Source organism: Ovis aries, chromosome 4, assembly GCF_016772045.2.
Source record: "Ovis aries strain OAR_USU_Benz2616 breed Rambouillet chromosome 4, ARS-UI_Ramb_v3.0, whole genome shotgun sequence".
Taxonomy (NCBI): domain Eukaryota; kingdom Metazoa; phylum Chordata; class Mammalia; order Artiodactyla; family Bovidae; genus Ovis; species Ovis aries.
In genome coordinates this window covers 46,154,441-47,017,814 of record NC_056057.1, presented here as the reverse complement: position 1 = coordinate 47,017,814, position 863,374 = coordinate 46,154,441, and the positions used below count along the sequence as shown (strand labels likewise).

The window sequence follows — 863,374 nt, the reverse complement described above, 5'->3', positions numbered from 1 at the left end:
AGGTGAAAGGGAGAGAGACCGAAGGAAAAAGAGACGTGCTGCCCCAAGAGAATCCCTGGTGACAACCACAGAAAGACTGCTAACTCCTCGACGGGGTGGACACAAGTTGGGCAGGAGCCTGGCAGACAATAACGTAAAAGACACACCTCACGAGTAGTCTCATACCAGCTAAGCTGGACTTATTTCTTCTTGGCATTCCCATTCCCTCCGCCCCCATTGGGTCAGACAAACCTACGCTTATACTTTCCTTTAAGTAAGGTCGCTTCCCCCATAAATTATGCCATAAATGGGGCCTGTGGGGCATAGAAGTGACTCTGTCACCGAAATGTATAGTTTTTCTCAAAACATTGCTTATTTTGGCCAGTGTTCTATTTCTTGTACAAATATTCATTGGCAGATATTTTGTACCCAGGCACTGGGCTGAATGCTAAGGATACAAAGCCACAGCAGATGGTTGTCTTCTTTCCCTGCCCAGGTATTTCTTCCTCCCCCACAACTAATCAGAGAGTTGTTTTCAGAGTAATTTCCTCTGAATTATCTATATATAATCCCTTACATTTTCATGTGGCATTACTGTTATACACCCCTACTTGGTGCTGTTTCCTTAGCTTAATGTTTTTCCTTTCCAGACTCTACTGCTCTCTTAACAGTCCCTGCCTTTTAAACTCCTTTATTTCCATTTGTTACTTTTTTGGTTCCTTCTGACTATGAGATGAAACCCGTGACCCCTACACAAAACAATGAAACCAGAATGTTCAGTAGCAGCCTCAGACATGGGTAACAAATCATTTTGAACCCTATGATCACTGAATTCTCTGAGCAGAAAGGAGGGAATTCTGTTAGAATTTGACCCTTAAATCTACACTTAATTCCACACCTTATTATAACCCCAAAACATATGTAAGCTCCTTGACACTGTCTTGCCATTATGTCCAATCTGCCCAGCTTCTTAGAACAGTGAAAGACGTGAGATGCCAGGTGGAAAGTGAGGTTAGCAGGAAGAGGTAAGAACACTTACTGATACAATGGTTCAGTTTGGAGGGGTGGCTGTTCAGCAAGCAAGAAGGAAAGCTCCAAACCGTATTCAGCTACAAAGATAGCAGTTATGTGGAAGAGGGGTCATACCCTAAGTGGTGAAGAGCAACCATGCCCCTCATCTATTAACCTGAAGATTTGAGATTTTATGGGGAGAGAAAGGGGAGTTTGTGGAAATAAGGATATGGGACACAAACGCTAATGAAGGGATTGAAACTGATTTAAAAGTGTGAGTATTGAGTATTGGAATTTTGGACTTCCCTGGTGGCTCAGATAGTAAAGAACCTGCCTGCCAATGCAGGAAACGTGAGAGATGTGAGTTTAACCCCTGGGTTGGGAAGATCCCCTGGAGGAGGGCATGGCATCCCAGTCCAGTATTCTTACCTGGAGAACCCCATGGACAGAGGAGCCTGGCAAGCTACAGTCCATAGATTCACAAAGAGTCAGACACGACTAAAGTGACTTAGCACGCACACAGGCAAGAGCTTCTTACAAGTATGCTTGCAGACTCTCAGAAGGTCTTTTAAAAATCAGAAGGATTGGGGTGCGGGGTCGGGTGTGCGGAGGAAGGAGGATGACCTAAATATGAGCCAACCCAATATAACACTTGCAAGTCTCTAAAAATAAAATTATATGTGATGATATATCATCAGTGCATTGGTGACAATGGAGGGTCAGAACGTCTGTTAGGTTTCATTTGTTTTAACTTCCCTGAAATTGCTGTTAAATCAGAAAAGCAGAAGAATTTTAACATGGAAGGATGAAGAGGAAAGGTGAGGGTAATCGGATTTATGGGGCCATCTGGCAGGCCACGTGTCCTAGGGGCAGTGATAGCTATATAGGAAGAACTATGGTAATTTCTAGTGACTCTTTCAAGCCTTCAAATCCCCCCCAAACCTGCTTGTATAAAGTGGTCTTTCTTTAAAATCAATGCCTAAAAGAGATCTCACTGTTCCCCTGGGGTAGTTGAGATGGAAGGTTGCTGAGAGGGGAAAGGCTGAGAATCAAAAAGCCTGGTTTAGATCTCAGTGCTTAAATTGCCTTTACAGGACCAAGAAAAGACTGGCGAGTGACTCAGATTCAAATGTTGTGATTCAAAGAGCTTTTCTATTTGAGTCATGCTGAAGAAGAGCCTTATTCTTATTCCCGTTTTGGAAATGCCTCTGTGTTCAAGCTCAGAATCACTATAACAAGGGGCATACTCAAGGTGTTCCCTCTTATCAGTAGCATCTAGGGACAGACCAGTGTTTGTGTATTGTGACCTAAAGTGATCCCTTCCCCCTGAGAATCTGAGCTGTTGCTCCTTGAGGTGAGGGGTCAATCACAGATGTATTGAACACTTCCAGTGGTCTTTCTCCTCACTTTTATCCTTCCCTGAAAATTTCCAAGATGAAGAAGCATCTCCCAAGACTATTGGAAATAGGGATGATCTGTAGACTTTTCAGTTACCATCAGTGAATGCAGATTGTCCATCTACATCTTTCCAAATCTACCCCCTCCACTGTTGCCCATCTCCAAGCTCACCCTTGGCAACCAGAAATCCCAGAGGTGAGGCTGTCCTTATCTTTAATCTGTCCCTATCTGTCCTATAGGCTATCCCTATCTTTACTCTAAAGCTTTAGTCTCAAACCATGCAGACTTTAGAAGTTCAGACGGTCAAGCATCTGGACAACTAATTACATTCATCAAATGTTGTATGACCAAGGAAGTTGTTTTGGGGAGGAAGAAATAATACTAGCCTGGTTCATGCTAAGAAGTTACTATTGATAGAAAAGTATTTTGAAACTAAAGTGTGATTCATACGTGCTAATAACTAGTAGAAGTCAGTGTCATTGACAGCATCAAATTAGAAACACTGAATACTCAAGTCTCAAACTTCACTGTTTTAAAACGTTTTTCTCTTACTGCCACAAAGGGTCAGTAGTGAGATCCAGTTATTCCCCAAACTGTTTTAATGTTAGGGCTATAAAAGAAAAACAACTGAAGAATAGTTGGACTATATAACACTACTAAAAAGATTCCTGGTGAGTTAAAGGACTGACTGTTTTGATCCCAGACTAGTCTGTGATGACTTGGGAGAGTGTAAAAGCTTTGCAGGGCAAGGAACTTGGGATCCAGACCTAGTACCATCTTCACCTAATAAGTGATCAAGGCTCTTGGGGTTCTTTTCCTCATTTCAATAATTACAGTGAGGAAGAGGGGACATAAGAGGAATTCTAAGGCCCCTTCTGCAGTAAAATTCTATTTTGTTCTACAAAGACTATTTCTGGATGACTTTGCAAAATTGATAAAATGCAGAACTTGGGAAAAAATGGGGTGAGACCTAACAAGAGATACCAGACTCTGACAATGCAGACATTTTATTTAAAATTGAAAATCCTTTCTGAAATCCAATTGTTATATTAATAATTTTTCAGGCAATGGGTACTTAGTATTTTCAAGTGAGTCATTGCTATGACCTTGGGAAATGCAGAAAAAGACGATTTCTAAAAATTGTTACTTAATCAGTAACTAGGACTATTACCAAGGCAAATATCAGAACCCACTCCAGAACATGAAGATTCTAGAAATAAAGCTCTTTTCACTCACCAAGGATTTCCCTCTGCTCCTCTCCCATCTTTTTCTCCTTTCTTTTTTCTTTCTTACTTTTTTTTAGGGCTTTTCAGAAATTGTGAGACATCTCTTAGTTAAGCAGTCACTAGGTTAGCAGTGGCAATCAGATGGATGGAGTGTTTCAACACCCCATACAAATGAAGATCAGATGATCACAGAGCTCCAGTTTCATTGCACCTATACCCTTGGCAATGACATGTGGAATTCCACATACACAGAGAAGTGGGAAATAGAAATATCAGTCATTCTCTTTCTTAAACTTTTCCTCTAGTTTGATCTGCATTCTGTGTAAAAGTTATCCCTTTTATAAGTACTCTTCACTTTTCCAGAAGCTAGCTAAAACCATAACTTATTTTCTTGTAAGACTAAACATATCCTATGTTAGAAGAACTATCTCTCTGGTAACCCTTTTAGGCCCTTGATAATTTAAGAACAATTCTGTCTGAAGGTAAGCAGTAACCTATATTGACTAAAATACTATGGAAACATGACCATCACTTGAAGGGTGATTTTTTAAGTCTGTCATGCAGTGATACTATATTAAAGTTTTAAGTTCAGTATATAGGTTCATTTCTCTTTCAATCTAGTGCTGATTCATCTCCCTGATCTTTTAAAAAAATAAATTCTATCTGCTATTCACTCTGACCCTACTTCATGGAGTTTCCCATTCAATATGTACCTTGATTGAAAATCATTTTCATTTTGAAAATCTATACTTACATTTTTAGTATTGGGCTCATATTTGAAACCATTACTTGAATTATCTGCTAAAGGCATATTTATCCACAAAACTTGTCTCTCCTACTTGGCAATCACTTGAGTCTCTCAAATCTCAGGTTTGGCCTTGGTGAGGATCTTCCCCAAGACACATGGGTCTTATACTCCCAAACACCCTCTAAATGTGAAGGAAAAAACCCACCCAGATGCTTTCTTTTACTGCTGCAGAGACACAAAAATATTGATTTTTATAATTTAGTGCTTTCATTGAAGGGTCACATTTTCTTGATGATATAGTCAGGTTTTGCTAGAGAAGCAACCCAAACTCTCAGTTGCTTAAAACAACAAGCATTTAGACCAAGCAGCAGACCTGAGTGCAAGTCTGCTTCTATTCTTATTCTGAGATCCAAGCTGAAGAAGCAGCTCCTCTCTGGGACATGCTGGCAGAAGTATAAGAGGCAGAGGCAAATATAAAACTATCTAAAACTTCTGCTCATATATAGCATGCAGCATGTCAACTCATATCCCATTGGCCAAAGCATATCATAAGAAACCTCTGAGAGTCAATGTGCTAGGAATATATAATCCTCCGCAAAAACAAGATCAAGAGCTGAATGTGGCTCAGATCATGAACTCCTTATTGCCAAATTCAGACTCAAATTGAAGAAAGTAGGGAAAACCACTAGACCATTCAGGTATGACCTAAATCAAATCCCTTATGATTATACAGTGGAAGTGAGAAATAGATTTAAGGGACTAGACCTGATAGAGTGCCTGTTGAACTATGGACGGAGGTTCGTGACATTGCATAGGAGACAGGGATCAAGACCATCTCCGTGGAAAAGAAATGCAAAAAACCAAAATGGCTGTGAAAAGAACAGAAGTGAAAAGCAAAGGAGAAAAGGAAAGATATAAGCATCTGAATGCAGAGTTCCAAAGAAGCAAGATGAGATAAGAAAGCCTTCCTCAGCGATCAATGCAAACAAATAGAGGAAAACAATAGAATGGGAAAGACTAGAGATCTCTTCAAAAAAATCAGAGATACCAAGGGAACAGTTCATGCAAAGATGGGCTCGATAAAGGACAGAAATGGTATGGACCTAACAGAAGCAGAAGATATTAAGAAGAGGTGGCAAGAATACACAGAAGAACTGTACAAAAAAGATCTTCACGACTCAGATAATCACGATGGTGTGATCACTCACCTAGAGCCAGACATCCTGGAATGGGAAGTCAAGTGGGCCTTAGGAAGCATCACTACAAACAAAGCTAGTGCAGGTGATGGAATTCCAGTGGAGCTGTTTCAAATCCTGAAAGATGATGCTGTGAAAGTGCTGCACTCAATATGCCAGCAAATTTGGAAAACTCAGCAGTGGCCACAGGACTGGATAAGGTCAGTTTTCATTCCAATCCCAAAGAAAGGCAATGCCAAGAATGCTCAAACTACCGCATAATTGCACTCATTTCACACGCTAGTAAAGTAATGCTCAAAATTCTCCAAGCCAGTCTTCAGCAATACGTGAACCATGAAATTCCAGATGTTCAAGCTGGTTTTAGAAAAGGCAGAGGAACCAGAGATCAAATTGCCAACATCTGCTGGATCATGGAAAAAGCAAGAGAGTTCCAGAAAAACATCTATTTCTGCTTTATTGACTATGCCAAAGACTTTGACTGTGTGGATCAGAACAAACTGTGGAAAATTCTGAAAGAGATGGGAATATCAGACCACCTGAACTGCCTCTTGAGAAACCTATATGCAGGTCAGGAAGCAACAGTTAGAACTGGACATGGAACAGCAGACTGGATCCTAATAGGAAAAGGAGTACGTCAAGGCTATATATTGTCACCCTGCTTATTTAACTTCTATGCAGAGTACATCAGGAGAAACGCTGGACTGGAATAAGCACAAGCTGGAATCAAGATTGCCGGGAGAAATATCAGTTACCTCAGATATGCAGATGACTCCACCCTTATGGGCAGAAAGTGAAGAGGAACTAAAAGCCTCTTGATGAAAGTGAAAGTGGAGAGTGAAAAAGTTGGCTTAAAGCTCAACATTCAGAAAATGAAGATCATGGCATCTGGTCCCATCACTTCATGGGAAATAGATGGGGAAACAGTGGAAACACTGTCAGATTTTATTTTGGGGGCTCCAAAATCACTGCAGATGGGGACTGCAGCCATGAAATTAAAAGATGCTTACTCCTTGGAAGGAACGTTATGACCACCTAGATAGCATATTCAAAAGCAGAGACATTTCTTTGCCGACTAAGGTCTGTCTAGTCAAGGCTATGGTTTTTCCAGTGGTCATGTATAGATGTGAGATTTGGACTGTGAAGAAAGCTGAGTGCTGAAGAATTGATGCTTTTGAACTGTGATGTTGGAGAAGACTCTTGAGAGTCCCTTGGACTGCAAGGAGATCCAACCAGTCCATTCTAAAGGAGATCAGTCCTGGGTGTTCTTTGGAAGGAATGATGCTAAAGCTGAAACTCCAGTACTTTGGCCACCTCACGTGAAGAGTTGACTCACTGGAAAAGACTCTGATGCTGGGAGGGATTGGGGGCAGGAGGAGAAGAGGATGACAGAGGATAAGATGGCTGGATGGCATCACTGACTCAATGGATGTGAGTTTGAGTGAACTCCGGGAGTTGGTGATGGACAGGGAGGCCTGGCATGCTGCAATTCATGGGGTTGCAAAGAGTCGGACACGACTGAGCGACTGAACTGAACTGAACTACAAGAAATAAATGGGTGAAAAATCAAGAACTTTAATCAAATCCATCATATCCATCCTCTGATAAAATATTAATACCAACTTACTTTTCAAACAGATTTGGTTCCTAGAAAAATTTTATATGCATATATGATTTTTAAGACCATCAGTCCCTCTGTTCAGTTGCACAGTTATGTCCAACTCTTTGCAACCCCACGGACTGCAGCACATCAGGCTTCCCTGTCCATCACCAACTCTCAGACCTTGCTCAAATTCATGTCCATTGAGTTGGTGATGCCATCCAACCATCTTATCCTCTGTCATAACCTTCTCCTCCTATCTTCAATCTTTCCTAGCATCAGAGTCTTTTCTAATGGATCAGTTCTTCACATCAGGTGGCCAAAGTATTTGAGCTTCAGTTTCAGCATCAGTCCTTCCAATGACTATTCAGAACTGATTTCCTTTAGGATTGACTAGTTTGATCTCCTTGCAGTTCAAGGGATTCTCAGGAGTCTTCTCCAACACCACAGTTCAAAAGCATCAGTTCTTCAGCCACAGACTGTTTCATTTTGAATAAACACTTCATTGGAATGAAAATACTCTTTTTTAGTTTATTTTTTATTTTTTGCTGTGCTGTGCAGCTTATGGGGATCTTAGTTCCACAACGTGGGACTGAACTCAGGCCATGGTGATGAAAATGCCAAGTCCTAACCACTGGATCACCAGGGAATTCCTCCACTCATTATTGAATTATCTGCCCTTACTTGCTTTTTCTATGGAATGAATTAATAAACTGAAAAAGTTCCCATGAGAAGCTAAATTCATCATTGGTTTCATCATTTTACAAAATTTAGAAATGCTATATGCTTCTCCCTTTTAAAATGTGTATCTTCAGAAATGGCATTTAGTTTCAAAGTAGATTTTACTTCATGAATTCTCATGCACCTACAGTGTTTTCCAAACTTGATTATGCATTCTTTCAAACAAACAAAAAATCCCTAGTGTAACCACAGTAATGACTTACAAGATTATTATTGTAATGTTACTTAAATGTACAGAGTAAATATTAAAAGCATAAAATTTAATCTTTCAACAAAGAAAGTATAAAACTCAACAAAATTATCAAAACAGCCATTGGAAGGTTTGAAAATGATCAAAAAAGCCAATTCATGAAGAACTGCTGAGATCTGGGTAAGAAAAGTAGAGTCTGTGGTCTTTTTGCCTGGGGTGGCTCCCTTCCTACTTACCTTAGCTCAATGAGCATATTGTTTTAGTAGAGCAGGGCTGGCAGTGAACTCCAACAGCTTCTGCCAGAAGGAGAAGACTTCATTTGGAGAAAAGGACAAGAGTCCATGCCAAGCAACATTATCACTGAAGTTAGCTAGTTCAATAAGAAATAAGTATGGAAAGCCCATGTCACTGCCAGCCTGAGGTCCCACTTAGGGCAAATTGTGGACTGGTCAGAAATTTAATGGGGATACCGTGGAAATGAGACAGCCACAGAAAAGCTAGATAAGCTCTACACACATCTCTGGCCAACTGAGAAATGACATGTACATTTAGAAGAGACAAAAAATGATTTGATAGTAAAAGCTAAGGAAGACTTGAGACATGCTCGAGAAATTAGAGGATTGAAGCCTTACTGGTTTGATGTATTTGATCACCATCTCTACCTGTGGCTCAGCTGGTAAAAAAATCCTCCTGCAATGAAGGAGATCGGGGTTCGATCCTGGGTTGGGAAGATCCCCTGAAGAAGGGAAAGGCTACCCCACTCCAGTATACTGGCCTGGAGAATTCCATGTTCGCAAAGAGTCGGACATGACTGAATGACTTTCACTTCACTTCACTTCTACCCAAACCATTGCCTGACCACAAAGTTATGCATATCTATAGGAAAACTCTAGGAAGCCAGGCTAAAAAATGTAATAATAATAATAATATCTGAGCAGAGATATCAGGAGCTATGAATCATGAGGGAAACAGGTTCTGCAAGTTAAGTCCAGGCAAATTACTAAAAAAATATATTCTTCAGGAGGAGAAATGAGAATCTTTGTAGCAATGAGAGTTGTTATAATTTATTATTTAAAATGTTCAGTTTTCAACAACAACAAAAAAAGAGACATGCAAAGAAATATTAAAGTCTAACCCTTACTAAGGAAAAAAATCAGTCAATAAAAGGTGACTTTTAAGTAGGCCCAAAGGTTAGCTTTAGCACACAAAAACTTCAAGGCAGCTATTTAAAAAAAATTTAACCATATAACTGACAAGAGGTTAAAATCCAAAATATACAGACAGGTCATACAACTCAATTTTAAAAAATGTTAATCAAAACCACAATGAGGTATCATACTGGTCAGAATGACTTTTATCAAAAAGACTACAAATAGTGACTACTAGAGAGGTTGTGTTGAAAAGATAACCCTCCTCCACTGTTGGGAGGAATGTAAATTCCTGTAGCCACTATGGACAACAGTATGGACGTTCCTTAAAAAAAAAAAATAAATATAGAATTACTATATGATCCTGCAATCTCTCTCTAGGGTATATATCTGGAAAAGATGAAAACTAATCCAAAAAGATATATGCACCCCAGTGTTCATAGCAGCATTATTTATAATGGCCAATATGTGGAAGCAAACTAAACATCCATCAGCAGATGACTGGCTTAAGAAGATGCGGTGTGTGTGTATATATATACAGTGGAATATTACTCATACAAAAGAATGAACTACTATACATAAAATTCATAAGTGACAAGGATTTACCATATAGCACAGGGAACCAGGAAAGTGAAAGTGTTAGTTGCTCAACTGTGTCCAACTCTTTGTGACCCCATGGACTGTAGCCCTCCAGGCTCCTCTGTCTATGGAATTCTCCAGGCAAGAATACTGGAGTGGGGAGCCATTCTCTTCTTCAGGGGATCTTCACGGGGATCAAAACTGGATCTCCCACATTGCAGGAAGATTCTTTACCATCTGAGCCACCAGAGTATAATAATCTATAACAGAAAATAATTTGATATATATATATATAGCAATACAATATTGTAAATTAATATAGTTCACTAATAACTATATTAATTATATTTAATAATACAATAATGTTTTAAAAACTAATATAATATTATAAATCAACTATAGTTCACTAAAAAATTTTTAAATATGTTTTAAAAAAGAAAAGAAACCATATTTAGAGACCTAAAAGTATAATAACAATTACACAACAAATAGAGAATATCAGTAGAGAAATAGAAACCACAAAAGAGAACCAAATGGTGATTCTTGAGCTGCAAAGTTCAATAACTGAAATGACAAATTCATTAAACAGGTTCAACAGCAGATATGATATGATACCAGAAAGCATCAGTAAATTTGAATATAAGTCAAGAGAAAATATACAATCTGAAGAACATAGAGAAAAGTGAAAAAAGATTGGGAAAACAATGCATAGCTTCAGAGATCTGTGGTGCAATATCAAGTGTACCAAAGATGTGTAATCAGAATCCCCTATAGGGACAAAAAGCTTACCTGAAGAAATAGTGGCAGAAAACTGTCCACATTTGATGAAAAATATTACAGATCCAGGAAGGTCAATAAATTCCAAGTTGGATAAACACAAAGATTCATATCAAGGCATATCAAAGTTAAACTGCTGAAGCTAAAAAGGAGGAAATATTGAAAACAACAAGAGAAAAAAAACTTCATACGAACACTAGAACTATACAATTTATAGCTGATTTCTCATCTGAAAAAATGGAGGCCAATGGCATTGGGATGACATTCAATAGCTGAAAGAAAAAAAAAAAAAACCCACAACTAAACCAAGAATTCTATATCCAGGAAAACTGTCCTTCAAAACTGAATATTACCCAGCAATTTCAAAAAAGAAACAAATTATTGATACATGGAATAGCCTGGGTAAATCCGCAGTGAATTAAGCTGAGTGAAGAAAGCCAATCCCAGAAGATTATATACTTTGTCATTGCATATAACATTGGTAAAATAAAAATTATAGAAGTAGAGAACAAGTTAACAGCTGTTAGGGCTTAAGGAAGGAGTGGATATCCGGGGGAAGTAGGTCCACTGTAAGAAGATAGCTGGGGCTGGAGGGGCTTCTCGTATTGATGGTAACGTTTGGTATCTTGATCTGTATCAATGTTAATATCTTAGTTGTGCTGTAGTATTATAGTTTTGCAAAATGTTACCATTTGGGGGGAAATAAGTGCAGGATACATAGAATATTTCTGCATCATTTCTTATAATTCCATGGGAATCTACAATTATCTCAAAATAAAAAGCTTAGTTTTAAAAATTACATGTAAAGATAAACATTATATTTTTTAAACTTCAGAAAACAAAGTGAATGGACCAAACACTCCAATTAAAAGACAGAGATTGTCACACTGGCAAGAAAACAATCTAAATGTGTGTGAACTGATAATGGATAAACAAAATGTGTTTTATCCATACAACACAATTTATTCAAACACAAACATAGAAAAACTACTAATACATACTTCAGGATGGATGAAGCTTAAAAGCATTACACAAAGAGAAAGATGCAAACAACTCCATTTATAAGAAATTTCCAGAAAAGGAAAATATCTAGAGACAGTAGATTAGTGATAGTCGGCCACTGGAGGTGGGAGAGGGACTGATTCAAAGGGGTACAAGAGAGCTTTGGGGGAAACTTAAATGTTCTAAAATTGGATTATGATGATTATTGCACAACTGTAGACACTTACTTAAAAAGAAATCCTTGAACTGCACACTTAAAATACTTGAATTTTAAAGCATGTAAATTACACTTCTATAAAACTATTTACCAAGTTATGTTTAATTAAGTCTTCATTCTCATACTTCTTTTGAACCTACTCATACAATTATCAATCCAAAAGTCTTTTACAAATTAAATATAATCAAATCACCAAACTAGTAAAATTCAAATTAACATTTCTAGGACACAACTGAGAAACTTAAAGATACCACCTTTTCCTTAAATAAGAAGTCCTCTCACTCTCACTGTGAATATTGCCGTGGTTGATCTACTGCAGGTTTTTAGAGGCTGAAGTGTGCCTTATGGTAAGTCAATTATCTTACCAATTTTCCCCCCAAACTACTGCAAAATTCTCCCTTGCATAGTTGGACTAGAATGTGCTTTGGCTTTACTTGGTGCTTAGACATCATTCACTAGAGTGTAAGCCCCACAGGACTGGAAAAATTTCTTAATTCACTGCTGTGTCCCCAAAGCATAGAACAGTAGTACATGGCATACTGAAGATATCAAAAGAATAAATGAGTGACTTCACACATGAAGACCACTTCTATTATGTGTTATAACTTCACAATATTATTCCAGTTTACTGTATCATTTTCACATGATATTATCATAGTCACTAAATAAGAAATGAACATCTTACTCTAAGAAAATTATTTTCAATGACAAATTATAACTGTAAAAAAAGAGCAAAATTTTGTCCCTGTATTTGAAACTAGTAAGAGTTGTCTACTAGCTGATGGCTCAGTGGTAAAGAATCCCCTGCCAGTGCAGAAGACAGGGATTTGATCCCTGGGTTGGAAAGATTCCCTGGAGAAAGAAATGGCAATCCATTCCTGTATTCTTGCCTGGGAAATCCATGGACAGAGAAGTCTGGTGGGCTACAGTTCATGGGGTTGCAACAGAGTCGGACATGACCTAGCAACTAAGCAACAATAGTAGTTGTGGGATGAGTGTTATCATTTTGACATCAGGATGTATAGTAGGACTGGGCATTCTTACCAACACATTCAAAATTAAACTCTGGTGGATCACTCAGTATCAGTGCAGTCATAAATATGATCTAAAACTGTTTGTCATTTCAGTTTTTCAGCCTGCTTCCTCAGTAGACAGTAAGTGTTTTTGATAACTTGAAATAAGATCATGGCATCTGGTCCCATCACTTCATGGGAAATAAATGGGGAAACGAAACAGTGTCAGACTTTATTTGGGGGGGCTCCAAAATCACTGCAGATGGTGACTGCAGCCATGAAATTAAAAGACGCTTACTCCTTGGAAGGAAAGTTATGACCAACCCAAATAGCATATTCAAAAGCAGAGACATTACTTTGCCAACAAAGGTCTGTCTAGTCAAGGCTATGGTTTTTCCAGTGGTCATGTATGGATGTGACAGTTGGACTGTGAAGAAAGCTGAGTGCCAAAGAATTGATGCTTTTGAACTGTGGTGTTGGAGAAGACTCTTGAGAGTCCCTTGGACTGCAAGGAGATCCAACCAGTCCATCCTAAAGGAGATCAGTCCTGGGTGTTCTTTGGAAGGACTGATGCTAAAACTGAAACTTCAATACTTTGGCCACCTCATGCGAAGCGTTGACTCATTGGAAAAGACTCTGATGCTGGGAGGGATTGGGGGCAGGAGGAGAAGGGGACGACAGAGGATGAGATGGCTGGATGGCATCACCAACTCAATGGACGTGAGTTTGAGTGAACTCCGGAAGTTGGTGATGGGCAGGGAGGCCTGGCGTGCTGCAATTCATGGGGTTGCAAAGAGTCAGACACAACTGAGCGACTGAACTGAACTATATTAATTTTTAAATAGCATCTAACTAAAAACTAAAATGAAAAATTCTCCTAGAAACTCATAAATGCTGAAGAATGTGTTGCGTGGCTCTCAGTTTAGGAAGCACTGGCCTAAATTATTACATGTTTGACCTGATGTTGTTTCTCATTTGATGAGCATTTATATTTCATTACTGTCCTCGCTAAAAGCATGAAATGCTCCAACTACTTATTCTGTTGTGGGGTGTATTCTACTTAACACATTTTTAAGTTGAAAACATCTGCTTTTAACTATTTTTCAGGCTCAATTCATTCCTACAGTGTTTTATTATGGAGAATTCTGAAATCTCAACTATTTCTTTAAAAGCTGAAGCAGTTCTTGGCCAAGGGTAGAGGAGTGGCTGCACATTGGAGAGGGAGAAGGGAGAGCAAAGACAGTTTACGGGGGAATTCCCTGGTTGTCCAATGGTTGCGACTCCGTGCCTTCACTGCTAAGAGCACAGGTTCAGTCCCTAGTCAAGGAGCTAAGACCTTAGCAAGCCAGTCAAAAAAGAATGCGGTCATAACAACGACAAAAGATAACTCACTGGCAACCTTCCAGTCGTTCCCTGGCAGAGGCAATGGCAATCCTTTGGGAAAGAAAACTAGTTTCACTACTAATATTCCCCCACAGAATATCAGCTCAGACACCTTTGCATTTCGGGGTCGTACACACAGAAAATTAATTCCCTTTCTTCATTGACATGAACAAATATTAGTGCCTACTGTGGTTGTATGATATGCTAACTGTTGGGGTTATGGATGTAAATGAGACACAGTGCCTGCCTGAGAAGGCACATGCTATCAGGTAAAAGAAAGACAAACTGAGTATTACATACAATGCATTGTGTAAAGTTCTGGCATCAATAGAACTGCCTTCTGAAGGCATAGAAGGAAAGCAGCTGATTAGCCTTAAATCCAAGAAAGCTCCCTTGATGAGGAATGGCCTGATGAAGGGGTAGAGAGAAGTAAGAACAAACAGCAGAATGTTACAAAAAGAGGTAGCAAAAGCAGTAAAGGCACTTAAGCAGGAAAGAACAAAGGAACTTGGAACTGAAGAGAGATGTGTCCATTTTCTTATTCATCCCTCTACCCATCCATCCACCATCCATTCAACCAACAAATACTCAAGGTTAAATTATCTCTTAAATTCCAGATGCTGGGCTAAGTGATATGAAATCAAAAATTATTAAGATTTGACCCCCATTACTCTAGAGGAACTGGAGTCGAATGGTTCAGGAGAGACCTAAATAACTGCAGGATCTCCTAATCTATTTCTTGAAGCTGTTCAGTTCTCTCCTTCTTTACTGTCAAACTAATCTATTAGGTTGGTGCAATTGTAATTGCAGTTTTGGACTATGAATTTAAATCTTTATAACTAGTCTCAACACATTTTAATTTATTTTTTAATAAATTTGTTTTATTATTTTATTAATCAAAATAGGAACCACTACAATTAACACATTCTTTTCCAACAAGAAGTAAGTTTGTTTATTCCTATAATGTGAAAATCCATACTTCAGGATTCAACAAACTCTTGGAGAGGATTTTCTGCTTCTTGCTAGTTGTGGAAGCATTTCCCCTGAAAAAAGTTGTCAAGATGCTTGAAGAACTGGTAGTTGGTTGGTGAAAGGTCAGGTGAATATGGGGGATGAGGCAAACTTTCATAGCCCAATTTGTTCAACTTTTGAAGCGTTAGTTGTGCAACCTACAGTCGGGTGTTGTCCTGCAGAAGAATTGGGCCCTTTCTGTTGACCAATATGGGCTGCAGGTGTTGCAGTTTTGGGTGCATCTCATTCATTTGCTGAGCATACTTCTCAGATATGATGGTTTTGCTGGGATGTGGAAAGCTGTAGTGGATCAGATGGACAGGAGACCACCAAACAGTGACCATGACCTTCTTCTGGTGCAAGATTGACTTTGGGAAGTGCTTTGGAGCTTCTTCTCAGTCTAACCACTGAGCTGGCTGTCATAGAAGATCCACTTCATCGTACATCACAACCCAATTGAGAAATGGTTCATTGTTGTTGCGTAGAATAAGTGAAGACAATCGTGCAAAGTAACGATTTTTTTTTTTTTTTAGTCAGCTCGTGAGGCACCCACTTACCCAGTTTTTTCACCTGTCCAATTTGTTTCAGATGCAGAATGACTGTAAAATGATTGATGTTGAGTTCTTTGGCAACTTCTCATGTAGTTGTAAGAGGATCAGCTTCAATGATTGCTCTCAGTTGGTCTCTGTCGACTTCCGATGGATGGCCACTAGGCTCCTCATCTTCAAGGCTCTTGTCTCCTTTGCATAACTTCTTGAAAAACCATAGCACTGTATGTTCATTAGCAATTCTTGGGCCAAATGCATTGTAGATATTGTGAGTTGTCTCCACTGCTTTATGACCCATTTTGAACTTGAATAAGAAAATCACTGGAATTTGCTTTTTGTCTAACAACTCTTATTTATCCTTCACACTGAAGACAACATACTTTTTGAAATGCAAATTTGATTAGGCCAGTGCCTCTGTTTAAAACACTTAGTGAATTCTCACTGCTATGAGATGAAATGAAAAATGTCTCAGCATGCTCCTGCCTTGTCTGGATGTTTCTACCAACCTCTCCAGTCTCAATCTTGTCCTTCTCACTCTCTTCTCTAGCCATACAGGCCTTTGTGTCTTTGTTCTTACCATGGTCCTGTCCCTCTGCGACAGGACCTTTCTTCATGCTGTCCTGTGTGTATGGAATACTCTTGGAGAAATGTATCCTTCCTCATCCTTAAGACTTCAGCCTAACTCTTATTTGTTCTTCAGGAAAGAAGCCTTTACCAAGCTTTTAGACCTCCTGATAGTCCCTTATGATCTCTCATTTGCACTATTCACCACACTTATAATCCTGTATCTTTTTATGTGATGTTCAAATAAGGCCTATTTCTCTCATTAGATATAATAGTAAATGTATACTTTTCCTCACCTAATCCAGTGCTCAATAAAATATTCATTGATTGAATGAATGAATATATATAGTGTGTCATTCCCAGATGGTGTTAGTGGTAAAGAACACGCCTGCCAATGCAGGAGATGCAGGAGACGCAGGTTCAATTCCTGGGTCTGGAAGAATCCCTGGAGGAGGGAATGGCAACCCACTCCAGTATTCTTGGCTGGAGAATCCAAAGGACAGAGAAGCCTAGTGGGCTACAGTCCATGGGGTCGCAAAGAGTCAAGACACTACTGAAGCCATTTAGCATGCATGCATGCACATAGAGTATGCTAGGTTGCACTTTCCAAAACTGGCCACGACAACATCTCCCATTGCACGTGCTTTTCTTAATGTGTGGCTTTGATGTACCTCCTACTGAGGAGATGGTAACTGTGTTCTCTTCCCTTGAGTCTAGGCAGGTGTGTGATTACAGAAGTGATGCTATATGACTTCTGAGGCTAGACTATAAAAGGCAACAGCTTCTGCCTGCTTCTTCTGAGACTTTCAGACTAGGAACTCAGCCACAGGGAAGTCTGAGATGAAGAACTGAGACCCTTCCCTCTGTTCCACAGCCATGTCTGTACTCCCAGCTGATATCCAGCACCATCTATTTTTTTCTCTTTAAGATTTAATTAATTTATTTATTTTGGCTGTGGTGGGCCTTCATTAATGCATATGGGCTTTCTCTAGTTGCAATGAGCTCAGGCTTCTCTTGTTGCAGAGCACAGGCTCTAGGGCTCTCGTCTTTAGCTGTTGTAGCACATGGGCTCAGCTGCTCCCTCTCATGTGGAATCCTCCTGGGGTGGGGACTGAACCTGTGCCCCTACATTGGCAGGCAGACTCCCAGCCACTGGACCACCAGGGGAGCCCAGCTAGCACCATCTTACATCACATGTGAGAGCTATCTTGAAAACAGGTCCCAACATCCAGTTGAGCCACACCAGCTAGTACTATGTGCAGCAGTGATGAGCCATGTCTGCAAAGCCCTGCACTGTTTTAAGGCAGAAAATGTTGGGGTACTTTGTTACATAGCAAGAGATAACTGGAATATATATAGTAAAAGAGATTCATACTTAACTGACAAAATATCCAGATTAGGTTGTCAAGATCAGTAAATTGGACTGATTTTTGGTCACTCACAAAGTGCTTTTTTCAGTCAACTATTTAAATAATGGAACAGAGCAAAGCAACCATCAAAATAGTGCATCAAAGATTCAAAGAGGACTTCCCTGGTCATTCAGTGCTTAAAATTTGCTTGCCAGTGCAAGGGACACAGGTTCAATCCCTGATCCAGAAATATTCTACATGCTGCAGGGTAACTAAGCCCATGAGTAGCAGCTACTAAGCCCAGGCACCAGAACTACTGAAGCCTGAGCACCCTACAGCCCACGCTCTGCAACAAGAGAAGCCACCACAATGAGAAGACCACACACCGCAACAAAGAGTAGCCCCTGCTGGCTGCAACTAGAGAAAACCTGCATGTAGCGAGGAAGCCAAAAATAAATAAAACTGTAAAGAAGATTCCAAGAGTACAACATTGTAATTCAACTATACTTCAACAAAAAATAGTTACAAATTAATCATAGTAATATAAAAGATTTGTGCCCTTTCATCCACTCTAGACCCCAGCTCTATACTTTATTTCTGCCCATTCTTTAGTCTTTCCTATCTTCATTTTCCATTCTTATGCTATTTAAATCTACTAAATTGCCTTGTTCTAATCTTCGTGATACAGGGTTTAAGCCAACGAGAATTTTGTGATTGGTAGAGAACAAACTTAAGAGTATGACAAGGATAATAGAAACACCTGATCAAAGGAATTTGCAGTGACATTTGTTCTGAATAAAAATGTCTAAAATTATTTAGGTTCTTGATTTTCCTTATGCATGTTTGTAGCATTTGTCTTACTGGATAAACAAAAGTTGAGGAACTTTGTGGATTCTCTATAGCATGGCTACTGATTAAGCTGATAAGTTTATCATGTTTGTGATAGGGGGCATTTAACTAATTTCTCTCTGGAGTGCACCTTAAGAAACCCTGCTCCAGTATCCCCTCAAATGTTAAATGTCTACTGACAGGATGCAAAGACAGCATAGTACACTGTGAATAAGGAGCACTAGATCTTTAGTCTGGCGACCCGGGTTTGAATCCTGGCTTATCATTTATTAATTATGTAGCTGTGGCCAAATCACTTATTCTTTCCAAGGCTCACTTTCTTTGGCTAAACAATGGGTACAAACTGGTATCCATTCTGGAGGGTTGTTGGGAAGGTTGAAAGAGATAATCCTTGAAGCATTAAAGAGGTGCTTGGCCATAAAAAGTGCTCAGTAAATCCAACTCTTGCATTGTCTCCATTGTGACTGATTGTTTCTGATTTTATTCTACATGGCCAATTTTTGCATGACCTTTAGAGAAAAATGGTGTGTGTGAAATAATCTTCAAAGAAATTAGTCAGTGTATAATTTTTAAGATTACTTATCATATCAAATCATTCCCCTACCAGAGGCAGAGATCAAGATGGTGAAGGAAAAGAACACAGAGCTCACCTTCTCAACAAACATGCCTGTGGGACAAGTTTCACCAAAAAATGACAGAAAACTAGAGGAAGATCTCTTACACAACCAAAGCTGCAAGAAAGATCTCCATGTAACCAGGTAGGATGAAAAAAAAAATTCCTCTTCCCTCTTCTGTTGTTTTCCTTTTATTGCAGTTTTATTACAAGTTCATTCGGTGAAGAATAACCCTGCTTAGTGTGCTAATGAATCTATATACAAAATGGAAACAGACTCACAGACATAGAAAACAAACCCATGGTTACCAAAAGGGAAAGGGAGGAGAAAAGGGATAAATTAGGAGTTTGGGATCAACAGATACAAACTACTACATGTAACACAGATAAGCAATAGAATATGCTATATAGCACAAGGAAACATATTCAATATCTTGTAATAACCAACCTATAATGGAAAAGAATCTGAAAAAATATATATATAACTGAATCACTTTGCTGTACAGCTGAAACTAACACAATATTGTAAATCAAGGATACTTCAATAAAAATAAATAAAACAGGTAATGCTAGAAAAAGGTAATGAAAGTCAAAACCATAGTGAAATACCACTGCATTGAAATACCACTGCATATCTACCAGTAAAGCTAAAATTAAAAAGACAGACACACTAAGTGTTAGTGAGGATGAAAAGCATCTGGACATCTCCTGTTATGCTGGCAAAAGTGCAATTTGGCAAAGCCACTTTGTTGAAGTAAAGATATTGATTTGCCAGTATCTGCTAAACCTAAACACTTGCATACTCTTGTGATCCAGCATTTTCACTCTTAGCTATGTCCCCTAACAAAAATGCAAGGGATTCTGTGTAAGTTCTTGTATACCAAAAGACATATACAAGAATGTTTAGCGTACGCTTCGTAAAACTCCCCAAGTGGAAATAACCCAAACACCCACCAAAAGTAAATAGATTTTTAAAAATTTATTTTGTATTAATACAATGGAATACTGTATAGCAATGAGAATAAACAAACCACAAGTGCACACAAGTGTGAATCTTTAAAGGTTCTAGTCACCAATTCCAATGTGTGTTGTGAAAAGGGCATTTCGACACAACAAGAAACTCTCTGAAACTACAATTTAACTCAATTCTGACACTATGCTGAAATAGCATCAGAACCCAGAGGTTAAGGGGTCACTCCTACAAGACTGCCTCCCCCAACTTCAGATGCCATTTGCAAGTCCAAATTGTCACCTGTGCTTCTGATCTACCTGCTACAGATTGGAAGTTCCAATGAATCCTTCTTCGGGTTTGATTTGCTAAAGTAGCTCACAGAATTCAAAGAAACATTTTACTTAGAAGATCACGGGTTTATTATAAAAGGTTATAACTCAGGAATAGCCAGATGGAAGAGGTACACAGGGCAAGGTACAGGAAAAGAGTGCAGTTTCCCTGCCTTTTCCAGGGGCATTACTCTACCAGAACCTCGGTGTGTTTACCAACCAAAAACTGTATGAACTCTGTCTTTTGAGGGTTTTATGGAAGCTTCATGACATAGTCCTGACTTATTAAATAATTGGCCACTGGCAGTTGAGTCAACCTCCAGCCCCTCTCTTCTCCCTTGAGATTAGGGGTGTGGGACTGAAAGTTCCAACACTTTAATCATGTGGTTGGTTCCCCTGGCAACCAGCTCCCATTTTTAGATTACCTATAGGCTTTCTGAAAGTCACCTCATTAACATAACAAAAGACACCTTTGGGGCAATTCCAAGAATATTAAGAGCTCTGTGCCAGGAATGGGTTGAAAACCAAATATATATATTTCTTATTGTAAATCCCAATATCACAGTCTCATAAGAATATTGCTGATGAAAAGAAACCAAGCTCAAAAATACATATTGTCGGGTTCTGTCTACAGAGTTAAAAGATAGGCAGATCCAATTGACAAAGATAAGAAAATGGTTACTATTGAAAGCAGTAATGACTAGGAAGGGCCTAAGATAGATAATGTTTTATTTCTTCCTTTGATTACAGGAGTGTGTTCATTTTGTGAAAATTCATTCAGTTCAGTTCAGTTCAGTTGCTCAAAAATTCATTAAGTTGTACAAAAAATGCTTTGGTGTGTACATTTAGTTCAATTCAGTCGCTCAGTCGTGTCTGACTCTATGAGACCCCATGAACTCCAGCATACCATGCCTCCCTGTTCATCACCAACTCCTGGAGTTCACTCAAACTGACGTCCATCGAGTCGCTGATGCCATCCAGCCATCTCATCCTCTGTTGTCCCCTTCTCCTCCTGCCCCCATTGCCTCCCAGCATCAGAGTCTTTCCCAATGAGTCAGCTCTTTGCATGAGGTGGCCAAAGTATTAAGTTTCAGTTTAAGCATCAGTCCTTCCAAAGAACACTCAGGGAGGATTTCCTTTAGAATGGACTAGTTGGATCTTCTTGCAGTCCAAAGGACTCTCAAGAGTCTTCTCCAACATCACAGTTCAAAAGCATCAATTCTTCAGCGCTCAGCTTTCTTCACAGTCCAACTCTCATATCCATACATGACCACTGGAAAAACCATAGCCTTGACTAGACAGACCTTTGTTGGCAAAGTAATGTCTCTGCTTTTGACTATGCTATCTGGGTTGGTCATAACTTTCCTTCCAAGGAGTAAGCGTCTTTTAATTCCATGGCTGCAGTCACCATCTGCAGTGATTTTGGAGCCTCAAAAAGTAAAGTCTAATACTGTTTCCACTGTTTCACCATCTGTTTGCCATGATGTGATGGGACCAGATGCCATGATCTTTGTTTTCTGAATGTTGAGCTTTAAGCCAACTTTTTTACTCTCCTCTTTCACTTTCTTTTTTTTTTTTCCTTTTTTGGTCCTCTTTCACTTTCACTGAGAGGCTTTTTAGTTCCTCTTCACCTTCTGCCTTAAGGCTGGTATCATCTGCATATCTGAGGTTATTGATATTTCTCCCGGCAATCTTGATTCCAGCTTGTGCTTATTCCAGTCCAGCGTTTCTCATGATGTATTCTGCATAGAAGTTAAATAAGCAGGGTGACAATATACAGCCTTGACGTACTGCTTTTCCTATTAGGATCCAATCTGCTGTTCCATGTCCAGTTCTAACTGTTGCTTCCTGACCTGCATACAGATTTCTCAAGAGGCAGGTCAGGTGGTCTGTATTCCCATCTCTTTCAGAATTTTCCACAGTTTATTGTGATCCACACAGTCAAAGGCTTTGGCATAGTCAATAAAGCAGAAATAGATGTTTTTCGGGAACTCTCTTGCTTTTTCCATGATCCAGCGGATGTTGGCAATTTGATCTCTGGTTCCCCTGCCTTTTCTAAAACCAGCTTGAACATCTGGAAGTTCACGGTTCACGTATTGCTGAAGCCTGGCTTGGAGAATTTTGAACATTACTTTACTAGTGTGTAAGATGATTGCAATTGTGTGGTAGTTTGAGCATTCTTTGGCATTGCCTTTCTTTGGGATTGGAATGAAAACGGACCTTTTCCAGTCTTGTGGCCACTGCTGAGTTTTCCAAATTTGCTGGCATATTGAGTGCAGCACTTTCACAGCATCATCTTTCAGGATTTAAAATCGCTCAACAGTGATTCCATCACTTCCACTAGCTTTGTTCGTACTGATGCTTCCTAAGGCCCACTTGACTTGACATTCTGGGATGTCTGGCTCTAGGTGAGTGATCACGCCATCATGACTAACTGGGTTGTGAAAATCTTTTCTGTACAGTTCTTCTGTGTATTCTTCCCACCTCTTCTTAATATCTTCTGCTTCTGTCAGGTCCATACCATTTCTGTTTTTTATTGAGCCCATCTTTGCATGAAATGTTCCCTTGGTATCTCTAATTTTCTTGAAGAAAATTACATTATACTTCAGTTTTTTTAAGTGTGAACATTATACTTCAGTTTTTTTTAAGGCAAGCCCCCTGGCTCAAGTTTATACTCCAAATTCATAGCTATTAGCTAAAGGTTTTATTTTGGGGCCAAGACAGTCACCGTTTGTTCTTCAAATCCTGTTTTACTTTCAAAATCTCTGGAACCAAATGACTAGGATTTTAGTTGGCTGGTTATGACATTTCTTAGGCCTTCTAGAATGACATCTAATGACATAATCATTAGACCTTACCAAGCCTTTCTGCACATTTTTGACTAGTTTTTGCAGGGTTATCATCACATATTATTTGCCAGCTGTTTGAGATTTTTTTGCCAGCTGTTGCATGTTCTTTTTAATACTCATACATGACATGCCTATACCCTCTGTTTACCTCACTTGCAAAACTACAGCCAAAACAGGAGTTAAACTAAACCTTGTCTCTCAGAACTTGCCACTCTTAATTGTGATTGAAATCAGGCTCAAGCAGAAGCATCATAAAGCAGTAAGAGCTACAGGGAAAGGCTGGCTGGCCCAAATAGTAACCGAGAAATAAATCATACTAAATCAGGAAAAGAAACAGAAGTAGAAGAAAGTGGCTGAAATTTTTTTCTGTGACTTTCAAAAACTTCTTGAAATATCCATGATTATAGGCCACATACAGTAGTATTTCATAAATAATAATAAAAAAATTAGTATTTACAGTGCTTAATGTGTGTCAGATTTTGTGCTGTTTTTACATATATTATCTCTGTTAAGTCTCACAACTACCTATAAGAGGGATTATAATTATAATTATAGTTATCTCCATTTTACAGATGGGGAATTGGAAATTTAGAAATATGTAACTCACCCCAGACCGTGCAGTAAATGAGTGGCAATGTTGGAATTTGATCTTAGGTCTATCTGGTCCCAAACTCCACTATCTTAGCCAGTATCCTCTACTATTTATTGTACAATAGTGTATGCTGAATGGAGATCAGGGATGAAAGTTTATATAGGAGAGCTGAAATGACATATGTTACAGTAAAGTATCATAAACAGAGATCAAAATTCAAATTGAAAGTACACGTCATGCTAATCACACCCGGAATAGACAGGCCACCAGTTAAACCCAACCATATGCCATATTATTTTATTTTATGGGACCTGGATGCATTGTGTATTCACCAAAGATGTCTCTTACTCTCTCAACATTCATCAGCATGTTATTTGTTTAGAAACTCAAGGTTGTTGGATCTGTTAACTGAGATTAATTTATAAACACTATGAGTTTTACGCATCATCCGGGACCATTCTTTATTATTTTGTGCCTGTACAAGGAAAAAGAAAAAGAAGACTTGGGGACTAGAGGTTCACTTTCCTGTATTACCGGTGCCATGACAACTCCCAAGCTCTTCTCTGATGAGTTGTTGCTATCACTCAAAAAAAAAATTAGTAAGTTTTGTGTTTTTATTTTCTACCATTGACTTTTTCTGGAGTATTTTACTTCTTATGTCTTATGACCCATGACCAGACAAACTACAAGGCATGAATAATCATCTTAGTTGATTTGGGATCATGTTCAATGTAATTCAAAATTTTTTTTAAATCATGAAACCAATTACTGTGCTTTCAATTTAAATTTATGATGTATTATGGTTGAGCTAACCACAAAACATAACATCATAAAACAACAGGTTTGGCTGTTGCTGAAAGATTATGGCAAAATCAATGGACCACGCTTTCCAGGCTAGTGTGGTAGATTGTGGAGGACAAGACTGTCTATCTGAGCAGCAGAATAGATAAATTGGGTGTCTAATGTGGTTGAAGGGACCATTAGTTTGCTACTTTACCCCAAAATATCTCTTCTGATACTCAACGGACATGGTGCCTGAAATGCCACTATTAGAGCTTTATTTCTGTGAGTCTTCAAAAGTTTTCTTAGAAAAAAAAATCTTGTGTGAAATAAAAGATACATGTTTAGAAGTGCATAAACCATTAATCAATTTAACAACTACAGTAATTACTAAGTAAACACCTAAGAAACCATCACTGAAATCAAGAAATAAAACACTGACAGCACTCCCCAAATTCTCCATGTATCTTATCCAATTAACAGCTCCTTTTCTCTTTCCCAGAGATAACAGCATTCTTTATATTTACAGTAACAATTCTTTTCTTTATAGTTTCACCAGCTGGGTATGCATTCCAAAACAATATAATTACATGTTTTCTGTTTTTAAAGACTTTCCATAAATGGAATTATGTTATAGGTATTTAATGTTTTCCTTCTCTTGCTAACATTATATGTAAGATTCATTTAGGCTGTGATAATTAGCTACAGTTAACTCATTACCATTAGTGTATAGTATTCCATTGTACTCTACTGTTGATGGACATTTGGGCTATATTTTCTTCATCTTTTGGGTTGTTCATATGATTTTTCTACTTCAGTCATTTACTGTGGTGAATTACATCGATTGATTTAATGTTAACCCAATCACACACTCCTGGGGTTTTAGTTCCTGAGCAACTGTTCTCATGTATTGAGACTGTGGTTGTACTGTGCTCAGCCATGTCTGACTCTTTGCAATCCCATGAACTGTAGTCTGCCAGGCTCCCCTATCCATGGAATTTTTCAGGCAAGAACACTTGAGTGGGTTGCCATTTCTTACTCCAGGTGATCTTCCCAACCCAAGGATCGATCCTTCATCTCTTGTGTCTCCTGCACTGGCAGGCACCTGGGAAGCCTTAATGTTGAAATTAACCTCTATTTTTCCTTTTGCTTAAAACCCTTGCTGAGTTTTGGAATCAAAGATATACTAACCTCACAACAGGAATTGGAAAATGTTCCCTTTCTATTTTCTGGAAGAATTTGTATCTGTTTGATTTCATCATTGACATATTTCATTATTGAACATTTGGTAGAATTTTCTGGTAAAGAACTTGATTTCTGTCCCATTACCCCTGAGGGTGCTGAATCAAAGCTCAAGTTTCCTATAAATGTTTTTTAACATTGGCAAATGCTCTTAAGCGGTATTGGTGCTCAGTGACTTTACTAACCTCTTTGGTATCAGGTTATCTCTCAGAATTTGTCTGACATTTCCCCGCAATTTTATTTATTTTAAATTAGGTTTTTATTTATTTTTGGCTGTGCTGGATCTTTGTTGCTTTGCACAGTTTTCTCTAGTTGCAGCGAGCACAAGCTACTCTCTAGTTATGATGCACGGGCTTCTCACTGTGGTGGCTTCTCTTGTCACAGAGCACAGGCTCTAGGTACACATGAGCTTCAACAGTTCCAGCACACTGGCTCACTAGTTGCAGCATATGGTCTCTAGAGCTCAGGCTCAGTAGTTGTGGTTCACATATTTAACTGCTTTACAGAATGTGGAATTTTTCTGGACCAGGGATCAGACCCATGTCCCCTGCATTGGCAGGCAGATTTTTATCCACTGAGTCACCAGGGAAGTCCTCCCCACAATTTTAAATTCTTTAATGTTTAAAGTAAATTTAAAAGTTTTTATTTGCTTTTACTTCAAGTCTGCATTTTTATTTGTTTTAGAGTCCAGAGAAACTAGATCTGAATAAATGTTTAAAAAGGAATCCTCTATAAAATGCAAATGTGCTTGGGAGAGTAAACTCTTTGACTACTTCATTGATTCAGTTAAGTTCATTGTTTTCCTGGTATATTTCAGAACTGAACTAGGACAAATGATGAGACAAAAGTGAACGAAAAAGTCTTTTGTCCTAGTAAAGACAGATCATAGAAGTGGTTTACCACCCATGCCACATAAGCTCCAGCTTCTACTGGAAGAAGTAGTAAGAACTGCTATTGTACTCTGAGCCACTTGCGTCACCATTTATGTTCTGTTGACTTCACTCCTGGCTCCACATCTGCTCTGGTCCCAGCACCACTACCAGCTCTGCTCCCATCTTTTCCACACCTTTGGTCTCTAGTGTGTCATGGTTCATTAGTCTCTGGAAACCAAGAGGCACCAAACCTTCAAATGTTCACTTCAAAAGAAGTAGGTCCTTGAAAAGTTTCAGGGGACACAGTTTGACAAGTAATCACATGGTGCCCTGGGTACAGTAAACCGCCCTTAGAAATTACTTTGTTCTTTGAAAGAGGTCACAGGCTGTCTGGATGAGATGAATTTCCTGCATTATTGAGGGAATAATAATCTCTCCTCCTCAGGGAAGTGTTAGATGTTCAGTCATGTGTGACTCTTTGTATCCTCATGGACTATAGCCTGCTAGGCTTTTCTGTCCATGATATTTTCCAGGCAAGAATACTGGAGTGGGTTGCCATTCCCTTCTCCAGGGGATCTTCCTGACCAAGGGATTGAATCTGGGTCTCCTGAACTGCAGGCAAATTATTTACCATCTGAGCCACCAGGAAGAGGATGCTTTATTCACTTATCTACCTGAGATCTGAGAGGTCTACCTAAAATCAGAAAACTAACTAAACTGATCACATGGACCACAGCCTGTCTAACTCAATGAAACTATGAGCCATGCCATGTAGGGCCACCCAAGACAGATGAGTCATGGTGGAGAGTTCTGACAAAACGTGGTCCACTGGGGAAGGGAATGGAAAACCACTTATTATTCTTGCCTTGAGAACCCCATGAACAGTATGAGAAGGCAAAAAGGATGCTAAAAGATGAATTTCCCAGGTCAGTAGATGCCCAATATGCTGCTGAAGAAGAGTGGAAAATAGCTCCAGAAAAAATGAAGAGGCTGAACAGTGCGAAAACAATGTCCGGTTGTGGATGTGACGGATGATTGAAGTAAAGTCTGATGCTATAAAGAACAATATTGCATAGTAACCTGGAATGTTAGGTCCATGGATCAAGGTAAATTGGAAGTGGTCAAATAGGAGATAGCAAGAGTGAACATCAGCATTTTAGGAATCAGTGAACTAAAATGGACTGGAATGGGTGAATTTAATTCAGATAACCATTATATCTATTACTCTGGGCAAGAATCCCTTAGAGGAAATGGAGTAGCCCTCATAGTCAAAAAAATAGTCTGAAATATAGTACTAGGTGCAATCTCAAAAATGACAAAACGATCTCTGTTCATTCCCAAGGCAAACCATTCAATATCACAGTAATCCAAGTCTATGCCCCAACCACTAATGCTGAAGAAGCTGAAGATGAATGGTTCTATGAAGACCTACAAGACCTTCTGGAACTAACAACAAAAAAAGAGGTCCTTTTCATCATAGGGGACTGGAATGAAAAAGTAGGAAGTCAAAAGATACCTGAAGTAACAGGCAACTTTGGCCTTGGAGTATAAAATGAAACATGGCAAAGACTAACAGAGTTTTGCCAAGAGAACACTCTGGTCATAGCAAATACACTCTTCCAACAACATAAGAGAAGACTCTACACATGGACATCATCAGATGGTCAATATCGAAATCAGATTGATTATATTCTTTGCAGCCAAAGATGGAGAAGCTCTATACAGTCAACAAAAACCAGACCAGGAGCTGACTGTGGCTCAGATCATGAACTCCTTATTGCCAAATTCAGACTTAAAGAAAGTAGGGAAAACCACTAGACCATATAGGTATGATCTAAATCAAATCCCTTAACTATATAGTGCAAGTGAGAAATAGATTCAAGGGATTAGATCTGATAGACAGAGTGCCAGAAGAACTATGGACAGAGGTTCATGACATTGCATGGGAGGCAGTGATCAAGACCATCCCCAAGAAAAAGAAATGCAAAAAGGCAGATGGTTGTCTGAGGAGGGCTTAGAAATAGCTGAAGAAAGAAGAGAAGATAAAGGCAAAGGAGAAAAGGAAAGATATACTCATCTGACTGCAGAGTTCCAAAGAATAGCAAGGAGAGATAAGAAAGCCTTCCTCAGTGATCAATGCAAAGAAACAGAGGAAAATAGAATGGGAAAGACTAGAGATCTCTTCAAAAGAATTAGAGATACCAAGGGAACATTTAATGCAAAAATGGGCACAATAAAGGACAGAAATAGTATGAGGACCTAACAGAAGCAGAAAATATTAAGAAGAGGTGGCAAGAATACACAGAAGAACTATACAAAAAGATCTTAATAACCCAGGTAACCATGGTGGTGTGATGACTCACCTAGAGCCAGACATCCTGGAATAGGAAGTCAAATGGGCCTTAGGCAGCATCATAACAAACAAAGCTAGTGGAGGTGATGCACTTCCATTTGAGCTATTTCAAATCCTAAAAGACGATGCTGTGAAAGTGCTGCACTCAATATGCCAGCTAATTTGGAAAAGTCAGCAGTGGCCACAGAACTGGAAAAGGTCAGTTTTCATTCCAATCCCACAGAAAGGCAATGCCAAAGAATGCTCAAACTATTGCACAATTGCTCTCATCTCACATGCTAGCAAAGTAATGCTCAAAATTCTCCAAGCAAGGCTTCAACAGTACATGAACTGAGGACTTCCCAGATGTTCAAGCTGGATTTAGAAAAGGCAGGGGAACTAAAGATCAAATTGCCAACATCCACTGGCATCATCAAAAAATCAAGAGAGTCCCAGAAAAACATTTACTTCTGTTTTATTGAATACGCCAAAGCCTTTACTGTGTGGATCACAACAAACTGTGAAACATTCTTAAAGAAATGGGAATACCAGACCACCCAACCTGCCTCCTGAGAAGTCTGTATGCAGGTCAAGAAGCAACAGTTAGAAGCGGACCTGGAATAATGGCTGGTTCCAAATTTGGAAAGGAGTACATCAAGGCTGTATATTGTCACCCTGTTTATTAAACTTATATGCAGAGTACATTATGTGAAATGCTGGACTGGATGAAGCACTAGCTGGAATCGATTGCCAGGAGAAATATCAATAACCTCAGAAATGCAGATGCCACCACCCTTATGGCAGAAAGCAGAAAAGAACTGAATAGCTTCTTGATGAAAGTGAAAGAGGAGAGTGGAAAAATTGGCTTAAAACTCAACATTCAGAAAACTAAGATCATGGCATCTGGTCCCATCACTTCATGGCAAATAGACTGGGAAACAATGGAAACAGTGACAGACTTTATTTTGGGGGGCTCCAAAATCACTGCAGATGGTGACTGCCGCCATGAAATTAAAAGATACTTGCTCCTTGGAAGAAAAGCTTTGACCAACCTGGACATCATATTAAAAAGCAGAGACATTACTTTGCCAACAAAGGTCCATATAGTCAAAGCTATGGTTTTTCCAGTAGTCAGGTATAGATGTAAGAGTTGGACCATTAAGAATGCTGAGCACTGAAGCATTGATGCTATTGAACTCTGGTGCAGGAGAAGACTCTTGGATGGCAAGGAGATCAAACCAGTCACTCATTAAGGAAATCATACCTGAATATGCATTGGAAGGACTGATGCTGAAGCTGAAGCTCCAATACTTTGGCCACCTGATGCGAAGAACTGACTCATTGGAAAAGACCTCGATGCTGGGAAAGATTGAAGGCAGGAGGGAGGAGAAGGGGGCATCAGAGGATGAGATGGTAGGATGGCATCACTAACTCAATGGACATGAATTTGAGCAAGTTCCAAGAGTTGGTGATGGACAGGGAAGCCTGGCACGCTGCAGTCCATGGGGTCACAAAGACTTGGACATGACTGAGCGATTGAACTGACTAACTGACCTAAAATAACTGATTTTCCAGGTAACAAGAGGGTTTGGAAGGCCCCTAAGACATGCTAGGTTGCTCTAGCTGCTGAAGATGACCGCAACATCTTTATTTTCCAGCAGTTATTTTACAATGTCATTAATATATTTTCTGAACAAGTTCATATGTCTCCTATGGACTTTTAAGCTAGTCATTGCAACAACTCTGCTTCCATCTTAGCCACTTGCTTTGGCTTTCCAGTCTACTGCAGAATTTTCATGGAGATACATACATAATAGGGCTTTGTGTGATTTATTTTTGATAACTAACAGGACAGTATGATATGAACTTGTGTAAGACATGAAATCAGGTCACAAACTCAGGTACACAAGAAATATTATTCTTCCCTTTTTCTTTTAATATTTCATTTTTAATTCTATCCCTCAGACCACCAAGTTAGTAGGAAATTTCACTATATTAGCAGTTACTTTGGTGTTCTATTTCCAGTCCCCCTTCCTCCATCCCTCCCTCTAAGTTGTGTCAAGACTTCAGAAGCTATCACAATGAACAGCACTAGGTTTAAAAAGGAGCAGGAGGATACTTGTTCATCAGTCATTGGTTTGCAATGCTCATGTCTTCACTTACCTCCTCTGAGTTGGCTGCCATCCTCTCCAGATCCATAAGCTGTTTGCACTTGCACATCTCTCATGAGCAAGGCCAGGAGACTCAAAACTTATGGTTTCCCTAAACCAGTGGTTCTCAACTAGGGCAACTTTGTCCCCAAGGAACATTTGGCAATATCCGTAAACCTTTTTTATTGTCACAATCTAGAATAGGCGGGTGTTACTTAACACTAGTTAATAGAGGCCAGGGCTGCTGCTGCTATTGCACATCCTGCAATCAGGGACAGCCCCCCTATCCCACACACCACCTAAGAATTATCGGTCCAAATGTTAATAGGGCTGAGATTGAGAAACTGTGCTCTAGACCAGCAACTTTGACCACTCGTTAAAATTGGAGAGATTTTGAAGAATGTCTATTCCTGGGGCCAAAGTAGACTATTTAAATTGGAGTCTTTAGAGGCAGACTTTGGTACTGGAATAAAAAATATAAAACAAAATAATATCTCCAGATAACCTGATACGTAGTCATGGCTAAGTACCACGGTCTTGGATGATTCATCCACTTATTTCTCTCTGGGGTCCAGCACTCCCTGTGTGCTATCAGGAAACGAAACATTAAGAAACTTATAGACCTCTCAACTCTCCATCCCAAGAAAGTCTTCTTTTAATCTAAGGGAGATCCTCTCTCCCTTCTGTTTCTTTCAGCCCACTTTTCTTGCTTATGTCACTTATAGATTTATGCTTTTAGATTACTAGGTCCCATAAATCACTTATGTACTTTCTACCTGCCCCTTACTTTCCCTTAAGCAATGAAGCACTGCTGAATTAATGGGAAATGAACAGGAAAATGCTCTGTGTGTGTGTGTGTGTGTGTGTGTGTGTGTGTGTGTGTGTGTGTGTGTTTGGAGTAGGTACCAGTGTTTAGAGGGACATGAATTAATGTCTCCAAATATTATCCAAGTGTAAACTTCACAAACATTCTATAACTTCTTAAAATCTACCACTATCATTCCTCACTGAAGCACCTGAATATGTCCTAGTTGATCTCAGTAAAAGAGTTCCTTTATAGTCTAAATGTTTCTAGTTTTGTTGAATAGTTATCTGAATCTATAACTTCACATTAACAATTGTTAAGGGACAATTCTAACTGGATATTTTACCATCAACTCACACGCATCATCTGTTTTAAATGTCCCCTTTTTCTACTCCATCCTCTCCTTCATTTCTGAATTACCTTAAAGAGAACAGCATTCCTTCATCACTCAAGGGTGAAAAGGTAGAATCACTTTTGATAACTATCTTTCCTCCATCCCTTGATCCTATTACATTATCAAGATCTTTTAAATATGTTTTGAATGTATCTTATTGCAATCTCATTCTTACAATTTCCACAGCTACCACCTTAGGTCATGACCTTATCATTTCATGCCTGCTTTACTGTAATATTTTCCATCATACTTGGCTCCATTGATTGCCACTCTCCATTCATTCTGCAGCCAGGATATTGATGTCATTGAGTCCTGCCTTCACAAACTCATTGTTCTGTGTAAGAAATTGCAAAGGTTTCCTCATTGTGAGTTGAATCAATTGTAAGTTCCTTTATTTGCCTTCAAGTCCTCCACAAGCTGACTCTTTCATCTGCCTACCCTCTCTAAATCCATAAATCTTCTAACTTATCCAGGCTATGACCTAAAAATCACATACCCACAATGGCCAGTTCTAAAATTGATGTTACAGACAATCTGGTGTACAGCTGGGACCACAGTTCCTGCCACTGCACTGGGCTGCCTGCCTCTCTGGAGACAAAATTTTCAATCAGTCCTCCACACAGAGATCAGAGGTGAGTTTTCTGAAGGTGAAAGCATTCAATAGTAACAGTAGAACTGAGCCTTCAGAAGTCCTTCTCCCCCAGCCAAAAGAATAAATAAAAAATACTATCCACTATCCCTCCTGTATGGAATGGCCAAGATTACTCCTATCCTTAAAAGCATTAAGGACGCAGGGGCAGAGGTTCCCATCGTATTCTCATGCCATTCAGCAGTTTGGTCCCTACAAAATCAAATATTGATATATTGTGGTGGATGAAGGAAGACTACTGCAAACTCAGACACACAGGACTTGTGGCATCCTTGCTGGAGCAGATTATGCAGCCTACATATATGGTATGTGGCCACTGGATATGGAGAAAGTGATGGCATCCCACTCCAGTACTCTTGCCTGGAAAATCCCATGGATGGAGGAGCCTGGTAGGCTGCAGTCCATGGGGTCGCTAAGAGTAGGACACGACTGAGCAACTTCACTTTCACTTTTCACTTTCATGCATTGGAGAAGACAATGGCAACCCACTCCAGTGTTCTTGCCTGGAGAATCCCAGGGACGGGGGAGCCTGGCGAGCTGCCGTATCTGGGGTCGCACAGAGTCGGACACGACTGAGGCGATGCGGCAGCAGCAGCAGCAGCAGCAGCCATTGATCTTGGTGAATGCATTCTTCTTCATCCCTTGTCAGAAAGAAGAATCAGGAGTGGTTTGTATAAATGTGGCCTAGACCACAGTACAATTTATGTCATCATCTAGGGCTATATTAACTCTCTTTTTCTCTGTCATAGTCTGAAGGACCTAGAGCATTTGGACATTCTGTAGAATATCACATAGGTCCACTGTTTCCATCTATCAATGAGATCATGTTCATCACACTGCTTGAACAGGAAATGCTAAGTATATTGGGGGCCTTGGTAAGACACAGAAATTCCAGAGTGAGAGTGATGATGAAGTACAAAGTCCTGCCGCCTTCCATTAACTGGGGAAAACTCTGAAAGAACTTCTCAACTCCAGTGCTTCTCTTGGAATGAGCTGAAGCCTCTCTTGAAGCCATACCATAGATCAGTTTCTCCTCAGTGAATTCCACTTTCTTCACTGCTTTATAAGGATTGTTTCATAGTGCAGTTCCCAGTAGGTCTCCTGTGTACAAATATCCCACTGAGAGTCTGTTTCATGGGCAACCTGAGCCTTAAATAAAGCCTGAGGTGCGGGGGAGTTGGTAGGTGATATCAGCCACCAAGGTAGTGAGTAGTAGATTCTGACGGCAAAGTTCTAACCTGGTTTTTTTTGGGGGGGGAAGGAAAGAGGAAGAATGGCCTACCATCTACAAGAGACTGTGAGAAGCTAAGATCACCTCCAATTCCAGCTGCATAGGAGTGTGGGAGAGAAAATAACCTTCATTTCAGAGGACCAAAGCAGAAGCAGAGACCTAAGAGGATTATTGCCTTCTGATGAGCTCTAGAAGGTGAAGAAAATGTTCAGAGCAGAGTGAGGGGATTTTCTAATAGAACATGAGTTTCAGATTGCTGGTGTAAAGGGAAGGAGTAAGATAGAATCTAAAAGGGGGATGCAAAGAATTGCTTGCTGATTAGAGTGGGTGAGAGGAGAGGCATCTTGGGTTATTACCAGTAATTAAAGTAAACAGAAATGAACATAATGAAATCAGCCTTGGGATTGTTAAAACCGAGCGGGGCAGGAGAGGCTGTGCCTGAGGATGAAGAGGACAGGTGAGGGCATTGCTGGGAATGCAAAGTGTCAGGATCCCCTTTCCACTGGAGTTTATGTGAAGGCTGGGAGGAGTGGCTAATATTGAGCATTAGACTCTCTGAGCCTTTCCCTTCAATCCTTGCATAGGGGAGACTCTATCTTTGCCTAAAGTAAAACTCCCAGCACATTTGTGAAATCAGGTGAATTATTTTTTCTCTTTCTCACAATAGCAACTATGAGACATATACTCCCCAATCATAAAATCTTTCCCTTCCTAATCACTCATATAGCATTAAATTAAAGATGCTTGGTTATAATAAAAAGGTTCAGAAATTGAAGCTGTCAAGCAAAAATATCCATGTTAATCTCAGCACCATTAAACATACACACATAAAGAAAAAAAATGATTATCTGACAAGTGGGAAGAATAAAATCATCAAGAAATGAAAACATGTTCTGTTTATAAAAAGCTGAGGTGAAGAATAGACAGGAAAAAAATAAAGAGTGAATTTCAATAACTGCTGAACAAAGCTTTCTCATTTTGTCCAAAAAACTGATTAAATGCCGATGGAAGAAAGACTCTAATTCTAAGCCCATCTTTAACCTGAGTAACTTTGGGGAAAAGTCATTGATTTATTCATAAAACAAATATGCATGTGTTTGGCACCTACTATGTGTCAGGCACCAAACTTAATCTTGAAGATAAAGCCATGCAGAAGATGAAGAGGATCCTTTCGTTTATAGAAGTGGGGTTTATAGCCACAGACAGAGCAACAGTAGGATAGTGTGGGAAGGGCTGATGGAGAAAGTATAGGCATTTTCTGGGAGCACTTGGGGGGGGGGTCCCACCTTAACTTCAGTAGGAGTCAGAATAGTGAGATGACTAGAAGGGAAACACCTCAAACAGAGGCAAAAGCAACAACTCCTTAGAGGCCTAAGGTAGAGGAGATCTTGGCAAAACCGGCTGGAATTGTTGATGAGCAATAGGCGGAGAGCAAGGGAGCAGCTAGAGTGTTAAACAAGGTAAAACAATTTAGTCTTTACCTTGGGGAGGATGAGTCATTGATCACACCTGCATTTTAGAAAGATCACTCTTAGTACTGTGTGAAAAAAAAAAAAAAAAAGAATTGTTGAGAGGTTTGAAGCTATTAGCCCAGGTGGTTTTTAAGATTTTTTCCCACTTCAAACATTCTATGATTTGTTTAAGGAAATTGTATATAACTTCTGTGTGTAATCACTAGATAGTTCAGAATAGCCACAGATTATAATAAGGGCTAATATTTACTACAGCCCTTGTGAAAATCAGGATCTATTTAAGCATTTTATATCAATCAGTAAATTAAAATCCCACAACAATGCTATGATATATGTTCTATTATTATTTTCATTGTCCTACTTTATAGAAAAGGAAACTGAGATGCAGTGAGGATCACTGGGTAAGTGGCAAATCTAGATCTGCATTAGATTTCACTGCCCAGACTTTACCTTGGGATGCACATATACTAACTACTCCACTTCCCATTATTCAGAAATCTCTCACGTCCTGGGAATTTCCTGGTGGTCAAGAGGTTAGGACACTGCACTCGTATTGAGAAGAGCCCAGGGTTGATCACACCTGTTCAGAGAACTAAAATCCCACCTGTCTTGCGGTGCGGCCAAAAAAAGAAAAAGAAAGAAAGAATTCTCATTTCCTACAGGAAGCATTTCTCAGGTGAAATGAGAAGGAATCTCTCTTTGTGACCAGGAGTGACAAATCTGCAATCTGTACCTAAAGTTGGGATGCATTCAAAAGAGAAAGCAGGAAGGTGAGCAAGCTGACTTTCTCAACATCTGGGCTCAGAGATCAACTTTGTTTTGTCATAAATAAAAAGCTGAGGTGAAGAATAGACAGGAAAAAAATAAACAGTGAATTTCAATAACTGCTGAACAAAGATTTCATAAAATATTTTCCCCAATCCCACCATCATCACACTTAAACTGGTTAATCAAATGCCTTCTCTTTTTTAAGTAACAAATTGGAGGGAAAGTGTAAGAAACAGTATAAGCCTATGAGCATATCCTTTAAAAATCATTAAAGACATTCTTTTCTCTTTAGCTAGAGTAATTATTCCTGTTTTTCAACTGAATTAAAAGTGGCTTGAGTTTAAAAAAATGAATTAAATGCACAGCAGATGGGAAATCACTTTGATACTCCAGGTTTGGTAGCTAAAAGTGTTGCAGATCTTGTCTAAAATTACTATTAATAACAGTTTAAGGAAACTGGTAGTTTTTAAGCAGCTTAGTGGTTGAAGAAAATAAACTTTTCATTTTGTGATTTCCAGAGAAGATGGTCCCTTCAAAATGGGAGTGACTAATATGCTAATATTGTTATTATTGTTCAGTTGTTAATATTCTAACGTTGTTGTTCAGTTGCTCAGTCGTGTCCCACTCTTTGCAACTCCATGGACTGCACCATGTTAGGCTTCCCTGTCCATTGTTATCTCCTGGGGTTTGCTCAAGCTCATGTCCACTGAGTCAGTAATGCAATCCACCTATCTATCCTCTGCCACCCCTTCTTCTGTCTTCAGTCTTTCCTAGCATCAGGGTCTTTTCCATTGAGTCAGCTGTTTGCATCAGGTGGCCAAAAGACTGGAGCTTCAGCTTCAGTATCAGTCCTTCCAATGAATATTCAGGGTTGATTTCCATTGGGGTTGACTGGTTTGACTCCTTGCAGTCCAAGGGACTCTCAGGAGTCTTGTCCAGCACCACAGTTAGAAAGCACCATTCTTTGGTTCTCAGTCTTCCTAATGGTCCAGCTCTCACATCTATACATGACTACTGGAAAACCCATAGTTTTGACTATATAGACCTTTGTTGGCAAAGTAATGTCTCTGCTTTTTAATACTCAGTCTAGGTTTCTCATAGTTTTCCTTCCGAGGTACAAGCGTCTTTCAATTTCATGGCTGAAGTTACTGTCTGCAGTGATTCTGATGCTCAAGAAAATGAACTCTGTCACTATTTCTATTTTTCCCCATTTATTTGCCATGAAGTGATGGGACTGAAAGCCATGATCTTAGATTTTTGAATGTTGAGTTATATGCCAGCTTTTTCACTCTCCTCTTTTACTTTCATCAAGAGGCTCTTTAGTTCCTCTTCACTTTCTGCCATTAGGGTGATATCATCTGCATATCTGTTGACATTAATCCCAGTAATCTGGATTCCAGGTTATGATTCATCCACCCTGGCATTTTGCATAATTATTCTGCATCAGTTCAGTTCAGTTCATTTCAGTTGCTCAGTCATGTCCGACTCTTTGCGACCCCATGAATCGCAGCACGCCAGACCTCCCTGTCCATCACCATCTCCCAGAGTTCACTCAGACGCACGTCCATCGAGTCTGTGATACCATCCAGCCATCTCATCCTCTGTCGTCCCCTTCTCCTTCTGCCCCCAATCCCTCCCAGCATTAGAGTCTTTTCCAATGAGTCAACTCTTCGCATGAGATGGCCAAAGTACTGGAGCTTCAGCTTTAGCATCATTCCTTCCAAGGAAATCCCAGGGTTGATCTCCTTCAAAATGGACTGGTTGGATCTCCTTGCAATCCAAGGGACTCTCAAGGGTCTTCTCCAACACCACAGTTCAAAAGCATCAATTCTTCGGCGCTCAGCCTTCTTCACAGTCCAACTCTCACATCCATACATGACCACTGGAAAAACCATAGCCTTGACTGGACAGACCTTAGTCGGCAAAGTAATGTCTCTGCTTTTGAATATACTATCTAGGTTGGTCATAACTTTTCTTCCAAGGAGTAAGCGTCTTTTAATTTCATGGCGGCAGTCACCATCTGCAGTGATTTTGGAGCCCCCCAAAATAAAGTCTGACACTGTTTCTACTGTTTCCCCATCTATTTGCCATGAAGTGATGGGACCAGCTGCCGTGATCTTCATTTTCTGAATGTTGAGCTTTAAGCCAACTTTTTCACTCTCCTCTTTCACTTTCATCAAGAGGCTTTTTAGCTCCTCTTCACTTTCTGCCATAAGGGTGGTGTCATCTGCATATCTGAGGTTATTGATAGAAGTTATATAAGCAGGGTGACAATAAACAGCCTTGATGTATTCCTTTCCCAATTTTGAACCAGTCTGTTGTTCCATATTGGATCTAACTGTTGCTTCTTGACCTGCATATAGGTTTCTCAAAAGGCAGGTAAGGTGGTCTGGTATTCACATCTCTTTAAGAATTTTTCACAGTTCATTGTGATCCACAGAGTTAAAGGCTTTAGCAAAGTCAATGAAGCAGAAGTAGATGTTTTTCTAGCATTCTTTTGCTTTTTCTATGATCCAAAGGGTGCTGGCAATTTGATCTCTGGTTCCTTTGCCTTTTCTAACTCCAGCTTGTACATCTGGAAGTATTTGCATGTACCATTGAAACTTAGTTTGAAGGATTTTGAGCATTGCCTTGCTAGCATGTGAAATGACAGCAATTGTGTGGTAGTTTAACATTACAGAGAAGCTCTATACAGTCAGCAAAAACAAGACTGGGAGCTGACGGTGGCTCAGATCATGAACTTCTTATTAAAAAATTCAGACTTAAGTTGAAGAAAGTAGGGAGAAGGCAATGACACCCCACTCCAGTACTCTTGCCTGGAAAATCCCATGGATGGAGAAGCCTAGTGAGCTGCAGTCCATGGGGTTGCAAAGAGTCGGACATGACTGAGCGACTTCACTTTCACTTTTCACTTTCATGCATTGGAGAAGACAATAGCAACCCACTCCAGTGTTCTTGCCTGGAGAATCCCAGGGACAGGGGAGCCTGGTGGGCTTCCGTCTATGGGGTCGCACTGAGTCGGACACGACTGAAGCAACTTAGCAGCAGCAGCAGGGAAAACGACTGGACCATTCAGGTATGACCTAAATCAAATCCCTTATGACTATACAGTGAAAGTGAGAAATAGATTCAAGGGATTAGATCTGATAGACAGAGTGCCTGAAGAACTATGGATCGAGGTTCATGACATTGTACAGGAGGCAGGGATCAAGACCATCCCCAAGAAAAAGAAATGCAAAAAGGCTAAACGGTTGTTTGAGGAGGCCTTCCAAACAGCTATGAAAAGAAGAGATGAGAAAGGCAAAGGAGGAAAAGAAAGCTATGCCCATTTGAATGCAGAGTTCCAAAGAATAGCAAGGAGAGATAAGAAAGCCTTCCTCAGTGATCAATGCAAAGAAATAGAGGAAAATAATACAATGGGAAAGACTAGAGATCACCTCAAGAAAATTAGACATACCAAGGGAACATTTCATGCAAAGATGAAGGACAGAAATGGTATGGACCTAACAGAAGTGGAAGACATTAAGAAGAGGTGGCAAGAATACACAGAAGAACTATACAAAAAAGATCTTCATGACTCAGATAATCATGATGGTGTGATCACTCACCTAGAGCCAGACATCTTGGAATGGGAAGTCAAATGGAGCTTGGGAAGCATCACAACAAACAGAGCTAGTGGAGGTGATACACTTCCAGTTGAGCTATTTCAAATTCTAAAAGATGAGTGCTGTGAAAGTGCTGCACTCAATATGCCAGCAAATTTGGAAAAGTCAGCAATGGCCACAGGACTGGAAAAGGTCAGTTTTCATTCTGATAGCAAAGAAAGGCAATGCCAAAGAATGCTCAAACTATTGCACAATTGCTCCCATCTCACAAGCTAGCAAAGTAATGCTCAAAATTCTCCAAGCAAGGCTTCAACAGTATGAGAGCCATGAACTTCCAGATGTTCAAGCTGGATTTAGAAGAGGCAGAGGAAATGTTGGCAGATCAAATTGCCAATATACACTGGATCATCAAAAAAGCAAGAGAGTTCCAGAAAAACATCTACTTCTGCTTTATTGACCATGCCAAAGCCTTTGACGTGTGGATCACAACAAATTGTGGAACATTCTTAAAGCAATGGGAATACCAGACCACCTGACCTGCCTCCTGAGAAATCTGTATGCAGGTCAAGAACCAACAGTTAAAACTGGACATGGAACAACACACTGGTTCCAAATTGGGAAAGGAGTACATCAAGGCTATATATTGTCTCCCTGCTTATTTAACTTACAAGCAGAGTATATCATGAGAAACGCTGGACTGGATGAAACACAAGCTGGAATCAAGATTGCCAGGAGAAATATCAATAACCTCAGATATGCAGATGACACCACCCTTTTGGCAGAAAGTGAAAAGAACTAAAGAGCCTCTTGAACTAAAGAGAATGAAAATTTTGTCTTAAAACTTAACATTCAGAAAACTAAGATCATGGCATCTGGTCCCATTACTTCATGGGAAACAGATGGGGAAACAGTGACAGACTTTATTTCTGGGGGATCCAAAATCACTGCAGATGGTGAATGCAGCCATAAAGTTAAAAGATGCTTGCTCCTTGAAAGAAAAATTGTGACCAACGTACACAGCTTATTAAAAAGCAGAGACACTACTTTGCCAACAAGATCCAACTAGTCAAAGCTATGGTTTTTCCAGTAGTCATGTATGGATGTGAGAGTTGGAGTATAAAGAATGCTGAGTGCCATAAAATTGATGCTTTTGAACTGTGGTGTTGGAGAAGACTCTTGAGAATTCCTTGGACTACAAGGAGATCCAACCAGTCTATCCTAAAGGAAATAATTTCTGAATATTCATGGGAAGAACCGATGCTGAAGCTCAAACTCTAATACTTTGGCCACCTAATGCGAAGAGCTGATTCATTTGAAAAGACCCTGAAGCTGGGAAAGATTGAAGGGAGGAGAAGGGGACAAAAGAGGATGAGATGGTTGGATGGCATTACCGACTTGATGGACATGAGTTTGAGTAAATTCTGGGAGTTGATGATGGACAGGGAGGTCTGGCGTGCTGCAGTCCATGGGACCACAAAGAGTCAGATACGACTGAGGGACTGAACTGAACTCGAATATTCTTTGGCATTGCCATTCTTTGTATTTGGAATAAAAACCTACCTTTTCCAGTCATGTGCTCATTCCTGAGTTTTCCTAATTTGCTAACATATTAAGTGCATTTTACAGATAAGAAGAGTGAGATACAGATCAATCAAGGTATCATGAACAAAGTCAAATGACTTGTAAATGGCTGAGGTAGGATTTGAATCTAGTGAGTCTGGCTCCAGAATTGTGACACTTCATTGCCTCCAAGGAAAAATCTCCTGAGGAGAGCATCCTTCCCAAATATAAATACAAAGCCCCAAGAGGAGAAAGTCTAATGCTTCATATCTTTCTTCTTGCTTTAAAACTAGACATGATGCCTGGAGGTGCAGTGGTCATTATGGCATCAGGAGGAGTCAAGAAAAGCATGAATTAATGATGGAGAGAATTAAATGATCTAGACCTTTCCACTGAGCACCACTGAACCAATGGCCATAATAACTTGCCTCTGGATTTTATATTATGTGAGAAAACAAAAATCCTGTATGTTTAAGCCACTGTAATTGGACTTGCTATATATTGCAGCCAAGCACCTTTCTAATCAATGCACTTGTGTACTATTCTATGACAGTACTTTTCAAATGCCTGCCATCATTTAGGCCCTCATCTCCCTCCCTTATAAGACTGGGTGTTCCTTAATGGCAGGAGAAATCCAGTCTAATAATTAGTTCTTCTCAGGGATGGCTGCCAGTGACCACCCCGCCCCACCACTCTTGGATTAAATGCCCTCAGTCTTACAGCTCTCCACGAACTCAATCCTGCTAACAAAAGTGAGCCTGAAAGCTAATGCTTCACCAGTTCAATCTTAAAATGACTGCAACACTAGATGACATCTTAGCTAAGGCCTTGTGAGAGATGCTGACAGCCAGAGAACCCAGCTAAGCTGTGCCCAAACTCCTGACCTCCAGGAACTATTGTTTAATATTGTTTATACTACTAAATTTGGGAGTAATTTGCTATAAAGTGATAGGTAACTAATGCAGTGTCCAATAAATATTCAATTAATAAAGCAATAAGCATTCATTGAGCTGGAAAAAAAAGGGTAAAGAGTGGAAATACAGGAAATATTAGGGAAGAATTCTTCCACAGAGAAGGTGATAACTGAGCTGAAGTTTGAAGGGTAAACAAAGGGAAATGGAATATATCTAACAGAGGGATTGGTGTATAAAGGGCAGAGAGAATGTAAGGAGATTTGAGTTAGGAAACTTTCTAGTAGAGCCTTAAGAATGGAGGGCAGGAAGTCTGTGGGAAAGAGCTGGAGATAGAGGTGAAAGCTTTAGTAAGAGTAACACTCAGAGGCTTTGTATGCTGTGCAAAGATGAGAGCTTTGTTTTCTAGACAATGGGGAGCCAGTGAAGGCTTTCCAATAGGGAAGATGCTTTAGATGGTAGTTATGGAGGGTGATGGAGTGGGAGTAGTGGTGGGGATGATTGGAAGGAGCTGGTTGGAATACTAGTGGGGAAATGTGAGGATAGTTGATTCAATACCTTTCAGAGCAATGCCACTCCATTTGGGAGAGGGGTATAGAGGATAGGATCTAAGATGACTTGCAGGTCCTGTAGGTATACTTCACTGAGAGAGGTCTCTGCTAAGCTGCAGACATAAATGAACGCATTATCAACGCAGAGGTGGTAGGTGAGGGATGATGGACATTTAACATGCACACACTGTGTGGCAGATCTGAGCTTCTCTTATGGTTTCATATTTATTTCTTACAAGGACTTGGTGAGTTGTGTATGATTCACTCCATTTTACAGAGGACAAGGAAACTGAAGTTCAAAGAAGTCAAATAACTTGCTCAAGAAAGTGAAAAAAAAGTGAAAGTGTTAAGTCACTCAGTTGTGTCTGATTCTTTGCAACCCCATGGACTATAGCCCACCAGGCCTTCTGTCCATGGGATTTTCCAGGCAAGAATACTGGAGTGGGTAGTCGCTCCCTTCTCCAGGAGATCTTTCTGACCCAGGGATTGAACTCAAGTCTTCTGTATTTCAGGCAGACTCTTTATCCTCTGAGCCACCAAGGAAGACCGGCTAATAAGTGAAAGAATCAATGTTCCCACTCACATGACTGTCTCAGAGGCCCAGATTATTTCCACTTCCCATAGTGCTCTAGGAGACTGACAAAGTGACAGGACCAAGAGGGGAATTTGGGGAAAGAATGGTAATGAAGAGGTGGATGAAGAAGAGGAGCCTGTTAAGTGGACCACAAATAGGTAGTCTGAAGCAAGGGAGATTTGAAAGGTGGTGCCATGGAGGCAGAGATTCAAGATGAGGACACTGTCAACAGGGTCAATGCAGCACTGAGATGAATGACAGGAAAGTGATTGTTATCGGTCTTAAAAGGGCAATCTCAATGGCTTGGTGCCAGATTGCTCGTGCCTGAGGAAAGACTTAGATAAACAATCAGGGGCAATAAATGCAGGCAAAAGTCTGGCTGTGAAGAAAAGGAGAAATATTAAAAAATGTGGACAGGGAACTCAGGATTCAGGTAATATTTTGCTTGTTTACAGGAAGAGTTTAGACATCAGGAGTTGATCATATTCTGTGCTCAGAAAGACCTAGTGGTTAGGAAGAGCACTGGTGGTTACAGGAGAGGGAGATTATTGATAGAATCAAATTTATCAGCTGACACAAGAAATCTCAGTCTGGAGAGAGATGACAGCCTCCACATTGGTCTCCAAATTTAGTCTCCCCTCCATATGACCTGGAATGATTCTTCCGCTGCCGTCTTGAAGTGATCTACTTGGTTCCATTATTTTGTATGTCTGCTCTTGAAAACAATTTGAGATCTTTAAGAACAAATTCAAAATTCTGCCCCTGAGGGGCAGCACCAGACTACAAAAATAAGTTCTAACAAGATTTCTGGGTCTACCATAAATGTTCTGTGTGACCCTTGTTTCTTAGTTTTTGCTCTGTCTTGTCTCCTTAGATCCCTAAAATATTGCAAGGATTCAAGAGATCACTCTGTTCTTCTATCTGCCTAGTACTGAACAGTTTTGTGTACACAATGTGTGTGTAATAAACACGTTGATTTGCATCTGCTTGATTCTGAGAAAATCAGGTCCCTATAAATCTTTCAAGGAAGACCCCTGCAGTCCCTAGGCTAGAGGTGAAGTCATATATTTATACCTAAGCAGCCTTTGTTATTTTTCTTATTAGGTAAAATTGTTATAGCAACAGCTAAATAGACTGATTTAGAGGTTAAACCAGAAACTGATGGCGCCCTTCTCCTTCAGACCATCAAGATGCGCTTTCCTTAGCACGTAGGGGCAGAGTAATTGTGAATTCTGTATGTATCTGTAAGTTGCTTTCAAGCAGCCATTACCAAAACGAACGAATTGAATAATAGCATTACAATGGCTAGTTGATGTAGGAATTTGACCCAGAGACAAACCCACTAACATGTTTCTGCTCGTTTCTAATTTTAGAATTCTATCAGATTAAGGCAAAACTGAGTCAAATTATCATTCAGTTCCACATAAACTGACGTTAAGAAGCTGTTCTTTTTCATTTCTACCTGGAAACCTATTTCATCCAGCATTTAAACTGCAATATAATAGGCATATGGTTGCCATGCAGGCAACCATAAGAAGATAAGCTAGTTTGTGGATGCAGAACAAGTTCACGTCTAGAAGAAAGGAAGACATATTAAGTTTTCCATCCAGGCATGTTTCAGTGTCACGGTTGATATGTTTTACTCTACATAAGGTTGCTTCGGTATTGTGTAGTCACTCTCCAAATTACATCTCTACATATGGATGAAATCCCAGCCCACCTCAGTATCTCTGCGGTCTTCAGTTGCAGGGAACACGAACATCACAGCATGAAGAGGTCAGAACGTCTCCCATTCCACTCAGACTCAGAATCGAGTTAAACAGCAGTGACATCCCAGTTGCACTGGCTACGAATATACACTCTGGCTACATCACTAACGCTGTATTTTGCTTGTGTCATTTAGCAGACAGGCTGGTGGTCAAGTCTGATTTTGAGCCCAAGAATAGGAGAATCAGGAGTGAAGGACTGTGTTTTTGAAGTCCTGAAGCACTCCCTAGCTTTGTCGTGAATTTTCATCACCAGGGTGTTTGGAGGCCATGTGCCTGAGGGGGCTGTCTGTCAGCAGAGGCATAAAGCAGTGTTCTTGGCTGCATGTGATCAATAAATATCCATTGGCCCTTCTGTGAATAGCAGAGTTGGTGACCTCAGTGTCACAGAAAATTTCTAATTTGGATAATTACATTCTGTTTCTGTCTATTGCTCCTGTAGCCTAAATAGAAAATGAAATTTTTCATTTTCGTTCGTCAACTGCTGCTTAACTCACACTGCTGTGAGGTGTCGCTGTGAGCTGTTAAACATCTGCTGTGCCCTACTTCGGAGGTGGTTGCATTTTAATTGAATTTCACTTTAATTGACTTGAACACACTATATAGGTAATAAATCTGTTTGCAAAATGCTTTCAAGTCTACTCAGATAGAAAGATTCCCATGAATATTAAAATACAATAATTAGCTTCATGAAAGATATTTGGAGATTCATTTTTCTTAAAAGATATTTTGTGAAGGAAAGTCTATTATTGAGTATTTTTCATGAATGTATAATAAAATAAAAAATTTTATTTTTATAAAGCTAGGACTGTTCAATTAAAAAGTTAATCAGTGGGTACCTCCTCAATACCTGCTTAGCACAGTGCTAGGTTCTGGTTCTTGTGAAGAAGTGCTAAACAGATCCAAGAATAAGTAGTTTCCACTAGAGGTCAGGCCTATCTCACTAAAGCAAGCACTGGGAATCCCAAAATACAGAGGAAGGGGAGGAGAGCAGAGACTATATGCTCTGCCCCCACCACCTCTCCTTCCAATCTCCCATCAATAACAAAACCCTCAGTTTTAAAGCTCTATGGAAGAGCCCTTGAAATGAGAATTTATGTCTTGAAAGGACTACTAAACAATCAAATATTCTTACAAGTTTTTTTTTTTTTCTCTTCAACATTTAATGAGAGCCCACTATGTACCAGAAACCTTACCTACAGTACTGTGATCACCTTTGGGTGGGTGAAAATATTCTGAGAGGTGTGTAAAATGGCCAAAGTTGCATGGTTAATAAATAACAGAAATAGCATTCAACTCCTTTGGCAAGTTGTTGCTGTTTCTACCTCCCCAGCTGGCCTCCCTGCTGATGCACTAGATGTGGCCCTTGTCCCACAAGCTGAGGGAAAAGCAGACCTGTGCATAACTACCATACAATGTCATGGGAACTACCACAGAGAAGCATACATTCTGGTACCTGAACTCAGAGGAGGGAATTACTAACACTGCCTTGGAGAGGGAAGCGGGGAGCAGGGCCAGAAAATGTTTTCATAGAAGAGGTAAAATTTTAGACTGGGTCTTGAAGGACAAAAAGGGGGTGAGTTCCAGAGCACAGCTTGATTAAGTGAAAAGTACTTGGGCTTTAGAATTAAGAAGACTAGAGTCTGAATCCTGGTTCTAGCTCAAACGTTCCATGAACTCGAGCAAGCTTTTTAAATTTTTTCTAAACCTGATCTTTCTCATTTTCAAAATTGGAAAAACAGCTAAATTCTAGGAGTACAGGAGGAAGAAATAGATAGTACAATACCTAGAACGTAGTGGACATGCAGTGATAACCATTTATCTTCTTCTTTCTCATGCAGAGAGAGTGACATGCACCAAAACAGGCTGATGTGAGAACCAGAAATTTGGTGTGGTGCCAGCAGAAAAAGGGTGATGTATCTTGGTGGGAAACAAGGTTTATACAGATTCTGAAAGACCTCAGGTATCCTTTAATGAGTTTGGATTTTATCCTATAGGAAGTCATGAGCCATCAGTCATTTTGAAGCCAAAAAATGTCATGATCAGATTTCTGTCTCAAAAAAAACCTGACTTTCAGTGTGAAAATTGAACACTAGAGTGATAAGGAGGCCAGTTAGGAGTCTGTTACAATGGAACAACTCATAAGATTTGAGACCCAAAATCCATATACTGAAAGTAAAGACAAGAGAGTGACAGTAAATGCAATTGATGAAAATTTTTGACTGAAAAACATTAAAGCTAACTTGGAAATTTTAATTAATGGGTTTCTGTAGACAGTTGCTACTAACCAGTTGAGGGGAGTGAACATGTTTTTGGAGAAAGGATTATTAATACTACTTATACAACAGAATTTGAGACATGTAGGACATACCAGTATACATTTCCAATGTAGTTAGATGTTTTGCCTGATGCTCAGGATAGCGGTATGAACATGATTGTTAATGTTATGTAGGTGGAAGCTAAGTCATGATATCAGGCAAAATCATCCTGGGGGAGCAGACAAAGCACTAAGAGAGGAGATCCATGGGAGGAGCCAGGGGAGAACGTATGTCTTATGGACACACGTTATTACTGCCATTGGTTCAGTGACCTCTTATTGAGGTAAAAAAAAAGCTTGCCTGATGAATTTTAGGAAGCCTTGAGGGTTGGGTAAGGGTTAGGGAAAGAGAGTGAAGGTTAGCTAAGGGGAATCATCAAGGCAGGAAACCTAAAATGAGTTTAGCATAGATTAACTGATCCCATTATCTGTCAGGGCCTTGGAAAGCAGAGATCATTCATGCACAGAGAGAAAGTTATTTAGAACAATTTTCTCAAAGAGCAGTAGATAAGACATTGGCCAACAGAAAGAAACCTCAACTGAACCCTAAAAGGACACTTGGCCCTTGGGAAGGTGAAGAGGGAGGGCGATAGGAAGGAGATTTCAAAGAGGAAATGATACAAATGTTCTTAGAATGAGTGAATCTTGAGTTCAATAGGAACTTGGAGGCCATCAAGTCATTCAGAGAGGCATGGAAACACTTATTATGAGCTTAGTATGTATAACCTAATAATAATTCTCAAGTGAATGTGTTTTTTTTTTCTTTTGCTTTCCTAGATATTTAACCTTCATTTCTTTGAGCCTGGGTGTCCCAATGTGGGTAAAAGAATATGTCTGAGAAATTAGGAACTTTGAAGAAAGAATGCAGAGTAAGGATATTGTGAGATTCAGCTTCTGACATGCAAAATAGGATCAGACAACAAAACTATAGCTTGCTAACCCAATTTTTGTCTTGAAAGATAATTTCCTAAATCCCCTCATTCCCTATATTGGCAAATTTACTACTGAGCTTGGAGGACAAACTTCAAGATGGTGTTGTACTATCTTATAAGTGAATACCAGACCACCTGACCTGCCTCTTGAGAAACCTATATGCAGGTCAGGAAGCAACAGTTAGAACTGGACATGGAACAACAGACTGGTTCCAAATAGGAAAAGGAGCACGTCAAGGCTGTATATTGTCACCCTGCTTATTTAACTTCTATGCAGAGTACATCAGGAGAAACGCTGGGCTGGAAGAAGCACAAGCTGGAATCAAGATTGCCGGGAGAAATATCAATAACCTCAGATATGCAGATGACACCACCCTAATGGCAGAAAGTGAAGAGGAGCTAAAAAGACTCTTGATGAAAGTGAAAGAGGAGAGTGAAAAAGTTGGCTTAAAGCTCAACATTCAGAAAACGAAGATCATGGCATCTGGTCCCATCACTTCATGGGAAATAGATGGGGAAACAGTGGAAACACTCAGACTTTATTTTTTGGGGCTCCAAAATCACTGCAGATGGTGACTGCAGCCATGAAATTAAAAGATGCTTACTCCTTGGAAGGAAAGTTATGACCAACCTAGATGGCATATTCAAAAGCAGAGACATTACTTTGCCAACAAAGGTCCGTCTAGTCAAGGCTATGGTTTTTCCAGTGGTCATGTATGGATGTGAGAGTTGGACTGTGAAGAAAGCTGAGCACCGAAGAATGGATGCTTTTGAACTGTGGTATTGGAGAAGACTCTTGAGAGTCCCTTGGACTGCAAGGAGATCCAACCAGTCCATTCTAAAGGAGATCAGCCCTGGGATTTCTTTGGAAGGAATGATGCTAAAACTGAAACTCCAGTACTTTGGCCACCTCATGTGAAGAGTCGACTCATTGGAAAAGACTTTGATACTGAGAGGGATTGGGGGCAGGAGGAGAAGGGGACGACAGAGGATGAGATGGCTGGATGGCATCAGTGACTCGATAGACGTGAGTTTGAGTGAACTCCAGGAGATGGTGATAGACAGGGAGGGCTGGCGTGCTGCAATTCACGAGGTCGCACAGAGTCAGACACGACTGAGCGACTGAACTGAACTAAACTGAAGTGACATTCTGTATCCTCCAACAGACAACAAGGTAAGGTGAAGGATGTGGCAGAGATACTGGTCTTCTGAAAAAGTGAAAGAAGAGACAAGATAGTGTCTATCAGGCATCCCTGTTGAGTCCTGACCTACTATGAATTATACATTGTGGAAATAAAACTTTTGTTTAAAAAGTGAAGTACATGAGTGAAGTACAGTGATATTTTCTGTTCAGTTCAGTTGCTCAGTTGTGTCTGACTCTTTGAGAGCCCATGGGCTGCAGCACATCAGACTTCCCTGTCCATCACCAACTCCCAGAGCTTGCTGTTCAGTTCTACTTTATATGATTTTATTTTTTAAAAATCTTGGGCACAATCTATTAAATTGATTTTACAACCTAAAAATGGATTTTGATCAATAGTTTCAAAAATATTTAAGATTTGCAATGAAAAATTATATATTTTTTATTTTCAACATGATGGAGAAGTTTTACTATGTTCTAACATCTTTGGAAAACACTGAAATGTCAAAGAAGTTGATGAGGAAGACAAAGAAGAAATGAACTTAGAAATTAATGGAAAACAATGTCTTTGGATAAAGAGCCTCCAAGAGCCCTCTGTATGCTAAACTAGAAGTCTTTTTTCTTAATATTTATTTGTATTTATTTATTTAGCTGTGCTAGGTCTTAGTTGTGGCATGCAGGATCTTCAGTCTTCCTTGAGGCATAAGGGATCTTTATCTGAGGCATGCAAACTTTTAGTTTTGACATATGAGATCTAGTTCTTAAGCCAGGGATAGAAACTGGATCCCTGTATTGGGAATGTGGAGTCTTATTCACTGGATACCAGGGAAGTCCCTAAACCAAAAGTCTTGATGTTAATAATATACGGTTGGAGCTGGAAGACTTTGAAGGACAAGTAAGTACAAGACAAAAGCGGGGAAAAGAGAAGGTTTGAGGGGCCACAATTGGCTCTCATCAAGATGGTTTCCAGGAAATCCCTGGAGGAAGTCTCCCACCTAAGCCTGCCTATGCACAATTTTCTAGAGAAAAACAGGGAAAAAGCAGGAGCCATTCCTGAGAACAGTAGGATATGCAGAGTTCTCTGGAGGGGTGCCAGGTGCTTATTTGAATTGCTGATGGTCGATGATCACCATCTTTATTTGAATTGCTGATGAAGTAGGATCCAATTTTGGTATATCAGGGGTTCAGATGTGTAAGGAAGTACCTTCAATCTTAGAAAGAAAGGGATGTGATATCTAAAATACTAAATATTTATAACTAAAATTATTTTTCATCTCATTTCCTGCCCTTACTATATTTTCTTGAAGAATCTCCACTTAACAGTCCCCAGGTCATTCACCATGTGTCCATTAGAGACTGTGAGGAGAACAGAGTAAACGGAGATTGGCCTTGGGGACAGATATTCTGAAGAGAAAATTTTTACAAGGTGAGAGGCATAGCTAAGTGAGTAGGGGTCTTTGTTTGCAAGCACGAGAACAAAACCCCAAAACCAATTTAAGCAAGCAAGAAAAAAGAAACAGTGTTGTTGGGGTGACTTACAAATTCAGGTCAGCAAGTATGCAGTGAGGACAGGGCCAGAGCAGTCTGGGAACCTCAATAACAAGAACCAATATGTACTTTCTTGAAAGCGTCATCACTGGAATGGGCCAGCTCTTTGTGTCAGTCTCAATTCCAGAGTCAAATTCCCAGAAGACAGTCTCTAATGACCTAATTTGGGTCACAGTCTTATCCCTTAACTAGGGAATGACAGCACATCTTGATTGTTATACTCATCAAGTTTGTATCCAGTGAAGGTGAGAAGAATAATTATACAGGGCAAAATTGGGACAAATAACAGAAGAGGGATTGAATGTTGGACTGTGGAAAATCACAGAGTCCACACCATGCAGGTATCATGCTGATAAAGAAAGCAGCCTCAGGAGACCTACTGGGCCCAGAGGGGACAGAGCAGCTGACATCCGTTCTGAGAAGCCTGGGATCTGTGCATGGCTCAGGTCCAAAGCAAATGCATTTGACTGCCTGCATTCCTTTCCAGGACTGAATTTGGAATTCAAATCAAACGCTATTTGGATGGAAGAGATATGACTTTACTGGACTGTTTCAAAGAGCACATCAAAGGAGCTCTTTGTAAATAAATCATACTGCTGTGTTATATAAATCTTGAAGGGCTGTAACTGCTCTTAAATATGCAACTGGGTTAAGTTACAATTAATGGCAAATGCCAGGACATTGTTGAATATATTTTTCTCCTTTTCTTTTTAATCCTTTCAAGAGGTGAAAATGTTGATTCCATGCCTATGGGAATTATGGATCAATCTTGTCTATTCTTTTGCTCATCATTTGCCATGATATTCCATATTTGAACACTTACCAAATGCAAACTGGGCTTTTTCCCATGCAAATACAGGTTTTACTGAGAGCATTAGGTTGCTTTTAAATCAGGGGAGAGCACAGATTTTTGAAAGATAAAATACTCTCCTATGATGCAACTTTCCTAAATGAATAAACTTCACATACAACTTGAGATGTACCTCTTTAGTAAATTTAAGTAACATACTACACATACACCAGCATTCAAACCCACACATGCTGCTGCTACTGCTACTGCTACTGTTACTGCTTCTACTACTGCTACTTCCTAAGTACATGAGCCAAAACGTCCATTTGTGATCAGCTCTTCTTTCTCCACAGACAGGAATACCAGAGGGAAGACTGCCATTTGTAGAGCTTGAAATATATGAAATATGTGCTCCTTGCTTCATGGCCTTCCTTTACTAAAAACTTTCAACAGTCTTCTGGTCACCACTTGATCTGTGGTTCCTGCTGCTGTTACCCAATAAGCTACAGCTTTGGCTGGAAGACAGTGCAAATTCTTAAGTAAGATCAGCAGTTCAGTTCAGTCCAGTCGCTCAGTCGTGTCCGACTCTTTGCGACCCCATGAATCGCAGCACGCCAGGACTCCCTGTCCATCACCATCTCCCGGAGTTCACTCAGACACATGTCCATCGAGTCGGTGATGCCATCCAGCCATCTCATCCTCAGTCGTCCCCTTCTCCTCCTGCCCCCAATCCCTCCCAGCATCAGAGTCTTTTCCAATGAGTCAACTCTTCGCATGAGGTGGCCAAAATACTGGAGTTTCAGCTTTAGCATCATTCCTTCCGAAGAAATCCCAGGGCTGATCTCCTTCAGAATGGACTGGTTGGATCTCCTTGCAGTCCAGGGGATTCTCAAGAGTCTTCTCCAACACAACAGTTCAAAAGCCTCAATTCTTCGGCGCTCAGCCTTCTTCACAGTCCAACTCTCACATCCATACATGACCACAGGAAAAACCATAGCCTTGACTAGACAGACCTTAGTTGGCAAAGAAATATCTCTGCTTTTGAATATACTATCTAGGTTGATCATAACTTTTCTTCCAAAGAGTAAGTGTCTTTTAATTTCATGGCTGCAGTCACCATCTGCAGTGATTTTGGAGCCCCCCAAGATAAAGTCTGACAGTGTTTCCACTGTTTCCCCATCTATTTGCCATGAAGTGATGGGACTGAATGCCATGATCTTCATTTTCTGAATGCTGAGCTTTAAGCCAACTTTTTCGCTCTCCTCTTTCACTTTCATCCAGAGGCTTTTTAGCTCCTCTTCACTTTCTGCCGTAAGGGTAGTGTCATCTGCATATCTGAGGTTATTGATATTTCTCCCGGCAATCTTGATTCCGGCTTGTGCTTCTTCCAGCCCAGTGTTTCTCATGATGTACTCTGCGTAGAAGTTAAATAAGCAGGGTGACAATATACAGCCTTGATGTACTGCTTTTCCTATTAGGATCCAGTCTGCTGTTCCATGCCCAGTTCTAACTGTTGCTTTCTGACCTGCATACAGATTCCTCAAGAGGCAGGTTAGGTGGTCTGGTATTCCCATCTCTTTCAGAATTATCCAGTTTATTGTGATCCACACAGTCAAAGGCTTTGGCATAGTCAATAAAGCAGAAATAGATGTTTTCGGGAACTCTCTTGCTTTTTCGATGATCCAGAGGATGTTGGCAATTTGATCTCTGGTTCCTCTGCCTTTTCTAAATCCAGCTTGAACATCAGGAAGTTCACAGTTCACGTATTGCTGAAGCCTGGCTTGGAGAATTTTGAGTATTACTTTACTAGCTTGTGAGATGAGTGCAATTGTGCGGTAGTTTGAGCATTCTTTGGCATTGTCTTTCTTTGGAATTGGAATGAAAACTGACCTTTTCCAGTCCTGTGGCCACTGCTGAGTTTTCCAAATTTGCTGGCATATTGAGTGTAGCACTTTCTCAGCATCATCTTTCAGGATTTGAAATAGCTCACCTGGAATTCCATCACCTCCACTAGCTTTGTTCATAGTGATGCTTTCTAAGGCCCACTTGACTTCACATTCCAGGATGTCTGGCTCTAGATTAGTGATCACATCATCATGATTATCTGGGTCGTGAAGCTCTTTTTTTGTACAGTTCTTCTGTTTATTCTTGCCACCTCTTCTTAATATCTTCTGCTTCTGTTAGTTCCATACCATTTCTATTCTTTATCGAGCCCATGTTTGCATGAAATGTTCCCTTGGTATCTCTAATTTTCTTGAAGCGATCTCTAGTCTTTCCCATTCTGTTGTTTTCCTCTATTTGTTTGCATTGATCGCTGAAGAAGGCTTTCTTATCTCTTCTTGCTATTCTTTGGAACTCTGCATTCGGATGCTTCTATCTTTCCTTTCCTCCTTTGCTTTTTGCCTCTCTTCTGTTCACAGCTATTTGTAAGGCCTCCCCAGACAGCCATTTTGCTTTTTTGCATTTCTTTTCCATGGCGATGGTCTTGATCACTGTCTCCCGTACAATGTCACGAACCTCATTCCATAGTTCATCAGGCACTCTATCTATCAGATCGAGGCCCTTAAATCTATTTCTCACTTCCACTGTATAATCATAAGGGATTTGATTTAGGTCATACCTGAATGGTCTAGCAGTTTTCCCTACTTTCTTCAATTTGAGTCTGAATTTGGTAATAAGGAGTTCATGATCTGAGCCACAGTCAGCTCCTGGTCTTGTTTTTGTTGACTGTGTAGAGCTTTTCTCCATCTTTGGCTGCAAAGAATATAATCAATCTGATTTTGGTGTTGACCGTCTGGTGATGTCCATGTGTAGAGTCTTCTCTTGTGTTGTTGGAAGAGGGTGTTTACTATGACCAGTGCATTTTCTTGGCAAAACTCTATTAGTCTTTGCCCTGCTTCATTCCACATTCCAAGGCCAAATTTGCCTGTTACTCCAGGTGTTTCTTGACTTCCTACTTTTTCATTCCAGTCCCTTACAATGAAAAGGACATCTTTTTGGGTGTTAGTTCTGAAAGGTCTTGTAGGTCTTCATAGAACCATTCAACTTCAGTTTCTTTAGCATTACTGGTTGGGGCACAGACTTGGATGCCCCTTGAATGGTTTGCCTTGGAGACGAACAGAGATCATTCTATCATTTTTGAGATGGCATCCAAGTACTGCATTTCGGACTCTTTTGTTGACCATGATGGCTACTCCATTTCCTCTGAGGGATTCCTGCCCAGAGTAGTAGATATAATGGTCATCTGAGTTAAATTCACCCATTCCAGTCCATTTTAGTTCGCTGAGTCCTAGAATGGTGACATTCACTCTTGCCATCTCTTGTTTGACCACTTCCAATTGGCCTTGATTCATGGACCTGACATTCCAGGTTCCTATGCAATATTGCTCTTTACAGCATCGGATCTTGCTTCTATCACCAGTCACATCCACAACTGGGTATTGTTTTTGCTTTGGCTCCATCCCTTCATTCTTTCTGGAATTATTTCTCCACTGATCTCCAGTAGCATATTGGGCACCTAATGAACTGGGGAGTTCCTCTTTTGGTATCCTATCATTTTGCCTTTTCATACTGTTCATGGGGATTTCAAGGCAAGAATACTGAAGTGACTTGCCATTCCCTTCTCCAGTGGACCACATTCTGTCAGACCTCTCCACCATGACCTGCCCGTCTTGGGTTGCCCCACAGGCCTGGCTTGGTTTCATTGAGTTAGACAAGGCTGTGGTCCTAGTGTGATTAGATTGACTGGTTCTCTGTGAGTATGGTTTCAGTGTGTCTGCCCTCTGATGCCCTCTTGCAACACCTACCATCTTACTTGGGTTTCTCTTACCTTGGTTGTGGGGTATCTCTTCACGGCTGCTCCAGCAAAGCACAGCCACTGCTCCAGCAGTATCTGATCTTAATGCTAGGTTGGAGATGCTAAACTACTTATCCAGAAGTTCCAAAGACGTTTCAAACTAAAGAAACTTTAGAGTTCAATTTCTGGACCACTTTTGAGAAAGTACAAATGCTAATTGTACTGTAATGCAACAGAAACCATTTAAGTAGGTCATCACCTTTTTAAATCTATGGATGCCAAACCTAGCTGGGAAAGAGAAAAATCCTGAGGAATAGTGAGGGATCTGAGAAGGTCATCTGCTTTAAGTGGAATCATTTGTTCATTCCAATTTGATCACTAGGCAATTCCTACCTTCTGACAGAATTTCAATTTCACCAAAACTGGACTTGTGTATTTATATAATGGATTTCATGTTTTTAGTTGCAATTTTCTTGAAAATATGCCAATATAAAAGAATGAAAATAAATACATCTATGGATGTAGCTCATCACTACCATTCTAGGGAAGGATATTTCTAGAGATTTTTGCTCAAAATGTCTAAGCAGAAGGATTTTGTGAGATCTACAAAAATTCTAGCAAAGTTTTATTTCATTTTCCAAAAATGAATTAACCAAATATGAAGTTCCTAGTTATCCCTATATCAAAATAGTATAGTATACTTCAAGTTACTAGCCTTCCCCAAACATTATATGTAATAATCATGGATCCTCACTGTACCTACAAAAATCTTTCTTAATACTTTATATGGATTTATTTCCTTAGTTTTATATCTGAACAACCAACTAATTCTGCTTTCACTAATGTCAGCCTGACTGATGTACCACCTCTTTAAAATGCTGTAAGTTCAGATTTGATTTTCCCAGATGAGATACTGCATTTTTCATGATGAATCAATTTGAGGGCTTACCTGATTTTTTATAAAGGAAAGACTATTTTCATAGTTTCTGGTCTTTCTCTTTCCTGAATAAGGTTGAACTTGTATGGAGAATCACCAGTGGTTTCTCATTATGTAGACAGCTACAGTAGAACCCTACGTTATGGTTGGAAGGATCATCTTTTGATCTTCAACTTGGTTACCTGTTGAAGTAGCCATGGTCATTGTTCAGTCCTGTCCAGCTCTTGTGATGCCATGGACTGCAGCAAGCCAGGCTTCTCTGTCCTTCACTGTCACCCAGAGTTTGCTCAAACTCTGGGAGTCAGCAATGCCATCCAACCATCTCATCCTCTGTCATCCCCTTCTCTTCCTGCCTTCAATCTTTCCCAGCATTGGAGTCTTTTCTAAGGAGTTGGCTCTTTGCATCAGATGGCCAAAGTATTAGAGCTTCAGCTTCAGCATCAATCAATGAATATTCAGGGTTGATTTTCTTTAGGATGGATTGGTTTGACCTCCTTGCTGTCCAAGGGACTCTAAAGAGTCTTCTCCAACACCACAGTTCAAAAGCATCAATTCTTTGGCGTTTAGCCTTCTTTATGGTCCAACTCTCACATCCATACATGACTACAGGAAAAACCATAGCTTTGACTATACAGATCTTTGTCAGCAAAGTAATGTCTCTGTTTTTTAATATGCTGTCTAGGTTTGTCATAGCTTTTCTTCCAATGAGCAAGGGTCTTTTTAATTTCATGGCTGCAGTCACCATCTGCAGTGATTTTGGAGCCCCCAAAAATAAAGTCTGTCACTGTTTCCATTGTCTCTCCATCTATTTGCCATGAAGTGATGGGACCAGATGCCATGATCTTAGTTTTCTGAATGTTGAGTTTTAACTCTCCTCTTTCACTTTCATCAAGAGGTTTTTTAGCTCCTCTTTGCTTTCTGCCATAAGGGTGGTGTCATCTGCATATCTGAGGTTATTGATATTTCTCCTGATAATCTTGGTTCCAGCTTGTGCTTCATCCAGCCGGCATTTCTCATGATGTACCCTGCATATAAGTTAAATAAGCAGGGTGACAATATACAGCCTTGATATACTCTTTTCCCAATTTTTAATCAGTCTGTTGTTTCCTGTCCAGTTCTAACTGCTGCTTCTTGACCTGCATACTGGTTTCTCAGGAGGCTGGTAAGGTGGTCTAGTATTCCCTTCTCTTGAAGAATTTTCCACAGTTCGTTGTGATCCACACAGTCAAAGTCTTCAGTGTAGTCAATGAAGCAGAAATAGATGTTTTGCTGGAATTCTCTTGCTTTTTCTTTGATCCAGCGGATGTTGGCAATTTGATCTCTGGTTCCTCTGCCTTTTCTAAATCCAGCTTGAACATCTGGGAGTTCTTGGCTCATGTACTGTTGAAGCCTAGCTTGGGGAATTTTGAACATTACTTTGCTGGCATGTACCTGTCAGAGGGACCAATATTTTTCTGTCTCAGCCTATCTTGCTGAGAGTCATGAATTAATCATTTCGTCAGAAACTACCACTGACCTTCTGTGGGACTTATTCTTCCATAAGATGTACAGAATCAACTGTAGTCAAGTGTTGCCCACTATGCTATTGAGTAACTTGTAACTTCTGAGGTTTGTGAAACAAATGTATGATTCAATAGTTAATTGTGTTCTTAAGGGAGTTACAGTCTCCCAAATTACAAAAGAAGTATGTGTTGTATAATTCCCTGTGGGATTTTCTAAAGGTTGAATGGTAACTTCAGATTTCTCTTGGCCCTAGAGACCTTTTGTGTTGGACCTCTCTTTAGATTAAAGTAACTATCAATCTAAGAATTATATAATTGGTCAAATTAATTGCTACATATGACCAGATTTGGGGATGGGGGATACTGTGTTTATTTTTCTTCCCTAAACTTTGCCTTATAGCTTTCTTGAAATTGTTGTCTTAAGGGATTGACCTAGACTTGCTGCCCATTCTGACAAAGCTCTCCTTTATCTCAGGTACCCTAAATAAATGACTTTGGGGCCAACCTTGGATAATCTGATTCAGAAGCAGAAGAAAATAACTCCTCCATCCAAAGTAAAATCTACTTTTTCCTGCTGAGTATGACCTGAAACTCTTTTCACAGGAATGAAAGTGTCTCATTTCACAGCTAGAAATCAAGGACAAACACCCGGAAGATTTAAACTTTGGTGTAGATGAGGTTCAATCTAACTGCAAATGCTGCTTATGAGGGTTGATTATGTAGGTCTGGGAAGGTAAAAGATGGACCAGCAACAGTGAGGATGGGAGGTTGTTAGTGAGGAGTAAGGGACGGTAAAAGAGAAACTCCAGAGGAAATGCCACCTGCTAGTAGGTATTCAGAAGCCTGAGAGAGAGTGACTAGCATAGTTTTGCCCTAGTGCGTAAGGTCTAATGACAAACAGATCAGGGGAAGTCAAGAAGAGGTAAAACAGAAAGATGATAACTTATACATGCGCATTTGCTTGGGTAAGATGTTTCTGGAAAGCTATGACAATTGAGCGGAATGACTCCTCAACCATCAATTTTGAGGCAATACTTTAGAATGTGGAAGAATCTTGAGGCTAAGCATTTATACTCCAATCAAAGTGTTTGGACTGTTTGTAACAGAGTGTGAAATAAACCCATGATATAGCTAATCAGAGTTTCCTAAAATATGCTATATTCATGTGTCTGGGATTAAAATACTGAATGAAAATCACACTTTGAATCTCACTAACATACTTGGGAGACTCTGATATGCAAGGGATGATATAGAAGCACAGTTTTTATATTTTCAGAGACTCTCCAGTGACACAATGGGAAATCTATATATTTTTTTAGACTATAGTTTCTCATCACTATAATGAACCATGCTGAGAAAAGTGTCAGGAAAATACTCAGAACAATGAAGCAGTTTCTACCAGAAGACTTCTCTCCGGCCAGTGCCCTGTCTTGACTAAGCAAGGCAAGTAAACAAAGGGAAAAGGACAGGTAAATTAAATTTTATCTGAAATTTGAAATAAAAATCAAGATAAAGTTTTGGACTTTATGATAAAGCAGAGTTCAATGAGACAATAATATTAATATTTTCCTTTTTACTTAAGACCTATGGCTTGGTAGAACACAGAAACATTGTAGACATTTAACGTATCTTGATTTTCAATGCATATTTGATGAAGATTTCCACAAAAGCCTCGTGGATGGGTTGTTGACATGACAGCATCATTGGTGAGTTATGGAGGTTTGCACAAACACAACTGCTGCTTGTGAATGACAGGGTGTGGGTCAGTCTTCTTTCAGAGAAAATTCTGAGTAAAGCACACAATGCTACCAGTGAGACGACATCTTCAAAAACTGTGCTAGAAGCTCTCCTTGACTTCATCTGTTCATCAATCTCAGTGACTTGAATAAATTCCCAGAAAGCAAGATCATTCCAAATTTCAGAGTGCAAAATTAGGAATGATGATTTATTGAATAAACACAGCAGATTCCATATTACCACTTATTCTTTACAGCAGCTAGAATACTGAATTAAAACCTATAGAAAATTTAATAGAAATAAATGATAATTCATGTATTTTTCATAAAAAAAGTGTGGTTTGGAGACAGGTTGTTTTTCATGAAAACATCTCATAGAATATCATTCTATCTTAAAAAAGAGTGTCAAGACCATTAGATTAGTGATTTCTTAACTTACAGAGTTTTAGTGGCACATTTTAAGAAAGACATTGATAAATAGTGAAGGATCCAGACATGACCGAAGCATCCTGGAGACCATACCTACTGAGGAACAATGGAAGGTAATATGCTTCTTAGTGTTGAAAAGTGAAAAGTAAGAGGTTCACTATAAAACTTTAAAAATATATTTTAAGAGTTTTCCTGGACAAGTAAAAGGATACATTTGTTTTATACTGCCACAACAACAACAATAACAAAACTCCCCAGAGCTGATACTGAGGCAGATTTTAAGTCCTGAGAAAATATATATTTAATTAACTAGGAAAGTGATGTAGGTTGCCTGGCAAGGCAAGGAACTCCTTTTGCATCATGGCAAAGAGGTCCTCAGGAGACTGCCCACAGCACAGAGGCAGTAATTAAGACATGGAAGTAGGCTGAAGGAGAGGTACAGATTGTGAAGGGAAGAACACCAAGGATGGAACCCTACATCGAGAGTCCCTGAGGAAGGGAATCTGGAGGAGACTGAGTAGGAGAAACTCAAGACTTAGGAGACAGAGAACAGCATCATTTTTCAGAAACCAGAGGAGGAAACCAAGAAGAAATAAATGATCACCAGCATCGAACAACTCACGAGAGATCAAGTATAAGAACTGAAGAGTAAACTCCGGATGTAACAGACAGGTCTCTGTTGATCTTAGTGATTCCAGCCACCATAAGAGGACAGAAGCCAAACTGTGGAGAGTTGTGGGAACATGAATGGTGATGAAGGGGAGCAGACAGTAATAGCTGCTCTTTCCAAAATGTTCCTTGAAAAATTCCAAAGGAAGAACAATGGGGCAATGTTATGGACCAAATGTTTGTTTCCCCCACACCCAAATCATATGCTAAAGCCACAGACCTCAATGTGATGGTCTTTGGAGTGGAGGTGTTGGGAAGTAACAGGGTTAGATGAGGCCGTGAGAGTAGAGCCTCATCATGGGATTAATGGCCTTATAAGAAGAGGAAGATAGAGAAAGATCCCCTACTCTCTGTTACATGAAGACACAGAGAGAAGGCAGCCATTAAAGGCAGCCATTTCAAGTTACCAGAAAGAGAGCTCTCATCAGAAGCTGACCATGCTAGCACCTTGATCTTGGACTTCTAGCTTCCAGAATTGTGAGAAAATACACTTCTGTTGCTTAAGCCACACAGTTTATGGTATTGTGTTACAGCAGCCTGAGCTGACTAATACAAGCAATATCCAAAATGAGGTTCTGGATCAAGGGACTGCTAATTTATCTTTTTAGGATGGGCAAGGTTGAATGTATTTCCAGGCTTAGGTGAGGAAGGCAGGGGAAAGAAAAGGTTGAGGAGACAGAGAATAAGATGGATAATTAATGTAACAAAACTCCTAAGAAAGCAGTAGGAAGTGGAGCCAAGAGCATGACACAGGGATTGATCTAAAATAGGAAAAATACATAGTAGGTATATATGAAGCAGAGTTTCTAGAATCATGCCCCATAATTGGCTGTTGAAGTGTTTAATATTCTGCATTCAGGAAGTGTTGGAAGACAACAGAGTACAAGGTTGAAGAAGAGAATTCCACAAAATGCTTTGTTTATCAGGAGCCTTGTGGATTTACTACTCTCCTTTCGGAAACTATTTTCTCCAAGTATTTTGGGGAATAATGGGGAAAATTTTATTTTCATTGTAGCTATACGGTAAATAGAGTGATTTAAAAAAATAAAAAAACAAAGTTTAAATGACTGCTTCTAGGTGAAGTGTTAAGTCAGAAACATACAAGTCCATATCAGTCAATGAAAATAAATAACAAACATATTACTAACGCTGCATAATACTCAGCCAAAAGCATTTTCTAAAGATTTCCAATGCAAATCTGAGTGTCGGAAATATTTTTCTATGAAGAGAATAATTTCACCTCTCCTGGAGTTATTAAATGCCCAATTTTTAAGATATAAACTCTTATTTCACTATTGAGTTCTTTGAAAAACACATTTAAGGTTATCTGGGCTCAAGGAGTCTCCGCTGATGACCTTATTAACACAATTTAACCCTGATTTTTTTCTGTTCCTGCAGCTCAGGGAATTCCATGCACTCCCCAAGTAACACCTGGCACCTCTCAAGTACAAAATGTTTGTTAATTCAAGTTTCATTGCTTTTTAGCATTTTCCCAGGAAGTAATAAATGTGACAATCAAAGCATGACTGTTTTGCAGAGCCTCATCTATATATAATACAAATAGCCTGATTAAAGATTTAATCGTCCCGATTTGCAAGTGGAGGGTTTTAAAACACTGCCATCTACTGCACAAGCCACAAATTGCATAGGCATTATTTTTAAGTTTTTTTTTTTTCTTTTAAAATATTTATTTATTTATCTGACTGCGACAGGTTACAGTCTTAGTTGTAGCATGCAGGATCTTCAATCTTTGTTGCAGCATGTGGAATTTTTAGCTGTGGCATGAGGTATCTTTAGTTTGTTATTCAGTTACTCAGTCGTGTCTGACTCTTGAGACCCCATGGACTGCAGCACACCAGGCTTCCCTGTCCTTCACTATCTCCTGGAGTTTGCTCAAACTCATGTTCATTGAATCGGTGATGCCATCCAACCATCTCATCCTCTGTCATCCCCTTTTCCTCCTACCCTCAGTCTTTCCCAGCATCAGGGTCTTTTCTAATGAGCCAGCTCTTCGCATCAGGTATCCAAAGTATTGGAGTTTCAGGATCAGCGTCAGTTCTTCCAGTGAATATTCAGGGTTGATTTCGTTTAGGACTGACTGGTTTAGTTGTGGCATTTGGGATCTAATTCCCTGACCAGGTATCTAACCCGGGCCTCCTGCACTGGGAGGGCTGAGTCTTATCCACTGGACCACTAGGCAAGTCCCCGCATAGACATTTCATAAACTGAAAATAGATAGAGGAGAACATGTTTGGCTCTGCTGTATCCAGCTCTATCACTAAACTGTTGAAGATGATTTGAAACAGTAAAGTTAAATTTATATTTAAAGATAAATTTATATATGCACTACCATGACACTTTCTAGAACAGTCAGGCTTGTGGAAAAGCAAGATTGGGAGCATTTGTGGGTTCTGACATGGGAAGCATAGTGTGAAACTAGTTTTTAAGTATACTACTTCTGCTAGTGGCTAAGAGCCTCTTGTTGTGAGTCACTAAGTAATAACCATCTTGAACATTTAACACATGCTTGATTTAAAGGGGAGACTTATAAAACCTTCAGTGAAACTAAATAGCTTTTTGTCTGGCTCTCAGAGTCCTTGAAATTCTCAGTTCAAGGGTGGTCAAATATTTATATAATAATGTATAGAGTTAATTCATCCTTTTCTGCACATTTTTATTATAAAAAGTTGCTTTCAACAGAATAATTCATTGATTCTTTTTATATCTCATTTGAGTGTATATATTTAGTTGAGAAATTTTTATGAAAATATAATCTATAGAGCCTCTATCACCCTAATATCATGAAAAAGTACCCTTGACTGAATTAAGTAAAAAGAATATGCTTTCAATGTTAAGTCTCCCTTCATCAAGGGAAAAAATGTTGTCTAAATCTCAATCATTTTATCTGTTTGCCTTCACTGAAGCGGATGATCTATTCTGTGATTTGCAGTTATTGTCTAGTAATACACATTAAAGTGACATATCTTAGGATTTCGATTGGCAAGGCAAATATAAACAAGCAAGATCAATAGCCTGATGACCCCATGGATCAGAACTTTGGAGTCTTAATGTTTACCCATTATCTTTCACAGGCTTCTATTTAGGTGTGTGGCGTGAATACCAATTTACCTGCTTACAATCTGTGAATAAAGCATATTGACCAAGAAAAAATAATTGAGAATAAGCATGATAGACTGGTGCCCTGCTAATGTGACCATTAATCATTAGAACAAGCAATTTAGAAAAGTGTATAGTAGGGAATTCTGGTGCATTTAAATTCAACATTTCAAACTGGACTCAAGTTAGTTTAACTTAGTTCACTTAGTTCACTTTTTGGGTTACAGCAATAGAAATAATTCTTAATATATAATGCAGATTCCCAGTAATCTTATGCTATGCTAAGTCACTTCAGTGGTGTCCGACTCTGTGCGACCCCATAGACGGCAGCCCACCAGGCTCCCCCGTCCCTGGGGTTTTCCAGGCAAGAACACTGGAGTGGGTTGCCATTTCCTTCTCCAATGCATGAAAGGGAAAAGGGAAAGTGAAAGTGAAGTCGTGTCCGACCCTCAGCAACCCCATGGACTGCAGCCTACCAGGCTCCTCCATCCATGGGATTTTCCAGGCAAGAGTACTGGAGCGGGGTGCCATTGCCTTCTCCTCAGTAATCTTATAAACAGCTTTATTTTTCTAGTGTGATGGTTAATTTTATGTGTCAGTTTGGCTAGACCATGGTGCCCAGGTATGTGATTAAACATTATTCTGGATATTTCTGTGAGAATGTTTTGGATGAGATGAACATTTAAATGAGGGAACATTTAAAGCATAGTGGCCTGCATTGGATGCTGCTGCTGCTAAGTCGCTTCAGTCGTGTCCGACTCTGTGCAACCCCATAGACGGCAGCCCACCAGGCTCCCCTGTCCCTGGGATTCTCCAGGAAAGAACACTGGAGTGGGTTGCCATTTCCTTCTCCAATGCATGAGAGTGAAAAGTGAAAGTGAAGTCGCTCAGTGGTGTCCGACTCTTCGCGACCCCATGGACTGCAGCCCACCAGGCTCCTCCGTCCATGGGATTTTCCAAGCAAGAGTACTGGAGTGGGGTGCCATTGCCTTCTCCAGCATTGGATGGGATCCATCCAATCAACTGAAAGCCTGACTAGCAAGAAGGAATTCTGTGGCAGATAGCTTTCGAACTTGAACTGTCAATTTATATTCCCACCACTAGTGCAAGAGGATTCCCTTTTCTCCACACCCTCTCCAGCATTTATTGTTTGTAGATTTTTTGATGATGGCCATTCTGACCAGTGTGAGATGATACCTCACTGTAGTTTTGATTTGCATTTCTCTAATAATAAGCCATATTAAGCAGCTTTTCCTATGCTTGTTGGCCATCTTTATGTCTTTGGAGAAATGTCTGTTTAGGTCTTCCACCCATTCTTGATTGAGCTGTTTGTTTTTCTGACATTGAGCTGCATGAGCTACTTGCATTTTTTGGAAGTTAGTCCTTTGTCAGTTGCTTCATTTGCAATTATTTTCTCCCATTCTGAAGGTTGTCCTTTCATCTTGTTTACAGTTTCCTTTGCTGTACAAAAGGTTTTAAGTTTAATTAGGTAGGTCCCATTTGCCTATTTTTGTTTTTATTTCCATTACTCTAGGAGGTGGCTCAAAGAGGATCTTGAGGATTTATGTCAGTGTTCTGCCTATGTTTTCCTCTAAGAGGATTTATGTCAGTGTTCTGCCTATGTTTTCCTCTAAGAGCTTTACAGTGTCTGACCTTTAATCCATTTTGAGTTTATTTTTGTGTATGGTTGTTAGGGATTGTTCTAATTTCATTCTTTCAACATGTAGCTGTCCAGTTTTCCCAGCACCACTTATTGAACAGATTGTCTTTCATCATTGTATATTCTTGCCGCCTTTGTCAAAGATAAGGTGACCATAGGTCCATGGGTTTATCTCTGGGCTTCCGTCCTATCTTGTTCCATTGATCTATATTTCTGTTTTTGTGCTAGTACCATACTGTCTTGATTACTGTAGCTTTGTAGTATAGTCTAAAGTCAGGAAGATTGATTCTTCCATCTCTGTTTTTCTTTCAAAAGCTTTCTTTGGCTATTCAGGGTCTTTCGTGTTTCCATAAAAATTTTAAACTTTTTTTTGTTCTAGTTCTGTGAAAAGTGCCATTGGTAATTTGGTAGGGATTGAATCCTAGCCTATTGAATAATCTCAGATTGTTTTGTGTAGTATAGTCATTTTCACAATATTGATTCTTCCAATCAAAGAACATGATACATCTTTTCATCTGTTTGTGTCATCTTTGATTTCTTTCATCACTGTCTTATAATTTTCTGCATATAGGTATTTTGTCTCCTTAGATAGGTTTATCCCTAGGTAGTTTACTCTTTTTGTCGCAAAACTGAATGGGATTGTTTCCTTAATTTCTCCTTCTGAGTTTTCATTGTTAGTGTATAGGAGTGTAGGGGTTTCTGTGTATTAATTTTGTGACTTTACTAAGCAAAGACTAATAAAACTAAAAGCTGGTTCTTTGAGAAGACAAACAAAATTGATAAATCATTAGTCAGACTCCTCAAGAAGAAACGACAGATGACTGAAGCCAGTAAAATTAGATGTGAAAAAGGAGAAGTTACGAAAGATGCTGCAGAAATAAAAAGGATCATAAAAGACTACTACAAGCAACTATATGCCAATAAAATGGACAACCTGGAAGAAATGGACAGATTCTTACAGAAGTACAACTTTCCAAGACTGAGCCAGGAAGAAACAGAAAATATGAACAGACAAAACACAAGTACTGAAATTGAAACTGTGATAAAAAATCTTCCAACAAGCAAAAGCATAGGGCCAGATGCCTTCACAGGCGAATTTTATCAAGTGTTTACCTATCCTTTTCAAACTCTTTCAAAAAACTGCAGAGGGAGGAACACTCTCAAACTGATTCTATGAGGCCACTATCACCCTGATCCAAAATCAGACAAAGATTTCATATAAAAAGGCAAATATCACTGATGAACATAGATGTAAAAAATCCTCAACAAAATACTAGCAAACAGAATCCAACAACACATTAAAAGGATCATACATATCAAGTAGAGTTTATTCTCCACTTGATGCAAGGATTCTGCAATATATGCAAACTGATCAATGTGCTATACCATATTAACAAATTGAAAGGTAAAAAAACACGATAATATCAATAGATGCAGATAGAGCTTTCATCAAAAATCAACACTGATTTATGATAGAATTTCTACAGAAAGCGGGCATAGAAGGAACCCACCTCAACATAATAAAGGCCATATATGACAAACTCCAGCAAACATTGTTCTCAATGGTGAAAAATTGAAAACATTTCCTCTAAGATCAGGAACAAAACAAGGGTGCCCACTGTCACCACTATTGTTTAATATCACTCTGGAAGTCCTATCCATGGCACTCAAAGAAAAAGAAATAAAAGGAATCCAGATTGGAAAGGAAGAAGTAAAATTCTCACTGTTTGTGGATGACATGATACTGTACAGAGAAAAATCCTAGAAATGCCACCAGGAATATTACTAGAACTAATCAATGAATTCAGTAAAGTCAAAGGATACAAAATTAATACACAGAAATCCCCTGTAATTAATTTTGATAAAGGACCCATGTCTTATAACTATGGACATGTGAGCTTGGAATTTAATAGGCTGAGGCTTTTATTCTCTTTTGTTAAGCTATTCAGTGCAATTAGAAGCAAACAATTATCCTATAGCCCTTAAATCCCTCACGACCTTCTTATTTTCTCTATGGGAGCAGCCACTTGGTTACTCAAAGTGTTGCCTTCAATGGACACTTAATTCCATGTGTCTGCAGGTGTTCACTGTAAGTCAGTCAGTTCAGTTCAGTTCAGTTCAGTTAGATCACTCAGTCGTGTCTGACTCTTTGCGACCCCATGAATCGCAGCATGCCAGGCCTCCCTGTCCATCACCAACTCCCAGAGTTCACTCAAACTCATATCCATTGAGTCAGTGATGCCATCCAGCCATCTCATCCTCTGTTGTCCCCTTCTCCTCCTGCCCCCATTGCCTCCCAGCATCAGAGTGTTTTCCAATGAGTCAACGCTTCACATGAGGTGGCCAAAGTATTGGAGTTTCAGCTTTAGCATTAGTCCTACCAAAAACACCCAGGGCTAATCTCCTTTAGAAGGGACTGGTTGGATCTCCTTGCAGTCCAAAAGACTCTTAAGAGTCTTCTCCAACACCACAGTTCAAAAGCATCAGTTCTTTGGTGCTCAGCTTTCTTCACAGTCCAACTCTCACATCCATACATGACCACTGGAAAAACCATAGCCTTGACTAGACAGACCTGAGTTGGCAAAGTAATGTCTCTGCTCTTGAATATGCTATCTGTGTTGGTCATAACTTTCCTTCCAAGGAGTAAGCATCTTTTAATTTCATGGCTGCAGTCACCATCTGCAGTGATTTTGTAGCCCAAAAAATAAAGTCTGACACTGTTTCCACTGTTTCCCCATCTATTTCCCATGAAGTGGTGGGACCAGATGCCATGACCTTCATTTTCTGAATGTTGAGCTTTAAGCCAACTTTTTCACTCTCCTCTTTCACTTTCATCAAGAGGCTTTTTAGTTCCTTTTCACTTTCTGCCATAAGGGTGGTATCATCTGCATATCTGAGGTTACTGATATTTCTCCCGGCAATCTTGATTCCAGCTTGTGCTTATTCCAGCCCAGCGTTTCTCATGATGTACTCTGCATAGAAGTTAAATAAGCAGGGTGACAATATACAGTCTTGACGTACTCCTTTTCCTATTTGGAACTAGTCTGTTGTTCCATGTCAAGTTCTAAATGTTGCTTCCTGACCTGCATATAGGTTTCTCAAGAGGCAGGTCAGGTGGTCTGGTATTCCCATCTCTTTCAGAATGTTCCACAGTTTCTTGTGATCCACACAGTCAAAGGCTTTGGCATAGTCAATAAAGCAGAAATAGATGTTTTTCGGGAACTCTCTTGCTTTTCCATGATCCAGCAGATGTTGGCAATTTGATCTCTAGTTCCTCTGCCTTGTCTAAAACCAGCTTGAACATCTGGAAGTTCACGATTCATGTATTGCTGAAGCCTGGCTTAGAGAATTTTGAGCATTAGTTTACTAGCGTGTGAGATGAGTGCAATTGTGCGGTAGTTTGAGCATTCTTGGCATTGCCTTTCTTTGGGATTGGAATGAACACTGACCTTCTCCAGTCCTGTGGCCACTGCTGAGTTTTCCAAATTTGCTGGCATATTGAGTGCAGCACTTTCACAGCATCATCTTTCAGGATTTGAAATAGCTCAACTGGAATTCCATCACCTCCACTAGCTTTGCTCATAGTGATGCTTTCTAAGGCCCACTTGACTTCACATACCAGGATGTCTGGCTGTAGGTGAGCGATGATACCATCGTGATTATCTTGGTTGTGAAGCTCTTTTTTGTACAGTTCTTCTGTATATTCTTGCCACCTCTTCTTAATATCTTCTGCTTCTATTAGGCCCATACCATTTCTGTCCTTTATCGCGCCCATCTTTGCATGAAATGTTTCCTTGGTATCTCTAATTTTCTTGAAGAGCACTCTAGTCTTTCCCATTCTGTTGTTTTCCTCTATTTCTTTGCACTGATCACTGAGGAAGGCTTTCTTATCTCTCCTTGCTATTCTTTGGAACTCTGCAATGGGTATATCTTTCCTTTTCTCCTTTGCTTTTCACTTCTCTTCTTTTCACAGCTATTTGTAAGGCCTCCTCAGACAGCCATTTTGCTTTTTTGCATTTCTTTTTTTGGGGATGGTCTTGATCCTTGTCTCCTGTACAATGTCACGAACCTCATCCCATAGTTCATCAGGCACTCTGTCTAACTTAATTAGCTCTTTTGCCACTGTGTGTGTTCTGTGTGACACTAGAACCTGTGACACTGCTGATATTAAGAAGAGGTGGATTATTAGCTGGATTTTAGGTGCCACCAGGTCCAGCTAGTTCAGATAACCCATTCCAGTTTTCTCCATTTTTTCTGAGGTTGACACGACTTAGCGACTTCACTTTCACTTTTCACTTTCATGCATTGGAGAAGGAAATGGCAACCCACTGCAGTGTTCTTGCCTGGAGAATCCCAGGGATGGGGGAGCCTCATGGGCTGCCGTCTATGGAGTCGCACAGAGTCGGACATGACTGAAGTGACTTAGCAGCAGCAGCAGCAGCAGCTGTTGCCTATATCCACTTCTATAAATGACTTTTGTATCTTAAGGTTTTAGTGGTGGTGGTGGTGGTTTAGTCACTAAGTTGTGTCTGACTCTTGCAACCCCATGGACTGCAGCCTGCCAGGCTCCTCTGTCCATGGGATTCTCCAGGCAAAAATCCTGGAGTGGATTGCCATTTCCTTCTCCAGGGGATCTTCCTGACCCAGAGATCAAACCCGGGTCTCCTGCATTGCAGGCATATTCTTTACCAGCTGAGCTATGAGGGAAGCTTTTAGTGGTAAGTAGGAAAAACAAAAACATTAATGAAACTAGAAACTGTGTATACTTTACTCTTTTATTAACATAGGCACAGCTGAAAAGAGCAACTTTTGTGAATATATTTGAGAAAGAGGAAAACAGTGACTAAGAGGAAACAAAGGAGAAACTAGGAGGGCAGAGATGAAGGAGAGAGAAACAAGAGGGAGAAGGAAGAAGTTAAAGGGCATGTTGATAGGAAAGAAGCTAGAAAGAGGGTAGCAGATATTGAGGGAATGGAGAAGAACTAGGGGAGAAAGAAATGTAGAAAATTCAAATGCAAGTGATGGCCTCCAGAGCTCACACTTTTAAACATGATAATCCAAGTTTACACAATTAGTAAGTGGCATTTGGATTTGGATCCAAATCTCTTAACTCTTTGTTTTGAGATCCTTTATTTCACCAAAGTGCCCTCTGAACAATTCAAACAGAATTTTTTTCATTTGATTTGGTGCATAGGAAACTATAAAATCATGTACAAATGAGGATGGTAATGCATTACTTGAACCACGCAGTTTACTCCATCCAGTCTACTCAAAAGTAGAGGTTAACTAGCTCCTTAATTCTATATTTTGTTTTAGCCTTGTGAGACCTTGCTCCTGCAGTTCCTTCATCCCAGAAAGTAACCAGATAGTCCCACAGCAGATAATCTTAGTATTTTATATGATAGACTGTATATAGCACCTTAGTTCATGGATCCATTTCTTACTAAGTTTACACTGACAGGACTGTGTGATGCACAATCTAGATAGGAGGCATTTGAGTTAAGTCAAATACAAAATGTAATTAAATGGATGAATTTTTTTCTGAGGCAACATCTCATTTTATTTAGGCCAATATGATTACAGCTTTATAACATGATTTCAGACTATAATGCCATTACTATGTTAATCCTGAGGAAGTCAACTGGATTTTATATACTAGCTATAACAATAAGTAATATTTTATAGCTATATGATGGTTGTTATGAATATTAATAGCCACTATCAACTGTTCCTGGACTATTACCATTTATTCTCTATTGCTCTGGCTTTACAGTGAAGGCGCTATAGTGAAATTACTATCGGTGCAAATCAATTTTTAAATCCTCTGGATTACTCTAATTCTATCTTCCTATTTTTAATGAATGAAAATTGTAGAAGTAGATTATTCTGGAGTTGGAGGTCTGATTTTACCCTTCTATTACTCATATAATTTCAGCCAGTCTTTATCCTTACACATAGATGATATTATTTGCTAGTTATTTTAAAGGGAGAAAAAAAAATTTTAATTAGTGAATAGAAGACTTAATACACAAAAGAAATGAATCAGAAAAACCTGAATAATCAGGCAATTTCAGAATAAAATAATTATGTTTAAAGTCAATAGCTATGAGGACTTCCCCAGTGGTACAGTGGTTAAGAATCCACTTGCTAGTACAGGGAACACGGACTCAATCACTGGTCTGGGAACGAAGATCCCACATGCCTCAGGACAACTAGGCCCATGTGCCACAACTACTGAATTCTATACAGCCTAGAGCCTGTGCTCCACAACAAAAGGAACCACCACAATGAGAACCCCATGCACCACAATTATAGTAGCCTCTGCTCACTGCAACTAAAGAAAGCCGGCACACAGCAACTAGGATGCTGTGGACCCCACTGAAGACCCAGTGCAGCCAAAAAAAGTAATCAATAGCTATGAATAATCTGCTTGAACAAGGCTAGTCAAAATAGTTAGTGAGAGTTCTTTACAGTATTACTGTACATGAAAATAATACATCCCAACAATGACTATACTCTTTTTTCGAAAAAAAGAGAAAATTTTGTCCAAAGTGTACTAAGAATTCTTAAAGAATAGAGACATTATTGTACATGAAAATAATACATCCCAACTATGACTATACTCTTTTTTCAAAAAAAAAAGAAAATGTTGTCAAAAGTGTACTAAGAACTCTTAAAGAATAGAGACATGTTTATGTATAACTGACCACTTTGCTGTATACCTGAAGTCCACATAACATTGGTAATCAACTCTACTCCAACATAAAATTTTTAAAAATGTTAAGTATACTAAGAACTCTTAAAAGTCAACAATAAGAACACCAACTATCCAACTAAAAAAATTGGATGAACAATGTAAACAGACTCTTCTAGAATGTATACAGATGGCACATAGGCATATGAAAAGGTGCCCAACATCATCTGTCATTAGAAAATTGCAAATTATAAAAGCAATTAAATACCACTACAGAATGGGTAGAATTTTTTAAAATTCTATTAGAATGGTTAGAATTTTTAAAAACTGACAATATTAAACAACACTAAACTAACAAAGACGTGAAGCAACAGGAACATTCACTCATGGGTGGGAATGAAAAATGATGTAACAACTCTGGAAGACAGTTCGACAATTTCTTACAAAGCTATGATCCAATAATTGTGCTCCTAGGTACTTACCCAATAGAGTTGAAAACATAAATCCACACAAAACCCACACAGGAATATTTACAGCAGCTTTATTCATAATTGCCAAAACCCAGAAGCAACTGAGAAGCCCTTCAATAGATGATGAGTAAATAAACTCTGGTACACCCATGCAATGGAATATCATTCAGCAGTAAAAATAAATGAGCTATCAAGCCACAGAAAGATGCAGAGGAATCTTAAATGCATATTGATAAGTGAAAGAAGTGGGAATGTACAGATGTTATGATTCAAATTATATGACATTCTGCAAAAGGTAAAGTTCTAGAGACAACAAAAAAGATAAGTGGTAAACAAATAGACAAACAAACAGTGGTGACTAGAGATTCAGAGCAGAACAGAAGGACAGGCATGAACAGGTGAAGGACAGGAGAATTTTAGGGTGGCGAAAATATTCCGCATGATACTGTAATAGTGGATACACAACATTATGTGTCACAACCCATAGAATTCTGTAATGAAAAGTGACTTTTGACATAGACAAATTAAAAAATAGTAATTTAGGAGGTTGAAAGGTCCCAGGAAAATGTAGACTGTGGCAAGATAATCTAATGCTATTACAAATGCAAGAAACAATTTCACTGAAGGGAGTTCACGGAAAGGTACTGACCTAAATAACTTCGGAAATGAGTGTAAGATGAAAGACAAAAAGAACTGCACATAAATAATGTACTGTAGTCTATAAAGATGTTTCCCACAGGAATGTGGGTTAACAATTCCAAGATTACTATACATGTTTATTGGAATTAGACAATTAAGTAAATGAATGCCAGATGGTGGGAGCCAAATTCCTTACTGCTGAAGTAGATGTGAGAGTTAGACCATGAAGAAGGCTGAGTGCCAAAGAATTGATGGCTTCGAATTGTGGTGTTGGAGAAGACTCTTGAGAGTTCCTTGGACTGCAAGAAAATAAGTCAATCCTAAAGGAAATCAACCCTGAATATTCACTGGAAGGACTGGTACTGAAGCTGATGCTCCAATACTTTGGCCAGCTGATGTGAAGAGCTGACTCACTGGAAAAGACCTGGAAGGTGGGAAAGATTGAGGGCAGGAGGGCAACAGAGAATGAGATGGCTGGATGGCATCACCAACTCAATGGACATGAATTTGAGAAAACTCTAGGAAATAGTGAAGGACAAGGAAGCTTGGCATGCTACAGTCCATGGGGTCGAGGAGTCAGATATGATATACGACTGAACAACAACAAGGAAAGAAAGCTAGAATGATCCTTGTGGTAATCAAGTAGAATTGGAAACATTAAGAACTCATGTTTAACTTCATATATATATAATGGGTACTTACAGAAATATTTACACATATGTGTATAGACATGGGTTAGTATACACATATATATTTCCTTGGTCTGTCAGCTGACAGAGACTTAAAGAAATGACACCCGTATAGCAACAGGCACTCCTAACATTCAGTGTGGATTTTTATTTTCTTCTGCTAAGATAGCAAAAGAGACGATTTATTGTACACATGTTATATTTAGCCACAACTGAGAAGAGAACTAGTCCATGATATCACAGATTCAAGGCAAAGGACAAATAGGAACCACTTTGTTACAAGCAAGGTGAGCCTCTCAAAGGTGGTCGAGGGGATCAGAATGGCCACAGATGTTCCAGATCCATTGAGACAAGTTCTAGACAGTAGGCATGCAGCCCAATAATTTGTACCCATGTCCCTGGCTTCTAGCTTCCCTTGTTTCTGCATCTGTGGCTTCCATGGGTGTACAAATTTACTTGGACCTCTGAGTCATCTTTTTTCTTTTGTGCTTCAGCCTATGCATTGCTTCTTCCTCCACTTTGCTCTCATGGCATGGAGGTTTCTCAAAAGATGGTGCTATGGCTGAGAGCTCAATGTGGAATTTTAATACCATTTTCCATAAAAAGGGTCCAAGATCCTTGAAGAGATAGCTGATTCTAGGACTGGGGCAGGAAATATACAAGATAAGCCTAAAGCATCTTGTAATGCCAGAAAGTAAGGAACTTCTTAAAACAACCCATATCAATGGGGTTATGTCAAAGGGGCAGAGGATCCAAATAAAAGAGCTCCTAATGGCCAAAGCTGGACCAGTGTGAACAACAAAACTGTGTTGGATTATACCCCAAAGTTTAAAGGAGTATTTGTGAGTCCATGCTGATAAAAATAAATAATTGCATAAATTAGCAAACTGGTAAGAAGCTCCAGTACTTTGGCCACCTCATGCGAAGAGTTGACTCATTGGAAAAGACTTTGATGCTGGGAGGGACTGGGGGCAGGAGAAGAAGGGGACGACAGAGGATGAGATGGCTGGATGGCATCACTGACTCGATGGACGTGAGTCTGAGTGAACTCCGGGAGTTGGTAATGGACAGGGAGGCCTGGCGTGCTGCAATTCATGGGGTCGCAAAGAGTCAGACATGACTGAGCGACTGAACTGAACTGAACTGAAGAAGGGACAAATCCCCCATGCAGGAGAAGTCCAAATTTAAGTTATATAGCTTCTTCACCCCAAAGGAAGGCGGTATAATTCCATTCCTTAAGTGTGGGCATGCTCAGAGACTTTCCTTCTGAAGAGTACAATATGGAAAGTGGTGGGGGGTAAAGGATAACTTTAAAATGACCAACATCAATTTCAACAGTCATAAATCATGTTGATTGCATGTCTCCTTCATATAATATGATGAAAATGGCACTTTACCTCTTGTCATATTCCTTCCTCAAACCCACAACTCCAGTCTAATCATGAGAAAATCATGAGAACAATTCCAATAGCAGGGCATCCTACAATGTACTTTACCAGGACTCCTGAAAACTCCTGTCTTTACAATGTTTTGTATGGCTCAGTCATGTCTGACTCTTTGCGACCCCATGGACTATACGGGTCACAATACTTGTGTGGGTAGCTGTTCCCTTCTTCAGGGGATCTTTCCAACCCAGGAACTGAACCCAGGTGTCCCACATTGCAGGCAGATTTTTTACCAGCTGAGCTACTAGGGAAACCCTGTCTTTGCAAAGAGCATCTTAGAAATTCCCACAGCTAAGGGGAGCCTACAGAGGGAGACATGATGGCCAAATGTAATGTGGTATTTTGGAACGGATCCTGGAATAGGAAAGGGATTTTAAGCAAAAAACATTCTAAAGGAGGTCAGCCCTGGGTGTTCTTTGGAAGGAATGATGCTAAAGCTGAAACTCCAGTACTTTGGCCACCTCACACGAAGAGTTGACTCATTGGAAAAGACTCTGATGCTGGGAGGGATTGGGGGCAGGAGGAGAAGGGGACGACAGAGGATGAGATGGCTGGATGGCATCACCGACTTGATGGACATGAGTTTGAGTGAACTCCAGGAGTTGGTGATGGACAGGGAGGCCTGGCGTGCTGCGATTCATGGGGTCACAAAGAGTCGGACATGACTGAGCAACTGAACTGAACTGAGGGAAACCTGAGTAAATTATAGATTTTAGTTAACACTAATGTATCAATATGGGTTCGTTAGTTATAACAAACATACCATACTAATGTAGTTACTAATAGGATAAATCTGATAGAGAAGATATATAGGAACTTTCTGCACAAGCTGCTCTATGTTTCTGTAAATTTAAAACTGTTCTGAAAATTAAATTCTATTCATGAAAAAAGAAATGTGCTATTTGCCATCACTAAGCTTGGATTAATTCTAATATTTCTTTATTTTACATTCAAAAGCAACCTGCAAGAGATATATAACTAGTAAGCAAAAGAGCAGGAATTTACTAGATCTCAGTTTGGCTGCAAAGCTCTAGTCTTTCCACTAGATCAGCATTTGTCAAAGAGTCTTGGGGTAAAGTGTTTTTTGTAAGAAATTATTTACTTGTTGACTATATTTGGGAAATTTGTTACAGAGCTCCCCTGGGGCTCTTTAGAGACACCCAATAGACATCAGCAAATAAATGATTCTGAGAAATCTTACAATAAAGAAACCTATTTAACTGTAACACAGTGTCCCCCAAACTTCTTTTCTACATAATCTACTTTTCACATAACTTTTACTTCACTGGCCTTGCTCCACCAGGGTGGGAGACTGTGATGTTGTCTTCACGCAGTATGTATTGACAATCTGTGGCAGATATGACTGCTTCCCAATATCAATTCACCCCTTCTTCTTTAGTAACAAGCTCAAGTTTTAATTTTACACATTGTCCACTAAAGACTACATTTCCTAGCCTCCTTTGCCATGTGTCCTAACCTTGTGATTAAGTTTTGGCCAATGAGATGTAAACTGAATTATCTATGGAACTTAAGCAAATATCCTTAAAAGGGAGGCAGGGTTCTCTTTCCAACTCCCTTCCTTCTTCTTGCTAGCTGCAGTGTATATATGAGAGCTAGAACTCTGACAGCTATCTTGAACCATGAAACAGCACACTAAGGATGATACAGGAGCAAAACACAAGAAACCAAGGCCCCTGACACCCATGTAGCTGCCATATCAACTCTAATCTTCCTACCAACTGCCTTTACAAGAGAAAGAAGTGCAAAGATACACACACCTATCTTGTTTAAAGATACACACACTATCATGATTTTTTTAAATTGAAGGATAGTTAATTTACAATGTTGCATTTATTTCCTCTGTACAGCAAAGTGATTCAGTAAGTCTCCTACATGTGAAATTTCAAATATGTGAACATATGTTTGCATGTCCAATCACATAAGCTAGTTCATGTGTCTGATGTACATTGTCAAGTGTGTGCATCTTCTACAGGTGGTTGTGCTTTTGTGTACTTTACAGTACTGTACTGAGTACAGTACTACAGTATCTTTATTTCAAGCCAGGAGTCTGGAAGAAAGCATAAACGCAGTGGTGATGTAGCTGCTACTGCTGAAAAACCTAACATTCACAACACAGCAAATGGCAAGGGGATTTTCTTTCTTTGATGAGGCACTTGTTGGTTTTAAAGGCATAGGACCTGACTATAAAACTACACAAAGGTTGCAGCAGCTATTCAGAATGCAATTCAGTGCTACTGTGTCATCTATGATGGGGAAAAAAACAAAGAGCTACTACCCAGACATTTTTTTCAAGAGGGCAGACAGAATTGAATCCAGCAAGGAACCAGAACCTGTGCCATCAGCATAAGGCATGAGTGAAACTGCAGCTTGCCCTCCACCTACTATTGCTGATGATCCTTCAGCTCTACCATCTCCCAACTTCTCTCCCTCCTCTAGTCAGCAGTTTTTCTAGGCTGTTCACTCAGTGCCAGCCCCTGTAAGTGTTGTACTGTACTGCTATATTTTCTAAGTACTGTAAGAGTAAAAATGTTTATTCTTTATTTTTTGTGTTTGCTTTTTATATATTATTTGTGTTTTTAATGTACTATTTATGTGCAGTAGCATATATATATTTATGTGTGTAGGCATGTGCACTAGGTTGCTTCAATCATGTCTGACTCTGTGAGACCCTATGGACTGTAGCCTTCCAGGCTCCTTTGCCCATGCAATTCTCTAGGCAAGAATACTGAAGTGGGTGCCATTACCTTCTCCAGTGGATCTTCCCAACCCAGGGATAGAACCCATGTCTCTTATGTCTCCAGGATTGGCAGGCAGGTTATTTACCATTAACACCATCTGGGAAGCCCTACACACACACACACACACACACACATATATATATTCAGTACTATATAGTTGATTATGTTATTTGGGTACCTAGGCTCACTCTGTTGGACTTAGAAACAAATTGAACTTACAGACGTTCTCTTAGAATAGAACTCATTCCAATGTATGGGACTTACTATATATATATTCTTTTTGCATATATATATATATATTCTTTTAATATTCTTTTCCATTATGGTTTATTACAGGATAATGAACATAGTTTCCTTGGCTATACAATAGGACCTTGTTGCTTATCCAATCTATATATAATAATTTATGTCTATTAATCTCAAACTCCCAATCCAGCCCTCCCCCATATGATTTTTAAAATTTGATATGTGGCTAATTTGGTTTAGTTGCTATATGCAGCTGAAATGACTCCTAAGTGATAAACATTCTTATTTAAAATAAAACAGTCTGAATAAAATACTATATAAGCAAAAAAAACTCACTAAAGTATTGATTATTGAGGGGTTTGGGAGAGGAAATAGTCCTTTTGTGCTAATAATTGGCACTTAGTTTCAAACAGATAAAGTCCTTGAAAGTCAGTCATGGCAATCTGTTTTCTATTCAAGTATTAGAACAGAAGTATCATCTTCTGAAAAATCTTCCATTATTTCCCAGTCAGACTTAGATGTTCCTCTTATAACTTGCATCAAACCTTGAGATATTCCCTATAAAACAATCACTGCACTGTGAATTGTCAGTTTTTTATCACCTAAAGAGAAAAATTTAGATTCTCTCTCCTCTTATCTCCCATACCACAGGCAAGGACAGCTGCTACAGTGCAAGAAATAATTGTTGAATGAATGAATGAATAAAGGAATTTGCTCGAACTTTCCAAACACTTAAATGTTCTTTACCCTAATTTTCCAATATCATCAAGTCAACTAGGCTATTTTTTCATGGGATCTTCCTTCTAGTTTTTGGTCTTTCTGTTTGAAGTTGTTTTTCCTATGGAAGCCTCCCCTTGCACACTCCACATTTTATGCAGTGGAGAATGACTCGTTCCTTGTAAAGACATGCAAGCCCTTCTCTTTTATCTTGGGTCTGATACACAGAACAATTTGATCAGGATGGAGATTCATCATAGCCCCTTGTGACTGAGTGCAGCCTGCCAGGTGACACAGGCCCAGGAGAAATGTGGCTCAGGGATGGCCATGTGGAAAATGGATAACTTCATGCTCAGTCTTGCTGGCTTCCTGACTAGAAAGTATGCTGGATTCGGGGCAGGGGGTGTCAGATAGAGATGGCAAGTCCCAGTGTTCTGAAGACTCTTCAGTCAGCTCAGGTTCTCAGGTAGAACATTTTTATGACCTTGTAGAGGATAGAATTCTGAGTAGCTTCTTGACTGAGAGTCCAAGAAAATCCCGAATTTCAGTATTTCATTTCTAAATGTATAGCTTTCAGTATAAAATATGGTTAGACATTACAAGTGAGATAAGCTTCTCTCTTCTCATTTTTCACTTGAAAAGAAAAGCGACAAATACAGCATTTTGAATTTGAATGTCTTTAGAAAGGACAGGGAGTCTGTGCTTCGCTCCAGACCCACAGTCACAATTACTTTACGTTTTATGTTACCTGCTTATCCCTGCAAGTATGTGCATTTGGGATCTCTAGACATAAAAGTTTATTTTCAGAAACCTCTGTATTTTAAACACTACCACTGGTCCCTGTTTCTTAGGCATTCATTTTATAAATGATCCATCTAATTGGGAAAAGGGAGGATTATTTAATAAATGGTGCTGAGATAGTGAATTAATAATTTAAAACCACAATTTAGATTCTTATTTCTCAGCCATATATCAAAAGAAGTTTAAGGTAGATTTAGAGCTACATATACAAGTTTCAAACCATTAAAGATAAACTAGAACTCAGAATGGGATATTTCTGGAAGGAGAAGGAATACTAAATTTAAAACATGGATGAAAATGGGGATTATTTAACCACATAAAAGTTATTTTGACCTTTAAAATAAGGGTGTTTCCAGACCTACATGTCTGGTATGAAGGAATGGTTAAGTGAAAGATGGTGCCTTTATATCAGTGGGATATTATGCTGGTTTTAAAGTTATAGTTAGGCAGAATTATAATGATACTAATCACCAATATAATAATAGTTATGTGTCTTATGTTCTACAGGTGTATCTTCAGTACCCATAGTAGCTAAAATGTAGTTATCACTATCTTGATTTTATACGCAATGAAACTCAGGCATGAGAATAAAAATATAAATAATATTTATTGAATGCCACGGCTTCCCCAATAGCTCAGCAGTAAAGAATCCACTTTACTCCTGTGCAGGGGCCACAGGAGACATGGGTTCCACCTCTGGGTCTGGAAGATCCTCTGGAGGAGGGCTTGGCAACCCACTCCAATATTCTTGCCTGGAGAATCCCACGGACAGAGGAGCCTGATGGGCTACAGTCCATAGGGTTGCAAAGAGTCGGATATGACTGATGCAACTCAACACGCATGCACACTGAATGCCAACAATGTGCCAGAAATTGTATTTTATCCCTAAACAATGACCATGCAGTGTAGATATTATGTGAGGTGATGGATGTGTTAATTAGCTTGTGGTAATCATCTCACAGTGTGTGTGTGTGTGTGTGTAAACCTTAAATATATACAACTTTTATTTGTCAATTATGCCTCAGTAAAACTGGAAACAATTTTTAATTGTGAGTAGGATATGAAAGCTCTACCACATCATGTTTTACTACTGTGCTGTTTTTCTGAGTTCAATAGATAAATGCTTTGAGTTCTTAAAAATTGAATAAAAATTTTAAAATCACTTAAAAAGTAAAGAAACTAAGGAACAAAGACCACACAACTAACAATTTGCACATATGCTCAGAAAAAGTGCTTTTCTCTTGTTTTTTTTTTTTCTATTTTTCCTTAATTTCTAAGTTGTCTTTAGTGAGAATTCACTTTATAAGGAAAAATTGCATTTTTAAAGAATTCCAATAGAAAAAATAGCCAGTGCCATTCACAGCCTGTCTGTGGTCTTCTTGCTCAATCATCAAGAGTACTCAGGGAATCAGAACTTGAATGTTTAGAGTATGTATGGGTTCAGAAGTATAGGCAGGGAAGAAACTATGAAATCAGATACAGCTTAGAGAAGAGATTTTTAACCACTCTAGAGTCACTGCTGCTGCTGCTGCTAAGTCGCTTCAGTCGTGTCCGACTCTGTGCGACCCCACAGATGGCAGCCCACCAGGCTCCACCGTCCCTGGGATTCTCCAGGCAAGAACACTGGAGAGGGTTGCCATTTCCTTCTCCAATACATGAAAGTGAAAAGTGAAAGTGAAGTCGCTCAGTAAGTGTCTGACTCTTCGTGACCCCATGGACTACAGCCTACCAGGCTCCTCCGTCCATGGGATTTTCCAGGCAAGAGTACTGGAGTGGGGTGCCATTGCCTTCTCCTCTAGAGTCACTAGGTATCACTTTTAGTATCTGATAAAAACTGAAGACCTTCTCCACAGAAAAATGTGCCTCCATTTATTCATGTACAATTTCAGGGTATTTCCAGACCTCTTTATCCACAGAAATCCAGATTTAGAAGAACTGACCCCAGCAGCACTCTCCTGGAAAGCAAGGACTACCTTAGCACTAGGGTAAAAAGTAGGGAGATAATTTTAAGAAGTGAAATGGAATGGGGCTTCCCAGGTGGCACTAGTGGTAAAGAACCCGCCTACCAATACAGGAGCTATAAGAGACATAGAGTGGATCCCTGAGTTGGGAAGATCCTCTGGAGCAGGGCATGGCAACCCACTCTAGTATTTCTGCCTAGAGAATCCCATGGACAGAGGACCCTGGCAGGCTACAGTCCACAGGGTCACTAAGAGTCAGACACAACTGAAGCAACTTAGTACACCAAAATGGAATGGCCCTTCTTCTCTGACTGCATTTTAATTTGACTGTTAGAGATTCCTATAGATGATATAACAGTCCCTTTCAAAAATATTAACAATCTTGGGAGAGTGAAAAAAAAACATGGTGAGCCATTAACACTGTAGTATAAGTAAATTTGGGGCTTCCTCAGTGGTTCAGTGGTGAAGAATCTGCCTGCAATGCGGGAGATGCATGAGATGCTGGTTCAGTCCCTGGGTTAGGAAGATCCCCTGCAGGAGGGCATGGCAGGCCACCCCAGTATTCTTGCCTGGAAAATCCCATGGACAGAGGTGCCTGGCAGGCTCCCGTCCACAAGGTTCCAAAGAGTCAGACATGACTGAAGCCACTGAGCACACACACACATAAGTAAATTCACTCAGAGTGCTTTCTTTCTAACACCTGTGCATGATCAGATGAATTACACAAATGAGAATTTTAGTTATTCTGGAGCTTGGAATACTTTTGGAAATGAGATAGGCCTGGAAAAGGATATACATTACTGATCTCTAGATGGAAGTGACAGTACTGGAGGTGAAAGAGGGGTGCATATGGCAAAAACCACTATAATATTGTAAAGTAATTAGCCTCCAATTAAGATAAATTTTTTTAAAAAGAGGGTGCAGAAAGGAAGGAAAGGTTTCAGATATATTTTTTAAATACTTAATATGTGCCAGGTATTGTGAAAGTCAACTCATGTATATTTTTATGACACATAATTCTCCCCAAAATTTGTGTTATTTTCCCCTACTTTACAGATTTAAAAACAAACCCCAGAGGCTCTACAGTGGAGAATAACTTGCCCAAGTCAGCTGATGAGTGACATGACCAAGACTGATTGGACTCAGGATTGTTTTCCTCCAAACAAAGCCTCCTTGCCACAATGATTTCTTTGGACAAGAATCTAGCCTTTCCTTATAAGATTGTTTCTATGAGAAAATACAGGTCAAATTCTTGACTTACAAATGTAATTCTGAAACACAATCTGCTTTTTAAATGGAAGCTGCCAATGTTCATCTTGATCATCATACTGTTATCTGGAGGAGTTTCTTCCTAACACACAGAATTGGCCTGATGGGCTTCATATACCAGTGCTTGCTTTTTAGATGATCTCCCTGCAAAATATGCTGGCATTCTTCAAACAAACATATGCCTGGGTGTTATTTAATTAACTGCTGAGCTATGAACATTGTGAAATTCAAGTTTACATATGTTTTCAAACAACATATTTTAAATAAAGTTATTTGCAACCAGAAGAGGAAGCTCATTTATCCATCATTCATTTGACTAATATCTGCCGAGCATCTCCTCTGTGCCAAACACTGCAGTAGGAGGGAGGCTGCTGCAGTGAACGAAAGAGTCCCTTTCCTCAAAAAGGCTGTGTCTCCTGAAAATTTGTCAACAGCGTTGAGATGCTTCTACTATGGTGCCCCTGTGGAGTAAAACTTAAAATAACGAAAGTATTGAGAAGAAAAAGGAATGGAAATAGCCTTTCTACTACATAAAATATAAATCATCTCTGGATCTTCCTGCTCACCTCATGCACTTTAAATTGCTACTTGGATGAATGCCTGTCATTCAATCAGAAATTCAACTCCTTGCTTGCATGGAGTGTATTACAAGTTGCTGTAGGGAAACACAGACATGGGCTTAAACAGGCTGCAGTCTAATGGAGGAGACCAGACAAGCTAAAATTATCAAGAAAACTCAAGGTCAGGTGTCAGCAAACATTCTGTAAAGGACTAGATACTGAATTTTAATTTTGGCCTTGCAGCCATTATGGTCTCTATTACAACTACTCAACTCAGCCATCGTAGCATGAAAGCAGCCACGCACGATATATGAAAGAAAGGGTGTAGCTATGTTCCAATAGACTCATTTGCAAGAACAGGCAGCAGGCTGGATTTGACCAACAGGTTCTGGCTTGTTGTCCTTGCTCTCGGTGAGGCAATTTTGCTGCAAGTTCCCTCTTATAGAAGGCCAGCATAGGAACCCTTTCCCTTCCTCACCATAGGATGTATGTCCTTTTCAAAATGACAAGGCCATCTTCCCAGATAAAGACACACCATGTGTGGGACAATGACTTTTTAAGGTGATGCGTTCCTATGCCAGAACTTCCACGAAACCACATGTAGACCCACACTGTGAAAGTAAAGTATTGAAATTAAAACTGCAAATGATTGGTAAAGAAAAGCAGGGAAGCCATTGCAAGTAGGAAACAGAATAAGCCTCAACTCACTAAGAATATGAGGGCATGAGAAACAGCCTGATGGAAGAGAGGGCATGCATAGGCATGAATGAACGCACCAGGAAGTTTCCACGGGAAGATAAGCATGAATCTTTGGAGGTGACATTTTAATTCAATTTGAAAAACAAGCAGGGGATCTAAGGGAGAGACAAGCCCCACGTAATGAGTTGAAGCAGGAAGAAATTGCAGTCTGAAGGCCAAAATCTATCTAGACCAATGGTCCAGGATATGTTGTGTGGATGGTCTACTCTAGTTGAGGTAGTGTCTTATTACACTACTGAGGGAGGTCAAAGGCCTTGGTGAATTGTTGATGTGAAGCTGAAGGAAGGAGAAAGATTGTAGGTGATAAACCATGACCTGGCCATCTGTATAGACAGAAGTAGGTGACAAAACTTTCACTTGGGCGCTTTGCATACAAATCCAAGACATTTATCTTATGTGGGCAGCAGAGGCAGCTGATATCATAATCCTAAATTGGGTACCCACACATAAGCAGCAAACCACCTGTGGCCAGGCTAGTATGTACCTATCCAACAAACCCAGATACTGCCCATCAAGCTGAAGCATTCAGAAGATGTGCTTTCCTACTATGTGACAGACCCAATTCTGTTTTTTGTCTTTGAAAGACATATTCCATTTCCTCATCTCTGAGTCACATCCGCTGGAATCTTAAGCTGTCCTGGTTGTATCCCAGTGTCCACTTGGTGCTCAAAATTTACTGTTCTAATATTTTTCTTTTCTCTTAAGGGGGGAAGCCCAATTCTTACAAGACCACTTATTTCCACACTTTATATACTTCTAGATTTTTTTTTTAACATTTTCATATTCTGCTCCTCTTGAACATCTACACTCTTTCAATGACACACTTTCCCTACCATCTGGGTCGACTAAGCCCAACAAATATTAAACGAGCATTTACAATGCCCAGATACTGTCTTAGGTTTTGGAGATAAAATAATGAATAAAATACTGCATTTCTCCTCAGTGAGTTCACAGTCAGATGGGATGAATTTACAGTTGCTATAGAAAGAGATTTATTTATAATTTATTAGACATTGATGAATGCACCATTGTGAGAGTTGAAGTTTTTCTTAAAGCACTGTTGATAATAGTAACTTACATTTGCATAAGCACAATTACAAACTCAAAAGCCTTTAGGGTTAAGCAGTTTATGTCAATTAATGTTATATTAGGTGTGCAACCTGTCAGGGACTATCATTCATCTGAAAGCACCCAAATTAGAGAACATGAAACAAATTCTTCTACAAAACCAAACATGTCTCTGGGCTACCTGGTTGAAATCATGGGTTTAATGCTTTAGTTTTTGTGAAGTAAACTCATATGTTTTCATTTGACTAGCACAAGAAACTGTAAGGAAGCCTGGACAGGCACTACTGTGTTTATTTTACAGACAAGAAAACTGAGATTATAATTTCCTATCTGCATGGGTGAAGTTGTACTTATTATTCTGGTAAGCTCATCTATATGTTTGTCAGTACAGCAACTGGTCTCCGAGAAAGGCTCTCTGTGAAATCTGGCCTTTTAGAAAAGCATATGTGTAATAGTGAATAAAAGTAGTGGCCACAGGACTGGAAAAGGTTAGTTTTCATTCCAACCCCAAAGAAAGACAATGCCAAAGAATGTTCAACCTATCCCACAACTGCACTCATCTCACACACTAGCAAAGTAAAGCTCAAAATTCTTCAAGCGAGGCTTCAATAGCACATGAACCATGAACTTCCAGATGTTCAAGCTGGATTTAGAAAAGGCAGAGGAACCAGAGTTCAAATTGCCAACATCTGCTGGATCATCAAAAAAGCAAGAGAGCTCCAGAAAAACATCTACTTCTGCTTTATAGACTGTGCCAAAGAGATGGGAATACCAGACCACCTTACCTGCCTCCTGAGAAATCTGTATGCAGGTCAAGAAGCAGCAGTTAGAAATGGACATGGAACAACAGACTGGTTCCAAATTGGTAAAGGAGTACGTCAAGGCTGTATCTTGTCACTTACATGCAGAGTACATCATGAGAAATGCAAGGCTGGATGAAGCAAAAGATAGAATCAAGATTGCTGGGAGGAATATCAATAACCTCAGATATGCAGATAACAACAACTTTATGGCAGAAAGCGAAGAGGAACTGAAGAGCCTCTTGATGAAAGTGAAAGAGGAGAGTGAAAAAGCTGGCTTAAAATTCAACATTCAAAAAACTAACATCATGGCATCTGGTCTCAACACTTCATGGCAAATAGGTGGGGAAACAATGGAAATAGGGACAGACTATATTTTTGGGCTCCAAAATCACTGCAGATGGTGACTGCAGCCATGAAATTAAAAGATGCTTGCTCCTTGGAAGAAAAACCATGACCAACCTACACAGCATAGTAAAAAGCAGAGACATACTTTGTTGACAAAGGTCCATCTAGTCAAACCTATGGTTTTTCCAGTAGTCATGTACAGATGTGAAAGTTGGGCCATAAAGAAAGCTGAGTGCTGAAGAATTGATGCTTGAAGAATTGAATTGTGGTGTTGGAGAAGACTCTAGAGAATCCCTTGGACTTCAAGGAGATCCAACCAGTGAATCCTAAAGGAAATCGACCCTGAATATTCACTGAAATGACTGATACTGAAGCTGAAGCTCCAATACTTTGGCTACCTGATGCAAAGAACTGACTCATTGGAAAAGACCCTGATGCTGGGGAAGATTGAAGGCAGGAGGAGAAGGGGACGACAGAGGATGAGATGGTTGGATGGCATCACTGACTTAATTGCCGTGTGTTTGAGCAAGCTCCAGGAGTTGGTAAGACAGGGAAGAACATCTTAAGGCCATCCCCCCCTTAAAGAATTGCCTGGCAAGCAAAGTGGGGTTCAACGACTAATACTTGTTCATGAGTATCCTAGTTGATAATAAGTCATCTGGTGTGATAGGTGAGAGGAGCTAGGCTGGAAACCATAAATACACATGTGCCATCTGTATCCTGAAATGTTGCTCTCAAGTGTGTTTTCGCCTCAAGTGTGGGAGTAGGAGCCAGATTTTAAAGAAACTTAGCTGAGTGAGATGCTAGTGGATCTCTTGAGCTCTAGTCTGTCCTTCTTCAAACCTAGTACATGAGAAGTGATCAAGTAACATTCTCCACACTTGAGCACTGAGTGCTGTTATCATTGGCTCATGCATGAGATGAAAACTACTCCGTTACACCAAACATTAAATAAGAAGAGGGAAAGTTACACATGTGGGCAGATACTTTCACTCCTGTGTAGTTAGTTGACATTTTAATACTTTGGTTTTCTTTTAGACATGACTTAAAATTATTCTTACATTCAAACTAATATATGGTGCTAGTATTTAAAGATCACATCTATTTGTGGCCAATGAAGAAAGGTTTCTTACGTAAAATAAATAAACTTTCCATTTTAGCCTAATTTTCACATAGTTCTCACACTTCACTTAGAGAGATTTCATATCCTAAATATAAAATGTGAAGGAAAGGAGAGAGGGGGAGAAAAAAGAAGTGAGAAGGAGGAAGGAAGACTATGTTACCTGGTTTTAGAGGAAACAAATTTCCTTGGAGTTTTCATATATTCTAAAAATCATTTTAAACATATGATTTCATAGAAATATAAAGATATGCTTTTTTTCTTTAATTCCCTTGGTATGGTAAGAATAAGAAGAATATCTCTAATTTTAAAAAACACACAATAACAAGATTGCACAATCAGTTACTCTGACCAGTGTCTTCATTAAAATTCAGGGTGCTCTTTGGGCACCCATAAATCTGGACCAGATGCAAGAGACAGCTGCATCCAACTGCTTCTCTATTTCTGAAATAAGTGATGAAAAATTTGTCCCTCCAACTAGCACCTGAATTCATACATATCTGCTTCCTACATGCTTTCATGGGTGAACTTTTCTCATTTTTCCAAATTATGTGGAAGTTTTCAGCTTGATGCCTATTAATAAACTGACTGCGTAGACAGCCAGTTGCCCTACTTCAACCATTTCACTAGGTTTCCACATGAGCAAAAATGGATTCCAACTGTATTATGAATCTAAAGAAAGAATCTTTCTCCTCTCACCCTCCCAAACTACTTATTATTCCATTAATTTAAGAAAACAAATAGGATTTTAAAATGAATAGTTAATGCACAGAAATTTAGTAGGCTTTTCCTCTGTGCCCTTCTTCAATTTTACTGTGAATTCCAAGACCCATTTCTCTTTCCAGATTGCTCTGTTCAGATTTGCTTTCAAGCAGGGTTCATGCTTTAGGATGACAGAATGTCCTTTCCTGTCATGGACACTGCCAGCATTTTAGCTTCAGCACCATTGTCTGACTGTTTCGACTTTATTAACCTTTTCCAACTGATGGCTACCCCTGTGGCTCTATTTGAGGTGTCTCTAAATGAGACATATTTTGAATTTCTCTAATTACAGAACTATCTTGACAATGACAGTCACTGACTATAATTACTCTCCCAGTTTCCTCCAAATCTTAAAAAAAAAAAAAATTTTGTCAAGGCTGACAGGCTACTCTGACATTTCAAAAATAGTTATTTTCTTGGGTGTAAAATTATCTGCTATTTTGCCTCCCATATTCTGCCTACTCCGTTGTCCCTATGCATCCTCCTCCCTCTCCAGAGGTCTTCATCAATCATTCACATTTGAGAATAGATGCTACACATATTTCTCCTCTCTGTGGCCACTACCTTGGAGCCCCCAGAACACTGAACTGAATATGTGCATTTGAAAGCCTTGTCTACAACATCTCTGCAGCTCTCCCATAACTCACTGCATTTTCCACCAAAGGGTGGGAGTGAGAGAAGTGTAATGAAAACTTACCAAGACATCAGTCTCCTAAACAAAGGATTTCAAGTCTGCTAGTCTTGTTAGTGTTCCTGTGAAAAACAATGAACAGACTAATGAATTATTTTGAAGCATATTAAAGAGGAAGATAGACATAAATCTGTAGGGATAATGAGACTTATCTCTGTGGGTTTTTTATTAATGAGAAAAATATGTCTTTTCTATACAGAATGAAATCGTTAGGCAAGAAACAATTACTTAAGAAAGATCATTTAGGCCATTGTATTATCACTTGTCTAACATCTCTAATTTACATTTGTGCTCTGACACAGGGAAGAAATGAAATGTGGCACTTCTGGATACCAGGACTGTTTGTAATGACACAAAACAAATTTAATCATCTGACTTGAGATGGATGAAACTGGAGCCGATTATACAGAGTGAAGTAAGCCAGAAAGAAAAACACCAATACAGTATACTAACACATATATATGGAATTTAGGAAGATGGCAATGACGACCCTGTATGCAAGACAGGAAAAAAGACACAGATGTGTATAACGGACTTTTGGACTCAGAGGGAGAGGGAGAGGGTGGGATGATTTGGGAGAATGGCATTCTAACATGTATACTATCATGTAAGAATTGAATCGCCAGTCTATGTCTGACGCAGGATACAGCATGCTTGGGGCTGGTGCATGGGGATGACCCAGAGAGATGTTATGGGGAGGGAGGTGGGAGGGGGGTTCATGTTTGGGAACGCATGTAAGAATTAAAGATTTTAAAATTTAAAAAATAAAAAACTAAAATTAAAAAAAATAAAATAGAAAAAAAATCATCTGACTTCCTTGCACTTACTTATTTTTTTAAACTTCCACACTTCTCTTAAGCCTCAACTTTTTATGATGTCAACCATGCTCTGGGTGTCTGCACCAAGAAAATTTGATTGATGTGTTGGTGAGTGTTATTTCTCTATAAGGCTAATAAGGAATGGTGATAGCATGCCTTTAGTAGTCGTTATTGCCATTTACATGGCACCATTCATCTCAGGACAGTCAACAAAAATAATCTGAATCCAGATTCTGCATTTGTCACTTTGTCAACTGTTAGAAGTTTAATCAGACTCTGTGATCTTGGAAGAATCACAGAGTACTGAGTATTAAGGTGGAAAACACCTTAGAGATGACCTAGTCCAGCACCTTCCCATGTAGACTGTGCATCAGAATCACCTAAGGTCATTTTAAAATTGGGACATACTCTTATAGATTTTGATTCAGAAAATCCAATATAGAGCTCAGGCACCTGTACTGTTTAAAGCTCCAGAGGGAACTCTGATGACCAATAAAAACTGGATTGTGAGTTACCATCAGATTCACTTGTCTTATTTCAGAGGAAGAGAAGACTGAGAACTACATAGCTTTTGAGACTTTTCAAGAGTACATATGTAGCACATGATACTGTTAGAGTTACATCCAACTTTCCCCACTCTTCATTCTGTGCTCTTTTATATTAGTCAGGATTCATTTGGTTGCAAAGGGCAGAAATTCATCTGAGCTACTTTAAGCTAGTAAGGAAATTCATTGGCTTCTGTAATGGGAAAGTCCTCAGGGCTAACACTGGGACCAGGGGCAATGTTTCCCACTCCAAACTTCTCCAATATATCCACTGGTAGCCATAAAAGCATATTCTACCAATCTGGTAACTACAATGGAAAGAGTTTTTTCTAATAGCAATGCTGCTGCTAAGTCACTTCAGTCGTGTCCGACTCTGTGCGACCCCATAGACGGCAGCCCACCAGGCTCCCCCATCCCTGGGATTCTCCAGGCAAGAACACTGGAGTGGGTTGCCATTTCCTTCTCCAATGCATGAAAGGGAAAAGTGAAAAGTGAAATTGAAGTCGCTCAGCTGTGTCCGACTCCTCGCGACCCCATGGACTGCAGCCTACCAGGCTCCTCCGTCCATTGGATTTTCCAGGCAAGAGTACTGGAGTGGGGTGCCATTGCCTTCTCCATCTAATAGCAATAGGGGAAATAAAATAACCCAGGGAGCACCCTGATTAGACTGTTCACTTGCTTCCTCCTCAGCCAACGGAGTTCTCTAATGACAAGGATGGGTGAGTGAGTAAACTGTCCTGTAAGTGTGGAACAGAAGTGGATCTGTTGCCAGAAAATGACTGGAAAATATTTTAGACATATGAAAACAACCAACGTCTAGTTCATCTGTCTGAACCACCCTGTAATCTAATTCATGAATTTCAAACTTTTTAAACCATGACCTACTGTGATGAAAAATAACTTGATCCTAAGATTCCCAACTTTTATGAAACACAAGGTTCACAAAGTAATACTGTTTTGCATTGCATTCTGATACTTTCCATTCTATCACTTTCTACTTCATTAAAAAAAAAAATCCAAGTCCTGATTTACCATAGTGTTTTCATGACCACAGTTGGTTGAGAGAACTTTGAAAACTAGTTTGATTGATTTTCAACAAATATTTAATGAACAATTAATAATGTTCAGCCATAGAGATAAGAATTATTCAGCATTTAAATGACACAGATGGCAATCTCTGGTCTCTGAATGTGTAAGTAATCAAGAAGAGACTAATTAGGTGTGTGGCACGGAAGAAGGAAGCTAATCAGAGGGAAAAGCAGTACAACATCTCTCAGGAAGAGAGCTGAGGGACGGGGTATACTGAATCTAGCCAGAGATGATGCTAGATAAGAACCAGGTAGGGAAGCGAGCAAGATGGATGGCCAGCCAAACCCAGGAAGTAACTCGCAAACCAAGGGTGAACAGAAGGTAGTTCCAGGAGACAGCCAAGAATACATGAGAAAACAGAAGCTGAGAGGAAAGACAATTATCATGACACTGGAGGTAATGTCAAATGAGAACCAGTAGCACATAAGAGTAGGTCGAAGGCCCTTGTAACAGCTTGTGCTGAAAATATGCCAAAGAAGAACCAGTGAGACAGAAGAGAAGGAGACTACCCTGCCGCATTCACAACCTAGGGAATGTGATAGGGAGTAATAGGGAAATGGAAATCTTGCTTAAATATTACCAGGATCCGTGGAGTAAATCAGCTGTGAGTATTATAACCACCCTCAGCCTCTTCCCGAGAATGTGCCTTATGGAGCAAACACTACTCTAATACATATGGTTAACAAGGATTTCTACAGAAGAGATTCATAGCTAGGTCTCAAATGGTAATAGAAGATTCTAAAATAGTCAAATACTGTGATGAGCTCCTTAAAGCTCACAGTAATAGTATTATCTAAGAAATGCAAGGAATATCTTCAAGATGAGTATGTTTCATATATGTTGTGAAGGATAACTTTAAATTATACTTGTTTATTTACCTACTTACACCTCTTTTGTTGACCAAAGCATTTGAACCAGCTCATATTTGTGTTTTATTACATTCACATTATGGATGCTTCACATTATGGATGCTTCTTCAAACTGTGAAAATAACTCCCAGATATCTTTTCATGCTGTGAAATAACTGCAAGGAGGCCCATGAATGTTGGTACTTTTCTTCTCGATTTCCTTGGATTCTTGCCTGCATCTTTACCTCTTAGACAATTTTCTCTTTGTTTATTAGCTCTGGTCTCCTCATGCAAAGAAATAACCATTTCCTATTGAAGTGCCTTCCTATTTCATTTTCCTTACTGCTTTCTTTCCCCCAAGTACATCTTCTTTGCCATATAAAACTGAGATCTTATAAGTATGTGGTCTCTACCTGGTAAAAGCCCTTGGTAAGCTGCAAGACCTGGATTTATGTTCCCCCCAAAATCTCTTCCCACGAATAAGCTTCAGACTGGGTTAAAAGCAATTGCAACTCCTGTCTCTCCCTACCCTTCACTTCCATCTCAAGGATGAAGAACACAGCCTCAGCTTCCAATTTAGCTCCCAATGTGCAAATAAAGCCCAGCCACAGAGAGGGAGCTATTGCTATCCTGGATTTATTGCTTCCACGGCAAGCACACCACACAGAGAGCCAGGGAGCCCTGGCCACATGCTACCTCTCCTCACGATTCATTGCTCCCTGTCTGCTCTCATGAGAGACCAGGCTTTCAGGTTAATCAACCTTGAGTGTGACTACCCTGCACATCTGCTCAATGTTATATGTCCCTGTGGTTGGAAAGGAGTAACTTTAGGAGTCAGTTGTGGAACAGTTCTGTGCGTGAGCCAGTATACAAGTTCTGCAATCATTTTTAAAAAACCATTCTGGCTTAATCTATTGGAATTCAGATTTTTTCTGATTTTATAAAGAAAATATGGTGTGTGGTCCACATACTATTTAATATGCCTTACAAGTCTGAGATAACATCCTGTAACCCAGCATATGAATATCTCAAAAGCAAAACATGTGACTGTTTACACAAAACCAGGCAAATGAAGACTCTGAACAGTTTTAAGTCAGATTTAGCCAGATATTGTTTCCAAATGATAACCAAAAAAAAAAAAATTTTTCTTTTCTGATCTTTCTAGATTTTAGACATCTATTATAGACAAAAGCTAATATATAATGCATTGGGTACCAACTGCAGTATCTGGTTATCTGAGATTGGCCAGTCACCTGCTAAGGTTGTTGCGTTATGAATACTGAGAATTGGAGGTTTTGATCAGAAGATCCCCACTCATTACTGCTCTGTTCTTAAGTCTGGGGAATGCAGGCACCCATTCCTATGTGAGTTTTTTGTTGCCAATCAACATGCTGAGCCTGACTGAGATTATAAATTTCATCAACTTTAATGTGAAAGGACAGTCTGTTGAGATATTATTTTGTTTTTCCCCCAGCATTTTCCCAAACCCCCCATGTCCTCTACGTTCCTTTGCCTCTGGGTAGGCAACCTCTTTTTCTGATATTTGTTTCCCAAAAGGCTGAAAACCTTGAGGAGATCACATTAGAAAGAAATGGAGAGAAGTGAATGATTTTGAGGAGTGAGAAACAGAAGGAGAGAAAGGGGATTTTTCGAAAGACTTAGAAGGATTTGGAGATCAGTAGACTCCACAGGGAGTAGGGACGTCAGGCTGGATGGGAAAGGTGGCAGAACTTGGGTGGGAGGCTGACTGCATGGTCACTGTTATGGACAGAACCTTTGTGCCCCCCTCCCAAGCCCATCTGCTGAAACTCTAACCCCTAGTGTGATGGTATTTGGCCTTCACAAGGTAATTAGATGGGGTCATGAGGGTGAGGCCTCATGATGAGATTGATGTCCTTAGAAGAAGACAGACCAGAGTCCTTTCTCTTTCAAGTAAGGATACAGCAAGAAGGTAGCCATCTGTAAGCCAAGAGGAGGATCCTCACCAGCAACCATATCTTCCAAGCTTGATCTTGAATTTTTCAGCTTCCAGAACTCTAAAGAATAAATTTTTGTTCTTTAACCCACATGGCCTATGGTATTTTATTACAGCAGCCCAAGTGAAGACACAGCCACCACAGAACACTGACAAAAATTCACATGCCCAAAGTAAAAGAGATTTTCAAAGGCCTGCTGCTGCTGCTGCTGCTGCTGCTAAGTCGCTTCAGTCATGTCCGACTCTGTGCGACCCCACAGATGGCAGCCCACCAGGCTCCCCCATCCCTGGGATTCTCCAGGCAAGAACACTGGAGTGGGTTGCCATTTCCTTCTCCAATGCATGAAAGTGAAAAGTGAAAGTGAAGTCACTCAGTCATGCCCGACTCTTAGCGACCCCATGGACTGCAGCCCATCAGGCTCCTCCATCCATGGGATTTTCTAGGCGAGAGTACTGGAGAAGGTTGCCATTGCCTTCTCCGTTCAAAGGTCTAGGAAAGATAATAGGAATATTAATGGCAACCAGGATGGATTGAAGATGGGAAGAGCCACTCATAATATTTTGTAAGTTCCCTGGAGTACCTCATAAGACTAAGTTCCAATATGATTGAATTTTAACTTTCTGTCAACCTTGTCAAAGTACTTGATACCAAAGTCATACTAATTATATTTTTAAAAAAATAATTATGTTGTACACCTGAGGGTGTAGATTCATATTTGCCATCATTAATTTGCTAACATTTTTCTATCTTTCTTATTTCTTGCTATTTTATATATACTGCCATCTTACTCCTGATACCTATGGTTTGATTTATATTTTTTATGCTTTATTGTTTACATTTTTCACTTCTCCATATTTCTTCCTTATCTATCCATTTTATTCTCTTTTTTTGATGAGGAAAAATTTTCATTTCAGAAAATTGGGGGATGACCCCGTAGGATAAAAATAGAGGTAGAACATGGGATAGAAGTGAGAGCCTAAGTGTGACCCCATTTAGCTCAAAACAAACCATTCAATTACATTTGTTTCTATCTGAGGATCTTGACCCACTGGTGTCCTCTTGTAGGTAAGGCTGTGGCTTGTAATGGGATATTGGAGCAGGGACTAGGTATAGGGGTGGGAAGGCTTTGAACACTTAGTAGATCTGTGTTCTTTGCTGCTGGGCTGACTGCAAATAGCAGTACAAATATGTACAAAGTGCCCTGAACAAAGTCCTCCGTAACTGCAATGATACTGCACGACTGGCACCAGTCAGTAGTGTTGTCTTCGAGAAAAAATAGGTGAAGGATGAACTTCAGTAATTGTATATCAAGAGTGTTTAAGGTTCAGGAAATGCTTCAAGGATGTCATAGTATGTCCCATATGAAGAGGCCACCAGTAGACTCTTCAGATATGATTCCATTGTTGTCTGACTGGAAAGTGTTGTGAAAGAGGAGCAACACTTGGTTGAGGGCTTCCCTTATTGGATGAGTATCTATCTTCCCATCAGGTCTTTTCAGCATCCTGCTCCCTAGCACCTAAGGTCTTCCTGCAAGTGGCCCTGAGGAGTATCTCGATGTTGCTCTCAAGCGACTGCATGTGGGACCAAATAGTTTAAAGTTTTCATACATGTAAAAAGAGTGACAAATTCACAGTTCCTTAAAAGTCTTGGTTATTTATTGCTAGGAACTTATTGTTACTTTAGCAAGTAAATTTTAAATTACATTTTATACTGTTTATTACTAATGTGTAAAAAATGTTAACAACTTTCATTCTTGTGCTTTCAATGTTATAAAATATCCCCAAGCATTCCTTTAATATGAAGATTTTTGTCAGTATCACTTTCTCAGAGACATCTTAATTTTTTTCATTATAACCACTGTCCTAATTTACATTGATATGTTCACCTTCACAAAATTCCTCTAGAAGTTTTCAAATGGTGTTCGCCTAGAGTTTTTCAAATGATGGCACTGTCAACATACTCCTAGTCAGGAATTTATTCTATAACTCCATCCATAAGAGATTCAGTTTTATCTTCCAATGCTATCATTTTTTATTGCTTTGCTGCACTTTTATCTTTTGTGACCAATTCCTTTTTTTGAGTATTCATTCTTGTAAAATGTCATGTGGGTTGGGTTATCACTGAGAGACAAGAAGGCAGCACAACTGCATGCTTTGCTGTGTTTGAACTGACAGATCTCAGACTTTAAAAGTAGTGATGTGATTGGTCACTGACCACGTGCCCATGTGTCCTTGATGCACTGATTTGATACATCTTTATCCACTACAGGAGTGGGTATATATTCTCCAGATATATATTCACTCCTGAAAAATGAAAACACTAACTGAAAAAGTTACCTACACCCCAATGTTCTTAGCAGCACTATTTACAATAGCCAAGATATGGAAGCAATACAAAAGTCCATCAACAGATGCACAGATTAAGAAGATGTGGTATTCACATACAATGGAGCATTATTCCATCATAAAAATGAATGAAATTTTCCCATTTGCAACAACATGGGTAGAAAGTGAACGTAACTCAGTCGTGTCCCACTCATTGCGACCCCATGAACTGTGTAGCCTGCCAGGCTCATCTGTCCATAGGGTTCTTCAAGCCAGAATACTGGAGTGGGTACAGGGAATCTTCCCAATGCAGGAATCAAACTGAGGTCTCCCACACTGCAGGCAAATTCTTTACCAACTGAGCCACCAGGGAACCTCAAGGAAATTATGCTATGAAAAATAAGTCAGATAAAGACAAATATTGTATGTTATCACTTATACATGAAATATAAAAAATGAAACAAACTCATGAATATAACAAGAAAAACAGACTCACAGATATAGAGAACAAACCAGTGGAGAAGGAGGGACGGGCAAGATAGGGGTAGGGGACTAAGAGGTATAAACCACTATGTATACAATATATAAGCTACAAATATGTTGTAAAGCAGAGGGTATATAGCCAAGATTTTATATGAAAACCTACAAAATTTTGAATCACTATGTTGTACATATGAAACTAATATTATAAATCACCTAAACCTCAATAAAAACTAAATTAAAATATGATTATGCTTATGTACAAGTGTGTGTGTGCTCATGGGAACAAAAAGTTTCACATGTGAAGAATAAGTGCAGAATTAAAGAGAGATTTCAACATTATACACTTCTGAAGTTTTCATATGTACATTTTACTTTTCCCTTTTAAAATAAGACATATACAAAGCAATATATGTAATGAACAACGTATGTTGAAGTCTGCAGTTAATATGTTAACTTTACTCTCCTTTGAGAAAGATCTTTAGAACACTGAGACTCCTACCAACTCCCTGCCACCTTGCATGCCATTCTTTTTTCCTTTTGCAGGTGGCAGATCGTGGGAACTCAGCCTCCATAATCACATGAGTCAATTTCTTATAACAGACTTCTTTCTGTCTCTAGCCTATTGATTTTGTTGCCCTGGAAAACTTGGTTAATACATGGCCTTAGATCAGCGAAGTGGTGAGGGCAGAAGCCAGGCTAAAATGAGTTTGCATGACACTCTTGCCTCATGTTTTAGTTCTTTTTCCAACACCATAAAATTAGACATTATTACTATTACTATTACTATCATTATTTTTTTGCAGGCAATGTTTTAGATTCAGCTATGTTTACCATTTTCTTTCCTCGCCATTATTCCTTGTATTTTCATTCCTTCCTTCCAGTGGAATTCTCCCTCTTTTGAAGTATAACTTTTACATCTAATTTAAGTATAGATCCACTGGTGACAAACTCTCTAAGTGTCTATTTATCAAAAGAAACTTATTTTTCTCTCATTCTGAAAAAGAAGGTCTTGACATAAATTTGAGACAGATATTTTATCTCAGCTCTTGGAAATAGTCTTCCTTTCCTGATATTCATTGTTGACTCAGAAGTCTACTATCAGTCTATTTGTGGTTTCTTATTAGACTTTTCTCTTGGGCTGTTTTTATGATCTTTTGCTTGTGTTTGCTTTTCTGCAGTGTGGTAAAGTGGCTAATGGTAAATTCTGTGGTATCACATGGTAAGGAACAGGCTTTACTGGGGGAATGCTAACATGCCAAGGATAGTAAGCAAGGACCCAAATATCTCAATTCTTCCTCCATCCCATAGAAATCTAAGTCACTGTGGGCCATACAACCAAGCTACAGTGAAGAGACACCCCCTTCATCCTCTCTCCTTTTTTATTGGGCAAGCATGAGAATAATCTCAGTGGGGCAATCACAGAGTACTTAGTTTCCAGGAAATGATGAGTCAGGTATCAACTATTTACAGAGAGTTTTCTGAGAAACTGAGCTGCCCAAAACCTTGGAGGTCTTCAAGCCAATAAGAAGTTGTAGATCATCCTTTGGGGACTGGAGGCAGCTCCTGGCCCTAACTAGTTCATTGTCCAGGCAACAGGCTTCTGGAGCCTCAGTAGTTTCAGTCTCTGCTGATTCATTTGCTGTAGCAAACTTCCAGCCACTAACCTCTGGTCTCCGATATATCTGACACAGGAAGAGAGAGCAGTTATTTGCCCCTCATTTCCACTCTGCAGCCCTTCAGTTTCAGGATGGGATATGTCTCTCTAAGTTCAGCCAGTCAGGGTTTATCATTTCCCCTGAGCAGTTAAGGAACCTGCCTGACAATGCAAGAAGGCAAGAAATGTGGGTTCCATCCCTGGGTTGGGAAGATCCCTTGGAGTAGGAAATGACACCCCATTCCAGTACTCTTTCCTGGAAAATTCCATGGGCAGAAGAGCCTGACAGGCTACAGTCCATGGGGCTGCAGAGTCGGACGCAACTGAGCACATTCATATCTTCACTGAGGAGTGAAGTATTAATAGATTTCTCTTAAAAGTCCTACATTATCAAGGAATCCAGTTGTTATTCTGACTTCAAGGGCGACATCTAGAGGCAGAGGAGAGTAGCTGCAGAGCTAGCTGAAGGCATTGGTAGGTGAATCGTACTTCCAGCCATCCCTGTGGCCCTCTTTACCTGGTGACCAGGGTTCCTGCCAGGGCATAGACTGCTTCCTTGATGCCCAACTCACACTCACCCATTTTGGACTTCATTCTGATTAGAATGAAGAGTGACGTTTCCCTATGACGGCTTTTACAGTGGAGCGCTTCAAGGCTTTTTTCCCTCTTTGCTGATTTTCTAGGAGGTCTCTTACCCTAAACACTGTTCCATCTTTTCTCTCTTCCATTTACGAAACCCCAGGAAAACGTGTTTGTCTATCAGTCTTCTGGCTTTCTTTTGTACCCTATAGCTGCAGCTGCCTGCAAACACCCAAGAATTGGGCCCAGAGCCAGAAACACATCACTTGTTGACAACCCTGCCACTCAAATAAGGGATTTTCCTAACTTGGCATGCTTTCTCAAGATGGTGCAGTCTCAGGCTCAGAGAATGAGCCTCTGCTTTCCCCATACTGCTCAAGAATGAGGAGAGGATGCTGGTCCTCTCTTTGGTCAGTCCGGCAATTTATCCTGCAATAGCAGCCCCAAGGATTGGTAGATCCTGGAAGCATGTCTATCTCCTTCTGCGGACCACCCACCCCTTCTAGTCTCCCTGGTTTAATTCAGAAACTCTAAGTGTAGCTAATTCGAGCAAATTACTGAAAAGCAATTTGGTAAATATATCTATAGTCTTCAGAATCTATAGACATTTTGACCTAGTTACTGATTCCCAAGGGGTCAGTGACCCTTCGATGGATCCTTTGCCTGGAGTCACAAACGTTAATCAAATGAAACCAGGTTCAGGATAGCACAGCAATTCAGGAATGAAGAAGGGAGAGATGTGCTCTAAAAACACTTTCTCCTCGAAGGGAGGATAGTAAGGGAATTTTAACTGAGGCAGATTTCATAAGAGCTCTAGGAAGGGGCGGACATTTCCAGAGGCAGCTGGGTCATTCAGTCCTACATGCTTCTTTGCACAAACTTGCTAAGGCCAGCTGCTGCTGCTGCTAAGATGCTTCAGTCATGTCTAACTCTTTGCAACCTTACGGACTATAGCCCCCCAGGCTCCTCTGTCCACAAGATTCTCCAGGAAAGGATACTGGAGTGGGTGGCCATGCCCTCCTCCAGGGGATCTTCCCAATCCAGGGATTGAACCTGTACCTCTTATGTCTCCTGCTTTGTCAGGGAGGTTCTTTACACAGGCGCCACGTGGGAAGCCCTCCTAAGGCCTGAAAGTGAAAGTGAAAGTCGCTCAGTCCTGTCTGAGTCTTTGTGACCCCATGAACTATACAGTCCATGGAATTCTCCAGGCCAGAATACTGGAGTGGGTAGCCTTACCCTTCTCCAGGAGATCTCTCCAACCCAGGGATTGAACCCACATTGCAGGTGGATGATTCTTTACCAGCTGAGCCACAGGGGAAGCCCTAAGGCCTAGAAGAGTACAAATCCCCTCCCTGGTCAGGGATCTTAGCATAATAATGAAGGAAAGGTAACTTTTAGCCACTCCAGTACTCTTGCCTGAAAACTACCATGGATGCGGGAGCCTGGTAGGCTGCAGTCTATGGGGTCGCTGAGGGTTGGACACGACTCAGTGACTTCACGTCACTTTTCACTTTCATGCATTGGAGAAGGAAATGGCAACCCACTCCAGTGTTCTTGCCTGGAGAATCCCAGGGACAGCGGAGCCTGGTGGGCTGCCGTCGCAGCAGCAGACACATTTAGTCTCCATCTCCTTTGTTCAAGCACTTTACTGTGGTCAAGTCAGACCCGATTCAGGGCCATTGATTGACCACTGTTTAAAGCACAGCTGAAAAACATCTCTGTCAAATACCAGATGCTTTTGCAACAAACACAGATAAATCAAGGAAAGGATCAGCTTGCAGAGGTTGGTATTGGTGACAATCTGATCATTCCAGTTCTAGGACTTTAACTTAGGGAAATATTGGAACACATGACAAGGTTATTCATAAACATTTTTATAAAAGCAAAAATTGGGAATAATTTTAAGGCTCAGTTGGTGATTGGCTGAATAAGTTATGATGCACCCATACAACTGAATTCTATGTAGCAGCTGCTGCTGCTGCTGCTAAGTCGCTTCAGTCGTGTCTGACTCTATGCAACCCCATAGATGGGCAGCCCACCAGGCTCCCCCGTCCCTGGGATTCTCCAGGCAAGAACACTGGAGTGGGTCGCCATTTCCTTCTTCAATGCATGAAAGTGAAAAGTGAATGTGAAGTCACTCAGTCGTGTCCAACTTGTAGCGATCGCATAGACTACGGCCCACCAGGCTCCTCTGTCCATGAGATTTTCCAGGCAAGAGTACTGGAGTGGGTTGCCATTGCCTTCTACATTGTAGTTATTTAAATTTACAATGCAGATCTACAGTTATTGAAATGAAAAAAAAAATCTTTGCCAGATCCTGTAAGGAAAAAGCAGTGTACAGAACAGCATACATGATACGAACCCAATGTATATTTCATTTGACCCCTGAAGCATTGGGTACTGAGGGTTCCCTCTTTCATGATCCTTTCTTAGTTTCATGATACCTTTTTGTTCACTCCTAATTTTCCTGTGCTTTCTCTGGCTGCCTTCTCAACTTATTAATCTATTCTTTTTGTCCACTTCTGAATGTAGATGTTTTTCAGATTTCCATGTTCCCCTTTTTTTATCTTTTCTTTCTATCCATGCTCTTTGAATGACTTCACTTAGTTCACAAATTTAATAGCCATTTAAACGTTAATGACTCTCAAATCTGAGTGTTTAGCTTAAGTGGTTTTCTAAACTTCAAAACCATTTAGCCAACTGGGCATGACCATTTGGACGTCTTTCAGTCTCCTCAAACTGCCTGCCCCAAACAGAATTCATCTCCTCCATCCTTCCCAAACCACTTCTCCCAGTGATGGCCGCTATCTCCACTCAGTATCCTAACAGTCATTCTCGTCTTTTCCCTCTCTTTAACCAAACAAATCTGTCATTCCTACCATCTGAATAGCTCTCTAATCTGTATTTCTCTTCATATACTCTTCCTAATGTTGGATTATTTAATAGCTTCATCACATGATCAAGGCACTGGCAGAGTACGGGCAGAGTATGGGAGCTCTCAGAGCCACCCACACTGCCAGCCAAGACTCTTGGCTATTTGTTATTTAAGAATTCTACTCTCACCTGAGAAAAAGATGAACTTGATGAATGGAGGGCAGAAGACAAAGATCTCCCCTGTTCTGTTCCCAAGAAACAATTGATATGATACTGCAAGGGAAGGATATTAAAATATTAGATGCTCTTCAAAATCTTCTCACCCTTCTTAGCCATGGGAATTTTTGCATACTAGTTACTTTGCAATATTTTTAATAAGCAGTAGAGGAAGCCCATTCTCACTGTCAATCATCTCATATATAAAAGAGAGAGGCACTTAATTTGCATACACGTGGTGATGGACAGGGAGGCCTGGCGTGCTGCAATTCACGGGGTCGCAAAGAGTCAGACACCACTGAGTGACTGAACTGAACTGAACCCGAAACCAGTAAAGCAGTGACCAGATCAGGTCCACAGTTTAATTGTAAATGGACATCATTTTACCAGCTAATCCTGTGACAGGAGAGGCATTCACTAACAGAACTATGATAGAGAGCCAAGAGAGAAATGACCAGTAGACAACTGAGAAACCAATGTATAGATAATATATGGTTAATATTTAACAAAAATGTCAAAGAGAAATGAAAAAAACCTTTTTCAAAGAACTCTTTGATTTCTCTCACTTAATGTCCTGCGTCTTTCAAACCAGGTAATTAATTTATATCCTGACAAGTAGGAGGAAGTCTCCCTTGATATTTGACCAATTTCTCTAAAACAGCTGGAATTATTTTTAATGGAAAAAATTGGAAAAAGAATATTTGATCTATCAAAAAAGATTATACTCAACATAAGACAATATCAGAACATAAATGAATTTCCTTGCAAATATTTTTACAGTTTAATGTAACTTTTATTTGAAATACACAGGGGGAACTTGAAAACACCACAATCTTTGCAAGATTTGAGTCTATCAGACCCTGCTTTTGCCATTCCCTATTTGAATTTCTTAAAAACTCTAAAACAGTTTACAAAATCAGAGATTTAGACGGTCTCTGGTTTTCCAGTCTTGCCTGTTTAATATAATCAATACTGCTGCCACTGTGATCTTTCCAGGATGCAAAGATCCATGTTAAAAATCCTACAATTCCCTATAATCTTCAAGATTATGTCTAAACTTCATGTTATGGCATATACAACTTTTTATACCCAGGACACTCTTACCTCTTCAAGCTTTGTTTTTTTGTTTTTTTGTATTCTCCCCCAGACTTATTACTCCATATCCTTCCTTATATCCAACCAGCTGGCTCTGCTGAAACATCTGCAGGTTTTGGAATGTTTTAATGCTGTTTCTAGTGCTGGGCCTTTACAAGTTCTGGCTAACTCCTACTTATATTTCAGTATTTATATCATGTCATTTTCTCTAGGAAGTATTCTATGATGCGCACTTTTTATGTCCTACTCCCATCATTTTTGTGTGAATTGCCCACAACCCAATTCCCACAGACCAGTTAATAGCTGCACATTCGGTGGTTTTTGTTACATTAAAGGGAACTCTGAGCTTGGGAACCTGGTTCTTTTATAAATATTCCTGCATTTTACTCTTGAAATACGTATTATCCTTAATTATGCTGGATAGAAAGCTTGGCTGCCCCTTTGCTCCAGTGAGAGACATTATCTCTATCTTTTAAAACTGTTTGCTAGCCAAACATCCTAGAAGATATAGTCCTGAAAAAAAGGGCAGCCAATGTCTTGCTCACAAGTGAAAATTTGAGAGACCCATGGAGGAGTGATTCACAACAATATTTTGAAGCTAGAGCCAGGATTTATGGTGGATTTGTAAGGTAATTTTTTAAAAGGGCAAATAAATATGACTTCAAAATCGTTGACCTAAACAGCGAGAAAAAATGTAATGGTGATTTATTGAGATGGAATCACTGTATGAGTAGCAGGGCAAGAAGATAAGTGTGGTTTTGGTCAGGCTAATTAATCAATAAAATAATTACAATCATAATGATATTTATTGAGTATCTGTCATGTGCTGGGCCCTGTGTTAAACACATCACATACATTTAATTGATAAATATCGGATAAGCACCTTATACATGCCAACTTAAAAATATAGTCACAGCCTGAAGGTTGAATTGTTTTATTTAGTGGGAATTCTTAGGACTTTAGGCCTTGGAGACAGCACCTCAAGTAACCCTGAGAAACTGCTCGGAGGAGGCCAGGGAAGGAGTCAGGTTATATAGAAGTTTGCTACAAAGCAGGACATCAGTCTGATAATCAATTATTGTTATTTAAGGAAAACCAGATATCTTAAGGAATCTAGCGTTATTCTAGGTAGGGAAAGATGGAGGCATCTAGGCTCACTGAAATGATTCCTTTCACATCTCAACTTTCTGGGGCCAGCATCCTGTGTTTTCACATCCGCAGTCTATAGGGAATGGCTGCAGATATTCTCCTTTCTGAATTACCTTTAGGGCTCATCAGCTCACACCAGAGAGATGCAGGCACTGATGATTGTGACATCCTTGCTTATTGATATGGCAGGAAATACTCCTTTTCACGTACATGTTAGTCATTAGCCTAGGAGCTGGAGATATTGTATTGAACAAAGCCAGCAATATTACTACTTTCCATTGTGGTGCTTGCATTGTAATGAAGGACAGTCAGGCTGCTGAAAAAGTTCACTATGAGTGGGGATTATCTTTTCCTGAGATGTCAACCTTGAAAGGTAGGTTTTACTTTTATTTTCCCCTGCTTTACAGATGAGAGGGAAAAAAGCCTTAGAAAAGTAATATGACTAAGGTCACAGTTAACAGGTGTTGGAGCCAAGATGCTAACTCATGTTTCATTATTTGCCTTTTGAATAAGAATGCCTTATGAATATTCACTAGTAAAAGTGAATATAATGAATGTCTTTTAAGAAGTGTTAAATTAGCCTGTGCAATAAATTTTACTCAAAAATGCAATACTGAAAGTTAAGAAAAAATAAGGTCAAAATAATGGATCTGGCTGTTAGAGTGGAAAAGTTAACTGCTTTTTCAACTTAATATTGATTTAATTTCACTCTGATATTGGATTTTCTTATATTTTATCACATAAATTACTTTTTAATATATTTTCATTACATAACTATTACTTTCCTTTTTCTTTTGTGATATAATTTTTAAAATTATGTCATTGAAATGAATTTGAGTAGAAGTAAATTTCAAAATATTTTCCCTATTCAATGGAACATTTAAAAAGACTTCTAAGACATATTCATAGCTCTCAGTGTTGCTGCTGCTGCTAAGTCGCATCAGTTGTGTCCGACTCTGTGCGACCCCATAGACGGCAGCCCACCAGGCTCCCCCGTCCCTGGGATTCTCCAGGCAGGAACACTGGAGTGGGTTGCCATTTCCTTCTCCAATGCATGAAAGTGAAAACTGAAAGTGAAGTCGCTCAGTCGTGTCTGACTCTTCGCGACACCATGGACTGTAGCCTACCAGGCTCCTCCACCCATGGGATTTCCCAGGCAAGAGTGCTGGAGTGGGGTGCCATTGCCTTCTCCATCAGAGAGTGTAAAGCACTGAAAATTGTGGTCCTGTGACGAAAACCCAACACTTAGAAGGAGCTACCTTTGACCATTTAGCAAAGAAAAGGTTTTGTGAAAAATATTTCCTGGGGCTATATACAGTGAAATTCTCAAATAATGTGATAGGGACCATAAGAAACATTATATTTTTTGCTAAATGTAATTAAAAAAAAGATGAGAGGAAAAAATTGTGGAAAGGAATTATTACTAACATATTTATTCAACTACTCATTTATTCATTTTGTATTTATATTAATTATTATTTAATGAGACTTGGCATTTGTAACACTCAATAAGCTTCGAATTACTGACTGTCTTCCCTGCTAGACTCCAATTTTTACAAGGATTGATACACTGTCTCTTTTGGTCACACTTCATTCCCCCAGAACTGCAGCGTGATAGGTCCTCAATAAATGCTAGACTCATGAACGAAGGAATTAATAAATACATATGGGTATTTTCATCCAGTTGGTGCCAGAAAAATCACAGACACAAATACTCATAATACAAGGCTTAAAGTTTTAGGTGTTCAGTTCAGTTCAGTTCAGTTCAGTTCAGTTGTTCAGTCGTGTCTGACTCTTTGCGACCCCATGAATCTCAGCACACCAGGCCTCCCTGTCCATCACCAACTCCCAGAGTTCACTCAAACTCATGTCCATCGAGTCGGTGATGCCATCCAGCCATCTCATCCTCTGCCGTCCCCTTCTCCTCCTGCCCCCAATCCCTCCCAGCATCAGAGTCTTTTCCAATGAGTCAATGCTTCACATCAGGTGGCCAAAGTATTGGAGTTTCAGCTTTAGCATCAGTCCTTCCAAAGAACACCCAGGACTGATCTGCTTTAGAATGGACTGGTTGGATCTCCTGGCAGTCCAAAGGACTCTCAAGAGTCTTCTCCAACACCACAGTTCAAAAGCATCAATTCTTTGGTGCTCAGCCTTCTTCACAGTCCAACTCTCACATCCATACATGACCACTGGAAAAACCATAGCCTTGACTAGACGGACCTTTGTTGGCAAAGTAACATCTCTGATTTTGAATATGCTATCTAGGTTGGTCATAACTTTCCTTCCAAGGAGTAAGCGTCTTTTAATTTCATGGCTGCAGCCACCATCTGCAGTGATTTTGGAGCCCCCCAAAAATAAAGTCTGTCACTGTTTCCACTGTTTCCCCATCTATTTGCCACGAAGTGATGGGACCAGATGCCATGATCTTTGTTTTCTGAATGTTGAGCTTTAAGCCAACTTTTTCACTCTCCACTTTCACTTTCATCAAGAGGCTCTTTAGTTCTTTCTTCTTCATTTTCTGCCATAAGGGTGGCGTCATCTGCATATCTGAAGTTATTGATATTTCTCCCGGCAATCTTGATTTCAGCTTGTGCTTCATCCAGTCCAGCATTTCTCATGATGCACTCTGCATATAAGTTAAATAAGCAGGGTGACAAGATACAGCCTTGACGAGCTCCTTTTCCTATTTGGAACCAGTCTGTTGTTCCATGTCCAGTTCTAACTGTTGCTTCCTGACCTGCATATAGATTTCACAAGAGGCAGGTCAGATGGTCTGGTATTCCCATCTCCTTCAGAATTTTCCAGTTTATTGTGACTCACATATTTCATCTTTGAGTTATTTAAAAGTATGTTTTTGAATTCTCAAACCTATGAATTTTTTATCTTTTAAGTACTGACATCTACTTTTTGTTTTTTGATTGCATTGCAATGAGAATTATGAATGATGCCAGTCCTTTGAAATTTGTTTAGATTTGCTTTATACCTTCATACATGGTAGTCAACTTAAGTAAATGTACTGCATGTGCTTAGAAAAGTGTCTTATCCTATAAAACAAGCTTATTAATTATGTTTTTCAAATTTCCTACATCCTTACAATTTTTGTTTGCTCAACCTAACAGTAATTTTGAGAGACTCTTGAAATCTTTTGCTATAGTGGTGGATTTGTTAACTTTTCCTTGAATTTTCATTTTTTTGCATTTTCACATTTTGTTGTATTTTTAATAGAGTTGTTCCATAATTTTGATGCAATAAAAAAGTTATTAAGCTTCAGATTATATTGTACCATGACTCCCACTCTTGATGAAAGAGATAAGTGTCCATTTTGGTCACTTAACATCCCTGGGTTGTTTCCAAACACGATTACTATGAAAATTAACCAGTATGAGTAAAGTAGTTTCTCAGTATTCGTGGGGAATTGTTCCATGGATGCTCAAGTCTCATATAAAATGGTGTGGTATTCGAGTATAACCCAATGCACATCCTTCCTTGTATTCTGAGTGACCTGTAGATTACATAAAATGTTTCAGTTCAGTTCAGTTCAGTCGCTCAGTTCTGTCTGACTCTTTGCAACCCCATGAATTGCAGCATGCCAGGCCTCCCTGTCCATCACCAACTCCCGGAGTTCACCCAAACTCTTGTCCATTGAGTCAGTGATGCCATCCAGCCATCTCATCCTCTGTCGTCCCCTTCTCCTCCTGCCCCCAATCCCTTCCAGCATAATGTTTAATACAATGTAAATGCTAGTAAATAGCTGGTGAAAGTGAAAGTGTTAGTCACTCAGCCATATGCAACTTTTTGTGACCCCATGGACTATAGCCTGCCAGGCTCCTCTGTCCATGGAATTCTCCAGGCAAGAGTGGGGTGGGTAACCAACCATTCCTTTCTCCAGGGTATCTTCCCAACCCAGGGTTCCAACCCAGGTCTCCAGCACTGCAGGAAGATTCTTTACTGTCTGAGCCACTTGGAGACCAGTAAATTCAAGTTTTACTTTTCGGAGTGTTCTGAATTTTTTTTTTTTTTTTTTTTTTTAGTATTTTCAACCACTGACTCAATGGACATGAGTCTGAGTGAACTCCGGGAGTTGGTGATGGACAGGGAGGCCTGGCACACTGAGATTCATGGGGTCGCAAAGAGTCAGACACGACTGAGCGACTGAACTGAACTGAACTGAATCTGATGTTGGTTGAATCCATGGATGTGGAACCTGAAGATCCAGAGGGCCAACTGTACTAATCAACGGAGTGCATATACATTTTTATCCTAGCAAAAAGGTCAGAATGAACTCTAATGTAATAGGTGGGTTAGTTTTCTATTGGTGCTATAAAAAAATCACCACATAATTAGTGGCTTAAAACAACACAAAATTATTTTCTTAGAGTTCTGGAGGTCATAAGTCTGAAATAAGTCTAACTCATTTTGAGGTCTGAGCCAGGGCTGCATTCCTCTCTGGTGGTTCTGGGAAGAATCCATTTTCTTCCCTTTCCCAACTTCTAGAGTCTGCCTGCATTCCTTGGCTCCTCTCCCCCTTCTAAGCAAGCAACATCAGGGCACCTTTCACATTGCCATCTCTCGGGCTTATGCTGCCTTCCACTTTCACTAATAATGATGCTTGTAATTATGTTGGGCTCATCTGGATAGTTGGAAAAGGAAATGGCAACCCACTCCAGTGTTCTTGTCTGGAGAATCCCAGGGATGGGGGAGCCTGGTGGGCTGCCGTCTATGGGGTCACACAGAGTCGGACACGACTGAAGCGACTTAGTAGCAGCAGCAGCAGCAGCATCTGGATAGTACTGTCTAACCTCCCCATCTCAAAGTCAGCTGATAACCTTCTTCAATCTGCATTCTAATTTCCCTTTGCCATGTAATCTAACATATTAACATGTCCTGGAATTAGGTTGTGGCTGTCTTTGAGAAGCCATTATTCTGCCTACCACAGGTGGTAAACGGAGGTGTGAGGGACAGGAAAGGTGGACATCATGCTTAGATTGAATTAGAGTAAGTTAAGGTTAGAGAAGGTACATAAAATAATACAGCAATCTGCCCAAGTATGATACGGCTTTCAGATCTACTTCATGTTTTCTCCTAATAAATGCAAGTAAAGATAGGTAATTATTATTTAATTGGTATTTATATTTTATTAAAATATATTTACTTCAGAAAAAAGTCAACATTTGGTTTATTTTCAGATAATACCCTAAATAATGTCCTCATCTATCTGAGTGGACTTCCATGAATGTCTAACATGGTAGTGAGGATACACTACCCAATTTCTAAAGATCGTGCTGCTCCTTCACATTCAAACTTCCTTAACAGTAAATTTTCAAAGGACCTAAAGTTAACTCCATTTCTGAATAAAGTGCCTGGATTTTAACTCAGTTTTATTTATTTATATGCTTATTTATTTTCTGAACAATGAACATTTCATTCCTTTGTGGCTCAGGGTGGTCATCAAAGTGGCTAAAACTACAATAATAAGACTGCTGAGCGAGGATGGGTGTCATAATTAAAGATACAGAAAACAATCATCCTTGAAGCTAAAACTAGAACTTTGGGAGTTTTGGTGTTTCAGTTTTTCGGTAGTTTTTCTCAGCAATTCATTTCATTAATCAAATGTGGTTAAACATGTACTTTGTACCAGAGCTCATGCTAGTCATTTGGGATAAGTAAAGTCATTAATCAATTCAGTAAATATTTACTGAGTGCCTCCTAGGCATTAGGAATTTTTTTGATTGAGTTCCACAGAGGCCTTACATTTTACTGTGAGAGACTGACAATAACAAGTAAAATATGTGGATGATAAGTACCATGAATAAGTACTATGAATCAAAATAAAGGAAAAAAAGGGGGATGGGGACAGTGGAGACAAGTAGTCAAAGAAGGCTTTAGTAAGGTGACATTCGAGCAGAGATCAAAGGAGGTCAGGAGTGAGCAGTGTGAATAAGATTGAGAAAAAGATTCCAGGATGAACAGCAAGAGCAGAGTCACAAGAAGCTGGAACCTGCCCAGCATGGTCCAGAGAATCCAAGGAGGCCAGTGTGGCTGAAAGAGAGTGATCTTAAGGAAGAGAAGCAGAAGATGAAGTGAGCAAAGTAAAGGGCGAAGTGGGAAGTAGGTTTTAGGGGGTCTTGTACATTGTGACGATTTGGCTGGGAGGGAAAATGAGAAGGATTTGAGCAAGGGAACGATTCAAAATTATTTTCATAAAGTTAAATTAAGTAACTAAAATAAAATCTTCTTGAAATTTTCCATCTGTATTTGAGCTTGTCTCTAGTTTATCTGAAGCTATGACCAAGTTCCTCAACCAGTATTAAAGATTTTCTTTCTGTTTGATTACATTTTAAACAATTAATTTATATTTTATTAGTCCTGGGATGCCAGTACATAGGTAAATCAGACTTTCAAAATGGCATTGAAAAACAATTAGCTTGAAAACACATTTACCACCAAGTATTTTAGGATTAAAACTTCTATGTTTATTTAATATACAAATCATTAAGTTAAAAACTAGAGAATAAGTAACCAAAGATTAAAAGAGCACAGAGGTATTGTTTAAAAAATTAAAAATAAGGATAGTAAGCTTAGTTTCATTTGTTTCCTTTTGGGGGGCTCATAAACAGTATTATAAATAAATTATTTGAGCTTTGTTTTGAAGAATGAAATTTCCCATTGTTTCATGTTATTTGCTTAATGTTTTAACTTTGAAAAATCAAAATTACAGTTAAAGACCATTTTAATGCATAAATACTACACTTTTTGCTCCTTATGTTTACATATTGATATACGCAATTTTTAGGACTCTTTAAAATATCCCTCATGCATAACTGTTGGAGATTCACAGCTTATGATGTGTTCATTTTTTTAAATAGGAAACTGTTTCCACATTTTCTCATACTCCTTAAACTGATATATGTATTACCAAAATTTTTTGTTTATAAAACTAATTCTGACACATAATTTTTTCCTTCAATTAAAACTCGAGTTTTAATACAGCAGGCCTAAAAGTACAGCTATTAAATATGCCATAGAGGATTTTAGTGAGCTTTTTACTATTGGGATATTTTCTGAAGACACATTCTTTCTGTGGAAAAAATAATTTATACCATTTGAGCACCAACTTCCATCTACTACTATCACATTTTTAAAGGATTATTTGCAGGTTAATGGGTAATAAACATATATTCTCTGTGTGCAGTCTGACCCAGAGGACTGGCTCGACTATATTTGTGATGATAACTTCTGTATCTCCTTTGCTAGGCCACTTTCTTTGTAGCTTCAGATCCCATTTATTCTGGACCTCTTTAACTAGTTACCCTGTAGACACTCCAGATTAAATCTGAGAAACTCACTTTAGTGTTAAAGATAAAATTAAATCCCATAAAGATAACACTAAATCAATAAACCTTCTCCTTCTTTATTTTTTATTTCATTATCTGCAAAGCCTAAAATCACCTAAGAAACCTAAATGCTACTCTTGAAGACTCCAGCCTCCAACTCATTTAATCAGCCACTGAATTCTATAAAATTACTTCTAAATTTCTCTCAGATTCAGCTTCTTCACAGTATGATGTAATAGAAAGATTAAGGACTTTGGAGTCAACCAGACCTATGTTCAAGAATATTCTACTTGAAAGATAAATTACTTAACTTCAGCTAGTTTTTTCCCATTCACAATCTACTATATTGTAAAGCTTAAAACAGATAATATAGGTATCACAGTGTCTGCCACATTATGTTTAATAAGCCTTCATTGCCATTCCTTGTTACCTCGTTTCCCATTCCTTTTGTTTAGGCCATCATCATTTATTGTTTCGATGTTTGCTGTAGTCAAATTGATTCTATTTTCCATGCTATAGTCAAAAGGAACTTCCTTAAAGTCAAGTGTTCATTTGCTTCTTTGCCTAAAATTGCTTTTTGGCTCCCTGTGGCCTATACAAGGTTCAGTCCTCTTAGTATAACATGCACTTGTATCCAGCCTGACCACCTGCCACTCTGTAGATTTATTCTGAAAAATTACTTGCTGGTCCCTGGCACGGGATTGCCTATTTGCTCCTTTTATGTCTTCATCTTGTCTTTTTTGTTCTTTTGCTTAGAATCCCTTTGCGGTCTCACAGGTGAACCCTTATTCTTAAGTCTCAGTTCCCTCCTCTGGGAAACTTTCCTAAATCTGTCTAGGTAGTAAGGCACTCCCTGCCAGGTGCACAAATTATTTACTGATTGCTTAACAGATATGTCCCAGGCAGTACAGTATATACTGAAAATGGAGCTGTGAAGAAGACAGGGTTTCCTGCCCTTATAAAGCATCTAGAGATAAAACACTAACATTTAGACAATTATATAGTTACAATTTTGTTGAATGTTAAAAAGATAGTGTTATGGAAATGTATAACCCCATCTAGAGAGGGTGGATGAAGAGATACTGAAAGATTTGATGGATGGTCCCATTGTACCTTTTATAATTCTTTCTTAAAGTACTTAAACAATTGCATTTGAATTGCTTTAAATATATGATTTTTAACTAGCTGATAAGTTATAGGAGACCATGATTATCAAAAGATCTTTTTGGCTGTCACAAATACAATATTCTGATTTTGACATCCATGACTTAAATCTATGTACATCAGGCACTAAGTATATAATCTTTTATCCCTAGCAATAACCCAGCCATTATTATCTCCTTTTTACAGATAAAGAAGTTTACAATTCAAAATTGAGGCTGAAAGTTCAGATTCTCTGTACAGAGACGCTGAACAATCTTCCTAACTGAAAAAATCCCCAAGCAAGATTCCCAAAATGGACCAAAGTTTCCCTAAATGGACCAGGTTGAGTGACCTCAGCGTGCACACTGGGGGACTTACCAAAATGCTGGCAGAGGTGATGGAATGTCCTGAAGGCTATCTTCTGTTTCCCCAAAATAATTCCTCAGAGTGGGAAGTCCAGTGCAGTCCAGGCAAGAGGAAGAGCATCCTCAAAGCACAAAGGGCCTCAGCAGCTGATAGGGCAGTCCCTTTTCCGCAGTGTATTCCCACCTCAGAATTCCAGCTGCAAGGACAGGGTACAACTAAGGCCTTGCCTTTCAAGGCAAGGGTTTTAGGCAATCTGGCCTCTCAAGGAATTCTCCAATTCTCCACTCTCTCAAAAAAGACTGGTGTGGAGAAAACCTCACAGTGTCTATCAAGCCAATGGACCCCCTCCACCCCACCCCACTAACCTGTTGGGCACCAAAATTGATGCTGAAAGCTCATCTTCTCTGTTCACCAGTGTAAGCAAATCTCAGAGACAGAGTTTTGGGTGAAGTAGGAAAGGATAGCTTTATTACTTTGTCAAGCAAAGTTGTGGGGGTGGGCAGTGGACTAATGCCTTTAAAACTGTTGTGTCCCAACTTGGGGAAGATAGTGAGAAGTTTTATTGTAATTGTTCAAAGAGAGTGTGAGCAGCTTGCTGACGTTCTTCTGATGGGTTGGTAGTGAGGTTAAGTAGGAGCCAACATTATCAACCTTCAGGTCCAACTGGTCTGGGGTCAAAAAGCTAACAGGCAGCCTATCATTAACCGTTTATTTCTCCCAGCTGGAGTGGGGTTCAGTATCTGCAAAATGCCTAAAATGTTGTGCGAGTCCTTTGATGGGGAAACAGGACCCAGTCCCAAGGCTGCCCTTGACTGTTTTTCCCTGGGGTCACATCACCTACCTTGGCTAAGTAACAACCGCTTGAATGTGCCCACTAGAACTCAGGCATGGTCATGGAGGCTGAATGAAGGATATTTTCTGTTATCAAGGAAATGGGGGACACAGAAATGCTTTGGGCATAGGAGGCCCATAGGACCTGGCTGGGCAGCAGTATGAATGGTTCAACAACTCTTCCAAGGTCTCTCTGAGCCAATGGCCCCAATCCAGCCGCTTTCGGACCCCAAACCCTCTTTTTACCACACATTTCTGTCTGCTTCTATACTTGTTTATTTTCACAATCTTTTAGCGTCTGGTTTTTAGTAAGTGTTCCACAAACAGCCTAATGCTAAAAGGAACGTTATTTTTCACTCTTGTTGCCTTCAGCAACTCACACCAGAACTTCCTCACGTTGAGGGAGAGGCATTACCAGATGTTCTCGCTTTTAGGCTTGCACTAAGGCTACTAATTCAAAATTGTTTGTTCAATGCTATTAGTCTTTTTTTTTTTTTTTTTTTTTGCACTGGAGACCAATTTCCCATACCCTCCTGAAGAAAAAAAAACCCACTTTTTGAGAATATTGGTCAACTGAGCCCACCTTCCTCAGTTGCCTGTGTGGAGGGGGGCCTCCGCTCCACAACCTCCTTTCCCTCATGGGTGGGGCTACACGACAAACTTATCCATCACTTAAAGGTTTCTAAACTTGGCGCCTATAGGCAGGAAAACTGAAGCCACGGGTTCTCTGCTTACTGGGAGCCTGCGGGGGCCCCCTCAGCTCCTTTCAGCACTGCCTCTATTCGTTCTTCCAACTTCTAGATGGCAAAGACCACAGGCCTAGATGCCCACCACAAGAAAATAGGAGTGGAACAGCCCCTCGGTGGCGCCAAAGCCTTACAGCCTCGGGCCTTGAAAGACTAGGGCGGGGTCGACGCTCCTCTTGCGCGCTGACGTCACGCCGACGCTCGGCCACGCTGGCTCCTCCCAGAAGCCCGCGAGTCCGGTTTCCGGCGGGAGCATGGAGACCCTGGTGTAGGTGAAGCTAGGCTTTTGGACCCGGAGCTGGCCACGGGTTTCTTTGTCCTCTCGTAGCTGCCAGAATGCTTCACCTGGAAAATATGGTGCTTTGTCGCGAGTCCCAAGTGTCCACCTTGCAGTCCCTGTTTGGAGAGGTATTGTCCAGCTATCTTTTCTCTTCTAAATCCCGGAGGCAAAGAATTTCATGGTCTTGGCGACAGTTTCCAGTTTTTAAATTTTCGTTCGAATTGAGGGGCCACAGACTATGTTTGCGTTTAGACAGGAGATGTAATAGGTCTGTCCCACTCCTCACCCAAAGTAACTTCTGAGGAGTTTTTTGAACTGTACTGGCCCGCTAACTAGGGCTCGTTGGCCCAGGCATGTTTTCTTACACACGCCAGTTTTGAGAGAGCGTTAATACAGAGTAGCAACTCAAAGGTGCTTCTTACCCCAGCTGTATAAGATTTTATCCAACAGGTGTGTTTGCACAGTGTTATTCAAATCTGAATCCCCTCCGTTTCAGTGAGGTAGTTGCTCTAAGTCCTGTGTGGATGGGAAGGCCAGTAAGGTCCATCGTAGTGCATCTGGTTTAAAACGTCAACGGCTTTTCCAGCGTTATTAAAGCACAGAAAGAGGTGCAGTCTTGGCTTCTTAACTAGCAGTTCGGGTGATGCCTAAGAGAAGAGGTTTAAGTTTCCTCTGGATGAACACCACTAGGGAGTCCTTTCCGTAGGAGCTTGCATTCATCAATTGAATACTTTAATCTACTTTTTAAGTATATTCTGGTGGCCTTTAGTGAGCCTTTGCTTCGGATTCATGAATGAGACTTGGAATTAATCAGATTCGGATCTCATCTGAAGGAGAGTAAATGAGAATTTAGAGTCATACTCATGTACTCCCCCTACGCTTCAGGTTTTTCTTGAGTACTGCTTTCATCCAACTAGCCGGATGGCAGCCTAGAGTGGCCTGTGAAGTGTTAGTGGAAAAGTACCAGCCTCCTAATGGGGCGCATTAGTTAGGGAAGATGTCAATGACTGCATCCTCAGTCAATATTCTAGTTAATCGTAGTTACCCATATTATCACTGAAACATTTTCTTGGTTATACCTCATGCATTCATTCCCTGGAGTTACAGACCCAGATCTCTCCAAACAGAAGTGGTGCTCCTGAAAATGAATGTTGGCAAATAGAGATGAGTAGTATTGATTTGGTGTAGATCAGAGAAACAAATCATGTTTAACAGTTTTAATAGCACTTTTCTGTAAGGTGCAGTGCATGTGGGAGATGCAAAGATTTGTTAAAAAAAAAAAAACTGGTTCATATTTCTAAGCAGACTCATTTATGTATTCAGGGAATTGTTACTGAGCACCTTCTCTGTTCCAGGCACAGTGCCACATCCAGAATTATTAGTTTATGTTAGATTTATGAAGGTGAAAGGTTAAATAACAGTGCAAGAGTTCAATTCTGGGTAACACAGAAAAGATGATGTAAGGTGGAGTATTATTAAACACCTTTTGGATGCAGACAAGTATGGCAGGATTCCAAAAAATGAGAATTTCAGTGTAGCTTGAAAAAGTGTCCTAATGAATATCTTGAGCTTCTCTTGAAAGGTGAAATATAGTATTTGGATAGAAGAGATGCTCAGAAAGCTTGCATTTAGTTCTTGAGACAGAATTTTTGAGCTAGTTAATTTGCAAGATGCTTATGTATAAACTTAAGAATCCATGAATTAGAACATCCATTTTTAGTTTATTGGGCTGCTATTGCCATAGGCATTTGCCATTAATATTTTCCTGTATAAACTGAGTTCCTCCTTTGTCTTGCAAAAAGGAAATTTGTAACTTGGTGGCTAGAATGTAATAAATGTCTGTGACTACAGTTAACCCTTGAACAATGTGGAAATTAGAGGTGCTGACCCCGTGTAGTGTAAAATCAGCGTGTAACTTTTGACTCCCCCAAAACTTAGCTACTAATAGTCTTACAGATAAACAGTCAACTAACACATATTTTGTGTATTATATGTATAATATTTTGTTCTAATTTACAATAAAGTAAGCTTTAGAAAAGGAAATATTATTAAGAAAACCATAATAAAGAGAAATACATTCACAGTACTAAACTGAGTTACGTTGTCTACAAGATGGATTGTCTGTATTGTCTTAATAATGCAAAGCATTGGGCATTTTATACATATTGGAAGAAGGGTGGAGAAAAGGGAAAGAGGGAGAGGGAGAGAAGGAAGGGAGAGGCTGGGAAACACAGACATACTGTATGGTACTGTAATCTTTTGAAAGCCAAGTTATAAGACAAAACTAATACATTATTAATTTTATATTAAATATCCCTCACCTTATGACTTTGTAAGGCTATACTATTATCTATATATATTTTATGCTTTATGGCATATCTAATTTTTTCTTAATTTTTTCTATATTTTTAGGCTATGTGGTTCTTCTGTGAGTTTTTACAAATTGTTGCAAATCTCCAGAATTTTTTCCATATGTTTATTGAAAAAAATCCATGTATGGGTGAACCCAGGAAGTTCAAAACCTGTATTGTTCAAGGGTCAACTGTACTGTTGTAGTAGTAGATGGTGATCATAGAGACTCTACTTTTTCATGGAAATTGAATTGTCACCCAATTTTCTTGTAATTATTTTTTAAGTGTATGTGAATTCTTTCAAAGCATATTTTGTCTCTGATTTTTGTACTCTTTAGTGCATCATGGTTTTCAGTGTTTAGTTGTTGTCTAATAAATGTTCACTGAATTAATGAAGCCTATTTGCAATATTGACCAGACCGTAGAGAGATGTTTGACACTTTTTACTTTTCTCTAGGCTGCTAGCTCATAATGTACTGCAGGAGAATCTTGGGAATAGATGTTGAAATGTATGCTGTGTAGATTTGGTTGTTGAAAATGATGATGATATGTATACATTTAGGCCAGGGTAAATGTAGTATACATAATTCAGAAGTATTCTGTAAGTTTTCCTTAGAACAGGGGATTCTTGAAATTCTAGCCCTGTGATTCTGTATGCTTAGTTTCAGAGCTTTAAAATTTACAGTGAAGTTACAGCCTGTGAACTTAGATTCTATAAAAAAGAGCTAAGAAAAAGAAGTATGATCAGAATTGTTCTTAAAGAAATCTGTTAAATCTCCCATAAATTTGAAAATACAAGCACATATATATATATAATAATAAAATATTTAAGTATATATATGTGTGTGTATATATATATGTGTGTATATATATATATGTGTGTGTGTGTGTATGTATATATATATATATATATATATATCTGAAGGAGATCAGCCCTGGGATTTCTTTGGAAGGAATGATGCTAAAGCTGAAACTCCAGTACTTTGGCCACCTCATGCGAAGAATTGACTCATTGGAAAAGACTTTGATGCTGGGGGGGATTGGGGGCAGGAGAAGAAGGGGACGACAGGATGAGATGGCTTGATGGCATCACTGACTCGATGGATGCGAGTCTGAGTGAACTCCGGGAGTTGGTGATGGACAGGGAGTGCAATTCATGGGGTCGGAAAGAGTCGGACACGACTGAGCGACTGAACTGAACTGAACTGATATATATTTAGTAATATATCATGTATAATACGTAGGCCAAATATGATTTTTCCAGAAATTTTGAGAAAGAGTAGAGTTGAATTTAAGTTTAAAGTATAATGATGAATTCATTAAATGCTCACTGTTGAAAAAATTTGGATTAAATAATTTATCATGTAAAACTTTCACAAGTTGATAAATGTTTATTTTATGTTTGTGTGTGCAGATTGATATTTGCCTTTTTTCCCCTAGAGACATCATTTCAGCTTTCCATCTATTTTTATTTATGGACATACTGCCAGTGGAAAGACCTATGTAACACAAACTTTGTTGAGAAGTTTAGAGGTAAGACTACCCCAAGCTCAGTGTTAATTGATTTTTATTCTTAGACTCCTAGAAATGGAAGGGATCTTGGAGATGTTTAGTTAAAACTTATGTTTGTCCCAATTTATTTTTTAATCTTTTCTTTGTCCTCACTCTCTTAGTAAATTGAATAGTAAACGTGTTCTGTGGATTCTGTATCATTAATATCTTGACTCCGTGTAGCTTTAATCATAGCCATTGCTTCTGAGTTTCATTAATTGTGTTTGTTTCATTTATTTCCACAACAGTTTTCTAAGTGCCGTCTGTTCTTCACCCTGCAGCTAGTCCATGAAAATCTTAAATAAGATCTTTAGCAAAATGTTCAGGTGTTTTGCCAGTATATAAGACCCTCCGTGAGCAGAATTCAGTTTATCTTTTGTAATGTAATGCCTAAGAATTTCAGACAGAATCTAGTAGGCTTATGTTCCTTTTCTAGGTTCACCCCTTAGTGCTCTCCTCATCTGAAAAGTGGGGCTAATAGCAACAACATTTGGAATTTTTGTGAGAATTTAGTGAGTTAATATATGACAAGTTCTTACCACAATACTTAGTGTATAGTAAGCACTCAGTAAAGGTTAGATGCTATTACTCATGATTATTGCGTCACCTCATTTTGTATCCTAAACCAGGGATGGGCAAACTTTTTCTTTAATGGCCAGATAGTAAATGTTTTAGGCTTGTGGGCCAGGTATTTCTATTACAACCTCTCAACTCCTCCTTAGTAAGAAAGCAGCCGTGGACAGTATCTATCTGAATGGACTTAGCTGTGTTCTCATACAACTTTATATATTAACAGGCTGTTGTTTGCTACTCATGGTCCCAACTTTAGCTCACAGTATGTGTGTTTTGTATGGCAAACTGGAGTATTGATAGTTCTTGCTGTTTCTTACTTTGAACCCTGGGCATACACTGCTCCCTCTGCTTGGAATCACTTTCTTACACTCATTCTCTCCACCTCTCCTACCCTGGAGTGCACACGGTCCTGGCTCAGGCATTTGTGTTTGTAAGTCCCTGTAGGAAGTATCCAAAAATAATGTATTTTGAATAAAAGCATGAAGAAAGTTCCATATTTAAGGACTGTATTTCATTTTTTAATGTATCATGATTTTTGCTGCTAGTTAATCATTGTAATAAATGATGATTATCACGACTTTTTATACAACTTTACAAAGAGACATTTAGGATATGTTGCCATTAAAGGCCGCAGATAGCACACAGCAGTAAGCAAGACAGTTACTCATAACAGAGATAGTGTGGACTCTAGTTCATAAAGGAGTGGGGGTAAAGGATGTCAGAAAATGCTGGTGAAATTGTGCCCAAGTAAATATATTGTAGCCGTACTTACACTGTTCCTCTGGAAAAGAAAAGCTTCATTGGGTGAGGTTTATAGAGCGTCACTAAAACTGGTTATGTTGCTTAGTCGCTAAGTCATGTCTGACTCTTTTGGGACCCCATGGATTGTAGCCCGCCAGGCTCCTCACTCCATGGAACTTTCCAGGCAAGAATACTGGAGTGGGTTGCCATCTCCTTACTCTGGGCATCTTTTCAACCCAGGGATTGAACCTGCATCTCCTGCCTTGTCAGGTGGATTCTTTACCACTGAGCCACCAGAGAAGACCAAAAATAGTTACAGGTGCCACGCCTCTGAGCGGTCAGTACTGCTTTGTGATTTCATTTTGAGAACAGACTATATTTGTAAGTCTTTTGTTTCTTCATTGCTTCTGGAGTTACTTCCATTTTGGTAGTTGTTTAAATGAAAAGTTCATTCTCAATCCTCGCAGGTGGATTATCATAGTTTCTAACTCTTAATTAGCATTTTTTAAAATCTAGATGTGTCCATCATTAAAAATGTTATCTTAAAATTATAAATAAATTCTTACTGAGAATTTTAACATTCACATGTCCTTGGGGTTCTTTTTATGAATTCTTTCTAGAAGAAATTACAAGTTTTCTTTGAATCCCTGTTGGAAACAAATGAAAATTCAAATAATTGAAGTGAGTTTAATGGAGGGACTGTTTTACAAAGGTTGAAGAAATGTTAAGGGAACCAGTAAGGGATGATGATGTGCTGAGAGCCTGTAGCTCCCTCAGACTTAAATGGACCATCAGAAGGAACTGTAAAGGCCCCAGCAAGAGGTGTAATCTGTGACAAGGGCTGCCCAGCTCAGCCTTTAGGAGAAGATGGAGCCACTGTCAAGCTCTGGGCCACTGAGGGATGGGAGAGGGAGTCAAGGGAATACTCAAGTTTTTTCTCTCACCACTTTTCGTCTGTCTCCTGGTTCTTCCCATTGACTGAATCCACTAGATCCAGAAAAACTAGAGTCTGAGCGATGCAGTCTGTAGTGGTCAGCCTCGGAGGGCACAGAGCAGTTTGGAGAATGGTGGGGTATAGATTCAGAAGGGCAAACGGGATATCCAGCAAAGCCATTATTGTGTTTGTGTGTTTTCTATTTATACTTTTTGTTTTTCTTTTCAGCTTCCACATGTCTTTGTGAATTGTGTTGAGTGCTTTACCTTGAGACTGCTTTTGGAACAAATTTTAAACAAATTGAATCATCTTAGTTCTTCAGAGGGTGAATGTTCTACTCATATAACTTGTGAAATATTTAATGACTTTGTTCGCTTATTTAAACAAATAACTGAAGCTGAAAATCTCAAGGATCAGACTGTATATATTGTAAGTAATTTAATTTCATTATATCATTTCTTACTTGAAAACTGATCTATTAAATCAGTTTCCATATTTTTTTTGAGATCCGTTACGTACAGTGCATTGTAGATGCTTATGTGATATAAAAAATGTTTGATATATTTGTTTTTTTAAACTGAGGTATAGTTTTTCAATTGAGGTGTGTATAGTTGATGTGTAATATAATAGAAGTTTCAGGTGTACAGTGTAGTACACCTGAAACATTGATTTGGACAGGGAGGCCTGGCATGCTGCGATTCATCGGGTCGCAAGGAGTCGGACACAACTGAGCGACTGAACTGAACTGAACTGACTCCTTTTATAGTTGTTATAAAACATTCACTATATTCTCTGTGCTCTACAGTGTATCCTTGTAGCTTATTTATTTTATATGTAGTAGTTTGTACCTCTTAATCCCCTACCCTTATGTTGCCCCTTCCTCATTCCCTGTGCCCACTGGTAACCACTGGTTTGTTTTCTATGTCTATGAGTCTGTAGATGTAGTGCTTATCTAAAGGGAGCTTCAGCTTAGTAGAAGAGTTATGATTTACTCATACATAACTACATGTAGAATGTGATTAGTGATAACATTGATAGGCAAAGCACTGATCCGGGGACATCTGGTACAGCCTCATAAGGTGATAACATCTGAGATGGAGCTAAAAATATGACTAGGGTATTATTAGGAAGAAAATAAAGAAGAGAAATTTCAGATGGAGGGAATTAGGCAAAGGCATGTAGATGGGAATGGAGCCTAGGGAATACCAAATACTCTGGTCTTTGTAGGTTATAAAATATGAGGGAAGACAAAGAAGACTAGAAACGTAGGAGGGGGTAGACCATGGAGTGTCTTGAAAACCATTCTTATGTGCCTTATTTCGTCTCCTAGGCAGTGAGAGGGAGATCTACTAGAGCAACAAACATGCTTTAGGAAAATTGCTCTGAAGGCATGTTGAGTGGATAGATTGGAGGGAATTGAAAGACATAGGCTAAATGGTTTTGAGGCTCTTGTAACTGTTTTCATTAGAGGCAGTTTGGGCCTGGATTAGAGTTGGGGTAGAAAATGCAGAAAAGAATAAATGTAAGAGACAGCAAAGGTCAAATTTGTCAGTTGTGTATGGGGTACGTCTGGGAAAGATCATTTGATTTTAGATTGACTTAGTTTGAGTTTAACTTGTTACATCAATTTGAAAATAATTAGCAGACAACTGAAAGTATATAATGTGCTTTATGTTAGTGAATTTTTTATAATACTTTAATCTTACTTTAAAAATGATTATCTCCGGAATTGAAATTAAATTTTAATATAATACCGTCTCATAACAGCTAAGTTATAAACTCACTGGAAGGACTAAGTTTTATGCATTCTTGCATCTTCTTAAATGTATAAAACAGTTCCTTCCACTTTTTAATTTTGTTAATTTATTTATGCAAATATCCCAGGCACTGTTTTAGATACTGGAGATAGAACAGGGACAAAAGAGTCTTTGCCCACTTGGGGCTTATAATCTAATTGAAAAACGTAGATAATAAGCAAGTTAATATGTAGTATGTTGGATGTGGTACATTAGAGTAAGGCAGAATCAGCTGGGCAGGGGAAAATAGTTATTTTTTTAAGCGAGAAGGGCAGAGAAGATCTCACTGAGATAATGATAACAGAGCTGAAACTGGACGGAAGAAAGGAGCAAGCCATGAAAATATCTAAAAAAAAAAACCAAAGAGTATTCTAAGCAGAGAGATTTATGTGAGCATACAGAGTTGGAGTATCAAGAAGGCCATTTTGGCTGGAATAGTTTAAGTAAGAGGGCAGAGGGGTAATGCTGAGAAAGAAAAAGTACAAGATAGAAGCATGCAGACTAGTGTTATGGGTTAATTTGTTTCCTCCGAGAAGTTTTTGAAGTTTCCTCCAAAAAGTATGTTGAAGTTCTAGCCCCTAGAACCTCAAAATATGACCTTATTTGTAAATGGGGTCATTGTGGTTCTAATTAAGTTGAGGTCATACTACAGGATTGGGCCCCTCATCCAATATGACTGATGTCCTAGTGAAAAAGAAGAACTGTAGAGACAGACATGCACACAGGGAGAATGCCGCATAAAGATTGGAGGTATGTTGCCACAAGACAAGGAATTAATCAGGAGCTAGAAGAGAGACCTGATACAGCTCCTTCTCTAGCATCTTCACAGAAAGCACGGCCCTGCTTGATCTGATACTTAGAGCAACTTGATATGATACTTATAGCCTCCACAACTGTGAGAAAATAAGTTTCTCTTAAGCCACGCTGTTTGCAGAGTTTTGTTATGGTATCCCTAGGAAACTAATAAACTAGTTACGAAGTTTTTGTGCAGCTGAAGGAATGATGTCATGATCTGAGTGAAGAAAACTACAGCAGGTGGGGTTTTGCTGGGGGGGAAATCGTGAGTAATTTGGTTTTGGGCACGTAAAGTCCAAGTAGAGATGTTGAGTTGGCACTTGGACACTTGGCGTCTGAGGTCAAGAGAGGTCCAACATGGAAATACCATTTTGGATTTCTGGGCATATACTTTAAGCTGCAAGATAGGATTAGGTCACCAGCAGAGTGAGAGAGTTAGGAAAGAGTTGAGTCCAGTGACTGAGTACTGTGGTGCTCCAGTATCGAGGTAGTGAAGAAATTAGGAGACAGAAGATATCATTGATGTACAAATAAAACTTATATAGCGAATAGTCTTGGAAGTCTCTCTAGGCTTCCCCTTTCCTGGACCTTTGACTAGAAAAAGTAGGCTTTTGTTGGAGTGCTTTTGGTCTCTTCTCCTTGGCCTTTCTGTGTTGTAGGCTTCTTCAGCTCTACACGAGGCAAGAAAATAACAGACAATTCACCCTCCAAAGTGAGTTGTCATTCTTGTGGTCCTGAGGTCCCTAACTAGTTTGCCTTCTTTCCACCTTTCAGAGCCTTATTTGTTTTGTATGTAATACTCAAGATTCTTAATTTTACTTAGGAGGAATAGGAAAAAGTACATCTGCTCCATCTTAGAGTAGGTACATAGTGAAGAATTAACAACTGCTAGAATAGTTTGGCACCAACCTTGATTTATTCTAAGGCTACTTAAATTAATCCACAGTTGGTTCTTTTACCATTAGTACAAATATCACCGTGGTAGAAGAAGGCATATACAATTTTTGTATTATTATGAAAATAGTTTTGACCTCACCAATCTCCTGATAGAGGATCAGAAACAGCACACCCCCTGCCTTCACCTTACAGGGGCCTACAGATCACACTTCAAAAGCCAGTGATACAGAATATAAGTTGATCTTTCACTGGGTAGGATAGGCGACAAGATCATTGGAAGAGAGAGGGATTTAAGGAAATAAACAGTCTACCATATCAGGAGGTCATTTATGTAGATTTTTAAATATGCAAAAAATATAGGAGTTATGTTAGAAACGTGATAGTCAGAAACTGTAACATTTAAAGAACAAGGAGGAACGACCCCAGAGTGTTGGGTGACTCCAACAAGTAGAGTTTCAAAGCTGTGTCTTCAGGGAGGAAGAGGGATCAATATTCTGTGAAGAGCCATGAGGAATCAGTGGGACCCAACTCATTTTTCAGGCCACATGGATCAGTGTAGGCATTCAATGTTGTTTGTTAGATGACTAAACATTAAAGGTGAAAAAGTTTGTAGGTGTTTAGCATAGAACATTTAGAATAATTTTATATAATATGAGTTATATAATATATGAATTGGTAAGATTCAGCACTTAGGAAATAATGCAGGAAGATGTTTGAGAATGTTTTCTGGTTAGTAAACATCCTTACAAATCAAATCTATTAGATTACTTTCATGTAAATTTTTTTTTTAAATGTTTGAATTTGAATTAAAATTTTAACTTCTTTGAGTATTAGTTTTTTGATAATTGCTTTTGAAGAAGTATCATTTATTAAAATACTGTAAAACCAGTGGGTTAATTATATTAAGTCAGAAGAATGAACTATTACTGCCTCAGCTTTGTGTTTTGAATTAAAATGGGCATACAAATGGACCGATTAATTTGAATTAATCTGTGTCCTGTATTAGAGAGTTTTAAATGGAAATTGATGGGAAAATTGCATACTGAGAATACATAGTTGAGAAACTAATTTGTTTCTTTTTAGCAGTAAATAACTTTAGCTTTATTTTGTCTAAATGAATTAGGAATGAAATATCTTAAGTTGATTACTCTCATACATTGTTTCAAGCTGCCTATTAATCAACAAACCAGATATAAAACATTTTGGATTATTCAGGGAAATAATATTATATTTTCTGCATTTTAATTTTATTCCTAATGTAAATGATTATAATTTGTAGCATAATCCCAGTAGTATTATCATAACACTGAACAAAAATTTAATCTTTCTTAACATCTTTGGTTTTCTAGCTAAAGGGTTTAGCATGCATTTACAAAGTTCAAGCAAGTAAAGTGTTACATATTGAAATTTAGAATTTTCTCTCTCAGGTCAGAAAGCTTTGTAATTACTGGTATGTGATAGACATTTATCTTTTATTAAGTGACATAAAAATGCACATAGTTTTATTTCATGTATACCTATAAGAAAAGGTCCTTAACATCTTAATTCACTATCTTTTTGATAGTTTATCTTTAAAACCTTTTTAAGTGTAATTATGACTTATTCTCTAAAATTTGGGTTAAAACATGTTAGTAGACTTATTGACCTATTTGAAATGTCTTCCGTAAATTTTAATACTGTTTAAAATATTAATTCATGTCACATTTTTTAACATGGAAGGTTCAAATCTTGAATTATATTATGTAAATGCTTTGTGAAAGGACTTTTAAAATTGATTTTGACACTGTGGTTTTTTAAACAAGGTTCTGGATAAAGCCGAGTATCTAAGAGATATGGAAGCAAACCTTTTACCTGGATTTCTTAGATTACAAGAATTGGTAAGTGATGTGTGAGTCTTTTTCCCCTATGGCCTAATCAGTAGATATGTGTTGTCAGTTTTTTCTTTTTGCCTATTGGATAGCTGAGAAATAATCTCTTAATATAATTTTGTTATGCATTTCAGAATTATGAGTGAAGTTGAGGATTTTTTCAAAGTTTAATCGATTTGTGCTTTGATCACACTTATTCTTCAGTTATTTAGCTTTTATTTTTGATTGTGAAGTGGCTAACACTACTTTCTGTTAAAAGAATTTAGGTATTTACTAGAAATGATGGGAAAGGGCTAGACTTTGAACTATCTGCAAGAATTTTAAAATTTTCTTTTCAGAAATATAAAATAGAATGATAGGTCTGCTCTGGATCATCTGACATTCTGTCTCATGGCCTCTCAGTTATTGGAACCAGCTTTGTGTTTCAACTTAAAATCGTATTGGCACTGAATAATATTAATTCTAATTGTCATGGCTTCATAAGAAAAGAAAGGGATAAATTTACTGTGTATCAACATACGTGTCAGGCAAAAACCAAATAATAATACAATGGCAACAACAGATAGTAGTTTATAGTAGTTTGAGTAAAGGAAATCGGTGAGAGAGTTCAGTTTTCACCAATACCAGTTGGTATAGGAATACTAAACTCAAAAGGCTATTTCCTGTTAGTACCATATTGATGAAGTGAGCAAAGATTTAGTTTAAGCAAAACAGTAATGTTCATCATATTCAAATAATGTTAATTTAAGTTTTATTGGCTTTATAGTCTTCTATTTAACTTGTAAATTGAAAGATTGGTTTTATAACTTTATAAATACCTTGAACATAAGTAGTTTATACCTACTTAGTTTTATGTCTCTATTATGTAAGTCTAATATTAAGGGACATTATAATAAAAATTACTGGTTGGGGCATAGACTTGGATTACTGTAATATTGAATGCTTTGCCTTGGAAATGAACAGAGATTATTCTGTTGTTTTTGAGATTGCAACCAAGTACTGCAGTTTAGACTCTTTTGTTGACTATGATGGCTACGCCATTTCTTCTCAGGGATTCTTGCCCACAGTAGTAGATATAATGGTCATCTGAGTTAAGTTCATCTATTCCAGTCCATTTTAGTTCACTGATTTCTAAAGTGTAGATGTTCACTCTTGCCATCTCCTGTTTGACCATTCCAACTTGCCTTGATTCATGGACCTAACATTCCAGGTTCCTATGCAATGTTGTTCTTTACAGCATCGGACTGTACTTCCATCACCAGTCACATCCACAATTGGGTGTTGTTTTTGCTTTGACTCCGTCTCTTTGTTCTTTCTGAACTTATTTCTCTACTGATCTCCAGTAGCATATTGGACACCTACCAGCCTGAGGAGTTCATCTTTCAGTGTCCTATCTTTTTGCCTTTTATACTGTCCATGGGGTTCTCAAGGCAAGAATAATAAGTGGTTTGCCATTCCCTTCTCCAGTGGACCACATTTTGTCCGAACTCTCCACCACAACCTGTCTGTCTTGGGTGGCTCTACAAGGCATGGCTCATAGTTTCATTGAGTTAGACAGGGCTGTGGTCCATGAGATCAATTTGATTAGTTTTCTGTGATTGTGGTTTTCATTCTCTTGGCTCTCTGATGGATAAGGATAAGAAACTTACGGAGGCTTCCTGATGGGAGAGACTGACTGAGGGGGAAACTAGGTCTTGTTCTGATGGGCAGGGCCATGCTCAGTCAATCTTCAACACAAATTTCTGTTGATAGGGCTGTGTTCCCTCCCTGTTGTTTGACCTGAGGCCAAACTATGGTAGAGGTAATGAAGATAATGGCGACCTCCTTTAGAAGGTCCCATGCATGCACTGCTGCACTGCATACCCCCAACCCTGCAGCAGGCCACCGCCAACCCATGCCTCTGCTGGAGACTCCTGGACACTCATGGGAAAGTCTGTGTCAGTCTCTTTTGGGGTCGCTGCTCCTTTCTCTTGGGTCCTGGTGCACACAAGGTTTTGTTTGTGCTCTCCAAGAGTCTGTTTCCCCAGCCCTATTAAGTTCTGATGGCTTTATGGTGGGGTTAATGGCAACCTCCTCCAAGAGGGCTTATGCCATACCCAGGTCTGCTGCACCCAGAGCCCCTGCCCCTGAGGCAGGCCACTGTGGACCGTACCTCTGCAGGAGACACTCAAACACAGTTCTGGCTCAATGTCTGTGGGGTCTCTGGGTCCTGGTGCACACAAGGTTTGTTTGAACCCTCTGAGTGTCTCTGGCGGGTATGGGGTTTGATTCTAAACGCAGCCTCGCCCCTCCGACTTTCTTGCTGGGGTTTCTCCTTTGTCCTTGGATGTGGGGTATCTTTTTGTGGTGGGATCCAACATTCTCCTGTCGATGGTTGTTCAGCAGAGAGTTGTAATTTTGGCGTTCTCACGGGAGAAGATGAGTGCACCTCCTTCTACTCCACCATCTTCCTCCACCACATCATTCTGCTCCTTGTTGCTGGTGAGCTGGAGTTTGCTGCTCCTGAGAAATCGGTATGCAGGTCAAGAAGCAACAGTTAGAATTGGACGTGGAACAGCAGACTGGTTCCAAATCAGGAAAGGAGTACATCAAGGCTGTATGTTGTCACCCTGCTTATTTAACTTATATGCAAAGTACATCATGAGAAATGCCAGGCTGAATGAAGCACAAGCTGGAATCAAGATTGCCAGGAGAAATATCAATAACCTCAGATACGCAGATGACACCACCCTTATGGCAGAAAGTGAAGAAGAACTAAAGAGCCTCTTGATGAAAGAGGAGAGTGAAAAAGTTGGCTTAAAACTCAACATTCACAAAACTAAGATCCTGCCATCCAGCCCCATCACTTCATGGCAAATAGATGGGGAAATAATGGAAACAGCGAGAGACTTTATTTTGGGGGGCTCCAGAATCACTGCAGGTGGTGACTGCAGTCATGAAATTAAAAGATGCTTGCTCCTTGGAAGAAAAGCTATGAGCAACCTAGACAACATATTAAAAAACAGAGACGTTACTTTGCCAACAAAAGTCCGTCTAGTCAAAGCTGTGTTTTTTCCAGTAGTCATGTATGGATGTGAGAGTTGGACTGTAAAGAAAGCTGAGTCCTGAAGAATTGATGCTTTTGAACTGTGGTGTTGGAGAAGACTCTTGAGAGTCCTTAGACAGCAAGGAGGTCCAACCAGTCAATCCTAAAGGGAATCAGCCCTGAATATTCATTGGAAGGACTGATACTGAAGCTGAAACTCCAATACTTTGGCCACCTGATGTGAAGAGCTGACTCAGGCCACCTGATGTGAAGAGCTGACTCATTGGAAAAGACCCTGATCCCTGGACAGATTGAAGATGGGAGGAGAAGGGGACGACAGAGGATGAGATGGTTGGATGGCATTCCTCACTCAATGGATATGAATTTTGAGTAAACTCTGGGAGTTGGTGATGGACAGGGAGGCCTGGCATACTGCAGTCTATGGGGTCACAAAGAGTCGGACATGACTGAGCTGATAATAAAAATTAAGTAAATATTTGGGGAGACAGTGCCTAGAGCCTTTCCACCTTTAAAAGTTAAATGCATTACTCAAATTTGAGTAACTAAAAGTTCTAAACTGATTGCCACTTAAATCATTGTATGCTTAAGATTGACTCCTAAAATCTACTTTTACTAATAGTTTTGGGGTGGAGATGTGGAGAAGACAGGAGAAAAGTAAACATAACTCTTGGTGACGTAATCTGGAAGTCTTCTCATGTAGTCTAGCCTCTCCCAGTTTAATTGTTTCTTGGCAGTTTACCACTGACACCAAGGATCTGTGCTCATTGAGTAGAGGTCTCCTCTTCTCGTTGTGTTGTGTTGTGTTGAGTTTGTGGGATTTATTTTTGTTTTTGCCTGTATTCATCCACCGTTTCCCATTGCTTTGTTCAAGGACTCCTTCTCTGGTAGCCAGAGTGCATTCTTGCTGTCCTCTTGCCTTTCAGTAAAACTTACTCCCTTATTTTCCTCTGTGCCTAGTAATGGTGATCATGCATCCCGCCACAGTAGTTAGGCCATTCACTTTTTTTACTTTTAGTTATAGAAGCTATTTGAAGAAAATGAAATGATTCATAGTAAGCTCAGCTCCACCAGAGAAGAAAATTGTTGTTTTGATGTTTCTGAAAACATGCTTGATTTTTAAATGTGTATGTCATTGAAAAGAAATATAGCCAAAGCATTTCCCACTTTTTGTATTAAATACTTATCAGAGTAAAATGAAGTTTAAATTATGATAGATATCACTGTAGTTGAAAGTGCTTTCAGATGAACAGATGAAAACCAACTTTAAGTCCTTTTAGACTGATAAATAGCCTCTATGTTTTAACCTCTCAGTATTTTTTTTAGCTTACTTTATAAAATGCTTTTGAATAATCATATTTTAGAGCAAAAGCAGCTCAGTGCTTTGTGATGAAGATTGTGTTTAGAGCATGCCCTTTTATCTCTAGAAATCAGGAATTATTAAAAATTAATAAGATAAACAGCATTTGAAAGTAAAAATCTTCTCTTTCATGAAGATGCTACATTTTCTATGGAGTCATTAATTTATTGAACTTAACTACCTTTGTTAGTCAGAAGTATATTTCTATGAATAATGAAAATTTGAATAAAAGATTACAGATAAGTTAGAAACTATAAAAGTAAATCACCATCAAAGAATAGTGTAAGAGATTTGGTCCTAAGAATAGTTATAGAACAAAACAGATATCATATCTGTTACTCGACTTAGGAGGAGACATCCAAAAGAACATGAGAAGAATTAAAATTTGTGTTGGGAATGCAGAGGTGTCTACAGATAAATTCAGGCATTAGAATTAGCATTCATGGCCACTCTCTAGAAGGATAACATACACACTGAGCTTGTTCTCTTAATGTTGTTTCTAGAATATTATAGTTTCAAAAGATGTCTGTTTACTTAACATTGGTATTTTGGATACTCATTCTTGTTTGTGTTTTTAATGTATGCTCATCGTCTTCTTCAACAAATATATTCTTTCCTGTGGGTGCTATAGCCATTTCAGTTTTGCCTTTTTTGGTTTGTTATTTAAGTATATGGTTTGAAAACACCCATAAAAAGGTCTTATTTTAATCATTCAAGCAGATGTGTTTCTTAATTTCTATAAAATAAGTCCTTGTGTGACTGTGCTAGTGTTACATGTAATTGAATTGTCAATTAACCTGAAAGTTTTATGGAAATTTTAAGTAATTATGTAGGAAAATTTGCATATAAAGATGAGCTCCTTGATTAGGTTTTCTAAATATGGCTTATTAATATGCAAATAATTTGCTATATATTAGAACTTGGCTGGATTTATTTTGAAAGAAAAACTCAAATGGAATTATTGTTCTGATTAAGAATTTTTAATGCAAGTTTACTTTTATTTATCTCTCTTTTACAGACTGACAGAAATGTGACTGTTATCTTTCTCAGTGAAATTGTTTGGGAAAAGTTTCGTCCAAATACCGGATGCTTTGAGCCATTTGTCTTGTATTTCCCTGATTATAGCATAGGTAAAATTGAATACATTGTTTTGACTAATGATATTCAGTAAAATATTTTTTTCTTGTTTTAAAGATTAAGCTAGCATGTTCAAATGAGAATACCTTGATGTCTTAATCTATTAGGGTTTGCTGCCAATGTCAAATAAATGTTTATATTTCTGCACTTAATAGAGATTTTATTTTGGAACTATGAGAGGTGGTTCTCTTATAATTACTTTTTTTGAATGAGCATTTCTCACGTATTTATGCTAATGGTGTATTTTCACATTTTTTTAGTCAGGACAATAAGATATATGTTGTGATTATAATATCCTTACAAGTGAAAATCAGACTAAATTAGCAAAGCACATTAAAATTGTACTGAAATATTCATATACCACGTGCCTGAGTTGAGTACTACCCAGAATGTATCTTTTAATTTTGTAAATCTCATTTTTCATTACTATTACTCTTACAGTAGCAACTGCTAGTCCTTATTTTTGTGTGTGTGGGCTTAATCTTAAATTTCATAGGTCTTAATGATTTTTATCTTTGGAAAAGCACAATAGCTTTTTGTGTTTCTGAGTAGTTTTGTAGATTAATACTGTGCTGTTACTGTACAAATATGATACTTCTGACTCAAAGATTATAACTTATGCATAAGGTGGTTAGAGGCTGTGAAAAAGATACCATTCCTTGACCTTGGCTTCAAAACACTGTCCCTTTGAACTAACAGCTATAAACATTGATTATTAAGATCAACACAGTTTTGCCTGTTTTCATAAGAACACAGCAGTCAAGTAACACCTCCTGCCTTTGCTAATTAACTGAGATAGAAAAAATGAAGCCCGAAATAGATGAAGGGAGCCCTTATTTTTAATAGGGCTATGAAAATCACAAGGAGAAAAGGATAGGAAGAAAGGATTTCAGTTAAAAGTTTTTTTTGTATTTAATGTCATGACTGTTAGATGTTAAAGTTTTTCGTGAACTGTTTTAGCTTTAAGTACTGAAAAAGTATTTTGAAATGCTAGTTTTCTAGTGAAGTTGAAATTAAAGTATGTTATCATGAATTGTGATTTTTTTTTTTAAATTAGGATGTAAAGCAGCAGAGATGGAAACAATTTGAGGACATAATTAAAGTGATCTTGTTAATTTTTAAAAGTATAGGAAAGTAGATTTTTGAAATGTATGATATGGAAACCAAGTTCATCTAGTTATGAAATTTTAGAGCCTTTAACATACCATTTTTTAAAAAAACTCAAAAGCACCATCACACAAGAAAATGTTAAAAAAAAAAAAGTACTAATTGATAAGCCAAATTATAGCCAGAATAAGTAAGCATGGAACCTGGGCAAAAGGTTAATCTTAGTGCCTGAGTCATCCAATCATAACTTGAGACATATGTCATCTGTAGGACTATGTTATCCAACGTTCAGGACCCCCTTTCTCCTAGCAGTATCGGGGCCTAATATGGATTTCTTGTTTTCTGGTCTCTCCCACAGGCAGACTGCTCATCTTTTGGTAATTCTTTTTTTTTTCCCTTCAGTTGGATTATAGTACAGTTAGTCAGGTTTTTGGTTTAGTTATTGGAATAACTAAATTCCAATCAATTGGAATAAATTATACTAAGCTCTAGTAAACAATCTGAAAATCTCAGTGACTTACAATTTCCCACCTCACAACCTTTGTGCAAGTTTTATCTTACACTTTACATATATTACTGTTTGGGCTTTACAGAACTGAAAAGGCAAGGTGGAAAATATCTGTCATCATGTACCCTCCTGGAGATTTGTTCAGCCTTTTGGATAATGAATGTATAGTTTCAACTTTGGAAATTTTTCAGCCATTATTTCTAAAAATATTTCATCTGTCCCCTCTGCTCCCGCCACCTTTTTCCGGGGCTGCATTATATGACTGTTAGATCTCTTGATGTTGTCCTGCTGAATCTCTTATTTATTCATTTAAACTTTGGATCTTTTTTGCCCAGTGTTTTATTTGGTTTAGCTTTTGTTTCTGTGTCTTCAAGTTCCCTGACCTTTTTCTCTACAAGTGTCTTCGTCTGCAATTATCCAATCCAGTGGATAAAGAGAAAGAGAAAAGGCAGAGGAACCAGAGATCAAATTAGAAAATTAGTAAAGGCAGAGGAACCAGAGGTCAAATTGCCAACATCCATTGGATCATAGAAAAAGCAAGAGTTCCAAAAACATCTACTTCTGTTTTATTGACTACATCAAAGCCTTTGACTGTGTGGATCGGGACAAACTGTGGAAAATTCTTCAAGAGATGGGAATTCCGGACCACTTGACCTGCCTCTTGAGAAATCTGTATGCAGGTCAAGAAGCAACAGTTAGAACTGGGCATAGAATAACAGACTGTTTGAAATTTAGGAAAGGAGTACATCAACGCTGTATATTGTCGCCCTGCTTATTTAATTTATATGCAGAGTACATCATGTGAAATGCTGGGCTGGATAAAGCATAAGCTGGAATCAAGATTGCCAGAAGAAATCAATAACCTCAGATATGTAGATGACACCACCCTTATGTCAGAAAGTGAAGAAGAACTAAAGAGCCTCTTGATGAAAGTGAAAGAGGAGAGTGAAAAAGTTGGCTTAAAACTCGATATTCAAAAAACTAAGATCCTGGCATCTGGTCCCATCACTTCATGGCAAATAGGTGGGGAAACAATGGAAACTGAGAGATTTTATTTTGGGGGGCTCCAGAATCACTGCAGATGGTGACTGCAGCCATGAAATTAAAAGATGCTTGCTCCTTGGAAGAAAAGCTATGATCAACCTAGACAGTATATTAAAAAGCAGAGACATTATTTTGCCAACAAAAGTCTGTCTAGTCAAAGCTATGGTTTCTTCGGTAGTCACGTATGGATGTGAGACTTGGACTATAAAGAAAGCTGAGGGCCAAAGAATTGATGCTTTTGAACTGTGGTGTTGGAGAAGACTTGAGAGTCCTTTGGACTTCAAGGAGATCCAACCAGTCCATCCTAAAGGAGATCAGTTCTGAATGTTCATTGGAAGGACTGATACTGAAGCTGAAACTCCCAATACTTTGGCCACCTGATGTGAAAAACTGACTCACTGGAAAAGACCCTGATGCTGGAGAAGATTGAAGATGGGAGAAGGGGACGGCGGATGATGAGATGGTTGGATGGCATCACTGACGCCACTGACATGGACATGAGTTTGTGTAAACTCTGGGAGTTGGTGACGGACAGGGAGGCCTGGAGTGCCGCAGTCCGTGGGATCACAGAGAGTTGGACACGACTGAGGGACTACTGAATCCAGTGGGATTTTTCTTTACAGATCTCACTATGCTTTTGTTTTCCTTTATCTCCTTGAGCATATAAGTATGTTTCTAATAGTTGTTTTAATGTCCTTGTGTACTAGTTCAATTACCTCTTTCATTGTGGTCGTGTTTCTATTGACTGATTTTTCTCTTTTATGGACATCCATTATACTTTGTTGTGTGCTTAGTAATTTTTGATTGAATGATAGATATTAAATTTTTTGTTGTTGCATGTTGCACTTTTTTCTGTTAAGCATTTAAATCACTTGAAGATATGTTTGACCCTCTTGAAGTTATTTTTAAGCTCTTTTGGAGAGAGGGTTCAGGGCAAATTTTAGTTCCACTTCTGAGATACTTTTAAGTCCTTTTGGGTTCTCTGCTGAATGCTCAGTGTATTTAGTATAGTTTCTCTATTCTTACTGGTGGGAAAAATGAACAGATTATATCCCTGTCTGACTCTGGAGATTGTTTGACCTGCAGCTCTCCAATAATTGTTTTTTCCCCCAGAAGTTTTTCTTGTTTGTTTTTCTGAGCTTTTACTCTATCTATGCATGCAAATAGGAGAAGGCAATGGCAACCCACTCCAGTACTCTAGCCTGGAAAATCCCATGGACGGAGGAGCCTGGTAGGCTGCAGTCCATGGGGTCGCTAAGAGTCAGACACAACTGAGCGACTTCACTTTCACTTTTCACTTTCACGTATTGGAGAAGGAAACGGCAACCTACTCCAGTGTTCTTGCCTGGAGAATCCCAGAAATGGGGGAGCCTGGTGGGCTGCCGTCTGTGGGGTCGCACAGAGTCGGACACGACTGAAGCGACTTAGCAGCAGCATGCATGTAAATGTTGGCATTCAGCTAAGAATCAAAGGCAACACTTAATGCAGATTTCTGGGGCTCTTTCTCTGCATAGTGTCCTTCTCTGATGAACTTTACCCTGTATATTCTAGTACCCTTAGCTTTCTCTACTCTCACCTCTGTCTCAACTCAGCTAAGATTAATGGGCTCCTTTTGCAACTCTACTGTACCACTATCGTAAAGTTTCTTCTCATTAGAAAGCCTGGCTGATGGTAAGACTCACCTCATTTCCCTTTTCTCGTATTAGAGTTCTTGGCTGCTTGATGTCTGAAAATAGTTGTTTTCTATATTTTGTCCAGTTTTTAGTTGTTTATTTATAGAAGAGTATTTCTGAACTGGAAATACTCCCTCGTGACTGGAATCAGAAGTCCCTCTTTCTTCCATCCATCCAGTTATCTCCAGCTTTTATATATAAATACCTTTATCTCCAAGTTTTAAGGTACTTTTTTCAAGTTTTTAGTGTATCAAATATTTATGTTTTAAATACTTGGTAACATTAAATTTAAAATTGTTATTAGGTATAAAAATACATAGGCTTCAAAGTCAAATTTTGGACTTTGTATATTTTTTTTTCAGTGGTTGTGATATAAAATTGCATATCTAGTAACAATCTATTTAGAATTCCTTCAGGATAACATTCTAGGCGTGAGAATAGGCTTTAAAATGATCTTTTGGGAAGGGGGGACTTTGTTTATTTGGTTTTTGGTGTTTTGTTTGGCCAACTGCCCTGTTTAGCAGATCCTGTTAATACAACTATTTCTGAATTTCTGTATATTAGTATCCATTGATAGACTATATGTATTGTTATGTACCTGACTGACTGTGAGGAAAAAGAGAACAGTTAAAATCAAGGTCTGATGGTAAATGGGAAAGTATTCATAGTAAAAATATTCAGAAGGATTCTTAAGAAAAAGGAAATTGACTTGATCAGAGCTTTCCATAAGAATTTTCACTTAAAAGTATTGTGATAGTCTTGAACCCTGTGGAACCTGGTTTACAGTACTGCTGTTGCTGCTGCTAAGTCGTTTCAGTCCTGTCCGACTCTGTGCGACCCCATAGATGGCAGCCCACCAGGCTCCCCGACCCTGGGATTCTCCAGGCAAGAACACTGGAGTGCATTGCCATTTCCTTCTCCAATGCATGAAAGTAAAAAGTGAAAGTGAAGTCGCTCACTCGTGTCCGACTCTTCACGACCCCATGGACTGCAGCCTACCAGGCTCTTCTGTCCATGGGATTTTCTAGGCTAGAGCACTGGAGTGGGGTGCCATTGCCTTCTCCGAGGTTTACAGTGCTAGTCTTGGACAAAGAGCTCTTAACTGAGAAGTCTAAAGAGACCATCGCATCAAGAAGTCAGAGGGAATTGCAATAAGGAATAAATGACTGACTGATTCAGTCAGGTGCTATAAACTGGGAAATTTTGAATAATAGATGGTTTCTTTGTAGTTTTACCTGTGCTTCAACAATATTACATTTCTAACAGAATAAAATATAAGTTTAGGATTCTAAAGGCTTCCCTCGTGGCTCAGTTGGTAAAGAATCCACCTGCAATGCTGGAGACCCCAGTTTGGTTCCTGGGTCAGAAGATTCCCTGGAGAAGGGATGGGCTACCCACTCCAATATTCTTGGGCTTCCCTTGTGGTTCAGCTGGTAAAGAATCCGCCCGCAATGAGAGCCACCTGGGTTCAATCCCTGGTTGGTAAGATCCCCTGGAAGGGGGAAAGGCTACCCACTCCAGTATTCTGGCCTGAATTCCATGGACTATACAGTCCATGGAGTCACAAAGAGTTGGACGTGACTGAGCAACGTTCACTTTCACTTAGAATTCTAAACATGTGATACTGTATGAGAGTAAGATAAAAGAAATAAAGATAAAGTTGTAGAAAGAAAACACATAAAAAAGGGAATGACAAAGTGAAGATGAAGATTTTCATGAAAAAATTCTTGAATTGTTTTCATTTTACAAAAAAATGAAGTGCATTTTCCAATTTGGTGGTGATTTATATAGTACCTCTTGTTTTTACCTAGCTGACTTATATAATTGGAAAAATTACTGAAGTCCGTATTATTTTTTTGCTCTTGATATTGATGTTGCTTTGCCTATTATAAGGTTCTTGTGATTTTCTTTAGATGTCATTTCTTAGTATATATGTCAGGTAAAATTTAGTAATTTTTCTAGAACATTAGATTCATGATTCTTTTACCTCAGTTTCAAAACTTGTATTACTTTTACATCCTAATCTTGTAACTGTTTTATTGCTGATAATTGCTGAACCTGTGTATTTATTGTTTAAACCTGTATTATAAAATGCTAGAAGATACGACTAGGGTTCTAGGTCAGTCATTTCTGTTCATTTATGTCCCGTGAACAGGGAACCTGCAGAAGATCCTATCTCATGATCATCCTCCAGAGTATTCAGCTGATTTCTATGCTGCCTATATTAACATTCTTCTTGGAGTTTTCTATACTGTCTGTCGAGATTTGAAAGAGCTCCGGCATCTGGTGAGTTCGCATTTTGCTTAAGTAAAATGTACATCTTTTATGTAGAAAAGGTGTGAGATAGGCTAGACGCTAAAAATTTATTCTGGAAATAGAAGTCTGTGGGTTGGTACAAATTTTGACCTGATCTGAAACCTTTCAGTCATCTTTAGTTGTTTACTTTCATATATCCTTAGGAGTGTGTTTTTTATTTCCTCCTTTCTCTTTTCTCTAATCACAAATAATTTTTATTAAAATTAAAATGAAGACTAACAGAGAGAATGTGAAAATTTAAGAAGCAATTGTATATCTAATTTTTTTAACAATTGTTTTTCAGGATTTTGTATTAATATATATTGATGTTACCATGGCTTCTCTGGTAGCTCAGACAGTAGTGCAGGAGACCTGGGTGTGATCCCTGGGTCGGGAAGATCTCCTGGAGGAGGGCATGGCAACCTACTCCAGTATTCTTGCCTGGTGAATCCCCATGGACACAGGAGCCTGGCAGGCTACAGTCCTTGGGGTTGCAAAGAGTAGGACACGACAGCACATGTATTGATAGTGATCTGAAATCTAGATGCTCTTGAATATGGTCAGAAGCTTTACATAGGTCTTTCCTTAGCCACTAACCTTGAGTTAGTAATCTTTGTATAAAGGATTACTTTGAATTTATATAAATGGTTTCTTAAAAAAGTTTTTTTAAAACATTAGAATAGCTGTTTATACTTCATAGGCAGTTTGGAAAACGTAATTAATTTTCATATTTAACTTAATTTTGATCTTTGTTCTTTAGTTGTGTGGATCCATAAGGGAGAAGGCAAGAATATCTGGTTTCTTAAAATCTTTTATTAATACTTAAGATCTTATCTCCATGTAACAAGATGGTAAAATGTCTAAGGTTAGAAAATGGAACTTTCAAAGGAACAGATTCTCTTGATATATTTTCTTTGCTTTGTTCTTTTCTTTGCTCTGAAAAATATTACTTAGAGGGATTCAGTGTGTGTTTGAGATAGAATATAGGAGAAATTATGTTCACTTTAAGTATGTTTTTGGAACTTTTGAATTGTAGGCCTCTTCTGATTTAGATGTAGATTTCAAGTCGATGGGTAATCAGTGGAAACTGTGTCAGACTTTATTTTTGAGGCTCCAAAATCACTGCAGATGGTGACTGCTGCCATGAAATTAAAAGATGCTTACTTCTTGGAAGAAAAGTTATGACCAACCTAGATAGCATGTTGAAAAGCAGAGACATTACTTTGCCAACAAAGGTCCGTCTAGTCAGGGTTATGGTTTTTCCAGTGGTCAGGTATGGATGTGAGAGTTGGACTGTGAAGAAAGCTGAGCGGCGAAGAATTGATGCTTTCAAACTGTGGTGTTGGAGAAGACTCTTGAGAGTCCCTTGGACTGCAAGGAGATCCAACCAGTCCATTCTAAAGGAGATCAGCCCTGGGATTTCTTTGAAAGGAATGATGCTAAAGCTGAAACTCCAGTACTTTGGCCACCTCATGCGAAGAGTTGACTCATTGGAAAAGACTTTGATACTTGGAGGGATTGGGAGCAGGAGGAGAAGGGGACAACAGAGAATGAGATGGCTGGATGGCATCACTGACTCGATGGACGTGAGTCTGAGTGAACTCCAGGAGTTGGTGATGGACAGGGAGGCCTGGCGTGCTGCAATTCAAGGGGTCACAAATAGTCGGACACGACTGAGCGACTGAATGGAACTGAACTGCAAGTGTCTTCTAAGTAGGGAACAAACCAGAGACAAACTGTTCTAGCTCAGGCTCATCACTAACACCTCTCCAGAAGTTGAATGTCTGAGATTCCTTTTGACAGAGGGAAATTACAGCAAGGGGGCTTACAGAGAGGATAGAGGGTCAGTGTGCAGTTCCTGCGTGAAGTGGAGTGGAGAGCGAGTACTTATCCTCTGTTCTTCCTGGGAAATAACTTGTAGTTACCATTCCTTAACTCTGATGTCCTTGAATCCTGTGGGTATCTGTGCTGGCGGTCATTTCAAAGTAGATTATTATAAAGTACAAGAAGGAAGAATTATTTAGAGAAACTATTTGTAGGAAAAGAAAGTGTTAAACCTAAATATGGTTTTTATAAAGTCCTTTGGGTTTCACTGAGGAATGATTTTATTGAGGGATGAGATTACAACTTTTTTTCTTGTTATTATTACATTACATTCAAAAACTTGAAACTTGAAGTGTGGTTTAAGTCTTTATTACTGTTAGTGGTACTAATAAATATAAGATGATATTTAAGTAGTGGAGAAAAAACAGTATAGTGTCCTTATTTTTCTGCATATGTAGAATGTAGGATAATAAACATATTTTCCTTTTTCCTTTGAATGGATACTTTTATTGTTTCAAAGTTTGTAAGTGGCACATTTCTTGAGAATTTAATAAATCATCTGCAAAATATTCTTTTTAGGCATCTTATTTATGTATGTACTTTTAAATCTACTTTGGGGATTGTTATGTTACTTTATATCTAAGGGCAAAATATTAGGTGGGATTTAGCCAGTTAAGGAATATTTTACATGTTGTATTAACTGTTGTTATTGATAATTATTGTTTTTATTGTTTTAGTAATAAACTATGATAACATTTTATTTGGGCAATTATATTGAAATAAATTTTCCTGAATCCTAACAAAAATTTTACTTGAAAAATAATTTCTAATTGTGATAGACAAATTTTTTCTCGTTTTTTCCCCTTTGTTTATAGGCAGTACTTAATTTTCCTAAATATTGCGAACCTGTGGTTAAAGGAGAAGGTAACTATAATTTTACTGTAATAATTTTTCTTTTGAAAAAAATTTCTGTAAGATCTAAATTATTGAAATTTTCTCCTCTTTGGGGTAGCAAATGAACGTGATACTCGCAAGCTCTGGAGAAATATTGAACCTCATTTGAAGAAAGCCATGCAGACTGTTTATCTCAGAGAAATATCAAGGTAATTTTTTATTTATTATATATATTGTTTCTATCTCTTTGTTTAGAATATTCACTAATGTGTCCACATGTTTTCTTACCTTCTTCACATTGAGAAAAAGTTCTTGTGAATTTGAATCATTCCTTACTATTTTGAGGAAGACAATTTTTAGCCAGTATGTTACACAAGGCATATTTCTAATAATTGTTAATTTTTTTAAATCTAGAAAGCTACAGGAAAATCCGTTTCAGCTTTGTGTTTTATAGTTATGTTAGATATTTGAATGGTGTAATGAAAAATTGAACATTGAAGTGTATAAATCAAGTCATAAATCTATGTTTGTCTGTTCATAGTAATAAAACTACTCAGGAGGCATGATTGCACAGACATAGTATAGTGAGAAGAACAATGGTTTTGATTTTCAGCTTAGCTATTTTCTGCCTTTTGAGGTATTAGCAATTCACCTTAAACCTCTAGACCTCAGATCCCTCTTCTAACAATCCTTAGAAGATTTCAGTAATACATGTGAAAGTGATTTGTGATACAAATAAGAAAGTGCCTTATGGATGTTAGGTCTATAAGTCTACATTGCAAAGCAACATAGATTTAAAAACATCAGCGCTTCTGTCTTTTTTCACTTGCTAATCAATTTTATCACTTTTCTTTTATGAATACCTTAATCTATAACTACTTCATGTTTTATTTAATTAGCTGATTAGAAGATTTTAATATTAATAGTTTCTGAATAAGTAGAAACATTGCAAAGATATTCAATACTTTTTTAATAATAAAAAGTCATTTAATGAAAGTTTTTGGAAGTCACAGAATAGAAAAGCTTGTGATCTGATTTTTTAAAGATAGAAAAATTTGGGTGGTTGTTACAGTGACTCTCATACAAGGACTTCTAGTTTTCCATAGGATAATGTTGGCTACCTGAATCCAGTTCTCTCCACAAAGATCACTAAGGAGAGCAAATAAAATCACTCTAACCCTAGCCTGCCAGAGAAGGCAGTGGCACCCCACTCCAGTACTCTTGCCTGGAAAATCCCATAGACGGAAGAGCCTAGTAGGCCGCAGTCCATGGGATCGTGAAGAGTCGGACATGACTGAGTGACTTCACTTTCACTTTTCACTTTCATGCATTGGAGAAGGAAATGGCAACCCACTCCAGTGTTCTCGCCTGGAGAATCCCAGGGACGGGGGAGTCTGGTGGGCTGCCGTCTATGGGGTCACACAGAGTCAGACACGACTGAAGCAACTTAGCAGCAGCAGCAGCAGCAGCAACCCTAGCCTGCAGTATGACTAGAAGTCTTCTCTGCTGGCTCTGTGATAAAGAATCCGTCTGCCAATGCAGGAGCCCCAGAGATGCAGGTTCGATCCCTGGATCGGGAAGATCCCCTGGGGGAGGAAATGTCAATCCACTTCAGAATTCTTGCCTGGATAATCCCACGGATGGTGGAGCCTGGTGGGCTATAATCCATCGGGTTGCAAAGAGTCAGACCTGACTGACTAAGCATGGATGCCCACGCTACAGAGTTAACTATAAGTTTTAAGTTATATGTAAATAGTGAAATAAACAATCGAAGCCAGCAGAGCCAACTCTGGGGCTGAAGTTAAAAGTTAAGCAGTGACTATAGGGAAAGAGGAGAGGATGATGGGGACAGGGCATGGGGTTGACATGTAGTCCTGAAATACAAATGAATCACCTCTGGAGAGAGAGTCCAACTCTAAGAAAATTCTGAGAACACATGAGGCCTGAGCACTGGCTACTGGAGAATCAAAAGGAAGTGTTTGAAGAGTATGTAGACAAGAATTAACAAAGCAGGTTTGGGAAAGCACTGTTTTTGAGGATGATTTGGAAGGACATGGTATCTCCTGTCTGCTTGGTCATGAAGAATGAAGTGGAGTTGGGGGGATTAAGGCAAAAAAGGTAAGCTACTTACCAAGGAAGTTGAATTTGTAATAAAGCAAAATGATAGGTGAGCAATATTTTCAAGAAACTTGAGAGAGGAAATGTAAGCCAAGGAAGTTTATATCCAGCCAACCTGTCATTCAGGTATCATGGCTGTAGAAAAACAGTGTTAAGCTTGTAAGAACTCAGGGAACGCTATATTCATAAGCACTTTCTGAAAAATCAGTACAGTGGAGATGCCTAGGGAAGCTTTAGCAAAAGGATTGATGGGCACTACATTTGATCATAGGTCAAAACTAAAAGATGGGAACAAGGGTAGAAGAATACTGTTTGTATAATTACATTCTCTGACAGGATGGAAATAACACAATTACAAAGTTAAAATATGGAAAAAGAGAAAGAGAAAAGGCAAAGTAGAATAAACTCATGGTTTGCTGTACAGGTAAAAGGTGACATCAGAATAGTTCAGAACTTATTTTTAAAAATTACGGAAGTCTCACACCCCATTATCCCTTTCACTTCTTTCCTTAACCACATAGATAATTTCTAATTTGTTATCATCATCTTTCACAAGTATGTCTGTATACACATATATCGCTATGTATGCATTAATACATAATCTATAGCATGTTTAGATATAGATCACAGAAATCAGTGTTGCTAATTTGATCTCCTACTTTACTATGGCACTCTGAAAATATTGTTCTTTTTGGGGTGTACCCATTTATTGATAGGAAACATGTTTTATTATCCTTGATTAGTTTGTAGAATCTCTTATGTGATTATTTTGTCTCTTTTTGAAAACAAAATTGGTATTTAGCACAGTTTGCATTTTTGTTCCAGCTGTTTACCTTTATAATAATAACACATATAATGCTTGTAGTTCCTTTTTATCATATTGTGGCATAAAGAGCCAGTGAGACTCTCCAGCAGTGTAACAGAGAAATGACATTCTAAACCAGGTGATATCTCCTGGTCCATTTGAAACTGTCCCTGTAAATGGCTCAACTATTTTCCTTGCTACCTGTGACTGTCATTCACACATGTATAATAACAATTTTTGCTAAATCAACAGTATCAGTTGGTGCTTTTTGTTAACTTTATAATTGTGATCAGAAGAAAAGAGATTTTTGAAAAAAATTAACATCTGGGCATTGATATATAATTTTATATTGTTCTAATATACACTGGGTGATTTTGTAGCACTACCAACATGTGTGCATTATTTGTCTTGTTTATAAGGTAATTAATGTATTTTGTCAAATCAAAACAAAATTTTGTTTTTCTAGGGCTTTAGTATATTGATTTTATGTTTTTTCAATCCATTATTACCCTTCGATTTTTTTTTTTCCAGTTCGCAATGGGAAAAGCTACAGAAAGATGACACAGATCCAGGACAACTGAAAGGTATCAAAGGAAGTGTTGAGACAGTTACCAGAGACACTTCTTCAGTGATTACTCATAATCAAGATACCAAAGTTCACACTAAAGAGCATTAGTCAGTAATGTTATAAAAGATAATTTACAAGCTACCGTTACTTATTTTTTGCTGTATCACAGTATCTTAGTTCCCCAACCAGGGACCAAACATGGTCCCTGGCATGAAAGCACTTAGTCCTAACTACTGGACCACCAGGGAATTCCCACAGGCTACCGTGATATTTTAAATAATGATTTAAGCTACCATGATATTCTGATTATTGATTTTCTTTTAAGCAGTACTGCAGCGTAATGAGAGGAAATGAAGTTTGAATACCAGTTTTCTATTTTTTACATGTTGGATTATATCATGTGAAAACCAAGCAGTTTATATTTCTTTAAATGCTTGTATTAAACCAATCAATTGTATACCTAATTTTATCCTAATGTATATGTATTCCATGAGTTTTATGGAATAAAATTCAATTTTATGTTAATTTAGTTTGAAGATTACATTTCATTTGGTTATATTTTGAAAGCTTTATGCTTTTGTTTCCTTTAAAGAAACTATTACCTTGGGTTTATCCCAGCAGAATTACAGCTGACCCTTGAACAACATATATTTGAACTGCAGAGGTCTACTTACAACACAAATTTTTTTCAGTAAATATATTGTAAACTTTTTTGGAGATATTCAACAATTCGGAAAAACTCATGAATGAACTGCATAGCCTACAGATATCAAAAAGAAATTAAGGAAAATTTAAGCATGTCATGAATGCATAAAAAATACATATAGGTATACGTATACAAAATATATGTTAACTGACTGTTGATGTTATCATTAAGGCTTCCAGTCAGCAATAGGCTATTCAGTTCAGTTCAGTTCAGTTCAGTTCAGTCTCTCAGTCGTGTCCAACTCTTTGCGACCCCATGAATCACAGCACGCCAGGCCTCCCTGTCCATCACCAACTCCCTGAGTTCACTCAGACTCCCATCCATCGAGTCAGTGATGCCATCCAGCCATCTCATCCTCGGTCATCCGCTTCTCCTCCTGCCCCCAATCCCTCCCAGCATCAGAGTCTTTTCCAGTTAGTAGTTAAGTTTTGGGGGAGTCAAAGTTATATGCAGATTTTCTTCTGTGTAAGAGTGGGGTGTCACAGATAGCTTCCATTATTTAAGGGTCAACTTTACTTTCATTTAAAAACAACAACAAACTATCTAAAATGTTTTGAGTCAGTAGCCAGTGGTGGGGAAAGTGGTATGGAATGAAGTGATATTGAGATTCTGTTTTGGCTTTTAAATGCTTGAGATACTCTACAAAGGATTTGCGGTTGTGTGCTCTAATGAAAGAAATAGATACAGGAGTTAAAAATCTGCAATAATTTACCTGCTCTACTGCCTGTGTGACCTTGAGACCAACTCAGTCTCTTCATCTAAAATGGAAAAAATACCTACCATTAAATTACTGCAGATTCAAAGATGCTTAAGTAAAGCACCTAGCACAGTGTCTCCCACAAGCTAGATATTCAGTAAATATCAGATTCCATTTTCCCTTCCCCTGAAAATAATTGCTGCTGATTGACTACTGTTTTATTTATCCATTCAGTCTTTTGTATAAGGTACTGTAAGGATACAAAAAAACATTAAACTTATCTCCCTCAGTAAACACTGAAGCTTAGTAGAAAATATAACTTATGTTTAATTAATTCTTTATATAAAGTTACATGGACCATAAATATATACAAAGTGAGAATTCACAGTAGAGATAAATTTTCTGTTTTGGTGTGGTAGGGGAGCATCATGGAACGTTTAGTTGAGTGTAGCTTTGAAGGGCAGGATGGGTAGGATTTAGACTTCATGTAACAGACTAAGCAGAGCATATCATTATAACAAATAACAGAATGAATAAAACGTATCATTTATAATAATATTTGCCCCTACCACCATCATTATTATGGCGTTTTAAGGTCAGGGCACTTAAAAATCTTTCGACTACAGGACACCATATAGAAGTCAATACATAAGTGAGAAAAGATATGATACTTAAAATCTGATGGTAGCCTGTGAAATACTTCATGAAAGTATTTTGTTGTATAGGTCTCTCGGCATATACTCATGTGGAACTTCCGTACTACTCGAAATTTATCCTAATTGCTGCATACCTTGCTTCTTATAATCCAGCAAGAACTGACAAGAGGTTTTTCCTTAAGGTAATCATTTCTTTTCACTTTATGTTTGAAGAAATAGGGAATACTTTGAAATTCCTCAACTCCTATAAATTTATAAGGGATAGAGATTAGAATAAGAGATTGGTATACTTATGGTTCATTCTTTAAAGATTTTGTTTTCTTTAAATCATTTATCCTTTGTTTCTCACTTCACCTTTGCCAATCAACAATGTTAATTGAGAACTTTCTTTAGGATATTAAGAATGAATGAGTGCCACTTTTGGGGTGGAGACGTGATGGAGCAAACAAGCTAGAAAAGATGTATTAGTGTCTAGTAAAATTGATACGATAAACAACTTGCAGGAAGTGTTGAGGAAAGAAGGCTTCATGGAGGAGGTGGCGTTGGTTGCTGAATTTTGAAAGACAAATTAGTCTGAAGATGATAGCAAAAAAAAAACGTGTTTCCTGAAATGAATATTGATAATGAAATCTACAGGCCTTCAGAACTTTATCCATCAACAGAGCATTCCTCACACTTAACAAACTTCTAAACAGAGTTTCTTTGGAATGCATGAGCCATTTCCTCAATCACCTTCCACCTAAGGAAACACCAACTCTATTTCCATAATGAACTCAGCTGCTCTTCCCCTATAATCATTTGCTCTCTTTTACCAATTCATTATATCAAATGGGTGAAAAATATCCTTGCAACCAGATACATTTTGCTACGCATCCTAGGCATGTACAGTTACAAGCTAATTAATAAAAAATTCAGTCAAACTGAACTTTTCTCTTTTCCAAATCTTGGCTACTTTTCCGTCTAACTCTCCAACCTTTTTTACATTGGTTTCTCCATCTAGAATTCTTTCCTCTCCAATCTCTGAATGCTTGAATTTCACCTATTCATTTTTCCCCCCCTTGAATCATTTATTCCTTCTCACTTTAAGATAACAACCTAAGTGGGTGAGCTAGGTAATTTCACAGAGGAGTTCAGTAGTAATTGTACATTTAAAAAGAATAAATAGGTTTTGTTAAAAATCAGAGGGATGGGAATAATTTAAAGGGTGGTAACTCCTTTATTATTCTAAAGCTCCTATTATAGTATCATATGCTCCATACACTGTTATCTGGAACACTCAGGAGCCTTTGCATGTATATTAATTGGAAAGAAATCTCACTTTAGAATTGTTTTCTTTTTGAAAACTATGCAATTTGTCTTACTACATGTATTGTAATACATTTTTATCTATTTCCTTTTTGCCTATCTCTAACACTAGTCTTTCATTTAAAGAGGGCAAGGACTGCCATCTATTTTTTTCCTCCACTCTTAAATCCAAGTACTTAACTAAATGCTCTCAATTTTATGAGAACTGACAACATGCCTTACAGAATGAATGAAAACTCATTAATCTTTGTAAGTCTTATTTTTATAGAAATAAATGTTCTGTAATAACACAATGTAAGTTCTTTAGGAAGTATCACTTATATTTTAAAACCTCTTTACATGCAAAGGTAATCTTGCAAATGATCAAACTCTGATTTTAAAAGTCTAAAATACGTTGATATTTTACGGTGATATTTTAGGCAGTAAATAGAATAAAATAATAAAACCCAAAATACATAAATTAGTATTGTGTGTACCATGTTTTAAACAAATTGTGCTTTCTGTTTTATGGAGTCCTATCTTTTATCTTAAAAATTATTTATCTTAATTGCAGCATCATGGGAAAATCAAGAAAACCAATTTTTTAAAGAAACATGAAAAGGTATTTATGTTGTAATTTCTCTAATGAAAAACTTATGAATTTAGAATATTATTAAAAGTAGGTAAATGCATAATTGTATTAGCCATAATTGTATAGCCATTTGGCTATAAGAAGTTACTTGTATTGATATGGCACCGTCATAATGTAATAGTATTTTATTATGTAGAATATAGTGATTGGGGAGACACAATTCACGTGAGCTGGTTCTAGAGGTAAAAGTGAGTTGACAAAATTTTTTCTAAGTGAATTAATAGATAAAAAAGATCACACTAAATATAGTATGTATTCCTCTTGTCCCCTTTGAAATACCCACAGATTCGGTGTTGAAGAAGTTAAAAAGATAATAAGAAGATCTAAGCAGATCAGAGATCTGTAAAATTTGAAATTGACTGGTAGATAGATTTACAGGTGACTAAGTAGATCAAGGGCCTCCCTGGTTGCTCAGATGGTAAAGAATCTGCCTGCAGTGCAGGAGACCAGGTTTCGACCTGTGGGTCGGGAAAATCCTCTCTAGGGGAAAATGGCAATCCACTGCAATATTCTTGCCTGGGAAATTCCATGGACAGAGGAGCTTAGCTAGCGTAGTCCATGGGGTCACAAAGAGTTGGACACTACTGAGCAACTAACAGGCACACTTAAGCAGATCAGGAAAGACTGAAACATAATGCCCCAAACAAGCTGTTTTGACCTGAGGAATCTGGAAATGCTTAGGAATTAAAGCAATGTGCACCTTCGGAGGTACGGTTGTGGGGCAAGATTGAAATTGGTGAAAGAGCGTTTAGTCTGTTCGGTTATCTCTGTGACTTTTCTTGACAGAAACTAGAGGAGTTTGAACTATAGATTTAGCACTATGGATGCTGAGAGTTTTGTTTCTCTTTTATTGTTAAAAACCATTTTACTTAGCTTACACTTCTGAATTGAGGACATTGTTTTACTGTCTTTGCTGCTGCTGCTGGAAAAAAAAAAAAAGCACTTGCTGTGAGTCTGTTATTCCTGTGTTATTCTTGTTTTCTCTGGGTGCTTTCAAGTTCTCTTTTCCTTTTACTTGAGTGTTCTTTGAGTTTCACTGTGATATATCTGGGATTGAATTTCTTTTTACATGGCATTAATTTGCTTCCTATTTGGAATAATGATGCCTTTTTAATTCTGGTAAAGTCATTAATTTTTCAAATATTGCCCCTCCCCCTTTCTCTCCTGGAATAGGAAATGGCAACCCACTCCAGTATTCTTGCCTGGAAAATCCCATGGACAAAGGAGTCTGGTGTGCTACAGTCATGAGGTCGCAGAGTCAGACATGACAGAGCATGCACAAACACACATGTTTCCGTTCTCTCTAGCATGTCTTCCTGAGACACTAAACTATCAGAGTCAGTCTAATTCTCCGTTTTCTATTTTTGCTGACCTGTGCACATAATGTCCTGCTTCCTGAATATTTTATTATTTTTAATTGTTGGCTTAACTTAAATGTTGGCATTTTTGAGGCCTGAGGTGTGTTACTTTAGAGAATTTTTATGTCTGCTTCTATGCAAGCACTTAGAAACACCAGTAACTTGGGATCATTTGAAATTCAGTTCTCTGCCTGGGTGCTTTCTGTCTCCACATTAGAATTAGCTCTGGCTTCTAGTTAAAAGTCTCAAGGAAGACTTTTCTCCTCCATTCACACAAAGCTAGAGTTTGGCAGGCAGATTTCCTTATCAAATCCATTTGCTTGGCATGGAAAGACTTTTCTAATTCGCCCTTTCACTGAGACATCTCTGATTATGCTCTCTGCTATAGGGAGGTCATTGATTTTGTACCCTCTTTCTTATGCGTGTAGCTGCTTTGGGTCATAAAGGATTGGTAGGAGAAGGGAATACTTCTGGCTGAGGTGGTGAGAGAAGGATTTGTAGTGGGGCTTGCATTTTGAGTGGGCACTCAAGAATGGTGAGGGTTAGATATTCAGAGATGGACAGAGAAGATATTCCGATTGAAGAAATACCAAGAAGTACAGGTGAGAAAGTATAGGATTTATAAATGACATAATGAAATACAATTGGCTGTAGTATATGGTGAGTTTGAGAGAAAAGGCAATTGAGGCCAGATTGTGGAAGAATTTCCTCACTCGGCAGTTAGGGGAAGAAAGCCCATCTATTCTTCTCTGTATCTCAGTTCAGTTCAGTTGCTCAGTCATGTCCGACTCTGTGACCCCATGAATCGCAGCACGCCAGGCCTCCCTGTCCATCACCAACTCCCAGAGTTCACTCAGACTCACGTCCATTGAGTCAGTGATGCCATCCAGCCATCTCACCCTCTGTCGTCCCCTTCACCTGCCCCCAATCCCTCCCAGCATCACAGTCTTTTCCAATGAGTCAACTCTTCACATCAGATGGCCAAAATACTGGAGTTTCAGCTTTAGCATCATTTCTTCCAAAGAAATCCCAGGGCTGATCTCCTTCAGAATGGACTGGTTGGATCTCCTTGAAGTCCAAGGGACTCTCAAGAGTCTTCTCCAACACCACAGTTCAAAAGCATCAATTCTTCGGCCCTCAGCCTTCTTCACAGTCCAACTCTCACATCCATACATGACCACTGGAAAAACCATAGCCTTGACTAGATGGACCTTTGTTGGCAAAGTAATGTCTCTGCTTTTGAATATGCTATCTAGGTTGGTCATAACTTTTCTTCCAAGGAGTAAGCGTCTTTTACCAAGGAGTAAGCGTCTTTTAATTTCATGGCTGCAGTCACCATCTGCAGTGATTTTGGAGCCCAAAAAAATAAAGTCTGACACTGTTTCCCCATCTATTTCCCATGAAGTGATGGGACCAGATGCCATGATCTTCATTTTCTGAATGTTGAGCTTTAAGCCAACTTTTTCACTCTCCTCTTTCACTTTCATCAAGAGGCTTTTGAGTTCCTCTTCACTTTCTGCCATAAGGGTGGTGTCATCTGCATATCTGAGGTGATTGATATTTCTCCCAGCAATCTTGATTCCAGCTTGTGTTTCTTCCAGTCCAGTGTTTCTCATGATGGACTCTGCATATAAGTTAAATAAGCAGGGTGACAATATACAGCCTTGACGGACTCCTTTTCCTATTTGGAACCAGTCTGTTGTTTCATGTCCAATTCTAACTGTTGCTTTCTGACCTGCATATCTCAGTACTTGGTGGTAGTTGGTGCATGTTTATTGAACAAATGAATAAATTGGATGAATGAATGAAGAAAATCAAAGAATGAACATAGAGCGAAGAGATTTTAGGCCTTACTCTTTAGACAAAATTATTTAAGAATGTTGAGGAGGGATATATACGAATGCTGATCAGAGAGAACTGTAAAAGAGCTTGCACTTTAGACCATCCTTGTGAAATGAATGGATTTGTACAAGTCTAGGAAGATAGTCCTGATGGAGGGAACTGTGTGAGTGAAGACATTGTGAGGGTGTTTTTAGTTCTAGGTGAATGATGGTTCTTCTGATATCCTTATAGATTTTTTTTTTTTGCAGTAGCCTGTTGTCTTTGGTTCATGTCATTTTAAAATCTGAAGTAACTTACTGAAATCTGTATACACTTAGTAGTTCCTTTGTATTTTTATTGCCTCTCCTCTTGAAATCTTATTGAGTGCTTACTTTATGCCAAGCATTCTGCTAGAGGCTCCAGACGAAGTGGAGAACAAAAGAACCATTGTCTCTGCTCTCAGGAAGCTTTCAATTCAGTCAAGGAATCAAACATTAAATGCAAACCATATGAGCTCAATTCTGTTTCCTTATTTAAATTAAAGGAGATTTGATTTAATCTTACAAAAAAAGCAAACCATACAAATAATTATCATTAACAATGTTATGCCCAGAGTCCGAGTCCCCAAAACTGAGAGAATAAGACATCCACAGCAATGCAAAAGCATAAAGGGGTTTATTACTAGCTCGAGCCAGGACCCATGTTTCATCCAGCACAATGGAATCTGACAAAGGCCCCGAGCTCTGAATCACATAAACTTTTTTTTTTTTTTTACTTTATTTTACTTTACAATACTGTATTGGTTTTGCCATACATTGACGTGAATCAATGTCATATACTTTTATACAGACGGTTCTTTGTTTCTGTAACAGCATAGCTGATTGGTTAAACCGTAGGCGCGCAGGACTTTTAAACCTCGCATCCCTATCTGGATTGGCTCAGGTCTGGCGCGGGCGGGGGGGCTACCGGGATTTTTTTCTGATTGGTCGAGGTACACTGCCTGCGGGCGTTCCCAGAGCCTCAGCTTTTCTCCGGCCTAGCCCGCCCCTTAGAGCCTGTTCTGGCTTCAGTTTGGTCCTAACAAACAATTGTTTTAAATCTGTTGTGTTTTTCTTCACTTGTATTTTTCTCTATGTACCTTCATTTTTTTTAAGATGTACTCACTTTTTTAAGATTTTACTTTTCAATTCAACTAATCCATGTATGTGATACCAGGTTATTTGCCAGTTAGTTTATATGGAAAAGGTTTCCCTGATAGCTCAGACGGTAAAGCGTCTGCCTACAATGTGGGAGACCCGGGTTCGATCCCTGCATCAGGAAGATCCCCTGGAGAAGGAAATGGCAACCCACTCCAGTATGCTTGCCTGAAAATCCCATGGACTGAGGACCCTGGTAGGCTGCAGTCCATGGGGTCGCAAAGAGTTGAACACGACTGAGCGACTTGACTTTATATGGAAAAGCAACATTTTTCCTTTCCTCACTCATAGTTCTGTTCCCCTCAATTAAACTTCTTTTAATTGCTCCTAGTTTTAGTTTTTTCTGGTATAAATATCTGTAACTCCAAGTTTATGTTCCAGGCCCTATTTTTCTTAATTTGACTTGATACCAGTTTTGATTCCTTTTTGTCTCCTCAAACATTAATTCTACTTGGTTTCCTTTTTCACCTGTTCCTTCTATTCGTACAGACCTTCATTCTCTAATGAGCTGTGGTGAATCTAGTGAGGTATTTCTCACACTTTGACTTTCTCTCTAGGTGGGAAGCCAATTTGTGTTTATAGAACACAAAATCAGTTCTATGAAGAAGATAAATGTCATATGCCCTACAGGGCACTGGAACACTTTAATTTTAAATTGGAAATGTGTTTTCTAATCATAAAATAAGTGAAAATTAGAAAAGTATTGGTGGCATTTTGCAGTGTGATTCTCAGCTTGAATTGCCTCCTACTTTACTCCCAACACTTAAGGAATTTGGTTTGTTTTTACTATTCTCAAGTCACGTCTAAGTGTTAATGAGGACAGGGACACCAGTTACGTTTAGATAGCTCAACTTTTACCTTTATTTTTTTCTTTCTTCCCTCTAATATAATTTCATTCATTATCCTTTCATCCATTCATTTTTTAAACTAACAATCCCAAGTTCTAGGGATGAAAAGGTAAATAAAATATTAATGAGGGTGCAGCTTTGACTAATGAGAAATGCAACTTTTAAATATACCATTTATTACTTATTTACTTATTTATTTATTCTTGGCTGCACTAGGTCTTCGTTGCTGCGTGTGTGATTTCTCTAATTGCAGTGAGTGGGAGCTACTTTATAGTTGCAGTGCGTGGGTTTATCATTGCAGTGACTTCTCGTTGTGGAGCATAGGCTCTAGGGTACCTGGGCTTAAGTAGTTGAGGCACAAGGGCTTAGTTACCCTGTGGCATGAGGAATCTTCTCAGACCAGGGATCGAACCTGTAACCCCTGCATTGGCAGGCAGGTTCTTAACCAGTGGACCACCAGGGAAGTCCCAAGAAATGCAACTTTAAGCAACACTGGGATATTATTTTATACCCTTAATGTTAGCAAAACTAAAAAAGAGTCTTTACGACTCCAAGGGTTGGGTGATAGTGTGGAAAAATAAGAGCCTGTAAATTCTGCAGTTTGATCATATCAGAGTCAGTATTTGAATGTACTTTGCATTGATCAGGATAGACTGGGTAGTACTGTAGCGACAAACTCTGTGACCCTCATTGGCAGCACCCAAAGCTGGTGCTCAGGGACAGGGACAGGGTGGGGAGGGAGGTAGGAAAGGGGTTCAGGATGGAGGGGACACATGTATACCTTTGGCCGATCCATATTGATGTATGGCAAAACCATCATTATATTGTAAAGTAATTATCCTCCAATTGAATAAACTGGGGGAAAAAAAAAAGGGAATACTGGAGTCGGTTGCCATTTTCTTCTCCAGGGAATCTTTCTGACCCATGGTTTGAACCCACATCTCCCTCATTGGCAGGCAAATTCTTTGCCACTGAGCCACCAGGGAAGCCCACATATATAGTAGTAGTTTAAAAATTGTCATGAAAATTATAAAAATACCAAATTCTGGAGAACAATTCTTGAGAGGGAAGGGGAGAATGAGATATGGAAGGGGTGCAGGGGTCTTCCGTTTGTAACATGATCAAGTGCTTTTTTTGTACAAATTACATAATATTTGGATCTGGTTGAAATTGGGCGGTGGGTACACTGGTATATTTTCTAAATGTTTGAAGTATTTAACAAGAAAAGAATATAAACTTTAAGACCTGAAAAATGATTTCTAAACTATCTTTTAGATATAAGTAGCTGGTATAAATTACTTTTTTTGTAATTATGAGTAGGTTTTTTTTTAACTTATTCTTTAAAGAAATAGTTAATCCCATGCATGTAAATAAAGCTTCCCATTTATTTGCCCTTGCTTATATAGATTACTTTCCTATACTGCTACTAAAATTATTTGATAGAATTATCTAATCTAATTATCTATAGACCCTTGAGCACTGCAGTTTTCCAGTAAGAAATAATTGTATTATTGACTCTGTAGACAAGTATGAACGTTTTACATTCTTAAAAATTTTTAATAAATTTTATGGTTTCAAACTGACAGCTTATTCACATCCTATGAAACACTGCATTCATTTTCTAGGCTTGTATTTACTATAACTCGTCTTTTTAGATAGGTTAATGTTGAACAAATACATTTTTCAGGAAGTGGCACAAAGAGGAGTGGTGAGGAGTTAGTAGTAGATTATAGTCTAGGGGTTAGGGCCTGGACCCTGCTTTTGATTGTGCACTATCTTGACAAATGACTTGGCTAAATCACTTAACATCTGGTTATAACAGCAAAATAGGGGTGATGTTTGGAACTAGACTGAATGACTTTTGAATTCTTTAATGTTTGTTGATGCTAAGTCAGAACATCTTAAAGACACCATTGAAAAATAAATCATTATCATGTCAGGTAAAATTTTAACTTAGAGACTGCCAGTTAGATTTCTTAGCCTCTGTGGGGAACTGTGTACAGTATAACTATGTTGTTATTGGGAATTTATAATACAGAAAGCAAGTGTTCTGCTGTAAGAAGAAACCCATGTTCTTTTTTCTTATAGACAAGCAATCATCTCCTCGGACCAAAACCATTTCCATTAGACAGATTATTAGCAATATTATATAGTATTGTGGACAGCAGAGTTGCTCCAACAGCAAATATCTTCTCCCAGGTAAGCTTAATGATAGGCTGTTACGTATTTTCTTTATCTTTATGGAATTCTTCAGGTAGTGTGTCAGTAGAGTTCCAGACTTTTAGATATTTGGTCTGCATATGTTAACTACTATAAAATGAACAATGTCCTTGGTAAGTAATTGAAATTCAAAATATATAGTCTTTGAGGGTATCACTGAATTTGGATATACTTAAGGTATAACTGAGAACAGAAGCAACTTGATGTTTCTAGGCTTTTTATTTTTTTATAAAAAAATTTAATGATTATCTTGCTGATTAAAAAGTGACTTTATGATTAAATGGTTGAATTATAATATAGAAATGTAACAAACAAGTTTAAGAAATGTATTTGTAAGAAAATGATCTATAATATTATTCCTCATATGTATACTTTGCATAGTTGACAATATGCATTTTTTTTTGTTTTCAAAATGATTAAGTTCTCAAAATTTTCACTAGATGGCAGCAGTAGCATAAAAATAGGAAACATGACATTTATAAACTAGTTAAGCTTCTTTTTTTTTTTTTATAACGTTTAAGAAAAACCTATTCATTGAAAATATAGTCACAGACTTCTTCTGTGGTTCAGTGGTAAAGAATCCACCTGCCAATGCCGGAGATATGGATTCAGTCCCTGGTCCGGGTAGATCCTTTATGCTCCGGAACAACTAAGCACATGTGCCACAACTATTGAACCTGTGCTCTGGAGCCTGGGAGCCACAGCTGCTGAGCCCGTGAACTGCAACTGCTGAAGCCTGCACCATAGGGCCCATGCTCTGCAATAAGAGAAGGCACTGTAATGAGAAGCCTGCACGCTGTAACTGTAGAGTAGCCCCCAGTTGGTGCAGCTAGAGAAAAGCCCGCATGGCAGCAAAGACCCAGCACAGCCAAAAGTAAAAAAATATTTTTTTTAAATATATAGAGTCACAATAGATCTCTTAAATGGTTCAGAAAAACAATACTTAGCACATGATGTGAATGGATAGAAGAAAAGACAAATGGTGGCACTAGTATTTATGGAAAAGAAGTGTCCCCTCAGATGTTTCAGTTAGCATTTTGTTTTATGTATATGTTTTTAGGTTGAAAACATGTAAATAATAACATTTACATTTCAATTTACTGCAAATAAATACTGTTGGTGAATAGATGTTAGATTTTATAATCTAATGGATGATGGTAACCTTTAATGCTTCATTTAAAGAAGTCTCTGGTGACCAAAAATAGGTATATTCTCAGTGTGCTCAGCACACTGATAATTGTTATGTCAGTCAGCTTTATAGAAAATTATATATACATTTATTACATTTTTGGAGAAAGGGAGTCTGGTGAGTTATTAAGTTATATAAATAGCTAGATGGATAGATGTATGGTTGCCCTAATGTTGATAATTTTAAAAAATTTAATATGTATTACAGGAAATTTTTATGATCTATTTGTATATGTTTATAATACATATAAATACTTTGCCTGGAATTAGTTTTTAGTCAAACTGTACGTTTTATGAATAGCTTTCTACATATAATACTTGATGATCTTTATTGTAAAGAATTGAGCCTCAAGAGGTGAAATTACTTTCTCACTATGACTAAGTGAGTAAGTCTTTAAGAATTAAAGCCTAGAGAAGTGAAATAGACAGTACTTCTAAACACAGCAGAAAGATGGTTACATCATGTATGACTATTAATACTTCTTAGGTGCCCCAAAATTACTTTTGTGGGAGACACATAAAAGGATGATAAATGGGAGTTTCTTTCTTTCAGAGACCTTATATTTTGGGGGGATAAAAAAACATGTACATAAAAAGTAGTATTGTAAGGCTGTGAGTGAATGCTAGATGGTGCTGCTGCAAAGTTTACAGTAAAAAGAGGTCACTTCTGGATTGGACAAGAGGAGAGAACTTGAAGGCATCACAGTAAAGGTAAAAAATGGAGCTAGGCTAATGAGTAGGATTTTTTTCTTTAAATACTGCTATTTCTGATTTATATAAATGATATGTGTTTGTTGTACAAAAATGCATAAATGAAAAGGGAAAAATAATAGTAGAATTAGCTGACATCTTATATCCAATGAGTAGGATTTATAGAACTTTAAGAGGGAGGACAATATGACCAAAGTGTGGGTCTAGGAGAAAAAGACAAGACACACTTGTGTGAGGCGAACATGATAACCATTACACTAGAGAAACACGACCCGTAAGACACACATTTGTGAAGTGTCACACCCTATGAGTCGAGAATAAGTGGAGTTATATAGTAGCCCCACTACTAAAATTACAGCTATTTTAGTTGTGATGTAGTAGTAAGTAATACTGCCACTACCACACATCACACCTTACATATTTACCTAACATTGGTAGAGCATTTCCTAACAGCAGATGTAGGTTTATAAAGATGGACAATCAAAACAATGATAGGCTGCTGATTTAGGGATCTACTAGCTAGTCTGAGATTTTTATAGATGATGAACAGTGTCACCGGTCTTTGTTTCAGTAATGTCGGTAATGTTGTACTTAAGCAATTTAGCACAAAATCTTTCTGTTTTAATGAAGCTAAATTCTTTTCAGCTTTAACAACCTCAGCCTTTTCATTCTTTATCTCGTCTAGTTAGCAGTCTTCAAAATGATAAATTTTATATATTTAAAATATTGCTTTAAATGAATTTATGTTTATTTGATGAAAAATCATTTAGTACTTCATCTCAGTGATTCCATTTGGGATACAAAGGTTGGAGGAGATGGTACAAAGGAATAGATATCCATAGGTTCTGCATCCATAGTGTCAACCAACGACAGATTGAAAATACTCAGGAAAAAATCCAGAAAATTCCAAAAAACGAAACTTGAATTTGCTTCACTGGCAACTATTTACCTAGCATTTACAACTATTTAATAGTATTTACATTGTAACAGGTACTAAAGATAGTCTAGAAAAGGTTTAAAGTGTGTGGGAGGATGTAACTAGGGTATATACAAATACTGTGCTCTTTTATATAAGGTACTTGAGCATCCTGAGATTTTGATATGGAGAGCTGGCGGGTGGTGTCCTGGCACCAATCCCCAGGATATTGAGGGTGACTGTATAACTAATTCTAGGAAGTTTACGTTTACTTTTGTTCGGGCAATAGAATATCAAAGAAAATTTTTTAAAAAAATACTGTCTTAAAGAACAAAATGTGACAGAAATTGCATCCAAAAGAAAGGTATGTCTCCCATGTACCTTGTATTTTTTCTCCCCATTGTCTCTCACTGAGTTTTTTTCCTCATTTTACTTATTCGTCAAAATTATGCTTTTGCCCATGAAGTGAAGTGAAGTGAAGTCACTCAGTCATGTCCGACTCTTTGCGACCCCATGGACTGTAGCCTACTACGCTCCTCCATCCATGGGATTTTCCAGGCAAGAGTACTGGAGTGGGGTGCCATATAGGAATGACAATTTGTCTTTAACTTTTAAGTGCAAAACAAAACTAGGACATTTGTATTGGAAGTACTTATTTGATATGAACACTAGATGGCAATATTGCTGCGTTGTAGCTGTAAGATGAGCAGGAAAATCTAGCTTTATACTTGTTAATATTGTCTTTGATATTTAGAAAGAGCTGTTTGTTAATTTAATACATTGGATTGTTTGAAGAAAAAAAGAATCCTGAAGGTATTTATGAGCACGCAGACACTTCTACTCTTTCATTAAAATGTAAATAAAATTGGTAAGGAATTGTGTTGCATGAATATTTTCTACTTGAAACCAAATTGCTTTTTATTGGTTATCGTATGTTTGTATGAGATAGTAAAAATTATTTTTCTATCCATTTTGTCTGCCTGTAAGTGTTTTAAGGATTTGTTTTATAGTAATTTGTTATTTTAGGTTATGCTTTTAATTTATCTCTTTAATTCGTTTTGTCTTTCTTTTTAATCTTGAAGGAAAAATGAAAATTTGTTTGGAAGCTTTGTTTCACTGTTTTGATATTTCTATGTCTTCTCTTACTCAACCTTGCCCACTTCCTCCATAATCTTACAGTTAGGTGAAAGCAGTAAAAGTATGGTTCTTTAAGATTGTCAGATATATCACTTATTTTAAAATATTAAGCCATATCACTTTATCTTTTCCAAGAGGATAGAATTGCTGAAGAATTTATTCCTGAAATTATTGATACAGGTTTCTAAAGTGACTATTAAAAGGAAAATTATCTTTAAAAAATTAAGGACATCCAATTACATGTATACTTAAATCACATTACTATTGATCTTATTTGATCAGTTAGCATTTTGAAAAATTACTTTTGAAGGTAATTCACTGTAATTCTACAGTTTGGAAGTTTTAAAATAATAACTTGTTTCTTTAATTATAAGGAACAGTGCACTGTGAACTAATTTCTAGAAGTAACTGGAAGATAAGAATAGGAGCGTAATTCTTGTTTAGTTATACATAGTTTACTAAGAAAAATTTGAAGTGAAAATATCCTTATAAATTTAATTTTCATTTTAAAGAGTATAAATAAGGGGCATTTTGGAGCCAAGTGTAGTAATGTAGTTATTTTTTCAAAAATATGCATTTCCATTACTGTATTCTTTTAAACTCACATGATACTGTATATTGATTGTGAATAGATTTGGACTTATCAATTCAGTTCAGTTGCTCAGTCCTGTTTGACTCTTTGTGACCCATGGACTGTAGCACATCTGGCCTCCCTGTCCATCACCAACTCCCAGAGCTTACTCAAACTTATGTCCATAGACTCGGTGATGTGATACAACCGTCTCATCCTCTGTCTTCCCCTTCTTCTCCTGTCTTCATTCTTTCCCAGCATCAGGGTCTTTTCCATTGACTCAGTTCTTCGCATCAGGTGGCCAAAGTATTGGAGTTTCAGTTTCAGCATCCAATTAATATTCAAACTGATTTCTGTTAGGATGGACTGGTTGGATCTCCTTGCAGTCCAAGGGACTCTCAAGATTCTCCAACACCACAGTTCAAAAGCATGAATTGTTTGGCACTCAATGTTCTTTATAATCCAACTCTCACATCCATACATGACTACTGGAAAAACCATAGCTTTGACTAGATGGATTTTGTTGGCAAAGTAATGTCTCTGCTTTTTAATATGCCGTCTAGGTTAGTTATAGCTTCTCTTCAAGGAGCAAGCATCTTTTAATTTCATGGCTGCAGTCACCATCTGCAGTGATTTTTGGAGCCCCCCCAAATAAAGGCTCTCACTGTTTCTATTGTTTCCCCCATCTATTTGCCATGAAGTGATGGGACCAGATGCCAAGATCTTAGTTTTTTGAATGTTGAATTTTAAGCCAACTTTTCCACTCTCATGTTTCACTTTCATCAGGAGGCTCTTTAGTTTCTTTTGCTTTCTGCCATAAGAGTGGAATCACCTGCATATCTGATGTTATTGATATTTCTCCCAGCAATCTTGATTCCAGCTTGTGCTTCATCCAGTCCAGCATTTCTTATTATGTACTCTGCGTGTAAGTTAAATAATCAGGATGACAATATACAGCATTGATGTACTCCTTTTCCTATTTGGAACCAGTCTGTTGTTCCATGCCCAGTTCTAACTGTTGCTTCTTGACCTTCATACAGATTTCTCAAGAGGCAAGTCAGGTGGTCTGGAATTCTGATCTCTTGAAGAATTTTCTGGTTTCTTGTGATCTACACAGTCAAAGGCTTTGGTGTAGTCAATGAAGCAGAAATAGATGTTTTCTGGAACTCTCTCGCTTTTTCTATGATCCAACGGATGTTGGCAATTTAATCTCTGGTTCTTGTGCCTTTTCTAAATCCAGCTTGAAAATCTAGAAGTTCACTGTTCATATACTGTTGAAGCCTGCCTTGGAGAATTTTGAGCATTACTTTGCTAGCGTGTGAAATGAGTGCATTCGTGCGGTAGGGAGCATTCTTTGGCATTACCTTTCTTTGGAGTTGGAATGAAAACTGACCTTTTCCAGTCCTGTGGCCACTGCTGACTTCCAAATTTGCTGGCATATTGAGTGCAGCATTTTCACAGCACCATCTTTTAGGATTTGAAATAGCTCAGCTGGGATTCCATCACCTCTACTAGCTTTGTTCGTAGTGATGCTTCCTAAGGCCCTTTGACTTCACATTCCAGGTGTGAGTGATCACACCATCGTGATTATCCGGGTCGTGAAGATCTTTTTTGTACAGTTCTTCTGTGTATTCTTGCCACCTCTTCTTAATATCTTCTGCTTCTGTTAGGTCCATACCACTTCTGTCCTTTTTTGAGCCATCTTTGCATGAAATGTTCCCTTAGTGTCTCTAATTTTATTGAAAAGATCGCTAGTCTTTTCCATTTTATTTTCCTCTATTTCTTTGCATTGATCACTGAGGAAGACTTTCTTATGTCTCCTTGCTGTTCTTTGGAACTCTGCATTCAAATGAGTATATCTTTCCTTTCCTCCTTTGCCTTTTGCGTTTTTCTTTTCTCAGCTATTTGTCAGACCTCCTCAGACAACCATTTTGCCTTTTTACATTTCTTTTTCTTGGGAATGGTTTTGATCAGTGCCTCTTGTACAATGTCATGTTTGGACTTACATTTAGTTGTAAATCAGCTTGGCTTTTTCCCACAAGTAGATGGCACCACCCTTATGGCAGAAAGTGAAGAGGAACTAAAGAGCCTCTTGATGAAAGTGAAAGTGGAGAGTGGAAAAGGTGGCTTAAAGCTCAACATTCAGAAAACGAAGATCATGGTATCTGGTCCCATCACTTCATGGGAAATAGACGGGAAACAGTGTCAGACTTTATTTTTTGGAGCTCCAGAATCACTGCAGATGGTGATTACAGCCATGAAATTAAAAGACGCTTACTCCTTGGAAGGAAAGTTATGACCAGCCTTGATAGTATATTCAAAAGCAGAGACGTTACTTTGCCGACTAAGGTCCGTCTAGTCAAGGCTATGGTTTTTCCTGTGGTCATGTATGGATGTGAGAGTTGGACTGTGAAGAAAGCTGAGTGCCGAAGAATTGATGCTTTTGAACTGTGGTGTTGGAGAAGACTCTTGAGAGTCCCTTAGACTGCAAGGAGATCCAACCAGTCCATTCTGAAGGAGATCAGCCCTGGGATTTCTTTGGAAGGAATGATGCTAAAGCTGAAACTCCAGTACTTTGGCCACCTGATGTGAAGAGTTGACTCATTGGAAAAGACTCTGATGCTGGGAGGGATTGGGGGCAGGAGGAGAAGGGGATGACAGAGGATGAGATGGCTGGATGGCATCACTGACTCGATGGACGTGAGTCTGAGTGAACTCTGGGAGTTGGTGATGGACAGGGAGGTCTGGTGTGCTGCGATTCATGGGGTCGAAAAGAGTCGGACATGACTGAGTGACTGAACTGAACTGAACTGATTACATTAATTGTAGTAGCATTTAGTTATTAAACATCTGTATTTTACTTGTTTTAAGTTTTGGTTTATTGATATAGGACATATTTAAGCTATTTTGATAATTTTTAAATGGATTTATCATTAATCAGAAAGCAAATGATTTAGTTGCTTTATGCATGGAGAGTTTTTGAAGCAGATGCTTCATCTAATTTACCATAGCTGTAGGACATTTTTTGCTAAAATTTTAGGTAAGGTTGCATTTACTTATTCAACCAAAAACCAATTTTTGGCATTTTTCTTCAATTATAGGTATATGTATAGAACATTTATATAATTTTTGGTTTCAATGATGGGATTTTGTCCATATTTATGTGATTAAAAATGTTTAGATATAATTTAAATCAAATTCTAAAGTCAATATTTGATCTTTTTTCGCTAATTGGAATAAAATTTTCTTTCTCTGCTTAAAATTTTATTTAATAGATATTTTTTAAGGGCTTATTATGTTTCATACTCTGTGTTATATAAAGAGATACAAAAGTCAAGCAAATGCCGTGCTTGTCCTCAAGGGCCTTTTAATCAGTCTATAGCTTCCTCTGCCATTCATTAGCATTGTGTACAACTGCCGAATTATATCACAGTTAACGGTGTTTATGTTTTTTTACTGGGAGGGCATTCATACTGAAGGAATTAATACTTAAATACTTAAAGTGAGTATGTGGCAGGAAGGTGGATCCCTCCAGGCCTTGAAAGGAGGCTCTTGTCCAGCACTCAGAAATGAATTGTCCAAGGAGACACGCATGCTGACAAATGACAAAGCAAGAGACTTTATTGGGAAGGGGCACCCAGGCAGAGAGCAGTAGAGTAAGGGAACCCAGGAGAACTGCTCTGCCACACGCTCACAGTTTCTTGTTTTATGATAAATGAAATTAGTTTCCTGGTTGTCTTTGGCCAGTCATTCTGACTCGGGGTCTTCCCTGTTGGTGCACACGTTGCTCAGCCAGGATGGATGCCAACAAGAATTCTGGGAGGTGGTAGGACGCATGGTATCTCCTTTTGACCTTTCCCGAAATCTTTGGTTGATAGTGACTTATTAGTTGTGTGTTCCTTACCAGGACCTCCTGTTCTAAGATAACTCAGGCAAATGGTTATATGGTGCCTGGCAAGGGTAGGTGGTTTCAGTCAGTGTGTTTCCCCTAACAAATATATTAAAACAGGATTTTTTTCACTTCAGTAGTCCCTGCTGTTTCATAATACAGATATTTGAATATCTTCTTCCAAGTTAAATAGCAAACCTATTTGTTGAATGTTTCCTTCTGACAGTCCTTGAACTTAGTGTTATGCAGCATGATTGTTTGATACCTATGTCATACCTAAATTTTGCTAATAATTAAATTATGAGAATCTCTTAAAACTTGAAACTCTTTCAGTTCAGTCGCTCAGTTGTGTCTGACTCTTTACGACCCCATGAATCGCAGCACGCCAGGCCTCCCTGTCCATCACCAACTCCTGGAGTTCACTCAAACTCACATCCATCGAGTCAGTGATGCCATCCAGCCATCTCATCCTCTGTCGTCCCCTTCTCCTCCTGCCCCCAACCCCTCCCAGCATCAGAGTCTTTTCCAGTGAGTCAACTCTTTACATGAGATGGGCAAAAGTATTTAGGGACAATAAATACTCTGTTGTGCATAGCGTATTATAAACCTAAGTGGTGTTTCTTCAAGTCACATGGCTGGATTTCAAATACTTTGTGGTTAAAAGTTACGCTCATTATGCTACCTTTTTATATGCAATATTTCAAGCTATATTTGTAGATTTTTAAACAAAAGCACTTTAGTCAAACTCATTTTATAGACTTATAAAAACCTTTTTACCTTAAAAGTTAGTATATTATATAATACAATAGTTGTTTGGCTTATGTTTTTGAAAAAGTAGTTATATTTATCAAATGCTAGTCATAGAACATCAGAAATCATAGATAATAAAATACTACCCATTGCATATATTGGTTAGATAAGAATTTGAACTTGGTAAGCATATAATGTAATGTCCTACAATTTAGATACATAAGATATTCATATAAAGTGATGTAAGTATGATAATTACTTTAATAGAAAATGAAATTGGTGAACAAAAGGGACAGTTTTAATAAAAACAAATTCCCTGGTTACTGGAGTATTAGAAAATGTGAAAAGCTGTTCTTTTATGATTTCTGTTTCATTTGACTTGTACCAACATTCTAGTGCCTCTATAATATACAACTGAAATGCTTGATGCCATTAAGGTTAATTATATAAATCATAGGAAATATCCTGAATGCTAGCACTTTCTAATAATCTTACTATTTTTTTTTTCTTAGCCACAACTGAAATTGTAAGGCATTCCATTCCAAAGATAGTGCTAGAACCTTACTTAATGCCTACTTTGCCGATGAATAGGTCAGCAGGGGTGCTGTTTGACAGAGGCGGGCTCTTCTCTAGCAGTGAAGAGCCTTACTGTCTTGAAGCACTGTCTTGAAGCTCTGTCTCCACCAGGGCAGTAAATTAGATTCTAAAGTCTCCTGATACTCTTGATGTAGATATGTTACCATTCTGCCTATCAGACTGCTCTGCTGTAAGTGCTGATTTCAGGAGACTTTTTAAAAACAACTTTGGGATGCTTCCTATTTGGAAAGAGTCAAGTTGAACTGTGGTTGGTTTTCACTGTGGTTGGTTGCTCTGTTGTAAGGAATACTGATATTATCAAGTAGTATTACCACAGATAGTAAAAAGCACAGGAATATTTTACTATGTTGCCCAGGAATAAAATCTTTCTCATTTTCATTTATAAAAGGACGGTGTTTACACCTGCTTTTCTCCTGCCTTCCCTAAATCTGGTGTTGAATTCCTTCAGTGTAGCCACTTTGCCTTTTGTGAATATATCAGCCCAGCAGTAGGCATTTTTACTAAACTCCAGAAAAATGGAACCATTGCTTAAGGGTAACATGTAAAATACTGCCTAAGGGATAGAAAAATTTTATAAATTATGCTTTCAACTGTTAAAGAGAGTACTGTCTTTGAACCTTATTCTGTGTAGGCAGTATTTTATAACTACCTTTCTAATAAATATACCAAATGTATGCCCTTTATTTGCATTTTTTAGGGGGAAATGTGTTCAACACCAATACATTTTATATGACGCTTTGCAAGTTTTTTGCTGAAAACAGACAGAATTTTATATGGATATGGGCTTATACATGTCTATTCAAATAAACCTCTTAATATAGAGTCTGTATAGGCAAGTGCATACCTTAGATAGAGTTTTATGACTAGATTATTTTAATGAGGACCGGAGTTTTAGCAAGAACAATTTAGGAGTTAAATGATTTGGAAAAATCCACATTATGGAAATGCGTGCTACATTTTTAAATGCTCTGTAAAAAGTTGATTAAAAGAAATGTTGATGCTTAAGGGGGTTTCCATTGAAAGATTGTCTTGATTCCTTGTCAGCTCACAACTGATCAGAGTCCTTTGGAGGATATTGGCCTCATCTACCTATTAGTAGATATTTTTCATGAGCTTGTGCTGCACCAAGTCCTTATGAGAAACTAGGGTCTTTAGTCCCAAGTCACTTCTAGAACCTAAGGTGCTCCCTCACTTTGGCTGCTCTAAATAGTGGTGGAGAGTTGAATTTCCAACAATTAGGAATAAGAAAGGGAACTAGTTTTACCTAGGACTGTCTAATTTATTCCCTTTGCTTCAAATGCTACGTGTATGCTAACTTTTGGGTTCTGAATTTCTAGTCCTTTTCCTCTAACTCTGGACCCAGATTGCCAACAGCACAGTCATACCTGAATGTGCCATATTTATCAACACTGATACATCCAAAACCAAATTATTCCCTAAATAATGTCCTAACTGGTCTTCCTGACACTGACATCTTCAAATTTGTTTTGCATACAATCATCAGAAAAAAAACTTTGAAAAGTAAATATGCTTTTATGTTTATGGTTTTTTAGTGAGTTGCATTGTCTGTGGAACCAAGAGTACATTCCATAACATTTCTTGTGAGGCCCTTCACAGACTGGCAGTATTTTCAGCCACTGTCGTTACTCATCTTGTACACCATTCACTGTAAGCGCTTTCTTCTCTGAAAGCACATCCGTTTTTCTCGTTGTGTTCTAACATGTGCTGTCTTCCAGCACTGTTAAGCTCTATTTGATGCTTATGGTCCACACCCCCAACAATGCCATTTCTTAATGAATTCACATTTTGCCTCATTTCCTATTTGTTAGTCATTACCTTTTCTAAAATCAGGTAATTGGATTTATACATATCACTACTAGCATAGCACTCATACTGTGTTACTGCCATTGTATTATTGTCTCCCCTAATACCTTAAATTCTTTGTGGGCATAACCTTTGTCTTTATTTTTCTGTCTTTTGCACAGTGCCTTGAACATGAGATTCATTGACTGAAAGAATGACTTCCCAGTCTTGTAAGCATGAAGTTAAGGCCTTCCTGGATACTAAAGATTTGCAATCATTTATGTTCTAAAAAGTTCCAGAGATTAGAGACACTATCTTTAGTTCCTCTAAGTATAAACATTCATGGCACTTTTTATTTGAGTGTTTTTGAAGAGTAACAATCCACTCTCTGCCTTAAAAAAACAATACAAATTCAAAATGATTTTAAGTTGAATTAGCTTTGAAAATATTTCCCTCCTTTCCATTGTAGCACTCACCACCTCTACTTTTTATTTGTAAAAACATGTCAGTTGAACTCTTGATATATGCCATATGTTCATGAATTATCAGATTACTTGAAATCAAATCAAATGTGTTTCTTTTTGGGTTGTATGGACCTCATACACTGATATATATCACATTTTTTATTTAAATAATTTAATGTATCAGATTGTAAAGCTCCTCCAAAACAAGCAGGATAGGATGTTTCACAAATCAATTAACATATATACCAAGCTATGAAAGTATAAAAATAATGAGCATGTTAAAATTTAATTACAGTTGTAAATTGATTTCCTTTTGTTGGCAGAAAGAACATAGTTTATTAGCCCAGGAACAGGTTCACACTGTTTTAACATCAAGCACTTCCAGCTGAAGCTTGTTAGTGACTGCCTCTCAGATTAAGGGGAAAAAACCCTCCCTGTGGTACATGAACTCCTATTGTTAAGACATAAATAATCAGTTCATCTCCTACATGGATGAGAACAAAGAACGTAATAGTACACAGAGCAAAGATTAACTTAGCAAATATTTTATAACCCCATTAAAGATGTAAATTTTAAAACATCTTATGTTTAAGGAGATTTTTATTTTTCTTTATGAATGCCTCAGTCGTGACATAGGTGCTAGTCAGAGGGAGGAAAAATAACTTTGGCTTTTGAATTAGGTAGATGTATTATTTTAAGCCAAAGTAAAATAAAATCCTTTAATTAGTGTCATTATGCTGCATATATATGTATATGTGTGTATATGGGCATATGTGTATAAAAGGCTAAGGAAATGCTATTTTTTTGATAGCAAGAATATTTATTTTCAGATACTTAGTTTTGTTTATTTTTAAGCCAATGACTAAAAACCAGAATTTACATTTTAAGGAAAAACACCAATGAAAATATGCCTTAAACTTAGAGGTAAAGAGACTGACTTTTTGTACAGCTTTCTTTTTAAATTTTATTCTGTATTTTCTAGTCCAGAATCTAAATCCTCACTTTGGGAAAAAAAAAATGCATTTTCTAGGCTAATTTTTATTCAATTTTACTCATTTGAATTTGAGCTTGATACAGTAGACAACAAAAACAGCTCTGGAGAACAGTGTATACCCCCTAAAATCTGAAGATTATTGGCAAAGGAATGTCTTCATAGGGAATAGAAGTCAAGAAGGGGAGTAATAATTTCCCCACAGAAATTTAAATTTACTCAAACAATTATTAAAATATTTCTTGAAAATGACTCCCAAGTGTTTCAGGAAAGACCAAGTAAAAATTCTTGACATTTATCCTAACTTTTATTCAACTGTTATATATTTTGTATGATTTATAGTCATTATTTTTTATAAGTTATCTTTAATCCACAAATGTACAGGAAATTTTTTATAGGAAATTTTGCTTTGGGATACCATTTTCAGTGTTGTCTAATAATTTCAGATTTTCAGAAATTGTGCTTTTTCCTCCACTCTAATTTATCTTTTAAAAATCAATAATTTCATATGTAATATAATGTTTAGTTTTCATTTATGAAAGGTTTGCACCTCAATTGTTGTTATTATTTAGTCACTAAGTTGTGTCCATCTCTTTTGCAAGCCCATGAACTGCAGCCTTCCAGGCTCCTCCGTCCATGGGATTCTCCTGGCAAGAATACTGAAGTGGGTTGCCGTTCCCTTCTCCAGGGGATCTTTCTGAACCAGGGATCGAACCCGCATCTTCTGCTTGGCAGGCAGGCAGAGTCTTTACTACAAAGCCGCCTAGGAAGCCCATTACACATCATTAGGTTAATAAATTGCATATTAATATTACTTTGACATCAGACCTCTCATATTTCATAATTTTGTTCACAGGATTGTTGGCTGTTGATTCTTAAGGCTATTACCTGTATCCCTGGGGCAGGATTTTTGCCTGGATTGAGATGCTTCTTTATCTTTTTTGTTACAATTTTATTTGCATTTTTCCCTCTGTTTTATCTGCAGTGCCTTTGTTGCCGAGTTTCTAACCTTCAGCAGACTCAAGGTATCACCTTTCACTGTGGAATGCTTTCAGAGTTGTCATTCTACTCACTTTTCCTTATTGTTGCCTTCTGTAAAGCTTTCCTTAGTCTTATTACAATGATGTCTTCCCTATATTCTGCATCTCCCTTTGGGATAGTGTAAGGAATATAAGCTTTGAAAATTCAGATTGTATTCAAATCCAGTGTAGTTTTTACTGATGTTAGCTCAGTGACCTTGAATATTTATTAACCTCTCTGAAGTTGTTTCCTGTTCTGGAAATGAGCTTTATTTATAGTACCTAAATCATGGCTGGGCTCTTGTGAGGACTAAAGGAATTAAAGTGCCTAGTACACTGCCTGTTATTTGTAGTCTGTAGATGCAGATCTCTCGATGTCTATATCTAGTCTGTAGAGCCTGGACTTAATAGCAAGTTCCCGTCCCTCTACCATTAATTACCCATGGTTACTAATACTATGTAGTTTCCCATACCTCTTATTTCTCTTCTCTCAAGTTTTGTCCATATCCTCTGCCAGATCTTGAGGAGAGTGAATGCCAGTTACATAATGTGTAATTTGAAGAGCAGTAGAAGAAAAGATAAAAGCACTGAACTGGGGTCTTTACTATAGTCATAGTCTTGACAGACTACCTTCTAATATTCATCAGTACCCCAAGTGAGGCACTATTTTGGCTAAACACTTTTAAGATGTTAATTATTCTTAGGATTACATACTTAATTTAAAATTTGTTGTTACAACTCAAATATTTTGTAGTAGACCTCTTGCATGATATATATGTTATATTCTTTTTCATTAGGATTTCTGCATGTAACTTGAAATATGTCAAACATACTAATTTGTTTGGGGTGACTGAGTAGGATCTGATAATGCCAGTCATCCTTTTATAATGTCTGTTTTCACATCTGTGAAACAAGGCACTGATCTCCCAAGATTTCCAGTCCTGATGGGCTGGCTCTCAATTTTCTTTCATAATAATTTTATATTGGAACACTTTAGTATTTATTGTTTAAAGTGCGTTTGTTTTCTGTAGACCCCAAACAAACAAAAGCAAAATTTTCACCATTTAAAACAATAAAAATAAAAAGTAGAATTTGGGAAAATTTAGAACACTGAAGGTGGGATTTACATAATAGTTTGCTATAATCCTCCTGTGCTTTAGAGTAAGTGATAAGTTGTGTTAGCCACAGGTTTGGAGCAACTTTGTGATGTCTTTATGGGCTCACAGCGTGAAACCAACAGCTACAAATTCTTGTGGCTGAACCACAAGTCACAACTAATTATCAAACTTTAAACAGGAAAATCTGTAATCTGTAAACTTAAAAACCCATATAACCTTAACCCAATGGCATATTGATATTGAAATAATTAATATTCTTAAACTTGCCCACTTTGAGCAGTCTTTTATCAAGTAGTTTTTTTTTAATCCCTGTAAATAAAGATCAAAAATGTTTGTATTTCTATCAGTAGATTTAAGTATCTGCTTCATAGGTACTTGTTATTTTGAGACAAAATGCCTTCTAGCAGTTTATAAGTTCTTAAAGCCCTCTATATTTTGTGTAGTGTTTCAATGTAGTTAATTTTTAAATAAAAATATTTTTGAGTTGCTATAGATTTATGTTCAGTTGTAAGAAAAAAATAAGGGCTCTTTCTTGCTATATGCCCTTTACTCAGTTTCACAACCAGTAAATTGATATTGATGTGATCTACTGATCTTAATTAAATTTTCCACTTTTGCATTTATTCATTTTTGTCTATATCTGGGCATATTCGTTATTTGAAATTTTATTGTATGTGTAGGTTTGTGTATCTCCTTCCATAGACAGTATGCCAGTTCTGTAATCACAAGGACCCCTCCTTTTATAACCACACTCACCTTTCTCTTGCCTGTTCCCCCAGTCCCTGGCAACCACTAATCTCCACCTTCTAAAATTTTGTCGTTTCAAAAATTTGTATAAACAAATTTATACAGTATTTAACATTTGAGATTGGCTTTTTGTCATTCGGCATAAATTCGTTTGAGAGTCATCCAAATTGTTGCATGTACCAATAGTTCATTCTTTTTTTTGCTGCTCAGTTGTATTCCATGATATGAGATATATAGTTTGTTCAACTCTTCACCCATTGAAGGCTCTCTGGGTTCTTTCCAGTGTTTGCTTGTCACAAGTAAAACTACTGTGAATGCTCATATACAGATTTTTGTGTGAACATATACAAAAGAGGCAACTACTGTTAATATGGTAATTGCATGTTTAATTTCCTAAGTGGTATCAATGTTTTACTACCTCCAATGAAATAAGATAACCTTACTTCTTTCTAAGTTCTTTTAACTTCCTGCTTTTTAAATATCATTGTTTTGAGGATCAGGTGATAATCAGTTTTTAATCAAATATGAGTTAGAAAACTCATGAGATAGTCTGCTTTATCCATACTTCTGCCTTTCTGTTGTTCTTTATTCCTTTTTCATGCTCAGGGTTCCTTCTTTTGTTATTTCCTTTTGTTTAAAGAACTCCATTTAGCCATGTTTCAAAGATGGGTCTGCTACTTACTGATTCTTTAGTTTTACCTCATTTGAGAATGTCTTTGCTGCTGCTTCTGCTAGGTCACTTCAGTCGTGTCTGACTCTGTGCGACCCCATAGACCGCAGCCCACCAGGCTCCCCCGTCCCTGGGATTCTCCAGGCAAGAACACGAGTGGCTTGCCATTTCCTTCTCCAGTGCGTGAAACTGAAAAGTGAAAGTAAAGTCGCTCAGTTGTGGCTGACCCTCAGCGACCCCATGGACTGCAGCCTTCCAGGCTCCTCCGTCCATGGGATTTCCCAGGCAAGAGTACTGGAGTGGGGTGCCATTGCCTTCTCCAGAGAATGTCTTTATTTCCACTTTATTCATGAGGGATATTTTTGCCAGATATAGAACTTAGGGTTACCATTTCTTTTGGCCTGGACTCCTGTTTAGTCCAGGAGAGAAATAAGCCTACCTGCCTAGCTTTCTGTTCTGGATTAGGGATCAGGAGATGCTGAGCCTACATCACCTTGTGCAGTTGCTGCAGCCATAAGACATCCTGTCTCCACATTATTCCTCCAGTCCTGGAAGTAGTCTGCCTTCCTCTTTCTGCCTTTCAGAGTCCTTTGGTAAGGTTATTTCCAGGGTTTAATAGTTGTGCTTAGCTGGAAAGAACTGTAAATATGAATCTAAGCCATGTTATCTGGACCAGAAGTCCTCTTGTATTTTTTTAAAATGTGTTTTCTTCTGGCTTGGCTTGCTGTTAGTATTTGTTTATGAAACATGTTCTAGGTTTATTTAAAGCTCAGTTGGATGAGAAGTTTTCTGTAAATTATACAGTGCTAAAAAGGACTTCAAAATATTAAAATATATTTTGCCATTATTTAGAGAGTTTTGCCCCAACAAAGATTAAATCCTTCTAAGATCAATTTTATTGGCTACAAGATACTCCTGTTTATTCTTACTTGTTGCAACTAAAACACTTCCTTCATTTGGGGCCTTAACAACAGTAATGACTCTCGTGTGTCTATTTTCTGTGTTGCTAAATCCTTGGCTGCTGCAGCAGATGGGAAAGACCAATTCCACTTCTATCTTACGATTGCACATGCTCACATACAAAACTGAGTCTGGTCCTGAGTACCCTTACTAGTCTACAGGCTTTTGCCGTATTCCTGTTGATCATAGCAAATTATTTAGACATTAATGCCAGCCTACAGATAGGAGGACCTCATCATTTTGTCATGAACACTTAATGTTGGGCAAGGAAGTAAATCAGTATTTTCTATGATCCTGTTCATCTTTGAATGTGCAGTACCTAGACCAAGTCCTCAAAAGTTTCATGGATATGCAGTGGGAAATAAAATTAGGGATTCAATAATGGGGACAAGGTGGGTATTCTTGTACTTATACACGTATAGAAATAATTTTCCACAAGTTCCATATATTTTCCCAGAATTTTTCATCTAGGCATAAATTAATATGTTTGAGATTCAAAATGTTGACCCCGTGTTGTTGTTCAGTTGCTCAGTCATGTCCGACTCTTTGCGACCCCGTGGACTGCAGCACATCAGGCTTCCCTGTCCTTCACCATCTCCCAGAGCTTGCTCAAACTCATGTCCATTGAGTCAGTGAGCCATCCAACCATCTCATCCTCTGTCGTCCCCTTCTCCTTCTGCCTTCACGCTTTCCCAGCATCAGGGTATTTTCTAATGAGTTGGTTCTTTGCATCAGGTCGCCAAAGTATTGGAGCTTCAGTTTCAGCATCAGTTTTTAAGTTAATCTTTCTACTTAATTTTTTCAGTTGATTTTTAGCATCATTTTCATAAACTATCAAAGTACTTCTAAGTTGTTGGTATTTGTACATTTCTTTATGTAATGTTCTCCTAAATTATGTATTTGTGTGTTGTTTCTGTTCATATGATAACTCAAGAAATTAAAAGACTCTGAAATTAGTTTTTTTTGATGTGAGAAATCACATTATAATTTGTTTCATTTTAGTTTAGATTTTTGTGTGTATTAGCATCTCCTAAATCAGACCCCATCCATCTTCCCCTGCCAAATTGAGCAATCATCTTACTAATATTTTGGAAATACCTTTCGACTGCTACATCTTAAAGTGGTACTGTATGCTTTGTACAATTTATGTGATTTATGTATCCATGGAATCTTGGTAGAACTGATTAAAAGGACTATCTGTTTCAATGTAATTGCCTTTGATAATTAACATTAAGTAATACAGTAAAAGTAATCAAACAGTGAGATACCTGAAAATATTCTTGAAATTCTAACTTAACTAGATTAAAGACAGATTTTGTGTTTATGAAAAAATGGAAGAGTAAATTTAGCCTATAATTTGGATTAGAGTTGAATTAAATATGTGAGAGTATTTGAATCACAGGAAAGTAGAAGTTATAAGAAATAATATAAGGAAATACCAGTAGGAGAGTAAAATGTGAGTAATGTTTTCTATATTAAAGGAAAAAGAAGTACTAAAGAAGCCTATTTTAATAATAAAGGGAGATTAATATTTCAAACGTTAAAGGGTTTAGAAGACATTTTAAAAGGGATTCAAATATCTATTACTAACCTACTTTAGCAAATGAATCCCTTGTTAAAAAAAATAGAAAGGAATGAAGTTAATGAATATATTTTGCCATAGGAGATAATATTAACTCTTCTATATAGTCTCCCATTTATTACAATTTCAGACCTACTTTCTCATTATTATTCCTACCTGTTTCTAAACTGGAAACGATAATGAGTTTGTCCTTACTTTCAGCAGTACTCACTTTCCCCTAAAGATCCCATTATTCCTTGACTGCTCGTCCTATTTTGTGTCTCGGCCCTTCACAGTAAGGGTCTCATGCCACTCGTCTTGTGAGAGATGGGAGCTTCGTCACTGCATTTTGTCGTTACTAAGTGAGCCCTTCCTTAAATCTCTCTTTAGTTAATATACCTTCGTTGTTTTAGTTTGCTTCATGTATTTCATTGTCCTCTAACTGTTAACCTTCCCATATTCTATTTTGTTGTATCTCTCCTAAAGAGTATATAGTTGGATTTATTTTTCAGTCACTTAATCTTTGACTTTTATTTGCAACATTTAGTTAACTTTTAATATAATTTCTAATGTAATTTTGTTTATATCTTATCTTGTTTTATTCTATTTGTCTTACCTACCTTTTGTTTCTTTTTCTTGGTTTTAGATTTTTATAATTCACGTTTCCTTGCTTCTGCTCTCTTAGTTGTTGCTATATAACGTTTATATTTATCAAAGTCAAAATTTAGTGATTTACCATCATATTTACCAGTTTCTTCAGTCCTTCTTGAATTTCAGACCTTCCAACTTGTATTCCTTTATTTTCACCTGGAAGTATATTTTAGGAATTTCTTAAAGTGAGTAGGAATATTTTGATAGCACACCGTTGTTTTTAGTTTAGAAATTTGCCTTTTGTTTCATCCCCAGTTTTAAGAGATTGGTTTTGGGGGGCATACGTTTCTGAGTTAACAGTTACTTTCTTCAGCATGTTAAAAATATAGTTCCACTATTTTATGTCTTTCATTGTTGTTCTTAAGACAGTCGTCAGTTCAGTTGCTAGTCCTGTAAAGATAATGTTTTTCCTTTTCTAGCTACTTTTAAGAGCTTTTTATCTTTGATATTCTGTACCTACTGTGGCATATCTAGGTATTGATTTCTTTTTATTTCCCCTGTTGGATTTATTTAGCTGTTCAGTTCTATGATATGGTGTTCTTCATCTTTTTGAATGAATTTTCATCCATTATCTTTTCAGATATTACTTCTGCCCCTTTTTTCTGTCTCTTTTCCTTACAGAAATTTGATTAGAAATATGTTAGATTTTCTCATTTTGTCTTTTCTGTTTTTTGTAGTCTCTTTAGTTTGCATTCTGTATCGTTTTTTCAGAACTACCAATGTATTCCTTAATTTTCCCTACATCTGGGTCTGATATGCCATATAGTTTTTAATTATATTTTTCATGCAGTTTTTTTGTCAGTTCATTTTTTTATCCACTTCATTTCCTGATGAAACTGATACATTGAGCATTTTTTCCAAAGGGATTAATATATGTGGCTCATTACTTTTCTTGATCTGTTCAGAAGTATTTTTTTTAATTGAAAGATAGTTGATTCATAATGTTATGTTAGTTTCAGGTATACAACATGGTAATTTTATATTTTTTACATTGTTCTCCATTTAAAGTTATTATGAAAAATTGGCTATATTTCTTGTTCTGCGCAATAATCCTTCCTAGTAGGTTTTACCTTTTCATTCCCTCCTCTTGTCTCACCCACCTTCGCTGTCTCCACTCATAATTGATAGTTTGTTGTGAATGTTTATAAAATCTCATACAGATATGTATTTTTAATATTTACTTATGGCTGCACTGGGTCTTTGCTGCTGCCAGGGAGCTTTCTGTAGTTGTAGCCAGTGGGGCTACTCTCTGGTTGCAGTGCATGGACTTCTTGTGGTGGCTTCTCTTGTTAAGGAGCCTGGGCTCTAGGGCACACAGGCTTTAGTAGTTGCTGTGCATGGGCTCAGTAGTTGCAGCTTACAGGCTTACCTGCACTGTGGCATGTGGGATCTTCCTGGACCAGAGATTGAACTGCTATCCCCTTCATTGCAGAGTGGATTCTTAACCAGTAGACTACCAGGGAAGCCCTCGTACAGATGTTTTTAACCTTAGGTAGTTTTATCTTTTATTTTCTAAATAAGTTAAGCATGGCATATAATTCAGAAAGCTATAGGAAATATATGAAACCATTTTCAAATAAAATACAGTGAGTTTTAAGTAAACTAATTGGTTATTAGAAAAGAAACCTATTTGTTAAATTTGAGATTGAAAAGTGTTAATAGATAGTAATAATATAAATAGTAGCTTATATTGAATACTGTGTTTCAGGCACTGTGTTAAGTTGCCTTATAGATGACCTCATTTAATGGGCACAATGCATTTCTAACAACCAACTTAATTTTTTTGTTTCATTTAACTCTTAAACTAGGTAAATGTGAGCTCTTTTATAAAAATGTTGAGTAACTTAACATTTTTATCTGTTCATCAGCTTTACTCATATGTACCTTTTAAATACTACTAAGAAAATCATTGATAGAATGACAACTGGTTAACTATACCTCCATTATGAGCAAACACATACCAGGTCTCCAATTTAATGGTCAGGGGGCCCTTAGTCCTGTTGTTGGAGACATAGTGGCGTGTCTGCTCCCTTGAACACTACCTTTTCCACAGATCATCCTCATTCTTTTAACACATTCTTTATTCGGGTAAGATTATAAGACAGCTTATTAGAAGTTAGCTGTCTCAGCTATGATCACATTTTAGCCATTCTTTTCATAAGTTTTAGAATTGTAGTTAGGAGACCTAAATCCTAGTCAAGTAAGTTTCTGCCATTATGTAGTCATTATCACTTTGGATAAGTCACTGAACATTTTGATTTCTACATTGCTAAATTATCTGAATCTAGCAATTTTTCAGTGCGAGAGTTTGACAAACTTTTTCCAGTAAGAGGCCTACATAGTAAATATTTTAGACTTTGCAGTCCAGGAGACAAAAATGGAAGATACTATTATGATATAAGTACTTGTATATAAGTAAGAGAGAAAACTCTTGTCTCACTCCACCTTGCTGGCCTGTCATAGGTGACCCCATTTGTGGGCATGGTTTGTACTCAGTTGCCATCAGCTCCAGACATTCTTGGAACAAAGAGGGAAGGGAACTGGCTGGCAGAATAGGAGGAGTGGCCACTTATGGTTAGTTTCATTCTTTGTCACAGTGGCTTTCTGTCCCTGTGTACTCTTCTTTCCCTCCAGAGAATCCAGCTTTCTTATCAAATTTCAAAGAATTGCTAGTATACAGACTGCATTCTGTGATATTCCCCTCGTAAAAATAAAAAATGCTATAGAAACTTCATGGGTTGGAAATTAATTCTAAAATAGCTTGGGGCCAAAAGAAAAAAATCAAAGTGGAAACTGGAGTATAAAACTATTTGCAGGATAGTAGAGTAAACCAGTAGAATGAAAAATAGTATAAATCAGTCCAATGAAAGGCAAGAAAGGAATGAGAAAGACACATAGAAAAAATAGAAAAGTTGACACAGTGGTAGAAATAAAATTTTAGAATATCATTGCAGTGAAAGGAAATAGAGAATATATTCCACCCAAAAGGTAAAGGTTGTTAGACTGGCCTATAAAAAATATCCCTCTGCATATTGTTTATGTGAGAGCTGTTTAAAATTAAGAAAGTATAAAACTTGTAAGTTTTAATTGAAAAAATGCTTTGTATTTGCTAAATATAGTCTTTTCTGTATATAAAATACTGTGGTATCTACCCATCTGTTAGTTTTTATTTTTTTTATTTTTTATTTTTAGTTTTAGTTTTTTATTTTTTAAATTTTAATATCTTTAATTCTTACATGCGTTCCCAAACATGAACCCCCCTCCCACCTCCCCTCCCCATAACATCTCTCTGGGTCATCCCCATGCACCAGCCCCAAGCATGCTGCACCCTGCGTCAGACATAGACTGGCGATTCAATTCTTACATGATAGTATACATGTTAGAATGTCATTCTCCCAAATCATCCCACCCTCTCCCTCTCCCTCTGAGTCCAAAGGTCCGTTATACACATCTGTGTCTCTTTCCCTGTCTTGCATACGGGGTCGTCATTGCCATCTTTCTAAATTCCATATATATGTGTTAGTATACTGTATTGGTGTTTTTCTTTCTGGCTTACTTCACTCTGTATAATCGGCTCCAGTTTCATCCATCTCATCAGAACTGATTCAAATGAATTCTTTTTAACGGCTGAGTAATACTCCATTGTGTATATGTACCACAGCTTTCTTATCCATTCATCTGCTGATGGACATCTAGGTTGTTTCCATGTCCTGGCTATTATAAACAGTGCTGCGATGAACATTGGGGTACATGTGTCTCTTTCAATTCTGGTTTCCTCGGTGTGTATGCCCAGCAGTGGGATTGCTGGGTCGTAAGGTAGTTCTATTTGCAATTTTTTAAGAAATGTCCACAGTGTTCTCCATAGTGGCTGTACTAGTTTGCATTCCCACCAACAGTGTAGGAGGGTTCCCTTTTCTCCACACCCTCTCCAGCATTTATTGCTTGCAGATTTTTGGATCGCAGCCATTCTGACTGGTGTGAAGTGGTACCTCATTGTGGTTTTGATTTGCATTTCTCTAATAATGAGTGATGTTGAGCATCTTTTCATGTGTTTGTTAGCCATCCGTATGTCTTCTTTGGAGAAATGTCTATTTAGTTCTTTGGCCCATTTTTTGATTGGGTCGTTTATTTTTCTGGAATTGAGCTGCAGAAGTTGCTTGTATATTTTTGAGATTAGTTGTTTGTCAGTTGCTAATATTGACAGCTGACTGAACACTGCCTAACAGTTCCCCCTTTTAAATTACAATAGTAGAGTCTGTGTAGTATAATAGAGTGAGCATGAGCTCTAGGTTTGAATTCTTACTAAGCCACCTGTCAGTTCTGGAGTCTGAGGAAAGTTACTTAACATCTCTAAGAATCATTTATAAAATGAGTATAATAGCATCCACCTTGTAGGGTCACAAGGCATAAATGAGATGCTATGTATAGAGTACTTGGTACCAAGCAAATCACTACTACTGTTGTTGTTTTTATCATTCAGAATGTTTACTGCATCTCAAGGTATTGATCACAGAGTAAGTGAACGTATTTTTTATTATTCTTAAGGCATATGATTAAGTGTTAAAGATACTGTAACCAGCAGTTACAGATCACCAAGTCTCCTGATCTTCCTTCTTGCCATTGTTGACTGCTTTTTCTGTTGGCCTTCAGGAGATGAGGGATAAAAAAAATTGGGAAAAGAAAGTAGGCTACTCAGAGAATTCCAGCTCTTGGGTCAGCTTTGTTTCTTGGATTTCAGAGCACTGAATACTTCTGTCAGCGTTATGCACGTGAAATTATTTTGGATTTTGATTTTTGACTTGTCAAAATACACTTTTGCCATTGTTAATCTCCCTGCTGTTTTCCTGACTGCCTAATTGAGGATCAGTTTAAAAGCAAGACTAAGTCTAGATCTGAAGGATGTATTTCTTATCTAACCAGCTACTCAACTCTGAAAAAGGCCCACTTTCACATTTTAACTGCTGGATTCTCAAGGGAGTGCAAATTTGATATTCTGAGGTATTTGGATAGAAAGTTCATAAAAATTTTATGGAGAGAAGGAATGTCCTTTGTTTATAGTTTTTAAAGGTTAGCAGTCATATGTGAGTCATTAGTTGAAATAAATTTATCTCTAGTGGAGTCCTTAAAGGTTGATCATTAGTTTGATTAACTAGGACGTTAAGCGTATGTACAAATTTGTGTATACAAATTTCAAAGTAGTCATATTTGCAGATGCTCTTGTGAATTCTGTTATATATTGTTATCAAAGTAACTATAAAATGTTTCAGAAACAAGGACATCATGCAATCTGGTTAAACCATTTTCTCATAAAAACACTTTTCTTATTTTTAGATTACCTCTTTAGTGACCCTTCAGCTGTTAACCCTGGTTGGCCATGACGATCAGCTTGATGAACCAAAGTACAAATGCACAGTGTCTCTAGACTTCATCAGAGCTATTGCTAGGTAAGCATAGAATAATCATTAATGTAAAATGTCTTGAATTATGTAAATGATATACTAAATATAAAAATTAATCTTCTTCCTAATGTAATGTCATTAGTCATTTAAGCAAGAGAAGATCATTTAAGTGCTGAGAATGACTATTTCACTGTAGAACGAACCCTCTCATCAGATTTACAAATGACAAAATTCAGAGAATTAGTTAACATGTTATATGGCAAAAATCAAGATTCTGAGAGTCTGAGACAGACTGGAATAGTGGTCCTATAGTAGCAAGGTAGGATTTAATGGGCAGCTAACTACAGACAACTTGAATATACTGTAGTGTGTGTGTGTGTTTGTGCTAGTTGCCAAGTCCCGTCCAACTCTTTGCAACACCATGGACTATATAGCCCACCAGGCTCTTCTCTCCATGGAATTTTCCGGGCAAGAATACTGGGTTGCCATTTCCTTCTCCAGGGGATCTTCCCGACCCAGGGATTGAATCTGTGTCTCCTTCATTGGCAGATGACTTCTTTACCACTGAGCTACCTGGGAAGCCTGCCAGTTATCTCTACTAGTAGCTTCTTATTTTCTCAAACTCCTATCCCTCAGGATTGGATGCTCTTTAAGTGCTATCCTTTCTTTTTGTTGCCACTTCAAGATAGTTATTTTCTCCCCAATTTCTTGCAGAAGTTACAATCTGGCTCTATTTCCCTCTTTTTCTGATTGATTATCTCCTACCAGCCTCCCAGCCATTCCACCACATGTATTGAAAAGTAGAATATGTGGTTTACAGGTTTCTTTTCTATCTAGGTTCTGATTCTTGACTGTATTCAAGCCACAAGTCCAAACATCTGTGTTCACTTTGTTCAGCAGTTACTGCTTCAGAGAACAAAGTTGAAACTGAATTGAGAACTCCTTTCACTACCTACACATGTGCCCATCTTCTGTCTTTCCTTTATCAGTAGATTGGGGTTCTGTGTCCTCCCATATCAGAGGGGCTCTTCCACTTCTGCTCTGAATTCCATCTCCTCCCCTTTTCAGCCCTCAGACTATGTATTCTCAGTGCACCCAACAGGATTGACGGCTCTCTTTTAAAACTCTCCTCCTAGAGTCCATGATTCCAATCTTGTGATTTTCATCTTTATTCCTTGGCTGTTTCTTCTCAAGCTCATTTGTCAGCTTATCCTATCCACTGACCTTTACATTTAGTTGTTCCTTAAGGCTTGGCTCTTTTCATATTTTTTTTTCCTAGACTATTTTTACTTTACTCTTGACTTCAACAACTATGTATGTACTAATCATACTCCCCAGTTTTTTAGGGGCCAGACCTTTTTTCTAGTATTCTTGACTTTCAGATATTTCCCACCTGTATCAATATATTTCCAAAACTGAACTCAGGAATTCCCCCTCTTCTTCTGCTTGCCAACAAAAAAGGAATGATGCCGCTTTCTTTCAGTGTTCCCTGGTTCAGTGATCAGCACTGCAGTCTGTCATGTTGCACAGGCCTAAAACCTGGCAGTCACCAGTGACATTTGTCATCCCCCTTCTCCCAGTATCCAGGCATTAGTTTTTCTGAGCCTGTCAGGTCCTTCCTATGTTCTCAATTCGTTCACTTTTATCCTTTGTATCATTAACAGATCAAGCCTCTGTTATCTCTTCTCTGGTAACCTTCTAATTGGTTTTCTGTCTACTCTTATTCTCTTATAATTTGTTGTCCACACTATTGCCAGAGTGATCTAGTAAAAATTTAATGTCACCCTTCTACTTAAAAGTCTTCAATAATTTCCTGTAACTCTTAGGATAAAAAACCAAAATGTTTAAAGTAACTTTCAAGGCCCCAGTGACTTGGCCTCAGCCTTTGTGCCCAGCCATACCTACCACACACACATCTTCTGTAGATATTTACACTTTGACCACTTTGTTTTTTTTTTTTCTTTCAGTTCTTCATATTCACCATTCATTGCATATGCAACACTTTCCAAATCCTCCTCTATCCCGCTAACTGCTACATAACCTTTAGATTTCAGTTTAAATGCATATTTCTTGAAGAAGCTATCCTCAAGCATACTATGACCTCCCATCGTCCACACCCTCCACCTCACTCCCACACACTATTCAGTTAGTTTTTCCAGGTCCCCTTATCTTCTGAGACTTACCATTATTTTATTTAAATAATTCATTCAATAATTGGAACTCATTTTTCTTCCTACAGTATAAGCCCATGAAGAGCAAAGCAGAGACTGTGTCAATCACTGACTTACTCAAACCTTCTCAGAGGGTGGGAAGAATTGAGAGTAGCACTGAAACATATGCATTACCATGTGTAAAATTAGATAGCTGGTGATTTACTGTATGACGCAGGGAGTTCAAGTCCAATGCTCTGTGACAACTAGGAAGGGTGGGATGTAGTGGGAGGTGGAAGAGAGGTTCAAGAGGAAGGAGACATGTGTATACCTATAGCTGATTCATGATGATATATGGCAGAAACCAACATAATATTGTAAAGCAATTATTCTCCAATTAAAAATAAATAATTTTAAAAATTGTGAGGTTACTTAAAATTATAATTTTAAAGGATAAAAACACAGGAAAATACTCATGATACAAACTTAAGTGGTTAAAACAGTAATACAAAAAGTTGTATATCCAAGAAAGGTAGAAAAACCTAAGGCAAGGGAATAATGGTCAAAATTGTTGGTTACTGCCAAGAAATCAGGCAGAGTCTATCTAATGGTAAAGCTGTCATTTGTGACTTTAACAAGACCACTTTCAGGGATACAGTGGGTTACAAGTTAGGATATAGTGTATTAAGTGGTATTTGTGAGTAAGTTGATGCTGCACATGCAGAGAATGCTTTTTATTCACTTAAGATTTATTGTGATGTTCATTATAATCACTATACTAGGCTTTAGGGATGTAGCAAGATGTATAACAGATCTGTATCCTGCCCTCATGTACCTATTTTCTAGACTTTTTTTTCTATAAAGAGGAATAGAGGATTGTTACCTACTAAACTGCTTGTGGGGGCATGAGTAGCTTATTATTTTTAAAAATACGAGCATATTTAAATGCTGATAGGAAAGAACTTGTAGGGAATAAGAGTTAATAATACAAAAGAGAGAGAACTAATTTAAAGTCCTTGAAAAGATATATAACATGGGATTTAGAAACATGAGTTAAAGAAATCGCCCTAAATGAGAGAGGGGACTCCTTTTTCATTATATGAGAGGAAAAGGTGGTTTCAGATGGAACTGAATTTAGAGATCTGTTGGCAAGAAGTTGAAGGAGCTCTGATCTGAGGCCTTCAATTTTACGTGTAAAGGTAGAGAAAAGAGACTTAAGGACAGAAGTACCACAGTTTAAGACAAATATGGATATTTGAAATAGCTGCCATGGGGAATGGAAGAAAGTGCTAACAAGGAAAGCAACTTGCTGAGAGTGTTGAGGGCCCAGTTGAGGTTCCCGACCTTGAATTTACAGTGGCACCAATCTGTGAAACTTGTGATCTTCTCCAGCAGCATTCCATGTGCTGAGTACTGGGACAGCAAAAGGGTGTAATTGAAATCACATAGGATTGGGGTTTTGCCAGGTGAATTCAGTGGATGCTAGCAAATGAATGCTTGAGGTGACTAACCATCGAGTCTAAGCTAAGAAAGGAAGTAAAGCATGTGGAGGGCTAATAGTCCAGTGTCTGGCACTTAATACTCAGCAATTATTTGTAGATGAGGAAAAGGTGAAGAGAGGTTTGTACACTGATTGTTTCCGGGTGTTCCAGGTCACTTAAAGGAAATTGGGATCAGGGTGGAATGTCTGAATTTATGTGTTTTAGAAGTAGAACATTGCTGAGTGTGATCATGAGAGTAGAAAAGGTCATCTGAGGTAAAAGGGACAAGTGCAGTGAAGACACCAAAGCTGAGGCAGATCTTGGAATAGAGAGGAAACTGAACTGGATGCTGCATTGTTCACTAAGAGGTGGTGACAGGGGGATAAAGGGCAGTTAGTGGAATGGTTTGAGTCTCACAGGAGCAGACCCTTTTGCACATGGACAGCAGCCTCACATGACAGACCTGCCTGGGCTGTAGAGTCTAACGTCACTGGAAAAAGCTAAAGAGGAGACTTGATCCCTCAGTGGGAGCCAACTTTCAGTTAAGCCTGGTTGAGAAAAAACCATTCAGGGAAGAGGTAGAGGACATAAAGGACCTTCTTGACCAAGGAACTATGAAAGATTTGGACACAGAAGCAGTAGGAGACTGGTTCTAGAAAGGGGAACAGAATATGGAGGTAGAGTATGGAAGAACACAGCTGAAAACATGCTTAATAAACATTGTGCTTGAATTGTTCTTAATGTTAATGGTAGTTGAAGTTTCTGATATTTTTCCCTCCACAGTCTAGGAAGACACTGCAAAATAACTTAATTTTGTAACTTAAAGTTGTGTGATTGCAAACTCTCTGAAAAACCAAACTAAGAAAGAAAAATTCAAACTGCCTACATAAGTAAAAGGAAATAAAATAGTACCCCAAGAGAAAAAAGTATGTCAATGAGGTGAAAGCATCAACAACGTGAAATAAAAGGATAAAGGCAAAATTATCCTTCAGTTCAGTTCAATTCAGTCGCTCAGTCGTGTCCAGCTCTGTGCGACCCCATGAATCGCAGCACACCAGGCCTCCATGTCCATCACCAACTCCCGGAGTTCACTCAAACTCACGTCCATTGAGTTTCACTGATGCCATCCAGCCACCTCATCCTCTGTCATCCCCTTCTCCTCCTGCCCCCAATCCCTCCCAGCATCAGAGGCTTTTCCAATGAGTCAACTCTTCGCATGAGGTGGCCAGAGTATTGGAGTTTCAGTTTTAGCATCAGTCCTTCCAAAGAACACCCAGGACTGATCTCTTTTAGAATGGACTGGTTGGATCTTCTTGCAGTCCAAGGGACTCTCAAGAGTCTTCTCCAACATCACAGTTCAAAAGCATCAATTCTTTGGTGCTCAGCTTTCTTCACAGTCCAGCTCTCATATCCATACATGACTACTGGAAAACCATAGCCTTGACTAGACAGACCTTTGTTGGCAAAGTAATGTCTCTGCTTTTGAATATGCTGTCTAGGTTGGTCATAACTTTCCTTCCAAGGAGTAAGCATCTTTTAATTTCATGGCTGCAGTCACCACCTACAGTGATTTTGGAGCCCCCCAAAATAAAGTCTGACGCTGTTTCCACTGTTTCCCATCTATTTCCCATGAAGTGATAGGACCAGATGCCATGATCTTTGTCTTGTGAATGTTGAGCTTTAAGCCAACTTTTTTACTCTCTCACTTTCATCAAGAGGCTTTTTAGTTCCTCTTCACTTTCTGCCATAAGGCTGGTGTTATCTGCATATCTGAGGTTATTAATATTTCTCCTGGCAATCTTGATTCCAGCTTGTGGTTCTTCCAGCCCACCATTTCTCATGATGTACTCTGCATATAAGTTAAATAAGCAGAGTGACAATATACAGCCTTGACGCATTCCTTTTCCTATTTGGAACCAGTCTGTTGTTCCATGTCCAGTTCTAACTGTTGTTTCCTGACCTGCATATAGGTTTCTCAAGAGGCAGGTCAGATGGTCTGGTATTCTCATCTCTTTCCTTAGATAATCAAAATCCTTAGATATATATGCCATGTAATTAACTTCTAAGTAGTCTAAATTCTGATTTAAGAATTACTCTTAGGCAGAGTACCACCAACACTATTTTTGTTTATCCTATTTCTTTCTAGATGCTTACTTTAGAAAATAATTCATTTGTGTTCAGTGAGAGAGAATCTTCTATAGTATTTAAAAACTATCTTTGCAATGTGTGCCCTGTTTTAATGTTGCCCTTGCAGTTACTTTATAAAAGTCTGCTGTCTTAAAATGATACATGTGGGAATCAGTTCCTAAGTTACCTGTTTATATTGGAGAATGGAGGGATGATAGGAAAAAGTAGTTATCATCTTGAGAGTAAATGTTTCTTAGAGGGATGATCTTACATATTCAATTCCCAATTAATTTAGTTTGTTTTGTTTTTAAGTCCAAAAGCTTTAACTGTATGATTCAGTTTGCTTGAGTACTTCCCAGTGGCAAAGCAGAGAAATAGAATGTCATGAACCTTTTACAAATGCTTAGTGTTTTTAAGTCAGTCCAATCGTTCTATAAAGAAAAAGTTATTGCACAAACTATGCTGCAGTGTTAAACAATTAGACAAGATGGAGTTCTGCCACTAACAAATCACAGTATTTTCATTGTTTAAATTCTAATACTAGTGTGTTATACAAACATTTCTCTTTACCTATCACAGCATACTTGCAATTCTCTGTTCTCCGTACCTCTCATACTATTGTAGTCATGGCTTCATATGGATCATTTTGTATGGCTTTGTAATAGTCTTATCAAGTAACGCCTTCTAGTCCCATTGTGTTGCAACTTTGTTTTAATCATAGCTTCTTTAAACTTTCCTATTCAGTGGGAAAAAAATTAATAAATCCAAAAGACAGTAAAACTTAACATTAAGGTCAATTTACTTTGTCACTTTAGGTTTATAACCTTAGGACCCAAAGTCATTGTAGGGAAATGTGCCTGGAGAGATGTACAAATCCAACTGTCCTTTTTGCCTATGATTAAAAATAGCCTACTGTGTCTTTTGTCTTCTCAGACCCTCTAAAAAAAATGTTTTCAACCAATCATAAAAAACCTTTTCATGCTTTTTTAAAAGGTAATTTTTAGTGGTACATTGTTACTAGTAAATTTGGGGAGTTCTGTAATGGGCTTCCCTGGTGGCTCAGACAGTAAAGAATCTTCCTGCACTGACCCAGGTTCAGTCCCTTGGTCAGGCAGATCCCCTGGAGAAGAAAATGACAACACACTCCAGTATTGCCTGGAGAATTCCATGGACAGCGGAGCCTGGCAGGCTACAGTCTCTGGGGTCACAAAGAGTTGGATATGACTGAGCAAATAACACCACTAACACATAGTCGAATGAAAGGAAAGCACATAAAAATAAATAGCTTTATGATATAGCAACCATACCTTTTGTGACATTATGCCTGAGATAAGTTTTTTTTTTTAATAAGTATTTTTAGTTGTTTTAGTACCCCCAGTGATAACAGGTTTGTTTTGGCAGTGTTTTTATGCAACTGAAAAGTTTTGGTGTTCTTCAGAGAGGCACTCTTGTGAAACAATTAAAGTACTCTTCATTCCATCATTAGGTGCCACAAAGCCATAGCATCTCATTTGAGCTATTTTTAAATGTTTTTGCATAAGTAGTATCTATAGTTCCCTATTTCTGATTTTTAAAAAAATTTGATATGTCAGTCATTTGCTTAGAAACTTTTTTAGAAAGTGTATTACAAAATGATAGACCAAAACACCAATTAATGATGGTTTAATAAATAAGAGCATGCAATTAGTGAATCTTTAAAAGGCTGTTCTCATATGGATGATTATTTTTGCAGAATTGAATACTTTAAGGCTTTAATTTTATACTTATTGCTAGATCATTATATCTAATTATTTTGACCATTTATTCAAATAATAAACCTCCAAGTCTGAATATCTATAGTGAAGAATGAATTTAGAGAAAGGAAAATAATTATATGTCTGTCTTCTGCTATTTTATTCTGCCTGCCGTCAGAGTACAAAAATATACATTCATATCGTCTGTTTGTTGTATCGTATTCTTGGATCATACAGATTTAGTTACAATACACACACAGGTCAGCCAATGTAAAAGACTGAAAAGAATGAAAACTACAAATGAGGACAGATGAGCTATGCATTATGTAATGATAAAACAGGTGTTTGGGGAGATAAACAGTGTTCAAAGAAGATTTAAATACTGCTGCATCTGTAATTGCTCTATTCTGGTTATTAGACAAAAAGCAAATAGCTTTCAAATGAAATCCAAACTTGCTGTGCTATAATTGAAATATATGAATGTTGGATAGTTCTGACTTCATTTACTTTCATTAGAAAAGCAAACTTTATGCATGGGAGGGAAACTTTTTAAAGAAACTCTGTTCCTAGTGACAGGAAAAAGCAATGTTAATTCTGTCATGATGCTTTTGACGGTATCATACGGTTGTTTAGCATTAGTTGTGAATTATTTGGCATGTGCTTCTCAGAATCATACATACAAAGCTGAGCAGTCTAGGGGGTGAGGATGCTAACATACTATCTGTTTTTGTTTATAGGACGGTGAACTTTGACATAATAAAATACTTGTATGATTTCTTGTGAAAACAAGCTTCAAAGCCATATGGACACTGTGACAATGACGAAGCCAAACTGTGTTCATCCAACTACTCAGCTGGCCTGGGAGAGGAGTTCTTTGGCTCCATTGGATTTGTCCAGACAGGTGCTGGCCCAGCATGGAATCTGATGAAAAACTCTGATTGGTCTGGGTGAATGTGAGCAGAAGACTATTTACCAGGGACCCTGGAGTATTTGGAAAGAACGTGTTAATTATAAACAGCAGGGTCTGAGCACAATCTGTTCTATTCTTAATGATGTTATCTTAACACTGAAATTGCCTGAAACCCATTTACTTAGGACTGCATTTTGCTCTGTGAACTATCCCCTGCGCTTTGAATGTGCCAGCAGCCCTTGTATATAAGCCCAGTCTTTTCACTTCCTCTCCCCAGGAGCCTCTGCAGTTGCTTGCCAAAGCAGATTTTCCTAAGGCCACCACTTTAAAAGATCATAGTTGCAAAATATAATAAGTAGAAGTTTTTTGTTATTTTAAGATCTAAGTTTATATGTGTTTATCTTTCACCCTGATTTTCTCAAAAGGCAAGGTAGTTTGATCAGATAGGGCAGCTTTCCACCTCTAAGCTTCCTTGATAACTGCGGTATACTTAGGTGAGATTTATCTAGTCACTCTGGCAATAAACTACTCAACATAGCTTTTTAATCTGCATAATGGTTTTTTTTTTTCCTTTTTTTAATCACTGACCTTTAATAGTTCCACAATAAAAGTTTTCCTGTTATATCAGTTATGAACCTGGGGTCTGATTTTCTTACCCTACTTCTGAAGTTTTCTGTTAGCACTTAAATGCTTGAAAATTATTTTGAACAGATTTAAAGTGCTTAATTACAGAGCCTAGTTTTAATTTCAGTTGCATTTTATACTTTCCTTCTTTTTTTGGAGAAAAAAATTCTCACAATAGTCACCTTCAAATAGGAATAGGAAGCCTATTAATGTAGTGACTGACACTTTCTGGATCAAAGAAAACAAGGAATTGTCTACTTCCGTTTATTTAGAGGTACTGAGTGGGGGAAAGGAATGAAATTCTTTGTCTCCCTACATAAGATAAAAGATAGCAAGGAGCACCCTTGCCCTCTGTCTCTTGTCCCACAGAAGATGGTGAAATTTTGTGTTCTACAAGATATTTGGAGAAGCCAGGGGCAGGAAAAAACCATGTGCATTGCAGATTCATTGCAAATGCACTTAGAAATATGTGCATCATTCAAGTAGAAGGCAGTTAGTGTAGCTGATTCAAGGAAGAGCAGTGCCACTTGAGGGAATTTTCACCCCCTTTATAGTTTGCTATCAAGTGGCAAGTCTACTGTGCAGCCTTCTTGGATAGCCTGGGATCAGTGTGCATTTTGAGGGAAAAACTCCAGGATTTGAGGAGGGAAAGAGTTTGTCAAATAGGGGCCTGGGGAAGACAAAAAGGAGGCAAGGGTTCCTATATGTGACTCTCTATGCCTCCTCACTACAGGCCACCTGTCCCCTGCCCAGCACCTTGCTTATCTTGCACTGCCCGACACTGTGCTACCAGCCCTTTGTGTGGCTTCCCTGCAAAACACCTTGTAACCAGATTTTCCCTGCCTCTGACTGGACCGTCAGAACTTTTATGTTTTGTAATTTACTTCCTAATGGCTTGCTAAATGTCTCACTAATTTGATTAATTTATTTAAACAAAGACTAACAGAGCTTAATATGGATATTAGCATTTTAACAAGGGTCATCTGCAGATGAATTTTCTAATTAGAAGATATAAATCTCCAATTAAAGGGGAGAATCTAATAATGAGAATTATGCTGGCTAGTGGGCCAGATACCTAAAGAGAGGATGTGCTTAAATTATTCTTAGCATTTATTCTACCTAAATCTAAAAATGATTTAGGAAGTAGAAAAATGAAGTTACCAAGCTGTGGGATTTCAGATTGTTTATACAGTGGTTATCCCCCATTTTAAAAATGTCTTCTTTCCATTACTGTGACTCAGGTATATATGGTTAGGGGGAAACCTTACTCCCCTTATTACTTTCCAGTTTCAATCCCTAAATTTGTCTTCATTGCTGAAGCAGTTCTTTTTCAGTAATTCTGGAAGGGATTCTGATCCAACAAGCCTCTTTTCATTAAGGCCTAAAAAGTCAAAAAAGTGTCAAGTCTCTAGGGCAGCAGTTAAGAGTTGGGGCTCTGGAATCAGATACCAGCTGTATCTCTAGGAGCTATGTGACATTAGGCTGATTATTGAATCTCTCTATGCCTCACCTACAGTGAGGTACACCTACAACTTCTCTCTTGGAGTTGTTTAGAGAATTAATAATTAAGTTGATATATCTAAGGTGGTAGATCTCAACTGGAGGGAGTTTTGTCTACCAGAGAATATTTAGCAATTTCTGGAGACATTTTTGATGTGACAGCTGGGTGTGTGGTGGGGCTGGGTAGAGACCTTGGATGCTCCTGGAAGTAGAGACCAAGCACTGACATTTTGTCTTTTTTGATAATAGCCGTGCTAACAGATGTGAGGTGATATCTGATTGTGGATTTGATTTGCATTTCCCTGATGATTAGTGATGTTGAGCACCTTTCCATGTACTGTTTGGCTGTTTGTATGTCCTCTTTGAAAAGATGTTCAGGTCCTTTGCTCATTTAAATTTGATTTTTTGTTCTTTGGGGTTTTTTTTGCTTTTGAGTTTTTAGAGTTCTTTCTGTCTTCTAGATACAAGTCTTTTATCAGATATGTGATTTGCAGTTATTTGCTCCTAGTCTGTAACTTGCGTTTTTATTCTTTTAACAGTGTCTTTTGTAGAACAGAAGGTTTTAGTTTTGATGAAGTCTGATTTATTAATTTTTTTTGTATGAAATATGGTTTCTGTATTGTAGTTAAAAAAATCTTTGCCTAACAAAGGTCACAAAGACCATCCTAAAGGCCCACATCAGAATTATCTGATCCAAATTTCAGTAGTGCCAAGATTGAGAAACCCTAGTCTAAGTAAGGTAACTGGCACACCATAATTGCTTAATAAGTGTTACCTGTTGTCACTGTCCTGAAATATTTGTGGCCTAGAAAGGAGGTCAGTGATGGAATGCAATAGCATCCCAACTAAGTAAAGAAAAGGCGCTCTCACCTAATCATATCTAGGAAACTTCGTGTTAAAAAATTTGTAACTATTCAAATGGACACAATACCTTGGATTTTTACTTTTGGAATTGAAGGATTTTAATTCACATGCAGGTTTCATTACTTATTTTTCAGGATCTTGTTAAATAGTCAAAAGCTGAACTGAAAATGATCGTATCAGAGAGCAGGTGACTGAGGAGTTACATTGTTTGCCCTCAAGGTGTGATGGCTGAACAATTAGTGGTATACTTCCAAGGGATTTAGTTAACCAGCAACTGTTTAATGTAATTAAGGTGGTCTGGAGCAAGGAAAGCTCAGCAGAAGAAGTCTCCTTTGTTCCTCCAAGGTATGCTCTACTCTGCTTGTACTATGCAAAGAAAAGTAGTGGACCAAATCCAGGAATAATGCATCTTACCACATTAAGTACTCAAAAGAGAGTCTCTAAAATAATAGATGAAATGCAGCACTGCTCCATGTACATGATCAGGACTGTAATAGCATCCTCCACTTTCAGCTGAAGTCTCATACTGCTGTGTACCATAGTTGCACCTTATGCCTGTTTCCATGAGCAGAGACTTGGATTGGAGGTAATTAACTGGAGGTTGATATTATTCAACTTCATCCCCTACATTTTGAAAGCTATATCTCCTACAAAGTGTGACTGTCTATCATATGTAAAATAGTTTAGATAATTTTGCATGTAATTTCAGTCTGATGACACAATTTGCTTTCAAAAATGCTTAGATTTCTTAGAGCTCAAATCCTTCCTATCAAGATATCAACATTTCACTCAAATTGGCTTTTAAATGCCCTGAATGCACAGTTAGTGTTCATTTTCTAGCAGTGACACATTCATGAAGCACAGTTTGAGAAGTAGAAATTTGGTAGAGCAGAGAAAATTATAATCAATTCATTCATTTAACTGCATGTTGATGCACAATAATGATGGGAATTTTAGGAGGCATTCAACTGTTTGAGTAAATAGTGGTAGCTTTGGCATGAGGAAAGAGCCTGGATTTTAGAGGCAGTAAAGATTTACATGGAGTTTTGGATAAACCATAATCCACTTCATTGGCCTTTGAGGAAGTTGAGAGTCTTATTTAATGGCAGTTTCCATAAAATTATTCAATATTCATAAAAAAATACTAAGTATCAGCTATGTGTAAGGCATTGTGTTGGGTGTAGGAGATAAAGCAGTGGACAAAGACAAATTTCTGTCCTGAACAACAAGTGCTATCAGCATTTGCAGAGCTGGTGTTTGAAGTGGGAAATCCTAAGGGAAGAACTAGGTCTATGGGATGAAATGGATCATGAGTTCAGTTTTGAACATATGCCATTGAGGTGCTTGTCCAAGTGGAAATGTGAAGTAGGTACCTGAATCTAGTTAGAGGTCAGAATTAGCACCAATCATTAATTTTCGGGATCATCAAAATAAAGGTGAAAGGTGTTCTTGACATCGTGAGGGAGAAACCATCTTGAAATGAATTAAGAAGGTTGTTCATAGCTATTAGTCTTCAGCTCACCACAAAACTACAAAATAATTTTATTTTTTCAAATAACAGTTCTCCACTATTCATATAAACCCCATTCCCTTCAGTATAAGAAATGGCAATAGGAGACCTAGGCTAAGTCCTACAGCCTAAAAGGGAAAACCAAACCCATTTAGTATCTTAGTTCTATGGAGAACATTAGATCCAAACAAATGCTTTCATCACTTTGGGCCAACTTTCATAATAATAGAGGTATTACACTGGCTCAGGTGTGCCTGAGAATTTCTGAACCCGCTTTAGGTTGACTTCCTCTGGGAAAGAACATTCAGCCATCCTAGTTCATGGGACTCATCCAGCTGGGAATAAAGAGAGCATTAGAGGAGCAGAGATGCACTAACCCCAGAAGCATCCATGAGAAAGGACACTAAAATAGAAACCCCTGCTGTTTTCTACATCGGTCTTTATTTAATTGAAAAACATAGACTAAAGTCATCAAGAAGGTGGAAAGACATGGGAAAGAGCCACCTGGCTTGAGGAGGGATAAAACAGACAGCTGTTACAAATGTCTCTGAGTGTAAAAACACAGTAATTAAGCTGACGTGACCTACAGAGAAAGGAAATAGAGGTAAATAATCAAAAAAGTTAATTGTGATGTTGTAACTGAACGTTATGTGGGAGAAATAAAACATGTACCAATAAAAAGACTTTTTTAAGATTACTAGACTAGGAGAGCTAACTCCCCAGTTTAGGTAAGATTAAATCTTTGAAACTGTTGAACAAAAGAGGACACTGCCCACAGCTCCTGCTGCCTGGGCTGGTTGCCTGATTTTTTTAAGGGTAAAAGTTCTGGGTTAAACTGAAACAAGAAAGAAGAGAATGGGAAAAGAGCCCTACCCCCATTTAAAGCAAAAATGATTTAGAATATGTTTTTTATAGTGCTGTTAAACATAACTTTAAAATCTGTTTTTAGTTATTATAAAAGGAGCACATTTACTCTGGAAATTTGGGGCAACCAAAAGAACTAAAAATCATCAGTTAACAATATCAGAGATAGCCTCTGTAAGTAAAAATTTTGGTATACTTCAGTTATTATATTTTTCTTGTAGTTTAAAGAAAAAGTGTAATTGTGTCTTTTATATTTTTCAATATAAGGACAGATCAGGTGGAAACTAATGGTTCTCACAGCCTGTGAATATGACTGGTAGAGCTTAAGATCGGTGTTTAATTTAAAATGTTTAGATTTTTAAAAAAATTTTTAATCAATTTTTTTTAAAAAATCACTTTTATAGCAGGTAGTTAAAATGTGAAACTACATCAAATGTAATGAAAAGCAATATATTTCAGAGATACGATATGAAAAACAAATTCTCAAATATTTGTGGCCAATGTTACCTTTAATAGAATTGCTTATTTAAAATTCTTATCCTGATAATAAAATGAGAAAAAGAACAACAAAAATACACCAAAGTGAGGGAAGAGAGATAAAAGTTGAAGTATGGAAGGAGGAAGGAGGGCAGTAAAGTAGATGCTGACTTCTGGAAGTAAGAATCAAAAATGATTTGGAAAAAGGATGTTCTGTTATCTATTCCTAGATGACAAACCACCTCAGACTTAATGGCCTGAAAACAGCAATCTTTATTTTGATCATGAATCTGCAGTTTGAGCAAAGCTTGGCTCCATGCAGTATCCTGTGGTGCAGTTTGAAACTGGATTTGAATCACTTGAAAGCCAGCTTCCTCACTCTTGTCTGGAGGGTGACACTGGCTGATGGCTCCTACCTGGAACACCTACCTGTGGTCTCTCCATGTGTTCTCTGCTCTTCCTCATGGCATGGTGATTAGGTTCCGAAAGTCACCGTCCCAAGGGAAACTAGCAGATACTGCATGTCCTTTCCTAATCAAGCCTCAGAAGTCTCATAGCATCACCTTTGCAGCATTGTGATTAAGGCAGCTGTTAAGTCCTGCTTATACTTAAAGGGAAGGGAATTATACCCATCTCTTGATAGAAGGAGTCTCAAAGAATTTGCAAACATACTTTTAAATTGCCACAAAGAACATAATAGGCTGAAAATTAAGATGATATAGATTGCAGATGGAGAGTATATTTTATGTCCTTTCAAAATCTGAATTAGTGTAACACACTATTGGTTGTACCCATATCCCCACCAAATATCTCTTCCCCATTCTTCCAAAGCACGGGAGCTCTGGCTGCAAAGGGGCCTATGTGGCTGGAGTATAGAAAGCAGAGGCAGTTGTCCTAGGAGATGGGATTAGAGAGGCAATGGTTGTCAGATCATATGTAGCTTGCAGGGCACTGAAGGACCTTGGTTCTTATTCTGTATGAGATGGGGGAGAGTTTTGAGCAGAGGAATCACATGATTTGGCTTAGTTTTTGTTTTTGTTTTTTGTTTTTCTGAGAAAGGTGGAACCTATATTGAGATTAAAGTCGAAGCAAGAAAAGCAAAAGGCTGTTAATGTAAGTGAGAGAGAATGGTGGCTCAGATAAGGGTGTTAGCAGTGGAAGTGGTGAGAAGTTGTCAAATTTAGAATATAATTTAAAAGAAATATCTAGAGGACTTGCTGATTAATTGGTGGGTGCCAGTGTTGAAAGAAAGAGGGGTGATTCCGGGGGTTTTGACCTGAACATCTGGAAGTGTGGAGGAGAGAGAAGATCTGGAGTTCAGGGTATGGACATAGTAAGTTAAAGATTTCTGTTAGGTGTCACGTTAGCGATGTCAGGGAGGCAGTTAGACAAGTCTGGGGCTTGGGGTAGAAGCCCAGGCTGGAGACATAAATTCTGAGGTTTTCAATATCTAAAGGGGAATGTATAAGGGAAATGTGTATGTGAAAGAATTATGGCCATATATCCTGGGTCAAAAAACTACTTACTACTGAGTTCCAGCCTAGGAGCATTCAGAACCCCCCACCCGACCCCTGCCCCACAGAAGGTAAACCCCATCCCTGGGGAGTTGCTTCTAAACTGTAAGGAATCTTTGATCACATCTTTCCATGAGAAGATGGGATTCATGATATGACTGGAATTTTATTCTTTAAATTCTAAAATAGCAAATACCAAGTTATCAACATTAATACTAAAATTTCAAATGATCTTTGCAGCATTAAAAAGAAAAATTACAGGAAAGGAGTAAGTGGATCATAGATTTAGGGAAAGCAATTTACATGATGCCCAGTCCAGACAAAATGACCTCTAAATATTGAGTTCACGGGTTGAATTTGCTAATTAATTCCCAAAGCCCATTCTTTTAGAGCTGTTCTTACTATTAGGAATTTTTGTTCTTTCCATTTCAGAAGTAAAAATTAATGAAAAGGCAATATGCTGCATTTCTTCAGTAAAATAAAAATTCCTTATGTCATTGTGCTGAGTCATGTCCGACTCTGCAACCCCCTGGACTATAGCCGTTAGGCTTCTCTGTCCATGGAATCTTCCAGGCAAGAATATTGGGGTGGGTTGCCATTTCCCTTTCCAGGGGAATCTTCCTGACCCAGGGATCAAACCTGCAGCTCCTACACTGGCAGGCAGATTCCTTACCAGCTGCACCACCTGGGAAGCCCTGTCTAAGTGTACAATATTTGATCACTTTTTTTCTGTGAAAATATCCACCTATCTTTTGTTGTTTTTTACTCTAATCATGATAAATCCACCACTGAATCAGGCTCGGTGGAGAACATGTTTGGAGTTGTGGCTGCAGATGCTGGGTTGGTTTGCAGTGATTCTCCTTTAATTTCCATCATGAATGGTTTGTTAGTGAAAGTTGTGGGAGACAGAACAGAGTAAAACTGACAGGCCTATCTAATGATTAAAACCCTTAACTGTGGCTCTATCATTACATTACAATAAATAAGCACCACCTGATTAAGGAAGAAGAGGGCAAAAGCTCACGGGATTACTTGGACACATATTGCCATTTGATATAGAAATTTATTTTTAGTTTTCTCTCACTCTCTTTTCACTTTTCACTGGTAAGACTAAATGATTGTAATGGTGATAATTACCAGGTGAACATTTATGTGCTTGGCATCATAATAGACAATTCATATACATTAGCTTTAATACATATATAGTGTGTAGGAAAAAAATGTATTCAGTCCACAACTGACACTAGAATGCCCTCTATCTCCAGTCCTGTTACTATAAGGTGATAGTTGACTGTGCTGGGGAAAGGTGTGACGGTGTTCACACCAGATCCAGCTTCTCCCCCCAAAGTAACTGGCACGTGCAGACTGTATGGCTGTGTTCCCACACAAGGACACTCCTTCAAGACTTCAATAGGTAACTGTTGCACCTAATTCCATAGAGACAGAGAAAGTTAAGCAAAATGAGAATACAGAGGACTTCGTTTCTGGTGACAGAGCAAGAGAAAGCCCCTGAAGAAAAGGAACAGCAGTATACAACTTACCATATATCAAAGCATTAGTAATAAGAATGCCAAAGAGATTAAGAAAAGAAGAATGCAGTGAAAATTTTAACAAGGCACTAGAAAATACATTTTAAAAAGTAACAGCTGAAGAATACAATAACTAAGATGAAAAACACATTAGAAGGAATTAACTATGCATTAGGTGGTACAGAAGGATGCATAAGTGATCCTGGAAAATAGAATAATGGAAATCACGCAGAACAGCCAAAATGAAAACACTATGAAAAATGAAAGTGGTTGAAGGGATCTCTGGGACAATATCAAACACAGTAATGTTTACATTATTGGGGTCCCAGAAGGGAAAAAAAAGTGGTTGAATATATAGTTAATGAAATTATGGCTGAAAGGTTCCAACACCTAGACAAGGAAACATATCTAGGTACAGGAAACACAGGAGTCCCAAACAAAATGAACCCAGGCTCAAAAGACGACATCACAATTAAAATGACAAAAATTAAAAATAGAGAATTCTAAAGGCCACAAGAGAAAAAGTGTCGTATATAAGAATCCCCAAAAGGCTATCGACTGATTTCTCTGATAGCTGGCAGGTCAGAAGGGAGAGACATGATATATCCAAAGTCCTGGAAGAAAAATCTGCAACCTGAAATACTCTACCCAGCAAGATTAGCACCTGGAATCCGAGGAGAGGTAAGAATCTTCCCAGACAAGCAAAAACTAAAACAGTTCATCAATAGGAAACCTGCCCTAAAAGAAATGTTAAAGGGTCTCCTCTACGTGGAAAAGAAGTAAGAATCTACAGGAAAGGGAAAATCCCACTTAGAAAGGCAAGTATATGGTAAGGACTGAGGGTCAACCACCTATATATAGGCCAGCACAAGGATTAAAAGACAATTATTAAACCAACATAATTAGAATAAACAAGGGATAAAAATAAAGATGTAAACTATGACATCAAACCACAAAGTATTGGGGAGGGGAATAAAAAATCTGTAGATATTCTTTTAGAATGTGTTTGAATTTAAATGATTAGTAGTTTAAAACAGTACAGATTAATATATATGAGTCCCCTGGTAATCACAAATCAAAAACTAAAAAGAAGGAAACACAAGCATGCAGAAAATCATAACACCACAAGGGAAAGAACTAAAAGAAGAAATGAACAGAGAAGAACTGCAAAAATAACCAGAAAACAAGTAGTGAAATGGCAATAAGTATATACATATCAATAATTACTTTAACTGTCAATGAACTAAACGTTCCAATCAAAAGACATAGGATGACTGATTGGATAAAGTAGTAAGACCCATCTATATGTCACCCCAAGAGACTTGTGTCAGAGCTAAAGATACACATGACTGAATGGGAATGGAATGGGGATATTTCATTCAAACTGAAATGACAAGAAGGGGTAGCAATACCCATATCAGACAAAGTATACTTTAAAACAAAGGCTATAAAGAGAAAGAATGGCATTATATAATGATAAAGGGATTGATGCAAAAGAGGGATATTATACTCAAAATACATGCACCTAATACAGGATAACCTAAATATATCAAGCAAATACTAACAGTTTGGATGACTCACAAGCTGGAATCAAGATTGCCAGGAGAAATATCAACAACTTCAGGTATGCAGATGATACCACTTCAATGGCAGAAGGTGAAGATGAATTAAGAGTCTCTTGATGAAGGTGAAAGAGGAGAGTTAAAAAAGTGGCTTAAAACCCAACATTTAAAAAATGAAGGTCATGGTATCCAGACCTATCACTTCATGGCAAATAGATGGGGAAAATGTGGAAACAGTGTCAGATTTCATATTCTTGGGCTCCAAAATTAATGTAGATGGTGACTGCAGCCACGAAATTAAAAGATGCTTGCTCTTTGAAAGAAAAACTGACAAACCCAGACAAGTGTATTAAAAACTGAAAACATCAGTTTGCCAACAAAGGTCCGTATAGTCAAAGCTATGGTTTTTCCAGTAATAACATATGGATGTGAGAGTTAGACCATAAATAAGGCTGAGTTCCAAAGAATTGATGCTTTTCAACTGTGAGAAGACTCTTGAGAGTCCCTTGGACAGCAAGGAGATCAAACCAGTCAATCCTGAAGGAAATCAACCCTGAGTATTTGGAAAGACTGGTGCTGAAGCTGAAGCTCCTAATACTTTGGCCACCGGATGCAAAGAACTGACTCATTGGAAAAGACCCTGATGCTGGGAAAGATTGAGGGCAAAAGGAGAAGCGGGCAACAGAGAATGAGATGGTTGGATGGCATCACTGACTCAATAGACATGAGTTTGAACCAACTCAGGAAGATAGTGAAGGACAGGGAAGGCTGGCATGCTGCAGTCCATGGGGTTGTAAAGAGTTGGACACAACTTAGCAACTGAACAACAACAGACAAAGTGAGATATTGACAATAACACAGTAATAGTAGGGGACTTTAACACCCACTGACATCAATGGACAGATCATACATACAGAGAATAAGGCAGCAGTCTTAAATGACACAATAGACCAGTTAAACTTAACACATATCTATAGGACATTTTAATCAAAAACAGCAAAATACACTGTTTCTTCCCCAAATGCACATGGAATGTTCTCCGGGATAAATCAAAGACTAAGCCAAAAAACAAGTCTCAACAAATTCAGGAGGATAAAAATTATACCAAGCGTTTTTTTCTGGCCACAGCAGTACAAAGCTAGAAATTGATTACAGAAAGAAAAAAGGGAAAGAACAAACACATAGAAAGGAAACAACATACTATGAAAAAACAAATGGGTCAATAAATATAGCAAAGAGGAAGTCAGAATATACCTTGAGACAAATGAAATGGAAGCAAAATTCTCCAAAACCCACTGCATGTAGGAAAAGCAGTTCTAAGGGAAGTTTATAGGATGGAGAACTTTCTTAAGAAACAAACAAACAAAAAAATCTGAAATATTCTAACCTACCACCTAAAGAAAGTGGAATTAGAAAAAGGATGGATAAAGCCCAAAGTCATCAGAAGGAAGGAAGTAATGAAGATCAGAAAGGAAATAAATACAATAGAGACAAAAGAAAACAATAGAAAAAATCAATGAAACCAAAATTTAGCTTTTTGAAAAGATGAGTAAAATTGATAAACCTTTAGCCAGGCTCACCAATAAGAAAAGAGAGAGGACCCAAGTAAAGTGGAGCAATAACAACTGATCCCACAGATATTTTAAAAAGTCATGAGAGAATACTACAGATAGTTATATGCCAACAAACTGGACAACCTGAAAGAGATGGACAAATTTCTAGAAACATACACCTGCCAGGACTGAGTCAAAGCCGACTATTTGAACAGACCAAATTTGTAATTTAAACCAGCAACAAAAGCTCCAAATCAGCCACCTTCACAGGACCATTGTACCAAGCAGAACAAAGAGCTAATACTTATCTTCCTCAAACTATGCTAAACAAACTAAAAATGATTAAACACTCCTAAAATCATTCTCTGAAGTCACCTTTACCCTGACACCAAAACCAGACTAAGACACTACAATTCCAGTCCTAAGTTATATGCTCAAAACTTCTGAATGTATTTGCCCACCAAAAGATGCATTTAAGAATGTTCTTTGTGGCTTCATTCAGCATTGTCAAAACTGAAAGCAATGAAATATTCATCAGTAGGAGAAAGAATTTTAAAGTTGTGTATGTGTTCTTACAATGAATCTACAACAGCAGGGTTAAATATCATAGACATTATGTTGAGTGAGATATGCCAGAAATAGGGAAAAACTAATTCGTGGTCATCTGAATAAAAATCACCTCCAAATGTGGCAATTATAATGTTATAAACTGAAAGAGAATATGATAGAACTTTCTGGAGTGCTGGAGATAGTCTTTATCTTGATCTAGGTTGGCGGTTGCACTGGTGTATAGAAAAATTCAATGGAGCTGTAGTCCACAGTTATGCAGTTTATGCATTTCACTATTATGTTCTTATTTTTACCTCAAAAACAAAACAAAACCCTCAAACCTAGCAATGATTCTCTGTTCTAGACCATAAGGGATCTACTCCATGAGTCAATGAGTATTACTGACTCATTGGTAAACAAGATAACAGAATTGAAAAAAATAAAAGGTAAAAATTTTAAAAAGGGAAAATGAAACCCTAGGTTTAAATTTCCCACTTTTAAGATAGAAAGTGTTAGTTGCTCATGTCTGACTCTTTGCGACCCCATGGACTGGATAGAGCCCACCAGGCTCCTCTGTCCATGGAATTCTCCAGGCAAGAATACTGGAATGGGTAGACATTCCCTTCTCCAGGTGATCTCCCCAACCCAAGGATTGAACCTGGGTCCCCTGCAATGCAGACAGATTCTTTACTATTTGAGCCACCAGTTAAGCTCCCACTTTTAAAAGCCCTGTTATATTTTCAGTAAATCTATAGAGAAGTGCATGAGGAAACAAACATTTTGGAGAAATTAAGAGGTATTTCCAACACCCAGGTAAGCAAGGTGCAGAGCCAGGTTTCAGACCCAAGCCGTACTGTACCATTATACCATGGCTGCATTACTGTACCATTATACCATGGCTGCATTACTGTACCATTATACCATGGCTGCATTACTGTACCATTATACCATGGCTGCATTACTGTACCATTATACCATGGCTGCATTACTGTACCATTATACCATGGCTGCATTTTTAGTGAGGCTAGATTGGTTGGTATATATTCAGCACTGTGTTCTCTGGCAACTGTGAATGCCACAGGTTGAATTCTTGAGATAAACCTTGAAATCTTAGTTAACGGAATGGTAGACAACATAACCATCAACTTCAGGGTCTCTTATCATTTGCCAAATGCAGACCCAGCATATTTGCATTACATTGTATTCTAAAGGGCCCCGAAATGTTTGCAGTGAAGAGCTGGTCTGTTTCTCATTTGAAGCTTTGCTCTTGATTATCTTAGAAGGGGAGTACAATCCAGAAAGTTCATGTATGGGGAAGGGGCGGGTGTGCTGACAGGTTTAATCCAGGCATGTCTTCTCCCCCATTGAAAATACTCTTATGTCATGATGAGAGGCTGCTGCTGAAACTTGTGAGCCTACAGTCAATCTCAATTGGGTTTTCAGTCTTCTAGTAAGTCATGAGCAGCCAGTAGGAACCCTGTGGGGTTCAGTCATCATGGGAATCTATTTTAAATGCTGACAGTGAAAGGAGGAAAATGCATTGAGCATAATATACTACTTTAAAAATCTATGACTTGTAATGCTAAGACAATGTAATGGACTTATTAGGAATACAGCAAGGGTTTATTTCCTGAGTATCCTAGCCTTCTGCCTGTACATTCACAAACTTAATGAATAAGAATTGTTAGCTGTCTATTTATTTTTTAAGAAATCATCTGAAATAAAGCCTTTCCCAGACTAGTTGTTATAAACTAATACATCTAAAAGTATATTAATTAAAACAATAATCCCATAAAAGGGTGGTTCAGTAGCATATTGAAGGTTAAGGAGTGCTTAGTAGAGGCTGGGGCTTAGTTAGGTTAGGAGGCTTAGGTTAGCTCATGTGTAAACTAAGTTTGTAAACATTCTCTATGGGATTAATTTTGTATTCATGACATTTAATAATTATTCTGGTTATAAATCAGTGTCAGCAGCAGTAAAATTAAATTATAAATGGACAGGAGAGATTTTATAGGTAGAAAATAACTGCTAAATAACAGCCAACTTGCATATTAAAAAAATAAAAACAAAGATGGGACCATCCATCACAAGAGTTTCTTCAGCTGACAGTCACTTACTTAAAGGATCATCCAGCCATATCCTTATGAATCCAGAGGTGTCGCTCATAGACAGCATCTTTACAACCAAGTCTACTGAGTATGTATTTCTTGTATGCACAAAGCAAACTAATGCCAAAATATATGTTGGGAAGTGGGGAACTCATAATTTGACTTTACCATCACATAGTGGAACAGCAGCTGTTCAGGTAGATTTTGCTTGGGGCAGGAGCATGTGAGATCATGTAATTATTCCAGCTGATTCAGAATTTTCCTCTACCTGTTTCCACATTAGGAGAAGAGGTGACTATATCTCTGGCTCATTGTTTGATGAAGGCATTTTTAAATGAGGATGCTTACTTACAGTTGTTGTTTATGTCCACAGACATAAAGTCAGATGGTTTTCTGGCCCATGTCACCTAACAAGACTGGGCATATCACCCTGATTTTTCAAACCAGCCCTCACTTGAAATTGGTTGTTTTAATTATGTATCTCATTTAGGCTTCTGTGGACATTCTATTCTACATTCCTCCTTTGGTACCTTCCTTAGTCTTAAAAGCCAACCGCATACCTTCTTCAAATTCCTCTCTGAATCTGACACCTCTCTGTCATCGCGTCTCCTTCTCTGCCTCTCCTGCCTCCCCTCTTCCCTGTAAACCCTTCTGATTACAGTGGGCCCACCCAGATTATTGAGGGTAATCTCCTCATCTCAAGATCCTAAAATCAGTCATATCTTCAAAGTCCTTTTTGCCATGTAAGGCAGCCTATTTACAGGTGTTAGTGAATAGGATGTGGACACCTTTGGGGGGCACCTAAGGACTCATTTGCTAAGGAGAAAAGTAGCTAAGTTTCCATTCACAGCTTTTCATCAAGCTTTCGCCAGGCACTGTGCAGAGCAGGGTGGGGTAGGATAAACACACACCACTGTTATTTCAGGACCAAGGGAAGGGCCAGGCATTCAGGAGAGGGGAGGGGCGCATCCATTTGGGGAGTTGGGGGAGACTTTTTTCACCTGGTTGTAGTATATGCTATGACAGAGTTACACAGAATGAAGGAGCTGGAAGGTGATCCATCCAACTGGATGAAATAAAGACAGTCCATTGTGTGGTGAGAGCATCCAGGGGAGGTGGTGGCATGTAGCCTGGACTTTGCAGACTTGGTAAGATTTTAAGGGCAGGAACAGGTGAGCAAAGCTGGGAAACAAGGAATACTTTCCAGGAAGAGTGAGGAAGGGTTCCAGTCGGCAAGAAAGCTCACCTAACTGGGGTCGCACTGCCCAGCCGCCAGCAACTGAAGGGAGATAACTTTGCTCTCTGGTTTGAGCACACTGGATCAATTCTCAAAGGCTGCCATTCCCCCTCCTCAGGTTAACCTGTTCTCTTGCATCATTCTGCTCCTCTCTTGGCCCCTTTAACTCTGCCTTCATTTCCCCTGTCCTCCCATTCTCAGTCCTCACTTTGCTATAGCTTTCTCTTCTAAACCTCAGGTAGTCCCCCAGGTAAGTTTGCTTACAGGTGAGAACCACCCCTGTATCCAGACATCCTTCATTCTGGGGAAGGGCTCAGCTCACTGCTGGTCCATGTTTCATAAGAGGCATTCAGTTCAGTTCAGTTCAGTCGCTCAGTCGTGTCCGACTCTTTGCGACCCCATGAATCGCAGCACGCCAGGCCTCCCTGTCCATCACCATCTCCCGGAGTTCACTCAGACTCATGTCCATCGAGTCGGTGATGCCATCCAGCCATCTCATCCTCGGTCGTCCCCTTCTCCTCCTGCCCCCAATCCCTCCCAGCATCAGAGTCTTTTCCAATGAGTCAACTCTTCGCATGAGGTGGCCAAAGTACTGGAGTTTCAGCTTTAGCATCAGTCCTTCCAAAGAAATCCCAGGGCTGATCTTCAAATGAACTGGTTGGATCTCCTTGCAGTCCAAGGGACTCTCAAGAGTCTTCTCCAACACCACAGTTCAAATGCATAAATTCTTTGGTGCTCAGCCTTCTTCACAGTCCAACTCTCACATCCATACGTGACCACAGGAAAAACCATAGCCTTGACTAGACGGACCTTAGTCGGCAAAGTAATGCCTCTGCTTCTGAATATACTATCTAGGTTGGTCATAACTTTTCTTCCAAGGAGTAAGCGTCTTTTAATTTCATGGCTGCAGTCACCATCTGCAGTGATTTTGGAGCCCCAAAAAATAAAGTCTGACACTGTTTCCACTGTTTCCCCATCTATTTCCCATGAAGTGATGGGACCGGATGCCATGATCTTCATTTTCTGAATGTTGAGCTTTAAGCCACCTTTTTCACTCTCCTCTTTCGCTTTCATCAAGAGGCTTTTTAGCTCCTCTTCACTTTCTGCCATAAGGGTAGTGTCATCTGCATATCTGAGGTTATTGATATTTCTCCCAGCAATCTTGATTCCAGCTTGTGTTTCTTCCAGTCCAGCATTTCTCATGATTTACTCTGCATAGAAGTTAAATAAGCAGGGTGACAATATCCAGCCTTGATGTACTCCTTTTCCTATTTGGAACCAGTCTGTTGTTCCATGTCCAGTTCTAACTGTCGGTTCCTAACCTGCATACAGATTTCTCAAGAGGCAGGTTAGGTGGTCTGATATTCCCATCTCTTTCAGAATATTCCACAGTTTATTATGATCCGCACAGTCAAAGGCTTTGGCATAGTCAATAAAGCAGAAATAGATGTTTTACTGGAACTCTTTTGCTTTTTCCATGATCCAACAGATGTTGGCAATTTGATCTCTGGTTCCTCTGCTTTTTCCAAAACCAGCTTGAACATCAGGGAGTTCACAGTTCACATATTGCTGAAGTCTGGCTTGGAGAATTTTGAGCATTACTTTACTAGCATGTGAGATGAGTGCAATTGTGCGGTAGTTTGAGCATTCTTTGGCATTGCCTTTCTTTGGGATTGGAATGAAAACTGACCTTTTCCAGTCCTGTGGCCACTGCTGAGTTTTCCAAATTTGCTGGCATATTGAGTGTAGCACTTTCCCAGCATCATCTTTCAGGATTTGAAACAGCTCAACTGGAATTCCATCACCTCCACTAGCTTTGTTCGTAGTGATGCTTTCTAAGGCCCACTTGACTTCACATTCCAAGATGTCTGGCTCTAGATTAGTGATCACATCATCATGATTATCTGGGTCGTGAAGATCTTTTTTGTACAGTTCTTCCATGTATTCTTGCCACCTCTTCTTAATATCTTCTGCTTCTGTTAGGTCCAGCCCATTTCTGTCCTTTATTGAGCCCATCTTTGCATGAAATGTTCCCTTGGTATCTCTAATTTTCTTGGAGAGATCCCCATGAACAGTATGAAAAGGCAAAATGATAGGATGCTGAAAGAGGAACTCCCCAGGTCATTAGGTACCCAATATGCTACTGGAGATCAGTGGAGAAATAACTCCAGAAAGAATGAAGGGATAGAGCCAAAGCAAAAATATCCCAATGTGAATGTGACTGGTGATAGAAGCAAGATCCAATGCTGTAAAGAGCAGTATTGCATAGGAACCTGGAATGTCAGGTCCATGAATCAAGGCAAATTGGAAGTGGTCAAACAAGAGACGGCAAGGGTGAACATCAGCATTCTAGGACTCAGCGAACTAAAATGGACTGGAATGGGTGAATTTAACTCAGATGACCATTACATCTACTACTGCAGGCAGGAATCCCTCAGAAGAAATGGAGTAGCCATCATGGTCAACAAAAGAGTCTGAAATGCAGTACTTGGATGCAATCTCAAAAATGACAGAATGATCTCTGTTCGTCTCCAAGACAAACCATTCAATATCACAGTTATCCAAGTCTATGCCCCAACCAGTAACCCTGAAGAAACTGAATTTGAACGGTTTTATGAAGACCTACAAGTATCTTTTAGAACTAACACTCAAAAAAGATGTCTTTTTCATTATAGGGGGCTGGAATGCAAAAGTAGGAAGTCAAGAAACACCTGGAGTAACAGGCAAATTTGGCCTTGGAATGTGGAATGAAGCAGGACAAAGACTAATAGAGTTTTGCCAAGAAAATGCACTGGTCATAGCAAACACCCTCTTCCAACAACACAAGAGAAGACTCTACACATGGACATCACCAGATGGTCAACACCGAAGTCGGATTGATTATATTCTTTGCAGCCAAAGATGGAGAAGCTCTATACAGTCAACAAAAAGAAGACCGGGAGGTGACTGTGGCTCAGATCATGAACTCCTTATTGCCAAATTCAGACTTATATTGAAGAAAGTAGGGAAAACCGCTAGACCATTCAGGTATGACCTAAATCAAATCCCTTATGATTATACAGTGGAAGTGAGAAATAGATTTAAGGGTCTAGATCTGATAGATAGAGTGCCTGATGAACTATGGAATGAGATTCGTGACATTGTACAGGAGACAGGGATCGGGACCATCCCCATGGAAAAGAAATGCAAAAAAATAAAATGGCTATCTGGGGAGGCCTTACAAATATGAGGCATTAGGCCCCATTATTTATTACTTAATTAGCTCTTACAAAAGTGACAGTGCAGTACTCCAAGTCCAGCTTTTCCAAGGAATTAGTTTTTCAAATGTGGTTATATTTGTAGAATAAAAAAGAGATGATCATGAAAATAAGGTGAGGAAGAATGACTACAAAAGAAAAAATACCACTTGTTAGGAATCTATATCGTCTATAACTGTCCAGTCCAATATGGCAACCACTAACCACATGTGCCTGTTTAAATTTAAGTAAATTAAAGTGAAAAGTTCAGTTCCTCAGTTGTACCAGCCATGTTTCAAACTCTCAAGAGCTACCTGTGGCTCGTGATCTGGTTATTGGACAGGGCAGATATAGAGCATTGTCATTATTATATAACCTTCTGTGGGACACCACTGGTTTGTATCCATGCTCAAAACCCTGAACATCTTCACATAAAATCTAAAACCTCTGTCACGGCCTATCGCTATGGTTTCCAAGGAGATGATACTGTCTACTGGGGGGCATTTGGGAAGTATATGTGGAAGTGCTACTGGTATTTAATGAGTAGGGACCAGGAATGCCAGACATCTGTGCAATGCTCAGAATAGATTCCCACAATGCAAAAATGTCCTGCATCCAGCAAAACCTTTGAAAAGTGCTGGAGTCTATTATTGATAATTATGAATCAAACCTAGCTCCTAACTCCATTTTACATATAAACACGAACTAATGTTTATAGTCTTTTGCCACACACCTAATTATGTAGAATGCAACTGTTGCATACTTCAGGGAATGTCTGTACTTTGTTTTGCTCAGAACTCTTCCAAGAGTACTTGCCATTTCAGAAAATCTCTGAAAACGTGGCACTTTTGAGTTGTCAACACATAGGTATCAATCCATTGTCACATTCACAGTGATTTGATGTACAGATTCAAGGATCCTACTAATTCATATAGCCTGGGAAATAATTATTTTATTGAAGGCCTTCTACTGCTTCCTGGAACTGGGGAATTATATTAATTTTTTAAAATCATGAGTGAATGTTGTATTATCTACAGATTTTTATTTCAAGAGAGTGAAAGGGCCATTTGAAAACATTTGTTATAGGAAAGATGCCTTTGTTTTATAGAGTCAAGTACCTCTATGGGGGAACTTCCCTGGTGGTCCAGAGAGTAAGACTTCACCTTCCAAGGCAGGAGGTGTGGGTTCGATCCTTGGTAGGAAACTAGGATCCCACATGGTTCATGGCCAAAAGAACAAAACATAAAGCAGGCAATATTGTAATAAACTCAATAAAGATTTTTTTAATGGTCCACATAAAAAATAATCTTTAAAAAAAAGAACTCTCCTGGGGCTCCTTAAGCCATTTTGGACTTGCTCCCTCTGCTCCCCCCACACCAGCCCCTTGCTCTTTCTCAAGCTCTGCAAACAGACTCCTGCTTCAGCCCTTTGCACTCAATGCTCCCATGACCTGAAACACCCTTTTCCCAGTGCTCTCCATCCCTCCCTGACTTAAGTTTCGGCTCAGGCATCAGAGAGAACTTCTCTGACCCCTTATCTGCAATGGCACCCCCACTTTGTTCATCACCCACCTGTCCTGTATCTGATGGTTTACTTGCTATCTGCTCCCAGCTCACTCATGGCGGCAGGGACTTGGTAGTGTTCACCACTATACCAGCATTGTGATGGGGCTCAATATCCCCCTTGAAGAGAGGAAAGAAATTTGAATTCCTCAACAAAGTATTGAGGGTATTGAGAACTTATATAGCTTAAATGGATATTGGGATTTTATTTGTAATTGAAGTATAGTTGATTTGCAATATTGTATTAGTTTTAGGATTTTTTTTTAAGGTGGGAAACCATTTTCTAGAAATCTCAAATGTGTAAAAAATTAAAAGTTGTAGTAAGTTTCTTCTTTGTTAAGACTAAACAATCCAATTTTTCAGTTTGCTTGTTCTCCTTGGAATTTATCTCCAGTGATGCCACAAAAAAAAGCTTGAAGTTATGAGACGCTGTATCCCAGAAACAGTTTGACAGTTTCCTTACTGCTTATAACCTGCAGTTCCCTACAGAGGCCTCCTCTCCACTGTAGTCTCTGCCAAGTGGTTGTCACAGCATTAATTAAACTGGAAGAATAAAGGCATTGCATGTCATTTTCTATATTGAATGCCTTCATGTTATGGACGAATCTCCATGGAGAAATCTGGTACATAACTGAAAACAAATGCCTGGTAAGTTTACAAAAGCTCAATCAGGGTATTGTTAAGGGGAGAAATTGCTGCACACTGAAATATGAACTCTGTTGCCTGTATCATGTTTTTTAAATGTCTTGAGAAATATGAGTTTACTATCTTTTTTATTTTCCAAATTGTATTTCAACTTCATTCCCCAAAACATTTTCAGCAATTTTTAAATGGTCACATCTTTTTAATAGATACAATTCTTAGTGTTACTGTATCCAGACAATAGGCTATCAACTACTATAAAATAAGAGCTATATTGCCTCACTGCATTCATACATATGGATCAAATTTTTAATTTATTTTTAGATGTTCTCAGGTACCATATATACAAACTGTATTAAGCATATTGCATTTTAAGATATGTGGTTTTATAACAGTGAGCATAATGAGCTATAAAATCAACTGAAAAACAGTGGTCTTGCTGTTTTTCAGAAGAATAAATGACTTTGGAAAGATAAGGCTTAATCCCCATGTTCCAAAGTTCGGCTCACTGGGCTTATGTTAAACTAGGATGTGCTGGGATTCTATAGGAGGCCTTCCCCGGAGAGATTGTGAAGAGTTAGCAAAACACCTAGGCCAGCCTCGTGGACCTGAGAGCACAAGGGGAGGGGCATGCTGAGAGCCTTGGGAAGGCAGGAGAGCAGAGTGAGGTCTGAAGCAAAGTCTAGTCCTGTACTTCTCAAAGCCTGTTTTCTGTGGCTGACCTTACTTGCCCACCGTGGTGTGAGAACAGAGATGAAGAGCTCAGGATCTGGGGCTTCCCAGGTGGTGCTAGTGGTAAAGAACCTGCCCGCCAATGTAGGAGACATAAGAGACGCAGGTTCCATCCCTGGGTTGGGAAAGTCTCCTGGAGGAGGGCAAGGCAACCCACTCCAGTATTCTTGCCTGGAGAATCCCATGGACAGAGGAGCCTGGCAGGCTATACAGTCCATAGGGTCACAAAGAGTCGGACACAACTGAAGCAACTTGGCACTCATGCTCAGGATTTTATAGACTAATTATATTCCTTTGAATTTAATAATAGTACATTATATTTTATTATTAATGTAATTATTCTTATATTTCTAGTTTTTATTTTTCTAGTAATACTTTTTACTGTAATGTTTAGAAGTGTTGGTCCACTGAAAACTGTATTTTTTTCTCTTAAAAAAAGATCCCCAGAAATAGACCCACAGACATAGAAAACAAACTTATGGTTACCAAAGGGGAAAGGCAGGGGAGGGGTAAATTAGGAGTTTGGGGTTAAAATATACATAGTACTATATATAAAACACTCAACTATCAACAAGGACTAACTGTATAGCACAGGGAACTATACCTAATATCTTGTAATAACATAATGGAAAAGAATCTAAAAAAGAACGTATATAAAACTAAATCACTTTGCTGTATACCTGAAACTAACACAAACATTGTAAATCAACTATATTTCAGTATTTTTCAATTAAAAAAATTTAAAAGTCCCCTTACTGCAGCTAATTTTAGAAGCAATGGTTGAAATAAAATTGAACTGTGTAAATAAATCCATTGCCAAGGAGTGCACTCTAAGTAGAACTTTATTTAGAGAAGAGCATAGAAGTATAGATTGTTCTATTTTTGTATTAGTTGCACAATTCCTGAAAAGTTTGAGGTACGAGATGGGAGGGATCATATTATTTCTAAGGTAACTTCTTATCCTGGTTGTGTGATTATTCATTTAACAAACATGTACTGTTAAATGTTCCAGATGCTTAGAATACACCATTGGATAAAATAATAAAAATGGAGTTTACATTCTGGTGGAAGGACACATATAAAAAAGCATGCAGATTATGCAAATGTAGAACAGTATTTGATAGAAATGCAAGTTAGGAAGTTACAAGTGCAAGAGTTGTGTGTATGTGTGTGTGTATCTGACCATTTGTGATACTGTGGTAAGTGTAAGCCTCATTGAGAAGATGACATTTGATTAAAAGTTTGAAGATGATGAGGGCTTAGCCGTGACGCTTTACGAGGGAAGAGTGGTCCAGGCTGAGGGGAGAGCTAGTGCAAAGACCCTGAGATAGAAGAGCTGGGAAGACGGGTGAGGGAGCAGTCAGTGCACTGCAGCAGGCTGTTCTGGGGAAGTGACTGGAGACAGAATGGGAACCTAGAGCTCCTGCGGCAACTGTGGCTTTTCCTCAGAGTGCAATAGGAAACCACAGAGTGCAGGGCCTGGGATTAGAGGCGGCCCATTTTAAAAGGGCCCCTCAGCACACTGTGTTTAGAATAGAGTGTGATGAGTGGCTTGGTCTAGAGTGGTTGCAGGAGAAGCAGTGAGAAGTAGGTGGGGTCTAGTTATACTTTCATGGTAGAGCTAACAAGATTTTCTGACCTATGGGGATGTAGCATAGAAGAGAAGAAAGGATTCAGTTGTCTTGGTCTCAAATCTTATTTTCTACCATTATAACTTCAGAAACATGCTTTTTCAGAGAAACTTTCCTATTATGTGTAAAAACTACAGTGAAGAGTCATGATTTCAAACCCTGGATTGTAGCCTCCATTGGACTGAGCCTGTGTCTTTTCCCATCTCTGACACTATCATGAGACATGATTCCAGGTATACTACAGGCTATTAATGTGTTTCATGGCATAAAAAATTTTATACTTTCATTTACACAGAAGATACATACATGTAATTCTCTCATACATCTGTGACAACAAGTAATCCCCACGAGCTATCATACTTTATCATCTATCATATATCCATATCATTGTCTATATGATAACGATTCTTGTTTAATGGGTTTTACATTCCAATGGGAGTTTAAGCTACTATAGGAGTTAAATTATTATTTCCAAGTTTTACTGGAATTCCCAGCTTGAAGAAGGATAAGAAGATAATTCTTTAGGAATAGTACCTCTTGTCATTCAGGGTCTGGACCCTGGTGACAGCTCACTGAGACCAGAAGATCCTCCCATATATACTGTCTGTTGTAGAAGTGATGGGACAGTAAATGTTTAGCATTTTTTAAGGTTTGCTCATTGGAAATGCAAATGGAAGAGCTACAGTTTTGGAGTTTCAACCATGCCCCTTTTGAAATCTAACCTCAATCAGACCTGAAATCTAGCCCCTTCAAAAACCTGCCTTTTAGTTTAGGACCCTAACATCAGCATTCTCTGGTTTTAGAAACAGAACCCTATCCAGAAGAGATAAAGACGCAACTCACTGGAGGAGCTGTGCTAGACTATATCAAGTCCTCCACACGCATAACCCAACTGTCTGCAACTTGTCGCCTTTGAGGCCTGCATTACTATCCCAAGCAGCAGACTGCAGAAAAGGCTTTGAGTTTAATAAGCATCTTGCCTGAAGTCACTCAGCTGGTTGATTTAGCCAAGATTTAACTCAAATGGTTTCATCCAAAGCCCCCTGATGTCCACCGTCCCACCACTCTGCCTCTTAACACAACAGAGTACTTGCCAAGTGATAGTCAAATTCCTTCCTCTGAAACTCCAACATCCCCTGTGGAAAATCCTTTGTAAAGAGAGACCAGGGTATGTCCTCCAGTTTCTATAGTTTACCAACCCTGGGCATTCATCTTGTCTGGATTGAACTTCAGCCAGTTCATTTTTAGCCAAGTTTCCAACTTAGGCAGCCAGTGGGCAAAATACAAAAACCACCCTGTCGGAATCAGATGAAAAAGAAATACAGGCTGGGGATTCTTGGCACAACAATGAAGCAGGAGGTCCAGGGCGCTTGCTGCTGTTTTAAATGGTCTCCTACTAACACAGAACAGGGAGCATCCCTCTGGCAGGAGACACAAGAGCAGCATCCCCTCAGTAGATGAGCAATCACTGCAAACCACCTTTTGAGTTTTTGGAGAGAAGGATGGATTTGCTGGAGCCAAAAAGAAACAAAACTGACTGCACCACCTCAACACCCGAAATTGAATGGTTCTTGGCCGTGGTACAAGGAGCACAATGAACGCTAAGTCAGCCAAACTCAATTCGATTGACCACGTGAATCAAGGTGGGAAAACAAAAACAATTGATTGAAATGGTCCTGCTTGTCCCTTCTGTTCATCCTCCACCCACACCCATCCTTCCCTTTATCCTTTCCACCTGCTCGGTCCTCAGCCAACATCAGTGGTGTGAGCGCACTAACCCTAAGGGAGTGCACATGGGAAGGTGAAGAGGCAGAACGTGTGGGCTTCCAGAGCACTGAGGCTTCAATCTTTTGTCTCCTCTCATCTCAGAAACAAGGGTCAGGTCAGGAGAGAAGAATCCAGAGTAGAAGTAGGGGGTAACACCTCCAGATTCTAATGGGAGGGAGCCCAAGAAAGGGGAGAAGGAGAGTTGAGAGGATGGGAAAGTAAAGAACAGGGAGTGGAAAAACTAGGAAAAGCAAGAGTGATGGGATGAAAAGGAAGGACCCCACCCAGATACCACCAGGAAGGCCCTCCAGAATAACTTGTCCAAACAACACAACAGTACTGTGGCTTTTTCTGCTGTTTTCAGGTCCTTTGGCTTCCCTGGTAGGGAAGATCCCCTGGAGAAGGAAATGGCAACCCACTCCAGTACTCTTGCCTGGAAAATCCCATGGACTGAGAGGCCTGGTAGGCTACAGTCCATGGGGTCGCAAAGAGTCGGACACGACTGAGCGACTTTCCTTTCCTTCAGGTCCTTTGAGAATTTAAAATTTTTAAAATAGTATCAAGATATATGTCTGGGAAGTCTTTTTAACCTATCTACTGAGCACTGGTGGGACTGAACTCCATCTGCTTGGAGCCCCTCTGCCTTCCTTCACAGAACCACTGATGGTTACCTGCCTCCATTAGTGTGAGTCCTGTCACTCTCCCACCCCCAAAACTTAAACGCTATCAAGAGTGAGGACTGTCTCTAGGAGTCCTGCCTTTATAGACTGCCTTTATAGTCCCTGCCCTTCATATGATTCTTGCCTCATGTCGGGGACTTAATAAATAAAAAATCTAAGTACCATAAACCAAATCATTCAGTTCAGTTCAGTCACTCAGTCGTGTCCAACTCTTTGTGACCATGTGGGCTGCAGCACACCAGGCTTCCCTGTCCATCACCAACTCCCAGAGCTTACTCAAACTCATATCCATAGAGTCAGTGATGCCATCCAACCATCTCATCCTCTGTCGTCCTTTTCTCCTCCTGCCCTCAATCTTTCCCAGCATCAGGGTCTTTTCAAATGAGTCATTTCTTCACATCAGGTGACCAAAGTATTGGAGTTTCAACTTCAGCATCAGTCCTTCCAATGAATATTCAGGAGGACTGGTTGGATCTCTTTGCAGTCCAAGGGAGTCTCTAGTGTCTTCTCCAACACCACAGCTCAAAAGCATCAATTCTTCAGCACTCAGACACTGCAGCCATGAAAATATATCCTGTGTGACTGCATGTATAGAAAGATCCAAAACAGGCAATACTAACCCATGGACAGGAGTCAAAATTATTTTTGGGTAAGAGTAATAGTGGGAGGTGCCGTGAGGGGGCCTCTTAGAAGTAACGATGTTCTATCCTTGAGCTAGGTAGTATTTTTTTAATATTATAAATCTGTTTCATTTAGTGGTTGCAAGTTGGCAAAGAGCAGAGGAAACATCACAGGGATTTAGGCCCTGCACATCACAGAACTGTCGTTCCTGTTTTCATACTGCAAGGGAGGACCCAACGCCTGTCTGGTGGGAAATTTCCTGGGTCAGTGGCAAGTCAGGGGAGTTTCCTCTATTGTAGCATAGGACCCAGGCAGTGATCTTCTCTGATGGTTGACAATAGAAGCTCAGGTGGAGCAGGTGTTGGCAGAGTTGGCAGAGAGGAGATGAGGGCTCTCATCAACCTCAATTCTAACTACAGAAGTAAGAGAAGTAGAAAGCAGGAGAGAGGAAGGAGCTGGAGGAGAGAGCTGTGCAGCTGAGAGGGGGCCTGAGACATTGTGGAACCTACCTGAAGGCAGGGCTTCCATGCTTGTAGCTCTTCTTGCTGGAGAAGGAGGTGGTACTGTATTTGAGGAGATGGGACTGCTGCCTCTGGTGGAGCTGAGGGCATTTCCCAAAAAAAACTTTTTTAAAGTTTCCATTGTGAAATGTATTACGCTTATATCATTATATCATTTATATCATAAATTTATTTATGATTTGTGCACTTTTCTGTATGTATATGTGTGCTTCAATGAAAAGTTTACTAAAATTATAAAAGAAAAATCAGAGAATTAGCTACTGCAGACAGAGGATCTATCAAAAGAAATTGAGGTGGCTCAGGAACTCTAATTATACAAGGAGCTGTTTCTCCCTTCTTTCTTCTGCTGAGTATGAATTAAAATAGCTTGCAAATTATATGACAAGCCTCACCAGCAGTTCCTAAACATAATTACTCAGTAGCACATCTTATTTCACTGCTGATCAATCATTGATCCTTAACAGGTCAACAAAAAGGAATGCATCCATATGTATTGCAAAGTGCAATCTAATTAAAGACCTCTGTAGTCAGTCCCATGTTCTATATTATTGATTCCCCAAAATGTTGTTACACCGGAGGCGAACAAAAAGACTTTCCTGCATCAGTAAGCTTTCAGGATGTCAGACACTGAAAAGTGAATTGTGCCTCTGATTAATTGACTTTAATAATAATAATTTTATTTATATAGAGACCTTGCCAAGGTATTCAGGGAGCTGTAAAGCAACCCATAATCCATGATTAAAGCATTATACAAGCAATATATAACAAGACTCCCTCCTAAAGTAAAACAATGGGAAGAGATGGATGGGGCTGAGATATGAAGGTGCAGGAGAGGGGACAGACTGTAGATTCAGTGTGGAAAGGGTGGGTGATAAATGCTTCGTTAGAGGAAGAGGGGAGTTTCCTGGGATTGGCAAAGGAGTGTAATTGAACAGAGTTGCATTGAAATAATGGCCTATGGGGAGTCAGTCTGAACCCTGCAAAGACCTGTGCACTTCCTCCTCTCTGACTCTGATGAGGGGAGCGCAGATAATCATCACATCTTTCCTGTCAGCTACATCCTATCTATGGGCAAAGGTTTTCATAATGATCCAAAGAGCAGAAGTTAAAGAAAAACACATAAATTATCCCTCACTTCTTGACATTGGCAAAAGATCTGGGTAATTTTCTTTTTATCAGCTCCTAGTGAAGTCCTGGGAAATATAAACATGTGTGCAAGTGACTGTGAAGGTGCCCAAGTATGAGAATTCTGGGAGAACAACAGCAGGAACTGAGAATTAGGTGTGATCAGCTGGGGCTTCCTTCCTCTACAGACCCTTCCCCAGTTCCACCTGCATGCCTTTCCCATGCCTGCCCCAGCTCCCATCTGCCCACATGACCTCTCTCTTCATCCATGGCTCCTCTCTGGGTCTTTTCAGTTTTTTACTTTCTTCTCTTGTGGTTTGCAATCAATGCATGGACATTATTTTAAAATGTGCAAGGCAGAGAGGAATGTAAAGAAGTGGAAAAAAATTATCCCTAGTCCAACCACCCCAAACGCAACTGCTTTTTTGATATTTCCTAAAATATTGTATTAATGTGTGTGTGTGATGTATTTACAAGAATAACACCTCCATGGATACGTACCACAGTGTTGTCAGTGTTTATTCTAGGTGGTGGGATGATGGTTCTCACTCTTATCTTTATACCTTTATATAATGTTGGAAAAAACATACATATCTATTGGTTAAAAATCAGGGGAAAACAATAAAGTAAAAAAGAGTCAAGCAGGTTATTTTTCTATTGAGATTTGTCACCTGATATTAAATGTTATCTAGCCCATCTTTTTTAGATGGGATGATATGATACAATTTGATTTCCAAAAAGATGAGTGGCAGATGGTGAAGCCACATTTTTGGACAGAATGTTGATGGTCTGCTTCTATTCCACTCTAGGTTACAAGTTTAATTTTTATTTAGTTTGGTTATGTAAGTAACAAGAAAAGAGAGTCATTGTAGGAAAAGTAAAACTAATTAACAATAACCACAAGTGATGAGATGAGTGATTAAAAATGACACAGCCCCAGTAGCAAGGTGATATGTGCAGTTAAACAGAAAAGCTGAGGTCACTGAAGGGAATTTTTCCCTACTCAGGGCTGGGGCAGGGGATTCCCTGTGGCTCAATTAACTCCACCTAATTCCCGGGTAAATTGAATAAAATGTTTATCTTATGTTGGGTAAATACAGTGGTTAATATCTACACAGTAGACTGCAATGCTGTCTGCAATGAAAAAGAAAAAAAATCAAACCCCTCTTTTGTTTTGTTTTGTTCTTACCTAGGTTGGCTACATAGTCATGTGCCTTTGTTTGATGAAAGCTGAAACGATGTTCTGGCAGGGAGGAAGTGGAGCCAGAGGTTACTGGGAATCCTTGGGCAATGAGTGATTGATTAGTGGGTGAGGAGTCAAGTGAGAGCTAGTGCCCTGGGTTGAATAAAAGAGCTTCCATTATTCAGGGAGTGCTAGAGAAGGATGGAGAGAAACTACATGGAAGGCTGCCATGAGCCTGAGAAAAAAGCAGCTTTCTGGGAAAGAAAACAGACATTAGGGCAAAGAAGGCAACCGTATTCTACCCACTGAGCAAAAAAAATTAGGAAGGACAAAGGATAAAAAATGAGTATAGAAGGAGGCAGATTGTAGAATGTTATATGTGTTTTGCTTTTGTGCGCTATTTCCCCTTTAATGTTTGTCCTTCTCTTGATTGCTGATTACATAGTCACCAATTTTATAGATTTTTATGTTTAAGATGAGAGTTTGTTTCAAAGCCTACAACTGATGGTACATGATTGCTCAGTCTTATCTCTTGGCGTGTTTGTATTTCTCTGCAGTATGTGGTATCTGAGACTACTACAGAAGAAAGAAAACAGGAAAGAATATAAGCCATCTCTCTTGCTTAAAGTGGGGTAGCAGCTGAGTCAAAGCTGGGATTATCAGGTAACAAACTGAGGTTCAATTCTTGGATTACTCTGATACGATAAGACTGTCTTTCTCTAAAGAGTGTTTGTCAAACTGTCAGTTGGGGTCCATTACTGAATTGTGAAATCAGTTAGGTGGATTACTCAGCCTTTTTATAAAATTCAGGAAATAAAATAGAAAATATCAGAATGCATTGCATGTAGTAGGAACAAGTATTGTTTTATAAAACTTCTATTGTTTCTCACACATACACATATTCCTGTGTGTGTACTGATTTGCAATGTAAAATGTATTTTTCATATGGGTCAGAGTTAAAAAAAAAGTAATTTCAGAGCTACTTTCATAGAGTACGCTCTTTAATACGAACGAATTACGAGTTAAAAATATGGAAGCAGTATAATGAAAATTATACTTTATTATAATAATTTTCTATAAGGATTTTGAAGCAAGGAAAGCCCAGGCTTGGGTTGTTTCAAACCAGACTAAACAAAGACATTCTCAGAAATTGCGTCTAACTGGCAGATTAATAAACCTTTTAGTAAAACTGGTAGAGTTGAATATATCTGTGTGTGAGTGAGTATTAGCCTTAATATGTTACCTTTTGAAGTCCAAACAAATTAAATCTACAAATATTCAATTTCTGGTAATTTAATATAAGACATAGAGGCTAGTGGATCAGAGACTTAAACATAGTAGATGAGAAAAATACCACTTATATTTGTTTTGGGATATGCTACTTGAGTATTTTTTATTAGATTTACCTCACTATCTACATTTCCTATTTAACTGTATTGAGGTGAACTTCCTTCTCTGAACATAGACTTTCTGACAGTGGAGAAGGTAGGTGACTCAGAAGCAAACCAAGTGATTAAAAATTATCATTTTGACATTAAAACTTGCATCCACAAACTAGCTATTTTATAAGAGGTTTTTGCAGCTGGCAGAATTCACAATTATGATATAAATATTTGTGTATTATTTTTTCTATTTTTTTACTCGTCTAATCCAGCTTAATTCCTATTGAAGACGTTTTATCTTAGGAGTACAAAAACATTTTTATTCTTAGGAAGTTTTACACATAAGTCTGCCTGTTGTAGAGTCAGGGGAGGTGAATAGCAGCCTGTTCTGACACTTACAAGTGCACCCACCTGAATTGATCCATATATTCCGGCCATGTCCTGATACTTTTTCAGGCTGTAACCTAAGAACTTGGTATAGGATGGGTTAGCAGTTACCTAGATGTGAGAAAATAAATTAAGTAATAATGTATTTTAACTTTAACATGCTTTGAAGAAATCTGTACCTGAAATTCCGCTCAAAAAGAAGCACTCAGTGAAGAGAAGGTGGGATGAGTGATGAGGATAAGGAAGATAAAGACCAGTGAAAAAAATCAATTTTAACAGTTTGGCACCAAATCTATAAGGAGAAACGTAAATTTTTTTTCTTTGACAGTATTTCTAACTGAAGTCATGGGCAATCAGTCTTCTATAAAGTAGCATTTTAAGAGACTACAGCAACAGATTGAAATGCGGTTGTTGCTTTTTGAATTTTCATTCACTGAAAATTTATCTTTCAATCTGTTCCTCTCTTAATTGTTGGAGATATGTAGTACTCTCTTTAATAATTAGCAATCAGATTTCTTCAAAAGAAGAAAATCCCTTGCAAAATTATCTTTTAAAAAGTTGTTGATTAAAGAGCACTGTTTCTTGGTAAGAGTGCTGTAGATTACTTGGCAGCACACATCTTTATTCATGAACACCCTTTGAAATTCAGTTTTGCATGTATTTAATGTAATTTTTTTCTTCAAAATGAATGAAGTTATTTAAAAATGAGAATAAATACCCACATTTAGTCCTCTGAAACAATTAAAATAGTTAAAAGTGATTGTCCTTTAAAAACCTCTTTGCTTAGAAAAGCATATTGGCTATCACTTATAGTCATTCTTTGTAAGTTTTAAAAATATGAAACACAATCTTTATCAAAACCATAGCTGTCTCTTTGTAGAAATTGACAAGCTGATATTAAAATTCATGTGGAATTACAGGGAATCCAGAATACCCAAAACAATCTTGAAAAAGAAGAGCAAAGTTGGAGGATACACAGTTAACAATTTCAAAACTTACTAGAAAGCTACAGTAATCAAGACTGGCATAAGATTAGCATATGTTTAGACATATGGAACAATGGGACAGAATTGAGAGTCTTAAAAAAGATATATATTTACCATCACCTAATTCTTGACAGGGGTGAAAGAATTCAATAGAAAGAATGGTCTTTTCAAGTGGTAATGCTAGGACAGCTGGATAACTATGTAAAAATAATGAAGTCATACCTCTACTTCACATCACATACAAATTTTAATTCAAAATTAATCATAGACCTAAATGTAAGAACAAAAACTATGAAACTCTTAGAAGAAAACTTAGAAGTAAATCTTTGTGACCTTGGATTAGGCAACTGTTCCTTAGAAACAACACCAAAAAAACAGTTAACAAAAGGAGACATAGCTTGATTGAACATCATCAAGGATGAAAACTTTTGTGCTTGAAAGGACAGCATCAAGAAAGTGAAAATACAACTCACAAAATGGGAGAAAATATTTGCAGATCACATATCTGAAAAAAGTTTGATATCCAGAATATGAAGAACATTTACAACTCAACAACAAAAGACAACCTAATATTAAAATGAACAAAGGATTTAAATAGACAGTATTCCAAGCATCTATTTAAATGGTCAATAAGTACATGAAAATTTTCAGCATCATTGTTACTAGGCAAATGTACATCAAAACACAAAGAGTTGGCCGTGACTTAGCAACCGAACAACAACGATATCAAAACCAGTCCTTCTGTGGTGTGTTAGTGGTAAAGAATCCACCTGCCAATGCAGGAGATGCAGGGAAAATTCCCTAGGGAAGGAAATGGCAACCCATTCCAGCATGCTTGCTTGGGAAATCTCAAGGACATAGGAGCCTGGCAGGCTCTAGTCCATGGGGTCGCAAAAGAGTCAGACATGACTTAGTAACTAAACAACATACATAACAACATCAAAACCACAATGGTACCACTTTACACATGTTAGGTTGGCTGTGATCGAAAAGATGAACAATCGTAAGTGTTGATGAAGATATGAAGAAACTGGAACCCTCATGTATTGCCAGTGGGTATGTGAAATAGTTCAGCTGCCTTGGAAACAGCTTGGGAGTGCCTCAAAATATGAGAGTTACCATATGACCCAGCAACTACATTCCTAGACATTGACTCAAGGGAATTGCAAACATATGTCCACACAGAAATTTGTACATTAATATTCAAAGCAACATTATTCATAAAAGTCAAAAAGTAAAACCAACCCAAATGTCCAGTCAACTGATGAATGGGTAAATAAGATTTATATCCACACAATGGAGTTTTATTTTGCAGCAATGAATTATTCACTTATGAAAAGAAATGGAATACTGATACAGTCTTCAACATGGATGAACCCCAAAATCATCGTGCTAAGTGAAAAAAGCAGACATAAAGGCCATTTATTATATGATTCCACCCTTATGAAATGTCCAGAATAGGCTAATCCATAGAGACAGAAAGCAGATTAATAGTTGGGAGGACTGGAGGGAGGAGGGAATGAAGAGTGACTGCTAGAGGGAAAGGGATTTCCTTGAAGGGATGAGAATATTCTAGAATTAGTCATAATGGTATATACTAATACCACTAAAACATACACTTGGAAAATATTAATTTTATGCTATGTGAAAAAGTATTAGTAGTGCAGTCGTGTCCGACCCTTTGTGACTCCATGGACTGTATCCCGCCAGGCTCCTCTGTCCATGAAAATCTCCAGGCAAGAATACTGGAGTGGGTTGTCATTCCCTTCTTCAGGGGATCTTCCCAACCCAGGTCTCCTGCATTGCAGGCAGATTCTTTACCATCTGAGCTACCAGGTACGTGAATTATATCTTCAGTTCAGTCGCTCAGTAAAAAACAAAAACAAAAAAGTTACTTTTTAGGGGACAATTGAGGCAATATAGACTTGGTCTTATATTAGACAATTTTAGGGAATAATTTCTAACTTTCTTAGGGTAAAAATGATATTATGCCTATAAAAAGAATATCATTATTTGAAATTGAAAAATTCTGAAATAGTTAAGGATCTAATTTATGATGTTTGCAACTTATTTTCAAATAGTTCAACAAGAGAGACATATCTTTATGCATGCATAAATAAGCCAAAGTTAGCAAAACAATGGTTCAGTCTAAGGGGGGGCATCTAAGTATATACTCTACTCTTTTTTTCAGCTTTACTTGAAACTTTTCATAAAGTTGGGAAAAGAAGAAAAAAAAGGTCCCCTAAAGTTTCATCGTTGTTGTCGTACAGTCACAAAGTTGAATCTGATTCTTTGCAACCCACGGACTATAGACAACCAGGCTCCTCTGTCCATGGGATTTCCCAGGTAAGAATGCTAGAGTGAGTTGCCGTTTTCATCTCCAGGGAAAGTTTCATCACTAGGCACATAGTAAATACCATTCCATCTCCTTTGTGGGTTTGATTTTAGAAGGAGAAAATTTATAAAATGCTATGTAGAATTTAGTGATTTTTGTTTTAAAACTCGGCATTTTTAGAGATTGGAGTGTTTGTCACCACTGAATTGTAACAAATACAAAATCCATTATTTTATAAGTCACTTGTCTACCTTCATTATTTTATCTTCTAAAGTTAAGACACGATTTACTTTCCTTGGGTTTCCCTTGTAGCTCAGTTGGTAAAGAATCTGCCTGCAATGCAGGAGATCCTGGTTTGATTCCTGGGTTGTAAAGATCAACTGGAGAAGGGATAAGCTACCCACTCCAGTATTCTTGGGCTTCCCTGGTGGCTCAACTGGTAAAGAATCTGCCTGCAAGGTGGGAGACCTGAGTTTGATTCCTGGGTTGGGAAGATCCGCTGGAGAAGGGAAAGGCTACTGAAACCAGTCTTCTGGCCTGGAGAATTCCATGGACTATACAGTCCATGGGGTCACAAAGAGTTGGACAGGATTAAGTGACTTTCATTCACTTTCCTATTCAAATTTTTTAGAAAAATTTCAGGGCTGTTCAGGGTTAGATGATGAATAGCTAGTAATGATTATTTTGATGGCAAATTTTATTTTCCAAGCTGCTGGAGAAAAATTTTTATCAGGACAGTTTTCAGAGAGTAAAAACAGAAACATTAAGACTAGCTAGAAGTTCACATCATGGGCTTCTTGAGAGGAGCAGCACATAAATGAGTACTGGGCATCTTGTAAACAGATTGATGAGCTGACAGAATCTGGAACTGGAAAAGTAGAGAGAGCTTAGGCAAAATATTGTATACACAAACCCCACTTAGGACTGACAAAGCAGCCCTCTTGGTGCTCAGGCCCTGGGGGCCTGGTTACCCTGGACCCTGTCACCTTGCCAGGCCATCTCCCCCTGACAGCCTCCTTCTGACCGTCCTTCCAACCACAAACCTTTCTGTTCCAGGGGATGGCCTTGGACCTCTGTGGAAACACTTATCAGTGAGACAAAGACAAGTTTTCAACTGAAGAGTTTTACCTTTTGCAAGAAGTAGAAAAGGCCTCGCAGGTCAGCATCTACAGCACTTGAATATAGAAACAACTGCTCAGTCATCAATTTACCCTCTCACTGGCAAGCTTTACATATATGGACAGTCAGAGCACCTAAATATAGAAACATTTGCTCTGTCATCCACTTACCCTCTCACTGGCAAGTTTTGCGTATTTGGACTGTCAGAGCAAGAATCCCAGTGGTCTTGTTCATCTCTCTATGCCACTGACATAAGGTAAGTGCTCAGTTGATATTGATTGAATGAGCATTAGTACCAACTAATACTATGTTGATTTAGGTCATACCTGAATGGTCTAGTGGTTTTCCCTGCTTTCTTCAATTTAAGTCTGAATTTGGCAATAAGGAGTTGATGATCTGAGCCACAGTCACCTCCCGGTCTTCTTTTTGTTGACTGTATAGAGCTTCTCCATCTTTGGCTGCAAAGAATATAATCAATCTGATTTTGGTGTTGACCATCTGGTAATGTCCATGTGTAGAGTCTTCTCTTGTGTTGTTGGAAGAGGGTGTTTGCTATGACCAGTGCATTTCCTTGGCAAAACTCTATTAGTCTTTGCCCTGCTTCATTCCACATTCCAAGGCCAAATTTGCCTGTTACTCCAGGTGTTTCTTGACTTCCCACTTTTGCATTCCAGCCCCCTATAATGAAAAGGACATCTTTTTGGGTGTTAGTTCTAAAAGGTCTTGTAGGTCTTCATAAAACCGTTCAACTTCAGTTTCTTCAGCATTACTGGTTGGGGCATAGACTTGGATAACTGTGATATTGAATGGTTTGCCTTGGAGATGAACAGAGATCATTCTGTCATTTTTGAGATTGCATCCAAGTACTGCATTTTGGACTCTTTTGTTGACCATGATGGCTCCTCCATTTCTTCTGAGGGATTCCTGCCCGCAGTAGTAGATGTAATGGTCATCTGAGTTAAATTCACCCATTCCAGTCCATTTTAGTTCACTGATTCCTAGAATGTCGACATTCACCCTTGCCATCTCCTGTTTGACCACTTCCAATTTACCTTGATTCATGGACCTGACATTCCAGGTTCCTATGCAATATTGCTCTTTACAGCATTGGATCTTGCTTCTATCACCAGTCACATCCACAGCTGGGTATTGTTTTTGCTTTGGCTCCATCCCTTCATTCTTTCTGGAGTATTTCTCCACTGATCTCCAGTAGCATATTGGGTACCTAATGACCTGGGGAGTTCCTCTTTGGTATCCTATCATTTTGCCTTTCATACTGTTCATGGGGTTCTCAAGGCAAGAATACTGAAGTGGCTTGCCATTCCCTTCTCCAGTGGCCCACATTTTGTCAGGCCTCTCCACCATGACCTGCCCGTCTTGGGTTGCCCCACAGGCATGGCTTGGTTTCATTGAGTTAGACAAGGCTGTGGTCCTAGTGTGATTAGATTGACTAGTTCTCTGTGAGTATGGTTTCAGTGTGTCTGCCTTCGGATGCCCTCTTGCAACACCTACCATCTTAGTTGGGTTTCTCTTACCTTGGGTGTGGGGTATCTCTTCACGGCTGCTCCAGCAAAGCACAGCCACTGCTCCTTACCTTGGACGAGGGGTATCTCCTTACCGCCACCATTCCTGATCTTCAACATGGGATCAAATCCCTTATGATTATACAGTGGAAGTGAGAAATAGATTTAAGGGTCTAGATCTGATAGATAGAGTGCCTGATGATCTATGGAATGAGGTTCGTGACATTGTACAGGAGACAGGGATCAAGACCATCCCCATGGAAAAGAAATGCAAAAAAGCAAAATGGCTGTCTGGGGAGGCCTTACAAATAGCTGTGAAAAGAAGAGAGGTGAAAAGCAAAGGAGAAAAGGAAAGATATAAGCATCTGAATGCAGAGTTCCAAAGAATAGCAAGAAGAGATAAGAAAGTCTTCCTCAGCGATCAATGCAAAGAAATAGAGGAAAAGAACAGAGTGGAAAAGACTAGAGATCTCTTCAAGAAAATTAGAGATACAAAGGGAACATTTCATGCAAAGATGGGCTCGATAAAGGACAGAAATGGTATGGACCTAACAGAAGCAGAAGATACTAAGAAGAGATGGCAAGAATACATGGAAGAACTGTACAAAAAAGATCTTCACGACCCAGATAATCATGATGATGTGATCACTAATCTAGAGCCAGACATCCTGGAATGTGAAGTCAAGTGGGCCTTAGAAAGCATCACTATGAACAAAGCTAGTGGAGGTGATGGAATTCCAGTTGAGCTATTTCAAATCCTGAAAGATGATGCTGTGAAAGTGCTGCACTCAATATGCCAGCAAATTTGGAAAACTCAGCAGTGGCCACAGGACTGGAAAAGGTCAGTTTTCATTCCAATCCCAAAGAAAGGCAATGCCAAAGAATGCTCAAACTACCGCACAATTGCACTCATCTCACAAGCTAATAAAGTAATGCTCAAAATCCTACAAGCTAGGCTTCAGCAGTACGTGAACTGTGAACTTCCTGATGTTCAAGCTGGATTTAGAAAAGGCAGAGGAACCAGAGATCAAATTGCCAACATCTGCTGGATCATCATAAAAGCAAGACAGTTCCAGAAAAACATCTATTTCTGCTTTATTGACTATGCCAAAGCCTTTGACTGTGTGGATCACAATAAACTGTGGAAAATTCTGAAAGAGATGGGAATACCAGACCACCTGACCTGCCTCTTGAGAAATCTGTATGCAGATCAGGAAGCAACAGTTAGAACTGGACATGGAACAACAGACTGGTTCCAAATAGGAAAAGGAGTCCGTCAAGGCTGTATATTGTCACCCTGCTTATTTAACTTATATGCAAAGTACATTATGAGAAACGCTGGACTGGAAGAAACACAAGCTGGAATCAAGATTGCCGGGAGAAATATCAATAACCTCAGATATGCAGATGACACCACCCTTATGGCAGAAAGTGAAGAGGAACTAAAAAGCCTCTTGATGAAAGTGAAAGAGGAGAGTGAAAAAGTTGGCTTAAAGCTCAACATTCAGAAAACAAAGATCATGGCATCTGGTCCCATCACTTCATGGGAAATAGATGGGAAACAGTAGAAACAGTGTCAGACTTTATCTTTTGGGGGGCTCCAACATCACTGCAGATGGTGACTGCAGCCATGAAATTAAAAGACGCTTACTCCTTGGAAGAAAAGTTATGACCAACCTAGATAGTATATTCAAAAGCAGAGACATTTCTTTGCCGACTAAGGTCTGTCTAGTCAAGGCTATGTTTTTTCCTGTGGTCGTGTATGGATGTGAGAGTTGGACTGTGAAGAAGGCTGAGCGCCGAAGAATTGATGCTTTTGAACTGTGGTGTTGGAGAAGACTCTTGAGAGTCCCTTGGACTGCAAGGAAATCCAACCAGTCCATTCTGAAGGAGATCAACCCTGGGATTTCTTTGGAAGGACTGATGCTAAAGCTGAAGCTCCAGTACTTCAGACACCTCATGCGAAGAGTTGACTCACTGGAAAAGACTCTGATGCTGGGAGGGATTGGGGGCAGGAGGAGAAGGGGACGACAGAGGATGAGATGGCTGGATGGCATCACGGACTTGATGGACGTGAGTCTGAGTGAACTCCGGGAGATGGTGATGGACAGGGAGGCCTGGCGTGCTGTGATTCATGGGGTCGCAGAGTCGGACACGACTGAGCAACTGAAATGAACTGAACTGAACTGAATACTATGTTGTGCCATAATATTAGTGCCTACTATGTACAATACCCTGTGTCAGATATTGGGGGTCTAGAATGCAAAAGACATGATCCCAGCACTTGGAATTCTCAAACAGCCATAAACAAATTATAATATTGCAAGTACAGTGGAGGGATACATATGAGGTTTTATGAGATTACAGAGGTTAGGTAGACTTAGGAAAACGTTCCCAAGCTGCAATCCTTAGTTACACTGATAGTTATAGTGCAATGGGGGATGGCTTCTTTCACTGAAAACTGTTCCTATTCTGATAATGTAATTGAAACCCAGAGGCCCATGTAATCAATGTCTATACTCATTTGTACATGTTGGGCAGTTATTAAAGACCAAAACACTTGAAAATGGCCTCTTCCCTGCTGCCTTTTGACTGACATGACCTTCCGGTAAGGATCAGATCTTTTCTGTAGGAAGTGTTCTCTGATAATCTTGCTCAGATCCAACTTTCACTTACATACTCTGCCTTTGTTTTTACCAATTTGAAGTATCAGACATGCTGCTTTGAATTGCTGTTCCTTGTTTTGTGTATCTATATCATTTTTCTTGCTGGATTTTCAAAGGATGAGGGCAACCAATTCTTTTCATTCCATTCTTCTTCCTTTACCTCCTTCTAGTAGAACTTTGACCAGAGCAGTTGCTTCATCATGGTTGCTCAAATGTATTGGCTTTGTTGTTACCAAATAGAAGAATATCACTGGGGGCTCCCTTTTCATTTTCACTTGATTCAAGGCCTATGTGATTTTCTGTTTATGGAAAGAACTCCTCCCAATTCCTCCTGTGGGATGGTCAGGGCACTGATTCCCCTTTGGTTCAGTGAATGAGTGACTCAGTGAGACACTGACTAGCCAGACATGACACCGCAAGGCAGGACTTGGGACAACATTGAGTTTGTTCTAAGCTCCTGTCCCTCATCACTCCTTCCAGAGGTGCATTTTTATTCTTTATTTCCATTTCTAAAACACACCACATAGGATCTGCAACTCATTCTTAATAAGATAATAAAGAATTGAGAAGATTTTAAATGTCTTTCCTTAGATTAATTGTAATTCAATAACCTAGCAAAATCTTAAACTAAGGAGTGAAACTCCAACCATGCAATGTCAGATATTATACTGCAAGAGAAACAAGTACTTTCTGGCCAGCTCAGTTTCCTCACCCATCTCAGCACCCTTCATAGACAGAAACCCAGCATGCTCCCAGGGGGTCACCAGTTCACATCTAATGTTGGCACTGATTGTTGCCTTCTTGGTGACAACTTCATATTTACATGAAATGAAGTGGTAATTTCATTTCCTGTTTCTGGTACAAGGATGCCCAGTGCACAAACTCCATCTAACAGGTTTCCATCAATAATTAGCACTCTATAGGAAATCAGACACCAGGGAGTGAATAACCTGGAGGAAAATCCTCTCTCCCTTGGGTGCTGCCTTTAACAAAAAGTTGACACATCCTTTGGCAGGGAATGCTAAGAGGAAGGAGTAGAAAACTTGATGTGCAACTTTCCAACCTCTTCTGGAAATAAACTCAATAAGCTTTGGTATTCACCAGAATCTGATTTGCTAATCTTGAGAAAGTACTTTATAAGTTTAACATAAATTTAGAAGTACTCTTGCCGGGAGAACCATGCAGCACAATGGTTGTCCTTTTGACTTACAGCTGCAGTAGTAAAACCCTGCATGCATTTTAGATGATTCGATCATACTGTATCAAACTCTGCAGCTCTGGTGTGAACTCTGTGTAGATCATTTACTAGCTTTCCTGATAATAAAACATCAGCATATGAACATTTCTTTCCTTGCGATCATAACCAAGAGGTAGACACTGTATGTGGCTCTGTAGCTATCAAAGCTGAAATACTGATATCAATCACTCATAAAAACTGGGGACACTATAAAAATTAATTTGGACTCAGATATTTAAAATCAGAGAACTGAAATAATAGGTTAGAAGTAGCAAATGTCATGAATACTTCTTGAAAGTTCCTATATGCTGCTGCTGCTGCTAAGTCACTGCAGTCATGTCCGACTCTGTGCGACCCCATAGACTGCAGCCCTCCAGGCTCCTCCGTCCATGGGATTTTCCAGGCAAGAGTACTGGAGTGGGGTGCCATTGCCTTCTCCAGTTCCTATATGAGATACTGACAAAAAAAAAGACACTGTATCTCAGAGTAATTATTTAATAACAATAACATGGATATTAATTCTTATGTTATTTTCTTCCAAATGATAATGCACTACATACATATAGTGTTTTACTCTTTATTTATTTTTTTGTTTTATTTATTTATTTATTTTATTTGTGTGTGTGTGTGTAATTCTTTTGAACAAGGAAGTTTGTATTCACGTTTTTTTTTTTTTTAATTTTTATTTTTACTTTATTTTACTTTACAATACTGTATTGGTTTTGCCATACATTGACATGAATCCACCACGGGTGTACATGCGATCCCAAACATGAACCCCCCTCCCACCTCCCTCCCCACAACATCCCTCTGGGTCATCCCCGTGCATCAGCCCCAAGCATGCTGTATCCTGCATCAGACATAGACTGGTGATTCGATTCTTACATGATAGTATACATGTTTCAATGCCATTCTCCCAAATCATCCCACCCTCTCCCTCTCCCTCTGAGTCCAAAAGTCTGCTATACACATCTGTGTCTTTTTTTGCTGTCTTGCATACAGGGTCATCATTGCCATCTTTCTAAACTCCATATAAATGTGTTAGTATACTGTATTGGTATTTTTCTTTCTGGCTTACTTCACTCTGTATAATCGGCTCCAGTTTCATCCATCTCATCAGAACTGATTCAAATGAATTCTTTTTAAAAGCTGAGTAATACTCCATTGTGTATATGTACCACAGCTTTCTTATCCATTCATCTGCTGATGGACATCTAGGTTGTTTCCATGTCCTGGCTATTATAAACAGTGCTGCGATGAACATTGGGGTACACGTGTCTCTTTCAATTCTGGTTTCCTTGGTGTGTATGCCCAGCAGTGGGATTGCTGGGTCATATGGCAGTTCTATTTGCAATTTTTTAAGGAATCTCCACACTGTTCTCCATAGTGGTTGTACTAGTTTGCATTCCCACCAACAGTGTAGGAGGGTTCACTTTTTTCCACACCCTCTCCAGCATTTATTGCTTGCAGATTTTTGGATCGCAGCCATTCTGACTGGTGTGAAGTGGTACCTCGTTGTGGTTTTGATTTGCATTTCTCTAATAATGAGTGATGTTGAGCATCTTTTCATGTGTTTGTTAGCCATCCGTATGTCTTCTTTGGAGAAATGTCTATTTAGTTCTTTGGCCCATTTTTTGATTGGGTCGTTTATTTTCTGGAATTGAGCTGCATAAGTTGCTTGTATATTTTTGAGATTAGTTGTTTGTCAGTTGCTTCATTTGCTATTATTTTCTCCCATTCAGAAGGCTGTCTTTTCACCTTGCTTATATTTTCCTTTGTTGTGCAGAAGCTTTTAATTTTAATTAGATCCCATTTGTTTATTTTTGCTTTTATTTCCAGAATTCTGGGGGGTGCATCATAGAGGATCCTGCTGTGATTTATGTCTGAGAGTGTTTTGCCTATGTTCTCCTCTAGGAGTTTTATAGTTTCTGGTCTTACATTTAGATCTTTAATCCATTTTGAGTTTATTTTTGTGTGCGGTGTCAGAAAGTGATCTAGTTTCATTCTTTTACAAGTGGTTGACCAGTTTCCCAGCACCACTTGTTAAAGAGATTGTCTTTACTCCATTGTATATTCTTGCCTCCTTTGTCAAAGATAAGGTGTCCATATGTGTGTGGATTTATCTCTGGGCTTTCTATTGTGTTCCATTGGTCTATATTTCTGTCTTTGTGCCAGTACCATACTGTCTTGATGACTGTGGCTTTGTAGTAGAGCCTGAAGTCAGGCAAGTTGATTCCTCCAGTTCCATTCTTCTTTCTCAAGATTGCTTTGGCTCTTCGAGGTTTTTTGTATTTCCATACAAATCATGAAATTATTTGTTCTAGTTCTGTGAAAAATATGGCTGGTAGCTTGATAGGGATTGCATTGAATTTGTAAATTGCTTTGGGTAGTATACTCATTTTCACTATATTGATTCTTCCGATCCATGAACATGGTATATTTCTCCATCTATTAGTGTCCTCTTTGATTTCTTTCATCAGTGTTTCATAGTGTTCTATATATAGGTCTTTAGTTTCTTTAGGTAGATATATTCCTAAGTATCTTATTCTTTTCATGGCAATGGTGAATGGAATTGTTTCCTTAATTTCTTTTTCTACTTTCTCATTATTCGTGTATAGGAATGCAAGGGATTTCTGTGTGTTGATTTTATATCCTGCAACTTTACTATATTCATTGATTAGCTCTTTTCTGGTGGAGTCTTTAGGGTTTTCTATGTAGAGGATCATGTCATCTGCAAACAGTGAGAGTTTTACTTCTTCTTTTCCAATTTGGATTCCTTTTATTTCTTTTTCTGCTCTGACTGCTGTGGCCAAAACTTCCAGAACCATATTGAATAGTAGCAGTGAAAGTAGGCACCCTTGTCTTGTTCCTGACTTTAGGGGAAATGCTTTCAATTTTTCACCATTGAGGATGTTTGCTGTGGGTTTGTCATATATAGCTTTTATTATGTTGAGGTATGTTTCTTCTATTCCTGCTTTCTGGAGAGTTTTTATCATAAATGGATGTTGAATTTTGTCAAAGGCCTTCTCTGCATCTATTGAGATAATCATATGGCTTTTATTTTTCAATTTGTTAATGTGGTGAATTACATTGATTGATTTGTGGATATTGAAGAATCCTTGTATCCCTGGGATAAAGCCCACTTGGTCATGGTGTATGATCTTTTTAATGTGTTGTTGGATTCTGTTTGCTAGAATTTTGTTGAGGATTTTTGCATCTATGTTCATCAGTGATATTGGCCTGTAGTTTTCTTTTTTTTGTAGCATCTTTGTCAGGTTTTGGCATTAGGGTGATGGTGGCCTCATAGTATGAGTTTGGAAGTTTACCTTCCTCTGCAATTTTCTGGAAGAGTTTGAGTAGGATAGGTGTTAGCTCTTCTCCAAATGTTTGGTAGAATTCAGCTGTGAAGCCGTCTGGACCTGGGCTTTTGTTTGCTGGAAGATTTCTGATGACAGTTTCAATTTCCATGCTTGTGATGGGTCTGTTAAGATCTTCTATTTCTTCCTGGTTCAGTTTTGGAAAATTGTACTTTTCTAAGAATTTGTCCATTTCTTCCATGTTGTCCATTTTATTGGCATATAATGGCTGATAGTAGTCTCTTATGATCCTTTGTATTTCTGTGTTGTCTGTTGTGATCTCTCCATTTTCATTTCTAATTTTATTGATTTGATTTTTCTCCCTTTGCTTCTTGATGAGTCTGGCTAATGGTTTGTCAATTTTATTTATCCTTTCAAAGAACCAGCTTTTGGCTTTGTTGAATTTTGCTATGGTCTCTTTTGTTTCTTTTGCATTTATTTCTGCCCTAATTTTTAAGATTTCTTACCTTCTACTAACTCTGGGGTTCTCCATTTCTTCCTTTTCTAGTTGCTTTAGGTGTAGAGTTAGGTTATTTGACTTTTTTCTTGTTTTTTGAGGTATGCCTGTATTGCTATGAACTTTCTTCTTAGCACTGCTTTTACAGTGTCCCACAGGTTTTGGGTTGTTGTGTTTTCATTTTCATTAGTTTCTACGCATATTTTGATTTCTTTTTTGATTTCTTCTGTGATTTGTTGGTTATTCAGAAGCGTGTTGTTCAGTCTTCATATGTTGGAATTTTTAATAGTTTTTCTCCTGTAATTGAAATCTAATCTTAATGCATTATGGTCAGAAAAGATGCTTGGAATGATTTCAATTTTTTAAAATTTACCAAGGTTAGATTTATGGCCCAGGATGTGATCTATCCTGGAGAAGGTTCCGTGAGCACTTGAGAAAAAAGTGAAATTCATTGTTTTGGGGTGAAATGTCCTATAGATATCAATTAGGTCTAACTGGTCTATTGTATCATTTAAAGTTTGTGTTTCTGTTAATTTTCTGTTTAGTTGATCTGTCCATAGGTGTGAGTGGGGTATTAAAGTCTCCCACTATTATTGTGTTATTGTTAATTTCCCCTTTCATACTTGTTAGCATTTGTCTTACATATTGCAGTGCTCCTATGTTGGGTGCATATATATTTATAATTGTTATATCTTCTTCTTGGATTGATCCTTTGATCATTATGTAGTGTCCTTCTTTGTCTCTTTTCACAGCCTTTGTTTTAAAGTCTATTTTATCGGATATGAGTATTGCCACTCCTGCTTTCTTTTGGTCTCTATCTGCATGGAATATCTTTTTCCAGCCCTTCACTTTCAGTCTGTATGTGTCCCTTGTTTTGAGGTGGGTCTCTCGTAAGCAGCATATAGAGGGGTCTTGTTTTTGTATCCATTCAGCCAGTCTTTGTCTTTTGGTTGGGGCATTCAACCCATTTACGTTTAAGGTAATTATTGATAAGTATGATCCCATTACCATTTACTTTATTGTTTTGGGCTCGGGTTTATACACCTTTTTGTGTTTCCTGTCTAGAGCGTATCCTTTAGCATTTGTTGGAGAGCTGGTTTGGTGGTGCTGAATTCTCTCAGCTTTTGCTTGTCTGTAAAGCTTTTGATTTCTCCTTCGTATTTGAATGAGATCCTTGCTGGGTACAGTAATCTGGGCTGTAGGTTATTTTCTTTCATCACTTTAAGTATGTCTTGCCATTCCCTCCTGGCCTGAAGAGTTTCTATTGAAAGATCAGCTGTTATCCTTATGGGATTCCCCTTGTGTGTTATTTGTTGTTTTTCCCTTGCTGCTTTTAATATTTGTTCTTTGTGTTTGATCTTTGTTAATTTGATTAATATGTGTCTTGGGGTGTTTCACCTTGGGCTTATCCTACTTGGAATTCTCTGGGTTTCTTGGACTTGGGTGGTTATTTCCTTCCCCATTTTAGGGAAGTTTTCAACTATTATCGCCTCAAGGATTTTCACATGGTCTTTCTTTTTGTTTTCTTCTTCTGGGACTCCTATAATTAGAATGTTGGAGCGTTTCATATTGTCCTGGAGGTCTCTGAGATTGTCCTCATTTCTTTTAATTCGTTTTTCTTTTTTCCTCTCTGATTCATTTATTTCTACCATTCTATCTTCTATTTCACTAATCCTATCTTCTGCCTCCGTTATTCTACTATTTGTTGCCTCCAGAGTGTTTCTGATCTCATTTATTGCATTATTCATTATATATTGACTCTTTTTTATTTCTTCTAGGTCCTTGTTAGACCTTTCTTGCATCTTCTCAATCCTTGTCTCCAGGTTATTTATCTGTGATTCCATTTTGATTTCAAGATTTTGGACCATTTTCACTATCAATATTCAGAATTCTTTCTCAGGTAGATTCCCTATCTCTTCCTCTCTTGTTTGGTTTGGTGGGCATTTCTCCTGTTCCTTTACCTGCTGTGTATTCCTCTGTCTCTTCATCTTGGTTATATTGCTGCATTTGGGGTGGCCTTTCTATATTCTAGGAATTTGTGGAGTTCTTTTCATTATAGAGCTTCCTCACTGTGGATGGTGTTTTATCAGTGGCTTGTCAAGGTTTCCTGGTTAGGGAGGCTTGTGTTGGAGTTCTGGGTTTCTTCTCTCTGGAGTGCAATGGAGTGACCAGTAATGGGTTATGAGACGTCAATGGTTTTGGAGTAACTTTGAGCTGCCTGTACATTGAAGCTCAGGGGTGTGTTCCTGTGTTGCTGGAGAATTTGCGTGGTATGTCTTGCTCTGGAACTTGTTGGCCCTTGCGTGGAACTTGTTTCAGTGTAGGTATGGAGGCATTTGATGAGCTCCTATTGCTTAATGTTCCCTGAATTCAGGAGTTCTCTGATGTTCTCAGGCTTTGGACTTAAGCCTCCTGCTTCTGGTTTTCAGTTTTATTTTTACAGTAGCCTCTAGAGTTCTCCATCTATACAGCACCGATGATAAAACATCTAGGTTAAAGATGAAAAGTTTCTCCACATTGAGGGACACCCAGAGAGGTTCACTGAGTTATATGGAGAAGAGAAGAGGGAGAGGGTAGTTAAAGGTGACTGGAATGAGATGAGGTGGGATCAAAAGAGGAGAGAGCAAGCTAGCCAGTAATCACTTCCTTATGTGCGCTCCACAGTCTGGACCGCTCAGAGGTATTCATGGAGTTATACAGGGAAGAGGAGAGGGAGGAAGTAGACAGAGGTGGCCAGGAGGATAAAAGTGGGAAATGAAAAGGAGAGAGACAAATCCAGCCAGTAACCAGTTCCTTAGGTGTTCTCCACCGTCTGGAACACACAGAGATTCACAGAGTTGGACAGAGAAGAGAAGGGGGAGGGAAGAGACAGAGGCCACCTGGTGGAGAAAAAGGAGAGTCCAAAGGAGGAGAGAGTGGTCAAGCCAGTAATCGCACTCTCAGGTAAAATTGGGTAGTGAAGTTTGGGTTTTTAAATGTACAAAATTGATAACAAAAACCAAAAAGCAAAGATTAAAAATCTAGAGTAGAGGTTGGATTTTCAAAAATACAAAATTAAAGAAAAGAAGAAGAAGGAAAAAAGAAAAAAAAAAAAAGAAAACAACAACAAAAAAAACAAAGCCACAAGAATTATTTAAAAAAACACCACCAACAACCACACAAAGACTATATATGGTGTTTGCTTTAAAAAAATGGTCTTTTTTTTTTGAAAAGTAATAGTAGGTTATAGAAATAAAAATTAGAGGAGAAATAGAGTACTTAACAATTTTTAAAAGTTAGGAAAAAAAAGGGAGAAAGAAAAGAAGAAAAAACAACCCCACAACAGCATCAACAAAAAACAAACAAACAAACAGACAGACAAAAAAAGGAATGATTGTAAAAATAGTAAAGATATATCTGGCCCTTTCTCTGGTGTGGGCAGTGTGGGGTCACTTCCAAGGCGGTTCCCTCTGTTTAACTTCTTCTGTTTGCTGGTTTTTTCAGCTCACTAGTTCAGTCGCGCTGTGGGGAGGGGGGGATGCTGCAAACAAATAGCACTGTCGTGTGCACGCAGTGTCTCAGGCCCACTGGGCCTGTCCCTGCTCATGGCACACAAACCACTCCGGCTCTACGATGCTCAGCCGGGAACCGTCTGAGGCCGGCTCTAGGCTGCGTGCTCCTCCCCGGTCTAAGCCGCTCAGGTTCGGCGCTCAGGTAGCCCTCAGAGGCTCAGATTCGGTTGGGACTGCGTTTTGTGCCCTTCCCAGGTCCGAGTATCTCAGGTGTTTGGCGAGCGCAGTCGCTGCGACTTCTCACCTTTCCTGTCTCTAGTGCTGTTTTCTGGGTGTGCCGCTGGTGCCCCTTTTGAGGCAGATGGTGACTGTCCAGCACCCCCAGAAGTCTTAGCAAAGAAGCCTGCTTGCAGTTTGGTAGGTAAAGTCTCTCCGGGGCTGCGATTGCCCCCTTCCAGCCCTAATGGCTCTGGCTGCCTGTCCCCGGTGGGGGATGGTCTGCAGCCGGCTATTTCCATTCCGTCCTTTGTTCTGTGCGCAGTCCTGGCGGTGTCTTATGTTCGAGCTTCTCACATGGTAGCTATCCCACAGTCTGGTTTGCTAGCCCAAGTTAGTTCATTCTGGTTACGCGCGGGGCGTTCCTGCCCGATTCTTACAAAGCACTGCAGCCCGGGCCTCCCGCGCCTCCCTGCCCTGCCCCCGCTTGTTAGTGGTGGATGCAGGCGTCTGTGCTGCTTTTCCGCTGGGGGAGTTACTGTTGGGCTTGTAATCTGTTGCTTTTAATTATTTATTTATTTTTCCTTCCTGTAATGTTGCCCTCTGTGCTTCCAAGGCTCTCCACAGACTCGGCAGGGAGAGTGTTTCCTGGTGTTTGGAAACCTCTCTTCTTAAAATTCCCTTCCCGGGACAGGCTTCCCTTCCCGGGATGGAGCTTCCTCCCCACCTCCTTTGTCTCTTTTTTCATCTTTTATATTTTTTCCTACCTGTTTTTGAAGACAATGGTCTGCTTTTCTGGTTGCCTGATGTCCTCTGCCAGCATTCAGAAGTTGTTTTGTGGAGTTTGCTCGGCGTTGAAATGTTCTTTTGAGGAATTTGTGAGGGAGAAAGTGGTCTTCCCGTCCTATTCCTCTGCCATCTTAGGACCGCCCCCTGTTTTACTCTTTATAAGGCACCACATCACAATGATTAAGAATATTGACATTACTAATTACTAGCTGTGTGACCTTGGATAAGTTTCTTTGCCTTTCCGTGTCTCAGTATTTTTCATCTGTAAAATGGAAATAAGAGTACCGCCTACCGTCTAAGATTGTTGAGGGCTGTGTTAAGACACTGAAAGCACTTAAAGTCATGTCTGATATAGAGTAAGGGCTTCATAAATGTCATCTCAGTACTATTTTCTTTTCTATAATCTACATTCACCTGTTAATCAAAATAAGTATTAAATAAGTGTTTAAATAACACAGTAAATGTTAAAGTATGTTGGTGTGGTAGCCAGTGATAGAACTAGCTTATGCAGAGAGGCAAATTACTTTGACTTATGGGATCCAAGGAAGGGTTGGATACTCAAAACTATGGGAAGGTCCTGCAGCTCACTAATTTGTTCTTTGACTATAATCATTCTGCTATTAAAACCATTTATTGTATTATTCTCTATCACAATATGTCCAGTTGCCTATTTTTCATAACTATTTTTCTCTGCTTCATGTTTCTAATATTCCTTATATCTCTGAATTTTTATTCATTTAAAATGTTTCTTACATTAATCCTGCTTTTTGCATGCAAGTTGTTCAGTATTTGCTTTCATTTTATAGCGTTTGTCCTTGTAAGAGATCTCATTGTTTGTTCCTTGGGATCATCAGCTGGCTTTGTGTTCTGGAGGTCTTCTGTTTACCCCTCCAGATCCATTCACCATCTTTTCCCACCCTGCTCAATATCCTTTAAGACTGACCCAAACAAACAACTTCTACAGGTTTCCTTGCCCTCTGGCTTCTGGAAAGAATCATCAGGAGAATTGTGGGAGGGAGAATGTGAGGTCAAGGGTATTTATTCTCTCACTTCCCTCCCTATAGTGTTGTCTGTGTCCTTGACTGAAGATTGGAATCTGGACTGTCTTCTTTTGATCCTCATATCTCTTACCTCCTTCTAGGTCTGTTACTAGTACTTAAGTACTACCATATGCTGCCCACACAACTGTAAATAGTCTTAATATTAAAGTTTTCTCAAATTATCAGGTTGAATATGCCACTATCTCCTGCTGAGTCCCTGGCTAATATATTCAGCTAGTGATGTCTACCTGGAGAGAAGAACAAAAGCTTATTAGACACTGACTAGCATTTCTTTAAGTGAGTTAGAAAATAGGGAGTTCTAGACCATGTGATTTTGGGGAAATAACCCATGGTGGAGAGACCCTCAAGCTGAAACAGAAGTATAAGCCACCCGCCCCCCTATCCTTTCCACCCAGGAGTTCAGCCCCTCTTCTTGGGAACTGCTTTTATCCTAGGATGCCATTGTTAAAGTTGTGGGGGTTCTTTGAGAAAGAACAGGTTGCTCAGGTTCTTGACAACTCATCTGTACTTAAACTGTCTATTCTTTATCTCTGCAGCTTCCAGAGCTTCTTAAAAGCTCTGTGGTTGTGGTGGATAAGGCAGTAATCTCTACTTAAGGAATGTTGGAAAGAGAAAAGATCATAACTAGAAAATTTCCTGCCTGCCTATCACCATTTGGTTCTTTAAAGCATGCCTCATCATCTATCCTACCCTAGAGCCAATCACCTTCTGTTTCTCAAAGAGTTTCTTAAAGTTTGTTTTTGTTGTTGTTTTAAAGATTTAGAGCCAGCTCTGAGCTCTTCAACTTCTCTTTAGTATAGTTTGGGGAATGAAATCATTGGTGGAATTCCTTGAATCTGTAATTGAACACCAGTGCTCAAAAGATACTTATGTTTTGTTAGTGTTGATGTTCTGATTCACTAGGGCAATGATTATTTGCCCAAGGAAGACTCTCAAAGGTTATTGATTGGGCTGATAATAAACAGAGTCAATCCTCAGAGGTAACCCAATCCATATCCCTCGGAATGTCTGTACCCAACACTATCACAAAGGGATAGATAGAAAATCTCTGCCCAAGGTTCCTGCAGACCTTCCTCTGCAGAAAGGTCTGGCCCTACCTTCTATGGTTATTATACTAATACTGTCCTGAATACTATAGTGGATATCCTGATGTACCACCTAGGCCCCCATCAGGAATGAAGGATTATTATCCCAGCTGTTGGGTGTACTATCAGCCCTTTGGGGGGATTGCCATGATTGAAGAGATAAAAGGAGATATGATGAGAAGACGCTGATGCTAAATGTAATGGAGAAATCAGAGAACTATTAAAGTTTCTACCTTTGAGTAGCTCACAGTCTTGCTAGGAAGATAACTCACAAATAAAAAGAAGTTTAATTGAAAAAAAAAACAAGAATATGTGATAAACCACAAGAGTGAGCCAGGCAACAACTACAGTAATTTTCAAATTTGCAAGAATATGCATGAGGTTCATTTGGACAAGGCTAGTCATGGAAGATTCTGTATGTAGGAGATAATTGTAAAGAGACTTAAGCCTGGATGGAATTAGCTAGGATATGCTTCAAATATGGTTGATCTAGGAAATTCTTAACCCTAACAGTTCAGTTAGTTCATTCTCTCAGTTGTGTCTGACTCTTTGTGACCTCATGGACTACAGCATGCCAGACCTCCCTGTCCATCACCAACTCCCAGAGCTTACTCAGACTCATGTCCATTGAGTCGGTGATGCCATCCAACCATCTCATCCTCTGTCATTCCCTTCTCCTCCTGCCTTCAATCTTTCCCAGCATCATGGTCTTTTCAAATGAGTCATTTCTTCACATCAGGTGATCAAAGTATTGGCGTTTCAGCGTTAACATCAGTCCTTCCAATGAATATTCAGACTGATTTACTTAAGGATTGACTGGTTGGATCTTCTTGCTGTCGAGGGACTCTCAAGAGTCTTCTCCAACACCACAGTTCAAAAGCATCAATTCTTCGATGCTCAGCTTTCTTCCTAGTCCAACTGTCACATCTCACATACATGACTATTGGAAAAACCATAGCCTTGACTAGACAGACCTTTGTTGGCAAAGTAATGTCTCTGCTTTTTAATATGCTGTCTAGGTTGGTCATAATTTTCCTTCCAAGGAGTAAGTGTCTTTTAATTTTATGGCTGCAATCACCACCTGCAGTGATTTTGGAGCCCCCCAAAACTAAAGTTTGTCACTGTTTCCACTGTTTCCCCATCTATTTGCCATGAAATGATGGGACCAGATGCCATGATCTTAGTTTTCTGAATGTTGAGCTTTAAGGCAAACTTTTCACTCTCCTCTTTCACTTTCATCAAGAGGCTCTTTAGTTCCTCTTCACTTTCTGCCATAAGGGTGGTGTCATCTGCATATCTGAGGTTATTGATATTTCTCCCGGCAGTCTTGATTCCAGCTTGTGTTTCATCCAGACTAGCATTTCTCATGATGTACCCTGCATATAAGTTAAATAAGCAGGGTGACAATAGACAGGCTTGTTATGCTCCTTTCCCTATTTGGAACCAGTCTGTTGTTCCATGTCCAGTTCTAATTGTTGCTTCCTGACCTGCATACAGGTTTCATAAGAGGCAGGTCAGGTGGTCTGGAATTCCCATCTCTTTTAGAATTTTCCAGTTTATTGTGATCCACACAGTCAAAGGCTTTGGCAGTCAATAAAGAAGAAATAGATGTTTTTCTGAAACTCTCTTACTTTTTCGATAATCCAACGATGTTGGCAATTGGATCTCTGGTTCCTTTGTCTTTTTGAAATCCAGCTTGAACATCTGGAAGTTCACGATTCATGTGCTGTTGAAGCCTGGCTTGGAGAATTTTGAGTATTACTTTACTAGTGTGTGAGATGAGTGCAATTGTGCAGTAGTTCAAACATTCTTTTGCATTGCTTTTCTTTGGGATTGGAATGAAAACTGACCTTTTCCAGTCCTGTTGCCACATACATGACTACTGGAAAAACCATAGCTTTGAGTAGACAGACCTTTGTTGGCAAAGTAATGTCTCTGCTTTCTAATATGCTATATAGATTGGTAATAGCTTTTCTTCCAAGGAGCAAACATTTTTTAATTTCATGGCTGCAGTCACCATCTGCAGTGGTTTTGAAGCCCCCCAAGATAAAGTCTGTCACTGTTTCCATTATTTCCCCATATATTTGCCATGAAGTGATGGGACTAGTTGCCATGATCTTTGTTTTTTGAAGGTTGAGTTTTAAGCCAGCTTTTCACTCTCCTCTTTCACCCTCATCAAGAGGCTCTTCAGTTCTTCTTCACTTTCTGCCATAAGTTTGGTGTCATCTGCATATCTGAGGTTATTGATATTTCTCTCAGCAATCTTGATTCCAGCTTGTGCTTCATGAGCCCAGAATTTGTCATGATGTACTCTGCATATAAGCTAAATAAGCAGGGTGACAATATACAGCCTTGATGTACTCCTTTCCCAATTTGGAACCAGTCTGTTGTTCCATATCTGGTTTTAACTGTTGCTTCTTGACCTGCATACAGATTTTTCAGGAGGCAGGTCAGGTGGTCTGGTATTCCCATCTCTTGAATAATTTTCCACAGTTTGTTGTGATGCACACAGTCAAAGGCTTTAGTGCAGTCAATGAAGCAGAAGTAGATATTTTTCTGGAATTCTCTTACCTTTTCTATGATCCAACGGATGTTGGCAATTTGATCTCTGGTTCCCCTGCCTTTTCTAAATCCAGCTTGAACATCTGGAAGTTTACCAGATAGTGTCTTTCCTATTTCAAATTAATTGACATGTGTTTGAGAGAATTCATTACCACAATGGCCATGAGAACACTCAAATGACTCATTTTTTTCCCCCAAATGCCTGCTCAGTTTCACAACAACCCTATGAGACAGGAACTATCATTATTCCCAACTTACCAATCAGGAAGTAAGGCACAGGATGGATGAATGAGTTTCTCAAGATTACACAGCTAGTAGGTAGTTGTGTTAGGATCCAAGTCCAAGGAGTCTGAGCCAAAGCGTGTGTTCTCCTACCATATTTCCAAGGCTTTCCTCTGAGACAACACATGTTAAGACTTGGACTGAAATTGTTTATGAAGTGATAGTTTTAGTTATGAAGTGATAGAAGAAGACTTGTTTATCTTTTTTTTTTCTTTTTTGAGAAAGCAGTTTTTGCAGCAGCCCAAATTATATCATGAGTAAGTGAAACTGTTGTTCATTAGATCTCCAGGATAGTGTGACTCTCACTTGGCAATTGCTGTAAGAGGTGAAGATGAACAATCTAAATGTTCACTTTGGGAACATGGATATCATTTCTAGTCATATGGTGTTCATTAACCTAAGTTTCATTTACCCCAGGCAAATACATGTTTCTGGGTGTGGAAGGATGAAGGAAAGGGAGATGGTGTATTAAAAAAAAAACCACACACACACACACACGCAAAGAACAGAAACAGAAGTAATGGAAAATTATCCCTTGCCCTTTCCTTTAATGGCAGTCTCTGATGCACATATGCAGACCGCCTTAGTGTTTTTAGTGAAAGTTAATATAATAAAATTTGTTTTGGAGATGAGATGGCTGAACTATTTCGAGTTCAGCCTTTGTGGCTTTATTGAACAGAACCCAGGTGTTCAGAGGTGGCTGCACAGAACCCAGTCAGTTTGCACAGAGAGACAAATGGGCTTTTTATAAACATGGGGAAAGCTATGCATTGATTCAAGGAATTCCTGAAATCACTGGTTCCTTTTAATGACTCTTCTCTGATGAAGTGTCCTCTGCAGGTAAACATGGGATCAAAGTTCTGATTTCCCCCCGGATTAATCATTTTCTTCTTTATCTCTGTCAAAGTTCTTTGATATGGCAAAACTTCCTTTTTCAGGTGAACTTACTGTATGTTTAGATTTCAATCAATATTAGTAAATATTGACTTGAAAGGTCACTGCTTGCTTGAGGCAAAAGGGTTACCATTAAAAAAATTCCCATTTGCCAATTTTTTGCTCTACTTCTTTCCATAAAAGAGGTAAGCTTTAAAATCTTATTAATCTGAGAAAAAAACGTTTGGTCAACATTCTTTCACTGTTTCATTTTATTCCAAAATATTTGGGGGAATTTTTCTGATTCTACATGTACTTTGTAGCATAGTTTTTATAAGTACAGTTTGAAATCACAAACATTTGAACTGAATTGTGTGATTCTGCATCTCTCATTGCCTAACATTGAGCAAGATACCAACTTCATAAAAGAAGATAATGAGAAGATGTACATTTTATGGCCGTTTTGAGAGTCAAAGGTTATGATCAATATGAAGACTTTGGTTCAGTGCCTGGCACATAAGTGCTCAATAAATATTAGCTATTAATGCTATTGTAATATTTTAAAACATACGTGTATACAAGTTATGGTGTGTGTTTGCATAATCTAAAAACTGCTACACATTACAGAATCCAGTTGTAAATGAGCTCAGTAATTTTTTAAAAGATTCATGAAGTTAAAAATCCTTGAACAGAGATATCATTTGTAAAAGTATATCCAATGTGATTTTTAAAAATGAAGCATCCATGCCAAGCAAACGTTATTCTATGCTTTAAAATGGTGGCTATGTTTTCACTCTAGAATTCAAATTCATAAGGTCACAATGCCCAGTATAGTTAAAATATGTTGTTCGTTTGCTAAGTCCTGTCTGACACTTTGCAATCCCAAGGCCTGTAGCCTGCCAGGCTCCATTTGTCCATGGGGTTCTCTGGACAATACTAGAGTGGATTGCTATTTCCTTCTCCAAGGGGTCTTCCCAGATCAGAGATCAAACGCATGTCTCCTGTGTTGGCAGGCAGATTCTTTACCACTAAGCCACCAGGGAAGCCTGGTTAAAATAACATATATATAAATACATACTAATTGAAATGATAATATATGCAAATTGAAAATACACACTAGTGTGTGTATAAATATGATGATCAGTATTTCAAATAGGGAACCGTAGGCCTGTCAGTTAGTGACAGTGACCTTTTTCTTGTCATAGACAACTGGGGAACTGCATTGCAGAATCATTTTTATGTATTTTTTAAAAAAATGCAGATATCAGGGTCTCACCTTGAATCAGAGCTTCCAAGAATGGAACCCAAACACTTGCAGTTTTTTGTTACTGTGGTCCTGCTGTAAGTAACTGGAAAACTGGGGAACATATATGAAAACTGTGGTTTTTTGACATTGGATAAGAGGCCATTGCAAGACTGTGATCCATGGAAGGAGACAAACAGATGAGAAAGTGAAAGTGAAAGTCACTCGGTGGTGTCCAATTCTTTGTGACCCCATGGACTGTATAGAATTCTCTAGGCCAGAATACTGGAGTGGATAGCCTTTCCCTTCTCCAGGGGATCTTCCCAACCCAGGGATTGAACCCAGGTCTCCCTCATTGCAGGCAGTTTCTTTACCAACTAAGCCACAAGGGAAGCCCAACAAATGAGATCAATTCGTTGAACTCCCTCTTAGAGGCTGTTTGCAAGGAGGACCCTAACAAAGCCTGAAGATTTCATGGTGGAGTTCTTGCAGGCTGAAATGGCACAGGATTTCTGGAGCAGAGTATCATGGAGGAGGAAGTGGTAAAGAGAAATCTCCAGAGATTAGCATAGGGTTCCCTGAGTCTATGGCTAGGTACCAATTTATGCATGTGAAATACACACACACACACACACACACACACACACAGGCTATATGTGTATATATATTAGGTGAGTGGATGACATTTTTATTGATATTGTGTTTGAGAAGTTCATCCATGATGTGTGGCAGTAGCACCTTCACGTCATTGCTCCTTATTATCATATGAACTTTATTGTTTATTCTTGTATTATTAAAGCACACAGTATTTATCATTTGGTGGTTCATAGAACCTCAGTTTTTATGTTTTTTATTCATTTTTAGTTATTACACACAATGGTGCTATCAATATTTTCATGTATCTTTTGGTTCGTATATACAAGCATTTTTCTTCAGTGTAAGCCTAGGGGAGGACTAGTTGGATCATAAGATACGTATACATGTAATGTACATTTTCCCAGAATGGTTGCACCAACTTCACTTCCACTAGAGGACATGTGAGGTCAAATTGTTCCATAGTCTCAGCAACACTTGATATTGTCAGTCTTTATAATTTTAGCCATTCTGGTAGACGTGTATGGATATCTCATTGGAGTTTTTGTTTGTGTATTTCCCTGTTTAGTAACAATATTGAACACATATTCATATGCTTTTTGCCATCTAAATATCTTTCTATAGGAGTATCTATGTTTTTCTTATAAATTTATAGAAATTATTTTTACACATTCTGGATACAAACCCTTATCCGTTCTATGATTTTCAAACATCCTCTCTAACATAGTGGAAGATCTTTCACCGTCTTATTGGTGTCTTTTACTTTAGGAACTGGAGTTCCTAAATTTAATTTGTTCTGATTTATTTATCTTTTCTTCTACTTTTTGTGTTCCATTTTGGATATTTTTGCCAATCTTACTTCATGAAGATATACTCCTGAGTATTTTTTCTAGAGTTTTCTCCTGTCACGATCATGCGAGCAGTCAAATTTTAGTTTCAGTTTTCTCTTTCATATCAATGTCCACTTGCTGCAAGACCATCTTCTCCCTTCTGCACTGTGCCCCCTTTTACGTAATCAAGTGTCATATACGGATAGGTCTTCTGCTGGATTCTGTTCGCTCCCAATTCTCCATTGTCTATCCTTATGCCAGTACCACCATCTCAGCTGTAACAGCTTTAGAACAAGTCTTGATATTCAGCAGTGCGGCTCCTCCCAGCTCTGTTCTTTTTCTTCAAAGGTATCTCAGCAATTATTAGCTCTCTCTGTTTGCATATAGATTTTAGAACCAGTTGGTCAATTTCTACTTTTTTTTCCTTTCACTTGTGAGATATAATTGACATACAGAGCTGTATGAGTTTAAGGTGTACAGCCTAATGATTTGACTAGTATACATCATGAAGTGATTACCACTGTAAGTTCAGTGAATAATCATCATCTCATATAGATACAACATAAAAGAAAAAGAAAATTTTTCCTTATGATGAGAACTTTTAGGACCTACTCCCTTAACAGCTTTTGTATTTAACATACAGCAGTGTTAATTATATGTATCATGTTGTACATTATATCCCTAGTACTTATTGATCTTGTAGCTGAAAGTTTGTACATTTTGATTGCCTTCATCCAATTCCCCCTCCCTTCTCTCTATTTCCATGTAGATTTTAGAACCATTGGCCAGTTTCTACTGTTTTGTGTCAGTTGTAATATGTTTCTGGAATATTTTCATTTACCTAAACTTGCGAATCTCTCATCATAAATCCTAATATCTTCATATTATCTATTTTATTGTCAGAAGGACTGGTGATAATATCCCTTTTTCATTTCTAGTGTTAATCATTTTTGCCTTCTTTCTTTTTCCATTGATTAGTCTTGCAAAGGTATTATCAATTTTTATAATCTTTCTAAAGAATAATTTTTTTGCTTGGTTAATTTTTCTTTTATATTTATTTTCTTTTAAAATTCTGCTTTTATAATTGCCCTACTTTTACTTATTTTGAATTTCTTTTTCTTTTTGCAACTTCTTGAGATGGATACTTAAACCACTGATTTTAAGATGCTTTGCTTTTCTAATATACATGTTGACATTTATACATTTCCTTGGAAGCACTGCTTTCATTTCTCACAAACCTTGCTGTACTGGATTATCATTAACAGTCAGTTCAAGTGGTTTCTAATTTTTGTTTCAATTACTTCTGTGTACCAGGTTATTTAAAAGTATATTGTTGAAATTTCAAACGTGGGAGTTTTCTAGGTTTTTTGGGGTGGTGGTGGTGTTTTTGATATCTAATTTATGCCTACTGTAGTGAGAGAATGTACTCTCTAATTTTAAATTTAAGAAATTTGTTAGAGTAGCTAATGAACTAGCATATGTCCAATTTAGATAAATGGTGTTGCAGTTAGGTATACTCTTCTACATATGATAGTTGGGTCAAGTGTATTAATTGTCAAGTTACTAATACCAGTTACTAGTAATATGAGGATATACCAGCTAAAGTGACTATTTCATTCTTTTTATTTCTCTGCTGAAATTCTCTTTTTTGTTCTTTTAGTTCCTTTTAGTAATTTTAGTTCTTTTAGTAATTTAGTTAAACATATTATTTTGAAGTTCATGCCTGATAACTCTGTCAGATAAAATAATAAGTATCTAGCATATGTCTCCAGATACCCTGGAGAAGGGATAGGCTACCCACTCCAGTATTCTTGGACTTCCCTGGAATTCAGCTGGTAAAGAATCCACCTGCAATGAGAGAGACCTTCTTTCGATCCCTGGGTTGGGAAGATCCCCTGGAGAAGGGAAAGGCAACCCACTCCAGTATTCTGGCCTGGAGAATTCCATGAACTGTATAGTCCATGGGGGTCCCAAAGAGTGGACACAACTAAACGACTTTCACATCATATGTTTTATTATCTTGGCCTTTAGTTAAGTAGTGTCTTCTCAAATGCCTAAATATTTTTCACTGGGTATCATACACTATATATTACAAAAAAAATAGAGAGGAATTGAAGTTCTAGATAATGTTAGCTTCCTTCAATGAGAAGTTTCTTTTACTTTGTAGTTTGATCTTGAGCTAGGGCCTCCAGATCACTTTACAACCAGAAATTGAAATGGTTAAAAGTTGGATGTCAGTATCTGGCAGGGCTTTACTCCCATTGTATATCCCTATGGGGTCCGACTCACCTCTATAAATAAATTCCTGCTCTACAGAAAGCCTGAGCTTCCATTTTTGCCCACTAGACCTGTGTCTGCTTTAAGTTCTGCTCAACTTCTCATTTACTCCTTGTAAGAATGCTGTCCCTCTTGAAAGGATAGTGCTACCAAATGCCAGAGTCACCTCTTTGGGCTTCCTGCCTCTCCCTAAGATGCTTCCTGACACGTCTTTACTGCCTTGGTGGTGTATGCGTATTTCAGCTTTCCTAGTTCTCAGTGGGGAGTTTGGTCCAAACAACTAATTTTTGATGGCTAAAAAGTAGAACTCCTAGCCCAGAGAATTTTAAGCTAACAGCAATCTCATCTCATATTATGTGTTAATTGGTTTAGTAAACACAGACCTGTCTAGAATTCTCCTAGCAGATTTGTGAGCTTTAAAAAAGAAGGATTGTTGTTGCTTTAAGCTAAGGTTTAGCATGACTTAACTATACAACTGTAGTAAGTGATGCATATTTTGTTATTTGTATCTGATTTTGGTACTGCTGGCGTAAGAAACCTCCAAAACATGTTATCACCCTTGGCATCTCATGGTTCTTGGTAGCTGGAGGAGACACAGGAAGAGTGTTAGTGAAAACCTAACGGGGCTTGAGAAGAGCATTAGCAGAAGTCTATTCATGGGGTCGCAAAGAGTCAGACACGACTGAGTGACTGAACTGAACTGAACTGAACCTCCCCCTACCACCCCACCAAAAGATACTTTCAATAAGGGCCTAAAGGAAAGAGGAGAGGAGAGATGAACCAAAAATGAACTGTGGCAGGAAGAATTCTAAGACCACCCCCATGCTCTCCACCTCCTGATGTGGCACCCACAATTAGGTTATATGGCAGAAGGAATTTCACGGATACAATTAAAGTTCCTAAGCAGCTAACTGAGTTAATCAAAGAAAGATTACCCTAGTGGGATTAACCTAACCAAGTGTGTGTGTTCTCAGTTGCTCAGTTGTATGACTCTGCAACCCTATGGACTGTAGCCCACCAAGCTCCTCTGTCCATGGGATTTTCCAGGCAAGAGTACTGGAGTATGTTGCCATTTCCTCCTCCAGGGGATCTTCCTGACCCAGGGATCGAACCCACATCTGCATTGGAAAGCAGATTCTTTACCACTAAGTCTTCTGGGAAGCCTTTAAAATTTTGGACAGTGGTCCATTTCTGTGAAGAGATTTGAAGTGTGAGAAGGCTCTGGAAGGGCCACCTGGTAAGGAGATGACAGTGTCCTCTAGGATCTGAAAACAGGAACAGAGACCTCAGTTATACAGTCCAAGGAAATGAATTCTGCCATCAACTCAAGGAGCAGCAGATCTTTCTCCAGACAACCAGTTGCCTGGTTATAGCCATGTGAGACCCTGAGTGGAGGCCCCAGCTGAAATATGCTCTGAGATAATAAATCTGTGTTGCTTTAAGCTCCTAATTTGTGATAATTTGTTGCACAGAAATAGAAAACAAAACCAAAAAACTAATACAGCAGTTGTTCAATTTTGAGGGGAACTGGATGAAATATAAAGAAGCCAGGTTTTTTTAGATTTGAACATAAAAGGTACCTTTTCTCAATCAGATAAGATGGCAAACCAGTCTCAAATTAAGAAATGGCTTCCAGACAAAGATCAAATCTAGGCTGGGTCTGTAGGAGTCTTTTATAAAGCTTCAGAATGATGTAAGATGGCACCTCAGAGACAGACTCAAATACGAAACAGTTTTTCTAAAGATCTTAAAGCATACCTTACAGATTCTTGTTATGCAATGGAGCATTTTAGAATCTTAAGGGATTATCACATAGCAGCTTCATTAGGACCCCAATTTAGAAGAGAGCTTATCTTAAAGAGACTGAGGTTGTGGCTTTCTTAAAAGGACTGAATTCATGGAGAACTCACAGGATATTCTAGAGAACTCTTCTGATGAAAGCACTATCAGCTTAAACTAAGAACCAAAAACAACAGAAAATGATTTCTAAGGAGCTGAACTAGGCTTCCACAAGAAATTAACCTGTGCTTACCTGTTTTCTAGAACTACTATGGACCAGCAGCTATTGCATGCCTCTATATCTTCCCTTTTCCAACTTCTCTGGTGGCTTAGATAGGTAAAGTGTCTGCCTGCAACGTGGGAGACCTGGGTTTGATCCCTGGGTCAGGAAGATCCCTTGGAGAAGGAAATGGCAACCCACTCTAGTACTCTTGCCTGGAAAATCCCATGGGCCAAGGAGCCTGGTAGGCTACAGTCTATGGGGTCACAAAGAGTCAGACACGACTGAGTGACTTCATTTTCATATCTCCCCTTTTCCAGCTTTAGTCTTTGAGTCCATTGCCTGCCTTCCAATTCAGTGTCTCCTCCATGATGGCCCATGGCAAAACAAAGCCAAAGCAGCTCATGGCTTGCATTGCAGCCCATGGTCTCTGAAGGATCCGTGCAGCTGGCTTCGGTGTGCTTGAGCTGCCACAGACTTCTCCAAATAGAAGAGCAAGGTTGTGGAGACAGCGACTGACCAGCTCGCTCCTCACTTTTTTGCCTTAAGAATTCTCCATCTTTCTCATCATTAAGTACATGTGCACAAGCATGAATACATGCGTAAGCATGTATGTATGTGTCTAAGCGTGTTTGGGTGTCTTTCCAAGAGGACTTTCAAGCAAATTTTCTCCTAACTTCTCCTCTTCAAACTGATGTGTGCCTTTCCATCCAACAGAAAAACCCTCTGCCCCTTTGTAACCAAGTGCATTTCCCTAGTTTAAGAGAGAAAAACCTCAACTAGCTCTTTTGGCAAACACAGGGCGTGTAAGAAAGGGGCATGCTCATATCAGATAGCTCCCAGCACCTATTTTAGTAGTTCTTCCCTCAGCAGATCATCTCCATGGGTCAGTCGTGGCTAGAGACAGCCCCTGGGCACCCTAGATGTAGCTGCTGAACTCCCAGGATGTCCTCATTAACATAGACCCAGACTGCACAGATGTAGAGAAAAAACAAGAAAAAGAAATCTGTCATTCAATTCTTTCAGAGATTCTGTAAAAGAGAAGGTGGACTGACCAAACTACATAATTCTCCAACCAACACGCTCACCAGAAAGTGTGGACTTTCTTTAAATGAAAGAGCTGAAGAAGAGAGTTTTCTAAAATGGGGCACATGTGTTTTTTCCTTCCTGAGGGAAAACCTGTTCAACTTTGGGTTTCATCGCTCATAAATTATCAAGTTATTTCTCACTTACGGCATAAATATCAGTCTGGTTGGTATATATCCACTAGCACATCAGCTGAGACTGAAGAGAGCTAAATTTACAAAACATTAAATCAATAAGCATGTGTGAATGGGTAAACAGCGTGATATCCTTCGCTTAATAAGGCCGAGGCATTGCTGTTAATCATCTGTTTTGCAGCTTCTGAAGTTTTTTTTCCTTTTAATTTTATAGTGTTGCTAGAAGCCTAGATGAGTGAGGTCCTTCTATCAGAAGAAGAAAACAATGTATCTCAAAATAGGAAATGAGAAATATTCCCAAGAAGATGAAACCATAATATCTGAAGTGCTGCAATCATTGCAAGATGCTGTAATCATAAGGAAGAAATAATAGCTACAGTGCTTAAACTAAGGAGAAACCCCAGAACAGACAGGGCTACCAGTTGTCTCTCAGGAAAACACCAATCTTCCAGATGGCAAATGGAGGTACAAAAGAATAAAAATAGCATGTTTGCTCCCTTCTCTGTTCTAGGACTCCCCCAAAACATGTCCCTAAACCCGCAAGAACAGATTGGCAGTCTCCTTACATTAAAAAAGATCCTTCTGTATAGAAGTACCCACCCCCACCATGGGCTTCCCTTTTATGTTACTAAATAGAAGTCATTACAGGCTGGATTGGAGTATTTCAACTGCTTTATTTGCAATGCCCAGACCAAGAACAACATACTAGAGGGAACCACCAGCAGATGAGAGATTTCATCTGGTAGAAGATGTTAATGACCACTGCAAATTGGTGGGAGCTATATAGCTTCCTGGTGGCTCAGAGGGAAAAGCGTCTGCTGGCAATGCAGGAGACCTGGGTTCGATCCGTGGGTTGGGAAGACCCCGTGGAGAAGGAAATGGTAACCCACTCCAGTACTCTTGCTTGGAAAATCCCTTGGACAGAGAAGCCTGATAGACTACAGTCCATGGGATCGCAAAGAGTCGGACATAACTGAGTGACTTCACTTTCCATAGTCCTAAATAGTTCCGTGTAAATGCAAGAAGGACAATAATGTGGAAAGAACTGAGCTGCCAAGCAAAACCCAGAGGGGACTCTGAACTTGGAGTTTGCAGGGGTGGATGTGGGAGTGAGAAAGATGCAAAAGATGGCATTAACTAGAATTCTATGTAAATACATAGAGGAGACTTGCCTGAGAGAAGACTGCTGGTGGATTCTGGCCTCTCTGATAAACATACGGACCAATTCTCAAGCACTTATTCTAGAGAAAACCCTTTGTACTGAAGGCTTCTACTCCCTCTCTACCACCATTAACACAGAGAAACGTAGCTCCTAGGCAGCTTTTCTACTCAGGGGTAAAAATGAGCAAGAAAATATGATAACAGTTACAACAGGAGAAGATCCATATCTGCTACCTAAAAAGTAACAATCTAGTCCATGTTTCCTTGTGAATAGACAATAAATCACACAAAAAAATCCAGAATCATGAAATCAAAAGTTCAAGATAAAGAGACTATCTCATTCCCAATAAATATGAGATAATTTAGGAAAAAGAATAGAAAAAGAAAAACTGGAGATTCAAAGTATATTATAAAGGGTATGTTTATTTTTTTTAATTCAGGAAATCCCTTTGAAGGATTCATTAAGAAATAGTAACAAGATTATCTATAGGGCTGGGAACTAAATGAGAGAGAGCGTTGTTACTATGCATTTCTTTTAGCCTATTGAGTTTTGTCCCAGGACCATGTTTTCCTGTTTAAATTAATAGAATATAATAGATACATAAATTAAGAACAAAATATCATAGAAAAGGAACAGAGAACATGAAGGACCTCTTGGAAAAGAAAGACATTATTGATGAAATAATAGAAGAGTTTGGATAAAAGAGTAAATATACAAAGAGACAGCAAATCTCGAATGTATGAAGTTCATGAAATGAAAAAGACAGATATTATCAAAGAAATAATAGAAGAAAATTTCTCAGAGCTAAAAAGATATGAATCTTTGGGTTGAAATTACTTTTTGCTAATTCTTCTGTTTTAAAAGATAAATGCATAAATCTATAATTATAAAACTATGTTTATGGGCTCACACATGTAAAGATATAATTTGTATGACAGTAATTCCTTCTGAAGAAAGAAAAAAGGATGTATGCATATATTGGGGAAAAGATTTTATATAATGTTGAAATTAAGTTCGTATTAACTGAACTAAATTATTTTAAAATTAGGATTGAATTTACTCACCAGATTCTGAGGATGAATGAAAAAAGACCCACAAATAAACATCACTGTGAAATTTCAGAACTTCAAGGATAGAGAAGAGATCTTAAATACTTCCTTGGAAGAAAAAGAAGTCATTATATAAAAGAATAAGAATCAAACTGCCATGAAGCAATGCATTCAAAATTCTAAGGAAAATAATTTTCAAGCTAGAATTCTGCAACCCAGTCAAATTATCAATCAGCTGTTATGGTAACATAATTTTAGATCTACAAAGCCTCAGAAAATTTACATGTAAAATATCCCTCCTAAAGAATTTTCTTCTGACAAAATAAGATAAAAAGTAATTCAAAAGGAGTTGTAAGATGCAAGAAACCGTGGCACTAATTTGGGTGCAGAATAAAAAGAAATCCCAGGAGAAGAAATCTGTAGCCAGCCTGGAAAGCAGTTAGCCCAAATTAGAAGGGCAAGTCAGGGGGCTCCTACAAGAATGTATTTAAGTGGTAGCCGAAGAGAACGGTGGTGTGTGTGTGTGTGTGTGTGTGTGTGTGTGTGTGCGTGCGTGCACGTGCTCAGTCTTACATATATCAGACAAAATACCTTGCACACCTCCTTTTCCTCTGACTCACCTGACAAGAAAAGACAGTGCCTGTTAGACTAAACTCTGCCTAGGCCATGTCTGCACACCGGCAGCTGTTCATAACTGGGGAGACAATTGCAGCGGGAATGACTGGTCTCTAGGCACATGACCACAAATCTCACAGATGCCCTAAGCACAGACTACCAATGCGGTTAGGTTTAAGTTCCAGTCTTCCTCTAGCATCTATTTGATACCATCTTCTTAGTCTCTAAACCTCGTACAACTGTTGTGCATTCCTAACTCTTAACTGATACTTACATTATTGATTTATTGATACAGTAGACATATTGCTCTGTGTAATTCTTTTCCTCATGATTATAATTAATTAAACCAGTCTGGACCCCTTCCTGACATGCACACAGACATAAAATCCCATGTGGTCTGGAGAAGAAGAGAAAGTCCATCTACAGAGAAAGAGAAGGGAGAGCAAGGTAGAGTGAATCCATCTGGCTCAGGTTTCTTGGTTCCAGTTCCCTTTTAAGGTCCAACAGCTTTTTTGCCCTGAATTTAATGAAATATCACTATATCTTCACGTAAAATTCCATGCCCTCCCCACCCCTACTTCTTGCTTGAGTTCGCCTCCAAGGCCAGGGGCAGCGGCAGAGAGGAGCTACCCCGCATCCAAGGCCAGGTGCGGTGGCCCTGAGGAGCTGAGACCAGGGGCGGCGGCCAGGAGGAGCCACCCCGTGCTGGAGGCCAGGGGCAGCGGACGGGCGCAGAAAGGCCTAGAGGAGCTATCTCACGTTGAGGGTCAGGAAGGTCGGCGGTAAGGAGATAACCCTCATCCAAGGTAAGGAGCAGCGGCTGTGCTTTGCTGGAGCAGCCATGAAGAGCTACCCCAAACCCAAGGTAAGAGAAACCCAACTAAGATGGTAGGTGTTGCAAGAAGGCATCAGAGGGCAGACACACTGAAACCGTACTCACAGAGAACTAGTCAATCTAATCACACTAGGACCACAGCCTTGTCTAACTCAATGAAACCAAGCCATGCCCTCGGGACAACCCAAGATAGGCGGGTCATGGTGGAGAGGCCTGACAGAATGTGGTCCACTGGAGAAGGGAATGGCAAGCCACTTCAGTATTCTTGCCTTGAGAATCCAATGAACAGTATGAAAAGGCAAAATAATAGGATGCTGAAAGAGGAACACTCCAGGTCAGTAGGTGCCCAATATGCTACTGGAGATCAGTGGAGAAATAACTCCAGAAAGAATGAAGGGATGGAGCCAGAGCAAAAACAATACCCAGCTGTGGATGTGACTGGTGATAGAAGTAAGGTCCAATGCTGTAAAGAGCAATATTGCATAGGAACCTGGAATGTCAGGTCCATGAATCAAGGCAAATTGGAAGTGGTCAAACAGGAGATGGCAAGAGTGAACATCGACATTCTAGGAATCAGCAAACTAAAATGGACTGGAATGGGTGAATTTAACTCAGATGACCATTATATCTACTACTGCAGGCAGGAATCCCTCAGAAGAAATGGAGTAGCCATCATGGTCAACAAAAGAGTCTGAAATGCAGTACTTGGATGCAATCTTGAAAATGACAGAATGATCTCAGTTCATCTCCAAGGCAAACCATTCAATATCAGTTATCCAGGTCTATGCCCCAACGAGTAATGCTGAAGAAGCTGAAGTTGAACAGTTTTATGAAGACCTACAAGATCTTTTAGAACTAACACCCAAAAAAAGATGTCCTTTTCATTATAAGGGACTGGAATGCAAAAGTAGGAAGTCAAGAGGAGTAACAGGCAAATTTGGCCTTGGAATGCGGAATGAAGCAGGGCAAAGACTAATAGAGTTTTGCCAAGGAAATGTACTGGTCATAGCAAACACCCTCTTTCGACAACACAAGCGAGGACTCTACACATGTACATCACCAGATGGTCAACACCGAAATCAGATTGATTATATTCTTTGCAGCCAAAGATGGAGAAGCTCTATACAGTCAACAAAAACAAGACCAGGACCTGACTGTGACTCAGATCATGATCTCCTTATTACCAAATTCAGACTCAAATTGAAGAAAGTAGGGAAAACTGCTAGGCCATTCAGGTATGACCTAAATCAAATTCCTTATGATTATACAGTGGAAGTGAGAAATAGATTTAAGGGCCTAGATCTGATAGATAGACTGCCTAATGAACTATGGAATGAGGTTCGTGACATTGTACAGGAGACAGGGATCAAGACCATCCCCATGGAAAAGAAATGCAAAAAAGCAAAATGGCTGTCTGGGGAGGCCTTACAAATAGCTGTGAAAAGAAGAGAGGCGAAAAGGAAAGGAGAAAAGGAAAGATATAAACATCTGAATGCAGAGTTCCAAAGATAGCAAGAAGAGATAAGAAAGCCTTCTTCAGTGATCAATGCAAAGAAATAGAGGAAAAGAACAGAATGGGAAAGACTAGAGATCTCTTCAAGAAAATTAGAGATACCAAGGGAACATTTCATGCAAAGATGGGCTCGATAAAGGACAGAAATGATATGGACCTAACAGAAGCAGAAGATATTAAGAAGAGGTGGCAAGAATACACGGAAGAACTGTACAAAAAAGATCTTCACAACCTGGATAATCATGATGGTGTGATCACTAATCTAGAGCCAGACATCCTGGAATGTGAAGTCAAGTGGGCCTTAGAAAGCATCACTACGAACAAAGCTAGTGGAGGTGATGGCATTCCAGTTGAGCTATTTCAGATCCTGAAAGATGATGCTGTGAAAGTGCTACACTCAGTATGCCAGCAAATTTGGAAAACTCAGCAGTGACCACAGGACTGGAAAAGGTCAGTTTTCATTCCAATTCCAAAGAAAGGCAATGCCAAAGAATGCTCAAACTACCGCACAATTGCACTCATCTCACAAGCTAATAAAGTAATGCTCAAAATCCTACAAGCCAGGCTTCAGCAGTACGTGAACTGTGAACTCCCTGATGTTCAAGCTGGTTTTAGAAAAGGCAGAGGAACCAGAGATCAAATTGCCAACATCTGCTGGATCATCAAAAAAGCAAGACAGTTCCAGAAAAACATCTATTTCTGCTTTATTGACTATGCCAAAGCCTTTGACTGTGTGGATCACAATAACCTGCGGAAAATTCTGAAAGAGATGGGAATATCAGACGACCTGACCTGCCTCTTGAGAAATCTGTATGCAGATCAGGAAGCAACAGTTAGAACTGGACATGGAACAACAGACTGGTTCCAAATAGGAAAAGGAGGACATCAAGGCTGTATATTGTCACCCTGCTTATTTAACTTATATGCAGAGTACATCATGAGAAACGCTGGGCTGGAGGAAGCACAAGCTGGAATCAAGGTTGCCGGGAGAAATATCAATAACCTCAGATATGCAGATGACACCACCCTTATGGCAGAAAGTGAAGAGGAACTAAAAGCCTCTTGATGAAAGTGAAAGAGGAGAGTGAAAATTTGGCTTAAAGCTCAACATTCAGAAAACAAAGATCATGGCATCTGGTCCCATCACTTCATGGGAAATAGATGGGGAAACAGTGGAAACAGTGTCAGACTTTATTTTGGGGGGCTCCAAAATCACTGTAGATGGTGACTGCAGCCATGGAATTAAAAGACGCTTACTCCTTGGAAGAAAAGTTATGACCAACCTAGATAGTACATTCAAAGTCAGAGACATTACTTTGCCGACTAAGGTCCTTCTAGTCAAGGCTATGGTTTTTCCTGTGGTCATGTATGGATGTGATAGTTGGACTGTGAAGAAGGCTGGGCACCGAAAAATTGATGCTTTTGAACTGTGGTGTTGGAGAAGACTCTTGAGAGTCCCTTGGACTGCAAGGAGATCCAACCAGTCCATTCTGAAGGAGATCAGCCCTGGGTGTTCTTTGGAAGAAATGATGCTACAGCTGAAACTCCAGTACTTTAGCCACCTCATGCGAAGAGTTGACTCATTGGAAAATACTCTGATGCTGGGAGGGATTGGGGGCAGGAGGAGAAGGGGACGACAGAGGATGAGATGGCTGGATGGCATCACTGACTCGATGGACCTGAGTCTGAGTGAACTCCGGGAGTTGGTGATGGACAGGGAGGCCTGGCCTGTTGCGATTCATGGGGTCTCAAAGAGTCGGACACGACTGAGCTGAACTGAACTTGGTTGGTGAATTTTTGTCCTGGGTTGGTGTACCACGCCCCCCATGCCAAGTTTGGAATTGCAAGATAAAGGAGTCAAGCAAATGAAGATAAAAGTATTTGGTTTATACTAGATTAATGCTGAATTGGAGGATGTAACTTTTGGAGATGTGTAACTAGAGAGAATTTCATCATGTTGAACCCTAGAATTTGGCCAACCCATCCATCGCTGGTTGGCAGGAAAACTGTGGCCTCCCCTTGCAAGGGCAGAGCCTTTGCCACTAGCTTACCTCATGGCACAATTTCTCTGCACCCAGAGAAATCCCAGGAAGAAAGAGGGGAAGGAGGGACTAAGCTGCAGACCCACAGTCTGTGCTCCTGAAGTCACTCAGCAGATAAGAAGTTCCTCCTTTCCTGGGGATGAAGAGGTCAGAGAGTCCAGGTATGTTTTCCACATGGTTTCCACAGAAACCAATGGAGGGGGGAAATACTTAGTCACACATATTCCCTCCCTCTTCAGCCTAGTTGTGTCCTCTATACACACAGAGTCAGGAATCTCCTTTTGTCTACTCTAGCGCAGCAGTAAGGTTGTCATTATGGAAAAAAAGGAGACATAAAAATTCAGCAAATAATTGGAAAATATTTTGTGACCTCTTTTATTTATTTATTTATTTTATGGTTCTGGCACAAAGACGGAAATATAGATCAATGGAACAAAATAGAAAGCCCAGAGATAAATCCACACACATATGGACACCTTATCTTTGACAAAGGAGGCAAGAATATACAATGGAGTAAAGACAATCTTTTTAACAAGTGGTGCTGGGAAACCTGGTCAACCACTTGTAAAAGAATGAAACTAGATCACTTTCTAACACCACACACAAAAATAAACTCAAAATGAATTAAAGATCTAAATGTAAGACCAGAAACTATAAAACTCCTAGAGGAGAACATAGGCAAAACACTCTCCGACATAAATCACAGCAGGATCCTCTATGATGCAGAATTCTGGAAATAAAAGCAAAAATAAACAAATGGGATCTAATTAAAATTAAAAGCTTCTGCACAACAAAGGAAAATATAAGCAAGGTGAAAAGACAGCCTTCGGAATGGGAGAAAATAATAGCAAATGAAGCAACTGACAAACAACTAATCTCAAAAATATACAAGCAACTTATGCAGCTCAATTCCAGAAAAATAAACGACCCAATCAAAAAATGGGCCAAAGAACTAAACAGACATATCTCCAAAGAAGACATATGGGTGACCTCTTTTAAAATAGTGATTTCTCCATCTAAAGTAGGTTTAGGAAGTTGACGTATATTTCTGACCAAGATGTCTTGGTCACATTTCATGGAATATGATTTCCTTTTAGGAGTTACAGGCAGTATTCGTACTTATGTGGTGATCTTTTACAACCCTTACAATACTGTAATCAATTCTAGGTCACCAAATGTAGCTTGTGGCCAAGGTCTTCTTGCAAAATATTGCTTCATTGTGCTTCACTCATTGTGGCTAAGATATGTGACAGATGCCTTCTGGAATAACAGTGAGACTTCTTGATAAAAGTCATTCTTTATGGGCAGATAGCTCGGGATGGCCGGAGAAGGCAATGGCACCCCACTCCAGTACTCTTGCCTGGAAAATCCCATGGATGGAGGAGCCTGGTGGGCTGCAGTCCATGGGGTCGCTAAACATCGGACACGACTGAAGTGACTTAGCAGCAGCAGCAGCAGCTCGGGATGGCAGCTTGTTAAAAGCTTGGGTGCCTCTGCCCTTCTCTCTTGGTCACCCCATCCATAATACATTTGAATCCAGGACATTAATATCATGGTCCCAGCCCAAAAAGACAGATCAAGCAGGTATTTTCCATTAAAGTTCTTGCAGGGAAGATGGCATGCCACAGTTTTGAGGCTACTGGGACATGCAGCCCAATGTACTGTAATTAAATGTTATTTTTCAAGCCTACTAATAAGACTGGAATAAAAATAATTGGGCAGATGTCTTTATTTTACATATCTCTCAATGTAATTAAGGTTTAGGGTGATCTTTAGAAAAAAAGTAACCAAAGAATCTTTTGATCAGCATAATTTTTAAAAGCAACACCATAGAACTAGAATAGTTACAAGAACTCTTTAACTCCTTTGATAAGAGAAAAAACTTTCTTCTTATGCCCAATTTGATAGTGAAAGTAAGATTTGTTTTAAGTGGTGAGAATTATCAATGCCATCTATTTGCAGCTGTATTTTCAGAGTAATTAAATGCAACACACAACATTGAAATCTCAGGGGCTTAGCGCATAAAGTGTGTTTCTCACTCTCATCACAGCCCAGTGTTAACAAGGGAGATCTCCGTCTTCTACAACACCTGTGCATGTTCTTCAAGGTTGCCCCCATTGGGGAAGAAGACATACCAGCCCCTACATGCCTCTACCTGGAAGGGACACATAGAGAAGCCATTGGTCAATTTAATCATATGGCCATAACCTAATTGCAAGGGGCGGGCTGTGTTGGGAAATATTAATGCATAATAAAATGTAGATTGATCTTTAGAAAAGAATATCCCCAAAATGCTATACTCAACATAATTTTTAAATGCACTACCATAGTGAAAGCACATGGGTATTTGGTAAGCATGGTCTCTGTCACTATAGCTAAGTACAGCTGTCAGGCCATCTTTCAAATCAATGGTGGTTGCTTTTAGCAAGGCAGTCCTACTCTGTTCAGAATTTACATTTTATATCCTTAAGACTATAAGGAGAGTAGGTATTGGCATGTCTAATTCAGTCAGTCCTCAGATATTGTAGAATACATACACACACACACACACACACACACACACACACACGTATATACGCATGCTAAGTTGCCTCGGTTGTGTCCAATTCTTGAGACTCTATGGAATGTAGCCCATCAGGCTCTTCTGTCTATGGGATTCTCCAGGCAAGTATACTGAAGTGGATTTTCATGTCCTCCTCCAGGGGATCTTCCCATACTCAGGGATCGAACCTGGGTCTCTTATGTCTCCTACATTTGTAGGTGGGTTCTTTACCACTAGCACCACCTGGGAAGCCCATTCGTGTGTGTGTGTGTGTGTGTGTGTGTGTGTGTGTGTGTGTGTGTGTGTGTGTGTGTGTGTCTGTGTCTGTGAGACTTTGCTAAACCTGTTAGTAAAATCATATTTTCATGTATAGGATATTTATTTGTAACAAGATCTTTAACTTCTGAGACTCACTGGATAGCTCTCTCATTTCAGTTTTGCTTTAGTCCAAAGAGGTTGGAAGACCATTGATGCCTCTTAAAAGATGATCCTGCAACATTATCTAAGAAATCTTCAAGATTCCTGGGTGGAGACAGATGGTGCTGTGCAGCAATAAAATAATCAGTGTGCAGCAGACTGTTGATCTTATATGCGAATCATCAATCTCCAGACAATGACTGATGGTACTTGTGAACATTTTCCCACAGACTCATCAGATGTGCTTGCCATAATGCAGTCAGAAAACTGAGTGCCCCTATTATGGTAATTGTGAATTACACAGGCAATGGAAGCACAATACACTTGACCAAGATACAGGGTTTGATCTGCTTTAAGACAGAAGTGAGCCTCTTGACACAAGAACTCCAAGAAGTGGCCAGACATCAGATTGTTCACTTTGTTTTAGTCCTAATGTTTGAGGTTGTATTCATTTGCTTACCAATAGTATCTGATGTGTTTATGTGTAGTGAGGGTTGGTTTTCAATATTTTTTCTTTTAGAAAAAATTCTAAGTCTATCACCTCTCTATTGTTATAAAAGACTTGGAATTTGTTAAAAGTAAAGAGAAACAATAAATGAGCAGGCTGTCATTCAGCAAGACTGTTCTTAATTGATTTAGAAATACTCTAGGCACCCCATCTTTGTTTTCAAAGAGACTCAAAGGGACCAAAACACTAGCAGTGAATCACTCTAATATGTATATATACATATATATATATTTAACTTAAGTGACTTTTGTTTCTTATATATATGTTATAGATGTTAATTACAGTATTTTGAATCTTTTTGTTTAAAGTTTTAATGGAAAAAACTGATGATTTCAAAGTGGGGTAGTTGAAGATGGTTCAGTTCAGTTCAGTTCAGTTCAGTCACTGAGTCGTATCTGACTCTTTGTGACCCCATGAATCACAGCACGCCAGGCCTCCCTGTCCATCACCAACTCCTGGAGTTCACTCAAACTCATGTCCATTGAGTCGGTGATGCCATCCAGCCATCTCATCCTCTGTCATCCCCTTCTCCTCCTGCCTTCAATCTTTCCTAGCATCAGGGTCTTTTCGAAGGAGTCAGGTCTTCACATCAGGTGGCCAAAGTATTGGAGTTTCAGCATCAGTCCTTCCAATGAATATTCAGGACTGATTTCCATTAGGATGGACTGGTTGGACCACCTTGCAGTCCAAGGGACTCTCAAGAGTCTTCTCCAATACCACAGTTCAAAAGCATCAATTCTTTGGCGCTCAGCTTTCTTCATAGCCCAACTCTCACATCCATACATGACCATAGGTAAAACCATAGCCTTGACTAGATGGACTTTTGCAGGCAAAGTAATATGTCTGTTTTTCAATATGCTATCTAGTTGGTCATAACGTTCCTTCCAAGGAGTAAGCGTCTTTTAATTTCATGGCTACAATCACCATCTGCAGTGATTTTGGAGGCCCCAAAAAATAAAGTCTGACACTGTTCCAACTGTTTCCCCAACTATTTCCTATGAAGTGATGGAACCAGATGCCATGATCTTCGTTTTCTGAATGTTGAGCTTTAAGGCAACTTTTTCACTCTCCTCTTTCACTTTCATCAAGAGGCTTTTTAGTTCCTCTTCACTTTCTGCCATAAGGGTGGTGTCATCTGCATATCTGAGGTTATTGATATTTCTCCCGGCAACCTTGATTCCAGCTTGTGCTTCCTCCAGCCCAGCGTTTCTCATGATGTACTCTGCATATAAGTTAAATAAGCAGGGTGACAATATACAGCCTTGATGGACTCCTTTTCCTATTTGGAACCAGTCTGTTGTTCCATGTCCAGTTCTAACTGTTGCTTCCTGACCTGCATACAGATTTCTCAAGAGGCAGGTTAGGTGGTCTGGTATTCCCATCTCTTTCAGAATTTTCCACAGTTTCTTATGTCCACACAGTCAAAGGCTTTGGCATAGTCAATAAAGCAGAAACAGATATTTTTCTGGAACTCTTTTGCTTTTCTGATGATCCAGCAGATGTTGGCAATTTGATCTCTGGTTCCTCTGCCTTTTCTAAATCCAGCTTGAACATCAGGGAGTTCACAGTTCATGTACTGCTGAAGCCTGGCTTGTAGGATTTTGAGCATTACTTTACTAGCATGTGAGATGAGTGCAATTGTGTGGTAGTTTGAGTGTTCTTTGGCATTGCCTTTCTTTGGGATTGGAATGAAAACTGACCTTTTCCAGTCCTGTGGCCACTGCTGAATTTTCCAAATTTGCTGGCATGTTGAGTGCAGCACATTCCCAGCATCATCTTTCAGGATCTGAAATAGCTCAACTGGAATTCCATCACCTCCACTAGCTTTGTTCATAGTGATGCTTCCTAAGGCCCACTTGACTTCACATTCTAGGATGTCTGGCTCTAGGTGAGTGATCACACCATCGTTATTATCTGGGTCATGAAGATCTTTTTCGTACAGTTCTTCTGTGTATTCTTGCCACCTCTTCTTAGTATCTTCTGCTTCTGTTAGGTCCATACCATTTCTGTCCTTTATCGAGCCCATCTTTGCATGAAATGTTCCCTTGGTATCTCTAATTTTCTTGAAGAGATCTCTAGTCTTTCCCATTCTGCTGTTTTCCTCTATTTTTTTGCATTGATTGCTGAGGAAGGCTTTCTTATCTCTCCTTGCTATCTTTGGAACTCTGCATTCAGATGTTTATATATCTTTCCTTTTCTCCTTTGCCTTTTGCTTCTGTTCTTTTCACAGCTATTTGTAAGGCCTCCCCAGACAGCCATTTTGCTTTTTTGCATTTCTTTTCCATGGGGATGGTCTTGATCCCTGTCTCCTGTACAATGTCACAAACCTCATTCCATAGTTCATCAGGCACTCTATCAGATCTAGTCTCTTAAATCTATTTCTCACTTCCACTGTATAATCATAAGGGATTTGATTTAGGTCATACCTGAATGGTCTAGTGGTTTTCCCACTTTCTTCAATTTAAGTCTGAATTTGGTAATAAGGAGTTCATGATCTGAGCCACAGTCAGCTCCCAGTCTTGTTTTTGCTGACTGTATAGAGCTTCTCCATCTTTGGCTGCAAAGAATATAATCAATCTGATTTCAGTGTTGACCATCTGGTGATGTCAACTTATACAGAGTCTTCTCTTGTGTTGTTGAAAGAGGGTGTTTGCTATGACCAGTGCATTTTCTTGGCAAAACTCTATTAGCCTTTGAGTACTATTAAATTCACATAGATTACCTGCAGGTCTAGGAGTTGCTAGTATTTGAACTTTGCCCATGACTTTCAGGGTTATCGTAACTCATCACAAGTTATAGTGGAATGTGTCATCTCAGGAAGTCTATGCAAATGCATCCTGTGAGGGTGGTAACAAGGATAAGGACATCAAGATGTTTAAGAAGCGGTTTAGATAGAAGATAGCTGTTTTTGCTTGTTGTCTCCATTATTCTTCCTTAATGAGCCTAACTTGAAGGAAGTGAGGTTAGCCACAAGAAATTGATAAGGCAAGACTTTTCACATGTGCAATCTATTACTTAGAAGGGAGGATAAGATAGTGATGAAACATATTGGCTTGGAATCAAATTTCCTGGGTTCAAATTGCATCTCAGCCACTTACTAGTTATAAGACTATATCTTAAAGCCTCAGTTTCTTCATCTATAAAAAGAGAAAATTTATATTATCTACCTTTCAGTGTCATATGGATAATGAGATTGTATTCATAAAGAATTTAGCAATTAATGTTTTTACATGTGTTAACATGAGAGAGCTTAACCAGGTGCTGTCCAAGGTCCTGAGGTGAGCTCTGAATCATGACTGTTGCAACACAATAGGAGTGTACAGTACAGAAATCTATGAAGTAGATGACCTCCCATTCGGCAAGGCTTTTCTATGTAGGGCACCATTTTGACTAATTTGAAGTGAGACCACTGATGAAGTGCTTCACTCTTAAGCTGTATCAGGGGATTAAGTGCCACCAAGTTAACTAGCCATTTAAGAAAAGAGCTGTTTTGACTTGATTTGTCCCTCCCTTCAGTGAATTACCTTATTGATCAATTAATATCTCTGTGGACACACTTTAACTTTAAAAATAAAATACACCCACAAATTTATTCTTTATGTGGGTTTGATGTATGAAAGGAAAATTTTTAGGAGAATCTGTTTAACCTGGTAGGCATCCAACCAACATGTTATTTTTAGTAACTTATGACTGGAATATAATGTCCAATGCACAGGTAAGCTATCTATTAAATTGTATGAAATAATCAAACGTCCTCCTGACATTATATTATGTATTATATAATTTATACTTTACATCATGTCCCCCTCTCTTATGAGAAAATAGTTGCTCCATAAGGGCAGGGTAGTGTCTTCTTTGCTCACTTTCATTCCTAGAGGCTGAAACTGTGCATAGCATATAAAAGACATACCAACAATTTAGATAACCTAAATGAAATGTACAAATTCCAGAAAGGCAAAAATTATTGAGATTGACTCAAGAAGAAATAGAAAATCTGAGAGATATATAACAGGTGAGGAGATTGAATTAGTAATTTTAAAACATCCCACCAAGAAAATTCCAGGCCCAGATGACTTCATTTGTCAGTTCTACCAAATGTTTGGGCTTCCCTTGTAGCTCCGTTGGTAAAGAATCTGTCTGCAGTGCAGGAGACCCGAGTTTGATCCCTGGGTTGGGAAGATTCCCTGGAGAAGGAAATGGCAACCCACTCCAATATACTTGCCTGGAAAATCCCATGGACAGAGGAGCCTGATGGGCTTCAGTCCATGGGATCACAAAGAGTCAGGCACAACTGAGCGACTAACACTTACTTACTTCCTTACTCACCAAATGTTTCAAGAATTAACACCAATGCTTCACATGCTTCCAACACGTAGAAGAGAGGGCACACTTCTTAACCTATTCTATGAGGTCAGTATGGTCCTGATAGATAAATCAAATGAATATCACAAGAAAACTACAAACCAGTATCTCTTATGAATATATATATATATATATTCCTCATCAAAACAGTAGCAAACTGACTGCATATTAAAAGATTATACAACATGACCAAGTGGTATTTGCCCAGGAATGCAAGCCAGTTCAACATACAAAAATCAATTAATATATACCACACTATAAAATAAAGGACAAAAAGCCCTGCATGATCAAAGATATAATCCGATTAAAAATGGTCAAAGGATATAAGTAGATATTTCTCCTAAGAAAATATACAAATGGCCAACAAATATATAAAATGGCATTTAACATCATTAGATAAGATATTAGACATCATTAGAGATTGTGCACATCAAAATCACAGTAAGATACTACTATGAACCAATTCAGATATCTATAGACTAAATGATTGACAGTAACAAGGTAAAATTGGAACCCTCACATATTTCTGTTAAGAATGTAAAATAATGGGACAGTTTGACAGTTTCTAGAAATATTTAATGTAAAGTTAATATGTGACCCAACATTTCTGCCCCTCACTATGTGCCCAAGAAAATTGAAAACATATGTCTTGTACATGAATGTTTATAGCAGCAGTATTAATAGCCAAAAAGTAGGAACAAATGCCCATCAATGGATGAGTGGATAAACAATGTTATATCTATACAACGAAATATTATTCAGTCATTAAAACAAATGAAGTTCTGACCCATGCTACCACATGGATGAACCTGGAAATTATCATGCTAAGGAAAGAAGCCAGTAATAAAAGACACATTTTATATGATTCATTTATATAAAATGTCCAGAATATCCATAGAAATAGAAAGTATATTATAGTTGCAAGGGCTGGGAGTGCGATAATAGGGTGTTACTGTTAGTGGATACAGGGTTTCTTTTTGTATAATGAAAATATTCTGGAATTAAATAATAATGATGTTGCAGAACTCTGTGAACATACTAAACACCACTGAATTGTGCATTTTTAAAAGGTGAAGTACATGATACTTGAATTACATTTTAACAAAGCTGATTTTAAACATTTGAGAGAAGCACAGCTGATAACTGAAAATACAAAGAATTCCATTCCTTAATCGCTTCTTACACAGAAAACTGAAAGGAATCCAAATATATAGTTCTTACCCACTGTCCTCTTGCTTTACATCCATTCTGCCACCTTTGCCTTTGAACTTTGCAAAAAAAAAAAAAAAGTTCTTACTTTCTCTTAGCGCGTCACTTCTACAGCCTTCATTGTGTAAATAAACTTAGCATCTTTGATAGTGAGAAAGAATTCATCTTCTTCACAAGAATGACGGAAATGAAGAATTGCCTGGAAGTTATAGGATATTTTTGGTAGACTAGGAGAAGAAGGGTATCTGCACATACTCCCACACGGAAACTTATTTGTGTTCATCTATGTAGAAATAGGATATAACATGCATTTAATGTTGCAGTAAAGCAAATTGTTTTGTAGTTAATGATGCGCATTAAGGTAGGAATTCTTTAAGTGATATAATATGTTGGGAAGGATTATCTTTTCTCTTTATCCATTCCCTATTCATCCCCTCGTGGAACCTGGTGCTTTTCAGTGCTTGGAGAGGGAATAGAAAGGAGCTATCTCTAGTGTAACTGAAGAGAAGAAGACAGACACTAACACGTTACTAATGCAAGAGAGATCTTGAAGGGAATTAACCTTTGCTATGTGAGTGTTTTTATGAATGGTTGCTAGATGTTTTCACTCTTAGGCCAGTTCACTTTGATATCTCTTCCTTCTTGCTATTCACTCAAAAGATTTGGAGCTCACTTTCTCCCCTCGGGTGTTAGAGGGACTTGATGGAACACAGAGTGACTACAACTGTCAGCAGAAACAGGACACAAGATGTCTGCCCCTTGGGGGAGGGGAGAAAAATGGTTATGCAGCCTCAGGTACCTTTGAGGGAGGGAAGAGAAGGTTCAGAGAAAGGGCCCCATGGGATTTTTTTCTTTTTACAATCAGGTTCACCAGCATTAGCTGAGAGTCTAGAAGTAAGGCCCTGTGTGTACAAGTGAGACTCAGAGACCACACAAATAGTTGAAGAAAGTCAGTTGCAAACCTGTCACTCCGAGGGCCTTAGGTGAGTTGGAATACTATATTACTTAAATAGCAGCCCACTCCAGTATTCTTGCCTGGAAAATCCCATGGATAGAGGAACCTGGTAGGCTACATATAGTCCATGGGATCGCAAAGAGTCAGACACGACTGAGTGACTTCACTTTAACTGTAGTGTAATAATAGATAACATTCAGTGTGGTTTTGTGCCTGTATTTGATTGGTTGAAGGGGTGGGCAGGTCGCTCTTACCACACTCCCAGATTACCAGCTAACTCTTTGACTCCTCTATTCTGAGGGGCGGGAGGTGAAGAGAGCAACAGGTGGGACCGCCCAACAATCTCCTCTTGATTTCAGTTATGTAAACTTATGTCAGGGAGGAATTTAAATTGTCCTCTTTTGATTGATTTTATGTTGTCCATATTATAATTATAGTATCTGCAAATTGGGGGATCACTTGCAAAGGTTGTTTTGTGAGATAATTTTTAACTGCATTAGCAAACAAATACATTTGGGGTGACAATGATAGTGATTTCAAATTAGGGGAAGAGAAAGGAATCAAATTCAGAATTAATACCTTAACCGATAGAAAATAAGAAAAAATATTCAGTAGTTTTATAAAATTGACTAAATGCCAATTCTATTGATAAACATCCCAGGGAAACCTACAAAGCTAGAAGTCCTTGAATCTGGCGTGGTCCACTCCTCCTAACAGAATAAATCTCCAGAGGTTTGTTGCAGCTATCTAATAGGAATTGTGTGTTAATAAGACCCACAGAGGAAGAGATCTAAATTCCTGTCCAAATCAATAAATTAAATCACTGCCCTCACACCTCAGAGCTTGTAAAACTTTTCATTCTTGAACTACTCAAGTGTGTCTAATCACCAGACTCACACCTATCTTTATGAGGTGGGCAAAATGACTTGTGCCAAATAAATTAGCATTGACAGGGACTGGGCTTCTTCCATTGTTATTGCTTTAATGCTCAGAGAGATGCTTTGTTTGAAGCATGTTGCAAGACAAATACATTTTTTGAGTGTCAGATTTCATATGCTTGCATCTTTTCCTAGTCCCTTACCTGTCATTACATGAAACTTTTATGACTGCTTGTAGACAATGGCCGGAAACACAAAGGGAAGAAAAAGCATAGTTCAGTAAATAACAAATCAGCAATTTATTCTTGGCTGAGGAATTCAGCTCCCAGGCCCCAGGCTGCTGAAGAGGCTGGATTCAGGCATAGTTGGCACTGGTGAGTCATAGAGAGGAGCTTTAAGCACCCTTGTGTCCTGATGTTAGTGGAGCTAACCTTGCTTCAGCTACTAATCAAATCGAAGAATCTCACATCAATTGCTTTATTTGCTTGCCTCTGTTTCTTGACCTGCAGAATCAATCTACCAACATTGTACTCTTCCTTTGATACACATTATGGTTGTAAAATATTGCTAATAAAAATTAGAAAAGTAGTTGACAGTTAAATATAAATTAAATAAAGATGGCACACTGCAGGCATAAAAGGATGAGCTTTGATTTCTCCAGAACAATGATAGCCTACATTTATGGAAGGTTTTACTATGTGCCAGGAATTATTCTAAGTACTTTACTTATATAACCACTTATTTAATCCCTTTAGAAACACCATGAGTTCAGTATTTCATGTATAACATGCAGAGAATAATAATTCTATATCACAAAATTGTTGGAACAATTCCAGGCATAAAGGAAACAATAAATGTTAGCTGTTATGATTTGGCTCACAATCTACTCTACTCTTTTTCACTCCTTGAAAATTCAGGCATTTGCTTTTCTCCAGTTTTGGAGCACTTTTTTCCTTATCCATGATATACCTAAGTCACATACACAGATTCTTTCTATGTTTTAAGATAAAAGTTTTCGAGCTTAAAATATTGGATGCACTTAACCACGGCTTCCCTGGTGGCTCAGAGGTTAAAGCATCTGCCTCTAATACGGGAGACTTGGGTTCGATCCCTGTGTCAGGAAGATCCCCTGGAGAAGGAAATGGCAACCCACTCCAATATTCTTGCCTGGAGAATCCCATGGACGGAGGAGCCTGGTGGGCTACAGTCCATGGGGTCGCAAAGAGTTGGACATGACTGAGCGACTTAGCTTAGCTTAGCTTAACAAGGTGGTATAACCTTTCCTCTTCCATTTTTTCACTCCCTTTTTACATAGTTTTATGCCATGCTTACTTTGATAATGGCTTTTTTTTTTTCACTTTTCACCTGGTAATTATGTTGTAATCTTTTTAAAAATGAAGTATTGTTATGTCCAATATTCTATAATTTACAAGTATACAATTTAGTGATTGACAGTTTTTAAAGGTTATATCCATTTATAGTTATTACAAAATATTGACTATATTCCCTGTATTGTATGATATATCCTTTTAGCTTATTTTATATATAATAGTTTGTACCTTTTAATCCCCTCCTCCTTCCTGGTCTCTCTCACTTTTGCTCTTGCCACTGGTAACCACTAGTTTTTCCCTCTATACCTGTGAGGCTGTTTATTTTTTATTATATTCACTAGTTTGTTGTATTTTTTAGGTTCCTCATGTAAGTGATATTATACAGTATTTGTCTTTCTCTGACTTATATCACTTAGCATAATACCTGCCAAGTCCATCAATGTCGTTGCAAATGGCAAAATTTTATTCTTTTTATGGCTGAGTAATATTCCATTATGTGTGTGTTTCATATCTTTGTTATCTATTTTTCTGTTGATAGACACATAGGTTGCTTCCATGTCTTGGCCACTGTAAATAATGCTGCTATGAACATTTTTGAATTAGTGTTTTTCTTTCTTCATTATCTTTTCGAATTAGTGTTTTTTTGTTTTTTCCTGAATACATACCCAGGAGTTAATTGCTGGGTCATATGGTAGTTATCATTTTAGTTTTTTAAGAAACCTCTACACTGTTTTCCACGGTGGCTGCACCACAATTCACCTTCTGACCAACAATGTATGAAGGTTGTTGTTTAAATTATACTTTTAAATCTACAATGTAGTTTTAAATGTGTCTCTCCATATAGCAGAGTGGTTTTTGGAGTTGATTGGTTCTGACTCATCATCTACTGGGTGATTTGAAGTGATTCACCAACCTCAGCCTAAATTTCCTCAAGTGTAACATGAAATTAATAAAAGTACATACCTTCTGGATTTATCTGTAAATAATATATTACATACAAAGAGTTTAGCATAGCCCCTAGCACAATAGAAAGTATACATAGTAACTGTTAAGTGGAGATTGTTATTTGTAGTGATACTTGTGGTTGACTTTCCGTTATCTGTACCACCCTGTAGGATTAGTCTGAGGTAGTCATTTTTATGCAGTTACCCTTACTGTAACTGACTGTATCAGAATGTATCTAACAGGAAAAGGAACAGTATTCAATAATTTTATAAAAATGTCTAAATGCCGACTCTACTTGGTAAACATCCCAGGGAAACCTAAAACACTAAGGGTCCATAAATCTGGCAAAGACTATTCTTAACAGAATCTCCAGAGATCTGCTGAAGCCATCTAGTGGGAACTGTGTCAGTAAGACCCACAATTTTCATGTCACCCAATTCTAGACAGAAGACAAGAGGGGAAGTCTGCTGGGAAATTTCTGGGAAACTGCTAAAAAAAATTTTAGCAGAGCTAGAAAGAGCTAGCCCCTCTTCTTCCTTTTGATATCGTCATACCTTGATGTGAGAATGGCGGCAGCTGCGGCCATCTTGCTGCCAGCCTGAGGATGAAGCCAGTGCACAAAGAAGGGCAGGGGGAGCTGGGTCCCTAAGACCCTGAGCTTGGAGCTGCCTTGCCTTGGAGCTCCTAGGTAGGTTTTCTTCCTGCTTAGACTGTTCTACGTTGGGGTTTTCTCTTCCTTGCAGGGAAAAGCACTCTCTGATATCAAATGTTGATAATAATAATAATCAGCAGCAACATATGAGAAAGACTGATGAGGTTTTCTATTTCTGTATGACAAACTTTCAAAGAGGTTCTACAAGTGAATTATTTAATCAAAGTATTCACAAAAGAGATAATGAAGTCCTTATAACCCATTTAAAGCTGCCATATTCTAAGTTTATGTGGGCCACATTGGTTTTCAGATTTTCTTGGGCTTTATATTTCAGGCGAATGTGCTGGAGGATGAGGTAGATAAATATCATGTTCCATGCGATGAGGCTTATATCTACTTTTGCCATCTTGATAAGGCTGTGGTCATATAGTCATAGAACTCTATAAAGTAATGATAAACTAATGGTTTTCGATCACCCCACTGGTCTTTTTTTTAAATTATTATTGCTTTCTAATGTTTACTTAAACATTGGTTTTTAATGGTAGACTATCAAATAACCAACAAAACACATTTTTTATCAAGTAATCTGTCTCTGTGCTGAGAACATTTCATCAACATGATCTGTGTTTGATCTTATGCTTAAATTGGCTTTTTTCTGATTATCTGATAGCCAGCATTCTTAGGTAAGACAACCTTTTTACTCTTTGCAGCCAGTACTGACAGTTTCTCTGCCTAACTATTATGATCATCCCTTTTCTAACAGTGTTGCTCCTCAAAGTTTAGAGTGGTACAAAAATCTCCTTAAGGACTTGTTAAAACAGATTGCTGACAAACTTTAGGTCTGGAGTAGGGCTCAAGTATTTGGATATCTAAGATTTTTCAAGTGACACTCATGTTCTTTTTTTACCTTTTTTTGCTTGTTTCCTTTCCTGCTTTGAGGTTTCTAGATCTGGAAACTGAATTGCATAGGCTGTGAGCGCAGTCATTTCCTCCCTGAGTTTAAGAGGGCGCTGCAGCACAGTGAGTGGGAACATGGCCTTTGGTGCTAATGGCTCAAGTTCAAGTGCTGGTTTCCTCTTTTCGGCTGTCCAACACAGAATATTTATGCCCATGGGTGAAGCTCTTCTCCTTATTCTTATGTTATACAGTGCGTGCACACTTAAGGAATATATTTGCCTTTGTGATGAAATAGCCTCAAGAGTCACTGTGACCTAAACTTCCCCCAAACTCTTCTTAACCCCTCATTTTGTATTGAGACCAGAGTAAAACAATAGCATGTAGACCCTCTGTACATTGTAAGCATCATTTGACACTTGGATTATCATCTACTTCATGAATGGGGTTGAATTTTCAACTCATTGCATGCTCACCAGCTTGGCAGCTTTAGAAGGACACATGATTTTTTAAAGATGGCTTCTCTGGTGGCTCAGAGGTTAAAGCGTCTGCCTGGAATGCGGGAGACCTGCGTTTGATCCCTGGGTCAGGAAGATCCCCTGGAGAAGGAAATGGCAACCCACTCCAGTACTCTTGCCTGGAGAATCCCATGGAGGGAGGAGCCTGGTAGGCTACAGTCCATGGGGTCGAGAAGAGTCAGACACAACTGAGCAACTTCACTTCATGGGAATGATGAGTTAGTTAATTGTACTCACAATTAATATGGACAAAACTTGAGAGATGAGAAATAAGAGGTATGGGAAACTACTTAATATTAGTGACCATGGGTAGTTAATGGTAGAGGGATTGGAACTTGTTATTAAGTCCAGGCTCTGTCGGTTAGATATAGACATGGCCCAATCTGCATCTACAGGCTATAGATACAGGCAGTGTACTAGGCACTTTAATTCCTTTAGTCCTCACAAGAGCCCAGCCATGAGTTAGGTACTATAAATAAAGCTTATTTCCAGAACAGGAAACAACTTCAGAGAGGTTAATAAATATTCAGGGTCACTGAGCTAAAAACTACACTGGATTTGAATACAATCTGCATTTTCAAAGTTTATTTTCCTTATACTCCAAAGGGAGATGCAGAATATAGAGAAGACATCATTGTAATAAGACTAACTGTATTACCTTTTGGGCAAAGATGAGCCAACAAAAATAAGAAGAGCTTGCACAATTTGTGTGTTTATTTTCCAGGCTGACTTATATGTAAAATAGTAGCAAACGTTTTTTAGAGCAGCGGCTCTCAAAGTGTGGCCCACAGACCCGAGAGTCCTAGAAACCATTTCAGAGGTGTGCAAGGGTCAAAATTAATTTCAAAAAAATGCTAAGATGTTCTTTGCCTTCTTCGCAATGTTGATATTTGCCTTGATAGTGCAAAAGCAAGCTACTAGCACCTGAGTCTAAATCATGAAAATGGTGCCAGAGTGCACTAGTAGCCATTTTTCACCATTATGCACTGCAGTTAAACGAATGAACAAACAAGTCTTAGTTAAGAATGTCTCTGATGAAAAGTGGTAAAAATCATTAATAGTATGATATCTCAATCTTTGAAAATATGTCTTTTTAACGTGTGTGAGAAAATGGAAAGTTCTCATGAAGCACCAAGTCCAGCGATTGTCTCAAGATAAAGCAATAGTACAATTGTTTGATTTGTGAACTGAACTAGCCACTTTTATCATGGTACACTATTTTAACTTGAAACAAGTGGCATATAAAATATGACTTTCTAGACCTGTTAAACCTTGGTTCAAGGTCCTAACTTTAGATATTTATTGCCAATGATAAAATTCTAGTTTTCAAGTGAACATTAGGATTCTGGAACTTTCATGTCTGCCACTATAAATGTGACAGCTTCTCAAAACTTAATGACTTCTCTGACAATATTGGTGGTAATATTAATGAGTTTGATTTTTTTGTATGTGTAGTAAAATATGTCAAAATTTGGAAGACCTGCATAACTGTGAAACAATTTTTCCAAATGTTATATATTCCAAATAATATATAATATTATAAAATCCAGGATAGATAAAAAGGATATTCAAAATACAAGGGAGACCAGTGGATTTTATTGTGAGAGAATATGAAAAGTTCACCCATAGGATTTCAAATTCCACATTGCAACCAGCCCTTAAGAAACTTCCATCTGTTGAGTTTTGCTATAGTATCAAAGGAAAATATCTGCAATTATAAAACAAGGTTACTAGTCTCTCCTTTTCTAAGTATCTGTATGAGGCCAGATTGTCTTCATATCCTTCAACCCAAAGCAACATATTACAGGATATTGAATGTACAACCTAATATGTATATGAGAATCTAGCTGCTTTCTATCCAAGCCAGTCATTAGAGATTTGCAAAAATGTAAAACTGTGCCACTCTTTCCACTAATTTTTATTTTGTTTTGGAAAATATATTGTTCATAACCAAAATGTTAACATATAATAGGTTTATTATTTTTAAATGAATTTATAAATATTTTTAAATACCTCTATTCAAATTTTTAGTACAATAGGTATTGATAGATCTGACCTTCAAAAACAAAAACTTTGGGGGATTCTTCATATTTTTAAAAAGTTTAAGTGGTTCCTGAAATCCAAGTCTGAGGCTCACTGTTTTAGAGCTTTGAACTAGATTTAAAGATATGGGTTTTGATATATGGTCTGTGAATAACCACCTTTAGGATTATTACAAATAATATGTATAAAAGCGGGTATTCCTGAGCCCTTTCCCACATTTCTGAAATGGATTCTCACAGCATAGAAATGGGAAAATTTCCATGTCAGAGAGATTTTCAGTCATTTTAATGCACATACAGGACCCTGCACTGGTCCAGGGTTTTAGACTGCAGATTGGCTATAACTTATTAAATGACCTTGTGTAATTCTGTTAGCTTCTTGGAACTTCTGCTTTTGACATAGTAAGTGGAACCCATGGGCTCACCATAATAAAAGCTTATTCAGAGAGCGTTAGATAAAAGAATTTAAAACTTCCCATATATTGGCATTTCTTAAATTACATGTGTCAAAATAAATGACTAAAGCACATGTTGCAAAGCAAGATCCTTGACTTTTAAAAATAATTTTTAAAACAGTCTTTTAAAAGACTTTTAAATGAAGTTTTCTAATCTATTATCCGTCAATTTCAAAAACTCAAAGCAGACTTTCTTGTTATTAGTGCATATTAGCTAGGTTCTATCTCAAAGTGCATTTCTAAAAAACAATACTCGAGAAAGAGAGAGCAAAGCAAAAACATAAAAATGATAAATGTAGACTACCAAAAAATAAATAAGTAACAGCTATAAAACTCAGATGTAAAATGAATCTAAGGTGCCAAGGGGCCCTGAAGAACGAAAGCTTTTTTAAAATGAGAGATGATCCTCCCTGCCTGGGGGCTGCATAAGGAAAGAGATGTACAATCCCTTTAATGTTCTGCTAAGCCCCAAAGTCCAAAGCTCCATTCCTTCAAACCCCCTGAAGGCAAGGGCTGGCCCAGAGTTTGTAAAGTGCACTTGGAAGCAGTCCTTCAAGAGCTTTAAAAGTTAAAAGCAAAAGCTTTAATCTGTTGCTCAGACAAATATACATTCAGGGAGGTGCAGCTATGGGCAGACTGTGTCCTCTCTGCCCTTCTCTGGGAAATGGAGGGACTGTCACTTCTTCTGTTTCCTTCTTAAAACAGATCTAAGCCACCCGGTGACTCCTGATAGAGGCTCACTGTACATCTTTCATTTTTGCCGCATGTGCTGGTGCATGATTTCAACGCAAGGTTTGTATTCCTAAACCTGTAGCTGCTTCATTTCCTCCTGTCTTGACACAGAATGTGTTTAGTATTAATGGATCACATTTATTAAATCTTTACATGTCAGATACTGAGCTAAGCAACCCTCCCAACAATTCTGTGAGGCAAGAACGATTAGTATGTCTGTGTATACTGAGAAAACTGAGGCATGGAAAGGAGGAATAGCTTCTGAACACCACTAGCTATAAAATAGTAACTGCTTCCGATTCAGTCCCAGGACTACAGGACTCCAAGACTTGAGCTCTGAACAGCTGGCCTATTCTATTTGCTTATCAAAAGAACTGAAAGCAAAGTAACTCTCAGGGTAGGAGCCCCAGAGAGCTGGAGGATGTCCCTAAATAACACCTTTAAAGCCCAATGGCAAAAATAAATAAATAAATAAAGCCCAATAGCAAATCTTCAGAGAACCATTTTAATATTTAATAAAGTTTCCAGATTTTATTAAAATTTTCACCTGAATTAAATGATTATTTTAATGTCTAGTTTGATTTGTTGGCTACTTCATTTGTAAATGGCAGAAAAGCTGCCAATTTCAGGACCATGGCAGGCAAAGTTTTCTGATTCACAATCCCCCCTTTATTTATTTATTTATTTTCTTCGTCCATTGGTCAGAATTCAGGGCAAGGTCATAGGTATGGATTTTGTAGTATGGCCTGGACCTGTATGCAAACAATGTGGACCTTTGAGCTAACTCTATGTTTATTTTTGATTCCCCAGCACCATAGTAAGTAACTCTAGCAGACAATGTGGGAAAAAATACTTTCTTACATTGGATATGAGAGGAATGGAGGGCTGAAAGAGGATTTGTAACTGAGGAGATCACATTTTCAGAATTCATTGTAGGAGCTGTTGCTGCACGCTCTAGAATTATGGCCTTTCTGATTTTTTCTGTTCCCTCCTACCTTCCAAACCTCCAAGCTGAGACTGAAACCACAGTTTTTAGCTACCCACATCATTCTTTTTCTTTGTGTTCTCCAATTCTTCCCCCACAGGAATCTTTTATATATATATATACATGTATATGTGTATATATATATATATATCTTTTACTTTTAACATTGACATTTGTTTTTAGCCCAAAACTTACCCAAGTCATTTGGGGGTTACATGATCATTGACTTGAGTTGTACAGAGTGGATGTACTGTAAAAATCTAAAGAAATAGCTTCTTTGCTCAAGGGAATGTCAACAGAAAAGGGAAATGGGGAAAAACAGCTGTGATATTCTAGAAAGCATGTATTAGTTTCTTGGATTTTTTTTTCATTTTATTATTATTATTAAACTTGATGTCACTGGAAGGAAGAAATCTTCTGAGGGTTGCCAGTCTGAATTTATAGCACAATTAGACTGTAGAATATGTTTTTTACTTACAATAAGATCTTCAGAATATATTGTCAAGGTATACCTCATTGACATGGCTAGGGTGTAAAACAACATGCTGTCTAAAATACTGCACTGTTGTAACTTTATTTATGTAATGAAATAAGTAATATTTTTAAGGTCTTTTTTTTTCATTCATGTTATGGTTGTCTTCACAGCACTGCTGTTCAGTAGGCATCATTGATAACACTCAGAATGTTAAAGTACTTGTTCAAATTCATGTGGCAAAAAAGCAAAGAAACCAGGAACTCTTTCCTTTCCAACAGTAATGTATAAAATGTTAAATTTGCATTTAACAAACATGTTGTCATTCAGCAAGCATTTACCATGCACATCTTAGATTAAATCACTATAAGAAGTTTTCTTAAAAGACAAGTAATAGAATCTCTGCTCTGAAATTCCCTATTGAGAAAAGCAAACCTGTAAACCAATCTCAGTTATAACATATGCAATCAAAAGAGGATATGACTTCAAAATGTGGGTTGAATATGCCTTTAAAGTTGACAAAGAGACCTTGCTCATTCATGGAGTACTATATTGTAATGTAAATATTCACCCTCTAGTTTGTTTTCTTTGTCAATTGACCCTAAACAATTTGTGGTTCATTTAGACTCTAAATGTTAGACTATGATCATTTAGATTTTTAAATATGTTTTTTATACTATTAATCTATAAAGGAAAAAGGGAAATTCATCTCAAGTCTTTTCTGAATTAGAACAAATTCCACATGAGTTGGGTATTAAATACATATTATGGAAATTTGAATAGGCTCTATCCCTAAGGGAGAGAGGTCTGTGGAATATAACCAATGTAGCTATGTAAAAACATTCTTCAAATGTTACTTGGCCCAAGCACTATCCTTGATGAAAATGTTGTGTGAAAGTGTTGGTCGCTCAGTTGTGTCTAACTCTTTGTGACCCCATGGACTGTAGCCCACCGGGCTCCTCTGTCCATAGGATTCTCCAGGCAAGAATACTGGAGTGGATTGTCATTTCCTTCTCCAGGGAATCTTCCCAATCCAGGGACTGAACCTGGGTCTCCTGCACTGCAGGCAGATTCTTTACCTTCTGAGCCACCAGGGAAGCCTATCCTTGATAGCAATGACAATCAACTCCTGACATTCCATCTTCCAGATTTTGGTTGAAAACAGTATCATTTGACCAATTAAACAAACATAGAAGCTGGAGTTATTTTAGAATTCTATGCATTACAGATTTGTGTGAATAACCTATACACTTTTTCATCTGAATCTCTATAATCAAGAATTTCATTCACGCCCTGCCTGCTTGCCACCAGCCTCCTCTTTTAGATTATCGGGGTGCTTTCCTTTAGATAGGGCTTTCCTTGTGGCTCAGCTGGTAAAGAATCTGCCTGTAGTGCAGGGGAACTGGGTTTGATCCCTGGGTTGGGAAGATCCCCTGGAGAAGGGAAAGGCTACCCACTCCAGTATCCTGGCCTGGAGAATTCCATGGACTGTATAGTCCATGGGGTGGCAAAGTTGGACACAACTAAGCAACTTTCACTTCACTTCATTTCTCCTTTAGGTATTGGGGTACCCTCTTCTGGGTCTTCTATAATAGCCTGCGGTCAATTCTGAATGCTAAGATTCAGAGACAATGTTAGGCAATGGGAAAGCACAGGATTTGAAATAAACAAATTTGGATTAAAATTCTTCTGTGAATTACTAGCTGTGTGATCTTAACTTACTTCACACCTTTGATCCTGTTTTCTAACTCATAGAAGATAATAACGAAATTTTGCTGAGTTCTTGTGAGGACTAAATAAATAACTATTATATATTAAGCACCCAATACTGTGTCTGGCACACTTTAGACAGCAATAAATATTAGTTTTATTTCTGTCAAGGAAAAGTCACTCAGTCGTGTCTGACACTTTGCGACCCCGTGAACTATAGAGTCCAGGGAATTCTCCAGGCCAGAATACTGGAGTGGGTAGTCTTTCCCTTCTCCAGGGGATCTTCCCAACCCAAGATCGAACCTAGATCTTCTGCATTGCAGCCGGATTCTTTATCAGCTGAGTCACAAGGAAAGCCCAAGCATACTGGAGTGGGTTCAGTTCAGTTCAGTTCAGTCACTCAGTTGTGTCCCACTCTTTGTGACCCCATGGACTGTAGCACACCAGGCCTCCCTGTCCATCACCAACTCCCAGAGTTTACTCAAACTCATGTCCTTTGAGTCAGTGATGCCATCTAAGCATCTCATCCTCTGTCGTCCCCTTCTCCTCCTGCCTTCAATCTTTCCCAGCATCAGGGTCTTTCCCAGTGAGTCAGTTATTTGTATCAGGTGGCAAAAGTATTGGAGTTTCAGCATCAACATCAGTCCTTCCAATGAACACTCAGGACTGATCTCCTTTAGGATTGACTGGTTGGATCTCCTAGCTGTCCAGGGACTCTTCATCCAGCCCAGCATTTCTCATGGTGTTCTCTGCATATAAGTTAAAAAAGCAAGGTGACAATGTACAGCCTTGACATACTCCTTTCCCAATTTGGAATCAATCTGTTGTTCCATGTCCAGTTCTAACTGTTGCTTCTTTACCTGCATACAGGTTTCTCTGGGGGCAGGTCAGGTGGTCTGGTATTCCCATCTTCTTGAAGAATTTTCCGGTTTGTTGTGATCTACACAGTCAATAAAGCAGAAGTAGATGTTTTTCTGGAATTCTCTTGCTTTTCCATGATCCAGCAGATGTTGGCAATTTGATCTCTGGTTCCTCTGCCTTTTCTAAATCCAGCTTGAACATCTGGAAGTTCACGGTTCACATACTGTTGAAGCCTGCCTTGGAGAATTTTGAGCATTACTTTACTAGCATATGAGATGAGTGCAATTGTGAGGTAGTTTGAGCTTTCTTTGGCATTGCCTTTCTTTGGGATTGGAATGAAAACTGACCTTTTCCGGTCCTGTGGCCACTGCTGAGTTTTCCAAATTTGCTGGCATATTGAGTGCAGCACTTTCACAGCATCATCTTTCAGGATTTGAAATAGCTCAACTGGAATTCCATCACCTCCACTATCTGTTCGTAGTGATGCTTCTTAAGGCCCACTTAACTTCTCATTCCAAGATGTCTGGCTCTAGGTGAGTGATCTTGCCCTCATGATTACCTGGGTCCTAAAGATATTTTTTCTACTGTTCTGTATATTCTTGCCACCACTTCTTCTTATCTTCTGTTTCTGTAAGGTCCATACTATTTCTGTTCTTTATCGAGCCCATTTTTGCATGAAACTTTCCCTTGGTATCTCTAATATTCTTGAAGATATCTCTTGTCTTTCCCATTCTATTTTTTCCTCTATTTCTTTGCATTGTTCACTGAGGAAGGCTTTCTTATCTCTCCTTGCTATTCTTTGGAACTCTGCATTCAAAGAGGATACCTTTCCTTTTCTCCTTTGCCTTTTGCTTCTCTTCTTTTCACAGATATTTGTAAAGCCTCCTCAGTTCAGTACAGTTCAGTTCAGTCACTCAGTCATATTGGACTCTTTGTGACCCCATAGACTGCAGCAAGCCAGGCCTCTCTGTCCATCACCAACTCCTGAAGTTTACCCAAACTCATGTCCATTGAGTCGGTGATGCTATCCAACCATCTCATCCTCAGTCCCCTTCTCCTTCTGCCTTCAATCTTTTCCAGCTTTGTGGTCTTTTCCAGTGAGTCAGTTCTTCGCATCAGGTGGCCAAAGTATTGGAGTTTCAGCTCCAACATCAGTCCTTCCAAGGAACACTCAGGACTGATCTCCTTTAGGATGGACTGGTTGGATCTCCTTGCAGTCCAACAGACTCTCAAGAGTCTTCTCCAACACCACAGTTCAAAAGCATCAATTCTTCAGTGCTCAGCTTTCTTTATATTCCAACTCTTACATCCATACATGACTACTGGAAAAACCATAGCCTTGACTAGACAGATCTTTGTTGGCAAAGTAATGTCTCTGCTTTTTAAAATGCTGTCTAGGTTGGTCATAAGTCTTCCTCAGACTTTCTTGCCTTTTTGCATTTCTTTTTCTTGGGGATGGTCTTGATTCGTGCCTCCTGTACAATGTCGTGAGCTTCCATCCATAGTTCTTTATGCACTCTATTAGATCTAATCCCTTGAATCTGTTTGTCACTTCCACTGTATAATCATAAGGGGTTTGATTTAGGTCATACCTGAATGGTCTAGTGGTTTTCCCTACTTTCTTCAGTTTAAGTCAATAAGGAATTCATGATCTGTGCCACAGTCTGCTCCCAGTCTTGTTTTTGCTGACTGTATAGAGCTTCTCAATCTTTGGCTGCAGAGAATAAAATCAATCTGATCTCAGTGTTGACCAACTGGTGATGTCCATTTGTAGAGTCTTCTCTTGTGTTGTTGGAAGAAGGTGTTTGCTATGACCAGTGCATTCTCTTGGCAAAACTCTATTAGCTTTGCCCTCCTTCACTGTGTACTCCAAGGCCAAATTTGCCTGTTACTCCAGGTATTTCTTCACTTTCTACTTTTGCATCCCAGTCCCCTATAATGAAAAGTTGAAGTGAAGTTACTCAATCATGTCCTACTCTTTGCGATCCCTTGGACTGTAGCCTACTAGGTTTCTCTGTCCATGAAATTTTCCAGGCAAGAGTACTGGAGTGGGTTGCCATTTCCTTCTCCAGGGAGTCTTTTTGACCCAGGGATTGAACCCAGGTCTCCTGAATTGCAGGCAGACGCTTTACTCCCTAAGCCATGATGGAAGCCCCTGTAATGAAAAGGACATATTTTTGGGGTGTTAGTTCTAGAAGATCTTGTAAATCTTCATAGAACCATTCAACTTCAGCTTCTTTAGCATTACTGGTTGGGGCATAGACATAGATTACCATGATACTGAATGGTTTGCCTTCAAATGAACAGAGATCATTCTTTTGTTTTTGAGATTGCATACAAGTACTGTATTTCAGACACTTTTGTTGATTGGGATGGCTACTCCATTTCTTCTCAGGGATTCTTGTCCACAGTAGTAGATATAATGGTCATCTGAGTTAAATTCACCCATACCGGTCCATTTTAGTTCGCTGCTTCATAAAATGTTGATGTTTACTCTTGCCATCTCTTTGACCACTTCCAATTTGCCATGATTCATGGACCGAACATTCCAGGTTCCTATGCAATATTGCTCTTTATAGCATCGGACTTTACTTCCATAACCAGTCACATCTACAACTGGGTTTTGTTTTTGCTTTGCTCCATCTCTTCTTTCTTTCTGGAGTTATTTCTCCAGTAATCTCCAATAGCATATTGGGCACCTACCAACCTGGTGAGTTCATCATTCACTGTCCTATCTTTTTGCCTTTTCACTGTGCATGGGGTTCTTAAGGCAAGAATACTGAAGTGGTTTGCCATTCCTTTCTCCAGTGGACCATATTTTGTCAGAACTCTCCACCATGACCCATCCATGTTGGGTGGCCCTACATGGCATAGCTCAAGTTTCATTGAGTTAGACAAGGCTGTGGTCCATGTGATCAGATTGGTTAGTTTTCTGTAATTGTGGTTTTCAGTCTGTCTGCCCTCTGGTGGAGAAGGACAAGAGGCTTATGGAAGCTTCTTGATCTCTCCCAGTCAGGGAGAGACCGACTGAGGGGCAAACTGGGTCTTTTTTTTGGGGCGGGGGGAAACTGGGTCTCGTTCTGATGGCCTGGCCAAGCTCAGTTCAGTTCAGTTCAGGTCAGTCGCTCAGTCATGTCCGACTCTTTGCAACCCCATGAATTGCAGCACGCCAGGCCTCCCTGTCCATCACCAACTCCCGGAGTTCACTCAGATTCACGTCCATCGAGTCAGTGATACCATCCAGCCATCTCATCCTCTGTTGTCCCCTTCTCCTCCTGCCGCCAATCCCTCCCAGCATCAAAGTCTTTTCCAATGAGTCAACTCTTTGCATGAGGTGGCCAAAGTACTGGAGTTTCAGCTTTAGCATCATTCCCTCCAAAGAAATCCCAGGGCTCATCTTCAGAATGGACTGGTTGGATCTCCTTGCAGTCCAAGGGACTCTCAAGAGTCTTCTCCAACACCACAGTTCAAAAGCATCAGTTCTTCGGTGCTCAGCCTTCTTCACAGTCCAACTATCACATCCATAAATGACGACTGGAAAATCCATAGCCTTGACTAGACGGACCTTAGTTGGCAAAGTAATGTCTCTGCTTTCAAATATGCTATCTAGGTTGGTCATAACTTTTCTTCCAAGGAGTAAGCGTCTTTTAATTTCATGGCGGCAGTCACCATCTGCCGTGATGTTGGAGCCCCCCAAAATAAAGTCTGACACTGTTTCCACTGTTTCCCATCTATTTCCCATGAAGTGATGGGACCAGATGCCATGATCTTTGTTTTCTGAATGTTGAGCTTTAAGCCAACCTTTTCACTCTCCTCTTTCACTTTCATCAAGAGGCTTTTTAGTTCCTCTTCACCTTCTGCCATAAGGGTGGTATCATCTGCATATCTGAGGTTATTGATATTTCTCCCGGCAATCTTTATTCTAGCTTGTATTTCTTCCAGTCCAGCGTTTCTCATGATGTACTCTGCATATAAGTTAAATAGCAGGGTGACAATATCCAGCCTTGACATACTCCTTTTCGTATTTGGATCCAGTCTGTTGTTCCATGTCCAGTCCTAACTGTTGCTTCCTGACCTGCATACAGATTTCTCAAGAGGCAGCCAAGCTCAGTAAACCTGTAATCCAATTTTCTGTTGATGGTCAGGGCTGTGTTTCTGACCTGAGGCCAAACTCTGGTGGAGGTAATGAAGATAATGGTGACCTGCTTCAAAAAGCCCCATGTATGCATTGCTACACTCAGTGCCCCCAGCCCTGCAGCAGGCCACCACTGACCCACGCCTCTGCTGGAGAGTCCTAGACACTCACAGGCAAGTCTGGGTCAGTCTCTTGTGGAGTCATTCCTCCTTTTTCCTGGGTCCTGGTGCATACAACGTTCTGTTTGTGCCCTCCAAGAGCCTGTTTCCCCAGTCCTGTGTAAGTTCTGGCAGCTCTGTGGTGAGGTTAATGGTGACCTCCTCCAAGAGGGCTTATGCCATACCCAGGTCTCCTGCACCCAGAGCCCCTGAGTCTTCAGCAGTTCACTGCTGACTCGTACCTCTGCAAGAGACACTCACAGTTCTGTCTCAGTCTCTGTGGGGTCTCTGGGTCCTGGGGCACACAAGGTATGTTTGAGCCCTCTGAACATCTCTGCCAGGTATGGGGTTTGATTCTAAATGTGATAGGGTAGCCTATCCCTTCTCCAGGGGCTCTTCCTGACCCAAGAATCAAACCCAGGTACCCTGCATTGCAGGCGGATTCTTTACCAACTGAGCTATCAGGGAAGCCCCATTATGTTTCTCATTACCCAGTGAATCAGGTTCTGACCTGAGTTATCAGTGAACTATTCCCATGGCCCTCTGTTTTATCCTCCCATCCACTACTGTCTTCCCAACAGTCACCATCCTGCTCAGTCTTCTTTCTTTGTCCACTGAAGCCTGCTCATCTGGAAAACCTTCCCTCTCTATCTTACTCTTTCATTCACCTCCAGCTCAGAGTCCAGCTCATCCAAGAGGGCTTCCTGATTCAATCAGAATCTGGTGTGTTTGTTAGTTTATCTTTCTAACAATCTTGCTGCTTTCTATAGAATTAATACACAGAAATTTCTTTTGCCTGTTCACTAATTCTGTAACATATAGCAGGAAAATGGTAGGGGAAAAATATGTTAACCAAATGCATAAACTATTCTTACTAGCAGTTTTCTGTGAGTAAAGTCAGAGGTGCAGAAAGGTCTGTGAGGTGATACTGATAAAAGGAAAAAGTCATTATTACTATCCATTCAACTCCAAGCAGCTGTGATTTTAATCGATGAAAATACCAGTTATGATTTACTGATGGCAAGTGTTTGACTTTCAAAGAAAAATGCCTCTCCTGAGAAGTGTCCTTCCCTACAGCATACAAGAAATTCACTCAGAACTGAACTACTACTGCCCCCTGTAGCCCATCCAATATATATCAGGACATAGTACAAAACGTTTTGCCTTGACATTCTTAGGAAAAGGTTTTATTGCTAGTGTATCAATGATTGTCTACCCAGCACTCATCTCACACGCTAGCAAAGTAATGCTCAAATTTCTCCAAGCTAGGCTCCAACAATATGTGAACCAAGAACTTCCAGATGTTAAAGCTGGATTTAGAAAAGGCAGAGGAACCAGAGATCAAATTGCCAACATCTGTTGCATCATAGAAAAAGCAAGAAATTCCAGAAAAATGTCTACTTCTGCTTTATTGATTACACCAGAGCCATTGACTATGTGGATCAGAACAACCTGTGGAAAATTCTTCAAGAGATGGGAATGCCAGACCACCTTTCCTTCCTCCTGAGAAATCTGTATGCAGGTCAAGAAGCAACAATTAGAACCAGACGTGAAACAATGGACTGGTTCCAATTTGGGAAAGGAGTATGTCAAGGCTGTATATTTTCACCCTGCTTATTTAACTTATATGCAGAGTACATCATGTGAAATGTTTGGCTGGATGAAACATAAGCTGGCATCAAGATTGCCAGTAGAAATATCAATAACTTCAGCTACGCAAATGACACCACCCTTAGGGCAGAAAGAGAAGAGGAACTAAAAAGATTCTTGATGAAAGTGAAAGAGGGGAGTGAAAAAGCTGGCTTAAAACTCAACACTCAGAAAACTAAGATCATGGCATCTGGTCTCATCACTTCATGTCAAATAGATAGGGAAACAATGGAAACAGTGAGAGTGTTTATTTTCTTGGGCTCCAAAATCACTGCAGATGATGACTGCAGCCATGAAATTACAAGATGCTTGCTTCTTGGAAGAAAAGATATGATCAACCTAGAGAACATATTAAAAAGCTGAGACATTACTTTGCTGACAAAGGTCTGTCTAGTCAAAGCTATGGTTTTTCTAGTAGTCATGTATGGATATGAGAGTTGGAACATAAAGAAAGCTGAGAGCCAAGGAACTGATGCTTTTAAACTGTGGTTTTGGAGAACACTATTGAGAGCTGGTGGATAGCAAGGTTATCAAACCAGTCAATCATAAAGTAAATCAGTCCTGAATATTCATTGGAAGGACGGATGCTGAAGCTGAACCTCCAATACTCTGGCCAGCTGATGCAAGGAACTGGCTCATTGGGAAAGACCCTGATGCTGGGAAAGATTGAAGGCAGGAGAAGAAGGGGATGACAGAGGATGTGATAAGGTTGGGTGGCATCACTGACTTCAATGGACATGAATTGAGCAAGTTCTGGGAGATGGTGAAGGAAAGGGAAGCCTGGTGTGCTGCAGTCCATGGGGTCACAAAGAGTTGGACACAACTGAGCGACTGAACTGAACTGAACTGAATGTGGCTTAAGGGACTGTGACCCTAACCCAGCCCCTAGATGGGCTTTAACTAGCCTAAAACGATCATGATTACATAATGTTTCTTACCTAAGTTGGTTAAGCAACCTGGCTTCAGTAATCACCTAGTGGCATTCTTTTGGTAATGGAAACTATGCTGAGCCAAATCAGACTGAAAGCATAATTGAGGGAGAAACTCTTCCAAAACATACTCTCTCAGCCCATCTGTGAATAGAAATAAGACAGTGGCTTTTCAGGTTCGATTTCTTATTGGCCTTTTTAGCTTTCTAGGTAAGAACTTCGTGATGTTGAAACCTGTGGGTCTGTGTTCCACTAGCAACAAATGATTATTTTTGGTTATTTTTACTGAGTTCCCCATTATTGTGATAGCATCTCTATAACTTCAAAATCTTTGTCTTCTTTTTTAAAAAGAAGTGTCAAAAGCATTATTATTTTAATTCCATACTGCCCTCTTTATGTTGCTTCCTCCCATGAGAAATAACTCATCTAGTATGAAAATTACTAAATTTCACTAACTAAACTGAATGCAAAACACTGGTGGCATCCTCTGTTGAAGTGAAGTCTCTCAGTCGTGTCTGACTCTTTGTGACCCCATGGATTGTAGCCTACCAGACTCCTCCGTCCCTGGGATTCTCCAGGCAAGAGTACTGGAGTGGGTTGCCATTTCTTTCTCCAGGAATTTAAAAACATGGTCAAATATGTTTCTACAAAAATGGTGTTTCCCAAAAGAGGGGACTTGAGAGTTATTCACAAGAATACTTAAGTTTTGTGTTTTTATTTGAATGGCATTCTAGAAAATGAATTAACATAAGCATATTTGGATCATTTGTATATTATAATTGAAAACTGCCCCACAGTGTCACTGCCTGAGTTCCTGTTCCTGCTTCCAACAGAGTTGATGCCAAGTTGTAGTTCTTGAATTGTTGCCAGGAATGAGAAAAGGATGCTGGTGAGCTTGATACATTGAGGATGTCTTTTTACCAAAAGAAGGCCAAACAGTATCACAACAGACCACATGAAATAGGTTTCTCAGTAGTCTAATTCAAGAAAAATGGAGGGAGAATTGAGTCATCAATTTGTAGCATGCCAAACGTAAATGAACTTCCATCTTAGCACTCAATTCTGTATTAATGTTGCAAGCAGGATACAGATTGAAAAAAAAAATGTCATTTGCTATATAAAATTAAAGTTGTTAGCTAGGTTGTTTTTGTAGCTTTGTTTATATCTAATCAAAATTTCTTTCATATAGATGAATAAGCATTTTTACCTTGTTTATCTAAGTACACATTTAGTAAGATCTCAGTTTATCCCTAGCTAGATGCATGATTTTGGACAAGATTCAAAACTTCTTTGTTCTTGTTTCCTTATCTATAAATAAGGGGTAATAGTATTGTTCACTTTATTAGATTTTATGAGAATTAAATGATTTAATGTAATGAATTCAGACTTGTACCTGAAATTATAGTAAGCACACTGAGTTAGATCTACTGTAACTACTACTTAATTTTTTACTACTGTTACAAATAAAATAATTTAAGCCAATGCTGAAGGTTCATTAGGACTTTTCCCTTTTAAAGCATGCGCTAAGTTTGATGTCTTCCTTTTCTCAGTCACTGCTAGAAAACTTAGCACTAGATCTGTGGCACATGAATAGCAAGACAGGTTTCATAATGTTTCCTTTGGCCTTATTTCTGGTTCCATTCATGCTCCCACCCATATTTTCCTTTCTGCTTTGCTCTTTTAATTTATGAGGTTTTGTTGCACTTTATGTATCTTTTAAAACATTCTTAAATCTGCTTGGAACTGAAGGTGTGGTACATAAAAATCAGTAAAAATGCTTCTCCACTTTTAGACTGTGTGAAAGTTGGGCATTTAATAGACAATAAGCCTCACTGGGACATATTACCACATACAGGAAGGATCTCAGAAATCATTTCCTGGACTGTGCAATATTTTCTCAGGAGTAGGAATATAATATAATTAACCAGAGTTATCTTCTGTCTGTTGTATCAATGTTGCAGATGTGTATTCCATTTCTGTAAAAAATCCTTATGTAGTATTCTGTTCTAATTTTTTAACACTTTCACAGTGATTACATTTAGTAAGTGCAATGTTTGCTTATATTCTAATTAGATTTCTAATTTTTTGATGATTTCTCAATTTTTCTTGAAAGGGAAATATATGCGTTCGTGGTAAAAATGCTGTGTTTCGAGTCCAAAAAAACAGAGTATTATTTGTGATGACAGTTATATAATTTCCCTTTCCTGATCTTTCTGCTCCATTTTCTGGGCCAGATTCAACCTTAAACATTTTGAACTGAGATAAATGAATATCCTGTAAGAGAGTTTTAGCTGCCTTTTAGAGTTTGTTAAGTGAGATGTGAAATAGCGATTCAGCAGGTGTTAAAATTTGCTACTTATAGTCCTTGGGGGGGGGGGGAATAAACCTATCAGTGTATCAAGAAATATTTTGCTTTTAAAGCAATTATCACTTTGTATTGAGGCCTGAGATGAGAGCGAGAAAGGAAGAGATAACTTTACTTAAAAGCACCATCCATATCCACAAGGACCATTATTCTCCAATTAAAATTCTGTACTCAACTTGACATTCAACTCTGATTTTACTTATTTTTTTTCTTCAATGGTATTTATTTGATGTATAATTTATTAAGACAATGTAAAGAGGGAAACTGAACTTGAAGACTTCTAAGTAATAGATAACTTTTAAGTGCTTCTTTCTGTTTCCCCACATCTAACTAGTTCAGATATTATAGCATGACTTATAAAAATAGTTGATTTCTTCACTTATTAGTTATTATAATTTCTGCCTGTTGGACTTGCCCAGGAATAACAGCAGAATATTTATTCTCTTAGTACTGCCATCTATTCTCTATGTGATCAATATCTACCATCTGCTGGTCATATAAAGTTAGATAGCTGCAAATGGCTTTTCAGTGTCCTTGCAAAATGCAATCACCAATTTTAGGTTTCCTTGAGATGTGTAAACAAAAAATAATTTTGATACATAGGGATTTCTGGTTCTTTCCAATCTGTGAATCGGCCTGATAGAAAAATGAAGTGGTGGGTGACATGAATCATATTAATGGATGTATTTAATGTGTTTGCCAACCTCTTTGCTTCACATTTCATGGATTATTATTCTAAGCATGCCCCTCCCAGCTTCCTTGGAATCCTGACAGCAAAGCTTTTAAGTTCAAGAATATTTTAAAAGAGTTGTGAGTAGGTGGACCATGTTAATGTTAATGAGTCTGTATGGTATGTTTTGATGAGTTCTTCTCATATGATGGCCTAGATAAATGCTATCAGTCATCCCTGCATTATGTGGCTGAAAGGGATCAAACAGTGAAAGCATGGAGTCCTATCCACTGGGTCAATGGGATTAAAATTTTAAAACATTAAGCATTGGAATTAGTTTTATCATGAATACATCCAAATTCAAAACAGTAAAAAATTAAAAGAAAAATTTTTGGCTGCAATTAAAATCAAGTGGAACAATTCGCGTATTCAATTTTCATTCGTCAATGCCTAGGATGTCTGGGCTGGCAGTGAAAGCATGGAGTCCTATCCACTGGGTCAATGGGATTAAATTTAAATCTTCCTGGGTTACATTAAGTTACTTTCATTCATTGGAATTAGTTTGTCAGATTTTAAAAAATGAATACATGTTCCTTGTTCAAAGAACAAATTCAAACAGTACAAAAGGGTTCAAAGAGAAAAGTTTCTTTCCCTTACTCATACTCAAATTTCACTTTTGGGTATCTTCCAGAAATTTTCTCTGTGTATATATTTAATTTCCAATTATTTTAATCAGGTGTATTTTATTTTCACCTCTTTTATTTCATTCCCAGCGGAAACTAATATAAACAATCTTTCTCAATGCCTAGATAAAAGCAAATATCTTATAATGTCTGATTCTTAAAAATAAGAAGATGCTCTACATGTTATTTGGCAATTGTCTTCTCATATAACATTACATGGACATCCCTAAAGAGTAACAGATATAAATCTTATTTTTTTAACAGCTAAGTAACAATATTACTTAGAATGGATATTCCATAACTAATTGCAACTATGATGCTGTATAAGCATCCTTATACAGTAGTCTTATATTTTCAGGGGATTTTTTTTCTTTTTAAAAATTTTTTATTGCTATAGAGTTATTTTACAATGTTTTATTCATTTCAGATGTACAACAAAGTGATTTAGTTATACATATATGTATATATTTTTCAAATTCTTTTCCTTTATAGGTTTTTACAAAATATTGAGTATAGTTTTCTGTGTTATACAGTAGATTCTTGTTGGTTATCTGTTTTATATATAGTAGTGTGTATATGTTAATCCCAAACTCCTAATATCCCTCACCCACCTTCCTCTTTGGTAACTGTAAGTCTGTTTTCTATGTTCATGGATCTATTTCTGTTTCTGTTTTGTATGTAAATTCATTTCTATATTTGTCTTTGTCTGGCTTACTTCATTTAGTATGATAATCTCTAGGTCTATCTATGTTGCTGCAAATGGTATTATTTCATACTTTCTATGGCTGAGTAGTATTTCATTGTGAATGTAATTGTATATGTGCATGTGTGTGTGTGTGTGTGTGTGTGTGTGTGTGTGTGTGTGTGTGTGTAAGCCACTATATAGATAGTGGCTTCCTAGGTGGCATAGTGGTAAAGAATCCACCTGCCGGTGCTGGAGATGCAGGAGTCTTGAGTTCAATCCTTGGGTCAGGAAGATCCCCTGGAGTAGGAAACGGCAACTCACTCTTGTATTCTTGCCTCAAAACATCCCATGGACCAAGGAGCCTGGCAGGCTTCAGACCATGGGGTCGCAAAGAGTCAGATACAACTGAGCAACTGAGCATACGGTATGCATGTATATATACCACATCTTCTTTATCCGTTCATCTGTTGTTGGACGTTTATGTTGCTTCTGTGTTCTGGCTATTGTAAATAGTGCTGCAATGAACACTGGGGTGCATGTATCTTTTCAAATTATGGTTTTCTCTCTCTGGTAAAATGTTTCATCTCTTGTTCAACTCTTAGAAAAAACCCAAATCTATATGCTCAAGAGTGGGATTGCGGTATCATATGGCAGTTCTATGATTATTTTTTTAAGGAGCTTCCATACTGTTCTCCATAATGGTGGCACCACTTTACATTCCCACCAACAGTGTAGGGTTCCATTTTCTGCACACCTTCTCCAGCATTTATTATTTATAGACTTTTTTGATGATGGCCATTATAACTGGTGTGAAGTGATACCTCATTGTAGTTTTTATTTGCATTTCTCTAATTGGTGATAAATAAATAAAACTTTATTTCTATACATAGAGAATAGTAGAGAACTGTTTGAATTTTTTTCCTAGATGACTAGTCCACTATATTTACACTATAAATTAAGTAAGCTCTACTTTCTTTGATGAATGGAATGCTACTCTTGTAATTTATCTATACTTGATAGTTTTTCTTTTACTTTCTATTTTATTACAGTAGCATTATAGTCCATTTAATATTTGACAAGGCAAGTCCCATATCACAATTCTCTTTTTCAGACTCTTCTTGGCTATTCTTGGATGCTTTCATTTTATCTTTTAAATGTTGCTCTGAAATACCTATATGTGAATATTTAATTCAATTATATTTATATATTAATTTTGGAAATATTATGTTTTATGATGCTAAAACTCCTCATTCAGGATCAGGGTATATCATTCAGTTTGTTCAAGTTTAGATTTATGTTCTTTAGTACAATTTTATATTTTTCTTCATGTATATTTTGTCATAATTATTTCTCTCATGAATGATATTTCTATACCTGCTATTTTATGCTATATTATTCTAGGTTATTGGCACTATAAAGAGAAACTAAGTACTTTTTATATTACCTCAGAACTATTATTTTTTATACTACTAACTTAGTAAACTGATTTCTTATAGTTTCTATGTCTATAATCACATCCTTCAGGAAAGAATAATTTTTAAATTTTCTAAAATTTATATGAATTATTTTTGCATATTAATACATTGGCTGTAAAATGATGCCAAATAATAACGTTGATGTGGACGTCATGCATTGTTCCTGATTTTAGTAGAAATGGCTAGAGCATTTTATTGTTTAGTTTGATGTTGGCTCTTGGTTTGTGACAGTCTCTGTCATATTTCTTTCTATGATTTTCTTTTTGGAGGCTTATAAAATTAGGAATGGATGGCGAATTTTGATAAATCTTGTTTTAGTAGACTTTTGTTATAGCTGTAACAATATTCTTTTTTATACTGAATTATCTTGAAAGGTTGTTTAGTACTGAACTATACTTGTATACCTAGAATAAACTCAAATTATTGCCCTGTTCATTTAATGCTAGATTAGATTAATAATATTTTACTTGGAATTTTGCATCCATGTTCATAAGGAAAACTAATTTAAAAGTTTCTTTTACTATTTATTGGGTTTTGTTAATAAGGCATTGCTACCTGCATAAATGGAGATTAATGCATTTTTCTATGAGCTAGAGTACATTAAGTGACATGAATCAATGTTTTAAGATTATATCTGCATAGCTACCAGGGTCTGTGACTTCTTAAAGATATATCTTTAGTTATTTCTTTATGATTATTGGTCTGTTTAGTTTTTCATTCTTTTTCTGGGCTAACTTTGGTCATTTTTATTTTGATGGAAAATTACCACTTCCCCCGCAGTTTTCAATTTTATTTCTATAAGGTTACACAGATTTCTCCCACAATTCCGATAACCCTTCCATATCAGTGGTTAAATCTGTTTTAAAACCATATATATTTTGCTTTCTGAATTTAAAAAAAAATGGGTTTATCTTTTATCCCTTTTTTTTTTCCTTAAAGAAACTCCTTTATTTCAGATTGCTTTCAAAGAAGAGCTAACTGAAGTAGAAAAGGTGGAACACAGGCACACAGGCAGAGCAGAGAGTAAGTCCAGAGAGGGCATGCCGTGGGGAGGGGGCAGTTAGTCCTCATCTCAGCCTCACAGTTTTTGTCTGTAATTAGTACTTCAGGCATTAGATGAAGAAGCCTCTGCTCTCTAGCTATCAGACTGTCAGTAGTGGATTGGCACAATGCTGAGATGGCAGCTTGAATAGACTAGAAACCTCTACCTGCTTTTCTATATCGGGGAAGATACTGAAACCATGTTTCTGACAATAAATTTAGTTATTAGATTTGGGTCCAAGTTTATTTACTGGCTATGCTTGGGACACTGTAGGCAATCAACTGATAATTGTAGAAATGAATGAATCTCTATTGAGTGCTCTTTAACTCACTGAGCTCATCATCTGCATCTAGAGAGTGGAATGGTAATACCAATCTCATGGGTTTCGTTTGAGGATTAAATAAAATCAGTGCTTGTGTCTGCAGGTATTTTCTCAGTAATAGAATTTTATGAAAATGTAAAATTTATGGCCTGATACTATAGTACCAATGTTAGTTAAATTAGACTGTTGGATCGCTAAGTCGTCTACTGAAAACTTATTGTGTTTTTAGTTCCCTGACCTTTGTTTAATGGCTTAACATTCAATAATAAGCAACTTAAAAAATAAAATTTACCAGCCATGGACTGCTCATTGGAATTTGGGTGAACATATACAGTTTTCCTGGTACATGGTGAAACGTGACCTAAAGGCTTTCTCCATTTCTGAACTTCATCATATATATATATTTAAAATATATTAAATACATATGTTTAATTTAGTAATTAAATCAAAGAACTTAGCAACATTTGACTACAAAAATAGCATGCTGATTTAACATCATCTGCACTCATGTTGCTGTTTAGTTGCTAAGTTGTGTCTGATTCTTTGCGACCCCATGGACTGCAGCACACCAGGTTTCCCTGTCCTTTACTATCTCTTGGAGTTTGTGCAAACTCATGTCATTGAATCAGTGATGCCATCCAACCATCTCATCCTCTGTTGCCCCTTCTCCTCCTGCCCTTGAACTGTACCAGCATCAGGGTCTTTTCCAATGAGTCAGCTCTTTGCATATCGGCAACCTTATAGAAATAAAAGTATCGGAGTTTCAGCTTCAGCATCCAGTGAACACCCAGGGATGATCTCCTTTAGGATTGACTGGTGTGAATTCCTTGCAGTCCAAGGGACTTTCAAGAATCTTCTCCAACATCACAGTTCAAAAGCATCAATTCTTCAGCGCTCAGCTTTCTTTATGGTCCAACTCTCACATCCATACATGACTACTGGAAAAACCATAGCTTTGACTAGATGGAACTTTGTTGTCAAAGTGATGTCTCTGCTTTTTAATATGCTGTCTAGGATTGCCATATCTTTTCTTCCAAGGAGTAAAAATCTTTTATACTGATAGCTGCAGTTGCCATCTGCAGTGGTTTTGGAGCCCAAGAAAATGAAATCTGTCACTGTTTCCATTCTTTTCCCCATCTATTTGCCATGGAGTTGTGGGACCAGATGCCATGATCTTAGTTTTTTGAATGTTGAGTTTTAAGCTAACTTTTTCACTCTCCTCTTTCATATTCATCAAGAGGCTCCTTAGTTCCTCTTTACTTTTTGCCATTAGGGTGGTATCATCTGTGTATCTGTATTTCTTGCAGCAGTCTTGATTCCTGTTTGTACTTCAACCAGCCAGACATTTCGCATGATATACTCCACATATAAGTTAAAGGAGCAGGGTGACTATATATAGCCCTGATGTACCTCCTTACCCAATTTGGAACCAGTCCTTTGTTCCATGTCTGGTTCTAACTGTTGCTTCTTGATCTGTATACAGGTTTCTCAGGAGTCAGGTGAGGTGTTCTGGTATTCCTATCTTTAAGAATTTTCCATAGTTTGTTGTCATTGACACAGTCAAAGGCTTTAGTGTAGTCAAAGAAGCAGAAGTAGATATTTTTCTGGAATTCTCTTGCTTTTGCTATGCTACAATGGATGTCTGCAATTTAGTCTCTAGTTCCTCTTCCTGTTCTAAATCCAGCTTGTACATCTGGAAGTTCTTACTTCACGTACTGTTGCAACCTAGGTTGAAGGATTTTGAGTATCACCTTGCTAGCTTCTGAAATGAGTGCAATTGTTTGGTATTTTGACCATTCTTTGGCATTGTCTTTCTTTGGGATTGAAATGAAAACTGACCTTTTCCAGTCCTGTGGCCATTGCTAAGTTTTCCAAATTTGCTGGCATATTGAGTGCAGCACTTTAACAGTATCACCTTTTAGGATTTGACAGAGCTCAGCTGGAATTTGACGACCTCCACTAGCTTTGTGTGTCATAATACGTCCTAATTCCCACTTTACGTCACACTCCCTGATCTCTGGCTCTAGGTGAGTGACTCACAGCACCATGGTTATCTGGGCCATTAAGACCTGCTTTGTATAGCTCTTCTGTGTATTCTTGCCATCTCTTCTTAATTTCTTCTGCTTCTGTTAATTCCTTACCATTTTTGTCCTTTATTGTACGCATCTTTGCATTAAATGTTCCCATGGTATCTCTAGTTTTCTCAAAGAGACCGCTAGTCTTTCCCATTCTGTTGCTTTTCTCAATTTCTTTTCAGTGTTCACACAAGCGGGCTTTCTTATCTCTCCTTGTTTTTTGTTGGAACTCTGCATTCAGTTTGGTGTATCTTTCCCTTGCTCTTTCTGGTCTCATATGAGGTCTTAAAATTTCATCTGCCATGATAATTAGGAAAATTATTCTGATCACTGATTCTTTGAAATGTGTTTTTCTTCTTCCCTAACTTCACTTCCTTGAAGTGAAGCAAAAGTCACTTAGTCTTATCTGACTGTTTGCAAACCCATGGACTATATGGTTTGTGGAATTCTCAGGCCAGAATACTGGAGTGGGTAGCTTTTCCCTTCTCCAGGGATTGAACTCAGGTCTCTCACATTGCAGGGGGATTCTTTACCAGCTGAGCCACAAGGGAAGCCCTCAAGTTTGTTTATTTGTATCTAATTTGCCTAAGGAAAAAAAGAAACACACACACACACACACACACACACACACACACATCATTTTGGCTTCAAGCTCTCCAAAGAACACTAACCATCAGATGCCTAAAATGACTATAACAAAATAAATACCTCCAAGACAACAAGATCAGACCCAGTTTTATCAATAGTAAGTAGTGGTGGGTGTAATTACTAGGCCAGGGCTTTCAGAATTTTTGACGATTTACATATAATTTCCTTTCTTAAAGAATCTTTCACACGTACTCATTTTAAACCTCAGTGAACCAGTTGCTTTATATAGAGATCAGGAGAATAGTTGTTGCAATCAAGATTAGCCATATATGCCAAATGTTAGCAAAACTCAAAATGTGATGGTAAAAGAACTTCCATCCTATCTTTAGATGTTACATCTTAGTGTAGGCTCCATTTATCTATTAGCAGGAAACACAGATGTCTTGGAGGTCACTTTGAGGTCAACATTATTTTTCAACTTGTCATTGGCCTCTCTTAAGTTGGCAGTCATTGTCATTTTCCCCTGTCTTTTCTTTTCCTTTGACCTGGAAATCCCAGGGCAGGCCATTGATAACCTTTATCAGGATACCCCAGAGTTAAAGCTGTGGTCATTCTGAAATTCAGAAAAAGAGGGTTCAATGATTAACAGAGGCAAGGAGAAGAGCTGTGGGGAAACCCATCACTGAGTTCCCAGAAAGTGCTACTTGTTGACACACAAGTTTAGGGCTTTAATATCAGCAAGCAGAGCTGTTTGATCCCAGTAACACACCAGCCTCTGCCACCCTGCGTTTTGATCAGCTTGTCCACCCAGGTCAGTGTGGATCTCTTAAATAGAAGAGCACATGGTGTCTTCACTGTGGGGTGTCTGGTCCCTGGGCTTTCTGACCAGGAAGCTTTTATTACCTCATGTCATGTGAAGCCTCTGAACTGCCCATTCTTGGAGAAAATCTTCTCTCAGGCATTTTAAATGGCTCTTGAAAGAACCGTGGCTCATCCACTGGAGGAGCTTCTGCAAAATAAAATTGGGTTTCTAGACTATATTCTCATGAAAGTAAAAGAGAATTAGGAAATCAACAATTATGTTATGTATAACACATTGTAGTCAGTCAAAAACATGTGGGTATTTTAACTCAGAGTATTTCAGTATATGGGCTTTCCCATTGGTAAAGAATCCACTTGCCAAGCAGGAGACACAAGTTTGATCCCTGGGTCAGGAAGATCCCCTGGAAAAGAAATGGCAACTCACTCCAGTATTCTCACCTGGGAAATCCCCCAGACAGAGGAGCCTGGCAGGCTACATATAGTCCATGGGGTCGGAAAGAGTCAGACACGACTTAGCTACTGAAATAACAACAATGTTAGCATAATGTCTGAGAGCTACACAAAAGAACATAAAATGTAGTCTTTTGCCAGCTTTCAGCCTGTGACACGCCAAAGATTTAAAATTAATCATACTGCACAGAAAAAAAAAAAAAAGTATAAGTTGTTTAATACCTTTGACTTGAATTCTACCATTACTGAAAAGACAATCAGCTAGTGGTTTACATTATTGTGTGTACCTTAAGTTTATAGACTCTTATAAAGTAGAAGGAGATTTTTGTCATCATTAGTATTACAAGAACATTTCAGATAAAGACCATCTAGAATAAATATCTCGCACAGAGTCGGACATAACTGAGGCGACTTAGCATGCATGCATGCATTGGGGAAGGAAATGGCAGGCCACTCCAATATTCTTGCCTGGAGAATCCCAGAGACAGAGGAGCCTGGCGGGCTGCCGTCTATGGGGTCACACAGAGTTGGACACAACTGAAGCGACTTAGCAGCAGCAGCAGCAGAATAAATATCTATGGGTGAATTTTAAAACTTGTAAACCCACCTTCAGGCAGTAATTTGGTGAAACCACTAGGAGCTTTTCCCAGAAAGGACAAACAATGTCTCATTAAAAATTTTGTGAGTCTTTAAAAAAAAAAAACACTTAATATGAGCAAAGCCATTAACAAAATCTATCTTATAATTGAGAAATCTAAGAGTTACAAAATACATCACTATAAGATATGGTTGCACACATTTTGCTGCTCATGCTTCCCATTTCTGTGTGAAATAATAATAATGGCAATAATTTTAAAAGCTTCAATTTGCCCAAACTGTCATATATATATGTTCATATATATTCATAAATTATTAAGATAATATTTTTAAAATAATCACAGCTACCATTTCTTTTAAATGAACATATAACTTACAGTTAGTAGGCTTATTAACTTGGGTCAGCAGTATGTTATGGGATTTTTATGTTTGTGGGTTCACATCAAAACAAACAAAAAACCTCACAAGTACTCTAGAATAATCAGAACCACAAGGCTAGAAGTTCATGAAAAAGAACTGGGTATTTGTTATAGATAGCTGGTTATGATCCGCAAATCTAATGCTATGGTCATACCATCTGTGCCCCTCAAATATTTCCAAAATTAGCTGGATTTGAGCACCTTTAGTTAGGTGTTCAGGTTCATTTATATATCTTAATACTGAAGCTACATCATTGGTCTTGTTATAAAGACTTTATCTCACATTTTAATGTAACATGTGTGATATTTAACACTTCCTGTATGATTATATAAATGACAGTGAATTTGACTGAGTTAAGGCTTTTAAAATTATAATTATTATTACTTTTCACATCAGTATCTGCAGCTTCAACAGCAACTTTGTCAAACCTTGTTTTAATAGTGACCAGTTTTGTAACTCATAGAATGTTTAAAATTTAAATTTTAAGGCAAGTTTGTCAATGAGCTTTCTCTTATTAAATCCTCTAATATCAATGAACAATGAAATGTCCATTGAGCTATTAGTAAATAAAATATATTAAACTGAATTGTATAATGCTGAGAAGTTTGTCTTCAACAAAATTGTTAGACCTTTTGCCGGCTTTGAGCAATATCTGTGTTATAGTCATTAACTGAAAATTTAAGACAAAAATTATGCCATTGTGTGCACTATGTGAAAAATAAAATCTCGTAATATCATAGGCATGGAAGTTGCTTATTATTTCACATTTAGTGCTTTGTTTGAAACTGACTCATGACCCATTTGAGATCAAAGTTCATGCAATTGGCAAGTAATGGTGGCATTATTGTGTGTGTCTCTGACATGTGAAGTGCACAAAAAAGGAATTCATAGAGATAAATTGTTTGGCATGAACAAGTCCCCTCGAATCCTTTTAAGAGTTTCTCAAATTCAAATGAGGATAAAGCATTAGAGAAGTAATATATTAAAGGTAGCCAATTTTATTCTTTATCCCCCTCTCAAAAGGCTTGGGATTCCTAGTTCTTCAGTATTCTTATTCTTTTCACAGTGTTTCACGGCCCAAGACCCACACATTCACTGAACATAACAGAACTTAAGCAGTGAAATAGTGCTGTATTTCAGCTATGTAATATATTAAATAGACTTTTATGTTTAGGCTTAAACCCTAACTATGATTTACTGTATTTGGGAAGGGATATTTGGCGGGGTGGAGATCAATTCAGAATTAGAATGGAATATTCCCATGTAATCTGCACATAGCCAAAATTACTTCTGTGCACATTTGTTTGCCGTGCATAGGCCAAGCCAGCGAGGAGGGGAGGAGGTCTAATACTTGACAATATAAACTTGAGATGGGGGCATACCCATGGAACAAGAGAAGCCACCTAGTTGAATAGGATTCCTACCTCATGCCTCTCCAAAGTTGGGGGTGAATCAAGGAGGGATGGGAGAGGTTTCCCTCCTCTATTCAGCATCATTTTACAAAGTTAGTAGAACTTCTTATATGGCTTCTGAAGGGTGACCATTTGAGAGAAAGGGGAAGGGGTTGTCTGTTCAGGCAGATATTCAAAGTTAAAAGTTTGTTGTTGGGGTCACTATGTCTAAGCAGGGCACTATTTTTGGACTCCTAGGCCCTTGGTTTAACTCACAGCTCTGTTACTGAGTAAGGTCCATCTAGTCAAGGCTATGGGTTTTCCAGTAGTCATGTATGGATGTGAGAGTTGGACTGTGAAGAAGGCTGAGCACCGAAGAATTGATGCTTTTGAACTGTGGTGTTGGAGAAGACCCTTGAGAGTCCCTTGGGCTGCAAGGAGATCCAACCAGTCCATTCTGAAGGAGATCCGCCCTGGGATTTCTTTGGAAGGACTGATGCTAAAGCTAAAACTCCAATACTTTGGCCACCTCATGCGAAGAGTTGACTCACTGGAAAAGACTCTGATGCTGGGAGGGACTGGGGGCAGGAGGAGAAGGGGACGACAGAGGATGAGATGGCTGGATGGCATCACTGACTCGATGGACGCGAGTCTGAGTGAACTCCAGGATTTGGTAATGGACAGGGAGGCCTGGCATGCTGCGATTCATGGGGTCGCAAAGAATCGGACACGACTGAGCGACTGAACTGAACTGAACTGAACTGAGAGATATTAGAAAAGTCCCTGGTCTTGGTTAATCTATTTGTTCCCAGTTCTGTTAGAACAAAACCATGGGGGCTCTGTAACAGCCTAGAGAGATGGGGTAGGGAGGGAGATTCAAAAGGGGAGCGACATATGTATACCTATGGCTGATTTATGTTGATGTTTGGCAGAAATCAACAAAATTCTGTAAAGCAATTATCCTTCAATTAAAAAAAATGTGTCCACATTGGTCACATATTGCCTATGACTACTCTCATGATACAACTATATTGTTGAGTAGTGACAAAAGCAACTGTATGGGTTGAAAAGCCAAAAATATTTGCCATCTGGCTCTTTTCAAGAAAGTTTGCTGACCCCTGATCAAGACCAAGTGTTATGGGGAGATAAAAGACCAAGTGTTAGGGCAGCAAACTAATTAAACCGACAAATTGACACTAAGATATGGATGACTAATATCTCTCCCATAACCACCCCCAGGAACATTCAGTTCAGTTCAGTTGCTTAATCATGTCTGACTCTTTGTGACCCCATGGACTTCAGCATTCCAGGCTTCCCTGTCCATCACCAATTCAGGAATATTAACCTATTAAAAATGTTTTAAAGACAAAATTAATTGCAATTACATGAATAGAATCTCGATTGGTACTTGACAGATACATTTTTATATATATATTTATTTATTTTTATTGACAGATAAATTTTAGTAGGTACCTTTCTCAAGGCCTACCAGAAAGAACCTATATCTTCACTTATTTGCTTATTTCTCTGTTACTCTGCTTGTGTTGCCCTTCACATTCCCACTGCTCGGACTTGGATAATTCCTAATTGTCTTTGAGACTTAGCCCAAGTCTCCACTAAAACCTTTATTGTCCACTGAAGCATTCCTAACACTTCTGTTATCCTATTCCATTATTTTTCTTGCCAAACCTCAATTCTTAAAACCACATTGAAAATTATTTTATCAAGGTATTTAATCACAATATATTACAATTACCTGCCTGTATGCTTCCTCCATTATTATTATTATTATTATTATTATTTTGACTGCACTGCACAGCATGTGGGATCTCAGTGTTCTGACCAGAGATCAAACCTGCACCCCCCTGCACTGGAAGGTAAAGTCTTAACCACTGGACTGCCACAGAAATCACTGTATCTGTCAATAAACAACAGACTCCTTGTGAGCTTAAGCTGTTTCTCTTCATCCTATACCCCCAGGACTTAGCATGTTACTGGGCATACAGTAATGAACAATATTTAATGAATCCATACTTATTAATCTCCCTCAGTTTAACCTCTGATAAGCAAAAGTCTGGCTACAAATTTTCTTGGGAGGAATGTTTATAAGTAGAGAATGTTCTTAAAAATTTTCCTTGAATACTGTGAAAAGAATTTGAGTAGCTAGTGTCTACAATCGTGTCCTGTTAGTGAAAGCTTACTTGACGAACACTACTAATAGCTGTTACATTCTAAGATACATTTTCTTGTAATGAAAGTTGCCAACAAGGTCATGTGCTCAGAAAATATGGATTATGGTTTTTTATAAGCCCAAGTGTGTCAAGGTATTGATAATGTGGGCAGTATTTTCTCAAGAATGAAGTGTTTCTGAATAATTTTCCCATTACGTCAGTACACAGCATGAATCCAATAGTATTAAACAGATCCTTCTTCTTTATTTAACTTTAGTAGAAAGATTTATAGAATTATATATTATTCAGGTAGGATTTCATCATTGAAGTCACTAACTGAGAACCCAAATAGAAAACACTGATACTATTATTCAGTTTTATGGCATATGGAAGCCTTGGCCTCTGTTTTACAATAGTCCAGTTTTATCTTGATCAAGTTAAAATTTACCTTACCGTGAATACTACTTCTGAAAATCAGGCCTGATCAGCACTTATCATTAAGCAGAAGAATCTATTCAGACATATTGTAGACATATTGCAGTTACTAGAAAAATATATGACACCAGAATGAACCTCCACTGTCAGACAATGGAAGGCATTTCTATCCTTAGTTGATCAGGTGGACATTTGTTGTTTGTTCTGCTCAGAGTTCACTTTCCCTTCTTTTGGTGCATTTTCATTTGGGGACCCACCCCTTTCTCTTGCACAGTATGTGTAGTTTTGGTGGGCCTGACTCTACCCACTCTATTGATTGGGACCATTAGCATTAACATTACAGTGACTGTTCAGGGATTGGCATATGCAACTGTAAGCCAATCCAATGAGACTCAGTCCTGTGATAATAAAGTACATATGTCCTTGCCAAGGACTACTGTGTTGAGAGGGTCTGCCTGAGAGTGATACCTCTGCAGGAAAGAACAGAGCTGAGAGAGAGTGAATGGAGTCCTAGTAGCATTATTTAAACTGTGCTCGAAGTCAGGACTTTCTTTGGATGTTTCCATTTTCTCAACCAATAAAGAGCTTGTTGTGGATTTAACTGAGTTGAGTTGGGGTCTCCATTGCTTACAGTCACAAAGCTCTATCAACTCCAATCTACAAATAGTAGTGTAATGAAATTTAAAAGTTACTTGAAAAAGTTATCTGAGGAAAGTTCAAATAGTTAAAATAATAGAAAATATAAAGAGAATGAATAGTAAACACCCCTAAAAACACTTTGAAGCTAGTTTCAAAAATTAGACAAATTCTTAACTGGGAATGATAAATGAGAAAAGAAGTTCCTATATTTTTGCTTTCCATTTTTAAATTTTGAAATTTTAAATATAGCAAACTATTTTAGTCGTGTTTTGGGCATTAATATTTTGAATAGCATAACTACTATTTAAGTAAAGGCTTTACTTTTTCTTTAATTACATGTTTTGAAAAGAGTTAATTCATTCTTTTAAAAATTTATTATGAAAATTTCATACATATGAAAATACATTGGAAAGACAGAATATAAACATATTAAATGATATAACCAACACCTATCTTCCATTCCTGCCCCATTCATGGTAACCCATGTAATCCATGAACACCCATACATGTTGAGCAAATGTTTAAACTCCTATCAATAAAGATTGAAGTTGGTCAATATGCCCCTCCTTAACACTCTAATTCTGGTTATGTCAGCCTCAGATTAAATTACATGCATATATGCATGTATAGTCCATAACTTAACTTTTATACTTTTATGTACATGTATTCATTATTATTATTACCATTTTTTTTTGCTCCATTTTTTAAAAAAAGTATTAGTCACACAGTCGTGTCTGACTCTTTGAGACCCTATGGACTCTATGCAGTTTTCCAAATTTCTCTATCCATGGAATCCTCCAGGCAAGAACACTGAAGTGCGTAGCCATTCCCTTCTCCAGGGGATCTTCCTGCCACAAGGATCAAACCAGGTCTCCCATACTGCAGGCAGATTCTTCGCCATCTGAGCCACCAGGGAAGCCCGAATGGAACTAATCCCCTCTACCAAACCAGTGCTATCACTGTGCTGTGTGTGTGCTAAGTCACTTCAGTCATGTCCAATTCTTTGTGACCCCAAGGCCTGTAATCTGCCAGGCTTCTTTGTCCATGGGGAATCTCCAGGCAAGAATAGTGGAGTGGGTTGCCATGCACTCCTCCAGGAGATCTTCCCAACCCATGGATAGAACGCGTGTCTCTTATGTCTCTTGCTTTGGCAGGTGTGTTCTTTAACACTAGCCACCTGGGAAGCCCTCTTTTAAAAAAGACCACTTTGTGCTCGCTTCGGCAGCACATATACTAAAATTGGAACGATACAGAGAAGATTAGCATGGCCCCTGCGCAAGGATGACACGCAAATTCATGAAGCGTTCCATATTTTTTTGTAAAAGAATGAAACTAGATCACTTTCTAACACCACACACAAAAATAAATTCAAAATGGATTAAAGATCTAAATGTAAGATCAGAAACTATAAAACTCCTAGAGGAGAACATAGGCAAAACACTCTCAGACATAAATCACAGCAGGATCCTCTATGATCCACCTCCCAGAATTCTGGAAATAAAAGCAAAAATAAACAAATGGGATCTAATTAAAATTAAAAGCTTCTGCACAACAAAGGAAAATATAAGCAAGGTGAAAAGACAGCCTTCTGAATGGGAGAAAATAATAGCAAATAAAGCAACTGACAAACAACTAATATTCAAAAATATACAAGCAACTCCTGCAGCTCAATTCCAGAAAAATAAACGACCCAATCAAAAAATGGGCCAAAGAACTAAATAGACATTTCTCCAAAGAAGACATACGGATGGCTAACAAACACATGAAAAGATGCTCAACATCACTCATTATTAGAGAAATGCAAATCAAAACCACAATGAGGTACCACTTCACACCAGTCAGAATGGCTGCGATCCAAAAATCTGCAAGCAATAAATGCTGGAGAGGGTGTGGAGAAAAGGGAACCCTCCTACACTGTTGGTGGGAATGCAAACTAGTACAGCCACTATGGAGAACACTGTGGACATTCCTTAAAAAATTGCAAATAGAACTACCTTATGACCCAGCAATCCCACTGCTGGGCATACACACCGAGGAAACCAGAATTGAAAGAGACACATGTACCCCAATGTTCATCGCAGCACTGTTTATAATAGCCAGGACATGGAAACAACCTAGATGTCCATCAGCAGATGAATGGATAAGAAAGCTGTGGTACATATACACGATGGAGTATTACTCAGCTGTTAAAAAGAATTCATTTGAATCAGTTCTGATGAGATGGATGAAACTGGAGCCAATTATACAGAGTGAAGTAAGCCAGAAAGAAAAACACCAATACAGTATACTAACACATATATATGGAATTTAGGAAGATGGCAATGACGACCCTTGTATGCAAGATAGGAAAAAAGACACATGTGTATAATGGACTTTTGGACTCATAGGGAGAGGGAGAGGGTGGGATGATTTGGGAGAATGGCATTCTAACATGTATACTACCATGTAAGAATTGAATCGCCAGTCTATGTCTGACGCAGGGTGCAGCATGCTTGGGGCTGGTGCATGGGGATGACCCAGAGAGATGTTGTGGGGAGGGAGGTGGGAGGGGGGTTCATGTTTGGGAACGCATGTAAGAATTAAAGATTTTAAAATAAAATAAATAAATAAATAAATAAATAAATAAATAAAATAAAAAAGACCACTTTATTAAGGTATGATCAACATATACAAATCTATACACACTTAATATATACAATTTGATGAGTCTGAAGATAAATGTACAACCATAAAATCATCAGCACATCTATGCCATAAATATATCCATCACCTTTAAAAATTTCTTCCTGTTTCATTATTATTATTTTTTATGTGATAAGTATAAAATGTAAGATATACCCTGTTAGAAAAATCGTTAGGACTACAGTGCAGCACTAGATCTTGTCTCAAAATTTCCTTCAATGTTTATCAAATATTACACAATAAAAAATAAACATGAACACAATAGGCAGGTATGGAAACAGAGACACAAGTGGAAAGAGAAAATTAATGAACTGGAAGGCAAATCTGAAGAAGTTCTCTCAAATGCAACATAGAAAGATAAATGACAGAAAATACTACAAGTTAAAAGATCTGGAAAATGGAGTCAGAAAATTTAACTTAAATCTGAACAGAGTTCCAGAAGGCAAGGGTAGACAGTGTATTGAGCCAGATTCAAAGAGTAATGCCTCACTCAGTTGAAGTTCAGTCACTCAGTTGTGTCTGACTCTTTGTGACCCCATGGACTGCAGCACGTCAGGCTTCCCTGTCCATCACCAATGCCTGGGCTTCCTCAAACTCATATCCACTGAGTTGGTGATGCCATCCAACCATCTCATCCTCTGTTGTCCCCTTCTCCTCCTAACTTCAATCTTTCCCAACATCAGGGTCTTTTCAAATGAGTCAGTCCTTCACATCAGGTGGCCAAATTATCAGAGTTTCAACTCCAGTATCAGTTCTTCCAATGAATATTTAGGACTGATTTCATTTAGGATGGACTGGTTGGATCTCCTTGCAGTCCAAGGGACTCTCAAGAGTCTTCTCCAACACCACAGTTCAAAAGCATCAATTCTTCAGGGATCAGCTTTCTTCACAGTCCAACTCTCACATCCATACATGACCACTGGAAAAACCATAGCTTTGACTAGATGGCCCTTTGTTGGTAAAGTAATGTCTCTGCTTTTTAACATGCTGTCTAGGTTGGTCATAACTTTTCTTCCAAGGAGCAAGCGTCTTTTAATTTTATGGCTGCAGTCACCATCTGCAGTGATTTTGAAGCCCAAAAACATAGTCTCTCACCATTTCCATTGTTTCCCCATCTATTTGCCATGAAGTGATGGGACCAGATGCCATGATCTTAGTTTTCTGAATGTTGTTTTAAGACAACTTTCTCACTCTCCTCTTCCACTTTCATCAAGAGGGTCTTTATTTCTTCTTCGCTTTCTGCCATAAGTGTGGTGTCATCTGCATATATGAGGTTATTGATATTTCTCCCAGCAATCTTGATTCCAGCTTGTGCTTCATCCAGTTCAGCATTTCTCATGATGTTCTCTGCATATAAGTTAAATAAGCAAGGTGACAATGTACAGCCTTTACATACTCCTTCCCCATCTTTGGAACCAGTCTGTTGTTCTATGTTCAGTTCTAACTGTTGCTTCTTGACCTGCATACAGATTTCTCAGGAGGCAGGTCAGGTGGTCTGGTATTCCCATCTCTTGAAGAATTTCCCACAGTTTGTGGGGATCCACACAGCCAAAGGCTTTGGCATAGTCAATAAAGCAGAAGTAGATGTTTTTCTGGAACTCTCTTGCATTTTCAGTGATCCAACAGATGTTGGCAACTTGATCTCTGGTTCCTCTGCCTTTTCTAAATTCAGCTTTAACAGCTGGAATTTCACGGTTCATGTACTATTGAAGCCTGCCTTGGAGAATTTTGAGTATTATTTTGCTAGTGTGTGAGATGAGTGCAATTATGTGATAGTTTGAGTATTCTTTGGCATTGCCTTTTCTGGGGATTGGAATGAAAACTGACCTTTTTCAGTCCTGTGGCCACTGCTGAGTTTTCCAAATTTGCTGGCATATTGAGTGCAGCCCTTTCACAGCATCATCTTTCAGGATTTGAAATAGCTCAACTGGAATTCCATCACCTCCACTAGCTTTATTTGTAGGGATGCTTCCTTAAGGCCCATTTGACTTGGCATTCCAGGATATCTGGCTATAGGTGAGTGATCACACCATCGTAGTTATCTGGGTCATGAAGATCTTTTTTGTATAGTTCTTCTGTGTATTCTTGCCACATCTTCTTAATATCTTGTGCTTGTTAGGTCCATGCCATTTTGTTCTTTATTGAGCCCTTCTTTGCATAAAACCTTCCCTTGATATCTCTAATTTTCTTGAAGAGATCTAGAGTCTTTCCCATTCTATTGTTTTCCTCCATTTCCTTGCAATGATCCCTGAGGAAGGCTTTCTTATCGCTCCTTGCTATTCTTTGGAACTCTGCATTCAAATGGGTATATCTTTCATTTTCTCCTTTGCCTTTTGCTTTTCTTCTTTTCTCAGCTATTTGTAAGGCCTCCTCAGACAATCATTTTGCCTGTTTGCATTTCTTTTTATTGGGGATGGTCTTGATCCCTGTCTCCTGTAGAATGTCATGAAACTGAATCCATAGTTCTTCAGGCACTCTATTAGATCTAGTCCCTTAAATCTATTTCTCACTTCCACTGTATAATCATAAGGGATTTGATTTAGGTCATACCTGAATGGTCTAGTGGTTTTTCCTACTTTCTTCAATTTAAGTCTGAATTTGGAAATAAGGAGTTCATGATCTGAGCAACAGTCTTGTTTTTGCTGACTGTATATACATCTCCATGTTTGGCTGCAAAGAATATAATCAATCTTATTTTGGTATTGTCCATTTGTATGTCTATTTCGATGATGTCCGTTTGTAGAGTCTTCTCTTGTGTTGTTGGAAGACGGTGTTTGCTATGACCAGTGTGTTCTCTTGGCAAAACTCTATTAGCCTTTGCCCTGCTTCATTCTGTACTCCAAGGCCAATTTTGCCTGTTACTCCAGGTATTTCTTGACTTCCTACTTTTGCATTCCAGTCCCCTGTAATGAAAAGAACATCTTTTGGGGGTGTTCATTTTAGAAGGTCTTGTAGATCTTCATGGAACCTTTCAACTTTTGCTTCTTTAGCATTACTGGTCGGGCCATAGACTTGGATTACTGTGATATTGAATGGTTTGCCTTGGAAACGAACAGAGATGATTCTGTCATTTTTGAGATTGCATCCAAGTACTGCTTTTTGGACTCTTTTGTTGACTAGGATGGCTACTCCATTTCTTCTAAGGGATTCTTGCCCACAGTAGTAGATATAATGGTCATCTGAGTTAAATTCACCCATTCCAGTCCATTTTAGTTCACTGATTCCTAAAATGTTGATGTTCACTCTTGCCATCTCCTGTTTGACCACTTTCAATTTGCCTTGATTCATGGACCTGACACTCCCCTTTACCCCAGTCCTATCCTTGTAAACACCTTTGCCTCATTTCCCTCCTCCTTTGATAGATTACCCAACCTCTCTACTGGCCAAACTCAGCCAGAAAACAGAAACTTTAGGCACCCTGTTCACACTATTTGCTTTGGTCAGCATCTCAAGCATAGTTCATAGTGGTGAAGAGTGGAGAACGGATCTAAGTCAGAGCCAATTAAAGAAATTTGGCACAAAACTTTCTTGTAAGAGTTTAAAAGTTTTGCTTTCACATTTAAAGCTTTATTTTAGTAATTTTTTTTGTCATATAAGTAGACTTTAAGGTTCAAAATATGTAAAAATTTCAACAAAATGAAAAGGCAGCCTACTAAATGGGAGAAAATATTTGCAAATCTGCAAATTTGCATATATCTGGTAGGAGGTTAATATCCAAAATATATAAAGCACTCATAAAACTCAATAGAAAAAAAAAAACCCAAACTATCCAATTTAAAAATGAGTAGAGGATTTCAATAGACATTTTTTACAAAGACAAACATAAGGTCAACAAATACAGTAAAAGATGCTCAACATCACTAATCATCAAGGAAATGAAAATCACAACCATAATGAAATATCACCTCACACCTGTCAGAATGTTTATTATAAAACACAAGAAAAAAATAAGTGTGGGCAAGGATGTGGAGGAAAGGGAACCTTTGTCCGTTGTTGATGGGAATGTAAATTGGTACAGTCACTATGGAAAAGAGTATGTAAGTTCCTTAAAAAAAAAAAAAATTAAAATTACCATGTGACCCAGATATTCTAATTCTGGGTATTTATCTGTAGCCTACTAGGCTCCTCTGTTCATGGGATTTTCCATGCAAGAGTACTGGAGTGGGTTGCTATTTCCTTCTCCAGGGATCCTCCTGACCCAGGGATCGAACCTGGGTCTCCCGCATTGTAGGCAGAGGCTTTACCATCTGAGCCACCAGGGAAGTCACTGAAGAAAATGAAAACACTGCTTCATAAAGATATATGCACCTCCATATTTTATTGAAGTATTATTTACAATAGCCAAGATTTGGAAACCACCTCCAAATCATATGTTGTTTCCAAATGGACGGAAATAACATCCATCATATCTATTGATGGATGAGTAGATAAAAAAATCATATATATGTACATATATATGTATAATATTCAGCCATAGAAAAGAATAAAATCTTGCCATTTGAAGCTTCGTGGATGGAGTTCAAAGGCATTATGCTGCATGAAATAAGTCAGAGAAAGACAAACACAGAATGATGTCTTATATGTGGAATCTTAAAAAACAAGAAGCTCATAGATATAGAAAACAGATTGGTGACTGCTATAGGTGAGGGTCGAGTGGGAAAATGGATAAGGAGAGTTGAAACTTGCAAACTTTTAGTTATAAAATAAATAAGTCATGGAGATGTAAGGTATAGCATGTTAACTATAGTTAATAATACTACATTACCTAATTGAAAGTTACTAAAAGAGTAATTCTTAAAAGTTTTAATCACAAGAAAAAAAATTGTAACTACCTATGGTATTAGATGTTAACTAGAATTATTGTGGTGATCATTTTGCAATATATAAAAATATATCAAATCATTATGTTGTACCCTGAAACTAATATAATGCTGTATGTCAGTTATACCTCAATTAAAAATAAAATTAAAAAACACAAAATATGTAAAAACTTATACTGTATGAGCACAGTCAATTGGAAATAATGCCCCCTTAGTCAGAATTGATGCTACTTTTCATATTGGGTAAGGATATACCTATATACAGTGGCTAAATACTGTATCTCATCAGAGCTGGATCCAGACCTTGTGGGGCATGAGACATATATATAACTTGGGGGTCCTGTTTAAGAAAAAGAAGAAATTATGTGTAAAAGAGAATGACTGTTAGGAAGAAAAATTAAAACAAAGTACAATTTTTTTAGAAAGCTGGCAAATATCACAAACCTCACAAAATCCAGGAAAATAGCATAACATTTTTATCAGTGAACTGCCCAACCCACTTTTATATAATAATACTTCTTTTCCTACATTTTTGACAGCATAAACTGTATAGATTTCTTATATTTTGAGGAGTCTTCATAAATTTTGAGGGGCCTTAATAAATTCATCCATTCAGAACATCCATCTTATATGAACAAACTCATATGTTTTGTTAAAAGAGTTTACAAACAAAATAATAAAAGCAATCCTATAGTTTTGCAATGGTCCAGACAGAATCTCACAGTGGCTTGACCATTTAAAAACTTGTTTTTTCAAAATATCTACTTGAGAAGCTTTTGTATTCATTGTGTGATTTTAGTCTTTATAAATATTAATCAGGTCACTATTTTGAAAAAAAACTTTTATAAAACTCTCATTAAAATGGTGAAATTATCCATCTGAACAGAACAAAATGAAAGATCATGATGTTTATCCAAGTCAACAAATTTGTCAAATTGAAGCTGCTTTATATTTTCAAGTATTGATCATGTACATTTTTTTTATTATTTTCATCTTCTCATCTTTATTTCATGTTTGGGAAGGTATGCACACACACCTATATATATATACCTATATATATATAATTTCTTTATCTACTTTTATTTTTATCATTTATGTTTTCTTGGCTATCTTAATTCTTTTCTTTGTCTTCATGACATTAACCGTCAGAGTTTTTGGTTCATATTGTTTTGTAATAAGATAGTTTTGACATTTAAAAACCTTATCTCATTTTAAATTTAGTTTTATTTTTGACATTCCTTAGAATAACTCTTTCTCATATTTAATTTTTGTATAGTTAACAGTTATGACAAACATAAAATTAATTTGATTTAAGGCATAGCAAAAGCAGTCAAATGCATTTATCACCAAATTATTTACACTAATACTGCATATTAGTGTACAGATGATTATGTTTAGATATGTCACTGGAATGCTTGTCTCTCAGGCCATTCCACTGCATCAGTGCCAATTTTGTGTACTGCTTTTTCTAGAAACATCAGACTGTCAAAGCAAGGTGCATCAGACACACTAAATATGTGATTCAATAGATTGGGCATGGTGAAACACAAGACCACTTACAGATGTATTTGCTGTTTGTAGTAGTACTATAGCTTTATGCTCTTTGAATATAGGAATTATGGTTGAGTTAAATTACATTTCAGGTGATCCTATCAAAAATGTAATATAGCTATAATTGCAAGCATGGCATTATTTCATGTATTTCTGACAGAAGAGAACTTACATTTTGAAGCATCTTATGATTGAAAGAATTTTCCAGACTAGCTTCTGGCTTCTTGCATTTCACACCTCGTTACCTCTTTACTCTCCATATATTTCTAGTGCCAGAGGCCACAGGACATGGTCTATGATATAACCTCTAATCTGTACCTACATATCATGATGCCAGTTAGGTCTGTAGAATGGATGGTAACAGTATTTCTGGAAGTCATCCTTTACTGGGGCAGCAGCTGGCAATAACTTATATGAACACATAATGTCTTCAAACCACACCAAATTACCCAACTAAATTCAAGTACATTGAATCTCCAAATCGAGTTCCCTTTAGCCATATCCAAAAAAAAATGCTCACAGACACTCCAATGACAGTCTACACAAACAGAAATATGGTGGGAAAATAGAAAAAGACAGCTATCTTAACTAGTATGGTCAGATTAACTTACTTTACAAATTTTGCACAAATATCTTACCACTTGAACCCATATCTCATCCCCCTCTCAGGCCTTGGAGGAGGCTCATGAGTGTGAAAGGCCCTATACTTAAGCCTGTGGCCCTAGGTGGGAGGTACAGGTCCAATTTTATTATTTCCGATATGAATAATCAATTGTCTCAGTACATTTAATGAAAAGCCCATTTTGTTTCCTTTTCTGATCTGCAGTCCTGGCTACTATATATTGAATTTCCATATAATTGGGAAGACACTCTCAGATGTGCTCACTGCATGTGGTTCTTGTTTCCCCTCATGGTTGGTTCATTTTTAAAGTTTCCTGGTCTCTTTCTATAAGCCCAATAACATAAGAAAATTATGTTTTATGCTGGATCTAATTGTTTTACAGGAAATAAGTCTCCAAGAATGTCTAATATTCCATACTGTCAGAGCAGATGCCTCTGTCCTTGGAGTTCTAAATTTTATTTTTCACTTTGAGAATGTCTGGTCATTCTCAATAGTCTAGCTTAGTTACATTTTTGAAATATTTTATTTTTCTACATTTATTAAATATATACATCTTGTATTCTGCAGATGATAATTCCAATACTTGAAGTCTTTGAGGGTCTGATTCTAGTTATTTACTATTTCTATTGACTCGCTGGGTTCTGATTTCTCACAGTATTAGTGATTTTTTTTTTAATTTTAAAAACTGGTTAGTTTTTCATTTTATTTTTATATCCCAATAAGAATATTTTAAATTTTACACAGGCTTAAACTTGTTCCTGCTGATATATGGAAAGGCCAAGTCTGTACATTAGTGATTTTTGATTGTGAACATATGTTCAGTGGGGCATCTCAGGTGGCACAGTGCTAAAGAATCTGCCTGCCAATGCAGGAGACGTGAGTTCGATCCCTGGGTTGGGAAGACCCCCTGGGAGAGGAAATGGCAACCCACTCCTGTATTCTTGCTGGAAGATTCCATGGGCAGAGGAGGCTGGCAGGCTATAGTCCATGGAGTTACAGAGTCAGACACAACTGATCAACTGAACACAGCGGCACAGCACATTACTGTTGTAATTCTTTGAAGCCTGACTTAAAAGAATGGGGTTTTTCTTCCTAGAGACAATTTGAATTTGTTTCTTCTAGGTGCCTGGGAGCAGTTGCAACCCAAACAGTTCAAAATTAGTTTTTGGCTTGAAGTTTTTGAAATCAAACAGAAGTATGTATTTGGGCCACAGATTCTTGATAGTCAGATTGTGGTTTCACATTTTGGTGAGAGAACACCCCTCATCACTGCTTGCCACTAAGATTGAGGCTAATGAGGTAAATTTTTTTTTCCTAGTTCACCTTACTATTGAGCTTCCCTTGTGGCTCCGCTGGTAAGAATCCACCTGCAATGCAGGAGACCTGTGTTTGATCCCTGGGCTGAGAAGATCCCCTGGAGAAGGGAAAGGCTACCCAATCCAGTATTCTGGCCTAGAGAATTCCATGGACTATATAGTCCATGGGGTTGCAAAGAGTTGGACATGACTGAGCGACTTTCACTTATTATTGAGGGTCTAGCTATTTGGGGATGGGGTATAGCTTTATGCATGGATTTCCTATCACGCTGCCTCACAAATTATCTGTGGGCTATCATAGACAACTGTTTTTGTACATATATAATCAAAATTAATTACTAGAAAAAATGGAATTCTGCTTGGATTGTTACTGCACTATAAAATCTCTAGAAGAGTTTCCAAACACTCTCAGTTTCTGTACACATCTCAACATGTATTGGCAACAGATTTTGTAAACCAATCTGCAAACTCCACTTTGAGTAGCACTTATCTTATTCATCCTACCTTTGGCAGGCCCTAAGCTTTATCTCCCATTTCCACACCCAGCCTGAACTTGTGATATAATGATTTTTTAATTGACTCATGATTTAATTATCCCAGTATTTTTAATTTGGGGTACATTAATTAACTTGTTTTGGCAAGATATGCATATCAGAGCCAACCCTCAAATATCCCACCTTTCTCAGCGGTTTCATTCCCTAAAGACTTAGTGTAGGAAGGATTTTCTTTTATTTGACCTTTCATCACCATTTTGGAACCTATAGAATTGACCAATGTCACCATCTCCACATTTATATTTGTATACTTTTAAAAATTTTATATACTTCCTATCTTATTTACTTTTACAGTAAATAAGAGCAGAGATTCACATTCTTACACACACCAAAACGTTTGATACTTTGTCTCAAAAAATCAATGAAAGGCAGACAGTGAGTGAATGCTTGTAACTTTAAAATTTAACTTAATGTCTTTTTTGTGTTTCATTTAGGGTCATCATCTACCAATGATTTGAAAGTTGTGGATCTCATATATATATGATTTAATTTCCATTGTGTTAAGATTATTCAAATACTGGTCAATAATTTCTACTCATCAGCAAGAAATGAATTTATTGTCTAAGGATACTTAAAGGTATTTTTTTGTAGGCTAATGGCTTTTCCAAAGCTCTTTTAACTATAGAGGAATAGTACCCTATTTTAAACTCCTTTTCCCACAGATTTACTCATTTTCACCTCTGACATCACATTTTAATTTTTTACAGATTTTTTGGATGTGAACCAAATTTTCTTGAAGAGTACTTCTCTATTTTTCCATTAGTTCAAAGGTTTGTAGTTTTGTGGACCAAACAAATATTTCTGAAGATATTTATTATGGCTCATTAAATAGAAGTAAGATCTAAAGGTTAGCACATGATCTGGGAAGCTAAAAGTTTTGTATTATAATGCAGTTTGCCACGTGAATGTGTGACAAAGTGCTCACTAGGAAGATAGTGATTGGATATCCATCTTGTGTTAGTTTCTTCATTTAATCAAAAAAATATTTAAAAGTATTAATAATAATTAGTTGAACTGGGATTCCATGAAGAAGATCTCAGAGATGTGTGAACTTGGGCCTCAATTACTATAAGGGCACATGTACACATGTTAGTCCAAAGGACTGCTAAATAGAGTGTACAAGCATCTACCCCCTTCTTAGGCAGCTCAACATCACTCAGGGCATTATTTAAACAGTCTCTGTGCTGGTTAATGAATAACCATGAGGCTGTAGCCACATATTTGAGCCTGCATTCAGTTCAGCTCAGTCACTCAGTCATGTCTGACTCTTTGCAACTCCATGGACTGCAGCATGCCAGGTCTCTCTGTCCATCACCAACTCCCAGAGCTTACTCATACTCATGTCCATCGAGTCGGTGATGCCACCCAACCATCTCATTTTCTGCCGTCCCCTTCTCTGCATAATTAAGAGTATAATGCACACAGAAAAGTCAAGTTGTAGAAGTTAAGAAAGCACAAAAGAGGGGAAGATTGGAAAATAAACTTGGTCACATAAATTCAATGTTAAGAAAGCCATGGTGAGAGATTCACAAGAGGTTACTACTTACAGAGTGAAGAGAGGGACTTCCTGGGAACTGAAGACCTTCTGGGATTAAGTGCAGCTGTGACCTGCACCAAGTATCAGTGCTTTACTGTGTGTGTTAGTTGCTCAGTCATGTCTGACTCTTTGCAACCCCACAAACTGCAGCCCATCAGACTTCTCTGTCCATGGAATTCTCTAGCAAGAATCCTGCAGTGGATGGCCATTCCATTCTCCATAGGGTCTTCCCAACCTAGGGATTGAACCCTGGTCTCCTGCATCGCAGGAAGATTCTATACCATTTTGAGCTACAGGGAAGTCTTGCTACTTTATAGCTTATTTCAAGCGGCAACCTTGGGATCAAGCATGGCCAGATTTGATCCCAGGCTCCTCTTCTTGCTGAGTGCCCTGGACAAATTACTTAACTTGTGTGAATCTCAACTGTATCTCCTAAAAAATGAGGATATTTACTTCACAGGCCATGGGGTTTCCCAGGTGGCTCTAGTGGTAAAGAACCTGCCTGCCAGTGCAGGAGACTTAAGAGCCTCAGGCTCAATCCCTGGGTCTGGAAGTTTCCTTGGAGAGAAGGTAATGGCAACCCACTCCAGTATCCTTGCTTGGAAAATCCCATGGACAGAGGAACATGGCAGGCTACAGTCCACAGCGTAGCAGAGTCAGACACAACTAAAATTACTTAGCATGCACTTCACAGGCCAATGTAAGAAATGAGATAATCTGACATTGGGTAAAGACATCCCATGCCTCTAACAGCATCAGAGTTTGCAGTGGTTAAGTGCTGTACTCTAAAATGTGACTGTTCAAGTCACTGCTCTCTCACAATTACAGCTGTGTGATCTTGGACAAGTCACTTGACCTCTCTGTGCTTCAGTTTCTTCATATGTACTATTAATAATATTTTCCCCATTGGGTTATGAGGATTAGAGTTAATATATGCTTGGCACATAATAAACATTTTACCTAAAAATGTTCAGTAGTTTTGGATACTTTCTAGAAGTGATTCATTTTATTTTAGGTTATATTCACATAACTGGACAGAAAGGTGGTAACAGTCTTGCCAGCTGCCAGTGAGTGTCCCGTAACTGAGGCAACACTTCCTGCCTGCGGGGAACAGGTGGTGGTAACTTACCTCTATCTAGGGTTGCTGTGGATAATTGCAAGGTAGGTCCCGATGAGAAGCTTTGGAGCCAGCAGCCAGGCTGCTTCGTTACTGACAGTCTTTGTTACTGACATTGTACAAATTAACATTTCTGACCATTTCTTCTCTTGTGACATGGGGATAATTTTTGCCTCTCTGAGTGGTGTGAGGATTAAATACAGGTAACTTACCTACAGCCCAAAGCCTGCACCAGCACAGAGCGGCAGCAGTAACGATGATTACATCAAATACATACAGCAGTTGAGTCCTTGGAGATTCTTAAGGGAGGGAAACCAGAAGGTAGCCAGAAGTGGCCCTTTTACCTGTCTGATTTCGGCCTGGAGAAGAGGAAAACAACCAATCTCTTCTCTTTGCAACGAGGTAACTATGGAGGTCTCCCCTTGGAAAGATTACCTTTTCACACTCCTCCTTGTCGCTCCTCACCGCACCCCCCCCCACCCCCCCATGCAGGCAAAGACACTGTTCCTTCGAATTTTATAATCTCATTTCTGTACGTGCGGTTTATTTGGGCTTGGTGGCGAGCCAAGGTTGGGTGGAGAGAGGCATTAAAACCTGGCAACCTGGCTCTGGATGCCTCAGGGCTCCTGCCAGCCGTCCTCGGTTAAAAACGTGCTTTTTATTTCTCTTCCCCGCAGCCTCCTGTGCAGCAGCTCATTACCACCCGCTTCAATCACCGCTGCCAGCATCTCCCCAGAACATTTCCCCCTCCCCCCGCCCCGTCTCAGGGACATTGGTCGTAGCTGACATTTAAAGGAAATAAACACCGATTTAAAAATTTACAACCATCTCCGCCTGAAGAACCCAGCAGCAATGAATAACAGAACAGTCCAGAGAAGAGCGCCTGTCGGGGCGCAGCTCCGCAAGCCCTTCCCGCCACACAATTCCCCACACCCGAGCATCACAAATCACCATTTCCAGGCACCACTTGAGGCTGCCAATTCTACTTTCGCTTAATCTCATTTTAAATCCAGCTACAGACGAAGCTCTGTCGCTGCGGCGAGGAGCGGGGCGGGGGTCAGCGGGAGGGACGCAAGGCCTAGGTCTGAAAGAAGCGCAAGGGCCCCTCGCGGTTTGGGGTCGCAGGCGGATCCCCAGAACCAATGCGGGCCGCCCAGGCTCCGAGGTGGGCGAGCCCCGAGGGGCGCCAGGCGCAGCACGCGCAGACAAAGAAGCCGGCGCCAGCACAGGTCCCCACCGCCCTTCTCCTCCGCGCCTCCTCTCAGAAAAAAAAAAAAAAAAAAAAAGGGAAATCTGAGGGCCAAAAGGAGACAATCCAGTCCTTTTGCTCCTCCAGACACCTAGGCGGGAGCGTCTCTCTCTCAGGCGTTTAAGTCCCTCAGGGCAGCTTCGTGGACTCCGTGGCCCCCGACCCCGCCCGGCGGCCCTTTAGAATGCGAACTGGGCTTCGGCGCCGGGACTCCCGAGAGGCGTGCGCCCGGCGCAGCGCGAGGTGCGGCGAGCGAGCCCGAGTGGGCGGGGGCCAGGCGGGCGCGCGCCGTGCGACGCGCGGGGGCGGGGGAGCGGCCGGGACACGTGTGGCAGCGGCGGGGGGGATTCGGCGCCCGGGGCTTTAAGAAGGTGTGGAGGGGGGCGGGAGCTTTCCCAGGCCTGGCCGAGGGGCGTCGCGCAGAGGCGGCGGCGGCGCACCGAGGCAGCGACCGTGCCGCTCCCGGCGTCCGCAGCCCGGCCCCGCGCTCCCGCGGGCCAAAGAAACTTTGGGAGCAGCGGTCTCCCGCGGAACTTCCCGGCGGGGCTCGGCGCCCGCGCCCGCTGTACTCCGTCCGCCGCCTTCTCGCATTCTCTCCGAGCGGCTCCTCGGTCCCAGTGCCTCCAAAACTGAATGAGAGAGCGGCGCTCGGGGCGCGCGGTGGCGGCGGCGGCGGCATGGAGCGCAGTTCCTGGGCCCCGCGGACTTTCCTCCTGGCGCTGTTGCTGGGGGCGACGCTGAGGGCGCGCGCGGCGGTGGGCTATTACCCCCGCTTTTCGCCATTCTTTTTTCTGTGCACTCACCACGGGGAGCTGGAAGGAGATGGGGAGCAGGGCGAGGTGCTCATTTCCCTGCACATTGCGGGCCACCCCACCTACTACGTTCCGGGACAAGAATACCATGGTAGGTACCTCAGCATCTCCGCTCTCACCGGCCAGCGCACCTTTATACCGCTTTCCTTCTTCCCAGGGGCCATTTAAACCTGAACCGTGACAACCCTTACCTCAGCTTTGCGCTCGGAGGTGAGAGAGAAAACAAACTTAGTGGGGGAGAGAGTTGCGAGTTAGAATTTATTCACCGGTCGCCCCTCACCCCGACTCCCCACGCTCCCCTCACGCGTCTCCCCGAGAGGAGGGGGTTCTGGGCAGGGAAAGGCCAGAAAATTCGGTCCTCCTCACTCGTGGTTCTGACAGCTGACACTTGAATGAATTCGCGCCTCTTGTTTCCTTAACCCGAGTCCTTGGATTCCAGACCTTTGTCCCTGCTCTCGTTCCCCCTGCAGGGCAGCCGAGTGGCGCTAGGCTTTGCGGACCCGCCGGTGACAGATTGACGCGCCCGGGTCCGCAGCCGCCCCGCCAGTCGCCCGCCCGCCGCAAACTTCCCGCAGCTCCTCGGCCAGGGGTCCTTCTCGGTTCCTTCAGAGTAAACGGCCCTCCTGACAGGGAGCGGCTGCTTCCAGCGCTCTATTCTAAAGTGGCGTTGAAAATGTCAGGAAATGGTGTGTTTTTTTCTGAGTCTCCTCTTATTTTAACGTGCCTTTTCTTTCTAGAACGATCTCTGTGATGTTTATTAATGATTATGTCTTTTTAATCTGCACAGCTTTAATTTCCAGGTAGGGACTGGAAGTTCCTTATCATTTAAAGATACCTTTTGAAAAAGGATCATTATGGAGCCCTTCATCAAAATTAAACATGATTGAAGAGGTACAATTTAGCTGCAAGCAATAGAATGTTGTGTAGTGCATGCATTTTTTTATGTTTTAAGCTAGTTAATGGAGTATGTGGGAAAATAAGATATTGTCTATTTTCTATTATTTCCGCTGGAACTTCTGAATATTTCACTTCCATGGCGCTTTTAAGCGGCAACAGGCACTATTTAATTAGAATCTGAAGGCAAAAATACTGATACCCAACCGAATAGAAACTGTTGTCTAGTGATTTCATGTTACAGTTTCCATCTTTTGTGGGCTAACAGTTATTGGCATAGCAGGAGATAATCCACGGAGCAGCTGGCATTTCAGATAAACATGGATATAAAAATGATAAGAAACCTTAAGTTTTCTATTTAAAAAACCCTTCATATCCGCTTTAAAATGTTTAGTCTAAATGCTTACTAGAGATTTAAAATAGTGCTTTTACAGCTTTCTTGTGGCATGGCGGCAGCCTTGTCTGTAAAGCAGAAGTCTAATTTGGTGGAATTTCAGACTTTGGAACATTAATTTTCTGTAGCTAGTCCCCTCTTTTAAAGCACTTATTGTGCTTACTCTCTTCTCAAGCGCAGTCTGATGTTTTCCTGAGTTCATGAGAATCTTTTAAGGAAAAGGACCAGCCAATATGATGGCAACTCAGACCTCACCCGAAGACCAGTGGATTGAACCTGTCACTTGGTGTGAGTCTTAGGGAAGGTGTAGAGAGTCAAGGCTGGGCTAAAAGATGTGGTTGTCAGGTTGTGATAGAAGACCTGTGATAATACAAAGCCTCATTTCTGCCCCCTCTGTTTCCATATCCTTTGTAAGGTGCCAGCATATAAAACTTAAAAATACCAAAAATATGACGTAGACTTTGCTTTTACTATGAAGCTAGCAAATGTAAGTCAGCCTAAGACTGCCCATAATCACATTCTAAGTCTGAAAAGAAATAAATGATAGAGAGTAAGATTGCAGTGTAACACTTCAAGTTGCAAGTTGTGTGGGAAAGTCTCAATTTCTATCTCTTCCATCACTAGAAAAGGTAGAGAAATTTTATTGTGTAAGTTTAAGACGATCAAATCATTCTAAACTTTGTGAATGGTTTTTGTAGGATTTTAAATTCCTGTTACCTGTTTTGTGAAATATTTAGATTTTGAAACTGGCTGTAACTATAGGCCTTCAGTAAGTTTTTCCTTGTAAAATTTTCTACAGGTAGAAGAACTGTTTAAAAATGAAATGATGCTTATACATGTCTCCTTTTCTTATAGACTTTTGGAAATTAATGTTTAAAATTAATTATGTAACATCTATTTAAGAATTGAACTGATAGTAAGAAATTTTAACCTAATATACTGTTGTAGTTAGGCTAGGAGGTTATTTGGCCATTTTTTTTTTCAACTAAGAAATACAAAATATTAGCTTGAGACTTTATTTCTAATTTTTTAAGTCTTTAAAATGTAAGTTATGTCAGGAAAACTATCTTATCTATGATTTACACTGAACTCAGCATTTGAGGAAATGATTTTGGGGTACAGCTGATGACTGTTACTTTTTTATCTAAAAGAATGCATTGAGACAGAGGTATTGTATATAGTGCTACCTAACACAGAACATGACTGGAGATCAGGCTGTGTCAGCTACCCTCTGAGACTTGTGTCTGTGACAGAATATGAGATGGAGAGGCAAATATCAGAGTACAATATTATGGGTCTCTGTATGTGTCGTATTTGTGTAAGATTTTTGTTGAAAATCTTCTGGAAAAAAACACGCAACAAAAATACAATACAAAGAATTTGAAATTTGTGTATCTAACAGAATTGTCAGATATTCCCATCTTTAAGTAGTGTATTCATCTGTTCACAGTTTTGGAAGCTCTACTAATTCTCATCACCTGATCACTTGGTACCTCTGTTGTCAGCTTCTTGTATGTTTTAAATCTGTTGTCTATGACTTTCTTGAAAGGGCATCGTTATTCACAATGAGCCGTGGTGTCTGCATGATGAGTTTAGAAACTCAGCAGTAAGAGGTTATGGTTGTATATTTAGCAATATATGTCTATGTGTATGTATATCATGTTGAATTAGGAAAGTCTCAGGGTCGGAGCAATTTTTCCTAGAATTTCCTTTTTTTGCACAAATCTCCAAATATGGTCAGTTTCCACAGCATGGTTTCCAGGCCCATACCTTAATTTCTTTTTTTTTTTTTTTTTTGGTAGAAAATTGCAAATGATGGGAAAATAGGAAATGGAAACCTAGATGGTCCAGTCAGGTAGCCATTCTCTTCCCCAGCCACACCTGGCAATTCACTGCTCCTTCTCCTAAGGACCAGGTCAGGATTGTGAAACAAGCAAAGATTGAGTTGATGTCTGCACCTTTTCTTTCCCCCGATAATCCCTCTTCTTCACCCCAGCTCCTTAGCCTTTTGTTTAAACCTCCTCCTCCAACCAATTTGTAGTGACTGTGACTTGTCAGTGTTTTATTCTCCCACAGTCTTAATTACAACTGTCGAGAGATGTTTTACCCATTCTGTTTAAAAGAATTTGGGCATCATTGAGCAGACAGTATATTTTGAACTAGAAAGACTTGGATAAACCTTACATCCTGTAATAAGAAAATGCCTACTCACAGGATGGGCTTTATTCAGTCATCAGAAAGGAAAGGTCAGATATAAGAGAAAAAAAAACAAAAAAAACCAAAAACATTATCTGTGAAAGCCTAAGTAAATGAGTCTGTGAAAAGTGCCTGAGCTTCTATGAGACAATTTATCTGAATTTCTAAAAAGACTAGAATACCCATTATTACAGTGGCATAAGGTAAGGGAAATGTTCCAATACAGTGAAAAATATGCTCTAAAATATTTATTGAGGAAAAATATCTGTTTTAAGCAGAAGTGAATAGGTAATAAACCATGATGCTTTATAAAGGGGATTTGATTGTATTTTGTAAATTCAGTATCACTACTGGTAGTTCTTCCGTACTACATTTTCATTCTGTTATTTATTTAATCATATTGTGGAGTGTGTGGGAAAACCAATTTCAACTGCTAAAACAGAATGTTTATGTAAAAAAGGTAAAATCAGGATAAAGTATTTAGGGTATTTTGTTGTAACCACTCTTGGTATTATATTAAATGTGTTCTGGAATCAACTGGTTGCCATTTAAAAATCACCATTCAAAGGCAGTGCAATATAATGACTTCAATTACTAGAATGATACGTATGTCAGATACAATTTTTGATAATATACTCCAGATTAAATTTCTTTCAAGGGAATGATTTTTTTAAAATTTGAATTAAATAACAATTATTTGATTTAATATTGCAGTTATTTGAATTAGCAATTATTTGAATTAATAGCAATCTGCTATTGCTGAGGTAACTGGGTTATTGATTGGGTGAGTAAATATTTGTTCTTTATATGTCTCTGACTCTGGAATCAGCATATTTAAGCTCAGAATCATTTGTCAAATGCAATTTATAAGTGAACTGCATCTGTGTCCTGCTTGTATATAACTATGAACACCTGAACATTTTAAAGCATTTTCCTCTACTTGTCTTATATTTCATCTCGTGCTCTACAACTTATTTCAGATATGTTCTACTGATGTGATTCAAATTGTTTCTTAAATCATATAAACATTGATTTAATATATATTCCCTGTGTGAATTTCAAAAAAATTGATCTTTAGAATCATAATTGAAAACATCTAATTTAGGCAGATGTTCTTACTTCAGTCATATCACTACATTACTAGAAATTATTTAATTAGAATATTTTCCTCTAATTTTTATGAATCTTTATTTTAAACTATTATTTTTATTTTAATCAAAAATGGTAAAGAATAGAAGTTCTATCATTGTAATCATATATTTTTCATAGAACCATCTTATTCCAATAAATTTGTCTTTTCACCTTTAAAAAATGGTAGGTGTTTTCACATTTTTTTCCATAAATAGTATCATTCAAAAGATAATATCTAGAACTTATCTTTGATTTATTTTTCCCGTGCCTGGAATTGGTCAACTCTATAGATGATCTGGAAATCTTACATTATTAGTTATATAGAATATGTTGCATATTAAGCCATACTTACTCTTCCAATGACTTCAGATGACACCTTGACATTTATTATGTCTTTAATGTTCACAAATAGTTGCTAATGCATGTATATTTGAAATATATTTCAGGTAGCCTTTACACTGGAAAAGCATAAATGAGTTACTGGTACTTTTTAAACACTGGCATTAAAAAAATCTTGTATATATTTTCACAGAAAAATATAAAGCTCTTTCTTCTTTTAAAAATTCTTTATGTCATATAAAAATAGAAAAGAATGGATAACCCTACACTCAGTGCTTTTGGTTAGAAGGGGTAGATTCAGTGTGCAAAGAAGTGCTTTGCACTATGATTGGGTGATGACATAACACACATATGATAAAGAAAATTCATTTATCTAAATGTTTTGGCTTCAAGGATAACTTGGGTGGTTAATCCACCCCTCTCCTACCCCACTGATTTTAAAGTTATTTATAAAACAATAAAACTATCAATCTTATTAAACTTAAAGAAATATTAAGAACATATATTCAGAAATTAGAACTGAATTTTCAGATATGAAGATTTCTTAATGGCTGCTCAAACACAAGAGTGGTATATTAAAAAAAAAAATACTTTTGGCTCTCAGGAAATTCCACATGAGGTGATCTCACTTTGGTGTCTGTTGTGCAGCTTAGAGAGTAATTTTTGCCATGGTCACCTGCCATGCCCATCTCATTGAAGGCAGAGCTTCTGAAGGGTTGAATGCTGTGCCTACGGGTTAACCAATTATTTCTAACGTGTGCTTCTCTAAAACCACACATATTTTTCCTTTCTATTTGATGTCCTGTAGGAGCGAAGGGTAGCAGCTGGATTTGGAGTGTGTAGAAGGATCACTACAAATGTACAGATGTTGATTTGTGGCTTAAGGCAGCTCTAATTATTCAAAAAATGTAATTAGATAGTTTTTGAATGCCACAAAGAGATAGTTATAGGAATTATGAGGTTCCCAAGTAAACATTGAAAACCCAGGTTATCTTTTAATGCTAATTTAGCTTTCCTTAGAAACGTAAAACTTTGGGAAGCAAACTAAATTTCATTGATTAAAGGACTCTGAAGCTATGTGAGAACTCATGAGTGTTTCAGATAGTCCCGGTTATTGGTGGATGTTGGCGCCTGTGCACCAAGGGACGTGAAGAAGGGCTGATGGTGGTTTACCAATAAGCGCTACGCCCGCCTCAGAATCGGCATTCTCGGCCTTTCCTGCTCTGCCCCCGTCTCCTTCCACCTGCATCTCACGTGCTTTCTCCCATGTCCCCTGTCTTCCTTCTCCTATTTTTTTTTTTCATTTTCTTTCTTCTTTTGCTCTTTCCCTTCACATCACAGGGCCTTGTCTTCCCTCTCGTCTTCCTTCTTCCCTGCTTCAAAACTTGATTCCTTTGCTCCTTTAATTCTTTCTCTTTCTTCCTTTCAGATTTACTGTCACTATCTCAACCTTTCTCTCCTCTATAACATGAAAAATATTAGTGTATATACAGACAGTGTGTAATTACCATGTATTTTATTCATTGGATATTTATAATAATAAAAGTGGATGAGTTGGCTCTTGTTATTTCTCTCTAAAAAAAAAAAAAAAAAAGCTTCATCTTTCTGTGACATGCACTTGCCCTTTCTAAAAATCATAGGATAGTTATTCCTAATAGGAAAGTAGGTTCTTCCTCCTACACTGTAAAATCTCTCAGAAGAACTTTCAAGCCAGTAGCTGTTTAATTCTGAGTCAGCTACTTTCCCCACTGTCTGCTATGGAGTCAAACTGCAGAATCAGAAGTCTGTGTATGGAAGCATATGTATATAAATATACACACACCATGAGGAAGAGGTACAGTTTAGGAAAACGCACACTGAATTAGCTTAACTCTAGAAGGCAGGTTGATTTGATGTCTTGAATGCTTGAGTTCATAAAGGCTTTTCTAATAAAGGGATGGACTGTTTCTATCATCACCTTAGTCACCTCAAGTTATATCCTTTACTTTCTAGTCTCTTTGCTAAGACTCCTGACAGTTGCATAGCTATGAAATAGTGATGACACCTTTCAGGGTACCTGGCACTTAACAGGTTATAAACAGGATAGAGACCTTGGCATGAACACTAGATTGGGAGTTAGAAAGGGAGGTGTGTTGCTCTGGAGTAAGTTCCACAGTCTTTCTTCATTAAAACCTATTTTAGGGACTTTTCGTACTGGTCAAGTGACTCAAGACTCCACACTCCCAATGCAGGGAACCCTTGGTTGGATCTGTAGTCAGAAACTGGATCCTACATGCTACAACAGTATTCTTGCCTGAAAAATTCCATGGACAGAGGAGCCTGGTGGGGTACAATCCATGGGGTCATAAAGAGCCAGGCACTACTAAGCAAGATAATGGTGGTGGACGAGGAGTTCAGCAGGAACTGAAGGAAATAACTTGAGGTGACTGAGGTGATGATAGAGACCATCCCTTTACTAGAAAATGCTCTATGCAGTCAAAGTTTATACCTGAACAGCTGTATCAGCCCTGGAATACCTCTTATGGACTTCTTGTATCGTAAGAGAAATCAGTCAAGTTCTTGTTATTTGCACCTGTGTAATTCTAATTATTTCTTCTAAATGCATAAATGATCCATTTTGCATTCTCTTCTAGATTTGTCCCAATTCTTGTATTGAGCTCTGAAGTGCTCCAGTTCTCCCATAGAATTGCTTTTGGTCACATTGATGGAACTGTGATATTTAGTAAGACACTTTTGATGGTACATTTTCAGAGTTTTCTTCAAGATGTACTATTAATACTTCTGCAGGTGACAAAAGACTGCATTGTATGCTAACTTTTTACTGAGGTTTTGAGAAGGTAACCTGTGCCCAACCTTCAATTTCTGGAGTTTCTTGTAATTGATAATTTATGCTAGTGAGTTTGTTTGTAAACTTTATTTCCTGTCAGTCCTATTTGTCTAAAATGCAGTATCACCAAATGTAAATCCTGTTGACACTTAAAATACTTGATGTGTGACATGATTGTGAACATGAGCTCTGCCCCAACCTTAACCTTGTTTGTTATGTCTGGCTCAGCCTCTAGGACCAAATCCAGTATTGTCATTTCTCTCTTGCTTGCTGTGTATTTTCAGAGGAAACAGGCATCTCAGCCTTACCTTTAGGAACAAGTAATCTTTTTGTCTAGGCCACCTTTGTTATGAATGTTGAAATATCCTATGATCATAGTTGCAGATCTTTTCTTACTTCCTTTTTTTCATGTAAACACTTTCTATAACCTCATCCTGCAAAAAATGTTACATGTCCAATGTTTGTGATGAATATAAGGAAATTACTTGCTTGTAGGCCTTTTTTTTTTGAAAGATGAGTTCATATTCCCATTCCACGCACTGATACTATTAAAAATTTTTAGAAAGGTAATTCAGGAACTTAGGAATAAATAACAACAACATTAACAATAGCAAGTCCTAAAGAAGCCCTTAGTATGTGTCAGGTACTGATCTATTTGCTTTATGTATGTTAATTCATGTAATTTTCACAAGAACCTCATGAGGTGGGTATTGCTATCCTCCTTTTCTGGATGTAAAAACTTAAGTCACAGAAAAATAAGTGTTTTGCCCAAGATCATAAAACTGTCATGCAAGAGTGCTCAGTCCGTCTTGCTTCAGAACCCGTATTTTTATCTAATATGCATTTATTTTTAGAAATGAGAATTATTTCAAGAAAGAGATAATAATAAAACATAACAAAAGACATTTTAACAGAGGGAAAATAAGGAAAAGCAAAAGCTAATTTTGTTATTTAAAATAAAGACTGCAAAGTGAAACCAGAAAGATTATATCCATGCCAAACAAGACCAGGATTTTATAGTCCTAAATACTCCTTGACTAGAATCACCTTCCAGATAAAGCACAAAGCAAAGATATCATTTAGTTCACTGTTGACTTAAAAGAGTTAACATACCTTTAAACTATCATCATGAATAGAAATATGAGAAAGTGATTTGCAAATTTTGCTGAAATTTATTAACATTTTGATGAATGTAATTTTAGTGAAGATTTTCAAGTAAATAGGAAATTTCTTCTCTGATTTACTGTTAGAACTTGAGTAGGACATGAATATAAGAGGAAAACTGTAAATTTAGATACAGAGACATTTGAAAAGATTTTCATTGCAGTTCATCTATTTGTAACGTATTTCTTTCTTTTGGAAATTCCTTTAAGTGTTACCAGTCTGTGGGTAGAGCCTGTGAAGTTGAGTGATGGGCTTCACAGTGAAAGGCCTAGTGACAGTCCAGGGCGTTGTACAGTGTCTGACCTTGCTTGTCAGAGGTGTGCTCTCACAGTGATAGAGACACCAGTGGAATAACGAGTTGCTTTGTACTTGCCTTTGTAGGGTTATTTTTCAGATTCAGATTTTTAAATACCACTTTCTATTGAGCTTTTTTGAATGAGGAGGAAAAGGGCTAAGCATCTCCTGCCCTTGTCCCCAAATTAATTCACCTCCTTCCAAGGAGGGCAGAGGTCAATTGGAGGTTTGGTGGCAACCAGGTGAGGTGACACATGAATTATGGTGGTAATACCAGTGTTTCCTGAATTGTCAACCTTATAATTTATCCTAAAGTTTGTCATCAGATCTGGGCGGAGAGCCACTGACCCCTGGTGGAAGCTAAATCAGAGGGTGGAGGACAGATTCAGGCTGGGAGCTTCCTGTGTCAAACCCACAGAGGGCCTGAAGGGAGGAAGGCTTATGCTTTCACTAGGGGAGAAAAATTTGCTTCATTGGACATTAACAAAAGGACAGTAGCCTTATAAAGCTATTATCAAAAAATGTAGAGAAGGTCCACATAGAGATCATTTCCTTCCTCAGGCAGGACAGAGCAGATCATCTCTTTGTTTAGCATTCACCGGTGAGCTGTGCCGAGTTGTAGCTCTAATGGCAGATCCGTGAGCCTCCAGGGTGGTGTAGGAAACCCAGAGGCTAGTTACTGGGTGACCTGACCTGATACAGGTATTAAACTGTGAATATTTCTCTCAAAGAGGCAGACACTTCATTCCAAATGAATCGTGAAGCATTTTAAACATACAGAAAACTATAATAAATTAAAATTTAAGATTGGTATCACTAATGAGTACCCAAGGGATACCTATTTGTATCCGTTGAAGTAAAATGCAAATGCTCTGGAGATCAAGCTCTTCACAATTGTTAAAATAATACTTAATTGATTTGACCCACATTGCTGAGTGATTTTTGTACGTCTAGACAAGTTTGTCCTGTCTCAGCTATGCCAGGGATTCCCACATATTTCTACAATATAATGAAAAACATGGAAGCTCCGCAAACATGAAAGGAGGAAATCTTGAGCGAGGTACAGGCTTGGTTGTCATCTTATAGAAACAACTGGTAAAAAACAAAGTTCATTGCTTTGGTTAATTAAAGACAGATATTTCCAGTGAATAAGAAGAATGTTTCTTCTTAAAAGTATTTGTCAGTAAAAGATTTATATTGGAATTTAGGTTGGCTATTGAAATATTACCAAATAAAATGATTTCTTAAGCTTTTATTTTGGTTACAATAGATTTAAACCTTTATTTTTACTTATGTTGTGACATGGACCCACGTGAAGATTATAAGTTTTATTATGAGCCACCACAGAGCTGTAAAGTTTGGAGAAGGGCAGGTGTGCCAGAGTACCCTGGCTGCCAGCCACAGAAACTGGTTCTGGCTAACGTGGGCTAAAGGAATTCATTAATAGGAAGCAGTTTAGAATGGAAGGAAAATCCAGACATTAGACTTAGAAATGATGATAGAGTATCATGGAAAAGGGAGTCAACTGCTAAAGGAATCATGGTGTAAGAGTCATGATTTTCTAACTTTTTAAGACTTTATCCACCCCTCACCCCCATTTTCAGGCTTTTCTGGCCCCACAGCTTGGATGAAACCTCTCCAACTCCTTTGCTTTCTTGTTGTCAATGAATTCTAATTCCTGGGACCACACGTTTCATTGACTGACCTGGGCTATGGCCATCCCACTGAGATAGATGTTAAGATCAGAGGGGTATCTCTTTCTGAAGGAAAATTCATGCTGTTACCCCAAAGAAGGAGAAATGAGTGTAAGGCAGGCAGAAACAACAGATGAGTGCCACAATATTCACAATACATGGTTAAGGGGAGAAAAAAGTGTAAAATGACCTCTGGGAAAGAAAGTATTGACACAGATCATATGGAGAAGCAGTGTTCTCTGGGGTCCTATTGCATTCTTCATTATATGTGAAGATTTTAGCGGTGTTTTGAGGGCAAGCGTTGAAGGGCAAATTATCTTTTTATTATGGATATAGATCCAACCTAAAAGTGACTTACCATGCTTTTGTGTTCTTATAAGAGTGTCTGATTCTCTTTTCAAAGCTGCACACTTCAATACAGACTGCCTATCCTTGTACATGAAAACCAGATTCTCTGAGATGTGTACACTTTTCTCTCTACCTCAGTCCCTGAAGGATCTTAGATTCAGTGATCTGTAAGGGAATATTGAAGGTAAATTAATGAGTACATGCCTCTGCCTTCATGCATTGCTGTAGACAAACCATCCCAATATTCACTAAGAAGATGTGAAAATGTCTCTGTCTTCTTTCGCCCTTTATTCTTCTCCTCCTTCGCTCTGTGGTGTTGGGGCACCCAGGGCTCTGTCCTTTCTCCTTTTTTCTTTTTCATCTGCCCTATCTCCCCAAAGATGCCATCCATTATGACGCTTTAAGTGCCACCTGTATGTTGGTGACTCTTTCCTGACTTCCTGAATTCCTCGCTCTTACACCCCAGTCAGTATCTCCACTTGGATGTCTACTGGCATCTCAAACTTAATATACCCCCAAATGAGCTGCTTATTTCCCCTAACCCTGCCACCCCCAGAGTAGCTCCTCTTCGAGTCTCCTCATCTCCTTTTTTGCCAGCTGAGTCACAATAGTTTTTCAGTCCCCAAAATGTTCTTTCCCTAACATTCCACATCTGGTCCCAAGTCCAGCTTTACGTTAATACACACCCAGATTCTGCCGTGGCCACCACCTCCTCACACCTGGATTACAGCGGGCTGCTGATCACTTCTCCTGCTTCAATGCTTGTCACCTTCATTCTAGTCTTAACACAGCAGACAGAGTGATTCGGTTCAAACCAACCCTCTGCTCCACACCTAGGACAACCATCCAATCCACCAAGTTGCCTGGAACAGTGGGTCTGCCTCTGTTTTCCCAACAATATTGCCTGAATTTGAAAGATAAAATCTTTTGTAATTCTATCCATCCTTTTTGTTGTTCCCCTTCTTCCTGAGAAAAAGAGAAAATCCTTGGCATGGCGTTGAAGGCCCATAGCACCTGGCCCCATTGTAACTTTTCTGAACTCATATCTTACTAACTTTCCTCTTACTCTTCCTCTGAAATTATGCAGGCTTCTTTTTTGTTCCTCAAACACATAAAGGGCTCAGTTCTGTCTCAGAACCTTGGCACTGTCTGTTCCCCTTTCTAGCATGCAGTTCCCCAGATAGCCCCATGCTCCCTCCCTTCCTAATTCACGTGTGTCTTCAAACATCCCCTTTTCACTGAGTTTCTCCCTGTCTATAGTCTTTAAAGCTTAGTCTCCCCATGCCACCCAGTATTCCGTATCCCTCTGGACTGCTTTATTTTCCTTCATAGGTGTTATCATCACCTATGTAGTTTACTCTTTACCTTGTTTGCTTTCTGGAACCCTCAGAATAATGCCTTTAAGTTCCAGCAAGGCAGGGATTTTTGTCTGTTTTGTTTGCTGCTCTGTTTCCTGTGCCTAGGATAGTGGCTAGCTTACAGCAGCCATGTAAAACATTTTGATATAATGAATTAATGAGCAAAAATAGCACTTGAGAACCCCGTCTAACTTCAGTTATGTTTAAAATTGTTATGTGAAAGTGATATTCAAAATAAGAGGAAAATTTATAAAAAATGGATTTGTGAGTACAATTTGGCCTTTTGAATCCATGATAACAGTGTTTTAAAAAATGTAAAAACCATGTTTCTACTTTCCCACCCTCCAAACTTGCAATATTCTCATGACTTTTCTGAGACTATGCAACTCTATTTATAGTAGTCTGTTGGATTGGCTTTGCTTTAACTATATGTTAGCATATCCAAAAAAGTTCTCATAGCAATTAGTGACTACAATTATTAATAGAAACTATAATAGACTTGAAGCTCTTATTCCCAGAAGCTCCTCTGTGCTGCACCATAAATAAATTTGAAGCAATTTTGATGAATGGGTAGATAGTTTGCATTTAAATTTTCATCTGAATGGGAATAAATAATGGGCAGAAAAGAGACCGAAATAGCTTGGCTTCGTACTCAACAGATACGTAGGAATCTTAAAGAAAACACACAAAAAAAGGAAACAAAAGATTTCATCTTTGAAGAGAACTCTATTTGGGCAGTGATGAATATATGAAGGGAACAACAGCTTAGAATTCTGGCTCTTCATTACATTTGATTTATTGATACCTTGTAAGTTGAGAGCATCAGAGGTTCCAAACATGAATTACGGATTTCAACATGAATGTTGCCAGGAGTTGTTAGTGAGAATTGCTTCCTCTTATAGATAAGATTGAAGATTCTTTCCCCCGCTCTATTTCTGGTATATGTGGGTACTTTACTTTATAAAGTATCCTTTGAAGTCAGAGGAAACTTAGCTCTTAGGAATTTATGGTTGTGGATGGCGCACGAACTGGTTCATTCTGGACTTTGCACTTTCAAGCTTTGTGGCCTTGAGCAAGTGATCTCACCTCTCTGTGTCTCAGTTTTCCCTTCTGAAAAATAGCAGTGATGATAATACCCGGCTCATGGGTTTGTTATGAAACTTCAATGAGAGAGTTCATATAAAGAGCAACACAGTGCCTGGCACAGAAAATAATGTTAGGCATTACTGTTGTCATGCACTTGCTGCCACTCTTTTTTCTGTGAGTAAACAGATCTATATTGATGGAAATAGGATTTATAACCTTTTTTTCTCTTAGCGTTATGCGCTCATTTTATTGATATTTTTCAAAATATATATAATTCTAAGACAGGCATAATACTTTATTGAATGGCTGTACATAATTTATAAATTTATAAATCTTTGACATTTTTGTCAGTTTCATTTTGTTTTCAAGATTCTAAACACTATGGTGAATATTTTTATACATCTTTCTAAATTTGGCACAATTCTTCCCCTCCTCCACTCCGGTTGTGGTTTTATTTTCATTTTTGTCATGAATTTTTATTTGTAGATTATGTTAGTAAATTTATGAAAACAGATATATTTTTGTTTCTTTTGTTCTCTCATATTGCTTTTGTGCTTGGGGAGTCTTTTCCTACTCAGAGACAAGATAAATATTTGCATAAATATTTTCCTTATCCTATTTTAAATTATGGATTATCATAACTATGCATTGTTAGTGCATTGATTTCATTTGTTTATATTTCTTTTCTTGTGGGGCAAGTGGATCCCCCAGAACCACAAAGGACTCTTAGTTGATACAGTAACATTCTGCCATTACCTGGTTTGTCCTAGCCACTATTCAAAATGCTTTTGAAAAAGCTGTCCCATATACTATGTGTATTGAATTATTGCTACTGACCACGGTTGTGGCATGCAAATGTCAGGTGCCTTTACTTAAGCCTTTCAGGGAACCTTTGCTTTTTTTCAGCAGGATTTAGCTTACTTTCCTGCACAGAATTCTTTTTGGGATTCAATATCGTCAACTGTGGAATCATGGAATCAGAAATTGCTGACATCAGGAACTACTCTTTTGCTGATGGTATCTTTCATGAGTGCCAATCAAAAGTATTTCTATCCAGTCTTGTATGACATGTATATTATCTTGTGCCTACGTATATTAGCAGTGTATGAAGTATCTACCTTCTTTTTTATCAAAGAAATGTTAATAAACCAGAAGTGCCCACATATGAAATGCAAAATGTGTAAGTTTCTTGTTCTTTCTAATTTAGCTCTCAAGCTACTTCTGTTACTCTCAGGCTTCATTTTTTCTTTTTTTGTCGGGGTACGCTTCTGTCCGACAGCGATGCTGTATTTCATCATGGGCTTCTTTCTCCCTAAATCTAGTGGTGTTAAACTTCAGGAATCCATAGTGGATGACTGCCCCCTCTATTCTAAACAGAAATCAGGTGACTGCCACCAGCAGTTGTGACATGGAATCTTCCTATACCTTACCTGCATTCCAGTCCTGTTAGTGCATTTCGGGGAGATAATACCACACCTCTTTGCCCTGTAATTCTAGGCAATACTCAGTGGGAAAATTTAGCAAATTAAGTTATGTGAACCAGTGAAATCCTCTTTGAGATGGTCCTCAGGACTGAATCCTTGCAGCGTGAGAGAGGAAAGTATCTCTAAATCTAATCTCTTGCTTATAAGCAGTCATATGTTTTGCCTGGAAATGTATATTCAGACAGGAATGGGATCAAGCTATACCTACCAGTTGGCTTTTTTCACTCAGCTTATATTTTCAGTATCATGCAATAATTGCAGAGCTTCATCTTTGTTTAGTGACTACATAGTATTATATTGTATGGATGTATACAAATATAAATTGACATGCTGACATGCAGCATGGCTTTGAACTGCTTGGGTCCACTTATATGAGGATTTTTTCAATAAGTATAGTATGTACTGCTGTACCATGTGTTCTGAGGCTGGTTGAATCTACAGATACAGAACCATGGATATAGCAGACCAAGTATAAAGTTATGTGTGGATTTTCAACTGAGTAGGGAGTAGGTGCCCCAACCCCTTGTTGTTCAAGGGTCAACTGTAGAAGGGTCAGCTGGAAAAGACTCTTGAGAGTCCCTTGGACAGCAGGGAGATCAAACCAGTCAATCCTAAAGGAAATCAACTGTGAATGTTCATGGGAAGGACTGACGCTGAAATGGAAACTCTAATACTTCGGCCACCTGATGTGAAGAGCTAACTCATTGGAAAAGAACCCTGATGCTGGGGAAAATAGAGGGTAGAAGGAGAATGGGGCAACAGAGGATGAAATGGTTGGATGGTGTCACCAACTCAATGGACATGAGTTTGAGCAAACTCAGGGAGATAGTGAAGGACAGGGAAGCCTGGCATGCTGTAGTCAGTGTGGTTGCACAGATTTGGACATGACAGAGACTGAACAACAACAGCAGCTGTTTTTAATTCCCTCTAATATTATACTCAAGTTTGGGATAATAAATACAAAATTGCAAGAGTCTTTTTTTAATTCATGTTTATCACTCACTGATGTGCAAATATTCTCAACAGTGTAAATAACTAAAGCTGATATTTCTGTTTCAAAATCTATTAAGACCACTAAAATACTAATACCTACTGTCAAATTGTTCTCCAAAAAGATTATATTAGTTTACACATTGTCCAGCAACCTATCTGCACACACACACACACACCCCAGTACTCAGTGATAGTTATTTTTAGTATTCACTAAACTGTCTGTTTGAAAAAGAGTATTTTTAAATTATTTTATTTTTGTTTCTTTGATTATTAGAGGGGTAGAAGACTTTTGTATGTCTCATAATTGATTGTATATGTGATCCTTTGTGTGTTTCTTTAGATCCTTTACTCATTTTTCTATTTTAAAGTTCCCCCTTTTCATATTGGTTTGAAGAAATCTTTATTAATGTTAGTCATCCTTTGTAATAAATGTTACAAGTATTTTTCCCCAGTTTGTTCTTTATCTTTTAATTTTTATGTAGTCAAACCAATCTGTTGTCTTCTCTTTTCAGAGAGGAATGACAGGTGTGATCTCTGGAATCAGACATACCTGAATTGTAGTCCTGACTCTGCTACTTTGTTTTAATAGTTGGTTCTCATTATATGTGATAGTTTTATTCTATAACATCTCTGGGAACACTGAATTAAATACTGAACTGTGGCTCCTAGAAGAAATAGAGAGTTAGATTCCTGTGAACCTCTGGTCACATTTTCATAACAGATCAATACATGTTTTATGTGTGCTTCTGTTTAAAGACACCTTATTGAATATACATTGCTGATTTGTTAACATTGAACTCATGGCCAGCGGTACCATAATTCGCACATAAACGTATTTTCTCTGTTAGATGCATCACAGCCTTCTTGCTCTTAGGAGCACTAGACAGCACTCCAGCACTGTGTGTGTGTGGGGGGGAGTGCATTTTCAGCAGCGAAATCACCAACAAAAAGCACAAAAATGTGAAAATGAGGCTAAATAGAACTTGAAAAGGATACTTGTTTACAGTATGGGAGTTGAAATAAAAAAGGCAGACACTTGCCTTGTTCAGCTGGCACTGTGCATGTTAGGCGACTCAAATATTTTGCACTCTGTGCATGTGAATGACTGTGAAATTGCCATAAGTATTGCTTTTGGAGTTACAAGTAAATTTCAGAGGGCAGGTGAATTAACAAACATGGAATCTGTGAATAATGAAGGTGGATTGTATACACTGCTGTGAAAGCTACTTAACACCTCTAAGTCCCATTTCATTATATGTAAAAGGAAGACTTACATTGTGACATGACATAGTGAAATATATTTGGTATATAATAAGCTGGTAAATGTTAGCTGTAATCAGTATTGTATGATTTCATCCTTTAGTGTCATGCATACAAAACCTTCCTGAACCCTCAGATTATGAAAACACTCTTATATTCTCTCTTAGTCATTTTGTTTTTGCATTTAATTCTCAAATAAGTTGGACTTCTTTCATGTCTGGGAAGTATGGTACTGATATAATGTTTTTCTATGTGTTCTGTCAGTTTCCTCACTACCATTCCTTGAACAGAACATTTTCCTCCTACTAATTCTCTTTTTTTAACCACTAATTCTTAAGTATTTTATTCTATAGTGCAAGTGATCTTTTACAGTACATCTTCTAATTGACCATTTCTAGTATATAGGAACACTATTGATTTTTATATATTTTGTATGTAGGTGTTCTGTTGAGCTCTCTGAATGTTTTTACCAATATTTGGAAAGGTCAGTTTTCTTCCATTTTTAGGAGGCACTTTTACAGCACTCGAAAAATGAATAAGAAAGGATGGAGGAAGAAGACAAATTGCATATGAACCAAGAAGGGGTAAAAACAACCTAGTTTTACATCTTGCTAGAAAAAAAGGAAAACAACAGAATGGGAAAGAGTAGCGATCTCTTCAAGAAAATTAGAGATACCAAGGGAAGATTTCATGCAAAGATGGGCACAATAAAGGCCAGAAATGGTATAGACCTAACAGAAGCAGAAGATATTAAGAAGACGTGGCAAGAATACACAGAAGAACTGTATGAAAAAGATCTTCATGACCCAGATAATGACAATGGTGTGATCACTCACCTAGAGTCAGATATGCTGGAATGTGAAGTCAAGTGGACCTTAGGAAGCATCCCTACGAACAAAGCTAGTGGAGGTGATGGAATTCCGGTTGAGCTATTTCAAATCCTGAAAGATGATGCTGTGAAAGTGCTGCACTCAATATGCCAGCAAATTTGGAAAACTCAGCAGTGACCACAGGACTGGAAAAGGTCAGTTTTCATTCCAATCCCAAAGAAAGGCAATGCCAAAGAATGCTCAAACTACCGCACATTTGACTCATTTCACAGTAGTTTTCTGCTGGGACATCTGAGAATGGGGCCAGCCACTCATTGCTGTCACATAATGGATTCCTCTGTTCCTCCTCAGTTATTTCTCACAGGGTACCAGCTCGTCCTCAGTAGTGAGTGAGTGCTAGTGCCTGAGATCTGGATGTGAAACCAGCCCATAAAAGGCAGTCAGCTTGTTGCCACATAGACATAATACATATTAATATTGGTGACATATACTTACATTTTTAAAAGAAATAAAACAGCAGTGATATTGAAAACCTTCCTTTTCCCTCAACTAATGGTACTCCAACCCACAACCCACCTGAGCAGCCTAGGGATAGCCAGTGTACTCAAGTGGGCTTGTAGCCATAAGGTTATTTTGATAACAACAAAAAAAGAGATAATGTCTATGAAAAGTCCTAACCTGGATAACCAGTGATGTGAACTTCTTTTAATCCTTTATCTGTTTATTCACTGGGGATTAAATACTGGCTTTACTTACTTGAGAGGGTGACAAATCATTATGTGGAAATGTTTTGTAATTTGTAAAGTGATACAAAATGTAGGGCAATGTTGCTGTTACCGTCATTAATATCATCAGTATCATCATCATCATCTAGTTTTAAGATCACGAGGAATGCTGGGCTGGAGGAAGCACAAGCTGGAATTAAGATTGCCGGGAGAAGTATCAATAACCTCAGATATGTGGATGACACCACCCTTACGGTAGAAAGTGAAGAACAACTAAAGAGCCTCTTGATGAAAATGAAAGAGGAGAGTGAAAAAGTTGGCTTAAAGCTCAACATTCAGAAAACGAAGATCATGGCATCCATCCGGTACCATCACTTCATGGGAAACAGTGGAAACAGTGACAGACTTTATTTTTCTGGGCTCCAAAATCACTGCAGATGGTGATTTTAGCCATGAAATTAAAAGATGCTTACTCCTTGGAAGGAAAGTTATGACCAACCTAGACAGCATATTAAAAAGCAGAGACATTACTTTGCCAACAAAGGTCTGTCTAGTCAAGGCTATGGTTTTTCCAGTGGTCATGTATGGACGTGAGAGTTGGACTGTAAAGAAAGCTGAGCGCCGAAGAATTGATGCTTTTGAACTGTGGTGTTGGAGAAGACTCTTGAGAGTTCCTTGGACTGCAAAGAGATCCAACCAGTCCATCCTAAAGGAGATCAGTCCTGGGTGTTCATTGGAAGGACTGGTGTTGAAGCTGAAACTCCAGTACTTTGGCCACCTGATGTGAAGAGCTGACTCATTGGAAAAGACCCTGATGCTGGGAAAGATTTAGGGCAGGAGGAGAAGGGGACGGCGGAGGATGAGATGGCTGGATGGCATCACCGACTCAATGGACGTGAGTTTGAGTGAACTCCGGGAGTTGGTGATGGACAGGGAGGCCTGGCGTGCTGTGATTCATGGGGTCGCAAAGAGTCAGACACGACTGAGCTACTGAACTGAACTGAGCTGATGGAGGAAACTCAGGGTGGGAAGAGGGAATAAAGCAAGACAGAGGAAAGAGAAGGAGCAGAGAGAGAGAGACATAACAAAAAAGAGAATGGGGAGGGAAGAAAAAGGATGCAAGCAGAAGGAGAGGGAGAGAGGGAAAGAATATCCTGCATAAGGCAGCTGCAGCGTCTCTCAGTCTTCAGGTTGTCTTACTGTTGCCATCACTGGCTGGCTTCTGCCACTGGCTCTCTGTGTTTCTGTCTCTAACCTACCTGACAATACCACACTTTTTCTTAGCCTTACCCCATTCTCTTCACTGGTTTAGGGTATTATGACCTTAGAAATTTTATATTATTGCTGATTTTGCCTCATTTTCACAGATGCATTCAGAAGTTTTTCTATCATCTAATCATAGTAGTTTTCTTTATTATAAAAATGGAGTTATAAATTTTTATTCTAATTTACTTTCTATCCTTTCTGGTTAGATTACCATTTTAAAATGCATTCTGTGACGTTCAGACTAATTTTTAGTTGTCCTGTTATGTTTTGGTAGTGGAAGACTCATGAATTCATTAGTCCATCTATCATATACACACACACATACACAGATACTTACGATGACTTCTGAAAGGAATATTTTGAAGACATCTGCCTTGAAATATCTTTTAGGAGATGTCCTCTTTTCTCCTTTGTGTTTCTGTGAACATTTTGTGTTCTCCAGAGCTAAAATCTCCTAGAGGTGAGGTGCCTCGGGGCAGTGACTGTGGCAGACCACCTGTTTGTGGCACAGAGCTGGCTGTCAGTAGAGGCACATCACACTTGGTGGTGATTGGAAAGGCAAATAAGGAGCGTAAGGAACAAAGAGAGGGAAGCAGCTGGGAAAGATGGGAATGGGAATGTGACAATAGAAAGGAAAGGGTCTGGTAAGTTGTAAAAGGGGTGTGTGTGTGTGTGTGTGTGTGTGTGTGTGTGTGTGTGGTAAGTTGTAAAAGGGTGTGTGTCTGTGTGTGTGTGTGTGTGTGTGTGTGTGTGTGTGTGTGTGTGTGTGTGTGTAGGTCAATGTATGGGCTGAAGTTCAGGGAGTAAGGGCCTTTACAAGGCATGGAGGGAGCCAGTATGTATTTTGGAAGTTGGGATGAAGGTCTTTTCATTTTGTCAGCGATTTTCTTTGTGATGCATAAGCTTTTAAATTTAATTAGAGCCCATTTGTTTATTTTTACTTTTGTTTCTTTTGCTTTAGGAGATGGATCCAAAAAATGTTGCTATGATTTATGTCAAAGAGTGTAAAATAAGAACTTTAATTTTGTTGTGATGGAAAGAGAGATAAGAGAGACCCTTTCTAGATAGATGTGTTTCAGGAACTCAGAACTTAAATGCTACTGTTATTAAAAAGTAGCTAATATTTACTCCATGCTTCTTACTTATAGGTACTTTGTTAAGTACTTTATCTACATTGTCCCATTTAACTTTCACAACTCTGTGAAATGATACTCTTATATACATTTTACAGGAGAGACTGAGGCATGAAGGTCATAGAGCTATTAAGTGGGAGAGCAGACTTCGAATCCCTGAGGATGATTTCTGGAGCTTGGACTCACAATCATGAATTGCTTTTGATATATATGTTTTAAAGCAAAGTTAAAAAAACAGCCCCCAGAAAGCAGTTCAGCAGCATCTTATTTTTATGTTTGCTTTGCTCTTGTGCTTACAAAAACTGCACCATTTTCCACCATGCATGAGTGAATTACCTGGCACCTAGTAAATGCATTACCCAATCAGCTATTAGATTCTCTTTTCTATTTTTGATCTCATCTTGACCATTTTCCGTTTATTACCTGCTAGAAGAATATAAATGATAGAAAAAAGGGTGGGTGGAGACATAAATTTATCAGTTTGTGATTTCTGAGCTGCAGTTTAGTTGCTCAGTAGGTAACACAAAAATATTTAGATCAAAATATTTCTTAGATAGCTATTGTCAATTATATATTTTAAAGATAAATTTTGAGTTCCTAATCCCAGGGACGGGAAAGCCTGGTGGGCTGCCACCTATGGGATCACACAGAGTTGGACACGACTGAAGCAACTTTGCAGCAGCAGCAGCAACACTTAAAATATATTGAATAGATATGATTTGGGGGGGAAAATGGGTTGGTTCTTTCTGAGGACCTGGAACAGTTATAGAATATCTTTCTTCTGTATTATCTCAGAAATTATCATGTGTTTATCTTAGAACACAGTTCTCAATTAGCTGAGAACACAGCAGTCTATAAACAGACATGTATTCTATCTTGTATTTCCTGTACAAACAACATTTTAAATTCCCCTGTTCATTAGCACTTTGCTGACCAAACATGTAGTCCACATTCATGGTTAAAGAAATTCATCTGCCCTAACAATTTACATATCCCTCTTGTGTTCACTTTCCTTTAAAATACCAGCCATCTATAAAAGATTACCCAAGCTTGTTAGTGATTTCTAAAGAGTAAAATCAACTTATATTTGAGGAAGGCAGTACCGTTATAGCAGTACCGTTTATGAGTTACATTGGCGCTACTGTTTCTACTCTTTGGAAAACAACTTGCAATACTTTATATACACACACACAAGGATTTTGGGCCAGATCAGAATATTAATTTCACTTATTCATAATCTTTACAGTATACACGCACATATACATATATTGAGACATTCTCATGCACAAATTTAAGTGAAGATAGGTAGGGACATTTAATATATGCTTTAGTTTTTTGTTAGCACTTGGTCACTCTGGTTCTGCTTTCGGAACTAGTTTTATTTAGAGAAGAGTCTACTGTTTTATTAATTGATTTAATCATTTACTCATCTATACACCAGAAACTTTGCAGCCTTATGGAGATTATAGCCAAGATGAGGGAATCAGAAAAAGTGAAAATAGGTAAATAAAAATACATTAGATGAGAAGAATAAAACTAAGGAAAAGAAAAGGCAGAGAAGGGGGATAAGGAACATCTGAAGGTGGGCTGTGAGGAGGAAGGCTTTCCCTGAGAAGCTGACTTTTAAGTAAAAGCTTGAAGGAGATGAGGGTGCGACCTCTGAATCTATAAAGAGAAAGAGCTTTCCAGGCAGAAGCAACAGTAAACATATAGGAGCCTGCCTCTGTATTAGAGTCACAGGAAGGGTAGATAGTGTGTCTGGGCCCCAGATAGTAGAGGGAGGTTAGGAAAATGGGGGAAGGACAGAGCAGATACTGTACAGTTTCATGGGCTTTTGTAAGGACTTCAATGTAAGGAAATCTTTTGGAGGGTTTTGAATGAATGAGCAACACCATCTAATTTCTTCCTTTCGAAAGGATCATTCTGGGCTGCTGAATTGAGAATGAACAGCTGAGGGACAGGAATGGAAGCAGGGACCAGTCGGGACGCTACAACAGTAGAGCTGGCAAATGATGAGTGGGGCCAGAGTAGTACCAGTGTTTAATTTACTGAGAATAGCTTGTGGGAGATATAGATAGACAAGAGAAGGAGAGAGAGACAGATAGAGATTGGGGGAGAGGGTGGGCATATCAGGGTGGCTTTAGGAGTTCTGCCTTGAGTGACTTGGGGGGAATGGAGTTGTCATTTATGAGACAGGGAATATTTCAGAAAAAGGAGGTTTGGGCATTGTATCAGGAACTCAGCTTAGGATATGTTAAGTTTGAGGGATCTGTTGGACACACATGTAAGGATTCTAGTAGGCAGTAGGATGCAGAAGTGGAATTCAGGGAAGAGATGCTGGAAATGTAAATATGGGTGCCATCTGCACGTAAATGAAATCATTTATTAGTTATTAGTGTGCTTTGAACATATCCATGGGAATTCCCTCTCAGTATCCTGTGACATGTAAATTTTCTTTAAACTTCCAGAAAATCAGTCAATCAGCCCATGGATCTTAGTATCTCGTCAAAATAGTGGAAGCCATGTACCACATCTTCACAAGGTTTTGAAAGTTTCAGAAAGAGTGACTGGCGCTGTGTCCTGTTTATGACAGAAGGACTGATGTCCTCGATAAATTGCCAGTGAAAAGTGACGTATTCTTAGGGGAGGGCAATGCTCATTGACTGCTTAAACCATGGACACTGCTGGGTGCATCATGCGCATTATCTTGATTTAGTTAATCCTTTTGTGAACAGGGTGCAGTAGGTACTATTCTATCCATTGTGTGAATGAGCACCTGGGGCACAAATGGCTTAAATTGCTCTCCTGGGCCACATCAGTAGAGCCAGTAAATGTAGGAGTTAGGCATCAAATGGCCCTCTGGGGCCTCACGAAACACATTGTATTCTTAGTGTGTGTAGGTCAGGAGAGCAGCATTTAGGAGCTGTGGGGTCTTCCTAAGTGAGTCTGAAAGGGTCCAATTCTGTTCTGGTGCTTGACCAATGTGTGTATCTAGTGTTGCCAAAGGGACAGCTGGGCTGGGCTATATGTTATTATCATTTAGAATATTACTAATGCTTTTCCAAATCCACATTAAGGTACATATTTTGCCTTAAGGAGGATTTTCTGCAGATTTAGTGTATTTTCTCCCTATCATGCAAACATCCACAAATGACTGAAATCTAAAAAGCCCCATCTGAAAATATCCAAAGACATATAAAACTAATACACAGATGCATTCAGGAGAGGAGGAGACTCTGTAGGGGAGTGCATAGGTCCTGGGATAAAAGTGGGATGAGTGGGCATCACACCGACCTTGCTGTATGTGTTGTGTGTGCATATCTGTGCATTTGTGTGCACTAACATGCAACCGGGACAATTGATTCAACTTCCTTGGATCTTGCTATACAAAAAAGTAAAAGAGTCAAGGTAATCACCACTTTCCCTATATTACGAGATTCCTAGGAAAGTTAAATTAGACATGTGACAGTGTTTTATGATGTGTTATACACATGCAAAGGGCTGCTATTATGGTTGAATCAGCCTTCTTAGACTTAGATAACTTTTTATTATAGTTAAAAAACCAGGGGCTCATTCCTTTAGCTTCAGTCCCTGGGATAATTTTTGTAATGCCATTCACTTTTATTCAGCAAACTATATTTAAAAAAGAATAATTTGTGTTCCTTTATGTATTAATTTTCTTCTGGAGTGCTGAGAAAAGTTTCAAAAAATATTTTTTTCACTTGAGACAGATTCAGTGTAGTACTTACTCTTTTTTCTTAACTCAAGGGAACTGAATTCCAGAGATATTTCCAGTGAGAATGGCTTGACAAAGCCAAGGCAAACAGCCCAATGCCCCTCCAATTGTACCTCAGCAACATGAGTCATTTGTCCTTTCCTGCACACTGCCAGTTTCCTTTCTTGCTTTATGGCAGATTTCATAGTCTCCTGATACCTGTGTTTATGCTTCTAGCTCCAAATATGAAGTGTTAATTTTCTCTCTGGCTTAGAGAATCCCAAGACACCAAGAACATCCATTTATCCCCTCCCTCATGTTTTTCATTTCATGTTCTTTGTCATTTCTAAGCAAATGCTGTAAAGTTGCCAGGATAGTTCTCTTTTAACACTCCAGTGATCCCATTCTTCTTTCTTTTCGTTCAGGACAACAGTTCTTGCCTTCTACAGCTTCATCCTTAGCATCTTGCTTCTTTTCAAGTCTACATTGAAATTTTAGTACTGCTAAGCCTTCTTAAATCCTTGCTAATGACTCCTTTGGGGAGAAGGTGGAAACACGATGTTTTAGTCTAACACGCTTTTCTGTTTTCTCCTTTTTAATCAAGCTTCTATCCAAAGATTATAGTGTATCAGTATGATTCCTAATTAAAAGGTTTTGAAAACTAGCCCAAAGGAGAGATTTTCTTATAAGAATAGTTATTATTATACCCAGAAATCATTCTGTATGGATATACTCTTATATCTTTGTGACTAAAACTCAAAATTTTGTCATATTTCTTAAATTGCATTTGGCTTTATCCTGACCTTTTGTTTCCTTTGCAAGAGATTGTCTCATCCATATGGTGAACTTGTCTCATCCATATGGTGAACTTGTTTCCCTAACTGAACTCTTTTAACATTAAAATCAGTTTTACCATGGCCTGCTGTCTTTCAGGAAAGAAAGCTATTCATTTCAGGTAGTGACTCTTCTAGATACATGGGTTACTGATGACTAACAGCAGCTTAGTAAGTAAAACTGACATTGCAATTGAATGTCTTAATGTGCCTGAGGACCACCAGGGATGCAGCACCTTATTGTCTGTGCAGAATGCAGATATAGCAGTAGGTAGAGGGTAAATTTAGGGCTTCCCTGGTGGTTCAAAGGGTAAAGCGTCTGCCTGCAATGCGGGAGACCCGGGTTCGATTCCTGGGTCGGGAAGATCCCCTGGAGAAGGAAATGGCAATCCACTCCAGTACTCTTGCCTGGAAAATCCCATGGACGGAGGAACCTGATAGGCTACAGTCCAGGGTTGCAAAGAGTTGGACATGACTGAGCGACTTCACTTTCACTTTCAGAGGGTAAATTAAGCTGGCAAAATCTGATGTCATTCCAAACATAATAAATGCAGGATAAAATATCCTGCACAGAAACAACTTTAAAGTACATAGTTGGGCTCTAAAGCAAACTGGGGAATATCTTCAGGTGACAGAAACAAGAAAGGACTCAGAGACATAGCAGAAAGAATAGAAGCTACAGTGGCTTTCAGGGTTATCTAGACCTAATATATCCCTTAGGTACTGAGATTTTTTAACTCCAAAGTCTATAAACACAAAAGAAAGATAGACCTAAGCTTTCAGTATAAAGTCCAAAGCTGCGATGGGTTTTCCTGTTCCATGTGGGTACCAGAAAGTCTCTGCCCAGTCTCTGACCTGGAAGTGAATATCTTATCCTGGTTGTTGAGTGAGAAAAGAGGTTGGTTGCGTGGAAACAGAAACTGAAGCCTGCCTTGCGTGTAGACAGTGGCCTGAATCTGCACCAGTCACAGGAACTTGAGCCAAGAATGTAGCAACAGCACTATCCTACATCTAATAGGAGTTCCAGAAGTTTAGAGTGCAGCAAATGAGGCAGATGCAGTATTCACTGGGGTGATGGCAGAGAGTTTTCTAGACCTGGAGGAAGTTTTGAGTCCTCAGGTTGAAAGTACACACTGAATATCACTGAGTAGGATTACTTTGGATGGTATAGAATCACAAGGAATTACCAAGATTTATCTATTCTTCTGCTGGGGGAGAAAAATAGCCTTAAGTTAGCAGGAAGACATTTGATTATTTTTACTCCTTTTTAATTTCTAGAGAAAGGAATTCAATAATTGTTCATGGTAATTTATTAATATATCTCATAAGAATGCCATAGAGTCATACAAGATTTTGAGCTGGAGAACATTTTGTGTGTCATTGAGTCTAGTTCTGTTTTATGTTTATTAAATGATTTAAGATCCAGAAAAATTGGTTGGATTACTGGTTGGATTACTCAAGGTCCCGTAGTTATACAGATAGGACTAAAACCAAATTAAGATTGAATCAAAAATATGCTATTCAAAAAATAGTAAGCACTGATACCTTTGAAAGTCTAAACACCAGACTACCGCTGCTGCGCTGGCATCCTTTCCTGTATTTGATGAGCCAAATGATCTGCCATTAGCTAGAAATTCTTTTATAAAAGATAGCCTTTAGCTTTTTCTTCAGCTAAAAAAGCTTTTTTTTTTTTTTTCCCCTCAGTCTTGCTGATTGTATTTTCTGAGGCTCCTGAAATTAGTGTCCTTAAAAAAATCAGTTTAACATATACATGAAAACACTTTGTTCGTATGCTTCTGAAATAAGATTTAGCCTACATCCAGATTGATAACTCCTTGTCATTTCTGTTTTCCAGAAAACAAAAATTGGTTCTTGGCTATCCAGATTTAACTGCTTTGATAGTCTAATTGTAAAATATTTTTATGCAATATTGATTTTATGACATTTTATATATTCCATGCCTGAACTTGGTCTCAAGTGTATGTTAAGAATTCTTAGGACTTCCTTGGTGGTTCAGTGGCTAAGACGCCACTCTCCCAATGCACACAGCCTGGGTTCAACCCATAGTCAGGGAGCTAGATCCCATATGCTGCAACTCAGAATTTGCATGTCTCCAGCTAAAAGATCCTGCATGCCACTATGAAGATCAGAGACCCCATGTGCAGCAACTAAGACTTTGCACAGCCAGATAACTAAATAATAAAAAAACAAAAAAAGAGTATGTAGGAATTCTAATATTGCATATGTATTTTGTTCTGTATCAGTTCACACTTTAGTTCAGAGAGCTTCAGTTGGAAAATGATTGTTGGTAGACTGTCAGGAAGGATATATGAAGAACATCTCTTTTTCCCAATAAAGGAAAATAGGGGTAAATAAATCACACACACACACACTGGTGTACGCACCTTCACACATACTTGTTCACAAACACAGACACACGCACATATATTGACAGGAGATACAGGTTTGATTCCTGGGTTGGGAAGATCCCCTGGAGAAGGAAATGGCAACCCACTCCAGTATTCTTGCCCAGAGAATCCCATGGACAGAGGAGTCTGGCAGGCTACAGTCCACGGAGTTGCATAGAGTTTTACACAACTTAGCGACTAAACTACTTACCTCTTCTAGCTGTTAAAACAGTGGTCAAGTATACTACAGTGACACCCAAACATATTGGAAAAGAATGATGTGAGTGTGTATGTGTCTGTGTTTATGAACAAGTGTGTGTGAAGAGATAACAGTATGAAATAAATAAAGGCTGGTGGCTTTTGATAATTTATTTTTTAATTCACTAATTTTAAGTTCACAAAACAAATTCACTACAGCTTCTAGTTGAGATTACATTCCCATTAGATATTTAGATTGATATATTTAATATTCTTTATATAAAATTCTTTCTGTGTGTGTGTATATGTTTTCCCCAAGCAGTGCCTCAAAAATATCTGCATTGCTAAAACATGATTTGTCAAGAGCACATTCAACTTCTTTCAGTGAAGCGGTGGAGAAAACTGTACATTGTTAGAGACTGAATCTCGTCTAAGTTACCCTGAGCCCTGTTGATGCTTTATGGAAAAGTGCAATAAACTATGCCTGTGGATTCAAAAATAAAAAATTATAACCCTTCAAACCATTATTGTGAACCTTAGGTAAAGCAACATTTTAACTTTTTTGATTAACTGTTTGCAAGAAATATAAGTTTAGAATACTTTGAAGAGTTTGTCTTCCTTTGGGAACTTTTTTTAGCACTGACTTTTTCCCCTGTGGTGCTCATCTTGGAGCATCTCCCTTTTAAGTCAACAGGAATCTTGGAACTTGGCTTGTCACACAGCATGAGAAAGAGAAAGGAATCAGCCAGGCTTTGGTGATTGGTCTCCACCAAAAGTCCCATTGGGAGGTGGATGTAGTGATGGCTGTGACATCATAGAGGAGTGTGCCTTCATCTAATGAAGGGTTCATAGGGCAAAACACTTTAAGGGTAGAGCCAATTTCCATGTCAAATACTATTTCTCCATTTACTGAGGATGGGTTTTTTTTTAAGTCAAGAAGGTGTTTTATCAGACTCTTTCTTTCATCCTTCTGTGAAAGTGTCAGAGATACTATGGTATCATTCATCATCTTTATTGTTTCAACAATATAATGACTTTAAAAATTTTCCTGAATTTTTTAATGCAAAAAGCTACTGTGTATACTTCTTTAGTATACATCGCCCTAACACTTTATATAAAATGATACTTGTTCTTCATGTTTCTATTTATGCACTTGGGGTCATTTCCAGTGACCCCAGAGACTTTCTTATAGTGCTGAGTTTACAGCAGAAGAGAGAAAGAGAGGTACACAGAGAGAATGTGTTTAAAGAAAGGCTTATAGAAATATATCAGAAAAAATATTTTAGTTGGAAATGGAAAGAGGGCTGAGAACAATGTGTTAACTCATGATGGTTGCTTAAGTACCAGAGCAACAAAATTTTAGATAAAGATGCTTTTGAACTGTGGTGTTGGAGAAGACTCTTGAGAGTCCCTTGGACTGCAAGGAGATCCAACCAGTCCATTCTGAAGGAGATCAGCCCTGGGATTTCTTTGGAAGGAATGATGCTAAAGCTGAAACTCCAGTACTTTGGCCACCTCATGCGAAGAGTTGACTCGTTGGAAAAGACTGTGATGCTGGGAGGGATTGGGGGCAGGAGGAGAAGGGGATGACAGAGGATGAGATGGCTGGATGGCATCACTGACTCGATGGACATGAGTCTGAGTGAACTCTGGGAGTTGGTGATGGACAGGGAGGCCTGGCGTGCTGTGATTCATGGGGTCGCAAAGAGTTGGACACGACTGAGCAACTGAACTGAACTGAAAGACAATATGTTGAAATAAATGTTATTTGTGTACAGTTAAAGGTATTTGACTTAATAGTTGGTAAGCTGACAAATGTGCAGGTGGTGTCAGATTTTTAACAGATTTGATTGCTGGTAGACTTGGGAGAGGATTCAGGAACCTCCTGGTTAAAAAAAGTAAAATCAGCGGCAGGTACGGTAACAGAATGTTGGGGATTCTTTGTAGAACATCAGCATTTCAGTATTATTTACACCAGTTGTAGTTTCATAATGTTTAGCAGTCTGTTTACTACAGAAACAGGAATAGATCATAGTGGCAGTGTACAGTGTTGGAAAGGAGATGTTTTCGTGTTAAATGTCTTTTAAGAGCCAAAAGCATTTATCAAGAGTTTTTAAGTTAAAAAAAAAATTTAACTGATTTTGTTGGTAGTAGAGGGCACTAAGCAGTATTTTAATGAGTAGACAGAGCAACAGTTACAATCATTTAATAATATTTGGCTGAAATGCTTGGTATTTATTTTAAAAGCTTATATGTTTGCATAGATATGATACTAATACTCAAGAGCCACTTAAAAAAATAACATGTTTTAGATTTAGTATTCTGCATGCCCTTTTAAAATAACTAAATTCACAGTCATCAAGACAGTATGGTGCTGGCACAAAGACAGAAATATAGATCAATGGAACAAAACAGAAAGCCCAGAGATAAATCCACACACCTGGACACCTTATCTTCGACAAAGGAGGCAAGAATATACAATGGATTAAAGACAATCTCTTTAACAAGTGGTGCTGGGAAAACTGGTCAACCACTTGTAAAAGAATGAAACTAGATCACTTTCTAACACCATACACAAAAATAAACTCAAAATGGATTAAAGATCTAAACATAAGACCAGAAACTATAAAACTCCTAGAGGAGAACATAGGCAAAACACTCTCCGACATAAATTACAGCAGGATCCTCTATGAACCACCTCCCAGAATACTGGAAATAAAAGCAAAAATAAACAAATGGGATCTAATTAAAATTAAAAGCTTCTGCACAAAGGAAACTATAAGCAAGGTGAAAAGACAGCCTTCGGAATGGGAGAAAATAATAGCAAATGAAGCTATTGACAAATAGCAAATAGCAAATGACAAACAACTAATCTCAAAAATATACAAGCAACTCCTGCAGCTCAATTCCAGAAAAATAAACGACCCAATCAAAAAATGGGCCAAAGAACTAAATAGACGTTTCTCCAAAGAAGACATACAGATGGCTAACAAACACATGAAAAGATTCTCAACATCACTCATTATCAGAGAAATGCAAATCAAAACCACAATGAGGTACCATTTCACACCAGTCAGAATGGCTGCGATCCAAAAGTCCACAAGCAATAAATGCTGGAGAGGGTGTGGAGAAAAGGGAACCGTCTTACACTGTTGGTGGGGATGCAAACTAGTACAGCCACTATGGAGAACAGTGTGGAGATTCCTTAAAAAACTGGACATAGAACTACCTTATGACCCAGCAGTCCCACTGCTGGGCATACACACCAAGGAAACCAGAATTGAAAGAGACACGTGTACCCCAGTGTTCACTGCAGCACTGTTTATAATAGCCAGGACATGGAAGCAACCTAGATGTCCATCAGCAGATGAATGGATAAGAAAGCTGTGGTACATATACACAATGGAGTATTACTCAGCCATGAAAAAGAATACATTTGAATCAGTTCTAATGAGGTGGATGAAACTGGAGCCGAGTAAGCCAGAAAGAAAAACACCAATACAGTATACTAACGTATATATATGGAATTTAGAAAGATGGTAACGATAACCCTGTATGTGAGACAACAAGAGACACAGATGTATAGAACAGATTTTTGGACTCTGTGGGAGAGGGAGAGGGTGGGGTGATTTGGGAGAATGGCATTGAAACATGTATATCATATAAGAAATGAATCACCAGTCTAGGTTCAATGCAGGGTACAGGATGCTTGGGGCTGGTGCACTGGGATGACCCGGAGGGATGGTGTTGGTGGGGAGGTGAAGGAGGGTTCGGGATTGGGAACACGTGTACACCCATGGCGGATTCATGTTGATGTGTAGCAAAATCAATACAATATTGTAAAGTAAAAAAAAAATTATAAAAAAGAGAAAAGAAAAAAAAACTTAAATTTACATTGCTAATTTTTTTCATATTTTAGATTATCTTGAATAATTTATCATGAATTTGTTATTAGTTTTACTTTTCCAATCATTTCTTGAAATTTTATTTTAGAGTGTAGTAAGTATTATAGAATCTTAAGTGTTGGAGAAGGCAATGGCACCCCACTCCAGTACTCTTACCTGGAAAATCCCATGGACAGAGGAGCCTGGTGGGCTGCCGTCTATGGGGTTGCACAGAGTCGGACACGACTGAAGAGACTGAGCAGCAGCAGTAAGCGTTAGTAACTCTATCGTGTCTGACTCTTTATAACCCTGTGGACTGTAGCCTGGCAGGCTCCTCTGTCCAGGGAATTCTCCAGGCAAGAATACTGGAGTGGGTTGCCACTCCCTTCTCCAGAGGATCTTCCAACCCAGGATCAAACCTGGGTCTCCTGCGTTGCAGGCAGATTCTTTAAACTATAATGTTAATTGTTGTAAATCTGACTATGTCTTGAGAACATTATTTCCTTTAAAACATGAGCTGAAAGCTTGATATAAGTTTCTTTGCTTAGCATTTTGATACAGAAGTATATATGTAGCACACAGAATGTCTGAATCTGTAACTAAATTTTAGACACAGAGTATGTGAGAGGTGCAGAATAGTAAATAAAATATTCTTTTAAAATTTATATTTTTAAAAAATTTTTCTTTATTTTAAATTGGAGGTTAATTACTGTACAGTCTTCTGTTGGTTTCTGCCACACATCACCATGAATCAGCCATAGGTATGCATATATCCTTTATATACCCTCCCTCTTGAACCTCCTTCCTACCCCTCTAGATTGTCACAGAATACTGAGTTTAACTCCTTGAAAGTGAAAGTCACTCAGTCGTGTCCGACTCTTTGCGACCCCATGGACTATACAGTCCATGTAATTTTCCAGGCGAGAATACTGGAGTGGGTAGCCTCAACTGCACAGCAAATTTCCACTAGCTGCTTTACATATGGTAATATATGTGTTTCAGCGCTACTGTCTCAACTGCCCCACCCTCTCCTTCCCCCGCTGTGTCCACAAGCCTGTTGTCTGTGTCTCCATCTCTATTGCTGCCCTACAGATAGATCCATCAGTACCATTTTTCTAGATTTTATATATATGTGTGTGTGTTAATATATGGTATCAAATTTATATTCTTAAAAAACACACTAGTTAATTTGTCCGCTAATAATGAAAGGAAGGGTTGTAATCTAGAAAATCATTGCCCTTCTTCCTCACATATAAACAGGCTAGTCCCAGACTTGATCTTTGAAATGATATGATCTTGGAGAAATTACTTTTCACTCAGTGGAGATTTCTTATTGTAAATAATGCTGCCACAAAAACAGAAATATAGACCAATGGAACAAGATAGAGAGCCCAGAGATAACCCATGCACCTATGGGTACCTTATTTTTGACAAAGGAGGCAAGAATATACAATGGGGCAAAGATAGCCTCTTCAGTAAGTGTTGCTGGGAAAACTGGACAGCTACATGTAAAAGAATGAAATTAGAACACTTCCTAATGCCATACATATGGATAAACTCAAAATGGATGAAAGACCTAAATGTAAGACCAGAAACTATAAAACCCTTAGAGGAAAACATAGGCAGAACACTCGATGATATAAATCAAAGCAAGGTCATCTATGACCTACCTCCTAGAGTAATGGAAATAAAAACAAACATAAACAAGTGGGACCTAATTAAGCTTAAAAGCTTTTGCACAGCAAAGGAAACTATGGAGAGGTGAAAAGACAACTCTTGGAATGGGAGAAAATAATAATAAAGGAAAGAACTGACAGTTAATCTCAAAAATATACAAGCAGCTCATGTAACTCAATACCAGAAAAACAAACAACCCAATCAAAAAGTGGGAAAAAGACCTCAACAGACATTTCTCCAAAGAATAAATACAGATGGCTGACAAACACATGAAAAGTTGCTCAACATTGCTCATTATTAGAGAAATGAAAATCAAAACTATAATGAGATACCACCTCACACCAGTCAGTGGCCATCATTAAAAAGTCTACAAACAGTAAATGCTGGAGAGGGTGTGGAGAAGAGGGAACCCTCTTGCATTGCTGATGGGATTATAAATTGATACAGCCACTATGGAAGATGTTATGGAGATTCCTTAAAAAAATAGAAATAAAGCCACCATATGACTCAGCAATCCCACTACTAGGCATATATCCTCAGGAAACCAAAAATGAAAAAGACACATGTACCCCAACGTTCATTGTAGCACTATTTACAATAGCTAGAACATGGAAGCAACTTAGATGTCCATCAACAGATGAATGGATGAAGCAGCTGTAGTACATATATGCAATGGAATATTGCTTAGTCATAAAAAGGAACACATTTGAGCCACTTCTAATGAGGTGGACAAATCTAGAGCCTATTATACAGCATGAAGTAAGTCAGAAAAAGAAATATAAATATCATATACTAACGCATATATATGGAATCTAGGAACGTACTGATGAATTTATTTGCAGGGCAGCAATGGAGAAACAGACTTAGAGAACAGATTTATGGACATGGGGGGAGGGAAGGAGGGAGAAGTGAGATGTATGGAGAGAGTAACATGGAAGCCTACAGTACCATTTGTGAAATAGATAGCCGGTGGGAATTTATATTATTCAGGGAACACAAACAGGGGCTCCGCAACAAATCTAGAAGGGTGGGATGGGGAGGGGGATGGGAAGGAGGTTAGGGAGGGAGAGGACATGGGTGTGCCTATGGCTGATTCTTGTTGATGTTTGACAGAAAACAACAAAATTTTGTAAAGCAGTTATCCTTCAATTAAAAAATAAAAAATAAATGCTGCCATTTTGGATTTTTGACACACAGGCAATTTGAGGATTAAAAGTTATTAAGCTAACTAAAAGTATATATTCCAACTTATGCAAACTTGATATGAAATGCCCAAATTGTTAAAAACAATTGATATAGAATGAAGTTAACACACACACACACACATTGTATAAAGGAAACATATGCATACATAGAAGACTTCTTAGAACACCTAGAATGTGACTCCAATCACAAAAAGATAGTTTTAGTATAAGGAATCCAAACAAAATAATGCAGATATTAAATGTTTTTAAATGTGTCAAATGTTTTATTGATGATACTCTTAATGCATTAATGATTATAATGGTCATGGGCATCAACAGTTCTAGGCATTAGTGTACTTAGATATACTTAAATGATTATTTATATATTTTAATCAGTAGATAATTTCTTTACAATATTGTGACAGCCTCTGCTATACATCAACGTGAATCAGCCACAGGCATCACATGTCCCCTCCCTCCTGAACCCCTCTCCCACCTCCCTCCCCAGGCTGTCACAGAGCACCGCCTTTGGGTTCCTGCGTTATACATCAGACTCCCACTAGCTATCTGTTTCACATGTCCTAATGTATATGTTTCAATGCTATTCTCTCAAATCATCCCACCCTCTCCTTCTCCCACTATATCCAAAAGTCTGTTCTTTACGTCTGTGTCTCCTTTGCTGCCCTACATGTAGAATCATCAGTACTTTCTAGATTCCATATATATGTGTTAATATACGATATTTGTCTTTCTTTTTCTGACTTACTTCGCTGTGTATAATAGGCTGTAGGTTCATCCATTTCTTTTTATAGCTGAGTAATATTGCATTGTGTATATGTGCTACAGCTTCCTTATTCATTCATCTGCTGATGGGCATCTAACTTACTTCTGTGTCCTCACTGTTGCAAATAGTGCTGTGATGAACATTGGGGTACATGTCTTTTTCAGTTATGATTTCCTCAGGGTATATGCCCAGTAGTGGGATTGCTGGGTTGTATGATAGTTTATTCCTAATTTTTAAAGGGATCTCCATACTGTTCTCCATAGTGATTGTATCAGTTTGCATTCCCACCAACAGTGGAAGAGGGTTCTCTTTTTTCCACACCCCTCTCCATCATTTATTATTTGTAGACTTTTTGATGATGGCCATTCTGACTGATATGAGATGGTACCTCATTGTTGTTTTGATTTGCATTTCTCTAATAGTGATATTGAACATCTTTTCATGTGTTTATTAGACATCTGTATGTCTTCTTTGGAGAAATGTCTGTTTAGGTCTTCTGCCCATTTTTTGATTGGGTTGTTTGTAAACAACCAAGCTCTGGTATTGAGCTACATGAACTGCTTGTGTATTTTGGAGATTTATTCTGTCAGTTGTTTCATTAACTCTTGTTTTCTGCCATTCTGAGGTTTGTCTTTTCTCCTTGCTTATAGTTTCCTTTGTGGTGCAAAAGCTTTTAAGTTTAATCAGGTGTTATTTGTTTGTTTTTGTTATTTCCATTACCCTAGGAGGTGGGTTATAGAGGATCTTGCTGTGATTTATGTCAAAGAGCATTCTGCCTATGTTTTCCTCTGAGAGTTTTATAGTTTCTGGTCTTAGATTTAGATCTTCAATCTGTTTTGAGTTTAATTTTGTATATGGTGTTAGGAAGTGTTCTGATTTCATTCTTTTACATGTAATTGACCAGTTTTCCCAGCACCACTTGTTGAAGAGACTGTCTTTTTGTCCATTGTATATTTTTGCCTTCTTTGTCAAAGATAAGGTGTCCATAGGTGCATGGATTTATCTCCAGGCTATCTTGTTCCATTGGTCTAAATTTTCGTTTTTGTGCCAGTACCATACTGTCTTGATGAATGTAGCTTTGTAGTATAGTCTGAAGTCAGGAAGATTGATTCCTTCAGTTCCATTCTTCTTTCTCAACATTGCTTTGGCTATTTGGGGAGTTTTGTGTTTCCATAGGCATTATTTGTTCTAGTTTTGTGAAAAGTACTATTGGCAGGTTGATAGGGATTGCATTTAATCTATAGGTTGCTTTGGGTAATACAGACATTTTCATTATGTTAATTCTTCCAATCCAAGAGCATGGTATATTAGATATACTTTTAATGCATTTGAGTATCTATTCTAAATTTGCTTTACTCAGTGAAAAGTGGTATTATTCATCTGATGAGAATGGCCATATTTTATACCTTATCCTTTGCTGTAGTTAGCTTTGCTATAGACAGATGTAGATGTGTGTTCTCAGTTGCTTCAGTCATGTCTGACTCATTGCAACTCTATGGATTGTAGCTTGTCAGGCTCCTCTGTCCATGGGATTCTCCAGGTAAGAATACTGAAGTGGGCTGCCATGCCCTCCTTTAGGGAATCTTCTAGACCCAGGGATCGAATGTGGGTCTCCTGCATTGCAGGCAGATTCTTTACTGCTGAGCCACTGGGGAGGCCTAGACATAGATACTTGGACAGAAATTATATCATTTATTTTGGAGAAGAATGGAAATACTGTGGTAAAAATCTAAATTAGCATGGAAATTAGCATGGAATTTCAGAGGAGCAAGTGCCATAGCAATTATAACTCTCCCAGTAACATGACACTGTAAGAAGTAATATTTGATAATGTATAATATATGTTGAGCTCTCATGTTAAAATATGCACTAGAGTCAAATTGCAGCTTCACTGGGAAATTCAATTTTTCTATTTTATGAATGGAATATTTCTGTTGTGATACACAATATTTTGCTTATGTCAGTGTGTTTGTTTTGTAGGTCTGCTGTGACAAGGTCGCATAAACTAGATGACTTAAAACAACAGAAATACATTGTCTTACGGTTCTGGAGATGAGATGTCTGAAATTCCCAGGGCAAAATTGGTTCCTTCTGAGGGCTGTGAGGGCAGGGTCTGGCCTGGGCCTCTCTCCTTGGCTTATTCATGGCCATCTTTACATGTGTTTCCCCATACTGTGTTCCCTGTCCGCATGTCTGGCTCTGCTTCCAAATTTCCTCTTTTTATAAGGATACCAGTCATATTGGATTAAGGCCCACAGTGATGACCTCACTTTAACTTGATTATATCTATAAAGATCCTGTCTCTATTTAAGTAAGGACATATTCTGAGATTCTGGGAGTTAGGACTTCAATATATGAACTTGGTGAGGGGTAGGGGCAGATACACAATTTAATCCATAACAGTCACCATTGTTTTGTTTTTGATGCACAAAGATGCTTCCCTGATAGGGTTAAAGGAATTGAATATGTTGTAAGATATAGTGAGTCACAGTTAATGTCCTTGAGTTTTCTGAATGATAGAGTGTATATAAGAATAAAATGTTATGGCTATTACATTGAATTTTTAAATGCCGACATTACTTTTAAGGTGCCTGAGAGGACTTGGAATGAATGAATTCATTTGGGGGGGATATTATTCTATTGCCACAGCTAGTGTTCAAGATATTTGCTAGACAGACATGCAAGCACAAATACTTTGTATTATCTAAAATGCCTTTATCATACCACTTACATTTGTCTAGGGGAGTTCATAAATGCCAGATTTTTAGTAAGCTTCTACAAATAATTCATCATAGATGAAAGGCAATCACATCCCACAAGCACTTACTTTTGCTTATTATGAGTAGATTTGTTGTCATCATTATTATCTCTTTATGTCTGAGGTAAATGTGTTGAGAATTTCATCAAAAGCCTAATGCACTGCAATCATGCTTTTCTTTAATGTGCAGATCACTATGGATTCCACAACCAGAATTCTCAGATATTGTATATCAACTCTGTTGTTATTTGGTTGTAAGGCATAGTAAGGTAAGGTAAGGTGAAGTCGCTCAGTCGTGTCCGACTCTTATAACAATTTCAAGAGATGGTAGAAGCACTAGCATTAAATATTAAACATTTAAATGAGGAAACACTGATTAATTCATAATATTCTGAGCAGCTCATGAATGTTTAACACCCATATGTTGATTGGATAGTATTTAACTGGAACCTCGGTCACCGCAGGACCATTTAGTTACCATTTTTCTTTGAAGGCCAAGTTTACAAAATAATTCATTTTATTTTAGGTAAATATTAGTTTGAACTTCTCACCATTTTTTGTTTGTTGTTTCACAAGCTAGAGAGGAATGAAAAATTAAAGGTTAGCAATATCTTTTAAACATTTTAAGCCTAATTATCTTTAAAAGTAGTAGTTGAGGTTAAGTTTGCATAGTCTTAGTAAAGTGAAAGTACTGTAGTGATAACTTTGCCTCGATTTTAATTTTTAGGTGCTCTTGTATTCATTCAGTAGATGTTATTAAGCAGCTGTTATGTGCAAGGCTTTGGCACAACAGTCAGCAATAATATACTGTCATGGCTTCATGTTATGGGATAGAGATTAAATAAGTAACTACTCAGGCAATTTAATCACAATACAATAAGTGCTAAGCTGGAAGAGTGTGAGGTTTTGTGAAAATATTTAATGGAGTTTGCAACATGGTCAGAGGGGACTAGGGAAACTTCTTAAAGGAAGAGCAGCTATAGTATGAGTTGCAGGCTGAATAGCCATTGGCCCAGGGAAGGGCTGGAAGAGAGAGCATTTTGGTGAGAGGGTATTATAATGAAAGCCTTGAGGCCCATGAGTCTTTGGGATGGGGAAACAGAATCAGGTTTGAGGTCTGAAGCAATATTACAAATGAGAACTTGTTTTCTCTATAGATTAGAACTAGTTGCTAGGAGGTGTCTGAGAGGCCTGAAGTCGTGTAATCTCAGTTTGTGATGATGGATTACGAGTATTGATCAAGATTGAACAATTGGTGATCAAGATCGATCCTAGTAAAGTAATACAATTACAGAATTTCTTTGGCAGAGTTGGAAGCAGGGAAGAGCTATCTTGCATCAGGCAATTTTGTACTTTCCTTTGTTCACCATTTGAGAGCTCTCCACTTCCCTGGGAGTGCCTGATATTTGACAGTGTAATTCAGAGCTCCTTGCTATTTGCACCTCTGTGTGAGTGTGATTAACTCTCACCAGAATTCTTGCACTTCTATTTTGGGAGTGAACTAGGGGCACTGCCAGGCACCACAGGTACTATAAGGGTATCTTTAGTTGTTGTTGTTTTTAAATCTGGGAGTTGGAGATTTTGACTTCTCGGGAAACAACCATGGAGGATTCTCCTCCTAGTACCTTGGGTAAAAAGCTTATAGGGCCCTATTATCCCAAACTGAGACAAGCATGGGTCTCTTTCCAATACTGAGTGCTTGGCCAGTGTCAGAGTCTTTAATGTGTTTATTTGCTCACACCAGTCTGCAAACCTCAGGGGTGAGTGACTATAGGTTCTCACTTATGGCCACCTTGATAACCTGCAAATCTGTGCCAGATGGGGATGCATCTTCAAGAGACTGAGCTATAGCTTTATCACATCTGGTTTCCTTCAGCCCTCCACTGATAGATGGTCACTAAAGTGCCCTCCCTTTCCTTCTCAGCCCTGATTAGCACCATCACAAGTGAAAATTCAAGGGAATCCTTGATGAGCATGATGCAATCCGAGTAGTATATTAAATTCCTGACTCAAATTGCCCTTACTTGAATTGGGCTTCATTATTTCAGACTCCAAGTCTTGGTGTCCTACTCCTTGGCAGATGACCTACTGCAATATTTATCCCTGGGCAAATCTGATGTCAGAGCACACTTCCCAGTCTATGCTCAGTCAAGTTATTTTATAGATGTGACCTAAAAATCCTATTCACTGTCTACCACCCTCTTGGAATTCTTGACAGACAAATCAGAGTTTTTATTAAGGACTTATTTAATTTACTAATAAGAATTACTACCATTATTAGTACTAAACCCACAAAGTCATTGGCTTAACTTATCAAACATTATCTGTAATCTCTTGCAGTAAGAGTTTCTCTTACCTCCAGTAAGTCTGGAGGTAGTTGGTTCATCCCAAGAGTTCCAGTGCCTGCTTGATCACAGTAACAATGCAATTTCCAGGGTCTGATCTTGGCTAGTGTGAGACACTGAAGACTTAAACTATTCTGACTAGGTCCAACAGTGTCTTGCCATTTAGAAAGGACTATAATTTTCAAGGGGCTTCCCTGGTAGCTCAGTTGGTAAAGAATCCACCTGCAATGCAGGAAAACTTGGTTTGATTCCTGGGTCAGGAAGATCCACTGGATTAGGGATGGGCTACCCGTTCCAGTATTCTTGGGCTTCCCTTGTGGCTCAGCTGGTATAGAATCCACTTGCAATGTGGGTAACCTGGGTTTGATTCCTGGGTTGGGAAGATCCCCTGGAGAAGGGAAAGGCTACCCACTCCAGTATTCTGGCCTAGAGAATTCCATGGACTGTATAGTCCATGGGGTTGAAAGAATTGGAGACAACTGAGTGACTTTAACTCACTCTAAATTTTAAGGAAACTGTTGTTGATGGAAATCAGGAGGTAGTAATTTTCAATTTATCATTTTTGAAAGGAACTTTTTAAGACTTCCTCAATTTTTTTTTTTTTTTTTTTTTTTTTTACACTCACATGGCACTTAGTTCTTTGGCAGGTATAGTTAGTATTAAGGAGTATATTCTCCCAAAGTGTGCATCTTTATCTTGAGTACTGTGTAACCCCAAGAAGATATCATTGAATTTCCATTATCATGCCACTAGATGTGATGGTTTCCCGTTCCTCAGATATCATGCACAAAGCTTTGCAAGGTTATTCTAACAATAACATGGTTATTCTAACTGGTGAGGAAATATATGTGTTTCTGGCTCAGGGTGCCTTTCACGATTTTAATCCAAGTTGTACTCAGTGTGCTGTCTTATCTCCCATTTGATGTCCACCCCTGTTATCATCCATCGTGACCAAGGTTAACCTGTTTCTTGCTAGCAGAGAAAGGCTTTTCTCTTTTTAAAGGGGAAAATTAGGATTTCAGTAATAGGGTTCTTTCGATCTTATCACATATTATTTATTATGTTATATTTAGGAGAAATTCATTGTCATAAATAAATCATATTAAGTATATTTAGTATGTAGTTGTTACTGGCCAAGTCTGTAAAGTAAGTGTATTAACCTAACTATTTCTGCAGCAAAAATGGGCTTATTTAGAATGAGCAGAGAATTTCAATTTGGAGTCTGCAAACATGAGAAGCCCCATATAAGTCCCCAACAAAAATGGAGGGGAAAAGGAAGTTGGGAGGGCTGTTCTCAGCAGAGTCCATAGTTTTTCTTTGGCTGAGTTATTGCCAAAGAACAGGCCATCATCTTCTTCCTGGGCTCTGTTACGATTGCAGGATGTAAGAGCTCCCCCTTCTGGTCTTCTGACTCTACTTAATTGGTGTTTCTGTTTATTAATATTTTGTGATACCAAAAATGTAAATCTGTTTGAGTTTTTATTCTCAAAACAAATGTAGTTGTCTATTAATTCTATTGTTGTCTATTCTTTCTATTAATTAAGAGACAAAGCAGCAGTTTTTCAACTTTAGCACTTTTAAGAATTATTTGGAAAACCTGTTAGACATGCATATCCCTCAGGTCTTCCTGCCTGCCACTTACTTAATGCTTAGGAACTCGATTTTCTTGGCTCTTTTTTATAAGGGTTGAAAATATTCACTGCTCCCAGATCTCCTAGGTAATTGTTAGATTGGTTGTATCCCATAGGTAAGACTTTGAGAATCACTGGGTTAACAAATGTGTCTCTTAATAAGGATACTAATCTAGTTTTTGCTTTCTATAATAGATTCATGTTTAGAATATTTGTGTAAATTAAATGTACTAAATCAAATTGTATTTTAAGCCTTAACTATCCTGTTTAAGCCAAATACTCTCCCTCTCTATAGATACATTTTAAAATTATGGTGTGCACATTTCACTTAACTTGAAAAAATACTCCGGCCTGGCAAGCTCTCTCTCTTTATCCCATAGACCTAGTGTTCTATGAAATGCTTAAAACAGTATGATAGCATCACCAGTAAATTCATAGCTTTGTAATTTTTTTCCCCCTTTAAGATGGCTATGAGCTCTTTGATTATCAGGGAAGTAGTGGAAAAATGCCCTTTGGTTAAATGTTATAATTGTATATACAGTCATCCCTCAGTGTCTGATTGGTTTCCTTTGTGGATACCAAAATCTGCAAATACTAAAGTCCCTTACATAAAGTGGCATAGTAGAATAGGCCCTCTGTACATGCCTGTAACAAAATATTGATGGTGATGATTTCTAGATAATGGTATTTTAGGTGACTTAATATTTTGAAAAACTTTTAATTTCAAAATTTTGAATGAATAAGCATTACATTATTAAGTAGAAAAATTGTAAGTTAGTTTTAAAAGGTGAAAAATAATTTTTATAGGCTGGGTATGGTTGGAGATAGAGACTAAAAATAATAAGTGGAATAAAAAATAAATTAAGAAAGGCATTCCAGATAAGAGAAGAAATCGTTCAGCTCACAATGGGGCTTTTACTTGTGAGTTTGCCTGAAGGAGAAAAAAGCCAGTCTCCTTTAAAAGGAAGGAAACAGCTTGAATTCTTCCATGCTTTTTGGACAGTCTTGACAATCTGTATTTGTCTTAATAAGTTCCAGAGTATCTAAAAGTGTTTTAGCTACTATTTAGAGGAAACACAGGAGGGTCTAGGATTTATGGTCAGAGTAAATGCAGTAGAAATTTCAGTGTGTCGTTTGTGTTCAGCTGTATGAGAACTCTTCCAAGGTGACAGCTTTGAAAGGCTGATCTTTTCTGAGGGGCTAGTTTTGATCTGATGTTTTAGAGGCAGGAAGGGAAGGGGAAGTGACCAAGGGAGCAGTGTTTCCAGAGAGGAAAATTTGGGTCCTGAATATTTATTGAGCAGAAGCTAACTTTCATTCATCTTGAACTTTGGAAAAAGAGGTTACTATTAATTTAGCAATGAAGTTTCCTGGCTAGAATTGAATCCAAAGTGCCCATCAGAGTGCAGATAATAGATAAAAACTTTACAGAGGAAGGAAACATTACCTACAGCTGATGCCCTGTAAGGTTCCTTTACTAACAAAGTCAACTGTGGAAAGTTTTGGTTGCAGATAATTCTCCTCTTCCCTGATAGCTCAGTTGATAAAGACTCTGCCTGCAATGCAGGAGACCCCAGTTTGATTCCTGAGTTGGGAAGATCCATTGGATTAGGGATGGGCTACCCACTCCAATATCCTTGGGCTTCCCTTGTGGCTCAGCTGGTAAAGAATCCACCTGCAGCGCAGGAGACCTGGGTTCGATTCCTGGGTTGGGAAGATCCCCTGGAGAAGGGAAAGGCTACCCACTCCAGTACTGTATAATCCATGGGGTCACAAAGAGTCGGACATAACTGAGCGACTTTCACTTTCAATTCTGCTCTAAACTCATTATCTTATCTATCACCCAGCCACCCATCACCAAATAAAATGATTTCACTCAATCTGGAGACACATTAAAGCAATTTGGTTATCCTTAAGGATTAAGATTTGGTTAAGATTAAAACCCTGCGAATTTATGCCTCAGGGTACTCTAAGGCTTTGCCCCAGAACTTTATGGGTGCACCCACTCCAGTGTTCTTGCCTGGAGAATCCCAGGGATGGGGGAGCCTGGTGGGCTGCTGTCTGTGGGGTTGTACAGAATCGTACACTGCTGAAGCGACTTAGCAGCAGCAGCAGCAACAAATGAGAGGTTGGGGGATCTACATCAGGAGTTGGGTGTGGGAATGACAGCAGCTGCTGGTAAGTAGTAGTGATTGTGGAGCAGGGGCTGGTAACAGTAGCATAATATTGTCTCCAAATCTGAGTTTTTAGTGATTGTTTTCAATAACTTCATCCTCAGTAAGATTTCAAGTCCTGTTCAAATGGTAGTTTTAAAGGTTAAGTAATAAATCTAACAGTTTTGAACACACAACATGTAACATATAGTTTTCAAAAAAATTCGTATAATTTTATTTAATTGTTATAGTTGTTTTTTTTTTTTTTTTGCTTTCTAGATAGGCCTTCCTCCAACTCAGGTAAATTACCAAGGCAAATACTGAGTGATTTGAATTTTTAAAAAAATTTCCTTCTGCTTTTTTGCCTGGCATTTGTATCAGATATAATTGCTACTGCTAAGGCGCTTTAGTCGTGTCTGACTCTGTGCGACCATAGACGGCAGCCCACTAGGCTCCTCTGGGATTCTCAGGCAAGAATACTGGAGTGGGGTGCCATTGCCTACTCCAATGCATGAAAGTGAAAAGCGAAAGTGAAGTCGCTCAGTCATGCCGACTCTTAGCGACCCTATGGACTGCAGCCTACCAGGCTCCTCCATCCATGGGGCTTTCCGGGCAAGAGTACTGGAGTGGGGTGCCATTGCCTTCTCCGATCAGATATAATAAATCAACATTTGATAAATACTTTATTGATGTGTATCAGGGCTTCCCAGGTGGTGCTAGTGGTAAAGAACCCACCTGTCAGTGTAGGAGACATAAGAGACGCAGGTTTGATCCCTGGGTCAGGAAGATCCCCTGGAGGAGGGCATGGCAACCCACTCCAGTATTTCTGCCTGAAGAATCGCATGGACAGAGGAGCCTGGTGGTTTATAGTCCATAGGGTTGCAAAGTCGGATATGATTGAACCAACTTAACACACACACACACACACACACACACACACACATGCACTGTGTATATTGTGCCACAAAAAGTAAGGAATAGCATAAATGTATAGATTATTGAGTTTTTCACAAAGTGAACACACCTGTATAACTTTCACCCAAATCAGCAAGTAGATCCTTTTAAAATATACTTTAAACAGAGTTGGATCCCACTATTACCTGGAGATTGGCATCCTGCTTTTTCTACTTAACATTTTATTACCAAATATGTCTCATGACACTACATATTCCTCAAAAGCTTTTTAACGGCTGCATGACTAAACTTGAGATGGGCGTACAATAATTTATTCAACTATTCTTTGAATATTGGATATTTAACCTGTTTCAGTTTTTCGTTATTATGAATAGTACTGAACATAAATCTCTGACTGCATCTTTGATTATTTCCTTAGGATACATTTCTAGGTGTGTAATTACTAGGTCAAAGACCATGAATACTTTACAGCTCTTGATACACATTGACAAATTACTCCACAGAATGATTACAGCAGTCCACCAGAGTTTATGAATGCCCACATTCCAGTACTGGGTGTGTGGGTGTGTGTGTGTGTGTGTATCTTTGCTTTCTTGAGAGACAAAAATTGATATCTGGCCACTGTTCAGGTTTTCTTTGTTTATTAATGAAGGTTAGTGTTTTCATATGTCTATTGGACATGTTAATTTATTTGTCTATTTCTTATATGTAAACATTAAAACTATAAAATTGCTTCTTACTGATTTTTTAAAAGTTTCTTTGGGACAGTAAGGCTTATAAAACTTAAGGATTATGTCTTTTTTAAGCTCATAAAAATTTGGGAAAGTAACGATATGTTTTCTTTTTATTATCACTTTTTCAAAGCATCAATATAACTCTTTCAGAGAAAAATCGGTGTCCATTCCTGAGATTTGGAATCAAAATTATACATTTCAAAGCATTTATAGTTGGCTGTTTCAGGCTTTGAAGATACCTTTGATTTTTGGTTACCATATCTGGGAGACATAGTTTTTAAGGAACTAGAGATTTTCTAAAGTAGCTTTTGCATGAAGGCAGTGAAATTTTAATAAAATAAGAAGTAATCCATTCACAAAAGTGAGGGTCAGTGAGGATGAGGAGGGAGGTCTGTTTCTCATTGCCAAATATATGTCTATTTTCCTCTGGTTCTATTCTGAGCCTTGTTACTGAGCAGAGACTATTGAAACTGGCAGATTGTGCTGTGTTTTATATAATATGGACAAATAACGTGCGGTTTTGAGCCTCTTAGGATGAGGCCATTTTAACATGTGTGTCTTAATCCCTGTGCTAGAATTCTGATTTCCAGATGTTATAAGCCTTAAGCCTTAAGCTATTCTTTCCTCTTTTGGAAATAATTTGGCAGAATATTTTTGTATCTCTTAGTACCTGGATATTAACTTTGAGCTTTACCTGTTGTTTATTATTTGCTCTATATTTTGACGTCAACCAAATCCAGTTTTTCCCATTATTTCCCAAATATTTCCTGTATTATAAGGACATAAATGATTTTTTGTAGTCAAAAAGGACTTTAGAGATCATAAAGTTTTTGGATTCTTGAACTGACATGTTTTCCAGGGCTAGCAGTGCCCATGTTATCTAGGGTAGGGTAAAAGGAAGTGACAGTTACTATGCAATCCAGAGGGTATAGACCCCAAATAAAGACACCAAGTTCAAAAGTTTATTCAAACACTGTGCTGTGCTAACAAAACATATCCATGGCCACATTTGGCCTGCAGGTGTCCACTGGGTAGTCTCTCTATATCTTATTTTAAAAATAAATTGTTCTTCCTCATGAAGTTAGTGTGAGCAGGAATTAGAGACCAGGTTTTCTGACTTCCAATTAATTGATTAATTAAAAATCTCTTCAGTGCCCATTTCCACCAGACATTTTCATATGGTTATCTAATTTATTATGTATATGTCATTTACTTACAAAACTAGATTTGAGGCTAAGGACAATAAATGCACACATAAACATATCTGTAATGGGTTGAAACCCACAGGGGAAAAAAGAACAATTAGAAAAATAATCTTAAAGGTATTAGAAACAGCCTGAGATGGAACATGGTAGCTAACTTTTTAAACAGAAAATGGAATAGAATGTGTGTTAACCTTTGATGACTTTCATTGGTTGACAGATAACAATGGAAATAGTTCAAAGCAAGCATATAATTGTAAACTGAATAAACATAGGAAAATTTAGGGAAGGTTTATCTGCTAAGTTTGAAGAAGAAATAGAATTTTACCATTTAGAGGATGTGTGTATGTGTGTGTGTGGTGTAAGAATGTTCACAGTAAAGGCAATAGCAGCAGCAGGCACACAGATCCTATGATGGGAGGAAGGAAAGTTAAGTGTAGTTAGAACAGCGATATATTGTTCAAGACGAGGCTTAGCATTTAAAGGGTTTGTACTGGTTCCAAATAGGAAAAGGAATACATCAAGGCTGTATATTGTTACCCTACTTATTTAACTTATATGCAGAGTACATCATGAGAAACTCTGGGCTGGAAGAAGCACAAGCTGGAATCAAGATTTCCGGGAGAAATATCAATAACCTCAGATGTGCAGATAACACTACCCTTATGGCAGAAAGTAAAAAGGAACTAAAAAGCGTCTTGATGAAAGTGAAAGAGGAGAGTGAAAAAGGTGGTTTAAAGCTCAACATTCAGAAAATGAAGATCATGGCATCTGGTCCCATCACTTCATGGGAAATAGATGGGGAAACAGTGTCAGACTTTATTTTGACAGACTCCCAAAATCACTGCAGATGGTGACTGCAGCCATGAAATTAAAAGACACTTACTCCTTGGAAGAAAAGTTATGACCAACCTAGATAGTATATTCAAAAGCAGAGACATTACTTTGCCAACAAAGGTCTGTCTAGTCAAGGCTATGGTTTTTCCTGTGGTCATGTATGGATGTGAGAGTTGGACTGTGAAGAAGGCTGAGCACAGAAGAATTGATGCTTTTGAACTGTGGTGTTAGAGAAGACTCTTGAGAGTCCCTTGGACTGCAAGGAGATCCAGCCAGTCCATTCTGAAGGAGATCAGCCCTGGGATTTCTTTGGAAGGACTGATGCTAAAGCTGAAACTCCAATACTTTGGCCACCTGATGAGAAGAGTTGACTCATTGGAAAAGACTGTGATGCTGGGAGGGATTGGGGGCAGGAGGAGAAGGGGACGACAGAGGATAAGATGTCTGGATGGCATCACCGACTCGATGGACATGAGTTTGGGTGAACTCCGGGAGTTGGTGATGGACAGGGAGGCCTGGCGTGCTGCGATTCATGGGATCGCAAAGAGTTGGATATGACTGAGTGGCTGAACTGACTGACTGAGACCATTGCTTGTTGTGTTTTTCTGTATCCAAAGAAAAAAAGGAGCTAAAGAGAAGTTTTAAATTGGAGATATGAATGAGTTCCATGATCAGATCTACTTCTTAAAGAGACCCCTCTGGCTGCTGTGTGGAGAGGTGGCTAGAGTGAATGCTGAAAGACCAGTTAAGAGGTGATTGAAGCAATAAATGTGAGGATGATAGAAGTATGGAATAAGGTGAATGAACAGACTTGAGATATGGACAGACTTTAGATATATTGAAGAGAGAAAATTGGCAGTATTGGGATTGGTTGCATGAAGAGCAGAAAGAGAGATTTTAAAATGATTCCAGTCCTTGTATTTGCATCAGGTTGTATGGCTGTACCATTTAGGAACATGGAGAACACTGAGAAAGGATTAAATTGGAGATGAGGAAATGGAAAGTGTTTTGTGCTTACTAACATCAGGGGCACAGTCTTATTCACTGATGTTGTTCAGCTATAGAACAGTCACCAAATATTTGTTACAGAAATCAGTTATGCACTCATTTTTGGACAGATTGAGTTTGAATGTCTTTGAGACATTCAAGTGGTGATGCCAAGTAGCTGTCTGGACTTAGGGGGATCTGCTGGAGCTTAGAGGAGGAAAGCTTGGGATCCACTGACATGTAAATGTTAGAAGATGGTGACGTAACCTGGGCATAGAAGATAGAACAAGAATTGGAGAAAGCCCAGGACAGAAGCTTAAAGTGTATTGCTTTAGAGATTGAGAATAGTTGGCTAAAAATGGATAAGAAGAAGTTTCTAGCTAGGTAGGAGAAAACCAGAAAATGAGGCTCAGTGAGACAGAATGAAGAAAGAATAGACTAGTACAGAGAGGTCAAGTAAAATGGGAACAGAAAAATGCCTTTGGATTTAGCAACATGGAAGCCAATAGTAACTTTAGTGAGAGCCATTCTAGTTGAGTATTTGGGGTGGAAGCTAGATTGCAATTAACTGAACAGTCAGTAAGAAGTGAAGGAAGAGAGGCCATAGTTTGGAGGCAAGAGATGAGGACATTTGATTGCTTATAAAATATGATTATAGAACAACTAAAAGCCCAGAACTAGGGAAACTGGAATGTACTTTAACATAAATACTGAGGAGGCAGAGAAATTTCATTCACGTATAATTAAGCATTTTCTGAGCACTCTTTTGTGTTATGCTGGAGAAATAAACAAGTGATGTTGATGGTTTTTCTCTTCTTATATAGTCACTGTGGTTAGAGATGTCTGCATTTCAGCCACTGGTGGTTATTTGTTAACAGCAAATGGGTAAAAATGCTGTTCTTTGTGGGATACCTCCCAGGATGGTTGCTTCTTCAGAGATTGTGATGCTGCCTAGGTGCACGTATGGTGAAAATTCTTCTCATTGCCAACTTGAAATCCCTTTATGTCTGAGTTTAATGGGAATCCCAATTAGTGAAGTGTCCTCTCTTGCTGTTGCCAGCCCTTCTGACCTCAGATCCAGTGAATAAGTGCTGCCACTGCCACCAGGTGGAATAGTAGGAGCACATATGTGCTGCCAGTCATCATGGTTGCCTAGCAACAGGAGGAGATGCTGATGTCTGTCAGTGTGTGGGCACAGTGTATTCCAGCTCCAGGTGCTTGATGGACACACTGATTACATGTACATTCCACATCACCTTTGGAAGTTGTGATTCCGAGCTGGGAAGCTGGGCTATCTTTGGAAGCTGAATTTGGAAGAAAGAGGGGAATATAGGATATGATCATCTGGTTACATAGATAAGTACTGAAAAACAGGATTTGGGTTCCTGCCTATAGCTTAAGCTACCAGAATAATGGGCTCCTGGCAAAGGATAAAGTATATCTCATGGAGATAAGAAACAATGTGTCTAGCAGGCGCATGTGATTTTCATTGAATATGAAGAAGTGAGAGACAGATGTCTACATAAAGCTGAGAAACAAATAAACCAAAAGATAGATTTTACAGTTTTAACCAGGTGTGAAGTAGAAAGAAACACACCGGAAAAGTTACACAGAGTGAATATGAAATTTTAATACTAGATAATAATTTATTTCCTAGCTATTATTGAGATTTGGAAGTGTGTCTTGCAAGGTGAATCCCTTTGTGCTCATCACTGTCCTGAAGGCTGTGTGACAAATTCCACAATGAGATGTTTTGGATGAATAAATAACCATTACTGAGAAAACTTAAAGGACAAAGAGCTGCAGACAGAAAATTTGTGCAGTCTCTCATCATTCCCAGAAGAGGTAGACAGGGACCGGGGTCTCTGTTTCAGTGGAGGGACCCTCACTTCCCTGTGGTTTTCCCTTTGTATAGAGCAAGAGAGAGGGGAAAAAGCAGTCTTTCCAATGCTAGGATAATCAGTCTGCTTGGGGCTGGGCAATCAGAAACCAGAGCTATCTGGAAAGTCACTTGCCCAACCTCTGAAATTGTTGGGTTCATGGAGTGTTGCAGCCCCCACTGGAGGAGGAAGCTCCTCATCCTAATGATGAGCATCCTGATATAGGAAACATCACATCCTATAGGGATGTGATGAACTATTGGCCACTGGTTCCAAGAGGCTTATAACCTTTCAAAGGATATCAGATGTATGCACATAGGGAAACTGAGCTTGATTGCAGTCTCTCCTACTGAGGAGGGGAGGATCCATCTCCAGCTAGTTCCCAGGGCATCTGAACTTTTAAACAATTCTGCTCATTGCCATATAGGTGGAATAAAATTCATGCTTGAAATACGACATAGAAAAGGTGTAATTTGTTCAAAAAGAACAGATGTTGCAAGTGATACTTTAGTGCCATCCTATACCCATCAGCTCACAAATGCCCTGTGTTATATTTTCAGGAATTTTGTGAGTCAGTGTTAAGTGTAGTAATTATTAAAAATTAAATTATGTAGAATTATCAGTGAAGTATGAAGTGAAAGTTGCTCAGTCATGTCCGAGACCCCATGGACTATACAGTTCATGGAATTCTCCAGGCCAGAATACTGGAGTGGGTAGCCTTTCCCTTCTCCAGGAGATCTTCCCAATCCAGGGATCAAACCCAGGTCTTCCGCATTGCAGGTGGATTCTTTACCAGTTGAGCCACAAGGGAATTATCAGTACATAAATAATATTAAAAATGAAAGTAATACACGTTCAAATCTCATCACTTCCTAATTGCTTTAGTACGTTTTACTATTGTTTACATTTCTTGCATCTCTCTGGGGAAAACACCCAGTGGTGAAGTAATAGTGTGCTGCTGTTTCCCTTCCCAATTCAGCTCTCTCAGTGAGGTAGCAGCTGGTACCTTGACATGAGCCATGGTGGGAGTTTGTAATATTTATGAAACACTGGAGTCTTTTGCTCAGAGAGGCAGTTGTTGCACATATAGCAACATACCGCTGCCCATATCCTTAAACCTTGGCATTTGATTGTGCTCCAATATGCTTCTAACTGCAAAATCTGCATCTCTGGTCCAGAGGACTTTTTCTGGAAGGTCACTTCGCCCAAGTTCACTGAAGGCAGGAGCTGATTCCCCCAGGAGCAGCCTTCACAGTGAATGACGGGAATCAGTGTATAAATATCCCGGCTCCCTTCACCCTCAAGGGGGATAATTTTGAGGCAAGTGTTCTTTACTGTTTCCGGGAGTTTTCCCACAAGATTAAGTGTCAGTTGCCCACAATGGTATCTTATTTCATATTGTGCTTCCTATTGCCCTCCCTTCCCTTATCACTTCTTTTCACTTCTGCCTCTCTGCCCTGCCTCAGGGGCCACTCTGAGGGAGGTGTGTAGAAGGAGAGAGTAGTGCAGTGTGGAAGGTGGAGCACATTGGAGAACCTTGGGGCAGGATCAAAGGAAGAAGCAGAGGTATGGTTTCCTGTGAGAATTAATGATAAACCTGCCAGATGGCAGACATAGATGATGATGTTCTCATAGCTGGCAGAAAAGCAAGATAGAGGAGTCATGGGGGACTTTGATTGTATTCACTTAGTTCTAATTCAAATTCATACTTAGAGCCAAGTATATTTTTTAAAAATATACTTAGTCTATTAGGTACTGTAATCAGTGGTATAGGGATGTGATGAATCACTGCCACTAGTTCCAAGAAGCTTATAACCTACCAAGGGATATCAGATTTATGCACATAAATATTTCGAGGTAGAAGATGGTGAGCTTTACATAGCTGAGAGAGATTGCAGCTCTCAGGAAGGAGAATGAAGGCTTCGATGGATATGGAATGTGCTATTATAGTTTTAAGAAATTTGGGGTTTTATTGAGGGAACATAGGTTTATACATTACGTGTTTCATGTGTATGTCATTGTATTTCTACTTTTATATACACTGTAGCATGCTTACCACCAAAAATTTAGGTTTCATCTCTCAACATGCAGTTGATCCTGTTTATCCATTTGCACCCCTCTCACACCCACCTCTGTTAACTGCTATTCTGTTCTCCATATCTGTCTGTCTGTTTTTGTTTGATTTATTTTTATTCACTTGTTTTTGTTTGTTTTTATTTTGGTCACTGTGTTTTTGTTTTGTTCGTTTTTACACATGGGTGAAGTCATACAGTGTTTGTCTTTCTCTCTCTGATTTATTGTACTTAGCGTAATACTCTTAGGTCCATCCATGTTGCAGATGGCAAGACCTTATCTTTTATGATTGAATAGTGTTCCATTTGTATGTATGCATATATACCACATGTTCTTTATCCATTCATGTGTTGATAGGCACCTAGATTGTTTCCATATCTTGGCTATTGTAAATAAAACTGTGATGAACATAGGGTGCATATATCTTTTTAAGTTACTGTTTTTCTTTTCCTTGGATGAATACCCAGAAGTGGAATAACTGGATCATGTGGTAATTCTGTTCTTAATTTTTTGAGGAATCTCCATGCTGCTTTCCATAGAGCTGCGCCAGCTTAAATTTCTAGCAATAGCACATGAGAATGGTCTTTTCTCTACATCCAGACCAATACTTGTTATTTTTTGCCTTTTTGATAATAATCATTTTAATCAAGCATGAAGTAATAGTGTGATTTATAATAAAAAATGTGTATTTGTTCTTCATCCCTGTTTCTGGCACAAAACTCCTAAAACCCTTGGGATTTCCTAAGTGATAAGAGCTATTAAATGTGTCATTTGTTATTATAATGAGGTAACTTTTAGAAGGCACCTAAGGATGGGGACAGGTTGCCAGTGGGGCCAGCAACATGATTAGAAGGCTGGAACTTTCAGCCTATACCCCTCCCTCCAAGGAGGGGAAAGGGACTAAAGATTGAGTTATGGCCAGTGATTTTATAAGTCATAGGTATATACTAAGCCTGCATAAAAACCCAAAAGGATGGAGTTTGGGGAGCTTTCATGTTGGTGAACTCACAGAGATTTGGGGAGAGTGGGACACTTGTAGAGCATGGAAGCTCTGTGTTTCTTCCCACATACTTCACTCTAAGCATTTCTGCCATCTGGCTGTTGGTTCATCCTTTAATAGCCTTTGTAATTAACCACTAATGTGAGCCTCACTAGCAAATTAATCAAACCCAAAGAGGGAGTTGTGGCAACCTTGAATATATGATGCTTGAATATATGTGCTTTGGTTAGAAGCGTAGATGACAGCCTGGACCTGTGATTGGCTTCTGAAGTGGGAAGCCGTCTTGTGGGACTGAGCCCTTAGTCTGGGGAGTGTGCTTCTGTCTCTGGGTAGACAGTGTCAGAATTGAGTTGAATTGTAGGACTCCCCATCGGTGTGGTGTCAGAGAATTGCTTGATGGCATGAGAAAATCCCCCTACATGTTGGAATTGGTGATAAGAATTGTAGGGAGCATCCCTGGTGGCTCAGATGGTAAAAAGTCTGCCTGCAGTGTGGGAGACCCAGGGTCAATCCCTGGATCAGGAAGATCCCCTGGAGAAGGAAATGGCAACCCATTCCAGTTATTCTTCTCTGGAAAATCCCATGGATGGAGGAGCTTGGTCAGTTACAGCCCATGGGGTCACAAAGAGTTGGACATGACTGAGCGACTTCTCTTTCTTTCTTTCTCTTTTCCTGAAGGCTGGACATTTAGGTAAGACTTTGAGGAACTGGAGGGATTTCAACAGGGAAAGACAGAGAAGAGAGGAGTTCTGGTAAATAAAATAGTGAGAATAAAGGCCTGAAACTGGGAAAGCAATCCTTGAGTTCATCTTCTAGGAAATATAGAGGTACACAGGAGCATGAAATTGTAGGAAAGCCTGGAAAGGTGATTTCTAGGCAGTTTGTGGAGGACTGGATGAAATTCTGGTGAATTCTTCCTATGCCTTCTAATATAATAATTGTTTAAGAGGCAGTAAAACTATGTAAGGGTTCTAATCTTTTGAGCACAGGCTCCAAAAGGGAATTTTATAAGACTCGAGAGGGACAGGGGTCTCTAAGGAGTTGATTCTAATGATAAATTATAACTTATTATAATAAGGAATAAAGGGGATACAGCCCTAATCAACTTGGATTTCAAAAAACATTGAAAAAAGGCAAAAGAGAGAGGCGCACACAAGGAAGCATATACCCTGAAGAATGCTTGAGGGAGGTCCAAGACTTAACTGAACTGAAGCTTGTAGAAAACTGATATGTGCTAGACAGGCATTGATGGTTTCTCCCTCCAAATTAATATGTTGAAGTCCTAATTCTGAACATCTCAGAATAAGACTATATTTGTAGAAAGGCCTTAAAAAAAGGTTATTAACTTAAAATGAGATCTTTTGGGTGGGACCTACTCTGATATGACAGATGTAATTATCAGAAGGGGAAGTTTGGACATGAACATATGTATATACAAAGAAGGACACAGTTTGAAGGTGGCCATCTGCAAGCCAAGGAGAGGGGCCAGAAGAAATAGAAACAAAACCTGTTGACACCTTGATTTTGGACTTCCAGCCTCCAGCACTGTGAGGAATTGCATGTCTGTTATTTAACCCACCCAGTCTGTGGTACTTTGCATGGCAACAGTAAGCAATGGATGGGCCTTGGCTTGGGGCAGATGATATAGTCAATCTTCATTTTTCGTAGGTTCCATGTTTACAACTTTGTCTACTTGATAAAAATTATTGGTAACCCCCCAAATCAATACTTGCTCCTCTTTTGCAGTCATTCTCAGAACTGCCAGGCTTGCATTTTCCCAGCTGAGGTTGAATGCTCTGTCATCTTGTTTCAGCCCTCATTGTATAAACAAGTGTCCATCTCCCAGTCTATTTAAGTGTGACCTCTTGCATTTTTGTGTTTTTTTCCTAGGCAGTTTTGCTGTTTTAAATGGTTCCCAAGTGGTAGTACTAAGGTGCTGAAAAGATAAGCTTGACTCAGACATGAGTCCTAGTGTGCTGGCCCTAAGTTAAATGTTAATGAATCAATAATACCTATTAAAAAGGTCATCTTTAAATAGGAGCATGCATAAAACAAAGCTATATAATGATGGATTGGTGAAAATGTTGTGACAAGAGGCTAAGAGAAACCTAAACCTGTCTGTTCTCTGGAAACAGTGGTTCAGTTTTCATTAATTCAGTGTTTGTGGTAACTACCAGAACGTAACTACCAGAAATAACCACACTCAACCGTATGATATTGGAAAATGGTGGGAAAGTCTAGCTATCCAAATTCTATTTTCACCTTTCCACCAAGAAGTTTATTCCAAATGAAAAATGTAGAATCCAAGTACCTTTAGGAAAGAGTTGGAGCTCAAGATAGAAGAAGAGAGAGTGAGAGCATCTAACCCTGGACGTGAGCTCAGATCTCCAGCCATGGTATTGAAAAATGTACATATGTGGTTCTTGAGCCACTATATCTCTGTCTCATGGGGAATAGTAGTTCCATGAGCACTTCTGATGGTAAAATTCCAGCAACCGCAGATCTTTAATCTCATGTTGCTCCATTAGTACATTCTGGAAATTCTAATGACCTAGCAATCAGAAAAGAGAGGGTGCGCCATCCAGAAAGGGTTTCCTACAAGATATAGTCACTTAACCTCTGCTGTCTTCTCCTTCCTTATTTTTGTTGGTATTGAGTCCATAACATGTAACATTTTGAAAATGTTTGCTAAGTTCAGGAAACAGCTAGCTGTTTTTCTTCATTACTGATTCAGTCAGGACATACAGTGGGGTCTCCATTCGCCTAGAAGTCTCCACAGGCTCTGACATTGCTCTTTAGTCCTTGCTCCAAATCTACTGCCTTGGCTGCTGATCCTCCTTTTAGATTCATTTCTGTCCTCGTCAGTAAGAGAAAAGTCACTGCACATATGAGATCTCCTAAGAACAGGTGTCCCATTACATCCTCATTTTGTTAAACATCATTTGCACTAGAAGGAAGTTGCAGTGTAATGAAAGGGAAAGTGGATTTTTTACTGTAGTGGAATTCTTAATATAGTTTCAATTCAATTATAATTTTTAGTTCTGTGGATAGCCTTCACTGCAAATTCTATTTCCCATGAGGTATCAATCTGGAGCTTTTCATATCGCTGTAATTGGTCTATTTCATAACCACCTACACAGAATTTATCGGGTTGGAAACTTGTTAGACCTGCTAATTCCTGGGCTTTATACCAATCCTATAGTATCAGAATCCCTGATAGAGTCAAGTGGGGGAAGAGGGAGACCTAGTAATCTGAATTTTAAGAAGTTTCTCAGGTGACTGGAAGTTTTGGTTAATAAAGTAAAATAATCTTTGAGAGAATTTAATTTGGCTCATGATTCTACCAAATACTCATTATTTGACTAAAAAGTAATACTTTCATTAGTGAGTACTTGTAGAATATGAGTCCATCTATGTTGAATAGATATTATAACTGATATTTTAAAATTCTGTTTAGAATTCTTAGATAAGCATTTCTGTTTATAAATACTTGCAAATAAAATGTTTATAAAAATGTATCTTTATGCAAGCTTGCCTTTTATCCAACTCTTTTTTTAATAGAAATCTTCAACTTAAGAATTTATATCAATTGTCTCAAGAAAAACACCCCAACAAATCAAAAACAAATATGCACTAAGGCTAGATTAAGATTTTCTTAGAAATCCTACACCAGAAAATAAGGAATACTATAGGTACAAAACACATTTAGATCTTTACAAACTCCTCTCATTTAAACAGTTTTTGCATAACTGTTCACTTAACTTTTCCCTATATTTCTAAATCTAACATGTTTCTTAATAGTTATTCACACCTGAAGTTTTTATCTTCATCTTTGGAAAAACTGTCTTATGATTGTATTGAAAATGCAAATTTATAATAAAGTACAAGATATTTTAGTATTTTAAAAAGGAGTTTAAGACTCATGATACTAAATGCCATGTTGTAAAATATAAGGTGTGACATTTTCCATTTTTTACACATCAGAGAAATAGTATATGTAATTATAATTTGATGTTATATAAATTAGTTATACATTCTTTCTTTTATAACTCATCAAAGAACTATCAGATAGCATCTGTCAATGTAAATGTCATTTAAATTATTTTCTTATTTAGTTATTCTTATCTAAAATTCTTAGGAAAGTATTTAGTTGTAGCTTATTTAGAAGAGCCACCAGCTGTGCCTGTACATGAACATTTCTCTGTCACATCATTTACTTAACATTATTTTGTGAATTTCAATGCTAGCAATTTTGGAGTTTATGATTTAGATTTTAAAATATGGAATAAGGATGGTTCTGCAAGTGGACAAGAACAGTTACTCAAATACTGTTTTTATAAACATCCAGATGGTTCACATTATATTACCAGTATCAGGTAGTAACACTTTATAAATATTTGTTTAGTGAATGAATGAGCTGGGCAGGACACACGCACGCACACACACACACACACAAACTAGGTCTGATTAGTTATTCTATGAAGTAAATGATAATATTCTATTTGTCCTGTTTAAGTTAATTGTAGAGTTTCATAGTTTATTTTTTCCATATGTATGCCATATGTGTAATGACCTCAGTATGTATTTAAATAGATGCTTTGATGTTAGCACAGTTGCTTGTAATTAGTTAAGTGAATTGAAACGAACATACCTAAGTGCCAAATGAGAATACTATGAAAATGCCCTTTTTGTAAAAAAGAAAATATTTCTACAGCTACATTTAGTTTAACAGTTTAACTATGTCTATTAGAAGTTCTGTTAGTTGTTGATTATTAATGTTGATTTAGTCAATCTATAAGTATAAGAGGTATATGATACATCTCTGTCACATAACATATAGATATATGTTACACATAATTACCATGTTGAAAATTTGCAATAGTATATTATCAATATGTTAAGTTGCAAACAAAAGCATACCTTTATGTTCTGTACAACCTGGGACACTATTGAGAGTCGCCCTATGATTTGTTACATGAGCTTAGGTCTTCTTTAGTTAACGCTAGTCAAAACCACATTTTGGAGGAATTGTGGGGGCGCTTCATGTTAAAAAATATCCAAGATAGAGTAATAAAAACAAAATAACTACAGGCCCTTTTAATTGTGTAAATTCTTTAAACATCTGATTATTCTGGAAAAAAATTACATGTGTACTTATTCCCTAGGCATCTGTGCATTTTACTATAACATATTTACCTGTATATGTGCTTATAAGATTACTAGGCTTATTTTTTCCCCTAGAAAACCTTAATTAACATCCATATGTTAAAGGAAACATTCTTAGAATTTCTTTGAAAAGGTTAGAGTTAACAATTCCCCCAAAATGCTTTCTTTTAAAGCTAATTTTTGCTTAAATTTTAAAAAGTTATGATGAGTTATAGACAAGGTAGTCTTTCATTTAAAAAAATAAAGAACAAAAGGGTAAAAATTGCTGAAAATGTGAACACCACATTCTTATTCACATCACTTTAATAATTTATTGAGTGCAGGGCCAACAATATGAAATTTTCATGTATGAGTATCATCTGACCTCATATAAAAGTAACACATGAAAAATAAGGGCAGAGATAAATCACAAATACCAGTAATTCATGGCAAGAGTTCTCTCAATTATAATAAAGTGCTATTTATAAAGAAAATAAGTATTTTGGGGTTTAGAAACTAAACAATTTTATCATTATTTGTAGGAATTATTGAAACTTCACAATCACGTTACGAAAGCCAAAAGTGGATGACAGGAAAAAATCATTACTGCTTTAACTTCACTTGGGACTAAAAAGTAGGGTAAATCATTGTAAAACCCTATTTTTCTCCTTTATATTCGAGATCGCTAGTAAAGAATTTGTGTTTAGCATAAATTGAACAATCTTAAGGCAGTTTCAAAAATATTGTTCAGGACCTCACCTCAGGTGCTTATTCTGAACCTAGGTCTTCAAGTCTCAGGAAGGGTTTCACCTAAATAAGATATGTGAGATTTTATCCCAGTTGTTAGTGTTTTCAGAAATGCTGGTAAGAGAGAGAAAAGGAAAGAAAGAGACAACCCTGGGGCATAAAGGAAAGGGAATGTTGAAGGACAGAGAAACAAAAGATTTACATTAACACTGATGTTTAAAGTTACTTCCAAAGGGCTTAATTTTAAAAATAATAAGTTCACAAACACATTTGACTGCATCTATTTTATCTCCTAGGAAGAATTTAAAGGAGGGAAAAACCTCAGTGGCTCTCCTTTTATTAGTGGTGGTGCCGGAAAGATAAGACTTAGAGACTCCTTGTGGCTCATCTGATTCTGTGAATCTGTAATATAAATATATCATAATAGACTTCCACAGAGATGCTGGATTCCTCTTCCAGCCAGCAAAGAACATTCTTACAAACCCTCAAAATGTTTTAATACATCATTAAATTTTGCATGTAATAGGTTCCCTGCACCTGTCATAATGCCCAGATCACACTCAGTTTTCGCCCTCCTTTCAGATGGAAACAAAGGTGGGAGGGCGTTTGCTGGGTTATGCTCCCTCTGTTTTAGGAGGTGGGCTGATCCAAGGCTCTCTGACCTTATTATTGTGGTCTTCAACTTAGTCCTCCATCACCCTGCATTTAGTCCTCCCTGGAGGCCATTTTTTCTGCCTTCTTTGTCCCCAAGGAACAAAAGTACATAGCCAGAAGTACAAAGCCATATAAAATGAAAAAGAGAAGTAATAATAATAATGATCTTTTCTTTAAAAAGGGCTGTGATAATTGGTGCAGCAGACATCAGGTTAAATGCTGGGCAGATGCCCGAAAGAGTACCACTGTGCCACTGCCTTCCGCGAGAAGGTCAAGCCCCTTCTACCCTCTCAGGTCTTCCAGGAGATGAATGAAGTGCATTTGGGATGAGGAGCAGGGCTTCCATTTCTTACAGTCACCTTTTCCATGCCATGTAAACTATGTTTCTCAGCCCTCCCTCACCTCTTTGTTTCAGCATTCTCATGGATGAAAGCGTGTATTTATAGTACTTATTTCATAGGGGTATTTAAATGATTAAATATTCTTATAAGACTTACCACAGTACCTGGCATATAGTGGTCAAATATTGTTTAGCTGTGATGATCATGATGATGATGAAGAGGAGGAGGAGGGATGGAGATGACAATTATATTTGAGGGTAAAATGCTGTTAGAGATGTTCTAGGTCAGCCATTTAATAGAGACTTACAGAAGCAGGAAAGAGTGAGTGAGGTTCATTTAGCAGTGCCTGTCTAGAGACTGACACTGGTGGACAGCCATAGCCTTCCTCTTGTGCCTGTTTTGAGTAGCTGTTAGAGTAAATAGGTAAGGCATGAGTGAGCTCCCTGTACCTCTCACAAGGTTAACTGGAGTCTATTTGTTCCTGGTCTCGTTATAAGATTTCTGTGTCCAGTTCATTGCTATGGATTCATTCCTTCTATCTCAGTGAATCTTGACCTCCAGTCATTTCTTTTACATGTCAGTGGGATTTTTTTTTTTTTTTTGGTTTGGGGATGTTATTATTGAAATGGCTGGCTTGATATTTGAAAACCACATAAAACCATGTCATAATGGAATTAATATATGTAATGAAAAGTAGTTTGAGGATCATGTTTTATAGACCTTGAATGTAGATTATAATGTATTTTTAGATAGTCTCTATTTGGTACTCAGGGCTAGTGGCACTTTAAGGAAGAATCAGTAGTTGAACACATCATGTTGATGAAATTTTGTGGCAAATAAACTGAGTTGGTTTCATTTTCACAGTAATATGTTTGTTCCTCAGGCTATTTAATCTGTTCTGTATTCAAAGGCAAATGAGTTTCTGTTCATAAGGCAAAATGCAGCAGCATTTTTTTTTAATATTGACAGTATTAGTTCTGGTGCTTTTCATTTTCAAAATATATAAAAATAAGAAATGGAAGCTTTTTGCAATAGGTGCATCATCACTAAGACTTAATTTCAAGATTTTTGCCATTTTCTGTCCTCTGATGTTTGTCATCTTGGAAGAAAAGGAAACATCATTTCAAATATTATAAAATATGTTTCTTTTCTGCACATATTAAAGGTCTTTTGTATGAAGTAGTAATGGAATATGCTTGAAGTGATCAAAATTTAATGGCCCATAGAGCATTTGTAAGCCAGAAGCTTTAGGATGAAATGCAAACAGCATTAAATGTCTAAATTTATTTTCTTCCAGACTTTCATCTTGCAGTGATTTTCTGCTAGAATGGTATTAGGGTCTTATTGGAAACAGTTAATAGACACTATAATAGATAATAACTGACTCTGTAATTAGTCATTTTAAGACAGAGGGTCTCTTTGAGCCACTGATAAGAATTGAATTGTGTCACTACATCATGTTTTCATTCAGCTGTCACAACCCGGCAATCCATATTCATAGACTCCCAGTGCTAAGCTCATTGCCAATTTAACACAGATGTGAGAGAGAGATGTACAACCTCCTCAGCCTTTTGATCCTTTCTTATTTTTCATTTGAAGAAATGGCAGAGTAGCCTCAGAGTGAGGATAAGAGTGTCTTAGTGACAAAATTATGAGAAGATTAATTTGGTATGTACATAAAATATGTATATATACAGACGTATGCACACACAAAGTATATATATATGTATATATATATGTATATATATATGTGTGTGTGTATATATATGAAAAATAACTACTTTTATGGTTAAATATAAAATTCAACCAGAAATTTCTAGATATTTCTGATTTTTTTGAGTACTACAATAAAAATACTGCATTAATTTTTATTTTTGTTTCCTCTCAGGAGAAACTTCTACTTTCATATTCCTGAATGAATAGCACTGGTCCTTTTTTTTTCTGTAGAAGAGATAGAGATTTCACAATTTTAGTTACATTGGCTATACTATATTCTCAGTTATATTTTATTTTTATGTTACTTTTTGTTGTAACAAGGGCTTCCCAGGTGGCTCAGGGCATAGAGAATCTACCTGCAATGCAAGAGATGCAGGTTTGATCCCTGGGTCAGAATGATCTCCTGGAGTAAGGCATAGCAACATACTGCAGTGTCTTTGCTTGGAGAATTCCATAGACAGAGGAGCCTGATGGGCTATAGTCCATAGGGTCAGAAAGAGTCAGACACGACTGAAGCAACTGAGTACACACCCACAATGGTGTAACAAATGTTTCTGTATGTTGATTTTTAAAAAACTATTTAATTTTTAAAAGTATATATAATTTTTAAAGGTTACTTTCCATTTATAGTTATTACAAAATATAGGCCATATTTCCTGTATTGTTCAATACACTCTTGAGCCTGTCTTACACACAGTAGTTTTTACCTTCCATGCCCTCCATCCTTGTAATGTCACTCTCCCACTGGTAACCACCAGTTTATTCTCTGTGTCTATAAGTTTGTTTCTTTTATGTTATATTCTCTGGTTTGTTGAAGATTACACATATAAGTGATATCATACAGTATTTATCTTTCTCTGACTTACTTTGCTTAGCATAATGCCCTCTAGGTCCATCCGTGTTGCTGCAAATGGCAACATTTTGTTCTTTTTTATGGTTGAGTAGTATTCCATTGTATACAGCAGTTTCTGTATCCATTCATCTGTCAGTGGGCATTTAGTTTGTCTCCCTGTCCTGGCAATTGTAAATAATGCTCCTATGAACATTGAGGTGCATGTATCTTTTCATATAGGTGTTTATTTTTCTTTCAGATATTGCATGGTTGATTTTTTTTTTTTTTTTTGCTAATCCAATAGCAGAAAAATTTATTTAAAAGCACGGGACAGAGACTTAAAAAATAAAAATCTAGGCAGAATGTCCAAATAATTTTGAAAGCGTATATTATTATCTCCCTTTTATAAGGAATAGGGTCAATTACCTAACTTTCCATGGTTAAGTTGCGTTATGATGCCATAAGATTAAAGAAATTGCATGGTTGAATTTAATAAACATCTGTTGAATTTAACAAACATCTTCCTCTGGGCCAGGCTCTGTGGAAGTTAGACTGTTTCAAGTATTCCATGTTACTAAACTCCTCTCACTGGGGTCCGTGAGAGGAGAGAAGAGCTTTCCCTAGGAGGTCAGAAGAGCCTTCATGAGAGAGATATCGTTTGAACCTGTCCCTGACGAATGGATAGAACTTCAGCAAAAGGAAACCAGGAAAGTAACTCTTGGTGAAGGTACCCTTTAAAGAAAGGCACGAAAACAGGTTAGTTAAGAACATGTCCTAGTTGGAGGTGGATCAAAGGATATTTGCAGCTAAAATGGCGAAAATTGACTGTAGAGACTGGTTATGGCTACAACATGAAGGACTTTGAAATCACACTAAATATAAGATTTTAATCCGTGGATGATAGGGAGCTAGAGATGTTTGTTAAACAAGGGAATTATGTGATCTGCTTTCTGATTATAGGTAATAATATACTTGCTTTATTTTTTCCCTAAAATGTACTGGTAACTTCAAAATTCTACTTACAGTCTATATTATTTATATTGCTTTTTTTCCTCTATAGTTAAAGTGGCTAGTTCTCCATACAACGGTTTTTAATGAAAATATTAAAAGATAAAAGAAGTCGACTCCAAGGTAAAAAGTCTTCTGGAAAAGAATTTTATAAACTTACCATGAACATTTGTAAAACCATGAAAATAAGTAGATCGTAGTGTTACTGTTAGTCGCTCAGTCGTGTCCAACTCTTTGCGACCCCATGGACTGCAGCCCACCAGGCTCCTCTGTCCATGAGATTTTCCAGGCAAGGATACTGGAGTGGGTTGCCATTTCCTTCTCCAAAGTAGATCATAGTTCAGTTCAGTTCAGTTCAGTTCAGTCGCTCAGTCGTGTCCAACTCTTTGTGACCCCATGAATTGCATCACGCCAGGCCTCCCTGTCCATCACTATCTCCCGGAGTTCACTCAGACTCGCGTCCATCGAGTCAGTGATGCCATCCAGCCATCTCATCGTCGGTCATAAGGTAGACTGAATTGTTTAAATGTGTTTACCTATTTAAGCCATTAAGTTATTATCAGATGGTTTTTATATAAACCAGTGACCCTTCAGTATCTGGAGAAAGAGAGTCCAAGGCAGAGAGGAAAGAGCTAGTACAAACGCTTGATATATGTGATTACAGCAAGGAGGCTAGCACACCTGGAGTGGGTGAGCCAGGAGGAGAGCAGAAGGTGATGAGAACAGAGAGGGAACAGTGACAGATTGCATAGGACCTTGTAGGCCACTATAAAGACATTGACTGAGAGCACTGGAGAGTTCTAAGCCCTGGAGTGATGTGACTGGATGTCTTAAAAGAATTCCTCTGATTCTTATACTGGGAAGATATTACAGAGAAGGATAGAACCAGGAAGACCAGATTAATGTCTAATGCAACAATGGGAGAGATGATGACAGCTCAGAACAATGTGGTAAGTGGTCAGATTCTGGATATGATCTGAAGGCAGAACCAACACGATTTACTGATGGACTGCATTCAGAGTATGGGAGAAGGTGGTTCCAAAATTTACTTAGAGAGTTTTGGCCTAAGCAGCAGGAACAATGGCGTTGATATCAGCAGAGTTGAGAAAGGCTGCAGGAGAAGCAGTTTTGGGGGGTGGGGTGGCTTTTCGGTTTTGGTCCTGTTGAAGTTGAGCTGTCTCACAGACCTCTGAATTGGAGTATTGAGTAGAAGTGTTAAGCAGTATGTGTGTGTGTGCATATGTATACAGAGAGGGAATGTATAAAGAGGTTTGGACTGGAGATAGAAATTTGAGAGTAGTCAGCTTATGGATGGTATGCAAAGCCAAGAGTCTCTAAGAGTAGTGTTTTTCTTATGATTTTTTTTTCTAAGTCATTTAATGTTTAGAAATGATGTCTTGCATATTTAGCAAGGAAGGGGGCAGCAGAGGATGAGATGGTTAGGAACCATCACTGACTCAATGGACATAAATTTGAGCAAATTCCAGGAGATAGTGGAGGAGAGGGGAGCCTGGCATGCTGCAATCTGTGAGGTCATAAGGAGTTGGACATGCCTTAACTGAACAAGAACAACTCACATATTTAAGCCCATCTATGCATAACGTTACCAAATAATAGATATTTACATCACTACTAGAAATAGAATCAAGTAGAGATAAAAGCTTAGTCAGTCTGAGTATAGCAAATTAATGATCCTGGAAATTAAGTACAGTTCTCTTAGTCATGGACTGTTTTCACTAGACCTGGCTGCTTCAGCACCCAAGAATCTAAGTAAAGAAAAGGACTGATCTAACATAGGCTTCTTGTGTGGTGTGTGGAAAGATTAAGATCAGAATTTGCTTCATCCTCAGGTCTAAAGAGGCACTGGGTGGTGGTTAAGAGGGGAGGTCTGGCAAGGATTAACGATCTGGATGGATATCTAAGGGGCAGAATAGACTGTGGCCATACTCAGTAATCACATGAGTCACAGACCACCTAGACAGCTTCCTCGATGCACGTCTCTAAGGGACTGAAACTTCCCTAGATATAGACAAGCCATCAATAAACTGAATTTATCAATTGTCACAGCAGGCATGGCAGGGCTTATGTTTTGCCGGGAGGAACATAGCTGTTTGAGGCCAGAAATGAATAATTGAGAGCAGTAGAAGAAAGATTGAGAGCTGCCATGCATCGTTCTTTTCTGTCTTAGCCACTTCTCTGAGAGTGTTTAGCTTCTGTTCTAAGTTAACATGAACAGATGCTTGAAGAATATCTTTTGGAAAGGAAGATAAAGTAATAACAAGCTGGGGATGTTATTTATCTTGGGCCCACTTGCAGTCACAGTTCAGACTTAAGTGAACCGTGGTTTCAAATGAAGTAGTGGGTGGGAAGGGTACATGGAGGACCCTTGCAGGCAGCAGGACTCAGATGCGGGCAGTCCAGTGATTAGGCACACCCAGGCATCTAGTGAGGGAGATGCCAGGACGTCTGTACAGCAGCCCAGCTCTCAGGAAGGGAAGAGCAAAGCAGGGCTTTCAGGTCTACAAAAGGGCAGGGAAAAGTAACTCACTTTTATTGATTCATTACTATGTGCATGATAGTGTGTTAAGGATATGGATACATTGATAGGTAATAAACATTTGCCTTTACTTTTTACAGTAAACCTGATAGTATTATCATTCCTTTTTGTATATGGATATCTATGACTTTAAGCAAACTCTGGGAGATAGTGAAGGACAGGGAAGCCTGGTGTGCTGCAGTCCCTGGAGTTGCAAAGAGTCAGACATGACTTAGTGACTGAACAGCAACAGTCAATGACTCACCCCAGAAGCACACATGGGACAAGGTAGAGACAGGGTAAGACTCAAATTTAGTTTTGCCTCAATCTCCAAACCATAAGCCCTTACATTTTTTCAGAATCTTGGGAATAGGAACCAGACTAAAGCATAAGGAAATGGAGAGAAATCCGCAGTGGCTGTGCTTGAGCACTAACACCAGATAGGTGCCATCTTGCTGGACTGGAGCGGAGTGGGTGAGAGGCAGTAGGTAAAAGCAGGGTCCTGTGAATCCACACTGAGGCTCCACGGGCTGTGAAGGATGACCTGAGACAACAGCGGTTGAGTCCTGTGGTTAGTATAGGCAACTCAACAGGAAGTGACTTAATTCTAAAACTCCTAGATGGGAGGGGGATGTTTAAGAACTTTTTATCTCACCAAACTGAAGGATGAAGGCATCAGTAGAACCAGCTGTGGGAATTGGGTAAGCAAAACAGATGGCTGACAACTAAGCTGTGATTCTATAAATGAGGAAATTTAGATTCTGAGAGGCAAAGTGGTTTTGCTGAAGAACAGGTAGCAGCATATGAGGGCCCAGGACTCAGATCTCATCCGTTATCTGGCCTAGGTTTTAACCAACATGCCATGGGGGATACCTCCTGGCTGCCTTTGGCCTTCTTCCTTTCTAGTCAACACTGATATTGACTCCTATAGCTTTCATCTTGCTTTTGAAATACTCCTAATGCATGTGAATAATGTGGGAAAGAGGTTACTGAACAAAAGTTTGGCCACAGCCAGTTTGCAACTGTGGGATCCAGTTGGGCAGGGGGGTGGGGGCAGAGAGGCAGAGAAAAAAATGGGAGAGAAGCCAGATAAACAGCATCAAATGATAGCATAGATGTTACCAGATGGTCCTGGGCAAGGTCCCTCATTGCTCCATGCCACAGATTCCTCACTTGTATCCTGGGAATAGTAACAGTACCCCCTCTACAGAGATGTTTTGATAATGAAATGAGATAATGCATATAAACTATTTATCTCAGTGCCCCGCTGAATGGTTTTCATGTGGTTTACATGCCAGCACTCAAATCTGACTAAAGAATGTGGCGACGATTTACTTCAACATCTAGTGCCATTTTGGGGGTAGTGTGTTGTCAGGCTCTTCTGTTGATACGTGTGTTTTATGTATGTTTTATGATATGGACGTTTCAAACCATTTTGCTCTATTCACTAGATTTCCTGGAGTTTAATTTAAACATTCTCATCACAGTTAATGTGACTCTGGTCATTCTCCTTACTGTCAGGAAGCATGATTTCAGTCTTACACTGTGTACTGCCACGATAATAATACCTTCTCTTGGCTGCTTCCTACAAATGACTTCATCTTGGTATAATAAATGCAATGCAGGAGAAAAAATTATTTTCAAGGAGGAAATTATGACCAACTTTTAGGGTGGTGAGCAAGATATAATTTTAAGAAGCCAAACCTAAGTAGGGTACAGATACAGTTAATTTAACCCTTTTTTCCTCAGGAACATCCTGATTTTCTGGTTATGAAACCATCTGGACTCCTCTTGTAGACTTTGTTCTAAAACTTGAGCCATGCAGTGGTCTTCTTTTCTTGTTCTCAAAAGGAAAAGGGCTGACTGTCTTCATGCAAATAAGCCTGCTTTTGTTAAAGACTTCATCTATGAAACACAGACTAACAATAAGAAGTGCAGCAAAACTTACTGTTCTGCTTTCAGCTGATGTAAGATTGTTTCCCACAGTATGGAATATTTAAAAAAATAAGAGTGTTTCATCACGATGCCAAAACTCCAGCAGTGCCTGTGACTGCCGTCAGGGGTGGTGGTGAAGGTGGGAAACCGACTATTCAGTACCACATTATTTTCTGATGAGTTTGCACACAGCTAGGGAAAGTGTAAATGAATGCGGAAAGGTGGGGCTGATGCGCTAAATTTAGGACCAGCGATTACAGACATTGGAGTTCTGAGTTTCTTTTTGTTCCTATGTAATTTCTGATATTAAGGAAATACTAAGTAGGGATAGTATAAAAATAATTTGTTAATAATGAGTAGAGACTGTTTTGACAGTGTCTAACACTTCAGAAATGTATCTCATTATTCTGACTGTATTAATTGAGGTTTCTTTTTTCCTCTGTGTTTCAGTGACAATTTCGACAAGCACCTTCTTTGACGGCTTGCTGGTGACTGGACTGTACACGTCTACCAGTGTTCAGGCTTCACAGAGCATTGGAGGGTCTAATGCATTTGGGTTTGGTAAGCTATATTTTACACAGTTATAGGTCTTATTTTTGAAATATCTAAAAGTATTTGACATTTATTATTTCAGAGAAAATAATCTGAAGTGATTTTTGTATGTTTGCTTAAAGTTAAGTGAGTTGAAGTAAGTCATAAATATGCAACCAACCATGAGTTTGGTGTGATGGCCATTCTATTCCTCTCTCTGTGTACTGCTGCTATTATACTTGGTCCTGTGGGATTTGAGTGGATTCCTCTGTTCTGTCATTTAGGTTGATGGAATTAGAATTAATTCTGATGCCCATGCATTTATTCAGTAACCTGTTTTTATAAACAGTTCTTAAAATCTTGGAGTAGGTGAAAAGTGTCATATTGTTTGGCAAGTAAGCATCATACACAGTGAAAGATAGCAATAATTGTTGAAATCATTGCATTCTCTGAGTATTCATAAAATAATGTGATTTAATATTTAAAATTCTTACATGGAGTCTTTGTCCTTAACCCAGAGACCTGGAAGTTTACTTAAGTGGAGGCAGAGGGCTATGTGATGGTCACTGATCACAGAGGGTTCTAGATTTGGAAATCTGTAGTTTACCCATAACTTGATTAACATGCCAATCTGGAATTCAGTAGACCCTTTACAGCATCAAAAATGCAAATTTACTGTATCAGTTTATGTAAGACATGAAGTCTTTGATCCTACTCTGAGATTAGAAAACTGTATGAGATTTCCTCCATTAATGTGAGAAAGAATTTCTTTATTGAAGGCAGCCATGTGTTCAATGTTTTATTTTTCCTAGGGTATTTATTAAATAAATAAATTTTACCTATTTTGATATATGAAGGAGCATCCCTTCTATGGTGAGTCCCAGCAGAGCTCTGCCCAGATGCATTACTGCTTGATGTCAGAGTAATAATGTTGAGACTTCAGTGGTATCCTGCTGACCTAAGATGAGGTTCACAGCCTCAGGGTAAAAAAACCATTTAATCTAGGGTAAAGAAGTCATTTAATCATCTTGTTAAAATTATCTGACATTGAGAATTTGCCCTATTTTTAAACCCAGATAAGCTTTTATAATCTGTTGGTTACAACTTTTAGGGTCTAATCCTTCAGAAAAAATAAAATTCTCTTAAGTCTAAAAATTCCACTTTTTTATTCCCACCCTTACTGTGCTCTGTAGGAGTGAGAGGTCAGTTATAATCATATATATATATAATACGTGTACCTAAATATATGCTATACTATGTGTTATGTTATGTAGGATTTTCAAGTAGGGTCACCAGATTTAACAAATAAAAATGTACAGGATACTGGCTAAATTTAAATTTTAGGTAAAAAGCAGTTTTAGGATAAATATGCCGTATTTGGGATAAGATGTCCTGGGTTCTGCCTTCCCCAGTTGAATCAGAACCTCTGAGAACAGGGCTTGGCTTTGGCTCCCAGGTGATTTTACTGTTTATCCAGGGTTGAGAACCACTGTACTGGATCAGTCCAGGGTCCGCACCTTCAGCATCCCTGGGAACTTGTAACTAGAGAGTTCCTGGCCTTACTCCAGACTCAGTGAATTAGATACTGTGGGCGGTGAGACAGTGTTCAGTTTTTTAATAAGCACTTGAGGTGATTTTGATACCTACTAAATTTTGAGAACCACTCATCTACATTAATTAAATGGGAGAGACATTATTTAAATGACCATATAAATATGTAATAGTAAATCTTGTTACGGGCTAGCTAGGAAATGTACTGAGTGCTGGGAAAGGGTGTGACAGAGAAATGAAATCTAAACTGGAGTAAAATGGCATATAGTTAGGAAAAGCTTTCCTGGGGAAGTCATACTGAGCTGAGATGTGAAGAATGAGAGGGCGTTAGCTTCCTGTGGAAGGTGGGGCACAGCACACCTGAAGGAGAGAACAATAGATGCAAAGGCCTCAGGGTGGGAAGAGGCTGGCTGTGTTCTAGGAATGAAAAGAAAACCTTGGAGTGACTGACCTGGAATCAAGAGGGAAAGAGATAAGGCTGGATAGGAGACCAGGGCCAGAGCATTCAGGAGCAGAGAATGCTTTGAGGGTCTCAGCTGAGGAGGGACTTGAACAGACTTTCCTTTTAAAGGGATCACTCTGTTGTCAGCATGGAGAACAAACTGTCAGGTCCAGGAGTGGATGCAAAGAGACTGTTCAGTGGTTAAAGGTCTGATGCGACAGGGCAGGGAAAGAGTCCAGGTGCACACTGATATCAGCCAAGCCTGGACCAAAAGGAGCATCTGTGGGGGATGTGGGTGGGGTAAGAGTGTGCACCGTGCAGTCAGGCAGACCTGCTCACAGATCCAAACCCCAGCCTTCATTAGTCATGTGCCTCAGCCTCGTTGCTTACTAAGCTTAATTTCCTCATCTATGAAATGCTGATGACAATGGCACCTCCTTCATAAGGTGTTGAGCAGTTGGCAATGATGAAAGGAGGTGATAAAGCCCTCACCACATAGAAAATATTTAGTAAAACTTGTTGTTCAGTCACTCAGTTGTGTCCAACTTTTTGCAGCCCTATGGACTGCAGCATGCCAGGCTTCCCTGTCAGTTATAAATCTTGATACCTGAAGGGCTGCTGTTCTCAGTCTAGGACTTTTATGTACTTCCTTTGGCTAGACCAGGGTGGGGTGGGGAAGAAGCATACACACAGAGAAACAGTTCTCACGTGGAATTAATTTGAGGATTATAGCTCCAGATGATTTGAAAGAACTTTGCTGAATGAAGTAACCATCATTTGCCAAGATGGAGGCTTGAAATGAGAAGGGTCATTAAGTATCATTTATAAGTATATTGTAAACATATACTGAAAGAATATATACAATGCATGTATCATATGCCTCAGATTTTAGCTAGTAAGCCAAAGGAAAAGCTAAGAATTGAAAATTGTTAGAAATGATTTAAAGACACCTTGGCCTTAAGATATTTTCCATGGTGACTTTGAAAGCTTGTAAAAAGGCAGTTTCTCTTGAATTAGAATGTATTTTGGTTTGGCTAAGTGGCACGTAGTCTTCCTATGACCTCCAGCCCTAAGATATAGAGGCTGAAGAGACTTCTGAACTTGAAGTCTATTGATGCTAGTTTGACCATAATCAAATGCTCAGGTCTCCCACTGGTCACTTGGTGTTTTTATAGGACATGATTTTAATGTGGATGGATAGGTAATTGAGATCTTTTTTTAAGTTCCAGTAATATCCAAATAATTTTTTGTGTGTTTATGTGATAGTGGTAAGTTACCTTAAAAACAAAATTTAATAAAATAACTTGAAAATTATTAAGCAGTTAATCTTTATAAATAATATAATAGAAAACAGAAGATTAAATGTCTTTTTAGATAAACAATCATTTTGGAAACAAAAGCACATTAAATTTTTGGTACTTAAGTGTGATATAGTGTTTATAATTTAAATAGAATGGAAAAGATTTGAGTAGGGTACAGATAAAATAAAAGAACAGTCTTATAGAAGGTAAAATGTAACAGAATTGCTGCTTTTTTAATAGTTTTGTAGCTATAGGAATCAGACTGAAATAATGTGGCAGTCTTTGATCTAGAACAAAAGAATTATTGAATACATAATCTATCATTAGGCTCTGACTTAAGGTGGCTCAGTCAGTAAAGAAACCACCTGCAGTGCAAGAGACCCAGGTTTGATCCCTAGGTTGGGAAGATCTCCTGGAGAAGGGAATGGCAAACCACTGCAGTATTCTTGCCTGGAGAATTCCATGGACAGTGACTAACAGTTTTAACTGATGAAATTTTAAGCAGTTATGAGTTATTTGCATTTTTCCAATATATTGTGGAATTAGTGTGTGATAAGCTTAGCTGGTAAAGAACCGCCTGCCAATACATGACTGAGTGACTGAGCACATATGCACATAAGTGGGGAAAAAAGTCCAGAAGTACTTTTCTAGGCCCAGCTACATGTTTTACTTTGCCTTGCTTATCACAACTAGTTAAATGTGTGTGTGTGCATGTGTGTGCTCAACTCTTTGTGTCCAACTCTTTGTGACCTCCATGGATTACAGCCCACCAGGCTCCTCTGTCCATGGGATTTTTCAGGCAGGGATGCTGGAGTGGGTTGTCATTTCCTTCTCCAGGGGATCTTCCTGATCCAGGGATCGAGCCTGCGTCTCCTGTATTAGCAGGTGGACTCTTAACCACTGAGCCACCTGAGAAGCCCTTTTTTCCGCTTATAGTTAATTTTAGTTGTACTGATTACACTAAAGTTATAGTCACTCTCTTTTGAATATAATATGTGTGTATGACCAGCCAAAATAAGGCCATAATTACTCTTAAGATATTGTTGTATAAATGTAATCCCTCTAGCATAATTACATATGCTTCTGTGTAAAACCAGACTTCTTTAAAATGTATGTCTCACTGACCAAAAATAGACAAATGCCTAATGGCCAGAAATGCATGAAAACAATAGCTACACAAAAGCTGACTGTATGCCAGTAACGCATGATTTGAAATACCTCATTTTGCTTGTCAATATAAGAAAACATGCTGCCCTAGGGAGGACTGATGTTTAATTATGGATATCTCTTTGTGTATCCCAGAAAAAAATGCTTCCCTCTTGTCTTTGGCACTGAATTCCAGCTCAATCATGTAAATCTTCAAGGCTCATTGTGGTTGCTCAATGAAAGGCTATTTGAATATCCTTTCATACAAAATTGTTCCTTGTCCAGACACTGAAATTCATTTTACTCAATACTTAGTATTCTGGCTCTAAAAGCATATTGCTTAGTTTTTGGTGTTCTGGCTTTCTAAAACCTGAGAATCAGGTTTGCAGTTCTGATGAGTAGCAGCCACACTTCAAATTGTTAGACCCTGCATAAATTAAACTTTTGTTAGACCCTGCATAAATTGCTTTGTAATTCCTAGATAATTTTGCTCAGCTAATACATCAGCCATCTTAGCAGTTTTTCACTTAAGCTTTTATAATTTCCTATGCTTTTAATTTATTTTTCAGTAAGACCCATTCTAGAATGACAAGATTTGATGAAATATAAGTTTGGGGAGAAAATGTAGTGCTCAGATCCAGTATGTGTTCTTGGATTCAGTCAATCATATCATGTTCTAATAGAGATTAAGCAAGTACCATAAAAATTTAATATTTTCAGTATTATCTTTAAAGCATGGTATTTGAACTTTAGAACTTAATGATTTTATTCTCAGAGTGATATGGCACTCTAGATGAATAGGGATAGATCTACAAAACAAAGTAAATATTTTAAGACTTCAAGTTTTAGTAAATCTTATATTAGTCACCACTTAATAAAAATGTGTACTTTACCAGTAGATGTAGATTGTATCTTTCATTTCCAGAACACAAGTTTTCGTTACTGCTTTGTTTCATTGTCAGTAAGAATAAAAATATAAGGTCTATTTGAGCTAATTTTTGGTTATCCTTCCCATCAAAACTAAGTAGAACTTTTTGCAGATTTGTAATTATCACCAAGACCTCTGCATCCTTGAACATTAGCTACAGTTCAGTTTTGGATATCATATCTGTGTGAGTTTGAGACACACACGTGTTATGAATACATGCAAATATTTAGGCTGTAGTATCTGTAAAGAAGGGGCAGCCACTAACAACTTCATTAAGTAGTGTCATATATTGTGATATTTGTTTACTAGCTGCAGTCAAGTTTAACTACTCAGATGGTCTTGTTAAATTTATTTTTTCTGTCCTTTACAGAGAAATATTTTGTAACATACTTAAGAAATTTTAAACACATTGAGGGACTGGAAGCATGATCTTTTGGGGAATGATAAATGAGCTATAATATAATTGACAAGAAGACTTTAGTTTAATTAAACAAATTACTGTAGACTTGGTGGCTCAGTCCGTAAAGAATCCACCTGCAATGCAGAGACATGGGTTCGATCCCTGGGATGGGAAGATCTCCCAGAGAAGGAAATGGAGACCCACTCCAGTATTCTTGCCTCTGGGAAATCCCAGGGACAGAGGAGCCTTGTGGGTTATAATCCATGGGGTCACAAGAGCCGTATGTGGCTTAACAACTAAACCACCACCACCACCACCACTGTAGTAAGTGGTACAAGGAACATAGTTGACAAGACATGAAGTTGCCATTCATCTTTCCTCTTTATGGGATATTAGCCTAAGTTTGTTCTTTATTTTTCCCATTAGGGTATGCCAGCATTACCTTCATTAAGAAATACTATTATATGATTCACATTTGACATATGACAAAGAATTTAGGGTTATTTCCCAATTCATAAATCACTACAGAACATCACTTACAAGAGTAATGGGCATGATGAATATAACTGTTGAATTAATCAGTTGACAAATTGCTAGAGAAAATGTTGAGGAGCATGAGATTTGGGTCAAGGGGAAGAGTTAGTGGAAAAAAGCAGCTCAGTGCAGGGGTCATGATGTGACCTCTGGAGTTAGGCAGCTCTGGCTCCATGCCTGGCTCTGCTTCTTGCTGCCCTGGACCATGTCCTTTCCTCCCCTGAGCTTCAGTGTCTGCATTTGTAAAACGAGGTTGATAGGAAAGGCCAGTTTACAAAGTTGTTGGGTGTGTTAAGTGAGATTTTCCATTCAACTGCCATGTATATATATGCTCAAAATAGGTATTTTTAAAAAATATTATCAGAAATTCTTTCTTTGAAACAGGAAACAGAATGAGAAGACAGTTCAAGTGGTAGAAGATTGAAAGAGGGAGGTTGACTTTAATTTGAAGTGGGAATGAACCCAATTTCTTACCCATAGAACTTAGATCTGAGATGTACCTTGGGTGGAGCCTGCCTCAGCCCCTGCCCTCATGTAGGAAGGGCAAGTGGTGGCTCTGAATGAGAGATTGTGTGTATGAAGACTAAAACCAGATGTTCTGACGTCATACCCAGTCTCAGATACTTTTAAAAAAATGTAATTCACATACTATAAATTTACCATTTGACATTTACTTTTCAATGATTTCTAGTATATTCACAAGGTTGTGCAACTAACACCTATATCTGATGGCAGAATATTTCATCAGCTGCAAAAGAAATCCTACCCCCATTAGCACTCACTCACCATTCTTTCCTCTCCTCTGTCCCTGACAGCCACTAATCTCCTTTCTGTCTCTGTGTTGTTTGTTATTATTCAGTCGCTAAATTGTGTCTTATTCTTTGTGAACCTGTGGATTGCAGCACGCCAGTGTTCCCTCTCCATCATGACCTCCCCGAGTATGCTCAAACTTGTGTCCATTGAGTCACTGATGCCATCCAACCATTGCATCCTCTGTCACCCCGTTCTCCTCTTGCCCTCAAGCGTTCCCAGCATTAGAGTCTTTTCCAGTGAGTCAGCTCTTCGCATCAGGTAGCCAAAGGATTGGAGCTTCAGCTATAGCATTAGTCCTTCTAATGAATATTCAGAGTTGATTTCCTTTAGGATGGACTGGTTTGATCTCCTTGCTGTCCAAAGGACTCTCAAGAGTCTTCTCCAGCACCACAATTCAAAAGCATCAATTCTTAAGTGCTCAGCCTTCTGTCCCTGTAGATGAGCCTATTTTAAACATTTCAAGTATGATATATGGCTTTGTATCTGGCTTCTTTAACTTAGCTTGATATTTTCAAGGTTCATTTATGTTGTAGCATGTATCTTCATTCCTTTTTGTAAGTCATAATTCTATTGTATGGATATACTACATTTTTACAGTGATATACCACAGTTGGTTGTTTGCAGGTTCTTGGAAGGAGTTAGGGCTGTGCAAATTGGAAATGTTTAAGGAGGAAATAAGGCAAAAGACCACCAAATTCCTTAAGTAATTAATCAACAGCTGTAAAAGCTCTGAAGATACACATGCACTTAGCTTTCTCTATGGTTCAGACCTGAAAATGGTTGGAAATCAAGATGAATGACTCCTTTGCCTTTCTTCATGCCATTCTAGAGAGATAGGTTACTATGGCATTGTTTTTACCCTTTCACTTTGGCCTCAGATTAAACCATGGGGTACACAAGCCAAACTGTTGCTGCTGTTGTTGTTGTTTAGTTGCTAAGTTGTGTCTGACTCTGTGACTTCATAGACTACAGCATGCTAGGCTTTCCTGTCCTTCACTATCTCCTGGAATTTGCTGAAATTCATGTCCATTGAATCAGTGATGCTATCTAACCATCTCATCCTCTGCCACCCCCTTCTCCTTTGTTCTCAATCTTTCCTGGCATCACGGTCTTTTCCAATGAATCGGCTTTTTGCATTAAGTGGCCAAAGTATTGGAGCTTCAGCTTCAGTATCAGTCCTTCCAGTGAATATTCGGGACTGATTTTCTTTAGGATTGACTGGTTTGATCTCCTTGCAGTCTGAGGGATTCTCAATAGTCTTCTCCAGCACCACAATTTGAAAGCATCAGTTCTTTGGTGCTCAGTCTTCTTTATGGTCCAGCTCTCACATCTGTACATGACTACTGAAAAAAAAAAAAACATATCTTTGGCTATACGGACCTTTGTCAGCAAAGTGATGTCTCTACTTTTTAATGTGCTCTCTAGTTTTGTTGTAGCTTTCCTTCCAAGGAGCAAGTGTCTTTTAATTTCATGGTTGCAGTCACCATCTGCAGTGATTTTGGAGCCCAAGAAAATAAACTCAGTCATTGCTTCCACTTTCCCCACTTCTATTTGCCATGAAGTGATGGGATCAGATGCCATGATCTTAGTTTTTTTAATGTTGAGTTTCACGCCAGCTTTTCCATTCTCCTCTTTTACCGTCATCAAGAGGTTCTTTAGCTCCTTTTTACTTTCTGCCATTTGCATGGTATCATCTGTGTATCTGAGGTTGATATTTCTCCTGGCAATCTTGATTCCAGCTTGTACTTCATCCAGCCTGGCATTTCGCATGATGTACTCTGCATATAAGTTAAATAAGCAAGGTGACAATATACAGCCTTGTGGTGCTCCTTTCCCAATTTTAAAGCCAAGCTGAGTCAATCAAATTTACTAGTATAGGAATTTAGAATTAAGACTCATCAATCACAGTCCAACTCTTCATGAGCTCAGTCAAGGCAGATAGAAACTTTCGGGAGCTCTGAGCAGCTGTTTTCCATAGTGGCTCAGAGGAAGATCATGCAGAAATAGGAGGAGAGAGACGGAATGCTGCCTGAGGTGTCAGAGCTTTCCAAGCTCTTATTTTAGGCTTTCTTCCCATCAGGCTCAGATATTCTTGGGCTCTAACAAACAATTAAAAATAGCTAACATCTATTAAACACTAGCTGTGTGCCAGATGTGTTGCGGGTATTAACTCTTTTGATCTGAACAAAAATCCTACTATAGTTATTCTCATTTTGTTGATAGAGAAGCAAAGGTACAGAGACAGCAGGTAACCTGCCCAGGGTGACACATAAGGAGTTGCAAAGCCATAATCTAAACCTGGCTCTGTAGCCACTCGTTAAACTCCACTTAACAGCCTGAGCCAGCTTGAATTGGTTTCTATTACAGCCAACATAAACTTCACTTTGAAAAAGCCCTTCTCTGCTTAGCCCCATCTGTCCCTGATTCTTGTTTCTTCCCAGCTTCCTCCTATTCCTTTCCAGTCACCTACTCCCTCTACATTTACACATACATATCCATGCACCAATCATGGCAGCCCACACACTGTTCCAAAATCCTAGCTACTTTCGACCTTGTTTATAGTGCTTGGAATTCCTTCTGGCTCTGTCCACTGGGCAGACATCCTGCCATTTTTTAAGGCCTTTGTCCTGACTCACCTCCTCTACTGAGCCCATGTGACCCCTCCTCTCTGTTCCTCTGTGATCCCTGCCTTCATAGACCTCTTTGCTCCTTCCTTAGTCTCCACCCTCTGACCTTCACCAGATATCTCTAACAATCTGCTGAATTTACTTGTTTAAAAACTTTTGTATCTCTTTGAGGATGAGAGATGGTCTAGTCAGCCTCACTCTCATGGCACATAACCAGTGATCAAAAAATATTTATTGAATGAATAACAAAAATCTTTGAATCTTTATAAGGTATTTTACTAGCATTGACATTAGTAAAATGCATGTATTAATATATGCAGAAGTGGACAGGTATGGACAAGAGAGAGAAAGTATTATTGTCTTTAAGTTTGAGGATATTTCCAAATCTACATATGTATTTATATCTCCACACATCTGTACAAACACTTGAGACTGTAGGAACAGATGTATAGTTTATTGTCAGAGATCCTGGAAATTTTATTATCTTGCCCATCACTTTGTTCCTTTCTCTCCTGGAGGTAGCAGACACAAGTGCCTTCAGATAGGAGAGTGATTGATTAAGGGCCTTCTGTAGAACCAAGAGAGCAGAAACATTGTCAAGAGATTGTCCAGTTCATTTTCATATCATAGGGGCAAGTCAGTGCAATGATACATGTAATGATCATACAATGAAATGATACGATGTATTTCTTATTTTATTCCTTAGCTCTTTCAGAAAATAATGACAAAAAAATGGTGACTCTAATTTTTTGGGAACATAGTTGAAGAGAATAGACTTCATTAAAGCCTAGTCAAGTGATGTGATTAAAGGTTTTCTGGTATATATGTGTAACACTTTGTATAACTTCAAATGTTTTTAATATAATTTTTTATATAATTGAAAATGGTATGTATTTGTTTAAAAGTAGTTCTTTCCTTTAGACAAAGAGCAAACAAATGACAAAAAACCTACCAAATAAAAAAACTAAAAAAATCCCCACACTTGACCTATGATTCATCCGTTTCATAGCTCTTTAATTATTTAACTTGTCTGTCTTCTCTGGATGCATATTCTAGATAGATAAATTCAGCCCTGGTAAGATATGTGCCCAGAAATCACTGTAGGTACTTTTAAAATGTATCCCTAAGAAAGAATTCTTTTAAGCTCCGTTCCCTTCCTTATTCTTACGCAAATCCACATGCTCAGGAACACAGTAAACTGGCTGCTCACAAATAAAAACATTGGTAAAGTCATATTTTTAGAGCAGATTCTAGTAAAAGTTGCCACTGTGCTGTATAAGTTATGAATTTTGAAATTTTTGTTATAATTTTGTCTGTTAGTGTTTAAAAATTATTGGCAAAGAGACTCCTCTGTCTTGGGAAATATAACCTTATTTCTCTCATTAAAGAAAATATTTGTCCCAAAGACTGAACGCCAAACAACAAGGACAGAGCAGTAGGTCATTATGTGGGGATGCTTTCTTATGCCTAAGTTTTTAACAAAACTTCTGGAAGATAAATGAGGTCTTATTGCTCTGTAAAATTGTTTCTGTAAGTGAGGTCTTACTGCTCACTGGATAAAAACAGAATCAGAAATACTTTTCTCTCTTTTTCTTAAATAATAATTTTTAAAGCCACTTTGTAATAGTATGTCTTTGCTAATAAGAGAAAACTGTTTTTCTTTGAGAGTGAGGCTTTTCACAGCCTGTCAGTCTGTCCACTTTAACCAGAGACAAGATCAAGCACATGCTTAAGGGAATAAACTTCAGAACAGCTGGTCTAGTGGTTATTTAGCTTCTAGTGTAGTTTCCTCTTCAGGTTTTCCAGTCCTTTTTTAAGGTATCCAAGTAATGATAAATGAGGTTATGTTTCATGTTCACAGTAGTTGATTTTTAAATACTCTTGGATAAGATTGACCTTTTCCTAGCAGCTAAATTTAGGAATAATTTAAAATAACTTTATAATATTAATACTTCCTGAAAATCATTCTGATGACTATCTTTGAAGTATTTTTAAAAAGTGAAAGTAAATTCTTGGCATTGCTTGGGAAATAGTTCTGAATACAACATGTGAATTTGAAAATAGGTGTAGGAGTCCAATAAAGGCATTTCACAAAATGTCAGTTCTGTTTTCACTCTTGTCTTCTGTTCTGTGGTTTATATTCAACCCTCTGATGCTGAGTTTTGCATGTGGCTTAATAGATGTGTAGGCTGCTCTCTGAAGCAAGCATACAACTAAATTACTGTTTTCAGGACTCTGAATGTCTGAATGGAAGATACTTGGTAGTGTGGGAGTTGCCAGTTTCGAAAAACAGAATAGCAAAAATCGTTAATATTTTGGTAACAGTCCAGAGTGAGCTCCCCTCCTGCTCTTCTTTCTATGTGTTTTCATACATCAGAACCATGTTGTTGTTATTATCTAGTTAATTATGTTATTTCTGGTTCTCTTTCAGGAAGTTCCTCTCCTGGTGAACTCTAGTAAATAGCAAGTTAAAAGTAAAATAAATGGTGCTATCAGACATCAGGCTCTGGAAAGATGTTTTGTTTATCCTTAATTATTCTTTGTTTAAAATAATTATTTGCATTAGGAGAAGATTCTTTTTAACCTGACATTTAACCTCAGATGATCCAACAGCATTTCTAACAATAATAATAAAAATGGAGAGAAATCTGTTATTAATAAAAGAATTCAATTGGGATTTGGCTTTCTGCTTCTACAGAATGGGACAAATGACCAGCTTTAGACCAATGATGAGGTTGGTGAAGTCTATCCTTAAGCCCCTAGCCCTCCCCTCCCTTTTCTCTCTTTCTTGCTGCAGTTTCAACAAGAAGATGGTATCATCCACATCTTACAATGAATTTTAAAATGTTGTGTTGATAACAGCTTTTCCCACACTGTTTCTTGTGAACATCTAGTTTCTCCTTGTATACTAATAAGTCTCACATGGAAAAAGGGTAAAAAAATCTTGGTTAAAGAAAGGTAAACAGTACTTCTTAGAATCTTTAATATGCTTTTTGTTTGTTTTTATTTTTTGAGCTATAATTCACATAATGTAAAACTTTCCATTTAAGAGTGTACAGTTCAGTGATTCTTAGTATATTCACTACGTTCTGCAACCATCACCACTAATTTGAAAATATTTCCATCACCCCAGAATGAACCTTATATCTTAGATTAACAGTTGGTCCCAAATCACGCCTCCTCCGATCCCATGGCAACTACTAAATTTCTGTCTGTATAGCTATTCTGGATATTTTATATAAATTAAATAATGGTATGTGACCTTTTGTGACTAGGTCCTTTTACTTAGGTTTTCAAGTTCATCCATACTGAAGTATATTTAAAAAATTAAGTGCTTCATGCTTATGTATGGCTAAATAATAATCCATTGTATGGGTATTCAATATCTTATTTATCCACTTATTTGTTGACATTTATTTACAAAACAGAAATAGACTCACAGATATAGAAAACAAACTTATGGTTACCAAAGGGATCCCAGCAGATAGGCACATTGGTAGAAGCACAAAAATGAAACACAGAAGCAGTGGTATCTATGCCCCCATGTGCAAAGCTGACGTGACCAAATCAATTGGTGAAAGAAATGTTATCAGTCATGTTTACATGGTTTTATAATATGTGTAGGTACTCATCTAATGAGTTGATATTATTTTAGAAAGTATAGAAATTTGAAGTAATCTCAATCTACTTTTAACATTTTATTTTATGAAAATTTTCACATATACATCAAAGCTGAAAGAATTTTACGGTGAGTACCTACCACCTTGGTAAAGTTATATACAGTAGCAGCAGTGTTAGTTGTTCAGTCATATCCAACTCCTTGGGACCGCATGAACTCTAGCCCGGCAGGCTCCTCTGTCCATGGGATTCTCCAGGCAAGAATACTGGAGTGGACTGCCATTCCCTTCTCTAGAGGATCTTCCTGACCCAGGGATCAAACCCAGGTCTCCTGCATTGTAGGCAGATTCTTTACCATCTGAGCTACAGGGAAGATCTAAGTCCATGGGATTTTCCAGGCAAGAGTACTGGAGTGGGTTGCCATTTCCTTCTCCAGGGGATCTTCCTGACCCAGGCATTGAACCCAGGTCTCCCATGTTGTAGGTAGACACTTTACCATCTGAGCCACCAGGGAAGTCCAAGTTTGTTTACAGTGTAATGCATAAATCTCAAGGATACATGAAAAGAGAGTTGATAAATCTACACATCTGTGTAACGCAAACCCTTATCAAAATACAGACCTTAATCCCAAAAAGTTCCCTTTCCTTCACTAACTTTTACTCCCACTGCTGGTGCTGCTGCCAAGTCGCTTCAGTCATGTCCGACTCTGTGCGACCCCATAGATGGTAGCCCACCAGGCTCCCCCGTCCCTGGGATTCTTCAGGCAAGAACACTGGAGTGGGTTGCCATTTCCTTCTCCAATGCATTGAAGTGAAGTCTCTCAGTTGTGTCTGACTCCTAGCGACCTCATGGACTGCAGCCTACTAGGCTCCTCCATCCATGGGATTTTCCAGGCAAGAGTACTGGAGTGGGTTGCCATTGCCTTACTCCCACTACCCAGAGGCAATTATGTTTATTTTATTCCACCAGAGATACATTTTTCATGTTCTTGAACTGTTGTAAATGCTCTCATTCAGTATGTACTCTTCTGTATAAGGCTTCTCTCACTAGACACAACATTTGTGAGAACTATCCTTGTTGTATCCATCAGTAGCTTGCTCTTTTGTATTACTGACTAGCATTTTTTTGCTTTTCTATTTTTTTTATTGTTATGATTATTGTGCATACAGCTATATGTTGTTGTGCACATAGCTGCATATAAACATACATTTATAAGTCTTTTTGTGAATATATGCTTTTATTTTTATTGAATAAATACTTAGTAGTGTATGGTTTTCATTTCGTAAGAAGCTGCCAGATCTTTTCCAGAGTGGTTATACCTTTTTACACTCTTACCAAATTAGTAATGGAGTTGCAGTTGCTTTGCATCTTCACCTATATTAAACATCGTTATTGTTTTTAATTTTAACCATTTTTGTGCCTGTATTGTGGTGTCAGGTTGTAGTTTTAATTTGCATTTCCTAGCTGAGTACTGATGTTGACCACTTTCTCATGTGCTCATTGGCCACTTTTGTCAAGTTCAAATCTTATGCTCATTCTTTTAAAAATTGAGGTTTTTTTTTTTTTTTAAATCTTTGAGTTATAGGAGTTTTAATATATCCTGGGTACCAGTCCTTTATCAGAGGTATGTTTTGTAAAAGTATTCTCCCATTTGTGGCTTGCCTATTATCTTCTCAGCAGTATCAGTGCCTCATCTAGGGATCTGTTGCCTGCCTTAATGCAAATCTGAGTTTTTAAAATGTGTGTTCCAGGTGATGGAGCCTAAAAAGTACATATTTTTCAATCATCATAACATTTGGGTAACTAGAGAGCAGATACCAGAATGCATATGGAATCTGTCTAAAAGTTTCTCTTTGAGTATTGCCTGCTTGTATTTAAAAAGAAATCAGGAAACTCCATTATGTGACATCGTTTTTATACTTAAAACTTTTCCATTCACATGTGTAAGGTTCTGATTTTAATGTGCCACTTTAAACAACTGAAATTGCTTCAGACTACTGGATTACACTGTGATAAGCCAAATGGGCTTTAGGACACTCCCTTCACACTAGAGACACATGCCAGAAACCAAACAGATGGTAAATTAGGCAGAAATGACCCTCGGCATTCTCATTAGAGCAGTTGGGAAAATTTTAATGGGCCCCCATTTGCCTGGTCCGGTATCTAATACCCTTTGAACTGCCACTTTTTTTCTTGTTACAAGTCAACAACCACCATGTATATTTTAATAGGGATTATCAAACACAATTTGCCCAGAAGAAGTACAGCCCTCTAATGCTAATTAGCCAAGTTTAAATAATCACTGAGTTCTGGGATAATTGGAAAGAAACACTGTTTTTCTTGCCAGTGCATAATTACCAATTAACAGGAAGATGAAATATCTGTGTGGCAGTCATATATAGAAGAACCTGTTAAGAGTTAATTAATTGATGAGTTGGTGCCAAGTCAAGGTGGGTCAAGAAAGTTTACAGATGAACTTCTCTTGTTAAATAAATAAATAAATATACACAATATGTAAAGGTTACATTGTTGAACCAGAGCAGAGCATGGGTGGAGTTAAGACTGTGACTTTGGCTTAGTGTAACACTGCTTAAAGGCAGACAGTCATTACATTAGTGTCGTTGACTCTGAATATTAAAAATACCAACTGCTGGTTGCTATTCTACTGCTAACATATAAGATTTGAAGCTTTATTAATATGCTTTTCTCTTGACCCTAATAATTGCATGGGCTTTCTCGCTCTTTAAATATTCTCATGGAATTGGGCCACAGACTCCTCTGTGTTTTTCAGCATTTTAGTGTTAGGACTTGAATGAATGAAATGGATAGTTGGGAGATTTCACCTAGAAGAAAATAAAATCTTGACTCCCAATTTTCTTTGTTTTTGTTAACGTGGAAGTTACCATTGTGTTGCTCTTCAAAACGAACAAAAAAACAACACAAAAGATTAAACCCTTTTTTAAAAGTAAATATTTTTATTAAATAATAGCATGCTTTTAAATTTTAAATTTGTTCATTTAAACAAGTCAGTGGGTAGTGTCAAGTATTTAATACTCACCACTTTAGATTTAAATGTTTTAAAATTCCATTTGTTTAGGGAGTCTTTTAATCACTGGTAAAAAATAAAAATTCAATCATTTATGAATGCATACATTTTATTAATTTTTTTTTCAAAATCTACTGTAGCGAAGAGTGTACTGTATGTAGAAATATTTTAGAACTAGAAGTTTTGTAAATAATAAAGTGTTGAATTGTTCAAAAGCTGATAGAACACTTCGGAAAACTAGTTTCATAAATGATGGTGGAAATGAAGAATATTTTTGCTGGTTTCTTTTGAAATGAAATAGAAATGAATAAAGAAAAGTTTGTAATAGGAACATTTTAAACCTTAACCCACTTAACGTTTAACATTGAAAATTCTGAAAATTGTTATTGAAATAGGAATTCTAATGTTTTGGTTTATTCTCATATATTTAGGACTTAGTCATACCTAAAAGTAGTCTGTCTTCAAAGAATAAAAGAATAAGTGACTGTTTTACTTCTCTTGATTTGTCTTCTCTTCTGATGATGGGGAATCAATTAACCAATTTGCTTATCATTTATATATGTTCCTATAATTTAATTATCTTCAGCCTTGGGATATGTAATATTCTTTAGTTAATATTTCAACACATCATAACAAAGATACTTATTGTTTCATGATTTTTGCTTGTTTGTTGAGTGTATATTTGTGTGCCCTTGGTTGCAAAGTAAAAGGTAGATTCTGTGCTGGGTTGTAGTATTATAGAAGTTTGAAAAGCACTCACTGCTTTACAGGGTGCCTCTAACACTGTTTGCTTAAGTCTGTGTGCATTTGTGTTCAGATATTTTATATACATTACAGAATTTCTAGATGGTGCTACTGGTAAAGAACTCATCTGCCAATGCAGGAGACATTATAGACCTGGGTTCAGTGGCTGGGTGTGGAAGATCTCTGGAGGAGGAAATGGCTACCCAATCCAGTATTCTTGCCTGGAGAATCCCATGGACAGAGAAGGCTGGTGGACTACAGTCCACCAGGTAGCAAAGAGTTGGACATAACTGAAGTGACTCAGAATGCACGCACACATTTATATATATGAGATCTTTGGCATATAAGATTTAGCATTTTTAGTTTTAATGGCTAGTAAGCCTCCTCAGCGAACAAGACCATGTAATAATATGTTATTCATCTAAGGCGCAAATTTGAATGATACATGTTTCAAGAGTTGTTGAGGAGCCCCTCAATATCCATATTTCAATGAATTATTGTGTTTCTCTGATTGTTCTCATTCATTATGGCAGTGATAACTTTTATTCCTTTGTGAAAATTGCCCTACAAAAGAGGTTAACCATTCGAGCTAGAGATGAGCATGAGAAAGAGAAGAGTCTCAGCTTGAGTGCTCACATTCCAGGGTCCAATTTTATGGCCCCTACTTGAGGCCTCTGGATCCTGTAAGGAATATCTGGGGGACTCTGGCTCATCTCTAGCTGTGTGCTGGCTTTCTTATATTCCATCCTCCATGGAGTCCCCTGTGAATGCAGCTTGGGGAGCAGGAAGGGAAACCTTCATTTCTTTCTTTTCTCCCTATGCATTGTCTCTCTCTCCTCTGCCCATGCAACTGGGCTGTGCAGAGAGATCCTTCTGGTCTCCGTTTAAGGCTCTTTCTGCACTGTCAGACTCAGAAAGCTGCCCCAGAGTTACTCTTCTCTTTTTGGAAACTCCCATATTGGACTCAGAACTAAAGATCCTTTTGGCTAAGACATCATATTTCCTGTTATACATCTACCATATAGATTAATGATTGATTACAGGTATATTCTGAGCTATATTATTTCCTGTAGGCATAGAGGAATTTTCTAAATTGATCTTAGTTTCCAAATGATAGTATGAGTCCATATTTAAAATAAAGGCAGTATTATGCTGGCAAAACCTAGTGATTTCCATTTTAAACTAGACACTAATTTTTATGCTAGGGAATTAAAAAAATAAGCAAAATATATTATAGTCTTGAAGGGATGCACTGGCTTTTGAACTAAAGTCATTATTTAGAAAAACGGCGTATGCAATTGGACCTAAATTTAAAAAAAAATCGTTTGGTCCAAGAAATTTTAAATTAAAAAAAATTAGATCTCAAATTATCTTCTGAATAATTGAAACAGTTACTACTACAGTTATTTCTTTACTCTTCTCCAGTAGCATATTGAGCACCTACCGACCTGGGGAGATCATCTTTCAGTGTCATACCTTTTTGCCTTTTCATACTGTTAATGGGGTTCTCAAGGCAAGAATACTGAAGTGGTTTGCCATTCCCTTCTCCAGTGGACCATGTTTTGTCAGAACTCTATGGCATGACCCATCCATCTTGGGTGGCCCTACATGGCATGGCTCATAGTTTCATTGAGCTAGACAAGGCTGTGGTCCATGTGATCAGTTTGGTTAGTTTTCTGTGACTGTGGAGAAATAACTCGAGAAAGAATGAAGAGATGGAGTCAAAGCAAAAACAGCACCCAGTTTTGGATGTGACAGGTAATGGAAGTAAAGTCCGATGCTGTAGACAACAATCTTGCATAGGAACCTGGAATGCTAGGTCCATGAATCAAGGCTAATTGGAAGTGGTCAAACAGGACATGGCAAGAATGAACATTGACATTTTAGGAATCAGCAAACTAAAATGGACTGAAATGGGTGAATTTAACTCAGATGACCATTATATCTACTACTGTGGGCAAGAATGCCCTAGAGGAAATGGAGTAGCCATTCATAGTCAACAAAAGAGTCCAAAATATAATACCTGGATGCAGTCTCAAAAACGACAGGATGATCTCTGTTCGTTTCCAAGGCACATTCAATACAAGAATAATCCAAGTCTATGCCCCGACCAGTAATGCTGAAGAAGCTGAAATTGAATGGTTCTATGAAGACCTATAAGACCTTCTAGAATTAACACCCAAAAAAGATGTCCTCTTCATTATACAGGACTGGAATGCAAAAGTAGGAAGTCAAGAACTACCTGGAATAACAGGCAAATTTGGCCTTGGGGTACAAAACGAAGCAGGGCAAAGGCTAATAGAGTTTTTCCAAGAGAACGTACTGGTCATAGCAAATGCCCTCTTCCAACAATATAAGAGAAGACTCTACACATGGACACACCAGCTGGTCAATACCAAAATCAGATTGATTATATTCTCTGCAGCCAAAGAAGAAGCTCTATACAGTCAGCAAAAACAAGACTAGTAGATCATGAATTCCTTATTGCCAAATTTGTACTTAAAGAAAGTAGGGAAAACCACTAGACCATTCAGGTATGACCTAAATCAAATCCCTTATGATTATACAGTGGAAGTGAGAAATAGATTCAAAGGCAGACAAATAAACAGAGTGCAAGTAGAACTATAGGCAGAGGTTCGTGACATTGTACAGGAGGCAGTGATCAAGACCATCCCTAAGAAAAAGCAATGCCAAAAGGCAAAATGGTTGTCAGAGGAGGCCTCACAAATAGTTGAGAAAAGAAGAGAAGCAAAAGGCAAAGGTGAAAAGGACAGATATACCCACTTAAATTCAGAGTTCCAAAGAATAGCAAGGAGAGATAAGAAGGCCTTCCTCAGGAATAAGTGCAAAGAAATAGAGGAAAACAACAGAATGGAAAAGACTAGAGATCTCTTCAAGAAAATTAGAGATACCAAGGGAACATTTCTTGCAAAGATGGGCTCGATAAAGGACAGAAATGGTATGGACCTAACAGAAGCAGAAGATATTAAGAAGACGTGGCAAGAAGACACAAAAGGACTATGCAACAAAGATCTTCATGACCCAGATAACTACAATGGTGTGATCACTCACCTAGAGCCAGACATCCTGAAATGTGAAGTCAAGTGGACCTTAGGAAGCATCACTACAAACAAAGCTAGTGGAGGTGATAGAATTCCAGTTGAGCTATTTCAGATCCTAAAAGATGGTGCTGTGAAAGTGCTACACTTAATATGCCAACAAATCTGGAAAACTCAGCAGTGGCCACAGTACCAGAAAAGGTCAGTTTTCATTCCAATTCCAAAGAAAGGCAATGCCAAAGAATGCCCAAACTACCATAGAATTGTACTCATCTCACACACTAGTAAAGTAATGCTCAAACTTCTCCAAGCCAGGCTTCAGCAATACGTGAACCATGAACTTCCAGATGTTCAAGCTGGATTTAGAAAAGGCAGAGGAACCAGAGATCAAATTGCCAACATCTGCTGGATCATCAAAAAAGCAAGAGAGTTCCAGAAAAACATCTACTTTTGCTTTATTGACTATGCCAAAGCCTTTGACTGTGTGGATCACAACAAATCGTGGAAAATTCTGAACAAGATACCAGACCACCTGACCTGCCTCCTGAGATATCTGTATGCAGATCAGGAAGCAACAGTTAGAACTGGACATGGAACAACAGACTGGTTCCAAAGATGGGAAAGGAGTACGTCAAGACTGTATATGTCACCCTGCTCATTTAACTTATATGCAGAGTACATCATGAGAAATGCTGAACTGGATGAAGCACAAGCTGGAATCAAGATTTTCGGGAGAAATATCAATAACCTCAGATATGCAGATGACACGACCCTTACGGCAGAAAGTGAAGAAGAACTAAAGAGCGTCTTGATGGAAGTGAAGGAGGAGAGTGAAAAAGTTGGCTTAAAACTCAACATTCAGAATACATTTGAATCAGTTCTAATGAGGTGGATGAAACTAGAGCCTATTATATCGAGTGAAGTCAGAAAGAAAAACACCAATACAGTATACTAAATCATATATATGGAATTTAGAAAGATGCCCATGATAACCCTATATGTGAGACAGCAAAGGAGACACAGACGTATAGAACAGTCTTTTCGACTCTGTTGGAAAAGACGAGGGTGGGATGATTTGAGAGAATAGCATTGAAACGTGTATTATCATATGTGAAACAGATTGCCAGTCCAGGTTTGATGCATGAGACAGGGTGCTCAGAGCTGGTGCACTGGCATTAACCAGAGGGATGGGATGGGGAGGGAGGTGGCTGGGGATTCAGGATGGGGAATGCATGTACACCCATGGCTGATTCATGTCAATGTATGGCAAAACCCACTATAATATTGTAAAGTAAAACTCAACATTCAGAAAACTAAGATCATGGCATCTGGTCCCTTCACTTCATGGCAAATAGATGGGGAAACAGTGAGAGACTTTATTTTCTTGGGCTCCAAAGTCACTGCAGATGGTGACTGCAGCCATAAAATTAGAAGACTCTTGCTCCTTGGAAGAAAAGTTTTGACTAACCTAGATAGCATATTAAAAAGAAGAGGCATTACTTTACAGCGAAGGTCTGTCTAGTCAAAGCTATGGTTTTCCTAGTACTCATGTATTGATGTGAGAGTTGGACTATAAAGAAAGCTGAGTGCCAAAGAATTGATGCTTTTGAACTGTGGTGTTGGAGAGGATTCTTGAGAGTCCCTTGGACTACAAGGAGATCCAGTCTGTAAATCCTAAATGAAATCAGTCCTGAATACCCATTGGAAGCTGAAGCTCCAATACTTTGGCCCCCTGATGCGAAGAACCGAGTCATTGGAAAAGACCCTGATGCTGGGAAAGATTGAAGGCAGGAGGAGAAGGGAATGACAGAGGATGAGATGGTTGGATGGCATCACCAACTCAACGAACATGAGTTTGAGTAAACTCCAGGGGTTGGTGATGGACAGGGAAGCCTGGCGTGCTGCAATCCATGGGGTCACAAAGAGTTGGACACGACTGAGCGACTGAACTGAACTACTACAGTTTTATGTAGGAAAAAGGGCTATGTCAGAGATGGATATGTTGACACACACACCCCAACCCCCACCCCCAACCCTGAGTTTCTGCATGAGCTAGATTGCTTGGAAATAAGACAAGATGCCTAGACAGAGAGGAGCAACAGTGGAGGGAGAGCAAGATATTTAACAACTGATGGAAGGAGCACACCAGGCTTAAGACAGAGATGATGACTTTTATTGGTACTCCTTACTTTTCCTTTTATTTTCTTTATCCCTGTCCCACTTCTTTTTCCTTTTCTTTCTTTTTTTTTAAACTCCTCTTTTTAGTCCCTCTTCAGTGCTTTTACTTATTTTCTCTCCCTCTGAATCCAGGTGGGTTCTCACTAATTTACTCTTTTAAATTGGCATAACATTATATTTTTTGTAGATGTATACCATAGTGATTTGATACTATATAAATGGTCACCCCTGATAAGCTTAGTTAACATTTATTCCCATACATTGTTATACAATTTTTTTTCTTGTGATAAGGACTTCTAAGATTACTTTCTTTGCAACTTCTGAATATGCAATATAGTATTATTAACTGTAGCTACCATGCTCCAACTTACACCCCACAACTCATTTACTTTATAACTGGAACTTTTTACTTTTTGAACCCCTTCGCCCATTTTGCCCCATTTTTTAAAAAATAAAATAGCCAATAATCTTTATGTTGCACTCCCCACCCCTCATCCCTCTCCAAAAAGCACTAATGGATAGATTTGTGCATGTGAAAATATAGTTAAGTATTTAGGATGATCTCAAATTAATAGGAAAAAAACACTTATCTCAACATAGCTTCTTTGTTTCTCTGTATGGACAGAAAAAATTTGGCTTGTAAACAAGGAGGGCTATGAAATACTCTACTCTTGAAAAGTTGACTGAAATTTCCACTGATCTGCAATTTAACATTAATGGCAAAAAACATTTCTGTAACTCCACTGCCCTACCTCTGGAAAGCACCAATCCATTTTCTGTATCTGTGAGCTTGGTTTATTTGTTTGTTAAATTTCATATGTAAAAGAGATCATACAGTATTTATTTTTCTCTCTCTGACTTATTTCACTTAGTATATAATGCCCTCAGGGTCCTTCCATATTGCTACAAATGGCAAGGTTTCATTCTGTTTTTATGGATGAATAACATATAAATATTTTTATGGCTGAATAATATATATATGTGTGGGTGTGTATGTCTGTTATACATCACATCTTCTGTATTCATTCATTGATGGACACGTAGGTTATTGCCATATTTTGGCTACTATGAATAATGCTGTAATGAACATAGGACTGCATTTATCTTTTCAGGTTAATGTTTTCATTTTCTTTAGATAAATATCCAGAAGTGGAATTTCCAGATCATATTTTGGCTTTATTCTTAATTTTTTGAGCAACCTCTACACTTTTCCATAGTGGCTGTCCCAATTTACATTTCCACCAACAGTGTACAGAGGTTCCCTTTCCTGTACATCCTCATCAATACTTGTTATTTCTTGTCTTTTTGGCGATAGCCATTAGAGAAAAGTGTGAGGTAATATATCACTGTGATTTTGATTTGCATTTCCCTGATGATTAGTGATGATGAGCATCTTTTCACGTATCTGTTGACCATCTTTGTGCCATCCTTGGAAATTGTCCTCTGCTCATTTTTAAATCAGATTGAGTGTTTTTGCAATTGAATTATACAAATTCTTTATAATTTTTTTGGTACTAACTCCTTATCACATTTGCAAATATTTTCTCCTTTTCATTTTATTGAAGGCTTCCTTTTAGATCCTTTTCAGTGCTCTTACTTATTTTTTCTGATTTTGCTTCTAAGTGGTTGCTCATTTATTTCAATTCTCTACTCCGTTTTATCCTTCCTTTAATCTTGTGTTTCTCTTCTCTTCTCCCTGCCTCCACTTTTCTTCCTTTCTTCAATGTATCTTTTCTGTTGCCATGAACTCACTTTCTACTCCTGTCCCCTATTCCTTTCCCTCATTATGTAAGTATCATCTATTCCTTTGGTATATCCAGAGGAATAGTATTTAGGTTTCTCGCATTCTCTTCATAATCAAGCAGAGCATGCCCTATATTTACAGCTTGTCAGGTGCAGAGCAGACTTATGAAGATATACCAAGAGGAAGGCAGAGAAATGGCAGCCGTAAGTGAAAGGCTTAAATTGTGAGACCTTGTCAGGTGATTGGTCATAATGTTGGGGAAAACAGTATATTTTAAATTACATTTTATTTTTTTTCTTTAAAATATTGTATTGGTTTTGCCATATTTTAAATTACATTTTAAAGTGACAAATATAGGGCTTCCCTCATGGCTTAGTGGTAACGAGTCTGCCTGCCAATGTAGAAGCCATGGATTCCATCTTTGATCCGGGAGGCTCCCACATAATGCAGTGCAGCTGAGCCTGTGCACCACAACTACTGAACCTGTGCTCTAGAGCCTGGGAGCAGCCACTGCTAAGCCCACACGCCGACACTATCAAAGCCCACCTGCTCCAAAGCCCGTGCTCCACAACAAGAGAAGCAGCTGCAGTAAGCCCATGCACTGCAACTAGAGAAAAGTCTATGCAGCAGTGAAGACGCAGCACAGCCAAAAATAAAAAAAAGTATTTAAAGACTAAGTATAATATGAAAGCATATTTTAAATTATATTTAAAATTATTGAATAAGGTTTTATACTCCTTGTTCATAATTTTTCTTTCAAATATTTGAGATATCTTATGAATTCCAAGGGCTTCCCTGGTGGCTCAGACGGTAAAGCGTCTGCCTGCTATGTGGGAGACCCAGGTTCAATTCCTGGGTCGGGAAGATCCCCTGGAGAAGGAAATGGCAATCCACTCCAGCACTCTAGCTTGGAAAATCCCATGGATGGAAGAGCCTGATAGTCTTTAGTCCATGGGGTCGCAAAGAGTTGGACATGCCTGAGTGACTTCACTCACTCAGTCACTCATAAATTCCAAAGTACAAAATATCACCAGTATATTCAGTTTAGTTCAGTTCAGTCGCTCAGTCGTGCCCGACTCTTTGCGACCCATGAAGCACAGCACGCCAGGCCTCCCTGTCCATCACCAACTCCCGGAGTTCACTCAAACTCATGTCCATCAAGTCGGTGATGCCATCCAGCCATCTCATCCTCTGTCATCCCCTTCTCCTCCTGCCCCGAATCCCTCCCAGCATCAAAGTCTTTTCCAATGAGTCAACTCTTCCCATGAGGTGGCCAAAGTACTGGAGTTTTAGCTTCAGCATCAGTCCTTCCAAAGAACACCCAGGACTGATCTCCTTCAGGATGGACTGGTTGGATCTCCTTGCAGTCCAAGGGACTCTCAAGAGTCTTCTCCAACACCACAGTTCAAAAGCATCAATTCTTCGGGGATCAGCTTTCTTCACAGTCCAACTCTCACATCCATCCATGACCACTGGAAAATCCATAGCTTGACTAGACAGACCTTTGTTGGCAAAGTAATATCTCTGCTTTTCAATATGCTATCTAGGTTGGTCATAACTTTCCTTCCAAGGAGTAAGCGTCTTTTAATTTCATGGCTGCAGTCACCATCTGCAGTGATTTTGGAGTCCAAAAAAATAAAGTCTGACACTGTTTCCACTGTTTCCCCATCTATTTCCCATGAAGTGGTGGGACCAGATGCCATGATCTTCGTTTTTTGAATGTTGAGCTTTAAGCCAACTTTTTCACTCTTCTCTTTCACTTTCATCAAGAGGCTTTTTAGCTCCTCTTTACTTTCTGCCATAAGGGTGGTATCATCTGCATATCTGAGATTATTGATATTTCTCCCAGCAATCTTGATTCCAGCCTGTGCTTCTTCCAGCCCAGTGTTTCTCATGATGTACTCTGCATAGAAGTTAAATAAGCAGGGTGACAATATTCAGCCTTGATGTAATTCTTTTCCTATTTGGAAACAGTCTGTTGTTCCATGTCCAGTTCTAACTGTTGCTTCCTGACCTGCATACAGGTTTCTCAAGAGGCAGGTCAGGTGGTCTGGTATTCCCATCTCTTTTGGAATTTTCCGGTTTATTGTGATCCACACAGTCAAAGTCTTTGGCATAGTCAATAAAGCAGAAATAGATGTTTTTCTGGAACTCTCTTGCTTTTTCAATGATCCAGCAGATGTTGGCAATCTGATCTCTGATTCCTCTGCCTTTTCTAAAACCAGCTTGAACATCTGAAAGTTCGCAGTTCACGTATTGCTGAAGCCTAGCTTGGAGAAGTTTGAGCATTACTTCACTAGCGTGTGAGATGAGTGCAATTGTGCAGTAGTTTGGGTATTCTTTAGCATTGCCTTTGTTTGGGATTGGAATGAAAACTGACCTTTTCCAGTCCTGTGGCCACTGCTGAGTTTTCCAAATTTGCTGGCATATTGAGTGCAGCACTTTCACAGCATCATCTTTCAGGATTTGAAATAGCTCCACTGGAATTCCATCACCTCCACTAGCTTTGTTCGTAGTGATGCTTTCTAAGGCCCACTTGACTTCACATTCTAGGATGTCTGGCTTAGGTGAGGGATCACACCATCATGATTTTCTTGGTTGTGAAGCTATTTTTGTACAGTTCATCTGTATATTCTTGCCACTTCTTCTTAATATCTTCTGCTTCTGTTAGGTCCAGACCATTTCTGTCCTTTATCGAGCCCATCTTTGCATGAAATGTTCCCTTTGTATCTCTAATTTTCTTGAAGAGATCTCTAGTCTTTCCCATTCTGTTGTTTTCCTCTATTTCTTTGCACTGATCCCTGAGGAAGGCTTTCTTATCTCTCCTTGCTATTCTTTGGAACTCTGCATTCAGATGCTCATATCTTTCCTTTTCTCCTTTGCTTTTCACTTCTCTGCTTTCACAGCTATTTGTAAGGCCTCCTCAGACAGCCAATTTGCTTTTTTACCTTTCTTTTCCATGGGGATGGTCTTGATCCCTGTCTCTTGTACAATGTCACGAAGCTCCGTCCATAGTTCATCAGGTACTCTGTCTGTCAGATCTAGGACCAGTATATTAGTCCTCTATAATTTTTAAAGACTTCAAAGCAAACCTGAGCAGAGTTGGTTGTGATCTTATAAAAGGGAGTTACCCGAATTCCCTAATACCCATCTGGGAAATGAATCTTCACATGGCTGTGGTGAGGACTGTTTGTAATTATAGGGTAAAACTACTGAGCATAGAACATGAGCTCTCAATGATTGTTTTCCCATCCCTGCTTTGATCCTTTAAATTTGCTAATGAGCCTGTAGATATTGTCATATATTCCTGCAAAATTTTAGTGGCTTAGATCTAGAGACTTTTCCCCCTCACTTGTGTGTCTATCCATGATGGTTATTTCTGGTCCGTATGGAGGGTTTGCTTCACACAGTCATTCAAATCTGAATAACTGATGGAGGCTCTGTGATCTTCATAAGACTTCTAAGGTCACCTTGGGCATCAATTTCCAGCTGATAGAAGAGAGAAAGGAAAGGAAAGAAAGTACAATTACTTAACTGCCTTAGCCCAGCAATGGTACATCATTTCTATTCACATTCTCTGAGTGAAAAGTAGTCATATGGCTTCACCTAGATACAGGGGGTTTGGGAGGAGATGTGGTGGAAAATGTAGTTTTACATGGAGCAGCTGCTTCTCAGCAACAATTCTTTTCTGTGTCAGGGAAGCAAGACTCTTGGTGGACAGTGAGCTGCCTCTCACCCTTTGCCCCAGCACACTCTGTTCTTCTCTTCTCTCTTTCACTCTGCTTCCTGGGTTGAAGCAAGGGAAGCTAGGGTGCTGACAAGAGAGTGTCCATGGTGCAAATAGCATGATGCACAGTGGGTCTAAATTGGTTGGAAAAGGAACTGAGACCAGGAGGATCCTAAACATGTTGATTAGCAAGAAAAGGAAAGGAATTGGAGGGCTCATTGAGGTTATAAATGAAGTAGGTATTTGTTGAATAAATGATTAATGAATGAGCAGTGAGGTAGGGGTAAAGTGGTAATAACTAGAAGAAAAGGAACATTTGGTCAGAGTTGACATGTGAAGAGCTAATATTTCACAAGTAGAATAATTCTGGGTGAGAAAAATGTCCATTGTGTCCATTGAAATATTGCTGACATGGAGAGAAGAAGATAAATGGCATTGAGTTTGTTGTAGAGCTGGGAAGAAAGGCTATAAGAGGAGCCATTGATGTATTACAGCAGGAGTTGTTCTAGAGGGAAGACTGCTGACTGAGCCTGATGCAAAGTCACTGGGAGCACATTGGAGATAAGCCTCCTGCCTCACCAGTAACCTTAATTACCACATGTAGTATAATGCAACAGCAAAAGGAAAAGTGCTCCGTTAGATCAATGGTTAATTTCTTCTCAAGCAACTAAAGACTTTGATGGAATTTCACTTTCAGTTGCTATTATCCACTTCTTGATTTAGAGAGAGAATGGGACTCAAGAATCAAGTCATTCTCCATAGTGTTTAGTTCTCACTTAAGGGAGCTTGATTGCTCAAATAGCAAAAGGACCTTGGTCTCCCCATAATAGAATCTCACAATGTGAAATCCCAAGGACAGTCCTCTACAGCTTGATAGACATATTGTGCTAGAGCTGCAGTTAGGTAAAATGTCAGAGTCTCATTTAACTAGAAATAGAAACATTTGAAAAAGTTCTGAGTGCCACTCCCTGTACCCAAGCAGATCCAGAACGTGGTTTCAGCTGCTGTGCATAAAAGACACAGGGAGAGGAAAACCAAAGGCACAGAGGCCCACCAAAAACTATTTCCAGAAGTTCCATGGGAGGGTCTGGAGTAAAGTTAAGGAACATAAGAGAATCAAAGGGTGTATCAATAAAAAAAAGAAAATCATAGAATTGAAAAAAGAATTAGGCTGGAGGTAACTAGTTGGTGAGAATTTAAAGAAGCCCACTCAAAAAGTGCCAGCTAAGTCAGTGTTGAAAAGGTCATGTTTTTAGCTGGTATCAACTCTGTGCTGTGCTACCTACTTGGAGAAGGCTGGAAAAATGTTTCTTACAGCAGGCCATTAGACAAGAATGTCAAGGTTAATACATCTAAAGTGCCTCATTCCTTTCCATCAAGGAAGCAGTTGAGTCTTTGTAGGTAGCTAAAGAAAACGTATCCATTTGGAAGAACCTCAGACTGGTTCCAAATAGGAAAAGGAGTACATCAAGGCTGTATATTGTCACCCTGCTTATTTAACTTCTATGCAGAGTACATCATGAGAAACGTTGGGCTGGAGGAAGCACAGGCTGAAATCAAGATTGCAGGAAGAAATGTCAATAACCTCAGATATGCAGATGACACCACCCTTATGGCAGAAAGTGAAGAGGAGCTAAAAAGCCTCTTGATGAAAGTGAAAGAGAAGAGTGAAAAAGTTGGCTTAAAGCCCAACATTCAAAAAACGAAGATCATGGCATCTGGTCCCATCACTTCATGGGAAATAGATGGGAAACAGTGGAAACAGTGTCAGACTTTATTTTGGGGGGCTCCAAAATCACTGTAGATGGTGATTGCAGCCATGAAATTAAAAGACGCTTAACTCCTTGGAAGGAAAGTTATGACCAACCCAGATAGCATATTCAAAAGCAGAGACATTACTTTGCCGACTAAGGTCCGCCTAGTCAAGGCTATGGATTTTCCAGTGGTCATGTATGGATGTGAGAGTTGGACTGTGAAGAAAGCTGATCCCCAAAGAATTGATGCTTTTGAACTGTGGTGTTGGAGAAGACTCTTGAGAGTCCCTTGGACTGCAAGGAAATCCAACCAGTCCACTCTGAAGGAGATCAGTCCTGGGTGTTCTTTGGAAGGACTGATGCTAAAGCTGAAACTCCAATACTTTGGCCACCTCATGGGAAGAGTTGACTCATTGGAAAAGACTCTGATTCTGGGAGGGATTCGGGGCAGGAGAAAGAGGGGATGACAGAGGATGAGATGGCTGGATGGCATCACCGACTCGATAGACATGAGTCTGAGTGAACTCCGGGAGTTGGTGATGGACAGGGAGGCCTGGTGTGCTGCGATTCATGGGGTCACAAAGAGTTGGACATGACTGAGCGACTGAAGAGACTGACTGACTTACCAGGGCTTTCTTCACTAAACTTTTATGTTCAGAAGTATAAAATTTGATTTGGCTTTTCATACTTTCTGTGAGTTTTGCACTTTAGCTCGTAAGTTTCACATTCCATTTCTGGTAGCATTCTCAAAAGAAAAATACGGGCAAGAGCCCTCAGCGCTCTGCCGTTAGTACTCTTCTCAGATGGAATTGGCTGCCTTGTCGGGATCAGCATTCCAGTGTAGCTCAAGGTGGCTAGCAATGCTAATCACCTCCTAAATGTGTGAGGTCAGAAAGTAAGAGTGTTTTAGTTACATGGCACAAAGTATAGATTGTTTTTACCTTCTAAAGCAGACTGCGACCTTCAACCTGATAATATTTACAGGATGGTATAAACTGTCTCTCCATTTCTGACATTATCACCCTTGATAAATATTAGCTTGTATAATTGGCTGTTTTGGCCTCTGCCTTTTCTCTTTTGTTGTAATCAGGGTTGGGTGACGGGATCAGAAGAAGGAGCTATAATTCATGAGTCCTCAACACACTGAGGTCATGGCTTGTGGGTCGGTGGCCAGCAGGCCAAGTGGAAACATCAGGGGACTTTTGGGGCTGAGAACCAGAAAGCCAGAATGATAAGTATGGGTCAGTGGGAGTCACCAGAGACATAAGACAGAAGGCTGGAAACTGGAGAACAGAGCTGTTGTGAACAGCAGCTGAGCAGTCTGTGCTTTATACAAAGCCTCTTGCTGGTTGGGGCTGAAATATGGCTCCTGGTGTGCTTGCCAAGTTTTGTGCTTTGGTGCAGGACCTAGTCTTTCAGAAAAAAGTACCCGTGGATTACCAAACTGGGACTATGGGGCTTCTTTCATCCAGAGGGAATATCTTTTTACTTTCTGCAGAAGCCAAGAATAGAGCAATGACTTTGCCAGAGAATCTTATTATTATACTTTCAGGCCCTCTTTTTTTCCCCTACAATAAAGCTTTGGAACTTATTTATTTTGTATAACTGTCTGACACCTCCCATTTATACCTTCCCCAGCCCCTGACAAGTACTGTTCTATTCCCTGCTTCTATGTATTTGACTTTTAGATCATACAATATTTGTCTTTCTCTGACTTATTTCGTGTGGCACAATGTTCTCTTTTAAAGCTGAATAATATTGCTGTTGCTGCTAAGTCACTTCAGTCATGTCCGACTCTGTGCGACCCCATAGACGGCAGCCCACCAGGCTCCCCCGTCCCTGGGATTCTCCAGGCAAGAACACTGGAGCGGGTTGCCATTTTCTTCTCCAATGCATGAAAGTGAAAAGTGAAAGTGAAGTCACTCAGTCGTGTCTGACTCTTCGTGACCCCATGGACTGCAGCCCACCAGGCTCCTCCGCCCATGGGATTTTCCAGGCAAGAGTACTGGAGTGGGGTGCCATTGTCTTCTCCTACGAAATAGTGTGCGGCATTTCTAATCGTCAGGGAAATGCAACTCTAAACCACAGTGAGTTATCACCTCACGCTTGTTAGGATGGCTGTCATAAAAAATAGGAGAACAGATGTTGGTGAGGATATAGAGAAAAGCGAACCCTTGTGCACTGTTAGTGGGAGTATATATATATAGGTGCAGCCAATGTGGAAAAGGGTATGAAGGATTCTCAAAATATTTAAACAGAAGTACCATTTCATATAGCAGTCTCACTTCTGGGTAGATATCAAAAGAAATTGAGATCTGGATCTCAAAGACTTACCTGTACCCCCATGTTCCATATAGCATTATTCACAGTAGTCAAGATATACAAACAACCTAAATTTCCATCAATGGGTGGATAAAGAAAACGAGACCATCTCTTTAGCATGAGGTTACATAAGTGGTCACTAGAAAAGTTAAATGATAAGGTGAGATTAGGCAATGCCAAATATTACTAATGTACTAATACAAAGGAAATGTAAATTCTAAAGCAGTTTCTGCTTCAACATTTGGAATTCTGTATGGCTTTCAACAGTCAGTCTCAGAGATCGTGGTCTAAGCCTCATCTGTGGTAAGAGACTATTGAAAATCCCCAGTGAGGTAAGAAGAACAACAGCAGTCCCTTGTGATTCCTCTCTAGGAATCTCTAGAGGATTATAAAATCTATAGAGTAAGGTATCTCTATACCTTCACTCCAGAAACACTTATTTGATTCCAGGTTATATTTATTTTTTTCTTAGAAGGGCTAATATAGAACTCAGATCCAGAAATCAGTTTGGGAAACCATGGTGGGGTTAGGGGAAAGAAGATTTGTGTGAGATTTTGGGACAGGCTAGAAAGTAAACTTAGAGCTCTCAAGATGCCCTGGAATATCTGGAAGCAGTAGAGAAGCCCTTCAGGAAGCGATAAGGCAATGAAAATGCTGGAGATCTGTGGCTAGTTACTATTTTACCACTAGCTTCTGGAACAAAGGAGCACAGTTGATCAGTGCCACTGAGAGTTTTCTCCAGAATTCTGTGGGCTAATTCAGTCCTAGTTATTTTCCATATTATGTCTATGTATAAGATGAGAAATGACCATATTCTTCGTAGAATTCTTCTGGAACTGTCAAAGCCAAGGGTAAGGAAATAGATCTTTCCAGTTCTGTTGCTTCTTCATTATATCCAGCCACCCATCTTCCTTTCCACCAATGACACCCATATACCCACCAAAATACTAATTAGGGCAAAGACACAGCACTTCTTCTGCATATGACATTCTTGTGAATGTCCTTCTTGTCTAGACTCTGTTGATCTCATGTCTGACCACAGAAACCTCTAAATAATACAACATTCAACTCTTAGTTCTCCATCCCTTCCTCCCAAGCAACTGCCACAACCAGAGTAGACCACAAAGCATGTTTATGCCACGCCCTCCATTTATTTTTCTTTTGACTTTTTGTTGTATAGGATACCCAACTCTCTATTAGCACTTTGGCTCTCACTTCAGTAATTTCCTTTTAGTTGCCGATATTTGAGTTAGTATTTTCCCATTCATGCAAGTGTCCATCTCTCTTGCAACTCATCTTTTGGTTTGTTCTTGTACAGTGTATTAGTATCAGACTCCTCCATTCTTCCTTTCAGGTGCAATGGCTAGGAAATTGTCTTCTGTTAACTTAGCTGCACCTAAGATCATCATAAAGGATTCAGGTAACCCTCACTTGAATATAACTATTAATTGTATGTGAGTACTTAGTCACTCAGTCATGTCCAGTTCTTTGCGACCCCATGAGCTATAGCCTGCCAGATTCTTCTATCTATGGGATTCTCCAGGCAAGAATACTGTAGTGGGTATCCATTCCCTTCTCTGGGGATCTTCCTAAATCAGGGATTGAACCCAGGTCTCCTGCATTGCAGATGGGTTCTTTACCATCTGAGCCACCAAGGAAGCCCCTAACGGTTAATCATCCAACACCAAATTCATATAAACTGTGAGATTGCCTGGGGTGCCAAATTTTGAAGTTAGAAGAGGAAGTAGATTCTGAATTCAGTAGCTACCTTGTATTATGACTGACATGCTTTTGTTTTGACAGTTAAATTACTGCAAGGACCAGGGATGGGATCAGTCAGAGGTTGTACAGTAACTATTCTGTTCATTAATAAAGACCCTTAATAGAAATCTACATATGAAGAACACTTGCATGAAGCAGAAAATCACCTTGCACTGGTCCTCATATCGTCCTTTTTACTGTTTTGTCTTTACTTGTATGCTATTTCACTAGTTATTTTTCCTATTCTTAGTTTCTGCTTGTTCACTTTATGTCTCCACTAGATTGTTAGTAATTTGTTCAAGGGTGGCAGCTGCCTAGTATAAACTCCATGACACCTAATATGAAGACAGATATTTTTTGTGTATAGAGTTGTCACTGGTGATGACATACATCCTTACAATGTCAGAAAATGTGACATTTCATTAGGGAATGATAAGTTTAGCTGACCTGAATTGTTATCACAATTGTTAGTCCATAAACAGCTATCCTTATCTCATAGCTGTTTCCCAGATAACATTATAACATTACAGGATTTGCTTAATTAGAATTACCTTTTTTTTTTTTTGCTGTTCTGAATATCAAAATGACTTTTATGTTCCTACAAAACAAATAATTCACCATAGCTTAAAATCAAGATGTGCATTAATTTGTACATGAAAGATAATCCCTTGATTGAGAAAGGCTAATTGGGGTTAGCTTCTGTTAGTACAGACTCAGGAAATAGCTTTGATAGATTTTAGCATATGGATAAATCCCTTCTCCAAAATTCCATGATGAAGAATATCTTTCAGTTGAATATTTTTTAAAGAATTTGATGCATAAAGAAAAAATCTTATCAGCCACAAAATGTTTGTCCATTTTCTCTTGATATGGATAATGAATTCCTTGTCCTATTAACAGAGACTGGACTCATGTATACCAAAGAGCTGGGGTTCCAACTTGTTTTATTTTTTTTCTTTCTTTTTTCCTGTTGATTTCACCTTGGTTTTTAAGACTAACCAAAACAAGTTTAAATTGCTTCCTTACTGCAAACATCACCTATTGCCTCACCTATTCTTACAGCATTGCTCATGAATAAAACTCATTAAATAATAAACTCTAATATTGAGTCCCTTCACAGAAATTATTTTTTAAATCTATTTACTTTCACCCTTGCAAATAATATGATTTGTTTTTGGAAGAGCCTGATGGCTATTAAATAATCACCATTTCTTCTGGAAAACAAATGACCTAATTAGCTTGATATTGAATATTTAGCTTGTGAAAGACCTTTAGGTTGGAAACAACCTGTGAGTTGGAAATGAGACTGTAAAGCTCTCCATTTTATTTTTTGTATGTGTTCAGCAATGTTCAAGGCTTTAGAGGCAATATTAGAGAAAAATAAAATATAATGTGATTGGGGGGAGCACACACATTACATTAGATCACAATAATCAAGTACTACCATGTGAGGCAACCATTTTCTTTCTGGTTTTATTGAGAAATAATTGACATACATCACTTTGTAAATTTAAGATATTCAGCATGATGTTTCGACTTAATGCATATTGTGAAATGATTACCACAGTAGGTTTAGCATCCATCTTCTTACATAGATTCAATATGAAGAAATGAAAGAAGAAAAGAATAAGTGGATTTTTTTTTATTTTTTGCCTTACGATGAGAAGAACTCTAAGGAGTTACTCTCTTAATAACCTTCGTGTGTGTTATACAACAGAGTCTGCTATAGTCATCATGTTGTACATGGTATACTTAATACTTCCTTATTTTATAACTAGAAGTTTGTTCCTTTTCACCACCTTCCTCCAGTTTCTCCTCCCTCAGCCCCTACCTCTGATAACCACAGTCTGTTCTTTTTTTCTATGGAAGTTTTTAATTCATTTATTTATTTATTTTTGGTTATTGCTGTTGCAATAAGATTCCACATACAAGTGAGAGAAGTCGGGTGGTAAGAGTCAGAACTAGAATGAAGACAGAAGGATTTTAAAGGAAGGGATGAATTTTTTTTTAAGTAGTCAAACCAAATTGTTGGGACCTAGAGACAAGACATATTGATGAGAAGATGAAGGAAGAAGTCAAAAGTAACTTTTAGATGTAAGGAATGAACAATTACTGTAATAAAGCCAGAATGATCAAATAAATTTGGAGGGTTTGTAAAAGTTCAATTTGAGGTAGCAGAGGGGGATGTAGCTGAGTGAAAATATGTAGTAGAAACTAGAAAATGTGAGACTAACTGTAGAAACAAATCAGAGCTGGAGCTTTAGTTTGGAGGGTCCTCCATAGGCATTAGTTTTTTTTCCCCCTCATTTATTTCTCCCTTTCCCTCATTTTGTTGTGTTTTGATTTAAAGAAATATTTAGTTAAAGGAAAAATACTAAATTTAGGAGTCCTTGTTTGATGGGATGGCTGATTGATTAGTTGATTGGTTGACTGACTTCTTGGTTCATTCATTCATTCACAGGAGCTTCATAAATAAGGAAATGTATTGGTTTAAAGACAGTCAATGAGACATGATTCTGATTCTGCCTTTGAGGAACTTTTAATTTAGTGGATTGGGAATATTTTGTATATCAATTGCTGTCTAACAAACTACCCAAAGGTTAGTTGCTTAGCTAATAGCCATCATTCATTTGTTATGATTCTGTAATTTGTGTAGGGCTTAATGGGGAAATTTGTCTGTATTCCATGACCATTTACTTAGGCTGGAATATCCAAGTTGACTTTTTCATTCACAAACATGTTGCCTTAACTGCAATGACTGGAGCATAAGGTGATACTTGAACTGAATTTTGAAGGACAAATATAAAGGACAAGGGGAGAAAAGAGAAAGAAACATTTTTTTTAAGAAGAAATTATATATGGAAGACTGAGGAATAGTATACAATATAATGCATTCAGGAAACTTCATGTAGGTCAATGGCATGAAGGAACCAGAAGAAGGGGGCCCACAATAAGAGAATGTGGTTAATTGTGGGAACTGAGGCTGCAGAAGTAAGCAGGAATAGATCGGAGAGGGTCATATTTGTTGTACCAGAAAGAGTCCAAAGCAGAGGGTGTTGATTATGTCAGTTATTTAGGGTCTACTGAGGAGGAGGGGTTTATAGGAAATCAGAAGGAGCAGACAGAGGTAGGAAGTAAAATTAATAGAGAGGGTTGTCACAGAAATTAAAGAAGGAGAGAGTTTTCAGAAGAACAACATAATCAGTAAGATCAAATGCTCTCAAGCAGTTCAAGGAGATGAGGAATGAAAAGCGTCCATTAGATTTAGCAATGAGAACTTGTGGCCGATGACCTCAGTAAGACCACTTGTAGTAGAAGCAGAGGCCAAATTATGACAGATTGAGCATTTAACAGGAAGTAAGGAAATGAGAAAGAGAGCAGTAGCTAGAGGGAGATGGAAATGGAAAGAATTGTTTGTTTAAGATAGGAGAGGCCTTGGTGTACTATGAGAAGTAACTGGCAGACAACAAAGAAAGTATATTTATTAAGGGCTTATTAAGTCCTGGATGAAGACATGAAAGCTCAGAGAAATTAAGCAACTTGTTCTGGGTCACACAGCTAGGAAGGGAAGGAACAGGGATTTGAATCTAGGTCCCACTTCCCAGAGCTCATACTCTTAACCGTTGTGCTCTTATCCACTATGTAAGATGCTGCTGCTGGCGACAATGGTAGTGATAATGGTGATGATAAGGCAAGGATTCTTCCTTTGAAGTAGAAAAAATTAATGAAATGGATATTGTGCATGTGAAGCTTATAATTATTGATGGCTTAATTTTTTTGCAATTGAAATTGTAGCTTTGCAATGGTAATGATTTGAAAAGACCCTGATGCTGGGAAAGATTGAGGGCAGGAGGAGAAAGGGACGACAGAAGATGAGATGGTTGGATGGCATCACCGACTCAGTGGGTGTGGGTGGAGTCCAGGAGTTGGTGACGGACAGGGAGGCCTGGTGTGCTATGGTTCATGGGGTTGCAAAGAGTCGGACACAACTGAGTGACTGAACTGAACTGAACTGAATGGTAATGATTCATAATCTACATCACAAGTCAGCTAAATATAAAACAGGTAAAATAGCTTTAAAAAGATATGAAGTATTTGCAGGTATAAAATTCTAAATCTGTGTTTTAAATCACTTTACAGGTTCTAAATAAAGTTACTTATAAATTGCACTTAGGATGTATAAGCCTTTCTACCTGGATGTGCTATGCCACCTTTATGCTTGTGACGATGGATGTTAAAATTGACTGCTTCTTAAATCAGCCATCTGTTTGTAGTCTGGAAGTAACACAGATGAAAAACAAATGGGGTACTGTTGGGAAGAAGCATATTTTTGTAGTTTTTTACTTCAGAAAAGAATGAATGTCTTATTTAAATACACTATCATATTAAAGTTCAGCTTGTGGAAAATGCTTACAAGCAGTTTTTATGATATTTTGATAAACATTGCAGTAATATGTAAGTGGGGAAAAAAATGGCTCAAGGGAAAGGAAATTAATGATGTCTGGGAAGGAGCCAGCTGTATGACTACCTGTGTGGAGGATCAGTTTTTAGGAAAGCGTTCTTACTTCTCCTACCAATGTCTTCAGTCGTCAAATATTAAAATTTAGAAATATGTCCAAGATAAAATTGACCCATGGGAAAGACAGCAGCCAAGGTTATGAAAACATTAGAAAACACTGAGTTATCCCACCTCCTCATCGCACCAGTGAGAAACTACAAAATGATGAAAATGCATATGCTGCCAGCTGGGCCATCTGTTTCAGCTAGTGCTGGCCTGGTCAGCGTGGAGAATGGAGACACCTGGCAGAGAGATTTCACGTGTTGCAGGAAGTATAGTTGTGGTGTCTTGGCAGGTCATTCTCTTTGAATCAAAATGAAGCAAATGTTTTGGCATTAGAGAGCTGCATACGGTACACCATCCTTCCAGTGGAACAGGGATGTATGGTTTGGTTCCCTGACTGTGGTGTCCAGTCCTGTATCATATATCAGAACATAAAAAGCACGAAAAACCAAGAGATGTTCTCCTTTCCCCTCCTTACTAACCCAGTTATCTCTGCTTGACCTATAAAACAGAATAGGAAGGAATGATAGCAATCATACTAAAGAAAGCTAAGTGCTCTGCATGTATTAGCTCAAATGTCCTATTTAAAATTCTTTGGAAAAAATAATACCTGTGAAAATTAAAGCTAGGAGTGTTTGAATGACTTGCGCCAAATCAGACAGGCAATAAGCTGAGCATAGACTCAGGGTGTGCCTAACTGCTGAGCTCAGTCTCTTAATCATAAAGTTATAGTCCTTTGTGTGTCTGAAGAGAATGTGGTTGATGCTATTTTGCAGATGACTTAAAATTCAAGGTAGCTTAAACATGTCTATTTTCCTTTGCCTTCCTTCCTTGCTGAGCATTGGGGTCACAGCCTAAACCTCACTTTATTAGTAAAAGCCTGAGTTATGGCTTGACTTGAGTCTAATGTTTGAAAATTGACCAATAAGAGTGTCAAACCCTGACCATCTACCCACTTATTGGGAAAGAGGTAATTAATGAAAAATCATCTGTAATCAGAAGCATATATTCTGATGGAGACAGACATTTGGACAGATTTTTTAAAAATTAAGGTATTCTTGATGTACAATACTATATAAGTTGTGGGTGTACAACATAGTGAGTCACAATTTTAAAGGTTATACTTCATTTATAGTTATTATAAAGTTGTGTAATATTGGCTATATTTTTTAAAGGACATTGTGAATCTACCTGACTTGAAGATGGGAAAATAAGTTCAGTATTATTTCTTTATTGAATCCTAGTAGTGAATCCCACTCCCATCCCTGGTACAAATAAATGTAGTTTTGATGATCTGTTAGAGCTAAAATTTTTGAAGCAGGAAATTTTTGCATTCCCATCAGTGTGCCAGATCCTGCAGTTAGAGGTGCTTCATGCATCCACCTCTAGGCTGCCCTTCACACTAGTGGAAGTCTCTCGTGATTGCTACCTACTCTGGTCTTCAGAGTCAGCAGAGGCACCTCTGTCACATTACTGCATGAGTCATTTCTCATGAATAGAGCAGCGTCAAGGTGTATGTAGTTGGAAGTTGGGAGAAGAGGGGGGTGGACACCAACAATTGATAAATATTCAACAGTTTGATAAATATTTACCAAAGTTGACACCAGAGATACAGTTTTGAATCAATCACAATTTTAACCTGGGAGTAAACTGACTGTGCAGAGTTGCAAAGGTCAGAGTAAGTAAAATGTTAAAAGAACACATAAAAGGGGCAGAATTTCTCCTTAGCAAAGACATGAAAGCTGCTTAATTGTGTAAATGAAATTGAGGGATCTGGACAGAGGGGAATAGTTCAGAAAGTGGAACTTGGCTGTGGCACAAGCTGATTCTGGAGACAAGGGAGAACATTATGGGTCATATTGTGGAGTCTGGACTCGTTGATGGTTCATCAGGAAAGTCACGTGACTAATTTGCATGTTAGAAGTATCACTCTGGGCACAGGATGTGGAGATTATTTTCAGAAGGGCAGGAGTGGAGGAGAGAAACTCTTAGCGGTAACCCAGGGGAGAAGTGATGGGGGCTAAGCCACAGTGATGATGGAGGACATGGAGAGAATACATCTATAGGATATTTTAGAGAAATATAATCCAGAGGTTAGGAAGCTGGATCTGAGGTTAAGTGATGGGTCAAAGCTAACACTAAGGTTTCTGACCTGGGTAGGAGGTGATGGTCTTCATTCTGCCAATCAAGGATGATGAGTTGAATCAGATGTGTTGGGATATTCAACTGAAAGTGTCCAAGATGCAATAATAACAAGCTCAGGGAATGCTTTGGGCTTGAGATAGAAACTAGAAATGAGCTATTTTCCATAGGAGTAGATGAGATTACCCTGGAGAGGGGGAAGGGAAAAGAGAGGAGTAGATTAACTTCTGAGAAATACTGACGTTTATGGAAGGGGTAAAAGCTTAATAATAGGAATTTGCAAAAGACCCTGGGAAGAGACAGGTGAGAGGTAGGAGAGACGAAGTGGTTGAGTGTCCCAGAGGCCAAAGGAAGAGAGCATTTCTAGAAGGAATGAGAAAGCCAGCTGGCCAAACCTGTGAAGAAGTCAAGTGAAATAAAGCCTGAGAAAGGGTCCATACAATGTAGAAGCATAGACATATCAGTGATCTTGAATTAGACTTTATATGTCTAGAAATTTCTCAAGTGCTAAGGCAGTAGGTAAAGGTAAATACTTTTGTCATTTTTATTTTAAAGCCTGAATCATCATTTTTAATAACCAAGGAGTTTTTTAATAGCCAAAATTTTAGTGTATCATTTGATTTTTTTTCATATTTTGAATCAGATTTTTTTCAGATAACATTAAGTATCACATGGTATGTTTCTGAAAAGAGTGCACTTTGTTAAACTTTTTAGATTGAGAGTAGTTCACCCAGTGAGAATAAAATCAACCAGGCATCATGCTTTATCCTTTTAATGCTTAGCGTAATTACAATATAAAGTATTGCTAATGTCAAGGGAAGGTACAAAAGCATTAAAAGCTTAATAATAGTAATAGCCTATACTAAATAGTATTTTGTATTTCTGTATATGTTTAAGCATGAATAAAAGCTTCTCTGTCTCTCTCTTTAGTGGCTAAGTTGTGTCTGATTCTTGCGACCCCATGGACTATAGCCTGTCAAGCTCCAGTCCATGGGATTCTCCAGGCAAGAACACTGGAGTGGGGTGCCATTTCCTTCTCCAGAATAAAACCTTATGATCTAATAAATATATTTAGAAGAACAGGAGGTAACTGGGATTAGGGAAAATAGTCATTTATAGTCTTTATGTTCAGAGCTTTCAGCAATATGGTAAATCCTCAAATTAATTCTCCACATATTTATCCTGTGTGGGCTTTCCCATGTATACAGTCTTTCATAGACAAATTAATTTAGAAGATGAAGCAAACATATTTAAAAGGATAAAAAATATATATTCTGACATTTCATCTTAAGTTGAATCCCTAATGAAATGCCTTTCTTTCAACCTTTCTTTACAAGTTAATCCTTTTAAAAAGTATCAGTAATGGCCAATTGTAAAAGAATGTGAGAAATAGAAACTAGAATCAATACTCCCTTAGGAGTACATAATCAAACAAGAAATAGTTACACTGCAACAAGAACATCATGGTTACTGTGGGAATTCGTGTTGTTATGTTGTCTTTAGAATACTTCTTCAAGAATACTTGTTAGAAAATGGCTTTTATGTGATGGTGCATAGACTCTTGGGGTTGCCTCTCACATGTACTTAAAATATGAATCATGACCTAAGTCTCTTGGATCTCTTCAGAATCATCTTACCAAGGAAATTTCATTTAGAAAGTCCCGAAGTACTTTCCAATCATTAATTATGAAAGACAGATTCAGGGTTTTGAGTTTTAACTGGTTGCAATTTTTGACATTTCCAGATTATGCCTGGAAAAAGAATTCTAAGTTCTTGTGTATATTTTTTTTTCCTGTAGTCCTTTAAGAAATAAGTTGTAGATTTATACCCACTTTGTAATTTTAACAAGGCATTGTAAGTTTTCCTAGATTGCAATTAATATCTAGCATTTTTCATGATAACACATTGAAACTCTATTAATTTTAGAACAAATCTGTATTTACTATTTATACAATGTTTCCAGATGTGGTCTTCTAAGACATTTGAAATTTCTATTCAAAAATATCTTCTTATATTGTTGTCAGAATGTCAATAATAAATGGTTGAATTAGCATTATATCTCATTGGTTTAATTTCTAGTACTGGTTAAAATCAATGCATTATTTTAGTATAGATTCTGTTATTTAAAGCCTCCTGTTACTCCTCTATATCTTGTGATATAGAAATGTTGAAATACACAAAAGAAAAAGCCAGACTATAAAGCTAAAGATCACCCTCCCTTCCAAAGAGGAACTGATATTATTTTAGTGACATAGTGGTTGCTAAAATATTATTTTGCTCACCTATCCTTTTCTTCTCAATTCCAGTATATTCTTACTTCATACTTGATGCCTAAAATAAAAATATTTCCCACAAGATTTTTGGTGACCTTTTGCTGTTCTCAGCTTGACGGGGCAGCTTGCTGGTGGCTGCCCCTCTAGGCCTTCATTCCATAGTCTGTATTATGCTAGTACAGAGAAAGCCACTGAAATAGTGATCATTCTTGTTTCTGAAGCCAAAAATCTGTGATCTATTGGTTTGGAAATAAGTTACTGTTGGTTAGGGATTGTGTATGGTGCATGTATTCTGTATATTGTTCAAAACAGTTGATGGCCTAAGTAGTATAAATATATTTGGTGATTATTAATTATAACTTCCCACTTTCGAAAACAATTTAAGATTATTTGCAACATAAAAAGAATGACAAAATGGAGTTCACAAAGTGAAGTATGGAAAGAAATCATCTGAAAGATACAGAAGTAACCTCCTAACTGTTAAGTTAATTACTGTATTGAGCTCTCAAATTAACTCTGAGGCATTCCACTTTAGCTTTAATGAAGTACTGGTACTGGACTAGTTAACCCACTGTAATCAGTCTTAAAATGGGACAAAATATATGTGGAAACTGTTTTGACTTTTACTGCATAACAGTCAGTGTAAGACAGAAGGTGAGCTGCATGATTGCCCTAGCTTTCTGCCTGCAGATAATTTCCTAACTGTGGAGCAAGCAGTAAGCTGAAGCCCAAACAGAGCTGAGATGAGGAGATAAAGATGAGAGTCTGGGTCAGATGAATTGCCAGGAAATACCTGGAGTAACAGCCAAATTTGGCCAAGGCTAATAGAGTTTTGCCAAGAGAACGCACTGGTCATAGCAAACACCCTCTTCCAACAACACAAGAGAAGACTCTACACGTGGACATCACCAGATGGTCAACACCAAAATCAGATTGATTGTATTCTTTGCAGCCAAAGATGGAGAAGCTCCATACAGTCAACAAAAACAAGACCAGGAGCTGACTGTGGCTCAGATCATGAACTCCTTATTGCCAAATTCAACTTAAATTGAAAAAAATAGGGAAAACCACTAGACCATTCAGGTATGACCTGAATCAAATCCCTTATGATTATACATTGGAAGTGAGAAATAGATTTAAAGGACTAGATCTGATAGATAGAGTGCCTGATGAACTATGGTCGGAGGTTCGTGACATTGTACAGGCGATAGGCAGGGATCAAGACCATCCCCATGGAAAGGAAATGCAAAAAAGCAAAATGGCTGTCTGGGGAGGCCTTACAAATAGCTGTGAAAGCAGAGAAGTGAAAAGCAAAGGAGAAAAGGAAAGATACAAGCATCTGAATGCAGAGTTCCAAAGAATAGCAAGGAGAGATAAGAAAGCCTTCCTCAGGGATCAATGCAAAGAAATAGAGGAAAACAACAGAATGGGAAAGACTAGAGATCTCTTCAAGAAAATTAGAGATACCAAGGGAACATTTCATGCAGAGATGGGCTCAATAAAGGACAGAAATGGTCTGGACCTAACAGAAGCAGAAGATATTAAGAAGAAGTGGCAGGAATACACAGAATTGTACAAAAAAGATCTTCACGACCAAGGTAATCATGATGATGTGATTACTCACCTAGAGCCAGACATCTTGGAATGTGAAGTCAAGTGGGCCTTAGAAAGCATCACTATGAACAAAGCTAGTGGAGGTGATGGAATTCCAGTGGAGCTATTTCAAATCCTGAAAGATGATGCTGTGAAAGTGCTACACTCAATATGCCAGCAAATTTGGAAAACTCAGCAGTGGCCACAGGACTGGAAAAGGTCAGTTTTCATTACAATCCCAAAGAAAGGCAATGCCAAAGAATGCTCAAGCTACCACACAATTGCACTCATCTCACATGCTAGTGAAGTAATGCTCAAACTTCTCCAAACCAGGCTTCCGCAGTACATGAACCGTGAACTTCCAGATGTTCAAGCTGGTTTTAGAAAAGGCAGAGGAACCAGAGATCAAATTGCCAACATCTGCTGGATCATGGAAAAAGCATGAGAGTTCCAGAAAAACATCTATTTCTGCTTTATTGACTATGCCAAAGCCTTTGACTGTGTGGATCACAAGAAACTGTGGAAAATTCTGAAAGAGATGGGAATACCAGACCACCTGACTTGCCTCTTGAGAAACCTGTATGCAGGTCAGGAAGCAACAGTTAGAACTGGACATGGAACAACAGACTGGTTCCAAATAGGAAAAGGAGTACATCAAGGCTATGTATTGTCACCCTGCTTATTTAACATCTATGCAGAGTACATCATGAGAAACGCAGGCCTGGAAGAAGCACAAGCTGGAATCAAGATTGCTGGGAGAAATATCAATAACCTCAGATATGCAGATGACAGCACCCTTATGGCAGAAAGTGAAGAGGAACTAAAAAGCCTCTTGATGAAAGTGAAAGAGGAGAGTGAAAAAGTTGCCTTAAAGCTCAACATTCAGTAAACGAAGATCATGGCATCTGGTCCCATCACTTCATGGGAAATAGATGGGAAACAGTGGAATCAGTGTCAGACTTCTATTTTTTTGGCTCCAAAATCACTGCAGATGGTGACTGCAGCCATGAAATTAAAAGACGCTTACTCCTTGGAAGGAAAGTTATGACCAACCTAGATAGCATATTGAAAAGCAGAGACATTACTTTGCCAACAAAGGTCCGTCTAGTGAAGGCTATAATTTTTCCAGTGGTAATGGATGGATGTGAGAGTTGGACTGTGAAGAAAGCTGATCCCCGAAGAATTGATGCGTTTGAACTGTGGTGCTGGAGAAGACTGTTGAGAGTCCCTTGGACTGCAAGGAGATCCAACCAGTCCATTCTGAAAGAGATCAGCCCTGGGATTTCTTTGGAAGCACTGATGCTAAAGCTGAAACTCCAGTACTTTGGCCACCCCATGCGAAGAGTTGACTCATTGGAAAAGACTCTGATGCTGGGAGGGATTGGAGGCAGGAGGAAAAGGGTACTACAGAGGATGAGGTGGCCTGATGGCATCACTTACTCGATGGACGTGAGTCTGAGTGAACTCCGGGAGTTGGTGATGGACAGGGAGGCCTGGCACGTTGTGATTCATGGGGTCACAAAGAGTTGGACACAACTGAGTGACTGAACTGAACTGAACTGAATGTGATACGGTGCGAAGAGGGAACCTCTCAGATGAAAGATCCTAGAAGTCTTGTGAATATTGTCATGATTTCTTGGTTGGCCACTGGGCTGTGCAAGTACAGAATGAGTCTATGTTCCACTTACCAGACAGAACTTATACAGGCGTAAGAACAGAATAGAAATAGTAGAGGGTGTGTAGTACTGGAGTACACTGAAGGGCTGACCTAGCTAGAGGAAGAGATCATGGTAACACCTTGAAAATACTCTGCGCCTCCAGCTAAGATACCAAAAAGGCCAGAAAGGCCATTCCTTAGCAGTCAAAACATGACCTAGAGCAAGACTTCCCCTAGAATCACCAATTCTTGACAGAGATCCTTAAGGATTATAGAATATGCATGCTGACTTCTGCCAAGTTAGAGGGACATGGGAAATTCACTGGGAGTTCTACATGTCCATGCTAATAAAAAAGCTTTTATGAAACAAAGCTTACTCAGTATAAGATGATCAGTGAGTCGCTGAAGTTCCTGCCAGAACAATAATCAAAACTCTTCAAGGGAAAATAAACTCTGTCATTTCAACAGAATTCAGTCTCTACATGGTATCATCATCAATATAGATATGGTAATAGATAGGAAAATAGGACTTGCAGTTCAGGGGAAAAAAAAGGTAGTTAACAGAAATAAATCCTGAGATTGCCCAGCTGTTGAATTTAACAGAGAGTTTAAAGCAGCTTGTAAGAATTAAAGATTAAAAAAAAAAAAAAGAAAAGGAAACATGACAAATAAAAATTAAAAAAAAAGAAGTAATGGAAAATAGGTTCAAAGCATTAAATGAAAGCATAGTGAGTTTAACATAGAATCTTAACAGAGAAGTATAAATTGTAAGAAAATAACCAAATGGAAATTCTGGAGCTAAAAAATAAAACTGAAATGAAAAATTTATTGGTTCAGCTTAAAAGCATACTAGATAAGCAGAAGAAAGAGTCAGTGAATTTGAAGACAAAAATAGAAATTAGCAATTGGCACATCAAACAGGACAAAGTTTAAAGGAAAACTTCAGAGACCTGTGGGCCAATGTTCTAAAATATAAATAATAGAATTTCCAGAAGGAGAAGAGAGTGAGAGTTGGGCATAAAAATCTTTGAAGATATCATGGCCAAATATTCCCCAAATTTGATTAAAAACATTTAAGATTAAATTTAAATTTGGAAAGCTTAGCTAAATACAAAGAAATTCATATGTAACCAGTTAAACAACTAAAAACCAAGGATGAAATAAAACCTTTAAAGTAGCCAGAGACAAATGATACCTTAAACATAAGTAAGTGTGACTAGATTCTTTTTGTCAGGAATAGTGGAAGCCAGGAGATTTGAATGGCATTATTAAAGTGAAGACAAAAAAAGAAAAAAGAAAACCTGTCAGCCCAGGCTTCTATATCTAATGTATATATCCTCAAAATAAAATTTGAAAAAATATTCTCATGTAAGTGTCAGCTGAACTAATTCATTGTCATCAGATCTGTACTGTGGGAAATTCTAAAAGACATCATTCTAGTTAATAGGAAATAATAGTAGTGGAAATCTGGATCCATATGAAATAAAGAAGGTATAAAGAACACTGAATATGATGTAACAGTGATTGAATATAAAATATGGTAGTTTTCTTTATAATATCCTAAAATAGAAGAAAAACTAATTACATTAAAATGTGAGATTTTAAATGCTTATTATACCACTTCACACTTGACCCTTTACACATCCTTTTTCACATTTTTTACTTCTTCATATCTTTAAACTTCACATTCTACACCTTACAAAATTTGCAAGATTATTAGTGAAGTCACTTAGTCATGTCCAACTGTGGCCCCATGGACTGTAGCCTACCAGGCTCCTCCATCCATGGGATTTTCCAGGCAAGAGTACTGGAGTGGGTTGCCAAGGTTACTTGCCCCAAAACAAAAGGGACAAGTGAAAAAGTGATAGATGTACACCTAACCATATCAATAATTACATTAAATATAAATCGATTAAACACTGATTAAAAGGCACAGATTGTTAAACTGGATATAAAAATTGAGAGCCACATATATCCTGTTGTAAGAGATGCAGTTTAAATAGAAAAATATAATCAGATTGAAATAAAAGATTGGAAAAAATAAATACTATGCAAATAGCATGTATAAAAAGGTAGTATGGTTATATTAATACTAATATGAGACAAAATATCAAGACAAAGAGTACCACAAAAGGTAAACAGGAATATTTAATGAGAATAAAAGGTACAGTTCAGTAAGAAGTTGTACTGATCCTAAATATGTGTGTGTGTGTGTGTGTGTATATATATGTAAAATTAAAGAGTCTCAAAATTCATAAAGCAAAACTGAAAAAACTAAGGGAGAAATAATCAAATCCAAAATCATAATGGAGTTTTAAAATGAAGATCATGGCATCTGGTCCCATCACTTCATGGGAAATAGATGGGGAAACAGTAGAAACAGTGTCAGACTTTATTTTTGGGGGCTCCAAAATCACTGCAGATGGTGACTGCAGCCATGAAATTAAAAGACACTTACTCCTTGGAAGAAAAGTTATGACCAACCTAGACAGCATATTCAAAAGCAGAGACATTACTTTGCCGACTAAGGTCCGCCTAGTCAAGGCTATGGTTTTTCCAGTGGTCATGTATGGATGTGAGAGTTGGACTGTGAAGAAGGCTGAGTGCCGAAGAAATGATGCTTTTGAACTGTGGTGTTGGAGAAGACTCTTGAAGGTCCCTTGGACTGCAAGGAGATCCAACCAGTCCATTCTGAAAGAGATCAACCCTGGGATTTCTTTGGAAGGAATGATGCTAAAGCTAAAACTCCAGTACTTTGGCCACCTCATGCGAAGAGTTGACTCATTGGAAAAGACTCTGATACTGGGAGGGATTGGGGGCAGGAGGAGAAGGGGATGATAGAGGATGAGATGGCTGGATGGCATCACCTACTCGATGGACGTGAGTCTGAGTGAACTGCGGGAGATGGTGATGGACAGGGAGGCCTGGCGTGCTGCGATTCGTGGGGTCGCAAAGAGTCAGACACGACTGAGTGACCGAACTGAACTGAACTAAAGTATAATTCTGAGTTCCATAACATACTAGGCAAAAAACGGAAACAGTCATTATCTTGTTCTGTCTGGTTCAGTTCAGTTCAGTTCAGTCGCTCAGTCGTGTCAGACTCTTTGCGACCCCATGAATCACAGCACGCCAGGCTTCCCTGTCCATCACCATCTCCCAGAGTTCACTCAGACTCAACGTCCATCGAGTCCGTGATGCCATCCAGCCATCTCATCCTCGGTCGTCCCCTTCTCCTGCCCTGAATCCCTCCCAGCATCAGAGTCTTTTCCAATGAGTCAACTCTTCGCATGAGGTGGCCAAAGTACTGGAGTTTCAGCTTTAGCATCATTCCTTCCAAAGAACATCCAGGGCTGATCTCCTTCAGAATGGACTGGTTGGATCTCCTTGCAGTCCAAGGGACTCCCAAGAGTCTTCTCCAACACCACAGTTCAAAAGCATCAATTCTTTGGGGCTCAGCTTTCTTCACAGTCAACTCTCACATCTATACATGACCATGGTGGAGGGTAACCTGGATGAACAGACTTTCTCTAGCACTGAATTCTGAGAGGGATTCATGATTCATATACTTAAAGACACTTTCTTATGGATTAAGTTTCTGAAATGATAGAGAATCTTCAAATGGACTTCCTTGTTTTACATTATTTTATAAAAGAAAATTTTAAAATACATTTAATTTCTGTTTGAAAATAGATTTAGATAACATTTTACTTTTTAAGTTTATTTATTTTAACACAAAAATAGGATTTAGAACAGCTGAAAATATTAGCATGGCCCTCAGAAACTTTCTTTAAATTCAGGTGGTTAAGTAAAACATTTAAGTTGGTCAGTATGAGGCTGAATTTGCAAACTGGTTTCTGATGTCCTATTTTCTAATTAAAAAGAAATCTGTGTGTGTTTAGGTTATAGAGATGCAGGTGGCATTTCATTATGAAAATTCAGGCACTCTGTTTGTATTTGTGTCCATATGGAGCACCATCCCACTTGTTCATGGACGTGGCCTTAGGGTTGCCTTTGGGTAGGGCCAAATTTTTTTTCTTAAAATAGTGCTTTGAAATTTGTCAAGCACTTGGACAGAGCAGGAGGGCACTTGGCGCCAGAAGGGAAAAAAGCATTGAAAAGGGAGGTAGAAGAACACTGGATGGATTTGGCTGACTTCACAGCGTTGCCTGGGGTCTGCTCTGGTTTGGAATATGAATTAGGCGGTTTGTGATTGGTACACATTATTTTATCACACAAAGAAAATTGGTAGATTTTTTCCCTCTTGTTATTCTGTAAAATGAAATCAGTAGTATATTTGCTTGCATAGTTACTAAACATTATAGCTTCCCATAGTCAAGAGGAGATTAAATTTCAAGATGACCTAGAGGAAAATATGCCAAATCAGGAGCAACATCAAAGATTTTGTTTTTTAAGTAGCATATTCAAAGGTAAGAGTTCTGAGCCAATAATTAACTTAGATATTTCAGTTGAAATACTGATTTTCTCCTAGGAAATACTTTTGGATATTCTCTTTTAAATTGTATTATTTTTTATTTAAGTATGACAGTTGCATAGAAAGCTCAGCAACTTTAATCCAGCACATTTTGAATGGTTTGTAATATGTATTCCAGAACAAAAAAAGTATCATAGAGTCTTCTATGACTTTATATTTTCATCCCCAAAGGACATATAAAAAACCTGTATGTGAGGGTTTTTTTTCCAGTAAGACAATATAATGAACTAATCTTTCTCTCAAGGGTTGACATTTTGGGTTACTATTATCAAACTGGGAAATATAAATGGTCTGGTTTATTGAGTTTCTCTTCTAAATGAAGGTACTTCCTCATGCACACAGTATAATAAGAGTACATAAATTATGTTTATTTTGTGACAAGATCCATATAGAAATGTTTAAATTGCTTCGAGTAAATATTAACTGTCACTTATTTAGCCATTGCAGAACTTATGTAATATTTAACATCTATTCAGGTATAGTTGTATGGTTGAAGCAGTCTAATTTCAGTGTTATCAGTTCTCATTTTTGGTTAAGGTTACTTACAGCTCTATTTTGTGTATCATCTTGTTTTGTAAATAGGTGCAATTTGTTGACATATTAAGCTAGTAATCAGGAATAGCTAATTCCTTCTCTAATTAATGAACAAAGAACCACCTAGTTTTATGTCCCTAAAGTGTGCATCACTTCATGGCAAATAGATGGGGAAACAGTGACAGACTTTGTTTTTGGGGGGGGGGCTCCAAAATCACTGCAGATGGTGACTGAAGCCACAAAATTAAAAGACACTTACTCCTTGGAAGAAAAGTTATGACCAACCTAGACAGCATATTAAAAAGAAGAGACATTACTTTACAACAAAGGTCCGTCTAGTCAAAGCTATGGTTTTTCTGGTAGTCATGTATGGATGTGAGAGTTGGACTATGAAGAAAGCTGAGCACCGAAGAATTGATGCTTTTGAACTGTGGTGTTGGAGAAGACTGTTGAGAGTCCCTTGGACTGCAAGGAGATCCAGCCAGTCCATCCTAAAGGAGATCAGTCCTGGGTGTTCATTGGAAGGACTGATGCTGAAGCTGAAACTCCAATATTTGGCCACCTAATGAGAAGAACTGACTCATTTGAAAAGACTCTGATGCTGGGAGGGATTGAGGGCAGGAGGAGAAGGGGACGACAGAGGAAGAGATGGCTGAATGGCATCACCGACTCAATGGACATGAGTTTGACTGAACTCTGAGAGTTCGTGATGGACAGGGAGGCCTGACATGCTGCGGTCCATGGGGTTGCAGAGTCGAACACGGCTGAGTGACTGAACTGAACTGAAAGCGTGCATATGTCCAAGGGATGGGGAAGGCTATGTATATGTCATAGGGGGCAGAGAAGATGATCCAATGCATGGTGTGAAAAAATAAGTATTAGAACTTCTCTTTTTATACTATTCGTTTTGGCATTATCCTATCCTACAATTTCTAATTTTGAGTGTATTTTGTAATGTGTATAATATAATAGTGCAGTAATATTTCATTGGTGGTGCTTCATATCCCTACTTATTCTTTTTAGTCTCTTTCGCTGAGCTTTATTATTTGAATAGTGGATGGCTGAGTTCTTAAAGCACTTTTTTTACCTCTCTATATTTAACCTGTTTTAACTTCCCAACTCCTTAAACCTGTTGGACATTTTCATTATTCAGTAAATATTTATATGTACTGTGGTTCTCCCTAAGTAAATCCTTGTGTGTGTGTGTGTGTGTGTGTGTGTGTGTGTGTGTGTGTGTGTGTGTGTGTGCTCAGTTGTGTCTGACTCTTTGGGACCCCATGGACTGTAGCCCACCAACTCATCTGTTCATGGGATTTCCCAGTGGAGTGGGTTACCATTTCCTCCTCCAGGATATCTACCTGACCCAGGAATAGGAAACCAGTGTTTCCTGTATCTCCTGAATTGGCAGGCAGATTCTTTACCACTGAGTCACCTGGGAAGCCAAGGAAATCCTTCCGTTCCACAACTGAAGGGTAGAAAGGAGCCCATGATTTGTTTCCTGCCTGTCTGGATCCTTTAGACCATCTGCTCCTTGCCTCCAGTCTGCTGGAAGACAGCATCCTGGATGCTTAAAGCTGCCCTAGACTTAGATTTGTGATCCTTCTTAACTTTATATTTTACTACTGCTGACCTTTTTGCCTCTCAGTCATACCCCCTTCATCCTTGGTCCCTTAACTGGGAATCATCACACGTTTGATTTTTAGATGAAGAGTTTGTAGGGGAAAATTTTTAATTCTCTGTATCAGTGGAAATGTAGTGAAGACTTATCATGTTTCATGGTCCATAAATTAGAGAGCCTGAAAGCTGTAAACATTAAAAGAAAAATGGGAAAAAATAAGAGAAAAGGCATGGGAGTGACAGCGAGAGAGACAGGACAACCTGGGGGAGGAGACAGAGGTAGAGATGAGGTACATAGATAGAGAGACAGGTGGATGGAAAAATAGATAAAGGCATCAGTTCAGTTCAGTTCAGTCGCTCAGTCGTCTCTGACTCTTTGCGACCGCATGAATCGCAGCACGCCAGGCCTCCCTGTCCATCACCAACTCCTGGAGTTCACCCAAATTGATGTGCTTCGAGTCGGTGATGCCATCCAGCCATCTCATCCTCTGTCATCCCCTTCTCCTCCTGCCCCCAATCCCTCCCAGCATTAGAGTCTTTTCCAATGAGTCAACTCTTCATATGAGGTGGCCAAAGTATTGGAGTTTCAGCTTTAGCATCATTCCTTCCAAAGAACACCCAGGACTGATCTCAGAGAAGACCAATTCCATGATATGATGATCTAAACTATAAAATTAATTTCCAGTTATCATTGTCTTTATCTTCCTGAAGACTATGTATCAGCTGTAATCACACAGACATAGTTAGTGCTGCAGTATTTCAGGTTCATTGACAGCCAAGCAACTTTCAGATCCATACACCAAATATCACCATTCTGTACTACCTGAAAAATCTTAGCTTTTCCTTCTTTAATGAGGAAATTTGTGCTTGTTATATTTTATTCTGTTCTTGGGTTTCCTGTATCTTGGTCTTATCCAAGAGAGGTTACCATTATAACCAGAGGGAGCTGAACCTGAGGGGCAGCCAATTGAATTAATTTATAAGTCCCTTACTGGCAAACTCTGATTTTATTTTTACATTTGTGATATTGTGATTTATAATATGAAATACATATTTGGTCTTGACTTATTTCCTGCAACAGAGCTCCTAAAACCCTTGGAATTTCCTGCAATAAAAACCATAAAAGTGTCTTTTCTTATGTTAATAAGGTGATTTTTATGTATGGATGTGAAAGTTGGACTGTGAAGAAGGCTGCTCTCCGAAGAATTGATGCTCTTGAACTGTGGTGTTGGAGAAGACTCTTGAGAGTCCCTTGGACTGCAAGGAGATCCAACCAGTCCATTCTGAAGGAGATCAACCCTGGGATTTCTTTGGAAGGACTGATGCTAAAGCTGAAACTCCAGTACTCTGGACACCTCATGTGAAGAGTTGACTCATTGGAAGAGACTGTGATGCTGGGAGGGATTGGGGGCAGGAGGAGAAGGGGATGACAGAGGATAAGATGGCTGGATGGCATCACTTACTCGATGGACGTGAGTCTGAGTGAACTCCGGGAGTTGATGATAGACAGGGAAGCCTGGCATGCTGCGATTCATGGGGTCGCAAAGAGTCTGACACGACTGAGTGACTGAACTGAACTGAACTAGCTGACAGGTGGCTCTAGTGGTAAAGAGCCCGCCTGCCAATGCAGGAGACATGAGACTTGGGTTTGATACCTGGGTCAGGAAGATCCCCTGGAGAAGGCAATGGCAACCCATTCCAGTATTCTTGCATGTAGAGTCCTATGAAGAGAGGAGCCTGGTGGCTATAGGCCACAGAGTTGCAAAGAGTCAGACACTACTGAAGTGACATAGCACGCAGGTAACCTAAGGATGGGGCTGTTTGCCTGTGGTGGTAATCATGTGATTAGAGGGTTGGCACTTTGAATAAATCTTTCCACCCCTTCTGCCTTCCAAGAGGGGAGAGGAGCTGGAGATTGAATTATCAGGAATGGCAGAAATGACCAATCAGTTGTGACTGTAATGAAGTCTTCATAAAAACCCAAAAGAATAGGGCTCAGAGAGCTTCAGTGGACTGTGGCACATCTGGAGAGGGCATGGAAGCTCTGTACCTCTTCCCCACACCTCAACCAGTGCATCTCTTCCTTCTGGTGCTCCTGAGTTATATACTTTTTACAGTAAACCAGTGACTTAGTAACATGTTTCTCTGAGTTTTGTGAACCGCTCTGGCAAATAAATCAAACCTGAGGAGGGGGCCTTGGTAACCTCTGATTTGTAGCCAGTCACTGAGTAAGAACCTGGACTTGTGACTGGTGTCTGAAATCCAGAGAGGGTTCATGCAACCTCCAGTCTGTAGCTGATTGGTCCAGAAGCAGAGGTGGGTTTGTGATTGGCAGTCTGAAGTCAGGGCAAAGTGAGGGCATTTTTCATATAACTGACCCTTAACCTGTAGGATCTGATGCTGTCTCCAGGTAGATAGTGTCAAAATTGAGTTGAATTTTAGGACACCAAGAGAATTGCTTGGATGTGTGAGAAATTGACAGAGAATTACATAATTATCTGTAATTGTGCAACCAGGTCAATATACAATGAAGTTAATTTACTTAATGTTGCTTTCAATTATTAGAGATATATTTTTATTTTATTTCAGAATTACATAAATAATATACATGGTTGTAAGTATCTATAAAATCCACAAAATAAGATTATTCCAAGAAGTCTTATTTTTCTTCTCTTCTCTATTTCATTCCCCATTGTAACCATTTTAAAAATGTGAGAGTTTCTTGTTAATAATATAAGCAAATATCTCAATATTTGTACATATCTATACCAGTGTCTGTATCTGTGTGTCTCCTTCCCTCTCATAGATAAATAACAATAAATGTACATATACATTGTTGTTTTTGTTTACCTGCTAAGTCCTGTCTGACTCTTTTGCAACCCTATGGACTGTAGCCCGCCAGGCTCCTCTGTCCGTGGGATTTCCCAGGCAAGAATACTGGAGTGGGTTGTCGTTTCCTCCTCCAGGGGATTTACATGACACAGGGATTGAACCGACATCTCCTATATTGGCAGGTGGATTTATTTCCACTGATTTTTTTTCCCACCAGGGAAGCCCTTATACATATACATACATAGTACATGCATAGTTTCTGTATCTATGTTGTTTTAAAGAAATGTAAACAATTCAAATTTTAAAAATTGAATACTAATGTATAGATACATTCCTCATTCATTTTTTATAGCTGTATAGTACTGGCACAGTGTTAAAGAATATGCCTGCCAATGCAGGAGACACAAGAGACATGGGTTCAATCCCTGGATCAGGAAGATCCTCTGAAGTACGAAATGGCAACACACTCATTTTCTTGCCTGGAAAACACCATGGACAGAGGAAGCTGGTGGGCTACAGTCTGTGGGATTGCAAAGAGTCAGACACAACTGGGCACACACACACACACACATAGTACTTAATTCCATATTTATTCATCATCACCTATTAATAGTCATTTGGGTTTTTCTATTTTTTTTCTGTATAAGTAGTAGTGTAAAGCAGTGATTATCAATTTCTGACATTACTGACATTAAAAAGGTGATTGAATCCTGCCTCTTCAGCTTTTGATTCAGTGAGTAATTTATTATGTTAAATTGATTTGTTTCTTCAAGTGTCACTATTGTGTGTGTATGTGTGTGTGTTTATGTATTATAGAAAATTTTACTCACATATAAAGCTAGATATGATAGCTCAAGGAACCCCCATGCATCTGTTACCCAGTTTCAACAACTATCAATTCAGAACCAATTTTGTTTTATCCATACCCTACTCATTTTCCCTTTTCCCACTGGATTGTTTTGAGGAAAATCTCAGGCTTGAATTTTGTGCCTTTGGTCAAATTACTTAATAATATTAAATGTCAGTTGCCTCCTCTATAACATGGGAATGATCATATCTATTTTCAATGGTATGGTGGTAAACCTATAAGAACCAGCTCTCTAGGGGAAAACAGGTCCTGATTTGCATCATGTGCCAATTTCTCTGATGTAAAACCTCACATCATGGCCAATTTCAAGCTACCAATGTGATGCCACCGAATTGAGAAGAATTGGGAAGAGACATGTACAATCATTAGCATTCCCTTGCCAGTACATTCCAGCTCCACCACACCACTGATGCCACTTCACAGAGCTGTAATGAGGACTTACTGGGGGGTAGTACAGGTCATATAGTATCAGTAAATTCTAGCCCTGACTGTTCTTATTATTTCTAGGCTGATGAGACTCTGTTATCACTTGAGAGACTCCTTCAACAAGTTTTTCCTCATTACATGTTTTCCTGCATCTAAACATTCAGTTCTCACTACTATCAAAAGACCCATAAAGCAGTGTGATCCCATTCACTGACTTACTCTGTGTAATAATAGGCTTGCTACACATTATAATTAAAATAAAAACTGAAATACCTTAATCCCTTAGGGAATATAGCAAAAACGTATTACTATATCTGCCTCATAGATTTCATAGTCTGATGAATATTAAGTATTTTGAAGGGAGTATAAAGTTATTTCAGACTTTTGTGTTTTGGGCTTTTATTTTAGTCTTATCATCATTAATTGCCATCTGCTATTGATAGAAACATCTGGGGAAATATAAATATTTCCATTTATAGTTATGATATCATGAACAACATATGCCCAATTCAGTTTATCATGGTTTGGCTTGCATGTTAAAAACCAATAGAATAAGTAATTGTGCTAATGTCTTTAGAGGATGTAGCTTAATGGTGTACTTACATTGCTTTGACATTTTGTTCATAGGGATTTGAGGAATGTTAATTGTTGTCATTGTGCACATTTAAAAAAATCGAAGTGATCTTAGTATCTTACATTGTATATCTTCTCTTCACTTTGTAATCTTTTCTCAGTGAGGTGAAAGCAAATCAGACAAATCCTGAAACCACTGTCACTGTGTTCTGAGTTCCATTTATTCAAATTTTGGGAAACTTGCTAAAGATTTGACACAAAAACAAAATCAAGTTTAGGACTGTAGGTGTTGAAAAAGTTCAGTTGCCATGAAGTTATTTCATGAAGGGAAATCAAATGAAATTGGATACATTGTGTGCCATGTTAAAAATTCAGTTAACATTATAGTTACATTATATTTAATCCAGTGGTTTGTAAGACTAAATATGAAACATTTAAAGATACCAAGTGAGCAAAGCATCAGTTCAGTCAATTCAGCTGCTCAGTGGTGTCCGACTCTTTGCGACCCCATGAATCGCAGCATGCCAGGCCTCCCTGTCCATCACCAACTCCCGGAGTTCACTCAGACTCATGTCCATCGAGTTAGTGATGCCATCCAGCCATCTCATCCTCTATCATCCCCTTCTCCTCCTGTCCCCAATCCCTCCCAGCATCACAGTCTTTTCCAATGAGTCAACTCTTTGCATGAGGTAGCCAAAGTACTGGAGTTTCAGCTTTAGCATCAGTCCTTCCAAAGAACACCCAGGACTGATCTGCTTTAGAATGGACTGGTTGGATCTCCTTGCAGTCCAAGGGACTCTCAAGAGTCTTCTCCAACACCACAGTTCAAACACATCAATTCTGTGCTCAGCTTTCTTCACAGTCCAACTCTCACATCCATACATGACCACTGGAAAAACCATAGCCTTGACTAGATGGAACTTTGTTGGCAAAGTAATGTCTCTGCTTTTGAATATGCTGTCTAGGTTGGTCAACTTTCCTTCCAAGGAGTAAGCGTCTTTTAATTTCATGACTACAATCACCATCTGCAGTGATTTTGGAGCCCCCCAAAATAAAGTCTGACACTGTTTCCACTGTTTCCCCATCTATTTCCCATGAAGTGATGGGACCAGATGCCATGATCTTCGTTTTCTGAATATTGAGTTTTAAGCCAACGTTTTCCCTCTCCTCTTTCGCTTTCATCAAGAGGCTTTTAGTTCCTCTTCACTTTCTGCCATAAGGATGGTGTCATCTGCATATCTGCTGCTGCTACTAAGTCACTTCTGTCGTGTCTGACTCTGTGCGACCCCATAGATGGCAGCCCACCAGGCTCCCCTGTCCCTGGGATTCTCCAGGCAAGAACACTGGAGTGGATTGCCATTTCCTTCTCCAATGCATGAAAGTGAAAAGTGAAAGTGAAGTCAATCAGTCGTGTCCGACCCTCAGCGACACCATGGACTGCAGCCTTCCAGGCTCCTCCATCCATGGGATTTTCCAGGCAAGAGTACTGGAGTGGAGTGCCATTGCCTTCTCTGAGGTTATTGATATTTTTCCTGGCAGTCTTGATTCCAGCTTGTACTTCTTCCAGCCCAGCGTTTCTCATGATGTACTCTGCGTATAAGTTAAATAAGCAGGGTGACAATATACAGCCTTGACATACTCCTTTTCCTATTTGGAACCAGTCCGTTGTTGCATGAGCAGAGCATAGTCATGGTGAAACTGGGGTGGGCATTGTTTTGGTAGCATTAATGTCAGGGTTGGGCTTCACTCGTGTCTGAGTGGTAAAGAATATTTTTATTCTTTGTAGGAGAATAAAATACACGTTGCCAGTGTAGGAGATGTGAGTTTGATCCCTGGGCTGGGCAGACCCCTGGGAAAAGGAAATGGCACCCCACTCCAGTATTCTTGCCTGGGAAATCCCACAGACATTGGAGCCTGGCTACAGTCCATGGGGTCACAAAAATGTCAGATAGGGCTTACTGACTAAACAACAACAACAACAAAATGTCAGGGTATGGACACACTCAAAAAGTGCACAAAATATGCATTATTTTCTCAGTAAAACTAATCTGATACTTTCTAAAGTCTTGCCTAATTTGTTTTATCCATTCAACTGACCAGGTTTTTTTTTTTTTTTTTCACCCTTCAGTTTCATTTTACATTATAGTTGCCGTGCTTCCCAGGTGGCGCAGTGGTAGAGAATCCACCTGCTAAAGCAGGAGAGCCAGGAGACTCAGGTTCAGTCCCTGGATTGGGAAGATCCCCTGGAGAAGGAAATGGCAACCCACTCCAGTTTTCTTGCTTGGAGAATTCCATGGACAGAGGAGCCTGGGGGACTGCAGTCCATGGGGTCCCAAAGAGTCACACAACTGAGCATGAAGGCACATAGTTACTGTATAATATTATATAACTTGTAGGTATATAGGATAGTGATTCACAATTTTTGAAGGTTATACTCCATTTATAGCTATTATAAAATATTGGTTATATTACCCATGTTATGAAATATATCCTTATAGCTTATTTTATACCTAATAGTTTGTACCCCTTGATTTCCTACCCTAATATTACCTGTCCTCCCTTCCCATTCTCTTCTTTTTATCTTTCAGTTTTAAAGCTAAAGTGATCAAATATTTGCTACAATCTCCAATGATTGACCAGCAGTTGTGAAAATATAGAACTGAAGTCTTTTATCACCAGTCTTCTACTTTCTTTGTCTTTTAGGCAAGCCTGGACTCAGATCTTCATTATGTATAATAAAACATACAGGATTATTTTTCCTGTAGGGCTAATATATTTCTAAGGCTAGTTGGATATAATGAGATCGATCTGATTTTAATTAATAAAGAAAATTTGAGTCACATCATCAACATTTGCTATGCTGTGCTTAGTTGCTCAGTCATGTCCAATTCTGTGCAGTCCTGTGGACTGTAGCCACCCAGGCTCCGCTGTCCATGGGATTCTCCAGGAAAGAATACTGGAATGGGTTGCCATGTCCTCCTCCAGGGGATCTTCCCAACCCAGGGGATCAAATCTGGATCTCCCTCATTGCAGGCGGATTCTTTACCATCTGAGCTACCAGGGAAGCCCAAGAATATTGGAGTGGGTAGCCTATCTCTTCTCCAGGGGATCTTTCCGACTCAGGGATCAAACCAGGGTCTCCTGCATTGCAGGCAGATTCTTTATCAGCAAAGCTACCCGGGAAGCCCCAACATTGGCTATAATAAGGATTAAAAGCTGTTGGAACACCATTGCTACATTATTTATGTAATGAAGTAATGGGTGGGTAACCAAAGTAATGAAATAAAGATGTACAGTAAGGGATACACTAATGGCAGTGCTGGTACAGGTCAGAAAGGAAATCGTTTTGTGAAAATGTAAGTATAATCAAATACTACATTTTCATAATGTTTAGACTTTGAAATTATATAGTCACAGCTACAGAAACCCACAACCCTCCCGATATGTCTTATTTCTGCTTATTTCTAACTCCTAGTCCCCGTTATAAGCCATCAAAGAATTTGGCTTGAATACTCACATTTTATAGTGTTATACTTAGAAATGCAATTATCGTATCAAAGGTGAACAGACTGTATATTAAATTATAGAAGTTAATTATCAAGTACTATGTGCCAGGTACCATCCTAAGAGCTGTACCTATGATAACGCATTTAATTCTCTCAATAATTCTAAAAATCAGTTGTTATTATGATCTCATTTTATAGGTGAGGAAATGGATGCCTAGAGATTTCAAGTTGGCCAGGGTCATACAACTATTAAACAACAGAGGCAGGATTTGAAACAAGTCTGTCTAGCGCTGACCATTATACTTGTAATTACCCTTATACTATACTGCAGCCTACAGAGAGTATTTTAAAATGAAGTAGACGTGATATATGTATTTTAAATGTCACAGTTAGCTGCTGGTAGCATAGAAGATTGGAAGGTTTCCAAAGAGACTACTAAAGAGAATAGTTGTATAAAACATGGTGGTGGTTTAGTTGCTAAGTTGTGTCCGACTCTTGTGACCCCATGTACTGTAGCCTGCCAGGCTCCTCTATCCGTGGGATTCTCCAGGTCAGAATACTGGAATGGGTTGCAATTTCCTTCTCCAGGGGATCTTCCCAACCCAGGAATCAAACCCAGGTCTCCTGCACTGCAGGCAGATTCTTTACCGACTGAGCTATGACTAGGTTGTAAATGAGCTAGAAACATCAGTGAAATCATAACTAGAGATAATGAGGAAATTTAACTGAAATCCTCCCTAAAGCCTTAAAGATGTGGCTTCCCTCCACCCCTTCCCTGGTGACTTGTTTTCTGGGAGTAGAACAACTGATTAGCATATTTATTTCTGTTGTTAATGCCAAGCTTGTTTGCCACCACTGGCTTTGCCTGATTGGTGGCATTTAGTGCAGTGCTTGGTGGTTCTCTCCGGAGCTCTTAGACGTCAGCTGTAAATCATCTGCTCAGCATCCCTGACTGTGCACACCATACCTCCCACCTGGTGCCCTGGGCACAGGCATCCACATACTTTCCATATGTGGACAGAATTTTGCTCAGCATGGAGGGTGGGGTGAAAACACTGTAAATTAGAAGGTGAATTTGTAGTTCTCTGGGCAGGCCCTTATGTGTGTAAATCCTGTTCCTTGTAATTGGAAATGTGTTTGTAAATCCCTATACACCCAGGTGAGACTGTTATGCCCCTGTACATTGGTTGGAAAGGAAAAACAATCTGCTAAAAGAGGCCAAATATACTTATGAAAATTGGGCAGTATGTGTGGGCTTTTTGCAACCACACTCTTTCATGAAATTAAATTTCGATCTTTCATAGAGTACTTTATATTTCTTAAGAAAAATCCTGAAATCTATATTCAGTGATAGCTTGCTGCTGCTGCTGCTAAGTCGCTTCAGTCGTGCTTAGTTAGTGCTATTTCAATCTTTAGAAAGAGATCTTGATGTCACCTCTTGTGACATCTTTATAGGGAATCATATTATTGTAATCTAAGCTGAAAGTCTGCCTGGCTGTCAGGTTGGGTGGGGTGGTGATGTTTTAGGGCGCGGTAGTGAAGTTGCATTGTATTGGCAAATAAACTTAAGGTAGCTTTTACTAAATAACTTTTGCTAAGTACAAATGATTTTTCCTATTTGACGTTCTTTAATGAAAAGTTTGTCAAACTTTATCACTGAATTTATCACTGTAATTGTTTATATGTTCTTTTAGAGTTTCTTAGTCAGAGATTTTCAATATTTAAAAAAAAACACATGTATGAAAATGGGGGTGACCTCTCTGTAAAGATGCATGTTGATTTCAAAAGTCATGTGGACTCTTACAGTTTCCAGTTGAGAACCTAGAACATTTTTCTACACATTTTTGTTAACATATTTATTTTATGACATAAATTCTTTCTCACCTTCCTGCTGTCCACACATCTGACTAATGTCCTGCATTGTTTTATGTGGTGTTACATTCTCTTATACTTTGTATTCTAGACAAATTTGAATTGTAAAGTCACTTTTTATAATATGAGTTATTCCTTTATGAAGTGAAAGTGAAAGTCACTCAGTTGTGTCCGACTCTTTGCGACCCCCTGGACTATACAGTCCATGGAATTCTCCAGGCTAGAATACTGGAGTGGGTAGCCTTTCCCTTCTTCAGGGGATCTTTCCAATCCAGGGATCAAACCCATGTCTCTCATATTGCAGGTGGATTCTTTACCAGCTAAGCCATCATTGCCTCTCAACCTAACTCTGAGTCACAGAAACATTTTCTCTGAGTAGGAGCAGTGCAGCTCCTCATGATCTTCTTCATTTATTTGAGTTGTGTTATGAAGTCCTAATCTCTGGTATCCCAGAAGGCGACCTTATTTGGAAGTAAGATTACTGCACATATAATTAATTAAGATGAGATCATACTGGAGTAGGATGGGCTCAACTCAAAATGACTCATATTCTTATAAGAAGACACAGAGACACAGGGAGAATGCCATGTGAAGGTAGATGATTGGAATGATGTAGCTGTAAGCCAAGCAGTGCCTTGGCCCATTGGAGGCTAGGAAAGAGCATGAACAAACTTTCCCTGACAGTCCTAGAAAGAACCAACGTGCTGACACCTTGATTTTTGGGGCTTCTTGCCTCTAGAACTGTAAGACAATAAATTTCTGTTGTTTTAAGCCAGCCAAGTTGTGATACTTTGTTATATCAGCCCTAGGACACTAATACCAGATGTAAAGCAATGAATTCACATTAAAAACTGTTCTCCTGATACCAGAATTCCAACCCTTCTCGTGCCTTGCTAGGTCTCTTGCAGTAATTTTCTAGGCACTGTCCTCGATGGTCTTTGGTTTGTACCTATCCATTCTATACACCACTACCATTTTAATGTTTCCTTCTGTGTACACAAAATTCCAGTGACCACTCTTCATTGTGCCTGCAGCAATGCAAATTCTTGAGTGAGGCCTTTAAAAGCCTTCTTTTCTGGCCTCAATTGCCTTTCTCACTCTTCTTACTCTCCACCCCCAAGGCCCCAATTCTGCAACAACCCCCCACCAGAGAATTTTACTCCCCCTTTAAAACCAAGCTCAAAGCGTGCTGTCATTGTTTATTGATTCTGTCCCCAAAGCATTTGTCGTCCCTTTGGGCTCACAAAATAATGTAGATTTCTTTTATGATACTTAAAATAGTTTGCTTTGCATTACCACTGTCTGTGCCTGAGTCTTCCATTGTATTAAGCCCTCAAGGAATCTTTAACCTCTGTTGGCAGAAATCTGGCATCCTCGGGGTAGATCATAATTCCATAGCAGACCAACTAGAAACACATTCTGCTGATTTCATGTTTCTGGTGAGCTCCTCTTGACATGTTCCTCTTTTATTCTCTGGCTTGAAGAATACAGTAATGGACTCAAATCAAAGCCTTTTCTGCCCTTACTCCCATCACTGTTTGTATCTCCTTAACTACCGCAGGAGGGTAAGTTAGAATCTGATGATTCCCTCATGAGAGAAAGTCACAAGGGAGACAGTTTTTCACACTAAACCTCTTAATTTCCTCCCTGACCTAGTGAAGGCTCTAAACCAAATGTAGCAAAATTTTTCTTTTAAATGGATTCCTCTGTTAGTAAAAAAAATCCCTCTATTAGTAAAAATAATTAATAAAAGATTATACATAGCATGATGTATAATTATGTATTTGCCTGTTTATTTACTTTATAAATTCTATACTATACTCCTATATTTACCTACTTTGCATGCTATAGAACATATACATTGTATGTTAAAATATAAAAATTCTGATATTTCTGTACCACCTATAAATAGAGGTATATAAATGAATTCTTTTAAAAAATGTTTAGATAGGTGCCTTTTCAAATAGAAACTATAAATAATTCCTAATCTAAAATTAAATTTTTTTCTCTCAAAGACTGCAAATGGGAAATGATATAAACTTTAATAGCAATTTAAGATACAATATATGGTTACAAATTCACATTAAAGATATATATTTTACATAAAGCCTAAAAGAAGCCATAAAATGGAAACATAATCATTCATATTGATGCTTGGAGTGATGGAATTTGTATATAAAGAAAAAACTTCAAAGGCTTCAAATAGGCATGATTCATTGTAAATAAATGAAAGCTTACAGGGGAGAAAAAAATTTATTTTACCTTTAACCAATAATTTGCTTTGTTAAAGACCTCTTTTGTGAGCCTACAAGTGAGTGTATATTCAAGTAATCCCAGTATCATATGTTTTTAGTCAAACCAATGTACTCTAATTAAATTTGAGTTAATATAATTTTTAAAATAACTGTATTTTGTCTATTTTTCTTTTCCTAATATATTTTGAATATGAAAAGAATTTTTAAATTTCTAAGACTACTTTGTAATCATTTAACCTCAAGGAATATGAAACACTCATTTTTCTGATGGAATATTCAAATTATTGCCTCAGTGGAGTGTGAATTTAACAAAATATAAATGGAATCAGTGTACATCATATTTGAAAACAATTCTTATCTGATTTGAAATCAGATAATCTGAAAATATGATGAAATACATTTCATCATCAAAATTCTTTCATTCATTGTCAGTGCTTTCTTATAGCATATAAACTATCACTATAATGTATGCAAAGTGCTTGCCATATCATAATGTTTATGTATTTAGCTATAATTTTTATATTGTTATTAAACTATTAATTTATTAATTAATAGTTCATTAATTCTATAAGAAAACAAAAACTAAAGCTACTGAATGAACTACATTTTCCAGAAAAATATGTCTTTTTTTGTAAGTCATGAGGGACATGGATAGATTTAGGGCTTCTAAAAAGGAGTTTTAATGATGTAGAAGCAGCCTGCATTTATGGGCTAGGTTTTGTTCTGTGCATTTACATATGTTAACTATATAACCCAAGAAGGTGGGTAATATTGTTTGTTTTCAGTATTTCACATATAAGGAAACTGAAGCTCAGAGGGTGTGCATAATTTACCAAGGACATAGATATTATATAGCAGAACTGTGATGTGAACCCACGCAGTTTGATTATGGAGTCCTTGCTCTTGACTACTACTGTACAGCCTACATTCATCACAATTTCCCTTCAGCTGCTATAAAGTAAACAGATTATTCTTCTTGATGACAGTAGGAAATGCTGTGGAAAAGAGGAAAAAGACTCTGAAGTTTGCTCATTTAGCAAACAACTATTGAGTGATACTGTGCAAAATCAATGTAAGGCCCAATCACTTCTCTCAAGAAACTTAAAATCTAATAAAGGAAATAGAATAAAGTGAAGTATGATAAGAATATATTAAAAGGATGTATTAATCAGGGAAATCCAGTATTGCTGTGGTAACAAATTAACCCCCAAGCTGCAGTTTAACTCAGTAGTCTGATAGGAGCCGAAGACTCTTCAGAGTAGTTGTCCTCCATGCAGGGACTCGGCAATCTTAGGTATTTCCAAATTGTGGCTATACTGTCACAATGTGTGACTGTCATTGCCATTAAGGAAAGGAAATAAAGGAACCTAGAGAACTCTGAGTCACTGTTCTGTGCTTCAAGTAGGAAATAGTGCCCTGGAACTTCAAAGAAACTAGACGGGTTTGGGACTATGTGACTATCTTTGTTGCTGTTGTTTAGTTCCTCAGTTGTCCAACTCTTTACAACACCGTGGACTGCAGCACACCAGGCTTCTCTGTCCTTCACCATCTCCTGGAGTTTGCTCAAACTCATGTCCATTGAGTCAGTCATGCCATCGAACCATCTCATCCTCTGTAGTCCCCTTCTCTTCCTGCCCTCAATCTTTCCCAGCATAGGGTCTTTTCCAATGAGTCGACTCTTTGCATAAGGTGACCAAAGCATTGGAGCCTCAGCTTCAGCATCAGTCCTTCCAATGAATATTCAGGGTTGATTTCCTTTAGGATTGACTGGTTTGATCCCTTTGCTATCTGAGGGATTCCCAAGAGTCTTCTCAAGCACCACAATTCAAAAGCATCAGTTCTTTAGCACCCCGGCTTTTTTATGGTCCAACTCTCACATCTGTACATGACTGCTGGAAAAACCATAGCTTTAACTATATGGACCTTTATCAGGAAAATGATGTCTCTGCTTTTTATTATGTTGTCTGGGTTTGTCATAACTTTTCTTCCAAGGAGCAAGTGTCTTTTAATTTCATGGCTTTAATCACTGTCCACAGTAATTTTGGAGCCCAAGAAAATAAAGTCTGTCACTGTTTCTGTTGTTTCCCCATCTATTTGCCATGAAGTGATGGGACCGGATGCCATGATCTTAGTTTTTTGAATGTTGAGTTTTAAACCAGCTTTTTCACTCTCTTCTTTCACCTCTCACTAAATCAAGAGGTTCTTTAGTTTCTCTTCACTTGCTGCCATTAGGGTGGTGTCATCTGCATATTTGAGATTATTGACATTTCTCCCAGAAATCTTGATTCCAGCTTGAGCTTCATCCAGCCTGGCATTTTGCATGATGTACTGTGCATATAAGTTAAATAAGCGGGGTGACAATATACAGCCTTAATGTACTCCTTTCCCAATTTTGAACCAGTCCATTGTTTCATGCCTGGTTTTAACTGTTGCTTCTTGACATGCATACAGGTTTTTCAGGAAGCAATTAAGGCAGTCTGGTACTCCTCTCTGTTTAATAATTTTCCACAGTTTGTTCTGATCCACACAGTCAAGATCCTTAGCATTGTTAATGAAGCAGATGTTTTCCAGGAATTCCCTTGCTTTTTCTATGATCCAACCATTTGCCTTGTTGCATTTCTTTTTCTTGGGGAGGACTTTGGTCACCACCATCTGTACAGTGTTACAAACCTCTATCCGTAGTTCTTCATGCACTCTTATCAGATCTAATCCCTTGAATCTATTTATCACTTCCACTGTATAATCATAAGGGATTTGATTTAGGTCATAGCTGAATGGCCCAGTGGTTTTCCCTACGTTCTTTAAGTGTGAATTTTGCAATAAGGAGCTTATGATCTGAGCCACAGTCCGTTCCTGATCTTATTTTTGCCGTCTGTATAGAGCTTCTCCATCTTTACCTGCAGAGAAGATAATCCATCTGATTTCAGTATTGACTATCTTTGTAATGTCCGTGTGTAGAATTGTCTCTTGTGTTGTTGGAAAAGGGTGTTTGCTATGACCAGTGTGTTCTCTTGACAAAACTCTGTTAGCTTTTTGCCTTGCTTCATTTTGTACTCCGAGGCCAAACCTGCCTGTTACTCCAGGTATCTCTTGACTTTCTGCTTTTTCATTCCAGTCCCTTGTGATGAAAAGGATGTCTTTTTTTGGTGTTAGTTTTAGAAGGTCTTGTAGGTCTTCATAGAACCATTCAGCTTCATCATCTTCAGTATTAGTGATTGGAGCATAGACTTTGTTTACTGTGGTGTTGAATGGTTTGCTTTGGGAACGAACAGAGATCATTCGGTCATTTTTGAGACTGCACCCAAGTACTGCATTTCAGACTCTTGTGTTGACTATGAGGGCTACTCCATTTCTTGTAGGGATTCTTGCCCACAGTAGTAGATATAATGATCACCTGAATTAAATTTTCCCATTTCTGTCCATTTTAGTTCACTGATTCCTAAAATGTCAATATTCACTCTTGTCATCTCTTGTTTCACCACTTGCAATTTACCTTGATTCCAGGTTCCTATGCAATATATTGTTCTTTACAGCATCAGACTTTACTTTCACCACCAGACATATCCACAACTGGGCATTGTTTCTGCTTTGACTCAGACTCTTCATTCCTCCTGGAGCTATTTCTCTGCTCTTCTCCAGTAGCATTTTGGACACCTTCTGACCTGAGGGGTTAATCTTTCAGTGTCATATCTTTTTGCCTTTTCGTGCTGTTCATGGGGTTTGCAAGGCAAGAATGCTGACGTAGCTTTCCAATCCCTTCTCCAATGGACCACATTTTGTCAGAACTCTCCACCATGACCTGTCAGTCTTGGGTGGCCCAACACATGGCTCATAGTTTCACTGAATTAGACAAAGCTGTGATCCATGTGATCACATGGCTAGTTTTTGTTAGTTTTCTGTGATTGTGGTTTTTATTCCATCTGCCTTCTGATGGATATGAGGCTTGTGCAAGCTTCCTGATGGGAGGGACTGGCTGTGGGGAAAACTGGGTCTTGCTCTGGTGGGCAGGGTCATGCTCAGTAAATCTTTAATCCAATTTTCTGCTGATAGTTAGGGCTATGCTCCCTCCCTGTAGTTTGACCTGAGGCACCTCAGTCCTAGAGTTTGTAGTCTCTGTGGTAGGATGTAGGCTCCAGTGAGCAACAAATGCCCTGACCAAAAGGTATGTACAGTTAATTGTAACAGAAGAGAGTTGGACAAGAGTTAATTAGGATTCTTTGGGAATTTGACTAGAAAGTAGCAGAAAATATAATGGAGTCATAATAGAAGCTGGTGAAGGTAATTGAGAGACATCAAACAAAAGGTTCTGGCCATCTCATAGGAAGAAGCTGTAGGTAGAGTCCCTCCAGTACCATGGAGAGCTCCTGTCATTTGAATTACTGTAATACCATATGATGTCAATTGTAGTGCCTTCTCTGGTAGCTCAGCTGGTAAAGAATCTGCCTGCAATGCAGGAGACTCCAGTTTGATCCCTGGGTCGGGAAGATCCCCTGGAGGAAGGGATAGGCTACCCACTCCAGTATTCTTGGGCTTCCCTGGTGGCTCAGCTGGTAAAGAATTCACGTGCAGTGTGGGAGACCTGGGTTGGGAAGATCCCCTGGAGAAGGGAACAGCTGTCACTCCAGTATTCCGACCTGGAGAATTCCATAGTCCATGAGGTTGCGAAGAGTCAGACACGACTACATTCCATAAACATTTATTATGTGTCTATCTTAATTTTTTGTGTGTAAAAAATTCATAACATAACTGTCTGATGGGGAAGACAGATAACTCCCTGTAATGCAATGAATAGTTCAGTAACAGAACTATTCTCTGGGTAGTACGAGAACATGGAAATGTTCCTAACGTTAAACTTGGTTATAGGAAGGAATTATACAGGAAAGTTTCATGGAGGAGATGATTTATGATCACATATGTATATTAAGTGAGAAGTAATCATTTAGCCAAGCCAGAGGAAGAAAGGGCACTTTAGGTCAAAGGTCAGCAAACTTTTTTCTGTAAATGGCACAATGGTATTTTAGGCTTTTCAGGTTATAATAGTAGGTCTCTTTGGAATATTTTTTCACTTTTTTTTTTTTTACAAATTTTAATAATGCAAAACTATTCTTAGTTCAGTGGTTGTACAAAAACAGGCCATGGTTCAGATTTGACCAATGAATCATAGTTTGCTGACCCTTCATCTAGGCAGAAAGAATAGGAGGAAAGCCAGAGATAAGTACATACAACTGTATATATACTGTTTGGTTTTGATAGAATATGAAATTTGAATAGGGATCATGATAAATAATCACAGAGAGATAGGGACAGAATATCATGTTGGACTTAGGCCTATTTTTTAAAATTAAGTTTTGATTAAACTTAAAGATTTAAATCTTTAAGAATGACAAAATTAGATTTGTGCTTTAGAAAGATACCTCTATTGAGAATTAACCTTAGGAGGCAAAACTGAACACAGAGACCAATTTGAGAGCTATTGGCACTCATCAAAAAAAGAGATAACAAAAGCCTGAAATAAAGGCATAGTGGAAAAGGGTAGGTAAGAGGGGACACAGTTGAAAAATTTTTGAGGTAACATCAGAAAAACTTGATGATAGACTGAAGTGACTCCAAGATGAGGTAAGTAGTATTTTTTAGCTGAGATAATAAATATTATGCTGACTCATTGATGTTACTCCTTTAATAGGAACTCTGATAATCATTTGTTCCAGATTTACACCATCTGGAGTTAGAAACCAGAGGCACATCTTCTGTCCTGATGTGACTTTTGGGGAAATCTATTGGGCTTTGCAGGAAGGGTATGGGGAGCTTTTGTTCCTGTCCATCAAATAGACTGAGCAGTACTTTTCCTGTGGCAGAATGCCTGTTCAAGGTAAAGGATAAAGAACTCAAACTATAGATTCATGGAAATAGTTCTAAAAGCTGTGGTCTTTTGGGACTATCAGTTATTTCAGCCATTTTTGGATCAAGAAATCCAAAACTTCATAGACTTTGAAATTGCCCTCTGAATGAAGTAGACATAAGTCATCTATGATTGCCCAACATTTTTATATAGTTTCCCATATTGTTAGTATCACCATCCCCAAATAGAATTTCCATGTAGCTTAGTTTCTACCTACTAGACCAACACTTATGAGACTTGAATATAGAAGTATGCAGGAGGAAGTGGGGACCAACTGTGGAGAAATCCAGATTCAGCCAAGTACAGCAATGAAAATGAGGGGAATATAGTTATATATGGTGGCCACTGTAGTACAATTAGTTTGGAAAGGCTTGGGCAGACAACATGTAGAGATTATCATCTTGTTGTTCGGTCACTAAATCAGGTCTGACTCTTTGTGGCCCCATGAACTGCAGCACACCAGACTTCCTTGTCCTTCATTACTTCCTGGAGTTTGCTCAGATTCATGTCCATTGAGTCAGTGATGTTATCTAACCATCTCATCCTCTGCCGTCTTCTTCTTTTGCCTTCAATCTTCCCCAGAATCAGGATCTTTTCCAATGAATTTGCTCTCCACATTAGGTGGCCAAAGTATTGGAGCTTCAGCTTCAGTATCAGTCCTTCTAATGAATATTCAGGGTTGATTTTTTTTTTTATAGAATTGACTGGTTTGATCTCCTTGCAGTGCAAGGGACTCTCAAGAATTTCCTCCAACACCACAGTTAGAAAGCATCAATTCTTCAGTGCTCAACTTTCTTTATGGTCCAACTCTCATTGTATATGACTACTGGGAAAACCATAGCTTTGACTAGGCAGACCTTTATTGGCAAAATGATGTCTTTGTTTTATAATATTCTGTATAGGTTTCTCATAGCTCTTCTTCTTCTTTTAATTTCATGCCTTCAGTCACTGTCTTCTGTGATTTTGGAGCTCAAGAAAACAAAATCTGTCACTGGTTCTACCTTTTCCCCTTTTATTTGCCATGAAGTGATGGGACCAGATACTATGATCTTAGTTTTTTAAGTGTTGAGTTCCAAGCCAGCTTTTTCACTTTCCACTTTCACCCCCATCAAGAGGCTCTTTAGTTCCTCTTCACTTTCTGCCATTAGAGTGGTATCATCTGTGTGTCTGAGATTGTTGATATTTCTGCTGGCAATCTTGATTCCAGCTTGTGATTCATCCAGCTTGGCATTTTGCATGATGTACTCTGCATATAAGTTAAATAAGCAGGGTGACAATATGCAGCCTTGTTGTACTCCTTTCCCAATTTTGAACCAATCAGTTTTCATATGTCCGGTTCTAACTGTTGTTTCTTGATCTGGATACAGGTTTCTTAGGAGACAGGTAAGGTAGCCTGGTATTCCCATCTCTTTAAAAATTTTCCAGAGTTTGTTGTGATTCATGAGTCAAAGGCTTTAGTCTAGTCAATGAAGCAGAAGTAAATGTTTTTCTGGAACTCTCATGCTTTCTCCATGATCCAACAGATGTTGGCAATTTGATCTCTGATTCCTCTACCTTTTTTAAACCCAGCTTGTTCATCTGGAATTTCTCAATTCAGATACTTCTGAAGCATAGCTTACAGGATTTTGAGCATAACCTTGCCAGCATGTGAAATGAATGCAAGTGTATGATCATTTGAACATTCCTTGGCATTGCCCTTCTTTTGGAACTGGAATGAAAACTGACCTTTTCCAGTCCTGTGGCTACTGCTGAGTTTTCCAAATTTGCTGACATATTGGGTGCAGCACTTTCACAGCATCATCTTTCAGGATTTGAAACAGCTCAGCTGGAATTCCATCACCTTCACTGGCTTTGGTCGTAGTAATGCTTCCTACAGAGCACTTGACCTCACCACTGAGCAACTTTTAAGAGGAGAGGCAGAGTATGCAATATTAGGAGGAAAGACAGCAGAAATATACTCTGAAACAGTGGACCAGAGAGCTTCAATTAAAGACAGTACAGACTTTACATAGCTCTTTGGAAAGGATGCTGCTGCTTTGTTAAACTCGATGTTTAGGCCACATAGACCTAAGTGTAACTGGATGACTTTGCCCCTTACTGAGCAATTTTGACCTGAAAATGTCTCACTCACAACAGTACCTAATTCAAGGACATGTCTGCCAATAGGAAAAAAGTTATCCAATAACTATCTGGTGAGAAATTAATGTCTTTGAAGACAGAAAGGTGGAGGAGGAGTGGAGAGCACTTGAGTTTGTGCCTGGAGGAAGGCCCTCTATTCAGGTTCACTCTCAGATGGTTTCTGTTTGATTTCTGGATTTAGAGTTCTCTTGAATCAGCACAGGGGTCTGTCCTAGAATTGAAGTACTGACACTGAAGGACAGAAGGAGGGAAGAAGCCAGTGGAAGTGCGGATAGCAGATGGATTTGTGTTTCAGTTCTGTTTGCTAGCACTATTATTGACATGTGTTTAAATGTTGGCAAGTTATTAAAATCCACTGGTTCTTGGTAATTCTCCTGTATCTTTTAAGTGGGAATGATAATAACAGCTAACACATATAGTACTGACTGTGTGTGTGTGTGTGTGTGTGCTCATTTAATCTTCAAGCCACCCTAATATTATCATCTGCATTTTCCTGGAGAGGAAAGTAAGGAACAGAGTGTTTTGTTTTGTTTTGTTTTGTTTTTTCTTTTCAGAGTGTTGAGTAACTGGCCTAAGATTCCGCAGTTCCTTGGTAGTGGAACAAAGGCTGATTGCCTCCAGTGTCTGTGCTCTCAAACTTTCCCTTCTACTGCCTCTGCGGTAGTAGTAAGATAATAATATGGGTAAAACACCTGCACAGACAGGGCGTTTGATAAATGGTAGTGCTTGGAGAGGGATGCGGAGGGAGGGCAACAGCAGGAATTATCAGCTTTGTACTGAGTGAGGAAAGAATCAGGTTAACTTAGAATAAATTCTTTGAGCATGGATTCTCATGCATTTTCTAACATATGCCCATAGAACATACACTTCCAGAATGATTTTTTTTAGAGATTTTAGAACTTTTTTGCTTCTAGATTTAAATCTGAAACTGAATTGCCTTCAAATCAGTGCTTCAAAAGTTAAATACACCCACTGCATGAGTGTGAGTGTGGGCACACATACTCTTCATTATCTTGTAGCACTACTTGAAAGCTGTTCTTTTCATATCCATTTTCGTCAGGCTGGTACTTCACAGATAAGCTGCAATGAGGATGTTTTCAGGAAGTTCAGTGATTACTTTTCAGCATATAAAATCATGTTTAGCTTTGCTGAGATATTTGTGTACGTTAACCTAGCAAAGAAGGCAAATAATAGACAAGACAGATGCTATAAGTAAACATTTATTCATATTTGAATCAGATGAAAAGGTTAAAGGATGACATAAAGGAACTCCATAATTCATTTTCTCTCTTCACTTAAAATTTAAGACTAACTTTCCAGACTGCATTTTTGGAAGAGTCTGCTTTTTTATTAATTGATGTAAGTTTTTAGATATCCTTTTTTTCTTTTTAAATTGTATTTATTATGGAGGATAATTGCTTTATAGTGTGGTGTTGATTAGATAGCCCTTTTAAACAAAGAGCAAATGATGAAAATAAAAGGAAACGAAGCATCTTAAATATATGTTTTTTCTTACACTTTTTATATAGACAAAGGTTAACATATTTACTGAACTTCCTGACAAATATTCTACCATACTTTCTGAAAGTCTTTTTTAAACAGTAAAATACTTATTTTAAAATTTTATCATTTTTATATATGAAGGTTACATTTATCACAAATCAAAAATCTCTAATCTTAACGTACTTTCCCTTTATTTCATGATATCCCATCCCCAGATGCTTTATTTCTTGAATTCCACAAAAAGCCAGGACATGCTTCTACCCACTTGAACAATAACCATGGCAAATAACAGACTGAACAGATTGGAGTAATCCACATCTTTAATCTATAAAATATACCCAACATGAATGTGTAATTTTCCTACTACCTTGGTTATTTTTTGGTAATAAAGTCTTCAGAGTATTTCTTGGAAGTAAATAGCCTACATTTTTATAAGGATATGTACATTTTATTTTCAAGATGGAGGAATGATAGAAATTCTAGTTAAAGCTCTGAAGACCCAAGGTATGCACATTAAAAGCATAGAAGAGTATTCCTGAGGGAAAATGGAGTTCATACAAGGTTTAGTCATAAACTTAAAATAACTGAAGACATGTCAAGGAAAAATGACATCCTGGAAGGCATAGAAATGTGTATCACTGTCTTAAAAGGTATCATGGAAGCATCTTGAGAACAATTAAAGACATTGTAAGCCTAATCTTGCAGAAGTATAATGTGGATAAAGGAAATTCTTATATGGATTTCTATCCTTTAGCCACAACTTCAAGAAAACAAGTGCTAGATATTTTTAAACTTGATATGCAGTGGTTTGAAGAACTTAACGAATTAAAAACATTCATGCTTTGTCAAATGAATAGTTGTTTTATCAAGTTATATTATTTCTTGATACAGAAATCATAACTAGATTGTGAATATTCCTATTTTCACATGTGTATACATGATAAGGAAAATATATCTGTAATATCAGTGTTTTAAAATCTGTCAAGACAGTTATCAATCTCACAGAGACTCACAGTTTGAAAGATATACTTTATTTTTTTGTCCAAAGTTAGACCAAGAAAGCCATACTTCCTGAAGTGCTTTCTTTCTCTCATGGTCCAATTCTCTTGTGAAAGAATTCCACAGAAAACAATTTTGTATGAAAGTTTGCACATAGCCACAACAATGAAAATAAAACATTGACTGTAACTACATTATACACATATGTATTTTATGTGTATATACCTCCCTGAGATTCACAGTGTAATTAAATTCTTTTATCATATATCTGATTTTCTCTTTTTCAAGTAATTTTAAAATTCAATATATATATCCTATTATCCAGCATGCAGCAGGGGAAAACACCATCATACCTTTAAATTCATTATCAAATTCAAATTAAAGTTACCCAAGAGTAGGCTTCCAAATCACATTTATTACTTATATGGTGCATGTCTTTCATGACATGAAAGCCATTTAAAAGATCACTATGGCGGATGCAGTAAATTATGTTTCACAGAACACTGGAAGCTGACATTGACTCCTCTCCTTCTCCTGGATCTCATTATGTGCCTACCTCTGCCCGTTATATCTGCCTTTGTGAGCTGTCCTCCTATTTTTCTTCTGTTCATTTAAATTGTACTCAGAGAGCTAAGGAACTGAAAGGAGTCTTAGTGATCATGGACCAGCAGTTTATGGTCGTTGGAACTGAAGCTTGAGAGGGAGCACCCTGACCAAGGTCATGCAGCAGCGGGCAACAGAGCTAAGGGGACAGTCTTGTGCTTATGCTCCACTGCCTCATGTGCATGAACAAATGTGGGAAATCTTAGCTTTTCCCTCAAAACTCAACTCTTCAACAGAGCCATTTCTTTTTTACTTTTTCTATCATGATTTACTATAAGATATTGAATACAGTTCCCCATGCTCTGCAATAGGACCTTGTTGTTAACAGAGTCATTTCTGACTGTGCAGCAAGGGTGCTGGTTTGCATCTAGGCTGTACTGCCATTGCTATATAAACTATAGGTGAATTTTTACCTCCATTATCTTATTTTACTAATGGGTAAAATGGAGAAAATAACAGCTCTTACTGCATAGGATTGTTCAAAAGCCTTAAACAAGTTCATGAAGTGCTTAGAATAGTATCAGGCCATAGTAAGTGCTCAAGAAGCATTAGTTGTCCTTATAGTTGTCCACATTAATCACTCTTTCTCTTCTCTTTTGTATTTTTCACAAATATTACCCAGTTAGTGCTTGCTTATTTTCCAGTTGTTTTTATTTAGAATGTTAGCTTATTGCAGTTCTCTCTTCTCAGCTGAAGTCATTTCAAGGTCGGGACAATGTCCTGTATTTCTTCTGTGTACCTAAATATGGTCTAACCCAACATTTGATGCAACACAGGGATTCTGTAAATATTGTTTTCTTTGCTGACTCACTCAGAATGTCTGGGAACTGGTATTTATTCTATCTCTTTAGGTGATGCTGCTGTGTAGCCAAGTTGGAGAACTGCTGTGCTGGACGGTTGGATTGCAAGAATGTTATCCTATAGAGTATTTACCCACGGCAGGGCATGAGGCAATTGCAATTCTATATCTACCTTATAAAACTCTTTCAAATAATATGCAGTCTAGACATTGACTCACTTTCTCAGAGGAGCTTTGAGGAGTGAGGAGGTATTTGAATATGAATCCTGTTACCAAGGTTCTGAGACCCTGAAACCTTATTTTGTTTGATTCATTTCCCTTCCCACATAATTACGGCTGTAACTTTTGCTTTTCCTTTCTGGCCAGGCTGACTCCTGCAGATGTGTCATTTCCCATACACTGGGTCCCTGCTTTATGCCTGACCAGAGAGGCATGGCAATTCCTTAGTCACAGCTACTGAGTCTCCTTCGGCACTCTATGATTTCCCTGGAAGTCTGTCATCTTCTCTAACCTTGTGGTTTCTCTGACTTGGTGACTTTCATCCTTTTGTTGCAAGATACAGCTTAAATTTGTATATAAATTTACATTTATATATGTATATATTTGAATGAGAAAAAAGAGCATTATTAGGATATGTCAAAATATATACTTGTTCTTCAATTTTTTGGCCAGTATGACCTATTCTGAACAACTTGCTATTCTAGAAGATTCTGTTTCATTAGTTGCTATAACATATGTGTATAATTTATATTATCTTTTATTTTTATAGTTATTTGTTTTATATTTATTTAGAAAATATTTCTTGAGTATCTGAAGTGTGTCATACATTGTGATAGTTGCTTGAAATACAAAGATTGAAGACATACTCCCTGATAGACTCTCTGTAGAGGTGGTCAAGAGTATGATGGAGTGATGTATGGACTGTTGTGATGGCATGTAGGTAAGGCACCTGTTCAAACATGGAAGTACTGTACCAGATGCTTCCATATGTATTGGGTAATTTAATTCTCCAAATAACTTTAGGATGGAGTGGACATGGTGCTTTAATTTTATAGACTAGAAAACTGTCTCAGAGAGAAGCTGTTTACCCAAGTTCACAAAGCCGATTTTATTAAATTTTTAACTATCCACTCATGGCAATGTTTTTTATTAACATACTTTATTTTTAGAGAAGTTTTAGGTCACAGGAAAATTGAGTAAAAGGTACATAGATTTTCCATACACCACCCTCCTCCAACCTTCTGGGTGTCTTACACCTCAGTGGTATCTTTGTTATAACAGATCAACCTGCACTGACCCATCACTGTCACTCAAAGTCCATACTTTACACTAGGTTTCATTTTTGGTGTTGTGTATTCACCATTGTATTAGTATATAGAATAGTTTCACTGGCCTAAATTTCTCTGTGCTCTGCTTATTCATATCTCCCATCTTCCCTCCCAACCCCTAGCAACCACAGTCTCTGTAATTTTGCCTTTTCCAAAATGTCACATGGTTGGAATCATACAGCATGTAGTTCATACTGGCTTCTTTCATTTAATAATATGAACTTTTTAATTTGAGAAGGGCCTGGCAATGCACTTCAGTATTCTTGCCTGGAGAATCCCGTGGATAGAGGAGCCTGGAGGGTTGTAGTCCATAGGGTTGCAAAGAGTTGGACACAATGAAGTGACTTAGCACAGCACAGGACAGCACAACACTTATTCATGCTTTTTCAGGGCTTGATAGCTCATTTCCTTTCAGCTCTGAATAATATTCCATTGTTTGTATGTACCACACTTTATTTACCCATTCACTTACTAAAGGATGTCTTGGTTGCTTCCCAGTTTTGACAGTTATGAATAAAACTGCTATATACATCCATGTGCAGGTTTCTGAGTGGACATAAATTTCCAGTGTATTTGAATACCAAGGAGTGTGATTTCTGGATTATATGGTTAAGAGTATGTCTATATTTGTAAGAAAATGCAAAACTATCTTCCAAAGTAGCTATACCATTTTGTATTCTCACTGGCAATGAATAAGAATTCCTGTTGCTCCAGCATTTAGGACTGTCATTATTTTGGACTTTGGTCAAATATTAGGTGTGTAGTGGCATTTCATTGTTTTAATTTGTAATTCTCTAATGACATATGATATTGAACATCTTTTCATATGCCTACCTGCCATCTGTATAACTTTTTTGCCTGTTTTTAAAAATCAAGTTCATTTTCTTAGTGTTGAGTTACCTATTCATATTTTATATCTGAGGTAAACATGAGAAGAACATCTTATTATAAAGGAGAAAAAGCATCTCCTGATAATTCAGCTGGGAGCTGACCTGGTACTCAGCTATGTCATGATGATCTCGTGTTGAAAAAGAGTGGTTTCATAGGTTATCTACTCTGAGACAGAGTTGATGTGGTTTAAGACAAGAACAAGACCACTTTTTAATCATGCCTGAACACAGACAAAAGCAAGAACACAGTACAAGCCAAAAGCGTGATGAACATTCCCTCTCCATGCTAATGTGATTGCTGCTGCTGTTATCAGCCTCAGCTTTAGCTCTTCTCTGTTCCTCATGTCTCATAGATAAAAAATGAAGATACTCAGTGATAAAATTGCTCCTAATTTCTAATAATACCAAGACTGGAATCAAAACCACCTTTCCCTGGAACCTCCCCAACAAGACTGAGGGGGTTCCCAGGGTGCAGGACTTTTAGCACTATAATCAGGAAATAATCTAATACAAACCCAAATATTTTAACAAGCTCCTGCTAACATCCTCCTACTGAGATACCTCCAGATTCTCAGCAGTATTTGATGACTCTTGCTGCAAACACTTCCAATAAGTCCAACCTTGTTTCACTGCAGGTGTGATTCTAGTGGTCTTTGGTGATGGGTAAAGACCAATCAACAAAATCAAAATTAAGCAAATATTATAACAAGTAGTTTAGTAGATTGCTTCTTAACAATAATGTTTTAAATGATTAATTTCCTTCTGACAATAGAAAATAGAAAACCACACAACTTATAGGGAAGCCAGATAGCATGTTGAATATTAACATAAAAGAACCAGAAAATATTGTTATGCCATCATATAAAGGACTTTGTTTTGTTGTTTTTCTAACAACACCCTTTCCTTTCTGTTTGTCAGGTATCATGTCTGACCACCAATTTGGTAACCAGTTTATGTGCAGTGTGGTGGCTTCTCATGTGAGTCATCTGCCCACAACCAACCTCAGCTTCGTCTGGATTGCTCCACCTGCTGGTACAGGCTGTGTGAATTTCATGTAAGTACCCAACGTGTCTGTGACTGGTACAGAAGGCAAATGTGTTATCAAACCAAACTTGGATCTACCCACCTGTGTACAGTAAAATCAGTCAATGGACAGCATCTTGTGGTGAAGGGAAGTACAATGTTTATCACAAGGCACCAAGGAAGGAGTCCAGGTAGCTGGTGCTCAAGAGACCTGAACTCCCCAGTGATTTTTAGGAAAAGGTTTTTAAAGACAGGATGAGGGAGAAGGTTGCAGGGTGTGTGATCAGTTCGTGGACCTTCTTCTGATTGGTTGATGGTAAGGCAATAAGAAGTCAGTATCATCAACCTTCTGGTTCCAACCAGTCTGGAGTCAAGATGCTTGTGGCAGCATACAGTTAACTTCTACCTGGTGGGGGTTTCAATATCTGCAAAGTAGCTCAAAGGCTATGGCTCACGATATTACCTGAAGCTCTTGAGGAGGAACTCAAGGTCCTTTAATTTGTTTAATAGCTAAACTATTATAATTTTGTCTTGCTTGACTGTTTTCCTTTGTTTCTGCATTTTCTTCTCTGATTAAATTTATGCTTTGGCACTTGGGGAAGGCCTGGGAGGCTAAAATTTTTCTACAAGTAACAGGCAGGCATGCATAGGCTTCCCTAGTAGCTCAAATGGTAAAGTGTCTACCTGTAGTGCAGGAGACCCATGTTCAGTCCCTGGGTTGGGAAGATCCTCTGGAGAAGGAAATGGCAACCCACTCCAGTATTCTTGCCTGGAGAATTCCATGCACAGAGAAGCCTGGTGGGCTACAGTCCATGGAGTCACAAAGAGTCAGACCCGACTGAGCAACTAACACACACACACACACACACACACACACACACACACACACACACACACACACACACACACACACACACAAGAGGCAGGAGTAGGACATGCAGTGGTCTGTCTGCAAAGGCCCCGTAGAGTCCTGCTTGGTTACATAACCTCTCTGAGGTTATGTATATAGTAACTATTTAAAGGTATTATTTTAGCAGGTTTAACCTTAATTAAAACCACTCATTTTGGTAACAAAAAAGGCCAAAATTGCAAAAATAAAAATTCAATAAGATAAAAGTATGTGAAGAAATGAAAACAATAGGGAAATGATTTTCAGAAAATAAGATGAAAACAGATACAAAAAAAAATGTTATGAGGATCCACACACAGTTTAGAAGAAGACTAGAAATTTAGAGATTCAGCTTTTAGCTAAACCTAGCCACAAGTGGTTCCAAATAGGAAAAGGAGTACGTCAAGGCTGTATGTTGTCACCCTGCTTATTTAACTTATATGAAGAGTCCATCATGAGAAATGCTGGACTGGAAGAAACACAAGCTGGAATCAAGATTGCCAGGAGAAATATCAATCACCTCAGATATGCAGATGACACCACCCTTATGGCAGAAAGTAAAGAGGAACTCAAAAGCCTCTTGATGAAAGTGAAAGAGGAGAGTGAAAAAGTTGGCTTAAAGCTCAACATTCAGAAAACGAAGATCATGGCATCCGGTCCCATCCCTTCATGGGAAATAGATGGGGAAACAGTGGAAACAGTGTCAGACTTTATTTTGTGGGGCTCCAAAATCACTGCAGATGGTGATTGCAGCCATGAAATTAAAAGACGGTTACTCCTTGGAAGAAAAGTTATGACCAACCTAGATAGCATATTGAAAAGCAGAGACATTACTTTGCCAACTAAAGTCCGTCTAGTCAAAGCTATGGTTTTCCCAGTGGTCATGTATGGATGTGAGAGTTGGACTATGAAGAAAGCTGAGTGCCAAAGAACTGATGCTTTTGAACTGTGGTATTGGAGAAGACTCTTGAGAGTCCCTTGGACTGCAAGGAGATCCAACCAGTCCATTCTGAAGGAGATCAGCCCTGGGATTTCTTTGGAAGGAATGATGCTAAAGCTGAAACTCCAGTACTTTGGCCACGTCATGCGAAGAGTTGACTCATTGGAAAAGACTCTGATGCTGGGAGGGATTGAGAGCAGGAGGAGAAGGGGATGACAGAGGATGAGATGGCTGGATGGCATCACTGACTCAATGGATATGAGTCTGAGTGAACTTCGGGAGTCGGTGATAGACAGGGAGGCCTGGCGTGCTGAGATTCATGGGGACGCAAAGAGTTGGACACGACTGAGCGACTGAACTGAACTGAGCCACAAGTGCCAGGAGGAAAACATAAACAGTTAGCTGATTCATGGTGGTAAGAAGTCAGAACTGTATAGAAACTTACTGAATCTCTCCTGTGCTCATCAGGAGGAAACAGGGAAGGGTAGTGAGCAGTGTCCCAGTAGCATCCTTAGATAAACTCTGCACTGTGGTTCAGAGTCTGTGACTTGTGATATCTCTCAATGCAGATTATTCCCCTACTCCTGCCACACAATCATCACTTCTCATCTTTCTTATCTCTTTTTTTCTCCCACTGTATTTTTTTCAGTTCTAACACATGATATACTTCATTTATTTATGCATGTTATTTATTGTCTGATTGTTTGTGCTGAAATGCAGTTTCCTTGAAGGTAAGAATGGTTTTCTGTTTTGTTTACTGATTCACCCCAGTTATCTAATACAGTTCCTGCACACACTGGAAGCACTACCTAAATATTTGTTGAATAGATGAGTAGGCTAATGGAATAAGTTCTGAAACAGCTATTTTATGGGCAGCCAGGTGAAACAGGGCTGGAATTCATCTTGAATACTCTTCTATGCTAGCCTTCTCCTCAGACAGAAAGATCCTGTAAAACCTGAATACTCCAAAATTTACCACTGCCTTTTCTTACAACGTGGGAGACCTGGGTTTGATCCCTGGGTTGGGAAGATCTTCTGGAGAAGGAAATGGCAACCCACTCCTGTATTGTTGCCTGGAAAATCCCATGGATGGAGGAACCTGGTAGGCTGTAGTCACTGGGGTAGCAAAGAGTCGGACACGACTGAGCGACATTTACTTTACTTTTCTTCTCCCTTAATAATATACAGTTCATTGTCAAGGCTGTTTGTCATTTCATTGATTATATATTCTCTCTGCCTATCCTCTGGGTTACTCAGGCTGCAAACATCAGATTCACCCACCCGGCTGGTTGACATTTAATCCCATCATTTTCTCCCTCAGAAAGTTTTTCGCCCTTGAACCCTTTCTTTCCAGTACCTCTTGCTAAGGTGCTTGCAATAGGTTGCTAACTGGTTTACCTCCAGTCTATTTCTCATCCAGTCCATCTCACAGTTAATCTTCCTAAGGCACAAAGTGTGATTGCTCAAAACTTTTGTAGCCTAAGACTTTCTTCTAATGGCCAGCTTTTTGGAGTGGATTTAATGGCGCTTTCAAATCTTGCAGTTTATCAGCTTCTTTCTTGTCTCCCATTACCTCTGCCTCCTGATGGTCACAAATGGGCAGCACATCCCACAATTCCCTAAACATTCCCTGACTTTTTCTCTTTTTCCATGCTTTTCCCTTAGTTTGGAATGCATATTCTCTCAAATTCAATTGTTAAATTCTTACTCATTCTTCAAGCTGCCATTCATTCTTAAGTAAAAATCTTCTATAAAGCTTTCTGAGATATCAGCAACAGAATTGATATGTATTGTCACATTTTGCTTATAACTGTGTCATGCATGTGTACTAAGTCACTTCAGTTATGTTTGACTCTTTGCGACTCTATGGACTATAACCAGCCAGGCTCCTCTGTCCATATGATTCTCTTGGCAAGAATACTGGAGTGGGTTGTCATGCCCTTTCCCAGGGGATCTTTCTGACCCAGGGATTGAATTTATGTCTCTTCGTCTCCTTCATTGGCAGGTGGGTTCTTTACCATTAATGCCACCTGGGAAGCCCAACTCTGTTATAATGCTGACTATATTTTACTATTTACTGATATTTGATTTATTTTTTAAAATATAAATTTATTTATTTTAATTGGATGTTAATTACTTTACAGTATTGTGTTGGTTTTGCCATAGCTTTTTCTATTAGATTAGATTGGAAAAGGACAAATTCTTATTTCTTCATGATTCCTCCTCAGTTGGTTCAAGGACTTATATACACAGGAATTACAGAAAATATCCTTTGAATTCTGTATCCTAGGAGACTGGGGAAGGGGTTATTCTAGGACCTTTCACATGTTCTCAAGTCCCTTATATTAAACAGCAGGGTAGAGTGGACCCTCTATATCTATGGTTTATGTATACAGGGAAAAATCTAGGGATATGGAGTGCCAGCATTGTATCTGTTGTACAATGTGGTCTATTTCTTTAGTTTAATAGTAACCTCTGACTCTTTTTTGGGACACTTTGTCTTACTCGTGTTGGCACTTATTAGGATAATTTAAATTCTTGCCATTCATAAGCTCTTCATTTAAAACAAGTATTACTTTTTTTGAAAAAACACAAAGTAAATCTGTGCCAGCTGTACAGAACTGCGTAATTCTAAATAGATACAGTTTTTAATTTAATCTATTTTAAAATGATATTGAATGGCTTGTGACATCACTGTTCCTGGGATGTCAAATTGTATTCTTTTAGAAATAATGTATTGCATTTCAACTCCAAACAATATTTTATTAGCATTTGGTAAAAAAATATATAATTTGGTAATAAGTAATTTTCACTGATTACAAAGAAGTTTACCCACTCTCACTTATATTTCCTAATAAAATTTTGATGATGCACTTTGTACCTTTCAACTTTCTTGGTAAATGTTTAAGTCTATGCTTATTGTAAGCAATGATTATGTTGAATGTTATATAAAGTAGCTGCCTCCTGTGTGGGCAAGATGTTTTTATTGATCTCTTTTCCTAATTAGTTTGTGAGAGAGTATAGGGAAACTGAAGATTAAACATGAACTACTGAACAATTCATTTGGAATTTTCTGAGCTAAAGTCTTACAATTTCTTACCTTTGTTTCTTACTGTAGTATTTATTACATGTTGAGTAGAGCTATATGTAAGGATCAGTATCTGTAATTAGTATGTGGCCAGCAATACTTGAAGATTTCTAGTGTTCAATATTAATTTAAACATCAGACACACACACACAAACTCACAAAATCCTATGGCATTTGGAACATAAATATACTTTGATTCTGTATTTTCTGACTAACCCTCAAAATTAAAGCTTTTACTTTTTAAGATAGGGAAAATTACTTTTAGGAAATTAAACTTCAACCATACTTACATGCTTTTGTAATGTACTTTGTATGAGTTTTTCATATTATTAGTTAATTCATTGTTGTTATTGTTGTTCAGTTGCTCAGTCATGTCTGACTCTTTGCAACCCCATGGACTGCAGCACTCCAGGCTTCCCTGTGCTTCACTATTTCCTGGAGTTTGCTCAAACTCATGTCCATTGAGTCAATGATGCTATCCAACCATCTCATCCTCCTTCTCCTCCTTCTCCTCCTGCCCTCAATCTTTCCCAGCATCAGGGTCTTTTCCAGTGAGTCATCTCTTCACATGAGGTGCCCCAGGTATTGGAGCTTCAGCTTCAGTATCAGTCTTTCCAGTGAATATTCAGGACTGACTTCCCTTAGGATTGACTGATTTGATCTCCTTACTGTCCAAGTGACTCTCAATAGTGTTCTCCAGCACCACAGTTTGAAAACATTAATTCTTTGGCTCTCAGCTTTCTTTATGGACCAGCTCTCACATCTATGTATGACTAGTGAAAAAAACATAGCTTTGACTAGATGAACCTTTGTTGACAAAGTGATATTTCTGCCTTTTAATATGCTATCTAGTTTTGTCATAGCTTTTCTTCCAAGGAGCAAGTGTCTTTTAATTTCATGGCTTTTCTGCCCACAGTGATTTTGGATCCAAAGAAAACAGTCTGTCACCTTTTTCATTTTTTCCCCGTCTCTTTGCCATGAAGTGATGGATGGTATCTCATGATCTTAGTTTTTTGAATGTTGAGTATTAAGCCAGCTTTTTTCACTCTCTTCTTTCACTTTCATTAAGAGACTCTTTAGTTTCTCTTAGTTTGTTCACTCATGTCATTATTTAATTTTTCACATGTGTATTTTCTTTTATAACTGGGCTTGAAATCCTCCAAGATCAGGAACTGTTTAGGTATTTTTATGTAACTAATAGTTCTTAATACCAAACTATAGACAATAGAAGGCCCTCAATAAGTTTTTTCTTGCTTTATTTTTTATTTTATTTCATTTCTTGAGGTATAGTTGACTTATAACATCATGTTAGTTTCAAGTGTATGGCACAGTAATTCATATATATATGCACATACAGGCATATATATATTCCTTTTTAGATCCTTTTCCCTTATAGGTTATTACAAAATATTAAGTATAGTCAGTAAATGTTTCTTAATAGCTAATAATGACATATTTCACTGATTCTAAAATACAGACTTTTTTTTTCTTTACATTTTGAAATCTCTTAAGTTGCTTCTTACACCTTCCTTGGTGGCTCAGTAGTAAAGAATCCACATGGATTTGATTCCTGTATTGGGAGCACCCTCTGGAGAAGAAAATGGAAACTCCCTCCAGTATTCTTGCCTGGAAAATCCATGGACAGAGGAAGCTGGCAGGCTACAGTCCATGGCATTGCAAAGAGTCAAACACAATTGAGCAACTGAGCACACACACACATGATGGTTGATGGTCCTGGATTTGAAGAAATCCAGCAACTAATATTTATCATTTACTAAGTTTCTCATCTCTCTAGAGCTGGCAGTTGAATCGACACTGCACCCAATTCTGCAACCTCATATTAGTATTGCCAGTGTATGGTCCAAACTCTGTGATTTTAAAACCCAATTATCTATTTGAGTCCTTTTTCAAAGAATCTCATAGTAAGAACTATGGACTATTTGAACTGAAATACCAAACCATTATATAACATGCTGTGTGTGCCATTCCCAGAAAAGAGTAAGTGGCACTCTGTCTGAATAAGCCATGTTTTATTGATAAACCACTTAGCAACATAATCATTTATACTGTGTTTTTACTGCCTTTCTCATTACAAATAATCAAGTGAGAGACAGAGAGAAGAGAATGGCTTGAGGATAAAGTTGCTAGCTGTACTGGTACAACTAAAATTATTCTGTCCTTAGTTTTATGACACCAGTTGATAACATTTACATCTTAAATGATAATTTCATCCAGAGATCTGCTTAGTGTACAGATCTTACAATAATATAGTTTGTCTTCACTTTTGTATTTGATTAATCTTTAGTGACTAGTAAACTCAAACTTATCCAAAGTTTTTGGATGTGAATTTAAAATTTTTTTCCAAGGGTGAAGAGGTGGTATAGAAAGAGGGAGGAGGAGAAGGAAGAAGGAGGTTAAGGCGGGGAAGGTGGAGGTGAAAAGGTAGAAAAAAGAACAAGGGAAGGAGGAAAGAAAGGATGGAGGGAAAGAAAGAAATCTCCAGGGCATGCAACTCGAACAATTAGAAACTAACAAGGAAATAGAGTTGTAAAATAACAACTACAAAATTAACTAATATTTTTGAAAATTTACTACATACCAGTCACTATTCTAAGTAGTTTATGTCCTTTAATCCATTATATCCTCACAGTAATTCTGTAAAGTAGATGCTATTATTATCTCAGTTTACAGATGAGTAGATTGAAGTACAGGCCTTCCCTGGTGGCTCAGTGGTAAAGAATCCGCCTGCAGTGTAGGAGATGCAGGCGATGCTGGTTGGATCCCTGAGTTGGGAAGATCCCCTAGAGGAAAACATGGCAACCGACTCTAGTGTTCTTGCCTGGAGAATCCCATGGACAGAGAAACTTGACAGGCTAGAGAAAATACGGTCACACAGAGTCGGACATGACTGAAGTGACTTAGCACGCATGCAGATTGAAGTACAGAGATGTTAGATAACTTGTTTAACATAACTCAGTGATTGACACAACCTGGATTCAGAAGACAATCCAGTTTCAAGCAAGTGATTTTTGCCACTTTACTACATTTTCCTCTAAAATCATCACTTACCTGTTTTATATGATAAAATGCCTATGGTATTGATACGATGAAAACTAGAGTTTTTAATGAAATATTGGACAAGCACTGATTTAAACTTCTGAAATGTGGCTGATTAATATGTCAAACATGGGCCTGATCTTGATATGTATGATATAGGTTCATTCTTTGGATGCTGATTATATCCCATCCATTGTCACAAGGGGAATCATATATAGGGAGAGAATGTGTGAATTAAAGGTAAAATTGAACAGCATTAGATTTAACTGCTTGGACAGATGCTAGCATAATATTAGAATTAAAATGGAACATAAAAGAAGATCAGATTTGTGTCTAAATTAATGCTGATTTAACCTTAAATGAACTCGCTGCAAACAGTAAACTTTATACTGAGAACAGTATAAAGCAAGCAGTGTCCTATTTAAGATACTGAAGAAACAACAAAGAATTGAACTCAAGGGCCCAAAGAGGTTCAGAGGAGGACCATATTTGAGCACTTGATATTTTAAAGGAAGATTCTCCTAGAAGGACCTTAAAAGTACACTAAACAAGAAGACAAAAAATCATCTTAAAAAATTGAAGACATAAGAACTTTCTGAACACTGAACATACTCAAAGTGATACAGATACAGAGATTTGAAATTCTGCCTAGACTATATCTCTGGTGCCTTTAATTTTTGATGAGAGCCATTCTAGTCTGTCTGGAGGATTCCTCATGAAAGATAGTATGGTTGCCCATTTATTTCCATCGATCAGAAGAAAACATTGGAGATGTTTGCCTTGTTACTTAAATGTTTGAAATAAGGTTGGGAACTGCTCCACAGGTACGTTTATGGGGAGTGCATTCATACCTCATGTGAAGAGTTGACTCATTGGAAAAGACTCTGATGCTGGGAGGGATTGAGGGCAGGAGGAGAAGGGGATGACTGAGGATGAGATGTCGGGATGGCATCACCGACTCGATGGACGTGAGTTTGAGTGAACTCCAGGAGATGGTGATGGACAGGGAGGCCTGGCGTGCTGCGATTCATAGGGTCTCAAAGAGTTGGACACAAATGAGCAACTGAACTGACTGAATGACTGACTGATTCATACCTATAGATAAGGACACTAATGATATATACAGATTTTATTTTACTTTGTATTAAAAATTTTTTTAAACTGGAAGATAATTGCTTTACAAAGTTGCACTGGTTTCTGCTAACAAACAGTGAGATTGCTGGGTCACATGGTAGTTTTATTCAGCCGTGTGTGTGTGTGTGTGTGTGTGTGTGTGTGTGTGTGTGTGTGTGTGTGTGTATCTCCCTTTCCTCAGGAGCCTCCCTCTCACCCCCACATACCACCCCTCTAGGTCCTCTCTCCCCTCTAGGTTGTCACAGAGCACCAGGCTGGGCTCCCTGAGTTATACAGCAGCTTCCCACTATCTAATTTGCACACTATAGTGTATATAAGTCAATGCTACTCTCTCAATTCATCCCACACTCTTTCCCCTGCTGTGTCGACAAGTCCATCCTCTACATCTGTGTGTCTATTCCTGCCATGCAAATAGGTTCACCAGTACCATTTTTCTAGATTCCATATATATGTGTTAATATATAATATTTGTTTTTCTCTCTCTGAATTACTTCACTCTGTATACAGGCTCTAGGTTCATCTACCTCAGTTCGACTGACTCACATTCATTCCTTTATATGGATGAGTAATATTCCATTGTATATATGTATCGCAGCTTTTTTATCCATTCATCTATTGATGGACATCTAAGTTGCTTCCATATCCTGTCTATTGTAAATAGTACTGCAGTAAATGATAGGGGACGTGTATCTTTTTGAATTATGGTTTTCTCAGGGTTTATGGCCAGTAGTGAGATTGCTGGGTCACATGGTAGTTCTATTCCTAGTTTGTTTAAGAAATCTGCATGCTGTTGTCCAATGTGGTTGTATCAATTTACATTCCCACCAGTAGTGCAAGAGGGTTCCCTTTTTTCCACATCCTCTCCAGAATTTATTGTTTGCATATTTTTGGTGATGGCCATTCTAACAAGTGTGAAGTGATATCTCATAGTTTTGATTTGCATTTCTCTAATAATGAGCAATGTTGAGCATCTTTTCATGTGTTTGTTGGCTGTCTATATGTCTTCTTTGGAGAAATGTTTGTTTAGGTCTTGGTTATACATAGCTTGGGCTTCCCAGGTGGCTCAGTGGGTGAAGAATCTGCTTACAGTGCAGAAGATGCAAGAGATGTGGGTTAGATCCCTGTTCAGGAAGATCCACTGGAGAAGGATATGGCAACCCACTCCAGTATTCTTGCCTGGAGAATCCCATGGATGGAGGAACCTGGTGGTCTCCAGTCCATAGAGTTGCAAAGAGTCAGACATGACTGAGGATGCACACAACATGCATACATAGCTTACTGCAAAAATAAATTACTTCTCATGTAAGGCCAAAATGATTGTATCCACACTGTTTGATAAAACCAGATATGCTATTTTATTAGGGAGGAATTTCATCTGTTTCCTAAGTTACAAGTCTGTTAATTTTTTCCTGTTGATCCAGTTTTCTTTTTTTTTAAACAGACATTCCCCAACTTGAGACAGTTATTTCAAAAACATACCTTTGAATGATAGGATTAAAAAAAATCTGCACTTAAAAGTGAGTGGCTAGAAGCCTAACTGATACTTCTCATTTCCTCACAGGCCTGTTTTTCATCAAAGTTAAATAGCCAATTAGGCTTGGATAAGGAGATAGTCAAAGTTCAGGGACTAATGTGTGTTCTTATTTATCAACATTTTGTCAAATGAGGTCAAGATGCTTCCTGGGGATTTAATCCTTAGTTTTAAGGAGTATGGTAAAATCTTGAGATAAAATATGTTCATTAATCACCAGAAAGGTGTAAGAAATTATTTTTATTACTGTAATTACACAGCATATATTTTTTTAATTACAGATATTCAAAAGGCAAAACTATTCCCTTCAACTTTTCCTGTCTTCTTTATCCCTTCCTGTGTCTTCTTGTAAAAAGCCACCTTGTAAATGGCACTGGTTATATTAGGGAAAGCTACCAGAATCAGTGTGACACTTTTCTTTGCATCAAAATGTTAAGACCATCAGAGAAGTAGAAACTGCTTTATAGTGAGAAAAATTGTCTACGTCAGAAATGAAGTATTTTTAACTCAGGTCCAAATATGGACCTGCATCTATGAAATTCTATCCCACAGTAAATAGTTGGTGATTTTTAAACTTTTTTTTCTTTTTATGTAGAAATAGTAGTTTTTCCTAATGTTAAGTCTTAAAACTCTATAGCAAACCCATCCTTTACTTCTTCCCTTCCATTCCTGTAATGTACTTGTGACTTGTGGAGGGCACTTAAGTAAATGGACTAAAGTTTGGAATCCTTGAAAGTGAAAGAGAAAATTAGTCACTCAGTCATGTCTGACTCTTTGCGGACCTCATGGACTATACAGTCCATGGAATTCTCTAGGCCAGAATACTGGAGTAGGTAGCCTTTCCCTTCTCCAGGGGATCTTCCCCATCCAGGGATCAAACCTAGATGCTCCTTATTACAAGGCCTTGTGGTTTAGACGGGATTACTACTCTACTTTGCACTTCTTACTAGAAAACACACGTAACTCTTGTGAAAGCAGAAGGACCTAAATCAGTAAATCTAAAAGCTTTACATGTAACAGTTATCAGCAGTTCTCCATATCTGATAGAAATTTTCTAATGAGATGTGGGCAGAGATTTGAGTTATTTCTCTGTTAGTAGAATTCAGTGGAACCAGTTTTAGAAGCCAAAAATGTGAAATTACTTCTGTTTCTTTAAACTGACTACACAGTCAATAATAGTGATAACAAAAATGTCTGGGAAACAGGTAAATAGGCTTTTCTCATGGCAGCAGCAACTCCACAGTTTGCCAACATAATCACTGGGTTAATATATACTAGCAAGAGGATTTTGCTTAATTCTGCTTGAAGATCTTTAAATATTAAGACATTACTACAAATATGAAATAAAATTTTGATTTCTTCTTCCAGATAAAAAATTTTTTGAAGAACTAATCCTCTCTGACTTATTTGGACATACTGTGTGTGTATATTTATATACAGTTATCTATATTGTGTATATGTGTGTGTGTATATATATGCACACATGGGTATAGTATATATACATATATACACATAGGCATATATACACAAACATATTCAAAAATTTGTTTAAAATTGTACTTTCTAACATGGTAGCTATATGTGATTTTTTAAATTTAAATGATTAAAGTCAAATAAAACTAAATAATCAGTTCTTCATTTGCACTAGCCACAGTTCAAGTTCTCATTAGCCATAAATGTGTAGTTTCTATTATATTCTACAGCACACCTAGCACATTTCCATTATTATATAAAGTTCGATGTGCAGTACTGATTTAGAGGATTGGACGAATTATTTTTTCCTCTAGTGTTACCTTAACATTTACAGAATGTAAATAACCAGATACTTCAAAGGACATTGATTTTGGAGTTGTCCTGTGAACTTGAATTCTCATAACTGCTAACCTGGACAAGTAGGGAAGTTTTATGTAAAAAACTGATTACCAAACTCTTCATTTGAATTTTGTTTGTCAGTGCTGGAATTACTATGGTCCTTAACTTTATGGGCAGTGCTAGGCCAAGTGTGACAGGTGAGGATTCCCTCTGGCTCCCTTCCCACACAGTGCTCAGGACTCGGAGCTGCTCTTTGGCTACCCTGGGTTCCCCCTGTCCCCACTTCTGAGCCTCAGCCCCTGCTTTCACCCTGCCAATTCCTCATTTTCCCCCATCCCCTGCCACATGTTTCAAGTTCTGGGTCTTTTCAAGTATGCCCTTGTGCCATGAAAATTTACTACCATGTGCCTAATATTTAAAATTAACTGATCTGAAAGGCAAATCATCATTAATAGGAAAGTGAGTGATAATGAAATTTGGAATACCATGTGATGATGATGGTGATAATGATAAGAAAGAAAGAAAGAAAATGAAGTCACTCAGTCATGTCTCACTCTTTGTGACTCCATAGACCTACCAGGCTTCTCTGTCCATGGGATTTTCCAGGCAAGAGTACTGGAGTGGGTTGCCATTTCCTTCTCCAGGTGATAATCATAGTAGTAGTCAAAATAGCAACTTCCATTTGTTGAGCACCTGTGTACCAGGCAAACTACTAAATTCCTCTCTTCGAACCACCTACTGAAGGAAGAGCTCAAAGAACTCAGAGACAGGTTGGTTTTGATCTAAAACATGTCCTGTTAACTACCATCTTATATACCACTCTATATCACTTTTAAAATATTAATAGTAATTATGAAAGACAGTATAACAACTTGGAAATACCTAGAATATTAAGTGATAAAAGCATAAAAAAATTATTTCAAACACATTAAAATTATGTTTTCAGATGACTTCTGGCATCATGGAAGCCTGAGTTGGCACGGTAAAAACTTCTTCCACTAAATCGCATAGAAACTTTGACTAAAATGATTAAAATATATAAAAAACAATAAATGTAAACATTCAATTCACCAATTAAGACACTGTAACTTTCAGAATGCAATTTCAAAAATCCAGCAATATACTGCTTCCAACAGAGAAACCTAAATATAATGGCACAGACACATTAAAAGCAGATAGTGGGTGGGGAAAATGACATACCAGGGAATTTTTTAAAATATTTTTATTTATTTATTCATTTGGTTTTGCTGGGTCTTGGTTGTGGCATGTGGAATCTTTGATCTTCATTGTAGCAATTGAAATCTTTAATGCAGCTTTTGAGATCTTTTAGTTATAGCGTGCAAACTCTTGTTTGCAACACGTGGACTCTAATTCCCTGAACAGGGATTGAACCCAAACCTCCTGCATTGGGAGCATGAAGTAGCTACTGGACCACCAGGGAAGACCTCAGGAAAATGTTAGCCAAAAGAGAGTTGGTATCACTATATTTTTTGAAGTATAGTTAATTTACCGGTGTAACTATGTTAATATCAGACCAAACAGTAAAATTAATAATACTAGGGATAAAAGAGGAGATTGAAAAATCTGGCTTAAAACGCAACATTCAAAAAACTAAGATCGTGGCATCCAGTCCCATCACTTCATGGCAAATATATGGGAAAAAGTGGAAACAGTAGCAGATTTTATTTTCTTGGGCTTTAGAATCATCACGGATGGTGACTGCAGCCAGGAAATTAAAAGACACTTGCTCCTTGATAGAAAAGCTATGGCAAATCTAGACAGTGTAATAAAAAAGCTGACATCACTTTGCTGACAAAAGTCCATCTAGTCAAAGCTATGGTTTTTCCAGTAGTTGTGTATGGATGTGAGAGTTGGATCATAAAGAAGGCTGAGCGCCAAAGAACTGATTCTTTCAAATTGTAGTGTTGGAGAGAAGACTCTTGAGAGCCCCTTGGACTGCAAGGAGATCAAACCAGTCAATCCTAAAGGAAATCAACTCTGAATATTCATTGGAAGGACTAATGCTGAAAATGAAGTTCCAATACTTTGGCTGCCTTAATGCAAAGAGCCAACTCATTGGAAAATAATGCTCATGCTGGGAAAAATTGAAGGCAGGAGGAAAAGAGAGTGACAGGATGAGATGGTCAAATGGTATCACTGACTTAATGGACATGAGTTTGAGCAAACTCCGGGAGATAGTGAAGGACAGGGAAGCATGGGGTGCTAGCCTATGGGGTTGCAAACAGCTGGACACAACTTAGTGACTGAACAACAATAGCAGGGATAAAATAATTACTTAAAAACAAAATAACATGCGTAAACACAGAGTGAAAGAAATATGCAAAATTGAAAATTGCCTTTGAGCTGAAAATACTGATTACATATTTTCTAATATTAATGTTTGAATTGAAGTAGTATTATAAAATTATTTGAACAAAAGTTTCTCTAAAATATATTTGTTGGGTGGATGAGCAAATGCATGAATATACGAATGAAAAACATACCTTAATGCATAAAGGTACCAGAAGACTGTGTTAGAAAATTAGAGTTTCTCCTATGTTATTTAAACTTCCATGCATGCACTCATGACATCTGGCTTTATGTTGTAACATTTTAAATTTAGAGTCACAAGTCTACATAGAACTTTGCTGTTAAATTAAAAGAAAAAACAGTTTGAGGAAATAAAAATATTTAAACCACATATTTTCTGGAATTCTTAGATCACCTTTTAAAAATTGAAGCAGTTCATATTGAGAAGTTGTCATATTTAGCACTGAGAAATATTGAACAAAATTATTTCCATCTCCATTTAGCACCTCACAATACTGAGATCAGGTTTTGTTTATCCACATTGGCAAGTCCTAAGCTGGAAACAAAATGTATTAGTCAAATCTCTTCCATTTGTCTCCACTACTGGTATTTATAGAAGGGATTATGAATGATATGAACATACCAGTTATCTGGGCTGACATATATTTCAAAGAGCAATGCCCTAAAATATTATGCGAAAGATAAACAGAAGAAATGCTTCTAATTAAAAATGTACACTGTAGTTGCAAGGAGTTGGTCCCTTAATCAACCCCTGGTTTTAACTTAAGCAAATATATTGAAAATATGGCTGTAAAGCTAAGCTACATAAGCCTTTCTTCTAAATCTGCCTGCAGGCATTAATGCTCAGATTTGAGATGGCATCCTTATTTGCTAAGTGCAAAGATGGTTACAAAAGAGCTTTTCTCACTTTGAGGATAAAAGCTAACGTATTCTTTAATTTTGGTTACTGCCTGGCTTCTCTCAGCACCATAATAGTTATTTGGCTCAAAACCAAAAAGTAGCAATGCAGTGCTTACATGTCTATGGATCAAAATTAGATGAAAAATTGCTGTTTCTCATCTCCAAAGCTATTTGCTGCACATTTTATAACCCTCAAGATGCCTTTTGTAATATATGATAACAGAGCCAACTGCAGCATCTGCCTGGAAAGAGATTACTTTAATTATGGACTCAATGTCCTATTTTCTGCAAGTGATCCCCAGAGACAGGCTTCCTGCCGGAGGAGAGGTGCAAGGATGCACATTAAAGCTTACATGTCAACCATGAAGAGGTGGATAAAGTGAGACAAGGACACCCATAAACTGCCTTCATTTTCCTAGTCTGTAATGTGATGGAAGAGTCTATAGTGATAGGTTTTTAATTATTCCAGCATCTGTTCTTATGGACTTCTGATGGTAAGGGCAAGACAAGCTTATAAAAGAGCAAAACCTTTGACAACTCTGTACAGGAAACACTATATTTAAAAGGTTAGATAAAACATCATCTTCTTTAAACTTTCTTCTTCCAAACTGAAAAATATAGGTGCTTTATTAGTAACATGTTATAATATTATTAGAAAGTGAAGCTGAGTGGTTTTCTTGTCAATCTCATTCTTGATAACACATCAAGTGCCTCATTATTAAGAATTCATTTGCCATTAAAGTATAGTAGAACTGCTAATAATGAATTTCATTTAGGATCAATATGTATATCTTATGTATTTCTATGGAAGTTCTTTATAATTTACCACTGATTTAACATTATGAATGGACACTTAAAGCAAATTGTTACCTTGTTTGTATTAATATTAATTACAGAATTAGACTCCTTGATGGACAGCTTTTCAGAGAATGAGAGTGTGGTTTTTCTTCTTAAAAGCATAGCACATACTCAATAGGATATTTGGGATTCCATCTGATTTCTCAAAAACTATAAGGATATTTTGAATTTTCTTAAAGATGGGGGATTATGGAAGAGTAACCATGGGAATTAATTTCAAACTTCAAAAGGAATTTAAGGGATTTGGCATAGAATAATTTTGTGTAGGAGAGGAAAAACGGAACAGAAAAATGTACCTACAGTCATATTAGGTGAAAACATCAAATCTTTTAATATTACACCAGCCATGACATTCATTATTTTTTGGTGTTAAAGTTAAATGCTATTAATATTTTATACTTTGATAAAGAAATCTAAGTAAGTTTATCTTAGGGCATTTTAAATGGTAACATTTAACTCTAAAAAATTTAAAATAAAATATTTGCTATTTTCAGACTTTCTGGTTGCTAATAAATGCCACAGTGGATAAATTTTTTAAAATATGTTGAAATGGGTAGTTTTACAAGTTTTTTATATTATATATCTTGTAAATGAACAATTGAATATATATTATCTATATATCATCAGAATTTATAAATAGGATAGATTTGGTGTGCATTTCTGTTTAAAGATCTTGGATATAAGGAATTAAAGTAATATGTATGGATTTATTGGAAAATAGAAACCTGTTAGAAGAAACTGAGAGTATAAATAACTGTACTAAATCATCAATGCAAAGAAAGTAATTCCTGATAATAAGTTTTTATATTTTACCATTGAAACATAGGTTTTTAAAATTTTATACAGTGGTTCTATGTGTATTGTGCAATCAGAATTCCCATACAAATAAATAGCAAGGGGAGATTTCTAAATGGCTCACTTGGAGCATGAGATGACCTCTTCTAAGATCAAAGAGAATCAGAATTTCTCTTGAGAAGTATTTATTTTGTAATTTCAGTGCCATATTGCACTTTGGTGACCGCAAATAAGACTTAGAATAATATATTTATCATTTAATCCAAGTATTATATTTGGAATATATGTTTTTTCCCCCTGCCAATTGTTTGTTTTCAGACATTACTCTTTGTAAAAATGTCATGTTAATTGTTTTTGGCTTTCAGTATTTTATGTTTGAGTCGGGATGTAAATTCCTTAATTTTGACTTATAATTTAAAAGAATGAAAGAAATACATGCTGCAGACAGGCTTTGTTTTTAACATTTAAACTTGACAGTAAAAACTACTTCTTTTTAAATGTTTTAGGATAATTTCATTTTATGACTGTGAAAGCAATATTTATATAGTGAAGAAGACATTTAAAACTACAGCTAGGTGAATACCTATGCATGTGCACACATTTACAAGCCCCTTGGCACTTGTTCCCCTGTGTACGTGTGCATGCATGTGTGTGTGCACAGACACACACACCCGCACGCGTGCGTGGGTGCATATTCCCGTTACCTCATGAATAAGAATACTAGGTATCTTAAGCCTTATTTTTCTATATATATATGTGTTCAGTTTTATTTATTTATTTTTCAATAAAACTGGGTTTCTACCATACATTGTTTTCTAATCTAGCTTTGTTTTAAGCCTAATGTAACATTATAAATGTTTTCCTAATAAACCTCCATCTACAACATCATCAGGATAGTATTATATTATATGGCTGTGCTATATTTAATTAATTCCTTATTTATGGACATTTTGCATATTTCCAATGTTTACTATTGTAACAGCTTTATGATGAACAATCTTATAGCTAATGCTCTTTGCACACTCCTAATTATGAAAGCATATTATTTTCATGTTAAATTATCAGGTCAACCTGATTAAAATGAAAAGCTAAGCTAAGAAGTCAACCCAGTTAAAATAAAATCATACTATGATCTTTGTACAAAGGCCAGCATCACAAAGACAGTAGCTAACTTTTCATTTTTTAACAGTAATGGTTCTATTTGATAGGTACTGATAGATTAGGGTAAGTGTCAGTTTCCTTATCATTGTTCTAACTACCTAGTCATCACTTTATTTTTTTTATTTTTTTTTTATTTTTTATTTTTTTTTATTTTTTTTAAGTTTTTTATTATTTAAATTTTAAAATCTTTAATTCTTACATGCATTAAAAACATTGTTTCTTACCTTGCATTATTTTCGGTTCCATTGTTAAGCTTCAATAAATGCCTTTTAAACATCTGTTTTATAAGGCAAACTAATTCAGTTGAAATTCTGTCCCTTTTCTAAAGCTCACTGGAATGCGTAGCCTTGCAACTAACTTATCACTAGTAAGTGAGCCTATTAGTCTAATGCTTATATATTTTTAAGTATCTTTGTTATTCAGCTGTATAATTTTGTGTGTGTGTGTAAGGAAAACATAAGGAATGTAAATTTCATTAGTAAATGAGAGTGGCTTTATTATATAAATATTCACCTACTGAATTCTTAATTATTTAATGTTTATAGGCCACCCACTCCAGTGTTCTTGCCTGGAGAATCCCAGGGACGGGGGAGCCTGGAGACTCCCAGGGACAGGGGAGCCTGGTGGGCTGCCTTCTTGGGGTCACACAGAGTCGGACACGACTCAATGCACTGATATATAATCATCTAGAAGTGAGAGTTCACAGTGAAATATTCAAGTTTATGTGTACACTAGATTCTTCCAGGGAATGAAATGCTGACTTCATGTGTATAAATTGTAGAATGATAACTGTAAACATGAGTAAGCAGAAGAGCGACAAAATTGGTATCAATATGTAGACAAATAAAGATCTGTAAAAGGAAATAAAATTTTAATTGTTCTTACAAAATTAGGATCTATAAGTTATCAGTTTTATACCAAGAGGTTTACCGTGAAAGCAATTGTGGACTCAGTCTCCCAACTGGCCATATGGCTTCCATGACCCTCCAAATTCGGGGAAGCCTCTCAAGGGGCAGTGGAAAGAGAAGAATCACAGATAGCAGTTGCTGGAAGAGTGGTTACATGTCAGATAAAATTGTATTTTTATGGGGTCTAAATTATATCAGTCCTGATGGAAAGGCCTTGGAAAGTGTGTTTGTGTTTCCAGAAGAAGAAGTCTCTGGGAAACTAAGTCAACTTTTTTATGAGGTAATTTTCTATATCTGATCTTTTTGTATTTATGTAAAATGAAAGATGGTTTAAATTTTGTGGTTTTTTTTTAACATAATGACACCTGTCTTGAGAGCTATAGCCTCCTTTTCTAATTCTACACTGAGAAAATAAAGGTAAAATTCTAGAGCATACTGAAGAACCTTTTAAAATAGTTCCCTAAAATAGTTCATGTGTTTAGGAAACTTATGACCAACCTAGAAAGCATATTCAAAAGCAGAGACATTCCTTTGCCAACAAAGGTCCATCTAGTCAAAGCTATGGTTTTTCCATTGGTCCTGTATGGATATGAGAGTTGGACTGTGAAGAAAGCTGAGCACCGAGATAAAGCTAAAGGAGATCAGTCCTGGGTGTTCTTTGATATGACACTTGCTTTTCATTGACTCATTACTGTTAGTTGCCTGATGATGGCTCATCACCAACTCGATTAGTCTGATGAACTGAATGGAAGATTGCTGCAATTCATGAAAGTACATGACTGAGTGACTTGAACTGAACTGAATTAATGAAAGATTTTTATCAGAATTTTTAAAATATAACTTCAGAGTCTAAAGCTGTTATAATTATGCACCTCTTTTCGTAAAATATAGTAATGATACTCACTTCTGTTCAGTTGCTCAGTTTTAATGGATTGCAGCAAGCCAGGCAACTGGGTAGATGTCTTTAAAATGCAATTCCTTCAATCTTAGCATCATTTTCAAGTTCTTCATGAGTGTTGAACTTTCAGCAAGTCCTTCAATGAATATTCAGGACTGATATCCTTTTGAAAAATAGCAGAAATAGTCTGACAGACTATTATTGCTTCTTGGGCTGCCATAATCATTGCAGATGGTGACTGCAGCCATGGAATTAAAAGACTCTTGTTCCTTGGGAGAAAAGCTATGACCAACCAAGACAGCATATTAAAAAGCAGAGACATGCAGCTCAACTCCAGAAAAATAAACGACCCAATCAAAAAATGGGCCAAAGAACTAAATAGACGTTTCTCCAAAGAAGACATACGGATGGCTAACAAACACATGAAAAGATGCTCAACATCACTCATTATTACAGAAGATTCCAAAATCAAAACTTTCCTCCACCAGTTTGACTGGCATTGCCAAGAAGTGGATAAGAGAGAAGCATGGAGAAAAGTAACTAGAACTAAACTCCTCACAGAGCTGGGTGATGGAGATTCCTTCATCATAAGCAACTGCAGCAACTACCTGTCTGATCCTTCTAGCAATGGAGCATTACACACTGAAACCAGAATTGAACAGTTTTAGACTATTAGACTGTGACTTCCAAATTAGGAAAAAAAAATCTGTCAGATTATCCATCCTTATTTTTATTTAAGAACATAATAGCATTCTCATTACACAGCTAGTTAATATAGCTAGTAAGAGGCAGGACTGCAACTCAGGTTTAGCTAGGGCTAATATGAGCCCTTAATTGATGCTTTTCCAACGACTACACAATATGTAAATGTAGAACAAGTGAACAAGAAAAGAAGAAAAAGTAATAAACTGATTGGTATTGAGTGCATCAGCATAGTATATCTATCATGTGAACATGAATCACCAGTCATATGTCATGACGCAGGATGCTGCATGCTTGGGGCTGGTGCATGATAGGGAATGATCCCCAGAAAAGTCCGATCTGGTGTCTTGAGGTCGTCATTGTCAAATTCCATATATTGGGGTAATGTAGTATTAATTAAAAGAATTCATTTGAAAGTTCTGATGAGATGGATGAAAAATTATACAAAAAGTAAAAAAAAAAAAAATTTAAAAAAAAAAAAAATAAAAATAAAAGAAAAATACAGGAAAAAAATGAGAAAAATACAGGGAAAGGAGATCTTTAAGTCTTCCTTCTTTCCTTAGAGACCTTCTTACTGATATATTACTTGTATTCCATGTGTAAGATTTTATTACTATGCTCATGGCATCACCTTCAGTTTTCTGGACTCATCTGGAGATTTTACTTATATGGAAAATCCAATTTTCCAACCATATTTAAATAATGAAGCATTTTGTATACATTTTGCATATATGCATGTGTCCTAAGTTGCTTTAGTCGCGTCTGACTCTGTGTGACCCTATGGACTGTAGCTTGCCAGGCTCCTTTGTCCAGGGGATTCTTCAGGCAAGAATATTGAAGTGAGTTTCTATGCCCTCCTCCAGGGGATATTGCAAGCCCAGGTTTCCTGCATTGACAGGTGGGTTCTTTACCACTAGTGCCACCTGGGAAGCACATACAAGTATGGCTTTTAAAAATACTATGTATCCTCGCTTTAAAAAAGTAAAGACAATCAGATTGACATGTTAAGTTCTCATGTCATTGACTTCTTTGTCTCAGTTTTCTTATCTGGAGACAAAGTTACTTCTATTTAGCATTTACCTAATTCATTTAGGGAAAATCATGAAGAATTGCTTCAGTATATGCCTCCTTGATACTCCTAGGTGTCAATAATCATAAAGATATAAAGCATTGTCTGTTGGCTATTATCTTTTCTCAGTTCCCGTGCAGTTTTACTTCAAATTGACAAGGATGTGGATGTTATCACATAACAGTAAACAAAACAACTGGTCAGAGGATCATAGAGGATAATTAGCCATGTGTATAGCAAGAGAACAGGTTTCCAATGACCTTCCAGGGGGACTAATGTCACATCTATATTAACATCCTCATTATTGACCTGAAACAAGAGAAAACAGCAAGTTAATTAAATTCTTAGATGATGCTAAATGATTAAGTGCTTGTTACTAAATTCCAGTGAGAAGACAAAATTCAAAAGGTCCCTAGAGAATGTTAGAAGATAGTCTAGAAATAACAGTGATAAAATTGAACCTTAAAAATGCAAGCAGATATATCTAGAGAGGAAGTCATTTTAAACACTAACATTAGATAAGTTTGAATTAGAATGCAGTGGTGATAAAAGAAGCCTTAAGGTGATGTTAAACCAAACATTAAACATAAGCTTGAAATGTAATATAGTTAAAATGCTACTATATCTAGGACCGATTAACACTCTCTGCTGATGAGACCTCATTTAGAGTTCCTTGGTTACAGATGACAAAGCAGTAAGAAAAAGGAAAGATTAGTCTTTATTATATGTATGCATATATACTACAGCCCAGGAAAATCCAGTGCTAGCCACCTACAAAATGCAAAAAAAAAAAAAAAAGAAAGAAAGAAATAGTGCATGAGATTTTCATCTTTAAGATCTACCACTTTTGGTTAGGTTGCTGTTCCAACTCTCCACATTAAATTGTATACTAGTTGTCTGGGAAGAATAAATCTGGAAATGAATTTGTTTGAAACACTCTTTAGCAACCAAGTGGCAGAGGCAGGAGTCTGAGTAGAGGAGGCAGGACAGATAAATGTGTGGCACTGGAGAGTCTGTACGAAGGTTGGAAGGGCTAGGTGGGACCAGATGGTGTCCCCTCGGGCAGCTAGAGGACTTGTTTCTGAGGACCTGGGGAGAGAGTGGCTGGGGGCGAGGGTTCCTCATGAGGTAGAAACTGGTGAGGGGTGAAGAGGTTAGTGAAACTCACTTGAACTCCGTGTTTTCTGATGCACCTAAGAAGGCAAAATGGCTAATTGTTATCTATTTTCTACTGGTCCTGTAGAGGCAACAAGGCAAACCATTTGAATAACTAGCCTCATTGTCACCAGCTTATTCCTCACAGAAATGCTGTTAGCTCATTCAAGTGTTTTATGGCAGAATCATTATATCACTCACTGGATAGACTCATAATTTGGGGCACTAAAAAAAGTTCTATTGGATTTTAATACGTGAAGTGTGTTTTTCCCTCTGATGAAAAAAGTTTTAGGGTTGATTTTTTTTTAATTGTGTTATGTCTGCCAAGGGAAATTCACAATGAATTAATTCTGCTCAATGAATTTTTGCTCTTATAAAAAGTTGTTTTAATGCCAAACATTGCCTGCTCTGAATATTGTACCAGAGGCATTTATTTACAACCTGGTACATATGTAGTTTGAGCTTCTTAGCATAACTTACAGTGAATTAATGACTTGTTATTTATTGCTCAGGCACTCTTTGGGAGTGATTTATAGGGCTGTGCTGTGCACTGGCGGTTACTTTTCAGTGTCTGTGCTGGCTGTCTCATCAATATCATTAAATGAATTCACAGTGACACAGCTCTGCTACTGTAGTTTTTGATATGAGGGATAACTGAACATAAATCAGGACTTATGTTTAATTCATAAGATGTACCAATCTCTCATGTAGGCGTGAGTTAGGTTAGAGGATGTCACAGATGTATTTCACAGTACCTCTTGTGATTAAACCCAAGCTTTTCTGTATGGCTGTATGCACTACGTAAAAATAATGAGTTGCTATACACTATGCCATTTTTCAGGTAAATGCAATTTATTTTTATTTAGGTATGATTGGTTTCTATTGTTGTCCCACCAGTGGGATATATTTTTGAAAGTAATACTGAGAGAGCTATAATGAAAAAACAGTTACTTCAAGTTTGTAATTCTTATATATTCTTTAAGTAGTTCAATATTAATTAATAACTACAATTTATTTTTTAATCTTATGTTGCAAAATGTTTTTAAAAAATAGAATAACTGAACATTCATGCCATGTCAAAATATTTTTTATTTTAAGCCTTAAGATTTCTTTTCAGTAATAACTTTAAAAATAACTATGAGAAAATAAGCCTGTTTATCTTTCCTTATTAGTCCAGCCCAAGAAAAGGAAAATATTACATGTTAATATGCTGTAAGGAAAGTCAGTCCCCTTCTTGTTTGAAAGCAAAAAACTATAAAGAATATAGAAATCAAGATATGTCAGTTTCCTAAAAAAAAAAAAAAAAGTGACAAAAATGAACTCTCCTAGTGTTGGGAGAATTTTCCTGGCGTTGTTATCCTTGCTGCAGTGCCCGATATTTATTCTTTGAACCAAATACTCTGAATGCACTGTAATCCATGCAGAAGACATGATTTTTTTCTCCTGGAGAGAAGGGTAATCTGACTCCAGCCGTGCTGCTACCAGGGCGCTGGGGTAATGGTGAGATTGCCAGGCTGTCGAGCCTCGTCACTGGCCTGCTGTGGAGCCCTGTGATCAGCTCTGCAGACTGTCACAAAGAAAGAATGTGATATGTTCCTGCCAAAGAAAATAATTCCAACATATGCAAGAAACTGACACAAATGTCTTCTCCTCCTTCCTCTGGTTACAGTTGATTAGACCTAGCTTGAGGTCGTGATGATTTTAAGACCTACTTATTTGGGCCTTGCTCTGAAAAGATGGAAGAGCTATTGCTTTCAAGGCCCAACTGACAAAAGGATGAGAGGAAATGACATTACTTAGTAGTGTAATAAGTAATTGATTTCATAATGCTTAGGGCAAAGGGCAGAGTAAATGCACGCAGGAGAGCAGAGGGGGCCCAGGGCATGTCAGCACAGGGCAAAGAAAGCAACACTGGAGAACTGAGGAATAGGTGTTTCGGAGGGGAAAATTACTAAAATTACTAAAGAAAAGGAACTGGTAACAGCAGGATAATCAAAGTAGTTCCTTCTGGTATGAACTGTGAGATAAAGAATTTATTAAAAAGTAGTATATTTCTGGAAACAGTATCAATCAGAAAATATATGATTCCTGGAATTTGTATCATTTAGGAGTAGGTTCTACTCCTGCTCATAAGAGAAAATCTGACTTGTAGTGGCTTTAAAAAAATGCAAGTAGGACATATATTAAGTTAACCTCAAGAATGCATTCTAATATACATTAGGTGCAAATATTATTTGATTCTGCTTTTACAAGATGGACTTCCCAGGTGGCACAAGTGGTAAAGAACCAGTCTGCCAGTGCAGGAGATGTAAAAGATGTAGGTTCGATCCTTGGGTTGGGAAGATTCCCCTGGAGAAGGGCATGGCAACCCGCTCCAGTATTCTTGCCTGGAGAATCCCATGGACAGAGGAGCCTGGCAGGCTACAGTCCACAGGGTCGCACAGAGTCGGACATGACTGAAGCAAATTAGCACATACAAGGTACCTAGAATAGTCAAATTCATAGAGTCAGAAAGTGCATTGGTAGATGCCAGGAGCCAAGGGTGGGGGTAGTGGGGTGGGGGGCATAGGGACCTAATGTTTAAAGGGGATAGAGTTTCAGTTAAGGACGGTGAAAAATTGGGGAGCTGGATAATGGTGAGAGTTATACAGCAGTATGAATGTGCTTAGTATAGTTAAATATGGTTAAAGTAGTCTGTTTTATATTATGTGACTTTTACCTCAATAGAAAAAAAAACGTTAAAAAAATACAAGTCTGTTTTTGCTTACTGATGAGGGCGTTCATGTCACATATTCTACTATGTGTCTGTGTGTGTGCACATGTGTGTGCACATGTGTGTGCACATGTGTGTGCACATGTGTGCATGTTTCTGCTGTCCATGTTTCCGTTTTTTAGCTGATTCTTTCACAATTTTCTTCTATATCTCTACATAACATGCTTATTTTGCCAGTGCTTCATTTTCCAGTTTTAGGTATTATCTCTTGATTTTCTACAATGGGAGACTGAATGTTCTTTTGTGATTTTGGTTGGATCAATATAAATGGTCTATAATATTGATTATGTAAATACCATTCAGAACTGAGTCATATACTGTACTGTAATTTCCTTCCCTGCATAAGTTTTTGATTTCCCCAGAATTAATAATTTCCTTGTTTTTTATTTGCTTTCTTTTCTAAGTATTTCTGTCTCTGCTAGTTCTCTCAACACATTTGAACCTATTAGGTTTTCCATCCATTTAAACTTCCCAAGACTCTTTCCTGTAGCTCCTGGCCTGTTCTAATCTGGACTGGCCACTCTCTGGGAGGGCTGCACAGCTGGTACCCTGGGATCTCCTCATTATCTTGCTCACTTTGCTTCTCTAGTTTTCTTTATTTTATTATTCCTCTTTCTTGATATATTCCCTGCAGCCTCTTCAGCTTCTGTCATTGTTATTGATTTGTTATTTGAAAGATAGCGTCCTCCAGTAAACTCTTGAGTAGGAAAAAGGTTTTGAGACTTTGTAGGTCTGAGAATGTCTTAATTCTACCTCTTGATTGATAGGTTGATTGTGTATAGAATTCTCCAGTGGAAATGTTTCCCTCAGGACTGGAAGGGGTTCTTCAGTACCTTCTAGCCCTCAGTATAGCTTGAGAAGACCAAGGCCATTCTGATTCTTCATCCTTTCTAAGAAAAGTTTTGTTCTTTACAAAGTTAGGATTTGTGGGATTTCATGATGCTGTAGACTATTATGGCTTTGTTTTTATTCATTCTGCTAGAACCTCAGTGGGCTCTTCTATATGCAATTAGTTGCTCTTCAGGACTAGGAAATTCTATTGAATTATGTTACTGAGGATCTGTCCTATTCCTATCCCCATTTTCTCTACTCTTTCTGGTATGCCTCTATCATTATGTTTGACATTTTGTACAGATCCTCTTGTTTTCTTTACTTTTTGCTTTTCTCTCTACCTAGTTGTCTTTTTGCTCTACTTTCCGAGTGACTATGCCAGTGCCTTTGACTGTGTGGATCACAATAAACTGTGGAAAATTCTGAAAGAAATGGGAATACTAGACCACCTGACCTGCCTCTTGAGAAACGTATATGCAGGTCAGGAAGCAACAGTTAGAACTGGACATGGAACAACAGACTGGTTCCAAATAGGAAAGGGAGTACGTCAAGGCTGTATATTGTCACCCTGCTTATTTAACTAATATGCAGAGTACATCATGAGAAACACTAGGCTGGAAGAAGCGCAAGCTGGAATCAAGATTGCCAGGAGAAATATCAATAACCTCAGATATATAGATGACACCACCCTTATGGCAGAAAGTGAAGAGGAGCTAAAGAGCCACTTGATGAAAGTGAAAGAGGAGAGTGAAAAAGTTGGCTTAAAGCTCAACATTCAGAAAACGAAGATCATGGCATCTGGTCCCATCACTTCATGGGAAATAGATGGGAAACAGTGGAAACAGTGTCAGACTTTATTTATTTATTTATTTATTGGCTCCAAAATCACTGCAGATGTTGACTGCAGTCATGAAATTAAAAGATGCTTACTCCTTGGAAGGAAAGTTATGACCAACCTAGATAGCATATTCAAAAGCAGAGACATTACTTTGCCAACAAAGATCCGTTTAGTCAAGGCTATGGTTTTACCAGTAGTCATGGATGGATGTGAGAGTTGGGTTGTGAAGAAAGCTGAGTGCCGAAGAATTGATGCTTTTGAACTGTGGTGTTGGAGAAGACTCTTCAGAGTCCCTTGGACTGCAAGGAGATTCAACCAGTCCATTCTAAAGGAGATCAGTCCTGGGTGTTCTTTGGAAGGACTGATGCTAAAGCTAAAACTCCAGTACTTTGGCCACCTCATGCGAAGACTTGACTCACTGGAAAAGACTGATGCTGGGAGGGATTGGGGGCAGGAGGAGAAGGGGACAACAGAGGATGAGATGGCTGGATGGCATCATCGACTCGATGGACATGAGTTTGAATATACTCTGGGAGTTGGTGATGGACAGGGAGGCCTGGCGTGCTGCGATTCATAGGGTTGCAAAGAGTCAGACATGACTGAGCGACTGAACTGAACTGAGTGATTTCCTCAGCTTTATCTTTGAAATCCTTTATTGGTCTTTCAGCTCTGCTATAATATTTCAAATTTCTAGTATGTTTTCCTTTTGAGTATTTATTTTTATAGAAATATTTTAGCTTCACCATTTTTAAAATTTGTATCCTGTGTAATCTCTATTTTTTAATTTTTTCCTATTGGTTTGTTTCAGCCCCTCTTTCATTATAAAGAATTTCCTCAAAAGTCCATTGATATTTAGTGATAAGGCCCTACAAAATCATTAGGAAATTCTGTTGGAGAAGTGAGGAGGTATAGAGGTAGTAATGAGAAAGGTTGGCCTTTCTTTCAAAAGTAGTTGTCCTCACTGTGGGTTGGTCTGGCTTGGCTGATTGCTTGAGGATCTCAGATTTTAGTATCTTTAGATTTTTCTTTTGGGCAAGACAGAGTTTCCAGAAGAGATGTTCCAATCACCTGAGGAGGTGTATACATCTAGTTTCCAGTCTTCTATGAGCCAATAAAGGAGTCTGGGGATCTCACTTAGTATGTAAACTTTTATTTATTTCTATTTGCTTTGTTGTGGTCTGCCTTCAAATGTGCTTGGAGTTTCTGGAGAATAAACCTCCAGTCTTGCAGATGTGATGAGGGCCTGTCACTGAGCTACCTTGAACTGAGGCGAGGAGCTCTTAAAGGAAGCTTCTTAAACAGACTTTAACAAAGGGTCTCTAACATCAGAGGGAATCTGGTGATACTAATTTCTTTCAGCCTACCCATTGCTGGCTTCAGATTTAGTGTTTTGGTGTGTTATAGGTTAGTTGCAGCTCATTCATCTGCTTTCCAGTATCTCAAATTCTGATGTTTTTGTCGCCTCTCCTGTCTTCTTGGCTCTTTGGGATTTTGCCTTTTTCAGAAATCTTTTACTGTACTTTAGGGAGGTTTCAGGAAGGAGTAGATGTTAATGTTAGCATTCAATTCACCATCCTTAAAATCTGACTTCTCAGTTACCAATTATAACTAAATCTGGATGTCACCTCAGTCTCCCCATTCAGGTTAAAAGTCCTTCTTTTGAGCTGCCATTACACTTACTCCATTGTCATTTCATGTGTCTCTCTCCATTAATCTGTGACGTCATTCACCTGAAAGCTGTGTATTATTTGTCTTTCTCTCTCTAGCATTTGCATGGAGCCTGTAACACAGTGGGTGTCAGAAAATACTTGTTAATGAATGAGCATGGATGTTAGGATACTAAGGAAGAGACACTCTTCCCGACTTAACCTATCCTGAAGAGGTTATACTGACTCTTGAAAATTTAGTTGCAGTGGTACTTGATTGTTAAGGCCAAGAAAAAGAGAAATGAATTTTTGTCTTTATTTAAATAAGAGGTAATTTATTTTTCAGATTCTCTTGATGGTTATTCAGTTCACTGTTTATTTTTCTTCTTTGTTTTAGAATGTGAAAGAGGTAAATTATATTTTATGACTGTGTTTTAAAAAGTACTTACAGGGACCTCTGTTCCCTCTTGATACCAGGATAAGTACTTTAACCAGTGGCTTAACTGAGGTACCCTTTCTCCTTTCTCCAATAATTATTCATAGATACACTGGTTATCTAGCATTTATCTCAGACATTAGTGAAATATTTGGTTCTTTGTCTATTTTTCAAATACATTTTGTAGTATTATGACCTTCTCATATGAAAAACTAACCATAATTTTATTTAAATTTCTGTAAGAATACATACTATATTTTATTTATCAATAAATGGGGCATTTTTTCAGGATGGGTAAAAACTCCCTGAAAATATATAACCTTGATTATTCCTTATTCAGCAACTCAAAATCCATGTGTTCTCTTCCACATACTTTCTCTTTTGAGTTAAAAAATATGTATATAAATGATAGTGAGTCAGCGTTCATCCCCATGGAATATCTGATAAGGAAAGCCCTTGGTTAAACATTCCATTCTCCCTTCCAGCTCCTCCTTGCTTGTCTAGCATTTTTCTAAACACCTCTATGACCATATCCTCATATCTCTTAAGTACAAATACAACCATTTTGGCTTATTATTCATTTTAAAACTGGATATGTGACCAATTAAAGTGCATTTTGACAAGTTTAAAGAGTCTGTGACCTAGGAAAATGTGAACAATCTACACACCCCCAAGATTAAGCCACCATCTGACCAGTGGCTACTGTTAATAGAAGAACCCTTAGATTAGACCTAGAGATTATCATATTAAGTGAAGTAAGTCAGACAGAGAAAGAAAGATATCATATGATATCACTTACATGTGGAATCTTAAAAAAATAGTACAAATAAATTTACAAAACATAAATAAACTCATAGACATAGAAAAGAAATTCATGATTACCAAAGGGTATGTTGGGGGAGATAAATTAGGAGTTTGGGATTGCATATACACACCATTGTATGTAAAATAAATAGCATGGACCTACTGTTTAGCACAGGGAAGTATATTAAATATTTTGCAGTAACCTATAATGGAAAAGAATCTGAAAAAGTGTGTGTGTGTGTGTATCTGGATCACTTTGCTGTACACCTGAAATTAGCACAACATTGTTAATTAACTGTGCTTCAATTTTAAAAATATTTAATAAAAATCCAAATTGCTGGAAGTTGGCTGGTGTATTCAGGAGAATTTGCAGGGTGGACCCACTCCTTTCTCTGGCACACACTCTGGTGCATTGTTTTAAATATTCAGACCAGAGGAATGGAACATTGAAAATGGAGGCCAAGTTCAACTGTTGACCATTTTACAAATTTGAAAACACATATGCCTTTCATATGCTTTTATGCATGTATATGCCCACACTTATGTATTCACATGCCATGCACACTCATGTATCTAGAGTTGGTTAAAAAAAAACATTAATTCTTGGGGAATTACATTTTACTTTTCTACATGTATTAAGTCTTCTACTGCTTACAAAACACTTTCATATTGTTTGCCTTACTTGATATCCATCTCAACCTGTGAGGTTAGGCAGGCCAGCTATTGCTTCCATTTCACAGATGAAGACTCTGGGGCTTGGACAGGTTATACTGTTATCACTTGCCCAGATTCATTCACCCAGACTGTTAGTTATAAAACCAAGGATAGAATCTAGACTTTTTTTTTCCTTTGACTTTGAATTGCTCCTTGACCCTGATGTGTTATTTTACTCAACCTGAAATTCCTTCATGAAAGACAAATCTCCTCTAGACCTCTGGATCAGGAATAATTGCTCTTCATCCACAATCATTTGTTCATTCTTCCAAATTAAAAATTTCTAGGCTGGATGTGATTTTCATAAAAGAATAGAGATAAATGAGTTATGTAGAGCCACCCTGCACTGAGTAACCTGGGATGCTATTTTCTAACTTGTCATTGCACCAACATTTAAGATTTAGGAGTTTCATTTGTTAGCAAGAAATAAACTGTTACTAGCTGCTGTATTATTTCTTAGTAACATCATATATTAGTTCATTAGATCTGTCTAAAAAATTTTCTTCTTATTCCTTATAAATGATTTGTGGATGCCCCAACATCACAGAATCAGGGTTGGTATAACTTCACATTATTTATGACCATATTCTTTAAACATACTCTAACCTGGAAATTGTGTGTAGATTTCACATTTACATAACTAATATATGCACTGTTGCTGCCACACAGTAAGAAATGTTTACCTGACAGGCTGTGACCTGTATAGTGTAAGAGGCATTACTCCTAATTTGTCAGAAATTCAGAGCATAAATTATGGGTTTCTTTTCAGACCACTATTTAGTGATATCCTATTTGAAATAGATAATGTGTCCAGCAACTTCAGATAAAATTTGAGATTTTGCCTCATTAATATTTTGGCTTCATTATCAGTCATGATGGTTGAGTAAGACATAATTTAGAGTTATTCTTATATGTCCTTGAAATAACCTTTTTATTAACCCCCAAATGAAATCAACTTTTGTTATACTGGCAATAAAGAAACAAGTCTCAAAGATAAAAATATGAATACTTTAAAAATATTCCAACAGTAGGAAATTTTTTCCCTTACAAGAAGGGGAAATAAATGGGTATGACAGACTCTGTCTCCCTTGGCAGGAGTGAAGGTGAAGTTAATTACGTGATGTAGGGCTCCTTTATGATTACACATCATTTTAAGATCTTAGACACAGAATTCAAAGATTCTCAATGGTTTTCATAGCCCTGAGATATTTTGGGGTACAATTTTCACCCTTTATAAAAAGTTCTACCTTTTAAAAATGAACCCCAGTTTCTAAAGCATTTCTTGTAACTGCATCTGTTGCTAGGAGAGAAGCAGAGGGAAAAAAAATGACAGCATCCTGAGATAGATAATCTTGCCCGTTCCTGTTGTCTTGGAAATGTAAGAGTCAAGGTTGTCATCAAGTCTCATAATGATCTTCACCCATTATAATCTGAAGAACTTCCTGGAAAATTCTGCATGTCTCTAAGTTCCTTCTAGCCTTAGAAGCTAGATATCAAGCCGCAGTCTTTAAGCAATTTAACAAGGTTTGGGTATTTATCCCCCATTTGTTATTGTTCATTCGCCCAGTTGTGTCCAACTCTTCATGACCCCAAGGACTACAACATGCCAGGCCTCTCTGTCCCTCCCATCTCCCGAAGTTTGCCCAAGTTCACGTCCATTTCATTGGTGAGGCCATCCAGCCATCTCATCCTCTGATACCCTCTTTCTCTGCCCTCAGTCTTTCCCAGCATCAGGGACTTTTCCAATGAATGAGTCAGCTGTTCACATCAGATGACCAAAATATCTGTCTGTCCCCCATAGAACATAGCATAAATCCTTACATCTAGACGGTGCCAAAGGATATTTGTGGAATCAACTGATGGAGCACTAGGCAAAGTCATGGAGTTATTCTCATAATTTTTCACTTATCATCACTTCTGTCAGGTGTCTTTTATTATTTCATAGTTTGTTAATCACCTGATCTCCAACCTCTAAGTGTTTATTATCTGAAGACTAACACTAAGTGTAAGAAAGACACCTAGCATATGAAAAAGCATTAAGTGAAAGCAATGAAGGGGATAAGTAAAGAGTTAAGATGAGTTAAAAGTGCTAGGTATATTAATAGGTGTTTTAATCATTATCATCATGAATCACTGTTATGAACAAAAGATAAATGACTTTAGTGAAATGGCTAGTGAAAAGCAGCAACTGGAAATGTGTTTTTAAAGTGAGTTTGATAGGAATAAAGATGGAGTATTTCAATGCTATAATCATAAATCTGGAAACAGTTTTAGAAAAAAAAGAAAAGTTAGCTAACTTTTTTTTTAACCCACAAGAGAGACTCAAAACTTTGTGGTTCATACATCTGTGATCATTCCATTTTGATCCAAATTTAAATTCACTTGGAAATGGGGCCTGGGAATGTTCATACTACATATTGATTAGAAATATGAAAATAAGATGATAGGATATATTACCATATGAAGCAAATAGTATTGGTTTGCTGCTGCTGCTGCTAAGTCGCTTCAGTCATGTCCGACTCTGTGCAACCCCATAGACTGCAGCCCACCAGGCTGTCCCTGGGATTACTTCATCTTAAAAAAGTGGCAGTATTTTTAAAATAGCTTTATTGTGGCCATGGTTACTTTGGAGGCTTTGTTTTTGTTCAGTAAAATAAGCATTACAGGAATTCTTGTATCTACACTTTATATGAAAGGTGCACTTTTTAAATCCCTGATTGGATATTTCAGATGTAGTTATATACCTACTCCTGAAACCAATCCAAGTCTTTAAATGGAACTGGCAGTCTGATTTCACAAGGAGACTTGCAATTGTGTTGCTACTTAGAAGCTTAGTTTATTTTCCTAGAGATTTAATGCACAGTGCTAGCATTATCCTTTGCTACTAAACAAACTGCTTCTCAAAATTTTACATTTGGGTATCTTGAATTTATGTTACTTTTATGGTGCTTGTATATTTAATTTAAATTCTGTTTAGCCATGGTCTAAGACTAAATCCAATATGTGAAAATTCAAGTTTATAGAAAAAGGTCAATTAGAGGGTTGTGATTTTTTTTTTACAATAGTATTCCTTTAGTATTTTCCTTTATGCTCTTAATATTTGAATATCATCATATACCTGTTAAACAATATATGCATATATCATATAAGGTAAATACCAATTTTACTTCTGTTTGTTTGATCACACCTTGTTGTATTTTGTTACGGAAAATGATAATTTTTAACACATGATCATTTTTATTTTTTCCTTCTAAAAAGTTTTTTTCAAGAACCTATGGCTAGATTTTGAGTATAATAAGTTGTTTCCTCTACTTTTTTCCTTCCTGAACTTGTGAAAGGTTTTGATCTTTTATGTTGCCTTTGCCTTTGCTTTCTTACTTAATTTCACACTCGAGGAACTTTTGTTGTTTAAGTCGCAAGTCATGTCCGAATTTTATGTGACCCCACGGGCTGTGACCCCACGGGCTCTAACCCACCGGGTTCCTCTGTCCATGAGATTTCCTAGGCAAAAGTACTGGAATGGGTTGCCATTTCTTTCTCCAGAGGATCTTCCTGACCCAGAGATCAAACCTGCATCTCCTGCATTGACTGGTGGGTTCTTTACCACTAAGCCACCAGGGAACCCCACAAGCAACTTTTCCCTCTATCTAAATGATAAACTTTGACCAAGAGGAAACTTGATTTGTATTTATTTTGTTTGTGGTATCAGTGATTCAGCAGATGTTTACTGATCATGAACTATGTACCATGGATTATGCCAAGCCCTAGAAGTAAGTATGCATGAGTGAACAAACAGAACTGGTCCTTGCCATAGAACTTGTATTACTATTGTTGTTATTATTGTATTAAATCATATTATTGTAGCTAACAAGGCACCACAACTCTGTGAGATAGGTACTATTATTGGTGAGGTACAGAGAAATTGTTATTTATTCATGTGATTTATCCCAATAAGTACTGAAATCAGATTTAAATGAGGCATTTTGTTCTCTTAACTACTCCACGATACTTCTCACAAATAAAATAATTATAGTTGTGACAAAGGCTAAGGAGTAGGAAAGCTAAAATGAGCAGCTGTAACAAGAAATTTGATTTAGTCAGAGAGGTAATGAAGGCCTCTCTGAGGAAAACATTAAATATGAGACATCTGGATGACTAGGAGTTAGCCTGTAGAAGAGAATGTCCCAAGTGTAATTGCACAGCACATGCCAAGATCCTGAGGTAGGAAATGGTTAGGTGGTTACAGGAACTAAAAGCAGGCTTTAGGCTGTAAATGAGATAGGTAAGAAAGGAATACTGATGGAGCAGCATGTACTGCAGAAGAATGGATTTATCCCCACGGAGGCACAATTTGTTGAACAGTATAACTTTGCCATATTTCTAGTTATAGTTGCTTCATATGTAATCAGATATCTTCATTTAAAAATGCATATTATTGATGGACAATGAATACTATGAAAGTAGGAATGTCATTAGCTATGAGATTCCCCAGATGTTTCCTGTTCAAGATCAGAGAGACCTGGAGGTACAAAGTATTTGAATCTCTAAATCAGTTACTTAAGGTAGATAATCCTGACACTTTATTATTACTAGTAAGGTTATAACACCATGGATGTTTTTATTGCTGTTATAAATTGTAACTCTATACTTGGTGTGGTGGTCATGTGTGGCACCCCATGACATGTGGAAAGCAAGTAGAAAGGAGGGGATAGGTCTGGCACCAAAGTTCAGGACACTGACCCTATGGCAGAGAATGGCCAGAGGCTTTAAGGCAGGGAACAGAACAGACCAGGAGGACAGCACTGACATTGGAGTTTCCCATAACTGGAGCCCAGTGACAAATCTGGGTAGCCAACCTGGGAAGGGAGAGAAAGGATGGTTTGCATCTGGAACTCTGGCTATGAAGACTATGGTGTAACCTTCTTGAGAACAACAAGCATCTTGTGTTCACTGCTTTAGCCCTGGTGCCCAGAGCAGTGCCTGACGTTATAACCAGGAGGTCTTAGTGCATGTACCTAGGTGGAAGTCTTAAGTCCAGTGAGACAGTGTGGGAAGGAGAGAAGGAGGGTTGTTCCTGTGAGGAAAGGGTCCCTGATCTGCCTGACAGTGAAGGAAATACAGAGAAAAGCATGGCTTTGCAAGAACCAGAGCTGTTCCCTGAGGCCCTATTTCTGTAACAGTGGCCTTTGTCCTGCCTAACTGCAGGACTGGTTTTAAGAACAGGGGTGAAATTGATCTGGATGTCAGGAACGACTGCATACTCATGCGGATCTTCTCACTTAGTCCCCCCAACAAGGGTAGGCTCAATTACTGCTCTGTTTTATAAATGACTAAACCGAGGCATGGGCAGATTATTTAATTTGCTCACAATTAAGACTATTAAGTGGTAGCTAAAATTTAAACCCAAATTTGTCTTCAAAGCTTGGCTGCTTCTTAAAAGACAATTCTGCTTTCAAGTAGCTATCAGAACAAGCATGTACATAGTAAGGGCCTCACAGGGAGGAATGGTATTTAGACTCATGGTAAAGAATCAGCCTGCCAGTGCAGGAGATGCAGAAGATGCAGTTTTGATCCTTGAGTCAGGAAGACCCCAGGGAGGAGGAAATGGCAACCCACTCCAGTATTCTTGCCCGGAAAATCCCATGGACAGAGGAGCCTGGAAGACTACATTCCTTGGGGTTACAAAGAGTCAGACACAACTGAGCATGCATGCATGCATGCATAACAGAGTTGGTTCTAAATTGGTACAGAGGCAGAGAGTGGTACTGTCCAGGGCTGAACAATCAGAGATGTCTTAACACAGGACCCCCAGGAGTGAAGAGCTGGAAAGGCTGAGGGAGCAAAATGGTGGCTGACCAAGGGCACAGATCATGGAGCATGTAGAATCCACACACAGAGATTTAGCCCGTGACTTATTACCATAATTAATGATTTGTTGTTTTCTTTCAAATGAAAATTAGTTTGTCAGATGTAGTAATTGAGGACACTAATTACACAAAGCTACACAGGGCCTGCCCCAGGCAAAATTGAATGTCTTTGGTTTTGATTTGTTACCTCCTTTCTTGGCAGCATTTCCTTCCTCTCACAATTCCTTTATGTACCCTCACATGCCCAGGATTTTATGCTGCCTTTATCTTTTCCTTCCAGAAGAAAATTGATGTAATAAATGAGCTCATAATAGAGTTGGTTGGCAATTTAATAAATTCTACTGCCTGGAAATTTTTGTATTTACAAAAGAGATCTTACCACATGTGATGTGGTATCCTGGATTGGATTATTATGGGGTGGAAGGAGATTGCTATAAGAAAAATCTGAATGCTAATTTCTAAGTATTGACAAATGTACCAGGATTATGTGAAAAGTTAGCATTAGAGTAGTTGAATGAAGAGTGTATGGGAGCTCTCTTGTGCTGTCTTGGCCACTTTTCCATAAATCTAAAATAACCCCCAAATAAAACATTTAAAGTAGCAAAGGGACCTTGTAGAAAGATCAATTACTATTCAAAGGAATAAATCTCTATTTAAGAATTTCAGGCGTGCAGGTCCTATCATATGGGTATGTAAAGATGCCTCTATAGCTGTGGACCCATTTGCTTTCCACAGATCCTTAGCTTATTTAACCATTGAATGTTTCTGTTTTGTATATTTTGGATGCTTTGACTGGTATCCAGTATAAGAGGTTTGTTTCTGTTCTTTTCACTGCCATCATGATGCTAAAAGGCAAAAACCAAGCTGAGAATTAAAACTGCAGAACAAGAAGCAGATCGGCATTTCTTTCCTCTGCAGGGAGGGGTGATTTATTCCAGCAATCTGAATTAGACAAACACTAATTGATGTGCTGGGAGATAATTTAGAAAAACCAAGGTCACTGAATTGCCACTGTTATAAAATATCAGAAGGAAAATAAATTCACTTGGGCTTTCAAATACTCACATAGGGTTTGTTCTTTATCTATTGACAACATGGAAATCAGTAGTCTTTATATGACCTAATTTAAAGGGATAAGTGCTTGACTACATATACTTAGTTCAGTGTTCCAAAAGAATTTACTGTGTATAACTCCAGGGACATTAAAATTAGATAAAGAGTTTAAAAACATGATTTCCCTCTTGGAAAAGGTAGACCAACTAGTTGGCACCGTGTCAGATGAGAGACAATAGAAGCTTGTTCTATTATTTATACAAATTGACTGGTTTGGCAGTTGCTACAGCAATGAGCCATAATGAACTATAGAAAAACAAAAATGTGATTTCTTCACCATTATACAAAAATGGAATTCTTCACAAGAAGGCAGAGAATGACATTATAAGAACCCAAACTGTATCAAAATAGTCTTCCTTGTGGCTGTTTTATCCAGAATATAATTCAAATAGTAGGCAAAATTGTAATGATGTGCCATCATTTTTGTGCTATTAATTAGGGGGCAGTGCCTTGTAATTCCAAAGGAATTTTAATATACTTATTTTCCATGACTGACTTCACTTTTAACTGTACTGACTCTGCTTTTGTTTGCGACGAAGGCTTTCTTTTAGCTTGAATTCCTGAGAGTGGATGATCTTCCTAGCAAAGGGAGAAAAAGTATTCTGACTAATATAATTCAACTTGAAAATACCTGGTTTTCTGATTAGTTTACTTAATTTCCTTTGCGTGGTTAGGGAATCCATGCGCTTTGTGACTTGACTTTGAACTTTCGTGTTTTACCTTATATTTTCATGAACTTCCTTTTATCCACACTGGGTTTTCTCCAACAATATTGTGTTGAATTCCAGGAAAAGCCTTTAAAACAAAAACACTACACACTTCAACTTCCCCATCCCCAAGGCTATGTTAGTCAAAGAGTAAACTCACAGAAAATGTGAGTCAGACAAAACAATTTTCCTAGAGCTGAGACTTGGCGTGAGCCAGCAAGGGCCATTTATACAGACATCTACTGCAGAATGTGTGTCAGACCTTACTTTTCTCTTTTGCCCGAAGCAATACAGGAAACTAGTTACAACTGTTCCACAGAAACCGACTTCAATAGAAATTCTACTTGGCATTAGAGTATATTATATATAATTAAACTCCTAGACATAAGCCAAATCTGAAATATTTGTCATTGTATAAATGTCAAAATGAATGATACTCAGTGTGGTAAATGGAAGGTTCAGTGTGAATATTGTAATTCTGCTATGGGCTGAATTCTTACAAACCTATGCACCAGTGAATCTTAACTGGGGCAATTTTGCCTATGCTCCCAGGGGACATTTGACAATGTCTGGAAACATTTTTCTGTCATACCTGGCATCTGTTAGTTAGAAACCAGAGATGCTACTAAATATACTGCAATACATAGACCAGCCTGCTGCCACAAAGAATTGTCCAGCTCAGATGTCAGTAGTGCTGACACTGAGAAATCCTGCCCATACACCAGGTTGTGAATGACTGTCCCAGGGACAACTCTAAAAATATAGCATTTCATACAGTTTGGGGTTAATAGGGAAATTCTACTTTACTACAAAATTATTCTTTCTGGCTAATGTTGTGAGTTAAATATACATGTGATCCCCATCTACAGAAGATGGTGGAAAATGGAAGGGAAAGGAGGGGTAGTCCTCTGCCATGACCAACAGGGTAAATTTTAACCTTTACTAAAGGGTCTTTGGTTGGAGAAAGAAGGAATAAAATAATTTGCTGACAGTACTGGGTTGTTACCATAGTGGTACATTGCTGGCACTTAAGGAAAAACGTGTAACTGTTCAGACCAGCAGTTTAAAAGTCTGACTTTACATAGAGTCACCTGTCGCTGAGCCTTCTACCTAGAGATTCTGAATTTTTTTTAAAGATTTTTATTCTATATTGGGGTATAGTTGACTTGCAGTATTGCATTTCAGGTGTATAGGAAAGAGATTCAGTTATACATATACATGTATCTATTCTTTTTCAGATTCTTTTCCCATTTAATTATTTCAGAATGTTGATTTTTTTATTTTAATTGGAGGCTAATTATTTTACATTATTGTATTGAGCAGAGTTTCCTGTGCTATACAGTAAGTCCTTGTTGGTTATCTATTTTACTTCATTATTTTAAATTCTTGGATAGGATCTAACAATCTGTGTATTTTTAAAGCTTCCAATTTATGGATGCACTAATCTAAATGGTTTAGAATCTGCCTTTTTTTATAATATGGAGTATTATTTATTTTAGATAAACAGAACAGAAGGCAGGTATCGATTGTTTTACCATCTGGAAGTAACTTACCGTCTAGAACAGGGATTGGTACACTACAGTCCCTGGTCCAAATCCAGCTACCTACATGTCTTTTTTTTGTTTTGTTTTGTTTTTTTTTTTTTTTTTTTTTTTAGAATCAGCCTTTATAAACACCCTTAAAAAAAGAAAAAAAAAAACTGTCCAGCAAGATTTCATTTTTCCTACCCATGATGACCACTGCCATTCTTACTGTCTATCCCATCTCTGTTCCCTTTTGCCTGCCCTAAAAATGCACCTGCCTGAGTCTTACACTTGGCATTGATTTTATGCTTCTCACTGAGCCCACTGTCTGTTTTTTGATTAGGTTAGTAAGTGGTTCTTGTTAGATTTGTGCTGAAATTTGTGCTATTTCAAAATCACACTCACAGTAACAGAACTGTTGAAATCACCAGGAATCTCACTTGTACACTCCACACAGCTACCCACAGTACTGGAATTTACTTGAAACACTAAAGAGAGTCAGTCTAAAATGATTCTTTGTTGACCTAAAAGAGTATATTTCTAGATGAGGAGGGCACAGGAAAAAAAAAATCAGCCTTCATCCAGCCAACATCCTAAGCATTCACTGTGCTTACTTCAATAGTGTGATTTTTTTTTTTTAATGGTACACATGACTGCTTTTGAATGTACTTGTGAGAGTTGTAGTTTGGCCCTGAACAGAGCCAAAGGGCTTTGCTATAAGTATGTGAGACAATTTAAGGGGACTTTCGATTAATCATTACATCAATAATTTAATGTGTTTTCTTTCATCTAAATGTGTCCTGAGGCAGGTAAGAGAAGCACTACTTATACATTGCAAACGAAAATTTATTCTCTCCCTGGGCTCAAAGTTGCATGTAATATGCAGAAATTAAACTTTGGTTTAATTGAAATTTGGTTGCAGTTTGAGGCTTTATAGTTTCCTTGGGCCACCTATTGCATTTTTTAAATGAAGCATTGAAGGACGGCATCTTTAAAAAATTACTAATTTAGCTCTGTTCTCTGAATGTTTCAAGCAACAAGACATTTCTTTCTGTCCATTAAAACATCATTCTTAAGAAAATAGAAATAACCCCCAAAACACTCATGATTAATAACGATTATAGTTTCCCAGGTGGCTCAGTGGTAAATAATCTGCCTGCCAATGCAAGAGCCATGAGAGATGTGGGTTCGCTCCCTGGGTCAGAAATCCCCTGAAGAAGGAAATGACAACCCACTCCAGTCTTCTTGCTTGGAAAATCCCATGGACAGAGGAGCCTGTGAGCTACAATCCACAGGGTTGGGAAGAGTGGGATATGACTGAGAATGCACACATACTTCTGTTTACAGTTCTGTTGTACTGGGTACTCTGCTTGCTCCCTCGCTCCACATGCCTATCTGTTATTAGCTTGGACTTCCCAAGTGGCTCAGTGGTAAAGAATCTTCCCACCTCTCCTGTTGCCCATTTTTAAATTGGTTTAATTTTCTTTTACTATTTTAAGAGTTGTATGTGTATGTGTGTGTGTATAGGATACAAGTGTCTTATCAGATACAAGAATTGTGGATATTTTCTCTCATTCTTTAGATTGTCTTTTTACTTTCTTGATGGTATTCTTTGTTGCACAAATTTTTAATTTTGATGAAGTCCAATTTATTTTCTTTTTTGCTTGCATTTTCATGTATTTGAAAAAGCATTGCCAAATATATGATCATGAAAGAAGTACCTGTGTGCTTTCTTAAAGAGTTTTTAGTTTTAGCTGTTATATTTAGTTTTATAGTTTTAGCTGTTATATTTAAGTCTGAAATCCATTTTTTTTTAGTTTTTTATTTTTTTAATTTTAAAATCTTTAATTCTTACATGCATTCCCAAACATGAACCCCCCTCCCACCTCCCTCCCCATAACATCTCTGTGGGTCATCCCCATGCACCAGCCCCAAGCATGCTGCGTCAGACATAGACTGGCGATTCAATTCTTACATGATAGTATACATGTTAGAATGCCATTCTCCCAAATCATCCCACCCTCTCCCTCTCCCTCTGAGTCCAAAAGTCCGTTATACACATCTGTGTCTTTTTTCCTGTCTTGCATACAGGGTGAATTCCATTTTGAGTTAAGTTTTTAATATGGTGTGAGGTAGGGGTCCAACTTCATTCTTTAACAAGTGGGTGTTCAGTTCACTGAACACTGTTTGTTGAAAAGACATCTTCCCTCAAAGAATTGTCCTGGCTCCTTTGTCTAAAAGTAATTAACCATAATGTGAAAGTTTATTTCTAGACTCTCAGTTCTATTCCAGTGATATGTATGTCTCTTCTTATGGCAATATTACACTGTCTTGAATATTGTAAGTTTATAGTAAGTTTTGAAAGGAAGAAGTATAAATCCTCTAATTTTATCATTTTTATCAGGATTATTTTGACTCTCTCAATTCCTTGAATTTCTGCTTGAACATAAGTATCAGCTTACAAAATTGTTAGAAGTACATAGTTCGAATTTTCATAGGAATTGGGTTGAATCTGTAGATCAACTTGGTTATTATTTAGCCATCTTAACAACATTAAGTCTTCTGATCAATGATCGTGGGATTTCTTTGCATTTATTTGGATCTCCGCCACCCCAGTGATGTTTTGTGTTTTGTCATGTGCAAGACTTACACTTATTTTGTTAATTTTTTTCTAAGTATTCTATTCTTTTTGCTGCCATTTTAAGTGGAATCTTTCTTAAATTTTACTTTCAAGTTACTCATTAAGAATGCATAGAAAAACAAGTTATTTTTGTATATTGGTCTTTTAGCTGCAACCTTGATGGACTTTACATGAAAAGTTCCCTTGGTATTTCTAATTTTCTTAAAGAGATCTCTAGTCTTTCCCATTCTGTGTTTTTCTCAATTTGTTGGCACTGATTACTGAGGAAGGCTTTCTTATCTCTCCTTGTTAAGCTTTGGAACTCTTCATTCAAATGGGTATATCTTTCCTTTTATCCTTTGCTTTTCACTTCTCTTCTTTTCACAGCTATTTGTAAGCCCTCCTCAGACAGGCAGTTTGCTTTTTTGCATTTCTTTTTCTTGGATATGGTTTTGATCCCTGTCTCCTGTACAATATCACGAACCTTTGTCCATAGTTAATCAGGCACTCTGTCTATCAGATCTAATCCCTTGAATCTGTTTGCCATTTCCACTGTATAATTGTAAGGGATTTGATTTAGGTCATACCTGAATGGTCTAGTGGAATTCCCTACTTTCTTCAATTTAAGTCTGAATTTGGCAATGAGAAGTTCATGATCTGAGCCACAGTCAGCTCCCGGTCTTGTTTTTGCTGACTGTATAGAGCTTCTCCATCTCGGCTGCAAGGAATACAGTCAATATGATTTCGGTATTGACCATCTGGTGATGTCCATGTGTAGAGTCTTCTCTTGTGTTGTTGGAAGAGGGTGTTTACTATGACCAATGTGTTCTCTTGGCAAAACTCTATTAGCCTTTGCCCTGCTTCATTCTGTACTCCAAAGCCAAATTTGCCTGTTACTCCAGGTATTTCTTAACTTCCTACCTTTGCATTCCAGTCCCCTATAATGAAAAGGACATCTTTTTGAGTGTTAGTTCTAGATGGTCTTCATGGAACCATTCAACTTCAGCTTCTTCAGCGTTACTGGTTGGGGCATAGACTTGGATTACTGTAATATTGAATGGTTTGCCTTGGAGACGAACAGAGACCATTCTGTCGTTTTTGAGATTGCATCCAAGTACTGCATTTCGGACTCTTGTTGACCATGATGGCTACTCCATTTCTTCTAAGGGATTCTTGCCCACAGTAGTAGATATAATGGTGATCTGAGTTAAATTCACCCATTCTAGTCCATTTTAGTTTGCTGATTCCTAAAATGTTGATGTTCACTCTTGCCATCTCCTGTTTGACCACTTCCAATTTACCTTGATTCATGGACATGACATTCCAGGTTCCTATGCAGTATTGCTCTTTACAGCATTGAACTTAACTTCCATCACCAGTCCTATCCACAACTGAATGGAGTTTTTGCTTTGGCTCCATCTCTTCATTCTTATTTGATAAAGGACAGAAACAGAATGGATCTAATAGAAGCAGAAAATATTAAGAAGAGGTGGCAAGAATACACCGAAGAGCTATACAAAAAAAGATTCAGGACCCAGATAATCACAATGGTGTGATCATTCACCTAGAGCCAGACATCCTGGAATGCGAAGTCAAATGGGCCTTAGGAAGCATCAGTACGAACAAAGCTAGTGGAGGTGATGAAATTCCAGTTGTGCTATTTCAAATCCTGAAAGATGATACTGTGAAAGTGCTGCACTCAATATGCCAGCAAATTTAGAAAACTCAGCAGTGGCCATAGGAATGGAAAAGGTCAGTTTTCATTCCAATCCTAAAGAAAGGCAATGCCAAAGAATGCCCAAACTACCTCACAATTGCACTCATCTCACATGCTAGTAAAGTAATGCTCAAAATTCTCCAAGCCAGGCTTCAACAGTACATAAACCATGAACTTCTAGATGTTCCAGGTGGATTTAGAAAAGGCAGAGGAACCAGAGATCAAATTGCCAACATCTTCTGGTTCATCAAAAAATCAAGACATTTCCAGAAAAACATCTACTTCTGCTTTATTTCTATGCCAAAGCCTTTGACTCTGTGGATCACCACAAACTGTGGAAAATTCTGAAAGAGATGGGAATACCAGACCACCTGACCTGCCTCTTGAGAAACCTGCATGTCAGGAAGCAACAGTTAGAACTAGACATGGAACAACAGACTGGTTCCAAATAGGGAAAGGAGTATGTCAAGGCTGTATATTGTCACCCTGCTTATTTAACTTATATGCAGAGTACATCATGAGAAACGCTCAGCTGTAGGAAGCACAAGCTGGGATCAAGATTGCCAGGAAAAATATCAATAACTTCAGATATGCAGGTACACCACCCTTATGGCAGGAAGTGAAGAACTAAAGACCCTCTTGATGAAAGTGAAAGAGGAGAGTGAAAAAGTTGGCTTAAAGCTCAACATTCAGACAACTAAGATCATGGCATCTGGTCCCATACTTTGATGGCATCTGGTCCCATACTTCATGGCAAATAGATGGGGAAACAATGAAAACAGTGATAGACATTATTTTTGCGGGCTCCAAAATCACTGCAGACAGCGACTACAGCCATGAAATTAAAAGACGTTTGCTCCTTGGAAGAGTCTATGTTCGATGCAGGATGCTTGGGGCTGGTGCACAAGGATGATCCAGAGAGATGATATGGGGTGGGAGGTGGGAGGGGGTTCATGTTTGGGAACTCGTGTACACCAGTGGTGGATTCATGTCAATGTATGGCAAAACCAATACAGTATTGTAAAGTAAAATAAAGTAAAAATAAAAATTAAAAAATAAATAAAAAATAAAGAGAAAAGTTATGACCAACCTAGATAGCTTATTTAAAAGCACAGGCATTACTTTACAAACAAAGGTCCATCTAGTCAAGGCTATGATTTTTCCAGTAGTCATGTATGGATGTGAGAGTTGGATTATAATGAAAGCTGAGCACCGAAGAATTTATGCTTTTGAACTGTGGTGTTGGAGAAGACTCTTGAGAGTCCCTTGGACTGCAAGGAGATCCATCCAGTCCATCCTAAAGGAAATCAGTCCTGAATATTCAGTGGAAGAACCTATGTTGATGCTGAAACTCCAATACTTTGGCCACCTGATGTGAAGAACTGACTCATTTTAAAAGACCCTGATAATGGTAAAGATTAAAGGCAGGAGAAGAAGGGAATGACAGAGGATGGGACATTTGGATGGCATTACCGACTCAAAGGACATGAGTTTGAGTAAACTCTGAGAGTTGGTGGTAGACAGGGAGGCCTGGCGTGCTGTAGTCCATGGGGTTGCAAAGAGTCAGATGTGACTGAGCGACTGAACTGAACTGATGAACTTATTTATTATTACTAATTCTAATAATTTTCTTGTGGATTCATTAGATTTTTTTGTAAACAAGATCATGCCATTCACAAATAGAGATGTTTTTACTTCTTATTTTTCAATCTAGATATCTTGTATTTTGTTTTCTTGCCTGATTATCCAGGCTAGAACCTCCATTACAGTGTTGAATAAAAGTGGCAGGAACAGAATTCTTGTCTAGATAAAAAATAATATTCTCAGAAATTTTGAAAGCATGAGAACATGAAAATGATGCATTTCTTTTCTTGATTTGAAATTTCTTTAACTTCCTTTTTCTGGAAGCTTTCACTATCTTCTCTTTGTCCTGTTGTTTTCAGTTTCTTGATAATGTGTAGGGCGAAAAGGAAGTAGATGATAGTTTAGTTCTTCATGCCAGCGGTTTCTCTCCATCTTCCTGTTTTCAGCTCTGCATACTATACCTCATATCTAAATTCCAGACACTCACTGATTCAATATTTCTAGAGAATAAGACTCAGATTTATTAAATTTTCCTAAAATTCTTTCCATGTCACTCACATAAATGTTTAACTGACAAATCTGTATTCTCAAACTGCCATAGGAATTACCTGTAATCATCTGAATCAAGTGATATTTAACAGCTAGAGATAAATATGATCTGAGGATTTGAAATGTTCACTGTGCATTTCCACTTCATGATTAAAAGTTAATTATGGCTAATAAAAGCATTGTCTATTTCCAATCAAGTTAGAAATCATGACAAGATATTATTTCCAAGTCCCTTTTTAGTCTACCCATATAATTGAGTTTAGGGCTTCCCAGGGGACTCACTGGTAAAGAATTTTCCTGCTAAACAGGAGATGCAAGTTTGATCCCTGAGTCGGGAAGATCCCCTGTAGAAGAAAATGGCAACCAACTCCAGTATTCTTGCCTGAGAAATCTCATGGACATCGGAGCCTGGTGGGCTACAGTCCATGGGGTCACAAAAGAATTAGGCGTGACTTAGTGACTAAACAACAACAACATAATTGAGTTTGTTGTTATTGTTCATTCACTAAGTTGTGTCTGACTGTTGGTGACCCCATGGATTGCACCACACCTGGCTTCCCTGTCCTTCACTGTCTCCCAGAGTTTGCTCAAAGGCATGTCCGTTGAGTCAGTGATGTCATCCAATCATTTCATCCTCTGTTGTCCCCTTCTCCCCCGCCATCAATCTTTCCCAGCATCAGGATCTTTTCTAAAGAGTTGGCTTTTCACATCAAGTGCCAAAGTATTGGAGATTCGGCTTCAGCATCAGTCCTTCCAGTGAATATCCAGGGTTAATTTCCTTTAGGATTGACTGATTTGATCTGCTTGCTATCTGAGGGACACTCAAGAGTCTTCAGCACCACAGTTTGAAAACATCAGTTCTTTGGCGCTCAGCCTTCTTTATGGTCCAACTCTCACATACATTCATGACTGCTAGGAAAACCATAGTTTGGAAATTATTTCATGTGGAAAATTGTCAAAGGCTTTCACATCAGTGGGACCATATAGATATTTCAGAAAATAACTCTGATATATACTGAAAACACAGTACAGAAAAGGTTCCATAATAAATAGGTTGATAAAAAATATTCAATAAAATATGCAAGGACCTTTTTAAATCAATGAAAAAAATTTAAATTCCCACTTGAATTATGGTCCAAAATTAAATTTTGGTCCATATACCAAAATAAATTCCAGATGGATAGAAAAAATTGCCAAAAGAATATGAAAGCAAGCATCTTTTTAACTGAGTTTAGAATGGGAAAGAGCTTCTAAGCATGAAAACCGTGGAAAAAAATTAAAAGGCAATAGATCAAAATATTTGATTATATAAAATTTTTAAACTTTTGAAAATAAAAATCATAAAGACAGTAAAAGACTAATTATAAACTACATAAAAAGTGTTGACAACAAGTATAATGTGTAGTTAATAGCCTTAACATTTAAAGAGCTCTTTAGTAACTCAGAAAAACACTACAACCTATAGCAAAGTTGGCAATGACATGAGTAGATCATTCCCAAAGCTGAAAAATATAATCACCAAATATGCAAAATATCCTCACTAATAATCAATGGGATACAAATTAAAAGTAGCATGACATCCATCTTTGAAATGAAAATTAATAAACTGGTAATGTTTATTGCTGGGCTTCCCTGATGGCTCTAGTGGTAAAGATCCCACTTGCCGTTGCAGGAGACATAAGAGATGTGGGTTCAACCCTAGGTGGAGAAGATCCCCTGAAGGAGGGCATGGCAACCCACTCTAGTATTCTTGCCTAGAGAATCGCTATGGACAGAGGAGCCTGGTGGGCTACAGTCCAAAGGGTCGCAAAGAGCTGGACATGATTGAAGAGATTTATCACGCACACGTTTATTATCACCAGAGCTGTTGTGGCATGGGGACTCTCTGGGACACTAATGGGGTCATGTGCCTTTTCTTAAATGGTATTTGGAGTTATGACTTTCGTATTTATGCCCTTAAGTCCATTGTACAAGTCCTTGAAATCCCTCTTAAAATACAAAATATGCTGAAAATGTTGAACTCAGAGAAACAATAGAATGGCAGTTGCCACATGTCGTGGTGTAAGGAAAATGGGGAAATATCTGTCAAGGTGTATAAACTTCCAGTTAACCAAATGAATGAGTTCTGGGGGTCTAATGTACACATGGCAGTTATAGCTAACAACACTGTATGTGTATTTGAATGCTGCCAAGAGAGTAGATCTTAAGCATTTTCACCATAGAAAAATATGAAAATTATGGACAGGATTGAGATTAGTTAATGCTATGATGGTGATCACTTTGCAATATATAAATGTATCAAATTAACACCTTTAACACCTTAAACTTATGCAGTGTTTTGTGTCAGTTATATCTCAGTAAAGCTGGAGGTAAAAGCTAAAGATATGATCAAATGTTATTTTATTATTTAAGATATTAAAAAAGAAACAAAATTCCAACAACAGTATAATAAAGAAATTATGATACAGCTATACAGTAGATTATTATTTAGCTTTTGAAAATCTTGTTCCAAAAATATTTAATGAAATAAAAACTACTTACAACACATAATTAGTATAAAGGAAGATAAGTATAAAGGAATATAGCATCACTGACTCAATGGACATGGGTTTGAGCAAACTCCAGAAGATAGGGAAGGACAGGGAAACCTGGCATGCTGCAGTTCATGGGGTCACAGAGTCAGACATGACTTACTGACTGAATAGTAACAATAACATAAAGGAATATGACTACTTTTAAGCAAGTGATTTTCTAAAAATCTTGACCCAGAGAGATGTTATGGGGAGGGAGGTGAGAGGGGGTTCATGTTTGGGAACGCATGTAAGAATTAAAGATTTTAAAATTTAAAAAATAAAAAAAATTTAAAAAAAAAAAAATAAAAATCTTGATACTCATAGACTAATTTTAAAAACTAGATGGGTATATAGTTCTCTAAAATGTTAATACTGATTATCTCTCCTAGGTATGAATATGAGTAATTTAAGTTTTACATTGGTACTTTCCTGTATTTTAAATTTTTCATAATATGCACAAATTGTTTTTAGAACAGAAAAATTATCAAACACTGTTACCTATGAGAGAGGCTTGCATTATAATTTGTTTCCTCCAAAATAACCATTATATATACTTTGTCAGGATTTCTTTTTTTTTTCAGGATTTCTTTATAAAAATATTAGTATTATATCAATACACTAGTATTTTCTTAATTATTGTGATTAATTAACTAAGTTAGAAATCCTGTCATTCCTAATCTAGATTGGAAAAGAAGAAGTAAAACTCACTTTTTGCAGATGATAAGATACATAGAAAACCCTAAAGACGCCACCAGAAAATTGCTAGAGGTGATCAATAAATAAAGCAAAGTTGCGGGATATAAAATTAATGCACAGAAATCTTTTCTATTTTTATACACTAACAATGAAACATCAGAAAGAAATTAAGAAAATAATCCTATTCATCATTGCAACAAAAAGAATAAAATACCTAGGAATAAACCTATCTAAAGAGACAAAAGACCTGTATGTAGAAAACTATAAGATACTGCTGAAAGGAACCAAAGATGGAGAGCAAATGGAGAGATATATACCATGTTCCTGGAGTGGAAGAACGAATATTATGAAAATAATAGCAGATACTATCCAAAGCAATCTACAGATTGAAGGCAATCCCTATCAAACTACCAATGATATTTTTTCACAGAATTAGAACAAAAATTTTCACAATTTGTACAGCAACACAAAAACACTTGAATAGCCAAAGCAATCTTGAGAAAGAATGGAGCTGGAGGAATCAACTTACCTGACTTTAGACTATACTACAAAGCTACAGTCATCAAGACAGTATAATACTGGCACAAAAACAGAAATATGGACCAATAGAACAAGATAGAAAGCCCACAGATTAAACCCACACACCTGTGGGCACCTTATCTCTGACAAAAGAGGCAAGAATATACAATGGAGAAAAGGTAGTCTCTTCAGTAAGTGGGCTGGGAAAACTGGACAGCCATGTGTAAAAGAATGAAATTGGAACACTTCCTAACACCATACACAAAAGTAAACTCAAGATGGATTAAAGACCTAGATGTAAGACCAGAAACTATAAAACTCTTAGAGGAAAACATAGGCAGAACACTCTTTGACATAAATCACAGCAAGATCCTCTATGACCCACCTCCTAGAGTAATGGAAATAAAAACATAAATAAACAAATGGGACCTAATTAAACTTAAAAGCTTTTGCATAGTGAAGGAAACTATAAATGAGGTGAAAAGACAACCTTTAGAAATAATAGCAAATGAAACAGCTGATGAAGGATTAATCTCCAAAATACACAAGCAGTTCATTCAGCTCAATACCAGAAAAACAAACAGCCCAATCAAAATGTGGGCAGAAGACCTAAACAGACGTTTCTCCAAGGAAGACATACAGATGGCTAATGAACATATGAAAAAATATTCAACATTGTTCATTATTAGAGAAATGGAAATTAAAACCTCAATGAGGTTATCACTTCATACCAGTCAGAATAGCCATCAGAAAAATCCACAAACAGTAAATTCTAGAAACGGTGTGGAGAAAAGGGAACCCTCTTACACTGTTGGTGGGAATGCAAATTGATACAGCCACTATGGAGAACAGTATGGTGACACCTTCAACAACTAGGAAAAAACTACCATAAGACCCAACAGTCCCACTACTGGACATACGTACACTGAGGAAACAGTAACTGAAAAAGCCACATGTGCCCCAGTGTTCATTGCAGCACTGTTTACAGTAGTGAGGGCATGGCAGCAACCTATAAGTCCATTGACAGACGAATGGATAAAGAAGTTGTGGTACATACACACAATGGGATATTACTCAGCCACAAAAAGAAACACATTTGACTCAGTTTTAATAAGGTGGATGAATCTAGAGCCTAATATACAGAGTGAAAGTCAGAAACAGAAAAAAAAAAAAACAAAAAACAAATATTGCATATTAAGGCATATATATGAATATATATTGCTCCATGGCAGCAATGGAAATGCATACATAGAAAACACACTTGTGGACCTAGAATGGGAAGGAGAGGATGGGATGAACTGAGAGAGTAGCACTGAAACATATATATTACCATATGTAAAATTAAATAGCCAGTGGAAGTTTGCTATATAATGCAGGGATCTCAAACCTGGTGCTCTGTGATAGCCTAGAAGGGTGGGATGAGGGTGGGAGGTAGGAGGGTATTCATGGCTGATCCATGTTGATAGATGGCAGAAACCAATATAATATTGTAAAGCAATTATCTTCCAGTTAAAAATAAATTAATTTAAAAAAAGAAATCCTGTCCTTCCTTAGAGCTGTCATCAGCTTTGTCTAAGCCATGAAATATTTTAATTTATAGCTTTTTTAAAAAAAATCCTAAATTGTATAGGATATATGTCTTCTAAATCTTTTTCAAATTCGTGCTGTATTTTCCAAAATGATCTGTCAGAACATCATCATAATTCCTCACATTTTTTTTCAGTCTTTCACAGAGTTGATCTCTCCTAATTTTCACTACAGCCCTGAACAAGAAGTAGTGTAAGTTTTTAATGACAATCCACTCTAGTATTCTTGCCTGGAAAACCTCATGGGCAGAGGATGCTGGTAGACTATAGTACAAAAGTCATATACAATTGAGTACTCAAAGATAAACATTTGTCTGCGGTTGACATAAACTGTTGAGCTGTGGTGCCAACACACATCTTCTGATTCTAGATCTACCATTTGAACCTCAGAAATTATCCATTTCAGTCAGTTGATTTTATAGATTAAGAAAATGAGACACAGAGAAGCTAAATGATACAGCCTCAGTTGCAGAATAAGTGCCAGACCTATGACAAGCTCCCCTTCTCTGTCTGAAACTAGTACTCTTTCGATCAGTCTCCTTCAGAGAAGAGACCTAAATGCTTAGCATTAATCTTTCAATAAATATACGAACTCCTTAATTCACTGTCGAATGGCTAACATAATTTTTAGTAAGATTTTCTTAGCATTGGTTCACTATTTTACCATTTCTGTCCTTGTGTTGCCTAAGGATGCCTCTGAGGCAAGTTGACACAGGCTTACTTAGTTAAAAGATTGTTTAAAATAGCAGAGCCACTCAAATACTTTTCTTTGATGATTTAAAAAGGTGGTATGAAAAACATTTTTGTATTGAAGTTTAGAAGGCATTTCTGGAACACAAGTGATTTAAGAATACTCTGGAAGATGTTACATCATAAAAACATGTAGCAATAGTAAGGCAAATACATGAGCTTATTTACTTTTATTGTTCTGTTAACTGATTTCTGGAATAAATCTTGCTTATAGTAATGTTTATCTTGACCACCTGACCTGTCTCTTGAGAAACCTATATGCAGGTCAGGAAGCAACAGTTAGAACTAGACATGGAACAGCACACTGGTTCCAAATAGGAAAAGGAGTACGTCAAGACTGTATATTGTCACCCTGCTTATTTAACTTATATACAGAGTACATCATGAGAAACACTGGGCTGGAAGAAGCACAGGCTGGAATCAAGATTGCCAGGAGAAATATCAATAACCTCAGATATGCAGATGACACCACCCTTTATGGCAGAAAGGGAAGAGGAAAGGGAAGAGCCTCTTGATGAAAGTGAAAGAGGAGAGTGAAAAAGTTGGCTTAAAGCTCAACATTCAGAAAACGAAGATCATGGCATCAGGTTCCATCACTCCATGGGAAATAGATGGGGAAACAGTGGAAACAGTGTCAGACTTTATTTTTTTTTGGCTCCAAAATCACTGCAGATGGTGATTGCAGCCATGAAATTAAAAGACGCTTACTCCTTGGAAGAAAAGTTATGACCAACCTAGATAGCATATTCAAAAGCAGAGATATTACTTTGCCTGCAAAGGTCTGTCTAGTCAAGGCTATGGTTTTTCCAGTGGTCATGTATGGATGTGAGAGTTGGACTGTGAAGAAAGCTGAGCACTGAAGAATTGATGCTTTTGAACTGTGGTGTTGGAGAAGACTCTTGAGAGTCCCTTGGACTGCAAGGAGATCCATCCAGTCCATTCTAAAGGAGATCAGCCCTGGGATTTCTTTGTAAGGACTGATGCTAAAGCTGAAACTCCAATACTTCAGCCACCTCATATGAAGAGCTAACTCATTGGAAAAGACTCTGATCCTGGGAGGGATTCGGTGCAGGAGGAGAAGGGGATGACAGAGGATGAGATGGCTGGATGGCATTACCGACTCGATGGACATGGGTTTGAGTGAACTCCGGGAGTTGGTGATGGACAGGGAGGCCTGGCATGCTGCAATTCATGGGGTTGCAAAGAGTCGGACATGACTGAGCAACTGAACTGACCATCTATTATCACCTAACCAGCTTCCTCAGTGTTTCTTATGCAATAGCACATAGATTACTTTTTAAAGCATCTAACATTGTATGGTAAGCGGTAATGCAGACCAACCATTCATGTGTTTCACAAACATTTACTGCATGGATATAATATGTCAAGTACAAAAAAGACAGACAAAAATTCCTGTGCCTAGGGTACATGTAGCCTATTATAGAAGACACAATTCAAACTAATTCAAAATATACTTGCTGAGAACTGATCATCTGTCACCTGAGCAGACCAAGAAATATGAGCGCCTACCCCACTCCAGTACTCTTGCCTGGAAAATCCCATGGATGGGGTCGCTAAGAGTCGGACATGACTAAGCGACTTCACTTCCACTTTTCACTTTCATTCATTGGAGAAGGAAACGGCAACCCACTCCAGTGCTCTTGCCTGGAGAATCCCAGGGACAGGGGAGCCTGGTGGGCTGCTGTCTGTGGGGTCGCACAGAGTCGGACAAGACTGAAGCGACTTAGCAGCAGCAGCAGCATAAAGCAGGCTGATATCTCAGCGCTTCAACAGATTCATAATCCTTAAGGGTTTCTGAATAATTATTTAGTAGAGGCAGAGAGAACATGATCTTTTTAATACGAAAAGTTGTACATCGTTTTTGTTGTTTATAATCAAGGTTGTATTACTTGTGGTTTTCTGAACCAGGCTAATTCTTGATAAAACTCAAGCTCTTTTAGAATCTAGACAATAAAAAGTTCTTCATTTTTGATATGGAGTACCCCTCCATTCAGTTTTAGAAACATAGCACATGAGTTGGGAGCCTCTGAAGATGTTTGGGACCTTGGTGTAATCCTTTTTGCTAATCAGTTCAGTCAGCCTTCCCTTCCTTTAAAATTCTGTGATCAATCCTGAGAAATTTGGCAGCTGTGCTTCTTTAAATAGTTGATGAGATCAATCCTTTTGCACGCTGACAAAACAAAACATAGTTTTACCTGCTTGGAGGTTATCTTCCCTCCCTAAATCCATTTTACTGTTGATTTACAAAGTAAACAAAGGATAAAACTCCACCAGTGATAAATGTTTGCTTGTCTTTAGTATTATACATCCCTGACTGTCAGTGCTTTTTAACCAAAATTATGGTTCTTTATTTCAATGCAGTGTCACATAGCAGTATTATTGAAAATACTTTAAGTGAGAATCAGGGTTTCAGTTACATTTGGTTTAATGCATACAACACCATCAGTCAGTTCAGTCGCTCAGTCGTGTCCGACTCTGCAACCCCGTGAATCGCAGCACACCAGGCCTCCCTGTCCATCACCAATTCCCGGAGTTCACTGCCAGATGAACATAGGCCATCTGTGTTTTGCCAGATTCCCATATATGCAGGCAGTGATGGTCATGTCACCACCCACTTCTCTTCTGGGAAACTGGTGAATTTCTTTTGATGTGTATAGTAAGATGTTCCCAGATATCAGAAAGGTAAAGTTGTTGTGGAAAAGGTATCAAAAGAGAAAAGAAGTTAGGATTTTAGGCCTGATCTCATGTCAGACTATCTCAATTCAAACTCCTACCTTGTCAATTGAACTTTCATTACTGAAATCTCTTTTCATACACTAAAAGTATCAAAATTCTTTACAGAAATAAAACACAAATACATACTTAAAAAAATTATGTATAAAAGCAAAGAGTGTAACATCTATATGGTAAATGTCCTTTGGAAGAATTGTTTGGCATGGGTTGAATCTAATGTTGATTGTACAGAAAATGGCTTTTTTTCTTGTAGTAAGCCCAAACTTTTTTCCTTTTCTTTTTTTGTCTTTCTCTTTCTTTTCTTTTCCCCTTCCTTCTTTCCTTTTCTCTTCCTATCTCCTTTTCTTTCCTTCTCTTTTTCTTTTTTTCCACCCAAAGACCTTCAAACTACATTTACAGTTGGAATTTACTCTTTGGAAAATTCCCATAACTGGTTCCATAGGCAGAATGCTTCTGAACTTCTTTCAGTGATAAATGTTAAATGAGGAATATCATTCATGGAATTTTCTTTAGTTATGCCTTGCTCACTTTTTAATGGAAGTTAAACTCCATTATAAACAATGATCTTTCTTTTCAATGATTTCCTGTTAAATTTTCAGAAAAAACTATTTCATTCTTATATATCAGTGCTAGTGCTCCATTCCAGAAATCTGACTATAGGCCAACTATCTCTCTTCTTGAATAGACAAGGATATTTTGTTGCACTGAAAGGTCTTTAATCTATGTTTCAATTAAGCATGTTGTTAAAATTTCAAAGACAGACAAAGCCTTTGATAAAATTTTTTCCAGGTTCAGAGATACGTGTATTCACAACATCTTATTGTATGCTGAGGCAATCAATTCCTTTTCAATCGGATTAACTGTCCATAATATTAACTTTTCAGTACAGATTCCAGTGACTTAGCCTTGGTCCCTGGTGGCTCAGAGATTAAAGCGTCTGCCTCCAATGCAGGAGACCCAGGTTTGATCCCTGGGTCCGGAAGATCCCCTGGAGAAGGAAATGGTAACCCACTCCAGTATTCTTGCCTGGAGAATCCCATGGACGGAGAAGCCTGGTAGGCTACAGTCCATGGGGTTGCAAAGAGTCAGACACAACTGAGTGACTTCACTCACTCACTCGCTCAATGTTAATTTATTGTTGGTTAAGGTTCTTCCCTGGTAGCTCAGACGGTAAAGCATCTGCCTACAATGCGGGAGATCTGGGTTTGATCCCTGGGTCAGGAAGATCCCCTGGAGAAGGAAATGGCAAGCCACTCCAGTATTCTTGCCTGGAAAATCCCATGGACCAAGGAGCCTGGTAGGCTACAGTATATGGAGTTGCAAAGAGTCGGACACAACTGAGCGACTTCACTTCCTCACTTCAAGGTCAGGCAGTCATGAATGAATGTGCTTCTTTCCATGTTGTTTCAATTTATAAGAATAACTGTGAAAAGAAAGGCCTGGGCTGCAAGTCATGTCACCTTAAATTACGAAGTTCTTAAGTCAGGGGCTTCCCTTGTGGCTCAGCTAGTAAAGAATCTGCCTGCAGAGATCTGGGTTCAATCCCTGGGTTTGGAAGATCCCCTGGAGAAGGGAAAGGCTGCCCACTCCAGTATTCTGGCCTGGAGAATTCCATGGACTGTATAGTCCATAGAGTCACAAAGAATCAGAAATGACTGGGTGACTTTCATTTCATTTTAGGTTAAGGCTAAGAAAAGAGGCTGTGTTATCCTTGGAGATGTCTAACACTACCCGGGAGGTCTAAGAAGGTTTTGTAAGGGAAAGAGATTTCTGGATAAATTTTAGAGGATGAAAAAAAGATTTTTGGCAAGAGTCTTCAGTGACAGGTGATAGGATGTGAAAAACTGGGAAAGGAGTGGCATGAAAGAAACCAGGCATTCTAGAACCTGTGAAGACTACTCTGTGGCTCAATTACAAGGTGCCATGGAAGGTGAAGCTAGACATACTAGGCAGGGACCAGATCCTAAAAAGCCTTTTAGGTCATTCTAAGGAATCTGACAGACTGCTTTAAGTGATGGAGAGCCACAGAAGGATGTCAAGAAGTTTTAGAAAGAAAGCTCACACAGTGTGAAAGCTGTGACTGCATGGGGATGAATCTGGAAAGAGATTCCAATCAAGAGAGTGCACATTGTCCTAGGTTGAAAAATGATTCTTTTTTAAATGATTCTTAGGTTAATCTGTGAGCAAATTGATTTGTGAAATAATGAAACAGTACACTTGGGTAGGTGTTATAGCAACTATACTAAAACTCCTTTTCAGTCCTGTTTTGGAAACTTGATGGCAATATTCAGAACAGAAGCAAATTGTGAGCTGAAAATTGTTTTGATTCACTCATATGTTCATCTGCCATTATGACAGATGCCTTGTGGGGAATTAATTTCTTTTTAATTAACTATTTCTACTATTCCAAAAGCTTGAAATCTATTTAGGTAGAGAGACTATAAGTATCTTAAGAGTAAATGTTGTTATCTTTAAATAATAACTGTTGAGATTAACCCTGTCTTCATATAGAGAATCTGAAGCCTCAAGTAATTAAAGAAGTATGTATTCAGCTTATCAGTGGCAGCTCCCTGTGGTCACCCACTCATCTTTCTGATTCCAGGGACTGTGAGCTCCAGGTTCGTACATCACCACAACACACACTCACTGTTAAATGGCTTGGGCAGGCTACTAGACAGTTGCTCTCTGAATGCAGTTAAAATTAGAATATGGTGGTTTTTTAAAATTCATAACAGAGGCTGTTTCAAACTCTGAATATGGTATCCATAATGAACTTTCTTCATCTGATAGAATCTATGGAGCTTTTCAAATGATATATCGTTAACAATCCCTCTAATTTTAAAATTACTTATTTAACAGGGATTCTTGTTGGCAAACTTGCTGTAGAAACCTATGCATCTCCCAAGAAGATAAGTACTAATTAGAAGCTTATTCAAGAAATTTGGTCTGCTCCCCAGAACACTGAACAATGAGGATATTTTCTGAACTCTTCTGAAAAATTACTGCTAATTATCGAAAATTAAGTTGCAAGTAGTACCAACATAGTTATTAGCATCTCAACTTTGATAGACTTCCTCCCAAAAGAGAGCTATAAATTGCATAATATAATTCTGAAAATAAATGCCTGTCACCATATACCATAGCTATATATTGTTACCAGTTCAGTTCAGTCACTCATTTGTGTCCTACTCTTTGCTACCCCATGGACTGAAGCACGCCAGGCCTCCCTGTCCATCACCAACTCCCGGAGTTTACTGAAATTCACGTCCATTGAGCCAGTGATGCCATACAACCATCTCATCCTCTGTCGTCACCTTCTCTTCCCTCTTTCCCTTTTTTCCCAAGAAGCAAGCGTCTTTTAATCCCATGGCTGCAGTCAGCATCTGCAGTGATTTTGAAGCTCCCCAAAATAAGCTCACTGTTTCCATTGTTTCCCCATCTATTTGCCATGAAGTGATGGGAACAGATGCCATGAGAAACTAAGAGTTTTCTGAATGTTGAGTTTTAAGCCAACTTTTTCACTCTCTTCTTTCATTTTCATCAAGAGGTTCTCCAGTTCTTCTTCGCTTTCTGCCATAAGGGTGGTATCATCTGCATATCTGAGGATATTGATATTTCTCCCAGAAATCTTGATTCCAGTTTGGGCTTCATCCAGCCAAGCATTTCTCATGAGGTACTCTGCATATAAGTTAAATAAGCAGGGTGACAGTATACAGCCTTGACATACTCCTTTCCCTATTTGGAACCAGTCTGTTGTTCCATGTCCAATTCTAACTGTTGTGTCCTGACCTATATTCAGATTTATCAAGAGGCAGGTCAGGTGGTCTGGTATTCCCATCTCTTTCAGAATTTTCACAGTTTGTTGTGATCCAAATAGTCAAAGTCTTTGGCATAGTCAATAAAGCAGAAGTAGATGTTTTTCTGGAACTCTGTTGATTTTTTGGTGATCCAGCAGATGTTGGCAATTTGATCTCTGGTTCCTCTGCCTTTTCTAAATCCAGCTTGAACATCTGGAAGTTAACAGTTCACATACTGTTGAAGCCTGGCTTGGATAAGTTTGAGCATTACTTTAGTAGCATGTGGGATGAGTGCAATTGTGCAGTAGTTGAGCATTCTTTGTCATTGCCTTTCTTTGGGATTGGAATGAAAACTGACCTTTTCCAGTCCTGTGACCACTACTGAGCTTTCCAAATTTGCTGGCATATTGAGTGCAGCACATTCACAGCATCGTCTTTTAGGATTTGAAATAACTCAACTGGAATTCCATCACCTCCACTAGCTTTGTTCACAGTGATGCTTTCTAAGGCCCACTTGATTTTGCATTCCAGGATATCTGGCCTTAGGTGAGTGATCACACTATTGTGATTATCTGGGTTGTGAAGATCTTTTTTGTATAGTTCTGTGTATTCTTGCCACCTCTTTGTAATATCTTCTGCTTCTGTTAGGTTCATACCATTTCTGTCCTTTATAGAGTCCATCTTTGCAAGAAATGTTCCCTTGGTATCTCTAATTTTCTTGAGATCTCTAGTCTTTCCCATTCTATTGTTTTCCTGTATCTTTGCATTGATCACTGAGGAAGGCTTTCTTATCTCTCCTTACTATTCTTTGGAACTCTGGATTCAAATGGGTATATCTTTCCTTTTCTCCTTTGCCTTTCACTTCTCTTCTTTTCACAGCTATTTGTAAAGCCTCTGCAGACAACCATTCTGCCTTTTTGTATTTTCTTTCTTGGGTATGGTCTTGATCCCTATCTCCTGTACAATGTCACAAACCTCTGTCCATAGTTCTTCAGGCATGCCATTAGATCTAATCCCTTGAATCTACTTGTCACTTCCACTTTATAATTGTAAGGGATTTGATTTAGATCATACTTGAATGGTCTAATGGTTTTCCCTACTTTCTTCAATTTAAGTCTGAATTTGGTAATAAGGAAGTTCATGATCTGAGCCACAGTCTTGTTTTTGCTGACTGTATAGAGCTTCACCATGTTTGGCTGCAAAGAATATAATCAATCTGATTTTGGTGTTGTCCATTTGTATGTCTGTTTTGGTGATATCCATTTGTAGAGTCTTCTCTTGTGTTGTTGGTGTTTGCTATGACCACTGTGTTCTCTTGGCAAAACTCTATTAGCCTTTGCCCTGCTTCATTCCGTACTCCAAGGCCAAATTTGCCTGTTACCCCAGGTATTTCCTGACTTCCTACTTTTGCATTCCAGTCCCCTATAATGAAAAGGACATCTCTTTTGGGTGTTAGTTCTAGAAGGTCTTGTAGAAAGACAAATATATCATGGGTTAAAAATTGAAAGACATAACCTCTAGGGTCTTTTAACTCTGAATTACTGTGATTTTAGCAATTTTGGAATATATAAATATATGTTTATATTTAGATGTATTTATGTTTATACATTTATATTTTGACTATATATGTATATATTTAAATATATTTTATATAAATATATATTTCCATAAAATATTTGAAGTAAGTACTGTGCTTCTTCAGTAAACCACCATGAATTACTTCATTAACACTGAATGTGTTCAAAGTAGGCTTGCCCTTACTGAGGAAAATCACAGCCTGGGGCCTTTCATGTGTAAAAGTAATGGAACTTGGGTTCTTGGTGGTTACCTAGGCTTCTGCTTTTTCTTCCCCCTAAGATAAGGTGCTAAGTAGTAGATCCTTAAAGTCACCTAACCAGGCACCTATTGTAGGATGTGTATTTTAAAAATGTGATCTGAGGGATTTAAAGATTTGTATAGGAAGTGATGTACATGATGATTATTTGTCAATGCATATGTTTGTGTCCTTGTATCCTAGGACTTGGACAGTGGTGTAAATAAGCTTGGCATCCAGCATGTTTCTATTTGGTAGGAAATAAGAGAGATGCAAGGGATCTGGGGGCTGATGGAGGAAATGGGGCAGAGCTCAAAGGGAACTGTAGTGATCTGAATAGAAGCCAAAGGACTCAACCCTATGAGAGAAGTGATCAAGAGAAATTGACTGAAAAGTTGGAATAGAGAGCACAGTCTCTAGGAGGCATGGATTTAAAGATTAGGCCCAGAAAGCAGGGTCTCCTCCAAAAAAAAAAAAAAAAAAAAGATGGAAAACTACCATCAAGCCTTTGAATCAGATCAATGACAATTTAATGTAATAGTTATAAAGTGAGATACATTATTTTCTTGGGCTCAAAAATCACTGCAGATGGTGACTGAAGCCATGAAATTAAAAAATCCTTGCTCCTTGGAAGAAAAGCTAATGATAAACCTAGTCAAGTCAGTTCAGTTCCTCAGTCATGTCTGACTCTTTGAGACCCTATGGACCGCAGCACCTCAGGCTTCCCTGTCTATCACCAACTCCTGGAACTTGCTCAAAGTCATGTCCATCAAGTCAGTGATGCCATCCAACAACCTTATCCTCTGTCATCCCCTTCTCCTCCTGCCTTCAATCTTTCCCAGCATCAGGGTCTTTTCCAGTGAGTCAGTTCTTGGCATCAGGTAGCCAAAGTATTGGAACTTCAGTTTCAGCATCAGTCCTTCCAATGAATATTCAGGATTGATTTCCTTTAGGATGGACCAGTTTGATCTCCTTGCAGTCCAAGGGACTCTCAAGAGTCTTCTCCAACACCACAGTTCAAAAGCATCGATTCTTCAGTGCTCAGCTTTCTGTATGGTCCAATTCTCACATCCATCCATGACTACTGGAAAAACCATAGCTTTGACTAGATGGACTTTTGTTGAAAAAAGTAATGTCTCTGCATTTTAATATGCTGTCTAGGTTTGTCATAGCTTTTCTTCCAAGGAGTAAGCATCTTTTAACTTCATGGCTGCAGTCACCATCTACAGTGTTTTAAAAGCAGAGATACTACTTTGCCGACCAGGTCTGTATAGTATAGTCACAGCTATGGTTGTTCCAATAGTCATGTATGGATATGAGAGCTGGACCATAAAGAAAGCTGAGTGCCAAAGAATTGATGCTTTTGAACTGTGGTGTTGGAGAAGACTCTTGAAAGTCCCTTGGACAGCAAGGAGATCAAACCAGTCCATCCTAAAGGAAATCGGTCCTGAATATTCATTGAAAGGACTGATACTAAAGCTGAAGTTACAATATTTTGGTTACATGATACAAAGAACTTACTCACTGGAAAAGACCCTGATGCTGGGAAAGATTGAAGGCAGGAGAAGGGAACGACAGAGGATGAGATGTGTGGATGGCATCACCGACTTGATGGACATGAGTTTGAGCAAGCTCCGGGAGTCGGTGAAGGACAGGGAAGCCTGGTGTGCTGCATCCACAGGGTCACAAAGAATTGGACAAAACTGAATGACTGAACAACATAAAATAAGATCTTGACATTCAGACTGCCTGAGTTTGACTACTGACCTAGTACCAGTTACAAGACATTAAGCAGCTGAAACAATAGTTTTGTGTCCAAGGAAAATGAGGGTAATTGTACCTACCTATTAGCGTTGTTGTTGATATTAATTGACTTAAGAGCCCTTACATATATATATATGCATGATATATGTATATCATGATATATGTATATATGCATGATATATGTATATCATATATATATGCATGATATATGTATATGCATATATCAGTCACATTATTATTGTTACTACTTTTATTTCTCCCAAGCAGAGGACTTCTGATAATGACATTGAGCACATAGTGTGCTCATCAATCCAGTTTGAAACTGCTGAACCCTTTCTTCAAACAGAATTAAATACTTAGAACATATGTTAGAACCAGATGCTCTAGATGAATTAATGGTGCCTGAAGCATTTCCTGCTGCCCATCCCTTGGGCTCCCTTGGAGACCCCTGGGCACACTATAGAGCACATTTTGAAAACTACTGATGCAGTGAGAAGAATCCAAGGCTTGGAATCAAGACCTGAAATCAGGTTCTATCTGCCATTATCAGGCTATGTGACCTTCAGCAGGTGCGCCCTGGGCGTCTGTTTCTTGTAAAGAGTCAGAATAGTTCAATGGTTTTCAAACTTTTCTACTTCAAATCCCCAAGTATTCCAGGGAAGAGTACCAGGAACTTTTGGAGACTGGGCCCTAGGGAGCATGCTAGCTGAAAAGAAGGAACCCAACAACTTCAAAAGCTGGAGCTCCCCTGTTCATATATAGGCGTTCTGTAATATTTGTTTGAAAAATGAGTACCACTGCTAAAGAAATTTTGACTAGATGATAAAAATTTATTCAGTTTTAATTGTTCTATAGTTCTTAGAAATTCATTCATTGAACCCCAGTAGCAAAAGTAAGAGCATGAATGAAATTCTAAATCTGAGGAAACTGAGTAGTGGAGGAAGTGGCCTGGACTATTTACAGGGCTCTGTGCAGTGACCAGTGTATATACCAGTACCTCTGATTTCCAGCGAAAACGCAGAACCTCTGTGACATGAATTTTATTTGAATACTTTGGCTCCTTCATGTTCAGAGCCATACACTGGCACAATGATAACTAAGTGTGTGGACCAATGAGAAATATTACCATAAGAATATTATATACTTATAATCCAAAGACACCTAAAATGAATGATTATTTAAATACTGTACGTTGCAGGACTTTTCTTGGTGGTTAGTGATTTCAGAAAATATATCCCTTCTGTAGTCAATGTCAAATTAAAAATCTACATTTATAATTGCTGTTTTGCTGTCGGAAGTATATGTGAACTTGGAAGCTCTTGACTTGATTGAGATTTGTTTAGGTAAATTAAATTTCCATTTCTCTCTGGAAATAAAGCTTGTAATTAATTTGTGGGTCTGTGGGTCTTGTTTATGGCTTGGATTGGTCCTTAATTTAGTCCATCTCACTTTCAGCTTGCTAAAAGCAACGAAAACCATTTAAATACATGTGACTATATAGGGATAGTGGTAGTATCTGTTTATCTGTGGTTTCAATAATGATTAATATGCAGTAGCAAGGGCTGATTACCCTTGTAAACATCTTATAGAATGGGAGTTGAAGGCTGCCCAGTGATTTTTCTCTCCAGTAATCTCTCTCTCCCACTATTCAAAACTCCCGCTACTGTGTCATTGTTTGTGTGTGTTAAAGTATAGTATTTTCAGTGTCACAGCTGAAATATGTTAGTTGGAGCAGTATCACCCATTAACACTTCAGCATGGCTTAGTTGATCAGATTACTTCCAGAGACTTGGGTCCTGGGGGACTGACACTAGCAATAGTAACAGTCCAATGCGTTATAGAAATCAGTAAGGTCTGCAGCATGGAGAAAGAACATGCATCCACCTGGAGACCAGAATGGGGATGTTGGGAACCATGAGTCCTAATGGGCTGGACAAAGGGCAAGATGTCCATTGAGGGATGCACATATGGAGGGGAGACGCAGAGGCCAAACACTGCCTTTTGTGACCTAGTCCAGTGCCTTGAATGTAATCCATCTTCAGTAAATGAGGGCTGGATCAAATTGTTTTTGTCCTAGCCTGGTTTTGGCTAGAACTAAAGTTGAGATTTGGTGTTAATACATTTTAGTTATTAAAAAGATTTTGTATAGATTATTTTCTGAAATCAACTTTCTTATGAAGAGGCATAATTTCCTGTTTTAAATTTGTTTAGATAATAAATTATGTACCAAAAGAAAAAATCTTAAGAAAAAACACTTCAAATATAAAGCATAAATAATTCTTCCTCTAATAAGACAGTTCCTATTATAGCTATTGAATAACAAATCTGCTACAAGGATGTTATTTTTTTCATGAATCCATGTGCACAGCTCTGATTAGAGGAGGTAAAAGATGCACATCTTCTTCAAATGGTAAATTAGACCCAGTGGGGGAAAAGGTGTATTTTATTATGACAGACTTTATATTATGAAAGCTCAGAATAGGCCTCTTTAAAAACAAAACAAAACCTTAAAAATGTATTTCTTGGTCTCAAATCTCTGTGTTATAGTAACCATTGATATCAGAAAAAAGTACATTATGGGCATCTTCCTCCAATGTTTACTACGAAACATTTAATATCAAGGTCTCCTGAAGAATGATTTTAATAAACATCCTTTCTGTGCTTTTTTCCCTACCCAAGATTTGCTCACACCTGCAATTTTCAGAATAAACCCACAAATGTTAGAGTATCTTTACAAAGTAAAACCAACCAGAAGATAATTCTCAACGCAGGTGCTTTGGTTTAAGCCTTGACTCTATTATTCATTTTCATCTCTGTTTAGATGCACTCATTTTAAAAAAGATCATGTCCATGTAACATTTTAAAATAAGGTTTTAAAAAGTTTAAAAATATATTGTTATCACCAAACTTATTACAAGATTTGTGTTAACCGTTTCCTATTCATTTCCAGGGCTACAGCAACACACAGGGGCCAGATTATCTTCAAAGATGCTTTAGCCCAGCAGTTGTGTGAACAAGGAGGTAAGAATCATCTTTGACTACTTCATGTTGGTTGTGTCAAAATTATTCATGGTACTGAGTAAGCATTTCATGACTATTACTTGATCATATGCTCTGAAAATGGAGTTATTGACCCCTTAATATATCTAATAATTATCTTGTTGCTACTTACTAATAAAGATCTGTAGACTTCTGAAGATACTAACTGTGAGCACAATAAACCAACAGGAAATTTATCTTCTTATAGTTTTTTTTTCCTTAATGAATTATATTTAGTTGTCTTGGAAATATGAATCTTAGTAATTTTAGAATTTTACAGAAACATACCTGCTTAATTTACTACTTAAATTTCTTAGTAACTTTGTCAAAAATGTTTATTGCTTTTAATATTTGGTTATGTTATATATGAGCATTGTATAGCATCCATATACTTGTTTCAACCATGTGCAGTATTAATTTCAGATGCAGCATCATTTTAGGTACATTAGGTATATGTTCAGTAGTCACATTAAGCTTTGTGACTGCCTCATACACATCCAGACTCTCACAAAAGTCTTATACCAAAGACTTATAGATGCACATATGTAAATGTATGCATGTGCATGCAATGGAAAGGTAAATACCAAGGTCTGTGCCCCCACACAAGTTTATTCCCACTGCCTCTTGAGCTTCTACCCAACTTTGCTTGTGTCTTCATTGTTGTATTTACTGCTTAACATAGAACTTTCTTCTGAAAAGTGATGGATATCATCCTTGAGCGACTGAGCTCAAGGAATAGGAACCATGCCTTAGTGCTCTTTGCTGCCCTAGAAACTGGCACAGTGCTTAGCATATGAGCCTTTCCAAAAATGTTGATAGGTTGAATACAAGTTTTTCCTCGGCCATACATATGTTCCTTGATTTAAGCATCCTGACAATTAATATATTTGAAGCCAGTCTTTGTATATATCATCCCAGTTTCACCATCATCATGGACATATTGTCAATTTTTGTTTACAGAGTGATATTTGGGGAAACTTGTTAACTTAATTGCAATAGTGAATTTGAAGGAAATTTCTACTAATTATCTCTCTGCTGAAAAGACTCTAATGGGTTTAAGAGAGAAATGAGGAAAATTATGTGGGTTTTTGAAAGGCTTAAGATAGTGCTATTTATTATTTGTAGCAATATATATATCACCAATATAGCTTTATCTAAGTAATGTGATACTTGATAACTATTACTATAAAACTTCCGATTGTTTATATAATAACTCAAATTAGAAAACCCCACTCTGATTCTAGCTGCAGATATATTATCAGTGTTCTTTGAACAGATTTGTATTCTGTGACTTTTGAGAATGGAAAAGTATGATAGCCTTTGTAGTAGGCTGAAGAAATCTATCACACTGTAAATCTTTTTTCAGACTATAAAAGTGTTCACTTTACTAAAAATATAGAACACCATATATATTCTATGTATCTTCTCCTGACTATGCAGTTTTCTGTCCAGAAAATTGCATAGAGTCAGAAGATATGTCTAATTTTATTAACATTTATCATTGCCTAAAAACTGATTTATTTTAAGCCTTGGATTTTTGAGCCTCTTCTGTTGTACATAAATTGTTGGGATTGGATTCATTTGAAATGAAAAGAAAAAAAAAAAAAAAACAAGAAAAATCAATGGGAAAAAATTCTCAACCAGTGAGGAAGAAAGTGCCTTACATAGTAGTGTTATGCCTGACCATAATTTACATGATGGTAGATGGGTATATTATTAAAAAATGCCTTTCAGCCCAGGACCAGAGGAAAACATTGAGCTTTTCAACAGCACCTAATCAACTGAAACCATATCAATCCATCCAAGATAAGGTGGAAAGAATACTGACAAGAATGATGGCTTCCTGCTGCCAGGAATAATAAGGGAAATAATTGGTGCTATAAAGCATATATTTATTTTGGCCCTATCTACTTCTGATTAAAACATTAATTATATCCTCAAATAAAATAACATAAATTTAACATGTAATAATTTCCTATTCATTGGTGGGAAATAGCCAAGTGTTAAAGAGGGTAAAATGACAGTCTGTCTATACCACAGGACAGTTATCTTTCAATCCCAACATACTTGGTAGTTTTTTAAATTTCAATTAAATTAAGGGATTTAAACAAAGCAAATTTTGCTTTGTGGAGCTTGAGTATAGATATTATTACAAGATGATTACTGGATAAGCATATTAACTATTTTTTATTGAAGTAGAGTTGATTTACCACTGATTTACTATGTTGTGTTAATTTCTGCTATAGAGCAAAGTTACACATATATATATGGTTTTTCTTATATTCTTTCCCACTATGGTTTGTCCCAGGATATTGAATATATTTTCCTGTGCTGTACAGAAGGACTGTATTGTTTAGCCATCCTATATATAATAGTTTGCACCTGGTGACTCAGGCAGTAAAGAATCTGCCTACAATGTGGAAGACTCAGGTTCAATCCCTGGGCTGGGAAGATCCTCTGGAGAAGGACATGGCAGGCCATCTTGTCTGGAATTCTTGCCTGGAGAATTCCATGGACAGAGGAGCCTGGTGGGCTGTAGTCCATGAAGTCTCAAAGAGTTGCACACGACTGAGCGACTAACACTTTCACTTTCACAAACATGTTTTTTTATAAAGTGAAAGACTCAGAAAACATACTGACAGTGTGTTAGAAGATTCCCCCTCTCTCCTGCTTCCCATTAGATCAGGGCCTAGCCCCTCTTTGGGGAATTGTGTACTAGCCTCCTCCCTACTTTCCCTGCTCCCACTTTTCCTGTTCTCTGTACAGAGCTGCTAATATGGAAATAGGATTCTATCATTACTCTGCTTCAAACCCTTCAATATCTCAATTGGAGGCAATAATTTATCATCAGAGGAAAATCCCTTGCTGCTGTATAAGAAAAATTCTGACAACCTGGCCTCAGTTTTCCTCCTCAGCTTCATTTGTTGTTATCCTTTCATTTCTCTTTATTTTTTTTATTTAAAATTTGTCAGTATTTTATTTAATTTATTTTTTTTATTTTTATTTTTACTTTATTTTACTTTACAATACTGTATTGGTTTTGCCATACATTGACATGAATCCACCACCGGTGTACATGAGTTCCCAAACATGAACCCCCCTCCCACCTCCCACCCCATATCATCTCTCTGGATCATCCCCGTGCACCAGCCCCAAGCATCCTGTATCCTGGATGAGAGAATGGCATTGAAACATGTATAATATCATTTCTCTTTAAAATTCCTGGAATGCCTGTCTCTCAATCACTCATGTATTGACACTCTATACTCTTTGTTTTCTTTGTCTGAATGACCCTTTTCCATCTTCTTATCTTTATCTAGCTCAGGGTTTCAGATCCTGCTTAGGTATTACCTTCTCCTGGAAAAAAAAAATCTTAAATTCCTTTTATGCTCCTCCTCGAGCTGGTCTTGGCAACTCTTATGCATGGTGACATAACTCCCAAAGCCCAGGAATAATACAAATGGAAAACCTGCCAGCATTACTGTGTGCCATAATGCCCACCAGGCACACTACAAACATGGACTTGTTTATTACTGCAACCCTGTAAAGAAGAAACTGTTATTATCTGCACTTGAATGATGAGGAAACAAAGGTACAGTGAGAATAACTTGGTTAAGATCTCACAGTTAGAAACTGATCGAGCTGACATTAGAGTCCAGGCAGTTTGGCCAATAGTTCATGATATTAGCCCTCACGTTACATTGCCTTTCAAAGAAGTCTCTTACTTAAGCATGCATTCATTCATTTGATAAGTGATATTTAATACTGTAATAAGAACATTAACACACATGCCTTGTCTGTTGTTAGCTATAAGCTCGTTGAGGGTAGGAACTGGGCTCTTTATTACTGAATCTCTAAAAAGTGAAAGTGAAAGTTGCTCAGTCGTGTCCGACTCTTTGCGACCCCATGGACTGTACAGTCCATGGAATTCTCCAGGACAGAATACTAGAGTGGGTAGCCTTTCCCTTCTCCAGGGGATCTGCCCAGGAACCATGTCTCCTGCATTGCAGGTGGATTCTTTTCCAGCTGAGCCACAAAGGAAGCCTACTGAATCTCTAAAGCCTTCCACAATGTCCATTAGATAGTGTGCACCCAATAAATGTTATTGAATGAATGAATAGTTGAAGTAATATGAAATTGGACTTCAACGTATTAGCTCTGAGAAGTTGCTTTCCTTCCGACAGGGCTCTCCAGCAGCCTGCTGAGTAGAGAGGCAGCTGGAGAGCCACCAGCATATGGATGCTGAGGAGGTAATGTACTCATCCCAAGAGTTCCCCAGAGAAGGGAGGAAGAGGCTAGTGTGGAATGTTAGGGATTGCAGGGGCAGGAGAAAGAAAGAATTCTGGAGAAGGAACAAGCTTCAGAAGTGGAGGTACTAGGGAAAACATTTCAACATGGGAGAGACATTCAAAAGGGACAGAGGCTTCCGAAAGAATGGCGAGGAGAACAAGAAAGAAGCTTTAGAAATTTTCAATCAACAGGTCATTGGCAATTTAATGTGAGGATGGTTTCAAGAGTGGCCAAACCACACGAGGCAGCCTGGTTGCTTGGAAAGCTCTTGCCGAAGCTTTATAGTCTGACAGTCAAGGGAAGACAAACTGTTGTGAGTTGAGAAGTAAATGTGAAACATTTTTAAATTTGAGGCTTTGACAAGGGAAACTATTGATTGTTCTTGCTCCCTAATGCTGCAGCAGGGGCCCTGATAAAGACTTGCCTGAAATAAATAAATAAAAATAAAGTTGAGGCTTTGAAAAAATCTAGTATTAAAGGAAAGGAGAGAAAGGCCACTGAAGTGGAAAACAGGTTCAAGGGAAAGATGGATTCTCTCTTTGTCTCTGTCTCTATTTCTCTCTCTGTCTCTCTCTCTCTTCCAGACAGTATTTATAGACTTTTACTGCCTTGTAAGACTTTCACTGCCTTGTAGAGAGAGACCATCAGGAGCACACCTAGAGTTGAACAGTTTGATTTAGTACTCATTCCAGAATAGGAGAAGGCAGATATGCAGATGACACCACCCAAATGGCAGATAGCAAAGAGGAATTAAAGAGCCTCTTCATGAAGGTGAAAGAGGAGAGTGAAAAAGCTGTCTTAAAACTCAACATTCAGAAAGCTAAGATCATGGCATCCAGTCCCATCACTTCATGGCAAATAGTTGGGGGGAAAATGGAAGCACTGACAGACTTTATTTTCTTGGTCTCCAAAATCACTGTGGACAGTGACTGCAGCCATGAAATTAAAAGATGCTTGCTCCTTAAGGAAAAAACTATGAAAAACTAGACAGCATATTAAAAAGCAGAGATATTACTTCACCAACAAAAGTCTGAATAGTCAAAGCTATGGTTTTTTTCCCAGTAGTCATGTATGGATGTGAGAGTTGGACCATAAAGAAAGCTGAGCACTAAAGAATTGATACTTTCAAACTGTGATGTTGGAGAAGACTCTTGAGAGTCCCTTGGACTGCAAGGAGATCCAACCAGTCCATCCTAAAGGAAATCAGTCCTGAATATTCATTGGAAGGACTGATGTTGAAGCTGAAGCTTCAATACTTTGGCCGCCTGATGTGAAGAGCTGACTCATCGGAAAAGACCCTGATGCTGGGAAATACTGAAGGCAGGAGGAGAAGGGGACAACAGAGGATGAGATGGTTGGATGGCATCACTGACTCAATAGGCATGAGTTTGAGCAAGCTCCAAAAGATAGTGAAGGAGAGGGAAGCCTAGCGTGCTGCAGTCCATGGGGTTGCAAGGAGTCAGACACTCAGACATGAATGAGCAATGAAATAACAGCAACAGCATGATTGGAAAATTATGAAAACAATCATTATGATTATTTGGGCCTATATTTTATGATTTTGGTTGAAGTTTAAAGAGAAGGAGCTTTGATCTGAATTGGATATTATCAGCAAGTAGGTGTATTCTCTGGATGAGGATCTCAATAAATCTTTTCCAAAGGGAAAGCAGAGCAGAGTCAGGCTAAGACTGTAATTGATAAAGAAGCAGCAGTCACTTCTACTAGCCAGGAAAGAGGGACACACGGTGTATTGTGAGTTGGACAGTGTTCTGGTTGTGCTCACATTCAGGTGTGATTACAGAGTGGCCCTGTGGGTCTTGACCCACCATGATTACAGTGGCTTTGTCTGAAGCTGATGTTCTGTGAGATTGTTTCTGTTTGCCAGAAGAGCACCACGGCCCAACCGTGAGTGCCAGGCCAGCTTCTGGATGTCAAGGGCTGCTTTTCCTTTCTTGAGACCTGGGGGAGAATGATGCTAATAGATGGTCGTTGTCTTTTGGATTTAGGCTTTATGAGGATTTTTGAATCAGAAAAGTAGGTCTAGATCCAGGTTTTGTGTTACCAAACTCTAGAATCTCTGGCACAAAACACAAGCTCAGTAAATGAAAAGGGAAGGCATCTAGCTGGAACAAAATTGTATCCGGGGTCAGCCAATAGGTAATAAAAAGACTAACTAGATAAGTGTGGTGAGATTACAGATGTTTTTTTTTTTTTCCTTCAAAGTTATCTGCATTTTCTATTTTTTATAGTGAGTTTCAGTATTATTCAGGTTGTACTATTTTAAGTTTATCGCTAAAGTAACAAATATAAAGTTATACTTATGAAGGAGGGGGACAACTGCTGAGGCAGGTGGAAAAAATCACTTCTAGGAACTGAAGGAAACTTCTGAATTACAACTCCCATGTCTGTTCCTCTGTGAGGTCTTTCCTGGCTCCCATAATGTGATTGGTCCATGTTGTCATGATTATTTGTTTAAATACTCAAGTCTGTCCCCTCACTCTTACTTGAAGCTTCCTAAATCCAGCAACCATGACTTAATTTTTTTTTTAATATCTAACAATGCTTGGCATAAAGAAGATACTCTCTAAATGGTTGCTGACCTTATACTTTATACATTTGAAAAATCTGTCTCTCCTGAAAAAAAATCTTTAACTCTGAACTTTTGCTATAAAACACCATGAAGCAGTGTGGCTATTACCAAAGCAATGTTCCTTATACTGACCTTGGGTTGAAATTATGAATCGTTGCACTAAGAAATCTGAAAACTGTTCACAGATTTTCATCTAAAAACTAATGAGTCCTCTGAATGCTCTTGGACATAAACCATGTTTGGGGATTTTATGTCTTTACCTTGAATCCCAGGGTCCTAAGTAATTATAAGCACCTATCCAGTTGAATTCTGCTGACAGTTGTAGGGCAGATGAGGAAGCAGAGTTTTCTCATTTCCAGTCTGGACTGGGGGTAGGCCGGTGCCAGGTTGTATACCCCCAATTGTTTTGGAAAGTGGAAGATGCTTAGGTTCATTCACCAGCAGTAGAAAATGAAGCAGGGATTCATTTAACATACAGTACTCAACAAGGATTATAGAATGCATACTATGTACCAGACTAAGCTAGATCTTGGGATACAATAGTGAACAGAGTAAAGATCCCTGCTTTACTGAAGCCTACATTGTAGTGGAGAGGATAGACGGTTAGCATGAGATATAATAAATGCGCCATTCATGGATCACGGACTTGCTGTCTAATCACCTCAGCCGCTGCCGTCTCATCCTCCTGCTGTCTTCAGTTTTTTTCCCAGATCAGTGTCTTTTCCAATGAGTCCGCTTTTAGCATCAGGTGGCCAAAGTATAGGAGCTTCAGCTTCAGCATCAATCCTTCTGTAAATATTCAGTGTTGATGTCCTTTAGGATTGACTGGTTTGGTCTCCTTGCAATACAAAGGACTCTCAAGAGTTTTCTCCAACACCACAATTAGAAAGTATCAGTCTGTCAGTGTTCAGTGCAAACTCCAAGATATAGTGAAGAACAGAGGAGCCTGGCATGCTGCAGTCCACCAAAAGTTGGATGTGACTTAGTGACTGAACAACAACAATATATTAAACGAGTAAATGTGACACCATGTTAGAAAGTAGAGAGTACTACAGGGAAAAATAAGAAGACCTAAAAATAGGTCAGGGTAAGATAAGAGAGTTGGGTGGAGGGGAGAAAGGCAGGCTTCAATTTTAAATAGGGTGGCAGATAAGTCAGGCAGGCCTCACTAAGGAGATAACATTATAGCAAAGACCAAGAAGGTATCTGTGGGATTGTCCACAAATGTCATTAGGTGATTTTAAAGACAGATATGGTAGCGTTATGTTAACTACAATTCTCAGTCTCATCTCAGTTTCAGTTGCTCAGGCATGTCCGACTCTTTGTGACCCCGATGGACTGCAGCACACTGGCTTCACTGTCCATCACCACCTCCCAGAGCTTGCACAAATTCATATCCATTGAGTCAGTGATGCCATCCAAACATTCATCCTCTGTCGTCCCCTTCTCCTCCTGCCTTCAATCTTTCCCAGCATCAGGGTCTTTTCAAATAAGTCAGTTCTTGGCATCAGGTGGCCAAAGTATTAGAACTTCAATTTCAGCATCAGTCCTTCCAATGAATATTCAGGACTGATTTCCTTCAGGATTGACTGGTTTGAACTCCTTTCAGTCCAAGGGACTCTCTATAGTCTTCTCCAACACCACAGTTCAAAAGCACCAATTCTTTGGCGCTCAGCTTTCTTTATGGTCCAACTCTCACATCCATACATGACCATTGGAAAAACCAAAGCCTTGACTAGACGGACCTTTGTTGGCAAAGTAATGTCTCTGCTTTTTAATATGCTGTCTTGGTTGGTCATAGCTTTTCTCCCAAGGAACAAGCGTCTTTTAATTCCATGGCTGCAGTCACCATCTGCAATGATTTTGGAGCCCAAGAAAATAAAGTCTGTCACTATTTCTGCTGTTTCTTAATCTATTTGCCATGAAGTGTTGGGACCAGATGCCATGATCTTAGTTTTCTGAATGTTGAGTTTTAAGCCAGCTTTTTCTTTCATAGATATTTACTTTTCACTTGCTTCATCAAGTTAAATTCATGACTTGACTTTAAATCTAAGTAAAATTGCATTTTAAAGACATCTACCCAGTTGCCTGTCTTAGTAACTTAAAAACATATGCAAAGATTTATCTTGTTTTACTCTGGAAAGAGTAAAACTTTTATATGTCGTCATGAAGTGTGTAAAACTTTGCGAGGTCAGATATTAACCAAAATATAATTATATGGCTGAGAGTTGAATTTTTCAAATATTTCAAAATGGAAAAAAAAATGGATTCCATAGCAAAATCAACACAGAAATAGCTATATAATAGTATTTGTCTGCATTACTGCAAATTCAGTCACTTTCATGAACAAATCTTTTCAGTATATAAAGTTGCTTGAGTCACAGTTAGGCAACTAACAGTTGACAATGAAAAATCATACAGCAAAGATTCCAAGATACGTTTGTATTATCTCGGTGCTCAGCTTTCTTTATTGTCCAACTCACATCCATACATGACTACTGGCAAAACCATAGCTTTGACCTCATGGACCTTTGTTGGCAAAGGAATGTCTCTGCTTTTTAATATGCTTTCTAGTTTGGTCATAGCTTTTCTTCCAAGGAGCAAGCATCTTTTAATTTCATGGCTGCAGTCACCATCTGCAGTGATTCTGGAGCCCAGAAAATAAAATCTGTCACTGTTTATTTTCTTTTCTAAAGTCTGTCACTATTTATTTTCACTGTGAACTACTGTTAGAGGTGATCAAAGCAAAACATTTAGGCAGTTTCAGAATTGACTGAAAACCTGAACGGAAATAGTAGAAATCAATATTTTGCAGAAATTACAATCAAACAGTCTACAAAGAGCTGCTCCAGACCTAATCCATATCCCTCAGAATCATGCAGAAAGAATCTGCTGAAAATGTTAATGAATGTCTTATATGCAGACTGGGATTGAGGAATGATATTTGAATTTACACTTTTGATCCTGGATCTCTAGTTTCCTTATGTGTAGATTAGCAATGAAGCCAGGGAAGTTAACTTGACAAACTGTATACCGCTTATATTGGCGTGTGTTGTGTTGTGTGCCATGTTATGTGGCTTCAGCTGTGTCTGACTCTGTGACCCTATGTATTGTAGCCTACCAGGCTCCTCTGTCCATGCGATTCTCCAGGCAAGAATACTGGAGTGGGTTGTCATGCCCTCCTCCAGGGGGTCTTTCTGACCCAGGGATTGAACTCGAGTCTCTTGTGGCTCCTGCGTTGGCGGGCTGGTTCTTTACCACTGGAGCTACATGAGAGCCCATAAGTGGCAGGATTAGAATCCAGATCTCTGGCTGGCCTCAAGGTTGGTTCTGTTTTACCAAATAGATTCTTAAATTTAAAAAATCCAACATTAAAAACTCTTGGGAGCCACTACTTCAAAAAACAAGATCACTACTGCTGCCTTAATTCCCTGAACACCTAGAAGAGAACACACACTTTTGAGCCCTTGTGAGACAAAAGTGGCAAGTGTGAAGCTGATATGAGTATATCAGCATGGTCACTGCTGATCCAGCCGTGAACACAGATCATGGTGGAGGTGGGGGCAGGGAGATTACAGCGTGTGTGTATATTCATTGGCCTGTGTACTTCTTGGCATAGACTCTTCAAACGTACACATAGATTATTTAGCAAGGCCAGATGGCAGACTTAACAGCCTCCAGTAATTGTGCCTTGTAGTGCCCCCAAAGGGTGCATGCCATTTATAAACCATGTTGGAATTCTCTGTTGTTGGGTTGATGGAAGTGGATATAACCAAAGGCAAATGTTTTATGTCAGGAGGAACGGGGTCAAGCTTACAGTTGGAGCAGTAAACCTTGGCTACCTTCTGCCAGGCACAGCAGTTTTTCTGCTGTTCATCACCCACAGAGCAGTGAGGGGTAGAAAGTGTGCCTGCGTTCTCTGAGGGCCGTTGAATCATGGTGGTGGGCAGTGTATTTATTTCATTCAGACCTGAACTCAGGAATTCTTTAATCCTTTTTAGTAAGAATTGGCTAAAGTTTATTTAAACTGTGAAATGGAGAAGATTAAAAAGTTCAGTAAGTAAGTCTATAAAGTGAATGAGCTCATTCTTTTAACCTCTCAGTGTGAGGTGATGGATATGTTCCATAGTTTGATTGTGGTAATTATTTTAAGATAAATATGTATATACATCAAAGCATCAAGTTGTGTTTCTTAATATATACAATTTTCATTTATCAATTATATCTCAGTAAAGCTGAGGAAAAAAGAATACCTTTTATACCCAAATATTATATGAATTGTAGGTCAGAGCTACTGAAATTTTCCATTGGCTATTCTTGAGTGCTTAGTAACTTGTATTACTAAATGCCTTTCCAGTATCTTGAAATGCAACTTTTTAAAATTAATTCAGACAAAACAAGTAAAAATTGACTAATAGTCCGAATTGAGTTTCACCATATCCATGGGGTCGCTAAGAGTCAGACGTGACTAAGCGACTTCACTTTCACTTTTCACTTTCATGCATTGGAGAAGGAAATGGCAACCCACTCCAGTGTTCTTGCCTGGAGAATCCCAGGGATGGGGGAGCCTGGTGGGCTGCTGTCTATGGGGTCGCACAGAGTCGGCCACTACTGAAGCGACTTAGCAGGAGCAGCATATCCATTTAGATTGATAAGTGAAAAGTAATGAATGATGTATTTTACCTGAATGTGCCCAGTGATAAAACTTCTGCTAGCTAAAGACATCTGTTTTCCCCATGGCTATTTGGTAGTTTACATTTCAGTTTAGCGGTTCCAACTGCTATTCCTGAGATTCTGCATTTTGTAATTTACAAACAAAGAGAACTGAATTAGGACACTCTGGTAAAATCATACAGGATTCCCCAGTCTTTTCTTCAAGGTCTTACAAACTACCCAATAGTTGAAAGAACTGATACCCTCCTAGGACGGTGGCTGGCAAAATGTGTCCATAAGTGATCCTGACAACAGACAAGATTAAGGGAATGATGAAGAGAGAACTCACTGGGGCCACAGTAAAATTCCTTGCTACTGGCTCTAGGTGGGTCTGACTCCTTTTTTAATTTCCTGAAGAATGGTGTTTTGGACTGATGCTGTTTATGCTAAGATGATTGAACATAGATTTAAACAACCTTCTTTTCAGTTCTCAGGGCTATATACATTCCCTCTTTGACAGCTTTATCTAGTCCAAAGTCAAAATATCAAGATTTATGCCTGAGAAGAATTTGACATTGAGTTCTTTTGGATGCCTACAGAAATACACTTTCTATTCAAGCTGCTATATAATCTGCTAGAGTCCCCCATATTTTGAAGGAAAAAACCTAGGATTGGATCTATATAATCACTTGGGAGAGAGCAAAGCTGTTGTAAACACACATAAATTACAATTTTATTTTAGCTCTTGTGAAATATTATTTCATGTAACCTATTAATCCAACCTTATTTTTACACTTGAAGATTCGGTTGTTTAATGTAACCATCAATACAGATTTTCATAATCTTATTTGTATGCATTGGAATTCATTAATATTAATTCACACATATTATACTGTGTCCCCTATGGGCATATGTGGAATATCATACCAGACGCATGGGAATTGAGTGGCAATATAAGGGAGTTTCACATCCTGTTCATAAATAGCCTTTAATATAGATATTATTAGTCCAAATATAGAAGAGGAAGACCAAAACACATTTACAGAAAAAAACATAAGCTCAGTGGAATGGCATTCCCCCCTTCTCCTCTGAGACCTGAGTCAACAGTTTTGCCTTCTCTTTCCCATATTGTCAGCCTTTTCCTCTTCACCATCCCTTCCTCCTCAGTGCTTAAATAGGCCAAAGCCACTGCTGTTCTGAGCAGAAATTCTCTGTCTAAATGCGAATACTTCTCTGACCATCATTCTTTCTCACACTCTAGCTTCTTGAAAGAGTAGTGTATATTCTCAGGCTTTCCTACTAACCATGCCACCTGACCTCTCCTGCCAACGCTCTATGGAAACAGTCATCCTCTAGGTCATCCATAACCCAGTAGGTGCCAACCAATCCAGAGGACTCTGATCTTCACCCTACCTGACTTCCTTGCTGTTTCTCAGTTTCCTTAATGAGTTCTCAAACTTCCCATTGATATATTCTGGAATTGGGAGTGCTCTATCTAGTGACTTCTTTTAGACATTTTTTATATTGTCCCTGGTAATCTCACTCACACCTGTGATTTTCATCTCCTGAGCTCTGTGCATTTGCTTGGTGCTTACTCAGAGAGGCTGTAACACAAAGTGGTTGAGAGAACAGAGTTTGGTACTATGTACCCCTTGGTTCCAATTTCTAATTTGGTACTTTCTATCTGTGTAATCTTTCAAAGCCTCAAGTCCCTAACTGTAAAATAGAGAAAATAATAGTACCTACATTTTTGGTCATCCCATACCGTTCCCAAGATCCTGGCACAATATTCTGTGTCCAGAAGAAACATAGTAAAGTTGTGAGAATTAAATGCAGTAAACATGTGCATAGCACACTGGCAAGCATGTAAATACTCTATAAATGTTAGCTATTGTTATTGTTCACCGTTCAGAAAACTAAGATCATGGCATCCAGTCCCATCACTTCATGGCAAATAGATGGGGAAACAGTGGAAACGGTGACTGACTTTATTTTTTCCGGGCTCCAAAATCACTGCAGATGGTGACTGCAGCCATTAAATTAAAAGACGCTTACTCCTTGGAAGGAAAGTTATAACCAACCTCTCTGCATATTTAAAAGCAGAGACATTACTTTGTCAACAAAGGTCCGTCTAGTCAAGGCTATGGTTTTTCCAGTAGTCATGTATAGATGTGAGAGTTGGACTGTGAAGAAAGCTGAGCACCGAAGAATTGATGCTTTTGAACTGTGGTGTTGGAGAAGACTCTTGAGAGTCCCTTGGACTGCAAGGAGATCCACCCAATCCATCCTAAAGGAGATCAGTCCTGGGTGTTCATTGGAAGGACTGATGCTAAAGCTTCAAGTCCAATACTTCAACCACCTGATGCGAAGAGCTGACTCATTTGAAAAAAACCCTGATGCTGGAAAAGATTGAGGGCAGGAGGAGAAGGGGATAACAGAGGGTGAGATGGTTGGATGACATCACCAACTCAACGGCCATGGGTTTGGGTGGACTCCGGGAGTTGGTGATGGACAGGGAGGCCTGGAGTGTTGCGGTTCATGGGGTCACAAAGAGTCAGACATGACTGAGTGACTGAACTGACTGATTGTTATTGTTGGGCTTTCCAGGAGGCGCTAGCAGTAAAGAACCTGCCTGCAAGTGCAGGAGGCTTAAGAGACATGGGTTTGATCCCTTAGTGGGAAGATCCCTTGGAAGAGGGCATGGTGACTCACTCCAGTATTCTTGCCTGGAGGAGCCTGGTGGACTACAATCAAGTGTCCCAAACAGCTGGACATGACTGAAGTGACTTAGCATACATGCACACATTTTTATTCTTACTAGACACTGACATTTAGATTCCATAGATACCTTGAATTCAGTATATACTAAAATGAATTTGACATTTCCTCCAAATCGGTCTCCTTTATTGCAGTTCTGGTCAGTGACATTTTCAACCCAGTCACTAAACAGAGACCTAAGTAATATTGATTTCCTCATTCTTTCATCCATGTGTACACTTAGTGTGTCTAAGACCAATTTATTTTATCTTTTTAATATCTTTTAAGCCAATTCTTTTCCTTGTGTATCTATAGCTATATCTTTGGTTCAAGTCTTCCATACATCTATGAAAGTATTCTTCAATAAAAACCTATTTTTTTCCTCCCAGCATCAATTCCTATAACTGCCTCCGTTTGCTGTGTTGAACCTGCTTTCAAGACCCTCCATGATCTGACCCTGCCTCTCTTTCCACCTTATCTCTGCATGTAGGCTCTCTTCATCCTCCCCACCCTCACCTAATAGCAAAATCTCTACTTCAGCCTTAACCAAACATGCCATCCTGTCTAAGCCAGTTTCTTTCCCCAGAATCCACTTCTCATATTACTGACGAAGTTGCACTCATCTTTAAAGATCCAGTTTAAATCTCTCCTCCTCCATCATTTGTATTTTTATCCCTAATCCACCTTATACTTATGAATTAAAGTTAGCTTACCTTATTGCATTGTCATGTGTTAACTTCTACATGTATTTCCTCCTGCACTTTGAAACCCTTGGTCAAGCAGATATTGGGTCATTTTTACATTCCAGGAATCTGACACAGTGTCTGGCATTTAGTAGGTACTCAGCGATTAGTTGAAGGAATGAATGACCCATGTAGAAGAGGTGTACCTTTCCCAGATTGTCTAATTACTTTTATTTCTTTAATTGCCAGCCAACATTCATCTCCTATATCCCCAGAACAGTTTTTACAATCATACTTAAGCATTGTGCACTTCTTTTGCATTGCATTTTGGACTTTATTAGGAACATCCCTACTCAATTCATGTTGGATGAATATTATTTTAAATGATGTTCATTGCATTGCTCAGTGTACCCTTTCTAAGAAACCACAGGAGAAACTTCTTTTAAGCCTCTGTATGTGAAATAAGTACCCCTCTTCTGAGCAATGTGTGTGCTTTTTTTGTATAAACTCTTCAACTTCTGTAACTTTTTAGTTTCAGAACCAAACTTAAGATATCAGAGTATGCATCTTGCATATTTATCTCCACTGGATCTATTTTTCCTATCCTGATTTGATATTACCTTTCTACATGTTACTGTCTTGTTTGCTAACAAATGTTAGCTGCCTTACATCTATTTTATAAAAGATGAATTGTACAATTTATCCTTAGCTAAAGCTGGTTTTAGAAAAGGCAGAGGAACCAGAGATCAAATTGCCAACATCTGCTGGATCATCGAAAAAGCAAGAGAGTTCCAGAAAAACATCTATTTCTGCTTTATTGACTATGCCAAAGCCTTTGACTGTGTGGATCACAATAAACTGTGGAAAATTCTAAAAGAGATGGGAATACCAGACCACTTGACCTGCCTCTTGAGAAACCTGTATGCAGGTCAGGAAGCAACAGTTAGAACTGGACATGGAACAACAGACTGGTTCCAAATAGGAAAAGGAGTACGTCAAGGCTGTATATTGTCACCCTGCTTATTTAACTTCTATGCAGAGTACATCTTGAGAAACGCTGGGCTGGAAGAAACACAAGTTGGAATCAAGATTGCTGGGAGAAATATCAATAACTTCAGATATGCAGATGACACCACTCTTATGGCAGAAAGTGAAGAAGAACTAAAAAGCCTCTTGATGAAAGTGAAAGTGGAGAGTGAAAAAGTTGGCTTAAACTCAACATTCAGAAAACGAAGATCATGGCATCTGGTCCCATTATTTCATGGGAAATAGATGGGAAACAGTGCAAACAGTGTCAGACTTTGTCTTTTTGGGCTCCAAAATCACTGCAGATGATGACTGCAGCTATGAAATTAAAAGATACTTACTCCTTGGAAGAAAAGTTGTGATCAACCTAAATAGCATATTGAAAAGCAGAGACATTACTTTGCCAACAAAGGTCCATTTAGTCAAGGCTATGGTTTTTCCAGTAGTCATGTATGGATGTGAGAGTTGGACTGTGAAGAAAGCTGAGCGCCGAAGAATTGGTGCTTTTGAACTGTGGTGTTGGAGAAGACTCTTGAGAGTCCCTTGGACTGCAAGGAGATCCAACCAGTCCATTCTGAAGGAGATCAGTCCTGGGTGTTCTTTGGAAGGAATGATGCTAAAGCTGAAACTCCAGTACTTTGGCCACCTCATGCGAAGAGTTGACTCATTGGAAAAGACTCTGATGCTGGGAGGGATTGGGGGCAGGAGGAAAAGGGGATGAAAGAGGATGAGATGGCTGGATGGCATCACCGACTCGATTTACGTGAGTCTGAGTGAACTCGGGGGGTTGGTGATGGACAGGGAGGCCTGGCGTGTTGCAGTTCATGGGGTCGCAAAGAGTTGGACACGACTGAACGACTGAACTGAACTGAACATAAAGGAAACTGAAAAGATAAAATGAAGATGCTGATGTATGTACAAGTAACTAAGAGGGGAGGGAACAGGAGAACACTAGAAGTTTCTAACAGCAATGGTTTGAGCAATAATATCTTACTGATGTTATCCATAACCGATGATCTAACATTTTTTAAGTAACTGTGTGCCAGATGTTGGTAGGCATGGGGGTGCAGAGATATACAAACTGAGTCTCTGCTCACAGGAGCTCATAGTCTTGTCAACTCTAATTTCCATTCTGACCTTTAGAATTATGTCTGAGATACAGAAAGGATCAGTTCAGTTCAGTCTCTCAGTCGTGTCTGACTCTTTGCGACCCATGGACTGCAGCACGCCAGGCTTTTAGGTCTATCAACAACCCCCTGAGCTTGCTCAAACTCATGTCCATCGAGTTGGTGATGCCATCCAACCATCTTGTCATCTATTATGCTCTTCTCCTCCTGCCTTCAATCTTTCCCACCATCAGCGTCTTTTTCCAAGGAGTCAGTTCTTGGCATCAGGTGGCCAAAGTATTGGATTTTCAGCTTAAGCATCAGTCCTTCCAATGAATATTCAGGATTGATTTCCTTTAGGATGGACTGCTTTGAACTCCTTGCAGTCCAAGGGACTCTCAAGAGTCTTTTCCAACACCACAGTTCAAAAGCACCAATTCTTCAGTGCTCAGCTTTCTTTATGGTCCAACTCTCACATTCATACATGACTATTGGGAAAACCATAACTTTGACTAGACAGACCTTTGAGGATACCCTTTCCAAAAGGGACACATTCCCCAGCCCACAAGAAATAACTCTTTTAGTTAGAATATAGACTAAGCTTCTTTGGCATATGCTTAAACTTCAGGTGGCATAAATAACTAGAAGTGTATTTATTTCTCAGTAATGAAGCAATCTGAAGGTAGATGGTCTAGGGATGGTGGAGTGACTCTCTGTGTATAGCACATAGCTTCCATATCCGGGGGCCATGTCGTCACAGCATGATGGGTATAGAGTCAAGAAGCATGCCCACTCCTTTGAAGGGAATGACACGGCTCTGAAAGTGGCCCACATCACTTCTATTCACCTTCCGACAAGCAGAATTTAATTCCTTTGTCACAGAAGCTGCGGGGGACACTATCAAATATACCTTTAACTGGGGCTGCAGTCCAGTGGAAATACAGAAGGGAAGAATAGATATCAAGAGACCTCTAACAAATTTCTACTAACAGTAGCAAGAAGATTTCTTCTTATTCCTGTTCTTATTAGTGATATTAGTATTGTTATTATTATTGGATGCTGCTGCTGCTGCTGGTGCTAAGTCACTTCAGTCGTTTCCGACTCTGTGCGACCCATAGACGGCAGCCCACCAGGCTCCGTCGTCCCTGGGATTCTCCAGGCAAGAATACTAGAGTGGATTGCCATTTCCTTCTCCAATGCATAAAAGTGAATCGTGAAAGTGAAGTCGCTCAGTCATGTCCGACGCTTAGTGACCCCATGGACTGCAGCCCCAGGCTCCTCTGTCCATGGGATTTTCCAGGCAAGAGTACTGGAGTAGGGTGCCCTTGCCTTCTCCGATTATTGGATGATGGTGATTCTAATGATTTTTCTGCCCCCTCTGAACATTATTTAAAGGTCATATATGGTCCGGCTAAAGGTCACTTTACAGTTGCACTTCCTGTCCTCTGCTCCATCTATGAACTTCATCTCTTAAAGTTCTCAAAGAGCTAAGATTTTTAAAATTTATTTATTTCTTTTAATTGGAGGCTAATTACAATATTGTAGTGGTTTTTGCCATACATCAACATGAATCAGCCATGGGTATACAAGATCTAAGATTTTTAAAAAATTATTACATAGCAGTAGTATTTTTTTAAAATAGCAATTCACCAGCGATTAAGATGTTACATTGTTCTACATTCTGATTTTTCACTTAAAACTTTTTTCATATCATAAGCCAAGTATATGAGAAAGTACACAAGTATCTACCCTCAGAAAAGGTAAAGCAAGACAATGAGTCACAGGTTTTAGTGTATAAGATCCCATTATTGACAGCTCCTAGAAGAAGTCTTACTGAAAGAGTTCTCTGTTCCCCAGTTGTAGGTTACAAAAATATTTTTTAGTTTTGCTCCTCTTTCATATATTTAGGAATATGAGTGATGATAAATTGTTATGAGACACAAATCAAATTGAGATGGGAAATAGGAGAGGAAGGGAAGAGAAAAATGCTTTCTAATATTGCTGATTCTCTGTATAATTTAACTGTCTTTAAATATTAAGTAATCTTTTATACTGATCATGAGTATATTCCTGAATACACAGAGAACTATTTTCACTCTAAATTTATAACATTTTTGGAAGCTTAATTATCATACTTGAAGGTCAGATGGTGCTTTATTGCAATAAAATACAAAAAAGTAATAAAGAAATTATTCCTGGGGAGATGAAAGTCTAGGTTCATAGCTCATTAAATGGTAACTTCACAGACCGTGTCTAATTTGTCATATTTAGCTTTGGAAGTTTCATACATTTGAATTTCAAATTAGGTGAAGAGATACCTGAGGCAAAACTACCTAGGGCCTTTGAATTCTAAAATGATTCAGGAGCTATAGTTCCCATAACCAAATACCTGTATTTGTAAAAAATTCCTAGCACCATCTGTATAGTGCTTGCCTGATTCAAAGATTTTTAAAAGATAATCAATGATATTAACACAAAGTTCATTAACCACTCCCTCAATTCATTTTCGGACAACCCTTTCTTATTCTTCCCAGCATATTGAAATTGCCATCCTTTGCAGTAAATAATTATTGAACATGTTGACTGAAAAATATGGAGTCACATGGTTACTCAAAAGTTTCCTTCTCAAAATAAGTCATTTGAAAGAAAAACACTTGTGAAAAGAACAGCTTTTGGAGGAATTAAATGCAACCCCATTCTTTCTAATGTGTTTATTCTAGGCCACTGTTATCTCATGAGATGCTGGTGGCTTCAACTTTTTATATATATATAAATTTATTTATTTTAATTGGAGGTTAATTACTTTACAATATTGTATTGGTTTTTAGCATAAACACAGAAATCCTTTTAAGAAATGAAGCTTTTCTTTCAGCATGTAATTTGTCTCTTGGACAAATTGAATTGATGATAGGAATAATTTTTCATTTAATATTGAGAAACTATATAATGATCCATGTTTATGATATTTACTAAAAACACCAAAAGATTTAAGCTGTTAGAATGCAATTAAGAGAAGCATGGATGTGAACTCCAAGATCCAAATAACAGCAGTTGCTTCCTGTTTCAGTTCAGTTCAATTCAGTCGCTCATTCGTGTCCAAATCTTTGCGACCCCATGGAATGCAGCACGTCAGGCCTCCCTATACATCACCTACTCCTGGAGTTTACTCAAACTCATGTCCATTGAGTCGGTGATGCCATCCAACCATCTAATCCTCAGTCGTCCCTTTCTCCTCCCACCTTCCATTTTTCCCAACATTAGGGTCTTTTCAAATAAGTCAGTTCTTCACATCAGGTGGCCAAAGTATTGGAGTTTCAGCTTAAGCATCAGTCCTTCCAATGAATATTCAGGACTGATCTCCTTTAAAATGGACTGGCTGGATCTCCTTGCAGTCCAAGGGACTCTCAAGAGTCTTCTCCAAAACCACAGTTCAAAAACATCAATTCTTTGGCGCTCAGCTTTCTTTATGGTCCAACTCTCACATCCATACATGACTACTGGAAAAATCATAGCGTAGACTAGACGGACCTTTGTTGACAAAGTAATATCTCTGCTTTCTATCATGCTGTCTAGGTTGATCATAAATTTTTTTCCAAGGAGTAAGCGTCTTAGTTTCATGGCTGCAGCCACCATCTGCAGTTATTTTGGAGCCCAGAAAAATAAAGTCAGTAACTGTTTCCACTGTTTCCCATCTATTTCCCATGAAGTGATGGGAACAGATGCCATGATCTTTGTTTTCTGAATGTTGAGCTTTAAGACAACTTTTTCACTCTCCTCTTTCACTTTCATCAAGAGGCTCTCTAAGTTGTCTTCACTTTCTGCCATAAGGATGGTGTCATCTGCATCTGAGGTTATTGATATTTCTTCTGGCAATCTTGATTCCAGCTTGGGCTTCATCCAGCCCTGCATTTCTCATGATGTACTCTGCATAGACGTTAAATAAGCAGGGTGACAGTATACAGCCTTAACATACTCCTTTTCCTATTTGGAACCAGTCTGTTGTTCCATGTCCAGTTCTAATTGTTGCTTCCTGACCTGCATACAGGTTTCTCAAGAGGCAGGTCAAGTGGTCTGGTATTCCCATCTCTTTCAGAATTTTCTGCAGTTTATTGTGATCCACACAGTCAAAGGCTTTGGCATAGTCAATAAAGCAGAAGTAGATGTTTTTCTGGAACTCCCTTGCTTTTTCGATAATCCAGCAGATGTTGGCAATTTGATCTCTGATTCCTCTGCCTTTTCTAAATCCAGCTTGGACATCAGGAAGTTCACAGTTCACGTATTGCTGAAGCCTGGCTTGGAGAATTCTGAGCATTACTTTACTAGCATGTGAGATGAGTGCAATTATGCTGTAGTTGAGCATTCTTTGGCATTGCCTTTCTCTGGGATTGGAATGAAAACTGACCTTTTCCAGTCCTGTGGCCACTGCTGAGTTTTCCAGATTTGTTGGCATATTGAGTGCAGCACTTTCACAGCATCATCTTTTAGGATTTGAAATAGCACAACTGGAATTCCATCACCTCCACTAGCTTTGTTCATAGTGATGCTTCTTAAGGCCCACTTGACTTCCCATTCCAGTATGTCTGGCTCTAGATGAGTGATTACACCATCATGATTATCTGGGTCCTGAAGATCCTTTTTGCTTCCTGTTTAAGTTTACAGAAATTTCCCAATCTTCCATTTGAACCTACAGAGTTCAGCAAGTCCTCTGTTGCTAGTATCATGGTGACAAATTATTAATTATAATCTGTGACATTCTCTAAGTAATTGGAGATAATAGAGAAAATACATTTAGAATTTAAACGGGAATTTTCACAGAGTAACTATCTAGTACCAAACATAGATATTTAACATTAACTGTGTTTGAAAGTTTGGGAAGAGATTGATAACTGGCTATTTTCATATTATAGTGGAGGTCAGATTAACTCACACTGAGTGAAAAATAATGAACTATTAAAAAAAATCTCACTTTTTTGATATAACTTTATATTTTATCAAAACAATCTATATGGGCCCAACTACAGAATTTGGAGGATGAGTAACTTTTCAGTAGCACTATCACAAACACTGAAAGGAATCTGGAAAAATAAATTATAGTGTGCATTTATGAGTGACTTGGACTCTTATGAACATTTATTACATGAAAAGATTATATTATGCTTTAAGTTTTAAAAGTTTTTGGGTTTCTCAGAGTGTGGCATGCTTTCAATCCTAATCCTTTGCTGAAAACATGCTTTTAAAAAGCATGGAGGCTTTGGTGAGACTCTATCATGATTCTTACATTGTATTGACTTGTTTCACTTTATTTTTTAAAGCAAAGTAGAATCTTCATTTTAACTTACCTATTTAACATTTCATTTTTAATCTGTTGTTTTGACAGAGTTGATTCATTTTGGTGACATTTGGCATTCTCCTTAAGTTACCAAGATACAACTTTAGCTCAATTTCCAATTTAGTTAAGTTACTTTAAATTGTCAAGCTTTACAAAGAACATAGTTTTTCCATTTTTGTGGCTCTCAATGACATTAACTTTGTGGGTAAAGATTATAGAGATGTGCTAATATTTTGAACAAGATCTAGAGTTCATTGAAACATGAATCTATTTATTCTTTATGTTATATGTTCTATTAACAAAGATAGTGATGTTGCCATCTTGCCTAGGATTAGTAAAAATTAATAGATATCCAGAATTATGAGTTGGTTTGTTTATGCATTGCCGTTTCTCATGGAACTCCTTGGAGTGATCTCTGAAATCCAACTGCAGGACATGGTATGCTATGGTTCAGTTCAGTTCAGTCGCTCAGTTGTGTCCAATTCTTTGTGACCCCATGATTTGCAGCATGCCAGGCCTCCCTGTCCATCACCAACTCCCGGAGTTCACTCAGGCTCATGACCATCAAGTCAGTGATGCCATCCAGCCATCTCATCCTTTGTCGTCCCCTTCTCCTCCTGCCCCCAATACCTCCCAGCATCAGAGTCTTTTCCAATGAGTCAACTCTTTACGTAAGGTGGCCAAAGTACTGGAGTTTCAGCTTTAGTATCATTCCTTCCAAAGAAATCCCAGGGCTGATCTCCTTCAGAATGGACTAGTTGGATCTCCTTGCAGTCCAAGGGACTCTCAAGAGTCTTCTCCAACACCACAGTTCAAAAGCATCAATTCTTCGGCGCTCAGCTTTCTTCACAGTCCAACTCTCACATCCATACATGACTACTGGAAAAACCATAGCCTTGACTAGACTGACCTTAGTTGGCAAAGTAATGTCTCTGCTTTTAAATACACTATCTAGGTTGGTCATAACTGTTCTTCCAAGGAGTAAGCATCTTTTAATTTCATGGCTGCAGTCACCATCTGCAGTGATTTTGGAGCCCAAAAAAATAAAGTCTGCCGCTATTTCCACTGTTTCCCCATCTATTTCCCATGAAGTGATGGGACCGAATGCCATGATCTTCATTTTCTGAATGTTGAGCTTTAAGCCAACTTTTTCTCTCTCCTCTTTCACTTTCATCAAGAGGCTTTTTAGCTCCTCTTCACTTTCTGCCATAAGGGTGGTGTCATCTGCATATCTGAGGTTATTGATATTTCTCCTGGCAATCTTGATTCCAGCCTGTACTTCTTCCAGCCCAGCGTTTCTCATGATGTACTCTGCATAGAAGTTAAATAAGCAGGGTGACAATATACAGCCTTGACATACTCCTTTTCCTATTTGGAACCAGTCTGTTGTTCCATGTCCAGTTCTAACTGTTGCTTCCTGACCTGCATACAGATTTCTCAAGAGGCAGGTCAGGTGGTCTGGTATTCCCATCTCTTTCAGAATTTTCCACAGTTTATTGTGATCCACACAGTCAAAGGCTTTGGCATAGTCAATAAAGCAGAAATAGATGTTTTTCTGGAACTCTCTTGCTTTTTCAATGATCCAGCAAATGTTGGCAATTTGATCTCTGGTTCCTCTGCCTTTTCTAAAACCAGCTTGAACATCAGAAAGTTCATGGTTCACATGTTGCTGAAGCCTGGCTCGGAGAATTTTAGTGAAGCTAAATTAAGAACCATATTATGAAATTCTCCCCCTCAGTCACCTTTCTGAGTACTGTTGTTGTCTTCCTCTCCCTTCAATCTCCTCTGACAGATAGCAGGGCCCTCACGTTCAGTGCATCCTCCCCTGTGTCTGCCTGTGGTCATCATCTGACCTAGTCTTCTTATCATGATTCAGAGGCACCTGGAAGAATTAAGATGTCTTATACTTCTGTTAAACGTGTGTCCTATCCTATTTTCTCCGAAGCCAGAGCCTATTTCTTTAGGAACATTTTTCTTCTCTCTCATTCTTAGAAACAAAGCTTCCCAGTTTAAGCCATTTGGCAACTTTATGTGGTAGCTACTATCAGTCATGCAATTTCAGATTCAAAGGAGTTGTGAAATTAGACCCAAGTTGATGATGGGTGGGGGCAGTCTAGAGTCCTTGGAGAGGCAGAGAATTAGAAACAGACCAACAGAACATTGAGATAAAACATTCAGTCAATCTAGGATGAGTCAGTTCAATGGAAAGGAGCAGGAAATGTATACTTGGAGATATGCCACTACAAGCATTGGAAGGTTGACAAGCTAGGATCTTTCTGAAGCATGCATTTTATACTTAATAAAGGAAAGAGTTAAGACCTTTTTGGAAAATTAATATAATTCAGGATCTTAGTAATTCATCCAAATCAGTAGTATGAGTCAAAGCAAGTACTAGTATCCAAGTGGGAGTGTAATATATGTTGTTGAACTATATTATACTTCTTCAGGCTACTTACTCTAATTCTTCTGTGGTCTATTTATTCTGATAAATTTAGAAAAGGTGGTGAACTTTCTATAAGCTTACAAAATTCAGAAAGGATGGTGAACTTTCTACAAGCTTACAAAATTATTTTACGCTGCATAAAACTAGATTGATATAGTTGCTTACTGAGAGATGATTAAAATAAGCTTCCCAGGTCCATTACTTTACTAGATTTGGACCAAATATATATGTATATTATACTATACACATGTGACTATTTTTCAAGGAAATGTCTACTTTTCATATCACCAAGTTTAATGTGTACTGTGTTCCTCTTTTTGAGGAAATAATGTTTAGTTATCTCAGACAGTGGGTATATTTTTTAAAAAACACACTGAGTCTTCCTAACTAGTGATTGAAAACATGATATAAGTTTGTTGAGTTAAATCCAACTGGACATTAATTGGGTGTTTAAACTATCCAGACTGCTTGTACTAAAGAACTTTAACAACATTATGTGTTTATTTTGGCATTTTCCAAAGGTTTGGATCTTTAGTTATAATTTTCCAAAATATCGTAAAATTCATTACAACTAAGAAGGAAAATAGCATTCGATTTAATTAAGTATTTATTGAGAATCTATCACCAGCTTTAGGCTAGTGTCTTTAGTGGGCATATTTTATGTCTTTGAGGAAGTTGTTTCTTCTTGGGATAAAAGACATATACTCACTATAGCTAACAGTTTTACATGCTGTAAAGGTAAGAATTGTATCTTGTGATCAAGACAGTTATTTTTGATGCTGGTTTTCTGTTAGAATCACCTGAGGGGGTTTAAAAATACAAATTCAAAGTTTCCATTCCCAGAGATTCTGATTCAGAGGATGGTTTCTAAATGGCCCTTCCATGATGATTGTTTTGGAGGTGGTTCAGTGAAAAATGCCATGTGCCAAAATAATTTTAGAAAGAAAGATATCGATTTGGATAGATTCCTTAGATTAAAATAGACTAATATATAATATTCTCTTTATTGGATCTAGGTCTTAGTAATCAGAGTCATTTAAAATTGATAGGTAATTTAATTGATGTCTCTGCAGATGCTTTGTTACATTTATCTAACTATTGTACTGACTAGAAAATATTTCTAACTGATAATTGGTATGTGTGTGTGTTCTCAACTTGTGTCTCTTTGCGACCCCATGGACTGTAGCCTGTCAGGCTCCTCTTTCCAGGAAATTTTCTAGACAAGAATACTGGAGAGGGGTGCCATTTCCTCCTCCAGAGGATCTTCCAGACCCAGGGATTGAACCCACATCTCCTATGTTTCCTGCATTGGCAGGTGGATTCTTTATCACTGCAGCACCTGGGAAACCCTAATTTCCATATATTTTACACTTAATTTAACTTATTTCTCAGTTTCTTTCAAGTTACATATTTCATAAACATCACTGCTGTTTTCTCCCTGTCTTAATAATTTATCCCTTGAATACAGAGACCCCCTTTCGTATGGTAGCTAATATTGAGCACAGTAAAATACTATGATATCCTAAGAAACACAGCAAACAAAAATGAATATTCTTTTGGTCTAAGTTTCTTGTTAGGTGCTACAGTATCTCATTCCTTGTCTTCACAGTGAATTTTCTTGAAAAAGTAATCTGTATAGTAGTTAAGAGAGTTGCCACTGAGGTCAAATTCCCTGGATTCATCTACAAACACCACTTATCACAGTGACTTGATATATAGATACTAGCTTTATTATGATTATTTTTGTCTCTCTTTTAATTGTCTTCTCTCTTAAAAATCTCTCCTTTCTTTATATCCATCCTTTTCTGTTTCTGTGACTTCACCACCTCCTGTGTGATAATGCTTCCCTAATAAATGGATGAATAGTACAAATCTCCCTTTCAGCTTCTGTACAGCACTGCCCAATAGAAGTACAATGTGAGACACAGCTATAATTTTAAATATTCTAGTAGCCACATTTAAATAACAAGACCAAAAATAGGTAAATTTAATAATACAGTTTAACACATAATATATAAAATATTAAACATTTCAATATAATATAATCAGTAAAACAATGAGATATTTTCATACTAATTATCTGAAATCTGGTATGTATTTTACGCTTAAGCACATTTTGAATTGAAGTAGTTGATTTACAATGTTGTGTTAGTTTCTGATATATAGCAAAATGATTCAGGTGTGTGTTTCCGTGTATATATAAAAATATATATGAGTACATACATATATACACTCTTTTCAGATTCTTTTCCACTATAAGTCATTACAAGATATTTTAAATGTAGTACCCTATAGTATATAGTAGGACCTTGTTGTTAATCTGTTTTATATACAGTTATACAGTAGTGTTACGGCTCATCTTAAATGTCAACCTGCTTCATCTATATTAAGATTTTATAAATTTTACAACTGAAAACTAGATTTCCATATCCAAGTGTTCCATACCTACTTATAAGTATTCCAATAACTGAGTCAAATATATAAAAAAAATTTTCTGTAATAGCCACATCCAACTTGACAAAATTTATCCATTTTTTTAAAGAAGAGCTGATTTAACTTTGATGCAGAAACATACGAGTTTGAAAACTATCTCTGTCTAAGTAAATTCACTTACTCTTGTGTCAGCCTAGTATTATTAACATGAGATTCACAAGGATACTGCATAAATTGAAAAGCAAGATTATCAGTATCAACAAGAAATTCTTCAGCTTTTTTGCAGACATTTTATAAAATTGCCAGTTGCAATTAAAATTTTCATATTGATCATATTAGGGAAATATGTAAAATTATTGTTTATTTGTATGTTTGAAGTTTCAGTTTCAACATGAATAATCTTAACTTTTCCAACTACTTTATAAGTAAACTGACTATCCTTGAAGTTTCAAATTCAGTACAGTCATATACAGTGTGATATTGGTGAGGGAAGATGTATCCATGTGCCATGTTTTTATCATTGGTTATTGGATAATTGGCAGTTATTCCTTTGTTTCAAAAACATCTTAGAGTTGATAGTTCAGTGAATCCTTGTAAAACTCTTCTCGGACTTGACCAATAACCATTGGAATAAAATGCAAAATCATTAAATTTTTCTTTATTTTCTTTTGAATTCTATAAACTAGTGATGATTCAGAACATTTGCATGTATATACTAACAATTGTATCTATGACACTTCCCATTGAATCTGTGTTGAAAATTGAGAACAAACATGTTCAACATACATAATACTTTGGATGCAGTAAGACAAACACCTCTAGTTTGAATTACAAACTGCAAACTTAACTGTGTGGATTGTTCATCTAACATAACTGAAGCACTGATAATTGTGATATAAACTAATTTTTTTAATACCTAGCTAAATTTCTTCTTTAATGAATGTAAAAGATGTTAAAATATCTGTTATGGTTCTAATTTTTAGATAAGTGAATTGGCAACATTTCTTCCTAGATTTAGGAGTCCACTGAGAAAAAAAAAAAAAATCACCAAAGTGTCAGTTGGCCAGTATCCCTTATTTCCTAACTCTTACCAGAGTGCCCATTCTTAAAATGCATATTTGAACAGATACTCCTTTGCTGATAAATGTTCAGGAAATCATCATGCTTTCATAGTAAAATCCAAACTCCTTAGCATTCAGTTTCATAATATTGGCCTTCCAGTCTTCCCAACTTCACCTTACTACCCCCTGCTCTGAAACTTTGTTCATGTCATGCTGAAATAGTTGTGGTTGTTCCAAAAGACCATTCTCTCCTACTTCTCAGTGCCATTTCACTTTCACTCCAGAAAGAAACACCTCTTCCCTCTCCTACCCCAACCTGTCCTCCTCCTGCTAGTCTTTCACAACTCAGCAGCCTCTCCTGACCACTGTCTTCTCCTGGGCAGCCTAGAATTAGTATCCTCCGTTTGTGCCCTTCTCACCCTATGACCTCTGAACACTATCCCATAGCACTTATTACACTATACTGTACTTATCTCTACCAGATGGTAAGCTTTTTGAGAGCAAGGAGAGTGCTTTTTGTCCCTATACTACCCCACACCCAGAATGGCCCATGGTATGTAATGGATGCTCATGTTACATTCGTATTGTAAGTTTTAAGGAATACCTGACTAAACTTGTATGATAAATAACTATCCGGTATGTAAGGAGTTCTACTTTTCACTTTAGGAATAATGCATAACTTTTTTTTTGGTTTAATAGACATTTATTCTGTTATTATGTAGTTGAACAACCTCTACACACAAAATAATATGGTTTAAGATTTTTTTGAGTTGGAACGAATTTGGGTCTTAAAAGGTTTTGTAAGCCTGTCTTCTGGAAATCACTTAAGTGGGCCTTTTTAAAGACCCTTGAAGAAAAAAAATTGGTTCAAGAAAACCAGCGATTAAATTTCAAAATCAAACTATTTATGAAGATAGCCAGCCAAGAATTGGGGTAATTCCTCTTCTGTATTTCTTACACTCAAATCCACCCTGGGAAACAGAAACCTAGTCTACAGGAAGACGTGATGGAACAAGCAGAATGAGGTGGTAAGGGCAACCACAGCTGGTGGCCCAGCAAGTCTAGAACTGTGAGGCTGGTTTCAGCAGGGATGGGAACTGTAGACAACATGAAGTTAGAGGCCAGCTGAACTTGCACTGACACCAACGATGAGTTTTCTCAATAGCCTTTTAAGAATGGAGTGACTTGACCCTAAAGAATAGATTACACTTAGCAATGACACTTTTAAATATAACCACCCCTATTTTCCCCATCCCCTAATGTGGCTTAGAGTTCATGATGGTCACAAACTAATACTTCAGAGAAAACATTTTAACTTTTTGATCCAAGCTTTTCCTGTCGTCTTACACTTGAAAGGGATCTGATGAACACCAAGCTCCCAATCCTAACATCACTACCTTACAAACCTTAGGGCTAATTAGCACCCCCCCTACACACACACACATTTATCTAATGTTCAATTTCCATCAGTTTTAATTGACACCAGTGTAAATACGACCATTTTGCACAAAGTTCCGTATTCTACAGATCCCAAAGCCTGAACCAGGAGCTTTATATGAACTTCAGTGGTACCATGGGAGGCCAAGGCAATTTAATTTAGGTAAACCAGGATTTGATTCGTCAGAACCCTCTTGCAACAGGTCTATTCAATTCTCTTAAAAATGGTGGGATTACTTGCTTTTCCGAAGCAGCAGTTACACAAATGTAGTATTAGATTAAGCCTAAAAGTGGGCCCTAGTCAAAACTTTCGTTAGTTTTCTGCATATGATCACGAGAAAGGATCAGGACACCCTTCACATTGCCAGTGAAAACCCAACTGAAAACGTTGTCCCTGCCAAACTCCGTAAAACTGCAGAGCATTGCATCACCCCAATAAAGCCGCAGGTCTCACCACATGCATCAACAAATCTACAGGGTTAAGTTTCTGCACTCCTCTTTTACACAATTTTACACCTATTGTACCAAACAGTATTTTAAACACAGACACAACTCCCTAATAAAGCAAAAACAAAGGCATTTCCCTTATTAAAAACAAGATACACCATCACTTCATATACACTTTATATGTGTAAGTAACTTCAATAAGTCTCAAACATTATTGCACTTTAACTTTCATAATTTGACAATGCATTCAATGAAGCAATCTGCAGACAACTAGTTTTACAAACAAATTAAAAAACACTTTTAAGCAGACAAGAACGTCCTAAATTGTTTATTAGGTAAGAACTTTACAGACATCACGTGTATTAGCGGTAGTGGTGGAGCTGGAGAGTATTGCGCCTTCTCCACGCTGCTCGGCGAGAGCCACCAATAGTGTGGTGGAACTTGTGGCCCTTGCCCAGGCCGCGGCTCTTTCTGCCCGCGGACGTCAGCCCCCACATCTCCCGGTGCTTGTGAACTGGTCTGGTGATCCACTGGGTGTCAGGGTTTCTGCTGATAGCTTTATGGAATGGATCAATGAGGATAACCTCAAAGAATTTGTACGTAGAATCTTCACCAACCCAGTAGGAATTCAGGACCCTCAGGGCCACACAGTGGCGGCCAGCGCGCTCCTCCGCAACCGACTGCAGGCTTCGAGCGAACTTGAGCTGGTTGACACCATAGTGCACAGGCTTGCCGTAGGTGGCACCGTTAGGAACTGGGCGTTTGCGGCCCCCGCGGCGCACACGGATCCGGTATATGACATAGCCTTGTTTGGCCTGTGCGCCTTGTCGGGCCGGGTGGGGCGCGGGGCGCTGTGCAGCGCCGAGAGCTGGCGGTACTGCCAGCAGCGCGCCCGCAGCAGGAAGCGCATCACCTCCGACTGCTTCTTCCTCCACAGCTCCTGGATGTACTTGTAGGCGCCCATGTCGGCTCACCCTGATGGCTGCCGCCTGACGGAAAGCAGGAATAATGCATAACTTTTAAATATAACAACTAACTAGTGAGTTGGACACCTTATTTTAGGATGTTAATTGACATTTTCCTCTTAGTCCTCTAAAAATGTTCTGTCCAGCTCTTTGTTTGTTTAGTATGGCTTAAGTTTTATAACCATATTTGTGATTGTTTATTAATGGATTTTGCTTTTGCTGCTAATAAATCATCTTTCCCTTTTTCTCTCTTGGTCCAGCTCCAACAGAGGCCACTGTGCACCCGCATTTAGGTAAGTATTTGAGACTCCAGTGTCACTGACCTCAGTGCCAGATCTACTTGTTTCACTCCTTTGCCATGTGAGCAGGGCATACAGAGATGAGGAAACTCTCTGCCCTCTCTGATTCTCTGATCATTCACTGAAATCAGACTCAAGTCCAGATTATGCTTTAATCTAAGACCTCACTGAGGAGGTGATCCAAAAGTCCAGTTTGGGCTAATGGAAGGACTTTTGAGCCTGTTGCTGCATTTATCCTTAGAATCCAGTGGGATCTGATCTTTTGACATAGGGTTCTAATGCTGAATTTTCCCCTAAGCCTCTACCCATCATAAATAGTAGAGCATGGAGGCAATAGGCAAGGAGCTAAGAGTGTGAAAGAACTGAGATAAACTGAGTGTGAAAGCAGACCTGAGATATCTGCTTAAACTAGTGTTGTTGTTCAGTTGCCAAGTTGTGTTCGACTCTTCACAACCACAAGGACTGCAGCACACCAGGCTTCCCTGTCCCTCACCATCTCCCAGAGTTTGCCCAAGTTCATGTCTATTGAATCAGTGATGCCATCCAATCATCTCATCTTCTGTCAACATTTTCTTCTGCTTTCAATCTGCCTTCTGCCTTCTCCAACATCTTCTGTCTCATCTTCTCCTTCTGCCGTCAATCTTTTCTGGCATCAGGGTCTTTTCCAATGAGTTGGCCATTCACATCAGGTGGCCAAAGTATTGGCTTAAACTAGCACTGGCTTGTAAAAAGAGAAATAATTTGGCCATTTCTTCAAAAACTAAAATGAGATTGTCTAAATAACTGGATGCTTTGTTTAATAGCACCGTGTAAAGTTGCCTCCTCTCATTTTTCTCATGATCTTTTCATTCTGACATGTATTTAGTAGGCTACAGCTCTTGAGGCAAGATTGTACAGTATTAATAGTATGGATTCTGGAGCCAAATAAACTGGATTTAACTCACCTCTCCCACTTGCTTGCATGGTGATATTGGGCAAGTTACTTAATCTCTCTATGCCTGTTTCCTCACCTATAAAACAGAAGTAATGATAGTACCTACCTCCTTTGGTTGTTATGAGGATTAGATGAATTTGTATTTCTAAAGCATAATAAGGGATATATATATATATATAATGTTAGGAAAGAAGGCAATACATGAACAAATAACCATAGAGGCTTACCCATGACTCTGTAAAAAATTTCTGGAAAGCAAATGATCTTTAAGAGTTAAATTCCTCATATATGACAGTGAAGACTGATTTTAAAAGCAGTTTCCTACACACACTATTTAATAAGAATGAAAAGAAATCATCCTAGCTGGTTCCAGCCTTTTCAGCTGTCTGTCACTGTGGGACTTACAGATGGGTCAGTATTTGTCTCTTGGGCTTTCTCTTTCAACCTATAAACCCAATTAATTTATTTTTCTCTTTGGAAAATCTGCCTTGAGAAGCTCTACTTTTATGTAATGCTACAGCTTGGGGCTCCTCTTCTTTGGCAGATGAACGCAAGCACTTAGAAGCATGCCTTCTGGCAGCTGAGGCAGGCTGGTGACCCACAGTGGCCCAGCCGCTTCTCAGCCATAGTGGGTATTTGAGAGAGCAGTACCCTGTAGGCGTTTCAGACACTGCATCTAATCACTTAGAGGAATCATTAAATCACTCCCAAGCACAGAAGACATCACAGTGTTCTCTCCAGTGTAAATCCATATTCTCCCTGTTGTCGAGCCTAAGGCTTTGAGTCTGAACAGCCATTTCTCTCAATACATGCTGATTCACTGGTTTTCCAGACTTCGTTATGTGCTTGCCTACTGGCATACCTGGTATAAAGAGGGTGAGGGTGCCTGCAGGTGGCATTGTTACCAAAGAGAATTTGCAAGTGAACTTTCTGGTATTTGGAGGTGATATTTAATTCCTCAGTCAGTTCAATAAATTATATACAAGTGAACCTCCCAAAAGGGTAAAATTTCACTTTTGGAAAAAATAAAAATTTGGGGTTATGTTTTATTAATCAGATTATATGATTTTCATTTTTTAAAAAAGCATGTGCAAACTAGTCCAAACAAAATTATATAGACCCAGAGAATTTATACTAGCTGAAACAAATTCCCCAAGCAAACCATGGGAATCAGATGAGAAGATTTTCAGCACCAAATTCATTTTTTACAATTTGTGGAGAAATAATTATCTTTACTCATACAACCTTAAAAATGAGTCTACTTACATTGTAGTTGGCCATGAAATTGTTTGTACTTGTCCATCCTCTATTCAATGGAAATATCCCATACTCTACAGTTCATGAAAATATTCTTTGCTCTTGGCATGATCTGAGTTCTTCTATAGCTTAAAAAGCAGTATTTAATACAACCTCTCAAGTGTAACAATAATATATTTAAGACTATGGATGGTTTTCTGCCATTCCTCCTGACTTCTAACATGACTTTATTTAGAAGTTTTACTTACTTGTGTAGATAATTTCTCCTATGCAGCTCTGAAGGGGAAAGTGTTAACGATTTGGAACACATTAAATTTAAAAATGAGTGAATATAGGGAATGAGAAAAAGCAAGTCAGGGCAAGAGGGGTAGTAAGAAAGAGAAGAGGAGATGGGTTCGTAAATAACAGCAATGTTAGCTGACAACAAATAGCCACAATGTTCGGTTCCCTTCAATGTTCTAAAGTGAGTTAGGCACTGACTTTATTCTGGATGTGTTGAGCTGTGAGGGGCAAGTCTTGTGTGACCTCTCCATGTAGGCTAGTGCTAACCTTGGTCTTCCCACCTCTGTGACCTGGGTGACATTTTACTAGGGTTCTCTTTGGGGGCTCTGGTTTCCAGACTTCTAAACAGCAGAGTTTATTCTTTTACTTAGTAGTTTAAGGGCGCAGCAAATGCAATTAGCTGCTTGTTTAAACTTCAGTTTTAGTTTAAAATACTGTTATTTATCATAAATGTAGCATGTTGGCTCTTTTGCATAGCTTAATCTATTGTTTAGTATAACCATTTTCTAAATCTTTGTCTTCCTTTAGCTGAAATTCATAGTAACAGTATTATCCTACGAGATGACTTTGACTCCTACCACCAAAAGGAATTGAATCCAAACATATGGTAAGTTAAAGGATCATGCCTCACTTCGGTCTGTATAAAAGGCAAAAAAAAAAAAAAAGCTTCCTTGGAGTAGTTACATAAAATTAAATTGCCCTTTAGCTCTAAGTTATCAATGAGAATTGTTCAACTAAGGAACTGGGATTAATGTCGCCTATAGTATGTCTATTGTTTGTTTCCTGACTTCCTTAAAAACTAAATCTAGGTACCACTCAAAGCCATGGGTTTGGTCAGTTTTTTTCAGTAGTACAAGTTATTTACATAGAAAACATTGTGCTTTATCATGCCTAATAATTGCATTTATGTTAAAGGAAAGAAGGGAAATGACTTATCTGAAACTGACAGATTATTTGAGTCATACTTCCAAATAACGTCTATGTTATTGGATTATCTCATTTATACTCCAGTCTTTCCTTCCAAAGCTGTTTAGAGACAACCCTATGGGATTTTGGAAGGCAAAGAAAGAATTAACCAAAACGCATACATTAGAAATTTGTTGAATACATAAATGCCTGCATGAATTTGTTGGCAGTTTGTTGTACTTTTCTGACTTTGGAGAAATGAGTCTATCCATTGAGAGCTATAGTCAGTCTACATAACTTGAGAGAATATCTGAATATGTTATTTTCTATGGTACTAAATGATTTGTGTACATGAATAAGAGTTCAAGATAAATTAGAAGCTCTAATGTAATCAGGTTGTAACCAAAACCCAAGCAATATTCAAGACTAGAAAGAGAATAACTATTCATCCTCAAATGTCTGCATATGATATTAATTTGTTTTTCCTTATTTTCACTGTTCAACAAGTATCAAACCATAATTATTATATAGTACATTAAAAAGGAATGTGGTTCCTTCTTTTGAGTAGCATATAGTTCAATAGAGGAGACACTTAAAACACATTTTTAAAAATCTTATGATTCAGGATGGAAATCCTTGAGTGTAATAGAAGGTTATAAATAACATACTACAGTTCTAGAAAAGAAAGGCTGACTCTAGTGAGAGTTTCTTGGAGAAAGTGGTCTTTAACCTGACAATTGAAGATGACATATAAGTTTAGAGAGTGTTGACGCTTAAATACAAACAGGAACTTACATCTTTTCTAGAAAGAAATATAGATTTAGAGAGTATAAGTATTCAAAAAAATCAGACTAGACAGAGACATAAAGTCTTATGATTCATACACCATTAAAGAGATAATTTATCAAAAAGATTTCACTTACCTCTGAACATGTTCTAAATATAAATTTCTTAAAATAAGTTGAAAATCTTTATTAAGGAAAAGCCAAAAACTTTTTAAGCACCACTTCTACCCAAGAAAAATTCTCTCATTCTCCTCACATTTGGCTTTTATATATCCCATTAATATAGATGTTACCAGATGATTTGTTTCTTTCAAGGTGAGTTCGTGTCGAGCTAATTCATTTTCTTCAGTGAGATTTCTTGACAAATACAAAATGTGACTTTTATGTGGTCTAAATTCTGTTATTTTTGAAATCAATAAAACATGATTGATTTTGCTTCACCCATTTTCATGACTGATCTGGTAGATGCTTTCTTGACCGAAGTTATGGATTTTGTGTCCCACTTACTTAACCTATGGTTTTTCCTCCTGTTTTAGAAAACCTTTTATTAACTTTAAAAAGCCATGCACTTCTGTCTTCTATCAAATATGCTTCAGAGTAATTTTACTTTATCCCTTATTGACCACAATCTCCTTCATCTAATCTAAGATTAAATAATAATAATAATAACCTAGGAAGCTCTCATCATTTGAGAGATGGCTTTGTTGAACATAAGTGGCAGAGGTTCTGAAATCAGGTCTGTCTGGGTGGACTTTGAAGCTAGCTACTTGCCAGCTGGGTATCTGAGAATAGTACAAAGCTTGCTTTACCTCTCTGAGCCACATTTCTTGTCAGTAAAAGTGAGCCAAGTATTTGCCTAACACCATTATTTTAAAGTTTGATGAACCTGAAAAAGTCTGGCACATCTCCTAATGTATTATTGCTGCTCAGTATGAATCAGTTCCTTCTTTCCCTCTCTTATTCTCTGTCTCCTACTCTATCTTTTTGCCTCCCTCCTCTTCCCTTTCTTTCTTCCTCCTATGGTATACTGGCATGTTGGTCTACTTGCCTCCCAGGAGCTCAGAATGATCCCAAATCATTACTATTAAAATATTCTTCACTCAATTTATGTAAATGATTCCCCCAAGTCTTCCCTTACTGTATTCAGATCAAAAACAGACTTCAAATTAAATATATCTATATTATATAATATATATTAATGAAAATACAGTAGAATTATAGAGAAGGGAGAAACAAAGAGTATCAAATATTTTTAACCCCCCCTTAAAGTAGACATTCAGTTCATTTCAGTTCAGTCGTGTCCGACTCTTTGCATTCCCATGAATCACAGCACGCCAGGCCTCCCTGTCCATCACCAACTCCCAGAGCTCACTCAGAGTTGCGTCCATCGAGTCGGTGATGCCATCCAGCCATCTCATCGTCACTCGTCCCCTTTTTCCCCTGCCCCCAATCCCTCCCACCATCAAAGTCTTCTCCAATAAGTCAACTCTTCGCATGAGGTGGCCAAAGTACTGGAGTTTCAGCTTTAGCATCATTCCTTCCAAAGAAATCCCAGGGTTGATCTCCTTCAGAATGGACTGGTTGGATCTCCTTGCAATCCAGGGGACTCTCAAGAGTCTTCTCCAACACCACAGTTCAAAAGCATCAATTCTTCTTCAGCACTCAGCCTTCTTCACAGTCCAACTCTCACATCCATACATGACTCCTGGAAAAACCATAGCCTTGACTAGACAGACCTTAGTCAGCAAAGTAATGTCTCTGCTTTTGAATATGCTATCTAGGTTGCTCATAAATTTTCTTCCAAGGAGTAAAGTGAAAGTGAAAGTGAAGTTGCTCAGTCGTGTCCGACTCTTTGCAACTCCATGGACTGTAGCCTATCAGGCTCCTCTGTCCATGGGATTTTCCAGGCAAGAGTGCTGGAGTAGATTGCCATTTCCTTCTTCAGAGGATCTTCCCAACCCAGGAATCGAACCCAGGTCTCCCGCATTGCAGGCAGACGCCGAATTGTTGCTTTTGAACTGTGGTGTTGGAGAAGACTATTGAGAGTCCCTTGGACTGCAAGGAGATCCAACCAGTCCATTCTAAAGGAGATCAACCCTGGGATTTCTTTGGAAGGAATGATGCTAAAGCTGAAACTCCAGTACTTTGGCCACCTCATGCGAAGAGTTGACTCATTTGAGAAGACTTTGATGCTGGGAGGGATTGGGGGCAGGAGGAAAAGGGGCGAAGCGTCTTTTAATTTCATGGCTCCAATCACCATCTGCAGTGATTTTGGAGCCCAAAAAAATAGTGTCTGACACTGTTTCCACTGTTTCTCCTTCTATTTCCCATGGAGTGATGGGACCAGATGTCATGATCTTCATTTTCTGAATGTTGAGCTTTAAGCCAACTTTTTCACTCTCCTCTTTCACTTTCATCAAGAGGCTTTTTAGTTCCTCTTCACTTTCTGCCATAAGGGTAGTGTCATCTGCTTATCTGAGGTTATTGATATTTCTCCCGGCAATCTTGATTCCAGCTTGTGTTTCTTTCAGTCCAGTGTTTCTCATGATGTACTTTGCATATAAGTTAAATAAGCAGGGTAACAATATACAGCCTTGACGTACTCCTTTTCCTATTAGGAACCAGTCTGTTGTTCCATGTCCAGTTCGAACTGTTGCTTCCTGACCTGCATACAGATTTCTCAAGAGGCAGGTTAGGTGGTCAGGTATTCCCATCTTTTTCAGAATTTTCTATAGTTTGTCATGATCCACACAGTCAAAGGCTTTGGCATAGTCAATAAAGCAGAAATAGATGTTTTTCTGGAACTCTTTTGCTTTTTCCATGATCCAGCAAATGTTGACAATTTGATCTCTGGTTCCTCTGTCTTTTCTAAAACCACCTTGAACATCAGAAAGTTCACGGTTCATGTATTGCTGAAGCCTGGCTTAGAGAATTTTGAGTATTACTTTACTAGCGTGTGAGATGAGTGTAATTGTGCGGTAGTTTGAGCATTCTTTGGCATTGCCTTTCTTTGGGATTGGAATGAACAGTGACCTTTTCCAGTCATGTGGACAATGCTAAGTTTTCCAAATTTGCTGGCATATTGAGTACAGCACTTTCACAGCATCATCTTTCAGGATTTGAAATAGCACAACTGGAATGCCATCACCTCCACTAGCTTTGTTCATAGTTATGCTTTCTAAGGCCCACTTGACTTCACATTCCAAGATGTCTGGCTCTAGATGAGTGATCACACCATCGTGATTATCCGGGTCGTGAAGATCCTTTTTGTACAGTTCTTCTGTGTATTCTTGCCACCTCTTCTTAATATCTTCTGCTTCTGTTAGGTCCATACCATTTCTGTCCTTTATCAAGCCCAACTTTGCATGAAATGTTCCCTTGGTATCTCTAATTTTCTTGAAGAGATCTCTAGTCTTTCCCATTCTGTTGTTTTCCTCTATTTCTTTGCATTGATCGCTGAAGAAGGCTTTCTTATCTCTTCTTGCTATTCTTTGGAACTCTGCATTCAGATACTTATATCTTTCCTTTTCTCCTTTGTTTTTCGCTTCTCTTCTTTTCACAGCTATTTGTAAGGCTTCCCCAGACAGCCATTTTGCTTTTTTGCATTTCTCTTCCATGGGGATGGTCTTGATCCCTGTCTGCTGTACAATGTCACGAACCTTATTCCATAGTTCATCAGGCACTCTATCTATCAGATCTAGTCCCTTAAATCTGTTTCTCACTTCCACTGTATAATCATAAGGGATTTGATTTAGGTCATACCTGAATGGTCTAGCGGTTTTCCCTGCTTTCTTCAATTTGAGTCTGAATTTGGTAATAAGGAGTTCATGATCTGAGCCACAGTCAGCTCCTGGTCTTGTTTTAGTTGACTGTATAGAGCTTCTCCATCTTTGGCTGCAAAGAATATAATCAGTCTGATTTTGGTGTTGACCATCTGGTGATGTCCATGTGTAGAGTCTTATCTTGTGTTGTTGGAAGAGGGTGTTTGCTATGACTAGTGCATTTTCTTGGCAAAACTCTATTAGTCTTTGCCCTGCTTCATTCCGTATTCCAAGGCCAAATTTGCCTGTTACTCCAGGTGTTTCTTGACTTCCTACTTTTGCATTCCAGTCCCCTATAATGAAAAGGACATCTTTTTGGGTGTTAGTTCTAAAAGGTCTTGTAGGTCTTCATAGAACCATTCAACTTCAGCTTCTTCAGCATTACTGGTTGGGGCATAGACTTGGATTACTGTGATATTGAATGGTTTGCCTTGGAGACGAACAGAGATCATTCTGTCGTTTTTGAGATTGCATCCAAGTACTGCATTTTGGACTCTTTTGTTGACCATGATGGCAACTCCATTTCTTCTGAGGGATTCTTGCCCGCAGTAGTAGATATAATGGTCATCTGAGTTAAATTCACCCGTTCCAGTCCATTTTAGTTCTCTGATTCCTAGAATGTCGACGTTCCCTCTTTCCATCTCTTGTTTGACCACTTCCAATTTGCCTTGATTCATGGACCTGACATTCCAGGTTCCTATGCAGTATTGCTCTTTACAGCATCAGACTGTGCTTCTATCACCAGTCACATCCACAGCTGGGTATTGTTTTTGCTTTGGCTCCATCCCTTCATTCTTTTTGGAGTTATTTCTCCACTGACCTCCAGTAGCATATTGGGCACCTTCTGACCTGGGGAGTTCCTCTTTCAGTATCCTGTCATTTTGCCTTTTCATACTGTTCATGGGGTTCTCAAGGCAAGAATACTGAAGTGGTTTGACATTCCCTTCTCCAGTGGACCACAATCTGTCAGACCTCTAAAGTAGACATAAGCTCCCTAAAGTTAAAAACCAATACAGTCAGCTATTCCAGTGAGGTGTTTCCAATAACATAACAAAGCTCTCTCTTTCTTTGGACCAACATAGGCAGTTTTGGGGCTTCCCTGGTGGTTCAGTTGGTAAAGAATCCAACTGCATTGCAGGAGATCCAGGAAGATCCCCTGGAGAAGGAAATGGCAGCCCACTGCAGTGTTCTTGCTTGGAGAATCCTATGCACAGAGGCCCTGGAGGGCTGCAGTCCATGGCATTGCAAAGAGTTGAACACAACTTGGCAAGTAAACCACCACCACTACCAGGCATTTTCACTCTCCCAAAATCTGTTTTCTTGGTGTACATATTGACATGCGAGTTTTGTCCCTTATGATATTGTCTTTGATTTTCTTTACCCCAATTAGAAGCCACTGAGCAGCTTTGTGAAAACCAGGAAGGGGAATCCTTACTTGACAACCCATAATTTTATGCCATTGGCACACACCACCAGATAGGAAGAAGCTCAGGGTGTACTGCTTTGGGGCAAATTCCCAAGTCTCAATATATCACTCAATAATTTGTCACAAGAGAAAAGCACTCTGCTTTTATGAGCATGTATCTTCCATTGAGTTTGAAAATCATCATGTGTATTATTTGACTTGCAATTCTTAAGGACAAGCAAAAGGAAAAATTAAGAAACTACAGTCCCATCTGTCTAATGATGGGGAGAGGGATCAGTTTAAATTTAGTCACTCACACTTTATTTGCTTCCATTGACTTCATCTAGTGAAATCAACCTTTTTTCCCCACTTCATTTCATATTATTCTTGATATCTGAATTTCTTATATCCTGTACAAATGACTATACACAAAAAACAAGGAGCATAAAATGATATTACTATTATGATGAATGAACGTACCAGCCAAGTTATTATCCCAAGTATATGACAGTGATTGGACTAGAACCAAGAAACTTTTTTACATCAACTCAGTTTTGAATCTGTCTCTCTGCTTAGCTTAAATATTAGATTTGATTTTAAAATTAATAAATGTACTTAGTGAAATGTTCAATAATATTAAAAATAATAAAAATAAACCTTCTTCCCACACTAGATCTATATTCCTTCCCTCTAGAGGCATCGACTGTTACCAGTTTCTATCAGTCCTTCCAGAAATTATTTAGGCTTACACAAGTGTCACAGTTATGAATTCTGTCCACAAAATTGGGTATCAGAGAAATAAAACTTTCTTTATTCTTTTTTTTTAACTTGATGTCTTTTCATTGTGTCCCTTCTACCAATAGTGAAAACTTAATTTCAGTCAACTTTAGCTTCCCTTCTCCCATTTTTCTGATGTTGTAGCTAAGTATCAGAGAGCTTGTTAGTTCAAAGGCAAGGGGTAGGTGGGGACACACCTCTTATTCCCCAGTCCTCTGTTCCTACAGATGTCCACTGAATCCTCCCTGTCTCATCTAGTTTTTGGTGACTGGTCCACACAGGTAGCATTCTCGCCTGTCCTAATCACTCACTCCTTCATCATGATTGCTCCATTTGATCCCTGCTTGAAGACATGACAACTTTTGCTGCTCCTGGGCCTGGGCTGTGAATGTGTCTGTGGTGCTCTTCTGTGCTGTCATGCCACTGTGGTCTTTCTGCCTCCCTGAGGTGCAGAGTATAGAGTCCTCCTGTGCTTTGACCCCCAAAGGGAGGTCTCCCTATGGCATTGCCAGAGAAGTGGCCTTTTGTCTCCCAATCTCTCAGCCATTTCTGTTTGCTTTGTTCAAATAAAAACTGAGAAGTAAAGTTACAAGTGAAGAGAACAGCAAAACCCTTTCATGGGAATATAGTGACGCCTCAGGCTTAATGAGATTGAGGCTTCTCCACCTTAACTTTGCCCTGATGCTGGGCCACATGCAGGTAGACCTCTGGATCACAACAATAACCACGTCAGGTCAAATGTACCGTTGAACCCAAGAGACTGAGAGAAAGAATGTGGATAGAGTGGCACTGACTTACCAACACTGTTGACAGTTCTCCAATATCAAGTGTGTTCAGTGTGATTACACTCCTGATGATGGAGATGGATCAGTAGAGTCTTGTCCCAATAGAGACAACCCTATAGCCAAAAAGAAAAGAAAAAAAAAAAAAAACATAGGAAGGAATCTTTGTAGGTCTTTACTTTCCTTTGTTTTGGCTTACAGATTATCCCTTTAATGCTTGTGTTCTGAAGATCACAGAAGGAATCCAGAGCTATAATATCACTAGGCTATGATGTTCTAGTGGGAAAGCGGAGACTGTTAGAACTAAATTTAGAAGGAAAGTAAAGACCTACAAATACACTCTATGTCAACATTTCACTTAAGCATGTTCTACTTGAGTCTCAACTACCTTTTTTATAGTTTCTTTTTATGAATTAATTATTTTAGTATCATATAAACACTGTCAGTATTACATATGAATGGTGAGAAATCTTGATTTTTTTAAATTAAAAAGAACTACACCTAATAGCAAAAAACTAGTAATATCCCAGGTACCCATAAACAGGAGAATGGATAGTGATACATTCATACAGTGGCATGCTATTTGGAAATAAAAAAGAATAACTTATTGATAGCTGAAACAACATGGTTGAATTTCAAAAATGTTATGTTGAATGAAAGAAGCCAGATCCAAAATAATTCTTACTGTATGATCCTACTTACATGAAATCTAGAATAGATGATATTATCAAAAGTGCTAGAATTAGATCAGTGATTGTTTCAGGGATGGGGAATTGACTGGTAAGGAGCATGAGGAAATTTCTGGGGTAATTAATATGTTATATATAGTATTATGAGAGCATGGGTTACATAGATGTGCACCTTTGTCAAAGCTTGAGATCCGTGTATTTCCCTGTGTGGAAATTTACCTCAGTAAAAAATTTAAACAGTAATTTTAAAAAATGAGAAAAGTTAAGAAATAGGTGATATTTATGATTCATAACTTGAGTTAAAAAGAGTTCAGAGGAAAAAAAAGAGTTCAGAGAGATGGAGAGAGAAAGTTAAAAGAACTTAAAATTGAGTAAATTTTAAAAAATAATGTAAGTTTTCTTAAGAGATGTCTTTACCCTCTAAGCAATTAGAAAGTCAGGAAGAATCTTTGTTTTGGCTTACAGATTATCCCTTTAATGCTTGTGTTCTGAAGATCACAGAATGAATCCAGAGCTATAATATCACTAGGCTATGATGTTCTAGTGGGAAATGGAAGACTGTTAGAAAACATGATGATAAATAGCAACTAGAAGACAACAGATGTTTCCCCTCCAGCACAGTAATAATAGCAGAGATGTTCTATTCAGCAGAGATTGGGGAAGAACAAGAGTCACTCATCAGAAGAAGCATCTTAGATGAATAAGTTGTGATGCCACCAGGGATATGAGACATCAAGAAAAGAAACACAAATGAAGTTGTCTCAGATCCTGTGGCACATGAAGACCTCTGTCAATTGGCTTTTCATACAGAAAGCCCCACAGTTTACAGCTAAGGAAGCTTAAACTGTGGCTGGCATTGCATAGAGTTGCTTGAATCAAGAAAAGACTAGAACATTTCCATTTTTATATGTAAAAAGATCACACTACAGGACTAGAGAAATTTAGATTACAGACTCTGCTGCATCTGGGAGTCTCTTCAAAGTCCTAATTTATAGGAACAGTTACCCAGAAATGGAGCAAAAATATTGGTGATTTGGCGTATTAAAGTTTATTTTCTTTGAGAAAAATAGTTATCTAAACAAAAACCCTAAAATGACTGAAATTTTAGTATGGGGGTGAGTTATTCTAGCTGAATCTTTATTTATTCAGTGATCAGTAGTTTAACCTGTGTAAGATAAAACAAGTCAAGTGAGCAGTAAAACTACTTTAGAGTTCCTTAGTATCTTGGAGCCCCCATAGAAAACAAGAGGAGAGGGGACTCCCATTTAGTAGACAGGTGTGAAAACTACAATATAAATGTAGTTTCCAGGAAGAGAACAAAGTAAATCTGATGACCAGTGTCACTGGGGGGAAAAAAAGTAGATAGAAGTACATCCATGTTGTTCAATGTACAACTGGCTTGTGGCTGGTAAGCCTGTAAGACCTGATGGGTGAAGGAAGCACTCACCATGGGCATCAAGGTCTGCACATCACTGCTGATGGATTTCCAAGGGGCCTTTTGTTGTTGTTGTAATGATGACCACTTGGAATCATATCACCTAATGTGCCATCTTACCTATTTGATATGAAAGATATACCTTGTAAGTTTTCAGGAGCTGGTGACACAGGGAGACTGTGAATGGGTAATAAATGTCTGCAAAATAATATTTTATCTGATGACTTACCTTTACCAAAACCTCTAATATACCACTGTAGTTTGGGTTGTGGAATTATAATTCAGTTTTAAGGTTTATTGGTCCAATATTCTGATCTTTTTAAAAAGTGTACTTATTATTTATTTGACTGCATTGGGTCTTAGTTGTGGCCAGCAGGATCTTTAATTTTCTTCTGCAGCATGTAGGATTTTTGTTGCAGCATGTGGGATCTAGTTCCTAGACCAGGGGTCAACCCTAGGCCCCCTGCGTTGCATTCAAGGAGTCCTAGGCACTGGACCACCAGTGAAGTCCCCTGATACTCTGATCTGTGCATCTTTTTCTGCTTTTTCTCTTTGTCTTCTTGACCTCCCCTTTTTCTACTTTCTCTCACTCTCTCTTCTGCTTTGTTAGTAAGTTTTTTCCCTTTTTAAACTCTCCTCTAACCTTCTTTCTCTTGCTTCCTCCCCCTCCTTCCACTTACCCTGATGTAATTGCTCTGGGGAAAACTTCATCAACAATAGAAAGGTTAACCAGGAGGTGTCCTACTATTAAAATAAGGTGCAAATCTGGAAGCTTATTATTTCCTTCTTTAATCTCTGTTTTTTATGACAGAAATAAGAACTCACTCAATGGAATTAAATGTCAAGTACATTTGAAACAAATGAGAAAATATTTCCTCAAGCAGCATGTAGTAGAATTCACCATAGTAGGAGGTCAGAATATTGCATTCAGTAGTAGAGTATTAGAAGGGATATTTTTAATTCAAATAATATTTGTCATTATAGCTGTTAACAAAGGAGAAATTAAATTTTTAAACTCCCTGATGAATAGGAGTTCTCTTACCTTCCTCAGTGAGAATGAGAAAGAATGAACTACAAATGGAATTTGTCATTTTCATATTTAGAGCATGTGTTAGTTCCTTAGAAAAAAAAGTCATGATGTTGTTGAAGGTGATATTATTTTCAGTCTTATAGAGTGGACTTTCCTTGCTGTTTTTCTAAAAATATTCCATATTTACAAAGAGAGAATTTTTGAGGGTTTTTCTTTTTTTAAGTGTGGTCTTTCACAAGAAAATAGTCATGCCTTTTTACTATAAAACATCATCTCTTTGCTATAAAATATGGTCAAAAGTTGAGTGTTCTGCTTATTAGGTTTTTTGGTTTTGTTTTTTTTTTTTTTTTTTTGGAGTATAGTTGGTTGCTTGTTGAGGTTTCAGTGGAAAGTACAAGGAGCTCTAGTGTCTCCAAATGAAGTCAGCTGACTGTCCACCTCCCAGATGGCTGACAGGGTTCTATTTACTTTGATAGATTCACCAGTCCCTGATCTGGCCTTGCCTTTCAAACTCACACATTAGATTATCAACACATGCAGTGTGAGCTGTACCTGGGGGAACAGACTTGTTATCTTTGGTTCAGGAAATTATAAGAGATTTCTCTTTAATCTTTCCACTTTTAAAGTACATTTTATAATCAGATCAAATATTAAAAGTATTTTAATATCTCTGTTCAGAAATGCTGGTGAATAGACGATTCTGACTCAGAGAATACCAGACATCGCCTCCTTTAGAGGCAATAAATTACAGAGAGATAATACAGTGTCCCCAGTCTTGGGGACAAACAGCATGTATCCCAAATGAGAATTTGATAACTGATTGTCACTGAGTTTCCAGATGATTAACTTGTTTCAGCAAATTGACTGACTAAAGGCTGAGTGCTTTCACTCTGATCTAAAAAGAAGAATGAGCCATGTAATTAGACTGCTCTTGAGAAAATAGTATTTAGGTTATTTATTTATTGTTATCAGGATGATGTCACCACCAACCATTCATAAATCTCTGACTGTTCGATGGAGCCCAAGTTTCTCATTAATCCTCCTCCTCTTTCCAGTGTCCTAAAAGTCCTGTGTGAGTCTCTGTAGGACATGGGGACCACAGGGACTCTGGGGTCATTTCACTCCAGCTTCCTCTGTGTCTCCTGAACAGGGAATTTGGCACGTTTTCCAGCCTAATAATTTTAAAGTCAGGATTAAAAACATAATTATACCTTCAGAAGTGTGCTCTCTACAGCACAAATGCACATTGCATGTAATTTCTAAACAAAAACCAGGCACCTAAATTAAAAAAAAAGAAAATGGAGTAGTGACACCAAAATAACAAGTTTCAAACTGCCAAGGAGCTTGTTAGAGTGAAAACCAAATCTTGGCTCAAGGCATTCTTTTTCTTTTATGTTTACAGTTTAACCCTACATGTGTTGGTCAACAAGTACCTGCCTTCATCCTTACTGATTCCTTTATGGTTTTGTTAGTGGAAAATAATGGCAGTATGATAATGTGTATATAAAATAGGGATGAATTATCTAAGGATGTACATGACCAAAGGAATATTGAATTTGCTTATGTACTTTAGTCCAGTAAATTCATTCTAAATATTTTCTATGAAGTCCATGACATTTCTTTTATTTTTGTACATCTGTATTATTAAAGCAAAATCCCTTATCCTATAAATGAAAAAAAAAAACAACTTTTAAGAAAAGATGCTAGGTTTTCCAGATGAACTCTGATAGCAAAAATGATGAAAAACGTTTTTGAAATGCACATGATTTTTGTAGAACTGGAGTTCTTTTCTTTTCCTGACCGCATTAGAGTGGAGTGGGAAGGATATTGGACAAGAGTCAGGAAAACTGGCCTCTAGTCTCATTCTATAATTTGTAAAATGAGGGGGTAATGAAATTCGGTGATACTTCAGATGCCCTCCAACTTGAACGCTTAATGATCTGTGAACTCTAGTAATAGATAAGATTCATGTGGCACCTAAGCATGTGATAAATAGATTCAGAGAGAGCTCAATAAATTCAGGCTTTGCATGGTCTTTGGGGATAGCAAGCATTTCCCTTAAAATGTCTTTTAATCATACTGTTCATGAGAGTGTATTTTGAGGTGGGTGATTCATATGATGTGCCATAGTATTTGTCAGATTCTTATGTTCTGTTTTTCATATTGAGAAAAGAAGGGGGGAGTAGTTTCTTAGATTAGAGAAATATTCACTATTACTTTTAAGCAGAGAAGCAATTCGTTTCTAATCCTTAGCTTGAGAGGTCACATCCCTTTTTAAATTGAAAAACAAAAATCTGTTTAACTGAAATTATTTAAAACTTCCTCTTTCCATCAATCTCTGAAGAATATGTTACCTTACTTTACAGAACCCATCATTTTCTTGAACAAATTCAGTTGGGAAACTACAGGTTAAAATGTTAGAAATAAACAGCACTTTTCTTGGTGTTTGTACCACTAAAGCTCATCACAGTGCCTATAGGTTCCTAGCACAAGTTTGTTAATTATAAGAATGAATTAATGAATGATAAATGAGTAGCTACACCATTGGCAGCTAAGAGTGGATTGGATTTGACTACCCAGAGGGATGTGTTTTCAAAATAACTTAAAAAATTATGTTGACAAACCCAGTCATACTGTGAGAAATTCAAGCAAAGGGCATTTAAAAGACCTTGACTGGAAACTAACAGATTTGTTTCATCAGTCCTTGGTGAAGCCATTGTGCCTCCAGGTAGCAACAATTCAGTGAGTAATAGCTGGTATTTCAAGATCTTTAGGATTCAACCGGGTACCAATGCCTTTGTTAATTTTAAGTTTCTGGAGCTATAAAGCACATCAAGGAAGAAAAAGGTCCAGAGGGGTTGTTGAGCCAAGTGGGGAGAATGCTGTAACTGATTGCCTTTTTTGTGTGTTTTATTGGTTTTTTAACTCTTGTTATTCCACAAAATAGAAGTGGTTCTCCAAACACATCAAACATCTACTGTCTATTCACTGGTTCCCTTGTGCCAGGCTATAGCTACCTATGCTAGAATCATCTTTAAACAATATACAGATATCTAGGCTACACCTGAATCCTATTTAACCTAAACTGTGGGTGATGGGGATTTGAAATACATGTGTTTATACAGATATTATTTTCCTGATATACAGTTGATTTGGGAACTGCAGATCAATATTTATCAGAGAAGGCGATGGCACCCCACTCCAGTACTCTTGCCTGGAAAACCCCATGGATGGAGGAGCCTGGTAGGCTGCAGTCCATGGGATCGCGAAGAGTCAGACACGACTGAGCGACTTCACTTTCACTTTTCACTTTTCACTTTTATGCATTGGAGAAGGAAATGGCAACCCACTCCAGTGTTCTTGCCTGGAGAATCCTAGGGCCAGAGGAGCCTGGTGGGCCGCCATCTATGGGATCGCACAGAGTTGGACATGACTAAAGCAACTTAGCAGCAGCAGCAGATCAATATTTATAGATAGAATGATTGCTTTGAGAATTCAAATATCAGGCCTTGGACTTCACACCAACAGTGATGCTTTTAGTTTAGAATTACTGGAGGAAAATGTCAGGTAGTCCATGTGAGGGTTGAACAATCTTTTAATTTCACTTGACAAAGCTTATTTTTCTTCTGAGTCGTTTCACAATCCCTTGGAGGACAAATAATCCTCATCTATCACTAAGAAGCCCACTATGATTTTGATGCTACTTCTCTGTACTTCAAAATCACACTCCTTGGGAAAAATTAATGTATAGTTTTAAGAATAGAAAAACAGTAGTAAAAAGTTCATGTAACAGATTCTCTGTGGGGGAAAGAAAACCTAACATACTTGTTTTGGACGAAAATGTTGGAAATCCATATTAAAAATAGTTAAAACTTATGCTAACATTTGTATCATGCTTGCTCTGTTTGAAGTGTGCCAGGCCCTATTTGAAGCGTTTAGACCTCAAGCCTTAGGGCTTCCCTGATAGCTAAGTTGCTAAAGAATCCGCCTGCGATGCAGGAGACCTGGGTTCAATTCCTGGGTTAGGAACATCTGCTGGAGAAGGAACGGGCTACCCACTCCAGGATTCTTGTGTTTCCCTTGTGACTCAGCTGCTAAAGAATCTGCCTGCAATGTGGGAGACATGGGTTCGATCTTTGGGTTGGGAAGATCCCCTGGAGAAGGGAAAGGCTACCCACTTCAGTATTCTGGCCTGGATAATTCCATGGACTATACAGTCCATGGGGTCCCAAAGAAAGTAGACACGACTGAGCGACTTTCACTTTTCACATCATGCCAAGCATAAAATGGTGAACAAGAGACATATTCGTTGCACCATGAAGCTACTACTGTGTCTCTTTTAACATAAAGGACATTTTATTAGAATCTTTCTTTATAGTAATCAAGCAAAGATTTCAATCTACTAAGGTATGAGATACTACTGTTTAAAATTCTATGTCACCATTCGTCTGCTGATGGGCACCTAGGTTGCTTCCATGTCCTGGCTATTATAAACTGTGCTGCAATGAACCAATACAATATTGTAAAGTAATTAGCCTCCAATTAAAATAAATAAATTTAAATTAAAATTCCATGTCAGAAGTTGTTCTCTGTTTATTTTTTAAAAAGTCAAATCTTCTTGACATTGTTGATCTTCTTTGTGTGGGAGTATAGCTCAAAAGATTAAAATATTTTTTCCATGCAATACATATATAGGAAATATATCTGTTTATTTGCCAAGTTTTTACTTATTGTGCTTCTGCCTCTTGGCTTTATGAGCTTCATGGTATCTTTTCATACCTTTGTCTTCTTCCTATTTGAATAGAACTTCCTGCTCCTTCTTTTCTCTGAGATCAGCAAACAACTGAAAGGGTCTGATACAACAATCTTCAAAAACAAAGGGCATACATAGTGCCCTGTCCACAATGTTTGGCACCTAGAATGTGAAAGTCTTTGAAAATGTCCTTTCTGCATGAAATACAGCTCTCATGCACTTCGAGGTTCAGACTAAGAAAACATAGTTCAGTCTTTCTACATGTAATGATTGTAGGTTGAAATATCATAATGCCAGAACATTATAAATGTTACTGTAAATATGCAAAGTCAAATCAACATTATTTGTATTGTCAATTTATACCAAAGACTTGAATATATTTAATTTTGATATTCTGTTCTAAGATTTTATTAGCCACTTCATAATAAGGAAAGCAACTAAGTAAATTATTTGCAAGTTTAACATTAACTCAGTATCCAAAATTTGCTTGGATTAGAATTTGTATTTATTTCATATTATTATATGGATTAAATACAATCTGATTCCATTATTTTTTGCATGGTACATTTTGTAGACTTGCACATCTATTTTAGGACAGTTATTTTAAACATTGATGTTAATCATAATTCAAAATAAAAGGTTTAAATTTGTAAAACAGCTTTTGATTTCAGAGATATATGGTTTTAGTTCATTATATAAGTGTATATAACTTTGCTTATCTTTAATATTAGCAAAATACTTGTATTGAACATAGTATGTTATGTAATAATTGATAATAATACTAACTGCCGCTATTGAGTGCCTACTATAAGATTAGTTCTGTACTCTGTTTTATATACATTCTCTCATTTAATCCTCATGATAACTATGTGATATTTAGTTCAGTGTTATTATCTTCATATTACAGATGAGAAAACTGAAACTTTGGGAAGTTAAAGTAACCTCCAATGCGAGTAACTGAGAGGACTAGGATTGAACTTCAAGTCTTTCTGTTTTCATGCTTCCTTAACTTGTCACAATACAAAATACCATTACCTACCTGGAAATGTTGATTTCAACTGAATAACAGTATCTATTACATCTTTGGAGTGATAAACCACTCTGTGCTACTTAGTTCGCAGACTGAGGTTGCCTTTTGTGTTCCCATAGGGTGGAATGTAACAACTGTGAGACTGGAGAACAGTGTGGTGCAATTATGCATGGCAATGCTGTCACCTTCTGTGAGCCATATGGTCCAAGAGAATTGGTAAGTATGTGCTATTTATGTACATTATTCCAAATACATTGTCTTTACTGAGCTTTTTTGGCAGCAAAGGTTTTCCTACTCAATTCCAATTCAGATGAAAATGTGTAATATTACTTATGAGTCCTATTGCAAATATCTCAAAATTAGGAGGAGTGATTTTAGTTTATTTTCAAATGTAAAAAAACAAAGAATTTAGTAAAAAAATTGGCAGCATCAATGGATCTCATTAAACATGGCACATCATATGATTATATGGCTTTTTAAAAAGATGGGTATGACATGCATGACATATGATATATACAAAAGACAGATATTATATTTATAATATCTACATAATTTGTTACTTTATAAGTCCTTATATAAAGCTTTACTTTTATACTTCTTATCTCCTTGCAATTGAAAAATGTTAAACAATTTTATCACATTATTTTTACACTTTGTTTCTTAATCACCTAGAAACTTTAATGAAATATTTAAAGTGAAAGAGCAGACTAAATAAACCAGTTCTTTAAAAAGTTTGGTTTATGCCAAATTGTTTGATAGTAGGTTATTTTAATTTAGATGATTAGACTTTGTTTGCCAAAAATAAGTCCTTGGATCATGTGTAAAATGCAACATGAGCATTCTAAAATTGACAGCAATTAGGCATCAAATATGACTAATGAGCCTTTTGTTGTCATGTGGTACTTCTTTCTGGCACCAAGACTACATTCATTTCACATTCTTGAAAAAGGATGTATTCTTTTTCTTGAAAAAGTTAATTGTTGTCTTACACTTCAAGCTCAGTTTCTTTGTACCTAATGTTCTTTCTGCAGCATCTCTTATGCTTTGCCTTTCAACTTGAGTTTCAATGCCTCTCCTTTTTTCTCCCACATCTTCCTTATCATGGAGCTTTTAGTAACAAGTTGTATTTTTCACCCCTCCATCATACATTATGTTTCAAATTAATTAATTATAAAAGTGGCCAAAAGACTGCCTTCCAACTTAAAAAGGAGGAAAAAAACCTAGCTAGGTAATTAAAGGAAGATTTAGTTGTCAAATTGTGAAAGTCAATTAATTTTTATAACATGGTTCTTATTTTATGCTGCTTGAATATCCCTTTCATGGCAATAGATAAATTTAATTTATTAAACATACGAGCTTCAGAACATTGATAAATTGAAGAGTTTTTAGTTGAAATTAGAACACAAACAGAATTAATTGGATGCAAATTAAAATAATAGGTACTCATAATTCAAGTCTTACAAGGTGTTATAATATTCCTGCGAAACAAATGTGACTCTGTAGTGAAAGTCTTCTTGAAAAAAATAGATTTGCTAGTACATCTTAAATAATATACCATGACTGAATTAATTATCTATAAACCTTAAAACAAAATTAAATTTTTGTCATAGTTAATTGAGCTTAGAATAAATGCCCATTTTAGAATGTCCTCCCCACAGTAATATTTCAGGAAATGCTTGGCCAATTCTTTTTTGTTTCTAATTAATGAGAAATAAACATATCTAAGAATATAATGCCAAAATTCATATTTCTGTAGCATAGAAACTGAAGTATCTAGTTTATTTGATTCCATGTATATTTAATTCTGATAATTTCACTATATTCCAGTATATTGACTGTTAGAGTTTATATGCTCAATGGGCTAGTTTTGAATTGTGTTATATAATTAATATAAAGTTAGTTTTTTAACCAAGAAGGAAAATATTCAAAATAATTATCTTCACCCAAGAAATGAAAAAACATACACAGATTTATGTTTACATCATAAGTATTTCCCTAATATGAGTTGTGTTGTAGACTCAAAGGGAACAAAATGAAGATTCATTAACAAAGATAAGAATGACATCTACATTGTATACACTAGGAACTTCCATTTTCCAGTTATTTTTATACTGTATTGGTATCCCAGGAGCAAAAATATATATTGTGTCCAAGTCGTGTTTACAGAAGCAAGATTAATCAAAGGAAAAGTGACGAATTCAGTTGTCAGTTAACAGGCTATTATCCACTAAAATCCAAATATTTGCACTTCAAAACTGAATCCAGTAAAAACTGCTGTGCGTGAGAACTGATGAAAGTTATCAGCCCCCAAATATCACTTTTAAAAGTAGATATGTATACTTTAAAATTTTTCATAAACCCAGTTCTTACTGAAATTGTGAAATAAGGAACCATAGATCAAGGCAAAGAACTTTGGTAGGCCTTATTTTTAAAAGTGCCTAAAAGAGCATTTCCATTTTGTGAATTTAGTCAAATGGCCATTTCATTTCAATAAAAGCCAAAGCCTGTGAGAGGAGGTGTCTGCTACCGCATGGGCATACTGTGCATTCGTGTTCCCACTACTGCTCTGCTGCGCAAGCCTCACGTGTTTCATTACCTCAGTGAAGTCTCCACGTTTCAGGGGAGGGCACTAACTTCATTCATTTTCCTAGTCTGAATTGAAGGTAATGAGGAATTCATTTACCCACTCCTCTAGGAGAAAATGTGCTCTCTCAGAGCTTAAAATAAAATTAGTTATGTTACTCTCCAATTAAAAAAATAAATAAATTATTTACTCAATTTTTCTCTCATATTTGGAAATGTGTTTTAGTTACAGTGAGGAGTTTGGGCTAAAACAAGATTAAATTCAATAAAAATTTGTAGGGAAGAAATGTACAATGAACAGATTCAGCCTGCAGTGAATTCTTCAGATTCATTTGATGAACATACTAATTTTCTATAATGTGGAGTTTATTTGATAATTTAAGAACAGTGAGATTTGGTAGTGAAAAAGTCCTCTCTCTGATGTTCATAGTCACTGTAATAAATCATCAAAATCTCTTTAAGAGGTTCTTTAGTTTTCAGAATGACTGATGTAATAACTTTGCAGACTGAAATTATGTATTTGAACTCAAGAATAATAAATAATTTATAATACCCAAATGTAAATATAGGTGAATAGATTTTATAGGCAGTGCTTTATTGTTTTTTTTTTTCCTCTTCATCTTTCCTATCCTTTCTTGTAGCTGACAATTTTACTAATAAACTAAATTGGGTCAAGGTAAAGGAATGAGAGTCAATCATTCCAACAGTCCTTAGCTTCCCTGGTGAAGAAAACAAATAATGGGATCAATGACTAATCAAAGTCTAAGGTCACCCTCAGTTAGCACATGTAATTTGAAATTTGGCACTATTTCAAGTGATTTACTGTTTGCTAGCAGAGGTCACAGATGTGAAACTTGATCATCCAGGTGACACAAGTATCATTTATTACACCCTCAGGATAAGTATCAAAGACTCTCTCATATATTTAATGCACTAGCAATAGCAATAACCAAGGTGCTTTTAGCTTATATAATGCCATACCATTGTTTCAAAGAACTTACATTCAGGAGTATTTCATAACTCATCTGGGAATTACTCAGTTACATAAAATCAGAGGAGGAAAAGAGCATTCATTCAATTTTTGAGAAAAATTTTAAAAATTTCCATGTGCCTCTTCGGACTTTAAGATCAAATTTTCCAAGTAGAAACCCCTGAGGGTAAATAGATACTCTAAAAGTTATGGGGGAGGGAAAAAACAGATTTCTTTTAACCCTGTAGGGCATTTGGTTCTGTCCAACGCATCCATGAGACATTTGGTCTCTGAAACATTTCAGTTCAGTTCATTTCAGTTCAGTTGCTCAGTCGTGTCCGACTCTTTGCGACCCCATGAATCGCAGCACGCCAGGCCTCCCTGTCCATCACCAACTCCCGGAGTCACTCAGACTCATGTCCATCGAGTCGGTGATGCCATCCAGCATCTCATCCTCGGTCGTCCCCTTCTCCTCCTGCCCCCAATCTCTCCCAGCATCAAAGTCTTTTCCAATGAGTCAACTCTTTGCATGAGGTGGCCAAAGTACTGGAGTTTCAGCTTTAGTATCATTCCTTCCAAAGAAATCCCAGGGCTGATCTCCTTCAGAATGGACTGGTTGGATCTCCTTGCAGTCCAAGGGACTCTCAAGAGTCTTCTCCAATACCACAGTTCAAAAGCATCAATTCTTCTTCAGCGCTCAGCCTTCTTCACAGTCCAACTCTCACATCCATACATGACTACTGGAAAAACCGTAGCCTTGACTAGATGGACCTTAGTCGGTAAAGTAATGTCTCTGCTTTTGAATATGCTATCTAGGCTGCTCATAACTTTTCTTCCAAGGAGTAAGTGTCTTTGAATTTCACGGCTGCAATCACCATCTGCAGTGATTTTGGAGCCCAAAAAAATAAAGTCTGACACTGTTTCCACTGTTTCCCCATCTATTTCCCATGAAGCGGATCATGATGGGACCAGATGCCATGATCTTCGTTTTCTGAATGTTGAGCTTTAAGCCAACTTTTTCACTCTCCTCTTTCACTTTCATCAAGAGGCTTTTAGTTCCTCTTCACTTTCTGCCATAAGAGTGGTGTCATCTGCATATCTGAGGTTATTGATATTTTTCCCGGCAATCTTGATTCTAGCTTGTGCTTCTTCCAGTCCAGCGTTTCTCATGATGTACTCTGCATAGAAGTTAAATAAGCAGGGTGACAATATACAGCCTTGATGTCCTCCTTTTCCTATTTGGAACCAGTCTGTTGTTCCATGTCCAGTTCTAACTGTTGCTTCCTGACCTGCATACAGATTTCTCAAGAGGCAGGTCAGGTGTTCTGGTATTCCCATCTCTCTCAGAATTTTCCACAGTTTATTGTGAAACATTTGGTAGATACCAAAAGGTCCTTGAGATTTGGTCTATCCAAAACATCATGACCAAACAACGTGAGCTTGTTTGGTCTACATTAAATGGTTTAGGACACGACCAAATATTGTGGACTTTTTGTAGTGGACAAATGTCTTTTGGACATTTTGGATAGGACCAAATGTCTGCTAACCTCTTTTAAAGAAATCTTGAAAAAGAGCTAGTATTTTTGTTATCTAAAGAAATTTCTGTTGGTGCATTTTTCTCTAATGACTCTGGTGTGAGGAAGGGAATAAGAAACAGAGTTCTAGACATGGTGGGCCAGTTTTTTCTTAAATAATCTGTGATAATGGAAGATTTAAATAGAGAATTTCATCTGATACCCTGACACCAGTGATTCTTGCAAGGGTAAAAACAAATTAGGAGCTGATAGCCATATTGATATCTAGACAACTTATAAAAAGGTCTCTCTTGCCCTCCCCTTTGTTACCTTTTCTGTTTCTTCATGAATTTTAAAGCCACATAATTAAAACATACACTCCAACACCACTTTCCAAATTGTGTTGTAGAAATGGGAAGCACAATTCGATCTTTTGATATTCACATTTCAGCTGAATTCTGGCACTTCAAGAAGCTAATTCACTGTTTGTCCACCAGTTCCCACAGTGATTCATGAATTGGGTATCTCTCAACCTTTCTGCCATGGTGGACTCCATTGTATGGGGGCCACAAAGTCCAAGAGTATTATTATGACATTTAAGAAGACTACTCCTTCTGCCGTGTTTAAAACACAGTTATCCACTTCCTATTTTATTGGGTGCAGTCATAGGAGGCATCCCATACCTTAGCTCATGGGATCAGAAACCCAACAAGAGTCACTGAAAATGAGAACCAAAAGAAAAAAGAAAGAAAATGAGAACCTTATTTCTCACCATACTTGAGCTGGTATGGGTCAAAGTAATTGCTCCATAGAATGAATGAATGAAAAAAAATTAATATTTTTTTAAATTTTAATTTATTTAAAATTAAATAAGGTACCATTCCTTTTCCAGAAAGGGGAAAGTTATTTAGGCATGCTTTCTCATGAAACTAAAGGAAAGTAATAGCAATGTGTTAGAAGAGTATTTCTACTCCTATAATTTATTTGGGGGAGGGGGTAACAGTTTTATTGAAAAATAATCCTCATACTCTACAATTCATTCATTTAAAGTATACAATTCAAGATTTTCACCTTAATCACAAAATTACACAGCCATTACCACAATCAATTTTAGAACATTTTTATCATCCTCCAAAGAAATTCTGCATCTTTTACCTGTTGTAATTTTATTTACTTTTCAAAATATTCCTACTCTTCTCATATGTTTTAATTTTGGTCCCAGTTTTTATTTGGTCAATTTTAATGACATTTTTATGGGCCCCAGGCCTACTGATGAGGAATGAGAGAAGGGTGCAGTGAGTAGAGGGGGCTGTGTTAAGTGCCTGGTAAATTACACTAAGAAGAGTTTTAAACAAGACCCTGAGAAATGTACTAGGAGTGCCTAAGTGAGGCTCTCCCAGAGAAACACAAAACTTATTGACAGAAACAAGCTAATCACTGGATAAATATAACCTTTGTTTATGGCTCCTTTCCATCCTCTTAATTTTCCCTCTCTCTTCTTCTGAATCCTTTCCCTCTTTCTCCTGCTCTCTATCTTGTCTGATTTTGGTATATTCCTTTTTCTAGATTACCACAGGCCTTAATACAACAACAGCTTCTGTCCTTCAGTTTTCCATTGGTAAGTGTTGTTAGCAATTAAGCAATTTAACTTGGAAATGTTTGTTTTGATCATTGTGTTCCAGCAGGATTATGGTGCCAAATGCTTTTAGATTTAGAAAAGAGTAAGTCTTAACACTGCAGTAAATAATTTAAAACATTTTTAAAGTGAAATTTAAAAAATTTTAAATGCTGTTCTCATTTCTCTCTGGCAGTGAATGGTATGTAAAAACAATCCAGGTAATCCAAAACATTTTAAAGGTAGTTACATGTGGATTTTGAGTGTATTGGAATATTATATTACACAGAATGACCTTACTAATAATGTTTTTCTCAGATTAAGATTGAAATCTGTTAAATTTCCTGCATTCTTACTGAATGGTAGTAAAAAAAAGATTATTTGTGGCTGAGAGAAACCAATTTAGGCTTCATGTTATGATATAAGTAATCTATATTTAATTAATTCACATACCAATAATTTAAAAATGACTGTATCTAACAATATTTCTTTTAGGTGCTTTGTATTTGGGCTAAAAATTTCTACACAAAGCATTCAATAAAATAAGGTTATCTTTTAGACAAGTAGGTATAGTTTTGCTATCTATTATATTATTTTCCATTTGAATTTTCAAAGTTTTATATTAATAAATAACATTTATGTTTCCAAAGGGAACATTCTAAGTAGATAAAGATATTGCCTTCTAGATGGGGGCTAATTTTTGGTCTTGGTTTTATAACATGGACACCTCCTGGCCTCTCCCCATGACGTGAGGACTGCTGACAGCCATGCCTCTGAGATAGCACCCTCCACTTTCGACCATCTTCACTGTCATATCTTTGGGGATGACAGCGAAAGAACTAGCGAAAGAACTGTTTCTCTCACTATACTTCTAGTCCTAATTGCAGAACAGTGCTCTTGCAGCCCACTGTAGTTGATTTCCTAAGAGCAATTCTCTTTAAGTCATGTAGTTGTCATTTTTCCCTCGGGTTGCACCCTTTCAGTTTCTGTTAGCTATAATGTGAACCTGCTTATGTACAATTTGGACTCTTCTCTTCTCACATTGATAGCATTACCTCCAACAATTTACTAACTACTCAGAAGTCCTTATATGGTCATAAGGAAAGCATTAACAAAAAAAATAAAATAATAAGGTTTTTGGTAGGAAGGTTTTTTTGATCTATTAGCAAGTGTATAATAAATTTTCTATAATGAGCATATAATACTTCTATAATCAGAAAAAAGAGCTCATTTTTTTGAAGTTGTAGTGCTACTAAAACAGGATTTTTTTCAATTGTAGCATGATAGGCTAGTGTAACTTAGAGATTCTTAACCAGAACAAATGTTTTTAAATTCATTATACTACTATTACAAAATATAAGCTAGATTTTTTTATTTACCAATAGTCTGAGCATTTATTAATAATAATATATTAATTTCAGATATTATCTTTAAGCATTTAAAGAACACAAGAGAATCTTCTTTTAAAATATATGCTCACAATTCTACTATATTTAAACTTTATTCAAGGTAGCGGAGATCTAGCACTGATTGAATTATCCCCCCTTCAAGGGAAAAAAGATCTTTTTTTGTAAATAGTAAGGAGTATGCTTTTGAGCCAGCATAGATTCATTTCCTCACCTTTCAGTAGCTGAGAAAGGAATGTTTATCAGAGAATAAAGAGTTTGGTGCCTGAGTCCCGAAGCCCAGAACAAGCACCATACCCAAAGGCTTGAGACTAGACCCAGAAAATGTAACTTGGCAAGAATCATTGATTTCTCCACAAGTCAGAGGGTTATAGCCCAGCAGGCCAGAGTGCTGCTTGTATTATAAAAAGCATGGATTTGAATCCTAGGCTAGAAGACTGGAAGAGTAACAGAATCAGGAAGTTACGAAAAGATGAATAGATAGATAAGCATGTCAAGTTTGTAACTAAAAAGATACACTTTAGTATTTTTTAGTATGTTTAGAATCAAAAGTGAAATTTTAACATGTCATTGTATGGGAATGAGACAAAATATTTAGTTAAATAAATTATAATTTACTGCTTAGTGACTTCATCAGGGAATTTGCTTACTGCATTTCGAGGATAAAAATTCTTGAGAACTAAGTATTAAGGTGGCTGAGAAGCAGTGTAGTGGCAAACCATTAGCTGTATGATATATGGTGTTGTGTGGTAAATAGGTATAACAAACAGAACTTTTCTGAAATGATTTTGTGTATCTCATGATGAGTACTTGGAGTACTATTGTTCTGTTTGTATTTATGGTATGAAGACTAGACTGGGGCACACACAGAAATTATAGATACATCATAATTGTATATATTCATCCTGAGTTTTTCAAGCCCCACAGTGACCAAATACCAAAGTAGCAACCTCAGCCTAGTAGCATTGCATTTATATCCTGTTCAAAATTTTTATTAAGTGTGTTATAAAAAACACAGTATGTACACAGTTCAACGTTTATATTTATTTGTGTCTTGTGAAACTTTCCAAATATGTTCTATAGTTGGAAATATGTTCTAATAGTATGGTTAAATATAGTCAGTCAGATTTAGAGTCACTTCTTAAGAAGTCCTCTGGGATGTTAAATTTTCATTGTATATCGTGATGAGTCAGATATAATATAGACCATTTTCTAGGGGATTCTGTCATTATTTATGGCCTCAATAATAAATTGTGGCTATACAACCACAACTGAATAAATTATTGCCTTGATATTTTTATATTGCTCTTGTAAACATTTTTAATTACATCATAACATTATCCAAGAGAGTTCTAAGTACCTTGTCTTTAATTACTAAGGAATGTCTTAATAAACTCTTGCCATGTCAATTATTAGCACCAATGCTATGCCAGTGTATCTTTCTAAATATGCACACACACACACACAGAGATTACAGACTATCTTCACCAAATGAATTTTTAAGTTAAAGCATGCTGAAAACACAGTCCTGAAGTTGAAATTTACCGGGTTATCAATAGCTAAATTGTCTTGAAAGGTGTCCTAAAGTATTCTTAGAACAACTTTTCATTTTTCCATTTCAGTGAAAGATCTTATATCCATTTCTGTGCTAGGCATTGATCTGCTACAATCCTCACTTGATTCATTAGATTCAACTGGTGGAATTTACAGTTGTAGCCTTAGGGGCACTTACCTATTTCCTTTAGATTTCCTCTGAGACAGGAAGAAAAATTTGAGATGATGCCCTTGCAAACCATTATTTTACAGGTTCCTCCAAACTCTGTTTTCCCAAGCAGGATCCTGGGTCCAGGGGAAGTGCTAGTAGTGCTTTGGATTCATTGTTCATTTAACAGAATTTCACTGAGTATTTGCTGTCTCCTTAGGCTTTTCTGGGTTAAAGTTGACTATGGAAAGACAAAAAAATGAGAAAACAATATTTTACAGTGCTTAGTGATATGGTAGAAGGCTTTAGATGCATATGGAGCATGCAACCTCTAGAGAACTGCTAGATTGTTGTAAACATAGATGTACGTGTACAGGTCCCTGTGGTGTTAGGTCCTGCAGAGTAGAGCAATTCAGGAAGGCTTCTTAGGAGAGTTCCTGAAAGTGAATAATATGAGTCATTGGAAAGGAGGAAGTTTTTCCAGTTGAGGAGATAGAGTGACATAAGCAAGACATAAAATGGGAAATTGAGTTCTGTCCTGGAGCAGGAAGACTGGCTAAGGAAGGCTATGAGCAATGTAGCATATAGTTCTGTCCATCTGGAGTGTTCATGTTCATCAGCTGGGAGTTTTAAATAGGCAGTAGAGGTCAGAAAACTTACCTCTTTCTCTCTTAAGCAATAAATAAATATAATGAAATTAATTTTTAATATCTGTGATCTTTCTTAAGAAAGATCAGTTGTGTTAAGAATGGATTTGTCCCTTCCTTAATATAAATCTACATTGATTTACTCAACACGAGCTTGCCAAAGAATATACTTGTTGAATTTAGCCCAGCTCTTTTTCCCAAATTAATAGAATCTGTTGGCTAAGTGGGGATTGAAGGTTAAGCATTTTAAAAACACACATCATGAAGAACTTTTTGGCTTGGGAAGTGTATCTGTTTTGTCCATCCTGTTATTCTCAGCCCTAGGGACTCAAAATTAGAAGGTGCTCATAAATATTTCTTGCCTGAGTGACAAGTAACTATTACAGAGACATCTGTAACATTAGTAACCAAGTGCTAAATTGATGTGATACAGACATTTCACATCAAGAGATTTGGGGGAGGTGATCTGAGGACCTCAATCAATGGAAAAGATAATCCAGAAGAAAACAGAGAATCACCAATAAACTGTGCTTTTAATGAAGCCAGTAGACAAAAAATACATATCCATGTGTTTAATCAGTTTGTTATTAATGAGCTAGCTAGAATCTTTTATTTGTTCATAATTCATAGAGTTGATACATTTTTTCTTTGGTTTTATTTATGAATATCCTAAAGGAATGGAGTTTTGTAAATATGTGTTTGGGCTTCACTGGTGGCTCAGTGCTAAAGAATCCACCTACAAGGCAAGAGTTGCAGGTCTGTTCCCAGAATCGGGAAGATCCCTGGGAGGAGGGCATGGCAACCCATTCCGGGATTCTTGCCTGAAGAATCCCATCGGTAGAGGAGCCTGGCAGGCTACAGTCCATAGGGTCGCAAAGAGTTGGACGTAACTGAAGTGACTTAGCATGCACACACACACACAGGTGTTTGTGTGTATGTGTGTGTGTTCACTGCTTTTTCATTTGTTTTTAATCACCTTAAACAAAGTAAAGGCGCTATGTCATGAATGTTTTATATTTACAGATTAAGGTATGAAAATGTCTTTCAGTTCAGTCACTCAGTTGTGTCCAACTCTTTGAGACCCCATGAATCGCAGCATGCCAGGCGTCCCTGTCCATCACCAACTCCCGGAGTTCACTCAAACTCATGTCCTTTGAGTCGGTGATGCCATCCAGCCATCTCATCCTGGGTCGTCCTCTTCTCCTCCTGCCCCCAATCTCTTCCAGCATCAGAGTCTTTTCCAATGAGTCAACTCTTCGCATGAGGTGGCCAAAGTACTGGAGTTTCAGCTTTAGCATCAGTCCTTCCAATGAACACCCAGGGCTGATCTCCTTTAGGATGGACTGGCTGGATCTCCTTGCAGTCCAAGGGACTCTCAAGAGTCTTCTCCAACACCACAGTTCAAAAGCATCAATTCTTTGGCACTCAGCTTTCTTCACAGTCCAACTCTCACATCCATACATGACCACTGGAAAAACCATAGCCTTGACTAGATGGACCTTTGTTGGCAAAGTAATATCTCTGCTTTTTAATATGCTGTCTAAGTTGGTCATAACTTTTCTTCCAAGGAGTAAGCGTCTTCTAATTTCATGGCTGCCGTTGCCATCTGCAGTGATTTTGGAGTCCCCAAAAATAAAGTCAGCTACTGTTTCCCCATTTACTTGCCATGAAGTGATGGAACGAGATGCCATGATCTTCATTTTCTGAATGTTGAGCTTTAAACCAACTTTTTCACTCTCCTACTTCACTTTCATCAAGAAACTTTTTAGTTCTTCACTTTCTCCCATAATGGTGGTGTCATCTGCATATCTGAGGTTATTGATATTTCTCCCAGCAGTCTTGATTCCAACTTGTGCTTCTTCCACCCCAGCATTTCTCATGATGTACTCTGCATATGTTACATAAGCAGAGTGACAATATACAGCCTTGACGTACTCTTTTTTCTATTTGGAACCAGTCTGTTGTTCCAAGTCCAGTTCTAACTGTTGCTTCCTGACCTGCATACAGGTTTCTCAAGAGGCGTGTCAGGTATAAGCAAGGTGAAAAGACAACCCTCAGAATAGGAGAAAATAATAGCTAATGAAACAACTGACAAAAATTTAATTTCCAAAATATACAAGCAGCTCATACAACTCAATACCAGAAAAGCAAACAACTCAATCAAAAAGTGGGGAAAAGACCTTAACAGACATTTCTCTAGATAAGGCATACAGATGGCTAACAAACACATGAAAAGATGCTCAGCATTGCTCATTATTAGAGAAATGCAGATCAAAACTACAGTGAGTTTTCACCTCACACCAGTCAGAATGGCCATCAAAAAGTCTACAAACAATAAATGCTGGAGAGAGTGTGGAGAAAAAGGAACATTCTTGCACTGTTGGAGAGAATATGAATTGATACAGCCACCATGGAAGATGGCATGGAGATTCCTTAAAAGACTAGGAATAAAACTACCATGTCACCCAGCAATCCCACTTCCAGGCATATACGCTGAGGAAACCAAAATTGAAAGACACATGTATTCCATTGTTCATTGCAGCACTATTTACAATAGCTAGAACATGGAAGCAACCTAGATGTCCACCAACAGATGAATGAATAAAGAAGTTGTGCATATATACACAATGGAATATTACTCAGCCATAAAAAGGAATAAATTTGAGTCAGTTCTAATCAGGTGGATGAATCTAGAACCTATGATACAGAGTGAAGTAAGTCAGAAAGAGAAAGGTAAATATCATATTCTAACACATATATATGGAATCTAGAAAAATGGTACTGAAGAATTATTTACAGAGCAGCAGTGGAGAAACAGAGATAGAGAATAGACTTATGGACATGGGGAGAGGGGAGGAGAGAGTGAGATGTATGGAAAGAGTAACATGAACACTTCCGTTACCATATATAAAATAGATAGCCAACAGGAATTTGCTATATGGCTCAGGAAACTGAAACAGGGGCTCTGTATCAACCTAGAGATGTGGGTTGGGGAGGGAGATGAGAGGGAGGTTCAAAAGGGAGGGGATATATGTATGCTTCTGCTGCTGCTGCTAAGTCGCTTCAGTTGTGTCCGACTCTCTGCGACCCCATAGATGGTAGCCCACCAGGCTCCGCCATCCCTGGGATTCTCCAGGCAAGAGCACTGGAGTGGGCTGCCATTTTCTTTTCCAGTGCATGAAAGTGAAAAATGAAAGTGATGTCACTCAGTCGTGTACGACTCTTAGCAACCCCATGGACTGCAGCCTACCAGAGTCCTCCATCCATGGGATTTTCCAGGCAAGAATACTGGAGTGGGGTGCCATTGCCTTCTCCGGGATATATGTATACCTATGGCTGATTCATGTTGAGATTTGACAGAAAACAACAAAATTCTGTAAAGCAATTATCCTTCAATTAAAAAATAAATTAAAAAAAACAGAAAAGACCAGTTTATATGAACTTTATATATTTTTCATATCTACCTCACCCCAAGTTCCTAAGCCCTATCTTAAGTAATAAAAGGGAATATTCTGAAATATTATAAGATGCTACTAAATATAATGTTCTGGCAAAGATTATTGAGATTAATTATGTCTGCATTATTAGAACTAATAACTGAAGAGTTTTTTCTACCTGAATTAAAATAGTTTGAAAGATACTATGCCCCTTCCCTTTTGAAATATTTAATTTATTGTCACTCATCTTGATGAGGCTTAAAAGATAAATATTAATATTTCATTCATAAATATTTTTACTAATATTTATTGAGGCCTGTTCTTTAGAAGGGATAAAACATTGAACAATAGGATGAGAAGAAATTGATCATTAGTATAGACTAAATAAATAGTCTTTCCTCCTTGAAAAAATCTCATTACCACACTCTGAAATCTCTGAATCCCCACTTGCTCTATTTTATTTTGTGATGCTTATTTCACTCAGCATTGATTTATACTCTGGCCATTTGTGCACATCCACTTTCATCCTTTCCAGCTTAAATGATCCTTGAGGACTAAGGAGTGTACAAGTGTCCTCTTGTTTTTAGGGCATAATTTTACTCACATCTAGTACCACCCCGGAGTATCAGCATCACAGGGAACGTTAAAGTGGTGGTACGCTTCTGGGAAATGAGGTAGAGGGCATTGTAAGACCTTGTCACCAAGGTCAAAGCCCAAACAACAAAAGGGTAGTAATGCTGAGTTCCCAGATTGTTGGGGGTGGAGAAGGATGTTATTTAACACCTGCTCTCAAAGGTGGATGTAGTCCTACTAGAAAATGAGCCAGACTTGAACACTAGGGCTTGGTTTAAGGCCTCCACCCCAAGGAAGAGAGGGCTGCTCGGCAGGGAACCTGGCAAAGCCTGACACATTTTGCATTTCCCTTCCTTATGTTTTTCCCAGCATAGGATCTGATGAAACCTCTATGTTGGACTTGGGAGGGAATTTGTAAAGGGGTGAGCACCCAAAAGTGGCTGGAAATGACATGGTGTTTCATAAATCAGGAGAGAATTGGTCCCTTGTAGGAGTGGCAGGAAAAAGGAAAATATACAAATATTTTGGAAGTGAGGGAATGGGGATAGGGCTGAAAGAGAGAAAGGTACAAAGGGGAGGAGGACAGCTGTTCATTTTATATCCTGTGGTCATTGTCCATCTGCCATAAACTGAAAGAAGTCACCTAATGAGATTTGGGAATTTCAGCCAAGGAAGTGACTAAGGAGCAAAATATTAAGTACAATAAATCACATACTGTCACATTTATTCAAAGAGAAAGGTTTGTAGGTCAAATAGTCTGTTTCCTAATAAAGTCAGTCAAAACAAAACCTGTTGCTAATAGCCTCATTTTAAAAATTAATATAAAACAGAAGGGGAAGAAGAGTTGCTTTTAAAACCTGATTCTTTTTCTGCATTTTATAATAAAGTTTTTTATTTTAAAACATATTTTAGCATATGTATAGCATGAATGTAGAATATTTAAGTTTTTACTGTACTTTGACCTCTCTTAATCCTTAATATCAGTTTTTAGTAGTTGCTTAAAATTGAAAATTTATTTTCATATAATGGTTCTTTTTATAACACTGTCCTTGATATATGGTTTTTTTTAGTGGAAAAAATGGTGAATTCCACCAAAAGTTATTTCTTGGTGGGCAAAACCAAGGTATAGATTTAAATTGTAGATTTTCATATTCAGATAATGCTTAATTGATCTTTTGGGGCAGCTGAAGATTTTGGACATGTTGATTTCTCTGACTTGACAATTTCTGCTGATAAAATAATGATTTTGGTCAACTTTGGTCATCATATTTTAACAAAATTGAATTTACTTGCTCTTGACAGATCCAAGAGTAATTTGAGGATTTCCTTTCATACAGAATGGAACTATTCTTAATTAAAGTAATATCCTTTCAGTCACAATTCCCATCCCTGTCATTTGGAACTGAGAAGCCCCAGGATGCTTCCAGCCTGGGCTGCCACAAAGCATTATCCGATACAGTAACCATTTTTCCCTTCCCTGCCTAGTACTCACCCCTTTAGCTATGGTCTGTGAGCTTCAACAAAGCATGAGCTGCTGTCTCTGTGCAGGCACAGGCCAGGCGAGCTGAGCCTGTATTTTGTCAGAGCCTGAAGCAACACTGCCTGGCAGGCAGTGTAGGCAGGATTCGACATAGGGGCAACAGTGTGAGAATGCCTCAGGGGAGCCGGGGAGACTGGTGATCAGCCAAGATCAGCATCCAAGTACTCTGTGGATACCTGCAGTCCAGGAAGGTAACAACAAAAACAACTTGCTTCAAAGGGTATCAGGTGAGAAGCTAACTCACTGCTAGAGGACAAACTTGATTACAGTTTTTACAACATTTATAAACTAATGCAGCAGACTTATATAGATGTGCCACATTATTATAAGACAGCGTGAACAGGTACGTATAATCTTATAGTTTAGGTTTTCTACACGGAGAGGAATAAAAGAAACATGAAGACTAAGAAGTATATAGTTCTGGCTATCCTGGAAATTACAGCATTATCTGCTTAAAACCAAGAGTCACAGTTTAGGTCCTATTCATCAGGTAGTACTTCTAAGACTGGCCATAGTACAAAGATTTTGGTCTACTTAAAGCAGATTGTTTTGATGCCATGGGCTGGGAGAGGTAATGCCCTTAGGATTTTTCTGGGAGACTCAGTAATTAAGGAAATAAAAACCTAAGTATAATGTAATTATTGTTCTACATCATTGTTGTTCCTGGAAAATAAATATTCACAGCTGCCTCTAATGAAATATTTGAGCAGAAGTTTGTGAAAATATCGAAATATTGTTCATCTGTATAATAATGGCCCATTGGCTTGCTTGCAGCAGAATTACTCTGAAGAATTGCCAGGTAGCAAATAAACGTTTACTGTATTTCTTGGTTCTTTTGGATACAGTGAGTGTTTACTCCCTAGTAAATAGTACTATCCTTAAAAATCGCTCTTAAGGGAAGACTTCCCTGATTGTCCAGTGGTTAAGACCCCATGCTTCCAATGCACTGGGCACAGGTTCAATCTCTGCCTCAGGGAGATCCTTGGTTGGGGAACTAAGATCCCACATGCCATGCAGCCAAAAAAAAAAAAAAAAAGTTTCTCTTGGCAAAGAAAAAAAAGTGCTAATTGCCAGTACTGCTTATTATACCAATATCTTCAACTTGCTTGTCACATTTTTCACATTATAGAATGAGGCAAGTCCCTTTCTTGAATGCCTTAGCCTACAGTAACGTAATATGCCCTGGAAGTGACAGTGTCTGACTTTTAAACGCTTTTCTAAAAGTTCCCCATTCATTTCTTTTTCTCTTTCCATTCACTACAAGCTCTAGTTAATACCCCTCTCCTCCATTTATCTACCTTGAAAAGATGAAAGGATGTGTTGATTCTGCTAAGATTGGCTCCAGTCCTAGCAGGGAGTTTAAGTAGTCTGATTACATCCATTTCGTCACTTTATGATCTTTCTGTATCAAATGCTGTTGTTTACACGCAGCTCTAGGACTCTGCTTGTCTCTGAGGTCTGAATTTTGAGTAATAGCAGCAGCAGCACTTGGGCTGCAAGAATTCTCAGCAGGGTTCTGTCCAGACACTCCTCAGGCCTCAATATTTATGGGCCCCGCTCCACTATCTAGAGGCATGATTTCTGGCAGTGCTTCTCCCCAATCCATAAATTCTGCAAGATCACTTCTCTCCTTCTGTGGCCCTTTGCCACATTTAAAAAGGCAGCTTGTTTTTCAGGCAGCGCTTTGAGGAAAAGAGTCTGCTCCCGGCAACCACTACCAAACCCCCAAGAGGGAGTAGCTCCTTCTATTGTTTCTGTTCTGATTTACTTTTAAAAGTCCTGGGCTTTGTGGAGCAGGGCATAACCAAATAAAAATAAAGCTACCCAGGTCTTGGGAGAATAAAACCAATTGATTTATCCTTCTACTATAAAAGTAAAAAGATATAGAGAGGACTACAGGAGATACTGGCTCACAATCCCTAATCTGTAATTCCATAGTATAAAAACACTCAGAAAAACCACAGAACTTTTTTTTTTTTCATTTATGTGATGGCAAAGCCTCACATGATCTGAATTCATTTGGCAGCAAGACTTGAAGTAATTTAAGGCTATTTATAATCTTTACTTATACTACTTTATATGAATCTTTGTATATTTAAGTGCAGAAATATTAATATGTTTAATTATAGGATAATACCTCAGACTTGCTGGTGATCTTACATACTATGTGGTGTATTTACCATGTTACCTTTCTGAAATCTGTAAGTTAAATCAGTAATTTGGATCCTAAAGTTTATCTTACCTTAAGTAATTGTGAATCTATATAACTTATTTTGAGAAAGTGAGTAATAACTCTTGAATATTAACTCTTATTCTTAATAGAATAAATGATGAATATTTCTATTTTTTAAGTGGCTTTGATTTTATACTAAATCAAGCTATTCTTTAAGTTTTTTTACTTTTATGGCAACCACCCAAAAGAAATAGGAAGAAAGGAAAATGTTTATGTGTGAATTTGGGGAAACTTCCTGGCTCTGGAAGGTATTTGCAGTCTCCTTTGTGCATATATATTATGGTTAATGGGCTACTGAACAATGAACAGGTTTTCAATGTGCTTAATATGGGCTTCACTGATTAACACATAATTGCTACTTGCTTATGTGTTTGTGTATTCTTGGCATTGTAAACTCTAACAGCCGTTTAAGATCCTCTCGGCCAGCACTGCACAGGCACTCTAGTTAGTAAATCCTAGAAGTTGCAGGTTCTCACCAGGTTTTGTTGAGCTCCTGAGGCTCATTCAGGTTCATTTGCAACACTGTCCAAAACTGAATGGCTTATTTGTTATGTAAGCAAACAATTGAAATGAAATGAAGTCCTCAGTCACTCACTCTTTGCGACCCCTTGGAATGTAGCCTACCAGGCTCCTCATCCATGGGATTTTCCAGGCAAGAATACTGGAGTGGGTTGCCATTTTCTTCTCTAGGAGATATTCCTGACCCAGGGGTTGAACTGGGGTCTCTTGCATTGTAGGCAGACGACGCTTTACCATCGGAGCTACCAGGGAAGTATATAAGCATACAGTTAGGTCATTTCATCCATCCTCATCCAGTTGTAATATGATCATTTCCTTTTAAGAATATTTTAATTGAGCCAGATCTGCTTGAAAAAAAAAGAGAAATAGTTTCAAGAATCATATATTCTTACTTTATTATTGTCTTACATTACAATACATTTGTCGTGTAAATGTGCCATGTTAAACGAAATGGAAAGTGAACATGTAATCTGGAGCTTGGTACCCCGTGTGAGTTAAGACATTTGTGAAATTAAGGAACATACTGCAGGGCATGCTCTGTACAGGAGTGGAATCAGGTTTTGTGGGTCCACATTTGAAGCTTACACAGTTGGTTGAAGGCTAGAGTGTCATTAAGGAAAAGAATACAAAATTGAACATTCAAAATCAGGCAAAAATGTAAATGTTTATTTAAAATGAGAAAAGAAATCACAACACATTACAAATCTTTAGAAACTGGCAATACCACAAACATAAGAAAATCCAGCATTTTTGTTAACTACCTGAAATACTTTTTTCCTTTTTACTTTTGGGTGCATATTCTAAAATTACCTCTGCATATGACAAGTTTTGCTGTTGCTGTAAATGGGGAAGGGAAAAGAGCACTGGATTGGGAGTTAGGCCATATAGTCACTTCTCTGCCAACTGAATTTGCCACGTAAACTTGGTTGGTGGAGCCTTAGTTAGCCCCTGACAACTTGTTTATAAAGCAAGAATGTTCATCTTCATGATCTCTTTAATGTCTTCCTACTGTGACCCTTAATCCTAGAACTGGGTGAAAAGAATGAACTATGAGTTAACCAGGAATACATTTTATCTAAAAATATGGTTATGATGTTGCCTGTTTTAGTTCAGGGGGCCCCTACAAGAAATATCAAAGTAGTTGCTATACCTTTATTCAACCAATCATAGCTAGTTTATACTTATAGCTTGTTTTGCTAGCAGGGGAAGATATTAGGTGGAGGAACAGAAAAGCGACATCGGCCAAACCATGTAATGTTGTTACCCAAGCAATTCTCAGCATGAGTGATCGAATGTGCTGCCCCTTCTGGCTCTTTCCAGAAGAGTGACACACTCTGCTGGTGGACACAGGATATAAATCACCTCCATATCCTTATCCTGCTGAAAAGAAGTGCTGCAAAAGAGCCAGTAGTAACAATAGTAATAATAATGATATCGTTGCATTTCCAAAAAAATTCTCTTCTTAGAGTTTAACTGACAACTGCTTCCTCAATTTCATTCATTCAACAACTGTTCTCTGAGCTCCTCTTCTATGTGAAGCACCTCTTAAGGCACTGGGGAGACAGGATTCGTAAAAGAAAATCTTTGCCCTGGTCAGGCTGACATGCTGATGAATATCAAACAAATAAATGTCAGGGAGTACTGAATGCATGAAGAAAATTAATCAGGGTCAGCACATGAGGGGTCACATTTTGTTGGAGGATGTAACCATTGATCAGAGGCTTAAATTGTGTAGAAGTGATAACCTGGCAGAAAGAATAGCCAACAGAAGAGCCATGTGGACTGCCAACGGGTAGCCACACGCCTTATGTAAACGTCAGTTCTGAATGATATTTTACTGCTTAAGTGGGGAAGGCTACTCAAAGGTTATACATATCCTGGCTTTTCCTGAATGACAACCAAAGTCAATAGAAGTGGGACTGAATCATGAGAAAATAACTAGGCTTTTAAGTTCGCATGTACCTCAGACAGAAGTATTCTTAATAATTGGTTGACTCATTGGTTGGTTGATTGCTAGATTGATCATCTTGACCTGACTCCCTATAACAAAAGTGAGAAGTTGCTTATCTATTGTTTTGTAAATTATAGTAGGGATGGTACTATTTAAATAGAGCCCTGGAGTAAAAATTGATACCAACTTTAGTTGCAGTTTTATAATGAGTAAAGTGGTTCAAAGATCAAACAGATTACTAAAAATGTTTCTTACAACCATAGTGATGAATCTCTCTAACAGTAACAGTAAAGGAAACAACTTTATAGAAATAAGTTTTGCCACTCTTCTTCTTTCTTTATTTTTAAATAACAAGTACTAGGCACTGTTTTACATTTGTAAATATTTATTGTTTCCTTATAGTAAAATAATTATTTCAGAAACAGATTTATAAACTATTATGGAATTCGTTATTTAGGATACAAATGTGGATTACACTATTATTTTAAATTTAATCCTGGTTGTAATATTGTATCAGATTAATGCTTTTCACATAATTAAAGTTTTCTGAGTTGGGAAATGTTAGAATATTACTTCTTTGGAATACAAATATTTTCTTTTAAATCTCTTTTAAATAACTTTCTATGGATTTTTAAAGCAAATGACCAAAGAAATTATCAGTGCAATACCTTTTGTGTTTGTTCTGAGCACTCAGATAGTATGTTACCACACTGATCTGTGTGAGAGATGGTTTAAGGAGGTAATGGTGAAGGTAAAATAAAGGCATAGATTCAGTAAATCTGCAGGAGGGTATGCAGCTTTGGGTGACTGACTGTGGGGGCAGGGGAAGGAGAAGAATGGGCAGGGAACCTGCAGAGAAAGTGATTTCCAAGTGGACCTGATATGGAGACTAGAGGTGGTTCAGTCCTTTAGGTTTTACCAAAAACAGAGACATATGGCTCAAAGCAGGAGCCAGAGTAGAAGCAGAAGCACAGAAGCGTGTCCCCACATGTTCTGACCATGTGAAAATCAAGCAGTATTTGTTTGTTTTCTCAAGTGTGCTTTGTGCACCGGAAGGAGTATAGTGAAGCGGTTGAAGGCATGGATTCTGGTCTGCCCAATTCTGAATCCCATTTGGGCCTTGAGAAATTGCTTAGCTTCTCTTTGCCTCAATTTCCTTACCTGTAAAATGAGCATGCAGAGTAGTACCTAACTGCTCAAAGCAACTATAATAGTTCTCTTGAATTATTGGAATTTTTTCTTTCCTCTGTGGATGCTGCTAAAACTTTAACTGGTCAGATTGTCTGTTTTATCTGGATGTTAGGCACTGCAAACTCAGATTTCAACTCTATCAATTCTAAAGACCTATGAAGGATGTCTCCTTATACTGTTATGTCTTGCTATCTTATTCCCAGAGCACCTTCTTTTTCTTATCAAGTAGTTGCCTTTCTTCCCCTCTAATACATTTACCAGTGATGCTAACAAACAGGAAGATAACTCTTTTGGTTCTCAGTTTTCATTTCCACATTGCACTTACAGCATTTCCATTAAAGAGCTGGGAAATAGCCCCAGATGAAAGAATATATTGAAGAGGGAATATATGCCTTAACATGCCTTAAATTCTTTGATAAGTAGTGATTCAGCTTAGTATTTGGCCCATGAACAAAAATATTTTCTCCTTTTTCTGGGATAAATGGATTTATGAAATGAAACAAAAATACTGAATCATACCTGAAATTTCTTAGTGTAGACCGGAGTTGTTTTCTCAGCACTTTTCATGTGTTAATGCCTTAATCTTCACAACAGTTCTATGAAGAGATTGCTATTATTATTCACATTTTACAAATGTAGAGACTGGACACAGTAAAGATTAGTGACTTGCTCAAGATTCACATAGCTGCTGCTGCTGCTGCTGCTGCTGCTGCTGCTGCTGCTGCTGCTGCTGCTGCTGCTGCTGCTGCTGCTGCTGCTGTTGCTTCTTCAGTCGTGTCTGACTATGTGTGACCCCATAGATGGCAGCGCACCAGGCTCCCCCATCCCTGGGATTCTCCAGGCAAGAACACTAGAGTGGGTTGCCATTTTCTTCTCCCATGCATGAAAGTGAAAAGTGAAAGTGAAGTCGCTCAGTCGTGTCCAACTCTTAGCGACCCAATGGACTGCAGCCTACCAGGCTCCTCCATCCATGGGATTTTCCAAGCAAGAGTACTGGAGTGGGGTGCCATTGCCTTCTCCATTCACATAGCTAAAAAGTGTCAAATCCCAGATTACAAACCTAACAGCGTGCCCTCACCATCCACTCTCCTAACCTCTATACATACTTTCTCTCTGGAAGATAATGTATCAGAGGGAATCTCACTCTAAAAAATGAAGTTTAAAAATTATATAGAATTATCAGTAATACTAACAAGCATTGAATTTATTAATATATAGAATTCCCTCATCTGTTTAAGACTGTGTGACCCCTGGAGGACAAAATGGCAACCCATTACAGTATTCTTGCCTGGAAAATCACATAGACAGAAGGACCTGGCAGGCTACAGTCTGTGAGGGTCACAGTCAGACACGACTGAGGGACTGAGATGCACATAAGGCTATATAATGTTAAGATTATATGATGATAAGATACACCTATCATCAATTATAGCATTACAATTTAGAGTAATATTTTTCTATAAAGTTACAGTTTTATTAGGTTTCTTCCTAGACATAAAAGTGGGTTTTCTCCCTTAGAACAATGTGTTAATCTAGTTAAACATTCAAACAGAAACAAATCAACTTGAAAGGACAAAATAATGTCTTACAATTAAGAAGATATTACATTTGAGAAACTTTTTTCTTAATGTACTAGAAAATGATTCCTGATGGAGAGGTCAGAACATGTGCCTTGGGGGTGATATTTGGTGTGGCTTATGAGTACTTTGTATGACTTTGCAAACTGTTTATTTTTAATTATACTGGGCCATTACAATAAGACTTTACTAATAAGTAAAATAATTCATCTGGCTATCATTATTCTTCATATTACTTTATCTAGCTGATAAAAGTGTATCATAATTACTCATGTAATCTGTCTCTGATATTTTTATTCTAAAGGCAAACTGGATTGTGTAACCATCTAAGTCATTTTAGGGCAATTTCTAGTTAATGTGGGAGAATTATTGCCCCATTGACTATATGACAGTACCAAAATGAATCTTGGGTAAGGATACATGTAGTACAAATATTCTAAAGCACAGCTCTCAAATGTTTTTTCACTTTTGACCCAATTGAGAAAAGTTGAAAATCTTTAAGTCCCATCCATCCATGGTTATAGTTCCCCCTTTCTAGTATAAATATATCTCAGTAAAAACAAAAAATAGATAATCTCAAATAAGCAAATTACAGCAAACTCATTCACGGTCCAGCCAGAGCTGATTTCTGTTGTGTACCATGACTCTTCTGGGTACTCGGGACACAAGTAGTAAACAAGACAGACACTGCTTTGATGGAGCTTGCATTCTAACAGGAGATGGACAGTGAGCAAATAATCAAGTAAATAGATGAGATAAATTTATACACTCATAAAATGGAGTGATAAGATGCAGTATGATTGGACAGGGTGAACTTCTTTAGATTGAATGATCAAGGAAGATTTCTTTAAGGAGGTGATATTTGTACAGATCCATGAGAAAGAAGAGGAACAAACCAAGGGAGAGTCTGTGGGATAGGACATGAATGGAATGAGGAAAGAATAGAGTGTGAGGATATTGACATCATCAGTGTAATTGCAGGCAGAGACTAGGCGCATAGAAGGCCTGAGATGGAGTGCCTAGGGAGGAGAAAGTCCAAAGTGGCTGAAACAAAGTATGTGAAAAGAAGAGTGGTACAAGGGATGTTCTAAGATCATGAAGGATTTAATGTATCATTGCAATGAGCTCATCCTTTTGTTCCTAGTGGACTGAGAAACCTTGAGAGAGTTTTAAGCCAGGTTGGCCTAATCACTAAAACATTTTAAAAGACTCTTTTGTTTTTGAAAGGCCTATAACTGCCATGTGGAGGATGAATTAATTACAGGAGGATAAAAAGGGGAGCAAGAAGACCAGCAAGACATGACCCTGACTTGACTAAGGTGGTAGCACTAGTGGAGAATAGAAGCTGAGCAGTATTTTGGAGTCAGAACTCCCAGGCTAATGGATTGGAAGTGGGAAGTGAAGGAGAAAGGGAGGAATCAAAGATGACATCTAGTGTTTTGTTAGTTTCTTCGAGCATCTGGAGTGGTGTCATTTGAAATGCAAAGTATACTGAATATTTGTAAGGTGAAAAACGAGTTCTTCTGATTTTGACTTAATAAACCTGAGATGTCCTTTTGGGATGGTAAGTAGCAGTTGGATCTATAAATGTGGATCTCATTTATCTCATTTAACTGAAATATCAGTTCAGTTCAGTCACTCAGTCATGTCTGACTCTTTGCAACCCCATGGACTGTAGCACGCCAGGTTTCCCTATCCGTCACCAACTCCCAGAGCTTGCTCAAACTCATTTCCATCAAGTTGGTGATGCCATCCAACCATCTTATCCTCTGTTATCTCCTTCTCCTCCTGCCTTCAATCTTTCTCAGCATCAGGGTCTTTTCCAATGAGTCAGTTCTTTGCATCAGGTGGCCACAGTATTGGAGTTTCAGTTTCAGCATCATTCCTTCCAATAAATATTCAGGACTGATTTCCTTTAGGATTAACTGGTTTGATCTCCTAGCAGTCCAAGGGACTCTCAGGAGTCTTCTCTAACACCACAGTTCAAAAGCACCAATTCTTCAGTGCTCAGCTTTCTTTATGGTCCAACTTTCACATCCATACATGACTACTGAAAAACCATGGCTTTGACTAGATGGACCTTTGTTGGCAAAGTAATGTCTCTGCTTTTTAATTTGCTGTCTAGGTTGGTCATAACTTTTCTTTCAAGGAGCAAGTGTCTTTTAATTCCATGGCTGCAGTCACTGCAGTGATTTTGGAGCCCAAGAAAATAAAGTCTGTCACTGTTTTCATTGTTTCCCCATCTATTTGCCATGAAGTGATGGGACTGGATGCCATGATCTTAGTTTTCTGAATGTTGAGTTTTAAGCCAACTTTTTCACTCTCCTCTTTCACTTTCATCAAGAGGCTCTTAAGTTCTTCGTTGTTTTCTGCCATAAGGATGGTGGTATCTGCATACCTGAGGTTACTGACATTTCTCTCAGCAGTGTTGATTCCAGCTTGTGCTTCATCCAGCTCAGCATTTCGCATGATGTAGTCTGAGTATAAAGTTAAATAAGCAGAGTGACGATCCTTGACATACTCCTTTCCCAATTTGGAAACCAGTCCATTGTTCTGTGTCCGGTTCTAACTGTTGCTTCTTGACCTGCATACAGATGTTTGTTGTAGGTATTATTTAAAGACTCGAAGTAAAAAGAAGCAATGTAGAGAGAAGAGAAAGCCACCAAAACAATTTGAGATCAAGAACGAAAAGGGCAACAATGGAGAATGAGAAGTAACAGCCAGTGAAGCAAGACAAAGATCAAGAAGGTAGTGGAAGATAGAAGTTATCCAATTAAGGGGAAAGGATGGGCTGTGACAAATCCTGATGAGAAGTCTAGTACCCTGAACATGGGGAAATGATCTGTTGATTTGGCAACATGGAGTCCCCAGCCACATAACCAAGAGTAGTTTCAGGGTGGTGCTTGAGTGTAGAAGTCTGAATGGAGGAAGGGACAGAAGATAGGCTATGATGTAGTGGAGACAATCACTGGACAGCCCTTTTGAGAAGTTTTCCTATAAGTGGGACAAAAATAGGATTGGAAAGAACAGAAGATACAAGTGTGACATCAATAAAAGAAATTAAGATGGGAGATACTTTGTATGTTTCTATGTTTGTATGACGATAGGAATGATCCAGGAAACTTATTGGAAGAAGTTGATGATACAAGAGAAAGAGAGGGGAATTCTTAAAGAGCCATTGGAGATGGAATCTAGACCACATGAAAAGCTTCACCATTCTTTAGAACAGAGCACTTCATCCATTATAACAAGAGGAAGGCAGAGTACACTGGTAGAGTGATTGAAAAGATGAGGGTATTACTCTGTGGTATCTATTTTTCTTAACTATATATATAGTACTTCCCTATATAGTGGCTCAGATGGTAAAGCGTCTGCCTGCAATGTGGGAGACCTGGGTTTGATCCCTGGGTTGGGAAGATCCCCTGGAGAGGGAAATGGAATCTAATAAGAATGAACACAGATATATGATTTTATGTTAAAATTCCAAAAAAATTGTTAAAACAGTATTTTTATACATAATTTGATAATGCAGAGCAAATTATTAAAATGGCACAAATTCTAGCCACAAATTCAATAGCACAAATTCAGGACATCATCAATGAAAGGTGGTTTTGTTGCAAGATAGTTTCAAGGCATTATGTAGGTATTTGCTTTAGCAAAGGTGTAGAGATGGCTTGTTATATTGCAGTACATATATGTCTTAAGTATAGGATAAACTTTAAGCCAATATTAGTTCAGAAATGTTGCTGAAAAAATTATCTATCATTATGTACTATGGGATTGACTAAATAACCCATAGTAATGCAAATGACAGTTATAATAAGTAAACGTAGATTTACTTTATAATTTATCAATTTATCTGTCAACTTTAAATCAAGAATTGCCAACCAAGACCAACTGGAAATAACACTCATGAGGTACCTTTAACATAAATATCCTGTCCTCCCCAATCCTGGTGTGTGTACCTCTACATGGAAACCAGAATTCCTTGACTGTTGGATTAGGGTTCCCAGTGAGTTCTAGAAGTTCATCAATTTTATTTATGAATACCATACTTTAGGAACCCTTCATCACTTTGTAGGCTGCTTATATCCTTGATATAAGTAAAACTGATAATATATGAAATTTCCTCATTTGCCAGTAAGAACCAAAGAAAGAGTTTGCATTTTCAGACCCATTTAAGTCCATTGATGGTTCTCAGACCATACTTTTATAACCATAGTTCTAAGTTATCTTCCTATCTTCAGCAATTCTTCAAATCTTTGCAAAATTGCTACTTTAGAATGAAGGATAGCAAGTACATCAGAAGTGATCCAAAGGAGAGAAAATGAACCTGTACATGAGAGGATATTTTTCATTCTCCATTTGAGTTGTTTTTCCTTTCTAGTTTTAAATATCAGCTTTGGCAGTTAAAGATCTTTGATTTAAGAGGGGAAAGAAAGAAGTACCTGTTGCAGGTGGCACCTGCTTATTATTGTCTCCTCACTGCATTAGAGGTGTTTTGAGGTATGTGATACCTCTGCACCACTGCATCTGGGAGCAGGGAGTTGGGGATGGCTTTAGGCACCTGGGCACATGGATGTTAATTAACTCTTTCCTCTCCTCATTGCAGACAGAGTCAAGCAACCATTTTCAATCTGGGCAAGGACAGATCTTACTCTACTGACCCAAGTCTATGTGCAGTGGGGCTGCAGTTCAGAAGGGCTTATCTGAAGAAGAAATTCACCCAGTCTATGTGGAACAGCTATATTCATAGTGGGAGTGGAGAATCATTTATTCATTGGCTTGGCACCGTTTGGGATGGTAGTTTGATAGGAGTGGCCCCAAAGGGAAGCATGTACACAAAGCCAGCTGATTCTCTTGGGTGGTGCTTCTTCCAGGAGGGGAAGTTCCCATGGCATGGGCAGTGCCTCTCTTCTGGCTGTCAATTCGTACCTAATACCTGAGTCCTGGTCTTCTAGCTATCCACTCCTCTGTTGGAATCCCTGTGGCTTTTGAGCTGTCTTTTCATGTAGGAACCCTTTAAAGATAACCCTGGGCTAGTTCTGTTTTCCAGGGTACACCTTTAGTCTGTAGGATCTGTGCACCTTTATGTCACCAGGGCTGGAAGTACTGCTTTATCTTGAAGGGACTGAGAAATTGTTGATGGATTATAAGAAGGGAGTAACAAGATTCAGTTCACTTGTGGGAAGAGCACCGGCAGTAGTGTGGCTGGGTGAGGACATGTGAGGCTGGAGAGTATTGCAAAGTTCTGGCAAGAGCTACTGAGAATCCATCGACAATAATGAGGAGGAGATGGGTTCAGAAGATATTAACATTTTAAATACAAAATAATATAATGACTAAGTAAGTAAAAGTGAGTCACCTGCCAAGTACCTTTTCTTTTAATGAGTGCATCATAAACTTATACTATTCTTGCAGCAAGAATGCCGGAGTAGTTTGCATAGTGAAAGACAGGGAAGCCTGGTGTGCTATAGTCCATGGGGTTGCAGAGTCGGACATGACTTGGCAGCTGGACAATGACAATAAGCTTATTCTCACAACAGTAAACACTTTTTCTCCCAACAGTGAGATGATAACATAAGAAAATAGGAGAGGGGTCATATTGGTTATCAGGGTCATAATTGAACACATTTTTTATTTTAATGTTTATCAGCTTTCCTTTTCTTTTTCAATTTGTAAACAATATCCACTGTAAGGAACATTTTTGGTTTTCATTTGTTCTCGCCTTTCCATTTTGGGGATTCACCTCAGGCACTTGCTTTTTTAGTACTTAACCATGTATAAAACAGAAAGGAGCACATAAATACCATTTACATTCTTTAGGCTAGTGTGAACTGCCTTTTGAAAAACAAATTGTCTGCCAGACCTCATACGTGTTTGTGTTGAAGTTTGTCTCACATAATCCTGGCCATTTCCATTTCCAGCCCCACAGTTTGATATTTATTTTAAGCAGCTGCTTAAGAAAGGTAGAACTTAAATGATCAAACAGCATAAAGTAGGTTTCTGTTTGAGCTCAAGGTTACTGTGTAGCTTTCTTTTCAGTCGCCTTTTTTCATCGACATTCTAGCTGTGAGAATAAATCTAGGAAAACTGCTGTTTGGCCTTTTTAGCTCACTGCCAGCCTTGGCGATGGCAAACTAACTGGTATTGTACTAAACACCACTGAAATAAAATAAATGAGTCTGATTAAAGCTTGGAACTCTTGAGTACTACAAATATAAAAACCATCAACAGATGCCGTTTGCTAAAACCACGGTTCCTCTAACAGATGGGGGAAAGTTAAACATAAAATATGCTATTTCTTTTTCGTTTGGTTCATTTGTTTTTAATATAGTATAAAAACCCTGCTACTGAGTTCCAGTAAACTTCTGGCTTATGTTTCATGGCTGTTTTGGGGAGTGTGTTTTATTATAAGAATTCATTAAACATGTTAAAACAAATTCTTATCAGAGTTTAAAACTGTCTTTGGTTTTCATATATCCAATACTGAAAATAATCGTGAAAAACAATGACCAGATATCCACAATGGAAAATAATGTTTCTCTTTCAAATCTTTGATGTTGGGCTGTAGTAGAATAATATCAATCATATCTCTAATAGTTCTCATTCATTTAGTACTTGAATTTACAGTATTTTAATTTCTCATATAGAGTTGGATGCAACTGAGCAACTAAGCAGCAGCGGCATGCTACATTATAAGTTAAATAACAAACACACAGAAGAATGCTATTTTTACTCTTCATGCAATTGAATGACTGACATGCCACTTAATACAAGCATTATTAATATTAACTTGCAAGAATCATAATGGCATTATTAATCATTCTATAATATTCAGATATTTCTTGGCCTAGAACAGAGTGTTTATATTTAATTTAGAAGTTCATGTATCTCTAAAGAGACCTGCACTTTACTTTTTTCTTAACTCAAAATTATTTATCTAATATTTATCAGAATAGATCACAAGAAGTTTTAGCATAGTTAGAAGAATTGGGAAATGATCAAATAACTAAGTGGTTAGAAAATTATCTAGAGTATTTATCAGGAAGGATAATATGTATTCACACTGTTCTTTTTTAACTTTGAAATTTATTGTTATTGCTGCTTACAGGTTCAGGTTCATGTCGCTATAGTTATTCAGACCCTTGTATCATCGTGTCATATGCCAAGAATAATACTGCGGACTGGATTCAGCTTGAGAAAATTAGGTTTGTTATCATTTAAAGTATCGTCATAAATTTTGATGTAGATGGTTTTCCGCTTCCCTGTTTACCTTCATTCTATCACTGTCTTTATTCTTCATGGTTAAAAGTACTCTGGTTGTTAATTATCTTGAATTACCTGAATGCACATATTTACCTGCATATTACCTGCTCTATTTGAGGGACATGTTGTTAAAAGTGTCATTTTCCATTCACTACTTCCCACTGTCAGTGGTGGCTATAACAAACTATTTTTGGTAGAAGTACATTTGAGATAGTAACCTTTCTGATGGGATTCTCCACAAAATAACATCACCATCTGTCTCTCTAGATAGCCTGGCTGTGACCTGGTTTATAGGCCTAGAAATGTATCAGATTACTACTTAAATTCTTTCCAGTCTGTGATGACAATTAGTTAACAGCCTTTTGGATCTAATCCCTGGGTCTGTAATTTTCCTTCTAACTTCCCAAGGGCCAGTTCTAAAATTCTGTTATAATTGTGATGTGAGTTGTAATCATTTATTACATTTTCTTTAATAAAAAAAAAAAATCCCTTCATAAGAAAATGAGGTTGGATGCTTAAAGAGGGAGAAGCTCATTCAGGTTGAAAATATTTGATTGAATTTAGCAAAACTCAGACTATGTTAACCATTTTTGTGCAGTTTAAATCATAAAATAAACTTAAGAATGGGTGCTAATTTCAGGTATGGTGAGATGTTTAAAGGAAAAATATACCTTGAAATTTTATTAAGTGGTTTTTCTGCTCCGTTCAGTTCTTAAATTAGTATGACTCAACTAGAACATTTTCCTTAAGTTCTGTGACAGTTTTCTTTATTTTTCATGCTATTTTCCTTACCGTATTTCCATATTGAAAAAAATATGATTTATTTGGGCAAGAAGAATAAATATTAGTTCTTAATCTCTAACATTAAAAATTTCTAGTATTTGAAATAAAAATAAAAATGTCATAAGTTCAAGTTCTATTTCAACCAAAACTTGAGAAAATTAATTCTAACTCATGGATTTTAATAGATTGTCTCCCTCTGTGACAGAATAAAATATTATTTATAGATATCTGGTACAAGCCAAGCTCTGACATGCTGTGCCAATCACCAGTTTTATAACAGAGCATTTGCTATTCCTTCTAATTTTTAGTAGTTATAATGAAAATGCATTCATATTAAGTACTGATTTATATAAACAGCTTTAAGCAAAGCAGCATAAGTATTGGAAGTTTTACTCATATGCCTCCATTTTTCTCTAATATATCTCATAGTTTAGATAAATTGTAGTATATATTTCTTGCTGAATAACAGCTGTATGCTTCTGATATGATAAATAGTGAGTGTATACATTTAATTATAAGATATAGAGATCACATTCAGCTGATTCTATTTTTCACTACATAAGACTTTCAATTTTAGGCCAGGCACCGAACTATCATTCTCATCAATGCAAATTTACCATTAGTGATCAGAGTGGACATATTTTCAATCAGTTCCTAAAACTAAAATATACTATCTTCATTGATTTAAATTATTTTTGAAGTTAAAAACATCGTCATCATTAAATATTTTAAAGGAAAGGGGAATTGATTACCCCCAAAGGTAAGGCACACCATTCATAATCTACACTGACAATCCTACAGATTTATATGTGCTTCATTGGTGAGTGAAAAATATGGCTTTTCTCTAGTCCTTTCAAAACTGATTTATAGTAAGCCCCAGGTACTACTAGTTTGCATTTTAGTACCACTTTTAATCTTGGCTAAGGCCATCATTTTTACTACAGCAGGTTTCTACTTTGGTAAAATAAAATGTTTAACATAAATATTAAATAGCAAAGGACCTAGATTTCAGCAGATATGATATAAAAATCCTATTAAATTATATCATGTTTTTAAAGACTGGTATACAGTCTTTAAATTCTAAAGAATTCTAAATGAAAGCATTTAATTCTCATGACAAATCTCACATTTTCAAAACAAAAAAGTATTTGTTTTCTAGAAATAAAGTAACTCGTGTAAATGTTGATTTTGAAACATACAATATACCGTGATCTCTAATAGATATAAAATTTCAAAGTAAGAATTAAAATTAAGATAATTTTACAGTTTCTCTCCTTTTTTTCTTCTTAGTATCATATAAAGTATATAGTTTTAGCTTGAGTATCTACCATTTACAAAATACTGTGCTGGATACTCTGATTTTTTACAAGAGCCAAGGCAGTTGTGTACCATTTTCTCTTCAATTATCCTTTTACTGACTTACCTGAGTATACTTACTGCCTGCCTTGTTTTAAAAGTAGAGCTCTTTAAGACATTTGATATTTAAACTCCCATCACTCAATATGGACATCTTAATAACCACATATATTAAAAGATTTAAGGGGTATAAGATTATGAGTATTTCACCCATAATGTGTAATGTTTTTAAGATAAGAAAACCACAATCTTAATTAAGAAACAAAATGGATCTATAAGAAAGATAAAGTGGACACTGTTGAACTTTATTGTGGCACCAATTCTCATCTCTCCAGAGCCCCTTCCAATGTCAGTACCATCATCCACATCCTCTACCTTCCTGAAGACGCCAAAGGGGAGAATGTCCAGTTTCAGTGGAAGCAGGAAAATCTACAAGTAGGTGAAGTGTATGAAGCCTGCTGGGCCTTAGATAACATCCTCATCATCAACTCAGCTCACAGACAAGTTGTTTTAGAAGACAATCTGGATCCAGTAGACACGGGCAACTGGCTTTTCTTCCCAGGAGCTACAGTGAAGGTTTGATCTCTCTTTCACTCCTTCTCTTCTCCCTAAAACCTAAAGCTCAATAAACCAAATTGTGCTAAATCACTATTTTACTAAAGTATTTTATTAAGTGGAAGTTGCTTAGTTGGGCTTCCTTTGTGGCTCAGCTGGTAAAGAATCCACATGCAGTGTGGGAGATCTGGGTTCGATCTCTGGGTTGGGAAGATCCCCTGGAGAAGGGAGAGGCTACCCACTCCAGTATTCTGGTCTGGAGAATTCCATGGACTGTATAGTCCATGAGGTCATGAAGTATTTTACTAAAACCACGATTAAAAGAATAGGTAATATCACTTTACCCTCCCCTGTAAGAATGGGAAATCATTCATTTGTTCATCCTTTGAACAAGTATTTTTGAGAACCCATGGTGCCATGTACTGGGCTGAACCTGGAGAATATAACCACAAAAGGCATATATGTCTTTTCCTTTTATTGTCTGTCAGTTTAGTGGGAGGTTACATATAGCAACGTGCATGTGCAAAACAGCGTAATTGTTGATTTGCTGGGAAAGTTTAAGGTGCCGTAGAAATGCAATATACAGTGCTAGATCCAGACGTGAGGGATTAGGAAGGCTATCCAAGAGAATAGGAATAGACTGAAAGGTCATTTCAAGTTGGCCAGATGGGAAGACTAGTGTTTCTAGAATCATAAATCACATACATAAAGGCTAGATGATAGCACAAAGCAGAGGCCTTCGACAGTGTTTGAAACGGTTGTCTAAAATAGATACTCAGTTGAGAGTTGTGATAAAGTCTGAAGATATGACCAGTGATGAAACCTTAAAGTCTTAAAAGCTCACTTTTTGAATGAGAATTAAAATCACTGGCTTGCTTGCCCAGAGAGTGTGTGGAGTAAGATATTATGTCAAGGCAATATTTTAAGATACCGTTTGATCTTCAATTGGACTCTCTCAAGTTTCAAGTATGAAAAAAATAAAGTACAGATACAGATTAGAGAGTTTTTAAAAATGTGACTTACTGTTACCAAAAAAAAAAAAAAAAAAGGACCTCTGTGCTGAATGGGGGTGAGGTCACAGAAGTCACAAGTAGAATATAGAGATCTAAGACACTCATCTCCTTTTAATAATTTATGGGTTGCAAATTGTTTAGAGTACTTCCCTGGTGGTTCAGTGGTTAAGACTCTGCCTTCCAGTGCAGAGGGGGGCAGGTTCAATCTCTGATTGGGAAGTTAAGACCCCACATGCTATGTGGTATGACCAAAAAATAAAAAAATAATTAATTATTTAGGAAACCTTCACCTTTTTAGAAAACCCTCCTGACACAGTTAAGTTGGTGCTTAGCAAATCAAACTGTAGATACTGACTAGCATTAGGAACAGACATCATCTTTGGTCAACATGAGAAAACACCCAGTAAACCTTATGGAAATTTGTTCTGATAAAGACTCTAAAACTTTGGTTCGTTTGGATACTTTAAAGAGTCATGGACGCCTTTCATATGGGCGTGGAAAAGAACCTTTGTAAGGATAGCCTGTATCATATCCCACTACTACTTGATTAAGAGAAGGATTTCTGTTGTCACTGTTCACCATTGGCAAGATATGTAAACCCAGGAAACACATGGAGACCTCAGGGCCTGGGATTCACATTCTTGTCTCGTGATGATCATTTGGTAATTATTTGATCTCAGTTCCCTTTACTATATATTATATGTACTTTTTGTGCCTTTTTTATAAGCCATTATAATACTAATTTAATTAACTTTTTGGTTTCTTAATGCATTGTACTTTGGTACCACCCATGTTAAAAATATATGAAGTATGGGTTTCCTTTGTAGTAATGGTTACTTAAATTACAACTTTGTGTGGAGTATACTTGTGCTTTGTGGTCTCTCATCTTCCTCCTAAGCTTACTAATCACACATTTGAGACTTGCCTAGTTACCTACTTGCCTAGTTGCCTATTAAGAAAAAATCATTGTAGAAATGGTTTGTACCAGAGTTTTTGGCTATCACATAGAAGCTTTTCTCTAATGTTTCTTTTTAAAATTTTAAATAAGTGCAATGATAAAATCTAAGATTGTCATTTTAACTCATTTATATTACCAACCTCTTGCATTTTGACTCACACCTCTAGCATGAAAAAATTGCTTTTGCCAAGTGATTTGGAGTTCTAGAAATAAAAATTGTTTATTTAAACTGTATGCAATTTCTTCATCAAATATTTTTCCTTTAATGGATGGCCTCTGAGATGAAAACAGAGTACAACCAATTAGAAAACATATCTCAGTGTTCCTATTGGTCATAAGACATGTTTTGAACGTTGCTTTGTGTTGGACTTTTTAGTTTTGAGAGTATTATTTGTTTGTTCAGACTATATGTTGTCTTTTCTAAATAGTACTCATTAAAAGTCTCCAAGATGCTTACATCTTAACTAGATCAGAGACTGAGTGTAACATCAATTGAGTGCTTCATTGTGCTTCATTACAGAGTAGAATTTATTCAAGGAAAAATGTCCAAGCACAGATGGGATACTCTTTGGTTAAATAGTAACAGCTACTTTTTATTTTCCATGTATTATTCTGAGGACTTGTTATTCTAGGTATGTATGTGAGATTATGTATATAATCTCATAGAGTTGATCTTTATTGACCTATAAAAAGATGAAAGTGGACATGGAGGTGTTGAGTAACTTGTCCAGAATGCTCCTCTTACCAGTGGCGGAGCCAGGATTCAAATACAGGAATCTGACTTCAGAACTCTTGGTCTCAGCTGCCTGATAACTGTGCTCTTACAAGTAATAAATATAAACTTAAATGCTCCCTATTGGTCTTATGTTTCTTCCCAACATTTGTTTGTTAATTTGTCTGCTTGTTTTCTTCCCCATCACTCTCTGACAGTAGACTGAAAGATTCTGGTATTTCTCATATTTTTTATCTTGATCTAGCTTTATTCCATTTGTACTATATATTCTCTTCTCTGGATGACTGGTTTTGGTGTGTGGTTTTTTTTTTTTTTTTGGCTGCACTGGCTCTTCTTTGCTGCACATGGGCTTTCTCTAGTTGTGGTGAGAAGGGGCTACTCTTTGTTGAACCATGGGGCTTCTCATTGCAGTGGCTTCTCTTGTTGCAGAGCATAGGCTCCAGGTGAGCAGGCTTCAGTAGTGGCAGCGCATGGGCCCAGTAGTTGTGGCATGTGGGCTCTAGGGCACTCGGGCTTTAGTAGTTGTGGCACATTGTCCCTGATGCTCTGCGGCGTATAGAATCCATATAGGTCCAATTCCTGGACCAGGGATTGAACCTGTGTCTCCTGCATTGGCAAGTAAATTCTTATCCACTGCACCACCAGGGAGGTCCTAGATGAATGATTTTCATACATTAAAATCTAGTAAGTTCAGTCCAAGCACAGGTTGCTTCCTTGTCTTCCACTCTACAACAGCTGGTTTTATTTTCACAATCATATTTACTGGTCCATCACTGCTGACCTAAAGTAAAGTTAAGGAGATAGGAGTGTTAAAATATTTTCCTCATGGAGGTAGGAAGCATTTTCAGTAACCTGTAGAGAAGGTGAAATAGAGTGAGAATGGGGAATGCTAAATAAATTGAAACCAATAGTCTCATGGTAGCAGACTTCCTGTGCTGAGGACGTTGGAGTCAAGAATCATACAAAAGGATGCCACTGACAAAAGATGACACCATCATTCTTAATAGAAATTATATCATGCATCCTCCATACTCAAGACCTTTGATGGCTTCCTGTGTAGGCCTTGAGGGGACAAGCCAAACTCCCTAGCATGTAATTCAAGGCTGTTTCCAGTCCATGTCCAGCCTAAGTTTTCATCCTTATCTCCTGTCTTCCAGCATCACAAATAAAATGAAATTTCACACTCCCACCCATTTAGACATGCTTTTCCACCTTTCTTTTTTCTATGCCTAGTTATTCCCCAGCATCCTTAAGGGCCAAGTTCAAATGTCATTGTCTGGATGAAGTTTTGTGTAAGCTAATGTCTGCCTCCTTCCTGTGCTGCTATAACCATGAGGTTGAATAAGCAGGACTTGAGGTTGAAGACTGTCTACAAAATACAGTTCATTCTTCTTCACTAGTGACCATTCACATTCACTCAGGTAGCTTTTTAAAATCTGTATCCTTTTTGCACAAAAACTAAGTCAGGTCCCAAGACTGCTGATAGGCCAAAAAAGCAATCAATCACTGTTGTAGCTAGTCTCAGTTCAATAACAAATACCACATGGTTCACCATAATAATGCAAACTCCGAACTTCACCCGTAGCATCTCCTTTCCTCCAGCTGAAGTCTGCTGAGTAGAAAAGAGATAGTGCTCAACTCCTTCCCCCTCCTCCACTAAGTCATTAATTTTAACCTTTGAATCATCCAGGGCTGGGTCAGGAGGAAGGAGAAGAAGCAAGAGGCAGTTATTGTTGTGAGTGGGAATTATTGATCTCATGATCTGGCAAGTGATTGAAGCTGGATTTCTCTTGTATCCATAACAAAGCTCTTTGGATATGTCACCACTTTTCACCAAAACTGGGGATTTCACACCTGTAGCTCCCCAATGTATATCTTTCAGGTTATGTCTACTTCTCCTACTTCCCAATGGGACTCTGACTTATGACTTCAACCTCTTTTTGCTGAGGGCTCTTTGCCCCTCCAGGAAGCCGCTCGGGGCAGGATCTTAGACCAGATTGCCTCTTGTGTGCATGGGTCCAATCCTAGTCTATGGTGAACATTCACTTTGAATCCATCATTGGGAGAAAAGAAGTTAGTTGCTTCAAAATGCAGCCCTCTTGTTACCCAGCCGCCTGCCAGGCTGCCCCAGTTGTTAGTCTAAGCCCTTACAGAATCCCTTTGAAGGAATGGCCTTGAAATCCTGAGCCCTAGGCTTGAGGCAAATGGATGATACCTTCCTCCCCTGCAAGGTCATGGATGTGACTCACAGTTCACCAACAACCCTCTGGAAAGGAATCATCCCTCTGCTTTCCAGCTGCCAACCTACTGCAGCTTCAGGCTCACTCATTCTCAATTTAGGGAAGTGGCTAAGTCATTTTACCACCTCTTTTGGTAGGTCATTATATTTGGTCCATCATTTCACTTTGGAATGAGGAGTAGCACCTGTTTTATTGGCACCTTATTTCAACATTCTGTTACAGCATACATATACATCTATGAGAGCGTTTACAATGTTTCTTTGTAGTTATGTTTGTCTCCCTAGTTAGCATGTTAGCTTCTTAAGCTTAGGAACTGTTTCTGCTATTTCTGAATCTCCAGTGTTTGGCACATGATACATTGGGCTAGTTGAACAAATGAAAAGCTGAAAAAATACCAAGATCTAATTTGTGAAGAAAGAAAATAAATTTTATATTCAAAGATGACATGAGGGCAAAAATATTGTGAATGGGACTGGATATAGCAAAACTGTTAAGAAAATGAGCTTAACAGGGTTCAAATCTTGGTTTCACCATTTACTAGCCATATGGTCTTGGGCAAGTTATTTAACCTCTTGGTTTCTCAGTATCCTCACCTTTAACAGGGATGATAGTAGAATCCATCTCCTGTTGTGATAATTAAATAAGAAGATACATGTAAACCCTAGAACAGTGCCTGGCATATAGAAAGGTTTTAATAAGTATGTGTCTTCTTCATTGAAAATTTTGAGTACAAATAAGCTCCACAGGGAAGTGAATATAGAGAAAAATAAGTAGAAGGCAAAGGATTGAGCTGACAACCCCAATTAGGAGGGCAGAAGGAAGAACAGGATAGAAAAATACAGAATTCACAAACTATGTCATCATGTATGTCATTAAGATGATATCAGAATTAAATGAAGTAAATGGATTAGTTTGGACACAAGTATTTCCCATAGGTGTAACTTTTGGCAGTCAAACTAGGACCAGTTTCCACTGGAATTAAGTTGAAATGACATTCACATAATTAAAAAATTAATAGTAGTTTTCATTATTAACAGCAAATTATTTTTAAGTGCTGTTCATAAAATGAAGTAAAAGTAGTGAGGATGTTGATGTTGAAGATAGAGTTTAAGAGTGGCAGGTCAAATAGGAAAGATAAAAATGAGTCACTAGAATTCATAGTACATATTTTTCCTTATCTTCTTTAGATTTGTTTCCCATTTCTTTGGTAATAATACTTAATCCATTTTATCTGAGCCTGTCCTTGTTTATCTCAAGTAGGGGAGAATAATAGAAGACCAAATAGAGTAATTAACTTAAGGAGTTAGGTGATCTGGAGAACTGCAATTATAGGTCACCAGTTTAAATCTGTCCTGGGTTGGTAGAAAGCCATTACCATCTGTTGGCTCTTTAGTAATTAATATGAAGTAGGTGTCTGACAGTATCAGCTTTTAATGTAGAACCCAAACTTATGTTTTTTGCGCTTTTTTATTTGGATTGGTAAGCTAAAGAGGACTGTAAGAGGTTACAGAATTAATATGTTCTTCCTAGGCAGCCATCTGTGTTTTCCCTCCATTCTCTTTGCAAGTTCATGGCCTTGTCTGACTTAGCGTCCAGTGTTTTTCCAGAGAGCTTGCCCATGTGGAAGAAAAGGGGCAACACATTCTTAGAGTGTTTCTAATTACCATCATGATTTTATTATTTCCCATGAATCCCTAAGTAGCCCTCTGTTCACAACCAAAGAGGTGGGGCTCTAAATGCCTGTAAATCTAGTCCTGGAAGTCAGAAAGCTCCCCAGAGCACCACCCTCATTAGCAGTCTCCACAGTAAGCCAGCCATGGACTCAAAAAGGCAAGGAGTCTAAACTCACTTGATATTGAATCACCTGTCTTAATTACTGGTTGTAATAATATTTTTGAGAAGGCAACCCACTCCAGTATTCTTGCCTGGAAAATCCCATGGATGGAGGAGCCTGGCAGGCTACAGTCCATGGAGTCACAAAGAGTCGGAGACGACTGAGTGACTTCACTTTCACTTTCAATAATATTTCCTTCTTTTCTAGACAATTGCATCCTTTCTTTTTAATACTTTTATAAATGATTTCTAGACTAATCAAGAATTTCTTGTCAGTTGTTTCTATCCTGAAGATACAGGATATATTGTGTCAGTCTGCAGTTGCTGGAATTGGCTACTGCTGCCACAGCTGCCATTCCCTGGCAGCACCTCTCACTATAAGGTGGCTGTAGGTGTTTTGCCACATTTAATGGTGGAAGGCGCATTCTTCCTGCCTGAAATGGAAGAATGATTAATCTAAGGGCAACTTCTGGTGCTCTGACTCTTTGAGAATGGTATTGGTTTTGTCATCAAAGTTTAAGGGAAATGGTTGATTTTTTTCAGCCCCTTCCATTTCAAACATATAGAATCAAGAATCAGTGTTTCGCCTTGGGTAGGATTCTGATACGTATCTCCACTGAGTAGCATGGATACTGGATAATAAATAATATTAACAACCATAATTATGATAAGTAGTAAAAAGAAGCTGTAGTAATGGTGGCATTTCATGAATCATCTGTACTTGCCAGCACTGTGAGGAAGGCCTTTTGATCTAAATTTTGTATCTACAGTAGGTAAACACTGCATGTCTATAAAGAGCTTGAGAACTTAGTGCCCAGGTTTTCTTAGTCATTCTTGAAACATCCAGAAGAATCCATCAAAGTTATCTCTTCCCAACTCCTCAAACACACATACTGCAATCTGAAAATGTCCTTAATTTCAAGTTCAAAGAAAAGTGCTAAATGTAAAATTTTAAAGGGTCAGCCTGGAGCTGTTGCAGCTACCTGCTTTCTATAACTCACTGTTAAAGAAAAGACCTGCAAAGGTCAGGAAAGTACTCAGAAGAACCCAGGAACAAATGATTTGGAAAGAGGTATGAGGAGATATTTTGGGTTTTGTTTTTTCTGTCCTTTAATAGTACCCAGTGAAGCAAAATTTCCAAATGGATCAGTATGCCATGGAGGTAAATATTGGTCAAGCAGCTGCTTCATTTTGTTTATTTACCCCCATCTTTGGTGGCAGCCAAAATTTGTATTTTGAAAGCATGAGGCATCCACAACTCCTTGATATCTATGTGGGAGATAGAGTGCATTCTTTGCTCAGTCACTGTTAATAAATGTTTATATCTGCTCAGCTAGCCTGGTTACCCTCAGCTTGCAAAGGCATAAATCACTGGCTTCTGTCAACTCTGGAAATGACCCACAGATTAAATGCAGATCACTAGGAGATAGGTGCTGTTCCGTGTATTTTTTATTTTTAAGAAATCTTCCCACTCTGATTGCTGTGCCTGCACCTGCTAATCTTTTTCTATTTATTATCCTAGTTCATTGTATGGATAGCAAAGAATGCCAGATTATTCCTTCTGCACATTTATGTCAACTTGTGTTGAGAAGTAAATCAACATTAAATGTCAGATTCTGTTGTGAAGGTTTGTCCTTTAGAATAGGCTGTGATCAAATGTATTTAAAATAATTTTTCTTAAAAAGTAATTTATTAAATTTTGCAGATGTATGTCAAGGATTGGGAGTAACTAAGTATACAGAATTTAGAAGGGCCATATCTTAATCTTTTATTTCTACCTCCAGTTAGACTGCTTCCTCTCTCTTCCATATACTGTTGAGAAATATCCAATAATAATGTCAATTTTCCTAGTTTAACAAACACCAAAGGCCCCTAATGAGGAGCCATTAGGTGAATTAGGTAAATCAACAACCCATTAAGGAGAAGCAATAAGTCAGAAAAGAGAGTCTATTAATTTTCTTATAGCTCTTGTACATTATGCATTTGCCAAATTCATTATCCCAGTGGACACTAGGCAGATCTCCAGTCCTGAATAAGAATTGGAGCTTTCATTCGGGGGTTCTGCTGTCACTTGTCTAATACTATTATCACAAATTGTTGAATCATTAATGGAGAATAAAGGTTGTAACATCCAAATTATGGAAAAAATGTTAACTAATTTGTCTGAAAATGTAAAGTCTTAACACAAGTTGAGGCTAGTGAAAAAAGTCAAAGACAAATGGTTAAAGGGATGATTACATTCAAAGCAGAATTTATTTCTAAATGAGTGCTTTGAGAATCTAGTCCCCTGGCAGAGCAATATCTGCCTGCTATAATGCCTAACTTGTCTTCCACAAGTTGGGCACCCCAGAAAAAGGTTTCAAAAATCCATTTAATGATTTTCTTTTTTTAGACTGTAAGGGCAAACAGGAGGAAATCAGATATGCTTTCCAGAAATATGCTTTGCAAATCGCTGTACTGGAAACTATCTGGTCTGTGGCTTGAGGGATTTGAGTACTGCCTTTCTAATGAGGATAAACCTGAGCTCAGTAAGACTTGTGGCTAGACCATGTTCTCATGTCTTTTTCTATTAAGAATCGGAATGTTAACTGCGATTTTCTGGCTAGATTCCAGCCTGGTTAATTGCATGCTGTCTCTCTAAATTCGCTTTGCTTGGGATGTTCTTCATTTTGGATTGCATTGCTCTTATTGTCATGTTTCCCCCAAGAGGTGGGTACATGATATTGTAAAATGAGCCAGAATATAATTTGTTAAACTAATAAGCGTTCTTTGGGGATGAAGGGTTAAATGTAAGTAGTGTGTTTTTCACAATTTCCCCCCAATGAGGCCTATTTGTACAGTAATTAATGTGGAATAGCATTAGTGAAACATGGAATTGAGCCAAATCACCATGACAAGAGTGGCAATAACACAGAAACAAATAAGTTCAATAAATTCTACTAAAAATAACCATTCAAACAAATCCCCAGAGCCTCCCTTTTCTTGTTTGTTTATGATCTGAAGCTGACACATTTAATCACTAATTATTGCAAGGTGATACAATATTCAATGTGAAATTTATTTTATTCTATATGAACATACAAAACCTAGTAACATTTCCCATCATCTTTGTACTTAGCACAGCACAGAGCTCAATTATTTGCATAGTGGTACTCATTAAGGTAAGGTTTGTTAAATGAATGAAGATAGGGGATGAAAGAAGGAAGGGAATTAGCATTTACTGATTTCCTAAGATTTAGCGATCTTTAGAATAAGCATGTTACTTGCACTATCTCATTTAATCCTCATGATTGCCCCCATTTCACAGATGAAAATAAAGAGGCTCCTAGAGCTAAGTGACTTCTCCAAGATCAAACAGTTTTGATTTTCAAAGCCAGCTACATTGTATAATAAAGTCCCAGCCCTTTTATTCCTCAGTATCTTGTAGCCTCCCAGGTTGTGTCTGGTGTTCTGGGCCGTAATTTGAGGAGGCAAGACTGAAAACATCAGACACTGTGAAAGTCGTATTGATCTCTACAGACAAGGTTAACAACTGCTCTGTGGAATTTTTCATTGTTATTCCTTCATTACTCCAATTCAGATCTGTCACTATGGCTGTTTTAGAATTGTCATAACTATTGCCAAATAATTACACACTTGTCACAAAATATACCATAAATTGAATCTTTATGAATCATAGTACAAAGTGATTCAAATGCTTAATGAATCCAGAAAATAATGAGAAAAAAAAAAAAGACTCTTTGAACTCCTAAAATTTGCTCACTGTGGTTGAATCTATTGTGTTGACTAGAGAAAATGCACTTCAGCCCTCCTGCACCTGGACTGTGTTTATAGCCAAGTTATCAGTTTTTTAACTGGTATTAAATTACCTAGAAATTGAATGTGTACAAAATGAAAGAAATTCATTTTGCCCTATGAAAGAAATCACTCTCTTCCTATTTTGTTTTTTTCTTTATAAGCATGAAAGTCTATACCTTTAAAGACCATTGAACCAGGATGTAGGAAATATATATTTCTATATGATAATAGCTATAGCATGGTGACAGGCTTAGAAAACACAATGATATCTAATGCTGTAGATCAGTCCATTTCTGGTCACTCAGTCACACATCTCACTTTAATCCAGAAACTTTTATACCAGTATATTTTGTTTCCAACCAGACAGTGGCTAATTTATGTCTCTGCCAACAATGCCATTTTAATTAATTTTATTCATCTTATTTCTCTTTCCTCTGCTCCTCATATCTCATCTGTTTGCATTGCCTAGATTTTAATTAAAAAACCTCTCCTCTCTAAGGAGCAATCTGAAGTGGCAAAAATAATCACTTAAAATATTACAGTCATTAAAAAATTGGCTGTGGTGGAAGCCATGCATTTTCAATTTTCCTACAGATGATGTTTTAGCTTCCTTTTAAAGTGCACTTTGTATCTGAATTGTCTGCCACCAGCCAGCTTGGCTATCAAAAATGGTCTTCCAGCTGGGTGGGCTGAGTGACAACTCCTTAATGGAGGAAATGGATGGCTCTCTGCTCATGTGGAGGGGAAGGCACACCAGGCAGATTTCATTCCATCTGCCACCAGCTCTCTGCAAGCTGGCATTGCCCAAATGCCCAGTATACTCACTCCAACTAAAAGGATATCGTCAAAAATAATTTGTAAGGCCACAGATACCTGAAAGAATCATCAGGGCCATTAGACCCCAGGGAGATAATATTAAGAGGTGCCTCCGTGTTCTTTGATGAAAACCTAATTAAACTATGGTGGAGGGGATTGCAAGTGCTTTTTTTTACAAGTACAGAGGTGAAGTCATTAACATTTTCAGCAGAGTATAGAGAGCAACCTTAGGAAAATGCTATCCTGAATTGTGGCCAAAGACTTGTTATATTGAGGAATTTGCACTGATGTTTCCTGTTGATGTTTTTCTGAATGGCAAATCCATGTCACTTAGTTACAGTGTGTTCTGCTTTTCAAGTAAAGGAAATCCGTGTAACAGCAAAGTAGAGAAATATTTTTGATTGATAGATGGAAACAAATAAGGATGATATATTAAGGATTTTTAAAAATTGGAGCTTTCCTAGTACTTAGAAGTATAAAGTATGTGTCATTGGTCAATGCTAAAATAATGAAATGAAGTAAAAATAATATTTAATGTCATGTAATTAGGAGGGCTAAGGATAGAAAGAAATATACAGAACCACCTGCATAATTTATATCTTTATTTTACTCAAAATAAATTCTTAATTATTTGATATTCACCATAAGTTATTCAAAAATTGAGACTCAGAAAGTCACATGCTATTTGTAATCGTTTGTTCGAGAAAACCTGCTATATTTTTACCATACTCAATATAAAATTGTCCTAAATTCCAAAGTATTCTTGTTTTTATTGTATTAAGAGCTCATATATCTCACAGAGTTAGAAATTTAACTGCTTTATGAAGTTGTTTAGATTTTAACTGTCATTGCATGTAAATGACATGAATTTGAATAGATGCAAAGCAAAAACAACTGGGTATTAAAATCACTGAGTAATTTCCTAAAATTCTTTTCATTCTTTAAATTCAAATTTTGTTTGGATTTTTAACATAAACACATGAAAGTTCATCTGTAAGAAAAATGGCAGCAGATTCCTTGCATCACTAAGTTTTCCTAAGGGAAATGTTTGGTAATCTGCCAACATTTGGAGAGCTTTAAAGTTCTAATTCATGATTCAGTATATTCTGAAAATTAATGAATGATTGTAATATTTTACCATATTGTATTGTGCAGTGTATTCTTTTACATTTTATTACAGGTTTTAAGTTGTTCTGAAGAATTTTAATGACTTACAATGAGAAACACAGTTCAAAATAGATTTAAGTGTTCTGTTTCTCTATAACCTACGGCTATGGGTATATACTGCTAAGGGAATATAATAGCTTATTTTTGGAAAATAGCGTATTCAGAAATAAAACAACAATTATTTTGTAGCACTTAGAGATTTCCAAAAAACCACTTCCACATATAATATAATTTGTGCTTCTTACAGTGTCTCTAGGATATAGATATTAGTGGCCCCAGTCTACAGCCTAAGAAACTGAGGCCTAGATGGGTTAAATGAGTTGTGCAGAACCATGTAGCCATTCAGTAGAGAAAATGCACCAGAACATGCCTTCTTTTTTTAATTTTATTTATCTTTTAATTGAAGGATAACTGCTTTATAGAATTTTGTCCTTTAAACATCAACACAGAACATGCCTTCTGATTCTGATTGCCAAACTCCTTGAGGATAGACAGTAACTGAGTTTTCATTCCATGTTAAGAATGCTTTTAGTTTCTAGTATTGGGGTTTTTTTAAATAACTTTAGTCTCCTCAGCTCAATTAATTGAATTAGGTTCAAGGGGGAAGTTCAAGCACCTCTACCCATACAAGGTATAAAGGTATATGGACAGCTAATTTTTTCTTCCAGTTTTATTGAAGTATTGATATATAACATTATAGAAGTTTAAGGTGTACAGCACAATTATTTGACTAAATACCTCGTGAAATGATCGTCATAGTGAGTTTAGTGAATACCCATAATCTCACAGAGATACAAAATTAAGAAATATAAAAAATATATTTTTGATAGCTAATTTATAACAGTTGCATTATCACAAATGGTCTACTAAGCCACCAAATGTGTTTGGTAACAGCCAAATAACTAACAAAAAGATCCTTTAAAATATACCTCAGTTTTTTTTTAATACCTTACTTTAAGTTTGTGAAATGAGTTTAACAATATGGTATTCAGTTTCATAATGTTTATTTACATAAATTTTCCATCTCAGCTAAATTAGGAGAAGGCAATGGTATCCCACTCCAGTACTCTTGCCTGGAAAATCCCATGGATGGAGGAGCCTGGTAGGCTGCAGTCAGTCCATGGAGTCGCTAAGAGTCGGACACGACTGAGTGACTTCACTTTCACTTTTCACTTTCATGCATTGGAGAAGGAAATGGCAACCCACTCCAGTGCTCTTGCCTGGAGAATCCCAGGGACGGGGGAGCCTAGTGGGGTGCCATCTATGGGGTCGCACAGAGTTGGACACGACTCAAGTGACTTAGTAGCAGTAGCAGCAGCAACTAAGTTAAAATATGCATCAAATGTGTTAATAAATAAATCTTGGAAGAGTAGTAAAGCATAATTATGTGTAACACAGAGTCTTCAAATATTAACAAACAATTCTGAGATAAACAGAATCAAAATGGAAATAATTAAATTGATGTTTAGTCAGAAGTGACCAAGATTTTATATTAAGCAAATCACTCTTTTCATTACACAAATATATTCTTCTAAATTGTAACATGAGATTATTCAATTTTCTTGTGTATAGATGTTTCATGGTTGCCTCTTACTTGGACAATGACCTAATATCATTTGCACCAGAGTAAAAGTCATATTAATTCCAAATTAATATAGACCACAAAGAGTCAGACCCAAATAAGTGACTGAGCTGAAGTGAAATTGCTCAGGATTCCAGAATGAGAAGATAATTGTAAAAACCGCTCTTTAGAGCTTGGTGGCTTTATTATTAGGAAGGTAATCTTTGTTATTCTAGTTGGCATTCCATTATCATTATAGAGTACATTGTAGTTGAGGATCTTTGGGTTTGTCATTATTGACAGTTTCATTTTACTGTTAAGTAAACTAAATCCTAGTTTTGATCAATCTGTGTGGATTAAGGATTGCATATAATGAGCTCAGTGTAGCATCCATGAATAATCTGTACTCATTGTGGTGTGAAGAAGATCTTCAAGCAGATGAAGTCTGCCACACAGTATAGCATTATCTAACTTGGGGGCTTCCCTGGTGGCTCAGATGGTAAAAAATATACCTGCGATATGGGAGACCTGGGTTTGATCCCAAGATTCGGAAGATCCCCTGGAAAAGAGAATGGCTACCCACTCCAGTATTCTTGCCTGGAGAATTCCATGGACAGAGGAACCTGTGGGCTATAGTCCAGCGGATTGCAAAGAATCAGATATGACTGATCAACTAACACTTTCACTTTCAAGCTGATGAGAGGCACAGTGTATATGCTTTATGTCTTAGTGCTGTGAAATGACTCCCCCAAGATCATATGCTCCAACTCTCCTGAACATCTGGAAACTTCTGGAAGCTTTTTTACTCTTTCATTGTAGTAGTCTGATTTCCCTCCCCATTGATTTTATCTGCCACAATCAGTTTAATTGTCATAAAATAATTCTTTGCACATATTACTGCTCTGTTTTAGAACATCGCCACTGATGGAATATAGCAGTGATCTCAGAATACCATTTAAGATCCTCTACAGTCAGGCTCCAATCTAATTCTCAAAATTATGCCTACTTATCACCTATCATTCATTCATATTTGTCATCCAACTTGGATTTTTATCCATCCTTTAAAGCCAATTGAAGACCTGCTCTTCCATGAAGACTGTTCATTTAGACCAGCCCTGGACACAGTGACTGCTACCTTCTTTCACTCGTTAGCACTTTCCATATGCTGCCTTTGATACATCTCAACTTGGCTGCAATCTTTTTAGAGCAAAGATTAGATTATTATTATAATCAATTATAAACCTCTTCCCTCCACTGACTTCCTTGATGCTTCCTACCTTGTGAGTTTTCCATAAAAATTAATTACCTGAAAGATATAACCATATCATAATTTATTTATTTATTAAATTATTCAACAAATATTTTTTAATTACTGCCATATGCCAAGCATTATGCTAAGACCTGGAATACAGGAATATGATCCTTGCCCTACAGAACCTGCAGTCACAGGATCTAACTGAAATTCTCTGTCCAATTATTTTTCTTCATTTCTATTTTAAGAGTATATAAAACTTGAAAGAATGTTTGATCTTTTATTTATTAGCATGTTTCTATGTGTGACATTACCAGAAAATGATTAATGCAAAAACTTATCATATTTTTAAAAGTTAAGTACTCAGTTTACCCAGCTCTATAGTTGGATCTTGCCTTTGATTCTTCACTTGAAGCTGGAGGAAAAAAAGTATATTAAAAAAAGCATCACAAGAAATTATTTTTCTTTTTTTGTGTGATGATGTGTATTTTATTTTTTTTAATTTATTTATTTTTCTGTAAGCCTGGTGTTCTTTTGGAGAATAACAAAGTTTGTTGTTTACAGGCTTCTCATCGGGGACATCACGTACTTCCTAGATCTGGTCAGAAACTTTTACTCAAAAGCTGGCTGAGAATATACCATCATATCAGGGATTACTTTGACCTTTTCTGTATTCCATGTTTTGATTAGCAAGCTATTCTGCTCATATCCCATTTAGAGACAAATTGTGAAAGGCTTGAATGGCAAGCCAGAAATATATGGAATATTGAAAAGGTCAGTGTGATTTAAGTCCATAACCACAGTATTGAAAATATATGACAAGTCATTATCACACTTAATTCCTACAACAAGGACTGTGGTAAAGATGGGAAATTATTTCAATTAAAATATTCTTATTTCACACTGAAAGCTGAGGTGGCAAAGCTCAAATGGTCTCTTGACTCTCTTTTTGTGATAACTTAATAGTTAGAAAGAAACTGTAACTGAATTAAATAAGACCAAAAAAAAAAGAAAAAGAGGTAACAAGCTCTTTTGATTTCAGAGTCCATCGTAGAGGGAATAATATAGTGACTTTTCTAAAAACTCTAATTATACATGAATAAGATAGATACAGCCATAAAACCAATTCAATGGACACCCCACGCTCTCTTTTTATCTACAGCATAGCTGTCAGTCAGATGGGAACTCCATTTATTTCCATGGAAATGAAGGCAGTGAGTTCAATTTTGCCACCACCCGGGATGTAGATCTTTCTACAGAGGATATTCAAGAGCAGTGGTCAGAAGAATTTGAGAGCCAGCCTACAGGGTAAGTAATTGTTATCTCCCATGCTGTGTATAGCACTTACATTTATTCCACTGGACATATTTTAAATGCATATTGTTAACTAGCAAAAGCATACTTAAGTCAATACTAGAGAGTCTTATCATGGACAAGCCAAAAGGGTACACTTATATTAAACATTCTTTATTAAGCAGTCAATTATTTTATGCATACTAAAAATTTGTGATTGCAAATATCTTTTAACTTCAGTTGAATACTTATATCTCATCTTTGTTTATGCAGCTTTTACCAGGAAAAGTTTTATTTTTGTTTTTTTCAATGTGTATAGCATATAAAATCTTTCCACTAGTTTTATATTGAGACTTTCAGTTGTCTTCCCAGGATCTGAAATTTATATAGATGCTGTTACCGATTTTTAGTGGAATATGGTTTTGATCTATAACAAATTAGTTGTTTGGGGGGGGGGTAAAATTTACCATTTAGAGATTTTTAAAGAAAGGATATGAGCCTGATGTTGAAACCATGAAGATGGTTTGGTGGTAGTATTTTCTTGCTTTTCTAAACTGTGTGCCTTCTTCTGGGTCCAGTATCCCTAAGATATTTCTATTAATTGAATGCCACTTTCAGAAGTTCAAATTGAGAAAAATTAACAGGTTCAGAGAATCAAAATTCATAAAATAAGTGTGTGTTGGAATTCTAGAAATTTTCTGGTTCTCACCTGGCCTTTTTTTCTTTCTTTTTTTCAATATGTATACACTTGTAATCAGAACACCAGGTTCTTACTGTTCAGTGCATGTTTTCTGAAACCATGATGAAGGTGAATGAAATTAACATAAAATATAGTTTTCATAATGATTATGAAATAGCAATGACTTAACTGTTAACTCTCAGAAACTTTTCAAGAATACAACATTTGAGGTATTTACATATCTCTGATCTCAAAAATTCAATCAAAACTGGATGGGACCTAGGTGTCTGAGGGACCAGAGGGCCACCATGGACTTCTTGGGTTCCCCACTTCCTATGCATTGCCCAGAAACTACATTTGGACCCGATAAGAGGGAAATCTGACTGGCAGCCTGAGCTGCTGCTGCTTGACTTTCTGCTGCCACATCAGGATCTCTCACTGTTGCAAGCGAGATTTCTACTAGTACCTGCAGCCCTGCTCTTCCTGCCTCTGAAGAAAAGCCTCTGAAGAAAACTGATGCCTTGAGGGACCCCCCCCCAGGGGGTACCATTGACCTCTCCAAGCCTAGCAGTAGGCCCTTAAGGGCCTTAAATCCACAAAGTCCTTCTCTTCTGAGGTTCTTGTCACCCTTGAAGTTCCATATCCAGTATGGCTCTGGTGTCTACTTGAAGGACCAGCAACCATTGTTTCTCTTTCTTGTGTCCAAGATCTCCCCAGGAGGCTGGCTGCTTTCCTTACACAAACAGGGCTCATTCTACTCCCTTCATAGACCATGGTGGGATCTAGAACTTTGACCATGCACCCAAGTCTTCTTTACCCACTTTCTGGAGATAAAAGACCCATCACCAGCATATCAGCTCTTTCTGACTTCTAATATAAAAGACCAATTCAGATCCCTTTCCTGACAATGCAACTTGACTGCCTATGAGAGAGTCCCAAATTTTCAAGCACCAAAGACTCATTGACCTCCACTCCTTCACCTCTCCAAGTTTGTGCTATCCATACAGCAGTGACAGGTTATTCTTTTTCAGTGAGACCTATACATCACTCAGGTAACGTCCCAGTGATATCCAGATACCCACCTCCTTCCTACTAAAGCAGAGAGAAAAACACACGTCTCCAGTGGTAACATTCTGACATGCAAACCCTTTCCTGTTTAGTTAACTGGCTAGCTAGTTAGCTATGTATCTCTTTCCTCAAAGTTCTAGTGTCCTCTTATTCTTTGGGGAAGAGATAAAGTTTATTTTTACCAATGGCCTTCATATCCACATATTTCCTCTCCCAGAATGTCCTCTTCTTTGTTTTAGCTTGTTTTATTATTAAAGGTCATCTATAGAAGAACAAAAGAATACTTTACTATATCGACTAATGGTCCGCACAGCTCTCCAGTACTAGCATTAGTGGAGACTTAGTTCAAACACACGGAAAAACCCTTTAGGAATTAAGCTTAGAAAGGAATAGATTTTATATTAAAAGAAACCAAACATACTTTAGAAAATTAATGTACTAATCCAAAAAATAACTGGCAAAAAACATATTCCAGTTAACAGATCAGACCTTCTGTTATCTCAGAGCACTAATGATATGAGAATTTGTCATTAAACCAAACCTTTCATCTCCCAAAATAAACCAAAAGAAATAAAAGTATTTATGCTTGAAAACAGAGCTAAAGTCAACACAGACACAAGAATATCAGACCAAATTCCATTCACCGAGTGACTCACATGGTTTCTTTGGCCAATTCTCAGTGCTAAGATATATCAGGTTTTGGTCACAGTTAAGAGGCTGGTACTTTCAAGCTGTGACATTGTCAGCAGATTTCTGTTCCAGTAACATAGAATAATGTGCTTGACAAAAGCACCTGTGTCACTGTAGTTGGAACACAATTAATTCACCTAAATTCTGAAAGCAGCTTAATTATTCTAGCAACCACACCTTAGCTTTGTTGTAGCTTTTCCCCTAGGATATCAGGCCATACTGCCCCCTCTCAGAACTACTTCATTTGTACTCTTATCTGGTGAACCAGTTATCCATGTTGCCCTTATATTATAAAAAAAGATATAAAAGGATAATGAGAGAATCTAGTACTTTCTTTGTTTTGGGATGGTGATAAATTGCTGATTTAATCTGTAATGTTGTATGTGAATGTGTGTATGTGTATATACCTTCTCCATACCTACTCACTCCTGAATGCTGCTTTATTGATCTAGGAGAGAATGCTGTTGTTGTTAATTCTTAATCAAAACTCCAGTGAAGATATCCTGTCACAATCAAATTAATGTGAAGCATTTTTACCTAGGGTAAGAACTGACAAAGAAAAACAGATTAGGATCTTGGTAGTGAAATTCTTGATGTGTTTTTTGAGCCAGATTTACTGAATATTTGTCTCGTTCTTCCCCTCACCACCCACACAGACAATTTATCATCATAAGCTCACTGCTGAAACAGACATGAAACATAGGTGTTCAATTCCCACAGTATTCAAGAGTGACCAATTGAATTGATTGAATCCTGACACTTTGAGGTCACTTTCTTTTAACACACACAAAAATAAATTATTAATATGTATATAATATTTTCATCTCTTTTAACTATGTTTTTTCTCCCATAAGAATTATGAAAGAAAAAATAGAATATGCAATCCTCTCTAATAATATCTTCAAAACATTTCACATGAATTCAAGCAAGAAAAAGTATCCACAGTCATTATGACTTTTTTTGGAACCCAGTTTCCAAATATTCCTGTTTCCGTACCATTTGAATGAAACTATTTGATCTCAGATCACAAAGATGCAAAAATTGTTTGCCTTTCACATCACAAAGCTGTATGTAGATAGGTTTATTTTAAGTGGGATTTTAAAGTTTATTTTTTTATTTTTTAGAGAAGACAGATCTGTTACTTCAGCAAGATAGAAACTTTAATAGATAAACTGATAATTTATGTGAGCCTTTGTGAACTTTGGCTTAACCTTATAAACACATCATTTAATTAGCAACTACAGTATCTCACCTAGCTGAAGATGTCTTCAGGTGGGAGGGGACTTTGTAGAGAAACACATTACTAAAATATGGAATTTGTATACTTGTCATGCATGTTTTTAGCTATTCAGATAACTTTTCAAACTATCTGTTTTATTGCCTTCGCTGAAGTATTCATGTTGGAGAACCTCCACAATGTAGTGAATGTTAAGCTGTGTTTTGAAGTATAATTAATTTATAATGTTGTGTTAGGTTCAGGTATATAGCAACATGATTCAGATATATATATACATAGATAGATATATCATATATGTGTGCTATATATATGATATATATGTATATATATATATTCTTTTTTCAGATTCTTTTCCATTACAGGATTACTATAAGATATTGAAAATAGTTCCCTGTACTATACAGTGGGACCTTACTGTTTATTCTATATATAATAGTTTGTATTTGCTAATCTCAAACTCCTGATTTATCCCTCCCTGCCTTTCTTCTTTGGTAATCATAGGTTTATCTATGTCTGTGAGTCTATTTCTGTTTTGTAAATAGGTTCATTTGTATCACTTTTTTATATTATACATGTGTCAGTCATGTCCGACTCTTTGTGACCCCGTGAACGGTAGCCTACCAGGCTCCTCCATCCATGGGATTCTCCAGGCAAGAATACTGGAGTGCATTGCTATTTCTTTCTCCAGGGGATCTTCCCCATCCAGGGATCAAAACCTGGTCTCCCGCATTGCAGGCAGATGCTTTAACCTCTGAGCCACCAGGGAAGCCCATATTTTACATGTAAAGAATATTATATGATACTTGTCTTTCTCTGTCTGACTTGCTTCACTTAGTATAATAATCTCTAGATCCAGGTCCATCCATATTACTGCACATGGCATTATTTCTTTTTTTATGGCTGAGTAATTGAATATCAGACTATTGAATCAAGAGAGCATACTCTAGTCTTCCACAACTGCCCCAAATCCTTCGAAATTATAGAAAATGAGCAAATGAATCTGTAATGACACTCTGAAAGAAAAAAGTGTGCCCTAATTGAGCCAGGAATTAGGAGTGTTACAAAAAATGAGGGAAAAAAAAACAGATCTGATTAAAGGAGAAAACTATAACTTAAAATACATATTGAATGAGGCACTAAAAAAGGTATAGGTACGGAATGAAAGAGGAATCAGATGGGGCTCTGACGTCCTGCTGTGGAGATTGCTAAATAGGTGAGTCTCTCACTGCATTCAACTTCTGTGCAGGTACTTCTGCCCTTAGGAGCAAGCAGTGAATGTGAACACTTGGAATGGAGAAGCAGGACAATGCCAGGTGACTGGAAACCTCAGGGATCCCCATGGTACTCCCCACCCAAGAGCACATCGGCTCTCATTGGTGGGCATTTTTTACACCAAAACTAAGGGTGAATGGCGGATACAAATCTGAGCCAATGATCTGGAATCATCAAATCTGAGGAAAATCTACTCCATAAAAATAATTAATCAAACTAGACAGCTAAGAACTGAGAAAACAGAAGTATCAGAGTAAACAAATGGAGATTTTATAATTATAGTTAATGGCCTCAGAGAGATAAGAAAGTGTACTGTATTTGTTAAGTTAAAACAGATTTTATGAAGAAAAAAATAGAGATGTGAAAAATGAAAATATATGATTGTTGAAACAAATTTAATGGATTTTTCCCCTGAATATGAGCATCCGTTCAGTTCAGCTCAGTTTAGTCACTCAGTCGTGTCCAACTCTTTGCGACCCCATGAATCACAACACGCCAGGCCTCCCTGTCCATCACCAACTCCTGAAGTTCACTCAGACTCACGTCCATCGAGTCAGTGATGCCATCCAACCATCTCATCCTCTGTCGTCCCCTTCTCCTCCTGCCCCTAATCCCTCCTAGCATCAAAGTTCTCCAATGAGTCAACTCTTCACATGAGCTGGCCAAAGTACTGGAGTTTCAGCTTTAGCATCATTCCTTCCAAAGTATACCCAGGACTGATCTCCTTCAGAATGGACTGGTTGGATCTCCTTGCAGTCCAAGGGACTCTCAAGAGTCTTTTCCAACACCACAGTTCAAAAGCATCAATTCTTTGGCACTCAGCTTTCTTCACAGTCCAACTCTCGCATCCATACATGACCACTGGAAAAACAATAGCGTTGACTAGATGGACCTTTGTTGGCAAAGCAATGTCTCTGCTTTTGAATATGCTATCTAGGTTGGTCATAACTTTTCTTCCAAGGAGTAACCGTCTTTTAATTTCATGGCTGCAATCACCATCTGCAGTGATTTTGGAGCCCCCAAAAATCAAAGTCTGACACTGCTTCCACTGTTTCCCCATCTATTTCCTATGAAGTGATGGGACCCAATGCCATAATCTTCATTTTCTGAATGTTGAGCTTTAAGCCACCTTTTTCACTCTCCTCTTTCACTTTCATCAAGAGGCTTTTAGTTCCTCTTCACTTTCTGCCATAAGGGTGGTGTCATCTGCATATCTGAGGTTATTGTTATTTCTTCTGGCAATCTTGATTCCAGCTTGTGCTTCATCCAGCCCAGTGTTTCTCATGATGTACTCTGCATAGACGTTAAATAAGCAGGGTGACAGTATACAGCCTTGACGTACTCCTTTTCCTATTTGGAACCATTGTCATTCCGTGTCCAGTTCTAACTGTTGCTTCCTGACCTGCATATAGGTTTCTCAAGAGGCAGGTCAGGTGGTCTGTATTTCCATCTCTTTCAGAATTTTCCAGTTTTTGTGATCCACACATTCAAAGGCTTTGGCATAGTCAATAAAGCAGAAATAGATGTTTTTCTGGAACTCTCTTGCTTTTTTGATGATCCAGCGGATGTTCGGCATAGGTAAAGAACAAATAAGTGAGCTGGAATTTTGAGTTTTGAAGTGTTTCCAAAATTTAGGATTATTGTATAGTGTGTATACTATACTATAAAGTATGGGGGAAGAATAGCATTTCTAACATTAGAAATAATAGGAATTCCTAAAGGAGGAAGGGTCAGAGGGAATATGTGGAATGAAATATTAAAAAATAAAAATAGAAGAAAGGTTCCTGAAACTTAAAAAAGAAGAAAGAAGGGACATAGTTCCTATGAATGAAAATGTTTTGCAAGATGGATGGAAAAATATCCGGTCCTAGACCATAAGGTAGAAACTTTAGAACACAGTTGAAAGTGGAAATCTTAAATCTTTAGATGAGTTTCATTGTGCTTTCCTTGGTAACACTAAGCATAAGTTTTAAAAAATGAAGCAGTTATCTTAGTGTTCTGAGAGAGGATTATTTGGAACATTACGTTCTCCTTCAGACAAATATGATTCAAGTATTGGAGAAAAATAAAAAGCTTTTCAAACACAAGAGTTCAGAAAGTTTACTACTCCTGAACATGGAAAGAATTACCAGAAGATGTACCCATAGAAGTTAATCCAAGAGAAATATGATAGATTCAGAAAGAGTAGTGAGCAAGGAAAAAGGAAAGCTTGTAGTTCAGACTGAAAAAAAATTATTAAAATATTTAAATCAAAATGTGTAGTTAAAGCCCAGATGACCTCATTATGAAAGGTAGAAAGGGGAACTGACAAGAAGAGAAAAAGGAACTTAAATACTGCCAATATTCTTTACTTGCCTGGAGTGAGAATATAGGTCTTGGGTAACTCTTAATGTTAGTAGAAAGCTTTAAGGGTAAATAGGTGTGTTAAAGAAATTATGTTAGCCATATATAGGCTACATAACTTCTAAAGCATTAGCTTAACAGAATAAAGAGAACTTAGTCCACAAATGCCAGGAAAATGACAGAAAAATAAACAAAAAACAGAGTAAATAGAAAACAGTTTGGCATGAACCAGTCTAAGATCCCCCGGAGAGGAGAATGGCTACCCACTCTAGTATTCTTACTTTGAGTGAGAATTCTATGGACAGGGGAGCCTGGTGGGCTACAGTCCATGAGATCACCAAGAGTCAGACATGACTGAGCAATTAACACTTTCACTTTTTCAATCTAAATATATCAGTGCACAATAAACTTGAATGAGTTATGTTCATTTATTAAGTGAGATTTTCATAGTAAGTTTTTAAAAATCAGCTATATATCTGCTATTTATGAAAGACTTAAACTAGAATAACATAAGAAGTTAAAAGTTAATGAAAAAAACTAATATACCAGATAAATGCAACAAAAGAAGCGAGGAGGCATATTAATAGCAGATTCAAACCATATAAAATAGAATTCAGATTTAAGCAATAAAAGGACTAAAAAGGAATATTTTATGCAATAATATATGAAGAGCACTTTCCACTGTGCATGACACATAACAAGCAATCAAAAAAAATTAAAAATTGGTTGCTGTTCCATCTGTGATTACTGTTGGTAATAGGATATGACCAAAGTGGTACTCAAAGAAAAATTATACTCATAGAAACTAATAAGATATAAAAGAAATACAAACAAAATTAAATAGTCCAATAAAACCTAAGTGAGATTCTCTAAGTAAACTAATGGGAGGTCATTTTAAGAAAGACAATATTAGTTAAAATGATAATTGGATATATTTTGAAACCATGGAATTGCTAAAATGGATCAGAGTAAACTTGTTTCAAGCTGTTAAAAGACTTCTTATTTGTTCAGGTTTGCTTTTGATGTGGGTTCTAACATTGCTTTCTATTTAAGCAAATTGTTTTTCTATTTTAAAACATAAACAGTAAATTTTCAAATAATAAAATATAAGTTCATATGATTAGGTATGCCAAAATTGTTCTGGAATTCCTTGTTTAATTTGCAGCACATTTTTATTTTTACTTTTGGCACTGCCATTCTTGAATAACCTCTTCCCCCTCCAAACTAGCTGTCCATGTGAGCATCCAGAATACAGCAACTGTCTTCCTCTTCAAGAAAGGACTCTCCTTACTGAAGTCACAGAAAAAAGAGAATGAAATTTGAATCTTAATTCCTCACAGCTTGGAACAACATTAGACCACGATAGGATTTTTCTGTAGCGGTGTTACAAGAGGCTGCTGGCACTGAAGTGTTCAGTTATTCTCCATAGTCTTTCTTCAGTAGTTCACCTGCTGCACACTGACCACAAGGCACTCCTGAATATTTAGGAGTTTATATGAAGGAAAAGCAGAACTCTGATACCTCAAGAAACATAGCTCGGGGTTATCGATTAATAGAACACATCTAGGAGCATTAGAAAATTGAGAATTTAATTCCTCAGCCCCATAAATTATGATAAATAATATATTTAGTGATATATTTTGAAGTATGACAACAAAATAATGACTAGTTTGGCATATATAATAAAATATTATATAACCCATTTTTAAAGAGTTAATAATAATCTGGAGAAAGTATATATTATTAATGTAAATGAAAAAAGGCAAAATTCAAAACCATCTGTGTAATATTTTCATGACCATGTTGAAATACACATATAAAATATTAGAAATATAGTAAAATATTAATTGTTTTGTCTTCCAGTTTTCTAATAAGGAGAATATAGCTATCATCATAGAAAATAGATGAAATACCCAGAATTCCAAAACACTAGCAAGACATAGAAGGGATGCCAGAGGGCAAACAGAAAGAATAGTGTCTCAACTGCTGAACTGACTATTCCCAGTTCCCTCCAACCTCCAGTCTTAAGACTGCCATTCTGCCACCACCCACGCCCTATTAAGAGAATTGCTTTATAAATTTGTTCTGAAGAAATTATTTCAAGAAATACATTTTAAAACATCTCATCAAAGATTACAGAAAAAAATTGAGCACAGAAAATGTTTTCCTCAGGTCAGCCGTAACTTAGTCTCTGATCAGGAATTTACTGTAGAGAGACCAGAATACAACGTATTAGTTATATTTTTTAATGTCATTGCTTAGAAAAGTGGGTCATACCTGCAACTGTCTTTTAAACTTCAAAATGTCTTTCAAAATGTCTTTCTTAAATTTCAGTGCTATTCACTGGAATAAAGCCAAGAAAAAGGCAATATAAACTTAATAAAACAAATTTATATTGGCTTCCCCTTCTGGGGAGATAATCCCAAAGAATGTTACATATATCCTTGAAAACCTAAACTACGTATAGGCCAACAAGAACAATCTCCATTATAGCCCCTTCCATGTCAGTTGATGCTTTTATTAAAAATTGGTCTTAAAACTATTTAAAACTCTTCAGAACAGTTTGAGCGTCTTCTTGCTATTTTCTACAAATTCTTCCCTCTATCCTACCCAGAAGAATTATGTTACCTCTGGGTTAGGATCCTTTTCACAAGATGCTTATAATGCTCCAGAGGGATTTTATTTAAGCTTTACAATTCAGGATAAGTGAATCAAGGACAGATTGACAGTCTTGAGTTAACATTGTATTAAGTGGGTCTCCTTTTTTTTTTTTTTAAGAGGCACATTCATTATTATTAAAGCAAAACCACTTGACCATTTAGATCACATAAGTAATAAATTTAAATGCCCAGATAGGTTTGTAGCCCAAATCTTGGACTGTACGAAAGACCCACTGATCGAAAGTACAGTTTTCTTTCAGCTGAGTATCTCCTTGCTTAAATTGATTAAGCAATTACATTTTGCATGTTGTACTGTAACTTTGTGCAAGATTGCTGCTCTGCTAATTCTAATATGAAAAAATACTCATTGTAATTTAGAATTTCATTTGAATTACCACTTTGACTTATTTTAAAACAAAAATAGCACTACATTTTACAGGGCAGTGGGGGTGGGGAGAAAAGGAAACTAACATTATTTGAAACTGTAATATGCCAGGCGATACATCTTTTTCTCTAAACATACTCAGTCTAGGTCATATTTCTGTTTTATTGGTGAGGAAGCTGAGTGTTTTCTACCATTCTGAAACCAATACTCTTTATTAATGTTATTCCAACAAGAGTGTAAATAAAAATAATGCATGTAATAAAAACCTAAGACAAAATTGAATTTGAGTGAAATATAGCAGAACCAATTGAAGAAAAGAATTTTTAAATGCAGTTCATACAGGAAAGCCTTCAAAGAGAACTCATCCTTTACCTTCACCTAAGCTGTCATGCTGGAGGAAAAACCTATAAATGCAATGAAGGTGGAGAAGCCTTTAGTCAAAGTATACACCTTGCTAGACCTCACAGGACTTATGCTAGAGATAAGCCTCATGAATATAAATGAATGTGGAAGAATCTTTACCTATGGCACATTCCTTATTAAATATCAAAGAATTCATCCCAAATAGAGACCTTATGGATGTAATGAACTTACTCAGTCTCAGAGAATTTCTAGTAGATAAAAAAAATGTTATGAATCTGGTAAATGGAGGCTTTTATAGCCAGGCTCTATTCTATATTTTAGTTCAAGCCTAAAGTCATCAACTTTAGGTGGTTTAATATATTCTGGAAAATATAATAAAACAGATCTTCATAGATCATGTGAAAAGTTCCACTACCTTTTAGAGGCTTTTGTACCAATATTTGTAGGGAGAGGGGAAAGGTGTTTAAAATATAAGACCTCTGTTTCCTGTGTTCATATTCTTAGTATTTTCATCAATCTATGATGAAATAATTTAACTTTTCATTCTGAATTCTAACACATATAAATGAAATGTTTTTCTTCCTTTTTCTGAAAGTGATTTTCCTTTTGCAAAAGAAAAGAAATGTGTAAAGTAAAAAGTAAAAGTCTCCCAATGTGAATCCCACTCTTCACTGTTAAAATGTAGACATGTTTTCTGGTATATATTCATTCAGAAATTTTTCTGTGACCAAACAAAAATACTCTCTAGGGTCACATTTTCCTTATTAAACTTGATTTTTAAAAACTTAACAATATATTATGAATGTCTCTTCTAGTCAGTGAATATATATCATTATTTCAGAAAAGCACTGTACCAGTTTATCTATCTGGACCTCTGTTGATAGTCAAAGAATATTGTGATAGATTTTTTGTATACTTGTTAAAGTATTTCTGAAAGAGAAATTCCTAAAAGAAGAAAAAAGAAAATAGAGAATCAGATATATACCTATATATATATATGTATATATGTAATTTTCATTTTGATAATTACTGCTAGATTGGCCTTTGAAGAATATGCATCATGAAAATGGTATTTTTAATTTCAGCTTTATTGAGATACAGTTGACATATAAAGTTGTAAGATATTTGAAGTGTCCATCATGTTGATTTGATATACATAAACATTATAAAATCTAGTTAACTAGCATATCTATCATCTCACTTTTGTGTTTTTTTTGGTGAGAACTTTTAAGTTTTACTCCATATCATTCTTATTTTAATTTTTATTGGGGTACTGCTGATTTATAATATTGTGTTAGTTACAGGTGAACAACAAAATGAATCAGTTATACTTTTGTATCATTCTTAAAACTATTTAAGTGTGAGCTGATTAAAATGTAATTATATTCTCAAAGCCTTCCAAAGCAGCTAATAGGGAAGATCACCAGCTTTCCGGTTTAAAAAAAAACTTCTTTAAATTAGTTTTGCTTACAAAAAGAATTCTCTTTTTGATACAAAAAGTAGAAGGACATACACTAAAATATAAATTAAATATTACTTTGCCCTTCTACCTCTAAGGAACAAAGTTGCCTTAAGGCATTTTATTGATTATTAAATTTTTTTTGCATATTCCAACTTTGCCCCATTCTATTATAAATAATAGATACCAATGTATTTATAATAAATAATGTAAGGGATTTTTTTGTAGAATTAGCCATCAAAGAATAAATATAAATTGCTATGTTGTAGAGAGTTCTTCCCTTTAGGCAGACATTCCTTCAAATGCAGTTCACAAAGAACCACATTTCCTTGGGGAAAACAATTTAAACTGTAGAGAAGTAACACTCCTTTTCAGGGAAATTGCAGTACCATCCAAGATATTGCTAAAACTATAGAGCTCTGTAAATACCACTGCTGGACTCAAAGATTTAGTTATGTTTATGAACAAGATATGTAAATGAAAAATGCAGTATGTTAAATGAGACTATTTAGCAAACAGGATATGTCTTATAATTTATACTGTTTTTATATTATAGTATAATTTGGATTTTATATATTTCTTAATGAGAAAATTAAAGCAGATTGGGAGGAGTGTCACGTATAGGTGTATTGGAGGTTGTAATTTTAGATGTCTGAGGAGGACTTCATTGAGTCAGTGACATCATCATAAATATCTAAAGGAGATTAAGGAGTCAGCCATGCTGGCTGGGCAAGAATATTCTTTGCAGAAAGAACATCAGTACAAAATCTCTGAAATACTAACATCTCTTGATTCAAATGGCATTTTCATGCCCATAAACATATTGACAATCAAATTTGTAATAGTTCATAAAAAGTTAAATTGTAACAGAAAACAAAAAAGATTTGGTTATGTCATAATTTTACTTCATGTAGTTATTATATTAAGAGAGTCAGAGACCATGCCATTTTTGTAATTGGAATAGACTACACTTTGCAACCTGACAGAGAGGGATTCTGAAGTCCGGGCAGGTGTCTGTCAGGTCCCTCAGTAGTTGATTCAGCTCTGAGACCCCCTGAAGGATACTTTGCCTCCAACTAAGCTCGAGCCAGTGTTTATACAAATTCATGAAAGAATGAGCTTGTGCCATAAGAAGCTCCTACTGAATTTTTAATTAGTGAAAGTTAATTTATTCAAAGCAGTGAGACTTTTACAAAGTGACTTTTCAGATTTCTCCCCACTTTCCTCTTCGAAGCTGACTAAATTTTCTATTTCCTTTTATTGTAATATATATTTGTATATATCTTTGTATTTATTTATTTTATCGCATATATATGTAATATATTTATTTTAAGGAAAATAACCTCACTTTTGTTATCTTCAAATATATTGGGAGAAATGAAAATTGGAATAAAATGGAATATGTTTTAAAAAAGATTAAAAAGAGATAATATAAATCATGTCTCATATAACCCTGTCTGTGGTAGAAGTCATGAAAACGATTCATTTAGATTAAAAGAGTTACTTAGTTACAACTAATAATTAAGAGAAAAAGACTGCTAATCTCATTTCTCACTTGAATAAAACGTTCTTTTAATCTGTGACAATTCCATCTTTTCCAATTTAATCTTTCATTTTGAAAATACTCTAAAGCAGATGGATGCCTAAAAGGAGTCATCATATGCATCATTTATAACCTTAACTTGCTTTGTGGATCAGTAGACTGAGTGGCTTAATTGGGATAAATGGAGCAGGTAAAAGACCAATGAACCAGTGTGAAATTTTCTTGTGTGAGTGGAGAGAGGTTCCTGGTATTTACAGTAGTCTAGTACTATTAGGTGGAGAAGGAAATGGCAACCTACTCCAGTATTCTTGCCTGGAGAATCCCAGGGATGGGGGAGCCTGGTGGGCTGCCATCTATGGGGTCGCACAGAGTTGGACATGACTGAAGTGACTTAGCAGCAGCAGCAGCAGTACTATTAGGAGCTGCTTTTCCTTAAATGATTGATATAATCTGTTAAAATACAAAGAAAACAAAAATTAACATTTTCTAAACATTTTGGTCTCAAACGGTTCAACATAATTGTCCTGGCACGGTACCCTTCTTAGAACTGCAGCTACTAAAATAACAGTGAACTAAGAAACAGAATATCTATCTCGATTTCAGAACCAAACAGGCAGTTGGCCTTAGGTAAGCCACTTATGTCTGTGCATCCCAGTTTCTTCTGTAGACAAGTTAGTTGCGTGAAAAGCAATGACCAAATTAGACATGAGCAGAGATAAATACTAAGGAGATACAAGAGTTTTTAAATAGTAAATATTTTTATTCTTTTCTGCATATTTAAATCTCATCCCCTTTCTGAAAACTTGCTAGACTTTTGCCAGGTTGACTTTTCATTCGATAACTATTTTTAATGTGCAAAATACCATACAAGTATTTATAATATTATGGTACTATCTTTTATGATTTCCTGTTTCCTTAGTTCAAAACCGATCCCCAATCTCAACTGTTTAAGTGTGTTGAGGATAAAGGCTATTATGTAGCAGATACACTATACATATCATGCATGCTTAGTTGGCTTCAGTTGTGTCTGACTCTTTGCTACCTTTGGACTGTATTCACCAGGCTTCTCTGTCCCTGGGATTCTCCAGGCAAGAATACTGGAGTGGGTTGCCATGGCCTCCTTCAGGGGATCTTTCAAGCCAGGGATCGAACCCGTGACTCCTAGAGCTCCTGCATTGCAGGCAGATTCCCTACCACGGAGCCACTGGGGAAGTCACGCTATACATTGCATTGATCAAATTTTTCTCCACAGAAAAACTGTAATAGTGAAAAGAATGTGTTTAGAACTTTGTTTAGGAGCTTCCCTGGTGGCTCAGTAGTAAAGAATCAGCCTGCAATGCCGGAGACCTGGGCTTGATCCCTAGGTCAGGAAGATACCCTGGAGAAGGAAATGGCAACCCACTCCAGTATTCTTACCTGGAAAATCCCATGGAAAGAGAAGCTTGACGGGCTTCTGACATGACAGTCTGACATGACTGACCGACTAACACTATCCCTTTCATTTTCATTACCTAAAACCTGTAGTGCCACATCTTTGTTGTTGTTGTTCAGTTGCTAAGTCATGTCCAACTCTTTGCGACCCCATGGACTGCAGCACACCAGGCTCCTCTGTCCTCCACTATCTCCCAAAATGTGCTCAAATTCATGTCCGCTGAGTTGGTGATGCTGTCTAACCATCTCATCCTCCGCTGCCCTCTTCTCCTTTGCCTTCAATCTTTCCCAGCATCAGGGTCTTGTGAGTCTGCTCTTCACATCAGGTGGCCGAAGTATTGGAGCTTCAGCTTCAGCACCAGACCTTCCAATGAATATTCAGGGTTGATTTTCCTTAGGATTGACTGGTTTGATCTTCCTTAGGATTGACTGGTTTGATCTCCTTGTGTCCAAGGAACTCTCAAGAGTGTTCTCCAGCACCATAGTTCAGAAGCATCAATTCTTCAGTGCTAAGCCTTCTTTCTGGTCCAGCTGAATGCAGAGTTCCAGAGAGTAGCAAGGAAAGATAAGACCTTCTTAAATGAACAATGCAAAGAGATAGAGGTAATAGAAAGGGAGACTAGAGATCTCTTCAAGAAAATTGGAGATACCACATCTTTATTTCAGAATTATTTATTACTAAGTAAATATTCCTCATTAAAAATAAAATGTTATACTCTGTAAAGCTTTGACTTAATATTCTAACTGTTAGTGTTTGTCATTTTTTTAAAGGTGGGACATTGTGGGAGCTGTCATTGGTACAGAATGTGGAACAATAGAATCAGGTTTATCAATGGTCTTCCTCAAAGATGGAGAGAGGAAAATATGTACCCCTTACCTGGACACTACTGGTTACGGGAACCTGAGGTTTTACTTTGTTATGGGTAAGTACATTTTGAACCAATTTTATTGTTCAAAATAGGGCAAATTCTAGACCATCACCTATTCCTGAGGAAGTAGGTTGTTTGTTGTCTACACTATAAAAATTCATGAACTATAAGTACTACTGGTTGGGCAAAATTGGTGCTCACATCTGCCTCACACCAGCCCTGCTGGAACCATCCTGAACAGAAGCTAGTCTTGTTCTTACATGGCTATACCTAAAGACAAAATGCCTTAAAACCTTCTTTCCACGTCTACTGCAGTGGTCATAGCTGAAAAGACAATGAGAGAGAAGCTAAGAACAAAGTAACTCTTTTGTCCAGAGCCTCTAGCCTCTCCAAAATACAGTCAAACAAGTGAATCATTTGTTTTAAATGGTTATCTCATCACTGCATAACTGTTTTGTTGTGGGAAGCTAAGAAAGAAGCAATTAATAATACTTTTTAATACTTTAATAATATTCTCTACTTTATAATATGGTGGTAAGCACAGAAAAAAAGTACTTTTAAAGTGTTATTTTTCTTCAGATGATTGCAGAGCAAATAAATAGTTAAAAATTTAGAAAAATACCCAAGGAGGAATTAGGGGTTGAAATGTGTGTCCTCTCAAATTTATCATTTTTGTCAGCAAGAGCCACAGCTACATACTCTCACTGGATGTTGTTCCAAAAATGTGAGTAGGTGTCACATGCCTTCTTTGTTAAATGACTGGAAAAGCACAGGCCACACCTGGAAGTGAAACAGGAAATAAACATTGTTTACCTTTGACCTTACCAGCAAAGATGTCAGTTCATCAGGACAAACAAGCCTCCCAAGTCTAGGCTTCTGCACTGGCCATTATTTCTCACATTCCTCACTTCCTACAGCTTAGAGTGGCAAAGCAGACTTCCAGTTGTATCATGTTGGCAGATACATTGCCTGTGTGATGCTACCTCATTTTCAGTAATGATCCATTTGATTACAAAGATGTTGTGGATATAAACCATAATAATGTAATCTTCCTGCCATAAAGATATCCTCACCTTGACTCTGAAATGAATCGTATAAAGACCCAGACCTCAGTTTCTTAATTTTTTTAAAATTTTAAAGAGAATAAATTTTAATTTTTCTTTTTTAGAAAGAAATTTTAAGAATTTAATAAATTAATTTCCTTTAAATAATTAGAATTCAAACAAGCTTTCAGTTTATTAAGACTGATTCCTGGGAAATGTTAAGAACCACTCCCCATCCAGCAAATTATAATAAACATTTAATATGCCAGTCTAACTTAAATATTTTCCCTTTTTCATATTTTTATTTTTTACATAATATTTTTTAATTCTTCATTTTTTCATAGTAAATTATGGTAAATCAACCCAGTACACTGCCTTTGTATAAGAGATGTCATCTGTATATAACAGATCAAGTTATCTTTAATTCTTTCTAGGACAAAGCAGATTATTAATGAATTAATTAAATTACATTGACTCTGAGGAAAACATTCACTTGAATGGGCCCAAAGTGCATTATCCCAAATAAAAGCTCTCCATTCAATTAAAAAATTTAATGAATTCCTATTGAACGTAGAACACTGAGCTAGCATACATGGAGAGTACAGCTAGAGAAAATAATGCCACCTAAATCACAGAGTTGCTGATCAGTGAGTTGCAAAGTCCTCAAATGGTGTCTAATAAATAATTAAGACTCAATGTATTTTTGTTTTTTTGTGTATAAAAATTACTTTGAGTTCTTGTCCACAAATAACATCTAACTATGAAAAAGATTCAGTTGGGCTGTAGTGGAATGAAAATGTTACAGAAGTGCAAAGGAAGATCTGGATATTGCCATGGAGATGAGATTAGGATAAAGCTTTGTGAGATAGATGGTATTTGAACTGGGCCTTTAAGGTTTAAGCTAAGCCAGCATTTTGAGCAAAAGCACAAATATAAAGGTACATGACGTGTTTAGTGCTGGCTGATTTTCCCAGTATAGTTGAAAGGAAAGATATAAATTGGAACTAGAATCCTAAACTGAAGCCAGAGAAGTGACTGACTTTAATACCATACTGAAGAATTTGGATTCTCTTACTCTAGGCAACATGGAGCTGTCAGATAATTTCTGTCAGTTCTATAAAATATTCTCATCTTTGTTTTAGAAATGTAATTCTGGCATAGAGTGAAGGAAAGACTGAAACAATCAGAAATTAGAAGATAGAATACCAAGTAGGATAGGGTTGCCAAATTTATTGGGGGGTCACTACAAACAAAGCTAGTGGAGGTGATGGAATTCCAGTTGAGCTATTTCAAATCCTGAAAGATGATGCTGTGAAAGTGCTGCACTCAATATGCCAGCAAATTTGGAAAGCTCAGCAGTGGCCGCAGAACTAGAAAAGGTCAGTGTTCATTCCAATCCCAAAGAAAGGCAGTGCCAAAGAATGCTCAAACTACCACACAATTGCACTCATCTCACACACTAGTAAAGTAATGCTCAAACTTCTCCAAGCCAGGCTTCAGCAATACATGAACCGTGAACTCCCTGATGTTCAAGCTGGTTTTAGAAAAGGCAGAGGAACCAGAGATCAAATTGCCAACATCCGCTGGATCATGGAAAAAGCAAGAGAGTTCCAGAGAAACATCTCTTTCTGCTTTATTAACTATGCCAGAGCCTTTGACTGTGTGGATCACAATAAACTGTGGAAAATTCTGAATGAGATGGGAATACCAGACCACCTGACCTGCCTCTTGAGAAACCTGTATGCAGGTCAGGAAGCAACACTCAGAACTGGACATGGAACAACAGACTGGTTCCAAATAGGAAAAGGAGTACATCAAGGCTGTATATTGTCACCCTGCTTATTTAACTTATATGCAGAGTACATCATGAGAAATGCTGGGCTGGAAGAAGCACAAGCTGGAATCAACCTCAGATATGCAGATGACACCACCCTTATGGCAGAAAGTGAAGAAGAACTAAAAAGCCTCTTGATGAAAGTGAAAGAGGAGAGTGAAAAAGTTGGTTTAAAGCTCAACATTCAGAAAACGAAGATCATGGCATCTGGGCCCATCACTTCATGGGAAATAGATGGGGAAACAGTGGAAACAGTGTCAGACTTTATTTTTCTGGGCTCCAAAATCACTGCAGATGGTGACTGCAGCCATGAAATTAAAGGACACTTGCTCCTTGGCAGGAAAGTTATGACCAACCTAGATAGCATATTGAAAAGCAGAGACATTACTTTGTCGAAAAAGTCCATCTAGTCAAGGCTATGGTTTTTCCAGTGGTCATATATGGATGTGAGAGTTGAACTATAAAGAAAGCTGAGCACCGAAGAATGGATGCTTTCTAAATGTGGTGTTGGAGAAGACTCTTGAGAGTCCCTTGAACAGCAAGGAGATCCAACCAGTCCATCCTAAAGATCAGTCCTGGGTGTTCATTGGAAGGACTGATGTTGAAGCTGAAAGTCCAATACTTTGGCCACCTGATGCGAAGAGCTATCTCATTGGAAAAGACCCTGATGGTGGGAAAGATTGAGGGCAGGAGGAGAAGGGGACGACAGAGGATAACATGATTGGATGGCATCACTGACACAATGGACATGGGTTTGGGTGGACTCTGGGTGTTGGTGATGGACAGGGAGGCCTGGAGTGCTGTGGTTCATGGGGTCGCAAAGAGTTGGACATGACTGAGTGACTGAACTGAAATGAGACTGAGATAGTTATTTAAATTTGAATTTCAGATAAACAACATGTAACTTTTTGTATAGGGATTGGTCATGCAAAGTATTTTAGCTGGCAGCCCTAAATTATGGAGGCTATTGCACTGATCCAAGCAGCAAAGAAATTACAGTGATGATGGCAATAATGTGAAGGAGGGACAGATATAGAATAACTGGAGAAGAGTCAACTGAAGTTCATGCTCAGCTGACTGGGGATGGTGAGAGCAGTCTTGGAGCGGACACAGATTTTTCTGTAGGATGATTGGAAGAATGATGCCATTTCCCAAAATTGCTATTTTCAAAAATAATAATTATGGTAAAGGGAAAATGTGGAGTAGAGGGTTTTATATTATTATATATGTTGAGGTTCAGGGTTCTGGAAGGCGATATAAGCCCAGAAATTCTACTCAGCGTCTAAATCAGATTTGAAAGTTGTCAGCATGCAGGTGATAACTGGAGCCGCTAAAGTCACTGTGCTCTCCCAAGCAGGAGACAGAGTAGGACATGAAAACTCTGTAGGGAGAACCCTCATCTAGGTGTAGGTAGAAGGACAAGGAGAGACAAAGTATACTGAGAAAAAGCATAAGGAAATGCAGAAAGAAGTCATGATTCAAGGGGAGAGAGTGGTTCAGGGGTGGGATGACTGGGAGGTGATCAGCAGTGGAGGAATCCCACAGAGACAAATAGCAACCCAGACAGGCAGAGAGCCCACCAGTGATTCCTCATGGTATGGTGCCTGGGAAGCCAAAGTAGATAGAGCTAAGAGAAATAGAGATGGCTCACTGACAGAGATCTGCTCTTTCGAGAAGTTCATTGGTAAACACATGGAATGGGGTCTGATCTTGAGAAGGTAGAATCCAGCAAAGATGTGTTTGGGTTAGGATAGGGTAGGATAGGCTAGGACAGGATAACAGCAGGATAGGTAGGATAAGACTGGATACTACAGGAAAAGACTTAAAGACTTTGGTGAAAGTGAGAGTGTTAGTCCCTCAGTCGTGTCTGGCTCTTTGCAACCTCATAGACCAGGCTCCTCTGCCCATGGGATTCTCCCAATAAGAATGCTGCATTGGGTTGCCATTCCCTTTCCCAGGGGATCTTCCCCAAGGTCGTCCACATTGCAGGTGGATTGTTTACCATCTGAACCACTAGAAAAGAATATGGGAAGAGATTTAAGATATGATAGACAGTTTATAAGTAATCCCTTACTAAGTATTGTGCCTTAGGAAAATCAGTAGCCAATTGTTAATCTAGAACAGATCACATTCCCTTCTTCTCAGACACTGCCTACGTGTCCTTCCTGGTTTCATCCTTTGGCTCATATCAATCTGCTATGACTATCATTCCTGGAAAATTTGCTGTACTTTTTAAGTTTGGTTCACGGTCTGTTTCCTTTATTCACACATTCACGGTCTGTTTCCTTTATTCACACGTTCTTAAATTCATTGAGGACTAGTATCCAGCACTGTTTTTAGAGCCAGAATTCAGTGATGATGACAAAAGTAATCTAATATACATCATTCGTTTGGGGTTTTTAAATTTTCTTTATTATTTCTTCAATAAATATATACTAAGCATCTCCTATGGAGAAGGTGATGGCACCCCACACCAGTACTCTTGCCTGGAAAATCCCATGGACAGAGGAGCCTGATAGGCTGCAGTCCATGGGGTCGCGAAGAGTCAGACACGACTGAGCGACTTCACTTTCCCTTTTCACTTTCATGCATTGGAGAAGGAAATGGCAACCCACTCCAGTGTTCTTGCCTGGAGAATCCCAGGGATGGGGGAGCCTGGTGGGCTGTTGTCTATGGGGTCACACAGAGTCGGACGTGACTGAAGTGACTTAGTAGCAGCAGCAGCAGCAGCAAACATCTCCTATATATCCTACTCTCTTATTCTACACTTGTATTTCTTTTCTCTGAATTTTGGCTGCAGTTATGGCAACACAACACACTTGATTGCTAATTATCATTCTTTCACATATGTTATTAGTTACTTGCCAAATTACAGACTTTTTGAGGTCAGGGCTCAATTGAACCTTCAGGTCCAATATCCTGCACACGGTAAATAACAAAATCACATTCTTAATGTAAAAAAAAAGTCTTAAAAAGCTGTTAATACTTAAATCAGGATTTAAAATATTTTAAAACTTAACTGTCCATCTAGTTTCTATTGAAATCTTCTGTACTTTAATTGCTGTACAAAACGCCTCTTGAGTCATACCTTTCCACAATACATCAAAGTGAATGAAGCTGAAGAAGAATCTGTATCTTTCTGAAGGAGCTGCTGTCACTGAAACTTCACAGAACTGATAAATTGCCCCCAGAGGGATCTTTCAGATAAAGTCTGTCATCGTTTTAAAGTCTTGGCTCCTTTTGGACTTTCTTCTTCTGTCATTCTGGGCTGGATGAAACTCCCACGTGGGTTTCTATTCTCTCTGAAAGGCAGATGCAGTTCACGAACTGTTCTTGAGAGAGCAGAGAGGGTTTACAGGGAACAAATTAATGAAATTAGAGAGAACTGATGGTTCAGTTCCTGTGTCTCTAGATGTGGTGCTTTAAACCCATAATGCCTGTGACCTTTCACCTTTTTTGTTCTTTTTGGTAAGTCTTTTATATTGGCTCAATAACCAGTTTTTAAAAAGATAATTTAGTTTTCATGTGGCTCTTTCCCCCTACCTGCCTAGACTATCCTGTAGAATGGCTTGGTTAACTGTATTTACTATAACCTTGAACTGTGCAATGATATGCAAAAACATAATATCAGATGTCAAAATCATGATCTTCTCTTTACAGGTTGTTGCCCTTGAATAATATACATCTTTTAGAATGAGGTCTACATTATCAGTGTATCTGGCTTCTCTATTCTCAGTTCAGATTACTTAGCTCAGTAAATATTTGTTATATGGGAAGTTGCATATGTCTAACAGATGTAACATGCTAAATTTAACAAATACCAATACCCAAGTTTCTTGTGTTATCATGTACTTTCTTATACTGGTCCTTGGGATTTTCCAGGCAAGAATACTGGAATGGGTTGTCATTTCCTTCTCCAGGGGATCTTCCCAACCCAGGGATTGAACCCAGGGCTCCCACATTGCAGGCAGATTTTTTGCTGTCTGAGACACCAGGGAAGCCCCACACTTGCTTACACTTAAGTTACATATGTCTGACAGATATAATGTGCCAGTTTTAACAAATACCAACACCCAAGGTACTTCTGTTATCATGTTCTTTCTTATACTGGTCAGGTTCTAACTTTCTTATTTAACATCACGTTTTAGTAATACTACCCAAGACCAGATCCCAGTTATCCAGGTTGAGTTTAAACCAGACATTTGCAATAAACGACACTTTAGTTATTTATACAGATGGTGAGTCTCATCCATTATTTATTGACTTTACTAGGTTAACTCTTAAAGGGTAATCTTATTCTGGAGTTTTTGAGTTTGCTTTTTGTGTCACTGTAGAGTTTTAGGGACAAAAATTTCCTGTGGATAAAAGTTAAGATTAATAGTGATTGATTTAAGAACTGGAAGAGATTTTTCTCAAAAGATAATAACAATAAAATTAGAAATTAATATTATAATTTGGGGCCTTGGGGCTAGAATGTTTGCCAGGAAATCTGTGTCGCCACTCCTGCTATTATGTTTGGTATTGTTATGAAGGATAATGGTGGGTGGGGAGAAGTTTCTGGTTAGACAAGTAATTCTTTAAAATCCAGGTTAAGCAGACAGTTGATAGAAGCCGCAAGAATAAAGGTTATTGGCCCAATGCAATAGTGAAAGAAATAGAGGGTCAGAGTTTAAAACTTAATATCAACTCCTGGTTCTTCCACCAGCTAGTTAAATGATCTTCAGTTTCAGGTACTTGCATGATTAATCCAGTTGCATCATCAGAATAATCTTAATCACCTCTCAAAGTCTAACTTTATATCGTTTCATATGACTGTGAAGTAGTGTGATAGGGAATAAACTACTCTTCAAACAATCAAATGAGGTACCAAAAGTAAAAATGTAAAATGAGTTGTATCTAAAATACAAATACTTAATATGTACTAAAATATTAAAGGTACTACATGTAACCATTTAAGTAACACTACCTCAGTAATCCTTGATTCAGTGACTCACCACACTTTTTAAAAATCATAATCAATAGTTTCTGAACTTTGACCACAAAGACCTCAAATATAAGACAGTAACAGTTTATTAAAAAGCAGAGCACATTTATTTAATGGCAGTTAAAATATGGACCTGTAGTCACAGTTTGTTGCAGACTATTGTTTGTGTAATCACCCAAATAATAATAAATACTTTGGTAAATAGTTACTTCGGCCTTCAAAAATGTCGTCTTTGATCCTTAACATGGCCTATCTGAACTATCTACATAAATTATTTCTTTGGATCTGGGTACTTTGTTTAGGGTTGTTCTTAAGTGACATCTGGGTTTTAGAGTTATTTTTTTATTCTAATATTTAATACTATATTTGATATGCTCATGGGTGCAAATTGGTACTAACACTTAAAATTCTGTGTGCAGGAGGGATTTGTGATCCTGGAGCCTCTCATGAAAATGATGTTGCCCTGTATGCAAAAACTGAAGGAAGAAAAGAACACATTACACTGGATACTCTTTCCTATTCCTCATACAAGGTACACATGTCAATCTGTGTGTCAGATGGCCCCACCCCAGTTCAAGTCAAAACTGTGAAGACTCTGCTAAATGCAGAGGATAAATCTCTCTTCTTATAGTCCAGGAAGTTGCCACATTTCTTTAAAAGTGACATGGACGTTATTTTAGCATTCACTTTTTTCCTGATATAAACAAAAAGATGAGATTTTATCGGGAAGATTGAATTACAACCCATCAGAGACAATAAGGTGGAGCCCAATGAGCTAACTATTTGTGTCCCTAAAAAAACTCTTAAGAGTGCCTCTACCTGTGCAGCCTTACAGACTTGCTATCAGGCATAGTGAGTATTAATCCAGCATTTACATTTTCCTAGGCAAAAGACATGGTAGAAGTATTTGCTAAGTCGCTTCAGTCGTGTCCGACTCCATGCGACCCTATGGACTGCAGCCTGCCAGGCTCCTCTGTCCATGGGGATTCTCCAGGCAAGAATAGGGGAGTGGGTTGCCATGCCCTCCTCCAGGGGATCTTCCTGACCCAGAGATCAAACCCACGTCTCATATGCATTGGCAGGCAGGTTCTTTACCACTCGTGCCACCTGGGAAGACCCAGTAGAAGTATAGATTGTTACTACCTTTGCTTTTTTCTCTTTGCTAATTTGAGCCAGAGAGCCAGTACTTTAAAAAGCTTGAACAAAGCCAGCATCTAGCATCTCATAGTTTAAGTCAGGAAGACAGAAGATAAACATCAGGCTAGATAGGTAACAACCAAAGAAAGTATCCAACATACCCCACATCCTAGGGTCACCCAAGTTACACCGTTTGGAATTTTATTAATGGACAATTTTTCCAGCTATAACCAGGTAGGGTTATATTTGCACTGGTCAGCTGCATGCCTCAGACCAAATCAATAATGTAAGTTATCATGGATTAACTCATTGGCTATGGGTGTTTTTGCTTAGAGTCCTATTTTCGGAATACCTGGTTTGGTAAAGAATTTCTATTACTTGAATACACTTTAAAAGAAGATTGATTAATGTCAAGTTGCCTTTATCTAGTGCAAAGGTAGATAAAATGGATACATTAGCTTTGATAACTTTAAAGACCTTAAGCCAATTTATCTTCAGGTAGAGACAGTCTGACCAGTCACACACAGAGTTTCAGGTGTCTGCAAAGGAGGAATTCTGAGTGATTAAAATGAGTGTCTCCTAAGGACAACATCTTTGATGTGAAATAACAAATGGAATAAGCAGAATATTTCTTGGTGCTTAATAAATGGAAGTTGTATGCATAGTAATTGTAAGTTGAATCTTGGAGAATTCACACTGATTCCCACAAGGAAGATTATGAGTGATTTTGGTTTCCTTTGTTTTGAAGGTTCCATCTTTGGTTTCTGTAGTCATCAATCCTGATCTTCAGACTCCTGCTACCAAATTTTGTCTCAGGCAAAAGAACCATCAAGGACATAATAGGAATGTCTGGGCCATAGATTTTTTCCATGTCTTACCTGTTCTCCCTTCTACAATGTCTCACATGATACAATTTTCTATTAACCTGGGATGTGGAACACAGCAGCCTGGGAACAGGTAGGAAGCCACATTCTGTGTATGTGGACAAATTAACAATGAACATGTGAACTTGGCTATTCAATCAGAGCAACTTCTTAGTAAGTTGTCACCTTTATTTTTAACTTTTAATAAAGTAACTATTAATAAATACAAACTTCCCCCCAAGGGAAAAGGAAAATTTCTTTAAATAATACAGAGAGTATGATTAGATAGATTTTACGTAGAACTTTATTCTAAGAAGTTGATCTTAGGTGTCAAAGTGTTTGGATTAGCTCTGGTAGCCACCCATTCCGACAGATTGCTGAGAGAGAAGAAAAAACAAATAACTGAAAAAATGTTTGACCCCACGTGGTTTAGTGGCCCCCTAATAATAGACACAGAAATCAACTAGCACTTCAAGAGCTATGAATTCTCAGTTTTACTTGCTGAAGTGCTGCTCTTGTCCTTCCTTAGGATTTTGTCAGTCTCACGTTCCCAGGATGAAGTAGCAGTGTGAGACATGGTAATTGCCTTGCCATCTATCAAATTCAGGAGCACAATCTCAAGTTACCATTTGCTGTCTTTAAAACATTGTTTATTTCTATTAGCGGCAATTTAACTGCTTGCACTTTGAAGGCTGGCCAGACTTCAGTGGAGGGGAAAACAGTCATTTTGGAAACAGCATCTTAAATTATTTTACACTAGTTCTACAGATGTTTAATATACTTCTCCAGAGATGAGTCATTTACTTTCATTTGTTGTCTTTGCCCTGTTTTGTTATGCTTTTCTGGTGTGATCAGTATCAGCTTAGAGTTTTCTACCAACCATGGGCGTTCCTGGTCGCTACTCCACACTGAATGTTTGCCTGAGATATGTGCCGGACCCCACCTCCCTCACAGCACGATCTATTCCTCTGAAAACTATAGTGGGTGAGTGAACTCTAACATAGCAAGAGATTTGAATCCATGTTGCAGACTCAAAATCAGTAAGTAAGCCTGAGATTAGTGTTTTTGGCATACTAGGTAAGGAAGCTGCCTTCTCCTTCTCATCTGATTTAGGAGTGATCTCATTTTTTAAAAAAGTAATTTTTGTAAATCTGATGCATGATCACAATTTGTAGAGAGTCATTCATTCTTTAGGTATTAAGCTTTTGTATTTTGGATTGCATAAATTTAAACTGTATATAGTGACCTCTGGTTATTGCCAAAAAGACTTACTACCAAATAGTTACTAATGAAAAGATGGAGCATAGACAAGTGCAAGAAAGTTAAGCTTTGGAATTGAACCTGGGCTCAAATCGTGATTCTGCCGTCTACTTGTATAATATTTACTCTCTCAAACTTTTCACCTCTTTCCATGTAAATTAAGGACAATGATATAGCCCTTTGAGGACCGTTAAGAGAATTAAAGATGTCTATATAAAATACTTGCCACTTTACAGAATAATCACTAGATAAATAGTAAAAATGTTTCCAAGAATGCAAGGTTAAGTTAAAAATTATTTTCCTTCCTAGCCTATGTTTAAATACCCATAGAACTAGAGAATAGCAAAAAATAAGAAGTAATCTTTGCTAATCAGGACCCTAGCTCATCACAGATTATCATAGAATAGTATCTAAGGTCTGAGTATTGATGTAAAATTTTCTTTTAAAAAGTCTGAAAAAAATCAATGGCTATAAGATACTCTTAATTTGCTATGGATGTTTCTAGAAGTTTTATATTTGTTTTAAAATTATAAACAGACTGCACAGGTGAATTTAAAGAGTTTATTACCAGCCATCTCAAGTATAGAGAGACTAGAACATCAAAAGCATGTAAAATAGATTCAAAAGATGTAAACTGGATATGAAACTGTTTTGTGCTAACTTTCTTGCAGGTGGAACCGAATAACAATTCCCCTTCCTAATGCAGCACTAACCCGGGACACCAGAATTCGCTGGAGACAAACGGGACCAATCCTTGGAAATATGTGGGCAATTGATAATGGTTAGTTTTTGCCTGTCATAATCACATGCATTGAAGTAGACTCTTCCTGTGCTTTTGTTCATCTGCACATACTTAATCACATTTCTAAGTCATGGTCTTGCAATTCATTAAACGTCCTTTCTTCCCTTTCTCCTTTGCATTCTGTTAGAAGCCCAGAGATGCACAATCAGAAAAATAAAGATAGTGGAGTCAGCAATATTAGATGCTAGTACGCTTCAACATACATTCTTTTAAAATGCATAAAGCTCTGAAACTCAGATTCACAGGTGATGACAGGGGATAGCCTAACATTTCTCTTGAATGTTTTATACAAAATTAACATAAATACCATACTGCGTGTATTAAAATGACTCATTCTTCTCTTAGTAACTACCGTGACATCTGGAATGATTCTTTTTTAGATGTAGACACCACACATCAGGAAACATCATCTCTAAAATGAAACTTCTGTGTGAAACTTTTACCTCCTTTTCAGAAAATAGCATAAAGGGAAATTTTAGAAATACATAAAAGACTGTTGTCTTTAATTTTTAAATGAATTGTTGATAAATTGTTGCATAACAGTAAAGCCAGTATCACTCATGTTGAGTACTCACAAGAGAAGATATTTAATCTGTTGGAGTCCATGACTGTAAATTTCCTGTTTTTTTTTTTAAATTAATAGCCAACTCAATAGAACTTAACAATTCTCACTTCAGGCAGATTCAGAGATTTCCTGTTTTTAAAAAATATATAAATTTGACTGAATGGGTTATACTACAAGGAAGTAAAAGGGAGGAAAGAAATGATAAAATATCAATACTTAAGTTAGTTTAGGATAGCCACTGACTTATGTTAACTTTATAAAGTGGGAAAACCCTTTACTATTGTAAAATGCTGAATTTCCATCTCTTAACATTTTTGTTTTTCTGAATAATTTAAAAATTAATGCACAATTAATTCAAGAAGTTTCAATTCTTGAAACTCAGAAATGACTTCAGGCAAAATGATTTGCTGTTTGTTGTTGTTTAGTCACTGAGTTGTATCTGACTCTTTGTGGCCTCATGAATTGTAGCACACCAGGTTTCCCTGCCCTTCACTGTCCCTGAAGTTTGCTTAGATTTATGTCCATTGAGCCAGTAATGCAGTCTAATCATCTCGGTAAATTTTTTAAACGATCTATATTAAACGAAGACCAATAAAATACTCAGATTTCAAAGACCATATGAGCCACATGGATACAAACATATAGAGACAAACACACTGTATTTGCAAAAACATCTGGAGATGAATTTGTTAAAATGAAATTTCTCCACTGGTAGACTGTTTTCCATAGAACTTAAATTACCTGTTGATTAGCTCTAGGGAATGAGTATATGCCTCTGGATTGTGGGCTATGGATGACATTTTCCTGCTGTCATACTTTTCAGTGGTCTTAGAATGAGCTTAGATTACTTTAGATTATCAAAAAAGTAAAGTGTAAAATGAAGAACATATAAGCCTATGAAAAGAATATTTAAATTTCCTTAAGACGTACAGTATGAGTTTAAGTCAGAAAGTGTTTGCTACAAGTCGTGAATTCCCAACATCATGCTTTGAGTAGAATGAGAAAAGATTAAAATACATGGAATAGGCATGTTTAGCAGTGTCTGTCAAATGCAGAACTAGCCACACAATCTCTTAAATTCTGATATTATTTTATATGAGGCTTTTGCAGAAGCAGAACCTGGTTTCTGGTTTCTTCAAAAGGCAAGAGGAATACACATATATCTTCTCAAGGGAAATTTGTGTCTACTTGCCAAAAATACTCCCCAAATCTCTCCCATTTCACTATGGAATTTCATAATTACATCAAAGAAAACAAATAGAAAAAAACAGATCAATATTGAAAATTCTTAGTAAAATGAAAGGTCCTAGAGCAAATATGTTTGTCACCACTTTTTAGTTTGTTTAGCTTGATTACATTAGTGAAAATAATGAAGAAAATGGATTTATCTTTTCCACACTCTTAGAAAAACAGAGCCTTTAAATTTATTCTACTGTGAGTCCTAATGATTTCATAATTAGCAGGGAAAGATGACAACAAAATTCTTAGAGAAGAAAATGATAATGAATAGTAACTTTGCTTATGCCTGAAATTGAATACAGGAGAGCTCAATAACCACTGGATCTCTGATTCCACATTGGTTTTGTTCCACTTTTACACTGTTTAGTGTGTTACCGATTGTAGTGATTATCAAAAGGCTTAATATCTTTAAATGTATTTGAGTCTGAGTATCTCAAACCTAGCATTCAACAATCAGGGCCCCTTTTCTCAGCATTCCCACGTTTAGAATTTAGGTTTGTAATATCATTATCAGTCAAACCTACCATTTTTAAAAAGCTCTACAAGTATAGAGAAGACTTTATGCTCAACCACAGATTTTAAGTCTCCACTTGAGGAAGGATAGATTAATATTTAGAAGTGCAGTGATATAGATTTTCCTCAGATGAAAATGAAATGATAGTTTTTAATTAAATTATAATCTGTCCACTTTGTGATATATTCTTAATTTCCACCCAAAGAATATAAACTTGGTAGAAAGTTCAAGACAGAAGCACTAATATGCTGCCTAAACCCATTTTAGATGAAGAGACTGCATTAAGGACCCAAAGTATTACGTTCCTACTTTCTTTGCTATGACAGATTAAAATCTTTAAAGGATTATTTAAGTTAAAACCATTCTGGCGGATTTGTAGCTACACACTTACCTTGTCACACAGCACTCTGTATGTCAACTGGATTCCTGTGCAAGAAAGAGATTTCATGGCTATTGCTTCACAAAATTGTTTCACATGCTGGTGGTGGTCTTGGCCTTTCCTGGGATTTTTGCCATCTTTCACATGCTCTCTTTTGCCTTGCAGTTTATATTGGTCCATCATGTCTCAAATTCTGTTCTGGCAGAGGACAGTGCACTCGACATGGTTGCAAGTAAGCATTTTTAAGTAATATTTATACTTCTCTTTTTTGATATGTGCTTTATATACTGAAACCACAGGTGATATTAATTTGTTTTATAATTAATTAGTTTCCTTTTTATGCTTTTGAGGTTTTTCAAGACCAAAAGTAGCATGCTCCAAATGGAATTTCAGCATAATAGATTACTGAATGTATTTTGTAAGTGGAAGTTGCTTAATAAGTAATTTTTCTATTAGGCTAATTTGTGAACAAATATAGCATACTTCATGTAAATTTGTGAACAAATTTGAATTCTTCATATCTTGATGGCTGCCTTGTATGTCTTTAGTTTCTTCAATATGACATTTCTCCATAAATTTGTTCTAGTGTTCAGGAATTATATTTGAATTCCTGGCATGCTTTGTAAATGAATTATAAAAATCAACGATGATCCATAAACCTGATGTAAAAGGAAACTGGAGCAGGCCAAATTAACAGATTTGATAAGAAAATCCATCATCTTTAAGTGCTATTTGAAATCTTCCTTACTTTTGAGAATCTTTTAGGTCTTCAAAATGATATATAAAGAATTTAACATAATAGTGATATTGAATATGAAGTATGAAATTGCACATAAACAGTGAAATACCTTACCCCCCACCAGACCATTGTGTTATATTCATAGCAAAATGATAGTCATGTTTATTATATCATTGTCTATAATATTTAATTAATAAAATATCCTGAGAATCCCTGAAACTGTAGTCTTTGTTATACAGATACATTTTCAACAATGGATCATCTAATCTGTCTCTTCTTGTCCTCCAAATTAGAAAGTCAGTAATTAATTGCTTAATGGAAAAATCATAAAAGGGGTTTGAACCTGATCATTTGTAAATTATCTTTATAAGGCAAAATACTGGTCACCACTGAGAATAGTGTCAGGTTAGCTTTGTTTTTTATTTGAAGTATACTTGCTTTACAGCATTGTGTTAGTGTCAGGTGAATAGCATAATGATTCATTACTTTTGCAGATAAGATTGGTGCAAACATAATTGCGATTTTAGTGAATTTTAAATCATTATAACTAGGCTCAAACACATCGTTATTAATCAAAACAGAAACAATTACAGTCAACACATTTTTGCCATTGAGAAATAAATTTGTTTATTACTTTAGCATAAAAATCTATGCTTTAGGATTCTACAAAGTCTTGGAGAGCTTTTTCTGCCTCTTGCTCGTTGTGGTAGCATTTTCCCTGCAAAAAGTTGTCAAGATGCTTGAAGTGGTAGTCAGTTGGTGAGAGGTTAGGTGAATATGCCAGATGAGGCAAAACTTCCTAGCCCAATTCATTCAACTTTTAAAGTGTTGGTTGTTCTATGTGCAGTGAAGCATTGTCTTGGAAAAGAATTAGGCCCATTCTGTTGACCAATGACAGCTGCAGGCATTGCAGGTTTGGGTGCATCTCATCAGTTTTCTGAGCATACTTCTCAGATGTAATGGTTTTGCTGGGATTCAGAAAGCTGTAGTGGATCAGACTGGCAGCAGACCACCAAACAGTGACCATGACCTTTTTTTTGGAGCAAGTTTGGCTTTGGGAAGTACTTTGAAGCTTCTTCTCAGTTCAGCCTCTGAACTGGTTGTCACTGATTGTTGTATGAAATCCACTTTTCATTGTACCTCGTGATCCTATTGAGAAATGGTTCATTGTTGTGTAGAATAAGAGAAGACAACACTTCAATAATATTCTGATTTTTAGTTAGCTTACGAGTCACCCACTTATTGAGATTTTCACCTTTCCAATTTGCCTCAAATGTAGAATGACCATAGAATAGTTGACACTGAGTTCTTGGGCAACTTCTTGTGTAGTTGTAAGAGGATCAGCTTCAGTGACGCTCTCAGTTGGTGTTAACTTCTGACGGCTGGCCACTACTCTTTTGATCTCATCTCCTTTGCAAAACCTCTTGAACCACCACTGCACTGTACTTTCATTAACAGTTCCTGGGCCCAGTGCATTGTTGATGTTGCAAGTTGTCTCTGCTGCTTTATGACCCATTTTGAACTCGAATAAGAAAATCACTCAAATTTGCTTTTTGCTTTTTTTTTCATAGTCTAAAATAATCAAAAAATACAAAGCAAGTAATAAGTCATTAGCTAAAAAACATAAAGTAAGAAATGCACATTAAAATGATGTATAACCGCATTTATTTAAGAGTGTGTTCCAATATCAATCAGCAAAGTTCAACAATGCAAAACCACAATTACTGTTGCACCAACCTAATATATTGCATTGTAGGTTATTACAAAGTAATGAGTATAGTTTTCTGTGCTGTACAGTAAATTTTTGTTACTTATCTATTTTATATATAGTAGTTTATTAAACTGATACCCCTAGTTTGTCCCTCCTCTTTTCCCTCGCTCCCTCAGTAACCACAAGTTTATTTTCTATGTCTGTGAATCCATTTCTGTTCTGCTATATATATTAATTTGTATTATTTTTTCGATTCCATGTACAAGTGATATCATGCAGTATTTGTTTTCTCTTTCTGACTTATGTCAAAAAGCATAATATTCTCTAGGTCCAGCCACATTGCCGCAAATGACAATATTTCATTCTTCCTTATGGCTGAGTAACTTTCCATTACTCAGATGTGATTATACATATATATCACATGTCTTCTTAAGTAAATCATCTGTTAATGGGCACTTGAGTTGCTTCCTTATCTTGGCTGTTATAAAAGTTCTGCTGAGAACATTGGAGTGCACATATTTTTTCAAATTAGACTTTTTGTTTTTTCTGGATATATACTCAGGAGTGGAGTTGCTGAATCATATGGTAATTCTATTTTTAGTTTTTTAAGGAACTTCCATACTCTTTTCCAAGTAGCTGTATCAATTTGCTTTTCCACCAAAAGTGTACAAGTTTCCCTTATCTCCACATCCTCTCCAAAATTATTAAGTATGTACTTATTACCATTTTATTTCTTGTTTTCCAGTTGTTTCTCCGCCATCTTTCCCTCCCTCTCCTGTAGTTCTTTTTTCTTTTTGTTTTGCCCTTTGTAGCTTGATCATTTTCTTTTATAGTTTACTTCAGTTTCTTTCTTTTTGAATTTTGTGCATTTTTTGTATATTTTTTTCATTTGTGGTTACCATGGGTTTCCCTGGTAGCTCAGTCAGTAAAGAATATGCCTGCAGTGCAGGAGACCTGGGTTTGATTCCTGGGTCAGGAAGATCCCCTGGAGAAGGAAATGGCAACCCACTCCAATGTTCTTGCCTGGAAAACCCTATGGACAGAGGAGACTGGCTGGCTACAGCCCATGGGGTCACAAGAGTCAGACATGACTTAGCGACTAAACCACAGCATTGGGTTCATGTATGTTGACCCATAGCTATGTACTTGTTTAAACTGATAAAACTTATAGGCATTTAAGTTCAAATACATTGTAAAAGATCTACATTTTTACCCCCCTCCCCTACATGTTATGTTTTTTATGCCATTTAATCCCTTTACTGTTTATTGTAGTTATGGTTGGTTTTATAATTTTTTTGTTGCTTTTTAATCTATTTCCTATCTTATTTAAGTGATCTTCAGTACTCACTATACATTTCCTTTCTTATTGATTCTTGCTTCTTTTCCCTTTAGAGAAGACCCTTCAACATTTATTTTAGGATAGGTTTAGTATTGCTGAATTATTTTAGTTTTTGCTTCTCTGAGAAATTCTTTATCTTTTCTTCTGTTCAAAATTATAATCTTGCCAGGAAGAGTGTTCTAGGTGACAGATTTTTCCCTTTCAGGACTTCAAATATATCACACCACTCCCTTCTGACATGAAAAGTTTCTGCAGAGAAATCAGCTAATAGCCTTATGGGTTTTCCCTCATGTATGACTCTGTTTTCCTCTTGCTGCCTTTAGAATTCTTTCTTTATCTTTAAATTTTGCCTTTTTTTATTATATGTCTTAGTGTGGTTCTGTTTGGGTTCATCTTGTTTAGGACCCTCTGTGCTTCCTGCACCTGGATAATTTTCCTTCCTGTCTCCTTCTTTGGGTTTGGACAATTTTCAGCCATAATTTCTTCAAAAACATTTTTGATCTTCTTCTTTTCCTTTTTTCCTTCTGGAACCCCTATCATGCATATGTAGGAATGTTTTGTATTACCCCACAGATCTTATATGTTGCTTTCATTTTTTCATTTGTTTTTCTGTCTGCTGTTCTGATTGGGTAATTTCCATTATTCTATTTATACGTTCTTCTGTATCATTTGCTTGATTAATTATTCATTGCTTCTAGAAGGTTTTTTAATCTCAGAAACTGAATTATCTATTTTTGATTGGGTCATCTCTGTAGTTTCCAATTGCATGTTAAAATGATCTGTGTTTATATTGCTAGTCTTCCTTAATTTAGCTGGCATTTTTATTACCAACTCTGTCTCAGTGTCTTATAGACTCTGTTTCATTGTTTATTTTTTCAGGGGTTTTCTCTTGCTCTTTCAATTGGGAGTAGTTACTCTGCATTTCATTTTATGTAACTTTCATTGTCTTAATGAATTTAGGTGAAATAGTTATCTGTAATGGCCCTGAAAAGGTGTTTTTTTGTGAGTACATCAGTGTCTTTAGCATGAGACTGAATTTGATTTGTATGCCAGCCACATCTTTCCTCAGGGTATGCTGGCCTCTATCACCTTGATAGAGGGTGTGGTTGATATTGGAAGAGCTAGAGCCTGTGCAGGGTGTGAGATGGAACTCCTCTCTGCTCCGTAACTGTTGGAGTTCTGTCAGGGCTTGGTTCTGCTTTCCAGTTGCTGGAGGGGAAAAGCTGCAGGTTGGGCTCCAGCTGGCTCTGTTCCCTTTCAATTCAGTTCAGTCGCTCAGTCATGTCCGACTCTTTGCGACCCCATGGATCGCAGCACGCCAGGACTCCCTGTCCATCACCAACTCCCAGAGTCACTCAGACTCAGGTCCATCGAGTCAGTGATGCCATCCAGCCATCTCATCCTCTGTCGTCCCCTTCTCCTCCTGCCCTCAATCCCTCCCAGCATCAGAGGCTTCTCCAATGAGTCAACTCTTTGCATGAGGTGGCCAAAGAACTGGAGTTTCAGCTTTAGCATCATTCCTTCCAAAAGAAATCCCAGGGCTGATCTCCTTCAGAATGGACTGGTTGGATCTCCTTGCAGTCCAAGGGACTCTCAAGAGTCTTCTCCAACACCACAGTTCAAAAGCATCAATTCTTCGGCGCTTCTTCATAGTCCAACTCTCACATCCATACATGACCACAGGAAAAACCATATCTTTCTCCTGACACTGAGGTCTTTGGCCCAAAGGAGAGTGCTGAAGTAAGTAAGGCTCTTGGGCTTACAGAAGTCTGATGTGCTGCCTCTGTTGGTATCTGCGACTCTACTCAGACACAGCCCAAGTGTGCATCCTTTTCCGTTTTCATTTCCTAGATCTAGTGCAAGGTTGTGGCATGGAGTTGGTGGAGCCAGAGCATTTGCTCAGCTGGAACAGGGGGTCAGAGCTTGTGGTTTCAGAAACTGAAGCGGTTGAACTGCCATCAGAGGTCTGGGCTGCTTCTGGGGTGCTGTTTAAGTGGCAACAGTGACTGCTGCCACCCCAGCTGGACCATACCCCAGACCCCTAAGCCTTTCCTTTGTCCCTAGATCTAGTCTTCCCCCAGGACCTGTCTGCTGGAGATCTAGCACCAATCTGTGGCATGGAATGGCCAGGGCTGCAGCATTCTTTTGGCTGGGAGCCAGTCTCAGGGGCTCCAGTAGCTCCTCTGCCATCAGAGGTCTGTACTGCTTCCATGGTGCTACCAGAACAAGTTGACTGCCCCACCCAAACCACATCCCAGGCTGCAGGGCTGCTCCTCTGTCCCTATATCAAGTTTTCTCCCAGGACCTGTCAGCTCTAGATGCCATGCCAAGCTGTGTTGCAGAGTGAACAGGGTTGGGTAGTCACCCAACTTGGACTGGGGATCAGAGTGAGGTGGCAGCCGCTAGTCCAGAGCACTCTCTGCCCTATCTGTTGGCAAGCCAGCACCCTCCTACTCCTGGCGAGTGGGGTCTAGGCTTCTGCAGCCATTCTGTCTGTCCCAGCCATTCTCCCAGCACCCAAGGGAACTTGGGTACTCCTGCATGTAGGACCCCAGTACCTGTATACCTCGTCTGTGGCCCCCTCCCCAGGGTGAGATTCCACCCGTGCAGTCCTTCCTTTCCTCTTAGACCCCTCCCAGAGGTACAGGACCCACCTGATGCCTATTTTTTCCCATCCTACCTGGTTACGTGACTGCCTTTCTTACAGCCTTGGTTGTGTGGGAGTTCTGCCAGTTTCCACTTAGTTTCACATGAGAATTGTTTCACATATGGATATATTTTTAATGTGTTTATAGGGTAGGGGTAAGTTCTACATCCTCTTACTCTGTCACATTGAGTCTCAGGTTAACTTTTTAACCTGTATTCCAATGAATTTAATTAACAGAGACACCGTTCTGCATAATGGAAATGTTTGTAATGGAAATATATATAAAGAATTGAAAAGTTCCCATTTTATCTCAAAACAGAATAAGCATCTCTGCCTTTTTTTAATAAAACTACCAGCTCCTGCCCAGAAACACTGACTCATTAGAACTATGAAACATCAACTGGTATTTTCCTCGAGTTTATCTTTACTCATTATCTGTAGACAGATCATCCTCTTCTTTAGTACATTTCAAATAAAATTAACACAGAGAAGCTGACATTTTTGTAATTTCTAAAGTTGTCCTGAAAAATTTTGAAAGCAAATTATCTAAAATGACAGCTGCTTTTATTAATGAAAATAGAAAGTTCTATTTCTGAAATACCTATCTATAATTACAATGGTTACACTTTGTACCTCATTATTTTGTGTACAGTATCTCTGTTAGCATTAAATAACTTTGTTAAGGCAGCCATCTGTGTCACCCATGATGGATGCAAACAGAAATCTGAATGGCAGATGCCTTTTGGGCATCTTTTTTTAGACACTATACATTATCCTGAATAATTGTAGCCTTTTCTTCCTGCTGAGGTCTTGCGAAATTCTTTCACCAGTTGGAACTTTAGTTTTGCCCCTGTTCCTGGCAATGTTTCTTGTAACATTCATTGGCTTTCTTCATTTGTGACTGGGCTAAATGTTTGGCCACTACCTCCTTTTCTAGCAATATATGCCTTTCAAGTTTAGGGAGAATTCCACAGAAAAGTAATTCGCATTCAATACCATTTATGTCCTTTAAACAGATCCTTGAATTTGGGCCTCTGCAGCTGTTCTTCTCCCCACTTTGCTCCCTTAGTCACTACTGTTATTTGCTACCAGGATTCCACCTCTCCTGCTTTCTAACACTTCCTTGGCTGTGTACAATCCCCAGGCCTGGTTTTCTTTTCTTTTTTTTTATAACAATCAAGTCAATATATTTTTAATGACAAAATGGTTAGTGTTAACCCTATGTGACATGTGATCAGAAGTAGCTAAAGACCATGGGGTGGTAACTATCAGAAGTAATACTGGAAAGAGGATTACTTACAAAAAGAGCAATTTTCAAAAGAAAAAACTGAGCATTTCCTTTGAGAAGTATATTTAATATTTTATTATTAAGCAACTGGGGCAAAAAGGCCTGGTTTTCTAAACTGACAACTTATTATCCTGATAAGCTTATTTCTGTTAGAGATGCTAATGAGAACAGAGAGTATTAGAAACCTTCCTACCCAGGTGTCATCTGTATATCTTAAGAGTGGGGCAGGCTTCTTTCCCTGACATTCAAGGTGACTGTAATGACACATTTAAGAGTGCAAAGATGAACCAATAAGGAACATATTTGGAGTTGGAAGAGCCTCTGAACATTCCTGAAATCCCCAGTGTGTGCCAGCCTACTATTCTGCTGCAAAACAAAGGCTACAAAGGTATTATATATTTGAGTGAACTCCTTATCAGCATTCTATCCCAATTATGTAACTTTTAATTAAAGTACACTTTCAAGATGGGAAGTGACTCCAAAGTGAGTCTTCTCTAAATGATCACCAGTTTCCCCCAATCACTAGACTGAAGACGATGCATTTAATATACAGAAATACATTTGCCCTGAAAAGCACTTTGGCAGTAGATAATCTTACTGGGGAACATTAATTCCAATTTGTGGCCATGGTAAACCATATTGTTTTCCAATGTTAAAAATGTATCCTCTTTAGCTGACTTTTATCCTTTTTAGAAACTTCTTGGCTATTCAGAGTTGGACTAAGTCAAAGGGATAACCTGAGAAAGAAGTAAACTGTTTGAGGTGTATTTACCTGCTCTGTAAATATTGGTTTTCTTTTCCACTGCCATCCCTAATGCCAAGACAACCTTATCTGTGTGCTACAATAGTTCTTGGCCTTTTAGGATGCAGCCTCTTTGATAAAATGATGATAACTTAAACCTCCCAAGGAATATCCAATACATATAAAATTTCGCATTTGATTTCAGGACATTCATATACTCCAGGGACCCTCTGTGAGGCTGGCATAGATCTCAGTTTCTGCATTTGTGCTAATGAAGTAGTCTGTAAGTGTTGCTATAATATCACCTTGTTGGTACACTTGCTTTATAAAAGATATGTTCCACAGACTCACAGACATAGAAAACAAACTAATGGTAACCAAACAGAAAAAGCAGTGGAGGAGGGACAAATTAAGAGTTTGGAACTAGCAGATACACCCTATGTATACAAAATAGATAAGCAACAAGGACCAACTCTATAGCACAGACAACTGTATTCAATATCCTGTAATAAACCATGATGGAAAATAATTTGAGAAGCAATATATATATCTGAATCACTTTTATGCACACCCAAAACAAACCCAACCTTATAAATCAAATATACTTCAATTAAAATTTCAATAAATAAATAAAAATAAAAGGCTTGTTTCAGGTTTTAGAAATTTTTGAATGCTTAGAAACCTGCCACCCACCCAAAAAGATACCCATTTAATTTTATAATGGGTAATGTAATTATTGTGAGAAAGAAATAGTGCCGTACAAATAAAGAATTTGAAACTGATTCCTGATGAGCAAACTCCTTAAAATATAAGAAGTTTCTGATATTCAGTTATTAAGTCATCTGTGATGAGTTCTGTCACTAACAGAAGACTCAGGTAACTGTATCTATATTCTAGTCAGCTCACATACATACAGTACATCCTTATATGGCAGCAGGCAGGCTGTTGTGTAGTGTGTGTGAAGGGGGAATTTGCTTTTTCTCGAAGCACTGCTAATGTGGGATTCCACTGAGAGACAACACAGTTCTGCTAAGGACATCTATCTAGGTCAAGGGTGTATGCATTCCCTTTATAATGCCAATTCAGTTTGAAACTAAAATAGATTTATTTTCCAATCTTTTCTGAATATTTCCAGTAATTACTGTAAAAAACAAAGCATGTATTTTTACATTTGTTTCTAAAGGAAATTTATTCTAGATATCCTATAGAAGTATTTTACCTACAATGTTTCTTTTATAAATTTAATGAACATCATTGTGAATAAAATTGCATACACATAATATAACTTTTACAAAGATTTTAAATTGGAAATATGCACAAATATAGATACATTTGCAGGTAAATTATTGGCATTGATTGAGGGCAAGTGCTAAATAAATGTTTTAATCATAATTTTGTTTTACAGCAGGACTGTATACTTTTGGAGTATTTACAGTAACTTCTCCCAAATCAAGTCTTCAAATTCAGTATTCTCCAAAAACAAATAAGCCTTGCTCACCATTCATTCAAATACTGGCTTCTGGATTTCCTCATGCCTAAAGTAAATAAAGAAATCTCTGAAAGGACTAACGTTTAGGATTTATTTTCATGGTCTCTTTCAGATGTGACCCTGGATTTTCTGGCCCAGCTTGTGAGATGGCATCCCAGACATTCCCAATGTTTATTTCTGAAAGCTTTGGCAGTTCCAGGCTCTCATCTTACCATAATTTTTACTCTATCCGTGGTGCTGAAGTCAGCTTTGGCTGTGGTGTCTTGGCCAGTGGTAAGGCCCTGGTTTTCAACAAAGATGGGAGGCGTCAGTTAATCACATCTTTCCTTGACAGCTCACAATCCAGGTGAGTTAAGGCAGAATGAAATACATACAGAAATAAGATAGCAAAGATTGAATTCATATCTATTAATTTTCTTTTTTTGTTGTTACTAGTGTATGTGTGTGTGTGTGTGTGTGTGTGTGTATATATATATATATATCTCTTCTGATTTTCAGTCAAGATGAGAGGAAGCTTATAGTTTATATAGGGTTAATTTGCCCTAGTTTTTAATAAATTAAAAGGCTCACTATGATTTTAAGATACTAATGACTGACTAGATTTTTTTAAAATATAAAATGTTAGCATCAAAACTGTTCTTAAGCCAAGGGCTAGTTAATTATTTATGTTGTTTTATTTATTTGGCAGCTTGCAGAAGCTGATTAGATTTACCCTACATCTTCCCTTCCCCCAGTGCTTAATAATGTAGCAAGAAAATGATTGATTGACATTTTAAGTGTATATACACAAGTATATAGTATACAAATATGTGTAAACATATGGTTATATTTGTATAAATAGATGTCTATAAAATGCATGTATTGACCGCATCTTCTATATGTATTCATATATATCTTAGTGAAATTGCTTACATTTTATAGAAGAGGGATGAATGGAAACCTACAGCTTTTGAGTAGTTTATTGAAATTGGTTCAAAATTCTTTAAAAGCCACAATGAATGTTTTAAATGTTTATGCACACTAATTATAGACAGTTCATATCTAGGTTTCTCCAGTTCACATTGAGGCTGGGAAGCAAGTCTGTTCTGAGCACGTGCAAAGCCCCTGACCAACCTGGTGAAGGTGTTTTATTACATTATTCTTATGATAATGGGATAACTTGGAAACTCTTGGAACATTATTCATATCTCAACTATCATGAGCCCAGGTATGTTGGAAAGCATTTGAAAAAATGGGAGGATGATATTGCCTTCCTGAGGGAATCTTTGTTCAAGTGGTATAAGAGCCTAGATACTTCTGCATTGAGAGATGGTAGGGATAAAGATTGATGCCTCTTGCAATGAAAAACTAGCAGGCTACATTCTTGTAATCTATTTGCCCTGCTGACTTCTGGTAATTTGAAAAAATTTATTTTCATATTCTGAAATGTGTATCTAAGGGAAATATGTTTTTACATCTAGGAAAGAGAAAAATAATTAACACTTTTTTCCCTTCTGGGGAAGCCCTTTTTCAACTATAGTACAAACTATTAGAAAAGATTTTAATATAGTATTAAATTATAAATGCTGTTGACAAATATTTCTCAGCAATATATGATAAATTATAATAAATCATATGAGATGATAACTCATAAAATCTTATGACTGATTTTTTTTAATTTGCATGTAGCATAATTGAGTTATAAGTACAAAGATATTTTTCTAGCATATATAGCATACCTGGCAAAGATGGAGTGGAGGCTGTATTTAAAGCCCTTTCTTCAGGCCACTTCTATTTTTCTTTGGCTTATATATTTTACAGTCTACAATCACAATTGTGAGATTTAAGTTTTACTTGAAGCAGAGCCATCTTTGGCTAGTGATAATCACCATTTGTGATACAATTTCAGATATGTCCAAAGGGTCACCTCCTTTTCTAGAACACTTTTTGACCTGCTGACTGCAATTCCTTTAAAATAGCAGAAGAGGAAGATGGGAAAGTTAAAATAGCACTAGAGTAGGTATCCCTGTGGCTTATATCCACTGTCAAATATAAAGAGCTAATAAAGTTTGCCTTCCTGTAAGTATATACATGTTAAACATGGAAAGATGTGAGAAAGAGTTGAGACTTTGGGCACTGAAAGTGTGCACTGGCATCATAGTTAAAAAAACAGGGGCAATGATGATTTTATATACTTTGAAGTGTTGTCTAGAGCTATCCCTATATTTAAGTTTTTGCAAATACATGAGAGCTTTTATTGATATTTTCATTAGAAAATGAGGTAGCATGTAATAGTGATAGTATTTAACAACTATTATGAGTAGTAAATATTATATGTTATAAAATTTAAGAATGCACCGAATGTGTTGAATCTATTCCCTCTAGGGGTAGGCACAAGACTAAACTCAATGTTCTCACTCAGTAGAGACATATGAATCCTAAAGAAACATTTTGTAGACTCTCCATAATGAGCATTAAAAGAAAATCTAGCAAAACTCAAGGTGGTAATAAAAAATAATGAAAGCGTGAAGAAAATATCATTGTCCTAAGTTAAATTGGCCTAAAATACATTTTTTTCTAACAAAGATAGTTTCAAATTCAGTAATCAATTTGAGGCATGAAATTTAATTAATCTTTGTTGATATGAAAAATAATTATAGATTTAATGTGCTATTGCAAAGGTACGTTTAATCTTGCCTGCCATTTGACAGGAACATTTTTCTTCTAAGCAGAATCAAGGTGGCTTTTCAACACTAGGTATGTGCACAGCTTGAAAGATTAAGATCAGAGTGGAGATTTTTTTTAAATGGAGAATATGGTAGTGGTACCAAGAATACTTTCATTTTATATATATTGCCTCTGTCCAAGAGACTCTTCCTTCCTCTTATATAAATATTAATAAAGGGTAACATAGCAGAAGTAGAATTTGATATATTCTAGATACTAAATTACATTTTATATGATAAATAATACAGACCATGTAAACTTGCCATAAGACAGTTAATTATATCTTCATGCCTTCAGCCATTTGCTGAGTTTTCTTCAGTATAAATGGCTATCTGTAATTGCTGTGAATTTCATATTGTCCCTTTCTGCCATGATTGTTAGAAAATGAAGTGTGATCCCTATTAGATATGCTAGTTGGCTAACTACTGTTATTCCTAGCTGATTTCTAATAATTTGCTTACCTGTAGTTCTCTCAATAAACGAAGAGTTCTGCTTGTTATTTATATTTATAAAAGTTAAAGTCTGTATATATCTGAGTTAATCTTTTAACTCTAACTGATTAGACTGTCTTGTAAACTAATTGGCATTCTTATTAATATAAAACTTTATATTGTTGGTGGAACTTATATTATTCTAGATTTTTCTTAATTATGGGGCTTGTTTTTTTATTCTAAAATTATAAAGTCTAACAATATTTTATTTTTGTCTTGATTATTGATTATAAGAAATCCATGAACTTAGTACATATCCAAAAAAGGAAACTTGAAACAGAAAGTTGACTTAAATTCCTGGGTTTTCATCTAGGAATAGTCAGATCAAATGGTTCCATAGCTTTACTAGCCAGTTACTGTAATAGGTATAGAGTAGGAAAAACAGAGACTCCCACCCTACCTGAAGATATAATGTAGTGATAAAGAATACAGACTCTAGAGCGATGTTCACTAGATCCATACCCTGGCATTGTCACTTAAAAGCTGCTTAACCTAAAAGAAAATCTTTAACCTCATTTTGCCTTTGTGTTTGAATCTCTATCAGAGTATACTGATAATATGTGCTTATTCTATGCAGAAAGAATTTATTAAGTCCTTTTTATATACCAGATACCAGATTCTAGGTGCCAAGATAAAATAGTGAAAAACAGAAAGTCTATGACTTTGCCTTAAGGATAGTATTATCCCAGTTTCACAGATGAAGATGCTGAAGCACATAGAGGTTAAATACCTTCCCTGCAGCTGCAAAGTTGTCAACCATTAGGTGCCAAGAGTCTGATTACAGACTCACAGTCTTAACATCTCTGCTGATGAAAATATCGGTCACTTCAATTACTGTTATCACACACATATACACTTTATTTTCTTTAAAATTTCCTGAGAAATTCTACTTCTCATTTGTTAATTTTTAACATTGTGTATAGTTTCATCAGAGAGAATAATACCTGCTTTTAAAATTATTAATATAAAAATTATAATTTTGTGATAACAATGCTAATACAATAACATTATTAAATTAATGTGTGATATTTTTATTGTTAAGCCAGTTTGAATATAGTTTGATTATTTTATTATTTCTTTGCTATGTTGACATAAATAATATTTAATTATTTAATAAATATTTAGAAATAATAAAGTGAGGATTACTGAAATAAATTAAATTTTATTCTTTAATAAACTCACATTGGTTAAAATATTAGCAAATTATGTACTTAAAAATAATAAACTTATGGTAACTATGTCTTTTTAGCTTAAGAAATGCTTTTTAGTTTATATTTCTGTATTTAAACATTGATTTATCCTATTTAAAAAGTCTGTTTACTCACATTTCAAAAAGTCCTACCACTTTTTTACTATTTATATCATCAATGATTGTAATCAGGTTATTCCACCCCATATTTTCATGAACAGATTATTTAAAGAAAAATATACTTTATTTTTAAAAGTTTCAGTACACAAAAATTATATTTTCAAGATGTGATTTAATGCTTCTTTGTGTAATAACTAAAAAATGAACATAATACAAATATGAAAATCAATCTAATTTTTCAGTAAATCCAGACTTAGACTTTGAAGTTTTTAAATAATTTTTTTCTAAGTTATCCAACTAGTTACCTGCCTTAGGGAGTTTTTCTTTGCTCAGTAGGAAAAAGATTCAGTCCTTTCAGTGTGTGTTAACGCAGACAACTCTCCTGGTGTTTAATTGTACATTGATGGAGATAAATGTTCCATTTGCCATTCGCTTCACATCTCACCTTGTGTATGGATGTGAGCAGCATGGTACTGTGATTTATGGAGCTTTCAAGCAGATGTCATTGCAGTGGCAATTAATGTATGGTTCCTGCTGCTGTGTACAATGATTGCTCCTGGAAATTAGATATTATTCTTAATTTTCTTCCCCATTTGTCAGATACAGGTTTGTTGTCATAGCCACCATGACAGAGCAAGCGACCTCGCACACTATGCTAAACTCATGGGAATGAGAAAGTGCCATGGTTCCTACCAATCCGAAACTATAATGTGTGTAACAAGCTGCCAATATTCTTTACCAGACTTAGGCGAATCTTGCCACATTGACAACTGTATTTTATTGGGTTAGTGTCTCACAACTGAGTGAAAGGAGTCATATTTTTGGATGTATCAAGAAGACTTTGTTGCAGTCAGACAAGAAACTGGAAAATCTCAAAAATGTTTGTCATAGTGAGAGAATTATTTTTTCAAATATTATGCTTCAGAAAACAAGATCCTGCTATAAATGTTTGTATTTTAAGACACCAAAATAATCCAAATTTTTACTTCTGTTTTCTGCTTTAGAATAATCTCTGTAGAATTACCAGATGATGCAAGACAGTTTGGAATTCAGTTCAGATGGTGGCAACCATACCATTCTTCCCAGGGAGAGGATGTATGGGCTATTGATGAGATTATCATGACATCTGTACTTTTCAACAGCATTAGTCTTGACTTCAGCAATCTTGTGGAGGTCACTCAGTCTCTGGGATTCTACCTTGGAAATGTTCAGCCGTACTGTGGCCATGACTGGACCCTTTGGTAAGGATTTCATCTTTGTTCTTGGTTGTTACATTTTTGCATTCAGGATTGAAACACAAAGATGACCTTCCAATCCATCTAGCACTTAGTCTTTGTATTAATTGAACATGAACCATTTGAAAAGTCATTATTATGTCTATAAGTAAGTTATCTTGGGAAAGAAGACTGAAAACAAAATAGTGATAGATTTAAAGATGAATCTTACTGTGTTTATTAATCTTGAATTTTTACTTTCCCAGCATTACACATAAAAACCCTCTTCACCAAGTGTGAATATCTAAAGTGACTAACCTATTCTCCCTTCAAGGTGGTCCATCATGATCACAGTGAAAATTGAAATCACTTTAATGACTATTTTAATAAAATTTCTCATGAGATGTTTTATTTTCATGCTGTCTTACATAAAGTCCAAGAAGTTTTTCCATCCCTGACTTGTTTACTAAGATCTCCTTTGTTTTAAAATTAATTTATTTTAGTTGGAGGCTAATTACTTTTATCACGATTGGACCAGTGACTTGTATAGCTAATGTCAGTGGAGTTTCAAGATTGTAGAATCTCTTAGTCAAGATACCTTTCATTCTTAGATTTGTTTCTCCCTATGATCATATGCAAACTTAATTATACAGTAAGTGGTAAATGAATAATTTAAGACTGTGATTAGTACTTCAGAAACATCGGTAGGATGACACAATAGTGATTAACTAGAGTCAGGAGGTGGCCACTTTAGATATCTAGGAGGAGGCTATGTTTGGGTAATTCAGAGAGTGGATACAATGCATTCCACCAATTGGGAAGTGAAAGAACGGGAAGTTCCAGGCACTTGAAGACCTGAAGGAAGAGCATTCAGCTATAGGAACCTTTGTAGTGCAAAGACTCCCATAGCATGAGCGACTGTGGCATGTTCAAAAATCAGGAAGCGATTCACGGGGTCGCAAAGAGTCGGACATGACTGAGTGACTGAACTGAATTGAACTGAACTGATGCCAGTGGTGCTGGAGCCTCAGGGATGAGGGAGCAAATGTCAGAAATGGAAATCAAGAGAAGTGCAGAAGCCCGATCAGGTAGGAGTTTCTAGGCTTAGAGATGCTACATTAAAACTCCGGTCTGTAAAATCTCAAAACTCACAGCCTTCATAATTGTGCATACTACCCCTCTCTGGGTTCCCTTAGAACTATAAGCATGATTGAAGAATAATTTTCTGAGTCTTTTACTTTCTCTTGAGTCATGGTCAGACCAATTTAATTTCTCCAGATGAATCTCACCAAAAGCTATTCACTGCAATTGTCTCCAGAGAGCAAATCATAAATGACCCATCAGTGACCTTATCATAATTAGAGGTAAATTTTACACACCATTGCACATAAAATTACCTTTGATGGGAACTGTGCATGGACAGTCACATCTCACACAGCAGGCTGAAATTCTAGCATCAAAATGACAGCTAATGGAATGGAAGTACAGCTGATCACTTTTGCTGTGAACACTGTCCAACTAGATAAAATGAAATTTCTATATGACAAAATATAAAAGGTTATATTCTGTATTTTCTAGTTGATAGCCTCAGATGCTTGTTTTTGTGCATGTTCTTTCTTAGTCCCAGTCTTCAAAGAAAATAAAGGGGTGAAGCAAATAAGATACAAAGATGTAAAGCAAAATGAGAGTTCTTGGAATTTTATGATTCTGAAATTTTAAATTGACCTGAATTAACCACCATCCAAATTGATCTTATATCATAAACTGTATCCCCCAAGTTTGTTTAGCAGTTTTTCTTTCCAGCACTTTTAATACAACAAAGAATCATATCACGAATGCAAGTCCTGTATCATGTTTATTTTTTCATAAATAGTTCACATCTGCTCAAATAAACTCCAAAGTTGCTGAGCATTTTAATTTAACACTTGGGTTGAATGCATGATAACAGCAGTTTAATTTCTGTGCTTTGATCAAAACCCTAAGAACAATATTCTTTCACACAAGCCTGATGAATATTCTTAACCCACCACCGCTTTAATTGGTGGAGATACATTTACTTTGTGAAAGTACAATCACAGTAATTATAGAAAGCCGTAAGAAAATATAAATAATTGTACAATCCCCATGGGCACCTTGAGCAACACCATAGGAGTTTTATTAACAGCCACATGTGAGCAATCAGATTTGACTTTCTGATCTTCTCTGAAACGAAAAGGAGTTGTCCTGGTTATGAAACAACAGAGAGTATACTCTGGTGGTGATAATGAGACTAGAGAAACACATTAACCGCTTTAATAAGGACATGAAAAATGCTCTCTACTCATTAAAATGAAACAACATGGAAGGTTTCAAACTGTTCCCATTTTCTTAGCCAATGAATCAGAATAAAGCCTCTTTTAATGACACCATTTTCTCTCTGCTGCTGTTGAGGAATATATTGTCTAAGTTCAGTGTGAACTCACTTTAGTGATGTTTTTCAGAAACACTTATTACAATATTAAAATTCAAATGATGATATTGACCAACTATTTATTGTAACTCCCTAGTCCTAAAACAAGTTGTTTTTTTTTTTTCTTTTTTAATGTAAAACCTTTGGAGCATGTTATCTTATTAAGTAAAAATTTTTTGAACATGTTCAAATATGTGGCCTCTGGCCTTCAATGACCTTGCTTCTCTCAAGGGAAATTTTGAAATGTGTACATGTTTGCCACAAATGACTGGTGTTAAATTAATTATTGTTGGCTTTTCCCAGCTGTGAGTTCATTTGGTTCTCATTTTCTAACTCATGACTTTCCATGGGCATGGATTCCTGTTACTGAGAGTGTTCTCCAAGGAAAACCTGGACAATTGCTTTTTCATTAGAAGAACTACAGTCAATATGCTGTAAATCACTTTACAGTGTGTCATATTAGAGCACGTTTTTCCATGTGGAAATAAATTGCTTTTAATTATTTGTAGTACTTTCCTTTCTTCCATGCATAGTCTCTGAAATCAGAACCTCTGTCTGCTTTATGTTCTAAAGATAGTCTTTGAAGCCCCTTCCATGTATTTTAAGATCACTAAGGGAATTATTTTAATTGATGTTTATTAAACGTGAATTGACCAATGCTATTAGAGATAATAGAGGGCTTCCCTGGTGGCTCAGAGGTTAAAGCGTCTGCCTCCAATGCAGGAGACCCGGGTTCGATCCCTGGGTCAGGAAGATCCCCTGGAGAAGGAAATGGCAATCCATTCCTGTATTCTTGCCTGGAGAAACCCATGGACAGAGAAGCCTAGTAGGTTACAGTCCATGGGGTTGCAAAGAGTCGGACATGACTGAGCGACTTCACCTCATTAGAGATAATACCAAGGCACATTTACATTCCTCTGTCTTATCTAGTAGACTAGCTTAAGTACACAGGTGGGAAGGAATTGCTGTTTATTATGCAGAGTTTTATTTTTTTTAATGTAGAGTTTTAGTTTCAAAATGTGTAAAACTGTGAGAGGATGGTCATTATAGCATATTAGAATTGGCAGTTGGTTTTAGTAGAAGACATAAAGAGTTTTCCAGACAATGAAAGACTAAAGGAGTGCAGCACAACTAGATGGGCTTTACAAGAAATGTGTTAAAGGAGCATCTTCAAGCTGAAACAAAATGGCTCTAATTGATAACAGGAAAACATGTAATAGAATAAATCTCACTGGTAAAAGTAAATATATAGTTAAATTCAAAACACTCTCATGTTGTAGTGTTTGCATGCTTGCTAAGTCATTTCAGTTGTGTCCAACTCTTTGTGACAACTATGGACCATAGCCCACCAGGCTCCTCTGTCCATGGGATTCTCTAGACAAGAATACTGGAGTGTGTTGCCATGCCTTCCTTCAGGGGATCTTCCTGATCCAAGGATCAAACCCATGTCTCTTATGTCTCCTGCACTGGAGAGTCGGTTCTTTCCTGGGAAGCCTTATGTTGTAGTGGTGGAAGGTAAATCACTTATAAATCTAGTATAAAGGTTAGAAGATAAAAGTAGTAAAAATAATTATAATTAAAATAATTTGTTAATGAAAAGATAAAAATGTGTAAATTATGACCCCCAAATATGAAACATAGTGGGGGAAGTTTAAAATGTAGAGCTTTAGTATTCATTTGACTTAAGTTGTTATCAACTTAAACAGTTATATATATAAGATATTTTATATAAACCTCATGGTAACTGCAAAGTAAAAACCTGGAATAGATACACAAAAGATAAAGAGAATGGAACCTAAGCATTTCACTATAGAAAATCATCAAATCGTGAAGAAAAAGAGCAAGAGAAGAAAGGAAGAAATGTATTACAAAATTACAAAAGAAAGAAATTACAACCAGAAAACAATTAACACAATGACAATAGTAAGTTTTACTAAGTCCAAACTTTTCAAAAATTATTTTGAATGAAATGGACTGAATTCTCCAAACAAAAGCCAGAGTGGCTGAATGGATTAAAAGAAACAAGACCCAACTATATACTGCCTCCAGGAGTCTCACTTCAGCTTTAAGATAGCACACAAACTCAAAGGGATGGGAAAAGATATTCCATACAAACAGAAGCCAGAAGAAAGCAGGAGTAGCTATACTTATATCAGACAAAATAGACTTAAAGCAGACTCTAATAAATTCTTGCCTTAAGAACCCCATGAACAGTATGAAAAGGCCAAATAATAGGATACTGAATGAGGAACTCCCCAGGTCAGTAGGTGCCCAATATGCTACTGGAGATCATCATTGACTCGATGGACGTGAGTCTGAGTGAACTCCGGGAGCTGGTGGTGGACAGGGAGGCCTGGCATGCTGCGATTCATGGGGTTGCAGGGAGATGGACACGACTGAGCGACTGAACTGAACTGAACTGAATAAAAGATAAAGATAGATATTACATAATGATAAAGTTACTAGCCCAACAAGACTATAAAACGTTTGTAAATATTTATGCACCCCAACATAGGAGCACCTAAATATATGAAGCAAATATAAACAGACATGAGGGAAAAATCAACAGCTGCCGAGTTGGCAACTGGATGGAGAAGGTAATGGCAACCCACTCCAGTACTCTTGCTGGGAAGGTCCCATGGATGGAGGAGCCTGGTAGGCTGCAGTCCACGGGATCGCTAGGAGTTGAACACAACTGAGCGACTTCACTTTCACTTTTCACTTTCATGCATTGGAGAAGGAAATGGCAACCCACTCCAGTGTTCTTGCCTGGAGAATCCCAGGAATGGGGGAGCCAGGTGGGATGCCGTCTATGGGGTCGCACAGAGTCGGACATGACTGAAGCGACTTAGCAGCATACAAGAATAGGAATGGACTCAGTTCTCTACTTTCAATATTGGATTCATGTAGAATATCAGTAAGAAAACATTGAACTTAAAAGACAAGTTAGACTAGATAGATTTAACAGACATTTATGAAACATTGCTTCCAAAAGTAGAAGACTGCATATTCTCCTCAAGTGCACATGGTACATTCTCCAGGTTAGAGCATATATTAGGCCACAAAACAAGTCCTAACAAATTTAAGAGGTTTGAAGTCATGTCAAGCAATTTTTCCAACCACAGTGGTATGAAACTAGAAATCAATTACAAGAAGTAAACTGGAAAATCCACAAAAATGAAAATTAAACAATGTGCTACTAAACAATGGGTTGAAACATTAAAGAATGTCTTGAGACAAATGAAAATGGGAATACAACATAACAAAACATATGGAATGGGAATTCCCTGGTGGTCAATTGCTTAGGAATCCACACTGACTATCAAGGGCCCAGGTTCAGTCCCTGGTTGGAGAACTAAGATTGTGCAAGCCTTGCAACATGGCAAAAAGAAAAAGAGAGGGATGGATCCAAAGCAGTTCTAAGACAGAAGTTCATAGTAATAAAAGACTACATTGAGAAATAAGAAAGATGTCAAATAAACCTAGCTTTGTACTTCAAGGAACTAGATAAGGAAGGACAAAATAATTTCAAAGTTAATAGAAGGAAAGAAATAACAAAGATCAGAGTTGCAATAAATGCAACAGAGATTAAAAAGATAATAGAAGAGCTCAGTGAATCTAAGAGGTGGTTTTCTGGAAAAAAAAAAACTGAATAGATAGATTTTTAACTAGGCTTACCAAGAAAAGAGAGAAGGCTCAAATAAAATCAGAAATGAAAAAGGAAACATAACAACTACAGAACAGTAAAGAATCATAAGAGGCCATTAAGGACAATTATATGCCAACAAATTGAACAATCTAGAAGAAATGGAGGAATTCCTTGAAACATACAACCTACCAAGACTGCATCATGATGAAATAAAAAATCTGAGCAGACTGATTACTAGTAAGGAGACTGAATTAGTAATCAAAAACCTCCCAGAAAACAAAAGCCTAGGAGCGGAAGACTTCACTGGTATCTAATTCTTAGACATTCTAGAATTAATGTCAATTCTTCTTAAACTTCTCCAAAAAGTAAAAAAAGAATATTTCCAAACCCATTTTATAAGGCCAGCACAACTCTGACTGCAAAACTAAGAAAGAATGTAATGAGAAAAGAAAATTACAGGCTAAAATTTTTAATAAATATAGATGCAAAAATTCTCAGTAAAATATTAGTGAATCTAATCTAACAACACATTAAAAGTATATATATCATAATCAAGTTTGGTTTATTCCTGGGATACAAAGGTGAGTCCACATATGAAAATCAGTCAAGTGATACAACACATTAACAAAATGAAAGATAAAAATCATATGACCATCTCAATAGATGCAAAAAAAAATTGTCAATATTCAACATCCGTTTTTAATTAAAAACCAAAAAAAAACTCTCAACAAAGTAGGAACAAATGGAACATGCTGCTCTGCTGTGCTTAGTTATTCAGTCTTGTCTGACTTGATGCAACCCCAAGGACTGTGGCTGGCCAAACTCCTCTGTCCGTAGGGATTCTCCAGGCAAGAATATTGGAGTGGGTTGTCATGCCCTCCTCCAGAGGATTTTCCCAACCCAGGGATCTAACCCAGGTCTCCCACACCACAGGCAGATTATGTGCCTGCTGAGCTACCAGGTCTTACTGTTCAGTCTCAGTCATATCTGACTCTTTATACTCCATGGACTGCAGCATGCTAGGCTTCCCTGTCCCTTTACCATTTCCTGGAACTTGCTCTAACTCAAGTCCATTGAGTTGGTGATGCCATCCAACCATCTCATCCTCTCTCGCCCCCTTCTCCTCCTGCCCTCGTCTTTCACAGCATCAGGGTCTTTTCTAATGAGTAGGTTCTTCACATCAGGTGGCCAAAGTATTGGAGCCTCAGATTCAGCATCAGTCCTTGCAATGAATATTCAGGGTTGATTTCCTTTAGGATTGACTTATTTGATCTTCTAACAGTTGAAGAGTCTCAAGAACCTTCTCCAGCACCACAATTCAAAAGCATTGATTCTTCAGCACTCAGCCTTCTTCATAGTCCAACTCTCACATCCATACATGACTGCTCAAAAAAACATAGCTTTGACTATACAGATATTTGTTGGCAAAGTAATGTCTGTGCTTTTTAATAGGCGGTCTAGGTTGGTCATAGCTTTTCTGCCTAGGAGTAAGTGTCTTTTAATTTCATGGCTGCAGTCACCATCTGCAGTGATTTTGGAGTCCAAGAAAATAAAGTCTGTCACTGTTTCCATTGTTTCCCCATCTATTGGCATGAAGTGATGTGGGCAGATGTCATGATCTTGGTTTTTTTGACTGTTGAGTTTTAAGACAACTTTTTCACTCTCCTCTTTCACTTTTATCAAGAAGCTCTTATGTTCCTCTTCACTTTTTGCCATAAGGGTGGTGTCATCTGCATATCTGAAATTATTGATATTTCTCCCGGCAGTATTGATTCCAGCTTGTGCTTCATCCAGCCTAGATTTCACATGATGTACTATGCATATAACTTAAATAAGCAGGGTGACAATATACAGCCTTGAAGTACTCCTTTCCCAATTTGGAATCAGTCCATTGCTCCATATCTGGTTCTAACTGTTCCTTCTCGACCTGCATACAGGTTTCTCAGGAGGAAGGTCAGGTGGTCTGATATTCCCATCTCTTGAAGAATTTTCTACCATTTGCTGTGATCCACATAGTCAAAGGCTTTAGTGTAGTCAGTGAAGCAGATGTAGATCTTTTTCGAGAACTCTCTTGTGTTTTTGATGATCCAAAGGTTGTTTGCAATTTGATCTCTGATTTTTCTGCCTTTTCTGAATCCAGCTTGAACATCTGGAAGTTCATGGTTCACTTACTATTGAAGCGTCACTTGGAGAATTTTGGGCATTACTTTGCTAACTTGTGAGATGGGTGCAATTGTGTGGTAGTTTAAACATTCTTTGGCATTGCCTTTCTTTGGGATTGAAATGAAAACTGACTTTTCCAGTCCTTTGTCCACTGGTGAGTTTTCCAAATTTGCTGATATATTGAGTGCAGCACTTTCACAGCATCATCTTTTAGGATTTGAAATAGCTCAACAGGAATTCCATCACCTCCACTAGCTTTGTTCATAGTGATGCTTCCTAAGGCCCACTTGACTTCGCACTCCAGGATGTCTGGCTCTAGGTGAGTGATCACACCATCGTGGTTATCTGGGTCATTAAGATCCTTTTTGTATAGTTCTTCTGTGTATTGTTGCCACCTCTTCTCAATATCTTCTGCTTCTGTTAGGTCCATACCATTACTATCCTTTATTGTACCCATCTTTGCATAAAATGTTCCCTTGGTAGCTCTAATTTTCTTGAAGAGATCTCTAGTCTTTCCCATTCTATTCTTTTTCTCTGTTTCTTTTCATTGATCACTGGGGAAGGTTTTCTTATCTCTCCTTGGTATTCTTTGGTACTCTGCATTCAGATGGCTATATCTTTCCTTTTCTCCTTGCCTTTCACTTCTTTTCTCAGCTATTTGTAATGCCTCCTCACTTTGCCTTTTTGCATTTCTTTTTCTTGGGAATGGTTTTGATCACTGCCTCCTGTTCAGTGTTACAAACCTCTGTCCCTAGTTCTTCAGGCACTCTATCAGATTTGATCCCTTGAGTCGATGTGTCACTTCTACTGTATGATCGTAAAGGATCTGATTTAGGTCATATATGAATCATCTAGTGGTTTTTTCTACTTTCTTCAATTTAAGTCTGAATTTTACTGTCCCAGGGATGCCCATAAAGGGAACATATCTCAACATAATTAAAGCCATATATGACAAATCTACTCAGTGATGAAAGGCTGAATGCATCTTCTCTAACATCAAGACTAAGACAAGGATCCTCACTCTCATTACTTTTTTTCAAAGTTGTACTGAAATTCCTAGCAAGAGAAGTTAGGCAAGAAAAACGAAAGTTTTCAAATCCGAGAAGAGTAAGTAAAACAGTCTTTATTTGCAGGTGATGTGATTGTACTACGTGTAGAAAAATGAAAGATTCCACCAAAGCTGTTAGAACTAATAAACAGATTCAGCAAAGTTGCAAGATATAAAAGTAATAAACAAAAAGTAATAGCATTTATATATATTAACAATGAACTGCCTAAAAGAAAAATTAAGAAGATGATTGCCTTTATCATTGCATCAGAAAAAATAAAATATCTTTTAATAAGTTTAAGCAAGGAAGTGAAAGATCTGTATATTTAAAACTGTAAGATACTGATGAAAGAAATTGAAAAGACACAGATAAATGAAAATATATTCTGTCCTCATGGACTGGGATGATTAATATAATTATAATGTCCATACAACCCAAAGCCATCTTCAGATTCAGTGCAATCCCTATCAAAATTCCAATCTCATTTTTCACAGAAATAGAACAAGCAGTTCTAGTGGTTGTATAAAAACCACAAAAGACTTCAAGTAGGCAATCTTGAGAAAGAACAAAGCAGAAAGTATCACACTCCCTGATTTGAAACAATTTTACAAAGTTATAGTAATCAAACAGTGTGGTATTGGCATAAAAAGAACACATAGATCAATACAGAACAGAAATGAGAGCCCAGAAATAAACCAATGCATATATAATTTAATTTTTGACAAAAAAGACAAGAACATGTGGGGAAAGGACAGTCTCTTCAGTAATTGGTATTTGGGGAAAAAAGTGCTGCATTCAATATGCCAGCAAATTTGGAAAAGTCAGCAGTGGCCCCAGGAATGGAAAAGATCAGATTTCATTCTAGTGCCAAAGAAGGGTAGTGCCAAAGAAGGGTAATGCCAAAGAATGTTCAAACTACTGTACAGTTGCACTCATTTCATATCCTAGCAAGGTAATACTCAAAATCCTTCAAGCTAGACTTCAACAGTACATGAACTGTAGACTTCCAGATGTACAAGCTAGATTTAGAAAAGACAGAGGAACCAGAGATGAAATTGCCAGTACCTGTTGGATCATAGGAAAAGCAAGAGAATTCCAGAAAAACATCTACTTCTGCTTCATTGACTACACTAAAGCCGTTGACTGTGTGGATCACAGCAAATGGTGGAAATTTTTTTCAAGAGATAGGAATACCAGACCACCTTACCTGCATCCTGAGAACCCCATTTGCAGATCAAGAAACAACAGTTAGAACCAGACATGGAAAAATGGATTGGATCCAAATTGGGAAAGGAGTACTTCAAGGCTGTATATTGTCACCCTGCTTATTTAACTTATGTGCAGAGTACATCATGTAAAATGCTGGGCTGGATGAAGCTCTAAGAACAATCAGTACTGTCAGGAGAAATATCAGTAACCTCAGATATGCAAATGACACCACCCTAATGGCAGAAAATGAAGAACTAAAGAGATCTTGAAGGTGAATGAGGACAGTGAAAAAGCTGGCTTAAAACTCAACATTCAAAGAACTAAGATCATGGTATCTGATACCATCACTTCATGGCAAATAGATGGGGAAAACAATGGAAACAGTGCCAGACTTTATATTGTTCGACTCCAAAATCACTGCATATGGTGACTGCCGTCATAAAATTAAAAGACTCTTGCTCCTTCAAGATAGCTGTGACAAACCTAGACAGTGTATTATAAAGCACAGACATTACTTTGCTGACAAAGGTCTGTCTAGTCAGAGCTATGGTTTTTCCAGTATCATGTACATATGTGAGAGTTGGACCATAAAGAAGGCTGAGCACCAAATAATTGATCATTTCAAATTGTGGTGCTGGAGAAAACTCTTGAGAGTCCCTTGGACAGCAAGGAAATCAACCCTGAATATTCACTGGAAGGACTGATGCTGAAGCTGAAGCTTCAGTACATTCTCCACCTGATGCAAAGAGCAGATTCATTGGAAAAACCCTGAAGCTGGGAAAGATTGATGGCAAGAGGAGAAGGGGATTACAGAGGATGAGAAGGTTGGATGGCACCATCAACGCAATGGACATGAGTTTGAGAAAACTCCAGGAGTTGGTGAAGAACAAGGAAGCCTGGCATGGTAGAGTCCATGGAGTCACAAAGAGTTGGACACAACTGACCAACTGGACACCACCAGATGGTCAACACTAAAATCAGATTGATTATATTCTTTGCAGCCAAAAATGTAGAAGCTCTATACAGTCAGCAAAATCTAGACCAGGAGCTGACTGTGGCTGAGATCAGGAACTTCTTATTGCCAAGTTCAATTTAAATTGAAGAAAGTGGGGAAAACCACTAGATCATTCACATATGACCTTAATCAAATCCCTTATGATTATACAGTAGAAGTGAGAAATAGATTTAAGGGACTATATCTGATAGAGTGCCTGATGAACTATGGATGGAGGTTCGTGATATTGTATAGGAGACAGGGATCAAGACCATCCCCATGGAAAAGAAATGCAAAAAAGCAAAATGGCTCTCTGAGGAGGCCTTACAAATAGCTGTGAAAAGAAGAAAAGCAAAAGGCAAAGGAGAAAAGGAAAGATATAAGCATCTGAATGCAGAGTTCCAAAGAATAGCAAGACGAGATAAGAAAGCCTTCTTCAGTGATCAATGCAAAGAAATAGAGGAAAACAACAGAATGGGAAAGACTAGAGATCTCTTCAAGAAAATCAGAGATACCAAGGGAACATTTCATGCAAAGATGGGCTCAATAAAGGACAGAAATGGTCTGGACCTAACAGAAGCAGAAGATATTAAGAAGAAGTGGCAAGAATACACAGAAGAACTGTACAAAAAAACTTCACGATGAAGATAATCATGATGGTGTGATCACTCACCAAGAGCCAGACATCCTAGGCTGTGAAGTCAAATGGGCCTTAGAAAGCATCACTACGCACAAAGCTAGTGAAGGAGATGGAATTCCAGTTGAGCTATTTCAAATCCTGAAAGATGATGATGTGAAAGTGCTACACTCAATATGCCAGCAAATTTGGAAAGCTCAGCAGTGGCCACAGGACAGGAAAAGGTCAATTTTCATTCCAATCCGAAAGAAAGGCAATGCCAAAGAATGCTCAAACTACCACACAATTGCACTCATCTCACACGCTAGTATAGTAATGCTCAAAATTCTCCAAGCCAGGCTTCAGCAATACGTGAACCATGAACTTCCAGATGTTCAAGCTGGTTTTAGAAAAGGCAGAGGAACCAGAGATCAAATTGCCAACATCCGCTGGATCATGGAAAAAGCAAGAGAGTTCCAGAAAAACATCTATTTCTGCTTTATTGACTATGCCAAAGCCTTTGACAGTGTGGATCACAATAAACTGTGGAAAATTCTGAAAGAGATGGGAATACCAGAGCACCTAACCTGCCTCTTGAGAAACCTATATGCAGGTCAGGAAGCAACAGTTAGAACTGGACATGGAACAACAGACTGGTTCCAAATAGGAAAAGCAGTACGTCAAGGCTGTATATTGTCACCCTGCTTACTTAACTTATATGCAAAGTATATCAGGAAAAACACTGGGCTGGATGAAGCACAAGCTGGAATCAAGATTGCTGGGAGAAATATCAATAACCTCAGATATGCAGATGACACCACCCTTATGGCAGAAAGTGAAGAGGAACTAAAAAGCCTCTTGATGAAAGTGAAAGAGGAGAGTGAAAAAGTTGGCTTAAAGCTCAACATTCAGAAGACTAAGATCATGGCATCTGGTCCCATCACTTCATGGGAAATAGATGGGGAAACAGTGGAAACAGTGTCAGGCTTTATTTTTCTGGGCTCCAAAATCACTGCAGATGGTGATTGCAGCCATGAAATTAAAAGACGCTTACTTCTTGGAAGGAAAGTTATGACCAACCTAGACAGCATATTAAAAAGCAGAGACATTACTTTGTCAACAAAGGTCTGTCTAGTTAAGGCTATGGTTTTTCCTGTGGTCATGTATGGATGTGAGAGTTGGACTGTGAAGAAAGCTGAGCGCCGAAGAATTGATTCTTTTGTACTGTGGTGTGCTGGTAAAGTATGAGGGCAGGAGGAGAAGGGGATGACAGAGGATGAGATGGCTGGATGGCATCACCAACTCAATGGACATGGGTTTGGGTGGACTCCGGGAGTTGCTGATGGACAGGGAGGCCTGGCGTGCTGCGGTTCATGGGGTCGCAAAGAGTCGGATATGACTGAGCGACTAATCTGAACTGAACTGACAGAGTTTAAACTGAGTTGTGTAACTAACTAAGACTAATTGATACTTTTGAACTGTGGTGTTGGTGAAGACTCTTGAGAGTCCCTTGGACTGCAAGGAGATCCAACCAGTCCATTCTGAAGGAGATCAGCCCTGGGATTTCTTTGGAAGGAATGATGCTAAAGCTGAAACTCCAATACTTCGGCCACCTCACGCGAAGAGTTGACTCATTGGAAAAGACTCTGATGCTGGGAGGGATTGGGGCCCGAAGAAAAAGGGGACGACAGAGGATAAGATGTCTGGATGGCATCACCAACTCAATGGACATGAGTTTGAGTGAACTCTGGGAGTTGGTGATGGACAGGGAGGCCTGGCGTGCTGCAAATTATGGGGCTGCAGACGTCAGACATGACTGAGCGACTGAGCTCAACTGAACTGAAGCAATGCAGAGGAAAGAATGTTTGTCCTTTTCTTCTCCTTGAGAATTCCAGACCCCCAATCTCCACTTTGAAAACCCCAGACCCCTTTTTCCTCCTTGGGAACCCTGAACTTCTTACCAGTCTGCCTAGGAATTGTCTCTCTCAGGTACATGAAAAGATGCTCAACATCAGTAATCAAGGAAATGACAAATCAAAACCACAAGGAGATTTCACCTCACACATATTAAAGTGGCTATTATTGAATATAAGAAATAACAGGTATTGCCAAGGATTTGGAGAAAGGATATCCAATGCACTGTTTTTGGGAATGTAAACTAGTGTATCTACTATGAAAAACTATATAGAGGTTTCTCAAAAAGTTAAAAATAAATTCCATACTATCCAGCAATTTTATTTCTGGGTATATGTCTGAAAAAAAATGAAATCACTATCTTGAAAATATATTTGTACTGCCCATGTTTGTGGCAGCCTTATTTACAACAGCCCAGACATGGAAACAATGAGAGTGTCCATCAGTGTGTGAATGTATGATAAAGAAAATGTGGTAGATACAATGGAATGTTTTCAGCCATAAAAAAGGAAATTCAACTATTTGTGACAACATGGATGGACCTTGAAAAAATCCAAACTTATAGATACAGAGAACAGATTGGTGTTTGCCAAAGGTGGGGAGAAAGGGGTGGGCAAAATGGGTTGAGTTATCAAAAGGCACAACCTTTTCACTTACAAGATAAAGTTCTGGAGATATAATGAATAGCATGACTATAGTTAACAATGCTGTATTTTATATTTGAAACTTGCTAAACGAGTAGATCTTAAAAGTTCTCATCACAAGAAAAAAATTAGTAACTATGTGAGGTAATAGATGTTAAGTAAACTTATTGCAGTGATCATTTTGCAACATATATGTATATCAAATTGTGTTATACACCTAATACAGTGGTGTATGGCAATTATATCTCAATAAAACTAGAAAAAAAGTAAAAGTTGATAAGATGAACTAAGAAAAAACCATTTTTTTCTTTAATTATGCCTGAGGAAAAGGAGATTCATTTAAAAGAAGATTTAGAAATAAAAGAGATGTATTGTAGAAATGTTGAAAGAGTCTGCTAGTAACTTTCATGGGCAGTAGAAATAGAAGTTATATAATATTACCCAATATGTCCTTTTTTTTTTTTTTTTTTTTTTTTTGCATATACAAGTGAATCACTGGCTCCAGTCCTGGTAGGACCACTTTTTAAAAGAGAAATTTCCTAAAGGAAGTAGTGAAAGTAGAGAGAATATAACAGAAACATGCAAGAAATGAAACTAGCTGTGAATGACAAAAGGCATGAGGAAAAAGAGGGTGATGTTTTTTGTGGTATACATGTTCCCTGGTGGCTCAGAGGATAAAGTGTCTGCCTGCAATGCAGGAGACCCGGGTTTGATCCCTGGGTTGGGAAGATCCCCTGGAGAAGGAAATGGCAACCCACTCCAGTATTCTTGCCTGTAGAATCCCATGGACAGAGGAGCCTGGCAGGCTACAGTCCACGGGGTTGCAAAGAGTCAGACACGACTGAGCGACTTCACTTTCACTTTCACTTTCAATGTTGTAATGAGAAGACTTTGGAAGCCTTTTATTTTTTATTTTTATTTTTTTTAATTTTTTTTAGTTTTTTATTTTTTAAATTTTAAAATCTTTAATTCTTACATGCATTCCCAAACATGAACCCCCTCCCATCTCCCTCCCCATAACATCTTTCTGGGTCATCCCCATGCACCAGCCCCAAGGATGCTGCATCCTGCGTCAGACATAGACTGGCGATTCAATTCACATGATAGTATACATGTTAGAATGTCATTCTCCCAAATCATCCCAGCCCCAGGTGACATGGTCAGCCTGGAGAGTAGGGAAGCTGATTTGTAAAAGAAGGATGACAGCTGCAGGATGAGTGGCCCAGGTCAGAGGGAGTGGACCAATGGCTACAAGTTCAGGACATTCAAAAAGTATATATTCATATCTCATGGGGCACCTATAAGCATGCACAACAAAAAGCAAGCTGTATATTTTATAAGAAGCAAGAGTTGCCTAAGGCTCAGGCTAAAAGTGTGTACATGCATGCTAAGTTGCTTCAGTCGTGTCCAACTCTATGTGACCCTATGGACTGTAGCCTGTCAGGTACCTCTGCCAATGGGATTCTCCAGGCAAGAATCCTGGAGTGGGTTGCCATGTCCACCTCCAGGAGATCTTCCCAACCCAGGGATAGAACCTGCGTCTCTTATGTCTCCTGTGTTACAGGCGAATTCTTTGCCACTTGCACCACCTGGGAAGCCCAAAAGAATCCTAAAAGCCTGTTCATCTCATAATACAAATTAAATACAATTCACTTCCAATAAGAAATGGAAAATAGTACAGTAGCTCTACTAACATTGAAGAAAATCAATAATAAATTCTTACATAATAATATAACAGAACTGAACAATGAGTGAAATGTATTTTAAGCTATATAAGAAGAGCTATAAAGTAGTCAAGGTACTTCTAAGTTATAAGAATCATGATAATCATTATCAGCAATAATGTGTAGTAATGGATAACATAAAACGATTTCCTAATTGATCAGTAGAAATCCCTTCAGAGCTCATGCTTGCACACACCTGATATATACATTTAGCAAGAAGTGGGCCATACATGTTTTAATGAGATCTACCTTTTCTTCTAGGGCTTCCCTGATAGCTCAGCTGGTAAAGAATCTGCCTGCAATGTGGGAGACCTGGGTTTGATCCCTGGGTGGGGAAGATCCCCTGGAGAAGGGAAAGGCTACCCACTCGAGTATTCTGGCCTAGAGAATTCCGTGGACTCTAGTCCATGGGGTCACAAAGAGCTGGACGTGACTGAGCAACTTTCATTTCACTTCAACCTTTTCTTCTGCTATTTTTTGGTTAATTTTTCAAAATAGGATTTATGTGTTTGCAGACGTTAAAAGTCAAGAGTCTTTCCTACATGCTAATGTTTATTCCTTTGGACTGGAATCATAAAAATAATCATGAGGCAAAGAAGGTTGCCTGATACTAATATAAGAGATGTGTCATTTGTAAACATTCACAAAGGAGAGGTTGGGTTAGTGCCCCTCTGAAACTTTGGATAGCCTTGATCTCTTAGCTCACAAGAAAAATTTATGGCTGCTGCTGCCGCTAGGTCGCTTCAGTCGTGTCCAACTCTGTGCAACCCCATAGACGGCAGCCCACCAGGCTCCCCTGTCCCTGGGATTCTCCAGGCAAGAACACTGGAGTGTGTTGCCATTTCCTTCTCCAATGTATGAAAGTGAAAAGTGAAAGTGAAGTCACTCAGTTGTGTCCGACTCTTAGCTATCTCATGGACTACAGCTCACCAGGCTCCTCCATCCATGGGATTTTCCAGGCAAGAGTACTGGAGTAGGGTGCCATTGCCTTCTCCAAAATTTATGGCTATCTCTTTATAAAATGAATCTGCTTATAGAATAAAAATAACAGCCAAGTATATATCTTCAGGATTTTTCTTTCATTGAACATCAGCCTATAATTTATATCGAAATTTTGTCAGTTTAAATTGTTAATCAGTAATCCTAAAGTATTCTTGGGATTATTTTTTTACAAAGACTATTAAAAAGAATAAATCAACTCAAATTTTGCTGCTGAAGAAAATCAATTGGAGTGAACTCACTCCCAAGAGCCATTTTAAATACCGTTTCACAGTAAGTGATTAGGAAGGTTAGCAGATAGATAAGGTTAATACATTGAGTGACAACCTGAAAAGTTACTATTATTTTCAACAGCTCTGAAAAAAGTATTTTCAGTGCCTAAGGAAATACCTCTATAAAATTGATAATGTAATTGAAAGTTGCTCAGTCGTGTCTGACTCTTTGCAACCCCATGGACTATACAGTCCATGAAATTCTCCAGGCTAGAATACTGAAGTGGGTAGCCTTTCCCTTCTCTAGGGGATCTTCCCAACCCAGGAATTGAACCCCACATCACAGGCAGATTCTTAACCAGATGAGCCACAAGGGAAGCAATGTAATTGAATATACTCCCAAATAGATTTATAAATGAGTTTCTAAAATAAATCCTATTTACTAGGTTTTTTCTCCATGAGGATTTCATTACATGAAATTTCTATTCGTTGATGGGCTAACATATATTCAGCTGTTTATTGATTGCACTATAGGCACTATTTGTCCTATAGGTATAGTACTTGGTACTGAAGATGAAGATAGACAAGTCCTTTGTTTGTGGGGCTTATTTTCTAGAGGAAAAAAACAATAATGAACAAATTTGTGATAATATTCCAGATAGTGACAATTGCTGTGAGGATAAAGGAATGGACTGTTTGGTGGCATAAGTGGAAACTGAGACTATTTTAGGTAATGTTTAGGGAAGCCCTCTTGAGAGTGTAGAGACCTCGGAGTAATGAGAAAGAGATCCTGAAGTGAAAGTGTGCAAGCAAACCACGACAGGTAGAAAGAACGGCAGGATCAAAGGTCCCGAGGCAGGCAAGGAACTAGATTATGTTAGGGCCTCATAGAGCAATAGAGAAGTTTTGGATTTTATCCTAACCATTGTGCATGCTATATGCTAAGTCGCTTCAGTCGTGTCCAGCTCTTTGTGACCACATGGACTGTAGGCCACCAGGCTCCTCTGTCCATGGGATTCTCCAGAGAAGAATATTGGACTGGGTTTCCATGCACTCCTCCAGGGGATCTTCCCAACCCAGGGATCAAACCTGCCTCTCTTACACCTCCTACCTTGGTGGACAGGTTCTTTATCACTGGCACCACCTGGGAAGCACCAGTGTGTTATGGGTTATGAGAATTCAGTAAGTAATTTGAAGCAAGAGGGTGATGTAATCATATTTTTAATATAATTGTAGCTTCTATGTGAGAATAGATGGTATGAAGTAATGAGAAAGCTCAGAGGCCAGTAGTGTCATCCACATGTACTTATTAGAATGTTGCTAGAAATAGTCTGACAGGCCACTTGAAAATATATATTGGAGAACAGAAGCTTAGAAATGAATGCCGAGGGAACGAATAAAATGGCCGTGTTCCCAGAATCACGTTTTGCTGATGTCCACACAGTTGACTTTTGAGTCATTTGTTTCTCCAAAGTTAGATTTTCCTAAAAATCTTCCTAAGAACTAAGCAGCTAAGTGAGATTTCAGAAGTAAGAGAACCTACCACTAAACAAGTTAACAACAGAAATCTGCATTTCATGATCTGGATTCTAGGTACCTCTGGCTTGTTGAAAAAGCAATTCAGTAGACCGAGATTGTTACTTTCTACAGACAGTGGTTCACAGAGCTCTGCAGTAGGCCCTGGGTGACCTGACCTGGCCAGCCTTTCCTGTCTCCCTGCCTTTCATTCATTCCACCCCAACCACATCGTCCTTCCTTCTCTGCTCCTTCTCTACTCCAAGCCAAGATCTTTCCTCTCCCAGCACATTTGTATTGCCTATGCCTCTTCCTAGGAAGTTCTTTCATTGGTCTCAGTGCCAAGCCTTCAGGTTTTCCAGGGAACTGGAAAAAGTCCAAGGACTTGAAAAATGAATATTGTTTCAAAAATATGATTTTTTTAAAATGGTAAAAATAAAATTAATAAATTTAAATTAAGTATATGTAAAACACAACACATGCCAATTCTGTTAACTGCTAAATTTAAATATTAGTAAAATTTTATGCTGTTGGTAATAATTTTTTGGTCAGATTCCTGAGTATGTTGAGAAGTCACAGCCAAATGTATATTCTATACATTCGGTTCAGTTCAGTTCAGTCGCTCAGTGGTGTCTGACTCTTTGTGACCCCATGAATCGCAGCACGCCAGGCCTCCCTGTCCATCACCAACTCCCGGACTTCACCCAAACTCATGTCCTTTGAGTCGGTGATGCCATCCAGCCATCTCATCCTCTGTCGTCCCCTTCTCCTCCTGCCCCCAATCCCTCCCAGCATCGGAGTCTTTTCCAATGAATCAACTCTTTACATGAGGTAGCCAAAGTACTGGAGCTTCAGCTTTAGCATCATTCCTTCCAAAGAACACCCAGGACTGATCTCCTTTACAATGGACTGGTTGGATCTTCTTGCAGTCCAAGGGACTCTCAAGAGTCTTCTCTAACACCACAGTTCAAAAGCATCAATTCTTCGGTGCTCAGCTTTCTTTCCAGTCCAACTCTCACATCCATCCATGACCACAGGAAAAACCATAGCCTTAACTAGACGGACCTTTGTTGGCAAAGTAATGTCTCTGCTTTTGAATATGCTATCTAGGTTGGTCATAACTTTCCTTCCAAGGAATAAGCATCTTTTAATTTCATTCTGTGCATTACAAGTAGCCAAATAAAATTCAAAGGCAAAATTATAAAATCTACTTGACGATTTCTACACCATATATATATATATATATATATATATATATATATATATATATATATATAATGTGGAACATGGGTGCGGAGAAGGCAATGGCAACCCACTCCAATACTCTTGCCTGGAAAATCCCATGGATGGAGGAGCCTGGTAGGCTGCAGTCCATGGGGTCGCGAAGAGTCAGATATGACTGAGCGACTTCACTTTCGCTTTTCACTTTCATGCATTGAGGAAGGAAATGGCAGCCCACTCCAGTGTTCTTGCCTGGAGAATCCCAGGGACAGGGGAGCCTGGTGGGCTGCCGTCTATGGGGTCGCACAGGTTGGATACGACTGAAGCGACTTAGCAGCAGCATGGGTGCATTTTAATATGCTTGCCATGATGTGTGATGGAGTTTCTAAAATTAGAAGTGTCAAAGTCCTATAAAAGTCTTAAAATGGCCCTGCTTCAATACTCACTAAATTAGTACACACTAGGTGACTGCATATGGTTGGAAGGATAAAGAAAAAATTTTGGAGAGTCCTCATGTATCTTTCTTTCTTGCCTCACCTCTTCCCTCCAAGCTAAACATTTTCATTCAGAGCTCTCAGGCCTAACTATATGGGGCCAGTGTGTTCCTTCCTGAAAGGACATGAGATGCAAGAGGAAATAGGAAGGAGATGACAGAGAGAACAGGAGTGTGTTGAAAAGGCCAAGCCCTAATTCTAAGTAGTGTAAATATGGACTGGCAAGTTCACTTCAACCAAAATTCGTTCTGGGGTTATTATGGATGCAATGTAAGAATAACAGGAGTAAGAGTGTCCAAGACAGCCAAAGATCTGAGATGAGTTAAAGTTATTAACAGAGGCTGGAAACAGCAAAAGCTTCTCTGATTCCTCTCCTCCCATCAGAAGAGGTGTGAAGTCTTACTGTTAGAAAGAGCTCCTGACAACTTCATGCTAAGTCACTTCACTGTGTCTAACTCTTTGCAGCCCTATGAACTGTTGCCCGCCAGGCTTCTCTGTCCGTGGGATTCTCCAGGCAAGAATATGGTAATGGGTTGCCATTTCCTTCTCCAGGGGTCTTCCTGATCCAGAGAGCAAACCCACAACTCTTACATCTCCTGCATTGGCAGGTGGGTTCTTTACCACTAGCGCCATCTGGGAAGCCCCCCTGGCAACTTTGCTACTCTCAGACCCACAGGTTCCTGGCAGGACACTGCAGGCACTACGAGAGTTCAGAGGAGCTATTTTCCCCTGAGTCCTTGGTCTCCCAGCTCTCTGACAGTCTGTCACCTTTCTGGCCATCAGTCTCTTTCTCTCCTCCTCTCTTTTGGGGGCCAAAGCCCAGGCAGTGCTTTGTGCTGACTTCCTCTCTGTCTTGTACCTGGCAGACATTTCCCTTTTCCTGCCACAGTTTACTCCAGCTGCTGAACATTTCCTAAAACTGCAGTGAGGTAGACAAAATGAAGATTGAACTGAGAAATGACAGAAATCTTTGAAAGCATAAAAATTTTTGTAAACTTTTAAAATGTCTTATGGCAGAAAGTGAAGAGGAACGAAAAAGCCTCTTGATGAAAGTGAAAGAGGAGAGTGAAAAAGTTGGCTTAAAGCTCAACATTCAAAAAAATGAAGATCATGGCATCCAGTCCCTTCACTTCATGGGAAATAGATGGGAAACAGTGGAAACTGGGTCAGACTTTATTTTAGGGGGCTCCAAAATCACTGCAGATGGTGACTGCAGCCATGAAATTAAAAGACACTTACTCCTTGGAAGAAAAGTTATGACCAACCTAGATAGCATATTCAAAAGCAGAGACATTACTTTGCCGACTAAGGTCCATCTAGTCAAGGCTATGGTTTTTCCTGTGGTCATGTATGGATGTGAGAGTTGGACCATGAAGAAGGCTGAGCGCCGAAGAATTGATGCTTTTGAACTGTGGTGTTGGAGAAGACTCTTGAGAGTCCCTTGGACTGCAAGGAGATCCAGCCAGTCCATTCTGAAGGAGACCAGCCCTGGGATTTCTTTGGAAGGACTGATGCTAAAGCTGAAGCTCCAGTACTTTGGCCACCTCATGCGAAGAGTTGACCCATTGGAAAAGACTGATGCTGGGACAGATTAGGGGCAGGAGGAGAAGGGGACGACAGAGGATGAGATGGCTGAATAGCATCAGTGACTCGATGGACGTGAATCTGAGTGAATTCCAGGAGTTGGTGATGGGCAGGAAGGCCTGGCATGCTGTGATTCATGGGGTTGCAAAGAGTGAGACACGACTGAGCGACTGAACTGAAGTGAACTGATAAACATTTTTAAATTAATTTATTTATTTTAATTGGAGGCTAATTATTTATAGTACTCTAGTGGTTTTTGCCATACATTGACATGAATCAGCCATGGATGTACATGTGTCCCCCATCCTGAACCCCCCTCTCACCTCCCTCCCCATCCCATCCCTCAGGGTTGTCCCAGTGCACCAGCTTTGTGTTCCCTGTTTCATGCATCAAATTTCTATCCATTTCACATATGGTAATATGTATGTTTCAATGCTATTCTCTCAAATCATCCCACCCTTGCCTTCTCCCACAGAGTCCAAAAGTCTGTTCTTTATATCTGTGTTTCTTTTGCTGTCTCACTTATAGGGTCATCATTACCATCTTTCCAAATTCCATATATATGCATTAATATACTGTATTGGTGTTTTTCTTTCTGACCTACTTCACTCTGTATAAACTTTTTTTAATTGGAGTATAATGGCTTTACAATGTTGTGTTAGTTTCTGCTGTACAACACCATGAATCAGCTCTATGTATACATGTATCCCCTCTCTCTGGAGCCTTCTACCACCCCCATTCCATAAAATCACAGAGCTGTGATGACTTAGAGGGATGGAAAGGGGGTGGTAGAAGTAAGCCACATATTCCTCCATTGTGTCCACAAGTTTGTTCTCTACGTCTGTGTCTCTGGTCTTGCCCTGCAGATAGGTTTATCAGTACCATTTGTCTAGATGCCATATATGTGTGTTAATACACAATATTTGTTTTTCTGTTTCTGACTTCACGCTGTATGACAGACTCTAAGTTCATCCACATCACTACAAATGACCAAATTTTAGTTTTTTGTGTGGCTGTGTAGTATTTCGTTGTATATTAATGTATGTACCACATCTTTATCCATTCATCTGTCGATGGACATTTAGGTTGCTTCCATGTCCTGGCTATTGTAAATAATGCTACAAGGAACATTGGGTGCATGTATCTTTCTGAATTATGGTTTTCTCAGGGTATATGACCAGTAGTGGGATTGCTATATCATATGGTAGTTCTATTTTTAGTTTTTTAAGGAACCTCCATACTGTTCTCCATAATGGTTATATCAATTTATATTTCTACAAACAATACAAGAGAGTTCCCTTTTTCCACACCCTCTCCAGCATAAAATTTCTGCAAACTTTAGAACTATTTTTTTTAAGTGATTGGAATTTGCTGCTGGCTTGTAGACTTGGGGAGAATTGGGCTAGTTACACAGGAGATAAAGGTGAGTGACTGAGCTGCAAATGGACCTCTGTGCTCCTAAGAAAGACATAGAGTCACTCTCTGTGGCTCCCAACAGTCACTTGTCTACCTGCCATCTCATAGTAGCACCTGTGCAGGTGTGTGCAACCTGATTAGAAAGAGAATATAGTGTTTATTGTGGTCACAACCACTGTGTATAGACATCCTGAATGTCTAACCTAGGTGACTTATTTTCCCCAGTTCTGTTTCCCACATATAAAACTATCTCATCCTTGAGAGAAAACTGCTATTAAGCACCCAATTTTTTGTTGAGATTTGTTTGCCTAGAGGCTGCTTTCTGTAGAAGCTGAATAAACAGCAGCCAAGCAGCTTGATTTAAGCATTTTATAGCTTAAAGCAAAATGCTGGTCCTGACTTGAAGAACCATGTGCAAATTTCCAAACTGAGAAAATAGAAATGAGATTGAAGAAGCTAAAGAATATAAACTATGTACTTTAAATAGGGATTGTAATGATAAGCAAAATAAAGCAGGAGCTAGGAACAAAGGTATAAAAGGAGACTGAAATACATGCTGTAAAGCACACGTATTCCAAAATATTTTCTATTGCCAATTCAAACTAACAAGATAACTAAGGATTTCACTTAGAAATCCATAAGGACTTTTAAAATAAAGTATTGAATAAACACATTAAAAATGCATTATATGTAGAAATTTTAAATTTGTTTGAAGCTGTAGATGGATTGAAGTAAGTAAAAAAGACTGTCATAAAATACATTTGTATCTAGAAATTTCTTACATAGAGAATTACTCCAGTTGAGAAACCAGTAAAGAGAATGTAGTCAGAAAAACAAAGGGAAAATTAATACAACAGCCTATCATATGAATACAACATGTTAAGTCCTCATGTTTTACATCTTCTTTCTCTAAACTCCTCGTTGAAGTGATCGAGGCAACATAACAGAGAAAATGCTGTACCATTTTTGGACTTTGAAAGTTGAATGAGCTTCTTGAAGAAGTAGGACGTGGGAGGAAAATGTGGGTGAGAGTGGAGTGAAGGAACATTAGATGACTCCTTGCTCCTGGCCCCGATTCTTTGAGGCTGAGGTTGGGGCTCGATATCAGAAACACAGGTGATGCCATAGAGGGTGGCTGTCAACAGAAGTATGGAAAGTCAGGTGTCTCCACACATTGAATAACACAGAATGCAAAACCTGTTAGAATCACAAGTGGAAAATTACAACCATAATTCAGCGTGTGATTTCAGTATTTTGTCTGAGTCCTTGATGGATGAAGCAAACAAAAAATAAGTGAAGACCTAGACAAAAATGTACTGGAGAAAATTAACAAGGATATTTAATAAAGAGAAAATTATACCCTACTAATAAAAAATACATGTCTCTTTCATATGTCCACTGGACATTTGCAAAGAAATGTTTGAACTAGGCTCTGAGAGAGTCTTAATAGATATCAATAAAGTATGACCCCCAAAGCAAGGATCATTAAGGTCACATATTCCAGTGCTTAAAATTTTTTAACTATTTTTTTCCCTGAAAACAATACACAGCAAAAACTGGGAAGAGGGAGTTATTTGCAACATTTATACCAGACTACATATCCCAAATATGTGAAAAATTTGTACAAATAAGTAAGAAGAAGATAAATTCCAATTTTAATGATGGGCAAATTACATGAAGGTCTACTTCATGTAGTTTTTTTGTAGCCCAAAAAACTACAAATAGGTAATGAATAGTTAACATAAATATCATGTTAACTTTTCTAATAAAGAAATTTAGATTAAGAGATTTTACATAGAGTAGCTAAAATGAAAACTATTGTCAATGCTCAGTATTGATATGTATTAAGGATTTGCAGTGCCATCATTGTTAATATTTTTGGTAAATATAACTTGGTACAAAATTTTTGAAGGGCAGTTTAGCAATAAGTACTAACCTTTAAATTTTGCTTTGACCAAGCAATTCTGCTTCTAGGAATTTATCCTAAGAAAAAAATTAAACAACTATACAAAGATACAGAAGGATGCATATGGTAGAAGTACTGTTTGTAACAGTGAAAAATGGAAACAACCTCCAAAGATTCCCATAATTGTAGACTGGCTTTATTCATTAAAAATGACAGTGTCTCAGTATATTTTTTCAATATGGAAAGGTGGCAATGAAATAGTTTTAGAAAGAAAAAAAAACAGGACTATTATGATTCTATACTTTTTAAAAGAAAGAAAAGTGTCTGCATATATGCGGGTATATTCCTTATGTGTAAACATAAGGAAACCTGGAAGTATTTACACTAAAATATTAGCAGTGGTCATCTCTAGGTAGAATTGTGAATTTTCAGCTTTTTTAAAAATGCTTCTATATTGTCAGGTTTTTGTCCAATAAGTGTAAAGTTTATATAATCCACTAAAATGTTATGGTTATTTCTATTTTGAGACGTAAAATTATAGAAAGTACAAACTAGTTTGTGTCACCTTTAATTCCACAGTATCAGCAAGTATTTCTGTCAGCTCTAGTAAACATTTCTTTGATGATTACAAGAGCAAAACCCTCAAAAAAGGATGATAGAAAGGTTTAAATTCATTCACATGTCCTTCTGCAGATCAATATAACTTCTGAATAGTATCAGACCAAAAAGGTTTTGTATTGGTCTTCTGTTTCTCTGAAAATGAGTTCTGCAGAGCTGTTCTTTACCATGGGTTTCTTGAAAATAACAGAATACTACTTAGATTTCTAAGAAATGTAAATACTGGTGCATTGTCTTCTCTTGTGGCCCACTGGTAGTGACACTTCTGCCACATAGTTTACTTACCAAACTATTCTGAAAGAGATGAATCAGTTGTCAAAAATGGCTCAGTCCCTAGGTGATTTGAATATTTTACATGAATTTCCTTTTAAAGAACTGTGTGACTAGAGTATTCCTCTATTTACTTCAGTTAGATGTATCTGCCTTTGATATAAAAGAGCATTTTCTTCTGGAGATGGGAACTAGGCTCTGGGGAAATGCAGAAAGGGCAGTTTCTTTAAGAGAGAATAACCTCAAAACCTTGTCTGTGTTCATTACAACATTTAAGTAACTATGGTTTTGGAAAACTTGCCTTTTCTCCCATCAAGAGCCCTCACTCATGTGCTCATTTTATTTAATATTCTTTGCATGCTTTTGATAGGCGTGACATAGTGAAAAGGACATCAAAGTAGAAATCAGCTGGCCTGGTTTCCAGCTTTTTAGTAACTGTGTGACCCTGATGGTCAGCAGCTAAGACTCTCAGTTTTCCTTCTCTATAACAGTGCTCAGGATCCCTGATGTATCTCATATGATATTGACTTAGAAGTCAAATGAAATAATTGAGCTGTTGGAAAACCACGATGTCCTGTACCAACACCAGGTGCTTCTTGAGGTGTGCAAGGCTCTGAATGCTATGGGGGATGCAGAGATGAGCAAGGGGTGACCTCTCCTTGTGGAGAGGCTTCCAGCCTGGTCAGGAAGATAAGTCCTCAGCAACCCCTGAGACTAAGCTAGGAGGGGAAGGCAAAGGACTTATACTCTGGAATATGAAGACTTAGATATGACTAAAGAGACTTGAGTTGCATTATGGTGTCATCTACTTAACAGTGTCATAACAGAGAGCCTACTAAGCCTTCTTGGGGGTGGAAATGAAAAGGCACAGGGAGGTAAGCTTGCCCTAATGGAAAGAGTTATGCCCATTCTCTCATTAAAATCTATAAGTATTAAAAGATTCAGGACTGTTTTATTGTTCCTTTATTCTTTATTTTTGAGGCAGTCTTACAAATCAACATGAATAGAGCTAAGCCTCCAATTCTTAGTGCATTCTGTCTCCAGAATGTCTCCCCAAAATGCTGATGTGGGCTTTTTTTTTTTTCTGTTTCTATGATTGCAACAGCGAAGTTCAGCTTCATTTTTGCCTTTATAAACATATCTCCACTTAGACAAGCAGCAAAGAGGAGCAGTTTTGTAAATTAAAGGATTGCAGCCTGTGAAATTCTCTCCCATAAAATTCCAGTAGTGTATGAACATCCGAATATTAAGGAGGAAAAAGTCAGACTTAATACCACTGACTTTCAGCCAGTCTTGAATAAATCATAAACAATCGAGTGAATTTATTTTATGAGTGGTCAAGATTCTGAGGTGCAGACGTCTGTGATCTTCTTCGGTTATTTTGCTTCAGTTTCAGATGGCCAGAGAGATATTATACAGGTCTTCCCAGGCAGCTTAGCAGTGGAGAGTCTGCCTGCCAATGCAGGAGATGCAGGTTTGATCTCTGGGTCAGGAAGATCCCAAAGAAGGAAGTAGCAACTCACTCCAGTATTCTTGTCTGGGAAATCCCATGGGCAAAGGAGCCCGGCAGGCGCTATAGTCCATAGGGTCACAAAGAGTCAGACATGACTTAGTGACTGAACCACCACCACCACCAGTGGTATCATGCAGTACTATGAAGTTTGGCAGGTGCATCAGAAATGCATTCAGCTCTCGTTGCAACAAGAACAACCAGAAAGGACTGGAATGGTATAAACAAAAGTGAAAAGGCTTATTTTGTCATTTGTAACAAGTCCTCCTAGGATTAAGGGCTGGAAGCAGCTTAACAAGGCCATCAGGGACCCAGGCTCTCTTCATTTTTCTACTCCACCATCTCAGCAGAGAGAGCTCCAACTGCATATCTGTTGCCGTTATTGTCATAGAATGGCCACTGCCCCATTAGGGAGAAAGCACTAGGAGCAATAGGCAGAAGGACATGCCAGCCAAATCCATTTGTTTCTCTTTAAAAGCTTGTATTAAATCTGAGCAAGTAGCTACTTCTCTGGAGGTCCATTGGTTAAGGACTCCATACTTCCAATGCAGGGGGGACAGGTTTAATCCTTGGTTGGGGAATTAAGATCCCGCATGTCATGCAGAGGAAAACAATAGGATGGTAAAGATTAGAGATCTCTTCAAGAAAATTTCATGCAAAGATGGGTTCAATAAAGGACAGAAATGGTATGGACCTAACAGAAGCAGAAGATATTAAGAGGTGGCAAGAATACACAGAACTGTACAAAAGGATCTTCACAACCCAGTTAATCACAATGGTGTGATCACTCATCTAGAGCCAGACATCCTAGAATGTGAAGTCAAGTGGGCCTTAGGAAGCATCACTACGAACAAAGCTAGTGGAGGTGATGGAATTCCAGTTGAACTATTTGAAATCCTGAAAGATGATGCTGCGAAAGTGCTGCACTCAATATGCCAGCAAATTTGGAAAGCTCAGCAGTGGCCACAGGACTGGAAAAAGTCAGTTTTCATTCCAATCCCTTAAGAAAGGCAATGCCAAAGAATGCTCAAACTACTGCACAGTTGCACTCATCTCACACACTAGCAAATTAATGCTCAAAATTCTCCAAGCCAGGCTTCAACAATATATGAACTGTGAACTTCCAGATGTTCAAACTGGTTGTAGAAAAGGGAGAGGAACCAGAGATCAAACTGCCAACATCCGCTGGATCATTGAAAAGGCGAGAGAATTCTAGAAAAACCTCTATTTCTGCTTTATTGACTATGCCAAAGCCTTTGACTGTGTGGATCACAACAAACTATGAAAAATTCTGAAAGAGATGGGAATACAGAGCACCTGACCTGCCTCTTGAGAAACCTATATGCAGGTCAGGAAGCAACAGTTAGAACTGGACGTGAAACAACAGACTGGTTCCAAAAAGAGTACATCAAGGCTGTATATTGTCACCCTGCTTATTTAACTTATATGCAAAGTACATCATGAGAAATCCTGGGTTGGATGAAGCACAAGCTGGAATCAAGATTGCTGGGAGAAATATCAAAAACCTCAGATATACAGATGACACCACCCTTTTTGGCAGAAAGTGAGGAAGAACTAAAGAACCTGTTGATGAAAGTGAAAGAGGAGAGTAAAAAAGTTGGCTTAAAGCTCAACGTTCAGAAAACAAAGATCATGGCATCCAGTCCCATCACTTCATAGCAAATAGATGGAGAAACAGTGGAAACAGTGTCAGACTTTATTTTGGGGGGCTCCAAAATCACTGCAGATGGCGACTACAGCATGAAATTAAAAGATGCTTACTCCTTGGAAGAAAAGTTATGATCAACCTAGACAGCATATTAAAAAGCACAGACGTTACTCTGCCAACAAAGGTCCATCTAGTCAAGCCTATGGTTTTTCCAGTAGTCATGTATGGATATGAGAGTTGGAATATAAAGAAAGCTGAGCACCGAAGAATTGACGCTTTTGAACTGTGATGTTGGAAAGACTCTTGAGAGTTCTTTGAGCTGCAAAGAGATCCAACCAGTCCATTCTAAAGGAAATCAGTCCTAAATGCTCATTGGAAGGATTGATGTTGAAGCTGAAACTCCAATACTTTGGCCACCTGATGTGAAGAGCTGACTCATTTGAAAAGACCCTGATGGTGAGAAAGATTGAAGGCAGGAGAAGAGGATGACAGAGGATGAGATGGTTGGATGGCATCACCGACTCAATGGACATGAGTTTGAGTAAACTCTGGGAGTTGGTGATGTACAAGCAGGCCTGGCATGCTGCAATCGATGGGGTCTCAAAGAGTCAGACACCACTGAGCGACTGAACTGAACTGATGTCATGCAGTCCAGCCAAAAAATATAAATAAATAAAAGAGAAAAAAGCTGAGTGAGTTTATCCACCTAGCATTTTTCACTTACGTCTCGTTGGTAAGAACTCATTAGTGGACATGGGCACCCCTAGACCAGTTGCTAGAAGGTGACTGGGGAGAGGGATTCCCTAGATGGCAGCTGAATCAGCCTACCTACCCAACAACGTCTGCCCACAATTGCTGGTGGTACAGATGTTTATGCCAAATAAGAATTTTATTATCACTGTTTGCTGCTGCTAAGTCAGTTCAGTCGTGTCCGACTCTGTGCGACCCCATAAATGGCAGCCCACCAGGCTCCCCCTTCCCTGGGATTCTCCAGGCAAGAACGCTGGAGTGGTTTAACCATCCTCATTTAGCCTCTTAACTTGTCCTTTTCTATATGTTTTGTTTTCTCTCTTGGTGTCTTGGTACCTTTAAAGGCTGTTATCATCAGGGAAGCTCTCAGAGCACACACTTCTCAAGTTTGAATGCTTCATCTCTCCCACCAAGTTCATGGTTAATTTGTAACCATGCAAAAATTAGGTGCAGGCACTATTTGCAAAACCCAGCACTTCTTTCTGAATCTGTATAGAATTGCCAGGACATGAAACCATCTCAGAAGGGAGAAATTTAAAAGGAATGCTGATTGTGAAAATAATCTTAAATTATTTCAGGAATGCAGGAGTGGATAAATACTCTATATGGTTTTCATGAGAAAGTTTTAGTGCCACTGTGTGGTCTGTGGACCATTCAGCCCATGTGCTACTATGCCCTCTGTGGTTTTTAACCAGATGCCCAGGGTATATGCTGCACCTTCAAACCATTAAATGAAGGCTAGTTTTTGCCTTTGATAACCTTTCTCATAAAGGGTAGTAGAAAGAGCATATAACCCTTGAAGCTAAAAGCAACATTCATTTCTCACAGGGAAAAGTGTTTGGGGTTTTGCTTTGTCTTGTTTTTTGCCTGTTTTAAAGACTATGGAATGTATATAGATGTTTGTGCTTACTAGTATTTTTGTTCAATGCTGATTTCTTTTATTTTGTAATTTTACTAAAAATTGCATCCCACAGCTTCATATTTTCTAGATTGCATTTTGCATACCCTAACACATAGCAGCAATCATGGTTTTGTATCTCTAAGATAGGAGCATCACTTCATAGTAACTGAAAGTTAAGGATTTTTAAATTAACTATAAATGAAAATTATTCAAAATTACAGTGTTTTCTTCTCTGTCCTAGAGTAATAGAAGGACAAAGAGATAGTGTATTGGTTGAGAAGTTTTGGAACCAGGCAAAGCTGATTTCTTATCAGGTGTCTGCCGTTTACTGTCTCCATTTCCTCATTTGTTGTTGTTGTTGTTTGGTCAGTAAGTCATGTCTGACTCTTTGTGACCCCATGGACCTCCACTATCTCGTGCATACGTTCATGCTAAGTCACTTCAGTCATGTCCGACTCTTTGTGACTGTATGGACTATAGCCCGCCAGGCTCCTCAGTCCATGGAATCCTCCAGGCAAGAATACTGAACTGGGTTGCCATGCCCTCCTCCAGGGGATCTTCCCAACTCGGGGATCAAACCTGCAAGGATTGAACCTCCATCTCTTTATGTCTCCTGCATTGGCAGGCGGATTCTTTACCACTAGTGCCACCTGGGAAGCTCAATTGTCTCCTTAAGTGTGCTCAGATTCATGCCTATTGAATCAGTGATGCTATCTAACCATCTTATCCTTTGCCTCCCTCTTCTCCTCCTGCCTTCAATCTTTCCCAGCATCAGTGTCTTTTCCACTGAGTCTGCTCTTCGCATCAGGTGGCCAAAGTATTCGAGCTTCAGCTTCAGCATCAGTCCTTCCAGTGAATATTCAGAGTTGATTTCTTTTAGGATTGACTGTTTGGATCACCTTGCAGTCAAGGGACTCTTGAGAGTCTTCTCCAACACTCCACTTCGACACTCAGCCTTCTTTATTGACATTTCACATGACTACTGGAAAAACCATACCTTTGACTATATGGACTTTTGTCAGCAAATTGATATTTCTGCTTTTTAATATGCTATCTGGGTTTGTCATAGCTTTCCTTCCGAGGAACAAGCATCTTTTAATTTCATGGCTGTAGTCACAATCCACAGTGATTTTGGAGCCCAAGAAAATAAATTCTGTCACAGCTTCCACTTTTCCCCCCTTCTATTTGCCATGAAGTGATAGGACCAGATACCATGATCTTAATTTATTTAAATGTTGAGTTTCAAACCACCTTTTTCATTCTCCTCTTTGACTCTCATCAAGAGGCTCTTTATTTCCTTTTCATTTTCTGCCATTAAGAGTGGTATCATCTGCATATCTGAGATTGTTGTCATTTGTTAACCAGAGGCAATTGTTCCTACTTCACAGTTATTTGTAAGGATGGAACTAAGGAATATAATGTGGATATTGTGCTAAGCACAGTCTGAGAGTATAACCTAACTCATTAACTGGTGGGCGTCAATACAACAAACAAGATGAAGCACTGGATTTGGAAGCCTAGCCGTATTGAATATGACTTTCCCCTTCATTTATGAACAATACACTAAAGCAGAGATTCAGTCTCTTACATTTCATTCCTCTATTTGTTGTCCTAGTGCAAAATTTTAATTTAAAACTTAAACAATAACTAGTCATTGTCTGGAAAAAGCTACTTGCATTTTATAACCTTGAGCCCAAAACCATGATCATCTTCCATATAGACAAAATTCCATCTTTAAGTAACATCATAAACTCTTCAAGAAGCAAGTGAGAGTAGTAACTTCTTATTTTGCTGATTTGGCAAACAGATTTAAGAAAAAAAAATACTAAATGCCTCAAAGATTTCCAGAAGTATTGCATTATCACCTTTGTCTACTCCAGCTAAGCCTTCTTACCATTGAAGATGGTATAACCTGCTTCAGAATCACAGTACCAAGTACCCTAGCAGATAAATCCCAGTGTGGTTGGCCCTGGGAATATTTACATTGAACCATATTAACTACAGTGAAGCAGGTCCTTGTTTTAATTTCCTCTGCTAGGTTATAAATTCCTTGAGAACTTTTCTCTGAAAAAGTAATTGTGCATACCTTCAAGCAGTTTATAATCACATAGTACTCAATTGTGTGCTCGTGTGTGCTCAGTGGCTAAGTTGTGCCTGACTCTTTGCAACCCTATGGATTGCAGCCTACCAGTCTCCCCTGTCCACAGGATTTTCCAGGCAAGATTACTGGAGTAGGTTACCATTTCTTCTTCCAGGGAATTTTCCGACACAGGGATGAAACCTGCGTCTCCTGCACTAGAAGGTGGATTCCTTACCACTGTGCCACCTAGGACCCAGTAAATCATGGGAATTTTACAGCCATTAAAACCACATTATAAAAAAAAAAACAAAACACATTATATCATTTTCAATATTTAATAGCTGAGTACTAAAGACTGGAGAATTTTAAAACTGAAAAGTTTCAAATTGTCCCATTTCCTACCACCAAACACAGCCACTGCAAACATTCTGGTAAATTTCCATTATGCATCATTTTGCAAATTTTTTTAAAACTTATTTTAGTCACATGTACAATAATTTGATTATATTACCTTCATAAATATTTGAAATATGGACAGTCTGTCAAGTGACTATACCAGTTTACTTAAGCATTCCAGTTTCCCTATAGTTTGACATTAAACTATTTGCCAGTTATTTCCTGGGGATAGAGTCCATGAAACAAGTCAAAGGTTTCATACATTTGAGCAGTACATGAGAACATACCCATTTTCAAATATATTTGACCACTCTAGGTATCAACTGAAAAAAAAAAATATTGCTTCTTTGGTAGGCAGATTATTTCAAATTGCCTTTTTTAAATTAATTGAAATCCATTCTAGAACTTGGCAAGGTTTAAATAAGTAAAATTATTTTGGCATATGGTATGAAATGAAGAGCTTAATTTTTCCCTAATATATTGCTGTTTTTAATTTTCTGATTTCCACTTCTGTCTTTCAGTTTTACAGGAGATTCTAAACTTGCCTCAAGTATGCGCTATGTGGAAACACAATCAATGCAGATAGGAGCATCTTACATGATTCAGTTCAGTTTGGTGATGGGCTGTGGCCAAAAATATACCCCACACATGGACAATCAGGTGAAACTAGAGTATTCAACCAACCATGGCCTCACCTGGCACCTCGTCCAAGAGGTAAGTCTATTTTCTCTAAAACTTGTGATAGGTAGACTTCACCTTTTTACATAGGGAGCAGAGAATTCAAATTCTAAAAGTTTAGGTTTGGTTGAAAAGGAACAATATTATCTGTAACAGAATTGACATAAACTCAGAAATGGATTACAAGGATGCCATATTTTGCACTATCAGATACTAAAGGGCAATTGAAAATCCTGAAAATATGGTAATAGATATACTAGGATGGTGTTTTCAAAATTATTTTCTCTAGCTCTTTCTCTGTTAAAGTCTCTTTCTTCTTTCCCTGTAGCATGTCTTCATCTGTTCTTTTCTGTCTCTTCACCTGCAAGTAGACCATACTAAGAATATATCTCCAGCCTTAAAAACAAAAAAGAAATACTTAATTCCAGGTTCTTGAAATAAAACGTACTTCTTTCTGTATACATACTGGTGATTCATACATTCAGTATGATATTTAGGCATATACTACTGATATGCCTAAATATCATACTGAATAGGCTGATGTTACCGGCTGGTGCTAGTGGTGAAGAGCCCACCTGCCAATGCAGGAGACATAAGAAATATGGGTTCAATACCTGAGTCAGGAAGATCCCCTGGAGAAGGGCATGGCAACCCACTCCAGTATTTTTCCCCAGTAAATCCCTTGAACAGAGGAGCCTGAAGGGCTACAGTCCATAGGGTCTCAAAGAGTTGGGCATGACTGAAGCGACAGTATGCACCAAATAACAGTGTGACACTAACAGGTCAAAAAAGGAACCCTAATCCACTTTCTGTTTTTCCATGTGGCTATTAGAAGACATTTCATTGCCTTGTGGCATCTCATTTATTTCCCAAATATTTTAGCTTCACAGAAGGAAAATTTATGGATTGTATCCATATTGCAGATGGTTAAGATTATAACATTAGATTTCTCTAAGGTCTTTTTCACTTGTTTTGAGTGAGTAAACATATTGCTCTGAGGAAATAAAAGCTGAGTTAAATTTTTGCCTGATTCTCTTTTAGGAATGCCTTCCAAGTATGCCGAGTTGTCAGGAATTTACATCAGCAAGTATTTACCATGCCAGTGAGTTCACACAGTGGAGAAGAGTCATAGTGCTTCTTCCCCAGAAAACTTGGTGAGAGATGACATCTTCAGATATGACTGTCACTTTAACTTTTACGTCTCTTCTAGCATGACGAATATGAAGAAAAGTTAAGCACAAGATGGCAGTATGCATTCCTTTTTTTTAATTTTAGAATCAAAAGATCTTTTTGTACTGGGGATATTTGAAAAATAGAGCTAATGAAAATTTGGTTTCCAAAGTGTCCTAGCTTTTCCTCATCTCTCTTTTTGCCTCAACTTTCCATTTTATGGGAAAACTCATTGAGCCAGTTTCTTTGGGTTTGACATATAAAGGAGAATGATACAGAAATCTAAAAACTCCTATGTCAAAAGTTTGGATTGCAAATCTGTTTTCTTCCTGCAAAGGCCTACTTTTAAAAGCTTAACATGTCCTTTTTTCTCTAATTCTCTTACAGTAATAATAAAGATCACCCCAGGCAGAAGCCACAGTAACTAGGGAGAAAGTTTAACATTTGATAATATGAAAGAAAAAAGCACATTTTCCCCAAATATTGCATTGTTTCCTGTTACACTGATCACTCCGAGGCCCGTTTGAGGAATAGACTGTAGGATAAAGAGTGAAGACAGGAAGACCAGTTCAGGGGGTGTGGGGTGGTCCAAGCATTAAATGTTTAGGTGGCTTGGAGTATGACTGTAACAGACATGGCAAGAGCCATCATTTGTGAACTTTATTTTAATGAAGTCGGACTTGTTGATGGACCAGATGGGAGCTGGGGTAGAATGGGAAGAATCAAAAACAGTATCTAAATTCTGGGCCTGGGAAAATTGTCAAATGGTAGTACCACTGACTAGGAAGGAAGCGGCTGGAGGAGTGGATTTAGGACAGTGGATTAAGTCATATGCTTCTTATGGTTTGTGCTATGAATTTTGAGATGCTTATCTATTCAAATAAAAAAGCCAATTGGACTTAGGAATCTGGAGCTTAAAAGGGGGGTTGGGCTTAAAAGTTAAAAACTATGAGTACTATTTAAACCCTGGAACAAGCTCACCCAAGAAAGAACCTTTGACCGGAAATTAGAATACCTTAGTTCTCAGTATATCTCTGTTAATGACTGACTTCATGCTTTAGCCATTCACAGCCTCTTCAAATGTAATTCCTTACATGTATGATCAAGAGGTTGAATTAGATGATCTTAAAGATCCCTAGCACTTCTGGAGTTCTGTGATTTGTGTAGCAGAAAGGGCATAAAAGAGACAAAAAATTATATTTTTCTGTGGTATCTGCTTTCCTAGACCCCTTTTTTAAAGAAAATTACTAACTAAACCCTTCTTGGACTATTTTATAGGAGAGGTAGGCTCTACACAAAAACAACTGGCTAGATAACCACCTAAAATTATTATTATACCTCCTTTAGTTGAACATTGAATTACTGTATTATAGAAGAATGCCTCCTTGATTATTTTTAAAGATTTATCATTATGTCAGTTTGAACAAAATGCTTGAACTTTAATTTCCACATATTTTTTATATCCAACTGTGAACTATTTCCTGGATACTCAATTATGCTTTGTATAACAAGTTGTTGCTTTCTCTAACATCCTACTCTTTTATATCTACTGCTGGGAATATAATCAAGATTTATATTTAATTTCAATGATATTCCAAGCATGTCTATCAAGATTATAACAAAAACATTATATCAAACAATTGAAATATCAGTCAGTTTGTGCAAAGCTACTGAGGTGGTGTTTTTTTTTTTTCTAATTTGCCCCCATTATTTCACCATTATGTATATTACCTAATTATTTAAAAACCACTGATTTTTATTCACTGACATGTGGGTTAGCATTTCAAAATTATGATGGTAAGATAATCCTGACAATATATTTAAGATTTTTATTCCCAGAGTAAATGTTTTATTCTGGGAATGTTTCCAGAAACACTTTAAATTATTATCCTTAATTACCATAGTTTAGACAGTATCCCCAAAAGTACTGTCCTTTATCAAAAAAGACTTTGCAAGTTACTTAACACTAAAATTGTATGTTGTATTATTATCTCTTAGCTTAAAAAATACTACTGGATTGAGTTTTAATATAGTTAAAAAGAAATCAAATTCTCATCAATGTTTATTAGGCATGTGTGTGTGCATACTAAATTGCTTCAGTCGTGTCCAACTCTTTGTGATCTATGGACTGTAGCCTGCCAGGATCCTCTGTCCATGGGCTTCTCCAGGCAAGAATACTGGAGTGGGTTGCCATGCCCTCCTTCATTTATTAGGCACTTGAAAGGAAATATATTGATTCTCAAAGTCTTTAGTTTTTACACAACACCTGACATATTGTTGGGATATTCATTAAATGTTGGGAAATTAAATAGAATTTCAATTCAATATGCCTTGATGAACCAAAGGATGTTTTATTACAAGCCATATCTTTTTATAAACTGAAAAAAAATCTACTAGATTATTCACTCTTGACAGCTTGCCTTTATGTACATGTAGGTAAATTATTGAATTCTGCTTTTCCAAATTCCCTTCAAAGCCCTGGGTGAGGAAAGTAAAACCATTTCTGAAAAACAAACAATCCAATATAAAGTAGGATATTTATTTTAATATTTCTACTAATGCTTTAAATATTATTGCATTAATTGTTTAAAAAATAATGTTCAACTAGTTATTATCATTGTTTTTGTATCTATAATGCTCTAAAGCTCTGCTATAAAGATAAAATATATTTATTCTCTTTGACATTCTTGTTAACTTTCTTATGTGCATTTCAGACTTTTGCAGATGGCAGGTTTTTCCCAAGCATTGGGAGAAGAAATTACAGTTTAGTTTGAAGCAGTATTCCTTCTGCCAAATCTTTCTTCTGCTGTTTTGATTCAAGCATATGCAACTATAAATTGAACACAGACAAGAAAATGTGATCTGCATTGTCAAAGATCTGTTAACTTTAGAAGATATGCTAGATAGGACAACTTAGATTGAAATATTGAATATGTATACACCTGCTCAAAGAAATTATATTTTATATGAACTGAACATTTGTTACCCAATGAAAATTAATTTCATTTTTATGAGAGACATTTACATAAGAACAGAGCCTAATGAGATCCAAACAGCTGTCAGTTGCTGACTTCATAAACAAATCAACACCTAATGACTGAATGAGTTTCAGAATAATTGAGTAAATGTAATTACAGTCACTGAAGGTAGAAAATACAGTTTAGTCAGCTTTCATTTAATCTAATTCCTCAAGTTAGCTAACTATCAAGAGATGACTCAGTGGTATTTTATTTCGCTCCAGAAGTTTATAACGCAGAAGGGAATCAAATAAAGAAAAGACTGTCAAGTTTTACTGCGTTTGAAAATCTATAGTTTGAATTTTAAATGCAGGTCAACTTCATTTCATGATCCACGAGGCAGTAGTGGTACATCCAGACTCAATCCAAAGTGCACAGGATTTTCTTCTTAAGAATACTTAATTTTGAGAGACAGACAGAGGCAGGGAGGAGGAAGAAGAGAGAGAAAGAGAAAATTGGCAAATTAAATATTTGTATTGGGGGTGATATTTAGCAGTGACGCAGCTGCAAATCAGTGAGATCACACCTTGTGTTCTCACATGTGATCAGCTGGAGAGTGCTCACACAACTAATTTTTTTTTTCTCACTAAAAATGAAGCCAATATTCAACCTCTTTCACTTTCTTTTCTGTTAATTAACATCAGCACATGAAACTGTGGATTGTCATTTTAAATGGAATAATTCACTTTAAGCATTTTATGTTAATGAAATATCTTTTCAGGAGTTCAGAGATACATGTAAGGATAAGTTGTTTATAAAAAGGATTTGGAATGTGTTTAATGTGATTGTTTAGAAGCGTAAATTAGGTCAGATTTCTGAAACCCTCCAACCCCATTTTAATATTTGAAACATCAAAACTTCAAAATAATATATGCCATGGGTTTCACATAAGCATGTGATTATAAAGAAAATAAACTATCACCTCTGTCAGCAAATGACCAGAACAGTCATTAAATTTTTGAGCTGGAAGGGATCCTAGAAATCAGTTTGCCCAATCTCCTAATTTGAGAGGTGAGGAACTAGAAGCTCCTGAAGGCTTAAATTTCCCACTAAAGGTCACACAGCTGATAAATTGCAGAGCCAGGGTCCTTGGGGTCAAGTCCCCTGACTCCTAACACATTCTTCACTCCATTACCTACAGAAGTCAGAAACAGGGTGCCCTTTCCCGGCCTTGTCCGTCCACTCATCAATTCATTTTTTAGCAGACTTTTTTTGTACACTTATTTTATTCTGTTCCTGTGCAAACTACTGAGATAAAAAGATATCTCTGTCTCCAAGAGAACTCACAGTCTAGACACCTGTGACCCTCAGCTTGACTCAGATTGTATCAGTCTTAAAAGAATATTGTCATCCCTTTAAACGACAGTGGTGCATGAGTCTTAATTTACTTGTCTTCTGTTGGGCTCCAAGATAATGTCCCTGCTTTTATAGTAAGCTTTTCTAAAACACATTTCTTAATTGGGCTATGAAAATTGTGATGGCTATTAGATTACAAATATAAACTATTACCATGGAAGGGGACATCTGTCTCATTGTATTTTCCAGGAAGAGCACTGATATGCTGCAAACCTGTGTCTACTGGATGCATCTCAGTGAATCCTGAAATTATCCTACTATGAATAAAAATGCAACATATCAACCACATATCATTAGTAAAATAAGCAGTAAAGGCTTAGTCTGGATTTTAACAGTCTGTTATGTACTTAGGGAGTATTTAATATGTGGATAATTGATCCAGTAGACCTTAATGGATCATTCAGAGCCATTAAAATCAAGTGTGTCTGTAGCTAGTGTACTTGGGGAGGGTTTAATCAATTGAACTGAGCATGCACACCTATTCTGCACATTTTTTTTTGTTTGTTTATTCTCTCTTGTTTTGCACTTTGACCAGATAAAACTGGTCATGGATACCTGAAACTTCCTAGAGGTGAAAAGTATGATGTGATTTTAAAAGCACATTTTGTGGTAGTAAATGAATGAAAACCCTCTTGGCATTTCTCTCAGAATGTCTTCTTTAGACTTTATATCTCATTTGAATCAGGGTCCCAAGTGTTTCTCTATGTGTAACAGACTGTTTAAGTTTTTATCTCCACTTAACATAACTTGTCCATGAAAACCAAGCAAGTTAATGTTTTAGAAATAATAAGCAGAATTTAGCAGCCAGATGTTCTTACTTGGAAAATAGTACAATGTCACACCTCCTCTCAATCCCAAAACAACACCTGCAAACAAAACTTTTGTTTTATATTGAGAGCCAACTGGAAGTCTTCAAATAACTACTGATACATTTATTGTTAAGAAACTGCATTACTCTAAGATAAACACTGTGCATTTTCACCTGTGAAAGACAGTTTCATATAAATATTTATTTTTTAAAATTAGTCTATCTTCCTTTTTTTTCCTAGCATAAAAACCCTACGCAACAACAGCAACAAAATCTGATACTGTATTTTTCTTTAAAATGTCTCAAATTAAGACTGATGTAAACAGATAAGTAGACTTTTCTTCATTATGGAATTGTTGAATCAGACAGTAACTGAGTGGAAATTAAACCACTAAAGAAAAATGATTGGCATCAAAATTCAAGTTCCAAAGAGTTAGTTCTCTGGAGAATTTTGAACTCTGACATTCTTTGTATGACCCCATGTCATGTTTTTATTGCTTTACCTTGACTTGTTTCTAGGTCCAGTGCCACCCGCTTCCGTTGGAGCCAGAGCTATTACACAGCTCAAGACGAGTGGGCTCTAGACAGCATTTACATTGGGCAGCAGTGCCCCAACATGTGCAGTGGGCATGGCTCCTGCAACCGCGGCATGTGCAGGTATAAGTGTCAGAAGAGACGATTGACTCTGCTTCTCTGGGTGTGTGTTTACAAGGATACCACAGCAGGTGCCATCAGACTTCTAGGGATAGCCTGATAAATAATGAAATAGCCAAAGGAAAACGATCCTCCTTTCTATCCTTATTTTAGATGTAAAAGGTATTGTTGCATTTCAACAAGTATAAAGCCATATATTCTAAACCTCAAAATGCACCCTCCTGGGTTTACATTTCAGAGTTTATCAGCTAGCCCTAAAGTCCTCTTTTTTAGTTAATAGAGCTTGGCTATTGCCTCTCCCTCCTTCCCCTGGTAGTCTTACAGCACAGGTCAAACAGCTGCTGCACACTGTCCTACACCACTTCACCAGAAGCGCAAGGTTGTGTACAGAGGGAGATGGTGATTATCACTAGTGAGGATGATAGGAACACATTTGGATACTTAGAGACTCTAAAAAAGACGTAATTTAATCAGAAGGAGAAACTATAAAACATGGTGACAGTTAAGTGTTGGGTAAGCAGACAAACATTTACATGTGACCTTTTAAGCCTACAGGAAAATTTCACAATCCTTCCCCTCTACCCAGCCACACATGCGTATACGCCCATATCTTTCTTCATTATCCCCATTTCTACCATTATAGCACTTTCTTTTAAAAATGGATTCTGTCCATTTTTCCCCATGCGAAAAACTGAAGGTTGTTACCACCATGTACAAAGACTAACAGTGTAATGAAAAGTCTAGTACAGATGCTAATACCTGAGCAAAACTGAGACATAGGGAATGTTGCAGGTCAGATGGCTGTGGCAGTCACATATGAGTCTATCACTTGTTCACTCAGCCCTCCTCTCTCATAGGTGTGACCAGGGGTACCAGGGCACTGAGTGCCACCCAGAAGCTGCCCTTCCTTCCACGATCATGTCGGACTTTGAGAACCCGAGTGCTTGGGAGTCTGACTGGCAAGAAGTTATTGGGGGACAAATTGTAAAACCCGAAGAAGGGTGTGGGGTCGTCTCTTCCGGATCATCTCTGTATTTCAGTAAGGTATGAGTGAGAGCCAAGAGTAAGTGATCAGGGCAGTGGCTATTTCAATATGTGACTGATGTTATGGAGCAGTCTGAACTCAGAAGGTACAAATGTGATACAGTTTTATTTTTTCCCACTTTGTCTGCTTTTGATTGAAATTGAAGGTTACTCAGTTGTGTCCGACTCTTTGCAACCCCATGGACTATAGAGTCCATGGAATTCTCCAGGCCAGAATACTGGAGTGGGTGGCCTTTTCCTTCACCAGGGGATCTTCCCAACCCAGGGATCAAACCTGCATGAGCATTCTTTACCAGCTGAGCCACAAGGGAAACCCAAGAATACTGGAGTGGATAACCTATCTCTTATCTTTTTTTCCTTCTGCTTTTGATTGGACTTTGCCAAATTCCTGTGCCTTAACTCCATTTGAGAAACTCTTATAGTTTTATGCTTGTCTTTGCTTACTACAAATCCAGGTAGGCCAGTCTAAAATTCCTGCCCCTCTTGTACCTGATTTAAAGCTCATTGCTTTCCTTTCCTCCAGTGCCAGCCACGCTTGTGTCTTGAGGGGCTTTGAGTGGGGCAGGGTCTTGGCCCCTTCTCATCCCAGCCTTTGAAGGGTGTGTGAGCATGTGGGTCTGGGGGTAAGGATGTGAGTGGTAGTGCAGTTTAGAAGTTAACAATAGCAACTCTGTAGCCAGACTGCCTGTTTCAATCTGATCTGCCACTTCCTAGCTATGTGACTTTGAACAAATTCCTTAACCTGTCTGTGGCTTGGCTTCCTCATTGGTTATATATATATATATATATATATATATATATATATCATTAGCATTATTATGCAGGTTAAATGAGTTAGTACTTGTAAATCATATAGAACAGTACCTAACACATGGAAAGTACTTCTAGAAGTGTTTATTAAACTTGGATTAATAAGTTTATTAAACTTGTTAATAGATTGACATTAATCCCAAGAATATGATTGGAATAATGAGGGGTAATGATGAGGGCGGAGGTATGCAGAGCTGTTCCAGGGGAACTAACCAGCTGTCCATCAATAGCAAACATCTCAGGTCCTATTTCCACTCAGTTTGGTGGCTGCTTGTGGTGTCTGCTGATGTGGGACCATCCTAGTCAACTTGGGCTGCTATGATAAAATGCCATAGAGTAGGGGACTGAAACAGCATTTTCTTCTCACAGTTGTGAAAGCTAGAAAGTCTAAGATCAAGGCACCAACAGATTCAGTGTCTAGTGAAGGCCTGCTTCCACACTTGTAAGATGGTCATCTTTGCATTGCGTCCTCACAGGAGGCAAGAGAGAGCATGCATGCTAAGTCGCTTCAGTTGTGTCCAACTCTTTGCAACCCTATGACCTGGAGCCTGGCAGGCTTCTCTGTCCATGGGATTCTCCAGGCAAGAATACTGGTGTGGATTCCATGCCCTCTTCCAAGGGACTTTCCTGACCCAGGGATCGAACCTGCGTCTCTTACATCTCCAGCATTGGCAGGCAGGTACTTTATCACTAGCACCACCTGGGAATCCCCAAGAGAGAGCAGAGAGAGAAAAAGCAGACTCTCTTGTGTCTCTTCTTATAAGGGCACTAATTCCATCTCTCCACCTTCATAACTTAATTACCTGCTGAAGGCCCCACCTCCTAATACCATCCCTTTAAGGGTTAGTCTTCCAGCATGTGAATTTGGGAACACCTTAACATGAAGTCCATAACAGAGACTCCAAGTATAAGTTTATCTTGCAAACTTCAGCTTCCCCAGTGGAAGCAGACAGATCAGTATACACCAACGAGGGACTGAGATGCCAGCCAGCATCCCTAAGTCTGATTCTCTTGGAACAATCCTAACACACATTGCTTGGTGAGGAATGGAGTTGAGAGAACTACCTCCCTCTCCTCCCTTGCTACAGTCTAGGAAGGACATTCTTTTCTTCCTCTCTCCTCCAGTTCATCTCTTCATACAGTCTTCAAAAGGACTGCAGAGAGGAGCAGGTCCAGCTCTCCAACCTGAGCAGTTTATGCAACCGTAATTATTACCAGCTCTCTTTAGAATGTGAAGTGACTAGTGCCACTTCTTTCCAGCAAAGACTATAGCCACCAATTCTAGGACAATGGGAAATGTTTCATTCCACATCATATAGCAAGTACATAAAGGTGGGTGATATATCATAGGGCTGATATGTTGCAGAACCTGTTTGGGCAGAAATCCAAAACACATTAATTTATGCAAATATAAAAATAGGTACAGCTTTTGTTTTGATACAGGTGCAGAACAAAGAATTAGCAAGTAAACAAGAGAGAATGACAGAAAATCAGGGATGGATTCCATTAATGATATTCTCATCTATTGACATTGAAGGTTCCCTGGTCATTATTCTTAGAGATGATACTCAATAAGTGACTGATACACATTCTATGGATCTGAATACACAGTCTAATCCTGCAGAAATGGAAACATTGTGTCTCTGATACCATCAGTTCTAAAACAAGATGATGAATCCTTGGGCTTCCTTGGTGGCTCAGATGGTAAAGAATCTGCCTGCAATGTGAGAAATCTGAGTTTGACCCCTGGGTCAGGAAGATCCCCTGCAGAATGGAACAGCTACTAACTCCAGTATTCTTGCCTAGAAAATTCCATGGATAGAGGAGCCTGGTGGGCTACTGCCCATGGGGTCGCAAAGAATCGGATGTGACTGAGCAACTAACACAAATGAATCCTTAACCAGTATGTACCCAAACAGCCCAGTAAACGTGTGTTAAAAAACACAAATATTTTAAACATACAATATTTCTTCCTCTTAATTAAAGATGATGTCTGGAGTCAAGCTACCTGGCTTTGTACCTGGGCTCCAAAATTCATGTATCGGTTTACCTTGCAGAATTATAACATTTTTCTGTGTTGCATTCCACTGTGAAGTGGGATGTTGGGAGTGAGTTAATGCAGATAAAAAATAAAGGATAGTGTTGAGCACATAGAATTACCATTATAAGTGTTCAGTTCAGTTCAGTCGCTCAGTCATGTCCGACTCTGCGACCCCATGAATCGCAGCACACCAGGCCTTCCTGTTCATCACCAACTCCTGGAGTTCACTCAAACTCACGTCCATCAAGTCAGTGATGCCATCCAGCCATCTCATCCTCTGTCGTCCCCTTCTCCTCCTGCTCCCAATCCCTCCCAGCATCAGAGTCTTTTCCAGTGAGTCAACTCTTCGCATGAGGTGGCCAAAGTACTGGAGTTTCATCTTTAGCATCAGTCCTTCCAAAGAAATCCCAGGACTGATCTCCTTCAGAATGGACTGGTTGGATCTCCTTGCAGTCCAAGGGACTCTCAAGAGTCTTCTCCAAAACCACAGTTCAAAAGCATATAATTGTTAGCTATCATAATTACAGTTTATGAGAATGAATTTCAAATTGATATCACTGAATATTTCCATAGGCATGCCCTGCCACTAATAAAATAAGCATTTCAAAAATAAAATCAATCTCTTCCTCCCATACCAACTTTCTCTGTAAATTTTTGTCAAGATATCTAAGGATCATAGATTTACTTTTTTTCTCTTGTATCAGTCAGACCTGTTTTGAATTCTAAGTGAGAGAAACTAGCTTAAGCAAAAAAGAAGGAAATTTAGTTCTTGTAATCAAAACAGGGAGGGCTTAGATGAAACTGGCCACAGAGATACCTGGAACCAGAAACTCAAATGCCCACAGAACTCTCTCCTTAAGAGGAGACTCTTTTTCAGGTCAGCAGTCACTGTGAGAGGGGCCGTGGCCACAGAGCCCTATAGGCAACTCCATGGAAAAATGTGACTCAGTTTCTGATTGACTGATCACATGTACATGAATGGTATCATATGATGGGCATGGCCAGAGGTATATCCTCACTCCATTGGCAGAGAGGTGGAATACACAGTTTGACAGCCCCCACCAGCCAGCATGATTGAAGTAGAGAATGGATAATAACCCAAAGGAAGGGTTCCTTAGAGGTTTGAAGTCAATCTAGATTCATTTCTTTAAAAACATGCTTCTGCCTTGTCATTCTTCCATCACCAGTGTTCAGGACAGTCTCCAGGACTGCTGCCCTAACTGCATAACTCATTTTCTTTTTCCAAACATGAATCCTTTTCTCCAAACTGGAAACTCTCCTCATTATCCCATATGTTGCCAGTTTCCCTCTTTGCTTAGTCTCCACTGCTTTCCATTACGCCGTCCACCATCTCTGATATCCATATAAAACTTTTGCCCAAATCCTGCTGCTTCTGATGCGGAATGTCAGCCTCTGCGTACTGGTACTGAATCAAATCTCAGAGATGGAATTCTGAGTGAAATAGAAAAGAACAGCTTTGTTGCTTTGCCAGGCAAAGGAGGACAACAGTGGATTCCTGCCTTGAAAAACTATTCTGCCCCAGGAGGATTTGGTGAGGAATTTTATAGCGGTAGTTTAAGAGTGGGATTGCTGACCAAGCTTAGGATGTGTGTAGAGCCTGCACTCCTTTATCCTGGTCTTGTGTAGTTTCTTGATGCTTCTCTAGTTCTTTTAATCTGGCCTCAGTGGTCTTCTCTGGAATGAAGAATGCAGATATCTTCCACTTGGTGGGGGTTTTAGTTCTGTAAAGAATGCAAAGATATTGTTATGTGTTTCCTTTGAGGCAGAAGGAGGACTCTGCCACAAGGTTGCACTATTGTTTATTGTTCCTCCTTTGTCTCTGCATCCTCTCCCTTCCCTGACTAGCAACTGTTTGAATCTACTCTTTGGGATTCAGGGAAGGTCATGAAGGCTGGCAGAGAAGGCAATGGCACCCCACTCCAGTACTCTTGCCTGGGAAATCCCATGGGTGGAGGAGCCTGGTAGGCTACAGTCCCTGGGGTCGCTAAGAGTCAGACACGACTGAGCGACTTCACTTTCACTTTTCACTTTCATGCATTGGAGAAGGAAATGGCAACCCACTCCAGTGTTCTTGCCTGGAGAATCCCAGGGACAGAGGAGCCTGGTGGGCTTCCGTCTATGGGGTCGCACAGAGTCGGACACGACTGACGCGACTTAGCAGCAGCAGCAGCAGCAGCAGCATGAAGGCTGGAATCTGTTCCCTACGAACAAGGAACAGGGGACATGGAAAGGCTTTTGTACCCAGGAGCCCCACAGGGTCCTGCTTGGTTTCACTTCCATGGGGATTTCTGGGACTATGGCAGACGACATTGATCTCTCCTTTATTTGACTGCCCCTCTCATTGTCAATGTTTCTTACATATATAGATCATATTTTTATTTTTATTCTCACAGTACCCAGCAAAATGCAGAATTACTGACTGAGCCAAACTTCTAGATAAGATGTTCTACTCAAAACTGCATGCCTTGCATTAGGTATTTACATATCCATAAATACCCTTGAGACTGAATAGATTGGAACCTTGATAAGTGATCAGATGACCAAGTGGGATTTAACAAGGAATAGAACTTGGTCTGTAGCTCTAAGTTGTCATTACTTTCCCTGCTTATGTTTGCAAACTCTCCTTTCTAGTTTGTTTTTACAACACATGGTGTTGAGTTTGGTATAATTGGCAATCAATAATTATTTGAAGAAAGTAATGAATGAATTGGAAAGAAAAGTGAAAACAATAGGAAGTTCTAAAGAAATGTTATTTTCAAATAAATATAGTAGAATTATTTTTTTGCTGGCTTTTTGATTAAAGATGACTTTCAGTTCAGTTCAGTCACTCAGTCATGTCTGACTCTTTGCAACCCCATGGCCTGCAATATGCCAGGCTTCCCTGCCCTTCACCAACTCCCAGAGCTTGCTCAAACTCATGTCCATCGAGTCAGTGATGCCATCCAACCATCTCATCCTCTGTTGTCCCCTTCTCCTCCTGCCTTCAATCTTTCCCAGCATCAGGGTATTTTCCAGTGAGTCAGCTCTTCGTATCAGGTGGCCAAAGTATTGAGTTTCAGCTTCAGCATCAGCCCTTCCAATGAATATTCAGGGTTCATTTCCTTTAGGATTGACTGGTTGAATCTCCTTTCTGTCCAAGAAACTCTCAAAAGTCTCCTCCAACACCACACTTCAAAAGCATCAATTCTTCAGCACTCAGCTTTCTTAATAGTCCAACCCTCACATCCATACATGACTCCTCAAAAAACCATAGCTTTGACTAGACAGACCTTTGTTGGCAAAGTAACATCTCTGCTTTTGAATATGCTGTCTAAGTTGGTCATAACTTTCCTTCCAAGGAGCAAGCATCTTTTAATTTCATGGCTGCAGTCACCATCTGCAGTGAATTTGGAGCCCAAGAAAATGAAGTCTGTCACTGTTTCCATTGTTTCCCCATCTAGTTGCCATGAAGTGATTGGACTAGATGCAATGATCTTTGTGTTTTGAATGTTGAGTTTTAAGCCAACTTTTTCACTCTCCTCTTTCACTTTCATCAAGAGGCTCTTTAGTTCTTCTTCACTTTCTGCCATAAGGGTGGTATCATCTGCATATCTGAGGTTATTGATATTTCTCCCAACAATCTTGATTCCAGCTTGTGCTTCCCTCCAGCCCAGCGTTTCTCATGATGTACTCTGCATATAAGTTAAATAAGCAGGGTGACAATATTCAGCCTTGATGTACTCCTTTCCCAATTTGAAACCAGTTTGTTATTCCATATCCAGTTCTAACTGTTGCTTCTTGACCTGCATACAGATTTCTCAGGAGCCAGTTAAGGTGGTCTGGTATTTCCATCTCTTTCAGAATTTTCCACAGTTTATTGTGATCCACACAGTCAAAGGCTCTTACATAATCAATAAAGCAGATGTAGATGTTTTTCTGGAACTTTCTTGCTTTTTCAGTGATCCAATGGATGTTGACAATTTGATCTCTGGTTCCTCTGCCTTTTCTAAATCAAGCTTGATCATCTGAAAAGACAAATTTAATGGAAGACAAAACATAAAGTTTTGTAAAGTGTTTTAGAGGTTTTATTATAAAGGCTCAATATTTTAAAGACATTGCCTTTAAATTTTGTATTATTTTATGTAAACCCTAAAGACATTTTAACCTAAAATGTCAGGGAATATTGGAGCATATTTTCCACTCTCCAGCAATGAGAAAATCTTTAGTCTAGTATCTGAACACACATACACTCACATTACATGTCTATGTATACATAAATAGATAGATATAAATGCTCCTTGTTGTTGTTTGGTCGCCTACATGTCTTGACTCTTCGTGACCCCATGGACTGCAGTGCACCAGGCCTCCCTGTCCCTCACCATCTCCCAGAGGTTGCCCAAGTTCTAGTCCATTGCATCTGTGATTCCATCCAGCCATCTCATCCTTTGACGCCCTCTTCTGCCTTCAGTCTTTCCCAACATCAGGGTCTTTTCAAAACAGTCGGCTGTTTGCATCAGGTGACCAAAATATAGGTCACACATATCTACACATACACATAAATATGTTGATCATAGTATGATAGAAAAAAACTACAAACTATGTGTTATATCAGATTCTAAGTTCTGACAGAATGGTTTACCATGAGCCATTTCTTTTTTCTTTTTTACCCCCTTTAAAGCAATGTTCATCATTTCAAAAGAAATTGATTTGTGCTACTCTAGAAAAAAACATCTTCAGTGCCACACCAAGCATTTATATGATATTTTTCACCATTTACAAAAATCCCACAAAATACTCTCAGAACCATTATAGAGCAGTACCATAGTCTCCTGGAAAAACAACACTATTCTGTGAATTTTGCAATAGGCAATCATTCCAACCATCTAATTATGATAGCTGGATTTTTATACTTCTCCTCATCTTAGATCTTTATCCTTCTGGCTCATTTCCAAATGCCAGGGTTTTCATAGAATTTTGTTGGGTGGGAATTAACCAGCTAGATTCTTCTCAAAATCATCCTGTATTGATCCTGAGGTATGAAAATTCTAGGACAGATTATAGTAATCTCTGAGGTGTTTCATAGTTACAATATGTCAAGTCAATAGCAAGAAAAATGAAAGGCACATCTAATATGCTGAAAATGCATATTACTATTAAGATTTCTTCTAATATGTACATAAAATTGAGAGTTCCAAAAAACGAGTTCCTGTCTCAGGATTAACCTTAATTTTCTTTTTGCTGGCACCCTTGTCTATTTTGGGATCTTTCAATTGGCTTTAGATTTATCGGTAACTGTGTACCCCCATAATTATCACCAAGTATTTCCCCTGTGACTTCTAATAACTGAAACCCTTTCTTAATTAACTTAGTGGATTAGAGTAGAGTTTAAATTATAAGTGTGAGGGATGCTTTGCTCTATATTATGTATCCTATCTCAGATTTTCTTCCAAACTTAATTGAACTTCTGGAAAACTCTCCAAGACCAATCAGTGCAATCCATGGGTTAGCTTTGGCAGATTTGATTTGGGTGAAGGAATCTTATCAGCAAACTCTTTTTCAATCCTGTTAGCATGAAACCATTTACAGATAAATGATGACAAACTTGTCGATTTGTGTCTAATACCTTGCAACAGAACTGTGACAGGCAGGGGCACTTCCTGTGACACTAAACAAAGGAAGCAAGTTACCAGATTTGAAGAAGTTTTTTAACATTTTTAAGACACAGAGATCATTTAGTGGTTGCAAAAACTTATTTAGTGATCCCTCCCACCTTCTGTTTCCAAGAGAGACAGACAGGCTGACTGACTGGGAGCCCAAGAGACTTAAGTACTCTGTTCAGAAGTTTCTGTCTTACCTGTTTCACTTCAGTTCCCAGGCAGGAGTAGGGTCAAGGCATATGTATGCAGAGATTACTCCCTCAAGAAAGCATACCATGTGCTAGGCAAGTTATGTAGCATGTTATTTCACCTAATTGTCACAACACCCTATGTGGAAGGTATTATTACCCATATTGTCCTTTTGAGGAAAATAAAAGCTCAGAAAGGTCACACAGCTAGAGAACAGCATGAATCATGGGCTGAGATTCAAACCCAGCTCCAGCTGATTTCAAAGTATGTATATGATCTTTCTGCTCCATGACTCTGCCTGGAGGAGATTTACAAAGGGAATACTAGAAGTGTTTTAATTAAAATGAGTTTTGCTTTGTTATTAAAGACTTTTGAATACTCTTTGGTGTAATTAGCAGTTCTCAGGGGTCTCATAATCAAGTCCTGGATATTAATAGAATGTATCCAGAAACAGTTAAATAACATGACTTGCTCCTCTCAACAATAAAGGAGAACATGATCAACTTCACATAGAGCCAGGATGCTCATACAAATTTGAAACTGAAACAACAAATTGCTCCCAGATAATTGGATCTGTGATTTCTCTGTTCTTTGGAAAGGCTGGGAAAAGACAGTTGGTGAGCTGGGATCTGGATACTTCTTGGGTGGACTTTGTCCAGTTCTACATCCAGATTGGTGGAGAGAGTTCTGCATGCAACAAGCCTGACAGCAGAGAGGAGGGTGTCCTCCTCCAGTACAGCAACAATGGGGGCATCCAGTGGCACCTGCTGGCAGAAATGTACTTCTCAGACTTCAGCAAACCCAGGTAACCAGCTCTGATTGCCTTCCATTGATTTCAGGAAGGTTAAGGGTGATGTTGCTGTTGTTTAAAACATTGAGTCATTTCAAGGAGCGATAACTCTCCATGATATAACACAGTTAGATACAGAGAGAGACCAACCAAAAGCATTACTTCTAAGGCACACAGGGGAGAGGCAGAAACCAGAGAAAGCCAACTGGGTCTAACAAGAATCATAACATCCAGAGAGAGAGTCAGGGATGGTAGGTGGGAGGTGGAGCCTGGTGAGGTTCCCCCTATAGAGTAGAAAGGGAATTGATAATGGGGCCAACTGGTTTAAACAATTTGAAGCTATTCAAAGTATATTTTTTCTAAGGAATAGCATTGTTAATCTGGAAATTACTGAGAATTCAGGAAAGTAAGAAGATTACTATATAGACGAACAAAAATTCAATAGCTTTTTAAAATTCCAGATATATTCCATTTTTATTTAAGGGAATTTTTCTTTAGGGCCTATCTTACCACATTTGTGAAGAGTTCTATGACACTAAAATGGTTAAGAGATTCTGAGTTGGAAGCTATCAGAAGACCCCATGATGGAAAATACATAAATAAATATAAGAAATAAGTTTAACAATACTGAGAATCTCTGTAAAGAAAACTTTAATAAAACTTCAAAACTTCTTTCAAATATATAAAAGTGAACAAATAAATGGAAAATAATACAGCATCCTTGGATAGGAAAACTGAACATTATGATATGAAGATATCTCTTAATTTATATTTTATACTATAGCAACCAAAGTCTTAGTGGTATTTTTTTAGAACTTTTTGTCTAGAAATATAAACTGACAAAAATAGTTTAAACTTTTGGTTAAATATAAAGGGATACCCTACACGATATTGTAATATATTGGAATGATACCAGTGCATAGATAGAACAATCAAGTCAAATGACCCAGAAATTAACTCAGATATACATACAAACATTTATGAAAAAACACACATCAACTATCAATGATAAAGAAATGGTCATTCAATCAAATGGTGTTAGAAGAAGGTGGGTGGGCTCTTGAGGGGAAGTATCTATATAGATTGTCATCTAACATCTCAGATGATAGTGTTAAAGACTGGTTAAAGATTTAAACGTTTAGATTACTATCTGATCTTGGGAAAAGACCTAAACTTTCTATACATAAATTCAGTAGAAGAATTAACATGCGTGTAACACATCCATTTCAAAGGGAATAGAAAAAATAAAAAAGAAACTGAGAAAATACTTGCAACAAATATGAGAAATAGAAGATCAGTGTTCCTGTAAAGAGCTCATACAAATTATCAAGAAAAACACTAAGATCCAGTAGAAAAATAGGTAAAAGGAATGAGTAGATGTTACAAAACAAGAAAGACATATGTTTAATAAAATACAATTAATATCCAACCTCTCTTGCAATAAAAATGATACCATTTTTCAATAGTCAGATGGTCATTTTTTAATAATACAAAATGCTCTTTCCACATGGAGCAGCAAGACAGGTGCTCTCATGTCATCCTGCATGCCATTATTCCAAGAAAGAATCCTGGAAAAATCCTTTGGATTTTTGGAAAAATCAAGAGCCTTAAACATGACCATTTTATTTGGCCTGGTAATTCCATTTTGAAGAATCTTCTCTAAAGAAATAAACTGAGGTGTCCATAAAACTATATGCATAGATTTTCATCCCAGAATTATTTGTAAGGAAAGGTGAGATAAATAGTAGCACATCTGTGTGATGAAAAATTATATAAATGGTAAAGTGATCTTAACTAAGTTTACAGACATGAGGATGTGCTTATGATATAATGTTAATTTTTAAACTGTAAGATACAAAATTATACATATAATCTCATCTGTGTAAAAGAGTACATGCTTTAATGATATACAGCAAACTGTTAGCAGAGGCCAATCTCATGTGGTAGATCATCAGTGATTTATGTTTCATTTTTACTGGTTATTTATATTTTCCCTCAATAAAGTAAGAACTGTTTTGAAAAAAATTAATGCTATTTTAATGCCGTAATATATAAGGGAGCAGTTCTTTCTAAGGATTTCTTAAAAATGTTATGACCATTGTCATGGTAGTCAAAAGACATTGTTCAGTTAATCAAACTCAGTTGAAATATCTGCCTCCAAAAGATACGGTAACAAATGGAGAAACCAGGACCAAGACTGAACTTGCTTACAACTTTAAACCTCTTGTCTAATTTGTCTAAACATAAGACTTTTCTCAAAAATACCAAGAGATCAAGAAAAACTAGACTTTCTCTTGTTGCTACTAGTGTTATTTTAACAGCTGCTAAAAAAAAAAAAAAAAAAAAGAGTTTTTCCTTTCCTGGCACTAAATGATTTGCTTTTATGCAGATTTGTCTATCTTGAGTTACCAGCTGCTGCCAAGACCCCCTGCACCAGGTTCCGCTGGTGGCAGCCTGTGTTTTCGGGGGAAGACTATGACCAGTGGGCAGTTGACGACATCATCATTCTGTCCGAGAAACAAAAACAGATCATCCCAGTTGTCAATCCAACTTTACCTCAGGTATTTCTCATTATGTCTGAACTCCAGGATGACATAGAATTGTAAAACAGGATGGGATTACTGACTCCTCCAAGGATTTAGTGCTTGACACTTGAACATGTAGTTTGGTTTTATGTGTTTGCACTAATTTTTTTTTAACCTCTCTATGCTACCCTTTCACAGATTATTTAGATGTTAAAAAATGTAAAAAAAAGACTAGAAAGTTTGTCCAGTTCATTAAGCGTGATTATTAGTTTGTTTATAAAATAATTAGATATATAGTAGCAAAATATTTTCAGTTGTTAAATAATCAGGAGAAAAACTTCATGGCAGTTTAAAAAACAGTTTGAGAGTCTGATTTATTTTCATAGACACACAAATAGTACATGGTAATACAAATAGTAGCATGTCATGAACTGAAAATTCCTTTCTTCTTTTCAAAGCTATCAAATTGCCTTTCTATGTTGTTTGTATTGTTTCTATTAGAACTTTTATGAGAAACCAGCTTTTGATTACCCTATGAATCAAATGAGTGTGTGGTTGATGTTAGCTAATGAAGGAATGGTTAAAAATGAAACTTTCTGCTCTGCCACGCCATCAGCCATGGTGTTTGGAAAATCAGATGGGGACCGATTTGCAGTAACTCGAGATTTGACTCTGAAGCCTGGATATGTGCTGCAATTCAAGGTATTTATGCATAAACTTCTTGCAGATTAAGGAGCAACCATCTTCCAGATTTGTGAATGAAATTCACAAAGAATACAAAATGTTCATATTTCTGTTAGTGAAGGGACTCATCTGAACAGTTTCCAACAGTCTTGGAATGGCAAAGCTTTTTAGCTCTATCCATAAGGAAAACAGCTTGTCAGTTTTTAATGAGCCCCAGAAGTGGCTGTGTCACTGTATTTCTTTAAGTGCTCGTGGAACTCTATCAGAATTAAAAAGGAAGACTACTTTGAGGATTTCAATCTGATTGTGACTTAATGAATCCCATCCCATGCTTTTGGATGGTAATGGATGTGTTCTCCTTTTCAGCTTACTAGTACTTTTTAAACTTGCAAGTAATTTTATGTTTTTACTATGGGGTTTTCAAACAATTTCTTTTCCTTTGATTCAATAAATTTTTACTTTAATTATCATTGTTCTCTTAAAAGCTGCTTATTTTTCAGTGCTGTTATAACATGTCAACATGGATAGCAAGTATTTACTTTGACAAGCTCTTTTTTCAAAACCCTAATCAAAATTTCATTGTGTTTATAATAAAATCCCATTGGTGAATTCTGGGGTCAAGAGTAATGCATTTTTAATGATCCAGCACAACTACATGGTCCTTACATAACGGCAGGATGCAGATGCTAAATAATTTATAAATGGAATTATTAAAGAGATCAGATGTTTATGGGAAGCTCTTCAAATATAATTTCCAGAGGTCTGTAAACAAGGCAGTGAGTCATAAATAAGATGATTAGTGAAATGTTATTCTTCTCTGTTTAGATTTTGATGCTAAATTGCCATGGAAAACCATTAATAATGGTGTACAACTATATTAATTTGTTGGTACTGCCTAAAATGGGAGCAGAATAACAGCAAAAGCAATACATTGTCAGAACAGTATGCTGTTTCTCACCTGGCACTTTTTCTAATTAATTAGCCACAAAATCATGATAGTGTAGGTGTTGAACTCTGCAAGATGGTATTCTAAAGTTTAAAAATCTAAATAGAGAAAATATTATTAAATGTTTCAAAATATAATGCAAAATGCCTAAGGAAAGTCTCAATTCTCGAATTATACCAGCAGAAATTGTTGATTTGTAGCTATCAGTTGATAATAGGCAGGTAATATGAGTCATTTAGGAATTGTTAATGTATATTTGGAATCTGTAATAAGAACTTGATGTTATTTGTCCAAAAAAGGTACAGTGCTGGTTAAGTTTTGATGACTGCCTGCCTTGTGTCAACACTAAGTGCGAGGAATACAGAGATGAGAAATGTAGCCAAGCCCTCAAGGAGTTCAGAAACCAGCCAGTGAGCCAGAAAAGTGAACAGTTGCAGTAGAGTCACTGGAGTGCTGTGGTAGAAAGAGGCTCTGATGCTGTGGGAGTGCCAGGGAGTTCCTGGCATATGGCAGGTACTCCAAAATTATGTTAGTTAAATGGATAGATGGATGGATGAGTTGAAATAGGAAGTTTCTGGAAGTACAGAGACTTAGCAGACTGCAAAATGGAGGGGGTGGGAAATTTCAGTTAGAACAGAGTGTGCAACTATGTGAAAATATAGGAAAGTGCAAATGAGAATGGAAATGTTGGAACTTTGAGTTTGGAGTACCTGCCACAGAGGTAAGATAAGGTTGATTCTAATGGGCTTTATATGATACACTAAGTCACTTAGATATTAATCCAAGAGCAATGAGTCATGGAAGATGTTTAGCCCATTGAATGTGAGAATCAGATCTGTGTTTTAGAAGGATCATTCTATTGACTTAACAGGAGAAAAAACTATTCATAAAACCTCTACTATGTTCCAGGCTTCTTTTTAGGCTATGAAAATAACTAGGAATAGAGAGTTTGACAAAGAAAGAACAAAAGAGAACAGATAGAACAAAAAGGGCAGATGCCTTGAAGTAGGAGTGTGCTTGGAAAAGTTTAAGAAACCACAAGGACGCCACTGTGACTAAAGCAAAGTGAGGAAGGGGAGACTGGTAGAAAAAAAAAAAAAAAAGATCAGACTTTGACTTTTGCTCTACATAAAACGGGCTTCCCTGGTGACTCGGATAATAAAGAATCTGCCTGCAATGCAGGAGCCTTGGGTTTCATCCCTGGTTCAGGAAGAGCTCCTGGAAAAGGGAATGGCTACCTGCTCCAGTATTCTTGCCTAGAGAATTCCATGGACAGAGGAGCCTAGTAGGCTACAGTCCATAGGGTCGGATATGACTGAGCAACTAACACTGTACCTACACTACATAAAATAGCTAGCAGAAGAGTGACATACTCTGACTTAGAGTTTTAAAAATCACACAGGTAACTGAGTTGGGAGTACACTGGCAGAGTCAAAGGCAGAGATAAAAAGACTTCCAGGCAATTATTTCAGTGATCCAAGTAATAGATAATGGGAACTTGGACCTGTGAGATAGTGGAGGAGGCAGAGATATGTGCTCACATTGCTGAGTGTATTTTGAGTAAAGTGACAATGCTGGAGAAGTAAGAAATGAAGAGGCCAGACTAAGGCATAGCCTGGGACTCTAAGTAGATGGTTCTGAAAGATGTTAAAGGTGCACAGTCAACGGGTTTGGGTAACCTATTGGGTGATAGAATGGATTCTAGAATGACTCCTACATTGCTGGCTCAAGTCACTGAAATCAGAAATTCAGGAATAGGAGGATTTGTTTTAGGGTGGTGGATGATGAGAAGACTTGGACCTGTGGATTTAGGGATGCCTGTGGATTGCTAAGTGTTTCCCAGGTGGTTCAGTGGTAAAAGAATCCACCTGCAGATTCGATAATAAGAGATGCAGATTCGATCCCTGGGTCGGAAGGTCCCCTGGAGGAGGAAATGGCAGCCCATTCCAGCATTCTTGCCTGGGAAATCCCATGGACACTGGAGCCTGGCAAGCTACAGTCCATGGGGTTGCAAAGAGTCAGACATGACTGAGCACACATGCTCATGGATTGCTGAAGGACAAGCACACAAGAAGCAGTTATGGACGTTGTTCAGAGAGCCTGGGAGTATCTGGGAGTCATAGGGATTTAGAAGGCATCTGAAATTATGATTGTGAATGAGATTAGGGAGCTTGTATGGAGTAAAAAGGTAAGAAAGCCAAGAATTGAATTCTAGAAAAATCAGCAGTTAAGAAGCAGGCTAAATGGTCTGTAAAGAATAAAATCACAAACTTGTCACAGAACTGAAAGCTCCATTGACTTACCTACTTTAGCCATAAATCTAAGACAGAAAGCTAACTATGTGTGCCCAGGGTGACTCCTCTCACCACAGGCCAGCCAAAGGCTATGCTAACTAACAAGTAATGTAATAAAAGGGTTTATGTTACAAGAGGTGATCTTGCATCTTAGAGGGTCAAGTCTTTATTTTCCTGATATTTAACTATGTAAACTTAGATAAATGAATCACAATAAAATTGCCACTAGCCATATTATAAATCCTTCTGAGAGATGCTTTCTAGCTCTGAGCATGGAATTAAGGAAAATATGTGTTCTTCCCATTTTTGACAGACTGACTCAAGCTACTTCACAGTCACAAGGATGAGCTGGTTGACCTCTTGAGCTCTGACCTAATTTTATTTGCCTAGGGGCCTATCTTTCCTTCATCCTTTATTTTTTGGTCATGATTATGCTCTCTTGAGTTCTTCAATGTTTTCTATAAAATTTGACTATTCTTAGTTATAAAGCCTTATACAATCCTGTGATGGCTCCAGCCAACAAATGAAAGAACATGAATGGATCATGTGCTCTAAGACAGCATGTGATTAAATTTCAGGAAGAGTTTGACATTTACAACTTTTAAAAAATATAAACTAAAACAGTAATACAATCATTTATATATTTATTAATTTAGAAAGAAACTGTCCAAAGCTTTAGTAACATTCAGTGCTGTGTAAAACTGATTCATTTTAATCTAAGTGATTATAAATGAACACATATAAATAGGAAATTCACAGTTTCTACATTTTGATTCAGTAATACTTCTCCTAGATATTGGTATGCTTCTTTATAAAGATTAGAAGAGAAAACAGAAAAAAATGGTTGTGCTAGGGGCTTCCCTGGTGGCTCAGTGGTAAAGAATCTGCCTGCCAATTCTGGAGAAGGAAGTGGCAACTCACTCCAGTATTCTTGCCTGGAGAATTCCATGGACAGAGAAGCCTGGGGAGCTACAGTCCATGGAGTCACAAAAAGTTGGATACAACTGAGTGACTAACATACACACACGCCAATGCAGGAGACGCTGGTTCAGTCCCTGATCCAGGAAGATCCACATGCCTCGGAGCAATTAATCCTGTGCACCAAAACTATTTAGCCTGTGCTCTAGAGCCCAGAAGCCACAACTACTGAGCCCACATGTTACAACTACTGAAGCCTCCCTCCAGCCCGTAGTCTGTGCTCCACGGTAAGAGAAGCCACTTCAGTGAGAAACCTGGGCACCACAACTAGAGAGAAACCCCTGCTCGCCACAACTAGAGAAAAGCCAGCAATGAAGACCCAGCACAACCAAAAATAAATAAATTTATTTTTTTAATGGCTGTGCTGTAGCATTGTGATATAGGTTGCATTTTTTACAATTTTTGAATATTTTTAATCCTATGATGACAGTCATCTGTACAAGTGCATAGAAGAATAATGGTTTATTTCTAGATTATGTTGTTTATTCGATGCTGTGACAGAAACTTAATTCTTTCATATAAGTTGACAGTGATTTCTTACTGAGCTTTTGTAAGAAAACAGAATAAAGATGCCTATCCCCCTAAAGCAGAGGACAGCTTCGGTGACCTTCATGTTCTAGAGGACAGCTCTCTATCATCTGCTTCCCTCTGTTTGTATCCTCAGTCTGGCAAAGGAAAAGAAAACAGTTTCTTGGTTTCTCATCTTTTGTCCAAGAGTCTGATTACATCTATGCTCTCTCTTCTCTCCTGTAATCTCAAGAAGTCCACAAAATGGGAAGCTGGTCCTGCTTTCTATTGAAAAGCCCCTGTTGCTTTTACAGAGATTTCCAGACCCTATGAAAGGCTCTTGGTTGGAATTGAGCTGCATGTCTTATCATTGTAAATTTGTGCAAACTCAGTAGAAAGAACCCTGACTGCTCTCGCACCTAATTTGTTAAATGATGTCTTGAAACCAAAACCTGTGTAATTCTGTATTTCTTTTCAACAGCTTAACATTGGGTGTGCCAATCAATTCAGCAGTGCCGCCCCAGTTCTTCTTCAGTACTCTCATGATGCTGGAATGTCCTGGTTTCTGGTGAAAGAAGGCTGTTACCCAGCTTCTGCAGGCAAGGGATGCGAAGGAAACTCCAGAGAACTGAGTGAACCCACCATGTATCACACGGGGGACTTTGAAGAATGGACAAGAATCACCATTGTTATTCCAAGGTCTCTTGCATCCAGGTAAAGTGCCCATTCTTACCATGTGCCATAGTTGCCATTTCTAAGGAACATATATTTATCTCAATATCTTCATTTCATATATCTCAGTAACCTAAGAGGATTCATAACCTCTAGCAGTATCTATCCAAGTAATGACTCTTGAGAAAATGACACACACATTTGTGAAAAAGTTTATTCACTTACTCATCCATTCATTCATTCAACAAACACTTATTGAGCCACCTACCTATGCCAAGTTCTGTCCTGGGCATTGGGATTACAGCACTAACCAGAAGATGTTTAAAAGCTAAGTGAGTTATAAAGCATTATTGCAACAGACTTTCACTATGGGGTGATTTTTTTCTAAGTTAATGCCTCCTTGAATAGACAATTTGAGATATCTCATCATTAAGATAAATATTAATGTAATAGAGAAAAAGATTTTAAATCAATTGACAGAAGCATGAGCTAAATGGATTAAGAACTTGAAGCAAATTAGTTTTTGTAATACATCAAGTTTAACTCTTAGCTTCCTGGCAGCTAGGACAAAGTGTGAGAGGTCAGGAGATAGGGTCATTTGGTTCTCACTGTTGAATAAGAAGAAAGAAAATATAACATTCTGATAAAAAAATTAAGTGTGCTTTTTCCTAAAATACATTTGTAGTGTGTATATATATATCTTTGTGTTGGGTGGAGTAGGTAACATTAAGATCAGTATTTTAACTATAATTTTTCAGAAGATAAAGAAGCATTCTTCAAGTGGACACTTTTTAATTGAATCCTAGAACATAATATTCAATTGTGACTCAGTCAAAGCATTTCTGTGCAGAACTGAGATGATGTAATAGGTCTATTTGTACTGCTGGTGATGTAACTTAATATAGAGGTTGCTGCTGCTGCTAAGTCGCTTCAGTTGTGTCCGACTCTGTGCGACCCCATAGACAGCAGCCCACCAGGCTCCCCCATCCCTGGGATTCTCCCAGGCAAGAATACTGGAGTGGGTTGCCATTTTCTTCTCCAGTGCATGAAAGAGAAAAGTGAAAGTGAAGTCGCTCAGTCGTGTCCGACTCTTAGCAAGCTTCTCATTAATGCCATTCAGCATTATTTCCAGCCTTAGTTTCTTCCTAGAATATGGTTGGACTATCCTTTCTCCACACTCTTTAAAGTTAGGCATTGCCTAATGAAATGTGAGTGGAAATGAAACATATGACTTTGAGTCCATGTGCGTTTTGCCATCTTATCTGTTTCATGAAAGCACCTTTTGTGATGAAGCTTACATCAGTCTGGGTCCTTGAATTTCTGCAATCAGCAGACTTTCTTACAACCTATACTGGACATATAGTATAAGCCAGAAATAAACTTTTGTTGGGTTAACGCACTGAGACCGGGGGCTGCATGTTACATCAGCATAACCTATCTCATCCTGACTGACAGAATGATAAAAGCTAAGAATCTATGGGAGTGGTTTATCTATAGTGTTTGTAGAGACCATTCTGTCTATAATCTTTCACCTAATTGATCACCAGATTTATATCTAGCTGGATATCCTGGTTGTGTTCTCTTCCTCCCTTGTTAATTAGTTGTGCATACCTTCAGAAACTGCACCATAGATTTTGGTATACAGACTTCTCAGATAGGTAAGAAACTTGTATCGTCAGGATATATAAGTTTCTGTGGTAATCTACCAAACTTTGGAGCACAATCTTTAAATGCCAACTATTCCAAGAAAGAATTCATCAGTCATTGGATCTAAGATCAACTTATAAGTAATTTTTTTTTTGTCTTTACATGCCAGTGTACTTTGTTGTGTATCAGAGAGACTCAAATGACTTGGTTTGTGCCAGAGTTTACGAGTTGACCTTCTTTAGTGAAATTTAATAATTTGACTTGCATTCTGCTTTAGTTAGGATACAGGTCTAGCTACTATAAAAGCAAAATAAATTCAAATGCTTAACAAGGCTAAAACAAGATAGAAATCCATTGTTTACTGCATAATAGTCCAAAGGTGAGCAGTTCAGAACTGACAGGGTATCTCTGCCATTCTGAATACACAACTTCTATCTCTGGATCCAAGGCAGCTATTCCAGACCTTGTTACCTCTCAACCAGTGGAAGGAAAATGATCAGGAATGCATAAGTGCATTACTTTTTTTTTTTTTATTTTTTAATTTTAGTTTTTATTTTTAAATTTTAAAATCTTATGTCAACTTTTCTTCATTCATGCTGCATCCCGTCAGACATAGACTGTTAGAATGTGAGTTCCGTTATACAGTCTTGCATACTCATTGCTGTTAGTATACTGTATTACTTCTCTCTGTATAATCAGCTCCAGTTTCATCCATCTCATCAGAACTGATTCAAATGAATTCTTTTAACGGCTGAGTAATACTCCATTGTGTATATGTACCACAGCTTTCTTATCCATTCATCTGCTGATGGACATCTAGGTTGTTTCCATGTCCTGGCTGATGAACATTGGGGTACATGTGTTGCCTCAGACGTAGGAACAACTTAATCTTATACAAAATACACTGTTGGTGGGAATGCAAAACTAGTACAGCCACTATGGAGAACGGTGTGGAGATTCCTTAAAAAGTGCATTACTTTTTAAAAACTATCATTAGTCCTTTTTCATATCCCTCAGTAGAGCCTAGGATAATATTTGTACAGTTGCCTATTGCTGTGTAACATTCCTCTCCAAAACATAGTGGCTTAAGACAGCAGTGGCTTATTATTTCTCATGATTTTATGGAATTGATTGGGTAGTTCTTCTGCTCATCTCACCAAGCTTTATAATGTAGCTTTTTTCAGTTGGTAGGTTGATTAGTGTCTGGGATTAGTAGGACCTTTCTTTCTATGCGGTTTTCATCCCAGTATCCACCCCAGTATTCATAACAATATCCACAGTTGGGTGGTTCCAGTGTTAGAAAAAAACAAAAGTAGAAGCTGCCTGACCCTATCTTACTGGAACATCAGGGGTCAAAGCAAGCCACAAGGCAAGTCTAGATATAGAGAGTGAGAAAACAGACTCCTCTTTTTGATAGGAAGTGCAGAAAAATCTTATAGACAATATACCTAAGGAGGTGCGATCCATGTGAAAGTGAAAGTTACTCAGTTGTGTCCAACTCTTTGTGACCCCATGGACTATACAGCCCATGGAATTCTCTAGGCCAGAATACTGGAGTGGGTAGCCTATCTGTTCTCCAGAAGATCTTCCCAACCCAGGATTCAAACCGAGATCTCATGCAGTGCAGGCAGATTCTTTACCAACTGAGCTACCAGGCATTGTTATAACAACCTAACATAGTTTGTCCTAGCCCTATGGTTCACATCTGTTCCCCATGAAAACACACTCACTTTCCTCCCAAGACCCTCAAAGGCTTGTCCCATCATAGCATCAGACTCTAAGCCACTTATATCATGTCAAGTTTCCCTGGATATGACTCACAGATCTAGGAACTGAAAAAAAAAAAAAGTTATCTATCCCAGCCCTGGTGGCTCAGACAGTAAAGTGTCTGTCTGCAATGCAAGAGACCCAGGTTCAGGCCCTGGGTTGGGAAGATCCCCTGGAGAAGGAAATGGCAGCCCACTCCAGTATTCTTGCATGGAAAATCCCATGGACGGCAGAGCCTGGTAGGCTACTGTCCATGGGGTTGCAAAGAGTTGGACCCAACTAAATGACTTCACTTCACTTCACTTCACCCCACACTCTACCCAACATACAGCAATGAGATAGATAAACATAATAATATAATAATATATAATAATTATATAATATAATATAATAATATATAATAATATATATAACAACATAATAAACACTGCCCACTCAGGAAAATGAAAAGAATGGGAAGCACATAGCAACAAGATAGCTGTTACTAGGGTTCCCTTCTCTACGAGCAATGTCCAGGATAAGAAAGTTTGACAGTTCTCCTCCTGGTGAGTAGTTCCCTAATCTTTGTTCTTCTCAGCTGTTTGTTCTACTCTATAGGCTTCATCCTCTGAGACATTCTTTCCTTTTCCATAAGGACATACCTGCCTCTGGAGCTAAATAGCCCTTTCATCCTGCTTATTGCCCATCTCAAACTGGGGCTTGTGACAGTGTAGCCCTTGTAATCCTCACCCCCACCACTGCCCTTCTCTCCCCATGTTTTTCTGAAACTGTTCACTTCAGTTGCTCAGTCATGTCCGACTCTTTGCAACACCATGGACTGCAGCATGCCAGGCCTCCCTGTCTGTCACCAACTCCTGGAGTTTACTCAAACTCACATCCGTTGAGTCAGTGATGCCATCCAACCATCTCATCCTCTGTCATCCCCTTCTCCTCCAGCCTTCAGTCTTTCCCAGCGTGAGGGTCTTTTCAAATGAGTCAGTTCTTCGCATCAGGTGGCCAAAGTATTGGAGTTTCAGCTTCAACATCAGTCTTTCCAATGAACACTCAGGACTGATTTCCTTTAGAATGGACTGGTTGGATCTCCTTGCAGTCCAAGGGACTCTCAAGAGTCTTCGCCAATACCACATTTCAAAAGCATCAATTTTTTGGTGTTCAGCTTTCTTTATAGTCCAACTCTCACATCCATACATGACTACTGGAAAAACCATAGCCTTGACTAGACAGACCTTTGTTGGCAAAGTAATGTCTCTGCTTCTTAATATTCTGTCTAGGTTGGTAATAACTTTTCTTCCAAGGAGCAAGTGTCGTTTAATTTCATGGCTACTGTCAACATCTGCAGTGATTTTGGAGCCCCAAAAAATAAAGTCTGTCACTGTTTCCACCACTTCCCATATATTTGCCATGATCTTAGTTTTCTGAATGTTGAGCTTTAAGCCAGCTTTTTCACTCTCCTCTTTTACCTTCATCAAGAGGCTCTTTAGTTCTTCTTCACTTTCTGCCATAAGGGTGGTATCATCTGCATATCTGAGGTTATTGACATTTTTCCCAGCAATCTTGATTCCAGCTTGTGCTTCATCCAGCCTGGCCTTTCGTGTGATGTACTCTGCATATAACTTAAATAAGCAGGGTGACAATATACAGCCTTGACATACCTCCCTTCCCAATTTGGAACCAGTCTGTTGTTCCATGTCCAGTTCTAACTGTTAACTTCCTGACCTGCATACAGGTTTCTCAAGAGGCAGGTCAGGTGGTCTGGTATTCCCATTTCTTTAAGAATTTTCTATAGTTTGTCATGATCCACACAGTCAAAGGCTTTGGCATAGTCAATAAAGCAGAAATAAATGTTTTTCTGGAACTCTCTTGCTTTTTTGATAATCCAACGGATGTTGGCAATTTGATCTCTGGTTCCTCTGCCTTTTGTAAATCCAGTTTGAACATCTGGAAATTCATGGTTCATGTATTGCTGAAGCCTGGCTTGGAGAATTTTGAGCATTACTTTACTAGTGTGTGAGATGAGTGCAATTGTGTGGTAGTTTGAGCATTCTTTGGCATTGCCTTTCTTTGGGATTGGGATGAAAACTGACCTTTTCTGGTTTTCTGAAACTGTGGCCCAACCTTATTTCTTCCAAATAGACAAGTGCAACATGTCATGAAGTTGGGGAGCATAATGGGATAAATATTTGCTGCAGTGACTAGAATACTAGGATATTGGAAGATATCGCTTTAAAAGTAGTCCATAGAATCAGGAGCCAAAAAGCATAATACTGGTGTGATACCCCAAAGCCAGATAATATAGAGTTTAATCTGAAACTGCAGTTTGTTTGATGCTAAGTAGAATCACCTAGTTGGTAAAACCACATCTGAGAAATAAGAAAAGACTGCCCTTATTATCACAAACTGAGCCAATATTTTGAGGCTTCCAATTTATCAATATTTTCTTAGACTTCAGCTTTTGGAAGACAAAATCTTGTTCATTAGGATCTGGCTTTCTGGTTTGTTTGGATACTATCCAACTTGCTTGGGATGGCATTTGTGATGGAGAGCTCTCTACTACAGAATAGTAAATATGTTACTGCATCAACGCAAGCAAATGAGCTATTGTTTCTTCTGCAGTATGTTAAACTCAGATATCTCCAAATGCAGTGTTGGAAAGCTGAGAATTGTAAGTGAAAATTGTTAAAATTTGGAACTATTTTTGCCACAAAGCAATATGCTTATAATAGTTACTAGAACATTGTTCTTTTACAAGTAATTGGAAGCTGATTTTCTCAAAGGAACAGTTTGTGCTCATGTTAATTCTCTTGGTTCTTGCCTACAGAGGAGGGACATTGGTGGTGGTAAATATGTGCTGGTACCTCCCTGCTGACTCTCGTCCCCAACCATACAGCCACTCAGCCTGCTCTTGGCTGTCTATGCTGAATGCAGAAAATCAGCATCTCTAGGAAGTGCTAGAAATTCAGCTGCTTAATATTCTGCCCAATGTCTCCTCTACCACCACACATCACAAGACAAGCCGATGCACAGGTGCTTACCTTCCTGGTTTAAGTGGCAGATCCAACAACCTTCTGAAGTGTGGAAGGCTGAAGGACAGGGGTAGAAACTGGTTCTCCAGGTTGCTCAGGCATCCTCTGAACAAAGATGACAATTGGAGTAAAGAGAGAGTGTGTTATCTTCTACTACCTTATCTGGAACATGCAGGATATAGGGGAATTTTGCTTTCTGAGGGGCAGAAATTATAGATCCATGTTTCTCTGGGTTCTATTATAGAAACGTAAAAAGAAAAGGCAAGTGTGACTTTAATTTAAAAAGACTTCTACCAGGGAATCGAAGTGTTTCTTTTTTATTATAGATGTACAGCCTATCTTTTGGAAGGGGTACGGAGGCCTTACCATTTTATTACAAACAATTGGCAAAAGATGCTTTTCACCAATTCCATTTATTTCCTTTGAAAGGAAAAATATCTTCACAGGCTAAATAATATTATAACTCCATTGGGAAGAATTTTCCTAACACTTTACAACTGTACTTTCTTTTTTCTTTTCATTTTTTGGTTTTCCTTTGTTTTGCTAATCTTCAATTCTGTTCTCTTTTGCCTTAAAAAATAAGACCAATACATTTTGAATTAACTTCAAAGGAAATAAAAGATACATTCACCTTCCTTTTGACACATTGAAAAATGTGTTAAGACTTGCATTAACAGAAATTAATCACTGAAAAACTTTTTAAACCTAGTAAACAACATTGTTGGCTACATTTGTAAATTTGCCAAATGTAGATAATTTAAAATAATGAAGAAAAAAGCCAGAGTTATGATTTAGTGTTGCCAAATTACCATAGTTATTTGAAGAGCCAGAAAGAAATGTACTCTGATACTGCTATATTATTTTCATAATAACAGAGGAGAAAAGGAACCATCTTGATCTACAATTATCTTTGATAATCTTCATTAATCTTTAAGATTCTTTACTCTTCTTTACTTAGAGACTGAATTCACTCTAAAGTCTATAAATAATGGTAGCATAATTAATTGGTATTTAGATAGTCTAATCTATCGTCCCTCTTTAATGTTAGTAGAACTGAGAAGGAAGAGATGTTTTCTTATTATGAAGTTATAGATGTAGGTGGGTTTCCATGTATTTGAAAGGAAACAAGGTGTGTTGAAAGGATTGGAAATATTAGAAAGCAACTGGGACAAGTTTTAGTTTGGCAGCCTCAAAACTTATGGGGAAATAGGACTGGGCAGTAGCCCGGCCACTGGTGTTCCAGGGATTGAAGCACTGGGACCAGGTCCCTCTTTTGTTTGTTGGCAGTTACCAGCGTTTTCTGGCAGCCCAGGTGGTTGCTAAGTGTGTAGAATAAGCATCTTGAAGACTTCAAGATGAGAAGTGAAGCAGGCAAGGAAGGCAACAGGTGAGAACAGAGCAGGCAGTACAAACTTGATTCTTTCCTACCAGAATCATGCAAATGGCAGAGCCATAGTCCCCTTATTTGTCCTAACAAAGTACATCCTATTTGATGGTTTCAAAGATTCCCAAATATCCTCTTAAAATATGCAATAAAAAAAAAAGCTATGTTTCTGGCCATCAGAATCTTCTTATCTGAAATCCTCCTGATATTTAAACATTTATGATGAAGAAAATATCAAGAAGTTTTGAGAAAGATTTGAGAGAGACACTTTTGAAAGTTAAGTGTCCAATCAAGTGAACATGACTTCCAAATAAATATATATCTCTTGAGTTTTTCTGAACTGTTCTGTATTTCAGTGCTTTGGTATGAGATATTGGTACAAGAAACACATGTGCTGTTTTTCCCAACAGTAAGACCAGATTCCGATGGATCCAGGAGAGCAGCTCCCAGAAGAACGTGCCTCCTTTTGGTTTGGATGGTGTATACATATCAGAGCCTTGTCCCAGTTACTGCAGTGGCCATGGGGACTGCGTTTCAGGGGTGTGTTTCTGTGACCTGGGGTACACCGGTAAGGCTACAGACAAGTCTGATGATTTGCTTGTAAAATATTCATCTCTGAGTACTATATTTCATGATACTTCTTCCAAGGAAATATATTCTTAAGTATTTATTCTTAAGTCCCCAAATTATAGAAATTTGTAACCTAGGCAAATGAGGTGCTGAAATATTTTGTAGTTTTGAGCTACCTAAGAAGGAAAAGCATGATAACACATATTTCATCCCTTAAGTATATTCATTTCATAATAATAGTGATAATAATTAACATTACTTGAGTCCCTACTTCATGCCAAGCGCTACAGTAGGTGTTTTTTATTTTACCTCATTTAATTCATGCAACAAATAACCCTGTAACAGTACTGTCGTTGTCCCTGTTTACACTTGAGGAAACAGACACAAAGACACGCAGTAACTGTCCCAAGGTCACACAGCTAAGAGTTGCTAGAGCTCAGCTTTAATCCCTGGCAGCCAAACTCTTAAGCATTAGGCTTCCTGTGCTCTTTACACTGCTTTTATACAGTGTAATTTTATACATTTAAAGTAAAAGTCAACTTATGAAATGATAAATGCAAGACTGCTAAACAAAAACTTAACGAGAGAAGTATTTTTTGACCACAATCACCCTTAGATGTTGCTACAAGCAAAAGTAAAAAGGAAGCTGAGATTAAAGAGTAAAATGGGAGAAAATATTATAAGCTTCGTAATCTTTTTATAGAATTTCTCCTGGAATTAACTTCAAAGCATCCTTCCCAGCCTTTCAGTGTTCTGCTCTTCATCTGGCACGTAACCAAAGACAAACATGTGTTGTTACAGGCCTTCTGTAGAGAGCGCTGCCATTCGTAGTTTCAGGGTGATAAACTCCCCATACTGATCCTCTAATAAAAGGACAACAAATGAGCAAATTTTGTTTGTGGACAAAATCTTATATCTCAGTTTACACAAACCCTCTGGTTAACGAAAATCATGAGACTGCGTGGTTCCCTCTGTGTTTGTGTTTAAACATTTAAAATAATAGAATCAGAATACTGTTTTGATGATAGTGGTGATGACTGTGTTTCAGGCAGATGCTTGAGGTTTGAATTTTGATGTGATTGCTTTCCCCTAACACCTATGGCAATGTCTCCTTTGACCACACAATAATGTACCTGCTAATGTTTTATGATTTTAACAAAACCTGTCTCCTCTGTATTTCTTTTCTCGGAAGCTGCACAAGGAACCTGTGTGTCTATTGTCCCTAATCACAGTGAGATGTTCGATAGATTTGAGGGGAAGCTCAGCCCGCTGTGGTACAAGATAACCGGAGGCCAGGTTGGAACGGGCTGTGGAACACTTAATGATGGCAAGTCTCTCTACTTCAGTGGCCCTGGAAAAAGGGAAGCGAGGACTGTCCCTCTGGACACCAGGAATATCAGGTAAGTAGTTAACTGGTGGCTTCTCCATGAACATAATATTTACCTTGCTGTATGATCTAACCTACAACACTGTTCTTTTCAGAGTTCACATAGTAATGTATCTCTACATAGATTCTGATATATAAAAATGAAGCATAACTTTATAATAAAATAGATTTTGTAAAACTTGTACTCTTAATTTGTTAATCAGCATGCAGTCATCACCAAGGCCTGTGTGTCTAATATATGTCAGCTTGGTTTTCTAAAGTTCTCTGTTATTATGAAGATTATTTGATATTAATTTTAATGTATGCCAGGAGAAACATAATTTTTTGCAACTTTGAATTCTGTGTCCAAAAATGTGGTGCCCCATTTATCTAAGATTATTTGTATTCACTTATTGAAAACTATTCCAGAAATTTAAAATACCTACACTGACACCTACTGGTACAATAAATAAGTGCTTAGTTTTAAGGGCAAATGAAATAGTAGCACACCTAAAATATAACTATGCTTCATTAGTTTTACAGTTGGAAGAAAGGAAGCTAAAGAAATGTTTGAAGCTTTTAGAGCTTCTTCTCACTAAAATCTGGATTCTGTGTCATGTGTTTTCTACCTTCAGTCTCTTTCCTCTTCCTTCTGAGTCCTTCTCACAGAGCTAACCCTATCATGTAGGTTGGTTTATAGAGACTAAGGCATAGATTACATCACACTAATTGAGAGACAGTTGTGAAAAATTAAACCATCTGAGTTTAAATCCATAGTAGAAGTAATTGTCTGGCCCTAAATAAAAATAACATTCAAGTTTTTAATGTTAGATTTTTTTTCCTCCTGAGTTTCCAAGGATAGTATCATCTCAATTTAAAGGAATTCCATTTCAGTGATTTCATTAAATTGCATCAGACTGTCACAGGGAAATGAAGTTAAATTGTTTCCTTTTGTTTAAATCATTATTCCAAAATAAAATTAATGGTCATATCAATTAACTTTTCTGAATGGTTATAGAATTAGCCTAATATATAAGCTATGTAGTTTCTGCTTGTCATATGCCCTTTGTGTTTAAAAATAACCTAAGAATTACAGGAGTTTTACTTTTTACTGTGTCAAAATACAGAAGGCTAGATGTATTCTGAATTCATGTTTTTAAGTAAACTGAGGTGTTTTGGGTTTTTTCCCCCAGACTCGTTCAGTTTTATATACAAATTGGAAGCAAAACTTCAGGGATTACCTGCATCAAACCAAGAGCTAGAAATGAAGGTAAGATGTTATATTTCCATAAAAACTACAGTTACTACTAGCAGGGTAGTTCTTTCTCCTCCCAAAGTTTGGCTGAAATTTTGTAAACTGATTTGTTGTTCAATTCCTCAGTCATGTCCGACTCTTCACGACCCCATGGACTAAAGCACACCAGGCTTCCCTGTCCTTCATCATCTCTGAGAGCTTGCTCAAACTCATGTCCATTGAGTCGGTGATGCCATCCAACCATCTCATCCTCTGTCATCCCCTTTTCCTCCTGCCTTCAATCTTCCCCAGCATCAGGGTCTTTCCTAGTGAGTCAGCTCTTTGCATCAGGTGACCAAATATTGGAGCTTCAGCTTCAGCATCAGTCCTTCCAGTGAATATTCAGGGTTGATTTCCTTTCGGATTGACTTGTTGGATCTCCTTGTTGTCCAAGGGACTCTTGAGAGTCTTCTCCAGTACCACAGTTCAAAAGCATCAATTCTTCTGCGCTCAACCTTCTTATTGGTCCAACTCTCACATCCATACATGACTACTGGAAGAACCATAACTTTGATTAGATGGATCTTTGTCAGCAAAGTAATGTGTCTGCTTTTTAATATTCTGTCTAGGTTTGTCATAGCTTTTCTTCCAAGGAGCAAGCATTTTTTCATTTCATGGCTGCAGTCACCATCTGCGGGGATTTTGGAGCCCAAAAAAGTAAAGTCTGTCACTATTTCCATTGTTTCCCCATCCATTTGCTATGAAATGATGGGACCAGATACCATGATCTTTGTTTTCTGAATGTTGAGTTTTAAGCCAACTTTTTCGCTCTCCTCTTTCACCTTCATCAAGAGGTTCTTTAGTTCTTCTTTGCTTTCTGCCATAAGGGTGGTGTCATCTGCATATCTGAGGTTATTGACATTTCTCCCAGCAATCTTGATTCCAGCTTATGCTTCATCCAGCCTGGCATTTCACATGATATACTCTGCATATAAGTTAAATAAGCAGGGTAACAATATACACTCTTGACGTACTCCTTTCCCAATTTGGAACCAGTCTATTGTTCTATGTCTGATTCTAACTGTTGCTTGTTGACCTACATACAGGTTTCTCAAGGGGCAGCTAACATGGTCTGGTATTCCCATCGCTTGAAGAATTTTCCGCATTTTGTTGTCATATAGTCAAAGGCTTTAGCATAGTCAATGAAGCAGAAGTAGATATTTTTCTGGAATTCTCTTGCTTTTTCGATGATCCAACAGATGCTGGCAATTTGATCTCTGGTTCCTCTGCCTTTTCTAAATCCAGTTTGAATATCTGGAAGTTCTCAGTTCACATACTACTGTTGAACCCTAGCTTGGAGAATTTTGAGCACTACTTTACTAGCATGAGAAATGAGTACAATTGTGGGGTAGTTTAAACGTTCTTTGTAAATGGATACACTACCCTAAATCATTCCTTCTCCTCTCCATCACTAAACGGGTAACTGCAGAGAGCCTTGGTCTCTAAGTTTCCTCATCCAGATCCTTAAGCCTAGAAACATTTGTTTTAGGGAAACCTGTTCTTTTACAGGAGTTCCCAGGTGGCACTAATGGTAAAGAACCCGCCTGCCAGTGCAGGAGACATAAGAGGTTTTGGTTCGACCCCTGGGTCAGGAAGATCCCCTGGAGGAGGCATGGCAACCCATGCTGGTATTCTTGACTGGAGAATCCCATGAACAGAGGATCCTGGCGGGGTACAGTCCATAGGCTCATAAAGAATCAGACATGACTAAAGCTACATAGCACACATACACATTCCTTTATAACTTTACACAAGGAGAAAACAAAACTGCAGAGACTTTTACATTCAGCACTGTAGGAGACTAGGAATTTTCTTTGCATAGGGTATTACTGATTGCAGATCATACACTGCTTCCTGCCCATAAACAAATCCTTTGACAGAAGGAGCTGCTGCTGCTGCTAAGTCGCTTCAGTCGTGTCCGACTGTGTGCGACCCCATAGACGGCAGCCCACCAGGCTCCCGTCCCTGGGATTCTCCAGGCAAGAACACAGGAGTGGGTTGCCATTTCCTTCTCCAATGCATGAAAGTGAAAAGTGAAAGGGAAGTCACTCAGTCGTGTCCGATTCTTTGCAACCCCATGGACTGCAGCCTACCAGGCTCCTCCGTCCATGGGATTTTCCAGGCAAGAGTACTGGAGTGAGGTGCCATCGCCTTCTCCGGGTAGAAGGAGCAGTTGTTGGTAATAATAAATATTAATTTTTACTGAGCAGTTATATATGCAAGGCACTGTTCCAGGTGTTCTATCTGTTAATGCACTTAATCCTCATCATACCCCTTTGCCATAGGTACTATAATTTATCCTATTTTACAGATGTAGATGTTGGGGCACAGGGAGGACAAATAACTTACTCAAGATCACGCTGTCAGTAAGTGGACAAGCAGAGATTCAGACCACTAGAGCCTATTCCTCTCTCCTTCCCCAGATCCCTATTCTCTCAGACATCCACACCGTCTTTTGCCTCCATGATTCAGTGCTGAAAGAAATGCAAAACACTTCAAGTATACATAGTTGGCCTTCAGTTGCTATACAGATATAATAGGATTCCTTAAGGGACCCTACCTGTGAGTTGGTTCCTGGCACAAAATCCATAAGCTTCTCAGATGGATCCTCCTCCAAACTTTGATCTCATGAAAAGTACGTGAAGAATTTTGCAGCTTTCAAGTTTGTTATTGTCTCAGGCATGACTATCTAAAACATATTGGCTTAAGCACTACAGTACTCGTTAGTCAATAAAGCTATTGATAGCTCTGTTCATTAGTTCTAAATGTCCTTGGCCTTATCATCAGTAACTGAAAGCTTCCTTGACTTTCCTAAGTATCTCAGTACAGTCTACTAATTATCCAGATCATCTGTTCATTGAATCAGCAGTCTAGAAACTTGTACAAGACTATTTTGTATTTCCTGGTCTCTTTGACAAGCGTTTATTAAGAATCTGCTCTAAGCAAGGCACTGTTCTAGGTTTCATGGATACAGTGTCACCAAAAGACAGATGCATCAGTCTTGATGAGTTAGGTTATGCTACAGTGACAGACAACTCTCAGTCTCTGTGGGTTAAAACATAAGATTTGTCCTCTGTGCTGCATTTTCCTCATGGGTCATCTGAGGTTCTCATCCAGCACTCAGGATAATGAAGCAGCTGCTGGGTAGCTTCTGGCTGTTGCCACCCATGTGGCGGAAGGAAAGAGCACATATGGTAAAGGGGACAAGAAATGCAAACTGCCATGTAGCAGGATGCAAAGAACCAGTGTGGCAGTAATGAGCACAGCAGACAAAAGCGATACCATTGAGAGAACTTTTATATGGTAGTAAGAGGAGTCAGAACATCAAGAATAAAAGAAATGAGCAGTACGTTAGATTGATGGGCTAGATAGAAATAAATAAGCTGATGAGATGGAAGGTAAACTTATGCTGGGAAAGATGCTGATTTCATCAGAGTGACCTGGGAGTGGACTTACTGAGAAAGTGACATTTAAAATGTAATCTAAAGGGGAAAGTGTTAGTTGCTCAGTCGTGTCCGACTCTTGCAACCCCGTGGACTGTAGCCCGCCAGGCTCCTCTTTCCATGGGATTTCCCAGGCCAGAATACTGGAGTGGGTAGTCATTCTCTTCTTTAAGGGTCCTTCCTGACCTGAGGATCGAACCTGGGTCTCCTCCATTGCAGGCAGATTCTTTACTATCTGAGATACCAGGAAAAGGCTTCCCTGGTAGCTCAGCAGTAAAGAATCTGCCAGCAATGCAGGAGACGCAGGAGACACAGGAGACTGGTTCCATACCTGGGTTGGGAAGATCCCCTGGAGGAGCAAATGGCAACCCCCTCAGTATTCTTGTCTGGGAAATCCCATGGACAGAGGAACCTGGTGGGCTGCAGTCCAGTTCAGTTCCTATGACAGGCTGCAGTCCATAGGATCGCAAATAGTCAGATACAGCTGAGCACACACACTAATGGTGTAAAGAAACCAGAACAGAAAGAGCTTAAGGCAAGTTTTCCAGTCAGAAGAAACAGCAAAGGCCATGAGGTGGAAAAGAGTTGTGGTGTTGGAGGAATAGAAAGAAGGCCAGATGGCCTGGCGCTCGTTAAGATTTAGGAGTGCTGGGGAGAAGGAGGAGAGGGACAGAGCCAGGTCACTCAGAGCCTTGCTGGCCATGGAACAGAGGTGGGATAGGAATCCACTGTATGGAAACAACTGAAGACTTTTAGGTCAGGCAGTGACATAACCTGATTTAAATTTTTATAGAATCACCCTACAGAAACAATATGTAGTTCAAAACAAGAGTATCTCTAGAGCACATTCTCCATCCACATGGAAACAGGAGCTTTGAGGGATGCAAAGGTAGACGGAGTTCTGTCCCAGGATCTTGCTTACTGACTGGAGAGGTGGAGAACCTGAATGTTATCTTTAAACCTTGTGATAGAATTGCTATTTAAAAGTAGTTAGTGGTTGGAACATGAAGCAACTGTGTGCATGTACAAATGTGCATGACTCTTCTGAAAATTACAAATCCATACCCCTATTTGTATATGAGGGAAAAAAAGAAACTCTAACCAGAGTATAGTGGGAAGCATCCACTTACTGACCTAAAGCTGTCCTCTACTTTAACCTCTGGTTATAAATGTTCTTGCCTGCCTTCTGGGACTTTTTCCCTTTAGGAACACAACTTATCCTCAACAATCCTGAGCCATTTTCTTGAACTCACTGCTGCCTGTGTAATTTACATCCCACAGGCATTTCTCAGCCTTTTATTGAAAACTGGTTGTTAAAATGTAAATCTGCCTAAATCCTTGAACAAATCTCTTCCAGTGATAAAAGTAAAGATTTTCTGCATACTCAAGCTGAAGCCTCAATTTGCATATTTGGAATTAAAATCAAAATTAGCCTATTTTCAGTAAGACTGGGAAGAATGAGGATGGAGTTGTCATTTTAAAAGGGGAATGTTTTATGTTCCTTAAATATTTGGTAGTTGAGCTGAAATGGCTTGGTTTATTCCGATGGACAGTGTTTAGATGACACAGCTAAAGAGGGTCAGTTCAGTTCACTCAGTCATGTCCAACTCTGCGACACCATGGACTGCAGCACACCAGGCTTCCCTGTTCATCACCAACTCCTGGAGTTTGCTCAAACTCATGTCCATTGAGTCAGTGATGCCATTGAACCATCTCATCCTCTGTCGTCCGCTTCTCTTCCTGCCTTCACTCTTTCCCAGAATCAGAGTATTTTCTGAGTCAGTACTTTGTATCAGGTGGCCAAAGTATTGGAGTTTCAGCTTCAGCATCAGTCCTTCCAATGAATATTCAAGGTTGATTTCTTTTAGTATTGACTGGTTTGGTCTCCTTGCTGTCCAAGGCTTCTCTCTCCCTCTCCTTGCTGTCCAAGGGACACTCAAGAGTCTGCTCCAACACCACAGTTCAAAAGCGTTAATTCATCAGTGCTCAACCTTCTTTATGGTCCACCTCTCACATCCATACATGACTACTGTAAAAACCATAGCTTTGACTAGATGGACCTTCGTTGGCATACTAATGTGTCTGTTTTTTAATAGGCTCTCTAGGTTTGTCATAGCTTTTCTTCCAAGAAGCAAGTGTTTTTTCATTTCATGACTACAATCACCATCTGCAGTGGTTTTGGAGCCCAAGAAAAAGAGGCCCAGAGATTGATAAAAAATAGATAGATAGAGATACTACTGTTTCCCTTTCTTGCATTTCTCCATTCTTTCATACTTACCTGAGAGGCATTCTATTGACCTGAAGAACTGGGGGCCTCCTCTCTGCAGATCTTGCAGTTGCCTGCAGGTGTATGTGACAGTCCTGAAACAGCTAATGTGGAGAAAGGCAGCAGGCAGAAACCCATTGGAGCAGAGACCACTTGAGCTGTAACTGTCATATGCTCATATACATCTGAATCCTTTCAGTTCCGTTCAGTTCAGTTGCTCAGTCCTGTCCGACTCTTTGCGACACCATAGACTGCAGCGTGCCAGGCCTCCCTGTCAATCACCAACTACCAGAATTTACTCAAACTTATGTCCACTGAGTCGATGATACCATCCAACCATCTCATCCTCTGTCATCCCCTTCTCCTCCCACCTTCAATCTTTCCCAGCATGAGGGTCTTTTCAAATGAGTCAGTCCTTCACATCAGGTGGCCAAAGTATGGGAGTTTCAGCATCAGTCCTTCCAATGAATATTCAGGACTGATTTCCTTTAGGATGGACTGGCTGAATCTTCTTGCTGTCCGAGGGACTCTTAAGAGTCTTCTCCAACACCACATTTCAAAAGCATTAATTCTTCAGCACTCAGCTTTCTTTATAGTCCAACTCTCACATCCATACATGACTACTGGAAAATCCATAGCCTTGACTAGATGGGCCTTTGTTGGCAAGGTAATGTCTCTGTTTTTTAATCAGCTGTGTAGGTTGGTCATAACTTTTCTTCCAAGGAGCAAGTGTCTTTTAATTTCATGGCTACAGTCAACATCTGCAGTGATTTTGGAGCCCCCCAAAATAAAGTCTGTCACTGTTTCCACTATTTCCCCATTTATTTGCCATGAAGTATGGGACCAGATGCCATGAAAGTATGAGACCAGATGCAGTGATCTTCGTTTTCTGAACGTTGAGCTTTAAGCCAACGTTTTCACTCTCTTCTTTCACTTTCATCAAGAGGCTTTTTAGTTCTTCGCTTTCTGCCATAAGGGTGATGTTATCTGCATATCTGAGGTTATTGATATTTCTCCCAGCAATCTTGAGTCCAGCTTGTGCTTCATCCAGTCCAGCATTTCTCATGATATACTCTGCATATAAATTAAATAAGCAGGGTGACAATGTGCAGCCTTGACACACTCCTTTTCCTATTTGGAAGCAGTCTATTATTCTGTGTTCAGTTCTAACTGTTGCTCTTGACCTGCATACAGATTTCTCAAAAGGCAGGTCAGGTGGTCTGGTATTCCCATTTCTTTATGAATTTTCCACAGTTTGTTGAGATACACACAGTCAAAGGCTTTAGTGTAGTCAATAAAACAGAAGTAGGTATTTTTCTGTAAATCTCGCTTTTTCAGTGATCCAACAGATGTTGACAATTTGATCTCTGGTTCCTCTGCCTTTTATAAATCCAGCTTGAACATCTGAAAGTTCACGGTTCATGTACTGTTGAAGCCTGGCATTACTTTGTTTAATTTTGAGTATTACTTTGCTAGAGTGTGAGATGAGTGCAATTGTGTGATAGTTTGAGCATTCTTTGGCATTGCCTTTCTTTTGGATTGGAATGAAAACTGACCTTTTCCAGTCCTGTGGCCACTGCTGAGTTTTCCAAATTTGCTGGCATATTGAGTACAGCACTTTCACAGCATCATCTTTTAGGATTTGAAATAGCTCAACTGGAATTCCATCACCTCCACTATCTTTGTTCATAGTGATGCTTCCTAAGGCCCACTTGACTTCGCATTCCAGGATGTCTGGCTCTAGGTGAGTGATCACACTATCGTGATTATCTGGGTCTTGAAGATCTTTTTCTGTATAGTTCTTCTGTGTATTCTTGGCGTCTCTCCTTAATATCTTCTTCTGTTAGAATCCTTTGGGAGGCTTTAAAATGCAGATTCTGTTTCAATAGGACTGGGGTGGTATGCTGCATAACAAATTATTCCCAACTGAGTGGACTAAGGCAACGTCTGTTATCTTCTAGTTTCTGTGAGTCAGGAATGCAGGTTCTGGCACAGGACCTCTCCTGAGGTTGCACACAAAGTAAAGGCCAGGAGCAGTGCATTCATCTGAAGAACCAACCAGGGCTGCAGAATCTCTTTCCAAGATGCTCACTTATCTGGCTGTTGGCAAGAGACCCGTTTCTTTCAGTGAACTTGTCCACAGGCTCTTTGTGTGTCCTTATAGGGAGAGAGAGAGAGGGAAGAGAGTACAAACGCCTCTTATGGCCTCATCTCAGAAGTCACACAGTGTCTCTTCTCCATACTCTGTGTAACAGTAGCAAGTTACTAGGTCTAGCCACTCTGAAAAAGAGGCGAATTAAGCTTCACTTTTTGATGGAAGGAGTGTCAAATAGTTTGTGGAGATGGTTTAAAAACTTCACAGGTGGAACCTGTTCCCAGATGATGCAGGTGCTGATCCTTGGACCAGACTTTGAGCAGAAGGTGCTAAAGGACCACCAGTGAGATTTTAGTCTTGTGATGCCTTATTTTTGATACCATATCTACTTTCCAAATAGGTCTTCCCAGATAACTATCTAAATTATTTTATTCATTCTCACTTGTTCTCTCTCATGTTACAAATATCAACCATATCAAACAAATTAATGTCCACAAGAAAACTATATTTTGAGCAAGCAACAAGGGTTAGAGACTGGAGTTTTGTCAGACACTCCTCACCTTGATTAGAATAAAGATGAGAAAGAGCCTCCCTTCAATTTTCTTCAGGAACTTTAATGTGGTTCTCTCCCTTCTGCAACACATGGGTCTGACTTCCACCCACTAAAGCTCCAGCTGCCCATGTCTACACCTATACACAACATAGTGTCTCCCCACAGAGTTCCTATTCTTTGAGCTGTTTTTATTCTCTCATCAAACACAATGGTTTCTTCTATTTTAAATATGGTACCATTAATTCTCTTGAGATTTCTTTTGCATGTTAAACGTTATTATTCCTGACACCACCCCTTGTCAGATGTAGTGACGATAATTCCATGTAATATCAATTAACCTTAAAAGGCATTCTTTTAGTTCTATATTTTATCATATTATTTCTTGAAACAATTTTACTAAACTCTTTGCTATGCAGTACAACACAAGGATTGAGATATTCTGTTTAGTTAATAATGAGGAAACTAAAAAGATATTATATGAACCATGGATTATTTTTCCAGAAAGACTGAGGGAACATGGCATTGTAGCTCAGATGGTAAAGAATCCGCCTACAATGCAGGAGGTCCTGGTTCAATCCCTGGATTGGGAAGATCCCCTGGAGCAGGAAATGGCAACCCACCCCAGTATTTTGCCTGGAGAATTCCATGGACAGGGGAGCCTGGCAAGAGGCAGGTTAGAGTCCATGGGGTCACAAAGAATCAGACCCAACTGAGCGACTTTCACTACTACTACTACTACTACTAGAAAGATTGAGCTATAATAAAATTAATATAACAAACACAAATTTACTAGACATAATTTATGTGAATATTCAGATAGCACTTCAGTATCCCCAGTCATAATTTTGAATACACAGTGCCAGTCTTAGGAACAGTTATGGAATAGGCAATTAGATGCCAAGAAAGCCCTCTGCCCTTCCCATCAAATAGAATATATATTTTTAAATTATTTGCTAATGATATATATATTATATGTATATATATTCTGTTGATTCCTATCATTTCATCATTAGCAGTTTTTTCCTTTGCATTCAACATTACCCTTCCCCTGTGTCCTCTTTTAAAATAAAAAAATGTTTCTGGGGGAGGTAGGAGGAATCACACATGAAGTATCTTAAACTTTCATGTGTATTTCTCTAAATCACACTTCTCTGGTGATAGGCAGAGGGAGATGGGGCAGAAGAGATAAGTGAAGGGGAGAAGGTGAAAAGAGAGAGGAAGGTCAGAGTAACATCAGAGCGGAGTGAGTTCTTCTGCTTTGCTGTGTGATAATTTGTCTTTATTCAGTCTTCGGTGACCAAGGTCTGACAGAGTATGAGGTGCCTGTAAAAGTATCCTTCTGCTTAAGAGAATTTCAGATTGACCTGTGCTTCCTATCTGGTGCATCAGTGGCAAAGAGCCCTTCTTGATTTTGTGCTGGGAGATTGAGATATTCCTCCTGAGTATATAATAATGATATGAGACTTTGTACTGTTCAGGACAGAATCTAAAATTCAAATATATAATCTGAAGTGCATTTTTATGTCCCTCTTACCAACCTCCTCATTGCTCATACAAAGCTGAGTGGTCTTTAAAAGAGCCTATGTATTTTTCCCCCATTTCCTAGGAGTTGGTGCATCAGAAACTGTCAAGAAATTGATGAGCCTTCAGGTCTACTAATTCATTCCTTGGAAGTTAGACAAATGTGCCCTCATTCTACGAGATGCAATTTGAAGTTTCTAGTCCAGTCTTGCCACTTAAAATAATACTGTTCCTTGCCTTTTTTGCCTCTAGGAAAGCTGTGCAAGTAACTGGATTTATGTCTTTTAACACAGGGCTTGTTGTTCAGTATTCAAATGACAATGGGATACTCTGGCATTTGCTTCGAGAGTTGGACTTCATGTCATTTCTGGAACCACAGATCATTTCCATCGACCTTCCACGAGAGGCAAAGACACCTGCTACAGCTTTTCGATGGTGGCAGCCCCAACATGGCAAGTTACTGCTCACCCTGACTTTCCTGGTAGCATTTAATCATCCAGTTAAAGCCACTTCATATTGTGTGCTTTTTAATTTGCTGTCAGTTTCTAGATAATTTGATTTAAAACCGCAATCATAAAGATATTCATATTGCTATATAATGAACCTCCTGTAACTGCTTTTATTCATCTGATTTCAGGGAAGCATTCAGCCCAGTGGGCCTTGGATGATGTCCTTATAGGAATGAATGACAGCTCTCAAACTGGATTTCAGGATAAATTTGATGGCTCTTTAGATCTGCAAGCCAACTGGTATCGAATCCAAGGAGGTCAAGTTGACATTGACTGTCTCTCTATGGATACTGCTCTGATATTCGCTGAAAACATAGGTATACATTTTCACTTGATAAAGGGAGAATATTTAATTAACTAGAGGACTAAATTAACTAAAGCCCAAAAGGAGATTCTCTAATGCAAAACCATGTGCATGACTGCCTGTGCTGAGGGAGGCAGTTGGAAATAACAAGTTGTTTCGTCTTCTAGTGTGACTTGGTGAACCCAATGACAGTTTTTGCAGGGACTGTCTTTCATGGCATGCATAATATGACCAACGTTTCTTAAAAGTGAGGCAAAATGTCTGTCTGAGAACATTCCCATGTTTTAGAATCTGCAGAATTAGAATTTGCAGACTCTCTGTTAGCCTGTCTCAAGGTGGTAAGACTTTTCAAGTTAGCAGCCGTCCATATTTCTGAGTCTGTGCTAACTAGGTAAAAAAAAGTCAGTGTGAGATGAAAAGTCAAAGCACATGTGAGACACTATAGATAAGATATGATTTTTGTTTACTACTGAAAGCATGACAAGCAGAAACACCCAATAAGAAAGAGAGTACAATTATGTGCTACCATTAAACTTTTCCTTTTTCGTAGGAAAACCTCGTTACGCTGAGACCTGGGACTTCCATGTGTCAGCATCAACTTTCTTGCAGTTTGAAATGAGCATGGGCTGTAGCAAGCCCTTCAGCGACTCCCACAGTGTACAGCTCCAGTATTCTCTGAACAATGGCAGGGACTGGCATCTTGTCACTGAAGAATGTGTTCCTCCAACCATTGGCTGTCTGCACTACACAGAAAGTTCAATTTACACCTCCGAGAGATTCCAGAATTGGAAGCGGATCACTGTCTACCTTCCACTCTCCACCATGTGAGAATTGTCATTTGGCTACATGTCAGAACTTCAGGTTTCTGTCACCTAATTGGAAAATAACTGTGATGCCACTTGGAAATTCTATTACTCTTTCATGAGGATTATGCATGGAACATACTGGGGGGAGAAAAAGTTATAGGGGCTTGGGTAATACTTTTTAAATGTGGTTAGGAGTTCCAGGAGATTTATGAGGCTGAACTTTGCTTCTTCAGCAACCTGAAGGCTGCCCAACAGATTCAGGTTTTTTTTTTTTTTTTTTTTTCTCAGTAAAAGGGTTTTATTTATTTTTTTTTTTCAGAAAAATTATGTAATACTTTATTTGCTTCTAATTGTAAAAATAAACATCTACCCAATAACCAGAGTGATACTTATCCACATGAAGCAGTTGGTAAAATCATTAAATGTGGAAGAGTGTCCTTAGTTGTTGTTGGCTTTTCTTTTTTAATCTCAACACCACAATAAGAGTAAAGGTTCATTCTTTTGAAATGCTCATATCATTTTACATCTTTCTTCCCCTCCGCAGGATCTCAGATTACATTCAGCCCTACCTTATATTAGGGCTTATAGCAGGCTCCCACTTCTGTTGTTTAGGTGTTGGATAGTGAAGGATCTTTCTAGGAACTAATGTTACTGTGGTGGGTGAGTTTGTGCCATACTGGGGCTGCTCTCCCCAGATCCCTACATCTTCCTTCCACTGCCCTGCTCTGAATCGTAGGCAGATTGGCCTCTGCCAGCTGCATTTGCCAGTTGCATATGTTTTCTGGCTTCCTGGTAGGTTTAGGGAGTAACAGATAATGGCAAGAAAGTGGAGGGTGGAAATAAAGTTAAACCAGGGTATTCCTCCCCCCTCCTTCTCTATCTCAAGTACATCTTGGCCAAGTTCAGCAGCTCCAGCTCCACCATGGTGTCCCTCCAGGTGACATGCAGCACCTCCTCCTGTATCTCTCCATCTTTGGACTTGCAGTGGCTTCCTGACTTTCCTAAACTCTTATTTCCTCACTGATGCTGCCACTCACTATGCATCCAGTACTTTGTAAATTCTCTCCATTAAATACTTATGGTGGTTTCCATTTTCCTGGTTCCATTTTGATTCAGAGATGTGCAAACAAGTGGCAGGAAAAAAAAAAAAACACAGGAAATCAATGTGTTTCAGTATTTAACCTGAAACAGTTTCCTGCAGACCCCAGAGCTTTAAAGAATGCTCACTTGTAGCTCATTTATTCATTCTATTTTTATTCAACAAACATTTATTGAATATCTCTGCCTGCAATGCAAGAGACACAAGAGACCTTGGTTCAATCCCTGGGTTGAGAAGATTCCCTGGAGAAGGAAATGGCAACCCACTCCAGTATTCTTGCTTGGAAAATCCCATGGACAGAGGACCCTGGCAGGCTAGAGTCCATGGGGCTGCAAAAGAGACAGACACAACTTAGCTACTAAACAACAACATTATGTGTTAGATCTCTGGTACAAAATGAATAAGGTGATGCCTGGATCCAAGTATATGATTTAGGATAACAGGTATCTAAGCAGTTGTTTATGCTGTAAAATACTAACAGTGACAAAACCCAGGGATATTATTGAAACAAAGGGGGATACTACCCAACTCAGTTCGGGGATATTGAATGGAGCTTTCTGCAAAAACTGATGTCTGAGTTGAGTCTGAATTAGTGAATAAAGCTTATCTGATTGAAGAGAGCCTGTGGGAGGTCATATGTGCTGTTGTAAGCCAAAAAAAAATCCCAGAGACCAGAAGAAACATGAGTTGATGGGAAAACTCAAGGACTCGATGCTATTAGAGTACAATTGTGAAGAAATAGGCAAAGATGAAGCAAGAGAAGAGGGCAGATGATGAAGGGGGCATGTATTTCATATTAGCAGTTTGGCATGTGCAGGGGAACCATTTAAAGTGTGTTAAACTGAGTGGTGACATGATTAGATTTCCGTTTCAGAGCCACCACGCTGGCAGCTGTGTTGCATTGAAGGAGGACTTGTGTAGGGAAAACAATAGCACTTGAAATGTTACTATTGAAATTCCACTTCAAGTTGACTGTGTTTTACATTCCAAATAACTAACACATTTCTGCTGTGCAATCTGTTCCTAAATGAGAGACTGCTACTGCTGTTTGGTAACGCTGTACATATTTCTGGATAAAGTGGTCTTCTGACAGTATAGCCCAGTTAACAGATTGCAAATAAAAAAAAAAAAACATGGAGGTGCATCACATCATTCTAGTCCTCACCTTTATGGGAGCCAAGCCCTCAGGAACCAAAATAGAGGCAGAAGTTGGATGAGGCTTCCATTTACTACCCAGAAACCTTAGGGACAGTAGAACAGAGACTTCATGGCAAGAACTTTGAAAGATTCCAACTTATCCTCATGTTTATCATCCTCAGTCTCTTTTCCAGTACTGAGAAGTTATAAAACCCTGAAAGTGAAAACTAATATTCTGCATAGAGTTAAAACACAGAATAAGTTGATAGTTCAAACTAACTTTTCCAAGTCACATGTGTTCAGAGGCTCTTATATGAAAGAAATGGTGAAATATTTTAAAAGTGTATTTTCTACTCTCCTGTTTTGGGGTCAAGAGTAAACAACATCCAAAATTTGGTATAAAACAAAGTGTCTCAAATAAGAGAAAACTGGAACTCTGAGGAAGACACTTTTAAAATGAAAGAATTAAATGTTTTGTTTTTGAAGGTTGCCACTCAAACCAAGTACGATTTGTTTGTTTTCTGTGTTGTTTTGTTTCTCTTAGATCGCCCAGGACCCGGTTCAGATGGATCCAAGCCAACTACACTGTGGGGGCTGACTCCTGGGCTATTGATAATGTCGTGCTGGCTTCAGGGTGTCCTTGGATGTGCTCAGGACGAGGGATTTGTGATGCTGGACGCTGTGTGTAAGTTAATGAAATTGGCAGTTTCTTTTTTTGTAATGCAAAAAGAAAGATAGTATCTTGATCTCATGACATATAATGCCTTTTCTCCACTCATTTTTTTCCTTAGGTGTGACCGGGGCTTTGGTGGAGCCTACTGTGTTCCTGTTATTCCTCTACCCTCGATTCTTAAAGATGATTTCAATGGGAACTTACATCCCGACCTTTGGCCTGAAGTGTATGGTGCAGAGAGGGGGAATCTGAATGGTGAAACCATCAAGTCTGGAACATCGCTCATTTTTAAAGGGGTCAGATAAGACTGTTCACTAGCACTGAAATTCCTGTCTTTTCTCAATGCTCCACATAGATACATTTCTGTTCAGATGATATATTATTGTATATACTGTTACTGTCTTCTAACACATATCATGTTTCCTCTTATATCGACTGAGATCATTTTTTATGATCACTTGGGCATTAAACCGGAGAAGGCAATAGCAACCCATTCCAGTACTCTTGCCTGGAAAATCCCATGGACAGAGGAGCCTGGTAGGCTGCAGTCCATGGGGTCGGTAGGAGTTAGACATGACTGAGCAACTTCCCTTTCACTTTTCACTTTCATGCATTGGAGAAGGAAATGGCAACCCACTCCAGTGTTCTTGCCTGGAGAATCCCAAGGACGGTGGAGCTTGGTGGGCTGTCGTCTATGGGGTCACACAGAGTCGGACACGACTGAAGTGACTTAGCAGCAGCAGCAGCAGGGCATTAAACTCTTCCCTTGCTTTGGTAATCAGACCTTCCTTACATTCTGCTGGAATTAACATATGTAAAAATTATATATACACTATTTCTAGAATCTTGGCTTCTAGAATGTAACATTTTGTGTGTTTTCAGATATTTAACTTGAAATATTTTTCTAAGTGACGTTATGGAAGATCTTTGCTTTTTATTTCCATTTCTTTCTTTTCCTCCTGCCAATACAACCATTTGGTGACTCTAAGACAACCAAACATTTAAGTCAAGTTAAATAGCTTTCTCAGACATCATTAGTGTATTTTTTGATTTCAACCTAAATGTTGGTTAGACGGTTATTAAGCAGTTATGTGAATCTGTGCTGAGCTGGCACATCTTCGCATGTGAATACGTGCTATATCCTGCCCCTCTCAGCTGGGGCAATTGGCTAATCTAGGTGTGCAAATGAAATCTGTAACCAAAATCCGCATGGGTCTCTGTACAACCTTGATGATTAGCACCTGATGCTTAGAAAACCAGACACCCTGGAAGTTTTTCAATTATAGTTAATAGATGCTGGCTATCATTCTTGTTTGAGTCCAGAATTCTTCTCAAGTTTTTAGATGAGATAGAAAAAACACTTTAGGCGTCAGGGAGATTTACAAGTCCCTAGGAGCAGTAAGTGACTGAAGAAATTGGGGTAGGACATTTCAGGATAGAGACTGCTGTTTTGATTGTGTGCATTTTAATTCTTGTCTGAGGCTTTAGCTCTCATTACCACTATCTATTTGAAGCAATTGACAAGACCACAAAAGATAAATCCTGTGATTCAAGTATCTCTACCTGATAAAATTTTAAGCAGTAAATTAACCTGGTCTCTAGATCCTATGAACAAGGGAAACATATAGTCTTTTATATTAGTATTAAATATTTTCTCTTCAGCCGTCCAAATGCAAGGGCAGCCAAGCATTATGTGTGTTGGACATATCCTATCTATCAGTCCTGCAAGATGCAAAGAAGGCTCAACATAGGCCATTCAGTAGGTTGTAGTTTGACCTAGAAAGGCATTCTTTTGTGAAAAAGGAAACGATAGTTTCTTTTCAATGTTTATAGATTCAGGAGTGCTATCTGCTATTAAAATAGCTTTACATTTAGCACAGATGGGTTACTGAACCTGGAAGAGGATCAGAAAAGAAGCATCTGTATGAGCTGAAATATATGTAGAAGCAGGCAATACAGTTCCACTGGGCAATTTTCCATATCAAGTAATTAACTAAATAAAATTTTAGATGTGAAAGAAAGATGCCTTCATATTTCAGATCATGCTGACTGTCAACAAAATTGCTCCTACAAGATACATGGGAGCAAGTTTATACTCACATTCTATAATCAAGGGTGAAGAGTAATCATATTCCTTTATCTTGATGTTGTCAAGGGATATTTATGAACTGTATCTGTTAACTACCCACCTCGAAGCTTTTTCATTGTAAGATGAAGTGACTTTTCCCATGGCCTTAACTTCTATATGGCACCAAGCTATGAAAATATCCAAGGCCTTAAGCTGATAAGTGTATGAGGAAAAGGGTAAATACTTCAAGACATGAAGGATAGGCAATGACCAAGCATTATGGACTGAGCAGGGCAGTGAATTATTAAGATAAAAGAAAAATAAGAGTGGAAATATAAGGCTTTTACACAACCACCTTCAATCCTGAAAGTTTGAATCTATGCTTTGTATAAATGCAGTTGCTTTTTCATTATGATATCAAATAATTCTCAAATTCTGAATTTAGCATTATCTAGATATCTCTCCCCAAACCAAAAGATGATTTAATAAACAAAACACTGATATTTTATAAAGGATGGAGGATAAGTTTCAGAATCTGACATATCTGAGTTTGAATTCTACTATCATCACTTTTGCAATCTTGAGCAAGTTACTGATCTCAGATTTTCCGTTTCCTTATGTGCAACAGGAAGATAATAATGTTTCCCTTATGAGTGATAGGTATAAAACAATAGGGTTCTTTTAGAACCCAGAATGTTGTGGGCACTCAATATGTGGTTGCTCTATAACAGAGAAGCCCATTACAAAATTAGTCTTATTTAAAATTTTTCAGCTATTGAAGAATGTATTATATAATAAATATTAAGAAGAGGAAGAATTTGCTTCCTCTACATTAAATTCTACTTGGTATCTGTTAGCTGATAATTAAGAAGCCAGTAGACAGTATAGTGTCCACTCAGTATTGGCCAGCCCTGTACCACCAAAGAGCCACTTCATTCAGAGTCATACTTGAGAAACTGAAAGGCCTGTTAGTACCTAGGATATTTGCATAGCGAAATTCTGTTTTACTGGGCTGTCACTGCAATCCTGCATACATGGAGAAAACAAGCTGTGGAGCTGTCAATCCCAGACAACCAGAAATAGTTAATTAGCAGAAAAATTACTAAAGCCAGTGTGATCACTTTCCGCCTTCGTTGGCTTCTCTGCATGAGCGCTTCCAGCCTGGGCTTAGGGACCTGCTTAGTTACGCCTTATTTAACTTGACCAACTGGAGGGTGTTGTGTCAGCCTGAATGAGAGCCTCCTGGGGCCGTCAGAGCACGCAAAGGAGTAAGTGCCTAAGACTCTTTGGAACCCTGAAAAAGTTACCTATTAGCTCCTAGCTTCCAGCAGGAGCTGGCACATTTTCCGTCTGTTTCCTCTTTACTCCTCTCACAACATGCTGTGATCAAAGGAGGCTGTTTTTTAAAAAGGCTTATAGATATATAATGGTATCATTTTTGCACTGCTTTCTATAAAAGTCACAGCAAAGTGTGACTTAAAGTTGAGCCAATGAAATGTTTTTATTCAAGCATAGGGAATGAAAGCCATTAAAAGGGGAAATGATCAATTTTTCCTGGACCAAGTATTGTCTCTTGATCATTATGCATCTATTATTTAGCTAATATAAGTTAGACATATAAAATCAAAGGAAAAATACTCTCACAAGTAAAGTAAGCTTGCTTAACATGTGTGTTTTTTGTTTGCAGGAAGGACTACGGATGCTCATTTCAAGAGATCTAGACTGTACCAATACGATGTATGTCCAGTTCTCACTTCGATTTATAGCAAAAAGTAAGTCATTTCTGTGGGTATGAATTCACTATTTCCCTTCAAGCAAATTTCCCCATGCATGATTCCTCCTCCACAAAGAAATAACAGATTTTAGGCCCATAAATTTTGTTCTATGGGAGAGCCAACATAAATTTGAGTGCATAAGTGTTTGCAAATGTTCTTCTATAATATATATTCATTTTAATGTTGGGGTAAGATTACTACTTATTTTATAATGATTTCATACAGAAATAGTAATCATACTAGTCCTCTGCTGGTTAAATTTATCATCACATCCCTGAATCTTTTTTTCACCACTTATTTCTAGCTGAAAGAAATTTAAATTTTAAAAATTTAGCTTTTGGAAACTTGGGATTTTCTTTCACAGATGTAAACCCCTAAAGCCAACTCTGTCATTCTGACCTTTCATATTAAACTAAATAATTTTCCTGACAAATAATGTCATTTGGATATAGGGAATTTTCAAGTAGACTTTTGATAATATCCTGAGATGTAAATGTTTGACCCTTTGTAGAGCTGTGAAGCCTATAGAATCAAAAATTTTTGACATAATATTTCCTAAGTGAAATATAGAAAGATATGTGTTCATATTGAGAAAAAAAGGAGATAGTACTGTGTGAAAAATCCAAGATTTGATGTGTTTTGAGATCTATTTATCCAGAAATTGCAACCCATCATCACTTCAGCTTGCCTCAGAAGCATTTGGACTGTAAAGCATCTATGTGAATGCAAGTCAGGTTATGCATTGATGCAAAAAAAAAAAAAAAGTCTAAGATTGTACACTATTCCCATTTTTATCACAATGTGTTTATGCCTGTGTTTTCTTCTTTCTAGGTACCCCAGAGAGGTCTCATTCAATTCTATTGCAATTCTCCATCAATGGGGGAATCACCTGGCATCTGATGGATGAATTTTACTTCCCTCAAACTACCAACATACTTTTCATTAATGTTCCCTTGCCATACACTGCCCAAACCAACGCTACGAGATTCAGACTCTGGCAACCTTATAATAATGGTAAAAATGCTTAAGTTCTCGTGTGGTCAAAACTGACTGTGGCATGTTAATGTGCTTTCACCTAAGGTGTGGAGGAAGTGTTTGTCAGCTAAGTGAGTTCGCTGTTGATAGCACATTTTGCATGCTTCACTTTTGAGGAGTTTCAAGGAATATTTAGCTTTATATATCTCTACCTTCATATTTGACTATATATTATCTTCGTGTTTGATTCCTATGCAAATATAGCTAAATCCTGTCATAGAGCTATGCTTTTTAAAAAATAATCCAGCTCTACCATTAGGTACTCATCAGTTGTAACTACATTTTTTACTGAATTCATTTAGGAATACATAGTTCTGAGTGTGGCACTTCATTAATGAGACAGAACAATGTTAGAGCAAAATGCCATGACAAAGAGGAACTGACACCAAGCAGATAGTGCCTGAGATAAAATATTCTGTCATATACACTTGACTCAGTGATAAGTTAAAGTGAATGTCTAATTTAACAGCATTTTCAAATGCTTATAGAAAACAATTTTACAGGTTTGTAATGTTTTATTGCTTCCTATATTTCTATTAACTGCTTTTTATAAAGAACCAGACTCTAACAAACTGTACTTTAATGGCCTAGGTAAGCACAGAGATATTATATTAAGAGAATTCTTTGCAAAGGTAACACAGAAGTGAATAAGAAACATGTACTGCCATCTCTAAAACTTAACCTGAATGTTTCCTTTATAACCAGTAAGTAAAAAATAAAATGATTGTAACTTATTGTGAACAGAGAAAATAATCTTGTATAATCGCTCAGTCCAAAAATGCAGCCTGTTTCACAGTCCAGAGGACAGTTGTCTTCATATTATGTTTGGAATGGTTACCAATTTTTCTTCATTTCTTTCACCAATTGCTTCCAAAACAAGAAAAGGGAAGAAAGCTACTGGGATTAGAACAATGACAGGATTAGAGAGGGAAAGGCACATGTGACTTCATTTAAATCATCAGATTGTTTTTATAGGCTTCTATTTATAGATCCTTTTATATATTTTACAAGAATTCTACTAAAAGTAGGAATCAGTGAAGAAGCAACCTTGGGGAACCTTGTTGTTTCTGCTTGGCATGGTCTTATCACCTCGTTTCCAGTTCAATCCAAGCAGTGTTTTGTAAAAGCACTGAGCTTGCCCTTCTTATCTACTCAGTAATATCTTCCTTGGGCTTCTCAGGTGGCTCAGTGGTAAAGAATCTACCTGTAATGCAGGAGACCCAGGTTTGATCTCTGGATTGGGAAGATCCCCTGGAGAAGGAAATGGCAACCCACCCCAGTATTTTTGCCTGGAAAATCCCATGGACAGAGAAGCCTGGTGGGATATAGTTCATGGGGTCACAAAAGATTTGGACATGACTTAGCAATAAAACAGCAAATATCTTACTTAAACACACTACCTGAGTTGCTGAATCAAATTCTATGACAGCCTAAAGAGTGGTTTTCTTAATTTTCTGTGTGTTCCCATATAGCTCCAACTGGGGAAAAATAAAGCAACATATAACAGAAAGTTTTCTTCTGTGTAGTTTTTAATAATTAAATAAAGCTGCACAACAAGCCAGTGTTGTAATGGCCATGGTCCTTAAGCCTAAAGGAAACATGACTCTAAGTCATGATTTGACTCTAAAATATCCTCCTGCTGCTGTTGCTAAGTTGTTTCAGTCATGTCTGACCCTGTGCGACCCCATAGGTGGCAGCCCACCAGGCTCCCCCATCCCTGGGATTCTCCAGGCAAGAACACTGGAGTGGGCTGCCATTTCTTTCTCCAGTGCAGGAAAGTGAAAAGTGAAAGTGAAGTCACTCAGTGTGTCTAACTCTTAGCAACCCCATAGATTGCAGCCTGCCAGGCTCCTCTGTCCATGGGATTTTCCAGGCAAGAGTACTGGAGTGGGTTGCCATTGACTTCTCCACTAAAATATCCTGGGTTGCTCCATAAATAAACTAGTTAGTGTAACTCATTTATAAATCCACAGGCTGACCATCCATCCTCATAGATTCAGGCATGTTACAGATTCCCCTAAACCATGAAGGCATGACTCAAAGCCCTCTCTTGCTGCTGGAGGGCCCATGGTACCATAGCGCTGCTGTAACAGGAAAGGAAGCAAACTCTTACCAGTCTTCTGAAATTAGTGAGGTTCTTTCATGCAGTGTCAACTTAAAAGGATTGAAAGCATAATTAATTTTTTCCACACTTTAATCTGATAACACAGTATTGTATAGTTTGTGCTTCTTTGTCTAGAAGGCATATGTTTAAACCAATAGTTACTGAGTTCCCTCTGTCCTTTCTTCCTTTGAGCAAAAATGTTCATCCAGTTTTCACCTTTGAAAAACTTGCTTTATCCAAAAATGCCATAGGTAAGAAAGAAGAAATCTGGATTGTTGATGACTTCATCATAGATGGAAATAATTTAAATAACCCCGTGATGCTTCTGGATACTTTTGACTTTGGGCCCAGAGAAGACAATTGGTTTTTCTATCCTGGTGGTAACATTGGTCTTTATTGCCCATATTCTTCCAAAGGAGCACCGTAAGTATTTAATTGAAAAGTTAAAAATAAAGCCACTGCTCTACAGAGATCACAATGAGCTTTTGCCTAAATGGATTCCTTGTTGTTTTCTTGTATAACAGTGAGGAAGATTCAGCTATGGTGTTTGTTTCCAATGAAGTTGGTGAGCATTCCATTACTACTCGTGACCTGAATGTGAATGAGAACACCATCATACAATTTGAGGTACTTGACTTTGTTCTATTAGTAATGCTTTAAATTTTATCTTGAACAAAAGCTAGGAAAGAGAAGGAAAATCTCAGATGATTTCATGCATTATGACTTTCCATTTTTGTACAAGGACAAAAGAGGTTTTACATCATAATTCATTTTTATTAGTAGAATGTATTATCCTACTAAAGTTTATTTCTGAATTTTTAGTCCTTTATTTATGACATAATTTCCTCACCTACTACAATGAGAAATTGTCAAAATAAATTATTTCAAACATTATAAAAATGAAAAGGAATATACTATTCTAGTGCTATTTTCACAATTTTTATGTGTTACTTAAGACCCAGGTTAGTGTGATTATAGTCTATACCAGGCCAGCACTTTTGTTTAATATTTATCATGATGTCATGAATTTTACAGATAAAATAATACTTACTATTTTTTTAATTTTTGTATATTTCATTACTCTATGGACTCCTTTTATTTTTCAAGACAGAAATTTAAAATGTATGGAAGAAAAGCTTTTATATATTTTAAAAACTTAGATAAAATCAGCAGAACCAAAGATACATTGTGCTAAGGTTCAATAGTCTTAACTTCTGAAGATACTTGTTTCATGGTTGAAACCTGTACTAATCATTGGACAGGCTTAAATTAGTGCCTAATTGTGTCAACAAAATTTTTAATATTTGCTAGATTAATTGTATCCTCTAAATTAGAGTTGTTTCTTTCATCTTAAAATCAGAGACCAAATGATGCCTTAGTGGAGAAATTATTCTCTATTTTAAGCTTTCTATTATATTTTCTAATTTTTAAGTTACTTATATAACCTTCTCTTATATTTTCTATTATTTATGCTCTAAATGTTAATAAAAAGTAATACCTGTGGCCCTTTCAAGAGTTCTGTTATCAAAAGAATCTAGGTAGAAACAAATCCCTATAGCTGAAAAGTTTACTCATCAGAATAGTTTACCCATCAAAAGAAAAGAGGAAATACAGTATACTAACACATATATATGGAATTTAGGAAGATGGCAATGACGACCCTGTATGCAAGACAGGGAAAGAGACACAGATGTGTATAACGGACTTTTTGGACTCAGAGGGAGAGGGAGAGGGTGGGATGATTTGGGAGAATGACATTCTAACATGTATACTATCATGTGAATTGAATCGCCAGTCTATGTCTGACGCAGGATGCAGCATGCTTGGGGCTGGTGCATGGGGATGACCCAGAAAGATGTTATGGGGAGGGAGGTGGGAGGGGGGTTCATGTTTGGGAATGCATGTAAGAATTAAAGATTTTAAAATTTAAAAAATAAAAAACTTAAAAATTAAAAAAATAAAAAAAAAATAAAAAAAAAAGAAAAGAGGAGTAACTTCAACAAGAACAAAAATTATAGAAATATATCCAGTTGCTATGACAGCAAGAAAAATGTTAATCCCAGTTGGAAGAGGGAAATTTTTTTCATGAATCACCAGCATTTGTATAAGTTTTAGTTTAATTCACTTGAAAGCGCGAAAAAGGAATGAAGTGATTGTTTCCCTCATGTTTAAAAAGTCCTTTCTGAGAATGTTCTCACTGTGCCAGGGAAATGGTGACAACAATTTTATTTCATTCTGTTTTAATATTGAAAACATACTGAAGATTCTCCATGTGCAAAACAGAATTGTTTGAAGGTGTCACAAGATGAAAAATAGAAGATCTTCCCATCCAGCAGCCTGAAAAAAAGCTAATGGTTAAGATTAGAGAAACAACCTTTTCACTACAGTTTGTATGGCTTGGCAGTGAATGTGGGCTAAAGGTAAATTTTGGAATTCCATGCCAGTCTCTGCCTTATTCACTTCCTAGCTTTTTATAAAAATGAGGGAAAATAAATTTTTCATGAGGCCCTTTGAGGTTCTTTATGAAAAAGTATTATTTAAAGGTAATATGCAATATTACTCAGGCAAAACAGAATTTCATGGTGTTAAATATTTCAGCAAGACAGTTCCCAGGAAAATGGACCCTCGAGAAAATAATGAAGTGGTGAATCATTTCAAGGCTTGTTGCTCTGAGGTAATTTGTACCATTTTTTTCTTCTTCATCAAGATCAATGTCGGATGCTCAACTGATAGCTCCTCTGCTGATCCGGTCAGACTGGAATTTTCCAGGGACTTCGGGGCAACCTGGCACCTGCTGCTCCCCCTCTGCTACCACAGCAGTGGCCACGTCAGCTCCTTGTGCTCCACTGAGCACCACCCAAGCAGCACCTATTATGCGGGGACCACCCAGGGCTGGAGGAGGGAGGTCGTGCACTTCGGGAAGCTGCACCTTTGTGGGTAAGGACCTGCTGCTTCCAGCTATGTTTTTCTCATTTCACAGTTTTCTTCATGATCTCATGGTTGACTTGCCACTTTATCAGGGAAATGTCCACCTTACGTTTCTTCCTCAGTTCTCCACTGAAAGCAGATCAGTGAATGTTTAAAACATAGGACATTGAGCTGACGTACTGCTAATTCATGGTTTGAGTGTGTGTGTGTGCTCAGTTCTGTCCAACTCTTTGTGACTACATGGACTATAGCCCTCCAAACTCCTCTGTCCATGGAATTTTCTGGGCAAGAATACTGGGGTAAGTTGCCGTTTCCTACTCCAGGGATCCTCCTAACTCAGGGATCAAACCCACATCTCCTGTGTCTCTTGCATTGGCAGGTGGATTCTTTTACCACTGAGCCTCCTGGGAAGCTAAAGAACATTTGGCTTGAAGATAGATTTAAAAGAGCACACCATAGGCAGCACCCTGTCCTGAGGTTCATATCTACATGGGTCTTTATTAGATCAATTAAGAAGCAACAGAAATATAGTTTTTCCCCAGTATTATAATTTGTCCCCCACCTCACAATTTAAATGCAGTTAGTTTTACTTTCAAATATCTACTTATATCTTTTGTTCAAGGAGAAGGCACATATGAAGGGTGGAAGCCTGCAGAATATTCCAAGTGTTTCATAAAAAAAAAATATATATATATATATATGTATGCTAAGTCGCTTCAGTCGTGTCCAACCCTGTGCGACCCCATAGACGGCGGCCCACCAGGCTCCCCCGTTCCTAGGATTCTCCAGGCAAGAACACTGAAGTGGGTTGCCATTTCCTTCTCCAATGCATGAACGTGAAAAGTGAAAGGGAAGTCGCTCAGTCATGTCCGACTCCTAGCGACCCCATGGACTGCAGCCCACCAGGCTCCTCTGCCCATGGGATTTTCCAGGCAAGAGTACCAGAGTGGGTTGCCATTGCCTTCTCCGTATATATATGTGTGTGTATATATATACATATAAGTATATGTACACATATACTTATATAAGTATATACTTATATATATATACACTTATATACATATACATATACATGTACACATATACACAACCAGAAAGCTGTATATATACATACACACACATAAGCACTCTACATATATGTGTGTGTGTGTGTGTGTGTGTGTATATACACATAAGCACTCTCCATATATGTATAAGCACTCTTCCTGGAGAAGAAAATGGCAACCCACTCCAGTGTTCTTGCCTGGAGAATCCCAGGGACTGGGGAGCCTGATGGGCCACCATCTATGGGGTTGCACAGGGTCGGACACGACTGAAGTGACTTAGCAGCAGCAGCAAGCACTCTTCCCCCAGGTATTTCTATTTTTTCAACCTCTCTCAGTATTCTTGTTACATATATATGACTCTTCCATTGAAAAGTTATTTGGAAGTAAAGAACTTCAATCCCAATAAATATGAAATGAAAAGTATAGTTCAAAAAATAAAACTTATAATACAGGTGAACAAAGAGAAAGTCAACAAAGTAGCCTACTTCAGAATTTGTCTTTTCCCTCAGAATAAAGAACTTACTCTTTTGGGTATTTAAAAGAAAAAAGTACTAATATTATACTTTCAAGATGGGGATAGACTTACATTCCCCATGTGAAACTCAGCATAATTAGAAGTCTCAAGTCTTCAAGCGAAACTACTAATACCTAGCACTTTTCCAAAAGGGTGAAAGTGAATCTTCAAAAGTCTTCATTCTCTTTGAACATAAATACATTCACTCCTCATGATACCATCAGCAAAATTTTTGTAATTTGATTGCTAAGGGCTCTAATATTTTGTACTATTGAGTATATCATTTATTAATTCTTACTGTTACACCAGGATACTGTTCTAATTATTAGAAAATCTAATTTTTTAAAAAATAAGCATTACCAAATAAAACATCCTCAAGATTCTTTAGAAGTGATAGTCGAGGAAGCAAGGAGAATCTCTGAAGACCATAAGAATAGATAGAGCTGATGACTCAATCAGCACAACCAGAAAGCTGCTATTATGGTGTATGGAGGTGGGGTGTGAACCTGTCTATATAAGAATTAGCAGGGGGAAATAGCTCAGGAAAAAACTTTTACACAAAATCAATTTTGTTATTTAGGATTATATGTTGCAAGAAATATAAAGAGGCTTACCAAAAGCAGTGGAAGAACTTATTAGAAACATGCTAGGAAATCATGGACTCCACTGAGAAAGTGTGAGGACATCAGCAAAAGGAGTTTGTGATCCTTTTTATCATGCTAATAGTAATATCACTCATCAAACTCCAGCTCTCACTTTCTAGAATTCTTAATTCTACATTTCTAGAAAAGAAAATCTGACCAGTCAGCTATGGCCAAAAGACCAAGAGCTGCAACAGAGGGATGGATGCCCAAAGTCCATGTTTATGGGAAGCGCTACTGTTGTTTAGTCGCCAAGTCGTGTCTGACTCTTTTGTGACCCAATGGACTATAGCCCTCCAGCTCCTCGGTCCATGGGATTTCCCAGGCAAGAATATTGGAGTGGATTGTCATTTCCTTCTCCAGGAGATCTTCCCAACCCAGGAGTCAAACCCGTGTCTCCTACATTATATGCAGATTCTTTACCACTGAGCCACCTGGGAAGCCCTTATGGGCAGTGTAGACAGGGAAAAGTGGTTGGATAGCCAATCACTTTAGCACCTGTGACCAATACCATGGTCATTATGGTATTATGAAAAGCTGCAGGTTTTCTTTTTGGTGGACTGTTAATTTCTTCCGATGGCTCAGGTAAGAATTAGGTTAAATAGAAAACAACCATAAAGATAAGGTGAAAGCTATGAGTTTAGATTGTCTTAACAACTGAGACATGCTTCCGAAAGTTCCTACATGAAAATAATCCATTTTAAAGGAGTATGAAATAAGATCACTGCCACACAGAGGCACTGAATGAAGCTCCCTACCCCAGGACAGCATTCCAGGGTCCCAGGGCCTGCATCACTGCCAGCTGATTTTGCCCACCAGGCTGTGCTTATACATGAGGCATGGTGATGTAATTTGAGCAAGAGAAAAGCAGACATCTATATTTTTACCTACTGATATTGGAATTCAGTTTAAAATATGCCTCCTCTAATTATAAAAGGTACAGAACTTAACCATCTTGTTCTTTGTATTCCATGTGATTTTCATTTCTACAAAAAGAAAGTAAATATGTTAAGGAGGCATGCCAGCTCTTACAATGGTATCAACTTACCTTTCAAACTGACTTCAGCAGTTTCTGCAAAGAGAAGAATTTGCTTTAGAAGTGTTCTCTAGTCCTTGTTTCAGGACAACAGTTAGCACTCTTCTTAAAACCCACACAGGCATGAGTTGCTGGAAGGCAAAAGTTAAATTTTCTCCAACTCAGTGAACCATTCCTTGGTTTGTATTCAGCATGGTACATGATAGTGGCACAAGTGCTAGATGCTAAGAAAAATATATTACCCATGTTTAAATTGCCCTTTTATGTGCACTCACAGGACACTAGGTACCAAAAAAACTATACTAAATGTTTCAGGTACAGAAATGGCATTTTTGCCATTTCAAATGTCAATTCACATTTGAAGCGTTAAGTATTGAGCTTCTATCACATTTTATTCACATCACCCTTGTGTCTTTTTCATCTGGAGTCTGTTTGTCTTTGAAACTTCCTAATTGCTTTTGCTTTATACAGTTTCATAATGAGTCAACCAAAACCCCTATTTAATGAAAGCACTGCTGTGTGCTTGAAATTTAAAGTTTACATTTAAAAAACAGATCCTTTGAATACCACTAGCTTGGGAGAACAGACACAGACATTCACTAGGGAGGGTGGCAGTGAGAAATTTTCAAAATAAGATTTCAGCAGATGGGGAACCACAGTGAAACCAGACCCTTCAGTCCATTTATCATAGTGCTTGCAGTTTCTGTGTCAAGACAGGTGAACAATAATAAATATCCAACCAAGGTGGTTCATTTGTATTCAGAACATTTGAATAAATAAGAAGTTCAAAAAAATCCATGTAGGCTTTTGTTCAAAGGAAAACTCCAGCCATTTCCCTCAGCTCAGCAGTCTGAAAAGTTCAAAAGGTAGGAAGTGCTTCTTGCCAAGACTAAACTCTGACAGGTATTAGATAATAAAATTTAATTATGAACTGGCATTTTGGGGGCACCTTAATATAGTTGGAGTCTTGATATGAACAATGAAATTAGGGTTAAAATTATATGTGGGAACTTGACTCTGTCTGCTTTACTACCTACTAAACTTTAGAAGTCTAATAAATGTTTCTGATACTGACTTCTAATTTCTCTGTCTCAAATAAAAAGTTATTCTGAATTTGGTTTCTATATAATTGAAAATTAGACCAATTCATAGGATACTAATATGCATGCACTGGGTTGGAAAGATCCCTTGGAGAAGGAAGTGGCAACCCACTCCAGTATACTTGCCTGGAAAATCCCATGGACAGGGGACCCTAGTGGGCTACAGTCCATAGTGTCACAAAGAGTTGGGAACTACAGAGCAACTAACACTTGTGACTTGTGTCTGTTCAGTTCAGTTCAGTTGCTCAGTCGTGTCCGACTCTGTGCAACTCCATGAATCGCAGCACGCCAGGCCTCCCTGTCCATCACCAACTCCCGGAGTTTACCCAGACTCATGTCCATTGAGTCAGTAATACCATCCAACCAACTCATCCTCTATCATCCCCTTTTCCTCCTGCCCTCAATCTTTCCCAGCATCAGGGTCGTTTCAGATGAGTCAGTTCTTCATATCAGGTGACCAAAGTACTGGAGTTTCAGCTTCAACATCAGTCTTCCAATGAATACCCAGGACTGATTTCCTTTAGGATGAACTGGTCAGATCTCCTTACAGTCCAAGGGACTCTCAAGAGTCTTCTCCAACACCACAGTTCAAAAGCATCAATTCTTCTGTGCTCAGCTTTCGTTATAGTCCAACTCTCACATCCATACATGACTACTGGAAAAACCATAGGCTTGATTAGATGTACCTTTGTTGTCAAAGTAATGTCTCTGCTTTTTAATATGCTGCCTAGGTTGGTCATAACTTTTCTTGCAAGGAATAAGCATCTTTTAATTTCATGGCTTCAATCACCATCTGCAGTGATTTTGGAGCCCAGAAAAATAAAGTCAGCCACTGTTTCCACTATTTCCCCATCTACTTGTCATGAAGTAATGGGACCGGATGCCATGATCTTAGTTTTCTGAATGTTGAGCTTTAAGCCACCTTTTTCACTCTCCTCTTTCACTTTCATCAAGAGGCTCTTTAGTTCTTCACTTTCTGCTATAAGGGTGGTGTCATCTGCATATCTGAGGTTATTGGTATTTCTCCTAGCAATCTTGATTCCAGTTTGTGCTTCATCCAGCCCAGCGTTTCTTATGATGTACTCTGCGTAAAAGTTAAATAAGCAGGGTGACAATATACAGCCTGGACGTACGCCTTTTCCTATTTGGAACCAGTCCATTGTTCCATGTCCAGTTCTAACTTTTGCTTCCTTACCTGCATACAGGTTTCTCAAGAGGCAGGTCAGGTGGTCTGGTATTCAAGAAAAAGAAATGCAAAAAAGCAAAATGGCTGTCTGGGGAGGCCTTACAAATAGCTGTGAAAAGCAAAGGAGAAAAGGAAAGATATACCCATCTGAATGCAGAGTTCCAAAGAATAGCAAGGAAAGATAAAAAAGCCTTCCTCAGTGATCAATGCAAAGAAATAGGGAAAACAATAGAATGGGAAAGACTAGAGATCTCATCAAGAAAATTAGAGATACCAAGGGAACATTTCATGCAAAGATGGGCTCGATAAAGGACAGAAATGGTATGGACCAAACAGAAGCAGAAGATATTAAGAAGAGGTGGCAAGAATATACAGAAGAACTGTACAAAAAAGATCTTCAAGACCCAGATAATCACGATGGTGTGATCACTCACCAAGAGCCAGACATCCTGGACTGTGAAGTCAAATCGGCCTTAGGAAGCATCACTATGAACAAACCTAGTGGAAGTGATGGAATTCCAGTTGAGTTATTTCACATCCTAAAAGATGATGCTGTGACTGTGCTGCACTCAATATGCCAGCAAATTTGGAAGACTCAGCAGTGGCCACAGTACTGGGAAAGGTCAGTTTTCTTTCCAATCTCTAAGAAAGGCAATGCCAAAGAATGCTCAAACTACCACACAACTGCATTCATCTCACACGCTAGTAAAGTAATGCTCAAAATTCTCCAAGCCAGGCTTCAGCAATACGTGAGCCGTGAACTTCCAGATGTTCCAGCTGGTTTTAGAAAAGGCAGAGGAACAGGAGATCGAGTTGCCAACATCTGCTGGATCATGGAAAAAGCAAGAGAGTTCCAGAAAAACATCTATTTCTGCTTTATTGACTATGCCAAAGCCTTTGACTGTGTGGATCACAATAAACTGTGGGAAATTCTGAAAGAGATGGGAGTGACTTGTGTGACCATCTCTATATCTAGCTCCTCTGAAAAAAGACTATCTTCTTTGAACTGAGTTTTATAAATAATAAAATATACTCAATTATTAATATTTCTGGCCTACAACCTAAATATGTAGATTATGTCTAAAGAGTTAAATTGTCTTCAGCAATATGATAGGACAATCATCTTACAAGTAAAAAGCAAAATTACCTTTCATTTAAAGAGAAATTAAGAAATGAGAGACATTTAACTAAAAATAAACTTGACTTTGTCATTCATCTCTTTAAAATAATCTTTTGAGGCTCTCTGTTGCCAATAGGACAAAATCCAAAACACCCTAGAGTGGCTGTTAAGGCTTTCCACAAAAAGTGACATTCAGGAAACACTAACTGAGCATCTGCTATGTGTGAAACACCGCACTAGGCACAAAAGAGATTGCAAAAAAGAAACAAATATGGGCATTGGTCTCTAGGAGCTCATAGCCAACAAGGGAAATAGGTGTCCTTTTAAATACTCACAGCTGTGATAGCTATAATAATGGAACTTCCATCAAAATTATGGAAGAGAGAGAAATTAAAGAGCTAGTTATTTACCATATTACCCAGCAAATTTACTACCATCCTATCCAAAAAATTGAAAACAGGTATTCAAGCAAATATTTGTACAGAAATATTCATAAAAGCACTATTCACAGTAGCCAAAAAGTGGAAACAAAAAAATGTCCATCAGTTGATCAATGAATAAATAAGGTGATTTAGCCATATAATGTAATATTATTCAGTCATAAAAAGAATATAATTCTGATACTTGCTATAGCATGGATGAACCCTGAAAACCTATGATAGGGGATTAAAGCCAGACAGTAAAGGTCACATGGTGTATGATTCCATTTATATGTAATATCTAGAATAGGTAAATCCACTGAGACAGGAAATAGCTTAATGGTTTTCAGGAGCTAGGTGTAGGGGAGAATCAAAAGTGACTGCTAATAAGTGCAGGATTTCCTTAGCGTGAAGAAAATGTCTTGGAACTTGATGGAGGTGATAGCAAGCTAACAATGTGGATGTACTAAACACCACCAAATTGTGCACTTAGTTAATTATTACTTTTATATTATGAGAATTTTAAGTTCATTTTAAAAAGACTAGTTAACAAAGCACGCATGCTAAGTCGCTTCAGTTGTGTCCAACTCTTTGCCAGCCCATGGACAGTAGCCTGCCAGGGTCCTCTGTCCATGGAATTCTCCAGACAAGAATTCTGGAGTGGGTTGCCACTCCCTTCTCCAGGGGATCTTCCTGACCCGGGATCAAGCCCAGGTCTCCTGCATTGCAGGCTGATTCTTTACTATCTGAGCCACCAGGGAAGCCTATACAGAGCTTGTGTGTGTGTTAATCACTCAGACGTGTCCGACTTTGTGTGACTCCATGGACTGTAGCTCACCAGGTTCCTCTGTCTACAGGATCTTCCAGGCAAGAATACTGGAGTGGGTTGCCGTGCCCTTCTCCAGGGAATCATCCTGACCCAGGGATCAAACCCAGGTCTCTGGCATTCCAGAAAGATTCTTTACCATTTGAGCTGGGAAGCCCCATAGATAATTAATTAATTAATGGAAAATGCCTCACCAAGAAAGTCAGTGTTGAAAAAGATAGAAACTCAGATGGAGTTTTGACAGTGACACTATTGGGAAAGGCTTGTAGAAAGCAGGAACTTTATTGGCAACATCCTAGAGATTGAGGAATGTCATTTGTGGCCTTGAATATTTGAACCTTGTTTTCTACTTGAGTGTGGTGCAGAAGTGGTAACTGCCCACTGCTCACTGATCAGATGTGCTTACTTTGAAGATATTGTTCTGTTGGTTAGCTTTTGAAAGACTTGTATCTCTTTTCCAGATCTGTGCGTTTCAGATGGTACCAAGGGTTTTATTCTGCTGGCTCACAGCCAGTGACATGGGCTATTGATAACGTCTATATTGGTCCACAATGTGAAGAGATGTGTAACGGACATGGGAGTTGTATCAATGGAACCAAGTGTATATGTGATCCTGGTTACTCAGGTCCAACCTGTAAAATAAGCACCAAAAATCCTGATTTTCTCAAGGATGATTTTGAAGGTAATCTTTTCTTATGAAACCTATATAACTTTGTGAAAGAGTTTACACATTAAGCACAGTTTGTGTGTGCTGTCACTTCAGTCATATCTGATTCTTTGTGACCTTATGGACTGTATCCCACCAGGCTTCTCTGTCCATGGGGTTCTCCAGGCAAGAATACTGGAGTGGGTAGCCATTCCCTTCTCCAGGGGATCTTCCAGCTCAGGGATTGAACCCAGGTCTCCTGCATTACAGGCAGATTCTTTACCATCTGAGCCACCAGGGAAGCCTTACTTTTTTTGTTTGTTTGTTTTTAACTTATTTAAAGCCTTGCTTTTAAATGTGCTCCTCAAGATTTCATCCTTGACCATATTGTCTTCTCATGTGGTACACTCTGCCTTTCAGGCTTTCCTGGTAACTCAGACAGTCCTTTAATGCAGGACACTCGGGTTTGATCCCTGGGTCCAGAAGATCCCCTGGAGAAGGAAATGGCAACCCACTTCAGTATTCTTGCCTGGAGAACCCCGTAGGCAGAGGAGCCTGAAGGGCTACAGTCCATGGGGTCACAAAGAGTTGGACATGACTGAGCAATTCACACACACACACAATTTGTAATATAAAAGTAATCATTAGTGAAAGTCACTCAGTCATGTCCAACTCCTTGCAACCCCATGGACTATATAGTCCATGGAATTCTCCAGGCCAGAATACTGAAGTGGGTATCCTATCTCTTCTCCAGTAGATCTTCCCGACCCAGGAATCAAACCAAGGTCTCCTGCCTTGCAGGCAGATTCTTTACCAGCTGAGCTACTAAATTTCACTCTAATATTTCATTATTTTTCATTACATTTGGAACCACCTGTGCCTTTGTTTAGTTCTGAACTTCATAGGATTCTGTTTTTGAAACAAAATCAGTAAGAGTGAACAAGATGATAATTAAGAAAAAGTAAGGTTTTTTCGCCCCATTTTCTATCATATGTAATTTCTAATCAATGATAATTTTGGAAAATGTCTATATAAAGAGTTAATCTTGGATGACAACGTAGAAAAACGTGTACTATAATGATTGAAATTATTCACAATTGTATATGCATCAGATATGCACTCTGATAAAATTGGGAAAACGTTCTCATAAGAGAAAGTCTTAAATGTGATAGCTATGTGTGTTAGAATGGTGGTGGTGGTGGAATAGTCACTAAGTCATGTCCAACTCTTTGCAACTCTATACACTGGAGCCTGCCAGGCTCCTCTGTCCATGGGATTTCCCAAGCAAGAATACTGGAGTGGGTTGCCATTTCCTTCCCCAGGGGTTCTGCCCACCCCAGGGATCAAACCCACATCTTCTACGTTGCAGATGGATTCTTTACCACTGAACCATCAGGGGAGTCCATATCTAGGTTAGAAAAATGGGACTGATTTTTTTTTTTTCCCAAGTTGCCTGCGAATGTTTTGCAATGTATCTATGGCTTCAACGTATACTTTAAAGTTAGGTTTAGGTATATCATTACAATGGAATAATATTTAGTTATAAAAAGGAATGAAATACTGATACATGCTGCAGTATAGATGAATCTTGAAAGCATTATGCTAAGTAGAAGAAATCAAACACATGTCATATTTTTACGAAGCACTCAAAACAGGCAAATCTATAGAAACAGAAAGAAGATTAATGGTTGCCAGCGGGGTGGGTGAAGGGAAAAGGGAGATCAATTGCTTACTGGGTACAAGATTTCCTTTATGGGTAACAAAAATTCTGGAGCTAGCTAGCAGTGATGGTTGCACAACATTATGAATGGACTAAATGCCATTGAATCATTCATTTTAAAATGGTTAAATGGCAAAATTAATGTATTATGCCTTTACCACAATCGAAAAAGGTGAATAACTGAAGAGATTGGTGAGTTGGTTTCGAAAGACATTATTTAATAGGAAATATTAAATTACACTGAAATTTCTCACATTAAAACTGTAGCTTTTAAAATAGTATATAACACTGGCCTGATACTGTCCTCTCAGTAGCAAGGACACAGTAAAGAAGTCAGTGGAAAGGTCTCGTTACCCTTCTTTAATTCTGAACTGACCCACTCTGACCAGCCAGTGTCTGTTTTTGCAGAGGAGCAGAATGGAGGGAACAGTTTGGCTGGACCATAGATACTAGGGAAAGGCCCCCTTCCTTTGTCATGTGGACTCTTAAATTATACAGCCAACATTAAACAATTCAAACAAGCTAAAATGTTGAAAAGACCTCTTATCCCCCAAGTCTATGACTTCAGTATTTGTGACTTCATATTTTAAAACTACACAAAACATTTGGCATATTCTTTTTAAAAATATATGGCTATATTTGGGATCACAGGTAAACCACATTTTCCATTCGTTTCAGGCCAGCTAGAATCTGATAGATTCTTATTAATGAGTGGTGGAAAGCCATCTCGGAAGTGTGGAATCCTTTCCAGTGGAAACAACCTCTTTTTCAATGAAGATGGCTTACGCATGTTGATGACACGAGATCTGGATTTATCACATGCTAGGTAATCATTTTTAAATGCTGTTGAAGAACTACCTTGTAATGTAAAGTAGAAGAACATAATCAAGTCAAAAAGAAGCAGAGATCTCAAGGACAAGGCCTGCCATTGGAAATGCTATGCTTCTGGCTTGTCAAAGCCTCCATTAAGACACAGTTTACACAATTTTCATTCTAAAACTGAGAGAGATCATGCAATAACTGGATCAGAAATGAAACGGAGCTAAACAGAAAGAGGCTAATACCTGGTCTTCTACTAGGTGGTGATCAGGAAATGACAATGTTTACCTTGCTTTATCTTTAAGAACATAATCTTCTTTATCTACCTTCTACAGAATACTTTTCATTACACCTGGTCTATGTAGAAATTATTTACCATGCTCAGGAGAAAGCTTAATTGAAATTCAATGTGCTCACAGATTATTCACCATTAATTTTATATCCATTAACAATTTAAGAACATCTAAAGTGTAGGCTTGTTGTTTATAAGCATTTCTTTCCAATGATTTGCTCATACATTCGAGTCACTCATTTTCTAAATTAAGCACAGTCACTCAGAAGCAAACATTTTAAACTGGCTCCAAGGATTATGTCCTGTCAAGATGCGTATCCCTTGATCATTTGATGAGCCAAAAACTTAGCCAGGAAAATAAGAACTACAGTTTAAAATGTATAAAATGGAACCCTGACCTATTTTTGCAAGTGAATAAAGAAATCATGTTCTATCTTTTGAAATATTTCAGAGTATCTTAAAATATATTTTAACATATCCTCCTTTTTCTCTTAAGTTGTTTCATTTATTGCATATAAGTTTGATCATGCTTCATATAAAATATAATTCTATCTATAGGAATAATTTTACAGTTACAGAAAGCAAGATTTTATTTATCTCCATCCTATTTTAATGCATATGGTTTAATTTGCTGCTCTTTATCTAAGAATTATCACTGGCAACTGAATTCTCTAATTTAGAAATTATTAGGCTTTTCTAAATAATTCTTACGTGGTTTATCTATAACTAAATTAATGTAAACATTTTCCCAATACAAGTAGACAATATACTAAAAGTGTTTCTCTGAAAACAATTATTGTTTTTATAGGTAAAATCTTTACAAGGCAGTAACCATGTATTTTTTTCATTAATCCAATGTTAAAAACTCCATTATTTATCTCATCTCAGTAGCATGCTGTGTAGGATTTGCATATATTGACCTCAAAATGCTCCATGTAAAATCCCAGTTTTCTCAGGGTTATAAGGTAAATGAATATTCTGATAGTGGATATGGGGGAGAGGAGGAACCCATGAGGAATGAATGATTTTATATATGGAACTGATAACATTTATTATATGCCCCAATATATTTCATATGTTTGACATGCATTCATAATTGGGTATGTGTATTGCGTTATATAGGAAATGTATTTTGCATTACCAGCTAACACAGCAGCCAGACCAGGAACCAACAGCTCTCCTGCCAAAGATAACATGTGAGCTGGTTTTCATTGGCAGCCCAGCTGCCACTCTGTCCACCTCCCTGCCAGCTGGGAAGGCTGCCACTGGCTGACTGCCACATCTTTCGATGGCCAGTATCATCCATCCCAGATGCAGCAAGAGTCAGAGGCTGGCACTGCCCACCATCCACACCACCCCACACTCATGCTCCCCTGCTCCTGGCACAAAACACAGAAAAGAGGCTCAAGCTTAACACACCTCTTCCAAAAAATGTCTGGCCTTTCACAAAGAGGTGCTACAACTGGTGAATTTAAAAGTGTCTCACAAAACCAATAATATGAGATCTGAAAAACTACTGGTAAAAGATGGGATTGGATGATTTTGTGGATAAATGACATAAACTACATTAATTGCATTCTTTCAGTTTCATATACTAAAGACAAAGATGCAGATTTATCTTAGATAGGTAGCAATACACACTCCCAAATTTGGACAGCCTTTGGACTGCTCCCATCTTCTTAAAAATAGCCAGCTGCTACTGCTAAGTCACTTCAGTCGTTTCCGACTCTGTGTGACCCCATAGATGGCAGCCCACCAGGCTCCTCCGTCCCTGGGATTCTCCAGGCAAGAATACTGGAGTGGGTTGCCATTTCCTTCTCCAATGCATGAAAGTGAAAAGTGAAAGGGAAGTCACTCAGTCATATCCGACTCTTCACGACCCCATGGACTGCAGCCCACCAGGCTCCTCCGCCCATGGGATTTTCCAGGCAAGAGTAAGAATAGCCAGAGGGCAGGAAAAATGTTCAAATCCCTCAGACACTCCCTTGTTGGTGGGTGACCGGGTGGAGGGATACCAAATATCAATATGGGTACAGAGTAGCCTTTTTTCAGACTTCACATTTTACTAACTCCCTTTCACATTTAAAAGGGAAGTCAAACTTTGGAACAATTACTTTGAATGTTCATTAAATCATCGTATTCATTAAATCTGTGAGTTCCCCCTATTACCCTGTGCACTTGTCTACAGTAAATTTTGCTTGTATCAGATTTGTGCAGTTCTTCATGAGACTGGGATGTGGTAAAGGTGTTCCAGATCCCAGGAGCCAACCTGTGCTTCTACAGTATTCTCTCAATGGTGGCCTCTCGTGGAGTCTCCTTCAAGAGTTCCTTTTCAGCAACTCCAGCAATGTGGGCAGATACATTGCCCTGGAGATACCTCTGAAAGCCCGTTCTGCTTCTACTCGCCTCCGCTGGTGGCAACCATCTGAAAATGGGCACTTCTACAGTCCCTGGGTTATCGACCAGGTCAGTCCCTTCAAGACTAACTATTATAATTTTGTCATTTGCGCTGAATATGGCTTTAGAAAGCAGTTAGGCCAACCCCTCGCTCAGTAGAGGAGGTCCAGGACCCACAAGTTGGGTGACTTACTCAAGGGCATGTTGCTAGATTAGACATGGCATTTAGCTTCCTTTCATTCTCTAGTTCCTCAAATGCCTGAGCCTATAAAAATGAATGACACAACAGAAGGCCCAGGTCCTGCTCATAGAGGGTTCTGCCATATGGTTAGAGGGATTTTATTAAGCATGATTCAAGGCTATAATTCTCTGAAAAGGAAAATGTGCAAATTAGCATTTGTGCCACATACAGTAGTTACCATATCCTCTTTCCTAACCTTTGAAGGAAAAAAAAATAAGTAAATCTCCCTAACATCCTTATGAACAGTTCTAAAGGATCTTCATACATAATAAAATGCATATCCAATAGAACTCAAAGAATCTGTTAACAAACAGTAGAAGCCCTGCAAAGAATTGGAACTGAAATGCCTTAGGGTACAACTGTTCCTAAATAGAAATTTTACTTGGAAAAATCACATATAACCAAATTTTGCATTCCCAGCTTGGGTGCATGTAGTTTCCAAAGGCACAATTTGGCCCATGAAGGCTGTGAATGGTTTTGTCAGACTTTCAATTTGTTTCTGTAGCTCCTTGCCAGATGGGCAAGCAGACCACATAAACAGGAGCATTCTGAAAGGCCCCCTAACATTATGCTTGCTGAATAATGCCAGTTGTGAGCAATCTGACAGATAAAAAACAAAAACAAAAAAAAAAAGGACTGACCTTTCTCATGTCTCAAAACCAAATTGAAAAGTTTTTGTTTAAAAAATTTATTTCAGATCCTCATTGGTGGAAATATTTCTGGCAATACAGTCTTGGAGGATGATTTCACAACTCTGGATAGTAGGAAGTGGCTGCTTCACCCCGGAGGCACCAAGATGCCTGTGTGTGGCTCTACAGGTGATGCCCTTGTCTTCATTGAAAAGGCCAGCACCCGTTATGTGGTCACCACGGACATTGCTGTGAATGAGGATTCCTTCCTACAGATAGACTTTGCTGCCTCCTGCTCGGTCACAGATTCTTGTTATGGTGAGTGTTACCTTTCTAGCTGGAGCAGCAAGCATGTATAAATGGGCATCTGTGACTGCTACAGTCAAAGGACTGAACTATACCTCCAAGAAGTCTCTAAGTAAAACACGAATGCATTTTCAGTCAAACCACAACTGCTTTCTTAATAATGTGGGTAATTTGAGTTTGAGAAAGCCTCAGAATGTAAACTTATTTTAAGTATATGTTCATGAAGACTTCTTTTATATATGTGATACCCAAAAATTTGTATCATTTTGTAACTCCAGATTTTTTTAATTTATTTTTTAATTGAAGGATAAATGTTTTACAGAATTGTGTTGGTTTCTGTCAAACATCAACATGAATCAGTCACCAACATGAATCAGTATACATATATCCCTCCCTCTTGAAACTCTCTGCCACCTCCCTCCACATCCCACCTGTCTAGGTTGTTACAGAGTACCAGTTTGAGTTCCCTGAGTCATATAGCAAATTCCCATTGGCTATCTATTTTACATATGGTAATATAAGTTTCCTTGTTACTGTCTCCTCCTGGTGGCTCAGACAGTAAACAATCTATCTGCAGTGCAGGAGACCTGGATTTGATCCCTGGGTCAGGAAGATCTCCTGGAGAAGGGAATGGCAACACACTCCAGTATTCTTGCCTGGAGAATTCCATGGACAGAGGAGCCTGGAGGGCTACCATAGCCCTTGGAGGTGTGAGGAGTTGTACACGATTGAGCAACTAACTCTTTCTACGTTTTCTCTCCATACATCCCAACCTCTCCTTCCTAAATCCAGAATTTTTAGGTATCATATTTACAGAATAAAAGAGTCTTATCACATAAGGAATGTCAGCGTCAGCAGTAGGATTTACACACACAGGGTTTTACATGTGTTTTAATTGATAGGGCTTTAGATTAGTCACGTTATTGTCTCCTTTCCATTCTCCCAGGATTCATGAAATTTTGTTGTTACCATTTTGCCTAATACTTTCTGCCATTGTGGATCATAGTATAGTCTAAACCACCCTGACTCTGACTAGTTTTCATCTTCTAGGTTGTGCACCTACACACATACCTTACACACACATACACACACACACACATACACACACACACACACATACATGTACATACACATACAGGGACCTATCTTAGGAGCAATAAACGCTGCCGTCATTGCATAATTGGACACTTCACTGGAATTTGCAGATCCATCAAGATTCTGGGGACTTCCTAGTCTTTCACCACCCTGTATCACTGTTCTTCCAAGAGATCTAAACTAGAATGTTCACAAGGACCTGTTCTATTTTAGATTCTTGGGGTCTAAAATGTAGAGAAATTTTTTGCTTCCAAGGTCCTGCAAAATCCAGATTTTTCATATTTCCATTAGGCTGAACTTAATGGACAGATCTTAGGGAAAAGCTCAGAAGTGCTCTTTCTACCTTGGACTCAATCAATCAGCATAAACCAGTCAGTAGAGGTGGAACTTGAGAAAGTATAAGGTATATAGCCTGTCTTCACAAGGTACACAGTCTAGCTGAGGGGATGCTTCAGAAAGTTAAAGTCCAATAAATGACTAAATCAAATGCTTGATAGAGTGGTACTCATGCAAAACTGTAATGAGAGTTCAGCCAAGGGAGAGATAACCAATGGATGGCCAATCCTAGAAGTTTGGGAAATTGCACAAAGAAGCTAAGTCTCAAGTGAGCATTGACAGTTGCAGTGAATTTGAAGGGTAAGTGAGGAAGAAGATACCCCAAGCTGTCTGATAGCATAATGTGGGAGTTCTCCTGGTCCATGGGAATACTATGAGCAGACCCGCCTGAATAGACAATATTTGCATCTAATGGAGGAGGGCAGAGTGCTAATTTTGAAAACACAAAGGGACTTTGGGTCCTAGACACCCACCCACTGTCCATAGGCACAGTCAATGAGAAACCAAAGAGGTAAGTTATGACATGGCCAGCCAGACTGCAGCGGAACCAGGACTGAGACTCTGCCCATGTAAGCCCAGACGTGTGTATTTTCTACCATAGAGTAGGGGAACTTCTTGAGAAAAATTGAACTGAATAAAAAAATAAAAGAGGAAAGTGGCAAATCTTTGTTGGCAGCAAATTAAGAAGGGCATTAAAAGGCAAGCATAGGAATTTGTGCTTGACAAAGTCATGAATAAGAGGGCTTGAGTGCAGGAGAGTAGTATGGTGGATTTCAAGATTAGCCCGGGAACCAGTGAAGGTGGGTAAAGAAGAATCCTGGCAAAAAAGTGTTGGTGGACGTCTCTGTAGAAGGTGATGAAAACATGCACTACTTGCCATGAACACAAATAGAAGAGATAAAACTAGTATGAGACCCTGAAGACCAAAAGGAAAGCAGCAGCAGACCTCAAAACCAGGTGACATGTTGAACATAAAGGGTAAAGAAGAAAGAGGTAAATTTTCTAAAATAATTTCTAAATTTTAAACCCAGAAAACTAATGCAGGAGCATTATCACTGAGAGAATTTGGTAGTTAAGAAGAGATGTTTACATGTATACCTATTGCTGATTCATGTTGATGTATGGCAAAAACTAACACAATATTGTAAAGCAATTATCCTCCAATTTCAAATAAATAGAGAAGAGATGTTATTTATGAGAGAAAATGAGTTTTTATTTAGTTTGGTGCAAATAGTTTGAGGTAGAGATATCCTTTAATGTCGAGGGCTTACAATGTAGAAAACAGGAATTTTGTACTGTCCATCACGCTATGCCAGCATCCAGCACAATGCCAGGCTGAACAAATTTGCTGAATGAATAAAACCAACTTTGAGATGCAAAATTGGGATATTTGGGCACAGAAATAATAGTTGAAGCCCAAGGAAGGTATGTGTAGAATAGAAGGCCAGAGATGGAGTCTGGAAAGATGCCCATAGCTGGGCTAGTTAGCAGAGAAGTCAGAAGGAAATAAGACAGGAGATTCAGAATAATGTCTTGCAAAAGAAAGGGACATTTCAAGAATCAGGGAGCCATCAATAATGTCCAGTACTGAAGGGAGGACAGGAACGATGAATAGTGAGACAAGCCATTGTATTTAACTAAAAAGGCCACCAGGAGCCTTAGAGCAGTGAGTGGTACCACGCTGGCTGCACAGGAAAGTGCCCCCAGGGAACTTTAAAGCTCCCAACATCTTGGCCTCCCCCATAAGAGTGAAATCCCAATCTCTGCAGATGGGACTCAGACATTGGTACTTTCTAAATGTACCCAGGTGATTTCATTGTGCAACCAAGACTGAGAATCATGGTCTTAGAGAAGGCAATTTCAATAGGGAGGTGTGATCTGAAGTAGTTTATAATGTCAAGAAGGGACTAGAGAGAGAAATATAAAACATAGGGTATAGGTTGAATGTTTTGGAGGAAGAGAAAGGAAAAAAATCTCTTTCTGTAGACCCACAGCCTGATTGCCCATTTGGGCATGAATTTCATGACTTTCAACTACTTCTTTTTCTTCTCTGATTTCCCAGTATATTCCATAACACAACAAAGCAAGGCTACGTAAGAGTATAAGAGATTTTTCAATTTCTTAGGAGTTTCTCCTAATCAAGAGAAAATTTGGCATAGATTGGTCAGAATCCCTATAGTATGGTTAAATTTTGAAAAGTCTGCTCAATTTTTTAAAACTATTTTAAAAGGAACCATTGTAATATACAGTTGCTATGTTCTGTATTTGTATGTTGACCTTTAAATAAACAGCCAAAATATACTATAGTTATTGTAATATGTAAGTGATATCTAATTTATATATTTGTATAACATGTTCCATAACTATTAGATTAAATAATAAACATATCAATTTTAACTGTTACTATGATTGCTTTTAACTGTATATAAAACAATAAATTAAAACATATGAAAACATAAGTAATCATGGTTCCTGGATCATCAGATATGTATTTCTAACCAGAATAATGCCTTCTGTTTCAGCTATTGAATTGGAATACTCGATAGATCTTGGATTGTCCTGGCATCCATTGATAAGGGACTGTTTGCCTACCAATGTTGAATGCAGTCGCTATCACCTGCAGCGCATCCTGGTGTCAGATACTTTCAACAAGTGGACCAGAATCACTGTGCCTCTCCCGCCTTACACCAGGTATGAATGTTTCTGCATGTAGTGAACCCAAATGCGATATAATTTTCGTGTCCAATTTCAGCACAGCAAGATTAAACGTTATATGAGATTTTGTTACGTGTTGATGATATTGTCATGCATGAATTTATTAAAGTGCTGTAAATAAGTAAAAAAGAAATCAGTTTTTATGGTGACATTGTTCTGTGTTTTCCCCAAATCCAGGTCTTTACTGACTTTTACCTCTAGTATATTTTTCAAATGGTATATGAAAGAAAACAGTGGCCAGATTAGTAAGCTTCTCTAATTTATTATGCCAAAAACAAGTTCATTACGCCAAGAACAAGTCTTAATGGATTTAAATGGAGTCTATTTTCTGTCAGTTAGACTACTGTAAATATAGCAGTGAGTGGTATCATATTAAATGGATGTAGCACATAAATGTGTACTAAAATTACTGTTTACTTTTGAAATTTTGTTGTGAGCAGTATGTTGAGAATTATCACCTGGAACATTCTTTCATGTGAAAAACAATTGTGAATGCTTCTTCCTTGTGTCTTTAAGAAATGACAGTATCTTATAAAACTGAGTGGTAGATGCTGGTAGAAAGTTGTCTAAACTATCTGTATATTCACTTTCGTGTTGGAGAAAAGCAGAGAATTCACCTTGCCTGGTGGGATAGTGTTACATGCCTCTCTTTTCACCATCTAAGTAGAAAGATAATCAGTTGCTGCCTTTAAGAAAGAAGCAAAGCAACCAATGCAGTCCATGGAATAGGAGTTATAGTTTGGGCTCATTATCATTCTCTCCCTTCCACAAATGAAGAAAGAATAAATCTTCCTAGCAAATGATCATAAAATTCAGCCATTCATCTAGGGCATAAGTTTTCCTGGGATTTTCATAAATGGGGTGGTTTCGGTTACTAACAGCCCAGGGCTCCTCTACAATTGCTGGCTCAGGGGTACAAGACTATATTAACTGTCAGCAGAGTTGCCAAGTTTAAATGAGATACGTGAGATTTAGTTGCTCATTAAAGGTATTGCCATGCATGAATTATTAAGGCAATCTTAATAAGTAAAATAGAAAAAAAAAACTCCATTAAGGCTGTAGTCTTTTAAGTCATTATGAATTCTCTGAATTATTACCCAGCTACTTGGTAGCATTTTGCAAATAAATGACATTCTAAGATAAACTGCAGCTCATCATTATACCCTTGAGTCTTTTACATAAATGTGATTAATCCTCATCTTTTAATCTATCTTTTGTCTCCTGTACATTTTTGACCCTTTCAAATGACATTTGAAAAATCTGATGAGCAGCCGTTTCATCTTGTTATCATATTGAAAATTTGCAGTTTGTTTATTATATTACCCTCCAAGCTCATGTTGTACAATGGTCTTAAAGACAACACTGGTTTATAATAAGGCCCTCTGGGTAATTCAGAAAGAAATGTTCATGGATGGAACCCAAGCCAGACCCCCTTCTGGTCATGCTCTGCACTATGCCAAAGATAAATTAGAACAAGAGCCAGACTCACAACACTTTGTCTCAAGCTCGTCAGTGTACTTTATCAGCTCTTACATAGAGTTGCTTTTTAAATATGGTGCTTTCTTATTTTGAGTTGAACTGCCTCAACATCTGCCCAGTACTGGGAATTCAATGTTTATGTTGCCCCTCAGGACAGAATTGAGGGTTTTAGTTTGTAGTTCTTCACTATAAACAGACATGATGGTGACGACTTAAAGTCACGTGCTTAAGTGGGGATTAAGAGTGACTGTGACAATGTGCCAGCTGTAGGTTTGCTCACTCACTTATCATGTGACCACAAATCTAGGATACCATTATTGTTGGCACAGTAGTAGAAAGAGTCAACTGAGGTTGGGTGTCCACAAATTGACATCAAACCATTAGCCAAACTGAAATGACTGGTAGTCATCAGTAGTGATTATTCATTCATTAAGTCAATCATTAAGCATGTATTTTTAAAGTATTTAATCATGAGCTAGATCTATGTGAGGGGCTGAACTTAGCCCTGCCCCAAGGAACTTTTAGTCCAGTGGGGAAAAGAAACCAATAGGAATCAGAGAAGTAAATACGAAGTTCAACTCATAAGTGATGGAGGAGCCTTGCATGGTGCTAAGAGATTATACATTATAGAGAGGTTTGTCTTGATCAAGAAGGTCAAGGAACACTTTCTTGAGAAAATTATAATTGCAGTAAGAGTGAAGGAAGGATCAGTATAAAATAGGAGAAGAGTAAAGAGAAGTGTGGCCTGGCCTGCTACAGTTCATGGGGTCACAAAGAGTTGGACACGACTGAGCAACTGAACTGAACTGAACTGAAAGAGAAGTGTTCCAGGTAAGGAAAACAGCCAGTAGTGGGAAGAAGCAGGCATATTTGAGATGCTGGAAGAATGAATCAGACACCAAGAGAGAAAGTGGGGTGAGGTATTAGATGATGTCAGATCACGAAGAGCATTGTTGGTTGTACTAAAGTTTTAGGGGTTTGTTATATGAATGCTGGAAGCCTGATAAAGTGCTTTGGGATTTGGAAACATAATCAGGTTTGCATTTAGAAAAGTTTATTCTAACTGGAGAACAAGTTGGGGAAGATAAGAGTAGAAGTAGATGTAAGGATTCTCTTAAAGAGATAGTAACTGCTGGTGGCTTGGACTAAGATGTGGCAGACATGAAAAGAAGGGAATAAATTCAAGAGAAATAGTGGCAGTAAAATTGACTGAGCTTAATGATGAAAGGACATAGGACTGTGAGGGAAAGAGCAATGCTGAAGATGATTTCCTGGTCTCTGAGTTGGAAAAGCGAACTGATGCTGGTGCTTTTCATCAGAAAGGGAACAGTAAGACTAAATACAAGATCACATCACAATGCACTCCAAACATTACTCTATTAAAACCTAAATGAATTGGGGTTGATAGGGCATAGTCTCTAATCCTCCCCATATACACTGATAAAGTTAGATCTTCATGAAAGGAAGAAAAAGAAAAAAAGACTGAAAAGCATTGTGGTTTAGTGGAGGGCTTCCACTTTTCAGCCCTGTGAGCTTCTAAGTAAGTCATTTCATGTCCCTAAGTTTCAGTTTCCTCATCTGAAAAATGAAGACTTTTTACCATATAAAAAGCTCATAAATGTGCATGGTAATGTTTGGGACATTATAAACATTTACTGAAATGTAAGTCATTTTTACTTTTATGAGTTAACCACATAATCACATATGTTAACCACATCTCAGGTTTATTACCACACTTCAGTCAGACTGAGAAGTCTTTCTCATTTAGCTTAACAAAGTGAGTCCATAGTAATGGTAGGACACTGCCTTAAGATACTGCCCTGGAGGAGGTTACAACCTGATCATGGGAAAATAAATAGCTTAAAACTAATACATACTGAATATAATTTAAAGCTTCACTGAGGAACGGTCTGAAAATGCTATAGATATTGAGTATTGAGAGACAATGTTAAATGCCAGAGTTAGAGAGGGTTTTGTAGAAAAGATGGGCCCTGGCCTCAAAGAATGGCTAGAATTTAGGAGGGTAAGGAAAAAAACTTCCTAAATTAGGGGAAGAGCATGAACATGTGAGCCTAGGATAAGCACAGAGGTTGCCGATTAAGGAGGGAGCTCATATCTAAAGCTGTGGGACATTTGTTTGTTAGTAAAGTTGGGTTAACTTACAGCAAGTGCTAACGTGAGGCAAGCGGCTTCCTGGGTGGCTCTAGTAGTAAAGAACCCACCTGCCAATGTAGGGGACATAAGAGACACCAGAAGATCCCCTGGAAGATCAACCCCTGGAAGATCCCGTGGCATGGCAACCCACTCTAGTGCTCGTATCTGGAGAATCCCATGGACAGAAAGCCTGGTGGGCTACAGTCCATAGGGTCACACAGAGTCAGATGCGACTTAGCACACATGCAAAGCAAGGCAAAGGAGTTTAGACTTGTGGGGAAAATGAACCATGGTGAGTTCTGAGCTGAGATTATTCTTCCAAGAAAAAAAAAAAAAAGGGAAAATAGACTTAAGTAAGAAAAAGACAAAGGCATTGTGATAATGATGGTGCATGATAACAAGAGTCTGGGCTACAGCTAACATGAAAGTGATGAAGCAGATATTACAGGACATTTCAAAGAAAGAACTGGTAAAACTCAGTTGTTAACTTCGTTGCACACGTCAAAAGATGACTCAAATTTTGAATCCTGTGAAAATGGTGAGAAAAAGAGAGGAGTGAGCTAAAGCTGATTCCAAGAGGGGCAGTATGGCAGACTTAATGAAATGATGCTGAATTAAATGTGATGGAAATATCCTTTTGACAGAGCTATGAAGACTAGAGCCCAAGGGAAGATAATAAACCGTGGAGACATGAGCACAGAGGTCATAGGAAATGCTGTAAAACTGCAGCAGCTCTCCAGAGGAGAGTATTTAAAAAGAAAAGACCCCTAAATTTAATAGAAGAATGAGTGGAAATAGCTATTAGAGGAATGAGAAGGATTCAGTCAGGGAAGTAGGAGAATATGAAGTACGTGGTATCCAAAAGCCAAGTGAGACTAGAATATCAAGCAGGAAGAGATGATCGTCAGTGACAAATGCTACAGTGAGTTAAGAAGCAAGTTTCACAATAAATTTAGTAGAGTTTTTCAATAAGGACATAGTCAGTGACCTTCAAAAGAATAGTTTCAGTGAGACAGTGGAAATAAATAAAGCTGGTCTGGTGTCAGAGCCCATAGGCTTAACCTATCATACTAACTGTATTAGCACTGCATCTTTCTTGCTTGCCTATGATATGGTCCTAGAAGAGATAGGCAGCGAGGATGCCAGGAGTTCTTGAGAAAGACTGAAAAATTAGAAAGATGCTGAAATCAATTTTGTATCCCCTAATCTGAATCTGCCTCCTCCTCTTTAGTAACCCCAGACCTAAAAATAACAGGTAGCTCAAGTGGCATCATAGGTTCTTCAAATGTCATCTGAGAACCAGGGTGAGTCAATGGAAGGGCAGGTAACCTAAATCCGCCTAGAAAGTCGGGGAAGGGGAGCTGCAACAGGAAGGCTCAGGTATGACTTGGCTATTTTAAGTCACAGTTGGAAGATGATCCATTCCCTTCTACTGGCCCTAATGACCTGACTGATACTACTGTCTTTAAAGATTAACTATTACACTTTGGAAGCCAGGTGGTTTTAGTCACAGCATGGAATGTTCTTAATGTGTGCCGGAAGAGTAAAGGAATGGTGATAAGCTCAAAAAGGGGCAAAAAGACTGGAAGGATTAGAGTGGTGGAATGGGGTTGGAGGAGTCTATACTTTTTGCGGTAAACAAATTTAAAGAGCAGACGTATTTTTCAGTAGCATTCCCATCTACTGTATCAGCAAAGAAAATATCTTCTTCTAAGAAAATCATAACTAAGCATGATGTTTATTGGGTTCATCATGAAGAAATATTCAAGGAAATTACAAGTTCATTTTTTTTAATAGATTATTTAAACTTTCTCTGATAGTCTATTTCTCTCCATCTTTATTTGTAACTTACCAGTATCTTTTGAAAGACTTTTTGCAAGTATTTATATTATTGAACATCTTGTTTAAATGTTTCAATCAAGTCGAGAAAGTCTTAGACTTCTCTTACATATCTATCTTCTCATACATCATTTTGATCCTTTAAATACCACTGTTGTAACTTTAACATATTTATGCTAGTGTCTCAGAGCTACAAAACATAAAACAATTTTGCCTAGTATAAACCATGGTACTATTAATTTTTCACGTACAGAATATATTAACATATATGTGGGCATTCAGTTCAGTCGCTCAGTCGTGTCCAACTCTTTGTGACCCTATCAACTGCAGCATGCCAGGCCTCCTTGTCCATCACCAACTCCCAGAGTTTACCCAAACTCATGTCCATTGAGTCAGTGTTGCCATCCAACCATCTCATCCTCTGTTGTCCCCTTCTCCTCCTGCCTTCAATCTTTCGCAACATCAGGGTCTTTTCAAATGAGTCAGCTTTTCGCATCAGATGGCCAAGAGTATTGGAATTTCAGCTTCAACATCAGTCCTTCCAATGAACACCAAGAACTGATCTCCTTTAGGATGGACGGGTTGGATCTCCTTGCAGTCCAAGGGACTCTCAAGAGTCTTCTCCAACACCACAGTTCAAAAGCATCAATTCTTTGCCGCTCAGCAAAGTAATGTCTCTGCTTTTGAATATGCTATCTAGGTTGGTATAACTTTCTTTCCAAGAAGTAAGCATCTTTTAATTTCATGGCTACAGTCACCATCTGCAGTGATTTTGGAGCACCCAAAAAATAAAGTCTGTCACTGTTCCCATCTATTTGCCATGAAGTGATGGGACGAGATGCCATGATCTTAGTTTTCTGAATGTTGAGCTTTAAGCCAACTTTTTCACTCTCCTCTTTCACTTTCATCAACAGGCTCTTTAGTTCTTCTTCACTTTCTGTCATAAGGGTGGTGTTATCTGCATATCTGAGGTTATTGATATTTCTCCCAGCAATCTTGATTCCAGCTTGTGCTTCATCCAGCCCAGCATTTCTCATGATGTACTCTACATAAAAGTTGAATAAGCAGGATGACAATATACAGCCTTGACGTACTCCTTTTCCTATTTGGAACCAGTCTGTTGTTCCATGTCCAGTTCTAACTGTTGCATCCTGACCTGCGTACAGATTTCTCAAGAGGCAGGTCAGGTGGTCTGGTATTCCCATCTCTTTCAGAATTTTCCATAGTTTATTGTGATCCACACAGTCAAGGCTTTAGCATAGTCAATAAAGCAGAAATAAATGTTTTTCTGAAATTCTCTTGCTTTTTCGATGATCCAGCGGATGTTGGTAATTTGATCTCTGGTTCCTCTGCCTTTTCTAAAACCAGCTTGAACATCTGGAAGTTCATGGTTCACATGTTACTGAAGCCTGGCTTGGAGAATTTAGAGCATTACTTTACTAGCATGTGAGATGAGCGCAATTGTGCTGTAGTTTGAGCATTCTTTGGCATTGCCTTTCTTTGGGATTGGAACGAAAACAGACCTTTTCCAGCCCTGTGGCCACTGCTGAGTTTTCCAGATATGCTGGCATATTGAGTGCAGCACTTTCACAACATCATCTTTCAGGATTTGAAATAGCTCAACTGGAATTCCATCACCTCCACTATCTTTGTTCATAGTGATGCTTCCTAAGGCCCACTTGACTTCACATTCTAGGATGTCTGGCTCTAGGTGAGTGATCACACCATTGTGAATATCTGGGTTGTGAAGATCTTTTTGTACAGTTCTTCTGTGTATTCTTGCTACCTCTTTTTAATATCTTCTGCTTCTGTTAGGTCCATACCATTTCTGTCCTTTATTGTACCCATCTTTGCATGAAATGTTCCCTTGGTATCTCTAATTTTCTTAAGATCTCTAGTCTTTCTCATTCTTTGTTTTCCTCTATTTCTTTGCATTGATCACTGAGGAATACTTTCTTATCTCTCCTTGCTATTCTTTGGAACTCTGCATTTAGATGGGTATATCTTTCCTTTTCTCCTGAGCTTTTCCTTTCTCTTCTTTTCACAGCTATTTGTAAAGCCTCCTCAGACAACCATTGTGCTTTTTTGCATTTCTTTTTCTTGGGGATGGTCTTGATCCCTGTCTCCTATACAATGTCATGAACCTCCGTCCATAGTTCATCAGGCATTCTGTCTATCAGATCTAGTCTCTTAAATCTATTTCTCACTTCCACTGTATAATCATAAGGGATTTGATTTAGGTCATACCTGAATGGTCTAGTGATTTCCCCTACTTTCTTCAATTTAAGTCTGAATTTGGCAATGAGAAGTTCATGATCTCAGCCACAGTCAGCTCCTGGTCTTGTTTTTGCTGATTGTATAAATCTTCTCCATCTTTGGCTGCAAAGAATAAAGTGTTGGCCATTTGGTGATGTCCATGTATACAGTCTTCTCTTATGTTGTTGGAAGAGGGTGTTTGCTATGACTAGTGCATTCTCTTAGCAAAACTCTATTAGCCTTTGCCCTGCTTCATCCTGTACTCCAAGGCCAAATTTGCCTGTTACTCCAGGTGTTTCTTGACTTCCTACTTTTACATTCTAGTCCCCTATAATGAAAAGGACATCCTTTTTGGGTATTAGTTCTAAAAGGTCATGTAGGTCTTTGTAGAACTGTTCAACTTCAGCTTCTTCAGCATTACTGGTTGGGTCATAAACTTGGATTACTGTGATACTGAATGGTTTGCCTTGAAAATGAACAGAGATCATTCTGTCATTTTTGAGATTGCATCCAAGTACTGCATTTCAGACTTTTGTTGACTATGATGGCTACTCCATTTCTTCTCAGGGATTCTTGCCCACAGTAGTGGATATAATGGTCATCTGAGTTAAATTCACCCATTCCAGGCCATTTTAGTTTGCTGATTCCTAGAATGTCAACATTCCCTCTTGCCATCTCCTGTTTGACCACTTCCAATTTGCCTTAATTCATGGACCTAACATTCCAGGTTCTTATGCAATATTGCTCTTTACAGCATCAGACCTTGCTTCTATCACCAGGCACATCCACAACTGGGTGTTGTTTTTGCTTTGGCTCTGTCTCTTCATTCTTTCTGGAGTTGTTTCTCCACTGATCTCCTGTAGCATATTGGGCACCTACCGACCTGAGGAGTTCATCTTTCAGTGTCCTATCTTTTTACCTTTTCATACTGTTCAAGGGGTTCTCAAGGCAAAAATACTGAAGTGGTTTGCCATTCCCTTCTCTAGTGGACCATGTTTTGTCAGAACTCTCCACCATGACCCGTCCATCTTGGGTGGCCCTATATGGCATGGCTTAGTTTCATTGAGTTAGAGAAGGCTGTGGTCCATGTGATTAGATTGGTTAGTTTTCTGCGATTGTGGTTTCATTGGACTTTAGGTTAAGACAAATTAAATCTATTTCCATTCCACTACTACAGAGAGCAAAGCTACTTCCAAAAATTTTGAATTCCCTCTAAGCTTTATCACTTGTCAGATTTGCTGCCAAAGTTCTATCTGAGAATCTAAGGTTTGGCTGTATGCTGTATGGCTATATGGCTGTATGCTGTATGTATGCTATATATGGGTTTTAATTGTTTTAACAAATGTATGTCATTCTCCATGAAGTTATTTTGTAAGTTGTAGGAACTTTCTCATATCTGAAGGATTGTCCAGGATCCCTAGGTGGCTCAGTAATAAAGAATCCACCTGCCAACGTAGGAGCTGCAGGAGACACGGGTTCAATCCCTGGGTGGGGAAGATCCACTGGAGGAGGAAATGGCAACCAACTCTAGTATTCTTGCTTGGGAAATCCCATGGACAGAGGAGCCTGGTGAGCTACAGTCCATAAGAGCACAAACAGTCAGACACAACTGAAGTGACTTTGCACTCACACGTGCTTATAGTATAATATAGTATAGTATACTCCCTCCTTGACTGGCCGTCCTCACACCCGTGAGATGAGATAATCATACAAGACAGCCTTTCTAAGAGTCATCCTCTTCTTTCCACTCCAAAGTGTGTTTGACTTCCTTCTTTTGTCCATAGTTCAGTGTCTTTTTCATCAGGGTCTCCCCCAGAGCAGAGTTTTTGTGCACCCTGTGACATAACACACACCTTTAGAGCCCTTCACAGGCAATTCATTCACACACCTCGTACCAAAGTTCACGCCTCCTTTCTAGACCCTACTTGTACCTGTTGGTTGTGGGCTGTGATGGTTCAGTTGAGGCTGAGTTGAGCTGACCCATGCTTCTTCCCAGGTGTACGCCTATGAATGGAATTACTAGATCATACGATAACTCTGTATTCAACATTTTGAGAAACTGATAACCTGTTTTCCCACAGCATCTAGGAGAAGCATATGAGGGTTCACATTTCTTCACATCCTTGCCAACACTTGTTACTTCCACGTTTTTATCACAGTCATCATAGGATAACTATTCAACTCAAAATATCAAATACAGAGTTACTATATGAACTAGTAAATCCATTCATAGGTGTACACCTGGGAAGAGGCATGGGTCGGCTCAGCTCAGCCTCAACTGAACCATCACAGCCCATGACCTATAGATACAAGTAGGCTCTAGAAAGGAGGCATGAGATATAAGCCTCAGAAAGTTATATCTAACTGTGGTTTGAATTTGCATTTGGCAGGTGACACTAGTGGTAAAGAACCCACCTGCCAATGCAGGAGACATAAGAGACACACCAGTTTATTCCCTGAGGGGGGAAGATCCCCTGGAGGAGGGCATGGCCACCCACTCCAGTATTCTTGCCTGGAGAATCCCCATGGACAGAGGAGCCTGGAGAGCTACAGTCCATAGGGTTGCAAAGAGCTGGACATGACTTAAGCTCCTGCGCACTGGATGACTAATGTTTCGTATCTTTTCATGCATTTATCGGCCATTTATGTATCTTCTTTGGAGTTTTCTCCACTTCTGTCTAACACAGAGAAATAGAGTCATGGAGGAAATTTTATGCCCAATAGAAAGAAAAGGTCTTGACTAGCAAGGTAAATATGGGACACATTTTGAAATAAGACAGACACTGTAGAGCCTCTAACTCAATCTCAGAGTGCCAAAGGTTTCAACTCTGACATTGAATAGCAGAAATCAGGATAGACTTATGTGTATATATAGCAGCAATAGGCAGGCAAAGCTATCCACAAAAAAAAAAAAACTGTTATATTTTAGGAATGAGATTATTTTGTACAGGTTGAGATAGAGTTCTGAAGGGTTTGCTCATTGAGAATAGAGAGTAAGAATGAACCGATAGATCCTTGCCTTGTCTTGGTTTTGTGAGTAAATCAGTATGACTTAGGGCACTGTGCTTTAACATCATCATTAGTAGAATTGGAGGATTAGCTATATTTTCTAGTCTTAAATATTTTATGTATCTCTGAGAGTAAAGAAAACATCAGGGAAGAGTGAGAAAGCATATTAAAAATTATGTATTGTTTCTATCAAAGAACTTTTTTTCATGATGATGGTGAAGTCTCATCAGGACTTCATAAGCAGACCTAGCCATTTTGAAGAAAAGAGCAGATATAAAAGACCCTGAAGTAAATATCAAAATTCACTAAAAGATGTGTAGACAGTGTGGGAAAAGTTTCCTTGGAAGAACAATGATGGAAACCATACTATTGACAATACCATTTTAACTGCTTAGCAATGGATGCTTAATTATTATGCAACACTTATGGAGCACTTACTATGTGATGTAAATGGAGAGGAAATTATATAAATTCAGAAAAGATGCAAGGAGAGGCCTTTCAAGGATGTGGAAAAAGGAGAAATCTGCTCTGGGGCCATTTTCCCCACAACTCCAGGAGCAGCAGCCGATGGCGACTATCATTATAAGAAGCTTCAGGATGAATGATGACACCTGCCAAGGGACTTCACCAAGACACTTTCAAGTCTTGATAAACATGAACTAATTAATGTTCACAACACCATTGTGAGGTGGAAAGTAGCATTTTCCTAGTTTTACAGACAGGGAAGTATCAGCATGTAAACATAAGTGATTTGGCCCCTTTACATAGTAAATCTGTGACAAGACAATAAGAAGTTCTGGAAGTTCAACTTTCAGACTTTCATTTTCTACTTACCTTCCAATTCATCCCTTAGTGAAAGTGTTGCCTTTTCTTATAAGACTATATTGGACAGTGTATATACTCATTTTACAGGGCAGATACAGTTATTTCCAAGAATATAAAATCATCACATTTGAGATGGGGACCCTAGGAATCATCTAATAAACCCCCTTTTTACATGTATTAAGTTATTCACCATGAGCATAGAATTTACTAGGACCAGAATATAGATTAAAGTGAAAGTGAAGTCACTCAGTCATGTCCGACTCTTTGCGACCCCATGGACTGTAGTCTACCAGGCTCCTCCATCCTTGGGATTGTCCAGGCAAGAATACTGGAGTGGGTTGCCATTTCCTTCTCCAAGAGATCTTCCCAACCCAGGGATTGAACCCCGGTCTCCTGCATTGTAGGAAGACACTTTACCATCTGAGCCACCAGGGAATATAGAATAGAGCCCTTATTTATCTTGACTTTCATTAACCAACTCTGATTTTCACACATTCTATGCATAATATTCTACTGTTTCCTTTTCTGTGGAATGCTGCAAAATTGTACAAATTGAAAGTGTCATGATCAGAAGTCCCCATGAAAGCTATCAACCCAAACAGTGCACCTGGCTCTTAAATCTTCTGTAAGTCTGTTAAGTGGCTACCTGGACTGTGATCAGCACAGCCAGTGAGTGATCAGAAAACCACCGCATGCTACGCAGCTCTGCCATCTCCTAACTCTTAGGAAGATCTCCCTTACTTTAGCAGTCATCAAATCACTGCCCTCTCCACCACTGACCCCCAGCTCCTGCCCATCCACTCTCAAGACTTCTTCTATTCAGATTTTCCTGGCCACCTTTATTGCTACCAATTTAACATTCTCTCAGTAAGTGTGCATGAAGCCCTATCTATAGGAGTCACCAACAATAAACTGATAAATAAGGAAAACAGCAGAGGAAATAATGCATAAGTAGGCACTTTTAATAAAAGGTGAGAAGAGCTATGATAAAAGGTGATGGGCTAGTCAAAATGTCCATCATCATGTCTACAAATAATAAATACTGAAGAGGGTGTGGAGATAAGGGAGCCCTCCTACACTCTTAGTAGGAATTTAAATTGGTACAGCCACTATGGAAAACAGTTTGGAGATGCCTTAAAAAACTAAAAATAGAGATACTGTATCATCCAGCTATCCTACTTCTGGACTTATATCTGGAAAAGATGAAAACTCCAACTCAGAAAGATACACATACCCCATTGTAGCTCTATTACAATAACCAAGACACGGAAGCAAACTAAATGCCTCTTGACAGATGAATGGATAAACAAGATGTGGTGTACACACACACACACTGGAATGTTGCTGTTCAGTCATTTAGCCGTGTCCGACTCTTTGTGACCCCATGGACTGCAGCACATCAGGCTTCCTGTCCATCGCCAACCCCTGGAGCTTGCTCGAACTCTTGTCTATTGAGTCAGTGATGCCATCCAACTATCTAGTCCTCTGTCATACCCTTCTCCTCCCACCTTCTATCTTTCCCAGCTTCAGGGTCTTTTCCAATGAGTTGGCTGTTCACATCAGGTGGCCAAAGTATTGGAACTTCAGTTCAGCATCAGTCCTTCCATGAATATCCAGGGTTGATTTCCTTTAGAATTGACTGGTTTGATCTCCTGGCAGTCAAGGGACTCTCAAGAGTCTTCTCCAACACAACAGTTTCAAAGCATCAAATTCCTCGGCCCTCAGCCTTCTTTGTGGTCCAATTCTCACATCCATACGTGACTACTGGAAAAACCATAGCTTTGACTATATGGACCTTTGACTATATGGCAAATAACTATATCACCACAATTGTTATAAATACTATGAAAGGAAAAGAACTTTTTGCTATCGAAGAAATGTAATTTTTAAAGGGCTCTGAAAGGATATTTCTCTATGAGGACCTGACATTTTCTCTAAGACTTAAAGGATACAAGGGTTAACCAGGCAGAGACAAAAGAAAAACATGCTGGCGGAAGGGAGGCAAGAGTTTGCGGAGCCTTGTGAGCTGAGAGGATGAGCAAGGCTCCAGAATTAAATAGCGAGGCTAGCGGGGTAAAGGAGAGGGCTTAGCTCAGGCAGAGCCTCGTGGACCACGGAGGAGCTTGCAGTTGAAGTTAAATGCAATAAGAAGTGACAGGAGGGTTTTAGGTCAACTTTCCTCTGCTGAGAGGAACAGATGGGAGCTGGCAAAACAGGTTGTGAAGAAATGAGTGCGTAGATGCTCAGTAAAGAAATATCAAACTGAATGATTTACTTTCAGAGTGAAGATTTGAGTTCTGTTTCTTTTCTATTTTCTAAACTTAATATGTGCAAAGTTGCTCAGTCATGTCCAACTCTGTGTGACCCCCATGGACTGAAGCCTGGCAGGCTTCTCTGTTCATGCGAATTCTCCAGGCAAGAATAGTGGAGTGGGTTGCCATGCCCTTCTCCAGGGGATCTTTCCTACCCAGGGATTGAACCCATGTCTCTTGGGTCTCCTATATTGTCAGGAGGTTCTTTACCACTAGCACCACCTGGAAAGCCCAAATTTAATATATATGAGTTCAATTAGAAAATTTTAAATTCTTGTTCTTTGGTATTTGGTCCTGCCTAAAATAGATATCTTTCAGTCACGTGGTTAACATATCGCTTAATGACAAAAATATATGAATCCATGAAACAAAAGTTGCTTTGGCTAATTATTTCCCCCATGCTCTTTGAATGTTCAAGCTCACTTGAGCCTCAGGGATTGTTTGGATTTTACTGCCATCTAGTGTCTCTAAACACATAAGTTTATTTGCGTTTCTAAACAAGACACTCCTCCCAGGCTATGCAAGTGAGCAAATAAATTTCTGCTTATGTAGTGGGACAATCTCTGTTTGGATTTTATTTATATTGCATTTAAATCATTATAAAGTAAGTCTGATCTTACTACCCTCTGTTTTGTCTGTCTAGTTATCTAGGGTTTCATTGACCCTTCTGACTTACAGCCCCACTGTCTTCCTAAGGCTCTCATTGTGCGAATTCCTCCAAAATGTTATGTGAGGCCTATCAGTGTGCCCCCTGCACAAAAGCATCTGACTTTTGGTAGCATGGGGGAGTTGAAACCCTCTCCCCAAGTCAAATGCAGAGGGCTTGTGGCTGCTTAAGGACAAACATCTTTTCCTAAAATGCAAATATAAGTTAGCAGCAGACCTGGTGTCCCTTCACAGTGGTTTCCACCCAAAATTCAGGGCTTACTGGCTCCCTGAGGCTACTGGTTTTAGCATTAGTTTTGGTTTCTGTTCTAATCTGTTTTTACAAGGCTCAGAAATATCATTGGCCCAAAATGTATTCTCAAGCTATTGCAGTTCCATTTCGCTTGGTTTTATTAATCAAAGTTGGACAAGGAACACTGCCATTACCAACACTTTCTTCAGAACACAGGCGAGGGTATACATACGTTTGTGTTACATTCCTCCATGCACTTGTTTAAACATATCAGAACACGTTCTTTTGTCCAACCCATCCTTCATTATAATTTTATTTCTCTTCAAAGGTCCCAAGCCACTCGTTTCCGTTGGCATCAGCCAGCTCCTTTTGACAAGCAGCAGACGTGGGCAATAGATAATGTCTATATCGGGGATGGCTGCATAGATATGTGCAGTGGCCATGGGAGGTGCATCCAAGGAAACTGTGTGTAAGTAGGTTTTTTCCTTTCTTCTGTAGAAAGTCCCTGACTCACATTCCAGCCAGATTTTTCTGAAACTGGTTTTTTAATCACTCCCAAACTGCCTTAAGTTATATATATTTTTCCTGAAATCTGACACTGAGCTAACTATGAAGTTTATGGCTATAGAATCTTCATTCTTGGTTAGAGATTAGGAACTGAACAATGGCTATCTTTTAAGGAGAAGGCTGAGTTATAATTGACTGTGTTTTATTTTCTTCTGTGTTTTTGTGATACACCTGAGCCTTGAGAAAAATATTAAAGGAGGTTCAAGAGTTCAGCATATTCTAACTGAAAATAATACGTCAAAAGTATTTTTCTCACTTAGGTCTGAATGTATATGCAATGATGTGCATTACTTGTGGTTGAAAGGTATTCCTATGTTATTTGCATAAGAAAGTATACAAATACCTGATCAATTTGCCAGATGTATTTCATGGAGAGACCTGGGATTTTACTCTTATAGAGCCTTAGCGTCTTTGGAAGGATCTAAACTCTGTGTGTGTGTGTGTGAGTGTGTGTGTGTGTGTGTGTGTGTGTGTTTTGTGTCTCTTATAGAGCCTTAGCGTCTTTGGAAGGATCTAAACAGTGTGTGTGTGTGTGTCTGTGTGTGTATGTTTTGTGTACTAGGGGGCTCTGTGCTTTATTTTCAAAGACTCTACTGTTAGATGGGGTAGTATGAATGAAGATAAAGAATTCACATTTCCCTTCTCCATTAATCTCTGCACACCTGGGAAGTCTTTCTTTTGATTAATGATTCTAGCCCATATCAACCTCTTGCAACCCCAGAGCTTCCCAGTCCTATATTCATATTTCTTCCCACATTGAACAGAGAATTCAATCCTGTGGTCAGAGATGGCAGATGCTATCCAAAGTGCCCTTTGCTATTTGGAACCTGGCCTCTTGAATTCCTGATTGGCCCAAAGTCTCTGTTAAAAAGCCTGATTTCATAAATTATTAGGACCAACCAGGTTAGTTTGGTATCTGCACTTGCTTATCAGCCATCCAGAGCTGTGTCATGTAGGAACTGGGCTTTAGTAAATTCTTTCAGGTTGCTTCTTTCTTTCCACCTATAAGCCCAAGTCACTAATTTAGGAAAGCCTAGAGACAGTTACAGAGAAGGCAGTGGCACCCCACTCCAGTACTCTTGCCTGGAAAATCCCATGGATGGAGGAGCCTGGTGGGCTGCCGTCTATGGGGTTGCACAGAGTTGGACACGACTGAAGCTACTTCACTTTCACTTTTCACTTTCATGCATTGAAGAAGGAAATGGCAACCCACTCCAGTGTTCTTGCCTGGAGAATACCAGGGACAGGGGAACCTGGTGGGCTGCCATCTATGAGGTCATACAGAGTCGGACATGACTGAAGCGACTTAGCAGCAGCAGCAGCAGCAGCAGAGGCAGTTAATACACTGCTTATTTCTAACCTAAAGCACTGTTAAGGAGAGCAGCTGAATTACAGCAAATTCTGTAAAGATACCTAATCTGTCATCATCTTGGACTAGGAAAAGGAGTTGACCTCACTGATTTGAGAGCACACTTGCAGGGCCTGTGTTTGATGCTGACTTTTCTCTTTCTCCACTCCCAGCTGTGACGAGCAGTGGGGTGGCCTGTACTGTGATGAGCCTGAGACCTCTCTTCCAACTCAACTCAAAGACAACTTCAATAGGGCCCCATCTAACCAGAACTGGCTGACTGTGAATGGAGGGAAATTAAGTACCGTGTGTGGAGCTGTGGCTTCAGGAATGGCTCTTCATTTCAGTGGGGTCAGTGTTTAGTTGCTGTTTATTCATTTCTGCATCCTCTGAGTTCCTCCCCCTCCCAAAACTGACTCTCTTTTGAAGTTTAATCAACAAATCAAGATGCAGAGTTAGAAACTCTAAATGAACAAACCTGATGTGAACTCACAACTTCCTACAAATCAGAAAATGCTAATCATTTTCCACATTTTCCTGTCAAAAATCAGTTTTGACAGTTTAACTATGCAGGGTGGTGTCAGTATAGGTACGTTTAAGTGCACATTTTTTTAAAAAAAGGATTTAAATGAATTTCCACCCTGGGACAGAGAGCTTGCATAATGTGTGAGGGTCTTCCATCTGGATGATGTTCTAATTGAAAATTCCTGAGCTTGCAACAGATTTGGGATTTAATGAGCCAAAAATATGGAAAATGAGCTTTGGTGTTTCCTGAATTTATTAACAATAATTAACCCCTTATATAACTTACCCAAGCAAGAATAACTGTTAGTAATTTCTAGACATTTGTATTTATAGCAGATTATTTTGTGAATGATAGCAGCAATGATAGAAAATTGCTTTGAGAAATTTTATAATCATTCTGCACTACTGCCAAAGATGACTTGTTTAAAAGTAGAATTTCTCCAGTAGTATGATTAAATACCTTTCATAGGTAAATTTAATTTTTTTAAATTGCAAATTCATTGTCAGTTATTTGTTTCCCTACCATGCCCTACCTTAGAGTTTGCATTTGTGCCAATGAAGTGTACTAGTATTTTAGGCCAAGAGTAGCAACAGAACATACAGCATACAGAATTTTTATAATCATCAACAGTGGTGAAGAATGCAATGTTCACAATACTCTTTCTTCTTTAATATTAACTTAGATAGAACTCTGATACCTAGTTTTCCTCATAGTTTCATCTATTAATAAGAAATAACTACTTATCTATGTTAATGAATTAATATAGAAAATATTAAAATCAACTGTAAAAGTTTAAAAAGCTTACAACTAGTATTGCTAATTATAATTAAGTTGTATTTTTGGACATCATTTTAAAATTTCATATTAAAATAGTCATCTCAATGCGCTATTTTATTAATAGCCAATGTCTTTTTAAAAATCTAACAGATACCTATAAATAACTAGAAATAGTTTAAGAAAAATATAGAATAGTTACTTTAATGCCTATTGCCTAGAAAAAACAAAAGAGAATCTCCTTAGAATACATTGCCCTTTGTAAGTTCTAATACTAAAATTTCAAAATTGAGCATATGTTTGCTGTTTACCTACTGTGCGCTAGAGGCCATACTAGAAGCTAGTATAGTAGGAGAAATGATAAGAAAATCATTACTTCAGTACTGTGTGAGCTGTATTACAAAAGAAAGGATGGAAGCCAGAGAACACCTGGAACCTGTCATGACTATTCCTTATCACCGTATCGTTGCACTCTGCTTCTTAGGGCTGCAGTCGGCTATTGGTCACCGTGGATCTAAACCTCACAAATGCTGAGTTTATCCAGTTTTACTTCATGTATGGATGCCTGATCACACCAAACAACCGTAACCAAGGTGTTCTTTTAGAATACTCTGTCAATGGAGGCATTACCTGGAACCTACTAATGGAAATCTTCTATGACCAGTACAGTAAACCTGGGTTTGTATTCTGTTTTATCTCCAATAACTAGTATGTTGAGCAACATTACTTGATAAGACCTGCCAGGAATCTGTCACAGGGACCACAGGGAGACCTGAACCACACTCACCACCACTAGAGGATGCCTCTGAGACAAACTTGAGGATAAGGTTTCTGAGCTGGATAAACAACTGGTTTGGGTTTTTTTATTTCAAGAACAACTAGTTTGTAAATTTTCAAATAGATAAATACACAATCACAATGCCAGTAATGAATAGACCCACTATAGAAAACCATATAAATTAATGAATATATAATTAAGTTCAACAACATTTTGGGAAAATGGAAACAAAAAACCGGTTTGTTTGTTCACATAGTGTTCACTCCATTTTAGGGACTTGGAGGCTAGAAAATAAACACATTGCCTTCTCCAAAATAAACACAATAAAATGTAAATATCCTTAAGAAGCCTAGAGTCTATTTTTACATTTCTTACTGAAAAATCCTGAATAAACACAATGTATCTGTCATTTTTAAGAATATATTCTCGAAGGGCAAAAATACAATGTGACCAATTAGAAAAGCCAAAAGGTTTGTAAAAAAGAAAACAACATTTAATAAAATAGTAGAAGGAGAAGAATATGCAAGAGAAGGATGAAAGAGGAGAGAAAGAGAAGGTTGGAAGAAAGGTGAAAGAACAGATGGGAAGAGAAGGGAGAGGAGGAACGATTGTGGCCCAAATAAGAGACAGAATAAAATGAGAAACATAGATAATCCCTCAGTGCATGGCAAGCCAGATACCAGCTAAAAATTGGGCAAAATAAAAGCAATCAAGAATCTTGTAAATGATCATTGAAATTCAATGTATCAGTCAAGAACAGGTTCAGCTGTGAATTACAGAAAACCTAAAATAACTTGGAAGTTTTTTTTCCTTCTCTTAATATAAGTTAAATCCAGAAGGAAGCTGCCCAGAGCTGCCCCAGTAGCTTCACCAGGACTAGAGACCCAGGTTCCTGTGAGCTGGTACTTCTGCCACACTCTACACTTGACCTACACATCATGGTCCAAAAGAACCCACATTCCAGCTCGCAGGCAAAAGGATGGGGCAAGAGCAGTATGCTGTCTCTCTTTAAAGACACTTTCTAACACTTGCCTACACTTCCTTTCACGTTCCGATAGCCAGAACTTTGTCAGAGTGACACACCCAGATGCAAGGGAGTCTGGACATGTTATCTTTATTCTGGGTGACTATTTGCCTCACTAAGAAGATGGGTTCCTAACATGAAGGGAGAATGGGAATATGGCAATTGAGGAAATGCCAGCAGTCTCTGCCATAAACAAACATTTTTAAATCCTACATATGCATTAAAGTTGGACACCAGTAAAGGATTCCAAATGAAACTAAGTGATACACATTGTAATAGTGCAAAAAAACTGTGCTCACCTATTAGTAGAACATGGTAGATGAGACAAACTATTTATGAAGAAAGTTATAATGTGTCTCATGTACGGAGCTTCTGAGCACTTAACCTAATATACAGAGAGAAGTTATGTTTCTATAGGGTAAAAGCGTAACTTTCCAATCCACTTTAGTTCTCTGAAGGAGAAACAAATTCACCAAGGAGGAACAGTGGTCATAATTTATTTACACTTTCAGCAGCCTTAGATAAATTTCCACTCCAAAGGTTTTTAAAATGTGGTCAAGGATTTTTTAGGAAAGAAAAATGAGAAGAAAGTCATTGCTCTGGGTAAAGCTGTGTGATTGTGTGTCCTTCCGGGAATGGATAGATTTCTGATATTACTTACTACTTTCTAAAATTTTAATTAAACATGCCAATTTAGTGGATAAAAATTATAAAAAGATCTTACAAGGTGAGCATACAAAAAAAAGACGAAAGAGAAGGGCACACATGAGCTTCAAAACTGAGATGCATGAGAAAATGAACTTCGAAAAAGATTATTTACCTAAAGACTCATAGGACTTCCCTGGTGGCTCAGATGGTAAAGTGTCTGTCTACAATGCGGGAGACCCAGGTTCCAACCCTGGGTCGGGAAGATCCCCTGGAGAAGGAAATGGCAATCCACTCCAGTACTATTGCCTGGAAAATCCCATGGATAGAGGAGCCTGATAGGCTACAGTCCATGGAGTCACAAAGAGTCGGACGAGACTGAGCGACTTCACTTTCACTTTCAGACTCATAGTCTCCAAAATGCCAGTTACTACACAGGTGAGGGTCTAAGATTCACAGTCTACACTTTCCTTCCCTAGAACCAAGCTCCACTGAGCTGTTGTAACCCAAAGGGTATGCAAAATGGCGGATATGACCTAAAAAATGTATTTAAATTCCAAGTACCAGAAATTCAACTAACAACATTGTAGCCTTGAATAGATTTTGATTGATCTAGAATACTAGAATTCTAGAATACTACCATCTAGAATACTACCTACTGTTCTGGTCATTATACTTTAAGGAAGACGTAAAGAGAGAAAAAGGAGTAAAAGAATCAACAAGGAGATACTGTGTAAGCAAAACTGAAATAACTAAACCTCTTCAGTGTGAAAGATGAAAACCAAGGGGTCATTTTGAATCTCTTAGCTTAAAGGTTCTTCCTAGGATGAACTGAGGCTTGTTGGCCCTGTCCTGTAGTGCTAATACTAAGAGGCAGCCTTGGACTGTAAAGGGAGTTAGATTGGCATGGATTAAAAAGATGAGACTTTACCGCCGCCTCTTGCTTCTCCTGCATTGACAGGTGGATTCTTTACCATTGTGCCTCCAGGGTGAACTCTGCAGTTTTCTGTTTGCCTAGGCGTCCTTCAGATCAGGAGGCATAGGGTATACGCACTTTGGTAGACATAAACCAATATTGACTTAAGAGATGCATGTTTGATCCCTGGGTTGGGAAGATCCCTTACAAGATGGCATGGCAACCCACTCCAGTATTCTTGCCTGGAGAATGCCATGGACAGAGAAGCCTGACGGGCTATGGTCCATGAGGTCACAGAGTCAGACACTAACAAAGCAACTTAGCACACACACACACGAGACCATAAAATCAAGACAACTTACCATGATTTTTAAAAATTATTTTAGCTAAAGTCCTCTCCTCATCTCCTAAGTGATGTGTAATGTCTTATGTGTGGATGCACATCCTTTTCTCCCATGAGACATTTGGCACGACTTTTCCCCACCCTCACCGTCATTTATTCTTCAGATTCGTGAATATCCTCCTCCCTCCTGATGCTAAAGAGATTGCTACTCGCTTCCGCTGGTGGCAGCCAAGACACGATGGCCTGGACCAGAACGACTGGGCCATTGACAACGTCCTCATCTCAGGCTCTGCTGACCAGAGGACTGTCATGCTGGACACCTTCAGCAGTGCCCCGGTGCCCCAGCATGAGCGCTCGCCTGCAGATGCCGGCCCTGTGGGGAGAATCGCTTTCGACATGTTTATGGAGGACAAAACTGCAGGTAAATTTTCATTGATGTTAAATGAAAATCCATTTGGGTCTCTTCCAAAAAATGAAATGTGGAACTTTTATACATTCTCAAGTGGTTACAGAAACAGTCAGAAGAGTGTTCCCATTTCTTCTCTCCAACTTCCTGGTTTTACATTGTGACAAAACCTTTTCTTTCTTTCAAGCCAGCAAGCTTGTTTTAATAAATAGCATTCTGTAGTTTTACTAATAGGGTAATTTTCTCTGAAAAAAAATTTGTTTCTACATTTCTTGTTTTTTATTTTGGTTAGAAAGCCAGCATTTTTTGGACGTTTGTTTTACTCTCCAAGGACAAGGATCTTGTTTAGCTGTACATGCATTTGTGATGGCATTTCATGGTTCAGAAATATCCAGGGTCATTCTTGTTACTCTTCATTCTTAATAGGAGTATTGCAGTGGTCCTGGTGTACTGTCAAGGATCTCTCCATGCTATTCTTATTTTTAATGACTTGTTTTCATTTCATCACATTATTCTGGTCCCTTTTTTAAAGTGGTATATTATATTAAGTATGTGACTTTGTGATGCCACATATTTGGTTTTACTGCATAAAACCTGAAATGGTATCTTCAGGTAAAGTAGTAATGTTTAATTACATGTATTGTATCAATACTGCAAATCTTATGGAGTAGATAGACTATACCACTATAGATTCATCAGACAGTGAGATTATGCCATACCCAACTCTGCGTTAGAATCTTACGGAGAAAGAAGGATCTGGATGTATTTTGCAGTAATGAGACTGATAAGAACCTTACAGAGGAATGAAATCTATGCTGAAGACAGTTGAAATGTGGGGAATTTTAGTAACTTAAAATACTTAATTATTAGTGTTTTAAGGTAAAAGCAATACGTGTTCAAACTGTGAAATTAAGAAAATACAGAAAATCATGAAAATGAAGATCACCCAGAGGATAACCATCGTCAATATTTTGATGTTTTTTAGAGTCTTTTTTCTGTGCCTTTATATAATCATAAACTAAGTTAGAATCTTATTTATATTTTGTAGCCTGCTTGTTTCATTTAGAATTAAATCCTTATCATTTCCTCTTGTCCTTAAGTTTCTTTGAAAATATAATTTTAATAGCTATATAGTATTCCATTATAATTTTATCATCTTAACATTGAATTTTTAAATTATTCTTATTAATTCATTGATTAGTATTTCACATGGACAATGATATAATTGCAAATATTTAATGAAAATCACCCTTTTAAATTGAAAAAGCTTGAAATGTTCTTCACCACTATCAAGTAGTCTAACTCTTTCAAGAAGATTATTGAGTAGACTTGTATAAATCTGATTTGGAACTTTGCTAAATTACTCATTTATTTTCCCTATGTAATGGTTTACATGAGTTTATGATCAGAGAATAATTTAAGTGCAACTTCTGTACAAATAAAAGCAAATGCATGTTTTTTCAAGTACTGTAAATGCTGATTTTTAGACTGATTTGTGATGTACAATTAAGTTCGTGCTTGTCTTGCAAAGACAGTGCTCCTAAAAAGTGTAATATCTACTTACAGAAGTAGTTTATGACACTGCAGAAGAGGTTAGTGTTAGTTGATTAATGTAAGCCCTTTTTCAAGATTGCAGCATTCTAGTATATAATAAAATATATACCAGAGAATAAACTCAGGATATTGTTATTGGAATTCAGATTTCTGTGCCTTTTGATTCTTGAGTCCTATACCTCTGCTGTAGGACTAAATGTAACTCCTAATCCAGTGGAGTGAAAACTAACAGATAATCGCATTATGGTAGCCATTTGAGTCCTGGAGATAAATATGATTGTTCTACAGGCATATGTTAAGCTCAGACAAAATTAAAAGAACACAACACTGGTAAAGGCTGGATTCCAATTAAACTGTTTGGTCTCTTCTCTTCTGAGGCCATCCAACTCTTTGCACAGTAACCCAGGCTTCCAGTTTTACCTGTTCATCTTCACTGTGAATGCTGGAGCTAACCAGGAAACTGCCAGAAAAAAAGTTGGGCCTGTGAAATCAAAATGTATCATGAATTAGATGAAATGTATAGATATGTTTAATTTCTAACCTTTCTGGGATAAAATCATGAAGTTAAAGCATCCCTTCCAAAAGAGAAAGCAAATTGTGAGGGACATGAATGTGTGGTGTGCATGTGTGTGTGTGTGTGTGTGTGTGTACGCGCGCACGCACGCGCGTGTGTTTGAGAGAGAGGCACAATCGGATTACTCTGCATTGATCAAGCAATAATCTTGCTGCTTAAATTTTCGTTAGACTCTTAGAAGCTTTTTTAAAAATCACTTTATTGAGGTATAATTGATGTACAAAAAGCTGTAGGTATTTAATGTATACAACTTGATGAATTTGGATTTATGTATACACCTATTAAACCATCACAATAAGGGCCATAAATTTATCAGTCCTCTTCAAAACTTTCCTCCTGCCCATCCTCTTTTTTAATTTTTCTATTTTGGTAAGAGCACTTAACATTAATATCTCTCTTAGTAAATTTTTAAGTACGCAATACAGAATTGTTAACTATAGCCCCCGTGTTGTACGATAGATTTCCAGAACTTATTCACCTTGCATTACTGAAACTTTATGCCCTTTGACTGACAAGTCCCCTTTTCCCCTTCTACTATTCTACTCTCTGGTTATAAGAGTTTGGCTATTACAATTTTTTTCATTGCCCAGGAGACACTACCAAAATTTGAGTATAAATAGCTAACTCACTTCTCTATCATGTTATTAAAAATCTTCCTCTTTCTTTAGATTTGGCCTAAAAAGTTAAACACCTGTCAGAAAAACAAATAGATGTACATTTCCCTTTGTTTTTCATTTGTAACACATACAATACATTCTTTTTTCCTAAATGTAGACTTAACTAGTTTAGGAAAAAAAAGAATGTATTGTATGTGTTACAAATGAAAAACAAACTAGTATTGGACACTTGATATATCTCAGTCTCTCAGTATCTATGTTCCTAAAATGATGTGCTTATATTAGTGTTTTGTCTGTAGATGGTATGTAATAAGAGAGAGTACTACTTAAAATAATTATCAATCTTACCTAAAGTAAAAATTTGCTTTAAAGTATGTTTGCCATAAATCTGTCATAAAATTTTTGTTTTTCTTTTTTCTAAGTAAATGAGCACTGGCTATTCCATGATGATTGTACAGTGGAAAGATTCTGTGACTCCCCTGATGGTGTCATGATTTGTGGCAGTCACGATGGAAGAGAAGTATATGCGGTGACCCATGACCTGACCCCCACTGAAGGCTGGATCATGCAATTCAAGGTGAAAATGTTATAACCTTAACTATGTGTGTGTGCTAAGTCACTTCAATCATGTCCGACTCTTTGCAACCCCATGGACTGTAGCCCACCAGGCTCCTCTGTCCGTGGGGTTCTCCAGGCAAGAATACTGGAATGGGCTGCCATTATCCCTCCTTCTCCAGGTGACCTTCCCGACCCAGGGATCAAACCTGCATCTCTTATGTCTCCTGCATTGGCAGGTGGGTTCTTTGCCACTAGGGACACCTAGGAAGTCCAGTGTGCAGCAATCCACTGTAATTCTTTAAGATCTATCTATCTTCTTTACAGACCAGATAGGTGAGCTGAAAGGAGATGTGATAGAAATCACAAGCCCCATGACCTTAACTATATAAATAGCCATATACCAGTAATATAAAAATTTTTTTTAATTGTAGAGACAATGATCATGCAATCTTTTATTGGCATAATATATACGTTGAAAACTATTAACAAAATTTAATATTAATATACATCCCAAGTATATATAACTTAATGATTAAAAGTATTTTATTTTTGAACTATTTCAAGGTGAACTTGTGCTGTGTGTGTGCTTGGACACACTCAGTTGTGTCCAACTCTTTGCGACCCCATGGACTGTAGCCTGCCAGGCTCCTCTGTCCATGGGGATTCTCCAGACAAGAATACTGGAGTGTGTTGTCATGCCCTCCTCCAAGGGATCTTCCCAACCCAGGGATCAAACCCAGGTCTCCGACATTACAGGCAGATTCTTTATCATCTGAGCCACCAGGGAAGCCCAAGAATACTCGAGTGGGCAGCCTATCCCTTCTCCAGGGTATCTTCCAGACCCAGGAATTGAAGTGGGGTCACCTGCATTACAGGTGGATTCTTTACCAGCTGAGCTACCAGGGAAGCCCTAAGATGAACTTAAATAAGATTTAATGTGCTTCTGAGATTAAATATTAATAGAAAAAATATTGATAAGAAAATGTAGAAAACTGATTTCAATTCCCTGAGTTTAAATCATTATATGACATAGGCATTCTTTTCCTTTAAGAGAAGATTGTGGCTGTATCTACTTTTTTAATAAAAATATTTCAGTGTTTCTGGAGAAAGAAAATTATAGAAAACAAAGGCATGATTAGCATCAATGCCAACATCAATTTTAGCTAAGATCTTATGTCAACCAACTTACTCTGTCTACCTCATTCCCACTGTATTAGCAACAAATGTTGCATTATAACTGTCTCCATCAACAAAGAATGCTGTGTCTTATCAAAAATACCCTCTGTAATTACTTCACTGCATCTTACTTGCAGTTGAAAGTGATTTATTGAGAGTCATAAATTGTATAACAAAACAGTAAACTTGGTAAAGATGTTAGCAATCCTTCTTGGTCGAGCATTCTGCCAAACAGAAGTGCCAGACCATTAGCACAACAAACAACAATTTGTAAGAGTAGGCCCAGGCCTTCCAAGGCAATCTGCCAGCTATTGCAGAAGCACAGCTTTCAGCTTCTCTAAAACTCCCTGCACAATATATTTGGCACTTTCTATAATTTGTCACCTAGGGCAACCGTGTCAACTCCACCATTCCTCAGCTCAGCAAATAATGAACCTGAAAAGAAACGGATGTGTTGCAGTGTCTGTCAAATAATCAGCAGCTTTCTTACTACCAAGTCCTTAGAGTATGCAATATGGTTTTAATACTTTTATACCTTAATAATCTTGCATCTCTTTGTTTATTAGATCTCTGTTGGATGTAAAGTGTCTGAAAAAGTCACCCAGAATCAAATTCATGTTCAGTACTCTACAGACTTTGGTGTGAGCTGGAATTATCTGGTTCCTCAGTGCTTACCTGCAGATGCAAAATGCTCTGGAAGCGTTTCTCAACCATCTGTATTCTTTCCAACTAAAGGATGGAAAAGGATCACCTACCCACTTCCTGAAAGCTTAGTTGGAAAGTAAGTAGAAAATTAAACCCTGGTTCTTAGCATTCATAAGTAGATTTAGACACTGTGGTCAGACTGAAAGTACTGTGTAATTGTCAGTAAAATGCTGTCTTCCTCCCTAACTCTAAAGTTTACTCATTAGTGACCTCCATGATGAACTAATTTAAGGAGACCTCAAGACGTAATCCTCAGACTTGTCAAGATAGGCCCTGACAAGCTCTTCCATTTTCCATACCTCACTATTGCTCTGTGAGCAATAGTGATGGCCTTGGAGCCAATTGAAAAGGTATATGTTACCTTATGGACCTTGTAAAATGTGCTTTCCACATTGGTCCCTTGTCAATCCATGATAGATGGAGCCAAGAGAAAACCTAACTTATCATGCTCTTAATACTTGTACAAATCCTAATTCTCCATGCTGTTTGTACAAACATAGTTTGTAGGTTTCATATTTTTTCTTATCAAAGTATTATGTTCTGCACCTGCAGTGGAAAGTAATTAGCCTAGACAGTAGTGAGCCAAGATGATTAAACTGTTTTCTGAACAGTATGTGGATAAGTTAATTTAGGCAATTACAAAAAAAATTCCCTTCAACTGTAAAATTAGGTGAAAAGATACATTAAAGAAAATGATAGTTATGCTTCCCCCATATGTCACAGTTTCTGGCTAAATGAAGAACCTTTTGTGAAACAGATTCGAGATATATGACAAGAACACATAGAGCCTTTGAATAAGGTACTTAAACAAGGCAAAAAAGTCCCATAGAGATTGTCTATTGCATGATCACTCACAGTTTTCTGAAACAAATCTAAAAGGCTTAGTCAGTTAACATGCTAGACAACAATCAGGATACTTTCAGCTGCAGGTAACAGAAAATTCCATTCAAATTAAAATTACATTTGGCTCAATTGAAAGTGAAATATATTATCTGTACAATGAAAAAAATCCAAAGGTAAGTGGACTGTAGGATTGGTTGGTAGACAAGGTCAACAGTATTTTCAAGGACATTATTATTTTTTACTCTCTCACTATTATTCTTTGCTCCACTGTCCACACATGGATGTCACACTCAGTCTTTAGACTAGTTTCCTTGGTGAACATAGATGTCTCCCAGAAAGCTGGACCACAGTGCATCCTTACCTATGTCCAATGGAAGAGAAAAAGAGTTGCTTTTGTTTCCAGCAAAGCTAGAGCAAGTACCTCTTTGCATCTCATTAGTACAAATTAGTTCAAGAATGTTCATTCCTTACTCCATCAACGGTTAGGGAAATTATATTATGATTCTCATATGACTCATCTAGGCTGAAGTGGGTGCTGGAGAGCCACCATACCCTCATTGCCTCATTTCCCCCTCTTGTTCTCACTCTCTTTTTTTAATAGTGAGGTATATAATTTACAGTCAGTAAAATGAACACATTTTGATTGTTCCTCATGATTTCTTCACCTTGTATAATCCATGTAACCACCAGAAACAAGATACAGAATGTTTATATCTTCCCAGGATGTTCCCTCATGTACTTTGAACTCTTTCCACCAAAAAGGAGTGGAATATGTTAATATAAGGTTAATTATGACACTTCTATTTTCCCCAGAGGACAAAGAAGAGCAATGATAAAATTATTTTTTTTTTTTTTATTTTTTAAATTTTAAAATCTTTAATTCTTACATGCGTTCCCAAACATGAACCCCCCTCCCACCTCCCTCCCCAAAATCTCAGGGAACTTTTCCTTTAATATAACCCTTCAAAATTATTTTCTAATGAGCATAGTTACTCTGAGAATATTGATTATCTTTAGGGGATTCAGAAGCTGCTGTTTTCCAAGCACCTGAAGGCCATGTGTATGCTGACAAGGCACTGTCAAAGGAGTTATTTACCTTCTGTACAATTTCAGAAATACAGTTAATGAATCTAAATTGCATTGCAGCCACTGGACTCCAGTTCATAAGTTGATTTTTAATAGTTACAGATTTGTGTTTTAAAATGTTCCTTTTGCTTGACATAGAGGTTCCACTGTATTTTCATTTTGTTTTACAAGTTTATTCACATATTTTAAAATGTAAGTTGAACTGGCTTTAAACTTACATTACTAGAAATAGAAAGATAATGATGGTCCAAAAACAGCTTTTATTAACCCATTTCATCTTGTCAGATTGGTTTAAATGTTTTTTCTCTTGAATACTGAATGTACATGCAGGAATATTGGACCTGAATAAAGTTAACTTTTGTTCTTCACTCCTTTGCTCTTGTGTTCCCAATAGTCCAGTAAGGTTTCGGTTCTACCAGAAGCACTCAGATATGCAGTGGGCAATTGACAATTTCTACCTGGGCCCTGAATGCTTGGACAACTGCAGAGGCCATGGAGATTGCTTAAAGGAACAGTGCATCTGTGATCCAGGATACTCTGGGCCAAACTGCTATTTGACTCACACTCTAAAGGTAAAGTTAAAGCACCTGGAGAAAGCATGTACCCTCATTCCAGGTCGTGCATCAAGAGCCAACTTAACAGTGAGACTAATAATTTATAACCATGTTCTTTGGGACTCCCAGTAAATAAATCCTTTGGACAGAATCTTAAATATATGTGTGTGTGTGTGTGTGTGTGTGTGTGTGTATATATATATATGGTTTATTAAATACAAGAATATTAGGACCAAGTGCTAGTATGTTTTACCCACTTAATAATATAAACCAGTCTGTATGGATTAAAGAAAATACTCTGTTTGGGGGGGTTTTATAGAGCAGACTGTTAAAGTCAATATTAAACCTTCCTTAATTCACTTTTTTCAGTAGATATACTATTTAAATTAGGAGGATACTGTTGTTGCTATGAAATAAAGCAAATAATATTGCTACATTATCACACACAAAAAAAAACAAGTTTTCAAAAAGGTGGAAACAGCTCTAGAATTTTTGTTCTGAAAGTGTTGTGATTTGTTGACTGCTGAAATGTGGTTGTGTATTAAATAAGAATAGAGAAGTTAGTCTTGGAAATTTTAGCTATTATATCATTATTTAACATGCAAAGTTGCTCAACACTGTTGCCATATATATATATATATATAAATTCTGTTTCTGTGAATAAGTATACTGTATTTAGCTTACAATAACAGAAAAATGACTAAGTTTAAAAAAGCACAAGTGATTGAAATTGAGTGTATAAGTGACAAACAATGTAGATAAAACCTGTCATTTTGTGACCTCCCTGGTGGTCCATTGGTTAAGAACATGTCTTCCAATGCAGGGGATGCAGTTTTGATCCCCGGTCAGGGAACTAAGATCCCACATGCCACAGGGCAACTACGCCCATGCTCCACAATTACTAAGCCCATGCACTTCTACTAGAGAGAAGCCCCCGAGCTGCAACTAAGACCCAAGCAGCCAAAAATAAATACATGTTTTAAAAAACTATGATTTTTTTCTACAATACTTCAACAACTTTGGAACTAATAGATTAAAAACATAAAATTGGAGCAATGCTCACTTGTATCTGAAGCTGTTAGTTTGTATGTTATCAAATGAGATTATGAGAAACGTAGCTACAGGTAATAAATATTTTGATGTAGAGTCTTTCGTGAACATTTGAATTCCATTAGCATTCTTCAGTTGGATAAGAAATTGTAGAAATCTATATTATGAACCCTGAATCAAATATTTCTAATGAGAGTTTAACATGATTACCAAAGCATGTCTCCTGACTCTTGTGTTCTCACATATAAACCTCCAGTTATAAATTGCATTTATTTGCTAACATCAGTGAGGTGAAGTAAGGCTAACATGTTGACCACATGTCATTAACTATAGAGTTGATTATGTTCCAAATTTGAAGAGGGTCTATCTAAATCTGAACCATACAATAAGATAGCAACTAAGACAGCCTACCTAAAAAGTGAAAAGGTATATAGTGAAAAGGTAAACAGCTACTACAGTTGCAACTATAACATATTGTTTTCATGACATATTTCTATCACTAAAAAAAAAAAAAGAAAAATGAAAAAAAAACTGCCTCAACCTAATGCAAAAGCCTCAACCTAATGCAAAACTGTATTATGGACAAAAATAATGTCCTCTGGACAAAATGAATAGAAAATCAAGAGCTTGGCTATGATGTGAGGAAATGAAATAATTGAACATAAAATTAGCCATAATGAACCCTAATATTTTATTTATCTATTCTGTTTTGGAAATAGACTGTTCCTGGTTGGTGGTCCTTTTCAGTCAAAAGGATAAACTGGAGACTCAGGGGAAATATTTTATTCTATATTTTGAGTTCTTCTCCCAAGATCCTGAATCTTGGCCCTGACAAACATGTGAAAAGTCCTTTAAATTGCCTTCCAAGATTGTTTTCTTTTGCTTCATACAGAAAGGTTTGGTTTTAAGTGTCCCTGCCTAACCAAATAAGACATTTTAAGTTTATTCTGTGTTGGAAGCTGAAGGGTCCTGGGTTCCTGAAATAGTCTCCAAGGTGCAGGGAGTGGAGGGGGCACATATTTCCAAGGAGAATAAGACAATCATTCAGGGAATACTGGGACAGGGGGAAGTGCTAAAAAAAATCTGTTTTATCTCATTCCTTTAATTTTTTAAAATTTTTGTTCCTGTTTCATAATATCATAATAAATTACAAGAGTACTTTCCATAATGTATAAATAAATATTTTGAGAGTATATGCTTAAGTAAGTTTTTACTAAACTCAGATTTACAATTGTTCTATTTTAATATTCTTTCCAGATTTTAAATTCCAGTAATTAAGCATTATTTAAGCAGTTTCAGTGATCATCAATAGATGATGTACAAGAATATTGTGGACGTATTGTGTTGGGTTTCTTTTAATATCTTTCAGAAAAACATTTGAAATCAGCTCTAATTTTTAAGCCAAGATGTAACTTTGTATTGTCTTAGCTATTCCATAATTATTCTTTGAAGTTTTTACTTTTAAACGCATACCACTTACTTTTTTCCAGACTTTTCTGAAGGAACGCTTTGACAGTGAAGAAATCAAGCCTGATTTATGGATGTCCTTGGAAGGTGGAAGTACTTGTACTGAGTGCGGGATTCTTGCAGAGGACACTGCACTCTATTTTGGGGGATCCACAGTGAGACAAGCTATTACTCAAGATTTGGATCTCAGAGGGGCAAAGTAAGTCAATTTTTTTGTTATCTTTGTTACAACTTAGCAAATTGGCCCCCAAACAAGAACACACCTATGAAAGAAGTTGTTATCCACGGCTTGAGTAGATAATTTGTTCTAACTCTCTGTTCTGATGGCTAATTTGTGCTTGCATTCAGATTCCTGCAGTACTGGGGGCGCATTGGTAGTGAGAACAACATGACCTCCTGCCATCGGCCCATCTGCCGGAAGGAAGGCGTGCTGTTGGACTACTCTACAGACGGAGGCACGTTTCAGGGGTGAAAGCCATGCCTTGCAGCGGATTCCCAAATTCCATCCATTGCCCCTCAGAAAAGTCTCTGCAAAGCTTTGCTGACATGGCAATGCAAACAGTGAAAGTCACAAAGAGAAAGCTGGAGACCTTGGTTGCATTCCAGCCATTATACATTCTATATTTGTAACTTCTGTGCTATACAAAATCTACCCGAAAAGGGAAAAGAGAGAAATCACATTTTAAAAAAAACTCCAAGCTTATGAGTAAAGACAATAATCACGAAGCATAGCTGAAGCTTGATTATAAATGATACAATTAAGAAATAAATTTTTGTATAGTCTTCCAAGTAAAAGATAATTTTAAAAACATTTTAAAGTGTTTTAAAAAGCTTTTGTGTGAACAAGCATATAATAAATGGTATAGAAAATCTATAAGAAAGCAGTAGTAGTTGTGGAAAACTATAGTCAATTTGTGAGTCTGTCACACACTATTTTAACAAGATTTTGTTTCCTTATTTTGAAGTAGCGAGAACCAGACGAGTAGTGCCATGAGGTCTTTAGAAAATCAGCATTAGGGGATAGGTATCATTCTTAATAACTGGCAGATAAATAGATGACCCTACCTTTAAAGTATTTTAGGAATTCAAAGGTGTTTTCTTAAGTAGTTTAAACATTCCACCTACTGTCTTATCAGTTGATTAGAGAAGCTTCATATTTGTCCAACAAATCACAAATTGTGTAGAATTATAATCACTATATTTTAAAATACTAGGAGTATCTTATCTAGAAAGATTTAACACACAGGTGTTTCTCATTATTTATGAGAAATAATGCATATAGGAATCAAGAACAAAACTTTAGAAGCAGAAAATATTTAATTTTTACCTCAGTATTTTTATTTTTGCCCAAGTATTTCTAAATACCCTTCCCCTTACATCATCACTCTTATTTTGAAACAGTGTGTCAATACTTACATCAAAGTCAGTGAAATCACTTCTCATTATCTGGCTGAAGATCTTTGGAGAACTTGCAGTAACTGCAATATATTGGTGGTTTGTTGTGTTTTTTCCAGTATGTTACTATGTCGGTATATTTGTTTTATAGGAATTACTTGGACTTTGCTCCATGAGATGGATTATCAGAAATACATTTCAGTCAGACATGACTATATACTTCTTCCCGAGGAGGCTCTTACCAACACAACTCGACTCCGCTGGTGGCAGCCTTTTGTGATCAGCAATGGACTTGTGGTCTCCGGGGTAGAGCGTGCTCAGTGGGCACTAGACAACATTTTGATTGGCGGAGCGGAAATCAATCCCAGTCAGCTGGTTGACACTTTTGATGATGGTAAGGAACAAGACATTGAGCAATCTTCCTTGTGTATCTTTTGTTTGCTTATGTCTTTACATGAATTACTACATGAAAAGCATTTAGATGAGTGTCTACCATATAGTTACTGATCAACGAATGTTAGCTATTATTTTGCCTAATAGTTTATACATCTTCAAGGTTGACTGCTTGTTGAAATGTCAACAAAGAATTTAATAAATCCCATTAAAGACAAAATGTCTTGCTCTAAATATAATTTGAAATTTCAGCAGCCCCAAATAATTTCAGTTTCTTTAAGAATTTCTATATGCAGAGATACATTTTTATTAGTTTGAAAGTATTCCAGGAAAAATCTTGCAATGGTAAAAGTTACCCAGACTAGCAATTATATTTTAAAAGTTGGGTAATTGTTGTACTAGCATTTAATAATCTTTTCTAGATTTGATTGCTATATATATATATATATATATTATACCAATTAAAGAAAATAAAAATCAATCTTAAAGGGTAAGCAAAGAGCTAGAGCATAGACATTCAAGTAGATCAACAATAAACAATTAATTTAAGAGAATAACATGCCATATTACTTCCAATTTATCTTAACAGAAGGCACCTCCCATGAAGAAAACTGGAGTTTTTACCCTAATGCAGTGAGGACAGCAGGATTCTGTGGCAATCCATCCTTCCACCTCTATTGGCCAAATAAAAAGAAGGACAAGACTCACAATGCACTCTCCTCCAGAGAACTCATTATACAGCCAGGATATATGATGCAGTTTAAAGTAAGGGGAAGCGGCTCCTCCAGGCAGTCCGGTGTTACACTTGGGCGAGGGAGTATGGAGAGAAAGCTTATTTGAACAACTATAAGGAAATGATTGATTTCATTCATTATAAGAGACTTTATTTTATGAATAAAAGAAGTTATCTTTCACAAAGGCCTTTATCTTATAGGATTATTTGAACACAGATATATTGAGACACAGCAAGACATTCAACTGTATTATATCTCAGATATGTAATCTTGACTTCGCTTTTACAAACCTTGGAAATACAAATCTCAAGTAGGTGCCTCTGTCTATCTCTTTCTTTGTCTCTATCCCTTTCTGTCTCTCTCTCCCACTAATTTCTCTACCACTTTCTCTTTATGCCTATTTCATACATCAAGCTTTGCTTCTTTATATGTCCTTTTTCATTATATCTTTCCATTTTTCTTTTCTCTCTGACTTCCAAACAGCAAACCTGTACATTAGCCCAATTGAAACCTCCCAAATCCTCAAAGATTTGAAAAGGACTCTCACTTCTTACTAATAAATGCATATTTCACTCATATAGAAAAATGAAAGAGAAGGCATAAGAGGTAATTAGTAGACAAATTAGAAAGATAAAGTACTATCGATTAATGTCTTACTGCATAAAACACTAAAAAGGGACATTACAGAAATGCAGTTTATTACTGGATCATTTTAAAGAGACAGATCAGTTGTTCTAATGCCCTTATTTAAAAAGGTGTGCTACAGTGACAGTTAACAGAAAGAATCCTTATTAGCATAAATAAAAATGTGTTTGTAGCTGGGAGAAGGGGGAAATGGGGAGTTAATAAGTATAGGGTTTCAGTTTTGTAAGAATTCCCAAGTTGAAGAAAAAAGGCAAATTTTCTGTTTTCCTCAGCTTTGTATTAAACTCTCCTTCAGAGACTGGAGGGTGAGGCAAGTTCCCCCGAATGCTACCACCCCTTCAGGACTATCCTTACCTTAGTGACATGAAGGACACTCAAAGCCACATCCAGTGTTACACTACCCCTAATTCCAAGCCACGTCCCTTAAGAGTGAAGGCTTTTCCTCCCCCAGGCCCGCATCACACTTATATTTTTTATTAAGTTGGTTGGGGCCTCCACTTTCGTTGCTTCTGTCAACCCAGAACTGAAGAGACTGAAATTTTCTTCTCTAGCCAAGTCAGTTTGTTCCTTTAAAAAAAAAAAACAAAAACTTGTCCCCAGAAATTTAAGAATTAAAGTGTCACTAAATCTTCAACTTTAAAGTCACCATAGACTTTCTGAACACCAGGTGCAACACCTTTCACCCATTCCTCGCTTTTTCATTTTCTCTGTGCTGTTTGGCACTCTTGTTCTTATATTCTCCAGCTAGTGAAATTCTCTTTCCCCTCAGCTTCCGGGTTCTCTGCTGCTCCTCCTCTTACCTTCTTAATAGCTATGTCTGTCTCCTTTTTGGCTCTTCTTCCCTCAACCCACTAAATATCAGCATTTCTTAGTACTTCTCCCAGGCTTTCCTCTCTTTTCATAGACATTCTCACTATTGAGAACTTCATTCATCCTCTGGCTTCAAGTATCATATCTTTAAGGGCAACTCCAAGATTTGCATATCCAACCTTGACTGGCTCATCAACATTTAATTCAGTACTTTTAATTGCCTGTATACTTTTCTACACCTTTGAATTATTGGCATCTCAACTCAACATGTTGAATAGTGAACTTCCTATCTTCCCACTTCTGCTAACTCCTCTCTCTGATTTTCCTATTTCTCTTGATGGCATTGCCTCTTACTTATTCACCAGCTCTAAATTTTAATTTAGTCTTTGATTTATCATTTTTCACATCTAATTAGTTACTCCATCTTTTTAATTCTAATTCCCTGTATTCCTGACACCCATCCCATCTCTTCTCTTTGCACTGTTACCACCTTCATTCTGGCCCTTATTAAATCAGTAGTCTTTTCCTGTCTAATCTCTCTCCACTTCACATGTCTTCAGCAGCACAGATTGATCCTTACAAAGCACAGCTTTGATACATCATTCCACTGCTCATTGATGAATTCTTTTCTTTTTTTAATTGAAATATATTTGACATATAGCAATGTGTAAATTTAAGTCATATAGCATGTTGATTTGATACATTTATATATTATAATACAGTTGCCACAATAGTGATAGTTAGCACCTGTATCATGTCACATAATTATTATTTCTGTTTGTAGTTGGAATAATTCAGCTCTCCAACTTCTGAAGAATTATTTTCTTACCCACTTAATCAGATTCAACCTCTCCTTCCTATGAAGCACCAAAGCATTTTATTTTTTTCTGGTTTCCATTTCCACTGCTGGAATACACTTTGTATTCTCTCTATGAAACCACAGTTATTTTATGAATAAGCATATAGTATGAAGTTTATAGCACCAACCTTCCCTAGTGTCAGCACTGAAATAGGACTTGTTGATTGAGTAGATGATTAGAACTTAAATTTGAATCACCAAGTCTTTATAGCATTTATGCACTGTTGATGATTCAAGCATTTAATTGTGTGTGATATGGAATACTTTTATCTACATGGAAATGGAAAAAACTAGGAATAAATATTAAGTATTTAAAAATTACTATTTTTAATTACATATAAAAATGTAATGGTAGCATCAAGGAAGTTAGTAAATCCATGAAACTATCTTGAACCAGTGATACTTTGTTTCTTTCCATTAATTCTCCTAAAACTACTTTCCTTTTGACCAATTCATCTTCCCCAAATTTACAATTAGTATGTTATACTAATTAAGTAAATATAAATAGTAATTTTTAACCTTAAGTCTCATCTCCTTGCAAAATGGTATGACTTGTACAAAACTCAAAAGAACGCCTTCTTGGTGTCTGGCAGGCTGCTCTGTAAAAGCTTCTTCAAATACTTCTTGGTTACTTATCATAGTCATAATGAGAGATGGGAGTTCTCATTAATGATAGGCATTATTTAATCTTGCTGATACATATCAATTATCTGCTTGTTTTAGATTGTGGTGGGTTGTGAAGCCACTTCTTGTGGTGACCTTCATTCCGTAATGTTGGAATACACTAAAGATGCAAGGTTTGTGAAATCACTTTTTACATTTCCTCCAAATGTGTATATACAATTCAAAATGGTTGTCTGTTTTTAAGGCAACTGCTCATAGGGAAGCATTCTTATGTATTAGAAGTGGCAGTTAATTGCATGCATGTGAAAATGTTATTTGTATAAAATTCACAATGTATCTTATTTTCAATTTTTCCCTCAAACCAAGAAAAATCAATTTCATTCTAGACTGCAGCCAACAAATTTTGTATTTTAAAGTAAGACACTGTATTTGTCCTCAAAGTAGAACTCTCTTTTATTTATGTTGCTTGTTTTCAACCAACCCTAATAAAAATATAAATCAATGAAAGATCTGATTATGCTTTAGCTAGAGTCACATCCCCTAAAGCATAGTAGCACTGTTAACTATAAGTCTGACTTAGTGCAGTTACCTCTTTAGGGTGTCTATAGGCCTGCCTCCCACCACCACTTTGAAAAATGAATTATAGTAATAAAGTTTCGGTAGACAGAGAATTTTGTCAGTCAACTCCAGGTATAGTTCTTGTAGTAATTTCAGGGAGAAGAAGCCACTAGAGTCAGCTCTGTGCCTGCTATTATTTTATATTGTCATCTGTAACTATGTTAATGTGCTTATAAAGAGTTAGGGTATATCTTATTTGAAATAATTTTCAATTTGTCTTTTTATTATACGTAATTATATATATGTATATATGAAATTTATATTAAAATTTCTTAATTTAACCCAATCATTAAGCATTACCTTGACATGAGACAGCTGTCTAATGCAGCCTCTGAAGAGCTGTCTAATGCAGTCTCTCTGGTTTCTGCAGGTCTGATTCCTGGCAGCTCGTTCAGAGCCAATGCCTTCCTTCCTCTTCAAACAGCATCGGCTGCTCCCCCTTCCAGTTCCATGAAGCCACCATCTACAATGCTGTCAACAGCTCCAGCTGGAAGAGAATCACCATCCAGCTGCCTGATCATGTCTCCTCCAGGTAGGCTGCATACTTAGGTAAACTGTGTGGAATGTCCTGTGAGTCTGTGCAGAGCTCATATAGTGACTCGACAGCAACTGATAAAAGGAGTCTAGACTTTTAGTTATAGCCCTAGTCCCTTCTCCCCTCATCTCCCCGCTCCTCTCACTGCCCCATGCCCCTAAATGGCAACTCCATGTGCCCATAAGAAATAGGATTCTTCTTTGTAAATGATTCACAGACCTCAACTTTTCTTTTAATTAAATACCACAGCACACACCAATCTCAGTCACAGCGCCTAAGTGAAAAATGTCCCAAGACTTGTACTTGGCACCACAACTGCCCTAGTGTTCGATGCTCCCAGAGGCTCTGCTGTTCCCCCCACAACCAGTGCCCTCTGGGGTGTGCCAGGCTAATCAGGTTATACTGAGTTGCAGGGTAAATATAATGGAGCACAGCCTTCCTAGAATAGCATTTATTTTCCCCAAAGATTTGGAAATGACACACCACTGTAGGAAAAATGGATATGGGCTTATTATGGAATAGAACAGGAAATGCACATAAATTTTTGAGGAATTTTGGGGGTTTACTTCCAGAGTCTGAGGGGTACAGGTTCACTCACCTCTGCCAATTGGATGCTTCGGGGGAAAGTTTTAGAAGCCCTTTTCTTAGAAATAGCCCCTATCTCCAGAGACTAGAGGCTGGACACACCCATGGGCAACAAAAGCCTCCTGAATCCCTTCTGCTTTCAGTGCAACACAGTTCCGCTGGATCCAGAAGGGCGAAGAAACAGAGAAGCAGAGCTGGGCAATCGATCACGTGTACATCGGAGAGGCTTGCCCTAAGCTCTGCAGTGGGCACGGATACTGCACCACCGGTGCCGTCTGCATCTGCGATGAAAGTTTCCAAGGTCAGAATCCTGGTTTGTTGTTCTTGACCCAGGAGACAGTAGGGTTCTCCTCATCTCAACATGTGTGCAAAGGCCACCAGGGAATGGAGAGAAACTCTGGCCTGAGGGATTTGAGATAGATGATGTACTCTTTGATCACAGACTTATTTACCTTGGGGATGAATTATGAAGGATAATTTTATGCTATGTTCCTTGAATTTTTTAAAATGCAGATTTTATCCACCCCGCTTGAATATTCTATAGTACCTTACATTCTCCAACTTCCACGTGACTCCCTGCCCCAGCCTCTACCTTCCACACTTGATTTTTGCTGTGGGCCTCTCTCCTTCCCTGCCTGGCTGCCTGTCCCCAGACACTGGACCAATATTCTTTCTTCCTCGGGCTCTCCCAGGGGCAGCAGCCCCTGGCCTCCCAAGATGGAGCTGACAATTCAAAATGTTCTGTTTCCCAGTTCTCTTCATCACATACACACACAGAAAAACCTTCATAACTCAAAAAATACATTTTTACTGCTTCAGTTTCTAGAGGCTGATGATGCGTTTGGGGCTAAGTATCTACTCAACTGCTGAGATCCCAGGAGGTTGCTCTGTCAGTCCTGTTTGAAAGCCTGCAGCCCTGCTTTCCTTTGATGAAATGTTTCTCACAGGTTTCAGCCTCTATGTTACAAAGTTCACTGTATCCAATTACTATTACATCCTCGGAGCCTAATTCTTGACAAAGAGCAATGCACACTAAATTTTTATACTGAACCCTTACGTTGCCTTATGCTTTACTGTTTACACAAGTATCCCCCCATTCATTCAGCGGAGTCATTCAGTACTTATGATACCCACCCCCATAAATTAACTATGTTGAATGTCACCATTATCACTTTATAGGTAAAGAAATTGAGGGGAGCATAAGTGACTTCCCTAATAGTACATGTCGGAAAAAAGACCAGAACCCAGGTAGTTCTTTCCAATCAGTCCCTATGTCTCTCAGAGATGAGAGGTTTATCCAAAGAGGACCAGAATTAGCTTCTCCCAAGTGTACAATGCAAGAACCCATAGATTTGGATTCTGGAGTAGAATCTACTTAGCTTTCTTGATGGATGCTATATCCTTGCCTCCAAATGAAATGAGTATGATAAATATAGACTGCTGCACATCTCTGATGTTAGAAATTCTTAGCCGCTGTCTTCTTCCCCTGGTCGTCTTATTGCTGAGACCAGCTGGGTCTGTCCAAGTGTTAGCTAGAGAATTTGAACTTTTAGGCAAATGAACAACTCAGCTGTCTCACTAGGAGTCCTAGGTGTCTAGAATTTGCCCTTTTCTCTGATCCAACAGAACTATGAGCTTTTGATTTTGAGTTATTTTAGACATTGAGAAAAGTTGTGCTCTTCCAGTCAAGGAAAAATGTAGAGACATACACACTTGCTAAAGTAGTGCCTTCCTTAAATGCCTGTAATGCAGTTCTGTTATCTCTGAGAAACACTTCCAGTTTATTATTCCTGTATTTATTCCGGCTTCATTATGGAATATTTTATATGTACTCAGTATTATGCTAGGTACTACAATCCAACAATGAATAAAATATAGACTCTGTTCTCAAGAATCAACTATAAGAGCTAGAAGGAGAACAAGAACATGACTTCTTTCCTGCTATTTTCTTATCATGCTAGGGAAAAAGAAATTATGTTGCCTCTCATGCCAGGGTGAGAGCTCCCTTCTAAGACCCATGGCTGGTAAACATACAAGCCCAGCCAGACGCTGTGTTTTTTTTTTAAACAATGGGCTTATACCAGTACTAAGTACATTAGCACCTACCTATTTTAGTAAATATCAACTCAGATAATATGACTTTTCAGCAACATAAGCCAATAACTGCTGAAATAAAAGAGAAATATTTATCTCTAGGAATCTATATCTGCTTGGTATTTTGTCATTCTTACAGTAAATCTGACATTGATTGGATTAAATGTGAAATTGAATGCTTGTTCATAATCTTTGATGATTCTGCTTGTTCCAGCTAATCTGTGCAACTATTCATTTCCCTCTAGGCGACGACTGCTCTATTTTCAGTCATGACCTTCCCAGTTACATTAAAGATAATTTTGAGTCGGCAAGAGTCACTGAGGCAAACTGGGAAACTATTCAAGGTGGAGTGATAGGAAGTGGCTGTGGGCAGCTGGCACCCTATGCCCATGGGGACTCACTCTATTTTAATGGCTGTCAGATAAGACAAGCTGCCACCAAACCTCTGGATCTCACTCGAGCAAGGTAACAAAACTCCTGTGTTGTAGTTCAGATACAGAATCAGTCACAAGCACATCACTGTCCATTGTTAGATATGATCATGAACTTCATGGCACGGGTGTCACTAAGCAGTAGAAACTTAATATCAGCTGAATTTGGTATGAGAAAGTATATGTTTTCACAACTCAGAATTATGATTTGCTTAAATTTAGTATAGAGTTTCCTTGTGAGTGGTGGTAACATAGACATAAGCTTAGAGAAATGGTCAAATATAAAAAACAGAGAAATGTATCACAGTAACACAGTGCTATAGGTCGGTTGTATGTCAATAAAGTTGAAAAGTAAATAATTGGTTATGAATAATCTATATAGATAATTTAATGTGGATCATATGCAAGGATGTAAATACAATGTGAGTGTGAAGATTTATAGTAATGCAAGCTTATATAGTCCTATATTTAGCATATGTATCTGCAAATGGAAATGGAAGATTGATGGCTGGATAGATGGGAACTTTAAAAGTTCACACAGTTTAGGAACTGTATGCTAATGTAGAATAGAGAAGACAAAGGAAAAGAGACCCAGGAGGGTTGAATTTTCTTCCCCACCTGCCCTTCCAGCTCTGCACCTAAGCCAGAGAAAACACAGCTTTTTGTCTGCCGTAAGAGTAACTTTGCTTTAAATTGATTAGTGCATTTACAGGTTTAAGTCTAGCAGTTTATTTGACCACCTATTAATCACTCTGTTAATCACTCAGGAATTTTATTAATCACTTTAGGAATCTTATAAAGATAGATTTCCTATGTTTAAAAATTATATCTTCTAAGGGCAAGGATGCCTGTGAGAAGCACATCAAACACAACAGCAGACATAGTACAGAGCCTGCATGTCTAACTCAGTTTTCCCTCTTCTCTGATCTCCAGACATCTTTTCCCAAAATAAACATGATTTATCCTTGTCCAGATTCTGTTCAGCTTGAAGCTATTTATAAAAAGCGTATAGCACAGAGACACAGTTCTTGAGTCACTAGCCTATTGTGTTCCCCCTTTGCCTGTCCAAGAAATAAAGCCACTCTTTCCTTCTCCACCGTAAAAAGCATATAGAGTCAATAGTATGGCTTTATTTCCTGTCTTCTCCATGTCCTCAGCTGCCTATTTGGCTGATATCACCTTGCAGAAAACAGAAGGTGTTTCAGGAGAAATGTTCAAACAAGATTTCTAACATCAAAGGAAGGAAGAAAAAAGATCTTTGAAAGTCGGAATTTTCTCTGTGTAGAACACCTTCCAAGCTTATTTTTCATATGTATGATGTAAAAGATAGTAAAATAAATTTTGTTATTTATGTGACTTAGTCATAAGACTGGATGCTTCTATTTTTACCATATTATGAACTTGAAAATTTCAGCACTTAGAAACAAGATTAAAAAAAATAAAGTATAACTCCTTGAATACTACCTGACTTTTGTTTAAAAATGAATTCTCCTGTGTTTTGTTTTTTTCAGCAAAATCATGTTTGTTTTGCAAATTGGGAGCACATCACAGACAGACAGCTGCAACAGTGACCTGAGTGGCCCCCACGCCGTGGACAAGGCCGTGCTGCTGCAGTACAGCGTCAACAATGGGATCACCTGGCATGTCATCGCACAGCACCAGCCAAAGGACTTCACCCAGGCTCAGAGGGTGTCCTATAACGTCCCCCTGTAAGTGCCCAGAAAGGAAAATCAACAGGGTGTGATGCAGTTATATGAACAAACACCACAAAGTCAGTGGTGGCAGAACCAAGACTGACTAACCCAGATCCCCAGAGTTGTGGTACTATTTCCTGTTGGGACAACTGACAAAACTTGGAGCCAAGAATAAGAGCAAGAGGGAAGAGAGAAAAACAATTAAATACCAAGGTGCTTTGTGCATATTTCCCTCCCAGTAATGTGTTTCTAGTCCTTTAGAAGACAACATTTTAAATCTCCTTCTGGGTACACTGGTTTGAGAATTTGCTGAGGATAGGTAGGTTTGTCAGTTTTGCCTGGCATGGTACCCTAGTGTCTAGCATCTAACCCATCACACAGAAGGTACATCCCATTTGTTGACTGAAGATGCAGCTCTTCCAGGTCCTAGTGGAACAAGGGGAAGAAATGAGAGAAATGTAGAAGGATTGTAAATCCTTGAGTAGCCAATAAAATGTGATGCTGCTTAGAAGAATACTGTGACCTAAGCAAATCTAAATTCCATACCCAAAGTTCTGTTGATTTAGAGTAGCCTATTGTATTTATTGGACTTCCCTGGTGGCTCAGATGGTAAAGCGTCTGTCTACAATGTGGGAGACCCAGGTTTGAGCCCTGGGTTGGGAAGATCCTCTGGAGAAGGAAATGGCAATCCACTCCAGTACTATTGCCTGGAAAATCCCACGGACAGAGGAGCCTGGTAGGCTACAGTCTATGGGGTCGCAAAGAGTCGGACACGACTGAGCAAAGGAGTGCATGTATTGTATTTACCAGAAAGTTCTCTCTTATCTAGTGTTTGACCTGTCTTCTTATCTGTAACCTAGGGAGGCACGGATGAAAGGAGTTTTATTGCGCTGGTGGCAGCCACGCCACAATGGAACAGGTCATGATCAATGGGCTTTGGACCATGTGGAGGTTGTGCTGTGAGTATCTGATACATAACATCTCATGTCCATTTCAGAAAGGTTTGAAATTCCTTTGATATGGCATGCTCCTTAATTCAGTAAGAATTGTTCCTGATGAGAAACCCCCACAGGATCACTTTGGCTTCCACTCTTCCACAACTGCAAACTATAGCTCTAGTCAACAAGTGATATTACAAGGCCCCGAGTATAACTTAATGTACCTTAGAAAACTTCAGTAAGTAACAGTTTATATAACAGTTTGACAATATTAATTCAATGGGATTGAACGGAAGTCTCCAGGTAAATGGGATCAGTGCCTTCGTGAAGTCTGGGTTGCCTTATAAAATGGAATGACATCCTGAAAAGAAAAAGGATCTGTGCTGGTCGATGTGCAGAGTATCACTAGTTCATGTGTCTGATTACAAACACCTATCCAAGCCACAGATGCCCGGGGCATTCTTCCATTTAGTGACATGGTCAAAACCAGAACAAAGAATTTGGTTTCAGATTCCTCTTGATTTTAATCCCAGCACCTAAGAAGTCAAGGGTGTCCCCTCCATGGTTTCTCCCATAGAATAAGGTTGTCAGCACTCTCAACTAGCTGGGTTGACTGTTCCACAGAGATGACTTGCTTTTTTTCTAACAATCTAGTTCCTGTAGAACTGGAATGCTTATGTCTCGGCGGGTTCGGACTGATGGCTCCAAGTGGTTGGCAAGGAGAGGCGAATCTTCTCGGTAGATAGGTTCAAATGTTCATTCTGTTTACCAAATAGAAAATGAAATCAGCCCTTTGGCTGGTTTCAGTCATTTTGAAAGCAAATTTAAATGATTAATTGGTAGGAAACCTACCAGATTTGTTTTCTTTCAATCATAGCCATGAGCTGAATTTTTCAGTCTTGAGTTAGTCCTTGTCCTAGTTTTCACTGAGGCACCTGCTTGCATGGCATCCATATCAACCCCCAGATCCAAGAGCAACCCAGTCCCTACACAAGCTCCCACTGTGCGCTCTGCTGCTTTGGACCACTTGCTGGGCTCTGCCTCCATAAGAGAAGGTTGATGTTTATAGTAACAGTCCAGACTCAGTTGACTCCATATAATGAGGCTGATGTTTCACTTAGATTTTGATCTCCTCAGACTGCATTATGCCAGGAGACTAGACTAAGCTGGGCTCTAAAATGAATGATTTTTGGTAAGGTCAGAGAGAGCAAGATATCCAGACCGACCACAAACCAACCCTATTCTTCCCCCATCCATTCTTCCCTGGCTACTTTCCTTTCAAAGGAGTGCTTCTCAATCTGATTGAACATGAGATACACTTAAGAGCTTTTGGAAGCATCAACATGTGTCCCAATGCCCATACCCATCCCTATGGACAGTGTGATTTCCACTGATCTGCAGTGAGACCTGAGCATCAGTCTTTTTTAAAAGCACCTCAGTTCATTCTAATAAACTATTTGAGAATCAGATTTAGAATTAGTAACTAGTTTTTATCTTTCAAGTCTCTCTCTAAGACAGTTTACATTAATGGAGCTTCCTATCCCTCACAAAGCATTACCAACTTTTATGAAAAGTTCAAAATTTGACAGTCCTCAATAGAAGGCAGGGTGCTAATACTGACCTTGGGTAGATATAACAAATCTTACATGTCATGTGTTTGAATAGATATTGCTTCTCCTCCTACCCAGCCGAGCAATTGCAATTATCCATTTCAGATTTCAAAGGCTTTATCATCACCACAGTTCCTTCCCACAGAATAAAATTAAAGAGTAAGTGGGTCAGAAGTACAAATATACTCCCTGGTATGAAATAACCCCTTCACAACTCGGGAGTCAAACAGAGGTGACCTGCTGCCTCAAAGGTTCACATCATACAGTTCCCAAGGGAACCTTCTGGTATACCTGGCATTGGTATTAATTTTTATAAGCAGCTGCCAGCTTCATGATATTCTTGTGATATTATTACAAGAATCAACCTAGTGTTTCTGGTATTTTTTCTGGAGCAATAATCTGCATTTGTAAAGACTTTACTTTTATTCTGTCTCCAGAATTTTAGTACTTTGAAGAATTTATCACTTACCAGCCACCTGTCTGCTCTTACTCTGTATGATTTTCTCAGAGTCTCAGGGAACTAAAACATTCTGAATGCGAAAAGGTCATTGCCTCACATGCAGAGTATTACATGACTTGAGTTTTATTCAGAGTCTTCTTTTCAGTGAATGATTTTAAATTATAACTTTATACATGTAACCATAAAATTTTACATATTGATAAACATATGTATACATTATTATATGTTAAAATTTGTTAAAACTAAAGGAGTTACTTTGTTTTCCTTCTTTTCTGGAAGGAAGAAATATTTCATAAAGTTGAGTTTAACCAATAAGTTGTTTTAAAAATACCATACAAAGAAATTATCTTTTCAGAACTATTTTTTGATTTTTTGCTTTTGTATTAGGATTTAATATGTCCATGCCACTGTATTCTTTTAAACTACGTCTTTTCAGAAGAGTCACAAAAAATTTTAAGGCATTTGTTATTCAATATGCCTTCCATAGCTCTACATAATTTATTTTAATTCATTCATTTAATGAGCTTAAAATTAAAGTTCCAGATAATTCAGAAAAATAAAATAATTTTTCCAAGTGTCTTTCAAGCAGATAAAACACAAAGAAACCAGCCAAGGTTCATGTCACAGTTCACAAATATTACTAATTATATCTTTGCTGCAGCAGATGTGTATTTAGAAATAGGTGAAATACTCCCATAAAGCCGTATTAAATTCAAAATCTCATCCTAATTAATTATACTTATGTATAATAACAGTTATATAAACTAAGATTGTTGGTTTTTTAAGTGTGGCAGGAACAGGAGGCTTGAGGTGCATACCTAAAGAGATACAAGCCCTACCTAATTGAAAACTGCAAATAGGGCAACTGATATGTTTTTTGCAACCAATGGTTGGAGGTATACACTTTTAGAATGTATTTTCTTTTCTGAGTAAAGACTGGCCCTAATATAGCTTTATTACCATAGTTTAGCTCTTTTGCATGTGCACTAAGGACACATGCTAAAAACTCTGAGAAAGAAAACCTGTGATCACGCATGGTATCTTGAGTCTATCCTCAGTACTGCCCATATTAGTGAGAAGATACATGAGTTTGATGAGAAAAAAAAATGTAGCACTTTTGAAAATATTTCAAGGTTTAGGAGTGCATCCTAAATGAACAAGATACAGAACATATTTCTAATTTAATAGTTTAATTCTAAAATACTCCATCCAGAAGGATTTGAGTTTCATAAATATGGATATACAGAATAAGCCCCACACCATAAAGATAAAAACTACCGTTTTGGCATTTAACAAGCAAAGTCACTTATGCCTTATGCTTGTTTGAGAGTGTAATCTCCCCACTCTGATGATTTTTTCAATAAAACCTGTACATGAAAAGCACTTCATGATGATTAGCCCTTGCTAATCTGCCACAGAGCAGATGAACCGAATTGACAGATCACTTTTTCCCAGCCTCACTAGCTTACAAAAAGTCTTCATCTGTAAAGTCTGAGTGATGCAGTGTAACACAGGCATTGACAATCAAGTGTCAGAAACCTAATTTCTCTGAATTCATTGGCTAGTGTAGAATATTTGTTTTTCCGTAAATGTTTGTGAATACATTTGGGCAGATCCCTCACAAGATCCATGCTGGTGGGGTCTTCTTAGGATAAAAGAGAATCTTTTTTTTAACCTTTGTTGCCAGGGCACTCATCCTTCTATCCTAAGAATCTCCCTCACCCAACTATGCATTTCATTCACACATCACATTTCCTGTGTATGTGTCTTAAGTCACAACCTGTCATGTGTATGATGAAGCGAGCTGATTTTTGCATGTGTACCTTGAAAGTAAACTGCTCAGTAAAGAGTCAGCCTTTGTGAACTGAGTTACCAAAAAAGTGAATTATCACATTTGCTGAGAATTGAAAACCAATATGTTGCTAACTATGGTCTTAAAAGCATTTATCAGATTTTAATAATATGAGTTACATCATGGCCATTCCCTCATGCTATTCATTATCAAGATACTGTCATATTTTTGGCACAAATGATTTATGGAGAATAATGTATTACATTTGTTGCAAAGCATATTTATCCTTCCTTAAATTTGATTGTGTTATTTGATATACAGGACTTACTATTTCTAAAAGCCCATTCCTTAATATATTCAGGAATAAGTATCTTCTAAAATGTAAATAATTGAAAAATCAAATAATAACATTTATGGTAGTTATTAAACTATTACTTTCATATTTATGCTTTATATGCAACATTTATGCCAAATGTAGTACTGTAGCTACATGTACTTTGACACATATGGTTATGAGCAAATATTGCATGTTGCATTACATAGAAAAGTTAAATATATGTATATACTAGGTATAGAAGAATAAGGAATAACTTCTTTAATTTTTATTTTCAAAAGAGATGAAAAATCGTATATTGCGTCTAAACCTGATCAGACTTTTATGACTAATCACAGTGCTGCATGTGTTGAAAGGCATTTTTTAACTTGTGTTATATTTCATTATTTGCTGTCATTGGTTTTCCACTAGAGTAAGGTAAGTCCTCTTACTAATTCTGGGGAACTATTTACTAAGTTTCATTGTTATTACCTATGTTAACTGAGAATTTTGCAAAGGAAGACCTTTGCAATGAAAAAAAAACTGTGTAAGCAAAGTTATATGTAATATTGAGAAATACTGGAACACTTGAAACCTGTATCATGTAAACTTGGTGTTCAGCCAAATTGTAGTAATTCTCTAATGTATACAAACAGCATAGATCAGAGTGCCAATCAGCATGCCTTCTTTGGACTGCTTGATTCTGTGCCTGGGATTTTCCTAGACGTTCTCAAAATATGAACAGCTTATAAGTTTGTTATGAGAGGAAAATGAAAATAGAAATGTGTGCACAAGAGCTAAATGTGGTGTCTTTCAAAAGATCTCTTGTGCTAGAGATGATTGAGAATGCCTGGACTTCTCAAATCTATTCTGTTAATAAATGAACCAGCAAAAGGGAGTGGATTTATGCATAATATTTGTGAGTTCTAGATCCTATCCTTAGGATCTAGAAAAGGATTGGCCTTTTAGAATACGTATCTACATTTGCTCTCTAATAGGGATACTTTAAAACTTAGGAAAGAAAGTATACTTAGGTAAGACTGGTATCCTTAGGTAAGACTTAGATATCCTTAGGTAAGACTTCTTTAACATATGTTTACATTTGGAGATACTTTAAACCTAGGTAAGAAAGTAAAATGGTTATTGTTTGTTAAACATATGCATATTCTGCTAGAAGTTTCATTTCCCCAAAGTACGTAATATCAGAAACTATTCTCAGCCCCACTCAGTAGGGAAAAGAAAAATGAAGTGCTCTACATTTGTGAGATATGTGAGCCCACACTTACTTACATATATCTCTCCTGAAAATGCAAGGCCTTGAAAGTAAAATGTACAGCATCTTCTCTGCAGGGCAGTTTAATTGATTAATTTCAGTGGCAGTTTCCCATCTTACAATCATCAGTATTTCTCTGAAAAATAATGGCAGTCACTGGATTCTTATTTTTGCATTGATATAAAGCATTACTTATTATATCATAAGTTTTGATGAAAAATTAATTACTTAACAGTAAAAATAACTAAATTTCTATGCACTCACATTACTTTTATCAAGTCTCCACCTTCCCCATTTCCTTTAGAATCAACAACAAATCACTTAATTTTTTATAATGATAAATAACTTAAGATAGTGGCTCCAGTGAAGAATACAAGGTTAACAGTCACTAGTTCTTGAAAAAACTTGCAATATCTGTATTTTCTATGAGGGAAGCATTTTATTATTCCATATGCTATTTAAAGTCCCTAAACTCCCACAGCAATAATGGAAATTTAAGTTAGCATTTCCAAGAGGTCATTGATCACTCTCCCTTCTTTCAGTGGCTTCCTCAAAATAGAAATTTTTAAATGGACCTAGTTCTATTCAGTCAAGCAAATTGATAAGTCAAGAACCATAGTTGATATGCCTTGGAATGAATATTACCTGCTTTCACTGGAATTGTAATAAAATACTTTCTCATATTAATACTATTGCAGTGAAGAAATAAATCCTTAAAATTCCATCACACCTATAATTATTTTGGTTATAAGTTTATAACTAGTTTATCTATAACTATACATCTATATTGGAGAAGGAAATGGCAACCCACTCCAGTATTCTTGCCAGGAGAATCCCCACGGACAGAGGAGCCTGGCAGGCTACAGTCCATGGGGCCGCAAGAGTTGGACATGACTTAAGCAACTAAACCACCACATACATCTATATGTATCAAAGCCAAAAATAGGGTCCCAGATCTGCTCCACCAAAAAGAAAAAAAGAAAAGAAAAGACATAATGAGCATGACATCTTTCAACTGGTTTAAAATTCTTCTAATGTCCAGTCTCATAAATTAGATATTCTAGAAACTACAAGTGTTTAGTAACCATGTGAGTTTATTAATGGTCCTTGAAGCAGGCAGCACTTTGGTATAGCTTCCCATGATGCTTGATTTTCAAAAGCTTATGAACTGGAAAAAATCTACTTTTGTTAGATTCCATCCTGTCACCAGAGATACTTATGTTTTATATAACAAAACTTTTCCAGTGTGCTTTGAAAATGTGGCCATTTCTAATGTGACTACAAAACATTAGCCATCTATAACAAACATCTATTGCAAATGCTGAATGCATATCAACATTTGCAGTGATCTAAAGATATGTTATGGATATATACATTTATTCAAAATTAAAGGATATCCACTGAAGCAAAATGCCTCCTAAAGTAAATATAAGCTCCCAAGCTGGATCTATTATCAAGGTATTAAAGATCTGCAACCTGTTAATATTTATTTTCTCACTCATAAAAAATGAAGCAGGCTTCCCTGGTGGCTCAGCTGTGAAGAATCCACTTGCAATGCAGGAGACATGGGTTGGATCCCTGGGTCGGAAAGATCTCCTGGAGAAGGGAATGGCAACTCACTCTAGTATTCTTGCCTGGGAAATCCCGTAGGCAGAGGAGCCTGGAGGATTACACAGTCCGTGAGGTCACAGAGTTGAACACGAGTTAGCAACTAAAAACAAACAACATAAAAATGTAGAATTTAAATCGGTCCATAATTAGTTATGTGGAGAAGTTGCTTTGAAGCCACACATGCACATCAACTTTTGTTCAAATGAAATGTTCCTGTGTTCCCACATACTGAGGTCACTTTCCCATCAGTTTGGGTTGCATTGAGATAACTGAATATCCTAAGTGTTCTGAGTTTATCTTTTTTTCTTGTAAGATATTTTAACTATTTTAAATTTTCTTTGAGTACCTTATATCGTTAAATGTGTTTACAACAGAATAATTTTCATTGCTTTAACTTTGCAATTATTCCTTATAGTTAAAGAGTAATGATTTACAACAGGAATCCAATCAGTAAGTCACCAAAAGTTCAACAAACATGCCATGACCACTCAGGGATCAGGCAGGAGGCTCAGTGCTATGGTACGGGGGTGGGGGGAGTGGGGCACACCTGCTACACCCAGAGAGGTTTAGTCAAGGGGAGCCAAGATATGAACATGAGTCATCTCCATGCAAAGCACAAAAGGAACATTATGAGGATTCAAAGTAGGGGTGGAAACCTACTGGCAGGGGTGAGCAATAAAAAAAAAATGTAATACTTGCAAAATAAGTAGAAATTTAGGAAGCTGGGTTGAAGATTATCCAGTAAGGCAGGTGGAAGGGACTCAAGGTGAGTTTGAATAGAGGTGTCTGTAAAGTACAATAGATGAAAGGACTTAAAAAAGAGTAAAATGAAATGTGTGGAGGACTTAAAATAGCTGGCAAAGTTGACTTAGATAAAAGGCTTAGGAATCCTTTTTAACAAGATTAAATCAATGTTTGATGGAGGAGCCTGGTAGGCTACAGTCCATGGGGTCACAAAGAGTCAGATATGACTGAGCAGCTTTTCTTTCTTTCTTTGCACATTACACAAATTTCTTTGCAATTACACATTCGGTGATACTGTCTTGGTATTTATGGTTTCTCTTCAGTGGTGTTTCTTTCATAAGCAGAAAGGATGAGGCTAGCTTAGGGGACCACTGTAATATAATGGCTCAGGGAAATTCAGGGAAAGAGCACTCGTGAAGTATCCTAGGATGCTGGCAGGAAGATAGCTAGTTCCAGGTTAATCTTCTGTAACTAAAGAGGTGAGAGGATTCTTTCTCCTGACACTTGATTAGTTCAATACATTAGGTCATTGTTCTTTTTTTATAACTAGACTTTACATAGGCAGCAAGTAGTACTTCTCACCACTAATAAATAATATATACATTTATTTCCTCCTTCAACTGTGACATTGAAACTGGTCAACTTGATTGATACATATAATATTAACACATCAGGGGGATGGGGAGGACAGTTAAGCTATCTGAAAACAAAACCTGATTGTTTTTTTCTTTTTCTCTATAATGTCTTCAGAGTATATTTTGTTTCCATTCTATCACTTCTAACATTTCCATAGGATAGAAATCCAGGGTGCAAGTTATTATCATTTTATTTTGTAAACTATAGATCAATGCAATGTCTTGTTATCAAGTTTTAGCACAAATGCTATTACTTTTTGATCAAGTATATCTGATAAAATTCACTTTATATATTTTTCTTTGAGAGATTTTATTATAAATTTTATTTTCTAATGATGTAACATCTATAAAATCCTCATTTTAAAGGTTTCTGTATATTACAAATGTTAGTATAATATCTAGGTAAAACAATTATTTTACATCTTTGCGTATTTCATTTTACATGTTTTACATCTGGTCTGTTGAGCAGAAGAATACACTGCTCAGTGCAAAATTACTCTTTCCTTCCTCTGTAACCCAATGCAAATTCATATCACATTTACCTTCATGGTGAAATCACATCACATGACATTATCCTGCTCCATGCACATTTTAGATGGTGCAGTGGTAAAGAATCCAACAGCAATGCAGGAGAAACAGGAGACGAGGGTTCGATCCCTGAGTCAGGAAGATCCCCTGGAGGAGGAAATGGCAACCCACTCCAGTATTCCTGCCTAGAAAATTCCATGGACAGAGGACCCTGGCAGGCTACAATTTCATGGAGTAGCAAAGAATTGGACATAACTGAGCACACAAACAAGGAAGAAGACTTTAAGACAAGACAGCATTCAAGAGATTGAGTGAATTTGGAAAATACTAAGAGGCTCACTCTTAAAAAACACGTTTTGATGCTATATAGAAACATGTTGTCACTCCGGTCCATGTGTGAAAGGAGTCTGATTCTTTTCAGTGATCTTATGGATAAATATCCTTCTTAAATTACATTTTCCATATCAGAACTTTAACAGCAATCTCTGCCAGTATCATGCATATTTTTACAGGTTCCTAAAATTCATTTTCAGAATTTTTATCAGCTTGACCTTGAGTATGTATGTATGAATGTCTGTGTATATACATGAGGGGGATATGTGCACATAGTTTTGCATCTCGGAGAAGGCAATGGCACCCCACTCCAGTACTCTTGCCTGGAAAATCCCATGGATGGAGGAGCCTGGTAGGCTGCAGTTCATGGGGTCGCTAGGAGTCGGACACAACTGAGCGACTTCAGTTTTACTTTTCACTTTCATGCAATGGAGAAGGAAATGGCAACCCACTCCAGTGTTCTTGCCTGGAGAATCCCAGGGACGGGGGAGCCTGGTGTGCTGCCATCTCTGGGGTCGCACAGAGTCGGACACAACTGAGTCGACTTAGCAGTAGCAGCAGTACTTTTACATATATACATTCACTTACACTTTCTATTTTATAATCTTTTTTTCAGTAGGGTGTCTCCTTCATAAGGCCATGTTCATAGAATATGACCTCAGCTGCTTACTGTTTGAGGAAGGCAGCAAAATCTGATATTCTGAGAAAAAAAATTGCTTCTTCATTTTGCCCCTGAGACTGCAAGAAATAGGAAGATCAAGCTGATTCTGAAAAGAAGTTTGTTTTTCCTTTGTTTTTGTTTCTCAAGCTTTAAATGGCAATGGTTGCTAGAAGAATGAAATTGTCCTTCCTACTTGTTAAAGATGTATGTAAATAAGGTCATAGGCATAGTACACACTTTATCTCAGATTAATCCCATTCAAGTCAGCCTTTTCAGAAAGAGTTCGAGAATACAATTAAAAATCCAAAAACAGTTGCAGTCCACTTTTGCAATTAATCAAGAGAATTTACCATTCGTTCTAGTTCAGAACTCAGTCATGAAAAGAAGGGGATTTCTTCAAGGCCAAAGGCAGTGAATGCAGTTGTCAACCTTTAGTTCTTCTGTCCTGGGGTGGTAATGTTAGCATGGCCTATAAACCCTGAGAATTTTCCAAAAAATAGCAGGGTAACTTAGGACGTAGACTAGATTGTGCTTTCAGTGATGGAACTTACATGCTCTTTCTTTTTTCCCTCCCTGCTTCTATCCTTTCTGATTTTAACAGCACTCGCAAACAAAATTACATGATGAATTTTTCACGACAACATGGGCTCAGGCACTTCTACAACAGAAGACGAAGGTCACTTAGACGATACCCATGAAGAATCAAAAAGTTTATTTTTCCTTTCAATATGTGATGTGTTGTTTCGCATTCTTTTAAATCTCGCACTGCATCTGATATCAGGAAACTTCTGTGAAGGACTTAGTGATTAACTGAAAGCCCTTCTCAAGACCAAGTGTATACCACTTTCCCACACTGTGAACTAATGACAAGTGACTTATTTCTCATAAGTAAATGTCTTCATGTTGATGTATCCGTGCAAATTGTGATCTGTTGTAATATCAGTTACAGTAGCAGTATTAAAAATAAGAAATAGTTTAACAGAAAAAAAAGTTTAAGCACAAAAGTTTAAGAGATTTTATGTTTAAAATGGCATTTAGTACAGTATTTAACATTCTTGGTCACAAAGCTATTTAAGTGGACTGTATTTCAGCTATGTATCATGTTTTATATGATTAAATTATCATTGTTGGTTCTTTATGTATTCTCTTCTACAATATAACACATTGACACTGTATTTACTTATTATGTTGCAATATTTTTTGCTGCTGAATTTCAGGCTACTTATATTCTACAGAAAATTCATTGAAATACCTACTCATGAAGATAGTTGTAAAGAATTGTATCTCCTTTAATATACCCCTCGAAATGTATGTTGGTTTAGCGCTGTTTGTGGATAAGAAAAATGCTTGACCTTGAAATATTTTCTACTTAAAAAAATTGTGGATGAAAACCCTATCTCCCACAAAGGAGTTCCCATTTCCTTGTCTAAAAGATACTTTTAAAGTGTTCTGTGGCTGATTTACTAACAGTAAGTGCCATTTTGTGTCTGTGATAACAGAGTGATTTGTAAAACAGTGGATGTTTTCATTGTGTTCTCTTTGTGGACTGTTTTTCCTGCGGGTCATATTCATACCTTCTGATGAAGTTGTACCAACACCAGCAACGTTATAATGGCCCTGTAGCCCTGAACTCTCTATTAACGTAACAAAAAGGTTGCACTCTAGTGTGAACCAAGCTAAAAGTCCATGCTTAAATAAAAATTATGTTCAAAAACCATTTGAAGTTCATTTGTTATTTGCTGTTCGTGTCTTTATTTGTTGTTTGTGTGTAGGATTTGTAAGTCTGGGCAGGTTTGGAAAGAACAGTGTCAGATATATTTACTGGTTTTTTATTGTTCTGTCGTTGATAATAGCCATTATGAAGCCATGCTTTTCAATGTAGCCATTTGGGTTTTTCCTATTATTCACTCTGCAGTCATGCCAAGAAAAGTCAGCAAAGAATTCTGAAAATTATTTAACTCCTGAGAATTTTGTTAGCTGCTGACATAATGCCTAGCTCATAAGTACTCATGCATTCATTCAGCAAATATCTATTAAGTGCTTGTTATGTGACAGTGTTGAAGATTAAAAATGCTGACAGACGTTTTCCTTGTTTTTAACATCTACAAAATAATAAATATGTTAATTTTGTTGTATTTGTTGGTTTTCCAGAGGGTTAAAAATACATATATCTGGGTAAGAAAGCATTGAATGGCAGTAGTATTTCTCATTGAATAGGGAAACAATAGGGATGATCTTGCTGAGAAGTTTAGTTAAATTTTATTCTGAGTCTAGTATCAAAGCCATTGTGAATCATTTCCTTGAAGATATAAAGGCCTTTTTTCTACTTAATGTAACATATGACACTTCGTATAATTTGGTGCATATGTGGTCCATAAATATTTATAACTATTGTTCTTAATTGTTGATTCTTCTTTTTTCACAAATTGTCAGATGATGGTTTACCATTTGGTAGTATTTTGGTTCATTTTTTCACTGATATAAGAGGTTGAATTTTTCCCAAAGCCTTATCTTTGCAAGTAATTTATGTGTGCCATAGACCTATCCCCTGACTGATAAGATATTTACAATGCCCTCATCCATGAGTCTTACCCTCAGAACAGGATTTGAACTCTCCACCAATTCATCTCAAAGTTTAATAGCATACGTTGGGACTTACGTCTGTTGATTTATTTAATTTGAAAATATAGCTCAAGTAGGAATTCAAGTAGTGTGGACTCAACTGACTTATCTTGCTGAAGGAAACAAAGTTTAGTAACAGATAAAAATATACATTTTTATGACCAAGTTTCCATGATTTCTACACAGTTGTTTCTTATTCACCACACATTTTAATGTAGACTACACTCCAATCTAATCTAGTCAACATCACTTGTATTTTACCTTTTACCTAAAAAAAATAACATGTATTACTTTTAAAATTCCCCAAACTTTCTTCCTTATGTTCCAAGGTTAAAGAAAGAATTATGGGAGATCACTTAAAACATGTATCCATTCATTTTAATGTTTTCCGGTTGATATTTTGACAGCAAATTGTATTCTTCAGCCAGTTCCCTGATGCTAGGACATCAAGAATATTGAAAACAAGAAAATACAGTTAATATAAATCTTTGTAGAGAGCAGTTTAATATCAGTAATACTGAATATGTTACAATATCAGTAAAAATTGCATTTGTGTATACAGCATGACCCAGTTACTTCTAGGTATTTACCATAGTGAAACTCACATATATACACAAAGAAATGTGCATAAGAATGTTCACAACAGCATTATTTGTAATTGCAAATAATTAGAAGCAAACAAGTGTACATCAAGAGAATGGATTTTATTTGCATAATAGAATATTGTGATGGAAATGGATAAACAATACACCTCTTAATGATAACAACAAAAGTTGCAAAATTATAAATTTGCCATTCATCGGATCTTAAAATTTGCTAACAAATACCCCATGTTGCATATGAATACATGCATAAATGGCAAAAATATAAAACCATGTGTGGTACTGGTACATACAAATTCATAACAGCAGTTACCTCAGGTGAGGAAATAGGATCAGAGTGGGATACGTGGAAGACACTGACTGTGTCTAAAATATTTCATTTCTTTAAAAGCCAAAATAAACTATAATACAATGTTAAGGCTTGAATTACGGGGTCGCAAAGGGTCGGACACGACTGAGGGACTGAACTGAACTGAACTGAAGGCTTGAATGAGTTTTGTGTACAAATGGGCTTGTCATATTTCTGTTCTCAAGTGAGGATCTAAATACTATCGCAAAAAAAAAAAAAAAGAATAGGGAATTCCCTGGCAGTCCAGTGGCTAGGAGTTGGAACTTACACTGCAAGGGGCCTGGGTTCAATCCCTGGTCAAGGAACTAATATCCTGCAAGCTGTAAAATATGGCCAAAAAAAGAGAAAATAATAAATAGGCTTTGTCAGGCAAATTCAATGGGGAAATATATTCTAAGAATAAAGCAGCATGTGCAAAAACCAAAGATGGGAAGCAGCTTGCCGCCTTAGGGGAGTCACAGCTCTTTGAATTTGAGGAGGGGCACCTGGGGAGCAGTGCGGAGAGATGCCAGGGGCCAGTGTTGTTGGCAGCATCAGGAGGGAGGGAAGCAAGCAAGCATTTGCTCAAACTAACAAAATTCAGCTTTTCCCAGGAAGCACTGGGATGAGTCCACTCTGACCGAGGTGTGGAGAGGGGCTGGAGTAAGTTAAGGAAAGAAGCTGGAAGATTAGAATTAATAGGTAGATTTGGGACAACAGCTGAGGAATAATTTTAAGTTTCTGACAAGAATTTTGCTAAGGATTCACACTTCTCCAGAGAAACTACAAACTGCTTCACATACAAAATACAGTAGTAAATACAAAAAGTAACCTATGCATTTATTTACTGTGCAAAAGGGGGGAAAAAACAGCTGATAGTGCAAGTATTCCAGTTCAGAGGTGAGACAGTCTTGTCATCATTACTGTATCGTCCATTTAGTCCTTTGGGTGCTTATTATAAATGAATTTTTACAGTATTTTTAAAATCCAACATGGATGGAAATGGATGCTGTCTTTATAGATGTGGGAGGCCATGCAGTGGCAGAGGGAAAGCCCGCCTCTCTCCAGTGGCCTCGTTACCTTATTCCAACCTCTGGATCCACTGTCTAGAAACCATGCCAATACAGCAGAGAAAGAGAAGTTAAGTCTGGAAACGTAATTTTTTATGGAGAGAATACTGTTGAATCATTTGTGGTAATACATATGAATAATAAAAAGGCAGAAACTGTGTAAGAAATACTGCCTCAGTAAATCTAAAGACAGTAAACTAACACCAAAATTATTACAGAAATTCCTGAATATTACTGTCCATAGAAAACAGACATACTGTGATAAGTGAGGCACTTTTGACCACCTCTACAATTATCTTAACAAAAACTAAACAACTCCCTTAAACATTAAAGAAGAAAGTCAATCCTTACTAATTCTAATGTAATTTCTTTCACATTCATATTTTCGGTGATTTGAAGTTAATTATTTGGTCTCCCTCTAAATTTCCTATCTGTAATAAAATATTTATAACT

At 38.1% G+C, this 863,374-nt stretch overlaps 2 protein-coding genes, 2 non-coding genes and 1 pseudogene across 8 annotated transcripts; 4 read left to right on the top strand and 1 right to left on the bottom strand.

Annotated features, from left to right (window-relative positions):
* Positions 1-116,187: 116,187 nt before the first annotated feature.
* Positions 116,188-191,735, top strand: ORC5 (origin recognition complex subunit 5). Of its 4 annotated transcripts, none has more exons than XM_012176664.3 (14): positions 116,188-116,373; positions 120,037-120,129; positions 122,624-122,824; positions 127,686-127,760; positions 133,173-133,284; positions 139,779-139,909; positions 142,618-142,666; positions 142,755-142,845; positions 146,091-146,143; positions 148,256-148,368; positions 150,045-150,092; positions 157,434-157,544; positions 182,640-182,752; positions 190,936-191,735. In XM_012176664.3, the coding sequence occupies exons 1-14, from the start codon at positions 116,302-116,304 to the stop codon at positions 190,979-190,981; spliced, it is 1,308 nt and encodes a 435-aa protein (XP_012032054.2). In that variant the 5' UTR covers positions 116,188-116,301; the 3' UTR covers positions 190,982-191,735. The 4 variants fall into 4 exon arrangements, with proteins under 4 accessions (XP_012032054.2, XP_042105118.1, XP_060270642.1 ...); XM_042249184.1 differs by lacking the exon at positions 190,936-191,735 and adding an exon at positions 171,568-171,607; XM_060414659.1 differs by lacking the exon at positions 182,640-182,752.
* A 117,529-nt stretch (positions 191,736-309,264) lies between these two features.
* On the top strand, positions 309,265-309,371 carry LOC114114668 (U6 spliceosomal RNA). The gene has a single exon (XR_003589285.1). It is a non-coding gene; the product is annotated as a U6 spliceosomal RNA (small nuclear RNA).
* Positions 309,372-323,894: 14,523 nt separating this feature from the next.
* RELN (reelin) lies at positions 323,895-860,016 on the top strand. Of its 2 annotated transcripts, NM_001306121.1 has the most exon segments (65): positions 324,181-324,406; positions 394,294-394,404; positions 474,349-474,484; positions 540,606-540,676; positions 572,175-572,207; positions 575,215-575,293; positions 592,219-592,315; positions 598,733-598,784; positions 622,672-622,768; positions 625,301-625,541; positions 642,054-642,199; positions 658,086-658,237; positions 666,464-666,576; positions 667,930-668,138; positions 668,900-669,028; positions 669,976-670,085; positions 672,969-673,035; positions 682,871-683,104; positions 683,804-683,965; positions 688,269-688,505; positions 722,952-723,144; positions 724,150-724,262; positions 729,979-730,116; positions 730,971-731,157; positions 740,454-740,659; positions 743,034-743,205; positions 743,671-743,871; positions 749,060-749,292; positions 757,482-757,639; positions 758,834-759,041; positions 760,201-760,277; positions 770,473-770,631; positions 770,817-771,005; positions 771,543-771,816; positions 774,579-774,719; positions 774,826-775,003; positions 778,463-778,547; positions 779,382-779,564; positions 781,941-782,112; positions 782,214-782,316; positions 784,397-784,626; positions 792,967-793,187; positions 795,550-795,697; positions 798,190-798,448; positions 799,318-799,567; positions 803,509-803,677; positions 818,802-818,942; positions 820,562-820,739; positions 822,173-822,366; positions 825,559-825,815; positions 828,968-829,122; positions 830,846-831,060; positions 833,308-833,485; positions 836,008-836,183; positions 836,333-836,439; positions 837,531-837,773; positions 838,362-838,537; positions 841,544-841,617; positions 842,433-842,594; positions 843,326-843,483; positions 845,522-845,741; positions 847,219-847,416; positions 848,262-848,360; positions 852,947-852,952; positions 858,901-858,997. In NM_001306121.1, coding segments are annotated over 65 exon segments (10,383 nt in total).
* Positions 571,248-571,949, bottom strand: LOC105614996 (large ribosomal subunit protein eL15-like; annotated as a pseudogene).
* On the top strand, positions 691,609-691,681 carry TRNAW-CCA (transfer RNA tryptophan (anticodon CCA)). Its single transcript has one exon. It is a non-coding gene; the product is annotated as a tRNA-Trp (tRNA).
* Positions 860,017-863,374: the final 3,358 nt, after the last annotated feature.

What these genes read in the sequence shown, in the direction of transcription:
- ORC5 (XM_012176664.3), top strand. Translation starts at nt 116,302, where the DNA reads ATGCTTCACCTGGAAAATATGGTGCTTTGTCGCGAGTCCCAAGTGTCC. An exon ending in ACAAGAGGTTTTTCCTTAAG is followed by an intron (nt 148,369 to 150,044) that starts GTAATCATTTCT and finishes TCTTAATTGCAG; the next exon opens with CATCATGGGAAAATCAAGAA. An exon ending in CAGCAAATATCTTCTCCCAG is followed by an intron (nt 157,545 to 182,639) that starts GTAAGCTTAATG and finishes TCTTATTTTTAG; the next exon opens with ATTACCTCTTTAGTGACCCT.
- RELN (XM_004007831.5), top strand. Translation starts at nt 324,181, where the DNA reads ATGGAGCGCAGTTCCTGGGCCCCGCGGACTTTCCTCCTGGCGCTGTTG. An exon ending in TCCCAGGAGCTACAGTGAAG is followed by an intron (nt 625,542 to 642,053) that starts GTTTGATCTCTC and finishes TTTTATCTACAG; the next exon opens with CATAGCTGTCAGTCAGATGG. An exon ending in GTCCCTGGGTTATCGACCAG is followed by an intron (nt 798,449 to 799,317) that starts GTCAGTCCCTTC and finishes AATTTATTTCAG; the next exon opens with ATCCTCATTGGTGGAAATAT.